The sequence below is a fragment of the Equus caballus genome, chromosome 13, assembly GCF_041296265.1.
Source record: "Equus caballus isolate H_3958 breed thoroughbred chromosome 13, TB-T2T, whole genome shotgun sequence".
NCBI classification, from domain to species: domain Eukaryota; kingdom Metazoa; phylum Chordata; class Mammalia; order Perissodactyla; family Equidae; genus Equus; species Equus caballus.
Window position 1 is genome coordinate 27263266 of NC_091696.1, and position 1012674 is coordinate 28275939.

A 1012674-nucleotide genomic window follows, 5' to 3' on the forward strand; every position below is an offset into this window, starting at 1 on the left:
GCGACTTCCCCAGTGTGCAGAATTCATGGCTGCCGCCTGGAGAAACGGTTAACCTTCTTGGTGAGGGAGGCCATGTCCCATTTGCCACAGAGTTGGGCATATATTGTGGAAGATGTTTATCTGCCATTTCTTAACTAATAGATGGAATCCTTCCAAAGAAGAAAAAATTCTCACAGACCCTCAGCATTGATCTAATTTATTTTTTATTATTATGTTTCTCAAATACGTGTAAACATAAAATGGCTTTTGCTCATAGGTCCATTACAACTATAAAATAAAGATAAATTTACAAGTCAATCCAAACAAATCTACAAAGTCAATAAAAAGTTAACAATGTTCATTCAACGTGGTGGCAGCGTTGTTTGCTGAGACCAAATGACTGCTCCTCTGATGCTGGCGCCAGCTGCTCTGCAGAGGCTCTTCTGTGCCTCCCGATAACTTGGACCTCCCACCGCTTTTCTGTACTCCACGTATTTTTGAAATATTGATTCACTGTTCATTCATTCAACACATATTTACTAACCACCTCCTGTCTGTCTGGGCATAGCCGAGGATCTAGTCCTGAGCAGAGCAGATAGAAACCTTGCTCTCCAGGAATTTATATTCCAGTGGTTTTCCTGAGGGACAAACACATTTACATTAAAATCTCCACTCTCTTCTCTCTCACCTGTAACAAGTACTGTAGAACTATTTAGCACCAATGTGGTTGTGACACAAATGCAAACAGATGCTCTAAACTCACTATCAATGCTAAGCTGGTCATCCACGTAATCCAGAATATGCTTGTATTAATTTTTAGATAATTATCAAAATGAAAGACAAAATTTGAAAATCTTACAGACATCTTGCAGCTGCAGGAGTCTGCTGAGAAGCCCCAGATGCTATGAAGCGCCGTCGGAGAAGCACAGCTGGGTCCTTAGATGCTTTCCGCATCCTTAGAGCTTGTTTCGATAAAGATGTGGTACCTTCAGACCGACGACAGCTCTCATCCCTCTGAGAGAGAAATTATTCCCATCAGGGCTTGTTTTCAACTCTTGTTTTTCTTCTGATTGCTCACCTTTTGGTCATTCCCAGGCTTGTTACAATATGTGGAAAAGAGCACAACCTCATTACTGAAAATTACAGGATTTTCAATGCTGGTGCAAAAGCTTGCTGGGTGGACTTCGGAAAGCATTGCTCAGACTGAGGTGTAGGGATGCTCGGTGAACTTGATCAACGTCAACTGGACTAAGCTTTTCACAAAAACATGGTTCATCGGCAGCTGACGTAATGCACCTCCGTCCCAGGAGTCTGGGCTCTCATCCAGTGTGAAATCCAGGTTGGAAAGGCAGGAAAAGTGGGCATCCAGTGGGCACATGGCAACAGGCACTGGGGGAACTTGCAGCGTCAGCATGAGCTTCAGAAGTTGAGGTTTCTACAGGGCCTGTGGCAGAGTCACTGATTAGTTACACGGCAGGGTGTTTATAACCCAGCCATGTAGATAACAAAAAAGAATGTACGTGCTGCTCAGTTTTGAAATTTGCACCCAGACTTTTTGCCCTTGCAAACACACAAAGAAGAATGAAACTTCCCCATCCTAGTCCAAGGCACCAAACCAAGTTTCTGATGCCCAAGTTCATGTCTCCAAATTTCTCTGCATCCTTACAAGCCACGACCTCTCCAATTCAGAATTCTTGATTCTTGAGTTAAAGTTGCCTGTACGTTTGCTCATATGAACAAGGCTTCGAAAATGAAGAATTTAAACAAAAAGCTATTCAACCGCACAGCCTCTAAGTGCCTCCAAGACTCTGCTTGAGATGCATTCTACCACTCTGCTGTCTATACTCACTTCTTAGATGTTCTTTGAAGAGGGTCCCCCACCTGGTGCCAGAGTAGAAAGCAAAGAAAAGAACTGCTTCCAGTGTGCACTCAAACTGCACTTCCTGAGGTGGGCCCCGTGGCCAAGTGGTTAAGTTTGCGCGCTCCGCTTCGGCGGCCTGGGGTTTCGCTGGTTCGGATCCCGGGCGCGGACATGGCACCACTCATCAGGCCATACTGGGGCGGCATCCCACATGGCACAACCAGGGGCACTCACAACTGGAATATACAACTATGTACTGGGGGGCTTTGGGGAGAAGAAGAAGGAAGAAAAAACAACAAAAAAGATTGGCAACAGATGTTAGCTCAGGTGCGAATCTTTAAAAAATAAAACACTGCGCTTCCTTGCTACTGTTTCATTATTCAGATTCCCTTCATCCTCAGGAGCCCAACCCTAACCTACCATGAATTTGCCCAAATTAGTGAGGTTCTAAGTGTTCCTCAGGGGTGTTTCTAGAATTCTTTCAGAGGGTGGAATTGTTGCTCTGGTCCCTGAAGTGAGCCTGCGTTTCTTTCTGGAGAGTTTCCATGAGGTTCTAATCAGTAACCAGCACAGTGCTGGGCTCAAAGCAGGTGACAGCAGAGGAAATCGGCTGCCTGCAGGAGCCCAGGACGAGAAAGCCAGAAATCCCTGATTCTCATCAACCCTGTGCTCAGGCCACCCACAGCCTGCCCCTGCCCCCTGCCCCTGTCCCCGCCCCTGATGGAGAGCCTCTGCTCTCCTAGGCTCCCCCGGTTCGTGTGACAATCTCCCAGAGGTGTCATATTAGACGGGGCCCAACTCTTGACAGCTGTGAGATAAACACGAGTGGTGACGGCTTGATGGAAGAAAGCTCCGTCTCCCAGGAAGAAATACGCGGTCTTTTAGTTGTGTGGGATGTTATTTTTTGTTGTTTGTTTTGTCTTGCTTTTGGGTTTTGTTTTAAGTTATCTGCCCTTTAAAAATCTTTCTTAACCCAAAAGAATTATCCAGAGGGTTGAGGAGGTTGGGCAACAAAGGCTGGAGGTTGAGGAAGGTAAGCGCAGGCGAGTGTTTCTCTCTAACACAGGGAGGGTTTTTTTGCTTTTCGGTTTTGTTTTGGTCCTTTTCGCTTTTCTTGCTTTCCCTGTATTCCTCTTGTTGGTGGGCTGGTTTCTTCAGAGGCTGGTCCTCCCTGCTGGTATTTGGTGGGTTTTCTTCTGGTAGGACTGAGCAGCATTGGGCCTGGGGTTGGGGTAGAAAAGTGTAGTTAACACCATAGCTCTAACCACCACCCTGATTTGAGCCAGGCGCTGCGCAAATGCTCTTATGGGCATCCTCTCTCTTAAATTCTCCCGGGGACCTCTAGGCAGGTGCTATGGTCTTTCCTTTAGAGATGAGGCCCTGATGGGAGAGATCAAAAGCCTGTCCTAATATCGTGGAGTCTGTAAGTGGCAGGTGTGGGTTTCAGACCTGGGAGCGTCTCCCTCAAAAGCACTGGTTCATAATTATCAGGCCACACTGCCTCTGTGGCGGCTTTGCTCTGTCGCCTCGGTTCTAATACGAAAGTCTCAGATACAAGAGGAGGAGGAGGGCAGAGCTGTTAGCAAGGATATGTCCGGGTTCCCTGCCATGGACCCTTAGGTGATGAGGAGCAGAGCGTCACTGACTGCATTTAGCACAGCCCCAGGTCCTGGGAGCACCCTCGTCCCAGGGGGGCGGCAGCTGACTTGGAACAGCCAGAGCTGCCCTAGACTCTCGCCTCCTGCCTCAAACTGCTGTTGTTTCTTCGTCAGCTCGTAGTGCCCACAACTGTGTACTGTGAGGACTCACAAGAAAGAATGGCCAGTTCTGCCTGAAACGGTTCAAAGAGTTCTCAGCAGGCTGGGAAAATAGTCTGACTCAAACAAGAGCAATTTTTTTTGGTAAGCTAAAAATTAATTGATGGTTCATTAGAGAAAAATTAGATAATCCAAGTGAGTGACAACAGGAGGAAAATAGCATCAATAAGCCCACCATCCAGAGAGACTCGAAACTACTGCTCACTGTGTTCATGAACATCCTTCTCTACTTTTTCCTTGCATGCAGATACCTATAACTTCATATATATGATACATAATGGGGTTGCAATTAAATTTAATGGGATAAATCGAAGTTCCTACACTTTGGTCCAAAAAGCCAGCTGCACTAATGCATGCTAGTGGAGATACGGTTTAGCAAGCATTAGTGTAAAATGAAATGGGCTTTATTTAATAGTTGCCTGATTATGGGTCAGCAGTCTGCAAAAGAAGCCGGTGGGATCTTGGAGTGGAAAATCCAGGAGGAAGTGATAGTCCTGTCACCTTGGAGTCCACTCAAAGGAGAGCAGCTGGCCTGGTCTGTGTGCTGGGGTGACGGAAGTAGGTGTCAGAAGAGCTTCTTTTCGTGGAGATGTGCATGACAGCTGGGGGATGAAAGTCATACTTGTCATATGTCACTTTTGAAGAAGAGGACTGGGCTTGACTGTTCATAGTGGATTCAACTGGATGACACAAAAAAGAGAATAAAGTACATCATTTTTTAAAAAAAACATTGCTTAATATTTAATCACGGGCAAAGTCAAAACGTGCATTCCTAAGTTTTTGTTTCAAAAAATGCAACAGGCTTATTGTAGGTCTAGCAGTGAGAGAAGAAATTCTCACAGATTCTTATAGTTTCAAAGTTTCTCCATGGGAAGACGCAAATCTCACGTGCGGAAGAATTCCGAACAAATTATGTAGCTACTTCACTCCAAGGAGGAGGGAGTGACACGTGTGACTTCCTGCTGAAGAATACAGTATGGAAAGTGGGGGGAAGGAAATCACCTTATGGTGGAGGAAGCTGACAAATACCACTTTAGCCAGGCAGGGTTAACGTCACCAGCCGTCAGTCATGTTGACAGTGCACACCACTGATATGAGGTGGTGAAAATGGCACATCACCTCTGTAGTTTTCCTCCAAAATACCCACAGTCACAGTTGAATCATTAGAAAAACAGCAGACAAATTCCAGTAGAGGGGCACCCTATAAAATACCTGACCAGTATTCCTCAGAACTGTCAGGGTATTAAAACAAGGATTGTCGGAGAAAATGTCTCAGTCAAGAGAAGCCTAAGGGACATGAAAACTCGATGTAATGTAGTATCTTCGATGCGATCCTGGAACGATACAAAGGACGCTGGGTAAAAAATATTAAGGAAATCTGAATAAATTGTGGATTGTAGTTAATAATGCATATCAATATTGATTCATTAATTGTAACAAATGCATCATTGTAATAAGGTGTTATTAATAGGAGAAACTGTGTATGTGGGGGGCATATTATGAGAACTCTGTATTATCTGCTCAATTTTTCTATAAACCTAAAACTATTCTAAAATAAGTCTACTTCTACTAAAAAGAAAAAAGTGCTCCGTGGACACGGTCTCCTCCAATCCTCTCAGGCACTGGATGCCAGAGTCTAGGAAGTGGCTGTCCATCCGCCCAGGAGATAGCACTGCCTCTCTCTTGCACTCGGCCATTACTGGCTATAACAGAGGAGCCGTGGCCTACGGGCATTCTTCAGCAGAGCCATAAAAGTGCAATGATACAAACAGTTTAGTCAATACCATTAATGGCTATTATGGGAAAGCCAATTGGGACTTGGATCTGTGGGAATCCATCTTTCTGCTCCCTTAGGGAGTAAGAGGATGTATCAGAGACTGCTGGCTGCCTGCCAATCTCCACTTCTTTCGTAAGAGAACCTCACTATTCCTGTGTGCAGCAAAGTGCCCAGCTAGGAAAGCATATTTCCCAGTATCCCTTGCAGATAGAGGTGACCAGTGAAAGGTAAGTGGAAGTCATGAGTGGAGCCTCTTGGAATGCTCTTTAAAGAGGCCCATTCAGCTTGGAGGTATACCCTTTACCCTTTCTTTCTTCTTTTCCTGCTGCCTAAAACATTGACATGATGGCTGGAGCTACAGCAACCATGTTGTAATTATAAGGTGACTTTGAGAACAGTGCAACAGAAAATAAAGGTACCTTGGGCTCTTGATGAAGCTACCATACTAACCCGAGGTTGCCTACTTAACGGTTCCTTTAAATGAGAGAAAAACAAAGTGAAAAATAAACCTTTTGTTTACGCACAGGCATTTTGGTTTCTTGATATATGCCATTGAACCTAATCTTTACTGATTCAAGAAACAAAATTTCTGCTGATTCAGGAAATCTGACTCAGGATGATCTAACACGTCTGGTGCAATGGTTCAACCCTGAAGGTGAAGATGTAGTGAGGTGTGGGAACCTTCTGGAGCTCAGAATTTGTCAGCTGAGTTAGGAATAAGTCAACCACTGCAGCACACGCAGACCACTCCCTGAAGCAGGCCAAGTACTCCGTTGGACCCCCGACCTGATCAGTAGAGGCCAGATGAGAGAAGACTCCCAGCCTTTGTTAGGCAACGTTAGCACACGTGAGCCAGGATGAGACAAGAAGGGCAAGAACTTCCCTGACAATTTCAGTGTCAGGAAAGGTGACCTGGAGAAGAAGAGCCCAGGGCCAGGCTGTCTTTGCCAGTGTATATTGAGGATTTAGGCTAGGCCATCCGTATCCATTCTCTCCAAGGTTATAGCCCCCCTGACTAGACACAGTGCCTAGTCTCTTCTGAAAATAGACTGTGTGGGACCATGTGACTAAGTTTTCCTCAAGAGAGTGTGAGTGGACTTGATGGATGTCTCTTTGGGGCTGGGATTTTACGGAAGTGGGATTGGCTCCATCATTCCCCCTTTCCCCTTCAGGGCTGGGTGCAGACAACAGCAGGGTCTTAGGGGCTAGTGGAGCCATAAGGTGGAAGGATTCTCAGCCCCTGAATGACTGCATGAAAGAGACCCTGTCATTGACCTGAATACCAAACTAGGATTGTTTTGTTGAGCCATTATATGTTTGGGTCTATTTGTTACTGCACTTCAGCCTACCCTAGCTAATACCATATCTTTTATATATTGTATTAGTTATCTACTGCTGTGTAACAAATGATCCCAATGCTTAGTGACGTAAAACCACAACATTCACAATCTCATGGTTTCTGTGGGTCACCTTCTGAAGGCAGCTTAGCTGGGTCCTCTGCTTCAGGGCCTCTTGCAGGCTGCAATTAAGATGCTGGTCACGGCTGGAGTCACTTCAAAGGTCAACTAGGGGAAGATGTCCTTCCAGGACCCAGAGTTGTTGGGATGAGTCAGTTGGACTGAGGGCCTCAGTTCTTTGCTGGCTGTTGACCAGAGACCAGAGGCCTCAGTTCTGTGCCATGTGGCCCTCTTTACAGGGAAGCTTACAACATGGCAGCTTCATCAGAGCAAGCAAGCGAGAACGCCAGAGAGAAAAAGAACTAGCAAGGTGGAAATCCCAGTCCTGTGTAACCTAACCTCAGAAGTGAAATCCACTCAGAATTGTGCCATATTCCGTTTGCTGGGAGCAAGTCATTAGGTCCATCCCACATTCAGGGAGGGGATACACAAGGGCTTGGATGTTAAGAGGCTGTGGTCACCAGGAGCCATTTCAAAAACTGCCTACCACACATATTTAGGCCTCACAAGAACCCTACTTAAATCCAGTATTTACTCTGATTTGTTGAGGCCCATTTAAACAAGGAAATTGAGACCCAGAGAGGTCAAGTGGCTTCTCCAGGGTTACTCGGGTCATCAGTAGTAGATGGAGATGGTCTGCATGGTGGCAGCACCTGTGCTTGTCTTACTGCCCCACTGTCCAGGCTGCAGGTGCATCGTGGTCCTGGAGTGGGGCTGCCTGGAACAGCAATCAATCATGGGAGAGTCTGCAAGAGGCGGCCCACCCACTGCAATCCCTCCGCAGAAGCCCTGCTTTCATGAGCTGCAGAGCTGGCCCCAGCCCCAAAGAACTGCTTGCAGCCTCAAGGGGGAAATGTGAGGGGTGGTGTGTGTGTGAGAGAGAGAGGAAGAGGAGAAGGAACAAGAGAGAGAGAGAGGCAGAAATGGACACGGAGAGACAAAAGAGACACATATAAAGAGAGAGAAAGAAAGAAGCACAGAACAACAGGGAGAAATAAAGAGAATTAGAAATAGAGGGAGACAAGAGAGAGATATTGAGAGAGAAAGGCAAAGAGAAAGAAACAAAGAGAGGAAGAGAGAAAGAAGGAAAAAGAAAGGAAGGAAGGAAGAAAAAGAAGGAAAGAAGAGAAGAGAAGGAGAGAGAGTGGGATAGATAGGCAAAGAGAAAAACAGAAGAGAAAGCTGGGCTGCTCAAGTCTTTCTTTTCAGGCACTCTTTTCAAGGAGGGAGAAATGCAGGGGAGCTTTCCTCGAACCTGCATACCCAGCACCCCCTGGTGGAAATTTGAGTTACATTTCTCAATGGCATGGACCCCACATCCCTCCTACCTGTTAAGAGGACAGTAAATTGTGGGGTTCGAAAGGACAGTGAATTGTAAGCCAGCCAGGGTTGCCCACAGTTAGGTCTGGCCCTGATGTGTGGAGTGGTTGCCATGGTTGCCAAGGACAGTGGCACGGTGTGCAGTGGGGCGGGGTGGGGTGTTGTGATTGGATGTGTGAAAAGATGTGGTCTGGGCTCCCTGGGTGTCCTGCCTCTGGTAGGCGGCTCAGAGCGACGCTGTTGCAGCCCCTGCAGGTGCCTGACATTGATCCCTGCTGCTCCTTTCCTCTGAAGTGAGCTAAGAGAAAACTAGGGGGTTGTGACACTTTATTCCTCAGGGGTGGGGAGGAGGAGTGGGTCAGAAGAGACCAGAACTGTCAGTACCTTCCCGTGGGCTCCAGCCTCCGGTCTGACAGGTGGTACCAGCCCTATGCTGACCTCCTGCACTTGAGAGGCTGCCAAGGGCTTTCCACCTTTTCCATGCCATCTACCCTCTTGGCAGTCTGTGGAAGCGTGTAGACCCCTTCTTCTAATAACATTTTAGAAATGTGTAAAATGAAGTACATAGGATTACAAAGAAAATTATTAATAGAACTACACCAATTTTATGATATAGAAGTATATACATCATTTTATTGATGCATTCAGTAAGATCTAAGTGATGGGTCTAATCACTATAATTTCAAAGTTGTATGAGTATAGATGACATTACAAGATTTCTGCAACAACCATCATTTGACATGAAACTCTGTGATTTCTATTGGTGACAAGGTTATGGGTACTTTTCATCTATTGTGATTTGTTGTCCACTTTGATAATTGAAGGAAGAGGTGAAAGAAATTCATGTGGAGGCGGAAGAAACTGAGGGCATGAATTTTTCCCATCCAAGTTCACAGACTCCCCGAATTCCACCCGTGGAGCCTTAGGAGTCCATGGACCTGAGGTTAAGGAGCTGCAGAGGGAGAGTTCCTGTCCAGATCTTCCCTTAGTACCACCTGGCGCCAGACAGGCTGCTTGGAGCCGACACTCCCAAGCAAGTTCAAGGCAAGCAGCAACTCGATGGATGGATGCTCTGGTCACTAATAATAGTGACAGCAACACACTTTAGAAAAAGAAGGATGCCCAAAATGTCATATGTGCCAACACCACGCAAAGGGCTTTATCTCATTCGATCAGTCTGCCCCAAGCCCCGTGACCAGCGCAGACAACCTGCCAATATCACAGAGTGGTGCTGCTTCCTGGGTGAGCGAAGCCAGCTCCTGCACCCTAGTCCCTGGAGGGACAGGTCAGAAGTAGTTCTGGGAACCCGCCTCTCAGCCAGCCTGGGGGGGCTTCTGCAGGAGGCTGTCAGTCTGGAATTTGTCTGCTAGCTGACTCTCCTCTATTACTCTTTACTCCCAGATTTCTTGGTTCTGAGTTCCTTTTTGCCACACACTGAGCCAAAGATGCTTGCCTGTGTCACCTTCTTTGATGACCTATTTTCAGCATGTTTCTCTGGTTCAGCCTCAGCTCGAGCATTTACCCACAGTCTCTCTAACTATAGATAGGAAACACTTTGGTCCTCCTCTTGGACCCATAGGACCTGGTAAAGCCCTTCTCGTAGGGCCTTCCTGTCAGCAGAGCAAGATTACGAGGGTAAGAGATGCTGTTGGTAGCCCACCTGTATCCCTCACACTCTACACATCACTGTGCTCAGGCTGACTTCCAAATGCTGATACCAGCATCTCTTTGCCTTGGGGCCTCCAACAGCCATGGAGCAATGCCTGACAAGAGTCGTGTATAAATCCCCTGCTTCCTCAGTGCTCAAGTGGAAAAATTCTGAGCCATCAGAATTCTGGGAAGCCATCCATGCCATTTCCCTTAATCTCTCCCATGGGATTAAACTCCAGTCACCCACAGTGGTAGCTGGCTTGATAGATTGGCTGCCTTCCTATCCCTTTTTCACTTCCTTACTGGTTTTCTAAATGTCTCAAATATGCTACCCGTACTTGAATCTTTGTCTCAGCATCTCTTTCTGAGAGAAACCGAGTGAAGACAAATAGCTACATCCTTGTCTGGAAGGTTCGTCTCTGGGGAAGGAATTGTGGTCTGGGGCACAGTTGGTCTAGAGTCCTTTCATGTTTGAGGAGAATCACAGCCAACTGGCTCCAGCCTTGGACCCCAGACCCAGGCTCAGACGGCCCTCTTTAGACGCTTCGTGAGGGGTAAAGGGCTCTTTGGTGGGTCTTTTGAAGGCTTCCATGCATGCGCTCATCAGCAGAGGATGCTGGGGGTGTATCTGTGGGTCAGGAATGGGGTTCTCAATACTTAAACCTTCCCCAAGGCTATGGGGCTCCATGCCCTCGGAGGAACTTCCCTGTGTAGGTTCTCCCTGCAGGATCACCAGTGAAGACCCTCCGTGGGTCAGGGTTTTACCGAAGATAAGAGCAGTTGCTTTAAGCACTTCAGTTAATGACCTGCCGTGATTCTCCCCCAGAGCAAAGCTGGCTCGTCTGCCAGAAAATACGGAGTGGGGTGGGCTGTCCAGCTGTGCGAACAATGTCCACATCTGCGATCACATCCTTGGACACAACAGATCGATCTTTGGGCCACAGAGCAAGGATCAGCTCTTGTGGCTATACCCAGAGACCCAGGTCACTAGGAATCCAGGGCTGGTGAAGTCTGCCCGCAGGGCTCGCAGCCAAAGGCCCGTTCCTGTGCCCTCGTCTCACAGGCGCACACGGCCAAGAAAACCGTGACCTCACACAACTGCCCTTAGGACAGGCGAATGTGCGCTGGGGTAAATCTGGAACTCGAGTCCCCACGCACACCGCAGCGCCAACCTCGGGGCGCACGCCTCTGAGAGCAGACGTTTGCGATCCGTCCTGCCTCCCGGGCCCTGCCTGCAGCTGAGCCTCCTGCCCAGGTGTCCGGGAGCAAACACTGCGGCAGTGCCATCTAGTGGGCAAGAGGCGAATGTCACAACTGAGATGCTCTTCCCATCCGGAGCCGAACCTCCTGCTTCAGGGGCCGGAGACTTGGACCAAGGCCTTCCTGTGCCCCTCCCTGACTAAAGGCATGACTAACCTTCAGACTGGCTTCTTCCTGACTCCAGGCCCCTGATCTCCCTTTTCTTGGGGCATTTACTTTCCAAAACTCGGTCGTCGGAAATTCTTTCTCTGCCACTTTGAAATGTACGTAAATCTTCTTCCAGCCTCTTGCTAGTTTTACAGCACAGGAATGTCTTTCTCAAGGACCTGGGAACCATCCTTCTGAACTGTAATCATGTAGGAAGATCATGTCCTTATCTCCCAGTTTCTGGAGGAGGGAGTGGAAGCTGAACTGATATGGGTGCCAATTAGCAAGCACAGATGGCCTGATCACAGAGAAAACCATTTGCAAATTCAGGACTAACTCAATGTGCTGGACATAGCCCATTGATGGACCTCCCCCCAGCGTCCTCTAGTACTTTTCCACCAGCTCACCCCAGTGCTTCAAAACTCTCCCAGCTTCCGTTTCAGCAGAGTTGGGTTTAGTCTCTCACCCTTATTGCCATGGTCTTGAATAAAGTCTTCTTGCCTGTTCAGCTTTGTCTGATGCAATTGTTCTTCCTCATTCTTCACCCATCTTTTCTGAGTCCCCATCCCCATGAAGCCCCAGGATGCTGCAGGAGCAAAGCCTCCTCTGCCCCATCCATCAGGGTAGACATTCTGCCTGTGCCAGGCTCTCCCAGGCTCCTCCTGCCCATCTCCCTGCCCCAATTCAGGCCATTGCCTGGCAGGGCAGCCCCTCTGTCCTGGATACGGAAGTCAGGAACAGAGCTTCTGGGCTGCTCTGGGAGAAGGTGTCATTGACTAGGTACTCAGTGATTTTTTTTTCCTTTTAAAACTATTCATGGGATTCTGAGAGGAAGGAGAGTAGTAAGATGTCAGGCTGCCATCTTGAACCCCATTCTCACGGGAATCTATTACAGTGGTTCCTCATGACAAAAAGAGGCTGCAATGAATGCCTGAGAAAGGCGTTCAGGCCCACACCCCATCTCCCTGGGACACTTGTACTTTGGCACCACCCACAAGCTCATTTAAATAATATTAGTTACCCACAGTCTGCAACTTCAGGTTTCATGGTCCCCAGCTTCACATGCCAACCATAAGTAACAATTCTAAAACTTAGATAGTTGACAGTTGTATGAAGAGCCATCTCTAATTTCTTCAAATATTCTGGAGCATTTCTTTCACCTCGGTGGTCAATTTGTGGTATTGTAATTTCTGAGAAGTTAGAAGATGTTGGACCCGTCTTTGCCCCCCTTACAAACAGAGCAGAGAGAGATGCAATCCTGGGCGATGGCAGGAGCTGAGGCGGTGCTGGCTGGTCCAAGTCTGACTCAGGTGCACTTGGGACCTGAGTTTTATTCATGCCAGATTTTCGGAGTGAAAGCTATGAGTGTGTTTTGGTGTGGGTGACTCTGTCTAGGAGGAAGTTTGAGGCAGGAAAACAGCTTCTCTATCTCTCCACATTTGCCTCGAATCTTTTTAAGGCAGGACGTTATGACTTGAAGGCTTTCTGAAGTTTGTCCATGTCTTCAGGGGCCCACGAATGAGCTGAAATTTTATAAAAATAGAGTAGACTTGAAATATGGGGTCTTTGAAGCTCAGCAACGCACATTACTCCCTCTGTTACCTCCTCTTGCTCTGGAGCTCCTGGGCCCAACGTGAGGGAGGGGTGGGCAGGTGACAAGAAACTTGACAGTTCATGGAGGCATAGTCCCTCCTACTTCTATTCAAAAGCAATCTTTTTAGGTAAATAGGTAATTTAAAGTTCAAACTTCTTCTCTCTCACCTTTTTTTCTTCCAGTTTTACTGAGTTATAATTGACATATAATATTGTATTAGTCAAAGGTGTACAGCATAATGATTTGGTATCCATAAGTATCGTGAAATGATCACCACAATAAGTCAACATCCATCACCGTACATAGTTACAATTTTTTTTCTTGTGATGAGAACTTTTAAGATCTACTTTCTTAGCAACTTTCAAATATACAATGCAGTATTATTAACTAAAGTCACTGCACAGTAGACTACACCCCCAGGACTTATTTATTTTATACCTGGAAGTTTGTGCCTTTTGACCCCTTCATCTATTTCCCCTAATCCTCACCCCCCATCTCTGGCAACCACCAAACTGTTCTCTATACCTATGAGTGCAGTTTTTTCAGATCCCACATATAAATGATGTCACACAGTACTTGTCTTTCTCTGTCTGACTTATTTCACTCAGAATAATGCCCTCAAGGTTCATCCATGTTGTCACAAATGGCAGCATTCCTTCTTTTTATGACTGAGTAATAGTCCATTGAATGCATATACCACATCTGCTTTATCCGCTCATCCATCCATGGACACTCACATTGTTTCCATGTCTTGGCTATTGTGAATAATGCTGCAATGAACATCAGGGTGCTGATATCTTTTCAAGAGAGTGGTTTCATTTCCTTTGGATATATACCCAGAAGTGGAATGGCTGGATCACATAGTAGTTCTATTTTTAATTTTTTGAGGCACCTCCATACTGTTTTCCACACTGGCTGCACTAATTTACATTCCCATCAGCAGCACACAAGGGTTCCCTTTTCTCCACATCCTCACCAACACTTGTTATTTCTTGTCTTTTTGATAACAGCCATTCTAACAAGTGTGGCGTGATATCTCATTGTGGTTTGATGTGCATTTCCTTGAAGGCTGGTGATGCTGAAGATCTTTTCATGAACCTGTTAGCCATCTCTACGTCTTCTTTGGAAAAACATCTATCAGTTCCTCTGCCCATTTTTAAATCAGATTGTTTGTTTGTTTGCTGTTGACTTGTATGAGTTCTTTATATATCTTGGATATTAACCCCTTATATGATTTGCAAATGCTTTCTTCCCTTCCATAACTTGCCTTTTCACTTTGTTGATGGTTTCCTTTGCTGTGCAGAAGGTTTTTAGCTTGACGTATCTCATCATTTCAAACATGACTGTGTATATCTTCCTGGAAGCAGGGGTGGGGATAGGGTGGGGTCTCTGGTCTGCATGCTGTCCTCGAGGTCACTCCTGACCTCTCTTGGGACGTCGCTCATCCTGTGTCCCATGGATGGTCTCAGTGAGTAACTGAATCGTGTTGGAGCCACCTCTGATAACCAGAGGCACCTTCTGGGCACAAAGGTGCAACACTTTGTGGCCATCTTATCCTGTCCCCAGGCTTATTCTGTACCATTGGTTCCTTTACTGATTCCAGGGACCTACAGTGGTGCCTGGAGAAACTCCTGGACTTCCTATGGGCCCTGCCCAGGCTATAAGGAACTGAAGGCCTCATCTGCCTCACTAGTCGGGGCACTATATCTACAGAACTGTGGCCACCACATTGTTGGTACAGGACCCCCTGTGGGTAGCCTGCTTTCCCACTAAATTCCAAAGCCCCGTCTTCTTTGGCTTCTTTCTGTCTTTCCTCCCCTCTCCCACACAACTCCACCACTGGAAGGTGAAAGGGGCTCCCCTCCCTTCTGGGGCGCAGGACCTCCCTGCACTGGCAGCCACGTGAAAGTCTATATTCAGTCACCCAGCTTTTCTCTTCCTCTGTAAAGGGAGGCAAGTGGATTGCAGGAATCCATTTCTCTGTCAACAAAGCCTACAACTGTGGGCTTCCTATTGACTCAGAAAACTGTAATACGAAATACAGAACTAAACAAGGACCCCTGTGTCAGGCGGCATCCACCGTCTCTTTGAAGCAATGCGCCTTCTTTTTTAACAGATGAAGGAGAGACCTGCTCAACCAAGAATTAGGGGTTATTGGGAATGAAAATACATTAGTTTATTATCTAAGAAAATTTTATCTCTTGTTAAATAAAATTTTACATGCGTGCCCATTTGAGGAGAAGAAAGAGTTCAAAGCTTTCAGCAAATTCTCAAAATATCAAATTACCCAAAAAGTTAAGAACTACTGTTTTAAGGCATCCATCTGGCTAGTTTTGACAGTGTAATCTGCCCCACACCTTTGGAAAGCATGTTACAGATTCAATTTATAAAAATATATTGTAATTACCTTCTGGCACATTGGAGTCCCCAGCATCTCTTTGTAGCAAACAAGGCAACATTATTACTCCAATTTGACAGATGAGAAAGCCAAAGCACTAATTTTCTCATTCTGGTCCAGAGGCTAATGCCTTTGGCCACCTTTAGAGAAATCTTGGAAGCTAGAACATCAGACTACAGAGGGCCTTAGGGAGGATCTTGGCCAATCCTATTGGTTTTCAGGGGAGGAAATGAAGCTCTGAAAGAAGAAGGGGCTTGTCTCCCCCATTGCATCACTGTCACACAGAAACAAGATTAAATGGCCTGGCAGCTTTGTAAACGGAACAGGACCATTCCTGGAGATGGGGCACAGAGAATCAGATAACCTCCCATCCTAGAAACAGAAGAATCTCTTGTCGGTTTCTGTACCAGAAAATGTTGTTGCCAGCCATCACTGGCAGGATGGAAGCTTGATGGAAAACTGAAGATGGGGGATTAAAAGTAACATTAATATATATTCTTAAACACAGCTAATAAAAATTCTGTAAGGAATTTGTTCTTGAAACAAATCTAATTCCTTGTCATTAAAACCTTCTCTTGTAGGGGCTGGCCCTGTGGCCAAGTGGTTAAGTTCGCGCGCTCCACTGCAGGCGGCCCAGTGTTTCGTTGGTTCAAATCCTGGGCGCGGACATGGCACTGCTCATCAAACCATGCTGAGGCAGCATCCCACATGCCACAACTAGAAGGACCCACAACGAAGAATATACAGCTATGTACTGGGGGGCTTTGGGGAGGAAAAGGAAAAAAATAAAATCTTTAAAAAAAAAAAAAAAAAAACCTTCTCTTGTAGATAATCCTTTTCCTGATTCACTGTCTTTAGTTGTTCAGTAAATGCCAACAGCATCAGGATCTGTCAATGCAAATTTTTCTACAAGTTTTACTTGTGAGGAGAGCAAACTTCCTTTTTTTCTTTTCTTTTCCTTTTTTTAGTATTTGTGACAGTCCCTCCTGGTCTGAAAGCTAATGTCTTATCAGTTGCACTCTCCTCTTTCTCCTTCTTTCCTTCCTTCTCCTTCTCTCCTCCTTCCTTTTCTTCTTTTTAATTTTTCCGCACAGGCCACTGCCCAGTGGTATAGACCCTCTGTGGTCTTTTCATAAATGATTGCAGTGTGTAGGTTCACGTCTGTGGGCTTGGTCTTGTCACCATAGATGGAGAGCTTGCAGCACAATATAACATTCTTGGCCCTGATGCCTGTCCTTCCAATAAGTTCCACACAGTGGCAAGCAGACTTTCTTGAATGTTTTTGCTTATTGGAACTAAACTGAATTGTCTGTAGTTTTCAAAAACCAAAGATTTTAAACATTTGATGTATGCATAAAACTGAGTCATTTCAAAACCTTGGTTGGAGAAAGCTTGTGCCTCCAGCTTGGTGTGACAAGGTTATTGACAGATCCCATTATTGCACCTGTGGAGCTATTAAAAATTTAGATTCCTGAGCTCCACCCCAACCCAACGGATCAGAGGTGCCTGGACAGAGGCCTGAGAAGCTCTGCTTTTATCGAGTTCTCCAGTGATTCCTATACTCTCACTGGCAAGAGCTAACGGTAGACAAATGTTTTGGGTTGTCATGGTTCTGCTAGTGTGTGAATGTGTGTGTACAGGGGGGGTGGGGCGGGCAGTGAGGAGACCGTGTGAAGGAGGGTGGGACAAGGGCAGGCATTTTCCTACAGGCTCCAAGTCAGCCCCTCTGGCAACCAGCCTCGAGATGACGATTTGAGCATAATTCTCCAACCCCCCACTTGGTCTGACCCCTTGGGTGGTATAAGAGGGCGTGTCCTGGATGCTCAGGGCATTCACCTCTGATCAATCTGAAGATGGAGTCCTGACAGCAGCTATGGAGTCCTCCATTTAGAACTTATTGGAAGCCAACTGCCTCCAATGCTTTCCTCCCAACCCACCCCATACTTCCTTAGTAACCACAGAAAACTTTTCTCTCTTCCAGCACTTTGTGCAACTATCAAGCACAATATTGAGTAAGCATGATCATCAACATTACTACCCCTGGAAGACAGTGTGTTGTGGTTCCCTCTGGTCACTCTCAGGTTTAATGATTCACAGGATGGACTCCCAGGATCCAGACAAACGTTTATACTCAAAATTATGATTTATTTCAATAAAAAAAGATACAGATGAAAATCAGCAATAGAAAAAGGTACACTGGGCAGACTCCAGGAGAGACCAGGATGAGCTTCCAGCTGTGCTCACCCAGTGGAGTCATGCGGACAGCACTTAATCCTCCCAGCAACAATGTGAGACCACATGTGTGAAGTCTTGCCAACCAAGGAAGCTCGCCTGAACCTTAGTGTCCAGGGTTTTTATTGGGGGATCTATAGGTATGAAGGGCCAGACTAATTTTAGATACTTGGTCTCCAGCCCCCACCCCCATCCCCAGAGGTCAAAGTGATAGAGCCCAGGGAAGCAAAAGCAAGCATTCTCCACAAATCACATTGTTATTTTCCACTGCCTGATGTGGCCCCAGGCCCTAGGCATGTAAAGACCCTCTTACCAGCCAGGGTATTCCAAGGGCTCAGGGCTTATATCCCAAGAGCTGGGCAAGGGCTGATCCTGAAGACCTTTGGAATGCAGGGTTTGGGACCCCCTGGGCCTGCTGAGTTAGCTCTCTACTGGACCGGCAGGCCGGGCAAGAATTACTACATCCAATCACATCCAATACACAGGGAGACTGAGATTGGAATGTGACAATGTCACAAAGGATAAGATAAAAAGTGGGGTTTCCTACTGCCAGATCAGTGCTCTTGCATCCCAGAGGGGTACAATTCAAGACAGGGAGACTGTGGGAGGAAGGGACTGAGTGAGATGAGCAGTGTTAAGCCCCCTGGGCCCAGGGGTGGCTTGAGGATCTTGCTAGTGGACGAATCCAGCAATGGGCAGCGGCCTGGCTGTTAGAGATGCCCCTGGGCAGGGATGAGGAGGGCCAGAGTGCTGAGAGCCTCAGCCTACAGCCTGGGGAGAGAGGACTGTTTAGATGCCTCATGGGACTTTGATCTGCAAGCTTGGGAAGCTCACAGGCACTAACAGCTTCAGCATTTAGGTAAAAATGAGGGGAGCATAAGGTTCTGGTTTCTTTGAGAATCACGTCTATGGAGGACCCAACCAAGGCAGCTGCCAAGTAAGGCTGGACAAGAGGGTGAACTTTATAATCTAGAATGGTTCAGAGTGGCAGTGGGATCGCCAGGCCCAGAGGTTGGCAAAGATCATAAAGTCCCCTGCCCCTTTGGCCAAGGTGCCCTCATAGTGCTTCTGTGGGAAAGGGCATGGCCCTGGCATTGAAGGGAGGAAATTTGCTAAAGGAGCAAATAAATGCTGGGAGCCTGTTGATGGACAGGGCAGAGGACATCCCTTACTTGAAGGCACCCACACCTGCCACCTTTGCCTAGCACATTCCATCCCTCAGCCTTCTGTAGCCTCTGGAACCGCGTCTTAGCGATGGAACTGTCCTGTGGCCAGATCCACACCCCAACCTTGGGGACCCAGGATGCCACTCGAACTTCTGTCTCTTACAGCCAGACTCCCAGGGCACCTGGCATTGCACAATGCATGTGCTCACCTCCTGGTCTGCTTCCATCAGTGGTTCCGTGTTTCTTGGGGATCCCAGTGAGGGCTCACTAATGCTTTGGTGGAAGCTGAGAGAGGGCCGTGGAAAGGGGGAGAGAGAATCAGCCAGAGTCTGGGGTTGGGTGGTTTACATGGCTGTCAATTGATTAGCTTTGTGGCTGGTGCAGAGGTGTTAGGAAAGTTTAAGAAAGCTGTTCTAATTTTTCTCAGTCATTTAGGCAGTGCTGCTGGTATTCAAAATCCTACAGCTAACTCAGTGGTTGTCCAAGCGTGGTCCCAGGAGCAGCACCATCAGAATCTCTTGGAAACTTGTTAGAAATGCAGCTTCTTGGGGTCTTTGCCAGACCTGACGTGGATTAAGGCTGCCCCAGATAGAGAAGCCCAAGGTGACCTGGCCTACATGCCAAACTATACGACCCAGTGGACTTTTTTTATGGTACGAATTAGGACCGCCCCAGGGAGCGAAGCCCAGGGCATCCTCACCTACATGCCGATCTATATGGCCAGATTCGTATCTAAAGTTATATGACCGCACAATAACCAGACCCCATCTGCACTGAAATCATTTAATGACTTTTTACATCATCTTTTCTTTTCTCCAGCAAAAATAAGTCACGTACCCATGCGTTATAAAATTAGCCCTAACCCTCAACTCGGGGCAGCAGCAGGAGCTCTGACTGCCTGTGGGTCTTGTCCCCACACACCAGCTCTGCCTGCCCATGGGTCCTGTCCCCATGCAGAGGCAGCAGCAGGAGCTCTGACTGCCCGTGGGTCCTGTCCCCACGCACCAGCTCTGCCTGCCCATGGGTCCTGTCCCCATGCCAGCGGGGGCAGCAGAAGCGGCGGCAGCAGAAGCTCTGACCGCCCGTGGGTCCTGTCCCCACGCACCAGCTCTGCCTGCCCATGGGTCCTGTCCCCATGCCAGCGGGGGCAGCAGAAGTGGCAGCAGCAAGAGCTCTGACCACCCGTGGGTCCTGTCCCCATGCCAGCGGGGGCAGCAGAAACGGTGGCAGCAGAAGCTCTGACTGCCCATGGGTCCTGTCCCCATGCCAGCGGGGGCAGCAGCAGGAGCTCTGACTGCCTGTGGGTCTTGTCCCCACACACCAGCTCTGCCTGCCCATGGGTCCTGTCCCCATGCCAGCGGGGGCAGCAGCAGGAGCTCTGACTGCCAGTGGGTCCTGTGCCCACGCCAGCGGTGGCAGCAGAAGCTCTGACTGCCCATGGGTCCTGTCCCCATGCTATTCCACACTATTCTCTAAATAAAAGAGCACTACTGCCAGATCTTGAGAGTCTAAGAAATCTTTCTTTTGACTCCTCGGCTCACCGACCCCGCATCAGACCCACTGAGTCAGAGACTCTGGAGTGGGCCAGCTGTCCAGGGTCTAACAAACCCTCCAGCTGATCCTGACACTCAAGTTTGAGAACCACTGAGTCAGCCATTCAGGCTTCTAGATTAAGCATAACCCCGGAGGTGAGGCAGGCTGCATCGCACGTCCTAGGGCTCAAGCGTGCACCGAGCCCGGGGCCAGGCCCTGTGTGGGATGGCAGAGGGCATGGCCCTGACCTTGGCACAAACAGGTGTGAGGGCACAGGGTGGCACTCTGCTCTGCTGGCGGCAGCAAAGGCTAGCCAAAGGTCACCTTTCTTTGCTTTCGGCTGCAAAATTGTTAGAGCAGTTCCCTGTTGTCATACCTGCTGCTCAGCCCGTCTCACTCCGCCTGGAATTTCGATTTTATTTTAAAGGAAAAGGGTTGAGCATTGTTTAATAAAGACAAAACCTTTCACGGCGCAGGGTCCCAGGGAGTGCAACACAACAGCGGCAGGAGCAACGACAACAGCAGCACAATGGGCCGAGACTCGGACGTGGGGAAGACGCTGAGCTCGGCTGGCTGCCCAGCCGGACCGCGCAGGCTGGGGGTCTGGGGCGGCTGTCTCCGGACCGGCGCCGGGCGCTCGCTGAGTCGGGCGGGGCCGCCGCAGAGAGCACTGCTGGCCGCTAGAGGGCGCCCGGCGGCCGCCGCGAGAGGCGCCTGGGAGCCGGCGGGAGGGCGCAGCCGGCCAGAGCGAGCGCAGGGAGCGCCCTGCACCCTGCAGAGCGGCCCTCCCCACCCACTGCCCTGCTCTGTCCTCCCGTCAGTCCTCGTGCTCTGGGACACTCTGGCCAACCCAGCCCAGCCGCTTCTGTGGCCACAACAGGCGAGGCGGTGGTCCCCGGCAAGCTAGGGCTTGGGCGCCTCTTCCCTGCCACCCCCGGGGCCACACTGTGGGCATTTCTTACGGGCTTTGGTTAGTCCCAGAGGCTCCGTGCTGGGGCAGTACGGCCATCTGACTGATTCTCTGCTCCCATGGGTTTGCACCTGGGGATGACACCTGGGAGAATTGGGGACCTGTGATTCTCAGAATGGCTCAGAGCAGTGCGTTCCCCCTGGGTCCTGATGTGCCCAGGCTGTTGGTGTGGGCAGAAGTCTGTATAGATACAGAGGGCCGCTGCCAGCCTGAGTCTGCCTCCACCCTCCGGCTGACTGGAAAGCAAGTGTCACACAAGGAGGAACAATTCCATCAATCCAGCGTCCTCCTTACCTCCCAGCCAGTGGGGCAAAGAGAGGATGCTGGCAGAGGACCCTCCCTGGGGCAGAAGCGCCAGCAACTCTGCCAACCCTGGGAAGGCTCTGCTGTGTAGCTGCGGGCAGGTCACCCCGTCTTTCTGCACTTCAGACCCCATCTGTCAAGTCCTCATTTTAGGATATGATTTTCTAGGTCACGGGGAAAAATTCTATGAGGGCAAACTTTGAGTAAAGGCCATCTAGGAAAAAAGGGACGGAAGAAAGAAGGAGGCAAAGGAGAGGTGGAGGAAGCCTTGTGCCAAAAAGCCAGCCCTTGCCAGACCCTCATGCCAAGATCGTGTGGACAAAACGGTGAACTGCGCAGGTCTCCTTGGAGCCCCCCTGGCGTATGGATGTCCTGCCCCACCCCAGAGCCCCATGCCTGCCTCTCTCATTCACCAGAGCTTTCTCTCCAGCCTTTCCTCACACCATGTTCTCAGAGCTTCCAGAAACAGCCCTAACAGAGGAGGGAGCAGAATGACGCCTGCACCCTTCCAGGCTGGCCTCTGCCACAGATTCCCTGGGTCAGCCCCTCTCTGGGCCTCAGTTTCCCCACCTGCCAAAAAGGTTCTGAAGATTTCTAAAGTCGCTCTGTGCTGACATTTCGAGTAGTTAAACAGTCCAGTTTCTCAACCTTCCCTGGTTCAGATTAAAACTGCCTGGGGAGCTTTACAATATTATGGTCTAGGCACTCCTTCCTCCCTGCCCACCCCCCATTCTGATGTATTGGTCTGCAGTCAGGACTTTTTCAAAGTTCCCAGATGGTTGGAATGTGCAGCCAGGGTTGGGAATCTCTGGCATCTAATTCCTGCTAAGAAATCTTTGCATTCTCATAGGAAACTGCTGGAAACAGGAAAGTCCCCACTCAATTTATCTCTAATGGCAGTGTAGCAGAGGAAGACATTTCCTCTACCCACTGTGGGTTCCTCTGGCTGGAGAACAAATTAAATTCACATGAGACAGAATAACAGGAGAAAATTAAACAAAGCTTTATAACGTGTATACATGGGAGAGGCTCAGGCAAGCTGAGGAACTCGCCAAAATGGCTGAAGCCACCACCTTAAATATCATCTTCAGCTAAAGACAAAGGAGGATGTGGGGGCTGGGGGAGCCAGTTACAGGAGGTTACCAGACAAGTAGAATAAACAAGATGCAGATTTAAGTCCTTGCCTTTGGCATTGATTAAGAGTTTCTAGAGATAAGGTCATCTTCCTCCTTCCTGGTACAGACAGGGAGACACCTTTACAGATGGAGATTTCCTTTACAATGTAAATGTCTCTTAACAAAGGGTAAGTAAATTCTACTTTTCCGAGTTGCTTTCCTGTCTGCAGTTTATTAAAAGTAACCAGCCCTAAATAATCCTCATGCCAAAGAGACATATCTTGGCGTGGCCAATTCCAGTCCCCCACAGCAGCATACCTGGCACTGTCACAGGCATGGAGTGGTATTTGGGGGAGCCTCCTCCAAGGCTTATGAGCCTGTTGAGTCCCTCTGCATGCTGTGGATGGATATGGGCATGACAAGCAGAGGGGCTCCCTTCTCTCTCTCCCCTGCGTCTGTACCCCTTTCCTCCGCTGCTTCCTGCCTGGTTCTCCCCTCTCCACTTCACCCACCCCCCCAATCTGATGGCAGTTGTGTTGACTGCTTGGCAGCAGCTTCCACCATCTAGAATGGCTTTCCTGCTTCAGCCTTTCTCCCCAGCTTCCACGTTTTCTTGAGAACCTTCCTTTTCCAGAACAATGTCCCTCTTCTCCCTTTCTTGGTCCACATCTTGAGCTGGCAACCAGAATGCTGCTGCTGTGTGTTAGGAGCTCTGAGTGGTGAGTCCAGGGAGGGGATGATCTCTAACTGCAACATGCGACATTCCATGGGCCACATTCTGAGCAAACTCATCAGCGTCCTCATTGCTTAGGCTTGGACCCATTCTTGGAACTGAGATTCTACAGCTGTTAGAATGCTGAGAGGAGAAGTCTTGAGGGAAGAAACAGGGCCAAGACTTGGCAGGCCTAGTTCCTGTCCAAGCTCTGCCATTAATTTCTTGGTACATGACCTTGAGCCTGGCACTTCTCTCTCAGTCTCAGGTTTTTTACCTGTGAAATGAGGGGCTATCAAGTATTCCTTTCAATGCTGACATTCGATGACTTCTGTTGACTCTCTGTGGTATGTCCTGGGTCCAGAGAGGGCAAAATGACCTTATGACTCAAAAGACAGGAGCTGAAATGGTTGAAATTTATTCCATGATTATTTGAGCATCCCCTATGCTCAAGATACTATTGTAGGTACTGGAAATATAGCAGTGAATTCAATAAAGTCCCTTCCCCCATGGTGCTGATAGTGTGGAAGGAAGCTTGGCATTGGGTTTGGGAGACTCCAGCACATCCTTCAAGTCCTGGCAGAGGCAGGCACTTGGGAAGCCCCAGCAGTAAAGTCACGTGGTGCCCACGGAATGGGCAGGGGTCAGTGCCCAGTTATAGGCTGAGGTTGAGGGATCAGAAATACAGGTAGGAGTTCTGAGCTGCAGAGAAGTACAGAAAAAGGGCTCTGGGCATAAAAGCCAACACTGAACCGGGAAAACTGCTGCCAGGGGTGTGATCTCCCAGTCTTGCTAAAGGCTAGTTGCTTTCTTGTAGATTTTATCAGATTTTCCATATAGATAATATTATCTCCTAGAAATACAAACAATTTTCCTTTTCTTTTCTAATCTGGATGCATTTTGTTTCTTTTTCTTGCCATATTGCACTGGCTAATGTCTCCAATACAAAACTGAATAGAAATGGTGAGGAGGAACCTCTTCATCTGGTTCCTAATCTTAGCACAAAAGCATTCTGTCTGTCGCCATTAAGTCTGTTGTTAGCTGTAGGTTTTCTGTAGCTCCCCTTTATCAGGCTGAGAAAGTTCCCTTCTATTTCTGCTCTGCTAAAAGTCTTTATCAGGAATGGCTGTTGCCTTTTGTCACATGCTTTTCCTGCATCTTTTGAAATCATTTTATGTTTCTCTTTTTAGTTTGTTATTAAGGTGAATTACATTGATTGATTTTCATATGATAAACCAAGCCTGCATCCCTAGGATGAACTCTTGTTGGTTATGCTGTTTTATTCTTTTTATGTTATTGGATTCAATTCTCTAAAATTTTATTAAAATTTTTTTGCATATAAGTTAATGAGGGATATTGGTCTGTAGCTTTCTTTTCTCTTAATGTCCTTTTCTGTTTTTTGTATTAGGGTAATTCTGGGCTCATAGAAAAAAAATTGGGAATTATTCTATCATGTTTAATTTTCTGGAATAGTTTGTATAGATTTGGTATTAATGCTTCTTTAAATGTTTGGTAAAATTTACTACGGAAGCCATTTGAGGCTGGAGTTTTCTTTGTGGGAAGATTTTTAATTAAAACTCCATCCTTTTAATACCTGTAAAATCTGTAGTGATAGCACCTAACTCATTCCTGGTATTGGTGATTTGTGCCTTCTTTATTTTTTTCCTTCTCAGTTGTAGTAGATGTTTGTCAGTTTTATTACTCTTCTCCAAGAACCAGCTTTTGGTTTCACTGATTCCCTCTATTGTTTTTCTGTTTCCTTTTTCATTCATTTTCCCTTCTGATCTTTATTATTCCCTTCTGCTTTAAGGACTACTGTAACATTTCTTGTAGTGCAGGTCTGCTGGTGATAAATTTGTTCAGGTTTTGTAAGTCCGAAAACCCTTTATTTTGCCTTTGTCTTTTTTTTTGAGGAAGATTAGCCCTGAGCTAACTACTGCCAATCCTCCTGTTTTTTGCTGAGGAAGACTGGCCCTGAACTAACATCCATGCCCATCTTCCTCTGCTTTATATGTGGGACACCTACCACAGCATGGCTTTTGCCAAGCGGTGCCATGTCCAAACCCGGGATCCGAACTGGCGAACCCTGGGCTGCCGAAGCAGAACCTGCAAACTTACCGCTGTGCCACAGGGCTGACCCTTGCTGTTGTCTTTGAAAGACGTTTTCACTGGGTAAAGAATTCTAGGTGGACAGATCTTTCTTTTCGGTGATTTAAAGAGATTTCTCCAAGCTCTTCTAGACTGTTTCCTGATACTTGCAGTTATTCTTTTTTTGGTTCTTTGTATATAATGTCCTTTTTTCCCTCGGATATTTAAAAAATTCTCTTTATCACTAGATTTAAGCAATTTGCTATAATATTCTTTGTGTTTCTTGTGTTTGGGATTCATTAAGCTTCTTGGATCTATGGTTTATAGTTTTCATCATTTAGGAAAGTTTTAGACATTATTTCTTCAAATATAATGTTCTATTGGATGCCAGATGTTGTGAATTTTACCTCGTTGTTGGATATTTTTGTATTACTGACAAAATTCTTGAACTTTTTTCTGAGATTCACTTGAATTACCTAAGACAGTTTGAATCTTTTGGTCTTGCTTTGAAGCTTTGTTAAGTGGGACCAAATCAGCATTTAATCTAGGGTTAACTTTTCCCCAGTACTGACACCAGACCCTTCTTAGCACTTTTATTGGGTTGAATAATGCCTGCCCCCCAATTCATGTCAACTTGGAACCTCAGAATGTGTCCTTATTTGGAAATAGTCTTTGCAGATGTATGAAGACAGAGGGAGAAATCAGAGTGATGCAGCTGCAAGCCAAGGAATGCCAAGGCGTGCTGGCAACACCAGAAGCTAGAAAGAGGTAAGGCAGAATTTTTCAGAGGGAGTATGGCACTGCCACACCTTCATTTAAGACTTCAGCCTCCAAAGCTGTCAGAGAATAACTTTTTGTTGTTTTAAGCAACCCAGTTTGTGGTAGTTTGTTAGAGCAGCCCTAGGAAACTAATACACTGCTCGTAAGTGGTGAAGTGTGAGGTTTCTGCTCTGGATGTTGGGAACACACATTAGTTGAACATTCTTTTCTCCCATCCTCTGGTGGTGTCCTTACACATGTGATGATCAGTGCTCAGCTGAGTACAGAAGGGGATGCTGTGCAGGTCCGAGTTCTCTGTGTGTGCAACTCTCTTCTCTCGGTCCTCTGTCCAGTGAACTCCAGCCACCCTGGCATCCCCATGTCTTTCAGTCAGGGAGATCACTGGGCTCTGCCTGACGTCTAGGGTCGAGGAGCCAGGGTTTCATATAATTTGTCCTTTTGTTTGTTTTTTATTTCATGTGGGGTGATCAGTCCCGGTTACTCCATTTTGTCTCTCATATTTTTTGTAGCTCTTAATGAAGAAGTTTTCCTTTCTTTAGTAGGTAGTTCATTTGCATTTGGCTTTAGGATAACTTTCATGTATTTTAGTTATCTACTTTCTGTTAAATAAATTTAATAAAATGTATTCTTATCCTTTCTTCCATATTTTTAAAGTTTTTAGACATACAGAAATGTTGAAAGAAATAGTAAAATGAACATAGATATACCCTTGATCTAAATTCAACAATTATTAGCATTCTCCCATTCTTGCTTTCTCTTTTCACCTCTCTCTCTCTCTGTCTCTCTGTCTTTGTGTCTCTCTCTCAATATGACTACTAGCTCATGACTTTTTATTTATTATGTTAAAAGAAATTACAGTTCTTCTTCTTTCTTTTCCTGCTTTTTCTCCCCAAATCCCTCCAGTACATAGTTGTATATTTTAGTCGTGGGATATTCTTCTCTTTTTGATGTTCAGATTATTCTAGATTTGATCAGTGGCACTCCTTCATGCTGACTCTGGTATGTTTCCACTATTCTTCAAAACTTGCTTAATTATTGTCACAACAATATGTCCCACACTCACTTTGTATTTTCCCAGCCCCAGCTCTAAAATCAGTCTGGTTCCTTTTGGTAGCATTTAGAAACCAGGTCTGGTCACCAGGTGTCCTCATTGCTATAGGAGTCTCTTTGCTTCTCTGTTCTTTCTAAAGAAAGACCAGGGAATATGCTAAAATGAAAAATCGTGAGTTCCTATTGGCATGTCTGTTTCAAAATAATCATTACAGAGCTTTGGTCTACTCTTACATTTTGTGGTATTTTTAGATGTTTACATCTTTTTGAAACTAGTATTACATTTTAAAAGTGCGTTCTTAAACTTTTATTTCTACAATTCCAAGTTAGGAAAAATCTGTAGGCTTTCTCTCCTTCCATATATGATAAGGAAAAAAAGTGTTTTTTCCTAACACCTCCCCTTCCCATTTTTTTTCTTGGTCTTAATTAATTTAATCTGAGAGTTACATAGAATTAGGTTTAAATCAAGGATCTCCTACTTTCTTGATGTGTGACCTTGAGAAGGGTGGTTAAACTCTTAAGGTCCCATTGTTTTACTGGCGTATCAGGCTCAATAATAAAATCAGTCTCATCTGGTTATTCTTAGGATTAAACGGGATAATAAGAATACTTAGCAAAGTGCTTATAGTAGTCATCATTAAGGCTGTTACATTCTATTGCTCTCATTCTTCTAGCTACATGTCTTTCAATTTGGGGGGCTGCGGCTAACATTTACTTTCTATAACGGTTGCCATGATTATTTAGCACTATCTCTATTTTAACTTTTCTGGGCGTCACCACCAGGCCTTTGATGTCACAAGTTCTCCATTTTTGAGCTATTAAGTTTTCCTTATCTCTCCAGTTGCTGATATACATCTTGAATAAAGTTTTTATGTACACATATGTATATGTTGTTTCTGGTACAATGTGTTTTCAAAGCTTTTCCCTCTAGACCTGTGCTGTCCAATATGGTAGGCACTAGCCACATATGGCTGTGTAAATTTCATTTTAAAATAATTAAAATTAAACTAAAACATACAGTTCTTCGGTTGTACTAGCCACACTTCGAGGGCTTGATAGCCACATGTGGCTAGTGGCTTGTGTATTGGACAGCACAGACATGGAACATTTCCATCATTATAGAAAGTTCTATCAGACAGCACTGATATAAACAATGCTGTATTGTTTTCTGATATGTAGAGGTTCTTAGAACAGTCCAATATTTTTTCCTTTGTATGTAAATCATCCCTTTTTTTAATTATTTGTTTGAAGACCTAAAAGACTTTTTACTTTATCCTTGAAATTAAAAAAAATAAGTCCTCTCGCTAGTTAGGCTCTTCAGCACAGCAAAATTTTCCTCCACTGCTTAGTTTAACGAGTACACCAGTGATATATGAATGTGATCCTGGTGTACTTTTATAAAATTTTAAACAAAAGTCAACACTTTTTAATTGAAAAAAACATGAAATACAGAAGTGTATAGAGTTAAAAGTTAAATCTCCTTCATCATCCCAACTCCTCTGCCCAGGGGAGTTACTGGTAACCGTTTGGAATACATTTCTAGGCACGCTTTATATAACTAGATATTCACAGAGAAAACAATGTATAATTGAGGCTTTTTCCATTAATTGGTTGATACAGAATTTACTGATCTACAACTTGCTTTTTTCATTTAACAATGTTTATTAGAAATCTTTCCATGTCGGTACATAGATTATTCTTTCTAGAGGTTGAGAAGAATGCCACAGAATGGAAATACTATCATTTATCTCACAATTGCCCCATTGATGAACATTTGAATTTCAAAAAAAATTTTGCTTTTCTAAAAAATACGGTGATGCACATCTTTTAACCTATATCTTTATGCCCGCTGAGTGGGATAGATATCTAAAAGTCAAAAGTAGAACTGCTCGTTGAAGAACACATATATTTAAATTTTTCATAAATACTGACAAATTGCCTTCCAAAAAGACTTCTCCAGTTGGTAGCCCCACCAACAATATATGAGGATATCAACTATCGAGTTTTCCACACTGTCATTAACACTGGATAGTATTATTTAACATTTTTTTGGTAAATTCTATGGTCAAAATTGACTCCTGTATTGTCTTAATTGGATGGGGCCAATGGAAAAGTCATTCTGTAAATAGTCCTTTAAATTCCCCGAGTATTGAGCCAGCATATACTGCTGTTGTCTGTGGATGGGAACTCTGAGCTCAGGGTCTCTCCGTGTCCACCTACCAGCACATGCTCTCTTCCCCTGCAGCCTTCTCCCAGCCCGCTCCTGCTTGGACTCCCCCGAGCCCATTTACCTATGTAGTCTCCCTTCCATCCTCTGGACACTTGTCAAATACACAGGGTCCCTGATGGCCTTCCTCCCCCTCTGGTGACATTTGTCTGGGATTCTGAATGTGGGAGGGGAGGGAGACTGGGTGCTCAGGGTGCCTTCTTGCACTGGCAGTTGTGGTAATCTATCACTATTCACATTTTTGTGATTAATCATCAAGCTTCCTGTCTATGCAGGTAAAAACATAGATATAATGTTTTATGAAAATAAAATATATGGTACATACTTTGTGATTTTTATACATCATTTTATCGACACTTTTAGGCATTAAAGATTCTGCAATATCTTTAAGAGCTGCATTGTAATCTACTTTATAGATATTTCATAATTTATTTAACAAACTCACTATTCAGACATATAAACTACTTATAATTTTTTTCTGTTAGGAATAATACTGTGATGAATATCCTTGTAAAAAAAGTGAAATGGGTTAAAGGGAATATATAAATTTAAGGCCAATTCACAGCAAGCTTTCTCTGGATATGCTAGACCAATTTATGATCTCTTCAGCAGTGTAGCAGGGTGTTGCCCATTTTCCAAATCCTTGTCTATGTAAAATACAGAATTTCTTTACTTTTGAATTTTTTAAATTGATGTCTAACATATATAAGAAAGGGTACAAATTTTTAGTGTAAATTCTTGAATTTTTACATTCATTTCCACCCATATAACAGCCAACCAAATCAAAGTGTAGAATATTTCAACACTCTAGAAGGCTCCTTCTTGTCCTCTTACTACCTGCTTCCCCCTTAGAGACACACGCTCTTCTGACTGCTTTTTCATGAACTTCAAAACAACAGAATAATAGACATGAACTCTTTTGTATATGACTTTTTAAATTTGTCATTATGTCCGTGAGAGTAATCCATCTAGTATTTGTTTTTTTTAAATCAAAGTGTAATTGGCATATATTAGTTTCAGACGTACAACATAATGATTTGATATTTGCATACATTGTGAAATGATCACCATAATAAGTCTAGTTAACATCATATAGTATTTGTTGTTTTTTTCTGTCAGCTGTATCCTTTATATGAATATATTGCTGTTTATTTGTTCATTTTCCTGTCAATGGACATTTGAGTTATTTTCAGTGTTTGACTATTATGAAGAAAGCTGCTATGAACAATCTTGTAGCCTTTTGCTGGATGTATGTACTTATTTCTCTTGGGTATATATCTAGAAATTGAATTGCTGGGTCAGAGTAGGTTGATGTCTCTGACTTGTGTTTTTTACTATCTTAATTGTAGCTTTTGATGAGTAGACATTTAAATTTTGGCCAATTCCAATTTGTCAATTTTTCTTCTTATGGTTTGTACTTTTCTGTGTCCTACCTAAGGAATTGCCACCCACTCTAAGGTGCTGAAGATATTTTCCTATATTTTCGTACTGAAGCTTTATTATTTAACCTTCCACAGATAAGACTACAATCCATTTCAAATTAATACTTTTAATGGTGTGAGGTTGGATTTCTTATACATTTTTTCTTTTTAAATTTGTAAACAGTGAAATTTAGTGAGCATGTAAAAAGCATATAAAACATAAACTTATGGTTATCTATTATCAAAGAACATTGTATGGTCTCTCACCCAGTCGGAGACAAAGAATATAACCAGCAGCCCAGGCATTGCCCAGCCCAAGGTCATGAAGTGGGTGGCCTGGAATTGGCCACCCCAAGATATGTCTCTTTGGCATGAGGATTATTTGGGGCTGGTTACTTTTAACAAACTGCAGACAGGAAAGCAACTGAAAAGTAGAATTTACTTACCCTTTGTTAAGGGACATTTACCTTGTAAAGGAAATCTCCATCTGTAAAATTGTCTCCTTCTCTGTACCAGGAAGAAGGGGGGATGACCTTATCTCTCGAAACTCTTAATCAATGCCAAAGGCAAGGACTTAAATCTGCATTTGTTTACTGTACTTGTGTGGTAATCTCCCGTGATTGACTCCCCCTCCACCCCCAACATCCTCCTTTGTCATTAGCTGAAGATGATATTTAAGGTGGGGGCTTCAGCCATATTGGTGAATTGCTCAGCTTGCCTGAGCCTCTCCCATGTATACATGTTATAAAGCTTTGTTTAATTTTCTCCTGTTATTCTGTCTCATGTGAACTTAATTCGTTCTCCAGCCAGAAGAACCCACAGTGAGTAGAGGAAATGTCTTCCTCCCCCACGCCTATGTTCTTTTCTGCGAATTTTATAGTTTTAACTCTTATATTTAGGTCTCTGATCCATTTTGAGTTAATTTTTCTGAATGGTGTGAAGTAGGGTTGCAAATTTATTCTTCTGTATGTGTATATCCAGTTGTCCCAGCAGTGTTATTGGAAAGACTATTCTTTTTCCTCTGAATTTTATTGGCATCCTTGTTGAAAATAAACTGACCACAAATGTAGAGTTTGTTTCTGTACTCTCAGTTCCACTCCATTGATATGTATGTCCAGCGTTGTACTAGTATCACACTGCATTGTTGCTATAACTTGGTGGCAAGTTTTGAAATTTGGATATGCGAATTCTCTAACTTTTTCTTCTTCAAGATTGTTTTGACTCTTTGGGGTCCCTTGTATTTCCATATGAATTTTAGGATCAGCTTGTCAATTTCTGCAAAAAGGCCAAATGTTTTATGCTAAGGATTGTGTTGAATCTGTAGACAATTTGAGGAGTATTGCCATCTTTACAATAAGAAGTCTTCTGATCATTAAATTTGAGATGTTTAGAGAGAGTTTTACTTCTCCCTTTCCAAACCAGATACTTTTAATTTTTTCTTCCTTCCCTAATTGCCTTGGCTAAAACATGCAGTAGGATGTTGGTAAAGTGATGAGACTGTACTCCTTTGTCTCGTTCCCCATGCTAAAGGGACAGCTTTCAGTCCTTCACATTAAGTATGCTATTAGCTAGGGGGTTTTGTAGATGATTCTTTTCAGGTTGAGAAATCTCCCTTCTATTCCTAGTTTGCTGAGTGTTTTTAACACAAAATAGGATGTTGGTTTTGTCAAATGCCTTTTCTGCATCTATTGGCATGATCACAAAGGTTTGTATTTTATTCTATCGATATGGTGAATTACGCTAATTGATTTTTTTGATGTTAAATCAGCTGTGCATTCTTAAAATAAATCTCACTTGGTCATGGTGTATAATCCTTTTTATATGCTGCTGGATTTGGTTTACTAGTATTTTCTTGAGGACTTCTGTGTCTATATCCATAATGGATATTAGTTTACAGTTTCCTTGTTATCATCATCTCTTTGTCTAACTTTGGAATCAGGGTAATACTGGCCTCAAAATGAGTTGTGAAGTGTTTCTCTTCATCTACTTTTTGGAAGTTTTTGAGAACAACTGGTGTTAATTCTTCTTTAAATATGTGGTAGAATTGACCAGTGAGACAATCTGGTCCTGGGATTTTCTTTATGGGAAGTTTTAAAATCATTAATTCAATTATTTTACAAGTTTATTCTTATCTTCTATTTCTTCTTGAGTCTGTTTTGGTACTTAGCGTTTGTCATACAGTTATCCAGTGTATTTCTTTATAGTTCTTTTTATTTCTGTAACGTCAGTAGTGATGTCTTTTCTTTCATTCCTGATTTTTAGGACTTTGAATTTTCCTTGTTTTTTTCCTCAGTCTAACTAAAGATGTGACAATTTTAGTTGATCTTTTCAAAGAACCAACTTTTAGTTTTATTGATTTTCTCTACTGTTTGGTGTTAAATTTTTATTGAGATAAAATTCATATAACATAAAATTCACCATTTTAAAGCATATGATTCAGTGAGTTTTAGTGTATTCACAATGCTGTGCAACCATCACCACTACCTAATTCCAGAATACTTCCACCACCTCACAAAGAAACCCTGTACCTAGTAGCAGTCACTCCCAATTCCCCGCTCCTACCATCCCCTGGAAATCACTAATCTGCTTTGTATTTTTATGGATTTGCCCTTTTTGGACATTTCATAAAAATAGAATCAAATGATATGTGACTTTTTGTCACTTAGTGGCTACATTCATTTAAAGTAATGTTTTCAAAGTTCATCTATATTGTAGCTTGAATCAGTACACCATTTCTTTATATAGCTAGACAGTATTTTATTGTATGGATGTACCACATTTTGTTTATTCATTGATCAGTTGATGGATATTTATGTCATTTCCATTTTTTTGGCTATTGTAAATAATGCTACTCTGAACTTTCTTGTGCAAATTTTTGTTAGAATATATGTTTTCAATTCTCTTGTATATACCTAGAAGCAGAATTGCTGGGTCATATTGTAACCTTACGTCTAACGCTTTGAGGAACTGCCAAACTGTTTTCCACAGCAGCTGTACCGTTTCACACTCCCATCAGAATGTAAGAGGATTTCAGCTTCTCCGTATCCTCACCAATCCTTATTTTACTTTTCTAAAAATTATAGCCACCCTAGGGTGTGAAATGGTATCTCATTGTGGTTTTGATATGCATTTCCCTAATGGCTAATGATGTTGAGCATCTTTTCATGCACTTATTGACCATTTATTTATTCTTTGGAAAGTTATCTAATTAACTCCTCAGCCTATTTTTTTTTTTAAAGATTTTATTTTTTTTCCTTTTTCTCCCCAAAGCCCCCCAGTACATAGTTGTATATTCTTTGTTGTGGGTCCTTCTAGTTGTGGCATGTGAGACGCCGCCTCAGCGTGGTCCGATGAGCAGTGCCATGTCCGCGCCCAGGATTCGAACCAACGAAACACTGGGCCGCCTGCAGCGGAGCGCGCAAACTTAACCACTCGACCACGGGGCCAGTCCCTCCTCAGCCTATTTTTTGATTGAGTTATTCATCTTTTTCTTGTGAAAGAAATATTATGATAGTAGTAGTTCTTTATTTATTCTGGATACTAGACCATTATCAGATATATAATTTGTAAATATTTTCTCTCATTTTGTGTGTTGACTTTTCACTTTCTTGGTAGTGTTCTTTGATGCAGAAAGTTTTTATCTTTGATGAAGTCCAATTTATTTGCTTTTTCTTTTGTCTGTTTGTGCTTTTGATGTCATATCTAAGACAATGTTGCCTAATCCAAGGTCATAAAAATTTAAACCTATTTTTTCTTCTAGGAGTTTAATTGTTTTAGCCCTTGCCTTTAGATCTTTTACTCATTTTGAGTTAATTTTTCCATAAGATATGAGGGAGGAGACCAGCTTCATTCTTCTGCATGTGGATATCCAGTTGTCCCAGCACCATTTATTGAAAGGACTGTTCTTTTTCCCATTGAATGGTGGTCGCCCTTGTCAAAAATCATTTGACCATAGATGTATGTTTTTATTTACGGGCTCTCAATTCTATTCCATTGATCTATGTAGCTGTCCTTATGCTAGTACCCCACCATTTTGATTACTGTGACTTTGTGATAAGTTTTGAAACTGGGAAGTGTGAGTCCCCTAACCTTGTGATTTTTCAAGACTGTTTTGGCTGTTCGGGGTCCTTTGCACTTCCACGTGAATTTTAGGATCAGCTCCCAACTTTTGCAAAAAAGGCAGTGGAGTTTTGTTAGGGATTTAATTGAACCTGTATTGGGGTGTATTACCAGCTTAATAATATTAAATCTTCCAGTATTTGAACATAGGATGTCTTTCTATTTATTTAGATCACTTTAATATTTTTAAACAACGTTTTGTAACTTTTAGAGCACAAGTCTTAGATTTCTTTGGTTCAATTTATCTTGAAGTATTTTCTTCTTTCTGATGTTATTGTAAACAGGATTGTTTTCTTAATTTCATATCTATACTGTTCATTGCTAGAGTATATAAATACAATGAATTTTCGTATATTAACATTGTATCCTGAAATTTGGCTGACCTTTATTAGTTCTAGTACATTTTTTGTGTGTGGATTATTTAGATTTTCTACATATAAGATCATTTCATCTGGAAATAGAGATGGGTTTCTTTCTTCATTTATAATTTGAGATACCTTTTCTTCCCTTGCCCAATTTCCTTGGCTAAAACCTCCAATACAACATTAAATACAAGTGTCAAGAGTGGACCTCTTTGTTTTGTTCCTGATCTTAGAGGAAAAGCTTTCAGTTTTTCACCATTAAGTACATTATTAGCTGTGGGCTTTCTGTAGATGGCTGTTATCAAGTTGAGATAGCTTCCTTCTATTCCTAATTTTTTGAGCATTTCTTTTATCATGAAACAGTGTTGGGTTTTATCAAATGTTTTTCCTGAGTCAATTGAGATGATCATGAGGATTTTATCCTTTATTATATAGATATGGAGTATTACATTAATTGATTTTTTGGATCATAAACCAATCTTGCATTCCTAAGATAAATTTCATTTGGTCATGGTGTATAATCCTTTTTATATGCTACTGGATTTGATATTAGTATTTTGTCGAGGATCTGTATGTCTATATTCAAAAGGGATATTGATCTGTAATTTTTCTTGTTATATTTTTGTCTTGCTTTGGAATCAGGATAATATTGGTTTCATAACATGAGTTGTGAAGTGTTTTCTCCTTATCCGTTCTTTGGAGACATTGAGAAGAATTGTGTTAACTCTTTAACTGTTTGGTGGAACTCACCAGTGAAACGATCTGGTCCTGTGTTTTTCTCTGTTGGGAGGTTTTTGATTACTGATGCAATCTTTTTACTTGTAATATGTATATTCAAATTCAAAATATCAACTTCAAAACAGATTTCTATTTCTTCTTGAGTCAGTTTTGATAGTTTATGTATTTCTAGGAATTTGTTCATTTCATCTAGGTTATCTAAATTGTTTGCATGCAATTGTTTATAGTATCCTGTTATAAACCTTTCTGTTTCTGAGAGGTAGTTAGCAATATCCCCTTTTCCTTCCTGATTTAGTAATCTGAGTCTTTATTTTTTCTTGTGGTAACTCTAGCTAAGTGGTTGTCTACTTTGTTGATCCTTTGAAAGAATTAACCTTTGGTTTTGTTAATTTTCTTTATTGTCTTTCTTTTGTCTATTTACTTTATATATCCTCCATCTTTTTATTTCCTTCCTTCCTCTTGCTTTGAGTTTACTTTTCTCTTCCTTTTCTTGTTTCTTAAGGTGGAAGGGTTGTAATTGATTTGAAGCCTTTCTTTTCTTTTAACATTTGTATTCACAGCTATAAATTCCTCTCTCAGCACTGCTTTCACTGAATCCCGTAAGTTTTGGTATGGTATGTTTTCATTTTCATCATCTCAAAGTACTTCTATTTATCTTATGATCTCTCCTTTCACTGATTAGTTAAGAATGTGTTGTTTAATTTCCACATACTTGTGAATGTTCCAGATTTCCTCTGTTATTGATTTCTAATTTCATTCTATTGTGGTCAAAGAACATACTTAGTATGATTTTAATCTTTTAAAATTTATTTAGGATTGTTTTACAAGCTAACAAATGGTTTTCCTGGAGAAGTTTCCATGTTCATTTGATAGGAATGTTGTTGGTTGGGGTGTTCTATAGATGTCTGATAGGTCAAACTGATTTATAGTGTTTTCAAGTTTTTAATTTCCTTGTGATCTTCTATCTAGATTTTTTTGTTGCATTATTGAAAGCTGGATATTGAAGTCTTCAACTATGATTGTTAAATTATCTATTCTTCCTTCAATTCTGCCAGTTTTCACCTCTTCACATATTTTATAGCTCTGTTGTTAGTTGCATATATGTTTATAATTGCTATATCTTATTGATGGATTGACCCTTTTTCATGATATAATATCCTCCTTTGTCTGTAGTAACAATTATTGTGTTGACACTTTTTTATATTAATATAGCCACTACAGTTCTCTTTTATTTATTTATTTATGAGGAAGATTAGCCCTGAGCTAACATCTGTTGCCAATCCTCCTCCTTTTGCTGAGGAAGACTGGCCCTGAGCTAACATCTGTGCTCATCTTCCTCTACTTTATATGTGGGATGCCTGCCACAGCATGACTTGACAAGTGGTGCATAGGTCCTCACCCAGGATCCAAACTGGTGAACCCCGGGCCACTGAAGTGGAACGTGTGAACCTGCTGCACCACCAGGCTGGCCCCCTACAATTCTCTTTTTGTTACTGTTTGCATGGAATATTTTTTTATTGTTGTAAGATATAGATAACATAAAAGTTACCATTTTAACTATTTTTAACTGTACAATTCAGTGGCATGAAATACATCTACAGTGTGTATAACCATCATCATTGTCTGTTTCCAGGAATTTTTCATCATCCCAAACAGAAGCTCTGTACTCATTAAAGAATAATTTCCCATTTTTCCCTCCCTCCAGTCCTTGGTAACCTCTATTCTACTTTCTATCTCTATGAATTTGCCTATTCTTAGTACCTCTTATAAGTGTAATCATACAATATTTATCCTTTCATGTCTGGCTTCTTTCACTTAATGTCCTCAAGGTTCATCCATGTTGTAGCATGTATCAGAATTTCATTTATTTTTATGGCTGAATAATATCCCATTGTGTGCTCATACCACATTTTGTTTATCCGTTGATGTGCTCATGGACTTGAGTAATTTCCATTTTTTGTCTATTGTGAGTAATGTAATGAACATTAGTATACATATATCTGTTAGAGTCTCTGCTTTCAATGGAATGGAGTTGGTGGATCATAAGGTACTTCCATGTTTAACTTTTTGAAGAACTACCAAACTGTTTTCCACAGTGGCTGCACCACTTTACATTCACCCTTGCGATGTATGAGAGTTCCAGTTACTCCATAGGCTCACCGAACTAGTTCTTTTCTGTTTTATTGGCAATGGCCATCATAATGGGTGTGAAACAGTATCTCATTGCTTTGATTTTCATTTCCCTAATAACTGATGATGCTGACTGAGCATCTTTTAATGTGCTTATTGGTCATTTGTGTATTTTCTTTGGGGGAAATGTCTATTTATGCCTTTGCCCACTTTTAAATTGGTTTTTTGATTTTTAGTTTTCCGTTGTAGAAGTCTTTTAAAAATACATTCTCGATATTAGTCTCTTATCAGGTATGTAATTTGCAAATGCTTTCTCCCATTGTATGGGTTGTGGTTTTACTATCTTGATAGTGCCCTTTGATGCAGAAAAGTTCTTAATTTTGATGAAGTCCAACTTAATCAGTTTTTTTCTTTTGTTGCCTATGCAGGTGGTTTTATATCTGAGAAATCATTCCCAAATCCAGTGACATAAATATTTCTCCCTATTTTTTCATCTCAGAGTTTTGAAGTTTTGGCTCTTAATTTTAGGTCTTTGATCCATTTTGAGTTAACTTTTGCATATGGTATATGGTAAAGATCCAACTTTAATCATTTGCATGTGGATATCCAGTTTCCCCTGCACCATTTGTTGAAAAAACTCTTCTTTCCACATGGATGGTGTTGGCATTCTTGTTGAAAATCACTTGACCATATACGTGAAGATTTATTTTGGGGCTATTGTGTTCCATTGGTCAATATGTCTGTCTTCATGCCACTACTACACTACTTTTATTACTGTGATTTTCTAGTAAGTTTTGAAATTTTTTTGACTATTTGGAGTCCCCTGAGATTCCATATGAATTTAAGGATTCACTTTTCCATTTCTGAAGAAAAAGCACCAGTGAGATTTTGATTAGGAGTTGCACTGAATCTGTATATTATTTTGGATAGTATTGTCATCTTAACAATATTTAGTCTTCCAATCCATGAACATAGATGTCTTTCCATCTATTTATGCCTTATTTAATTTTTTTATTACTGTTTTATAGTTTTCAGTATACAAGTTTTGTGATACATTCATTACATTTATTTCTAAGTATTTTATTCCTTTTGATGCTATTGTAAACAGAATTGTTTTCTTCATTTCCTTTTTGAATTGTTCATTGTTAAGGTACAGAAATGCAACTGATTTTTGCATGTTGGTTTTGTATCATTAACTTTGTTGAATTAATTTATTAGCTCTAACAAGTTTGTGTGTGTGTGTGTAATCTTTAGGGTTTTTGCATAAAAAATCATGTCTTCTGTGAACAGAAAATAATTTTACTTCTTCTTTTCCAATTTGGATGTTTTTTATTTCTTTTTGTTGCCTAATTCCTCTGGCTAAAACTTTCAGTGCTATCTTGAGTAGAAGTAATGAAAACCGGCATCCTTGTCTCATTCTTGATTTAAGGGGAAAACTTCAGTCCTTCACCACTGAGTATGATGTTAACTGTGAGTTTTCATACATGGACTTTATCATGTTAAGAAAGTTCTCTTCTATTCTTAGTTTATTGAGTTTTTAAAAATTATCATGTAATGGTTTGAATTTTGTCAAAATTTTTTTTGCCATTGACTGATATGATCATGTGTTTTCTCCTTCATTCTATTAATGTGGTGCATTACATTGACTGATTTTCTTATATTGCACCATCCTTGCATTCTGAGAATAAATTATACTTGATAATGGTGATAACCTTTTCAAGATGCTTCTGGATTTGGTTTGCTAATATTTTGTTGAGGATTTTTGCATCAATATTCATAAGGGATATTGCTTCATAGTTTTCTTTTCTTGTGGTGTCTTTGTCTGGCTTTGGTATCCAGGCCTCCTAAAGTAAGTTAGGAAGAATTCTTTCCTTTTCAATTTCTCAGAAAATTTTGAGGAGCATTTATGTTAATTCTTCTTTAAATGCTTGGTAAAATTCACCAGTGAAGCCATCTGCTCTGGGCTTGTCTCCAATGAGACACTTTTGATCACTCATCTAACCTCCTTCCTAGTTATAGGTCCATGCAAATTTTCTACTTCGTTATGAGCTGATTTTATAAATTGTGGATTTATAGGAAATTTTCCACTTCTTCTAGATTATCCAAATTGAAGGTGTACAATTTTTCATAGTTTCTTCTTATAGTCCTTCTTATTTATGTAAAATTGGTGGTGATGGTCCCACATTAATTTCTGATTTTAGAAATTTGAAACCTCTCTTTTTTTTCTTAGTCAATCTAGCTAAAGGTTGGTCAATTTTGTTGATCTTTTCAAAGAAAAAACTTTTCATTACATTGTTTTCTCTATTCTCCTTTACATTTCTATAATCTTAATTCTTTCTTTCTTTCTTCTAGGTTTGGGTTTAGTTAACTTTCCTTTTTTTAGTGCTTTAAGGTGTACAGTTGAGTTATTGATTTGAGATTTTGAGATTCCTTTTTAGTGTATACATTTACAGCTATAAATTTCCTTTTTAGCACTGCTGGTCCAGCATCCCATGACTCTTGGTATGTTGTGTCTTCACTTTAATTTGGCTCAATGCATTTTCTAATTTCCCTTGTGATTTCTTCCTTGAAATTGGTTGTTTACGAGTGTGATGTTTAATTCCCAAAGAGCTATGAATATTCAAGTTTTCCTTCTCTTATTCCATCATGATTGGAAGAGATACTTTGTAAGATCTTAATTTTTAAAAATTTGTTTTGTGTCTAACATATGGTTTAACTTGAATAATGTTCTGTGTGCACTTGAGGAGAATGTGTATTATGCTATCATTGAGTGCAGTGTTCTGTATGTCTGTTAGGTCTACTTGGTTTATACTGTTGTCCAAATCCTCTATTTCCTTGTTGAACTTCTGTCTAACTGTTCTATCAGTTATTGAAAGTGGAGCACTGAAATCTCCAACTATTATTGTAGAAATGTCTATTTCTGCCTTCAATTCTGTCAGTTGTTTTTTGCTTAACATATTTTGAGGCTCTGTTGTTAGCTCTGCATGTATTTATACTTGAATATCTTCTTGCTGTATTGAACATTTTATCAATATAGAATGACTTTCTTTGTCTTTCATAAGCTTTTAAATTTAAGGTCTGTTTCTTTTGATATTAGTATAGCCACTCAGCTCTCTTTTGGTTACTAATTTCATAGGATATCTTTTTTCATCATTTTGCTTTCAACTTCTTTATGTCCTTTTATCTAAAGTGAAACTGTTGTAGATAGCATATAGCATAAGAAGGATCTTATTTTATTATCCAGTCTGCCAGTCACTGCACTTTAATAGGAGGGTTTAATTTATTTACATTTAATGTGTTTACTGATAAAGATTTATGTCTGCTATTTATCTATTTCCTTTATGTATGACTTATATGATTTTGTACTTCAATTCCTCCATTACTGCCTTTTTGAGTTTTTAGCTGATTTTTTGTAGTGTATTATTTTGATTCCTTTCTTTCATTTTCTGTATTTTGTTAGTTCTTTTCTTAGTGGGTACCTTGGGGATTATAATTAATATCTTATGCTTATAACATCCTACTTTGAATAATACTAAATTAACTGCAATAGTATGCAAATACTCTATTCTTACACATTTTCTTCCCTCTCTCTTTATGTTGTTATTTTCACAGATTATATATTTATACATTGCATACCCATTAATCTAGGTTTATAATTATCATTTTATGCCTATTATTTATGGTCTATTAAATCATATAAGAAACAGAAGTCACAAACCACACCTAAAGTACAGCACTGGCTTTTATATTTGCCTATGTAATCACCATTACCAAAGTTCTTTATTTTTTCTTATGGCTTCAGGTTACTTTCTAGTGTCCTTTCAATTCAGCCTGAAGGACTCTCTTTAGTATTTCTTATATGGTAGGTCCACTGGTAATAAATTTTCTCAGCTTTTGATTATCTGGAAATGTCTTAATTTCTCCATCATTCTTGATAGATAGTTTTGCTGGATATGAATTTCTTGGTTGACAAATTTTTTTCTTCCAGGACTTTAACTATGTCATCTGACTGGCTTCTGGCCTCCATAGTTTCTAAGGAGAAATCAGCTGTTAATCTCATTGAGGAGTCTTTGGATGTGATTAATTGCTTCTCTCTTGCTGCTCTCTTGCTCATTGTCTTTGGATTTTGACAATTTCACTATAATGTGCCTTGATTTGTATTTTTTTTTTTGAGCTCTCTGGAGTTCCTTTGGCTTTTACAAGGTGTATATTCATGTTTCCCCCCAGATTTGGGAAGTTTTGGGCCATTATTTCTTCAAATATTTTTCCTGATCTTTGTCTCTCTCTTCTCTATCTGGGATTCCTACAATACATGTGTTGGTATGTTTGATGGAGTCCCATAGTCCCTCAGGCTCTGTTTATTTTTATTCATTCTTTTTTCTTTCTGTTCCTCAGCCTAGATAATTTCAATATTCTTCTCTTCAAGTTCACTGATCCTTTTATCTGCTTGTTCAAATCTTCTGTTGAACCCCTCTAGTGAGTTTTTATTTCAGTTATTGTGCTTTTGAGCTCCAGAATTTGTTTATTTCCTCCTTATAATTTCTCTTTATTGATATTTTCATTTTGTTCATACATTGTTTTCCTGATTTCCTTTGTTTTTGTTTTTGTCTTTTTTGTCATGGTTTCCTTTAGCTTATTGAACATATTTAAGTCAGCTGATCTAACATCTTTGACTAATAGTTCTAATATCTGGGATTCCTCAAGGATTGTTTCTGTCAAACTGTTTTTTTTCCCTGTGAATGTGTCAACTTTCCTTTTCTTTGTATGTTTTGTAACTTTTTTTTTCATTAGAACTCAATATTTCCAGTATTATATTGTTTTAACTCTGGAAATCTAATTCTCCCATTCTTCAGGAATTGTTTAATCTTGCTCATTGAGGGCTGTGACATTTGTGACTTTTCCAAACTATTTTTGCAGAGTGTGCATTCCTTCTTGTGTGTGATCACTGGAGTTTCTGTTCCATTATCTCTACGCTCAGTCCGTGACCTGACAAAAATTTCCTTAAATGTCTAGTTCCAAAAGTGGGGAGAAATCCCACAAGTACTATCTCTTTAAAATCCCTGGAAACTTTTAGTCCAAGAGATTTGAAACAACAGCTAGCCTCTGTGTTAGCCCCTTAGCTGTCAAAAGCAACTATCAGAATTCAAAACACATGACCCTGATATTTGGAGGACAAATCCCACATTGGCTCCAGGAAGTCACACCAGGAATTCTGGTTGCTGTTCCCGCAGCTGCCTGCTGTGGGGCTGGAGGCTGGTAGCCACTGGGCAAAAGACCAAAATTCCCTGTATTTTACCAAAATTTACCAGTGTCTTCACCAACCTCTCCCCTGGACACTGCAAGTGTTCAAGCAGACTCCAGAGTTCCAAACTAGTTACTTCAGACAGTTCCTGCCAGCTCAATAGCCACCTCTCTTGTGTCAGAGAGGTGAGGCAGAGGCTGGGCCACTTTAAGCTGGCTGAAGACTCCCTACCACTCATAGCTTGGCAGAGTTATTGTGGCTCCGAAGGTAGAATGTGAGCTGATCATCCATTGCATTTCTTCATTCAGCCTCTTTGGTTCTGTGGTTATTAGAACTTCCCTGTAAACTCTTATCTTTGGTTTCCTGTGTTGCAGTTTCCCCTCTACTTTTACATCTTCCTGATTATTTTAATGGAAACTTAGGAGAGAGAAAATGAAGCATTATCTTTTAACAGTGCTATAACTTCTTGAGTGGCTTTTACACAACAGATAAGCAATGAAGTAAAGAAAAGCACAAGAAAATTACCACGATAAAAAAATAGAAGTCTCCTCACAAATAGCTGTCTCTCTTTGCTTTGTAGAATGGCAGACAGGATGCTTTTCAGGAAGGGCTAGGTACTAATGTCTCTGGGCATATAAATCTCTGGTAGTTGAGGTAAAATATATCTGGAAACTGAGAAGCATCCACATAAAACCAGAAGTGATTTCAATAATCAAGTTGTGTTGTGAAGGTCTCGTATTTCATATCAGTTCTTATACTAAAGGTTTCTATCCTGACAAGTGAGAATAAACTGATTCTCAGGGCCTTCAATATGGTGACGTGGTAATATGCAGTGTAGTGAGGATACCTGGGAAATGCTCAGCACTGAGACACTCTCATAAAAATCTGAAGTCTCCAAACTTGCAGAGAGAAGGCAGGGGCAGTGGTCTTGCCAAAATGACTCAGCCAAAGAATTGTGCCTTTTTTTTTTTAACCTCTGAAAAGGGAGTTCAAAGTACATTTTATTCTGAAACCCAAGCAAAGAAAATTCACTCCAATGATGTGGATATTTGATTTTGTAATTCTTAGGCAAGATAAACTATTCTTTGTGTGGGCTGATGTTGACACTCTTACTTGCCAACATTCTATTTGGGTTTAAGAGGATAGATGACCTTGGAGCTTCCTGGAGTCAAAATAAGCAACCAGCAGAGGTTACCAAAGTCAGAGCTGCAAGATCTTCCAGAAATCACAGAGAAAACTCAAGTTAAAGAGCAAAACCACATGAGTTCAACTTGATTTCAACCCTCATATTTCCTGGAAATCATTTATGTAAACCAAGGTTTGGCAATAAATCTGTTAAATAATTGAGCCAAGGTCAAGATTAGAAAAGTGTGGAATGGGGGGAGTAGAGTTGTGGTTGAGAGTGTGATTGACCAACTGCTTAGGTGTGCACATTGTAAAAGGGCTTCGACAAGTCTGTGCTGGGCCATTCATACAAGATGAGCAGAGCAAGGCTCTTAGGGTGGTGTTCTAATTCCATAGCCTCCACCTCTGCCTATCTAGACCCTAGGAAATCCCTACAGAGTCTCTCCTTGAATTTTTTGGGAAGTCAGTGGCTACAAAGGGAACAGTGACAAAGTCAGTAGCAGGATTTCTTGCAATGCAGGCAATGTAGGTACCATGCTCAGTTTCCACAACACCAGCCTGTTTACTCTTTCAGAGATGGCTTTGATTTTATTTCCACCTTCCAGCCTGCCACTGGCACAAAACTCCCTCATTTTCCCAGTTCCTACAGAACCAGGCTGATGCTGGGTCTACACAACACCAAAGAACTGGAAGGAAAGTGAGCAGTTTACTCGAACACTGGGTGTGTCCCAATTAATGTTTGAACAGTGGCAAATAGCCAAGATAGGACTCAGTTTTGTCTCTTGCCACAAGGTGGAGAAGGAAGGAAGAAATGGATGAGAAAGGTTTGAAAACAAGTTTCTCTAGTTGGGTGCCTTTTTCTGTAGCTTTTAGAGGCGCAGAGAGACTGACCAACCACTTGTTTTTCTGCAGCAAATGCTAAATAGTCCTGGTTTCTCTCTCTGCTACCTGATATCATGTCGACACCCTGAAGGTATCTCAAAGTAATCAGGACTTAAATTAAATTCAGTGTCTCCCCTAGCCCTCTCAAACCAGAAACAAGATGTTATCCTTTTGTCATCCCTCTCCATCAAGACCTATACCAAATCAATCACCAGGCTCTCCTTTCTCAATCTCTTTAAGTCCTGACCTCTTTTCTCCACCCCTACTCTCACTTTTTGAGTTTAGGCCACCATCACGTATCTCGTGGATTAATACAAAGTCTTTACAACTGGTTTCTCAGACAAGTGTCCCATGCTTCTGGGCCTTTGCACATGCTGATCCCTCTGCCTGGAATGCACTGCCTCCCCTGCCTGGCTAATTTCTTTGTCCTGCCCCTCCAAGGATCTCCCTACCAAAAATGTGGATGGGAATGACCAATTTCAGGAAGGTGGTCACATTAGAAGAGGAAAGGAAGAAAGAATGATAGAATTGGCTGGAGCATTAGCTGCAACTCTAAGCTTCCATTTCTTGAGAGAAAGATTTCAGTAAAAATATTCACCTCTGTTAAATGTGGATTATAGGCATACTGTGCCTGTTATATTATTTCGTGTGTTTGAAACGCTTCATAATTAAAAATAAACAATGTTGTTAAATGCGTGATGCTGCCTTCTTTGTCTTGCTTCAACTTTCCGTAGTGAGTCCTCCCACAGGGCTTCTGACCCTGGGCTCTAATTCCAGGCTTACTTGTCTGTTATTTCTACTAGACGGCAAACTCCCAGTGTGTTGTACCCACAGCCTATCAGCACTTGGGAGACACTTGCCAGTTACTCGAATGAGTCTCGAAAGCATCAGTAAAGGCTGGTACTACACGGTGGGACTGGCAGTAGGCAGGTGTTGACAGGGAGCTACAGAGTGGAGAGGAGGGAGTTGCATAGCTGGCAGAACTGTATCCATCCCAGGCCTCCTGGGATGTTGAGGCTGTGAAGCCCTTGAGATCCCAGCTCAGACTAAGCCAAGGGAGCTGACACAATGGCTTTCGGGGGGGGCGATGGGCTTGTTGTTCAGCCAGAGGAGAGCCCAGCTCTGTGGTACCAGAAGCCAGCTGGTATCACCCTCAAGGAGAAACTGAATGGGCTGAACCTGGATTATCAAAGAGGATAAAGAATTTCTGGACAGGCTGGAGGAACTAAAACAAAACAAATCAACATGTAAACACAGATGTAGCTGACTTTGACAAAGGCATGGGAAGCAAGTGCCCGAGGATGCGAAATGAAGGAATTTGGCAGAGAGAAGGGAGGGCACAGGACCTTGCACCATGGGAAAACTTGTATATCTGAGCAATATGAGGTAATCTGGCTTGTTTGTTTGTTTACTTAGCGAATATTTACTGAGATTTGACTACGTGCTTGGCACAATGCTAGGTGCTGGGAATACAACGATGAGCAAAAAAGCTGTTGTGTAGCCAAGGAAGCTTATTTTAGTCACATGGCTGAGGTCATTTGCCCATCCAGGGTCACAGACAAACTGGATTCTGTGCACTGCCTGCCCCTGAGCCACACAGCATGACCCCATTTCCTCCCTTACATGATGGCACTGCAGACATCTCCAGTGCCCCCACTCCCCAAGTTCTCTTTTCTAGACTGGACATGCCATCTTTAGAGAGGAGACGGCTGGTGGAGGGGTGGCACTGGGGTGATGCTGACTAAGAAGAAACCAGTATGTGGTTTCTAGACCAGAGAGACTCAAACTCATATGCATCAGGCTGAGTCCTCTTCATTCAGAAAGGCTTGGGAGAGCTGAGGCTGAAGGAAGCCCCTAGCAGAGACCCTCGCCGGGGGGCATGCCCACGCCTGTTCCAGCATTGCTTCTGTGACGTAGGACTTGCTGTCTGAGGCAACTGAGAAGCAGGACTCTGTCGGCTGCCCCAGATCACCACCCGAGGCTCCCATCCGTACCTGGAGGCTCAGAGCCAGCCCCAGGCCTCCACCTATTGCTTCTCTTTCAAGACTGCTTTCATGTTCATTTTTTATAACAGCTTTATTCAGATGTACTTCACACATCAGACAATTCACTCCTGTGTGCTCACGTTTACTCTGCTCTCATCTGGATGAATCTTAGGCAAAAGTAGGGGGAGTGTCATTCATTCTGCATACTCACTCCCCCCACCCCTTGGCTTCCTAGGGACAGTCTGGCAGCCATGGCCTTGACATTGGAAAGGCAGGAGGGAAGACCACAGAGAGCCTCCAGTTTCTAAGCCAGCAGCACCTGCCTAGGAGGGAGAGCAGAGGTCCCTGCAGCCCCAAGCAGGTCTGTGCTGCTGTGCTTAGGGAATATGGGCCACAACTGCAGGTCACAACCTGGAGATCATCCCAGGAAATACCTCCTGAGACCTAGAAGCTAGGAGCATTACTGAGAGGCCACCCAAGGAAACGGCTTCTGATCCTGGCCCTGCTGCCTGAGGCTGCTGAGCAGACTCAAGTTCAGACCTCTCACCTGAGCATCCCCCAAGGCTTCCTCAAGTGGCTCCACCAGCAGCCCTTTCCCCAAAGGTTCTCATTCCATAGGTCTGAGGTGAGGTGAAGCATCACCGAATCCGGTGATTTGGATGATATTTGTAATTATGTATTGATTCCGATGTCCAGCAGTGTGAAAACTAGTGCTACTAAGACAGAGGTTTTCAAACCTGAAGGCTTGTTGCCGTGCTCCACCTCCAAAATCTCTGATTCCATAGGCTGGGGCGTAGCCTGAGAATTTGGTTTTCTAACAAGTTCTGAAGTTCTAGTTGAGGGACCACACTTTGAGAGCCATTTGCTAAGCGGACAGTCCTGTCCTCCAGAAATCACCCAAATCTGAAAGAGCAGAAATTTGTTGCCCCAGTTCTTAACTCTTATCACAATCACCTGGTGAGTGAAAATCCCGATGCCCGGCTGCCTCCAGACCAATGGAATCAGAATATCCGGCCAGGGCCCAAGAGTTGGCATTTTCTTAAAGCTCCCCAGGCAATTCCCATGGGCATCCGGGGTTGAGAACCATTGCCCTGCAAGGTCTTTGAAGCTCAACTAACTTCAAACTATCTTGAGAGCAGAGAGGAAAGGTGAGGAGAGAGTGGGAAACAACAAAGGTTACAAGAGCCAGAGTGGGGCAGTGAGCCCCAAAGCATCTGAGCCAGCATGTCATCTTAGCACAGCCAGGAAGCTCTTCTGCAAGGAGGTAGCTGCATCTTTCTTCCTCGTCCAAGGAAATGCAGAAGTGAGGGTAGGGTCCTCGCCAGCTCTGAGCACCACTGCAGGACTGATGGCTGAAGACCCCTCAAGCCAGAAGAGCCTTCTGGCCACACACTTGCCTATTACTTGGGGCTAGAGCATGGCCCTGGTGCAACACCCCAAGACTTAGGGGTGCTTATTGAGGTAGGCTGGAGCACAGCTACTTTCTCCCTCGGCCCATTGTCCAGTGATTGAAGCCCAGGTGTGCTGCGTTGAAATAAAACCAAGGAGTGTAAGGCAGGCCTGGAAACATGGCCTCAGGTCCTTGCAACAGCCCAGGCACTAATCTGTTGCCCCTCAAAGCCAAGCTAAATGCTACAGGTAGACCTTCCAAAATTGGCAGGAAAAGCAATGGGCACAACTTTCTATCTGTGCACATGGCTGGACCACAGACAAACATTTACCTGAAAGAAAAGCCTTTGAAATTTACTTATCACCAAAATTATGGAAAAAATCCCAATAGGAAGCAAAGATATGTTCACATCTTAAGGGAGAGCTTGGTATATTGTCTAGTTTGGGCCAGTGTTGGGTAATGTCTTCAAGCTTCATTATATCTGTGGTCAGGGTCAGAGACACTGAGTTCTGATGTCAGTCCCCTGGTGGGCCTTTTGTCCTACAGGACACTTCCTGCCTGGTTAAGTACTCCAGGAGAATGAATATTCATGACTAAATGCTCCCTTACAATAAAAAACATCTTAAAACCTACATCAGAGAGGATAAAAGCCAAGTCATTATCTTACGGGAATTTGCCAGAGGCCCCCTTTAAAGAGAGAAAAACATGTTCTTTGTGCCTAGAACATTCTATTTTTAAAATCTTTAAACAACAACAAATGTTTAGTGATTTTCTCATAAGTTTCCCCTGGGAAGGTGTATAAAACGCAACACCTAAAACTGGGGACCCTGGAAGATCCTACCTACATGGAAACTCTGATTTTTGGTTTAAGTACAAGATGTTTGGGAAAATGTGATAATATTTTTGAAAAGTGAAGAAAATATGTGATGCCTTCAAGGTGCCTGGAGACAGGAAGCCAGCGTTCTGGTCCAAATTGGGGCAGGACCTCAGCTAGTACCCTTAATCAAGTCACTGAACTTCTGGTGCCCTTTTTTTCCTTATTGATATAAGGGAATGGGTGTCTTTATCCGTGCTCAAGAAGCTCAGATAACATTACAAATTCCAAAAGCTTAAGTGAAATCTAGTAATGCCCGAATGCTAATGTTGGGAAGACTTTGGCAAATGGAATCCCAAAAGGCTGACACCATTAGCTTGGGTGTCTGCAGAGTATCCTTGATTATAATGTCTGCTCCCAAACTAGAAGATGTTTCATATTTCTCACCACATGCTCCATAGTCATTTCATTTCCCCCTCATGTCAATTATTCCCCTCCAAAGCCCCACCCCAAGACTGTAGTCTTTCCCCAGCTGCTTTCTCATCAGTTGCTTCTTGGAAGGAGGTGATGCTGGCTTGTCATTGAAAGATCTGGTTCCCTGCAGGGTCATAGGAATGAATTTCATGACCCATTTGGCAAATCACACCACAGATAATAAACTGAATCTCTTGTCAAAAGAAAAAAAGGAACTTTTATTTTTTCTATTGCATAAATAATGGTAAATTAGACTCTTTTTTTATACAGATTATATATTTACAGACAAGTTTGGTTAGAGAAAACATCTGGTAAATATGGCAGTCAGTTTTCCTTTATACACTAGGATAACATATTATAATATATACTTCATTGGATCAGTAAGTGGCATGCCAAGATAATTTATATTAATATTTACATTTTATATAAAGATTTTCTTTTGACTAATCTGCTGACTCTCTCATCACTTAATAGCAGAAATCATCAACTAATACTAAATGAGAACAATGGAACGTGAATGAGGTAAATGGGAAGAGTGTGACCCAGGATTCCAGTCTCCGTGGCCCGTTCTGGATACGAGGGCTGCCCGGCTCCAGCCATCCTGGCTCGAACAGTCCTCAGCTGTGCTCCAAGTGGCATCCAGCCATTTACTACTGTGCTTCGAGAAAAAACTCATGTCTCAAGTCTAAGGATCCCTAAGATCACAGTGACCCCCTCCAACTGCCTGCAACAGATGATAGTTTGCCAACTCACTCCCTAACCAGATTTTTGGGTCTGATTTCCCTCCAAGGGAATCTTTGGTTAGTCCTTGGAGAAATAGCTTCTTCCTAGATTCAGAATTGGAAAAGAAAATCAAACTCTACTAAGAAGCCATTCAAAGACCCCTGAAACCCGATTTTCAGGTCAGAAAAACAATAGAATGTTCTTTGATTTTCCTTGGAGAGAGCTGAGGGACATTGACTTGCGTTACCAGGAATGAGAGGGCCCTTTCCTGGCCAATCTAGGTCTTTCCAGGGAAGAACAGCAAGCCTTGCTATAAAACAATGACTGGGACCTCAGTCTACTTCAGAAGGAGAAAAAAGGACAGAAACCTAGGATTTTATGCTGTTATGGGGCAGAAGGCTGGAGACTTTCGTGGATCCTGTAGTCGCTCTCTTCCTGCTCTCCGTCCCTGAGCATGGTTGCATGGCATCTAGAACAGGGACTTGAGCTCGGCATCACTTGTCAGCCCTCTAGAGGACGATCGCAGGCTGCTGGACTCCCAGACTGTTAATCTAATTCCCGACAACCACCAGGGATCATGACTCTCTTCCTTCCGCAGTGTGACAAATAATTACAAACCATGATCGAGTATACTGGAACGGCTGTTCCAGTGGCCAGAAGAAAAGGAAGGAAAGAAAGAAATGAGTGGAAGTTGTGCTCTTTATTCAGTAGCTTCCAGTTAGGCTTTCTCAGATGGAGAAACAAGCATCCTTCCTGCAATCTGGCTTTGATTCACACTACTTATACATGAATTCTGAGTCACACGACCTGTGGTAAGGTGATCAGATCCCCTTAATTCTTACGCTGGTTAACACAGGACACAAAGCCCATCTTCAATGCTCCCTTGAATCAGCAAGACCTTAGAGAACAAACAAAAACTCTTGCCTGCAAGACCCGACACATTTGACATAGGCCAATCTGCATTGTTTCATCCACAGACAATAGACACCAAGAGATACTTTATGACAACTGCCTCTTGGGACTTGTGTTAAAAAAGAACCTGCCAGTCCCTAACACAATTCAAGGAGGATATAGGGACCCTCTCAAATGTGGGCATTCACTTTGACTTGTTTCAGACAGATTCACCATGGGAGGGCTCTTATGGGTCATCCCCTCTACCTTTCCTCTTGCTTTAGAGATGCGAAACCTGAGGCCAGGAAGGAAAGTCACTCAAAACTATCTGGCTGGTGGGTGGCAGAGGCAACCGGGGTCCTGCCTTGTGTGCCCTTCCCAGCCGAAAGTGCTGCCCTCACTTCTGGTTCTAAGCTCTGCTCTCCTGGCCTCAGTTCAACAGGTCTGAGCCCAGACAGAGTGCCCTGAGAGAGGCATTTTGGGCTTGGCAGATGTCAGCATCCCCCAAGGAAACGCAAACTACCAGCCTCCTCTTGAAATTCCCAGCACACATCCTTGGGATCAGGTGGCTGGACAGCAGCCCCATGGCACTCAAGCCACTGTGTGTTCCCAAAGTAGGCCAGCTATACAGGGAAAATGTTCAGAAACCAGCCTCTGCAGCCCTTTAAAAACTCTTTTTCTCTCTCAGGTCCAGGGATGGAGCAAAATCACACTTGAATTTTACATTCCCTGGAATATTCTTTCCTAATTATCCTGCTCTTCTACCAACTGGAAAATTCCAGCTTCTGCGTCTCTTTCATCCGGACAATAACGTCTAACAATGAGAGAAGCACCGGTTTGAAAGCCAAGTCATCATGATCAAGGAAAAAGGGTGAACGACAGCTATGCCCAGCATGGGAGTTGTGCTCAACTGATAAGCCACCCAAGGCAGGGGCAGGGGCAGGAGGCCAGGAAAGTCCTGTCCAGTATCAGAGGACAGTCTTTGTGGGACTGGCAAAATCTGATTCTTTGTGGCCATATTTCAAACCAACTGAATCAAATTAATTTTGCCTTGGAGACTTTTTGAGCGCTGTTATCATGTCTCTTGAGAACATCTACAGAGGGTCCCCAAACCAATATGAAGTAGAAACCATAGCTGTTAAATGACCACGTGCATTGGCAATGAACATATGATACCAAGAGAAATTCTTGACTGGTTTGTGTACTTAACCTTATTCCTCCAAACCAAGCGTCCATAGCAAGGCCACATAACTGAGGATAGTCCCCTGAGTGCCTTAGTCAAAGGAAGTATGAAGTGAAGCTGAACAGTTCTGACATTTAAATTGTCGTGGAGACAGGGTCGGTAAGAGGCAGCTCAAATCCTTCCTCTATTTTGCCGTCGCTTTAAATAATTCAAGTTGAAAACCCTTGCTGCTGAATAATGTTTCTTTTCTCTTTCTGATGGATTTTTTCCTTTCTGGGGGAGTTGAGCAATGAGGTGGTGAGGAGGATGGCTATGGCAAGACCTTTAGGTTAAGGACGCTTACCCCCGTGAGGTTCTCTGAAGAGGCCAACGAGAAAGTTCTGATCTGAGGTCATTTCAGACAGACGTTCTCCAGGGAAGGAAGGTCTACAGTCCTCCCGGTAATACAATGAGTATGTGCCAACGTCTACAAGTTTAAGCTCAGTCCATCTAGATCATCAAGGCATTATAGAAAAAGGGGCCCCTCCTTTTTGCAGTGGGGCTCCAGACCATCTCTATACCTCAGTGGAATAGGGTGAATGACATGATCCCTATGGGCCTTTGGAGAAATAATCAGTGCAGTAAAATGACCCAGTGTGGTTTGAGACCTCCAGCTGGGAGGAGCAGAGCTCAGCAGCTTCCTCAGGGATGGAGAGCAAGGGCACAAGAGAACAGGCTTTCACAGCATGCAGCCACACATGGCCAGGCCAGCCAATCCAAGGAGCTGTTCATGGCAGTCACACCCTTAACTTTGCGGTCGTGCCTTCATAATGTCCCAGGGAGGCTGCTAGCTATGGGTTAAGAGTAAAACTCTCTTTGATTTATGACCTGAGTCTGGACTTAAGCCTAGAGAAGGCATTCGGAATAAAAGATAAATTTCTCTCTCCAGTTCTTAGATACATAGCTTTATGATTCTGTGGATGGGAGGCTGGGAGTGGCATTATTGTCAAAATGAGCTCGCCATCTTTCATTAGGTTCTTTCGGCTAAACACAACATAGTAGACCATTTGTCATGTGAAATATGAGACAGGAGCAGGTACCAAGAAAAAGACTCATAGTACACATCTTGTCCTCTGCAAATAAAACATCTAAAACTTCTGAAACCACTGGGCTTGCCTAAGACCACGTGACCTCAGTTCACCTCAGAAGTTCACCTCAGAAGGTCACCTTTCTGGCTTGTGGGACAGCTTCTCCATAGGCAAACACATGCTTTCAAAGATTGAGGCTTAAAATATCTTTTGCCTTCCAGATGACATTTCTTCCATTTTGCCCACATTAAGATGTCCTTGCTCTGGACCCTGGGAGGTGGAGAAGGTGGGGTGGAGAGCATACCACCTGGCTCACAGGTAGCTCCTGTTCTCCAGAGCAAATGGAAGGACGAGTTCAAACACCAGAGGAAAAGGCAGAGAAATCACTGGATTTTTCTAGGGTAATTTCCTCCAGCAGCGGGATATGGATGCCAGGAGTTAGGTTATAATCAGGCGGAACCCAAACGTTCTTTAAGAAAATGTTCCCTATTTTTGTGTGCCTTGGCAAACACAGGGTGCAATGCAAGGGTTGTCATGGCAACATCCATTTTTTTACCGATTGGTCACGTGGGACCCACGCACATTCTGGAAGCCACTGCTAATAGTCCCCATGCTGGGTCTGGTTTTGGGGACTCTGTCTCCTTCTGGAGTGATAGGAGACAGGTTCTTTGGGGACGGAAGGGATCAGGGTCTACATCTCTTGTCTTCCAAGCAAAATGCCTCCCTGATCATCACTTGTGTGGTCTGCAGGCATCCATTCCTGCAACAAGAATGAGCCAAGCTTGGTTTGCCAATCACTCCTAAGTCCATCACCGGGAGGACAGAGCGAGAGTCGGGTTCCTCTTGCTTGGTCCCTGCAGAGGTTACCTCCATCCAGGGCCACATGGTACACCTTGGGCATGGAAGATCAGGACCTTCTGGAGTCTTCCTCCATGAGCATCATAACCCCTTTGGCAAGGGTGCTCACTGGCATGGGGCCCTGGAGTAGCACTGGTGTGGACGGGATTGGGGTGGGGCTTGGGAAATCAGCATCTTAAGCCTTACAAAGAAGCTTAACCTTTGACAGACCATCCACGCAAAACAGCCAGGATGCCAGTCACAGGGACAAGCTCTTAGCTCCCAGAGTCTCAGCAACGCCACTAGCTCTGTGACATCTCCACATGCTTCAGTCCCTGGGTGCCACGTGTGAGGTTACCATGGTAGGAGGATCACTTTTAGCCCATCAAAGAGAATTCTGTGCTTCCTTCTTGCCCTCTCTCCCTAGCAACATCCACAAGGGACTCATTCTCCTAGACTTTCTCCTGGGTAGGATGGGCTTGCTTCCTGGTCCCTGGGAGAGAGGAAAAGGGTCCTAATTAGGGAGAGGATGCTGAGGCCTTTGTATGGAACAGGCTGTTGGTGCCTCTCCAGAACTTCTTTCAATCTCCACCCCTGCACAGTGGTTAATTTCTTTTCCAGTGAAGTCTAACCCTCACATCCCTCAGGGTCCCCGTCCTCCAGTGGGGGGCAGAAGAACTTGCAGAATAGCAGCCTTTGAAGAAGTACACAATTTTGCCCTGAAGTTCAGCCTCACCTGCAGCATTGTGCTCCCCTCTCATGGGGCAGGGTCCTTTAAGAATCAGCCCCGCGGTCTCCATTCAGTCTATTTAGGGTCTTGCACCCCCTCCCCAGAAGGACATGGTCTAGTGGGTCAGGGGGTCCCTCCCACTCAAGTCCAGTTGAGAGAGGGAGGGCAAACTGCTTTGGGCAGAAACTACCGACGAAGTTGTCCCATGTATTAGAATTCTGCATTTGTACTGTTCTCGTTTAGGATTCTGACCCTGAGGGACCGTGGTGAGTCAGGCAAGGGGCGAGAGGAGAGGCAGATGTGCAGTGTGATCTCTGGCAGGGCAGGGCGGGCAGGAGGGACGGGGGGCTGCTGCCTCATTTGGCCTGGATGTGCAGGATCCCAGGCATTTTCACAGAGGGACTCTCAGCCCCCTGGGCTCTCGGGAGATTACGCCTGCTCCCTCCTCCATCCTATGGCTCAAACCCTAGTTTTGCTTGTGCTCATCATGAATATTTGCAGTCTCCCACAGTGGGGAAGTTTCTACAGCTACCCCAGGCTGTTGCCTGAAGCACTTGCAGAGGTGAATTGGAAGAAGACCCTCAGCTGAGACCTTGGATACACGAGGTCTGAGAAGGCAAGAAGGAGAAAGCTGGGAGGGAGGTGAGGCCTGAGGAGGGGCCCAGGAACACATACCAAACCAAAAAACCTACCGGGCAGCCGTGAAAGAGGAAAGATTCTAGCGCCCCAATACTGGAAGAAAGGCGAAAAGGGAGAAGGGAAAAGCATCTAGCTTTAGGATGCGATTGAAAGAAAACAGGAGCAAGACTATTCCATTACAGAAATAAAGACCTGAGCTTAGAAAAGTACAAAGGGAAATATTACATCAAAAGATTATCGACTAAGCAGACTATGCAAGCTTGAATTCATAGTGGTGGCTGATACGGCATCTAGGAAAAGTCAGATTACAGACTTGAAATGGTGTTGACAATGGACTAGTAGATTCCATTCCCTTCCCCAACAGAAGTATTCTGCAGGCAGGAGTAAATTACCTGTCGTGTTGGCTAAGCTTATTAACATCTTTTTTTTCTTTTCTCGTGAAAATGAGTCAGTTGCAGAATCTGAATGCCAGAAGATGTTATGTAAAATACAGTACGTAGTTTGATCTTTCCATCTTTCTGCTTCGGATTGCATGTCTCTTTTGCTCCGGGGAAGACTGACTAACAAAGCCAACTTTAAGATGAGAAAAAGGTAAGATGCACGAGGACCTTAACTTACAGAGGTCTTCCGGCATGGAGATGTGTTGGGGCTCCATTACTCCGGATCACTGGGGTGCACGCTGTAATGCCTCTGCATCACCAGTCTCAGTCCCTCCCTGTCCCCTAAACTACCTTGCCTGCCCCAAAGAGGCAGAGACGCATGTCAGAGGACAGCCTTCAGCAGGAGTAAGTGGTTAGGGAAGAACGATGTCACATACGAAGAAGCCAAATATATATGTGTGTCTATGTGTCTATGTTTCTGAGATGCCCATGATTATGCTTCTTTTTTCTCTAATGGCAGCACAGGCGGCAAAGCTGGGAGGAAGGCTCTCCGCAGATTCCAAAATGCTGGTGCGTGATGGGCTCTAGGAACAGAAAGCCAAGTGCCAACGGAAACCGAGAGCTCCCCAACTCTGCCAACAAGAGTCCTGTAGAAAAGGCAGTAAGAATGGAAGCGAAGTGGGTGCAACTTGCAGACCGCCAGGCGCTGCACCCCATTCAATGGCTTTCCCCTCAAGCCTTGGGGGGCTGCTCCACTGGGTGGAGGAACGAAGCCAGGGTAGGATGGAAAGCCCCCTCTTCTGTGACAACCCAAAGTCAGCCTCTTGGGACTGAGGGTTGCCCTGGTCGGGGAAGCGGAGGGGGTCCCCAGTTGAGCCCTGGGTTGAAAGTATGGGGCATGGAGGTGACTGTGTGTTCACACCTCTCTCGTGCTCTCTTAAACCACCAACCTGGATGGCCATTGGAATTCCGAAATGAAAATGAAGTTTTCTTCAGAGTTCCTACAAGTGGTTGAAGCAATCATTCGGAACTCCTGGCTATTTATTGCATTAGGAAACAAAACCATTAAAGCATTTAAGACAGCCCTTTTGTGTCCCTGCCAAGGAGATGAAGTTGATTTGCAACACTGGTTGCACTGCAACGTTGGGTTCTTCACTGAACTCTGCCACGTCGTCATCGTTCATATCCGCTTTTGTGGAGGAACAGAGTCTGCCCGCAGGGCATGCACATGCGCGGTGAGCTGGGAACGCAGCGCGGTGTGGGGAGGCTGCTACTCCATGCCGCTCCGAAGGATCTGGTTTGCCGCAATCAGCATGACGCTTATGATGAAGGCCATGGCGAAGGCGCAGATGAGGCTCTTCCGGACGCAGGTCTGTCTGTTCTGTTTCTGGGAATGCACTGGGGGTGGGGGAGCAAAGGACAAGGAGATGTGGAGGGAGTAGGGGGAGAGAGAAGAGAGAAATGACACAGTGAGACAGGTTGAACCTCTTCCTCAACAAGCCCAGAATGAGTCCTATAGGAGAAGGAGTGATCAAAGTAAGTGGACAAGCACTTCTGGGACCACTCTTGGAGGAGACTGAACGTCATGTCTTCCAGTAAATGGTATGAAATGGTAAAACTTCTATAACAAAAACCATGACAGATGTAAGGTTCAGAGTAAGGTATAAACTTCCAGATGTAATAGTTACAGTGACTTTCTGAGTGAAAAACATACGTAACATTTCAGAGTGAGTTTGATGAAAGGCATCATCCAGATATTGCTGTGTCCATTTCTGCCCGATGCCTGGCTCCCACGTCTGAGGCAGCTGATTCAGATAGAGCGAGGTTCAGACACCTCTCTACATGTTATGCTGGGCTGGAGGCAACTTACCTTTTGTGAAATTGTTCTTGGGTGACTGCTGGCCGAAGTGACTCTTAAGTGACTTCTGGCATCGTTTCAGATACGCACACCAGTGGTTCCAGAGTCAGGTCCCTGGGCAAGCAGCATCCGCATCACCAGGAGCTTATTAAAAATGCAGATTCTCAGGCTTGGCCCCACCCCAGATCTACTGAATCAGAGACTCTCAGGGTGGGGCCAGTGATCCATGTTTAACTAGGTGATCCCAGTGTGTGCTGAAGTCTGAGAATTGGGGACTACATGCTCTGTGGACAGGACCAGTGTGAAGCAGGGGGCCACAAAACCCTCTCAGACTTCCCGGAGGTAGGGTGTTCCCAGATTCTGCAGCTCCAGGAGTCTGACTTTGGGTTCTGGGGTTGCGTTCTCTTAATCCTTTTGTTGGCCTATGTCTTGCGCCGCCATTTTTATGAGGCCCATGAGAAACCGTTAGTAGGTCTCAATCAAAAGGCATGGGTTACTAATATGGGTTAGACACAGGGAAATGGAAATAATGAAAGAGAAAAGCTTTGATGAAGTGTGCTGAGGAAGAACAGATCTCTCCCAGGCACTGCTTCCCAGGCCAGACTTTCTTTCCCCTTCTCCTTCTTCTTTTTGTCTACCCTCTCTCCCCATCTGGCAGTGATCTTTGCGTACAGTTTACCACCTAGTTTATGGAAGAAATCTGTGCTCTGGAGGCAGTCAGGAAGCTACCTACACCAGAGCTACTCACTTGACCGGCAGCATTAGCACCATCTGGAAGTTTGATATAAACGTGAATTCTCAGGCCCCACTGCAGAACTAGAGTCCAAATCTCTGGGGATGGAAGCTAGGAATTTGTGTTGTTGTTTTTTCTTTTCTTTTCTTTTCTTTTTTTTAAGATTCAGTGCATGGTTGTGTATCCTGGTTGTTACTTTAATTCTCTATGTGAGCCTCCACCACAGTATGACAACTGACAGACGGGTGGTGTGGTTCCACAACTGGGAAATGAACCTGGGCCACAGTGGTGAGAGCACCAAGTCTTAACCACTAGACCACCAGGGCTTGCTTGGGAATTTGTGTTTTAATAAGCTCTCCAGGTGACTAGGGAATCACTGGGCCCCACCCCTGGAGTTTTGGTTCAGTAGGTCTGGTGGGGCCAAAGATTCTGATAGAGTTTGAGTTGCTGGAGACAAAAGGAGTAGGCGGGGGGATTGTGCGTCTGTGCACATGCGCATTAGGAAGATTGGTGTGGGCAGACTGGGGAAGATGGTTCTTTAGATTCAGATGTTAAGAAACCCAAGGCCAGGACAGAAGAACATTTTCAGATTACCTTACATTTTGGAAAGGGTCCTTCTGCTGGACATTATAGTCTACCTTTGCAAACAACCACCAGCTGAGGAAAGGAGTTTTTCTTTAGGCGGGTTAAGGAGAAAAAGAAAAAAGAAAGAAATGCAATTTCTTTTCAAATTACTCTCAGTCTCTCTCTGCAGGATAGAAGACTGGCAAAAGAAAAATGTCTAGGTAGGGTCCACATGCCTTTAAAGAACCTACAAAATATTCAGTTTCAAGTACCTCTCCCCTTGACATTCAGCGGCTCCTCTGAATCCTTGGGAATAACAGGGAGGAAGTAGGAAGCTGGTGATGGTTCCAAAGACAAACAGAGCTTTCCCCAAGAGAAGGGGTCTCAGGGGCTTGTCAAGGGGCCTCTATAAATTACATCGACCGCCACGCTTCACAGAGACCCAGTGGCCCTGGCGCAGCCCTCGGCTCCCTCATGAGTGCCTGTTGGTTATTTACGCCATCATCTCTTAAGTCTTGTCTTATCGTTAATCCTTCTGGATCCACTGGGCTTCCGCTTCCCTTGGGTGATGGAAAGTATTTTTGGTTCAGTTCTTTACTTGCTGATCTTGTCTGTGTCTTAGAATCCTATAAGTTCTTAGCTGGAGGAAGAAAATTTCCTTGGTGTGGAGATGTGCCTCCCCCCCAGGAGTGGGCAGAGACGCCAGTCCTCAGGAAGGAAAAAGGAGGTGGCGTTTGAGAAGGAAGGACCAAAACAGACAATCAGATGAGGATGTGGAAGTAGCGTATCTAACACTTTCCGAGGACTGGCTAATTTATTCTGGGCAGCTCCTCGGCATGAGAATGCTTCTGAAGGCAGTCATTTACCCTTCCTTCCAGAGAACTGACGAAGGCTTACGGAAAAGAAAAACTTTGTGATTGGGCTGAGGGAGAAATTTTTTGCTGAAGCCCTTCTTTGTGAAGGACACTCAGAAAACAAGGTCACAGCCTACAGGATTATCCTCCAGGAGGACGGCTGCACCTTTGATCTAAAAATCCTTCAAAGCAGTAGGAGAGAGAGATAAGGAAGAGGAAAGGCCTAGAGACCTAATAGTGTGTATGTAAGGCCATGCAAATCTGAATCCACACCAAAGTCCTGTGAGCAGAGTGAAGCTTCTAGCTCATTCCTCCGTAGTTCTGAAACTGATCATCGTTTGAGTCCGTAATTCAGACTCTGTGCCTTGATAAGAATCCTTTTACCTCCTGTTCTACCGTCACCATAAGTTGTGTGGCAAAGTGAAAAAGTGACTTTGGAGCCAGGCCCAAATCTGAATCATGATTATCCCACATCTTACCTGTGTGACCTTGGGCATACTAATTTCCCTGGGCCTCAATTTCCTCATCTATAAAATGGGGGTAATAAGACATACCTTGTTGTGAAGATTAAGGGCATATGAAGGTACTGGAATATTGTTTGTGCCTAACGAATGCCAATTCCCTTTTACAAACCTTTTAAAAGCTCCCCTTTTCTTGTTGAACACCCGCCTCAATGGGCTAGGTGTGCCTGAAGTACTTTATATATGTCAGGGCAACAGTCCTTTGTGAGCTGGGTGTATGATCCTCATTTGATAGGTGAGAGGCTTGAAGTTCCACAAAGTGGAGTCCAAGGTTATTTGGCAAATGGTGGAGGTGGGGTTTGAGCCCAGGTCTGATTGTAATATCCAGGTTCAAAACTTCTGCACCAACTCTCTCTTCTTGATCTTTTGTGTAGCAATAGAAAGGTCAGCAGTAGAAAGATCCAAAGAAAATGCACTTCAAACACTTGATGTGGTTGACAGAGTATGACCCGGCACTGATTAATCTGATTAATGTGTTCGTTGATAATAACTTAAGCGCTGTCTTTGGCTATCATATATTTGCATTGCACTATATTTTTGTATATTTATTCATTCTTCCTGTCTATGTTTTGTTTCCCCAACAAGACCACAGGTCAGCAGAGGAGGAACTGTGAGTCGGGGTATGGCTTCTTCTCCTAACTGCCACTTAGGAGCAGCCCTGGACAAGTGATTGAACTTTTCTGAGCCTCAGTTTCTCTCTCCGTAAAAGGAGATAATGATAGCCTTTGTGCTAATCTCATTTATTTCAAAGATCAATGAGCAAATAAAAAAGTGAAAGCTAGGTCCAACCGTGAACTGCAAGAGACATGCAAGCCTTCCTTCTTGTATCCCCTGAGGGCTGCAGGAAACACCTGCTTGTTGTTCTCCTCTTCCCTGTAGCCTCTAGCAGGGGGCTGAGGATATACAGATGCTCCCAAACCTTTGCTTTGGTCCTTTCCTTCATTCATTCATCCCCAACTGCCGCTAGACTCGCCTTCCTAAAGTAGGCATCACCACTCTCTGTAACCTTCCTGCAAAGGACCCCCCTTGCTGAGAGAAGCATGTTCCATCCAGCTCCTAACTTAGGAGGGAGAACCACAGACCTCCTCCTACCCCTTCCCCACCTCTGCTCCTGGACCACTGTGCCTACCTGCCCCCCTGTTCCCCCGCCACCTCTGTTCCAGCCCCGCAGGACTTCTTGCTGCTGTCTACACAAGATTCTGCGGTACTGTTTACACCATTCCCTCTGCTTAGGGGTGTCTGCTGACCTTCTCTCTCATTTCTTCTGGCCTGACCCAAACTTTACTTTCCCATGAGGCTTCTCTCAAACATCCTGCTCTCAAAGGGCCTGATCTTTTTATTTTTTTAATGGTCTAGCTCTTAATATTTATTTATTTTTAGTTGAGATCTAATTCACATACCACAAAATTCACCGTTTTCAGGTGTATATTTCAGTGGCATTTAGTACATTCACAAGGTCGTGAAACCATCACTACTACCTAATTCCAGAACATTTTCATTACCCTAAAAAGCAACCCCATATACATTAGCAGTCACTCCTCATTCCCCCTTCTCCCCAGCCCCTAGCGATCACTAATCTGCTTTCCTCTCTATGGATTTATCTATTTTGTTCCATTTTCATGTAAATGGAACCACACCCTAGGTAGCCTTTTGTGTCTGGCTTCTTTCACTTGGCATAATCTTTTTCAGGTTCATCCACGCTGTAGCATGTATCAGCATTTCATTCTTCTTGTAGCTAAATAATATTCCACCAAATGAATGTACCTCATTTTGGTTATCCGTTGACAAATAAAAATGGCAAGCAATAGGATATATTGGAGAATATGAGGAAGCCATTTGGTATAAACCTAATTCGGCCTGAACTTGTCTTTCCAAAAGGGCCTGACCGTGGCTGTTGAGCATGAATTGTATATCTGCTTTAGATATTCCCTATGGCAAGAACAAAGGCCCTTGAGATAAAGGTGCAACTTCCCTCCCCCTCCCAACGTTGGCATCTCCTTAAGGATTAAGCATCTTTCCTTAGGCTAGAAGCTGATTGCTGTGCTCACCTGTGACCGCCCAGCTCGAGACAATAGACTTGCCTCCTGCTATGCCCTCCAAGATAGCAGACCACTACCTGCTGTGTCCATCAAGCACTGTGCCCACAGGGCAATCTTGTGACTATTGTGGGAGGGACATTTCAATCATATGTGAAACATCCTGTTTGGGGGTATATAACCACTCTGTGCACCCCACTTCTTCGGTGCCCTTTCTTCCTTTGGGAAGAAAGGCCCCAGGCCATGGTCCTCAGATTTCAGCTCAGAATAAACTCACCCAAATTTTCATTTATAGATTGGTTATGGATTATTTTCATAGACACCATTTACCAGTTGATAGACATTTGGGTTGCTTTCTAGTTTTCTGGCTGTTATGAATAATGCTGCTGTGAACATTTGTGTATGTTTTTGTGTGAACGTATTTTTACTTCTCTTGGGTACAAATCCAGGAGTTGAACTCTAACTTTTTGAGGAAGCCGTTCCTTTTTGGATCTTACTGAACACTGAAAATGGCAAGAATGCATCATGAAACTGGCGATTTTTTCTATGTCTATCTTTCCAGTCAATCTTAAGCTCTCTTCCAGCAGAGTACTTAACACAGTAGGTGTCTAAAAAGTACCTGGGGATGAAATGTGAGTTGGGGTAGGTTCATAGAAGTGGGGTTCCTGTTTTCTTGAAGGCTTGTTAGCAAGCCAGTGCACTGACCAGCCTCCTGGCTGCCATAGCAGGACCTGGGTTTGTAGGCTCTAGTGACAGACGGTTGCTTCCCCTTCTTATTTTAACAGATTCACACTGTTCCACTAGGCAAATGACCGACAGCAGCTCTTGGATGGTTTCCTGGAGACATGAATCTATGCGGATTTTGCCACTGACCAGGTGGGGGACCCTAGATGTACTGGGTTCATAATCCCTCTGGCTTTGATCTCTTGGAAATGGGGCTGCATGTCTTCGGAGGCACTGGCTCCCAAATGAGCCAAATCAGACTCATAACAATTCTGGTTAATTGCCCCAACATCAACCGACGTAAGTGAGATTTCTGGCAGAGAATATGAGGCTCTGGAATGTTAAAACAATAAAAACCCAGTTTAGGTGATTCTCGCAATAAGCCAGAGCTACCAAGTCTGGGAGCTGTTATGGCTCTGTGATCCTTCCTGGGCTAACACTTTATGATTCTATGACACTGGGTATTTCCATAGCCTACAGTGGAACTAATTAAGAGCTTTAGAAAGAGAATTTTCAGTGATATGAGAAATGCCCAGGCACCTAAGGAAGACTTGGAGGCAGAGATGGAGGATGTGGCCTCTGAGGGAACAGGAGTGAGGCTGATAAGTTTTATGATGTTTCTGTTAGGAGGAAGAGGGGCCACCTCTCCTTGGGGGAGTGGGAGCTGTTCCCTTCTCCACTACAAAACCATCTCAGGTTTCTAGCTGTCAGACAGCAATGTCTTGTTTTGAGGGTCCTACTATGGACCCTTGGTGTAGTGACCAGGCATTGTTTTGTCCTTTCCAGCAGTCCTGCCCCTTCTTATCTTTCGGTTCGGGGATCTGTACCTCTCCACCTACTGGGACTCTCAGGGCTTTACCTTCCCACTGTAACAAGCTAGACGGGCCAAGTAGAGCACCCCAAGCTCTTGGCTTGGTCCAGGGGTAGGCACATGGGCCAAGCAAGTTTGATTAGAGCCCCTTCTTGGAATATAGATGGATCTTGAGAAAGAGAATCCTGTCACCTCAGGGAGAGAGAGCAAGAGTGACAGAGAAGGCAGGAGCAGAGACAGAATGTTGCTTGAACACTTTGGGTCCAGGTCAGCCACAGTTCCTCCCTTTGACTTTCCCCATTATTTAAGCTGGTGCTTTTTAGTTTAAGGGGGACTGGGCTGAGTTTCTGTTACTTGAAACGAAAAGAATCTTGATCAGTACTCTTGCTAACTCCAGTGCTGGCAATGACTTAACTTTAGGAATGAATGTGTTAAGAGGAAGGTTCAAGCCCTGTAAATTTGGTCCCTGTCGCATCCTTCAAAGAGGTGGAGTTCCAGCAGTATGTACTCCATAACGTCTCCATGAAAAAAAATAACGATAAGAAGAGAACTGGCTAGCCTGGCTAGTTTTGTTGTTTTGTTTTTTGTTTTCAGTGCTTACTAATGTGTTAAGCATTGTATGAAATATTATCATGTATCTCATTTAATCCTCATAACAACCGTATGAGGTAGGTCATTATATGATTCCCATTTCATAGATGAGGAAAATTAGGCTCCTAATATTTATTTCAGTGTCTTACTCAAGTGACCTAATATGTGGTGAGGCAGGATTTTAAGCCAGGCCTGTCCAGAGTGCAGAGCTGGAGTTCTTAACCATCATGTGTATTTATCAAAAACAGCTCTTCAGATCTCTATCCTGTGTCTCAGAATCTCATCACCCCTCACTCATGGCTCCAGAACACTTTCCTACTGGTTTGTTATGAAGTGTTCCCCAAAAGAAGAAAAAGCTTTTTTTGTCCGAAGTCCCAAATCTCATTTGAAAACTGTCTCCTGTCTCACCACCTGCCACGGACCTCAGCTCCATCTTAACCTCCTACACCTACCCAAGGAGAACAGGTTTATTTCAGGAAAGTCATAGCACCTGGCGAGCTGGGAGCAGATGGTGTAGATGACATATTATGCCCTTTTCATTTGGATGGGCCTGAAATACCCAACGTGTGTGGCCAGTCTCCCCATTCGGGTGTGCATTTGACATCCTGACAGGAACGCTGGGACTTCAGCAGGGATGGCTGAGCTGGAGACCTTGGATTTGGCTGCAGATTCTTTCTGACCTTCCTCTGAGGCCAGAAGTTTTTGAAACTAGATATGACCGTCGACCAGTCTTTGCATTGGACTGATGAAGAAAATAAGGCTCAGAGAGTTTAAAAGTAACTTACCCAGGGTCACACAGCTAGTCTACACAGGGCTAGGAACAGAACCCATATGTGTGCACAGTGATGCTTTGGGGGCTATCTGGCCTGTGTCACCTCCCTTGACATTTTTTTCTCTTGTCCATCGTACCAAGGCGCTGAATGGTGCAGAGCAGCTCTGCCATGCCTTTCACAGAAATTATTTATTCCTCCGTTGATGATTTTGCTTTACTTCCCTCTGCCATGTGTGTTGTCAGAATGTCTAGAAAAATATGACAGCTGGTATTCCATTCAGGGACAACACTTGGGGGGATGCGTCTTGAAAGGGCTCACACACAGATCTTGCTGCACTTCTACTCAACTTCCAAATCTAATATGATTTCATTGGCAGTGCACTTGGAAACGAGTAAGGATGATGATGAGGCATCGTTCTGTAAGGAGCCTTGGAAACACCTATGCCCAGATAAATGACCCAGGGCGACAAATGACGAGGGCTTTGTCAGGTAGCCCTGGGTTCAAATCCTTACTCGCTGTTTGACTTTGGCCAAATTACTCCACCTTGCTGAGCCTCAGTTTCTTCATCTGTAAACATATTGGAAGCAGTAAGCCAAACTTAATATATAGTATAATTTATCATAAGAACGCTTAATAAGGACCCAGTGACAGGCAAATAAATGATTTGACCACAAGACTATTCAGTTCCCTATACGTCAGCAACTGGAACCAATAAAAATACGAATTTGTCTTTCAGTGTCACTGAGCTTATATTCTCCGAAAACAAAATGTCTTACAAGTGGTCAAACTGAAGCAAACCATCTTAAACCTCTCTTATGTAGCATGGACGGTGAGTGGGCATTGTGGGTAGTCACATAATCTTGTATCTAACCCATTTGGTGGATGCTGACCTATTTATTTTTCCAAAGAATTACAACACAAATACTGACAACTAACACCTCAGTACATTGAGCACAATTTATCTTAATAAGGGAATTAAAAAATATCTGAGGCATTGGGAGTGCCTGAAAGTCCTACTTTCAGCAATGTTCTTATTGCACTGGGGACATATAGGCTGCCAGCCAGTGAGTAATGCCAAAGAGCCCCTGGATTCAGGGGGTTAAATGACCTCATGCCCAAAGCACCCAGCACAGTGGGTGGCACCTGGCCAAGTGCCTGACTCAGACTAGATGATTTCCCATCTGGAAGCCACGCGTGAATGAAGGAAGGGTCTACTTCTGAACCCTTGAGTTACATTCTTCTAGTCTCTTCCCTGCCTTCCTAGGAGTTTCTGTAGATGACTTCTTTTGGTTCTTCAGGAAAATGGGTTCTAGACATGATGTGAGCCCCCAGTTCTGGGTTCCTCGAAGTCAGAAACCTTTCCTTATATGCAGCTTGGAATTTCATCCTAGTTCCTTCTGTTCTTTCCTTGGGAGAAGATGGAAAAAACTGCTGCTTACTTATGATCACAGAGCCCTCCCTACCATAAAGATAAGCCAGATCAGAAGGTATGAGGGGCTGCGCGCGTGTGTGTGTGTATCTCTTGTTTGTGTTTACTTAAAAATCAAATAAAGAAAACAAAATCAAGCCAAAATGAAAACTAAAAGGAGGACAAAAACCCTAAACTTCTCCCATCGAGGGTACCACACCCATTGGGCTCCTGGACTATTTCTCTTTCCTTTATTCTTCTCCATTCATTCACCCGTGAATTGCTGATTGGCACAGTGTCATGCAGGTTGGCTGCAGCAACATTTTCAAACCTTTTCCACACTCCAGGATCTCGGTCTTGACTCTAACTTTGCTGAGCTCAAAGCAATCTGATGTGGGCTTCTTTAAATTCTGACTCTGCCACAAAACATCTGTTTTCTTGACCATCTCCTTCTTCTTTGCTCCGAGACAGATGTGCCCTTTCACCTTTTTAAGGCAAAGACCTTCTGCACCTTTAGGTTTTATTTCTCATTGACTCCTTCCTCTGACATGAACTAGGGCAGGACTTCCACTCCCCTTGGATCAGCTGGTTTGAAGATAAGCTGGTTAGCATGGGTAGATACTTGCTGCAGCAAAGCCCCAACAAGAGGAGGAGGGAAGAGCTTCCTGGGAGCAAGCAGCAAGAGAGGAGGTGGCCTGAGTGGGGGAGTCTGGGGGACATGTCCTGCCTGGGTCCTCTCTTGTTGGTCACTTGGGGTTACAAAGAAGATTAGATATGAAGAGAAAGTGTCTCATTGCTTAAAAGAAAGAAAGAAAGGAAACCACCTTGTCCCTTCAGAGTTAGATGCTAGATTTATCAAGCCTTGGGATGGTAGAAGCTGATTGGGTGGGTGGGGCATTTGAGATGCCAGTGAGGACATCCCTGAAGTGGCTGGAGAGGGCACGCAGCCTGGGCTGAGGCAAGACAGACAGGAAGGAGTTGACAGCTTGGGGGACAAGGAGGTCCCAAAGGGCTCGGGGCTGAGAGGAGGGTGAGCAGATTGAGGAGGCATGGGCAATGCAACTGCACGATCAGACGGCAGGAGAAGAAGGGAGAGTTTCAACACACCAGTAGGGCCTTGTCTGTGGGCAGCAGACGTGAAAGAAAGATGGAAGGGAGGAGGCCAAGGTCAGTCGCAGGGTCTCAGATGGACTCTTTCAGTCCTAGGGCACCAGGGGTGAACTCAGTGCCTATGCGTCCATCTCTTCCTGGACACTTTTTCCCAAAATACAATCAGGAAGGCCCTTTCCTGAGTATAGAGAGGGTTGTGGGCATGAAATACATGCACCAGTGATTTTGATCGTATCAGAGATTGGAAAAATCTTAAACCTAAACACAAACCAACGAGCTTGCATTTGGGGCCAAAATGAAGTGATATAATATTAAACGAACTGACATGAAAATATGCAAAAGGGATTATGTAATCAAGACCACAGCGGTCATTCAAGAAAGCCATGTGCTAATTACAAATAATTCTTTTATGAAATATGATAATGAATTTTAAAGCATTTGGCACAGTGCCTGGCACTTAGTTCCTCCCCCAAAATGGTAGCTTTTGCCAATGTTACATGTACCAATCATTAAAGCAGACCCAGTAAGGCTTCCATTTGGCAACTCTTTTGTCAGTCACTTATTTTATTAACATGTGAGCTTTTGAGTTGTAAAAAGACATTGCTTAGATTTCAGATTACTTCTCAGTGCACTGTGACCTTTCTCAAATTACTAAAACTTGTGACATTTCTCTGAACAAAACACTGATCCATAAACAAAAGCTCTTGTGGAAAACGAGATGCCCAGAAATACTCCCCCAAACCTGTCTCAAGAGTGGTGGCTGACAGCTGGGGGCTGGAGCCCCACATGCTTCCGTTGTTTGAGCACAAAGTCTGTCAGCTAGGAATGAGGTGGAACTGGGAGTCCGGGCCTGCTGTTCTCCCAAGTTTTAGTCCAATCTCTGCCCTCCTCACTCCTGCTCACCCTCTCAATCCTGCTGCCTGTCTGGCTGGAAGTGGCATTGGCTGTGACCATCCTGCCCTTTGTGGTCTGTACGGCTCCGACTCCAAATACAGGCATTGATGCTACAGCCCAGGTCACAAGAAGGGAGACCACGGCAGCTTCTGGACCACAACTGGGTTTTGTTTGCCCTGCATAGCACTTCTGAAAATTTTAAATTTGAATGGTTTTACAAGGGTCATTGCTTTCAAGTTTACCCCAGTCGGCGCCACTTCCTATTTCCCTGGCTTGAGTTAATTTAGTTTGTCACCTCCGAGTGAAAGCCATCTCCTGTTTCTTCTTGTTGTGGCCTTTCATCCTGGCATGTGATGCAGCAGGGCAGGCCCAACAGGGCCATGGGAGGCCAGGTCTGAATGAATCGCTGGCCAGCTCCAAGACCAGGGAACCAAATGCCATGCTGGTGTCTAGGTGACAGCTTACCACCTATATACTGACTTGTTCAAATGTTCAGAAAAAAGAATAGAAAAAAACAGTTTGCCTCTTTAAGAAATCTCAGCAGTGGACAAGTTAAAAATTGTTGTTAGCCTGCTATGCTGTTTTAATGTAATTATAGAATTGTTTTGTACATCAGAGCTGTTAAAGCAGCTCAGATTTTCAAAGTTAGAAAGAGAGATGAAATTATTTAGCTTCCCGGGAACTCTCTACTGATTAGGGGATAAGGTGGCTTTTTTTTTTTCTTAAATTTTCTTTCATGAGCCTAAGAAAAATGGTCTCTCATGGGTCTCTCTTTTGGCCTCAGGAGAGCCTTATTTCTCTGTAACTACATGGTTAAGTTCATGAGAGTCCTTTCATGAACAGGGCTCTTTGACCAGTGTATTCAGGGAGCATGGCAGAGAGGTCATCCATTCCTAAGGATTGTGTGAGGTAGACATAATTACCCTGATGTTTATAGACGAGGAAAACACTCAGAGAAGGTACACTACTGCCCAAGGTCACACAATTTGCCACTGAACTTGATCCAAGTTTACCAACAGCCTAAACAGCCTCTTTCCACCACCCCATGTAGCCCCCACTTAGTAAAGGCAAATACCACCTAGCCACACATCTAACCACAGACCCAGCGGGTCACTGCAAGAAGAACGGGGTCAATCCTGCAAGAATGTGGAGTTTCGGGAAAAAATTGGAAAAAAAGAAACTTACTGCATCTTTGCAAAAGGGATCTTTTAACCTCAGTCCTGGATTCGTGGCTTCAGTACAAGGCCACTTCAGCCCGGGAGACTATAGACACATTTTTTCATACAGAAGATGTGGAGGTGTTGGCCTATCCCAGACCAGGAAGGAAGCAGAAGCAGGGGATACCTACCGCCTTCAAACTCTGTCTGGCAATTCCCTGATGTCTCATTCAGGCTCTCTTCCTCGTTGATGATGATGTTCTCAATGTCCTTCATGGTGAGGTGGTCCCGGAAGGCGTGATAGAGAATGTGCTTCAGCTCTTCCAGAGTGATCCTTTGCATGTCGAACTGCGGAGACAAAGAGGAGTAAGAGGGCCTGGGGCACAAGAGGGTGAGGACTCAGCTTGGGCCACAACTGGCAAGGCCTAACGCCCTAAAGCTGCTCTCTGGAAACTTCTCTCAGATTTTCAGGACATCAGCTGGGCAGCTTTCCATTACGTTCGGCTCCAAGCATCCTTGTGAATTTGCAGGGGCTTATTGGGATCACAGTGAGTGCAACATAAAGCCACCTGCTAGTTTGCTTTCCCACTCACTCAGCCATCTGCTGCCACCCCTCCACACCTCATGTGCTTTGGAGTTGGAGACAATGCATACGTCTCTAAAATTTTTCATCTCCCAAGAAGCCAGCAATTCCCATCTTGCTTTAAGTATGTATCTTGTTCTAACAAGATAAAATGCAAGTTCAAAGCTGTGTTTACGAGGAAGAACAGCTGAAGGGGGCATGACGCATTCCCAGTCAGGTTCCTCCCATCCTGGTGAGGGAATTAAACTCGTCTCCTCCATATCTATCACGTCCAGCTGGGTCACTTTCTTAGCCAATGAAATGTGAGTAGTCACATATGCCACATCCAGTTACATAAAAGCTTTGAGAGTCATTGTGTAGTTCTGTTGTTTGTTCTTTTCCCTCTGCTGTGAGCACAACCTGCCCCACAGAGGGGCTGCTCCTTCTGTCTGGGTCCCAGAATGAGGATAAATAGAGAAGACCTGCAGCTATCCCATAAAGGACAAGTAATGTGCGTAAGAAATACCCTTTGTTGTTATTAGCCATAGAGATTTTGGGCTTGTTTGCTACCACAGCATAACTTAGTTTAAGTCAACAATACAGATATTAATACAGAGAAGTGAGAAGCTACCCTAAAAACATTCTATAATACGGTGTATTGGTTCTAGGGCTAGGCAGTAGGAAATAAGATAATTGTTATTGGAGGCTGGAAAGGTAATGACCCATGTTATGCAGTAGCAAAGCATTTGGTAAAATTGTTGCCTATGATAACTTGGAGGACAGATATATACTGAATGAGTTTGTGGCTTTAGGTAAAAAGTTTGGGAAATAGCATGCTCTGGTTGCATCTGGTTGCATCTGACAGGGTACTACAAGAAAGAGACGAGCTCAGGAAAGAATTGGTTGGTTTCTAAGCCAGGAATAAAGACAATCAGAAATTCCTGGTCTTGCAGGGTTGAAAGAAGCAGTTGCTTCTCATGTCCACCTAGGAAAAGAAAAATGTGAGCAATCCTTTAAATAATAATATAGGCTTATTAAAACAAATCAAAGTGTCCCTTGTTAAAACCTTTGAATATGTTAAGTGACTCTCCTAGGAAGCTGGTTATTAAGTTTAAGAAGTATGTTTCAAAAATACTTGTGGTTTTGGCTATTAGCATAAACCAATTGAAACTGAATAGATAAGAAAATGACTACATTTTTGAGAGAGTTGTACTGGCCAAGAGCCAACAGCCTGGGATTAAAAGACTCTATGACTGTTCAAAATGTAAAATGATCTTTGAGGTCCCAATGTTCTAAGGGTACACACCATTATCAGGATAAACTATACCGGCCACAAGAAGGGCCTATTTTCCAATTCCCTCATCAGATGAGTACAAGGAGTAGAAAAGGCTGGATCTCTCAGAGGGTGAGGCTGGGAATCATGCTTGAAATCACTGCAGTGAAATCAAGAGCAATATCCAGGAAGCAGAACTAGGGTCTAAACAAGGAATATTCCTCACCCCAAGGTCTGTCCCAACAGGATTTCAGAACTGCTCTGCACCTTTGATGGCTGTGTCTCCCATTTTTTGCTTTGTGGATGAGAATGTTTGCGGTAGTTAGCCTGACCCTGTTCCACCATCCTATGTTGAGTGTGTGTGAGGGGGTATAATTTGTCTTTTTAGTTCATATGTCTCCAGATCAAGAGGTGCCACATCCAGATTTGATGTGTATCATGAAACTCTAGATCTTGAATCTCATGTGGTAATAGGATGAGACTGGGTGTCTCTCTTGAGGAGAGGATGGGTATATTTTGTGGCAGAAGGGAGGGAAATAAATATTTATGAGCAAGAATGTGGATTGTAACAGGTTATATTATTTCCAATTATTTGTTTTACTCTCCGTGGCAGAATTATATCTCCCTGCCCATTGACAGCAGGCTTTGGCCAATTCAATGAAAGTGAAAGTGATATTTGAAAGTGATGAAAGTCCAAGAAGTCTTGAAGCCACCATGTTTTCTGCTATTTCTCTTTTTCTTCTGCCAAAAGAACACTTACACCAAATAAGGGCTGGTCCTTCATCCTGGGTCCTGGAATGAACACAGCGTGGGATCAGCCCATGAAGGGCATATAATTTGAGTGAGAAGTAAACCCTTGTTGTTAACCACTAAGACTTTGGGATTTCTACAGTATAACATAGCCAAGAATGAAGACAGAAATCAACATTTTAAGTTAGTCTGAACCAGGATGAAAGAAAGTTTTAGACATATTTCTTCCTCTGCTTTCTTTGTAAAGCAATTCTTCCTTGCTTTAAGTATTAAATTAAATTGAGTTACTGCAATTTTCTGGAATTCTAAATGACTCAAGTTCAAAGCCATTTATATGAGTAAAAGAACTGAAGGGGGCTGTGCAGTGGATTTGTTTTCTGCATCACAGTTTATTGACTATAAAAGTGAATTTTGAAATACACTCAGGGTTGAGCTACAGTATAATCCCCCTTTCATTGATAGGGGAACATGTGGCTGTCAGCCTGGGTGCTGGGAGAGGGCTGGCAAGATGCATGGTGAGGGTGACGGACCTCACAGATGAGAAAATTAGGACCCCCTTCCCTGCCATGGTCAGAGATGAAGAGTGATGAAATCAAAGAGATTCTGAGAAAATGAGTAACTGTTTCCTAGAAGACCAATTGAAGGACTGGAGTGCTTGGAAAAACTAACCAGCTGAGAATTTTCTGAAATTCAGAAATTAGACAAAAAGCATTGGCCAGGGGCTGTGAGAAGGGAAGGAAAGATGCGGATTCCAGAAATATAGTTTTCCTTTTATTTGGCTATCTGGGTCATGTTTTAATATTAGGATACCAACATTTAAACAAAATTAGTTGAGTAGAATTCCATATGTTTTCTATATTGTCAGAATTGATCTCTTTTATAAGTTTGAAAGAAATCACTATCGAACAATATGCACATAATGCCAGCAAGTATTTCCTCCATGATTATCAATCCACTTAGCTTTTAATTTTCTTGAGTCAACTTCAGAATCTTGTCTCCTTTCAGAAAACCAGCCAAAAGATTATTATTATTAGCATGTAACTATGCACAGTAGTCCCCTAATTTTAAAGTTCTCTCAATACTTTTTATATATCATTTTGTATTTATAATCTTATTTGTTTTTCCTTCTTCCAGGTTTGATTTTTGTTGCTTTATTCCGTTTTTAGTGGATCCTGGCCTGTACATCTCCTATTTTTAGGAACCTAAGGAGTATGGTGGAATCTCTGTAGGATCAATTATACAAATATATTTATCTTTATTAATTATATTGAGTAGCCTTATAATTATAATCAGTATCTTCCATAACTTAATTTTTTTGGACTACTTGATTTGTCAAAGACCACGAGTAACATATTAAAGTCTGTGAATTCTATCTCCATAAATTTTTCTTATACTCCTAATATTTCTTAAGTGAGGATATTCTTTAGTGCCAAAAGATTGATTTCCTAATCCAACATATAGTTATTGAGGATGACTCCATGCCAAAACTGAGATGGAGACACAAAGGTGAGCAAGACATAAATCTTGCTCTCCAAAGACAAGCACATAGGCAATTTTAATTCAGGGTGATACGCACTGTGACACGGGAAGCACAGGATGGCTTAGAAACCCATGGGGAAGGGAGAGGGGGGCCTAGAAGGCTTCCTGGAGAACAGGCATGCCATCTAAGACCCGGGAAAAAGAGTTCGCTAGGTGAATGGGGTGGGTGGGAGAAGCGTGTGGAGAAGGGAGGGGAGAAGGGCATGTCGGCCAGAGGGAACACCATTTCAAGGCCTAGGGAAGCAAAGCTCTACACCTACATGGAATGGCCTCATGTCAAGTTCTTTGGAGGACGAGAGCAGTAGGAGAAGGTGGTAGGGGATGAGGTGAGAGCTGTAGGTGGGGTGCCAATCAGTAAAGGCTTCTATGCCGTGGTGACAAGCTTGGTTGTTTTTGTTTTTATTTTTTTGTTGTGGGAAACTTACCCCCATTTTATCCTTTTTTTTTTTTTAAGATTGGCACCTGGGCTAACATCTGTTGCCAATCTTTTTTTTTTTCTCCCTTCTTCTTCTTCTCCCCAGAACTCCCCAGTAAACAGTTGTATATCATAGTTGTGGTCCTTCTGGTTGTGCTAGGTGGGATGCCACTTCAGCATGGCCTTATGAGCAGTGCCATGTCCATGCCAGGATCCAAACTGGTGAAACCCTGGGCCGCTGAAGCTGAGCATGCAAATTTAACCACTTAGCCATGGGGCTGGCCCCCATTTTACCCATTTTTAAGTGTACAGTTCAGTGGCATTAAGTACATTCACAGTGTTGGACAGCCATCACCACCATCTATCTCTAGAACTTTTTCGTCTTCCCAAACTGAAACTCTATACCCATTAAACACTGTCTCCCTATTCCTTCCTCCCCAAACCCTGGCAAAAACCACTCTACTTTCTATGTAAAGTCAACCCACAGCTAACATCATACTCAATGGTGAAAAACTGAAAGAGATCCTTCTAAGAGCAGCAATAAGACAAGGATGCTCACTCTTATTCAACATAGTATTGGAAGTCCTAGCCAGAGCAATTAGGCAAGAAAAAGAAATAAAAAGGATCCAAGTAGGAAAGGAAGAAGTAAACTCGTCACTATTTTTGGATGACATGATTTTATATATAGAAAACCTTAAATAATCCATCAAAAAACTATTAGAAATAATTAACAAATACAGTAAATTTGCAGGGTACAAAATCAACATACAAAAATCAGTTCCACTTCTATTACTAACAACGAACTAGCAGAAAGAGAAATCAAGACTACAATCCCATTTACAATTGCAATAATAAGAATAAAATACCTAGAAATAAATTTAACCAGGGAAGTGAAAGACTTATACACTGAAAACTATAAGACATGATTGAAAGAAATTGAAGAAGACATAAAGAAATGGAAAGATATTCTGTGCTCATGGATTAGAAGAATTAACATAGCAAAAAGGTCCATAATACCTAAAGCAATTCACAGATTCAATGCAATCCCAATCAGAATCTCAATGACATTTTTCATGAAATAGAACAAATAATCCTAAAATTTATGTGGAACAACAAAAGCCCCCAACAGCCAAAGGAATCCTGAGAAAGAAGACAAAGTTGGAGCTACCACACTCCCAAATTTCAAAATACACTACAAAGCTATAGGAATCAAAATAGCATGGTACTGGCAGAAAAACAGACACACAGATTAATGGAACAGAATTGAGAGCGATAAATAAACCCACAGATCTATGAACAGCTAATTTTCAACAAAGGAGCCAAGAACATGCAATGGAGAAAGGAAAGTCACTTCAATAAATTGTGCTGGGAAAACTAGACAGCCACATGCAACAAACAAACAAAAAATAGAAGTAGACCATTATCCAGCATTAAGCCCTCATATATCAATAATTACTCTACATGTAAATGGATTGAATTCTCCAATCAAAAGACACAGAATGGCTGGATGGATTGAAACACAAGAGCCAACACATGCTGCCTCCAGGAAACACATCTCAGCTCTAAAGACAAACAAAGGCTCAGAGTGAAGGGATAGAAGATGATACTCCAAGCTAATGGCAAACAAAAGAAATCAGGTGTTGCCAGACTTAAACCTCCCCATTCCTTCCTTGAAGACAAAGTAGACTTCAAGATAAAACAGGTAAAGAGAGACAAAGAGTGGTATATATAATGATAAAAGTGACATTCCACCAAGAAGACATAACACATATAAATATTTATGCACCCAACACAGGAGCCCCAAAGTACATAAAGCAACTATTAAAAAACCTAAAAGGAGATATTAACAACAACATAATAACAGTAGGGGACCTCAGCACCCCACTTACATCAATGGATAGATCATCCAGAGAAAAAGTCAACAAAGAAATAGTGGAATTAAATGAAAAACTAGAGCAGATGGACTTGATATATATACAACAATCCATCCAAAAACAGCAGATTACACATTCTTCTCAAGAAGACTGAAATCATATCAAGCACCTTTTCCAACCATAATGCTAGGAAACTAGAAAGCAACTACAAGAAAAAAGCTGGGAAAGGGACAAAGATGTGGAGACTAAACAACATGCTACTGAACAACCAATGGATCATTGAAGAAATTAAAGGAGAAATCAAGAAATATCTTGAGACAAATGAAAATGAAAACACACCATACCAACTCATATGGGATGCAGCAAAATCAGTACTAAGAGGGAAATTCATAGCAATACAGGCCCACCTTAACAAACAAGAAATATCTCAAATAAGCAATCTTAAACTACACCTAACAGAATTAGAAAAAGAAGAACAAAGCCCAAACTCAGCAGTAGGAGGGAAATAATAAAAATTAGAGGAGAATTAAATGAAAGTGAAACAAAAAACACAGTAGAAAGGATTAATGAAACAGAGCTGGTTCTTTGAGAAGATAAACAAAATTGACAAACCCTTAGTCAGACTCACTAAGAAAAAAAGAGAGAAGGCTCAAATAAATAAAATTAGAAATGAAACAGGAGAAATTACAATGGATACCACAGAAATACAAAAGACCATAAGAGAATACTATGAAAAACTATATGCCAACAAATTGGACAATCTAGAAGAAATGGACAAATTCTTAGACTCTTACAACCTCTCAAAACTGAATCAAGAAGAAAGAGGGAATCTTAATAGACCAATCACAAGTAAAGAGATTGAAACAGTAATCAAAAACCTAACTCCACAATAAAATCTCATGACCAGATGGGTTCTCTGGAGAATTCTACCAAACATTCAAAGAAGATTTATTACCTATCCTTCTCAAACTATTCCAAAAAATTGAGGAACATGGAACACTTCCTAACACATTCTGTGAGGCCAACATCACCCTGACACCAAGGACAACACAAAGAAGGAAAATTACAGGCCAATATCACTGATGAACATAGATGCTAAAATCCTCAACAAAATATTGGCAAACCAAATACAGCAATACATGAAAAAGATTATACACCATGATCAAGTGGGATTTATACCAGGGACACAGGGATGGTTCAACATCTGCAAATCAATCAATGTGATGCACCACATTCACAAAATGAGGAATAAAAAACACATGATAATATCAATAGATGCAAAGAAAGCATCTGATAAGATCCACCATCCATTTATGATAAAAACTCTCAATAAAATGGGTATAGAAGGAAAGTGCCTCAACATAATAAAGGCCATATATGACAAGCCCACAGCCAACATCATACTCAATGTGGAAAAGCTGAAAGCCATCCCTCTGAGAGCCAGAACAAGACAAGGGTGCCCACTCTCATCACTCTTATTCAACATAGTACTGGAGGTTTTGGCCAGAGCAATTAGGCAAGAAAAAGAAATAAAAAGAATCCAAACATACAATGAAGAAGTAAAACTCTTGCTGTTTGCAGATGACATGACTTTATATATAGAAAACCCTAAAGAATCCATTGGAAAACTATTAGAAATAATCAACAACTATGGCAAAGTTGCAGGGTACAAAATCAGCTTATGAAAATCAGTTGCATTTATATACTCTAATAATGAACTAACAGAAAGAGAGCTCAAGAATAGAGTCCCATTTACTGGAGCGGAAGTGGGTGGGGGGAGGGCAAGAGGGGTAAAGGGACACATATGTATGGTGACAGATGGCAACTAGACTTGGTGGTTAACATGACACAGTCTATACAGATATCAAAATATAATGTACACTTGAAATTTATATAATATTATAAACCAATGTTACCTCAATAAAAAAATTTTTTAAAAACCACAAAAAGATTTATCAACCAAGATGGTTAAAATATATTAAAGCATCTGTCATAAGTAGAGTATGCCATTTCCCTCACTTCATTTCTATCATCTGTTCTATTAAGAATAAAACTGGTTAAAAAAAAAAAGAGAAAGAAAGTCAAACAAGAATTTGACTGCTTCAGGTGCCTTATGTAAGTGGAATCATACAGTATTTTTCCTCTTGTGACTGGCTAATTTCACTTAGCATCATGTGTCCAAGGTTTATCTTCATGCTGTAGAGTTTTACTCCTTTTTAAGACTGAACAATATTCCATTGTGTGTCTGTGCTACATTTTATCTGTTTATCCATCCATGGACACTTACATTGCTTCCACCTCATGGCTGTTGGTGATAATGCTGCTATGAATGTGGGTGTACAAATATCTGCTCATGTCCCTGTTTTTGATTTTTTTGGTTATATACCCAGAAGTGAAATTGCTGAATCATATGGTAGTTCTGTTTAATTTTTGGAGGAATGGCACTTAGTTTTATCTTTTGGGTAAAATGGGGTACCACTAAAGGATTTTCATCAAAGAAATTTACCTTATCAAGTTTTAGCTTGACAAAAATTACTGTTTGCTGGTAGGAGGGGCAGGACAACCAGGCAGGTTATTGAAATAACAGGTTTAGAAACCATGGTGGCCAATGGAGACAGAGAGAATTCAAGAGCCATGTTGGAGAGGTTGACAAGACCTGATGATTCATTGTGTATGGAGTGTGAAGGAGAATGAGCCAGTTAGGATGACACCTGGGCTGTATGTTGAGCTGAATGGTAACAGAGGAAGAACAGGCTTAGAGAGAAAGGTGACAGCTAAAATTTGGACATGCGCATTGGTGGTTCTGGAGGCACAGCCCAGTAGAACAGCCCAGGAGGTAGTAGGATGTATAGATATGGGCTAATGATACAGACTTGGAAGTCATCTGCATAGAGATAATAATAAAAGTCATCAGAAAGGATGGCAACTTCCAGGAAGATTACTGAGTATGAAAAAGCCCAGGAAAGGCACTGGGAGGACACTAAGATAAACAGGTGGGCAGCCTCCATTAAAGAATGGGCAGGGTGTGTGTGATCTTGTGATTTACAATAAATGTATATTTTGGTTCTCTGTTCATGGTTCCTGGTGCCTGGCTCACAGCTCCCAAAGCCTTTGGAATTTCCTAAATGATAAGAGCAATGGGAGCATTTCTTGTTCTAATATTTGGTCTCTTGTCCTTAGTTCCTGAAATTGCTTCAGAACCATAAATGAGTGTCTTGTAATTCATAACAAGCCCCTTTCAACCAAAACTGAATTTATGTTAATGAGGTGACTTTTGGAAATCTCCTAAAGAGGGAGGGGAGGGCCTGGTTCCCAGGGGAACCAACCATGAGTAAAGCGTGGGAAATTTCAGTCCCACTCCTTGACTTCCAGGAAGGGGAAAGGGGCTGGAAGTTGAATCAATCACCAATGGCCAGTGATTTAATCAATCATGCTTATTTACCAATGTCTCCGTAAAAATTCCAAAGGAGGGGGTTCAGAGCTTCTTGGTTAGTGAACCAAAACACTTTCACATACCACTGTTCCAGGCACCAAACTCCACAGGGACAGAAGCTCCTTTGGGATCTCACCGTATGTATCACTTTATCTAGCCCTTGATTTGTGTCCTTTAATATCCTTTGCAATAACCCTGTAATCTAGTGAGTAAACTGTTTCCTGAGTTCTGTGAGCCGCTCTAGCAAATTAATTGAACCCAAGAAGGGGGAAGTGAGAACCTCTGATTTAAAGCCAGTGAGTCAGAAGTACACATGTAACAACCTGGATTTATCTTTGGTGACTGAAGCGGGAACGGGGACGGTCTCGTGGGATGGAGCCCTTAACCTCTGGAATCTGACGTTGTCTCCCCTCGGATATGTCAGAATTGAGTTGAATTGTAAGACACCCAGCTAGGGTTGGAGATTGCTTGATGATGTTGGAAAAAACCTACACATGGAATTGGGTGGAGAACTGTAGTGTGCCTTTTATCAATATACACAATCATCCATTAAAAAATATTTAAGTACCTTCTCTTTGAAAAAATCTATTTTTTACATCAATATGGCCATGCTTGTTTTCTTTTTGTGTTGATTTTTCTGCTAAATGTCTACCCTTTTGTTTTTAAACTTTCTGTATAATATTAAACACGTGTCTCTTTAAACAGATATGTCTCTTATACAGAGAATAGAGTTAGATTTATAAAATTGAACTTGAGATGTTTTCCCTTCCAATGGTAGCGTCTAACTACATTTTCATATATTGTTATAAACATGTTTGGCTGTACTCCTGTTATTTCATCTTCTGCATTCTAGTCTTCAGTCTTCTTTATATTTTCCTTGCCTTTTGCAAAAAAAACCCCAAAAAACAAAAAACAAAACCCTATAGTCATCCTAGTTTTGATTATACTGGTGGATATCTTTCCATTTATCAAATGCATTACTTATGCCAGCATTTCTTATATTATCAAATTCAAGAAATTGAATTGTACTTTCCTTGTATAAAGATAAGAACATTAATATATCTTTACTTTCTTCCCCCTGACACTTACAGTTTTTGTAAATTAAATAAGATTTATTATGACCTATTTTCTACTATTTGCATCTTTTTCTAGAATAGTATTTGGCTTCTGCATTTAATTTTGTAACAAAATTTATAAAAGCTACTGCTACTTAATTATATCTAATTGATTCAGTGCTCACTTCTGTTTTTCTATGACCGTTGCGACCCTGAGTACCTGGTTTTCACCCAAATATCTGCTAGAGAACTTTTAAACATCGTTTGACAATAAAGCGTTTGTGAACATTACATTCTCTTAGTTCTCATAATCTGATAATACTTTTGTTCCCCCTTCTCCCATGACAGACAACTTAGTTTGGTGTAAAATTCTAGAATCACACAAATTTTTGCCTCAAAGCTCTTTTGAAATGTCTCCACTTCCTTCTGTGGTTAAGTGGGGAGGAGAAATGAAGTTGGATGGTGGCCTGAGTTTTTACTTTGAAGACCATTTCTTTTTTCTCCCTGGACACTAGTAGAAATATTTCATTCTCCATGAAATTTTAAAAATGTTTTCCATGCCATGTTACGCTACGTGTTCCAGCATTCATCTTGGCTGGAGTTTTGTGAGAGGGCTTTTAATTTCTATGCCACTGTCCTTTTCTGCTTCGTGACTGTGTCCTGACCACCATTCTGATTACTGTCTTTCCCCGGTGCTATCTAATAGGTTCCTTCCTCTAGAACACAAATCATTCTTAATTAGATTTCTGTTTTTTGTTTCCATATTTTTCATCTTTTCTCTAATCATTTCCATCTCTTTGTTTTATATTTCACACCACTCATTTTTTCTTTTTTGACTGTTACTTCTGTTCCTACTACCTCCAGTGAAGATTTTAAATCGGCAGCTCCATTTTGGTTCCTTCCATACTCTTCTTATTTTAGTCCATTCTCTTTGTGCCCCAGACTCTTATGGTCACTGCTTTTTTTCCCCAATAGATCCCAAATCTCATGCATCACTTTTAAAGATTAAAATATTAAAGAACATCAAACAGGCATCTTCTACAATGCTCACCTGATTCACTCTTCAGAGCCACGCTCCTCCTCTGCGTCGCTTAGCCTTAAGCAGGCTAAATTGTAATTCGCCCAATGTTACAGTTGCCGTGTTTCTGTTTATTTGTAAGTATGTGTGAATGAGAGACGGGCAGCCCAAATGCAGGACTTGCCACCTGAGACAGTGGATGCAACGTTCTTGGCCCCTCATCGCCTGGTTAGTTGTGGGGACTTTTGCTGAGCGTCAGGAGCCGTGTGTGTCTGGGAGCTCAGTCTGCAGTTCCCGCAGCCATTCCTCAGGTGCCGCTGTGTGGAAATAGATCCTCTCTTGCTCAGGAAGCATGGGTCTCTTAAGTTGGGAAGACTGCTGTGTATCCTCGATTGATCTAGCGCAGTGGTTCTCAAAGGTGTTCCCTGGACCACCAGTACCTGGAAACCGTCCAGAATGCAATTTCTCCAGCCTCACCCAGGACCACTGAAGCAGGGATCAGGGGGTGCGTCCTAAGCAACCTGTTTCTAAAATGTCCTCCAAGGGATTCTGATGCTCACCCAAGTCTGTACAAAAGCACGTGAAGTTCTAGTAGTAAAGGAGAACCTTCCCCCACGGCATGCTGCCCCCACGTGGCTGTCCACCGAGGTGACAAATCCCCCTAGGCCTTCCTGCTGTGCTCTCCGCCTCACTGTATGCTGGGAATTACAGTCTCCAAATAGGTGCCGAGACAGAGGACTTGATGGCACTCCGAGTGCAGGCAGTGCTTGTGTTGACAGGCAGACAAGATCATTCTTTCAGGATCTCCTCTGTTTTTCTCTTCTGGGCAGGCACTGTGTCTGGGAATTAGGTGTAAACAGTGGAGGAGAGTCAAAGGATGTCCCCAGCCTTTTTGGGGTCCTCTGTCCTGGTCTGACAGAGGGAGGAACACAATAGTGACTGCAAGCTGGCCCCTCTCAGTCCACCTTCCTCTACCAGTTCAGGGGGCCTTAATGAGGGCAGCATAAGCACAGGTGCATCTGGCTTCCCAGAACTCTTTGTCACTGCTCTTCCCACTGGGAGTTGTTTTTCTCTGTTTATCAGCCTCTGCCAGGAGCTGATGGGCCCTCTGAGGGCATGTACTGCATCTTACACAGTGTTTACCACCAGTCTATCACAGAGCCTGGCTCCAGCTGGATGGACAGCAGATATTTGTTGATTGAATAAACGTGAATCCTCCATTTGCTCCAAAGCACAATCTTTCCTATGTACCTTCCCTCCCCACTCAATGTGCCCCTGAATCTGTGAGAAGGCCAGGAAGAGCCCCCTGTGCAATGGGACTTCCTGTGTTCAGATTCCCTACCACTTCAAGGTGAAAGAACACAGTAATTGAATGTGTTTTCCTGCTGCAAGAGGAAGCTCAGGGGTGCCTGAGTCTCCAGCCAAGCCCTGAATTCTTGATAAGAGGAAATGTGGCCCCTGGAAGGACGGAGCTCTCTGCTCTCTGCCAGGCGCTCAGCTCTGTGAGGCCTCCATTCTTCATCTCTGCCTCATGTGGGGACCTGCACAGCTGGTGGCCACATCTTCCCTGACCAGATTTTAGGTGAATCCAGACTCATTTCAGCTTTCACAGAAGGTGTGGAATTAGTTTGATGACACAGTTCCTTCTCCTCTGGAGAGGAGGATGGGCTGAATAAGTTCCAGAACCTTGTCTACCTTTATTCTTCTCTTTGCCTCTCCACCAAAGGCATCATCCTACCGAGAGAGCACTGCCTGGAAGATCAGTGGTCAGAGCTTCTCATCCAGGGGATGGAATTGGTCACAGTTCCTACAGCCACGGTAGAAAGCCTTGTAGTCTGAGGTATCTGGACAGGATCTTGGGCAGCCAGAGTTGCGCCCACGTGGCTGAGCACTCTCATCCATTTATCTCGGTGTGGCATAAAAACACAGCCATTTTCTAAGTGTGCCCCAAGCACCAATGTGGCAAGGCCACCCAAGGTCATTAGATCTACAGAATTTCCTGCCTGTACCTTCCCTTTCATGCTGGGCCCCACACCAGGGGCAACACAGCCTCCGCGTCTAATAAGAAGACCCCCCAAAGGGTGTGTCCTGCCATCAGCCTGCCAGTGGTGTCGGCATGAGAAGTACAGGAGACACCAGCATCACCAGAGAGACTTCCAGAGTCCTTCCTGGCTCCAAGATTTCCCCAGTTTTCTTGTAATTTCCAAGAATTACACAGGGAGATTGGAATGCAAGGCATTGTGAGACCCCTCCCCACCACGAGCAAAGAGGCAGGCACGCCTGGAGCCTTGGGCCAGATGAGCAGGTTGAGCAAAGGAATGGGAGGTTGGTAAAGGAACTGAAAAACAGGGGGCACTAGGCTGTGAGGGGATGGAGCCATCCGGACTTGTGCAGGTTTCCCCCAACTTGGTGTGGGGGACACGAGAACCGAGAGAGAGGAGTGTACTGTGTTCTTTAGCCCTGTAAGGAATCAGTCCATGTTAGCTCGGGGATTGGGTCTTAACATGTGGCTCAGCCTCTGTAAACTCCCCCTGGAATGCAGTGGTGACTCAGAAAAAGATGAAAATTCACAATCACACCAAAACTAAGATTGAGCACCTATGAGCCACAGTCTGGAAGAAATTTTCCACTAACTGCAAGACCTATGGAGCAGATGTGTGGCTCAGAATCTGTGCTGACATTGAAAGGCTTTGCCCCCAGGAAAGACCCACCATTCTGAATGAAAGCATGGAGGCACTTTGACCTACCCAGGCTAAACCCTGGGCAGGTGCCCCTCTCCAGGGTCTGCTCCTAAAGCAGCTCAGCCGCTGGCTGAGGGATTCTCCCTCTGCTCCTCTTTAAGGGAATTGACAACAGGGCAGGTGGGAGAGAACACCCGCTGAGCACTCAGTAAGGAGAGGTGGGCATTTGTCTTCCCACTGTTCTCATTGCCCACAGGCTTCTCCATGTGTGGTGGTTCAACCCACCGAGGGCAGCAGTGGTGAAACACAAGCCAGCCACATCAGTGATGCTCAGATGAAGAATGGTCTCCACGCCCTGGAGGAAAAGCTGGCCCTGCCGCACATACTGATGCTGTGTAGCCAGAGTCCAGGGTTACTTTGACTCTATGTGGCTTTTGCCTTATCACAGAACCCAGGCTCCACATAAGACATGAAGTTTCACTAGTGTGGGTAAGAGGGGGTCATACTTCCATTGGCAGTGCCTTTCTAGATGAAGATCGGTATATACACAGGGCTTGCCTAGGAGCTGTGCCCAAAGATGGGTCCTCTGGCTGCAGATCTGAGAAGGGACCAGAACCAAACTCTTCAGGTGCCTGAGGCCTCGTTTCCAGCTAGTGTGTCTGGTAGCTGGTAGGAGGAGAGGCTAGATGTAGGGGGAGCATCCTCTGTGCCAGGCGTGGCCTCATTTAAGCCTCCCAGGGGTTACTCACTGAGCTAGTGCAGGCTACTTATGCCCATTTTACAGATGAATATGTTGGAGCTCAGAGAGGTTAAATAATGTAGCCAAAGACAAGGAGCCCACGAGTGAGATAAAGGATTTCGGATTTAGCATGAATCGTCTGTGCACATGCCTTCTGCTCCCTCTCTGCCAGGGCCACATTCTCTGCTGCTTTAATCTGAACTTGGATTCGGGGTGTGTGCCTTGCTCTCCCTGATGCTGCTGTTGAAACGTGCTGGCCACATTCTCCTATGACAGGGAGGGAGCCACAGGCCAACCCCAGACTCTGACTGGCGAGGATGTTTACTGTCTCGGTTTGTTTCTCTTTCACTTATTCAACAAATACATACAGAGAACCTACTGAGTGCCAGGCGCTGTTCTAGGCACTGGGGATACTTCAGAGACAGGACAGAGAAAACTTGCTGTACTCGTGGAGCTGATAGTGTTGTTGGGAAAGACTGAAAGTATGTGAAGAAACAAGTGAAACAGAATGTCTGCCGGTGGGACAAGCTGTGTGCAAGGGAAGCAGGAAGGAGGCTAGGAGGTCTTGCGGGAGCTGTGGTTTTAAATGAGCACGTCAGGAAAGCTCTCCCCAAGAAGGAGCCATGTGGGCAGAGACAGAGGAGGTGAGGGTGGATGGGGGATTTTCAGGGGGAGGGCATTCCAGGCACAGGGAGTGCTGAGTGCCAAGGCCACGAGATGGGCACTCACTTGGGCTTCCAGCCGGAGGGGCTGGAGGGGCTGGAGGGCAGTGAGCGAGGGCTGAGCTGGAGGGGAGCAGAGGGCACATTGGTCTACCAGGAGCATTTCTCAAAGTAGGAATCAGGAACGTGTTCCTCCTTTCAAAAAGGAGAGAATTGCTGCCCGAAGTGCATTCCCTAGGGTAAAATTAAAGGTCTGGTTTCTGAGTACAGGTCAGAGGAGAGGCCCATTAGCAGCTCTCTGCTCCAGATTTCGACGGCCATTGTGACAGGAGCCTTCGACTGAAAGAAGAATCTGCTCGTGCTCAGCCGTTTCCACCATTTGATCTGTCCCACTGGAGTGTGAACCTGCGAGAACTCCAGAGAACAGTCATTTTTCTGCCCTCCTGGAAGTGGGTTTTGTGGTAAGCTGAATAATGGCCCAAAGATACCCACGTCCTAATCCCGGGAACCTGTAAATCTAATCCTTTATGTGATAAAAGGGACTTTGTAGACGTGACTACGGTAAGGACCTTGAGATGAGGAGATCACGCTGCATTATCTCAGTGGGCCCTAAATGGAATCATAAGGGTCCTACAAGAGGGAGGCAGGGGGAGATTTGGCTCAAGAGGAGAGGCAATATGATGAAGGAAGCAGAGATGTGAGTGATGTACTTGAAGATGGAGGAAGGGACCATGAACCCACGAATGCAGGCAGTCATCAGAGGCTGGACACGCTGAGGAGACAGACTCTCTCCCTCAGAGCCTCCGGGAAGAATACAGCCTCGCCAACACCTTGATTTTAGCCCTGTGAGACTGATGTCAGACTTTTGATCTCTAGGAGAATAAATTTGTGTTGTTTTAAGCCACAAATTTTGTGGTAATTTATTATAGCAGCAATAAGAATCTAATACAGGTTCATGTTTGGTTTTTGTTATAAAGTAAAGGCATTTTTGCCAAGAGCTCACTTAGGTCTGGGAAGAACTCATCTCATCTTCAAGAGTTTGGGCACAGGGTACGCTGTGGATGGTCGGGCGAGGGTGGCACAGCCCTGGACTGCCCAGTTTGGGGGCCGAGGGTAAACTGTGAAACTCTCCCAAAGAGCTGGTTCCCGTGAGACAGGCAGAGGGGCCCAACAGGGAGCCCACTCTCTTTGACCCCTGGGAGATGTGTGCAGAGTCTGTGGAGTCCGAACGATGAAATAAGAAAATGGAAAACAAGCAGGAAGACATAGGAAAATAGTCACATTCTACAGAAACTCTAGAGAATGAAAACACACACAAAATTCCCCTTTGCACGTCTAAAAGGATGTGCTGATGGCCACAGTGGTTCATGCTGTTAATGTGAAAGTGTGTTACAGCAAGCACGTATGACAGATCTGACTGATGGTGAAGGCAAAATGAAGAAGCCAGGAAACACAGTGTGTGTCTGTGTGTGTGTGTGGCAGTGAATAAGCTCTTAGAAGGAATAAATTGAGAAAAGGCCCATGACCTTGGTTTCTGTTCAGACACCGTCAGGTAGTGGCTGTGTGACCCAGTAAAATTCACTAAACTTCTCTCTTCCTTAGTTTCCCCCTGTGAAATATAGAGATCACGTTATTATATCATCGGGTTGTTCTGTGGATAAACCTCTGTTTATCATAAAATGCATGGTTCCTTGTACTTCATACATTTTGCTTCCCTGACCCTTTGTTTGTTGTGGCTCACACATGAAAAGTTAAGTGGAACCAAAGCACTTGGTTAGTTATCACAGAGGTAAGATTCAACCGACGCCCTGATTCCAAGTCCAGAGTTCTTGCATCAACCTTAGTTGGCAACGTAAGCAGTTCCAGAAAATGAGATTAATCAGCTGAGTTCTCTGCATCCCCTCACAGATAAATGTAGAGAGCAGTTCAGTGTATTTGAGTGAGTGGTTGATGGAAACGTCCTGTGCTGGGACTCAACAGACTTATCATCTAGGCTGGCTTCTGCCACTAACTAGTGGAATGTCCTTGGGTCACTTAATAGCTCAGAATCTGTTTCCTCATCCATTTAATAGATAAGAGTAATAATAAAAATAATAGTAAGAATAGTAATAATGAGATAATAATAACAATAACAGTAGGAAGAATACCTGCCTCATCCACCTCATAGAGATTTTGTGAGTATCAAATAAAACAAGAAATGTTAACTTTTTAAATGAAAAATGCAAAGTAATACAAATACAAGACATAACTTTGATAGGCCTATTAATGACGTGATATCCAATCTCATCTCTGTATTTAGGCTCATCCCTGCTCCAGGCTGCAGGCTGAAGTTGGCCAACACATAATTCTGTCTGAGAACAGGGAGACTTAAGCTCCTCGTGGCACGAGCACACTTGCTTTTTTCTCATTTAAAGAATGTCATTTAGGCTTTTAGGATTCTCTTGACAGCTTCCATCTGGCATTCAGCAAAGAATTAGGATGAGATGTCATTGCATTACTTGGCTCATTCTGGAGCGTGCCTTTTACCACACCCGAGACCCTAGACAAGTAATTCTTAGTGACTATCTTCAGATAAAGAGGAAAGCCATTTCTGACAGATAAAGAAATGGAGATCTGCTCGGGTTGAACAAACGAATGAGGTTTGGATTTACCTTGATTATGTCTGTAAGGACTGTGACCTTTCCAGATACAGGTGCCTGTTCTGAAACAAGGTCCCAGAAGCTAAGGTGACCTGCTGGAAACCCTTAAATGGCCCCCTGGTCCTTTCATCATAGAATCCAAGTTCTTTAACACAGCTTCCCAGGTGCTTCTGTCATCTGGCCCTGCCATCTTGTCCTGCCCCATCCCACCCCTGAACGTGCTGTGCATGTGCCGACCTTTCTGAGCTCTCAGGCTGCCATGTGCATCAGGTTTTCTTTCATCTCTGGGCTTCTGCCTATTCCCTCTGTCTGGAACACCATTCTCTGACCCACGTCCTCCTCCAAACCAATTCCTCTTTCAGGCTTCAATTTCTGTGACATTCCTCTGGCAAGCTTTCTTGAATTTCCTGAGTTTGGACATGCTTCCCTTCATATATGATCCATGTTATTCCATACTCAACTTTATCACAGCACCTACAACAGCATATGAAAATTGCCTGCTGACTTTTCTGTTTTGTTCATTAGATCATAAGATCCTGGATGATAAAGATGTGTCCTGTTGGCAGTTTTATCTCCACAGTACCTAGAAAAGTTAGCCGTAGATCAACATTTGTTGAATGAAAGAACAAGTGCATATTGTCTTGCGAAATAGGTAAAACAACCAATGCATTGAGGAAAATCCCCATGCACAAAGAAAAACACGGCAAATGGAAATACTCAACCAAATAGGCCATGAATTCATATCAACGTGAAAGGAAGAAGAGGAACTGGATAAAATCTAATGACAATTATGAGACTTAAAGAATGGAAAATATGGGATGTAAAATGAATGAAGAAAAGAAAAGATGACCAAATAGAGGATAAAGAATCAGAAGACCAAAATTAAATGGGTCTAGGCTGAATGGAGAGTAGAAAAGAAATGAATTTATAGAAGTGATATGAAGGAATGGCAATGTTGGACTGTGTGTCCCTTCCATGCTATAAAAATATTAGCATCAATTGCTAAAAATTAAGAAAACAAAGATACTTTGTTCTGAGACTGAGAAGTGAAACTAAGGTGGTTATTTTCTTCTTAGAATCCAAAATTAGTTAGAATATCCTTGACCCAGTTTTGGTTCCCAGAGGAAACCCCATGCAGTTCAGAGACTCCTTCTTCCTCCCGTAAACAATCAGACAGGAGTCCAAGGTTAAGCCCATGGCCCTCTGCTCATGAACCAGATCACAAATGCAGACTGTGTTAAGCCATATGCCCTTTGTTTTAGTAATTTGAACCCAAATATGGTGTGTGGGAATGTGGTATGGCACTCTGTTTTAGTAACCATATCCCAAACATGGCACTTGGTGAAGCCCCTGGCCTTGTGTTTTAGTAATGGATCACAAATACAACATATGGTTGAGCTGTATGGTCCCCTGTTTAGTAACCAGATCACCAGTATGGCACTTGGCTAAGTCGTGCTTCCTCCTGTTTGCCTCACCAAATCACAAATCAGGCATGTGGTCAGGAATTACAACTCTCTCTGTTAGTAACCAGATCACAAATATCACACACGGGTAAGTGGTAGAAATTTCCAATTTAGGAACCAGATGACAGACTTAGACTGTGGTCAAGCCATAGTCTCTCCCTTTTAATAAACAAGTCACACATGTGGCAGGTGGCATTGCCTCTCAGATCACAAACTGTGCACACAGCAAAGCTGTGAAATGCTGCATTTATTGGATTCAATTATACACCCCAGCCTCATCTTTTAAAATTTTATTTGTTGCCTATGAAATTTTAATTAGCTCAAGACAAACATTTTATAGAAAAAAAGATAACTGAGACCATAAAATCACCAGCTCCAGACATTTAAAAAGGAAGGTTGAGATCATGTCGAAGTTAGGGAGTCAAGATGAAGGATTCTGGAAGAAATATACCAACCCCACCAGATTTGGCAATGTGAGGGTATCAGAAGATAAGTGAGATAGACCAAGGACATCCCATTAGATAGCTCTTTACCACTGTGGATCATCACCTTGGAGAAGAGCTAGGTATTATAATTTGAATTATTACAAAGCAAATATTTACTCCTCATACTTCTACTGTGATTGGAGTATATTCTTGCCCCATTAGTGTTGGACTTGGTCATGCGACTTGCTTTGGGCAATGAGATGTTAGAAGATGCGGCATGAGCAGAGGCAGTTGGGCATGCCCACCAAGGTCATCTCAATGAGAAAAACTTTCCCTGAGTTTCTGCAGCCTGGGCCCAGAATGGTGTGGAGTAGACCTGAACCCAACTTATACCAGAAGCAGAGCCTCCAACTGAGCCTCAGCTGACTTGCAGACCCCTGAACATCAGACTAAGCACTTCTTGTTAAATGTCATTGAGTTTGGGGGCAATGTGTTGTGCAGCATCGTTGTGCCACATTAATTGATACATTTGGAATTCCAATGGCAAGAGTAACCACAAGATGGGAGCAGGAAGCAGCGCAAAGAAAAAGGTCACACAGCTGGATGTGGCTCTGGAGTGGAGGTCAGGTCCAATAGAAAACAAAGGAAGCAAAGCTGACCCGGTTTCACTGGCTTCACCCTTCATGGAGAAGCAGCCCTGCAGAGGTGAACTTCCCCTAATGGACTTGCCCATGCTGCCGGCTCTCTCCACACTCAAGAGACGCTGCTAGCTCGCTGAGACTTGTACTAGTTTATGGCAAGTTCTATTCCATTATTAATCTTTCTTTATGCAAAGGTCATGGGTACTGGAGGAAATGAACACAGAAACGAAGTTTGCAACCTGTCAAAGGGATTTAAGATATAAAAATTGCAGAAGAACCAAGAACTTTGGAGATGAAAAAAACATACTTTTGAAAAATATAGGAAATAAAAGTAAACTTTACATAGCAATTGCTTTGTACTCCCTGTAGTATTCATATGTACTTATATTTGTTGATTAGATGAAAACTAGTTAATATATAAGAAGTAATGTTTTAAAAATCTAATAATGCCATAGCAGAAATGACAACAGAAGCAGTAAAGAGCAAGATTTATAGGAGAGAAGATGGACTCAGTGATTCAGATGGCAAAATAAATATCATGAGCTCTGACATGCAAAAAGAAGAATTCAGGGACGAAAAGCATATGAGAAGAGATGATAAATATGAAGGATATAGAATAGAAATATACTAAAGAAGAGCCAAGAAGAAAAAAACAGAAGCAATAACCAAAAAATATAATAATAAAAATACTCCTGGAAAAGGGAGCTCTCATACACTGCTGGTGGGAATGCAATCTGGTGCAGCCACTATGGAAAACAGGATGGAGACTTCTCAAAAAATGAAAAATAGAAACACCATATGATCCAGCTATTCTACTACTGGATATTTATCCAAAGAACATGAAATCAATAATTCGAACAGATATATGCACCCCTCTGTTCATCTCAGCACTATTCACAATACTCAAGATGTGGAAGCAACCCAAGTGCCCATCAACGGAAGAATGGATAAAGAAGATGTGGTATATATAATGGAATACTACTCAGCCATAAAAAAAAGACAAAATTGTGCCATTTGCAACAATATGGATGGACCCTGAGGGTACTATGCTGAGAGAAGTAAGTCAGAGAAAGACAAATACTGTATGATTTCACTCATAGGTGGAAGATAAACAAACACATGGATAAAGAGAACAGATCAGTGGTTACCAGTGGTTGGGGGAGGGTGAAAGGGGTACAGAGGCACATATGTATGGTGACAGATAAAAACTACACAGTGGTGAACATGATGCAGTCTATACAGAAACTGAAATACAATAATGTACACTTGAAATTTAAACAATGTTATAAGCTGCTGCTATGGCCTCAACAAAATAATTGAAAAAAACCCACTCCTAAAAATGTAGTTCTCCAGATCTTTAGGGCTTATTGTTAACCAGGTAAAATAATTTGAAAGATGTCAACTCTTAGACATGGCTTCATGATGTGTTTCAAACGCAAGAATAAAGAAAACATTTGGCAAACCTCTGGTCATAAAAAGGAGGTTAAGCGCAGGGTAAGAAAACCGGGCCTTCCTGGACATGTCCTGTGCCACTCCAAACTCCAGGGACAGTGGAGAGACAGCACTGAGCTTTTAGGGGTATGGGCTTTTACTTAAGAGTTTGACACTTAGTGAGGCTTCACTTGTATAAATTCATCCACGAAGGCAACAGAACATAAATCAGCTTTGCAGGAGCTCAGAAAGGATAAAATTCACCGCCTTTCTTAAATAAATTACTTAAAATGCACATCAGCCCCCTGAGAGATGAATTGAAATAAGGAATTCAAGAATGGGGAAAGCACGGTATAAAGGAACTGTTTCTGAGAACAGAAAGCATCCAAATATAAAATTTAAAATAAATGTTGCAAACATGACTATAGAACAAAATTCAGATAAGGAGGCTACTTCTTAAAAGGGAAGGCACAATATGAAAATCCAATAATTTAACCCTAGTAAATTGGATCTAAATCCTATATTGCATAAACAAAGACCAAAAAGTAGGAACAGGAGGAATAAGAAGGGGCAAAAAGTACTTATGTCTTTATTAAAGTAGGGGCAGAGTTCTTATTTAATTGCACTGGTTTGTGGATTAATATTAAATGATAGCTGTGGTAACAGGCATATTTATCATGTTTATGATTTTAATGGAAATGCCTTTAGAGGCTGTATATAATTGTATTGTCTTTTCCAAATTTTGTTCTGTAGAAAATAGTTCCAGGAAGTGAAATGCTCTTCAAAAAAAAAAAAAAAAGAAATAAAAAGTAAAAATACTTTCATGGTAAATATGAATGAGAAATATGGGATATGATTTCCCCTACTAGAAATGAAAAATACAGTTAGCATAAATGTTTCTGAGCAGTCTTGTAGTTAAGAGATGGGTTTAATTTTTTTAGTCTAGTGTTTGCCAATAATTAAATCAGGGAAACTTTTCTCAGGTCATATTATCATAGACATTGAGATTGTCCCTAACATCCATCCTGTCCCAGGGGGGCATGTGACCCACTTTTGTCCAAAGAGACATGATATGAGGCCTGCTGAGGGCCCTTGGGAAGTATTTTGTCTGTCTTGAGAATAACAGCCACAGAAAACGATGGGCCCTATTTAAGCTCTGGGTATTGTCATGTCTAGATGTGATGTCTGTAATAGCTACAATCATCTTGTTACCGGGATGAAAATGACATTGTTCTGGTTGTCACAGTTTGTCTATGCTCTGCAATGTCTGCGGCCTCATTTGGAAAGACTCAAAAGCTGGGGTAACTTGACAGTTGGGGTTGCATCATCTGCAGGCTCCTTCACTCACAAGTCTGGCGCCAGGGCTAGGAGGATTCTGAGACTAGGACTGCCAGCGCTAGAGCCTCCACATGGCCTCTTCATGTGACAGCTTCCTCATGGCATGGCAGCCTCAGGGTGGTTGGACTTCTGACATGGCAATTCAGGGCTCCAAGTGCGAGTGTTCCAGCACACAAGGTAGGTCCTGCATGGCCTTTTCTGAGCTAGCATCATTTTCACTGCATTCTGTTGGTTAAAATAAGTCACAAGCCTGCCTAGATTCAAGGCATGGGAAGATGGACCCACTTGCCTATGAGTAGACTGCCAAGGTCACACAGAAGAACTGTAGTGCTCTGGCCATATTTGGGAACAATCTGCACAGATGTCAACACCAAGGAGGAGGAACAGAGTCAAAGGCACTGACTCAGCCAACCCTGAAGCTCCACAACTCTGGACTTTGTTTTCTGAGGTCATTCCTCACCCTTTAAGCCAGTTTGAACTGGTGCTTTTGCTACTTACAATGAAAGCATTTGAACAGAAATGAACAGCTATTCATATCCCGCAGAGCCAAGAGTGTGGAGAAAATTGTCCAGACAGTGCTTGTGTCCTGGTAAAGAATGCAGGCATTCAAGTAAGGGACACCTGTGATTTGACCATTGGGTCTTCTTGGGCTTTTACTGAGCCTCTCAGAGCCAAGCCTCAGTGTCCTTATCTGTAAAATGGGAACAATACTAATAGGGTTGTTGTGAGGATGAAATGAACCAGCATTTGTAAAATATATATTGTTGTGCTTGACACAGGGAAAACAATAAATGATAACCTTCACTAGCACTGTTTTAGCATTAAATATATGGCAGCATTTGGGGTAAAAAACCACATTTAGGATGCATCCTTTCTATGTTTGACTAGGGTGTGTGTGTGTGTGTTTTAGGTCTTTATTCAAGTAATCTTCCTTCCCCTCTGAAAGAATGCCCTTTTAAAAGTAAAAAATCATGCAAGCATCTGTCACAAAATGATAAGCCAAGAGTGTGGAGAAAATTGTCCAGACAGTGCTTGTGTCCTGGTAAAGAATGCAGGCATTCAAGTAAGGGACACCTGTGATTTGACCATTGAGGGCTCTTCAGTGTCTGAGTGTAGAAATTTTGCAAAAAACAGAAATCCATTCAAACTGAATTAAACAGTGAACAGGTGCTATTTTGGAAGGATAGGGGCAGGAGGTCATAGAATCCTAGGAGAGGAAATGAAGGATACGACAGTAATTCTCAGGACCCAAGGGACACAAGGGCAGCCCGGCTCCATAGGACAACTGAAAGTGGAACATGGGATCCCCCAAGAAGGCAGCTGCTGCTCCCCCTGCCCCCGCCAGGACTCTAAGACCCTCAACTCTTTCTGCCTCTCTCTGCACACGATGGGAAGGGGCCCTGCATGACCATTCAGTTCATGTCAACAAAGACTGAAAGGAATCACCAGGGGCCAATTCCAAGAAGACTAACACAGCTCTTAGCCCATCTTGGCCAAAGGTCCACCCCAGACCCCAGATTCTGGCTGTGGTGGAGGGAGAGAGACATGGCTCCTACCTCACTTAGAGAGACTGAGTATATGAAGTTGTGTGTCTGCCTCAGAAGGACAGAATTCCCTGGGGGTGACATTTGGAGAATCACACCTGCAGCGTGGGACTTGGATGATTCAAGAAAGAAGTGCAATGCTGCCTTGCCGGGGCTGCTTGTGGCGCCCTGGAGGGAGTACAGGGGGCTCTGCACTGCCCTACCAGCTGGCTCCAATTCACTGGGTATCCCTTGCAAATTTCTCCTCTGATGTTGACAGCTGCCATTTTGTGTGGGTTCCCAGAGACTCAGAATCTACCCTCAGGGGATCAACACTGGTTTCAAAAAATTGGGAGATGAGTCAGAGTCTTGGTATTTTGCCCCTGTGGCTTAGCTGATTTCTTCCTGGGATGCTTGCAGCATGGTTGGTGGCACAAAAGCAAGATGTCCAAGTTTACAGTCAATTCTAAATTAAGGAAACCTCAGTGCAGCCTGGAATTCAGCCAGAGAAATGCACTGGGACATTAGTTTCTCCACTTCCATCTGCAGCCTTTGCGGATGCCTGCAAGCTGCGCTTGTTGTGGAGTGCTTTGATAACACACTAATACACTTAGTGAGGTAAAAATAAATAATAGGGCCTCTTGGAGCTTTCCTGGCTTTGAACCCCATAACTGTGAGTACTTCTGCAAGTAATTATGCCAAAGAGCCTACAGGTCCTTCCCTGCATCCCAGCACTGCCTAACTTTGGAGTTATAGCTCCTTGGAATTACATTAAGATTGTAACATAACTACATTAGAATGCATTTTATAATCTGAATACTTTATCTGCTTTACAATGGTTCTTTGAAAATCAGTAATGGAAAATCCTGAACACTCAGAATTCTAGCGTGGTGAGAAGTTGTTTACTTTGTTCTCTGCTAGGCATTAATAATAAAGATAGAGATGTGAAGATGAGCACTGGACATCCTCAAAGTATGCAATGTGGGTAAAAAATATAACTTATAGTAATCTGATCCACCATGATTTCCACATCTTATTCTTATTCTCCCACACCCTTGATTAACAAGGAGAAAGTCACCTTCCTCTCTTTAAATGTTTCTTTTCTATGGTTCCTGAAGACGTCTTAGAAGTTGGGGCAGCTTGTAGATGCAGTGGACCACCATGCTGACTCACAAATACAGACAACGGCAGCCAACCACACCCAGGCACCAATCATGAGTAAGAGTGAAAAATTAAAAAAACCATTTGTCCTTTATCCATTGAAATATGAATGTTTTAGAAATATAGATTGCTCCATTTTGGTCTTTCACAGTTTTAACTGCACTGGGCTCTCCAAGTCCTAGAATGCTGGTCCGAGCCAGCAAGGATGCTGTAGCAGCCCACTGTTCCCAGGCTCTCTTAGTGGGCAGCAGAGACTTAAAGTACTGAGATGCTGGAGGTGATGACAGTCTAGTCCTGGGCCAACAGGAATTTATAGCAGCGATCGCTTGTTGCCTAACCAACATTTACTCTCCCCTTCGTTGTACATCATTGGGGTGGCTAGGTGCCCAGCCTCCCTTACAGACATATGTAAAAGTAGTGGGTAGAGTTTAGGGGAAGCTCTTCAACAGGAGATTACTCAGTTAGGAGGCACCCTTTTTCCTCCCTCCTTCCACTTCCTTCCTGCCCAGCCCTGATGGCTGCAGTTGCAACAGCCATCTTGAGACAATGAAGGAAAGACCAAGTGAATTGCAGAGACCTCAGCCCTGACAATCTTGAACCTGCTGAACCAAGAGCAAAAACTGCCCCCTCTGATCATCTCCGTAAGTGAGAAAAATAGATCCTTATATGTTTATGTCATTGTAGTTAGTCCTCTTTACAGGCAGATAAATGCAATTTCCGTCTCATACACAATCTGTCTTCCTTCCACAAGAGGCCAAAAAAAAAAGGGTTGGATGAGTCCAGCCCCGGTTGCCCTTTACTTGAGCAGGATGGAGTGGGCTTTCTAGAATCACAGCCATGGTGTGGGAGTAAAACATCACCCTCTCAATCCCTGTCTCTGTTGTTGTTGTTGTCAGTGAGCAGTGATGACGGGTCTAGCTCCCAAAAAAATTACGGGGGAAAGGAAAGAAAATCTCAGACTGCTTCTGATAAGGTTCTTGAAGAAGGGCCAAGAATTATCTCATTGTTGGAATCACTAGGGAATCAGCATCTCTAAATCCAAGCACCCTTGTTAACTGACTATGGTAAGGATTCAGAGAGAACTGGGGAGGGTGATAATCACCATTAACTTGAATCTGATGACAGGTCTGGTAACAGGCAGAGCCAAGCCACGTTACCCATCTACATAAAGCCCACTTCTCGAGTGGCCAGGCCTTCCTGAATTTTCACTTTTTCTAACTCTTAATTATTTGATGCAGTAATAAGACATAAATGAGATACATTTCTGGCTCCATCACTTACTACTTCATGAACATTCATTCCAGTTAACAGTACAGTTTTGTAACCAGAGACACTATGGTGTTGTTAAGCAGTTAAGAGTGCAGACTCTTGAGCCAGAATTCCTGGTTTCAGATCTTGGCTTCCTTCTCACTAGCCCTGTGACTAGGGTTAGTTACTCAAACTCCCTGTTTCTCAGTGTTCTTGGCTGTAAAGTGGCGATAATAATAATATGCTATAAGATGGTTGTGAGGATTAAGTAAACAGTGCCTGACACGAACAGGTAATAAGTAATCTAAGTGCTATATTATTTTTATTTATAATAGTGAGCTAAGCTAAGTTCCTCATGGTGAAGCTAAGCCCAGTTTCCTCATTTGTAGAATGGGTTTACAATGGAGCCGATCAATTACACTTCTCTCCTGGGCTGCCGTGGCACGAGCTATGGTAAATGCCTGGCGCACTGCCTTGCACCAGCGGGCCCTCCAGAGATGTTAATTTCTTCCCCCGCCTCCCCTGGCTTCTTTTGCAGCAACTGAAGCCTGCGTAACAGATGGCCTGAGTTGTTTTGCACAGTGTGCCTTATTTTCTGGATTCATACAGAAAGGAGAGGAAAGAGGGTAAGGGAAGCAGACAAGATGCTAAAATGCAGGTTACTCAGGAATTGATCTCAGCAGCAGCTTTGTAGTTAATGGGATGCATGGGGCCTTCTGGTATTTGTAAAGAAGGACCCTGAAGGTGAGAGAGTCCATTTTTCCATAAGGAGAACATTGTGATGTGTCTTTTCTTTCTTTGTAGGATGGGCTACTGGTGAGGCTGTATTTCTGAAGCCTCACACTTGGGGTAGATTCCTTTCATGATGAGATCTACTTCCTTCCCTGTCGAATGCCACTGCCATCTCTACAGCTGAGATCTGTTCTTCCCAGGGAAATGGTTTCAAGCAAGGCCTAATTTCTTCTGATTTAGTCTTACCTGCCTCATTTGTACAGGACACAACTCAGGTTCTAATTTATGCTCCACTCACCCTGGGAAAAGCTGGCTTGTGGATAGTCAGCTACTTGAGTGTAAATTTGGTATCAAGCATTAGAATATCCATAAGCAGGGGCTGGCCCCATTGCCGAGTGGTTAAATTCGTGCGCTCCGCTGAGGCGGCCCAGTGTTTCGTTAGTTCAAATCCTGGGCACGGACATGGCACCACTCATCAAGCCATGCTGAGGCGGCATCCCACATGCCACAACTAGAAGGACCCACAACTAAGAATATACAACTATGTACCTGGGGGCTTTGGGGAGAAAAAGGAAAAAATAAAATCTTCTAAAAAAAAAGAATATCCATAAGCAGATAAATTACAAATGGGGAAATAATTTAGTCATTTAAATTGGAACAAATTCCCAAAATATCTTCTTGTTATCACTTTGATGAATCAGACTTCAGAGTTCTTAAGGGAATATATCAAAATAGCTAATTAAAGTTTTTAAGATGATGGAAAGGGATTAATATTAAATGGACTGGAGCAACAGAGGAAACACAACACTTGATTGGAAAGGCAGGAGAAAAAAGGAGGAAACCTGGGTAAACTGAGAAGTGATTGTGAAGTGGACTCATTGCCCATTAGTATGTCCGAAGCAGGGAGGAAACAGCATCATATAGCAAATTCTGCCTTAACCTAAGGATCTATGACTTACTGGAAGCATTACATGTTATAAACAGGAGAAAACACAACCTCATCTGAGATCTGTAATGTGCCTTACTAGTTCAGCTTCATACAGCTCCCGTCTGCTGATAAAACAAGCTGTCTGAAAATCAGTGTCAGCTGAGCATTTTATATTGGACATCGGTATCGACAGAATCCATTGCTCTTTCCAATTTGACACACACTCTACCTGCTAGAAAGAAGGGACTAAAGAGGAGGCCCAGGCGGGCTTTCCTCACACTTGCGTTTTTGTTTAGGTGTGGTTTGGCCCTGTGTAGTCCACCCCATCTCTACTTTTGGAGGCTGGCATCCAATGAAAACAAGTGCTTGGCATCATGGCATTGTCCATGCCCACGTCCTGGTCCCTCTTCAACCTTGCCCTCTCCTTCTTGACTTTTGTTCAATGCTCCTGACTTCCTGCTTTATGATCTGATTCTAGCCCTTTCCCTCAGCCCTGAACCTTAATGTAGAGGTTCATCAGCATCGCTAGGGAACTCATTAGAAATGGAGAGACTCTGGGAGTGGGGCCCAGCATGCAGAATCTGGGTGATTCAGACACATCACTTCTGGTGCTGCCCCGGGATTTCCTGCTGGGTTAAGGTCTGCACTCTCCTCCTGGATCTCACCTGCATCTGACCACTGTGAATAACCGCATCACACAGGAGAAAGGCTGGATCTCCAGCACTGACGGGGGCACTTAGGATATACCAACAAAGGATTGCCCTGTGAAGGGAGATACACTTCTCACTGGCGATATATTTATGTCAAGGACCAAGGAAGTTTAAATTCCTCAAATGGTGTACTTTTTGCAATTCTGATTCTCTTATTTCCAGAGATTAGATGACCCTTGGGAGATGCCAGGCTGAGGTTATGGCCAGAACAAGGTCTTGTCCGTGGTTATGAAAGTAACAACACTGGTCCTTCATGAGGCAAGAAGGGCTTTCAGCTGTCTGCTGAGTGGGAAAGGCATCAAGCACTCCTCCTTGGGAAGTTGTATTAGTGAGGATTCTCCAGAGAAACAGAACCAATAGGAGATGGATAGATAGATGATAGATAGATAGATAGATAGATAGCTTTATTACAAGGAATTGGCTTATGCAATTGTGGAGGCTGACAAGACCCAAGATCTGCGGGATGATTTGGCAGCTGAGACCCAGGAGAGCCCATGGTCTAAGTTCCAGTCTGAGTCTGAAAGCCTGAGAACTAGGAGAACTGATGATCTAGTTCTAGTGCAAAGGCTGGCATGCTCAAGACCCAGGAAGAGCCAATGTTTCAGTTTGCATCCAAAGGCAGGAAAAAATGGATGTCACAGTTAGAAGACAGTCAGGCAGGAGGAATCATCTCTTTCTCAGTCTTGTTGGTCTCTTCAGGCCTTCAACTGATCAGATGAGGCCTACCCATGATATGTAGGCAATCTGCTTTACTCAGTCTACTGAGTAGAGATTCAAATGCTAATTTCATCCAAAAACACCCTCTTAGACACACTCAGAATAATATTAGACGTAATGTCTGAACATCCCATGGCCCAATCAAGTTGACACATAAACTTAACCATCATAGAAGTGAAGTCAATTTTAATTATGACAGTAAGAGTAAGCACCCCGCAAAGGGGTACTTTAAGAATTCCAGTTTCTCTACATTGTTCTAGTTAAGAAAGGACTTCCGACAGTGTCAGATTAGCCAGAAATGAACCATACTCCCATAATCAGAAGAAAGACTGACAGATTATCCTCCTCAGAACTGCACCAAATTTTTGCTAGCTTGTCAAATTTGATGCCAGCAGCCATATTTAAACTGAATGGCCCCTTTAGTTTAAGAACAAATTCTGGGATTCTATTGCTACCCAGAAGGCCAAAGAGGAAGATGAAGAAGACTCTATCCACTCTGTGGCCTGGAATCACTAAGGTAGGGTAGATCTTTCCTCTTCGAAGTACAAATCGAGAAAAAACCACCAGAGAATATTGAAAAGAAAAGTTTTGCATAGTTAAAGGAGAGGTACTCAAAGAAGTAAAGAAAGGTGCAGTACTCAAAGGGTTTACTACAGAAAAAAAGCTTACAAAGCATTTGTTTTGTGTCCTCAATGAAACACACACACACACACACAAACACACACAATATTATCTATGAAACAAGAGCTATGATAATTGAAGACTGGGATAAGATTTTTTTTTTTAAGTTAAGACCAAAAAGGAATTCAGCGAGAAAAAAATTCAAGAATACTAAAAACATAGTAGACAAAGACAGCATTAGAGGTAATAGAAAGCAGGACCAACGATGCTGAAGCTCTAATTCAGGTTATAGAAAACAAACTTGTAAAGCTCACCAGAAATGCTGAGGTAAAGAACAGAGATGAAAACTAAGAGATAGATAATCTGGCCATTGATTATTTTTCAAAAAATAGCACCACTGAAGAAGAAACCAGATGAGAAGCTATAATCAGAAGCATAAGAAAACACCTGTCAGCTGATTGACAGAGCTTCCTATTGTTCAGAGAAATTTTAATGAATAAGAAAGTACTCCGAGATGGCCAGAAACAGTGTCAACACACAAAGATCAATACTTTTCCTATCATCAATGATAACTCCTTAGTAAATATAAGTAAAAAATTGCCAGTACAGAAAAAAATTTGAGGTACCTAGGAATAAATCTAAGGAGAAGCTATTAAAACAGTTATAAAAAACAGTGTATTCATGGATGAAAAAACTTGAATTCTCAATATATCCATCATGAAATTAGTGAACAATTCAATCCCAATCAAAATCCTAACAAGATTTGTCATGGAAATATTAAATTGATCCTAAAATGTATATGACAAAGAAAAAAAGCAGGAAGAGACGATGAAAAAAAAAACAGAGTAGAGACTTGTGTTACCAGATATCAGGCTAAACGATAAGCCTATGTGGTATTGCATGTTAACAGAATAGAGTCTAGATCAGAGGAATGAACTAGAGAGTTCAGAAATACACAAACTATGTGTGGGAATTTAGCATGAAGGGGGCATTTCAAATCACTCGGGTTAAGGACTCAATAGAGTTGGGCAACGGCCTGTCTGTTGGGGATGTAAAAAAGTTACATGCTTACAATGTTCATACAAATAAGTCACAGGTAGATTAAACATAAAAACTCTAAAACAGAAGCAAATAGAATAGAATAAATTTATACTGTTGTGGTAAACAACTTAAACAAGACAAAAACAACAGCCAGAAGGAAAAGATAAAGAGCTTTGACTAAATGAAAATGTAAAGCCTCTGCATGATGAAAGCCACCATAAACAATTAAAAGACAAGCTACTACCCAGAAGAAAATGTTTGCAACATTCATAACAAACAAGGGATTAGCATCCAGATATATATATATATATATAAAAGAAAAGGATGGACAACCCAAGAGTAAACTGAATAACCTATTGATGAAGAAATACAAGTGGCCAATAAATACATGAAAAGATGTTCAGCCTTATTAGTAATCAAAGAAGTGCAAGTTAAAAATATAAGGTGGTATTTTTAATCTATCAAGTTGGCAAAAATTTAACTTTTTGGTATTGAAGGTTGGAGAGAATGTGGTGAGAAAAAGTCTTCTATTTTGGTAGAGAAACTTTTAAAGTTGACTTGACAAAATCCATTAAAGCTGAAAATGTACACGGCCTACAACTTAGCAATTCTATTTCTCTGTATCTCCCCTAGAGAAACCCTCACACATCTGCACATGGAGGCCGGAACAGGCACATTCCCTGCAGGATTTTTATAAAAGGAAAACCCATTGGAACCCAGTGTCCATCAACAGGGAAATGGCTAAGTAAAATATATTATATTCTTAAGCTGGAACCTATGCCATAGTTTAAGAGATATGATTGCTCAATATACTGACACATTGTTGAGTGAAAGTAAAAGCAAGAACACTAAATGAGTATGGTATTATTTATGGAAAAAGAAAAAAATACTCAACCAATAGCACTTTTTCTCTGGGATTATGCACAGAAAAGATTCTGAAAGGATCCATAATAGTGGTTAGCTAGCTCCAGAGAGTCCCAGTGTTGGCATTCTGGTAGTGGTAGTAAGGTGGATGGGCATACAACATCATGGTTAATTCTTAAAAGCACAGATTAAAGGAACAGAACGAAATATATTTTGTCTACTGCTGTATCTCTATGCTTAGAATAGTGCCTGGCATATAGTGGGTGCTCAATGAATATTTGATTAATGAATGAAAAAACATAATACCATTTATGTCCATTAAAAGTCCATGCACTCAAAACAGAAGTACAAACTTTGCCCTAATAAATGCACAATAAAATGGGATGGAGGTAGAACAGGAATGGGGAATTGAGGGTAAGAGAATAAAGAAATTAAATAAGAGGGGGCTTTGTATGGATCTAAGATGATGTTATGCCATACACTGAGGAAGATGATTAATTCAACTCTGCACCTGACACACAAAAACAAACAAACAAAGGTATCTGGCAGGAAAGAAAGGATTCTTCAGAGGGAGAACTCTAAGTCCAAGCAGGAATCTAGAGAATTAAGGAGAGCTCTGAGCTGGCTTTCTTCCTGAGAGGTTCTGCCCAAGCCTTGTGACTGCAAGCCACGGCTTTGATGACCTTGCAGAGCACTGACGACAGAAGGCAAAGCCTGTGGACTACATGAGACAGGGGTCTCAAAGAGGTTCTACATAAAGGTGGAATGCTAAGGGGCAGACACAATGGTTGTGAGAGTCATCCATGTTGACAAAATGTGATCAGTTCATTTCATTTCACCATTGAATGGCATTTCATTACATACATTTGCCACAGTTTTGTTTATCTAGTCTCTTATTGATGGACATTTGGTTGTTCCTAGTTTCTGGCTATGATGATTAAGGGTGTTATGAACAATCTTGTATATGTCATTTCATAGACTTACGTTTTCACTTCTTTTGGGAAAATACCTGGGGAACGAATGCTTGGGTCATATGGTAAGCGTACATTTAACTTTATAAGAAACCACCAAACAGTTTCCTAAAGTGGTTGTACCACTTCACATTGCTACCAGTAATGCATGAGAATCCCGTCTACTCCACATCCTTGCCAACGTTTGGTACTGTTAGTCTTTTAAACTTTAGCCTTTTTTGTGGGCAAGGATTGGGTAGCTCATGGCCATTTTAATTTGTGATTTCTCTGAGATAAATGATGTAATGACAGCTTTACATTTATTGTGGCCATTTATATATTTTCTTTTGTGAAGTGGCCAAATATTGTACACATTGTTTATCAAGTTGTCTTTTTATCACTGAGTCATGAGTTCACATATATACATATATATACGTATATATTCTGCATATGTCATTTCTCAGATACATATATTGAAAATATTTTTTCCTACTTGGTGATTTGCCTCTTCATATCCTTAGTGGTTCTTGTTAAAGAGGAGAAGTTTTACATTTGATGAAGTTCAATATATTAATTTTTTCATAGTTAGTGACTTTTGTGTTCTGTCCAGAAAACCTTTGCCTATCTCCAGGTTGTAAAGATATTCTCTTATTTTATTCTAGACTCTTTATAGTTCTGGCCTTTTGGGTCTATGAATCACCCTAAACTGATTTTGTGTGTGTAAGTATGAGATAGGGGCCAAGCAGATGGTAGAATTTTAAATTAAATTTGGATCCTTGAGTTTTGCTTAAAAAAGATCTCCACAAAACGGGCAGGAAGAAAACATCCCAAACTCATGACAGTGGTTTCCCCTGAAAAGGCATAGAGGGAAAAGCGATTGAAAGGGCATGTGAAAGGGATATCAAATAGATCAGTAATGTGTTATTTAGCTTAAGAAGAAAGAAAAGGTCAGGAGCAATTATAGGAAGCTGAGGATGTTTCTTAGTTTTGCATAGTGGCTACACTGGTGTTTGTTGCAAAGTCTCTGCTCTTTTTCCTATTTCAAAAAAAATTTCGGGGCTGGCTGGGTGGTGTAGTGAAGTTCGAGCTCCCCTTCAGGGGCCCAGGGTTCCCTGGTTCGATCCCAGGTGCAGACCTACACACTGCTTACCAAGCTATGATGTGGCAGGCATCCCACATATAAAATGGTGGACAATGGGCACAGATGTTAGCTCAGGGCCAATCTTCCTCAGCAAAAAGGGGAGGATTGGCAGCAGATGTTAGCTCACGGCTGATCTTCCTCAAAAAAAAAAAATGCATAATAAAAAAAGAGTACACTATGCTACAGCAATAAAAAAGCTACTTTGAATAATGAAGATTGTCAATTTCATGGTAGACAATACGATTTAATGCAGTAGAAACTGCCAAGTCTCAAAGATCACAGAAATCTTCAAACTTGGAGAAGCTATGTGGTTGCTTCGTTCACTGTGAATGTCTATCACTCAGGGGCTAATATCTCTCATAAGTTTCAGGCTCACTTTTCAAGAGAAACTATTTAATGTGAAGCTAAACATGATTCAGTTAAGCAAAGAAAAGCAACTATGGCTTCTCCTAAAATATGAATAGCACAAAACCTCAGAATTCTCTGATACATCTTAATATTATACTGTAATTCAAAACAATGCTGAAGCTATCAGGATGAGGGGCATATACTTTGAAAAAAGAACTGCCGATGGCCAAAAGTGATGTAGAACATTCTTCATGTGAATGCAGTTTAAACACGAACTTTGTGCTAATACAGAAAGTGATATTTAATTGCAGACATTAATGCCATGGTCAGTTAAGAACAAAGACGTGCTCTAGTGTAGTGTTCAATGTGTGGTCTGTGGCCCAGCAGCATCAGCATTACCAGATCACTGATTACGAATGCAGATTTGCAGGTCTCACACCAGATGCACACCATCTCAGGAGGAGCAGCCCAGGAATCTATGCTTTATGAAGCTCTCCAGGGGATTCCTCTGCTAATGTTGGAGAACTGCTGCTCTAGTGGAAATCTGACAATTTCTTTTTAGACATACAGCACCTATGATGGTTCATTTTATGTGTCAACTTGACTTGGCTAAGGGATGCCGAGAAAACTGATAAAACCTCATTTCTGGGTGTGTCTATAAGGGTGTTTCTGGAAGAGATTAGCATTTGAATTGGTAGCCTGAGTAAAGAAGATCACCCTGAACAATGTGGGCGGGCATCATCCAATCCACTAAGCACCTGAATAGAACAAAAAGGCGGAGGACGGGCAAATTGCTTTCTGCTTGAGCTGGGGCATCCATCTTCTCCTGTCCTCAGACGTCAATGCTCCTGGCTCTTGGACCTTTTGACTCAGGCTCAATTAGACCTCTAGCTTTCCTGGGTCTCCAGCTTGTAGATGGCAGATTGTGGGACTTCTCAGCCTTCATAATCGCCTGAGCCAATTCCTATAATAAATCTCTTAAATATGTGTATATATATATATGTGTGTATGTACAGATATATATGTATACACATATATAAGAATTTATTATATTATAGGAATATATGTATCTTTTATCGGTTCTGTTTCTCTGGAGAACATTGACTAATACGAAACCTAAACGTCCTTCCTGTGTTTGGAGAATTCTCCACTTCATGAGCGTTGGGAAGTACTGCCCACCTTACCTGAGACGCCCCAAAGACCACAAATGTCAACAGTCTGCCATGCAACTATAAATTGGTCATGTGACCCAAGCTTAGCCAATCAGATGTGCTATGCCAGACTTTCAATCTGGAGCTAGGATTGCAAGGTTCCATCTGACTTTGGGCAACAATGTCAGGGCACTGAGTGGCACTCTGAGTCCAGGGGTGCCAGCAGAGGTCTCACTGGAGCAATTCTGTGGTGGAGTTTGGACTCTGGTGCCAGCTACATGATCTCACTTATTTCCTATGCTTTCCCCAAGCCTGGTCCACTAGCTTTCCTATCAATTCTATGAGCTACCCAGCATCTTTATGATAATTTCTTTTGTTTAAATTACCTTAAATTAGTCAGAGTTGATGTCTGTGGCTGGCATCCAGCATCCTGACTACACATGTGTTTAATGGAGTGCTTATTGATTTGTTTTATCTTGTTTTTTTCCTCCAAAGGCTCTTTTCACATTGATGAAATATTTCAGAGTCAAAGCCATTTTGGAATAAAAACAATAGCTATATATATATGAACATACATACATCTGTATGTGGAAATAAAAAAAATATGGAAAGAATGAACCAGACTATTTACTCTGTTTCACTTTCCACTTTTCTATAGTTTTATGTTGGTTTTACCAAGAATATACATTAATGTCCAAATAAAAAATTATAAAAATGTTGTTACTTTTGGACAGGATCATGGTACTTGTGTATGTGTGTGTGTGCGTTTGTGTGGTATGAACTCTAAACTTGTCAAGGCTTAAATGTAGAAATCATGTTATTCAAATGGACCAGCCTTCTTTAAAAACAAAAATCCAAAATTCAAACAAAGATTTATGTCAAAGATATCTGTTATAGTTATTTAATTAGCACAAAGGAAATGAGTTAAATAATCTCACAAATGGGCAATAGCTAAATAACTTTTGGTATATCTATACGCTGGAATCTTATATGGCTCTGAAATATTCGAATTTTGAAGAAATGTTTATTACACAGCCGCATGCTTCTGGTACATCAAAGCAAATGCCATATTGCTCAGAGTCAAGAATTCCATATAAAAAACCCCATAAGAAATGAGTTTTGTGAAATGAAAATTCAGTATGTGATTCAAAGAAAGTTAAATTGAGGGGCTGAAAGTGTTGACTAGGACTGCTGCTCATTCATTCTGGCTGAGAGCTGCTGCCAGGGGCATTTCAAAGGATTTATCCCCTTGAAAATCATCAGGGGAGGTTTGCACCCATCCATTCCTTCATTCCCTTTCCAGCCAACCGGTTGTCTCCTGGACTCCTTTCCCTTACCCTGTCTTGCTCTCTTCGCCAGCCGCCAGCCAGCGGGGTTGCCCACGCTCACTTAATCAGGCCAGCGGCTGAGGCTGCAGAGGCAGCAGAAGCTGATCGCTCCAGGCCAGGGCTCTGCTCTCTGTCATTAATTCTAATGTAAAGTAAATTGTTTAATTTACTCCTTCCACGGGAGAAGGGCCCAAGCACCAAGGTATCTTTAACAAAGATGTTTGATGAAAATATAAAACAATAATGAGAAAAGGAAAGGGCAGAATGAGTAATAGCCTAGTTCCTCATGGTTCAGAGGCACCAAAGAGCACACAGTGTGCGTGGAAACATCGTTCCTCCTGCCTTTCTAGTACTCAGGAAGCAGGCCAAAGAGTTGCAGGAACCTGGCGCATAAGAAATCAGGCAGTGATGAAAATGTTACGGAAGGTTTAACCTAAACAAGCTTCCCTGAGCTCAGAGTGGCAGAGTTCCTCTCCTTGGGAACATTTTTTCCGTTGTCTTTTTACCTCATGACACCCAATCAGCCTCAGCCCTCTCTCTGTGTGGCTATGTCCCTATCACTCAACGTGTCTTTGAAAGGAAGGTTGTGGGTTGTTCCAATCAGAGGCGCTTATGAATTTTGATTCCTGTTTCAACCTCTGACTCCCAATTTACGTCATGGCCCTTGGCTATATGAATTTGAGACTAAGCATTGACTCTTGTATCTGGGGGTACTCCAGTTCATCTGATCTGATTCCTTCTCCCATTCCAAACTTGAAAGTTCCCACATCAGTGAGGGATCTCAAGATAGAAACCAAATAAAAAATTGCCCTTCCTGGCTACCTGGCACTGCCTCATCAGTGCCTTTGGATGAGCAGAGGATGGAATAACTGTTGGTGCTGGTTCACCCTAATTAGGCCCATGGTGACAAAGACCCATAGTTATGACATAAACCACAAAAAATGGCATGACATTGATCACCAGGTCAACATTATGCTGCAAGATTTTAAGGCTGCTGATCACTACCAGGAGAGGCAGCCAAAAGAGAGATGGGGAAGGCAACAAGAAATTCTTCAGAGCAAGGGCTATGCACAAAAGAAAACTTCCAGCGAAATGTCCTTTGAGGGCACTTAATGCCTGAGCTGTCTGCAGCTCTCCTCTCACTGAAGCCACAGGGAGCATTTGCTGAGGGGACATTTACAGGCAGAGAAAGATTCCACAGAGAACCCCACGTGACCAGTATACCCACAGTGACAAAGGAAAACATCTAGTTCAAGGTGGCCCACGTTGTTAGATTAACACATGGTCCTGTGTGGGTCAGATACACAGAGACAGAACAAGAGGAGAAGAGCAGTCAGACAGAACAGACACGCCCTACCTCCAAAAGGGTTTCTCTGATTCCTAATATGTGGAGATGTGGTTAATGCTGCACTCGGAACGCCACTTTGCATGTATGAAGCAAACTGGGGTGTGTGTGTATGCGATGCTTATACAAGTACAGATCAGTCACTATATATCTATTGTTTCTACTGTCAGGCACCAAACTGAGAATGCGAAGAAAGGGACACCCTCCCTGCCTCCATGGTGCCTGTGATTGTTCTGCCCATGATTTGGAATCAGCTCTTTTCACTTAATTTTCTTGTCCTTATAAAAATCTCTCTTTGAATCTCTTCCGGTGTTATTTACCTGTGTCGATGAAAGTCCGATTTGGGCCCTACTCTCAGAAGGATTCTGTACACTATCAAATCTGTGATCAAGAGCAATGTCCAACAATGTTGATTGGGTTTGGAGCCTTAGGGACTTCACTTGGACCCTGATATGGAGCTTTTCAGGTCCCTAATGGCACTGAGGGCAGTTTCCTTAGAGGCTTCCAGGGCTGCAGGTCTATTAGGTGGAAATCCTTGACCATCTAAGAGATCCTAACAAGCAGAAGCAGAGAATTGATGGAGCTTCCCCTTGAAGCTGCTGGCATGTGAGATGTGCCTGGTTCTTCAAAGGATAGCACCAATTTTCTCTAAGACATGGTTATCTAAGTTTTCCCTCACCTTTTTGGGCTGGACAGAGAGCCTAATTCTCAGGAGCAACTAGCCTCTTATAAGCAGCAAAGGAACTTGCTATGAACAGCTCAGGATCCAAGGCTTATTCCCCCTTGAACAGTCGAGGGTGGGGAAGGAATAAGTAATCTCCATCTCACATGATGGAGACTCTATTTTATGCTGTTAAGGCCCAAGTGCCTTGAGCTAGAATAGAGAGACAAATTGATTCCAGATTCTAGATTTGTAATTGCCATAAAGACTCAGCAATTTTGACAACCTCATATCTTTAGATACATTATCTTGACCAGGATCCAAATTCCCTGATTTTGCTCAGTGTTTCTTCTAAGTAAGGCACTATGGTAACTTACGATTCCATTGGTTCAGTCTATCAAAGAACCTGGCCATTGCAGGCACATCAGAGCTGCCCAAGATAAGAACCTACTAAAGAACGGAAATTCAGGTAGGAGGCATGGTACCCTCAGTTTGATCAAATAGACAGAGCAGAACAAGTGCCATCCAATGACAAGAATCAACGTGGATAGAACTTGCTCAATAGAGGATGTATAAAGAAGAAAAAAAACAAACCTAACTTGATGCCGTAGAAAATATACTGCAAAAAATGGGGTCACTTCTAGGACTCCAGGCAGGAGTCTGTCTGTGCAACTGATTATAGACTAAGAGTTATAATTTAAGAAATCATGACATCTGTAGCAATCCACTGGCCTATCTGGATCTCCCCCCTAGTGTTTTCATCAAGTCTCTGAAGCTGACAGTCCATCCCAGATGATGACTTCTCAATCTACATTTCCAGCTCTGACCTCTCCCTGGGGCTCCACGTATGTATATCTCTGTTGGATGTCTAAATAGAATAGGAATCTAAAATTTAGCATGTCCCAAGCTGAGCTTTACATTTCCACCTCCATGCTCTTCTTGAACTCAGAAAAAGTTACTATCCTCCTCCTAATTACTGAAGCCAAAATCCTATTCCATTCTCCACATAGCACCCAGTTAGCTTTCTTCTTTGTTAATAGTTTATTGATGTTAGTTTTATTTAACATTTAAATCAGATCTCCCACCCGATGATTATGAGCCTTCAAATAGTTTCTTATTGCAGACAGAAAAAAAGTTTTCTTTCAATTTATGGTAGGTAGCATCCTAAGATAACCCCCAATGACCCACACCCTTCTATAATTCCCTCCCCTTTAGTGAGGGATATCACTCTTATGATTAGACGACTCATCACTCGGCTTTGAGTTAGTCAAAGTCAATTACACTGGGAGGGCCTGACATAATCAGAAGATCCTTTAAAAGAGGGTAAATTCAGTGAGATACGCTCCTGCTGGCCTGAGAGAAAGCAAACATCCACACTGTGAAATGATTATGTGCTCCACATTGCAAGGAACTGTGGGCAACCTCTAGGAGCTGAGAGCTGTTCCTGGCCCGCAGTTAGTAACAAAATAAGGACATCAATCCCGGAACCAGAAGGAACTGAATTTTGACAAGAAACTGGAATGAACCTGGATGAGCCTGAACTCCAAATGAGCACCACAGTGCAGCTGACACCTTGTGAAGCCCTGAGCAGATGACCCAGCTGAGCCGTGTCCAGACTCCTGAGCAACGGGAACTGGGAGATAATACATTTGTATTGTTTTAAGCCACTTTATTTGTGGCAATCTGCTATGCAGCGATGGAAAACTAATACACTGTGGTTCTTGAAGCCCAGCCTTATCTGATTCTCCCCCGCCTCTCTGGCTTTATCTGCCATAACCCTTTCCCTTCACTCAACCTGCAATCATTATACATAGTTTTGTCACACGGTTAACCTTGGAGGGGGTGAGTGATTGGAAGGGGCAATCTGAGGGCTTGTGAGGTATTGATAATATTCTATTTCTTGATCCAGGTGCCGTTTGATCAGGCGCACTTAGTTTGTGAAAATTCGTTGAGCTGTACATTAGGATTTGTGACTTCTATTTATGTATGTTAGGGCCAACATAAAGGTTACTCAAAATTACTTTTGTAGAATAATACTTAATAACAGGACAAAATATTTTCATTTTTAAGTGAAAAAGTCCAATGCGAAATTACCAATTTGCAAAGAATAGCAAATAAAACTTAAAAGTATATTAATAGCAACTTTCTGAGGAATACAAAATTTATTTAAGATTAGGAAAATTTTAATTATTTATTACATATATTATATATGTATTATGAGATACACATATTACATAGGTGTTATATGTATAATATGTAATACATGAAATGACATATATTACAGACTTTTTCCCCTTTGGCTATTTGTTTATTAACATAAACATCCTATAAGTTTAAAAAATATAGATAATTGGTAGATGCTGGAAAGAGATTTGAAAAAATGCAATATTCAGTTCTGAGTTTTAAACCTTTTAGTAAACTAATAATGAAATGCATCGAATCCCTAAAATGATTGATAATAGCCAGCTGAAACCACTAGTCAACATCCCACTGGATGCTGCCCTAGGTGATCCAGTTAAAATCAGGGACATATTGGATTCCTCTCAACTTTGAAATAATTTAACATTACTCTAGAATTTCAAACCAATAGTGTACAGTCATAAAGTAGGGAAAAAAATATTTGTCATTTGAAGAAAAGATTAAAAACTACATTATTTGCAGATAATTTGTCTATTAGAAAAATCTGAGAGTGCTTACAGTAACACTACTTGAACTAATAGAGTACAAACTGAAACAAAAATAAACATACAAAATCAATAGCTATCTTACACATCAGAAAGAGTCTTATAGAAAATATGAGGAAAAAAGATCCTATTTACAATAATATAAAAACTACAAAATACATCAAAATATCCTTAGAAGCATAAAAGACACTTAAGCCCACTAGAATAAGACCATATGTGGATTTGAATCTGTTTGATTGTGGGTTGTGGGAAAGATGGGGACCACTTTGCCTAGTCCTCCTTTTTTTCATTCTTTTTTTTTCTTTTGGGTCCTCCGTTAAGCCATGAAATATCTATAGTATTTGCGAACAGCTATATCAGGACTGTAAGAACAAACATAGCCATGCCAAAGACAGGCTTACAGGTTTACAGGTGGCTGAACTATTCTCTAACTCAGCTCTTATTGATTTATGAGAACTATTTACATATTAAAAACAATATACTTCTGTTTTTATACATATAATAGACATTTTCCCCTTAATGTACAGTATTTTTATATATTAAGGTTTTAATTTTTGTTTTCAAATATATTACCAAAATTTTGTCTTATTGAGGCTTTCAAAAGATTTATGCTGGGAGGTTTCTGGGAAGATGGTGTGGTAGGAAGCACCAGGAATCTGTCTCCTTACCTAGACAACAATTGCATTCACAGAATCTGTCTGATGTAACTATATTAGAACTCTGGAGTCTGCTGAAGGCTTGCAACTTCTAGAGGAAGACTTAGATGGTAAATTGTGGTTAATATCAGTCAATTTCAGCTTTCAGCACAATAGCAGCTCCCCATCCGCCACCTCCAGCCCCATGGTAGGCAGCTGAACATGTGTTCCTGGAGCAGCTTGTGCACAGTTTGCTGGAGACAGGATGGGCAAAAAGGACCCTGTCCTCCAAATATTGAGGAATCTGTTCTCTGATCACTGATTGCCCTTCTGATCACAGAGGTGCAAACAAAGAGGTAGGCAGCCGTTATTGTTGCACTTCCCCCCATTGCTGTAAGTCCCGCCCCCCTGGATGAAGTAACTTCCAGGGGATTTAAAGGGCTGGCAACCTTTTTTTCTCTTCTTCACTTTTCTCTTTTTTCCTTTGGGAACCAGACATCAAAGACTAAAACATTAAAAAATAACTTCACATACAGGGAAAATCAGAAAGTGACTGTGCATGCCCAGGGAAAGTACAGGCTCAGAAAAGACCTGAGGAGACCTTAGGTTTACAGCTTAGGCTGACCTTGGCACAGAGACAGTTTATAATAAACAAAAAACAAAAACAATACCAAAAATCAGCAAACCCTGGGGAAGGAGGACAAACATTTCCAGCGTTAAGACATTACTAGATTCAAATGTCTAGTTAAAAAAAAAATCACAAGGCATACAAAGAAACAGGAAAATATGGGCCTTTCAAAGGCAGAAGTAAATCAAAAGAAACCATCCTGAAAAAGACCTGATGGCAGATATATTAGACGAAGATTTTAAAACAACCACCTTAAAGATGCACAAAGAAATAAAGGAAGAAGTGGAGAAAGTAAAAGAAAATGATGTATGAACAAAATTAAAATATTGATAGAGAGAAAATCTAAAAACAAAAAGAAATTCTGGAGCTGAAAAGTATAATAACTTCAATGAAAAATTCACCAGAGGGATTCAAAGGCAGATTTGAGCAGGCAGAAGAAAGAATCAGTGAACTTGAAGCAAGGACAATGGAAATTATTGAGTCTGAGGAACAGAAAGAAAAAAAATAGAAGAAAAATGAGCAGAGCCTAAAGAACCTGTGAGTCACCATAAAACAGACCAACATACGGATTGTAGGAGTCCCAGAAAGAGAAGAGAGAAAGAAGGATGGAGAGAATATTTGAAGAAATAACAGCTGAAATCTTCCAAAATTTGATGAAATATATGAATACAAACATCCAAGAAGCTCAAGAAATTCCAAGTAAGATGAACTCAAAGAGACCCACACCAAGACATTATAATCAACTTCTGAAAGACAAAGACAGAGTATCTTGAAAGCAGCAAGAGAGAAGCAAATCATCACATACAAGGGATCCTCAATAAGATTATCAGCATATTTCTCATCAGAAACTTTGGAGGCCAGAAGGCAGTGGGCTCATATATTCAAAGTGCTCAAAGAAGAAAACTGTAAACCAAGAATCCTATATTTTGGCAAAACTCTCCTTCAAAAGTGAGGGAGAAATTAAGACATTTCCATATACACAAAAGTTGAGGGAGTTTGTTACCACTAGACCTTGCAAGAAATACTAAAGGGAGTCCTGTAAGTGAAATGAAAGGACACTAGACAGTGCCTCAAAGTCATATGGAGAAATAAAGATCTCAACAAAGGTAAACACATGGGCAGTTATAGAAGCTAGTGTTATTCTAACAATGGTTTGTAACTGTACTTTTTGTTTTCTACACAATTTAAGAGACTAATACATTTAAAGAAAGAAAACTCAACTATTAGTCTAAAAGCTTGTATTTTTGGAACTTTGGTTTGTAACTCTAAATCTTATTTTATAGATAATTTAAGATAAAAATTAATTTGGAAGGACTATTAGTTTATGTTTTTAGGTATTCAATGTATAAAGATGTAATTTTGTGACATCAACAACCAAAACAGATGGGGAAGAGCTGCCAAGGAGCAGAGTTTTTATATGTTATTGAAGTTAAGCTGGTATAAATTAAAATAAGAATGTTATAACTTTAGGATGGTGAGTATAATCCCCATAGTAACTACAAAGAAAATAGCTATAGAATATACACGAAAGAAAATGAGAAAGGAATTTAAACATTTCACTACAAAAAATCAACTAAATGCAAAAGAAGACAGGAATGCAGGAAATGAGGAACAAAAAGGTATAAAGCATATAGAAAACAAATAACAAAATGGCAAAAGTAAGTCCCTCCTTATCAGTAATTACTTTAAATGTAAATGGATTAGACTCTCCAATCCAAAGACAGAGATTGGCAGGATAGATAAAAACACATGATCCAACTATGTGCTGTCTACAAGAGACTCACTTTAGATCCAAAGACACTAATAGACTGAAAGTGAAAGGATAGGAAAAAATATTCCATGGAAATAGTAACCAAAAGAGAACAGAGGTGCTATACTAACATCAGACAAAATAGGTTATCAGACAAAATCAAAAGAGATTATAAGAGATGGAGAAGGACATTACACACACACACACACACACACACACACACACACACACACACACATATATATAAAAGGTTCAATACAGCAAGAAGATATAACAATTAGAAACATTTATTCTTTTAGTGATAGGCCATCAAAATATAGGAAGCAAAAACTGAGAGAACTGAAGCAAGAAATAGTTCTTCAATAATTGTTGGAGACTTCGATATCCCACCACAATAATGGATAGAACAACCAGACAGAAGACAAGTAAGACAATAGGGGACTTAACACAATAAACCAACTGGCTCTAGCAGACACGCACAGAATGCTCAACCCAACAGCAGCATACACATTCTTCTCAAGTGCATATGGGACATTTTCCAGGACAGACCATATGTTAGGCCACAAATTAAGTCTCAGTAAATTTAAAAAGACAGACATCATACAAAGTATCTTCTTTGAGCACAACAGAGTGAAGTTAGATATCAATAATAGAAGGAAAACTGGAAAATTCACAAAATTTTGGAAATTAACATACTTTTAAACAACCAATGGATAAAAGAAGAAATTACAAGGGAAATTAGAATCTACTTAGAGATGAATGAAACAAAAACACAACATACCAAAACTTATGGGACACAGCAAAGGCAATGGCAGGAGGATATTTATAGCTATAAACACATATTAAAAAATACTAAATATTTCAAATCAACAATCTAAACTCTAAAACTAAAAGAACTAGAAAAATGAGAATATAATAAACCCAAAGCTAGCAGAAGGAAGCAAATAATAATGATTAAAGCAGAGATAAATGAGATGGAGAATAGAAAACTAAGAAAAATCAATAAAGCCAAAAGTTAGTTCTTTGAAAAGATGAACAAAATTTACAAACCTTGAGCTACTAGATGAACTAAGGAAAAAAAGATAAAAACTCAAATTACTTAAATCAGAAATGAAAGTGGGACATTGCTTCCAATGCTAGAGAAATAAAAAGGAATTATAAGAGAGTACTATGAACAACTGTATGCAAATACATTGGATAACCTACATGAAGTGGTCAAATTCCTAGCAACACAAAACCGACCAAGACTAAACAATGAAGAAATAGAAAATCTAAATAAACTTATAACTAGTAAGGAGAAGGAATCAGTACTCAAAAATCTCCTGATAAAGAAAAGCCCAGAACCCAATGACTTCACTGATAAATTCTACAAAACATTTAAAGAAGAACTAATAACAATCCTTCTAAAACTTTTCCAAAAAACTGAAGAGGAAGAAACCCTTCCTAACTCATTCTAGGAGTCCAGACTTACCCTGATACCAAAGCTGGACAAAGACAATATACAAAAAGAAAACTACAAACCAATATCTTTTATGAACATTGATGCAAAAATCCATCCAAGAAAGAAAATACCAGCAAACTGACTGAATTCAGTGGCATATTAAAAGGATTATATAACACGATCAAGTGGGATTTATTCCTGGAATGCAAGGAAAATTGATCAGTGTAATACACCACATTAACAGAATGAAGGAAAAAAACCACATGATCATCTCAGTTAGTGCAGAAAAAGTATTTGACAATATTCAACACCCTTTCATGATAAAAACAGTAAAAAAACTAGGAATAAAAGGAAATTAGCTCAACATAGTAAAAGCCATATATGAAAATCTCACAGAAACCATCATACTCAATGGTGAGAGACTGAAGGCTTTTCCTCTAAGATCAGGAGCAAGGCAAGGATGCCTGCTTTCACCACTTCTATTCTACACAGTACTGGAAGGTCTAGCCAGAGCAATTAGGCAAGAAAAAGAAAGAAAAGGCATACAAATTGGAAAGGAATAAAAATTATCTCTGCAGATGACATGATCTTATATGTAAAACCCCCTAAAGATTCCTCAAAAAAACTGTTAGAACTAATAAATGAATTCAGCAAAGTAGTAGGACTCAAAGTCAACACACAAAAAACAGTTGCATTTCTATCCACAAACAATGAACAATCTAAAAAGGGAATTACTAAAACAATTCCATTTACAATAGCATCAAAAAGGATAAAATACTTAGGAATTAACTTAACCAAGGAGGTGGAAACTTATACAATGAAAACTACAAAACATTGTTGAAAGAAATTAAAGAAGACATATAGAAACACATCCCATGGAAGATGGCACGTTGGAACACTTAATGTTATTATAATGTCAATACTACCCAAAACAATCTACAGATTCAGCGCAATCCCTATCAAAATACCAAAGATATTTTTCACAGAAATAGAAAAATCCATCCTGAAATTCATATGAAATCTCAAGGGACCCCGAGTACCAAAAAAAAAAACTTGAAAAACAACAAAACTCAGGGACTCACACTTCCTGATTTCAAAACTTATTACAAAGCTACAGTAGTCAAAACAGTGTGGTACTGGCATCAATACAGACATACAGAACAATGGAATAGAATAGAGAGCCCAGAAATAAACCCTCACATAGCTGGTCAAATTATTTTTGACAAAAGTATCAAGAACATCCAATGGGGAAAGGATAGTTTTTCAACAAATGGTGCCGGGAAAACTGGATGTCCACATGCACAGGAATGAAGTTGGAACTTTACCTAAAACTGTATACAAAACAACTGAAAAGGGATGAAAAACCTAAATGTAAGACCTAAAACAATAAAACTCTTAGAAGAAAACACAAGACAAAAGCTTCATGATATTGAATTTGGCAATGATGTCTTGGATATGACACAAAGGCACAGGTAACAAAAGGTAAAATAGGAAAATTGCACTTCATAAAAATTTTAAAATTCTGTGCATCAAAAGACACTATCAACAGAGTGAAAAGAAAACCCACAGGATGGGAGAAAATATTTGCAAATCACATCTCTGATAAATGATTAACATTCAGAATATATAGAGAACTCCTAAAACTCAACAACAAAAAAACAAACAATCTGATTCAAAGATGAGCAAAGGACTTGACTGGACATTTCCTTAAAGAATATATACAAATGGCCAACAAATACAAGAAAAGATGCTCAACATCACTAATCATTAGGGAAATGCAAACCAAAACTACAATGAGATACCATGTTGTACCCAGTAGGATGGCTACTATCAAAAACAAAACAATCAAAACAAAACAAAACCCCCAAACCCAGAAAACAATGTGTTGTCAAGGATGTGGAGAAATTGGAACTTTGTGCACTGTTGGTGGGAATGTAAAATGGTATAGCTGCTATGGAAAACAGTATGGAAGTTTCTCACAAAATTAAAAATAGAATTACCATATGATCCAGCAATTCCACTTCTGGTTATATACATAAATTGATTGTAAGCAGAGGGGCTGGCCTGGTGGCCTCATGGTTGAGTTCACATGCTCTGCTTTAGAGGCCCTGGGTTTGCAGGTTTGGATACCAGGGGCGGACCTAGCACTGCTCATCAAGCCATGCTGTGGTGGCATCCCACATAAAATAGAGGAAGACTGTCACAGATGTTAGCTCAGCAACAATCTTCCTCAAGCAAAAAGAGGAAGATTGGCAACAGATGTTAGCTCAGGGCCAGTCTTCCTCACACACACACAAAGAAGAATTGAAAGCAGAGTCTTGAAGAGGTATTTGTAACCTATGTTCATAGCAGCATTATTCACAATCGCTAAAACATGGAAGCAACCTGAGTGTCCTCTGACAGATGAATGAATAAGCAAAATGTGGTACACACATACAATGGAATTTTATTCAGCCTTAAAAAGGAAGGAAATTCTGATATATGCTACAACATGGAAGAACTTTGAGGACATTATGCTAAGTAAAGTAAATCAGTCACAAAAAGACAAATATTATATGACTTCACTTATATGAAGTGCCAAGAGTAGTCAGATTCATGGAGACATAAGCAGAAAGGTGGGTGCCAAGGGCTGGGGGGTGGGAACGGGGAGTTAGTGTTTAATGGGTGTAGAGTTTCAGTTTTATAAGAGGAAAAGACTTACAGAGGTGGATGGTGGTGACGGTTGCACAACATAATACATGCGTTTAATACCACTGAACTGTACACATAAAAATGGTTAAGATGACAAATTTTTATGTTATGTGTATTTTACCACAATGAAAACATTTTTTAAAAAAGATAAAAACATTTATGTTTCCAAAGTCTATCCCCATCCTAGAATCAAGTAGTTGGCAGGAGGGAGATGGAATTGTTCGCCCTATTAATATTAAAAGAAGACAAACGATAATATTTTAGTCAGTGTGTTTATGGCCTAAAACAAACGTACCCATTGAAATATAAGCTTATGACAGAAAAGAAAAGGCCAAAAATACAAACAGAAAATTAATTAAAGAAGATATGCCCATAGCTTTTAAGCAGTAGGAAAAAAATTCAAGATAATAATGAGATAAAAATGACATACTTTTTCTTAAAACCTAGCAACTAGAATTAGCAATTTCATTGTTGTTGTTGTTGTTTGAGGAAGATTAGCCCTGAGCTAAATACTGCCAGTCCTCCTCCTTTTTTGCTGAGGAAGCCTGGCCCTGAGCTAACATCCAGGCCCATCTTCCTCTACTTGCCCAGGATCAGAAGAGTGCCCGGGTCAGGGTTCGGTTGGGAAAAGGTACAGTTGCCAGAGCTCACTCCTCAGAGGTTCTCATTTTGAAGAGTGGGACCCCAGGCTAGACTTTCAGTCCTGCCATTAGCCTGCTCCTTTTGGTCTTGACCACACTGTGTCACACATGACACTGGCAGAGTGACAGTTCCTGTGGCCACCCTCAACTTCTCTTTCTCCCTTCCACCACGTCCCATAGATTCTTTGTCTTAAGTCAGCAACATCTTCCTTCTGCTTTGCCACACCTAGTCCCAAACATCCCTCTACCACTTACGCACGGCAGTCTTGGCTAGTTTTGTGCATCCAAACAATTGTTTGTTTGTTGATTCATTCATTCATTTATTTAGTGTGTTTCTATCTAAAAGTGTCCCTCTGTGCCATTTTGCCAAGTTTCCAACAGCAGCCATTACGCAAATCCAGTTAGTCTTCCTCCCTTCCTCCCTCCCTTCCTTCTTCCCTTCCGCTCTTCTCCCTCCCCTCCCCCATTTCCTCCCTCTTTCTCTTCTTTCCTTTTTCCATTCTTTCTTTTTTTATTTGTATTTGAGTCCATCTTTTTTTTAAACAGCTTTACTGAGGAATAATCAACATATACTAAGTAGCATATATTTAAAGTACACAATTTGTTAAGTGTTAACATATGTTACTCATACTCATGAAACCATGACCAAATTCAACATAATGAATATATCAATCAGCCCCCAAAGTCTCCTTGTGTCCCTTTGTAATCCCTCCAATACCTTCCTTCACTGCCTCTTCTCCATTTCCAGGCACTCCCTGATCTGCTTTCTATCAATATAAATTAGTTTGCATTTTCCAGAATTGTATATAAATAGAATCATACATTATGTTTAGCTTCTTATGTCTGGTGTCTTTCACTGAGAATACTAATTTTGAGGTTCATCCATGTTGTTGCATGTATCAATGGCCCTGTTTTCAAATGCTGTGTAGTATTCCAGCTTATGGATATGCCACACTACATTTGGGTTGTTTCCAGTTTTGGGCTATCACCAATGAAGCTATAATGAACATTCATATACAAGTCTTTTTATATGACATACGCTTTCATTTCTCTTGGGAAAATACCTAGGAGCAGAATGGCTGGATCATACGATAGGTATATATTTCGCATTCTTAAGAAACTGCCCAACTATTTTCCAAAGTGGTCATACCAATTTACATTCCCACCTGCTGTGTATGAGAGTTCCAGGTCCTCCACATCCTCACCCACACTTGTTAAGATCACTCTTTGTGGGTGTAGCTATTCTAATAGGTATGTAGTTGTATCTCCTGGTTTTAATTTGCGTTTTTCTAAAAACTAGTAATGTTGAACATCTTTTCATGTGCTTATTTACCATCCATATCTCTTTTTTGGTGAAATATCTGTTCAAATCTTTTGCTCTTTTTTTAAATTGAATTGTTTCCTAGCTGTTGAGTTTTGAGAGTTCCTTACATATTCTGTATACAAGTCCTCATTGAATATGTAATATGCAAATATTTTCTCAAAGTCATAGCTTATCTTTTCATTCTCTTAACAGTGTCTTTGGCAGAGCAAAACATTAATCTTAAAGAAATCCAATTCATCAAGTTTTTGTTTTTCTTTTTTGAATTATGCTTTTGGTGTCATATCTAAGAAATTATTGCCTAACTCCAGATCACAACTATTTTCTTCTAGGTTTTCTCTAGGAGTTTTATAGTTTTTGGTTTTACATTTAGTATGATCCATTTTGAACTGATCTTTTATATGGTACAAGGTGTAGGGCAAAGTTGATTTTTTTTTTGGCATATGGATATTTAATTATTCCAATACCATTTGTTGAAAACACTAACCTTTCTTCACAGAATTGTCTTTATACCTTTGTTGAAAATCACCTATTTGATGTTGCCACAGTCCAGTCAGACATAATGTCACTACCTCCTCCCTTCATGCTGGCCATGACCATGGCAAAGGGCAGAGGCAGAGGCACTGCCACATGAAGGGCTGTACCCACTTCAGCAGGAACCGTTTTCGTGGACCCCACAATAAACTTCCTTGACATTATTAGGTTGGGTTGCCTATAACCCACTATGTGACAGGCAAGAACCAGCATCTGGCTGCCTCTCTTTCTGCATCTGCAGGGAGCTGTGCAGCACTGGTGGGAAAGGAGACAAGGAGAGGCCAGCTCATCTGACCAAACTTTCATTCTGAATCCTTTCCTTTTAGCTTTGATAATATCTTTTTCAAAGACAAGTGGGTGAGGTATCTATTTCCACTTTTAACAACCTCGGCGAGAGTCAGCCCCACAATGGGGAGGAAGAGAGAGTGCTTCTCCCTCTCTCATCGAGAGGGAGAAAAACAAACACTCCCTGAAGGACCTAAATACTACCAATCCTGGAGATCTGTATCTCAGAGAATTCATCAGACTTTTCTGAGACCTGGGAAAAACACTCCTTAAATACTGGTGTATGATCAACCTCTGGCCTTGTAGTACTGTTGAATTTGTCCTTTGGTATTTCATCATATAAAACATAACAGGCACTCAGTAGTTTTTGAACGTGAAATTGACGTCTAGAGAGGGAAAATCAGACTGCTTTACAACCATTTTAACCTGGGAATAATTTCATTCTTGTTACATACTGCATATATTTCAATTTGGTATGAGTTAGTCCACTTTGTACCCCACGCTTTAGATTATCTTAAGTTATTTGAAGGAGAAAATGGACTCTTATAATACACTTGGAAGATGCCATTGGAAGGTGAGTGAATGAGGCTGATGGCTGCTCCAAGATAGTGTCTTGGGGATGGCAGGGGTGGCGGTCACCACTCCATAGGCTGGGCCTCAGTTTTGACCCCTGAGGCTTCCTCACCTTGCCAAAACTAGGATGCCAAACTCAGATGGCCATCGATTACTGCTTTGTGGGCAATAGCCAAGAGCAGTAGTTACCTCTGGGGAGAGGAGGAGTGATAAATAGACATGGACTTTACCTGGATCTATAATATTTTATTTCTCTAAAGCAAATATAGAAAATGTTAACATCTGTTAATCTGGGTTGTTTGTTATTATATTTATATGTGTTTGTATATTATATAAGTTTGTATATTATTTTTTATACTTGTCTGTATGTTTGAAATTGTTCATAATTAAAGATTAATTTTTTTAAAGAAAAAAGGCTAAAAAGAAAGACAAAATATTATTAGTGGCTGTCTTCTCCTCCTCCTTCCTAATTTTCTATATTCTCCAAAATTTAAATTGTCTTTGTTACTTTTATAAATAGGAAAAAAAAATCTATTTAAAAAAGTCGTATAACTAATCAACTGAGATAAATAGGAATATACTGAGAAGGAAAATGGATCAAGGATGATGCTGATAAAATGGCAAATGAAAAAGGCAAATGACAAAGCATAAAATGTGGTTAAATCCCATTAATTTGTACTTTACTTATTCTGAATTAATTAGTGGACAATTGGGTTGAACCTTACACAATTGGAGAAGAAAGACTGCTTATTAGTACCACGTGGCTTCCTATTCTTAATTCTTATTGTATCCTCTAGCCCAGCTACACATTTCCTCTAGGCAAGGGACATGTTTCCTACGTGTTTTGTTCTTCCTTCCCTTCCAGAGATTTCTGAGCCCTTGACTGGCTGACAACCCACACCTGTTGAAGGAAAGATTTAGCAAAAAAGGTAAGTAAAATCTCAGGGAAAGTCTCAATCTACTTAAGAGAATAGACTCTTTTAATAGCTGTTAGCTCATTAAGTGTTGAAATGTAAATATTGTAGCTAATTAAATACAGCTTTATTTATTCAGTTTAGCAAGATCCGGCCGAACATCAATTACAGAATAAGTTTTTAATGAATAAAAGAGCTTTAAAAGAAACTATGTTTTTGCTAACGCTGACTGACCTTTTTTTTTTTTTTAGTTAGTGTGAATTATCCTAAAGCCTCATTTTCCCGGTACCTGTGACCTGCAGGTCTTTCTCAAACAAAGATTAGGCCTATCCAGCTCTCTATCTCCCCCAGGCCTGCACCCACATAGCTGAAAGTGGCTGGAGAACAGCACCTTCCAGTTTGCCTGGTCTCACTGGAAACTCACCAGCCCCATCCGCAGGAGGGCGTGTGCAGGAGGGCGTGTGCTGCAGCCCAGCCAGCACAGCATGTTTCCCTGTTCATGTTCTTCTACTCCCCTGGACAAGGGATCCACACCTTCTCCTCTGTCCTCACTCCCCCATCTACTCCTCTATGCTTCCTCTCAACCGATGACTTGAGCTTTCTACTTTATCAAAAAGCATTAAATCAGGCAGAAGAGAACTTCCACAAGATCCCACCACCCCCTCCCACTGCCCTGCACCTGAACCAGTCCACCTGGCCCTCCCCTCTGTGCCCCTGCGAGTAAGAAAGTACACAAGTAAGCAAGCTCAGTGCACCATAGCTCGTGTACCATAGCTCGGCCCCACTCATTTCTCCAGAAGTCTCTCTGTCCTCATCATGAATTTTCCTGTCCACTGGATCTTTCCTATCAGCATACAAACGAGCTGTTATGTTTCTTATCTTACAAGAACAAAATCTAAAACTAAAACCTGTCTTGAGCCCATTTCCCCTCCAGCTACTACCCTATTTCTTGTCTCAGCAAAACTCCTCCAAAGAGCTGAGCATGCTGACTGTCTCCAGGGCCTCTTCCCCCGTTCTCTCACAGACCCATTCCACCACAGCACCCCGATACTCTTGTCAAGGTCACCAGTGACCTCCACAGCTGCTAAATACAATGGTTCATTTCTCACTTGGCCTATTAATAGGATGACTATATATTATAATTTATTGTAATGCGAATGCTGAGAATGAAAAGGCACACTATTTATAATTATGACAGGATAACAGGGAGACTCCAAACTGTGTCCAGCAAATCAGGAAGGAGGTATGATTATCGGACCTGTCAAGATTTTTGACTCCTTGAAATCCTTTCTTCCTGTGTCTTCCAGGATACCATCGTCCTCGTCCCCTCCTTCTCTACCTCCTTTGCTGGTTCCTCCTTGTCATTCAGACTTCATCATATTCAAGTACCCGGGTGGGTACTTAGAACTCTTCTCAATGTACTCTTACTTGCTGGGTGATCCCATCCAGGCTCATGGCCAAGATACAGGTCATTATCAGACATATAGCTCTGGCCTGGACCTTTCCTGTAAACTTATGACTCATGTATCCCATTGTCTCCTCCACTTCTCCACTTTGATGTCTAATACGCATTCCAATCTTAAATTGCCCTGCACTGGACTTCTGATTGTTCTTACCAAATCTGCTTGTCTCACAGTCTTGCACACCTCAGTGAATGGCAAGTCAGTCCTGCCAGTTGCTCAGACTCAAATCCTTAACTCTGGTTGGCTCCGCTCTGACTCTTCTCCCTTACACCTTACATCCAGAAAATCCTCTTGTCTCTACTTTCAAAGTATACCCAGAATCTGATCATTTCTTTCCAGCTCATTGCCACCATGCTGGTCCAAGTCACCATTATCTCTTATTGAGATGACTATTAAAATCTCCTAACTGGTCCCTGCTTTAGCCCTTGCCTTCTTTCTGTCTATGTGTCACACAACAGTGAGGTGACTCTCCATCCCTCTCCAAACAAAGACATCCTTACAGTGGCAGGTAAGGTGGTACTCCCCTCCTTACATCTCTGACTTCATCCCTTCCACGTCCCTCACTCCACATGGGACTCCCTGTTGTTCCTGGACTATCCCAGACTTGGCATCTCCTCAGGGCATTTGCACTTTCTGCTCCTGGAATTTCTGCTCCCTCTCCTGGAATGCTCTTCCCTGATTTCCCATGGTTTACTCTCCTCTCTTATGTCTTTCCTTAAATGTCACCTTCTTAGAGACATTCTAAGATCTATTTAAATGACAACTCCCCTGTTCCCAGCATAGCCTGTCATCTGTCCTGCTTTACTTTCCACTAGCCTGTCATCCTGTCCTGTGCTACTTCCACCATACTATATTTCATCTTCTACATAGCACTGTTCAACAGAACTTTCTGTGATGATGGACATTTCGATTCCATACTGTCCCAATATGATAGCCACTAGCTACATGTGGGATTGAGCACTTGAAAGTGGCTAGTGCAACTGAAGAACTGAACTCGTCATGGTGTTTAATTTTAATTAATTTAAATTTAATTTTAGATAGCCACATGTGGCTTGTGGTTACTGTATTGGACAGAGTAAGTCTATATTTCCTTATACTTTACTGTAATTTACTTATTGTTCTGCTAGTTTGTTTAAAGGTTTGTAAATATAATCTTCATGACAATGACAGCCATAATTTACTTATCCCCTCCACTAGAATGTAGGCTCCATGAAGGCAGATTTCTTCTGTGCCTGACACATAATAGGTGTTCAACAAATATTTGCTGAACAAACGACCTTTACCTCAAGTTTATCATTTTAAGCGCCAAAGTTTTATTTCAAACATTTTTAGAGATTCTTCTAACTGTATATAATGTCCTTTCCTTAATTCAGTACCAGAATATATTGTTTCCTTGCAATTTCGATGTCACTTTTCTGTACATAAATTGTTATGCTGCAATAAATTGTGTCCTCAGAGACCGTTAATGTCATCCTTTCATTAACTGCACCAGATTGCTGGGTTTTTATAGTCTGTGTACTAACTGTTTATCATTAAGTTTTTCTTGCTGCTGTCTCTAATCTGTGCCTTATTTATTTTTCAAGAGAAATAACTGAAAAACGCTTGAGTGTACTTCCATTCTCCCAGAGTTAAATACTATAAGATTTGTGACTTTTGCTATGGATACATTCACAGCCTGTTCAGAGAGATTGGTTGCCTGAAAAAACACCCTTCACGAAATATCTGTAATAACAAAGAGGGCAGTTATTACTATTCCCCTTTTATAGATTGGAAAATGAAAAGCAAAGGATTGAAATCTAAGGCCATTGAGCTGGAATTAAAACCCAAGTGTTTCCCTCTGAGTTGAGAGTTCTTTCTTTTAATCCAGTTCTCTCAAAAGTCTGGTTTAAAACCATCTACTAAAAATCACTTGCGCTGAGCTCCCCACTAAACCTATTGGATCAGAGTCCTGGGGACCAGGGCCCAGCAATCTATAGATTTGAGGCATAGTAGACTTTGAGACTGTGAAAATTAAAAAAGGGAAACCTCCTTTAAATTAGAGTCAAGAGGCCAGAAGGGGGAGCCCTACACACCACCACTCAATTACAGGAAGTCAATTACAGGAAGGATAGTCAATTACAGACCTCAACAGAAAGAAATGCACATGGCTTCCCAAACAGAAATCAGCCACCTCAGCAACTCAGCCGATGAGAAACCCTCACCACTCTGAATTCTTGCTTTTCTCCTGTGGACTTTCGTTCAAAAAAACCCCTCCCAGTTTCCTCCTTTTCCCTATAAAATAACCTTCCTCTCCTTTGATTGTTGGACTTGCCTACAGCTTTTGCAATAGCTGGTTTGTCCTAAATTGCAATTCTTTTACTGTTCCTGAATATACCCATTTTGCTAGTAAAATAACTGGCTGTTTTATTTTTTAGGTTAACAAGACCCACTGTGCTAAATTCACTTTCTGAATAGAAGTATAAGCTGTCTTGAGTTTTTATTCTAAAGGGGAAAGCACAAGCTATTTTTATTAGCTTGCTACTCAGAAACTTGTAACAGCTACTCTGTTGGAAACCAAATGAGGATTTTAAGCACTGATACACATGTTCAACTAATCTGACTGTACTGTACCTTAAGTAGAGATGTGATCAATAAAAAACGTGTTTCAGTGACAGATTATAGCTCAAGAAATATTTCCAGATTCTTTTAGTGCCTCTTGGGGAACAGAAAGATCCATTCGTCAAGTGTGAAGACCTAGGAGGATATTGTTGCCATCAAGACTAATAACAGGAGTCTGAAAGGTGATTATTCCTTGAGGTAAGCAAGGTCATCTCCTGCAAAAGCAAACGCGTATGCATTGCTGCCATGCTTATATTCTCCAGCCTGAGTTCCAGAGCTTGCAATGACTTCGTGACAGGAAGCCTCAGCTGATGTGTGGACTGGGACTGCCTTGAGTTCCAGTGTTGTTTCTGTACAGCTGCCAGTCATTGTAGCAACGAGGTCTGGAGGAAGACAACAACTTTCTTCTCCTGGATTCCCCTGGGCCAGCAAGAAGAGATCCTGGCAGAGCTTTTGGTTTTTGCTCTGATTTCTGAGGTTTTGAGTGGTAAAAGTCAGGTCTAGAGGAGACCATGGTTCGGGGGGAAGTCCAAGTAGATAAAGGCTCAGAGTGGGGACACAGGAGCCAAATCGAGCAAGGTGGAGCACACAGTCAGGAGAGCTGTGTGTTTTTGGGTGGGGTGGGGGAACTGGTAATATGAAGTCCCCGATGGCTGGCAGCACCAGCTGTGTTAGCAGATATGCAGGTGCGAGGAGCAATGCAGGAGTCTGGAGTTCCGCTAGGACTCGGACAAACCATCTCAAAGTGTGGGCCATGTCAAAGTCTGCCAGCAGGTCTCAGGGATCAGTTTACAGGAAAGCCTGGATTCCCAGGCAGGAACTGCAGTCAACGAAGGCCCTGAGTGCAAAGCAGGAAATCATTTGGTGGCTTGGGGAGATGCAGTAGAAAGCAATTGAGGGAGTGCTGAACTGTGGTAGAGTGAAGCCAGTTACTGAGGGTCTGGGCCAAGAGTACAGCCCTCAATTTCAAGCCAATGGTGGGAGGAAAGAGGCAGAAAGCCAAACAATGGGATCCTGATACCAGGAAGAGAGGTGGAATAGCATGCCCCAATCCTCTGCTCAGCCACTGAATGAGCAACTGCCATCAGGGGCATTTGGAGACTGGATCTGGAGAATGGGTGACTATGGAGCTGCCTGTCTCACAGAAGTGAGGTGAGAAAGGGCTAAGGGAGCCCAGAGTACGTCCTTAGCTCATACACTGGACAGGATCAAATTCTGGGTACTCCATAAATCTCTGTCCCTGGGAGAGTCCATTGGGAGAATGTGATCTGTTGGCACTTTTGGTATTTCCTACTCACTCCACCATGGTGAAGAAAAGGTGGTGCCCACAGGCCATGGTCCATAGGAAAGGTGTGCCTGACCACGAGCACAGGCTCAAGACCAGCAGTCAAAAGCAAACCTCCACCCCCACCTATTTATCAGATAAGAGATTTGGGGCATTTGGCCAAGAAACCACACAAGTGACTCCCTCTGCTTCATAATAGGTTAGTTTTGGGCAGTTAAAAAGGAAAAAGAGAAGATCTTTTATTTAAAAAATCCATAACTGAGAGTATAGAGCTAACTTTTTGGAATTCCTTGCAGTTCATATTATAACAACCCTGTGAAGTAGATATAACATTCCGTGTTTAGTAAGGGGGAATAATGTGATTTAGAGAAGCGAAGCAAGTAACCAAAATGAATCCACATAAAATGTTGAGAAAAAAACAGTCAAAATTCAGTACATGCTAACCATTTTTATTACCCAAAGCTGCCCAGTGAGCAACTAAGATCTGGACCCAGATCTGTCTGCCATGGAAACTCAGGCTTTGACCCTCTACATGATTACTGTTCCCAATTATTTTTGTATGTGTAGCTTTCCTTAGTTGAGCTGGTCAAAGATGAAATAGCTCCAAAAGTCAGGTGTGCCTGCATTTGTGTTTTAGCTTATCAGATTTATGTTGTCTTTCTCCCAACCCCTTAGCTTCACATAACTTATCCAAGTAAGCAATTAGAATCCTTGGTTTGGAAAAAAAAAAAAAAAGTAAAACTAATGAGACAGGAAAATTGATTGACACAGTAACTTGTGTTTCACTGTTGCTATAGAAGGACACTCAAAAGAAGGAGAACAATACATTAAAGGGAAAAAACCCATACGAACGTATCAATAGATGCTGAAAAGACATTTGATAGAAATCCACAGCCATTCCTAAAAAATATCCTAATTAAAATAGGACTAGAAGGAAATCATTTAAATGTATTAAAGACCACCAAAATCCAATAGTAAACATTATTCTAAATGTTTAAAACAGTAAAGCCATTTCAAATTAAATCAGAAACTAGACAGAGGCAGTTGTTTTTGCTATTATTGTTGCAACACTGCTTCCAGGTCCTAGTAAATGCAGCATAACAAAATAAAGAAGAATATATATTCACAGGAAAAAAAGAAACACAATTATCTTTTTGTTGAAAATGTCACGACTGAAAATTACACGCTACTAGAATTAACTAGAGAATTTAATAAAGTGACTACATGTAAGATAAACATTTAGTTATCTTATAGTTTTCTCTCTATCCTAGAAATGAGAATCTAGAAAAGGAAATGAGAAAAGTATTTAACCTGTTAAAGTCAGAATGTTCCCTGAGTGAACAGAACCAGTTTAGTCATGCAAACAAAGCTTAATTTAGCTTATTTTGCTAGGCTAACTCGACCTGGATCATTTCTTGCTTGTGCCTCTGGAAATGATAAGCAAAACTTGAACTGTTTCCCAAGATTAATATGAGGTAATCAGTGAAAGTTCTAATATTGTAAGCAGTCACTGTGAAGAATAAACAGTCACTGCTTTCTCACTATTTACGCTGCTCTATAACAATACACTGCGGAGCCTCATTCCATGTTTTCGTTTGAGTGCTCCTGGCTTGCAAACTGTCTTTTTGGTGTATGCACAATAAACTTTTACTAATTACTACCTCAATGACTCATTGATTTTCACTTTCGTTATTTCTGAACCTTTGACGAACCCAATACAGTCATGTGCCATATAACGATGTTTCGGTCAACACTGGACCGCATATACGACGGTGGTCCCATAAGATTAGTACCATAGAGCCTAGGTGTGTGGTAGGCTGTACCATCTAGGTTTCTGTCAGTACATTCTATGATGTTCATACAATGATGGGATTGCCTAACAATGCCTTTCTCAGAATGTATCCCCATTGTTAAGCAGTACATGATTGTATAGTGATCTCAAACTATAATTATTTATGAATAAATTTGACAAGAAAGTCAAGGGAGCTTTACTAAAAAAACCAATAAGATCTAATTTATGACGAATGAAAAGACATCTTATATTCTCAAATGTAAACACTTAATGTCACAAAAATGCCAATTATCCCAACATTAATATATAATTTACTGCAATTTCCCATTGGAACCACAAGCATTTTTTTTTAATTGGATGAAATTATCTTAATGTTCGTTTGAAAGAACAAATGCTCAAGAAAAGCCAAGAAAGTCTGACATAAAAGACTAGTTAGGGGGAATTTGCTTCATGAGATAGTGCAACATATAAACACATCTGAGAAGACTATTTTAACGCATCCTCATCAGAATAGCCTGCATTGGAATTTGTTGGACGGCTTGTTACAACACAGATTGCTGGGCACCAGCCAGAGTTTCTGATCCAGTAGGTCTGGGTTGGGGCCCAATAATTTGCATTTGTAACCAGTTCCCAGCCGATGCTGATGCTGCTGGACTGGGGAATATTCTTTGAGAACCATTACTGTAAGAAATCAACATAATACTGGCCAAAATAAATAAACAAATAAACCAATGGAACAGACTAGAGAAGCCAGAAACTAGCCTAATATATATGAGTATTTCATAAATGAGAAAGGATATTCATGAGGTGTGACTAAGTAAGAAAAGTATGATGTGTAAAATTTGTACAATGTGGTCTAAAAGAAAATACAATACTCTGTGTGTGTGAATATATATATACTGTATATATATGGTTAACATGGGCTGAAGGGAATGAAGATGGCAGAGAAGAGGAGTAGGGGAATCCAGCCAAAAAGAAAAGACAAAGCAGCACTAAAAAATTACCAATATATACGATATTATCATATTTATGCATTTAGGTAAAATTACACATGGCCGTGATTAATGGTATGTTAAAATGGAGTTTGAGCTGAGATCCAAAGACAATAAAATCTACATTCCAAAGTGGGATGCCAGACACTCCCATTTATCATTCACTCCACAAATAAATATTAAATGGCTACTATGTGTGAAGCTCTGATCTAGACAGCAAACAAAATAAAGCCCTCTTTCTCATGTAGCTCACATTCTAGGGATCTGCACCATGAAGAATTTATCAAAAAGAAAGTGAAGGAAACTTTTTACTGGGTTATTAATGTTTGCCCACATCTCAGGGGTTGGCGCCACTGGGGAGAGGATGTTGAGAGAGTGCCATCAGCAGGGGGAAAGTCCTCCTGAAAGGGGGAGTGGGGAACAGCTGCCCCTCCTCTCAAGCCTTGAGAATGGTCTCTAGTAATATTCCTGCAGCTCAGGCATGGAGTAGACTGCGGTCTGACTTCTGCCGGGGAAACCTAAGAGGCTTTCTAAGTGGTAGAGGATGGTAGAAGGCAGGAAAGGTAGCTGTTTGGGGTGTTCTTCACTCTCAAAAGTTGTGGAAATAGGTAGAATGACCACATAACTTTTTCATCCAAATAGGACACTTTTGAGCCTGAAAGTATTATGCTGGGAAAACAGGCATAAACAAGGATGGTCCTGGGCAAATTGGATGTATGATCCCTGTAGGCACAAGATGAGTTTCTCATGAACCAGGTGGGCCATAAGAGACAGAGCTGGTATGGGGTTATCCAGAGGGCCACTGCAAAATAACAAAAAATATTTAGTTTGTTCTCTTCCCTCAGTTCCTGGCACTGCGCTTCTAAAACCCTTGTAATTTCCTCAGTGATAAGAGTGATAGGAGAGTCTTTTGTTCTAATATTTGGTCTTTGACCCACACTCCTGACACAGAGCTCATAAATCCCTTGGAATTCCCTGGGTATTCAAAGCGTCTTTTGTTCTAATGAGGCAAATCTTGGGGGGCTCCTGGATGGGGGCTGGTAACCAGAAAGACCAAGCCATCAAAACCACAATGAGATATCACCTCACACCTGTTAGGATGTCTATTATCAAAAAGACAAGAGATCACAAGTGTTGGTGAGGATGTGGAGAAAAGGGAACCCTTGTGCACTGTTGGTGGGAATGTAAACTGGTGCAGCCACTATGGAACACAGTATAGAGGTTCCTCAAGAAATTAAAAATAGAACTGCCACATGATCCAGCAATCCCACTTCTGGTTATATATCTGAAGGAAAACGAAATCACTATCTTGGAGATATCTGTGCCCTCATGTTCATTGCTGCATTATTCCCAAAAGCCAAGATATGGAAAAACCTAAGCATCAAAAGATGAATGAATAAAGAAAATGTGATATATACATATACAATGGAATATTATACAGTTTTTTCAAAAGAGGAAATCCTGTCATTTGCAACAACAGGGATGAACCTGGAAGGCATTATGATAAGTGAATTACACCAGACACAGAAAGACAAATACTGCAATCATATCACTTATATGTGAAATCTAAAAATAAAAGTGAAACCCATAGAAATAGAAAGTAGAATGGTGGTTTCCAGGGGCTGGAGGGTGGGGGACATGGGAAGAGGCTGGTAAAAGGGGGCAAACTTTCAGTTGTAAGATGAATAAGGTCTGAGGATCTAATGTATAAGATGGTGACTCTAGTCACTAATACTGTATTGTATAATTGAAATTTGCTACGACTAGAATTTAAGTGTTCTCACACATGCACATACAAAAGGTAAATATGTAAGGTGATTGATATGTTAATACATGGTGAGAAGCCTTTCACAATGTATAATACCAAATCATCATATTGCACACTTTAAATATATTACAATTTTTTTTGTCAAATAGAACTCAATAAAGCTGGAAAAAAAGAAAGTGATGGAGAAAATATTATTAATGCATATCGAAAAATAAAAGACTAAGCCATGATTAGAAGCTTGGAACTTTCAGCCCTACTCCCCATCCTCCAGGAAGAGAGAGGGGTTGGAAATTGAGTTAATGATCGATCGTGCCTACATGATGAAGCCTCCGTAAAAATCCCAAAAGTTCAGTGTTTGGGGGAGCTTCCAGGTTGGTGAACACATCCATACTGGGAGACTGACACACTCCAACTCCATGGGAACTGAAGATTCTGTGCTTGGGACCCTTCCAAACCTCGCTCTATGAATCTCTTCATCTGGCTGTCATCTGTATCCCTTAAAAAATCCTTTGTAATAAATCAGCAATAGTAAGTAAACTGTTTTCCTGGGTTCTGTGAGCCCCTCTAGCAAACTGTCAAACCCAACAAGGGGTCACAGGAACCCCAATTTATAGCTGCTCAATCAGAAGTACCTGTGACAGACAACCTGAGACTTGCAATTGGCATCTGAAGTTGGGGGAGGGGGGCAGTTGTGTGAGACTGAACCCTTAACCTGTGGGATCTGATGCTAGTCCTAGGATGTTAATGTCAGAATTGCACGGTGTGGAAAACCTACACATCTGGTGTCAGAAGTATGAGTGGGAGAGCAAAAGAGAAATGCAGTTTTTCCTAGACAGGGACATGGAGGGGACAAGGGACCTCAATGCAGAGAAGCGAGAGGTAGCACTGAGTCCTTAGGGGCTGAGGAAGAGGGAAGTGACCAGCTAGAATGGAGATGGATTTGACCTGACATGAGAACTGCAGGGCAGAGGTCCTGAGCAATAGAGGGCAGAGGGTATCCCCAAAAACATGAAAATGCCCACATGAGAAAGAGGAGGCTTTAACCAGCTGCCAAGTCTGGAGAGCTGAGACGCAACATCACAGCAGTGCCAGTCAATAGGAATGCCCTCTCTCCTTCCCTGCACCCCAGCCCTGTCCCTGACACCTCAGAAACCACAGCTACGAAGGTGGAGGAAGAGCCAGAGAACCAGGTGGGAAAAGAGACAACCAAGCCCCTCCCCTAACTGCTGATTTCCCACCCACAACCTGGGGCAGGGCCAGGGGGCCCAGGAGAAACTGTGACTTTAAATCAAATTGACAGTTTTGGTCAGACACGTTAATGACTGAATTAAGACTGTGTTATGTGACTAAAATTGATCATAGCACAGAACATTTATATTGTTTAAGAGTGATCAGAAAAATCTGCCCCTATTTTCCCCTGATGATGGAAGAAAAAAGTTAAGGGACATCAGGAGAAAAAAACAGAGTTGCTTTATTTCAAGAGTGCATTTGATCAATTTAAGAGTTACATAAAATCATAAAATATTTAAATGAATTGCAATAAAAAATTGAGATGCATTTTTCTCTCTCCATTAGAAGAACATTGTCTCTGAGCTCTGAGTAGGGAGACATCATATCTTGGGGGCCATTAATAGCTGTAGAGTTTGAGCACCAAAAATGCAATGGTCTGACATCCGGAAGATAACCACACCCACATTCCCCTCTGAAGACTTTGTGGGAGAGGGGAAGGCCTGTTTAGGGGAGGTGAGAGAAACTCTTACCAGGAATGGAAAGGCAGAAATGGTCTCCTGTGAGTATAGTCTTCCCTTTCAGAGACTGAGAAAGGGCAGGACTTGTGGGGTCTCTGAAAGTTGTAGAGACCTGGCTCTTCTTGTAAATACTTTCCCAGATGGGATGAAAGCAGGATAGCTGTGGGGCTGGCCAGTCTTTCCTCAGGCTTAGAGAGTAATAGCTGACTGGAAAGGAGACTCTGAGGAGCACTCGGGCCCAAGAGATGGCAGAGAGGAAGCTTCGAGCAACATCCCAAGGCAAAGTACAAGAGAGTAACTATGGCAACCTCCACAGAAGGGCCCCTGGTACCACTGGGGTTCTCACATGCCTGTAGGGATGAGGAGGCACTCCTGAAACATGACTGAAACGGAACTTCTTGCCACTCTGGTGAGGGAGGCTTAGAGCCAGATTAATTTTGATTGTGAAGTGAATTAATAGCCACTCGGGAACACAACATATTTTGGCTATATCCATCTATGCTCTGAACACATATTGTAAGTGAAAGCCGTGAAAAGCAGAGGTTAGAGATTTCCCATTTTCCAACAATTGCTCAAGGTTCATTAGTTTATCCTTAAATTGAGCTCATCCACCTCAGGTGAGGCTGGGAAAGAAATTAACCTGACACGGTGCTAATTCTACATTCTATCGCATTCTCCTAGGGTTGATTCTATTTCCTCCACCAGCTTGTATTACAGCTCAGGAGGAATGTAATTACTTCATCATTACTGTCGAGTGCACTTTGCTCTGCCTTTCTGTGGCTACATAGCTCAGGTCGCCCTCTAAATTCAGGAATGGCCCAAGGCTCCGTCCACCTCTGCTCACCTCCTTTCCATTCTTTCTCCTCCCTTTCTTTGCCATGTCAGGTTCTCAGTAGATGACTCTTGTATTTATTTCTCTTGTCCAAGCTCTCCCCTGATCAGTTGGAAAGACACACTCCTCCTGTGTGTCTCCTTTACTCTCAAACTATGACTATACTCACAGCACCTCTCATACCAGATGTGTGTATTTTTTTCCCCACATCAAGCAATTCTCTGTGACACCAGCTAGGTGTCCTACAATTCAATTCAATTCTGACACTAACTGGAGTTAACACAGACTACTCAGCTTCAGGGCTCAGCCCCACAAGACTGCCCCCCACTTCAGACGTCAAGTGGTAGTCCCCAGTTTACTCATAACTTCTGTCCGACTTGGTTACAAGTCAGAGGTTCCCATGAACCCCCCTCTTTGAATACAATTGTTTGCTAGAACGGCTCACAGAATTCAGGGAAACACTTACTTACATTTACCAGCTTATTATATAATAAAGGATATAATAAAGGATACAGATGAACAGCCAAATGAAGAGATACATAGCTCAAGGTCTGTAAGTGTCTTGAGCATAGAAGCTTCTGTCCCCACGGAGTTAGGGTATGGCACCCTCCCAGCATGTGGATGTGTTCACCAACCCGGAAGCTCTCTGAACACTGTATTTTCAGGATTTTTATAGAGGCTTCATTGAGCATTAAATTATCAATGATCATGATGGATTGTTAACTCAATTTCCAGCCCCTCTCCCCTTCCCAGAGATTGGGGGTAGGGCTGAAAGGTCCAAAATTTTAATCAAGGCTTGGTCTTTCTGATGACCAGCCCCCATTCAAGACCCCACCAAGAGTCACCTCATTAGAACAAAAGACACTGCTCTCACCCAGGAAATTCCAAGGGATTTAGGAGCTCTGTGTCAGGAACCTGGATCAAAGACCAAATATTAGAACGAAAGATGCTCCTAGTGATCTTATCACTTAGTAAATTACAAGGGTCTCAGGAGCCCTGTGCCAGGAACCAGGGGCAGAGATCAATATATATATTTTCTACTATTTCACACCTAAGTTCCAGACTTGTATATAAAACTGCTTACTAAACATCTCTCTTTGGGCATCTAACAACCAGCTCAAACTTAAGTCTAAAACATAATTCTTAAACCTTCCCATCCTCTAAAAATAGCAAAAAAGATTAACCAACAATAAAACCCCTACACTCCTTCCTTCCCAGTCTTCTGTGTTTCGGTATTGGCAATTCCGTTGCACCAGTTGCGCGGGTTTATCCTCCCTACTTCTTTTCCTCACATTCCTTCAGTCTAGTTCATTGGTAAGTCCCAATGTCTCTACTTTTAAAACATCCCAGATCTGACCCTTCTCACAGTTCCCACACTACCCCATCACCACTTCTCTCTAACTGGTCTCCATACTTAAACTTCTCCCTCTCTGGGTCTGTCTCCCACCCAGGAGCCTAAATGACTGTGTGAATGCAGATTGGTCATAGCTTTCCTTTGCTCAGAATATTTTCATAGGTTTTGATTCACACTCAGATTAAAGTTCAATATCCTTACCTACAAGGATACGAGACTTTACTAGGCTCTACAGAATTCAACCTTTGTATTGATTTCTTATTCCTGTCGTAACAAATTACCCACAAGCCCAGTGGCTTAAACAACACAAATTTATTCTCTTACAATTTTGGAGGTTAGAAGTCTAAAGTCAAGTGTCAGTAGGGCTGTGTTCTTTCTGGAGGATCTAGGGCAGAAGCTGTCTCCTTGAGCTTTTCCAGCTCCTCCATGTTGCTCATGTTCCTTGGCTCGTGGCCCCTTCCTCCATCTTCAGAGCCAGTAGCACAGTATCTTCTCTCCTCTCTGACCTCTACTTCCTCATAGCTTCTCTCCATCTATCTGACCCTCCTGCCTCTCTCTTGTAAAGACCCTTGTGATTACACTAGGCTCACCTGGATAATCCAGGATAATCTCCCCATCTCAAGGCCTTAATTTAATAACATTTGCAAAGCCCTTTTACCCTGTAAGGTGAGACAGTAGCAGGTTCTAGGGATTAGGACATGGACATATTTGAGGGGCCATTAGTCAGCCTACCAGACCTGCTTGGCTCCAACTTCATCTCCTAATTCCCACCTCAACACTTTGGTTCCAGTCACATTAGCCATCTTGCTAATCCTGCATACCTTATGCTTGTCCTAGATTGCTGCTAACCTCTCAAAGAGGCCTTCTCTTTCCATCCAATTTGGAATGGTACTTCCTCAATACTTTATTCCCTCATCCTACTATTTTTATAGCACTTATCATTGACCTATTATATGTTTATTTAATCATTTTCTTTTTCCTCTACCATACTGAGTTCTATGAGAATAGTGGTGCAAGGCCCCCTTCCCCCGACACACCCTTACATTTTGTTTGTTCACTGTTGTATCCCCAGTGGTTAGAAAAGGGTGTGGCACAAAATAGGTACTCAAGTATTTGATGCTGTATGAAAAAATGAATGAACTCCTGTTTATCTAACAATGTAGAATGACAACAGGAATGAGAAGCCACCTTTAAGAGGTCTCCGAACTCAGGAGCATCAGTAAATCTCTCTTTTTCCCTTCCTCCTATTTCTTCTTAGGAATATGATGAGCAAGAGGTAATGCAACCTAAGGAGCTTCCACATCTCGGGAGGTGTGAGCTCCCTGCTTCCCTTCTCTCTATCACGGCACTGAGGAGGGCTGAAGGATTACCTTATCATGCCACAGAATGCCACCAAAATCAATGGAATGGAAAGCTGGAGAAGAGCCACAGACCCTGGGCTGGGGAAAGTGGGCACTTAGGCCATGAAGTCATATACTCCCAGCTTGGGCCAGGCTGATCCCTTGGTGGCGGTAGTATATTTTGGGGACAGTCACTTTTACAAATAATATTTTCTTTCTCCTAGAAAGTGAATTATGTCAGAGCAGAGTGAGTAAGCTCAAGGAAGTGCTGAGCTTAGCACATAAACTATAAACAAAACAAATAAACAAGAGTGAGATGCGCTGACCTAGAGCAAAGAGATTTGCCAAATGTTTTCGACTATTACAAATCCCTGGCTCTCTATCCCTATGATTCTATTTTCATCCTTCCCCCTCTTTGGGGAGAAATTCACAGGAGCATTGCAAATGTTACTGTACAGCCTGAAAATCAGGAAGGAACCACAGAAGTAACAGATTCATTTCCATAGTAATAGGCTCGGAACCATCCCGGCTTGCCAATAGAATGAGTTGATGTGATTCATTCTAGCAAATATATCTACAATTTTAAAATGTGAATGGTACAAAGAAGTCAATCTGAGGGTCCAGAAAAATAGCTGGCTCGGAAATTCAGGGTGGGTTCCAAGGCCTAACAAACAACCCAACACAATTTTAACACAAACCTAAAAGAAAGCAGCAGGTTTTTTCTGCTTGAAGGGAGTGATTCATCATCTCATGGTGACCTACAAAGCCCTCACCCCCTGAGGCAAACGTCCCCTTTGAAAACTTCATTATTAAATCCAGCTGGGTCCATATGACAACTCAGAGTCATAGCAGCCGAGTGGAGCATGCCGGCCGGAGCTGCCCCAGGAGGGATGTGACAGAGCCAGCTTTTTCTGTTCAGCGTCCAGCATCTCAGCCACTCTTGCTTCCCCTTAGCAAGTCATGGCCCGTGTTGAAAGGAATTAAGATAAAGTTTCAGTTTTTCATTCATTCATGCATGCAATTAATCAACAGTTATTGCGTGCCTTCCATTTCGTGGGTGTGGTCTTAAGCACTGAGGATCCCAGAGGACTGAGAAGGGGCACTTGTTCTTGCAGAATTCGCATTCTGCTGTGGCATAGAGATGTGTAACAAACTACGACAATGTGGACACACTAAAACAGGATTAGGTACAAGGTGTCGTGAGATCTCAGGGGGAGAGCGGCTACCTCAATCTGGGGTGACTTTGAGCTGCATTTTAGAAGATGAGTGAGATTCTGCTAAGGGGAAATTCTTAACAGAGAAATTCCAAACTGCATTTCAAATATGCGAGGGTGTGAAAAGGATGGCATGGACAGGGAACATCAGGGATTTTGTGTGGTGGGTTGGGTGTGTAGAAAGAGAGCAGTGTGTGGTTGGCAAAGCATATAAGATTCTGCTCGTGCAGGACCTTAAACTCTCCTCAAGTGTTTGATCTTGATCCATTATGTGAAGTGCACTGGGCACACACTGATGGCTCTTTGGCCAGCAAGGCCATGATTATCTCTATAGTTAAGGAAGACAGCCCTTGCAGCAAATCTGGAGGTAGGGAGACCAGATAGGGAGGTCTCCGCAAGAGGCAAAGCAAGAGGTGATAAACGTGTTAACTAAGACGGCAGCAGTGCACGTAAGGAAGGGAGATGCAGATAAGACATGCTTGGGAATTTGGAATCATCAGAGCTTGGTGACAGGCTGGAGATGGAGCAAGAGGGAGATGGTAGAGCACAGGATGACAAGGCTTACCTTGAGTGACAGAGTGGATGATACTACAGATAATGTCTGTGCAAAATGTGTTGCGTCAGAGGAAGAGCACCTCTGATGGCAGAATAAGTGAGTCGCTTGAAAGCTAAACATCCAGCCCCTCACTACAAAGAATTATCTGGCCCAAAATATCAACAATGCTGAGGTTGAGAAACTTCATTTTAACCTGAGGAATGCAATCTAGTTAAAATAAGATGCTTCTGGAAAGTCTGAGGCTATGCTTGGAACATCTAAAGAAAATTCTGTGAGATGAATCCTTACGGTTCCCTCTGAGCCTCTTTCATTTGTCTCATTTTGGGATTTGAGGCTTTGTGGAAATGGAAGTGCAGGCTTGAGGAGAGGCTGAGAAACAATACTTGGCCAAACAATGCTCGGCCATCATCTTTGAGGGATCTGTGAATGTTTCCCCTGCAAATCAGGCTTGGGCTGCCTCCCATGGTGCTGTCTAGATAGACGGTATGAAGTTGAGAACATCTCCCAACATATATCAAGCTTGGAAAAATTGGTCTCATATTCTGTCAAGTTCTCCAGGATCGAAATCCCATAGCTACTGAAAGTGGATCCTGGTACTTGATATCCTAACCAGAAGCCCAGGTCCTACTTGTGGAGTGTCCCTTACTGACTGATAATGTCTCCTTAGTCATAGCCTACATTCTTATTTACACAGGGGTTTATTTCTAGACTAAGATATTGTTCTGCTGATTTCACTGATTTAAATACTATAGTTTTTTAAAATGTTCTAATATTCTGTTGAACAAGTCTTATTATTCTTTCTAAGGAGACTCAACCAAAATTTTTTTCTTCTTCATATTCTCAAGTTTTTATTCTTCCAGATAGAATTAGAATACATCTGTTATGTCATTAAAAATTCCACGGGAATTTTGATTCAGATTGCATTAACCTATGCATTAACTTGAAAAAAATCCCATATCTTTACTATATTTATTTTGTTTCCTGAAAGCATGATATGCTTCTTCAGTTAACCAATGCTTATTTTAGTTCTTAGGAGTTTAGTTTAATTTATATCAATTCTGAGTATTTCTTATTAAGGGTTTTCCTGTGTGCTTCATATTTTTGTTGTTATTAAAAATGAAATTTTTTTCCATATTCTGACTGGTTTTTTGCTATATAAGAAAAACCAACTTTGTAATATTTATGTTGTATTTGGCTACTTTGCTGAATTCTAATTTTAATTCTAGTGTTATTTCTAGTGATTTTCTTGACAACTGTATCTTGTTTTACTTGTTCCTCTTGTTTTTATTTCATCAAATTTCCTAGAACTTTTAGAAGAATGCTATATAATTATGATGCTCTTGATTTTTTATTAATTTGACTAATGACTTGTTTTGTTTCTGGTTTTGGTGGGAATGCTTTACATGCATCCCCTTTGGCTGGATTGATTTTCCCCACTTCCTGGTGAAAATCTGATTTTCTGTCATGGGGACTGAATTATGATATAAATATTACACTCATGCCATGTGGCCACCAGAACTGTGTCTAAGAGCTGTAGTACAAGAACAAAATACTATGAAGGGAACAAAATTACCTTTAAAAGAAGAGACCTGAGAAGAAGAATTAGATCTTCCAGAAATGTACTCACTGAGGCCGGGTTTGGTCCAGCCGGCCAATCATTAGAGTTCATGCTTGACTCCATCTGAGTACAAAGCAACACATAACTAGTTCCACAACATTGTTAACTTAGATTCTGAACTAGTTGAGGGGATGCTACAAATTTCAATTGTTAATACACTTGGAAACACACTGGCCACAAAAATACTTATTTCCCAAAAATAATGAGCTCAGTAAGCTATCTAAAATAGGAGTAGGATGCCCGTATAATGCCTGCTGTGTCTCAGAAGTCAACTGAATTCTACAAAGGGCACCAATTATTACGAAAATGACACATACGATATCTTTCAATTTCAATAATATATGCTTAACATTCTTTTTAAGAGTCCATTCATTTGGAATCATCACCCAGATGTGAGAAAGGATGTGACTTGATTGGTAATGTCACATTTCTTTGCAGGACACTGAGTCTCTTGGACAATATGAATACTTGAAAATCTGTGACTATACAAACTTGAGAATTGAAGGCTGATTTGTCACCAACTATCATCTCTCTTTATTAATTCAACATGTCCCTAGAGAATTTGTTTCTGTCTCGCAAGCTCAGCACTTCCTTATGTTTAATGAAAGATTAGGTTTCTAAAAAATAGCTGAGCAGGTTAAAATGGAATCAGCTTACAAGTCCTGATGCAACCATTCCCAAATTCTCACTCAAATACTTGTGAAAGAGCAAAAAACAATAAACACTGAAATTAGACCAGAATCTTGAAGGAATTCACAACTGAAGGCCTGTGGGTTGGGTTAACAAACATCATAGGAGGCCTCGTGTAGGTCCATTAAGCTTCCTCCTCTAGAGTATGAAAGGAAGGAGGACAGGGCTTTGGAAAACCCTCAGCATGTCCCTCAGGCCCTGAGAGCCACAGACTGAACCAACAGCAAAGCTGGGTTTTGAGCAGCAAAACCTTTGTTCTGAGGCAGGAAGTGGGGGTGTGGGTGGAGCCGGTAAGGGTTGTTAGCTCCTCCCCACCTTCATTCCACCTGTGTCTCTTTCTCTGCCCACACAGAGCCTGTAACTCCCGGATAACACTCTGCTCCCAAGTGGAGGAGGACTGGTGAGCTTCCTGAGAGGAGTGTTCTCACTTGCAGAGAAGGTGTGCCAAAGAGAAGACCAGAATGTGCTGGGCACAGGCTTTTCCTGTACTCTACCATGTCTGTGTTTCAGGGAACCAGGAAATAAGGCCATGAGAAGACCCCATCTCAGTCCAGCAGAACCTTATTAGATGAACATTTGCTAAAACAAAAACAAAATCCTGGAAATTTGCAAGCGGCTCTGGAATTAAATGCATCCTCTAGACATGGATATATTAGGTGATTCTACCAGCACCCAAAGGGCCAGTGAGCAGAGTAAAGGATTCACCACACGTGCTGTCTGTTATAAACATTAGTCCTGCATACATTTCCTCTTGTTCAAGGATAAAAAATAGAAAACAAAAATACCATAGAAACCTATAGAAAATTACTCCAACACAACATAAAGAGAACATAACTGTGAGTACTCAGAGTAAGTATATATATTTGAAATTTATTTCCTAAAGAAAACAGAAGGAAGTAAATTGAGCATTCGTGCAATATCAACAGGATACAAAAAGACCTTTATCTTGGAAATAAGGAGAGGGGCTGGAGAAGATAATATCATTCCAGGCCTCAAAAATCTCTATACGTAGTGTTCAAATCTAATGTCCAGCAAACAATCAAAAATAACGCAACACATGAAGAGACGACAGACATACCACAAGAACCAGTAGAAACAACAGAGAACAGAAATAGACCTGCAGGGACTTCCATATTGAGGTTCCAGTCCATGAAATAATGAGGCTTACAATGTTCATGGCGAAATAAACCAAGCTTGACAATTTCAGTAATGAATTGGAAACTATCAAAAATAACATAGATATAGCAAATTTTAAAAAATAAAGAATAAATTAAAAAATATAATAACCCCAAATTAAAAACTCAATGAATGAGTTTAACAGCAGCTGATGAAAGGATCTGTGAACTGAAATATAGGTCAGAATAAATACTCCAGAATGAAACAGGTAGAAGTAGGAGAGTATAAGAGACATAACGGATACAGTGAGAAGATCTGACATAAGGTCAATTCCAGAGTTTGAAGAAGGAGAGAAGAGAGAGAATGGGGCAGAGGCAAGATGTGAGGATGTGGAGGCGGAGACATGCAATCCGTGGTTTGTAAAAGCCCAGCAAAGTCCAAGGAAGACGCATAAAAAGGAATCCACAACTAGACATGTCAGAGTCAAACTGCAAAATTCAAAGACAAAGTGAAACTCCCAAAGGATCCATTAAAAAAATGAGATTATCCTCAAAGAAGCAGTAGATAGACTGATAACTGACCGATTACCCTCAAAGAAATAATATTCAGACAAAGAGCAGTCTTCTCAGTAACAACAGAATCAAGAAGATGACAAACTAATATTGTTATATCGAGGATGAGGAAGGAACTATTTGCCTAGAAATTTATTTCAAAAATAAGAGGCATAACTATCAGAAATTAAAAGACCAAATTATAATTATTGAACTCTACATAATCATACATTTATAAGACCCAAGAGACTCAGATTCAATAGGATAAATGAAATTCAGTAAAACTCAGTGGCTTCTCTACAGCCAATACTAAAACGCAAAGAAAAAAATTCCACAACATACAGCTTTGCTCTCTTCCTCTCCCTCCCAGAGCCTCCCCATACTTATCTTTTATAAAATGTCAAGAAATAATGCTAACAAAAAATGTATGGAACTTTTATGGAAAAGAGTGAGAATCTCTACTGAAATTTATAAAGGAAAATAAATATTTAGAGAGCCATTCCACGTTCCTGAATGGCAAAAGCCTATATATTAAAGGTGTCAGTCCTCAAAGTAATTTAATAAACATCCAATGATATTTATTTTGGAATTAGGAAAAAAGATTCTAAAGTTCATATGAAAAATAAACAGGGAAGATTAATGTGGGAGAACTGTATCTCCAGATATTAAAGCGTATAGTATAATTCAGAATAACTGACACCATGTGGTAACAGCGAAATAATCAACATATACATCCAGGGCACAGAATAGGTCTAGACATATATAAGGCATTTTAGGGTATTTGATTCTCTGGGAAAAAAATCAAATGAAATCCTCATCATGTAAATGAAGGTAAGTTCTAGAAAGATTGAAGAATTTACTGTTACTAAATCAAGCTGTAGACCATAAAAATTAGAAGGATAGGCAACTTAAATTAATCACTAGATGGAGAAAGACTTTTTAATCATAAAAGTGATGGAGTAAATAACAAAATAAAAAATGTCTATACTTGTCAGCTTTAAAATTTTTAAACTTTACCATGTCAAAAACATGAGAAACAAAATGAAAACACAAAGGAAAATTGCCAAATATTTTCCATTATTGTGGCAGACAAATGTTTAACATTCTGAGTACTGAAGTTTTTATAGACCAAAAAATAAAAAACAGTTGCTTTTGCAGATCAATAAGTAAAGCAGTTAAGGTCACAGAAAAGAAAATACAAATAGCTATGGTTCATCTTAAAAAATAGCAAATATAAATGAGAAACTTTAAAAAATCTATCAAATTGGTAAACCTTAAAAAGAAATCTAGTGTTTAATGCTGTGAAATGGACACTCTCAACAGCTGCTGGGGGCACTGTTCCTGGTGCAACGTCTCTGGCATGTTCGGTTAATCATTAGTATAAATTCTTTATGCCGTGGAGTTTGGCAGCAGGTAAGCATAACTTTGCATTTTCCAGGCTTTGGAAAGTGCAGTTCAGATGCCGATAATATATTTCCGGGGTCAGGAGTCAGCGGGCAGTGAGGGGAGTCTCAGATACTGATCCAGAGACTTGGATCATGTGGGCAGCTGTTTACAGGATTTAGAATTCAGGGGAATACAGGAGGTCACTGGAGTTCCAACGCCCAGGACAGCAGGCACAGGTGAAGGTCAGGTTAAGATCAAAGGGCACAGACTGTCAGTTAGGCAAGATGAGCAAGCTCCAGAGATCTGCTGCACAACATTGTACCTGGAGTCAACAATATTGTGTGTACACTAAAAATTTCTTACAAAGGTAGATCTCACGTTAAGTGTTCTTACCCCAATAAAAAAAAAACCTTGGTCTGGAGCCAGGAAGACAGCACATAACGATGGCAGTTAAGGCCTGACTGAAGAGCTCATGCACTGATTCAACAAACAACGCAGAACGGGAGCTCTAGGCCAGGCACCGTGTAAGTGCTGGGAGTATGGTGGTGACAAGACTGATGAGGCCTAGCACCAAGGAGCTGATGGTGTCATGGGGAAGACTGGGAAATCAAATAGACAACAAACAAATGGGCAACCCACAAAATAATGCAAGTTTTCATGAGTGTAATGAAGGAAATAAACATGGCATGGAGACAGAGTTAGGGTTTGGGCCATAATTTACAGAGTGAAGCAGAAAGTAAGGAGGAGAGGTTTGGTAGCAGCCCAGGTAAGGGCTGGGTTGCTCAGGTGGTAAATGGGTGCACGGTGTGTCTTTTTGCAGAAAGAAATGGCTGCGTGTGCTTTTGAAGTCCGCAGCTCTGTTGTGTCCTGCCTTCGTGCATCTGGATGGGGAGGAGTATGGCCTGCTTCAGGTGATAGTGGAAGGCCAGCCTGGTGCTGCCTTGCCTTTTTGCTGTTTGCTTCCACCCTGGGCCAGGCCTGGCTGACTGGGAGGAATGGGGGGCCGAGATAAGGGTGTGGTGTGCGTGCATGCTTCTTCTGGCCTTTTCTGCTTAGAATAATTGAACATTAAAGTGATTGTTCCACTTCATAAAGTATGGTCCAGGGAGGCACTGTGCAAATTGCCAAATCAATTTATTTTTAAACAGAAGTGAGGTTTAAAAAAGAAAAACAACTTAATGAAGACTTGATGTGTTTCATCGCAAGGACCTTTAGAACGCTGCACTTCTCTCACTGGGAAGCCCACATGGTCCATTCTTACGTGGCAGACCACAATGATAAGCTGGGGAGGGGATGGCGGGATTTGAATGGCAGTGTTCTTTTTCTCTCTTGCAAAGGTTAGTGATCCTCCATGAATAATATGAAGAGCACCACGCAGGTGCATATTCAACATCAGCAGAATAATGTGGTGCGTGAGAACCTGGTTTGGAGTCAGAAAAAGACCTAGATTCCAATTTCAGTTCTTCCACTGTGTGATTTTGGGGCAAATTACTTAACTTCCGGGCCTCAATTTCCTCCTCTCTAAAGAGCAATTATACTTACTTTGCCAGATCTTGCTGAGAATTAAATGACTTGGTAATAACAATACTAGCTCACCTGTACGAGGTACCTATTATGTACCAGGCAGTGTTTAGCATTCTATCTGTGAATTCTGAGACGTAAATATCCCTATGAGGTAAAAACGATTCAATTCCCATTTTAGAGCTCACATATGTAACGTGTCAAGCACATGTTGCTGGTTCTTCTATTAGTCTATAAGATGACTTGTCATGCTCATATTTTGTATTCAAAAGTGTTAGATCTGATGACATTCTGTCCCCAGAGAGAAAAGACTAAGAAAAAATGTGTGTGCATGAGTGAGCGTGTGCGTGAGTGCATGTGAGTGTGCAGACAGTATGAAAATTGCTCTTTGGAGTTAGAAATGTTTCCTATACCAGATTATTGTGGGTTTTAGGTCTAGGCTTGGAATTATTGTTCTAATCATTTTTACATGGTTTAGTGACCCTTCAGATACATGATTTTTCTCGGCTTCTCACTTCATATCAGCAGTTAACTCTGATCGAATCCCGGTTTCTGTCTCACTTACTGACCCTCTTTGTCCCCAACCACCCCCCAAAGTTATCCCATTTTGGGCCCCAGGCTCCCACAAATTTGAGCTTTAGGTGTCGCAAATCTGGACTTTTCTCCTATACTTACACCATTTAAATTTTTTAAAATCATGTTGGGGGCCGGCCCCATAGCCGAGTGGTTAAGTTCGCACGCTCCGCTTTGGCAGCCCAGGGTTTCGCCAGTTCGGATCTTGGGCACGGACATGGCACCACTCATCAAGCCATGCTGAGGCAGCATCCCACATACTACAACTAGAAGGATCCACAACTAAAAATATACAACTGTGTACTGGGGGGCTTTGGAGAGAAAAAGGAAAAATAAAATCTTTAAAAAAAAAATCATGTTGTTTTATTTTGGAATTATCTTTCTTCCAATTTAAACCCAATCACAGAGCATAGAGTTTGGTCAAGAGTAGCTACTTTCAATGCCAAATGGAGACAGAACATTAATCAAAAAGTTAACATCAAAAGGTTTCTTAGGATCCTGGAGAAAGGCCAAACCTAAAGGTGACCTGGCAAGTTTGGCCAGGATTGGAAGACAAAAATTACTCTGTTTAATTTTCAAGTTCTCAGATTTAGGAGAAAAGCAGACAGGTTAAAAGGACACTGTAAAGTGCACTGAAAAATAAATATAATGATGCATAAGCAGGCTGCTTTTTATTCAAAACTTTCTCTCCTGTGCCTGCCTTGGTATCTTTACCGCATCCTCAAGAAGGAGGGAAAGGCAAGCACGGAAATGTCCTCTTCATTCTCCATCTAAAAGGAAAATGAGCTGGGGGCTCCCACAGTGCTCAGCCCAGACTGCTTGAATTGATGATGCCAAGGCACGTGTGTCCAGTCCCCAGTGAATTAACCGAGTCTTCTGATTCAAAGGAAATCGGGAGGTTTTAACTATACATATAAAGTATATATAGTAATTGGGAGACCCTCTGATTTACCAATCAATTCATAATTCATTAATTCAATACTTCATCATTGACTAATTCATTAATTCAATTAATTCAATAATTAATTATTAATTGACATATATCCTTTAGGGGATCCAGCAACTTTGAGTTGTATGCTTTTAGGCTTCTTCATGTATAATTTCTGCATATTATATCTTATGACTTCTATATGATATTTAATTTTGAGTTTTCCATGGCATCAATCTGCCTTTACTTGTCAGACATAAATTCCTTAAGATAAAATCATGTATGTCAGGATAGGCATATGTTTCTTATACAAACCCACCAGTGATTCCTCCTTTGTACAAACACTCACTGGTTAAAAAAAAACAAACTGGCTGCTGACGAAGGCATTTTGTGTCTGACATCCTAGGCACGTGAGCTTTCTATCCAATAATAACCCTCTAAATCTGTGCATCTCAGATTGAAGGAATGAAATTAGCCAGACATTCATCTGAACAGGATTGGGATAAAAAGACAGGCTACCCCATCTTTTCATCATATTTATGGTGCTTCAAGTTGCAAGCCAGATTTCCCCCAAAGTTACGTGGCGGACATTTGACATCACTGGGCTCCTTTTGTATAAGCATTCTGAAGGGCATTGTGTAAGCAGGGGTATTGGTTAGGAGAGTGTAGGTTATGCTGTCGTAACAACCCAAAAAACTCTGTTGATGACTTGAGTCACCCTCAGAGACGCAGGTGACAGAGGTTCCATTAGCTTAGGATGCTGCTATATCAACAAGAGGCCTGAGGGTTTGCCATGGTGGGGAAAAATGTGCAGAGTCAAGCAGGAGCTCTTAAATGCTTCCAGCCCAGAAGTGACCCACATCAATTTTGCTCAAGTTTCATTATCTAAATCAAGCCTCAGGGCTACATCTAACTTTCAGGGGATAGGAAAGATATTCCCCCTATAGGCTAGAATTGGAGGAGATCAGGAAATATCGGTGAACATTAATAATGTCTACACGTGGGACATTTGTTGGTTTTGACTATTCAGCATCCACACCTAACAGGCAGGTAATCCAAGCTGGGCCAACCGGACCCTCTCTCCAGGATATTTAATCCACTGAATACTTGAGCCAGACAATCTCATATTTAGCCTGCAATACCAATGAACTAGCTGGGCCTGGAGATCAAGGTCTCTCCAGGGAGCTCGCTCTTGAGTGGAGTTATAAAAGAACAGAAAAAAGGGCTCATTCATTCTAGCAGCCCCCCTATGCTAACACTGTCAATTAGTTTCTGCACTCCAGTCCCCCTGAAACTACCCTTGCTTTCTGCCCCTTTTTTCTCAACCCGTTTCTTTAGCCTTTCCTATGAATTTTGAGGACTCCCGATACTCTCCCAATATATTCCTTTTCTGCTTGGTAAGAGTCCATTTTTGTTACTTGCACCCAAAATTTCACAAACAGAAAACAAAAGCTGAAAACCAAATGCCCAGCTGATGTGATTTGCCAGGTTCTATGAGATGTACCAATGGGTCTGGACTTGTAGGGAGAGATAGAGAAAAACACTAGGCTTGAAGCCAGGAAAACTGGGTTCCAGTCTCAGCTGTGTCACTCATCTTGGTGTGTGAACTTGAGCCAACACAAAAACTCATCTGTAAAATGAGGGTCTGGGACAAGTTGATCTTCAAAGTTCTTTCTGGCTCCAGTGGACCATGACTGTGTCATTTTGGGATTGCTGAGACAAGCACAAACCCTGTATGTTGGTCCCTGATTGAAACCGAAACCAGGCCCCACAGTTTGATAAATAACTTGTCAACTCAACGCATTTGCTTGGAATCACATTTGCCTAGGAAATCACGATTGCTTCTATTTTACATTTCAAACACACAGAGATCCCGGCATCAGTCTGAGGACACGCCATCCACCCTGGGACTTCAGGGAGGCATTCACTGCAAGCGATCATGCCTGTTCCTCATCTGGTTCTTATTTACCGTGTACTACATCCTTTAGTTTTTTTGAGATTAGGTGAAGTCCTTCACTTATATGTCAGCTTAGTATCCAAGAGGCAGAAGAACCTGACATTTCCAGAACATTGTGATATATTAATATCAATAAAAGTAATGATTACAAAAACTCTCAGCTCTCTGTCTCTGATTAGAAGAACCCCAGGAGCTGGGCAGAGAGAAAATCCTAAGCATTTCTCATCAGGTGGGTACACGGATGAAAAATGAGATGACTTTCCCTGTGAATAAGTTTCACCTCTGATTAAAATTCTGCCTAGGATAAAAGGGTGATGCACTGAGATATGAATGACTCACTAAATCAGAAGGGCCTCTCTGTACATATTATTCTTCCTGCCAAAGTAGACTCTCTCTTGTTCTTATATTTATGAAAAGGGGATTTTTCAGGATATCTTGCTCTGGCCAAATCAGGATGAAGACCAATCTCTACAAGGGGCAATGGAGGCATTTTGTCTTTCTAACCCACGAAGGGGCTTCACCAAATCGCAGAAGACTATGGTCAGGGGGACCTCAGGGGCCTTTGGTTCCATAAGCTGTGGTCAAAGGGCAACCTCTGGCTGCAGATTTTTCTTCCTCTCTGCAAAGCTACCTGCGTGGAAAGGGCTCAGTCTAAGATCTTGACCACCCCAGGGTTGAACAAATATGCCCACATTTTAAAGTGGATTTCAGTGCATGTTAGTCCTCTGGGTGGGGTGAGAAAAGAAAGGCTTGAGTAGCTGAGCAGAAGAGAGATCCAGTTGCCCAGAGATTCCAGAAGGTCCTCACAAGCAGGGCCCCTCATGTGAAATCTGAGATTTTCTGCTGGGCACAGAGTCCTTATGGAATGTGACCAGCAAATGCTCCTATATAGCCGTCTCAGCTGAGGATAACCGAGGCTGTGCCCTGTCAAACCCAAGCGCTTGGCAACTTGAGGGTATGATTGCTCTAGGACCCCAGGTTCCTAAGTGTTTCAATAGCAGTGTACCTTTTTAATAGAGTTGCAACTCGTATACTTGCAGCAACTTAGAAACTGAGAAACCACCCACGCAAAATAGTGCATGTTTGTGTTTGACATCGGAAATGTGGCTTAAAATGGTTTCTGTCTTTAATGCAAGGTAGGGAATTTTTAAAATTATTTACTTCTCCCCAGTTCTGGCTGTTTCTCAGCTAGGACTCACCCAGCAGATTAATTGAGTTCCTGCTGACCTTGGCAGGAGAGAGAGAACCCAAGAATTTGGCAGAACGGAAGCTATATCCATGCAACCCAAGAAGCAAGATGACTGACTCAGGGCGCAGCGGGTTTGGGGTTGGGAATTTTCCTCTGGATCCAGGAAACTAGTCTCCAATGATTCTGTTACGGCCTTAACTATGGACCTGGCAGCTCTGAGTTGTCTTTTTCAGTGTTTGGTTCCAGGACATCACCTTGTAAAAACAATCTGCACATGAGATTCCTACAGACTCAGCAGTTTCAGCACAGACTGGCTTGACAGCTGAGCCAACGCTGCGATGGAGCCAGAAGTCCTCAGAGGGAAGGCTTGGGGTGCTGAGCTGGGGGAAAGCCAGCACCTCACAAGTGGAGGCTTTCCAGGTGGATGGGAGCAGCATCCGGCACAAACATTTGCAGACGAGGAACTGAGGAGTATTTCCCATAAAAGGCTGATGCTGAGACCAGATGTGCACAATCCCCCAGGGCTACCTCACCCCATGTGGTGCTGCGGACAGAAAGGGGTGAGGTGATAAGAGCAATGGAGGGTTTGCCAGGCCAGGCGTGGAGGCTGGCTTCCATCAGTTCTGAATTCCAGTGGTAAGTCACTTGACTGTACTTTAGGGGAGCTCTCTGAGCCTTACTACACAAAGCCCTACAGCTACTCTTAGGATTCTGTGATGTAGCTTCTAAAAGCTCCTCTAGTGGGGAATTATTCAAAAGATCAGAGGGTCAATAACCCCCTGGGGACAATGTTTCAACGGAGGAGATAAACAGTGCCCACTGCATAGGTACTAGTTACAGAATTCAGGGGCTGGCTTCCCTTTCTTACGAGAGAAAAGGATGATGGTAGCAGAGTTGCTTCCATCCCTCACTGCTACCTGAGTTGCAGAAGGTTTCAATGCACACTGTCCACTGGATCCTTATCACAGGCCTGTGAGGGGGCGAGTCAGGAATCCCTGTCTCTGGTTCACAGATGATAAAAACTGAAGTGCTGAGGCGAAGTGCCTGGCCTAAGATAACAACCAGTAAGGAGCAAAATTGGAATTCTTTAATTTGCCACACTGTTTCTCCAAAAACAAAGTTTATAAAATGTCGCCAACTCCTACTGAAGGATATGGAATCTATATGGAGTGTGGTGGCAACAGGACACTGGTGCATGATCACTTCTGTGTGTTGTTTAAGGCAAAGTCATAAAGGTATTAAGGTCTCCACTGCCCTGGGTCTCTAGGACAACTTTCAAGATGGCCTAACTTTTCTTCTCTTCATAGCCTTGATTCTCCATCATAGGCCTAAATCTCACCCTCTTACAGGTTCGAACTTCTCAGCACAATGAGAGACAAAGCAAGGATTAACTCTAAGCAACACTTGTACTTACTTCCTTAGAAATGAGGAAATAAATGAGGCCATGTCAATGGCACTTCCTTTTGAAGAGAGGTGAACCAATTACGTTTTTGACAGTCTCTATCTCCCTTTCACTTCTCCCCCTCAAAAGGATCACATAAAGCTGTGAAACCAAATGTCTAAGAATAGGGACACAGCCTGGGGGATGTCAAGTAGCTACAAAAAAGTATAGGTAAGAAACAGCAATCTGACCAAGAGGTGGAGCAGGCCCAGAGGCCAAGTGCTACCTTCAGGAGACCGCCCTTGGGATTCCCAGGGCATAGGCCTTTCCAGACCCCCTCCTCCCACCCTCCGGAAGTAGGGGCACCACTGTCACTGCACATCTGCAGCAACACACGTCTAGTAGCTAAAAAGATGGGACCCAAGTTCCACCAATTCTAGGGATGAATTAAAGCGACAGTGCAATAGCATTTTTCCTCCTCCCACTATCCTTCACCTCCACCCCGAGTCCAGCAGATCCCAAGACTATCTCCACAGTGAACTTCCCAGGAAATCAATGCTAAGGAAGGGCTATTTTCTTAAAAGGGGATGTGACACCTGAGCCAAGATTGGAAATGGGTTTCAAGAGCCCGAAGTGTTGTGCTCATTAAGGCTGCCTAGGACAGCAGTATAAGAAAGAGAATCTGGAGTCTGTACTAGAGGTACAAACGTATCTGGTAGTCAGTCAAGCATTCTCAGTTCAGGAGAGGAGAGATGACCTGGGAGGTAAAATGTAGATTCCTTCTCCAGAGGAGACGGTGAATCATCTGCAGCCAAGCAGAGGATAGGGTTGAAGCAAATGGGAATTTTTTAAACATCAAGAGAAGAGTTGGACACAGCAGACAGAGGAGGAAAGAAAGGCTCAGGGGAGCCACTGAGTTTTTTAGCGTGGGCCATGGGAAGCCTCTGAAGTGGTACCACTCTGGTCTCTGTGGACAGCCAGGGTCCTTCTCAGACTGTGAGGGCCTCATCCAAGGAGGCAGGGACAAAAATTTCCATTTCCAACCTTATACCCAGCAGAGATGGCAAAAACCAACACATGCACTCTAAAGATAATGGACATCACATCTAAGAGAGAGAATCAAGCTTGCTCAGAAGGTGCTTCCCTGAGATTTGGAAACCTCGAGCCCGGAGCAGCAGAAGCAGAGTGCTTCATCTCTCCAGGGGCTTTCACTGGAATTGTCTCATGAGCCAATGGTACAGTTGGGACTGGGATGGAGAGCTGGGGAACTTTAAAAACCCCAGGATCTGAAAATCCAGCTTTCAAAGCAAATGCATCTAGGGTTGATGGCACATATTGCAAACTGATTTATTGGATTCCTCAATTTGCTCCAGATTCCTCACTTAGAAAATGTGGATAATAATTCCTGACTTACCCAGAAGATAGGGATAGTGTAAGGAGCAAACTGAATAATGTGTAGACTAGTGCTTTGCAAAGTATGTATACAAATATATGTTCTTAGCACCATCCTCACCAATATTAAAACACCAATATTACAACAAATGTGCTGCCTGGGTGAGTTATTTTCATGAGGACCTGAGAAAGAAGCATCTTTTGCCATCTTTGTCCAGCTGAACACTCTCAAATGTTGGGAGGTGACATCCTGAGGAAACTATTCCATTTGAAACAATATGTCTGTAGGAGTCAGGACATCTCAAAATGGATCCGAACCAAGACTGAAATCAAGCAAATATGTTAACATCTCTGAGCCTCAAGATTCTTCATCTGTAAAATGGGAACAATAATTTGGCTCTTGTAGGGTTTAGGGTTTCCGACAATTACAGGAGGTGGTGTATGTAGGCTGCTTTCCTCACCAGCAGAACTGAAGTGTGTCAAGGTTTTTGCTCCTTGGTTGGTTTTTGCATACAAGCTCTCAAATGGGAACATCTGGAGAGACAGTTGGCCCTAGGCCTGAAATTCTTGAACAAGCTGTGGGGAACAAAGACCCCCTCACCTTCCCAGGCAGAAAATGCACATCCCCAGAAAGGAGAGGGCCAACCTGAACCAGCCTAGACCAAGGACACTGGCTGAGAGTCACCATCAAGGGCTCATTCTTGCTGTCCATATGACGCTCAATCCAGGCCCCAGACGCTTGGAATTCCATCCATCTCTAAGGTCAAGCTCAGTCTTCCCTCCTTTGTGAGATATTCCCAGACCTCCTCAGTTGGAATTTCCATGGTTTCTCTAGTTCTCCCACTTTTTTCTTGTCCCACATATAGCGGGACACATTGTTTTTTGACCATGAAAAGATTGTTTTATTCCATGAAAATATTCTCAACAGAGAACACTGTCTTAAACAAATTTACCATTAAGAAATCAACATGAGCACAAAAAGAATAGAAATTACTGAAAAACTAAAGATTTCTTTTGAACAATTCACACATTCAAAATTTAATAATAAACTGTGCAAGGACAAATGTCTTTCCTATTGTAATAACCCATACATGTACAGGTTGTACTATTCCACATGAAAAAACTTGCCTCCTATGGCAAGTTTATGTTTATATAAACATACAGTTTGCCACAGTTTCTTTTTTGTGTGCACCTTGGATTGGTCTATGAGACTTTGGAGAACAAGGAATATGTATTTTCATCCTTGTGTCCTTTACACTGCTCCATAATGATATCTGCTTTTTAAATGAAATATATTTCCAGTTCTTATGTCATCATTCATCTAAAGCCAATCCTATAAATATGCAATGAGGGCTGCGTTTGCCATCACCATCTAATGCCTGGATGCTGCAATACTTCTTAACAGACTTCTTGTCTTCGGACTGGCCTCCCCAATTCATCTGCTTTAAATGCCATTTTAAAACACGTTATTCAAATTTCCCACTCAAAATCTTTTAAAGGCTTCACACTGCCTACGTGATGAGGTAAAAACTTCAAAATGTTAAAGGTAAGGCTCTCCACCAGCTGGCTCCAATCCAGCTATTTGAACTTATTCAGCCCATACATTCCCAAACCAGTGAGGCTGGGTGCCTCATTCATTTACTCATTCATTCATTCATCAAGCATGGGTTGAGCGCCTACTATGTTCAGTCATTGTGTTAGGTGGTAGGGGTGTATATATATAAAAAGACCCTGTCCCTGATCTCAATGCAGTTGCCATCCAGTGGGGTGGAAGAAAGCAAAGGGCCTATTACAATTCTAAGTGGTAAGAAATACGGGGAGGGCAGGGGAGCTAGTGCCCAAGTTGACCTGAGGGAGTCAGGGGAGGGTTGGCAGAAAAGGAACCGAGGCAGAGTGGTTTTCCCAGAAAACCCCACGCAGTGGGGTAAAGAGAGGACATTTGAGACAGAGAGGGCATTGAGATATTCGTCAGAAAAAGCGTGGATGTCATGAAACATGGTATAAACCTACAGCGGTTCGAGAAGACCTAGTTGGAGCTGAACTCAAACTAAAAGGGATCCCTGTGGTGTGTGAAGTGGTATTTATTGCCTATGTCTGTATTTCTCAACTGTGTCCTTGAATCCAGTTCTGAGAGGCAGCAAGCAGATGCCCACGAGGACAAAAAAAACTTCTAAAAAGTGTTCTGTGGTCAAAAAAGTTTGCAAAGTAAATATATGCTCTCCTCTTCCTTGGAAAGTTATCATGTTTATAAGCATATTAAAGGTTCTCCTAAGTCTTGCAATAAAACAAGGTGTTTAAAGTGTCCCAAATTTATTTATCCAAGGAAAGTGACACCACCATGTTATTTCCTGCAGAATGGGACCCGAGGATGGCCGCAGTTTGCAAACACTGGTCTGTACTTCCACCCAACTCATTAGGCACACCTGGCCTGGCCTGCAAGTGAAATCATGGACTTCGGGGACAAACGCACTTGGTTTTGAATCTTGTCTCCATCACTTCCTTACTGTTTGACCTCAGTCAAGTTACTTAACATCTTTGATGGACAGTTTCCTCATCTGTAAATTGGGTATCTTAACCAATAGACCACCATTTTTAAATACACATATTTATATGTTTTTTATATATATTTTATTTGTCTTCTTTTGTTTTTGCCAACACATCAAACAACTTTTGCCACTTAATTCCAGGCCTAAGAAATGGGTAATTGTTGGAGCCTTTTCTTGATTTTCGGCCCAGCCATGGCTGCTGTTCTGTGTGGGTAACCAGCGGACTTCACATCGCACGATGCAGAGAAGACGCTCTCTATAGCATCTGTTCTCTCTGACAGAAAAAGCCCACAGCCAACCTCAGAACAGTTACTTCTGTGTTCTGTTGATACTTGCTTTTATTTGGCTCTTTGGTTCTCTCAGGCCTTATAAAAACACAAACATAATCAATGGCTTCAAACTAGAGCTAGCTTGAAGAAAGAATGCATTTTATTTGGGAAATGGTCGCTCCCTTGTGCACTTGTGATTAGAGGAGGAAGAAAACATGTGCGATTCATCCAATTAACCTCAACGGTGTGTCATTCAAGCAAGGTCCAGACAGAAAATGCACTCCATTATTCCAATTCCTTCATTAAATCAATTCCGTCTGCAGCGCACTCTTCCCTGCCTTCCTTGTGATCCTAAGGGGCAGACACTGTGATTACCTAATTTAAATAAAGAGCTAGCTCATTGTTTTTTCTGGGTGCCAAGAAGATTTAGAGCAATGACCTGGCTCAGGGATAATGTTCTCATATAATTTTCAGATTCTATGAAAAATTAGAAAGTACACATAGGAACATTCACATCCCTCCTGGAGAGAGCCAGACAGAGATGCACACATTTTTTTAGAGGTCACAAAAGACACCGCCTGCTCCCCCAATGACCATTTGATTTCTAAAAGTCACCAGTGTTAGCACTGTCTTTGATGAGTCTGTAGCCAGAAGCACATAGTCTAAGGCTGGCATTTCAGGGGTTTTTTGCAGGGGTTGGTAGAATTCACCCAACACCTCAGAACCTGCTTTGCCAGACACAGAATATGTTTTCTTGGTGGGAGGTATTAAATTAAACAATCTGAAAATGTTCAATATAATGCTTAATACACACAAAAGAATGTATGTATATTACTTGAGAAGCTATGAAGCATAATATAACCAACACCTGTGAATGCATTATATATGTTAGGAACCAGAATACCACCAATATTCTTGAATTGACCTATGGGGTCTTCACAGTACCATCCTCTTGCAAACTATCTCAGATAAAACAGTATTTGAAGTTCATGTTTCTAATTCCTTGCTTTTAAATAGCTCTACCTTACTTTGTCTTTCTCTATGTAACATTTCTTTTTTTCTCTGTCCGCCTTCATGATTTCTCTTTACATTGTGTTTTCAGCAGTTTGACTATAATGTATTTACTTTCAAATAATACAATGCTACATTACACATACTACAATGACCTGAAAACAGTACCCTCCCAGTTCTTCCCTCTTATCTTTTTTTCTATTGTTGTCATACATTTGGCTTCACATGTGCTACAAACACACAGTATCTTACAACTATTTTTGTTTTAAAAGGTCAATTATTGGGGCTGGCCAAGTGGAGCAGTTAAGTTGGCACATTCTGCTTTAGCAGCGCGGGGTTCGCCAGTTTGGATCCCGGGTACAAACCTACGTACTGCTTGTCAAGCCATGCTGTGGCAGGCAACCCACATAAAATAGAGGAAGATGGGCATGGATGATAGCCCAGGGCCATTTTTCCTCAGCAAAAGGAGGAGGATTGGTGGCAGGTGTCAGCTCAGGGCTAATCTTCCTCAAAAAAAAAAAAGGTCGATTATTTTTTTTAGAGTGGTTTACAAATTAAATTTATATTCACGTGCACTTCAACTATTCCTGGAAATCTTCATTTCTTTATGTAGATCCAAATTTCTCTCATTTTCTTATTTGTTCTGCTTTAAGAATGTCCTTTGCCATTTCTTATAGTGCAGGTCTGCTTGGTAATGAATTCTCAAGGTCATTTTTGTCTGGAAGAGTCATTATATTGCCTTTAGTTTCAAAAAGTACTTTCACTGGGTTTAGAATTCTGGATTTACAGATTTCTTTTCCGTGAGCATTTTAAAGATATCTGTTCATCTTTTTTGATCTGCATAGTTTCTGACAAGAAGCCTATTGTGATTCTTATCTTTTGAACGATGTATCTAGGGGCAGAGTATGTGTGTGTATGTGTGTGCATGACTTTGGTATTTTTCCTCCTGGGATTTGTGTCAGTTGTCCATTTATTGCCTCTCAGCTCTGAGCGCACCCTCCAATATGTGCTCTGTGACAAACAATGGAATTCCTGTGAGCACTTCTCCTTTAACGTGAGTAAAGCACAATGTTAAGCTTTCTCAGCACAGGGTGCTGAAGAAATAATGGAGGAGGAAGAGGCTTCCTGCAATTTCTGGTGTGGGCCAGTAGGGGTCAGTGTGTTGCTGTGAGGCCTTCTGGTAGGAACTGCCCTAGCCGTGGCTCAGAGTGAGGCCCCTCTGTGACCTTGCAGCTCTGGCTTGGGAATAACCTTTCTGCATCCCTCTCAACGGGGAAGCCAAACTTCCACATGCCTGCATGCAGCTGCCTGCCTGGACTCCCTCAGCAAGACTCTGCACAGTTTGCATATAACTGCATGTGTCTCAGATGGTTACACACCAGACAGTCATGCTCCTGCAAGCCCTCCTACCCCCCGGGCATACCCCACGAGCTCTGACAGCCTTTTGCCCCAGCCAGCACCCACTGTATGCCTGTTCCCTAGCCTGCACTCTGGAAGGTTACCTGCTGTTTTCCCCATTCTCCAGACCAGCTCTGTCCTAGCCACGCTAATAAACTTCTCTGCTACCCAGTGTCTGGACCACATCTTCTCCAATGAGATCTAAACCCCTTCCACATTGGTACTTCTTTGGGTATTTTTTCTCAGCCCTAGGTATCAGATAGTGTTTCATTATATCTTATAGCTACTCTTTTACCATAACTAATAATGCTTTATATTAAACTTCCCCTGTTTAAGCTACTGTGTGGTTTCTACCTCCTAATTAGACTCATACTATTACAGGGTTCTCTGAGCTTCTTGGATCTGCAGTTTGATGTCTTAGCTTATTTTTAGAAAATGCTTGGCTTTATCTCTTCAACTAGTTCTTCTGTCTCTCTCTCTCTTTCTAGTACTTCTGGCATTCCAGCTGCATGCAATTTGGATTGTTTGATATTGGCCTATTGTGCTTCAATGCTCTGTTCTGTTTTTATAATCAGTTTTACTCTTTTCTTTTTAGTTTGTGTTTCATTTTTGGGTAATTTTGTTGATGTATCTTCAAATTCACAAATTCCTCCCTTGGCTGTATTAAGTCTACTGATAAACCCATCAAAACCATTCTTCATCTTTGTTATCACATCTTTTATTTCCAGCATTTGCATTAGACTCTTTCTTATAGCTTCCATCTCTTAGCTGAAATTCCCCATCTGTTCATGCATGTTGGCAGTCTTTTCCATTATGATTAACATGTTAATCATAATTATTGGTTTATTGAAGCATAACTGACATACAATATCCTATTAGTTTCAGGTGTACATTATAGTGATTTTTATACTATAGTGATATTTATATACATTACGAAATGATCACCATGATAGATCTAGTTACCATCTGTCACCATACCAAGTTATTACAATATTATTAACTATGTTCCCTAAGCTGTACATTACATCCCCATGACTTATTCATAACTGGAGGTTTGTACCTCTTAATCCCCTTCATCTATTTCATCCGCCCTGCAACCCTTCCCCACCCTGGTAACCACCAGTTTGTTTCCTGTATCTATGAGTCTGCTTCTGTTTTGTTTTGTTTGTTCATTTGTTTTTTAGATTCCATATGCATGTGAAATTACACGGTATTTGTCTTTTTCTGTCTGACTTATTCCACTTAACATAACACCCTCTAGGTCCATCCATGTTGCCGCAAATGGCAAGCTTTTATTCTTTTTTACGACTGAGAAATATTCTGTTGTGTATATATACACTACATTTTCTTTACCCATTCATCTATCAATGGACGCTTAGGTTGCTTTCATATCTTGGCTATTATAAATAATGCTGAAATTAATATAGGGGTGTATATATCTCTTCAAATTAGTGTTTTTGTTTTCTTCACATAAATACACAGAAATGGAATTGCTGGATTATATGGTAGTTCTATTTTTAATTTACCTCACATCCGTCAGAATGGCTATCATCAAAAAGACAAAAATAACCAGTGTTGGCGAGGATGTGGAGAAAAGGGAGCCCTTGCACCCTGTTAGTGGAAATGTAAATTGGTGCAGTCACTACGGAAAACACTATGTAGGTTCCTCAGAAATAATCATAGTTATTTTAAATTCCCTGTCTGATAGTTCCAACATCTTGGTCATCACTGAGTCTGGTTCTGTTGGTTACTTTGACTCCTGACAGTGGGATGTTTTGTCTTCCATTTTTGTGTGTTTCATAATTTTTTATTGTATGTGGTACATTGTGATGTACAACAGTGGAGACTGAGGCAAATGGTATCTATGCTTGGAAGTCAACATGCCTCTTCTGCTGCTAGCCTCTTAGGATGGGATATTGAGAAAACCTAGTCAGGAGTTGAGCTGGGTTTGGTTTTTGTTGTTGCTATGGTTACCTTCAGTGCACTACTGGTTTCAAATGCTTTTAGTGCTACCTTGTAGTTTGGGTGTAGGCTGGATTGCTGGAAAGTTTTTCTAATATTTCCGCTTAAACTTCAGCTTTTGTCCTTCCCTATGTTTCTACACCTCAAAGAAAGTCTCTCCCCATGCTGTTATTTCTTCTCTCAGCGGTAGACTGCTGTTGTTACTTGGTGCTTGCTAGTCTAATAGGAGGGGAAGGGGCATCTCTGCTTTCCTGGTCCAGCCTTGGTCTTAGGCAGGTCCTGTATCTTCAGAATCAGGCTTTTCTGTAATTATAACCATCCTCCCTGCAGCAGCCAAACTATACCTGAATCTTTGGCGGGTCTTGTGTGTGGGAGAGTTCCTTGCCCTTCCACCAGTGGTAGGAGAGATCTTTAATGGCCTGGGTCTCACGTTCAGGGGTGGAGGGGGTTTTCCTTTACCTCCCTCTTAGCTGCAATGGTTTTCACCTATGCCCTGGTGGTGACAAGGAGTGCTACCCCTAACTCAGTACCTTAAGGTTTTTACTCCATAAGAAGAGTCCTGGTGGGGATTTTCACTCTCCCACAGAGGTGGCCATTCATCTCTTCCAGGCTTTCAACACTGAGGAAGGCTCTCTCTCATCTCCTGCCCATCCTAAATCTTTCCTGTGAGTGTAAGTTGGAGGTTCATGCAGAAGAGTCTGTGAGTGGGTGCAAATCTGTATTTTTATGCTAGCCCACATTCAGACTTTAGAAATTTGTTAGAAATTTTTGCTGAATTTTTCTTGACCACTTGTACACTGGGCATCTCTTCCAACACGACCTCCCACAGGTGACTCAAGGTTTGTGACTCATCTGTCCTTCATGGTGTCTGTTTTTCCATAGACTTGAGGCTACTTGGTCGCCCTGAGGCTTCAGCTCTCTGAAGAATTAAAGAAAAATTGTGATTTTTGTAGTTTATCCATATTTTTCTGGTTATTAGAGAGGGAGCAAAGCTCTTTCCTGCTTTCCCACTTCCTATGCAGAGGAGGAAGCTCAAAAACAATGCAAAATATTTCATTCTCTCCCCTTAATCTGCTTCGAGGTCTGTAGGTATATTCTCTGGATCTTTACCAGTTTTTGTTTCTTAAGCTATTAGTAATTTAGAGAGGTGTGTCAAAATCACCTACTGTCATTGACCAATTACTACTCATATTTCACCAATGTTTTGCTTTGTGTGTATTTTTTATTTTATACTTTACTTTTATTTTCAAGTTAATGGCTTTATGATCTTTTTAACAATACATTATAAAAGTTCATGTAATAGAAATAAATACAAAGAAAATAGCCATAACTCAATCAAATTCCATATACCTAGAAATAGTTTTTCCTTTCAGTCATCGTTTTATACATCTCTCTATGCATATATATTCTTGAATCTACTTATAAGTTATATCTCAAATATGTCTACTTCTTTTTTTCTCTATTTTTTATTATAGCTATTCTGATAAGAGTGTAGCTACACCTCATTTGTTTTAAATTTGCATCTCCCTGATGGTTAAGGATGTCGAACCTCTTTTCATGTGTTCATTTGCTATTTGTATAATCTCTTCGGTGTATATCCTCTTCAGAAATCTCTGTCGATGTATTTTGTCCATTTCCTAATTGGATTTTTAAAAAATTTACTATTGTGTTTTGGAATTTCTTTATATATTCTAAATATAACTCCTTTTTTAAAAAAATTTGGTTTGTAAATATTGTCTTCCAGTCAGTAGCTTGTCTTTTCATCTTCTTCACATGGCCTTTCACAGAGCAAAAGTTTTAAGATTTATCAGTTTAAGTTTTTAATTTTACCAGGTTTTTTTTATGGATCATTCGAAGAACTCTTTGCCTAGCCCTAAATCTAGGAGAATTTTTCCTACAATTATCTCTAAAAGTTTTAGAGTTTTGTGTTTTACGTTTAAGTCTGTGATCTATTTTGAGTTAGTTTTTGTATAAGATGTGAGATTTGCTTTATATATTTTGAAGCTATGTTAAAAGATGTATAGAATTTTTTAAAATTCTATTCTGCTGGTTAATTAAACATTTTATGATCAAACAATGTCTCTCTTCATCCTAATAATGCCTTTTTCTCTTAAAGTCTAATTTATCTACTTCTTATTAATATAGTCACCCCAGTTTTCTTTGAGTTAGTCTCCACCTTTTATCTTTTTCTATCTTATTTTCAATCTTTCTATATTCTTGTACTTTAAATGTGTCATTTAAGTAGCATTTAAGAGATCTACTTCAGAAAAAACAATCTGATATTCTCTTTCTCCACAACAATTATTGAAGGTTTTAGCACTGGGTTATTGTAATGTCATTAATATTTCTTCCACTGAGTACGTTTCAGAAATTCAGACCTATAGTTCCAAACTGAACTGTGTTATTATCTGTAACTTCTCTACCTCTGAAATCTTCATTAAAATAGCTCTCTGATCCTATTTTCTAACATCCTAATTTTCTTATGTGCTACTCCCAATACATTGTCCTTTGACTACATTAAGATCTCTTGTCTCTTGGTTCTGCTATTTTCTCTTAATTTATTAAGCTCCCTCAGGCTTACTCACTCCCAGATAAGATGGCTAGAGTGGTCTTCTTCCTCTTCTCTTAACCTCCAATCTCTCCTCCTCTAATGCGTCCTCCATGCTGGTGCCAGAGTGATGTAAGATCCAAATCTGATCAGGTCACTCCTTGCTTAAAATACTTCAATAAATTAAGATCACATTGATGAGCATATAGTGCCATGTGTTGTCTGGACACCACCTATGTCTCTATTCTGGCTGCTGCTTCACTGCACCTTGCTTTCCCATCATGAAAACTCCTCATGTAGTTCCATGAACTCATTCTATTTTTGGGGACAGCTTCATTGAGATATAATTCACATTCTACGCAATTCACAGTATACAATTCAATGATTTTTAGTATATTCAGAGTTGTACAACTATTGCAATTCTACAATCAATTTCAGAATATTTTCATCATCACAAAAAGAAATGCTCCTTCTTTTAACCATCACCCCTCAATCCCACCAGCATCCTCCCTGTGCTAGGCAACCACTAATCTACCTTCTGATTCTATCAATTTGCCTGTTCTCTACGTTTCACATAAATGGAATTATACGATATGCAATCTTTTGTGTCTGGCTTCTTCCACTGAGCAAAACGTTTCAAGGTTCATCCATGTTGTAGCATATATCAGTATTTCATTTCTTTTTATACCTAAATAATATGCCATTGTATGGATATAGCATATTTTGTCTATCCATTCATCAGTTAATGGATATTTGCATTGTTTCCCCTTTTTGGCTACTATGAATAATAATGTTATTATAAATGTCACTATGCATGTTTTTGGGTGGACATATGTTTTATTCCTCTTGGGTATTACCTTAGGAGTGGAATTGTTATATTTTACAGTAAGTCTATGTTTAACCGTTTGTGGAGCTGCCAGACTGTTTTCCAAACCGGCAGCACAACTTGCATTCCCAGCAGCAACGTATGAGGATTCCAATTTCTCCGCATCCTTGCTAACAGTTGTTATAGTCTGTCTTTATTATTATTATTAATATTATTATAGCCCACATAGGGATTGGTATTTCATTGTTGTTTTGATTTGCATTTCCCTAATGAGATTATGTTGAACATCTTTACATGTGATTACTGACCATTTGTATATATTTGAAAAACTGTCTTTTCACATACTTTGCCCATTTTTTCATTGGGTTGTTGTGTCTTTTTATTATTGATTTGAGAGAGTTCTTTATATATTCTAGATACAAGTCCTTTATAAGCTACATAATTTATGAATATATTATTTTATTGTGTAGGTTGTCTTTTCACTTTCTTGATAGTGTCTTCTTTTTTAGTCATTTTTTAACGATGTTTTTAATTTAATGAAGTCCAATTTATCTATTTTACCTTTTTTCACTTGTGCTTTTGATGTGATATCTAAGAAGGCTTTACCTAACCCAAGGTTATAAAGATTCACTCCCATATTTTCTTCTCTGAGATTTATCACTTCAGCCCTTAAATTTAGATTTATGATCTATTTCAAGTTAATTGTTATGTTTGGTATAATGAAGGGGTGCAATTTCATTCTTTTGCATGTGTATATCTATTGTCCCAGCTCCATAAACTTTTTTGTGCTTCTCACATGCTGTTTCTTGGGTACCAAAACTTCTCCCCTTCCCTTCTCCATCTTCTTTTTTTTTTTTTTAAAGATTGGCATCTGAGCTAACAACTGTTGTCAATCTTCTTCTTTTTTTTTCTTTCTGCTTTTTCTCCCCAAATCCCCCCGGTATATAGTTGTATATTTTAGTTGTGGGTCCTTCTAGATGTAGTACATGGGATGCTGCCTCAACATGGCCTGATGAGTGGTGCCATGTCCGTGCCCAGGATCCGAACCAGAGAAATCCTGGGCCGCCATAGCAGAGCGCACGAACTTAACCACTCTGCCACGGGGCCGGTCCCTCCATCTTTTAAGTTCTTCTTTGCAAGGCTGGCCCAGGGCCAAGTGGTTAAGTTCACACACTCCACTTCAGCAGCCCAGGGTTTCGCTGGTTTGGATCCTGGGCGTGGACCTAGCACAGCTCATCAAGCCATGCTGTGGCAGCGTCCCACATAGCAGAACTAGAAGGACCTGCAACTAGAATATACAGCTATATACTGCGGGGTTTGGGGGAGAAGAAGCAGAAGAAGAAGAAGAAGAAAAAAGACTGGCGACAGATGTTAGCTCAGGGCCAATCTTTAAATAAATAAATAAATAAATAAATTCTTATTTGCATTTCAAATTAAGCATATCCTAAGCAGTCTTCTCTGACTTCCTGGTCTAATTTAGATATCCCTTTTCAGTGCTTCTACAACACTGTGCATTCTTCGAGATCAGGGGTCTGCATACTTTTTCAGTAAAGCGTCAGAAAGTAAATATTTTAAGCTTGGTGTGCCAAGATGCAAAATCAAGGAAATTATGCAGGTACTTAAATAACAAGAGAGAAAAAAATTTCCAAAAAATTTTTAGTGATGAAATTAAAGATAAAATAATAATGAAGTACTTTTTTTTTATAGCACAGATTTATGAGTGAGGAAAATGGAATTCTTTTTTGAAAGGAGATAACATTTTGCTTAATTGGGGTTCAAAGTTAGTGTTCTCAATCATGAAATTGATGGCACATGTTCATCTATGAAAATCACTCTTAGTTTTGGGCCATACAAAAAGATGTGGGGGGGGCAGATTTGACGATGAGCCATAGTTTCTTGGCTTTGTTCTAGATCAGGAGTTTCAGGCCTTTTTCAGACGCAATACACCCGAGGGGTGGAGTCGAATCCCAGCCGTGATTGTGGATGGCTAGGCAGGGATCCTCTTTGAGGAGAATGATGAGAGGAGGTTTACAGTGGCAGGGATTACAGATCAGCTCAATCAATAGCCATTCCAATGCTCTTCTAGAATGTCTTCCCAGACTGTAGAGTCGAGAGAGCTAAAAACTCACTTCTCAGGCTGTCTTGCAGCTAGGGTTCTTACTGACCTAATGTACTTACACAAACTGTTAATTTGGAAGTGAGACTGAAGCATAAGGAGGGAAGCAGGGCATCAGGCATGCTACCTGCTGGTGTGGATTATGACACTGCTGGTCTAATCTGGAGCTGGAAGCTGTGGTGGGAGCTTCCAGATTCAGAAATGGCTTCTTGAATTGGGAGCTTCCCTGTCAGAGGTAGTCGGTTCCTTGGTGACCCAGGTCTGTAGTGTGATATGGGGAGTGGTTTTTGGAAGCTGAGCCTTTCCAACAATCCGGTGAGCTCTCTACGTCCTTTAATAAAACATAATACTACATAAAGTAGAATCTTTTGTATACAATCTGACAACAATAGGTACATATTGGACTCTAGGGAGGCATGGAAAGTTATTCTTATAAGCTTATCCCCATTTACAATCCCTTCTTTTCATAATTCCAGATACTGCACATATCATGTTATAAAGAAACGGTTGGTTTTCTTATGTATTGTTTCCATCAGATTGCAAGCTTTCTGTGGGCAGGCACTTTGTCTCTGAATCACTGCTGCCTGGTAGTAAGCAAAGCTCCATGAAATGTGTTAAATGAATGCACAGTCTGGCCGTATAGGCATTTCTAAGTTTTTGTTCTCTAATTAATTCCTCTCTACAAATGTGAACTTATTTCCCAGTCAGAATGTAGTTCCTTTATGCTGAGAGACTTTTTAAAGTGAAATACTCTAAGTCACGGTGCTAGGCTCACAGCAGTACTGATAATTATTGGTGCTGGAGGAATGGAGGGGTGTCAACCCCAGGGCCAGGCAGGGATTATAAGTGGGTGAAATGGAGTGGGTGCAGAACAGTCGGGCGGCAGGGATGGAGAAAACTAGAAATGCATGCCTGTCCGAAGATAGCAGCTATGCTCAGCCTCATCCAGGGGTGTCATGCAGGAATGCAGGCCTGCTCTTTCCAGATGGCTCATCTGAGTTTTTATATGGAATTGCCCTATTTTAAAAAGTTGTCAACCAATTCTAAAAATTTTAACTTGTGTTTGCCAGATACAATAGGGCTGCAGGCTGGATTTAGCTCATGGGCCAGCAGTTTGCAACCTCTGTCTTAAATAGTTTTCATAATACCCCAAAAGAACTTGAATTATCAAAGAAAGATCATATTCAATGGGAACTTCTCTTTCTTCTATCTAATATCTGAAAATGTTCTATTGACTGGAGTAGATGGACACCCTGGGGAAGATTGTTGGTACCCGTGGGATGTGTGAAGCCAAGATCATCAGTGTAGATGTTGTCCTCTCCGGGTCTGGGCTGGATGCAAAGGCTTGTGGGGTCCAAGACAAGGCACTGGTCAGGGGCTTTCCTCAAAAAAAACTAGACAGAAGGCCACTAACATTTGTATCCATCTGGCAAAGGAGTTGTTTCGACTATTCCAAGAGCAGAGAGAGTTGAAGAAATGAGAGCAGAGGACAGAACAGAAATGATTTATAAGAGTGAAAGAAAGGCAAGGTAGTCATGGCCCTAGCGAGGAATGGAAAGGTCTCTCCAGTGGGAGCAAGGGTGTGTAGAGAATGAACCAGCAGCTGTCAAGGAAGAAATGAAGACGCACCACTCCGGTCATGACAAGGGCACTGCTTTTTCCCTTCTCCCTCCTTCAGCTGTGAGAGAATTGAAGATACTCATCTGCCCAATGGTAATGGAGGTTTTGGGACACTCAGCCACAAAACACAATCTACAGGTTAAATGTGCATTCCACAGTTTCTGCTCTCCACAGAACCTGCTCTTACAGCCTCATTCTGACAATGCAGGCCACGGGGAAGTGTTGACTTGTCAGTGTAGTAGAGACTCCCAGGTGTGCTGGGTGAAGTTGTGCAGAGGATGGGGATGTTCTTAAAATAGTACCCTGGAAGTTCTTCTCTGCATGACTAGAAACCATGTCAGGCCTCTAATGGCATAGCCTGCTGAGTTAGAAAAAGGCTTCCAGAAACCACAGGTTTAATCTAACAATAATCAGATTTTTCCCAGGGCCTCTTAGGCATGACTGCATAAATCTGACTGCTTAAAAATAGATGTGCACAGAGCTTTGCTTCACTCCACGGGCACTGACCACCGAGCCAGAAGGGCCACTGACACTACTTGAGCCATCCTCTTGGTCTAAAGAAGTTCTGGAGGGAGGTTAGCATGGGGTCTGGGCTCCAGGACATGAGGACTCTCCATGTCAGATGTGGGGCTGTGACAAAGGCTCAGAGTGGATGTTTGAGTCTTGTCTGCTGAGCTGCTCTTATTTCCAAGGTATTCTGTCCCTGTCCACTACCTTCCTGAAAGCATTTCCCAATTTTGTTCTCCAGTCCCAAACTCCAGTAGGTAGCTCTTTAAATATTTAAAGGCTGTGTCCATGTCTTCTTCCTACTTGCTCTTTTCCAAGAAAAAAAAACCAAAAACCAAAAAAACCAGGGGGCAGGCCCGGTGGTGCAGTGGTTAAGTTCACACGTTCTGTTTTGGTGGCCTGGGGTTTGTTGGTTCAGATCCCGGGTGTGGAGCTACACACCGCTTGTCAAGCCATGCTGTGGCAGGCATCCCACGTATAAAAAAGTAGAGGAAGATGGGCACAGTTGTTAGCTCAGAGCCAGTCTTCCTCAGCAAAAAAGAGGAGGATTGGTGGCAGATGTTAGCTCAGGGCTAATCTTCCTCAAAAAAAAAGAAAAAAAGAAAAAGAAGGAAACAAAACAAAACAAAAGAAAACCAGGTCCCATCAACTACTACTCAAGTTAAATAGAGCTCATGCTTCCAGCAGTCTGGTTTTCGTCTTTCAGAACCACACTTATTTGACCCATGTCTGCGTTCATTTACAGATTTACAGATTTATGTTGCATTCAGAGAGGGCCCTTGGGGGAGTCAGGGAAGGCTTGACATTTTAGGCAATAACTGAACTGTGGCTTGTAGAATGAGAAAGAGCTCAGTAGACAAAGACAGGGTAATGTTTCCAGGAGATAAAATCAGGGAGCATCATAGACATGGGGGTTTCATTCTCTTCTGGTGCCATGGTGCCAAACGGGTTTCCTCCTTACCCTCTGCCAAGAATACTGAACCTTCACTCTGTACTGACAACTTCCAGAAGAGAAAAGGAGTTGTCGCTACGCTGCCCGGAAGGATGTGAGAAAGATGCAGCACAATGACAACTGGGGTACTTGCTGCTTGTTCAAGGCTATATCCTCAGTGCCTGGGTCACAGAAGGTGCTCAATCAACACTTGGTAACCCAATGAAGTGAGGTCAGTGACTGGCAGGGACTAGGGCATTTCTGAGGGCTTCCAAGAGCTTCCCACTGGGGAGTACGTTAGCCCTAATGTGTGTTTTTCAGGGGGAAGTGGACAGGCAGATGAGAACTGAGGGATGTGAGAGGAGCACTGTGAGGACGGAGCTGGCACACAGATCCATGGAGAACTGAGAGGCATAGTGGGACCGCAGCAGCCTGGCACAGGGCTTGCAGGAGTAAGAGACAGTCAAATGTGTGCACTTCATCAATGATATGGGTATGAATGAATAAGTGAATGATTGAATCTAAAGTAGAATGTTGAAAGGAAAACAAAATTATACCCAAAAGACCCAGAGATTTTCAGCAAAGTTCTAATAAAAGAGTAAGTGGACAGAATAAAGGTAGGTATGAACATTAAGCTTCTTGCTACACAAATAATAGACAAGGGTAAGTCAGGTCGAGAATTATTAATGTTAGGTAATATCTTTTGTGATACCAGATACTATTTATTCTGTGTTTACCATGTGCCAGATATGGTGCTAGGTGTTAAGAATACAGCAGTGACCACAGTATTAATAAGCTTAGTGTTTAAGAGATGGTAATTATGACAGTTATGATAATTCCCTCTATTTTATAGATATGAAAAACGAGGCAGGAGTAGGAAGTAACTTGCCCAAGTCACACTGCTTGGAAGTGGCGGAGCTAGGATCGGGATTCAGACCCTGTCATCTGGCTCCATTTTCCACAATCTCGCCCAGTGTTCTACACAGCTCTAGAAAACACTGAGATCCACCGGTGGAAATCCAAAATGAGCTCCTGGTTTCCCTCTGGAAGCCTATCCTGGAGATTTCCCAGGAGCAAGGATTTATTGGCTTCAGACTTAAGTGCAACACTGGATTTAACTTATAAATGTACACATCCTTTGACCCAGAAAATCCACCTCTACAAATGTGCCCCTCAGTTATCCTTGTACATACAGAAATGACAAAAGCACAAGGTTAGCTGCTTCAAAGAGTTTGTCATAGCAAAATCCTGGAAACCACTTTTATGTTCATCAATAGAGGAATGGTAATCGGATAAAAGGCTTGTCATCTAGAGAAAAAATATTGAATCCACATCTCACAGCATGTTAGCGAAAATTCCAAATGGATGCATATTTAAATGGAAAACACTATATATAAAGGTACTAGAAAAACATGGAGCGCAAGACGGATTTTTTAACTATGACACAAAATCCAAAAGCCATGAAAGAAAGATTTATAAATTTGATCACATAAATATTTTTAATAAAAACTTTTGCTATGTCTTTAAAAAGTCAAAAGCCAAGTGACACAAAGAAAAAAAAAGTTGTAACTTAGTCTACATAAAAAGCACTAATTTATTTATTCTAGTAAAAGCTCCTACAAATTCATAAGACCAACAATGAACAGAAAGACATAAACTCACAATTCATAGGAAAAGAAATACAAACGTCTTTTAAATATATGGATTCCATATAGTTTAATATGCCATATTTTTATTTTCATTCAGCTCAAAACATATTTAATTCTATTGCAGCTTCTTTTGACCCACGGCTTATTGAAAAGTGTATTGGGGATTTTTAATTTCTCTTTTAATTATTGTTTTCTAGCTTAATTCCATTGTGATCAGAGCACACACATTATTATTCCACTTTTGAAATTTACTGAGACTTGCTTTGAATTCCATTCTATGATCTATATTGGCAAACGTTCCATATGCACTTGAAAACAATGTATAACCTGCAGTTGATGGATGAATGCTTTTTATATATCAATTGTCATATTTGTTATTCATGAAGCTCCAAGTTCCTCCATCCTTATTGATTAATTGCCTACTTCTTCTACTAGTTGCTGAAAAGTATGTCGAGGTTTCAAAATATAACTGTGGATTTGTCTGTTTCTCCTTTTAGCTGAGCCAGTTTTCACTGTATGAATTTTGAAACTATGCTATTAGATGCACATAAACTTAGGACTGCCACGTCCTCCTGTTGAATTACCCCTTTCATCTCTAGCAATGCTTCTTGTCTTAAAGTCCACTTTGATATTGATACAACCAGACTTTTCTTTTGGCCCATGCTTGCTGGATACATATTTTTGCCTTTATACTTACAATGTTTCTGCATCTTTATATTTCACGTATGTCTCTTGTAAGCTTCATAATGTTGGATTTTCATTATTTTTGTCTGAAAATCTTTATCTTTTATTAGAATATTTAGACCATTTAAAGCTAGTGTAATTAGTGATATTTTTGGGCTTAAATATTCCTTGTTAATTGCATCCTCGAGTTATTAAAGATGATCTTGAATTACTACACTCAACATTTCTGAGAAAATACAAGGACCTTATAACACTGTAACCCAATCTGCTTCCTTTCCTTTTTGTACTATTATCACCATGTTTTGATTATGCATATTTTAAATCCTACAGTACATTATCATTTGTTTTAAACATTCAATATTCATTAGTTTTACTCACATATCCACCACATTTTTATCCTTTCTAGTTCTCTCCATTCCTTCCTGAATCATATTTTCATCTGAGATCACATTTCTCTTGCCTGAAGTACTCTCCTTAGTATTTCTTTTAGTTCAAATCTGCTAGCAACAAAATCTCAGTTTTTGTGTGTCTGAAAATATCTTTATTTCACCTACATTTCTGAAGGATATTTTTTATGGGTATAGATTTTCACAATGGAATTTTTTTCTCTCCACACTCTACAGAATCCTTTCATTGTCTTCTTACTTTCATCATTTCTATTGAAAAGTCAGCTGTAGGTCATTGTCACTCCCTTGAAGATAAGGTCTTTTGTCTGTGACTGCTTTCAAGATTTTTTCTTTGTCTTTAGCTTTCATCAGTTTTACTATAATGTACTCAGGTGTGATTTTCTTTGTATTTAGTCTGTTAAGGTTCAGAGACTTTCACAAGTCTGTGCCTTGATATTTTTCATCAGTTTTGGAAACTCTTCAGTTAGTAGCTCTTCAGATATTGCTTCTGCCCAATTCTCTCCACTCTCCTTTGGATACTCCAATTACACGTTACAGACTTTTTAATTACGTCTTTCTGTTTTTCCATCATTTTTCTCTTGCTTCGGTCTGGATATTTTCTCTCATTTGTCTTCCTGTTCATTTATCTGCTGTGTCTGACTTGCTATTAAACCCAGTGAATTATCAATTTCAGTGATTGTGTTTTTCATTTCCAGAGTTTCAATGTGAATATTTCTTAAAAAAAAGGTTCCAGGCCTCTGGTAAATGTTTCTATCTTTTCTTCCAATTCCTTGAACATATTAATCATGGTTATTTTAAACCATGTTTCATAACTCAGATGTAGTTCACTTTGGGGTCTTTCCATTATCTATATTTTCTATTGATTTTGGTTATTTGGTCCCATTTCTTTCCATGTGTAGTTATTTTTGATTCACAGAGGACTTAGTTTTATTCTGTCAGATAGATAGAGCATGGACTGGTGTCTTAATCCACCCAAGAATGAGTTTCATGCTCATTTTCAGTGTTCCCTGACTTCTAGAGCATATCCCTTAGGGCTGCATCCGGAAGCCCTGGATGTTTGCTCACAGGGCTCCTCCTTCTTTGCAGGCCCTGAACTCCTGTGTTTGTCTCCCCAGCACTGTGAAACTGACAAAATTTATGATTAACTTCTTATCCTCCTAGACCCTAGAAACAAAGATACCTGCACTCATGTGTTTACAGGTTAGAAGTTGGCAACTGCCTCGAGGTAAAATTTCACGCAGTGCTTCTTCCTGGGATAGTGGCTCTTCAAGTTCAGGCTGACTTAGTAGCTCTCACTTCCAACTTTGTACACTCATCCCCATGGAAATCCCACAAGCTCAAAGCCATTTCTTTCTGTTTCATCTTTATATTTGATCTAGAAAATTCCCTAGAGGCAAAAAGCTGTGGCAAATATCTGGTTTTCTTCAGAGTACTACCCTTACCTACGAGTTTTTGGACCCTCAAGTCTTAGTTGCCGTGGTTACTTTCCACTGCCTTCAAACATCTGATTTTTTGTTCTTCATCCAGCTTTTACAGTTCTTCATAATAAAAGTTTAGTCTTACACAAAATTACTCCATTATACCCAGAAGAAGATATCTAGAGGAATTATTTTTAAAATAAGAATCCAAAGTACAAATAATAAAAGCAACAAAATAAGTAGATATAATTATATTACTATTGGGAATTTATTCAACAAGGAATATCACAGACAAAGTTAACTGATGGGAGGAAGATTGAAAGGCGATATTTGCAACTTCTAAAACTGACAAACAGATAGTATCTAGGACACAACAAGATAGGAGACTCAGTAAAAAAATGAGAAAGGATATGAATAAGCAGTTCACAGGAAAGTAAACCAAACCGCAGGTTTATGAAGAGGTGTTCAATTTCATGAGTGATTGGAGAAATGTAAACAAAAACAACAATGGTATAACACTTTATAATCATCAAATTGGTAAAAATTGGAAAGTCAGATAATGTTGATGAGACAAATGAGGAACAAAGAAGCTTCTACACTGCTGGTGGGGGGGTTGGTATCACCACTCCAGAAATCAATCTGACAGGCAGTATTTATTTTTACTTTATAACCCAGCAATCCTGTTCCACATGATATATTCTAGGGAAATTCACAGAGGTCTATAAGGGGACATGTATGAGGACGTTTATGCCAACAATGTTTTGGGATTAGGGATTGAGAGACATTCTAAGTGTCCAGTGCTAAGGAAATAAAAGAGTCGACTGGGATGGATGGATATGATGCAGTGCTGTGTGGCAATCAATGAACTAGAGGTACATTTAGCAGTTGTTTACATCTTAAAAACATAATGTAGAATGAAAAAAAGTATGATATAGAAGGATATCCATAACAGCATGATAATATTTAAATACACTTTTTAAAACATAAATATACAAAACAACACACTGTATTTAAAAATATATGGTAGATACAGTCCTGCATAGTGCTTAGAGCTCAGGCTCTCTACACAGCCTGCCTGGGTTCAGTCCTCACTCTGCCGTGTATTAAATGGGTGATCTTGGGAAAGTTACTAACATATCTGTGCCTCAGTTTCCTCATCTGTTACATGGGAACAACAAAAGAACTTATCTCATAGTGTTGTTGGGAGGATTAAAAAAGATAAAGTATGTGGAAGTGCTTAAAGTACTCAGAACAGGGTCTTGATACATTCAGTTAGGGTTATCAATAATTATTATTTCCAAAGACATTGATTAAAACTTCTAGAGTGGATATCTATAGTTAGGATGAAAATGAGGGAATGAAGATGGAGATGAAAAAATAATAAAATAAATCAATGGGGGCAGGTCTTTCATGGGCTGATGGTAATGGTGTGCCCTGAACTGAGCCTGAGCTCCCCAAACCTGAAAGAGTTAAATTCAAACCCCATTCTCAGTAGCAAATCATTACCACCTTCTGAGGAGGAGCTGAGTGGTCTAAACTAAAATCTCATTCATGTGACATGTCTGTGGTGTTGAACAAGCCTGCTGAGTAAATTCATGTAATAATTTTCCTATTGTGTCTTATTAAGTTATTTTTTAATTAATTTCTGTTTAATTAATTACTAATTGTGAATTAGTCAATTACTTAATAAGTCCCAATTTGAGGATCTGTTATGTTTACAAATATAAACATACCCTCCCTCTGATCTTTGAACTCTGTTCAGGAAGAAATTGGGTACCAATTTGGTCCCTGCTTCTCAGCATTCTTTGAAAAGAGTGGGGAGAAAAGACATTAATGGCTTCCCTTAAAGGTGACCACACTGAAATCTAGCGAATAAACAAGATACACAAACGACACAGTTAAGTACTGAGACCAGGCGGAACACAGTGAGTATACAAACTAGTGGTACGGACCAGAAGTGCCCCGAGAGTTCAGAGAAGGTAACAGGTGAAGCCCTGAGTGGCTTTCAAAAGACGTACCCACTAAACGGACTTCTGCTGAGGACAGGAACAGGGTAAAGGCCGCCTTGGGGATGGCCCCTGGCAGAAGCCTGAATGCTGGCTTTATAGATCAGTTAAGCAGTTTGGGCTCCAAAAGCTTTTCTGGAAATAGTAGACTCCAGGGAAATGCTCAACTCTGGGTTTATTTTCTTTTAATTAGATGAATAACATAACAAGAATAGAGTCCCTCCAAAGGAGGCAAATCAGGGTATCTTCATACATTTCTATTTTGGTCTGTTTCCAAAGACCTTGAGCAACAAAATCCAATTCACACAAAAACAGCATGATGATAAAGGTGCCTGAATTTATATATTATCTTACATCCAGAGGGCTCCAAGAACTTTTCATAGGAACACATGATTTTTCCATACCTGTCTTAGCAAGGCAAGCATTGCAAAACCTATTTTTTCTTCCTGCGATGGAAAATAGACTTTACGGCATGCGGTGACACCTGTCACAGACTGGAACCAGGTCCCCCGGTTTTGAATCAAGTGCATGACCGCAGTTACAAACAACAACTGTCCCTTTACTGAGTGTCACTATGCGCTGGTTCTTTGCTAGTTTTATGTACATTATCTCAGCTAATGCAACCACACTGTGAGCTAAGGCAATTTTACTGAGAAATCAGAAAGGTTAAGCAACTTATTTAAGTTATAATATAGTTACAATAAAAATTACATCAGGAATTTAAGCCCAAACTCTCTTATCACACAATTTCCCTGTGCCATGGTCTGTTTTGGAATTTCTGAAAATATTATTGGATTTAAAAATGAAAATAAAATTGTACTGGGGCTATTTTTCCCCCAAAAATCTCCACATAAATCAGTCTGCCCTATAATACTATTCCCATAACGCAGTTATGATTAGAAAAATCACCAGATGTAAATAGCCCCTAACTATTCCAGTTTACCTCTCTTGGTGACTTTTGGTATTACCAACCTTTTGCTGCTGTCACGTTGCTTATTCTAAGGACTACTATTTCCCAATGATTCCTGGCAGTTTCTAGAACCCACTGCTCTAGCTTTATGGGTCTTATGCCCTCTTTATCTCCTCAACACCTCTGAATCTGCCTACCCTCAGGTTTGGGCTAAAGGAACCCCTCTTCAAGGAAACTTCTAGAACACCCATAGGATTTTCCCCTTCCTCTCTATTTAGGAGTGGTCTAGAAGGAAGACAGAAAGGGGTGGATGTGCAGATGAGTCTGAGACATCTAGTCCCAAAGCAAGACACCTGGACTGATGAGAGGAAGGTGAAAGGAGTCGTGAACACTAGAGACAGAAGCTTCATACAACAGCCAGAAATTAGGGAGGCTGCGGATGTGTTTTCCTTTTCTCCTTTCCAGGGAGGTAGAGATAAGGGTAGATCCAGTGAGAGCTGCTCCAGTCACTGGGGGACTGACTCCCCGATTTTGTTCAGGTGATAACATGTCTGCCAGATTCACAAATGCCTTGTAGTGGAGCATGACAGGAAGGGGCACACTGACTGGGCACCCCTTAAGGAGATGGTAGGCATTATGGTGACTCTGTAGTGGGTCCAGGAAGCTGTGACTGTCTGCAGTGGGGGGCTGTTCTGCTACATGGACTCTGCTTTGAGTAGGGGAAGGGGTGCCAGCTAGCATCCTTCCCTGGCCAGGTGGCAAAGGTTCCTCCGCGGGGCACTGGCAAATGAAAGCTGACTTGCTGGGTCTTCAAATGCTCAATGGCTACGTCACTCCTGTGACGGAAGAGAGCCGAGGCTACCTGAGAGGGAGTCGTCATACGTGCTACTCTGGACTCCCTTAGAATTTGTTTTCTATGCTACTGGTTGGTCATTATTACAGTGTGGCCTGGACTGAAGGACTGGCTACAAATATGATGGACATTCAGAGGCAGGAGGCTATTCTCCGACTGTCTGGAGAGGAAGCGCCTTATGGATAATGACTTACACATGTTTTATCCCACAGCTCAGGCCTGGGTGAGAGGAAAGGGATCCTAGATGTGACCTGCTCCCTCTTTTTACAGATGAGGAAATGGAGGCAGAGGGTCCAGTCCAAGGTCACACATGGATATGTCAAAAGGTTGAGGACAGGATCTAAGTTTCTGATTCCCACTATCATGCTTTTTGATATTACAGACTATTTCTTGCTAAAACAAAACAAAACAAAACCCCTACTCCATGTTCTCTCTCTGTCCCTTACACCATGACCCACACAGCCACCAGAGCTCAGCCTTTGAAACCATGAATCCAGTCAGGACACATATGTTTAAACTCACAGTGCTTCCCACCACAGAAGGAACAAAATCCAAACTCTTTTGTGGCGGCCTGTACACTTGTGCCCACCTGCCCCTGCCACGTGCCTGCCTCAATGTGCTCTGGTCAGACCAGCTGTCTTGCTGTTTGGGGCACATGCCAAGTCGTTCCCACCTTAGGACTTCGTACTTGTTGTTCCTTCTGCACAGAAGGCCATTCCTACAGTTCATAAAGCCAGTTCCACTGTCTCATTCCTTTCCCAACCATTTCATCTCCTTGGAGAAGCCTGCCCTAACCATCCATTCCCCATTAGCCCCAGTCTCCATCCTAGCATCCTGTTTTATAATGTCACCGTAGCACATAGTAGGCTCTTAACAAATATGGGTGTAATTACTCTGTTAAAGGATGACTACTGTGGCTCGCCCTATAGCACAACACACCTTTTTTTGATGACATACTGGAATTTGATCAAACAGCCCTAGCACCAGGCAGTTGCAGGAAAACACTTCACTTCCAGTGAAGAAGTAAATAACAGAAACAAGGCTTTCCAGCTTCCGAGAGAACTCAGTGAGCAGCTTGGTCTGTTATAGCACCTCAAAATACATTCTTTGGACTTGAAGGTGTCACATTCCATACTAAAATCACACAGATAATAACCAGAAAAACCAGTCACTTTGGCTTGCTGGTTTGTTCTGATTGGTTCACCCTGAGCCAGCGTCTGAAATCAAAGCACTTGACTTTGAAATGCAGTCAAGTGACCTGAACAATTGTGGATCTTCTTTCTTCTCGGGCTTTTTCTGTGCTCTAGTTTGTCAGACTGCTGCAGCCTTCCCCCAACGTCCCCACCCCCCGCGGGAGGCAGACTCAACCCATCAATCACTTGCCCAAACTAACAGATGCAGCTGCTGATTGCAGAGTGAGACCCAGGGCAGGACCACCCGAGAACCGAGTCTGCTTTCTGGGGCATCTCGAAGGGAAACAATTGCTTGCTGAAGCATGAACAATGAACAGCCTAGCCATTCCAGCAGTCTCCTCCTTGTGTCTCAATCAAGCCACTGATCTGTCCAATTGAATACACTGACTGCAACTGCTAAATTGAAGAAATCAGAAGTAACTCGGCAGCACTTTCCTGAGCCACGAAATCCTCATGCTCAGTGCCCTCACCTTCTTGGCTCCTCCTCTGATGCCTCAACATCCTCCCAGTGGCCTCCCACATGTCACTACAATCATTTCTTTCTCTAAAGGGTCTGTGCTTTTCATCTGCTGCCCTACATCTACATGAGACCCTCTCAGCCCTTACCTGGACTATTACAGGAGCATCCTTATTGATGCCCCAGGCTCTGGACTGGTCCATCTTGCACAACCTGCTAGATTATTCTTTCTGAAACCAAGTTCCCACCATGCTCTTGTCAGCTCAGCACTGTGGGTTCCCTGCATCCTTTTCACCTTCACATTCAAAGCCCATCAGGACCTGTCCAGCTTCTACTCATCCCTCAAGTCATCTCCATAAAGTGTTCTTTGATTCCTCTAGAGGTAGGAAGGTCTTCCCCCTCTAAACTTTTGTAAACACCCCTGCACTTCTTTTGTGTCTCAGTCCTCCACATTTTCGACCTTGACTTGTTGGTGCCCATGGCTCATCTCCACCTTGCTCTTCATCTCTGTGTTCTCCACAGACCCTTGTGCATTGCACTGTTTAAGTAGATGCTATCAACACACACTTGCATTAAGAGAATAGGTTAAATTTTAACCTATTTTAAAGAGGTTAGATGATCACTCCAGGCCAACAGAGTGTCATTGTATCTTTGGCACGAGAAAGACGCAGTTCTTCTCCTTTACATGCCATTAAGGTTTTTCTAAAAGGTCTATTTCATTTTTAACATATATTCTTTTCACAGCGCTTTTAGTTTTCTAAGGTGTTTTCACATATGTGATGGTATTTTGTCTGCATAATAAATCTTTCAAGAAGTGTGTAAAAAATGTTTCGAATAATTGTAAGTAAAATTTCCTGAGAAATAACTATACACTGAGTGTAGTTTATATGCTAGGCATTGTGCTGGGTACTGGGAGTCCAATGGATAGCAGGGCTTGTGGGCTTGTGATAGAGACTGACAAATACAAGAGCAATTTTCATATCACGTGGCAAGTGCTCTGATGGTGGTGGGCATGCTTCTAGAGGGGCACATGGGAGAGATCCCTCTCCCAGAGGAGGTGAAAACTAGGAACAGTCATGAAAGAGAGGGAGGAGCTAGTCGGGCAAGTTGGAGTTGGGGCTGGCAATGCCTAAAAAAGACATGATCCAGGCCCAAAGGTAAGACAGCACCTGGTTTATTGGAACAACTGCAATTAATTCATTATTGCCAGAGAATCATGGGTAATATGGGAATGGAGAGCGACTGCTATTTTTTTTAGGGCAGTTATTATTACTCTCAAATTTACAGTATGGAAACTAAGACTCAGAAGGGAAGTAACTTATGAAAGTGACTTCAAAGAGCTAATGCACACCTCAAATCCCTTTGGGAAAGACTCCCATGAAATCCACAATTCTAATCACAATCTGAGTGCAAACCAAGCTCACACTGACACGACCTTTCCATTATCTCTCACTTTACATCAGAGAGTTCTTGAATCTTCTGATTTCTCTCACTTATTCTTTCCTAAGAGAGTTATCAAAGAACATCAAAAGAATTCTGAAAGACAGAGACAGGGGGTCTTTATAGACCTGAGTTTGACTTTGGTCATTAAACATCTCTTTAAAATGCTTTTAGTGGGTAGCTAGGATCCAATAAATGTGTGTGTAAATGAAGTGCCCCTAATCTTTTTTACTACTTTTCATTGGCCCCAGCTAAAAAAGAGTACACATTAATGCAAAAATAATAATATTCTTTGCATGGTGCTCCACACTTTACAAATAGTAATAAGATAATAAAATAGGTATGGTGATCTAGTGGTTAAAATTCGGCACTCTCACCACCCAGGTCTGGCTTAGTTTCCCCGTCAGGGAACCACACCATCTGTCTGCCAGTTGTCATACTGTGGTGCTGCACGTGCTGTTATGCTGAAAGCTCTGCCACCGGTATTTCAAATACCAGCAAGGGTCACCCACGGTTGACAGGTTTCAGCAGAGCTTCCAGACTAAGACAGACTAGGAAAAAGTTCCTGGCCACCCACTTCCGAAAAATTGTCCATGAAAACCCTATGAAGAGCTGAGGAGCATTGTTTGACGTAGCACCAGAAAGATGGTGCAAAAAGACAAGGCAAGGTTCTGCTCTGCTGTACACACAGTCAATAGGAGTTGGGATTGACTTGACAGCACTAACAACAAAAAGATAGGTAACATTTATTAGTACAGCCCAGTACTATACTCAGTGCTTTACAGTTAACCACACTACAACCCCAAGAGATGGGTTCTATTAGCACTTCACTTCACATTTGAGGGAACCGAGGCAGGGGGGAGTAACGTAACTCGCCCAAGGTCATAGGTTATACAACCAGAAGGTGTCGGCACCAGCATTCTGCACCTAGTCACTTTGCTGGATCTTTTGTGTAGACCAAGTGCTTGCATATCTATTTCTTCTGATCTCATCAACTCTGAGAGTCAAGGCAGAGTATAAATTATAAAAAACTCATTTTTGGCATATTTTTGAAACTAAGGTTCTGAAACACACAATGGCTTGCCAATGCCACTCATCCTGTTCCCTGCCCTTCCTGGCCTCCTCGGCAGCCTCAGCTGCCCTGTCTGTTGGTATTCGCGGAGAGATGTGGGCTTCCTCTCAAATGTAACAAGAAGAAAAGCCTTCCCACAGGCACATATCCAAAGGGATAGAAGCAGAAACACCCTGGAATCTTTTTTATTAATATTAATAATGATAGAATTAATGCCTTATATATGGGTAGCACTTTCAACTATTTTCAATGCATTTCCATATATATTATCCTGTCTACTCCTTACAAGGTCCTTGAGTAGTGGCTAGAAAACAGACTTTTAGCCCATTTGGTTAGACGAGGAAACAGACATAGGTTTCATAACTTGCTGAATGAGCTTATCTTTTAGTGAGAGGAGACAGAGAATAAATTAACACAAAGCAATTACATTTTATGAAAGAATGTGAAACGTGCTATGGAGAAAACTAAGTCAGGACATGGGGGACAAGGAAGACCAGGAGAGGGGAGCAGGGGGAAAGGAGATACCACTTTATACAGTGCAGTCAACAAAGACCTCTCGAACTTTTGGGCAGAGACCTGAAGAGAACGAGCGAATGAGCCCTTAGGTGTTTGGGGGAAGGGCTTTTAACTGGAGGGATGAAAGTGCAAAGCCCTGAGGCAGCCACTCGCTTGGTGTGTTTAAGGAGCAGCAAGGAACCCCGTGCGGCTGCAGCCGAGTGAGGGTGAGAGTAGATGGGAAGGTAGTGGGGACACAGCATGGAGGATTTCAGCTTTTAAAAGAGACTGAAAGGGGAGCAAAGGGGTGACATGGTCTGTCTCACACCATGAGATAACTCTGGTTGTGCTGGTGAAGGGAGGCAGGCAAGGGCAGAAGTGGCAAGTTCAGCGAGGAGGCTATTATGCTAATTCAGACAAGAGTGGTGGCTTGGACCACTGAGGGGAGGGGAATTGGCCAGATTCTGGATTTATTTCCATAGGATTTGCTGGCGGATTGGATGCGGTGTGTGAGAGACAAAGTGGCGATATCCAAGTGAGGACGTCGTAGGAGTCTGGAGTTCAGGGGAAACATCTAGATGTACCAGTTTGGGAGCCTTCAGGATATAGAGCTATTTAAATCCGTGGGCATGGGTGAGGTCTACACAGACATGAGTCCAAGAAGAGTAAGGGCCCTCCAGGGTTTAGCAGTGAGGAGTGAGGAGAGTCAGTAAGGGAGTGGAGAAGAGCTGACGGAGAACAGGAGCATGTGCTGTCCTGGAAGCCGAGTGAAAGGAGTGTTTCAAGGAGGCAGGATGGTTGACCTCGCCGGGGCTGCTGAGAGGCCAAGAGGCCATGGATTGAGAACTGACTGCTGGATTTAGCAACTTGGAGGTCATCAGGACCTTGACGCGAGCTGTTTATGGAGTGGTAGGCATGGAAATCTGGCCAGTCAGGGTGGATTCAGGAGTCACCGTGAGGAGAGAATTGGTGGGAGAGTATGAGTATAGACTACTCTTTGGGGGGTTATTCAGGAGGGGAGAAGAGAAACAAATGATAAGCTGGAGGGGGCAGGGAGTGGACAGAATCTCGTTTGTTGTTTTTTAGGATGAGAGTTGTCTTTATGTTTCTGTCCTAATGGAATGATCCAGTGGAGAGGGAGAAGCCGATGAAGATTTTACATAGGTTCTTTTCCTTAAGCCTCAAAATGCTCAACGAGGTAGCCATGATTCTTACTTTATAAATGAGGACTGTCAGTTGATGAATTTAGAGATTACATAGTACATGGCGCCGCTGGGGTTCAGACCCAGGTCTGTTGGACCCCAACATGAGTGCTTTCCCCACTGTTCGATGTGGGAAATCGAGCATGCCACGTCAGTTTCCTTAGATTCAAAAACTAACTAATCAGTATAGGGTCCGACCCTATATTATACATGGGACAGACCTAAGGGCTGGAGAGTCCCCAGGCTCCATGGGCCTGTGATACTCTGGAACTCAGGGGAGCCAGCCGGGCTGAGACACAGATTCTAGCATGACCTGACTATGATGAACTTAAGGCCGAGCGGGTAGACGACCACCCCCGGGAGGAGGGTCAGAAATATAACATGCTTCAGGAGGGTCTAGGGTCTCAAGACTGAAAGGCAACTGTGGAGTCTGGCACCTAGGTGCTCCCAGGTGATCCCAGAGCAGGCAGTTTCACTGAAAGCCCCCAACCTAGAAAGCATAGATGGAGCAGTCTACGTCTCTGGAATTTTAATAGCAGAAAAGAACCCCTTTTGTGATGGATGGGGTGACTGAGCACAAGTGTATGCTGTGGGGGAGGAGCTGCAAGCAGGCAGACTGCAGACAGACGCGGGTGTCTGAAAATTTTATGATTCTGTGTTATTCCAATTCAAAGTCGTGATTGAACTTGGCAATGCAGACACGGCAGGCCAGGAGCATTTATATTTTATTTTTTGATAGTTGTTCCCTTCATCTCCCTTCATGAGAGCTTTATGAATTGGTACAGAGTGGGAAAAGCTAAATGAGACATTAAGAGAGACTTTGAAATTAATCATCTTGTTTTTTTCTCAGCGAAAGTCACGGTCTGGATGCCCAAATAATCTAGCAACCACTCTCAGCTCTGATTGACAAGACTCTTTCATTTTCTGTGAAAGAATTTTGATTTACTCTTCTGGTAAAGTTGATAGGAGGTGGGTAGGACTGTGGCTCTTTGATTCATGGTTAAACATAATGCTTCTCTTGACTGCCAGAAATTTATCATTATTGATTCTGGAAAGGTGAAAATATAAAGGAATCTGATATAACAGCATGAAAAGTAAAACAAAAAGGTTTGAAAAATAAATCAAAGACAGTCTTTTGCAGTAGGAAACTCAGGAATAAAATACCTCACCCTCCAAAAACTCAAACCCCAAAAAGACACTGCTCCCAACCTTGACACTCCCTCTCCACTCACTCAAGGCCCTCAGCCTACTGTCGCCCGTACTGACCACAGCAAACCTAAGGGGCTTTCCTCAGCTTACAAACCCCAAGCCTCTGATTAAGTAACTTCAGTTCTCAGACAGATGAACGCAATTAAAGGAGGAGAATTCGACAGAAATCAGCTAGTTGATACTCTGGATTTTTGTTGTTGTCATTGTCAATTTTTTGAATGAGGGGAAAAAATAAGAGTCTTCTCATTTTAAGACTAGGAAATTTTTCTTTGAATCAAATATGGTAGATCTGGTGTTTGCCTGGGAAGTCTGCTGAGGTTGCATTGACTTTTGTTTGTCTCACTGCACCCTGACCCTCCTGTAGTAGTTTGTCTTTTTCATTGCTATATAATATTCCAGGGAATGAGTACACTACAGTTTATTTCTTCACTCTTTTTGATGGATATCTGGGTTGTCCCCAGTTTGGAGCTGGAATAGCACTACTCTGAATACTGGCACTCATGGGTCTTGGTGCTCTGTGTGCTCTCCTCCGTAAGGTACACATTGAGACATGTTCTCAAGTACAGGTATGCACAGCATTAGGAGACAGCGCCAAAGAATTTTCCCAAAAATGTATACCCCTACTTGAAGGAAATAAGAGTTCTAGCTGCTCTGTGTCCTTACCAACACTTGGTATTGCCATCCTTTTTCATTTTAACCATGCACAAAAGAGTGTAGTGGTATTTCATTACAATTTGTTTGATTCATCAATATTTTTATACAACTTTATTGAGGTATACTTTACATACAACAAAAATCAATGATTTTAAGTGTTCAGTGGGTTTGATGAATGTATATACCTGTATGGTGGTGACTACCACCATATCAACATATACATGATTCTAGTTTTTTTTCCTGGGTATTATGTACAATCCTATAGATGTGATAGACTCATGTAACCACCACCACAATCAGGATACAGAACAGTTTCCTCAACCCCCGCAAATAGTTTTGTGTATCACTCTGTAATCAAGCCCTCCCCTCACCCCCAAACCCTGACGATCACCCTCTGTTTGCATCCCTATACACTTATCTTTTCCAGAATATCATATAAATGGAAATCATACAGTATATACCTTTTTGAGACAGGCTTCTTTCACTCAGCATAATGCCTTTGAGATTCACTCAAGTTCTTGTGTCCATCGAGAGTTCATTCATTTTTTATTGCCAAGTAGTAATCCATGTTGTGGAAATACCACAGTTTATCTGTTTACCCCTTGATAGACATGTAGGTCATTTCCAAGTTTTGGTAGTTGTAAACATTCATGTATAAGTCATACCCTATGTATGTGCATAGGTTTTTAATTCAACTAGCATAAATACTTGGTGGGATTGTTGGATCATATGATAATCATGTGTTCAACTTTGTACGAAATTGCCAAACTGTTTTCTAGAGTAGTTGTACCATCGTGCATTCCCATCAGCAAAGTCTAGGAGCTCCAGTTGCTCTGTATCCTCATCAACATTCAGTATTACCAGGCTGTTTGTTTGTTAAGTTTAGGCAATCTAATAGGTATGTCTCACTGTGGGTTTACATTGCATTTCCCTAGGGATTAATGATGCTGAATATCTTTTCATGTGCTTATTTGCCATCCAAATATCTTCTTTGGTGAAGGGTCTGTTCAAATATTTTGCTCATTTTTGCACTGGGTTGTTTGTTGACTTACTGTTGAGTTTTGAAAATTCTGTATACATTCTGAATACAAATCCTTTCTAGATATGTACTTTACAGATATTTTCTCTCCTTCTGTGGGTTGTCCTTTCATTCTTTTAACAGTATTTATTTTTTTTTTAAAGAGCAAAACCTTTTATTTTTTATAAGGTCCAGTTTATCTTTTTTTTTCCTTTATGGGTTGTGCTTTTCGGTCATTTCTAAGAACTTTGCCTAACTCAAGGTCAGGAAGGTCTTTGCGTAACACCAAGGCCACAGGTTCTGACCCACCCTCTGTGTTTCCAGTATCGGTTCAGTTCACAAAGTCTTTGCAGTGATATCTAGATCTGTCTTGTGTGTGTGCTGTCCATTGGCCAGTCTGGAAGCTGGGTGATGATCTACACTATGAATCAGTTCTCAAAGCCTTTGGTATGCTATTCAGGGTCAGAGCCACGCCTGTGCAACTTGGGTGTGAGCCCAGAAGTTCATACAACTTTACGGAGTTGCTTTTCCAAGGTCACTTCTCTATGTGCACTCAGGGCCTCCCCTCCTGGCTAGAAAGGTGGAACTTTAGCTTCCACACTCTGCTACATACTTTTCACAACTGGCTCTGCCTGGGAGGACAGAGAAGATGGAGAGAGGGGAGAAATGCAACAGACTGCAGGTTAGAGAGAGGAAACAGGAAAAATAACAAGCATTCCTCCCGTGGTCTGACACAAAGGGTTAGGTACCATGATGCTGGTGGACTATCACACCTCCTCTCCTGCAGGGTGAGGTCTGGGTGTTGGGCCAGAAGACAATGGAAAAGATACAGACAAAAATGGGGACACCCCCACTCTGTCTGGTAGAGGCCTAGTTTCCCATTCTACAGACCGAAAAAAAAAAAAAGGGATTCTCCAGATGACTCACTTTCTGCACCTGGTGTGCACTTTGGGTTTTGGGACTGTCTTTCTATCTGGGCCTGGGGGACATGAGAGAAAAGAATAAAAACAACAGACAAGTCACAGCCAGTTCAGTGGTACTTTGAATTCCCCCATCTCCCGCTAGCATTTACTTTTATGAGTCCACAGATAGCTGCTCCACGCATATTGTTCAGGACTTTTAATTGCATTCTGTGAGAGCTTACTCCATCTTACCCAGAACTAGCACCTCTCTCACTGTGAATTTAATTTGCATTTACCTGATGACTGATGATCTTTAAGTTTGTTAGTCATTTGAATCTACTCTTTTGTGAAGCACTTATTCAAGTCGTTGCTTATTCAAGTTTTTCTCTTGGGCCACCTGTATTTGTCTTCTCGATTTCTTGGTATTCTTTATATATTTTAGATGTGTCCTTTTATGTATGCATGTGTGTGTCTGCGTGTGTGTATATATAGGTAACTATGTTCTCCCAGTCTGTGACTTGTCTTTTTATTTGCCTTAATGGTATCTTTGCATGAACTGATGTTTTTAATTTTATTGTAGTCCCAAATGTCAATTTTTTCCTTTATGGTTAGTGCTTTTTGTACCCTTTTAAAAAAATCTTTGCCTCCCCAAGGTCATAAAGATATCTTTCATTTTCTTTTCTAGAAGCCTTATTATTTTTATTTTTCACATTGGGATTTATAATTTACCTAGAATTGATATTTGCTCATAGTATAAGATAGGGGTCAAGATTCACATTTTTCTATAACATAGCAACTGACTACCTTTGAAAAGGCCATCTTTAGTCCACTGCATTGCAGTTTCAGCATTATCATAAATGAAGTAACCGTATGCCTCATATAGATCTGTTTCTGCACCTTCCGTTCTGTTCCATACAGAACAAGAGTGGCCATGAGGGTGGAAGTGTTGGAGAAACCACACCATACACAACGGTCGTGGAGGCATCTACTCCCATTTCCACCGGTGCTAAATCCCAGTTTGCTCCTTTCTGTGGCTCCACTTCATGAACACTTATTTAAAAATACTAAGTCTTTGTGACTTGGGAAACACCCAGGTTAATTCCCCCCAAGGTAATAATCATCCTTTCTGTGCAAATGACACTTACATTCATCAGAACAGTGCAGCTTTTCATATCAGGCCTTCCTCTGATGGAGAGCCACTTATTTTATAATCCGAGATTTCTGACGTATGGCTCACTGGATTTGGGGCAAACTGTTCTCAAGGGCCATTGGGCAGTGGAGGATCGTGGGGGAGAGGTCAGTCCTAGAGAGGAGTCCTACACCTCCTGAGGGACATTAGTGGGCTGGGAGTTGGGCTTCTTGCCCAATCCTGGTCTATCTGAAATGAGCTATTGTTGGTTTGATCCAATCCCCTCCCAAGAGGTTCTTGGCTCTTGGCATCCTCCAGTTCTCTTTCCTCATTATAGAGACACAACAAACATCTCAGTGAGGCCCCTGTGGATAGTCCCTGTCAGGAGCCTTATTGGTTGGTCCAGAGACACCTGGAATATCCAATTCTGGGGAGAAAGGGAGACTCTTTTACTTCTTCTCAGGAGCACTTGACTCTCTCACCCATTTTAGGAAAGTTCTCTGAATGCATGAATTCAGTGTGGATTCTCCAATCCTATGTCTATGGTCCCTAAGAAAGGATAGAACACACTTTGGGACAACTTGCTCAACCTTTAGAACTGATCACAATGGCAATAGCCACATTATGTAGTTCCTTCCATTAGACCTCATGTTGGCTTGTCTATAACACCCAGCAGAGGGCAGCCCCTTCCCCACCATGAGACCTGACCCATCACTGCCTACCTTGACGGGCTGTATCTCCCACCCAGGCTTATAATAGAAATTGCCAAGAGCATTTCCTTAACTGGGAGATTAGACCCCCAGAGCACTTCACTACACACTATTTGACCTCTCAGACTGGCTTTCCCTACAATGGGTGACCTAGAGGGTCAAGCCTGCAGATGCTTCTACTTTGGGATGCTTAGTCATCACAGATGAGCATAGACTGCTCAATCTAAAGCAAAGCACTCTACCAGAAGCTGTGGATTATCACAGGTGAGGACAAATAGTAACCTGAAATGGTTTTACCCCCTCCTTTTTTTAAAAAAACAAACAAACCAGTAACACTTATTTTGTTTCAATGCTAGCTACAAATTCAACAAATATTTTTAAAAGGTTACAGTGCCAATGAATAAAACAAGAATATTTATAATAAACAGTATTCTTTCAACCAGATACATTTTGGGGGGCCCTCTGTATCTCTATTTTATGGTATTTCCATGACTTTAAAAGGAAACCATTAAAAAATAGACAAACAATAGCTTTGAGGATGACATGAAATCAGTGTATGTAGAGGTCCTTTTAAAAATATAAAGTGTTATGCAAATATAAGATATATAAATATATTATTTTATGAAAAGAGTTTATTCAGATGGAATTTACTTAGACTGACGAAAGAGAACAGACGTGTGAAACAGAAGAACGTTATGCATCACTACAAAGCACTTAGACCTTGTAACATAGAACAGATACCCCTGTACTCATTGTCATAGGTATTCTTCCACCAGAAGACATGAGACTGTTACCCCCTCCTTTTTAATCAGGTTTAGTAGCATCCTCAAAATGTCCACCAAAATGACTAAGAATCCTTTCCCAGAACATGGAGAACAGAGGCATACCAGTTTTTCTGATGAGTTTTACTGTTATATATGTAGAAGAAACTTGGAGTTTAGGAAATCTCTATATATTCCAGACTTTTGACTTTTTACATTTCCAACTTTTTCCGGGGGGGGTGGGGGGGCGAGGAATTTGTGCAGTGAATACTTTCAGCAAAGATAAGAGAGGACTGTCACCCCACCACAATGCTATCAGGACAAGAGGACCATGATCAAACTCCATGGCTCATAGGACCAGAATCTGTTTCCAGTCCTGGTTCCCTTCCATTCCTTGGCAAACTGAACGTGAGGTGTCTTAGTTATATCGCTCCACTTTACCATCAAGGTGCAAACACATGCAGTGCTAACTAGGTTCTGATATTAAGGTCATTTATTTTCAAATAATTTTATGTAATCAGCAAAGCCACTATCATTATCTCTGAATTGGATGTGGATCGAATGACCTAGACATACCTAGACTATTTGAGGTGCACAAAGACCACTTCCCATTCATTCATTCACAATGCCAGGAGGCACTGTGCTAGATGCTGGAGATACAATGGCAAAGAAGACAGATAAGGAATCAGAAAGGGAGCTTACATTCCATGGGGACCTCTCTTCTAAAGACAGATATTTAAATCTTAACAGAAATTTGCCTACCAAATGTATTTATAAATAGATTCTAGTTGTGCTCAATGATAGCATATGAGATATATCTGAGGAAAATGTTACCTATATTTCTACCTTGGGAGTAAGCTTATAGACCAGTAATTCCCAATCTCTTTTCTGCCATAAAACAGTAGATTATGTTCACATTTTTACCACACTCCCATGGGTCTGTTAAATGAAATTCTCAAACCTCTTTCTCTCTTGTTAAAAAAAACGAAGAAGAAGAAGAGGAAAGAAAAGAATATGGAAATGTATTCCGACAATTTTTCATTTGCCATCTCCCCAGTCCATTCTCTGCAGCTCTCTGTCCTGGGCTCGGGGAAGCTGATCCCTGTGGGTTGCATCTCCTAAACAAGGTTGCTACTGACTTCAGGTTGGTTTAGGCCAATGGGAGACAATGGCAGGGGCAATAGAAGAGAGAGGTCGGGGTATTTCTCCCCCGCCTGTTTCCTGGTAGGGCTGTGTTACTCTGGCAGTGGCAATTCCCCCCGGGTGGCACCTCTTCCAGCTCTAATAGGGTTCTAGTAACCCTTTCCCTTCAGCCCTTGGTGGGTGGGAACATCTTCAAGCTATGTTAGTCTCAGGGAGCTTCACAATCTCTTGTTTCTTCCTTTAACCTGCCTACACTATGTAAACAGTCTCTTCATTAACGCCTCCTCATTTGTATCTGGGTGCGTTCTGTTTCCTCATGAAATTCTGATACAAAATGCAAGTGATGGAGAGAAAAATTATTATGGAAATAACCTGAATCTACTCACATATTAATGTTAGTAGAAGCAAATTACATGTAACAAACCTCACTACCAATACTGGCTCCATGTCGGGGAACAGCTGACTAAAACCAAGTCACACTTGGTCTCTCTGCTTCCTATCAATGTTTGGATGGACATTTTGGACTTCGTAAAGAGTAACTATCTGTCCTCATTTTAAGCCTTTATATTGGTGAGATCAGGGAGCTCGAAGGAGTGAGATTGACTAGGAAGATTTCAAACTCCACTAAAAACCTTTCATTATCCAAAGATCTTTTAAAATCCCATCTTTGGTGCCTTGAGGAAAAGATTTCTCTTCTACATCTTATCTACAAATAGCTGAAAATTTAAAAGTAGTTTTATTGATAGTATGTCACTGCAAATGTGTGTCTCTCCCTTCTAGTGCCTGATCTGTCAGGGATTGCCAGGGAGGGGAAAAAAAAGACAAACCATGATGAAGTTAACAAAGTGACAAGGAAAAGTGAAATCAGAAGAGATCAGCGGAGATCTCATTAATTCAACACTGATGCAAATTTCTAGTAACCTTGAAAGACTCAGGTACAATAAATTTTTACATGAGGATCAAAGTTTGGCTTTCAAATACTATAATGAGGACAGGTCTGGACACAGGTTTCCAAGATTTCAAAGTGCTATTGAAGTTTTCTAATCTCAGATGCTAGGGAAATCTGGAAAGTTTATTCTTTCCAGTGTCACAAATTAAGGTTACTTGCCCCAAACAGAAAGCCCTAAGTAACGTTCTTTTTTTCTCCTCCCTCTCTTCATCTCCAAAGCCCACTTCCAACCCTGACGCCCTTGGTCACCACTCTAAAGTATCTGATACATATCTTCAAATATGCATATTCCATTGTAATAATAGTTATAATAGATAAAACTTATGGGACATTTACTATGTGTTCTAAATGCTTCACATACAGTCACGCTGCTTACTATGACTTACAGTGTCCCAACGATGCGGACGCAGTATGAGAAACGCATTGTTAGGTGATTTTGTTATCGTGCAAACCTCATAGAGTGCACTTACACAAACCGAGATGGTATAGCCTACTACACACCTAAGCTATATGGTACTAATCTTATGGGACCACCATCGTTTATGCGGTCCATCATTGATGGAAACATCGTTATGCAGTGCATGACTATATATTAAATCACTTAACCTGGATAACAACACAATGAGCTATCACTATTTTGCAAACGAAAAAAAACTAAGGCGCAAAGAAATTCAGTAACACACCTAAGCTATGTGGTGTTAGTGGAGCTGGGATTTGGACTCATCAGGTCTGGCTCCAGAATCCATGTTCTTATCCCCTTTGATACCCTGCCTCAAAATATGTGTTGCTTTAAATGTTCATGTGCTTTAAACCACATAAATGTATCATGCTATGAATCTCATTATGCTCTGACTTTTCTGACTAAAGTCTCAGTTTTTGAGATTTATCTACATTGCTATATATGTGCATCTGGATTGTTTCATATTATACACAGTGTTTCATATTATACACGAGTACTTACCCATTCCCCTAGAGACGGACAGTTAGGCTACCTCCAACTCAGTACCACAACCAGACCATGATCAGCATCCTCCTAAGTGCCCTTTTACAGTCCTATGTGAGAATTTCTCTAGGAAGAATACCCAGCCTGGGATTTTTGGACATTTGCATACTTAATATCACTAAGTACTTACAGATTGCCCAAGCAACGTCTTAACAGGGTCCAGGAAATATTCATTCAATCATCGATCTATTCATTCACTGTGTGACAGGCACTGAGCTAGGAACTGAGGATATAAGCATGAACAAGAAAGACGTGAAGCCTAATCGCACTGAACTTAGGGTGTAGCTCCTTGCCAACTTAAAGGTGCCTGTGTCAACTCCATGGGTATGGCCCTATCTAGTTTTACCCTGTGATCATTAATATCATTTTCAAAAGGATGACTCTTTATTCCCTTCCAAACTATAGATATATTTAACTTATTTAATATTTCATTAAAAGTGTATGCATATTTTTCTCTATATAAATCACAAGTCTGGGCTTCTCAGACAATATTCTAAATGAGGTGGCCTATAGTAAGGCTCTTCCAGTATTGACCAATGTGATATTCTATTACCCTATGGCGAAATCTATAAAGAATAAGATGGTTTTGTTGACTTGGGTTGAACTCAGAATTAGCACCTTAAAAATACCACTAGAGTCTGAGTTGGTAGAAATAGTTTTTGAAGATTCGGGGAAACAGAGAAATGTCTTCTGGCTCAAATTTGTTTTTAAGTATGCCTTTAATTGCTTAGATACTACTTTTGGAAAAGCTCAAGTCTTTGTGTATGCCCTTTCCTTCAACCTTCTATAAAGGAATACTAAAAACTTCCTCCCATTTGCAGACAGCATGATTTTACCATCTTGAGTCAGGAGTAATTTTAACAGACATAAAATTTATTCTAGAAAGAAAAGACCTACTTTCACTCAGACCTACTATTAAAAACAAGTGATAAGCAGGGGGCTGGCCCGGTGGTGCAACAGTTACGTTCGCATGTTCCTCTTTGGTGGCCAGGGGTTTGCTAGTTTGAATCCCGGGTGCGGACATGGCACTGCTTGGCAAGCCATGCTGTGGCAGGTGTCCCACATAAGATAGAGGAAGACGGGCATGGATGTTAGCTCAGGGCCAGTCTTCCTCAGCAAAAAGAGGAGGATTGGTGGCTTGGAGGCAGATGTTAGCTCAGGGCTAATCTTCCTCAAAATAAACCAAAACCAATAAGAAGCAAACATTAAATGCATTTAAATGGCTAATGTTAATTTCCCATGTAGAGAGTCACCTCAACCACTTCCTAAAGGCCCATTTTCCAATCATTATTTTCACAACCAAAAGCCACATTGCTCAAAGTTCAAAGTTGGGAATATGGTAATGACTACTTAAAATATTTCCCAATTTAAAATTATTGCGGCCATATTCTGTAACATAAATGGAGTGCTAGTATCACTCCATTGAGTGAGAGCTCAATAATTTTGCAAAGGTAACTTGATATTTATAAACCTAGAGGATCTTCCTTGGTCTTCTTTCTGGGGAAAAGGAGGGTAGCCTTCTGGTCAAGACTGTGTGCTTCTTAGAGCTTTCAACGGTTAAAATATGGAGTTCTGCAGGTAATCATCAACAATATACATCGGCTCTCCAGGTACTGTCTCGGTATGTAACTGTGAATTCAATATACACAATACTCAAGAAAAACCTCGTGAGATCATTTCTATTTTTGCAGGTTAAACTGGAGGATGTGCAGTCCATCTACTCCCCTGTAAAGGGCCAGTTAATAAATAGTTTAAGCTTCATGGGCCACATAGTGTCTGTCCTGACTACTCAACTCTACTGTTACAGCGAGAAAGCAGTCAGAGATAATACAAATTAGGGTGGCTATGCTGTAGTAAATTTTATTCACAAAACAAGTGACAGGCTGGACTTGGCCTGTGGGCCATCGGTTGTGGATCCCCGCTCTAGATCAGTGGTTCTTAACGTTTTGGGGAGCAAGTTGTGCTCACTGTCTCCTTTGAAAGTCTGATGAAAATTATAGTTCCTCTTATCAGAACAATTCAATCAGATTAATTTTGTGTGCAACTTTATAAGTTTAAAACTCCCAAGTCAAGCTTTCTCTAGACTCTCTATAATCTATCATTGAATTATGTCAGAACAACAGAGAGATATGGCCTTGGTTCAGCTTCTCCAATGGAAGCTGTTTCTAGAATAATCTTTGACACAATGTCATCGACTTTCATTAAGAACTGTTTAGGAAAGATTGCTTTGACACTTGTTCAAATATTTATTCCAATAATGCAATGGACAAACTGCTCAATTTGATACAACCCACATGTTAAACTGAAAATGATAAAGCACATAGAAGAAAACATAGGAGGTCTTGAGTTAGGCAAAGATTTCTTAGATAAGACACATAAAACATGAATCATAAAAGAAAAAATGGCAGACTGGACTTCACAAACTTGAAGACTTCTTTTTCAAAAAATATTGTTAAGACAGTGAAAACACAACCATAACCGGCATCAAATATTTGCAAAACAAATATGTGTTAAAAAAATTTGTGTACAGAATATATAAAGAACTCTCAAATTCAATAATAAGAAAATAGTCAATATGGTAAAAAAAAAAAAAGGGCAAAAGATATGAACATACATATCACTGAAGAAGATTAAGCAAATGAAAATCACAGTGAGATATCACTATATACCTATTGGAGTGACTAAAGTTTAAAAGGAAAAAAGCTGAAAATATCAAGTGCTGGCAAGGAGGTAAAGCAGCTGGAACTCTCACACGTTGCTAGTGGGAATCAAAAATGGTACAGCCACTTTGGAAAACATTTTGGCAGTTTTTTAAAAAGTTAAACATATACTTATCATATGATCCAGCATTCCCATACCTAGATATTTACTCAAGAGAAATGAAAACAAATATCCACAGAAAGTGTTGTACATGAATGTTTATAGCAACTTTATTCATAATCACTCTGCAATGGACTGAATGTTTGTGTCTTCCCAAATCTCCATGTTGAAATCCTAACCCCCAAGGTGACAGTGCTCAGAGGTGGGGCCTTTGAGAGATGATTCGGAGCCCTTGTGAGTGGGATTACTGCCCTTGTAAAAGAGACCCCAGAGAGTTCCATTGCTCCTTCTGCCACGTTAAGAAATTGAAAAGACAGTCATCTATGAACCAGGAATCAGGCCTCAGCAGACACCAAATCTGCTGGTGCCTTGATCTTGGACTTCCCAGCCTCCAGAACCGTGAGCAATAAAATCCTGTTGTCTATAAGCCACCTGGTCTATGGTATTTCAGTTATAGCAGCCCAAGTGGACTAAGGCCACACTCCAAACTGGAAATAACCCGAATGTCCACTAACTGGTGAAGGGATAAACAAACCGGGTGGAAGCTGTAGTAGGACGTTGAAGAGCTACTAAGCAGTGAAAAGAAATAGACCACAGACACACATGACAACACGGATGAATCTCAAAAGCATTAGCCTGAATGAAAGAAGCCAGATGAAAAAGCAAGATACTCAATGATTCTATTTATGCAACATTATAGAAAAGGCAAAATTATGTGAAGTAAGGTCAGATCAGTAATTACTAGGGGCTGGGGCTGGGGGAACTGACTCCAAAGGGGCATGAGGGACTTTCTGGGGTAATGGGAGTAGTTTATATCTTTATTGTGGTGGTTACGTGAGTGTATACATTTATCACAATTCATAGAACTGTACATCTAAAAAGACATTTTAGAAATGGTATTCAAAATACTCCATCCAGTGTCCTTTTCACATGGAGCCAAGGGAGAAATGCTGACACTTCTCTTGAGTACTGGGGCTGTTTTTATCTTTTGAAGAATGTGAATCATGTAATTAATGAGAGTTACCTCTTTGCTGGGGCTGTGAAACCTGAGAGCTGGGTGTCTGACATGTATTTTGGGTATGAATCTTACCTTTGACATCATCTTATTTTTCCTACTTTCGTTTGCCTTTTGACCTGAGTTCTTGACAAATTGTTTTATGTTAATGTGGTCTGTGTACTTTTCAGAGACTAAGTATATTTTTTTTTTATCAAGGTAGAGTATACATAACCAAATAAATACATCATGGAATATGTAATAAATCATGGAGGTGTCTCCTCCCGACACACATTAATAAAAGTGCATGCCATAAAATCCTAATTCATTAAAGCATACTATCATGTAATATCTAACATGTTTTATTCATTTCTGGATGCTTCCTTTTACAAGGAATGAGGATCAAACATAGCATTACTGGGGAAAAGTAAACAGGAGGGTATGTAAGAAACAGAGGACTAGGGAGTTTATCTTGGAGAAGAGAAAAGACAGGGCAAATAGGAAAGCTGTCTTCAAATATTTTACAGGTTGTCAGGTAGAAGACAGGTGAATTAATTCTGACTTGTCCTATTGAATTAGGTGTAGGACAAAAGGGTGCAGGCTATACCAGGACCAACTGTGGCTTAGTATAAGGCATATATTTCTAATGGAGTACAGCAAGACACAATGTATTGTCTGAGGAAAAAATTTCTGGCAGTGGAAATAACCAAACATAGGTTGGATAGTCACTTGGCTGGGATCTCCTATAAAGATTCATTTACATAAATGGTTCTTTCTTCTAACCTCAAGATTCAATAGTTATTTAATCCTATGAGAAAACAGTACCCTTCCAATATAAAGAAAACTTATTTTGACTAAGCAAACACCATTATTTTATTTATTTATTTATTTTGAGGAAGATTAGCCCTGAGCTAACATCTGCCACCAAGCCACCAATCCTCCTCTTTTTGCTGAGGAAGACTGGCCCTGAGCTAACATCCGTGCCCATCTTCCTCTGCTTCATATGTGGGACGCCTACCACAGCATGGCTTTCCAAGCAGTGCCATGTCTGCACCTGGGATCCGAACCGGCGAACCCCCGGCTGCCGAAGTAGAACACGCGAACTTAACCACTGCACCACTGGGCCGGCCCCCCATTATTTTTTTCTTATTTATCAATGTGTTTCATTATATTAAGTTGTATCATAACCTCAATATGTTAGAACAAGTAAAAAGGTCATAGCAAGCAGACATTCTTACAACTATTCTAGGATCAGGCCCTTCAAAAATGAAACACAAAATTATAGCTAGAATTTTAGGGACTCTTTGCAACATACACCTCTTCTTGCACTGCCAGCTGCCCTTTTTTGCCCTCTGGAAATAGACAGGCAACACAACACTCTCTGAATGGAAGTAAAAATGATTTCCCACTTTGTCCTCGTGATTTAACACTTAGGCAATAAAGCTCATGACAATTTCAATCAAAAGCAGAGGAGGAGAAGTGCTCCTTATTCACGGAAGAGCTCAAGCCAGCATCATCTCGGCATTTTCCCTTCTGACGAAGCCCAGTCATTGCCAAACATTGAGACCGACAACTTAAAACTCAATTCCATCAGCACCAGCGACCCGAAGGTGATTATCCTGAAAAATTGAGAGGCAATTTCAGGCTGGCTTGAATGCCTAGGTTCCAACGCTGTGTGGCTTCACGGAGCACTCCCAAAAGACACAAGTAACTGGTGAGAAATGCTCTGAAGGCATTTTAGGTCTGATAGCCAAACTAGGAACAGAGCAAAGAAAAGAGTAAAAGCAACACTTGGGAAATTACAGGTAGGTAGCTACGAAAGAAGTCTGGTAAGTGGGAAAATAATGAGTGCGTTTACTGGAAGGCACAGTATAAAAAGGCCAAAAACAAAGGATCTGAAGAGACATCTTTCCAAAGAAGATACATACAAATGGCCAAAAGTTACATAAAAAGGTGCTCAACCTCACTAATTATCAGGGAAATACGAATCAAAAGCACAATGATATCACCTCACACCTGTTGGAATGGCTATTATCAAGAAGACAAGAGATAAGTGTTGGTGAGGATGTGGAGAAAAGAGAACCCTCCTACACTGTTGGTGGGGATGTAAATTGGTGCAGCCGCTATGGAAAACAGCATGAGGCTCCTCAGAAAATTAAAAGTTGAACTACCATTAAAAATAGCAATCCCACTCCCGAGTATGTGTCTGAAAGAAACGCAATTGCTATCTCAAGGAGACATCTGCACCACATGTTCAGTGCAATGTTCTTCACGATAGCCAAGACATGGAAACAATCTAAGTGTCTATCAACAGATGAATGCATAAAGAAAATGTAAATTTCTTCTTAAGTAAATATAAGCTTCTATGGCTAAATAATACTCCATTGTGTGAATATGTGTATGAAATGTTATTTTATATATATACAGGAAAGAAATACTGCCATTTGCGACAACATGGATGAAACTCAAAGGCATTATGCTAAGTGAAATGTCAGACAGAAAAAGACAAACACTGTACGATCTCACTTATATGTGGAGTCTAAAAAAGCTGAAAACAGAGAGTAAATTATCGGTTTCCAGGAGTTGGGGTTGGAGGAGATAGGTGATGGTGGTCAAAGGGTCCAAACTCCCGGATATAAGGTAAATCAGTTCTGGGGACCTAACACGCAGCCTGGTGACTAAGGCTGTAACGTGGTAGCGTATGCTTGAAAGTTGCTGAGACAGTAGATCTTAAATGTTATCACAACAACAATAAACAAATGGTAGCAATGTGAAGTGATAGAGGTGTTAACTAAACTTATTGTGGTGATCATTTTGTAATATATACGTATTTCAAATCATCATGTTGTACACCTTAAACTTACACAATGTTATATGTCAAGTATATCTCAACAAGGCTGGGGGAAAAAGTGGGCAAAAAGATGAGCCAAGTGACGATGTCAGAAGGTACCTAGCTACCTCATCAGATAGTAACATCTTCCCTAAACCCCCAGGAAAATCCTCCATAGCAAAGATATTTTATGTCAGGAATTTCCTGGATCTTAAGTTACAAAGTTCCATTGCAGTATTAGTATTTTAGGGGGGAAACAGTAAGAATGCAAAACAACAAAAACAACTTATTGAGCACCTACTATGTGCTAAGTACCAAACGAGGTATTTTATGTACATGATTCATCTGATCCTCACAAGAACTGCAGGCAGCAGGGTCATGTTATTCTCCCCACTGTACAAGAGAAGAAACAGAGGTTCTGAGTGTTTAAGCTCCCTGTGCAAGTTCAATCCAACCAAAAATTGGTGAAGAAAGGTTTCATACCCACAGACGAATCCAACAAATGGACACACAATGGACTCCAGACATCTGGACCCTAATATATTGTAATTTTCATGTCCCTCTGAAACCCTCAGCCTTTCAGAGGACACAGGCACAAAGCTTAACAATGACATTCACCAAGTTCTGAACTTCCCCTAGGAAGTTTCAATAGTGGGTATTTGCATTTTGTTCCACGGTTGGGGAAAAGAAATTTAGCGTGCATCTGACGTCAGAGTTGTCTTGCCCAAAGGACTTCAAGGTCTGTGGCCTTTGTGAGGAAGCATTAAATGGAAGTCTGATCCTTTTGTTTTTGTTGTTTTAGTTTATATCTGAAAAGAGAACATTTTTACTTTTTCTTCTATTTTTGTCTGCTAGAAGAGAGTTCAGTTACCTCCATGAACACAGAAAAAATAGAGCCAAAGTGTGGTAATTTGGCCAAAGGCGTGTCCACTTGTCTGTTAGTATTTTGTCACAAGTGATAAATGATGTCAGACAAAGCTGTCAGATGAGATTTAGAAGGTATGCGGGAGGGAGCAATCAATTTCCAACTTAGGGAATTTAATGGATTTTAATGAGCTGCTCTCTGCTGATTACCATACAGCTTTGACTTCGAGCTTCACTGGCACATGTGCTTGGCAGTGACTGATAGGTGTTTTAATTCCTCTAATTTGATTCCTGTAATGCAATCAAGCATCAGCTGTCCCAGCTGCAATCGGGAGCGCTGCTTTGCAAACCTGCAAAGCACCCGGCCAGAGCATGATCTTTTGTGATCTCTCGTCTGTTCCCCAGATTCTGCAGCTCAGAACGGTCATCTGACGCTAGCTCATAAAAAGATAACAGTGCTGCCAGCACTGAGGCCCAGGAGATGCCCAACAGGTCACAACCTGCTTGCCCTTTGAACCCCTGACACTATCCCCAAACTGAATGGTGTGTTGAGGCCAGATGCCGATATATTCTAGTTGGTGGTCTCATGGCACCCAGGACAAAAGTAATCCTGTGCCACTTAACAGATGCATTTCCTGAAAATTCTATTCTGCTTCCAGTGCTCTCTGTTTCTGACGTCTGCACCACAGAACAAAGAGATATGCTAGTAGACACGGGTCTAAAAGCCAATATATGGCAGACTCACTGTGTGCTTAGAGCAGAAATGTGTCCTCTTGCTCAAGATATAGGCTTTTAACACCAAAGATGCATTTATAAACTGTAGACCCTGGTTAAGAATTTTGGACTTGGAAAATTTAGAATTCATGATCATCTGATGTGAGCAGGGCCTAAGTCTTCCTCTTCATCATCATTGAAAAAGAGCTGCCTGGGCGAGCGAATCGGGTAAACGAAATTACAGAGCTGCATTTAAGTAACTTGAGAAAAAAGAAAACTGCTAAGCAGTTTAATTGAGGGTATAAAAGGATGCTAATTATCAATGCATCTCAGAGCTTCCATTTAAAAACACTTTTTAAAAGTAGCAGTTAATTTCAATTACCTTAGACATAAAAATTGTGGGGAAATACTAATAGAACCCCATTTCTTGAAAATGCCTAAGGAATGAGATATCTCGAATGCAGGCTGACCTTCCTTATGCAGACTGAACTGATGTAGCTCAACCAAATATGCAGAAAAGAACATAACCATCTTTACGAGTTTGGATCATCCTTGCAGTAAAGGCCGAGGTCCCACCGCTGTTTGCTCGTCTCCTGGGAAGGAACGAACGGCCAGCTTCTACCCGGCTTTCGAGCACTTGCTCCACTGATCTCTTGGGGTGTTTTCCTCTGCTGCCATACTAATTGATTATTCTGTTCCTAAAGGTTCCAGGACAGAATTTGGTGGACAATAGTGACAACTGTGATACTCTGGGACCTGGAGGAGCTGGCAAGAATAAGTGGGCAGATACTGACAAGTTCTAAGGAATAAGCCATCAGCAGAGACAGCTGTGACTCGGAAAATGGAGGAGCAGATGTTCTTTCCCAGCCCTGCTGTCAGCTGGAAGGAACTTTATGAGCACCAAGGGAGAGGAGCTTGTCACAACCTGGGCCTGGCTCTGCTCGCAGCTCTGTAGCCCCTGCCTGGAGTGGGGCACTTCTGCTCAGATTAGCTATTAGGTTGGAAGCCAGCACTGACTCCATTTGAGCAATAGTTCTGGAAGCTGAGATGAAGACTCCTAGGATATGTTGCTCTCTGTTCTCATTAACCTCTGTCTGGGGGAAGAGGGTCCTATCCTCTAGCCAGGAGCCCACAGCAGGGCTTCACACCAGCTGGGCCTTCCGTTGAATCCAATTAGCTCAATTTGCTCTTGTTGGAAGAAGGGCGCTGTGCATTTATAGATGTGCTTCTCTGGGCAGACCCACTTCAAACAAGCAAGCCCAGAGAGAGGCACTGAAATAGAGACACACATTTGGGGGGATTCTGAGCCATGTGCTAGCCTCTTCCCTCCCTGTATCACCCATCTGACACTGTCTTCTCTGATCAGTGGCATCTGTGTTCTCAGTCACTTAAAAGAATGAAGTTTAAACACTCTCTTGAAAAGATATCTGCACCCCCATGTCCACTGCAGCATTATTCACAACAGCCCAGACACAGAAGCAACCTAAGAATCCATTGAAGGATGAATGGGTAAAGAACGGGTGTATAAATATATAATGGAATATTATTCAGCTGTAAAAAAGAAGGCAATTTTGCCATTTGCAACAACATGGACGGACCTTGAGGGCATTATGCTAAGTGAAATAAGATAGACAGAGAAAGACAAACACCATATGCTCTCACTTATATGTAGAATCTAAAAACAAACAAACATATAAAAAACTTGAACTCATAGATACAGAGAAGAGATTGGTGGTTGCCAGAGGCAGGGGCTGCAGGGTTGGGCAAAATGGGTGAAGGGGGTCAAAAGGTACAAATTTCCAGTTATAAAATAAATAAGTCATGGGGATGTCATGTACAGCATGGTGACTATAGTTAATAATACTCCATTGTACATTTGAAAGTTGCTAAGAGAGTAGATCTTGAAAGTTCTCATCATGGGGGCCAGCCCTGTGGTGCAGTGGTTAAGTGCACATGTTCCGCTTTGGCGGTCTGGGGTTCACAGGTTCAGATCCCAGGTGCAGACATGGCACCACTTGGCAAGCCATGCTATGGCAGGCATCCCACAGATAAAGTAGAGGAAGATGGGCACGGATGTTAGCTCAGGGCCAGTCTTACTCAGCAAAAAGAGAAGGATTGGCAGCAGATGTTAGCTCAGGGCTAATCTTCCTCAAAAAGAAACAAACAAAATAAAAAGTTCTCATCACAAAAAAAAAATTTGTAACTCTGTGTGGTGATGGATTTTAACAAGACTTATTGTGGTGATCATTTCACAATATATACAAATATAAAACCATTATGTTGTAAATCTGAAAACAATATAATGTTTATACATTATACCTCAATTAAAAAAATACATGCAAAAAAAGAATGACGTTTAAGTCCAATGTCAGAATCAATATTTGTATTCCCTCTCCTTTCCAAAGTCCTTTGTTGACTTTCCTGACATGATCCATATTCAACATCTACCATGGGCTTCATAGGCAACGCTTGTGCTCTTGAAGGCTCTGTGCCCCCTTGGTCACTCTTCTATGCACTAACTTTCACACCCTCTTGCTCCCTCTTCCTGTCTTTAGGTTGTCAGTTCCAGTATGAAACACAGTATTATCAACTATATTATGGTGTTTCTATTTGACATCTCCAGTATACCCTAATTATGTCAGAGTTAGGGCTCCATGAGGGACCACTTCCAACTATGCACAACTGATTTAGAGGATCCTCAAGATAAACATTTTTTTTTTTTTGGTATTTGGGCTTGGGTCAACCATTGACTTTCTTTGGACAATGATTTCAGTCAAGAACAAAGGAGTGTTGTAGGATAAAGTGCTGTGGATCACATGAGGGTAAAGAACAAGGTACCACCTGGTCATGGCGATGACTGAAAGGTCAGGGGCACCACAGTGTCCCACAGTAGGGTTAACCGAAGAACCAGAAGAAAAGGCAAATTTGGCAGCTGAACATGACATCTTAGGGAGTCCTTCCCTCACAGAGGTAAGCGATGGAGATGGCCTGGGGTCACATGCTCCCAGGGCTGAGCTCTGCTTTTTCTCCCAGAGCAGTCTCCTCCCCAAATACAGAAATATCAGGAGACTTTGTCCTTGAGCAATGGTTGCCTCTACAGGTTCCTACATGGACCCTGGCCCAGGTTCACATCAGCCGGGAAAAGAGGGCCAGGTGGGGGAAGGGCTGAGGTGTTCCTGGAGACGGGAGGTGAAGTAGGTTCTGCCCTTGACATTTATCCTGTTTGAAAACAGTGTGCTGGATGAGGACTTAAAGCCAAGTAGAAATTACCTGCTTTCTCCCACAAGATTTTACAGTCAGAGGGGCTGGTATATGGCACTCAGCCTGACAGGCCTGTCCCACAGGTGATGGACACCTGCAGGGGCTCACCTGATACACAGAAAACACAATCATCTGTACTCACGTCCATCAGCTCCTGAACCAAAGCAAAGCACACTAATACATATATTAGCTGCTACCAAAGATGTGTGCCAAAGCAAAGCATAGGCTCAGGGTCTGAATTCCCTTCTCATGCCTGGAAAGTTCCCTACCATAAGCATCTTGGTAATCTGAGTCTACTTCTCAGAATAAATCCTCAAAAAGTCAGCTGCTCTGCCTAAGGCTCACCCAGCCGGATGTACTCACCCAGGATCTGGAAAGTTGAGCCAGTATTGCAAAACTCAGGGACTCTAGAGAGTTCTTTATGGACCTGACAGAGGAGCAGCAGTGGCTCCAGTACAAAGGGCAGAGGCAGCATGAGCTTGAGGCTCCAGGGCCAAGCGGCAGGGATTGTGTGGTCTTCACAGGACCTGTGAGACAGGCCTTTGCCTGGCCACACTGTTATCCTTCCACAGGACATAAAAAGAGACCAGTTTCTCCCTGTATTCATTGGTGTTTACTCCCAGAGCCATAGGCAGCTCTAAAGACCTACCCTTCATTTCTACGACTATTCTGCTTTTCTGATACCACTATTATAATCAAACATTAATGCACAAAGTAGAACTGCAGAGAAGAGTATTGAGCAGCTACCCCCTCGTCTCTCACCTTTCTACACAGCTTCCAGGACAGGCACTGTCTGCCTTTGCTCAGGACTGTCTTCTCAAGGATGTAGAGCGAATAACCTTTGAAGACATAATGTCTCCCTCTAAAGGGCAAGTTTGATTATGGTCCAGTATGGTAAAGATGGCATGTCTCTCCAAGACAGTCAGGCTGACTTACTGTCCATTATAAAAGATTTTGTTTCCTTAAGCTCAGGAGTGTTCTCCTATAATCTTAGGCAGGTGACACCGGGCCCTTCTGGCATCACCTTGTGGGAATTGGGGCTCAGGGACCCAGCTAAAAAGATCATACTCTGGCCACTGCTATTGCTGTCAGCAATAGTCTGACCAGGAGTCTCATGTCTTCTGCCAGCATGCACGAAACTGTGGCAAGCCCACTTGCCAGCTTGCAAGTAGTATAATATCTCGGACCTGTCATAGTTCTTGACACTACTTTATAAACTCAGCATAGTGCTCCTAAAGGGGACAATATAAAATGAAAGAAGTAGTTCTTACCCTCAGGAAACTGAAAATCTAGCAGGAGTGCACCAGTCAATTGGCACTAGAAGGGCGGGCATGCGTTGAGCACCACTCCCCACCCCACTCCAGTATAAAGAAGGAAAAGGAAAGGCAGTTCCGCTAAAGAACAACACAATCCTTTCTTTCGGTCAGAAACGGAACCCCAATGTAAGGCAGAAAATTTTACTGAACCTGAGGGCCTGCTGGATTCAGGTGTAGAAATAGACAGAGGTAGCGGGGAGCTCCTCTCCCACGGGGAAGAAGGCTAGAATTGCCACACATGAAATGAGGAACCTGGGCTTGGCTCCCTGCTAAGACCAAGCATGGAGACCCACCGGGCTTCCCTATTCAGGAAAGGAGGCCACAAAGTTCCAACCGCCCCCTGGGGCTGACATGGAGCTAACCCCAGGGAGGCCAGGGAGAGCAGACAAACTTCATACCAGGACATGGGCCGAGGTGGTGTGGCAGTCACACTGCATTACGACAGCACCAGGGTCACCCAAATTCTAGACAACAGTCATCAAGGACATGAGAGCAGTGCTCACTGAGTTACTTATGAGAAACCCAGAGATGCTGAATAATTTTGAACTTTGTAAAAAAATGTTGAAACATATATTTAAAGTGTAAAATAATAGAAATACAATGTATACAATTATATAATGTATAGCTTACAAATCGGGAAAGAAAAAGGTGTGGGTGTGGGAGGCAAACTATTCAATGGGTAAGGGAAGGCAATCTATCCAATGGAAAACAGAAAACACAAAAAAGGATAGGACAATGGAGTCCAGAAAGGTCTCTAATCTCTCTCTCTCTCATGCACACGCACACACACACACACACACACACACAGGAAGTGGATTAAATTTATCTATTTAAAGACAAAGATTATCTGGTTGGATTTTTAAAATCCAGCTATATGCTGCTTACGAAGACAAACCCAAGAAAAAAAAAATACACACAAATGTTGAAATAAATAAAATAGACCTATGTTAAAGAGCAGACATTAGTAAATTAGAATCTTAAAAGTAGAGAAGATAATAAACCAAACCAAAAGACAATAGTTTGAAAAATTTAATAAAACAGATGGATCTGTAGCTAATCTTCTCAAAAAATTTCTGTAAATTATTAAGTATAAACAATTAATCCCAGGAACTATGTCTTGCAAAGAGATCAAGAAAAACAACATGGCTATCTAGCCAGCAAAGTTAGGAGAGTCAGATGAAACAGAATATGTCAGCCAGACCTTGTGGAAAGAGTGAGATCTTATCAGAGGGTGCAGGAGAGAGCAATAGAGAACAGGCAGATGTGTGACCATATAAATGAGGAGGCTGAGAAAATAGTGGGAATCCAACCCAGCAGAGTGAAATGCTTGATCAAGGCTGCACGGTGTGTGGCCCATTCCGGCATTGGGACTCACAGACCCCATGAAATAAACAGTAATTTGAAGAGAGCTTCAGTGAGTCCCCCTGAAGAACCACAATACAAAAATAGCAAGAAGTATGTTACGAATGGGAATGATCTGAGCTATGCATGGAAGGGTTAACTTGCCCCCAAGAACTCAGAAGAGCATCTGGGTGATGCTGATGGGTCCCAGAATCCAGTGAGGCTGACTAAGCCGGTGTAAGAAACAAACCAAGAAGTTGCAAATCCTGCAGTCACGTACCCATGCTATCTTGACTCTTTTACTCATTTCATCTAGATTCTTCTACTGGGGAAAGATATAGGGATGTGGCGTTTTGGCTTGAGTTTGTAGCAAACTTGGCTTAAGTTATTCTTTCTACCTTTGCTAATAGCCAGGAGCACTGATCACCCAGAGGTAGGAGCAGAACAATGAGTCAAACAAATCAATAAGAGAAAGACACACCGACAAATTGAAAACTTGGCAGAGAATATGAGCAGGAAACCACAAATTGTTTCCAAATGGCCAATACACATAAGGGGAAATGGTCACCCTCTCCAGTGTTAAGGCGGAAGACACTAATACAACGATGAAATACCATTTCACATTCTGCATCTTGGCAAAGATTAAGTTCGCCAGGATGTGGGTAAGTGGGAGCTCACATAAAGTATTAGTGGGATATTAAATTGACACAAACTCTTTAGAACACAATTGAGCCATTCTTAATGGAGCTGAAGATGTTCATTCCCCCAACACAGCAAGTCCAGTTCCAGGTACGTGCCCTAGAGAAACTCAGGCACAGGTACTTAAGAAGATTTTGATGGCAGCACTACTTATAATCACAAAAACCTGAAAACAATCTCAATGGCCACTGGTATGTCACTGAATATTTCAATGCTGGTACAATGGAATACTCCACAGCATTTACAATAATCTAGATGAATACACATCAGCATGGATAAATGTTAAAAAGCATCTTGAGTAAAAACAAAAACCCAGCTACTTGCAATATTATGCCATTTATGTGGAATTTTAAGATGAGATCTTGTTCTAGACACACACAGTGTGTGGGCATCTGGCTGAGTGGAGAGGAAAGTCTTGATCTTAAGGCTGTACCGTGTGCATTTACAGACGCCACTTCCAGATCATACCTTTTATGTAAAGCTATAAAATGAATTACTGTTTACAGAACATACATTCGTAGTAAAAGCACAAAAACGTGGATAGAAAACATAAAAATCAACTTTGGCATAGTGGGAGAAAGGGAGGAACATGAGACTAGGTCTATAATATTTAATTTCTTAAGAAATTCCGAAGCAAATATTGTATCACGTTACCATTTGTTCAATATACGTGATTATTTACATAACACTGTGTTTGTTACATTGCTCCGTACTTTTCTGTATGAGTAAAATATTTAATTCTTAAAAGTCTTGTGAATAAAAAAGTCACATCCTGCCAGGATTTTCATCCGGGGCAAGATGACATGACTGTGACTGGATATGTTTTAAGGGGCAAAGAGGACAAAAACACAGTTGTGCTTTGATGATGTCATGGGGGGGTGCTTATTCAGCACCCTTTTACCACAAGAAACCACTGGTTTCAGGCTGGTGGCCGTCATGCTGATACATAAGTGGAGGCAGGACACTGTGAGGACAGGGCAACTAGGGCCTCAGGGGTAGGGCAGGGGGTTTATTTCCTCAGTGAGGGCTGAACGATACACAGGCTGTACCACAGGCAGGGGAGCAGTAGGGTTTCCCCAGGTGTAGGGAGGAAGGCGGGAAAGGAGAGGCCGTTTGAGCAAAGGTGAGAGCCAGTGGGAAGGTGTGGAGGTACGCGGAAGTGTGGTGTGGTGGGGACCATGGGTGAGGCTTGCAGGGTAGGCTTGCGAGGGTGTTGCCAGGGGCACTGGGGCTGAAGAGGAAAGCAGGGCAGATCATAAAGGGTTTGGAATTTGGACTCTGTCCTGAGGGAGAAGTGGAGACTTTGAAAGATTTTAAGCAGAGGCATGACCTTGAAGGATCACTCAGTTCAGCTTCTGGCCTTTAGGCAGATAAATGTCTAAGTCTTTCCGGATGGCAGGCTTGTCTCTTTTTCAGTGTCTCCAAGGACAGAGACTCTGCAGTCTCCATCCTTCATCTTTCATGGTGTTGGGCAAATACAGCGGGGAGTGGAGAAGGTGACTGCCATAGGGCAAGACAGATGGGGAAGGGAATCAGACCCAGTTCCTGAGGTCCAACAGGCACAGGGGTAGGAGGTGGGGAAGGGAAGGGTGGCAGGCTCAGCCGTGGCAGAGAAGGCTGCTGCAAACAAGCAGAATGTAGCAGTCTACAGCAGGGGGGTCTAATGACGGAGATGGTGATGGATGCCATCATCATCATCATCACCACAGCAGACACTGATACCAGTCTTACCATGTGTCAGGAAGTGCGCTAAGGGCTTTACATAGTTCAGTTAACCCTACGAGACAGGTATGTCATTATCCCCATTTTAAAAATGAGGAAAATCAAGCAAAGAGGGAGGAGTCTGACTGTGGTCCCACAACTCATAAGAGGCAGGCCCAGGATTCAGAAGCAGTCTATGATTTCAACCGTTACACACTGTTGCCTCTCACAAAGGAACCCTGGGTGTGTCCTGCCAGGCAGAGTGAAGGTGGCAGAGGGGTATCTCAGGAAGGACTTTCAGCACCCTAAGCCCACAGTCCATGTGGAATGTTTCCCTAAATATGAAGCAGATCCTGGTTCTGAGAATGGGGTCCAGGCACAGGCCAGGACCTGGGCCATGAGAACAGAGCTGGCTGACAGGAAGTTCAACTCAATGCTTGCTGTTTCTATGTAGAGCATTGGGAATAGGAGGGAGGAGACTGAACACACAGTGAGTGTGACACTGTGCCAAGCACCTCAGACTGGTATCCCACTTCATCCTCACAGCAACCTCGTCACATAGATATTCCTATTATAGCTGAGGAAGCAGAGGCTCCGGGGAGTGTATAACGGGCTTACAGTCACACAGCAAGGAAAAAGCAGAGCTGGGAGTAAGGCTGTTTGCCTCTAAAGACCTGTACTTTTTCCTATGACTGCACACTGCCACTCTGGGAATTTCCCAAGTGTCCAGCAACTGGATATGAGTGCAGGCCCACAATCGAACTATATTTTCTTGCTAATTTCCCCAAAGAATACACACAGAAATAAATTAAAAGGAAAGACAGTCAGTACCAACTGTGAACTGAAGATAAGAGAAGACCACAGACCAAAATCTGGGAGGAATTCCCACTAATGGCCACGTTCCTAGGGATGAATGGAGAAAGAAACCACCAACTATACCCTCTGAGCCACAAGAGAGAAAATACAGGCCTAGACTTGTTGGGAAACCTTGCTAAATAACCTCTGTGCTCCCTGAGAAACCCCAGGGCATGGGAGCAATGTGGATTAGAAAAAAAAATGTTAACACAGCACTTTTGAGAAGATATTGAAGAACAAAGAAAAATCAACATTACTCTCATTAGAGGGAAAAAATAGCTGAAAAATCACTGTTGACAAAATTGATGATATTTTAAAGTAGTTTAGAGTCTTCAAAACATCCAAGAGAGATTTTGGTCACCATGGGACAGAAACAGGAAGCCACAAGAGGAGAAAAAGGTTGAAATAAAGAATGAAAGAGAAAAGGATTTAAATAAGAGAGAAGAGAATGCTAAGAAACTCAAGAGCAAAATTAAAATTACATTGAAGGTCATACACAGAAGAACATACACTCCAGAAATCAGGATTAACACGCAGAGGACCAATGTTAGAGTTTCTCAGAATTCGGATGGAAAAGAAATGAAACAGAAATAGAGAAGTTGACAATAAGAAGGAAGGGAACAGAAGTCCAACTTAGGCATTTTATCTGTTGCACAGGAGAAAAACAAAACAATAAGAGCAGAAGCAATAATTAAAAAGAGAATAATAGCATACTGCACCGGCTGGAAGAAAGGTCTGAGTTGACATATCAAAAGAGCTCTCTGAGATTCAGGCAAAGTAATAAAAAAGACTCTTTCTGCCCAATATATAATTTTAAATAAACAGGAAAAAATTATGAGCATTGGGCAGAACAAAACAGACTCTACGAGAAATATAATCAAGCTGTCTTCCAACTTCGTCTCTACAAACTACAAGAAAACAATGGACAGATACCTAAAAGTATTTCCAAAAACGAATCCTGCCTACATTTTACTTAGGAGAAGGTTGTGGCAAGCACCATTTGTGGAGTACCCAGCGGCCACTTACCTTCCATCTTCCCTTCTTAAACAAACCTGATCTGGTTTGGGAGAACAATGAGCCCAGCCTTAACGGTAGATGATGACAGACCTAAGCTAGACAAGCTACTGCATTCCTCTTTGCCAGGTACCCATCTTCTCAGCCTTCCCTGCAGCTATGCATGTGATTCTGTTTTGACAGATGACATTTAAAGAGAAAACCTGCTAGAAGCCTTCTAAGAAAGTCTTCCCTTATAAGAAAGAGAACCATTAGAAAAAAGACATTTTATGCCACCTCCACCCTATTCCAAATGCAGCTCTTGTGTCAAAAGCTATAGTAGTCGTAGGACACTGAGGTTATCATTTTGTGACCCAAGAACTCTACACTCAACGATATTTTTATTTCATGAGCAAAGTTCACAGAAGGGTAAGAATTTGAATGACATATCTCTTGAGTAATCCCCCCATCCCCACTATGAAAAATTAAAAAAAAAAATCCTCCAGTCAACTGAGAGGTGAGGTGAATTATAATTAATAATTCAAATATGCAAAACTTAGAGTATAAAGGAACAACAATGTAAATAAAAACTGTTTAGAGATAAGTAAAATTGTAAATGTGGATACAAAACTAAACACAAAGATCAAAAATATTCTCAAAAAAGAACATTTAATAATTAAAAATAGCGGTTTAATCATAATGGGACTTCTGGCCTGGACAAGATGGTGTAGTCCTGTTTCTCCGGGCTTCTTCCTGCCAAGTACAACAATAAGCCATGGAAATAATGTAAGAGGTAGCCAAAGGAGAACTCTCAGTGCTGGCTGGAGGGAGGTGAACTAGTTCAGGACTCAGCAGTGGAGGAACACCAGAGCGGCAGGACGTCTTACATTCCCCCACCCCATAGAAGGAGGCAACCCAGAGCTAACGTTTCCTGTCCCTCAACCTAGCAACAGAAGGCAGCCCGGATAGGCTCGTTCCTTCCCCAGACTGAATGGGAGTCCCTCAGCCCACAGTTTGGGAGCCCCATCAACAATAAACAGCTCAGAGGAGTGTTCTCCTTCCAAGGCAGGCCTAAAATTCCCCTCCCCCATGGGGATGTAACAGGGAAGCCCTAGCAAGTGGCACCTCTCCCCAATCAAATGGCCCAGCCCAGGAAGGCTCTGTCCTTGTTGGCCTGAGAATCTCCACCTCTGCCCAAAGATTGGGGTCAACAGCAAAATGGACGTTACCACAATAAGCACCTGGCCTGGGAAGCAGTCTTTGTCCCCCACAGGCAGGGGAGAATCCCACCACAAGATTTGCCTGGCTCAGGAAGCCTCTTCGTTCCTGCCTGAGGGTCTCCTCTTGCAAGGAGAGACACCTGCCATCCTGGCCTAAGGAAATTCTTTCTGCCCCTAAAACAGCATGAGGAGGGACCAGTAGGAGCCCCCGTAGCATCAGTTAAAGCAAGCAGACCAAACTATCACCACAAAGGCTCTGAAATGAAGCTGTCATTGGAACCATGGCTCACAAAAGTAAGCCAGGACCTATAAGCTAAACCTAAACAGGGTGACTGCCTACAAAAATAAAAGATTTAAAGAGCCTCCAGAGTCCACTAATATATTAGACAAAATATCCAGGATACAACAGAAAATCACTCATCATATCAAGAACTAAGGAAATCACAACTTGAATGAGAAAAGACACTTAATGGACACCAACACTCATGAATCAGACGTTGGAATTATCTGACAAGGATTTTCAAGATGACATCATAAAAATCCTTCAACAATCAATCATAAGTTCTCTTGAAACAAAAGAAGAGTGAGAAAATCTCAATAAGGAAACAGAAGTTATACAAAGAACCAAATGGAAATTCTATAACTGAAAAACGCAATTGCAGAAATAAAAAGCTGCTGGATAGGATAGTAGAGTAGAGATGACAGAGGTTAAAATCAGTGAGCGTGAGGATAAATCAATAGAATTCACTCAATATAAACAACAGAAAGAATATAGACTAAAAACAAACTAACAGAGCCTCAGGGACCTATGGGAGGGACATTAAAAATGATCTAACACTTATCAGAGTCCCAAGAGAGGAAATACAAAGTGGTGCGGAAAGAGTATTCAAAGAAGTGATGGCCCAAAATTTCCACATTTGGTGAAAAACAGGAACCTACAAATTCAAGAAGTTGACCAAACCTCAAACTGGATTAACTCAAGACATATCCATTCCATTCCAAGACATATCATAATTAAATTTTGAAAAATAAAAACTCAGAAAAATTTTGGAAAGCAGCCACAGAGAAATGATGCATTGCCTATAGTGGGAAAAAATTTAAATGACAACAGATTGCTCATCTGAAATCATGGAGGCCAGAAGAAAGTGCCACATTTTTTAAGTTCTGAAAAGAAAAGAAATATCATCTGTGGCAAAGCTATCCTCTAGGAATGAGGCAAAATCAAGACATTCTCAGATGAAGAAAAACAAAGAATTTGTCACTATTGGACTTACCTTTAAAGACTGCTGAAAGGAAGTTCTTCAAACAGAAAGGAAATGATAAAAGAATCTAGAGCATCAATAAGGAAGAGGGAATAAAAGAAAGAGAAGAAATATGGGTACGTACAATGGCCTGTCCTTTTCCTCATGAGTTTTACAAATCATATTTAATGACTGAGACAAAAACTATAACACCATCTGATCCTTAAGGCAATGGCATTTAAAGGTGGGAAGGTAAAAGGACTTAAAGTGCTGTTTTTATACTCTACTCAAGGAGGTAAAATGTTGATACTAGTAGACTGTGATGTCACATCTGTATATTGTAATACCCAGAGCAACCACTACAAAAACCGTACAAACACACTCAAAAATACTATAAATAAATCAAGATGGGATTCTAAAAAATGTTCAAGTAACCCACAGGAAGACAAGAAAAACAGAGGATGGAGAACCAGAGGAAGCAGAAAACAGATAATAAAATGGCAGACTTACACAATTCAATAACTTAATTGTAAATGATCTAAGTATACCAATCAAAAAATGGTGATCGAAGGGCCAGCCCAGTGGCATAAATTTGTGTGCTCCACTTCGGCAGCCCAGGGTTTGCCAGTTTGGATCTCAGGTGCAGACCTACACACCACTCATCAAGCCATGCTGTGGCAGTGTCCCATATACAAAATAGAGGAAGATTGGCTCAGATATTAGCTCAGTGACAATCTTCCTCAAGCAAAAAAGAGGAAGACTGGTAACAGATGTTACCTCTGGGCCAATCATCCTCACAAAAAAGAGAAAAAAAAAGACTGGCAGAGTGGATAAAAAACACAATACAATTATATGTCATTTATAAGAAACTCACTTCAAATTCAACAACATAGGTAGGGTGGAAAAAGATATGTCATGCAAGTATTAATTTTAAGAAGGAGGAGTGGCTGTATTAATATCCCATAAAGTAGACTTCAGAGCAAAGGAAACTACTAGAGGCAAGGAGGAACATTACATGATGGTAGAAGGATCAATCCACCAAAAGAATCAGTAAGAGGACATAACATCTTAAATGTGGATGCACCAAAAAACAAAGCCTCAAAATACATGAAGCAAAAATAGATAGAGCTGAAAAGAGAAATAGACAAACTCACAATTATAGCTGGGGACTTCAACACTCACCCCCCAGCAAATGTTAGAACTGCTAGAGAGAAAATCAACAAGCATATAGAAGATCTAAACACCACAATCAACCAATCAACAATCAACCAGTAGAATCTAATTGACACACATAGAACACTCCACCCAACAACAGCAGAATACACATTTTTTAAAGTGCTCATGGAACATTCACCAAGATAGACCATATCTGAGATTATTAAACAAACCTCAAAGATTTAAAGAATTTAAATCACAGAGTGGGTTCTCTGACCATAATGGAATCACATTAGAAACTAGTAACAGGAAAACACTAGTAAAATCTGTAACTGCATTGAAATTTAACAACACACTTCTAAATAATCCACGGTTCAAAGGAGAAGGCTCAAAGTAAGTAAAAACAGGGAGAGTTAATGAAAGTCAAAATAGAACATCAATCAATAATCTAAGTTCTTACTTCAAGAAACTAGAAAAAGAGAAAAACAAAAAACCCAAAGCAGACAGAAAGAAGAAAATAACAAAGGTAAGAGCAGACGTCACTGAAACTGGAAACAGGAAAACAATAGAGAAAAATCAATGAAACAAAACAGCAGATTCTTTTGAAAAAATGAATAAAATTTGCAAATCTCTAGCAATGGTGACAAAAAATAAAAAGAGAAGACACAAATCACCAATATCAGGAATGAAATAGGAGGTATCCACTTTAAATCTTGCAACCATTAAAGAGATAATAAGGGAATACTATGAACAACTTTACACTCATAAAGTCAATAACTTAGAAGAAGTGGACAGATTCCTCAAAAACCACAAACTACCAAAACTCAAACAGATGAAACAGATATCTGAATAGTATTGTAAGAATTAAATAAATTGAATTAATAATTTAAAAGCTCCTGAAAGAAGAAATCTCTAGGCCAAGATAGTATCACCGAAGAATTTTACCAAATGTTTAAATAAGAATTAACATCAATTTTACACAACCTCTTCCATAAAATAGAAGAGATGGAAATACTTCCCAATTCATTTTATGAGGCCTAATGACAAAACCAGATAGACAGTACATAAAAGAGGAAACTACAGACCAGTAGCTCTCATGAAGTTAGATGGAAGAATCCTAGCAAAATACTAGCAAACTAAATCCAATAATGTATCAAAAAAGAATTATACACCATGACCAAGTCAGATTTATTTCAGGTATTACAAGGCTGGTTCAATTGTCAAAAATTACACCACGAACAAAGTAAAGAAGAAAAATCATATAATTATATCAATTGACACAGATCATTCATGATAAAACCTTTCAAAAAGTTAAGAATACAGGGAGAATTAACTGAACTTGAAAAAGAACAACTATAACAATCCAACAGCAAACACCACACAATGTGATAGATTGAAAAGACTGAATGCCTTCCCCATGAGATTGGGAACAAGCCAAGAATATTTATTCTCACCACTGCCACTCAGCATAATAGTGTTATAGCCAACTAAATAAGGTAAGGAAAGGAATAAAAGGCATACAGTGGAAAGGGAAAAAAAAGTCTCTATTTGTAGATCACAGTATAATCCCAAGACATCTACAAATAAAACTACCCTACAACAAACAAGTGAGTTCAGCAAGGTCACATGTCTATTTACTAACCATGAACATGTTACATTCGCTCTAAAGAAGACGAAATACTTAGGTATACATTTGTCAAGATAAGTACAGGATCTGTATGCTGAAAATTATAAAATGTGGATGAAAGAAATCAAAGAGACCTAAATAAATGGAGAGATAAATCATGTTCATGGACTGGGAGACCCAACATAACAAAGATGTCAATTCTCCCCAAATTTATCTATAAGTTTAAGGTGCTTCTTATCAAAGTCTTAGCAAAGTTTTAGTAGACATATACAAGCTTATTTTAGAATTTATATGGAAAAACACAAGTTCTAAAATAGCTAAAACAATCTTGACAGGAAAGAAGAAAGTGGGAGGAATCACCTGATATTAAGGCTTAGTATGTAGTTACAGTAATCAAAACAGTGTGGTATTGGCAGAGGGATAGACACATAGATCAATGGAACAGAACATGCTCGACTGATTTTCGACAAAGTTGTCAAAGGAATTCAATGGAGAAAGCCTTTTCAACAAATGGTGTGGGAGAGAGTGGACTTCCATAGGCAAAAAAAATTCACCATGACTTAAACCTCACACCTTACACAACAATTTACTCAATATGAATCATGGACTTCAATGTAAAACGTAAAACTATAAAACTTTTAGGAAAAAACAGGAGAAAATCTCCATGATCTAGCGTTAGGCAAAGAGTTCTTTGACACCAAAAGCACCACCCATAATGGGAAAAACTGATAAGCCAAATCTCATCAAAATTAAAACTTTTGCTCTGCCAAAGCCCAAGTAAAGCTATTTACTGGGACAAGGTATTTGCAAACGGCATATCTAACAAAGGAAAAGTATCCAGAATATACAAATAATTCTCAAATTTCAACAATAAAACAAAAACAACTATCCAATTAGAATATGGGCAAAAGAGATGAACAGACTTAAACAGAAGAGGATATAGTTGGCAAATAAGCACTAGAAAAGATTAGCCTTCAGGGAAATACAAGTTAAACCACGAGCTCACTCCACACCTATCACAATGGCTAAAACAACAGTGGTAATGCCAAAGGTGGTGAGGATATGGAGAAACTGAACCACTCACATATTGCTGGTAAGAATGCAAAATATTACTGTCACTCTGGAAAACAGTGCGGCAATTTCTCATAAAAGTAAACATGCCTTTATGACCCAGCAAATGCGCTCAAGGTCATTTATCCTAGAGAAATGAAAACTTATGTTTACACAAAAACCTGCACACAAATGTTAATAGCAGCTTTATTCATAATAGTCAAAAAGTTGAAACATCTCAGAGTTCCTCACAGGTGAACGGTTAAATAAACTATAGTACATCCATACCACGATATACCACTCGGCAATAGAAAGGAGCAAACTATCGATAGGCAACAACTGGAAATGAATGTCAAGGATATTATGCTGAGTGAAAAAAAACAGTCAATCCCAAAAGGTTACAAACTGTATGATTCCATTTATACAAAATTTCTGAAATAACAAAACTTTAGAAATGGCAAACAGATTAGTGGTTGGCAGGGATTCTGGAGGGGGTGGAGCGGTGGGGGGTGGTAGAACTGTTCACTCTCTGGATTGTGGTGGTAGATACAGAAAACTCCACTTATGATAAACCTGCATAGCAGTAAACGTATACACACGCAAACGTGAGCACAAGTAAAACTGGGGAAATCTGAAGAATATTGGTATATTTTATCAATGTCAAAATCTTGTTTATGATATTGTACTATGGCTTTGCAAAACGTTACCATTGGGGGAAACTGGGTGGAGTGGACATGGGATCTCTCTGAATATTTACTAAAACTGCTAGTGAATCTACAACTATTTCAGTAAAAATTTTAAAAACCAAAATATATAATGCTGGATTAAGTTAGAAATTTGGAAGAGAAAGAAGAGAATAAATATAAGCCAAATTTTCTTTTAGGAAAAGTCAAAAGTTATTTATCCCTTTGACTTTAATATTCAGACAAATATTTTAAATATGTATTTCATAAAGGTAGAAATCAGTAAAAGGATTATAAGAAGAAGAGCTAGCTTTATATTTAATTTAGAAGATAAAGCATACAAAACAATCAATATAGCAAAAGATGGAAAACAAAGGACATAGCTTAAAACCAAAATGAATAATACGAGATAACTGAACTGTGAGCACACCACTTATAAAAGGATTGCCAATGGATTAAACTGCTCTATTAAAAGACAAATTCTCTCAGACTGGCTTATAAAAACAAATCTGACGCCATAATTCTTATAAAGAGAGAAACACCTAAAAAAGTAGAATTTTTTAAAGGAAAAGTATGGAAAGGATACAATTAGTAAAAACAACAAAAAGAAAATGAGATGAGGTTTGTACTACTTTCAGAAAAGGAGCATTCAAGACAAAAATAGGGGATGGTCCAAGAAGGCTATTTGTAGGTATAAATAGTAATAATGGATACATAATGAAAATGTCGCATTTTCATTTAGTGAATAGCTCTACCTCCAAAATAAAGTCTGCGCCTGTCGCCTTCTCACTACCTCAGCTGCTGCCACTCCAGAGCAAGCCATCAGCATGTCTCTCCAACTCCTGAAATAGCTTCCTAACTGAGTCTCCATTTCCATTCTTGCCCCCTACACTCCCTTCACACAGCAACAGTGATGTTGTTTACATGTAAATCAGATCATGTCACTCCAGTGCTTAAAACACTCCAAGGAGTATTGCTTCTACGGAAAATCATACCAAACTCTTTGCCTTGATAGGACTTGAGACAGAGAGTTCTTTCCTAAGTGTCAATTCACTCTTTCTTAATAGCAACAAAACCCTCAGTTTTAAAATCTGGGAACACAGCGGTCCAGAATAAAAAGTACATTTCTGGGGCTGCCCTGGTGGCGCAGCGGTTAAGTTTGCAGATTCTGCTTCGGTGGCCCGGGGTTGGCTGGTTGGGGTCCCAGATGAGGAGCTATGCACCGCTTGTCAAGCCATGCTGTGGCAGGCGTCCCACATACAAAGTAGAGGAAGATAGGCATGGATGTTAGCTCAGGGCCAGTCTTCCACAGCAAAAAAGAGAAAGATTGGTTATGCCACAACTAGAAGGACCTGTAACTAAGATACACAACTATGTACCAGGAGGGATTTGAGGAGATAAAGCAGGAAAAAAAAAAAAAAAAAAGAGGAAGATTGGTAGCAGATGTTAGCTCTGGGCTAATCTCCCCACCCCCTACCAAATTAAACAAATAAATAAAATAAAGAGTACATTTCCCAACATCGCTTGCTGCTGGATGTGGCAACATGACCAACTTCTGGCTAACCATGTAACCAACTTCTGACCAACGGGACATAAATAGAAGTGATGTGCACAACTTCACTTGTCTCCCCTTTTCTTTCCCTCTCTTTCTAACGGCTGGAATGCAGATGTGGATGTAAGCCATGTGGATTGGGCAATACCCCAGGATTTCAGAGCAATGAAGCAGATGGAGCCCAAGGAGTACCACACCAGACCTGAGGACTTTGCAGAACAAAGCTACATGGCAGCAGAGACTCAAGTGGGAGTGAAATAAGATTATTTGCACCACTGTTAGATTGGTCTCAATCACATTCTGCTGAGCCTATATCCCAACACAGGACCTACAAATCCTACAAGAGCTGGTCTCCACCACCATCTTCAACCTCATTCTCTACCAGCCTTCCCCTGCCCACCAAGTTCTAGTGAAGTTTGTCCCACTTCAGCACCCTAGAACTTGCAGTTGGCTCCCTCTGGTGAGCACTTCCCCCAGAACTTGCACAACAGGAGTTTTCTCATGATTTAGGGATGAGTTCAAACATCACCTCTTCAGGGAAGCATTTTCTTCACATTCTATTTGAAGTTGTATAGTACCCACCCTGATTGCCTTCTATTGTATTATCCTGTTTTATGTACTTCATAGAGCTAAGTATTATCTAAGATTATCTTATTTATTATCTATTTATTTAATGTCTATTTCTCCCCTATTCCCTAAACTAGAATATAAATTCCACGAGAGCAAGACACTTGTCTATCATTCACCACTATATCCATGCTGGCCCAATTAGAGGCTCTCAATAAGCATTTGTGGAATGGGTTAATCAATCAAAGAATGAATGACAATATCAAATACACAGATACACACACACACAAAATGGTAGAAACAGAATTGAGATAGACTTAACACTATCAATCTAAGACAGAGTGAGTAGATACAAAATAAACCAGGACATTCAAGATTTTAAAATAATTATTAGTGGAAAGGGGCATATATCAATAGTTTCATTTCCTATAAACTTAAAGTAGTGCATTCAATCACCATATTACATTTGCAAAAACTGAAAACATAATGAGACACATTAAATGGACACAGTAAATAGTATGAAGAGATTACATAACTGATATTCTATGATTACAATGTAATAATAAAATGAGAAAAATGAATACAAATAATTAAAGTATTCAGTAAGATCTTCCCAAATAACCATTGGGTGAAGAAAGATACTAACTACAACTATACACCATATAGTTAATGATAACACTATATATCAAATTCTCAGGTTGGTGACAAAGCTATACTAAGAGGAAAATTCATACCTAAATTCTTTCACTAATAAAAAAGAATGAAACATAAATGAAATAATCATTTAACACAGAAGTTCAGAAATAATAACAATAAGAAGAGAAAGCAGGAGAAAGAAAGTGAAGAAAAAAGTTGAAAATACCAGAGTAGAAATCAGGAAAAACAAAAGAATTGTTAATTAAATAGAAGAGTAGATTTTCTCAAAAAAATCAATAAAATAGGCAACTTTCTATCATAGATTAACTAAAAATGAGAAAACAAAAATTACAATTAAGAAGCTATAACAATGGTAAAGTATTGCTTGCCGGGAAAGTTTTAAACAATACTATGTACAAGTAAATGCTAATAAATTAAGTAATTTTGAGGAACTGGAATCTTCCTGAAGATAATTTAAATTTTCAAAATATACTAAAGAACAATTAAAAGTTATCATCAAAGAAATACCTCAAAAAAATCCTACCACTATATCAAGGCAGTCTTGTGAACTAGCCTGCTCAAATTTAAGGTCATAAATAAATTCCAATCTGTATAGAATTTATTTTAGATCACAAAAAAATGAAAAGAAGTTGATTAATTTTATCACGCTAGAATAACTATGGTTAGAAACACGCAATGAAAAATTAAAATCCTATTCATAACAGTAAAAACAAAAAAATACACAGTGGTATATCAAGAAGCAAGTGTGGCGCCTACAGCCCAGAGGCCTGGCCAAGAGAGGGCCAGGAGCTTGGGGAAAAGGGCCTGTGCACCAGATGGGAGGGTTGATGAGGTCACTTCCCTCTACCTCCCTGGCTGGGCCTGAGAACCTCAAAAACTCTGTCTCTGGCATCAAGATCATTGGAGCTGTGGTCAGAGGTGTCTCTAGCAAATACCATATGGTCTGATTTATATGTTGAAGCTAAAATGGTCAAACTCCTAGAAGCAGGGAGTAGAATGATGGTTGCCAGGGGCTGGGAGAAGACAGAAGTGGCTAGCTGATGGTCAAAGAGAACAAAGTTTCAGTTACACAAGATCAGTAAGTTCTGGAGATCTACTACACAGCATAGTGCCTATAGCCAAAAATATAGTATACATAAAATTTGCCAGGAGGGTAGATCTTATTGTTCTTAGCACATACAAAAAATAATAAAAACAGTAATAATAATAATGATAATAACAGTAATAATAGAGGGCAGGAGGAAACTTTAGGAGGAGATGGATATGTTTATGGCCTTGATGGTGGTGATAGTTTCAAGAGTGTTTACTTATGCCCATATAAACTCATTGTATGCATTAAATATAAACAGGTTTTTATATGTCAATCATAACTCAATAAAATGGTTTAAAAAAAGGAGAAGAAAATGTCTCTAGGACACTGTCCCTGAAGCACAGGAGACACCTCTCTCTGTCAGAAGTCTGCCTTTGGGTGCTGCTTGTTGTAGGTGTTAGAGGATTTGTCTGCCTGACCCCAAGAGGTCCCCAGCAACTTTCGCACCTGCCTTGCTCTTTTCTCTGCTCCCTCTGAACTTTAATGTAAGATTCTACCCTCGACAGAATCAGTCCTAACCATCTTTCCTTTTTCTCCTGTCCTCTTTATTTAGGTAACGCTGAATGAAAATTCTATGCTTTCCTGAGAGTCTACAGTGTACATATTATACACAGACCCTGTGTGTTAGACCCTTGAAGGTAAGTAGATTGAATAAAAGAAAATAACTTTACATAAAACTCAGGATATAAGAATTAAGCCACCGGTGCCAGGACTTCCTCTTGGCAGAGGTCACCTGTCAGTCCATCCCAGCCAGAGACTCAAAGACCAGTCGTGAATTTATTTAGAAGAGATTTTTAAAATTACCTTCAATTTTTTTTCTGATTATAAAATCAATTCAGACATTCTCCTAAAGTGTGAATTTTCAGCATACTAATTGGATAGAACATGACTGATATGTTGGGGGGCTGCAGCTGGGCCTCCTGTGACTTCCACTGCTGAGGGCCAAGCAACAGCTTGGGGGGTGGTGGCTGCCACTCAGAGGCCTGGCACGAGTTCGTTTCCTCCTGGCAGCTGATTGCTGCAATTTTGATTATATTCTTTCATGCTCTCAGCTCAACTTTGTGCTTTGTTTACAGTGACAATGGGCATGAGTATTAGAAACTCTCATCACTTTTTTTTTTTGCCATTGAAAACAATTGTTTCATAATGTTTGTTAGAGATTTTGTTAACTTGATCAAATAGTAACATAATAGATCACACAGCCTATTTATAGAAATTTCAGAAAAGACAAACAAGGATAAAGAAAAAATTACATTCACCTTTATTCCAGTCCATAATAATTAGCTTCATCAGAATTATTACATTTTCTCCCGTTTTTTACCTCTATGAATATAAATGTAGCTATAATAGATGTAGAACAGCAATGTAATTATACCGTAGATTAAATCTCTACAGACCGTAAAGTGAAAATATTATCTTAAATAATTGTATATTATTCCATCTTTGTAAGTGCATTTTTCTACATCTCTGACTAATTTTATATGACAGTCTTAGACACAGAATTATTTTAATTATAGGGTTTAATGCTTGAAAAGTTGTAGCTAAGTACCACCAAATAGTGTTCAGAAAAGTTGCACAATTTACATTTCTGACAGTAGTATAGAAGTTTAACCATCTTTATCTCGTTCTTGATAGCACTGAGTATTATCACATGTTTTATTCTTTTCCAATCTCATAGGTGAAAACTGTTATCCAATTACTATTTGAGTTTACATTTCTTAGATTTCTAGTGAGATTGGACTGTTTTAATATGTCTATTGAAAGTATCAATTGTCTGTTGTTCCTGATCCAATTTCTCTATTGTCATGTTAAGAGGTTTTCATATTGTTTTAGAAATGCTCTTCACATATGCTTTATTCTATCAATTGCATATTTTTTCCTATTTGTTAGTTTTTGAAATATTCTTTCAATTTAATAGGTTAATAGTTTTTATTTATGATTCTTCTATTGCTTTAATGCTTAGAAAGCCATCTCCTACTTAGAAAGTTAGTTACATATTTGACATCTGATTTCTCCACCTTTTAAAAACAGTGAAAACTTCAAGTGTTATATATACTAAAGATCAGTTACCCTTATAAATATGGGTAAGTTTAAAAAAAAAAACAAATTACCAAGGTCTGAGTCAGACCAGTAAGCCTGCCCGACACCTGCCCCACGTGCCAGGCTCACTGACATCACGGCTCAGCGGCTCTCAAATGTGAGTGAGCAGCAGTCACCTGGAGGGCCTGCTGAAACCCAGCCTGCTGGCTCCACCCTGGAGCTCCGGATTCAGTGTTTCTGGGTTGGGGCCCAGGCATTTGCATTTCTAACAAGTCCCAGGTGAGGCTGACAGTAATGCTTCTGACACTCCACTTTTCACTGCAGTGAAATCACTTCGGTGATTCAAGTTCTCACTGTCAATCTAACAGGCCTCGTGATGGACGTCGCTGTTGAAAGCTATTTAGGTTCTGTTGGATGATTAAGAACTGAGGAGCAGCAGCTTTGGATCCAAAACTCTGATAGGGTGGCACATTGACAAAATATTGAGGGGAGAACAATCTTGTTGGTGCCAGATTTGACGTGAGGAGTCTCTGCCTACTGGAATATGTTATCCTTAAAATAAAAAATGTAATGGTCCTAGTGTCTTCTAGGTCTTGGCCCCATGCAACAAATGCTGCACATGAATGGAAACGACTTCTTCTGTTTCATTTGCTTTCTCTGCAAGTTTTGTCAACAGTCAACTCATGGGACAGGTAATCTCCAGTTTTACAGATGAAAACACTGTGAGTATTTAATAGGTACTCAACTAGCTGGGGACTAGATTTTCTTTCCTCTAATTTTCTTTTTGTGATTATAGAAGTAATGCATGCCCATTGTCCAGATTTTGGAAAATATAGAAAGATACGATCACTCATCATCCTACCACACATGAAAAATCACTGTCAGTGTTTGGATCTACTTCTTTCCAGGCTTTTTATGGATAACAGATTCGGATCATACTGTACCTGTGGCTTTGGGTCGTGTTTCTTTCACATATCCTGAACGTGGAAACTCCAGTGCTCTCAACTGCCCACGGGTCAAGAATTTTAACCTACGTCAGCCATGGCCCTGGGGCCAGCACATAAATGTCCCAAGCAAAAGCCTGGACCTGGGATGTGGAGGACCGGCCTTTGGATCAGGGCACGGGACAGAGATCAAGAGTCTAGGACCAGAGCAGAAACAGGAAGCCAGGGAAGACATAATACCAGAGCAAGGATTGGGGAGGGAGGGACAGAGGCCAAGCCTAGAAAGACTCCGGGGAGCAGCTGTATTTTACTATACCTGCTGTGTTTTTTCCTACCAGATGGGGAGGAGTGGACAGCTGGAAAGGATGCTGAGCAGGATTGTGGTTGGAGAAGTCTGTGTGACAAACAGATCTGGACCAAATATGGGGGTGGATGCCCCATGTACTTTTATGTTAGGGTCACTTACAGTGTCTTGGACATTGCCAATAGTTGTGAGATATACTAGCTATGATAATGACCAGCTTGCATATGGGCAAGCGAAGGCTCAGGACATTTAGGCAATACTCTGGAGCACACACAAAGTCCAGGGAGCCCGATGAGTTTCTTGTTTCTTCACCTCGAACCCCAGACGTGTTCCCACACACCCAGCGCCATCTAACGAACAGATCCATTTGCTTAAATATTAATGTGTTTTATTTCTTAAAACAGAAACTCTAAATTAGTGAAGTCTTGAATGAGGTTTGACTGAAAATAAGATAAAAATATGAGTGAGGAACCAAGGTGTTTTCCCTGCATCTTCTGGTATGCACAGTAAGACACACAAGCAGCTCGGCTCTCCCAGCTAAGTGTGGGACTCATTTCTCTCTTTCTTCAGAGGGAGAAAAGTTTAACAGAAGTATTGGCTGGACATTGGGATCAGCAGCACTGTTTGATCTCCCATGATGCTTGTCATTAGCCTTGCCATTGTGTGCTGTCTGCAAACTCACTGCAGAACACAGTGCAGCCCAGCGCTGGAGGGAAAGGAGGAGAAGAGACCAAGGATGCCATAGTGTCTCAGTAAACCTTGGGGTGCAGTAGCAAGGCTGCGTCCTCTGCCACTTGGGGGCATCTACTGCATTAAAGACTCCCATTCTTGGGTACAAGTGGACTCATGCTGTGTGTGGTGCAAATGAACGGGGGAACAACAGAGACTTTGAGGACCCCTTCTCTGCTGTTACAATCAACCTGAAGCATTGAGCATGAAAGCCACCCACCAATCCTAAGTCCCAGCCCCTTTCAGCCCCTCCCTTCTTTCCTCTCCACCATTAATGTACACCAAGTCCTAAGGCTAACTTCAAACACAATTTCACATTTCTTCCCCAAATATATCACTGCAGTAACAGCAAACACACAGAAACTTGATGAAGGGTAAGAACACAATAAAAATTCCACAAGTTATTATTCGCTGCATGAGAGAGAGGTTCTGAACTGGCTGCCAAGAAATCTATGATCCTCATACCCAGAGGGCTGAGAACCCCGGGAGGATGGAGACTCTGGGCCATGGCCCTCAGACCATCCTCCTTGGGAAAGAGGCCGATTACAGTCCACCTTCACTGACAGAAATTTCCTGCAAAGAGCCAGGGGCTCATAACTTTTGGGATGAGCACCAACTGATAAATAGCTGTTTCTGCAGAATCCCATTTGATTTAATTTCACCCTTGGCACTGGAGGCTAGAGCCAGGAAGAAGGGAGCACTGGAAAACAGATTCAATTAGCAAGATGAGCCTAGTGCCTGGTAGGATCACTTCTCAGAACACAGAAAACAGCCAGTGTCATAGGTTTCCTCTAAGGTAGGAAGAAATCAAAGCCCAAGGAAAATGAAAGGCTGTCACAGCAATGTTGGATCAGAAGTTGAAGCCCAGTTACATAATCTTTACCCTTGTGGTAGACAGCCTCCAGGATAGCCCCCAATGACCCCTACTTCCTGGTATTCACAGGAAGTGGTTCTCCCCCATGGTGAATAGGGATGACCTTTGTAACCAATAGGATGTTGCAGAAATGATGGGGTTTGACGCCCAGTGCTAGGTCATAAAAGACAGCACAGCTTCTGCCTTGCACTCTCGTGGATCATTCACTTTGAGGGAAGCCAGCTGCCATATCATGAGGACACTCAAGCAGCACTATGGAGAGGCCCATGTGGCAAGGACCTGAGGCCCCCTGCCAACAGCCAGCATCACCATGCCAGCCACATGAGTGAGCCACCTTGAAGAATATCCTCCAGCCCCAGTCAAGCCTTCAGATGATCACAGCTCCAGCCAGCATCTTGACTGCAACCTCCTGAGGGACCCTGAGCCAGAACCACCCAACTAAGCTGCTCCCAAATTCCTGACCCACAGAAACCATGGGAGGTAGTGAATTTTAATCGTTGTTTTATGCTACTAGCTTTGGGTGTAATGTATTATGTAGCAAATAGATCACTATTGCACTCCACCAGCTGTACCATCATGTCTGTTTCCACAGGAAAGTGATTTTGTCCCTGGTAGGAAGCCCTGTCAGAGTCTTAAATGGATGGTCTTCTCCTTTCTAGAATATCAGTACCTCCTGATATCAATATCCCCTGCCTGGATATCCAGAGGCAGAAAGTTACCTTTCTACTGCTCTTCTTCTGTACTATCTTCACCCACTGTGGTGAAGTAAACACATACATGTACACATGCATATACACACATGCACACACACACAGCTTTCTTTTAAACCTGAAAAATCACTCTAGTGCTAGGAGTATGAACTTTTTTCCAGGAAGGACTGGATGTTCTTATATGTTTTAAGTACCATTTTCTCATGCTGTCTCTGAATGGACAGATGGTAGGGGGTAGGGTGGGGAGCACAGCTGACTACTGAGAATTGATAGATGTGTCTGTTCTCCTCTGCTAGTCATAAAATTCTGAGCTGGTGTACACCAGCAAGAAAAGAAAGCCTTGGCCACAAGTCTGTGCATTCCTGCATTTGTTGAAATATTTGAGAATGGAATTTTCACCCTTTACTCTCTTACTCTCTTTTCCCGTCCTGTTTATTACCCTGAGTGAAGAGGAGGGCCTTTGGTAAGACAAAAACATGAGACTTTGTGAGCATAATAGCATTTCCAAATTACAGTAGAGGCAGTCAATACATTGTGAGAGAAATACTTCCTTGCCATGTAGAGGTTCTGCTATGAAGAACCTGGAAGATGTGAGGCCTCCCCTTAAGGCAAAGATTAAGTACCCGCAGCTCCTTCTCCTCCAGAATGGGGACCAGGAAGAACACTGAGAGCCTGGAAGGTCTTGCAGCATTCTTCTAGGCTACAGTGGGCCGTGAAGGCAGAGGCAAAGGGTAGGAAGCATTCACAATGGGAAATAAAGGAGGGCAGAGAAGAAGGGAAACCAGGGAGAGAAGGACCTCCCAATGCTCATCCAGAGTGGATCTGTGTTGGCTAGAAGATGGCCAGGTGGGAAACAATGTTTCTCCATCTTCTTAACTTGTTTTTTATTTCTGCCAGAGGACTCTACCTGCCTGTCCTTCCAAGTGTCAAGTTATACTCAAAAGGTTACAGGAGCAGTAAGATATTCTCACCATGTGGAGAGTGGGGTCATGGAGGTCGTTCTCTAGGGAGAGTTGGGGCTGATTTAAATACAGTTCAGTATGTGTAAGGCAGGTGTTCTACCCATGTGCATCAGCAGTGCGGAGGTCAGAGGCCCCATGTCACTTTCCCCTGCCCATGGAATATCCTCCTGGACCAGGTCTTGTCTCTGCTCATCTTCCTTTATGCAACTTCCCTTGGTGAGCTCAACCTGGCTTACGATTTCAGCCACCACTCTGATGAATCCCAAATCTGGGTTTCTAGCCCTGGCCTCTCACTCTGATCCATCCCTGATTTCAGCTAGGCATAGACTTTCCTCCTTCTCTGGTTGTCTGGCCCTCACCTTACAATCAACATGTCCAACTTGGAATTCAACTCCACGAAGACTTCTTTTTCTCATGATTGTATTCCTGTCAGTAATAGGCAGTTGGGAACCTTGGAGTCATCTCAACTGTTCTCTGTCTTTAGGCCCTACATCCATTCTGCCAGCAGGTCCTGAGGTCTTTCCCTTTAAACTGTACCTTAACTATGGTCAATGATTTCCTATACTCATTGCCTCTACCCTTTCAAACTCTAATTGTGACAGGCCTAGAATGCTCTCTTTTCTTTCTTTACTCACTTAACCCCCTCATATTTCAAGGTTTGAAGCAATTGCCCCCATTTCCTGAAGCTTTATCTGACCCCTCAAGAACACATTTTTCTCCTTTCTTGAACTTCTATTCAAAAAAATTAGTTACTGAGGGCCTGCTGTGGACCATGTGCAAGGCGCTGGGTGCTTCAACACTGAAGTCCTTGCTTTAAGGAGAGTACAGTCTACTAATCATCACACCAATTAGCCACTTCGTTGTTTTCTGTCTCTTAATTGTGTTTCCCCAAACAAATTCTTAAATAGCCAAGAAGACTGTGTCTTAAAATGTCTTTTGTAAAACCCACAGTGACTATTAGACTACAGGGCACATAACATGTTCTTACTAAATATGTGTTGGTTACATGCAAGATGGGTAGCAGAACAAGACTAGAAATACATGTCAACTGCAATCCTTATCTAGGTTAGAGAAATATCTTTAGTTAAGGAAAAAACACACATCAAGAAATGAAAGAAACCATGCTGTGTTTGAATGGTGTTTTACATATCTAACCAATAATTCAATTTAACTTGACAAATTATTTGACTCAAATTTTTAAAATAATGATTGGTAATCCATTCCCCAAATTCTGTAATCACAAAATAATAGTCACATTTTAAGATTAAAGAACTAGTATAAAAAATGATCTCTAGCATTTTAATAAGGCCAATGTAGACATTTGGAATTTCCTGAGAGATTTTACAAGACAGAAACAGGAGCAAATTGAGAAGCATCAAATACAAATTCTTATTTTCTGTCATATTAAGGGCAAGAGTATTGATAGGGTCAAAACACACAAGGCAACCATGCCATCCTTTAAGCAAGGATCCCCTGGAACCAGGATAAAACTAGGTTCAGATAATACCCATGTGGCCTTTCTAAGTGTCCCCAAGAAAAAGACTTTTGTGAATCAAAAGTGAAGGAATCTCAGGAGTGACTTCAGCATCATGGTAGAGTAAACTTTCCCCGTAATATTCCCCCTCCAACATACAACAAAAAACCATCCATACTCCAACAGAGGACAACCAAACACAACACAAATAATGTTGGAGAGACGCATGCAGCCATATGATGGAGGACAGAGAGGTTGGAGCCCCCCTCGGAGGAGGTGGAATGGGGTAAGAGAGAACTTCACTCCCTCCCCTAAAGACTGTGATCCGGGACAGGAGGCCTCTGAGAAGGAAGGAACGGAGGCGGGGATGTTCATTTGTGGGAACATCAAGGAACTCTGAGGGCCGCTGCAGCCTAGAGGGAAGCCCTCTACCAGAGTGAAAGCTTTCATGGAGGTGACTTCATCAAGCCAACACCCCAGGAGAACAGATAGCAAGAGCAGAGTGAGAAAACACGAGAGCACACAGGAGAAAGTGCCACTCCCGCCACCCACCCAGCATGGCTCCACCACCGTGGATCTCAACTGAAGGCAGAGGGCTCAGAAGATGATGCTCTTGACCCCTACCCAGTGGGGATAGGAGGTAACGGTGACCAAATAATACCAGGATGCATAAAAACAGAGCCACGCCCTCTAGCAATATCAAACATTACATCAAATCTCCAGACCACAGAAAAACAACAAGTTTCGAGAATTCAGTCCTGTGGACACAGAAACATGTAATCTAAGTGGAAATGAATTCAAAATAGCTATCATCAAAAAACTCAACAAGATAAAAGAGAATGTAGAGAAACAATTCAACGAGTTCAGGAGCTACCTCACAAAAGAGATTGAAACTATAAAGAAGAATCAATCAGAAATATTAGATATGAAAGACACAATAGAAGAAATAAAACAAAATACGGAGTCCCTGAATGCTTGAGTGGCCATGATAGAGGAACATATAAGCATAATCAAAGATAGACATGTTGAAATGCTCCAGACAGAGGAGGAGAAAGTACTAAGACTAAAAAGAAATGAAGAAAGTCTCCAAAAAATATCCAACTCAATTAGGAAATGCAACATAAGAATTATAGGTATTCAAGAAAGAGAAGAGAAGGAGAATGGAGCAGAAAGTGTGTTTGAAGAAATAATAGCAGAGAAATTCCCAAACCTAGGGAAAGATGGAAATCCATGTGGAAGAGGCTTCCAGATCTCCTAGATATGTCAATACAAAAAGACCTACTACAAGGCATATAGTAGTAAAACTGGCAAAAATGAATGACAAAGAAAGAATACTAAGGGCAGCAAGGGAGAAGAAAATAACCCACAAAGGAACCCTTATCAGGCTTTCAGTGGATTTCTCTGCAGAAACCTTACAGGCTAGGAGACAATGTAATGACATATTCAAATCTTTGAAAGACAAAAATTTTCAGCCAAGAATACTCTATGCAGAAAAATATCCTTCAGATATGATGGAGAAATAAAAACTTTCCCTGACAAACAAAAGCTAAGGGAGTTCATAGCCACGAGACTCCCCCCACAAGAAATCCTCAAGAAGGCCCTCATATCTGAAAAAAAAAAAAAAAAAAACAGGGAGAAAGGGGTTACAAAGCACAGAGTAAGGAGATAAACATGTAGACAGAATCAGAATAGGATAGCAAATACTCAAGTACAGCATTAAAGAGAAAGGGAAGGAACACACCAAAAACAAAGATAACCTTGTCATTTTAACTACAAACTCACAACACAAGATGGAATAAGATGTGAGAAAAACAACTTAGAAGGGGAGGAGGAAAGGGACTGAATCAGTTTAGACTAAGGAAATAAGAGGCTACTGGAAAATGGACTATCTTATACGTGAGATTCTGAATACAAACCTCATGGTAACCACTAAGTAAAAAAGAAGAACAGAGACACAAATAATAAATAAGGAGAAAACTAAGAAACACATCATAAAAAACTACATAATTCAAAGGGTAGACCAAAATGCACAGGACGAGAAACAAAGGAAATGCAGGAGAACTGGAAAACGATTGATAAAATGGTAGCACTAAGCCCTCATATACCAATAATCACCCTTAACATAAATGGATTGAATTCTGCAGTAAAAAGACACAGAATGGCGAGACGGATTAATGAACAAGACCCAACAATATACTGCCTCCAGGAAACAAGTCTCAGCTCCAATGACAAACACAGGCTCAGGGTGAAAGGATGGAAGATGATACTCCAAGCTAATGACAAACAAAAGAAAGTGGGTATCACCATGCTTATATCAGACAAAGTAGACTTCAAGATAAGACAGGTAATGAGAGACAAAGAGGGGCAGTATATAATGATCAAAGGGACACTCCATCAAGAAGAAATAATGCTTATAAATATCTACGCACCTAACATAGGAGCAACAAAGTTCATAAAGCAACTATTAATGAATCTAAAAGAAGACATTAATAATGATACAGTAATAGTAGGGGACCTCAACATTCCACTCATATCAATTGAGAGATCATCCAGACATAAAATCAAAAAGGAAACAGTGGAATTAAATGAAAGCTAAACCATTTGGACTTAATAGACATATATAGAACACTCCATCCAAAAACAGCAGAATACACATTCTTCTCAAGCGCACATGGAACATTCTCAAGGATAGACCATATGTTGGGAAACAATAAATAAATTGAAGAAAACTGAAATAATAACAAGCATCTTTTCCAATCACAATGCTATAAACAGAAATTAATTACAAGATAAAAGCTGAGAAAGGAACAAATATGTGGAGACTAAACAACATGCTATTGAACAAGTAAAGGATCATTGAAGAAATTAAATGGGAAATAAAAAAATATCTAGAGACAAATGAAAATGAAAACATACCATACCAACTCATATGGCATGCAGCAAAAGCTGTATTAAGAGCAAAATTCATCACAATACAGGCTCACCCTAACAAACAGGAAAAATCCCAAATAAGCAATCACAAATTACACCTAACTGAATTAGAAAAAGAAGAACAAACGAAACCCAAAGTCAGCAGGAGAGAAATAATAAAAATCAGAGCAGAAATAAATACTATTGAAACAAAAAAGGCAGTAGGAAAGATCAATGAAAAAAGAGCTGGTTCTTTGAGAAGATAAATAAAATTGACAAACCCCTAGCAAGACTTACAAAGAAAATAAGAGAGAGAGAGCTCAGATAAACAAAATTAGAAATGAAAGAGGAGAAATAACAATGGATACCACAGAAATACAACAGATTATAAGAGAATATTATGAAAAACTATATGCCAACAAAATGGATAATCTAGAGGAAATGGATAAATTCTTAGACTCTTACAACCTCTGAATCAAGAAGAATCAAGAAGAAACAGACAATCTGAATAGAGCAATCATAAGGAAAGAGATTGAAACAGTAATCAAAAGCATCCCGAAGAATAAAACCCCAAGACCAGATAGCTTCCCTGGGGAATTCTACCAAACTTTCAGAGAGGATTTAATACCCATCCTTCTCAAGCTATTCCAAAAATGAGGGAAGATGGAACACTTCCTAACACATTTTACAAGGCCAACATCACTCTGATACCAAAGCCTGACAAGGACAACGCAAAAGAGGAAAACTATAGGCCAATATCACTGATGACCATAGATGCAAACATCCTCTACAAAATTTTGGCAACCCAAATTCAGCAATACATCAAAAGGATCATACATCATGATCAAGTGGGATTCATACCAGGGACACAGGGATGGTTCAACATCTTCAAATCAATCAACGTGATACACCACATCAACAAATTAAGGAATAAAAACCACATGATCATCTCAATAGGTACAGAGAAAGCACCTGACAAGATCCAACAGCCATTTATGATAAAAACTCTTAACAAAATGGGGATAGAAGGAAATCACCTCAACATAAGAAAGGCCATATATGACAAACCCACAGCCAATATCATACTCAAGGGGCAAAAATTGAATGCCATCCCCCTGAGAACAGGAACAAGACAAGGATGCCCACTATCGCCACTCTTATTCAATATAGCACTGGAGGTTTTTACCGAGCAATTACGCAAGAGAAAGGAATAAAAGGAATCCAAATAGGAAGCGAAGAAGTGAAACTCTTGCTATTTGCAGATGACATGATCTTAAATATAGAAAACCCTAAAAAATCCATTGGAAAACTATTAGAAATAATGAACAACTACAGTAAAGTTGTGGGGTACCAAATCAACTTACGAAAACCAGTTGATTTTCTATGCTCTAATAATGAACTTACAGAAAAAGAACTCAAGAATACAATTCCATTTACAATAACAACTAAAAGAATAAAGTACGTAGGAATAAACTTAACCGAGGAGGTGAAGGACTTACACAATGAAAACTATAAGACATTACTGAAAGAAATAGATAATGACATAAAGACATGGAAAGACATTCTATGCACATGGATTGGAAGAATCAACATAGTTAAAATGTCCATACTACCCAAAGCAATCTATAGATTCAATGCAATTCCAAACAGAATCCCAATGACATTCTTCATGCAAATAGAACTAAGAATCCTAAAATGTGTATGGGGCAACTGAAGACCCCAAACTGCTAAAGCAATCCTGAGAAAAAGAACAAAGCTGGAGGCATCACAATTCCTGAATTCGAAATGTACTACAAAGCCGTAGTGATCAAAACAGCATGGTACTCATACAAAAACAGACACACAGATCCATGGAACAGAACTGAAAGCCCAGAAATAAAACCGCACATCTATAGACAGCTAATCTTCAACAAAGGTGCCAAGAACATACAGTGGAGAAAAGAAAGTCTCTTCAATAAATGGTGTTGGGAAAACTGGACAGCCACATGCAAAAGAATGAAAGTAGACCTTTATCTCACGCCATACGCAAAAATAAACTCAAATGTATCAAAGACTTGAAGATAAGTCCTGAAACCATAAAACTCCTGGAAGATAATATAGGCAGTACACTCTTTGACATCAAACTTAAAAGGATCTTTTTGAATACCATGTCTTCTCAGACAAGGGAAACAAAAGAAAAAATAAGTAAGTGGGACTTCATCAGACTAAAGAGCTTCTGCAAGGCAAAAGAAACTAGGATCAAAACAGAGATAACCCACCAATTGGGAAAAAATATTTGCAAATTACATATCTGACAAGGGGTTAATCTCCATCATATATAAGGAACTCACACAACTGAACAATAAAAAAAAAAACAGCCTGATCAAAAAATGGGCAGAGGAGATGAACAGAGATTTTTCCAAAGAAGATATACAGATGGCCAATAAACACATGAAAAGATGTTCAACATCACCAATCATCAGGGAAATGCAAATCAAAACTACACTAAGATACCACCTTATGCCTGTGAAAAAGGCTATAATCACTAAAACTAAAAATAACAAATGTTGGAGAGGCTGTGGAGCAAAGGGAACCCGCATACACTGTTGGTGGGAATGCAAACTGGTACAGCCACTATGGAAAACAGTATGAAGATTCCTCAAAAAACTAAAAGTAGAACTACCATATGACCCAGCTGGTAGATACCACTACTGGATATCTTCCCAAACAACTTTAAATCAACAATCCAAAGTAACATATGCAACCATATGTTCATTGCGGCACTATTCACAATAGCCAAGACATGGAAACAATCCAAGTGTCCATAGACCAATGATTGGATGAAGAAGATGTGGTATGTATATATAATGGAATACTACTCAGCCATAAAAAAGACAAACTCATCCCATTTGCAACAAGATGGATGGACCTGAAGGGAATTATGCTAAGCGTAATAAGTCAGACTAAGAAAGATAAACATCAGATGATTTCACTCATATGTGGAATATGAACAAACAGATGGAGAAAGAAGACAGTTCAGTAGTTACCAGGGGAATGGGGGTGGGGGGTCGGCACAGGGGGTGAAGAGGAGTACTTATGTAGTGACAGTCAAGAAATAATGTTCAACTGAAATTTCACATTGATGTAAACTATTATGAACTCAATTTTAAAAAAAGTGAAGGAATCTCATTTGTCCAAAATGTACAAATGTTTTTGATATTAGGAAAAAATAGGGAGATATTTCCCTCCTCCAAGCCTTAAATGAGTATAATTTTGATTTTTTGTTTAAAGGACCCAGTATGGACTTCAACTTAGACATCCTATTCAAGGAATGTATGCCCCTCCAGCCCAGAAGAGATCTTCATGTGCTGAACAGAAGCTCAATAATTCAGTCAACAGTTAATCCCAGGCACATGTTTACTGTCAAACTTAATCTTAAAAAAAAATCTTACTCACCTGCCAGAATATGCTATCTATTGTGTTTCCAAGAAAACCGTCGCGACCTTCTGAAGACACGAGTTTGGGGCCAAGAATTGTCATGAATTCATCAAAATCCACCTGGCCATCCCCTAGAAGGAGAAGATATAAACATGAGTCCAAAAGTAGCTAAAATGGACCTACTGTACCCCATGAAATAAACATTTCCATGCTTTTCTCCTTGGCATGATCTCAATCAATGAAGACTCGCTGGTAGCAGTACTCAAAATTGTGCAACATTCTTAAAATACCAAAACACCAAAAGGACCACAAGCAACTGGCAATTAGGAATACATCCAATACCACATATTCCTAATCATTTCCCACTATTTCTATCTAAATGCCCAACCAGTACCTCTCATTTAAATGGCCACAGCTCACACCTCCCCTACCTCCTGGACCTCAAATTGCCCAGCTGTACATGATAGAAATTATGGTTTCATCCCTATCTCTTCCTTCACCCTTGTCACTCACACATAAACTTAGTCATCAAGTCTTACTTATTTCACCTCTTAAACACCTGTGGCTACTATATCTTCCTTGTTAATCCAATTGGTAGTCCCCTTTCCAAAGATGGTGGTGGTGGAAAAATACTTCCAAGAATTAATTTCTAGTTATAATAATAATGTTACAGGTAGAAAGGCTTTCTGCCCTCACACTCTCACCTCCACACTATCTTCTATATATTTTCGAGTTTACTTCCCTCAAAGCATGTCTGATCATGCTTTAGAAACTTCAATGGCATCAATGACTGAAAATTGGGAAACCACCTCAGGATAGCGTTCAAGTCCCACTGTCTCTGTTGCCCCTTTTTGCCCCTTACCTCTACACAAAATGCCATCCTTTTTCGGAGCTCCATGCCTCTGTACACACTGTTCCCTCCACCTGGGATGCCTTCCATTTGCCTACCTGGTGAATGCCATCTCATTCTCTAAATGGAACTTAAATATCATGTTCACTTTTCATTTTTTCCTGACCCACCCTCATCTCACTAAACAGAGTTGGCCAAACCTTCATCTGTCTCTCCTACTAAGCTAACTTACATCCTTTATAGAACTTAGCACCCTGTATCTCAGTCACTGATTTGCATGTGTATTTCCCACCTGGATTCTGAGCTTTGCAAGGTCAGGGACCCAGTCTGAAACTTCTTCGTATATTCAATACCATGGTAGGCACTCAGTAAGTACTTGTAGAATAAATGAAAGATGTCTCTTGTTTGTTTTTTCTCTGTTCAGTTCAGCATCTATTGGATCTTTCAGGCTAGAGCTGACACTGACCCAAAGGTGGGCTTGAGCCGACTTAGACAAAAGCATTCAATGCTTCAGGGCATTGTCCGAGTCTCAATGAGTCATCAGTGTGGCATTCTGTACTCTTAGGACTGTTCAAGAGGGCATCTCCACCAAGAGCTCACCACATTTTGGCTCTAGGCAGTGAAGACCACCCAGGTGTCTGCACACAAGTTTGCCAAAGTGCAGACACGTGGATCCACTCCCAGAGTGCAATTGCCTTTAAAGAGGCCTCATTCGAAACCTATTTCAAAAAGTCAAGCAGATGTCATCACCAGATGTCAATAATTCAGAAAAGACAGTCCAGGAACAGGTCCCAGTGTAGATAAAACTTCCTAGAGGATAAGGGAGGCGTGGCAAGTCAGTGGGAAAGGAAGATTTAGTCACCAAATGGGGTGGGGCAGTCAGTGGACTACTGAGAGGAAACTGGTTTATCTCTCATCATTCAACAAGATAAAGGGATCTAAATTTTCACCCTCACTGGTCATCATAAGAATACTAATTCAAGTAACAATGAGTTACCATCTTGTTTTTCAAAATAGCAAATACTTCTAAAAAGACTACCACTCAATGTTGACAGAGATACAGGGAAGAAACAGGCTCTCTTATGCATTCCTGGTATATTCATTCAGGGTATTGACGGGTAGTACTTAAAATGCTGTAACATGCTGGTTCCTTTTTACCAAATAGCTTCACTTTTCAAGAAAAAACAAAACAAGGAAATGAACTTAAATGCAGATGAGATGTTTGCTCAAAGATAATATTTATTATACACAGGCACTAACCCTCGGCTCACCTGAATCAGCCTGCTAGTCCGAGCTGGGGCTGGGTGGCCAAAAAGTCTCAGACTAAAATATGCATTCTCATTAGAGATAGTATCACCCTCAATGAGAAGAAAAGTGGTTCCTAGAGGACCAAACAATCTCAGATATTACAATGGTTTGTGGCCCTCCTAGAGCCACAGTACATAAACAGACATGCAGTATATCTTTGCTATTAAAATTTCATGGGGGTGGGACAACCAGGAAAACAAATATCTTAAAAGCCTCCTGGGCAGTGGCTATTACAAAAAAAGAAGAAGTTTGAGAAGCACTAGACTAGAAGATGTCCCAAGTACTGTGGTTCTTCTTCCCCAGGCCCTCCCTCTGGAATGTTGGTCTATTAGCAGTGGGCATCATCCCAACTACCTGTCACCCATGGTGAGGTCGGGCAGTTCATAAAGGCTTAGAAGCCCAGGGGAATGGATCACTTTTTCACAAAGACCCCATGAGACCTTGACTAAAATATGTCCACCGGGCTGGGTCTCTCAAGCTCCTAGCCATGGTGTAGTGGGCACCGCTCCCTCTCACTTGGGAGCCTAATAAGGGGATGGTCCATAGGAGATGGCAAACTCCTGCTGCTCAGTGCCAGGAAAATGGGGCTGTCTTTGAACAGCCCACCTTCCAGATAGGAGGAGAGAGACCATCCACCTCTCTGAAACCTCCCCCCAGGGTGATGGGAGTGCAGCAGTGTGGAATTGGTGTGCATGGAGCTCTGCTCATAGTCATCAGAGAGTGTTCACAGATGCTGCCCTTGGCAAAGAACACCAACCCCAAAGTGACAATCAGAAACAATGCTTCAGAACCACATCCTGGCCTCGGTGAAGGAAATAGCTCATTCATTACTCAAATCCTTGGCCAGAGGGGAAGTGCTGGGGGAGGGATGCTCAGGACCCTCTGGGCAGTGCCATCTGTGGTGCAGGAGTACAGGTGGCTTCACAGAGACTTTCTGCTCCTTGGGGGAGAGGGCTATCTAGCTCAGGGAATGATTTGCTTCCACTATGAAGCAGAGGGCATTTGGAACCTCACACTTTTTACTGATCAAAATATGAGTCCCCCCACTCCCCCCACCGCGCCTTTTTTTCACTAACATTGAGCACAGGGAGATTCCTGCAGGCTCACAGCTGAAGAAATAATCAGGGTGGGGCCCCTTAGGATTTCCTCAGCTCTGGCTCCTAAGCATGTGTGTACTTAGCATATTTTCTGCAGACTTTCAGTAAATGAAGACTCCTTCTCATACATACACCAGTCCCACTGGCAGTACTAGGTTCTACGTGGATTTAGACTGAGGAAAAGCTCTCTTATGCAGATCTTAGTTTAATGGACAAACAGAACTGAGAACACCCCACAAGCTATCAACACTGCTCTCAGAGTTCTAGCCCACCTCCTCCCTCCATCCATCCCAGAAGAAGTGAGACAAACAGAATCTCAGAGAGAGGTTTTCCACTAAGTTCCTCACACGAAAACCATTCCCAGGCCAAGGCAAGGTCTGGGAAGTCTGATGATCAAAATATCTAACATTTACTGAGCACTCACAATGTGGCGGGCATTGTTTAAAGTAGTTTCCATACACTAGTTCACATAAATCTTCCAGCAGCCCATTTTACAGATGAGAAAACTGAGACACAGAAAGTTTGCGTAGCTGGCAGAAGCTCATGCAGGGAGCAGAGCTGGGATTCCAAGTCTGCCTGTGTTTTCGCTGCCTCTCAGGAGGCTGGTCAGGGATGGGCTCTGTCTGGAACACTCCTTCCCCTGATGCCAGGGTTCCCCAGCAGGGGAGTGCTACAGTTGCCCGGTACAGAGAGGGAGACTGAAATCTAAACTGCTCTGTCTGGTCTAGCTGTTGGGTCTCAGGTCAGCCACTAGAAGTCTTTCTTAATCATTTCAAAGAGTGATAATCAGTAATAGAAAATATTTATGTAATGCTCGCTAAATGCCAGGCACTGAGCTCAGGGCTTCACATTTGTGACCTTGTCTGATTCTACCACAACACTATGAATAGGTTCTCCCCTTCCACATTTTACCCATGAGAAGACTTGGGCAAGAAGAGGTTAAAAGTAGCTACACTAAGGCCACACAGCTAGTACATGCCTGCACAGGGACTCTGATCAGAACCCGACAATAACTTTCACGTTACACCATCTCCCCTCTGCATCAATGACCCTAACATAAGTCCTAGCAGAGGTTCACATCTCCTCAAAGTTTGAGAGTATAATGCGTTTTCCTATCTAGGCATTTAGGAAGGAATTTAGTGGGAAACTGGGAGAGAAGCCCTCCACGAGCTTTAATGCAAACGACCAATGCTTGAAAGGCATTTGCTCCCTAAATCACCATTTTTCCTACATTCAGGGTCTCAGTGATTCTCTTTGGATGGTCAGTTCTCAGAGGGCGCCCACATGCAAGCCCTCCAGGCATCTGAAACCTCTTCCACCAAAAAGAATTGGTCTGATGAACAATCCTATCCAGGCCTGGCAGGGTGACACCGACTGCTACTATGGATTCACATGCCCCAAATACAAAGGTGGGCTTCTTCCCAGACCCACCCCCTTTCACAGAATGCAGTAGGTTCTGAACGCAAAAACTTCATTTTGTTAAATTGTTTTGCAAATTGTGAACAAGCAAGTAACTGTAGAATGAAAGAATGGAATGCACTCGTACCAGACCTCATTCTCCATTCTCAAGCTTCCAAATATCATGATCCACTTAGCAAGAAGTGCAGGAAGCTAACCTGCTAAGGACTGTGTCCTGTTGCTTCCCACTGCTATGTAAGTCAAAGTAATGAACTTGAACTAGGGCAGGAAGCTGCAGGAGCGCCAGGACTGAACAACATTCATTAAGACTAACCAGCTGAAATTTTCACAAAGAGGTAAAATAATAATAAAAATCACTGCAAAATAAAAGGAAGGAAAGGAATGTACAGAAAAAAAGGATGGGCTCTAAAGGGTAACCAGGAGACCAGAGAGGAGGAAGAAAAAATGTCTGAGACTCCATTCAAATCAATTAACGAAACTCCAAAAGCACACCTGCAAAGGAGCAGGTGCATGGGCAACGTGCTGTGGGGCAACAGAGAGATAAATAAGGCCCAGACTTACCCTCCAGGAGCTTGCAATCTGTTACTCAGGACAGAGTCAATACGTGCTGTGATTGTCCTCAAAGCATTGTGCTAAGGCAGGACTAAGGCTGGAGCAAAGGCTCCAATGAGGAAATTCTCAAAACTTCAGCGGTGAGCCCTTAAAGGAGGGAAGGGCTCTAAAAAGCAGAAAAGGGAGATGAGGTGAGCAGCCTGAGCAATGGGGGGGACACCAGGAGGGATGGAGGATGTCTAGGAGCTGCGGCTACCCTCCCTTCATGCTGGATGGAGGATGTTTGTGGGAAGAGAGCAGGATGAGATAAGGCCCTGCTCATCCTTGATGCAGGGTCCGTGGAAAGTGTCCACATCTGGAAGGGAGAGCATCAGTGTGCTGCTTACCAAAGATCAGGCTGATAACAGTGCACAGGCTGGATAGGAGAGGCAGAGCTGGCCTAAGACAATAGAGAAGAAGGAGGTAGAGGAGTAGAGGATCGGGAGTGGAGAAGACCGGATTCAGGGGAAGGGCATTTCCAGTGGAAGTGACAAGACTTGGCAACTGACTGGACGGGCAGGAAGGAGGAAGAGACAATGGTGACTGAAGTTTGTGTCTGGGATACTGGATGGACCGTGGAGTTAATTAGGAACAATGAAGAAGTCAGGAGGAGCATGTATTTGGGAAGTGCTGGCTTTGAGGTACTGAAAGGATGGGGGTGGGGAGTGTCTAACAGCTAAAAATGTGGATCTAAAAGTCTTCAGGATCTATGGAAAGATCTCTAAGATCTTCAAGATAGCTTCTCAAATGAAAAAAGTAAAGTGCAGAACTGTATTGTTGTATGCTACAATTTTGTCTAAAAAGATGGTAAGGGAGAAGATACATTCCTATTTGATTGGATAAATATTTTCATAAAAGTTCTAGAAGTGTACCCTCCTCCAAAAAACTCATAATAGTTAGTGGTTTATTCATGGGTGAGTCTGGGCTGGTAGGGTACAGGAATGAGTATTTTCACTCCATATCTTCATATACTTTTTGATTTTTGAACCATGTCATGTATTACCTGCTCAAAAATAATTAAATTTTAAACTTAAACAAGGAATCCAGTCTTCAGTATCCATCTGGATGAACTCATCGAGAGCACAGGAAGACGGAAGAAGGAAGAGAAGAGAAGAGGATGGAGGAGGGCCTTGGGCACGCCTACAGAGCTGGTTTCTTGGATGGGTTAGCTCTATAGGGTGCAAGAAGAAACAACTTCACTCTTTGTCACACTCCTTGTTCAAGCCCCTGTCTTGCAGCTCTCTCTCAACTCTGGGTGAAGCACTGGGCTGGTCCCATAGCTTTGTTATTGACTCTCAAGGAATCAAAAGTCCAGTCAGGCTAATGATCACATAACTCTAGACCTCCCTTGGTTAAAAAGTGTTCCCTCTTTCAACTTGGGCCTGACCCAGGCTGGTAACCTGGAACAGGGAAGAGCCAGGTCAGTTTCTTCACTCTTTCCTAGGTCCACCTCCCTGTCCATTCCCCAGCTGTGCTTTCTGGCCACACCTGGATTGTAATAAGCTTATGAGGAGGCTGCAGTTTCTCCAATGGGCTGTGCCTCTCCCCGCCATTGGCTGCTTATAACCCCTCTCCCCAGAACCCTGGGCTTCTGGTGGCCTCTCCCTCCACTGGGGTGACATCAACCCTCTAGGTGGTCCCAAACTGGCTTCTGCTTTGCCCCAAACTGGCTCCTCCTTTGCCCCATATGTCACTGAAAGACAGCTCTTCCCAAACCAGCCCTGCCCTTCTCTGCTTAGCTGCCCACAGTAGGCAGCAGCTCCAGCTCCAGCTCTAGCCCAGGCCTTTAGATGTTTCACATAAGGTGCAAACACCAGCCCCTACATTCTTTAAACTCCCATGAACACAGGTCAGTCTCTATAAATGGCTCTTTGGAAACACCTTTAGCTCTAACTGAATGAGAAATACCTCCTCCCTATTCCAAGAAGGTTAAGGAAAACTCAAAGCCCACCATCAACCCTCTTCAATGAAATTATTTTGCCTAATGCTTCCACGTCAACCTCTTGTCAAGTGGTAGGGACTAAACTGTGTCCCCCCAAATTCATATGTTGAAGCCCTTATATGATCCCCCAATATAACTGTATTTAGAAATAGGGCCTTAAGGAGGTAACTAAGGTTAAATGAGGTCATAAGGGTGAGCCCTGATCCAAAAGGAATGATGTCCTTATAAGAAGAGGAAGAAACACGAGGAATACACACACAGAGAAAAGGCCACACGAGGACTTTAGTGAGAAGGTGGCCATTTACAAGCAAAGGAGAGAGCTCCCACCAGAAACCAACCCTCCCAGAACCTTAATCTTGGACTTCTAGCCCCTAGAACTGAGAGAAATAAATTTCTGTTGTTTGAGCCACCTAGTCTGTGGTATTTTGTTTTGACAGGCCGAGCTGACTAACACAGAAAGGTAGGGAAGAACAATGGGCTCTTGGCAAACTTGGTACTTACTGTTTTGTTCTGTGAGTTAATGCCTCAAATTGAGACATAAGAGTGCCATGTTGATATCCTGCTATACTCTATGTCAGAAGCAGGAGGAGCAGGGCATTGGAAAGGAAGTGTCTGAGAGGAGAACCAGGACAGAGAGAGGGTCACCCCAGATGTCAAGGGAGTTCTTCAATAAGGGGCAGGTAGTTAGTCTCCAGTAATGTTAAATGCCACAGAGGGCAAAGTAGGATGAAGGCTGAGAAAGGGACCTTGCATGGCTGATTACTGTACCTGGGGGTGGGGGTGGCCAAAACCAGGTCCTTGCCCTGGCAGCAGCACCTGAATTTGAACAGAGAAGGGCCTTAGGAGCAGGAACCTGGTTGGAAGGAGCCTGTAGTTTTCCAGGTCGGACTGTATTGGAGGGATGTCACCCTGAGTTGGTAGGCTGTGTAGTGGTGAGATCTCACCCTGGGTTGGTGGACTATGTGTTGAAGGGATCTCAAAACCTACCCCCAGGTTCAATGGTTCACTAAGAGACTCCCAGAATAGCATATAGTCCTACTCATGACCATGATTTATTACTGAGACAGAATATAAAATACAATCGTCAAAGGAGAAAAGTGCACAGGGTGAAGTCTGGAGGAAACCAGGTACAACCTTCCAGAATCCTCTCCCAATGGAGACAACAGGACATGCTTAATTCCACGAGCAATGAGTAGTGGCAACATATGTGAAATCCTGTCTACCAGGAAAGCTCATTAGAATCCCAGTGTCCAAGGTGTTTACTGGGGACCGGCCAAGTAGGCACCCTGTGCCTGGCATGTTCTAAAATTCAAGACTCCCAGAAGGAAAGCAGGAGGTGCTTAGCACAAACCATACTGTATGCATGAACAGCTAGGCACATTAAGCCACAGTTATCAGTTCTAGGAATGATGGGAAGCCTCCCCAATCCAATTTCCCAGACATCAGCCCAGGGCTAACCTTGCAAACAGGCCTTTCTAAGGGTAGCCTGCTGTGTTAACTCTTTTCTGCACACATCTCCAACTTCATTCTAAGTCCTTGAGTCATTGAGCCAAGGCAACAGAAATTTATCAAATCAATACTCCCACCTAGGACAGAAATGGATGCAAGGCTTCTTATGGTTCAGAGTCCCTAACATAGATCTTGCGGCTGCTGGTAACACAAGGTAGGTCTTCCTAGACCTCAGATGCTTCACTCTGTGCAGCACCATGGCCATTTTTCTGAAAAGACTAGCACAGTCTCTTCATCCTCTGCTTCTGTTCATGGAAATTTACATACATCAAGCTCTCCTAGGTCCTGAACTTCCCCATTCTCACCCTGTTGGTAAAAGCAGAACTGAGGCCCAGACAACCCAGAGCAGTACACCTGCCTCCAGCAACCCAGTGTCCCAGGAAGCACAAAATTTTTGCATGTATTATATAATACAGAACAATAAAAATAGAAAAAATGCTTTTTTTTACATTTAACATCTGAATGGGAAATAACAATTGACTCTAGCAGAATAAGAAAGCCAAGGAGTAGTGGGGTGAAGATGGGATTGGTGGATGCTGGTGGCACCTCCTAGCACTGCCACTGCCCTCCCTCACCTCTCTCCTCCAAAGAAGAGCAGCAGCTAATCAGAGACGGTTGGCTCTCAGGATTTGTTCAAAGTCCATGCTCACAGCTGGAGCCTACTCCCTGGTAGGGTTTCCCATCTATGCACTAGATTCATCCAGGCCTGGTCTCGTCAGAGCAAGCCAAGCCAGCCTATCTCCTCTCTTCTTTTCTGCATGGGGATATGGGCCATGAGCAAGGCTGAATATAAAGGGGCACTTTATTTCTCATTCCTACTGCTCTTATGCACACGTCTCTCTCAGGGATCAATATGGAAGAGATACTGTCAAGACAAGACAGACCATGCATCTTACTAGCACCAAACTCACCTTCTACTCCAACAGTTGCAAGGTCGTTTCTAACCTCCAGACAATAGTTTTGGCTTGAAAGTGCTTGTCTGAAATATGTAAGGGAGGGAGTACATTTTGAGAAAACGGGTGCAGTGACTGCAGAATAATCTTGACTTCAGGATTAAGAAGAATGAAGAAAAGTTTCTAATGTGTCTTGCTCAACTTTCCATTAAAGAATCCATGAAACCAGAAAAAGAAAAAAACTCACAGAAATTCTTTGATAGCCAGAAGCTGAAGATAACCATCGACCACTTGAAAAAATCTGGGGAAATGGTTACTAACCACAGTTCCAGTGAAGCAGATGGAGAAATAAAACTGGTGGTCTGTGCAGGCTGCACTCTTAGAAAGGGAACTGCAGCAACTGCTAGGAAGTGGTAGGAAGAAGCATGAGCATCATACATGGTCCACCCCAAGCTCAGAGACCCAGACTTTGCAAAATGTAGAAACCCAGGCAACCAGCTCCTGAGTGTGTGTCCCTGGGTTGCTGGGAAATCTAGCATCTTGTCCCCTTTTGCCGTTCTTTTCCTCTCCCTTGTAGTGGTCCACGTTCAACCTCCACTTGTAGGTACAACCCTAGCATATCACATAGGCAGAAGTTCCAGCATGGGCCAGCACTGCACAGCATGTGGGAGGTCTCCTTCTGTGGAGTGCTCGAAGCAGGTAGGAGACAGTAGGAACCCAGAATGCAGTATGTGTTGGCAGTTATCACTTTTTATGTACTGCTTCTTGACCATGATTCTTTTCCTATAAATTCTTCTCAGGTTTAGAGAACTGGTGAGTGGAAGCAGGAAAACAATCACACTCTGTCCAGTATTCTTTTACCTAATACTTACTACACACCAAAAACTAGGTACTGCACAATTCCACCCCACAACTGAAATAATCTGAAACCCAAGTGGGAAGAGAAGGTGGTCAGTGACACCCACACATGCTGACGGTTGGGCAACGGTGGGACCCAGGTCTCCAAGTTAAGAATTGAAAACTAAGGAAAAGTAAACAGGGATAAGTCCAAAAGAGACGAGAAACACTATCCTGTATACCCAAAGAAAACACTTCCGAAAATCATTCACTACTAGAAAGAGAAGAAAGTTTAAGGAATAACTGCTTTGTATTTCAAGAATGATAGATGAAAATAGCCCTGCACAAACAAGAGTTTGTACAGACATATGAGGATGAGGGGAGAAGCCTTCTACAAGTGGAAGGAAGAAGGACCTGGCTTCAGTGAGGAGAAAATGCAAGGACACTAATAATGCGCTAGCAAAGTCAAGGTCTACTTGGGATCCATTGGCAGAGAACCGCAACTCCTCAGTCAAGTCAACAAATACGCACCCAAACTCACTATGTGACAGCCATTGTGCTAGGCCTTGGGGATGTTGCAGTGAACACACAAGACATCAACAGTGTCCTCTTGGAAGTCAGAGTTCAGTTAGGAAGGGAGACAAACAAGGAACCAAAAGTGTGTGTTTTCTGTAAAAGGGAAGTGCTGCAGAAGGAAAAAGCAGAGAAACTCAATATGGGCTAGGACAGTGGTCTCCAAGGTGACAGCAAGGCAAGGGACACTCAAGAACATTCACTATGGTGCCAGAAAAAATATTACAAGCTCCATCCATGTCTATTTGTATTCATCCTTTTTAATTTATATTTTTTTGGGTATGTGTTATAAGGTCCAAAATATATTAGCAGAGTAGTGCCTACATATAATATGATAAATAAACAGGGAAAGACAGGGCACACAAGTTGGGAAGGGCAGAAAAGAGAGGTCATTGTGTATTCAAAAACTGAAATCTATACATCATGAACTTTCCACTTGTACATTTCTACTTAGTATACTCCTCTACATATTACTTAAAAATAATGAATTAGCATATTGATTTTATGTAGGCAAACATAAGTGCTATTTGGAAAATATGATATTATGTAGGGAAAAAAGCAATTGCAGTAGCAGTAATAAGTAGCAGCAGCAGCAGCAGAGACAATCGTAGGAATAACCTACAACTCTAACTTACTTTAAATAAAGACAGAGGGAAGTAAGAGAAAAATAAAATGATGAGACAGAAGATGACAGAGACAAAAGACAGAAACCAGAGACTTGAATTTCACAAGGAAGAAAAACATGAGAATCCTCAAAGGTGCAACAACAAGACATTTTCCTGAGCTGAGAGAGATAAGACTTTGATGGACTATCGGTCAATAGCAGACCAAGTAGGCAAAAATTAATCATGGTTGCCATTTATTATGATGAACTACAGGCCAGGCACATTGCTAGGGTCTTTCACGTAAGGGGTCTTGTTCACTTCTCATGGCAACACTGAAAGGTAGAGAGTGATGTCCTCGTTTTACTAAGGCATAAAGGAGGTCCAGATAATAGATCACCTGTACAAGATCATGCCATTAATTATAACAAAACGCAGGTTTGAACCCGGTTCATCTTGACTCCCAACTCGCTCTTTCCATTAGGCGATGTTGGCTTCCAAGGTGATAATTTAAGCAATACAATCGCAATTACTCAATCATCACCAGGTACTGAATGCTGTGGCTACACTTCTCAAAACATTCATGAAACATTTATAAATATAAGATATATGCAAGATTACAGGGAGAACACCAACTAACTCTCCAGGGCTGAAATTAGCAGGTCACAGTCTCCTGCTCAAATCCAAAGAAACTAGGACTTAATAGCAAACATTTAAGCAGAAATCCCTAAACCTCTCCACAATTGAAAAGCACTCTCCTGATCAACGAAGAACACAAATGCAAGATAAACTTTAAAGAAAATGACAGTAAAAACATCACATATCTCAAATACACAGGTATTAATCAAAGCTGTCCTCAGAAATAAATTCAAAGCATTCAAAAGAATTTCATTATTTTAAAAGATTGTGGGGGGGGAACATTCAAAGAAAAATTTAGAAAAGAAGTTAGACATAAAGATAATAGAGGTAAGAGATAAAATTGCGGTAAGGGCAGAATTAATTAATTGGGAAATATACAAACAGATATGATAACCATTGTATTAAAAAGAAAAGAGCAAATTCTTTGAAAAATACTATAAAATATATAAATTACTGGCATATCAAATCTAGAAATATTCAAATAAAATTACAATTGAGAAAAGTTATTAGCAACAAATATAGAACAAACAAAAATTATTAAATACTTTGTATCACTGAAAGCTAATACATTTTTCAAATTTTTGATGAAACTAGTGCTTTTATTGAAAAAGGATAATTTACCAGCACTGATTTAAGAAAAGATTGAAAAGCAATGGAATAAGATTTAAGAAATTGTAAAGTAATTATAATAAAATACTTGAAAAGCTTTTCAGAGAGGAAAAATTACACCTGAGTTTTTTTCACATTGTTGAGAAATAGATACTCCTCGTGTTATATAAACTGTTCCAGAATGAAGAAAAGAAGGACAACTCAATATAATCCTAATACCAAAATACACAAAAGGAAAACAACTGACAAATCTCACTTATGGATACATGCAGAAATCCTAAAGCTTGAACTGGAAAATCTAATTTAAAATATGCTGAAAGCATAGCCTACCACAGCTGAGTATCGATTATTCCAGGTCTTGATTACAACTGAACATTAGGAAAATCAATTAATACGATAAATCAAATCAAGAGATACAATTTTTTTTTTTTGAGGAAGATTAGCCCTGAGCTAACATCCATGCCCCTCTTCCTCTACTTTATACGTGGGACACCTACCACAGCACGGCTTGCCCAGAGGTGCCATATCCGTACCCGGGATCCGAACCCAGGAACCCCGGGCCGGCAAGGCAGAACAGAGGAACTAAAGCGCTGTGCCACCAGGCCGGCCCCAAGAGATGCAATTTTTAAAAGGAGTAGTCCCTATGGATATTGCAAAGGAGCTGAGTAAAATATACCATCCCTTCAAGACTTTTTAAAACTCGTTAAAGAATAATACTTAAAGAAAGGAAGAGTGGTCTGTCTCAAGACAACAGCAGACATCCTCATACAGGGAGGAATCCCCACCCAGAGAGGCCAGGCCCCGGATGGTTGCGCTCATTTGTATTCACTATTGTTCTCCACGTGCAGGCCAATATTATGACGTGAAATAGAAGTGAGAAATACGACCGCAGGAATGGAAAAGACAAGATTATCACCGCTCAGATGGCAGTGTGACTGTCTGTTTAGAAACAACAAATATAACTATAACTCTGGGGAATTTAGTAACAGTGGCTAGGTACAGACAAACATTTAAAAATCAATAGTTTTCTTGTGTGGCAGCAATAACCATTTAGAAAATTTAACAGAAAAGAAGAGCCAAGGGAATTGAGTGCAGCCGGTAGCCAGAGCTCCTAACTGGCTCTCCCTCCCAGCTCCAGGACAGTCCCCTCTGCAGGGGCCACGTGCTGGGCTGGCAGGACTGCGGAGAAGGGGGAGGGAAGGTGGAGAGGGTTTGCACTTCCCTGGGCCACAGAAAGGGGGTCTGCGTGCGTCACCCGGGGGCTCCTGGGGAAAGGGCCTCACCTGTTCACAAGAGCGGGGTGGGGGACGGTTCTTGACCCCACCCAGAGGAAATGTGCTCTCTGGGCTGAGGTCTCCCCGCTCCAGGTAGGGGAGCTCTCCACAGAGGGGGCTGCCTCCTGCAGCCTCAGAGGAGGACAGACACTTGTTCCCTGCGCAGCCCTTCCCTCTACCTGAAGCTCTGCCCCTGCCCAAAAGGCCCTGACTTGGCCTTAAGAGGGACAGAAAAGCGAAGACAGGCAGAGAAAGGCAGCTCATTTCAGGGGGTGCCGTGACGAGATGGGGGTGACCAGACTGAGCCACTGGACTGCAAGTGGACCAGGAAGAACTGACCAGAACTTGGAAAAAAAAACAGAAAGGAAGGAAAGGTGAGCTCTCAGATAGCGGAATTCGACGACACCAAAGATTCTCAGGAACTAAAAAGCTTGAATTCCAAAGACACATATTCACAGACACACCGGAACAGCCCTGGTGAATGGGGAGAGCTGAGACGAACCACAGCGGGAGGTAAAGGCTGATGGGCCTGGAGCCTGGATGGCCAGACTTCACCCACGAAGGGCAGGGGTTCCAAAGAAAGAACGAAAGAACAGATGGGGGAGAGATGCTACTCATGATGGCGAGCTAACGCTCATTGAGCATCTTCTATCTGCCAGGCATTGTGCTTAGAATTACATGAATTAACTCATTTAACCCTCACAGCACACTTAGGAGGTAGCCTACTCTTATTATTATCTCATGTCCTAAACCAGCAAGTGGGAATCAGGGGAGGCTATGCCATATTTGCACTGGCCAGGCCTGGGGCTGGGTGGGGTCTGAAATGCAGGTTGTCTGACTCCAGGGTCCACAATTTTAGCCACAAAGCCAGCCATTTTTAATTAGTAGTGACTCGACAAATAATAGAGAAAATGACCCCCAGCTAAAGAGGAAAGTCTCTAATTTATAACCACCAAGCAGAGATAAAAGAACCAGGAGTAAACTTGAAAATGGTATGTAGGACCCATATGAAGAAACCTATACATATGAGATATTTTAAAAGCCTTTAAAGAAATGGCAATAATACCATGCTTCTTGATGGAAAGATCATTGTAAAGATGTTAATCTTCCCAAATTCATTTATATGTTTAATGCAATTCCAATAAAAATCCCTATGGAATTTTTCTAAAGCTTTCTCATAACTCAAGCCCATTTGGAAGGATTGGCAGAGCAGACAAGGAAAGCTTTGAAAATAATTAAGAACAGTAACGCTATATCAAATTATAAAATGTATTACAAAACTACAGTAATGAAAAAAGTACTCATGTCAGAATGGATAGGAGATAAATAAAATAAAACAGGACTGTTCAGAAATAAGCTAGAGTAAATATAGACAGTGAATAGAAATTATTCAATAGAAAATAGGTTTACTTGACAAATGGTGTCGGGAAGCTAAGTTAAGAATTTGGAAAGAAAAATAAATTTTCCTTCTCTTATTTTACTCTAAACACTAAAGATATTTTACTCTAAACATTAAAGATATAATATTTTACTCTAAACACTAAAGATGTAAGTTAGAGGAGTACATAGGTAAAATGAGGAAAAATTTTTCTAAGCTTAAAATCAATAAAAGAAAGCAGAAAAGTAAAGATTCATAGACTTGATAACATAATCTGCATGTTGAAAACATCAGAGACTAAATTGAATATTTAGCAATCAACGAGGAAAACTGTACGCAATGACTAGGGCAGAGGGATCATGCTCTTGAAGTACAAAGGACCTCATTAAAAGACATAAACGCTAAAGGACGGGAACAGATAATTCACAAAGGAAAAATATGATTGCTAAACGTGGAAAATGTTCAAATTCAATAATATGAAAATAAATGCAAATTAAAGCAATAACGAGATAGCATTTCCCACATCCCCAGCACATGAAGATTTGATTTTTAAGTGAGAAGATGGAGCGTGCAGTTTGCTGAGACTTCTCATTCACATTGATGGCAACAGGCCTTGGCACAGCCTTTCTGGATATTAATTTGGAAATGCCATTTAGATAAAAGTTCCTTTTTAGTGTTCTTTTCCTTTGATTCAGTAATTCCTTTTCTGGAATCTTTCCTAAGGAATTAATCAGAAATTTGGACAAACATCTCTGTATCATGTTGTTCATCATAGCATTATTTATAATAGTCAAAAATGAAAAGGAATAAAGAATATAAATAAAAAATTAAAAATCAACCCACCACCTAGAGATAACATTTGAGTATTTCCTTCTAAGCAAATAAAGTAATTTAAATAACATTTTCCTGTCCTTTCTACTTGACTTTCTATTGTGAACATTTCCCATGTTCTCCAAAATCTTTTAAAACATAATTGGTCACATAACACCTTACAGAAAACCACAGTTTTCTCAAGCAGTCCCCTATTTTTGGAAGATCTGATTGTTTCTATAACAGCATGTAAAATGGTTGTAATAAAATGATAAGTTTTTTCTCTTTTTTAATGCTTTGAAGAGTCCGTATGAAATAGTTCTTAAGGGGTAATTGCTCGCTGGACCAAGAATGCAGCTGAAATCTGAGGACTTCTTCTGTGGAACATGTACCACAGCTTTCCAAGTTGTACAGAAGTAAGATGCTACTTGGCGCCAACCTGTCTTATATAGAATGTTGTATAATCACCCCCCAGATCATTTCATGCAAAATTAGAATTGTATAGAAAATTGCTCTTCTGGGGCCCTATCATTATACCACATATAAAAATTACAGCACATTAGATATCTATATACACTACACATCTCCTCCAATGAGTCCCTGGATGATAATAAGTTCAGTTGTTCTACCTCCAGAAACTGTTAGATTGCTTGAGGACAAAGTAGGGGTAAATATTGTGTGGTGGCTGCTATGGCTGACAAAGGCCGAAACCAGCTGGCATCTTTAGAGCACACCCATGGGTATTTCCATATTGCTGTGTCCACACACTGGGCAGAAGACCAATGGTCTAGGACTTTAGAAGACAGTGACTTCTGAACTGAAATACTTGAAGAAAATCATCAAATTCCCTAGGAAAAATATGCCTTTGCCCCATGTAGATCATAGGCATTAGGCATCCTGAGAGACGATGCAACACAAATGGACACTGACGTGCAAAAGACGCTATGACATTCTGCATTAAACAAACAAAAGTCAAAAATTACCAACCTCTGGAACTGTCTGGCTTTAAAAGCTGGCTGTCAACAGAGGGAAATATAATCCTTTTGACATGTTTCCATTTCATTGAAGATCCAAGGTTTTAAATTTGGACTTAAACCTAAATGTCATGCTTCCTGGATTGTGAAAATCCAATTTCATCTATATTTTTAAATGGAAACTTTAGTAGTGTATGAAACAGTTCAAAAAATTCTAGGATATACAAGAGACATGCAGAATTAACTTTTTTAAATGATCTCTTAAAAAAAATCTTTACTGAGGAAAATGAACAGACCACTCTCAGGAATATCATCTGATTTATGGTCTTCAGAGTCTTTCTCCATTTCTTTCTTTCCAAGATGTAGACTTTCTGCCTAACTTAGGTCAGAAGGGATTACTTCCTTCTGACACTAACCCTGTCTCTTGCTTAGCAATGCCACTGCAGGGATGGTGTATAAGAGAAATGTCCAAGGGAGAATATTAGGGATGAAATTCTTTAATAACACATGCCAAGGAACCATGGACAGATCAAACCAAAACTCCTAACATTCCTAGTACTTACAGAGCTCCCTAAGTATTCTTGCATTCATAGAAGATTCTTGAAAATCCAATAAAGTCAGTACTTTAAAGGAAACTGTTTGGAAATTAGTTTGCTTTGAAATCTTATCATAAGCACAATATTTCAAAAAGGAAATTGAATTGTAATAGATTTCAGAGCTTACCTATCAAGATTGAGAATGGTTGTCAATCATGCACCCAGATGTTCATAGCGTACCAACAGTGAAAGACTCATGACAGCTGACAGCCTTATTTCTGGTGAGTCTTGTGGCATTCACTTAGTACTTTTTAGACTCCTGATTCTCTATAGCTCAGGTATAGTGATTTCATCTATGACAGAACATTCAATTAACCATGTAGGTGAAAGAAAACTTTGCTGAAAATTTTCTAAGGGTTTCTGGTTCTAGGCAGATGGAACATCATTGCACCCTGTCTCTTGCAATAAATGCAGCTATGAAGCCTGGACAGAATTTATGCAGCAGCTACGTGAAGATCCAAGAAGTAAACAGTAGCAGCACAGCTGGGGAAGGAGAACTCAATTCGAACAACCACCAACCCAGCAAAGAGTTTACTATATGTTTTCCTTTGGTATTCTCAGGCTAGATGCAATATAAAATGAAGCCTGGAAGTGGGCATTGGTGTAGACAGTGAGAGCTCCAGGAAGCCCTCCAGTTCTGGCTTCAGGGATGGGAAGGGGCTCTGCCAATGCTCAGAGACAGTGGGGGAAATAATGTTTTTTCATTTCTCCATTCCATCATGCCCCACCCCATGGTAACCTGTAGGCACCTAAAACTCTGAGAGAGGAGAACCTTCCTCTCTGAGCAGAGGAGTCATTGTCTCAAGGAGGGGAAAACCCCTGAGACGTTTTTTTCTCTATCTGTTCTCTTGCTGTTTGGACCAAGAAGTGGGCACAGCCATGGATACTGTGCAGCAGAATGGGACAAATAAAGCCCCAGATTTCTGGCTGTAGGAATAAAAAGGAAAAGAACTTGAAAGTATCAGGGAGATCTGGGAGAGTGAAGAGCTTGGCAGAGCTGCCCCATAATATTGTTTATGAAGTCCCCAGCTCACCCACGAGCTGCTCATGCAGCTGACCCTAAACAGCATACCATAGACTTTGAGCTGGAAAACAGGACTGACTGCTACTCAGGTGCCAGAATGGTCAGTGGGTGGTACACAAGCAGAACCAATCTGAACAGCACTGCAAAGTCTTTGGAAATGGAATAGACATTGGGACCACATCTCAAAAAAAGCTGGTCAGAATTTGTGGCTTAAATCCAACCAAATCAATAGCCTGTTTAAACAAAATATCAACATTCTTCATAGGATTTAAAGAAGGCCCAGAGTCTCATAACACAATATTCAAAATGCCCAGAGTACAATACAAAATTACTCAGCATATGAAGAGCCAGGAAAGTTTCAACCTGCATAAGAAAACACAATCAACAGATGCCAGTAACACATGTGTTGGAATTATTTGAAAAATACTTTAACAAAATAATTATAGAAATACTACAACAGATGAGGGCAATGCTCTTGAGAGGAATGGAAAGATAGAAAGTCTCAACAAAGAAATAGGTGATACAAACAAGAACCTAATGGATATTTTAGAACTGAAAAAAATAACAATAACAACTTCTATAGGGGCTGGCCCCGTCACGGAGTGGTTAAGTTCACACGCTCCGCTGCAAGCGGCCCAGTGTTTTGCTGGTTCGAATCCTGGGCGCAGACATGGCACTGCTCATCAAACCATGCTGAGGCAGCGTCCCACATGCCACAACAAGAAGGACCCACAACGAAGAATATACAACTATGTACCGGGGGGCTTTGGGGAGAAAAAGGAAAAAAAAAATAAAATCTTAAAACAAACAAACAAACAAACAAAAAACAACTTCTATAGATGGGTTCAATTACAAAATGGAGATGATAGAAGATAGAGTTAATGAACTTGCAGATGGATCAATAAAAATTATGGATCCTTCTCCCCTCCTCTGTCATTAATGTTCATTCTATCAAAGTCACAAAAGGAGATGAGAAAGGCTGCAGAGAAGAAAAAATATGTAAAGAAATAATGACTGAAAACTTCTCAAATTTGCTAATAGAAATAAATCAACAGATTCAAGGAACTCAGTGAGCCCCAAACAGGATAAACCTAAAGAAATACATGCCTAATACATCATAATCAAATTATTAAAGAATAAAGACAAAGAAAAAAATCTAGAAAGCAGCCAGAGAAAAATGATGCATTACCAATCAAGAAGCAATGATTCAAGTGACTGCAGATTCCTCATCATAAAACACAGAAACCAGATGGAAGTGGAACAACATATTTAAAGTTCTAAGAGACAAAAACTGCCAACCCAGAATTCTATATCCAGTGAAAATATCCTTCAGGAATGGAGGTAAAATAAAGAAATTTCCAGATGAAGAAAAGCATAGAAATTCATTGTCAGCAGACCTGTTCTAAAATAATTTTTAAAGGAAGTTCCTCATAGAGAAGGAAAATGATATGAGAAGGGGACTTAGAACATCAGGAAAGAAGAAATGGCAAATATCTGGGCAAATACGATAGACTATTCTTATTACATTTTGTTCTTTAAAAAATGTTTGATGGTTGACAGAAAAATTATAATACATCTGATGGAGTTTCCAGTGTAGGTAGTTATAAATATATAAAATCCAAGCATGAATGACAAAGGAAATGGACTGATTTCTTTTATAATACAAAACTCACCAAAGATGAAAGACATTACAACACAGCCTGAACAATCCTATTGAAAAAATTGCATTCATAATTAAAAACTCTCTGAAAAAGAAATCTTGAGGCCCAGATGGCTTCACTGGCAAATTCTATCAAACATTTAAAGAAGAAATAATAGCAATTCTACACAGTCTCTTCCAGAAAATAAAAAAGGAAGGAATACTTCCCAGCTTATTTTATGAGGCTAACATTACCCAGATAAAATTATTACGATGGGGGGGGGGGTGGAAAAAACCCAGAGTCCAATGTCTCTCATGAAATTAGATAAAAAGGGAAAGCATAAGGAGATTTTTTTTTGGCATGATCAAGCTGTTTTGTATGTTGAATATGTTAGTGGTTACATGAATCTACATGTGTTAAAATTCACAAAACTATACACCCAAAAAAAGTCAATTGTACTGTATGTTAATTAAATACTTAAATTAAAAAAATGAAATCTTTTAGGGCTATAAGTCTCAGACTGCACGAATTGGCAGGCTTCAACATCTGCAAAACCACGTAATAATCTTTCAAAATGGTGTGATGCGATGCAATGGAAGGGTAGGGAGTTGGAGGACTCTTGGGAAAAGTTTCTGCTCTCTTAAAAGGGGACAGACCTTGCTCTGGATGTTGTCCTGAAGATGTGATCGGTGGCAAGCATCTTGCATCCATGAGGGGAAATCAAGAGAATTGCAGAGTGGCTGACTTAAAATTCTTGAGTGGTTGAGTCTTCCTCAGCAAAAAGAGGAGTATTGGCAGAAGTAGCTCAGGGCTTATCTTCCTCAAAAAAAAAAAAAATTCTTGAGTGGTTGAATTAGCCAGCCAGGAACTCATCTTACCTCCAGACTTATCATGAGAGTTAATAAAGCCATATAATTTCACTAGCAGCTGAAAAAGTCTAACTTGGATAGTATGCCTGAATGGATATTTGAACTGCTTTGCATAGCTTTTATAGATGAATTGGAAACATGCCTTCTTGTTAATAGCAAATAAGAAAATAAATTGTTTTTCTCTATGAAGATCCTATGAACTGTCAAGGTGCAATTGAACCCTTTACTGAGAAAACTATTCAAAGCCAATTAAGGTAATATAAAACTAATCACTTTTGGCAGTCACTTTTGTTCACCAGATGGACAATTCTAAACAACTCTATTAGACTGGGTAACTTACCCAGTTAGGTAGGGAAGGGTTTTGGAGCCAGCTCATCTTGACAAGCTATGATGATGTAATCCCACTGAAAATCGTATATTTTGCAAGAACTACATTACTTTAATGTAGAAAGGGGTATTTGTAAATCCTGGTATGAAATCATCCAACTCAAGGTCATCTCCTTCATGCTCCATACTGCAGGACTGCGAGCTGTCCAGTCAGTACTTGCTCAGGTATTTAGTTGATCCCAAACTCATCTTTCAAAAAAAAAAAAAAAACCCTGGCCTTGCTTTTACGCGGTTCCAGGGACACTGCATTTGGGCATGAACTGACATCAGGCTATTACATTTTAGTGATTTTTGGCACTCACATATTTGGAATCTAAAAAAACATGAGCTACCTTTAAATCAACAACACAACATATCCTTAAATCTTGGCCAACAACATCAACTCCTAACTACTAGCTCTAAGGTGCACTCCCACTGCATTCCAATCGTCTGTGGACTATTGGAAGTGTTCGTAGTAATGGGACTTGTTACTTTACATCAAATTCTGCCTTCACAGCAGTAGCTGTGTTCTAGTCCTGAGGGTCCCTGCTGAAACTATTTAATTCTTCTTCAACATGACAGTCCTTCAAATACCAAGTGCAACCTAAAAGATTTAAAGACAACTATCATGTCTTCACAGAAGCTTCTCTATAAAGCAAGCATTCTCAATCCCAATTAAGATTCATTGGAGAACGTGATCTGGAGTCAGGTTGGGATCCTGGTTCTCTCTTCTGCACGTACTCTATGGGATGTTAAGGTCAGGAGACCAGCACTGAATCCCATACATCATCTGTGGGCTAAACAGCAAGCACAGATGGGGATAATTATTTCTCTTGTTGTGATACAATACCTCTAACCACATAGCCTAGAAGTACAATTCCATCATCCTGTGGATCCACATCAAACCTAGTGCCAAGCATTTGCACCTGTGCTGAAAGCCATCCCTCTCTTGTCACGCTTTTCACCTCCTATTCCTGTATAGTTGGTCATTTGGATGCAAGTTCAAGACCTTACAATTGTTTCTGCTAAATCTCAGCTTGTTGGATTCAGCCTAATTGTTCCAGCCTGTCAAGACGTTTTTGGATCCTAATTCCAGCATGCGCTGGCTTCAGCAAATCACTGCTAAAATTTTTAAACAAAATAAAGTTGGAGACAAACCCCTGTGGCATGTTACTGGGAGCCATCCCTTGAGCATAGTTATTCACTCAGTTCTAAATCCACCTAATTATAGTAGCATCCAGCCCATCTTTTTCCAGCTTCTCTGTTAATATTTTTACATACTAAAAATAAACTGGCCAAATGTCTTGGTGAAGCCCAGATACACTCTGTCTAGGGCAGTCATTTTCCCTACTTTTCAGTTCATTTTTTTTTTCACTAAAAGTAAATGTTTCCAGGGACCAAGCATCCTTTTCTGTTTATTGCCATATGACCAAAAACAACCATACATGATTTGATCTGCCTTTGGTGACAATCACTTGGGGAATTTTAACAAGGATTCAAATCTTTGACAGAAACAAGACTAAAATTATGATGGCATTCTGTGTGATTTGACTTCTGCAGAGGCCAGTGAAAGTGCCAGAAGTTGGTAAGGACTAAGCTTCCAGAATTCTCTGCTCTAGGATACTAGTTTGTCCTGGGGGTCTGATGACACACAGAAACTTTTTAAGGAAACCTGAGGGTCAGTATGGACATTGCACACCAGTAGTGGACAGGGAGGGGTGGGAGGTCTCAGCATCTGAGGAGCTCAGATTCAGAGTACTCCAGGTGCCTATTCCAGAAGAGGCTTCCCACCCGATGGAAAGAGTGAGGAAGCACGTCAGCATTAGAACTACGCCTTTATCGGTCTCTTTGACAACAGCTATGATAATATTAGCTTACACCTTCTGACCATTTATTATATGGCAGGCACTAGTCTAAGAAATTTAAACATCCAATTCACGTAATCCTCACAACAACCCTATGACTAGGCACTATTTTTATCCCCTATTTTACAGATATGAAAGCAAGGCACAGCAGTTAAGAGCCCAGTAGAAATGGTCTGAAATAGAAGAGACTAGTTCTATGTTTTGGTCCAGTGATGGGGAGGTGGGAAAAAACAGGCAGAAATTCAAGCTGAGCTTGACATTTACAGAGCCAAAATGGGTCCTTCACACCTTTTCCATGGTGCTCCTGAGCCTCCAGAGCATTCAGAGAGCAGTATTTTGTAGAGAAAAATAAAAAACTATATCAGATACCTCTCCAAAAAAGAAAAAGTATAGGGGAGTTGGTCAATAAATAGCTTTGCTAAGGAGAAGTTGGCGCGGGCTGCCAAGTGATGTACTGAATGGCCTGCCTCTGTCATGTGTCCTTGGCAGCATGCTGTCTTCATGGGCCCAGGTCCAGCAAGGGCTGACCTCAGCCTACCTTCTGCTGCCTCCTTCATCTGCATGAAGTGGCAGATACAAACTAGGGGTCAAGGGCAAGGAAAGTGAGCTAATTCTCCCACCTCACAAATTTCACAGAGCATCTTAATTTTTCAAAACGTAATCCCTCCATCCTTTTCTGCTTCTATGTGGGTTGTAGATTAGTCATTGTTTTCATGTCTGGCTCCCCTACTAGACAATGAGTTAAACTAGACTAATTTAGTAATCTCATTATCACCAACCAATTTGTGTCCACATGTTCATGCATAAATATCATCCTGAATCAAACCTCAAATCATCAGTTTTGGCTAAAAAGGACAATGATGGGGGAGAGCAGTAATCTCCCTGCTTTTTAAAAAGCATACACTTCCATCAATAAGAGATTTGAAAACTCTTTCAATATTCACATATTCACATATTCATAAATCATATACATATACTATTTACTTGTCAAATATTAACAAAGTTCAGTTTTCTTCTTAATTTTAGATTAAAAATAGATATGAGGAAGTTCTAGTATTTTCTTCCTACGCCTCAACAGATTTTTTCCACACCCTGTGGACTGCAGACACACCACTTTGGATCCCAGTGGTATAGACCGTGATGAAGTTGAAGGGATCCTGGATTACAATCACACTTTAATGTTAATTACTTATTGACTTGGGCCAAATCACTCCTCTTCTTTGAGCCTCATTTTCCATGTTTTTCTTTAGGACTAATATTACTTACTTAGCTACCTGACACAAGATGGTAAAAAAAACTCCAAAAAGGTTAAACGATAACGTCAATGCGAAACAATGCTACTTTTATTATGATGACTATTGTATTGATGATTGTGAAAAGCTGGAGGGAAAAGACACACTGAAAACTCTCAGAAGTAGAAGTAGACTGATTCTAAGTTACAGTAGAGTTCAAAACCATTTTCGAGTACAATGAAAAATCACTTTCCCATCAAAGACACTTTGGCTACTCAACCAGAGCAGGAGATGTCAAAGCATGTGGGGCGCACAGGTGATACCCATGTGTTATCCATGAGTTAAATTACAGACTTCATGAGAACCACCCCAACTGTCAGAACTCTCTGACTGTGGAATGGGCTGTCCTAGAAAGTACCATGTTCAAGCAGGGGCTGCTCAGGCAGACATCCATCAAGGATGGGTGGGACATTTGCCTGTAATAAGTGACACCTTGTATTAACTTCCTGTGGCTGCTGTAACATATTATCACACGCTTGGTGGCTTAGAACAACAAAAACTTATTCTCTCACACTTCTGGAGGCCAGAAGTCTGAAATCAGTATGACTGGGTCAAAATCAAGAACATCCCCCGTGGGGGCTCTCGGGAAGAATCCGTTCCTTGCCTCTTCCAGCTTCTGGTGTCTGCCCATGCGCCTTGCTTTGTGTCTACATCACTCCAATCTCTGCCTCTGTCTGCACATGGCCTTCTGCTCTGTGTCTGTCAAATCTCCCTCTGCTTCCCTCTTATGAGAATATATGTGATTGCATTTAGGACCCACCCTGATAATATAGGATAATCTCCCCAACTCGAGATCCTTAACTTAATCACATTTGCAAAGACACTTTTTCCCAAATAAGGTAACACTTATAAGTTCCAAGGGTTAGAACCTGATATCTTTGGGGGGTCACTTTTCAGCCTACCATACTCCTCTCCCATGATCCTCTGAGATCCCATGATCCCATGGTTAATGCATATGCAACAGCACAAATAAAGTAAGGAACTATATAAATGGCATACTGAGTGCAGAAGCAGTCAGGGATGGAGGAAGAGCCCAACCACGGCCTCCAGGGGATATAGAAAGGCCCCCACAGGCAGTGTCCTTCCCATGAACACAGCGTCTGCCCCCAAACCCTGTGGGGTACAGAGGAGAGTCCAGTGCCTGACAGTCTCCAGGCAATTCCCGTGGCCCTGGTCTATCCTTTTCTCTTCTCACTTCCACCTGATCTTTCTAATTGCTTTAGGGAAAACTCTTGTCACTACAAAGCAAACAGCCTCTCTGTCAAGACCAGTTTGAAGGTGACATGCTGTCAGGAACGCAGAACAGTTATTACAGTTTCATCTTTTCCTTTCCAAGAAGTCAGAAGACAATGTGCACTGGGTTATCATTTTGACACTGCTTCCTCAAGACACCGGGACAGAACAGGTGAGGTGTGTTCAGGGATGGAGAATTGTCCAGCTGCCTCAGGCCCATGAGGCTCTACCTGGCCCAGCATCTGCTGTTCCTGGAGGCCTCTGGGGTTCAGCCAGGTTCTCCTACCTGATGGCAACTTCAAACATTACATCCAATCCACCTGCTCTGGATACCTATTTGTGATTCATGAATCTGTTTGCACTCCTTTGGAATCTGTTTATATCCTCTGCTTCTATCTTCTTCAAGGGTAAGAGTTCCCTGAGCTTATTATGGGTCTATGATAGGACTTAATGTTTTTGTATCCAAAACTTCTCATTCAAAATTAAAGAGATCTCAAAGTATCAATTTCAAAATTTGACGTATAATCCTGGGTTAACTGTCTACAATGACAATACTATAGATTTCAATTTTGTCCCCTCTTAGCCTTCACATCTTCATTCTGAGAGGACAAAACATTGTCGTATGTTTTTGTAAGGTCTCCTCCCCTACCCATGGCTCAATTTTTAAAGTCCTATTTGAGGTTTGGTTCATAAAGTCTTGTTGCAAAATGAAACAGAGATGTGTTCAATCCCAAGGCCTGATCAAGCTCACTGGGGAGGTCACACAGAGTCAGACAGAGAGCCACCCATCAGTCCTGCTTTCTTTCTAGCTCCCTGTGACTTTAAAAACCTACCATTCTGGAATCCAAGTGTGGCTATTAAAATTTAGCCTAGAGGTGGTGGGTATCATAAGAGTGTTTCTCTGGGAACGTAAGAGGTGGGATTAGGCATTAGTCCCTCCTTACTTGCTGAGCACCTACTATGTACAGGGATCAGTTAAGAACTGAGCGAATCAAATCTCAATAAGCCAGGCCCTGCCCTAAGAAGATGACCATCCTGAATGGATAAACACAATGTGGCATATATATATACACACCACATTGTGTTTATCCATTAAGGAGATATATATATATATATAAAATAGTGGAATATTATTCAGCAATTGAAAAGAAAGAAATTTTGCCATGCAACAACATGGAAGGCATTAGGCTAAGTGAAATAAGTCAGAGAGGGAAAGACAAACACCAGATGATCTCACTTATATGAGGAACCTAAGGGGAAAAAAACAAACTCATAGATAGAACAGACTGATGGTTGCCAAAGGTGGGGGTGCGGGGTGGGTAAAATGGTTGAAGGGAGTCAAAAGGTACAAACTTCCAGTTATAAGATAAATAAGTCTTGCGGATGTAATGTACAGCATGATGACTATAATTAACAATACTGTATTATATGTATTATATATTTGAAGTTGCCAAGTGAGTAGATCTTAAAGTTCTCATCACAAGAAAAAAGAAAGGAATTTTGTAACTGTGTGTGGTGACGGATGTTAAGTAAACTTATTGTAGTAATCATTTTGCAATGCATACACATATCAAATCATGTTGTACAACTTAAACTAATACAATGTTATATGTCAATTATATCTCAATTTAAAAAATTAACAGAGAAAAGCCAAAAGAAGCTGAACATGCCACAGGGGGCATAAAACATGAGTACAACCACCGCATCAGTCTTTCTGGATGAGACGGTCAAGACCAGCTTTTGGTTGGGTAACTGAGAAGATGAACCAGAGAGGAGATATCAAAAATCATGCTATGGGTTCAGAGAAAAACAGATCCCATTTGTATTCATGACCAAAACCATTTCCAGAGAGAAGATGCAGTCCCAGTTGGATCTCAAAAGCAAGGCAGTGCCCTAGTCATAGGGGTAGGACCCCTCAGGGCTCACCTCAATGACTCTGTGGGGTCTGTTCCCCTTGCCCTTCAAAATGGGTTAGCACAGTTGCCCATTTTACTGGAAACCTGGCATCAGATTCAGTTCCTTGACAACCTGCTTGCCAAGTCCACAGACATTCATTTATTCCATTAATGAACAGATATTTACAGAGTATCTACCTTGTGTAGGGCACTGTGCTAGGAGCCAGGGGGAGCCAAATGTAAACTGGAGTAGATCATACCTGCAAGAAGGTTATAGTCTCATGAGATAAGATCTATAAATAAACAGATGTAAAAGAGTTATCAAATAAATGCTATGAAAATTAAAGGAAGAAGACATTACTTCCAGCCAAGCAGGAAATATTAGAGAAGGCTTTGTGAAGGAGAAAAAGCATCTGAAGATCAGAGATGCATACAACCAAAAATGCACTAATCCCTTTCCTAGAAGAGGAGGTAAGTCCCTGAATGATGTTTACTTTTCTCCTTGATATCCAATAACTTAAATACTACAATGGAAAATTAACAATACTTAAATAGTATGATACAAAATCAATACATCTTATGTTACATGGTAAGGGAATAAGAGAGGGAAGAAAACAAAGATATTTGAGAGAGAGAGAGAGATATCTCAATATACACTCATAACAATTACAGTCTTAGTTTCCATAACTGGTCAAGTGGTTATAGCTGGTAACCTTCTTCTACTACTCATCCTGTATTCCCCTTTGCCTTTAGCAAACGCCTCAGGTAGTTGTGGTGACCCAAATCTTCATTCCCGAAGGTTGTGGGCCAATAGTAGTCCTGTCTGATTGGTTGTTGTAGTTTTCCATTGACCTTAATGATAGGGCATGGTAATACTAAGAGTACCCTCAGGGATCTATCTCCTGTATTCCAAACATACTCTTCCTTACCTCTATTGCAGAATAGTAGTCCAATTTCCCCTTGGTAATCAGGATCAAACACCCCAGCCAGCACAGTAAATCCCTTCTTTGCCCATTGACTAAGAGGTATAAGGAGTCCAAAGTGGTTGGGCAGCAGTCCTAACTTCCAGTTCAATAGAATTATTGTTGTGTCTCCTAGTGGAAGCATTCTTCCCTTTGGAACTAAGACCTCCAGGCCAGCAGAGCATAAGCCCATGGGGACAGGAAGCAAAAATTTTGCTAGTGGGTCACTAGGAATAATAGTGGGTTGTACTACTCCCATTTCCACCCCTTGATTCCTATACTGATGAATTATGGCTATGGGAGAAACAGAACCATATATTACACACTGATTCAGAGCATATACTGCCTTCTGGACAGTCTTGCCCCAGCCCTGCAAGGTGTAGGGGCAAGTAGCTGGTGCTCTAACTGAGTCTTCAAAAGGTCATTCCACTGTTCTATTAAACCAGTGGCTTCAGGATGATGGGGAATATGGAATTCCATGAACTTGGGCCCATTGCTGCACTTCATTTGCTGTGAAGTGAGTTCCTTGATCAGAAACAATGCTGAGTGGAATATTGTGACAGTGGATAAGGCATTCTCCAAGTCCACAGATGGTAGTTTTGGCAGAAGCATTGCATGCAAGGAAGGCAAATCCATACACAGAGTAAATGTCTATTGCAGTAAGGACAAAACACTGCCCCTTCCATGATGGAAGCAGTCCAATGTGATCAACCTCCACCAGGCAGCTGGCTGATCACACCAGGGAATGGTGCCATATCAGGGACTCAGTCTTGGTCTCTGCCGTTGGCAGATTGAGCACTCAGCAGTGTCTGTAGCCAGATCAGTCTTGGTGAGTGGAAGTCCAAGTTGCTGAGTCCATGCATAACCTCCATCCCTGCTGCCATGGCCACTTTGCTCATGAACTCATTGGGCAATGACAGGGGTGGCTAGGAAAAAAGGTTGACTAGTATCCAGAGAATGGGTCATCCTATCCACTTGATTATTAAAACCCTCCTCTGCAGAGGTCGCTCTTGGTGAGCATTCACATGGGACACAAGTATCTTCATGATTTTTGTCCATTCAGAGAGGTCTATACACAGACCTCCTCCTCAAATTTCCTTGTCACCAATTTTCCATGTGTGTTACTTCCAAGTCCCTGACCATCTAGCCAAACCATTGCCAGAGACCACAAATTGGCAAATAATCACATGTCTGGCCATTTCTCTTTCCAGGCAAAGTGAACAACCAGGTGCACTGCTCGAAGTTGAACCCAACGGGAGGATTTCCCTTCACACTGTCCTTCAGGGAATATCCAGGGATGTACCACAAAGGGGCTGCAGTGCTGCAGCTGTCTACTTTCAGGTGGTGCCTGAATATCCTGCAGAACCATCTGTAAATCAAGTTTTCTCTTTCTCTGTCAACTGATCATATGCAATTCCCCATGAGGCCACAAATGCAGGCTAGGAGAGAGAAGCGGTGTTGCTGGAGTGGGGACCATGGGCATTTGGGCCACTTATTCATGTAACCTACTTGTGTCTTCAGGGCCTGCCCAGAACCGAACTTCTATTTGATGATGGAGTCCTGCTGTGCACTCCCAACTTCAAAAGCTTAATGAGTCAGATGGGCAGCTCAGGTAACATGGTGGCCCATAAGTGTTCAGTTTCTACTAAGGCCCAGTAGCAGGCCAAGAGCTGTTTCTGAAAAGGAGAGTAGTTATTATCAGGGAATGGCAGGGCTTTGCTCCAAAATCCTAAGGGCCTATGCTGTGATTTACCTAGAGGGGACTGCCAAAGGCTCCAAACAGAATCCCTATCTGCCACTGACACTTCAAGCACCATTGGATCTACTGTCAAATGGCCCAACTGCCAGAGCAGCTTACACAGCAGCCTGGACCTGTGGCAGAGCCTTCTCTTGTTCTGGACCCCACTCAAAACTAGCAGCTTTTCAGGCCACTTGGTAAATAGGCTGGAGTAACACACCCAGTGGTGTGTTGCCTCAAAATCCAGAGAGGCCCACCAGGCATTGTGTCTTTTTGTGAGAGACCAGATGCAACAACTTATCCTTTACCTTAGAAGATGTATCTTGACAGACCCCACACCACCGAACCCCCAGAAATTTCAGGAGGCAAAGGCCCCTGAAGTTTTGTCAGATTTATTTCCCATCCTCTGACTGCAAATGTCTAGCCAATAAGTCTAGAGTAAGTTGCTACTTCCTGTTTACTAGGTCCAATCAGCATAACGTCATCAATGTAATGGACCAGTGTGATATCTTATGGAAGAGAAAGTCAATCAAGATCCCTGAGAACTAAATTATGAAATAGAGCTGTAGAGCTGATATATTCCTGAGGCAGAACAGTGAAGGTGTATTGTTGGCCTTATCAACTGAAAGCAAACTTTCTTCTGGTGGGCCTTAGAAGAGGAGTGGAGAAGAAAGCATTTGCCAGATCAATAGCTACATACCAGATACCGGGGAATGCGTTAATTTGCTCAACTACTGAAACAACATCTGGTATAGTGGCTGCAACTGGAGTCAGCACCTGGCTTAGCTTAGACTAATCCTCCTCATTCTCCAAGATCTGTCTGTCTGCTGCCCAGGCCAAATAGGCAAGCTGAATGGAGATGTGGTGGGTGGAATCACCACTCCTGTATTGTTCAAATCCTTGATGGTGGCACTAATCTCTGTAATCCCTCAAGGAATGTGGTATTGCTTTTGGTTTACTATGTCCCTATGTAGAGGCAGTTCTAGGGGCTTCCCCTTGGCCTTTTCCATCATGATAGCCCTCACTCCACAGGTCAGGGAAGGAATGTAAGAATTCTTCCAGCAGCTAAGTATATCTATTCCAATTATGCATTCTAAAACTGAGGAAATAACCACAGGATAGGTTCAGAGATCCACTGAACCCACTGTGAGACAGACCTGAGCTAAAATTCCATTGATCACCTGCCATCCATAAGGCCCTCTCTAACTGGTGGACCACAGTGACATTTTAGGTCTCCTGGAATCAGTGTCAATTCAAAGCCAGTGTCCAATAGTCTCCAAAAGGTCTGATTATTTCCTTTTCTCCAGCGCACAGTTATCCTGGTAAAAAGCCTCAGGTCCCTTTCGGGAAGGCTGGGAGAAGGATTAACAGTATATATTAGTTTGGGCTGTATACTGGGGTCCTTCCTCAAGGGGACCTGGCCTCCCCTTCATTAAAGGGGTCTGGGTCTGTAAACTTGCTCAAGTCTGGGAACTGATTGAGGGGCCATGACTCTCTGTTTTGTTTTTACGACTCAGGCTAGACTTTTGTCCACTTGATCTAGAACCTTTCTGCTTATACAGATCAAGAAGAATTTAGTAAGCTTCCTATCAACTTTACTTTCTAGGAACATCAACTGGCCAATGCGACAGCTGTGTACAAGTCAGACTATTCTGATTGCTTCTTTGACTCTGCTATCCATTACAGTAACCATGTAACTTGTAACCAAGTAATCTTGCCTTTGTAGTTGAGTGTCACCACTTGGCCGCTGGCGCCCTAGGATCCAATTACTCCCATTGCATTAGATCTCCCAATTCAATGACTACAGTTCCCACTGGAAGGTCTGGCCTACAGAGAAGAGTGATCACACAGCTCTTCAAGGATGATGGGGATCCCCTCATCAATTTATTCTTCACAGTATGAGTGAAAGGTATGTCTTCTGGACCTCCCAGTATGGGTTAACAGGTCTTAAATAACAAATCCACTATAGCATTCCAATCTCCCTAAGCCTTTAAATCCCTCCCTTTATGTGAAACCAAGGGAGGTCCAGCATTTCCAACTCACTCACTCACCCTGGGCCATGATCTGGTCCCTATTTCAGCCAAACAACCAAGCAAATAGAGCCCTTTCTGACTCCCTGAGCTGCAGCATTAAATGCAGAATCTCTGCTTAGTGAATCTGACCCAATTTTATGTACCTTTCACCATTATCCCATACATTAATTTCCATTCCCATACATGTTCCCCTGATTTCTGTCTGTAAATTAGAAAACTCATGTAGTTCTTTTGGAGTGTAGCACACCTCTTCTTGGGTCACACTTTGTACCTCACCTTTAGGGTCCTGCTGGGACTTGAGTCTAATTATTGGTCTAGAAGCAAAGAGGGATGGTGAAGGGTGGTTCCTGAGGAGAATCAGCATTGTCTTGCATGATAACTGCCTCAGGAGGGGCCATTTGAGTTTCCTCAGACAACACAGGACTAATCCCCTGGAGCGGGGGTGGGGGTTCTCCCACTGGGGATGGGGAAGCAGCTTCCATGGGCAAAGACTCATCAGAATTTTGGGGCTTGATGTCTCCAGCTTCATCAGGGTCCTCCCACACATCCCCATTCCACCTTTCAGGATCCCATTCCTTCCGAATCAATGCCCCACAACAGTAGGCACTCTATGAGGCTAGAAGTTCAACTTGAATTGTAATGTAGCCAATTGCAGGATGAACTTCTGGGACTGATATTCAGCAATCTCAGCCCTGCAGCTACAAGACATAAGGGTCTCCTCCAGGGCACACATAGAACATTTCAGATCATTTCTGTGACAGTTGAGCTGGGAATTTGAATGCCTGAGCTCACCCTTTTCTTTCCCTACTTTTTCTAGCAACATTAGGAGCAAACAGCCAATCTCATTAGATTCATTAGTTTGCCAAAAATGTTCAAAAGTTTCATATGTGGAGTCACCCAGATCCTTGCTTCTTCTATGTGGTTGATTAGGAGTATCCAATGGTGATACTTTGCATATCTCTATTGCCAGGCCACACAATGGACTATCAGCATCTCTTTATTAGGAAATAGTCATTAGCGTCTTTAAATCTAATCAGATTAGAGAGTCAATTCCAGAAACCCTAGAACCAATTCAGAAAATTTACCCTTAAATTTCTATTCCTGGGGCCGCCCAGTGGCACAGTAGTTAAGTGCCCACGTTCTGCTTTGGCAGCCCAGGGTTCACCGGTTCAGATCCCAGGTGAGGACATGGTACCGCTTGGCAAGCCATGCTGTGGCAGGTGTCCCATGCATAAAGTAGAGGAAGTTGGGCACGGATGTTAGCTCAGGGCCAGTCTTCCTTAGCAAAAAGAGGAGGATTGGCAGCAGATGTTAGCTCAGGGCTAATCTTCCTTAAAGAAAAAAAAAAAAGAATCTGTTCTTCTAGAACTATCTCAGTATCTATATAATCAGGGTTTTCCAGAGAAACAGAAGCAATAGGATGGTTATATAGATAATATATATACAGAAAGAGATTTATTATAAGGAATTGGCTCTTGAGATTATGGAAGCTGAGAAGTTCCAAGATCTGTAGTTGACCAACCGGAGACCCAAGGGAACTGATGGTGTAATTTGCATCCTAGTCCAAAGACCTGAGGACCATGAGAACCGGCGGTGCAGTTCCTGACTGAAAGCCAGCGGACTCAAGACCCAAGAAGAGCCGACACTTCAGTTTGAGTCTGAAGGTAGGAACAGACTGATGTTCCAGCTTCAGCGGTTAGGCAGGAAGAGCTCCCTATCTAGGGGACAGGGTCAGCCTTTTTGGTTTTTTCAGGCCTTCAACTGATAGGATGAGTCCCACCAGCATTAGGGAGGGCAACTGGCTTTACTCAGTCTCCCCATTCAAATGTTAATCTCATCCCAAAACACCCTCAGAGACACACCCAGAATAATGTTTGACCAAGTATCTGGGAACCCTGTGGCCCAGTCGAGTTGACACATACAATTAACCATCACAAGTGGGAATAAAGGCAAACAGGCTGGAAGGCAAAAAACATGCACTGGGAATTTCACACTTCAGTTCAGCTGAAGCAAAGTTTCCTTATCTTTAGAGAATTTTGGAGTTTTACTATTTTATTATAGTCTTCTCTCTACCAGTTAAGCCTGTGCCTTATCAGTCTACAGCCCACCTTGAAGGGTGATGGACACAGAGGGAGAGCTCAGTAAACAGCTAGGTGGGGAATTTGCAGCCCTCGCCTGACAGCACCATCCTCGCTCTTCCTGGGGGACCCCACCCAGGCTCATCCCCGGGCGCTGACCAGCTCTATCTGTCTCTGCACTGATTCATTCAGACTCCCTGGGACACTGGCAGATTCTCACTGTCGAGTTTGCTCCTCCAGCTGATAGTTTCATTCAGCCCTACATCCCAGGCTCCCCTGTCATGTCCCTGAAGATCCCTGAGCCAGCACTGATGCCTCAAGCCATCAGAGGTAAGACTTCAACAAACAGAAATCTGGGTACAGGGGAAGCTAGGCTCTGCAGAGAGAACAAATGTGAGGAGGTGGAAGATGGAAGTACTCAAGGATCAGAGGGCAGAGGTCTCTCCAGAGCACAGGGCATAAGCACCGGCTAGCCTGCAGGGGTGAGGAGTATCAGAAGGAGAGGAAAGAAAAGCCCTGCATGGATAAGGCCGATTCGTTCATTCCACAAATTCTTCTTGAGCACCCACGAAATGCCAAGTTCTGTTCTAGGCTAAAATATAATCAGCTCAGTGAAAATCTTCGGGGATGAAAAACATAAGGTGGCTAATAACCTCACTTCAAAATGAAAAACTGCAACATTGGCACGCGACTGAAGTGAAGATGTTGGTTCTGAGCTGTGTCTCTCCAGCTGTCACTCCCTTCTCCAGGATCACCAGGAAGACAGCATCAAGCAGCCGTACTTTGGAAGCTGTTTGCTGTCCCTTGGAAAGTTCTCACTTGCAAAGCTGGAACCACTTCCAGACTGGGTGAAAGAGGCTTGTGGGCCACTGGGTTGGGCCAAGATCCCGGACCACCCAGAGGCAGGGGCAGGGAAAAGTTTAGAACACACTTCTAAGAGTCTCCAGCCCTCTGTCTCTTTCTCACTCTCTCCGTACTCCCAACCTCCTTTTCCCCAAAAGGAGTCTTGCTTTCCCTGGAAAAATTCTGTAGAGATGTATGTGTGTTTGCATACCAGGATCTCACACAGATAGGCATGTGTCCAAGGGGAAAAACACCAGTGAAACAAGAGTGCACCCACTAGGTTACATTTGAATAGCTTGCACCTAGGGACAGGTGGGCAGCAAACCAGAGGCATAGTTTTGCAGACTGGTTTCCAGCAAAATACTGTCCTTCCTATGTCCACTTATAGACTGTTGGTAATTGTCCCTCATACACAATTGGAAACTTCTAGGCTCCTGCACTCTAAAATTCTCCCCACCTGTCCGTCAAGTGCTGGGAGAGTAGTACAAAGCTTCCAGACAGCCTCCAAAAGGAAGCTGTGCTGGGCCCACAGGTCTGTGTCTGGAAGGCACAGTTGCCATGGCAATCCCAGCTAATGAATAGGTATGTAAATGAGGGAAGAATCTATTCACCCTTTGCCAGTGGTGCTAAGTGCTTGCCCTTTCTGAGGCTTAGGGGAGTGAAGGGGGGAGGGGTGTTACAAAAACACGTTTAGTCAAATTTTCGTTAAATGTTTATTTTCAGAGTTCGTGAGAAATACAGACACATGGAGCAGACCACCTGCACTGTGTCCCTCAGAGAAAACTGCTGCAAACATTTCTATCACCAGCAGCCAGCCCAAATTTTGGTCTGTGTGGGTAGTTTGTGTCTTAAGTAAGGCCTAAGAGACTCCCAAGCTGTCCCAGCAGCAGACTAACAGTGTCTGACTTACCCTCCCCGGATTCCTAATTAAAACGCCCTGAAAATCCACAAACAGACAAAAACTGGCAACAACGGAGACTGAGACAAGTGACAACCCAGATCCACAGACGGTCAAGCGACTGTGCTGCCCCGAGGTGGAGCCTCTGGGAAAGGACACGTCAACTTCCACAGTGACTGGGAAGGGAACAGCCCCTCCTGCACAGCCAACAAATTCTGTTCCCACAGGAAACATCATCCATATGATTTTGGGAGACCTTGGGCAATTTACTTAATTTCTCTGTGCTTCCATTTTCTCATCCAGAAAATGAGAACAATAAAAGAACCTACTTCATAAGGTTGTTGTGAGGATTAAATGAGTATTTTCCCACTGGGATGGACGCCCCACACAGACAGGGATCTGGCTGGTTGGTTCATGCCATTCACAGATCTGTGCCAAGTGCCTAGAACAGTCTGGGGCACATGTAGGATGCTCAATAAATGTGGAATGAATGAATTGGCCATTAACAATGAATGTGGACTGTAGAGGGTGTGAGGAGGTTAATAGGGAGAGTCACTGGTGTACTGTGCCCTGGGGCATTTGGCACACGAGGACAGATGGAGAGACGTCAGCAGAGGGGTGGGGAAGTACCAGCTGAACAGGTGTGCCGGAGGTGCGCTAGAGCGAGCAGGCATCATGCAGGCTGTTAGCTCTGATTTGGACAGAGAACAGAGCAGGAAAGACGTCCACTCTAACCAGCAAGGTGCTCTGGATGAGTTCTGGCTAGTCCAGGGACAAGAGGAGGGCCACGCTCGGTAGACCTGAGACACGAGTGTGGGCTGAGGGCAGTCCACATACCCTCACATTTGGCAAACGATCAGGTCGGGCCTAGTCCTTCATTTCTCATTCAAGGACCAATTTATGGCAGTGGTAGTATTATATCTGTAGAATGTAAGAAAAGATTTTGCTATAGAAAAAACTATCTTCAGGAACAGCATACTCTTGAAACAAATGTTACTACAGAAACCACTGAAATGTTTATCAACGATCTACTTCATATCCTAAGAAACTTCTAGAAAACATAGGCTGTGAAAGACGAGCAAAAAGGAGCTAGCAGAACTGCATTTGTGGTTGGAATGTAGAAATTCATAAGAGACCATCCTCACCTAATAATGAGAGCAAGCGGGATAAGTCACAAAATCATAGTTTCTTTCTTTCTTTTTTCAATCCATCAGAGAGCTGAGGAATCAAAGAAATCTAAATGAACTGAATTCTAGAAATTGACGAGCCCTTCCTAGCAGAGAAAAGACTCACGGCTGCTTTCATTCATGGTAGATTGGGGTGAAGGTCTTAACTTTAACAAACTTATAACGGCTGCATGTGGGCTGCTGGGACAGATTTGAAACCCACGAGGCCAGCTGTGGAGCACTGTGTCCCCACCACTGCTCTGTCCCACAGACCTTAACTGAGGGACAGCAGTGAGTAGGGTAAGGGTGGAGGTAGGGCAGAAGAGCTGAGAGAAATCCCTTTGAGGCCCTGCAGGTTTCATGGAACGTCTGCACTCGCTGTCCAGAGACCAGGAACAGGAGGCAGAATGGAGAGAGAGCTCCTGAAAACTCAGAAAACCAGGGTGGAACTGGAGAGCAAAGACAACTCCCCAGTGACCAAAAAGCTGTTCTGCTCCTGAAAGCTTGGCAGCTCAGCTATGAAAAAGCATAAAGAGATCTGCGGGGTCTCAGCAGTGGTCAGACCACAGGCTCTGGTGAATAGCAGGTCCTGACACCTCGCCCAAACTTTTGGTCACTGTGAACCAAATCTAACTAAAGCAGGAGCAAAGCCCCTGTTCAGTTCAACTACAAGTTAGATTGACCAAGACCCTGACACCAGGGACTGACGGAAGGAGGGTCCTGCCATTCTCTGGAGGTGAATTTTGTTTATTTCAGTCTTATAGGTTTTTTAAACATGATATCTGACATTCAAAAAAAATTAGGAGAAAAAGCAAGAAAGTGTGACTGATGGTCCAGAGAGGAAAATTCAGCAGAAGCAGACCAAACAGATGGCCCAGGTGTTTTACTGATCAGACTTTAAAATAACTATGATAAATATGTTAAAGGATTTAGGGGTAAACAGAAAAAAATAGGTGAAAAAATGGGGAAGTTCAGCAGAGACATGGGAATTGTAAAATAGAAACAAATGAAAATGCTAGAAATAAAGAGAGAAAATAGAGAAACGAAGAACTCATTAGATAGACTTAAAAGCAGATCGAACACAGCAAATAAAAGGATCAGTCAATAAAAAGTATCTATTGAAACAAAAAAACAAAAAGAGTGAAAAGGAAAGAAACAGCACAGCATTAAAGATCTGAGGAACAAGACCAAACGGCCTAACAAGTGTGGAATTGGAGTGGCAGAAGAGGAAAAGATAGGGAATAAGCAAGAAGAAATATTCCAAGAGATGATAGCTATGAGATTTACCAAAATTAATGAAAGAGATCAATCCATAGATCCAAGAAGCTTGACACACATCACACATAACGAATGCAAAGAAAATCACAAAGCTAGGCACAGCACAGTCGAACTGCCAAAAATTTTCAAAAAAAATCATAGAAACAGTCAATGGAGAAGACACACTAGATAATAAAAAGGAGCAACATTAAAAATAATTGTGCAGGGGCCGGCCCAGCAGCGCAACAGCTAAGTGCGTGCATTCCGCTTGGCAGCCGGGGTTCGCTGGTTTGGATCCTGGGTGTGGACATGGCAGCACTTGGCAAGCCATGCTGTGGTAGGCGTCCCACATATAAAGTCGAGGAAGACGGGCACGGATGTTAGCTCAGGGCTAATCTTCCTAAAAAAAATCAGGGACATCTCACCAGAAGCAATGGAGGCCAGAAGATAATAAAATCATATCTTCAAAGTATCAAAACAAAGCTAACCTAGAATCATCTATCTTTTACATATTATTCAAATACGAAGACAAAATAAAGATGTTTTCTTCAAACAGATACTTATATGCCAATATTCATTCCAGCATATTCACGATAGCTAAAAGGTAGAAACAACCCAAGTGTCCATAATCAGATGAATGGATAAACAAAATGTGCTATAGACATATAATGGAATATTACTCAGCCATAAAACGGAATGAAGTTCTGATACACGCTACAACATGGAACCTTGAAAACATTGAGCTAAATCAAATAAGCCAACCACAAAAGGACAAATATTGTATGATTATTCCACACACATGAAATATCTAGAATAGGCAAATTCACAGAGTCAGTAGATTAGAGGTTACCAGGAGTTGGGGTAATAGGGAGTTATTACTTAATGGTTACAGAATTTCTGTTTGGGATGATGGAAAAGTTCTGGAAATAGACAGTGATGATGGTTGTACAATATTGTGAATGTACTTAATGCCACTGAATTGTACACTTAAAAATGCTTAAAATGGCAAATTTCATGTTATATGTGTTTTACAACAACAAGACATTCAAAAATAAACGACATTTTCTATCAGTCAAAAGCTGACAGTGTTCCCCTCCAGTAGGAGTGCAGTAGAAGCAATGCTGAAAGAAGACCTTTAGCTTGAAAGGAAATGAAACCAGATGAAAGCTCAAATACGCAAGAAGGAATAAAGAGCACTAGAAAAGGCAAAATGATGCTAAATGCAAGACAGTATATGGAGAAGTAAAATATATATAACAACATACATTTTTATGTTATAAGATTCTTAGATTGTTCACAAAGTAGCACGGTTTGGGTTCCTCATCTGTAAAATGGGTATATGCTTCTTTCCTTACAACATGAAGAAAGTCTTCAGTCAGTCTGCCTTACCTATTTTCTCTCTTCAAACCATGCCCAATTCTCTGAACATGCAATGAAATTTACTATAATGTTCAAAACAGGTCTTATAAATGTGGCTAAAGCTTATATTAGAAAAGAGAGTTCTTAAATTAATGATCTAAGCTTCCACTTTAACAACTTAGAAAAAGGAGAGGAAATTAAACCCAAGTAACTTGAAGAAAAGAAATAATTGAAAAATAAAAGCAGAAATCAATGAAATAAAAAATAGAGAAAATTATCATCTGTTAGTTATTTAAAATGATTAAGAAACTGAAAGTCATCTAACAAGGCTGATGAAGAAAAAATGGAGTAAAAACAATTAACAATATTAGGAATGAAAGATACTATGGACGTTAAAAAGATAATTAGAAAATATTAAGGAAAATTTATGTCAATAAATTTGACAATTTATTAAAATGAAAAAATTTCTTGAAATACAAAAGTGACAAAAACTGATGCAAAAATAAATAGAAAATATAAATAGATTTTAAAGAAAATGCTTTATAATCAAAAAACTTCCCATATAGTGATGAATAGATGTATGATAAAGCAAACGTAGCAGTGCAAATCAATTTGATGAGTTATTGGTTTCAGGGTACAACTCATTCAATTTTGCATGATTAGAAATTTTTATAATGTAATGCTAGAGGAAAAAAATCCTTCTAACAAAGAAAATTCCAGATCTAGATGGCTTCAAATAAACATTTAAGGAAGAAAAATGCCAATCTCATACAAATTCTTTCAGAATATAGAGGAGAAAAAACAAACACTTCCCAACTGATTTCACGAGGCCAGCATGAACCTGATACTAAACCTTGATCGGACACAACAAGAAAATTACAGACCAATATGCCTCATAAACATGGATGCAAAAATCCTCAACAAAATATTAGCAAATCAAATCCAGCAATTTGTGAAAAGGAAAATACATCATCACTAAGTAATGGTGTATTCTAGGAATACAAGGTTGGTTTAACATGTAAAAAAAAATCATTGTAATTCACCACATTATCAGAATATAAGAAAAACCCCATATGATCATTTCAATAGATGCAGAAATAGGATGTGAAAAAATTCAACACCTATTCAAGATAAAATCTCTCAGAAAACCAGAATAGAAGGAACTGATTCAATCTGATAAAAGCATCAGCAAAAAGCCTATAGCTAACTTCATACTTAATGGTGAAAGATTTTCCCTAAGGTCAAGAAAGAAATAGAAATGTCTCCTGTTATCACTTTAATCAATCCTACCTGGTGCAATAAGGCAAGAAAAGAAATACAAAAGATATAAAAATTAGAAGAGACTAATTAACACTGTTAGTCACAGACAGCATCTTTGAGGATGTAGAAAATCCTATAGAAGCTATTAAAAACTACTACAACTAGCAAGATAGCAGAATACAAAATTAATTTTTAAAGCAGTTGTATTTCTATATAATAGTAGGAAACAATCTAAAAGTCAAATTTAAAAATAATACAATTTACAATGCGATCAAAAAATCATCAAGTACCTAGGAATAAATCTAATGAAAGATTGCAAGTCATCCACGATGAAACATACAAAACATTAAGAGAAGTTCAGTAAGAGCTAAAGAAATGGAGGGAGATACCTTTTTTATAGATTGGAAGACTCCCTGTTGTTAGTACGTCCATTCTATTAAAATTTATCCGTAGATTTAATGCAATTGGAATCCAAACCCCAGATAGTTTTGTTGACAAAATTGACAAGCTGATTTTAAAATCTGTGTGGAAATGCAAAGGATCTAGAATAACCATAACAATTTTGAAAAAGATAACAGTTTCAGGACCTACACACTTCCTGATTTCAAGTCTTAGCATGAAACTATAGGAATCAGGACAGTACGGCATTACTGTACAAAATAAGACAAATAGATCAATAGAATAGAGCAGAGAATCCAAAAACAGAGCATCACATTGATGCTCAGTCGATATTCAGTCAAGGTTCCAAGTCAATCCAATAAGGAAAGAAAAGTCTTTTTAACAAATTGTCTTAGGATAGCCGAAAACTTGTACAGGGCGAACCAAACCTCAACTTCTACACTTCGTACAGAAAAACTACTTTCACATGGATCACAGACCTAAATGCAAAAACTAGAACAATAACCTTCTAGAAGAAAATGTGGCAAAATATTTTTATAACATCAATGCTGGCAAATATTTTTTTAGACAGGAATCAAAAGACACTGAACATGAAAGAAAAAAAGTGATACATTGGCTTTAATCAAAACGTAACATGTCTGCTAACCAAACAATACTATTAAGAAATGAATATATAAGCCGCAGAGTAGGAGAAGTTATTTGTCAAGGAAACATTTTGTGTAACAGAAATGTTCTATATTTATATTGGGGTATGAGTTACAATGTTGTACACAATTGTCAAAACTCATCAAATTGTACACTCGAGAACCGTGCCTTTTTTAGTATTTGAATTATGAATCAAAAAATAAAAATCAGTTGGTACAGGTGAGATGAAAAGGAAGCTGGGGAAAATAAGGAACGAATACAACAAAACTGAAAAACGACTAGCAGAATTAAAATCCACAATGTAAACCTTCCCTCCAAAACCTGAACTAACAACACTGATAACCATGACAGTGGTAAAATTCTCTAAGAAAAAATATATTTAGAAGGAAAATCATCTGGAAATCAAATTAAGAAAAATGAAATAAAACAAGCATATACAAAATTAGAAATCACAAAGATGATGTATTTACAAAATTAAAGGACATTAAAATACAAAGAATGACAAGTATACATTTATCTTAATACATTTGAAATCCAAAAGAAATGGGTAATTTCTGGGAACAAATACATAATCAAATTCACTAAAGAAAATGATCATTTGACTGGATTAGTAAAGATGATATGAAGTAAATACTGTTAAAGAACTACCCCAATCTGCTGTATGTTTACACGATTTCACAGGAATATGTGCTCAAATATTCAAAAGTGATTATTTTATAATCTCTTGCAGTGCATAAAAAATGGAAAAGTCCCAAATACGTTTATAAGTTAAGCAAAACCCTGATACAAAAACCTGCCAAATGGAAAGAAAAAGCAACGGATCAATTATTTTTTATGGATATACATGCAAAAACCTAAATAAAAAATAAAACAATAGCTAGTCAAACACAACAGGATATTGGGAGAGAAATTCATGCAGTCTAAGGAGGAATCGTCCCTGAACTGTAGGAGTTTTTTAATTTCAGTAAATCCAATTAAATACATATCATCAACAGGTAAAATAATAAAAACTATATGATTATCTCAGTAGATGCCAAAAAGTTACTCAATAGCCAGTACTGATTTAAAAGAAAAAAAGATAAACCACGAGTATGATATTACCTTACCATAATAACTAATATCCATCTCAAACAGCAATCAATGCTGTTTGCAAGTTTAAGCTCAAACTGTGGGGACATTCCCATTAAAATCAGAGACAAGAAAAAAATGTCTGAAATTACTATTATTACTTGATCTCAAAGTTCTATCCACTAAAATAAGGCAGAAATGAAAAGTAAGAGAGACTCCACATAGCACAGATCTAGAAACTACAGAGCGCATTTTTTACAGGGATCCATGCATACCAGGACTGTAGGAGACACCTACTTGGCTTCCTCATCAATTTGCCTAAGATGCTGAATAATTACCTGCTTCATAATTCCCTCACACCACCTCCTTTCTTTGAGTGGCACTGGAAGGAGATTTGACTGGTGTCCTGCATCCATCTTTGCCAGAGCCTGGTCCCATCTGACCCTGAGTAAGCATCAGGCAAGCTGAATCAACCTCCAGTGGGAAAATCAAGAGACCTGTGAATGGACGTTGCGGTTCAAAAGTCACCACCAATTGTCTTAGAATTCGGCAACTGCCTCACTCTCAAACAGATTTACCAAAGAACGTTTGAAAAGCTCTAGTTTATGTCCACAAGAACACAGAGAAGACGTCACATCAATCAAATTAGAAAAGTAACAAGAAAAATTGCAAGGAGATGAGACAGCATTGTTACAGAAATAAAATCCAGTAATCACTAGACTGTTCATTGGAAAATCTCAAAGTAGTGAACAAAATAAACATATAAGAAATGCAGAAGACTGAAAAAAAAAGATGGAGAAAGAATAACTGTCAGGGAAAGATGTGGGGACCACAGCCCGAGATCTACCCTGTGAGAAAGGCTAGAAAGACAGACTGAAAACAAAGAGGGTCAAAGAAATGTTTTCTAGGAAAAAACTCAGTTTAAAAATTGAGAGTGTGAATCATATCACAAGGAATTCTAACATCAGCAACAGCCACAGCACCAACCACCGTGAACAGCAACAACACACACAGGGAAACAGACTGGTGAGATGCTCACACTTCACGGATAATGATTACATCCTAAAAAAAATTACATTGTTCACAGGAATAAACAGTAAGTTGGTCACAAGTTTCCTGACAACATTAAAAACCAAAAATAATGGAGTAGCAATCATAGAATTTTTAAAGCAGAAGGCTATAACCCAAGAATTCTATACCTAATCAAGTTGCCATTTGTGTGTGAGTGTTTAGGGAAAGATATTCTCAGATTTACAATACTCAGAAGATTGAGGGTTGAGATAAACTTCCTGAAAAAAAAAAAAAAACAATGAAATTGTGAAAGGTTTATGCCAGAAAATAAGAAGCAAATGCATATTAATTAAAATAAGCAAATGTATATTAATTAAAATAAGAAGCAGAAAACGAGAAATGGTTGGGTATGGGCACTGAAACCAGTTAAATACACAGGGAAAACACATGTTTCAAAATATGGTTCTAAAACTGATAATATTCTGTAAAATTGAAAATAATAAAAATTTTTTAAAAAAAGAGGAGGAGGAAGAAACATTTATAACAAACACATTGAATTTAACAAAGAATAGAAAAGAGAAAGGGGGAAACATTTAATTTCTCATCTTCCCACATAAGAGAGTATTATTAATTTGTAACTGATGTTAGGAGTTAAAGATAAGTTCACAAAACTTTATGGCCATTACTAGAAAAAGTGAAAGCAAGATATCTAACTTCAAAACAACTGAGAGGCAAATATATAGTTTTAAAAACCCACTGTAGTAAAAAAGAAGACAAATCCAAAAGTAAATACACATGGAAACCAGCAGAAAACAAAATGACAGAATTAAGATCCAAGCTAAAAGTTTTGAAACAAATAAGTTAGGCCCTCAGAATAATTAAAAATGAAATCATAATGGTGCGTATTGGGTAAAAGCTTCACATCTAAAACCATCACACGGAAAGGGCAAGAGTACAGCGCACCCGGTTCCTCGAAGAAGCAGCTGAGTGATGGTGAATGCTCCCCAATGACCACAAGTAACAACAAATGTTATGCAAACACAGGCAAAAAGGTTATGTGGCAAAAATCAACAGAAAGCAAAAGTATAACTCAAGTGTTTAAAGAACATTTATATTGATAAAAGGTAAAATCCACTATGAGGGCAGACAGAGCATTGAAAATTAAAATAAAAACTGTTGCAGTAAACCAAGAAAGCAATGGAACTGCAGTGGGAGACTTCATCACATTGCAGCAATTTATCTCAGATAAAATAACCAAAAATACAGGTGGAGGGGAAACAGGTAATATGAAGATAACTTCTATACTTGTACAAAATCCTTAGACCATACCATAGAGGCAATACTTTCATAAAAATTCATCTTATTCTTGGTTATAAAGAAAATCCTAGCAAACTGAAGATCATATTTATTTTCCACAATGCAACAAAAATAGAAAATTTAAATGTAAACTAGAAATTTTAAATAGAAACGACTTGGAATTATAAAATACTTTCCTAAAAAATTTGTAGAGTAGCAGAGGGAATTTAAAAATACAATAAAATACTGTAAAGAAAACAAGGAAACAATTAAAACTATCAAAGTTTGGGAGCTATCACTAAAGCTCTTCTCATTGGCAAATTTGTTGTCCTAGTTGCCTTAATTATTAAATTATGAGGAATTAAAATAAGTAAGCTAGTGAAGTTGCTAGAAATGACAACAAATAAGCAAAACAGAAACAAAAACAGAAAAGAAAACAAACAAGACAAAAACACCCTACAGTTAAAACTAAGGGCAATGAAGAATAAATTACCACAACAGTGGAAGATCCCCTCATCACTCACTGGTCCATTTAGGCAGAGTCACAAACTTCAAAGCCCATAGGGACCGAGCCGGGCCATCCAAGGGGAAGTAGCAGGTGTAAGACAATAAAGGAATGGTGGACACTGTGGCATTTGCCCCGCCTAGAGAGGATAGCTACTCAGCTCCACCAAATTATTGCAAGGAAGGAATGTAGGTCAAGTCTTGCCAAATTCTCCAATGTTTTAAGAGGAGAAAGAAGTGCAAGTTTATAATATGAGATTTTCTGCTTTATAAAACGATGTGTGAGCCAAGTGAAATATGGCTATGGGCTGTATTTGGCTGGCAGGCTGCAAGTATGCAACTTCCCATTTATATTACTTACTTCAGCTTGAATCAATTTCAATAACTTATATTTTTCCAGAAAAATCTCCATTTCATGTAGATGTTCAAATGTATTCACACAAAATTGTATCAAGTATTCTTTTTTAAAAATCTTCCATATTTTTCCATTTCTAGTTTAGTGATCACTCTCTTCAGTTGTTAATTAAATATGCTATATTTGTCAATTTATTGCATTTTGTCTTCAAAGAATCAGCTCTTGGATCTGTTTATTAAATTAAAAGGTTTTTGGTTTTTGATTTTTCAATTCCCAAGTGGGTGGGATTCTTACTCAAACTTCTTTTATTAATTTCTGGTTTATTGCATTGTACTCAGAAAACATACCTGTAATATTTGTCCTTTCAAATTTAATTAAGTTGTCTTTGTGGCCTAACACATAGCCATGTTTTGTTAATGTTCCAGAATCACTTAAAAAGGAGGATATTATTTCTCTTTTTAAGGATATAGAATTTATATTACACAGACACACACACACATACTCATATACACACATTGAATGTCATTAAAATTCTGTTAGTTTCATCTACTTGATCAATCTGAAAAGAATGTGTAAAATCTCCTATAATTGTTTTTGCCCCTATTCATAGTGTTTCTAAAAGTTTTTCCTGAGATAAAATTTTTGCACTAAATGTGACATTCTAATAAAAAATTAAAAAGCCTAAAATCCTTAAGTCATCATTAGTGTTGTTCACCAAAAAGTTCATTCCCTCTGGGCATGGAAACTGATTCTACTTCCCAACACCCCTGATCGTAGGCACAGCCATGTGACCTGCATTAGCCAATGAGATGTGAACAGAAGTGACAAAAACTTCAAGAATCACTATGTAATTCACCCAGTCTCTCTCCCTTGCCATAGCTCTCATGGAAACACAGACATGGAGGCCTCCCTCTGCCAGGACTCCTGAGTGAGGATGACAAAGGGGAAACACCCAGCCAACCCACAATGGACATATAGCATGAATGAGAACTTTTATTTTGTGGTACTAAGCCACTGATATTTGGGGGTATTTATTACTGAAGCATAACTTAGCCTATCCTCACTGAGACAGATTCCCCCCTCCAGAAAAAGATAATCCACATACACACAAAATGGATAACTAATCAACATATGAAAAATACTTCATCTCACTTATAAGTTAAAACAAAATAAGTCCCCACTCCTCACCAATCATATTAGTGATGATTTGCTAAATAATACTCAATACTGGTCAGGGTGTTCTGAGATGGGCACTTTCATACATTCCTTTTGGTAAACCTTGCCTGAGAGAAATTTTATTTATGTATAAATAATTTTAGCAGGTTCTTATCTTTCACATAACATTCTCACTTCTAGGAATCCAGCATGGTTTCTGTTTTCAAGATGATACAGTATGTGGTACCAGGAGGAAACAAACTTCCTAAGTGGGATTCTGAGATTGGTTTGCTTATCTCTGATCTTAAATGAAGTGCTGACCTTCTTGCTATGAAAAATGGGATACCACTATCTATGGGATACCACTATCTATGGGATGCACTACGTCATAATTAATTCAATGTCATCTGTGGTTTCTTGGGATAAAATAATTATTGAAAGCAAGGCTTTGGAAGACCCCTGTAGCTCCTGTGTTTAACTTTTACAGTAGCAAAGATGACTACAAGGACCGTGGGGTGGGATGACTACTTCTGAACACCCTTGAAAGAAAAACTGAGCTATGGCTTTGAAACTCTCAGCGCAGGTCACAGAGAACTTCAGTGCTTCTAGGGTGCCCTGAAAGTAATCACTTACTTCTTACAGCTGCAGGGAAGACCCAAATTTAATTGTGTGGTGTATAGAATTATAAGGTGAAGTCACAGGCTCCTCAAGTCTCTCATGTTAAATTTAGGGCACTGACTGGAAAGGGTGGGACCTGAGACTTGGAAAGGGGACATCTGGGTAGATTCAGAAAACTGAATGCCCAAGTCTCCCTGAGATGGGACAGATCAGCTTAAAGAACTTGGAGACTATGAAGACCTATAATAAACACAGTTGAGGCAGCTGCATTGAAAGGGGATGCCTGTTTTCAATATCTACTCCCACCAAGTTTCACTGTCTCTAAATCCATGACCAGAATCAGATCTGCACGTCCCAGGGAGTTCCAAGTCCGAAATGGGAGAACACAGAGTTGCAAGGTGTTGCTAATTTATATCAATGTGAACCAGGGGCTACGTGTAGCAATGGATTCTAGGATGCTAAAACAAGCAAGACAGAATATAATATTGGCTGAGGATGCTCTTCCTGAAATGGGTGCACACACCAGAAATTCTGTTTTTATTTTTTTACTATGTTTCGTGAGGCAGATTGCCCCTGAGCTAATATCTGTTGCCAATCTTCCTCTTTTTGCTTGAGGAAGATTGTTGCTGAGCTAACATCTGTATCAATCTTCCTCTGTTTTGTATGTGGGATACCACCACAGCATGGCTTGATGGGTGGTGCATAGGTCCATGCCCGGGATCTGAGCCTGTGAAGCTCGGGCCACCAAAGTGGAGCATGCACACATAACCACCATGCCACTGGGCTGGCTCCCAGAAACTCTGTTTTTATTATGCTGGCTTGAGTAGCTGGAAGTGGCTTGAACACTTTGGTCTTTAGCTGAAATTTGGATTCAATGTGGCCAACTCTCATAAAGGTTAAGATAACACACTTTTCTTGGCATAACACAGAGGAAAGAACTGCTTATGGAGACAGGAATTTTGGAGTGAATTTGTCACAAACATCCACCAATATCTATCCCAAGAGGGCCTAAAGGACTCACCTCACTAATGCTACAAGAAACCCAAAGACACCATCTCCAGTTCACAAACTCTGCTCTAGGGTTAGGCTTCACTCTACAAGGATAACGTGGCGAGTGGCTAGAGTTTGTCATCCAGCCAAAGGCGACCACAGGAGACTATGTGGAATAGTAATTGGAAACCAAAACACTCACACATAGACCTGGAATACCTAGGTGATGTCATGACTGGAGTGTGTGTGCCTGTGTATGTGTGTGTTCTGTTCAGTCACTGCTTCAATGTCTTGTCACCCTAAGTGACCATATCCACTAAAACCACAAAGAGAATAATATATTGACAAGATATGTGGTTAAGGTCTTGGATTCATACGGCTCTTACTAGTAGCATGACCTTGGTGAGTTACTTGAAACCTCAGCACTTCATTTTTCTCATCAACAAAATGAGAATCCTACTAGTTAGTACCTGTGGCTGATGTGAGGACTAAATAGGTTAATAAAGTGCCTAGGGCGCAGGCCTGGTGGCTCAGCGGTTAAGTGCACATGTTCTGCTTCAGCGGCCTGGGGTTCGCCTGTTCGGATCCCGGGTGCAGACATGGCACCGCTTGGCAAGCCATGCTGTGGTGGGCGTCCCACATATAAAGTGGAGGAAGATGGGCACAGATGTTAGCTGAGGACCAGTCTTTCTCAGCAAAAAGAGGGGGATTGGCAGCAGATGTTAGCTCAGGGCTAATCTTCCTCAAAAAAAAAAAAAGTGCCTAGAACAGTGCATGGCCCATGGTGCAGACTCTGTATGTTACTTAGTATTATTGTTATTCAGTATTATTATGGGGGGCATGGCAAGCATTAATACATTATCATTACCAGTATAAGACCTACCACAGTAAGACCACAAAGTACAGGGAGCAATAACTCACCAACAAAGAATGAAATAGGAAACAGTTTGATGCCAACCATGCTTATTCACAGATGCAAACAGTTGGAGAGATATTTCCTATAACTGACCTTCACCAGGACTTTGGCTTTGTGAATCACTTCCAGTTTTTAAGTTAAAAATCCCTGTGCATTGAGATCCTGGCAGGAGACTAGGGAGAGTCTGCACTCCACAGGAGGGATCCTCAGACGAGCAAACATGGTTGGGTTTGCTTCCCATTTCTCAAAGTGTGCCCTAGACTAGCACCTCTCAAACTTCGCTGTGTATACGAATCACCTGGGACTCTTGTTACAATGCAGGCTCTGAATCAGCAGGTCTAGTGTGGGCCTGAGAGTCAGCATTTTAAGCAAGCTCCCAGGTGACGCTGATTCCGCAGGTCTCTAGACCACAGCTGGTGGAGCGAGGAGGCTGAGGCCCCCGCAGGTGCGAGCACTGGGAGGGTCTACCGCTTTTAGGCAGGGCTGACCAGCACTGAGCACGGACTGTCCGCTTCCTTCATCAAATTCCCAAAGGAAAGGCTCCTTATCCGCCTTTCAGGCATTACCTCCTACTCAGACCTTCTTACTCACACAAATATTCACAGGCTTGAAGATTTCCCTTTAGCTCTAGATTTTTCCTTTAAGCAAAGATTCCCTGGTTATGTCAGTGGAGACACTGCTGTCCATAACCTGATGAAACTGTTAAAGGATGCAGGCTCCTGGGCCCCACCCTGGGGATTCAGAGTCTACCAGTCTGTGTGGAGCACGCTCCCCACTGTTTTCTCAGGTTCAGGAACCTCTGCTTTGGGCTAATAAGCCCCAGCTGCTTCCACCTCACACCAGACAGTTCCATGCCATGCAGTTTGTGGGTGAGCGTCTTCCCTCACACACAGGAAAGAAGGGTACATTCTGACTCACAAAATAGACCTATGCCAGTTCCAGGGCATCCACATCAGTACACTGACGTGTGTGAATGTAAAGTGGAAGTGAGCGCTATTCAGAATCAAGCATATACTTTTCTGTCTTCTAGGAGATCACAAGTGAAAACAGAAAGGTCATAACCATATGACTAATCGGCAAAGGATTAATACTTGTAATGAATGAGTAGTTGAGAGAGGGAGGTGTGGACACACAGGCTAACAATGGGACACTGTTCACTCTTTCATGTGACTCTGGCTATAATTTTGTTCTTTGTAGCTCAGTGGTTTGTCTCAAAATGAACCAAAAGTGAATCTTGTCAACCATAAAAATAAGTTCACACATAATAGGCACCAGATAAATCCTTTTTAAATTGAACTAGACTGAATCAAATTCACCATCCAGGCAGTAATGAACCTAAAAAACCCCTACAAACCCTGCTGAGAGACAAGAATTCATTTCAAAACCCCAAACTTGTTGGAATTTCATGAGATTCTCCATCTTTGAGGAGCAGAAAGAAAATCAAGTAGGAAGAGGACGAAGTCTGCATTTGTTTCACAGAGGGCCTTTGTTCTTTAAGTGCAGGAGAGGGGAGGGCAGCCTAGAGCAGGAGAGGATCGAGTCAGGAAACGTGAGCAGGCGAGGCAAAGGCCACGCGCTGCTGAGAATGCCTCCTGGTTTGATTGTTTCAGGAAACCATCTGCAAAGCTGGCTGGAATCACTCCAGATGGCCATCGGGGTATGGTTGGTAAAATCATTGAAATGTAGAAAGCAGTCAAAAATATTCACTGAGTCTTGAAGATACCAAGCCCTTACTCCCCAGTGAATGATGCGGGAAGTTCTGTGGGGCTCCAGGAGCTGCCGTGGGACCACGGAACCGAGGGGAGCAGAAGGAGCATGGCAGAGCCCGCAGTCACTTTCTAGCAGCCTTTCCCGCCCCACTTCTATAGAAGATTTAAGTTTGGAGACACTTTTTTGGGTGACTATTTTATCACTTCTTCCAAGGATGGTGCGTAACTAGTACTATGATGCATTGGAGAGAAGTTGATTCCCAACATGCAAGGAATGCCTTAGGGGACTGGGCTTAAATGCCCCAGGAGCCTGACTGAAAGGGCTACAGGCTTCCAGAATCTGGCTTTAAGGAGAAATCCTGGTGAAAAGCATCCAGGAATGGTTAATTCTGGTCCCCAACTAGTGTTAGAGCAAAAGTCCCCTCAGATGCAGAGGCTGATGAAAGAGGAGAGGGACAGTGAACACCAGGGGTTGTGGAATTGAGTTAAAGTTCCAAGAAAGAGCCTTTGTGGTAATGGGCCAAAGAGGAAGCCCTGGGCGTTGGGCAGAAATTTTGGTTTTCTGTTTATTTAACTCTGAGTAGTTCAGCCCATGCTATGCACACACAGCACACACACAGATACACACAGACTCAGTCCCAGCACTGAAGTCAAATTGGCCATGGGCCATGAGAGCAATCCCAGACCCTACTGCCTATCTCCCATTCTGCTCCACACACAGACTGAAACTGTCTGGCTCCTGCAGGCTCCATGTCCAGGAAATCTTGCTGAGCTCCCTAATCCAGGGAGGTTACTGTTACATGCGAGCCAGCAAGGCACCCCACTCACAAGGAACCACCTAATGAAAGCCTCATGTGTCGACTTAGGTTGCACAGACACACTCAGGCTAATTCCAGCTGGGCCTTGTGCCCAAGGTGTGACCTCACCATTAGGCAAACCAAACCAGCAGGGACCCCAGAAAGAAGACCAATGTGTGGGCCAGACCTGCTCCTAATCATGGCCAGCTGGGATGGATGGAAGCACTGCCACCTCTCCTGTAACCTCTGGGCACCAGGGTCTGTGGATCAGGAGGAACAGTCATCTCACAGCTAAAAATCCTAAATTCCAGCCCAAACACTCTTTTTCTTTTTTTTTGGCATCATCCCCATAAAAATCTCTGCCATTCCACAAGTTTCACGCCAAAGAGAAGCTTAATTAGGTAGGCCGAATCTCTGTGGAGGATCCCCAGTTACAGAAGCTAGGAAGGACGGATATAATTAGAACCTGAGTTTTTTTTTTTTTTAACAGAACAGCTCAAAAGGCCCCATTAAGAGAAGGACACTAAAAACACTGAGTCCATCCATATCCAGAACCCAATACCCTGGACATTTCACTTAAGAGCATTATTTACAAAAGACTTAAAGACACCCATTTCAGCCTCAGACTGGGCATTTTTCACTTAGTTCTTTTCACACTTAGGATTTAATAAATTGTGTCGGCAAGTCCTTGTGCCTGCACTGCTGCACTGTTTTCATATGTTCTCTATTAAATCTTTTGCAGGCAACAAAGCAAAACTTCGAGGAAGCAACACTTCAAAAGGAAATAAATGTGCTTTTACCTGATGGGGTTATGGTGAAACAGCTGATGACTTGGGCTTTTGTTAAAGGAACTAACAGAAATTCTCTACAAGATGTGCTTGTAAAACTCTGTCTTCAGCATGGGTAGCTGAGTGTAGTAAGTAGCAAATAAATTCATGAAACTTGAAGTCTCTTAAACTGCACCGCAGATGGAGCTTTGGCCTGAGTCCTGATGAGCCCCTTGAACAAGAGCAAGATCCCCCAGGATGCCAAGGCCTCAGGAGATCAGCGGAGATTTGCAATCACGTGAAAATTCCCCATGACCCAGGGGCCAATGGGTGAACATATAAAGAACAAAGATGGCCTTTGATGAAGACCCTTAACTCTCATCAACTCTCCCACAATAGCCCCAGCTCCTTTTTAGTAAATGTTGCTAATTCCATTTGCTTTAGTCCATTTGACTAGATTTTACAATAGGAGCTGTGAGAGGAGAGACAAAAGCATGAAACTTTCTTAGTTCCATGAAGAGAGGTATAGATTAAGATTTCTATTACATTAAGGAGGAAACTTTTTTTCTGGGAATGTATCTCTGAAATGATGCTGGGAGTCAATGGAAGAGAGATTTGGTTATACAATGTGTGCTTTGCTTCAGTTTTTCAGAAATGCAAAGCAAGGTCAAACCAGGCCTGCAAAGACACAATGATTCGCAATCAGAGTTGTAAGGACAAGGCTGGGACTGCTCAAACTGAACATCCCTGATCCAACATCTCTATCCTGAACCAGAAAATGAATGTCCGCAGCTGCACTTGGTGGTTGGCACTCGGTTCATTCACCATATGGTCACCCTTATGATCATCTTTCCAACAAATCCAGTAAGATGACAGGAGAGAGCTGTGTTCTTCCAATCAGCCCGCAGGCCAAGCAAACATCCTAAGATGGCCTTGATCTATTCCTCCAAAAGATTTCTGCCCCTTCCTCTGTTGCCTTTTACTCAGTCTGTACTTGATGTACTACCTGAGAGGCCCCACAGCCCACCACTCTGGATCCCTTAGGCCTGGAATCAAGCTGCTTTTCAGAGTGGGAGAATGTGTGTTGAAAAACAAAATAAGAAGGCTCCTTCCTGGACCTTCAGCCAAGGCAGGATCTAAATGTCAGGCAGGTCACAGCTGGTTTGGGATAGACTCTTAGGATTTAGAGCAGGAAAGAACCTTAAAGATCCAATATGTCATTTTTTAGAACTTTGTAAATACAGTGAAACCCTTTTCCCCAATGGGGTTGTATGTAGAAACCCAGTATATAAAACAGACAGAAAATAAGCTGTTCTATCCAAGCAATGAAATACAATCTGGCCATAAAAAGAAACCAAGTACTAATACATGCTACAATAGGATGAACCTTGCCAACATATGCTAGGTCAAAGAAGCCAGTCACAAGGATATGCATATTGTGTGATTCCATTTATATGAAATGTCCAGAAGAGGCAAATTCATAGGGACAGAAAGTAGATTACTGGTTGCCTAGAGCTTGGGGGGATAGAGGAGTCAGGAGGTGAGGGCTAGAGGTACAGGGTTTCTTTCTGAACTGTTGAAAATGTTCTAAAATTGATTATGGCATTGGTTGCACAAATCTGTGAATACACTAAAAACCATTGGATTGTACAGGTTAAATGGATGAATTTTATGGTGTGTGAATTCTATCTCAATAAAGCTGTTCTTTTAAAAAAGAAAAAACAAAACTATTCTTGCTGCTCCTGCAGCCAGGGCTCCTTCCTCACCCTGCTCCCTCTAGTGGCCCCAGAACCACGTCTGCAGGCCCCTACAGCTCTATGAAATGTTGTCTGAAAAACCTTGATCTAGTCCATGTTTCCACTCTTCAAATGTAAACCAAGACTTGAACCTAAGTCTTTAGAGTCCAAGTGCAAGACTCTTTAAAACCCAAGGTGTCACTGATGAGTCAGGGCTCACGTCAGGGGAGATGCTGCTGGCCCGGGTCTCACCGTCCATGTCCAGGCGCTGCATGATGATGGCCAGCTCCACCTCACTCGGCATGTACCCCAAAGAGCGCATGGCCATTCCCAGCTCCTGCTTGGAGATGAAGCCATTCCCATCTCGGTCCAGAACCCGAAAGGCCTCTCGGATTTCTACAAGGGGAAAGCAAAGAAAGTCCAACGGTCACATGGCTTGGTCTATTGCATTGAAATGATTGGTGACTGTCTACTGAAGGCTCCTAACGCTTTACAAATAGTCATAGGTCAAAACCTTTCAATCCAATAAATGAGCGGCCAAAAGAGGAAAGAAAGAAAAGGAAGGAAGAAAAGAAAGAAAAAAGAAAATAAGAGGAGAGGGAAAAGAAGGAGAGAAGAGGAGGAAAAAAAAGAAAAACAGCTTTGGAAGGAGGAGGTAACTGGCCATGAGCATCCTAAAACCCTATGGGAGGTAAACAATTAGTGGTGCCAGCAGACAATTTTGTTAACCGGGGCCACTTCCTGGGAAAGAATGAGGATTAGGTTTCAGCTGTGAGAAGAAAGCTGCCTCTTAAATCAGCCATTAGGAGCACAGGAGAATAAGATTCCCCTTGCAGACGTGCATTTCAGCTCCCTGCTGCTGCAGGAGCTGTGCGGAAAGCTTTCTCGACCTCATAGGAGGATCAGAGTTAAGTATCCTACTGTTTTTATTTCATTCCTCTATTTACAGTTGTTTCATGGCTATAAACAACCTCAGATCGATAAGTGTCATAAAAGCCCCCAATGATCTTTAATCACATTTGCTCAGGGCCAGCAGAGAACTGGACTCCGCCATCAATAAGGCCGCTTCACTGGCAGGCGAGCTCCCAGCCTCTCACCACAACCACAGGTGCCCTGCCTTCCACCCTGAGTCCCTCCCTCCACAGCCCCTGCCACCCTTTGGTCCTTGGTTGGCTGAGCATTTCCTGACAAACCGCACCACGCCACTGTGAGGCATGACATGGGGAATTCTAGATGACGGTCTGAAGATGACAGGTTCGTCAATCCTATCTGAGCACCAGGCCTGGCCAGCTTTAACTTTTCATCAATAAACCTGGTCCAAGCCCCAGTGTGGCAGCTGCCAAAATTCATCATGCCATTCAGCAAGTATCGGCTGCCTCTACCTGAGGAGCATGGTAGTCAGTATGCAGAGAAAGAACAGCCATCCGTTGAGCATCGTGGTTCTCCTCCAGAGCCCAGCACTCCAGTGGGGAAGGTAAGATCCATACAGAAACTTGCAGGAACTCTTCAAACTAATACCAGACACTGCCCTAACCCAGGGTCTTACTACTTCTCTAAATATCTGAAGATGCTCCTGGCAAATACCTTGAACCATACCCTTTCTCAAATAGGCTTTCCCTTTCCTATTTGTATTCATTTTCTGTGGCTGCTGTAACAAATTACCACAAACTTCGTGGCTTAAAACAACAGAAATTTATTCTCTCATAGTCTGGAGGCCAGAAGTCCAAATCCAGTACCCACTGGACCAAAATCAAGGTGTGGACAGGGCCACGCTCTCCCCAGACGCTCCTTACCTCTTCCTATTTCTGGTGGCTACCAGCATTCCTTGGCTTGTGGCCGCATCACTCCAATCTCTACCTCTCTGGTCATACTGCCTTCTCCTCTTTTGTCTGTGATCTCTCTCTGCCTTCCTCTTATAAGGACACTTGTGATTGCATTTAGGGTCCACTCCAGTAATACAGGATAATCTCCCCATCTCAAGATCCCTGATTATATCTGCAAAAACTCTTTTGCCAAGGTAACGTTTACGGGTTCCAGGGATGAGAAGCCAATACCTTTGGGGGCTGTTTTTCAGACTACTACACTATTCCATCTGGTACATCCACCTGAAACACCTCGCCTTCCTCTTTACCTGCCCAAATCATATCAAGCTTTCAAGGCCAAGTCAAGAGCTGGGTATTCCACAAAAACATCTTTGCTCTCCATAGCCAAAGTTACCTCCCTTTCTGCTGACTGTTCAGCAGGTCCTTCATTCCTTTTACGTGACATCTAGCACTTCTCATCTAGAAATACAATAACTGGTGCAGAAATCATGGCTTCTCTGAACTGTAAGCTCCTCATACACTTTATTCATTGTGTATGTTCCCACCCACACTCTGAAGGAGGCGCTAGACAGACAGCTGTTCAATGGATGATGAGTCTGAATAAATAAGGATCATATATTAGTAGCAAACTTATTGTCAATACTAATTTAGCTGAACGTTTTCTGTGAATAACTGTGGGCTCCAAGAGACAGAAGACCAGGCTGTGAGGGGGGACCCTAGGCTCCCAGCCAGGCGTATTAGCTAATTAGGTCTGCAGCCAAACCCAGAGGTTTCAGTTTGTTCATGTGTAAAATGAGCTGGTTTGGCCACGAGGATCCCTAAGGTCCTTCCAGCCCCTTTCTGTGGATCCGTGAACATCGTTAAAATGTTTAAGAACAGGAAGCCTGTGTTCTCTTTCATACCCTATTAATCTGCTGTTCAAACACCCTTCTTTTTTCCATTGACAATATAGAAAAAATGTTAGCCCAATCCAAATTCTGAATGAAGGGGTTTGTCTGCACTCTGAGGCTTTTCTTGTCAATGAAACATGCCCAAGATTACCTAAAGCAGCCATATGTTTTTCCTACCAAGTCTCGGGTAGCCGAAAAGAGCTTAGAGCCGCTGCTCAGCTTGAGGTCGTGGCACAGAGCCCTCAAGGACGCTGAGGGCAGAGAACACAGCCTCATGAGGCCGAGCCCAGGTGCTGAGGGCAGAGGCTGCAGTGGCAGGGTCTCCTGAGGTGGGAGTCAGCCCACAGGGAAGTCAGTCTGGCTCTGCTCTGCGACCGGGGCAAGCTTCTCCCTCAGCCTTTTGAAAAATGGGTTGGGTTGATCTCCCTTCAGCCTCTATGGTAGGATTTTTAATGGGGCTGGCACATACCATGCAACAGTGGAAAATGTCAGATGATGGCAGGGTACCAGAAGGTCAGGGTCCCAGGTGAGCCAGTCGGATGGCCAGCTGCATGCTGCACCCTGCCCCTTGTTCTCTGGACCACTCCTTTCTCAAGGCGCCATCTCCACTTCTCATCCCTCTCACTCAATCCTGAACTCTCTGGGCTGCTGCTGTCACTCTGACAGGGCAGTACCCTTCTGTTGATGGGGCCAGACTTCATTTCTCGGGTCCCCTTGCATGCCCTAGATCTTACTGACGAACGAGCCTGTATTCTTACACTGGACACCCTAGAGGGGCCTGGTTGGGGTGTTTGAGAACCTCTCCTGGAAATGAGGGCCTTAGTGGGTGTGCCTTCTGACCTGGCTGCCTGGGCTACTCCCGGAGTTGCCTTCCCCTTGGGCTACTGGATTTGGGAAGTCAGACCTCAGACAGAAGTCACTCCAGAACTGCCCTGCTGTGAAGGGACATGCTCCCTCAAGCCTCAAACCCCCATGGTTTGCCCTGTCTGCAGTATGCACCCAGGCTGGCCCTGCTCCAGCTGGGACAGGGCAGGGCAGGTATGTATCAGCTCAGAGTTCTGTTTTCTGTGGGCCTCAGTAAGCAGGACAAAGCCATCCTTCTCTGTTTGCATAGACGATCTACTCCTGGCTCCCAGGTAGACAGTGTGTGTGTGTGTGTGTATGTGTGTGTGTGTACATGTGTCTGGAGAGGCAGACAGAGCTCACTAACTTCATTTTCTTTCAAAACAGCAGAGAGGAAAAAAACGTAGAAAACCAAAAATCCATAATGGGAGTCTCTGGAGATTTCATCTTTCCAGGGTAGGGAAAGCCCAGGCAAATGAGAAGCTTATTAGAAGGAAATGGGTCTTGCAGTCTGAGACATGTGATGTGTGCCTCATTTTATTTTTAATAGCAGAACGGGGTGTGAGAAATATGCCCATAAAACCAGCAGAGACATGGAAGACGGCCGGACCCGTCTGCCTCTGGCTACAGGCAGCCTGCTCGCAGCACAAAGGGGCTTTGGGCTCTGGCCACTTTCCACATCCTTGGGAAGTGGGGACCACAGATCAAGTTTTCAGGAAGAAGCCAGTAATGTGGTGTGCTTTTCAGTGGAATTTATCCTCTCTTTGGGCTAAAGTCCCATGTGCTTCAGAGTTATGTAAGCATGCTGTGCTTTTGGTCTTTAATTCAATTTCAGTCTCACAGAACACATGCACAGCAGGCAGCAGTATGACAATTCTACCACCTCCCAGATGCCTTTGCGGGCTGCAGAAGGGCGTGTGTAACGGTGATAGGAACCTGTCCAACTGTCATTGTGTACAGTATGAAAGGAAACATGGTAAGTCATGTCTTCTGAAAAAAGGAAACCACTTTCTGCATATGGAATCTCCCAAAATCAAAGTCTGCATTCCCACAGGGATCTGGGCCTCTCCTCCCTGGAGTGACGCTGATGTTCTGGAGCCAAGCAAGGCCTGGGCTAGAAACAATCCTGTTCCAGGGCCCAATGGATTTACTTCTCGTTGTACCAGCAAGTCTATTTTCTTAAAAATATCCACAGCCACCACTGGTACCATCTGGATCCTAACCCAGTGCCCTCTGAGAACCAGGCCTTGGTTCTATGATCCTCTCTAGAGACATAGCCAATTTGGGCAGGAACAAAGGCAAAGGCATAGCTATCACACAGAACAGATTCACCAATCAGGCCGCCCAAATAGAGCGCATCAGATGAAATTCAGGCACCAGCCAGAGTCAATACTCATTGGCTAATGTTCTGGTTTTGAAGAGTCAGCTGAAATTCACAGTGCTTTAATTTGCAAACTCTAATTAGTAACGAAGAAAAACAATTTATCCTATCTCAATCCCTGTTAGATTCGAAATCTGTTTATTCTCCACAGAAATGTATCTTGAGGAAGAATGTGGGTTTCAACCACAAAAAGTGATGGCTGTATTAATGAACAAGATGCATTCTGCTGATGCACGCCATTGAGAAATTGCCAAACTGGAGACAGATGCAGTTCAGCAAGGCTAGGCCAGGCAATTATTAAATACCAACACAAATGTGCCAGAATGTATGATACAAACCTCGAGGTCTTTATTCAGAAGACATAATAGGACAGGGACTGAGCCAACGACAAAAGAGATTTAGGAGTTTCCACCTTCTCTATGAAAGATAACAAATGAATAATTAGAGATGATTAATATAGGCATTCATCCAATGAAGAGTTGCTGTTTACTTATTATATGCCAGATGCTATGCTAGGATAGATAGGTAGGAAGAGAAATTTTCCAGGCTTGAGAAGCTTATAATCTAGTTGGAGAGACAGAGAGGTGACTAGATACTTATAAGAGAGAACGACAATTGCAATAATACAAGTCTGTACAAAATCCCATGCAAGTCCTTCCATATGCCAGAGAGATGACTCTGTGAAAGGGTCACACTCGAATCTTTTGAATCTTAAAGCCATGGAAAGAAGGGAAAGGAGGCAGAGTGGGGAGAATGTGCCAAGATGGGCATGTGTAACATCCTGGCTGCATGATGGGCGTAGACACGTTGAGAGACGAGGGTGAGAAGCCCACTAGGGCAAGATGGCAAGGCCTTGGGAGCCATCTGAGCTTTAGCCTGCAGGCCAAGGGTTGACAAATGATGGCCTGTGGCCAGAGGTGGCCCACTACCTTTTTTGCAAATAAAGTTTTATTGGAATGCAGCCATGCTCATTATTTACATATTGTCTGTGTCTGTTGTCTATTGTCTACTGCTTTTGAACTACATAAATAGAATTGAGTAATTGTGACAGTGATGGTTTGGACCACTAAGCCTAAAATATTTACGCTTTGGACTTTTATAGTTAAAGTTTGTGAACCCCTTCTGTGGGCCACAGGGAGCCCTTGGTGGTTTTAAAGGATCAGATTGATTTTTAAGCCAAGGCGCTGGCATCAGGGTGGCTAAGACTAGACTGACAAGTGATGAGAAGCAGAGCCCTCACCTGGGGACTGTCACAGAGTCAAAGGGGAGATGAGGAACCTGGAGCCAAGCAACATGGAGTTGCTGGGAGGGGTCCCAGAGATTTTCGGAGTGGTCAGTGCTCAGTGAACTCTCAGGTGTCCAGTGTCTGGGGTTTAGGAGAGAAGGGTTGGAAGAGGATGCTGGAGTTTCTAGTTTGCTTGACGGGGCGAATGGTGATGACTTTAACTGAGAGAGATTCTGGAGAAGCCACAGCCTTTCAGGGAGGGAAGGGAATTGGCATTTTGGCCACACAGAGTACTGGCCCCTGAGAGATACCCAGGCAGTCAGGTCTGGGGAGCATTTGGAAATATGCGGATAGCATTTGCAGACTGCGATGCTGAAAAGACAATGAGAATGGAAAATGGGAATAGAATGACCATAACTACACATACAATGCTGGTTCCATCCCAGTGCAGGTGTTCATGTGAACGAGTTCCAATGTAATTATACTTAATCAGTCCGCAAATACAACTAACTGGTTTCAGCAATTAGGGAACACAGAGGTGAGAGGTCAGAGAGCAAGGGGGACAGGGCCCTCAAGGACAAGAGAAACATGCTTGGAGGTGGCGGGGATGCAACAGGAACTCAGAAGTGTTCCCACAGTTAATAACGCTGACTGGGGACAGGCCGCACAGACCGGGCAGGGTAGGGGCTTTGGCGCTGTTTCGTATAATTCACTTTTTTAACCAGGCTTTGTTTTTCTTAAATTTTAAAAGAGTTAAAGGATCCTTACTCTTAGGTTACTTGCTATTTGAGGTGTGACTGCATCCATTTCAACAAATGCTCATTTATTGTGCTTCTCCCACAGGCCCAGATTGTGATGAATGCTACAGCAGGACACCAAAGACACATCAGAGGGGTCCTGGCCCAGGAGGCACTTCTGTAATTATTTGTCTGTTTATTTGTTTAAATGGAGTCAGGTTTCACAAAGGATTTTAGGAGGCTTAAAGGACTTGAAATTTGCCTGAGAAGAAAAGAGAATGCACAGGAGTTAGAGGAGAGAAGAGGAAAAGATGAAATAGAAAACACTAGGGAAATAAACAGGGGGGAGGTGAAACTCAAGAGAGCCTGGAGCGAGGCTGAGAATTGGAGTCACGGCCCCAGCAAGGGCTTCCAGCAGGGGCAGAACATGGGCCAGGGGAGGAAAGGGTTGCACTCACAGCTCCCAGCCCTCAGTTGGAGGCGAGGGCCCCTGATGGGAGGCACCTGCAAAAGGACTGGGCTAGCAATAGTGACCATCCCTCTGTGACAGCATAACTGCATCTGATCTGAGGTTAGAACCCAGGTTGAGCAGGGCTCCTGTAAGTTCCTGGGCCCCAGATCCACTGAGAGTTGCTGTTAACTGGGGAACAGGCAAGTGGTAGAGCTGAAAAAATTGCTCAAAGGCCCAGTGCTCAAGGCAGGTGGGTCAGTGATGGATGCTCATATTGTGTAGCTCAGGTATCCCCATGCTCCTGGCCTTTTTCACTGCCTCATAGCCCAAATGACACCTGGAATTTAAAAAAATCAAGCCAACTCCTTTCCTAGCTAGCATTTGGAAAGAAAAGCATTCAGGAACTTACTAGGCGGTGAAATTTTATAGACAAAGACTAACTATCCCAGGTTATGAAAAAAACCATTTCTTTCCTAAACTAGGGGTATTTCTAAGAGTTTAGGAGCTAGAACAGAATTTGCCTGTCACCAAATTTGACCCCTCCACAGATTAAGCTGAATTGATTTTAGCATGCCATGTTGGTTAAAGCTAATGGAAAATCCCCAACAGTAATAGAGCAAAGCAAATTAGAACAGAAGCTAACAATGAAAGCTCATGGGGGCAGGGGCACCCTGTGAGGGAGTGAATGCTCCCGCAGGGCTGAAAGAAGAACCATTAAATTAGATTTGAACGTGTAGGAGAGTAAGAATGGCTGAAGGTAGAAAAGATACAAAATGATTGCAGCTAAGTGAAGAGAGACAGGGCGTCTAGTCTAGCTAGAACAGTGGCGGTTCTCCTTGTCTAGGGGGGTTCTGGGCCTGACCTCTGGGTTGGGGACAGCCCCCTGCAAAGACCAGAGCTGGACTGCAGGAATGCCACATTTTTCAGTTATACATTAATTTATGCTTCTTATTAAAAATGCCCCCAACGTGTACAAAGAAAAACAATAACCTCTAATTCACCAGTCAGCAATAACCATTGTTAGCACATTACGGCATTTTATTCCAAACTTTTTTACATACAAATATTCGTAATCAAATTGGGATCACGCACTCTCCTTATATTGATTTTTATATTGATTTTTTTTCATTTAACACACTATTATTTCAATCTTCCATATTGTTTACTAGCCTTTAAAACATCATTTTTGATGGCTACACAGTATTCTGTAAAATGGCTATAGCCAAATTGATTTCACCAAACCTCTAGCGTGGGACATTTAGATTATTTCCAATTTTAAATAATGTTGCAATGGAAATCTTTGTACATAAATTTTCATGTATTTTGATGATCATTTCCTTAGGATGATATCCTAGGAATGGAACTACTCAGTCAAAGGGGAGGAACATTTTTAAGGCACTTAATACACCTTGCCAATTGCCCTGTATGATCCATTTCTACTCACAACACTTCTGACACCAAATGTGTAGGGGTTTTTTCCCACATCAACTAATTCTCCAACTCTCTGGATACCAATCAGCTTGTCCAACGATTTTATCCAGTTCTAACACCAACTACTCAGAGTTAGTGCAGACCCCACAGGTTAAGATCCACAAAACTTTGCTCACTTCAGACGCCAGTTGCAAGTCTAGGCCGCCTGTACTTCTGACCAACCAGCTGTAAAGTCCTGGGTTCCCACAACCCCTCTTCACATTCAAAAATTTGCTAGAACAGCTCACAGAACTCAGGAAAGCTCTTTACTTACAGTTACTGGTTTACTATTAAGGATACAACTCAGGAACAGCCAAATGGAAGAGACACATAGGGCAAGGTATGGGAGGTGGGGGGTTCACAGAGCTCCCGTGCCTTTCTGGGAACACCATCCTCCCAGCCCAGAAGCTCTCTGAACCCTGTCATTTAGGGTTTTTATGGGGGTTCTATTATGTATGCATGGTTGATTAAACCATTGGCCATTGGCAATTGTGTTACCGAGCAAGGGCTCACCACCTGATACACAGTGAAAAAAGCCAATTATTAAGGCATCAGGTTTTGGGAGAAGAAAACAGCTTTACTGCTAGATTGATCTGCAAGGAGACAGGGGCCATGTGCCCTCAGATCTGCTTCCCTGATCCAGGGCTTTGGCAAGATTTATGGGATGAAGGGCAGAGCAGTCTGAAGTGTGGAGATAGATGATTGGAGGTGAGGAGAAATGAGGTAATTGATGATGTGCGCAAGTGTAGTCAAGCTTCATGGCTCTTTGTAGGACGCATGTTCACCAAATGGTGGTATTAGCATGATCTGAGGGTGGAATTTTCAGCTCCTTGACATCAAAAAGGCCCCTTATCAAGCATTTGCACAGGCCTGGTTGATAGGTTGGTGGCCTCAGTCGTCCTGCACTGGACGAGGAGGGACTCTCAGTTCCTGAAAGACAACTCTTAATTCCTCTGTTGATCAGATGGGGTCGGTTGGACGGGTCCTCGAGGGCCCATGGTTACAAGTGAACTCAATCTTCAGCCCCTCTCCCCTCCCTGGAGGTCATGGGATGGGGCTAAAAGTTCCAACACTCTAATCAAGCCTTGGTCCTTCTGGCAACCAGCCCCCATCCTGAAGCTATCTAGGATATCTAGCCACACGTCATCTCATTAGGATACAAAAGACACTCCTGTCACTCCAGAGGTTCCAAGGGTTTTAGGAACTTTGGGCCAGGAACTAGAAGAAGACCAAATATATATTTCTAATTATATCACAATATCACACTCTCCAAAAAGGCAGTATCAATTATCACTGTTCTCCATTTCACATCATTTTTATGCACAGAAACCCAAAATAACTATGAGATGTGCCTTTCATCCAGCTATCACTTAGGCGTTAGTTCCTGAAGTTCAAGATCCAGATGACTATAAAAGGAGGCTTCAAGGCAAGGTAGACAATTCAGATGTTGTCTGAAAAAGACCTAGAGGGTAATCACAGGACTGTGAGTGGACGCCACACTCAGCATGGGGCCTGGCCCGAAGGAGGTATCCCAGAAATGCCCACACAAGGCTGAGATGAGGGAGCTGAGGCTCAGAGAGGGGAGGAGAGTCCCCTGACAAGGAAGGAGCAGGGAGGGAGGAAAGAGCCGCTCGTCTGCTGTCTGCAGGCGGGGACTGTGTCCAGGGCAGGATGCTGGGTAGTTTGTCCTAGGAGGAGGTGGGCCATCTCCCACGGTCCAGCAGACTGGATAGCATCATGGGGACAAAGCTGGTGGTCCTCCACGAAAGGAGCCATTTCTCACACGGCAACAAGCACCGTCTCAGGGAAATAGCCCAAGGCAGAAAATAGGCATTGTGTCCTTTGGCACATAAGACAATATTGGAGGTATCTGCAAGCAGCAAATTGAGTGGAAATTATCTGTGAACAACATGGTAATAATCAATACAATTAGTTTTTCATTAAGTCACACTTTTCCTAAGCTGTAAAGGTTAGTATCCTGAGATCAGAGAATAATCTCTATCTAAGGAAACAAAATCATTTTGTGGATTTAGCACAGAAGTGGAGGCCAAAGAACACGATCCAAGTTCCAGAAATAAACCAGAGACAAACCGAATGGAGAGAAGGGAGAGGGTCTCTCAGGTATGGCCCACACTCCTTCCCCCCACCCCGGGGTCTTGGGAATCCTCTCAAGAAGCCAAATTTCTCTTCGGATTATTCAATTCAACTCAATCCAACAAGTATTTCTAGGTGCTGGGGGCCAGGTCCCAGGAGACCAAGGTATGCTAGCAAACGGGACACCTGCTCGGGGAGGGAAGCCCACGCGAGCCCACAGGGGGACTGTGGAGGACAGCTAGTGGCTGGAATTCAGATTCTTTCTCTGTCCCTCACAGAACATTATTCTAGAAACCACGTCTTTTCCCTGGCCTCTGGAATCTCTCCTAGGCTGGGAACAGAAAAGAACTTTATAACAGAAGACCAACGACTAAGTCCAAGAAAACACGAGGGCCTCTTTTTGCTTTTGTTCCTTAATGAGGGAAAATTATTTGTAGAGGCAATACAGCTTTGTTTTGATTCTGTCAGTCTGTGCTAAGTGAGAAGACACAGCGCAGCCTCATGCCCAGGGCTCAAGAAGAGCCAGGAAGGAGGCCTGGGGTCAATCACGAGGTGGGCTCGGCTCCTACTGCGTGACCCAGACGCTTCTGTTCAGCACTCAGTAAAGGAGATCTCCAGGAAGCCCAGCACCCAGCCTACCCTTAAATGACACGTGGGAGAAGGCTAGACAAAGACTGCAAAAGAGCCCCTTCAGAGCAAAAGCCTTAGAGAAATATCACACTTGGTTATTGCAACTGATGCCTCATATCCACTCCCTTGCCAGGGAGAGCCAGGATGGCACACGACCTTTTTTATTCCAACCCATAGTGAGAAATGCATCGCACGTCATGACAGATGCATGAAGTAGTTATAATATACATATGGGGGTGTATGTATATATTAGGTTGAACCACATAAAATTGCTTTAGCATAGGTAAAAAAAAAATCAAATAGCAGCAATTTCTTCTGGCTTCAACAACCATGTTAACAGCTAACATCTATTGTGTGCTTACTAGGAACCAGGCATCGCTGTCAGCGCTCTTTGTGTATTAGCTCACTTACTCCTCACAACCACCCACAAGGTAGGTTCTGCCATTACCCTTCACCCGAGGTCACGTGGTTGTAAGTGTCAGGGCGGTGATTTGAACCCAGGCCTTCTGGGCCCAGCGTCTGTGCCTCTAAACTTCAGTCTCTCTCTTCAAACAACGCTTCCTGCACTAGCACGCACCTCTTCCCGAAGTGACATATGTGACACACACTCTGATATTTCTATTCTGTTTCTTTTTTAATATACACCCAAATCCACTAAATTGATCTCACTATGCACGAGTGGTTCAGGACCCACACTTTGAGAAGCCTTGGCCTCGCCCATGTCTTGGCTTCCCCAGGGCAGCCTCTGTACCACAGTTACTCTATGGCACACCCTCTTCTTGTTACCACTTTGGATTCTCCCCAACAGCCTCCCGAGCTTGTCTATGACACCCCAAGCATCTCTCTGTCCCCTGAATCAATGCCTTTCTTCATCACTGTGGCTGGAGTGGAACCACCTCCGCTCCTACTTCTGCACTGAGCAATTAGCTCTCATTCGCTGCCATCAAAGCAGCACATGCTACCCACCTCTGTACCACCATCTACTTAACAAGTGTTTCTTGAGTGTTTCCTGAGTCCAGAGGGATGTTACATTCTGTAAGGATAGAGAAAGGTCTTCGTTTTTGTAACTTCCACAAAACCTACCAATCTTAAGACTTAACACCTGCTGAGTGATAGATTTAGTTCTTGCAGGTCTAAAACCTCCCAGCTGCATCTCCAGCCCAAAGCCACTGCCTGCCCCTGCCCTCAGACCTGTCTGTCACAACCTCAGCCACAGATTAGGGAGGGTGTGGAAGCACGCAGATTCTTCCTGCCCAGGCATTTACCAGTTTTACAGACTGACTCCAAAAGAACAAGAGGACAGCAATGGTCACATGTGTTTAGCTTGACTCTCCACTCCTAATTCATCCTTTTGGCAGCGTCTTAGACCAAAGCAGCTACAGTGCCTAAAAAGGGGCCCATAAGACTTCTGGCTGCCCATGGCAGGCAGAAAACTTTGCTTGGCCAGCTCAGTCGATGAAACAAAAACTCTCATAAAGTCATCTTCCAAATAATTCATGGCACTGAGACTGAGGGCAAAATGACAAGTGGTGGGAGGTACAGGAATTGGCTCAAATCCAGAAAAGAATTCCCCTTCTGTTGTGTAATTTTTCAATTTTAACTTATCAAACCTGTCCTTCCTTTTCTCACATGCCAGCACACAGAGAAACATGGCCCAAGTCTTGTTTCTAACAGCCTCGCAAACAGAATCACCCCAGAGTTGCTGCCTGGAGAAAGGAAGCCAGATGAAATTTAAGCCAACATGAACCCCAGGCCCCTGGTAAAATGTGCAAAGGAAAAGGCACAGGTTTAGACTGACTCACAGCCACTCAGGAGAAGCCCACAGAGTGACGCCCCCTTTAGTTCACCAAATTCCTGCACACCGGCCCTCCATCGGCTCCTGGCCACATTACTTCCTACTCCATTTTGCCTTCCCGATAATTGATAAAGGGCCTGGATAAGAAAGAAATTGTTCTCCACTGCAGGCTGCATAAATATCCCATTATCAATCGGAAGCAATTTATTTGCTTAAAACTGCCAACTCTCTCATTTTGTTTTAACATGCTGGTTCTCTATGGAAATAAGTCTGCCCTTTTTTTTTTTTTTTTTCCTTTTTCTCCCCAAAGCCCCCCGGTACATAGTTGTGTATTCTTCGTTGTGGGTTCCTCTAGTTGTGGCATGTGGGACGCTGCCTCAGCGTGGTCTGACGAGCAGTGCCATGTCCGCGCCCAGGATTCGAACCGACGAAACACTGGGCCGCCTGCAGCGGAGCGCGCGAACTTAACCACTCGGCCACAGGGCCAGCCCCAATAAGTCTGCCCTTTTGAAACGGCTACTTTCAAAGCCTGGCACTGGCTCTAGCGTGAGAAATAAAACTGCAATCAGCTGAGGCAGACTGACCCCAGCCCAGCCCTCCAGTATTCAAAGGGAAGCTCAGAAAAGGCGAAAACTTGCTTTAGGAATTTTACCCAGAAACTTAACCCTGAGCAAATCACAAGAGAGTAAACCAACTATTTAAGAACATACAAGTGCGTACACATGCACGCGCGCGTGCACACGCACACACACAAATCACTCCAGATTTCTCCTAAAGAGAAGGCAACCAGGCTGGGAGTAGAGGAGGCAGCTGAGGGCCCTGCGTGCCCATGTAGATTTTCAGCTCATGAAGATGAACAGTGTGATCAAGGCAACATTTCAATCCATGGAGAAAAAGAAGGATTATTTAATATATAGGGCTGCAGTAATCAGTTAAGAACTTGGAAAATATTAAGTTACAACTGTACATCACACCACATACCCAAATCTACTTTTGAGAACTTAAAAAGTAGAGGGAATTAAGACAATAAAAATCAGACTACAAAAGAAAAAGTTCTTTCTAAAGAACTGAAGACAAATTGATACATAAAAAAACCAATTAAGACAAAGAAACAGCCTGGAAAAAAACAAGATGAATTGACATATGGCAGACAAAGGGATAATCTTTGATATGTAAAAGGTTTTACTGGAATGCCCTGAGAGAACAATAGAAAAAGACACAGACATTCTCTAAAAGGAAAAATACATATAGCCAAAAATCATATAAAGTAGAATTCCATCTCACTATTAATTTTTTCACTTGTGATATTTTTTACTATTCATTTTCTAGTGCAAATGAATAGAACCATACTATACCACATTTTGTCTTATCAGATTTATTCTCAGTCAATAAATATTTGTTGGTGTCTACTCTGAGCCAGGCACTGTTCTAGGAGGTAGGATGTGACGGAGAGGACAACAAAGACCCCTGACCCCGTGTGCTTGCATTCCACGCGTACTTAAGACAAACACTAAACAATAGGCTCTTTGTCAAGTAAATAACGTGGTGTGTAGGAAGGTGATAAGTGCTAAGGGAAAGACAAATTAGAGGAGCAGAGTAGACAGCACTGCAGAACTCTGGGGAGGCGAGGAGCAGGTTCCAGTGTAAGTACAAAGGTTAGGGCAATTGAGCTGCAGTGAGAAGACATTTGAGCAAAGACTTGAAGGTAAGGTTGGTAGCCATGGGATATCAGGAGAAGAGTGTTCCAGGCAGAATGAACAGTAAATGCAAAATCTCCAGGTGGGCATGTGCCTGGTGTGCTGAAGGAACAGCAAGGAGGTCGAGGGACATGGGTGGAGTGGAGTGAGTGAGCGAGGAGAGAAGTAGGTGGGAATATTAGAGAGATAAGGGTGGGAAGGCAGACCATGTAAGGCCTTGTAGGCCATTGTCAGCTCTTTGGATTTTACTTTGAGTGAGGTGGGATGAGCAGAGGAGTGACGTGGTCTTGATTTTGTGTTAAAGGGATGCTTCTGTCCAAAGAAAACATACAGATGGCCAACAGGTGCACAAAAAGGTGCTCAACATCACTAATCATCAGGGAAATGCAAATCAAAACCACAATGAGATAACACCTCACACCTGTTAGAATGACTATTATCAAAAAGACAAGAGATAGCAAATGTTAGCAAGGATGTGGAGAAAAGGGAACCCGTGTGCACTGTTGGTGGGAATGTAAATTGGTGCAGCCACTATGGAAAACAGTATGGAGGTTCCTCAAAAAATGAAAAATAGAACTCAATATGATCCAGCAATCCCACTTGTGGGTATATATCTGAAGAAAATGAAAACACTAACTCAGAAAGATATTTGCACCTACATGTTCACTGCAGCATTATTCACAATAGCTAAAATATGAAAGGAACCTAAGTGTTCATCTGTGGATGAATGGAAGAAGAAAATGTGGCATATGCAAACATTGGAATATTATTCAGCCATTAAAAAGGACGGCTTGCCATTTGTGACAACATGGATGGCCCCTGAGGGCACTATGCTAAGTGAAACAAGTCAGACAGAGAAAGACAAACATCATATAATCTCACTTATATGTTGAATCTAAAAACCAAAAAACAAACAGAAAACCCACCAAGCTCATAGATACAGAGTGCAGGCTGGTGGTTGCCAGAAGCTGGGGGGCAGGCGGGGAGGGAGTGAGTGGACATGACACAGGTGAAGGGGTCAAAAGGTAGAAACTTCCACTTATAAAATAAATAAGTCTTGAGGATGTAATGGACAGCATGGTGACTGCAGTTAACAGTACAGTCATGCACCGCATAACCATGTCGTTTCAGTCAACGACAGACCACAAATATAACAGTGGTCCCATAAGATCAGTACCATATAGCTTGGGTGTGTAGTAGGCTATACCATCTAGGTTTGTGTGAAACGCTCTATGATATTCACACTACCACTAAATCACCTAATGAAGCATTTCTCAGAACATATTCCCACCGTTAAACGACGCATGATTGTACTGCACTGCATGTTTGAAAGTTGCTAAGAGAGTAGATCTTAAAAGTGTTCATCACAATAAAAAAATTTTTGTAACTATGTATGGTGATGGATTTTAACTAGACTTATTGTGGTGATCATTTTGCAATATAGACAAATATCAAATCATTATATCATACATGTCAGACTAATATAATATTATATGTCAATTATACCTCAAAATAAAAAAGGATGCCTTGTCTGCTGTGTTGATAACAGACTGTAGAGAGAACATGACAGCAGAGAGAGGCTGCTCCAGTGGTCCAGGTGAGAGAGGATGAGAGCAACAAAGGAGGGAAAAGTGGTCCGCTTCTGGATGGATTTGAAGGTAGAGCCAGCAGGATGTCCTGAAAGATGGGTTATGGGATGTGAGAGAAGGAGGGGGGGAGTCAGGAGGGCTCCAAGGTTTCTACCGCAGCAACTGGAAGACCAGCAAGGCTTGTTTGATGACATGCTCAGAATTGTCAAGGATACAGGGTTAAAGCAACTCTGCACACTGCTGGTGGGAGTGTAAACTGGCACTCTGTCTGCAGGGCAATGAAGAAGTAAGTAACAAAAGCCTTAAAAATATGAATCTTATTTCCATTCTGATTAGAGCAAATCTTAAATGGACATTTTTGAGATAATCATAATAGAGAAATAAGTTGCATAAAGTTAGAGAGCTATACTGATGTAATTATGGACAAAATGATATGATGTCTGGGCTTTGTATTAAAATACTCCAGGAAAAGACGCTGGTGGCAGGGGCAAGGGATGAAATATGATCGGTAAAACGCTGAAAATCACTGAAGCTCAGTGGCAGCCACTCAAGAGATTATACCATCCTCTCTTCTTCCCAGTATGTTTGACAATTTCCATAATAAAAATATTTTTAGGTGTTCATACTCTTAGACTCAACAATTCCATTTGTAGGAATTTATCCTTAAAAAATAAGAGGTGTGTACAAAGATTTATTTACAAAGATACTTATCACAGCCTTATTTTTAATAATAAAAATGGGAAACCACAAACAATAGGCGATTAGCTAAATAAATGATAATAAGCCATTTATATGAAAACGGTAGAAAGATCAGAAATTGGTCTGGATACATACAGAAATTCAGTATATGACAAAAGCGACATTTCAAATAATGGGAAAAGACGGGTTCAACATACGATGTCAGGACAACTAAGTAGCTATCTGGAAAAAATTAAGAAGGAAACTATACTCCACACTTTATCCCAAAATAAATTCCAGAAGAACTAAAGATTAAACATATAAAATAAAGTCATAATTGTAATAGAAAAAAACCTACGAGGATAGGCTGTACTTGGGAACAAACACCAAAAGCCATAAAATAAAAGACTGATAAATTCTAAGTAAAAATTTAAAACTTGGCAAAAACCATTGTAAGCTAAATCAAAAATCAGAAACAAAGTAAAAATATGTGCAACTTATATTACAAATAAGGAGCTAATTTCCCTTATATGTAAAAAGCTCCTTTATATCAATAAGAAAGAGGTCAAGAAACCAAGAGAAAAACGTTCAAAGAATATGAGCAGACAGTTCCCAGGAAAGGAACAACAAACGGCTCTTAAACATGTGAAACAATGTCCAAGCTAACTCACAATAAGAGAAATGCAAATTAAAATGACAGCTGTATAATATATTTCACCTGGGAGGCAGGCAAAGTTTAAGAAGTTAGATAACACACTGTCTGGATAAAGCTGAGAGGAAGCAGTCCCTCTCAAACTGTGGTGGTAGAAGTGTAAATTAGTCTAATCTTTGAAGTGCAATTTGGCAATCCTCATTCTATTACGAATACACACTTGAACTCAATGATTCTACCTCTGGAAACAGATCCTCCTGGCATACTCACACACACGCGGAATGAGGTAGGAAACAGGCTACTGGTTGCAGCATTGTTTATATATGGTTTTTAAAAGATCAGATTTAATGATATTAAGGAATTATTGCTAAGTGTGTTAGGTGTGATACTGGTAATTTTTTCAAGTCATTTCTTTTGGATCTATATTAAAATAATTACAGGTGAAATGATATAAAGTCTGAGATTTGCTTTAAAATAATATCAGAAGGAGGAGGGTTGGCAGATGGGGTACAGATGAAACAAGCTTAGTCACAGTGAAAGCTGGGTGCTGGGCTCATGGTGCTCATTACACTCGACTTTTCCATAATAAAACATTAAAAATTCAAAAGATCAGAGTCAACTCAAATACCCATTAAGAGAAAACTGTAAATAAATTATAGTGTACCCAAACAATGGAAGAGTATGCAGCTGTAAAAATAATAAGAATGTTCTTTATATCCTGATGTAGAGTGACCTGCAAGATGTATGGTTAAATGAAAAAAGCAAGATGCAGAAAGGCAGGCATCAAACGCCTCCATTTGTGTAAGAAAAAGAAGAAAAGAACTGTACAAACTTGCTTGTAAATGCACGAAGTCTCTCTGGACGAATATGCAGGAAGCAGGGAAGCCTGGTTCCCCTGGGGACGGGAACCAGGCAGGGCAGAGGGCTGGGATGGGAATGGAGGACACTCTCACTAGCTATACCTGTCTACCTTTGGAAGTTTGCACCATTAATGTATGATCTATTCAAATAAATAAATGAAATCTCTGTAAAAATATACACTAAATCATTAATAGTGGTTACTGCTGAAGGATAGGGTTATGGGTGATTGTTATTATTTTCCAAATATTCTACAAGGAACGTGTATCTCTTAAGCAATTTTGGGGAGAGAGAGAAGATTATGTTTGAAAGGCAAAAAGCAGGAAATGACTTGAAGACCTTGTCTGAATCATCACACAGAAGGTGACCACGGACTCCCAGGTGCCTGACACTGCCACAAGCCTTCTTACTTCCAGCACCACACCTTCCAGCGCACTGAGCACCCACAAGTCAGCAGGGACCTGGCTAGGGTGAGGACATGATGCTGGATGAGATCTGGCTCTGCCCTTAGAGCGCTCATGATGGGGAGAGTGGGGAGAGAGACAGAAATGCACACAGGCCATTACAACACTATGTGATAAGTGCTATCATACCCACAACTTAGGAAAGCTGGGAAGGGAGATCATGGGAGGAAACTGATTTTTCAGTGGGAAAACGCATAAGATCCTTAAGATGGATGGTAATTGGATTCAAGATTATATGGTGATGATTCAGTTTAGTGTCAACGATAAAACGGCTGACCCCATTTGCTAATTGGCCTCTCTTGGTGACTCAGCACTAAAACAGTCCCTAACCATCGGCGTTGGTCCTCCAGCGCAGAGCTGAGCTGAATTTGCTTATCGTTGCACTGCATGCTTTTAAACTTTGACCGTGTAGCACAACAACCATCTTGCTCCATTCCCAGACTCCTGCTACTAAGTGGCTTCAATATCCTTAACCCCTAGTTCTCTAATAGCTTTTACCTCCACTCCACTCAAGAAACCCCACATGGGGCCACAGGCTGTCCTCGTCCTGACCTAACATTGTTCCAACTCTTAAGCTCTAAAATTTCACTCTCATATCACGCACAACCTCCGATTTTTCCAACTGTTACTCCCACCAGCTGCTCTTTAACCTTCCAAGACCTTAACTCCTCAGCATTTCTCCAAACCAGCAGCCACCATAGTCTTCCTTTGCTATTCAACCCAAGCAGACAAGTTACCTGAAGCCCAGTTCAATTCACCCACTCTCCAGTTCCCTTACTAGCTTCCTGATGGGCCTGCCGTCTGCATCCCAAGCACCGTCTCCATTTTGTAGCCAGACACAATCCTTTCCCCACAGTTGCTATTCAAGATCTTCAGGATTGTCCACAAACTCCCAATTCCACTTCCCAAATCCATCCTCAAACTTTCAGTGAATAATGTAATCCTTCAATTGCTCTTCAGAAAAGAAAGAAACTATCAGTCCAGAATGGTTTCAATTTTTCACCCCTTCTCCCCTGTAAACTTACTTATTGCAAAATTCATTCTCATTTCCTCTCTCCTTTTAGACAAAAGAGGTATCCCATTCCTTTGGATCAGACTCATTTAATGGGACTCCAGAGATTCTCTCAACCTCGTCCAGCTCCCATACCCTTGGCTACTTGCTTTGCTGTAGCTGTTACCAGCATGGGGACTCAAACCAAACTCCTTTAGGGCCACAAGACCCCAAGGCCTGATGCCACTGCTGGGGTCTCTTGCTCCCTTGTAGTTTCTAAACTTGGATGAAGCACCACACTGTGTATGCAATCTGGCTTCCCCAGTGGCAGCCAAATGGGCTAGATGACACACACCAGAAGCACAAGGGTATTAACGTCCTGAAAATTCAACTTTGACCAATCAGAAGAGGAAAGAAGAGAGCTAGGAAATTCCCTCTTCATTCCTCTCTCCAATGAATTGTCCCCAGTGTTTCTGTACAGCCTATCTGGAGACATCCTGCATAACTTTCATAGTTTAATTTCTATCCTTCCTTTTCTCACTTCTCTTTTTCCTCATTCTTGATATCCTGGGTTTTCACCTCCCCAAAGACATTAGCACTTAAGCCTTGCCTCAGGCTCTGCTTTCTGGAGCTAACATACCATGCGTGCTATGAATTCCATTACTTCCTTCCTGTCCAGAGACTTTGAACCTTAGTTATTTTCTCAAGTCTATAGCATTTTTTTCTGTAAATGCAGAAAAGCCTAGAGAATGATATAGGTGAACCTCTGTAAACCCACAACCAAACTGTATCAAATCTTAACGTTTTGCCATTTTGATTTAATTATTTTAGAAAAAGGAAAAGAAATTAGACATTGCAAGTGAAGCTCCCTGTATCTCTCTCCCTGATCCCATTTCTCTCAATCCCTAGATATAATCACTGTCTTGAATTTGGTATTGATCATTCCCATTCATGTTTCTAAAATTCTTCATTTCTTATAAAATATTTTGAAGATTCTAGGAAAGAGAATCATATCATTAACATGTATTTACCTAACCCAGCCTTATCAAGTCTATACCTTATACCATATTTACTTCCAATCTTTTTCTAAAGTGACTTTAATTTATATACAATAGTTTGAAGTTCCTTATAGATCACTTCCCTATTTTATTCCTCTCCTTCCATGCTAATAGTAAGCACTATCATGATTTCAGTACTTATTGTTGCCTTGGACTTTTTTATCCTTATTCTGAATATATATGCATTCACATATGTGTGTATGTGTGGTGGGCCTGTATACATAATATAATGGATACATACACACGTATAAGTATTGACCCATATAATTCTAGTTTGTTTTAACCACTACGTAATATTCCATCTCCAGTTGATTGATATATATGTTGTGACAAGTTTTTATATGAAAGAAATCCTCACAAGGAATATTCTTGCATCCTGTGTAGAGAGTACCTCTCTCTAACAGCTGCACAGTCAATTACAAGCTTGGGGCCAAGAAAAAAAATATATTCACTATGCTGGGCTTGCTCCCACTTTGTGTGCTAACTGTTTCTGACAACATTCTGTGCCCCTAGCTAATGAAATGAGGGCCTTAGGATGTGAGTGGGGTCTCTTCCAGACCATCTCGGTCACCAGGAAAGCTGAAGTTCATTTAATGGACATTGTGCAATTACAAAAAATAATGCTACAGAGTCTTCATGACATGGAAAATGTTCATTATTTGTGTCAAGTGGAAAAATAAATTTCTAAACGTTATGTGTTGTGTGATCATCATTTTGAATGATAAGATTATACCAAAAAGATCCAGGAACCAGCCTGAAGGGGCTACTGCTAAAATCAAAATAAACACTGACAGGAAGAGATTATGATCTATTGAATAAAATGAGAATTGATGAGTCAACACTGATATAAATGAATGAATGAATGAATGAATGTGGATAAGAAGAGGCTCTTGTTTACAGCATAATGCCAATAAATGTAGAAGGGATGATGGACTTAGAAAAACCATTTGATAACCACCATAGTAGTAGGTAATTCAGGCAAGAATCACTCATGGATACTAAAACTAATGGGTGAAAGTTTGAGGACGATTGGATATTTATACAGCTTCAAAGTATTTCCCCCAAAATACTTATTAATTCTGAAAGGGAGTCACTTTATAGTGAGAAGGCTGGAAGACTCTATCCTAATTCAGTAATCAAAGTTAATATCACCAGTAATGGGACAATCATCATTATGTGTCATCTGATCGGACGCCATGAAAAGGGCACGTCATCATCACTTCAGTGATAATTCCGCCACAGCTGCATATCTTAAATCTAACCATGAGGACACATCAGACAAATCCAACATGAGGGGCACATTACAAAATAACTGACCTACAACTTCAAAAACATCCAGGTAGTGAAAGCAGAACACAAAACCTAAGCAATCTTTTGAGACTGGAGGAAACTAGAGACATCACAGATAAATGCCAAATATGATCTTGGATCAGACGGTTTAGCTGTAAAGAGCAGGACCAAGATGACTGGGGAAATCTGAACGGAGACCGTGGATTAGGCGGTGGTATTACACAATATTAGTTTCCTGAATCTGAGATAGATAGAGACAGACTTACAGACGTACAGATATATTTGGGAGGGAGAGAGAAAAATACAGCAAACATGACCAAATGTCAATAATCAGAGAAGCTGAGTGAGGGATATATAGGAGTTCATTGTACTATTTTTAAAACTTTCCTCCATATTTCAAATAAAATAGTAAAAACAAAAAAGACTATGTGATGTCAATTTAATTACAGCCGTATGATGGAATATTACACACACACACACACCCCCCTACTATATCACATCTACTAAATGACATGGGCAAAATTGTTTTCTTTAAAAGTCAGGATAAAAAATTATATAAGCAATATGATTTTAAAATCTGTAAAACCATGGGCCTAGGGGAAAAAAGACAGGAAGGAAACAGAATAAAAGGTTAAATGAATTATCACAGAATGGTGATATTCAGGATCATTGTGGGAAGGGGGTGGTGGTCATTATACTTTTCTTTATTTACAAATGTGTCCTTGAGACTAATTTTTATAAGAAGAACCAAACGTTATTTTTAAAAACAAAACCAAAGCAATGAATGAACTGAAGACTTGACTGCAACGGCTCTCTCCACTCTGGGATCCATTTTTCTGAGACTATCCAAAGTCTCAGAGTGGAAATCTTTCACAAAACTCCAGACATCTGTTCTTATACCCAATTCCTTTGGAAACTCTTTTTTCCCAACTCATACTAATCAATTCAGCCGTGAGGAGCAAACCAGACACGGACGCTGCCCTTAGATGGGCTTACAACGTGCGTATTTTAGCACAGGCTGAGAACTGAGTTAGCTAATCTTCAAAGAGGGCACCTGCCATCCCCTTCAACAACACAAAAAGCAATTTCTTTTGGGGGAGAAAAGCCATTTCAACATGGAAATTGGTTCATGACAATATGCCTGATAAAAACGGCCCATAAAGGAAGTGTTGGCAGGCCCATCTCCCTGAGCGCGCCCTCCCTCTCTCAGTCATTACCCTCTCTCGGTCGTGTCACTCAAATGGAAAATGAGGTTCTCTCAATGGAAAAATAAGTTGGGACATTTTCTTGAACTCTGGAGCAGTGAACCAGGACTGTTCACACATTCTATGAAAATAAAAACCACCACAAAACATTTACTCATTCTGCTCTTTCCACCTGAACACATTCCAAAGGTTTGAATGTCATCATCTATAGCTCAACCTTGAAAATTCACCCTCGACCCCTCCCCTTCTTGGTGACTATACCTGCACCATCCAGAGCTGTGGGCCTAAAACAGCACATCTAACCACGGTTCACTTCAGCAGCTAATTCCTCACTGACTCCCACTCACTAATTAATTCAGCAAGCATTTATGGGGCTGCTGTTCAATGCCAGGCCAGGGCCCACTGCCATGGCGCAGGGTCAGACCCCCTCTTCGGTGTGCCAGGCTCTTCCTAAATTGGGCCACACCCACCTTCTTCACGCATCTTGGCAGCCCCCACCCCCACCACCAGCTACACAGCAGACACCGGCATTTTGCTGAATTAGGAGCAAACCTTCTCTTTCAAGACTATAGGCTATTTTGCTACTCAGAATAGCCTCTTCCCTTTGTCTTCTGCAAGTGGCACCTATTTATTCCTTAAGATTCACAGCCAAAGTCAGGTTTCCTACTGAGCTCTCCTTGGGAAGGGAGAAGAGAGCTCACTCTCTCCTTTGGAATCCTGCTGGATGTCCCACCAGGCCAGGGAGGAGCAGCTAGGGAAGTGTGCTCAGAGGGGCCCCCCAGCCCAGCCACAGTCCCGCCTCACCTCTGAGGCTCCTGCCAAAACAGCCCAGATGATTTTGGCACATGCAGCAATACTGGGCAGCCCCCTCAGAGGAAATCCTGGTGAGGGCAATTCTTTCTCTCATTCATCAAAGGAGGGTGGACAAAGGAAGAAGCCCTATCGGGGATTGCATCCCCAGCCCTGCAGGAGGGATGTGGTTAGTCTGGGGCTGAGGGCACTGAATGCCAAGCACCTCTGCTAGATGGCACGTCACTCTATGACACATGTCCCAGTGAAATACTGTCTCTAATAAATGCTCCTGCAGCTACTGGTCTACCATCTGTCTCCCCCACACAGTTGTGCTCAATAACTGTCTGTTGAATGGCAGAAAAAAAATGAATGACCCAAAACAGCACTGGGTAGATCTTGAGTGGTGTGAGCTGGCCCTGCACATAGACAGTGGAGTGGCCTCAGCAGGGCCTCAGAAACTGCATGGGGTGTCCCAGGTGGCAACCTGTTGGAGCTTATCGACTTACAGGACAGGCTCTCCACACAGTCCTGGCTGCCTCAACAACTTGGGGGAAGGGGAGACTGGGCCAGGGCTGTGCACGGCTGCCCTTCCCCAGGCACTGGGGCCTTGTAGGGCAGCCCAATGCAGCCCTGCAGTCTCCAGCTGGGAGGAGGCGGGAAGCACCATTCCAAATCTCTCTATAAGTTAAGAAAGTCAATCTCCCTGCCTCTCCCTTCCACTTACAGACCTATGGGGTGTGGGGGTTGGAGCTTTCTCCAGTTCCCAGGCACTTAAAAAGACTTAGAGGGACAAAGAGTAGCTGCCTTTTGTTTAGCAGAAGATCTTCATGATTCTGTTGCATATGCAAGATGGAGCCCAAGCTCCAATTAGGTTGGGAGGGCCCAAATTATTTGAATAATTAAGTAACTGGAACCGAGCTATTGAATACTTTCTCTTCTTTAGGAATGGACCCAGTTTCTGGGATAGAGAATTGAAGAAGCCAGACAAGGTCCCTATTCTCATAAAACTTACATTCTAGCGAGTTAAGACAGATGACTCACAAGTAAGTAAGAAGGAAGTTTCAGATACTGGCAAGGGCTGTAAAAAATAATAAAACACACAGTGTGCTGAGATGACTGGGAAGGTGAAAGGCTCTCCTTGAAGACGAAGCATCAGGGCTGAGACTCGAATAGAAAAAGAAAGGAACTGGCCAGGCGGAAATCCAGTGGGAAAGCAACCTGGGTAGGGGAGCAGCCAACACAAAGCCCCTGAGAGGGTGCAGCTGACATGGAAGGAACCGAGGGAATGCACAGGGACTAGAGCACAGGGAGTGGGGCTGAGAGCTGCTGCATTCAGGCCGCGCCACCTATCAGCCATATTCTCTCAGGCAAGTTACCTCCTTCTCTGTGCCTCAGTTTCTTCATTTGTAAAATGAGAATAATACTAACATCGACCCTTGTAGGTTGTAAGGACTTGATGACATAAGACGTGTAAAGTGTATAGGTCAGGCACATAGTAGATACTCAATAAACATTAGCTGTGGTGAGGAGGAGGAGAAAGAGGAGGAGGCAAAAGACAATGATGATGACGCTGATGTCATGGGCCTGCATTGTGGGGCTGGCATTCCTAATGACAGAAACCTTAGGCACTATCTATTGAGCAGACCCTACTATTACTCTTGGCCCACACTGCCTTCTGATCCTTGACGTCTTGCTGGTTGGATTCTCACAAGCGCGCCACTGCCTGTAAGTCCCTGTGTCCGTTTGCTAGGGGTGCTGTAACAAAGTACAGAAATAGGGTGGACTAAACAACAGAAGCTTATTGTTCTGGAGTTCACAGTTCTGGAGGCTAGAATTCTGAGATGGAGGTGTTGATTCCTGCTGAGAATCAACAGAGAGGGGTGGTTCCCTCTGAGGACTGTGAGGGAGGATCTGTTCCCTGCCTCTTCCCTAGTTTCTGGTGGTGTGTTGGCAATCATGATCTGCCTTCATCTTTGCATGGTGTTATCCTTGTGTGTGTCTTTGTCCAAATTTCCGCTTTTTATAAGGATACCAGTCATATTGGTTTAGGGCCCAGCTGAATGACCTCATTTAAACTTGATTATCTCTGTAAAGACCCTATCTCCAAATAAGGTCACATTCTGAGTTCCTGGCAAGTAAGGACACAAACAAATCTTCTTAGGGGGACACAATTCGACCCACAACAGACCCACACCTCACATTTGGGATTCTACCATCACCATTGCTTCACATGCACAGGTCCCCTGTCCAATGTCATCCCCCCTCCCATATCCTGTTCTCACACACGTTTCAGACCAGCCAGAGAACATTCTGAGTGTGACTGAAAGACCAACCAGGTACCTGGACCCATGTTCCTGCCTAGCAGATAAACATTCTTTCCAAACCTAAAGCTGTGATGGGAGTTCATCAGTCTCTCTGCCTCCCCTACGAGGAGCCCAGCATTCCCTGCGCAGCGTTCTCTGTGAAGAAAAACAGGGTGTTCTGCCAGATGCCTTTGGCTTCAAGGCAGTCACCATCACATTTGCAGCCCATTTGTTTAGATGTCCTATTTCCTATGGGAGCCCCACTGAACCACAGTCTTCACAAAGTTAGACCTTGCATGGCCCAAGAGAGCAACAAATGGGAGACAACCTTCCTAGGGCATTTCCGTTCATCCAATGCCAATCCATATCCAGTGGCTAAGGACAGGCTTGACACAACCTATCTGCCAGGAAACACAAAGGAACTACAGGTCACAGCAGTCCAAGAGAACTGCCCTAGGGACAACTCTGAGAAACCCATGTTTACTTTCCCAGACGCAGAAATCTGAGGTGCTACCAAAGCAAGCACAGGTTGCCGCCTAGGAAGCAGGAGGTCCTCAGGACTCAACTCCCTGCCACTAGCCAAGGGAGAGGGACCCAAATAGGCCTGAGACTTTGCCAGTTTTTCTTAGGGTTCTGAAGGTGATGGAAGCTTTCCCCAGGCTATGGACAAGTTGCACTAGGCTGTCCATAAGCAGATTCAGGTCTTCCAAGCTGGGAAAGGTTATCTGAGGTCACCCCATAGGGGAGAGGTATGGAAAGAATAAACAACTCCAAATAAGGCATTGTTTGTCCCCAAACTGTCCCTGGCCACTTGGACAAATAAACCCAAACACACAGCTGTTTTCTCAGTGCCTGAAGCTATGTCCCCTCATAGCTGAGTGCAAATCAAGACACCCATTAGAGTAGGAGAAAAACTTAAGTCTTACAACTGGGCTCCCCAGGCTAGAAGAATCAAGTCCCTTTCCTTATAAATCAGTCTCTAATGGTGAATGTGAAGACTGATACTTCTTGCTTGCAGATCCAAATTCTGTTCCAAGAAATATATTTAAGGATCTGCCTCTAACACCTCTGGGCTGCAGTGATTTCACCTGCCAGTGTGACATTATTGCAGGGCCACCACATCCAAGTATGGACTCCTCCACCAGGAAATATGCCCATGGTTCCAAAAGGGGAGGTCCTGTCTGCACTCTGCCCTTCGGTAACCTGAGGGGTGGGGGCAGGGGTGGAGGGTGGCTGGATCTTGGTCAGGAATTGTCTGCCTGCTGCCAGTGCTGGATTTCCAGAAAGTTGTCAGACAAGAGGCTGTCTGAGGGTAGGGGTTTTCTGCAGCCCCAAGGCCTGTGGCTTCCATCACAGGACATCAACTCGGCAGATTCTGCTGCTTTAGAGCACTCTGCCCACTGTCAGTCTGGGAGCTGGCCCTGGCTGACCCAGGCTTTGGTGTCTAGAATCCACTTCTACAGTGGCCAGCTTTCCTGAGATGAGGCTTTCGTGTTTCCCAGGTAACCTGAACCACTAACTATCCATATCCCAGCACAGTGGAGTGGACTCAGTTAGAAGTAACTTTTTCATGAATTAGACACCTTAGTGGAGGTCGCTGGGACTGGGTCCCATGATAAGGTGCCCCCGGAACAGTGTTGGAAACATCCTTGGAACAGTATAACATCAGGCTGGATCAGAGAAGGCCGGGATAGGAAGACATAAAATGGTTTTAACTGCTAGGAAGATGAAATCCTGGCAAGGGACCAGACAAACTGCTTCCCTTATTAATATAGGAAGGCAGTGAAAAAGAGAGAGAGAGGCATACTACCAGGTTGCTGCCGCCTTGTCTAGCATCACAAGAAACGTCTTAGCCAAACAGAACTTCGCCCAAGAACTCCATAGCTTAACTCCCAGTGCTCTCAGTATGCACTTCTGATGATGGGCCCAGAGGGGTCACACTTGCCATCAGTGAAGGACTACCCGAACAAGCTCAGTAAAAAACCCTCAAATACCCCAAATTAGTCTGTGAAGCCCTGGATGACAGAAGAACAAGGTAAGCTCACCTGGAGATCTGCTTGAGGACACTATCATGCTGGCACCCAGACCACACACTATTCTTATTTACAAAGAGCATGAGTACCCAGGATGTAAAAGGCTTGAGGAACCTTTGCCCCTTCTGCATGGATATAACTGCAGGGGGTCTGTGTTATGGACTTAAATGTGTCCCCCTCAAAATTACATTGAAGCCCTAAACTCTAATGTGACTGTACTTGGAGACAGGGCCTTTAAGGAGGTGATGGAGGTTAAATGAGGTCAGAAGGGTGGGCACGTAATCTGATGGGACTGGTGTCTTTATAAGAAGAGGAAGAGACACCAGAGCTCTCTCTCTCTGTATACGCATAGAGTACAGGCCGTGTGAGGACACAGCCAGAAGGTGGCCATCTCCAAGTAAGGAAGAGAGCCCTCACCAGAAATCCACCCTGCTGGCACCTTGCACTTGGACTTCCAGCATCCAGAACTGTAGGAAAATAAGTTTTTGTTCTTTAAGCCACCCAGTCTGTGGTACTGTGTTATGGCAGCACAAGCTGACTCATACAGCCTCACTTTGGGTTCAAAAAATGAATGCTCCCGTTTGGCCAGACACAAATCCTTTGTATCAAGGCCAGCTTCAAACCAAGGTAGGGGCAAGATATTAGTCCCCTACTTCTGCTGTAAAAAATTACCACAAATGTACTAGCTTAAAGCAACACAAATTTATTCTCCTACAGTTCTGGAGGTCAGAGGTTTGCAATGAGTCTTATGGGGCTAACATCAAGGGGCTGGCAGGGATGCTTCCTTTTGAAGGCTTCAGGAGAGAATCTTTGCCTGTTTTTCAGCTTCTAGAGGCTGCTCATGGCCCCTTCCTTCACCTTCAAAGCCAGCCATGTAGCATCTTCTCTTCTCTTTGAGCAAATGCCTCCCTCTTATAAGGATCCTTGTGATTACATTGGGCCCAACCAGATAATCCAGGAGGATCTCTTAGAGTCCCTTTTGCTGTATAAGGTAACATATTCAGTTTCCAGAGTTAGGACATGAACACTTTTGGGGGGTCATTATTCAGCCTAACACAGGCAAAACCTGGTCCACAAGCACTTTCTGGGATTCTCCAGGAGAGGCCAAAGCACATGGGAGCAGAGGCCTGTGAAGCCACCAAGGCCCAGCCATGGGCCTCCATGTTTACGTGCAGGGTAGGGCATAGGTTTAGCGGGCAACAGCAGATCATTTCTCAGAGAAACAAGGAACAGGGGCACTGTAGGCAAAACAGCCTGGCCTGGCTGCTCAGAGAGGATTCCCGTGCACAGCATGCTGGACAGAGCCCCCTGGATCCTCAGCCACTCTTCAGCAGCATCATGGGCAGGTGGGCCCACGGCACCAGGGCCCAGGCCACAAAGCTTGGCTCATGCCCCACACGGACAGGTCTGGAGGCACTGGCTCGCTAACTGGAAGCCACCAGAGAGCCAGCCTGTAGGAACAAGCCCAGCTGGTTCCCTTTTTACCTCAGAGGCAAGCTTCTGGAAAAGGGTCTGGTGCAGCTCAAGCCTAGTATCCCAACACACCAGAACATGCCCACCATCATACAGACACAGGTGCCCTACCCAGGAAGAGTGTTCTCTCTGTGTCATGACTGCCTCACTCTGAGGGATGGACCAGCCCTGGTGGTGTCATCTGGGTGGCAGAGGCTCAGAAGCCACCAATTCCTACTAAAGTGCCTCAGGATGATGAAGTTAAACATCACAACCCCATCTGGTACACTGGCCCTCTCCCTGAGATCCAGGGCCTCAAGGCCTCTGAGGCATGGACTTTAAATCACAAAGCATTTGCTGAACCCCTAGGCCTGTGTGAAGGGCTGGGCAGGGCCTTGGGAGGATGCCAGGGAGACAGAAAAACAGCCTCTGCCGACAGAGAGGGGTGACCACCATGGATAGAGTTTCATTCCGGGTGGTCACAGAATGCTGAGGGGAAGAATAAAATAACGTCCTAATTTGTTAATAAACCCTGGAAGAATGAACAAACAAATGAACTGAGCCCACCTGTCCAAGTGAAAGAACTTGACCGATGATATGGGAACAAGTGGTCATAGCTAATTCATTCATTCATTTATTCATTTGGCAAATATTTGTCAAATGCAATGCATGCCAAGTACTCTACTCGACAAAGATATACAAAGATGAATCAGGCATGGCTCTTGTCCTCAAGAAACTCCTGATCTAGGAAGATAAACAAGTACATAAAAACATCTCAATGCAGGGTGATAAAAACAGCAATAAATACATGTAAAAACGTAGCAGATATACAGAAAAGGGAGTGATTGGCTTTGAGGTATCTAAATTTTCAATTATTCAAGCAGCCAGTCATTCAACAAATGTGTCTTGAGTGCTAACCATATAGCAGGCTCCCTGCTGGGCACCAGGCACACAGTGGTTACAGACCAACACAATCCCTGACCACATGGAGGTTAAGTTCCATTCTATGAAATATCGAAAATTGGCACATCCATAGCAACAGAAAGTAGATTAGTCATTGCCTAGGGTTGGGGAGATTGGGAGGAAGTGGGGAGCAGCTGCTAATGGTCATGGGTATTTTGTTGGGGGGGAAGGGGAGTGATGAAAATATTCTAAAGCTGATTGTGGTGATCGTTGCACAGCTCTAAGAATTTATTAGAAACAATTAAATTGTACAGTTTAAATAGGTGAAGGTATGGAATGTGAATTATATCTCAATAAAGCTGATTTTTTAAAGAAATCATGGTGGTAGAGAAACAATTCAGTTGTCACAATAGCATGTGCCGACTTCTAAGATGGAGAGGTCCAGGGTCCTCAGGGGCTTCCAACAATGCCTAGTGAGAGAAATGTCTGGAAGATTTCCCAGAAAAGGTGACATTTAAACAGAAATTCACTTCTAGAGGAGGACTTAGTCAGGCAAAGTGAGAAGCTAAAACAGTTCTAGGCAGATGGAGGGAAGCATGTAGAGGGAAGAAAACACATGGCATATTTGAAAAACTGAAGAAAGTTCCAGAAAGCTGGAGAAGAGTAGAGGAGTGGGGAGGAGCGGGAAGAGGTGAAAATGTAGGCACAGACCATTTCACGAAACACCTTATAAACAACTTCCAGAAGATGTGACTTTATCCGAGGGGCAAATACTTGAAGGTTTTAAGAGGTGACTGCTAGAATCAAGCTTGCCTTTTACTCATTCAGCCAGGTAATGAGCACCTGTGATGTGTGAGGCCCTGTTCTAGGGGACAAACAGACAAGGTCTCTTCCCTCACGCAGTTTGAATATTATGAGAGATACTGACAATAAACAAGTAAGCAAATAAACTAACCAGATAAACCACACACTTTGGAAAGACCCCTCTGGCAGCAGAAACATAGGGAGAATGGATGGAAGGGAAGGAAAACTCTAGTCTTACAGAGAAGAAGAGTAGGAGGCTCTGACCATAGTCCAAGTGAGGGATGAGTGTGAATGTGGCAGACTCTATTGAATGCCTCCCCAAAGCAACATTCCCTCCCTCTACACTCCCATTCCAACCTTCCTCCCAGCCAGCGGAACCTGCCTTCCACTATACCAGCTGGATATGCCAGAGTATTTCTGGCCTTCTTTAGCAAGCGCATGGACAAGTGACCCAATCAAGACCACTGGGCCTGAGAGTAAGGCTGCAGAGGGACGTCTTAGGAAGGTTTATCCTTGCTCATAAGAAGTGACACACAGCAGGATATGTCCCTCTTCTTCGCTTGATGTGGTTGTATCAGCAAGTGATGCCAAGAACTGTTGCAGCCACCTTGACATCCCAAAGAAGTAACAGTGCTGACACATTAAGGGTAGTGGAGTGGGAAGTTTGAAAGCACCTGAGTATTTATAACTCACTAAATTGGCCCTGGACTCTTACTTCTTGCTATGTGAGATTTGCAGAGAAACAAACAAAAGCCTCTTATAGATTAAGCCACTTTTTGTTGGGTATTCTATTTACTGCAACCAAAAACAGCTTCAGTAACTTGATGTGCAAAGCTAGCATGGTGGCAGTGAAAGTCTAAAGTAGGTATACGCAAAGTACATTTAGAAGGAAGAAACGACAGGGCTTGGTAGTTGTCATTGGAAAAATAGATGTCTCTGAATTTTGTGACTTCAACAGCTCGACAGGTGGACTGCTATTTGCTGTGTCAGGGAACACAGGAAGAGGAGCAGATGTGGACAATTGGAGGTTCCTTTGAGATGTCCAAGTGAAGGCTGGATGAGGATGGACAGAAAGGCATGGGCTGGTCTGGGCAACCGACCCAAACAAATCCAACTGGCATTTCCCTATCCTGTGAGTCTGCAATAGAAATTACACAATGACACCAGAACAGAAGAACCTGGCTCTTCTCCTAAGCAAGAGATGAGGACACTATCAAATTATCAGCTCCCCTCTGAGTTCTCATGATGGATACAAGTAAGAGGAGGATTCGGTCAAAATCACCAGCATTAAAGAATGCTTTATTTCTATGCGATGCTTAGTTAGCCTCTGCTGCTTAGTAGTTACCCAATATAGACATGGTTGGATCTCTCCCCACCCTGATCGATAATAGAGTAAATCCAGGGATCTAAAGTACTGTCATAATAAGGGGATATGTCTCACTTCCCTACAGCCTGAGATCCCAAGGCCTGGCAGGAGCACGATATGGACAGCAAATCACTGAATGGAGAAAGGAAGCAGCATCTCCACTAGGGCGGCACTGGTGCTAGGCTGACCCCACACCCATTCCCACATCCTCCCTCCACACCCCTTCCCCATAGAGCCAGGAGAAGCAGGACATAGGACATTCACTTCCCCAGCCTCCTCTCCATGTAAGGGAAACCATGGAACCCAGTGGTGGTCAATGAAACTTAAGCAGACACTGGCAAGGAGCTGCTGAGATAGCTTTTGCTTTGCTGACAAAAACGACAGACAAATGGCCACTTGCCGTTTTCCTTCTCCCTTCCCTCTAGAGAGTCGGGTCACCATGCCTAACTTCAATAGCTCGCCTTATCACCATAAGGAAACAAGCAATAAAATGGAAGGATGACATAGGGGGTGGTGAAGAAGGCCAGAGAGAGGCCTGAATGGTGTCCTCAATCAGTTGAATACAAATTAGTGGCTTTCGGCCTCCAGACTTCCCAAATAGGAAAAAGAGTACCCTTTTTGTTTAATGCACTGGTTTTTGGTTACTTCCAGCTAAACGTGTCCTAAATTATCTAGAATTTGATACTTGAAATGGTGGCTGCAGGTAACAGACCTTAAAATGTGGAATTAGCAGAATGAAGAGGTAGACTGCTAGGCAGAGAAGGCTCAACTATTCTGGATTAAAAAGGTGGTGATCCTTGTAATATGGTGGTGACAAATCTAGGGGCTGAGCCTGTGCTGACTGATATATGCCACTATATACTGATATAACAGTGTGTTTGCGTGTGTATATATATATTATATACTAAATATACTTCATACTATATTTATATAACTAATATATAATATATGTATATATGTATACTCTATGTGTTTGTATGTATATGCATATGTGTGCATATATGTATATACATATATATATATATATATGTATAAACCTAGGAGCTGATATAATAGAGAGAGAGTAAAGGACTTAGTCAGGCAAAGTGAGAAGATACAACAGTTCTAGGCTAATGCTAAAAGAATCAATTCTTCAAGAAGTCACAACAATCCTAACATAGATGCATAAATGCATATGCACCCAATAATGGAGTTTCAAAATACATGAAACAAGAATTAACAGAATTAAAGGAAGGAATAGACAAACACACAATCACTGCTGGAGATGTTAACATTCCTCTTTCCGGAACTGATATGGAAGGAAAGGAAAGGAAGGTACAGAAAGAGAAAGAGGGAGAGAAAAAAATCAACTCAACATCATTAGCCATCATGATAATGTAAATTAAAACGACAATGAGATATCACTACACACACTAGATTGGCTAAAATTAAAAAGACAGACAACATCAAAAGCTGATGAGGATATACAACAACTGGATCTTTCACAATAGTTGGTGAGGGTGTAAAATGGTACAACAACTTTGGAGAACTGTTTGACAGTTTTTTATAAAATCGACCATATATCTATCCAGCACTTCTACCCCAGAATATTTACCCAAGAAAAAGAAGAAAGTACATCCACAACAAACCAAAAAACTTCTACAAAAACGTTCAAAAAAAGTTTTCTTCCTAAGAGCCCCAAACTGAAAACAACCTAACTGTTCATCATCAGGAGAAAAGATAAACAAATTGAGGTGTTCATGCAATGGAATACTACTCATCAATTAAAAAAATAAGTATGCAACATTGGAGCACCTAAATATACGTAACAAATATTAACAGGTCTGAAGGGAGAAATAGAAAGCAATACAACAATAGTAGAAGACTTCAGTACCCCCACATTCAACAATGAATAGATCATCTAGACAGAAAATCAATATGGAAACACTGGACTTGAAATACACATTAGACCAAATGGATCTAACAGATAAATACAGAACTTTCCATCCAACAACAGTAGAATATACATTCTTCTCAAGAGTACATGGAATATTCTCCAAGACAGATCATATGTTAGGCCGCAAAACAAGTCTTAACAAATTAAATAAGATTGAACTCCTATTAGCCAACTTTTCCAAATACAATGATATGAAACTAGAAATCAATAACAGGAGGAACACAGGAAAATTCACAAGTATGTGGAGATTAAAGAACACATTCCTGAACAACTAATGAGTCGAAGAAATCAAAAGGGAAATGAAAAAATATCTTGAGACAAGTAAAAATGGAAACACAATATAGCAAAACTTATGGGATGCAGCAAAAGCAGTAGGAGGAGGAACGATTATAGTGATAAACACCTACATTAAGAAAAAATAAAAATCTCATATAAATAACCTAACTTTACACCTCAAGGAACTAGTAAAAGAAGAAAAGACAAAGCCCAAAGTTAGTAGTAGGGAATTAACAAAGATCACAGCAGAAATAAATGAAATAGACTAGAAAGATAGAAAAGATCAAGAAAACTAATAACTTGTGATTTGAAAAGATAAACAAAATTGATAAACCTTTAGCTAGACTAACAAAAAAAAGAGAGAAGACTCAAATAAGTAAAATCAGAAATGAAAGAGGAGACATACAACAGAAATACAAAGGATCATCAGAGACTACTATGAACAACTACACACCAACAAATTGGGTGACCTAGAAGAAATGGATAAATTCCTAGACACATACCATCTACCAGGATTGAATTATGAAGAAATAGAAAATCTGAACAGATGAATTACTAGTAGGAGATTGAAAGAGTAATCAAAAACCTCCCCAAAAACAGAAGTCTAGGACAAGATGGCTTCACTGGTGAATTCTACCAAACAATCAAAGAATATTTAATACCTGTCCTTCTCAAACTCTTCCAAAAAACCGAAGAGGAGAGAATGCTTCCTAATTCATTTTATGAAGTCAACATTACCCTGATACCAAAACCAGACAAGGACAACACCAAAAAAGAACATTACAGGCCAATATCTCTGATGAACATTGATGCAAAAATTCTCAACTAATATTAGCAAACCAAATACAATAATACATTTAAAAGATCATACAACATGATGAAGTGGGATTTATTCCAAGGATGCAGGGATGGTTCAACATCTGCAAATCAATCAACGTGATAGAACATATTAACAAATTAAACTATAAAAATCACATGATCATCTTGATAGATGCAGAAAAAGCATTTGACAAGATCCAACATCCATTTATGATAAAAAAAAACTCTCAATAAAATGGGTATAGAAGAAAAGTACTCAACAAAATAAAGCCTACATATGACAAACCCACAGCTGACATCATGCTCAATAGTGAAAAACTAAAAGCTTTTCCTTTAAGATCAGGAACAAGACAAGGATGTCCACTCTCACCACTTTTATTCAACATAGTATTGGAAGTCCTAGCTAGAGAAATTAGGCAAGAAAAAGAAATAAAAGGCATCCAAATTAGACAGGAAGAAGGAAAGTTGTCACTATGTATGGATGACATAGTTTTATATATAGAAAACCCTAAAGACTCCACCAAAAGACTATTGGAAATAATAAACAAATACAGTAAAGTTGCTTGGTACAAAATCAGTACACAAAAATCTATTGCATTTCTATACACTAACAATAAACTATCAAAGAGAAATTAAGAAAACAGTCCTATTTACAATTGCAACAAGAATAAAATACCTAGGAATAAATTTAACAAGGAGGTAAAAGACCTGTGCACTTAAAACTATAAGATATTACAGAAAGAAAATGAAGAAGACACAAAGAAATGAGAGTGTTCCATACTAATGGATTGGAAAAATTAACATTGTTAAAATGTCCATATTTCCTAAAGCAACTTACAGATTCAATGAAATCCCAATCAGAATCCCAACAATATTTTTCATGAAAATAGAATAAAGAATCCTCAAATTTATATGGAACCACAAAAGACCCCAAATAGCTAAAGCGATCGTGAGAAAAAAGAACAAAGCTGGAGGTATCACACTCCATGATTTCAAACTATACTACCTTTAAAGGTATAGTAACCAAACAACAGGGTAGAGGCAGAAAAACAGACACACAAATCAATGGAACAGAATTGAAAGCCCAGAAATAAACCCACACATATGTGGACAACTAATTTATGACAAAGGTGTTAAGACCACACAATGGAGAAAGGAAAGTCTCTTCAATAAGTAGGTTTGGGAAAACTGGACAGCCACATGCATAAGAATGAAATTAGACCATTTTCTTACACCAGACTTGAAAGTAAAACCTGAAACTGTAAAACTGGAAGAAAACATAGGCAAATGCTCTTTGACATTGGGCTTAGCATTATCTTTTTTAATATGTCTCCTCAAGCAAAGGAAACAAAAGCAAAAATAAGCAAATGGGACTACATCCAACTAAAAAGCTTCTGCACAGCAAAGGAAACCATCAATAAAATGAAAAGACAACCTACTGAATGAAAGAAGATATTTGCAAATCATATATCTGATAAAGGATTAACATGCAAAATATATAAAGAACTCATGCAACTCAACCAACAACAACAATAAAACAATCCAATTAAAAAATGGGCAGAGGGAGCCAGCCCTGATAGCCTAGTGGTTAAAGTTCAGTATGCTCTGCTTCAGCGGCCCAGGTTCGGTTCCCGGGTGAAGAACCACACCACTTGTCTGTCAGTAGCCATGCTGTGGTGGCAGCTCACATAGAAGAACCAGAAGAACCTAAAACTATACACAACTATGTACTGGGGCTTTGGGGGAGATAAAGAAGAAAAAAGGAGGAAAATTGGCAACACATGTTAGCTTAGGGCAAATCTTCCTGAGGGAAAAAAAATGGACACAGGATCTGAATAGACATTTTTCCAAAGAGGAAATACAGATGGCCTACACGGACATGAAAACATGGTGAACATCACTAATTACTAGGGAAATACAAATCAAAACCACAATGAGATATCACCTCACACCAGTCAGAATGTCTATTATCAAAAAGACAAGAAATAAGTTTTGAAGAGAATGTGGAGAAAAGGGAACCCTCATACACTGTTGATAGGAATGTAAATTGCTGCAGCCATTATGAAAAAGAGTATGGAGATTCCTCAAAACATTAAGAATAGAACTGCCATATGATCCAGCTATTCCACTTCTGGGTATTTATCTGAAGAACACGAAAATACTAATTTGAAAAGATATCTGCACCCCTATGTTCATTGCAGCATTATTTACAATAGCCAAGATATGAAAACAACCTGTCTATCAACAGATGAATGGATAAATAATATGCAGTATATACATAAAATGGAATACTTCTCAGTCGTAAAAAAAAAAAAAAGAAAGATGAAATCTTGCCATTTGCAACAACCTAGATGGACCTTGAGGGTATTATGCTAAGTGAAATAAGTCAGATGGAGAAAGACAAATACTGTGCAATTTCACTCATGTGGAAAATAAAAAATAACAAAAACCAAAAACTCATAGAAGCGGACAACAGATTGACGGTCACGAGAAGGGAAAGAGGGTGAGGTGAGGGTGAAATAGATAAAGGAGGTCACTTACATGGTGATGGATGGGAACTACACTTTTGGTGATGAGCACACTGTAGTATATACAGATGTCAAATTATAATGTTGTACACCTGAAACCTATACAATGTTATAAACCAGTTACTTCAATAAAAATAATAATGACAAAATAAATAACATTTAAAAAGAAAAGAAAATCTGAACAGACCAATGATGTGTAAGGAGATTGAATCGTTAATCAAAAATCTCCCCAAAAAGAAAACTCCAGGACACACGGCTTCACTGGTGAATTTTACCAAACACTTAAAGAAGAATTAATATCAATCCTTCCCAAACTCTTCCGAAAAAGTTGAGGAGGGAATACTTCCAAACTCATTTTATGAGGCCAGCATTACCCTGATACCAAAGCCAGACAAGGACACTACAAGAAAAGAAAATTACAGGCCAATATCCCTGATGAACATAGATGTAAAAATCCTCAACATAATATTAGCAAACTGAATTCAAAATTACATTAAAAAGATAATACACCATGACCAAGAGGGATTTTTCCCTAAGATGCAAGAATGGTTCAACATACATAAATCAATAAATGTGATACACGTTAGTAGAATAAAAGATAAAAATCATGTGATCTTCTTGACAGATGCAGAAACAGCGTTTGAAAAAATTCAACAGCCTTTCATGATTAAAAAAAACCTCTCAACAAACTAAGTATAGAAGAAATATACCTCAACATAATAAAGGCCACATATGACAAGCCCGCTTCTAATATCATACTCAATGGTGAAAAGCTAAAAGCTCTTCCTCCAAGATCATGAACGAGACAAGGGTACACACTCTCACTACGTCTATTCAGCATAGCACTGGAGGTCCTAGACAGAGCAATTAGGCAAAAAATGGAAATAAAAGACACCCAGATTGGAAAAGAAGAAATAAAACTGTCTCTGTTTGCGAATTACATGACTTTATATAGATACAATCCTCAAGATTCCATCCCAAAAAACTTAGAACCAACAAACGAATTTAGTAAAGTTGCAGCATACACAATCAACACACAAAAGCTAGTTGTGTTCCTATACACTAACAATGAACTATCCAAAAAAGATATTAAGAAAACAACCCAATTAACAATAGCTTCAAAAAGAAAAAAAAATACTTAGGAATAAATTTAACCAAGGAGGTGAAAGATCTGTACACTGAACATTATAAGACATTGATGAAAGAAACTGAAGAAGATAAAAATAAACACACATACCATAGAATATTATTTGGCCATGAAAAGAAAATCCTGCCACATCTGACAGCATGAATAAACCTGGAAGGCATTATGCTAAGTGAAATAAGCCAGAGAGAGAAGGAGAAATACTGTATGATCTCACTTATATGTGGAATATAAAAAACATGCATTCATACAAACAGAGGGTAGAATTGCAGTTGCCAGGGGCGGGGGGGTGGGGGAAATGGAGAGATGTTAGTCAAAGGGTAGAAACTCTCAGTTGTAAGATGATGAAGTTCTGAAGATCTAAAGTACAGCATGGTGGCTATAGTTAATAATACTCTAGTATATACTTGAAATTTGCTGAGAGTAGATCTTAGGCATTCGCACTAAAAAAAAAAAAAAAAAGTAACAAGGGGCTGGCCCCGTGGCCGAGTGGTTAAGTTCGCGCGCTCCGCTGCAGGCGGCCCAGTGTTTCGTTGGTTCGAATCCTGGGCGCGGACATGGCACTGCTCATCAGACCACACTGAGGCAGCGTCCCACATGCCACAACTAGAAGGACCCACAACGAAGAATATACCACTATGTACCGGGGGGCTTTGGGGAGAAAAAGGAAAAAATAAAATCTTTAAAAAAAAAAAAAAAGTAACTGTGAGGTAATGGACGTGTTACCTTGATTGCGGTAATCATTTCACAATGTATGTGTATATCAAATAATCATGTTGTACACTTTCAATATGTTACAATTTTATTTGTCAACTATACCTCAATAAAGCTGTAAAAAACAAAGAATATAATCCTGATACAAATAACAACAGGATCTGGTAGGATAACAACAATGGTAGGATCTCATGGACATGTGCGAACAAAGGCAGACACAAAAGAGCACATACTGTAGGATTCCATTTATATGAAGTCCAAATACAGGAAAAATTAATCTCCAGTGATAGACAGTCACGAAATGTTTGCCTGTGGGAGGTGAGGCTTGGATAGGAAAGGGGACTGATGGAACTTTCTGGGGTGACGGAAATGCTTTAATACAAGGGTCAGCAAAATAGGGCCCATTAGCCAAATCCAGCCCACCTCCTATTTGTGTAAAGACAGTTTCATTGTAACACAGTCATGCTCACTTGTTTACATATGGTCTATGGCTGCTTTTGTGCTACAGAGGGAGAGTTGAGTAGGTGTAACAGAGAGTATGGCCCACAAACCATTAAGTATTTACTATCTGGTCCTTTATAGAAAAAAGTTTGTTGACCTGTGTTCCAATATGTAACATATGTCATGGGGTAACATAGTTACACAGGTGTATACAATTACATGGAGTTATGTGTTGAATTATGGGCATCCCCCCTAAAATATATATTGAAGTCATAATGCCTAGTACCTCAGAACGTGACCTTATTTGGAAATAGGGCCACTGCCAATATGCCTGGTGTCCTTAAAAGAAGACAGCCATCTGAAGACACAGGCACACAGGGAGAAGATCACGTGATGATGAATGCAGAGATTGGAGTTATGCAGCTGCAGGCCAAAGAATGCCAGATTGCTGGAAACCACCAGAAGCTAGGAAGAGGCAAGGAAGCATTCTCTCCTATAGGCTTCAGAGAGAGCATGGCCCTGCTAACACCTTTATTTCAGACTTCCAGCCTCCAGAACTGTGAGACAATAAATTTCTGTTTTTTACGCCATCCAATTTGTGGTACTTTGTTACAACAGCCCTAGGAACCTAATATATGTGGTTAGATGGGCATATGTGTTTACAGGGTTACATGGACACACACATTTACCAAAACCCATCAAATTGTGCACTGAAGCATTGTGCATTTCACTGTTTCCAAATTGATAGTAAAAAGAAAAAAAAAGCTTTAAAAAAGTGTAAGCAAGAATCTGAGACCTTACCAAGATATAAGATTGGAGACCCTGGCAGCAAAGAACAGATTCAGCATGGTGTCTGTCTACCCACCAGAACCTGTTCTTTCAAATTTCTTCAAGGCAACTGCGCATAAATTTAGGTCTAAGAAAGCAGAACCCAGAAAGTCATAGGAACAGACAAGAATCATTAGATTTTTTTAAATGATGTCTAAAAAAGATCTTTAGCTGTCATACTCACACTTAAAATCACCTACAAATAAACAGAATTCTAGCCATGGGAGTTGTCTCTTTGTAGAAAGTTGAGCGCATTTTAGGTAAAGTACAGGGGAAAGGGGCATGTGTTGTGCCAGGCAGCCACCTATGACAGACCTTTTGGTTGGCTGACCTAGCAATCATTCCTAACTTCCTTCTCCTTTACCATCCTTTACTACAGAGGCTGAAAAGCTAAATACTCACTTTTCCAACCTCACTTGCAGTTAGGGCTGGCCATGTCTTAGAGTTCTGGCCAGTAAATACATAACGAGAACAGAGAATCTCAGGAAGTGAAGATGTTTTGCCCCCATCTTTTCCTTGATGCTTCAGATGCTTGTGTGATGCCTAGACCTAAGCAGCTATCTTGAGACCATGAAGCACCAAACATGAGGACAACAGGCCAACAGCTAGGGTAAGCTGGAAAAATCCTGAAGACTTAATGCAATCAATATGTTGCTGTGCTTGCCATAACCTGTCCATCTTTAGACTGTTTATTAAGTAAATGATACTTGTCTTTGTGATGTAAGCCACTGTTCATCAAGATTGGTGCTACTTGCTGTCCAATGCTTTCCTAACTAATAAAACTAACAACTTTATTCCTCCTACCTAATCGTTCTAGCAAATGAGAGAGAAAGATGAGCAACAGAGGGGGTGGCAAATCAATTGTAAACATGCCAAGTATTCTTTAAAGGTATGAGTAGATCTAAGTCTGTTTGTTGGCAACCTCTAGCATAAAGATATCAAAATAAAACTAAAACAGTTGATAATACAAGAAAGAGGAGGAGAAGAAAAGTAAGAATTGCTAACATTATTGATGGCTTAGTAGGTTCTAAGAGATTTATACGCATTGCATTACCAATTCAGATGGGAACTCTTTCACCAGGATAAAGTCAAGAAACAGTAACAGTTAGCATGTTAAAATCAACTAAGTATCTGGGGCTGCTGCTAAAATTGTATATTAGAGAAAAGAGTACTAGACTAAGAATGGGTAGAGCATTCTAGTTTTGACACTACTACTCCTGTGCTCTGTGAATTTGCAGAATCACTTAATCTCTCCGGGATAGTTTTCCTTCCCTTAAAGGCAAATGTTGGAGAAAACTATCCACAGGGTCCACTTGAGATCTAAACATTCTAATTTCTGACCTATTTAGTCTGGCTCAAGTAATTTGGCTAGATTTGTAAGAATTTATGAAATATTTATGAAACATCATGGTCACGTCAAGGGAGCTATAGAAATTGATTATTCTAAGCGCCAGACACTTGGCACAAATGGTCAGGGAAGGATATGGAAGACAGGATTCTGTAAATAAAGATAATAACTTCCTAAGTGATCTCAACATACTAACACAACAGCCATGAACTTAAGAAAGGAATTATTGTCCAGTAAGATGGGGGTTTGTTGTCACACTATACAATCTACATTAATGGCTACAAACCAATTTTCTTTGATTTGGGGGTACAGTGATTATTTTTAGATAGCAAAATTATTTCTCCCCTGAAATTAACATTAGAAGTAGACATTTTCTCAACACAGTTTCTTTTTGCAAAAAAAGAAGAAAAAACAAAGAGTGACTTGGATCATGAATTGAGAAGAGGGCCTGAGATGACATATTCACAAAGATAATCCACCAAGTCAATAATTTTCAGGACAGAGAAGCAAAAGTTGATTATTTGTGAAGTAGACTGTGAATAAATTGAAAAAATAAAAAAGTTATTCAAGCTGTATAAAATTACATGGATATGTATTTATATTTAGCATCAGTAGTAAAATTACATTTTCCAGTGAATCCACAGCTCAGAGCTTTAAAATATAGAACTTTTAAAATGCACCAAGCAAAATTCCAAGGATTACAAGAAATGTTTTATTTATAATGTTTGCATGAAACTGGACATTGTGCCCATCTGTCTCTTCCAATGTATTTTCAAAACCAGATTTATGCACTATAACTTGAAAAGAAAAAGGGATAGTGTTCTGACTCCTTCCCAGTCTAATTCAGTCTATTACCATATTTTCCTTTGTTATAAACTTGCCAGGACAACTTACCATAGCACCCTTCACCTGCCGGTTTCATAGTGGTATGTTTTGTGTCCCTTTTATGATAAATTCTTCAAGGATGCAGACAGTGACATCTACATCTTCCTTATCACCTTCTCCTCTACATTTCCACTTATTCAATGTGGTGGGACAGAAATAATTATTTAATGAAGGACCAGAACTCTCATTACATTGCATCTCCTTCTTATGAAAAGGACTTGAAGGAGAAAAATGCTCCAGAAAAAGTAAATTTCACTCTCCACAGCCCCCACTGGCTTCTTGTTTATACCCTTACTCTCCCTCCAACTAGTTCTTTTGTTGCCATTTACTTCCACTCTCTTGTCTATTTATGGCCTTAATAACTGAAGCTAGTTAAGAACTATCTCATATTCTTTTAGCACTCATCATTCAGTCTTCAATCACAGAGGCCCACTCTAAGCCTACCAGATGAGCAGCAGCTGCAACCACTTGCAAAACAATCTTTAAAAGGATAAAAAAAGTTCATGACCATTTTTCAGTAATTCAGTCAGTCTCAGGAATGTCAGGCTGGATGTCATGTTCAGTGGCATCATCTCTGTCATTTCCCCCAGAGAACAGAAAACATCCGCACAGGAAGAGCCCCAGAGTCTAAGCTCTAAGATGGGGTCCCTGAGTAATTTGCAGCTGAATTTTATTCATCTCTCATTGTCATATGTTGACCAAGGATTCAGAACAACTAAGAAATATAGATATACCCAAATTCTTTGAACTATTCAGAGAAAGGAGAAGAGCTATTTATTATATTTTACCATAGATTTGAGATGAACTGTATAATTAATTGAGCTAAGAATAAATACTTGTAACCCACACCTGTGGGAACTTTTAGACAGAATGATGAACACTGAATAGGACTTCACATAATCAAGATTAGGTATTGGCTGGTTTAAACTTGTCACCTCAACCCCCAAAAGACAAGCTTGCTTCCCAGCAAATCCAGCTTCAGAGCCATTACCTAGAGCTGTAGACCTCCAAATTATCGAAAGTCTCCTAAGATACATTCCTTAAATTCATGGTGACTGATATAGAGATGATTTGTAATACATGGCTGTTGAATGAATGGATAAATTAATAAATGAAAAACATATGGAAACCTAGATTATTTAGCCATGTATGTTCTTATTACAAATTTGTTGACCTCCAAAATAGATGCCCACAACCAGGTCTAAAAAGTCAAGTATGAAAGGAGAAGAGAGAAAGAACTTTCTGAGGATCTACTGCATACTAGACACTGATACCTCATTTTAGTTTCAAAATAATACAGAGATCATTCTCATTTTACACATTGTAGGGCCTGGGCCTTGCTTGCTCAGCAGAAACCCCCAGGCCCATTGCAACCATATGTCCTTCTGGCTCCCTTCTGGGCAGGTAGCCCAGCTACTAGGATTTGTAACGATCTGGGCCTCACCAACCTGGATCCTTCCTTATCCCACAAGAAGAACATCACGTCTTACAGGGACTCAGAGCCCCTTCATGTGAGGTACTGTTCTGGGAACGCTGGTCGTACCAAGGACAGCCCTTTGGCAAGCATGCAGCCTTTGTTACTCTGCTTACTTAAGCAAGCTTCTCTCGGGGGGCAGTTGCTGGTGCACACTTCCGTCCAGCCAGCCGCCACTGAGCACGCTCCTGTAAGTAGGACCCAGTAAACCTATACATCCCATTTGTAGTCTCTGGGTCATTTCTTCGGTCTCTTGCCACAATATCCGCCCTAGCCCAGCTGGACTTGTGGCCTTACACACATTATTATATTCATCTTACATATGAGTAAACTAAGGTTCAGAGAGTTTACTGAAGTAGTAATAAAGGTTATCATTTATACACACACACATTATCTTTGATTCTCACAACCTTACCAGGAATGTATTATTATCCTATTTGAAAGACAAAGAAATTGAGGTCCAGAAAGATCAAGAAATTTGTGACAGGTCACACAGCTATGAAGGAGCACAGCCAGAACAAGAACAAGAGCAGGAGACATCCCAGCAGCGTCCCTGACTGCTGGCCCTTGTTTATTCCCCTACTCTTCAACAGTCACAAACAGAATCATCAGCAAACGGGAAATTTATAGGGGAGCAGACCCACAGAGCCCAGCTGGACTGTGACCAGGCAGAGAGTGGGGACCCTGTATAAAGGCTGAACCAGAGAGTCTGAGCTTTAAACAGCCACTGTTCAAAGATTTGCTGCATTATCTCTTAGCTTTCCAAGACTTCCCTGAGTAAAAATAGGTTTATCCTTTCCTGTGAAGGATGCCATAAAGATATGTGAGATGTCTACTAGGAAAGTGCTTCAGTTACATTCAGACCATTTGTCTCTTCTTCCTAGCAACCATTGACAGAGAACATTCACAGGCAGAAGATGCCCACTATCTAGAGATGCACAGCCTGGTACTTGGTGCTCAGGTATGAACTAGAGCGAAAACAAAGTAATTACAGGAAAAGAAAACTACAGTGAAAAAGTTACTACTCTAATAACAAAGATGCAGAAATCTTTAACACAATCTTAGCAAGTTAAACCAGCGATGTACAGAAATATATAAAAAGGATAACACATCATAACTAAGTAAGGCTTATCCCAGGAATATAAGGCTTCAAACATTCAAAAATAAAGGGAATTTTACCATTTTGACAGAATAAAGTAGAAAACCCATATATTATTTCAAAAGATGCAGAAAAAGCACTTGACAAAATCAAAAAACCATTCATGACAAAACCTCAAAGCAATAGGAGTAGTGGGTAATTTCCTCACTGTGATAAAACCTACAGCTAACATCATACTTGATGGTAAAAGACTGAAGTCTTTCCCCTCTAAAATTGGGAACAAAGCAAAGATGCCCATTCTCACTACTGCTATTCACAATTGTACTATAAGTATCAGCCATTGCAATAAGGCAAGAAATAAAAACAGATAAAGATCTGAAAAGAAGAAATAAAACTGTCCCTTTTTGTAGATGATATGACTGCTTACAAAGAAAATTACAAGGTATCTACAAAATGACTTCTAGAACTAATAAATGAATTTAACAAGGTCACAGCAAATGAGGCTCATATAAAAAATCAATTGTATATCTATATAGCAGCATAAAAAATGGAAAATGAGATTATAAAAACCAATTCCACTTATAGCAGTACTAAAAAAATTAAAAGTGCAGTACATAGGAATAAATCTAACCAAAAGATATGCAATACCTTTAAATTGAAAGCTAGAATTTAAGATTATTTAGGTCTTAAAGAAAACCTAGATAAAGAGAGATATATACCATCTTTACAGATTGGAATACTCAGTTTCTTAAGGTTAATTCTCCCCAAATTGATCTACAGATTCAATGTAATTCCTATCAAAATTCCATCAAGTTTTTATATAGAAATTAAACATTTGGATTCCAAAATGAATATGGAAATGCTAAAGATCTAGAAAAAGCCAAAGCAATTTTTTAAAAAAGAGCAAAGTTAGAGTACTTATTCTGTTTCAAGATTTATTTTAAAGTCACAGTAATCAAAAAGCATACCCTTATAGATCACTGGAACAGAATAAACAGTCAAGAAATAGGGACTGGCCCGGTGGTGTAATGGTTAAGTTTGCATGCTCCCCTTCAGCAGCCTGGGTTTGCAGGTTCAGATCCTGGGTGCAGACCTACACACTGCTCATCAAGCCATGCTGTTGCACATCCCACATACAAAATAGAGAAAGACTGGCACAGATGTTAGCTCAGCAACAGTCTTCCTCAAGCAAAAAGAGGAAGATTGGCAACAGATGTTAGCTCAGGGCCAAACTTCCTCACCAAAAAAAAAAAAAGAGTAAAGAAATAGACCTACATATATGTGGTCAATTGATATTTTACAAAGGTGCTAAGGTACTTAAGTGGCAAAAGAAAAGTTTAGGGGTTTTTTTGGTTTTTGGTCTTTGTTTTAATAAATGGTGCTTGAACATCCGGATATTCACATGGAAAAAAATGAACATCAAACATTACCTTATATGATAGATAAAAATGAACTCAAAACTGACCAGAGTCCTAAATATAAAAGCTAAAAACTACAAAATACTAGGAAAAAAAATAGTAGAAAGCTTTCTGACTTTGGCATAGATAAAGATTCATTAGATTGGGTACAAAAAGCATGAACTGTAGCAGAAAAAACTACTACCTTTCATTTATAAAAAATAAAACATTTGCTCTTCGAAGGCTACTATTGAGAAAATGAGAAGGCAAGCCACAGTAGGGGAGAAAATATTTGCAACATACATGTCAGATAAAAGACTTATATGTAGAATATTTAAAGAACTCTTATAGTTAAATAACAAGAAAACAAACCTAATAAAAAATTTGAACAGAGGCTTCACAAATGAAGAAATACAAATAGCCAATAAACACACCCAAACGTGTGTCATTAGTCATTAGGAAAACAGAAATAAAAACAACAATTACAAAGCGCTACACCCCCAGGAGAATGGCTAATATTAAAGACTATCAATATCAGTATTGGCAAAGATCTGGAGCACCTCATACACTGAGGGAAATCTCACACACTGATGGTGGGAATGTACACAGTTTGGCAATTTCTTAAAATGTCAAATATCTACCCACCGTATAAGCTACCTGTCTTAGTCAATTATAGCAAAATACCATAAATACCATAACCAAAATACCATAAACTTGGTGGCTTATAAACAACAGAAGTATATTTCTCACAGTTCAGGAGGCTGGAAGTCCAAGATCAAGGCACCAGTAGATTCAGTGGCTGATGAGGGCCTGCTTCCTGGTTCATAAATGGCCATCTTCTTGCTGTGTCCTCACATGGCAGAAGGGCCAAGGGAGTTCTCTGTGTTCTTTTATAAGGGCACTAATCCCATTCATGGAGACTCCACTCTCATGACACAATCACCTCACAAAGGCCTCATCTCCAAATACCATCACATGGGGGCTTAGGTTTCAATATATGAATTTTGAGGGGACACAAACATTCAGTCTATAGCACCACCTATTCCATTTTTAGGTGTTTACCCAAGAGAGATGAAAACATATGTCTTACAGAAAGACTTGTACAAGAATGCTTTATTTACAGCAGTCAAAAAGCAGCAAAAAAAAAAAAAAACCATCAACAGGTGAATGGATAAATAAGTTGTAGAATATCCATAAAATAGAATACTACTTGACACTAAAGAGAAATAAACTATGATACATAACAACATAGATGAATCTCAAAATAATTGTGCTAAGAGAGAGAAGCCAGACACAAGAGTATATACTGTATGATTCTATTTATACAAAATTCTAGAAAATAAAAACCAATCTGTAGTAACAGAAGGCAGATCAGTTGGGGGCAGGGAGAAGGGAGCACAGAGGATGGGATGGACTGGCAAAGGAATAAGGGAGTTTTGGGGTGTGGTAGAAATCTTTGATATCTTGATTACAGTGCTAGTTTCATAGGTGTCTACTCTGCCAAAAGTCATCAAATTGCATACTTTATGTGCAGTTTATTTTATGTAAACTATATCTCAGTACGTGTGTTTTTTTTAAAATAAGAATAAACAAGAGCAAACTCAGAAGAGAGTGAGGGGGCCAGAAAGCATTCCATCTGAGAAACAAGCGGAGATTCTTGGGGGATATCATCACTGCCACCAGGTGTCTGGTGGGTCATCAAATGCAAGAGTCTGATTCTGCAGTCTAATTGCAAGGACCAGGATAAATTGGTGGAATCTGAAGACAGCAAAATTCATCTGCAAATAAAGAAGAATTTCGTAACCAAAAAGAATAATCCAAAGATAAAAATGGCTGCCACGCTGACGAGAGAGTTTCTTGGTGCTGGAGGCATTCATGGAAAAGCAGGGCAGACTAGGACTTTGTAGAAAAATTTTTGGAAAGGTAGAAATAACCCTTAAGGCTTCTTCCTACCTGAAGATTCTAGAATTCTGCAAGACTAGAGGCTCCCTATTGTTTGTTGTTGAGCTAGAAAAGCCCAAAGTTAAGTCATCTTGTTTGACCAGATGATTTTCCCCAAAGAAAATTAAAATGTCAGGATGGAATTAAGGAGGAATTTTCCACCCTCTCTGTTTGGTGTCTGACCCCTTCCTTCTTCTGGTCTAGAAACCCTTTCACCTAAGACAGATGATTTTTGTTTTTGCTCCTTTTCAAAAGCTCATATTGTCATGAATAACGTCTGAGGTTAACACAAACACCCATGGTTGAGTGGAAACACCTATCGTAATTTGTGGCAGCTGACTCTCAAAGCCATCCTCACATGACATCTAACTCATCCCTTCATCTCCTGCTGAAGTAGTGTTGGAGAGATGTGTGGGTGTAAACCTTAAGCATCATGACAAAACTACAAGAAGTCATTCATTCATTCATTCAATTAAGATGTGAGCACTCTGAGGTACAGTACCCGCTCCTCCCTGCTGTCTGGGCTCTTCTCATTGTTATTTCAAGCAATTAACCTGACTTAGGGAGGGGGATACTCATGGGAGGAGATTCATTTAAGGAAAGTAAAGAGAAATAAGATCTCCCAGGCTGCCACAAGACTCTCCTGTAGGCCTGGCCGAAGGGTCAATGTTAGACTGATAAGCAGCTCACGGTTTCTGCTCTGAATTTCTGACTATGCTCGGGAAACTTGGGGTTCATAATCTTTAAGCCAAACTTTATATTAAAATGGGACATTTTCTGGAGATTTGACACTATTACAGGAAGAAGAGTCATTCCCCAGGACTCCAGCCAGTGCAGCAGCCAAGCTATTTGCTCTTTCTTGTCTTCGCTCTAGCTCTCTCTTTTGTGAACAAGCCAGTGTTCATGAGCACCTTCACCAGGTGCTGAGCAAGGGTGAGAAAAGGAATCACTAGGATCCAACCACTTGTTTTCCAGCCAACTGCTCTCTCTTGGAGAGGAAAGGTGGCAGCTCATTTGGTCAGCAGCTTGATCTGAGGATTTTTAATTTCATTGATCTCACTGGCCCCAATTTCAAAGGATAATAGGGAGATGTGTTTGCATTTAGCTTTTCCAAATAACATCCTGAAAGTGCAATGGAAAAATCTGTAAGCTATTCAGAGGGAGAAGAAAGTCCAACGTGTACCGGGCTAAGGAATATTAATCCTTGAAGAATAAACAAAGGTTCAGAGACAAAGGTAGGGTCAGGCACAGGAAGACCTCTTTCCAGCAAATCCAAATCAGGCCCTGGTCAGCACTGAGAATTATTTTAGCTCTATATTCAAGGGAAATTCTGATAAAGAAAAGGTGATGGAAAGGGTGGCCACTGTAAAGGACCACACTGAGTCGTTATGCAGGAGATCAAATAGAGGAAACTGAGTCGTCATGCAGGAGATCAAATAGAGGAAAGCCCAACACATAGGCCCTGTGATTATTGACTTGAACATGGTTCTGTGACGTATTCTCATTTTATTTTTAACATAGTCAGTACCTTTTAAGCACATCATAGATGTCTAGTTCAATTAGGGACTGCAAAACTCACTTTTTCAAATTTAGACCTCATTAAAAAATAAGCAGTAAACCGTGAAATGCTTTTATCTTATATTTTATATCAAATTTGTTTGATAAAATCTGAAGTCAGAGCTTTTCTATGTTTTAAGTTGTTTTGTCTTTAGGTATCATGGTTTACTTTAAAAGACTGACTCCAAAACAATATATGGTTCTTCTGCAACAAACAAGATGCTAGATGAAAATTGGTAACTTTTTTAAACTAAAATTAACAAAGAGTAAAATTTAGATATTTTCTCAAGCGCAAGTAAGTTCTTTTAGTTGGACTCAGACCTCCGTTGGACTATTAGGGTCAAACGTTGATCTGAATTAGAGATTCTCTAAAATATATTCCTCATTATGACTTTCAAGGGTATTCAATAACAAAAAGAAGTAGAGAAGAAAAATACTCTATTTATATGTCTAACTAGGACAGCTCTGAAGATTAAACAAGTTTCATCCGTAATTAATAACATTTGCATGAAGACTAATATGCCTGAGATTAAAAGTTTTTTTTTAAAGGACAGAAACTTTCTTGAATGTCCCTACTCTAACTCAGAGTAATGGCTGGCCCCGGTGAACACATCTGCCCTAGAAAACAAAACAGGGTTAGGCAATCCTATTAAACATTCCAGTGCAGATCCTGGTTTCCGACAACCGGAACTGGCAAGTTTCCTCTAACAGAGAGTCTTGTCTCTTTGTACACTTATGGATAATTTAACTTACCACCATGGAAATTAAGACTGAAATGGAAAATAAATATCATGTATATGTATAATTCTATATGTATACATGGTTTTCAAACATGCTGAAAATTACAGGGATAATAAAATGAATCCCCGCATAACCATAATCCAGATTCAATAATTTTCAAGACTTTGCCACATTTGCTTCTTCTGTCCTTTTCCCCCCTTTATTGCTGAAATATTTTAAAGCACATCTCAGACATCATATCATTTCACACCTACATACTTCAGTGCACATCTATAAAAAAAACAAACTTTTTCTTAAATAACCATATACTGTTATCACACTAACAAAATAGACAATAATTCCTCTGTATCATCTAATACTCATCCATAATCCCATCTCCCTGTTTGTGTCACAAGGTCATCTTACATGATCACATCAGGACACAAACAAAAGGCTCACACATTACCTGTCTTCATCTAGCACCCACCACCCTCTTCCCTGTCTCCTACTCTTTTCACGCCATTAACTTGTTACAGAAACTAGGCCACCTGTCCTGTAGACAGTTCCACCATGAAGTAATAAGAAATACATAGATTGGTCTCTGACGCTAGCTCCTAGTAATATTTGGTCTTTGACCCTGTTCCTGACACAGAGCTCCTATATCCATTGGAATTTCCTGGGTTAGGAGCATTTTTTGTTCTAATGAAGCAACTCTTGGTGGGCACCTAGATGGGGGCTGGTCATCAGAAAGACCAAGCCATGATTAGAAGTTTGGAACTTTCAGCCCCAGCCGCCATTCTCCGGAGAGGGGAAAAGGGCTGGAAATAGGTCATGCCTATATAATGAGGCCTCCATAAAAATCCCCAAACTACAGAATTTGGAAAGCTTTCAGGTGGGTGAATACATCCACATGCCAGGATGACACACCCCAACTTCATAGAGACAGAAGCTCCTGTGCTCAGGACCCTTCTGGATCTCACCCTATGCATGTCTTCATCAGGTTGTTCACCTGTATCCTTACCATATCCTTTATTATATAATAACCTGGTAAAGGTAAGTGTTTCCCTGAGTTCTGTGAGCTGTTCTAGCAAATTTTTGAACCCAAGGAGGGGCTTGTGGGAACCCTGATTTATGGCTGGTCAGACAGAAGTACTGGAGACAACCTGGGGCTTGCTATTGTTATCCAAAGTGGGGGCAATCTTGTGGAACTGGGACCTTAATCTATGGAATCCGACACTAACTCCCAGTAGATAGGGTCAGAAGTGAATTGAATTGTGGGACTCCTGGGTGGTGCTGGAGAATTAGTTGATGTGGGAATAAACCCACACATCTGGTGTTGGAAGTGCTGTGAATGTGCTAGTAGAGTGACAGTAAAGGAAAACAGTGAGTCTCTCCTAGACACCCATATTCTGGAAGCCTTTATGATGTCATTCAACTTGTTCCTCTGTCCCTCAGATTTCCTATAAATGGAAGTTGGGTTTAGAGGCTTGATTAGATTCATATTAAGTTTTTTTGGAAGACAACTTCATATTTGGTGCTGTGAGCTTCACGTTGCTTCATATCAGGAGCCCAAAATATCTGGATCTCTCAATTATAGCGATGATCAACAGATACAGGCAGTGAAATCTTGAAATTTCCATTGCAAAGTTCCTCATTAACCTTTCATCTAATGGTTTCTTCCATGGATGACCCTTGCTTGATGCAAGTATCTCATTTATATACATATTTATATATTTTTATTTTTATAGATTTTATACATTTGTATTTTATATATTTATATATAAATGTATGTAGGTAGAAACATGTTGAGATAGATAGATAGATATGTACTTATATAATTTTTTCCAATGTATTCCTATGAATTGCATTTATTATTCCTTTTGATGCTTATATTACTCTCTTTTGGGCAGCAGAGCCCCTTTTTTGTGGCTGGCTCCAAGTCCTTATGATAACCCATTAGTCTTTGAACTTAGCACACCACCCAGCTCACAGTAAGGAGTTCTATTACTTTTATCTACAATTAGATGAAAGCTACACTTATTCTCACATAAAAATGATCAATAAGAACACAAGTATTCAGCTCATTCAATATATCTATATTGTGAGACTTTATCGGATCCCTACTCTGTACACCTTGCCTGTGCCTGGATTACAAAGACACATAAAGCACCTTCCCTATTCTTCAGAGCCTCATGAATTAGAGCTGCTGTTTGTGAACACAACCTTGTAGCACGCCAGCATGTCAGGATCAGGTGGGAAGTTTGTCATAAACCATTTACTGCTCACCATAGATAAGAGTATGGATGTTTTCAAATGACTCGCTTTTTAAAAAAATTAATGAGAACAGGTTCAATGTTAGCCTTACAATGCTGCTAGTCTCAATGCATCTCAGTATGCAGAGGACTAGCGGGTGGACACAGCTGGAGCACTGGGCGTTGCACATGGCAGTGGGTCCCGAACATATGCATCATTGATCAAGTGTGTCATGGTCTAAAAAAAATGCTAGTGTAGTAAGAGAAATGTGTCATCAGATAAATATAACACACTGTGATGTGTTCTCACAATGCTATAAGAACACCGATGAGTGTATGATTAAAAAATCTCAGTGAGAAGTAAATATGAGTTTGGCTTTGAACAATGACTGAAAACCAGTGTTGACAAAAAGGAGGAAAGAACATTCTAGGCATGAAGATCAGCCTCTGCAAAGGCATAGAGATATGGGAATTGTATGGCCAACAGCTCTAGGTTTTGTGTGGCCAGAAGACAGAACCTATTTGTGAAGTAGCAGAGAAAGGTTGGGTGGGGCCAGTGGTGAAGGCACTGAATGCAGGACAAGAAGTCTGGATGTTATCATTAGGTCATAGGGAACCATCAAGGTTGTTAAGCAAGAATATATAGTCAGATCTATGTTCTAAAAGGGTAACTCAGGGGAGGCAAGGAGGAGAAGGAGGTAGATGAATAAAAAGGGAGAGAAAGTAAAGAAAAAAGATGAGTTGGAAGCCTACTTTGGTCTTGATGAAAAATTATGAGGCCTAGAAGTATCCCTGAACTTGCCAGGGAGAGAAAAGGAGGCAGAAATTGAATCAAGAAGCTTTTCCCAGGTGAAACTTAGTTCCTGAGGACATGTGAGACGTCAGGGAGGAGACTGGAGGATGACTGAGTGTAAACAGGAAGCAGTTGAAATGTAATTCCATTTACTAACTAGCGAAATCAGAGTACACGTTGATTAAGAATTAATATTGAGTATATTTGCAAATAGGCAAGTTGCAAAAAACATCTCAGAGAAACAAACTCATAGGATTTCAATTTTGAAAATGCATACAGGACAACTAACATTTATAGCCTCTCCATTTTTAAACTTTAATGTTCCATTCACAGTAAATTATGAATGTCCAGTGTTCCAGGATGCCATTCCTAGAGTCGAAGAAGATGCCCAAATTCGAGGTACAGGTTGCCTAGCAACCAGAGTCCCCTTGAGCAGAGAAAAACTGACATTTTTTTTTTCCAGTAAAGTCACAGATCTAAAACAGGAGCAAGGGGAAATGATCATTAAAAACTGACCTTAGGACTTTAGTTCATTTAAACAAAATTGCATCCGCTTAACCAGCAGGGGGCATCCCACCTTCTCCAAGAACCCCTCTAAAATCTTCAATACAGGTCACTGCCCATTTCCCGTCCTTGACTAATCCCAGCACACGCTCATCTCTTCTCACTGGTATAACCCTGGAGACACAGCCTTGCACAGCTGTTAACTTTTCAGGTGTCTTCCCCAAACAGATGGACATGTCGGGGCCATAATCTTACATGTCATGTACTCGTTGAAGACACAGGCTCTGGACCCTGGCTTTGAATCCTGGCTCTGGCCCTTCCTATCTATATGGCCTTGAGCAATTCTTTAATGTCTCTGTGCCTCAGTTTCCTCATCTGTAAAATGGAGATAGTAATAGTACCCTCCCTCATAGTGTTGTGAGTATTAAATAAATAAATACATTTAAAGTGCTTGACACTGTTCTGGCACATAGTAAGCACTCAATAACCCTTGGTTATAATTAGTATTGCTTCTTACATATGTCCTCTGCCACATACAAATAATGGATGATTTTCTGGTTCTTTCCTCACGGCTTCCTACCTGTCTATTCTACCATGTAGTAAAATATTCCAGCGCCCCTCAGAGCTCCAAAGGGACCTCAGGAATTGTCAGAATTCTGCAGGTCCGTGGGGGATAAAGCAGTCAGGACGAAGCACTCAAGGCATTTCCTAATGGGTATGAGGAATTGGCAGCCTGTGGGTAACGGGCCTGAAGTCAGCCAGCTCACCCAAAGAGTCCAAGCATAGAGTGTCCTCTCTGGTAAAATGTTCACCAGTACATAAAAGGAAGGAGCGTTTGCTGGAAATGCTAAGGATTGCCTTAAGTAGAAAGGAAAAGACAAAAGGAGACGAGCCTGTCAAAAGTGGGCAGGTGGGGAAAATTCAGAAATTTTTCAAGGATTGTTCAGGAAGCTGTCCTGGGAAAGCCCCAAGATGAGCAGAGGAGGGCACAGAACTCACCCTGTCAAGGCTGGCAAACAGGTTGTGGTAGGCAGAATAGCGACCCTCCAAAGGTGTCTATATCTCGTGAATACGTCACCTGACATGGAAAAACGGGACTCAGCAGACGTGATTAAGGATGTTGAGACAGAGAGATTCTCCTGGATTGTCTAGATGAATCCAATGTAATCAGGAGGGTCCTTACTAAGAGGCAGGCAGGAGTGTCAGAGAAGGAAATGTGATGACAGAAGCAGAGTCAGAGTGATGCAAGGCCATGAGCCAAGGAATGCGGGTAGCCTCTAGAAGCCAGAAAAGGCAAGGAAACAGACTCTCCCCTAGAGCTTCTAGAAGGAACAGAGCCCTGCTGACCCATTCTAGACTTATAACTTTCAGAAGTAAAATACAATAAATTTGTGTTGTTTTAAACTACGTCTGTAATAATTGCTACAGCAGTGATAGGAAGCAAATATGTCCACAAGAGGAAAAGAGGAGGGGCCTAGGAGCAAAGTCCGCGTGCACTCTCTGAACATGCAAAGCGAAGCAGCAGAGCAGAAGATGCAAAGCAAAGAAATTAGAGGACCATCGTCTAAAAAGTGACAAGGTGCCCAAGTACGCAGAAATAGATGAAAGCGGAACCAATGTGAGCCTGATGGAATTTGGCAAAAGAATGTGACTGCTTTAGCCATTAGGAGTGACAAGAGGTTATTGTTATTATTATTATTACTGTTTTGCTTTTTCTGGGGGGCGGGGAATTGTGAGACTTTGAAATGGATGAAAAAGATTCCTGGGTATCTTGTCTGAACACACTTTTCCAGGTTCTCTCAGCCCCTTCATCAACCTTGAGCTATTAGACAATCTGTAAGTTGGAGAAAACTAAGAATAATGCAAGTGAGTCTTGTCCAGAGATCAGATCAGTAGCGTCCAGTGGAGTAGGCTCATTGCCCAGTGGATGGACCCATTTTGGATCCCTTTGTAAAGCCACTTCAGTATTCCTTATTTGCCTATATACGTGTGGTTGTTGGACTTTTCCTTGGAACAAGTTGTATCATCTTACTGGCTCCCTCAGTTGATGACTTAAATAAAATCTTTGACATTTGTTCATTTTATATCTGTATGAGAGTCATGATTTCATGTTTTCAAAAATTTACCCTGTAATATTTTATTAGGATAGAACTGTAACGTAGCTAATAAAGCCCACAGGCATGTGGGTCTGTCTCCATTCCACCTTCCCAGGAATTGACTTTGTGACATCACACAGTAGTGGCGCAGGACCAGGTACCACAAGGACCAAAACCATAGTAATTTCCAAAGCCAAGGTTGACACTAGGCTCTCCCCCAGCCAGGGACTTTGCACAGCATGACAATGGCTGCTTCCTGGACTTATAGCTAATGAAAGGCTAGATAGAGGAGCTGGGTGGGTAAGCAGTGAGGGCCCGCAGTAGAGAGCATCACTCCACAAGTCAAGTCCCTTCATCTTTCCTCACCACACACAGAAAATGTTCCTCCATCCTGGTCTAGGAGAGGCAACTAAGCATTCTTCCCACCAAGACTCTCCCTGCCTCAGGACCGTGGGTCTTGTGGTGAGGAAAAAAAAGAGACTAAGAAAGGAATCTAGAAGAATAAATGAGCAGTCCTTAGCTGCTATTATATCTGATGAGGGCTAAAAATGAGGAATTTTTAACCCCCCAAAAACGTTCAGGTTAAAACGTAAATTAGGGGCCAGCCTTGTGGCTGAGTGGTTAAGTTTGCACACTATGTTTCAGCGGCCTGGGGTTCGCTGGTTCGGATCCTGGGCACAGACCTACACACCGCTCATCAAGCCATGCTGAGGCGGCAACCCACACAGAAGAACTAGAAGAACTTGCAACTAGGATATACAACTATGTACCGGGACTTTGCGGAAAGAAAAAAAAAGAGGAAGATTGGCAACAGATGTTAGCTCAGGGCCAATCTTCCTCACCAAAAAGGATATATTTTAAAAAAATAATTTAAAAAATTAAAAGAAAACATAAATTAGCTTCAGAAATGGTGTGAACATAGTCACAGATGAGAATCATCATGGCTATCATTACGGGAAATTAGTGTGCTTGTTCAAGTTCAAACCTTTAGAGTTGATGTCAAGAAGCCAAGTAGTTATATTATTTCTGCTGTGTGTCCAAATTTCCAAAATAATGTTCACATAATGGGGATGATGGACATTTTTGCCTTACTCCTAGATTTACGGAAAATGATTTTGTTTCTGTATCAGCTAAACCTAGTTTCAAATAGGATTTTATTATATTAGAATTATAAAGCTTTAGTTGGGAATAAGTATTGGATTTTATTACATCATTTCAATATGTATTGAGATTATTTTTTCTCTTTCTTAAACTATTAATAAGACATAGCAGGTTAATGAATTACTTCATACTGAATTATTCTTGCACTGCTAAAGCAAGCCTCCCCATCTTGGGATGCAATGCTTTGAATGCATAGAGCCAAATTCTGTCCACTCGTAAATTCTTTTGGATTTTTGAGCCTATATCAGCATTTTCTAAACCGTTCAGCAAGATGTTATTAAATGTGCAATGATTTTTAAAAAGGGCTTATTCTCCAGCCTGAGAAATGGCGGGGTACAATGTTAGCAGGTCTCTACTGCATGGCTCTGCAGAAGCTTTAACAGGCTGCGTGCGTTGTGAATCTCAAGGAGGAGGAGAGAGTCTGCTGCATTCCCCTCACTTATTGGACTGTGGAACTTTTTTCCAGCACATCTGTTTACATTTCCCAGAACAGTGTTCTGCAGAACACAAGTTTTCAAAATGCTGGTTAATTAAAGAGCAAGACTTGTTTATTGTGTTTGTTTGTTTGTTTCTGAAATACTTTTGTTGAGGTCTGGATTCAGGATCATGTTTTCCTAATAGAATACATTCAGTAAATTTGTCCATGTTTCAGGCTTGTTCAATAGAGGAGTGATTTATACCCTGAAAATTTGAAGGAATTCACTGTGATTCCAACAGATGCCTCATGGGAATGGGCAAAATTTTGATAAATTTTGTAAACTGTTTCTTAGCCCTTACTTACCCTGCCTGAGGCAAGGATCCTACTTTCATAAATTTAAATTTTTTTCAGTTAAAAAACGTGTTCCATTACTGAAAGATTAAAACCTGATTAGCATTCAATTGTATGTCCTCATGTCTAAATATACTTCATAGCTATGTCATATACACACTCATTTGTAATTTTGTTATATCTTTTGCATTCGCTCATTGAACAAAGAACTTGAAGTGACTATTGTAGAACAGGAACTAGACGTGAAAAATGGCTAAGACATAGTTACTGCTTTTGGGAAACTCATGGTCTAGAGAAAGATACAGAAGCAAACAATTACAATTCTCTGTAATAAGGGATGCAATAAAGGCATGCAAACAGGCTGGGAAGACAATAATGTGATTAACAGCCTGCAGGAATTGGGGCCATCTTCAGACTTCAGGTCCTAAAAGACCAACAGAGAACCACATAGCAATTTAGGACACTACAGGTCACGCAAGAGAAGAGAGAATAATGGCCTGTGAATAAAGAAAGGAAGGATGGAGTCTAGAGAACACGGCAGAGGACAGCAGGAGGCAAGACTGGTAAAGGAAGTTTGAGCCTGTATTAGTCTCCTGTTGCTGCTGTAAGAAATTACCACAAACTTAGTGGCTTAAAACAGCACAAATTTATCATCCTACAGTTCTGGAGGTCAGAAGTCTGCAATGGGGGGGGTCCAGCCCCATGGCCTAGTGGTTAAGTTCAGTGTGCTCCACTTCGGAGCCCCAGGTTTGCAGGTTCAGATCCCGGGCACAGACCTACACCACTCGTCAGCCATGCCATGCCGTGGAAGTGACCCACATATAAAGCAGAAGAACACTGGAACAGATATCAACTCAGGGCGAATCTTCCTCAGAAAAAAAAAAGGCTGAAATGGGTTTCACTGGGCTGAAATCAAGGTGTCATCGGGGCTGTGCTCCTCCAGAGGCTCTAGAGGAGGATGTTTCCCTGCCTTTTCCAGCTTCTAGAGGCCACCTGCATTCCTTGCTTTGTGGCCCTTTCCTCCGTCTTTTAAAGCTAGAAGTATAGCATCTTCTCTCCTTTCTGACCTCAGACTCTCTGCTTCCGTCATCACATTTCCTTCTCTCATTCTGACCCTCCTGCCTCCCCCTGATAAGGGGCCCTGTGATTACATTGTAAGGTAACATCATCACAGGTTCTGAGGATTCAGATGTGGAAATCTTTGGAAGAAGAGGGCATTATTCTCTCAACTACAAGGCTCTTGTATGCCCTGCCGAGAGTCTGGGTTTTATACCACAGGCATTAAGAAGCCATGGGAGAATTTTAAGCAGGAAAGTGACATGATCAGATCATGATAAAGAACTCTGATGGCAATATGTAGGACGATCTGGAGCAAGGGCAGACTGGAGGTATTCAGACCTGCTAAGACACAATACTAAGGTAAAGCAATAACAGTGGACATAGTAAGCAGTGTCTAATTACTGAAACAAGTAGAACTGACAGGACTTGACGAGTGATTAGATGAGGAGGGCTATGCCATTAATCAATATAAAAACACTCCCAGGAAGAGTAGGTTTGGGCAAAGGGGTTCTCCTAACTAGTCTCCTACCTCTGTTCCTCCCCCTCTTCTATGCTCCACAACTCTCCATCACCATGGTCCCCCAAAATTTAGGTTACAGTCAACTCCTCAGTCTAACATACCAGGCATTTCTTCAGCCAAGTCAAATCACTTTATAGTTCCTCTTATCCAGTACGGCACATCGTTAGGTGCCTCCCTGCATCAGCTCATACTGCCACCACTGCCTGGATTGTCTGTCCCAACTGTGACTGTACACATGCTCATCTTTTGAGCCTTTGCTCCTCTGTGCATTCCTTTATGTCCCTGCCAGGTAGAATGACCACTGCCTTCTCCATATCGGTGAAGTATATACGGGCTTCAATTATTTAAACACAGGCACATACTTAGGTCCATAATTCTCCCTCTGATGGAAAATAAGCATTCTGAAATCAAAAACAATATCTTCTTCATCACCCCATTATTGGTGGCTAACATAGCACCTAACATTTTATGGCCTCTAAATAAATGTCTGGCAAATGAATAAATCAATCAATGAAGAACATTGACAAAAAGTAGATTCGTTGCTTAGGGCTGGGGGTGAGGGCTATGAGGAGTTGTGGGGGCGAGGGTGAAGTGTAAGGGGTATAGGGTTTCTTTATGGGATAATAAAAGTGTTCTAAAATTGATCATGCTGATAAACGCTCAACTATGTGAATATACTAAAAGCCATTGAACTGCACACTTTAAATGGGTGAGTTGTATGGTATGTGAATTATATCTCAATAAAACTGTTATCAAAAAAACATGTTATATTTAGAATCAAATATAATTCAGTAATGAGTAAAAAGAAAGGATCAGAGAGGTACTGGGAGATAGACCCAAATGATGGTGGATATTCATCCAGGCAGGCAGACTGGAATGGAAAAGTGAGTAAAGGTTAACATATATTAAACTTATACACTATGTGCTGTTGACTATTGCTAGGCACCTCCCTTGCATTTTTAAATTCCTATTAGACATTTTTATTCCTATTTAGAGATGAGAAAACTGGGGTGCAGACAATTCCAGTCATTTGCCCAATGGCACACAGTTAGTAGAGGGTGAAAGCCAGGATTTGAAACCAAGCAGATGAGTTCCAAAATCCACACTCTTGACCACTTTCCTTTATGGACTTCATGGGTATGTTGGGGTTTTTCCTTTTCATTTTTTTCAAGCGAGAATAATCTTTCCAAGTTCTTTAGTTGAATGAATTGTTTATTTTCTTTAATAATGAAAGTACTTACATCTATGAAATTACCTCTGTGTAATTTTTTAGTGAACTCTGGCAATATGTCATTTGGACTGACCTCATTTTTTATTGTCTAAATAATTCGTTTTTCTATATTTGATTTCCTTTTGTTGGTTTTTCATTATCAAATGGTGGTTTGCTTCTTCAGATTTGTACTACATTACGGCCAGAGAATGTGACCTGCACAGTTTCTGCATTGAGGGTTTTAATACATTTTCTTTGTGATCTAATGTACTATCAAGTTTTGTAAAAACCCCAGGGACTCCAGGAGAGAAGTCTCATTCCGTCTTTACAGAGGAGGCGCCTGATGCTCCCCCGATATAGTAAATATATTTTATTGTTTAATGACTTTCAAAAAAGGAAATTCCAATTTCTTCTTAAATTATTTTAAAAATAGCAATGGCATCTTCAATAATACATTCTTAATGCAAGCAACACACTTAGAAGTCGAAAGAGGATGAATAAGCCCGAGTAATTCAAAAGGCCAGGAAGAACCCAGCCACTTGTAGTCAAATATTTCAATCCTTGCAAGGCTTTTTACTTCGGCGTGATGAATGGCCATAAGATATAAACCTTCTTGTAAAAGACTTGGCTTCTTCTACTTTCTACATAATCAATTTGACATTTGAATTTTGGCAAAGGATCACAGGTACCTTACTTTATTTATTACCTGAGATTAGATTAAAAAAAAAAATCACTGTTATCAAACCACACCAGGCTTTTTCCTAAAATAATGTGCAATTTTTCCAGCAAGGATCACTTTGTCCTGAGATCAAAGTCTACAAAAGAGGATTTCCAAGTATATTACACATAGAAACCATTCTCCTCCCACCCTCCTACCCTCTCCTCTCTCTTGCTTGCCTGCCACACACCCCTCCTCCTAAAATAACCCACTCCCACCACTTCTGCCTTCCACCAACTCCTACATTTATAGCATGGCACTAACATAAAAAAGAAGAAAGAAGTACAAAAAAAAATCATCATCAAAATTGTGCCAGAGAAGAGCAGAAGTGTCCTCAGGCACCGAATTTGTCCTTATACACACTGTACAGTCAATACTGAATGGCAGATCGGTGCCCTATGACCTCATGCTTGCTTTTCTTCAGGCTGGGCAGATTTTCCTCACCAGGGACAGTCTAAGAGGTGCTGCAACCAGAGAAGGGCATCCAAGTCATCAAGCCCTCACCAATCCCCATGGTGACATTTGTGCTCTTAAAGGCACCTATGGAAGGATCTTTCCAGAACCATCTGAAGAATAAGGAGTAGAGGCTTAAATAATAGCATCTAATATCCACTCTCCCAGCTTCCCATGAAAGGTCAAAACCTAAAAAGATGGGAGCTCAGCCAACCCTCAAAAACTAAGCCAATGGTCAAACTGCAGCCCAAGTCTAGATGCACTCCCCATCCTATCTCCAACTATAAGGCTGGTTTGACAAAAACTACCCAGGTCTGGCTTTATGGTACCCCAGGCTCTGTTCATGAAACAAAGACAGCCAGCTGGGAGAGTCAGCAGGATGCTTCAACGGACCTCTACTTACTAACCCCTCAGTCTTCACATAACAGAAAAGTGAGCTGCCAAGAAATGAACATGGGGAATCCAGGGCACTCTGCATCCCAATTTCTCCCTTCCCTCCCATCCTCTTTGTATCTCATTGTCTTTCTTCATGAATTCTGATGTTCAGATACATCAACTCAAAAAGAGCCAAATGAGTTTGAAATGTGGGGAGTTGGAGAGAGCGGCAGTGACAAGGGACAATGTTTTCAAGGCAGTATACATGAGGACACAATGGTGAAGAGCCCAGGTTCTGAAGCCAGTTGCCTGGGGTGAATCCTGGCATCACCACCTATTAGCTGTGCAACCACAGGCAAGTACCTTAACCTCTTGGAGCTTCATTCCTATCTGTGAACTGGAAATATTAACAGTGCCTACCTCTTATTTTAAAACATGGCAAGTACTCAGGACAGTGTTTGGCCATACTAAGCGCTGGTTTCAAACACTTTACAAAGAGTATCTCATTTGATCATCATAAAAATGCTGAGTCGCGTTGTATACACGAACAAATGGAGGCTCAGAGAAGCTGTGTAACCAGCCCAGGGTAATGGAGCTAGTAGGGGCGGAGCTGGAACTTGAACTGAGATCTGACATCAAAGCTAGGGGCTCTTTATCAACATACCATGCTACTCCCCTGAGAGGTGTGGTCTCCATGGGTAGAGGACAACACACGACACACGGGGACAAAGAAAACAGCAACCTGGGCTGTAGTGTATGGTGATGGTGGTTGTTTTTCAAGTGTTCTGTAGGTTTAAAATAGGAGAGAATGAGACAGTGGGGAAAGGACAAGATGTCACCACGTCAAAGCAGTAGTTGTATTAGGTGAAAGCTGACTAGAACCTGACACCTAAATTCGGAGCATCATACATCACACTTAACTGCAGCTTTAGAAGGAGAGCTGAGCGCCTGTCACCCAAGTGGACGGAAGGTGCAGCCCAGAACAATCCACGTACCCTGTCTGTTGGCAAGAACTATATCTGAACAGACCCTGCTTTGAAATAAAGAGAAAAAAAAGTGACAGGGAGGTCTGTGAAACTATTTCAGAGCCGTATCCTGGAGTCCCCAGGGAAGAGCATGCCTCAAAAGAATTCAAGGACAGGTGAACTTCAAGAAACAGAAGCGGGGGCTGGCCCCTGGCCGAGTGGTTAGGTTCGTACGCTCCACTTCGGCCCAGGGTTCCGCCGGTTCAGACCCTGGGTGTAGACCTAGCACCACCCATCAAGCCATGCTGAGCCGGCGTCCCACATAGCACAACCAGAGGGACCTACAACTAGAATATACAACTATGTGCTGGCAGGATTTGGGGAAAAGAAAAAAAAAAAAGATTGGCAACAGATGTTAGCTCAAGTGCCAATCTTAAAAAAAGAGAGTTATTTATGGGAAAAAAAAAAAAGGAGAGAGAGAGAGAGAGAAGCAAAAATCTATAGTGAGAGAACACCCTGAGGGAAAAAGAAAACAGGAGGAGATGAAAAGAGAAATGAGTAACACAAGAATTGTAAGAAACCAAGATGTATTTAAATATCCACATGGAGGTGAGGCAAGATGGATACTGCAGGAAAATCAGATCAGTAATGGTAAGAATACACTTGAGAAGTTTTCCAAGAATGCAGAGGAAAAGGAAAAGAAGTAAGAAGTTAAAGTAATGAGAATGATAAATACGTGAAAACCAATTTAAAAACTCCAATATAAAGATAATTCATTTTTTGGAAGAATAGAAGAGAACAAAACAAACTAATGAAAAACAGAACAGAAAACATTTTTTCTTGACCTTTAGAAAAATGATATTCTATGAAAAGAGATCCTCACATGGACATGTCCTGGCAAAATATTTATTAAAATATTGGAAAAATTAAAACTATTTGAAGATCTGAGGGAAAAAACACTTAGAAAGGAACAAAAATCAGACTGACCCTAGCTTCTCTGCAATAAAAGTTTTAGAAAACACTGGAACTGAATCTAACAGTTGAGGGGAAAGATTAGAGGCCCAAGATTACGAAAGCACACTTGTGTACTCTGACATCTGTGAAGATACATCCTTGGCTATTCCTGCTTTGAGAATACATGCCGCCAATTACCATCTTTCAAAAAAAACACTTGAAATTTATGCCAAAAAAATGAGTAGGTCATGCTATAAATGGAATGGTGGATTTTCCCTTAACTAATTTAGTCCCAGCATCCAGGCAGGTTAAGTTGTAGGGATGTTTCTGGGGGCCCTGGCCAAGTATCCTGTGATACCTCCCTAAGTGGCTCCCCTTCTCTGCTCACTCCCAGGACCAGGAGCACATCCTGTGCCCTACAGTTCACACCAAGTTTTACAATCACTTCAAGAATAACAGGTGTTTCTCTGCTCCATTTGAATCAGCAAAGGCTATTTACACTGCTGCACACCGTATAAGAATTAATATGAAGAGCTTTTCCTCCTTCCCCAAAACGGGGCAACATAAAGAATTTAAAAGGTGTTTCATCACCAAGCAACTTGAGGTCAGATTTTCTGTTTCTTTATTACTTAATAACATTTTTTCTAAATGCAGAAGCAATACACGTGCAACGCCGAAAATACAGAAATGTACCTTGAGGGAAGTTAGCGCCCAGCATCCCAACACCCAAATAGAAACAGCGCTAAATTTCCTATTGTTCATGCAGCACTTCCCGTGCGTATCCTTCCTGTAAGGGTATGATTTTTCATACTAATCATATGTAGTTTACACAGTATTATCTGATTTTTTTAAATTCCCATGTCAAAAAATATTATTTTGAATGGCTGTACAGCATTCCATCCCATGAACAATTGACTCAGTTTGACTCAACCAATCCCTGATCATTGAACATTTGTTTTGGAAATTACAGAAATTATCCATTATACATTATACCATGCAATAAAGTAATTAAAAGTCTAAGTTTAGAAGCAAAATTTCCTAAGATCAAATCCCTGTTCCACCATTTATTAGCCAAGCAATGTTAGGCAAATTAATTAAACAATCTGTGCTCTTTGCTCAGAAGCATAATGGGGATTACAACAGTATTCAGAGAATTGTGGATTACATGAAGTAATCCAAGCTTTAGAACCCTCCCTGCAGCATGGGAAACGGTACCTATTTGAGTGTTTTTTTGTCCAGTTCTTTGCTACAGTATGGAACAAGCATCCTTCTATATGTATCTTTTTTAACTTATACAATTATTTTTAAGATAATATTCTTAGAAATGGAATTCCTGGGTCCAGAGGCAATTCCCATGTTTCAACTTGTGTACCTATTGTCTAATTTAACACCAAAAAGTTGTATAATTTTATAATCGTACCAACAAAGAATGAAAATGCCTAATTTTCACACAGCCTGGCTAACACTGGATAACTACTTTTTCTCCCACAACTCTGCTAAGATAATGGATGAAACCAACATTTTGCTGTCTTATTTTGCATTTCTATTATAATATAAAGCTGACCACTTTTTCCAAAGGCTTATTGATCATTTTGATTTTTTTCCTTTTTTGCAAAACTTGTTCATGTTCTTTGCTCAGTTTTTGTCAGGAGTATTTTTCTATTGATTGCCAAGAAACTTTATATCTCAAGGATAACCATTTATCTTTTATATTGGAAATACTTTACCTCAGTTTGTCCTTAGCATTAGTTCTTACAAATAGATTTGCTCATAATTTTCGATTTTTTAAAATACTATGAATTTTATAACATCAAATCTACTATATTTTTCCTTTATAATTTAAGACTTCAGGGTTATAGTTCGAAAAGCATTCCCAAACCCAAGTTTATATGTATTTCACCTACATCGCCATCTCTGACAGTTCTTTGTGATTTCATATTTTCTATTAAACTCTTTAATCCAAATCCAATTTATTTCATGTATTACCATAAGGAAAGAAACAAACAATTTTCTTCCCAAATATTAACAAATCTTCCCAACTATATTTACTGAATCCTTTTCTCACTGATTTCAGATTTTGGCCATATACTAACCATATCAACTTAAATACATCACCTGCTTCTCTATTCCATTTTATTGCTCTCCTTATTCTGACACTAGCACCACTCTTCATTATTATAGCTTTAAAGTGACTTCTAACACCTGGAAGAGCAAGTACCCACCCACCATTTTCTTTTTGTTTTTTAATGACTTAACTGGCTCTTTTCAACAATATTCTTCAGATGAACTTTAGAATTCTGTCACTTTCCAAAAAAAGCCTGATGGAAATTTTGTTTTTGTTGCTGTTATATTTGAAACACAGCAGCTGCTATTCTATTTGTTTTGGATTCTTCTTCAAAGATATAAATTATCCATATGTTGGATCTTCACCGCCTGCCCTCTTTATTCATAACCTCACGAATGACTTTTAGTTTCTTGTCCTTGTCCTCTACATTCTACAGTTCTTCTCAAATCCGTCTTCCTTATTGATAAATAGATTCACTGTAATATTAATTCTTCTCTTTACTGCTTCTAACGCCACATACAGCTTTGCCTCCAATGATTTGCTTCCTTATATTTTCTGCTAAATTTTGCCAAATTCATTTTCATCTTAGTCTATTGCCTTATCATATAAGCTTATCTTTCTTATATTTTGTCTCTTGTTTTAGAGTCTATGATTTCTTAAGTCTCCCTACAACTAAAACAGATGCTGACTAAAAATTGGTTCTTGAAGAAAAATCTTTTTTTAAATATGCCCTTTCTTTACTTCTTGCAGGATGTGTTTATCTCCTTTCATGTCACAGATTTGTTTATACATCCCATATTGAGGGTTCTGTTATTCTGGCTTCTTCAGCTTTCAGTGGAAACAGATTTATCCCTTGATGATATTTTCTCACCTGGCCACCTGGAAGCTGGGAACCATGTTGAATGACTGAGATCCCTATATTTTTAATAGAAATAAAGACTAGTAATCTACCCAAATGCAGACATTATCTGTCATTAAGCCCCTCTTTATATCATTGTCTCTTGAAAAGTTGTTGAAACAGCTCCTATATCATCTCTAACATCAATGTATATGATAAAATATCAAATATTAAAGTACGACAAAAAGAAAAAGACTCTAAGGAACCACTCAAAATGACGTAAGATCTGAACTTTGTACCATGGCTGGCAAGGACGTACGCACATGATCTGGCTCCTCTCCAGTTTCTTCTCTCCCATCCACCATGCTCCAGCCACCCTAACCTTCTATCTCTTAGTCAAGCACAAACTTATTCCCACCTTTTGAGTCTGGAGTTGAAAGGAATGCTTTGCCCTTGGATATTCCCATGGCAGACAATTTGTTTTTCAGGTCTCCCCTTCAATGTCCCTCCCTTGACCATCATAACTGCCCCCCTCCTATGTCATTCCTATCTCACAATTCTGTTTTATTTTCTTCATAGCATTTTCCAGTAGCTAAAATCATCTTGTTTATTTGTTATCTATGCATGTCTCCCCTGTCAAAAATATAAACCTGTAAGAGCAGGAACTTTGTCTGTCCTTTCATCACTGTAACTCCAGAATCTAGAAGAGTTTTGTGTAAGAGCAGACATGCAATAAATACTTGAGTGAATAATGGTTATAGATGATAGCTGGGACTCTGGGAGATTTTTATTTTTCCCTTCTTATTTTTCTTTATTTTTCATATTTTATAATGAATATATTTTACTTTTATGGTTAAAAAAGTATATTTTAAGACAAAAATGTCTATGCAATTTTATATGTACAATTCGTTTTCAAAGTTTTTAGCAGTGAGCCCTTTTTACAAAATCTTTGTGGATTTTCCCAATATATAAAAGAGATAAAAGCAGTATTTTTTAATAATCAATGTATTTTAAAGTTCAGATTATAACGCTTCTTATAAAATCAACCAGTAAAACAGAGACACTCTTTTAATAAAAACTTGAACTGTAAATTTAGGAGTATGGATGAAAGTTTCTGTTCAACGACAGCCTCAGATGACATTAACTTATTTTAATTTCGTTGTTTAGTATTGAGAAAAATTCTGATTCACGTACATAGGTAGTTGCAAACAGTAACAGTTTTTAGTAAATCATCTGTTCTTATGATATTCTTAAATGAAACATAGATTATGGAAAAAAGTTATTCTTAAGGTTATACAATCACAAATTAACCAAGCTACACAAATTCTCACACTGAAGGTTTCTAATAAATTTGGTTTATAATCCATTTGACTCTGTTTTTTTGGTTGTTGTTGTTATAGCTTTAAATAGATTGGAAAATATTTAAAATACTAAATGTGAATAAAACACTTAAATAGCCCCTGAAGCATACCCATGGAAGATGGCAGTTTCATGGACGATATTTTGAAAACCATGGGGATATACCACCTACTGGTATTTGTGCAAAGGTTAATACACACAGCAAAAGGGTTGAAAAACATTCACCAATACATTAACAGTGGCTCTAGTGGGGGGTGGAATACTTAGGGACCTTTACTCTTTCTTTTTGCTTTTCTGAATTTCCTAGGGATTTTTTGATGTATGTGTGCTCATTTGTAACGGGGAAAAACTATTCTTAAAAAAGCCAAGGGGCATGTACAATATGGACAAATCGCACAAACATAATCTTGAGGTAAAGAAGCCAGACACCATACACCATTTGGTTCCTTTTTCATGAAATGCAAAAACAGGAGAAGGAAATACCCAGTGTTAGAGGTGCGGGTAGTGGCTGTAGTGGCTGGGGCACTGGGAGGCATCACCACTTGGGCTCTGAAATTCTGGTCATGTTCTCCTCCCTCCTCCCTCCTCGCCTTCCTTTTTTCTTCCCATCAATGGTTTTTAGTATATTCACAGATATGTGCACATCAGTCATCATCATAGGCAATTTTAGAACATTTCCATCAACTCAAATAGAAACCCCATACCCTTTAGCTATCATCCCCCACCCCCCAGCCCTAAGCAATAATAATCTGCCTTCTGTCTGTCTTTATAGGTTTGTCTATTCTGGACATTTTGTACAAATGAAATCACTTATGTCTAGATTCTCTTATTTAGCATAATGTTTTCAAGGCTCACGTTCTTTTTCTTGAATGACGTGCTGGTCACTCCACTTTGTGAAAATTCTCTGAGCTGTACAGAATTCCAAACAATAAAAGTTAAAAACAAAGTCCAAAGTTGTTCCAGCAGTGTCCACCTGAGGCTCTCATTTCTGAAGATGCTTGCCCTCCCCCAACTCCCTGCCCACCTTGGGGGGCCCCTTCCCAGACTGCTCACCACACATCTCCCTTTGTCCTACTGAGATGGACAATCCTAGCCCTGATGTTTACTCACACTCACCATCTTCCCTCTACCCTCCCCCGTCCTGCCGTGCTGACCGGCTTCTCTGAGAAGGCCCTCAGTGCATGCCGGCAGTTCTGTTTTTCCTGGTCTCCTCCACCTCCACCTCAATAAGATTTCTCTTGTGTGTATTCTATCCCCTGGGAGGCTTGCTGAATGTGAAGAATAAATTATTTTGTGTTAAGATATTTTGTGCTGTCAGGGTAATCACTCTAAAATGAAAATTTGATTGTTACACCTCTAATTAAATTTTTCCAAAGGCTCTCCATTGCCAACAAAATTAACTCAGGCTCCCAGTAGCCTAACCCTCAAGGCTGTCCCTGACCTGCCCTTTCCTACCTTTCCAGACCTCACTCTTTGCACCTCTTTTCCTACCCTATCCATGCTCTAGACTGTTCCCCAAATCTATGCTCTAGAAAACGGGAGCCTTGTACGGTTCCCCAAATCATTACGCTGTTTCACACAACCTCGCTTTTGCTAAAGCTGTTCCTTCCACTTAAAATTCCTTTCCCTTCCATTCCCTTCCCTGTTTGCCTGGTAAATACCTACTAATCTTCTGTGGTTCAGCTAAAATACCTCCTCTGACTGTCTGGGGTGGTGCTGTCCAGCTCGTGGGTGTCCCGTGGAGCTCCATTTCACCTATCGTCACCGATGAAAGACCCTGTGGAATAGTGTGTCTCCTGTCTCCTGACTTTGAGCAAGTTGACTTAACCCCTTGAACCCACTAGTAAAATGGTGATAATAACAGAAATGACTCAATAGATGCTTTCAAGAATTAAATTAGATAACATACCTAAAGTACGAAAACCAGTGCCTGACACATCACAAATGTTCACTGAATGCTAGTTATTGTTATAAAACTTCCCTGGATGTGCTTATTCATATTTCTGTTCCATGCTTCCTAAATGTGAGCCCCTGAGCACAATCTTATTCATCTAAGTTGCCAGCTGATGATGCGATGGCCTGCAACGGGGTCAGGCCCAGGTTTGAATTAATATTCTGCCACCGATTAGCTGGGCCGGTTTCCACATCTCTAAAATGGAAATATGATAGTGTTGTTAAGAGGATTAAAGAAGAAGATAATGATAGCAATCACTTGGCACATTTTCTGGCCCACACTAAAGGCATAATAAATCGCTTTATATATAACTTAGGACCTGATTCATTTTAGGTGCTTGACAAATAACCTTTTTTATGGTTTCCAGGCATCTGATTGTTTTATACTTCAGAAGCATTTGCTTTTTCTTAAATATCATAGAGGGGCTGAACCTGCCCACCAGGAAAGTGACATGGGAAAGCCCAAGAGTTTGACTGAGGAGCAACCCAACACCCACCGCCGCTACTCCAAAATAGCTTCCTCATCTTCAGTCCTGCAGTGGGGTAAAGAGGTTGAAGCCCTAACTTACTAGGAAGATATTTCTACAGAAGGTAGCACATAAACCTAAATGGGCATGATGCAAAACACCTTAACACAAAACCCTTTGTGGATCACCATTAACATAGAGAAAACTCTTAAGGAGGACTTTTGACTGGGAAGCCCCCAAAAATAAAAAGAGCTGACAGGCCTCCTGGAGAAAGACCCACCCTCAGGGCCTTCCTCGCTGCCGACCCTCATTTCATAGAGCATGTGATCAGAGGATGAATTTCTGATCAGAATGAAAACTGCTCTCAGCAAATAGGGCTATTTCAGCAGAAACCTTTCTAAGACATGTTCTATCCTGCCTTGTTATTATAATTGTTAATGCAGCTTATGTCTTAATTAAAAATAACTAAAATCTGTTAACACATCCCTGTTCCCCACTCCTAGCAAGCTGTCCAGAATGCTCACTCTTGCCTCAGAGTTAGAGGAGGTCAAGTGGCAATTCTTCAAGATGAAGGAATTTTCTGGATCATTTGCTTTGTGTCTTAACCTGGGTCCCCTAAACAACAGAGCCTTAGGCAAACGCTTATGGGCCAGAAAAGGCAAATCTAGAGAAGCAGAAAGCAGATTACTGGCTGCCCGGGGCTGGAGCGGAACAGGGAACGACTGTAAAAGGCCTGAGGGGTGGATTTGGGCTGATGGGAATGTTCTGAAATTGGACTGGCGATGGCTGCACAATGCTGTAAATTTCATGGTATATAAATTATACTTCAGTAAAGCTGTTTAAAAAATAAAAGCTTAAAGGCTAACACTTTACTGGGCGAGCAGCATCCCAGGGAAGCAGGAGAGAAGGGAAAGAAGAATGAGGCAGGGAAGGGAGTAGAGCAACTCTGAAAGACCACACAGCCAGGTCTTCTCACCTGACACCTTCGTGAAGGTGCTCTGTCCCACACCTGTGTGTCCAGGAGAGGAGGGAGAAGAATGCACCCACCAACTCCAGCCGCCACGGCACTACTGGGTTGCACACAAGTCCAGAGAGGGTCCAGCAGCTTCTTGCACCTCAGAGGTGACAGAGACTGAGGTGAGAGACTAAGTGTGCTGGGTCAAGGCACTGTTGGGACATGTTCTCACCCAGATGAGGGTCTAGGAGCAGCTGCCACAGGGAGCCCGTGGTCTGGAGCAGCAGGGAGGCAGAGGTGACTGCATTACAGCCATAGGAGAAGCACGGGCAGTATTAGGGCAGCCTGGTCTCAGAGGGCAAGGCACAAGCACACAGATCTGTGCAGTGCAGAAGCCAAATCTTGTCCACTAGCAATGCCCACATTTACAGAAGTCTGGCCCAGACAGAAATGGCAAACTCTGCTCAGCACCTCTCTCAAAGATTAAAGTCAAGGGAGAGAAAAGGCGTGAAGCCCCAGCATGAATCACTGTTGTCTCATAATACTTCAAAAGACCTAAAACCAGAGATAATCCTAAAAGTAGCTTCTGGATTGCCTTAGTGTGGCAGCCGTAGGGTCACTGCCAGGATCTCCCGTCAAGAAAGAACCCGCCATTGCAACAGCACCTTCAGGATCCTTCTCAGCTCTGGAGTCATGGTCACGCTCCTTGGGCAGCCCCAGCCAATGGTGTTTGGGCCTGACCATTCCTACCCAACGTGGGATTCTTTAATGGGCAACCTTTGCCGCAGGATTGCCCATTGGTCTGGCTGAGGCTTTGTCAGATCTTCATCACAGTCTGAGGCTCCTCAGCCCAGTCCCGCTTCCAGCCCCTAATGTTTCACAGCCATTACTGCTTCCCCCCACCCAAATAAACCTTGCACACTCCTTCTCACCAGCTGCTTCCAGGAAGACCCAAATGGCATACTCGGTGACCTCAAAAGTCACTGAGATCCCTCCTTTCTATGACAATCCCCACCCCAAACCTGTAATTGGTCCCACTCTCACTTCTGAGGCAAGGGTTCTTGTCCTGGAGTTCATGAACCCCAAAGAGATACAGTCCATGGGGAAGTCTTTTGGTGGCAGGCCATATCTTTTGAGAGGGCCTAGGAATATGTATCAGTTTCCTACGGCTGATGTAATAAATTGCTACAAACTTGGTGGCTTAAAACAATACAAAACATTCACTGTCTTATAGTTCTGGAAATCAGAAGTCTGAAATGGGTCCCTCTGAGCTAAAAATCAGTGTTGGCAGCGCTAAGTTCCTTCTGGAGACTCTAGGGGAGAGTCTGTTTCCTCGACTTTTCCAGCTGCTAGAGGCTGCCTGCATTTCTTGGCTCCAGGCCCCCTTCTATCTTCAACGCCAGCAACAGCTGGTTGAGCCTCTCTTTCTGCATTACATTGATCCTGACTCTCCTGACTCCCTCTTTCACTTCTAAGACCCCTTTGATTACGTTGGGCTCACTTGGATAACCCAGGAGAATCTTCTTATCTCGAGGGTAGGTGACTAGCAATCTTAATTCTCCCTTGTTGTGCATAATATATTCACAGGTTTTGGGGATTAGGATGTGGGCACCTTTGGAGGAACCATTCTTCTTTTTTTTTTTTTGAGGAAGATTAGCCCTGAGCTAACTTCTGCCAATCCTCCTCTTTTTGCTGAGGAAGCCTGGCCCTGAGCTAACGTCCATGCCCATCTTCCTCTACTTTATATGTGGGAGCCTACCACAGCATGGCATGCCAAGCAGTGCCATGTCCGCACCCAGGATCCGAACCGGTGAACCCTGGGCCGCAGAGAAGTGGAACTGTGAGCTTAACTGCTGTGCCACCGGGCCAGCCCTAAGGAGGAACCATTATTCTGCGTGTCACAGAGCACATCCAAATGGAAAGTGCCTTAACCCTTGGGAGGTAAAGAAAGATCAGAATGGAGCCCTCAAGAAAGGAAAGCTGGGGAGAATGGCTCTAACCTTCACATCACTTTCTTTTCACCTCACCTGTCCTCTTGCTCCTGATGTCTGACATAAACTGGGGCTGAGGATATCCTCTTTCTGGTGGGCACTGGGCATGAAAGTTGGGCCAAGGTGCCCCTCTGATCCCAGAATAAAGCAGGGGACAGTGTAGCAGAGTGGTTCCTCCCCCTATACTCTTTCTCCAAAAGAGGCACGTTTTCAGCATTTTAAAAACAATGTGTAATGTGACAAGATGTTAGAGGATATAGTGAGAAGGCTAGAAAGGACTCAGAGAGGTGGCAGTACATGTCTTTTTGGGGTGTTTGCTCCCCCACTGATGAAGGTACAGGCCTGTCCCACCTCCATGCTCCCCCTAAGGCTATGTCTACTCCACTGTAGGACACGGCTAGATGGACAAGAGGGTTCCAGAAGAGCAAGCCACGCACAGGCAGCCTCCTAGGATAGGAGAGCAGAGTGCCCCAACGAGTAGTACAACTTAGGAGCTTTGCGGTGGCAGCAGTTCTGAGACTGGGCATCCTGCCTTTGTAGTATGACTAACACCAGCCCTAAACATTATTGCAGAAAACAACTCTATAAAGCACTTGTCTCCCTGGCCCTGAATCACCGCTTCTATGGCAACCAGTGCAATGAAAAGAGCAAAATGTGGGAGACTGAAAAACAAAATCAAAACTGAAGGCGCTAAGTCGTGCCAGATGAGTGAACTGACCAGAAAGCCACATAAAAGTTCAGAGGTCATCATCAGGGAAGATCTGGGGGAAGGAGAGATGTAGCAGGCATCTCCAGATCCAAACTACAGTGTCCTGAGGCAATGGCAAAGTGTCCAGCACAGCAGTTCTGTTGTTGTAATTTGTTGGTTTTCTGTTCTGTGGGGTGGGGGATTGAGTGGGAGTCTCTACCCTGACCACGTAGAGAACAGCATGTTCGATGAAGAAGTTTCCAAAAAATAAACATCATTTTGCTTTAGTACACAAGGTCTAAATAAATATAATTGTCCTTCAAACACGGGAAAGGTCTTAACCAACTCAAGGAAACACTGGCAAGAGTAGGTACAACCTGGTCATTAAGTCCTTCGTAGAGACATTAGTGGCTATGACCCTATAAAACAATAACTGTGAGGCACTGTCTTAGTCTGCTCAGGCTGCTATGACAAAATACCACAGACTGGGTGGCTTAAACAACAGACATTTATTTCTCATGGTTCCGGACGTTGGAAGTCCAAGATCAAGGTAGCAGATTCAGTTCCTGGTGAGGGCTCACTTCCTGGCTTGCAGGCAGCCACCCTCTCACCGTGTCCTCACATGGCAGAGAAAGGAAGCTCTGGAGTCTCTCCCTCTTCTTTTAAAGGCACTAATCCTATCATCAAGACTCTACCCTCATGAACTCATCTAAACCTAATCACCTCCCAAAGGCCCCACCTCCAAATACCATCACATCTGGAGGCTAAGGGCTTCAGCATATGAATTCTGGGGGGACACAAACATTCAGTCCTTAACAGGCACTGTGTTCATCATTTGATTTTCCTCTGCAGGAGGAGTGTGCCTCATTCAGTGGTACTTAGCTAAATTCACCTAATCTGTTCTAGCCCGAAGGTGAAAAATCAGGAGGGAGAGGAGAGATGCAGATTTTCCTGTTCCAAGAGCAGCTGGATGCAGAGAATTGCCATGGAGCACACAACTGAAATAGGAAAATGCTCCCACCTGGATTTCCCCAGCCTGACTCTGAGTCTAATGACATGCACTTTTCTCGAATATGCATTCATTAAATAAGCTCTCAGCCATTCTATTTCTTAATTACCTTTAATCACTCTAAGATCTGACCATGAGCACAGAACATGCAAAATTCCTCTCCAGTGGCAGCTGCACAGCCATCCGTATTTGAGTCAAATGCCCTTCACTGAAGAGTCAACTGAATTTCTGAGTCAACACGGAAAGCAGAGGTGCAACATGTAGTACATGCTGACCCAACTTTCCATTAAAATTCATGAAGAGATACACACACACGTGTGCACGCACGCATGCACTCACATATACATATACACATGCACATACACACATGCACACACACACACACAGGCAACAGAATAATAAACTACATGTAAGAGAATGTCCTGTGTGAAAGGGAGAAATTTCCACGGCTGAATTGTCAATAGTGTCAGTTTGAGAAAAAAAAACTCTGGACCAGGCAAAAGCTACCTTCTAAAACAGAACAGTATAAATATCAAAGAATTCAGGAAAATACTTTGAGTAACCCCATGTAGAAAAAAAATTCAACTTCACTAGTAATCAAAGTAAAACAAAAATACAACATGATTTAAAACTACCAAATTGGCAACAACTTTTAAAATTACAAACACAGTGTTGGTGAGAGTGTGTTGAAACAGGAATTGTCATACACAGTTGGTGCGAGTGGAAACTGAGATAACTTCTCAGGGAAGCAATTTGGCAATATATAATAAGAGCCCTCAAAAACGTTTATACGCATTGACCCAGTGTCTTCATTTGAACAAGTCTGGATTTAAAAAACAATCACAAATACAGGCAAAGAGTTCTCCGGCAGTCACTCATCGCAGCATCACTCATGATCAGGGAGAAGCGGAAATACAGCTGAATGGCTGACGGCAGGGGGAGGATGAAATCAACGAGGGTAAAGACATCTCCCCATTAGCTGGTGTTTTCCCACTGAGCACCCCCCATTCAGACCTGCCATTAACCTAACCTGTGCCTGCCCCCCAGGCACTATCTGACCCAGGTCAGCTTTGTGCCTCCCACTCAGAGCTGCAGCGAGTCGAACCAAGACGAGGAGTTCATTTTCTGAATGTGAGATGAATTATGTAACCTGGAGCAAAATATCCAAGGGGGAAATGAATAGAGGAGGGAACGTGAGGAGGTAGATATTGAGCTGGCCAATAAATCTTATTTATTTAGAATTTCTACCTTTATATTCTTCCCAAAGCCTACAAAGACTTTATTTCCCTGTGAAACTAAACCCACAAAAAAGAACAATTAAAAATAAGAATGAAAGAGGGGAAAGGAGCAGAAAAATAGTTGCCACCAGACAACAGGGAGTGATTAATTATTGCAGTCGGGTACTGAGTTTAGCACTGAGATTCCTGACAGCTTCAGCAGAACAGGAAATACTTTGGGTAATAGAGTTCTTACTGTCTGATTTAAAACAAAAAGAATGGTTTCGTTGCAGAGATTCATTATTATCAAGTAGTGAAATAAAATAGGGATTTTCATGCTTCCTTCATATATGGCTTTATACAAGCGAGGCTGAGAACTGTCATGGACAAAGCTCCCCCTGGCGCCCTGGGACATGAGCACTCACACTTCCCCTTCTCTGGGTGTCCTGTGTCTCCTCTACTAGACAGTAAGGCCTCAGAGGGCAGGAAGGGGCTTAGTTCACTCCGATCCCTCACCTTCTCATTTATACCCTATGCCTCCTTCCTAGAAGCCCAGCTGAGGCAGGGGTGCTGGGCATGGACTAGGTACTCAATCAATGAAAGTTGGTTCCAGATTAAAAAGGCATCAGGCTGCTGCCTCTAAGACAGTATCTCTCTACTTCCCACTAGATGTCAACGGAGAAACAAAGACCAAAATTCTAAAAAAGAGACATTTCTATGACCTACAAGTCAGATGGACACAGATTAGAAGGCAGAGCTGGTGGCCCACTTGTGCCAGCCACGACAAATGACAGACAGAGGCCCAGTTAAGGTCGACCCCACCAAACTCTCCCTAAGGCCCAGCCCAGCCCACCCACGGCCCCAGGAGAGAAATGTTAGCGCCTACCCACCAAAAAGCCGGCAGGCCTTTCTGAAAAACAGCACTTCACTGCCAAGGAGCCAAGCAGCACAGTCCTAGAAGGACTCTTGTTTGGTTGGTTGTCTGTGCATGGGCTTTAATGCCAATTCCCGTGCCCAAGCTTCCTCAGAGCCTCTCTGTGTCAGAATCTGGGGCATGCCACCAGGCCCACATATCAGCAACTGCTCCCCCAGCAACTCTGGGGTTCTGCCCTTTAGCACCACAGCTCCAGCATGTGCCGCTGCCTGGGGTGAGCTCCCAAGAAAGCAGTTGGTGCTGGGACAGAGGCAGCAAAAGAGCGAGAATGGTGGGTTTCCTTGTTGCCATGTATTTGGTGGGCTGTGTTCAGGCAGAGGGAAGAAGAGATGGTCCCGCTCTCGGAAACAGCAGAGCTGTGCTGGATCTGAAACTGTGCCTGGAGTTGTTCGCACCCCAAAACCACCAGGAGAGCTAAAGTCTGGAGGAATGATTCCAAAGCCCCAGAGGAGGTGAACGCAAAGGAAACACTGTCCTTTCACAGAAAACGGGGAGACGAGCCTGCACAAAGAAACTGCTCCTTCAGCTCACAAGTAGAGAGAAGGGGGTTGGATTTTTTGACAGACAAAGCGGGAAAAAGGGAAGCAACCAGTTTCTCTCACTGCTGCTGCACGTGCTCAGAAATAAAACCCAGAGACCTGAAGGAAGATTCAGCTCTGTTGCCTAAAAGGAGCCAGCGATGCCCAGTGCTTTCCCTGAACTCAGTCACACACAGACCCTCTGTGGGGCCGCACAGGCCCCCACTGAAGGAACTCAGATGTCTCCTTCTCACCCCTGGAAGGTTCCTTCTCTCGGCACCAGGGTTTCTATCTGGGCCAGCGGGCCACCTTGAGCAGAGGCCGTCCTCTGGGATGGCCCTGCTTCCTCTTGCCCAGCGCTTCCAGTCTTCCTCCAATTGACTTTATCCCTAAGTCCCACTTCCAGTCACTGGGATGGGGGTGGGAAATGACACCCCAAAAGCTCCATTTTCAAAGAAGTGAACAGGGATTTTTAAACATGCTTATTGATGTTCAAAAGGAGCAACCAGACAGTGAAAGGGGTCATTTTCAGTTTTCTGTGCCAAAGACCAGCGGCTCGACAGGAAGATCACAGAGTGCTCAGTCTCTGAAGGCAGATAATTCAGTGTGTATTCTATTTTAAAGCCAAGCCCTTGGTGCTACCTTGCTGATTTTGTAGAATTTACACTGAAAGGGCATAAAATGTCACACCATCTTGTGTGTTCCCCACTTCCATGTGCTCTTTGCAAGAAAATCAAACTCGGCTGCTTCTGAACTCTTAGCAAGCACCCACAATGTCTAAGGCATGCAATTTAAACTGTGCACATTTTGTGTGAGGTGAAAGGGTATATGGAAAGAAATAGCAGTGGAAAACTGTTCATGAAGCTGGGTTCTTCTCTGAGCCATGAATACTCATCTGCAAAATGAGGATGATACCACCCATCTCTCTGGGGTGACATAATGGCATAATGCACAGAAACGCCTGGAACAAAGACCAGCGTCTTTTGTAGGTCTTTTCCCTTCCCCTTTTGGGTCTGAGTTTCCTCACCTATAAAATTGTAGGGAAGGGTCACGAAGGGAGACAGCTACACTGCATGACCCAGCTTCCACCCTCTACATTATTAGGGTTCTCCCTCAGACATGTCATCCAAGGTCAAACTCCACCATCCAAGTGTTTTCAAAGCTTAGATGGACAGGATGAAAGTTATCATCACCAACCACATCTGCCATAGAGATAAGAGAGAGGGCAGGAAGTCTCTGGACCACTATGAACATAAGATGTGGAGGCACCAGAAGCTGAGGTAGCTTCCCCTACCTTACACTATGGGTGCCAGGCTGACCATCTTCGCCGGCCTGGGAAGCACTCTGTCCAAGGATCCAGCCATGCCCTCTCCCAATGGGCTTTGCCCTCCATCAGCCCTGGTCTCATTTCTGCCGAGCCTCTCCAAGGTCAGATTTCAGGTTCACAGCAAACCAGATCAGTTCAGATCAAGCTTTGGAACAGTGAACTCCCACATGAGTGCCTATCGACATCACTTTGCTTCCCTTGTTGTGGGAACTTTTGTCAACGCAGCAGCTGAATCAGGGTTGGGCTTGTGTCACTGAGATGTCGCTGGTCCCAAGGGCAATTTTTCTCATCTAATTAGGTAAACCAAAGAGGCAAAGTCGTGTTTCTAGGGACTAGAAACCTTCCCCTCCCCCACCTCCCTGTCCTCTGTGCTCCATAATACACGTAAGTAACTATTCTGGAGCCTAGTGCATCATATAAAAATTAGTTTAAAGGTCTCGCATCTCCTCTGGACTGTGATCTTCTCTGGGGATATTTTGGGGTGATAGATATGTTCTAAAACTGGATTATGGTGATGTATGCACAACTCTGTAAATTTACGACAAATCATTGAATTGTACACTTACAACTAGTGAATTTTATGATATGTAAATTATACCTCAATCAAGCCATTTTTTAAAAACTGCATTGTACATTAGTGTGTTGTCTTGGGCAAATTACCTCTCTGGGCCTCAGTTTCCTCATCTGTAACCTGAGATGATAACTGATGTTGTAGAATACTTGTGAGATTTAAATGAGGTTATGCATGGAGGGCACTTAGCATGGTGCAAGCACTCTACAAGTGTTAGCTTCTATTGTGATTGTTTTATTATTATTATTATTAGTCAAGCACAAAAGTTGCAATTTGGGAAAAGGAACAAATAATGTGGAAGAAAGCTTTGGTGCTGTTGTAGGCAGAAAAATAGCTCTCCAGAGCCAGCCCTGATGGCCTAGCGGTTAAAGTTCAGCACACTCTGCTCCAGTGGCCCAGGTTCAGTTCCTGGGTGTGGAACCACACCACTCATCTGTCAGTAGCCATGCTGTGGTGGCAGCTCACATAGAAGAACCAGAAGAACTTACAACTATACACAACTATGTACTGAAGCTTTAGGGGAGAAAAAAGGAAGAAAAAAGGAGGAAGATTGGCAACAGATGTTAGCTTAGGGTGAATTTTCCCCTGCAAAAAAGAAACATTTAAAAAAAATAGCTCCCCAAAGATGTTCATATCCTAATCCCTACAACCTATGAATATGTTACCTTACATGGCAAAGAGACTGTTACAGACGTGATTGAATTAGGGAGCTTGAGATGGGGATATTATCCTGGACTATCCAAGTGGGTCCAAAGTAATCACAAGAGTTTTTAAAAGATGGAAGAGGATGGGAAGAGAGTCAGAGAGAGAAGGACTGGAAGATGCCACGTTGATGAATTTGAAGATAGAGGAAGGGGCCATGAGCCACAGAATGTAAACAGCCTCTAGAAGCTGGAAAACGCAAGGAAATAGATTCTCTCCCAACATCCCCAGAAGGAACTCAGCCCTATCGATACCTTGATTTTAGCCCAGTAAAACCCATTTTGAACTTCTGACTTCCATAACCATAAGACCCTCCCTAGGTGCCTCAAGCCAGCCCTGTATCTCCCCCAAAGTCAAACACACCTGAGGCCAGTCCATCAAGGTGGCCTTGTCACAGATCTCGAACTGTTATTTCCATTGTTATTTAAAGTCTGCTTGTCTAATCTTCCCAACTTCTTGAGAACAGAGACTGTCTCTAATTTAAGCTTGCATGAACCCCAGATCCTCGGCTTCAGCAGATTCCCAGCGAGAACTCAATGATAGTGGAAAGGAATGGAGGAGAAGCAATCCTTCAGGGTTTCCCAACATATTGGTTAAAACTTGCTTTAAATAAACACAATAGATAGAAACTTCTAAATCAAACAAATTAGAATGTGACCATGACTTATAAAATTTATTTAAATACTGAGCTCTTTTAGTGCAGTTTTAAAAGAATTTTCTTTATAGAAATCCATTTTGGAGGCAACCCCTAAAGAAATATCTCCATGGTGTAAAAATTATTTAACACCAGTACAGAGAGGCTTGCAAATGAATCCCTTCACAGGCCCAGCAGAAAGAGTCCCACACACCATGCTGTGGAGCAGAGAAGGACGCTAACGCAGCCCTCATCGACTAGATGGTCAAAGTGCTGGGGTCTCCACTCAGGGGACCTGGCACACTTCTAAACGTGTGGAAAGCTCTCCAGTTCCCCCAAGCCTGGACTCTGCCGTGACATCTCTCATCCTGTTGTCTTATGTTGTTATTAAATCTGTCAATCAAATCTCTGTCTCATCTCCCCAGCTTGGCCATGTAATCCTGCAAAGTCAAGTTATAACCAGCTCTCCCTTTGTGCCTTACCTTCCTCCTCCCCCATACTCACACATCTGCACTCACACCACCTATAAGGTGAATAACAGGCATCAAGGTAAGAGTGTGTCCAGATTAAGACCAAGGCCTGATTTCACATTCTGGCCCCACCCCTTTACTAGCTGCAAAAATCTCAGAAAAATCACCTAATCTTTTATAAGGGATTGCGATCATACCAATCATGAAGGGTTATTATGCAAACGATGTCTATCACATATAGTAAGGGCTCATTAAGGTTCAGCATCACTATTAAGTGCCTAATGAATATTTGATTGCTTATAGGGTCAAAAGGGAACATACTCAAATAGCATCAGATTTTCCCATCTAGCTCATCCGCCATCCAGATCGACTAGAGAAGAAACCAACAAAATGGGGTGGTCTCTCCCCAGGGAAGTTCTACTGAGGACACAATACAGAGGTTCAAACATTTTGAATAAAGCAGGGAAGAAGTCAGAAAAACCTGCCTATGAAGACAGTAGTCCAGACACAATGAGAACCCCATGCATACACCAAAAGTTTAGATTGCAGATTTTTTTCCTTTTGCATAATGGTGGATAGTGCCACCCTCTCCCCCAAATCAGATTATCCCTACAAGCAGATTATCTAAACCAAATGTCCCAGAGCTAACTGTGCTATGGGGGAGAGAGAGGGGAGAGGTGGAATGGGGGTGTCATTGTTGCCAACTCAAATGATATAATAAATGTCACATGGAAAAGGCACAATAAATGTCAGTTATGATTATCTCACATGCAATGTTCGTGGTCTATGTTGAAGGGGCAGGTTTACGTCCTACCACCTCCCAGGAGCCAGGGTTCTGCACAATTTAGCTAATGTGCAGAGGAGATGAAGTTTGACTAGGTAGGGAAATCTTACTCTGCTGATGAGAGGAAATCGAATGGATTTGAGGCTTCATAAAGTGCAGTCTCACAAACATCTTGCAAACATCTGCTGGCATGAATCCTACCCTCTGGCCAAGAGCTGAAGTCAGGGGTCCTTATTCTGGATAAGAGGATGAGGGGAAGAGGACGAGGCCAGAGGGGCAGCCTGCACTTGCCACTGAGCAGAGGACTAGCAAGAGTAGGAGACCAGGAGGGGACAGGCAGGAACTGAGACCACAGGGAGACCAGCACACAGACCAGGGAGATGAGACGCCAGGGCAGGCAGAGCATTAGAGAGGGGCTGGAGAACAGCCTGTAGGCTGTGACCTGGCTTCACTTTATGAGCTATCAGGCCCTTTGCTGGAAATGCCATCTCCTAGGAATTTACCAAAATGCCTAACAGAGAGGCAAAAAGGAGACGGACCCTTCTCTAGACCCTTCACAAACCAGATTCCTTTGGCCCTTTGCACGGAAATCTAAAAGGTGGGATTGCAGACATCAGGAGAATGGGAACCAACATGAAAAAGGGAAGAGCCTGCAACGTCAACATCACAGCCCTCTCCGCCTGGCATTGTTGGCAGCAAATGCGTAAAGGACAAGACTTTTGCCTGGATGATACATATGCATAATCAAGCATCTTGAAGCACTCCAAGAGCAGAGGTAGCTTCCAGAATCTTGTAAGGGCAATGACCCACGAAAGAAGGAAGCCCCGTGAAAGACGGGAGGGCTTGCCAAAGCTCCAGTGAGGGCTGGATTGGAGTCTGTATGTGTTGACCTTGGGGAACATTAAAATTGTTGCTCAGGAATAATTTATGTTGGTTACAAGGGCACATTGAAATTAAGTTTCAATATTTCAACTTTTTTTCTTTGCCTTTTAAATTTTAACTAGAGCCTGCTCCACTCACAGAAATAAATATCTATGAGAACAAGTAGCAAGGAGCCTGAGCTGCTAGCACCTATTCTGCAGGGATTCATGGTACAAGGAGTGTAACAGAAAAAAAAGACAGACCGAACCCCATCTGTAACAAGACGGAAACCCATCATGGGAAGAAACTCTCACTGGAGTAGACAAGGCTACGGAGCAAGAGTGGCCTCAGACCCCTGACCCACGCGGACAGCTAACAATCATGTGCAAGTCTCTACTGATCCTTCCTTTACCTCCTTACCTGTCACGTGAGATGTGGCACGCCATGATTTCTAAAGTACCTCCTGGTGCTTCCTGTTCAAATGTTCTATGGTGCTCTGCTGTCTCAGCCTCTGAGCACACTCCAAGTGCAAGGATAATATGTTTTTACTTCTGTTGTATCCTGAACATAGTTATCCTACACAGTAGTAATATCAACATATAATAAAAATTTAGGGTACTATATTTTATATGAAAACAGCAAAATCTTTCTAAACTCTCTGAGCATGTATCACTTTTTTAAGGTGCTAATTTTTTAAATCCCCAAGGTAAGGGGGCTTGTAGGTCACTTAGCTTAGTAGGCCAACATGATCCAACCGAAAAACCAAAAATGTGGCTTGTCTAATGACTTAGCACACCCAGCTCCAATGTGCCCTCAACGTCAGCGGGGTTTGGAGAAGACAGCATGTATAGTTAGAACAACACCTTTACCTTTATTGAAACCAACAGAACACCCCTCAAAGTGCCTTTCCTACCGAAAGTAGGCTAGCCTTGGAAATTGCAGACCAGGAGAGGTAAGGAAATGCAAATTCCAGCCAAGGACGGCAGGACTTGGTAGTTTCTTTTGAGCTCTGCCTGAGTCTCACGATAGCGCTGAAATCAAGTTTCAAGTTTAAATGTGAGTGATACTCTCTTGCAACCAGCTCATTTTATTGCAAAAATAACTAAACAATTTCGGCCCCCCTCACCCGGCCCAAATGTAATGACATGAGACTGATGTTTTTAATACTCTCCAGTGAGCCTCACAGGATCTACTCCGTCATCGTTGCTCAAAACACTTGGGGGAACCTTCTTCTGAAAGTCCTTCAAAGCCAGCGTCCAAGGAATACACATCAACTTGGTCACTGCATAATCACACAAGCAGTGGTGCCAGCGTGGTCAGTCAACTGGTTGACCTAATTTGATTCTGAACAGCCATTAGCTAACGCTAAAACTACACTCACCCTCCAAAGAGAGAGCTGTCACCAGTGAGTCTCTCTCTGAGGACGTCTCAAAGGCCTGTAGTCAGTTCCCCAAAAAGAAAGTAAGGGCAGTTTTCTTGGAGAAAGATAACTAATTTGTAGGGCCCTTCACTCCCACTGGACTGAAATGTTTCAGAGTGACATGTGCACCCCAGAGCACATCACGCCTCCAGTCTTTGCCCCTGCGCTCCCTCTGCCCAGGATGCTGTTTTCCTTGACTGTCTACACTGGACAAACACCTAGTCCTTTAAAACCCAGCTCAGTCATCAGACCTTCCAGAAAACCCTCCCTGAATGGTGCCACCAGCCTCCTCTGAAAGAATTAATTTCCCTCCTCTGGCCTTGTACATACATACTTCTGCTGCATGGACCACGCTTTATCATTTATTCCCAAGTATGGTCATCAATGTCTACATTGCCTCTCTCAATGGACTGAAATGGAGTTAAACTATTTTTTAACCCCTTTAACTCAGACCTAGCATTAACTATACCCTCTGGCACACAGTAGATTCTCAGTTAACATTTGCTGAATTGGAATGTTTTAGTTCAAGGAGGTTTGCTTAGGCACTACTCACACCACTTTATAGTCAGCCATGCACAATGGACAGGACCCACCCATTCAACAGGCATTTACTGAGCACTAGATTTGCACCAGGCATGAGCCTATGTGAAGTGGTGGCAACATTTTTTAGACTTGTCCCGCGCAGTTTTTTGGTGTTTTTGTTTTGTTCTGTGTTTAATAATTTTAAAAAGTCAAGAAAGGTAAGAGTACTGTTCTGTTTTTCCCTCGCACATGTAAACAAGGAAGGCTCAAATACATCCAAGACAATCCACTCTCACATCTAAACTGACAGAGAGTGTAACTCAGCCAAGCCTCTGTCCACAAACACAGGCAGCATATGTATCCGAAAAGCACAAGCCACCATGACGAAAGGTTATGGAGGTAAAATCTTGTTTCATTTCTTCTTCTTCTTCTTTCTTTACCATTTTAACCATTTTTAAGTGTGCAGTTCAGTGGACTACCATCCATCTCCAGGACTTTTTTATTATCCCAAACTGAAACTGTACCCATTAAACAGTAACACCCCATTCCCAGTGCCTTCAGGCCCTGGCAACCACCATTCTCCTTTCTGTCTCTATGAATTTGACAACTCCTGGTGCCTCATGTAAGTGGAATCATACAGAATTTGTGCTTTTGTGACTGGCTTATTTCACTTAGCATAATGTCTTCAAGGTTTATCCATGTTGGAGCATGTGTCAGAATGTTCTTCCTTTTTAAGGCTGAATAATATCCCATTGCGTGTATATACCACATTTTGTTTATCCGTTCATCTGTTGATGGACATTTGGGTTGTTTCCACCTTTTGTCTATTGTGAATAATGCTGCCATGAACATGGGTGCACAAATATCTGTTTGAGTTTCTGCTTTCAGTTCTTTTGGGTTTATACCTAGAAGAGGGATGCTGGATCATATGGTAATTCTATGTTTGAGTTTAAAATCTTAAACGTATTTTTAACCTTTGGGAGTAAGAGAGGCAAATTCATAATTTTTTACACACTTTTGAGAAAATAAAATCCATCCTAGAAGAAATGTCAGGCTTCTCTTAGTTGTAAACAACTCAGAGAAATTAAACAATCACACATTCAGAGACTTCTAAATGTAGTGGATAAATAATTTTGAAATTAAAAAACTAACTGGTTCTCAATTATTGCCAGAAAAATGATACCAAGGTTAGCAAGGGCATTTGAAATCCGTAGATATTCCCAAAAACCAGTTTTACTCAACTGTCTAAACCTAACCAGTAATCCAGATAAAAGGAAGTAAACTTGATTTTCTGCCTACTCCCAACTGACTAATGCCCACCTGTTTTTTAAATCGCTCTTCTCTCAGCACTCAGCAATGACCCAGCAGACCTCAGCTGCACCATCAGCTGCAGCCAGGGAGCCAGAAGGTGCAGGAAAGATGCAGTACGAAGGACACTCAGAGAAGCAGCCCTGTGGCACGAAGGGAGAAGGAGCCCATGACCCCACCACTACCACCACCACCTCACTGTCAGGGTTCTGTAGTTCTGCTGGCTGTGGTGAGTGACACCTGAGCTCTCTGAGCCCATAGAACTGCCGGACTGACCTCACCAGATCTTGTCTGTGGATGGCACAAGGGGCCATGGAGCCGTGAGTCCTGCCTGACTGGCCCACAGGAAAGAAGTCATTCCACATCAGTGGATTTTCTACCTAACCAAGGTCCAGAGACAATTTCTATTTAATAAGCTTGAATGGGAATATTTCTAGAATATACGACATACTTCTATTTCTTCTCTTCAATCTTGATTTGCTGGCCCAGGGTCACCATGAGTGCCTATTGTTCTATCTCATGTACTGTACAATGATCCTCTCAGGAGCCACTGGAGAGTCTACACCTTAAATTCCACCTTAGTGAATTAAACCAGGTCATTCTGAAGGGTAGAGCTCCTTGCTCAGGACTATAGACACAGAGAGTAGAACAAGTGGGCTGAACCTGTATGGAACGCCAGAAGAGAAACTAAAGTCCCTTTTTTGGAGAAATCTCTGATTTTAGCCATGGAGACCTTGACTTTTTCATCACTGCATTCCCAGGGCCTAGCATGTAGCAGACACTCAGTAAGTCTTTACTGGATCCTAATGAAATGATAGAGTAAAGATCCCGCAAAGTCTGATTATTTCAGAATCCTGGGAATTGGTTTCAATTATTTCAATTCAAAGCAATTCAAGAAGTCCACAAATATTTATTAAGTCCTTACAATGTGTGAGGCTCTGTTGTAAACACTACAAGGGATTCAAAAGTAAATGTGTTCCTGCCCTCCAGGATATAATCTAGTAGAGGAACTAAGACATACAAATGGAAAAAACAGCGCTACAACCTATTATTGTGATATAAATGAGGAATAAGCTAGGTTGGAGCACAGAGAATGAATTTCCTCTTATAGGGGCGGTTTTAGAGGTTTCATTGAAGATGCGGCAATTGAAAGGGGTGGTGGGGTAGGATCCCAGCAGGTAAAGAAGGGACAGCAAGGGCTGCCCAGACTGAAAACATAGTTATAAGCAGCTTGGTGATAGAAAAATGCGGTTTTTCTGTACTATCAATTGACAGAGACAGTGATCATTGCCTTTATCAACTCTATACTAGCTATAATTTATGTAATCTAACACTGACTTTGAAGAGAGAAAAAACTCAAATTCCAATTAATTAAATTGTATCAAACCATCTGACTCTCTGCCTTTCACTCCACCTCCAGCTCCCCATGGCTTCATCATTGTCGTGGGGTAGAACGGTGGGAGAGACCCTTCACCAGCCTCCTGCTTCTCACATGAGGGAAATAAAACATGACCTTCTTCGGCATCATCATTACCTTTCTCCATGCCCAAACATCATCTGGGACAAGTTCTCTCGTAGGAAAGTGCTCAAAGGGGGCAAGGCAAACAAACCAATCCCTCCAGAGGCACTGTGGGGGCTGATTGTGCCCCCCATCCCTCCAATCTGTCCAAGTCGTTCCCTGTGTCAGGCAGTCAGGTCCAATCACTGAAAGAACAATCATTCTCCTAGCCACCAACTACTGGGCACCAGCAGTGCCAGGCTTCACCTACAACCCTATGTGGTGCACTGTGATGTGACCCATTTTAAAGCTGGGTAAACCAAGATCAGAGAGCTGAAGTAACTTGCCAGATGTCACACAGTCAGCTGGAGGCAAAGCTCGGATTCTCACCCAGGTATCTGTGATTCCAAAGCCCAGGTCCTTCTCTGCTGGCGCCTCACAAATCTCAAAAGCTCAGTTATTCTCTCAACAGGAAGTGTGCACAAGTGTTCTGCTGGTCACGGTCTCTATATTTTTTTCTGTTCCATCAGCAACAAACTGCAAAGAAATGTAGCTGCCCACAAAGTCTCCCCCTCCGTGCAGCAATGCTTGTATCATTATGCCTCCCCCACGTTTTTAATTGAAAAAATGTCACTGCAAAACGCAACTCAGACATAAGAGGTACCTAAACTCTCATGTCTTTCCCCTCTCATGTCCCTTCTCCCATGCCCAAACCCACAGTCTCCTGTTATCTGACAAAAGGAATTCCAGGTCTTCTTGTCAAGGTGAGGTCTTCCTGGGTCTGCTCCTGTTGGGTCTTGGCATGAAGTGAGCAACTCCTTATGCAATGGACCTCTGGACCATAGAAGCCCTACCTCAAAAATGCCGCCCTCCCTCCCTCAGATATCCCTGAAGTTCCTATCTTTGGCAGAGGACGTAAGCTCTCATTTCAAAATGACAGACCGGCCTGAAAATGCCGACATCATCAAGAGGGGTGAGGTCTCCTGGAAACCACTCTGGACTGACTCCCACTGTGAAGACCTGGGCTCTGGGGGGAACTAACAAACTATGTGGTGTGGTCGAGTCATGACCCTTAGCAAGTGCTATACTCACTGAACAGACAGCGGAGTTGGCCTCCAGCGCTGTCAAAGTCACTTCCGGGGCTAACAGCCAGCGAATCTGCAAATTCCTGAGTTCATACAAGGCCTACATCACTATTATCAGATTCTCTCCTGAGAGCATGGCTGAGAGGAGACCAATGAAAAAAGAAAGATATTAAATGACTGAAAGTGACCAGAAGAAAAAAGACAAGGCATAGGAATGTGGCCCTTTGGCTACCTTATAGTTCTGCCCAGAACTATCTGATTCCCCCTCCCCACTGCCAGGCCAACTGTCCCCAATCCTACCAAAAAGAATTCTACGTAGTCACACCCAGAGGCCATCTTCCTCCACATCCCCGCCGCGGTGCAGACCATCGAGGCTGAGGCTAGGTAGTGTTTTATGAACATACGAGAGTGACTCATGAGGTCTGGAGTTGCAGGGGTTTCAACAGAACATTTTCCTATGAAAGATAAATTATGATTATCATGCCCCCTTTACAGATGTGGTAACTTAGTCCTCCGTAGATGCCTGTATTAGTTTCCTATTGCTGCTGTAACAAATTACCGCAAAAACACAAATTTATTCTCATCTAGTTCTGGAGGTCTGAAGTCCTAAAGTCAAGGTGTGGGGAGGGCTACATTCCTTCCAGAGGCTGTAGGGGAGGAGCTATTTCTTTCCCTTTTCCAGCTTCTAGAGGCTGCCTGCACTCCTTGCTTTGTGGCCCCTTCCTCCATCTTCAAAGCCAGCAGCACAGCATCTTCCAGTCTTTCTGTTTCTCTGCTTCCATCCTCACATCATCTTCTGACTCTGATCCTGCTGCCTCCCTCTTATGAGGACCCTCATGAGTACATTATTCCCACTCAGATAATCCAGGATAATCTCCTCATCTCAAAATCCTTAATCTAATCACATCTACAATGTATCTTTTGCCGTGTAAAGTAACATATTCACAGGTTCCAGGAATTAGGACATGGACATATTACTCAGCTTATGACAACATCCATTAAATTTCAACTGAATTTTTTTTAAAAAATAGAATCTCAATCACATTTTGAGAATCAGGATCGTCTACAATGGATTACATTTTTGTTGATATCGAAAGAAAGCATTTTCAAAAGAATGTTTTAAGTTTCAGGATATTCCAAGATTGATGAGAAAGGTAAAAATAAAATTCTTTTAATCAAGAAGATAAAAGGAAAGCTAGGCAAAATAATGAAAAATCACATAAGCAGTGGTAGATCATAGATTCACTCATTAAAGAAATATTGAAAAACCATATGGGTTGTGTTAAAAAGCAACTAGAAATCCTGTAGTTCCAACTGACCTGATTAGACAGGGACATGCAGATTCATCATTCAGCCCAGCGCCTCCCCCTGAGTGGGGACAGGCTCAGGCCACCACTGCCTGGCTCAGTTTCACTGCTGCTGCAAATGCAAAGGACTGGCTAGCCCCGCAAGCCAGCTGCGAGCTACAGAGGCGCCATCTTCCTGTGAAAAGCACCAGACAGTTGCCCATGCACATCCTATGAGACCATCATCCCCACACTGTGGAGAGGCCACCAAGCACTCCACCTCCTGTGTCAGGTCAGGAAGTCAAAAGCCTTACCCAAAGTCACACGCTTAATCACGGGTAGAGGCTGAACCAGCCCAGAGTGTATGCTTTCTCCCAGGAGCTATCAAATCCATTCACATTCACAGAATCTTCAACAATAAATAAACCTTCAATGAACCTTGCTGGTCCTGATAAGATCCTTCCTTTAACTCAAACAGACCCTTCTCTACAACTCCCTACAGTTCTAGTTCCAAATCTTTCCTATCCCTCTCCAGCTCCATCCCACTGTCTCTCAGATACTCCCTTCTCAAATTTAACTAAAAGATTCTATCTGAAGGCGCTCAGTTTCTTCTTCCCTAGCCACTGGCTCCTCCCCTTAAAAAATGAGCCTATCATCTGAATAAGATTATTAGAGGTTAAAACTGGGGGCTCAGGAGTCAGATAGCCTGGGTCTTCCATCCAGCCTCTCCTCACTAGCTGTGTGACCTTGAGGCAGTGACTTAACCTCTCTGCACCTCAGTGTTTCCATCTGGAAATGAGAATCATAACAGCAAGGTCCTGACAGAGCAGTTGTGAGAACCGAACAAGAGAGATGCGGGGCACACAGTGAGGCTCCTAAGCCTGCAGTCTCAACCACTCAACATGTCAAATGGAATTGTCCTTGGGGTGTCCCTTTCCTTCCTCTCTGATGACAAGGGCCTCACTTCCCTCTAGCCTTGGCTGTCAGGCAGGCCCTCTCTGGTCCCCTCAAAGTTCCCTCTGCTCCAGCACACTCAGACATAGGGACCACATCAACCTTCCTGGAGCTTGAGCTGCATCACTTCCAAGCTCAGCTCCTGCAACTGCCTGCCCACTAAAGGCCCACCTCTCGGCCTGGCCCCTTTTGCCCGGGGACCTAACCAACCTTTTCACCCTGCTTTCTGATGTGCCCACCTCTCACCCTCCACACTGGTCAAGCCAAACAGCCTCCAAGGCCCAACACACACCAAACTTCCACATCCCGGGACTTTTTCCAGTCTGCCCTTTCTGTCATGGATCCAAATCTTTCCCATGCGTCGAGGCCCAACTCAGGTGCCTCCCTCTGTGGAAGCCTTCTCTGACGAATCACACCCCCCTACTCCAGGACATTACTGCTCCTTCCTCTGAACTCCTGTAGTTTATTGTATGTAGCAGTTTTGACATTTACTCAATTAAATTCACACAGGTTAATCGTGGTGATGGAGATTTTCTGTATATTGACTATATCAGTGTCAATATCCTAGTTGTGTTATTGTCTGTAGGTTTGTAAGATGTTACCATTGGGGAAAACTGGGTAAGGCAGGTAGCGGACCTTTCTGTTTTATTTCTTACAATTGCATATGAATCTACAATGATCCAACAATAAGAAATTTAATTTTAAAAATTACTATGGACTAAAAATTTATTCAGGACTCACCTTTACCACACACCTCACCTGTCTATAGAAGACATCTTATCTGTCTATATAAGCCCCAATCCTTCCGTGAACTCCAGACTTGATTACCCAACGGCCTATTCAGAATCTCCACCTGGATCTCGAATAAGCATCTCAGAGCTAACACATCCAGTACTGAGTTCCTGGGCTTTTCCTGCTCTAAATGAATCTCCTCTCCACTCTTCTAGGTGGTTAGGCCAAAAGTCTTGAGGTCATCCCTGACTCCTCTCTTTCTCTTATGCTCCATATCTACCCATTAGCAAATCTTGACAAATCCACTTTCAAAATAGATCTAGAATCCAACCCCTCCTCCCCACCTCCACGGCCACCACCCTGGTCCCTGGCCACCATCGTCTCTCATCTAGATTAATACAACAGCTTCTACCCCAACTCTGACACTCCCTACCCCCTTGTCCCACTTCTTTTAGGCTCTATAATTTATCACCAGGTAATATACTGTGTCTCCTGCCATGAGAGCAAAGCTCCATGAGGGTAAGGAATTCTGCTTTCTTCACTGCTGCATCCTGGAGCCTAGAACAGTGTCTGAAACATCACAGGCACTCAGTAATATGTGTTGAATGAATGAATGATATTATGCCTTTGATATTAAAAAAAAAAAACTCTTGAGGTCAACATTACTGTCTCATTCTTACAAGTGGGGAAAATGAAGTTCAGAGAAGGCCAACGAGCTCTGCAAAGCATGAGGGCCAGAGGTCCCCTATTCTGAGAGCCACCCACCCTGTTCTACCTGGAATTAGTCTCTTGGGTGGGCCCTTAAGGGCAGGATCTGTGTCTGATGGATCATTTTGACTTTCAGCATTTGGACATAGTGCTTCAATATTGCATGGATGCAATGAATACTTGCAGAGTGAATGCAACTTTTTATCTATTTACTAAAACATAATTAATAACTTCAGTTATTATTTCTCATGTATGTATTAGCTCTATGTAACTGGTACCTAACTTCTCACAACTGTCTTCTGTGAGGCAAAGTGTGACTCCAAGATACTGATCCCCATTTTACTGGGAGACAAACTGAGGCTCAGTTCTGCTCCTCTTTGAGGCTCTCCCCACTGGGCAACACTGCCTGACAGCAAACTAAACCGACCAAAGCCCAGAATTCACAGGAAGCTTCTCAGCCTTCTCAGTGACATGCTGTCTTTCTTGCCCAGTGCATTGCAGAATCTCATGAATGAGGTTTTTCTTATCGGGTTTCATTAGCCTGGCAATGGACAATTTTATAGCTGCCTTCTTGACAAATACTCCGTGGGGTTTTTTTTTGTTTTGGGTTTTGTTTTGTTTTTGCTTAGAATTGGCTCAGGACTGGATCAAATTTTGGAAGAATGCAAAGAGCATGACTGTGAGAGTGTACTTTATTTGTCTCTGCCTGATAATCTGTTAAGGCCATGAAGGTAGAACATGATGTATGAGTCCTCTGCCCTGGGTCTAGTGTCTGCCATCCCCACTCATCAACCTCCCAAGTGACCTGAGCCATCTCGAGCACACACACTGAGTCACTTTCTCTATGAAGACAAATGTGTTATGCCATGAGTGGGCAATGCTTTAGAGCCAAAAAACATATTGTAATCAAAAAACATCATCAGAGGCTCAGGGGAAAACACTTTCCTTCCACAGGTTTTTTTTTTTTTTTTTTGCAGAGGGGACAGTCTGTTTCTGAGCTCACAGTGGTGACATGTGCCACAAGTCAACCTGAAGCCATTAGCACCTTCCCTGATGTCTTATCTCACTTAAATAAATATTCTTCAAAGAGAGATATATTGAACAGATGGGTAAATTTCAAGATTTAACAACTTCTGGGGACATTATTAGTGTAGTATTAGATGGCAGGTTTATCACCTCTATACTTTAAGAAAGACATTCCATCTTGAAGAATTCTTGGTAAATCTGGCCCTGGTCCCACATAGAAGAGGAGGAAATACACCATAGGCCTTTGAAACCTGGACATTACCCTCCACCCCAGGATCCCTATCTGTGTAACCTCTCTCTTGCAGCAGAATCAGTGTGCTTCTGAGATTCCAAGAAAGGGAAAGAGAAGACCAGAGTGGGATAAGAGAGGAGAGTGACTCTCTGGGGTAACTATGATGGTGATGATGATGAATGACAGTGAAACAGCCTAGTATATGTACCTGGCACAAAAGAAATACTCAATAGCTATGGATCCCTCTCCTTTGATATCTCTGCATGCCCAGCCCAATAACATCAGCAAAATGCTGTTGAACTGTGGGTTCATACAACCACGATGGCATGTCAGCAGTGGAAGGGCCCCTGTGGTCTGAGCTGTTCTGGAGGTCCTAAGGAGGAGGCTCAGGGACAAGCCCAGAATCAGGGCTCTCAGCATCACTGCACCCTGCACAACACACACACACACACACACACACTACCTTGAAAAAGATGAAAAGATGACCAAATTCCATATTCACGGATAAGACTTAGTTCTGTTTTTACTTTAAAGTATCCTTCACACTTTCTAGTTTGATTCAATCAACTCCTTTTCAATTGGCTGAGCAAGAGAAAGAGAAAAGAAATTCAGCATTTCCCTCTAATCTTACTCCTTTTCCCTAGGCTGCCAAGCAATAAACCTAACACTTTGTTCCCACAGAGCACTTTGCCATGTGCCGAGCATCGTGCTACATGCTTTTCCCATGATGTGGGTACTAATATTACCCCATTATATAGATGAGGACTCCAAGATGTGTGAGTGTTTAAAACTTGCTCAAGGACACAGAGATGATAAATGACAGATCCAGGATTTGAACTAAGTTCAGTCTAACTCCAGAATCCCTGGAATTCATTACTGCAGGCCAGAACTCAGGCTCCTTATCCTCGGCCTAATGGTTGCCTGTGGCAGTCTTAATTATAGGCAGGTGACCTCTGATGTAATATAGTCTCTTTGTAGGTCTATTTAGCAGAAAAAAACTACAGTGTATTTCTATGATACCTGAAAAAGAGATTTGTGTGGCCTAGATCCAGAATGAACTTTGAAAATCCAAGACAGCTAATGGGTTCAGGAAAGTTTCTGACTCAAACTAACAGTTTGAAAGAGAGGGGCACTGTCAATCAATAAAACAAATTAATTAAGCACAAATACACGACCTCTTATGTTAACTCAAACAGTTCTTCCTTCTGATAGAGCATTTTGGCTTTGAGAATATGAAGGATAGCCAGGAGACTACACATGGCATATCCAGCACAGTTAAAGGATATGAAGAAGCTTAGCTGGAGAAGTGGTGCCTCCCAATCCCCCAATCATTGACAACCACCTGCGATCAAAGGAATAAGGGGCCACTGGGCCTTAGGATTGGTTCTTTGGCTCTCTTTCCTTTACCCATCACTCCAACATAATGAAGATTCCAAAATCTCTATCTCCCAGCTATATCAAGCCCCAGAATTCAGTATTCAAGGGCCCACTGGCCCCCTCCAGTGGAATGATCTTCGATTCTCATCATCTTCTTCCTACCTTCTTCAAACTCCTATGTCCCTGGTCTCAGTGACTGGCAGCACCTGCACCTAACTCGTTTCCTAGTTAGCAGCCATGCACCTAACTCCTCTTCCTCCTTGCCCATTCCACATGCACATTTCATCAAGACTTGCTATGGTGGAGATAGGACAACATGGTAGTTAATGAAGGGTATGGGCTTTGGTGTCAGAGAAAGCTGAGTATGAATCTGAGTACCGCAATTATTAGTTGTGCACCTTGGGCAAGTAAGGTAATCACTTTCACACTAATTTCCCTCATCTGAATAATGGGAACAACAATGCCTCCCAGAGTTATTGTAGGCATTTAATTGAATAACATAAACACAGTCAAGTATCTGTATTTATAACTTCCCAGGCCCACTTCTCTCCAACTCACTGCCACTTTCTAAGTTTAGGCCCTCACCATTTCTCCCCTGACTATGAGAACGGGCTCTTGGTTGTGCCCCAGCCTCTAGATGCTCCCCAAATCCATTCTCCACTCCACAACCAATGCAATATTAGTAAAGACAACAGGACCTCAGTAGCATGCATCGATACACCTTGTCCAGTCTTCCCACAGAAAGTAAAATAAAACAAAAACTTTTATGTAGTGATGGGTGTAAGAGAGGTCCAGTTCACGAGGCACAGATGAGCAATTGGTGTCACCCTTTTGTTGAACTCCTTTAAGAATATAACAAAAGTTGTAGATCTTCTCCCAAAATATTCAGAAGCTCCAGGAGATACACAGACTCCAGGTTCAAAGACTTAGAACATTCTTTGACCTGGCCTTTAGCAACTTCATAGCTCTTCATCAACCTGTCCTGTAGGCTGACTAACCTCAGTCACTGAGGATTCAAAGTTTGAAACAACACGTTTCTTAATTTGCATATTCAGGGTCCCCAAATTCTGGCAAGAGAGTTCAGCAGTCAGCTCAAGGCACTTTTCCCAGAAATAGATGGCACCTCTGAAGTGTTCTTAAAGAGAGTAGCATAAAATCATAATCAGTCATGCACTTGAAACTCTCAGAAGTTCTTTCGGCCCCAACAGGTGCTGGCTAAGAAATTGCACGTGGCCATCTGAGGAGAGGCAGCATGGAAGTGTAGGAAACCTGAGTTCTCAGGTTTGTCCCCATGACTCCCCTTCCCCACGTGCCCCAATATGGTCATGGTCACTCCTGATCCTTGGGAGCATCACAGTGACAACTTGTAAGGCCTGAATTTTCAGCCATCCACAGATGTTTCCCATGTCAAAGCCCAGGTCTTACAGGATCCCAGTTCCATCTCTCAGGACAACCCAAGGTTTGGAAGCCAGTGTCACTGGGTCTCTTGTCTTCTCCTTTCTTTGACAATTTAGACTCTGACCTCCATACCAATGAGGTCAGGGTCTTTGACAGATAAAGTGCTGGGGTTGGGCCGGACGTGAGTAGGAAAGGTGTCCTTATAGACTTAGAGCTAAGACAGAGAATCATGATGGAGTGTCTAGATACTTCCACATTGACAGGCCTTTCAATTATGGGCATTGACATCCTGAAGCGAGCCTGTCCTGACAGAATAACTCCATAGGACACTGGCTAGTGTTTTGCTTTTTCCTCTGAAGAGCCAACTTGCCCTAATGTGGGAGTGATAGTCCTTTCTCTGATGTGTCTTGTTGTCATCATTGTCATCATTATCATCACCACAATAATAGCAACAACTACTGTCACTATTTATCGGGCACTTACTACATGCCCAATACGCAATAGTAACTCATTCTGCATATTTACCTCATATTATTCCTATAAATATATACTATTATCCACATTGTACAGGTGAGAAAAACAGAACTCATAGAGCACTGAAGTATGTCATTTGATTCTTTAGAGTCCATGGACCATCAACCATGCTTCACTGCCATATGTATCATCTCAATTCCACCCTCATTATAGAATGAATAATTGGGAACAATAAGCCCACTTGGAGACACCTTCTCCCATCAGAGGACATTCACTTCCTTGTTGAATAAATGGCATTCATTTATTCAGCAAGTATTTCTGAGTGGTCACTATGTGCCTGTACTTTCCCCAGGTTTGCTCACAGGGACGAACGTGAAGTACATGGGCCCTGCACTCAAGGATGAGACAAATCCACCAAAAGTTAACGTCCTCCAGGAGGCCACCAAGGTCTCTGCCATCTAGCCTTCCCTCCTGGCCCCACCCCTTTCATCTTGTTGAACATTTCAACAGATGAATTTAAAATATAGTCAATATACACATTAGAAAAAGGACAAACCTCCAATGCTTCGAAATTATAGATCCATCATTCTTAATCTTCTACAACAATACTTCACCCTCAAAAGCAGTAAGTGGGAGATTCTTAAGAGTAGTATTTTATGTAAGACACTAATTTAAAAATTGGTAAATGGGTTTAGAGGTTGGATTACTTTGTGGTGACATGGCTGCTGTGTTTAGGTTCAGTTGTGAGTGACAACAACCAAGATAGAAGTTGGTCTCTCTCTGTTCTACTACCACAATCCACAGGCACCTGTTGTCCTCCCAGCTCACCACTCTATCATCCAAGGGTGAGACTCTTTGTCTTCATGGTAGATGATGACATTCCAATTCCAGTAATAAGGAGGAAAGGATAAAGAAGAGGCAAAGTGCACCAAACTGGCCCAATGTCATTTCTGCTTACATCCCATTGGCCAGAATTTACTAATATGGCCACACCTAGCTCTTAAGGAGACTGTAGTCTTTATTCTAGTATCCATTTATCCAGATGAAATTTCTACTATTAAGGAAGAAATGATATTGGGGAGGTGATAAGAATCTCTGTTGCAGCTGCTAAGTAGTACTGAGAGGAACCCAGATCTGAGGGACTGCAGAGACCCTACTCCATCAAGACCAGGTAGGTTTTAAGTCTTATTTTTACACCAATGACCATTAGTTCTCTCCTCTTCACTGCATAAAGAAACTTCTAGGTATGATTTTAGAACTTTCTATAACATTTCATTAGCTTTCAATTCAATAGCTAGAAACCATCTCCAAACTAATTTGTATGGTCTTTGGTAGTTTTAAAATATACCTACTAATTCTTTGATACTCCTCCCCTCAAAAGATGGAGACTAATTTCACTCATCTTAAGTGTGGGCTGTATTCCATGACTCACTCTTAATGAATATATATGGCAGAAGAGACAATATGTAACATCTGAGACAAGGCATAAAATGATCATTCATTCTAGGAAAAGCCAAATCCCATGTCATAAGTCACTCAAGCAGTTCTATGGAGAGGTCCTCAAGGAAAGAATTGAGGCCTCCAGCCAACAACCATGTGAGTGAGCTTGGAATTGGATTCCCCAGCCCCTGTCAAGCCTTCAGATTATTACAGTCCCAGCAAATGTCTTAACTACAATCTTTTGAAAGACATTTGGCCAAAGCAACCATCTATGCCACTATTGAATTCCTGATCCACAGAAACTGTGACATAAAAATGTTTTTTCATTTTAAATCAGTAAGTTTTGGAGTAATTTGTTATACGGCAATATAGCAATACAGGTCTCAATGTAAATCCAGTGCTCTTCCAGCTTGAGAATTAGAGAAAGCAGAAATGACCATCCTGATAAAGAACGTGGATTTTAAACGGCTGTGTCCCAGCTCAGCATCTGCTTTTAAATGACTTGGAGTAGTGTTTAGATGAGATTCTCTGAATGCCACTGTGAAGGGGAAAGACCAGTGAGCCATCCCTGCTAGAACATATTGCTAATATCACATCCCTGAGTAGCCCCAGGAAACAGTTGAATCTGCTGTTCGCCAATTACCACCAGGAGAAACAGCTCAGTATCAATGAAGCCAACATCAAAATGATGAGTCTTGGCAAACTCTCTTCAGCATCCAGATGGATAATGCTGAACAATTCTACTCAACAGGTTAATTTATTTAGTTCTCTGGGGAAGCACGAGGGGGCTTAATTACCTTACTAGATCTATTAGGATGCATGTCTGTTGAGAGTGGAAGGTTCCATAGGAATAATATCAAGGTTGTTTTACCATAGAGATGAATGGTTGGTAACTCTTGTTCCTCAAATATCTCAAGTCAAGGTCATGCTTTATGAGGCAGATCCTTGAACTTTTGTACCAAGATATCACTTCTGAGTACTATCTCAAGCAGGGTTCTTAGCAGTAAGAATCAGAGAAACATGTTCTACATGGGTTACTTAGAATCATCTGGTGGGAAGGCTTTTTAAACTACAATCTGCCCTCATCTCTCTGCATCTGGAGAGCCTAAGATTAGCACCTCCTCCTTCACTGAGAATCACCACCATCACAAGCCACTATTACTAGTAAAAATAGATAAAAAAATAAAAATAAAATCCTTGGAAATTTGAGGGTGAAAAAAAGTTGAAAGCCCCCCCAAACCTCTGAAATAACAGTACAAAATGGTTGTATATTGGTTTTTTTTAATTATAGGCCAAAGGGCTCCTATTTAAATGAGAAGACCATTCTTCCAATGGGACACTTTAAGCTGTCATTGGAACAAGGTAATTCGTGTTAGCTTTTTGCTCCAACCAGCTGGAAGCTTGGAGCTAAATTTAATGCTCATTCACAGTAAATGTATTCATTTTAGGGGCCGTCATGTTTTTTTCTTCCTCTTTACATGTGAATTTTTTTTTTCTATTTCTACTCTGACAGCCTTTGCAGTTTATATTTCTTCCTTTATCATATGATGTCTCGATCACTTTTGGAAGCAGGCAGAACATAAATTACAAATGAATAAAATGAAAGTGGCAGGGATGGTACTCAGGTTTCCTTCTTGGCCACAGCTATCAAAATGCATTTTCAGAACAAGATGCAGAAAACCACAAGAAGACTTAAGCAAATGTCCCTTTAAGGAGTGGGCCCTTGGAAGCAGCTACCATCAGAGAAATCCCTCCTTGGCTCTGCTAACAAAGCTTCACAACTCTCCAAAAAAGACTTCCCTCTCAAGGCTCAAAGGCAGGTCAAGCCTCCAGGAGGAAGGTACCCAGGTGGATAAAAGGCCCAGGTTGTAAGGCTAATTCCTAGCTCAGGAGCAGAGCTGTATATCTGGCACTCCCACTCCTGCTGGATGATGTGGTCCATTGTGTAGGTTTTATCGCCTCCTCTGGAGGAGAGAACTCTGAGCCATCAGCCTTCTCAGATAAGACTTGAGAGCTTCTCTTCTTGTGACGATAATGTTTCTGCCTCCTTAAAACTCTTCTTGAAAAGCCTGTAGAGGGAAGTATCTCAAAAAAGGCACGTAGGGTGTGCCTCTGGGATTTTTAAATCAAGCAGCACAGTAGAGGAGGAAAAAAGGGGGGCGGGGAGGAGACTCTTCTTTACAAGAAAATATATGATGGACCAGATGGGTGGCGGTGGGGAGGGGCTCCTCAGAGCTCACGGCACAGGAGCCACCCTCCTTCTGGCATGAACTCATGCCCACCATCAGCCCTCCCCGGACTGCACTCTACCTCTGCTCCCAGTGAGGAGCACACTGGGCTCTCACAGAGATTTAAAAATATCTCTCCACCCACTGAAAGTTTGATTAATCAGCCAAGTTCTCACCCACGTGTCACAGTGGTGGCAGTGATATATATGATGGTGACATGAGGTGCCAGGAAGGCACAAAGGGTCTTATCTAGCAGGGAGGAGAATTCAGAGCACAAAACTTAAAAGGCATGAGCTCTGAAGTCAGGTGGAGTTCGCATCTCAGTTCCAACACATGCTAGTTACGTGACCTCGAACAAGGTTATTGAAAGTCTCCATTTTCCACATTTGCAAAAATGGGGCTAATAATAGTACCTCCATCATAGGATTATTGAAAGGATCAAATGAGTCAACTCACGTAACGCACTTTTTGGACAGTTCCTAACCCATGGTAAGCACTCAATAAACTTCATCTGTGATGATGATCACAACAACGACAATGTTGAAAATTAAAAGATGAGTAGGTTTTTCCCAGGTAGACAGAACATTCCTGACACAAGCAGCTAGAACAAAGGCAGAGAAGCAGGAAAGATCCAGAGGCAGCAGGGAACCATCTGGAAGGCAAGTAGGAAGTCAAAGCAGACAAAAAGGAAGGGTTCAGGCCACACAGGACTTCATATGCTGTGTTACAGTGTTTAGGTATAGCTAACACAGCTGCAGGCTGTAGAGAGCCATTTAAGAATTATAAGCAGAAGTGAAGTTTTAAAGGATAAAGTGCTATGATGGTTGAAAATTAGTTTTAACTGGTTCAGGTAAAAAAATAAATTATTAATAAAAAACTTTTGGTAACTGGCACAAGAATAACCCTCCCACCATGTACAATCATAAAACTGAACAAAATATGTAAAGCAACTGTTTTCAGAGAGTAGACAACAGGTAGCACAGAATTGCAATTGCAGGGAGAAAGGAAATTCACATGGTGAGCCCCAATATCCACCCTGGTTCTCTTCCTGAGGACATTTTCCCAACCACAGTTCATACTTAGGGGTAGTTGAAGGAGCTATAATCTGTGGGGTAAGGCAGCAGAGAGAAGAAAACTATGCAGAGAGGGGGCTCCAGAAGTCTGTGTCTGTGTTCCCTATGAATACTTGGCTGAAGGCTGGGCTACCCATGTGCAAGTTGAGATTAAACCAGACTGACCAGGAAGCAGGTGCTATGAGGTGGAGAATGGAAAACAGAAACCAGAATTTAAGCAGCCTTAGGAGATATCTGAAAAATCTCATTAATACCCCAGGCATCCAGCTGAGACACTAGAAAGACCACATCTTAAGAGTAAGGAACACACTCTAAAGGCCTACGGTAGACCTGCCTGAACAAACCCTAAAACCAAGCCCTGACAAGATCCACAAGGAAGACAGAGTCTGGAGGCCGAGTCCCTGCCAAGTTAGAGGCGCCTGGGAGATACCTTGGGACTTCACAGATCTACCCCAGCAAAGCATAAAACCAAACCTACACAAGTTTAAGGTGGTCAGCTAGTAACTGAATGACTTACTAGAGTAAAAACCAGCCCCCTTCAGAGAAAGATAGGAGAACACAGAGTCTCTATAATATAACATTCACAATGTTCAGTATAGAGTCCAAGATTAACAGGCATGAAAGAAACAAGAAAAGTTGACCATCTGAAAAAAGGAGACAATAAAAACCAACCCTAAGATGGCTTAGAGCCTAGCTGTTGGCTTTTGGACATAAAGACATTAAGGAACTATTATAAATATAGGAAAATATGTCTAAAGAATTGAAGAAAAATATTGTTTTAATGAGTAAACAGAGTATTTCAGAAGAGAAATGGAAACTATCAAAAAGAACATAATTAAAATTCTAGAACTCAAAAAATTATGTGTGTATGTGTGTGTGTGCGCGTTGGGAGAATGGGAAAGAGAGAGAAAGCAAATGCTGTGATATTAACAATTAAATGAAGAGTATGCAGGCATTCACTGTACTTTCTAAAACCTCTGTAGATTTGAAAATTTTTTAAAATTAAAAAATATTAAACATATATATTTATATATTTGTAGGACAAGATGAAAAAAGTTATAAGCAGAGAGACAACCTAATAAAGTATGTATTTGAGAAGCTTCCCTCTAAGGAAATGGAAGTGGATTGATATGGGAGGATATCATGGACAAGGCACAAGGAGATGAACTTCCAGAGACTAGTTGCCTAGGAGGTGGGGACCCGGCCCAAGACAATAGCAATGTGGTTAAACAGGAAAGATAGTTAGGAGACAAGGTGAGAGGTCAAGATCGGCAGGACTTTGCCAATTATATGCAGAGAGCAAGAGAAAAAGAGGAACCAAGGATGACTCTCAAATTACCCTGCGGCTGACTGGGTATAAAGCGATATCATTTCCTGAGAAAAATTCCAGAGGAGGGCAGTTTTGGAGAAAAAAGAAAATCAGTTCAGCTTTGGGTCTTTAGAGTTTAAGGAACTTGTGGGACATCTGCACAGGACTGTAGGTAGCAGGTCTAAAATGCAGGAGGGAGGAAGGGATTGAAGATGTACATCTTGAGGCAATCAGCACAAAGATCCCCTTTGGGACAAGAAAAAACAACCCCAAGAGACAATAGTGCATAAGGAATGGGCAGAAGATGAGGGGCACACAGGAACGGTGGAAATGACAAAGAGGTAGAAAAGAAGTGGAAGGAGAGTCAGCCAGCGACACGGATTCCAAAGCAGCGACAAACTTCAAAAGCAAGGGTGTGAGCAGCACTGCCAGATGCTGCAGAAAGTCAAGAATAAATACTGAGGGTCCATTGGATTAGGCAAACAGGGGTCACTGAGGCAGTGACTCTGGATCAGTCTAAGTGAAGTTTAGCCAGCTACTAAAATAGGGCTTCGTGATTGATACATCCACTCCCAAACTCAAATTAATACCCCAAAAATATACGTATAGCCACATCACCAGAAATATTAACCTTGAGACATGTACACATGTCAGAGGTTGAGGAGAATTTTTGCTAATTGCAACACCAATGAAACTGGAGAAACACAATTGCCACCCACTGTGGGAACTACAGTGGCACATATGGAAGGAAGACATCGACCCACCACCACTGCCCCTGCCAGGTCTCAGAGGCTACACTGATGAGCAAATCGAGCAGTTGCTCCCTATTTCATAGCAACTGTTTTCCATGATGATCTAGTCCCCAACCCAAACCCACCTCAGCAGCACCCTTTTTCTAAGCTCATTTACAGAACACAACTCTCAAAGAATAACTGGAGTCACAGGTTGGTATGTCCCATCGTGTATGATTTGCAGAGGGGAGATGAGAACCAGAATGTACCTGGGATCGCTGAATGCTGGATACTAGTTTGGAAACATGAAGGAGAACCGGAGAGGGGAAGCACAAAGGAGTTAGACAAATCTGTGACCTAGCGAGTGAACTCAACAGTCGGGACAATCAAGACCCCACCTCTGCCCAGCAACCATGCACCAGGTGAATGTCTCCTAGAAACTGGATTCTCCAGCTGGGGCAGAAAAGGGGAAAGTTATCCCAGGGCTGAGATAAAGTAAAGGTGGAATGAAGAAAGCTAAAGATTCTTTGCAAACCTTGTTTGCTAACAGATACGGGGCCTACAGAGAACTTTAATTGTTAAGACACAAAGCAGAACAGCAAAAAGCAAAAAGGACCATATAAAAACATCTCCTAATGCAAAATAAAGGTAGTATATAATTTATGATAATAACAGAAGAGACTTCCATAAACTGTGTACAAGTTGTTTGAATAAGACAAAGAGTTGGAAGAGAGTAAAAAAAATATGGCCCCAGTAAAACAGGAAGAGAGAGCCATGAGGAGAGCACATCCTAAGAGCACAGCAGCAACAAAATGGAGGACGCTTAGAGTATGTCCTAACAGCTGCAAACTGGAAACAACTCGAACACCTGTCCAGAATAACAGATAAATAAATTGAGGCTTATTTATAGAAAATGGAACACATACATTAATGACAATGAATGAACTTCAGCTACCGTCAAAAAACATGGTTGAATCTTGCAAATATAATGTTGAGGACAAGAGGCTGGACACAAAAGAAGAGATATGGCATGACCCCACTGAGCTGAAGGGAAAACCAAACACACTTCAGCGATGACAGAACGTCAGGACAGTGGTCGTCTTCGAGGAAGAGAGGTTGGGGAGGGCCCTCGGGGACTGCAGGGTGCCAGTAACACCTCATTCCCTAACCCAGGTGGTTGGTGCATGTTTCACGTTCCATAAGAACTGAACTGCACATTAGTAGTTTTCTGTATCATACTGTATTGTACTGTATTTTATTATACTGTATTATATTCTATATTCTGTGGTATACATTGACCAAAAAGTTGGGAAAAAAAGGAGAGCTACTAAAACAAAATCAGGCTACAAATAAACTGAAACTTTCATCTATAAGCAAAATAGGCTCTAAAGGTAATAATAAAGAAATTTTTTGAATGGCTGCAGACAACTGAATCAGTCATGTGGAAGACAAACTTAAGAATGAATGCAGAAATGCAAAAAGGGAAAAATAATGTGAGAAGAGACACATATTGTGGAAAACAAACAGTGAAGATCCAGCATTAAATGGAAGGCATTCCTGAAGAAAAAACAGAAATAACAGCCATCAAAGATGTGAGAGCAAACTAAGCTAAGCTAAAAGGAAGACCCAAGACAGCCATCTGAGGGGCTGACACTGTTACTGGCAAAAATAATGTGAAATACCCAAACTCAGACATTTCACACCAGCCATGAGGGAGCTGTGAGGAGAGCATGCCCTAACATCACAGTTGCACAAGAGATGGCTGAGTTATATCGGAATAGCCCCAAACTGGAAACAACCCAAATATCCACCTGAATCGAACAGATATAGAAACTGAGGTATATTTATATACAATGGAATACCACATATCAATGAAAATGAATGAACTTCAGATAGAAGCAAATTTAATTAAGATTAGGATAGCAGAACAAGATTATTCAATAAATAGCATTGAGAAAACTGTTTTGAAAAAATTATAATTCCTATGTTTAATAAAATTCCACATGACACACTCTAAAATGTACAAGAGACTGCTTATAAATTTTGTATGTACATAAACTCTATGGGTAGATTGCAAACTCCTCAGGCACAGGCAACAAATATGATACTTAGTTGATTTCCTCCTCCACCCAGAAATCATTTGGGTAAACATTCCTGGAATGAATGAATGAATAGGAATGAGTAAATGAATGAATATGAATGAATGAATGAATGTCTCAACCAATTCCTCGTTGCTGAGTTTGTTCGGTGATTTCCAACTCCAATTTGGCCAACTTGATGCAGCTTTGCATTTTTTCCTCCTGATCTTTGTTTAAAGAGAAGAAATAGAAACTTCCCAGAGTGAATGGCAGCTGGAGATGGTCTGCGTGGGGAGTGGCTCTTTTCATGCCTGGTCTCAGAGGGTAATCACTCAAGGACTGGGTGCCTTTGACCCTTACACTGAAGAAAATGGGCATTCCATCCCTGGTGATGAACACTAATCAGGCGGGGGAACCTGTCCCACGTAACCCATATGCAGAAAGCTAGAGCCACTGCGGGGTGGGGAGAGGGGAGCAGTAAGGGAGGACAGTAGCTGGACCACAAAGGATGCTTCAATGTCCAGCAGCGTCCAATACAGCAACTCCCTGTGCAACACCACACATCCTCTGAGGATAAAAGAGTGGCCCGGAGCTACAGGACTTTAGGGCTTGGCTTGACACGAGGCAGGCCCAAGAGAACGGCAAACAGGAAAAAACCTCAGAAACTTCGGCTTCCCCAAGAACCAACCCACGGTCATCTAAACTGATTTGGGCCAGTTCGTTTGCAGACCCTGCCACCTGCTCTAAACTCAGCATGCATCTGCACAGCCCTGCCCAGAGCCCCGAGGTGCTCATAATAAAGCACGAGCAGTCATAACTCAGGGTTCACCTTGGCAAAAAATAGATAAATAAGCAGAAGGAATCTTCTGTCAGAAAATAAATGGCCCTTCTCCAAGCTAAGAGCCTGGATTACCTTCCTGAAGGACAAACACAGCATCCTCACTCACCAGCCTCAGGCCATAAAGCCCAGCTTCGCTGGATCAGGGACCCCGACCAGGGCTTCCACTGCTAAGTCTGCCCACCTGGGCTGGAGGGCTGTAGCATCACTGCCTGCTCACCGCACCTGCGGAGAAGACATGCTTCAGCCCTGCTCGGCTGCCTGGGCCTGAGTGAAACCAGCTCCTCGGCTCTACTGCTTGCCCAAGAACATGGAGGCCATTTCTGCCAGGCACCCCAAGCGAGGAGAAGGGCTGAAAGCCAGCCATCGTCCTCTTGAAAAGCTGTGCACCCCAGAGGTGCCCAGATTTAACAGAGAAAAAAGCCTTGGAGAAATCATGTCTTGATTATTCATGGCAAAGTGGAGAGGGAGGAAGGAGGGAGATGTGAAAGCCAGGATGTGTGAAAGCCACAGATGATTTCCCAACTTCATTTGGTTGGTATTCACAGCCTCTTCAAGAGGCACCAGTTCTCGGGGCCTCCACTCAGCAGGGCCCCACCATGAGGCTCCCAGTCCTTCCTGCTACCTGATGACTAAACCCAGGGAACCTACTCAAACATGACGCAAACCCACCCAAATCAGTGCATCACCTGCCCTAATCTCCACTCCCAGGGTGCAGGAAAGCCTGGGCCTCACCTTGCCTACCAAACGCAGCCAGCCCAGCCTGGGCCTTCCGGTTTGTTTTTTGCTTTTTTTTTTGTTAGGAAGATTGTCACTGAGCTAACATCTATCTCAATCTTCCTCTATTTTGCATGTGGGACACCTCCACAGAATGATATAATGAACGATGTGTATGTCCACGCCCGAGATCCGAACCTGTGAACCCAGGGCTGCTAAAGTGAAGCATGTGAATGTAACCACTCTGCCATGGGGCCAGCCCCTGCCTCGGCCTTCTTTACGGTCACCAGGCCAGACCCACTTTGGAGGTGGTCAGGGCTCTATTGCTTCCTTCTGTGTCCTGTATCCAAATGTCCGTTGGCCAACTGAAGGCCAGGAGATCCGAAGGGCCTGCTCTTCTCTCCGGCCACCAGTCTCTGTCCAGACTGCAGTGAGCAGCTGCTGGCCCGAAGGAGCCAGGCTCCTCCCACATCACTCCCACATCCTCTAACATCCCAGCCTCTCCTCGGACCCAGCCCTCCTGCGTTCCTGTAAATAAGCACACTCTAGAGAAGCAAGCACACCAAGTGGACAAGAGCAGGAAAACTATCCCTGGGCCCTAACCTTCGCTTTCCTCATCTCCCGCTGATCAGGAAGCAAGTTTGGCCTCCCTGACCCAGAGCCGCATCTCCCAACTTCCCCTTGTGAGAATTGTGCACAGAGAAAGCACACTTACAGAGCAAAGATGTGGGCCATCTGGGGTAATTTTGACTTCTCTGTTTCAGAAAGTAAATTTAAACTTCACGTTTTAAAATGGTGTCACACGAAACACAGCACTCCAAACACTAGGGAAAACTGATTCCGGTTTGGCCTCAGCAGATATAGCACCTAGGTACAGCATCTGGCTGAACCAACCTAATTCTCTATTCTAGAAAAAAATTCCTTCTTCCTCTTTTTAATTTTTTCTAATCAAAGGGTTAGTTTACCCATGGGGAGACTGTGGGGCCCTGTCCCAGGATGAATGTGGTCCTCATATTCCCAGGTTTGTTCCCATCCCTAACCCTGCCCTGAGTACCCAGAGCTGTACTGTGTTGCAAAGGGACAGGGGCAATTAAAATAATTGCTGTCCTTCCCACCTTGACATGGCTTCCAGATGATTCTGATCTGGATAAGGATTCAGAGCACCATGGCCACAAGTCAAGAGACAGCAGTTAGCAGGGCTTCAACCTCCCCTGCACCTGGGCCCCATCGTAAATGACAATATGAAAACACGACAACACTACTGGCGACAAAGATTCCATAACCTGGAAAATAGATTTTGGGAGTTGAAGGCTATCCCCTCAGTCAGTATCCAAGAAACCAAAACATTCACCATAGATCTTTCAGGCTATAAGGTCTATCCCACACAAAGAAGTCACTTAGGCAGATTTATCTCTGAACTCTTTCCCGTTGTACCACGGTTAGATTTGGACACAACTGGTGGCCAGAGCCTGGTGCTTTCACCTTAGATGCACAATAGCCACAAATGCCTCCCTTGGGTGGCTAACCTCCCAGACAGGGCTGGCTCCTTACCGTCTAGCTCCTCCACAGAGATGTTAGCAAGCTGCTCGCTGTCGCTGCCAGCAGAGAGAGAGCGGTTGAGGTAATTCCCCTTGTACAACAGGCCAGCGGTCACATGGTGGAAAGGCATCTTCTCCCTGTTCACAGGAGAGCAGGGGGCGGGGAAAGAGACATCATCATTCATTCTTCCTTTCCTTCCTTCAAGGACCACCTCAGTTTTCAGACGGCCAGTGTCACTTTTAAAATAACAATAACATTTCTAGAGGGAAAGTCAGAAAATTCCAGGGTCCCCTTGGCCTGAACAATCTTAAATGATCTCAAGTTCTATCCTTCCCTTCAATTCATGTCTTACTTCATTTTTCCCATTTAATTATGAATTTGAACCATGTTGTCTTTGCAGACTGTGGGACACCATGTCATCATAAAACCCTCTCTCCATGCAAACAAGAATACGCCCTGCTCCTTTTCTTGGCCTGATAAACTCTTTCTCAGTCCTTGTCAGAAAGGGCTGTGCATCCAAGAAATGCTGGGCTGCCCAGGGACAGGGTGTCCTGGCTGTGACCATGGGGAGATCCAAGCGTTTCTCTTCTCCCAGGTAAAGCAGGTGTTCCACTCACACAGCACTCACAGAGCGGGGAGATGCCCGGGCTCTAAGTAAACACACACAGCAGTCTGCACCTCTGAGAAGTAGCCCCCACACTGCCTGGGATGCAGACACCTGCTTGTATGAGTGGCTTACGAGCACACCCCTCTGAGATACCACTCACACCTGCCCTGCTGCAAAGGTAAGTGATGCCTTACGGTGCCCCAGAACGAAGCAGCTTCCAGCATTCTCACAGGAAACTAAAGCATCCCCTTGGACCAGAATAACAAGCCCTCCAGGCAAAGCTCCTCTGCCCAGGCAGCCACCACTGGGGCTTAGAAGTTCCCACAAGCACAAGGCAGGCCGGAGCCTCCAGGCTAAGGTAGGGGGGAGGGAAGAGAGGCATAAGGAGAATGAAAGAGCAGGCACAGAACAGAAAGAGGAAGGGCAATTAGAAAGGTGGGCCTCTCCACAGCAGAAAGAACCCGGCTGTCATGATAGGTGAGTCACTGAGCACATAAGGTTCTGCTTCCCCATGTGGAAAGGGGGCTAAGAGGACCGAGGACCGATAAGCCTCTGAGCGGAATTAGGGAATGGGTAGGAAGTATGCGGAGTGAATTATAAGGGACGGGTAAAGGACACCTTCTGAACAGAGCTCCAGAAGGGTCAGCTGGGCAGCACGGGAAGAAGTAATCTCCCCGCCACTGAGGGCATTCAAGGAGAGGCTGAGGGCCTCCCACCAGGGGTTCTGTGGGAGAGAAATGACCCCTGAGCTCTCTCCCCACACACCTATCAGACTCGTGTATGTCACTTTAGAGTCCCCTTGGCACTAAAGTTTTCATCTGTACCATAAGCTGAAGTGGCCCAAGCGGCCCCTCTGGGCACTGCTGGGTAACAAGGTGTAAATTACAGGAAAAGACAGCCAACAGAAGGTTAGTCTCTGAGGATGACTGCTCAGGGCACCCAAACCTTGCCATCCCTCAGAGCACACTCAAGTCACTGATCACGGGATGTTGGAGCTGGCAGGCACTAGGGAGTGAGGGCTCCTGTCTTCTCTTCCCTGGGACACCACTGAGTGACAGGCCCTGCAGGACACCCCCTCCACTCTCTCCCTCCAGTCTAGAGCACACACCAGCATGTCCCTGTTTGGGCTGAGAGCTGCTGACTTAGAGACCAACCAACGAGACTCCTAAAAGTAACAGGGCTTGACCAAGAGCACAAAGCCAGTTAGTGAAAGAATCAGTTCTGGAACACAAGCCTCCTTAGTGCTACTGCAACTAAGCAGCCTCGGCTGAGCACTAGACAGTTCCATCCAGACGTCAAACTCTCATTTCAAACCCAACATGTCTAAAAATGAATTAATTATCTTCCAAAAAAATACACCACACTTCCTGATTCCTTTATTTCTATGAAAGGTACTTTGCACTCATCATACAACTGGGAGAACTCTCCCAAATGTTCTGGGCCCCGAAAAGTAAAACAGACACATGGCTGAGGCAAGAGGCAGGTGTCAGCCTCCCAACCACCCTTAACTCTTTCCACAGCTAACAAATTATACCTCCCCAAGCCGATCACAAATGGCCGGATGCTAGATACAAAGTGTGCACACATTTGCCAATTATAAGGGGTATATCTTTAGCTGATTATCAGTCAGACCTCACCCTCCCAGCCGTTGGGGAGGCTCTCTCTACACATAAATAGAATTCAAGAATCTTTCTCTGCAAGGACGCTTCAATTACCATCTCTTCTTGTCTCTAAGTTAAATTTCAGACCAAAGAGGTTTAAAAGTGAGAATCAGACATACGAGTTAGGCCACTCCTGACCATTGTGCTGTGGTCATTTCAGTGTGGACAGGTTCCCAGTCTTGGGGATGAGAAGTCAACACCGGTTAACGCTTCCTATGTGTTTCCAGCTTCCCCCTCGGCACTGGCCCCCCAAGATCCTGGAGCCTCACCAGCTGTTATTTTAACCATCCTATAAGTCCTTCATAAACATGCAAAGACACCCTCACTGATCTTATCTAATTTCACTACCCAGAGAGAGCCCCACGCAGGTGAGTAGAGGCGCTGACAGCCTTCCTTCCCATTTCGCCACTCATCACATTAGTTCCCCAGCATTTTGTAAATATCTTCCCATTACCGCCTTTATCTGGCTGTCTGAAGCTTTGGATACACCACACAAATTTTTACAGCCTCAGTTACAAGGTTATACTCAAACGAACATATCCAAGCCACTCCCTAGCAGATAGTGCAGAGAAAACTGGTCATATCTGAATCCCACTTGATAGATCAACACAATTTGCTTCCGGAAAAATCAGCTTACAAAATTAGGTACACATTCAGTTCATCAGTCTCTGCAGCCAAAATGCTCAAAGTCCAGCGGGAAATTCCAGAAACGTGCAAGTGAACTATCCATATCGATAAATAAAGTCATGTTCAGGAAAGGGAAGAACATTATCCCAAGTAAGCTAAAAACAGCTGCTGCAATTAAGGACTAAATTTTGCTCCAAGCCACTGATGGAGCTTTAAGAGCCCAAGCTTTAAGAGCCTCTCTTTGGCTAAGGAAGGGAAACATACAAGTTCACCAGCAAAGACAACCATGGTGTTGAACTAAAACTTAAAGACGGATCCTTACGTGGAGGTGAAAAAATATAAATATTTTCAACAGCAATTTTACTCATTGAGAAATATTAAAGAGATTGTTTATCATGTGAATAATTTGTATTTTTGGTAGGGCAATATGGTTTCATGGTCAAGAATCAGGACTTTCTCATCAAAAACAGTGTTAGATTTAAATCATAGCTCTGCGCTTAATAGCCATGTAGGTAAGTTACTTACCCTCTGTAAGCCTAGGTCTCATTCTCTGTAAAAGTAGGGTTTTGATACATACTGAATAGTATTTTTGTAAATATGAAATAAGATAAGGTATGGAAAGCACCAGACTTAGCACCAGGCACATTCTCAGTAAATATCATCAGTAAATTACTTGCTAAGGATTCTGTGAAGCAGGATCCAGGACAAAGCAGGTCTTGGATGCTTTAGGTGGAAGATAAAACATGCTGGGTTTTGAAGGAGGGTCAGTAAGGACCTGGCAGAGGGGGAGCTTCAGAGAGAAGCTGGCCGGCTTGGTGCATCACGGTGCTGAGGGATCCGGTGTGTGAGCAGCAGAGCACCAGGGGGTGGTGTCAGCAAGCAGCTGGCTGAATCTGGAGGAGGAGGCTGTTTGAATGGAAAGCATCAGAGCTGAAGAAGAGTCTATTTCCTGGGCTCCAGGGAGGCTGGCTCCATGGTCACATAATGGACAAGGTGTCGGGAAGTTAAAAACAAAAGAGGTAGCTCCTGTTTTCAGGATCCAGGAACTGGTATATTTCTTGGCAGAGTAATAAGCTGAAGAGCCCCGTTCACAGTGACTTGAGATGATGCCCTGCAGCGATGGTTTATTTCATCTGTCAACTTGACTGGGCCACGGGGTGCCCAGATATTTGGTTAAACGTTATTCTAGGTGTGTCTGTGAGGATGTTTCTGAATGACGTTAATATTTGAATGGGTCGACTGAGTAAAGCAGACTGTCCTCCCTAATGTGGGTGGGCCTTACCTAATCTGTTGGAGGCCCGAATAGAACATAAGGCAGAGTTAGGGAGAACTCATTCTCTCTGCCTGACTGCCAAGCTGGAGCACGTCTTCTCCTGCCCTTGGACTTGGACTCAGATTCAGACTGGAGTTTACACCATAGGCTCCCCTGGGTCTCCAACTTGCCAACCGCAGATTTTGAGACTTCTCAGCCTCCACAATCATGTAAGCCAGTTCCTTATAATAAATCTCTTTCTATACATACTCTGTTGATTATGTTTCTCTGGAGAACGCAGACTAACACACCTTCCACATTTTTTCACTACAGTACCTAAGACCCTGGCACATTGCTATAGTCTGATATTATTATTCTGGACAAAGAGTGTACCAAACATAATTCTGCATGGCCTCTGAAACAGTGCTACTCAAAGTGTGGTCTGTGGACCACGGCCAGTCGAACACTGTTTGTTGCTGGTCTGAATGAGATAAGCACAGGAATTGAGAGAATGCATTGAAATTTTTATAGCATTGTCCAAAGATCTAAGCATGTGACCAGTTGACTTGATTTTTGTATATCGTTGCTTTTTAATTTCTTTTTACAGTGATTCATTCTTACCTTATTTTACAAAAGTATCAGTCTGCCAAGGACTGGAACTTTAAAAAAAAAAAAAAAACTAGTCTTTCCCCACTAACAGTTTAAGAAGCACTGCTCTAAAGTATTTAAGTTGCACAAATTTCTGGTAATGGACCACAAAGAGAAGAGGAAAGATATCCAGAGAAATGCATTTTAACTTGTCTCCGATACTTTTTCAAAGAACTTAAGATTTTTTAAAGTCTTAGATGGACTTTGGAAAGGAGCTGCAAGACCTCAGCTGAAGTCTGGGCTCTCGGTAGAGTGTCTGGAGTGTGTGGAATCTACTGCAGACTTGACAGGGGTTCCTGTCCTCTAATTACCAGACATACAAGGGGCTATGTTGACCTTGCATTCTAAAGTTAAAGAGCCTAGCCGACCCCGATAAGGCCTTTGTCAAATTCCCCTAAAAATACCCACGAAGGGACACAAAACTAACGATATTCCTGACAGCACCAGGGTATGGAAGAAGCTTCCATTAAGTCACCACATTAGGATTAGAATGACAAATAATCAGTGGCATACCGACACTTTGAATTCAGAAACTAAATAACAGAGTCAGATAGTAAAGGGATAACAAGAAATTTTTATCTACCCAAATTCTCTTCTTTTTCAGCGACTCAGGGATGACCAACCATGACATCAGAGAATCACTCTTCTGGCTACATTGGAATTGCTTTTTAAAAGCAGCCAAGGTCAAATCGCCACTGTCCTTAGCACCACGGTGAAGCAGGAACCCCCTTCCTCTAGCTACTCAGGAATCATACCTCCCATATGCAACACGGATAGCAATGGAAGGGTGTGAGGCATGGACCATGGACCCTACACAGGAAGATGTGAAATTTGCTGCAGGCACGGGTGTTTGTGAGAACGACCCTAGGAGCAATGACCTACGAGGATTATGGCTTTTTTTCATGCATTGCTTTTGATTAAGGAAGTACTGCAGAAGACCTCAGATACCCCAGAAATGTCTGTCTCCTCCTCAGAGTCCAAGATTTAAGTTATAGGGACAAGAAGATCCCATCTTACTCCAGCAAAGATGCACTAGAGGAATGCCAGCTAGACCCTGGGTGTTTGCCAAGCACTTATAAAACAATTGTGTTCCCTTGTTAAGATCCTGCAGGGGCATGCCAATTGGCAAACAGGGTTTGGATGGAGCTCAAATCAGATAGCAATGAGTAAGCAGAAAACACCAATGTGGGGGTTTGTATAAAAGTTCTGCATCGTTAGAGGAGGAAGCACTTTCAAGAAGATGTAGACCAAGAAGCATATTGTCAACAATGATACGATAAAGAAAGAAGACAATTTTACAAAGTTTCTGGTTATGTCCTTAAAAACAAGTAAAAAAGCAGGTTGTCTACGAAATAAGAATGCAAATTCACAAGGAAATATCAGAATAAGGTGAGGAGATATTAAGTCAAAAAGAAAGACATTAGGTTAGAGGCAAGCTGATTTGGAAAAGGTGCAGACCTTTGCAAAGCAAAGAAGACATCCCAAAACAGTAGCAGAATGAAAATCTACATTAATAGCAATAAATATTATTTCAAACAAACAGAAAATTCAGCAAATAATATAATGCTCCCATGGACTCACCACCCAGATTGAACACAGGCCAATATTTCGCTTTATTTGCTTCAGATCTTTTTAAAGAAGTAATGTATTACATTGAAGCCTTGCCCATCTATTCTATTCTTCCACCTCCCTCCACAACTACACCTCTATTCTGGAGGTGGAATGTATCCTTGCCCTCCATGTTTTTAAGTTTTTCTGCATTTAAATGTAACCATATAGAATATATTATAGTATTGCTGTATATACCTTTAAATTTACATCAATAATATCACACCATACATATGCTTTTGCAACTTGCACAATTCACTCTATATTAAATTTTAGAAATTTATCAAAATCCATAAACACACACTTAGTTAATTCTATTTTAACTTCTCCATTGTTTTTCCATTGTATAAATATATTGCAATTTATTTACCCATTATTCAATTGACAGAAAAGTACGACGCAATGAATATCCTCAGGTGTGTCTTTTTGTATACATTTGCAGGAACTTCTCTAGCCTACATACCTAGATACAGTATTACTGGATCTTGCCAAATTGCTCTCCATAGTGGTTGATTTACCTATTGCCACATCACAAATTATCTCTGAACTTAGTGGCTTAAAACAACAAATATTTATCATCTCACAGGTTCTGTGTGTCAGGAATCAAGAGTTGCTTAGCTGGGTGGTTCTGGCTCAGGAGGCCTCCTGAGGTTGCAGTCAAGACATTGACCAGGGCTACCACCATCAGAAGATGTGATTGGAGACAAAGGCTCCAACTTCAAGAAGGTTCACTCACTTAGCTGTTCATAAAAGGTCTCACTTCCTTTTGGGCCTCGCCATAGGGCTGCTCAAGTGTTCTTATGACTTGGCAGCTGGCTTCCCCTGGACAAGTGATCCAAGAGACAGATGGAGGGAGCTTTTATGACTTGGTGTCAGAAATCATACACCATCACTTTTGCCACATTCTATTCATTAGAAGCGTCACTAAGTACAGCCCACACTCATGGAGTGGGGAATTAGGCTCCACTTTTTGAAAGATAGAGTATCAAAGAATTTGTGGACATATTTTCAAACCATCATAGTGGTTGTGGCAATTTACAGACCACCATTAGTCTAAAAGCATGTCTGTTTCCCCAGTAGTCTTGCCAACACTTGGTATTATCAGACTGTCCCATTTTCCTTAATTGGATTTCCTTGATTGCTAATTTAGGCATCTTTTTATATGGTTTTTGGCCATTTTTATTTCCTCTTCTATAAATTTGCTTTTCATCTTTATCCACTGGGTTGTTTATCATCTTTGGATTGCTTTGTTCTTCCATGTTATTGTCCAATATTTCAGTTCAACTTTACTCTTAAACCCCCCAAAATTAATCATTATTGTTGTTGTTGTTATTGTTGCATGTTACAACCAATGCTTATCTAAACTTTCCCACAAGTTTACCAATTTTTCTGTTTACTGTTGCTTCTTGCAGAACACTCTTTCCTTCTGGGTTCAATTCCCTTCTCAATGAGGGGAATTTAGCAATTTTTTCATTGAGGAACTGCAAATGGAAAGCTTTTTAAGTCTTTGTCTTTAAAATGTCTATATCTAGGGAGCCGGCCCCATGGTGTAGTGATTAAGTTTGGCACACTCTGCTTCAGTGGCCTGGGGTTCACAGGTTTGGATACTGGGCATGGACATACACCACTCATCAGCCAGGCTATGGTAGCAACCCACATACAAAATAGAGGTGATTGGCACAGATGTTAGCTCAGGGCTAGTCTTCCTCAAGCAAAAAAAAAAAGAGGAAGATTGGCAACAGATGTTAGCTCAGGGTTAATCTTCCTCACCAAAAAAAAAAACAAAAAGAAAAAGGTCTATATCTCAATTTCATTTTAATTATAGTTCAACTTGGTAAAGAATTATAAGCTAATTATTTCCTTACTACTCTGAAGATAATTTGTTGCTCTTGAGAAGTCTACTTGTTGTTCACCTGTTAATACTCATTCTAGACAATTCTAAGTCTATATTTTCAGATATAGGCTCTCTCCCAATATCTATATTCTCTCTTTCGTAAATTTTTATTAGATGTATTTGGACCTCTTCATTCAAGCTCAGTACTCTTGATTGGCTCATCCAACATCCATTCATACTCCATCAGACTGAGAAAATTGAAAAACTAATAGGTGTATTTTCCAGACTCTCCTGCTACTAGAGTTCTGGATGAGATTTAGTTCCCGTATACAAAAGCACTTGCACAAGTATGGAATGTAGAAGTGAAGCAAAAGCAGTGGTGTACTGGTAAATGCTTACTAACTGGGTCTCAAAAAACGTCTTGCAGCATTTTCCCATTTCCATGATGTAAATACTCCCACCGTGGCCAATTCGAAGCTACCAACATGATGTCATTGAAAATGGTATTGGGAAAAGATGCGCAGTGGTATACCAGTACACCATTACACACTATTTCCACCATAGATTAAATTGATTACAAAATCATAGACAATAATAAAATGTAGTCAAATACTTAGGAAGTAATGAGTTTTTAGTATTTATCACCTTTGATTTTTATAATTTATTTAATTGTAAGTTTGTAGTTCATTTGAGAATGTGTTTATATTTCATTTATCATTCATTTAAGAATGGGTATGTTTAATAACCAGCTCATAAAATTACTGAAAATTTAACAATTGGCTCAAACTGGTATGAGCTGGCTCCAGCATGCCACTGGATAAAGGCGTTTTCCCTGACCACTTCTGGCTGTTTCTACAGGAAAGAAAAATGATGGAAACATGACATTTTCCTGTGGCAACATTCCACTGTCCACTCCTCAGCTACCTGGCTGGGAAGAAGTCACGGTGACGGTATGAAGAGTAACAATGGCTTCTGAATCCTTGGATCATGGCTTCAAGGGTCCATTCTCCAGCTTTTGAGGGGTAAAGAGAAAGTTTTAGGAAGAGCAAACACACTCCAGTAGCAGCCTCAGTGGTAGTAACTGTCCTGGAGAGTCGATTCTGAATTATTCTGGGAGTCAATCTAAAGATCACCTAATCCACTCCTTCAGCCCTTCAACAATCTTGTAAGCATCAAATTCCCTGTATTAAATTCCTTCCTGGCTACAATACCCAGAGTGGTTACTGGTCCTTGAACTAAACCTTAACTGAGACATTACTTATCTTCCAAGTTTCTCAAACTCTTTGAAATTTTTTTTCATATTTTTATCTTTCTTTGTATCTTATAAGTAATTCCCCAAAATTACTTTCAAAATCACTAACTCTTTTTCTTTTGTAACTTGTGGCTTAAACTGTCCGCTGAGTTTTTCATCTTAATGAACGTTTTCCATTTCTAGCAGTTTAATTTGCTTCTTTTATAAATCTACCCCTTACTTTTCACTGAGTATGAATCTTTCATTATAATTTTTATTCTTTTACCTCTTCATATTTTCTTTCAGAATATCATTCTGTGATCTCAATTTCTTAAGGCACTAATCCTCTTTTGTACTTCTCTGACTTTTCCCAGTAGTAAACAGTTTCCCAGTGTGGTTTGTCACTTTTTTGTGGGCCACAACTCTAGCAGCATCTTCAGCAGGTGTTGCTTTTCCCTTTGTGCTCAAAGATCCACGCCCGTGCACAGGTGCCACAGGCTTTTCATCAGCTGAGGACCAGTTTGTACATTCACTCTTGGCTTGGAATGCCTACACCACGTGGGAGTGTAAATTTGGACTGGACATCCCTGAGGCACAGGTTTGGAGTTCTGATTTGCCAGTGGGGCCTTTTTCTTCCGCAGCCATTGCTCTGGGCAGAAATAAGCATCTCTGCCACTTTGCTGAGCAGTGGGCAGGTTGAATCTAAGTCCCCACTTATAGAAGGGGCAGCCAAACCAGGGTCTCACTTCCTGCTTCCTGCTGTTTTGGGTCCAAGACCACTTCTTTCATCCCTGTGCGGACATTAAAACTCCCAATGACCAGAGCCTTTTTGGGTTTTCCTCTTCTGCAACAGCACCCACTCCTACGCTCTCCTCTCTGGGCTCTGCGTTTCCTCTTCCTTTCTTTCACACTAAGTTATTTTATCAGTTAGAGCATAGTCAGGAAAACACAGCCCATGTCAGGTAGTTCAATAAAAAAACATGAAACAGTGAGCTATCTACTAAGTGGTGAGAAGGGCTGAAAAACCCAACAGAACATGGTTATCAGAGATTAGCAATAGCAGAAAGTTCTTCCAACCCCTAGTCTGGAGGGACATAGGGCGAAGGTGGCATTACCAGAATCTGAAAGTCGGGGTGCCCAGAAGGAGCTAGAACCATGGTAGAGGCTGCCCAACAGGAACCGGGGCTGTGGAAGGAAGACCATGCTAAGATGCAGGGCAGGAGCCACTGAAGAGAAACAAGCACTGCCAGAGGCATTTGTCAAAGGCAGAGAGAGGGAGGAGTGCCCTAGCCTCCCTCTCTGTCCCTGCCTTCTCATCATCCCGCTGGCCTCCCTTTGGCCAGGGAATCTGGAAATGCAGTTTGCAAGGATCAGTCCCTACGATGCAGAGTGGAGCAGACGGAGGGAGAAGGATAAGTCTGTAAGCAAGCAAGCAAAGGCAAACAACTGGCAGAGCTACACGATTAGATTTGTGTTATATTTTATCCAGCATTTCTGTGTCTATAGCAGGAAAAGAATCCAAGTTACCTTAGCGACCACATTGACAGAACTAGATATCCTGGACATTTTGAATTTCAAAGATGAGGAAAAGTCCTCTGAGCATCCAGTAGAAAATACAGGTTACCCACAAAGGAACAAAATGAGACCCAGTTTCCTTCAGAACAGCAAGCAGCCACAATAAAGACAGAATCTCAACCCACCGCTGCCTTTAGAGGGTCCCTTCAAGCCAAAGGAGTAGGGAAGTTTACAAAGTAAATTATGGGAAACGATTCTAAGGCAAATGGAAAAGAAAAGAAACTTCTAACTTCAAAACAATGAAAAATAAAAAGCATTGAAAGTACAGTGAAGGTCATTTTATGTTTAAAAAGGATAAAATCCAAAATGATAATATATTAGTCACAAACCTCTATGTCTCATATATCATACCATTATACAGTAAAAATAAATTAAATATAAAGCAAAACTGATAAAAAAAATTGGTGAAGACTTTAAAGACATCTTCTAAGCCTGTGACAAATTACTTGGACAAAAAATAAAAAGAAAGAGGATATGAAAAATGTAGACATTTTCTATCACGGCTGATTTATAGTGTGTCTGTGTGTGTGTATGTGTGTCCACAGCCCCCAGAGATCACTTTTCAGATGTGTGTGGAACATTTACAAAATTTATCAAACAGCAGACCACAAAACTTCAGTAAAAGGTGCTCCAAAGCAGGGCTAGCACAGTTGAATATAAGTAGAAACGATCATAAAAGTCAATATTTTAAAAGCTAAAATTGAAATTTTTTCCAGCTTTTTGGAGGTATTCTTACATATAACATTGTGTATGTTTCAGGTGTACAAAGTATTGATTTGATCCACATATATATTGCAATATGATATGAATATGACCATAGCGTTAGCTGACACCTTCATCATGTCACATAATTACCATCTTTTTTTGTCATGAGAACATTTAAGATCTACTCTTGGCAACTTTCAACGATATAATACAGTATTATTACTAAAGTCATCATGCTGTACAGTAGATCCCCAGAACTTACTGATTAAAATTGAAATTTTAAGATGCTCTCTTAAATACTTCCTAGATCAAAGTTTCGAGTAAAATTAAAATTACAGTTTACCTTTAAAATAACAAAAATGGAAATAATTCTTTAAAAACAGGATATGCATGGTAGCAAAGCAGTATTCAGATAAAATGTGAGGTATTTAAGCACTCTCATTATTTGAAAGGAAAAATAAATGCTTGCTAAGCCTTCAATGCTAACTTCTTTGAAAAATAACAACAAAATAAATTAAGAAAACAGAAAAAAGGAAATAATGGAAGAGATGACTTGGGAAACATAAATTAAAAGAGCTGGTTCTCTGAAACAAAAGCAATAAACTAGACAAATCTCTAACAAGTTTATTAAAACAAATAGAGAAAGTACAAATACATAACATTCTGAAATACGGGAATTTTATGTGCAATTCTAGACTAATAAATTTAAAACTGCTTAAAGGAATGATTTTTCTCTCAAAATATGGAAATTGGATTTTTTATTGGAAGCAATGTGATTTAATATTATTCATGCTTATTGAAAATTGTGACACAACGCTTGGTTATACAGTGATTTGAAGATCTGGTGTTAGGTTGGGTGTATTTCCATACTTGATTTTAACATCCACCATAACCAAAAATACACCTCAGAAAGAGACACAGATCCAAATGAAAGAAAAATGTCATTGGCAGTATTTACTAAATCACAATATTCACTCTTTAATTCCATCCTGCAAGCATGCCAAGACTTTTGCTGATATTTGGCTGGTAAAGTTTCATCTTCCCTAATGTCGATGGATGATTTTGCAAACTGATTGAAAGAGGTAGCATTTTCATATTTTTAACAAATGGGTCTAAAAAACACTCGATCTCTTCATTTGGAAGATTCTGAAACAGTTGACAAAATTCTGTTTCCAGATTTTTTAACTTCACAGATTTGGGTTTGTAGACAGCACACGGACATCATTTTTTTTAGCCACAAAATCACGTAATGGTTGAAACATTTCCAAAAACATCCATTTTCAAAAATGCTCTTTCCATAGCATGAGTTTCCTTTGAAAAGCAGTTATTTCCTCAATCTTGGTTAAAATGCCGTCCTTAAGTGTGTGTAGCAGACAACATCCTGCCATCTCAGAAAAGATCAGCAAATGTGAACCATTTGCCTGTTTATGAGAGACAGTGTGTGACTCTTCTTTGTTTGACAACTCTTTTAAGAACTTTGCCCTAAAATAAGCCACACATTTTATTGTGGTATAAAAGCCATCTGCAGTCATTTTCCATCTCATTTCAAAGATTTAGGTCAGGTCTCATTATTCATGAAAGCGAATATAGATTGACATTTTAAACAGCCTTTTTGAAGTTTTTAAATTGTTTTGGTCAACTTTTGTCCAATCTGATGGGCTAGTCAGTGTTTTAATTCACAAAGTAGCTGATGAAGTTCTCCTTTGGGGACCACAGGAAATGCCAGCTGAGCCACTGTCTTGAGTCCACTTGGGCCTGCATGATCAACATGATCCAAAAGCTGGAGCTTCTTGGCAGACATCTTGCCCATTTTCTGAGTGTCAGTCTAGTTAAAACTAATTAATTTGTAAATCCCCCTTGCCAGGCCTTGTGTCACAAGTCACTGGAAATAAGTGCATGAGGAAGGTCTTACTGTCAATGCCCCCCCATAAGTGGAACCTTCCGTAAACACATCACACCCATCACATCGGACTGCTGGGCATATGGGCAACTGAGGGTGTCAATGTGAGCCTCTTCAGCAGATGTTAGTGAAGCGTCATTTCTTCCTCTTTCTCTTTTCTTCCTACACCCCAAAAGAACACCTTACACACACCACTTTGAAAACCACTGCAGACATATTGCCATTAAAACAAAGAAAAAGACAAGATGTCCATTACCTCCACTATTAACCAACACTACTGTAGAAATTCTATTCAATGCAGTAAGACTATTTAAAAGGAGTAGACCAAGAAAAAAAAATCAAATAATCAAAAACCTAGAGTGAAATATATATAAATATTTAACTCACCTTTCATCGTTAAAAGACATTCAAAGTTGAAGTGTAACTAAAGAAATTATAAAGGAAAAGTTTGAGAGCCTTACTGGCACAAAAATATAAACTTCTGATCATTATAAACAGCATAACTAAAAGTAAAAGGCAAACGAGTCCAAAAAGGACCTAAATAGACAATTCACAAAACTGGAAAGACAAACAACTAATCAAATATGTGGAAATAACAGTTGATCTCACAAGTAATCAAAGAAATACAATTTTTATGCTATCTGCTTTGTCAGTGTTGGAGGGCTTTGTTTGTTGGTCGGTTTCTGTTTTTAACATGCTGGTGAGAATGTACTGAGACTGGTACTTTGCAGCAGTTGAAATAACAGCTTAGAGAAAATAATTTAGCAATTACATATCAAGAACCTAAAAAATGGTTCTCACCCTTTGACCCAATAACTCGACTGTATGAAATCTATCCTGAGATATGGTCAAAGATTTGTGCACCAAAAAGTTTTATTGTATTGTATTTAAAACAGAAAAACAAAGATAAGAAAAGAAAGGAGAAAACAAGAAAAAAATCTAAAACTAGAGAAACCAATAAGCAAAGTACATTCATATCTAGTATGTTGTGTATTAGTGATATTTACTAAAATTTTAACGACATCAGAAATCTTTATACTGTTAACTCTAAAAAGTATTTCAAGTAGGGAAACTGAACATATTTCTCTCTTCTAAAATCCCTTTAAAATCATGGTATAGAAGAATGAAATGGAATAAAATCACAAAAGCATCAAATAAGGAGGAGGGGAGACCATCATCAGTCCAAAAAAATTGGCAGATCTCTGGAAGGCAGAATTATTTCGCTCATCTTGATGGACAAGTTTGAGCAGAGCGAGGCCAGGCTGAAAGCATGACAAAGAGAAGCCATGGAACACCACAGAGCACCCCGAGTTGACAGATACAAAGAGCTGGAATGGAGACAAGGTGAACTCGGAGGTGATGTTACAGCTATCTACCTGGAACAGCTGAGTGGGTCTCCCACATAAGGCAAAGGTCCTCTTTTAAAGGAGTGATCTATCTGAGGGTGGGTGAGTGCTCCCGGGCAGGGCCCTCCTCCTCTGGTATTTGCATGGGGGCAACCTGTTTACCCCCGTCTCAGTCTTGAAACCTAAAATGAATTCTGCTGATCAGGATGCCCCACTCACAAAGGTGTGCAGCATTCCTATCATTCGGGGGGGAAAGCTGGTGTTGCGAAGAAACCTGCTTCCTATTGGCACATTTCATTCAGAAATATCAGAAATGCCAATGGTCAAACAAGGATTACCAGACACTTGAAGAAAATCAGCATCACCAAAACAGATAACAGAAAAAGTGACCCCAGAGTCAAGGATGATCCTGGAAAAAGAAGACACCTTGGAAGAATTTTAACGTAACACTTCAGGGAGATCTGAAAGGCTGCTAGGAAAAATGAGCAGTCTCGGTTCAAGAATTCAGGGACATTAAAATTTTAATTGGAAAAAAATCAGTAGAAGAACTAGATGGAAAATTCATGGAGATTACACAGAATATAGAATAATAGAAATAGAAAATTTAATCACTAAACAGTAAGGATTAATGTGGAAGGGCCACATCCACCTAATAAGTATTTTGGAACAAGAGAAGAGAGAATATGGAGGAGAAGAAAAACGAGAAGAAAAATTTCCAGAGCGGATGATATAAACCTTCACATTTAAAAAGCTTGTCAAATAGCCAAAACCTCATAAATAGCCCAAAACCTCATAAAGTTTCAGAACACCAGGATAAAAAAAGCACTCTAGAATTTCCAGAGGAAAGAAACGACAACTTTCCAATGAGGTACAATCATACTGGCATTAAAGACTCAACAGCATCAGATACTAGATGATAATGAAGCAAGCCTCATCTAAGCCTCCAGGAAAAATTAATTTATACCCAGTCAAAATCCAATCAAGATACAGGTTGAGAAAGTTTACGATTCATAGACACTTCCTAACAGATTCACTCAATGTATTATTTCAGCAAAACACAAAGAAATCCAAGAAATTGGGATCCAACTCATGGGTAAAATCTAAGAACAGAGGTACACTCCCAGAAGACCACGGTGGGAGCAGATCGGATCCAAAGCACCAAGGCAGGGAGAGGAGAGACTGCCACCAGCAGACAGTGTGCTGAAGCTGGAGCACCATGGCCAGAAGGGGGAGAAGCCATTTGTCAATGTCAAATGTCAAATATCAGTGGCCTGGGCTTCCCCCTCCCTAATTCACTCTCCCTTCTAATTTATGGGTTTTTTAAAAATACGTCTCCTACAAATGACAGGATTAATGATACAATATTTGTTTCTGCAGGGAATAATATTTACATAATCATACATTATAAACAGCAATTGTTTTGTTTTTGAGTCTGAAATCAATAGAAAAATCATGGAAATTTTAATTCTAGAGAGAGAACAAAGTCTAAGTGCTTGACACCATGATAGTCTAGTGATAAAACTGGTTGAGAAGGAGAAGGGAATGTGGGGTGCAAAGTCCCTCATCCCTCACAATGGGAGGTCCAAAGGTACTGTTTTAGGTTAATAAAGAAATAAAGATTTTAGTATACAAGCTAAAGCAATAAAGTTCTTCAATTCAAAGATTTGAGAAAAAAATGTGACTGTCAGAGATTGGAAGATGAACGGAGAGGACAGTGGCAAGGCAGCAGGGATCTCCTTGTCTCTCATGAGAGTGGACGGAGAGATTCTATCGAAAGTGGAGAAGCAAAAACGCAGATGCAACCGATCTGGAGTGATTTCATCCACCAAGGGCACTCACAGTTACAAATGGTTAAAAGTAGCTGCTTCTGACAGGTAGGGTTTGGCTTCCGGGGACTCTCACTTTTTATTTGTACCCTCTTACGTTGTTTTTTACTATCCTATTCCTGTATTACTCTTATAAGAGCAAACCATAAAATTATATGGAGAGAATAATCACAACTATATAAATATAATTACCTAGTCACATATCTATATTCACATATATTCATATGCATATTCATATATGCATATGTATACTCATGTATATATATATGTATGCATATATATATTCATAGAAAAAGTTACTGGAAGGAAATAAACGAAAATGTAAATACTAGTTATTGCTGAGTGATGGATTTACTGTAACTGTATTCTTATTTGTTTGAACTTTCCACACTTAGTACCATGGGTCTATTTCATTTTTATAGCTAGAAAGAAACTAACGTGATTTTACAACCTGAAGAGCCTGCCCAGAATTTCCCCCATGTGAGGTAGGGCCCCAGGGAGCCTGAAGTCAGGACCAAGGCTGCTTCAAGGCCAGGGCTCAAGCCACCCACAGCCATCACATGCGAACACACATTGTGTCTGCAGCACAGGTCTCAGAAGAGGGAGGCTTGGCCGGAGAATGTTAAGGGTTAGTGTTAACAACTGGCTGTGTCAACAAGAATGGATGTGCATCTCTTATGCCAATTTTGATTCTGAGTGGAACTGTCTCCCCCAGAATTTCCAAGGATCACAGCCCACAGGTAATTAGATGAATGCACCTGCTGGAAGGAATTCTATATCAGTGTCAGAGGAATGCTGAAGCTCGCCTGCCAACAGAGATGCTTTTGGCAGATGATTTTGAGTTGTTCTTTCTGAAAGTAATTAGACAAAAAGTTCCACTGCTTTTTAAGGCTCCTCCTTAAGACTATTATAATCTTTTTTAATTAATAAATTGAATATGAAAGGATTTAACTTTAATAAATTTCTATGTATCTTCTTTTGAAATCTTCATGTAAGGTTGTCCTGCTAACTCTTCCAGACATTTTTGGCTGCTCAGACATCTGTATCAGAGAGCCCTACACACCTTTCAGCAAACGTGGGGGAGCCTGTTGGCTGAGTCAGGAGCCCTCTCCCGAAGACATTGGGAAGCAGGAAATTGTTGGATCTGTGGAAAATAGCTGCACACAGCACCCAACAGTGATTGTGGAGAGGTCTCCAGAATGGCGCTTTCAATTCTTTACTAGCTGTCTTAGTCTGCTCAGACTGCCATAACAAAATATCATAGACTGGGTGACTTAAACAACAAGAATTTATTTTTGGAACAGTTATGAAAGCTAGAACTCCAAGGCAAAAGGTGCCAGCATGGTTGGTGTCTGGTGAGAACTCTCTTTCTGGTTTGTAGAAGGCCATCTTCTCGCTTTGTCCTCACATGGTGGGAAGAGAGAGTGTAAGCAAGCTCTCTAGTATCTCTTCCTTTAAGGGCTCTAATCCCATCATGAAGGCCCCACCCTCATGGCCTCATCTAAACCTAATTATCTTCCAAAGGCCACACCTCCAAATCCCATTCACATTGGGGGTTAGAGCTTCATCATACGGATTTTGGAAGGGACCGAATTCAGTCTATAGCACTAGCCAAGTGGAGAGCAAATATGGTTGAAGATGGACAAAGTCAAGCAGGACTCTAAAAGTTTGTTGCTTTTCGTTATTGCTTTTAAACATGAATTAGCCCTAACTTACCAGGAAGAGACAATGAGAGATTCATAGAGAAAGGCACAGGACCCCTGGAGATTTAGCCTCATTTTGGCCAATTTACACAAAATGGAAAGCATGCAAATTAGATCCATTCAATCCATCATTCAGATGGAAAGTGGTAAAAATTTACCCATTATTATGGAGTTGGCAGCATAAGAATATTTGGAAATAAGACTATTGCACTGAGGACACAGTCTTAATTTTTTCCTGAGATTTCTTCTCATTTTACCATAAAATTGAGGGTGCACCCAGGGAAAGCTAAAGCCGATCTAACCACAGTGAAGGTCAGCTCATCTGCTCAGCTGTTTGGGTGGCAGGGACTTAAAGCATCTAGTGCGCCATGACCCAGGATTACACAGCAGAAGTCCCAGGCCACATCCTCAGAAAGGCACAAACTACTGGGATATGAGTCCCAGAGATTAAGTCATATCTGGGCCATGCAGCTGCCTGAGAACCATGCACACTCAGGCAGAGAAGAGTGGCGCCCAGAAGCAAGCAGCCCGGCTAAGTCTTGGTCCAGGTGGCATGAGGAGGCTGACACTGGGCACAGATCCCTCACCTGCAGACTAGACACTGATGCCCTGCAGAATGCCATGCCCAAGACAGTGGGCAGCATCGGGAATGTCACAAACAGGACACAAGGGCATCCCGACAGCCAGGCAGAGGACAGTGAATACAGGATGGCAGTCACCTCAGGGACATCTGCTGGCAAGAGGAGGGTCTCAGCTGACAGAAGAAGCAAAAGGCAGAGACCAAAATAAGCACAGGCTAAGCTGGTGAGTTCACCCGGAGGACACACTGTGAGGCCTCTCAGTCACCGTCTAACCTTCACAAAGACACTGTGGTGGAGAGGAATCTGCTAAAAGAAATGAGAAGCTGTTCTATGCTTGAGAGACACAAAAAACAAAACATGAACAACAACAAAAGTCCACCAAGTCCAACCAGCATGAGCTCCTCGGACACGGTGTCTCCCAGCATCGAGCCCAGCATCAGGCATAAGGAGAACTTAGAAATGTTTGTTGAATGAATGCATGCATGAATGAATGAACGATATGAAGGAGCTTGTCCTTCTGAGAACCACCATGACAGAGAGGAAATAAAATGACCCATCCGCTGGAGCTACTATCCTTCCACAGTGAGCCTGGAACAAAACACATCCTCAAGGCCACTGGGGGCAGGAAAGTAAACCTTGGGAGCAAGAGCTCTCATGGAGTCAGAATGATGCTAGAAGCTTCTCTGGGGACCATGCCCAGCTGTCATAAAAATACCAAAGGAAAATTCCTGAGAACGGGTCATGCGTGAAAATAGTGAACATTCTTAGAGGGCTCACTGTGTGGTAGGCAATTCTAAGAACAGTTAAGTAACATCTCAGTTTTAGCTTGCAAAGTAGGATTAATATTATCCCCATTTTACAGATGAGGAAAATGAAGCATAGGCAAATCAAATAACTGGTCCCAAACTGCAGAGCTACTAAGTGGTAGAGTGAGAAGTCAAACCCAAGTGGCTTGGCTCCAGAGGCAATACCTGAGAGAGCAACAACTAAAGGCATTTATTCATCCTAGAAATACTCATTAACTGCTGGCCCTCTTCATCTTTCTGAAGGCATAACATGAGGCAGGGCCTCTGCTCGTGAAACGTACACACTACGTACTAGTCTGGCTGCAAATAAATACACCAGAGGCCAGTGTGAGGCTCAAAAGGGTCCAGGGACAAAGAGAACAGATTAGCGGTTACCATAGAGGAAAGGAGTTGGGGGGATGGGCATAAGGGGTAAAGGGGCACATTTATATGGTGACCAACAAATAATAATGTAGAATTGAAATTTCACAATGTTATAAACTATTATGACCTCAATAAAAAAAGGCTCCAGGGAACTCAGGATGGAGCCCTCTTCTCTGACAAAGCAAAAGGTCCAGGACAAGGTCCCATGGAGTGTACAAGGCACTAAAGAAAAGAATGGGGGACAGGAACATTCACATCAGTTATGCAAACAGGGACTCAAGGAATGCAGGGGTAGCACCACGACAGAGGACAAGAAGCCACCTTCCAGAGCCCTTGGCCGAGGGCATCAGAGGGAAGCTGATGGATCAGAGTCAGCAGGCAGGGAAGGGCACGAAGAGGCAAAACAAACACAAGCACAAGGTCCCCCACTGTTTGCTGTCTTCTTCTGTCCCACAGCCAGCCAGGAAAAGCAACACTGGATCGCTTCCCACACTCCACTCCAAGCCAAGGAGGTACAAAAGCCAACCTAATTTAGTCATCTTCTCTCCACTCTCTCCCGAAATGACCTTGCTCACCAGGTCCAGGGAGATGTTCTGAGTTTGAATGAGGAGGTTTGCTGGTGCTTCCTGCTTCAAGGCTGCCCAGGGGCTGTGGGGTTTCAGACCAGAGTGTACGGAAAGATGCAGATTCCGGTCAAGGTGCTGACACTTCTAAAGGGGTACCTGCCATCCCTCTCCCACCTGAGTGCTCTGCTGCTGTCTCTCTGCCATGCCCCACACACCACCCCTTCATGTCATCACTCTCTGACTGCTAATGGTGGCCTTTCTCAATGTTGAGCTCAAGGACTCGCTCAGGGAGGAGGGGGCCTTTCCCAACTCTTTGGCCTCTAAACATGCAAAGAGAAGCAGCATGGTGGATTGGTGTTCAAGCTAAACAGACCCCTGGACAGTCCTGGTTCTGCCAAATTCTAGCTGTAAAACCCTAGACAATGCAACCCTTCTAAGCCTTAGTTTGCCCATTGATAAAATGGGAGTCATATGGTATCTACTTCTTGAAGCAGTCTTAAGCACTAAACGAGATTATCCAGAAAATACTTAGCACACAGCCTGGCACATGGTAAGCAATGCATCCAGCTCCTGGCACTTAGGTTGCTGCTGAACACCCACAGCAATGGCCTCCACAAGGCAGTGCTCACTAACATCAGTGGCTAAGGGCAGTCCAGGCAGGGAAGGGAGGGGAAAGCAAGAAAAATGTGACCTCAGTGGCCATAATCACCAGTGTGATATCAACATGTATCACTTAGACAATACCTCAGGGAGTTCTAGAACTCAACCGTGAACTGGGAGGAGGGTGAGGCACTTTGACGCATCTGATGACATCAGTGTCAAAACACACCAGCAGGGGCGGGCCTGGTGGCACAGCCGTTATGTTTGCACGTTCCTCTTCTTGGTGGCTCAGGGTTCGCTGGTTCGGATCCTGGTGTGGGCATGGCACCGCTTGGCAAAATCCATGCTGTGGTAGGCGTCCCACATATAAAGTAGAGGAAGATGGGCATGGACGTTAGCTCAGGCCCAGTCTTCCTCAGCAAAAAGAGGAGGATTGGCAGCAGTTAGCTCAGGGCTAATCTTCCTCAAAAAACAAAAAAAGAAAAAAAGACACCAGCAGGAGGGTCAAGTTTTAGGAGTGGCCAACAAGGAAAATGACAGTAGTGCACAAAAGGAGTAAAAGATGTGGAATTTATATATTTTAAGGGGACTAAGGTGATCCATAAAGGTTTGGATGCCATAGCAAGGCCCAGACTTTAAAGAAAGATAGGGATAATACAAGGAAATAGGAAAGATCCAAGAGATGTGCATAGGAAAACGGTGAGAAAAAAGGGAAGGAGTAAACTAAAGATGACAGGGGCCACCTGCCACAAGGTAACCATTTCCAGACAGGTAAGAGCCACTCACACCTGGGACACACAGTTGACTTCTCTCAGCATTGCTGAGGGCCACCTGCCCCAGACTACAGGGAGAATTCTGGTTCCAGTGAGTCATTCATCTGTGTTGTGTGTTTTTTGCTTTTTGACCTGGGTTAGACCCAGAAGCTGTGTTCCCCATAACAGACAGCACTGTACCACTTTGAAGTTGAGGGGACAGTAAACTGGGTTACAGGCAAGCCACACACACCAAGAGATCCCCATCCCAGGGAATATTTTTTTTGCAATATAACTTTTTTGAAATATAACTTTAGAAAAGTGCCTCAGGTGTAGAAAATTCAAGAAGGACAAGTAAGTCAAAGAAAAACATGACAATGGCATCATTAAAAAAACTGTTTCGAAGGTTGAAAGCTCTGGGGACATCTGGATAAATAGTGACTATAAAGATCATAATTATTTTCCCATTGAAAAAAATCAGTAATTTAAAAATATAAGAAAGGAAAGGGAAAATTTGCCCTATCAGTTTTTTTTTTTTTTGATGAGGAAGATTGGCCCTTGAGCTAACATCTGTTGCCAAACTTCCTCTTTTTCTTTTTCTCCCCAAAGCCCCAAGACATAGTTGTACACCCAAGTCCTAAGTCCTCCAGTTCTTCTATGTGGGACGCCGCCACAGCATGGTTTGATGAGCAGTGTGTAGGTCGCACGCAGGATCCAAACTGGTGAACCCCAGGCTGCTGGAGTACACAAACCTAATCACTCGGCTACAGGGCTGGCCACAACAGATTTTTAAAGGTACTATAATTAAACCAGGAAAAAGAATAGATGGAACAGTGGAGCAGAACCAACAGATTAGAAGTCAGTCCAAATGAGTATGGTAATTTGGTATATAACAATTTGGTATATAACAAAACTGGCACTTCTAAATTACTCAATTTAGAATTCAACAAATTCTTCAATTCAGTATTAGAAAAATTGAAAACAATTTGGAAAAAAAATAAAGTTAGACCCTACGTCACACCCCAGCCAAAATTAATATCAGATGGATTAAAAAATGTAATGATGAAAATATATATTAGACTTCCGGTAAAAACTGGCAAATCAACCTCACTCATTTCTCGCATCTCCTTCCTACAACACTGCTCAAATAGGAACGAAGGACGGGAGGCAGGGAGACACTGCCCTGTAAGCCAGAGGGACAGAAAGAAGTGGAAGGAAAGGCTCACAGGAGCTGTGGAAGTCAGACGGTGGAAGGCGGAGTGAATGCCCGAGCAGAGTGAAGGGGAGGACAAACTCTGTGCCTGTCATGGGTCTACGCTAGGAAGGAGCTGGCCAGTCGGAGTGGGAACCCTGAAAGGCACACACTGGCAGCGTCAGTGCCTCAGGAAGCCTGGGTCAGGGGCAGACAGACAGAGCCCTGCTCCGGTGCCCTGTGTCCTGGGAGCCAGCAAGCTAACTTGGGCAGAAATAACGAGAGGGCACACCAGGCCCACTGCAGGGCTGGGGTGAGGTGCCTGCTGCGACCAAGATCATAGGGGCCAAGCTGAGATCCAGGGGTCCTCAGTCTCCATCCCTGGCCTGATGGCAGAATTCCCGCACCCAAGTTCCTTGGATCCTTGCTCTGCAGCACACTGCCCCAGGATGGCAAGGGACCATCACTTCGTGTTAGAAGCTATTTAATACTATTCAACTTTTAAGCTATACACTACGTTAATTTTAAAAAAAGGGTTTTTTTTTAGTTTAGAAGAAAAATTTAAAACCTAGAGGTAAATATTTATGTAATCTTGAGGATGAGGAAGCATTTTCTAAGCATGACTTCAAAACTTAAATATTTAAAAGAACACGATAAAACATTTGATTAAATATTTTTGAAAATAAGTTAAAAGTAATATAAAAGAAATAAAGAGATAAACAGTTAACTTGGAAAATTCTGTAACATGTAATAAACAAAGAGTAACATTCTCTCTACTAGAGTTCTTGCAAGTCATTTTTTTAAGAGAACACCTCAATAGAAAAATAGACATAAAACACAATTCACAAAAGAAAAAATCAAATGGCCATTAAGTAAATGAAAAAACAAAACCTGTGTGTGCTTATAATCCCAGAAATCCAGGATAAAACAAGAAGTCAAAACCATTTTGGCTATCAAATTTCCAAAGCAGTTAATGCCAATAGCGCCCGTGAGGATGTATTGCAATGAACCTCTCGTTTCCTCATATGTCAAAGCCGGAAGCGGAATGGGAAAAATCTTGAGGAAAGTAACCCAAATCCTTGACCCAATCAGTACACTGCTGAGAATTTATCCTCAGAAAAACACTTATGGACGTACAATATTTTTCGATAGTATAATCAAAAATAACACATGGCACCCGCTTTTGCCGAGTAGAACGCATTCATCAAAAATGAGGAGGCGGGAGCAACTGAGCAACCTGGAGAGACTCCCATAAGAGAGTCAGATAAAAAGCAGGTCACGCAAGAGTCACAGCCCCTTCGCAAATACACGAACACCCGTCCCTCGCGTGCCTACACACAAACACAGACTCTGTGAGGTTTTATCCCCAAACCGTGATCCACAGTTCTCTCTGGGTTCATGGGATTGAGTAAATTTTATTTTCCTCTATTTGCTTATCTTTAAAAGTTTGACCACAAATCTTTACTTTCGTGCTTAATATTTACATGCAAGGAAGCAGTGACCAGATGGCAGCAGATTTCTCCCCGGGGGAGCCCCGTGCACCAGGGAATCGGAGCGCGCGGCATCCCGCAGGGGAGCTCCATCCCGACATTTCTAAGAAGGCTGACTGGGTCTCAACAGGGCAAAGCGGTGTTACCACGGTTCCCGCAACTCCATTCACTCTGCCTGGCTGGCTCCCCCAGCGGTCTGACGACAGCCAGCATCTGGCAGGATGAGATGGCCAGGCGACAAAGCCGGGGACAGAGCTGTGACCATAAGGGGGGCTCCTTGTGGCACACAGACAGCCCTGGTCTAGGGAGTGTCTGCCCCCAGAAACAACAAGAAGTCCTGAGCCACAGAAAAGGATGGGATGACGGAGGCCTTACTTCCAGTCCCTCAAAGGTAAAGGGCGTAATGCTCCCTTCACAAGGCGCCAGCTGGTTACCAGTCCTGGTAAATGCAGGAATCCAAAGAGCTTCCTTGAGAAGAGGGAAACGTGAAGATTCATGCACGCATTGGAAAGCCAGGAAAAAGAATGTTAAACCACCACACCCTTTCAGAAAAACATCTTAGCTTTGTGCAACAGATCAAACTCTCTTTCCCAGTGATTTGCGTCACAATATCTGAACTGCTTGCTGTTATTTCTGATTGTGCTTTCTATTGCTGTTCCCACAGATGATTTTCTCTGCTCTCACCTCCCTCTGTCAATTACCTAATGATCTGGAAACTGCACTCAGATTCATGAGGGGAGATCCTATTTAAGAGGACACTACAGTGAATTATTTGATTTCAATGCAAACAATTACTTCCTTATTCGTCTGTTCAGATTTACTTAAAGGGTTCTTTTAAGAAGCACCTTGATTTTAGTTGGTTTCCTCTCCTGCTTCTTCTCCAAAGAACTCAAGGTACTGTAAGAAGTAGTTCATTGAACCCACTTCCATTCCTCCCCTACCTGCCACCTTCCCCATGGGAGAAGTGTCTGAACTACTATCTCCATTTTGCACTAAAGTGAATAACCACAGAGCAAGCAATGGAAGGCAAAGATTACTGCAGAGAACCACCTTGCAAACCAACACAGGCTTGTTCTTACCACCCTGATGTCCAATTCTTAACATCACAGAGGGCCAAAGGCACAGGTAGATCCCTACCGTACTGTCCTCCAATTAAACTTAAGAAACACCTTTACACGTCTTAAGGCAAAGCACTCTGCCAAGAGCTGTAGAGAAAACCCACACGCACACGCACACATGCCACCAAGCCCCTTGAAAGGGCTTACAACTGAGAAGAAGAAGAAGAGACCTAACTGGAAGTTAGCTTATAGAGAGGGTCTGTCTCCTCACTGGAATGGATGCCTTCTAAAATCCCTTTAATTTTACTTTTCCAGGAGGACTCTGTAATTCTAAATGCGATACCTAGCACGAGCCAATAAGCATTAGAGTACATGTACAGGTAAGTATTATACTAACACAGAGGAAGGAGAAATTCAATCCAACGCTGGGGATCAAGGTACACTTGACAGGCAAGGTCAGATTTAACTTTGCCTTTGAATGATAAGGAGCTTCTAAGCTGCAGAAGCAAAGACACAGAGGTCTGTCATCTGGTGGAACTTGAACACAGCAAAGGTGGCAGTGGTAAATGTCAAATGAGGCCAAATGAAAGTCACCAGTCAGTCAAAGTTTTAATCTCAGTGAGATGCACCTGGAAGTTTCTGGAAGACCAGAATGGCATTACTCATCTTATTTTTTCAGTGGGTGGACCTGTCGGAGCTGGCTCAAGTCCAGGCCAGAACAACAGCAGTGGCAATAAGGTCAGAATGTTGATGCCAAACAACAGAACTGACACACTGATTAATCACATGTGGGTGGGGAGAGAGTGCCAGAAATGACAACAAGTTTCTTATTCTGAGTGTCTGTGGGGCTGGGGGCTTCAGGTCAGGCAGGAGAACGCACTGTGTATGGGGGAGCAAATTGTCCATTCTGTTTGGGCCATGTTGAGTTTGCAGTGCCTATGGGACAATTTACATCTAATGCCTGATAAGATTTGATGCTACAAGAGATAAAGTATGGAGGGAAAGAAGATTGTTCAAAGATAGAGAGAACATGAAAAGAAAGAGGCCAAGGCACGGACTTTGGGAACATGTACATTTGAGGTGTAGTAAAGGGAAAATGGAAATAGAAAAGTCTTCTGGGTGAATTGCATCTCCCCCAAAGTTCCTATGTTGAAGTTCTAACCTTAGAATGTGACCATATTTAGAGATAGGCTTTAAAGAGGTGATTAGGTTAAAATGAGGTCATTCAGGTGAGCCCTAACCAAGTGGGACTGGTTTCCTTATAAGAAAAGGAAATTTGGACACAGACACACATAAAGGAAAACCTCATGAAGACACAGAGAAGACAGCCATCTACAAGCCAAGGAGAGAGGCCTGGAACGGATCCTTCTCTCACGGCCCTTGAAAGGACCCAGCCTGCTGACACCCTGCTCTTGAACCTCCACCCTCCAGAGCTGTGAGAAAATGAATTTCTATTGTTTAATCCACCCAGTCTGTGGTGTTTTGTTACAGCAGCCCTAGCACACTAATACAAAAAGCTAAGAGGGGAGAAGAAAGACAGGAGAGTTCATTTGGGGGAGTCACCTGAGGAAGAGGATGGTCAACAGTGTCAAATGTCGCCAAGTATGAGAAATGAGTCCACATCCTTAGATTTTAAAATGAGGATCTTGGGGCCGGCCCCATGGCCGAGTGGTTAAAGTTCCACATGCTCCACTTCAGAGGCCTGGGTTTGCGGGTTTGGATCACGAGCATGGACCTGCTCCATTCATCAGCCATGCTGTGGAGACATCCCATGTACAAAAAATAGAGGAAGACTGGTACAGATGTTAGCTCAGGGCTAATCTTCCTCAAGTGAAAAGTTAAAAAAACAAGGAAGGTTGGCAATGGATGTTAGCTTGGGGGGAATCTTCCTCACCAAAAAAGTAATAATAATAAAATAAAATGAGGATGTCGGTGATCTTTAAAAAAGCAAGTTCACAATATACTAAGCATATAAGACAATATAGTAGGGGACCAACGGTAGAGTTGGCCAACAGCAAACAGTTCATGAACAAGACAAGAATAAGGTGAAAAAGTGAGAGCAGCAGGGGCAGAGCCTCCTTTTCAGAAGCTTTTCAATAAAGAGAGAGAGTGAAAGAGGATGGCAGCCGGGAGAGGCAGCAAGGTCAAGCGAAGTTATGGGGAGACAATGTTTATGAGCTAAAGGAAGGAAAATGTGAGACTGAAGCTGAGGAGAAAAGGAAACTGATTAGATTAATGGCACAGCCAAATTTTCCTTGGTAAGGATACTTCTTCCTTTGAAATGGGAAGAAAGGAGAAATTTTGAAGTAGAAAGGATGGAGAATGTTGAAGTCGAGGAAAGAAGTGAGGGAGCTCACACCCTCAGAGTCTCAAAGTAGGAGGCAAGGTCGTCTGCTGAGAATGAATGGGTGGGAGGGGAGTAGGAAATTAAGAAGTGTAGAAGAGATTCAGGAATATAGCATAGTGAATTGGACAAGAAATCAGCCAAGAGTTCAATAGAAGGATTAGTAAAAAGAATTTGGGACCAAGCTGTTGTTGAAGAACATAAATTCTCAATGGAACCAATTTAGCTGACTGAGAACTTCAAAAAGTGAATGGCTGGTTGATTTTATTCAAGGTGAAGGTTGCAAAGTGAATACAGCAATAGGTCAGGAAGGTCAATGAGTATGGGGTTCTAGGGAATTCGGAGTAGAAATCGCAGCCCAGGGTTCTAGACTAGGCTCACTAATGGCCTCTAAAGAGACATTGTCATCGCAGGGCGGAAGTCAGAAAGAGGCAGAGAATAGATATCCTGAAGCAGGGGTCAGCAAACTACAGGCCATGAGCCAAAATTCAGTCCACCCTTGTAAATAAAGTTTTATTGCAACAAAGCCACACTCATTCATTTACGTCTTTTCAGTGGTTGCTTTCTGGCCACAAAAGCAGAGCTGAGTAATCGCAGCAAGGACCATATGACCTGCAAAGTCTGAAATATTCACTAGCTGCCCCTTTAGAGAAAAAGTTTGCCAACTCCTAAAGGAACAGACTGCGGTGAGAAAATCAGGCAGCAACACCAGGCAAGCACAAAGAGAGGGAGAGCCAAGAGTGGGCCAAACTAATGGCCAAGGCAGTGGGCTTGGGCTGGGGAAAATGAACCAACCATCAGGCAGCCTCAGCCCATGATCAAGGGCAAGGCAATGGTGGCACAATTCAGACAAGGACTGGACCCAGGAATTCCAGTCCAGAGAGCCAGACTTGAAGCAAGGGAGAACTCAATGGTTCCATCTGTCCACCAGCTGCAGAACCCCAACTGAAGGCTCATATTGGGGGAATATGATCAATCAATATGAACAATCCAGCAAGAATGAGGGAGAGACTGCCAGGCTCAAAGCACAGCAGAGCCACAGTCCTGGGAGAGTAGGCCAACACGGGTCAATGGGTGGCCACTGGCCACTGAAGGAAGAGGAAGGCCAAGATGAGTCCAGTGCATGGCCAACATGAGAAGGTGATGAAGTCTGTAAGTCAGATGCAATACAGAGACCTGGGGCTTACTGTACACTCAGTTGCCCCAACTGACATTCCATCCCTACCAGTTGGCCGTGGATTCTCTTCTTTGTTTATGACCTAGGGTTTGCCCATATGTGGGCCCATCAGTGGACACATCTACAGAGAGCTAGAAAAGCAAAGACTTGGGGAAATAGGACAGGGCCAGCATCAGCAGGACTAACTCCAGTGGTGCGAGGGAGCAGGCATCCACATGAAGGTAAAAGGGTGCTCCAAGAGGGAATCTGTCAGAGTCGGAGTCTGTGTGAAAACGTTCTGTGGAAGTTCTCTGCAGCTCTTGGCACATCCTGGGCGATCACAGTTACAGAGGCAGAATAGCCAAGTGGCTTAAGAGCATGGCTTCTATAGTCACTAGCTTCATTACTCACTAGCTGTGTGACTTTCAGCAAGGTACGTAACTTCTCTGTGGTTTGGTATCCTCATCAATAATGGAATCTACTTCAAGGGGTTGTTCAAGGGATTACAGGAGTTAACATACATGAGGTACTTGGAAAGGAGTACTTATATAATCATTAGCTATAATTATACTGCCGCAATCTTTATGCTAACGTTGCTGTGCCCCTAATTCTTCTCCTACTCAATTTAAAGACTTGATCTTCTAGGGCAAAGTACCCTGAGAAAGCAAAGTCCATTTCAGTCCCTGAGACTCACACTCACTGTCTTCATCTCAAGCCAGGTTACAAAGCACAAAGACATGGGCAGGAAACCGGCCCTGTCAACACTGACATGCCGAAACAGGTGCCTTGAACTGAAAAAGTAGAAAAAAAGGATCCAACAAAATATAATTTATTAGTCACTGCATGCTGAACACGTCACGGCTGGGTGATAAATGCCAAGAACATCAATTATCAACTATTCTTACAACAGGTTTAACATATTCACCACAACATCAAGAAACCTATGTGTCAAGAATGTTCTTTATTTGTTCTAGAGACAGGAGGAAAATATTTGGGGTGAAAATGGTAGATGTAGTTATTTTGCATGAAGTAGGGCAGCCTGCATCAGCATCCCACCTGGGAACAGGCTGTTGAACATCTGTCAAGGTGTCGGCTCCAACCGCAGAAGTGAAGAACTTCGTCAAGCTTCTGCGTAGTTAACTAAAGCTGGTGGGGTGGCTGGAGGGAGGGATGGAAAGTCACAGGTATAATTAACAGTAACATCTCTCAATTCACAGGTGCCTTTAAGGTGACTAAACCTGCAGTCTTTTTGGATGCCTGTCTTGTGATTCCCCTGCACTGGGAGCAGCATGGGGGGGTTATCTTCTCCCCAGGCCTCATCCTGCCACATCCATCCTCCTGGTCTCCAGTCCATAGCAGCCCTGGCCTGATGATCTGTGACTCTGGACAGATCCCTCTGGGTCTCAGTTGCCTCCTCTCCAAAACTGAGTGGTCTAGACTAGATAATTCCTAAGGTCCCTTCCAGCTCTCCGACCCTCTGATTCTGACTCTGCAAATGCTGACCAGGGACAGGGGAATGCACTGGATCCCAAAGGGCAAATAAGTACAAGTGATTTGTAATCATGACACCAACTTTTGGGGTTCCAACACCAGAGCAATCATGTTTAAATGTTCAGAGATGAACTTTTAATGAATGTTTAATTGCTCTATTCTTTATAAGAATATATACAGAGGAGAGGGGTCTAGGCCCCCTATTCTCCAATCCTACTCTGAATGAGCCAAAGATGCCATAATTTCATAAAAAGGCAATGGTTGCAGAAGACCCCCACGTGATGCCAAGTAAGTCAGGATCATAATTCTCCGAACTAGGCCTTGCCCTCCCAGTGTGGCCCACCTGAAGCAGCAGCAGTGCCTGGAGCTGCTTAGAAATGCAGGCTCTAGGCCTGCTCCAGACCCAGGCATCAGGATTTGCATTTGAACAAGATCCCCAGGTGATTTGCAGGCACCTCATTTGAGAAAACCTGTCCTAGAGCCCTGGTTCTCAAAGTGGGCTGTGCAGTAGAATCACTCAGGAGGCTTGGTGCCCGCCCAACCCCAGCAAGATTCCAATGTCACTGGTCTGGGATGTGATGGGGCATTGGGACTTTTTTAAGGCTCCCCAGGAGATTCTAATGTGCAGGAAAGTTTGAAAAACATTGAACTATATTCTCCACTTCAGGTTCTAAAACACAAATACAGAAGGGTCTGTATCACCTTTCCCAAGAGCAGAGCAAGGCCACCCGCCTGCTGGAGTTCTAACTGATGATGGCCTGGTACCTGCCTCTTGCATTTACCTTCATGTCTGAGATAAGTGCTAGGAGCCTCCAAGCTCCTGCAGGAGGTGGCCACTCCCAGAAAAAGCTACCTGTCAGCACTGGCTCACTCTCTCTCTCTTTCTTTCTCTGTCTCTCATGGCAACTGCAGTGTTCCAAAGCAGAGGACAGAACTTCCTTCTTCAGCAACATCTTTCAGGCAGGGATCTCCAAGTACATGGACTTCCTGGGGCCAGAGGTTAAACTGAGGGAGCCAGAAGAGTCCGTGGCAAATGCTCCTTGGCATTCGTCCCTTCTGGTATATAAGGTTCTGAGTCAGCATGCATCATAACTAATAATTTAAGGCTAGCTAAGATCTCTGAGTGACGACCCATTGACAGTACCCGCCTGCACTTATTTTCCCCTCCTTTTTAATTATGTGATGCTTCCCTGTTGCCTACTGCCTGTTGAAGGTTCCACAGATTCTGTACTTCTGGATTTTTGAAAGAAGCATTTTATCTCTTTGGGTGTGAGAAGTAGAGAACTTTGGTATTTATTAGGATGACCTATTAGCCAAGCTGGAAGCTCACAGTATTTGAATCTACTAGGGGTCAGAAGCAGGTGAGCGCCCATGCAACTAACTTGAGGGTTGGGTCTTGCAGTGAAAAGAGAGCCACTAGGCTCAGCTGAGGGCAGATGATCTCTCCTTGACCTGCTACCACCAAGTGACTCATGAGGGGACGGGATTGGGGCAACCCACAAAAGAGACCTGGAAACGCAGTCCCCGTGGAGAACTCTCTGCAGCTCTACATCTGTGAGTTTGCCCAAACAACAAGTGATTTAACAAGTTAAATTGATTTCATAAAGTCAGATACCAATCTTTCTGGCTGAAAGTTTGCTCGACTTTGAGAGGCAAGCAAAGGTGGAGATTTTAGCTGGTGAGTCACATGCCTCCGGATTGAGATGATGGTGGTGGCAGTTCCCATCCATCACACGCTAACCTGGGACCCTGGGCAAGTTACCAAATCTTGCTGCATCTTCATTTCTTCATCTGTAAAATGGGGGAAATACTAATAATCAGAGAGTTGACGACACACAGTAAGTACTGTGCAAGTTTGCTATTATTAGTTGTCACTTCCTGCTGGTTCTGGAATGTGTGTTTATGTGTCTGTGTATAAAATGAATCATCAACCATAGACCAGATTAAATAACAGAGCGACTGGTTTTAAGAACAAGCAGTAGGAATGCTGGTGGCTGAGACGCTGCATCAATGTGCAGCACAGATGTTTGAGGTTTCCTTACCAGGCTACAAAAATGTTTACACAGTAATTAGGCCTGTTATCAGTACACAAACAGATTACACTTTACAGAATGAATGAACAGCTCAAAAACCCTCCCATTTTTCATCAGGTTCAGAATGCTTTCCTAATTCTTGGGTTTACCAAAATAAATTCATTTTCTAACAACACAGCCACTGCTGAGTGTAGAGAAGAGGCGCTGGGGTGGGGAAATTGGCTCTGTTTGAGAGTACATGTCATTTCTCTCTCTGGTCCTCATTTTTTCCCATCTGTAAAATGAGATAACCAAGGGCCCTGCTCCCTCTTCAACTCCATGGTTCTATTACTTTACAATCATCTCTTCTAAGCACGTATTCGCTCTTCTCTTCACCAAGAAAGGATGTGTTTAATTAAAGCAATGATGGGAAAGGTAGCAATTTTGCTGAATCACGTAATGAAACTCCAATCCAACACTGTTTAGTGACATTAACACTGAGTTTGTGGCCCTTCATTCCTGACACTTCAGCCCCCAACCCAGTCTGCACGGCGAGACCACGCAGGTATCCAGACACATCAATGGCTCCATGTAACACTTCAGTGAATGCCTCTTTTTTCCTGTTTTCAAAGGATAATATTCTGTTGTAATAAATATGTCACCAAAATAATTAGCTAAGTTCCTTGATTTGTGCTTCTCAGTTTTCACACCGGCTAGCTTTTGTTAATGAAAAAGTGCAAGTGATTTATAAACATGACACCAACTTTTGGGCTCCGATACTACAGCAATAATGTTTAAATGCTCAGAGATGAACTTTTAATCAATATTTAATTGCTCTATTCTTTATAAACACAAAGTATGCTTTCAGTGAACGCTCGGAATACTAAAAAGGCAAGATTCAGTTTCTTCTAGCTCAGTTAGGTGTTTAGGTTTCCTAACAATTTTGTTTCAAGGGGGGAAAAAGGCCATCTAGGTTTCAAGTTATAGGGCAAGGATTCTTGAAGAGTAATTTAGAGAGGGTAACTTGTTATGACAATATTCCAAAATCTTTCAACAAAATATAGATGTATGTATTTGAAATGCATAGGAAAAAATCTAACAATACGCATACTGAAATGTTAATGGTCTGGGGAATGAGAGTACGGAAAGGTGCTTTCATTTTTTATATAACATTTCTACATTGCCTTAATTTGTTTTGTTTTTTTTTAAAGGAATGTTTGCTTTCATAACTAAAAATATTTTTTAAGCATGAAACAAAGAACCACCCATTGGACAGCTGGTGCAAAATAAGTATCCTATCTTCTGTCAAAACAGGACCATGGATTTTTGATATTAAAATTTCCTGACATAAAATAGTAGGAAAAAAGTGTTTAGTAGATACAGTCTCACAACACCCCATTCAAGACATTTGTGGCCATCAGTGTCTACATTTTAAAAAGATTTTTTCTTATTATAAAAGAAATGTGTGCTCGTTTTCGAAAAAAAATCATCCATAACACCAACACCTTTGGACAAGCAATGTTAACATCTTTAGTCCATTCCTTTCCATTATTCTTCTATATCATGTTTTTAAACAAAACTGGAATCATACTGGAAATGCAAGTTTGTCCTTACCTACATTTAATTGTTACGTTAGAAACCACTAAATTTAATTGCTACATTAGAAACCACAAAGCATTTTCTCTCCATCTTAAACACTACATTTCATTTTACACTCTAACGGATGAAGACTCAAGGTAGTGCATACGGTAGTGCTGCCAGGGTGATCTTTCGAAAACGTAAATTAAATCATGTCACTCTCTCATTTAAAAGCCTTTAGTGGCTCCCAACAAACTCTGTATCAAACCCAAATTCCACAGGAAGACCCCCAAGACCCCCCATGAACTAGACCCTGCTTCTGTGAACTCATCTCCTGACACACTAGCCTCCTTCCTGTTCCTCTAATGTACCCCAGTTGTTCCTACCTCAGGACCTTTGCACTGGCTGCTGCCACTGCCTGAAAGTTCTTCTCCAGCTCTTCCCCTAACTTATCCAGCTTAAATATGGCTCCTCAATGAGACCTTTCTTCACCACCCAACCTGAGGGAGCCCCTGCATGTCTCTAATTTTCTTTTCTTTTCTTTTCTTTTTATTATGCCTTCCACCACTAGAATATGAGAGTACCACCTCTATCGATCTAATTCACCATATTCCCCAGTACCTAAACCAGAGATGCTCAACACATATTGGCTGAATGAATGAAAATGTTTTCAAAGTATCCAGATTTGTGGGGCATGAGATACAGCAACCTACTTAAACAGGCTTTCTTCACAGCAGCACAGCCCCTTAATGAGACTTTTTAAAATAGGTTGTCACCTTCTCCTGCAGCCTGGTCACGGAGAGCTGCCCACAGCCCTGCTAGAGGGAAAACAAGCAAGTTATTTGTTCTTGACCAGACTTTCATTTGCTTATCCACCCCATTACCTAAACCGGAAACCCAGTGGACACACTACACCCTTCCCTTTCTCCCACTTCTCCATCAATTCATCAATAAGTCCAGCCAACTGTCCCTCCTGTGGACAACATGCCCAATATCCATGTCAAGGTTTGAGCAAGATTGTTCCAGTTTCCTTTCAGAAAACTACCTCTCTCCATTAGGATGACTTTTCAGAAAATTACTCCTAGACATGAAGACCCAAAGCTATGCTAACAGGACACTTCCTCTGAGCATTTTGAATGTAGCAGACTAATACCACGATGATGCTGATGATGCTGATGCTGATGATAGAAAAGGTGGGGGATCATTTACTTCCATGGGAACATCTGAGAGAAACCGTAAGGCAATTCCTGCCACCAAGATCCCCTCAACTGCCTGACTCCCCTCTGCTCCAGGCCCGGTCTTCAGGCGTGCCCTCAGTCCTGTGAGCTCCCATCAGTACTTCTAATACATCCCCTTTATTTGCTTTTCTTGTTAGCCAGAGCTGGTTTCTGTTGCCCGAATTCTCCTAAATGTTTGCCGAATCTCCCTCTTCTCATCCATCCTCCCCACCACGGCCTCAGCGCCAGCCGCCTCACTGGTATTTATGCCTCCAGTCTTCAAATCCATTCTCCACAGGGTCCCCCAACCAGACTCACCTAAAACTCAAATCTGACCACGCGGCCCACCCCCACCAGAGAAATGCTGAGCCCCTGGTCCCGATCAAAGGCCTCCATCACCCTCCATCACCCTCCATCATCATTCCAGCCTCTTCTCTTGTTACTCCCAGCCTCGACATTTAAGTTCCAGGAACTCCACACTACCAGCTGCTTCCTCATATATTCCATGTTTTTTAAAATCTTTCACCCTGTGCTCACCCTATTTCTTCTGCATGGGAATACCCAGTTAAAGCTGACCACTTCATAATCATCCTTTAAGCTCAGCTCAGACATCACTTCCATCCTAGGCTAGCTACCTTCCATCTCTGCTCACAAATGTGTATCCCTAACACATGGCCTGCCTTCCCCACTAATCTGTGAATTTTTAGATGACAGGCTCTGTGTCATATTCATCTCTATATCTGTACCACATTAATAGGCACTGAATACATTTTTGGTAGATGTTAAATGCTTAAAAATATAATTCACTTTGAAAACCCCAGGTTGGATGCAACAATTGTGTTTTCATTTTCCTCCTTTCTAACCACATTCGGAATTACCCTCAAATTGAGCCACCAAGGGATCAGCTAATGCTTTGTCCATCTTAAAGGATGGCTTCATTGCTTGAGAGGCAGGACTCACACTGTTTTAACAAGCATCAGAGGCTACTGCTGGTTGCACTGCCTAATGGTTCTCCATCATGAAAGGATATTTCAGACACTCTGACTACATTAGTTTAAGCCTCAAGTGAAAGGCAAAGATATCACCCATCCCATACCAATGTGGGCACAGACAGGGAACGAGCAAAGCAGCAGCAGCCGATAATCAAACCAATCTGGGCCCAAACCTCACACAGCTCCACGTGGGCACTCATAGGGGTCAAGGCCTCCTCCTCTGACCCAGTGCCCAAGGCACAGCTCCTCCTGTGCCCGAGTTTCCTCATTAGGAATGAGGAATGAGACGCTGACCTAGATTCACTCAGCCAACATAGGGCACCCACTACGATCTGACTCTAAACAAAGCACCAAAGGTCGAAGGTTACCAAAACACGCTTCAGATCCTAAGCAGCAGTGTGGAAAGAGCCCTGGACTTAGCATCAGGAATCCCAACCTTGAGAATCAAACCATAACCCCGCCCCTCCCCCTAAGTTATGCACCCTCAGGAAAGTTACTTAATCTCCCTTAGCATCAAGTTCCAAATATGAAAAATGAGGCTTACACGAGCTCAAATATGTGAAAGTGTCTGGCACCAAGCAGGGTCTCAGAAATCTGAATTAAGAGAGACTCCCAAGACCTTAAATGTCTAAGGCCTATCAGGGCCACAAGAGTTCCTCCCAATATAAGAACTTGCCCCCTTCGGGCACCCAAGGAGCACTGCATGTGCTGGAGTTCTGGGGTAGGCTGCAAAGCCAGGACTGCAGACACAGCCACAGGCTCAAGGACTAGTGCACAGATACCTCTCCCCGGGGCTGGGGACCCAGGAGCACACTGTCCTTCCCAGAGCCACTGGCTATGGAAAAGAAATTTCTGGACTGGAGCCCTACCCTGCCCGATATTTAAGCACTGATCAGAGGCCTCCCACTGGGAAGATAAATGTTAAACTCAACAAACCAGCTGTCACACACATACCCCCTCCTCACATCAGTGCCCCCTCCCACCCTTTAGAGAGGAAAGGGTGTTGTGTATCTCCATCAAGTCTTGCCCATCATTTTCTTGACTGAACCAGCTGAATTAAATTATTTTCTTTCTAAAAAGCCCTTATTCTGCACCCTCACTGAAGGCCTGATTACTGGCAATAGTTACATTGCGAGTTCAGAGAAAGGTGATCTTGGTGAACAATTCTAAGAGGATTTAGCACTCTTCCAATAAAATATCCAAGGGATTGGGTTTCTAGAGAGTTTTGTTTTCATTACTCCACTTAGATACACCCAGTAACCAACTGAAGTACCGTAGACCAGTTTCTCAGTAAACAAAGCCCTTCTTTAGACAGCTAGTGCCATGAAAAACCCACACATCTGCGGTGAACTAAGAAAGGGGGCCACTGCTGGGGGAATGCAGCCCAGGGGCATCCATGGGGCACTCACGGAGGCCACCAACATTGCCTAAGGAACTGGCGAAGTTATGCAGCTTCTGGAAAGGGGAATGAATCCTAAACTGGGCGTTGCGAGAGAGCTGCAAGCACAGGGGAGGTCTGAGCCGCTGTGTAGACTTCAGTCAAAGCCTCATATAAACAGGTAGCAGATAAAATCTGGACTCCACCAACACTTCCTTCTTCTTCCACCAACACTTCCTTCCATCCCACAAAAATGAAATGAAAACCACCAACAAGCCAAGGAGGAGCGCCGCAGTCGACTTCGATAAAAAAACATGTCCTGCTGTAGCCTCAAGAAAATTTCACACCAAGTGGCTTTAAAACCCTTTGCAAAGCTGCGATGCCTGCACTGAAAAAGAGTTTATCTTTTCAACTGAAAGTCAGCAGTTAAAGGAGAACGTGGAAATCTGAAGAGTGATGAGTTTTCATATTTGCACAAACGCTGCCTGTGTCTGGCCACACAGAGGGCAGAAATCTACCCATTCTTCCTAGGCAAGGTCATCTCCACGCCACCACCGACGCGGCTCTTATTCACTCCAGAACGTAGTTATTATTAGCACTTCAGACTTCAATGGACACGACCCAACACAGCCACACACAGTCAGCACTGAGCTGCTATTCTCTGAGCTCGGGAAAGTTTCCTTCTCTGCGGAAAAAAAAAACAGGCGCAGGGCCTGGGGATGGCGCCCCAGTCTTGGCACCCAGGGAACTGCAGGCATTTCACAGGGACTAAGGGCCTCCCAACACCTAAGGCAGGGAAGGCGCTTTCCTCACACACTCCTCAAAAAAAAAGAGCTGTGGGAAATGATGCCGGGCGCGGGGGCAGAGGGCGCACGTGGCTGGCGCCTAGAAGGCAAAACGTAGCCCTCCGTCCACGCTCAGCACCACCATCCCGTCGGTGTGAGGCGTCCTCCGCTCGCCCCAGCCCCGAGGCCGGCCGCAGAACTACCTGCTGCTGCCTAGGCGCCCTCAGGCCAAGTCCGAGGAAGTTCACTCCCGGTCACGCAGTCCGGGGAGGCTGGGGCACCCGTTGGAACCCAGACTGCCCGGGACAGCCGGAGCCCGCCCCTGCCCAGGCGCCGGGCCATCGAGCTGCCTAGGGCCCTGGGGCCCGCTGAGCAGCCAGCCAGGTCCCAGGCTGGCTGCCGGAGGCCTCCCCGGTTATCCCGCGCTCCCCACGGCTCGCGGACCCCGGGCGGGTGGCGGCCAGGAGCGTGCGCCCAGGAGGGCTGGAGGTGGAGGGAATCCCGCCTCCCGCCTCTCCTGATCGCCATGACTCTCGGCTTCCCGAAGACCTGGAAGCCGCCCTGCTCTCCCACCTGGGCTGCGGTGCGGCTCCCACTCTCCTTCCCTCCCTTCCACCTCCCGGGCGCCCGCGGCCACCGGCGCCGGGGGCTCGGTGAGCGGCTCCCAGCCTGCATGCAGCCCGCACAGTTCCGGGACACCCGAGTGGGACACCCCGCGGCCCTTCCCCAGCCCCACGCCCCCGGGCGGGCGGCCAGCCAGGAGCAGCCCCCAAGGGAGGGCTAGGTGGCTCGGGCGGCCGCCAGCCCGCCCGCTGCCCTTTGCCAGTGCCAACAGGTATGGGAGGCGTTGTCGGCCGGCTGCCTGCCCACTCCAGAGACAGGGGCCCGCGACAGCCGCGGGGTTCGGGAGCCGTGCGGAGGGGCGAGGACGGAGGGAGGAGGCGAGGGCGGGAGGCGAGGGGAGGGAGCGAGCGGGCGGCAGCACTCACCTCTCGCTGGGCCGGGGCCGGCCGCGCGGGCCCGCTGCTCCGCAGCCCGGGTTCCGAGGCGCCTCCGCGCGGCGCGGGGGGCTTCCTCCGAGGCCCGCAGGGAGGGGGCGGCGCGGATGGAGGCGCCGGCGGGCAGCGCTCAGCCTCACGCTCACACCCCCAGCCGGCAGCCGCGTCCCCGCGCCGGCATCCTCGCTGCTGCCGGCTCCCACGGCGCCCCGGGGCCGCTCCCCAAGCGCGCGCCGGGGCCGGCACGAGCCCCTCGTCGTCTCGGAGCGCGATCCGAGCGCGTTCCTCCCTGTCCTTGTCCTCTGCTCCCGTCTGGGGACGTGTGCCCCGCACCCCCGGCACGGCGCGCTCCTCTACCCCTCCCGCTCCCGCTGGCCGTGCAGAGCCCCGGCGCGCGGGCTCAGCCCATGTGCGCGGCTGCCTCGCTGCGCCCCGGAGCCCAGTGGCCGAGGCCCCGCCGGAGTTGCGCGCCCTAGAAACTCCATGCAGCTCTGGCCTCCTCCCCAGCTCCTCCCTGGCGGGCCCCCCGGGGCCTTGAGGCCGCCCGCAGCGCCGTCCCCGCCCTGCTTTCGCCCGCGTCAGGAGCCGAGTTTGAGGGCTTGCCTCGCCACCCGCACCTCGCCTGCTCCGAGGGTCGGGGAGCCCCCACCCCCACCCCGCCGCCTCTCCAATGGCTCCCTCGGTTTCCAGGCAGCGCAACCTGAGGAACGCCTCGGCGCGCGCGCACTCACACTCGCATACACACGCACTGCACACACAGGCGCACACACAGGCACACACGCGGGGGGCGAGCTGGAGCTTGGCAGACGGTCCTCCTTCCTCTCCTCCCCAAAGAAGCGCCCACGTTAACTCCGGCAAACTGCTGTTCCTCCGTATTGGACAACTCACCCAAGCGCCCCCCGCCTTAACTACTTCATCCCCGGTGCCCACACCCTTGGGCCACAATCCCACCTGCGTCCCCTTCCAGGGTGAGGGCGGGGCGCGGAGTTGAGGGGCCCGGCGGTCGAAACTAGGGGAAGAGGAGGATTCGGCGTGCCCACCGCTAGCACCATCTAGGGAGGCACGTCTGAGGCCATAGCCCGCCAACCTTCGATCCCGCTCCCCTGGGGCCTGAGAACACGTGGTTTGTCTCCCACTTCTCTTCCCAAGGTCATAGAATGGATTTGATGAGGGGGAGAGGGTGCTTGGACACAGGTGTGAGCTAAAACCTCGAAGACTATCTGCAGCCTGCCCCAGCACTGCCCTCTGCCAAGTCTGTACCTAGACCCCTTTCCTCCTCTGCCCTGTACCTCAAGGGCAACACGTTAGTTTAGAGTCTCCTCTCAGATTTCCTGGTGCACCTGTCTATATCTCATGTGCCCAGAAGCTGACAGAATACACAGTGCGATGAAGGTTTGTGTTGTCAAGAAAAAAAAAAAATCAGATCAAGATGGGTCTCAGAGTGTCCCATTGACAGAGTCAGACACCTGCCGCTCCCTTTCTGCTCCTCCCAAGGTTGTGCCAAGGGAGAAGGAACAACCCACCTGGAGGGAGCAGGTTAGTCTTTGCTTACAACACTCTCCTTTCCGGGGTCTCCAGTTTCTTGCCCCCTCTAGGTGGCAGAAAGACTGCTCACAGTTCAGATGCTTTCAATTCCCAGAATCAAAGAAAAGCTATACATAAAAATTCTCACACTGATCAGGAACAAAACAACTGATACTGCCATAAGCCTCTGGTCCAAACAGCTCAGCAATCACCTCTCTGCTGGCTGTGCAGCTGCCAAGGGAATGTGGGTATTGGCACTGCCAGCCAGCAGCACAAGTTAATCAGGGGCCCCTCGTTGCCTGCACGTCCTGGCTTGCAGCCTCGGTGTGATTCCTCTGAGTCCTTACAGCACTCATTGGGGTACCATTCCTCTGACATTTAGCATTTGCCACTCTGTATTATTATTATCTTTTCTTGTACCAGCCCTACTTCCCAAATTATCTTCTTGAGCCACTGGCTGAGTCTTATGTATCTAGTTCAGAGATGCGATAGAAGGCATCTCCAGGAGTTTCCATGAAGGGTTGCCGGCAGATGAACTAATAGAGTGGGTGGGGTCTCAGTATGCTCCTTCCCTCTGATCTCTCAGTTTGGATGAAAGCTGCACCTTCTAACAATCTGTTTCTGTAGACAATTGTTTTGTCGCTTTCTGGATGGCAACCAGGTCACCAAAGCCCCTTGGCAAGTCCACGTACACACATGGAGTTCCTGGTAGAATAGAGTGGTCACTATTTAACCAGAGTGGGACACATCTGGCAGAAGTTCTCTGCTCTCACTTACTGCTTGTGTGAGTTTGGACAAGTTGTGTGTTCTCTCTAAATCTCACTGTCCTCATCTGTAAACTGAGAATAACTACAGTATCTATTCCATAAGTTTGTTGCAAAGATGAAATGCGATGACATGAAATAGCAGTTGGCTCAGTTAACTTAGTTCCAGGCATAAAGTAAGCTTATAGCAAAGGTTGGCTGTTGTCATTATTAGTAAGCCGTGAACACGTATCAAAGACGTTACCTTGGGAAAAAAAGTCAAGGATCTTTGGCCCCAGGATACTAAGCTCAACAAACCTCAAGAACTAGAGAAACCAGGTGGCAGATTTCGGTGAGCATGCCAAATACAGTTTGTTGGTCCTCACCAGCTAGAACCTTTTTGAGACTTCCACAATGAGGGGTTGCAGGTTTACAGGGCCTGATACTCTTGCTCCAACTTTTATTCATTTGTTCAATATATATTTATTAAGGGTCAAAATGTGCCAGCTCCTTCTTATTAAAATGCCAAAGAAAATCTTGTACCAATTATCAGAATGGAAGCTAAAAACAACATGGAAGAAAATGAGTGGGAAAGACTTCTCTTTACCATTCATCTATAGCTGGATTTATCATAAGTATTCTCTCCAACCCAAAATAATTCAGCCCTCCAGGAAACAACGAGGAGTGAACCTTGACTCTGTTCCACCACCTGCCTCTAGCTTTGGGACACGGAGTTACACCAATCAGACACCTGGACAATCGCTCCCTTACCACGTGGTAATCATTTTGTGACATGGCCAAAGTCTACCTCTTCCCTTCCACTGCCCTTCCTTCTTTGTTTTACCTTCAATAAATACTTCTATTTCCAGTACCTGAGACAGCCGAGGGTAGAGTGTGATGAAGTGGTCTGTTGCAGTCTGAATAAAAATAGGCAGAAAAACAAAAATCATTTGGGTAAGTATATGCTGGAGGGTAAAGTTTTTCATGCATTCCATCAAAATACAAACTATAGAATGCTTTGGATTCTTTACAATGCATGTTCTCTACTTTGTGGCGAGAGATTTTAGAGTGGTTTGTTGGCAGCAACAGATAACCAGAACAAAATTTGGTATCTAGAGGTAGAGTGCCACTGTAACAAAAACTTAAAACATTGGCTTTGGGATTGGACAATGAGAAGAAGCTAGAAGTGCCTTGAAAGACTGTTAGTGAAATGTGCAAGGACCTCAGGAAGCTTGGAGAGGACTTGAAGGATGCTAAGAAAATTGCTATTAGAAGCTGAAGAAGAGAGCACCTGAGTCATGTACTGGTGGGACAGTTAGCAAAACTGTTGCCTATAATAACATGACAAATGGGACAGCTACCAATGAACTCATGGATCTGACTAGGAAGATTTCCAAGTAGAATGTAGAAAATGCTAACTGAGTTTTTCTAGATGCCTATGATAAAAGACAAGCAGAGATGAGTTAAAGGAGAAACTATTCCACTTTTTGAATAGAATTTACAGGAAATAGAAAGAACCAGGACTTTCTGGGCTAGAAAGAATAACTTTCTCATTCTTGTATCTCCAGGCATTTTACTGCTTTCAAATCCAGAGCAATAAAATGTTGGCTCTAGATAAAGATTAAGTTAATGATGCGACTATAAGATCCTTTCTTAAGACCTCTCACATATTTAAGGGCATACCTAAAAGAGCTTCTAAGGAGGCTGGCCTGGTGGCATAGTGGTTAAGTTTGCACACTTGCTTCAGCAGCCCAGGGTTCACAGGCCCAAATCCTGGGCACAGACCTACACGCTGCTCATCAAGCCATGCTGTGGCAGCATCCCACATACAAAATAGGAGAATATTAGCACAGATGTTAGCTGAGGGACCCTCTTCCTCAAGCAAAAAGAGGAAGATAAGCAATGGACATTAGCTCAGGGCCAATTTTCCTCACCAAAAAAAAAGCAGAGCTTCTAAGAATCTTAGAGACATGGTCCTCCAGCAGCCTCACTGGGGGTTGAAGATAGAGAAGTGACTTCTTAAAGAGATTTTTATGTGTGGCTTTTGTCTAATGGATGGATTATAGTTTGAATCACAGGAAGACCTCAATGTTTTTAAAGAAAGTTTACTAACTTGAAACCGAAAGGGACAGAGACAGTACAAAATAAAAGGAGGCCTTTGGATCCCCAGTCCTCTGTGGACAATAAACAGGCAGCGAAACATAGGACATTTCTTACAGAAGAGGGATAATAACTCAGAGAGTGGAAGCAAGAGCCCAAAAGGTGAAGCCAAGAGCCCCGGAGAATCATTCTCAAGAAGTAGAACCAGGCCCTAATTAAGGAACTGACGATACATTCTCATCTGGATTTCAGAATTACTATGGACCAGCGCCTGCTACGGGAACTCTCTCTCATATCCTCCCTTATTGAATGGGAATCTCTATCACGGTTATTATATCTCTGCTTCACGAGTGTATGTTGGGTGTATAGGGGAGAAGAAGGAGGAGATAACTTGTTTCTTTAGTGCACATATCTTCAGATTGAAAAGAACTTCATCCAGGGAGACTCATCCACATCTGAACCTGCTTTAGATGAGGACATCCAGGACCTCAAGCCTGAGCCTGGTGCCACAAGGAGATGAAACTTTTTGAGGCTCTTGGATGTTTCTGGGTATTTTTCATGTTGAAAGAATATAAATAATTTTTGACTGAAGATGAATTTTTAACTGTGATGAGTTAAATATAGCTGCAAATTTTCTCTCTTCAGGAGGTGGGCTCTTCATATCCCTATCCTTAAATCTGGACAGGATCTGTTATTTCTTTCTTTTTTTTTTTTTTATTGGCACCTGAGTTAATATCTGTTGCCAATCTTCTTTTTTGTTTTTTTCCATCTTCTTCTCCCCAAAGCCCCCCAGTACACAGTTGTATATTCTAGTTGTGAGTGCCTCTGCTTGTGCTCTGTGAGATGCCACCTCAGCATGGCCTGATGAGCGGTGCCACATCCACGCCCAGTATCCGAACCGGCAAATCCCTGGGCCACCAAAGCAGAGTGCACGAACTTAACTGCTCAGCCACGGGGCTGGACCCTGTTATTTCTTTAATAGAATAAAGAAGTTATTTTGTGACAGCGTTCCAGGCCTAGGACTTAAGAAACTGGAAATTTTCATTTCCTATCCCTTGGAATACTCTTAGAGCCCTGTGTCACCACATAAGAAGTCTAATTTCCCTGAGGCCACCATGCTGTGAGGTGAGGCTGTGTGATGAGAGAGAAGGAAGACAGAGACAGATAGAGAGATAGAGAAATGTCTGGCTAGTCTCGTTATTCTAGCCCCTGCTGTAAGAGTCTCCCCAGCTGAAGTCTCAGATTTGGTAGGACAGAGACAAGCCATCCCCACTGTGCCCTGCCTGAATTCCTGACTCACAGACTAGAAGAGCTAGTAATAAATTGATGTTTTAAGCCATTGAGTTTTAGGGCAATTTGTTATGAAGCAACAAAGAACCAGAAAAATTTGCTGACTTGGAAAGATGTCCAAACTATATTATAAAGTGGAAAAAGCAAACTGCAAGATAACACATATGATACCATTTTTGAAAAAGAAAACTTTATATGTGGTATCCATATATACAGAATATAACAGCATAGAATAGCATTGGAATGCTATGTGTTACCTGACTGACTCTGGAAAATCAGTATTAGGGGAACTTCTACTTTTTAGACATATATTATATGAATGTTCTACAGCAAGTAATTTTAATATTGGCTTAATATTTTAAAACATGAGAAAAAGTGTCCTGTACTTTATTTCAAAGCTATCAATATATAGTGTATACCTACAAAAGGAATAACACACTGCCTTAAAAAAAACTAAGGGGTTTACTCCATTTCAGGGTTATTAAATAAAAGAGGTTAGATTGACACATATGCTGATAATTCTTTTAATTTCTAGGATAAAAATATTTCAAATTACCAACAAAGAAAAAAACAAATCAAGGTTGGCTTCAGGAGTGTATGTAACACTAGATCACAGAAGAAAAATGAACCAATAAACTTAGAGGGTAAAATGGTCTCATCCAGGGCTTGTACATTCAGTTAAGTTGTTACCATGCATGAAAGTAAGAGAAAAATATCTTCCCAATGAAATAGGTGAGAAAATAAATGGCTTTTTTACTTTTTCTGAAAAAATACTCAAAGACTTATATTAGCTAATAAAAAAAAGTGGAATCAAAGTTAAGAACTCAAGAACGGGGCCAAGAATCCAGAAAGAAGAGAAAAGCATTGATGCAAACTTGACATTCTCTGCTGCCTTTCCTTTTGAAACATTAGCTGATTTCCAAATAGCATTGGACCAAAAGGCCAAAAAGGAAGTAATGTCTCAGAGATTTTGAGAGTGTCACAAGCATAGAGAGAAAATAACCAGGTTTCAGTGCTACCAAGACAGCCAGGACCTTAAGGACTAAAATCTAAAGGAAAGGAAACCTCAGAAAAATGAAAGCATCATTCTGCTCCATTTTCCTCCTAATGACATTTGCTTCATTTGAAGCTGCACAGGGTGAAAGGCAAAGAAAAGAAACCAAGCAGCAGCTAAGTGACTACACAGTGAAGGAGAATCCTCAAGAATCTCATAATGCCAGCAGAACAAAACTTGGAGTTTAGAACCTACCAAGGAAGAAGGCCACTGATAAACACCCCAGGGTTTCAGTTGAAGCTCTTGACAGACTATATGCATTAAGAGTCTCTCTGAGGGGAGAGAACAACCTATAGAGCCACTACAATTTTTCAGATATAATATCTGGCATTTAATCAAAAATTGCCAAACATGCCAAGCGATAGGGCCAAATCAAGAAAAATCAAAAGAAAAAAGAGACAATTAAAAACATAGATAATCCAGTATTGGAGCTATATAAAGCAAACATTAAAACAATTGCAATAAATGTTCAGGAAAGTGAATGCCTTAGATAGAAATTCATCAGCAAAGAACTAGAATTTATTTTATTTTAAAAACATAATAATAATTATTTATTTATTTTAAAACATAACGAAATAGTAATTCTGGAGCCAAAGTAAAAATTAAATGCACTTGATAGATGTGCTAAAAGCAGATTAGACACAGCAAAAGAAATTAGTGAACTGTTAATTAGGTTTGTAGACAATATCCTACTAAAGTATGAAAAGAAAGAATGAAAAATAAAGAAAAGAGCTTAAGAGATACATAGAACATGGTGAATAGTCAGACATGCAATTGAAGTCTGAAAAGAAATGGAGATGAAGAATGGGGTGGATGCAATATTGGCTGAGAATTTTCCAAAATTGGTAAAGACATTACACCACAGATTCAGGAAGTCCTAGAAACTCTAAGACAGATATGTACAAAGAAAGCCACACATTGGCAATCAATTACATTTCTAAAAACCAAAGAAAAAATATTAAAAGAAGCCAGTCCCCCTTTTCTTCACACACACACACACACAATTATTTTCAGAGGAAAAATAGATAACTTCTCAAAAGAGATGATTAAAGTTACAACCATTGGTATAAGATTTGGTGTGCTAAAAGAACATAACTGTCCACCTAAAATTCTGAATACAGTGAAAATACTCATTAAAAAGAAAGCTAAGGAATTTTTGCTTCTGAGTTAGCACAAGAATTGCCCCTCTGCTGTTGAGCAAATAGAAAACTAGAGAAAATATATGAATTAACTGCTTTTGATAACTGGACTGTGATCCATGTGAGAAGAGAAACAAATGAGATGTGCCCTACAATTGCCCAGCTTTCTGCCTGGTAGCATTTTCTGTACCACTACAAAGGGAAAAGAAACCAAAGCAGAGCATAGTGGTCTCACTGAGTTGAGGAGACAGAAATCAGAATTCACAGAGGCATAGGTAGCTGGAATTTGTGAGGCAGGGAACCAAAAAGAGAAAACTGTGTCCATAAAGAACTGAGATGATCTGGATTGGGATTTCTTTGAGTTTCTGGTTGATAACTAAGATGTGCATACTAGGATAAAATTCCATGTAGCCAAGCAAAGGATAGTTGGTGGAGAGCCGTAAGTTGAACAGTTTCTAGAGGTAAGAAAGAACTGGAAGATATTCAAGTTCTGATGAGCCTGAGTGGAGAGAACACCTGGGATTATGGTAGAGACCCCAGGTAGTTTGCAACTTAGTAGTAGGACTGAACTAGCATTAGACTAGAGGCTATTCTACTGCCCTAACAAAGCTTTAAAAATCATCAGATGGATAAAGTTAATTCTCAAGTGACTTATCTGCCTAACAAACAAACTTCAAAACTCTTAAAGGACAACAACAAAATCCAGAAGCCCTGCAGTGTAACATTCACAGTCTTCATAGAAACAGAAGCAGAAATAATGAGGATGATGGAATTAGGAGACAGGGGCTCTCATATAGCTATTATAAATATGCTCGAGGAGTTAAAGGAAAATATGAACACAATAAAGAAAGGAATGAAAACTATTTTAACCAGGAAATGAAATTGTAGAGCTGAAAAATATAATATTTAATATTAAAAAGTTGCTTGATGGGTTTAACATAAGATTAGATACTGTAGAAAAAAGAAAAGTGAACTTGAAAACATAGCAATAGAAACTGAAGCACAGAAAGAAAAATGATGGAAAAAATAGAGCTCAGTGACCTGTAAGACAATATCAAGCAATCTAACATATGTTCAATTTTAATACCTGAAGTGTGTGTGTGTGGTGAGGAATGTAGGCAGAAAAAAGATTTGAATAAGCAATGGCTAAAATTTTCCAAATTTGATAAAAGCTATAAATACATAGATCCAAGTGGCTCAATGTACCCCAAGCAAGATAAAAAACAAGGCAAACAACATCAGGTACATCATAATCAAATTTCTGAAAACCAGTAACAAAGAGAACATCTTAAAGCATCCCTGGGAAAGGGACACATTATATCAGAAGACCAAAGATAATAATTGACTAACTTCTTTTCAGTAATAACGCAAGCCAGAAGACAATGGAACATTATCTTGAATGTGCTCAAAAAAACACAAAAAACAAAAATACCTAGAATTTGCTAGCCACCAAAAATATTCTTAAATTATGACTTGAAATAAAGAGTTTTTCAGATAAACAAAAAGTAAAAGAATTTACAGCTATCAAGTTGAACTAAAATGATAACAGAAACTCAGGCATAAGGAGAACCGGAAATGGTGAATAAATATAAACTTTTTTTTCTCCTTTTTAAGTTTCTTTAAAAGATAACTGTTTAAAGTAAAAATAATGCCATTGTGGGGCTGGCCTGGTGGCATAGTGGTTGAGTTTGTGTGCTCTGCTTTGATGGCCCAGGGTTTGCAGGTTCAGATCTCAGTCATGGACCTACTCACTGCTCATCAAGCCATGCTGTGGCAGCATCCCACATACAGAAATAGAGGAAGGCAGGTACAGATGTTAGCTCAGGGACAATCTTACTCATCAGAAAATAATAATGATCATAATAATACCACTGTATTATGGAATTTATAATATTTGTATAAGTAAAATGTATATAACAACAACAGTACAAAGGATGGGAGGGAGGAAATGAAAGTATACTTTTACACTATACAATTTTAATATACATTATCTATGAAGTGGTATAATACTATTTGACATTAGACTTCTGTATGTCGAAGATGTATACATTGTAAATCCTAAAGCACAAAGAGTATAGCAAATAATCTCCAACATAGGAAATAAAATGGCATATTTAAAAAATAATTAATACCAAAGAAGGCATGAAAAGAGGAAAAAGTAAACAAAGAACAGGTGGGATAAATAGAAAAGGAAAAGCAAGATAGTAGATTTAAATCTAAGCATGTTGTGAATTACATTGAATTTAAAGAGTCTAATGCTACAGTTCAAAAGCAGAGACCACCAGGCTGGAAAAAATACAGTAAGACCCAACTATAGACTGTTTACAAGAAACGCTCTTTAAATATATTAGCACAGATACGTTAAAAGTACAAGAATGGGAAAATACATACCATAAAAATATTAACCATAAAAGAGCTGAAGCAGCTATGTTAATATAAGACAAGAAATAACACTAGAGATAAGTAAGGTTAATTCACAATGATAAAAGGTCAATTCATTAAGAAAATATAACAATCCAAAATGTTCCCATAGCAAAGCTTTAAAATACAGGAAGCACAATTCATGAAGAAAACAACCAACACACAAACATAGTGGGAGACTTTAACATGCCACACCCTCAGTAATCGATAAAACATGTAAAGATACAGGGGCCTGCCCGGTGGCACAGTGGTTAATTGTGCACGTTCCACTTTGGCAGCCCGGGGTTCGCCGGTTCAGATCCCGGGTGTGGACATGGCACTGCTTGGCAAGCCATGCTGAGGTAGGCATCCCACCTATAAAGTAGAGGAAGATGGGCACAGATATGAGCTCAGGGCCAGGCTTCCTCAGCAAAGAGAGGAGGATTGGCAGCAGATGTTAGCTCAGGGCTAATCGTCCTCAAAAAAAACAAAAATTAAAAAAATAATAAAACATGTAAAGATACAGAAGACTTGTCAAACACCAGCAAATAACTTGACCAAACCGACTTTACAGAGCACTGTATTAACAAGCGCAGGATACACGATCTTTTCAAGTTCACATGGGATGTTCATGAAAGATGGACTACACACTGGGCCATAGAACAATTCTCAATAAATTTAAAAGTATTGAGATCATACAGAAAGTATGCTCTCATCACAACAGAAATAAATTAGAAACCAATAACAATAAGATCTCTGGAAAATCCTCAAATATTCTATAAGCAAAGCACAGTTTTATATAACGCATGTGCCAAAGAATAAATCACAAAGGAAGTTTAAAAATATTTTTAACCAAATGAAATGAAAACAGCTGTTAAAATTTGTGGCATGCAGCTAGAACAATGCTTAGAGGGAAAATTATAGCTTAAAAATGCTTATTTTAGAAAAAGACAGGGGCCAGCCCAATGGCACAGCAGTTAAGTTCATGAGCTCTGCTTCGGCGGCCCAGGGTTTGTCAGTTCCGATCCCAGGCATGGACCTACCCACTGCTTGTCAAGCCATGCTGTGGCAGGCGTCCCATGTATAAAAAAGTAGAAGTGGCCAGCCTGTGGCCGAGTAGTTAAGTTCACGCACTCTGCTTCGGCGGCCCAGGGTTTCACTGGTTTGGATCCTGGGTGCACCACTCATGAGGCCACGTTGAGGCAGCATCCCACGTGCCACAACTAGAAGGACCCACAATTAAAAATATACGACTTTGTGTTGGGGGGATTTGGGGAGAAAAAGGTAGGAAAAAAAAAAAAGATTGGCAGCAGTTGTTAGCTCAGGTGCCAATCTTTAAAAAAGGAGAAAAAGATGGGCAGAGATGTTAGCTCAGGGCCAATCTTCCTCAGCAAAAAGAGGAGGATTGGTGGCAGATGTTAGCTCAGGGCTAATCTTCCTCAAGAAAAAATGAAAGAAAAAGATGAAAGGTTTAAACCAATATTCTAAGATTTCACTTTAAGAAGCTGGAAAAAGAAGAGCAAATTAAATCCCCCAAAAATAGAAGGAAAGAAATAATAAAGATAAGGGCAGAAAAATCAATGAAATACAAAATGGAAAAACAGAGAAAAATCAGTGAACATGTCAATAAAATTAATAACTCTCTATCTAACCTGATTTAAAAAATGGAGAAAACACAATTTACCAAGATCAGGCATGATAGGAGAGGCTTCACTATAGATCCCAAAGACACTAAAAATAACAAAGGAATATTATAAACAACTTTATTCCAAAAAATTCGACAACTTGGATAAAATAGAAAAATTCCTTGAAAAACACAAATTAACAAAGCAGATCCAAGAAGAAATAGAAAATCTGAATAGTCCTATATCTTTTAAAGAAATTTAATTCATAATTATTAACCTCCTCCTTCCAGAAATACAAACAGATTCCATTATGCCCAGATGACTTCTCTGGTGAATCCTAACAAACAATTGATGAAGAACAAATACCAATCTTACAAAAATCTTTCATAAACGAGAGGGTGACTTGTCTCAAGTTATTTTATGAGGCAAGTGTTACCCTGTTACCAAAATCAGATGAAGACTTTAGAAGAAAAGAAAATGAATATAAATACAAAAGCCTTAAAAATGTATTAGTGGGCTGGCCCTGTGGCCAAGTGGTTAAGTTCATGTGCTCCACTTTGGCGCCCCAGGGTTTCACCGGTTCGGATCCTGGGTGCAGACATGGCATCGCTCATCAGGCCATGCTGAGGCAGCGTCCCACGTAGCACAACCAGAGGCACTCACAACTAGGATATACAACTATGTACTGGGGGGCTTCGGGGAGAAGAAGAAGAAGGAAAAAAAGAAGATTGGCCATAGTTGTTAGCTCAGATGCCAATCTTTAAAAACAAACAAACAAACAAAATATATATATAAGCAAACTGAACCCAGCAATATATAAAAACGATAATACATCTTGACAAAGTGGAGTTTTTCCCAGGCATACAAAGTTGGTTTAAATTTTTAAAAATTAATCAGAGTAATTTATATTCAGAGAAGAAAAAATCATGATTATCCTAAAGCACGCATAAAGAACATTTGCAACACCATTCACGATAAAAACTCTCACAAAAGTAGGAACAGAAGTGAACTTCCCCAACTTAATAGAGGATGTCTACAAAAAACTTACAGCTACCATCATGCAAGTGGTCAAAGATTGAATGCTGCCCCTGTAAAACCAGGAACAAGGCTTCTATTGAACACTTGGTGGAGGCTCCAGCCAGTGAAATAAAATGCATACAGATCAGTAAGAAAAAAGTAAAATTGTTTTTGTTCAAAGTCAACATGATTGTATACATAGAAAATCTTAAGAATTTTCAAAAAAAGCTATTAGAACGAATAAATGACTTTAGCAAGTTTGCAGAATACAAGATCAATACTGCAAATAAGCAACTGGAAAATGAAATTTGAAAAAACAGTACCACTCCTAATAGCATCAAAGACATGAAATATTATGGATAAGTTTAACAAAATAAGTGCAAGATCTGTATACCGAAAACCACAACACTGCTGAGAGAAATTAGAGAAGATTACAAATAAATGGAAAGATATAACATGTTCATGAACTGGACTTTTGATAGTTTTAAGATGCTAATTCTCCCAAATTGATCTCTAGGTAAACATAATCAAAATCAAAATGCAAAAAAAAAAAGCTTTTTCTGCAGAATTTGACAAGCTGGTTCTAAAATTTATATATAAATGCAAGGGACATACAATAACGAAGAGAATTTTTAAAAAGAAGAAAGTTGGAAAGGACTACCTGATTTCAAGACTTACTGTAAAGTTAATCAAGAGAGGGTGGGTTTAGCAAAAAGCATACACATACAGGTCCAAGGAACAGAATAGATCTACATATATGTGATCAATTGATTTTTGACATAAGTGCCAAGCTCATTCAATGGGGAAAGGGGATTCTTTTCATCAAATTGTGCTGGACAACTGAATATTCATGTGGAAATAAGTGAACTTTGATACTTAGCTTATCTCGTACACAAAAATTAACTCAAAATAGATCATAGACTAAATGTAAAAGCTAAAGCCACAAAGCTTTTAAAAGAAAACATAGGAGAAAATTTGCAACCTTCAATAAGCAGAAATTTCTTAAATAGGACCCAAAAAACACAAATGATAAAAGGAAAATATTGATAATTTTATTTCATCAAAATTAAAATCATTTGCTCTTCAGAAGACACCTTTGAGAAAACGAAAAGACAAGCCATATACAGGGAAAAATTCTATATGTGTTTGTGTGTGTGTGTGTGTTTGTAGTTCTATATATATCTAGCAAAGAACTTGTATCAAGAACATATCAAGAAATCTTGCAACTCAATAAAATAAAAATAAACTCAATTTTTCAAATGGGCAAATGATTAGAATAACACTTCAGGGGCCAGCCTGGTGGTGTAGTGGTTAAGTTTGAACGTTCTGCTTTGGTGGCCCAGAGTTCACTGGTTTGGATCCTGGGCGTGGACCTACACACCTCTCATCAAGCCATGCTGTAGCAGCATCCCACATAGAAGAACTAGAAGCTCTTACAACTAGGATATACAAATATACTGGGGCTTTGGGGATGAAAAAAAAAAGAGGAACACTGGCAACAGATGTTAGCTTAGCTCAGGGCCAATCATCCTCACCAAAAAAAAAATAATAATACTTCATAAGATATATGAATGACCAATAGTACGTTTAAAAATGCTCAACATCATTAGTCATAAGGGAATGTAAATTAAACCACAATGGAATACTACTATGCAACCAGTAGAATGAATACAATTAAAACACCTGAGAGTAACAAGTGTTGACAAAAATGTGGAGCAACTGGAACTGCCATACAATGCTGTTAGGAATGTGAATAGTTAAAATAAATAGTTAATAATTAATAGTTAATATGTTAATAGTAAATAGTTAATAATTTTGAAAAACCGTTTGGCAGTTTCTTGTAAAGTTAAACACACAACTACACTATGATTCAGTAACTTCAGTCCTAGGTATTTTTTTTAGAGAAATAAAGTCCACAATATGACTTTTACATGAATGTTCATAACAACTTTATTCACAATAACCAAAAATTGGAAACAATTCAAATGTTCTTCAATAGGTGAATGGATAAACAAATTATAGCATATGCATACAATGAGATATTACCCAGCACTTAAAAGGAACAAACTGAATACCCACAATAACATGGTTGAATCTCAGAAACCTTATTCTGAATGAAAGAAGCCAGACACAAAAGAGTACACACTGCATTATTTCATTCTTTTATAAAATTCTAGAACAGGCATAACAAATCTATAGTGACAGAAAGTAAATGAACAGATGCCTGGAGTAGAGACTGGCAGGGGGCCTGACTGCAAAGGGAAACAAAGGAATTTTTTGGATTGATGGAAATGCTTATGTCTTGATCATGGTGAAAGTTACAAAGGTTTAGACATGTGTCAAAACTCACCAAACTGTACACTTAAAACGAGTGCATGGAAATTGTCTTCAATAAGGTTGATTTTAAAAGACACATGAAGAAAGAAACTATGAAATTTTTTTAAGGTGATTTTTCCTTTTTTTGCAGGGGAGGATTCACCCTGAGCTAATATCTGTTGCCAATCTTCCTCCTTTTTCTTCTTCTCCCTCCCCTGGCCCCCCATCCCAGAGCCCCAGGATGTAGTTGTTTATCCTGGTTGTAAGTTCTTCTGGTTCTTCTATGAGAGCCATCGCCACAGTATGGCTACTGACAGATGAGTGGTGTGGTTCCACGTCCAGGAAGCCAACCCAGGCCGCCAAAGCAGAGTGCGCCAAACTTTAACCACTAGTCCATCAGGCGAATTTTTTTTAAATACATTTTTAGACATACAGATAGAGAATTTGTCACCAACATCCATCCTAAAAGAAATGTTATAATGATCAGGTAGAAGAAATATGATTCCAAATACAGAAATGAAGACAAGAAGAATAAAAAGCACTGGAAATGGTCAATATGTGGTGACTCTAAATAACAATTCTTATATTTTAATCTAATAATAATAATACATCTTAGTAATAATGTTTGGTAGGCTTTTAAATATATGAAGAAATAAAATACAGGGCAATTGCATAAAAGGTGGGAGTGGAGTGAAGGGAGTTAGTCTTCTTAGGTCCTTGCATCACGTCAAAGTGATAAATGCGCTAATTTAGGGTATACACCAGTGGGCCAAGGACATACACTGCAGTCTCTAGGGCGATCACTAAAAGAATAGCAAGAGAAGGTGTAACTAATAGGGGGAAAATGGAACAATAAAAATACTTGACTAATTCCACAAAAAGGAAAAAAAGAGTAAAAGGGGAACACAGCATAGATGAGATGAATAGAAAGTAAATAGTAAGATTGTAGATTGAAATCCAAATAAATCAGTGACTTCATTCAATATTACCAAACTAAGTATATTCTAACATCAAGACAAAGACTTAGATACAAATAGAAAAATATCCAGGTCGGCTTTGCTACAATAGGCACACATTAAATATGGGGCCATGGGATTTTCAAACAGGAAAGGATGGTATATGCAAATACTAAGTGAAAGAAAGCTGGTGCCGGTCTGCTAATATCAAACAAAGCAAATTTTAAGGTAAAGAGGTTTTCCTAAAGACAAAGAATGGCATTTCATAATGATAAGAGTGTCAATCTCCCAGGAAGATATAATATTTCCAAAATTGGATACATATACTCAAAATACAGAAAGCAAAATTGTTAGAATTAGAAACATAGGCTAGCCCGATCTGACTGATAGAGTAAATAATCAAAGACCTAAAAAGAGAACATAAATCGAAATGTAAAAAAAAATCAAAATATATTATATAAAATCTATGAATTAAGAAAAAAGTTGAGCATATTATTTATTCTGTGCATGTTGAAACAGATCTGTTTAAGCATAGTTGCCTCAGGACGGGTGAGAACGCCTGGGGCAAGAAACTGCTTTTCAACATAAATACTTCTGAGCTTTTTTCTTTTTTTAATTCAGGGAAGAAACGATGGACTTGTAGGAAATATGGCGGCATAAGCAGATATTTTTCAAGCCTCCTCCCCGAAACTTACAAAAATCAACAAAGGGACTAACAGTTAAAATGAAAACTAAGCTCAAACTCCGGACAACCTTAATCTTTTCCTGCAAATGCCAAAGAATAGTTGCCAGACACAGCACAACTTGAACCAAAATAAATAGGATGCTGAGGGTTGACCACATTTCCTGAACTTGACAACCAGCACGGTGCTGTCGGCAGGAGAGCCTCCCTAACAGCATCCCCAGCTCTGCCCCCGCCCCGCCCCGCCCCGCCCCGCCCCGCCCCCCGGGCTAGAGCGGAGGCCTGGAGGTGTGCGTGGGCCTCAGAAAGAGCAAGGCTCCTCCTTCACCTCAGTTCAGCTACAGCCAGAGGCTGGGGAGGGACCACTTTTAATGTATCCCAGCTTTTTGATTGGGAAAGGGAGAGATTACGTTAGAAATGAAGCAAACTTCTAATCAAAGCGGAAAATCAGAGATAGAGAAAAGCATTTGCTGATACCACAGCATCCTACCCCCAATAAAATGTCCGAGCTTTCTCACTCTTAGCTGTATAACGCGATTATGAGGAATGAGATTTCTCAGTGGTTCTAAATGCACGAACGAGACTCACGCCAAATCAACTGAATCTGAATCAACAAAAGGGAGGCCCAGGCAACTGTAGTTGAAAAATATCTCCATGATGAGATAACATTTTGAGCCCAATAAATAGGTAAAAATTTAAAATACTCATAACCTATTGCTGGCAGAAGTATGGATAAATAACATGTTTATAGGAATGCTGAGGGAAAAATCAGTGGTAAGAAACCTCCTTTTCTTGGATTTCATGTTTCCACGTGGAGCAATGTCCATCAGCTTAACATTCTGCTTCCTCACTCCCTTCTCCAATTGGTAAATTTGGAGGAAGGGAAAGGACTGGTAGCTCATGCTCTCGTGCTCTCTTATGGGCTATCCCTGCCTGCAAAGAGCACTGTTGGCGTTGAACTTGCACGTGTCCATCACTTCCTATGACTGGCCAAGTACTAAATTACCTAATTCTGGGTACAGTATAATGAAGCTGATGTTTTGAGCTCCATCTGCCTGACCTCAGCTTTTTTAAAAACTTCAATTGGTGAGAGAAAAGAAATGCAATTTATTGATTCCTCTCAATTTGTCATCAGTGGCAGTCAACAAACACATATGTAAAAATAATGTTTACTGCTACCCACCATACAACATAGCATACATCCTGCATCCTGTCTTCCTTCTTGGCCATTGAAAGGCCCTGGGTCTCTTCCTGCCTCAGGCCAGTCCCTCTGCTGTGCTATGGACCACATTCCTCCTCATGTGCGGCAACTCTGTACTACATCTGATACCCTTTCTTTGTGGCTTTTAGTTCAATAATTGGCATAACCCTCTATTTTAGAAGCCAGACCACTCCAGAATCATTCTCGGCGCCTTCTCTTTCCCAACCCCATTCGCAATCCATCTCTAAGTCCCCTCACATGGTTGAAAATTCCAAAGGAAAAAACAACATTCAGTAAAACGTCTGCTTCCCACCTCTCTCTTCCACTTGCTCCACTTTCCTTCCGCCAAGCAAGCACTGTTGTTGCTTTCTCGTGTGTCCTGCCAGAGATATTGTACAAATACGCTACTTCTTTATATAAATGGCACCATACTGTATATATTGTTTTGCATTTTTGTTTTTCACTTAATAGGATAATGTTTTTAGGTAAAATTTACATATAGAGAGGTGCCTGGATCTTCTGTGTACCAATGTGATGACTTTTGATAAGTGATACACTTATATGACCACCTCCCAATCAAGACAAAGAATATGACCATCACCCAGAGTCACTTAGTTTCATATCATACACATTTCACAGTTCATTACCCTCTCTCCATGGCCAAGCGCACTATATCCAAGTCGTCATCCTCTCTCTACCAGCTTCACTGGTGCCTTACTGATGGGTCTCCTGGCACCTCACTCCAGCAGAGTGCTTCTCTCAAAGGCTTATCTGGTCTGGGCACCATTCCATCTGTAAAATACACTTCCTTGACTTCCCTTTGCCCTCTGGACAAAGATCCAAATTCTTTCATTGACTATGATTCCCCCGTGGCCAGGTTCAATGACCTCTCTGTGCTTCTCTGACACTTTTTTTTTGGTGAGGAAGATTGGCCCTAAGCTAACATCTATTGCCAATCTTCTTTTTTTCCTCTCCTCACATCCCCAGGACATAGTGGTATATTGTAGTTGTAAGACTTTCTACTTCTTCTATGTGGGATGCTGCCATAGCATGGCTTGATGAACAATGTGTAGGTCTGCACCCAGGATCTGAACCAGTGAACTGCTGGCCACGAAAGCAAGTGTGTGAACTTAACCACTACGCCATCAGGCCAGCCCCATCTGACACTACTTTTTATTGCGTGTTCTTTCCTCGTTTCCATACTACTGCCCATGATTTACATCCACCTGTGTGCCTAACTCTCACCCATCTCCAGGGGGTTTCCCTGTGTTCCTCTTTTCTCAGGACTTTGTTCTCACAGCCCCATCTTCATGGAAGTAATGGTACTTATTCTTGGATCTCGGTCCAGTCATCACCTCCTGAGAGCAGTATCCATTTCCTGCTGACTGCTCTGACCAGCTCCTATCCCCCTGTTACGTGCTCCCCTTTATAGATCTAATTATAGCTGCAAGTTTACATTGATTTATGTGATCATTTGATTAATGCTTGCTTCTCCCACTAGCAGGTAAGTTCCATGGGGACAGGGTGACAAATAGAAATGGCAAGCAATAGGATATATTGAAGGAAGCCACTTGATGTAAACCTAATTTGGCCTGACTTTGTTTTTTCCAAAAGGGCCTGACATGGCCATTGAGCATACGTTGTATATCTGCTTTAAACATTTGCTATGGCAAGAACGAATGGCCTTAAGATAAAGGTGCAACTTCCCCCCACATTGGCATTTCCTTAAGGATAAGCATCTCTCCCTAGGCTAGGAACTGATTGCTGTGCTCACCTGTGACCACCCAGCTCGAGACAACAGACCTGCCACCCTGCTGTGTCCACCGAGACAGCAGACCTACTACCTGCCATGTCCATCAATTGCTGTGCCGACAGAGCAATGTCATGACTATTGTACAAGGGACATTTCAATCATGTGTGAAACATCCTCTTTGAGGGTACATAACCAGTCTGTACACCCCACTTCTTTGGTGCCCTTCCTTCCTTTGGGAAGGAATGCCCCAGGCCATGGTCCTCACATTTTGGCTCAGAATAAACTCACCCAAATTTTCATTTATAGATTGGTTATGGATTATTTTTGTCAACAAGAGACTATGTCTATTTATGTTTAACATTGCATCCCTAGTGACTAGCACAGTTGGCACTCTACAAATTCTAGTTGAATAACAAATTAACACATCTAGCTTTTTTTTTTGATGCTGTTAAAAAATGGAAAAAGATCCATAACTCCATACAGATTCCAAAAATATTTTTTAAAAGGGAGGGGTATTTCTTTTTGCGGAGGAATGGCAACTAATAAATGTAGAAAGAATAATAGAAATTCAAAAGTTACCACTTCACAACCACTAAAGTAATGATTGATATAGGCAAGAATTATCAGTCTACTTGTTTATGTATGGCTCTCCAATTAAGAATGATTTTTACATTTTTAAATAGTTGGAAAGGAAAACAGAATATGTGACAGAGACGTTATGCAGCCTACAAAACCTAAAATATGTATTCTCTGGCCTTTTACAGAAAAAGTTTGCCTACTTCTACATTCAAGGAAAGAGAGTTGGAGAACAGGATATGGAGAAACCTGACCAATGGTTAAACTTAGCATAATAAATAGTGGGATAGCCTGGCATCACACGCCTCCCAATGTGATACGCTGAGAAGATAACATCACTTATATAGTATTCCTGCCAAAAATGCATACTGATTCCATACACAAGGGAACATCATACAAACTGAAATTGAGGGAATTTCTGCAAGACAACTGACCTGAACTCTGCAAAAAGGTCAATGCCATAAAATACATAAAAAGGGGGAGGGAACTGTTCTGGATTAAAGACCTAACAACTAAATGTAATGCACAGTTATGTTGGATCTTGGATTTAAAACAAACAAACAATTGTAAATGACATTATGGCAATTATGGCAGCAATCAGGGGAAGTTTATTTTGGTCTGTATTTACTATATATCAATGTTAAATTTCTTGGGTATGATAATTATATTGTGGTCATGTGGAAGAATGTGATTGTTCTTAGGGGTAAAGTCTGTCATGATGTCTTCAACTTATTCTCAGCAAATTTTCAAATGGTTCAGGAGAGGGAAAAAGAAAGAAAATGTGAAGCGTATATGGCTGTTTTTGTATTATTTTGTATAAAAAAAGCTTACTTTTCGTAATTAAAAAAGTCTCCATAGGTTATTCATGTACAAATCAGGATTAAGCATTAAGTCTCATCAACTACATGCAATGCTCCTCACCCGTCCCTGGAGCCCCTGGATTTCCAGCTCCAACAACCAGGGCTCAGCAAGAAGCCTCTAGAACCCTGGTCCCTAGGGCTGGATGCTAAGTATTTTGATTATCACTTCCCGTAAAATCTATTAACATGTAGAATGGATGTTAAATAAAAATGATTTCACCTATAAATCCACAGGTTAATTTGTACATATAAATGTTTTTTTAAAGTTTACCATATCATACATTGGATCAAGTGATACCACATTTACATAATGGTATAGTTTACCAAAAGTTTACCTGGTTACCATATACTAGATTCAGAAAGAGTCAACTGAGGAGGAAGAGGAAAAGGAGAAGAAAGAAGGGGAAAAGTTGAAAGGAAATACTCTGTTTCTTTATCTTTCAGAGGAAAAGTTCAAATAGAACCTGTTTCATTTCAAATTGTTTAATTGAAAGATATGTTTAAGCATCTAAGTTAAGTTATAAATTAGTGGAACTAAAGAGCAATATAATATATATTCCAAATCACCAAAGATAAAAAAGACTTTTAAATTATGTGACTTTTTAAAAAAAGACAAATGCACATAAAACTCACCCTTTAAAAGAAAAAAAAAGTGCCAGGTTAGGTTTAGCATTTAACAGACACAAAAAGTGGAAAGTAAAAGAATTGATAGCAGACATTGAGTGGTGGGAATATACATGAGTTAAATGTTTTTGAAGTACTATGTGCAACTTATGGGAAAAAATAAAATGCATGTATCTTTTTATCCATATGTTTCTCTTATAGAAATTCATCTTATATGTGTATTTTAACAGGTATACAAAGATATTCATGGAAACATTGGGGTAATTTCCAAAAGGACAAAAAACCTAGAAACTACCATAATTACCACTAAACGGGGCTTTTTTGTTTGTTTTTGTTTTTAGAAAATAAGCAGCAGTGCATTTAATACAACAGTTTAAAATTACGAAGTCAGGGTTGGTTTCTATGTAGTGATATGGAGAGAGGTCCAAAATAAATCATTAACTGAAAAAAGCAAGTTGCAAAACAGTATGTTAAATGTAGTGACACTTGCATAAAAGCAATTTTATTTACATGCTGATATGCACACAGAAAACAACTCTGGAAGAACATTCACTCAAGTTTAGCAGTGGCTATCTCTGCATTGGGGGAGTATGGGTAACTTTTGTTTTCTATGTTAACATTTTCTGTGTCATTAAGTTTTTACATAAGTGTTATATAATAAGGAATTTGCTGGTCATTGTCCCCAGTTCCTGGCACAGATAATCTAAAACTCCTGGAATTTCTCAAGTAATAGGAGTGTCTTTGTGGTTCGTGAGCCCCTAGATCACACTCGAGTTTCTGCTAATGAAGTGACTCATAGTGGGCCCTGAGATAGCTTCAGGACCAGGGCTGGTCACTAGAAAGAGCAACTTTTGTGATTAGAGGGTTGGGACTTTGAACCAGCCTGATCTCCAGGGAGGGAGGGAAGCTGAATGTTGAGTTCAATCATGTGGCTAATGATTCAATCAACTGTGCTATGGAAAGAAACTCTAATAAAAACTCTGGACACCGATGCTTGGTGGAGCTCCTGGTTGGTGAACACATCAATGCGCCCTGGGAGGGCAATGTGCCCTGATTCCAAGGGAAGAGAGCACAGAAGCTCTGCATTCAGAAACCCTCCCAGACCTTGTCCTACGTGTCTCTTCATTTGCTGTTCCTGAATTGTATTGTTTGTAATAATAAGAATAGTGCTTTCCTGAGTTCTGTGAGTCATTCTAACAAATTATTGAACCTGAGGGGATCCTGAGAACCCCAAAATCTGAAGTTAGTTGGTCAGAAGTGTGTGGTCTGGGAACTCCATGAACTTGAGGCTGGTGTCTGAAGCAGCGGCAGTCTTATGGAAGACTGAGCCCTTAACCTGTAGGGCCTGAGCTCACTCCAGATGGTTAGTGTCAGAATTAAATTGCAGTAACTAGTAGGGGTTGAAACAGAATAATTAGTGTCTGAATAGCAAGCATATATTTCTTTTGTAACAGAAAAAAGTTTTAAGTGAAAGTGTGGGTAATGTAGGCCAAGTCAAAAAAGAAAATGAAGTCCACAGTTTAAATATCAGACAAAATTGAATTCAAGATGAAAATGGTTAAACAGGACAAAGAGAGTCACTTAATAATGATAAAGAGTACAATCTACAGTGAGAATATTTGTCATGTACCATTATGGAACAAATAACCTGAGAACAAATCAATTGAAAAACTATTAGGACCATACGGGAATTCACGTAAGTGGGAAGTTATAAAAATATATACCAAAATCAATAGCTTTCTTATATACAATAATAGTAAGGTATAAAACATGATGAAAGCAAAATAAAATTCCATTCACAATAGCAACCAAAAACCAAAAACTCAATGTACATGGAGAAAAATTTTAAATTCTACTAAAGGATATAGAAGGACACTTGAATAAAAGGAAACTTCAATACAGAAGCATACTTTATTATTAGATAAGAAGAAACTATTATAAAGATTTCAAATCTCCCTAAATTAATTTCAAAATTCCAGGCAATCACAATCAAAATCCCAATAGGATTTATACTGAAATTTTATCAAATGATTTTAAAGTTCATCTGTAAGATTCAATATTTACAAAGAGGCAAAGTAATTAATGTGGAAGAACTAGCTCTACCTGATATTAAAATGTACCATAAATCTATGGTAATTAAAACCTCATCATACTAATTCAGGAGATGAAATAAAAATAACGTTTATGGTTCATTATCTGTCTTTATAGCTCCCCCTGAAAGGTAAGCTCCATGAGGAGGGGAGTTTTGTCTCCTTTTTTTGCTGATATAGCTCAACTGCTTAGAAAGTGTCTGCCACGTAAGTATTTGTTGGATAAATGGATGAATAAAGCAATAGAATTGAATTCTCAGTGTAGAAATAGGCACACACATATACGTAAGGATAATGATAAAGTGATATTTCAAATTAGAGCAGAAACAATCGATTAAAGTATTGGATCAACTGGCTAGTTGTTTGGAAAGGCATTAAACTAAACTTTTCATTCCATATAGTTAAAGACTTTCCAGCTTGATCAAAGATGTAAATTTAAAAAATAAAACGCTACAAGAAAAAAAAGATTGCTATTATAATCTTAAAGTGTGAGAAGCCTTTTAAAGTATAAAACAAAAGCCAGACACCATAAAGGCAAAGATTTCTAAAGTTGATTTCATCAAAGAGAAAGCAAAAAATGGTAACAACAACAACAACAAAAATGTGTGCCAAAACTACAACCACCGCAACACATACAACCAAATTAAAAAGTAAACAAAAATCTGGAATAATTATTTGTAACATAGATAGGAGTCCAAGAATTATCTTCCTCAACATATAAAAAACTCTTATAAATCAATCAGAAAAAGATAATAGACTAATTAGGAAAGAACGTAAAATGAGAAATATGTTTATAAGAAGATGTTAAAATTCACTAGTAAAAAAATAACAATGCAGGGGCTAGCCCCGGGGCCGAGTGGTTAAGTTCGCGTGCTCCGCTGCAGGCGGCCCAGTGTTTCCTTAGTTCGAATCCTGGGCGCGGACATGGCACTGCTCATCAGACCACGCTGAGGCAGCATCCCACATGCCACAACTAGAAGAACCCACAATGAAGAATACACAACTATGTACCGGGGGGCTTTGGGGAGAAAAAGGAAAAAATAAAATCTTTAAAAAATAAAAATAAAAAAAGTAACAATGCAAAGATGTGAAATTATTCTTCAACTATCAGATTGACAAGAGTTAAAAATATAGAGAAAACCCAGTGTGAGTAAGGATATAGGAATATATTGTCATATTTTTTAAATATTTGCCTAACCCAAGGTCACAAAGGTTTTCTCCTGTTTTCTTCTAGCACTTTTATAATTTTGTGCTTTACATGTACGTCTATTATTTATTATGAGTTAAGTTTTGTCTATGGTGACATGTATGTATGTATTACATATGGATATCCAGATGTTTCAACAAGTTTTGTTAACAAGACTATGCTTTCTCCGTTGAATTGCCTTTCCACTTATGTTGAAAAATCAATTGACCAGCCTTCCACTTCTGGGTAAGATGAAGTAAACATACTGCACCCTATGTCTCCCACTGAAAACAGTCTAAAATCAGGGCAGAATGCATGGAGCAGCAATCTGAGGACTCTGAAAATAAATATTAACAGGCAGGTAGGGAAAGAATGTGAAAATTCAAAGGACCACCAACTGGTGGTAAGTTTATCACTTCTTTCTTGTTGTATTTCTGGGCTTGAATTCAATGCAGTCTGAAACTTGAAAATGAGCACTAGCACAGCAGAGAAGGGTCCAGGAGATGTCTCAAGTTCTGGCTTGATGAATGAGGGAGAATATGGAAATTCTCATCATTCTTTCTTTTTCTTTTCTCTATTCTTTTGTACCTCAGCCCCAAAACAATCCTTGGAAACAGAAGCAGTAGTGACAACGAGGGCCAGTCAGAGCCTGAAACTCTGGGGAAGGAGAATCTTTCTCTCTGATCAGATAATATTTGGTCCCAAAAGAAGGGGCAGGATCTCCATTGCTTCTTGTCTTTCCCTTTTCTCACTCTGCTTCTTCCTGATGCAAGTGCAGTTGCACAAAGGGTGTAGTAGCTTGGGGTAACTAAAGTTGCAGCTTTCTAGTTGGAGGACCAAAATGGAGAATAACAGTAAAATGAAAAGTGCTGATGATACCATGAATAGAGAAAAGTTTGCTAAAGTGACTACTTCGAGTTGTTTGTGAAATTTTGGGCTCAACCTCATATGAGTAGATTGGTCTGACTCTAATGAGCACACATACACTTTGAGAACTGAACAATGGATTAGACAATAGCGCAAGTGCCACACTAACCACTGGTGTCAAACATGGGACAGAGCTGAAGAGCAACGCAAAGCCTTTGAAAACTTAACTGAAATTGGAACCACAACCAACATAAAATTGGTCAGAACTTGAGGCCTGAACACAAACGGGTTGATTGCCTGCTAACATACCAAAAAAAAACAACGTTGTCTATAGTGTGCAAACAAGACTGTGAATCACATAATAAAATATTCTAAATGTTATAATCCTAAATTCTAAAAACACAAAGAACCAAGAAAATCTAAACTTGCTTGGAAAAAGATAAGCACACATGCCAATGTCAAGATGACATGGACATTAGAATTATCTAACAAGAACCTTAAAGCAGCTATCATAAAATGCTCTGAGTAAGGGCGAACACTTTTGAAAATAATGGAAAGATAGAAAATCTCAGTAGAGAAATAGAAAATACACAGAGTAACAAAATGGAAATTTTAGAACTTAAAAGTACAGTAATGAGGGGCTGGCCCCATGGCCGAGTGGTTAAATTTGCGTTCTCCACTGCAGGTGTCCCAGTGTTTCGTTGGTTCGAATCCTGGGAGCGGACATGGCACTGCTCATCAAACCATGCTGAGGCGGCATCCCACATGCCACAACTAGAAGGACCCACAACGAAGAATATACGACTATGTACCGGGGGGTCTTTGGGGAGAAAAAGGAAAAAAATAAAATCTTTAAAAAATAATACAGTAGTGAAAATGAAAACACACTTGATTAGCTCCACATGAATTAATAAAGAGAAGAGCCAGAGAACTTGAAGACAGATCCACAAAAGTCATTCAGTCTGAACCACACAGAGAAGAGTTCAAAAAAAGCAAACAGAGCCTAAGAGACCTGAGGGCCAATATTAAAAGGTATAATACTATTCACGCTATTAGAGCCCCAAAGGAGAAGAAAAACAATGTGGTGCAGAAAAAGTAACAGTTAGAACTGTTAAGCAAGAATTCTATATGTAGTGAAAACATCCTTCAGGAATGAAGGTGAAATAATGATATTCTCAGATGCAGGAAAACAAAGAGAGTTTCTTGCCAACAGACCTGCTCTAAAAGATTTGCTAAAAGAAGTTCTTTAGATAGAAGATAAATGATACAAAAAGGAAATTTGGAACATTAGGAATGAAGGAAAACAAGGTAAATATCTGGGTTAATATAATAGACTATTCTTCTGTTGAAATATGCTGAATGGACAGAAGTAAAAATTATAATATTATCTGATGAACTTTCCAATGTATGTAGAAGCAATATATAAGACAACTACAACATAAAAGAAGAGAGTAAAGGGACTTAGGTGGTGGTAAGATTTCTACATTCCACTTGAAGTGATAAAATAGGGAGTGACGTAAGTGAAAATGGCAGAGTAGGGAACTCTAAAATTCTGCCCCTCTATGAAAGCAATGAAAAAACAATTAACTTTTGAGGAAGTCTAGAAATTTGCCAAAAGCTTGCAGAAACCTGGGAATGACTTATTCAAGAAAAAAATGACTGAATCCTGGTAAGAACAATGAACTTTGTGGCATGTTAATTTATTCTAGTCCTTGCTCTCCAGATCAGTAGTAGCCTTGAAAATGATGGCCCACCTTCCCAGTACTGGTACCAGAGAAAGCAGAAAGGACTTCAATCACAAAGAATTGTAATTATTTTGTTTTGACCTGTCTGGTGCCTCAAAAGGCTTGACTTTGTCTCACCTAGCTTGGAACTCACTTAGTGCTAAAGCCACTACTCAGATGTCATTAGTTGAAAACATTTACATGCTAATGTTTTAATCACTGCTGCCTGAACCAATGGATAACCGCTGAGGTAAAAAATAGGCTAACCAAAAAGTTTAGGAAGAAAGCCTGGGAAATGAAATGCTTTGGGGTAAAAGGGCTTTGAAAGGCTCTAACATATTCCTAGGGATTTAGAAGACAACATGCATTCCCAGGCTGTGGGCATACTCAAGAAAGACCTGAGAAGGCCCTAAGTAGTCACCTCTGGTTGACCTGCAGGCTCTATGCAAGCAGAAAGTAAAGACTAAGGCAGAATCAATGATTTTACCACTGAGTGTTGAACGTGTGCCCCAACACACACACAGATCCCTTCTGCAAAGACTGGGAGATATTTTGGTTCCAAGAGTTTAAGGAAATCTCTATCCAATCATTAGCTGACTACTAAGTTAACAGAAAAGAGGCTTCAGTGGCCACACATGACAAAGAATACAGACTTTACAAAATTAGGTCAGAGAGGTCACTAAACAAACAAATAACAACAACTAAAACAAGCAGCAACAACAAATCCTCAGGAGAGAAAAAGGGGACCTAAATTTCAGAATTGTTCCATTTATAGCAGTCAGAATGTCCAGTTTGCAACCAAAAATTGCAGAATATGCAAAGAAACAAGAAAGAATGGCCCATATGGTCCATAGAGAAAAAAAATGAATAGAAACTATCTTTGAATAATCCTAGACATTGAAATTCTAGACAAAGGCTTTAAATGAGCTATTTTTAAAATGTTCAAAGAGCTAAAGGAAACTATGTCTAAAGAACTAAAGGACAATATTCTCCAAGTTGACCTACAGACTCAATGAAATTTCTATCAAAATTTCAACTGCCTCTTTGCAAAACTGTATAGGCTTATCCTAAAATTCATATGGATATTCAAGGGACCTTGAATAGGCAAATAATCTTGAAAAAGAGAGCAAAGATGGAGGACACACTTCTCCTGATTTCAAAACTTACTACAAAGTTATCAAAACAATCTGGTCCTGTTGTAAGAATAGAAATATATATCCATGGAATAGAACTGAGAGTCCACAAATAAAACCCATATATTTGTGGTCAATTGATTTTTGACATGAGTGCCAAGACCATTCATTGTGGAAAGAATAGCCTTTTCAACAAATGGTGCTGGAATAACTGGGTATTCATAATACAAAAGGACAAATTTGGACACCTACTTCACACTATATATAGAAATTAATTTAAAATGTATCAAATACCTAAAGCTAGAGCTCAAACTATAAAACTCTTAGAAGAAAACATAGATGTAAATCTTTGTGACGTTGTGTTAGGCAACAGCTTCTTAAATATGACACAGAGAGCACAAGAAACAAAAGAATAAGTAGATAAATTTGACTTCATGAAAATTAGGAACTTTGTGAATCAAAGGACACTATCAAGAAAGTGAAAAGGCAACCCACTGAATGGGATAAAACATTTGCAAGGCATATATTTGATAATGGTCTAATATCTAGAATATATAGAACTTTTTCAACTCAATAACAAAAACACGAATAACTCATTTAAAAATGGGCAAAGAATTTAAATGGCTATTTCTCCAAATAAGATATACAAATGGTCAATAAGCATATGAAAAGATATTCAACATCATTAGTCATTAGAGAAATGCAAATCAGAACCACAATGAGATCAAAACCCACTAGGATGGCAATAATAGTAATAATAATGATGATTAAATTAATAAGTGTTGGGTAGGATGTGGAGACATTGTAACTCTTGTTCATTGCTAGAGGGAATGTAAAATGACATGGTCACTTTGGAAACAGTTTAGCAATTCCTCAAAGACTTAAACATAGATTTACCATTCAACCTAGCAATTCCACTCCCAGGATATACAAAAAGAATTGAAAACACATGTTCACACAAAAACTAGTACATGAATGTTCATAGCAGCATTATTCATAATAGCTAAAAATTGGAAACAACCCAAACATCCATCAACTGATGAATGGATAGACAAAATATAGTATACCCATACAATAAAATATTATTCAGCCAAATAAAGGAATGAAGTACTGATATATGCTACCACATAGCTGAACCTAGAAACATCATGCTAAGTGAAAGAAATCAGACACAAAAGGTCATATATGACATGATTCCATTTATAAGAAATCCAGAATAGGGAAATCTATAGAGATAAAACATAGATTAGTGATTGCCATGGGATAGGGAGAAGAGAGAAATGAGAGTAATGGGATTTCTCTTGGAATGATGGAAATGCTCTGGAACTAGATAGTTGTAATAGTTGTACAACATTGTGATTACACTATCAACCACTGAGTTATTACTTTAAAATGGTCAGTTTTATGCTATGTGACTTTTATGTCAATTAAACAATTTTTTAATAAATACGTTTTTAAAATATGGATTCTAATTACATTGTTAAAAGGTAAGTATGTGTATTATAATTCCTGGAGCAAAAGTGGGAATATTATACAAAGAGATAGAGTAAAAAGAACAGATAAATTAAAATGGAATACTAAAAAAGGGTTCAAATAACCCAAAATAAGGAAAGAGAGGAGAACAGAGAAATGAAAATCAGAGAATATAAACAAATAAGAAGTAATAGAATTATAGCCACAAATCCAAATATATAATGGTTATATTAAATGTAAATGGTCTAAGCACAATTGAAAAACAGAGATTGCCAGAATGGATAAAGATGATGACCCAACTATATGCTGTCTACAGGAAACTCACTTCAAATATGATATAAATAGGTTAAAAGTAAAAATATGGGAGTGACATCAGCATCATGGCACAGTGTTCTTGCCCAGGACTCTCTCCCTTCCAACATACAACAAAAAGGAGCAACAAGATTCCAACAGAAAATATCCTAATAGCACAGGAATCCTCGGAGAGTCACAGCAGCCAAATGACAGAGGGCAGAGAGGCTGGAGCCCCACTCAGAGGAGCTGGAATGGGGTAACAGAGAACTTTGCCCCCTCCCCTAAAGACTGGAATCGCTGCTGTGGGAGGCTCCATGAGGGAAGGGGTGGGGGAGGGGTCGTGCATCAGTGGGATCACCCAGGACTCCCTAGGGCCCTTAGAGGGAAGCCCTTCAACAGAGATGAAAGCTTTCACATGGGGTGACCTCATCAAGCCAAGACCCCAGGAGACCAGATAGCGGGAATTGATAGGGAAACCAGGGACTGCACGCAGGAGAAAGCACCCCTACGTGGACTTGCACCACTCCATGCCATCTCGGCTGGAGGCATAGGGCTCAGAATATGAGACTCTCAACCCCCATCCAGTGGCTATAGGCTGTAACTGCAACTGAATAATATCACAACAGGAAAACCCTGTTCTCCCACAAGTATCAGGCAGTTCATCAAAACTCCAGACCAGAGAGAAAACAATAAATACCCAGAATTCAGTCCTGAGGACTCAGAAATAAGTAAACTAAACGACAATAAATTAAGAATAGCTATCGTCAAAAAACTCAATGAGGTAAAAGAGAATACAGAGAAACAATTCAACGAGTTCAGGAAGATACTTCACAAAAGAGATTGAAACTTCAAAGAAGAATCAATCAGAAATACTAGAGATGAAAGACGCAACGGAAGAGAAAACAAAATACGGATTCCCTGAATGCTCATGTGGACCCCATAGAGGAGCAAATCAGCATAATTGAAGATAGACATGTTGAATGGCTCCAGACAGAGGAGGAGAGAGAACTGAGACAAAAAAGAAATGAAGAAAGTCTCTGAGTAATATCCAACTCAATGAGGAAATGTGACATAAGAATTATAGGTATCCAAGGAGGTGAAGAGGAGAATGGAGCAGAAAGTGTGTTCAAAGAAATAATAGCAGAGAAGTTCCCAAATCTAGGGGATGAGAGGGAAATGTGTGTGGAGGAAGCTTTCAGATCTTCTAGATTTGTCGATGTAAAAAGACCTACTGCAAGGTATATTGTAGTAAAACTGGCAAAAATGAATGACAAACAAATAATACTCAGGGCAGCAAGGCAGAATAAAATAACCTACAAAGGAACCCCTATCGGACTTTCACCAGATCTCTCTGCAGAAATCTTACAAGCTAGGAGAAAATGGAATGACATATTCAAAACTTTAAAAGATAAAAATCTTCACCCAAGAATACTCTATCTAGCAAAAATATCCTTCAGATATGAGGGAGAAACTAAATCTTTCCCAGACAAATAAAAGCTAAGGGACTTGGTAGCCACAAGAACTCCACTACAAGAAATCCTCAAGAAGGACCTCATACCTGAAAAAAGAAAAAAAGGGAGAAAGTGATCACAAAACAAAGAGTAAGGAGATAGATAGAATCAGAAGAGGACAGCAAATATTCAACTATAGCATTAGGCTAAAGGGAAGGAAAACACCAAAAACAAAGACAATCTTGTCACTTTAACCACAAACTCACAACACAAGTTGGAATAAGATATGAGAATAATAACTTAGGAGGGGAGGAGGAAAGGGACTGAATTGGTTTAGACTAAGGAAATAAGAGACCATCAGAAAATGGACTATGTTATACACGAGATTCTGAATACAAACTTGAGGGTAGCCACTAAACTAAAAAGCAGAACAGAGACACAAAAAATAAACAAGGAAAAAACTAAGAAACACAGCATAAAAAACTGCATAATTCAATGGGTAGACGAAAACACACAGGATGAGAAACAAAGGAAATGCAGGAAAACGAGTGACAGAATGACAGCATTAAACCCTCATACATCAATAATCAGCTTCAATGTAAACGGATTGAACTCTCCAATAAAAAGATGCAGAGTGGCAAGATGGATTAAAGAACAAGATCCAACAATTTGTTGCTTCCAAGAAACATATCTCAGCTGCAACGACAAATACAGGCTCAGAGTGAAGGGGTGGAAGATGATACTCCAAGCTAATGGCAAACAAAAGAAAGCAGGTGTCGCAATACTTATATCAGACAAAGTAGACTTCAAGATAAGGCAGGTAAAGAGAGACAAAGAGGGGCAATATATAATGATAAAAGGGACACTCCATCAGGAATAAATAACACTCCTAAATATCTATGCACCCAACACAGGAGCACCAAAGTTCATAAAGCAACTATTAACAAACCTAAAAGAAGATATCAAAAATAACACAATAATAGTAGGGGACCTCAACACTGCACTCACATCATTGGACAGATCATCCAGACAGGAAATCAACAAGGAAACAGTGGAATTAAACAAAAAGCTAAAACAGTTGGAATTAACAGACATATGTAGAACACTCCATCCAAAAACAGAGAATACACATTCTTTTCAAGTGCGCATGGAACATTCTTAAGGATAGACCATATGTTGGGAAACAAGGCAAGCCTCTATAAATTTTAAAAAACTGAAATAATAACAAGCATCTTCTCTGATCATAATGCTATAAAGCTAGAAATTAATGACAAAAAAAGCTGAGAAAGGGACAAAGATGTGGAGAGTAAACAATATGCTATTGAACAAGCAATGGATCATTGATAAAATTAAAGAAGAAATCACAAAATATCTGGAGACAAATGAAAATGATAACATGCCATACCAAGTCATATGGGATACAGCAAAAGCTATATTAAGAGGGAAATTCTTCACAATACAGGCACACCTTAACAAACAAGAAAAATCTCAAATAAGCAATCTCAAATTACACCTAACTGAATTAGAAAAAGAAGAACAAACAAAGCTCAAAGTCAGCAGAAGGAGAGAAAGGATAAAAATCAGAGCAGAAATAAAAGCTATTGAAACAAAAAAGGCAGTTGAAAGGCTCAATGAAACAAAGGGCTGGATCTTTGAGAAGATGAATAAAACTGACAAACCCCTAGCCAGACTTACGAAGAAAAAAAGAGAGAAAGCTCAAATAAACAAAATCAGAAATGAAAGTGAACAAATAACTACAGACGCCACAGAAATACAACAGACTATAAGAGAATACTATGAAAAACTATATGCCAACAAAATGGATAACCTAGAGGAAATGGATAAATTCTTGGACTCCTAAAACTTCCCAAAGCTTAGTCAAGAAGAAACAGACAATCTGAACAGACCAATCACAAGGCAAGAGATTGAAACAACAATCAAAAATATCCCAAAGAAGGGGCTGGCCCTGTGGCCGAGTGGTTAAGTTCGCGCGCTCCGCTGCAGGCGGCCCAGTGTTTCGTTGGTTCGAATCCTGGGCGCGGACATGGCACTGCTCATCAAACCACGCTGAGGCGGCGTCCCGCATGCCACAGCTAGAAGGACCCACAACGAAGAATATACAACTGTGTACTGGGGGGCTTTGGGGAGAAAAAGGAAAAACAAAATCTTAAAAAAAATATATATATATCCCAAAGAATAAAACCCCAGGACCAGACAGTTTTCTTTGGGAATTCTACCAAACTTTCAGAGAGAATTTAACATCTAACCTTTTTAAGCTGTTCCAAAAAATTAGGGAGGTTGGAACACTTCCTAACACATTCTGCAAGGCCAACATCACTCTGATAACAAAGCCTGACAAGGACAGCACGACAAAGGAGAACTACAGGCCAATACTGCTGATGAACATAGATGCAAAAATTCTCAACAAAATATTGGCAACCCAAATTCAGCAATACATCAAAAGGATCATACATCAGGATCAAGTGGGATTCATACCAGGAACACAGAGACAGTTCAACATCCACAAATCAATCAACGCGATACACCACATCAAGAAATTGAGGAATAAAAACCACGTGATCATCTCAATAAAAGCTGAGAAAGCATTTGACAAGATCTAACAGCCATCTATGATAAAAACTCTTAACAAAATGGGGATAGAAGGAAATTACCTCAACATCATAATAAAGGCCATATGTGACAAACCCACAGCCAACATCATACTCAATGGGCAAAACCTGAGCACCATCACCCTGAGAACAGGAGCGAGACAAGGATACCCAATATCACCACTCTTATTTAACACAGTACTGGAGGTTTGGGCCAGAGCAATTAGGTAAGAGAAAGGAATAAAAGGAATCCAAATAGGGAGTGAAGAAGTGAAACTCTCATGTTTGCAGATGGCATGACCTTATATATAGAAAACCCCAAAGAATCCATTGGAAAACTATTAGAAATAATCAACAACTACAGCAAAGATGCAGGATATAAAATCAACTTACATAAATCAGTAGCATTTCTATACTCTAATAACAAACTAACAGAAAAAGAACTCAAGAACACAATGCCATTCACAATCACAACAAGAAGAATAAAATACCTTGGGGTGAATTTAACCAAGGTAGTGAAAGACCCATACAATGAAAACTATAAGAATTTCCTGAAAGAAATTGATGACGACATAAAGAGATGGAAAGACATTCCATGCACATGGATTGGAAGAACGTAGTTAAAATGTCCATACTACTGAAAGCAATCTACAGATTCAATGCAATCCCAATCAGAATGCCAATGATATTCTTTACAGAAATAGAACAAAGAATCCTAAAATTCATATGGGGCAACAAAAGACCCCAAATTGCTAAAGTAATCCTGAGAAAAAAAACAAAGCTGGAGGCATCACAATCCCTGACTTCAAAACATATTACAAAGCTACAGTAATCAAAACAGCATGGTCCTGGTACAAAAACAGGTGCACAGATCAATGGAACAGAATTGAAAGCCCAGAAATTAAGCCACACAGCTACGGACAGCTAATCTTCAACAAAGGAGCTGAGGACATACCATGGAGAAAAGAAAGTCTCTTCAACAAATAGTGCTGGGAAAACTAGAAAGCCACATGTAAAAGAATGAAAATTGACGATTCTTTTTCACCATTCACAAAAATAAACTCAAAATGGATCAAAGACCTAAAGGTAAGACCTGAAACCATAAGGCTTCTAGAAGAAAATATACGCAGTATACTCTTTGACATCAGTATTAAAAGGATCTTTTCAGACATCATGTCTTCTCAGACAGGGCAAACAATAGAAAGAATAAACAAATGGGACTTCCTGAGACTAAAGAGCTTCTTCAAGTCAAGGGAAAACAGGATTGAAACAAAAAAACAACCCACTAATTGGGAAAAAATATTTGCAAGTCATATATCTGACAAAGGGTTAATCTCCATAATATATAAAGAACTCACACAACTCAACAACAAAAAAATCCAGCAACCTGATAAAAAAATGGGCAGGGGACATGAACAGACATTTCTCCAAAGAAGATATAAGGATGGCCAATAGACACATGAAAAGATGCTCGTCATCATTGATCATCAGAGAAATGCAAATCAAAACTACCCTAAGATATTACCTTACACCCGTTAGAATGGCAAAAATAACCAAAATAAAAAGTAACAAGTGTTGGAGAGGTTGTGGAGAGAAAGGAGCCTTCATACACTACTGGTGGGAATGCAAACTGGTGCAGCCACTATGTAAAACAGTATGGAGATTTCTCAAAAAATTAAAAATAGAAATACCATATGACCCAGCCATCCCACTACTGGGTATCTATCCAAAGAACCTGAAATCAGCAATTCCAAAAGTACCATGCACCCCTATGTTTATTGCAGCATTATTTACAATAGCCAAGATGTAGAAGCAACCTAAGTGCCCATCAACTGATGATTGGATAAAGAAGATGTGGTATATATATATTATGGAATGCTACTCAGCCATAAAAAAGGATGAAATCATCCCATTCACAACAACATGGATGGACCTTGAGGGTATTATGTTAACTGAAATAAGGCAGACAGAGAAAGACAATCTCTGTATGACTCCACTCATACATGGAAGTTAAACATGTAGACAAAGAGAACAGATTAGTGGTTACCAGGGGAAGGTGGGGGTGGGCACAAAGGGTGAAGTGGTGCACCTACAACATGACTAACAAACAATAGTGTACAACTGAAATTTCACAAGGCTGTAAGCTATCATAATCTCAATAAGCAGTTAAAAAAAGTAAAAAGATGGGAAAAAGATATATAATGCAAATATTAATCAAGAGAAAGCTAGAGTTGCTATATTAATGTCAGACAAAATAGACTTCTGAACAAAAAAGTTATCAAGCAAAAGAGGTACATTATATATTGATGAATGAGTCAATTTACCAAGAAGTATAATTTTCTTAAATGTGTGTTCACATTACAATAGAGGTTCAAAATACACAAAGCATACCCTAGTGAAGCTGAAAAAGAGAAGAAGACAAATCACCAATTATAGTTAGAGACTTCATCACTCCTCTCTCGGTAATTGATAGGATAAGTAAGCAGAAAATCAGCAAAAATGTAGACCTGAATAACATCATGAACCAAGTGGATCTAATTTACACTTATAGAGCTCTAAACCCAAGAACAGAATATATATCCTTTGCAAGTAGACATGGAACAGTCACCAAGCTATAATATATCCTGGGCCATAAACCAAACCTTAATAAAGTTAAAATAATTGAAATCATACAGGGTACGATCTAGGATCATAATGGAATTAGACTAAAAATCAGTAACAAAACATTATGGAAAGTCTCTAAATGGGTTAGAAATCATATACCACCCTTCCAAATAATCCACGAGACAAAGAGCAAGTCTCAATGTAAATTAGGAAATAGTTTGAGTTAAACAAAACTTAAAACACATTTGTGGGATGGACCTGTGCTTAGAGGAAAAGTCATAACACTAAATGCTTACATTAGAGCAGAAGAACAGTCTCAAACCAATAATCTGAGCTTCTACCTTACGACCCAAGAAAAAGAAAAGCAAAATAAATAAAAAGCAAGCAGAATAAAGCAAAGAATAAGAGCAGAAATTGATGAAATTGAAAACAGAAAAACAAATCAACAAAGCCGAAAACTGGTTGCTTGAAGCTGGTAAAATTGACAACCCCCTAGTAAGACTGAAAATGAAAAGAACAGAAAGGTCACAAATTATTTGTATCAGGAACGAAAGAAGGGTGTCACTCCAGATCTAGCAGACATTAACAAAGATAATAAGAAATACCAAAGGCAACTCTATGAACATAAACTTGATAGCATGGAATAAAAGTACCAACAAACTACCAAAATCACCCAAGATGAAATAGATAATCTGAATATTCCTGTAACTATTAGAAAAATTGAATTTGTAATTTAAAACCTCCTGAAAAGAAATCTCATCTCCAGGTCCAGATGGTTCCACTATCGCATTTTACCAAACCTTTAAAGAAACAAACACATCAATTCCACACAATTTATGCCAGAATGTAGAAGGAGAGGGAAGATCATCCAACTCATTTTGGGAGGACAACATTACCCTGATAACAAAACTAGAGAAAGTACAATAAAAGAAAACTACAAACCAATATCCCTCATGAACGCAGACGCAAAATTCCTGCAAAAAATTAGCAAATTAAATCCAGCAAAATAGAAAAGGACAATCAACATAACCAAGTGCTGTTCATTTCAAAGCTGATTTAATACTCAAAAAATAACCAATGTAATCCACCACATTAAAAGCCCAAAGGAAAAAAAAGATGATCTCACAAATAGATGCAGAAAAAACATGTGACAAAATTCAATCTCCATCCATAATAAAAACTATCAGCAGACTACGAATACAAGAAAACTTCCTCACCAGATAAAGACTATCTACAAAAAAGCTACAACGTGGTGCCAGCCAGTGGCGCAGCAGTTGAGTTCGCACGTTCTGGTTCGCTGGCCCGGGGTTCGCCAGTTCAGATCCTGGGTGTGGACATGGCACCACTTGTCAGGCCATACTGTGGTAGGCATCCCACATATAAAAACTAGAGGAAGATGGGCACGGACATTAGCTCAGGGTTAGTCTTCCTCAGCAAAAAGAGGAGGATTGGCGGCAGATGTTGGCTCAGGGCTAATCTTCCTCACACAAAAAACAGAACAAAACTACAACCTACACCATGCTTAATGGTGAAAGACTCAAGACTTTCCCCCTAAGATCAGAAAATAGGCAAGAATGCCCACTTTTGCCACCACTATTTATCACTATAATGGAAGTTTTAGAAAGTGCACTAAGACGAGAAGAATAAATAAAAGGCATCTAGTTTGAAAAGAATGAAGTAAAACCGTCCTTATTCACAGATGACGTGTTTGTCTGTGTGGAAAATCAAGAGTCCATAAACAACTCCTGGAACTAAAGCATTCCTTTACTAAGGTCAAAGGAGCTATGATCACAAAAAACCCACATTTCTATATATTAGCAATGAACATTTGGAAACGATTTTTTTAAATCCTATTGATGTAATTACAAAAAATAAAATAGTTATAAATCTAAGAAAACATTTACAGGATCTCTGTATGGAATAATAAAAAAAATGATGAAAGAAGTTAAAGAAGACAAACAAATGGAGAGACATACTATGTTCATGGATTTGGAGACTTTATAGTACAGATGTCAGTTATCTCCAAATGTGTATAATTTAATGTGATTCTAATAAAAATCCCAGAAGGTATTTCTGTAGACATAGACAAGGTGGTTCTAAATTTCATATGTAAAGGCAAACAAACTAGAATACACAACAATTTTGAAAAAGAAAAGTAAAATCAGAGGAATGACACTCTCTAATTTCAAGACATTATAGAAATACTCTAATCAAGACAGTGTAGTATTGGCAAAGGGATACACGTGTGATGGGTATGGCTACAAGAGATTAGCTTGAGGAGATTTCTCTGGGTCATAAATAGATATTCTGTTTCCTGATTGTGATGCATAACAAATCTATGCATGTGTTAAACGTTATAGAACTGAACATGAAAAGTCACATTTACTAATTCACATATAGTAATCTAAAAACTAATTTAAAAAAGAAAAAAAGATAAACAATTTACCATATATGTATATATCTGTTTCTCAACTCCATTCTGTTTCATCAACTTATTTGTCTTTCTTGAGACCAATACAAAACTCGTATTTGCCATAGCTTTGTAATAAGTTATGATATCAAGTATTGTAAGCCCTCCAACATTGTTCTTCTTTTTGAAAGTTATTTTGGCTGTTTTAGGTCCTTTGCATTTTCATAAGAATTTTAGAATCAGCTGGTCAATTTTTATAGAAAAAGTCCTGCTAAGATTTTGATTGGAATAGCATTTAATACATAGATTAATTTGGAAAGAATCAACATTTAACAATATAGAAAGTTCTAATCCATAAAACAATATCTCTCTCTTTTAAATTAGGTATTCTTTAATTTCTCTCAGCAATGTTTTACAGTTTTCAGTACGTAGATCTTAGTCTTGGTCATATTTATTTTATATTTTTATATTTTTATTTATTTTTTTACTAATGCATAGAAATACAAATAACTTTTGGATATTGGTCTTGTATATTGCAACTTGCTAAACTCATTACTTCTAGAAGGTTCTTCACAGATTCAGTTAAAGAAAAACCAAAATGGAGACCACAGTGTGAGTATACCCCTAAGCCAACCACCCATAGCCACGTAGCCAAAACTGAAACTGTCCTGATTTCTTCCAAATGCTGACTCTGACCTTAAATAGAACTTAAGCCTTCTTCACATCAACACAGCCTTGCAGCTTCTGAGCCAGCCATCCACAGACAAGTAAGCTTAAGTAGAGCTACTACTCTAGAAGGAACGTAAGTTTCTAGTAACCTACAAAACAATGCACTTCCTTATTCATGCTTTACAAACTGCACTGAAACTGCTGAGAGCTGAGTTTCTTACCACTTTTGATTTTGAAGTCTCCCTATTCAGCTTGTTTCTTGCTCAATAAAATATTCATATCAAGCAAAACTCTCTAAACTTTCTTTTGACAATTTTATTAGATTTTCCTCATAGGTGAGTATGGTAGGCAAATTCTAACATGGCCCCCATGACTCTCAACGTCCAGTATTCATGCTTTTGTGTAATCCTTTCCCTTGCAGTGAAGACAGTTCCTGTGACTTGCTTCCAACCAATAAAATATGGCAAAGGTGAAGGGATAAGTTTAAAATTCACAGTTGCAGAAGTAATTAAAATATCTAATCAGTTGACTTTAGTTTCATCGACAGGGAGATTATCCTGGATGGGCCTGAACTAATTAAGTGATCCTTTATAGGTCAGAGACCCAAAGCAATAGAGCACGCCCTCTGTCACTGGCTTTGAAAGAGCAAGCTGTCATGAATTCTATAGCCTCAAGGAAATTAATTTTGCCAGCAACCTAAAGGAGCTTGAAAGAAGATCCTTCCCTGGTGAGACAAGAAATAGTCTTTTTGAGCCACCGAATGTGTAGTAATTTGTTATGCAGCAATAACAAATCAACACAACAACCATGTTATCTGTAAATAAAGACAGCTTTAATTTTTCCTTTCCAATATGGATGCTTTTATCTTTATTTGTCAAAATTTTGTAAAGAATTTTTGCATGAAGTATGTTGTTCTATAGTTTTCTTGTCCTATTTTTGTCTATTTTTGAAAAATCAGAATAGTGCTGAGTTGGAAAGTATTTTCTGATTTTAAATTTTCTGTAGGAGTTTATGTAGAATTGGTATTGTATCTTGAGTAAAATTCACCAGTGAAGTCATCTGACTCTGGAGTTTTCTTTATGGGAATATTTTTAACCACAAATTTATTTTTCAAACTGAAATAGGACTTTTTAGATTGTGAATTTATTTTTTAGAGGGCTTTGCTTGTTTGTGTCTGTTGAGAAACTCATCCATTTCATTTAAGTTGTCAAATTTATTGGCAAAAAGTTATTCACAACATTCTATTGTTCTTTTATTCTGTACAATCTGTAGTGATATTACCTCTTTCATTCCCAATGTTAGTAACTTTTGGCTTCACTTTTTTTTTCCTGACAGGCTAGCTAAAGGTTTATAATTTTATTGATTTTCTCAAAGAATCAGCATTTGGTTTCATTGATTTCATCTATTGTTCTTCTATTTTATTGATTTTTTTCTGATCTTTAGTATTTCCTTCCTTGCTTTGAATTTATTTTCTCTTCTTTTTCTAGTTTCTTAAAGTAGAAGTTTAGATCACTGGTTTGAGACCTTTCTTCTTTTCTAATATGTATATTTAATGCTATAAATATTTCTTTACATACTGCTTTACCTGCATCCCACAAATTTGATATGTTGCATTTATATTTTCATTCAGTTCAGTATACTTTCCAGTTTGTCTTTTGAGGTTTGTTTGCTTTTTTTTTTTGAGGAAGATTAGCCCTGAGCTAACTACTGCCGATTCTCCTCTTTTTGCTGAGGAAAACCAGCCCTGAGCTAACATCCATGCCCATCTTCCTCTAACTTATACGTGGGATGCCTACCACAGCATGGCTTTTGCCAAGCGGTGCCATGTCTGCACCCAGGATCCAAACTGGTGAACCCCAGGCCGCTGAGAAGCAGAACTTGCAAACTTAACTGCTGCACCACCGGGCTGGCCCCTGTCATTTGAGTTTTTGGCTCATATGTTATATATATAGAAGTGCATATTTATTTCCCAAACATTTTAGGATTTTCCCAAATATCTGCCTGCTGTCGATTTCTAATTTAATTACATGTGATCAATGAACATATCTTGTATGATTTGAATTCTTTTAAAGCTATTTACTATTTATAGCCTGAAATATTGTCTATCTTTGTAAATCTTCCATATTCACATAAAAAGAATGTGTATTCTGCTTTTGTTAGATGGAATATTCTATAAGTTCCAATTACATCAAGTTGAATGATGGTATTATTCACATCAAGTTTGAGAGAGTGTTAAAATTTCCAACTATAATTGTAGATACATCTATTTCTCCTTGAACCTCTATCAATTTTGACTTCATGCATTTCGAAACTCTACTGCATGAGTTGCTCGTCACTGAGCTGAGGCCCAGGAATCCTTCACACGCTAAGTTGGGGCAATCATAATGCTCAATTTGCTTCCTGTTTCTCAGGTTTCACTGTTCTTCCCTGCCTTATTATAATACCTTGAAAACCATTGTTTCATAAACTTTTGCAGTTTCTGGTGCTATTGTTTAATTTGGGAGGGTAAATTCAATTTATACTATTCCTTGACCAGAGCAAAAGTCTCTTAAAACTCCATTTTTTAATTAAATATGTTCACTTCTTGTGTTTGATCAGCATGAGCAATTCCAGAGAATCTTGGACAAGATTTGATCCAATTACTGATTTACCTAGTAACTACTCCAGGGAAAACTAGTTCTAGACTTAGGGGTACCTGGGAAAGCTAATAATTTGGTTACTTTTCAAAAAAATTTTCTTTCAACATCGGCCAACGTATAGTGGGAATGTGGGTACTTACATTTCTGTTTTGGAGTTATCAAAATAAGGAATTTCTTGCATGTATTGAATGTGACAAAACATTATAACCTTTGTCCTTTTGAATTATTATCAATTTGTGTGTTTTGCCATCCCACAGAGTTGGCTAGAATTAATACCTCTCTGAAAAATAAAGAAATAATTTACGTGAAATTGATTTTGAAGTCTTGTTCAAAATGTTTAAATATTAGGATTTCCCAGTTTTTGATCTTTGGAAGAATCTATTAAGACTCATGATCTATCTATGAGCTCCTTTATATATCCCATCCTTTCTTGCAGTTGAATTGGTGCCAGGTGACTAGCTCTGGTCAATGAAATGTGTGCTACAGTGATATGTACCACTCCCAGATCAAAGCAGTTAAAAGTTAGTGTGTTTCCTCTTTTTCCTCCCCTGCAATATGACCCTGGAGGCCCTATGCACCCCATGACATAGCTCCTAGATGGGGAAGTATGTCTCCATCTGTATCAGATTTCATGGGAGTGACACATACACTTTATTTATTAAGCCATTAAGATATTAAGTTACTATGAGAAAGTCTATCCTAATAAATATAGTTTATTCTTATTTTCTCTGATAATAAGACAGTTTTAAAAGGATCTATTAGATGGTTTAACCTTAGATAAATTACATTCAATTAATGACCACGGTGCTAGCTAACAGTTATGTTAGCTAGCATGCCATGTGCCAGACACTGGGCTAAATGCTCTCTATGAATTATCTCATTTAATATAAAAGTTATACCAGGAAAATTATTCAACCTCTGTAAATAGCACTATGCCATTCATTACCTTGTTTCAGAATTCTGACTGACCAAGACTGCCAACTCTAGGTAACTGTCAGCTTTTCTCTGGTCACAGTTTTGGTGACACAGACCAAGTTTCACCTTGCAACTTGTGCAAACACATTCACAAAAATATCCAACAGAAATAGGACTCTACCAATGAGGAATTTCTTCACATTATTTGAAGGTACTTCATATTTCAGTTATAGCAGTACTAATTGATATTGTACCAGTTACATGAAGTGTTGTGTGTGGAAATTCAAGTTAACTGCCATCACATTTCTCATTTATTTCAGTAATGTTTTAGCACTCCATAGAGATATAGATGATAGATAGATAGAGAGAGATCGATATAGTTCTATATCTACATATCTATAACTATACGTATGTATGTATGTATCTATGTGAGCCCTAAACAGTTGTCCAGCTGGTATGTCCCTTAATATGATTCTGATGCAGGGGCATGGAGGCTGCAGGGACCTGAAAACTACGTGGCCACCTCTCAGTGCATGAGAACATTTTCTGAGGCTGTCAGCATCCTGCCAACTCTCTTCCCCATTCATGCAGCTCCTCTTTCTGCTTCAATTCACTGCAAGTCTTATTATGCAAGGAACCAAGTATGCCTCCCAGTATACGCTGTAGAAGGAAAATTATTGTAGATAGGATATTTATTATTGAAATATAATATATGAAAAGCATTGTAGATAGAGAGTTGGAAGCAGTGCATATTGTTTTTATTAATTCCATGAATTCTCTGACAGAGTCAGGAAATCCAACCATCAGAAAAATGGAAGATCCTATAGAGGTTGTACAGCTCCAGGCCAAATGTGTACAAGTCAAACTCCACAAATTGGCAAATGCCAAGCTTCAATAAGAATAAAGAAGCCAAACATGAGGCCTATGAGATGACATCACAACATGCAGGAAGGGACATATGGTTCTAAAGTCTCAAAGAAAGAGCCTACTCTTGGAGATGACGTCTTAAGAAACAGAAGTAAATTGTAGAAATCGTGTACTTGGTGCTGTCATAAAGGATATAGGAATGCACAGACTTTGTGAGGCTGGGGCAGGGAGAGAAAAAATCAAGGTGAAGGCAGAGGTACAAGTGCGGAAATGAGGAGAAAGGAAGGAAACATCTGACAGCAGAATAAAAGTGCACGTGAGAGGCAATAAAGAGCGGACGCTTCATTGAAAAATAAATCAAAGCTTTGATATGAGAGAAAAATTAAAAGAGCTCTCCCTATATTAAAATGCAGAAATAAAGATATAAACATGTTGAAGTAAAAATGTATTACGTACGTAGGACAAAGAAATGAAGATGCACCTGAGAATTATAGGTGTTCCCAAGAAATAAACCAAAACTACTCAGGAGAGATAATAATAAAAAAAATAAGAAAATTTTGGGAAATGATTAAAAAACAGGTATGAAAATCAGTGGGTATCATATTTTTCTGGAAAAATTAATAAGAAGAGACTCTCATGTAGATATGTGCTGGTAAACTTTTTGAAATTCAGAGATGGGGGAAATTAACTGGAATGTACAGGCAAAACACAACACAATCCAAAAAAAACCCAAAGACTCTTGGAAGGACTCTAAGATGAATCAAACCTGTAAGTCTTGTTGTTAAGCCCTGAAGTTGACTGGAGTCCCTGGGCATTGCTCAGCTGTGTCCCAGCACTGGCCACATCCATGAGAATCAGCAACAGAATCTTTCCTGTTAGACATCAGAGAGTCACAGGAGAGGAGGCATCACCTTGATGATGAAAGGAGAAAAATGTCTTCACCTTTGTCCCTAGCAGTACAGAACTTAATTCACACACCCCCATGTGATACCCACCCTGATATCGGTTCCCCCACATTAAACCCAGCATATGTGGAGTTAAAACCAAAGCACTCATTCCCTGCTTACTCTCTGGCTTCCTGGCTCCAGAATCCACTATCCTCCGTGGAGACAGACACAGCCAAGGACAAGCACCTGGATTTGTTGTCTCCTCCTCGCAAGATACTGGCTGGTGGGAAAGCTGCTGACAAGCAAGGTCACGGGCTCCCTCCTCTCTGCAAGTAGTCTCAAGGCCAAAGACAGGCTGCTGGGAAAGCTCTGATTAGCAAGGCCATATGCTGCCCCTCCTCTACCTAAAACCCCAATAAAAACCCTTGCTTTTAGCTTTTTGGGGAGTTTGGGATTTCAGTGTTAGCTGCCCTCTCTCCTTGCTCAGTGCTGTGCAATAATAAAATTCCTACTTTCTTCCACCACATCCGGTGCCAGAGATTGTCTTGCTGTGCAACAGGCAAACTCACTTCAGGTTCGATATAAATTTGTCGACCCCAATGGGACAATGTCCCAAGTGGACATCTCACCTGTGGTTCATCGGCCCCTGGCTAAAAGGCTCTCTTGGAAGCTGTCCTGCAGCTGCCTGAGCCCATTGTCTCAGGGACAGCCCCAAGTGACCGGCTATTAGCCAGATGTCCTTGGCCCACGGCGCTTTTGCTTTGGTAGTGGAAGAAACTAGGTTCAGGCCTTAGGAAGACATCTCTTGTAAGTAGCTGGTAGTTTTTGTTTTTGTCCTTGTGCTAACCTTTTCCAACAGGACCAGCCAGAAATAATGGGTACCTGGCAGCCCTCTGGGCTCTGTTTGTTTTGAAGTCGCAGTGCCCCAGCCAGATTTTGGTAAGTCCCCTGGGTGTGCACAACCAAGGTCCCTTGTCATTGCTCATTTGGGAAGATCTGCATATTGGATCATCATTTGTTGGATGCCCCCCGAGTGTAGGGTACGGACTAAGCTGGGACTGGAAGCATTCTGGTTTTTGGTTTTTGGTTTTGGTTTTGGTCTTTGTTTTGGCTTCCATTTGTGGCTGAGGGTTTTTGGGAGAGCGTGCTTGTTTGGTGTTTGTTGTTGTTTGTCTGTTTGCCTTTTCTTTTAAAAGTGTTAACATGGGAGGTGCCACATCTATTCCACCTAAGAACCCCTTGGGAAAAACTGGCTGACTGGTCGACCTATAGCTATAAGCCAATGTCTGAAGAGGGATAATCTTCTTTAGTAACACCACGTGGCCACAATATTCTTTAGACTCTGGAGGAAGAAAAAAGACCAAATGATGGATCCTTACATTGGGAAACTTTTTAGAGAGTTCTCACGATAAACATCTGTTTTATTGGTACCTATGAAAAGACCAAATTAAAAGGAAAATACAATGACTACTCTTAAGAACTTAAACTTGGAGTCTCAGCTTCTTCTTCTGGTCTTACAGATGCTAATGAAAACATTAAGTTAACAAAGAGAAATCAGAAAGGAAAGAGTCACAGGACTCATTCCAACAGGATGGAAGTCTTTTGCTAGTTATTAAAAAGGAAAATGGGATAAATGGCACAAATATAAATAAAACTAAAACAAGGTTTTAATAAAACACTGCCTAAGGTTGGATGGGCTAAAGGGACCCCTATTGGCCCCCCAACATTAAAGGACATCAGACAAACCTGTTCTATTCACCCCAGTTTGAAAAATTTTAAAAGGTCAGAAGACAGAAATCACAATTAAAAAACCTGACCAGCAATTGTTTGGGGCAACAGTTAGGCTACTAAGGTTAATAAGACTATAAAAATTAAAGTGTTTAAGCTAATATCATATGAAGAGGTTATGTCAACTTTGCCTGGATATTTGCTTTGGGAGTAAATGTTATGTCTAACTGGGAATGCTTCCCCGTCACAATATTTTAATACCAAAACTTGTTAATGGAATTCTAACATAAGTTATAATTAGAAGTATAAGAGTTGAAAAATTAAGATAAAGTTTTGTAAAAATTGATATACTTAAATGGACAGTTTCAGTTTACCCAAATTGGTGTATTTACATATGCAATTGGAAAAAGCCAGCTACAACAACAGAAAGCTTATTTTCATCTTTTGAGGCTTCTAGATAAAATCAGACTTTACTGCCTCTTTAAGAGAAAATAACTAAATAATTAAACATCCCAGCAGCTGAACCCAAATCTGCTGCTTTTGTCTACTCTCTTGCTGAGCTTCCCAGCAAGCTTCGCTTCGCTTCAACTCCCCCAAATTCCTGATCTAAAATTGAACAAGTGAAAATAAGTAAACTTCTGAGATAATTTGGAATTGTAATGGCCATTCTGGGAAACTCTGTTTCAGAAAAGAAAGGATTTAAAATCTCTTATAATGAAATTCAGGCTTTAATTAATATGCAATACTTCTAAAAGACAAAGTTATTTTAACATGATATAAAATGATCTTTGATGAATAAAAGCCTGTTTAAGTTTGCTGGTTTGATTTAAAATAGACATGTCCTCAAAGTTATCAGTGCCGGATATGATGCAGACATACAGCCTGGGTTTCCTGGTCAAATGAGCTCATGTCATCTCTGCTACAAAATTCATCAGCAAAACTAATGACTCAGTATAATACCTGATTTTGTTTAATGTCTCATGAGGTTTTTGTAGATGATCTAACGATAATTGCAAAAGACAGGTAAACTAAATAAATGTAGAATAAAAGTTTTTGGAAAAACTTTTTAACAATAATTATATGTATTATGATGTATATACTTAAAATGACTTAAGATAATGGTTAACTGCTTTAATGTCACATGAAGTTTTTAAGAGTAATTTAAACATAATTGTTAAAACTGGGTAAGAGTTTTAAGTACAATAATTATGTTTTATAGTTTGCATACTTAAAAAACAGCTTCCAAAATCTTTTTGGAAACAAACTTTATAGCTTTACTAAATTAAGTTAAATAATAACAGTTACTACTAACCATAGATTTGTCTGCCTTTGGTTTCTTATATCAAAGAAACTGAAAAGTGCTTAGGTTTATTGATAAACATGTTTTATGTATGCTGAGGAATTTCCTTTGAGAAATCATATATTTCTAAAAGATCTGTATACAAGGAAATAAAATATATGTTTTCATGGGGCTGGCCCTGTGGCCGAGTGGTTAAGTTCGCATGCTCCACTGCAGGCAGCCCTGTGTTTCATTGGTTCGAATCCTGGGTGTGGACATGGCACTGCTTATCAAACCACGCTGAGGCAGCGTCCCACATGCCACAACTAGAAAGACCCACAATGAAGAATATACAACTGTGTACCAGGGGGCTTTGGGGAGAAAAAGGAAACAAATTTTAAAAATCTTTTAAAAAAAATATATGTTTTCAGTAAAAAGGTATAAAGAATAAAAATATTTTTGTTTCTTTAGTTAAGAAAGATAAATTTGGGGGCTGGCCTGGAGGTGCAGCCGTTAAGTTCGCATGTTCTGCCTTGGTAGCCCAGCGTTCGTTGGTTCAGATCCCGGGTGTGGACATGACACCACTTGGCAAGCCATGCTGTGGCAGGCGTCCCACATATAAAGTAGAGGAAGATGGGCACGGATGTTAGCTCAGGGCCAGTGTTCCTCAGCAAAAAGAGGAGGATTGGCAGCAGGTGTTAGCTCAGGGCTAACCTTCTTCAAAAAAAAAAAAAAGATAAATTTGGCCTTAAGTACTGGGACAAATTCTGAATGTAAAAAAAGCAACAAACAGTTTGTGAAAGTAAAACTCTGTGAAATTTTGTGCATGGTCAAGTTGGCTAAGATTAAAGTGAATCCAATTAAGTAAATAAATTTATATGTCAAAAGTAAACTGGTACAAAATTAAAACTTGGTCTCCTCTTTCTTAAAAGGATAATTTTCCTAAGCTTTTAATATGCTCTCCATAAAAAGATTATAAAAAGGTTTTTTCACTCTTTTAACTCTGTTTCCCCTTGACTGTTTCTGTTGTCACTTTGAATAGATACCTAAACAAGGTTTCACAGTGAGCTCTGTTTCCTATCTGAACAAATGTTTTAAAGCTTTTAATATTTTTGACAAGCTCCCTGCCCCCAACAAAAATATTCAAGTCCTGAATAAAAGCTTTCTTTTGACTTGGAAGAGAAAGGAGTGTTTCTCTGGGGATTTTCGAAAGGCCCCTGAGACTTCTTGGAGAGATTTGCTCTCTTCCTCTAAGAAAAAGTGCTCAACTAATTAGTCTTGTTTGGCATAATAGACTATATGGGAAGCATTGTCAGATAAGTAATGACAAACTTTCTTCAATGGTATTATGTAAATGAGTGTTATTGATGTAAGTATTTTTCTAAATTACGTAAAATTCTGATCGGTTCTGATTGTCAGCCATAATTCTGGTTATTACATCAAAATGTTGTATATCACAGAGATGGTCAAATGTCTTTGTCAATTACCATTTTTGAATGTTCTGTCATTTACAGACAGTTGTTTTACTCTGATATTTTTGCAAATATGTTTCATCTTTAGAGAAATTCATGGAGAGGACTCTGGTGCTTACTCTAGAATACAGGTTCCAATAAACTTTCAGGTTATAAAACTGAACTGGATAAGAAATTACAGAACTCTAACAGAGAAACTGATAATTTCATGAAACTGCTAACAAGATTAAGATCAAGAACCAAGTATAAGGACAGAATAAACTGATAGAGATGATTATAATTTTTTATGGCTTTTTGCTTGAGATAGTGTTGATTTTTGATTTTTTTTCAGATTTAAGAAAACCTTTTTTTCTATTCTCTTAAGGAACTATGACTTATAGCAATTTGTAAGCAAAATTGAAGCATTTATCTTTTTCTCTCTGAGCCCTCCAAAATGTAAAAACTCCTGATGAGTAAGTATTCTTATTCTCAAGGCAATATGGTTGTTTTCATAAGTCCAATAAGAATCTGTTCTTCTTATAACAGGACACAATTGGAAACACTGGTTATAATACCAAGGCTTTGATTGGAATGTCATATTTGAGAGAAACATATAGACTCGGATATGACAAGACAGCTTTTAAGGAATGAAGGTTGAAATTCTGGAATAAAGTCACTTGGAAATATTGGCCTGGTACTGTGCTTATGGGTTCAGTGACCTGGTAAGGTTGAGCAAAGAATGTCACTGCCTCTGGCAGGCACAAGGAACCTCAATATTTTGGGCACCTCACAAAGAGAGGGATTCACCCAAATCTGCAGGTACTACAGGTAGAATCTGATGACAAGTTCTTGGCATGGCTTTCCTGGCCTTGAGAGGCCTTTAAAGTTCAACCTGAGATTCCTTATAAAGTTCCAGCAAAGCAGATTTAAAAGAGCCTATATAGTCAATTACTATTCTTGCTGTACTTGTGTAAGTAATTATGCCCAATTAATTAAAACTAGACTTATTTTGCAAACCAGTTAGTCTTAATTTGGCTATGTCTAGTGAAGTAGAGGATGAGTTTAGAGAAAAAGATTATGTTTCAATAGAAACTATAATACACATTTGTGGATATTGGATTTTGGTTTTGTCAATTGTCTTTTAAGATTTTTGTTACATCTCTTAACTGAACTGGATCCTGAATTCTTTTAGTCTCCTGAAATATCTAGCTAGAAACCTCCAAACTAACATTTTCATGTTTTTTCCCATCATTTTCATTCAGAATCAGTGAAAACCAAATCTGCCCTTTTTCCTGAAGCCTTGCAAACTGAAGCTGGAGGACTTAATATAAACTTAGGAGAGATTCATGTCTACTGCTCTGTAAGCCACTCAGAAAGCTACCTGAGTGCCTGATGACACCATCAGAGACATTTCAAACTGCAAAAGATGCTTCGACCTTAACTTCTAGAAATATTGATTGGCTTCCCCCTAGGCTCAAGAACTAGTTTACAATTTGCTCCAACAATTAACCTTGTTTTTCTCTTTTTGTTTCTCTAGAAAAACTTCTTATGAAATACCTGGTTACTTACATGATACAGGCCTAACTTTGGGAGCTTGCTTGCATCACCACCTTATTAAAAGACTGGTTCAGTGGGATGAAACAACCTACACCCCATTTCATCAGGAAGTAGCTAGATTGGTCACTGCCTCAAATCCCTCAAGACTGAGGGATGGACATAAAATAGGAGGGAATTGATACCAACCCTGATATCAGTTCCCCCACATTAAATCCAGCATATGTGGAGTTAAAACCAAAACACTCCTTGCTCAGTGCTGTGCAAAAATAAAATTCCTACTTTCTTCCACCACACCCAGTGTCAGAGACTGGCTTGCTGTGCAACAGGTGAGTGAACTCACTTCAGGTTCGGTAGCACAGGGATCATGCTGGGAAGGAGTAGGGGTGAGTTTTTATACTGAAGAGGAGAAAACCATTGTCTAAATATTGGTTCCTGCCCATATAGAGAAAAAGTGATGATTTCATAACTCATTTCCAATCCATACTGTAGCCAAGGGTAGGGATGTAGAGCAGTTGGCCCTATTGTCACATTATTAACACAACAATCCACATTTCTTGTGCATAATTGCATCCCTGAGTATGACTTAGAGAAAGAAGGAGGCAAAATGCACTCCCCATTATGAGCAGATTAAATTGTGTTTAATAAAATAGTTTTCTTCTTTTATATGAACTTACACTGAACTATCTCTGGGAATTACTGTTTGTCCCTGGGAGGTAAGCAAGTGTTTGCAAATGCATGCAGGAGTGTGTATTCTCTCCAATATTCACTCCTAGGAGACCAGAAGACTGCAGGGAGAATGAAAGCATATGTTGATTTCAACAAATAGTGCTGGAACAGTTGGACATCCAAATGCAAAAAAATGAACCTAGACACAGAACTTATACCTTTCATAAAAATTTATTCAAAATGGATGATAGACCTAAATGTAAAACACAAAACTATGAAGTTTCTAGAAAAAAATATAGGAGAAAATCTAGATGATCTTGTGTTTGGTAATGAGCTTTCAGATAAAATACCAAAAGCATGCTCCATGAAAGAAAAACTTGATAAGTTGGACTATATTAAGATTAAAATCTTTGGGGCCAACCCCGTGGCCGAGTGGTTAAGTTCGCGCCCTTGACTATGGTGGCCCAGGGTTTCTCTGGTTCGGATCCTGGGCACAGACATGGCACCACTCATCAGGCCATGTTGAGGCGGCATCCCACATGCCACAACTAGAAGGACCCACAACTAAAATATACAACTATATACTGAGGGGATTTGGGGAGAAAAAGCAGAAAAAAAAAAAAAGATTGGCAACAGTTGTTAGCTCAGCTGCCAATCTTTAAAAAAAAAAGATTAAAATCTTCTGCTCTGCAAAAGACAGTGTTAAGAGAATGAAAACTACAGATTGGGAGAAAATATTTGAAAAACACATATCCGATAAAGGACTTACAGCCAAACTATACAAAGAAAATTTGAAACTCAACAATAAGAAAATAATCTAATGAAAACAATGGGGAAAAGATTTGAACAGACACCTCAACAAAGAAAATATACAAAGGGCAAACAAGCATATGAAAATATGGTCCACATCATATGTAATCAGGGGATGCAAATTAAAACAATAATGAGATATCACCACACACTTATTAGGATGGCTAAAATCCAAAAACAAAAATGATGATACCAATTGCTAGTGAAAATGTGAAGCAACAAGAACTTTCTTCTTTGCTGGTAGAATGCAAAGCTGGTACAGCGCCTTGGAAGACAATTTGGAAGTTTCTTACAAAGCTAAACATAATCTTATCGTATCATCCAGCAATCATGCTCCTAGGTATTTACCCAACTAATTTGAAAACTTATGTCCAGACAAAAATTTGCATGAAGATTTATAGCATTAGATTTATTTATAAATGTATTTATGTACACATATATAAACATAAAAATATATAGATTTATAGCAGCTTTATTCATAATCACCAAAATCTGGAAGCAGCAACAAACAGTGGTACATCTATATAATGGAATATTATTCAGCAATAAAAAGAAATGAGGTATCAAGCCACAAAAAGACATAGAAGGATCTTAAATGGATATATGTAAATGAAAGGAGCCAGTCTGAAAAGGCTACATACTGTATCATTCCTACTATGTGACATTCTGGAAAAGGCAAAATTTTAGAGACATAAAAAGATCAGTGGTTTCCAGAAGTTCAGGGATAATGGAGGAAGGTCGAATGGGTGAAGCACAGGGTATTTTTCAGGGCAGGGAAACTACTCCACATGATACTGTAATTGTGGATATGTGACAATATGCATTTGTCAAAATACACTGAACTTGAGCACAAAGAGTGAACCTTAATGTATGCAAATTTTTAAAAATCATTTAGGAGGTCAGTAAACTCCCAGGATGAGATGCAGAATGTGACAGATCAATCTGTATTACAAATGTTTGAAACAACCTCACCAAAGGGAGTGCTGACACAAGTAACTATGGAAATGAGCGGAGTTTGTAAAACTAAAGGCGATGGAACTATACATAGCATTTGAGTTCATTTCCCACAGGTGTGTGTGTCAACAATCCTGATACTACTATACATGGATACTGCAATTAGACTATTACGTAAAGGGATGGTGGATGGTGGGAGCCAGACTTCTCTCTGTTGAAGTGGGAGCTTACAGATAAGTAAGAGGAAGATGCTAGAGAGATCCATGTGGTACTGGAGTAGAGTTGGAGACATCAGTATAAACCCATGTTTAGCTTTATGTAGATACAGATGGTTACATACAGAAATATGTATAGATGTGTGTATATGCAAAGGTTACTACACACACAGATATATTTCCTTGCTCTGTCAGTTGAGAGGGCCTAGAAGCAACCATACCTCAGTAGCAACAAGCACAGCAAGGGCTCAGATCTTGGTTTCTAATACCATTCTTTAATAAAAGAAACCAGGCCAGGAAACGGGGTCAAGAAATACACAAGATGAGCCTGGAGCATCTTGTGGTGCCAGAAAGTAAGGAAGTGCTCAAAACACAGGAGCCCAGAGCTCCCAGTGGCCAAGGCTGCAACCATTTGAGCAAAAAAAAAAAAAGTTATATTATTACCCAAACTATAAAATAAATATCCATAAGTCCATAAGTATGTAAATACATGATTGAATAAAGAAAGAAAGAAGAAACAAAATCTCCCGTACAGAAGAATTCCAAATAATTTATGTAGATACTCTGCCCTCACGGAGATGGAGCATAACTCCTCATTTTTTAAGTATGGAAAGAGGGAAAAATTAGTAACTTCACAGTGGAGAATCCTGACAAACACATCTCAGCCAGGTGGTCAAGGTCAACATCAACAGTGATAAGTCATGTTTATAGTGTGTACCCCTGACATGATGTGATGAAAAGGGCACTTTACCTCTGTGGTCCTCCTTCCCGAAACCAATAACCTCAGTCTAATCATCAAAACATCAAACAAATACCAATTGAGAGACGTTCTGCCAAATATCTGTCCACGACTCCTCAAAACTGTCAAGGTCATGAAAAACAAGAAAAGTCTGAGAAACTGTCACAGCCAAGAAGAGCCTAAAGAGGTGTGACGACTAAATGTAATGTCATATCCTGGATGAGATCCTGGAACACAAAAAAGGACGTTACGCCTAAGGACCTAAAGAAATTGAAAAAAGTGTGGACCTTTGTTAATAATAGTGTATCAATATTGATTCATTAATTGTAACACATGTACCATACTCATGTGAAATGCCACTGGAGGACACTGAGTGTTGGGTATGTAAGAACTCTGTATTATCTTCTCAATTTTTCTGTAAACCTAAAAATATTCCAAAAAAATAAAATTTATTTAAAAAAATGTCTAGTCTCTCATATTGTCTCCCCAGGTGACGTGTCTTGTCACATGGTCACAGGTGACCTGCTGAATTCCAAACCTGAAGTTTAGAACTGGTGCATTGGGGCTCCTTCTTCTAGTTGTGCAACCCTTTTAGGAGTTCTGGTCCTGCCCTAAATATTTGGCTCCTCTCAGCTCCATGTGGTTGCACATCCCTGGGTCTCTGCTTTGCCCTCCATCCAGGTCTGGCTCAGGAGTCCACCTTCATCCTCTGGGGACACCACGGCATGCTGCCATGGCAGACTAGCCAGCTCTTCATTCAGTGTCTCTGCCCTACAGTGACTGACACTCAGGGGAGCAACCTTGTTCCACCCTCCACACGTTTAACTGGACTAGAGGCAGCATCTTGGGGCAGATGCCTTGTATGGTGGTCTTCCAAAGTCTCCATGGAAGGGTGAGGCAGGAGCCTCTGTCTCCTGGGTACCAAGAGAGAGAGGTGGAAGCAGAACATCCTTCTGGTTCTCAAACCTCCTTGTCATTTGTCCTTCTCCCCCTAACCCTTGACTCGAAAATGGAGAGAAGTTTCCTTTACTTCTGCTGTGTCATATGCTTCTTCTTCCTGGCCCCAGCCTCACCATTAAACCTGAAAAGTGGTCAGAGATATCTTCTTTACACTAGCAGAATTCAAAGGCCTCAGTCTTCCCTGTGAACCTTTAATCTTGCAAGTTTTCTCTGCCTACAAAACTTAGCTTTGAAGCCCAGTGTCTCCCCAAGAAGTCAGATACCTGTTGTTCTGCCCTGGGGTGAGAAGTCCCTTGACTTCAGCTCACCCTTAATATTAACATGCATCATTGTAATACTTGCCAAAGGATTATTCCTATTACCTGCTGCCAGGGTGTTTTGAGTTTTATGGGTTGTCCCTGTGGGAGAGGAAGTCAGAGGGAGATTAGTCCTATAGTAGTAGTTTTAGTTTCCTAAAGAGAGATGGAGATTTGCCCTGAGAAGGCCTGAAGAAAGAAGCACTGGCTCTGAGAAATGAGAAGGCAGGGCTGCCCCAAGCCTGGAAACATGGCCGAGAAGCTCACCAGACAGGGGTCCTCAGAGACTCTCACCCTTGGTGGCCTGAGGATAGAATTCGAGGGGTCCATGAATTTGGATGGAAAGAGTATACCTTTATTTTCTTTAACCTCTGAATAGAATCTAGAATTTTCTTCAAGAATGAACACAAGCTACAAGGTGCAATAGAATTAGCAGTACTGTGACTTTGCCACTAACATTTTCCTATTAGGTTACAGTTGTCACAATTATTTCACAATGTTGTTTACCCTTACCACTGCAGTACTTCAAAATTATGATACACATTATACCCACTGCTAGATCTTACTATTTAATGCATCAACAAAGAATACTGTATTATTATCTCACACATTTGTTTTGTTTAATATTCTGAAACTGTACTTAAATATAATTGATTTTCTTTGTTGTTACCTTGATAATTCTATTTCATGTATTTAAACACATAATTCATAGGTTTCACCAGACTGCCAAAGGGACCCACACATGCAAAGTCCTCTTAAAAATACTTTTATTTTTTCCGACTCTAAGCTTTCTTTGTATATTATAATTTTTTCCTACATTGAAATTCCCCGGTTATTCCCAAGCCTTCAGTAGAGTCTATGATTTATAACCATCTGCTGTGTGTTAGTGGAGTCATGAGGAGTTGAGAGAGGGTGCAGCAATGGAAGTCATGCTCTGGATCCAGTACCACCTCCAGAGGCTGGTGACTTGGTAGCTACTGAGAGAAGACAGTGATGCCAGAGTCCCAGAGGTAAACTGGAAGTGAATTTGTGGAGTGCTAAGATAGTGCTAAGCCCACACATAGGAGCAGGTAACAAGAATCAGCTGTGTGGTGAACAGACTCAAGACCAGACTTGAGGCCCACCTGTTTCCCCAAATTAATATGAGGAGACAGCCCTGGAAAGGGAATGCGGCAGACATTTGACTAAGAGAAGCACAGTGGAAACAGGTACTGCTTTTTCTTAAATAAGCCCTAGCAGAGACCTGTGTGACCAGGGCCCAATTAATTATACTCTCTAAGAGGCCCCTAGAGTTGTGGAGTGTGTGTCACTGCATAATGATATGCCATGGCCTGCCCACTCTCTCCTGGAAAGTGCCTTGTTGTCACTTTTCCTAAATACCTGTCCTGGTTATTGCCTCTGCCCATATGGCTAGAGTTCCTATATGTGCCAGTGTGGGTTTTTCCTCCATATCCTTCCTCCTGCTGGAGTCTGGCACACACCAGATTAGGATAACTTTAAGAGACAAACAGTTTTCTAACATAATAATGTTGAGAGTTATCCATAGGATTCTAAGATCACTGGGAAGACCCCTTATCTTGATTCCCTCCAGCATCCTATTCTTCCATGTCACCCAGCAGGAAATCAGAAGATGCTGAAAGAGGAGCATCACTGGGAACAGGTGGCAGAAGGATCCAGGATCCATGAATGAAAAGTGTGGTAGTTTTATTATATGGTCCCCAAATTCTTTGAACCTCCTCCTACTGATATGTGTTGCTATGCTCCCACTCCATGAATCCAAAAGATTTGGACTGTTTTGACCACTAAAATATGCCAGAAGTGATGCTTACAAGGTGAAGTCATAAAAAGCCAGCCATGTCCCAGCTGGTCCTCTTGGAAGGCTCATCCCTAGATGCTCATCTTAGAACCCAGATGCCATGCTGTGAGAAACACAAGCCACATGGAGAAATCATATATAGATTCTCCCAGCTGAGCTGGTCCCTCAGCCATCTCAGCCCAGGCACGAAATTTTTGAGTGACCCAATGATTCCAGCCCCCAGCCATCTGTGTCTTTCCAGCAGAGGCACCAGACATTGTGGAGCAGAGATAAGCCATCCCCACTGAATTCCTGACCCAGAGACCCCATGAGCATAAGATGTTTGTTGGTGTATGCCATTAAGTTTGGGGTGATTTGTTACAAAACAATAGTAGCCGGACTAAGAAAAGACAGGAGGTCCAGGAGGAAGAGGCTCCTGCGATGGCCACATGTGGACCATGGGCAGAAAGCTGGACTTGGCATCAGTGGGAGAGATGGGGGGTAACCTTGTGGGACAGGCCTGAGGGGCCACTGTGTCTCTACAGTTCCCTTTGGACTCTGTGATTGGCAGGACAGACTTGAACCTGAGGTAAAGTGCTGTTTTATACCGTCTTTTGCCAACAGCAGGTCTATTAGAACAGGGATTCTACCATCTTTCCCCTCCCCCTGCCCCACTTTCTCAACAGGAGCAAAATGCTCAAATTAAACTGATACAAACACCAGGAGTGTGCTAGATGAATGTGGTCTGTCCCAAAGACTCTAAATTTTTCCATAAAAGGGCTTCTGATGATAGAAAATTACGGGGTCACAGCCCAAAACAGGCCCCTGCAAGCAAGAAACCACTTTTGAAGTCCATCATTTTTGTCTTAGAAACTAGCATTCTACACTATAACATGTCAAGTTTTGTTTTCCTATTAAACTTTCTTAGATTCCCTGCCATGAGGTGAAATGGACATGGCATGACCACGTGCCCTGTTTCTCCAATGATGTCAGATATGCTCTGGCCCATCACTGTGTCCCCCATGCAAGTGCCAGAAGGACCGGCATGTGGAATCCTGATGCCCAAAGCCCTTCCAAAGAAATCAGCTTCCTAGGGGCCAGCTGGGTTACTGACTACAGAGCGCTTTTAGAGGAATACTTCTTAATATCAATGTTGATCTTCAATTCGTGGCATGTTTTATTAGAAGAATCACACAGGAAGTAAAGGGATCCAGGATGAAAGGAGAATTTCCAAGAGATTGGGTCACAGAATCTCCAGGAGGGTGACAGAGCAATCAAAAATTCTGAGCTGAGATCATTTGTAATATTTTCCGTGTAGTCCGGAATTTACACTTTGGCTGTGAATATAGAATTTTTCTTCATAAAGACTGCGTCCTTGATCCTATGCCCCCTCACTTCCTAGGGGACACTACTCCACTAATTATCACCTTCAAGTCCTTCTCTGTTGCCTCCTTCCCCTCTACACCAGTGGCCCCTGTCCTCCGAAGCCCTTTCCTTGGGTAAATTGGTACAACAATTCTGGAGAGCAATTTGGCAAATCTAGCAAAAGAAAAAGGGTGTATACTTTCTGACCCAGAAATTTCACTTCTAGAAAGTTTATAATTAGATAGACTTGCACCAGTTCATAAGGATAAATATATAAGGATGCTCATTGCAGCTCTGCTTGTGAAAGCAAAACAGAGCAACCTGGACAGTCACCAATAGGGGACAGGTTACATAAATCATACTACAACAGAAAAGGATGTTGTAATAAATTGTTGAGTGAAAAACACTTGTGGAGCAATATGGCCACATTAATAACAACAAACTATGCATATTTGGATGGATATATGTTTACTTATTCTATGTATATTGCACATCTTCAGGGGGTGCATTCACATTGTATTCTTTTTTTGTAAGTGAATGGTGTAGCCTGGAGCTGTGTGTGTGTGTGTGTCCCTTGACATGTTCCTTGGCATGCCCTGTGCATGATTTTATCCTAACACGTAAATTCCATGATAAATACTAATCCGTCTTCCCCATGAGCCTAGAAACTTCGCAAGGAAAGGGATGATTCCTCTCTTATCCCCAACACCCAGCACAGAGCCTGGCACACTAATTAATCGTATTTGAATGAATATAGGTGTGACCATTCACTGGGCCCAGCGGAAATCAGTTACTTATCATTTACATTGATCTGAGAATTAGGTGTGTCCTAGGAAGAGGAAATAAACACTTAGTATGTGATTTCTAGGCTTTTACACACACACACACACACATTCACTCACACTCAGTGTTCCGGGCTCAAACTCTGTTTGGAAAAGCTGAGTTTGACAAAATAAACCATTTTTTTTGCTGAAGGGCATCTCTAAGATTTTAATATGCATTGATATTCTCCAAGAAGTAGATATAGTATGGAGCATCATCTGAATTTTACTGACCATCAAGCACTTTTAGAGGAATATTTCTTTACACTGATGTTCTGAGGATCATCAATTTGTAACATGCTGCGTTAGAAGAATCTCAAAGAAAGTGAATGGGTCCTGGGTGAAAGGAAGATTTCCAACAGATAGTCAGACAACTTCCAGGAGAGTGAAAGAGTGATTAAAAGTTTCTGAGCTAACTTGAAATTAACAATACAAACAGACTTGTGCAGCCCTATGTCACAATAGCCAAGACTCGGAAGAAACCCAAGTGCCCCACAACTAACGACTGGATAAAGAAGAAGTGGTATATATATATCCAATGGAATACTACTCAGCCATAATAAAGACATAATTGTCCCATTCACAACCACATGGATGGACCTTGAGGGCATGATGTTAAGCGAAATAAGCCAGACAGAGAAAGACAAACACCATACGATTTCACTCATTTGTGGAAGATAAACAAACTTACGGACAAAGAGAATAATTTAGTGGTTACGGGGGGGGGAGGGGGGAAGGGTTGGGGGAAGGTGGGCACAAAGGGTGCAGAGGCACCCCTGTATGGTGACTGACAAATAATGATGTACAACTGAAATTTCACACTGTTGTAAACTATTTAGACCACAATAAAAAAAATTTCTTTTTAAGTTTCTTAGCTACGATCAGTAGAAATTCCAGTAGGATGGCTGGAATTGCTGAGTAAAGGGAAAGGAAAAGATTTGGCCAATGTAACAACAGTGAGCAAACCATGCTTGTTGATGTGGCATTGTGGCAGCAGAGACCCTCTCGACTGGGGCTTCTGGGGACCTGGCAGGGCTGTCGGTGAAGGTCTCAGGGAGAAGGGAATTGGGGGCAGCAGATTTTCAGGTCCTAATTAAAAAGCTTCTGATTAGGAGGGAGAGCTGACAAACATATAGATTTTATAAACTCCCCAGATAAATTTTGATGCTCAGCTAAGTTTTGAACTGGCTCCCTCCTTAGCATGCTTCCTTGTCCCTAACATCGTCCCTTGTTCCAGCCAGAATATGATCAATGGAATGATGGAGGCAGAAGCCAGGTAACAGTGAGAGAAGAGGGAGAAATAAATAAAAGGCAGAGAAATAGAACAAGCATAGGCAAGTTTTTCAAGAAATTTGAAGAAAATTATACCATGTCAGCCTTTTTCTTAAAAGATGAGCGACATCAGAACCAATGTTTATGCTTATGGGAAGAAGAAAGAGGTTGAAGAATAAGAGAGGAAGTACAGTTGTTGGAATAAGGTCCCTGAAGAGAGAGTGCAGGGAGTAGAGGTCTGAGCACATGCGGCAGGTGGTCCTGGGATTAGTGGAGGGACCTCTCCTCCACTATGATGGGCAGGAAGAGGTGAAGAGGGACATGAATGAAGTAAATGTGATAGAGGAGTGGGCACAAAGTTGAAGAAGTTTCTTCCTGGGGCCTTTGTTTTATTTGAGAATGAGGAATTGACATCATTCTTAGAAGAATAGGTAAGGGTTCAAACAGTCATAATGGAGAATGGGGATGAGACCTGACCACTAGAACAATCACTGAGCCACACTGAGGACCCTTTGGGGTTGCAAGTTATGAGTATGTAGCATCACCTATCCATGTCCCATATCTGTGTAGGGTTTTCTCTCAGAGCACTCCACATCCTGAAATAGGACTAGCAATGGTAAACAGCTGCAGAGGAGGTTGGCAAAGAGAGGAGTATTGCAGTGTGAGCTCTCAGAGATGGGAAGTTCTCGAGGATGACAAGATTACAGTTGAGGCTATGGGAGTGAAAGTCATAAGGAAGGAAAGTCACTGGAGTTGAAGTTGAGGCAACATGAAGTGAAAATGTTGCTTTATCATCCACATGGTCATTTTAGCCTCCTCTTATGACATCAGGACTCAGGGGAGATACAAGACTGGATAAGACGCTAAGGTATTCAAGGAGCGTGGGGGATGATCAGAAGGAAAGCAGGTGATGATAGCAAGGAGAGGTCAGAGGTGAGATTTTTACACAACTCTTAAGGAACCATGATATGATGGTCTACCTTCAAGTGAAACATCTCGCCATTCCTCTCAGGGGTCTTGGAGGACCTCTCTATCTTCCCAAACACACATATACACACCTTGATCCAACCAGAGGGGTCCACTCTTTTCTGTTTTAAGAACTAGGATTCCCTGTAAGACTTATTTCAGAAAGGCTTTTTTGAGCAAAAAACACTGAACACCACTTATGAGGCCCAACCTTTCCATTCAACCCAAGAATGAGCCTGAGACCACCCAATGAGTTGATGGAGGTATCCACTGCTGCATCCTGCTGCAGTACCATTGGTGTACACTCTCCCCTAAGAGACAGCCCCTAAAGCTAATTCTCGGTGATGAAACACTCTTGTTAGGGCTGATGAGTTGAGTGCCGCTGAGGTCCAGAGTGGGAGGGAGGAGAATTGGCCAGAGATGGGCTATGGAATTCCCTGGACACCTGTTAGGGACAGGGCAATGAGACACGAGGAGGAGAAATGAGGATGGGCAGGCCATGGGAGACTCTGGTCAATGATTCCAGTCTACCTAGAGAGGCCAGCTTAGTAACCAAGCAATAAAGGTTGAGTTCCTTCTGACTCTCACTGTGCAGGACCTTAAATCACAGAGGAGTTTATGGGTCTTGTTTATGAAGAGACTCTTTATAAGCTATTCAGAACAGAGGTGGGAGGGAGAAATATAGGGAGAGAAAATTTCCCTTTGAATTTCTCTTGCTTTTAGAGTCAGCAATTTAGTGAGTCATGCATTATAAATCCTTGCTTTGTCTACACATTTTCATTTCTAAACACTAAAAAACACTTTGTTTGGAACATGGGCTATTTTTAGCTCATATATCCATAGTGCACATCCATTTCTCCCCATATTAGTGAAGCTTCCTTTCTGATTTGGTTGGAGCAGCACCATAGTAATAGGGTTATTTACTTAGCTGTAGTTTGTTGAAGCCACCTGGGTGTCTCTCTAATCCCTGAGGATTCTCTTCTAGCTGGCCTCCTGGGCCTACTGACTGTCTATGAGTCAGCTCCAGACCTGGCCCAAAGAGCCCAGATCCCATAGTCTTGATGAAAGGGGAAGAACATCCTTTCAGGTCTCCAGACTGAGAAGTCAGCACCTTGGCAGGCTAGAGACAAGTCAGGTCTTCATTGCCGTGTGCCCTTGCAAGACTCTTTAGGGAAAGAAGTAGAAGAGAAGGAGGCCCCATCTACAGGTCATCTCCTCCAGATACATCAAGGGAAAGCCTGGCCACATCTTGGGAAAGACATAGGAACAGACAGTCTGGGGAATTCTGCAATCCTCTAGGCTGACAAGCATGAGGAGAACAGCCTGGGAGGAAAGCTGCGAGTGGGTCCTACCTCTCCAGTCCCTACCCTCTGCATAAGGTCTCTCTCCACATTCCGCTGCAGTGCTCCTAGCCAGCTTTATCTACCCCACTTCTGTTTTTCCACTAATGGTAGTACACTCCTCTTGGTCACGTGGGAACCACCTTCTTTTAACGTCTCCAACTTGGAGCTTTAGTAGCAAGCACCTCACCAGCACCTAATGGATAGCCAACCGACTTCAAGAATGGGATACAAAACCAGTATCTCAAGGAACTGGGGTGAGGCAGTGCCCTGCTTCTCTGGTAACTGCCTTGCATCCTCTTTCATCCATGTATTTAAAGTGGAAGCAGCCATGTTCAGACCCTCTGACCCTCTTCCCCTGACCACTGTTGATTTGATCAGGGGCGGGTAGCAGTGAGCCTGTTCCTGAGGAATTTGGAATTGAGACCATACTGATTCCCAGTTATGGCTGGCTGCCAGATTGGCAGCTATTTGACCAAGATGATTTTCATATGGACAGAGAAGCCAGAGAGATGCAGACAGGCAGACAGAAAGCAGCTTTCTTGGGTTTTCTATATTTCTCTATGTTCTCAGTCCAGCCACCCCTGAAGCCTCAGATTCTATGAGATACTTCCCCCTGACCCCTTCCTGAATTCTTCCTAACATGTTTCTCTTTTTACTTAGGAGAACCCTACCGAACCTCTGTTACTTGCAACCAAAATGGTACCAGAATGTGTGAAAGTGACCTGGGGCCGGAAGACGGGAAGTCAAGGAGACTCCTCCCTAACTTAAAATTTTGCCTACCCTGCCCACACCTGTCATAACCATCTGGCCACCACCCAGAGTGCTTTGTGGTCTGAGGAAGCCCCTGATGCTCTGTAGGCTAGTCCCAATACCCAGGCTGTGCTTTATCAGAAAGAGGTTCTCAGCCAAGGTAATGAAGGACAGGAAGTCAGTGTATTCTGAGAGACCTCGCTGATGGAAACTGACGTGAGAACATATTCCAGGTGGGCTGTGTTCCCTTCCCCTCCACATCCAACCCCTGGTGCTGAGATTGTGACAGAGGAACTCCCTCCCATGGCCCCACCTGATCTCTCTTCTTTTTAGGTGTCTCTCTCTGCCCACTGCACAAACAAATCGTTGATAAATGGTGGGTATGTTCTCAAGGGAGGAGTACGCAAAAGTGTTACATGTTTGTGTGTGGGCGTGGGTGTGAATTTATGTGATGGGAACAAGCCAGGAGCCCTGCAGACCCTCAGCTTGGGGTCCAAAGAGCTATTGCTCACCCCCAATGAGGAGCTGATGTCTTGGGAGAGGTGAATTCATTCCACTTGTGTCATTGCTGCCCCCAGAGACAGGTGAAAGTAGATTGCCTAATTCATGCCTGTCACAGCTCTGGCCCCAAAATTCTAAATCCCAAAGTCACAGGAACAAATGGGGGAATACTTTTTAACATGGGAGTATGTTGAGCAAGAAGAGTCTTTCTGACTCCATCGGACTTCTTTGTCTGATTGCCATATGATATTTTCATATCCACTAAGATAGACAACCATCCTTTCCTTTTTAGTGTCAGGCACAGTTGTTATTTGCCATAGCCCTCATAGGACATTTCTGTGCCCCAGTCCTTCCCTCCTTCCCTCAACAAGCAGTCCCTTTCCCAGGGCAAGTGCCCAGGACTCTATCACTTGTCCTGACCAGGAATGTCACCATTGGATTAGACCTCCTGCTGGGGCTCCTCTCCTGAAAGAGGTGAGCTGGGTTGGGGAAGCCCAACTCGGGTTGTCTTCTAACCCTTGGCCAACCTCCCTGAGCAGAACCTTGTTCTGAGCCTGCCCATTAGCATACATCACTTCCAGCTTCATGTTGCCCTCCTCCAGACTTTTCCTCAGGTTTGATGAGGAGGGCTCACCCTGCAGGTCAGCATGACCTTGGCCAGGGATCTCGTCAGCTCCCATCTTTGATTTCCCAAACAATGAGTTGTCTTGGAGAAGGGTCTAGATAGGGTCTTATAGCATCCTGTGCTGGGCCCTGTGGTCCAGCCCTAAGCTCCTGGGAGAAACTGCTGAAAATCAGGAGCTATAGTCATCAGAAATATTTCCTCTTCCTTTTTCTCCCCGTAAGCCTAACCTGAAACTCACGGTGCCCACCATAAAGACTTTCGACCAGCCCTGGGAGCTGTTGGCAGAGAGGGCAGGAGATCCCACTCAGCCTTAGGGAGACCATTTCAGAACACAGTCATTTACAGGACTCACTACACACCAACACCACATAGATAAAAATTTCCTCCCATACAAAATCACCTAGAGCTGAAATTCCTCATGAGTTTTTACAGCCATGAATGTCTCTGAGGAAAAGAAAGAGAGTGGGATCAAACCCAGGGAAGCCTGTGGCTTGGAATGCATAGAAAGCTCCCCTGAACTGAGCGCCTCACCTATAAGCAGTAGAGGTAGGGTGCCTCAGTGGTTAGAATGTAAGTTTTGAATTCAGAGAGATGTGGGTAGGAGTCCTGGGTTTACCTTTGCCTGTGTGATCTGGAGCAAGTTGTTTGATAAACATTAAACAGCTAACTTTTCTCCTGTAAAAATGGGGCTAATAACACCTTTATGGGGTTATTGTGGGGATTAATTGAAATGATCTCTGCAAAGCTCTTGCTTCCATGCTGCCACATGGTATGAACTCTACGAATGATGTCTGTTGCTGTTTTCCCCAACAACAAGCACCTCCACACACACACTTAATCAGTTCCTGATAGAGTCAGCTTCAAACCAATCCCCTCTTCCCGTCCACACATCTCAGATATAATCAGTGGAAACCTGTCAGGCTCAAGACGTATAGTAAAATCTCTGCCCCAGCTAGGACACGCATCCTCTCGGGACCCCTCCCAGGCATCCTGTCCATAGGGTCTCCTCTCCCCCCAGACACTTGGCAGCAAAGGCTCCCAGCCCCCTCACCACCCCCTACCTGAGGGCTGAAAATAATCAAGTCCTGAGCAAACACTTGAAAAAGCTCGTTTCTCCAGGGGGTTTTGGGGGAGAAGACTTGCCAAGTGGGGAAGTCGGGGGCCTGGCTCCTCGGTGGCTCCTCTCCCCCTCCAGGCGCTCCTCTGCCCCCTTTTTCCACATTCTCAGGCTTCCCCTCTCCGGGTTGCTCAGGCAGCCGCATCAGGGGTCCAGGGCGATGTTCTCAGAGAGATTTGTGAGCACATCAAGGGAACGTCAGCGGAGACACTGAGACTCTGCAAGGAGTTGACAGAAACTTACTGCCTGCACAGTGCTGGTTGATTATTTACCCAAAGTCCGTTGCCTAAATAATTCACACCCTCCCTTCTATGTTTAAACAGGACAATGGTAGAAACACAACCCTGGCACAAGAAATATAATTACAGTTGTGACAGATGTTTAGTTATTAATAAGGCCTCAATGTCACCAGAGGGTATTACTCAACAAACCAATAATGTGCCTGTGGAATCAACCTTAATATTTACAGGTACTTTTCCATTCCCCGCTCCTGTGGGCTTTGCTGTAGAGTAAGCTATGTGGAGAGAGCTATAGCAGCTAACGTGATTGAAACTTGCAAGAAAGCCCAGCACCTTGCCAGCATAATTTGTTTCCTTGCCATTGACATTAACAGAGCCAAAGAAACAAAGTGGGGGGCAGAGTTAGAAATCGCTGCCTTATGCAGAGGACTGTTGAAAACCTCCTAAGCTTGTGACACTGCTCATGATCCCAGAGCAATGTCACCCTAACTTCCTTAAACAAAGCAAAGAGCATCCAAGACTAATGTCTCTTTACCACCTCCAGTCCAGACTGGCTTCCCACATGGACAGAGCCTCTGAGTTCGCTTTATATCACCATCTCTCTCCTTCTCCCCGACATATGGTTAATCCCTACTTGTCCTTTATGACTCGGCTCAGGTTAAGGCACCTGGCTGGGTTAGGGCATCCCTCCTCTGTGCCTGGTTCTGTTGATGTCATCCTTGGTTTCTGTCTCTCTCTTCCCAAAACCCTGCATTGAGAAAAGCTTCAGGCAGGGAGTAATTCAGATGCACATTGTGTCATCTGGGCCCAGGTAGGGACGACTTTAAAATAATCGGTGTTCAATAAATACTTATTGAACTAATGTTTAATCAATATTGGTTCTCGTTGGTTCCATATTGAAGTTAAAAACAATAATAATAAAAAGAATCTCAAGAGATGTGAGATTTAACTGGAGACAGTTTAGCTAGAAGAATCTTGGTGATGAAACAAAAAAGCCCTGGTCACCATGGATGGAGTCCTTGCCTGGGAAAGCTGGCCCGTGGGGGTGTCTCCACACTGTAGCGGGCAGTGGCCTCTCCCAGTGACAGGCAGATGAGTCTCCATTCCTCACTGCTCAGCCCCTGTACCTCGCATCCTGACAATAGGCTCCCAGCACTACTTGCAGCATCTTAATTCTGACAAGAGGTCCATTTCCATACCTGGGAAGTCTTCTCCTTTGGAAGCAAGCCGATAAGAGATGAGGCTCAGAAAACGACTTTAAGAAGCGTGAAGCCTTAAAGAGGTGTGTGTGAATGTTATCATTGTTGTAAATCAAGGTTGTGAATCTGTGCACGTGGAAGGCACTGAACGTCAGCCCCATCACAAGTCAAATGAGACAGGGTCAGCCCTATGCATAATGCACGTTGGGTACTAAAATGAATGAGTGACAGACACAAACTGACTGTGTGCTTTGTAACGTCCACCTTGACCAGAAACCCCCATAATCCAGGTCAGGGCTGGACCGGGTGATGTCTGGGTGCTCCTGATCTATAAGATCTCTGGTTCTCTGAGGGTTGTGGCATGGAGCTGGGCCCTCCCGCAAAGAGGCGCTCTGTCTCCTGTGGTTGGGCTGGAACCTACCAAAGGTTGGGACCACAGGGACCCCTTATAGAGAGAAAGCTTCCCAAAGCCAGAAGCCTTGTCTCACCAAACAACACAGGTATAAAACATCCATGCAATAGCACTTGTCTTCAGACACACACACACACCAGCACTGTACACACATACACATACACACACACCAGTGCTGTCACATACACGCTCACAGACCTGTCTGCAAACACTCACAGCCTGCGTGTGATCTCAGATTCAGATTTAGCCCCTATCTTCCTCAGACACACATACAAGGAGGACCCACCCCACAGCCACACAGCTGCACACACTATCCCTGCCAACATCAACACCCATATACATCCTCACACACACACACACACACACAACTCACATGTTCACACACACTACAGCACCCACTTACCCACACACGCTGCACACACACCTCTACTCTTTCTATCATTTCTAGTTATCACATTAAGTTAAAAAGGAAAAACAAGTTTCCTGTGTCATTACAGTAGAAATGCAAAAGAAAGTAACGTTTTATTTTCAGATATGCCTTTAGTTACCATGACAGTCCCAGCACCAGGAAAGCTATGATTGGGGGCAAACGTAGATTTCGGAAGAGTAATTAGCTCCCCAAATACAAGAACTTTCAAATACGTTGAGTCCTCTCCAGGCAGAGTGGACACCAGGGCAGAGGCACCCCAGTGCTAGTCTGACTTCCAGGATGGTGACGGGAACTGCCAGGAGCTCTTGGCAAGGATGTCCAAGCCAAGGGCCACAATGGCTTCATAACCCAACCCACTAAATTACTTGGACCTTGTTTATAGCTCAACAGGAGCGTGGCATGGGAGGTGGCAGCTCCCCACAAGGCACAATTGCTCCTGATGCGCAGATGGCCTCTGGTGCCCTTCACTGTGGCATTCATGACATGCCAGAGAAACACACAGCTATGTGCTCAGCTTTGGCTCTCAGCCAAAGAAGGAGCTGACTCCTCCAGCCAAGAGCCATCTGTCCAGGAGGCTCCTCTCCAGGTCAGGGCTGACCTGACGCACAGTGGGGGAAGCCAAGCTGCCCTCCACAATCTGAGACTGACAGTCCACGGCCAATGAATGAGGCCCCCTAAGCTGGCATCTGGATAGAAGATGGGCCTGCATCTCCCCATTTCACTAGGAGATTCCCAAAGTCAGAAGCCATGGTGCGTGCACCTCCCCAGTCTCCAGTGGCCCTATGTACCTTGGGACTCACCATACATACCTACTGAAAATGACTCCATCCCCAAATTAACTGGTCACCTCATTTTCTGAAGAGATTCCTAAAGGGAATTCATTTCAAGATTTCTCCTCTAAGTCTATTTTCCAGTTGGCTTTATTGTGATTATTTAAAAGGTCAGCCAGGAACTGGGTTTTGAGCCCAAGTCTTGAAGTTAGAGCTTTGGGCTAATTCCTGGACCCACATGAGTGTCCTCTTCAGCTTTTCATTTCAGCAAATAACCCACCCACTTCCTTCAGTACCTAAAATGTTCCTTGAGGACCGGCCACCCCGTGTGAGGCACTCTGGGCCACCCAAAAAGAGATGCTACCTTCGTTCTGCCCTCAAGGTGCTCCATCGCCTCCATCACTTTTACCAACCCATAATATGCAGAGACTGAGGGAGTGACATGGTTAAGAACATGGCTAACGGAATCAGACCATGCAGTTCCAGCCCTGACTCTGCCACTCATAAGTGTGACCTTGGGCAAGTTACTTAACCTCTCTGTGCTTCAGTTCCCTCATCTGCAAAATGGGCCTGACAATAATAGCAACTACTTTTCAGGATTATTGTAAAATGCGTGGTACAGAGTAAGTGCTAGATGTGCTAGCTATCATTATCCATTCCTTCCCTTTGCACCTAACAGGCAGTGGCTGAGCACCCACTCTGCTCAGACGGGTGCTGGGCTGAACCCATAATGGGATGAGGGGAAGTGCGGAAGTGAATCCACCACAGGTATAGCCCCACAGAGCTCAGAATCAAGCTGGGGACACAGACACAGACTACAGAGGAGGCTGCTCCTGCTCCTTCAGTTCAGAGTCAGTTTGTCCCCGAGGGTGTTTGAGAGGGGAGGTTTTGATTCTCCCCTTCACACTCACCAAGAATGTTCTTAAATGGATCAATGTACCTGCCTGTGAGGAAGGGAGACACATGGATACAGTGGGGTGAACTGGTCAACCTCGTCATTCCAGCATCTGTGACTCTGAGCATCCAGTTGGGTGCACGGGTCGCAGGCATACTCAGTCCTTCACGGATTTTGGTCCCTTTTGGAGTGTCTAAAATTACAGTCACTGTGGGAGTTGGGTATGGCTGCAAACCTAATGTTTATGAACAGAGTGCACGAGCTTGCATTGTTTATTGGCATGAATAATTCATAAATATGATGTAGGTGGTTCTATTTAGTTTCTGGGAACCCCAAGGAACGGTGCTTCCCAGCACTCTAAGATCCAGCTCAAATGCTCACCAAGAAACACTCCCTCCTTTCGGATCACACAGGGCATCAGGTGAGGGTCTTTTGTGTCTTGTGGCCTCTGCTACATTTCACAGTTGTTGCCGGCCATGTTATAATCAGAACTGTATCCTCTGTAATGCTTGACAAGGGTTTTGCATGTGGGTCTTTTCTCTCAAAACCCTCCGCATGTGTGTTATCAAATTTGATCCACAAGTAAAATTTATTTTTTTGCAGCTGAATATAATTCTGTGTTTTTGTTCATCACTTGTTTTTACTTACGATTTTTTAGCATATTTCAAGTGTACAGTACGTTATTACTAACTATAGTCATCATGCTGTACATTAGGTCTCCAGAATTTATTCATCTTACAACTGAAAGTTTGTACCCTCTGACTAACATCTCCCCTTTCCCCACCCTCACCCCCTCATAGCCATTATTCAGCTCTCTGTTACTATGAGTCTGACTTTTTTTTGGGTTCCACGTATAAGTGAGATCATGCGATATTTGTCATTCTGTGTGTGGCTTATTTCACTTAGCATAATGTCCTTCCAGTTCATCCATGTTGTCACAAATGGCTGGATTTCCTTCTTTTTCATGGCTGATTAATATTCCATTGTGTGTATAAACCATATTTTCTTTATCCATCTATTTGTCGATGGACACTTAGATTATTTCCATATCTTGGCTACTGTGAATAATGCTGCAACAAACATGGGGGTGCAGATATCTCTTCAAGATATTAACTTTAATTCCTTTGGATATATTCCCAGAAGTGGGATTGCTAGATCTTATGGTAATTCTATTTTTAATTTTTTGAGGAACCTCCATACTGTTTTCCACAGTGACTATACCAATTTACATTCCCAAGAATAGTGCACAAGGGTTCCCTGTAATATAATTCTTTTTTTTTAGTTTTATTTAACAATGTTAATGTTTACAATCTACCTGAAATCCCTGCAGCTAAACTAACAATGATAAACTTATGCAAACAAAATTTTGAAGACCACTAATTTAGAACATAGTCTTTCAAATGTTTTGACCACAGCTCACATAAGAAATACATTTTGCAATGTGATTCAGTATATACATTATATTATTTACCATTGAATAAAAGATTTATGAAACAATCTGCACTTTGTATTATATCGTTTTTTTAAAATGCCAGTAGTGGCACACTAAATTAGTTGACGATGTCAGCAATTTGTAAAACACTGATGCAGCATTGTTTTCAAAGGGCAGTGGTCTCAGTATTCAACCCTGGGCAGCAGATACATTTTTTTTTATCGAGGTCACATTGGTTTATAGCATTACATAAATTTCAGGTGTACATCACTATATTTCAACTTCCATATAGACTGCATCATGTTCACCACCAAAAGTCTAGTTATTGTCTATCACCATACGCATGTACCCCTTTCACCCTCTCCCCAACACCTTCCCCTAACCACCAATCTGTTCCCCTTATCTGTGTTTGTTTTCTTATTTCTCTTCCACATATGAGTGAAGTCATATGGTAATTGGCTTTCTCTGTCTGACTTATTTTGCCTAGCATCCTCACGGTCCATCCATGTTGTCGCAAATGGCACAATTTCATCTTTTTTTATGGCTGAATGGTATTCTATTGTATGTATATACCACATCTTCTTTATCCATTCATCTATTATGGGACTTAGGTTCCTTCCATGTCTTGGCTATCGTGAATAATGCTGCAATGAACATAGGGGTGCATATATCTTTTCCAATTAGTGTCTTCATGTTCTTTGGATAAATACCCAGAAGTGGAATAACTGGATCATATGGTATTTCTACTTTTAACTTTTGGAGGAATCTCCATACTGTTATCCATAGTGGCTGCACCAGTTTGCACTCCCACCAGCATACGAGTTCCCTTCTCTCCACACCCTCTCCCACACTTGTTATTTCTTGTCTTGTTAAATATAGCCATTCTGATGGGCATGAGGTGATATCTCATTGTAGTTTTGATTTGCATTTCCCTAATAATTAGTGATGTTGAACATCTTTTCATGTGCCTGTTGGCCATCTGTGTATCTTCTTTGGAAAAATGTCTGTTCATATCCTCTGCCCATTTTTTTAAATTTAATTTTATTTTATTGAGGTCATAATAGTTTATAACATTGTAAAATTTCAGTTGTACATTATTATCTGTCAGGCACCATATAAATATGCTCCTTCACCCTTTATGCCCACCCCTCAATCCTCTTCCCCTCTGGTAACCACTAAACTGTTGTCTTTGTCCATGTGTTAGTTTATCTTCCACACATGAGTAAAATCATATGGTGTTTGTCTTTCTCTGTCTGGCTTATTTTGCTTGACATAATACCCTCCAGGTCCATTCATGTTGTTGGAAATGGGACGATTTTGTCTTTTTTATGGCTGAGTAGTATTCCATTGTATATATACCACATCTTCTTCATCCATTCATCAGTTGATGGGCACTTGGGTTGTTTCTACGTCTTGGCTATTGTGAATAATGCTGCAGTGAACATAGGGGTGCATAAGTCTCTGAATTGTTGATTTCAAGTTCTTTGGATAGATACCAGTAGTGGGATGGCTGGGTCATATGGTATTTCTATTTTTAATTTTTTGAGCAATCTCCATATTGTTTTCCACAGTGGCTGCACCAGTTTGGATTCCCACCAGCAGTGTATGAGGGTCCCCTTTTCTCCACACCTTCTCCAACATTTGCTATTTTTTGTCTTGATGATTATAGCCATTCTAACAGGTATAAGATGATATCTTAGTGTAGTTTTGATTTGCATTTCCCTGATGATTAGTGATATTGAAGATCTTTTCATGTGCCTATTGACCATCTGTATGTTTTCTTGGAAAAATGTCTGTTCAGATCCTCTGCCCATTTTTTTCTCTCTCTTTCTTTCTTTTCTTTTTTTTTTGGTGAGGAAGATTGGCCCTGAGCTAACATCTGTTGCAATTCTTCCTCTTTTTGTTTAAGGAAGAATGTGTCTGAGCTAATATCTCTGGCAATTTTCCTCTATTTTATATGTAGGATGCCACCACAGCATGGCCTAATGAGCAGTGCATAGGTCCATGCCCAGGATCTGAACCTGAAAACCCTGGCCTTCCAAAGTGGAGCACATAAACTTAATCACAACACCACCTGGCAGGCCCCCTCTGCCCATTTTTTGATTGGGTTGTTTCTTTTGTTGTTGTTGAGTTGTATGAGTTCCTCATATATTTTGGAGATTAACCCCTTGTCAGATATATGATTTGCAAATATTTTCTCCCAGTTAGTGGGTTGTCTTTTCATTTTGTTCCTGGTTTCCTTCGCCTTGAAGAAGCTCTTTAGTCTGATAAAGTCCCACTTGTTTATTCTTTCTTTTGTTTCCCTTGTCTGAGTAGACATGGTATTGGAAAACATCCTTCTAAGACCAATGTCAAAGAGTGTACTGCCTATATTTTCTTCTACGAGTTTCGTGGTTTCAGGTCTTACCTTTAAGTCTTTAATCCTTTTTGAATTAATTTTTGTGTATGGAAAAAGATAATAGTCTACTTTTATTCTTTTGCATGTAGCTGTCCAGTTTTACCAACAGCTTTTATTCAAGAGACTTTCCTTTCTGTATTGTATGTTCTTAGCCCCTTTGTTGAAGATTGGCTGTCTGTAGATGTGCAGTTTTACTTCTGGGCTTTCAGTTCTATTCCATTGATCCATGTGTCTGTTTTTGTACCAGTACCATGCTGTTTTGACTAGCTTTGTAGTGTATACACTTTGTATCGTGTTTTGAAATCAGGGATTGTGATGCCCCCAGTTTTGTTCTTTTTTCTCAGGATTGCTTTAGCTATTCAGGGTCTTTTGTTGCCTCATATGAATTTTAGAATTCTTTGTTCTATTTCCATGAAGAATGTCATTGGGATTCTGATTGGGATTACGTTGAATCTCTAGATTGCTTTAGGTAGTATGGAATATTAACTATATTTATTCTTCCAATCCATGCACATGGAATATCTTTCCATTTCTTTATGTCATCATGATTTCTTTCAATAATGTCTTATACTTTTCATTGTAAAGGTCTTTCACCTCCTTGGTTAAATTTATTCCTAGATAATTTATTCTTTTTGTTGCAATTGTAAATGGGATTGTATTCTCTTTCTGTTAGTTCGTTATTAGAGTATAGAAATGCAACTGATTTTTGTAAGTTGATTTTTTACCTTGAAACTTTGCTGTAGTTGTTGATTATTTTTAATAGTTTTCTTAAGGATTCTTTAGGGTTTTCTGTATAAAATCGTGTCGTCTGCAAACAGTGAGAGTTCACTTCTTCATTGCCTATTTGGATTCCTTTTCTTTCTTTCTTTCTTTTTTTTTGAGGAATATTAGCCCTGAGCTAACTACTGCCAGTCCTCCTCTTTTTGCTGAGGAAGCCTGGCCCTGAGCTAACATCCATGCCCATCTTCCTCTACTTTATATGTGGGACGCCTACCACAGCATGGCGTGCCAAGCAGTGCCATGTCCGCATCCAGCGAACCCGGGGCCGCCAAAGCAGAACATGCAAACTTAACCGCTGCACCACCAGGCCGGCCCCTTTTATTTATTTTTCTTGCTTAATTTCTCTGGCCAAAACCTCCAGTACTATGTTGAATAAGAGTGGTCGTCTTGCTCCTGATCTCAGAGGGATGGCTTTCAGTTTTTCCCCATTGATTATGATGTTGGTTGAGGGTTTGTCATATATGGTCTTTATTATGTTGACGTATTTTCCTTCTTCTCCATTTATTGAGAGTTTTTATCATAAATAGATGTTGGATCTTGTCAAATTGCTTTCTCTGCATCTATTGAGATGATCATGTGGTTTTTATTCCTCATTTTGTGAATGTGCCATATCACATTGATTGATTTGCAGATGTTGAGCCATCCCTGCGTCCCTGGTATAAATCCCACTTGATTGTGGTCTATGATCTTTTTAATGTATTGCTGTATTCAGTTTGCCAAAATTTTGTTGAGGATTTTTGCGTCTATGTTCACCAGCAATATTGGCCTGTAATTTCCCTTCCTTGTTGTCCTTATCTGGCTTTAGGATCAGGGTGACCTTAGCCTTGTAAAATGTGTTATGAAGTGTTCTGTCTTCCTCACTTTTTGGAATAGTATGAGTAGGATAGGTATTAAATCTTCTTTGAATGTTTGATAGAATTCTCCAGGGAAGCCATCTGGTCCTGGACTTTTATTTTTTGGAAGGTTTGTGATTACTGTTCCAATCTCTTTACTTGTGATTAGTCTATTCAGAGTCTCTATTTCTTCTTGATTCAGTTTTGGGAAGTTGTAAGAGTCTAAGAATTTACCTGTTTCTTCTAGATTGTCCAATTTGTTGACATATAGTTTTTCATAGTATTCCATAATAATCTTTTGTATTTCTGTAGTATCCATTGTAATTTCTCCTCTTTCATTTCTAATTTGATTTATTTGAACCTTATCTCTCTTTTCCTTAATGAGTCTGGCTAAGGGCTTGTCAGTTTTGTTTATCTTCTCAAGGAGCCAGCTCTCCATTTCATTGATCCTTTCTACTTTTTTTTGTTTGTTTGTTTTGTTTCAATTTCATTTATTTCTGCTCTAGTTTTTATTATTTCCCTCTTTCTGCTGACTTAAGGCTTTGTTCTTCTTTTTCTAATTCTGTTAAATGTAGTTCAAGATTGTTATTTGAGATTTTTCTTGTTTGTTAAGGTGGGGCTGTATTGCTATGAATTTCCCTCTTAGGACCAATTTTGCTGCATCCCATATGAGTTGGTATGGTGTATTTTCATTTTCATTAGTCTCCAGCCATTGTATGATATCTCCTTTAATTTCTTCAATGATCCATTGGTTGTTCAGCAGCATGTTGTTTAGTCTCCACATATTTGTGAGTTTCTCAGATTTTTCTTGTAGCTGATTTCTACTTTCATAGCATTATGTTCAGAAAAGATGTTTGATATGATTTCAATATTCTTAAATTTTATTGATGCTTGCCTTGTTTCCCAACATATGGTCTATCCTTGAGAATGTTCCATGTACACTGGAGAAGAATGTGTATTCTGCTGTTTTCTGATGGACTGCTCTGTATTTATCTATTAAGCCCATCTGCTCTAGCTTTTCATTTAATTCCACTATCTCCTTGTTGACTTTCTGTCTGAACGATCTATACATTGATGGAAGTAGGGTGTTAAGGTCCCCTACTATTATTGTGTTATTTTTGATATCTCATTTTAGGTTTGTTAATAGTTGCTTTATGTACTTTGATGCTGCTGTATTGGTTGCATATATAAGTGTAATGTTTTCTTTGTGGACTGTCCCTTTTATCATTATATACTGCCCTGCTTTGTCTCTCATTACTTGTTTTATCTTGAAGTCTACTTTGTCTGATATAAGTATGGCAACACCTGCTTTCTTTCATTTGACATTAGCTTGGAGTATCATGTTCCATCCCTTCACTCTGAGCCTGTGTTTATCTTTGGAGCTAAGTCTGTTTCCTGGAGGCAGCATATTATTGGGTCTTGTTTTTTAATTCATCCTGCCACTCTGTGTCTTTTGATTGGGGAATTCAATCCATTTACATTTAGATGATTATTGATATATGAGGGTTTAACACTGCCATTTTATCACTTGTTTTCCAGTAGTTCTCTGTTCCCCTTGTCTCTCATCCCTCATATTTCAGACTACCAGTTCAGTTTGGTAGTTCTCTATGATGGTTTTCCCTTTCTTTATCATTTGTTTTTCTGTTATGATTATTTGCTTAGTGGCTACTATGAGGTTTGTATAACAGATCTCATAGATGAGATAGTCCATTTTCTGATAGCCCCTTATTTCCTCAGACTAAGCTGATTCCCTGCTTTTCCTCTTCCCTTTCTAAGTTGTTGTTTTGATTAAAATGATGACATAATATTTATTTTTAACGTTTTCCATCCCTTTATTTTTTACATTATAATTAAGTGTTTGCTAACCTGTTCTGATAGAGAGATGCAATTTTCTGATTTTGTCTGCCTATTTATCTCCTTTCTCAAAGCTTTGTAAACTCTATCTTTTTTTTTCAGGTATGAGGGCCTTCTTTATCATTTCTTATAGGTGGTTCTTGTGGTGACAAATTCCCTTAACTTTTATTTATCTGGAAAAGTTTTTATTTCTCCATGATATCTGAAGGATATTTTTGCTGGATAGAGTATTATTTGCTGAAAGTTTCTGTCTTGTAGAATTTTGAATATATCATTCTACTCTCTCTTAGCCTGAAGGTTTCTGCTGAGAAACTCGCTGAAAGCCTTATAGGGGTTCCTTTGCAGGTTATTTTCTTCTGCCTTGATATTTTTTCTTTGTCATTGACTTTTGCCAGCTTTATTACTCTATGCCTTGATAAAGGTCTTTCTACATTGACATAATTAGGAGTTCCATTTTCTTCTTTTACTGGTATTTCCAGCTCCTTCCATAGGTTTGGGAAGTTCTCAGTTACTATTTCTTTGAACAAGCTTTCTGCTCCATTCTCCTTCTCTTCTCCCTATGGAATACCTATAATCTTTATGTTGCATTTCCTAATTGAGTAGGATACTTCTCAGAGAATTTCTTCATTTCTTTTTAGTCTTAGTTCTCTCTCCTCCTCCATCTGAATCATTTCTACAGTTCTGTCCTCCAGACTGCTAATTCTATTCTCCATAACATAAGCTCTGTTATTCAGGGAGTCTAGATTTTTCTTTATATCATTCATTGTATTTTTCATCTCCAACACTTCTGATTGGTCTTCTTTACAGTTTCAATCTCTTTTATGAAGAATTCTCCATGTTCATTAATTTTGTTACTGATTTCATTGAACTGTCTATCTGTATTTTCCTGTAACTTGTTGAGTATTTTTATGATAGCCATTTTGAATTCTCTGTCATTTAGATTATAAATTTCTGTGCCTTCAGGATTGATTTCTGGCTGCTTGTCATTTTCCTTATGATCTTGAGTATTAATATATTTCTTCATACTGTTTGATGGCATGGATTTATGCCTTCACATAGTGATAGTATCTGGTCACAGCTTTCACCTGTTGCTACTGGGTGGGGGTCAAGAGCTGTGTATTCTGAGGTAGCCACAATCCCTGGCATCTGTGCCTGTCCTTAGAATCCATGCTGACAGGTTGCGTCTGTGATTTCCAGTTTGCTCACTCATGGCAGATGCTTTTCTAACCTATGTGTGGTTGCTCTGGATGACTGGCTGTGCTGGAGCACCAAGTGGAGGGGGGCTGCTTTCTTTCCCTTGCATCATCCCACAGGCATTCTCACTCTTCCCTCACTATCTGGTCTCCTAGGGTGCTGGCTTGATAAAGACATCCCCATAATAGTTTAGCCACCTCTATGTGGGGTTTTCCCATGGGCTGTGAGGGTATTTGGAGAGCAAAGCTGTACCCATGGAGAGCTGCCCCTCTCCCCTCTTTTCTCAGTGCCATGCATGGTCCTATGACCTGGGTCACTGCTTTTCAGGAGGGAGAGGAGATCCCCTACTTCCTCCCACTTCCTCTGGGGGTCTAACACCTCCACCTTCAGATATATGGCTGCATGTGTCTCTCAGACATCTTTTGTGTTGTGTGAATGTCCTCTGCTTGTTTATGAATATCCTTTTCATTGTATCTTAGCAGGGAGTGTCTAAGGGAAGAGCCCACTCTGCCATGAGGCTGATGTCACCTTTCTCCAGTATAAATTTTTACTGTACTTTCAGAGGTGAAAGATCCAACCTGGACCTAGAGAAAAGCCAAAGAAACTCAAATGGCCATAATCTGCCCTCCCTGATTCATTTCCTGACAGCTTCCCCCTCTGCCCATTTCTTGGGCAGGTTTTTTGTTGTTGTTGTTCTTGTTGACTTGTGTGAGTTCTTTATATACTTTGGATATTAATCCCTTACTGGATATATGATTTGCAAATATTTTCTCCATGTTAGTGGGTTGTCTTTTAGTTTTGTTGATTTCCTTTGCTGTGCAAAACCTTTTTAGTTTGATGTAGTTTCATTTATTTATTTTTTGCTTTTGTTTCCCTTGCATGAAGAGACATGATATTCAAAAAGATACTGCTGCTAAGAGCAATGTCAAAGACTGTGCTGCCTATGTTTTCTTCTAGTTTTACGATTTCAGGTCTTACATGTAAATCTTTAATCTATTTTGAGTTAATTTTTTTGTATGGTGTAAGATGATGGTCTATTTTCATTCTTTTGCATGTGGCTGTCCAGTTTTCCCAACACCATTTATTGAAGAGACTCTCCTTTCTCCATTGTATGCTCTTGGCACTTTTGTCAAAAATTAGCTGTCCAGGGGCTGGCCCAGTGGCACAGCAGTTAAGTGCTCATGTTCTGCTTTGGCGGCCCAGGGTTCACCGGTTCAGATACCAGGTGTGGACATGGCACCATTTGGCACGCCATGCTGTGGTAGGCATCCCACATATAAAGTAGAGGAAGATGGGCATGGATGTTAGCTCAGGGCCAGTCTTCCTCAGCAAAAAGACGAGGATTGGCAGCAGCTAGCTCAGGGCTAATCTTCCTCAAAGAAAAAAAGTAAGAAAGAAAAAAAAAAACTATAAAAAGAAATTAGCTGTCCATAAATGTTTGGGTTTATTTCTGGGCTCTCAATTCTGTTCCATTGATCTGTGTGTCTGTTTTTCAGCCAGTACTATGCTGTTTTGATTACTATAGCTTTGCATGGACGAATCTGTAATATGGACATTTTAACTATGTTAATTCTTCCAATCCATGAGCACAAAATATCTTTTCATTTCTTTACATCTTCTTCAATTTCTCTCAGTAATGTCTTTTAGTTTTCAGTATACAGGTCTTTAACCTCCTTGGTTAAATTTATTCTGAGATATTTTGTTCTTTTTGTTGTGATTGTAAATGGGATTGTATTCTTGATTTCTCTTTCTGCTAGTTCATTGTTAGTGTATAGAAATGTGATGGATTTTTATATGTTAACTTTATATCTTACAACTTTATTGTATTCATTTATCATTTATAAAAGCTTTTTGTGGAATCCTTAGGGTTTTCTACATATAAAATCATGTCATCTGCAAATAGTAACAGTTCACTTCTTCCTTTCCAATTTGGATACTTTTAATTTCTTTTTCTTGCCTAATTACTCTAGCTAGAACTTCCAATACTATGTTGAATAAGAGTGGTGAGAGTGGGCATCCTTGTCATGTTCATATTCTTAGAGGAATAGCTTTCAGTTTTTCCCCACTGAGTATGATGTTGGCTGTGGGTTTGTCATATGTGGCCTTTATTGTGTCGAGGTACTTTCCTTCTATATCCATTTTATTGAAAGGGTTTTTTTTTTTTTGTCATAAATAGATGTTGGATCTTGTTGAATGGCTTTTTCTGCAACTATTGAGATGACCTGTGATTTTTATTCTTCATTTTGTTAATGTGGTGTATCACATTGATTGATTTGCAGATGTTGAACCATTCCTGCATCCCTAGAATATCCTCCTTCATCATGGTGTTTGATCCTTTTAATGTATTGTATTTGTTTCACTAACATTTTGTTGAGGACCTTTGTGTCTATGTTCATCAGTGATACTGGCCTGTAATTTTCTTTTTCTGTGTTATTCTTGTCTAGTTTTGGCATCAGGGTAATGCTTGCCTTGTGAAATTAGTTAGGAAGCATCCTACCCTCATGAGTTTTTTGGAAGAGTTTGAGAAGGATAGGTATTAAATCTTCTTTGAGTAGTAGAATTCACCAGAGGAGCCATCTGGCCCTGGACTTTTGTTCTGGGGGAGGTTTTTGATTACTATTTCAATCTTTTTACTTGTGATTGGTCTATTCAGATTCTCTAGTCTCTATTTCTTTTTTATTTCATTGTGGAAGGTTGTATGATTCTAGGAATTTATCCATTTCTTCTAGGTTATCCAATTTGTTGGCATATAGCTTTTCAGAGTATTCTCTTTCATATTTCTGTGGTATCCCTTGTAATTTCTCCCCTTTCAATTCTGATTTTATTTACTTGAGACTTCTCTCTTTTTTCCTTAGTAAGTCTAGTTGGCGGTTTGTCTATTTTGTTTATCTTTTCAAAAGAATTGGCTTTAGTTTCATTGATCCTTTCTATTATCTTTTTTGTCTCTATTTCATTTATTTCTTCTCTGACTTTTATTATTTCCTTCCTTCTACTGACGTTGGGCTTCATTTGTTCTTTTTTTCAAGTTCTTTAAGGTATAGTGTTAGATTGTTTTGCTGTATCCCATAAGTTTTGGTATGTTGTGTTTTCATTTTCATTTGTCTCCAGGTATTTTTTTGATTTTGCTGTATCCCGTAAGTTTTAATATGTTGTGTTTTCATTTTCATTTGTCTCCAGGTATTTTTTTTATTTCTCTTTTGATTTCTTCACTGATCCAATAGTTGTTCAGTGGCATGTTGTTTAGTCTTTATATATTTGTGACTTTTCCAGCTTTCTTCTTGTAGTTGATTTCTAGTTTCATACTATTGTGATCAGGAAAGATGCTTGATGTGATTTCAATCTTCTTAAGTTTATTGAGGATTCTTTTGTTTCCCAACATATTGCCTATCTCTGAGGATCTTCCAGATGCACTTGAGAAGAATGGGCATTCCACTGGTTTTGGGTGGAATGTGCTCTATATATCTATTAAGTCCATCTGGTCTAGTGTTTCATTTAAGACCAATGTTTCCTTGTTGACTTTCTGTCTGGATGATATATCCAATGATGTAAATGGAGTGTTAAAAATTTCCTGTTATTATTCTGTTGTCACTTTCTCTCTTAAGTTTGTTAATAATAGCTTTATATACTTTGGTGCTCCTATGTTAGGTGCATATATATTAATAAGTGTTATGTCTTCTTGGTGGAATTTCCCTTTTATCATTATACATCTTTGCTTATCTTTGTCTCTTGTTATCTTTTTTGGTTTGAAGTCTATTTTGTATGATATAAGTATGACTATACCCACTTTCTTGGTTGCAGTTTTCTTGGAGTATCATCTTCCATCCCTTCACTCTGAGCTTATGTTTGTATTTAGAGCTGAGATGGCTCTCCTGGAGGCAGCATATTGTTGGGGTTTGTTTTTTAATCTATCCAGTCACTCTGTGTGTTTTGATTGGTGAAGTCAATCCATTTACATTTAGAGTGGTTATCAGTATACAAGGGCTTAATACAGACATTTTATCTTTTTTTTTTCTGGTCACGCTACATTTCCATTGTTTCCTTTTCCTTGTATTTCTGTCCACCATTTCAGTTTGGTGGTTTTCTGTGTCATCTTTCCAGTTTCCTCTTTTTTTTATGTTTTCTGACTCTGCTCTGATTTTTTGTTTTGTGGTTACCATGAGGTTTTTTTTTTTTTTTTTTTAAAGATTTTATTTTTTCCTTTTTCTCCCCAAAGCCCTCCGGTACATAGTTGTGTATTCTTCGTTGTGGGTCCTTCTAGTTGTGGCATGTGGGATGCTGCCTCAGCGTGGTTTGATGAGCAGTGCCATGTCCGCGCCCAGGATTCGAACTAACGAAACACTGGGCCGCCTGCAGCGGAGTGCGTGAACTTAACCACTCGGCCACGGGGCCAGCCCCCTGGTTACCATGAGTTTTGTATAAAGGAGCTCATAGATGAGATAGTCCATTTTCTATTGATACCATCTCATCTCCATTAGCCTATGTAGGTCCTGTCTACTTCTTCTTCCCTGTCTATGTTTTTGTTGTCACAAATTATCCATTTTTGTTTCATGAGTTTGTTACCAAATTGAAGTGATTATAGTTATTTTTGATGCTGTCTTTCCCTTTAGCCTTTATATTATAATTAATTTCTGATATAGAGCTGCAATTTCCTGATTCTATTTATCACCTTGCTCAAACTTTGTATACCTTTGCCTCCTTCTTTCAAGTAGGAGAGCTCCTTTAAACATTTCTTATAAGCCAAGTCTAGTGGCAGTAAACTCCCTCAGCTTTGGTTTGTGTGGGAAAGCCTTTATTTCTCTTTCATATCTGCAGGATAACTTTGATGGATAGAGTATTCTTGGCTGACAGGTTTTGTCTTTAAATATTTTGAATATATCATTCCATTCTCTACTGCTCTGTAGAGTTTCTGCTGATAAATTCACTGATAACCTAATGTGAGTTCCTTTGTAAGTTATTTTCTTCTCTCTGGCCACCCTTAATATTCTTTCTTTGTTGTTGACTTTTGATAGTTTTAATATAATGTACCTTGAATAATGTCTTTTTATATTGAGATAATTAGGAGTTCTATCAACTTCATGTATTTGTATATCAAGTTCCTTTCCCAGGTTTGGGAAGGTCTCAGCTATTATTTCTTCAAATAAGCTCTCTGTTGCCTTCTCCTTCTCTTCTCCTTCTGGGGTACCCATTATCCTTATTTTGCTTTTCCTAATTGAATCAGGTATTTCTCATAGAATCTCTTCATTTTAAAAAAATCTTAGTTCTCTCTCCTCTTCCACCTGGGTCATTTCTAGATTTTTATCTTGAAGGTCACTAATTCTCTCTTCCACATGGTCTGCTCTATCTCAAATGTTTTTTTTTTTTTTTGGAGGAAGATTAGCCCTGAGCTAACATCTGCTGCCAATCCTCCTCTTTTTGCTGAGGAAGACTGGCCTTGAGCTAACATCCCTGCCCATCCTCTTCTACTTTATATGTGGGACGCCTGCCACAGCATGGCTTGCCAAGCAGTGCCACATCCACACTCAGGATCCAAACTGGTGAACCCCAGGCCCCAAAGCGGAATGTGCACATTTAACTGCTGTGCCACTGGGCCAGCCCCTCAAATGCTTTATTTTTCATCTCATTAATTGTGTTCTTCACTTCCAGAATTTCTATTTTTTTTAAGAGTTTTGTCTTCAATCTCTTTGTTGAAGTACTCCTTCTGTTCATTAGTTTTATTCCTGAGCTCATGGAACTCTCTTTCTGAATTTTCTTCTAATTCATTGAGTTTCTTCATGACAGATATTTTGAATTCTCTGTCAATCAGATGGCTATGTTCTGTGACTTCAAGTTTGGCTTTGGAGAGTGGTCATTTTCTTTCTGTTCTGCCATGTTACTGTAGTTTTTCATGGTGCGTGATGAACTGTTCCTCTGCCAGGCATTTGTGGTAGTAAACACCTTATTTATTTGGGTAAGGCTTTGATTATTTTTATTCTGAGCCACTTCTAGTTGTATTTGAGAGCCTGCACTTTCCACCCTCCACTGCCTCTGCCAGAGGCCTTGTCCCTCCTTGTGCTGCTTGTGCCTCTGAGGTTGCTGATGCCTTGCTACTTATGATGTTGCTGCAGTCACAAGTATCACCACTGGGGTCACCAGGCTGAAAGCCCCTCTGCTGCTTCCAGGGTTGCCTCAGTCTCATGTTCCCCCACTGGCTCTGTGTAGGCTCTGCACAGGCTCAGTACTGATGCCATGTGCACCACCTGCTTTACTGCTTCTCAGTTATCTGGAGGTACTGTCAGCACTGCTGCCAGGGATGCTGGGTTCATGGGTGTCACTGCTGCCACAGGGGCCTTGGGTCTTGTATTCAGCCCTCACTGGTGATAGGGCTGGTGTCAGGGGTGCTGTCACTGGGGGCTGGGTCATAGGACTGATGAGGCTCCTGAAGCCTCAGTTTGCAGTTGCCCCCTGCCGCTGCTGGGGGAAGGGGTAGGCTGAGCTGTGAGTGCCGCTGCTGCTCCTACAGCCCCTGGTCTCCAGTGCTAGTGCACACTTTGAAACCTCAGGTCAGGGCACCACTGCCACTACCAGGGGAATCCACAGTTTGGATGTAGCCCACGTTACTGGGAGGACCAGTGTTGGAGTCACCACCACTAGGGGAGCAGAAGGGGGCTGCCCCCCTACTTCCACTGTCTCCCAAAGGTCTATTTCACCCTGCTTCAGATGAATAGATGTATGGATCTCTCAGACATTTTGGTGTGCTGTGCAGGGAGTCTTTTGTTGGTCAATGGATGCTCTACTGGTTGTAACTAGAGTGGAAAGACAAAGGGAGCAACTCACTCCACCATGATGCTGACATCACCCCTTAATATAATTATTTTGAAGGTAGCTTTCAGACAGAATGTTGACTGAAATGGGTCTCGCCACATGCTGTTTGGTGGGGTACAACTTGCTGAGAGCAAGAAGTCGGAGGTGTACTATGAGGTCCAGCCAGCCCCAAAGTTCAGTCCTGCATTTACCAGAACATGTGAGCACTGGAGCTTCTTCTGTAGAAGAGAGGTTGTCAAAAACGTAAATACACTCTTCAAAGTGCTGACGAGCAACAAAGTCTGACCACTGTACTTGTGTGTACTGACTCTGAGACGCTGCTATACCGAAAAGGTCATTGTTCACTGTCATTTTAGATATTTTAATACTAAGAAGTATTCAAAAGCACCAATAAAAGAGAAAAAATAAACTGCTCCTCTAGCATGTATGAAATATCCATTGAATTCCTGAAAAATGCAAAAGCACATGCTAAATGGTGTATTAAACATGACATAAAAATCAAAGTTCATTTTCTCCCTATTTCTGTCCAAAACCAATTTGATATCATGAAAGTAAAACGTATATCGAGGCAAAGCCAAGATTCTAAGCCCAAGTCTGAAAATTGGAACTAGTCCTTCAAAAGCACCTGCAATACAATTCTTCTTTGAGTGCCACCTCTCAGGAGTCCTAATGTCCCTTCAAGTCCTGGCTCAGATTCACATGAGCAAAATGTCCTAAACTCTGGTTCCTCGAAATGAAAGTCAAGAACTATAAATGGTTCAGAGCAACCAAACTTGAAAACCACAGTAAAATAAGAAACAATGGATATTTCCTTAACATAAATACACAGGCATCTACATCAATTCAAAAGCCAGCATCGAGCCTCTTACTTTTGAGGAAACATCAGAGACCTAATTGCTAAAATCAAGAAAAAGTCACTGTCACCACTACTAATCACTATATTGTTCCTGCCTCCACTGTTATGAACACCATATATTAGCCGTTAACCAACATGATTAGACAGCATAAGACTGGAAGAGAAGAAACAGGATAAAACTATCTCTTCTTGAAGGTGATATGATTATGTATCTGGAAAACCCAAAAGAATCCATGAAAAACCTATTACAAATAATGAAAGAATTTATAAATTTACAAAATGTAAGATTAACATACAGAACTTGACTACATATATAGAAATAATACTGAGTTAGAAGAAATAATGCACAAACCAAACCTATTTATAATGGCAAAAGCAATTAAATAAATTACAAGTTTTACATATTTAAAAATTATATAAAAAGCAAAAGTAAGAGGCCAGCCTATGGCCAAGCGGTTAAGTCCTCGCACTCAGCTACGGCGGCCCAGGATTTCCCCGGTTTGGATCCTGGGTATGGACATGGCACTGCTCCTCAGGTCACGTTGAGGTGGTGTCCCACATGACACAAATAGAAGGACGTGCAACTAAGGTATACAACTGTGTACCGGGGGGATTTGGGGAGATTAAGCAGGAAAAAAAACCAAGATTGGCAGCAGTTGTTAGCTCAGGTACCAATCTTTAAAAAAAGAAAAAGTAAAAACAATTCCTAAACATAGAAAGTAAATTAAAACATGCAAACACAATTGTGTCTCAGGTTGATGGCTTAACTACAGAGGGAAGAATTTTTTTCAAATTACTTTAAAACATAATTTTTTTTTTTTTTGGTGAGGGAGATTGCCCCTGAGCTAACATCTGTTGCCAATCCTCTTCTTTTTGCTTAAGGAAGATTGTCACTGAGCTAACATCTGTGGCAATCTTCCTCATGCACTGTCACAGCAAGTCTTGATGAGCAGTGTGTAGGTCCACGCCTGAGATCTGAACCTGAGAACCCTGGGCCACAGAAGCAGAATGAGTGAATTAACCACTATGCCACTGGGCCAGCCCCTAAAATATAATATTTTGACTGTACATTATAAGTGAGACAGGTCCTAAGGACAAATAGAACCACAGAAAAATCATAAATAAGTTAACGCCATTAGGAACCAAGATTTTCTGTATTAGAGAAAAGAGAAATAAATGTAAATTTTTAAAGTTTAATAAAAACTCTGAAATCTAATTTTAATAAGAATATTAATATGAATTCAGGGTTAATTTTTCTCTTTCAAAAAATATGCGTCCCAGTTCTGTCACTGAAAAAATTTCAAAGTAATAAAACTCAGTAGCGAAGAGCACCGCTAGCACTCAAACTGGGGTCTCTAAATGCCATCGCCAGCTGTAAACAGCCAGCTCCAGGGACAGAAATATGAGTCAGCCCAGGACTTCCTGTCAGGCCTGAATGCAGGCAAGCTCCCAATGATGTCAATGACACAGGAAGCAACTTGAAGAAATGTCCCAATGACCAGATATGGGACAAACCTTCATTCTGAAAACTGATATGAATATTAATTGCTAAGGCACCAACTAATTATTATTTTTAAAAATAATAAATGAAAGGAAAGAATCAAGCAATTACCCTGCCTTTTCTATACAAACTGTTACACAATAACAAAATGATGAGACAAAGTTCTTCTTTAGAGAGGAATCACAACTAATAAACTAAGAAGGAATGATAGAATTAGAACTTCACCATTTTGCCAACTCTAACGAAATAACAGACCCAGGTGATGACCATCAATGGCTACTAAAATCAGTAGGTGTAAGATTGACAGGGAACTTGATCAGGGATGAATCAGGCTAACAGACCCTCAACCTTAAAATCAATAAAGTAGGACAACCAGATATTAACGCCTTCTGATGTGAGGCAATGAGAAGCACACAGCATACTCTAAAAGCACTCTTTATAGAAAGAACTGAATACGAATCTCATCAAGCCCTCAGATACAAATATAGGATCGCAAGAGCACGGAGAAATATGTTAAACAACACGTGAGAACAGAGTAAACCAAAATAAGAATGTGGGAAGTCCACAGAATTAATTATTCCATTTCCATAGCAAATAAATGGCATGGAAAGAAAAAGAGGGCAACTGTCATAGATTAAAAGATGCCGGAAAGAACTATCAACTGATTGTGATATGTGGACCTTATTTGATTCCTCATTTGAATAAACTACATAATTGAGGCAACAGGGAAAATAGAACATGGAGATGATATTGAGGAATTATTGTTAATTCTGTTGGGAGTGATAATGGCATTTCAGTTATAATAAATAAAAGCATCTCTATCTGCTAGAGATATGTAATGTATTTACAGGTGAAATTATGTGTTATATGAGGAAAAAGGAAACAAGATTGGAAGACTATCAATAATTATTGAAGCATTTGGATACATCTAGTTTCATTATACTGGTCTCTCCACCTTTTTGAATATTTGAAAATTTCCACAAGAAGTTTTCTTAAATGGTTGGAAACACGAGTTGATGAGTCTGGATCTCAAGGCGTGGTATCTTGTGTGTAAATTAAGGGAAAAGAAGCACGCCCTGGACACATATGGTCAGTTTTGCATTCAAATGGGGCTGACAGTCAATAGAGTTTGTTAAGATGAACAGCTATGGAGATGGGGAAACCAGGGCACGAGACAGGGGTCTTTTCTTAGCTTTCCTCGGCTGAGTAAGACGGCTTAAGTGGGTTTCTGCCACCCTTGCTCTCATCATTGACATAGTAGCTAGGTTTGTCGCTACAAATATGCTCAGGGCTTGGCATGAGTAGACACCTAGTAAATGTTTGTTGAATGAATGCCAGATGTTATTAAGTCAACTATCTACAGGATGTGTTGTGATGCATTCCAAACAATCCACTCCTGGTCAAAATTATCCCTCTCACACCAGCCTATCACAATGGCCAGAATTTCCACAATTATAGACAATCCTTTGGTCCATGGCATCGTTACAGCAATTGTTCTCAAACATGGTTTCTCTATGCAGTTATGTGTCATAATTGGTTACAAGGTAAGTGGCAAGCAAGTTGTTACTAATAATAGTAAATAAATTTAAGGGAAGTGTATCATTAGTCTTACTTCATTGCACGAGGAAAGTCGCAGAACCAGAGCCTTGCACAGAATAGCAAGAAAGGAGGGGACATCTGCTGCTTTGCCTTGGTCTTCAAGGGCCCGGTAGTGCAGCCCCGCTCCAGGTCCCAGTGCAGCAGACCGCCTCCTTCTCACAGGCTGGCGGGCGCAGCAGGACCTGGTGCTCAGTCAGTCCATCAGCCCCAGCCTTCAGGGCCCAGTGAGCCCTTCTGGGACCCCATGCTGCCCCCACCACCTTAAGCTCACCCAGTCCCTGCCACCTTGGCCCCACATCCATCCTCTGACCTCAGGACGCCAGACCAAAAGGGCCTCAAAGCCAGATCGTGTCCTACTTGCTGTGGTGGCGCAGACCACAGCATCTGGCTTCCCTTTAGGCAAAGCCCCTTTGTTCTGATCCCCTTGTAATCAATATCATACAATTACCATACTTAATTATTTCCAAGACTCTAATTATTTTCATGTTTTAACTTCTCTGAAATCATCTTTTTTCTTTTTTTGTTTTTAAAGATTTTATTTTTCCTTTTCCTCCCAAAACCCCCAGGTACATAGTTGTGTATTTTTAGTTGTGAGTCCTTCCAGTTGTGGTATGTGGGATGCTGCCTCAGCACGGCTTGTTGAGCGGTGCCGTATCTGCACCCAGGATTCTAAGTGGCAAAACCCTGGGCCGCCAAAGCAGAGCACACAAACTTAACCACTCAGCCATGGGGCTGGCCCCCTGAAATCATCTTTTACAATCATTGACATCTTAAACTGGGTGAAATAATACCTAGTAATAGTTGACACAAATTAAATACTCCATGCCAGGCATACTTCTAGGTACTTAACATGAATTGACTCATTTAATCTTCATAATAACCCAATGAGACAGGTAGTAATATTAATATCATCCCCATTTTAGAGATGAAGAAACTGAGGCATGAGGCACAGAGCTGGTGAGGGCAGAACTAGGAACTTGCGAGGCGCACTACCAAACACCACTCCTCCCCTGAGCTCCCCACGAGGACCCTCTAAGTTTCTGCAAACCAGCTCCAGGTGTGCCAGGCTAGTATCCCTCCCCACAGCCCTCAGGGGCCACCAAAGCATCCTGGCAGGGTCCACCTGGCCACAAGCAGCCTCTCTTTTTACCTACTGTGCTGTACAAATTTGTCACTTCCCACACGTGGCGTGGCCTGAACATGCTTGGCAAACACGGCCCTCTACTGCCTCCCACAAGCACGTCAGGAACTTCGGGGGCCAGGAGCGCTCTCTCTGCTTTTCGGCACCCAGTATTCTGTCATAAGCCCTGTGTGGGCCCTGGTCCCCCACTGTTCCACCGTGTTCCCCTCTCCAGAGTGAAGCACTGCCCCCAGGGCACCCAGTCTCCCGGCTGGAATCGGGCCACATTGGAACTCTTCCCCAGACAAGGAGAGGTAGTCAGATGGCTCCCAAATATGGATGCAGAACGCTGGCTGCTGCCTGAACCCCACCCTGGCCCAGCCAGGCCCCAGCTGTCATTGGCCACATAGCTGAGCCTGCATACCTTTTGGTTTCTGTGCCCACCCAGGGCCAGACACTGGATGAGTTGACCCCCAACCCTTATCCTCGCCCTCCTACCCCACTGAACCTATTTTGGAAAAAACAAAAAACTGGGACATCAAACATCCTCCACATTCCAAATCAAGCCCCAGGCCTTGGTCAAAGTCCTTTGTCCCCAGCCCTGGGAAAAGTTGCTAGGACCATTCAACCATAGGACAGAAGAATCCCCAAAACCCCTGGCTCTTTCTGGAGGATCCCTCTCTCCACCCCCAAAAGAAGCTCCCAGATCATAGAAGCCACAGTGCCAGGCCTGGCCTTCCCGTGGGACAATATTCATCCACTCATCTCCTGGCCACAGCTGGTCCAGCTCCTGCCAGCTCCCTGAGAATGGTCCCTGAAGGCCATGCAGGCTGGCACCGGAACCCACCTGGAGCAGATCAGTCCCGCCTTCTGACCTGGGGCCGCCCCATGCATGGGCAGACTTTACTGTCTGCTTTCTCACTGCTGGGCATCTTGGCAAAGGTCGCCGAGGCAGGTTCTGCTGCACGCACGTGAGCACGCGCACACACACGCATACACATACACACACACACACAGTTCAGTTCCCCTTCCTTCTGCTTCCATGATGTCTCTGGGGTCTCCAAGGCTATCTGTTTTTGTGTCCCCTATTAAAATTAAAATACTCCTGAGAACAACTAAGCTTTGGCAGCTAATAACTTAATTATCAGCTAGTACCATATCTTCTCACTGCCTTCACCCATCGGGGAGCAGTGGGGTAGGAGGCTGAGTCACATGCTGGAATCAAACTGCAGAAAGATCTGGGATCAGGGAGTTTAGCAGCAGACCCAGGACAGCCCATGGCGGAACTTGGGCAGATTATTTATTTTGTGTACCCACACAGGGCTGGGTCCTTAACCAGGGATTAAAATTATGTGCTGAAATCAATAAAGCAACCTGCAAAAGCAAGCAACCCAGTCCCTCCCCCAGTTCACAAATGGGGAGATGGAAACTCAGAGAGGAGGAGAAACTTCCAAAGATCCCACAGCATCTCTTGAAGGCTAGAGGCCTTCCTGATGCAAGACCAGGGGCTCTTGTGATGGGTGGCGGAAGGACCCTCACACCACCCTCCCTGACCCCGCCGCCGCTCTCGCTCTCACCGCAGTATGGGAGCATAGAACTTCCCAGATATAGTACATAGTAGCAGAGTTTGGAAATGTCCAGTGTAAACTGCCAACACAGATAGTTGAAGCAAATGTGTGAGGGGGGATGTCCTGAATTTCCCATAAATCGTATCTCTCCAAGACTGCTGAGAGGCTGTGGCTGTGGACCAGGGAACATGTGCTCTGTGCCCTCAGCCTTCTCAGTTGCTGAGTCCATCCCTTTCCAAGCGTTTCTTTCCATTTTGTGACATGCCTGGATTGGCCTGAGACCTCTAGCAGTCACTTACTTTCCCTTTTCCATGGCTGTCCTCTTGCCTCCAAATGTACATCCCGAATTCCAGGCGTGCTCTGGACTGAATTATGTCTCCCGAGATCCATCTGTTGAAGCCCTAATCTCCACTGTGATGTATTTGGAGCAGGGTCTTTAGGAGGTAATTAAAGTTAAATGAGGTTGGAAGGGTAGGGCCTAATCCCGTAGCACTGTGGCCTTATAAGAAGAGGAAGCAATGCCCATCTCTCTCTTGCTGCATGCAAGGACTCAGTGAGAAGGTGGATGCCTGCAAACCAGGATGAAAGCTCTCACCAGAACATGACTATGCTGGTACCCAGATCTTGGACTTCTAGCCTCCAGAATGGTGAGAAAATAAATGTGTGTTGTTTAAACCACCCTGTCAATAGTATTTTGTTATGCAGCCTGAGCTGACTAATACAAGATTAGTTTGCATCCTTCTCTCAGCTAGGGCACTAGAGAGAGTCTAATTCATAGCAATATGTGATCCACTGCCGATACATCTGTATTATCCTTCTTATTTTAAAACAAAGTGTGGTGGCTCAAATGCTTACAGGGATTGGGCAATAATGAAAGGAGGCAAAGAAGCCAAATTGGAAGCAAGTGGGTGGCAGGAGACCACGGCGGATGGTTCACCTTGTCCAAGGGGGCAGCCACAGCTCATCAACTGACGGTTGCCGAGAGACAGTGTGGCCCCAGGATGGATGGATGTGATGTTTAAAAAGAAGCCGGAAATGCAGATTGTTAAAATAACAAATCAGTTGATATTAAATGTCGGCAACTACTTCAAAGTTTTAAAACACTTTGTGAGAAAACAGCAACAACACAACAAGGGCGAGCAAACAACAACAACGGCAGCCTGTTTGTGAGCTGGCTCTGCCTGTGAGCCTGCAGTTCACAATCCCACCTTAGGAGAACCTTCTGGGACAAGAAGCCAGGGCGGTGACTAGGACGGTGGGATGCCAAGCAGTGGGAAGACGCCTGTGAGAGTGGCTGTGGGGCAGAGCAGGCCCACTGACCTCACTGTGGGGAACGGTCGGACGGTGCAATCGGGCCCTTTCACCTGTGTCTTCCTAACCTCCAGTCACCCCGGCGCCTGCCTCTGATGCATTTGCTTGGGTCAAGGACCCCCCATCTACAGGCAGCACAAAAACAGAAAAACCACCTTGGTCCCAGACTCCATTTGCTTTCATGCTGAGGGGCTGCTCTTGTGGAAGCTGACTGCCGAGGCCGGCACGGCCCCTTCACCCATGATCGGGACTTCCCAATTCCACCTGCAACGTCACACCCAGCTGGGGGCTACGCAGGGCTGGGCTGGGCTGGTCTAGGAGGCAGAGAAGTGCGTGCCACAGGGAGCTGAGACCAAGGCCTTGCTCCAGGGCATGCTAAGCCAAAACATGCTCCAGGTGCCAGATCTGCTGCCAGAGGGGGCTTGGCTCCTCGGGGATTCCCGGCAGAGGCCTGAGTCTCCCTCTGAACTGGAGACCAGGAGACACGTTCAATAAGCACAGTTGAGGAAGGTCCAGGCTGGGATCCGGAGGCCGGGTTTGGGAAGCATTAGGGCTGTTTGGTGCCCTCCACCCACCCCCTCCCCAGGGAGGACATGGACAAGGCCTCGCATGCGATGGAACGAGGCCTGCCTTCAGTGGACTCCAGGGCCTGCTGGGCTGGCCAGGCTGCCCAGAGGGTTGGGGGCTGTTGTCACCAGCACGCCAAAAACATCCTGCAACCCCTCTCCACCTCTCCAACCCAAATGAGACAAAGGTCAAACACCTAACAACAAAATCAGGGCGCAGAACACCACTAGCTTGTGTAGATGAGCCTGCGGCAGGGTGGGAGGCAGAAAATTAGGACCTAAACCAAAAGTGACAAGGAAATCAACTACAGGCTCCCCTCCTATCTGAAAGTTCACTTTATGCCACTCGCTTTTACAAAAGATCTACATTAGTACCTGTTTTCAATAACTAAAAGAGATTCAAAGATTTTTGCTTTTATGAAAAAAGGTGCAAAGCAAAAACGGTGTTCAGCGTTTGTTTTGCAGTGAGCCATTATAGAGGATGAGCAGTCAGGCAGATGGTCGTGTCTCAAGCCTCCACATCAGCCACATCAGCCACAGTAGATGACAATCCTCCACCTTCGAAACCGAGGCTGGCAGACACAGACAAAGGAGTAGACGTTGGTGACCTGCCTGCCCTGATGGATTCAGACAATGATGAGACGTTAATAGATGACCCTCTTGCTCTCTCCTACAGTCCAGCCTCCTGTACCTCCTACCACCGCAACCTCCGACGACTCAGCCTAACCCACCACCGTCACCACCACCACTCTCAGCCTCCTGATGTGCTCGCTGTCTCCCCGATTCTGATAAGTGAAACTACACTGTACGTACATTATTCCTACTTTATACAGGCTGTGGATTTATCATACCATTCCCACTTTGACTATGTGTTAGTGTTATTTCAGGGTTTATGTATTATTTGATACGATTTGGTAGGTTATTTGGGGGTCTAGGAATGCTTAAAAGCTTTTCCCGTATAAATGAAGGGTTCTTCATTTTCCACCATTTCAGCTTATGAAAGGTTTCATAGGAACGCTGTATTTTTGGATGGCAGGCAAAGCTTGTACAGGCCTGCGGGGGTGGAGGGTCGGGGGGGCTTCTGCTCCCACCGTGCTGCAGGCTGAGCTCTTGTTGCCTTGCTCTCCATTCGCCGCCAGCATCCTCTGCCAGCGCTGGTTCCTAAGTGACTATTCCACCAGGCATTGTGTGTTTGAATGTATTCATTATATTTTAATATGATTATGTTCAATCCAGTAGACAGAAACAGATTTGTCCAGATATGTAATTAGTTTCTAAACGCTTATTCTTCTCGGTGGCAGTGTTGGCAGAGGCTTTGAGAATGGAGAGGAGTCCATTAGCTCTTCATGTTCATTAGTCATGGTTGTGGGGGCCTCCTCAATGGGTCTGGGTAACCCTGGCTGCCCTGGGACACAGGGGCCCTAGACTCCTTCATAGCGACCTTGTGCTCTGTGCCCCACCCAGGGATCACTGGGTCTCCAAGTTCCACCTGGAGCTCCTCTCGCCTCCCTGTTCTTCCCAGTTCCTCATCTTTGGTAGGGGGCTGTGCCCCCAACCCCAGGGCTCTGGAGGATAGCAGTCCCCACATTCACCAGTGTCCCCAGTGCCTGGCACAAGGCCTGCCTGTAGCCCTATATTCACCGCTTCTGGCACTTTCAGGCCATGGTCCTCCACAGCCTCTCTGCCAGCTCACCTAGGGCTCCTCCAGCTTGAGTGAGCTTTCCACAGGGACTGCAGTGGTTTTGATCAACCCTGTCTGGACGGACTTCCAGTTCTTCACATCCCAAGCTCTTTACACCCCAACTAGTAACTTTGCTTCCTGGTTTGGCAGACCCCAAACCACTGAGAAGCTTGGAAGAAAGAAGATCCCAGGAGAGTTAGGTCTTCCTTCACTCGTGCCCGGTGACACCGCCACGCAGGGCATTTGCTGGTCATCTTTAACTCAGAGTTCATGTCTGGGTCTTTTTGGGTGATCCTCAGAGGCTGGTTTGGGGCAGCACTGGTTGCTTCTCTTAGTCCTGACTGCAGGACTACTGGTGTCCCGGAGACCCCACTCTCCCCAGCTGGCCTTGAAGTCATCTCAGGAATGACTCCCGCATTCCCAGGGTGGGTATGCAGATCAGGTGTTCACTATAACCCTAACCCTAAGCCTGACCTTAGGGTTGTATGGAGACATAACCAGAAAGCAGCTTGAGAAAATAAGGCAAGATGTTGCCAGACACATCAGTTTCAGACGTGACCTTACACACCATGCGGGATTTGCTCCAGCCTAGGGTGAAAAACTTCTGATCTCACCCTGCGGCCCACAGGCAGCATGGCCTCCTGTAACCCCAAACAGGTGCCACTGTGTGTCTTTTGCTGGGTAGACGCTGCCTGACAGGCTTCACTCACTGCAGTTGGAGACCTGAATTTCAGGGCTCCTTTACCCCCAACTGCCACGGGGTGGGGGAGCAGGGGTACAGAGAGGGGGAGAAGCTGGCACTCACCTGAGCATCTGGTCCCCAGGATAAGGTACTTCCCTCTTAAACGACACCCAGCAACAGTGCTTCAGCAGGAGACGAGCTGATGAGGCCTGCTGGACTGACCTATTTTTGGGTATCGCTGGGCATAGAGACCCAGGCAGGGCAGGTCCTAATTGCACTTTCCTTTCTGCCTAGCACCTTTGCAGAGCAGGCAGTAGTTGGGGAGCTGTCCTGAACGCAGATTCCTGAGTGACCACCCCGCCTTGGTCTATTTGTCTACAGAGCCCCCACGGTCACAGGAGGCCGAGAAGCTGCAGGGCCCAGGCTGCCTGGCTCCTCTCCTGAGGGTCTCCATCCTTTCAAGAGCAGCCCTAGTGCTCTGCAAACCAAATCATTACAGACCTGCCTCCCCGCCCCCACCAACAGGTTCCTTCTCTTTAGGGGACTGTCAGCCCCAAGAGGCTCTTGCTTCTGCCACCAAGTGACTGGCATCGTGCTTTCAGTTGACTTCTTAAAATATTCCCTCCCAGTGAGATTCTATTTCAATACATTTATCACTCATGTTTTTAATTCTTAATCCTTTGTACAAATTTCCACCTTTTCATCTTGTTTCTCTCGTTTTTAGTCTTTTTTTTTTAAAAGATTGGTGCCTGAGCTAACAACTGTTGCCAATCTTCTTTTTCTTTTTTTTTCCTTCCCAAGTCACCCCAGTACATAGTTGTGCATTTTACTTGTGAGTCCTTCTAGTTGTGGCAGGTGGAACGCCACCTCAGCGTGGCCTGATGAGTGGTGCCATGTCTGTGCCCAGGATCCAAACCGGGGAAACCCTGGGCTGCCAAAGCAGAGCGCGCGAACTTAACCACGTGGCCTTAACCACGCGGCCACGGAGCCAGCCCCTAGTCTTTCTATTTTTTCATTTCTTATCTTGTTGGCTTTCTCTTTGACACTAACCTCATCGATTTCATCTTATTTGTATTACCTAATCTTATTTTTTACTGTGTTTATTCAGAATTTGCATTTCTATTTTATTCCCTTCTCTTTATTCCCTCTTAATTTTCTTTCAATCTCGTTTCAATTTTCCTACTTTCTACCATTCATACATCACTGTACACATGTACACATCACATGTACACATGCTCCCACTATGTCCTGTCATCACTCTTTTTATTTATTTATTTATTTTATTGCAGTAACATTGGTTTATAACATTGTATAAGTTTCAGGTGTACATCTATATATATATATATATTTTTTTTTTTTTTTAAAGATTGGCACCTGAGCTACCAACTGTTGCCAATCTTCTTTTTCTTTTTTTCTTTCTGCTCTTTCTCCCCCAAACCCCCCAGTACATAGTTGTATATTTTAGTTGTGGGTCCTTCTAGTTGTGGCACGTGGGACACTGCCTCAGCGTGGTCCTGGTGAGTGGTGCCACGTCCGCGCCCGGGATCCGAACCAGCGAAACCCTGGGCCACCACAGCGAAGCGTGGGAACATAACCACTCGGCCACGAGGCTGGCCCCTACATCATTATATTTTGATTTCTATGTAGACTACATCATATTCACCACCCAAAGACTAATTACCATCCATCACTGTACACGTGTCCTGTCTCCTCTTTCACCCTCCTCCCTCCCTACTTCCCCTCTGATAATCACCGACCTAATCTCTGTCTCTATGTATTCGTTTGTTGTTGTTTTTATCTTGAGTGAGATCACATGGTATTTGACTTTCTCCCTCTGACTTATTTCACTTAGCATAATACCTTCAAGGTCCATCCATGTTGTCACAAATGGCTGGATTTCATCATTTCTTATGTCTGAGTAGTATTCCATTGTGTATATATACCACATCTTCTTTATCCATTCTTCTCTTGATAGGCACTTAGGTTGTTTCCAAGTCTTGGTTATTGTGAATAACTGCAATGAGCATAGGGGTGCATGTATCTTTACACATTCGTGTTTTCATGTTCTTTGGATAAATATCCAGCAGTGGAATAGCTGAATAGTATGGTACCTCTAGTCTTAATTTTTTGAGGAATCTCCATACTGTTTTCCATAGTGGCTGCACTCGTTTTCACTCCCACCAGCAGTGTATACGAGTTCCCTTTTCTCCACATCCTTTCCAACATTTGCTATTTCTTGTCTCATTAATTATCACCATTCTGACCAGAGTGAGGTGATATATGATTGTAGGTTTGGTTTGCATTTCCCTAATAATTAGCGATGTTGAACATATTTTTGCATGCTTATTGGCCATCTGCATATCTTCTTTGGAAAAATGTCAGTTCAGATCTTTTGCCCATTTTTTAATTGGTTTTTTTGTTTCTTTGTTGTTGAGATGTATGAGTTCTTTATATGTTTTGGATATTAACCCCTTGTCAGATGTATGGTTTGCAAACATCTTCCCCCAATTGTTAGATTGTCTTTTCATTTTGTTAATGGTTTCCTTTACTGTGTGATGAGGATTTTAGGCTGGTTACTTTTAAAACTGCAGATGAGAAGCAGGCTCCGAGGACTGGAATTTTGCTTGCCCTTTTGAGACATTTGCGTTTGTGAAGGAAGGGGGGATGACCTTGTAGGGACCTGAAATTGGCCACCCCAGGATATGTCTCTTTGGCATCAGGATTGTTTTGGGCTGATTGCTTTTGATGGGCTGGGACAGGGAAGGAGGCTCTGGGGAATGGAACTTGCCCTTGTTGGGACACATTTACATTTGTAAGGTAAATCTCTACCTGTAAAACGTGCCTCCCTCTCTGTACCAGGAAGAAGAGGAGAGATGACCTTGTCCCTAGAAACTCTTAATGGGGAAGGCAAGAACTTAAGTTGGTTGCTGTCTAGCAATCTCATGTAACTGGTTTAGGGTGGTGGCGTCTAACCTTTCTAACCTTTACTTAATCCGATTTGATTCTTGTCTAAAAGTCATGGGATCACCCAATGACCAGACCCCACCTGCACTGATACCATTTTAACTTTTTTTCATGTTCTTTCCTTTGTCTTCGTAAAGAGATGACTCACATAGCTATGCCTTAAATTTAGCCCTAACCCTCAACTCGGGGCAGCAGCAGGAGCTCTGACTGCCCGTGGGTCCTGTCCCCACGCACCAGCTCTGCCTGCCCATGGGTCCTGTCCCCATGCCAGCGGGGGCAGCAGCAGCGGCCCTGCCTGCCCATGGGCCCTGTCCCCATGCCAGTGGGGGCAGCAGAAGCAGCGGCAGCAGAAGCTCTGACTGCCCATGGGTCCTGTCCCCATGCTACACTATTCTCTAAATAAAAGAGCACTACTGCCAGATCTTAAGAGTCTAAGAAATCTTTCTTTTGACTCCTCGGCTCACCGACCCCACATCACTGTGCAGAAGCTTTTTAGTTTGATGTAGTCCCGTTTGTTTATTTTTTCTTTTGTTTCTCTTACCTGGTCTGCGGTGCTTGAAAATATGCTGCTAAGACTGATTTCGAAGAGCTACGGCCTGTTTTTTCGTCCAGAAGTTTTATGGTTTTGGGTCTTAGTTCAAGTCTTTAATCCATTTTGAGTTAATTTTTGTGTCTGGTGCAAGATAATGGTCTATTTCATCATTCTTTTCTTTCTTGCTTTTCTGAGAAGCCAGTAGGAAGCCTCGCCCCAGGGCAGGCAGTGTGAGGCTGCACGCAGCAAGGGAGGAGGCATCCCACCTTCTCTCCAGTCCTGGGCTGGCTCTCCAGATAACCTCCCACAGTAGACATCTGAGACGCTGCCCCTCGGGCCAGGCAGCAATTATTACCTCCCTACAGAGGACACACACACTCTACAGAAAGGGCTTCGCATCCTGATGCCCCACGCCAGTTAGGGTTACCAGAAGGAGGCCTCACATTTCATAATTCAGCTGCTCTGGAAAACACAGGCATCCAACTTTGTGCCCTCCTGCCAGGCGGGAGGGGCCCAGCTCCCTCCCTCTGCGCAGGACCCCCAAGACCAGCCAACCTCCTGGGAAAGGCCACAGAGGGAGACCAGCACTGTGCAAAATCCCTTGTTTTGTGGGATTTTAAGAAGATATTTCTGCTGGCAGCTCCTCCAGGCTTCCTTTCCTCCGTATGCAGGTCTACAGAGGAGGACCCATTCCTTCCAGAGGCTCCTAAAGCAGAGGCCTGGCTTCAGTGCACTGGTACCATCTGGGGATTTTACATTTTTTAAATGCTTTAAAGTTTAAAATTTCTAGAATTCAGGGCTAAAACTTTTAGTGCCCCCATCTGATGGCATTCTTAAATTGTGAAGATAAATTTTGGACAAGGTAACCTCACCCAGCATTTCAGAACCATCTCACCTCCAAATCATAGGCCCTGTGAAAATACAAATGTGACGGAAAGCAGAATTGTTTCTTCCCATCCTTCTTATTTTCTACCTTAATAACTAGAGGCTTGCCCTGGACGAACCGCCAAGTTCTCAGCATTCTGGCAGGTCGGAGGCTGGGCCCATCTCTCAGTATTCTCTCCTGGGGATGAGGCCGCTGCACATGATTTAACCAATCCCCAGGCTCCAGGCCTCACTGGCACGATCCCTCCTTTAGCATTTACGTTCCTGCAGGACCTCAGAGAGGGAGCTGGCTATGGCGTGTGTCCTACCTACACAACGTCACTGAGGGCTCCTCCCATCCAGTTTCTACCAGGGACCGTGACCCCTGAGAGGCAGGTGCCCATGATGGTGCTCCTCATCGGTCATGAGTTCCAGCACAGCTCTAGGCACCTCGGGTCTGCACGGCACTGCGACTACATTCTCCTGGTGGGTCGGTCATCCTTAATCATGAAAAGTAATATATATCCTCATTATTACTGCAGCTAACATTGATTGAGCGCTTCCTGTTATCAAGTCCTGTAGAACACTATGCCGATCACTGTCTCATTTAGTGTCTCCTCTGATCCTTGCAGCCACCCCATGAAGCATGAGGTGTCCTATTCCCACTGACGGATGAGGAAACAACAGTTAGGAAGGTTTCAGAATGTGGCTGATGATAGACACCCGGAGAGTGGCAGAGGCAGATTTGAATCCAGGCCTGTCTGCACACAGAGGCCAAAGCCTGGCTGCCCCCTACCCCTCTCAGCCCAGGGAGACAGCTATCTCTTGGCTTTAGGGAAGAGGTTCCAATAATTGTAATCTTCCTCCCTTTAGGGTACCCTCTGAGGGAGCCAAACACGTCAAGAATGCCAGCTGAGAGGGAGCAAAATGCCTCAGACTGAAAGCAAGCTGCTGCCCCAGTTGGGGGCTTCTCTGTTGGGCTGTGTTGGCACCCCAGCTTAGGCTGGGAAACCAGGAGGGATTTTCTGCTACTGTCTTCCAGAAAGTGAAGAATGCGTGGCAGGATATGAGGTCCAGGCTTGAGTCCGCTGACCCGGGGACTAAAGGGAAGAGCCTTGCCTGACTGAGGGACCAGACTGTGTGTAGCCTGGCCCTGCCCAGCCTGAGGAGGCTGGCAGCCCATCTAGTGCCTGCTGGCTCTCCACTTGAATTCTGTGAGCCAAACTTCCCAGGCCAGGCTCACAGAGAGGAAGGCAGGGCTGGGCAGAGGCTGTGACCACTGGGCTGAATTTATCACCCTAGGAGTGGTATCTTAGGAGCCACTTTGGTCAGCCTCACCAGGCCTTTGTTCTGGGTGATGAGGATCAAGGCTGCCCCAGGGAGGGAAGCCCAGGGCATCCTGCCCTACATACCGATCTATATCATCCTCCGGGAAGTGTAGGACGTCCTGATTCAACCTGATTCCTATCCAAAGTTATAGGACCACCCAATAACCAGACCCCACCTGCTCTGATACCATTTTAATGACGTTTTTACATGATCTTTCCTTTGTCTTGTAAAGAAATAACTCACATACCTATGTCTTATAAATTTAGCCCTACCCTCAACCCATTGCAGCTCTTGACTGCCCATGGCTCCTGTCCCCATGCTATTCTCTAAATAGAGGAGCACTACTACCAGACCTTGAGAGTCCAAGAAATCTTTCTTTCCACTCCTCAGCTCCCTGAGCCTGCATCATGAGGACAGTGACCAGCTATGCTCAGCACTGACCCCTGATGTTTGCTGCTCATTCAGACTCTCCACTGCTCGGGCCATTGCCCACAGTGGGTGGGGCCTGTTGCGGGCTGTCACTCTTGCCCAAGCCTCTGTCCTCCCCGAACCAGATGACCAGGGCAACCTGTTTCCATTGCTGCCTGTTCTCCCCAGAGCTGGAGCAATCTTTTGAAAGCATAAAATAGATCACATCATGCCTTGCTTAAAAATCCTCCCAAGGTTTCTCCTCATCTGTAGAATAAAATGCCAATGCCTTACCATAGTCTGCGAGGCCCTGTGGGATCTAGCTGCTGCCCATCTCTCTGACCACCCGCTCTCTTGTCCCACCACCTAATCCCTGCCTCTTAACACACCATGCTCCTTCTTACTGCAGCATTTGTATGCCTGATGCTCCGTCTGGTGTGCTCATGCCCAGATCCATGAGCTTCTCCTTATCATTCAGGTCTCAGTTCCATGTCACCTCCTAAGAGAGTCCCTCCTCAATCACTCAGGTGAAGGGCCCCTTCACCGCACGCTCCAGACACTCTCTGTCCTACGTTTTTCTATCATAGCATTTATCACCATCTGAAATGATCTTACCTATTTATCTATCTATTTATTTGCTAAATTTGGGAGATCTACTTCTAATGATTGCAAAGTAGCTCATATGAGACCAACTCTCCTACAAATAACAATCATAAATTCTGGGCAATATCTAAATGACAATGCTCAAAAGGCACTGAGACTGACTAAAAGCAGGAAGAAACTGAAGGGGAGTTGATATTTGGAAGAGGAAAAGGTGCCGGGTGATTTCTCATTTTTATGGTTTTCACCTGAGGGCAGCACCCCATCAGTGACCTGTGAGGCTGAAACTGAAGTCTTACTGTTGAGGAACCAGAAGACAAAGTTCCGGGCATCGCCAGCAGCTAGAAAGGATGAGAGACGAACCAGAAAGGAGAGAGTCACAGGGAGGAGACCCAAATAGCGTCAGTGACTCTAGCAGGCCTCTAATTAAGCCCAAAATCTACCCCCAGGGCAGACTCCAGCCACCCAGCTAAGCCTCAGAGAACTGAGTGGACATCTCAGCTGCTGCAGAGTCAAGCTAACTGCCTGCTAAAACAGACAAACTGAAAACAAGTTGATACTCTTCAGATGCTCATAACAGAACCCAGAGTCTCCACCATGTATCATTCACAAAGTCCAGCACACAATTCAAAATTACTAGACATACAAACAGGAAAATGGGATCTGAACTCAAGAGAAAAGGCAATTGATGGACACCAACCTCAAGCTGGTTAAGATATTGGAATTAGCTCGAAGTTATAAAAAGAAATACTTGCTAAATTTTTATTGTGTGTCTTTCACCCCTGGAATGTGAGCTCTGTAGGAGCAGGAACCTAATCAGTACTGTTCCTGTTCTTTCCCCAGCTCCTAGAGTAGCAAATGGTGCATAGAAGGCACCGCAAAATATGAACGTGGTGTAAAGCAGGATTGTATTTTCTCCTCCTTATTTTCTATCTTTATGACTTGAGGTCCCTCCTAGATGAACCGAACACTGACAGAGAACGTTATTCTCTTTTGAACAGAGGGCATGTTTTATGGTCATGAGTCAGTAGTGGCTGCTATAGAGAATGGCTTTGATCTCCAATTACTGCCAAAAAGAAAGCATGTGGATCAGCTATTCTGAAACCCAATGTCATCATTTTTTCAGAAAACATTTTACATCATTTAACTGCCTTAGAGACAAAAATATGCATATAAAGTTAGCTCATTCCAGGACCTAGGTGTTTAATTTGTGTCCCAGATAATATCAGAGGAAATCATGATGTCTAAGGTTAAATAAAATGGGTTTTTATGGGGAAGTTTATCACTGAGGTAAATGTTTAAATTTTTCCTAGATTAAATTTTGCTGCCACAGTCAGAGTTTGGGGAGTCATTAGACACTTGGTCTGGACTCTACGTGGGACCCCAAACTCTCCTTGAGGAGTTTCTCATCCCTGCTACAGGCAGGGTGATATTCAAAATGTGAAACAACCCATAGGGTACTGGCACTCACCAATCAAAACAGACGCTAGAGGAGCACCAACCAATCGGAAGAGACAACGGTCTGGCAGTAGCTGCATCCTGAATAGGGCTCTGTTCAGGCAGGTGTCCTGGTCACCTCCTCAGTTTCCATAAGAGGATGCAGTGCCACCTCCAGCTCCACCAACTGTTAAAGCATATGGGGTTGTACCCAACCAGCAGCCCAGGGCAGCCGCCCTCCAAGTACTTGTCAAGGAGAATTACCTCAAAATTCATTGCCCAATGCTCACACCATTGGGAGAACAACCGCCCATCAAATTAAGTTGACCCATTTTTCTAAACCATGGTTTTTAAAGCTATTACTGGTTATGGGGGACCCCTTTCTTCAAGTAAATCTTATAAGGGACCTCAATATGAAAAATGACAGCAACAAAGCTGAAGGTTTGGAGTCTACAAACCCTCATTGCATCCCCATCCTTTACCATCCCCCTGTCACACACAAACACACACCTTAAACACTGTGGCAGCCTCTAACACCACACCATGGAATCACTCATTATGGAAAATGACTTGAAGGAAAGACAACCTATCATAGATAATCTAAACTCTGACTAAGATTGAGTCAGACCTTCAGAGAGTGTTTTGGGGCAGCTCTGTCTCCCAGCTATCCCCCCTACCTTGAGGAATGTTAGAAGAGACAATCTTATTAAACTCCTTGCCATATGGACTATAAGGCAGTTCAGGACACTGCTTGGTGCATTACACGGTGTCCTCTCTTTGAGGACCCATGCGGAATATTTCTCTCTGCCTCCAGTAACAGGAATAGCTGTGCTTCCCCTGAGCAGCTGGTTTGCATGGACCCTGGGTCTGCATCAAGAGACTGTTTCCCTCTCTGTGTTACTTGAGAGAAAGCTCAGGGCTGCCCCAGAGTTCCACCTCTAGCAAATACACAGGGTCTGATGTCATGAATTTTGTGTCCTAACCTCATTCCTGGCTGCATTCTTGCTTCCTCTGTCTTGTTTTCCTTTTGTCTTATTTTCTTTGCCCATTTATTTTTCATTTAATTATGTCTTGCAATTGGGTATGCATCTTTGCAAACTGCCTCGCATTCTTTCTGGAACAAGGTGGAGAACATATAAATGGATCCTAAACGTGGGGTGTCTGCAGTGCACCATGGCTCTCTCAGATTGGCCACTGTATGATCTATTTTAGCAGGCATCAGCTCACACATCAGCAATTTCACTGTCTGTTAAAACTAGGAAATCACTCTGCCTGGCCAAAGAGATGATGCTGATGAACTAACTAGATTTCACTTTATTACATATTCATGTAATCTTGTTATCTTCTATCCTCATCCAGTGAGGATGCCGCCATCCGCTCAAAAGCACCTGTAAGGGGTTGGAGCCAGGGTCAAGACAGCCACCCGGGGTGGGGGGTCGTTCGCACACTCCACCCCGGCGGCCCAGGGTTTTGCTGGTTCGCATCCTGGGCACGGACCTAGCACCGCTCATCAAGCCGTGCTGAGGGGGCATCCCACATAGCAGAACAAGAAGGACCTACAACTAGAATATACAACTATGTACTGGAGGGCTTTGGGGAGAAGAAGAAGAAAAAAAAAGAGAAGATTGGCAACAGATATTAGCTCAGGGCCAATCTTTAATAATAATAATTAAAAAAAAAAAGACCTGGGACTTGATTCAAATTATGCATTGGGAGTTAGGCGCCTGCCTCCATCCTACAGAGCATCTCTCTCTACAACAGAGAAAACATCATCCTCCAAATTCCCCCAGAGTTGAGAGCAAGGAAAACACCCTAACTTCATTTCTGGAGAATCCTTGGGAGACCCAGACAGCCCAGCGACCAGCTCCTTGGTGATGGACCAATCAGGAAACAGCCTTAGCTGAGCTGAGGAAAATCTGGCACCTTCATTTAGTTCTCAAAAGCCAGAATAGGAAACAGGCCTGCGGATATGGCAGAAGAGAATGTGGTGGAAGCCCATCTGCGGCAGCTTTCCTGAGCTCGAACATTCGGTCCCCAGATTAGAGGGGGTGAATAATCAGGCCTCCTGATTGTAAACATGCCAGTGAAACTCGAGGCCCCATTTATCCACCCCTCCCTCCGCCCTCCCGGGACCTCCTTGCAGTGGACAGACGGGCTTCCTCCCGTGGGCCTGTGACGTGCAGCCTGGAGAGCCCCAGGCGGCGCCAGGGAGAAGCAGCAGCCATCAGTGAGAGGCCAGTGGTGTTCTCCGTGAATTTGTGAATTTGCTGCCCCATTGGGACTCTCTGGAGAATTCCAGGAGCCAACTCTCGGCCTCCTTCTGACAGAGTCACTTTTCATCTTCTTTGGCTTCAGGCGCAGGCAAACGCACACAGGCAAAAATCAGTTAATAACTATGCACATTTTATAATAAATTTTAACAATTTAAGAGTCTGGTACAGCTTTATTATAGTTTTTATTTCACCACACTAATTCAGTGCGTAATAACCTGCCAGAGACACAGAATTCACTTGACATATGCTCTGAGCGCCCAGATAATGGAATATGCAGAGGAAAAACCTTGGGTCACACCCAGCTAGGTGCCCCTCCTTTCCTTGGGCATAGGGGAGGGCAAGCAGCCCTCAGAATTGGCTGGAAGTGGAGTGTCATCTGGGAGTCCCAGCCTGGGTCCGAGCAGCCAGTGGGATTCCCTGTGATTTTCTCCCCCAGAGACAGGCCGGAGCGATGGAATAGCCCGGACTGTGCTGTGTTTAAGGACAGCCTTGCTCTGCTGGGATTAGTCTCAGAGCGCAGCCTGCCCCACTGCATTCCTTGGATCTTTTGGCGGCTAGAAGGTGGAATGGCTCATCTTCTCAGGCTGGCAGCTGCCCACCCCTGCCTCATTCAGGCCCAACCTGAGGGAAATGAGATCAGCCCAAAGGAAACACTCCTAAGGGCCAGGTCCAGCTTTCCTCCCTCCCTCTCTCCTCCTTCCTACTGCCTCCCCTGCCTACAGCACCTCCCCAGCAGTGTTCTCAAAGTGTGGCCACCAGTTGGAGACGCAAACTTTCAGCTCCACCCCAGACTTACTGAATTTGATATTCTGGGGGTGGGACCCAGGGAATCTATGGCTTAACAAACCCTCCAGGTGATTTTGATGCATGCTGAAATTTGAGAAAAATTCAGGTTTGAGGGATCAAGAGGGAGAGTTCTGGAAATGCTGTTGAAGGAGCCGTCCAGAGGTCTGTGGGTTAGCTCTGCCGCTACTGTCTCCACCTTGCCAGGAAAACTCGGGCCTCAGTTTCTTCATGTGGAAAATAATGACACGAGCTGGACACTCACTAAGGCCTCCTGCATCCCTGCCATTCTGGAACTGATGGCTGAAATTAAGTCCAGCAGATACCCCACAGTCCCCCCCTCTACAGGGAGAGGCCCGAGTGGACACATCCTAGAGCCCCCACTTGGGTGTGTGGTTGCTAAGGGCATCTTAGCCTCGGAACAAAAGAGAACAATGCTAAGAAGACGGGTCTATGACCAGGAGAAGTTAAAGAGAGTGAGAAACCAAGTTAGGTTGAGTGTGTGTATGTGTGTGTGTGTTAGTGTGTGTGTGCACAATATGAGCATTTACCACCTCGGTCCTTGCTTCTTTAATTTTCTTTTCTCTCTCCAACGTCTCTGGACTACCTCTTTCTCCAAGAACATGATTAAGTCTCTCCCATTCTATTGAGAAATAAACAGCACCCTCCCTCTGCCTGCCACCCTCTCTCCTTCCCACAAGAATGGCCCTTCTTGAAAGAGCTGTCTCCACTCAAAGCTATCACCTCAAAGCTCCAGTTCCTTCCTTGACCTCCCCCAACCTGGCTCCTGCCTCGTCACTGGAGGAAACTTTGCTAGTCACCTGCTACTGTCCAGGTTGGAAGGCTGCTCCCCAGCTCCTGGGTTGCGTGATCTCTCTGGCATTTAACCCCATTCTCTCCATATTCTACCTTCTGACTGTCTCTGGTCAGCTTCCAGTCATGCTTAAATAACTGCCTCTCTTTTCCCCTTTTTACCCTTAGTTTATAATTTTGCATCTTATGTTTCATTCTGCGCGCACATGTATATGTATGCTACCCAACATATGTTGGACATAGACAACGTTTAGTCTACCTAATTTTTCCAGTGTCTCTTAAAGGAAACTCCAGAAGAAAATATTCTTTTAGAATTAAATGCCAGAAAACTTTTGTTTTCCTTGAGGAACTAGCATATCATCTCATGGACACTGGCACTCAAAAAGCAATTCCCCAAAAGTTTGAAACAGGCAAATCAATCACATCAGCCCCTGTGGGGAACACTGATCAGAAATGACTACAAAGGGTGAGGGGAGTCTTGGGTGCAAATCATGTCTGACTTCTCGATCTGGGTGCTGCTTAGATAGGGTGTTAGTTTTCAAAAATGTATGGGGCCACATAATTATGACATGAAAATTTGGGGGGTGTATATTATACTTCAGTAAATTTTTAAAGGAATTCCCATTTTCCTTTTTCTGAGCAGGAAGTGCTGATCAGATTGGTGGCTCAATTATATCTTTTTTTTTTTTTTTTTTTGCTGAGGAAGATTCACCCTGAGCTAACATCCGTTCCAATCTTCCTCTATTTTGTATGTGTGTTGCCACCACAGCATGGTTGCCAACAAGTGGTGTGAGTCCTTTCCTGAGAACTGAACCTGGGCCGCTGAAGCGAAGCACACCAAAGTTAATGACTAGGCCGTGGGGCTGGCCCTCTGTTATATCCTTATACACCCTTTAACTTTTATTTGCATATTCTGGGTTTTTTTCCTGATCCTGCTCTTCTATTCTAAATTGTATTTTCCTTGGCACAAAATTTTTATCCTTAGTTTATGATTATATATTTTATATTTCATTCTATATACACAGCCAAAATGCTATCCAAAGTGCTTGATGGAAGCAGACAGGTAGAAATAAATAGATATTCTTTCAAGTAGAATAAAGTCTATTTTTTTGTCTCTATATCCTTCGTGCCTAGCATATAATAGTTGTTTGATTAATGTTGAAAGAAATAATAGTTTATTTGTAAAGAAAAATAGAAAAATAGGATAACAGTGAATAGAGGGCTTAGAAGTCAAGGAAGGTTCTTTTCAAATGAGAGAGACCTGAGCAGGTCTCGAAGGAGGCGGGAAGAAGCCAGGAGAAAGGACAAGTTGAAAATGCGGAGGGAGGCCTATGACTCTACTCCCAGGAGAGGAGAGGAGATAGAAGGTAGGAAGGGGGTGCATTCTGTTAAACAGGAGAGACACCTCTTCTTCAGGCTCCTTCATTGGTTTCTCTTCCTCTCTTTAAGCTGTAAATAGTTGTAATGTCTCAGAATTCAGTCCTTGTCCTCGCCATCCGTAATCCATCTCCTGATGATCTCATCTGATAAAGCTTTAAATACCATCTGTACTCTGATGGCTCCCAAGGCTGTCTCCAGCCCAGATCTCTGCTGTGAACTCAGGGCTGCCTACTCAACATCTCTGCCAGGATGCTCGGCAGACATCTTAAAGTTAACACGAGAAACACCGAACTCCTGATCTTCCCCCAAACCTGTTCCACCCACAGTCGTCCCCATAGGAGGCCAAAGAAGCTTGAGTCATCTTTGACTCATCTCTTTCTCTCACACAACCACCCAATCCATCAGCAAATCCCATTGCCTCCATCCTAAAAAAAAAAAAGAAGAAGAAGAAAAGAAAAAAAGTCCAGAATCCTAGCACTTTTCACACCTCCACCATTACCCCTTGTCCAGTCACCATCCCTCTCACCAAGATTCTTTTTTTTTTGAGGAAGATTAGCCCTGAGCTAACATCTACTGCCAATCCTCCTCTTTTTTGCTGAGGAAGACTGTCCCTGAGCTAACATCCATGCCCATCTTCCTCTACTTCATATGTGGGACGCCTACCACAGCACGGCTTGCTAAGCAGTGCCATGTCCACACCCGGGATCCAAACTGGGGAACCCTGGGCCACTGAAGCAGAACGTGTGCACTTGACCGCTGCGCCACCAGGCCAGCCCTCACCAAGATTTTGTCTTTGCCTCCTGGCTGGTCTTCCTGCTTCCACCCTTCCCATCTACAATCTTTTCTCAACACAGTAGTTAGAAAGATCTTCTTTTTTTCCCTTTGGTTTTTTTTTTTTGTTTTTTCCTTTTTTTTTTTTTTTGAGGAAGATTAGCCCTGAGCTAACATCTACTGCCAATCCTCCTCCTTTTTGCTGAGGAAGACTGGCCCTGAGCTAACATCTGTGCCCATCTTGCTCTACTTTATATGTGGGACGCTTGCAACAACATGGCTTGACAAGCAGTGTGTAGGTCCGCACCCGGGATCCGAACTGGCGAACCCTGGGCCACTGAAGCACAACGTGCGAACTTAACTGCTGCACCACTGGGCTGGCCTCTAGAAGGATCATTTTTAAATGTCTCTCCTCTGCTCAGAACCCAGTGTTAACTTCCATCTCACACAAAGTAAAAAGCCAAAGTTCTTACGACACCTCCAAGAGTCTTTATTCCAACAGTTCCTTCTGCCTCCATCCTGCTTCAGATTGTGCGCACCCAGGCCCCAGCACTGTCCCTGCACCCTATCCTCCTTCTCTGATTTATTTCTCTCCCTAACATGCTATTTACAATTTATCTTTCTCTTGCTTACTTTTCCTCTTCCCTGCTGGATGAAGGTTCCACAGGGGCAGGGGTTCCTGTCTATTGTGTTCACTGTTGCATCCTCGGTGTTCTAGGTACTATGATTGATGCTTAATATATATTTGTTGAATTCAATTTTCCCAAGTGATTCTCTTGCTTAAAATCCCTCAGTGACTCTTATCTCCCTCCAAAGAAAGTCCCCTCCTTTGCCAGCACAAAAGGGCTTTTGGGGTCTGGCCCCTGCCCACCTTTCTGACCTCCTCTATTACCACATTGCCCTCCAGAACACAGCTGGATGGAATGACCCACCACCGCCTACAGTGGCTCTTCCACATCTGGTTTTCTCATGTGCCACCTCCTCTTCCAAGCATGCTCTTCAGAAGTCACCTCTTTTGGGACTCATTTTGGGGGTCACCCAAATGAGTGACCTGAGCCCAAGAAGCTGACCTGAGCCCAAGCTGGGGTAGGTCCCACTCTTGTGCTCCCATGGTCCACTGGACCCTTGCCTCTCATAGCCTGTAGCAGTCTCACTCATTTGTTCACTCGTCTGCCACCTACTTGAGAGCAGAGGTGCTGTCACCCTCCAGTTGGTACCTCCAGCCCCTAGCCAAGGAGACGCTTGGTGAATGTTATTATTATTATTATCTTTGGTAAACATTTATTAAATCAATGACTTTCCCCAATAAGTACTGTCGACATACAGCTCATCTTACTGATTCATGGATCAGTATATAGATTAACTTGTTCACACGGCAGAGTGACAGAGCTGATTTCCCTTTTCAGAGCTTCTTTTCTTCAAAGCATAAAAAAGAGGGAGAAGCACATGATGAGGGAAAGCAGAAGTCACCTTGACACTCAGCAATCAGAATGGCTTCAAGGACACTCCTGGAGTCTACAGGCACCTGGTGCATGTCCTAGTGCAGGAGAAGTTTTTTATTACGGTTCAAATTTCCCCACAAAAAAGACACATTTTAGCCCAAATTTATTATAGTCATGGGACTCCTTGATCTGTCTGGCTTAGCAGCATTTCTAAAGTAAACTGAATGAGAGCTGGTTTCATTTAGTCATTAAAAATCACCTACGTTGAAGGTTAAATGTCCACAGACCATCATGTATTCATTCAATAAACTTCTACGTAGTTTCGGTGCCATGCCAGGCCCTGCGCCAGCCTTTGGGGGAGGTGTGGTGACATGGAAGAGGTCGTCTCTACCCTCAGAGAAGGCACTGTCCAAGGGTCCGTGAAGGAGCCATTGGAGCTATTTAAATGGTTCCACACTTCGTGTTATGGTTTACTGAACTGAAGGCATCTGCCTTCACTGGAAGCAAAGAGTAGCGATTTCTTTTGTACCTGCTGCAGGCACAGACTCCAGCTAAATTATTCCATTTAATCCTGGCAACTTTACCACATTACAGATGAAGAAACTGAGACTCAGTGAGACTAGATAAGCGGCCCAGGCCACAGTCTAAAAAGTGGTGGAGCTAAGATTCCAGTGACATCTGTCATTCCCTGAAGGCCATGCCCTTTACACGCCAGCACCTTGGTAATAGGAACACCCTCTAAGGCCATGAAAAGAATACCCACGGCCCACAGAACTGTACAAAGTCGCCAAGTCTAAACAAACTCTACTGGGATCTGTTTACAGCTCCTTGAAAGCCAACTGCCATCCAATAAATTTACAAATGAAGCACACATAAACACATATCATTAAGTTGAAAAGAAAAGTTGACGTAAAGGAACAGTCTACGTGTTCACTTATTGTTAACAGGCATCGCCAGTCCAAGGACACAGTGAGCGACATCTATGCCAGGCCTCTCCCTACTCTGGGAGGGATTTTGTGAGGGCCAGGGGCTTTTGGCTTCCCCTAGAAAGCAGAAGGGTGTTAACACTTGGGCCACAGTGCACGGAGAGGCAGAGGGCCTAGCACGCTCAGACCCCAGGGAGTGGAGGGAGAAGCAGGAGCTCAGGGGAGACCCCTGCTCACTGTGGCCACACTTTGGCTTACAGCCCTAACTCCAGTGAGAGCTGACCCTCAAAGAAGCCATTTCACAGACCAGCTGCAGACAAAGCCTGGAAGAGGCCCCAAGCCCACACTGCCGCCTCCCACGGCCTCTCTCTTCTTCCTGTGTGGGGCTGCCCTCACCCTGCTTCCACTGTGGCTTTTTGTTTCCAGGAAACACCTCTCCCTGGGTCCCTCCCCCAGAATCTTCAAATTATCACACGAATCCACCGATGGGCACAGTGATGAGGAATTGCATCAAAGGTGCTTCATTGGTAGGCTTTGAATAGTCTCTCCTAGGCAGAGCATTTCTGCCACAGCTGAGAGTGTTATTATTCTGAGAATATGAATCACATCGCACCCACAGTGTGTGAGAGGCAGATATGCCAGCTTCCACAACTTTCCCTCAGAGAAGTTCCCACCCTTCGCTGGGGGCCTGGAAAGGATTTAGCTGCACACACCGTAAACTACTGTTGTGTAAACAGTTTAGGACTCTACAGGCAATAACTTTGGGGGAAATCCCCACTTCCGTGAGCTGTGTTTTGGCTCAGATCCCTTTCAAGACTTGAGAAGCAATGTTAATCATCCAGAGTGTATTAAAGCCCCTGGAAAAATCAGTGAAAGGGCTTTCTCTTCCAAGCTCCTCTTCTCGGGGGACCGGAAGCCCGGGACGCTCTCCCTCAAGGCACAGGGACCCACGTTCTGGGCTCCTGGGGATTGTTACTCAGGACGATGAGGAACAATGGTTCCCTCTGCCAGGGCCTGGCTTTCAGGGACATCTGTGAAGTCGTGTCAAGCTGACTGAAAGGAAACCTTTCCTTCGGGTATGACTCTAGAAGAGCATTTCACCCAGAAGGAAGCTGTGGGGGCGAAAACAAATCAATGAAGGATTTGCAGATAGATGTTCTCTGGGCCCGAGTACAATTTACAAAATGCAACGGAAAAGAAGATCAATTTCCTCCCTCTCTCTGCCAGGCTGGAACAGATTCCTGAATAAAAACAACTCTTTTCAACAGAACCTTAGACTCGGCTAGAAGTGAGTTTCCTCAAAAGGCACAGGGAAAAGACTATGAATTCCTGAAATCCTACAGCAAGGATTTAATCTTCCAGCATCAAAGCAAAGGGACGGCGAGACTGGAGGCCAGGTGACAGCGCCGTGTTCCTGCCAGGACAATTTACGAACATAAAGTTGCATGGAATGAGTTTTCCAATAACACAGGGGAACAGCCACACAGACATCTTCAGACTGACCAAGTGGCAGGTCACTGATTTAAGAAGCAAGACCAGTCAGGGTTCTGCCCTTTTAATTATAACCTGAGGGAAGGGACTCAGCCAGGAGGAAATGGGTTTGCATGAGCCCAAGCTTGAAGAAACACGTTTCCAAGCTCCTCCAAGCCACTTTGGCAGCTGGGTGAAGCCAAGGCCAAAACAAACACGTTAGGAGTTACCTCCAGACCCCCTTGACCCCTCCCCTTTCTCCGAAACCCACGACAACTTGCTTCATCTCAACTAAACACAAGCTTGGAAATTGGAGAGGAGGCGGAGGGGAAGAGGGAAAGCAAGGGGGGCCAGGCAGCGTCCATGCAGTCAGTTGCATTATCGATTTAGAGCCACACAAGCCCCAGAGTGCCATCGACAAGGATCATACCTCCTGCTGATCCCGGGGGAAATTCGCCAAGATCCATGGCTGGGAGTTAAGGAGAATTTCTAAGCCATCAGGAAGGAGCAGAGCACTGCAGCTCCTCGGAATGATGGACCGGGACGGACGAGCTTTAATTAACAGGGTCTGATGCCTCTTCTTTTTTGGTAACTGAGCAGATTTAAAGGGCTAGAGTCCCAATTTGGAGGGTGCCAGTGCTGCTCCTGCTGCTGCCGTTGCGGCTGCTCCAGCCACTGCTCTTGGCTACTGGAACAGCTTCCCGCAGACCTCTCACCTCAGTGAGGAAACGGAGCTGTGAAAGTGGAAAAGTACGGCCAGTAACACTGGGGGTCTTGGGCTGCGTGGTTTGAATCACAACCTCAGGGCCGTGGACCTAGGCATTGCCCACCTGAATGAGAGCCAGTGCCCTACACGCTGTCTCCCAAACCAAGGAGAAAGGCTGGGCTCCTTGGGTGCAGGTGGCATCAGGAGCTCCCCCTCTTGACATGGGGCTGCACGGACAGTGCCCAGCAAAGTGGAAAGTATGGTCTCTGCTGTGCTCTCTACTGAGAGCATGCCTGCCTGGATGACAGCCACCAAATAAGCCACATGCACACATCTGCCATGAACACACATGCCTGCCCTGTACACGCACATGCCTTTGCATGCACACGTCTGCCCGTGCACATACTCATGTCTGTCCATGTACGCACACACGCCTATCTTCTAGACATGCAGAGGCAAAGGCACAGTACCTGCAGCCAGCCAGATGCCCTGTCTACACCCCTGTGTTTTACAAGTAGATCACCAAGATAAATAGTTGTGACACAGAGCATGGCCAGGAGGGAGCCTGGGCTAGGGTGGTGGGGGTACAAAGGGGAGAGCAAACCCATGTGGGGAGTTCCCTGCCTCTCAGGCTGCCTGTCTGAGAGCAGGGCTCTATGTCAGGGATAGTTTCAATTCAAGACCATGAGCCCCGGATGGGCCCTGGCCACACAGCCTCTTTCCACTTGCTCCTGCTGGTCTATTGTGGAGCTTCACCTTGGGTAAGACCTCAGTGCCTCATCCTCATACTGCCAGGTGAGCAAAGCTGAACCTCGAAGGGCATGCAGGGAGGCTGATCTTAGCAGTACCCAAGGAAGCTGGGGGCAGGAGCCATCCTTCTGCAGCTCTCTCCCTTCTGGCTTCCCATCTCCCTATCCCATGCTTGGCATTCATGCCATGGAGTTGATTTTTCTGTGTTGTTTCTTTAGCCAATACAGTAGCACCTTGGGCGATATTTTTAATACCGTTTTTCCCTAGTAAGCACTCACAGTAAGTCTGGCCAAGTGGGGCTCACCAGACTCGGGGCCCCACCTTGGAGCGAGTGCTGGGGGATGTCTAGGAGGGAGCTGAGCTGTGGGATGGGGGGAGACCTTGAGATCCCACCCAGCTCTGCTATGAGCATATGTGTGACCCCCTCCCCATCCTGAGCCTGGATTTTCTCATTTGTAAAATGACAGTGTTGAACAAAGCCAGCAATGCTCTTAACAGAGAGGGGAAGCAAGAAGGGAGACACACAGACTTTTAGAAAGCACATTCCGTCACCTAAACACCAAATCCTCTTGGCTGGTGGGGACAGCACACTGCAGAGGGCTTGTGCTAAAAAATCTTGAGAAACACTACACAGGATAATCTCCAAGGGCCTCAGAGTCAATGAGGGATGGACTGTGGTGGACATATTCTTCCTGATCACAGCCTCTCCTCTGAGAGATGGATCCTGCATGCAGCCAGCTCAGGCTGGCAAAGGTCAGAAAGAGACAGCACTTTGGAGTCCAGCTGAGCCTTAGGTAAAATCACTGACGACTGCAGTGTCTCCCCACCTTTCCCCCAAATCTCTCTCTGTGCACACTTAACCCCTGCCCAGCATCCTCCTCCTCCCCTCACATGCCCAGCGCCCTCACACCTACTGGCAATAACAACCTTGTCAGCAAAGAATCTGCTATCACCCGTTTAGACATGACTTCAATGTAATTTCTTGTCTCCATCTTCCCGGGACACTTGCATATGGCATCTTCTCTCACTTTTAAATGAAGCGAGCAAGAGAAATGGTGCGATTGGGGCTGGGGGCGGAGTGGGAGATGTGTGCCTGGCATGAAGAGTGTTCCCACAGACTCACAACTCCAGAGCCCTCTGGCACCGCACGGGCATCTCCGAGGAGGATGGACTCTGGGACCGACAGAGGCTGGCACAGCAGAGAGATGCCGAAAAGAACCACTTGACACAGAAATGTCTGGAGGGGAATTCCAAGTTCTACTCCTACCGCCCCCGGCAACCCCGAGGGTCTTCTTCCCAGTTTTCATTAATAAATTCAAGCCCCGCATTTCTGAGACTGGCAACAAACAGAATGCTTACATAGGGGAGGAAGAGTGGCCTAGACACCCTTTCGCTTGGAGTAGTCTTGAAGTACACATGCTCCCCACGTTAACCTGCTACCACCACGATGGACTCATGGGCGACAGTTCAAGTCTTCTTTCTCAGGACAGAACTAAGACCAGGCTGGATTCTTTGGATAAACAGGCTATGAGCCTAGAGAGTTAAAGGAAGCCAAGGCCCTTGGGCACAGGCAGTGAATGGCTTACTCAGCTCTGCTGCAGCCCCCCGCTGAGTAGGGAAGGAGAGGTTGTCTGCAGCATCCACCACCAGAAGGTGCCCTCTTGACGTGCTGACCTCTTCAAGCCCAAACGGAAGAGCCTGCGGCCCAGAGAGAAGGAGGTGTTCCCTCCCCTCCTGTCTAAGCTCCACTGTTCGCGCCCTTTGGCCCAAATGATGACCTGCCTGTTCTCTGGTGACAGGCAAGTGGGAACGTCCACTCTCTTCCTTCCCATATGCAGGGACTTAACTTTATCAGACTTCTACAAAATAAGCTTATCAGAATACAACCCAGGAGGCCTAATCTCTGGATAAGGTTGGAGTGATTTTGTGGAGCCTCAAAATTGGCCTGTCCACAAATCTGCTTTTGTGAATCTGGTCATTCACTATGGCCCCTCAGCTTGGGCCACCCACACACGCTCTGCAATGCTAGGGCTGGGCTCTCCAGACCACTCTTTCCAGCCACCCCCGCCTGCTGGCTTCTTGTTGGTTCAGCAAAGGAGGACTCAAGGGAGATGGAGATAGGAAGCCAGAAGGGAGAGAGCTGCACAAGGATGGCTCCTGCCCCCAGCTTCCTTGGGTACCGCTAAGACCAGCCTCCCTGCATGCCCTTCAAGGTTCAGCTTTGCTCACCTCACAGAGGTGCCAGCAGCAGCTGCATCATGACCCTCGGTGGTCAGACGACCAGCCATGCCACACTCCACCCTCTACCCTCGTGTCCCCTCAGCCATGGCAAGTCCTGCTGCGTTGACGCCTCTCTCAGGAGTCTGAGTACTGCCCCTGCAGGGCCCCTCCTAGGCTAGGTGAGACCACCTCTTCTCTTGTTCCCTCAGCCTTGCAGGCAGTATCTGTTCTTGCAATGATTAATTCTTGGGTTATTTCAGCTTTCCAATTCCTGTGTAACTAATCCTCTGTATTAAATGCCATCTGCTTGAAACATCTAGTGTGGTTTTGTTTTCCTGACTGGACGAGAATTTTCCTTGGAGATCCCAAATTGGAGTGTTCTGATAGTCACAATCTGAACATTCTGGCACATATTACACATTTTAGCATATAAATGTAAACATTTAAAGATTAAAAGAAATGACCAGAGAGAGTAAATTATTAAGATCATTCAGCAGGTTGCAGCCCATTGGCACATCCTTATATTACATACTTGTCATTTATTACCCCAAATTTAGACATATCAAAAAGAAATGCTCCCAGTCTAATTTTAGATCCACTGAATTCAAAACAAAAGAATCTTAAGGCACAACTTAGGAAGTGAGCCTTGAGAGAATTGACCTCAACACCAGCCCAGCAGGGAAGGACTCTGGGGAGCTTCTACATTATCATTCTGCTTATTACTTAGCTGTGTTAGGTGCATTAGGTAAATGTTAGGGTGTTTCACTAATATTTTGGAACTTGGACATTGTAGCTATTAGAGAATTGGAGGGCCAGGATTCATCTCTCATTTCATCCTCTCAGGGGTCTGAATTCTGAGAACAGCCCACCAAGAACAAAGAACCCCTGGGCAGAGCCTGGACAAGGTGCCTTAGGCCAAGAGGTCTGAGGGAGGACGCTGCTGTCTTCTCTTCCACACTGAATGCATGGCAATGAGACCTGAGAGCAAGCCTTGGTCTGACATCACCCAGACACACACAGAGAGGGGCAGCAAATGGAAGCAGCCCCCAGGGCTGGCGAGGCCTGCTCTAGTCCACGTGGGCTGTCTGCAAAAAGACAGGAAGAGCAACAAAGTGACTGTGCATGGTGATGAAATTTCTGAGCCGGGACCAGACCCTGCCCACTAATCCAGGTCCCAGGCTAAGACCAGTGATTAGCAAATCCTCCTCCTTTGGGAGGCTGTTGTGGGGAGGCTAGCAGCACAGCGAGTCACAGAGAGCAAAACTGTTCCCTTTTCTATGGGCAGGGGTAAGGAGGTGGGGAGAGGGAGTGAAATGTTTTTGCGGCCCCTCACATCATCCTTGCCTCTTTCCACTCTTCCAGGACGCCACATCCAGCATGACCCAGTGTGTACCACCCCAGAGACAAGGCCCCACGCAGTCCCCTCCTCTCCATCCCCACCACCACTGGCTTTACTCAGCCCTTTTCTCTCTCGTCTGATCTCCTACAAGAAAATTCTAAATGAATCCCCCTACCTCCATCCATTCACAAATACTGCCTGGTGTCCTGCTGGGCACTGGAGACAAGATGGCAAACAGGGGAGCTGAGGCCCAGCCCTTGGAAAGCTCCAGAGCTTGCAGAAAGACAAATATCAAACAATTGCAAAGAAGAACGAGGACAAGGAACAAGAAATGCACAGTGCTGTCCCCGGTTCTCACTGTAGGACTGACTGACTTTGGGGAATCAGGGAAGGCCCCTGAGGTGGGTGGGGAAGCTGGGACCTGCTGTTGATGATATGCTGGGGGAGAGATTGCTCCCAATAGACAGAACAGGCTCCAAGGGACCAGGCATCAGGCAAGGACAGGGAATGGAAGAAAGGGCAGCAGTGACCAAAAGGAGAGACTTGTTCATGGTCAGGTAGCAGGGTAAGCAGGGGGCGCTCGTGAGGCCTGTGGACTTCATGGTAAGGGAAAGAGGCAGCTGCTATGGGGCTAAGCTGGGTCGTGACAAGCGGAGATGCGCCTTTATAAAAGAGCCTTCATCTACACGGAATATCTAAGGAATCAGTTGTACAGTCCAAGTAAACAGTGAAGGAAACTTGAACAAGGATCTACAGTTGGAGCACAATTGGATCAATCTTTCTAAAATACATCACATTTGCTACCCATGGTGTTTGGGATAAAATTAAACTCCCTAATCTACCTGAAAGGCCCTTTGTAAGCTGCTGGTACCAACCTAATTTTTAGCACCTCTCATCTCCTTCCAGGTCCCTTCCTACTCCACATCAGCTACAGCCACGTGAAACCACTCGCAACTCCCATAAGAGGCCCATCTTCTACGTCTCTGGGCCTTAGCACCTGCTGCTCCTCCAGCCTAGCGTGTCCTTCTTTGCTGCCCCAGTAAACTCCTACTTACCCATCAAGGCCTTACTCAGATGTCACATTCTCTGGGAAACCATCTACCAAGGTCCTCCTTACCCTCAGCCCCACCATCCTCCAGATAGAGAGGTGTAGCAATCACCTCATTGTAGAGACATTTTTCCTCCCACTTGACTGTCTCCCACTCCTAAGGGTAGCAACAGGTGTCTTTCACCTTCCTGTCCTTAGTGCTTGATATAGGGTGGTCCCACAACAAGTTCTGGATAAAATAAACTGGAGGATATATTTCCACATTAACAAGCTAAGTGAGTTTAGCTCCCTGGTGTAAAATGCAAAATTTGTAAAACTCACACCTGCGACGTTCTAATAAAGTGTCAACAATCTATAGCCACTAATGGCCTATAATCAAGGGACAATCAGCTCAATAAGTAAATAGCTGTCCTGTTAGAGTACTACACAAGTAATGATGTATTAATTTTCTTGTTTCCTCACATTAGTCAAGTTTTCTAGAGACGTTTCCCTGTCCCCGCCCGCAGAGGCAGGCTAGACCAACCCAACGCAAGAACAAAAGGCCTCCTGGAGGCAACTGCTCCTTTAGTCTTGCCTGTGAGTCACTGAAGCAAAGGAAATGGATAGGGTCCCATTTTAAAGAAAAAGCATTCCAACATGTCACGGCTTCCAGGTGTAGGAGTACGGGCGTGCAAGATTTGGAGCCAGCAGCTTAAGCGTCAACTTACAGCCTTCTCCCATGAAGGTAAAAAGATGTCCACCTCATTCCGTGGATAGTAAAGTGGAGATGAAAATCCCCACACTTACTGCCCTGTCAGATTTTTGTGAACACATGGGATCAATTGTATAAATGCAAGGTCTGTCAAAGTCACCCCTTGCGTCCCAGATCTAACTTCTCAATCAGCTCGCATGCCCTGTGCTCTGAAATGTCATGGGCCAGCCTCTGTGGCCACCTTTACGTAGTGGATGTGGATTTGGTACAGGTGTTGCATCCCCCGCCCCCCCCATAGCAGAGCAGAGAGCTTTGCCTTCCTGAATCGCCTGTGAAGCTGGCTTCTGCTCCATGGCCCTGAAGTTCAAGGTTTCAGGGGACCTGCAACCAGCAGAAACAGGATCCTGTTCTGTTCTTTCCAACCACGTCAGATTCTTCTCTCTCCAGTTCCCCTCTCCTTCTTCTTTCCTTGTCTCTATCCCACTCCTTAGGTTGAGAGGGTGGCACTTCTGAGCCACAGAATAACTTAGGAGAGGGCATGACAGATTCAAAGCATGAACAGAACATGTGAAGGATAAAGTATCATTAATGAAATCTCTTCCCAGAGCATGGGGAGCTCTGGGCCTAGGGAGCCCCTTCTAAATCCAGACCCAGAGGGTGACGTGGAAGGTCATTGGGTCCCTGTGCTGCTCGCTGGCTAACACAGCAACCCAGGGAGGCAGAGGGGCAGGAAGTCATCCCTGAGTGAATTTCCTGGAGGTGATGAGTGACTGGCAAACAGCTTGATGGATAGCTTTGCTCCATTCACCTGACCTTGGGCACCAGCACAGCTGGCCAAGCCGTCTGAGCTCTCGGAGTACAGCAGCCCCAGTAGGGCATGCTCTGGATAATGCATATTGTAAGTGGCAGTATCATTTCCCTAAATCATGCCGCTGTCACTTGGCAAGGCCATCTACCAATGCTCAAAGACCCAACTTCCTCTCCTTATCGCATAGCTGGAGGAGATGCCAAACTCAACAATAAAACCAAAAAGACAAATCAGTCAGATAAGCCTGCGTGTACCGACACAAGCTGAAGCCAGAGGAAGGGAAGCAGAGTGATGTCCACAGTCCCAGTATCCCAGCTGTAGACACAGAAAACCCAGTGTGGAGAGAGGGCTATGGTCAAGCCATGAGGATCTGGGGAAGTTCGAGTGCTGGGCAAAGGGCAGCCCTGTCAAAGGTGTGAACAGCCACCAGCCAGCCCTGCAACCAGGGTCCTCTTGGGCCAAGAGATGGAAGCCATGCAGGGAGGCTTGAGTGGGGAACGGGACTGGAGCTGCCAGGATGCCCAAAGCACCCACTTCCCTTGCCAAACCAAAAGAATCCCACGTGGTTGACTCCAGCCCGGCCACTTGCCACAGTCCACTGTGAGCCTGGACTGGATCTATGGCTTCCCTGGCCAGAGTCCTCATTAATTTCCACACAACTAATACATGCACATCATAGAAAATTAGAAAGCACAGAAAGGTAGTCTCCCCAAACACCACCATCCAAGTGTCACTGCTGTTAATGTTTATCGCCAACGAGAGCCTGGAAAAAGCTTCCCTCCCCACCTCACACTTCTTTACACAACTGCGCCCAGCACCCAGCTAGGGCAGAGACTGGGCCACAGGTGCTCAACACCTCCTTGGGCAGGCTGTCCTCGGAGGCCGAGACTGGACTCCCTCAACTGCCTTCTCATGTTCAAGAACCAGCACATTTTACGAGTTAAAGACCATCCTGGAGCCAACAACTAGTTCTTCCAGGGACTCGGAGAATGCCAAGAACCCAAGGACAGCTTGAGGGGAGTGAGGAAGATCACAAGCCCTGCAGCTAAACCACTCTTGGCATTCCTAAGCCCAGCTGAGATTGTTCATTGAACTTGGGAGAGCAAAGCCCACTCTAGACTCTCCAACTGCAGCTGACCCAGGTAACAGCGTGTCTCGAACAACTCCAGCTTTGGGAAGTGCACCACGCAAGTAAAGTCAGAGTAATAGCCCCAACTCCCTTCCTCACCCACAGGAGGAACAGGTACAGCTAGGATGACTTATGGTCCCACTTGGAGTCTTAAGTTGTCGTCATTGGGATAGATGCAATCACAGAGAAAATGTGCTGAAGGCAGAAACCACCAATGCCCTACATCCCAAACTGGGACTCAATCCATATCTGAGAATCCTCTGGACAGAAGTCAGGAGTGGTACCACATACATCAACCTCTAAGGCTTTCTGAGAGCTCCCAGGCCCTCTTGATGTCTCCACATCTGCCCGGGATCCCAGAGGAGTACCCACAGGTACTCTCAGTCCAGCTAATACTTTGGAGTCCAGGCTACCAAACTCAAATATCCTGGACAAAACACAGGAAGGTGTCTCTGATGCCTCTCTCCGGTCTTTCCAGAACTTGAGAGAGGTGAGAATTTGGGGATCAGGGCACAGATGGGCACGCTCCTGGATAACTTTTATTTGTTCTTCATGGCTCAATTCAGACATCACCTCATCCAGGAAGTCTTCCTTCATGCACAAGTTTAGGCTTCCATTCTCTGTCCTCTCAAAGCATCATGTACCTCCTATCTAGACTTCTCACACCATATTGTAAATTCTCGGAGACCTCTCTGCTCCCATACACATGCTAGACTGTGTGCTTTTGAGCCTAGGCTGTCTTACTGGCTCCTATCGGAGGCTATAACAGTGACCTCCTGCATCTACCAGTAGCCTGGGTGCCCCCAACACCAAATTTGTGTTTTAAGACTTGGTCTCTGTCTATTTGTACCAAGGTTAATGTCTTTCCACTTGCCCCCACCCCTAATTGCTGTAGCCAGGGGAAATGAGAAGTAGGAATTGAAAACAGAGCTCTAGGCCAAACCAATAGAAGAGAGTTTTGTAATGTCACAGTCAAGGTTGAGAAAGAGACAGACACTATTCCACCATAATAAAGTTCAAAAATTATGCTAGCAGGAGACATGAATTTTGTATGTAGATCATTGAAGTCTGTGGGCAGGAGATTAACTCTTGCAGTATAAGTGATTTGTTGTTTAAAATAGTTTGGGATGATCACAGAGGAACAGAAAGAAAAAGTAAGCTTCCACCCAGAGAGCAGGATCGCCTCCCTTCTATTCTCTGCCTTCCAGGCTCTCAGTCTCCTTCTACTCTGGGCAGCAGTAAAATGAATGGGGATTCTAAAACTGAGGAGTTGAGCACCCCCACAGAAGGAAAAGCCCCAACCTGGGAGAGGAGAAAAGCAAAATGGAGCAGAATGAGGATGAAAAATTGGTCCAAGTGGGAGATCTGGTCAACCAAGAGGACCTCCACATGGGGCCAACACCCTAAATGTCTGGGGAGGGAGGCCCACGCTTGGTATGATGTGAGGGTCTGAGCCAATTAGCTTGCAGCCACAATACTCATCCTCAGCCTGCTGCCACCCCAGTTTTGTATAGTTTATACTCTATCACAGGGACCTGGATTGAAAAACAGACTGAACTTTTCTTGAGGTTGTGTGTGTGTCTGCGTACATATCTGCATGCACATGTAAACAGGCACTTCCCTGCAAACTAAGAAAAAGAACAAACCCTCCTCCTATACATCAGTAGCAGGCACCCAAGGCAAGACAATGACCCAAGACAGATAGGGTCATTGACGTGGAGGTAAGGGGACACCTGGAGGAGGGCACCCAGCCACAAGGGAGTCTACTGTCTGGTGTGTGTGGGGAACCAAGAGGTCATTAGGCATTTACAATATTGTGTAGAAAATGTCACATAGAAGTGCAGGATGCTTTGAGGATACAGAGAAAAGTCATCTTAGGGCTTAGGAAGGCTTCCTGGAGAAGGTGATGTCCATGTTGGACCCTGAAGATCAAGTAGAAGTTAACCAGAAGAATGTTCCCGAAATACCCCTTACCCCCACCCCTGGAGAACAGCTACAAGCCCTCCTGTGGGTCTAAGATAAGGAGACCAACGTAGAGTCACACACTTCCACTGTGTCAGATCCTGTCTACTCCCCTTGTGAGGTCCAAGAGCTCACAGACCCTCTTACTTACCTGAGTTCCTGGAGGCGGTCCCAAATCCCTTCCCTGGAGCTGCCAAACTGGTCCCAATCCTGCTAGCTGGGCTGAGAAAATAGATTTGCAGTGTCCACACAGCCGAGGAGCCCCACTCCAGAGCTGTCCCCTGCCCGGCCCCTCGGAGCCCACGGAAGTTGTGCCAGACCCTGGCTCAGCCGCCTGCTCAGACTGCAAGAGGGAGAAGTGTGCTGCGAGCATCCTGGAGCCCAGCCAGGCCTCTCTGGCCAGAAGGCAGGTGGAGGAGGAGCTGGAGAGAGCCTTGTAAAACTTCCAGAAGATCAGATTAACTCCCAATGAGCCGTAGAACCAGTGGGCTGACCACCACCTCTAAGCCCACTGCAGAGCCCCACCCAGGTTGGTGGGGAGCGCCCTCCTCACTCCAGTACTCTGGATATGCTCCTGGTTAACTTTGACTTGCTGCTTAAATCTGAGCTAGACCCCCGCCCAGCAACATACCCTGGATAGAGCCCTCTGCTACGGGACTGGCCATTGTCTTGCTTTAATCTTTTTTTCCGTAATATAATTTTTTTGAAACAGAATTCACATCACATAAAATTAACCATTTAAAGTGAACAAGTCAGTCATATTTAATATATCCACAATGTTGTGCAACCACCACATCTATCTAGTTGCAAAATATTTTCATCACCCCGAAAGGAAACCCTATGCCTATTAAGCAGTTGCTTCTCATGTTCCCCCTCTCCCAGCCCCGGACAACCACAACTTGTGTTCCATCTCTTTGGATTGGCCTATTCTGGATATTTCATATAAATGTAATCATACAATATGCGACCCTTTGTGTTCACTCTCTTTCACTTAGCATAATGTTTTCAAGGCTCATCCACGTTGTTGCACGTATCAGTACTTCTTTCCTTTTTATGAACAAATACTATTCCTTTGTATGTATGAACACATCTTGTTTATCCATTCATCCATTGATGGACATTTGGATTATTTCTACCTTTTGGCTCCTGTGAATAGTGCTGCTACAAACATTCAGATACAAGCATTTGTTTCAGTAGCTGTTTTCAGTTCTTTGGGGTATGGATCTAAGAGTGGAATTGCTGGGTCATATGGTAATTCTATGTTTAACTTTTTGAAGAATTGCCAAAGTGTTTTCCACAGTAGCTGAACATTTTACATCTCCACCAGCAATGTATAAGAGTTCTAATTTCTCCACATTCTCATCCAAACTTACCTTCTTTTTTTCTTAATAGCCATCATTGAGGCTGTCAAGTGCTGTCTCATTGGGGTTTTGATTTGCATTTCTTTAATAACTAATGATGTTGAGCATCTTTTCATGTGCTTCTTGGCCATTTGTGCATCTTTTTGGAGAAATGTCTGTTCAAATCTTTTGCCCATTTTTAAATTGGGTTGTCTTCTTGATGTTGAGTTGTAAGAGTTCTTTATATATTCTGGATACTAGACCCCTATCAGATGAACTCATTGCCAAATCCAAGGTCATGAATATTTACCACTATGTTTTCTTCCAAGAGTCTTGTGGTTTTAGCTCTTATACTTGGTCTTTGATCCATTTTGAGTTAATTTTTCTATATGGTGTGAGATAGGGGTCCAACTTCATTCTTATTCATGCGAATTTCCAGTTGTTCTAGCACTATTTGTTGGAGACTATTCTTTCCCCATTGAATGGTCTTGATACCCTTGTCAAAAGTCCATTGACCATAGATGTATGGATTTATTTCTGAATCCTTAATTCTATTCCCTTGATATAGCTGTCTATTCAGTGCCAGTATCACAGTGTTTTGATCACTATAGCTTTATAATAAGTTGTGAAATCTCTTTCCTTAATCTTGTCTAAACCTAGTCAAGGGCATGTGACCTGAAACAGTGCTCCTTTTCCTAACTGGATCCCTCATAAGTAACCCCTTACTCAAAAATATCCATTGAAACTGTGGATTATGGATCTAATTCTGAAGTCAGAGTAACAGTAGGGAGTGGGTAGAGGGAGAGTCATGAGAGACAGAGTAAGAATTGCCCCCTTCAGTTCTCTATTAAAAAAGGGGCAGGGGGGCGCATAACGCAGTAAAAAGAACATGGGCATGGCTGGATTTCAAGTCCAACTCTGTAGCCTACTAGCTATGTAGTTACAGGCAACTTGTCCTCTCTGGCCCTCAATTTTGTCATGTGGAGAAAGGGCTGTTGTGAGAACTGCATATGTGCAATAATGTACAGGAAGCATTGAACCCGGAGTAGCTACTTAATAAATAGCACAAAATGGAAGTGGGAAATGACCGTGGAAACATGGCACATCCTGACTACTCCAAGATCAGATATACCTACTCTGGAAGGGTGTGCATCGAAGGTAGATCTCTTGACTGCCTCTAATCAGCCACAGGCACACCCTGAGCCAGACCAGGCAGTAGAAGAGACAACATTAGTCTTTTGTATGTCCTTACTTCCTTTGCTATAAATGAGCTCCTTCATAAATTAATTTTTAAAAAGTGTTATGTGGGATACCATAACGTTGAGCAAAGCTTTCTCTAAGTCCACAAATAATGTTCTTGTCAGAAGCTTGGTGAACAGGGAAGGCAAATCCATATCCAGAATGAGGGTCTCTTTCAGTGGTAACCAATCACTCTCCCCTCCTTGATGGAAGAGATCCAATATAATTAATCATCCTACACTTCTATTAAAGAAACAAGCAAGACAGAGCTTATAGAGTTTTCTAACTGCTCCCCAGAATTTCTTTTGTGTGAAACATCTCTAGATGTTCAGGTAAAGCTCTAAAAGGAAACAGATGTATTGAATTGGAATCTCCTTTGGAAAGGGAGCCCCTGAAGGGCCTGGAAACCTTCAGGGCTGCAGGGCAACTGGCCTGAGCCAAGTGCTGAGGAGGGGCTGCCAACAATCAGCATATCTTTATCCCTGAGCCTCCCTGGGAAACACATTCACTTCATTGCTGGGCATGAGCTGAACCTGTGCTGTTTCTGGATGTTGGGGGTCTCTGCACAACCTTCGCCAAAGTGAAACTCTTGTGGTCCCTGCTTCTCAGGGTCACTTGCTTCCAAACTGAAGTTTGTCCAGGATGCATGTGACTGGCAGAGAGCCTCAGTCACATGCCTGCCTCCAGCTGCAAGAGTGACTGGGGAAACTTTATTCATGAGCTTTACTTTGGGGAGGCAGTGACACATCACATGAGGAATTCTCCCAATGCAGGTTGGGTGGTCAAAGGAACTAAATGTTAAAAAGAATGACAGCTGTCCACCACTTGGGGAGTCATAATGAGGTCCTATGGTAAACAGAATACTGTTCTTCTCCTCTAAATCCCATTGCAGTGAAGGCAGGGGAAATTGGCCAATAGAAAGACAGGATCTGACATTGCCCACCTTCCCTAGCCCTGTCAACCATAGTCACAGAAACCTTCCCACTTGCCGCCTGAGCCTAGCATTTGCTAGGCAGTACATCCTTGTTGAACAAGTGAATGAATGAAAGAACAAAGGAGACAATGTAGGCAGCTCTTATTTGCTTCATAATATCTGGCATGTTTGGGATTGAACCCTGGGACCCTACATATTCCTGAGCTATAGTCTTCCTGCTCTCGCCTGGCCCCATTCGATTGGCCAGATCTGAAAGGTAGAGTTTTTGCCTTGTTTCCAGTTCCCCACTGGAACATAGGTCCCTGTAGCCTGAACGCTCTTGCTAACTTTTCCCCAAGGAGTTAGACCTGCTGCCTATATCCCCGGATGTTGGCCAGCTGTTGGCTCAAGTCCTGATTTCAATAGATTTACATATAGCAACATATAGGGAGAGCTGCTGCTAGTGGTCTGACTTTGATATTACCTGCTGCAGGGCATCCTCCTGCCTGTTCCATCTGTTGGGCCAGAGGCCCAAAACAAACCCCATACACCCATGCTTAGCTGAGTCACCTCTCCTGTCCCTATGCTTTCCATTCCTCACCATCAACCAAAGCTGCTGAGGTCTGAAGGCTCCCACCTGAATCTCCGTACTCCCTACTAATCTTCAACATAAACTTTCTGACTATCTCAGGCATCCCCTTGCCTCCTCTAAGCTGGGCATCCCAAGACTAAGACTGAGAAAATGGTTCCAGGCTTTCCATTTCCAACATTCACTCTTTCATAGGGATTTTAGCCTGAAACATCTGCATGAAGGTAAGATTTTCAAAAAGTTAACATGGTTCTCATGCAAATATAGAATGAGCACATGTCAAAGATTTATTCAGCTTATTAGTGAGAGAATCAGAGGGTTGGGTAAAGCTAACTCAAAAAGCATTTGAGGAATTGGGCATTTATAGGTTTTCGAAAAAAGAATGTTAGAATAAAGTTGTTAGGTTAGATACAAAAGTAGTTAATGTGCTAGTAGTGCAGTAAGACCATAAAATCTGGTAGGAGTTATCTTTCCTACCAGAGAGAAATCAATTGCATTTCCGCCAGAAAAAAATCATCAAGTTAACATGTAACTCCGCAACATCTGGGCTTTTAATCAATGATGAATAGTGAATCAAACAAAGGTACATTCCCCTATAATTAAATAACGCTTTGGGGGCTTGTTCAACAATGCCCTGTGTGACGTTGAAAGAACATGTTGTCCTTTCTTTGCCTTATTTCCACGAGTTAGATGTTTTTCTTAACTCCATGAGTGGATTGTGAAGATCTCCCTAAGACCCAGGAAAGCCAGGCTCTCAGGGAAATATCTTAAAACATGGACCTGCAGTGCTTAGAATTCCACAGTGACATCTCATTGTTCCCTACAGGGATAAAGTTTAACTCTTGAGCAGGACACACACTGCCTTGTAGGCACTGAGCCCTTAGCCAAACAATCTCTTGGCACATCTACACAAGTACGCAGCACTTTGGTCCATGCAGACCCCTGAACACCAGGTCTCTTCCATCTCTGACTTTGTCCAAGTCTCATTATCCCTGAACCTGACACACTTCCCCATCTTGTCCTTCTGGATTACTCCCGTGCTTACTTCATGACATGCCTCGGGGACTACTTTCTCCAGAAATCCTTCCTTGACTCCCCCAAACCTGGAGAGTCAAACCCTCCCAAAACAGTATTTATAGTGGCAATTACCTGGTTCTTAACACATGCCAGTCTTTGTCCTAAATCATTTATTGATCTTATCCAATTGAAACCCTTAAAAAGGTTGAACAAAGATAATTTTGTCCCATTTTTCATATAAAGATCACACAGCTGGAAAGTGGTCAAGGTAAGACTCAATCATACATCTTTCGGATGTATAACCATACTCGTTCCTCTACTCTGGAATGCTTTACTTTTCACACTGCTCGTGTGGGTTCTCATGCATTCCCTGAGAAAATGAGTTTCATGGCATGTGCCTGCTACATAGAATGCCCAAGACTATCTGAAAATTGGACAAGCCTGGCTCCCATGAAGAGATATGACGGGAGTGGAAGAAGCGTATCTACTGTGGAGATTGTTGAGAGCCCTTGGGAATTCTGGAGCAAGCTTGGCTGGCAAAGCCTCACCCTTGAATAAAGTGTAGTGGTGTAAGTCACTTCCTGATGGAGATCTCTCAGGTCCCCTGAGTCAGTGGAATTCTCCTGGATGTGCCCACATCACATCTCAGCCTAAGCCTGCCAGCACACTTGGGGCTTGCACAATCAATACTCTCAGCCTTCAAATCCTATCAGCCCACATTATTCAGGGCTGCTTTTCCAGCCTCTCTTCAAACCATGCATTCATTCATTCATTCATTCCACACATAGGTGCTGAGCACTTACCATGTGCCAGACACAGTACTCGATGCTGGAGGTGGAGAACTTTAGCAAATCAGACAGAGGCAGTCTCCCGCTGGAGATGATGCTCTATTGCGGGAGAAAGCAATCAACTAAGTGCATGTATAAATGTGAAATTAGAGTTGGAATAAATGTCATAAAGAACAGGTGCGTGTCCTGGGAACATGGAAGAGAAAGGATCCATTGAGCTGAGATCTGAAGGGAAGAATTGTATTAAGAAAAGCAAAGAACAATTTGGAGATGGGAGACAGGGAAGAGACATGTGAAGCAACCAGTTCACAAGAGAGTTAGAAGAGACCTAACTGATGTTGCTAGAGGCCACTGCCTTCTCCTTCTCTTTTCATCACCTTGCCAAGAATCATCTCTGTGTCTACTGTCCCTCCCAAGACAAGTTGCTCTTCTCCTCCAAACTCTCCTCTATGAAATCTCCCTATCACAGTTGAATTAATGTAACACTTTTCTTACATCCTTACTTTATCCATTAATTTCTAAGCTCCATTAAGACAGAGACTGTGTGGTATTCCTCTTTATACCCTCAGGACCCAGCACATTGCCTGGAACAGAATAAGAAGGCAATAAATGAATGAAAGAAAGAATGAATGATGACATGACAACTCCGAGACATCTGTACCCAAGATATGTCATGGGTAGCCCAGCCATTCTGGACAGATTCATCCCAATGAGAGTATCAAGCCCAGAGGAGGTCCCTGACGTCTCAGAGCCTAGTGAGAATACCTGTTCCCGTGTCTTTATGACTGCTCCACCACTAACTTTTTCCCCATCAGTCTAGTGTTCTGACACCTGGTGTACAAGGATGAATTGTGAGTGTATAATAAGTAATGGAGTACAAAAAATGAAATCAACATTTGCAAATAATCTAATTAAAATAATAAGTTAGAGGAGGTGTAAGTATAGTTTTAATTTGCAAGTCCTTAAAGACCAATGTATTGATCTTTTTTCACAAGCTTATATGCCACGCATATGAGTTCTTGGTGAAGCGTGTGTTCACATACTTTACCCATTTTAATGGTTGTTTGTTTCCTTATTATTGAGTTTTGAAAGTTTTTTTTATATGCTGGATATAAGACTTTTATAGCATTTATGTTTTGCAAATATTTTCTCTCATAAATATGTTTCTGTGCCTTGTATTTTCAATCTCTTAACAGTATCTTATAGAAAATTTTTTTAAAACTGATAAACTGTAATTTATCAATTTGTGCTTTCATGCTTCATGCTTTTTGTATTTAAGAAATTTTTGCTTCTGCGACTGGCTTATTTCACTTAGCTTAATGTCTTCCAGGCCCATCCATGTTGTTGCAAATGGTAGGATTACCTTCTTTTTTAAGGTGGAATAATATCCCTTTGTATGTATATATCACATTTTCCTTATCCATTTGTCTGTGAATGTACATTTGATTCCATTTATATGAGGTATGTAAAATAGTCAAACTTACAGAAGTAGAAAATAGATTGGTGGTTTCCAGGGCATAGGGAGAGAGGGAAATGGAGAGCAGTTGTTCAGTGGGTATAAAGTCACAGCTATACAAGATGAATGAGTTGTAGAGATCCGCTATATGACATAGTGCCTATAGTTGATACAGGGTCGTGACTTAAAAATTTTTTGAGTGTAGATCTCACATTAAATGTTCTTACCAAAAACAAAAAAAACAAAAAGCAACGGACACAGGAAACTTTTGGAGGTGATAGCTATGTTTATTACCTTAACTGTGGTGACGGTTTCATAGGTGTATACATACATTCAAGCTCATCAAATTATATATATTAAATATGTACAGTTTTTTGTTATGTAAGCAATACCTCAATAAGCTGTGAAAAAAAAAAGAAAGAGAGAGAGATTTTTGCTTAACACAGGTCACAAAGATTTTCTCCGATGTTTCCTTCTAGAATGTTATAATTTTAGGTTTTATGCTTAGGTCTTTGATTCATTTGAGTTAATTTCGCATGTGATATAAGGTATGGATTTAAGTTCCTTTTTTGCATATGGATCTGCAATTGCAACAACACTATTTACTGAATAGACTAGATTAGCTTTCTACCGAATTGCCTTTGAAACTTTGTTGAAAATTAATTGCCCATATATGTGTGGGTATATTCCTGGATTTTCTATTCCATTCCATTGAACTTTTGTTTATTTTTATGCCAATAACACACTGTCTTAATTACTGCAGCTCTTTAATAAGCCTTGAAATCAGATAGTGCTAGTTTTCCAACTTTATTTTTAAAAATATTATCCATTTACTATCTGTAGAATCTCTAATAACGTTATCTCTCTCATTCCTGATTTTGGCAATGTATGTCTTCTTTTTCACCTGATCGGTCTGGCTAGATATCTCTCAATTTTATTGCTATTATTAAAGAACCAACTTTTGATTTCATTAATATTACTTATTTATTATGTTTTCCATTTTACTGATTTTTCTTTCTGATCTTATTATTTCTTTTTATTTTAACTTGCTTGGGTTTACTTTGCTCTTTGTTTTCTAGGGTCTTAAGGTGAAAGCAGGGTTATTGACTTAAGACCTTTCTTCTTCTGTAATATAGGTGCTATATATGTCCCTCTAACTAGTACTTGAGTGGCATCCCACAAATTTTGATATGTTGTATTTTGATTTTAATTCCATTCAAAATGCTTTCTAAGTTCATTTCTGATTTCTCCTTTCACCCATGATTCATGTAAAGGTGTGTTATTTGGTTTCCAAATATTTGAGGATTTTCAGGAGATCTTTCTGCTATAGATTTAGAATTTAATTTGATTTCTAATTTAAGTCCACTGTGGTCATAGAACATATTTCTATTACTTGAACCTTTGAAATTTATTGGGACTTGTATGTTCTATAAATGTCATATAGGTCACCTTGGTTGACAGTGTTGTTCAAATCTTCTGTATCTTTAATGATTTTCTGTCTACTTGTTTTCTCAAATATTGACATACAGGTATTGAAACTTTCTATTATAATTGTGGACTTGTCTATTTTTCCTTGTGGTTCTATCAGTTTTTGCTTTAGATGTTTTGAAGCTTTGTTATTAGAAGCATAAACATGTAGAGTCATTATGTCCTCTTCATGAATCAATCTCTTTATTATTATGAAGTCAATATTCTTTTATTCACTGGGAATATTCTTGGCTCTGAAATATACTTTGTCTGATATTACAACAGCCACTTCAGCTTTATTTTGATTAGTATTAGCATCAATTACTTTTAACCTATTCATATTTTTACATTTAAAGTGTTTTTCTTCCAGGCAGCATATACGTAGGTCTTGCCTTTTTAGCCAAACTGAAAATCCCTGCCTTTTTATTGGGGTGTTTAGGCCATTTGTGTTTAGTGTGATTAGTAATATGGCTATATTTAAGTCTACCATCTTGGCATCTATTTTCTATATATTCCATTTTTTCTTCAGTCACTTTTTCCTTTTTTTTCTTCTTGTGGATTGAGTGAGTATTTTTTTTTATGATTCCATTTTCTCCCCTTTGTTGGCTTCATTTTATTTTACTGGTTGCTTCAAAGTTTATAGAATATATCTTTAACTTATAACAGTCTACCTTCAAGTGATATTATGTCACTTCACATATAATGTAAAGATATTATAATGGTATTCTTCCATTTCCCCACTCCCAATCTTTGCACTATTGTTACCATACACTTTACTGTTCCATATGTTATAAACCCAATACTCCAGTATCAATATTTTTGGTTAAAGAGTCAATATATTTTAAATAAATTTAAATAGTAAAAATATTACATATGTACTTTAATTAGCATTCCCAATGCTCTTCATTCCGTTATATAGATCCATATTTCCATCGGCATCATTTTTCTTTTGCCTGACAGAATTTTTTAAATGTTTCATGTATTGAGAGTCTGCTGGTGATCAATCCTTTCAATTTTTTATATCCAAAGAACTCTTTCTTTCACTTTCTTTCTTTCTTTTTTTTTTTTTGAGGAAGATTAGCCCTGAGCTAACATCCGCTGCCAATCCTCCTCTTTTTGCTGAGGAACCTTGGCCCTGGGCTCACATCTGTGCTCATCTTCCTCTACTTTATATGCGGGATGCCTACCACAGCATGGCTTGCCATGCAGTGCCATGCCCACAGCCAGGATTCAAACTGGCGAACCCTGGGCCGCCGAAGCAGAACATGCACACTTAACCATATGTCACTGGGCCAGCCCCCTTCACTGTCATTTTTGAAGGATATTTTCCTCCTAGTGTGAAAGCTATTTTTCGTTTGATTTTTACTCTTTTAGTATTTTATTTTATTTTTTGCTTTTGATAAACAAGATTGGCCTTGAGCTAACATCAGTTGCCAATCTTCCTCTTCTTTTTCTTTTTTCCTCCCCAAAGCCCCAGTACATAGTTGTATGTACTATTTGTAGGTCTTTCTAATTCTTCTATGTGGGACACCACCACAGCATGGCCTGATGAGTGGTGCATGGGTCCATGCCCAGAATCCGAACCAGCAAACCCTGGGCCACCAAAGCAGAGCATGCAAAGCCAACCATTCAGCCATGGGGCCAGCCCCCATTTTTAGTATTTTAGAGATGGTGTTCCATTGTCCTCTCATCCATATTGTTTCTAACAAGAAAGCCACTGCCATCCTTATCTTATTCTTTTATATATAACATGTCTTTTTTATCTGGCTGCTTTTAAGATTTTTCTCTTTATAACTAGTTTTGAGCAGTTTCATTATGATATGCCTTGGTGAAATTCTTTTCTGTTTCTTATGCTTTGGGTTTATTGAGCTCCTTGAATCTCTGAGGTTTCATTAAATTTAGAAATTTTCAGCCATTATTTTACAAATATTTTTCTGCTTTGTGAAGGAGTCTCTCCTTCATGGACTCCAGCTACACATTTTTTTGTTTGTTTTTTTGTTTTTTGTTTTTGTTTTTTTGCTGAGGAAGCCTGGCTCTAAGCTAACATCCATGCCCATCTTCCTCTACTTCATACGTGGGACACCTACCACAGCATAGTGCACCAAGCAGTGTCATGTCCGCACCCGGGATCTGAACTGGCGAACCCTGGGCTGCCAAGAAGCGGAATGTGCGAACTTAACCACTGTGCCACCGGGCCGGCCCCCTCCAGTTACACATTTATTGGGTTGCTTGAAGTTGTACCAATAGTTCACTGATGCTCTCTTCTTTCTTTTTTCTCTTTTCTCTCTGTGGTTCATTTTGGTTAATTTCAATTGCTTTATCTTCAAGTCATTAAAAAATCACTTTTATTCTGCGATGTCTAATTTGCCATTAATCTCATCCAGTGTACTCTTCTTCTCAGACATCATGGGTTTTATTTCCAGAAGTTTGATTTGGGTTTTTTATTATATCTCCCATGTCTCTATTTGACTTTCTGAACATATGAAATACCATCACAATAATTGCTTCAACGTCCTTTCTACTAATTCTAATATCTTTGTCAGTTCTGCATTGGCTTTGACTATTGACTTTTCTTCTCATTACGGGTCATATTTTTCTGCTTCTTTGCATATCTGGTAATTTTTTATTGGATACCAGGCACTGTGAATTTTATGTTGGGTGATGGCTATTTTTTCATTCTTATAAACATTCTTGAGGCTTTTTTCCTGAGGCACAGTTATTTGGTAACAGTTTTACCTGTTTGGGTTTTGATTTTAAGATTTGTTAGGTGGAACCAGAACACTGATTAGGGTTAATTACTCTATTGAGGAAAGACTCTTTGTGTACTCTACCCAACGTCCCATGAAGCCTGAGTGTTTCTGTTCTGGCTGGTGGGAGCAAGCTCTATTCCCAGCCTGTTTGAATGTCAAGCATTGTTACCTCTAATTCTTTTGGATGGTTCTTTTGCCAGCTTTGAGAAGTTTCCTGACATCCATGCACTAATCAGCATTCAGCTGAATAGTGCTATCCTTTGCAGATCTCAGGATTCCTCTGTATGGCTTTCTCCTTCCTGGTGCTCAGTCCTTAGAATTCTGGCCACCTTCATCTCCCCAGACTGTCAGCTATCTCTTCTCAACTCAGGGAATCTGCCAGGCTCTGCCTGGCATTCCCCTCCATGCAACATTGCCTAGATACTCTCTCAAAGGAGTAAGCTAGGCAATTATAGGACTCATCTCATTTTTGTGTGTTATTTAGGGATTACTGTCATTTTTTGGTTGGCGTTCAGGGCCTTGAAACTGTTTTTTATATATTTCATCTGTTTTTTTAGTATTTAAAGCTGGAGAGTAAATCTAGTCCCTGTTATTCCACCTTGACTAGAAGTGAAAGTCCCTAACTTTCTGGAATGAGACAGAAAGGGTGGTCTTGTACCTGGCCTGCAAGACAGGCAAATAACCCATAGCCTCTCTTACCTATGTCACCATTTTTGAAGTACCAATCATAGTTGTGATCATGAATCATCACAGAATTTATTTTGAAATTTTTCACTATTTTAATTAAAAGACTTTTTAAAAATCTATGTATAAATATCATTTAAAAATAAGAAATTAAAAAAAGTTTAAGTGGTGCTGTCTACATACACATTGTTCATAAGCTAGATTGATTCATGATCATTTTGCTTAATTTGAAAGTTAACTGTTACTGGGCGAAATGTACATATAACAATGCAAATGAAATTCTCACCAAAGTACTAAAGTAATAATATATGTAAATATGTAAATCATCTGAATTATACCCTTTTTTACAATACAACAAGATTTATTTACGCTCTCTTTAAAAAGTGACTTAAAAAATGAAATTTAATGTTTATAAATTTTTATCATCACCATTTGTTTTCCCTTCATGCCCTTTCATTCATCCGTTCATTCAACAAATATTTATTGATTGCCTACTATGTACTTTGGTAGTGTATTTCCTTATAAAACATCAACTTCAATTATTTTAATGGCTACTTTAATCACAAATTTATAAAATGCCTCTAGGGCAAAATTTATTTTGCTTCTATAAAAGTGTTAAAGGGCTCAAAATCCAGGAACATTCATGGGAGCGTGGTACACAGGTGCACACTTTGCATCATATGTGTGCCACACTTAAGTAGAATCATCATGATGTGGATGTGCCTCTATTTGCTTTTTGATGTAGGTCAGGGATGGACAAAGCTCTGCAGGGTAGACAAGTTGGGGAGAATAGTATGAAAAAAGAAAAGAGCAGGCACTGAAGGAGGATCAAAATAGGATGTTATAAAGTCTTGACAAGTATGACAAAGACTGGGGGAGAAGCTTCTTCTGGGCTGTGAGATCAGGAAAGAAAACCCCCCTTGGGGGATGAGAAAGCAGAGATCAGCATGGAGGGCGGTTGGAGCCTGAGTTTAAGGATGAGTACCTGGGAAGTTGCTGATGGTTAGAGGGGCTGAGGCTTACTCCCACTTTTCTCTAGGATTCCAGCTGATCAGAGAACACATAAATGGGTAGTCAAATGGATACCAGAGAATCATCCTTATTAATGGACCAGATGGTATCTAGTGACCCCAAAGAACAGGATTTAAAGCTAAACTATGTTAGCATATGTGTCTTGGACCAGATTCCCAGTGGATCGCCACTTACCCTGCCAGCTTCATGGAGGATCACAGGCCTACCTCACATACCCAGTTACTTCTCAAAACTGGCCCCTGCCCTGACCGCAGTGTGCTTACTCGCAGGTGCTAGAAGCTGAGGAGAACCCGTGGACTCTCTTATCAACCCATGAGACAGACAGTCCGGGTGGATGTGGTGGAATATCGTTTGCCTCTGAAGCACAGTGACAACCCTTGGTGATATGGGTTCTGGAGTACCGCAGTCACTCCCTGCCCCTGTGAAGAACAAAGTAACTGGCGGGAACGGGTGTGGAGATTTTCACCCCAATACTCCTCCACAAGGACACCTCCTCTTTGCAAACATGCAGAAGAAAGGAAAAAACATTTCCCCTTTGCTGAAAAGAATCATCACAGCTTCTCTAACTTCAACTCAAGACACTTGCTGAGTACCTGAGGTCCCTGCCCTCCCGAGGCTTCGATTTCTGACACAATCTTATCTGTAAATATTCTTAGTAGAAGTAAGAAAGAAGAGTTTAGAATTTTAATTTTTACTCACATTTTCTTTATAGGGTTTTTCTCCCAGCTTAAGCCTGATGTGCTATGAAGTGTGAGGGATCCGGCCCAGGACAGTCTAATCTCTATGAAAGTGGCTGAATCGCATCGAGCTGGCTCACCTGCTGGAACTGCAGAACTAAATGTTGCTTCTTGGCTGTTTGCCTCCAGGGAGCCTCTTGAAAGAGCCTTTATTTGAAGTTCCTGAAAACTGGATGGGGAAGGGGAGGGGCAATAGAGCATGCTACCAGAGTCAGTGAGGGTGGGAGGAAAGGCCTGATGGGATGGCGCCCTATCCAGGGGTGGGTCCGTGCTGCAGCTCCAAGCTGCAGCCCCTGACTGGGCAGAGGTGGCTGTATGTGCTGGTTCCCTGGTGGGAGAGTCTGGTTGCATTCCTTGCAGAGGCCTCACACAGACCCTTCCTCAGCACTCTCCACTCCAGGGTTGCTGGGATGTGTACCCCCAAGTCTTTGTTGTATACCTCAGGTATCAAGGACCCCACACACGCCTGGGACCTCACATGCCACCAGGCCTCCTGGTTTCTAGCCAAGGCTCTCTGGACAGCCCGGTGGAGATCATTCCAGATACAGATAACTGTCTTTTGGGTCTTTGCTTTTCTGGGCAAAGGAATTGTGAGTAAAGCTTCAAGAGATTAGGGGCTGAAGAAAGATTGAAAAAGAGATCATGACTCTTGGCTGCCAAATAGAGAAAGAACTTCCATACCGGTAGAATGCACTAGAGCCCTCCAGAAATGGTTTTGTCTACAGTGTGAATTTCTCCATAGATCTAACATCCAAGAGCCCCTGAGGGCTTGGAAGTCTGGCAAGTAGAAGACCTCTAGAAAACACAGTATGACCACAATTATGCAAGGATAAAACAAAAATCATGGCGACAAACAGATTGGCAGAAAATACTACAAAATGTTAGGAGGGGAGGTTTTCTAGTGCAAAGACTCTGGAGTCAGTCAGACTCGGATTTTAATCTCAGCTCTACCACTTACTGGCTGTGCTGCCTTGGGCATGTTGTCTAACTTCTCTGAACCCCAGTTTCCTTCTCTACACTACGAAATAATAGCACATATCTCAGAGAGTTGTTGTGAAAATTACACCACATAATGTATGCAATTATACAGCAGAGTGCCTAGTACATAAAATAATGCTCAAAAATTGGAAACTATTTACTAGTGTAGCTCCTAAGTGGTAATACTATAGGTAACTTCTTCCTTCTACTTTTTTTTTATCATCCACGTTTTGCACAATAAACATATATTACACATGCTGAATCCATTGGCCTTCAATAGTTGAACTACATTTGTTCCCAAAAGTGTAAGTCAATAGCTCATGGAACTTAGAACTGAGGATAACCTTACAGTTTGAAGCCTTGATTCCCATATGAAGTTCTCAAGTTCAACGTGACATACCCAAGGTCAGAAAGAACTCAGGGAGTTGTCTTGGTCGCTTCAACCAGCAAAGCCAGGTCTAGAAGCCAAGCTTCCTAATTCCCAGTCAGGGATACTTCCTCTAAAGACAGATTTTACTTTGCCCTATATTGCTGAGACTATTGGTTCCATAGAGGACTTTCCTGAAGGTCCTTACTATAGGGGGCTGTCACGGAAATTGGAAGAAGGCACATTTTGGATGTAAGCTGAGTGAGAAGTGGAAGCAAAGCACATGCGTTGTCCTGAGGCTGCTGTTCCTCACAGCCACAGACTCTTGCACACCCCTAGCTACTGCCAGCGGGGCTAGCTAGCACCATGCCAACCTCTAGGTTGGCCCCATTGTTCTGGTAGTGAGACTGGTGATTAGAATGAGAACACTGACTCGCATCCCAGCCTGCTCATTATCTGTGAATGGGGACAACAGATGAGTCCCTTGGCACCACGGCAATGATAAAAATACAGACTGACGGCCAAAAGCACCAGAATAGTCACGATTCTACATGGATCCCTGTTGGCATGTGCTATCCAGCACGTATGAGCAATGATATGTTCAGTCCTTAGAAAGTCATCATTTCCATCACAGATGACTAACATATGTTCAGAGATTAAACCAGGGAGATAACAAGTTGAAAGTAAAAATTTAGCTGAATATTATTAATTGTTTTTTACAGCTTTGAGATATAATTCACATACCGTACTATTCACCCATTAAAAGTATACAATTCAATGGTTTTTAATATATTCACATAATTTTACAACCATCACTGCAACTTAATTTTAGAACATTTTTATCACCCCCAAAAATAAACTCCTCATCCTTTAGCTGTCATCCTCTACACCCGCCATCTCCTCCTGCCCTAGGCAACCACTAATCTACTTTCTGTCTCTATAGATTTGCCTATCGTGGACATTTCATAAAAATGGAATCACGATATGTGGTCTTTTGTGATTGGCCTCTTCCACTTAGCATAACATTTGCAAGCTTCACCCCTGCTATAGATTAATTCTTCTTTTCATAGTTCTTACACCTCTTTTCTAGATTTTGCAGTGCTTCCTGAGCCATTCTCAAACATTTTGGTAATTACTAGAAATCATAATGACTACAAATTCCATTTATCCAGGCTTTTATTGTTCTAATGTAGGTAACATTGTATTATTACTAAGATGAGGTAAATCAATTGTATGTCTATATTAACAGCCACTAGATAGCTTGGCTTCAGGAATGTTTAGCTGTGTTTTGTGGGCATAGTTTTCTGGTCATATAGAAATGGAGGGCTTGCGGAAGTAATTATCCCCAAAATAATAGAGCCATGGACGTTGGGAAAATTCCCTATTACAACAGATGAATTTTCATGCATCTCAGGGATGTACTACACTGCCCTCTGCTGAGTGGTATGCCAGGAAGACTAGAAATCAGAAGAATATGAAGAGACACCAGAGGGCCAGAGGACCTATTTCTGACAAATTCGCTTTATTTATTCATTATTCGAAGAACCTTTGAAGGGCACCTACACTGTCAGACGCTGTCCTGGTGGTGAAAGATGGGGCCGAAGATTCTTGTCCTTCAGGAATTCCTTGACTAGAGGAGAAGTCCTTTCAGTCACATGCTAGGACTCCTGCTCAACACAACCTCTCCAACTTCAGGAATTCTCTGTACCTGGGCACTGTCCAGAACACTTGTCTCAGGTGTCACGTCAACCCAAAGGGAGATGACAAAATGTGAAAACAGTATAGGTCATTAGAGTTAAAGAGAACTGCAGTGAGATTCCACAGTTCCAAACCTCAAAGGTTATGTGTAACAAATCACCCTAAAACTGAGCAACTTAAAACAATAATAGCAATTTTTATCTCTCATAATTTCCATGGGTTAGGAATTCAAAAGTGGCTCAGTTGGGTGGTTCTGGCCCAGAGTCTCATGGGTTTGCAGTCAGATATAGGCAAGGGCTAGAATCATCTGAAAGTTTGACTGGAGCTGGAGGACCTTCTTCCTGGGTGGCCCATTCACATAGTTAGCAAGCTGACGCTGGCAAGAGTCTTCCTCTCCACATGGGCCTCCCACAGAGCTGTTTGAGTGTCCTCAGCACATGAGGGCTAGCATGAGACCCAATGCCTTCTATGACCTGGTCTTATCAGTCACATACCATGATTTCCACCATATTCTATAGGTCACACGGCCAGCCCCCATCAAATATGGCAGTAGCCTACATAAGAGTGTGCATACCAGGAGGTAAGAATCATTGAGTGCCATCTTGGAGGCTGGCTACCACATTACTATTCATTCTTCCTTCCATTTTCCACCCTAAAGGTCAAAATTCAAACTCCTGACTCTTGTTTGAATATCCTCTTTAAACCTCTGCCAGGTGTTCACCCAACCTCTACCTGAATCCCTGCAGGCAGGAGCTCAGGGTCATCCAACTCTGACCAGTCTGTCCTCAGATGTTACTGACCCTTTGAGAGCTCCTTTGCAGACTGAGTTAGTTTCTTCTCTATGCAAGACCTTTAAATACTTAAAAAAGCATCCATCTTCCTCCAATAAACATTGATCGAGATCTACTCTGCACGGGACCCAGTGTGTTAGCTGCTAGGCATATAGCAATGAGACAGATACAGTCTTTGCCTCTAAAGGGATCATTTTAGTTTAGCTTCCTCATTCCATTCCGGGAGGCCTGTACCACATCCTTGAGCAAGGGACCCCTTGTCCATCTTCTCTATATCTGATTTTAGAGGAACCTCTTCTTTTTTGGCCAATGCTTTCCAGTAGCAAATAACAGAATAAAACTCAAATTACTCCAAGAAACCAGAAAAATGTGATTAAGAATTAGGATGGTAAGGACCAACCCTGAGGCCGAGTGGTTAAGTTCACATGCTCTGCTTCGGTGGCCCAGGGTTCACCGGTTTGGATCCTGGGTGTGGACCTACACACTGCTCATCAAGCCATGCTGTGGCAGCATCCCACATAGAAGAACTAGAATGACCTACAAGTAGGATATACGACTACGTACTGGGGCTTTGGGGAGGAAAAAAAAGAGGAAGATTGGCAACAGGTGTTAGCTCAGGGACAATCTTCCTCACCAAAAAAGCATACCTTAAAAAAAAAAGAAGAGTTAGGATTGTAAAATTGCTCTGAATCTGAGAAAAATCTTTATTGTTCTTAAAATATCATTTAAGAGATCTGAAGCTGTTGTATAGAAAGCGACAGATTTTTAAAATTGCTCTAATATCTAGCATTCTTCCTTAACTCATTATAATTGAAGTTTTTCTATAGATTCTTTTGGATATTGATACCATATGCAGATAATTCAAATTCTATTTCTCCCTTTCCAATTTGTATACGTTTTCTTTTTTCTTATTTTATTGGACTTGTTAAGACCTCCAGTTAATGCAGAATAGAAGTAATGTTAGTAGACATTGCTACTTTATTGAATACTTTTTTCTTCCAGCTCTGATAATGGCAGGGTAGCTCGCATCAGACAAAACCCACAATTATAAATTATGAACAAGATATTAAAACAACTGTATAGTGTTCTTAGAGAATAACCAAAAGCAGGACAAAATTAAGGGGATACAAAGCTCAGAAGAATAGAAGAAAATGATGTGAGATCACATTGGAGGAGTTTTTCTCCGGCAGGTACTCCCCAATCTGCCTGGAGCATGGGGACTGGAGTTCAAGCACAAAGTCTTATTGGGTTGACAAATCAGAGATGGGAGTTTGGAGCTGCTAGAGAAGTTTGCAATTGAGAGGTGGGAGAAATATGGGAAAGGAAAGGGCCTCAAAATCTATGTATAAATACCCTGTCAGGTCCTTGGCTGACTTTGAAAATGCATATGCACAGGGAAAGACTCCAGTGAGCCCAGAGGAAAAGAATAGCTGGAAGAAGGGAAGAGCTGAGCAAAAATTTCAGTAGAAAGACAGACTTTAGATTTCAAGGCTCACTAAATTAGTGGACCTTGTTGAACACTTCTGCTTTTTCAGTGAAACTCTAAAAAGGCCATGCCCTAGGATTAGAAAGCACATCCTAGCACTAAGGGCTATATCCTAGGACTAAGAGCAACATAAACACAGACTCACCCTAACGAAGCCTAGAACCAAGCCTCCACAAAATGCAGGTGATCTGCCAGCAGACCTGTTAGATCTGCTAGAACAAAGCTCCACATTCTTCAGAGGAAGACAACAGAATCCAGATTCTCCACAGTATGTCATCCGCAATATCGCCATACAGCAAAAAACTACCGTACATGTGAAGAAACAGGAAAATGTGACGACAAATCAAGAGAGACGAAAAGCAGTCAATAAAGATGATCCACATTTAGGATTTAGGAGGAAAGGACTTTAATATAAGTGATCAATATATTAAAAGGTTTTACAACAAAAATGGATATAACAGATGAAGAGATAGAGAATCTCAGAAAAGATACGGGAATTCTAAAAAAGTACCAAGTAGAAACCCTAGAGCTGAATGACACAATATGTGGCAATTTAAAAAAATTCATAGCATAAGATTAACAGAAGATTGGATAGAGAGAAAAAGAAAGAAAGATTATTGATTTAAAGACAAATAAATAGAAATTATGCAGAATAAATCAGAGAGAGTAAAGTATTAAAAAAAAGAGAGCTGACTAGAGCCTCAAAATCAAATAATACCAAATAGAGCCATAATATCAAATATCCTAATACCTGTGTAATTGGCGTCTCAGAAGGGGAGAGAATAAAGAATAAAAAATGTTTGAAGAAATATTGACCAAAATTTTTCCAAATTTAATTATAAACATCAAACATAATATTTATAAAGCTTAACAAGCCTCCCAAAAGAATCAATACCAAAACAAAACAAAAACAATCTACACCTAACCACATAACAGATAAAAATCAAAGTATTTCTGAAAATCTTAAAAGCAGCCGGGCAGAAAGAACATTACACAGGATAAGAAAATGATACAGAAAACGATCATATGACTAACAACTGACCTCTCACCCAATAAACAATAAAATAGCATCTTTAATATGTGGAAAGAAAAAACTGTCAACTTAGAAATCTATATTCAGTAAAACTATTCATCAAAAATGAAAGCGAAAAGAAATATTTTCAGATAAATTAAAGTTGAGATAATTTGCTGCCAGCAGACCTGCCTTACAAGAAGTGCTAGAGGAAGTTCTTTAAGCTGAATGGAAATAATACGACCTGAAATTTGACTATACAAAAAGGAATGAGGAGTACTGGAAATGGTTAATATGTGGGCAAATATACAAAAATAATTGTTTCTAAAAGGAAGGATTTTTTTAGCAGTCCACCATTAATTGTGATTTTTACTATTCGTTTCCAGCTATAACTTCCTGTACCTCTCTTTTGTGGCCTTTTTGGACTCACTTTCGGAACACTACTACACTCTCCTGGTTCCCTTCCCTACCAAGGCCCTCCCCTGCTTATATACCTCTCCAACTCCTGTGACCACCAGGCCTTATTTACTTAATTTAATATGTAACATCTTGTTTCTTAAAATAAAAAAATGCCTAAAGCAAACATGAAAACTTATTAGCATATATTAATTCTGGGTGGTGAGGCACTGGTATTATTTATTTTTTGTGCATTTCTATATTTAAATCTTTCTGTTAAAAATTTCCAGTTATTTCCATTTCAGAGTCACTGTGTTTAACTTGTCTTAAATGATTTTTTCAAAATAATAATAATTTATAGGAATAATTTATCACAATTTTGTATGAAAGCATTCAAAAGAGCAATACCTACGTTATTACTTTATTTACTTATCATAATGAGGAATTAGTTAAAAATAAATTTTTGCATTTTTGATGAGAACAAAACGCATTAATCAATAAATATCCCCAGGACTTCTCTCTTCTTTTTTACCTGCTGAAGGCAAAAATTGTCTTTCCTCTCTGCTCACACCTTCCAAGAAGACCTTTGGTGATACAAAGTCAGGAGAATGGATAGAAAGACATTGGAGAGGTAAAATGCTTAGAGACAAGACGGTGTAAAGAGCGAATAATCAAAGGCTTCAAGATTGGGTGACATTGGAGTACCTGGACGTGAGAGGGAACTCCCTTGGAGAGAAAAGGACGTTCTAAGGCCAGGGGCTGTGGGTTCTGAACGGATTCATTATAATGCTCTTTAAAGGACGTAAGTCAACGTTAGAATGACTTTTTAATTGCTGACTATTGTTTCTTTGTCAGTACTTAGGGTCTCAAAATTTGAGTTACATGTTCATAAATAACTGAAATTTATTTTCCTGCTATACTATTATCAGAAGAAACCTTCTAACCTTGGAAGTGCGGAGATCAGAATATTACGATCTCATTGTTGAATTGCTTAGGGGGGAAACTATTTAATTTAAATACAATAAAAGTAGATTTTTGGCTTTAGAATCTTCAGAACATTTTATTATTGAAGTCTAAAAATATAAGGTATAATTTCTTAAAGATCTAAACACTTATCTTTATCTTTCAAACTGTGACATCCTCTCCACCTATTACGCATACATATTATACGTCTGTGTGTATATATGTACATATACATTCTATATAATTTATATTCTATATAAATATAATTCAGACATTTTATCATGCCTCTGTGAACTACTATTACACACATCCAAAACTTTAAGGTAAATTCCTCTATCCGCCATTCTCGCTCCACAGAGTAAATACTTTCACCATATTGTAGCATTTTGTGCGTGTATATGTGTTTACCTTCACATTACAGAATTGCGTATCTATCCTACTCTTCCTCGATTTTTCAGGCTTAAGTATTAACTATTGACTTCCTGTTACGGAAGATGAAGAATTAACTTTCTTATAAATCTTCCCTCATCTTCCCAATGCTGTTATATTATAATTGTAGTTAATTCAATATTCAGTGCCTATGTAAACATTATTCATGGCTGAATGGTGTACTATGGAAAAAAAATTTCTCTCTTATACAACATTTTGTTTACCTTGGAGTTAATAATAATGTCTCATTATTTCATTTGCTTGTTTTCTACACCTATCAATAGTTGTATATAATTGTATAACCCTGGCTATGAGTTATTCTAGGTGGCAAACAGGGGGCAAGGGCTGGGACGTTAGCACCATTCAGTGTGTTCTGCTAAGGTGGGCAGAGTCACTGATGCTGTAGGGTTTGGGAGCAGAAATGGAGAGCCAACTTTTTCTTATAGACCTTCCACCAAACCTCCTATTTTGAACCCAAGCTATATCCTCACTTTTGGAGGTATCTGTGTCCTTCTGGAGTTCAGACATGCAATTCCATGTTGCACTTAGCCTTTCCCCTCCAAGCTTGAGTCTTCGTTTTCTCCAATTTGCTAAGTTTCTTTCCATTTATTCTTTTTATTTCCAGCTTCCAGAATTTTGTTTCTATCGTGACTTTTCCAGAAAACCAATTAATCCAGTACCAGTACTTTCTCTGAGTCCATTTCCCAATCTATGAAATAAAACAGTCATTCTCTCCTTTACAGCACCTGGAGGTGAATCCAGTGGCATTCCTGTCAAACACATGGTCTCAGTCCCCATTTGCCATGAGGATCTGAGAGTTTATGGCCAGAGCTGAGAATGTGCTGGAAATGCTAATGCTTGACCTGGGCTGTCAGTCAAGGTGGAAATGCTTTGGTTTATTAATGGCCCACAGAGGATTTCATGGAAAATTTTCATATGTTTTTTATTGTTGCTCCTATTTCCGAGAGTTCTAGAAACAAATCCAGTCACCCATAGAGGTGGTAAAGGAGGGAGAAGAGAAGAGAGAAAAACAAAGGGAAGAAGAGGGGAGATGGGGGAGGGTCACACAAGGCAAACCTTGCTGTCCTGCTTTGTCCTGACTCTCCCTTAGAGTGTCCCCTTCCCTCATGCACGTGTCCATGTCCCGAGTGGGTAGACCCTGCATTGAGGTGAACTCCTTGGGTGGCCACAGTTGAGGCTCAGGCTGAAACTCCTGCATCATAAAGGTTAAGATTAGGATGGCAAATGGATTGCTCTGCCTGAGTGCGTGGGTCATAAATCTCCTGTGTCTTTGATTCTTCTTCCCCTCCCCCTGATGAGTCTATTTTCAGGATGAAGTGTCATTCTACAAGCCCAGTGGCTGATAGATTATGAAACTCACAAGGCTAACTCCAGTGAGTCCTTTGAAGTGGATCAAAACGCAGGCTTTGTAAAAATGTATGTCATCCGGGCTCCCTGTTTCAAGGTTGGCAGCATAATTTTCTTTCCTAAGGTAGGTCTTCACTTGGTGCTTCAGATTAGTTTGCCTCTGTCTGCAATGAATTTCCTGTTCCTTTCCAGAATAGCTCACAGGGCTCCTCATTCTCTCTACCTCTTCTCACACACATATGTAGTGTGCATACCTCTGAGGTCATGGAAGGAAAGTGGCGAGTGAGGCCGGTCACCCCAGTTCACCTCAAAATGGAAACTCAGGTAAAAAGTTCACAATAGACATTTTGAAGAGGAAAATGGGTAATGAGAGTAGCAGGTGGGAGCTGAGAATAGGGAAGAGAGCCAGTGCCTCCAGATGTTTGGTCTTCTGGGGCATTAAGAAGAGTCAATCTTCTTCACTACCGGTTGCTAGTCTCTGCTGACTGCTGAGTAGAGGGATACTAGAGGGCCTGGGGGGGTGAAAATCCACTCAAATAGCCATGCTGGGCTCGCTCAGCATGCCTTCGAGACGTCTCCCTGGGAGCCAGATGTGCCAAAGGCCAACCTGGAGAAACAGAAAGGGGCTGGCATGAACTTAACCTCACTTCTGTCAAGCTCCTCCAGAATTTGTCCAACATTTCCCAGGCTACTGGTTATACCCAAACCTCCGAGATATTCCCCCACTATCTTCCCATGACTATATCCAGAATCCTCAGCACAACTCTGCCCCAGGCAATGCCTCGGTACCGCATCCCAAGATATTCCATTGTTCCTAGATCCGTGTTCATACCAGGAAATGATAAAAAAGGTATTAAACCATTACTCAGGATCACCGTAAATTTTCTTTGCTGGAAAAACAAGCTTACAACTGATTAATGGAAATGTTGAAGGAAGAGAAGCCAAGCTTCATACTGTTAATCTGATAACTGCAAGCACGACAGGTAGCAGCATGAACAGTGTATCTAGGTGAGGTTCTGCAAAACACAGCGTGAACCAATGAAAATCTCTCACTGTTGGAGCAAGAAGCTAAACCCCAAAGTCATCAGGATTGAAATATCCCTTGAATAAGTCTCACCTGCTCAATGGCATTGGATAAGTGGACAAAAAAATAAGTAGGGATATAAAAGAAATTAACGTCATAATAAAAGAAATCACATAGACCTGATGAATATGCGTTAAACTTTACCCCTGATAATAGGAAATCCATCTTCTCAAGCACACATGGAATATTCATAGAACTGATCGTATATTAGGTAACTAAATATCAGTAAACAATAATAAACTTCATGTGGAAAAACAAAAATTCAATAATAGCCAGGAAACTACTATAAAATAAAAACTATGAGAGGCAACTAGCCCTATCAGATATTAAAATACTACAGACTCTCTCAGATAAAATACCATCAGATATGAAATACTACCAAGCATTTATAACTAAAATAGTGTATGTTGGTACATGAATAGAAAAACAGACCCATGAAATAGAATAGAATATCCAGAAATAGATGCAAGTACATAGGGAATTTTCATGTATGATAATGGTGATATCTCAAATGACTGGGGCAAAAATGGACTTTTAAATAAATTATGCCAGGAAAACTGATTAGCCACTAGGAAAAAGATAAAATTGGATCCATACTTGATACCATTTACAAAAATATATTCCAAATGAATCAGAGATTTAGTTTTAACCTGTCTAGTTCCATAAAAAGGCTTGTTGGTATTTTTATTGGGATTGCACTGAATTTTAAAATTAATTTAGGAATACTTATATTCCTAAATATATGTCTTATGTATACATTTTATATTTATTATAATTGTATAAAATTTTTGTATATAATTTATATATAGTCATCTATTTCTATTTTCTTGTGTGTTTTTATCAGGAAAGGCTGTTGAATGTTGTTCAAGGGTTTTTCAGCACACATGGAGATAATCAAATGATATTTTTCACTTACATTTCTTAATATAGTGTATCATAGTACGGATTTTCAAATATTGAGCCAACCTTGCACTTATGAAATAAATCCCACTTGCTCATCATTTTCTTAATATGGTATTGGATTCTTTTTGTTAATACTTTATAGAGAGCATTTGAATAAGTGTTCATAAGTGATTTAGGTCTATAATTTTCTTATTTGTACTGTCTTTATCAAGTTTTGTTATCAACGTCCTACTTGCTTTATACAAATGATTAGAAAAAGTGAAAAAAGACAAATATGCTTCCTAGATTTCTCTTTTCTCTTTCTAGAACGCCTGATAGAGGTATATTGGACTTCCTTGATTGCCTCTTTATATCTGAAATTTATCTTTCTCTCATTCCTCACTTCGCAGACTATTCTAGTTTTTGGATCTTATTCTGCACAATATCTCCTCTAGTCTCTCTGAGGATATTAATTAGAATTATGTAATTTCTCTTTTCACCAAATTATCTGTTTCTTCTAGGTTTTCTTGTTCTGCTTATTCAGCTTGGTAATTATGTCATATGCTGTTGACTTTCTTCAAATATGTGAAGATCCTTAACAGTCACATTTATGAAGAAAGGACTTGGTTGCTTGATAAGGAAAGCTGATTTTATTTCTTCTGACATTGGCTGGTTTATATCTCTAGCCAACCATTCCCTTGTGACTTTAGAAATGTGGACAACAGAATAACTCACACTCTCACTTTAAACGCTTGGGTGTGGCTCAGGCAGGCTCACCAGGCCCTCCGAGGGACCAACAGAGGAGGTTTCACATCAGGACTGTGACCCCAGGCTAATTAGATTACACAGCCTTATCAGTAAAAACTTGAAAATTCTCACAGGACCTCAACATATGTGTAATCAATTAAAAATTACACATGTAACTGTAGTAGTTTGTTATGTACATGAAAAACACACAAATAGAAATTGTAAAAGGATTAGTCAAAGAGCCAATAAATATGAATACATAATTTTTAAAATGTATTTGTAATGAAATAAAAGTATGTTTCTTGGTTACCTTTAATAAATGATCACAGCAAAGGAACTGAACTTGTAAATCTGAAGTGACTGCTATTACTCCTACGTGGCGGTAAGTGCTGGCTCTGCTATTTTGTTGTGGTGGATGTTCCTTGTATAATTAGCATTATTGTTCATCTGTGGTCTTTTGCAAGCCACTTGTCCATTTTGTGGGGGTTATATGAGCTTAATCTAGACAATACAATCCATATATCCACTCAACCAGCCAATACGCAGATTGCGATCAGCCACAATGCTCTGAAAGTGAATAGCTGAGTGATGGCACTGAGAATCTTTGCAGTTTTTATTCTATCCTTCCCTCAGGAGTCCTTGTGTGGTGCTCACAACCCATGACTATCAGACATAGGCAGAAAGTGAGGGGGCAAGTGTCAGATCGCATGGTAAATACCAGTAGAGCTTAATTTTTTATTTTCATGAAAATGGATTTAAATAAATGTCCTAATATTTCCTTATCACAGCCCGGTGGATTGCCTTGAACTTCACCTGAACGTTTTCCTCTTTGGAGACCAGAGCTCTAAGACGCCAACACCCTCATGAGGAACCCTACTATTCCCAAGTAAGTCGTTCGATTTCATTTCACCTTGGATCAAAATGTGTTTCTTCTCCCTCCACCCCCTGCCCCAACACACACACTATGCCAGATTCAGCCAAGAATATGCTTTAGAAAAAACTAACAACAGGAACACTTGACATAGGGCCTGTGTTCTCCAGTTTTCCACAGCCCCCACTGCTCTCTACTGTCTTAAGCCTATTCACATGTTTGAATTTTCTACACTGCTTCAAAGATTAGTGCACCCATTTTTAGCAAGTGAGTAAACACCATTGTTTCCATGTGCTCTGAACATCCATACATTTATTCAGTAAATACTGATTGAGCACCTACTGCCTGCTGGTCATTCTATGCACAGGGTGACAAAGCCAGACGAATTCCCTGCTCTCAGAGAGCTTACAGTTTAGACGGGGAAGAAAGTGATGAAGGTGATGGTGGTGAGATGAAAAATTAAGAGATAAAGGAGACAGGGATGGGAGGAGGGATCCTTCTAGATCAGTTGGGCAAAGAGGACTGTGTGAGAGGTGACATTTGAGCAGAAACCTGAATGAAGTGAGGAAGTAGGTTGTGTAGGTGTCTTCAGAAGAACATTCCAGGCAGAGGGAGCAGCAAGTACAAAAGCCCTGAGATGGAAATGTGCTTGATGTGTTTGAGGAGTGGCAAGGAGGCCAGTGTGGTTGGAGCAGGGAAGTCAGAGGGAGAGCTGCAGGAAATGTTGAAGAGGCTGATTCTTCATGAAAATCAAATCCCACAAAGTCTTGAACACAACAATAAGGAGTTTGAATTTCGTGATGACTGGCACGGGACATCATCAGAAGGTCTTGAGGAAAGAAGTGATACAGTTAAATTTTCTTTTTAAAAAGTTCACTATGATCGGTCTGCAGAAAAGTACACTTTGTTGCAAGGATGGGAAAAGGAAACCGGGTACCATATTTGGTCAATTCTAAGACACACGTTCTTTTCACATTTTAACTTCTCTAAAATCAATGCACGTCTACAGTTGAAGACTCACAATCACTCTTGGCCAGTGGCGTAGATGGCCTAGTTGTCCTGCCCAAACACACTCAGATATTAAAAGTGCCTGTATCAAAACTTCTGGAACAAGTGTCAACAGCTTATAAGAAAAACCTGACAACACAAGCCATAGAAAGCACAGGGACAAGGGGAGTGGAAGAGATGAATCAGAGGTGTTTAACAACGTTCTCAAGCAGGATAAAAAGCAGGTTGGCTAAGCTGGCTTTTTTGCAGAAATTGATAAGCTGATCTTAAAATTCATATGAAAATTGAAAAAGACTCAGAGTAGGCAAAACAATCTTGAAAAAGAACAAAGTTGAAGGACCTACATCTCCTGATTTCAAAATTTAACACAATGTTAGCATAGTAAGTTTTGCCAGTAAGTGTTACTGGCGTAAGGATAGACAGATCAATGGGAGAGAATTGAGATACCTCAAAATAAATCTCTACATTTACAGTCAATTGATTTTCAGCAAAGATGCCAAGAAAATTCAATGAGAAAAGAATAGCCTTTTCAAGAAATGGTGCTGGGAAAATTGATATGAAAAAAAGATTAATTTGGACCCCTACCTATTACTATATATAAAAAGTAACTCAAATGAATCAAAGATCCAAATGCAAGAGCTAAAACTCTAAAATTCTTAGAAGACATAGAAGAAAATCTTCATGGTCTTGGGCTAGGCAATGGTTCCTCAGATGCGAAACTAAAAGCACAAACAACTCAAGAAAAAATAGACAAATTTGCCCTCATCAAAATTAAAAATATCTACACCACAAATGGTACCATTAATAAAGTAAAATGACACTCAATGAAATGGGAGAAAATTTTTGCAAATCATCTATCTGATAAGGGACTTGTATCCAGAATATTTGAAGAACTCTTACAACTCAAGAATAAAAAGACAAACAACCCAAATAAAAGATAACCAAAGGATCTGAACAGACATTCTCCAGAGAAGACACACAAATGACCAACAAGCACACAAAGATATGTTCAATATCATTAGTTACCAGAGAAATACAAAACAAAGCTACAATGAGACACTACTTCACACTCACTGAGATAGCTATAATCAAAAAGACAGATAAGAACAATTGTTAACTTGGATGTGGAGAAATCAGAGCCCTCAGAAACTGCAGGTGGGCACGTAAAATGGTGCACCACTTTGGCAAACAGCCTGGCAGTTCCTCAAAATGCTAAACATAAAGTTACCACGTGACCCAGCAATTCTACTCCTAAGTATATACCCAAGAGAAGTGAAAAAGTCTGTGCAGGTTTGTACATGAATGTTCATAGCAGCATTATTCTTAATAGCTAACAAGTGGAAAACCCCAAATGTCTCTTAACTGATAAATGGATAAACAAAATACAGCATATTGATATAATGGAATACTATTCAGTAGCAAAAGGGAACAGAGTACTGATGCATGATGAATGAACCTCAAAAACATTATGCTCAGCAGGAAAAAAAAAGCCAGACACGTAAAAAACACATACTGTATGATTCCATTTACACTGAATTTCCAGAAAAGGCAAATCTAGACAGACAGAAAGTAAATTAGTGGTTGCCTACTACTGAGGGTGGAAATGGGGAGTGAATGCAAATGGGAGTAAGGCTTCTTTTGGGGTGATGAGAATGTTCTAAAGTTAGATGGTGGCAATGGTTGCACCGTTCCGTAAATATACTCAAAATCATTTAATTGTACATTTAAAATGTATAGATTTTATGTTGTATAAATTACATTTCAATAAAGCTCTTTTTAAAAAGTGGGCAGGCTCTATACAACAGCAAAGTCAGCTGAAGAGCTCAGCACTGATGGCCCTTAGTCTTTTACGGATTCTTGTAAAAAATGCTGCATCACCTAAGTTCTTAATGGTTCGCAAAATTATGTTAAAATCATGCACGTCAATAACTCTGAGTTAAAAAGTGATTCAGAAGTGTGCACTTCTTCTGTGAAGCAGTATTAGTCACACCTCAATCCAGCGCTTCTCAAAGTGCAGCGCTTGGACCAGCAGCGTCAGTTTCACCTGGGAACTTGTTAGGATGCAAATTCTTGGGCCCCACTGAAGCAGACCTCCTAAATCAGAAACTCTGGAGGGGGGCCCAGCAATCTGTGTTTTAACAGACCCTCCGGGCGCTTCTGATGCATGGTTGAGTTTGAGAATCAGTGCCTTTTTCAGTTGTCTCACTTCCCTTTTTCTTTTCATGGATGTGTAAGAGTAAGACAGGATTTAACAAAATCTATTTCTAAAAACTCTAAAAAATCTTTGCGTAGGTATAAAAATAAGAACTCTAAGTCTTAAGAAAGCACTGTGTCATCATTTCATTAACGCTACCTGAAGAGTTGGTGAATCTGACAATCAGTGAAGTCTGGTGGGGATGAAATCCGTGGGCAGGCCTTTGGAGTTGGCGCACATGTGGGACAGGGCAGGGCAAGGGGCTAGTCGGCCATGGTGCAGCTACTGCCCGGAGCGACCTTGAGGTGGTACCTGGATTTGTTCCCCTTCCCACTTTGCTCACCATCCTTCACTCTGGGCTTGAGACTTCTCTGGGGCCCCACTGAGCAGCAGGGCTCGCCCATCCTAGCGTCTCTTGGACCAAGGCTGCAGGATCCCTCAGCATTCCTCCACATCTCTGGTCAGTTAAGGTTTCTCTCCCCCTGTGAATCCTTCCCACTGCGTGCACATCTGCTTGTACTCCTTTATGCTCATTTCAAAGGGAGTTGGGGGCAGGAAAGGCAAATGAGGGTTCAATCTGATGTCTTAAACAAAACCACCTTATACTTTTCCAGGAATAAATGGTTTTGATGTTGGACAAAGAAAAGAAAAAAAAAACTAGAACCCTGATATCAAAATCTGAAAAAGAAAAAAAAAAAGGCAGAAAGAAGGAAAACTCTACCCAAACCTCCCTGACATATGTAGAATAAAAAATAATGGCAAACCAAATCTAACAATGTGTTGAGAGTCACAGCTACCTACAGTTTATCCCGGGAATGCAAGAGAGTTGAATATTAAGATGTCTAATACTATGAAAAGTCAAAAAACTAGGTCCAATAAGAAAAATCATACCACAATTTCAAAGAAACCCCAAAAGACCTATGCTGTTTAATACATACTTATTCTTGATAAAACACAATAACTAGAACTAAAGGGGTTCTTCTCTAGCATGATAAAGATTTTATATCTTAATTCAACAGCCAACAGTATAACTTAGAGTAGAGAACACTTTTGACTCGGGCATTTCCATAAAAACAAGAATAATACAAGGATGCCAGCAAGCATGAGTACTATTTTACAGTGTTGTAGAAGTTCTGACTGATGCAAAAAGATTTGAAACAAATAAAAAACGTATAACAATAGTAAATGTTATCATATATGATCAACAGGAGTAAGTACTGGCAGATATTCTCAAATACCTAAAAATCCAAGTTTGTAAAAAACTCTGAAAATTAATGAGAAAATTCAGTAGGAAAGAACTTTTTAAATTAATAATTTTTTCCATTCAGAAGAAAATAGAAGGCGGGGAGCAAATCTGTTCAAAATGATAACAGGAAAATATCCAAAATAACCCAAGAAAAAAGTTTTCTAAGATATTTAACAGCATTGAGGTTGAATATATTTTTGATGCTGAATTGTCTGCAAAGGTTTTGTTTTTACTAAGAAGTGCTATGCACACTCTTTAAAAAGTCAAATAGTTCTACAAGGCGCGCCCCCACACCCCAGCTCTCTAACACATGGCTACTTCTTGGCTTCTCAGATTTAGGCATTTTTATGGACTTCCCACTGTGGAAGATGAGGATTTGCTCTCTTTCATGCCGGGTCCCCATCACTCCCACACATCCTTCCCATCCCCCATATTCACAATGTGTTTATACCAGACTTGGAGGTAAATTACTGTTCCATTTACACAGATACTCCCCGTCATAAATTATGAATCCTTTTCCTTTAAAAACAATGTCTGTTTCCCCTGGAGTTAACATATTTTTTTGTTTTTCTCATTGCATTGTATTTTTAATTAATAGACTTCATTTTGGGGGAAGTTTTTGCTTTACAGAAAATTGAGTAGAAAGTATAGACAGTTTGCATCTACCCTTTCTCCCCTACGCACAGTTTCCGCTATTATTAACATCTTGTATTACTGTGGCACACTTGTTACAATTGACGAGTCAGTTTGCATTAGAGCTCATTCTTTGTGTTGTATGTTCCATGGGTTTTGACAAATGCATAATGACATGTATCCACCATGACAGCATCATTTAGAATAGTTTCACTGCCCTAAAAATCTCCTTTGCTCCACCTGTTCATCCCTCCCTCCCTCCCCCTGAACCCCTGGCAACCACTGATCTTTCTACTGTCTCATTACACTTTGTTATATACTTAGCACTAATTCAAAACTAAACGTTCCTCCAATTGTCTACAACTCTTCTCTTCAGGTTCCAATGCAACAGGTGTTTGTCAATTTCATAGTCTTGAGAAACCCTCTCCAGGTGTCACCTGACCTGCGCCACTGGGGACCTGTTGCAGAAACTAACCCTGCAGGCACCTTGACTTCCCAGCCTCTGCAAACTGTGAGAAAATACATTTCTGTTCTTTAAGCCACCCAGCCTGTGGCATTTTGTTAGGGCAGCGCAGACTGACTAATATAGGAGTCATTCTTACTTTTCAAAAGCATTTTTCCATTTTCTTTCAGTAACAAGTTTTATTTGGAGAAATTCACAGCCATTATTTTTTCTCTGAAAACCTCCAGGATCTTATTCTTCCCTTCAATGTTCCAAAATTTCACATTGAATGGGTGGCCTTCCATAGCCATCCCATCTAAAGTTTCAGTCCCCTCCTTGCTATTTTATAGCTCCCTTTCCTGCTTTTACTATTTTACTATTTTACTATTTTATATCTTGTTGATGTTTGTCTCTTCAGTCTGTGCTTCAGCGAGGGCAGGGACATTGATCTTTGTGTTCACTGCTGTGTTCCCACGGTTAGACCAATGCCTGGCGTAAAGCATCTCCTGATAGAAGAATGAATGAAGGGCCGTGGTGTGGGTCTATTGTTGTTTGTATCTTCAGTTTTGGGAAACTTTCTGGACCGTGTCTTTCCTTATATGCACCCTTCTGTTTTTCTGTGTTCTATCTCTAGAGCTTCCATTTGGACGTTGGACTTCTTCCAGCAGTCCTTGAATTTTGTTTTCTCTCCTATTTCCCATCACCTTTTGCTCTACCTTTTGGGAGATTTCTTCATTTTTCTCCCCCAAATTCTACTGAGTTTGTCATGTCTCCTATCATGCATTTAATTTCTAAGTGTTCCTTTTTGTTCTGAGTATTCCTTTTTTTTTTTAAAGCAGCATCCTGTTCTGTTCTTGCTTAATGAACATATTATGCCCTCTTACTTCTCTGAGATTATTAAAATGACTGTTCTTTTTACAGATTTCTTTTTCCTGAATTGTCTATTTCCTCCCAGGTGCTTGCTGTTTGTGTTATAATCTTTCATGTTAGAGCATTTCCTGAGCTATCTGACATTCCTTGGTCTTCTACTCATGTTTAGAAGCTGGGGGCTAAGAACCTGGCTAGAAGTCCCGAACTCTCAGACTATGGGCTAGCATGGGAGGTGGTCTGACGGGGCCATTTTCTTGGAGATACCCTGGTATCAGGGTCTTCAAGTTTTTTTTCTGGGCTGGTCAGAATCAGCAGGATCATCAGCAATGTTGGGACTTAGTAAGGGAAGAGGGCTGGGGGTGGGTCTCTGCATTCAGAATATAAATGCTCATTTTACTTCATTACTGTTCACCTGCCTTCAACGGGGCTGGCGTTCCCAGTCTGCCACGGCACACATCCATTTTTCAGATAATAAACTTCTGATCTTCTGCCAGGGTGGAGGAAGGAAGTTGCGGGCTGTACATCAGGGTGGGAGTGGAGAGCTGAGGATCCAATCGCTTTTCTTTTTCTTTTACCTTCTACTTTGAAACAACTTTAGATTTACATCAAAGTTGCTAAAGTCGTGTAGAGAGTTCTTGTGTATGCCTCATTCAGCTTCCTCCAGTGTTAACATCTTACATAACCATAATGCAATGATCAAAACCAGGATATTGATGTTGATACAATAACATCACCTAAGCTATAGACCTTATTTGGATTTTACCAGTTTTGTATGCACTCAAGTGTTTTTTTTCATGTATCATTCTATGAATTATATAATATGTATAGATTTGTGTAACCACCACCACAATCAGGATACAGAACAGTTCCATCACCCCAAAAAACTCCCTCAAGCTGCCCCTTTAAGATCACACCCTCTCCCCACCCCTAACCCTGGCAAACACTACTCTGTTCTCCAACACTATAATTTTGTCATTTTACAATAGTATATAATAGATTCATACAGTATGTAATCTTTTGAGTTTGATTTTTTTCACTCAATGTAATGTCCTTGAAATCCATCCAATTTTTTGCATGCATCAGTATAGTTCCTTCCACATGGCTGCTAAGTAGTAGTATATTACATGGATGTCCAAGAATTCATTTAACCATTGAAGGACATTCTGGTTGTTTACAGGTTTTGGCAATTACAAAGAAAGCTTTTACAAACATCTATGTACAGGTTTTTATGTGAACAAAAGTTTCATTTCTCTCAAGAATGGAATTGCTGGGTCATATAGTAAATATATGTTTAAATTTTTAAGGAAACTGACAACCCGTTTCCCTGAGAGGCTTTGTCATTTTCATTCTCACCAGCAATGTATGGGAGTTCCAGTTTCTCCACATGCCCACCCTCACTTGGTTTTCTCAGTATTTAGCTATTTCTCATAGATATATAGTGGTATGCCATCATGGCTTTAATTTGCATTTCCCCAATGGCTAATGATATTGAGTATTTTTCATATGCTTATTTTTTGTCTTTATATCCTCTTTGATGCAATGTCTGTTCCAATCTTTTGCCCATTTTTAAATTGGATTGTTTTCTTACTGTCACATTTAGAGAATTCTTTATATATTCAGGATACAAGTCTGTTGTTGAATATATGACTCGTAAATATTTTTTCCAGTCTGTACCTATCTTTTCATTCTTTCAACATCATCTTTCACAGAGCAAAAGTTTTGATTTTGATAAAGTCCAATTTATAATTTTTTTCTTTTATTGATTGTGCTTTTTGTCAAAACTAAGAAATTCAAATCTTCCCAGTTTACCAAGACTTTCTTCTATGTTTTCATCCAAAAGTTTTACTTTTTCTCTTTAGATCTATGATCAATTTTGAGCACACTTCTTGTATAGGGTGTGAGGTTGAGATGGAGGGTTTTTTTTGTTTTTTGTGGGTTTTTTTGCCATTGGATATCCAACACTATTTGTTGAAAAGATCATTCTTACTCCATTGAGTTGCTTTTGCATCCTGTTCAAAATTCAGTTGGCTGTATGAGAATGCGCTTATTCTATTAATACGTTTTCTATCCATGACAATGCCCTATTGTCTTGATTATTGTAGCTATCTAGTGTGAGTCCTCCAACTTTATTCTTGTTTTTTCAAAATAGTTTTAGCTATTCTAGTTCCTTTTGGCTTTCCATGCAAGTTTTAGAATCAACTTATATATATCTACAAAAAATTCTTCCTGGAATTTTGTAGGAACTGCATTAATACCTACCTGGAGTTAGCCAAACTGCAAGGTTTGAGAGCTCAGTCCTCCAGACTGCCAACTCTGCTCAAGACTTCTGAAACCAACTGTATGATTGGGGGTTTCCCAAAACTGCCCTCAGGTTCAATAATTAGCTAGGAAGACTCCTAGAACTCACTGAATGATAATATAGTCATGGTCACATTTATTACAGGGAAAGGATACAAATTAGAACCAGCAAAAGGAAGAAACACATAGGGCAGAATACGGGATGGGTCATCCTTTCCCGATAGAGGCATGGCTGGTGTTACATTGTGACAATACAAGCACACAATTGCCAGTCAGGAAAGGCCACTCAAGCTTTGGTGTCCACAGTTTGTACTGAGGTTTCATTATGTAGGCATGACTGACTGATTCACTGCCCATGTGATTGAACTCAATCTTCAGCATCGCTATGCGACTCCCTGGATATTAGGTTGATAGCACATGGTCCAAGGAGCCTACCATGAATAACCTCATTGGGATAAACTATCAGATGTGGTCTAAGAGGCTCACCATGAAAAACCAAGACATTCAGGAGATTCCAAAGGTTTAGAAGTTAGCCAAGGACAATGGCCAGACCTCTCTTTGAGTGAGGCCAAATTCCTTATTACACATACTAGACCAATTTGGGGACAATTGACATCTCTATTATATTGAGTCTTCCAATCCATGAACATGGTATGTTGCTCCATTTATTTAGGTCTTCTTTTATTTCTTTCATCACTGTTTTACACTTTTCAGCATACAGATCCTGTACATAGTTTGTTAGATTTCACCTAAGAATCTCACTTAGGGGACACTATTGTGTATGGTATTATGTTTTTAATTTTTGTTTTCAATTGCTCAGTGGTAATATATAGACATTCAGTTACTTTTTATGTGTTTACCTTGTATTCTGTGACCCTGCTAAGCTCACTTATTAGTTCTTGCAGTTTTGTTGTACATTTTTTGGGATTTTCTGCATAGACAAGTATGTGGACAGTTTTATTTCTTCCAATATGTATGCTTTTTACTTCCTTTTTCTTGCCTTATTACACTGGCTAATATTTCCAGCACTTTATTGAATAAGAGTGGTAAGAGCAGATATTCTTGCCTTGTACTTAATTATAGGGGAAAGTATTCCATTTTTCAATGTAAATTATGATATTATCTGAAGGTATTTTGTAGATGCCATTTATCAAGTTGAGGAAGTTAGTTCTCTTCTATGTCTAGTTTGCTGAGATGTTTCATTGAATGGGTGTTGAATTTAGTTAAATACTTTCTCTACAGCAATTAATATGACCATGTGGCTTTTCTTCCATGGACTGTTAATATGGAGGATTATCTTGACTGGTTTTGAGTGCTAAACCAGTCTTGCATTTGTGGAATAAAGCCCACTTGGTGGTGGTATATTATTCTTTTTATATATGGCTGAAATTGATTTACTAATATATTGTTTAGTATAATTATGTCTATATTTATGAGGGATATGCTCTGTGGTTTTCTTTTTTGGACTATCTTTATCTGGTTTTGATACTAGAATAACACTGGCCTTACAAAATTAGTTGGGAAGTTCTTCCTCTCTATTTTCTGGAAGAGATTATGTAGAATTGGTGTTATTTTTTCTTTAAATGTTTGGTAAAAATCACAATTGGAATGATCGGGGCTGGTGTTATGGGCCGAATCCCCTAAAGATTCAGGTGTTGAAGACCTAATCCCCAGTACCTCATAATGCAACTTTATTTGGAGATAGAATCTTTAGGAAGGTAATTAAGTTAAAATGAAATCATTAGAGTGGGCCCTAATCCAACATGACTGGTATCCTTATAAGAAGACATGAGGACACAGACACATACAGAGGGAAAGCCATGTGAAGACACAAGGAGAAGAAAGCCATCTGCAAGCCAAGGAGACAGCTTTCTGAAGAAACCAACCCTGCTGACGTCTTGATCTAAGACTTCTAGTCTCTAGGATTGTGAGAAAATAAATTTCTGTTGTTTAACCCACCCAGTCTATGGTACTTTGTTATCGCAATCCTAGAAAACTAATAGAGCTGGAGACTTATTTTTTGGAAGGTTTTAAATTACAAATCAATGTCCTTAATAGTTACAGGACTGTTCAGAGTGTCTATTTCATTTTAAGTAAGTTTTAGTAGTTTGTAGCTTTTTAAGGAATTGGTCCGTCATCTAGGTTATCAAATTTATGAGTGAAAAGATTTTTATGGTATTTCCTTTTTATTTTTTAAATTCACATGAGGTATGTAGTGATAACCCTTCTTTCATTCCTGATATTGGTCGTGTCTTCTCTCTTTTTCTCTTTGTCAGCCTTGCTAGAAGTTTATTAATTTTAATGATCTTTTCAGAGAAAGAGTTCTTAGTTTCATTGACTTTCTCTGTTGTTTGCTTGCAATTTTACTGATTTCTGCTCTTACCTTTATTATTTCCTTCTGCTTGATTTGGATTTGTTTTGATCTTCTTTTCCTAGTTTCTTGATGTGGAACTTTGGATTATTGGTTTGAGATCTTTCTTCTTTGCTTATATAAGCATTTATTGCTATAAATATCCTTCTAAGCTCTGTTTAGAATGTCAAATGTTGATAAGTTTTCTTTTCATTTTACTTCAGTTCAAAAATACTTTCCAATTTCTCATCTGATTTCTTCTTTGACCCATGGATTATTCAGAAGTGTGTTATTTAGCTTCCAAATATTTGGGGGTTTCCAGATATCTTTCTGTAATTAATTTCTAATATAATTCCATTGTAATCAGAGACTATACTTTGTATGACTTGCATCTTTTTAAATTTACCAAGACTTCTGGCGCAGAACATAGTCTATCCTAAAAAGAATATTTTCATTTAGCATATTTAAATATTATTTTATTAAACAAATAAAAGAATATTTTTATTCAGTAGTATTTTTCTGCTGAGGGGTTTAAACACGCCATCCCCAAATACGCCGCTTTGGCATGTTGATTATTTTGTTGATTGTCATGCTGAAGGCAGTAAAGGAACAGCACATGAGAAGGCTCTCTGACCTTCCCCTTTTTTGCACAAAAGCAGGTCATAAAATTTCCCATAAGAAAGGTGCCCTCCCTGTACCAGGAAGAGAAGAACATTCTTATCACTAGAGACCGGGAGTCTATGCAAAATGCGCCTGTACAAACAAACTTACTAAAATACTCTTTTCTCCCATTAGTTTCCCCCATATATTTCCTGGTCACTGTCCCACAGCCTACTGCCCCTAGCCCAAGCCCCTCTGCCTTGTCACAAGCCCACAATTTATTGTTCTTTGTGTAAAAAGGTATATAAGCTTTGGCGACCAATAGCTTCTTCAGGTCTCCCTTTTCCTTCTGAAGATGCCCATCTACATGTAAAAATAGCAAATAAATCTGCATGCTTTTCTTCTGTTAATCTTTCTTATGTCCGTTTAATTCTTAGGCCAACCACAGAACCTAAGAAGGAAGAAAGAAGTTCTCCTCTCCTACCGTGTTGTTGGATGGAGTGTTCCATATCAGTTAAGTCAAGGTGATTGAGTGTTGTTTAAGTTCTACATCCTTACTGATTTTCTGTCTGTTTATCAGTTATTGAGAAGACTGTTGAAACAGTCGACTATAATTGTGATGATAGCCATTTCTGCCTGCATTGCTATTAGTTTTTGCTTAATAAATTTCAAAGTGCTCTTTTCAGATGAATAAGTGTTAGTGGTTAAGATTGTAGCGTACTCCTAATTTATTGAGCTCTTAATCATTATGAAATGACCTTTTTATCTCTGGCAATATTCTTTGCTCTGAAATCTATTTTGTTTGATATCAATATAGCTACCGTAGCTTTTCTTAAAATTAAGGCTGGCATGATATATTTCTCTCCTTCTTTTTTTTTTTTTAAAGATTTTATTTTTTTCCTTTTTCTCCCCAAAGCCCCCCAGTACATAGTTGTATATTCTTAGTTGTGCGTCCTTCTAGTTGTGGCATGTGGGACGCTGCCTCAGCATGGTTTGATGAGCAGTGCCATGTCCGCGCCCAGGATTTGAACCAACGAAACACTGGGCCGCTTACAGTAGAGTGCACGAACTTAACCACTCGGCCACGGGGCCAGCCCCTCCTTCCTTCTTTTTAAGTTTAATCTATTTGTGTCTTTATATTTAAAGTGGGTTTCCTGAAGATAGAATATAATTAGGTCATGGTTGTCTGTCCAAGGTGATCTTCTCTGCCTTTTAACTAAAAGAGTCTTATGCATGCTTTTTAATTAGGCAGTGTTTATACTATTTATATTTAATGTGATTAATGATATGGCAGAATTTAATTCTACCATTTTGCTACTTGTTTTCTATTTATCCCACATGCTCTTTGTCCTGTTTTCCTCAACACTAAGGTAAAATGCTTCCTAGTACTCTATCCAACGCTATGATGGCTGGCAGGAGCAGGAACTATTCCTGGTCCTATCTGAACTCCGAGGATTGCTCCTGCTAATCTTTTCAGAGGATTTTTTCTCCGATGTCAAGTAGTTCCTCACATGCACACATTGATCAGAACTCAGCTAAAGTCTGAGTATCTTCTGCAGATCTCGGGTGCTCTCTCTCTACACAGATCTCTTTTCTCCAGCCCTCTGCCCTGAAAACTCTGCAGAGCTCGTCTCCCTGGACTCCCAGCCCCATGTCCTCAAGTCAGGGAGACTGTTGGGCTCTGCCTACTTTCCCCTCCCCACACCATGGCCTGGAAACTCACCTTAGGCTGTCAGCTGGGGCAAGCACAGGGCTCATCTCATTGCTTCTTGGTTTTTAGGGATCACCATTCTTCATTGCCTGGTGTCCACTGTCTTGAGAGTCATTACTTCATATATTTTGCCCAATTTTTGGTTATTTCAAGTGAGTGGGTAAATCCTATCCCTGTTACTCCCTCTTGATCAGTAGCAAGAGTCTGGAAGTCAGACACACACAAATTTTACATATGGTAAAGGAAGCATTTCAAATCAATAATGAGGGATAATTTATGGCATGAAGGATTTTAGAGAATGGTTTTAGGGAAAGCAGTGAAATATATGAGAAAACATCAAATTAGATCTTGATTTTATGACGTACATTAAAATAAACTACAGATAAGAGTAAAATAAAATGCAAAACATGAAAACATTAGAGGAAAATATGGGCAAATATATTGATGATCTCTATATGGGCAAAAACTTTCTGAGTCTAAAATAATGAGAAGAGGCAGAGGGAAAAAAATTTAAAGATTGATTTTTTTTGTTTTTAATAAACTTTTTATTTTGGAATAATTTTAGATTTGCAGAAAAGTTGCAAAGATAGTATATAAAGTTCTCATATACTCGCTCATTTTCCTCTAATGTCATTGTCTTACAGTATCACGGTACTTTTATCAAAACTGAGAAACCAACACTGGTTTCTGGTACGTTTCCATTAACGAAACATCAGAGTTTATTTTGACTTCACCATTTTTTCTACTAAGGTATTTTTTCTGTTCAGAATCCTACGTATCCACTACAAGACACATTGCTTTTAGAAGACATGTTTTGACTATGTATAAATCATTCAATTACTTATTTAAAATGCAAATACAAAATAGGAAACCGACAAGCTGAGAAAGAGATTTCTAAGGAAACAAAGGATCAATATCCTTCAAAATAAATTAGCTCTTAACAGTCAATATGTAAAATACTAACCCACAAAAAAAAAAATAGGCAAGGGACAGGCACAGCAAATTCAAAAAAGAAGAAATATTGCTTATTGACTTATGAACATAAAGAACTTTGAACTTTACTAGCAATCAAAGATATATATATATTACACATATATATTTTTAACCTATCATTCTCACAATGATTTAGGGAATAGTACTAGCCAAATGTCATTAAACAGGTCCCCCATACACTGATGATGAGAGTATGATGTCATATAACCGTTCTGAAAAATCTTAAAAATGAAGCCCCTTGGACCCATTAAGTTCATATCTAGAAATTAATCAGAAATGTAGGCAAAACTCGCTGGGTACACTGCCACCCAGTCCTCCATGTGGCACCCCAACTCCCTTGCTTGCTTCCACAGCCACTGGGGACACCCCACTAGAGACTCTGCATGGCCACTTTCGCCCGTGTTGGCCTGCTTCCGTGGATGCTGGGTGACAGCATCCTCACACTAGGAGGGGAAGCAAGATGAGAAGGAAAAGGGAAAGGAACACAGGAAGGAAAGGGAATATGAGAAGGAAAGAGAAAAGGGGAAATGAAGAATGAAGAATAGCATTTACATTTAACAGAGAAAGTGAGAAATAATCTAGATATCCAGCCATAGGCAGATGTTAGTCAAATAGGTTTTTAAAAAATATTTGATTACACAGAAAAAATGTCCATAAAAAAATTAAGTGAAAAACATAGACTTAAAATTATCCTTCCAGTTTTTTAAGAGTTACAAAGTACATGTTTGTGTAAGCATAGAAACTCTAATTGTGGGTATATCTGGGTTATTGAACTATAAATGATGATACTTATTTTTTGTATTATCTAAATATTCTTTAACAAATATGATAAAAAATAACACCGAATATTTCCTTTTAAAAATTTCTGATTTCTATGTAACTTGCATATGGCTTATAGGACTGAAAGTATGGTTTTCTTGTTTCAGTCTCACGTTTTTGGTCCCAATATTATTGACTGTCTGGAGCCTTCCTGCTGTGCAAATGATTAAGTGCTTAGATTTTCTTTTGAACCAAAAGAAAGAAGAACTGAACCAGTTCTCCAGAGAAGAAAGAGACTTAATGGACCATCTGTGTTTGATGGTTTCTCTCTCTCTCTCAATCTTTCTCTCTCTCTCTCTTTCTCTCTCTCTCTCTTTCCTGTGTTCCAGACTTGGAGCAAAGATCCAGGCCAAGCCAAGCAGACTAACCTGTTTGGTGGGAAAGAGAATAGGTAGTGTCAAAGAGACCTAAGAAATGGTAGGGAGAAATTTCTGAGCCATGAGAAGGAGCAAGACTTCAGAGGGCCATGGGAGGACAACTGCTGTCCCAGGAATGGGGCTGGGCTGGGCTGGACTCAATCCTTACGATATCCTGGAAAAGAGAGTTTGCTCTACATCACTTAAAGACACATGAAGAGCCTTAAAGATACATAAAGAGTTTTTCCAGATAATTTAGTAACTGCAATACTTATCCTCAAAATTTGGGGAAGTCTCCATGTATATATTTTAGTAGCCCTTGGTTCTCTATGTCTGTTCCTCAAAGTAGCCTGCAGACACTCAACATTAGAATCTCCTTGGGTGCTGGTAAAAATGCTGACTCCAGCGATCTACCCCAGATCTACCAAAGGTGAATCTCTGGGCAGGGAATCTGGATTGTAATATACACCAGGAAGTCTGATCCACACTAAACTCTGAGAATCATTTTTCTATATTCTGCTATTATCTATCAATGGAGGAAAATGGGCAAGGCTCCTAAAATGTATATAGATTTTCATTTTTCATGCATCATTCAATATATATTTATATTCTCTACTATGTGTCAGGCAATGAATCTAGTCCCATGAGATCACAGTCTAAGAGGAAAGGACATCTGCTCATAATGGGGAGCAATTAATTTTCCTTAGGAAGATTGCATTAGTGAAGAGTATTCCACTGAAAGTTAGGGAATATCTAGCTAAAATCAGCTTTAAATTGTAGATATTTGAGTATGTATTAAAGGAAAAAGTGTAGAGGGAAAGGATTCTGGATTTGGTGAGTAGGTCAAGAGTGTCATCAAGGCTCTTGCCCTCATAGCAGGCTGCTAGAATGGAGCAAATGTCACCTCCTTTGTCCTAAATGTAATATTTCTTTTAACTCAACTTGAGGTCACATTAGTTTTTGTTTATTTTTTGGCAGCCATATCAACTCTAATTCGTATGATGTCTACTAACACTCTTAGTGTTTTTACATGTGCTACTTCTAAGCCACTTCACTCTGACATGTATTTTGCACAGATTTGGTTTTATTTTGCTGTGTTGTTTTTAATTTAAATTTAAAAATTAACTTTTCTGAAATTGATCCCCTGCAGTATAGCCTTGAAGAAAAGGAATCACCCTCCTGCAAACCTGCACAGAAACTAACTACAGTCCAGTGCTTAAAATAATCAATCCCATTCAACCACAAATCTTTGACCTCAATCTCCTGATCATGCAGCAAAGGAGGAGAGTGCTTCTTCAACTGTGAACTCTTATGTGATAAATCCTGTCCCTGGCAACTGAAAAGGTTAATCCCTAGCCTCCAGATCATGCCAGGACAGAGGCTGATGCCCGCTCCTCCAAACACACATCTTGAGCTGGTAGGATGAGGCTGAGCCCAAGATTATAGCATGTCATATGGGTATTTTATCCTGGCTTCTGATTATGTGAAGTGTGTGTTTTGCCTACTGCCTTTCTAGTTATGTAGCTTAAAAATCCCTCAGCTTGAGAGTGTGGGGAAATGAAAGCAGTTAGAGTTTACAGAACAGAATATAGGAAAGAAAAGAGTGACGCAGAAGGAGAACCTCAGAGATCCACAGAAGATTCCCCTACAGAACTCAACCAAGATGGATCAGCCCATTAGTGTGAGGAACACGGCCCGTGGCTGGGGAAAGAACCATCCAAAATGATTAGAGTGAGCAGTGCCTGGTGCTCATGCAGGCACAGGGACAACGCCTGTTCCCGTTGGTTAGAGGGGAAAAATACATAATCCATGGGGCACTGGGTAGAGTGTTCAAGAAGGTCTTGCGTCAACAGTGGGGAGTCACTACTCTAGACTGAACTGCTCTGACTCCACCTGACAAAGCTTAAAAGCAAGACCCTAAAGTGTCAAACTGTTTCTAAGTTACTTAGATGCATTCTATAACCAAAGTCAAGAATGTAGGAAAATGAAAATATCCAGCACCCAATAAGGTGAAATTTACAATCTCTTGCATCCAATCAAAGATTACAAAGCATGCAAAGAAGTAGGAAAACAGGACACATCAGGAGGAGAAAAGGAAATCAACTGAAAATGACCTGGAACTTGCAATGTACATCTGAAATTTATATAATGTCATAAACCAACATTACCACAATAAATAAATAAATAAATGGGAAAAAAGGAAAATTATCCAGAACTAATAAAGACGTTAGAATTATCACACAAGGACATTAAAATAGTCATTATAATTGTATTCCATAAATTCAAAAAGTTAAGTAGAGATGTGAGAGATTTTTTTAAAAAAAGATTCTAAAGATGAAAATTATAATACCTAAGACAAAAAATACAGAGAATAGGATTAATGGCAGATTAGGCATAGCAGAAGAAAAGAAAACTTGAAGACTTAGTAAGAGAAATTATCCAAAATGAAACACACAGAGAAAAAAGTATTTAAAAAAATGAAAGCAGCCTCAGTGAGCTAGTCCCACAGGGAGGAAAAGGACAGAAAAAGTATTTGAAGAAATAATAGCTGAAATTTTTCCAACTGTGATGAAAACTATAAACAAGAAACATGAAGAAAACTACACCAAAGCATATAATTATCAAGTTGCTCAAAGCCAGGGATGAAAAAGAAAACCTTAAAAGCCATATCCAGACAAAAAAGGACGTGTTACGTACACAGGAACAAAGATAAAAATGATGGCAGATTTCTCGTCACAAACAAAGCAAATGAGAAGAAGGTAGAACAACATCTTCAAAGTAATGAAAGAAAAAAAGCTAAACCTATAATTCTGTACCCAGCGAAAGTATCTTTCAAAAAACCAGTGGAATAAAGATGTTTTCAGACATAGAAAAGCTAAAAGAATGAATTATTAGCAAAGCCCCAATACAAGAATGTTGTTAAAGGAATTCCTTCAGGCAGAAGGAAGAAGATGCCAAATGAAAGTATGGATCTACACAGAGGAATAAAGAGCAACAGAAATGGTAGATATAAATTTTTGTTGTTGTATATACCTCTTTAAAAGATCATTGACAGGGTGTGTGAAAATGAAAACAATGTACCATGGAGCTTATAGCGTACACAAAAGTAAAGCACAGGCCACAATAGCATAAAGGTTATGGGGGAGAAATGGAAGCATCCACTTGAAAGCTTCTTATTCGCTAATGTCAAGCTGTATAATATCACCTGATATATTCAACAAATCCTGAAGCAACTACTAAATTTTTTAAAAAGTGTTAGAGTTAATGAACCAAAAAAGGAGATAAAATGAGATCATTAAAAAAAATCCTCCAAAGGGGGAAGTGGTGTACCCACAACATGACTAACAAAAATGTACAACTGAAATCTCACAAGGTTGTAATCTATCATAACATTAATAAAAAAAAAAAGTGAAAAAAATCCTCAAACCAAAAGAAGGCAGAAAAAGAGAAAAAGCAGTCAAAAGAAAGCTGGGGTAACTATACTAATACCAGGCAAAGTAGACTTCAGAGCAAAGAATATTACCAAGACGGTCATCTCATAATGATAAAGGGGTCAAGTAATCAAGAGGACATGACAAGGCTAAATGGGAATAATAACAGTGCTTTAAAATAGAACAAAAACTGAGGAGATTACAAGGAGAAACAGGAAAATGCACAATTATAGTCAGATGTTTCAATACTCCCTCTCTCAACAACGGAAAGAATAAATAGACAGAATCAGCAAGGATACAGTAGACTTGAATAATACTAACTTGATCTGATTGACTTTTGTAAAGCACTTCACCCAGCAACAGCAGACTCCATATTATTTTCCAGTGCACAGAGAGCATTTACTTAGATAGACCATATTCTAGGCCAGAAAACACATTGCAATAAGTTTAGAAGGAATTAAGTCATACAAAGAAGAGAAGATATTAGGAATGAGAGAGATGATGTCACTGCAGACATCACAAGGGTTATAAGGAAATATTATGAACAACTTTATGCTTATAAATTTAATTACTTAGATGAAATGAACAAATTCTTTGAAAATCACAAAGCTCACTGAAGAAGAAACAGACAATTTAAAAAGTTTATATCAAAGAAATTGAATTTGTAGTTTAAAGACACAAAGAAACTGCTAGACCCAGATGACTTCACCGTTGAATTTTACCATTTAATGAAGAAATAAAATCAATTCTGCTTACTCTCTACCAGAAAATTGAATGAGAGGGGATACTGCTCAACTCAACCTATGAGTCCAACATTATTCCAATACCAAAATTAGACTAGGACACTACAAGAAAATAAAACTACAGCCCAATATCCCTTATGAATAAAGATGCAAAAAATTTTAACACAACTTTAGAAAATTGAATTCAATGATATATAAAAAGGATACATCATGACCAGGTGAGGTTTATCCCAGGAATGCAGGGTTGGTTTAACATTCAAAAACCAATCGGTCTAATTCACCATATTAACAGACTAAATAAAAAAGAAAATTGCACAAATATTCCAGAGGATGCAGAAAAGTATTTGACCAAATCCAACATTCATTTCTAATAAAAACTTATATCAAACTAGGAATAGAAGGGAACTTCCTCAACCCTGAAAAAGGGTATCTACAAAATATCTATAGCTAACATCACACTTAATCATGACTGAACAGTTTCCCCATAAGATTAGGAAGATGACAATCATTTGTGCTCTTACCATTTCTATTCAACATTATACTGGAGGTTTTAACCAGTGGAATAAGACAAGAAAAAGAAAAAAGTCATCCAGATTAGAAAGAAATAAGTAAAACTCTTTTTATTCACAGGTGATATGATTAATGAATTCTACAAAAGCACTACAAGAACTAATAAATGAGTTTAGCAAGGCTGCAGGATACAAGATCAATATAGAAAACCAAAGAAACCCTGTGTTTCTAGATACTAGCAATGAACAATGGGAAACTGAAATAAATAGAATACTATGCCATATGCACAGCAGCAAAAAAATACGAATTAAGGGAAGAATCTGACAAAATATCTGAAAGGCCTGTCCACTGAAAACTACAAAACAGTCCTGAGAGAAATTAAAGAAGACATAGTAAATGGAGAAATATCTTGCCCATGGGTCAAAAGACTCAATGCTGTTAATATGTCGATTCTCCTCAAATTGATCTATAGATTCAATACAATCTCTATCAAAATTCCAACAGTCTTTTTTGCAGAAATGGAAAAGCCAATTCTCAAATTCATATGGAATTGCAAAGAGCAACAAATAACCAAAACAATATTGAAAAGGAAGAACAAAGTTGGAGAACTAACACATGCCAATTTCAAAACTTATTATAAAGAGCAGTAATCAAAGCATTGTGATATTGGAGTAAAGATATACAAATAGATCAATGGAACTGAAGAGTCCAGAAGTAGATCCATATATATATATATATATATACACACACATATGGTTTTTTTCCTTTTGGTGAGGAAGATTGGCCCTAAGCTAACATCTGTTGCCAATCTTCCTCTTTTTGCTTGAGGAAGATTCGCCCTGTGCTAACACCTGTGCCAACCTTCCTCTATTTTGTAAGTGGGATGCCACCACAGCACAGTTTGATAAGTGGTGTGTAGGTCTGTGCCAGGGATCCAAACCCGTGAACCCTGGGCTGCTGAAGCGGGGCATGTAAACTTGACTAGGCCACTGGGCTGGCTCCCACATATATTTTTGTACAGCTGATTTTTGATAAATATGCAAAGGCAATTCAGAGAAGAACAGAGAGTTTTTTCAACAAATGGTGCTAGAAAAATTGGATATCTATATATGAAGAGAGAGAGAAGAACTTTGATTTATACCTTGCCTCACATGCAAAAATTAATTCAAAATAGGTCAGAGGTCTAAATGTAAAACTAAAACTATGAAACTTCTAAGAGAAAACATAGGAAAAAAACCTTTGTGACCTTGGTTAGGCAAAGATTTCTTCAAGACATCATCAAAAGTGTGATCCAAAAGAACGAAATGATAAATTACACTATCAAAATCAAACACTTCTGCTCTTCAAAAGACACTATTAAGAGAATAAAAAGGAAAAAAAATTCCACAACCTGGAGGAAAATATATCTTATAAAGGACTTGTATCCAGAAATAAAGAACTCTCAAAACTCAATAATAAGCAAACAAACAACTCAATTTTTAAAAAATGGGTGAAAGATTTGAACTTCGTCAAAGATGCTCAACATCATTAGTCATTACAAAAATGCAAATTAGACCTACAATGAGATACCACTACATACCTATTGAAATGGTTAAAACATACTGCGTATCCATATGGATGTGGAGGAAGTGGAACTCTCAAATGCTAGTGGTAGAAATGTAAAATGGTACAAACACTTTGGAAAGGATTTTGGCAATTTCCTTGATAGTTAACATATACCTTCCTTACAATCCATTCAGTCAATTTCTAGGGACTTCCCCAAGAGGAAAAAAAAGCGTATGTTCATACAAATATTTGTACGTGAATATTTATAAAAGCTTCATTTGTAATAGCCCCAAACTGGAGACAATCCAAATATCCATTAGCAAGTGAAAGGAAAAACAAATTGTGCTATATCCATACAATGGAATACTACTCAGCAATCAAAAGGAATGACTATTCATATGTGCAATAACATGGATGGATCTCAAAAGAAATATAACGAGTAAAAGAAGCAAGACAAAAAAAGAGTACCTATCGTATCATTTCGTTTATATAAAACCCTACAAAGTGCAAACTAATCTTTAGTGACAATAAGCAGAACAGCGATTGCCTGCAAGGGAGGAGAAGGAATGTTTATAAAGAGACACGAGGACATTTTGGGGGGTGATGGACACGTCCAGTATCTTGATTGAGGTGATAGTTTCACAGATGTATATGTCAAATGTATGTTTATATGTGTATTTACTGTATACTTTAAAGACCTGTGATTATCATAGGTCAATTATACCTCAATAAACTCATTAACAACACTTAAAAAGAGGCTGTCAATTCACGGACCAGGGGGCCACTCCTGGAGTCTGGAGTCCTCAGTAGGCATGGTGCATGCCACCTGGCTGTTAGCCCCTGTTTGCACACGTCTGCATTGAGAGAATGAGGAGGGCTGTTGCCCGATGGGATGCAGGGTGCTGTGGTTTCCAAATAGGTTGCCCCTCCAGTTCTCAAAGTGGAGGGAGAGGCAGCCCCGCTCAGGAAACCTGGACTCCTGGTTTTCCTTAGATAGAAACTGATGAGCAGAATGTGCCAGAAATCCAAGAGAATTTGAGCCTTTGTTCATATGGGCAATGGTGGAAGCTGCTGGTGTGTTGGTCTGGAGAAGAGGGAAGAAGGGAACCTCGGGGAGCAGTTTTAACCAACTCTCTGTTTCCTGAGGTGGGAATCAAGACCAGGGGATGAGAACTGCTGCAGATTTGTTCCAACTCAGCTAACACAGTCTCTCATTAGTGGTTTGATCCCTGTAGAGCTGTGCTCCTTTGAGCAGTTATAAGGTCACCATCACTAGAAGCATTCTGTTCTGGACTGGACAGCCCCAGGTCGGGATTCTGGAGAAACAATCAGAGCACTGGCTGGGAGCTGGGTTCCAGGACTTCAAAGTCCCTTAAATCCTCAATTTTCTACTTAAAATCCCCATGCATTTTGTTTGCTGTGGTTACCAGGCAGATTAATACTGCCTTTACATTGGGAAGATTCCATAGGAAAGGCTTGAAAGAAACACACACACACACACACACACACACACTGACATTAAAAAAGTCTCAACTTCAAATATTCAATTTGCTGAATACCTCATTTCCAAATCATTTCAGAAAATTGGGACATTGTTAACCCTCATCACATTGCCTTCTATTAGAAGTACAGAAAGTTATTCTGGCAGCGATGTACCTGCCAGACCCAGGAGACTGAGGAGCCAATGATAGCATTTGCCACCCCTACGCCAGGAAGAAACACAGCAGAGGCTCTTTCGAAAGCTGTAATGGGGCCAAGTAAATCAGAATTCTGATGCCCAGCCCAGTCCCCCATTCCACATGGAAGGGAAACAAGAATATTCACTCAGATTCATAAAATAGAACTACATCGCCCATCTCAGGATGGTCAAGGGTGGTCATGATTGCTATGGCTCTTGAATGACGCTTTCTTGCAGATGTCTCCCTCCAGGAAAACAGATGAAAGGAAACTGCTAGAAATTGATCATAAACAGGAAGGCAATTCTCTTGGTATTCCTTCAGAAATCACTCAATGCCTTTCAATTAATTTATGGAATCCATCTGTCTGTGACACGATAGGAAACGCTCTCTCTCAAGGGGCACTTTGGTTTTTGCGGTGTAAGGAGAGGACAGAGACCAAATCCCCCACTGATGTTCTCACATTTCGTTCTGTGGCAGTGATGAGATGATCAGATTCAGAGGGCTGCTGGGAATCAAATTAGAAAAACATCAAATAATTCTAGTGCACTTTACTCCACCTAATTTCCATTTGTACATGAAAGGAAATGAATGTCTTAACAGCCCAGGTGAGTGAAACTGTCAGATGCAGTTGACAGGAGTGGAGAGAGAAACAAGTGGACTGTCTGAGTTGAGGGGGGCTGCAGGGCAGCAGGCTCCTTCAACACTCCGGTGACCATGGAAGGGCCATGCAGGGCTATGGGCTCCACCCCACACAATCCGCAAAGACCTGGTGACAGCCAGGGAAGTAAGCTGGCTCACCATGGGGGAGACTGTTACGGATTGTTTCACCAGAGCCTTGGTGTCCCAACTTCCTGGGGGCCCCAAAGCTCACGAGTCGTAGGCCTTCCCCAGTGCGTTTGTCCAGTGCAGATCTCGCCTCACGATGTCTGCCCTGGTTTCTCTGATAGCACTCCAGGCAAGTCCTACTGGAAGTTCAGCTCTGCCTGCTCCAACAGGGCACTCCTTCCTGGCCACCTCCTGCCACCCACCTCCTTCTGGGTTGTTTTTCCAACCCTCCTTCTTGTTCCAGCTGCTAGTAAGAGTCTGGCTGATAACAGGTGACTCTGAGACCACACAGTTGAGGCCTCTGCACTCCTGTCCAGGGCTGTGTCCACCCTGCTGCCTCCCCAGATGTGAGCCCGGCTTCCTCATACACTTTCAGGCTCCTAGCATTACCTCACCTGCCCTCTCCTTGGGGCAGCCTTGAGTTTGCTTCTGGCTTCCCTCCTGTGATGGGTAATTCTACATGTCAACTTGACTGGCCATGGGGGCTCCAGATTAAACACTATGCCTGTGAGAGCATTCCTGGGTGAGATTAACACTTGGATCAGCAGACTCAGTAAAGCAGGCTGCCCTCTTCAATGTGGGTGGGCCCCACCCAATCCGTTGACGGCCTAAAGAAAACCAAAGTTGGAGGAAGGAAGAATTCATCCCTTTTCTCCTGCCTCACTGCTTGAGCTGGGCCATCTCCTCTCATCTTCTCCTGCCCTTGGACTGGGAGTTACATTACACCATTGACTCCCTAGTCCCTAGGCCTTCGGACTTGGACTGAATTACACCACTGGATTTTCTGGGTGTCCAGCTTACAGACAGCAGATCATGGGACTTCTCAGCCCCTATAACTGCATGAGCCAATTCCTCTCGATATATATAATCTCCTATTGGTTCTCTGTTTCTTGAGAACCCTGACAGATACACCTCCACACCCTGCAGGGCTACATTGCTGAGCCCCTCTTATTGCGCCTCAAAGCCAAGCTCTCCAGAGTAGGATGCATACACATGGCGCAGACACAAGTCATTGCTCGCGTCTGCCCTGCTTTTGTTCTGAGTCAGGGTCAAGCATGGAAAGTTATCAGGACATTTATTTCCAAAGCTCAGTGCTGAATCTTTTCTTTTAAAAAATCCAGGTGTATCTCTTTGGTGAAACAAATCAACAATGAAAACTGAGACTTCTATGCAAGAAGGAAGGGATGCACGTGGCCAGATCCTGACGGAGATTAAGCTGTTTGAGCTGGTTTAGATTCAACAACTTCAAAATACAGTAGTATCTCTTATCCACGGGGGACATGTTCCAAGACCCCCAGGGGATGCCTGAAACTACAGATAGTCCTGAACTCTACATACACCATGTTTTTTCCTATACCTACATACTATATGTACACACCTATGATAAAGTCTAATTTATAAATTAGGCACAGTAAGATATTAACAATATGAACAATGATAACTAATAATAAAATAGAACAATTATGACAATATACTGCAATGAAAGTTATGTGAATGTAGTCTCCCTCAAAATACCTTATTGGACTGTACTCACCCTTCTTCTTGTGACGATGCAGGATGATACGATGCCTACGTGATGAGATGAAGTGAGGTCAACGGCGTAGGCAATGTGATGTAACCTTAGGCTACTATTGACTTTGTAACGGTACGCTACGTCAGAAGGAGAATGATCTGCTTCTGGACCTTGGTTGACCGGGGGTAACTGAAACTGCAGAAAGTAAAACCGCGGATAAGGGGGGACTACTGTAGACATGATTCATTAGAGCATCTGGGGCTGCTGGATCCAAGATGTGGGCGATTCTAGTGTCACGCAGGGCAGACTCGCTGTCAAGTAACAAAGTACCACCTAGAAGCTGCTGCTATGTCTGGAGTGGCTCAGTTGGATTTGGGGGAGCTCTTCTGGAGCCCCACATCTATGGGATCCCCCTGAAACTGAACGTGCTCTGAGCAATCTTTCCTCTCCAGTGGCAGACAAGCGAACACTTCCTCATACACAAGCAGACCTCTGGTCTACACCCTCTTTTGTCTTAGAACTTTTTACCTTCATCTTTAGCATAGATAATAAAGCTACAGAAGATAAGATGAGGTTTCCGAGGTCAGAGGAAGACGTGAAACTTGCTTTCCCCATGCCTTTCGAGGATATTCCAGCTCCTGTCCCAGAATGTGTTGCTATGGTGATGGGAGGAAGGGACGCTAAAACTGGGAGATGCTGACATGTTGCGATGGGAAATGGGGTTTTGGAGGTTTAATGAGTCTTCTTCGAAATGTACCCCCTCCAGCAAGCTAGCAGATGGCCCATGCTTCAGTGGGCTAGTAAAAAACCTCCTTAGAGTTTTCAAACATATAAATCTCTCTCTTCTCTGAATGATCCTAAGCATTTGTATCAGCTTTTGCCATGTTGTGACCCAGTAATGAACAACTCCAAAAGCACAGGAGCTTACAACCACAAACTTTTGTTTCTTGCTCATGTTACATGTTGACTTGGCTGTGGCTCTGGTCCAAGTGTCTTCATCACTCTAGGGAGACAAACTGAAGGAGCAGCTTTAATCTGGGATAGGCCATTTCCTTGGCAAAGGGGAAAAAGGAAGGAAGCTGGTAGAAATACTCATCGGTTCTTAAAACTTCTGCTGGGCTATGATGCATGTCATGTCCGCTCGCATGCCACTGGCCAAAGGAAGTCAAATAGCCAAGCCTGAAGCCAGTGGGTCAGAAAGGAAGTCTATTCATCCCATGGGAGAGAGGGGGTGGACACCAGGGAGGGTGCTCAAGTGATGTGCCCAGAGAGGGGCAGTCAATATGTGGACAAATAATATAAACTACTGCTGACCCCAGGGAGCCATGGTCACTTGAAAGGGGGCCCTTATCTGCTGACGCTACATATCAGGACAAAAATATCAAAGATGGTAAAATATTTTGAATCCACTGGAAGAAAACTGCGATACAGATATTATGACTCATTTAGAAATGTTCTTGTTGCAGATTGGTATACCTTAAAAGGATAAAGTGGTCCTGCTCAAACTCAGAAAACCATTTAGGGCCTTTCAAAACCAAAGGAGGTGCTGAGACATTTTGAAAAAGGCTGTTATTAATAGATGTGGCAAGTTACCCCTGACTTATTAAAAAAGAGAATCATTTTATAAATGAGCCCATTAGAAAGTATTCATGAGATATTAGGGCTCTGAGAACTGGTTGAATAGGAGGGAAAGGAAAATAATTAGGGCAGTTAGAAATTTGTTATTTTGTGAGCTTGGCAAAGGAAATAATTCCTACGTTCATTCTTGGGCAGAGAGTTATGATGGCTTTGCGAAAGGACTGCACAGAGCTGGGTGCTGCCGGGAGGGAGGTGACAAGGGTGCCATCCCCTGCAGGGGGCTCACATCTGGGTGGAGGAGGGAAAGCAAACGTTTAAACCAATAAACTGCAACCCCACGTGCAATGGACAATTCTAGAAGTGTGTACAAAGAAAGGGCATGGAGGACCTCTGAGGGGCCGTGATATCTTGGCCGTGTATTGAAAGTGACCAGGCAAGCAAGAAGAGGGGGAAGCTGGGAGGGCAGTCTAGGTGAAGGGAACAGCAAGTGCAAAGACAGGGAGTGTAAGGCTGCTTGGTGCGTGTGAGGGCGGGGCTGCCACTGGCTGTGCAGTGCAAACACATAAATGAGGAAAGACACCACCTTTATAAAGTTTAAAAAATCAGTTAGGAATATTACTACGTGCTCTCCTAAGTGTGAGCCTGCGAAGGTTTATGTGGGAGGGCAGTTTCAACGGGAAGACCTCTGTGCTCTCATATAAGTTAGTGTATGCCCACAACATGAACCTCCTGACCTGTGGCTCCCTTGTTCAGTTCACAACCTGAACAGCTGTACATGCAGGGCCTTGTTGACAGGACTCCAAGCATTTGTTATTGCTGGAACACAAAGTATAATCAGGGTGACTGAGGCCATGTATGTTAGGGGGTGGTGATGAAGGGAAGAGGAAACAGCGGTGGGAGACATAGTTAGAAAGGTGGGTAGAACCAAATCGTGAAGGACCTTGCACGACTGCAAGGTCTCCACTCCAGTTGGCAGTGGAGAGCTAGAAAGAGGTGTCCAGGCAGCACGTGCAGAAGCTTGCCCCGGCTGCAGGGAGGGTGTGGGAGGCTGAGTATGGAGCCCCAAATCTCCAGGTCCTAATCCTTGGAACCTGCAAGTGTTACCTTATATGGCAAAGGGACTTCACAGAAGTGATTAAGTTAAGGATCTTAAGATGGGGAGATTATCCTGGATCATCTGGCTGGGCCCAAAGAAATCACTAGTGGGAGACAGAGAGAGATTAGACACAGAAGGGAAGAAGGTGACGTGACGACGGAAGCAGAGAGAGGTTTGAAGAGCTGCACTGGGGCTGACCTGGTGGTTAGTGGTTAAGTGTGCACACTCTGCTCTGACGGCCTGGGGTTCACGGGTTTGGATCCAGGGTGTGGACCTACACACCGCTCATCAGCCACGCTGTGGCGGCATCCCACAGACAAAATAAAGGAAGATTGGCACAGATGTTAGCTCAGGGCCAGTCTTCCTCACCACCCCCCTGCTCCCCGACACCCCTGCCCCGTGCCCCGGCCAAAAAAAAAAAGACAAAGAGGCTGCACTCCTGGCTTTGAAGATGGAGAAAAGGGCCCTGAAACTGGAAAAAGCAAAGAAACAGCTTCTCCCTTAGAGCCTCCAGAGGCAGCCTGGCCCTGCTGCCACCTTGGTTTTGGCCCCAAGAAACCATTTGGGACTTCTGACCTTAGAACTGAGGGAGAATACACTGGTGCCGCTTTAGGCCACCAAGTTTGGAGCAATTAGTTGCAGCAGCGTAGGGCCTTTCACAGAGGGCATGTCTTGGAGCAGCCAGAGCCTGGACCAGCAGATTCCAGTAGGGTGAGAATCCCAGAGCTACCAGAGAAATACTAGAACTTGTATTTTTTTTTTTTTTTGCATCCTGTCAAATGTCTCTTTTGGTGAGTGTTTTCTATTATTTATGCATATAAGTTCACATGCATGTCCTGGAAGTGCCTGCTTGAGTTTTTTTCCAGTAGAGGTGCATGATCAATAAAAGTGGGGAGATCCCTGGCTCAGAGGCAGGGCAAGGCAGAAGAGGGGTGACTTGCAAAGGCCTAGCAGGCGGCCAGGAGGGCTTGACTCGAGCTGGTGGCAGCAGTCTTGCGGGCCACGTGGCGCTCCATGAGAAGGCCTTCAATTGCCTGTGAGCCACGGCAGAGCAGAGCGACCGAGGATGCCCGTGGGATCCCGACCTGTAGACAAGGTGGAGTACCGTTCAGGGAGGCTGCAAGAGCAGAGCTGCTGAGTTGGGGAGCTGGGGCCACCTCAGGCAGTTGGATAAATGGGCTTGTGGTTCAGGGCTGGGGACACCCATTTGAGAGTGATGAAGACCTGTCGTGGGGAGCTGAGGTCACAGGTACAGTGTGTAGTGGGTGGAGAGAAGGGAAGAGAGTGAAAGAGAAGTGCAGGAAACGCCTCCCCAGGCCCGAGGAGCAGGCAGAGGGGCTCAGAGACACCAGGGAGGGGAGGATGAGAGCGAGTTGGTCCCGGTGTGGAATGCTCGGAAAATCCGGAGGGACGAAGGAGAGGTGTCTGTTGGATCTGTGGTTGGGGCGGTCACTGGGACTTTGTTCAGGCAGATCCAGTGTTGTGGCTGCGCATGAAGTCAGGCGGAGCAGACTCAGCAGGGAACTAACTGGCAGTCAGAAAGAGGGTGTCTTCACCTGGCCTGACTTGTTATTCATCAGAATGGGAAACCCGAAGCTCTCCTTAGAGAAACATTTCCAGCTGTTATTTGGAAGAAACCTGACACGGCGACATGAGGGATGGAGTCAGGGCTCAGGAAATGGAGCATTGTTGGAAAGCTTGTTCACGATAGAGGGAGGGGCCGGGGACTCGCACCACAGGGACAAGGGGGCCTGCCCCTGCCCCGCAGCTCCTGGTGCAGGCGTGCCCACGCCCACCCCTCCACCACCACGGGCGCTGGATACCTGCTGTGGGGGTCCCAGCAGGCCCTGAAGTGGTCTGTTAATGAGACAGTCTTCATTGTCAACACACACTTTTTTCTTTTTCAGGCATGTTTGTGTGAGGCAGTGATTTTTTTGGTATTTCCTTATTTTCCAATAAAATTAAACACACAGCTTTAGTAAACAGAACACAGTAAAATGAGTGGGCAGGGATGAGAGGGGATGTGATTTCTCTTGGTTTTTACTGAGAAAAGTTTTAGTCCTTCCCTGCACCCCCTGCCCTGCTACAGACAGCACTGCTATTCCCCCCACACAGTTGTGTCTGTAATGTGATGTACTGTGTCAGCATCCCCTCTCAGAACCATGGGCTGACCCTTTTGGAGGGGATTCTGGGAAGAGTGGGGCAGGATGCAGTGGCCAAAGAAATGACCAGTTTCCGATTCTGAGTCACAAATTGTCATAATTAGAAGGCAAACAGAGTGTGTCGCTGTTGCTGTATTTGCTGCCCATTCCCCGTACAAAGCTTTGGGAATTAAAATAATAGACTTTTAAACAAGAGCCGGGTAAGGCTCTACTTAATGGCCTGCACATGGCGCATTAGCTGCAGACAGACCCAGACAGACCCGCAGCTGACTGATCCTGGTGAAGCCAGATTGAAATGTCACCTCCAGCAGCCCCCTGGCCAAAGGAGCAGCAAGGAACCCAAGAAGAGGGGACCCTCGTTAGTCATTGTGATGTGGGCTCCGGGAGCTGAGGAGTGGAAAGAAAGATTTCTTGGACTCTCAAGGTCTGGTAGCAGTGCTCCTTTATTCAAATGGCATGGGGACAGGACCCACGGGCAGTGAAGAGCTGCAATGGGTTGAGGGTAGGGCTAAACTTACAAGGCATGGGTATGTGAATTATTTCTTTACAAGACAAAGGAAAGATCATGTAAAAAAGTTGTTAAAATGGTATCACTGCAGGTGGGGTCTGGTTATTGGGTGGTCCTATAACTTTGAATACGAATCAGGTCGAATCATGACGTCCTACAATTCCCAGAGGATGATATAGATCATCGGTATGTAGGGCAGGATGCCCTGGGCTTCCCTCCCTGGGGCAGCCTTGATCCTCATCAATTGAAACAGACTAAGAAAGGAGTCCCAGGAACCCTGCCCGTCAGGGCTAGGGAATTGGGATGACCTATTGGGAGTGTAACTTTGTGATTACACAGTAAATCGCTCGAGGACGAGCACCTACTCTTGAGCATTCTCTTGTGAGAGAAGGGCCCTGCTGAGACAAGGTCTGGGTGGAGGTGGAGAAGGCCTGGGAGGGGGACACTTGGGGGAAGGGAAATTGCCTGCTCTGGAAACCAGACTCCGTGACATGGTGACATCCTTGCGGGGTCAGCAACACCAGCCTCCTCCATCAGCAAGGCCCCGGCCTGGCCCTGCTCGTCATAAGAGCAGCATTTCATAAGCTGAGAAGGGCAAGGGAGGGAAGGCTGGGCGGGGCATGCCAAACCTTCCTGACTTTTAGGCCTGTGAACAAGTCTCCACCCAACAAGCCAAGTCTTTTTATAGGCCTTGTGGATAATCTTGCCCTCTCAGCTTTCAAAGGAGTTACGCTGGGTTCCCAGTTTTCTGACCCTCCTCCCCTTGGCTGCCCAGTGGACTCCCCTCCTCCCCCGAGGGTGCTGAGAGCTGCATAGAACCCCAACACTGAGCGGCATCCCTGCCCCTCCCCACTCTGTGCATCTCACTTCTCCAATGCATCTTCTGTAAGATGTGACTGGGCAGGGAAAGAATAAGGGGCCATCTTCTCACTGGTCGAAAAAGTCCTGGAGTAGCCCTCCCCAGCAGCCATCTAGGGTAAGCTGCTCAGGCTGCGCCTCCCAGACTTCCTGTTAACAAAACCCTGATTTTGCTCAGGTACGAGCTGGAGTTCCTTTATGTGCAGGGAGGGAAGTCTTGGTCCCTGCCCTGGTGGGCATGTGAAGTATGGCTCTGGCCAGTGAGCTGTATGGGGAAGTCTGCTTAGAGGCTTCCAGGAAAGGCATTCTCTCCCTGAAAATGAGTAAGAGCTGAGCAAGCATCAAGTATTTTGCTGCCCTGGCCTTCCTGCCTTTGAAGGTGTTTGTCACGCCTGGAGCTTTGATGACCATGTTGTAAGGATAATAAAATGGAAGGATAGAAAGAGTCTGGGTCTTGTTGACATTGCCAAGCCCCAAAGCAAATGCAGAACACCCGCCTTCAGACTCCCTACCATGCGAGATGATTAAATGTCATTTGCGCTTAAGCCACTGTTGACATAGAATTGTTACTTGCAGCCAAATGCACACTGACAGACCTCTGTGGTCTCCTCCATCAATGCTGACCCATCAGTGATGTCTATGCTCACCACCTCGAGCTCAGACACTCCCCAGGTATCCAGCCAGCCAGTTTTACCTGTGCCTCTTGGATCAGCTAGCTGTAATAGCAGGTGGTGGCAGGTCTCAGGACTCAGAATGGAATCTGGGGTAACCCTGCCTGAAGGCCAGGCCTGCTGAGACTGCGGGCATGGCAGCAGCCTGGAGACTTGGGGTTCCATTCAGAAAATTAGTGGGAGGTTGCCCTGGTGGCCCTAGGAGATCCTGGCCCAAGGTCCCAGTTAGTTTCTTAAATCCTCACAGCAAGGCAGAAATAACAGCTGGCCCAGGAAGGAGGAAGATTTAGGCTTCTCTTTATGGAGCCAGCCAGGTACCCCTAAAGGCAGCCCTCAGCTGGTGCACAGGGGAAGGAGTGCTGCAGAAGTAGCAGCAGCCCCGTGCTGGCCTGAGTCGGTCTCTGCCTCTGAAGCACACACTGAGATATGCTGTCATTTGAAGGGCATCAGAAGCCCGCTCACCCTTAAGAAGTCCCTTAGATGTCTGAAGTGCCAGCATTAACAGTCATTTCTTGATATTAATAAAGAAGTGTCCTCTTTTTCCCTGTAAACGCGAAGTCCCCACGTACGAGCTGCACAATGAGTGCTCCTTTCTTTGGAAGATTTGCGTGGAATAGAAGTCACCAGAAAGCTGAAGGGAAATGACAGCAGAGTCTGCAAAGCTTTTCTGTAAATAGCAAATAATTTAGGCATCGAAGGGCCATATAGTCTGTCACAACTGTTCACTTTCTGCCACTGTAGCGTGAAAGTAGCCACAGACAATATGTAAATGTCTAGGTGTGGTGGTGTTCCAATAAATCTTTACTTATGGACATGGAAATTTGAGTTTCATGTAATTTCACATGTCATGAAATATTACTCCTATAATTTTGTTTCAACCATCTACAAATGTAAAAACTATGCTTAGCTCGCAGCTGTACAAAAATAGGTCGCAGGCTAGATCTGGCTCACAGGCTGTGGTTTGCTGATCCCAGGGGTAGAGCACTCAGGGGGACATTCTGCTCAAGAGAAGAAAATGTGGAGCAGAGCAGTCACTCATCTAATTATGGGATAATTGAAGGTCTGGAGAACCTGCAGCTGGTGGGCAGCCTGGGGAAAGGAGCTCTTGGGCCCAACTGGGTGGTATAACGTTGCTCATTTTGCCTGTGCCTCTGTGCTCTGGCCCACATGTCAGCAAGTTAATGGGCTCCCATGGGCAGGTGGACCCCCAAACACAGGGGGAAGGTGTGAACACTTCTTCCCAAGGGAGTAGAAAGGTGGAGGGAGTTTTATCACCTGCCACAGGCTCCCGCTGCTCCTGAGGGAATTTCATGGGTGGCATGGCATCCCCGCGTAGCTGTGGTCATGGAACTGGCCTGCCGCCAGGCAGCCCAGGCTGCTGGGCCCACAGGAGCCATCTGATGGCTTGAAGTGAAAGGAGTCATAGAGGAAACATCTTGGAGAAATGGGAGAAGAGACGCTGAGGCAGGCCCCACAGGAGTCCAGCCTCAGCAGGACAGAAGAGAAGGCACCACTGGGGACAGGGACACTTCCAGGAGAGGTGGCAGCTGGGCCACAGATACTGGGCTTTTGCTGCTGATGTGCTGTTACATTAGTCAAGACTTTGGTGCAAGTGATAAAACTAGCTCCAACGAACCCAAGCGAAACTAGGTGATCGTCACTCCCACAACTGAGGTGTGTGGGGAGGCTTTGCTGCAGGACCCCTGGATCCGGGATCAAGCCCTGAGAGTGATGCCGGCCCTGATATCAGTTCTCCTGCATTAAACCCAGCATACATGGGGTTAAAACCAAAGCACTCATCCCCTGCTTACTCTCTGGCTCCCTGGTTCCAGAATCCACTATCCACCAAGAAAACAAACAGCCAAGGTCGCACACCTGCAAATTTCCTTATCTCCTCCTCCTCCCTGCAAACAGCCTCCCAAGGCCGAATGCAGGCTGGTGGGAAAGCTCTGGCCAGCAAGGCCACTGACTACCCCCCAGCCTACAAGCAGCCACATTCCTCATAAACCTTTAAAACCCCTCACCTCCCCTCTTTTGGGGAGACGAGATGAAACAAGACAAATTTGTGGGCTCACCGTCATCTCCTGGCTGATATCAACTGAAATAAAAACTCTTTCCTTGCCATAAGCCTGGCATTCCAGTTTTTATTTGGGCCTTCTTGTGTGGCAGGTAAAGAACCTGCGTTTGTGGCAATAATAACAGGACACATGCTCCATATCTCAGATCAGCCTCTGCACACGGCTAGGACAAGAGAGCAGGCAGTTCTAACCTTTCCTACCTACAGTTTGTGCCCAAAGAAGAAAAGAAGCCCTTTCTTTCAGTTTGATTTGAAGAAATCCAGGAAGGCATTCAATTGACTCAGTCTGAGTCCCTCTGGACCCCTCACCATACCCAGAGGAGTGAGTATAGCAACTGATCCAGCTCAGGGTCATATGACCAATCTCAGGGTCTGGACAGGGGAGGGGAGACGAAAAGTGCAGCCTCCACTGACCCTCTCCCCTGCTGCAGTGGGCGAGGGCCAGTGCACCCCCTACAGTGGTGCCATCAGGCTGAACACAGAATAAAGGCCCCACACAGCAGCTCATGCCACCCACTGCAGTTCTGAAGGATTTCAAGTCCCTCGACTGGAGAATCCCCGAGTGGAATGAGCGCACATCTCTGCTGCTCTGAGAACAGCCAAAGGGGCTGTAGAGCTCAGCTTTCAGAAACACTGGAGCTCCTTCGGAGCTGGGGTGGTAGAACTAAGATGGGGTGGTGGTGGTCGGTGAAAACAAAAGCAAGCTTTTGCAGAGCTCTGGATCTGCCCTTGCTGCTCCTTGGCCAGAAATGGCCTCTTCTTGCATTCTTCATCTGTAAACTCCTATTCATTCTTCAAGACACAGCTCAAATGTCACCTCCTCTGTGAAGCTCTCAATTCTCAAAGACCAAGAGAGTTTCTCAGTCTGGCTCCCAGGTTTCAAGAGGACGCTGCGTTTACCTCACTGAATTTGAATCTCTGGCTCATGGGTACTGCTTCTCTCCTAGGAGGGCAGGAACCCAGTCTTATGGTGTGAAGCTCCTAGAGCAAGAAGCTGGCACTCCACAGGTGCTCTATCCTGTTTGGTGGGTAGATGAACTACATAGGCAAGAACATATCTTCTGTGGCAGATGGAGTTGTTGTCCACCTTCTCTCCTAATACAACCCACCTCCCATGATAGAGACTGAAAATACCACATACTTGTATTCTCAGCGTCCCTTGCAACTAGGGGTAACCAAGTAACCCGTTTATGGTTAGTGAGACTTAAAGAGAAGTCTCCAGGGGGCTTTTTTCCCCTTTTGATAAAAAGAGCAACTTCAGAGAGGAGAGCTTTCTTCCTTGTCCTCCTTCCTGTTCTGTTCTTTGAACACAACTGTGAGAGAACGTGATGGGTGGAGTTGTTGCAACCATCTTGAGACCTTGGGGCAACAGCCTGAAGATAAAAGCGAATATGTTCAAACTGATGCAGTGAAAAGATTGGAAGATGCCTGGGTCTTTGATTATTCATCCCTAAGTCCAATAGGAATCACCTACTTCCAGATTGTTCATATGAGAAAATAAAAATGCGTACTGTTTAAAACCACTTTTAGTGGGTAACTCTGTTACTGGTAGCAGAGAGCATGCTAACTGAGACATGCTTTCATGTGCATGACAGCAGTTAGGGACTCTACAGTATAAACACATCTTTTCCCACCTAGCAGCAGTTTAGAAAAACGAGAAGAGAAAACCACCTCAAAATTGAAAATTATGAAAATATTATCCATGTTGTTTTCAAGTTAAGTACAAAGTGAATAATAATATTCTGTGGCTTGAGCATAAACTCAAGAGGTCAGAACTCCTGGGGCAGCCACCTGAGCATATGCAGTCTTGCTTGTCTCCTTTGGGGAGCATCACACCCCTTCCCAAGGCTCTGGACCTGAAGACCGGGCAACATGAACAAGGATTCTCCGCCACCAGGGTAATCTCTCTCAATACGATCCTCACAGGCTATGAATTATGCAAAATGTTGAAAATCTCTGCACCAAGTTGCCTTAGGCGAAAAAAATCTAGGCAAATGTGTACTTTACCGGCAAGCCAAAGGAGGGATCTGAATGAGCTTAATCACAAACACAAAAGTTTCAGTTTAGAAACTGAGCAGGAGCTGGTCGGGGCAGGGAGAAGAGGATGGGATTACAGACAGAAGCGCAGCACAAGCAGGACCCAAGTGGAGGGTGTGTAGAGAGCAGAGGTCCAAGTCAGGCTGAGGAGTCTGCACTTGTCTACAGGCTCGAAGGAGACTTGGGAGGGTTTAGGTGGAAGGGATGTCGTGAAATGTGCATTCTAGAACTCTCCCTCTGGCAGCCTGTCTGGTGGCTGGACAGAGAAAGGAAACAGAGTTAGGGATCAGGCAGAGTTAAATCCTGACCAGTGCCTGCCATTTAGACCCCAAGTCTGGAGGGCAGAGTCATGCACAGTGCCTGGTACAGAGGAAGGGCTCAATAAACGGCCACTGTTACTGTGTGTATGATATGTATCCCGCAGCATCATCTGCAGACTGATGGCTGAACAGAGCATGTCAACCAGAGGAATGCTGCTGCTGCCGGGCTTCTATCAGCCGCTCCTGACACCCCACCCCAATGACACAGCACTCACTTGCCGACAACCTGTGGTGACAGCCTTTTAGCTATGCCCACCCCTCCATGCACATCTTCCCCGTTTCCCACCTCCGTGGTCTACCTCACTCACGAGTGCCTTGCTTGTCAGACTGAACTCCAGCTCCCAGCCCCTATACTGGGGATCAGAAACTGACTTCTGGTCACCTGGCAAGGGGCCAGCTCAGACACAAGTCAGAGGAACCCAAGTCCCTGACCAGAAATGTCCCAGGTGCCTTGGGGCCTTTCACTGGGAATTCCCATTCTGTGTGCAGCAAGTAAGTGGTAAGAGGTCCAAGACCACCCGCAGCCCCGCAGACATCAGTTGACGGCAGCATTCCCTGCTCAACTCAGCTGTGCCCAACGTCCTCAGTGCCTGCTCAGGCGGCCATTTGAATGGTCTGGGCTTATCCCCTATGCGCACGTTTTCAGGAAGCTGTTGCTGCCCTGCTGCTCACTGCTCAGGAGTGAACTGGGCTGTGCTGATGCTCCTGGGCCCTCCTCTCTAAGCCCCCACTTACTCCTTGAGAGGGGGGCTATAATACAGCGAGCCCGGCATTTCCTAATCCCTTCCAGAGCTGGGCTCACAGGTTGGGCGACAGCTCGGACGCTCTAACTGCCTAAGTGACAAGCACAACAGGGGAAATGCAGGCTCCTCCTTGCAGGGCAGGAGAGGGACTAGTTGTCGAAAAAAAGTTTCCGTTTTTCAGCAGTCCACATTACTTTATCCAACTTCTCCTTAGCCAATAATCAGAGAATACATTTCTAGTAGTCCTCAGTGAGAGCCAGTTAACTAGCTACACAATTGATTAGCTTCCTCAATAAAGAGGAAGGTGAAGGCATTATCTGGGGATTCACAGCATCTTCACAAGAATTTTCAAAATCTAGAGAAGAAATTGCAGAATGTTTGCCTGTTCAGATTTTCTGCAAATAGACACTCTTCGCGCCTAGAAGTGAGTACTTGCAAACTTATCTCCCTCACAATTAGTTGCAAATATACTTGCCTCATATTGAGGTCTGTGGCCACTATCAGTTTTTCTTTTTCTAACACGTAGGCCAGAATTCCTGAAATCAGTGAGCAGAGATCTAAATGCATGGGGGTTCCTTCCAAACAAGAGGGCCTTCTTTCTCCAGAAAATGCACTGTACTAAACAGCTTCAAAACCTAGTCATAAAGTGACGTGCTTTATCACAGAGAACGAAAAGGAACTGGAAAAGGCGGACAGCACTGAGCAGGCTGGCGGCCAACACAAGCAGCTCAGTCAATGCCAACCTGCGTTAAATCCATAGTGCCCAGGAAGAGTTCATCAATTTGTATTTAAATAAAGAGAAAAACCACCCAGCACACTGAAAGAACAACAAAAAACGATAAATCTTTCAGCAGACAAAATATGCTGATTTGAATATATTTAACTCCAACCATAGGCTGAATTCCAATTTCAGGCTTTTATTTAAGGAAAAGCTTAGAGGCTTACTCCACAAAGTAGAAAACACATTTCCTCATACCTTTTCTTGCGCTCTTCTCATGAAAATAATACATATTCAGGCATGTTTCTTCATACACATGATTTTTACATAATTAAGATGGTAACTGACTTTGTATTCTATGTTTTAAACTTAGTTTTATATCGTAAACCTCTTCTGTCATTAAACATCCTTCAGAAACTCACCGGCACCAGCACTCCTCTGAAAGTGTCCATCACATGGTCGATCCCCATCCAGAGGACATTTTCCTGTCATCTTCCGTAGTTTACCTCTCACTGGCCTCTGGCACTGTTGGTCAGTCTCTTCTTGATCGGTCCTCCTCTCCGGGTTTCCGTGACTCCACGGGACTAGTTTCCCTCCTGTCTCTCCAGTCAGATGTCAAGGGACTTCTCCTCCTTTCTCTACCCCACCACTACCTGCTGGAGTTCCTTCAGGTGTGAACTCTCCTCTTCTCATTTTATATTCTCTCCTTAGGTGACAGCCCTCCTTGAGGCTTCAATTATAACTTACAATGATGATTCACATTTTTTCCACCCCAGGCCTGTGTGCCTGACCACTGCCTCAACTTTCCCCTTGGAAGTCAAAGCCTACACGTCCATGAGCGAACTCAGGATCTCCGCCAAGCCTGGCCTCTTCCACATTAGCCAGCCTGGAGAATGGCACCATCACCCATCCTGTTCTCATGCCAGAGCCCAGGAGTCATCCTTGACATTTCATCCACCTCCCCTCAATCTAATCAATTTGTGGCCAAATCTGTAAGTGTTTCCTCCTAAGGTCTCTTTCAAATCCATCCACTGCTTTCATCCCAACCAGCAGGGTCAGAGTGTAGGGGTGTGCACTGCACAAATGCCACCAATCAGGCATGTTCTACAAGAATACTTACCAACTCATATCCTTCCCTTTATGTCTCTCCAAGCCATTTTCCAACCTACAGTTAGAGGGATCTTAGTAAAATGTAAATCTAAGCACGCTGTGCTGTTCCTTTGCATAATTGCTCTCAGGGCCTGGCCTGGCCAACATCTCCCTGAGTCATCACCGTTATGTTCCCCTGGTTTCTCTACGTGGCTGGGCCCTTTCCTACATCTTGTGCAGCATCTTCCAGCCACTGTGGCCTTCCTACAGCTACTCAAATGTGCCATGACCCTCTCCCTACAGGGACTTTGAATGTACTCAGTCCTCCACCTGCAGTTTCTCCTTCCCCAACCCCACCTCTGGAATCAGGCTCACCTCCTCCAACCAGGAAATCTCTCCAATTACGTACTCACATGGGGACTGTCCTCTCTGTAGCCTTATCATCAGTGTTTGATGGTTAACATTTATTTGTGTGAATCTCTGTCTTTGGTGAATGTCTTCAGCATCACAATGGTAGGAATTACGTGTCTTTTACTTACAAATGAATCTTAAAAACTTTTAAATAAGACTTGACTGATTAATTAAACTAAGTGAGCTTTTAGAGTAAGCATTTGTCAATCATATTTCACACGAATTGTTTTTCCCAATTTTATGTAATGTTTGATATTATTAGATACTTAAACATATCCACAGTTTTTGACCTTTCCTGTATGAGTTCTTACATTGTTTTTATATCAACAAATGGTTCTGAAAGTGTGGTTTTGTAGCAGTATTTGCGTAACCCAGGAACCTGTGAGAAACGCAAATTGCTCTCCAGTACACACCTACAATATCAGAACTCCAGGGTGGGGCCCAAAAACCTGTTTTAACAAGCCCTCCAGGTGATTCTGATGTATGAGAAAGTTGGGAGCCACTGGTCAAGAAAGGCCTCCTCACCTAAGGTTTCTTCTGAGCTTTTCCTTCACTTGACTCTTTTTGATATTTAGTACAAAGAAGAGGACTAAGTTATTTTTTTCTTTCAAATCCCCATTGATTTATGATGCTTCCTTTATCCTATATTGGTTTTTATAAACATTTAGGTTTGCTTCTGTGGGTTTTTTTTCTTTTCTAATAGCTTGAGATATATTTCACATACCATAAAATTCACCCATTTAAAGTGTATAGTTTTTAGTATATTCACAAGGTTGTGCATTCATAGATGATTTTAATTATTTGCATCTTCTCTTGTTCTTGGTGAGTCTAGCTAAAGTATTGTCAATTTTGTTGATTTTTTTCAAAGAATCCAACTTTTGGTTTCACTAACTTTTCCCATTGCTTTCCTTTCCTTTATTTATTTCTGCCCTAACATCCATTATTTTCTTCCTTTTGCTTGCTTTGGCTTTAGTTGTTCTTTTTCTAGTTTCTTAAGATAGAAGGTTAGGTTATTGATTTGAGATGTATCTTCTTTTTAATTTAGGCATTTACAGCTATAAATTTCCCTCTAAGCACTACATTAACAGCATTCCATAAGTTTTGGTATATGTGTTTTAATTTTCATTCATCTCAAAATCTTTTCTAATTTCCTTGCGATTTCTTCTTTGGCCCATTGATTATTTACGATAGTGGTTAATTTCTACATACTTGTGAATTTCCCAAATTTTCTTCTGCTGTTGATTTCTAATTTCATTCCACTGGTCAGAAAACATACTTTGTATAATTTCAGTACTTTTAAACTTTTATGGTTTATACTGAAGAATGTTCCATGTGCCCTTGAGAATAATGTGTAGTTGGGTGAAATGTTCTATAGAGGTCTGTGAGGCATAGTTGGTTTATAGTGTTGCTCACATCTTCTATTTCCTTATCAATCTTCTGCCTAGTTGTTCTATCCATTTTTGAAAGTGGGTTATACAAGTCTCCGATTATTACCGAATTGTCTTTCTCCCTTCAAGTCTGTCAGGTTTTGCTTCATGTATTTTGGGGCTCTGTTGTTAGTGCGTATACATTTATAATCATTACATCTTTCTAGTAAGATACAGTTATAATTTAATTATAATTATTATACCATTATAAAATGTCCTTTTTTGCCCAAAAAACTACTATTTTTTAATCAAAGTCTGTTTTATTGATATTAGTACAGCCACTCAAGTTCTTTTGGTTACTGTTTCCATGGTATATCTTTTTCTATCCTTTCAGTCTTTGACTCTCAAGAGAGTCTCTTGTAGACAGCATATAATTTGATTTTAAAAAATATCCATCTCTGTCTTTTGATTGGGGTGTTTAATCCATTTATATATAATATATACTTACCCATAAGGTAGGATTTATACCTGATATTTTTGCTCTTTGGTTTTCGAATGTCATGTCTTTGTTGTTCTATTCCTCTCTTACTGCCTTCTTTTGTGTTAAATCGATATTTTCTAGTGAACTTTTTAAATTCCCTTGTGTTTTTTTTGGTGATACTCTATTTTATAATAAGAAATATATATTTGATCTTTGTCCTTGTTCCTGGCACAGAGCTCCTAACACCCTTAGAAATTCCTAATGGAAGAGTGGCAAAGGTCTTTTTTTATGTTAATGAGGTGACTTTTGGAAAGCCCCTAAGTAACCTAAGGTTGAGGGCTGGCTGCCAGGGGAACGAACCATGTGATTAGAGGGTTGGAACTTTCAGGCCCACCTTGGACCTCCAGGGAGGGGAAAGGGGTTTGTCTTTTGAGTTCAATCACGTGGACAATGATTTAATCATTGTAATGAAACCTCCATAAAAACCCTAAAGGATGGGGTTTGGAGAGCTTCCAGGCTGGTGAACATGTGGAGGTGCTGGTAGACCGGTGCTCATGGAGACAGCATAGGAGCTTTGAGCCCTTTCTTCATACCTTGCCCTAAGCATCTCTCCCATCTGGTTGTTCTTGAGTTATATCCTTTTATAAAATAAACTAGTAATCTAATAATTTGAGTTCTATGAGCCATTCAAGCAAATTAATTGAACCCAAGGAAGGGTTTAAAGGAACCTACAGCTGGTTGGTCAGAAGCACAGGTGACAAGCTGGACTCGTGAGAGGTATCTGAAGGAGGGTGGGGGGCAGTCTTGTGGGACTAAGCCCTTAACCCTGGGATCTTATGCTATCTCCAGGTAGACAGTATCAGAGTTGAGTTGAATTGAATTAGAGGACACCCAGTTGGTGTTGGACAATTGCTTGGTGTGAGGAAAAACTCCACACAATCAAAATTGGGAGCAGAACCCCAGAGTTTTACTAGATTTTTTGGATTTATTCTGTTAGTGGCTGCTCTTGGAATTACAATTAGCATCTTAACTTAAAACACTCTACTTTGGATTCATACCCATTTAATTTCAGTATTGAGTAGTTAATAATTGCTCCAATATACTTTTCTGCCTCCACATTCTTTAGGGCTATTATTGTCATACAAATTACATCTTTATACATTATAAGTCCATCAACACAGCTTTATAGATATTGCTTTAGGCAATTGTCTTTTAGAAGAGAAAGGAGAGCTACAAACAAAAATACATTTATGCATCTTTTATAAAACTTGTGTAGTTACTTTTACCAGTGCTCTTTATTTCTTCATGTGGCTTTGAGTTAGTGTTAGCGGACTCTCATTAAAGCCTGAAGGACTTCCTTTAGTATTCCTCATAGGGAAGGTCTGGCAGGTGAAGAATCCTCTTATTTTTAATCTGGAAATGTCTTAATTTATCCTTTATTTTTGAAAGAGGATTTAGCTAGGTATAGAATTGTTGGTTGAGAGTCTTTTCTTTGAGCACTTTGAAGATATCATTCCACTGTCTTCCGGCCTTCATGTTTTCTGATGAAAAGCCAATGGTTAATTTTATTGAGGTACAGCAGTTTCTCTTAATATATGATTTTCAGTTCTTGTAAAGCCTTGGTTAAATGTCAGAATTCTAAAATTCATTGATTTTAGTGGTTTTGCCTAGATTTTCATTGTTTTAGAGGGAGAGTGAGTTAAATAAGGTCCTTACTCTGCCATTTTGGCAGTTGATCTCTTGTTTCATACTGTTTCAATTATTTTAGATGGCATGTTTTAATATCTTGTAAAGCAATTTTCCTTTAATAATTATTTTTCTAGAATTTTGTAACTATTCTTGCCTGTTTGGCTAATTTTTTAGCTGAATGTTAGAATCATTTGTTCAAGCTCCAAAAATAACTTCTACTCTAATACTGTCAGCAAACTTACTGAATTTTTTTCATGTAGATGCCATTGTATTTTCCCTAGGCATTTAGAAATTTTGTTGTAACTGTGAACTGGGATTAATATGCCATGTTATTTTTTTAATATAAGGCAAATATTTTCTAGAGGGGAAGAAAAACTACTCATTTATATACCTAAAATTAATGAAGTCAGGAGGGCTCATTATAAAGGTGAGAGGTTTGCTATTTTTCTTCTTTGAAGAAACAGAATATCTTTGCCCAAGTTAAATCTTAAGCAGAACCTCAATACATAAAAAATAAACGAGTTGTCTGGTTGAAAAAGAGGTTGAGGGATGGTCCAAAGCACTGCCTGCTGTCTCCGCCGCGCTCCTCAGGCAGCCCCTGAGGCATTTGCCAACAACTGGCTGCTCGGTTCACTGTCACAGACAGAAGCCCGTCCATGGGCCCCTTAGCACGAGCTCTTGCTTTTTAGCACTTCATTCTACTTTAAGGTGTTTTCCACCTCTATTCAGTGACCACTAACACATCTGAGTTTCAATGAGATTCTGCCTCACTGACCTAGACCACTCCTATTTCTTGTCTGTCTCCTAAGTCAACAGAACAGGAGACTAAACATAAGCTTGAAGATGTGGTGGGTTCAAGAAAGAACATATGATTCCTGTGACACTTTGTCACTATCCCAACCTATGTTACAACAGAGAGAAATGTTTTGACTCTACCACTTAGAAATAAATACGGTGCCCAGTTTTCAACTAAATGAGTAGGTAGATTATATTATATATGAATTTTACTTCCACAGAGAATAGAGGGTGTTACAAAATAGCTGACATATAAGGAGGAACTGGGCCTGATGGGGCTTAGAACTATAAAACGAGAAGCATCTTTAAAATAAACATGCAAAAGAAAATCTGTGTTCTAAGTCTTTACAAAAGATCTTTTATTAATTAGTATTTTAGGATAAAGGAATTTTAAAAATAACTATGATACTTAAAAAACCCCAAAACTACTGTGTACTTAATGATGTTTCCAATTAGAAAAAACCCCTGAACCTTAAAGAACAGATTGCATAAAGCAGCTGGGGCTACAAGCGTGGAAGAAGATGGAGACCTGGTACGTGTGCAGCAGGAAGAGGCTTAAACACTGACCTTTTAAGCAAAAAGCAAAATGTACTATTTCAGTTTGTGAGACTAATTACTCAATGACATCAGATAGCAATTCCTCTTACAGAAGAGAACTGTTACTCTAATCCAGCCCATCTATTACCTTCTATGGCAATTTGTATGGCAACAAAATGAGATCCAGGATAGTTTCAGATCCAATTCAATTTCTAAAGGGTTGGCGCTAAGCAAAAATTTCAAGTAATCTATGCAGCATTTAAAAATAATTGAGAATTATGACAACTTAAATTACCTTCAGGAGGCGTTATCTTAAGATATAAAAGAAAGTTGGAGGTTTCAAAGGGAGCAGACACACTTACCTCAGGGAGTACAATCCACAAAGGCCAAAAGCCCAGGAGGGGAAGAGGAATAGATATTCAACTCCATACAACACTTGGCTGAACAGCATTCTAGGGAGGCTTACTAATTATAATTCAAAACTGTCAGTTACATTCTAATAATGAGTGTGTACTTCCCCCCCAAAATGATTTTCCTCTCAGAAGTAAAATCAGGAAAGAGACTGAGTTCTGGAAAGAAATGGCAAGGCTGAGTCCCAGGCACTCAAAGCGTGGATGCTGTCTTCCTCAACCCCGGGATGTGACTTGCATTCCCATGTTCTGCCTTACAGTCTCCTCTATAGGAAATATAATTTGTATTAATTTGTCCTTGGAAAAACCACAGTGGAGTCTCAGAACCTTCTGAGGCCATCAGTTTTTGTCCTTCAGTATCCTAAAGTCAGATAATCTCAACATCCAGAAATATCCTTTGATTTGTTCTTTCTCTGATATCTCGTGTCCTTGGGATCAAAGCCTCTTTCACTGGCACCAAATAAAGCCCAGTGAGGAGTTTTAGCCATATAATCCTCTGCACTGAAAGTTTTTGATCCACCGCTGTCTTCATACTCCTGGATGAGCTCCTGGAAGCGGTTATAATTGATCCATGTCCACCATTCTCTATCAATTTTAAACTGAAAAAGAAAAATGTCATCAGGTCAGAAGTAAAAACATCCATAAAATAATATCAAATAAATAAAAAATGAGCCTGATCTTTTCTCCCTATCATGTTAAAGAAAATTCTTTCATGCTCCAGATATGGCTCCATATCAAAGAAGAATGTACTACAGTCAAAAGAGTTTCTTTTCCCTTAGGACTGCGGCCATACTAGACCTAGAAGCCTCAACTGCTGAATAAAGAATACATCCTACAATTGAAAGTCAAGTTTATCTTGAGCAGTATCATTGAAAGAGGGTTAATTAAATTTTTTGGCATAATCATGTGTTAACGGCTGAGCTAATTCTAATTCCTCTTGTTGCCACTTTTCATCTGGTATGAATTTTCATAGTTGTGTTAGCAGCACCTAGTGGAATCCTTCTTATTACTAAACTTTGCTTGAGTTATTAATGAAGCTTTAATCAATGACTTCTAATTCTGAAATGCTAACTTAATGACTCAAACTAGCCTTTGTAGCCTAACATGGATACAGTATCTCATTAGTGGAAAGCCTTATAAGAATTTCAATTCAGAGGCCGGCCGAGTGGTTAAGTTTCTGCGCTCCACTTCGGTGGCCCAGGTTTTCACTGGATCCTGGGTGTGGACATGGCATCGCTCATCAAGCCATGCTGAGGTGGTGTTCCACATGCCACAGTGGAAGGACTCACAACTAAAGTATATAGCTATGTACTGGGGGGCTTTGGGAAGAAAGAAAAGAAAAAAAGATTGGCAACAGATGTTAGCTCAGGTGCCAATCATTTAAAAAAAAATTTTCAATAAAGGGGATCAATCCAATTTGTACTTTTTTAAGAAAACTGTTTCTCAAAAGTCACTGTAGAATAACGACCAGGGATGAAGAAAACAGAAAGTAAGTTGAGCACACTCTGAAGGAACAACTAATTGACCTGTGAAGGCTTTTAATTCAAAGCACCTATTTGGCATTCATTCGTGTAAATGTCTAATACATTGATACTTGATTTATAAACAGAAAAATTTTTCTGTTATGCCACTACCTTTTAAAAAACCCTTATTATGAGCCAAGTTAAGTAAAAATTTCATGTTCTAGCTGAGAAAAATATTGAAAATATATAGGTTCCTGGACTTGGAATATTAAAATATGCTGAATTTCAATGACATCTGATTTTTTTACCCAACAGCTAAGAGCTTTCTAGGGAAAAAAATGCTAAATAAGTAGAAAAGCTTAATCTATGTATGAATCATGAGAAATTTTCTTGTAAGAAGACCATTCTTTGAAATGGTGCCCCAAGGGCTCTATGAACTCTACAACCCAAGATGTAAACTCCCCATCTCTCTATCATTTACCCTCTCAAGACTGACCGCTCCCAAGCGTTTTCTATTACTGTGAAGGCAACTGCTGTCATCCCTAGGTGCTGGGACTCAAAACTAGAGTCAAAGGCGCTGCCCCCTTCCCTGGTCCCTCACGTCAAAAAAACGGCCAGGCCCCATAGTTTCTTCCTTAGCAGCATCTCTATGGCCGGTGCCCTGACCCTGCCCTAACACCGGTCCTTACTTCTGGGACTCAGCAACAGGCTTCCGGTTGATTGATCTTCTGATTCCAGTTTTGGCTGCTTCCAACTTCTTCAGACTACCTGAGATTACTATGCCTACAGCAGCACAGAGCCCCATTATCTAGAACATACAGTCTAAATATCAAATCTCTATCGGGAGGCTCTTCATGAGCTGCCCACCTTTCATGTGACTCCCATGCTGTTCCCTCTGTTTGAGTAACACTTACTTATGCCACAGGTCCCCTCATAAATGTCCTTTGCTCTGGTAAGTCTTCCCGAATCCCTTTAGACTATGACAGTTCCCCTGCCACAAGACCTCACTGTAACCCGAACTTGTCTGACAGCATATTATAATTGTTTCTGTAGTTACCTCCCTTATTCCACCCTACCCTGCTAAGACTACTGGCTTTGTGAATACAACTGACTTATTGTAATTTATACCATCACTTAGGACATACGAGGGCCTAGGCTCTTCCTCCTCACCTCTGAACAAAGCTAAAAGACCACATAACGAAAACCATTTCCACCTGTTCCACTGACATCTTGAGAGACAGGATGGAATTTTGCTCCTATTGGCTCCACAGAATAGTATGGACTGTTTTCACAGTGTATTCATGATAGAAGGCCTGATACTTACACGTGACTGGAAGTGGGGTTACTTTCCAACTAGTGCAGGAGTAATCATCATTAACGTGTATGACAGTAAAATGAGGCTGATAATGATGCCTACTTTTTATTCCTCCTTGCTATTAACATTTATAGAGTGCCAACTATGGACTTGGCCCAGTCAGACATTTTAAAAATAATTATAACATAACGTGGTGTGTGCAGTGAATGCAGTTATGCACAAGGCACTTCGGGAGTACAGAGAAAGAGTAAATCACACCCACCCCCCAGGAGCTTGGTCCTGCTAGAAGAATCCTTTTGGGGGCTCCTTGCTTTACTTTCTGAGTAAAACAGATAACCATAGTCTCCTCTTCCCTACGACTTTCTCTTTTTGAGTTTGGATCTCTAGGTCTGAAGTCTGACCCCTCAGGGTCCACAATCCTGGTGTTCTTTTTCCCCTCAAACTCTAACAGTAATGACTTGCCATGGATGGTCTAAGATGGACTAAAAGATTACCTTGGACTAGAGCAATAGACTTAAAATCTTTTTTTTTTTTTTTTTTTTTACCACAATCTACAGTAAGAAATACATTTTAAATTTCAATCTAGAACACACACACATACTCTGGAAACATAATTTTCACAAAACTACAGGCAATGTATTTCATTTAAAAAATTGCTGGCTGCAATCCATTAAATTGATTTCCTAATTCTAACACAGTTTGAAGAAGATCTGGTGTCTTCCGACTACAAAACTCTATGCTGGCTTAAAATGGGAGAAATCAGTTGCACAGATATGACAATTCTAAGTTAATATCTGACAACTGATAACTCTGATTGCCAATGTCTAGGAAAACAAATGAGAAGACCAAGTAAATGTAACACAAAGTAGGCGTACTAGTCTGCTTGGGCTGCCATAACAAAATACCACAGATTGGGTGCCTTAAACAACAAAAATTAATTTTCTCACAGCTCTGTATGCCAGAAGTCTAAGATGAAGGTTCCAGCAGATAGCCATGATCTCACTATGGCTTCATATTGCTTTTTCATGGGGGGTGGTGGGTGTGTGTGGGGGGGTGCTCTCTGGATCTCTTCTTATAAGAACATCAATCCTAGCAGATCAGGGTCTCACCCTTATGACCTCATTTAACCTCAGTTACTTCCTTAGAGGCCCCATCTCAAATAAAGCCACAGTGGGGGTTAGGACTTCAACATTTGAATTTTCAAGGGACATAAAAAAATTCAGACTATAAGAGTAGGTTATTCTTAAATTAACGGTGAGCTATCAGCTCCCTTCAACAAAACTGAATCTATGTATGCCCCTCTTAAGACAATCTGAGAATAATCACATTGAATAATATGCTCAGAAAAAGTCTTAACTGTTTCATGCAAAAGGCAGAAGCTAAAAGGGCAAATCTTAGTATGACTGGCACAAAAATAATGCTGAAAGACAGAGCTGCACAACCAGAGGAATAAAACCCCAAATCACAAAATTTGAGGTTAAGTATGCTGAGACATGAGGTCCTCCTGCTTCAAGAACTCCTCCAATCCAACAGCAAGGGAAGAGGCAAATCTTTGCAGAATTACAAATAAACTCAAAAGGTCACAGATGATCCCAAAACCACAGCACGAGCACAACAAGGTACAGCCCTGCCTCAATAAAGCCAGGCTCCTAAGGATCTGTGGCCTTGCTGGCCAGACGAGCCAGCATCCAGAACACACAAACTGCTACACACGAGGTCTTGTTCTCATTATTTCTCATCTTTCATACAGGGAAAAATCTCCCTATGCAGAATAATGACAACATAGGTTCTTCGTTATTTTAAATGTTCAAAAAGATTCTATTAAAGATGGCAGATTAAGCACATACATTTACTTTCCTTTCTTCTTGAAATTTCACTAAAATGACAGTAAAGGCAATAGATATGTAACCTATAAAACCAAAGAGATCAGGAGAGAAGAAAATAGTATCAAACTTTTAGAAGCTAAAAAGATGATGAATGACCAATAACTGGCTTAGCAGACCCAAAAGAGCTGAATCCTAAGCTAGCAAATGAAGACAAGATTCAACCCAATTTATGCTTCACAATTCCCCAAAGGCTCAGAAACTGGTGGCACCAGTCACCCTTGGAGGTGAGGGTAGAGAAGACACCAAGCTTCCCCCCAAAAAACCCAAAGATAGGTTTACATTCTATTTAAGAAATAGAATCCCAAGTTCCTGACACAGCTGAGCAGCTGCCTTGCCTACACCCTGACACCCAACAGAAGACAGGAGGTTTATTCTCAGAAGACAACAAAAGAAAATCTATGGACAATGGGATATCAAGTAGAGTGGAGAACAGGGCTATTATACTGATAATGGGGGATTAGAACAGCCCTATCATTCCGTACCTGCTTCCCGACCTCTGGTACCATTCACGTTGGGGAAAATTCCAGGATCCTTCTGACCAGCCCCAGAAGACTGACTGAAAGATACTGTTTGGGTTCCCTAAGGAAATAACCCAGCTGGATTTCTCTAAGATAAAGTCAAACCCCACCTATGCACTTAGGACTCCCAATATGCTTTTCAATCTCCCACTTAAATATGAGCAGCAAACTAACCATCCTTCTAACTAGAGATAAAAAGAAAAAGAAAAGAGTAACAGATAAATAGATACTATGCAGGGAGAAAACAACAAACAAAACAAAACAAAATAAAAACCCAAACAACTAACCTAAAACAACTTATCCTCAAGAAATGAGAGAAGATACTGTATCCATAAAAAAAGCTATGCTAGAAAAAGGAACACTCAAAGAATAAAAAGACCTTAGATTTTTAAAACTATAGGAACAGAAATGAAGGATTCATGAGAAAAGTTAAGAAAATAAAATTTAAAAAATTTCCTAGCATGTAGAGTAAAAAAGTAAGATAGAAACTAGGAGAAAAAAATTTAAAAAAATTAAAGGGCTTGCCCAAGAGGCCCAATTGTAAAATAATAAGAGTTTGTGAAATAAAGGAGAAAAATAGGAGGGAGTAAATCCTCAATAAAATAACTCTGGAAAAATTTTAAGAAGTGAAGGCCATGAGTTTCCAGATTAAAGGGGGCCACAATGGATAAAAACAGAAACCTGTCTGAGGCACATCTCAGTGAAGTTTCAAACAATAGAGACAAAGATACATGAAACAAGGAAAGAATGGCCATATACAAAGGATTAAGAATCAGAATGCCTTCAGAGTTCTCAACAACTACAGGCACATCTCATTTCATTGTGTTTTCCACAAATTGCGTTTTTTACAATACCCTCCCCACCAGCAAAAAGACTATGACTCAATGAAGGCTCAGATGATAGTTAGCATTTTTTAGCAACAAAGTATTTTTAAATTAAGGTATGTACATTGTTTTTTAGACATAATGCTTTTGCACACTTAGACTACAGTATAGTGTAAACATAACTTTTTTTTTTGAGGAAGATTGGCCCTGAGCTAACATCTGTGGCCATATTCCTCTACTTTATATGGAGGACGCTTGGCACAGCATGGCTTGATAAGCTGTGGGACCACGCCTGGGATCTGAACCAGCAAACCGCTGAAACAGAGTACGTGAACTTAGCTGCTATGCCACTGGGCCAGCCCCCAAACATAACTTTTATATGCAGTGAGAAACCAAAAAATTCACGTGACTTGCTTTATTGCAGTATTTGCTTAATTTTGGTGGTCTGAAACTGAGCCTGCAATATCTCCAAGGTATGCCTATACACTAAAAGACAGTGGCGCAAACTGCACAGGGAAAATAGTCCAACTTAGAATTCTATATCCAGCAAAACTATCAATCAAGCATTTGGGAGAATAAAAACATTTTTAGACATTCAAGATCTCAATGAATTGCACCTCTTACGTACCCTGTCTCAGGAAACTACTGGAGGATGCTTTGCCTGAATGAGAAAGTAAATCAAAAAGAGAATGTGATCCCAGAAACAAGATATCTCATACAGCGGGGAGCTGAAAGAAATCCCAGTATGACACCTGTGTATCCAAAGTGGGTGAGTCAGAAGCTGCCTCTGGAGAGTCTCCTTTAAAAAGGTGAATCTGATAGAAAACCCAACACATATGAAAGTCTGAGAGGAGATACAGATGATGGCAGAGCCGGAGAGCTGATTTAACTAAAGAACACAGAAATCTAAACAAAGAAAAAATAAGATAAATATGAACTCTAAGGAAACCAAAAACTGTGCTGGAAACAAACAGCAATCATAAGAATTTTGATAAAACCAAAAAATAAAAGTTTAAAATAGTAATGATTAATCCATCCAAGCAAGGAAAGAGTCTATTATCAACAACCTAAGCCAACAAAGTAGGATGGAGGAAAGGAAAAGACTTGCATGAGAGAGGTAGTGAAAAATACTTTTGAAGTATCCTACTGTGTACTAGGCACTTGTGTATTCCACTTAACTAACATGTGCGGTTGGATTCCCAACTTTAAAACGAGGGCAAAAGTCCAAAAAAGCTAAGTAACAAACACACACTATCTGTGTACTATATCCTAAGGTGTCTATCCTCCGTAAGTGGAAGAGACAAGATTCAAATTCAAGGGTGTTCAAGAGCCCATGGTCATTACATTATCCCATGCTATCTGTTGGCTGTCAAATCAGAAAAATGACAGAACTAATAATAATCATCATGTCTTTCAAGTATTTCTGAACGTGAAGAGAGATTTTTTTTTTACCCCTAGACTTACTTATGTATAGTATTTCTAAGTTAACTCTGTTTAACTGATCTAAAAGTTACAGAAAATAATCTGTATATTCCAAATTCTTAGTGGACTTCAACATTTCTCAGCATAAAGTCTAAACGATGAGCCCACTCAGGTGAAGCACACTGTCTATTAATCATTTCTCTATCCAAGTACAGCACAACAGAGAATGTCTGGTCCAAGGCAAATGCAGGGGAACCAAAAGCTTTATATGCTGATCTCCAAAGGCAGCTTGCTCTGCCTTTGATTGGTTCTGTTTTATTTATACAGCTTTCATCCCTTCAAATAATAATTTGAAAACTGGCTCCTAACAGCCTAGGTAAGCACGTGGCTTCTTTTTGTGTAGATGAAGAACTGACTTCCCATCAGTTTCACTGTATCGTCCATATAGACAAGTCTATATAGAAGATCCACAGCTACTTCAAACTCAAAACGTCACAAATAAAAATTTTTACCATTTGGCCTACCCTATCCCCTGCTTCAACCATGCTCTGCTGAAGTTATCCCAATTTTTAAATTATAAATACCATGTAGTTACTGGAAAAGTACTAACAATTTAAAGGCATCATATTTCTATACATCCAAGAGTTAAAAAAAGGAGGAAATCCTCCATATAAGCTGAAAAGAGCAAATCAAAAGTTATTTATTAACATCACCATTGGAGGTATTTGGTACAAACACTCCTCCACATGATACTGTAGTATTCTTTACTGAACAATAAAATGATCAACAGCTTTAGGGAAGAGCCTTCATTAAGAGCCTGTGGATAGGCAAGGCACTATTCTGGATGCTTTATAAACATCATTTTCTGTAGCCATCAAAATAACCCTGTAAACAGAATTGCCCCTATTTTTCAGATAAGAAAAATGAGAAATGGTGAGGCTGGGATTTGAAAACAGATATACCAAAGTTCAGGAGTCTCCAAACCACCCCCACTTCTGCCACCAATTACAAATTTAGGGGTTCCTCAGCCCACCTTCAGGTTTGACAATTCACTACGGGGACCCAAAGAATTCACTGAAAGCTGTTCTACTCGCACATAGTATGGCTTATTACAGCATAAGGATACAGATTAAATATCAGCCAAGGGAAGAGGGACACGGAGCAGAGTCTAGGAGAGTTCCACGTACAGAGCTTTCAGTTGTCCTCTCCCAGTAGAGCCCTGGACAGTGCTAACTTCACCCAGCAGTGACATATGACAACAGACATGAAGTGCTGCCAACTGGGAAGTTCACCTGAGCCTTAGTGTCCAGAGTTTTTATTGAGAATGGTCACCTAGACATGGTTGATTGCCAAGTTGCTCACTTAGTTTCTAGCCTCTGTGGGAGTTGAGCAGATACTGTGTAGCCCAAAGTCCCCACCCTACATCACATGCTTAGTGTAAACTATCTAGTGTGTCCCAAAGCCCCCAGATAAACAAAGACACTTTTATCAGGCAGGACATTCCAAGAGCTCAGAGATCACCTCCTAGAAGCTGAGGGCAAAGGTCAGCCCTTTCTTTATGTAAAATTAATCCTTTACTGTACAATCAGACCTCAAAGCCCATATGTAACGAGCATAGTAGAATAATACAAAAATAAGAATCATACATATCATTTTCATTTTCACACACTGAAGAGGGGCTTTTATGTGATCTTAGTATCAATTATTTTTTAGTTGGGTCCTCCAAACCTACAGTAATACTTACAAACCAAACAAGCGGGAAAGTTCTGGTTAAAGGACAGAAGAGGGGCTCTGCTAGATTTTTTCATGACTCAGAAGTACATGTTAACTTGGAAGAAGCAGAGGAAGTTAGAGGGAGGTAGAGGGAGAAGTGCTTTTGGAATACAAAAAAAGAGTGTTACAGTAGTGCTTTTTGAATTTCTCAGATTTATGAGTTTTGTTCTTGCCTGTGCTGTTTGCTCTTTGGGTGAGAGGAGGCAAAGATCACAAACACAGACTTCAAAGTGCACCTGATTGCCTGCAACAGGGGAACACGGAGCAGAGTTGCCACCCTTTTCTGAGTTAACTGGTGACAAGTGTATTCATATGGCACAGCTGCCTGGGGAACCATTTTGAGAGACAAAACTACAACAATGTGATTGAATTCTAGATATGACCAAGTGCAATTAAAAAATGTTTTTATCTGGAAACTCAGTTTCTGGAGTTTCAATCTTAATCTCCAATTTTGCTGAGGTAGAGCTAAGTCCTCTCAGCAGTGTCACTAAAATGCCAATTTTCTGTGACATTTCTCTGAAAGCAATCATTGGGAGCATTCAGGCCTCTGATAAGAGTGACTTCCACATGTAACACCAAAGGAAAAGTATTCAGTCAGTAGGTCTTGTTAAGAAAATACTGCACAAAACCTAAATGGAGACACACCATTCCCTTCTTACTCCAAGAAAGGAAGGCACGGGGAGGTGATGGCTCTTCATCTCCTCCCTTTACAGATTGCAAGTTTATATATCGAAGAGGGACCCCTCTGTGATCAGTGCTTAATTACCTACAGGGTCTCAAATCTGGCAAAAACCTTCTCAGAGTTGATGATCTTGGAGGAGATCAAAGAGACAGCTGGTTGGTGAGCTGGGATAGAGGATTCTGCAGCTTGTTTCCAATCAACACTTCTCTTTCCCTATCTTGTCTGTAGCATTTGAGAAACAGTACAGTGTTGTGATCCAAAGTAGACTTTGCATTTTGAAAGATATGGGATTGAATTTTAACTGTGCCCTATTTGTCCTTGGACAAGACATGCACTCTCTTAGCCTGAGTTTCCTCCTTTGGAATATGAAGAAAAACAGTATTTATGACTCACAAAATTTTTGTAAGGATTAAATGAATTAAGGCACGTACAATGTTACCAAAGAGACCTTAATAAATGTTATTGGTTATTGAGTTTATCAGCAGACACTAAAACTAAAGAATGACAGAAGACATCTCATCAATGAGGAAAGATGCTGGAAGATAGCGAAAAGATTATGCTGGAAGATAAGAAGATAGGATCTTCAAAGTGCTAGGAGGAAATACCTCAACTTAGAGTTTCCTACTCTGATGATCTATCGTTCAAGAGCAAAAGTAAAACAAAGATGTTTCAGGGGAAAAAAAGATGAAGTTTACCACTCACTTCAGTGAGAAGGAAACTGCACCCAGCAGGAAGAACTGGGAGGCAAGAAGCAAAGGGGAACAAGAATGTGGGATCTATCCAGATCTATCGAAAGAAGCACTAACTGCAGGAAAGAGTGCTGGAGTCCTGGTATTGTGCTGAAGGAGGATAGCAATGTCGATTAACTTTAGAATTAAACTAAGTATAAATTTAAAAAACGTAAGAGTATAGGATTCTGGGAAGATGGTTAAGTAGCAAGGATCAGGAACACTTGTCCCTACCCTGACAAAAATTATACTGGCAGAATCTGTCTGATCTAACTATGTTGGAACTCTGAAATCTACTGAAGGCTTGCAATTTTGATGGGAAAGTTTGGACTATAAATTGCAGTCAATTTCAGTTTAGATTGGCAGCAGCTACCCATCTCCCACTTCCCACCCTCATGGCAGGCAGCCGTGAACATGTTCCTGGAGCAGCTTGTATGCAGCCTTGGGAGACAGAGTGAGCAGTAAGGACCCTAGTCCTCCAAATACTGGGGGTCTGTGTTCTGATCATTGATTGGCTGCTTCTGATCACAGAGATGTAAATGGATTAAACTCTCCAATCAAAAAACTGAGACTGGCAGAATGGATTAAAAAAACTCCACCAAAATCCAACTTTAGCTGTCTAAAAGAGGCTTATTTTATATCCAAACACAGAAATAGGCTGAAAGTGAAAGGACAGAAAAACATATTCCAGGTAAATAGTAACCAAAAGAGAGCAGGAGTGGCTATAGTATTATCACACAAAATAGACTTCAAATCAAAATGGTTACAAGAAACGAAGGACATTCTATGTTAATAAAAGGTTCAATACAGCAAGAAGATATAACAACTACGAACATTTATGTACCCAATCACGGATTATTAAAATATATGAAGCAGATAGTGACAGAATGGAAGAGAGGAATACAGAGTTCTACAATAATAGTTGGAGACTTAAATACCTCATTCTCAGCAATGGATAGAACAAGACAGAAGGTAAGTAAAAAAACAAAGGACTTGAACAATACAATAAGTCAACTAGATCTAACAGACATATAAAGAACATTCTGCCCCCAGACACAAAACAGACGTTCTTCTCAAGTGTACATGGGACATTTTCAGGATAGACCATATATTAGGCCACAAATTGTCTAAATGATTTTAAAAGACAGACATCATACAGTTGAAGTCTCTTCTTCAACCATAACAGGATAAAGTTAGACATCAATAACAGAAGGAAAACTGGAAAATGCAAAAATTTGTGGAAATTAAACAAAACGCTCTTAAATGGACCAAAGAAGAAATCACAAGGGAAATTAAAAAATTCTTAGATACTAATGAAAATGAAAATACAACATATCAAAACTTATGGGACATAGTAATAGTAGTACTAAGAGGAAAACTTATAGCTATAAGTGCTTACTTTAAAAAAGGAGAAAGACCTCAAATCAACAATCTAACTTTACAACTTAAGGAACTAGAAAAAGAACAAACTAAACCAAAAGCTAGCATAATGATAGAAATAATGTTAGTGCAGAGATAAACAAAACAGAGAACAGAAAAAGAGAAGGGAAAAAAAGTAGTGAAATCAAAAGCTTGTTCTTTGAAAAGATCAACAAAATTGACAATTCTTTGGCTAGACTGACTAAGAAAAAAAGAGAAAAGATTCTAGTAAAAAATTACTAGCATCAGAAATAAAAGTAGACTTACTACAAATTACACAGAAATAAAAAGGATTAAAAGAGAACACTATGAATGACTGTAGCCAACAAATTAGATAATCTAGATGAAATGGAAAAATTCCTAGAAATACAAAACCTACCAAGACAAAATCACAAAGATACAGAAAATCTCAATAGATCAATAACTAGCAAGGAGATTGAGTAAGTAATCAAGCATCTCCCAATAAAGAAAAGCCCTGGACCTGATGGTTCAACAGTGAGTTCTACCAAACTTTTAAACAAGGCCAATCTTTCTCAAACTTTTCCAAAAACTGAAGAGGAAGAAATACTTTCTAACTCAATCTATGAAGCCTGTATACCAAAGCCAGACAAAAACACTACAAGAAAAGAAAACCACATACAAATATCCCTCATGAACACTCATGCAAAAATCCTCAACAAAATAATATCAAACCAAATTCAACAGCATAGTAAAAGGATTATACACCATAGCTAAGTGGGGATTTATTCCTGGAATGCAAAGATGGTTCAACATATGAAAGTCAATCAATGTAATACACCACATTAACAGAAAGATGGGAAAAAACCCACATGATCATATCAAAGCATTTGACAAAATTTAACACCCTTTCATGATAAAAACACTCAACAAACTGGGAGTAGAAGGAAACTACCTTGACATAATAAAAGCCATATTTGAAAACACACCGTGAATATCAATGGTGAAAAATTGAAAGCTTTTCCTCTAAAAACAGTTAACAAGGCAAGCATGCCCACTTTCATCACTTCTATTCAACATACTACTGGAAGTCCTGCCAGAGCAATTAGGCAAGAAAAAGAAAGAAAAGGCATCCAAATAAGAAAAGAAGAAGCAAAATGATCTCTACTAGTAGACGATATGATCTTATATGCAGGTGAGTTTCCTTTTGTGAATTTGGCACTTGAGATTCCAAGTGCTGGTGAATGCTTGAGCTGAGCTGGTATCAGCAGCCATACCAGATGATATGAAAATGAAGAAGTAAAAGAAACTGAGAGACAGAGAGAGAGAGAGAGGGAGAAAGGAAAAAGGGAGGGAGGCAGTCAGAAAGACTAACAGACAGGTGGATGTGAGGAGTGGCCTGACAGTTTCCTAGTTCCTTGTCTCAGACAGGTTCACTGGTGAATTCTACAAAATATTTAAAGAAGAAATAATATCAATCCTCCACTAACTATTCCAGAAAATAAAAGCAGAGGGAAAACTTCTTAACATGTTCTAGGAGAGAAGCATTACCCTATTACCAAAACAAGATAAAGGCATTACAACAAAGAAAAACCACAGAACAATAACTATCATGAACTACCAAGAGTAACTATCAGATATGTAAAAATCAAATCCAACAATATATAAAAAGAATTATACACCATGACCAGGTGGGATTTATTCCAGCTATGCAAGGCTGGTTCAACATTCAAAAATCAATTAATGTAGGGGGCTGGCCCCATGGCCGAGTGGTTAAGTTCGCGCGCTCCGCTGCAGGCGGCCCAGTGTTTCGTTAGTTTGAATCCTGGGCGCGGACATGGCACTGCTCATCAGACCACGCTGAGGCAGCGTCCCACATGCCACAACTAGAAGAACCCACAACGAAGAATACACTTTGGGGAGAAAAAGGAAAAAATAAAATCTTTAAAAAAAAAAAATCAATTAATGTAATCCATCACACCAACAGGTTAAAGAAGAAAAATCATATAATCACGATAGTTGTAGAAAAAGTATCTGACAAAAATCCAAATAGATTTACGAATAAAAACTCTCAGCAAACTAGGAATAGAGGGGAACTTCCTCAACCTGATAAACAACATCACCAAAAAAGCTACAGCTAACATCATACTCAATGGTGAGAAACTAGATGCTTTTTATCTCAAAACAAGGTAAAAATGTCTCCTTTCACCATTACTATTCAACATACTAGAAGTCCTAGCTAACACAGTAAGACAAGAAAAGGAAATAAAAGCTATACAGATTTGGAAGAAAGAAATAAAACTGTCTTTATGCACAGATGATATGATTAATCTATGTAGAAAATCCCAAAGAATCAGCCAACAACAAAAAACCTGCCTGGAACTAATATCAAGGTTGCAGGATACAAGGTTAATATATAAAAGCTAACTGTTTTCTTATATACCAGCAATAAACAACTGTAACTTGAAATTATAAACACAATACCATTGATATTAGCTTTAAAAAATGAAATACATATGCATAAATCTAAGAAAACATGTATAGGATCTATATACAAGAAGTAACTCTGCATATAGTTGTTTGATGAAACTATACGAAACTCTGATGAAAAAAACCATGGAAGATCTAATTAAATGGAGGAACATTCTATGTTCATGGATCAGAAGACTCAATATCAAGATGTCAATTTTTCCTAACTTGATCTGTGGATTCAATGCAATCCTAATCAAAATCCTAGCAAGCTAGTTTGTAGGTACTGACAAACTGATTCTAAAGTTTATATGGAAACGCAAAAGGCCTAGAATAGCCAACATAATAGTCAAGAAGATGAACAAGTTGGAGGACTGACACCATTCAACTTCAGACTTAGAATAAAACTATAGAAATCCAGACTGCATAGTACTGTTGAAAGAAGAGACACATAAATCAATGAAACAGAATAGAAAGACCAGGAAAAAAAAAGAAATCTAGATACGGATCTTACAGCTTTGAAAATGTACCTTAGACTTAAACATAAAATATAAAAGTATACAATATTCTAGAAGATAACAAAGGAAGAAATCTAGGTGACCTTGAGTTTGGAGATATAGTAGGATCCATGAAAGAAAAAACTGATAAGCTGAACTTTTTAAAAATTAAAAATGTTTGCTCTGAGAAAAGCACAGTTAAGAGAATAAAGAGTTAAGTCATAGACCAGGAGAAAATATTTGCAAAATGCATCTGATAAATGATTTGTATCCAAAATATTTAAAAAAACTCTTAAAATTCAGCAATGAGAAAACAACAAATCCAATTAAAAAATGGGTGAAAGATCTGAACAGACACCTTATCAAAGATGTACAGATGGCAAATAAGCATAAGAAAAGATGTTCATTCATCTTCAAGACATTACGCACTTCTCAAAGCCTACAGAACTTCATAGCACAAATACTGAACCTTAAAGTATGCAAATGAAAAAAAACCCACGTAGGAAGTCAGGAGACTCCCAGGAAGAGGTGGAGACTGTGACAAGAGAACCTAACTAAATTACAAATGTGTGAAATAATGGGGAGGGAGCGGAAAAGGTGCTGACCTAAGTAATTCTGGAAATGAGTGGAACCTGTAAGACTAAAGGGAAAAGGAACTACACATCAGCACTGTATTCCAGGGTTGAAAATTCTGATACTGAAATACATGTATACTGGAATTGAATGATTAAGTAAATAGATGACTGATCACAGGAGCTGGAGCTAGGCTTCTCATTGTTGGAGAACTTACAAATAAGGAGAGGAGGCTAGAATGATTCATGTGGTAATGGATTAGAGTTTGAGACATCAGTATGCTTAGCTTAATACATATAAAATGATTAGAAATATAACTATTTACAGACATGTGCATATACAAGGTTAGTATACACACATATATTTCGTTGCTCTGTCATCTGAGAGGGCCTAAAAGAAATGACACCTTAGTAGCAACAAGCACACTTTCACCCACATCTTGGTTTCTAACACCATTCTCCAATAAAATGAACAAAGGCTTCTGAGAGAAATGACTGATTCTAGGAATGGGGCAATAAATATACAAGAGGAGCCAGGAGCATCTTGTAGCACCGGAAAGTAAGAAGTGCTCAAAACAAATAAAAACAAATACCGCCCCCTGCCCCCCACCTCCACATTGATGGGAGCACCTCATAGGACCATGGGAGCCAACTAAAAGAGCTCCTAATGACTAAAGCTAGATCAATTTCAGCAAAAGAAAGTAGAATTGGATTACAACCTAAAGTATAAAATAAATATCCATGAGTCTATACTGATATAAAAAATGATTGAATAAATTAATAAATGGGAAGAAGAGATAAACCTGTGCAGAACAACTCTAAATAATTTATGTAGATATTCCACCCTCAAAGATATAGAGCCTAACTCTCACTCCTTAGATATGGGCTACATATAGTTGCTTCCTTCCAAAGAGTACACTGTACAGTAAGGGAGAAGGGAAGAGTAATTTTACAGTGGAGAATCCTGACAAACACTACCTCAGCTAGCTGATCCAGGTCAACATCAGTAGTTGTAAATAATGTTGATAGTATGCATCCTTAAAATGATGTGATGAAAATGGCACTTTACCTCTGTGACCTTTCTCCTAAAAACCCATAACCCAAGTCTTATGAGAAAAACATCAGACAAATTTCAGTAGTAGTGCATCCTACAAAAAACTTCATGAATACTCTTCAAAGCCATTAATATCATCAAAATCTGAGAAACTGTCATAGCCAAGAGGAACCTAAAGCGACATGACAACTAAATGTAATGTGTTATCCTAGATGGGATTCCAGAACAGAAAGAGGACATTAGGTAAAACTGAAGGAAATCTAAACAAACTGGGGACTTTAGTTAATAATGTATCAATATTGGTTCCTTAATTGTAACACATGTACTACACCAATGTAAGATATTAACAACAGGCCAAATCCAAGGTATACAGAAACCCTTTTTCTGTAAATTGAAACTGTTCTAAAACACAAAGTCCATGCTTTTACAAAGTAAAGAATTAAGTTTCAAAACAATGCTATATGGATTCTGCAAGCTATATATATATAACCTACCACTTGGTTTCCACAGGCAGTGATATATTTTAATAGGATATCACCAATATGTAGAAGGAACTATTTCTCAACTAAAATGATCAAAATGTATTGGATTCACCAGGGTCTTAATGGCTTGCAGACTGATAGGACCAAGGTTACATTTAAGCTGCTAGACTGGAAACCCAAAAGCAGAGGGCTGACTGTAACTTCTTATCCTCAGTGACCCCTCCAAAGCACACAGGTCCGCCCTCCTCCTGTAGACCGCCTCCTGCAGGCAACTGTTGTCATGTCTTTGTTCCTTTAGCTCAACTTTGGAACAAAAATATGCTGACTTATTCATCTTAATGTGAGTCTATTACGTCTTTCCTTTGTTCAAAGTCAGAGAAACTCACTGAACTTTCTACTCCCATGTACTTTCCCATCTACTAAGGAGCCTGCCCTCTCATCTATAGCAGAAACTCCTTTATCTAGAGTCTAAACATCACTTCTAAATGACAAAATTGTTCTGCAGAGATAATAAAAATAATCATCCATGTAAAAACTATTCCACTATAATAATTAAGAAGTGCTTTGCATGTGGTATGGCAATGACAAGATCACTGCACTGCAAAACACCACAGGGTATGGACAGAGTAATAAATATTAAATGGATTCTCCAGAGGCTATTTCATGTTGTGAAAGTCTCACAAATTTAATGTAGGATCTTTAAAGGTCATCTAAATGTAAGTATTCAACCAATGCTTGGGATCGCCTGAGAATTTTTTTTTAAGATTACCTTACATTTGGGTCTATACAGTATCCTGGATCAGAGGAAATTTCAAATTTTTGAAGAGGGTAAAGAAAGAAATGCCACAATTGGGGGATTTTCAATGTTCCACTTTATGAAGTGTTCTTATTTCTGCTAGTCAACTTTGCTAGAAGAAAAAATATATAGTACAATAATAAGACAGACTTGCAACAAACATGGATGGGCATCAGTTCATGCTGCTGAAAAAGAGAGAGGAATGGTGACTGAGAAAACAACTAGATTAACAACCAGCAGGTCACTAATGGCCTTTAAAATAGCAAACTCAGTAGAATAAACATTTATTGAATAAATGAGTGCATGAATGATAAGAAGGAAGGAAGGTACTAAAATGGGCAAGATGGAACAATGTCTCTGATTAAGACAATTAAAAAGGAAAGCAGATGAAGGTGAAGAGGTGGTTAATTCACTAAGCAAACACTGAGAATGTAAAATGTTCTAGGTACTCCAGGAAGTGCTGGGGACGATGGTCCTTGTGTCCCAGGAACCCACAGCTTTTTAGAGAAGGCAGCTTTATATACGTGCATACAGATTTGAGAGAAGTGGTCTCCAAGGAGATATTTCTTCTACAGTTTTACAGAGCAGAAATTTGCCCAGTCAATTGGGGTGCGGTGAGGTACTGCGGGCATTTCTGCCAGAAGACGTATCTTGGGGACATGCACAGAGGAAAAAGAAACAACATGGCAGTGCCTTGTAAAGTACCAGGGAGTGCACATGAAATGAAGCTGAAAAGGACTTGATTGTGAAGGCCATTACAAAGCAAATGAAATGTTTTTTCTCTTGAATGTTCTGTGAGATATTTCAAAAGTATAGCAGAGAAACAGCAGGCTTGGGATTGGCAGCATAAACAATGAGGAGGTTGTACAGTCGATATAACCTGTCAGTTATTTATGCACCAAATTATGTTTTGTGGATTCATCTAGTTTATAGGTTTTGCTTTGCTTTTCGATTTTTTCAGTTTCTTTCCTTTGTCTTTTAGTTGTATTTCTGCTTTTAGTACCTTTAAAGGGGTATTTATTTTTTTTGCATGCAGTGAAGTTTTACATTTTTAAAAATATTTTTTATTAAGGTAACACTGGTTTATAACATTACATAAATTTCAAGTGTACATGATTATATATGGACTTCTGTATAGACTACATCATGTTCACCACCAAAAGGCTAGTTGCTATCTGTCACAGTACATACGTAACCCTTTGCCACTTTTGCCCTCCCCTCACTCCCTTCCACAATCTGTTCTCCGTTACCTATGTGTTTGTTTATCTTCCACACATGAGTAAAGTCATATAGTAATTCTCTTTCTCCATCTGATTTATTTCACTTAGCATAACACCCTTAAGGTCCATCCATCTTGTTACAAATGCCACAATTTCATCTTTTCTTTTGGCTGAGTGGTATTCCATTCTATGTATATACCACATCTTCTTTATACATTCATCCCTTGATGGGCACGTGGGTTGCTTCCAAGTCTTGGCTATTGTAAACAATGCTGAAAAAAAAAAACCAGGGGTGCATATATCTTTTTGAATTAGTGTTTTTGTGTTCTTTGAGTAAATATCCAGAAGTGGAATACCTGGATTGTGTGGTAGTTCTATTTTTAATTTTTGAGGACTCTCCATATTGTTTTCCATAGTGCTGCACCAATTTACATTTCCACTAGCAGTGTATCAGTGTTCCCTTTTATCAACATCCTCTCTAACACTTATTATTTCCAGTCTTTTTAATAATAGCCATTCTGATGGGTGTAAGGTGATATCTCTTTGTGGTTTTGATTTGCATTTCCCTAATAGTAATATTGAACATATTTTCATGTATGTATTTTTTCTGCACATATTCTTTGGGAAAATGTCTGTTCAGATCCTCTGCCCATTTTTTAATTGGGTAGTTCATTTTTTTGCTGTTCAGTTGTATGAGTTCTTTATTTATTTTAGATACTAATCTCTTACTGGATATATGATTTGCAAATATCTTCTCCCAACTGGTAGGTTGTCTTTTTGTTTGGTTGAGCATTTCCTTTGCTGGAAGAAGCTTTTTAGTTTGATGTAGTCCCATTTGTTTGTTTTTTCTTTTGTTCCCCTTGTCCAAGGAGACATAACCAAAAAGATATTGCTAAGACCTTTGTCAAAGTGCGTACTGCCTATGTTTTCTAGGAGTTTTAGGGTTTCAGTTCTTACATTCAAGTCTTTAATACATTTTGAGTTAATTTTTGTGTATGGTGTACAACAGTGGTCTAATTTCATTATCTGCATGTGGCTGTCCAGTTTTCCCAGCACTATTTATTAAAAAGACGTTCCTTTCTCCATTGTATGTTGTTGGCTGCTTTGTCAAAAATTAGCTGTCCATAAATGTGTGAGTTTATTTCTGGGTTCTTGATTGTGTTCCACTGATCTGCACGTCTGTTTTGTGCCAGTACCACGATGTTTTGATTACTCTACCTTTGTAGTACACTTTGGTAACAGGGAGTGTGATACCTCCAGCTTTGTTCTTTTTTCTCAGGATTCCTTTGGCTATCCGGGGTCTGTTGTTCTATACAAATTTTAGGTTTCTTTGTTCTATTTCTGCGAAAAATATCATTGGGATTTTGATAGCGATTGCACTGAATCTATAAATTGTTTTAGGTAATAATATGCACATTTTAATTATGCTAATTCTTCCAATCCATGAGCACAGACTCTTTCCATTTTTTGTGTCTTCCTTGATTTCTTTCAAAAAATGTCTTGTAAGTTTTCAGTGTACAGGTCTTTCACCTCCCTGGTTAAATTTATTCCTAGGGCTTTTACTTTTTTTGTTCTGATTGTAAATGGGATTGTATTCCTCATTTCTCTTCTGCTAGTTCATTGCTAGTGTATAGAAATGCAACTTTTTTATGCTGATTTTGTATTCTGCAACTTTACTGTATTTGCTAATTATTTCTAATAGTTTTTGGTGGATTCTTTAGGGTTTTACATATAACATCATGTTATCTGCAAATAGTGACAGTTTTACTTCTTTTCCAATTTGGATACATTTTATGTCTTTTTCTTGCCTCATTGCTCCGGGTAGAATCTCCAATGCTATGTTGAATAAGAGTTGTGAGAGTGGGCATGCTTATCTTGTTCCTGTTCTTAGAGGGATTCCTTTTAGTTTTTCACCATTGAGTATGATGTTGGCTGTGGGTCTGTCATAGGTAGCTGTTATTATGTTGAGGTACTTTCCTTCTATGTCCATTTTATTCAGGGTTTTTATCATAAATGGATGCTGAATCTTGTCAAATGCCTTCTCTGTATCTATTCAGATAATCATGTGATTTTTTTCTTTATTTTGTTACTGTGGTATATCACATTGATTGAGCTGTGGATATTGAAGCATCCTTGCATTCCTGGAATAAACTCCACCTGATCATGGAGAACGATCCTTTTAAAGTATTGTTGTACTCAATTTGCTAACATTTTGTTGAAGATTTTTGCATCTATGTTCACCAGAGATAATGGCCTGTAATTTTCTTCTTTTTGTGTTGTCCTTGTCTGGTTTTGATACCAGGAGAATGCTGGCCTTGTGAAATGAGTTAGGAAGTGTTCCTTACTCTTCAATTTTTTGGAAGCATTTGAGAAAGATAAGTAATAAATCTTCTCTGAATGTTTGGTAGAATTGACCAGAGAAGCTGTATGGTCCTAGACCTTCGTATTTTGGGAGGTTTTTGATTACTGTTCCAATGTCTTTACTAGTGATTGGTCTATTCAAATTCTCTATTTCTTCTTGATTCAGTTTTGGGAGGTTATATGATTCTAAAAATTTATACATTTATGCTAGTTTATCCAATTTTTAGAAGTATAGCTTTTCATAGTATTCTCTTATAATCCTTTGTATTTCTGTGGTATCTGTTGTAATTTCTCCTCTTTCATTCCTGATTTTATTTATTTGAGTGTCTCTCTTGTTTTCTTAGTGAGTCTGGCTAAGGCTTTGTCAATTTTGTTTATCTTTTCAAAGAACCAGTTCTTAGTTCCCTTGATCTTTTCTATTGTCTTTTTAGTTTCTTTTTCATTTATTTCCACACTCATTTTCATTATTTCCTTCCTTCTATTGACTTTGGGCTTCATTTGTTCTCTTTCTAGTTCTATAAGGTATAGTGTTAGATTGTTCATTTGCGATTTTTTTCTTGTTTCTTGAGGTAGGCCTGTATTGCCACATACTTCCCTCTTAGTACCACTTTTGTTGCACCCCATAGATTTTGGTATGTTGTGTTTTCATTTGTCTTCAGGTATTTTCTGATTTCTCCTTTGATTTCTTAATTGATCCAATAGTTGTTCAGTAGCATGTTGGTTAGTCTCCACATATTTGTGACTTTTCCACCTTTCTTCTGGTAGTTCATTTCTAGTTTCATACCACTGTGGTCAGAAAAGATGCTTGATATGATTTCAGTCTTTTTAAATTTATTGAGACTTGTTTTATTTCACAGCATGTGGTCTATCTTTGAGACTGTTCCATGTGCACCAGAGAAGAATGCATATTCTGTCGCTTTTGGATGGAATGTTCTATATATATCTATTAAGTCCACCTAGTCTAGTGTTTCACTTAAGGCCAATGTTTGCTTGTTGACTTTCTGTCTAGATGATGTATCCTTTGATGTAAGTGGGGTATCAAAGTCCCCTAGTATTATTCTGTTGCTGTCAATTTCTCTCTTTAGGTCTGTTAAGTTGCTTTATTTAGTTCGGTGCTCCTATGTTAGGTGCATATATATTAACAAATGTTTTGTCTTCTTGATAGACTGTCCCCTTTACGATCATATAATGTCCACCTTTGTCTCCCTTTATCTTTTTTGGCTTGAAGTCTATTTTGTCTTACTTGTCTATTTTGTCTTTTTGTGGCTTGAAGCTCTAAGTATGGCTACGCCTGCTTTCTTTTGGTTGCCATTTGCTTGAAGTATCATCTTCCATCCCTTCACTTTGAGCCTATGTTTACCTTTAGAGCTGAGATGGATCTCCAGAAGGCAGCATATTGTTGGGTCTTGTTTTATAATCCATCCATCCACTCTGTCTTTCAATTGGTGAATTCAATCTATTTATATTTAGGGCATTTATTGTTATATAAGGATTTAATACTGCCATTTTATCTTTTGTTTTCTAGTTGCTCTATATTTTCATTGTTTCTTTTTCCTTGTGCTTCTGTCTGCCATTTCAGTTTGGTTTTCTGTGATGTGTTTCTCAATTTCTTCATTCTTTTTATGTTTTGTGGCTGCTCTGAAGGTTTGCATAAAAGATCACATGGATGAGATAGCATCTTGTTTCCATTTCCCTGTTTCTGCTGACAGCACCTTTGCAGATAACAGTATTCCTGGCTTACAGTTTTTATCTTTCAATATTTTGAATATATCATTCTACTCTTTCCTGGCCTGTTGAGTTTCTGCTGAGAAATCTGCTGACAGCCTAACTGGGCTTCTTTTGTAGGCTATTGGTTTTTTTCCTCTGTGGTCATCCTTAATATTCTTTGTCACTGACTTTTGACAGTTTTAACATAATGTGCCTTGGATAAGGTCTTTTTGTGTTAAGATAACTAAGTGTTCTATTAGCATCATGTGCTTGTACATCCAGTTCCTTCCTCAGGTTTGGGAACTTCTCAGGTATTCTTGCTTTAAATAAGCTTTCTGCTCCATTCTCCCTGTGGGATACCCATTACCCTTATGTTGCTTTTCCTAACTGAGTCAGATAATTCTTGAGTAGAGTTTCTCCATTTTGAAAAAATCTTAGTTCTCCTCTTCCACCTGAATCATTTCTACATTCATATCTCCGAAGGTTGTTGGGTCTGCAGGTGCCATTGCTGCAGGTCGGGGGCCCACGTTGCGGGTGCTGCTGCAGCTGAGGGGAACTGGAGTCAAGGGCTCTGATGCTGACAATACTGGGCTCCTCACGGCCTCAGGTGCTCTTGCCACATGTGCCATCTACATTGCTGCTCCCAGGTTTTCCATGCATGGTGGCACCACTGCTGCCAGGGGGGCTGAGTTTCTAGGTGTTATCACTATTGCTGGGTGGGCCAGGGTTACAAGAGCCATTGTAGTTCCTGAAGCCTCTGGCCTGGGGCACTGGCATACTTTCTTGAGCCTCATGTTATGGGCACTGCCACCATTGCTGGAGGCACTGGGGTCTTGGATGCAGCCCCCACTGCTGGGAGGGCAGGGGACAGAGGTGCTACCACTGTGGGAGAGGGAGGCGACTGGGTCACAGGTACCACTGCAGTTCCTGGAGCCTCCAGTCACAGGTGCTGCAGCAGTTCCTGCAGTGTCTGGGAACATGGGCTGCCTTGGTTCCTGGAGCCTCTGGTCACATGGTCACAGGTACAGCTAGCCTACTTATTAAATGGGATCTGATTAGGATTAGAAAAAAATGTTTCCATGTAAGTTTCAGGGAAATTTTTCCAGCAACACTGCAGGGGAAGCCTTGAAATCATACTGGGTGACACTTTTTTTTTTTGAGGAAGATTAGCCCTAAGCTAACCACTGCCAATCCCCCTCTTTTTGCTGAGAAAGACTGGCGCTGAGCTAACATCCATGCCCACCTTTCTCTCCTTTATAGGTGGGACGCCTACCACAGCATGGCTTTTGCCAAGCGGTGCCATGCCTGCACCCGGGATCTGAACCGGTGAAGCCCGGGCTGCCGAGAAGCCAAACATGCAAACTTAACCACTGCGCCACCGGGCCAGCCTCAGGGGTGACACTTTTAACATAAACAAAGAAAATAAGTTTACAAAGTGGAAATAATCTGCTAATAAGAAACAGTGCCAAGTGGACTGGCAATACTGTTCACTGGAAAGATAGTAAACCAAAAATTTTACATGTAAAATCTGTATAGTTATAAGACTCCTGGTTCAGGACAAGATGGAGTAGACGTATTTCTCCCACTAAGTACTGCTAAAAACCTTATACATTATGTGTGAAAGAAACATAAGGAGACTCTGAAGGGTGGATATAAGAAGGCAGACTAGCTAGGGACCTCGGGACCTGAGGAGCAACACAGTAGTATGGTTCCCTGAGTTTTATTTTTGGCTCGCATATCCCGGACTGGGTGCTGGAACCAAGAAGCCTGGTTGAAGCCTTTAACCCAGAAAAACCAATGGGCATGAATAATTAAAAAAGAACAAAAACCCCAAATAAAGCCTGCTCTCCTTAGTCAAAGGCAGGAAAGGGGTAGCCCAACAAGACAGAAAACTTTCAGACAATAACCACCCTAGGCCACGAGAAAAACTGGCCTCATTCTCACCCATCAGTAAACACTGAGTGGAGAACGTAGACTTCCACCTTTGCCCAGCTGTACTGCACTGTACCTCTACCCCACCCCACTCCTGGGGAGGAGTCAGAGAAAGTCCAGTGGAGAATCTTGCGATCTCAGCCCTGCTCTGTGGTGTCAGTGGAAATTCTGTAGGGAGCCTTGACTTTCATCCCCATCCAGTTGTAACAATGTGCCTCTCCCCATTCACATTAGAGTGGTGTCAGAGGAAGCTTAGTGGACAGCCAGGACTTTCACCACAGCCCAGGTGCAATGAGGGCCCCACTTTCATGCCATAACGTCAGTGGGGAGCAGCAATGAGGTGATCCTCATTCCTAGTGAGAGTGGTATCAGAGGAGGCTGAGGGAAGTGCCTGAACTTCCATCCCCACTTAGCAGCAATGAGGCCTCCCTGCCTGAGTAGGTCAAGGAGCCCGAGTGGGGAACCTGGACTTCTACATCTACCTAGCAATAATAAGGTGACTCTCCTACATCTCATCCCCACTGGTAGAGTGTCAAAAGAGGCCTGTAGAACAGAAGATTTAAATAAGATGGAGAGTCTCACAGTCTAATACACAAAATGTTCAGGATACAAATGAAAATCAATTGTCATACTAGGAAAAAGGAAAATCTGAACTTGAATTAAAAAAGACCATCAAAAGACACCAGCATTAAGATGACACATATGTTGGAATTATCTGATAAGGATTTTAAAGCAGCCATAAATATGCCTCAATGGATAGTTTTAAACACTTGAAACAAGTGAAAAACAAAGTTAAATAAAAGAAAGAAGAATTAAATGGAAATTCTAGAACTCAAAAATACAATAACCAAAATAAAACTCAATGGGTGGGTTCAATAGGAAATGGGAGGACAGAAAAAAGTATCAGTGAACTTGAAATTGGAACAATACAAAGTATCCAACCTTAACAACAAAGAAACAACGCCTCAGGCACCTGTGGGACCAAAACAAAAGACCTAGTATTTGTGTGGTCAGAGTCGCAAAAAGAGAGGAGAAAAGAGAGTGGGGCTGAAAAAGTATTTGAGGAGACAATGGCTAAAAATTTCCCAAATTTGTAAAAGACATAAACCTAGAGATTCAACAAACTGAGCATACTTGAAACAGGATAAACCCAAAGATATCTAAGCCAAAACACAACATAATCAAATTTCTGAAAACTAAAGATATGAAAAGTATAAAATCTTGAAAGCAGTGAGACAGAGACAATACCTTACCTACTGGAGAAAAACAAATAACAGGATTTTTCATGAGACACCAGGGAAGCCAGAAGGAAGTCTTGAAAGAAAACAACTGTCAATCCAGAATTCTTATCTAGCAAAAGTATCCTTTAGGAAAGAAAAGGAAACCAAGATATTGTCAGAAGTAGAAAAACTAAAAGAAGTGGTTGCATCACATCAACTCTAAAGAGAGTCCTAAAGAAAGTTCTTCAGACACATAGAAAAGATTCCAAAGGAAACTTGGAACCATCAGGAAGGAGAAAGAACAGAAAGAGTAAAAATATAGGTAAATACAATAGGTAAATACAATCAACTTATCTTCTTTTCTTGAGTTTTCTAATGGCTGATGCAAAATTTATCACATTACCTATTATGGTTTTCAATGTATGTGCAGGAAATATTTAAGATGTTTAAATGAGGGAGGTTAAGGGACTTAAAGAGAGATTTCTACATTTCATTCAAACTAGCAAAATGTTGACTTCAGTTGAGTTTGATATATATGTACAATGTAATAGACCAACTACTAAAAAGTCTATACAAAGAAATACACTCAACAACACTACAGATAAATCAAAATGGAATTCTAAAATAGATTGGCAGGTACATTAAAAAAGCATGACCAACTATACATTGTCTCCAGGAACCTCACTTCAAATATATGATATAGGTAGGTAGAAAGTAAAAGGATGGAAAAAGATATACAAACAGCATATCAAAAACAAGCAAACAGCAATCAAAGAAAAAAAAGGCAGGAGTGGTTACCTTACCGCCAGAAAAAGCAGACTCCAAAGAAAAGAAAATTACTAGGGATAGAGAGGGACATTACATAACGAAAAAAGGGTCAAATCCACCAAGAAGGTATAGAAGTTCAAAATGTGTATGCACCAGCCAACACACTTGCAAAACACGTGAAACAAAAAAATAATGGAACTGAAAGGAGACACAGAAAACTCACAATTACAGCTGGAGACCTCAATACTTCTCACTCAACAATTGATAGAACTATACAGATAATCAGCAACGATACAGAAGAACTCAACATCACCCCCAACCAACAGGATGAAGTAGACATTTACAGAACAGTCACTGACAAATAGGAGAACACTTACTCTTAGCAAGCACATGCAAAACATTTACCAAGATAGACCACATCCTGGTCCATAAAGCAAACCTCAACAAATCAAAAAGAACTGAGATCATGGGGCTGGCCCCGTGGCCGAGTGGTTGGGTTCGCACACTCCGCTGCAGGCGGCCCAGTGTTTCATTGGTTCGAATCCTGGGCGCGGACATGGCACTGCTCATCAAAGCCACGCTGGGGCAGCATCCCACATACCACAACTAGAAGAATCCACAACGAAGAATATACAACTATGTACCGGGGGGCTTTGGGGAGAAAAAGGAAATAATAAAATCTTTAAAAAAAAAAAAAAAAAAAGAACTGAGATCATACAGAGTGTGTTCTCTGACCATAACAGAATCAAACCAGAAACCAATAACAGAAACATAAGAGGAAAATCTCCTAACACTAGGAGACCAAACAGCAAACTACTAAATAACCCATGGGCCATAGAGGAGCATTTATAGCAGTGAATGCTTACATTAGAAGAGAGGCAAAATCAATAATCTAAGCTCTCATCCAAAGAAACTAGAAAAAGAAGAGCAAAAGAAACCCAAAGTAAACACAAAAAAGGGCACAGAAAAGAGAAGGGCAAAAATCAATGAAATTGAAATCCAAAAAATAGAGAAAAATCAATTAAACAAAAAGCTGGTTCTTTGAAAGACCAATAAAATCAACAAACCTCAAGAAAGACTAAGAAAGACAAAACAGAGAAGACAAATCAGAAATGAAATGGAATGTTGTGCAGACATCAAAAGGAAAATAAGGTAACACTATGAACAATTTACTCACATAAATTTCACAACTTACATGAAAGGGACCAACTCTTTGAAAAACACAAACTACCACAACTCACCCAAGATGAAAGATAATTTGAATAGCCCTGTCACTATTAAACAAATTTAACTCATAATTTTAAAACTCCTCCAAAAGACATCCTTAAGACCAGACAATTTCACTGGAGAATTCTAATAAACACTTAAAGAAGAATTAACACTAATTCTATACAATCCCTCCTAGAACACAGAAAAGGAGGAAACATTTCTCAACCTATTTTATGAGGCCAGTATTACTTTGATATCAAACCAACAGAAAGACAAAATTAAAAAGAAAACAAAACTATAGAACCTCATGAATAACAAGACAAAAATCTTTACCAAAATATTAGCAAACAGAAGTCAGCAATATAAAACAAGAAACACACATAATGACCATGTAGGGTTTATTCCAGGACCGCAATGATGGTTCAATAATCAAAAATCCATCATATTAACAGATAAAAGCAGTAAAATCACATGCTCACATCAATTGAGAAAAAACACTTGACTTAATTCAACATCCATTCTTAATAAAAACTGTCAAAATACTAGGAATAGAGGGTAACTTCCTCAACTTGGAAAAGAACATGTACAAAAAAGCTAGAGCTAACACCATGTTAAATAGGAAAAAGCTAAATGCTTTCCCCCTAAGATCAGAAAAAAGGGAATGATGTCCAAAATCACCATTCTTATTCAATAAAGTATTAGAAGTCTATGCAATGGAAAGGAAGGAATAAAACTGTCCCTATCTGCAGATGAAATAATGATCTATGTAGAACATCTTAATAAATCTGCAAAAATTCCTCCCAGAATTAATTAGTAAGTTGAGAAAGGTTGCAGGATACAACAACATACAAAAATTTAATTTTATTTCTACATACTAGCAACGAACATGTAAAACTGAAATTAAAAATACATTATAAATTAAAAAATTAGAAATTAAATATCCAAGAAGAAATGCATATTTAAAAAATTGCAAATACATTAGACCAGGCCAGCCTGGTGGTGTAGTGGTTAAGTTCGTGTCCTCCACTTTGGCAGCCCAGGGTTCACAGGTTTGGATCCCAGGCACAGACCTAGCACCACTTGTCAAGCCACACAGTGGCGGCATTCCATATGAAATAGGGGAAGATTGGCACAGATGTTAGCTCAGGGCTAATCTTTCTCACACACACACACACACAAACAACACTGGAAATTAAAAATACACTTTATAATTGCTATAAAAAAAAGAAACAGGTATAAAACTAACAAAGCACATTAGGACTTGTGTCCTGAAAACTATAAAACTATAAAATGCTCATTAAAGAAATCAAATAGATGGAGAGATAGATCATGTTCATGAAATGCAAATGAAGACCCAGTGAGAACACTACAGACGTCTTAGAACAGCTAACCTTAAAATGTCAATATCAAATGCTGCTTAGGATACGGAGAAACTGGACTTTTCATACACTGCTGGTAAGAATGCAACCTAGTACAGCTACCTCTCTAAAAAAACAAAAACAAAACAAGCCCAAAACATACACTTACCATATAACCTAGAAATTGTACTCCTGGACATTTATCCCTGAGAAATGAACACTTATGTCCACACAAAAACCTGTACAAGAATGTTCAAAGCGGCTTTACTTGTAATAGCCCAAAACAGGGAAAAACCAAAATGCTCAATAGGTAAATGGTTAAACAAATCATCCAGACCATGGACTATGACTCACCAATAAAAAGGAACACACTATTGACATGTGCAACAAGTCAGATGAATCTCAAGGGCATCACTCTGACTGCAAAAGGCCAATCTCAAACGCTCACATATTTTACGATTCTGTTTATAATGATTCTCAAGATGATAAAATTATAAGAGATGGAAAACAGATTAGTGGTTGCCAAAGGTTAGGGATAGCTGGGGGTCGAGGGTGGGTTTGACTATAAAGGAGTAGCATGAGAAAGATCTTTGTGGTAAGAGAACAGTCTTTAACTTGATGGTGGTGGCGATTATGTGAATCTACATGTGATAAAATGGCATAGTACTACACACACACAAATGAGTGAGTTCAAAACTGGTGAAATCTGAATAAGGTCTACTGATTGTACCAATGTCTATTTCCTGGTTGTGATAATGTACCGCAGTCATAAAGATGTTATCACTGGAGAAAACTGGGTACATGAGACCTTTCTGTAGTATTTTTGTAGTTTCCTATGAATCTATAATTATTTCAAAGTAAAAAGACTTGGTATTCAGTTTCTGGCTGTCTTCCGGTATAAGAGGAAAGTAATCCTTCAACACAACCCTTGCACTTGTAGTCTCATCCCCCAGGTTTGGGAAGTTCTCTGCTATTGTTTCTTTGAACAAGCTTTCTGCTCCATTCTCCTTCTCTTCCCTCTCTGGGATACCTATAATCCTTATGTTGCATTTCCTAATTAAGTTAGATATTTCTCTGAGAGCTTCTTTATTTCTTTTTAGTCTTAGTTCTCTCTTCTCCTCCCTCTGAAGCATTTCTATAGTAACTGTCCTCTAAATTGCTAATTCAGTCTTCCATATTGTCAGTTCTGTTGTTTTGGGACAAAAGTCCAGATTTTTCTTTATCTCAACCATTGTGTTCTTCATCTCCAACAATTCTGATTGATTCTTCTTTAAAGTATCGAACTCTTTTGTGAAGAACCTCCTTAATTTGTTAATTTGTCTTTCTGTGTTTTCTTGTCATTCCATTTTTTGATGATAGCTATTTTAAATCCTTTGTCATTTACGTTATGGATTTCTGCGTCTTCAGGGTTGGTTTCTGGGTACTTGTCATTTTCCTTCTGGTCTGGGGATTTCATATACTTTCTCATACTGCTTGATGGTGTGGATTTTTGCCTCTGCATGGTGGTGTTATTTGGTCGCCACTGCCACATACCTCCACTGGGTGGGGATTAGGTGCTGTGTATTCTGGGCCTAGCATGATCAGGAACTCCCCAGCTCTAGCCACTGACTGCTTTTCTCACTGTGTGACGCTCTGGCTCACGGCAGATCTGGAGCACTGGGCAAGGTGGGGGGGGCCTCTCCTTCACCTGCACTTCCCCCGCCTCTGCTTCACTCTCTGTGTTGAGCTCTGAGTGATCCCAGGACTGGCATGTCAGGCAGGGGAATGGGCACTTTCTTATACCTGTGTGCCTCCCCCAACCTCTGCCTCTCTCTCTGCGTGGTGCTCTGGGCACTCATGGAGCTCCACCAGCTGCCACTTCTCTCTCTGCACCATGCTCTGGGAGATCATGGGGCTGGAGAGCTGTATGGGCACGGGGCACCTCTCTTCAGCTGTGCACCTCCCCAAGTCAGTCCCTCTTTCTCTGTGCCGCACTCCTGGTGATCATGGGGCTGGAGAGCCCAGCGGGGATGGTGCACCTCTCCTCAGCTGCATAGCTCCCCGAGCTGGCCCCTCTCTCACTGTGCCATGCTCTGGCCAATCATGGAGCTGGAGCACCAGGCAGAGACAGGGTGCCTCTCCTCAGTTTGCACCTGCCCCAGCCAGCCCCTTTCTCACTGTGCTGCCCTCTGGGCAATCATGGAGCTGGACCACGCGGCAGGGACAAGGTATCTCTCCTCAGCTGTACACCTCCCCCAGCCAGCCCCTCCCTCACTGTTGCACTCTGGACGATCATGAGGCTGGAGTGTAGGGCTGGAATACCTGGTGGGGATGGGGTGCCTCTCCTGAGCTGCGTACCTCGCCCAGTTAGACCCTCTCTCACTGTGCTGTGCTCCAGGTGATCATGGGGCTGGAGTGCCAGGTGGGGACAGGATACCTCTTCTCAGCTGCTCACATCCCCAAGTCGCAGCCTCTCTCTGCAGAGCTATCAATCAGCTTCCACTTCCTCTGGAGGATCCAGCCCCACCACCACCTTCAAATGCATGGCTGCGTGGGTCCCTCAGACGTCTTTTGTGTTGTGTTTAAGTCCTCTGTTGGTGTATGAATGTCCTTTTTATTGTATTTTAGAGGGGAGAGTCCAAGCGAAGAGCTCACTCTACCATGATGCTGACATCACCATGTCTGGCTTTGTTTTTCACCTTGGGCATTGTTTCAAGGTTCATCCATGCCCACTCATTTTTAAAAGCATTTTTTAAAGGAGAATTTGAACAAAGAACTAGGCAGAGTAGTCTAATGAACCTCTACGTATCCATCATGTAGCCTCAACAACCCTTAACCCATCCACACACCCATGTACTTCTCACCTCATAATATTCTGAATTAAATCCCAGACACTACATTATTTCTATGTAAATATTTTAGTAAGGATATATTATCACAGCTATTCTAACACTGGTCTTCTGATTAAGGTTTTTTCCTCCTTATTTTAATGACCTATCTCTACCAACAACTGAATTTTTCCTGTGCTAGGCATTATTTACACTAGATTTGAGTACCTATTTTGTCCAATAAAAGCACTAAAGGGGAAAAACAGGAACCAGAATCCTAGAAAAATTTCTCCAGAGGCCAAGATTCAAAGTGATCTAAAATTTGATAAACTACCTCAATATTTCTTCTGACAGAAACACTCATATGAGGGTTATTTACTATGTTAGCTTTCCCTTGTCATTCTGGAAAAGGACTAGAGGTTATTACAAGGATGTCTTGGTTTTGTTTTTTAGCATGCACCAATTACAAAGCAGAAAGCACTTCAAGTGCCTAGGTGAGGACTAAAAACAAAGCAATTTTCCACAGAAAAGAGAGTTTATGAGCCCCAGAGGCAGAATTTAGAGCTTTCTTAATGTTTGTTTTAGAAAAGGTAGCAAACAAGCAGATATTCACTATAAGAGGGCTGAGGGGAAAATAAAGAGAAAAGAGAAGAAAAGAGCAGTAATGATAAGGATGATAGAAGAATGACTATTTGTGTTATTCTTACCTTTTTGTGAGCTATCAGGAGGCAGTTGGAGTGTTCATGTTCACAAGCAATTTCATAGTTGGGGATCAGATCCACCAACTCATGGACAAAGCGTACCACTTCCTCATGCCAGGGCACATTGGCCATGGTAAGACTGCTTGCTGAACTCTCTCCACAGTAGGTAACACCCTGTGGGAACATTACAACAGTTAGAGAGAGTTACAGACCTACTTAAATGTCACAGAGTAAGAGTTTCAGAGCTGGAAAGGCTTCTGGAAGTCATCCAATCCAATCCATATTTTAAAGTGAAGAAAGTGATACAAAGATGATAAAATTTTCTTAGAAGCTCATACAAGTAGTTAGTGACAAAGACAGCACTAGAGAGCCCAGGCTGATGCTCTTTCCACTCTATGACAAGGCTGGTGCTTGGGCACCTGTGCTTTGTGCTATGTCACAATCTATATTGTCTAGTCACAATAATATATTTGAACCAATAATATATCTTTTCATTCAGCTTCATTTGTGCACTATAATAGATTAATTCCCAAGGGAGTATAATCCCCTAGTACAATAATGGAGGCATAGTTGATACCCATAAAAATTCACTGCACAATTTATTCACTGCAAAAATAAGATGTGCTCCCATTTTAGTTTAGACTTGAGATGGTAAAGTTTTTCTGAAATGGGCCAGATAGGGATCCCTTTGAATTATTCTTTAAGAAGATCATTTTATAATGTATTCTATATATCGATAGGTATAAAGACGGAATCGTGCCAAAAACGCAATAAATTTGTGGATATACATACATACCTTTACACATACATACATGTATATACACGTACCTCACCTCTACAGAAATCCCTATTCAGTACAATGCAATAAGATAAGTTGGCTTCTGACTCTTTTGAACTCTATCTGACAGCCCAGGCATATAAGACCCCAAAGTTTCATAAAACTAAGTTCTCTATTTGGTAAGTTATATAATAATAAATGATTAGTTTTCTAGTAATAACAGCTATCTTAACTTTATAGGCTCTTTAAATAACCCAGAATCAAACTTTCTTGACAAATAGTTTGAATACTGTTGATATGCTGCTGCTAACTAAAATAAAGGGAATAACTAAAATAAAACAACAATAATAACCACTCACACCCTCTCAACACACATGACACAGACACATGGAGACAGACTGGATGGGGTAGAAGAACATTAAATCAAAAATCCATAAATGAGCACTGAAGACTGACCCTGACCCTACAGATGGCAGGGCTAGGATTGGGTGACAACCCCGATGAGCTCTGCAAAACGCTCTACTCCAGAAGGCTGTTCAAAAAGATCACTGGTATACTAAACTGAGATGACTTGCTTAACAGGAACTCAGGTGACCCATAATAAACACGAGAATCCTCTCTATCAGCTCAATGATTTATAGAATTCATTAAAGTGAGTTGGAGTTTTAGATGAATAAAAAAAGCAAATAATACAATAGTTTAAAAAAATCTTTAAGAAAGCATGGCTGAAAAGTTGTGCTAAACTCACCCAAATATGTAAAAACCATGAAAATAATTTATTGATAGGTCAAATTAGCTATGAAAATAAACTTTACTTCAATTTCAATACTGTTTATGATGTGTGAATTACATGAACAACCACGAACATAGTAGCTAATTCAAAGGAATTTATTTTGAATATTTAAAAAAATTAGTTCACCGAAGCAGAGGTTTTAGATAAGATCTTAAATTCATGACATGACTTTGAAAAGCATTTTAATATTTCTTATTTAGCAATAATAAATCATGAAATGTTAAGGAGAGATTTGGTCTGGAAATGAAATGAGAGAATGAATGCCATAGTTCATTATTATGCCTTCACATAATACTTTTCCAAACATTCACATGACGCTTTATAGGTAACAAAGGATTTTCACATGAACGTCCTCATTTTAACAGACAAAATGCTGTAAGGTAGGCAGTATGGGTAACTTCCTGAACCAATCATAGAGCCTGAGGCTTCACCATGACAGAAATGCTACGGGCAGAAACTGGGCTCAGTGAATTAGTATGTCGAGTCACCGTCAAGAACCCCTGACCCTTCACTTAGTTTAGCTCCTAATGCCCCACTCTCTGGTGCTCCCCTTTCTGCTTTGGCTACTTCACTTCATCCTACAATCTTGTCTACTGATGACTTGCCCTGACTTTATTCTTGACCACACTTGATCCTAAATTGTCGAAAAACCTTTCATTTTCCCTTCTATCACAGCTGTCTGCCACCTTCTCATCCCACCACTACCCCTATGCCTGCCCCATTTATCACCAGCACCAAGTTCTGCCCTCACAATTTTGAAAAGAGAATGACCTCAAGAAAACAGATGGGTACAATGTGATAATCCAAAAGCATTCACTCCAGAATCTAAGGGTTGAGGAGTGACAAGCAGACCCAAAGAAAGTTCCTGAAGATGAGGACTACTTATGCATCTTCAGGTTTACAGTGCAAAGCACAACCCACACCATTACATTGGTAACTTTTGGATGGATCACTCTGCTCTAGAAATACAGGCCATAAGGTCTTTTTTACTGGCTGCCCGGAAAGTTTACCTGTGGATTCAAGATCTGTGGGAAGAGTAGTATTTTGGCAGTTTGACTATTCGACATTCTAATTAAACTGACTGGGTGTCAGAAGACTCCTGATATCGTTTTCGTCTCCTATAGTTTAATGAGAAAAGAAACGTTGTCTCCATGACTTTTTGCAGCAATATACCCAAAATGTGTCACTCCTTTATCCTAAAAATGCCTCAATAGCTTCCCCCGCAAAAACAGCCCAAGCTTCTCAGCATGGCACATGAAGCCTTCTCACTCGACTGCCCCACTTCAGTGTCCAGTCTCTACCTGGCTAAATTCTCCACCATTTCCTTAATCTCCTCTCAGGAACCCCTAGCCCATCTGACCCCAATCTCACCAAATCCTGTGCATACCTCTTATCAGATAACTAGTATAACGATGTGTCTCAATTCTGAGCTTAGAGGGCAGCGGCTGTACTTTGTTCTTCTCTGTACCCCCAACCAATCTATGCCGAATGCTCTAAGGATCAAGTCACATATTCTTCTACGACATTAAACTCCAGAACTCTTTTCCGATTTAACATAAAATTTCATTCATATTATTCAGGATTTTTCTACGTTTTAATGATTATGAATCAACTGATAAACACGGGTTACTGCTACCCACATGAACAACTGGTAATCCTTACCTTTGCGTGGAGACAGAGAGTGAGGCTATGCTAAGACATCTGTTTTGCAAGACGCATTCTGTAAGGATTGAGCTCAGTAGGCAGTTACAGTGCTAAGAGTAAGAGTGTTAAATCAGTGGACAACAGATAATTACTGATCACTTACTATTCTCAAGGTGCAATGCCAGGCAGAGAATACAAAGACAGCATTTCATTTACACATGAATTGTGTTATGAAAATTCTCCAATAAGACAGATGTTTGTAACATGAAACACATTTTCACAAACAAGCAAGGAAATAATGATAGTTAAGATTTTCAGGCTAGCAAATAGAGGCCTGTTTAAGCCTAATGAAGCTAAAAATATGTGTTAATTTACAGGAACTATAACAGAAAAAAATATTTTACAAGACTAGCAATGAAAGAAAAGAAATCAATAAGGAGACAGCTTCTATTGATTTAGTTTAAATAAATGTACTTAATGGAAAGTCATCTGAACATTTACTGAATCCAGGCATATGTTACCCCATTGAATTCTCAAAACAAACCTATTAAATTGATATTGTTATTCTAATTTTACTATTGAGGAAATTTAGGCTCAAGGAGAAGTAATCTGTCCTAGGTTACATCAGTACATTTGAGGAACCTATCAAAGCTGTGCTGTTCCACCTTCCCTACGTGAGATTCCAGTGTGTGCAGACTATGACAGACCCCCCACACCCTCCACATGCACACACGTCTGGGAAACAGAGATAAAGGATATGAACAGTATCGTGTTTCCTTCTGCAGAGAGCCCCAGGCATATCACTAGCCTAGGGTCTACTTGTATTATGAATTTCACATCTTCAGGGCACTTATGTGACCTTGAAGTACTATTAAATTTTAACACCAAGCCTTTTTGACGGTTAGGCCCTGGGAGATCTTTCTTTTTACCAAGAGCATATTTAAGAGACAAGCCTCCAAGTGCCATTCTGTGTCATTTCATCCTAATTCGTCCTTTCAATGAAGGTGAAAAGGCCTAGTCTTCTGTCCTTTAAACCCAAGTCTTCTCTCCACCGGAGCTGTGAAGTGCCACCAGGCTGGTCGCTGCTCTTCACAGCCCCCAAGGAGTTCCCTTATGGACCGCACAGATCGCTTACGCTCTCAGAAGAATGTTTATCAGAACATGTTTACCTCTAAGTGTTTGTTTTTGGAAGAGTTTGAGGTTATCTCAGCCTGTCACACTGCTAGCTCTTATTAAATGTTTTTTGGAGAGGGTTTATTACTATTATTTTAAAAACTGCTCTATTTTAGAAAATTTTAAACATAATAACACAACAACACAAAAAGGTGCCTTTTCAAGACAAAATTGTCCCATTTGCAACAACATGGATGGATCTTGAGGGCAGGATGTTAAGCAAAATAAGCCAGACAGAGAAAGACAAATACTATATGATTTCACTCATATGTGGAAGGTAACAAACAGACGGATAAAGAGAACATATTAGTGGTTACCAGAAGGGAAGGGAGTTAGGGGATGGGCGAAAGGGATAAAGGGGGCACATATGTATGCTGACGGATAAAAATCAGACTACTGGGTGTGAGCACGATGAAGTGTATTCAGGAAGTGATAAATAATAATGCACACCTGAAATTGTACAATGTTATAAACCATTATAATCTCAATAAAATTACCTGGAAAAAAAAAGTTGCCTTTTCAGACATGAAATAGTTTAACCCTATTGAACAGGAAAGCATGCCTTCTCCATTTACTGATTTCATTTCAATCATTTGAATCACAGAAGCCACACATGCTCACTGTAATAATTCACACAACACAGAAATACAAGTAAATTTAAATAAGCCTTTCCTTCTCCACCTCCCAAAAAGAACACTATTAACAATCTGATATATATCTTTCATTCTTTTCTTATATAAATATATCTAAACATATACAGTTTAAAATGTAATCAAATAATAAATATTATTTTATTACTTGTTTCTTAATAGTATAATATATTCTGTAAAGATCCCTTTTCCTACTTCAGTTTAAAAGGAAGATACTTCACTAGCTTGCTGGACAAATGAGAGCTGAATTTAACAAAGCACTTGATCCAGTCCCCAGTGGCCCAGCCACTTGATACTGCAGGTCTACGAGAGACAAGTTCCTCATCTCCATGCTTTCCTCCAACACAACACAAACTGTTATTTACCACATTATATTTTACCATTTTATATTATGATTAGATTACATATTTCTCCAAGAGTTTTAAAATAAAATCTTCCAAAGTAGTTCATTTTACTACTGTAGACTTTGCCTTATTCAGTAAGACATCTATTTCTCAACTAGCATATCCATATCAAATTCTGTATCTCTGGTGATTTGAGGAAGCCTGGCACATGGAGAGAGCTCCAAAGTATTTCTTGAATGCAGGGATAAAATAGTAAAATGAAAACGTTGTTTGAAAGAAACTATGCCATTATAACATCTCAGCCACAGACAGAAGGCGTTATCTATTTCCTAGTTATGTTAAAAGTATGCCCAACTAAAACATACCCATCAGAGAATTACAGTTTACAAAGTAGCCATCTTTCTTTAAAAAATAATATTGGTTGATTCTTTTCAGATTATAAAATATCTCACTTATTACAGAAAAGATGACTGCAAAGAAAGAAGGAAGAAAGGAAAGAAAGAAGGAAAATGGAAAAAGGTGACCACGTAATCCTGTGAAGTTGCTTTATAATAGAGGTTTTACTGCAACATAATTTAAGGCAGCATTCTTTAATAGCTAAATCATAAATTAAAACACCACTAATCCCTGGTATTGGCAAGGTTTTCTTAAACTAAAACATATTTTTCAGATGTAGTCTGTATCTTTGCATCATTAGAGTTCTTGCCAAGGATAGCCTTTTGAAATTAAGACCAATTTCAAAAGAAAGGAGTGTCTGTGGCCTGACTAGAGATAAAACGCCACAATTCAGACAGCAACATTTCATCTATTCTCACCTCCCCACCCCTCCAGAGTACAGTAATACAGAAAGCCGAACTTACTAAAAGATAGCTGCAAAACTCTGAAATAGCCTCTGATAGGACACAGGGTGCATTCAGCTTCATAAACATCAAGTGAAGAACTTTTGGACACTGGGTGAATTTTCCGGTACTTTCTCTCATTTTGTGGATTCTTAGCTGTCCAACAAAGCTATTTGCCTCAACACTCCATAGCTTTAACTATCATTCTCATGCTTACGATTTCCAAATCATTACTGCCAGCCCTGTCTTATCCCAAGACCTCCAGACTTCTAAATCCTATGGCGTATTTGAACCTATACTTGGATATTTACAAGATACTTCAAACTTAATAAGACCAACATAGAACTCATGAAATTACTCCCCAAACCTGCCTCCCTCCCCCACTCTTCTCTATTTCAATAAAATGTTCCACATCCACACAATTTCTTAAGTTAAAAACCCAGGTGCTGTTCTTGATTCCTTTTGTTCTTTCACTCCCTACACGTAATCTAGCAACAAGTTCCGCTGGTTCTATTCCAAAATTTATCCCAACTGCCCCCAATCCTCTCCAACTATATTACCAATGACCTTCCTGCAAAACCACAGTATCTCTTGCTTGGATTAAGAAATAGCTTTGTAACCGGTCTACCTACTTCTACTACTGTCCTCTATAATCCATTCATGACAGCAGCAGGGTGATCTTTCAAAATCATAAATCAGATCACACCACTCTCCAGCTTAAAACCCTTTCCTAGCACATCGAGTATTAAAAAGCTTACCATTCAACTGAGTATACAATCCAATTCTCTTATCCTTGCTTGAAAGGCCTAACAAAATCTGGCCCCATCTCACCTTTCTGACTCATCTTGTGTTAGCGCCCACTCCAACAGCCCCACTGAGAGCACACAGGACCTCTGTACACTAGCTGTGCCATCTGCCCAGAATGCTGTGACTCCAAGTCTCTGCATACTGTGTTGCATCTTATTATTCAGGTATCACTTTAAAAAAATTCACCTCCTCAGAAAAGACTTCCTGCTCATGAATTATAAAACAGCCAACCACAATATCTGGCAAAATAATATATGCACTTACCCTTTGACACATCAATCCATTTATAGAAATCCATCTCAAAAAAACACCAGTAAAAATATGACACAGATGACCAGACATTACATGCCTCCCACTGGAAGTATACAACACCACCAGTGAAATAATCTTGAAAAGCAAACATACATACCCCGCCCCCACACACACACCTGATCAATCTTCCCTTGATCTAACTATCAATCCACAGGAAACACAGTGGGCAGAGGAACATGCAATCAGCAAATTATAAAATATAAATATGGGGAACTAGCAAGCGTAAATGACCAATTTTCCTCAACAAAATAAATTACAAGGGGGAAAAATACATAGCAGAGGAACTAACAGATTAAGAGAAGTTTAAGGGAGAAATATCCAATTACAATGAATGGCCTTTATTTGGATCCAGATTCAAAAATATTGTTGAAGTCACCGGTCAAGTTTGAAACCTTATATGTTCCAATACTAAGAGAGTGTTGTTAAAATTGTTTAGTTGTGAGAACAGTATTCTGAATAAGTATTTAAAGTGAGTGCTTATATTTTAGAGATATATACTTAAACAGTTATGGATGAATGATATAATGTAGCGGTTTGCTTCAAAATAATACGGGAAGGGCAGAGGAAATGGGGAGGGGTAAAGTTGAAACATGAGTTGATAATTTTTGAAGCTGGGTGATAGACAGATGGGGGTTCATTAGACCAGTCTATGTCTGTATATGTTGGAAGTTTTCCATAATAAAAGTTTATTAAAAAGCCAACCAATTACTCACTATAATACATTTTATTTCTCAGCCTATTAATGTTACTATGTCATTTTTAATTATTCATTTTGTGTTGTCTACCTCTTACTAAAATATAAGCTTTATGAGAGCAAAAGCTTAGTCTTTACTGCTTTTATCTCCAATGCCTAGAACAGTGCCAGGTTCCTGATTAATATTTCTGAACGAATAAACAAAACATCTGAGAAATGTGGAGTTTTAAAAGATTTTAACTCCACCACGGCCAACAGAGCATCAGGGAAATGTGCATGGCACTGGCCAGCAGGAACTTACCTTTACTTCAATGAAGTCAGGACTTCCCAGGGACACCAGCTCAGCATAGGCCTGGAGTTCATCCACATTCCATGCTTTCACTAGAGTTAGTCTGTAGACAGTACGCTGTTGCTAAAACAAAGGAAAAGCCGACTTTGTTTTTATTTTGGTAGAAGACATAGCTGGGAAGATTTTCAAATTTCTTCAACCCAGAGAGAACCCAAGTAAGGTGAAATCCAGCATGAGCTACTATAAATAGAAGTTATATTTTGTACAAAGATGAAAAAAAGGTAAACAATGTAGTAAATTCCCATAAGCCTTATAAAGGCACAGATATTGGTATATTTCTTTCCTCACACTCAAAATAATCTAACACTGTATTAGGGACCCAAAAGTTTCTTGACAAATACACACTGAATTAGATTTAGCAAGGAATAGTAAATTGACCAGTTTTGGACTGTTGAAAATTAATTCAAATAACCTCCAGCTTTCAGGTACCAATCACTCAAGTTGTTTATGACGAGATTTTCTAATGACTCTTGTCCTCTTTCTTGCTTTCTCATTATTTAATGATCCCATTGGCAGAAAAGGCAAACTTATGAGCTGTCACTGTTGCCATTTGTTTACCATATAACAAAAAGAGATACTGGTTTTCTGAAAGGTAATTAGACTATAGTCATCAAAGTCTTCAAAAAGTTTATACCCTGAGACTCTGTAGCTCCCTTCTAGGATCTACGATTTAAACATCTCAGACCAACATTATTGACAATAGTTTAAAATCTAAACCAAGAGTGGGAGCAGGACCTGTGACTTGCCTATAACCAAATGAATCAGGTAAAGGTGATGTGATGCATGTGGTTTTGTGTACATGATTACCTCCATACGTAGCAAGTTCCCAGGTAATTAAAATCCATGCTGTTAAACCTCAAACCATGCTTTAAGAAGCAAGGTTCAAAATATTCAAGCGAAAAACAAAGTGAGGTGAGAGAGGAACAAAATGAAACCAATCTCTCTGCTTCTCTCTACGTTTGAAGATTTCCATAATTTGTAAAAAATAAGAAACACTTAAAATCTTTAATGAAGAAAACCAAGAGATCTTTAACAAACAGTATTAGGCAGCCATACCAGAAAAGGTACTCAAAATTTATTTTTTAAATGCAGTATATAATACACGAAAAGACAAATCTTCCAGATTCCTTTTACATAGCTAGAATGTACTCAATGCTAAATACTTAACAAAAATGGCAGAGAACTGCAGACCAAGCTCACTTGTACTTATATATGCAAAAATCTTATAGAAATTTCAGCAAATAAAGTTCAGCACTATGTTAGAAATTCTGGGAATGCAAAGATGATTCAATATTATGCTATATGTGAATACAATTCATAACATTAATAGTTCAACACAGAAAAGCCATGTGATCATCTTCATAGATACACAAAAACATCTGATATACTTTAAAAACCATCCTGATTTTAAAACAAAGCAGAATAAACAAATCAAACACCATATGGTAAACACAAAAATTAAAATAACATACCCTTAACATAAAGAAAATACTCTCCAATCAATAGGCAATGCCATTCTTAGTAGTTTAAGAAATAGAGGCCTTCTCATTCAGTCCGACTAACAGAATAATGCTATAAATATTTCTGAAAGTTAAAATCAAAGCAGTAAGACATGAATAAGAATTACTGGACAGTATACAAAAAGCAATTACTTGCAAATGATATAAACGGCTTCTTGGAAACCTAAGAAAATGAGCTAAAAATCAGATTAAGGAAAAATAGCCAGTTACCAAATAAAAATATAAAAATGAACAGCTTTCCTAGCAGAGAGTAGTGGGGTAAATGTGGACTCTGGGGCCATAGTGAATCCCAGACCACGTACTAGCTATCTTTAATTTTCTGTTCTCAGGTTCTAACTGTGTAAAATGGGGGTTTTATACAGGATTAAAAGTGTTAATCCATGTAGCACCTAGAACCAAGCCTGAGAGCAGTAAATCATACCAAGTATTTGCTACTATTTCCCAAACATATGCTAGATATACATTATATATACAATTATAAAACAGAAGGCAAAGAATATTCTACTTACAATTGTAAAATAAATCTATAAAATACCTAATCGTTAACTTATGAAATAACATGGACAGTGAATAAAATAAACTTTTCTGAGAGACACTAACAAAAACATGAAGAGCCATTATGGATTTATAAATCTAATGTAATTCCAATGGGAGTTTAAAATTCCTCTGAACAAATAAACTGGCAAAGATACCAACAATAACAACAGCAGCAGGAGTTAGCAATTCATCAGCACTTACTATATGCCAGCTGTTGTTGTAAGTGCTTAACATCTTAGCAAAGATTCCAATATTTGTCTAATCTTTACAAAAACGTTACAAAATAGGTTTGCTACCTTCACATTACAGATATGGAATTGAGGATTAGAGCTGTTAAATAAATTTCAAAAAGTTACACAGCTGAAAGCAGCAATGTGAACCCAAACAGTAGGAATCCAGGGCAGACTCTCTCTTACTTTGCTAAACCTTTTAAAACTGTGAGATAAAACATGCATGTATAGAGCACCATGGCAGAGTAAGCTCTTCCCTTAGACTCTCCCCTCTAAAATACAGTGAAAAGGACATTCATACACCAATAGAGGACATACATGCAACACAAAAGACGTCTGAGAGACCCATGCACCCATACGTCTGAAGGTGGTGGTGGGGCTGGATCCCCCAGAGGGAGTGGAAGTTGATCAGCAAGAATCCATGGAGAGAGAGGGGTGACAGTTGGGGGAAGTGTGCAGGTGAGGAAAGGTGTTCTGAGCCCGCCTGGCACACCAGCCCCAGGATCGCCTGGAGCACAGTGCACAGAGGGGCTGTGGCTAGCAGAAGCACGCAGGTGAGGAGAGGCGCCCCATCCCCACCCGGCACTCCAGTCCCACGATAACCCGGAGCACGGTGTAGAGAGAGAGGGGTGGTGGCTGGGGGAAGCGCACAGGTGAAGAGAGACACCCCGTCCCCGCCTGGCACACCAGCCCCACAATTGCCTAGAGCAGGTGACAGGGAGAGAGGTGGTGGCTGGTGGAGCATTGTGAGCACCCAGAGCACCACATAGAGAAAGAGGCAGAAGTTGGGGGAGGCAGGCAGGTATAAGAAAGTGCCCTTTCCCCCGCCCAGCAGTCCACTCCTGGGATGGCCCAGAGCTTGACACAGAGAGAAGCAGAGGCTAGGGGAAGTGAAGGGGAGAGAGATGGAAATCCACGTGAAAGAGACTACCAAATCTCCTGACTATGTCAATGTAAAAGACCTACTGCAAGGCATATAGGAGTAAAGCTGGCAAAAGTCAACGACAAAGAAAAAATATTAAGGGCAGCAAAGCAGAAGAAAATAACTTACAAAGGAACCCCTCGCAGGCTTTCAGCAGATTTCTCAGCAGAAACCTTACACGATATGAGAATGGAATGACATATTGAAAATCGTGAAAGACAAAACTTCCAGCCAAGAATACTGAATCCAGCGCAAATCTGCTTCACATATGACGGAGCAATAAAAACTTTCTTAGATAAACAAAAGCTAAGGGAGTTCACTGCCACAAGACCGCCCCTACATGGAATCCTCAAGAAGGTCCTCATATCTGAAAGGAAAAGAATAAATAAAAGAGGAGAGGGGCTGCAAAGCCCTGAGCAGGGAGATGAATAGGTAGGCAATAATCAGAAAATAGGCAGCTCTCTATCACATCAGGTTGGTAAACACTTAACTTCTACATCAAGGATAAAAAAAAGGAAAACACCAAAACAAAAATGATCTCATCATTTTAACTACAAACTTACAACACAAGATGGAATGAGATATGACAAAAATAACTTAGAAGGGGAAGAGGAAGGGGACAGATTCAGCATACTCTCGGGAGATAAGAGGCTACCAGAAAATGGACTATCTCATCTACGAGACTTTTTATACGAACCTAATGATAAAAATTAAATGAATAATTAGAACATAGACATATACGATAAACAAGGAGAAAATGAAGAAAACCAACATAGACAACTACCTAATCAAATCAGTAGTCCAAAATACACGTGACAAAAAACAAAGGAAATGCAGAAATCAGAAAATGTGCAAAACAATGGCAGAATTAAGCCCTCAACTATCAATATTCATTCTAAATGTAAATGGACTGAATTCTCTAATCAAAGCACACAGAGTGGCAGGATGCATCAAAGAACAAGACCCAATAATATGCTGCCTAAAGGAAACACATCTCAGCTCTAAAGAAAAACATAGGCTCAGAGTGAAGGGATGGAAGACGATACTTCAAGCTAATGGCAAACAAAAGAAAGCAGATGTCACAATACTTCTATCAGACAGAACAGACTTCAAGATAAAACAGATAAAGAGAGACGTAGAGGGGCAGTATGATGATAAAAGAGACTCTAGACAAAGAAGATATAACACTTATAAACATATACGCACTCAACACAGGAGCACCAAAGTACATAAAGCAACTATTAACAGACCTAAAAGGAGATATTACCAATGACAATAATAGCAGGGGATCTCAACACCCCACTTACATCAATGGATAGATCACCCACACAAAAAATCAACGAGTTACTGGAATTAAATGGAAAACTACACTAGATGAACTTAATAAATATATAGAGCACTCCATCCCAAAACAGCAGAATGTACATTCTTCTCAAGCACACATGAACATTCTCAAGGATAGACCATATATTGGAAAAGAAGGCAAACCGCAATAAATTTAAGAAGATTGAAATTATATCTATTTATCTATTGTCTTTTCCGATCATAATGCTATGAAACTAGAAATCAGCTACAAGAACAAACTTGGGAAAGGAACAAAAATGTGGAGACTAAACAAGATGCTACTGAACAACCAATGGGCCATCAAAGAAATAAAGGGTGAAATCAGAAAGTATTTAGAGACAAATCAGAACAAAAACACACCATACCAACTCATATAGGATGCAGCAAAAGCGGTCCTAAAGAGAGCAATTTATAGCAATACAGGCCCACATTAACAAACAAGAAAAAGCTCAAATCAATAATCTTAAACTATACCTAACAGAATTAGAAAAAGAAGAACAAAGGCCAAACTCAGCAGAAGGAAGGAAATAATAAAAATTAGAGTAGAAATAAATGTAATTGAAACAAAAAAGACTGTAGGAAGGATCAATGTAACAAGGAGCTGGTTCTTTGATAAGATAAATAAAATTGTACAAACAATTAGCTAGGCTCATTAAGGAAAAAAGAGAGAAGGCTCAAATAAATTAGAAATCAAAGAGGAGAAATTACAACGGATACCAGAGAAATACAAAAGATTATAAGAGATTATTATGAAAAATCATATGCCAACAAACTGGACAATCTAGTAGAAATGGATAAATTCTTAGACTCTTACAACCTCCCAAAACTGAATCAAGAGAAAATAGAGAATCTGAGCAGACCAATTAAAAGATATCGAAACAGTAATCAAAAACTTCCCCCAAATAAAAGTCCAGGACCAGATGGCTTCTCTGGATAATTCTACCAAACATTCAAAGAAGATATATCACCTATTCTAGTCAAATTACTCTAGAAAATTGAGGAAGATGGAAATATTCCTAATACATTCTATGAGGCCAACATCACCCTGATACCAAAGCCAGACAACAACAACACAAAGAAGGAAAATTACAGGCCAATATTGCTGAAGAACACAGATGCAAAACTCCTCAACGAAATATTGGCAAAGTGAATACAGCAATACATTAAAAAGATCATACACCATGCTCAGGTGGGATTCATACCAGGGACACAGGGATGGTTCAACATCTGCAAATCGATCAATGTGATACACCACATTCACAAAATGAGGAATAAAAAACACATGAGCATTTCCATAGATGCAGAGAAAGCAGATGACAAGATCCACCATCCATTCATAACTCTCAAGAAAATGAGTATATAAGGAAAGTACCTCAACACGATAAAGGCCATGTATGACAGACCCACAGCCAACATCATACTCAATGGGAAAAACTGAAGGCCATCCCTCTGAGAACAGGAACAAGACAAGGGTGCCCACTCTCACCACTCTTATTCAACATAGTACTAGAGGTTTTGGCCAGAACAATTAGGCAAGAAAGAGAAATAAAAGGAATCCAAATAGGCAATGAAGAATTGAAACTCTTGCTGTTTGCAGACAAAATAATTTTATATATAGAAAACTCTAAAGAATCCATCAGAAAATTATTAGAAATAAACAACTACAACAAAGTTGCAGGGTAAAAATCAACTTACAAAAATCAGTGGCATTTCTATGCTTTAATAATGAACTAACAGAAAGAGAACTCAGGAATATAATCCCATTTACAATCATAACAAAAAAGAAAATACCTAGGAATAAATTTAACCAAGGAGGTGAAACACCTATACAAGAAAAACTGTAAGACATTACTGAAAGAAATCAATAATGACATAAAGAAATGGAAAAATATTCTATGGAGATGGATTGGAAGAATAAACATAGTTACAATGTCCAGACTACCTAAAGCAATCTACAGATTCAATGCAATCACAATCAGAATCCCAATGACAGTCTTCACAGAAATAGTAGAAAGAATCTTAAAATACATATGGGGCAACAAAAGACCTCAAATAGCCAAAGCAATCCTGAGAAACAAGAAGAAGGTTGGTGGTATCACAATCCCTGACTTCAAAATACATTACAAAGCTGTAGTAGTCAAAACAGCATGGTACCAGTACAAAAACAGGGACATAGATCAATGGAACAGAACTGAAAGCCCAGAAATAAAACCACACATTACGGACAGCTAATCTTTGACAAAGGAGCCAAGAACATACAATGGAGAAAGGAAAGCTTCTTCAATAAATGGTGCTGGGAAAACTGGACAGCCACATGCAAAAGATTGAAAATGGACTATTATCTTTCTCTGTGCACAGAAACAGACTCAAAACGGACCAAAGACTTGAAGGTGAGAGCTGAAACCATAAAACTTCTGGGAAAATATAGGCAGTACACTCTCTGACATCAGACTTAAAAGCATCTTTTCGAACACCATGTCTACTCAGACAAGGGAAACAAAAGGAAAAAATAAACAAGTGGGACTTCATCAGACTAAAGAGCTTCTGCAAGGCAAAGGAAACCAAGATCAAAATGAAAAGTCAACCCACCAACTGGGAGAATATATTTGCAAATTATATATCTGATAAGGAGTTAATCTCCATAATATAAAAAGACATCACACAAATGAACTACAAAAACATAAACAACCCAGTGTAAAACTGGGCAAAGGATATGAACAGACATTTTTCCAAAGAAGATATACAGATGGCCAACAGGCACATGAAACGATGCTTAACATCACTAATCATCAGAGAATGCAAATCAAAAATAAACTTAAGATAGCATCTTACGCCCGTTAGAATGGCTATAATCACCAAGATAAAGAAAACAAATGTTGGGAGAGTTTGTGGAGAAAAGGGAACCCTCATCCACTACCGGTGGCAATGCAAACTGGAGCAGCCACTGAGGAAAACAGTATGGAGATTTTTCAAAAAATTAAAAGTAGAAATACCATATGACCCAGCTATCCTAGTATGGGGTATTTATCCAAAGAACTGGAAATCAACAACACAAAGAAACTTATGCACCCCTATGTTCACTGCAGCATTATTCACAATAGCCAAGAAACGGAAGTAACCCAAATGCCCATCGACTGATGACTGGATAGAGAAGATGTGGTTTATATATACAATGGAGGACTACTCAGCCATAAAAAAAAGAAAATCATCCCATTCGCAACACATGGATGGACCTTGAGGGCATTATGTTAAGTCAAATGAGCCAGACGGAGAAAGACAAACACTGTATGATTTTACTCATCCGTGGAATATAAACAAGCTTATCGACAAAGAGAGCAATTTAGTGGTTACCAGGGAGAAGGGGGGCAGAGGGTGTGCACAAGGGATGAAGGGGCATGCTTATATAGTGTATGACAAACATTAACATACAACTGAAATTCTACAATGTTATAAACTCTTATGACCACAATTAAAAAAAAGTACAGCTAAAGTGATTAACATAAAGAATATACCTATCACCCACTCACCATCCACTCTCTTTGCCCCAAAGATATCTAATGTCCTGACTTTAACATTATAGATATTTCCCTATGCTTGAAATTTATATGAATGCAACCATATAGTCTTTGTGTCTTGCTTCTGTTATTCAACACTGTGTTTATAAAATTCTTCTGTTGCTGTATGTTCAGATTTGTTCACTTTCTGTTATCTAGTATTCCATCAAATAAATATACAACAGTTTATTCAGCCATTTTTCCATTGATAGATATTTGGATTACTTCCACTTTTTAGCTATTATGAAACAATGCTTTTATCTCTTATAACACTGGAGTTTAATTTTGCCTGTTTTAGGAAATTGTATGAAATGCTATTAGGACATATATTCTTCTAATGTCTGGTTTCTTCAACGGAATTTGTTTGTGAGATTATCCAGGCTGTTGCATGTAAACTGTAGAAACATTTTCACTGCCATTTAGTACTCCATTATATGCATATACTACTAGTGAAAGTTGTTTGTTTTTTCTCAGTTTGGGTCTCTTACAAAATAATGTTCCTATGAGTGTTATCATACTTGACTCCTGATGGACAAGAGAATACATTTTTCTTGGATGTACCTAAGAGTGGAAATACTGGGTCACAGGATGTGTACACATTCAACTTTAGCAGACACTGCCAAACTGGTTGCCAAAGTCATTTTATCATACTTCCACCCTCAGGGTATCAGAGTTCCAGTTGTTTCTCTTCTTCAACACCACTTAATGTTCTTAGACATTTAAATTTTAATCACTCTTGCATTGTTTTACTTTGTATTTGCCTGATTACTAGTTAAGTATATTTCTACTTTTGTAAAATACTTGTTAAAGTGTTTCGAATATTTCTCTACGCGGATATGTGTCTTTTTCCTACTGATTTCTTTTTCAAATTCTCTATATAATTCTGGCTATAAGAGCTCTGTTATAAGTGTACTGGGAATATTTCCATCTACTTTATGGCTTTCCTTTTTACTTTCTTCATATCTTTTGGTCAATATAAATAACTACTCCCGGTACATTTACCTCTTTATCTATATTATACTTATATTCAGATTGCCAAAGACATACAGAAGCACTATGGTTTACTGAAAAAGGAATGTTATTAAATTTGATTTGATTAGATCTTATTTCAAATTATCAACTTCATATTCTGGATTTCACTGTGTCTGTGGGGAGCTTGCTCAATGGAATGGTATCAGAGACTTCATTTAAGTCTGTTAAAATGAATTAAAGCACTTCCTAAAGTCTAAATGGTATTAGACGCCATATAGATTAGATTAAAACAAAACCTGGGTGCAGATGTTGCTTGCAAGTTGAAAGCTGGAATTTCCTTTGGAAAGGAAATACTTAACACTGTTATTTTATCCTTGTTTTCGTTAAAAAAGAAAAAAAACTGGGAGTAGAAACTGGATTGTATTAATTTAATTTGAATTAAACCCATTTTTTTCTGTTTGGGGATTTAGTAATTTTAATTTGCACAGGTGCTGGATTGGTTATTACTGCATGATTTTCTGATTGTGGCATATTACCTAGTAGGGCCAGGGATGGTGCAATGCTATGGAATATAAAAATGAGGATGAGGGCATTTATTTAAAGATTGGCACCTGAGCTAACATCTGTTACCAATCTTTTTTTTCTTCTTCTTCTCCCCAAAGTCCCCCAGTACATAGTTTTAAATCTAGTTGTAGGTCCTTCCAGCTCTGGTATGTGTGATGCCACCTCAGCTTTGCATGATGAGTGGTGCTAGGTTCACGCACAGGATCTGAACTGGGAAAACCCTGAACTGTTGAAGCAGAGCGCGTAAACTTAACCACTTGGCATGGGGCCAGCCTGTGGGAGGAAGGTATTTAATTCAGGCAAACAGTTTAGCTGCTTGCTACTCAGGCTACAATGTGATTTGTAAAATGTTACAATGTGATTTGCAAGAAGTGTTAAGAAGTTGGCATGTTATAATTTCAAGTATTTTCTGTTTGAGAGTCTAGGATTTTTTTCCCCTAGTAGTGGGGACAAATACAATAATACAAGGAAGGAGGGGAAATATCTGAAAGTGACATCACACTGAATGTACAGCTCGGCTGCGTGCCAAAAGACCTAGACGTTCACATCTAAAATTTAGACCAGATCTTAGTGACAGATTTTAAATTCGAGTTTTAATTTACGTTTCTTTCTTAGATGGAAGCAATACATGGACTGAAAATTGATGAAAACTGAGGTAAAAACTCCAAAGGTAAATGTTAAATACTTATCAAACAGAACTGAGGGAGAAAAGGATGACGTGCAAAGTAGAAAAGGCCTGAGTAGTTAGGAAGGATGGTAGAAAAGAGGAAAAAGTATAATATGAGGAAAAGAGTACAGAGTAGCAATTAATCTACTGGGCTCTGCAATCAGCTGTGTCAGTTTAGATAAACTCTCTATGCCTCTGTAAAATAGGGAGTGTAAATAGTATTTCTATCTTACAGTATTGTTGTAAAATTAAAATAACTAAAACAAATAAAAGACTTAGAACATGGCCTGGCACACAGAAAAGTATGAATAAATTTCAGCCACCATCATCATCACCACCACCAGCAGCTCCACAGATTCATCTGTTCACACAGGCATCAACTCAACCATTAGTCACTGGGTCTTTCTAAATGCTAGGCATACTTCTAAGTGCTGGAGATACAGCACTGAAAAAAGCAAACAAAGTCCTAATTGTGGTATAATTTACATTCTATTCTAGTAAATCAACAAAACCAGAGTCAGGAAAGAAATCAGCAACAATAGCAATATCAAAAGAGGAGAGGATCCAAGAAATCAGCAGTAAGACTCCACCACTCCTGCCTTTTGCACTGTCTCCTCAATCTGTAAAAACCCAATTGAATAATGAACAAATCACATGCTTGTCAAAAAAAATTAAATCCCTACTAATACTTAAAGCAAAACACAACTTAAAATTAAAACAATCCTTCACTGATGGCCATTGTTTCCAAAGCAAAAAAAACATTTAATGCCTCTACTAGAAATTGGGTAATCTATCAAAGTCATTAGACACCATATGTATTCTTGAAATGACTTTAATTGACTAAGTTTTATACTGTTTCTGGGAGACAAAATAAAATATGTCAATCCGATAGGTGAAATAAGCAAAGAAGGAGAAAATAAATTCAAAGATATAACTCATGATGCATCCAAATGAAGCATTCTCTATATTCAAAGATAAGTAGGGAGACTATTATAGAATTACTCCCAAAGTAAATTAACTAAGTAACCAACCTATTTAAACCTTAACGAACAACTGAAAATGTAGATCAAGGAAAGAGGACAAAGAAAACATTATAAGATTCAGTGAAGAAAACCTGATCCAACAGGAAAAGAAATAAAAAGAAACACATCAAGTCATTAATAGTGCTTACTTCTGAGGAACAGAAGTAAGAGAAGGGTTGTAGGTTTATTACTTACCTTTCTTTTTAAAGGCCTGTAGAACACCATAAACTGTACCAACATTCGCATTATGAAAATCTCAGGAGAGGAGAGAGAAAATGGCAAAAAGAATATTTGAAAAAAGAATGGGCAAAAACTTCCAAAGTTTGATGAAAAACATGAACCTACACATCCAAGAAGCTCAAAAAACTTCACAGAGGAAAAACTCAAAAGAGATACAGACTGAGAGACATTATAATCAAACTGTCAAAAGACAAAGACAAAGAGAGAATCTTGAAAGCAGTAGGATGAAGTGACTTGTCACATAGAAGGGATCCTGAGGAAGATTAAGAGCCAATTTCTTACCACCAAGCATAGTAGTCAACAGGCAGTGGGATGAGAGATTTAAACTACTAAGAGAAAAAAACTATCAACCAAGACTTCTATACCTGGCAAAATTATCCTTCAAAAATAAAGGAAAAACAAAGTCACTACCAAATAAATAAAAGTTGAGGGAGTTCATTGTTAGTAGACCTGCCCTAGAAGAAATGCTAAAGGGATTCTTTCAGGATGACATGAAAAGACACCAGTCAGTACAGACAGTATCTTGAAACCATATGAGGAAATAAAGAACTTCAATGAAGGTAATTACATAAGTAAATACAAAAGCCACTATTATTCTATTTTTGGTTTGTAACTCTCTTTTCGTTTCCTATATGATTTGAAAGACGTACACATAACACAATAATGATAAATCTATGTTAATGAACATGTAATGTATAAAAAGTAATCTATGAAATTAACAACATAAAGGAGGGAGATAGAGTTGTATAGAAATAGTTTTTGTACGTCATGGAAGTTCGTCTTACATAAATTCAAACTAGACTGCTATAAATTGAAGATCTAAGTTGTAATCTCCATGATAACCATTAAGAAAATAACTAACAGAAAATACAAAAGAGAAAATGATGAGAGAATCAAAAAGGTACACTAGAAAAAAATCAATCAAACACAAAGAAGGCAGTACTGGAGGAATTTGGAAACAAAAAGGATCTAGGACATATAGAAAACAAACAAAAATAGAAGTAAGTCTTTCCTTATCAATAATGACTTTAAATGTAAATTGATTAAACTTGGCAATTAAAAGACAGAGATAGAATGGATTAAAAAAAACAAAAACACTAACTAATTCTACATTGTCCACAAGACACTCACTTTAGATCCAAATATACAAACAGGTTAAAAGTGCAAGATGGGAAAACTATATTCCATGCAAATAGTAACCAAAAGAGAGCTAGGGTGGTATGATAATATCAGAGAAAACAGACTTTCCAAGAGATTGTTACAAGAGACAAGAAATATCCTTTTATACATTGATAAAATGCTTAATTCTTCAAGAAGATATAACAGTTATAAACATATACGTACTAAGCAACAGTCACATAAAAGGGCTTCTCATAAAATTAACAGCCAATTCCTCAACAGGAGTATTACCAACTAGAAAATTCCACATAAGCCTTTGGTGTCCAGAGTTTTTATTGGAGCTCCATCACATACTGCCCACATGGCTGAATTTTGATTTCCAGACCCTCCTGGAGGTTCAGGGTCATACTTTTAGTCACTAGTTACTCTGGAGGTTGGAACTAATAATGGAATCAATAATGAAACTAATAATGTTACAAAGCCTCCATCATAAATCACATTACCAGATGTCCAGTGGTCAGAGCTCCCAGGCAAACAAAGACACTCCTATAACACAGGACATTCTGAGAATCACTTCCTTATAGCCAAGGGTAAAGGCCAAACCTCTTCTTAGGTAAACTTGATTCTTCACTAGACAACGACCAATGGGTCAGAGAAAATAAATCACAAGGGAAAATACTTTGAGATAAATAAAAACAAAAACACAACATACCAAAACTTATGGAAAACAGAGAAAGCAGTGCTCAGAGGGAAATTAATAGCTGTAAACACTTACATTAAAAAAGGAAGACAGATCTCAAATCAATAACATAACTTTGCACCTCAAGGATCTAGAAAAGAAGAGTAAATTGAAACAAAAGCTAACCGTAAGAAAGAAACAATAAAGCCGACAACAGAGGTAAAAGTAATAGACAACAGAGAAACAATGGAGAAGAAGAAACCAAAAGTTGTTCATAAGAATACCAACAAAATTGACAAGCCTTTAGCTAGACTAAGAAAAGAGAGAGAAGACACAAATAACTGAAATCAGAAATGAAAGTGAAGACAATACTGTCAACCTCAAAGAAACAGAAAGGATGAGGAGAGTACTATGAACAATTGTATGCCAACAAATTAGATAACCTAAACCAAACAGACAAATGCCTAGAAACACACAAATTACCAAAAATGACTCATGGAGATATGGAAAATCTGAACAAACCTGTAACAGGTAGAGATTGAATCAGTAATCAAAAAACTCTCACCAAAAAAAGTGCGGGAACAGATGGCTTCTCTGGTGAATTCTGCCAAACCTTTCAAGAAGAATACTCGCAAACTCTTATCATAAAGAGAAGAAGAGGGAACACTTCTGAACTCCTTCTCTGAGGCCAGCATCATCTTCAACCAAATCAGACAGAGATACCAGAAGAAATATTCAATATCCCTTAAAAATACAGATGCAGAAATGCTCAAAAAATACTATCAAACTGAATCCAACTGCAGAGTAAAATAGTACACACCATGAATAAGCACGATTTATCCCAGGAATGAAAAATATCACATACTGCATGAATCCATTTTTATACGAAATATACTGAATAGGTATACCATAGAAACAGAAAGCAGATTAGTGGTTTTCAGGGACTGAGGGTAGGGTGGATGGGGGAATAACTACTTAATGGCTACAGGATTTTATTTTGGAGTGATGAAAATGTTTATGAACTAGTTAGAGGTGGTGATTGAACAGCATTATGAATGTACTAAATGCCACTGTATTGTTCACTTTAAAATGGTTAACATTATGTTATTTGAATTTTATCTCAATGAAAAAAAAAATCCCTGTCAAAATTCCAGCTGCTCATTTTGCAAAAAAAAAAAAAAAAAAAAATACAGAAATGCATATGGACCTAAAGAGCCAATAAAATTTTGAAAAAGAAGAATACATTTGGAAGATTCACACTTACTGATTTCAAAACTTATTCAAAGCTATACAAATCAAGACTGTGTGGTACAGGTAAAAGGACAGACATAAAGGTCAATGTATTTGAATTCAGAGTCCAGAAGTAAACCTACACATATATGGAAAATTGACATTTGACAAGGGTGCCAAATCCATTCATGGGGGAAAGAATAGTCTCTTCAATAAATAATCCTGAGAACACTGGATATTCACATGCAAATGAATAAAGTGGGACCCCTACCGCACACTGTATACAAAAATTAATTAAAAATTGATCAAGGATCTATACATAAGAGCTAAGATGATAAAACTTTTAGAAGAAAACATAAGGACAATTTTTATGGTCTTGAATTAGGCCATCAGATGACATCAAAAGCACAAGCAACAAATGAAAAAATAGATAAGTTGGAGTTACCAAAATTAAAAACTTTTGTGCTTCTGTTTGGCCGTTAATCAACAACTTAAACATAGAATTACCACATGACCTAGCAATACCATTCCTAGATACAGACCTGAGGGAACTGAAAACATGTTTACACTAAAACTTATAAATGATATTCTACAGCACTGTTATTTGAAATAACTGAAAGGTGGAAACAATGCAAATGTCCATCAGCTGAAGAATGGATAAACAAAATGTGGTATATCCATACAATAGAATATTATACAGCCAGACAAAGTTTTGATTCATGTAATAACATGCACAAATTTTGAAAATGTTATGCTAACTGAAAGCAGCCAGACACTATAAAAACAGTCTGGAAATAGATAATGCTAACGGTTGCAAAATTTTGTGAATAAACTAAAAGCCAGTGAAGTATAAACTTCAAAAAGGTGAATTTATGCTATGAGAAATTACCTCAATTTTAAAAATAAGAAAAAGGCTGCACATCTATAAGCATCTCAGGAAGTTAGAAAGTGAACAGTAATCTAAAAATAACAAAAAAAGAAATAAAACAGCAGAAATTAATGGAAGACGAAATACCTATAAAAGAGGGATGCGATTGGAAGAATTAACACTGAAAAAATGTCCATAATACACAAAGCCATCTACAGATTCAATGTAATGTCTATCAAAATTCCAATGGCATTTTTCACAGAAATAGGTACTGGCATAAAAATAGACACACAGACCAATGGAACAGAATAAAGAGCCCAGAAATAAACCTGTGCATATACTGTCAACTAATATTTGACAAAGGAACCAAGAATGCTCAATGGGGAAAGGACAGTCTTTTCAATAAATGGTGATGGGAAATCTGGATAATCACATATAGAACAATGAAATTGGACCCCTATCTCATACCACTCAAAAAATTGACTTGATATAAAGACTTAAACATAAGACTTGAAACCATACAATTCCTAGGAGAAAAGATAGGGAAAAAGCTCTTTGACACTGGTCTTGGCAACAATTTTTTGGATATGACACCAAAAGCATAAGCAACAAAAACAAAAATAAACAAGTGGGACTATGTCAAACTAAAAAACTTCTGCACAGCAAAAGAAACCATCAACAAAATAAAAAGGCAACCTAAAGAATGGGAGAAAATATTTGGAAGCTATATATCTGATAAGAGGTTAATATCCAAAATATATGAAGAACTCATATAACTCAGTAACAGAAAAAGCCAACAATCTGATTTAAAAATGGGCAGAGGAACTGAACAGACATTTTTCCAAAGAAGATATCCAACAGCCAACAGGTACACAAAAAGATGCTCACCATCATTAATCAGCAGAGAAATGCAAGTCAAAACCACAATGAAATATTAGCTCACACACATTAGAATAGCTATCATCAAAAAGAAAATAGATAAGTATTGGCGAGGATGTGGATAAAAGGGAATCCTTGTGCACTGCTGGTGGGAATGTAAATTGGTAGTCACTATGGAAAACAATATGGAGGATCCCAAAAAATTAAAAATAAGACTACTGTATGATGCAGCAATCCCACTTCTGGGTATATACACACAGGAAATGAAAACAGGATACTGAAAAGGTATCTGTACTTGCATGTTTATTACAGCATTATTTACAATAGTTAAGAGATGGAAACAACCTAAGTGTCCATCAACAGACAAATGGTTAAAGAAGATGTGGTATACAACGGAAAATAATTGAGCCATGAGAAAGAATGAAATCCTGCCATTTGTGACAATATAGATGGACATGGACATTGAGGGCATTATGATAAGTGAAATTAAGTCAGATGGAAAACAACACATACTGTATGATATGCCTTATATGTGGAATCTACAAAGCCAAACTCACAGAAACAGAGTGTAGAATGGTGGTTAGTAAGCACTGGGAGATGGAGGAACTGGGGAGATGTTGGTCAAAGGGGAAAAACTTGCAGTTATAAGATGACTATGTTCTGGAGATCTAACGCACAGCATTGTGATTATAGTTGATACTGTATTATATACTGCAAAGTTGGTAAGAAATAGGATCTTAAATGTTCTCACCACAAAAAAAGAAATGATAATTATTTGATGTAATGGATGTGTTAGCTAACACTAAGGTGGTCATCATATTGCAATACATAAATGTATTAACACATTGTACACCTTAAACTTACACAATGTTACATACCAATTATATCTCAATAAAAAAGATAAGCAACAATTTCAAGTTATTTGTATAAAAATGAATAAAATTAATGGAAAGTGATAAAAAATTCAAATATGCATATAAAATTCCTGTGAGGATTGAAGAAGAGACAATATTACAGATCCTATAGATAGTACAGAGATGTTAATAGAATATTATGAGCAATTATGTACAATCATTTTCAAAATTTAAAAGAAATGGACAAAGTCCCAGGAAATTACAACTGAATAAAACTGATAAAATGGTCCTATATTAATGGACTTCAATTTGTAATATTAAACTCTTTCAGAGAATAGAAAAAGAGGGACCATTCCTCTTACTCATTTTATGAGGCCTGCATAATGCTGATATAAAAATTTGACAAGGTCATTAAAAGAAAATTACAGCTCAGAATCTCTCATGAACAGAGTTAGAAACATCTTTTAAAACATAATATGGTATATTATGCTTTATCCCATGATACATAAAATAGATAACACAAAATAATGACCAAGTTGGGTTTATTTTATGAATGGAACGTGGTTTGGTATTTGAAAATCAATGTATTTCAATCACCACATTAGCAGAATAAAGGAGTACTATCATATAATGTCAACAGATACAGAAAAAGCATTTGATAAATACTCAACAGCCATTATAATAAAAAGTCATAGAAAACTAAGAATAAAAGGAAATTTGCTTAGTTTGATGAAGACTATTTATGAAAAATTAATAGCAAAATCCCCACAATTGTAAAATATTGAAAATTTTCTCAATTTTGATAAAACAGATAAGAAAATGCCAGCTCTCACAAGTTATTTTCAATATCATACCAGATGTTGAAGCCAGATAACTGACAGTGCTATAACCTAAGAAAAAGAAATAAAAGACATTATATGATTCCAAAAAAATCTACAGATAAAATATTAATGTCATTTTAGAAAAGTTGCTAGATAGAAGGTAAATATATAAAAATCAATTTTATTTCTATACATCTGCAGTAATTAGAAAGTAAAATGTAAAAAATATAATTTGCCAATGGATCCAACATTATTATACATCTGGGAATAAATCAACAAAATATATGCATAACCTCTACAGAGATAACTATAAAACATCATTAAAAAATTAAGGAATACCTAAAAAATTGGAGGAATATATGTTGTTTACGCATTTACACATCAAAATTCTAATGCAGGGGTCAGTAAACAATGGCCCACAGGCTAAATCCTGTTGTTGCATGGCCTTGAGCTAAGAAGGCTTTTCATGGACAATTACAATCAATTTGACGATAGAGAACAGTAACTTGGAACCCAATTAAGCAAAATATTACACACACGGCCAATAGATTTCAATGCATTCTTCTCTTTAGTAGATCTGTATTATAGAAAAAAAAGTGTACTCAATCATTATTGTTATATTTTGATATCTATAAATACCAGTTTGTGAAATTGTGTCTTCTCTCATTACATCAATATCTACATAATATCCTTCATTTTATCTCATGGCTTGCAAAGTCTAAAATATTTGCTAACCTCTGATGAAGAAAATTCATCTCTCCCAAAATTGGATACAGGTTCAATGCAACCTCAATCTAAAATGAAGGGATTTTTCTTTTCAATTGACAAGATGATGCTACAATCTACATGGAAATGCAAAGGGTCCAGAATAGCCAAATCAATCTTAAGGAAGAACAAAGTAAACAACTTAGACTACTAGATATCAAGACTTAATAAAGCTACAATAACTAAGACAAAGGGGTATTGGCAGTAGTATAAGGAGAGCAGAGGAACAAAATAGAGTCTAAAAACAGACCCGAACACATATGGATGCTTGATTTATGACAAAATTGGCACTGAAAAATGGGGTAGCAAAGGATAGTATTTTAAACCAACAGTGCTGGGTCAAATGAATACTTACGTGGGGGAAAAAACATATATACTTAAAAAAATGTTTTTAATGGATTATAGACTTAAATGTGAAAGGAAACCAAACAAATTTCTAGAAAATAATAAAACGATCGATTTAACTTTAAACAGTTTAAAATGCACTCAATAGAAAAGTAAGAATGATTAAACCAGACTATATTAAAATTAGCAGCCTTTCATTATAAAAAGATATGAGAGAATAAAGAGACAAGCCACAGGATGGAAAAAAACACTTACCCATATCTAGAATATAAAGAACTCCTAACAAACCAGTAAGAAAAAGACAATGCAAAATAAAAATTGACAGAAGCCACCAATGTTCTTGCATGGCCTTGAGTACGAATGGTTTTTATGTTTTGATGATAGAGAACATTAACTTGGAAGCAATAACCCCTCTCACAGGAGGTTATCCAAATGACCAATAAAAAGAAATGCAAATTAAATCCACATGAAAATAGTACTTCACAGTCACCACAAAGACTGACAAAACCAGTTGACGGAGAGGATGCAGAACAACTGGAACACACAGCTGTTAGGACTCTAAATTCATAAATTCACTGCTTTAGAAATTGTCTGGCATTATCAACTAAAGGTGAATGAATGCATACCAAATGGTCCAGCAGTTCCATTCCCAGATATATAGCCAACATAAATGAACAATATGTACACTAAAAGATCATGGCTACTCAGGAATTCACTATATTATTCTCTCTTCTCTTGGCTGTTTTAAAAACCCATAATTAAAGTTAAAAAATACAAAGTTATGAGATAGAATTCTGTTGCTTCTAATTAGGCAGCTTTCAGCGCCACATAGTCTGGATGAGGTTATTATATCCCAGGACTAGAGCTTTTAATTTCAATGATTTATCTTGACAGTTGCAATTCAAGATGAACTAGAGTTGAAGCTGTGTCTAAACAAGATAAAATGATCTCCTGAAATATGGTATGGAGCTACTAGTAATCAAAGAAATGTAAATTGAAGCAGTAACGAGGTACCATTTTGGCTTATCAAATTGGCAAAGATTTTTTTAAATAGCAATATTCAGTGCTGCCTAGAGTTTAGCAAGACATGCATACTCGCTTACTGATGGTGAAAGCATAATTCAGTACAAACATTCTGGAAAGTAACATGGCAACACAATTAAAGAATCTGAAAAATATTCAAATTTGTTGACCCAATCATTGCATTTCTAAAGATTTAGTCTTTGGAAATGATAAAATTGTGGACAAATGCTGATGAATAAGAATGTTCATTTCCGCTTTATGGACAATAATGAGATATTATAAACTCTCAAGAGGTTAAATTCCAAGAAATAGCTAGATGATTTACGATACAGCTATTTAGCACCAAAGATAACACTTCAGAACAGTGATTATGAATCCTAACATGATAGAGGAACACACTCCTAACAACAGGAGAGCTCAATGCAGATGTGATTCTTAGAAAGGACTAGAGAAGGGGGAGGGGAACTTGTTTTTTTAATATCCTTGCTCCCATTGAGAATAACAATTTTAGAAAAATGTCTAATGATGAGGGGTAATTTTTACATAATAGGGTTGAATTTTTAAAAAGCTACCAACAAAATTGTACATGCACCATAGTATTAATGGCATACATATATATATGCACAGAAAAAAAGGCTTGGAAGGAAATAAACAAAAGTTGTGGGACACGTACACACACAGGCACACACACACTTTTTAATAGTTCTGACTGTGGAGACGAAACTGGATCAATTTAAGTTTTCTGAGATGCCTGATCTCAACTATCCATTATAGCAGATGCCTTAAACAAAATTCTTATGCTCAAAGACGAGAAATTTGGTAAAGGAAATGGAAAAAGATTTGTCTTGGGTTCAGCAGAGCTTCAAAGACCATGCATACCTACTGGAATGTGAGACAGACTGCAGCCAGAATTTGAAGAGTCATGTACCCCTACAAGTTACTTACAATAGCAAAAAGAAAAGAAGGGCTTGACGTCCTCCTGGCAATGTAGTTAATATGCAGGAAGACGTTAAGGAGTAGGAGGAGGGTGAAACCACATATGTGCTATATATATCACACATGCACACACACATTATAATGCGTATAATGGACATATGGCCAAACGGGTATTCTAAGTTCATCTCTTGAGAAATCACAAGAAGAGAAAGCTGAGAAGTGTAAAATGCAAAGACAAAAGAAACTAAGAGCGCTGGCAGCTGAATGAGACAAGGAGAAATTGTGAATAAACACTCAATAGCAGAAAAAAACTTCCCACTAGAGGATTAAAAAAGCAACAGTTATTTACACTTCAGAAAAGCAAAGGAGTAATATGAAGCACTGTTTTTCCATCCTTTGGAGGTTGGAAGAGATTGGCAAGACGTGGCTCCACTGGCATTTTGAATGGGACAGTTTTCAATGTGAAAATGACCTGTGCCTGAGAACCACCAATACAAGAAAAAGGAAACAAATGAGAATAATAACAATAAAAAAACGATGATTAATAAGGGATACAGAATGTAAAGAATAAAAACAAAATCAAAATAAATGAAAGAGAATAAGTAAATGGTAAGGTTTCTAGAGGAAGAAAGAGCCTACAAAATCACAGGGCTGCTCTTTCTGCTTTCCACATGGGAGAAGACCTATACTGAGAAGTCTAAGGTCACCAGTAGAAGGTGAATGAGAGAGGTAATCTAACCACAGAAAAGTCAAAAGAAGTCAGAGAAATATGTCATAAAAATCACTAAGCAGGGGCTGGCCCCGTGGCCGAGCGGTTAAGTTCGCGCGCTCCGCTGCAGGCGGCCCAGTGTTTCGTTCGTTCGAATCCTGGGCGCGGACATGGCACTGCTCATCAGACCACGCTGAGGCAGCGTCCCACATGCCACAACTAGAAGAACCCACAACGAAGAATACACACCTATGTACCGGGGGGCTTTGGGGAGAAAAAGGAAAAAATAAAATCTAAAAAAAAAAAAAAAAAAAAAAAAATCACTAAGCAGAAGATCATGTTATAGTCTACACCAGGGTGCATACACACACACTCATCACTGAAGCAACACATTGACTTGGATGTCCGAGGAGACTGACAAAAAAGTACAATCTCTGGCAACATTCCTTCAGGCAAAGTCTATCCATCATCCTGCAGCAGACACAAACAGATAGAAACACACAGACCCAAAGTGTGCAGAAGATGGTATGAGGAAGATATTGCAATATAGCTAAAACATATTTCACATAACTATTGAAACAAAGTAAATTTGAAAGGAATATGCGGCAGCCAGAAACCATACATTCCTAAAATCAATTAACTCCTATACATCTATTTCTCCAGAAATATTACTTTAACAATTCACAAGTTCAAGTCTCAGATGTTATATACTAAAGGCTGCCTTCCTAGGGAACTAACTGTCCAAACACAAACACTTTGTAGTCTAGGAACGTTCAGATTGTTTTTAACCCACCAATTAACTTCCCTGTGCCTAAGCCTGGATCTGCAAAAGAAAAAATCCAAAAAACGAAAACCAAAACAACCCCAGACTCATTAGAAGGTGACTCAGTCCTTGAAGTAAGCCTATAAAGTTGCCTCCCTGGAAAGCTTATTAGTGACAAGATGTGCCTGTGTATACAGCACTCTACCTCATGTCTGACTCCTAAGAAAGTCAACCTGGCATGATAGCAAGATGAGCTGGAAGAAGAAGGAAAGACGGAACTTGCTACACAAACACTAAAATGCCAAAACTTAAGCTTTCATCCAAAATTTTTACTTATCTAATTTGCAGTATTTACCAAATAATACACAAAACGGACATATAATCAAAAGGGTACTTTAAGTTCATCTCTTGAGACATTCCTATGGCAACATAGACAAAATGAAAAAGGAAAATTAAATGGATAAAGCTGGCTAAAAAAATATAATGAAACAGCCTGTGACCATGAATTGGACCTAGCTGCCTGCTGGAGCACACGAGCAAAAATAACCACCTACTCAAGAAGAGCCTGCAAACAACAACTCCAAAAGACGTGTGGAAATCTAACACTCCAGAAAGACAGCCAACACGTTCTATAATTAGAAGATAAATTTCAGTCAAAGAAAAATTAAAGTGATAGAACAGGCAACTTTAAGAGATAAACAGAAGAAATGACTTCATAAAGATGGCAACTTTCCCAAATTAACCTACAAATTAAATGCAACTTCAGCCAATATCCCAAAATTCTGTGTGTGTGAAAATTGATAAACTGATTCTAAGATAAATATGAAAATGTATTAAGGGGCTAAGAATAAGCAAGACAATTTTGAAAAAGAACAATTTTGAAGAAGTAAGAGGGGTCTTTTGTGCTAAATATCAAGACTTATTATAACACTATAGTAACTTAGTGCAGTAATGCAAGAAAATAGAAAAATTAACCCATATAACACAGTAGGAAGTTCAGAAACATCCATGAATATATGAAAACTTGATTACAACAGGCAGCCATTATAAATCATGGGCTAGAGATTGAATTATTCAACAACTGATGCCGGTTCAATCAATAATCCATATGGGGTAAAAGAATCTCTGTCTCATACAATAGTTAAAAAAATAAATATAGATAGATATGCACACATATACATATGTGTATGTGTCTACAGGTATACTACTTACAGAAAGAGATCTTAAATCCTTAATAAAAAGCATTTGTTGGGAACAGCCCAACGGCGTAGTGATTAAGTTTGCACGCTTTGCTTCGGCAGCCCAGGTTTTGCAGGTTTGGATTCTGGGCACAGACCTACACACTGCTTATTAACCCATCCCATGGCAGCATCCCACAAACAAAAAAGAGGAAGACCAGCACAGATGTTAGCTTAGCGACAATCTTCCCCAAGCAAAAAGAGGAAGACTGGCAACAGATGTTAGCTCTGGGCCAATCTTCCTCATCAACACACACACACACACAGACACACAAAAATTTGTAAATCAATGAAAATCACAAACATCTCAAAAGAAAACAATAATGAAGAACCAGAACAGATATTTCGCAAATAAAAATATCACAATTTTTTTATATCACAAATAACTAAATATACATTAGAACAACAGGCATTTGAAAAAAAAATGTTCTGAGTAGCAATGTTCATAACAGACAGAAATTGGAAACAACCTCAATGTTCATCAACAGTTGAATGAATTTAAAAATTTCTGTGACATGTTTACAGTGGAATTCTGCAGAGCAATGAAAAGAAATTAATTATTGCTATATACATAACATGGATAAATTTGATAGACATAACGCTACTAAAGAAGTTAGACCAAATAAAAGAGTACACATTGAATAATTCAGAATATCTGTTACTTTTGGGGGTGGGGAATGGTGGAGAAGGAGCATGAAAGAGGACTTTAGGGTGCTAATTATACAGGTAAATTGACTTTATAAAAATTCATCAAGCTGTACATTTAGGATTTGTATACTTTAATGATGTATGTTATACTTAAATAAAAGGAAAACTAACATTAAAAACAAGAACATAAAAGAGTACATAAAATAACAGCTTTACTATTTATAAAGCTGACTAACGGGCAAAAGAATATAACTCAAGCAGTACAAGGATTTAGTTTAACTTGAGCAATATATGTGTTTAGTGTAATGACAGTATTTTAAGGATTTAATTAAATTAATTAAATTTACTTTTAATTTAATTTAAAAAATTAAAAAAAGAAATATTAATATCTGAAGTTGGTAAGAGTGTGCAGAAATGACAAGACTATATGATACAAACTTACTAAAGGGCAAATCTAGCAATACTTATTAAAAACCTTTATAACTGTAATCTATTCTAGAATTTATTCTAAGTAAATAATCAGAAATATGAGCAAAGATGTGCATAGGTTTTCACAGAGATACTTAATAGTAGACAAGTCAAGAAAATAATGGGAAACCCATTTGATGAATGACTATGTGGCAGTTAAACTTGATGTAATAGAATACTTATATAAAGGATCATGATACAGCCCTAAGCGAAAAAAATCAAGAACATAAGCCTCTACTTTAGGAAAGCAGAGAAAGCAATTAAGCCTAAACCATGTAGAAGAAAAGAAAAATAAAAATTAGAGCAGAAATCAATGAAAGCAAAAACAGAAAACCAATAGAGAAAAATCAACAAAATCAAAACTTAGTTCTTTGAAGAAAAAATAAAAAATAATTAAAATTGATAAACCTCTTCCCAGGATAACCAAGAAAAAAACAGGAAAGACATAATTTTCCAATATCAAAAGTGAAAAGAGGGATCAGCCCTACTGATCCTATGGCCAATAAAATGATAATAAAGGAATACTACAAACTATGCCCACGAATTTGATAACAGATGAAATGGACAAATTCCTTGAACACAAATGCACACAAGAAGAAAGAGATCATCTGAATAGGACTTTGTATATTAAAGAAACTGAATCAATAATTCTTTAACTTCCAAAACAGAAAGCAGCAGGCTTTCTGTTGGGTTCCATCAAAGATTTAAGAAAGAAATGATATCAGTTCATCACAATCTCTTCCAGAAAAGAGAAGCAGAGGGGACACTTCCCAACTTATTCTATGAGGCTAGCATTATCCTAATACCAAAACCAGACAAAGGCATTTAAAAAATAAATGGAGAGATTCTTCTGTGTTCATGAATTGGAAGACTCAATACTGTTAAGATGTCATTTCCTTCCAACTTGATCTATGATTCAACACAATCTCAATCAAAATCTCAGCAAGTTACTTTGTAGACACTGACAAACTGATTCTAAGGTTTATACAGAATGGTAAAAGAAGAGCCAACACAACAATAAAGAACAAAGGTGAAAAACTCACACTGCCCATTTTCAAGACTTACTATAAAGCTACAGTAATTAAGACAGTATAGTATTGGCAAAAGAAGACACACAGATCAAAAAATAAGCAAGAAATGGAGCTACACAAATATAGTCAACTGATCTTTGACAAAGGAGCAAAGGCAATCCAACAGAGAAAAGATAATCTTTTCAACAAAATGGTGCTAGAATATTTGGACATCCATATTAAATTAAAAAATTAATGAACCTAGACACAGACCTTACACCCTTCACAAAAATTAATTGAAAAGGGATCATAAACGTAAATGTAAAATGCAAACCTATGAAACTTCTAGAAGAAAACAGAAGAAAATCTATCTGACTCGGTTTAGTAATGAATTTATAGATCCAACATCAAAAGCACAATCTGTAAAAGAAAAAAATTGGCAAGTCTGATTTTATTAATACTAAAAACTTCTGTTCCTAGAAAGATGCTGTTAAGATAATGAAATACAAATCAGACTGAGAGACAATATTTGCAAGACACATATCTGATAAAGACCTTGTATTCAAAATACACTAAAAACTCCTGAAACTCAACAACTAAAAAGACAAACAAAAAACAACTCCATTAAGAAACTGGCAAAAGATTCGAACAGACTACTCAAGAAAAAGATATATAGACGGCAAATAAACATTTTAAAAGATGCTCAACATCATTTACCATTAGAGAATTGCAAATTAAAACAACGAGATACCACTATGTGGCTATTATTAGAATGATGAAAACTAAACAACTAACAATACCTAATGCTGGGTAGGATGCAGTGCAAAGGAAACTCTCCACTGCTGGGGCAAATGCAAAATGTTACAGCCACCCTCGAAGACAGCTCAGCAGTTCGTTATAAAGTTAAACATAGACTTATCATCAATCCAGCAATGGAGTTCTTAGGTATTTACTGAACTAATTTGAAACTTACGTTTACCCAAAAACCTGTATGCAAATGTTTATAGCAGCTTTATTCATAATCACCAAAAACTGGAAGCAACCAAGACATCCTTCAACAGGCAAAGAGATCATCTATGGTATATTCATACAATGAAATCTTAGTGATAAAAAGAAATGAGCTATCAAGCCATGAAAAGACATGGAGGAACCTTAAATGTATACATGTAAGTGATACAAGCCGGTCTGAAAAGGCTACATACCATATGATTCCAAATATATTACACACTGGAAAATACAAAACCGCAGAGAGAGTAAAAAGATCAGTGGTTGCCAGGGATTTGGGGGAGGTGGGGACAACTGCACAGGGGAAGCACAAGGGATTTTTTAGGGCAGTGCAATTGTTTTATAGGGTACTGTAATGTTGCATAGATGACACTATACGCATTAATCAAAATCACAGAACTTTATAGTACTAAAGGGAACCTTAATGTTTACAAACTTTAGCTCTGTGGTCTTCCTCCCAAAAACTCATAACCGCAGTCAAATCATGAGAAAAACGTGACAAATCCAAATCATGGGACATTCTACAAAATACCTGAACAGTATTCCTCAAAACTCTCAAGGCATCGAAAACAAGTCAAGTCTGAAAAAAGAACCAGCCAAGAGAAGCATATGAAGACTACTAAATGTAACGTGGTATACTGGATAAGAACCTGGAACAGAAAAAGGAAATCTGAATAAAATATGAATTTAATGTATCAATATTGGTCCACTAATTATGACAAACGTACCATACAAATGTAACATGTTAATAACAGAGGAAACTGGGTAGGTGGGGGGAGAGAGGGTGCATATTGTTCTAAAATACAAGTTCATTAAAAAATAAAAATATGCTCAACTATTTATAATAATAAACAAATGGAAATAATCATCAATCAGGAAATAGTTAAAAAAAAAATGACAACATATCCATGAGATACGGTGCAGCTACTTAAAAGAATGAGGTAAAATTATTTGTATTCAAACAGAAAGTATTATATATTGATAATCAAAAAAGCAATTGTAGGCAGTATGTAAGGCAAGATCAAACTTGCATTTTTAAAAATTCAAGTATAGTTTGTATGGATAAAACATGCCAATTAAGATATTTCCTAAAGTAAACAGAGATCCCTTCTGGGGAGTGAGATTTAAGGAGAGAGCAAGTGGGGGTTCAAACAAGGCAGTTTTAAGTTTTCGTTTTTATACGTCTTACTTTTTATGAGAGTAAATATGACAAAGGAAATTTTTTCTTAAAAAGACAGATACTGGCTCAGCACAAGGTTGACATAAGGGAAGCCATACTGTAGAAAAGAAATCATATTTTAACTTTGAATGACCTCTCAGTAACTAACCTAGCTGGATGTGCACCCTTCAGGAAACATACACGCTCTGTAGATTTTATGGCCCCTCCTAGCTGGGATAAGTTCTTTTGAGTTCCCTAGGAATGTGACGACCCCTGGGCAGAGAGCCTATGCTGACAGCCATCATCAATGACAACTGAAAGATCTGGCTATAGGGCGTTGCTCCAGTCTCTGATGCATATCAGTAAAACAAAAGATTATCAAGAACTAAAACCAGATGCTTGTCCCACCTGAAGTACAGATGCTTCCCTGACCCAGAGACCAGCTCCCTATATAATTGGCCTCAAGTTTTTGTTCTCTAAGATGGTTCTTTTGGACATTAGTTAGCCATCTCCACCTTTCCTAGAAAGCTGTAATAAAACCCTTTCTCTCCCACCACCTTGCCTCTCAACTACTGGCATGTCATGATGGGCAGATGACTGTTTCCACCTTGAGAGGTAACAAGACTACAAAATAGTATATACTGTACTTTAAAAATACGGGTATGGGTGCATATACATATACACACACACACACACATAAACACAGGATTAAAAACATACATTCAGTACGCATTGCTTTGGTAATTTAAGCAAAATGCCCGAGAAACATAAGACAAACATCATGTAGCAACTATAAGTGTGAATTAAGAGAAAAAATGAGTTCCTCCTGGTGAAGAGTGATTTGGAGATGGCAGTGCTAATAAGGAGAATGAGGACAGGGAAGAAAGCAGGCTTGAAGAGAGAAAAGTTCATTTTCACTCATTTGGATGCCAAAGTGCCAGGAAAGCAACTGGTGAGTAAGTCTAGGAGGCACATTTAGTTAGAAAACAGGAAACAGAGGGAGAACAAGACTGGGTGGTGGGAAGGGGAGGACAGAAGGGTATGTTCAAGCAAGATCATAAGAGAGAAAGCAAGCCTGAGGACTAAAGCTTGGGAAACACCTCCACTAGAGGATAAAAGGAGGAGAAGTCTAAAAGGGAAGAAGGCAGCAAAGAGCAAGAAAGAAATTGAGAAGAGTGAAGTGTTCTAAGAAACCAAGGAAGGAGAGAGTTTCACGAAGAAAATGGTGGTAAGTAAGGTGAAACAGTTCAGGAAAACCAAGTAGGAAGCAGTTTTAGATGTGGCAATTAGCGAGCAAAGCCTCAGAAGAATAGTTTCCAAACATCCTAATGGTGGGTCTAATCCAGGGGTCACAAACATTTTCTGTTTTAGGCTTTGAAAGCTAAATGGTCTCTGTGGCAACTACTCCCCTCTGCCAGTACAGCAGGAAAGCAGCCACAAGCTATATGTAAACAAGAAGCCTGGCTGTGTTCCAATAAAACTTTATTTACAAAAACAGGTGCAAGTCCAATTAGGACCCTGAGCTATAGTTTCCCAACCCCACACCAGTCTCTACCATTCCTACTGAGAAATAACTGCTTTCAGATTCTGCCTCTAGACACAGTAATCCCTCCTCAGTCACCACTTCCTTGTTTCTACCACCTGTAGATTTACTCCTGTATCTATTTTCCCTAACTGTGAACATTCAACTGAGAATGTAGAGGGAGTTTTAATCGCCACTATTGGAAATGTTAAAAAAAAAAAAGAGAGATCTAGGCATTAGTAAGAGAAGAAAGGATAGAAAATAAAAGAGAGAGCAGTGGAGGTTTTTGGATTATAGTCATGAGTAAGAACTAAAGGGACAAAACAAACCCAGGCCCTAACAATGCACTCTGGAACCTATTAGGAGGAGAGGAACAAGCAGGATTAGGGTGTCCCACTAAATTCTGGTGAGGTCTGGTGTAAAGTTACCATGGATTGGCACTAAAGGTAGCTACCTATATGTGTCAAGAAGCACATTTTAAAATATGATAAACTAAATGGGTTAAACAATATTTACTCCCAGGCTTTTAACTTCAAGCATCAAATTCTCCGCCTTTCTTGAACCAGAGTGGAACCTGAAAGTCAACAATTTAGTCATGGCTCAGACAGAAAACAAGATCAAAGGCTTTATTTCTATGTGCAAACACAGAACAAGACAAATTTATAATTATCATGCGGTCACTGCAGGGAGTCTGAAGATGTTACTGCAAGCAAGGAACAGAGAAGTAGAAATTAATTGAAGAACACCCATTACTAATTTAAAGATATGAAAAATGTTATTAATATTCTCTGTATTCAATATGATTTCCTCTGTCCTTTTATTTAATGAACATGGTATTTACAAGGGCTTTCACTGATTCACTGTAATTCCCAACTTCAGCCTAAATTTTCCTTCATATGTGCTAAATTCCTCAAACTTGACTTCTCCTACTATGTGGACCTTTTTAGAATATAATCTTTATGATTGGTAAAGAAACCACAATATTTAAAAAATGCAATTCCACTAAATAGGACCATCTAAAAAGATGGGTCAGAGGTGGTTTTGTGGACTGTACTTCTCTACTTCCCTCTTAGAGATTATGAGGAGTAAGATCTGGAAAATAAGGTGGTCTCCAGCCTTCCTCCCCATCCTTGCCCTCAGTCCCTACATCCTACCACCCCCAGAAACAGGCAACCAGGAGTCCAAAGATAACCACTGCCTTTCCTCTGGGAAAAATGGGGATGACACACTCTACTTGTAGGGTTACAAATATACAAATGGATCTACAACTGAAGGATTCTCCAGTTTCTTCAGTGTCTACCAGAGATTCTTCAAAGTATAAAAAGTCAAAAGACGATAATCTTCTCTCATGAGCCAGGAACAGGAAAAATAGAAATGCTCTTTAGGGTAACATAAAATGGAAGCTTCCTTCAATCACTGTACCAGGTCAGGGTCTCCCGAAATCTTGAGATGCGGTTCATAGTTAGAAGAAGATGACTGACATTTAATATAGGCAGAGAAGTGTTTTTGGTTGCCTTTTTTTTTTTTTCTTTTTTCACAAACTCCAAAGCTAGAAGACATCTCACCAGAAAGACTCTGAAACTGGTGGAAATAAACTCCAAGGGTTGTTCAATTCTATTTACATGGGTTTTTTTTAACCCTTCAAACTTGTCACAGGCAAAACACATTCTTCCCCCACTATGTGGCTGGATGAAATGAAGGTGCAATTGGCTGAATATAAATGTTGTTTATTTCAATCTAACATTTCAGACTATGAAGGAACTAATGACATAATTTTTTTATTCCTATGAAGGTGGCAAATAAGTATTTGCCACTAGCTTCTTATGCGCTACGTCAAAGGAGCAAGTTATCTTCACGTTGCCATAAATCAAACAGAACCCACAGTTTCCACTATCTTCATTTCCCTAATGCACTAATAAGGATCTTCAAATGTCAATTTGAGAAAGTACTTCCTTCTTTCTAGTTTTAGTAAGCAAAAGAAATTAGTTTCTGACCATTCTTTTCAATTTTCTTTTCCTCCAAACTCTTTTCATAAATCAAAAACAATGATTCTCATAAAAAGGTTCAATTCTAATCTCCAAAATGGCAATACCTAAGCTAAAATTTTTCAAATAAGGCTTGAGATGAATGGCCTTGACTGATTGCATTTGGAAGAATTAAAGAGGATGAACTCTCTGAGGAGGCAGGAAAAAATGCCCACTGGTCTCTTAGTGATGAGCGGCTGATGACTTCCTTGACACCCATTTGTGGCAGTAAGTTTCAATCATTGTTAACTCGAAACCACTTCTGATACACATGAAAATTTTCCTTTAATGCTATTTGAAATTTTAAAGTAAATATAGGTAAAAACAAGTTGAGAGTGGTGGTCATTTTTGAAAACATCTGTTCAAACCACCTGGGCACCCCTGGAGCATCCCCCCTCAAGCCTTTGCCGGGTGAAAATCCATGATCCCTGCACACGAGGACAAATAACTCTTCCTCTCAAATAAGCCTTATTAGGTGATCTTAGTTCCAATTTGGTGTCCAGGACTATCACTATTTTTTTTTAAATCTTACTAAAAATACTGTGCTGAAGGAGTATAAAGAATATTATTTATTTTTAATAACATATACATCACAGTAACTCAAGAATCCTGAGGCACTAATGAAATCACTATCCTAGAAATCAGAAATAAAACATACCTCTATCCAAGATAAATAAAGATCAAGTATCTCTTACATGTTCTTCTCTACCCACACGTTCATGTTCAAGCCTCCTCTACTTCAAACCAAGCAATAAATGACAGCCCCTAAACAAACCCCAAAGCCCTTCTGTCTCCCTCCAAGACCTCACTTGTTCTCTGTCCTTCTTGCAAACATTATACAATCTGCCTTCTGTCTCCACCAAACCATTGAGATTACTTTGGTAATGGGCATCAGTAATCTTTTATATGTCCAATATTTGGGAGTTTTCCCCCCAAAATTAATAGACTTCTTCTTTTACCTTATTTCCTTCTTCCTAATAGGCTTACTTTGCTGTTATTTGTCTAACATTTGAATTTAATGCTTAGTTCATTGATGGTAGATTGCTAGTTGCCAACCAATACCCATTCTCTCCCTGTCTTCCTTATAAGCAGAATGTCTGAACTATTTGGGGACAACAGTACACTCAGCTAAAAGAATAGATTTCCTAGCCTCCCTGACCAGGATATAGCTAAGGAACTAAGTCCTGGCCAACAAGACGTAAATGGAAGAGTTATGCAAATCATCTTAAAAGGAAGAAGATGTACCCTTCCTGTACCCATCCTTGCACTGCCTGCTCAAAATGAAGGCTGGAATGCCAAGATGATGGCTGGAGCTCTAGCAAACAGTTTGGACCACGGGGTTAACTTTAGAATGAAAGTCACATGTTGAATGCCAGAGGAGAAAGACAGGAACCTGGGTCTCTGATGACACTGTGAAGCCACTGTGAAGGAAAAATTCACTGTCTCTCCTTTACTCTCACACTACTACCACATTCACTATACTTCCAACCCCAGATCTGTGGGAGTTTTTCCCATACCAAGCAATTATGTGATACCAGCTGTATCCTATAATATGACTCAATTCTGACAGTATCTACCTGGAGACAGTGACAGATCTCACAGATTAAGGGCTCAGCCCCACAAGACTGCTCCCACCTCCACTTCGGATGCCAACTGCAAGTCCAAGTTGTTACCGTGCTGCTGATTGATGAGCTCTAAGTCAGAGATTCCCACGACCTCCTTGGGTTCAATTAATTTGGTAGAGCAGCTCACCGAGCTCAGAAAAACAGTTTACTTGTTTCTGTTAGTCCATTATAAAAGGATATGATAAAGGATACAGATGAACATCCACATGGAAGAGGGGTGTAGGGCAAGGTATGTGGGAAAGGGTGAGGAGCTCCCATGCCTTCTCCAGGTGCATCACTTTCCCTGCACCTCCATGTGTTTGGTGACCCGGAAGCCCCCTGAACCCTGTACCTTTGGAACTTTTATGGAGGTTTCATCATGTAGGCATGATTGATCACTAACTCAATTTCTAGCCCCCGTCTCCTTCCTGGAGGATATGGAATAGGGCTGTTAAATTCCAAGCTTCTAATCAAGGCTTGGTCTTTCTGATGACCAACCCCCAACCAGCAGCCCACCAAGAGTCAGCACATTAGAATAAAAGACACTCCTATCACCCAGGAAAGGAAATTCCAAGGGATTTAGCAGCTTTGTGTCAGGAACCAGGGTCAAAGACCAAATATTAGAACAAAAGATTTTCTTAGTGCTCTGATCACTTAGGAAATGACAAAGGTTTCAGGAGCTCTGTGCCAGGAAGTGGGGACACAGACCAATACATGTGTTTTCTATTATTTCACAGCCCTTGGTTCACCATATCAACTCTCGGTTCATCTATATTTGGGCTTCTGTGACATTAGAAGAAAAGGTATTTCTAACTTGATTATCCCACTCACTATTTGAGGATCTCTGTCATATGCAGCTAATCTGAATCCCAAGTGATACAGTTCACCATTGGTTCAATTCTGGATATTGTTATGTAGTATTCTGATTTTCACTATTTTACAAATACCTGTAATTGTAGTTTTGATGTTCTTTTACCTAATGAAAATTAAAAGTTATTCTTCTGAATTACCAAGTGATTGGGCTTTGTTTAAACTTTTATTGGTCTTGCCACATTGTGTTCAGTGGCCTATAACTGGCATATCTTCATTTATTTATTTTCTGTCTCTCCTACCAGAGAACAGGGGCCTTATGTCCCTTATTCACTAATTCCCAATGACTAGAAGAATCCTTACCAAATATAAGCACTCAATAAATATTTGCTGAACAAATTAACGTAGTCTGTGCAGTTTAGATCTTTTAAACATTTGTTTACAGTCCAGTATATGAAATTTCATCACACATAAGAGGGAATAATAATCAAAGTAAACATACAAGGGAAAATTGATAAATATTAGAGGAAGGCAATCCATCATTATTGGTAAATAACAGAGCAAGATTATATCACAGAATGGAAAAACACTTCCATTACAAAGGAGATGAAGTTACACATATAGTATGATTACAACTATGTACCCAAAACTCAAGATTATGCCTAAATAAGAACTAAAAACATAATAAAAGAGAATATAAGTAGTGCTTCCTTGAATACTATAAATTTGAAAAATGCAACTTAAAATATAGTAGGTAGCAGAAAGACAACCAGAAAAAAGGACCACAGGAAACACATATCCAATACATTTCAAGAGCCATCATATCACTGGTTAATTAAAAGTGATGAAACAGTAGTAACACAGGCATCTCCCAGTTAAGAGCATAATCTGTTCCTCAAATCTAATATTATGTATAAAAATGCTAAGTGAAGCATATTTCCCAATATTTTAAACGGGAAAAATTAAAATGTGTTACATATCAACTGAAAACCTCCAAAGACTTTCTTAAAACGAAACTAAAACAGGGTAAAATGCCCCCAAATGTAACAACTATTGTGTTAGTCTGTAAACACTACTTCTGATTTAACAACTGAAAGCAAACAAACAAACAAGGTTACCAGCAGCTGCTCAGTCAAGGAAAGTGGCCTTTCTCAGTGCTCAGAAGGAAATCCCCCTCAGACGACACCTGGAGAGCTTTTCAAATCATCTACACCTGAATCTGATGATTGTATTTGGCATGTCAAGACTTTTCTTGCATCTTGTTTTGTTTTGAAAGCCGTATTAAGTTTTGGAAAATAAATATAAATTTTGCCCTTGTAAATATCAATTGAAAACACTGTATTGAAAGACTTCTATGCTATATGAAATTTGGATATCAAAAACAAAAAGGTGTTCTACTTGGAAACCAATAACCTACAGGGAGATGGTCTGTGGGGTATGCCTGCATTTGGAAGAGATATCTTTTCCTACATCCTTCAGACAATCTGATGATATATGAACTGAAGGTCAAGAGTAGATAAAAACCTTACTAAGTTGGGGATAGCTAGATCTTTAAAACCATTTCTCATTTTTTGAGTTGTGTCACTACTATTCACTGTTATTCAAACCAAAATCTACTCAGGGTTGACCTTAATATACAGCAAGCTTCATGTAAAAGACACTTTCGCAAATGGAAAAACACTTTGGCGCTGAAAGTCATCCACCTAAAACAGACACTACTCTGTGTATTGGTTGTTTAGACCATCAATTTCTAGAAATTTCTACTGAATAAATTATCTAGTCCTACATTAATGAACTATATAGCATTACAGCAAACCTTAAAGATAAAATACAAATGTTCTTCTCTAATGTTATCATATTTTGTTTATTTTTAATGGAAACTGAAAAACATGTTAAAATAGTACCATGACCCCAGAGTTAAACAACTATTAGAATATTTTTGTTCAACACAGTTTTTAAGTTAAAAAGTATCTAATTACGACATACATTAAAAAATGCTTTATCAGGGGCCAGCCTGGTGGTGCAGCAGTTAAGTTGACAGATTCCACTTTGGCGGCCTGGGGTCCACCGGTTTGGATCCTGGGTGCAAACATGCCTGCTGTAGCAGGCATCCCACATATAAAGTAGAGGAAGATGGACATGGATGTTAGCTCAGGGCCAGTCTTCCTCAGCAAAAAGAGGAGGATTGGCAGCAGATGTTAGCTCAGGGCTAATCTTCCTCAAAAAAAAGAACAAAGGCTTTTTCAGCTTCAAATGACTGAGTGTTTTTAGAAGCACAGAATTATTTTAACAGATTTTTAAAAAATTCTGTGTTGTGGTAGGTACTATTAACCTGTGGATAGATTTTTAAGACCATTTGTCATTTTTTGAGTAGTATGGATCTGTTTTTTACCACAGTTGAGGAATCTGCTTCCCAACACTCTTGTCATTCCATCCCTCACCCCAGCCCACCACCTTGCTCTTGGATTCCAGTAGAACTGAATTAACAAGTCACTCATGCTTTTCCTATCTCCAGGCTCTGCTCCTGTTTCGCACTGGGAATGCACCTTAGGAATCAGTGGTAGCTCTCAAGGAGCACTGGGCAGCTGGGAGACGAGGGCTGGAGGGAAGCTTACTTTTAACTCCACATCATTCACATTTTCAGTTTATATCTGATGAGTGGATTATGCATTAAGTAATAACTGATGGTTAAGTCAGTTTAGCTGTCCCCTCTTGCAGGAAGCCTCCTCTGATCCCAGTGTCTCTCCTTATGCTCTTGTAGCCCTTGTGCATACTCCTACCCCAGCACTTGTCACCTCATACTGAAACTGTCGATTTGTCCCCAGAAGACTGCAATTCCTCTACGGCATGGACCACATCCTAGTTGTAATTATATCCCTGAGCCTAGAACAGAACTTGAAATATAATAAGCTCAAAGTAAGAGGTAGCTGAAATAAATACAGTAACAACAAAGTTTCCAAAATGTTGAGAATCATTTGTAACCAAAAATTATTCTAAGAGACAAATGATCACTATTTAAGTCCAAACTAATTTTATCAATAACAGCACTAACATTATTGAGCCATGTGCCAACCAGTGTACTAAGAGTTAGATATGTGTTACACCATTTAATCCTTAAACATAATCTGGCATGTTAGGAACTTCTCTTAACCCCACTTAGGTGGTGAAGAAGCAAAGGCTTTGCAGGAGTTCAGTAGTTTAGACAAGGTCACGTAGCTGGTATGATACCACTGTGGTGTCAGATATCTCCACTATGCTCACTTTCTGAGAGCTGGAAAGACCTCCTTGGGGTTCCAGTCAAATACTCTCTCTAAACACTAACTGCAAGAAAAACCACTGCCTGAAAGCTTCTAAAGGGTAACAAACCTATCAACCAACAAAATTAGAGATGGAATATGAAGGAAGTCAAGTTTCTCAGTAAACATTGTACCAAATGGTGACCAAATAACATGATTAAGGTGCTGCCCGGGTGGCGTAGTGGTTAAGTTCGCCCACTCTGCTTCCACGGCCCAGGGTTCACGGGTTTGGATTCTGGGCGCAGACCTACATACTGCTCATCAAGCCATGCTGTGGCTGCATCCCACATACAAAATAGAGGAAAACTGGTACAGATGTAAGCTCAGCAACAATCTTCCTCAAGGAAAAAAAAAAAGTTTAAGATGACCGATTACGAGCATAAGTCTTGGGAAATTATCTTATGTGTTGGTTAGAATATTTAGGAAAAACAACTATACGTAATGTTGAAGAAACACGAGCTCAAGATAAAAATGTTTGTACATGAGACAATTAACATGTTGTACTTTCCACAACCCTCCATGATCTGATTCACAAATTTCTGCTCTCTGCTAGGGGCTTTTTAGCTTCTATAGTACCTTCTCTGCTTTACACAAGCTTCAGTAATGACTGTTAATACTAGAAAGAAGAATATAAAACGGTATTTATAATTCTTTTCCCTAGAAAAATTATCTTCCCGGGGCAGCTTCTGATGGTTATCCTTTCTAAAAATAAGTAACACTGAAAGTGTACAAAGAGGATAAGAGCCAAAGATCTCCCTGCACCTCCAAACATTCAGATCATAAAGAACTCAACTGTGTGGCTGCACCATAATTTACTGGCTCTCTACTGAAGGATATTTCATTTGCTTCCAATCTTTTGCTATTATAAATAATGTCACAACGAATAATCTTGTATATACTCTACTCTATGTGGATGTAAGTATGTCTCAGGGTAAATTACTAAACATGAACCACTCGCTCAAAGGGCACATGCATTTTTATTTCGGTAGATACGATAAAATTGTCCTTCACAGATGAAGTTGTATCGATTTATATTCTCACCAGAGATGTATGAGAGGACATGTTTCCTCACTAATTTTTGTTTTGCTTATAAATATCTTCTTTTATTACAAAATTTGCACTTGACCCTAGGGCAGTTTTGAATTCAATATACTCATGGTAACTTGATTATCAATTGAAAATGCATTTATTTTAGTGATAGATCATAGGACCAAATAGAGTAACATAAAATGTATGTTCAGCTACAAAGTTTTTTTTTTAATTAAGCTTATGAATTTACAACCTTGTGAAATTTCAATTGTACATTATTGTTAGTCATGTTGTAGGTACATCACTTCACCCTTTGTGCCCTTCCCCAGCCCCCTTTCCCCTGGTAACCACCGAGCAGTTCTCTTTGTCTGTATGTTAACTTCCACCTATCCTCACTGATATTTTTATCTATATTTAAGGGCCATTTGTATTTCATTTTCCATTAAGGGTTTGTATCTTTTGCTTATTTTTCTATTGGTTTATCGGTCTTTTTCTTAATGATTGGTAGTAGTATTTTCATTAAGTTTAAAACAGTTTAGTACTTTTTAAACTTTACTAACTTTATTCGCTTTATTTTAAAATATAATTTAAAAATCTTTTTTTCAAACTGTCCCTATCCCAAAACACATCATTACATAACAGAAAAAATTCAAGGAAAGAAACGAAGGGCTTGACTAGTATTTTTTTTTTTTTTTTAAAGATTTTATTTTTTCCTTTTTATCCCCAAAGCCCCCCGGTACATACTTGTGTATTCTTCGTTGTGGGTTCTTCTAGTTGTGGCATGTGGGACGCTGCCTCAGCGTGGTCTGATGAGCAGTGCCATGTCCGCGCCCAGGATTCGAACTAACGAAACACTGGGCCGCCTGCAGCGGAGCGCGCAAACTTAACCACTCGGCCACGGGGCCAGCCCCTTGACTAGTATTTTATAAAGTCTAAAGGCAAAGAACAAGAGCTCTTTTTCCTCTTACATTAACAGATCATGAAGCAAAATGATGATTCACAAGGGAGATAATTCTAAGAGAGAAATGTACCTTTTTTTCATATGGTGGGCATTACAGTTTCTAGAGTTTTGGGACTTAAATTTTTTATCTGGAGATATCACATACACATAAATATGGAGATACCACAAAAAATATACATATGCACATACTCGTGTATACATACATACGTGTGTGCGTGTCTCTATACATTTGCTTCAAGTATTACAAATATTTGCTCCATTTTAAAACAAGTAAAAAAAGATCCACACATAATTACACACTGAAGTAATAAGGCAATAGGGAAGATTAAGTACTGCAGATATTTGCATCAAAACTCTTTTCAGAATCTTCCTCACGCACTGAATTTCTCTGGCCTAGAGTTACCGAGTGGAAAAAAAAAGCTTCTTTCCGATCTTGAGAATAAACATTCAAAGCAGAGGGACCAGGTAAACAGAATGCTTTAAAATGTACGTATCCAAAATAGATATAAATTCAAGTCAATGTTTTCACTGAATAATTTTTTATTTAAAAGAATACGTATTTTTAAAATTCAGGACATATAAAGTCCTCAACATGAAATATAGATTATAAATTTTCATTAAACCATTTTGGAGAGTTCTAAGTAAGTTATTTATTAGATCTTACTCTGTGTTTCAGGCCATTCCAGTAAGCACTTTCCATTATAACTCATTTAATCCTCACAACAATCCTAGAAGGTAGGTGCTCTATTATCCCCACTTTACAGATGAAGAATTGAAGCAAAGGGACGCTGCCTAAGATCACAAAGCTCTAAGAGGCAAAGCTAACATTCAAACACAGACAGTGTGGCTCCAGAGCACAGGCACCCCAGTCAGAAAGCTGTCAAAAGAGTGCTGTAGGCCACGCAATCGCATGGATCTACCTCATTGTCTTGCTAGTATTATCAATGTTGACAATCAGGATCGAATCTTAACAGCAAAGGAGCATATTATGACAAGGGCATCCAACTATCATTCTTCCTAATAACCTCTTCCATCCTTCCCCACCTTGAACATGGCCCACTGGAGAGCATTCTGCCAGGTACAAGATGGCCAGGGTTAGAGCCAAGCCTGCATGCAGTGGAGTACATCCAAACAGAGCTACCTAAGTGTAGTTCACACAAACCAGGATGTAGTGACTGAATTAGCCGAGAACTACCCTGCCCTTGCTTCCCCATTTATGTACCCTGACAGCTTTTGCTTTTGGCTAAGGACAACTGTATGCAATCTATCCTTGTCAGAATTCCTTGATCACTTTCAACTGAGATCAACAGCTGGAGACTAAGACAAAGCCCTCTCTTTAGAAGGTCTACCAAAGTGTTCAGTTTGGACAAACGCAGGATGATCTGCCAGGAGCATCCAGAGATTCTCAGAAATCACTGGATGTGCTTGATTGCCCAGGGGGCCTACCAGGTTCATTGCCCCACATTCCCTGTTTGGTACCATATGGATGCCTTGGCTAAATATGGTACATTTCCTAGGGTTCATATGAAGCAAGGCGCCATGGCTGCTCTAGGGTAGCCCACACTAGGAGGTCTGCAGAATCCAGAAGTAAATACAGAAGGGTATTAACAAGCAATGGTGATATCTTGGCCCAGAAGATCACATATGATTTTATTTATCTCCCTCTTAGATTCAGAAGTGGCTACACCTGCTCTAGAACCAAGCCTCATGAAAGCCAAGGCTCCACAGAACAGGCTGTCCTGGTTAGGGTGGAACTCCAAAGCAATCCCTCGGCCACAATGAGGTAGCTGCCCAGCGCCTTTCTCAGAAAGCCACTTCAACCATTTAACACAAGGTCTATCCCACATCAGCGGCCATCTCCCAGGTTTCTTGGTCTAAACTTATTTCTCAATACCCTGAGATCAAGAGGAAGAGGAGCATGGGGTGAGAGTGTGGGCCTCTCTCTGCTGCTAAGATAAGGTTGTTTTCAGCAGTGGCTGTGATGCCTCTTTAGGGAAGCACTTATTTAAGCACCACAGTGATGAAAATGCCTGATGCAGGGGGGCTTTATGGATTCCTCCCATAGGCCACCTCAAGGATTTTTTTTAAGGCTGAGTCTCAATCCATACCTCCAGACATACAAATCTATCCAACGGGGAAGCTGGAATGTTCAGCCACGCACACTAAGTCAGACAACAATGACTTCCAGAGGCCTTGTTTAAACTGGCAATGTAGTGTCGAACCATTCCACTCACTACTAAGCTTGAATTCCTCTTATGTGGGTTTAGGAGCATTTCACCCAGTGGAACTAGCAAAGAGCTCTTTACCATTTCCTGTTAGGCAGGACTATCAAATATATTCCAAAAAAAGTGAAGTTAGGAATATTTTGTAATATTCCTAGAAAGAGATGAAGAAAAAGTCTTAGTCTTAGAAGACAGTAACAATAAATAAGGCATTAACTGCAAGAGAGTAGGAATTCTGAGGACTTGCTTAGAATAACCTTTAGTTTTAGCATCTTTCACTCTAAAAAGTGGTGGAAGAAGGAGTTTACTTGAACCAACCAATTCTCAACCAAAAAACCTTTAGAAAAATAAGAAAACAGGACTAGACTGGGTGGGTTTGCTGGCCAGACCCTGGAGGAGGAGCAGCCCTGAAATGTAGTACACACTTTACAGAGAAACACAGTTAGTTGGAGAACTAAGCATGTAAAGCCTTTAAAAAAAAAAAAGTTTTAACATTATAAATCAAAAAGAAATTTGGTTAGGGTGATGAAAATGTTCTGGAATTAAATAGTAGTGGTGGCTGAACAACTTTGTAAATATACCAAAAATCACTGAATTGTACACTCTAGGAGAATTTTATGGTATATAAACATCTCAAGTTAAAAAAAAAAAGAAACATAGACACAGAACATTTGTCTCTCCATTTCCATGGTTCTAAGGAGTTTCTATCCAATTGTGGGGGATGGGGGTCATTGCTGAGGGGAGATCGATAGAATTAAGAATGGTTACCTATGATCTTTGTCGACTTTAGTTTTCTGGCCTAGCAGAAAGCTTTTCTGCTTTTCCCTAGATTCTCTGACAAGCTGGATGCATTCATCCTGCTGAGGTGCACAAAGTTGTTCAGATAAATGGTATCTTTTTATTATCTTTTAGCGCTTGTTTATTCTAATAGCCCGGGGTGGAGGTAATCATTTCTGGAAACCTGAATCCCTGCATACGTGCATTCTTACATTCATTCTATAAATATTTATTAAATGCATACTACAGGCAAAGTACTATCATAGGCACTGAGGATATAGCAGTGAACGAGACAACATCCCTCCTCTCACAAGCTTACACTGGAGTTGGGGAAGAGACAGACAATAAACACACAAGTCAGGTGGTGATATGCGCTATGGAAAAAACAGGCAGGGAAGAGGGATAGGAATGCTGCCGAGGAGGAGTACTATTCTACAAGGGATGGTCGGGGGTAACTCCCTGAGAAGGTAATATTTGAATGGAGTCTTGAAGAAAGTGAGAAAACAAACCCCCCAATGTTAGGGAAAGAATATTACAGACAGAAAGAACAAATCCTAAAAAAATAAACAAATAAATATAAAATATAATAAATAATAAAGAAAGAAATAAAAATAAATATAAAATACAAACAACCAATGGAAAAATGGGCAAGGTATGGAAAGGCGATTAAAAGAATGGCCCAAAACATGAAAAGATGCTCACCCCACTAATTAGAGGAATGCAAAATAAAACCACAAATAGATACCAAGTCACATCCATCAGACTGGCAAAATTTAAAAGCTAACAATACCACACATTTGTGAGGATAGAAAATGGAAACTCTAGTACACTAGTCTCCAAAGTATAGCCACTCTCCTGAGTACTTTGAAAAAATCTAGTTAAGTTGAAGATGTGAATATCCTACAATCCAGCAATTTCCACCCCTAGGTATGAACCTTAAAGAAATTACTACACATGTACACAAAGAGACACTTTCAATAATGTTCATTGCAGAGTTGAAAACCTCAGAAAAACCCAAATGCCCAAACATAGGAGAATGAATAATACACTGTGGAATATCTATAGGATGAAATGCTATATAGCAGTCACAATGTCTCAAAAACTAAATGTATCGACATGAGTAAATCTAACAAACACAACATTAAACAAAGAAAAATAAGTTGTAGAAAGTGGAGAATGGAGAGTTATTATAAATGGGTATGTAGTTTCAGTTTGGGAAGATGAAAAAGTTCTGGAAGTAGATGGTGGTGATGGTTGCAAAACAATGTGAATGTATTTAATGCCACTGAACTGCACATGTAAAAACTGTTAAAATGTTTAAAAAATTTTTTAAATGATCAAAAAAAACCCAAGTTGCAGAACGATACATATAGGATGATACTATTATGTACAGATTTAAAATATGGAAAACAGCTCTGTTGTTTATGGAGTTGTAAATACAGAGTGAAGTATATAAACAGCATGGAATGATAAGCACCAAATACAGAATACTAATGACCTCTGAAAGAGAGGGAAGGAAAGGAAATATGATAGCAAAGAGGCTCACAGCGACTGCAAAAAATTTATAATATTTTATTTCTTAAGTTAGGTGGTAATTACATTGGCATTTACCATCTTATTTATTATATCTTTTTATATATCCAAAATATTTAATCATACATACAAAATTAGTGATAGAGACAATATATTTTAAAATTTAAACACAAGTACCCCATGATGTTTTCAGATGTTTCTATCTAGATCTTATGAGGCAGGCACTGTTATTAACCCCATTTTACAGATGAGAAAACTGAGTCCCTTGCCCAATAGAATACAGCCAAGAAATGGTAGGAGACAGGATTCAAACCTGGGTAGTCTTATTTCAAAATCCCAAGCTCCTTACTACACAAGACAGATTGTTGGGAAACTAAATATATGTCAAGAGAGGAGTGGACAAATCCAATTTTTTCGTTCACCAAACATTTATCATGTGGCAATTCTTTCATACTGTGATAAGAGCTGGGGATACCACAGTGAGCAAAAAAGACATGACGTATACCGTGCCTTCTCTCAGGGACCTTTCAGTTCACAAGAAGAAACAGGGAACTAAGCAATCACAACCAACCTTGGTAAGTGTTGGGAAGAAGTGTTCAAAGAAAGCACAAGGCACCATCTGCACATAAGTGCTGATACAGACTGAGGGAGAGGGAGCAGGAGCGACTCAGAGAAGGCCACCAAAGACCCATAAACTAAATTGTTATATCCATAGAATAAGAAATAACCCACACAATAAGAACGGTGCTGTAGTGGTGTATTTACTACTGCAGAAAGATGTCTATGACACACTGTTAATGGAAAAAAGTTCAAAATCAACACCTACAGCATCTTCTTGGAATGGACTGGTATAAATATATGCTCCAGTCTATACTAAAAGTGGCTTATCAAATCATTGCATAAAAAATAGATCGTTCAATAAGTGGTACTGAATAACTAAATAAAAATGAATACTAAATTATATCCTAATTGGATTAAAGAGCTAAATTTTTTTTAATTGTGCAATGAAAGAACAGGAAAATATACATAAATATTTTTATAAACTAGGAGAGGTGGACGAGGACTTTTTAAGCATGTTACTAAAGGCAAGACTCACAAAGGACAAAGATTACTAGATTGTAAAGAAAGAAGCTAGAAGACTTATACTAACAGATTTCAAAATTTAAAATTAACCCAGACTTGCTCTCTTATGCCATATATAAAAACTAATTTGAGATGGCTCATAAACCCAAATGTGAAAGAAAAAATAAGCTTTTACAAAAAAAATAAGAAAATATCTTCATGAACTTGCGGTAGGCAAAGATTGCATAAATAGGACATGTAAAGTACTAACCATAAAACTTTTAAAAATTGATAAATTGGATTTTGTTAAAAGGAAGAACTCCCGCCTATCAAAAGATATTATTAAGAGTAAACAGGCAAAGACAGACTGGGAGAAGACAACTTCAGCACATGTATCTGATAAAGCACTTGGATCCAGAATATATTTTAAAATGTCTACAAATCAGTAAGAAAATTACAATAATCTAAATAAATAAGGAACAAAAGATTTGAACACACAATTCACATAAAAAGGATATCCAAATGGCCAATAAGCATCTGCAAAGGTACTCAACATAAAACGTACTCACCAAGGAAATGCAAACTAAAACTACAGTGAAATACCACTAAACAACCACCAGGATGGCTAAATTAAAACAAACAAGGGTAGGTGAGAATGTAGAACAACCAGCCCGCACACATTGCTAGTGGAGTATAAACTGGTACAATTACTTTGGAAAACCGGTAGTGTCTACTAGAGTGGGACGTACACTTACCCTGTAATCTTACAATTCCAGTCTACGTATATACCCAATAGAAATGCACGTATACGTGCACCAAAAACACATACAAGAATGTCCAGGGGACCAGCTTAGTGGCGCAGTGGTTAAGCTGGCACGTTCCGCTTCTCGGCGGCCCGGGGTTCGCCGGTTCAGATCCCGGGTGTGGACATGACACCGCTTGGCAAAAGCCATGCCGTGGTAGGCGTCCCGTACATAGTACATAAAATAGAGGAAAATGGGCATGGATCTTAGCTCAGGGCCAGTATTCCTGAGCAAAAAGAGGAGGATTGGCAGCAGTTAGCTCAGGGCTAATCTTCCTCAAAAAAAAAAAAAGAATGTCCATAAAAATTATTTGTAATAGTCAAAACCATAATACAATTCAAATGTCCATCAATGACAGAAGCACTAAATAATCTGTTGTTATGCTGTACAGCAGTAAAAATGAACAAAAACCTGTTACATATAATGTGATGGAGGAATCTCAAGATGATACTGAGCAAAAAAACAAAATCAGACACAAAAGAATACATAATAAATGATTCCATTTGGATAAAATTCAGAAATAGGCAGAAAAAAATAAATTTAAAAGTTCAAGAATACGCAAAATTAATCTACGGCGACAAGTTGACATAGTTGTTCATGATATTTTAAATAAAAAGTAGTTGCAAAAATATGTACAATATGATCTCATTTTGTAAGTAAAATACACAGGATTAAACAGAAGTACTTCAAAATGTTAGTAGTAATTGTCTCCAAGTCCTGGAATTATACTTAACTTCTTTCTTTGCTTCTTTATATTTCTCTTTATTTCTCCCAAATTTCTATAATCAGCATGTAATATTTTTATAATCACAGATAAGAACATCAAATATTAAGTGTTTTTTAATCTGTAAATTGTGGGCCACATGGATACACTGGTTTATTTAAATATTAGATAGAGAGCTATCTCACTAACCAAGCCCTTCTTAACTACAGAACAACGTTACTCCGATAATGTCAGGTCAGAGCATGCTCACATCTGTACAAAGAGGGCTCGTGTTCATTTTTGATATCCAAGAATGTGGAATGCATGGAATTATTTCTTTCTTTTCAAATGAGATTTCAAGAATAGCAGTATTATTGCTTAAACATGGAAAAGGATTAATTACTTCAATTTCCTACCGGATCTTTGACTTGGCATAATAATGTACCACCAGAAACACACCTGGTCACACTGCTGATAAAAGTCTCCTGCCAAAGGTAGGCAGTGTTTGTCTTATACAAGATGGATTTCTCTTTCTTAAGAAAATGACTGTTTCACAAGTAGCTGTCACGAAACGAAATTGAAGCTAACACATTTTTTTGCTGTTATTTAGATGGAATTACTTTTTAGCCCCACATACTCAAGTGCCAATATATTTCTCCCCTCATATTTGAAAAGGAACATTTTGACAGAGGATAAAGAACTGGAAATGTAAACATTATACTTGCCAAGGGTAAAAAAACAAAATAAGCCACCTCCTGTCCTTTGGGTTGCACTAGCTAATAAATAAGCTGAAAATCTCGGGGCAAATCAAAATTCTTTGTTTATAAAGTTCAAGAAAGTCTCTCTCATCAAATACCTTTCCTTGTTCAGGTATACTAAAAGCCTAAACAAGTAACAGAAGATATTCTAATTAAATTATTGGAAATAGCACTTTCATTTAAAAACTCAAATTTCATCAGATTATAGTAATATGGGTGACCCTAGCTAGTAAGTATAGTCAAAACATACGTGCTTTATTTTTGAGTGTTCAAGAGCAGTAAAACAGACCTTTTTTGAGAGCATCTACTGCACCAATAATAATAGATATTCAAAAGGAAATAACATAACTTGAGTTACCGAAAACTTTCTATTTTAAGAACAGGTTCCTGCCACAGATCTTTCTTAAACGACAACATAAACAATACAAGAATGAGAAACAAAAATTATAACTGCTAAAAAATGCTTAGAGAGCAACTGTCCTAATCTACAGGCAGAGAGTTTAAAGAACCCAAGGAAACTCTTTCAATCAGAATTACATGGACACAATAATGTTATGTAAGAAGTTCACAAGTTAGAAATACTGTAGAACTTTGTGTTACGGCATTACTGTCAATGAGTCAACCCAGAGTACTTAACAATTGAATTGGGCATCCAAAGTCTTGTAACTTCAAGATAAGAATTCATTTTGTGGAAAATTTTGGCCGAAAAAAAAAGTAAGCTATTAAGCCATTCTACTAATGCCTACTTCTCATCTTCCACACTCTGAAACAGAACATATGCTAGATAACAATCTCAGGTATTGCCAACTCCTGCTGTTTACTCACATAAAAATCCATTCTGATTTTTATGATTTTTATCTCCTGCCTCAACAACAAGTGAAGATGATATGGCTAAAGGTGAAATTCTAAGATCAAGAAATTTTAGGAACCCAAGAAGCACCTAACCTGCTAGCTTTCTAAATAATCCAAGACAGATCAGAAACTAAAGTAATGTTTATTTGGTATTTCTTACATAATGTCAGTGTTAATCACCAAAAAAGACTTTGATTTGTCTTCTCAAACATAAAATAGGGGGAGAAAACAAGATTTAATCAGCTGAACAGTCAAGAAAATGTATACTGTACACTATAGAGCTATGGTGAGTTTCCATTTATTCATTCTTTTAAAACATTTATCAAATATCCTGAAATGTGCTGTGCTAGACACTGTGTGGAATTCATACATGAGTAAGGAATTCAGTTGGGGAGAGAGAAACTAGGATAAAACAGAAGAAATAAAGTGTATTTACAGTCATGTGTCACTTAGCCACGGGGAAATGTTCTGAGAAATGCATCTTCAGCCGATTGCATCATTGTGTGAACATCATAGAGTGTACTTAGACAAACTTAGATGGAATAGCCTGCGACAAACCTAGGCTACGTGGTACTAATCTTATGGAACCACTGTTGTATGTGCGGTCCATCGTTAACCAAAAACGTAAGGTATATGGTTCATGACTTTATAGATAAAATACTTTGGAAGGGAGAAAGGGGCAGTTATTTACAACTGGAAAAGGCTTCACAGTAGAGGTACGAAGGAAGCTGAGACTGGAAGGGTGCATAGAATTTCTACAAGTCAAAGAAATGGAAAGAAAGGATAGTCTAGACTCTGAGGAGATAACCAAGGACTTAGAGAAAGTGTTGGGCACAGTTGTAGAAATTGCAAGATAAGCAGGGAAGTATAGTATTCCTGGGAAATATCATGAACAACGAGTCTGAAAACGTTCACTGTAACCAAACAGTGAGGGGTTAGAAATGCCAAAGTAAGTGCTGGGCAAAAGAGAGAAAGGAAGGTTTTCTGGGACAGTGACACCCTTATCTGGTTGCACATCAAAGTCACCTGGGATGTTTGAAACATCCTGCAGATTCTCCAATCCCACTAGGAACAGGAAACAGTCATTATTTAAGCTCCGGTAGTGATTCTCAGTAATAGTCAGATTTGGGTAGAGCAGGAAGGACTGCAGGGCAGAAGCAAAGAGAACAGAAAAGGGGAAATGGTTACAAGAGAAGAAGGCAGAGAAAACTAACAGAAAATACCATCCATTGAGATATGGGGCGAATGGAAAAGAAGAATCAGAAGGTTACTTAAGGTCTAAAAGAACAGGGAAAGTAAGTATGCCATAAGAGAAGACATAAGAAGGAGCAAGTGTCTGCAGGAAAAGACATTTAATTTGGACATTCTAAGGCTGAGTTCCTTACCCTTACTGGGTAGGAAATTTTGTTCTAGAAATTCAAGAAAATTAACTTCATATTTAAACATGTACAATTTGCTGACACCTCTTCTAGGGTTGCTATGTACTGCTACTTCACCATGTCTTACTAATGACCTTTGGGAATGTGTATCTCTCTCCCTAAATACATGTAATGCAAATATTATATATAAGACAGATGCTACAAACTTAAGAGGAACTCAATAAATACTTATTGAATAATAAAAGTGGAGGCCTAAAAAGAAGGTTAAAGATTTTATTGTCTTTTTTATTTTAAAAAGAAAAAAACATCCTCTATTTCTTTTTTTTTTTTTCCTTTTAAAGATGTCATAATTCTTACCTTTGCTGCCAAGGCTTTTAAACTATCGAGGAATCTTTGCCAGAAATCCTTGAAGAGTGGGCGGTCGATTTTCTTCAGGCTATCTTTGGTGCTAGCATCTACACTGACGTATAGCTGGGTAACTGGCTTGAGATTCCTTGGTAATTTAAAAAAAAAGAGAAAAACCAAATTATGCCTAGGTAAGGCTTTTCATGACCAAAAACTTACAATCTGTAATAGATGTAGTAATTAAACATTTCACTAGGTCTAGAGGCTTCTACTTCTCCCAGAAGAATGAAGCAATCATTTTAATAACATGACAAGATGGTTTTTTTTAAAAATGACTGGACACCATCCCTAATAAACTGAAAACATTCACTTACTTAAAACTGATCCCTCTTCAAACACTAGGTTTGAGTGGAAAATAAATAAAACAAGATCTAGCATTAGCTCAGCACAATGAGAGCGGGGTCTCAGACCAAAGTTTCTCCATAAACTCTGCCACTCAAGACTTATACAGCTGAAATCTCACAACCATGTGGGGTCTGTGCTGATGAGCCCTCTCCCATTGGAAGTTTTCTAAGGAACAAGAAAAAAACCAAAAAGCTCAAGGCTGCTTGGAAGGGCACAAAGCCACAGCAATGCCTCACCTATGCCTCCGAGAGCAGGAGTGGTTTTAAAGTGAAGCCTCGTGTGGGCAAACAATGACCCATTCAGGGAGCTTTAAGCAACACAGAGCTAGAACAGCAATCAAGAACTTACAAACGACCATCCCCCAGAAGAAAAATGTATGCTGCAGATTCTTATTTTTCTTTGCCTTCTTAATAAGTACCCATGCATACCACTCATTTTTCACTTTTCTCAAATTCATTGACTCATTTCACAATGTCATTCTTATCTATTAGATTTCTTGCCAGTTACGTTTTAAGCCCAGATTGTACTTCTTCCAAAGCCTCTCTGTTCTCCCTTCAAATGGGTCTCATAATTCATTCTCTTCAACGAATTTAGATCTAGAAAGAAGAAATTCCTCCTTAACAATCCTCTGACCAAATTCTCCCACTATTAATTTACTATAACTATTCCACAATTTGTATTTACTCCTAGAATGCTATTCATGCATTTTTTTTGCTTCAAAGTCTATACACTTTTAAAACCTGAGATATAATTCACATGCCATAAAATTCACCATCAAAGTGGTTTACGTACTTTTTCTATCAGAATCAGTGTTATCAATCTTTCGAGTGTAAGATCTTGAAGGACAAGAACCATATTTTTCTTTTTATCCAGCCATACGGGCAGACACTTAAAGCTACTTTTTTTGTAGTTGATATTGTTGACCTCAGCTGACAGAACTTTTAAGGGCATACAGGCCAAACAAATGTTCGTAATGGTCTGGCTTAGTAACATATAAAAAAATCAGAAGAGTCTAAACCCCAAGTTAGTAAAACTGGAGAAACTCTGACCAAAATTAGGAAAGAAGAGATTAAAATATTGGCAGATTCTCATTGCTTTAATCCCTCTCCAACACTAACACACAAAGGGAATCCTTAAAAGTTCAGTAACGTGTCACTACTGAGCAAAGGATATCGACTACTGAAAATGCAAAATAACAGCATACTGTAATAGGAGCAGTGTCTCATCACCCCTTTTGCTGGCGGCCTCTTTAAAAATAGACTCGCTATGCTACCGTAACTGGACTTTACATTATAAAAAAATGAAAAGATTGTCTTAATGGATACTGCTGGCTATCACCTTCTCATACTTACAGGACTTTGTCATACAGCTGCCTGATGCAAAATGGGAACTGGTCTGACCTTTTCACTATGCCTCCATAACTACTTAAGATTATGAACAGTAAATTCCAAAAGCCATAGTTATTTTACAAACCTCCATCATTTGTGAAAAAGGAAGCCCTGGACAATGACAGTACCAAAGAGGAATTTCCGTCAATACTAAATGCCTGAGACGTTATTATCAAGGAAGTTGATAGATCTCTTGCTAGGGAGCAGAGGAAGAATGAAGAAGAGGAAAAGTCCCTAGGAATTATAGAGCTCATTCCTAAGGGACTCAAAAGCAGTAAAAGGATCTTGGAGAAATTTTCTGAGCCTCAAGGATCTTACGTCTGCCTAGTACTGGCCTCTATTCCTCAGGACAGGCAATGACACTACCAGCATGGGCATGTGACCATCTCCAGTCTATACAGAGATAGCATCATTTTAGTTTGCAAAAAGCAAGAGAATGTTATATCCTTAAAATCATCATAATAATTCCTGTGTCTGAGATTTTCACATTGCTGCTGAGGAGAATTAAAAAGGACAATAAAAGGGATATATAACCTTAGCCCAATCCCCAGTGAAAATGCCCAATGAATCTTGATATGATTACTGTGATGACCCTTAATCCTGCTAATTTTAAATCTCTGAATTAAGAATGATCATACATAGAAATGCATTGTAATAGAACAGAAAAACCCCTCTCTCTTTTTCCCTCTCTATAGAAAGGGAAAAGGGAGAGACATTTATGCTTGTAAGAAATCAAGTGGCTTAAACAGTAAGTTTGATGCTCCTATTGGACAAAAAGTAACCCAAGTGGCCCGAACATCCAATGCTATTATCTCTAAGAAAATCTGGGGCTGTCACATCAGGCCAAATAATTTAGGAGGTGGGAAGGAGCATAAAGGAGAAGAAGAAAGCTATTTACCATTTACTGAGTACTCATCATGTGCTGGCACATTGTGCTATGTGCTTTATGTTCTCATTGAATTCACTGAATCTTCATAATAAAACAACAAGGTAGCTGTTACTTATGCCCACTTTAGAGGTAATGAAACTGAGGTTCAAAGAGGTTAAGCAGCTTGGTCGAGGACCCACAAAGATAAGTGTCAACAACAAGACTCAAGCCTGAAAGTGACTCTGGAGTCTGTTCTCCTAGTCCTCCAGCAGAACAGCCAGTTTGTGGGCAGTGCAGGCTGAGCCTCTTGTCACAGAAAGCCAAGAGCAGTACTTCAAGTCTCACAGCAGCTTTTCTCCAAGTGTGGTCAGGACGATCTGCATCGGATACACCTGAAACTCAGGTGCTTGGGCAACTCTTCCAAAACTCAATCAGTCGCCAGGGATAGGGCCTTGGAAAGTGTATTTTTATATTGGTTTCAATAACTTCTCAACATTGATGAAAGAAATTGAAGATGACACAAATGGAAAGATATCCCATGTTCATGGATCAGAAGAATTAATATTGTTAAAATGTCCATGATACACAAAGTAATATACAGATTCAATGCAATCCTTATCAAAATTCCAATGGCATTTTTTAAAGAAATAGAAAAAATAATCCTAAAATTAGTATAGAACCACAAAAGACCTCAAATAGCCATAGCAGTTCTGAGAAAAAGAAAAAAAGCCGGAGGCATCACACTTCATGATTTCAAACTATACTACAAAGCTATAGCAATCAAAATAATATGGTACTGCCATAAAAACAAAAACATAGACCAATGGAACAGAATCGAGAGTCCAGAACTAAATCCATGCATATATGGTCAACTAATATTTGACAAGGAAGCCAAAAATACTCAATGTGGAAAGAACAGTCTCCTAATAAATGGTGATAATAAAACTGAATATTCACATGCAAAACATAAAATTGGACCCCTATCTTAGACCACAAAATTAACTCAAAATGGATTAAAGACTTAAATATAAGACCTGAAACTATAAAACTCCTAGAAGAAAACATAGGGGGAAAACTCCTTGACACTGGTCTTGGCAATCATTTTTTGCATATGACACCAAAAGCACAAGCAACAGAAGCAAAAATAAACAAGTGTGATTACATCAAACTAAAAAGCTTCCACACAGCAAAAGAAACCACTAACAAAATCAAACAGCAACTTACAGAATGGGAGAAAATATTTGAAAATCATATATCTAACAAAGGGTTAATATCCAAAATATATAAGGAACTCATACAATTCAATAACAAAAAAATATAATCTGATTAAAAAATAGGCAAAGGAACCGAACAGACATTTTTCTAAAGAAGATACACAAACGGCCAATAGGTACACGAAAAGGTGCTCAACATCACTAATCATCAGAGAAATGCAAATCAAAACCTCAATGAGATATCACCTCACCCCGGTCAGGACCGTTAGACAAAAAGTAAGAGCTAACAAGTGCTGACGAGGATGTAGAGAAAAGGGAATTCCTGCGAGCTGCTGGTGGAAATGCCAATTGGTACAATCATGGAAAACAGTACAGACGACTCACAAAAAATTAAAAATAGAACCATCATATGATCCAGCAATCCCACTTCTGGGTATATAGTCAAAGGAAATGAAAACACTGTCTTGAAGAGGGATCTACATTCCCATGTCCATTGCAGCATTATTCAAAATAGTCGAGGCATGGAAAAACCTAAGTGTCTGTTGACAGATAAATAGATAAAGAAAATGTTGTATGTGTATATACACAGAATGGAATATTATTCAGTCAGGAGAAAGAAGGAAATCCTGCCATTTGCAACAACATAGATGAACCTGGAGGACATTATGCTAAGTAAGATAAGCCAGACAGACAAGACAAATACTGCAGGAACTCACCTAAATGTGGAATTTAATAAAAGGACAGTTTCTATTTGTTATTTTCTTCTCTAAATATGGGCCATAATCTTATTTCTTTGTCTATATCACTTTTGGATGAAAACTTGACATTTTAAATAATAATATGTGGCAACCTGGTAAAAGAGCCAGAGGTAAGAATATAGGGCCTTTTCAAATCTTCCCACATGCCCACAGCTCTGCCCATGCATGTGGTCTTCGGATTCCCAGGAATATGCTGGAGCTTTTCAAAGTCCCCTATGGACAACTCATTCCCCAGCCTTTCCTTTTAAGATTTTGGTTAGCTTCTTGTTTGCCCCAACTGTTATTGCTGCCTCAGGCAGCTGTGAAGTTCTACAACTGCCAGTAATTGTTTGTGAGAAACACCCATGAAAGGCTTTTTCACTGGAAAAACCCTGAGTCACTTCAAGTAAAGACAATCCTTGTGAGTGAGGGTTTCCAGGAAACTGCCACACAAGCCATATGATAACAGTTATCTGGGAATGGGACTTTGAAGGAGTTCCAATGCTGTTTTGCCCCCTCCTCTGACTGCCAAGCTGCTGGTTTTCACTATGACTGCAGGCAACTGGTTTTAAGGCTACTGCAGAGCTGGGGAAGTTGGAGTGGAATAGGATACATTAACACATCACAAAGTTTACTGTTCTTACTGAGAGTCACTATTTTTCTAGAATAAATGCTTCTTAGATTGTTGCGTACCTTTGGTTAAGAAAAAGTTGATTCTGACAATTTTTTCCAGGGTTCTCATTGTTTCTATAGAGGAAGAGGTTTTTGAATGTTTGTACTGGGCTATTCCTGCTAATATCCAACACACAAGTTTTGTTTTTATTTCCATCACCATTTATCACGATATTTTCTATGTCCATTGTGTTCTTCTTTGACCCATAAGCAAATAAGAAGCACACTGCTTAAATTACAATACTAGTATATGATTTCAATACTTTGTTGAAACTTGCTATAATGCCCAGCATATGGCCATTTGGCAATTGTTCTGCAAGCAAGTTCTATGCTCTTAAAAAGAAGTGATATTCCAAAGTTTCTGGTTTCGGTGCTCTATTTCTGTAACATAGGCTGAATTTGTTAATTTAGTTGTTCAAGTCTTCACTACTGCTACTGATTTTGATCTGCTTGTTTCATCTGTTTGAAAGAAGTGTGTTAAAAACCTACTATTTCTCCTTCTAGTTCTGGCAATTCTGAGATTATGTTACTGAGTGTTTACAAATTTTGAATTGTTATATTGTTTTATGTTTATGTTTAATATTTTATTATTAAGAAAACTCCATCTTTTGTTTTGAGGAAGATCAGCCCTGAGCTAACTACTGCCAGTCCTCCTCTTTTTGCTGAGGAAGCCTGGCCCTGAGCTAACATCCGTGCCCATCTTCCTCTACTTTATATGTGGGATGCCTACCACAGCATGGCATGCCAAGCAGTGCCATGTCCGCACCCGGGATCCAAATCAGCGAACCCTGGGCCGCCGAAAAGCAGAACGTGTGAACTTAACCGCTGTGCCACCGGGCCGGCCCCAGAAAAGTCCATCTTACATAATGGTTCTTGCCTTAAAGTATACTTTGACAACATTACTTAGCCTACCTTTCCAAAGGTGAAACTTCTAAGTGTTTTTCATGCATTATCTCATATACTCACAATGTCACTATAAGGTAGTCATTATTACTATAATCATTTTACAGGTAAGAAAACTAGGCATTGAAAAATTACCTTTCCAGCGTCAGAAAGACAGCAGGAGATCCAGTGAAAATTCAAACCCAGATCTCTTCTAGACCAGAACCCAAGTTCTTCACCACTTCACTGCACTGCCTATCTAGACATGCATATTTCTTACAAGTGTTCCATCAACTTATAGACACAAGAGAAGACTATATTTTAAATTTAACATATTTACTACACATAAACAGGCTGGCAGAAAAAGAAAACTTCTATTGAAAGGATCAGATGGTATTTATAATCAATCTTCATTTCATTGTAGCTGTCTTCGGTAACCACTTTGAGCTAACAATACAAGAAAACTTTATTTTTATTAAAATCCATGCATTTCTTCAAACACTTACTAAGCATCTAATATGTGAAGAGCTATCTAATTTATAGAGGTCCTCTAACACATATGGTGAAATTCTTAGCAAAAACTAAAGAAAACAAAACACAAAGTAAACAAAGTAACAGATACACAGGTGGGAAAAGCAAAGGAAAAGAATGAAGTTCACACCAGTTTCAGCGAAGAAGGTGCTCAAAAGTAAGTGTACAAAAGGACAAATTTGGTGGTGAGGGGAGTGTGGGAAGTTAAAGGTTAACTGTGTCACAGTTAAATATGAAACACAGCTCTATCTTATTATGAAGCCTGCTACCGGACAGAAAGTTGTGAATTAACAGTATCTACCAACAAAGAAAATATATAAGATTTCAAATGTAAACTGAAAAATAATATAAAATAAATAGATAAGAAAATTATGATAAAAGTAAAGGTGGACTAAAAGCAATATGCTTCCATTTTTCTTGGACTATGTGGTACTCTTGGTCTACCTTTCATTGTTGCACATTTGTTAGAAATGATAACAGAAATTTTTCTACTGGAAGAGAATCAGCACTGCAATTCCTCTGAAGAGTAGCAGATGACACAGCCTCAGGGTTGAGGAGACAACAAGATAGTGAAGAGTGGGGCAAACTGAGAAGGACAGGCTTTATCGAAAAGATAATCATTACTTGGTGTCATATTGTGATACAACAAATGCATATTTTGCCTTTGTCCCTAGTTCCTGGCACAGAGCTCCTAAAACCCTTAGAATTAAATCCTGAGTAACAGAGGTAAGAGAAGTAACTTTTGTTATCCATAAGAAGCCCCCTTCAACCATACCAGAATTTATACTAATGAGGTGACTCTTGATGGGCCCCTAGATAGCTTCAGGCTGGGGGCTGGTTACCAGAAGAACCAGCCACGTGATTATAGGATTGGAACTTTCAGTCCCACCCCCTAAACTCCAGGGAGGGGAGAGGGGCTAGAGACTGAGTTAATCGCCAATGGACAATGATTTAATCAATCCTGCCTATGTAACGAAACCTCCATAAAAACCCCTAAATGACGGGGTCCAGAGAGCTTCTGGGTTGTTGAAAACTTCAAGGTGCTAGGAGGGTGGCACGCCTGAAGAGGGTGTGGAAGCTCTGTGCCCCTCCCCCCATACTTTGTCCCATGCATCCCTTCCATTTGGCTGTCCCTGAGTTGTATCCTTTATAATAAACCAGTAATAGTTAAGTAAACTGTTTTCCCTGAATTCTGTGAGCTGTTCTAGCAAATCATCGAACTGAGGATGGGGTCATGGGAAGTTTCAATCTATAGCTGGTTGTTCAGAAGCACAGATGACAACCTGTGACTTGTAATTGGTGTCTGAAGGCGGGGGTAGCCTTGTGGGACTGAACCGTTAACCTGTGTGGTCTGCACTAACTCCAGGTAGTGTCAGAATAGGACTGAACTGTAGGACACCAGCTGGTGTCCGCAGAGAACTGCAGAATTACTTGGTATGGGAAAACCCACACATGTGGTGTCAGAAGTGTTGTGAGTAAAAAAACAGATAAGAGTGAAGTGTTCTTGTGTTGTAAAAACAGCACTTCATACTTGTCTTTTTTCAAGACTGTCTTTTTTCAAGAGTCAGATTTTGCCTAAAATCTGGATTTTAAATGTTGGCTCAAAAAAAGTTTTTAATCATGGTTCAGGACAAATAAGACCAGCTTCTCATTAACTGCCAGTTTGAGACCTCTGGTCTTAACAACTCTCTGGCCATCACACATAACCACAATTTTTTTTCAATTGAGTTCCTGAAAAATACTGAGTCCCAGTAGTTCAATGTTATCCTCTTTGACAAGAAAAGTCTGTTTTACTATATGGTACACTGCAAACATGGCCATAAATTCTTCCTCTCCCTATATCCATGTCCCCTTGCCCTGTAGCTTTGAGTGCCCTCTCACTGACTGACTCTAAGCTCAGCAGTGTGACTTGCTTTGGCCAATGGGAAGTGAGCAAATGTGACAGGGCAGATACTTGAAAGATACTTATACAGTGGGGCTTGCCCTCTCTTGCTTTTCTTTGAAACCCTACCACCATGTAATGAAGTTCAGGAAGTTTGCTGGAGGATAACAGGCTACATGAGCAGAGGCTCCAGCTCCAGCCAAAGCCATCATATACCAGCCAGCCCAGTGAATCTGCCAACTGACTAGACATATAAACAACACTGAGACCAGCAAAGCCAAGTGAGCTACAGAATTATGAGCTAAATAAATGGCTGCTAGTTTGAGTGACTCAGTTTTAAGGTGAGTGGTTACAACAAAAGATAAATGATACATGCTACAGAATATCAGTTATATGCCTACCAAAAATACCATTATAAAAGCACTTGTTTTGGTAAAACTAAGGGCTTTTCCACAAAAGAAATGGCTTTCATTGTCCAAACACCATCGGCTCTATTACTAACACTAAGTGTCTTACACATTCTTGTCATTTTTATTAGCCTCTGTGTTGACAAACAAAAATATAAAGCTACTCAGAGTGTAACAGCATTCTCATTTACCTGTTTGCTTCTATCTTCCACAAATCTTTGAGGACCACTCACTGTGAAAACTCCCCTCAATAGGAGCACTGTCAGCAAAGAGCCATATGTTTTGGAGCTGGAGGGGAGACTGAAATCCTCTTAAGGAAAAGTTAAGCATCCTGAAAAGGCCACTAGCCTGAATGTAACACTTGCATGTGGGTCAAGGGAAGACCAACTGACAAAGTCAAGATTCTCCTCAAAAGATACCAGAATATGGGTTAGTATTACTTCCTAGTGTAGGCTCAAAGATAAAATGGTTGCAAGAGGTTCACCTAATAGCTGAATTGAATCAGCTGACCTGTTATATAGAATTAGTACCACACACATTAGGGGTAACTTCCAAAATTCATGACCTCTGCATTATATTCATAAATCTATAGACTACTCCTTCTGAAAAAAACTAAGACACTAGAGACAATTGGTATTTAGATTGCTCCTAATTCACAGAAATAAAGCAATATTATCTGCACTTAGAGAACTATTTCTCTTTCCATTTTCTCTTGGGCATGGGGGTGGGAGCTAAGGGAGAGAGCCCTTAGCTAAACCCAAAGAGGCCTTACGTGATGGAACAATTAGTTTAAAAGTAGATAGAGTCTCAGGACTATTTTGTATCATTCCTCTACAGTCCAGAGTATTTGAAACTTGAGTTTTATAATATATTTTAGTATCTCTTATGGCAAAGCCCATTGCTCTTCTTTTAAACTTTTTCTGAATTATTCACATCCTTCACTGGGGAAATGTGAGGGCAGGAGGTTGCCTTATATTTAGGACTCCCAACATTTGGGCACATACATTATTCCCAAGCCAGCAGGATTGCACTTCTTCAGAGACAGGTACACCTAAAGGTTATGCTCTTCAATTCGTCTCTATCAGGGTCTCAGTTATCAGAAATTCTTCCCAGATCCTAGCAATAATCTGTCAATCTCACCTTTGGTTTTTTTTCCCCTCTGTTTAGATAGGTATTTCAGTGGATAACCAAGACATGTCACTCTTTTTAAAAAAACAAAAGATTGCCACCTGAGCTAACATCTGTTGCCAATCTTCTCTCTCTCTTTTTTCCTTCTTCTCTCCAAAGGCCCCCAGTACATAGTTGTATATTCTAGTTGTAGGTCCTTCCAGTTGTGGCATGTGGAGTGCCCCTTTCAGTATGGCCTGATGTGTGGCGCCATGTCCCCAGCCAGGATCCAAACCAGTGAAACCCTGGGCCGCCAAAGCGGAGCACAAGAATTTAACCACTTGGCCAAGGGGGCTGGCCCCAACATGTCACTCACTCTTTAAAGTCCAAACTTAAAATGGCTACTTTCTACATTTTCTCTCCTATGCTCAGGAGAGCATATAACCAAAAAAGGGATGCAATTCTCTGAATCATGGCACCCTTAATATTAGGAGCTTGAAGAATACATTAAAAATCCAAAAAAGGAATGTCCCTTTTCTAAGTATTCCTTCTTTCTTGCATATTTCTCATAGTGCCAGTCCTGGGGGTATAGTGGTTAAGATTAGGTACTCTCACCACCGTGACCCAGATTTGTTTCCCAGTCAGGGAACCACATCACACATCTGCTACTGTGGTTGTCATACTGTGGTGGCTGCTTATTGCTGTGATCCTGAAAGCTATGCCACTAGTATTTCAAATACCAGCAGGGTCACCCAAGGTGGACAGGTTTCAGTGGAACTCCCAGACTAGGAAGAAGGACCTGGCCACCCACTTTCAAAAAATTTGCCATGAAAATCCTGTGAATAGCAGCAGAGCATTGTCTGATATGGCACCAGAAGGTGAGAGGATGGCACAAAAAGACCAGGCAGGAGAACTAGGAGCCAGAATCGACTCGATGGCACTAACAAGAACTTCTCATAGAGTGCACTCTTCCATTTTTAAACTCTTGTGTTCAAAATGGGAGAAATTTGCTAATAGCCTATTCCTCCACTTCTGCCAGCTTACGTCCTCCTTTTTGCCTCCCTCTCAATTTACCAGTACCCATACTACTAAAAGACTGGTTTAGTCAATCAAGAATTATTTATTTGGAACCATACACCATTGTATCCCATTTTTGGCTGAGAGTAGTCAAGACTAGTACTGATATCTTATCATATCATGATTCTCCTGCTGACAAGAGGAGGCTCACCAGTAACAGTGGGGAGGAGAGACCCAATAACATCTACTGAACGTTCACTATGTGTCAGGCATTTTGCTGGACACTTTCAAGTACATATCTTATTTAATTCTCAATAATTTTCCTCAATCCATGATGACATTCACAAGGTAAACCACGCATGATCAAACAATGAATCATTCTCTCTGGTTACCATTTTATATGCTACTCCTAGCAGATTCAATTCTTTTTAGGCATATATGCCTTAAATTTGGCATAGACTCCCCCCATTTTTGTGTGTGAGGAAGATTGGCCCTGAGCTAACATCTGTTGCCAATCTTTCTCTATTTTATGTGGAATGCCACCACAGCATGGCTTGACGAGCATTACTAGGTCAGCGCCCAGGATCCAAACCTGCAAATCCTGGGCCACCAAAGTGGAGCACACAAACTTAACCACTACACCACTGGGCCAGCTCCAGACTCCCTTTTTATATATGTGTGTATATATCCTAACACCACTCTATTCCAACTTCTCCCTTATGAGCCATCTGAAAAGTCAAGGATTTTAAACCTAACAAAAGTTTAAAAAAAAAAGGAATGGTGGCCCTATGCAAAATTTACACACTTTTTAAAAACTTTTTCCTTTTACCTTTTTATACAACTGCAAAAAGCAGCATTTTAGCTGTCTTTGTAACAAAGTCGCTGATTTTCATATTATTGCCTGGTAGCCAATAATTTTAATCAACTCTTTGATTTCCTATGATGCTAAATTTTAAACTTTGTGCATGACTGTCCATGTGCCTGTGTGTATGTGATCATTCTTTCTACACATTATAGTGTCTTTTATATTTGACAATTACTTTCTCCTTTTTTTCATGTTATACCTTATTGGCCAGTATTTACAAAACAAATTTGCAGTCAGAAAGATCATTGTCTTTTACTACTATATGGGAACTTGCCTAATACTTTACCAGTCATCTACTGAGCATTAACACTATACTAGTGGCATGAAGATAAATAAGCAGGGGTCACTGGCCAAGGAACTCACAGTCTAATAGGGAAAGCACAGGTAAATAACAACTAAGTAAAATTTAATGTTTTCAGCACTATAAAATGTGCATAGTTCAAGTAAAATGCAAAAACAGGTCATTTCCAGACCCCAGGAGATGGTCCTCTCCATCTGGAGAGCCCTCCCTCTAAGTCATCCAAATCAACCTCATCATCCTACCTCCTAAACCTGCTCTTTCCTTGTGATCCCTCTACTCTTACAGGGCACCATAATCCTAGCAACCAACATGGCTAGAACTCTCTGTGTCATCATTTAGTCCTCTTTTATGCAGGGATCTCAGAGTCATACAGTTTGCCAAGCTTATCTATTGTGCCTCAATATTATCTTGTTTTTAAGACTCCTCATTCTCACTGTTGTACTTTCATCCTTATAACTCTTACTTAAACAAGCCTATAATCTCCTATCCAGTTTCCTGCATTTTGGCTCTCCCATTTTATACCACGCTAGTAGATCACTCTGCAGAAAGTAAGATCTTTCTAAAGAACGGCATTTGAAGTCCTCCACAATCTATTCCCAACCTTTCCAACTTGGTTTCCAGCTGCCAGTCTCTTTTGTACACTCTGTGGTTCAGATTGATTATATTTTCACAATGGTACCACAAATACCCTAACTCAGTATCTTTTTTGGGAGGTTCTTATTAAAAAGCTAAAGTTTTCAACCTCCCCAAGTACCAATCCCAGCTGTATTTTAAGATCCAAATTAAATGCCTTCTCTGAGAAGTTTTACCCCGCTTCTCCCATCTGGAAAAAACTGCATTCTCTTTTGAATTCCTGCAGCAACTTATCTGTGCGTCTAGCCTTATGTTCTTATATTCTATATTTTAATGTTATCTTTCCTAAAAGAACGGATTTTTAAGGGCGGGACCACCTTGCCCCCAAAAGCCAACAACTGTATGTAGTTAGTAATCAATAAAACCTTTTTGAGTATATTAACGCCTACTAGTTTTACTTTTCAGTCAAATACAGATTCAAGTAATGTAGCTTAATAAGCTGGACCACTCACTTGATTTCCACAGGGAATTGTGCATTTGTGACCAGGAAACTGGAGATTTTACACTCATGGAGTAGTTTCAAAAACCTGTTGATTTCTGGGTACATGATGGGTTCTCCCACAAGGGACAATGCACAGTGCTTTACTGTCATTCCTTCTTCAAAGCGTTCTTCTTTGACACCCGGTACTCCTGGAGAACACAGTGAATAGGAACAAGCTCAATAAGGCACAAATAGAAGATATCACTTTTATTCTTCTTAAATAAAAATTTAATGGTTCTTTGATTTCAGAGGGCAAATTAATTTTTGATACCAGCCAATAATACAAAACAAGGGCCAGAGGGCAAAAAAACTAGAATTATTAAATCAGAAAAATCAGCAATCTCATTCTTGGTTTCAGGGCTTTAGTAGTAATTAAATTACAGCAATACAAGCAGGCTAAATTAACTTTGTTAGCTAATTATGGAACACAGCACATACTACTTTCCATAACCTGCTTAGCTCTGCATTCCTTCACGTTGGTCTAAGAAAACGAACGTAGTAAATCTACAAAGCAAAAGCCTCTCTAGACTGATCATGTCCATGTCCTCCTTCCTTCCTCAAGTATGTATTCTGAATTGAGAAACTAAATGTAGCTGGTCCAAAAGTACAAGAGAGAGAAAAAGAAGAAATCTGCAGTTCTCACCTCTGGCTTCATACTGAGAATCAACTGGAGAGTGTCAAAAACTACTGCCACCTAGGTCCACCACCAAGACACTGGAACTGGAGTGGGTGCAAGCCGGGGGTAATGGGAGCTTTAAAAGTTCCTTTGGTGATACTAATATGCAGCCAAGGTTGAAAACCACTAAATAAACCAGAGGTCCCCAAATATGTCTGCACACTGGAGTCACCTGGGAATCTTAAACCTTCCAAGCTCCAGGCAGCAGCACAGAGCAATTAAATCACCATCTCTGGAGAAGGAGCACAGGCATGAGGAGATTTTGAAGCTCCCCAGATGTTCAGACAAGTCTGGGAACACTGGCACACACCACTGGTCCTTAATCCTAGTCAGACACTGGAATTACCCAAAGAACTTTTAAAGGTCCCAATGTCCATGCAGTATCCCAAGCCAACTAAATTGCAGTATCTGGGGATGAGACTCAGGCATCAGTGTTTTTTAAATGCTCCCATGTGATTCCAGTGTTCAGCATGAGTTGAGAAGCACTGCACTAGACTCAAACGTAGAAGGCATTCATGAAAGTCCCTCAATCTAAGACCGAATTTGAAAGACTTGGAAACAGTGTAAGAAGGCAAATAAAAATCTCTCTCTTTTACCTGAGATATTTCCATCAATTATCTCTATGTTCCTTTTGAGGAACATATTCTCTCCAAGGGATACAGACTCCTCATGGAGACTGGTGGTGGGGGAAGCATGTTCACATTCCCTCTCGGTCACTAGTTTTTCAATCCTCACAGAACTGTTGTTAGGATTAAATGAGATAATGCATGTAAAGGCTTTAGCAGAGTACCTGGCACACAAGAAACATTCATTAAGAATTTGTTATTATCACTTGTATCCTCGTTTCTTAAAATAATTAAATCCCAGGCACTATCGCCTTAACAACAACAACAAAACCCGTAGAAAATAAAGTTAGCTTTCATTGCTCGCTTGTGCCTTAGCTTCCATGAAGTGATTTTAATTTAGACACACACACACACACAAGCTACTTGGAAATAAGCAAGTAGAAGTAAATATTCAAGAGGTCAAACCAACATAATACAGGCTAAAATCAGAACAATCTAAAAGTGGCAGGTGATATCTTCTTTTATGACATCAAACTGCATTTCTAAGAATGTATTTCATGTCAGTATTTCTGGATGAATAATTTTTTAGGTTACTGAAATCTAAGATCTTAACTCAAGTGAATCAAGGTTTTAAATAAAACTTGACCCTTAACTTACTCTGTGTTGCCAAGACAACTCAGCACTAAACATAAAATTTCTTTTATGTAAAAAATATCACTAATTTTTATCCCCCCGTGAGCAAATGAGTAGAAGGGCAAATTTAACCCGCAAATTTAACTGCAAAATTAACCTAAAACTCAGAAAGCAGAATAATTGAGCACTGGCTAGGCCCTGACCCACTGGGAGTCAGATGCACCAGTTCCAAACTCTGGCTCTACCACTAAGCCGGTTTGTGCCCTTGGTCAAGCCACTCGCCCCCTCTACACCCAATGCCTGATCTGTCAGATGGAGATTTCACTTTCTCTCTCTCTCTCTCACACACACACACACACACACACGCAGCTATTATAAGAATTCAATGAAATAACTAGTATGATGCAGGTCTAGCACAGAAGCATTCAGAAAATATTAGCTGCAAATATTTTTATCATAATAACAATCATTTTGTGAATTGAAACAGAAACTCAATTTTTTAAATTATTTTATTTTTATTTATTATTGAATGGCCCTAAGGTGGGAGCACGCTGACACTTTCAGAGTCTGAGTAACGTGGGGAGCCAATGCAGGGTTTTGAGAAGGGGGGGCCTAATCTAATTTTTGTTTTAAATGGATCACACTGGGTGCGACATTGAGAACAGATGGGCAAGGAGAGAAGCTAATCTGCCAAGAGGCCACTATATAATGTAAGCAAGAAATGTGGTGGCTTGAACCAAGGTGGTGACAGTGGAGGTGGCATGAAGGGATCATCAGCTGGATCTAGTCTGAAGGTATTGTCAACAAGATTTTTTAATGGATTGGACGTAGGATATAAGAGAACGAGGTGTTAATGATTTCTACTGTTTTTGGCCAGAGCAAAAGAGTTGCCATCACCTGAGACAAAGAAAGCCTTGTGGGTAAGAGAAATTTTGGGGGCGGGGGAGCAGGGGGGACGGGAATCATGTGTTCAATTTTAGACATGTGAAGTTTGAAATATCTGTTAGATATCTGAATGTGTGTCCAACATTCAAGTTTGAATTCTGGGAGAAAGGACTGGGTAGAAATAAACATTTTAACACAGGGATGGTATTTCCATCCAGGGGCTGAATAATTTACCAAGGCAGTAAGTATAGAGAGAGAAGAGGACCAAGACTCAGTCCTAGGACACTTACATATCTGGGGAAAGGAAGAGGGGCCAGCAAACACTGCCAAGGAGCAGCCAGGGAAGAAAGAGGAAAATTTAAAAGCAAAGAGATCAACCACCACCGCCTCTCAAAGCTACAACCAAAAATATTTTACTTGCCCATTTAGACAACTACAAAAACAAGCAAACAAAAACCAAGGGGACCAGCCCAGTAGTGCGGCAGTTAAGTTTGCAGATTCTGCTTCAGCAGCCCGGGGCTCGCCAGTTTGGATCCCGAGTGCGGACCTACATACCATTTATAAAGCCATGCTGTGGTAGGCGTCCCACATATCAAGTAGAGGAAGATGGGCATGGATGTTAGCTCAGGGCCAGTCTTCCTCAGCAAAAGAGGAGGAGTGGCAGATGTTAGCTCAGGGCTAATCTTCTTCAAAATAAAAAAGGAAAAAAAAAAACAAGACAAAAAAAGCCCTATGGGTAAAGCTTTTAAAGTAATGATTCTGAGATTTAAAAATTATCCTAATTTTCTCAAAAGTAAGGCATTGAGAGTATGTAAAACCTTGGTTCTCTCCTTCAAAAAGCACATTTCTATTTCATGCCTATTGCTAGAGGTTATTACAGCAGTCCTCCGGAAAACAAGACCCTCAGGGACTCAACCTCATGCATTTCTTCACCGTCTTCACAGAAATGTGCCAGAAAATAAGATATCCTCTAATTTTCTAATAGAAAGAAGTCCCAGAGCAGGAAGACAGTCCAGGGAACAGCAAACACTATATTTCAGAAGCAAATCTATAGGGATAATTTCCCACTATGCAGCCCACACACACATGCACATGCACACGCACACACACATCCACAATCTGTTCTCTTCCTGTCTCCTTAAACTTTGTCCTTTTCACAACTACAATCTGCTTTGTTATTCTGATTTTGTTTTTTTCTTAAGCAAGTTTTCTGATATTTCTCTTATCCTAAACAGCTTCCTGATCCTGGACAATCACTATAGTCATCAGATTAACTAAGAAGCATACCTTATCTCAGCGAAAGATGCCAAAGGAGAAACTTAAGATTCCAGAATTCTTATCCTAATGTCGCTGCAATAAGCCGAATGACACAGAAACAAACAGGGTATATTGTTCAGCATAGAGTATTGCTATTTCTTTTGGAGGGGTTGAGGAGGAGTGGTTAATAATGCACCTTTATTCTGAATACTTTCTTATGTCTTCTTTTTTTATTCAGGTATAATAGACATATATGAGTATTCCTATTTCGAAAGATTAGACCAATCAGAAATAAAATATTCTCTTCTTTCTTCTCACAACAATACAGTTCCTGGCCAAAGACCTTCCTAAAGACCCCTCCCGGCTGAACGTCATGTATATCTTCAATATAGCCACTTCCACTCTGAGACTTTCATAAACAAGCTTCAGAAAACAATTAGCAGGTGGTGTTCACTTCCCCCACCTGCCCCATGTTTCTTTTGGATGTGTACTTTAGCATATGTCGCTTGTGAAAACCATCTATTGGAGACCCTTTATTTTTTCCATTACTTCACTTCTTTCTGGCTTAAACTATAGATAAACCTCTAGCAAAAAACGATGTCCTTTTCATCTTTGTATCTTCAGCACCGAGGATGTTCCTGACAAAGACTGTTCACTCACGTGACATCTGCTGAACTGATGGGAAACCGAGCTAAAGAAACTTCAGTCCCATTCCCTGGGGAATTAGTTCTTCCTGCAGTGGTGGTATTTAGACTGGGGAAGGCAGCATTTTGAAAAGGTGCTGTGTTGCACTGAAATTCTGACCCACTTGTAATCAATATAAAGTTAATTTTGCATGTGTATAAAGGGAAAGCTAACAAAGGTCATGACAAGAAAGCTGGCTTAATGATTTAATTAAATAACTGAAAAGACAATGATTGCCCTCAGAATTGAGAATAGAAGCACAAAAGGGAAGCATTTAAAAAATTAGAATATCTTCAGAATCTGTTCAAGGCTGGTCACTCAGCTAAAGCTGGAAACTAAGAAACAATAAGCAACAATACCCACAAGTCTCACCCTACACAAAAATAAAATCAAAAAATGACTGAACCAGACCCAGGGAGAGAGTGGGTGTTCATCATGGAGTGGGAAAGCATCCTATAAAACAAAGGGAGACTAAGGGAAATTATTAATGAGTTAAAAGAGTGGATCTCTAAAGAGAGGCTAAAGTGGAGATACTCAGAATATAACAAACTAAGAAGAAAATGGCTTCAAACCTTTGAAAATTACCTGTAATTTCCAATTTACCAGAGTCCTGTTACTTAGCATTTCTGTTTAAACCAGAAATTCATATTCCCACAGATACACTATTACTAAAATGGAGATTAAGTTGTCATTCCAACCCCCAACATCAAATTAATCTGTAAAACACCTATAGTACTAATAAATCTATTTCAATATCACCTAATCAAATTCAAATATTTTCTCTATAGGAAAATGTATTCCAACTTCCAACTAAGGAAACCAGAAACATTTCTTTCCTTTTGGTCTATTTTGTTTTGCTTGTTTTAAGCCACAAAGGGACACAGGGGCTTTAACAGGGCAACTCTAATATGGGTGTGGAAGAAGAGAAAGGGAACTAGTTTCCTGCAGGGCATCTGTAGGTGAGTCACTCTACACCACAAGAGATAAGCCACTTCTCCAAACCAATCTCTACTGAGGAGTTCAGATCTGGGGAAGACAGAGAATAGACTCTCCACCAGGCTGAAATAAGATCTAAAGTCATTCCTGCATCTTTAGAGTTCAAAAGTAGGATCCTTGTAGGAGCTGCACCCAGGTGAGGGGAGTGGGTTCAGAACAGGTGGAGTGACTTGCATTAGCCTCACTATTCTTACTCTGAGGCTGCCTATCCAGAAAGGACGGTGACTTGTTTTATTTCTACCCTACTCCCTTGGGATGAATGAAAGACAGAACACAGATTTCACTGATTGCAGGAGAAAATTCAGGTTCATAAAATTGAAAACTTGAGACTATAATCACTGATAAAGACTGAGTGAAGTTAAAAAATCTCATTGCCTAGTGAATGTCTACAATAAAATAAGCAACTATCAATTTGAATGGTTTAGATAACTTTCTGCAGAGAGCCAAGATAGAAAACATAACCAGTATTCTGAAATACGAAAATTCTATGATTTTGCCAAAGTCAAGACATTGTTAAAAAGAAAACAATTAACATTTTTGTCTTTTAAGTATTGCAGACCACTACCAGTTTTCCAGCAGTGTTCTAGATTCTGACAAGTTATGCATTTCATCTTTTAATAGTTTTTTTCTCTTCTACTACTACTGTTTCAAACAAGATTTACTGTGATTATTACAGCAATGAGACAGATTTCCAAAAAAGTAATGTCTTATTCAAGCTCAGAATGAAGCACTGACAGATAGTCACCACAATCCAAAAATTCAAATTAAGGGAGTTCTCACCCTTTGTGAAAGTATAGCAAATGAGAGCTCCTTTTCACCCAGGTGCCGGCCAGTCTGCAACGCAGCACACCTTTAAGTATACACCTGTTTTCTAATACTGCTTTTAAAGAAAAATTGCTTTGGTACCCTGAAGAGTATAGGTGTACTGATATCAATCAGTTCCAATTTGAAAACCTTTCTAGAAAATTTATCGTTGATTAAATAAACAGATGTTTTGCTGACATGGTAGCATTTTGTCAAGTCAATTAATTAAGGTATGAAGAAAGAATCCTTTGTGGGAATTACTAGGGCAAAGTAGATGCTCTATAAATGCTATTTTTCAGAATGAAATTGATGGCAGTCGTGGAATTTCTGGAGATCATTCCCTCCCCCTTAGGCATTCTGACCCCTAATCAGGATTCATTTATCCACAGACATGCTCTATTCTTTCTCCCTGTGGTCCTGTATCTATCATCCCCCTACAAGACAATACATATTTTAAAACTCCTTTGTTTCTTACACCATGGGAACCTGAATAAAAAGTATTTGAGATGCCTACTGATTAAAGGAAGCCCACAGTTACTAAATCAGATAACACCCTTCTGCACAGAACAAACCCCTCAACAAGCTAGGGAGACAAAAATATGTGCTCACTGAGCTCCCCTAACACGTTACTAATGTGAATAAAGTTGGCCTCATGATTTATTCATCACTTATTTCCATTAAAAGTGAGTTTGCAAAAATGTTCCTGTCAGAAAAATTACTATCAAAACTCAGATTGTCATTCTGTATCAAGGACATCTCAGAATGGAAAACTGAATGTCTACTCCTCAGGGCTGCTTCCTCCCCACACAAACTGCCCGGGACACAATTCATTCAGGGAGATTCCCAGATATCCAGAAAACACACATCCTCAGTCACTGTGCCATTTTTTAAGGGTTCAATTGGCTCTTTAGGAGCTAAATGAAAACAAACATATTAGAACATAAAGACAAAATTACTGGCATTTGCCTGCTTCTGATATTATGTGTGATAGTTAATTTTAAGTGTCAACTTGGCTGGGCCACGGTGCCCAGATACTTGGTCAAACATTATTCTGGATGTTTCTGTGAAGGTGTCTTTTGGATGAGATTAACATTTAAATCAGTAGATGTGAGTAAAGCAGAATGCCCTCCAGAATGTGGATGGAACCTCATCCAATCAGTTGAAGGCCTTAACAGAACAAAAGCTGACCTCCCCCAAGCACGACAGAATTCTGCCAGCTGAAACTCTTCCCTAAATCTCCAGTTTGCTAGCCTACTCCATCAGATTTTTTTTTCTGACTCACAGAGCCTACACAAGCATGTGATCCAATTCCTTAAATCAATCTCTATTAATCTCTCTCTCCACACACACACCCCCACACAATGTCCTGTTGACTCTGTTTCTCTAGAGAACTCTAATACACTATCCAAAAGAAAATAAGGCTTTGCCTTGAAATTTATTTAAAAGGCATATGGTTTATTGGAAGTTCAACAATCAACAATATTAACTAAATCAACAATGAGTCCAAGAAAAGCTAGTCAAATTCCAGATGTGGAGACTTACAAGTTCTTCACCAGTTTCATTTAATCTTCCATAAGACGGCTAAGAGACACTGCTTTATCCAAATAAGAGAATGTAATTTGTTCAAAAAAAAAAAGGGGAGGGGGGAGTTTGAGACTAAAAGTCAAGATGAAATATTAAAATATTGATTAGCACCTTTGCAAATGTACAAAAATAAGCACAGACCTAAGACACACACAAATATGTACAGGTAAACTTTCCCTAGAAAATTCATAAAGAATAAAATAAAGGCATAATTATTGATATAATCATTGATAAAGGATATAACAATTATATTCTTTACAAAGATACTACTGATCTTGAATCAGCATTTGCACTCCTTTTCTCAATTTCTCATAAGAAATGAGAAGAGTAATAAGAAGTACTGTGGTATAACAAAAAATGTATTTGGTCTTTGTCCCTGGTTCCTGCCACAAAGCTCCTAAAATGCCTGCGATTTCCTGAGTGTCTTTTATCATTCATGAGAAGCCTCTTTTGAGTACACCTGAGTTTATGCTTATGCGGTAACTTAGGGTAGAATCCCTAAATAGCCTCTGAATGGGGCTCGTCCCCAGAAAGACCAAGTGATGAGAGGGTGGAATTTTCAGTCACACCCATGGGCCTGTGGGAAGGGGAAAAGGAGGCTACAGATTAAGCTTTATAAACACTCTTGAACAACAAGATCGTTCATGACTTTATAGCTTCCAGGTTGGTGAATGTACAGGAGGGTACTGTACCCCAATTCCATGGGGAAGCCCCTGGGCCCAGGACTCTTCCAGTCCTTGCCCTACGTACCTCTTCATCTAGCTATTCATCGGTGTCCTCTATCATATCCTTTATAATAAACTGATAAACATAGGGAAGTGTTTCTCTCAGTTCTGTGAGCCACTCTAACAAATTAATTGAATCCAAGGAGGAGGTTGTGGGAACCTCCAATTTATAGCTAGTCAGTCAAAAGCACAGGCAACACCCTGGCCTTGCTATTGGCATCTGAAGTAGAGGCAGTCTTATAGGACTGAACCCTCAACTTGAGAGGTCTGATGCTATCTCCAGATATTGTCAGAACTGAATTAAATTTATAGGACAGTCAGTGTTTACTGAGAACTGAAGAATTGATTGATGGTGTTGGAAAAAAACACACATCGGAAGCACCATAATCTCAAGAAGGAGTGACCTAAGAAAACAAATTTCTTCACATAAAGAATCACGTGATTTTTCAAAATGCTAATTATTAGAGTTTATAAAGACTCCTGCATATGATATTAGCACCACAAGGGTGCTTATAGCAAAACAACCTTGGTTGGAATTCATTCTTTATTTTTGCATGAGAAAGGAAAGGAGAATATAGGGGAGAAGGACTTAGAACTGGTAGGTAGAGACAGAAGCATACAGATTTAACAGGGAACCTAACAAATTTCAGTTCATCATCTGTAACTGTCTTTATAAACCCATCACTTTATAAGTCCACCACATCTATCTACCATAGTGGGTCTCAAGGTGTGGTCCCCAGCACAACATCAATATCACCTGGAAGTCTGTGAAATGCATATTCTTGGTCCCTACCTCAGCCTTACTGAACCATTCTCTGTGGAAGGAAACCAGGAATCTGTGTTTCAACAAGCCCTCCAAATGACACTAAAGCTTGAGAACTAGTAACCTATGGAAAGTCAAATATCTTTAACCATGAGACAGAACTAAATCATGAAATTCTAGAAACTGAGTGGCAGAATTTTACTACATCACAATGAAAAATGTGGAGGAAATTTTATTAATATTCTCTCTCCTCTTTTATATGGCATTTATTAAAAAATGCTTTCCTAATACTGTAACTGATATTTAAGAATTTTCCAATGATTTAAAATTTGCAGTCCAGTCATAAGGCTTATTTGTGCCCATCGAGATAGAACAATCGCAAAAGTTGTGAGGAAGTATGATGCTACATTCCCAGGCAAAACTTACAGGCTGAGTACGCCATATTATAAATTGCTAAACTTTGAATTAAATTTTCAGTTCTTCCATGAAATCAAATATGAAGTTATCAGTAAAAACTAAACAGGCCAAAATGTATATAATACTTCTATAGAGTTTTCACTTTGCCCTATGAAAATTTGCCAGAGGGGACAAAATCCTGACAAAGAGGCAATTCTCTACCAATTTAATTCAGGCTACTAACATTCCTTTGTAGATGGAAGATAAATACCTTTAAACTGCTTGATCATGCTCTGATGGTTTTCAATGGCTTCCTTTAAGATCATTTCAGGCTGGTCCATTTTCCACCGCCATTCAGTGCCCACTGGATTGGTGTGGTGTCTAGGAAAAGGAGGCAAAAGTTCTAAAAGACTCCCTGTAAAAAGATCTCAGCTAGTCATTTACTATAACGTAGTCCATAAAAATCACAAAATCAGAGTTGGTTTCCTTCTAAGAGCTCAGCTATTTATAGTTATATTTTCCAACTTATTTTAAGTCAGGACACCTAGCAGAGAGAAGTGGATAGAGAATTACCTTCCGGCCAAGATTGAGGTTTTAATCAGAACAATACAAAATGTGCAACCCTCCCTCCCAGCCACCCACCACCAGGCTAACAAGAATCCTGTAACAACTAACAGTAGAATATTGAGAATATTGCCTGAAGAGTTGCAAGATCATAGTGATAAACTCTTCCTGAGAGGCAGTGCAACGGGAAGACCTAAAGCTCATGATGGATCACACATTGAGGAAAAACTTCTAGCAAATCAGCCCCCATGCTGCACACAAGGTATCCCTAAAAGGTACCAACAATAAAGGCCTAGCAGAAAGGAAAGGTGTGCCGATTTGTAAACACAAAAAACATTCCCCTTAGTCTCTAATGTACTAAACAAGGTGTCTGACTTTAAACAAAAAAATTACGAGACATACAAAAAAGTAAGAAAAACAACACATTTCTAATAGACAAAGCAATCAACAGAACCAAATTCTTTTGACACAAGTGTTAGAACTATTTGAAAGGGAATTTTTAAAAACTGTGATAACTATGTTAAAAGCCCTAATAGAAAAGGTGGACAACATGGAAGACCAGATGGGTAAATTCAGCAGAGAGATGGAGACTGTAACACATAATCAAACAGAAATGCTAAAGATGAAAAAATAGGCCTTTGAAAGGCACAACAGTGGACTACAAACAGCTGAGGAGCGTAAAAACTTGGAGAGGCCAATGCAAATAAGCCAATTAAAACACAAAGGCAAAAAAGAAATTTTTGCAGTGAAAAAAGGACACAGCGTCCAAGAGCTGTGGGAAAATATCAAAATGTCACAAATATGTATAATTGGAATCCAAGAAGGGAAGAAGAGAGAACAAAACAGAAGAAATTGTAGAAAAATTACAGCCAACAATTTTTCAAAGTTAATGAGAAACCACCACAGATCCAAGAAGCTCACAGGACAAAAATCAGGATTATTTAAAAATAAGAAACAGCCTAAAAATACCATATTCAAACTGATGAAAACAAAAGAAAGTGAGAAAATCTTTAAGTTAGAGAAAAAAAGACACATTACAGAAGAACAAAGATAAAAATTACATCTGACATCTTATCAGAAAACAAATAAGCCAGACAAAATTATAATGATACCTGAGAAGAATGCTTAAAGGAAACAAAGGAACAAACAAACTTGTCAACCCGTTGGAAATATCTTTCAGAAATGGAGAAATAAAGACTTTTGCAGACAAAATCTGAGAGATCTCCTTGACAGAAAACCTATATTACAACACACAATAAAAGGAATTGCTCAGACAAAAGAAACAAGATACCAGATAAAAACCTGGATCTATACAAAGAAATGACAAATGTTAGAAAAGGAAAAAATAAGGAAATATAAAATTTACTCTTTTTTTTTTTACTTCTAATTGCTCTAAAAATAAGTGACAGTGTCACTAAAAGGAATACTGACATGGGCCAGCCCTGGTGGCCTAGTAGTTAAGTTCAGCACGCTCTGCTTTGATAGCCCAGGTTCAGTTCCCAAGTGCATACCTACACCACTTGTCAGTCAGTGGCCATGCTGTGGTGGCAGCACACTTACAAAAAAGAAAAACTGGCAATGGATGTTAGCTTAGGGTGAATCTTCCTCAGGAAAAAAGCAAACAAACAAAAAGAATACTGATGTATTGTGTGTTTACAGCTTATGTAAAAGTAAAACTTATGCCAACAATGGATGTACAGTGAATGCCAAAGGATGTAAAGAGGAATAGGGAATACACTGTTTTAAAGTTTTTACACTACACATGAAGTGGTATAATATTGTCTAGAGAGAAACTCTGATTAATTAAAGATATAAATTGTAAACCTTAAAGGAAGCTATAAGAATTTATAAAGGTATAAAGATAATAAACCAAGAATGGACATAAAATAAAATCATTACAAATGCTCAATTAACAAGCAACCAGGAAGAAAAAATAAAAGAACATGGAGAACAAATAGAAAACAGAAAGACTGTAGATTCCAATCAAATCATACCAATTATCATTTTAAAAATAAATAGTTTAAACACACCAAGTGAAAGACAGTGATTATCAGATGAACTTAAAATACAAGACCCAACTATATGAAGCCAGCATTACCCTAACACAAAAACCAGACAAAGACATTACAAGGAAAGAAAACTACAGAACAATATCCCCACGAACACAGACACAGAAGCCTAAACAAAACAAAACAAAACAGGGGCAAGCCCCATGCCCTAGTGGTTAAGCTGGGCGCGCACAACTTTGGCAGCCCAGGTTCTGTTCTTAGGCACAGACCTACACCACTCGTCAGTGGCCATGCTATGGCAGCAACCCACATACAAAATAGAGGAAGACTGGCACAGATGTTAGCTCAGGGGTAATCTTCCTCAGCAAAACAAAACAAAACAGGTAGCAAATCAAATGCATTAACATATATAAAAAGGATAATGTGTCACAACCAAGTAGTCTTTATTCCAGAAATACAAGCCTCTTTCAATATTCAAAACTCAATCACTGTATTTCGTCATATTCACAGAGTAAGGAAATAAAGAAATGTGCTAATTTAAATAGATGCAGAAGAAGTATGTAACAAAATTCAACATCTATTCATGATAAAAACTCTCAGCTAACTAGGAAAAGAAGGGAATTTCCTTAATCTCATGAAATGGACCAAAAAAATTACTCATAGCTAACATCAAACTTAAAGGTAAGGAATGAATGCTTTCCTCTTAGGATCAGAAACACGGTAAAATGTCCTTCCCCACCATTTTATTCAGCATGTAAATCTCGTGAAATAAGGCAAGAAAAAGAAAGGAAAAACTAAAACTCTCTTCACAAACAACATGATTATCTACTCTGAAAATTCAAAAGAATCTACAAAAAGTATACTAAAAATGATAAGAATTAGTAAGAAAGCCTAACAAGTGCACAAGATTCATGGTCAATATGTACAAATCAACTGTCTTTACATATACTAGCAATAAAAAACTATAATTTGTAACTCAAAAAAAAGAAAAACAACAAAAAAAATTATACACATAAGAATAAACCTAAAAATATATATGCAGCATCTGGATGCTGAAAACTGCAAACAACTAAGAATACAAGTGAAAGACCTAGACAAAAAGAGAGACCTAATGAACTCACGGACTGAAGATTCTATTGTTAAAAACCTATAGATTAAGGGAATCTCAATACTAACCCCAATTAGTAGACAGTGACAAGATGAGTCTAAAATCTATACATAGAAGCAAAAAACCCACAATGGCTAAACAATTTTAAACAAGGACAATCAAGATGGAAGATTCACAATAGCCAATTTCAAAAGACTCATAAACCTACAGGGATCAAGACAGTGTGACAAAGAGAGAGAGACAGAACAACAGAACGCAATGAGAGACCAGAAATATATGCACACATATACTGTCAATTGATTTTTGACAAGATGTAGAGGCGATTCAATGGAGAAAAGAGTCTTTTTCAACTGTTGCTAGAACAACTGAATATCCATAGGAAAAAGAAAAAAGAGCTTCTATCCATGCCTTGGACATCATCAGTAGTAAGACAAATTGATAGCATGAATCTTCTTATATGATGTCATGAGAAGGGGGTATATTTCACACACACAAAAATCCATAATCTAAATGTATCATTAAAAAAACCACAAGGCTGCTGCTGCCACAGTCACCACGGCCATGCTGATGGTGGTTGTTAAGACATCAGGAAAGTAAGCATACTTTCTGAAGATATACACTACACTATTTAAGGATTAAAAAAGTGCTCACTGAGGGGCAGGCCCAGTGATGCAGTGGTTCAGTTTGCGCACTCCACTTCAGTGGCCTGAGGTTCACGGGGTCAGATCCCGGGTGTGGAACTACACCCCACACATCAAGCCATGCTGTGGTGGTGTCCCACATGCAAATAAAGGAAGACTGCCACAGACATTAGCTGAGAGACAATCTTCCTCAAGCACAAAGAGGAAGATTGGTAACAGATGTTAGCTCAGTGCCACAATTCCTCACCAAAAAAAAGAGGGGAAAAAAGTACTTGCTGAAAATGATGTCAGCATCATGATGGAGTGAGCTCTTCCCTTAGACTCTGGTCCTAAGATACAACAAACTAAACATTCATAAACCAACAGAAGAAATTCATGCCACACAACAGACATCTGAGAGTCTCTTGCAGCCATACATGTAAAGGGGGAGGTGCTGGACCCTCCAGGAAGCAATAGAAAGAGGTAAAGCAATATCCTCTGCCTCCCCGAACTAAGGTGACCTGGGGCATGGGACTATGTTCAGCTCTGAAAACACAGAGGGTAGGGAGCAGTCATCTGCAGGAACACCTCTGGAATTGGAGTTGAGTCCGAGTGCTGGGAAATGCTCCACAAGGAAGAGGCTAAGCAATTGTGGAGGCATATTCACCAAGCCAGGCAGCTCAGGAGGGCAGAGAGCAAGGGCAAAGAGGGAGTACCCCCAGGATCATGTACATGAAAGCAAGAACTCCTCCTCCTGCGTGGCACACCAGCTCCACTGGTTGGCCAGGGCCAGGGAGTGCCACAAGAGCACTGGCACATACACTATGTAAAGCAGTGGCAGCCAGCACGCAAACGCAGAAGGGCCCTGTTATCAGAGCTTCCAAGGACAGGAGCAGCTAACGGGGATCACTGAAGGCTCAGAATGCACATCTCCTACCCTACCCCAGTGGCAGCAGGTGGAATCTGCAACCAGATAGTACCACTATGAGACAGAATAAATCCATACCATCAAATAGTATGAGGACACATATTAACATTCCAGACGGGAAGGAAAATGACAAGCACCCAGAAATCAATCCGAAAGGCATGGAAATTGACAATCCATGTCATAGATAACTGAAAATAGCTGTCATAAAAAGACACAACAAAATACAAAAAAACTCTGAAAGACAGTTCAATGAAATCAAGAATAAAATTAATCAATACAGGGAATCCTTTATAAAAGAGATTAACACATTAAAGAAATACCAATCAGAAACGTTGGAAATTAAAAATACAATGTATGAGATAAAGAAAAATGTGGAGTCCTTAAATAACACAGCTGATATTATGGAGGAGCGAATCAGCAATCTTCAGGACAGAAATATAGAAATGCTTCAGACGGAGAACAGAGAACTAAAATGAAAAAGAAATGGAAGAAATTCTCCAAGAAGTACATGGCTCAATTAGGAAATGCAACATAAGGATTATAGGTATTCAAGAGGGAGATGAGAGGAAGAAAGGAACAGAGACCTTGTTCAAAGAAATAATAGATTAGAACTTCCCAAGCCTGGGGAAAGAGGTGGAATTACAAGAAAAAGAAACTAATATAACTTCTAATCACATCAATGTAAAAAGTTCTTCAAGGCATACATTAGGAAATGTGGCAAAAGTCAATGACAAAGAAAAAAAAATATTGAGGGCAGCACGGCAGAAGAAAATAATCCACAAAAGGACCCCTATCAGGATTTCAGTGCACTCTTCCATAGAAATCTTACAGGCTAGGAGAGAGTGGAGTGAGATATTCAAAATTCCAAAAGAGAAAAACGTTCAGCAAAGAATACTCTACCCAGTAAAAATATCCTTCAGATATGATGGAGAAATAACAACTTTCCCAGATAAACAAAAGCTGAGGGAGTTCATCGCCACAAGACCCTGCCCTACAAGAAATGATCAAGAAGGCCCTCATACCTGAAAAAAAAGAAAAAGGTTTACAAAGCCATGAGCAAGGTGGTAAATAGGAAGACAAAATCAGAAAATTGCAGTTTTCTATCAGAACGGGTTAGCAAACAATTATAACAATAAAGATGGAAGGAACAAAAACAGAAAAAATAACTACACTCACTTCATTTTAATCACAAACTCACAACACAAAACAGAATCAGCTGTGACAATAACTTAGGGGAAGAGGAAAAGGATGGACTCTACTTAGAATAAGGAAATAGGCTAACAGAAAATGGACTATCTCATTTATGAGATCTTTCATACAATCTCCATGGTAACGACTAAACAAAAAGTCAGAAAAGAGACACAAATGGTTAAGTAAAGGTAAAAATGAGACAGCCTTCATAGAGAACCATCAAACTGAACTGGTAGTCTGAAATACACAGGATGACAAAGCAGATAGAAGAAGAAGGAGAAAAGAAGTGATAAAATGTCAGCATTAGCCCTCATGTATCAATAATCACTCTAAATGTAAATGGATTGAATACTCCAATCAAAAGACACAGAATGCATGGATGGATTAAAAAACAAGCCCCAACGATTTATCCCGCATCCAGGAAATACATCACAGCTTTAAAGACAAACACAGGGTCACTGAAGGGATGGAAGATGATACCAAGGTAATGGCAAACTAAAGAAAGCAGGTGTTGCCATACTTATACCACACAAAGTAGACTTCAAGACAACAAAGGCAATGAGAGAGCTTTGGAGTGACGTCAGCAACATGGCAGAGAGAGCTCTCCCGTTAAATTCTCACCTCTAAGACACAACAAGAAGGACAGTGATATACGAACAGAGGACATTCACACACCACAAAAGACGTCTGAGAGACCCACACAGTCCTATGTCTAAAGTAGGAGGTGCTGGACGCCTGCATGTAGTCAAAGGAGGTAAGGAAATCTCCTCCACATCCTGAGCACGACCCTGGGACTGAGTACATATCAGAGAGGACAGGGGGGTGAGGGTGGCCCTCTGTGAGAACACCATCACTCTACAAGGTCCCTCACAACCCAAGGGAAAGCCCCACACAGAGGTGTCCAGCAAGTGTGAGCATGTATTCAACAAGTTAGCACTCCAAGAGACCACATAGTGAGGGCAGAGTGAGAAGCCCCTGGATCACACAGGCAAAAGAAACTGCCAGTCTCCTTGATCGGTACTGCACTTCAGCTGATCAAGAAAAGCAGTGGCTGTGAGCTGAGCCAGGATTGTGACAGGCTCAGAATACACAGATCTTGACCCCGACCCAGTGGCAGCAGGTGGAAGGTGCAACCAATAATTACCACTATGTGGAGGCACAAATACACACTGTCAAGCAATATGAAAAAATATATTAAATCTCCAGCTCAGAAGGAAAATGACAAGTACCCAGAAATCACTCCTGAAGGCACAGAAATCTATAACATAACTGAAAGAGAACTCAAAATACATATCATAAAAAAACTCAACAAGAAACAAGAAAACTCAGAAAGACAGTTCAATGAAATCAGGAACTTCTCCATAAAAGGGATTGAGACTATAATGGAGAATCAATCAGAAATATTGGAGATGAAAAACACAATGGTTGAGATTAAGAAAAATATAGATTCCCAGAACAACAGAGCTACTATGATGGAGGAAGGAATAAGCAATCTTGAGGACAGAAATATAGAAATGCTTCAGATGGAAGATGAGAGAGAACTAAGACCAAAAAGAAATGAAGAAATTCTGCAAGAAATATCTGACTCAATTAGGAAATGCAACATAAGGATTACAGGTATGGCAGATGGAGAAAAGAAGGATAATGGAGCAGAAAGCTTGTTCCAAGTAATAGCTGAAAACTTCCCTAACTTGAGGAAAGGGCTGGAAAAACAAGTGAAAGAAGCCAATGGTCTCCTAACTATATCAATATAAAAAGACCTTCTCCAAGGCACATAGTAGTCAAGCTGGTAAAGGTCAATGACAACGAAAAATATTAAGAGCAGTAAGGCAAAAGAAAATAACTTACAAAGGAACCCATATCAGGCTTTCAGGAGATTTCTCAGCAGAAACCTTAAAGGCTAGGAGGGACTGGAATGATACCTTCAAAATTCCAAAAGATAAAATAACTTACAGCCAAGAATACTCTATCCAGTTAAAACATCCTTCAGATATGATGGAGAAATAAAAACTTTCCCAGACAAACAAAGCCTAAGGGAGTTCATTGCCCTAAAAGCCCACCCTACAAGAAATCTTTAAGAAGGACCTCATACCTGAAAAAGGAAAAAAAAAGAAATGGGGTTACAAAGCTCTGAGCAAGGAAAGAAATCGGTAGAAAAAATCAGAAAATTGCAGCTTTCCATCAGAACTGGTTAGCAAACATTTAATTACGACATTAATGATAAAGGAAAGGAAAATATCAAAAATAAATATAATTTTGTTGTTTTAATCAGAAACCCACAACACAACATGGAATAAGATGCTACAATAACAACTTAGAGGGGGTGGAGGAAAGGGATGGAATCTGCTTAGTCGAAAGAAATAACAGGCTATGAGAAAATGGACTACCTCATCTATGAGATTTTTTATACAAACCTCATGGTAATCACTAAACAAATAATTGGAGGAGCAGAGACACAAATGAAAATTAGGAGAAAACTAAGAAAACCATCACAGAAAAGTACTTAACTGAATTAGTAGTATGAAATACATGGGATGAGAAACAAAGGAAACGAAACAGAACCAGAAAATAAGTGATAAAATCACAGCTTTGAGCCCTTATATATCAATAATCACCCTAAATGTAAATGGATTGGATTCTGCTATCAAAAGACAGAGTGGTGGGATGGATTAAAAACCAAGATCCAACAATATGCTGCCTCCAGGAAACATATCTCAGCTCCAAAGACAAACACAGAGCACAGGTATGGAAGACAATACCCTAAGCTAAAAGCAGACAAAACAAAGCAGGTATTGCCATACTTATATGAAAGTAGACTTCAAGACAAAACAGGGAAAGAGAGACAAAGAGGGGAAGAATATAATGGTAAAAAGGACACTACAAGAAGAAGACATAACAATTATAAACATATATGCACCCAACACGGCAGTACCAAAGTACATAAACTAACTATTGACAAACTAAAAGGAAATTTAGCAACAACATAACAATAGTAGGGGATCTCAACACCCCACTTGCATCAATGGCTACGTCATCCAGACAGAAAGTCAACAAGGAAACAGAAGAATTACACAAAAGACTAAACCAAATGAACTTAATATATATAGAGAACACACCATGCCAAAACAGCAGAATACACAGTCTTCTCAAGTACACGTGGAACATTCTCAAAGATAGACCATGTGCCGGGGAACAAGGTAAGCCTCAATAAGTTTAAGATTGAAATCAAGCAACTTTTGCAACTATACTGCAATGAAACTAGAAATAAACTACAAGAAAACAGCTAGGAAAAGGACAAAAATGTGGAGACTAAACAACAGGCTACTGAACAACCAATGGATCACTGATGAACTTAAATGAGAAATCAAAAAATATCTGGGAACAAATGAGAACAAAAACCCACCATACCAACTCATATGGGATACAAGAAAAGCGGTCCTATGAGGGAAATTCACTGCAACACAGGCCCACATTAACAAATAAGAGAAACCTCAAATAAGCAATCTCAAACTACACCTAACAGAATTAGAAAAAGAACAAACAAAGCCCAAAGTCAGCAGAAGGAGAGAAATAATAAAAATTAGAGCAGAAATAAATGAAAATGAAACAAAAAAGACAATAGAAAAGATCAACGAAACAAAGAGCTGGTTGTTTGAGAAGATAAAATTGGCAAACCCTTAGGCAGACTCACTAAGAAAAAAAGAGAGAAGGCTCAAATAAATAAAATTAGAAGTGAAAGATGAGAAATAACAGTGCATAGCACAGAAATACAAAAGATTATAATACTATGAAAAAGTATATGCCAACAAATTGGACAATCTAGAAGAAATGACAACTTCTTAGACTCATACAACATTACAAAACAGAATCAAGAAGAAATAGAGAATCTTAATAGACCAATCACAAATAAGAGATTGAAACAGTAATCAAAAACCTCCCCAAAAATAAAAGTCCAGGACCAGATGGCTTCTCTGGAGAATTCTACCAAACATTCAAAGAAGATTTAATACATACCCTTTTCAAACTATTCCAAAAAATTGAAAAAGACAGCACATTCTACGAGGCCAACATAACCCTGATCCCAAAGCCAGACAAGAACAACACAAAGAAGGAAAATTAAAGGTCAGTATTGCTGAATGAACATCGATACAAAAATCCTCAATAAAATATGGCAAACTGAATACAGGAATACATTAACAGGATCATAGAACATGATCAACTGGGATTTATACCAGGAATGCAGGGATAGTTCAACATCCACAAATCAATCAACGTGATACACCACATTAACAAAATAAGGAATAAAAAGCACATGATCATCTCAATAGATGCAGAGAAAGCATATGACAAGATCCAACAGCCATTTATAATAAAACTCTCAATTAAATGGGTATAGATGGAAAGTATCTCAACAGAATAAAAGCCATATATGACAAACCCACCGCCAACATCATACTCAACGAGGAAAAACAAAAGCTAATCCTCTGAGAACAGCAACAAGACAAGGGTACCCAGTCTCACCACTCTTATTCAACATTGTACTGGAGGTTTTGGCCAGAGTAATCAGGCAAAAAAAAAGAAAGAAAGAAAAGCTATCAAAATTGGCAAGGAAGTGAAACTCTCCCTGTGTGCAGACACAATGATTTTATATACAGAAAACCGTAAAGAATTCATTGGAAAACTGTTAGAAATAATGAACGACTACAATCAAGTTGCAGGGTACAAAAATCAGTTGCATTTCTATACTCTAATAACAAACTAACAGAAAGAGAACTCAAGATTACCATCCCATTTACAATTGCAACAAAAAGAATAAAATATCTAGGAATAAATTTAACCAAGGAGGTGAAAGGCACATAAAATAAAAACTCTAAGATGTTAGTGAAAGAAATTGATAATGAAATGAAGAAATGGACTGATATTCCATGCACATGGATTGGAAGAATAAACAGTTAAAATGTCCATACTACCTGAAGCAATCTACAAATTCAATGCAATATCAAATAGAATCCCAATGACATTCTTCATGGAAACAGAAGCAAGAATCCTAAAATTCACATAGGGCAACAAAAGACCCCGAAGAGCTAAAGCAATACTGAGAAAAACAAACAAAACTGAAGGCAGCCCAATCCCTGATTTCAAAATACACTACAAAGCTATAGTAAACAAAAGAGCATGGTACTGGCATAAAAACAGACACACAGATCAATGGAACAAAACTGAAAGCCCAGCAATAGAGTCTCACATCTGTGGACCGCTAATCTTCAACAAAAGATCCAAGAACATACAATGACAAAAGGCAAGTCTTTTCAATAAATGGTGTTGGGAAAACTGGACAGCCACACACAAAAGAATGAAAGTAGACCTATATCTTTTGCCATCACAAAAATTAACTCAAAATGGATCAAAGACTTGATGGTAAGAGCCGAAACCATAAAATTCCTAGAAGAAAATATAGGCAGTATATACTCTTTGACATTGGTCTTAGAGAACCTTTTCAAATACCATGTCTACTCAGACAAGGAAAACAAAAGAAAAAATAAACAAATGCAACTCATCAAACTAAAGAGTTTCTGCAAAGCAAAGGAAACCAGGAAGAAAGCAAAAAGACAACCCACCAACTGGGAGAAAATATTTGCAAATCATATATGCGACAAGGGGTTAATCTCCAAAATATATAAAGACTTCACACAACTCAACAACAGTAAGAACAACTGGATCAAAAAGTGGGCAGATGATGTGAACAGACATTTTTCCAAAGAAGATATACAGATGGCCAACAGGCACATGAAAAGATGTTCAACATCACTAACCATCAGAGAAATGCAAATCGAAACTACACTGAGATATCACCTTGGACCAGTTAGCAGCAGCAAGGCAAAAAATAACAAGTGTTGGAAAGGTTGTCATGAAAAGGGAACCCTCATACACTGCTGGTAGGAATGCAAACTGGTGCAGCCACTCTAGAAAATAGTATGGAGTTCCCTAAATTTTATAATTGAAATACCATATGACCCCACTATCCCAATGTGTATTTATCCAAAGCACTTGAAATCAACAATTCAAAGAGACTCATGCACCCCTATGTTCACTGCAGCATTATTCATAATAGTCCAGATGTGGAAGCAACTCACCTGCCCAGTGACTGATGAATGGATAAAGAAGATGTGTATACACACACACACACACACACACACACACAACTGTAGTACTACTCAGCCATTAAAAATAAAGACAAAATCATCCTATTTGCACCAACATGGTTGGACTTTGAGGGTATTATGTTAAGTGAAATAAGCAAGACAAAGACAAACACCATACGATTTTACTTATATCTGGAAGATAAACACATGGACAAAGAGAACAGATCAGTGGTCACCAGAGGGCAAGGGGGTTGGAGGGTGGGCATAAGGGGTAAAGGGGGCACATATATATGGTGACTGACAAATAAAAATGTACAAGTGAAATTTCGCAATGTTATAGACTATTATGACCTCAATGAAAACATAAAAGCACTTGCTAAAAACAAAAAACACCAAACACAAATTGAGAGACCTACAAAATACCTAACCAATGTTTTTCAAAAGTGTCAAGGCCATGAAAAACAAGGAAAACTAAGGAACTAGAAAAGACTAAAGAAACAACTACTAAATGTGATGTGGGATACTGGACTGGTTCCTGGAACAGAAAAAAGACAGTAACGGAAAAACTGGAAAAATCTAAATAGTCTCCAGTTTAATTAATTGCATTGTATCAATGTGTTTCCTGATTTTGACCACTGTTCTATGGTCAAGGACGATGTTAACTTTAGGGAAAGACAGATGAAAGGTATACTGGAACTCTCTATGCTACCTTTGCAACCTGTCATATAAGAAAAGGTTTGCTTTTCTTAAAAAGCTATACACTGGGGGGGCTGGCCCCGTGGCCGAGTGGTTAAGTTCGCGCGCTCCGCTGCAGGCGGCCCAGTGTTTCGTCGGTTCGAATCCCGGGCGCGGACATGGCACTGCTCATCAGACCACGCTGAGGCAGCGTCCCACATGCCACAACTAGAGGAACCCACAACGAAGAATACACAACTATGTACCGGGGGGCTTTGGGGAGAAAAAGGAAAAAATAAAATCTTTAAAAAAAAAAAAGCTATACATTGGGGGTTAAGTTCATGTGCTCTGCTTCAGTGGCCCCCAGTTTCTCCAGTTTGAATCCTGGGCGCAGACATGGCACCGCTGGTCAAGCCACGCTGAGACAGCATCCAACATGCCACAACTAGGACCCACAACTAAAAATACACAACTATGTACTGGGGGGCTTTGGGAGAAAAAGGAAAAATAAAAATCTTAAAAAAAAAAAAGAAAAGAAAAAGAAGATTGGCAACAGATGTTAGCTCAGGTGCCAATCTTTTTTTTTTTTTTTAAAAAAAAGGAGCTATACATTGATGGAAACACAGGAAAGAAGTACTAGCATTCATATCCCGAAGTATATATTGATATAATTTGCATCCAAAATACATACTCAAAAATGCAAACAACACTTTGTGCATCGGAATATTAATTACACAGCTAGCTATAACAGCAATTAAAGATTATATCTGCAAAAAATAAACCTATCTTGGTCGTGATCTTTCGTCACTGCTTTTCAATACTAAACTTAGTATTTTAATATGTTGCTTAGCATTTTACATCCATGCTCATAAGTGAAACCGCACTGCAATTTTTGTTTTTCATGCTGTTCTTCTCTGGGTTGGTATCAAGGTTACAATAGCTTCTTAAAATGAGAAGGGAAGAGTTCCCTCTTTCTTTGCTATCAGGAGAATTCCTTTTCCTTGAATGTTTGCTAGAACTTACTTAGGCCATCTAGGCCTCTTCCTTTCTGATATGAGTTGTAACTACTTATTCAATTACTGTAGTGATTAAAGGAGTATTTAGAATAACATTCTTCTTGTATTACTTTGGATAATCTAAATTTATAAGGAATTTGGCTACTTTTCTAAATTTTCACTTAGTTAATTGCCTTTAATCTTTATAGCATCTATAGTTACATGTCCTCTTTCATTTACAGTTAATATTATTTGTTCCCTCTCTCCATTTTTGATCTTACAAATACAATCATAAATAAAACCTCTACCAATTCCAATCATATTTGAAATCTCCACACATACATATGTAATGCCTAATGACCAGTTCTTTAATTCAGCCAACTGAGAGTTTTGTTTACTTGTTTTATAATTTGTGTATTTATTTTCTATTTATCTCCTACCAGAGCAAAAGTGCACATGGGAAAATCTGAGGGGCAGTTTAAGTTCATTTGCCTAAAAACAAACTAAACACCATATCCAGGCCAAGAAAAACCAAAAAGAAAAGGAAGCAATCAACAGAGTGAAAAGGTAACCTATAAAATGGGAAAAAATATTTGTAAACCATCTATCAGATACGGGGTTAATATCCAAAATATATAACAAACTCGTCTAACTCAATAGCAAAACCACCAATAACTCAACTTAAAAATGAGCAAAGAACTTGAACAGACATTTCTCCAAATCAGATGTTCAAAAGATGCTCAACATCACTATCATCAGGGAAATGCAAATCAAAACCACAGAGATATCACTTCACATCCATTACTATGACCACTATGAAAAAAACAGACAATAGGGACTGAAACAGTGGCATAGCGGTAAAGTTCACATGCTCAACTTTGGTAGCCCAGGGTTTGCCAATTCAGATCCCAGGTGTGGACCTACGCACCGCTTATCAAGCTAGGTTGTGGCAGGTGTCCCAGATATAAAGTAGGGTAAGATGAACACATATGTTAGCTCAGGGCCAATCTTCCTCAGCAAAAAGAGGAGGATTGGCAGTAGATGTTAGCTCAGGGCTCATCTTCCTCAAAAAAAAGAAAAAGGGGAATTACAATCACAACTAAAAGAATACAGTACATAAGAATAAATATAACCAAGGAGGTGAAGGACTTACACAATGAAAACTATAGGACATTACTAAAGAAATTGATAATGATGTAAAGAGACGGAAAGAGATTCCATGCACATGGATTGGAAGAATAAACATAGTTAAAAGGTCCATACTAGCCAAAGCAACCTACAGATTCAATGCAATCTCAATCAGAATCCCAATGACATTCTTCATGGAAATAGATCAAAGAATCTTAAAATTAATATGGGGCAACCAAAGACCTCGAATTGCTAAAGCAATCGTGAGAAAAAAGAACAAAGCTGGAGATATCAGAATCCCTGACTTCAAAATACACTACAAAGCCATAGTGATCAAAACAGCATGGTACTGGTACAAAGACAGACAAACAGATCAATGAAACAGAACCAAAAGCCCAGAAACAAAACCGCACATCCACGGACAGCTAATCTTCCACAAAGGTGCCAAGAACATACAATGGAAAAAAGATAGTCTCTTCAATAAATGGTGTTGGGAAAAGTGGACAGCCACATGCAAAAAGAATGAACGTAGACCATTATCTCATGCCACATACAAAAATAAACTCAAAATGGATTAAAGACTTAAAGATAAGTCCTGAAACCATAAAACTCCTGGAAGACAATAAAGGTAATACACTCTTTATCCTTGAACTTAAAAGGATCTTTTTGAATGCCATGTTTTCTCAGACAAGGGAAACAGAAGAAAAAATAAACAAATGGGACTTCATCAGACTAGAGAGCTTCTGCAAGGCAAAAGAAACTAGGATCAAAACAAAGAGACAACCCACCAATTGCTAGAACATATTTGCAAATCATATATCAGACAAGGGGTTAATCTCCATAATATATAAGGAACTGAACAATAAAAAAAACAAACAGCCCAATCAAAAAATGGGCAGAGGAGATGAACAGACAGTTTTCCAAAGAAGATACACAGATGGCCTATAAACACATGAAAAGATGTTCAACATCACTAATCATCAGGGAAATGCACATCAAAACTACACTAAGATACCACCTTATGCCTGTTAAAATGGCTATAATCACTAAGACTAAAAATAACAAATGTTGGAGAGGGGGTATGGAGAAAAGGGAACCCTCATAGACTGCTGGTGGGAATGCAAACTGGTGCAGCCACTATGGAAAACAGTATGGAGATTTCTCAAAAAATTAAAAATAGAACTACCATACGACCCAGCTATCCCACTACTGGGTATCTATCCAAAGAGCTTGAAGTTGGCAATTCCAAAAGTCCCATGCACCCCAATGTTCATTGCAGCATTATTTACAATAGTCAAGACATGGAAGCAATCTAAGTGCCCATCAACAGATGAGTGGACAAAGAAGATGTGGTATATATACAATGGAATACTACTCAGCCATAACAAAAGAAGAAAATCGTACCATTTGCAACAACATGGATGGACTTTGAGGAAATTATTTTAAGTGAAATAAGCCAGATAGAGAAGGACAATCTTTGTATGACTGCACTCATACGAGGAATTTAAAAATGTAGACAAAGAGAACAGATTAGTGGCTACCAGGGGAAAGGTGGGGTGGGGGGTGGGCACAAAGGGTGAAGGGGTGCACCTACAACACGACTGACAAACAATAATGTACAACTGAAATTTCACAAAATTGTAACCTATCATTAACTCAATAAAATTTTTTTTTAAAATGTGCTCTCTCTCTCTCTCTCTCTCTCTATATATATATACAACAAAATATTATACAGCCTTGAAAAAGAAGGAAATCCTGCGATACATGACAACACGAATTAATCTGGGGCACATTATACTAAATGAAATAAGCAAGACACAGAAGGACAAATACTGCATGATGCCATTTATATGAGGTATATGAAATAGTCAAACACATAAAAGCAGAGGGCACATTGGTCGCTGCCAGGGTCTAGAGGAGGGGGAAACGGGGAGTTGCTATTCAAAAGGTATAAAGCTTCGGTTATGCAAGATTATCAAGTTCTAGAGATATCTGTCATATAACATTATAATTAACAATATGTATTATACACTGAAATTTTTGTTATGAGGGTAGATCTCATGTTAAGTGTTCTTACCACAATAATAATAATAAAACATTGCTTTGGAGTTACATCATGATTACATTACCTCATGATCTTACTAAACATAGGGAATGAGGACATTTTTGAGGCAGGTACACACCTTAGTAACTACTTTAAAAACAAAAGGCTCTTTAAATATATTTCTGGGGCTGGCCCGGTGGCGCAGTGGTTAAATGCACACCTTCCGCTTCGGCGGCCCAGGGTTTGCCAGTTCGGATCCCCGGTGCAGACCTATGCACTGCTGGTCAAGCCATGATGTGGCACGCAACCCACATAAAATAGAGGAAGATGGGCACCGATGTTAGCTCAGGGCCAGTCTTCCTCAGCACAAAGAGGACAACTGGCAGCAGATGTTAGCTCAGGGATAATCTTCCTCAAAAAAAAAAAAAAATATATATATATATATACACACACATATTTTCCTCTCCTGATTTCCAAATAATGATTTAATTTAGTAGATTAAAAATCAAGTTCTAAAGCTTATGTACTTTGATGTGAAAAGATCACAGGAAAAAAAAAGTCACAAACAAGCAAAAAGGAAATGTAAGAATAAGTTCTATGGTGGTGACTGGAGTTGGAAGTATCAGCAAAAACTCATAGATTTGAGGTTTTGTACTCTTACATACACAGACCAAGATACATATATACATACACATATGTCCTACTTTTATCCACTGAGAGGGCCTAGAAGCACTAACACTCCAACTGAAATGAACACATCATGCATCCAAATTTTGGATTCTAAATACCATTCTTTAGTAAAAGGAACTAGGGCTCCTTAAAGAAGTGATTGATTCCAGGGCTAGGCAGGAAAAACACAAGATGAGCCTGGACCCTCTCCAGCATCAGAAAATACAGAAGTGTTTTAAAAAGAAACAAACCAAAGATACAGAAGCCAACCCAAAAGAGTTTCCAATGGCTAAAGCCGGAAAAATATGAGCAATAAAATGAATAGTAATAGCACTGGATTATAACCAAAGGAATAAAGATCCTTGAGCCCAAATTAATATAAATAACTTAATAAATAAATAGAGGGAGAAGTAACTCTTCCTTAGAAAGGAATTTCAATTTTTAAATGCAAAACAAAAAGAAAGAAAAAACAGCCATGAGAATACCAAAGTAATAACTGATGCAGGTAAGATAAACTGATGAATGAAAAATTTAGTGGGCAAAAGATCAAGGAGAAACAGTATATTTGCATATCCGCAAAGTATCTATCCCCTAAAATATTTATTAATTACAAAATACTATTATTATTTTTAGTTTTTATTTTATTATTTATTTTTACACCATAAAAAAATATTTTTATGATGTAACTTTACACTTCAAAACCTGGAAGACACTACTTTAATCAATTAATGAAGGTTAACATCACCAGTAATAAGACATACTGATATCAGGTACTCCCTAATATGACATGCTGAGGTCACATCACTTCTATGGTACTCTTTCCAAAATCCGTAACTTCACTCTAACCATGAGAAAACAACAGACGAAACCAAATTGAGGGACATTCTACAAAATATCTGACTAGTACTCTTCAAAAGTGTTGAAGTCATAAAAGACAAAGACAGACTAAAGAACCATGGCAAACCGGAGAAAACTAAAGAGACATGACACCTACATGGGATGTGGGATCCTGAAATGGATCTTGAAAGAAAAAGGACATTAGTGGAAAAATCAATGAAACTCAAATAGTTTCCAGTTTAATTAATGGAACTGCATCAATGTTAATTTCTTGGTTTTGATAACTGTTCCATGGTTAAGTAAGGTCTTACATTAGAGAAAGCTGGATGAAGGATACACAGGAACTCTACTATCTTTGTAACTCTTCTGTAAATCTAAAATTATTTCAAAACAAAAAGTTTAAGAATATAAGATTTTAATGGTAGAGCAAGAGTCTTCTATTAAGAAAGAATTAAAACAGGATCATAAAACAGTGGAGAATAACTTCAACCATGTTAAATAAAAAAAGGGAAAGATTTAGAAAAAAAAGAAAGCAAATACTTGAAAGCATTAACAACAACTTGTCTGAATGCTAGAATTATAAATAGCTGTTTTTCTTTATACTTTTTGGTATTTTCCAAAATTTTCTACACTAGGTATGGATTACTTTTATGATCAATGAAATAAAAAAATATTTTTTAAGAAAGAATTATAGCTCTTGCACCAATATGAAAGATAAATTAAGGGATGACATAGATTGGAAAGTATCAAATCACTTCAGTTGTTAAAGGGTGAAATAATGAGAATCTAAATCACAATCAATAGAATTAGGTATGCAAAAGGATATAGTAAGTTAGAGAAAGAAGATTTTCAGTCTAAGCCACTGGATAGCTAATGGTACCATTACCAAAATAAGAAGAGGTTAACAGAGAGCATGATAAACTTCATTGTAGACAAACTGAGCTTGAAGTGCCTGTGGATCATTTGAGAGAATATATCCAACAGGCAACTGCAAAACCGAGGATGAAAACTCAGGAGACTGGGGCTAGAAATAAAGAACTTCAAGGTGTCAAATTACAAGTATTCAATGATGACATGGAGATGGCTTACTACTCCTACCATCATAATGTAGAGTAATAAAAGAAAGCTAAGGACAGAATCAGAGAGAATTCATCAGGCAAAGAATGAGCCAAGGAAGAGCTAAGAGGGGACATTAAAAAGAAACTGCCAAAGGGTTGGGGAAAAAACTACAAGAGATTGGTATATCTGAATCCAATAGAAGTCCTTCTTTTCTAGCATGCTTTGCCAGAGTCCAATTAAGATGAGAATTAAGTCACCTCTATTAGATTTGATAGTAAAGAAATCACTAGTGATCACAAGAAAATGAGCTTCAGTGGAGACATGAGTCAGCCTGTAGAGAACTGAGGAGGTGAAAGAGAAAAATGGATTAGCAGCAAGCATGACAGATTTCTGCAATTTAGGCATTTTCTCAATTTATTAAAAGATTCAATTCTACATATGATGGACTGTAGCCAGCTTAAATATAATACTCAGGGCTTGTATTTCCAGCAAGAAAACCTGAAAAGCCTCCTACAACATGACATCCAAACTGATACCTTACCATACAAGTAGTCTTGGCTAGAAAAAAGATAAAGAAAAAAGTGTAGAAAAGCAAGGTAAATAGAAGGCACAAAATAACAGAATAAAAATAAATATTTATCACTTTATCAATATTTATCCATATCAACAATCACTATAGATAAGACTAACTAAACTCATCACTTAAAAGATGGATTGTCCAAATGGATTTTTAAAAATCCAGCAATTCCAGACACAGGTGAAAACATCTGTCTTCAAAAGACTTATACACTAATATTCATGGCTGTTTTACCCAGTCAAAGCATGGAAACAACTCAAATATTCAACTAGAGGGGAAGAGATATACAAACTGTGGAATAAACCATAAAACTCACTACTCCGCAGCAATAAAAATTGCTGATATACATAACTACATGGATAAATCTCAAAAATATTTTACTGAGCAAAAGAAACCAGACACAAAAATACGTACTGAATGATTCTATTTTTATGCAGGTCTACAGAAAAAGCAAACTAATAAATATGGTCAGAAAGAAAATCAATTTCCCTGGGGCTGGGGCGAGTCTAGAGAAACTGACTGGGAGTGGGGCACAAGGGAACGTCTGGGGGTAATGAAAACGTTCATCATCTTGATCACGGTCATCCTCACACAGGTGTACGTATTTACCAAAGACTCAGGGAATTCTACATTTTCAATAGATGTATTTCATTGTATTATAAATAAAATTTCAATAAAGTTGATTTTAAAAACCTGGTCCAGCCAAACACTTGTTTATAAGCAACTCGCCTAAAATATAAAGACACATAAAGGTTGAAGTCACATAAAGGAAGGAAAAAGAAAGACTTGACAAGTATTAGTAACCAAAAAGAATCTAGTATAGTTATATCAATATCAGAAAACATAAACTTTAAGGTAAAAAGCATTATTATGGATAAAGAGGACTACTAAGCAATGATGAAACAAATAATCAGTACCACGGTTTTTACTGCTGTTTTATTACCCAACAATTAAGAAGTATACTCTTTTCATGAGTATATGACAGATTTTTTTTTTTCTGCTGGGAAAGATTCGCCTTGAGCTAACATCTCTTGCTAATCTTCCTCTCTCTCTCTCTCTTTTTCTTCTTTCCCCTCTCCAAAGCCCCAATGCATATGTGTATACTCTAGCTCTAAGTCCTTCTGGCTCTATGTGAGCTGCCACCACAGCATGGCAGCTAACAGACGAGTGGTGTGGTTTCACACTGGGAACTGAAACCAGGCCGCTGAAGCAGTGAGAGTGCTGAACTTTAACCACTAGGCCATCAAGACTGGTTCTATGATGGACTTTTAAAACCTGACCATATACTAGGTATATAGCACTTCTCAATAAATTTTAAATAGTTTGTATTAGAAACTATGTAACTGTAACAATAATACAATTCAGTTGAAATTTAATAACAAAAATATAATTCTAAGAACCTAATTTATGTCTAGTTTTTAAAATATTTCTTTGACCCACGAGTTACAAAGTCATAAGGGAAATCAGAAAATATCTACAATTGAATAATAATCAAAATCTATGGACTGTAGCTGAAGATGTACATAGAGGGAAATTTATAATTAAAGATTCACAGAAGACTGAATATTAATGGGCTAATGGGCTAATTTAAGTTAGAAAAAGAACAGGGGGAATAAACAGTAGTAAATTATTGAACAAGAAAACAAAGATATTATGGAGAGGATTCACAAAGCTAAAATCTAGATCTTCAAAGACTTAAAAAATTGGCAAATTTTTGGGGCTGGCCCTGTGGCCGAGTGGTTAAGTTCACGCGCTCCACTGCAGGTGGCCCAGTGTTTCGTTGGTTCGAATCCTGGGCACAGACACGGCACTGCTCATCAAGCCACGCTGAGGCAGCGTCCCACATGCCACAACTAGAAGGACCCACAACAAAGAATATACAACTATGTACTGGGGGGCTTTGGGGAGAAAAAGGAAAAAATAAAATCTTTAAAAGAAAAAAATTGGCAAATTTTTGATAAAACTGTTCAAGAAAAAACAACCAAATGCACAAATATAGCATTAGGAATGGAAAAGGAGATAATTACAGAAACAGCAGAGCTTTAGGTAAAAATGAGTACAGCGTTGGGCAGAAATTGATTATTACAGATCATTACATATTTGGTCACCACAGCCATTCATTTTCACTTACCGCCAACAGAATACACATTTATTTGCACATGCCAAGCTTGGGGTAGTTTCCATGCAACGATGGCTTTCGATGCCATAGAATGTATGTTTATAGCAACCTCCTCTCCCTCGGAGCATCGACTGTGCAAGTAAAAAAAAAAAATGATAATTTGAATAAAATCCTCAAAGCAAGGAAACAAAACACCAAGGCATCATTTTTTAAGAAGAAACCGTGCATTTCATAACCATAAATACCCCTACTGGTATCTGCAGGATGCAAAAAATTAATTTTACAGCATTACAGTGTTTTGATGGTGCATTGGGTTTTGATAGCGCTTTTGGCTTTCTAAAACCCAATAAAATAAACCTATGATTCATTAACTCTGAAAGCTCTATAGGGAGGACCACTGATGCTTTCATTTTCAAATCCATCCAACTGCCTCAAATAATATTAGTACAATAATATATAACGCCAAGGGATAGATAAGACAGGCTCCTAGAAAAGGGGGACAACACACAGGTGAAAGAGTATCTCTGCTTTGAATAAGGGAGGGTGCCTAAGGGAATGAATCCTGGAGCATATTCTATGTCAACTGAATGGTAGATTTGAACATACTGAGACTGCTAAGGGGACAAGCAGCATGTATGTAAGAAACAGATTATCCCAAAAAAGAACACCATTTATTATGTGAGTGGTAAAACCATGGTAACTGTAGTATGAATGGATAATTGAAGAAACATTGAGGATCAACTTAGAGTTGGAATCACAAAATAATATCAAGCTTTTTGAGGTATCATCAGAAAGATCCATCCAGAAGCTCTGTGTAAGATAAGGCTGATTTCAGTAAAAGTAAAACCTGTGAGGAGGTTATGCAAGAAAGGTCATGGTGACTTGGCTTATAATACTAGTGGAATAAAGGGAAAGGGTACCAAAGAAATACAATCACTAGCATTCCTGATTAGAGGGGCAAAACAGAGAAAGTCATCCAAGATAACTAAGATTTTGAGCCTATGTGACAGAACTTTGATGGAATTAAAAACAGGAACAACAAACAAGAAGATACAGATGGTTAGGCTTTACACATATGTACCAGTGTACTAATATTATAATGCTGTGCACAACAAAAGAAAACTACATCAAATCTACCAGCCTGACTACTACGTCAGTTGATCACAAAATCTTTTATTTTTTTGTCCTGATAAAAGGGGTTTCCCTGTCCATTTCACTTAGTATTTGCATTATGGGAAAAAAAGGAGTAAAGGAAAAATATTGTTCATGATAACTGTGCCTACAAACTCTTTTCCAAGTTCCCAAGAAACTATCCAAGAAAGGCCAACAAAACATTCAGATCTTGCAAATAGCACTGAAAACTAAAAATAAAAGTCTACCAAATGACAAAGTCACAGAGTAATTATCACTAAATATCATGCCAATAGAGAAACAAAGTTGAAGACCTGCACATTTCATTCATTATTTACTGAGAAGTTAATAGACCTCAAGCACGCTCTGTGTTGAATGTACAATGATGAACAAGACAGAGCCCCTACCCATGATCTGGTCTGAGGAATTGGTGAGTTAAGCAGGCAAAATGTGCACTACTACTACGATAGAGTGATTGGATCAATCAAGATTCTTTTGCAAGCAAGAAAAACTGACTTTAGCTAAACAGAAACTATCTCATAGCTCAAAGAATCCTTAGAAAGGCAGGAATGAAGGAAGGCTGGCAGCAGGACTACCACTCAATGCCCCAGAAACCATCTACTACAGACACCACCATTCTCCTGGATACCATAACCCACACACTCCTGAAAAGCAGATACTGCTGCCATCGTCACAAAAAATGAGTTCTCCGTGTCCCAGCCTCTTTCCATCACTCACTCCACACTCAAAGCCTCAGGCTGAACAGAATGACTATCCTAGATGATATTTTTATAACTGGGTTGCCAGAGCATGGTAAAGGAAGCAGTATCTGTCCTCCTTAGCTTCTGTAGCAGGCAGTGGGCCCTCGAGCCAAACAAAGCCCATTTAACAGAGCATTCCCCAACCACGAAAAGGCTAAGATGCTGCGCAAGCAGAGAAGACAAATATCCATCATGGTGTTACTGAAGCCCATGATATAGAGGACCAATCCAGCCAGCCTTGCAGGACCAGTGAGAACTTCCCAGAGGTATGATGTCCAAAGTGAATACGGAAGGGCTCAAAAGATAAAAGGACAAAGACATATGAGAGAAGGGATGACACGTTTTTCCTTAAAAAACTGAGTTTTTTCCCCTAAAGTTTTACACTTTAAAGTTCGTGATCTATTTTGAGTTAATTTTTATATAAAGTGTGAAGTTTAAGACAAGTTTTTTGTGTGTTTGTGTGTACTTTTGGTGTGTGTGGTTTGGTGGTGGTGGTGGTGTTTTTGGGGTTTTTTACCTGTGGATATCTAATTGCCCTAGCACCATTTGTTGGAAAGGTTATCCTCCTCCAATGAACTGCTTTGGCACCTCTGTAAAAAATCAGTTAAGCACATTTGTGAATTCACTTCCAGAATCTCTATTCTATTCTATTGATCTATGTGTCCACCCTTCCACCCATACCACTGTCTTGATTACTGTGGCAATACAGTAAGATACAATATCAGGGTATATGATTCTCCCATTTTATTATTATTCTCAACATTGTTTAAGCTGTTTTAGGAACTGTGACTTTCTTTATAAATATTAGAATAAGCTTGTCTATTTCTACAAAAACCTTACTGGGATTTTAATAGAAATTGCATTAAACCTACAGATCAATTTGGGGAAAACTACTATTTTACTATATTGAGTCTTCCAATCATAAACATTTATTTAGATTTGTTTCAATGTATTTGGATTTTCATTGATTTCCCAACTGACATCTTTCCTCATTTCCAATGTAAGCATTTATTGTTGTAAATTTCCCTCTGAGCACTAATTGAGCAACATCCCACATATGTTTTATTTTTATCATTCAGTTGCAAGTATTTTTTCATTTCCTTTGAGACCTCCTCTTTGACCTATGGCTTTTTTGGGAATGTGTTGTTTAATTTCCACATATTTAGAGATTTTCCTTTTGTTTCTATTAGTGATTTCTAGTTTGATTCCATTATGGCCAGAGAACACACTCTGTATGATTTCAATTGTTGTAAATCTGCTGAAGTTTGTTCTATGGCCTAGGACAATGCTCTATCTTGGTGCATGTTCCATAAGCACTCAAAAAAAATATGTATTCTGCTGTTGCTGGGTGGTGTTCTTTATATGGCAATTAGATCCTATTGATTAACTGTGTTGTTCAGATTTTCTATATCCTTGTGATTTTCCGTCTAGTAGTTCTAGTTCCAGCAGTGGCTGAGGGGGGTTTCAAAGTCCCCAACTATAACTGTGGGTTAGGTTTTTTTTTTTTAAATTTCTCTATTCAACCACATCAGTTTTTGCTTGATTTATTTTGAGCCTCTGATATTTGGTGAATATTCATTTAGTATGGATAGATAATTTTATCACTATGAAGTGTCATTCTCTGTCTCTAGCAATTTTCTTTGCTTGTTCTATTTAATCTGGTATTAATATAGACAATCCTGCTTTTTGGATACTTTTGGCAAGATACACATTTTTCTATCATTTTACTCAACCTACTTATGTCAATGGATTTGAAGTGAGTTTCTTGTAAACATCATATATTTGGGTCATTTTTTTAATCTACCCTCCCAATCTCTAACATTTGATTGGCATATTTAGAATATTTACATTTGAAGTAATTACTGATATGTTTTCCCTTGAGTCTGCTCTTTTATTATTTGTTTCCTGCTTGTTTCCTCGGGTTCTCATTCCTGTTACTCTTTTCTTGATTTCCTGCAGGTTAAACATTTTTAGGATTCCGCCTTAATTTACCTTGTTTTTGAGCGTCTCTTTGTATAGTTTTTGTAGTGGCTGTTCTGGGTATTACAATATACATACATGACTTATCACAGTCTACTAATATCAACATTTTACCACTTCAAGCGAAGTGTGAAAACATCACTTCCATTCAGGTCCCTTTAACCTTCTTTCTTTTAAATTAAATATCATTTTCTTAAGTATGACATGGTGCTACAATTTTTGTTTCAATCACCAAATACAATTTCTAAAACTCACGAGGAAAATGATCATCTATTGTATGTACCCAAATTTCTGCTCTTTACATCATTCCTTCTTCCTTCCTGGTGCACCAAGAATCTTTGTTTCATCATTTCATTAGGTTTGAAGAACTTCCTTTAGCTGATCTTTATGGGCAGATCTGCTAGCAACAAATTCTTTTAGTTTTCTTTCATCTGATAATATCTTTATTTGATCGTCATTCTTCAAGGATAGTTTTACTGGATATAGAATTCACGGTTGATAGCTATTTTCTTTCAACACTTGAAAAATGTGACACTCCCCCCTGGCCTCCATGATTTCAGATGAAAAATCTGATGTCAAACTGATGTCAATATATTGTTTATCTCCAGCATCTTTCAAGATTTTTTTTTTAGTTTTCAGATCATTAATTTTAAGGTGTCTTGGTGTGGATTACTTTGGTTTTATCCTATTGTGGGTTCTCACTCTCTGTTGTTCAGATTGGGTAAATTCTATTGACCTGTCCTGTTCACAGATCATTCTATTGATCTAGTAAAGTCACTCATTCTATCCTCTGTCATCCCCACTCTACTTCTGAATCCATCCAATGAGGTTTTTATTTATTGTTGTATTTTTCATTTTTAAATTCCCTCGTGGTTCTTTTTATAACTTCCATTTCCTTGCTGAGATTTTTTATTTTTTCATTTGTTTGAAGAGAATATGTAACTGATTGCTGAAGCATTTTCATGACAGTTGCTTTAAAATCCTTGTCAGATTATTCCACCATCTAATTCAACTGGTGTTGACATCAGTTCACTATCTTTTCTTGTTCAAGTTGTCATTTTCTTGGTTCTTGGTACAACAGGTGATTTTTTATTGCACCCCAGACCATTTTATACTATGTTAGGAAACTCTGGATCCTATTTAACTCTTTACTTTAGCAGATAGTCACTTGGTTTAAGCTGAGCATGCAGGTCCTGGACAACTCTTGTGTCCTGTAGTTCCAATGGCAGCTTAATTTTCAGAACCTTTGCAGTGTCATCTTTTTTGGGCTCCCACTGGTCTCTGCTGGTGCTGTGTGAGGTGGCGTGGAAGGGGTTTCTCCAGCCTGGCCCAATGGGGGTCCCTCAGTGAAGGAGGGGAGGTCTTAGGCCAGCAGGTTCCAAGGGCAGGGTATTTGTGTGGCAGGGTCTCTAGCTGATGCCCCTGGCAGCCCCAGTACCTGTAGGTGGAAGAGGAGTCTCAGGCCTCAAAGACCAAGAGGTTTCCCCAGGTGCCCACTTCTGGTGGTGGGGTTCCACTTGCCAGTGTCACCTAGCCACCACGGCATCTCTCAGTAGAGGGAAGGGAGTCTCAGGCCCAGCAAGGATGGAGAGCACTTCACAGGCCAGATCACTTGTGGCAGGGGTAGGGTGATGGAGAGGAGTCTGTCTCTTTCCACTTCCACTTGGCTGCCCTGGTATCGCTTGGCAGGAGAGGGGAATTTCAGACCAAGCAGGGAAGGAGAGCACTGGCCCCAGGTGCTTATTATTAGTGAGGCTCCCAACTGATCTCCTTTGCAAGTGGTACTGGGCTCACCTGGTCCTGTCGGAGGCACTTGCATTCCATGAGCCGCCTCAGGCAGTCTTCTGACTCTTAATAGAGTCAGGAAACACAGGGTCTCAGATGCCTTCTTCTTTATGTGGGGCGATGTAAGACATCCTGCGCTGTTGTTCCTCCAGTTCTGGGGTCCGAAACCAGTCAGCCTCCCTCTTACCAACTTTCAGAGTTCTCGTTTGGTTACCTCTTATGTTTTCCAGAGTTCAGATTGTGCGTAGCAGTAAGGAGCAGGGTTTATGCCATCTTGTCCAGACCAGAAGTCCTCAGATACTACATTCTGAAAGGAAGTACTCCTTCATCTGAAAATTAGTAGATAAACAGGGTGGAAAAGGAAAAGACCTAAGAGCAACACGTGTTTAGAATTAAAAGTGTTCATGTTATGAATCTAGGGGAAAAGAAATTATAGTTGCAGATTCATTAATCCATGAATGCTTGTCCTTGAAGCAAACAAGAGTCTGAGAAAATAGAACTGCAGCCCAGCAGAGCCACAGTGAATAAATTCAAGTGTGAAACTAATTAAAGAAACCTCAACTAAACTGGTATCAGGGAAGGCCTGTAGGGGGAGCTCTCAGACCCTATCATACATCAATTACTCCAAAAAGGAAGAGCCACGTGCATCTCCGACAGGAAAGTGTTTTCTTCTTTACTACCCAGAGAGACGAAGGAAGATTCCTCTCCCCGCCTGGGAACAACCCAGCCAATAAGAGACTGTAGCAACCCAATCAGTGAGAAGCCTCTACACTTTGGACTCCCAGCTTCCTCCAATGGACTCTTTGTTTACTACAGCCCATCCCAACTTTCCCTTTTCCTCTGGAAAAGTAAGCCCCTTCTTTGTTTCCCTGGATTTACCTATGGGCCGCCATAGTCTGCATAGCTCAAATTCCAATTCTTTTAGTTGTTCCCGAATAAACTCATTTTGCGGGTAAAACAACTGGCCAACGTACTTTTTAAGTTAACACAAGACACCATCACTAGGAAGGCTCTGTGCACATCAATTTAGGGAAGGGGAATGGAGGCAGAGTGTTGGGAGACAATTCTCCACGGGTCTCTCTCTCTGAATGTCTTGCAAGATGAGGCATTAACTGCCTTTATTCTAGACTACCTTCTCAAAAGCTTTGTATAGTGAATAGTCTTGGAAAATATAGTGTCTCCCTTTGTAGCAAATGACTAGTACACTTAATGTCCAGCATAACAAAGATGTATCCCTCTAGGGCAAAGGTCAAGCAGGATTACTGTCAATTACAAAAGGCTCATGTTCCCTAAGCTTGCAGTTCCTCTCTTAAAATGTATGTGCAGATCTTATCTGGCCCTCCTAGTGCTGCTTAATGGGAACTGAGGCTTACGAACCAGAGTAAAAGATGATATTCCGGCTACTGCTATTATTATAAGTAATAAACTGTCCTTGCCTTCTGCCAGCATCCATGAAATTGTGGCAGGCTAACTTCTTAGCTTGCAAGTAGGGTAAAATTTCATAGTCTTCATTTTTGACATGGGATAGAAAGCTCAACGCAAAGGTCAATAAACAACAACCCATGGGCCAAATGCTGCCTATTTCTGTACGAAAAGTTTCATTGGAATACCATCACCAAAATTTGTTTACTTATTTCTGTGGCTGCTTTTGTGCTACAATGGCAGTTCAGAAGTTGTAATATATGATGAGGAGTTTTAGGCTGCTTAATTTTAAAATGGCTTATGATGAGGATTTTTAGGCTGGTTAGTTTTAAAACTACAGATGAGATTCAGGCTCCAAGGAGTGGAATTTGTTTGCCCCTTTGTTGGGAAACATTTACATTTCTAAGGGAACCCTCTATCTGTGAAGATGCCTCCCTCTCTGTGCCAGGAAGAGGGGGGGATGGTCTTATCTCTAGAGGCTCTTGGTCAATGCCAGAGGCAAGAACTTAAATTGGTTGCTGTCTGGCAATCTCATGTAACTGGTTTAGGGTGGTGGTGTCTAACCTTTCTAACCTTTACTTAATCCGATTTGATTCTTGTCTAAAAGTCATGGGATCACCCAATGACCAGACCCCACCCGCACTGATACCATTTTAACTTTTTTTCATGTTCTTTCCTTTGTCTTGTAAAGAGATGAATCATATACCTATGCCTTATAAAATTAGCCCTAACCCTCAACTCGGGGCAGCAGCAGGAGCTCTGACTGCCCGTGGGTCCTGTCCCCACGCACCAGCTCTGCCTGCCCATGGATCCTGTCCCCATGCCAGCGGGGGCAGCAGAAGCGGCGGCAGCAGAAACTCTGACTGCCCATGGGTCCTGTCCCCATGCTATTCCACACTATTTTCTAAATAAAAGAGCACTACTGCCAGATCTTGAGAGTCTAAGAAATCTTTCTTTCGACTCCTCGGCTCACCGATCCCGCATCAATATATATCATATGACCGACAAATCTAAAAGAGTCACTATCTGGTTCTTTAAGAAAAAGTTTGCTGACCCTTGACTTAGATATTTATTTCATAATGCAGAGCAAAATAAATTCCAAACTGATTAAACAGACTGTTTTAAAAAGTACAAACCAGAGGAGGATTTGTGGAAGATAAAGGAGAAGCAAGTACCAGGAATGTGTCTCCCCGACTTGGAGAACAATCGGATTGGCAGAATCCATCTAATAGAACCATGTTGGAAATAACGGAGTCTGGTGACAGAGTCCAGAGTCTGGTGAAGGCCTACAATTTCCAAGGCAAGGCTTGCACAGTTCATTTCAGTCAATTTCAGCTCTTAGCACAGTAGGAGATACCCATTCCCCACATCTAGCCCCATAGCAAGCAGCTGCGCACATGTTCCTAGACCAGTTTGCAACAGCTTTCAGGAGCTAGGGTACAGCTAAAAAGGACCCTGTCCTCCAAATATTGGGGATCTGTGCTCTGATTGCTGACTCTTATCACAAAGGTACAGACAAAGAGGTGAGCAGCTGCTGTTGCTACACCTCCCTCCCTTTTTGCAAACTTCTCCCCTTCCAGCTGAAGTGACTTCCAGAAAATTTAAAGGACTGCTCTGTCTTTTTAACCCCCTTCATTTTTCACTTTTCCCCTTTCAGAAGCCAAACATTAAAGACTAGAACATTCAAAAACAACAAAAACAACAAAGCACGTTTGGGGAAAAACAGAAAGTGACTGTGCATGTCCAAGGAAAGACTCAGAAAAGACATAAGACATTAAGTTTATACCTCATTATGGTCCTCAGTACAGCCTACAAAAATCAAAAAACAGAAACAATAACAAAAATCAGCAAACCCTGGGGAAGAGGAAGAATCTGATTTCCAGTGTTATCACATTCCTAGACTCAAATGTCCAGTGTTCAAAAAGAATCACAAGGCATGCAAGGACACAGGAAAGTATGTTCCATTCAAAGGGAAAAAAATAATTCAACAAAATCTGTCCCTGAAAAGTACTTCATGGCAGATATATTAGACAGACTTTTTAAAAACGGTCCTAAAGATGCTCAAGAACTAAAGAAGGATGTGGAGAAAGTCAAGAAAACAATGTGTGAACAAAATGGAAATATCAGTAGAGACATAAAGGCCTAAAAAGAAACCAAAAAGAAAGTCCAGAGCTGAAAAATATAACTACAATGAAAAATTCTCTAAAGGGATTTAAATTTCTTTTTTTTTTTTTTTTGAGGAAGATTAGCCATGAGCTAACATCTGCTGCCAATCCTCCTCTTTTTGCTGAGGAAGATTGGCCCTGAGCTAACATCCGTGCCCATCTTCCTCTACTTTATATGTGGGATGCCTACCACAGCATGGCTTGCCAAACGGTGCCATGTCCACATCCGGGATCCAAACCAGCAAACCCCAGGCCGCCAAAGCGGAACGTGCAAACTTAACCACTGCACCACAGGACCGGCCCCTCTAAAGGGATTTAAAGGCATAGTTAAGTAGGCAGAAGAATCAGAGAATCTGAAGACAAGACAATGGAAATCACTGAGTCTGAGAAACATAAAGGAAAAATAATGAATAAAAGCAAAGAGAGTCCAAAAGACCAATGAGACATCATCAAGTGGAACAACATGCACCTTGTGGGGATCCCAAAAGGAGAAGAGAGAAAGGGCCAGAGAGAACAAATGAAGAAATAATGGCTGAAAACTTCTGAAATTTGATAAAAGACACGAATACAAACATCCAAGACAATCAACACACTCCAAGTAAGATGACTGCAAAGAGACCCACACTGAGACACATTAAAACCAAATTTTCAAAAGACAAAGAGCAAATCTTGAAAGTGGGGAGAGAGAAGTGAATCATCACATACAAGTGATCATCAATAAGATTACCTGCAGATTTTTCATTAGAAAGTTTGGAGGCAAGAACACAGTGGGTCCATATATTCAAAGTACTAAAAGAAAAGAAATGTCAACCAAGAATCCTATATCAGGCAAAAATGTCCTTCAAAAGTGAGAGAGAAATCAAGACATTCCAAGATAAACAAAAGCTGATCAAAAAAAGTTCATGACTACTAGACCTGCCCTGTAAGAAATGCTCAAAGGAGTCCTGCAAGGTGAAATGAAAGGACACTAGACAGAGCCTCAAACACACACGGAGAAATAAAGATTTCAATAAAGGTAAACACATGAGCAATTATAAAAGCTACTGTTATTTGTAATGATGGTTTGTAACTGTACTTTCTGTTTTCTACATAAGAGATTAACAAATTTAAAGGGTAAAAAAACAATTATTAGTGAAAAGGTAGTATTACTGTAACTTTGGTTTGTACCTCCAAATCTTGTTTTCTACATAATTTAGGAGATTAATGCAATTAAGGGGTTATTAATTTATGTTTTTGAGCTCACAATGTATAAAGATGTAATTCTGTGACATCAACAAACAAAAGAGGTGGGGATGGGGGTGTAAAGGTGCCGAGTTTGTAAATGTTACTGAAACTAAGCTGCTATAAATTCAAATTAGAATGTTATAACATTAGAAATGTTAAATGTAATCCCCATGGAAACTATAAAGAAAATAGGTATAGAATATATACAAAAGGAAACTAACAGGGAATTTAAACATTTCACTAGAAAAGATAAAGTGACCACAAAACAAGAAAGGAATGCAGAAAATGAGGGTCAAAAAAGCTATAGCAGATAAAGATGACAAACAGCAAAATAACCAAAGCAAGTCTTCTTATCAGTAATTAATTTAAATGTAAATGGATTACACTCTCCAATCAAAAGACAGATACTGGCATAAGGGATAAAAATACAGGATCGAACTCAATGCTGTCAATAACAGACTCACTTTACATCCAAAGACATAGGCAGGTTGAAACTGAAGGATGAAAAATGATATTCAGACCAAGAAGCAGACACAGTGCAGCTGCACGAGCAGGCCACCAGGTACATTAAACGCCCATAGCACTGCTGCAGCCCCGAGGAGGCAAGTGAGATCCAGTGGGACCATGTGAGCAGGCGGTAACAATCAGGAGCTCCAGCACGATTGCTCCAAATCCAGTGGGAAAATCCAGGGTCCCTCAGTGGCCCCAGGGAGAGTCTCCACCCACCAAGCATAAAGGCTGGTGCAACCTAGGAGCAGACGCAGCATAGCTGAGCAAGCAAACTGCCGGGCTGCCTTAAACACCCATAGCTCTGCTGCAGCCCTGATGGAGCAAGTGAGATCCAGGGGGACCAGATGGCGGCAGAGCTGTAAGTCTGGGCAAATAAGCTCCTGGCTGCATCAAAAGGCCATAACACCGCTGCAGTCCCTAAGGAGTGAGAGTGTCCAGGCGGATCGGTGGGAGCAAGCAGCAGCAACCTGAAGACCCCATGTGACTGTTCCCACAATTGACAGGAGATCCAACAGGGTCACTGAAATCCCAAGGAGTGGCCCAGGCTTGGTCAGGAACAGCTGACAGGGATCCTGGTGGGCAAACATTACACAGCTCCTGCTCCCTCCCGACCAGTGGTAGCAAGTGGAAGCAGTAACCAAACTCTATGCAGTTGGACAAATCCACGCCATCAAGCAGTATGAAAAAATATATTGAATCTCCAGAACAGAATGAAAATGACAAGTACCCAGAAAACAATCCCAAAGACACAGAAATCCATAACCTAAATGACAAAGAATTCAAAATAGCTATCATTAGAAAACTCAATAACTTACAAGAGAATATACATAGACAAGTCAATGAGCTCAGGAGCTACACCACAAAAGAGCTTGATACTGTAAAGAAGAACCAATCAGAAATGTTGGACATGAAAAACACAATGGATGGGATAAAGAAAAATCAGGACTCCCTGAACAGTAGGGCTGATAATATGGAGTACACAATTAGCAGTCTGGAGGACAGGAATATAGAAAGGCTTCAGAGAGAGGAGGAGAAAGAACTAAGACTAAAAAGAAATGAAGAAATTCTCTGAGAAATATCCAACTCAATTACGAAATGCAACATAAGGATTAAAGGTATCTGAGAGAGAAGAGAAGGAGAATGGACCAGAAAGCTTGTTCAAAGAAATAATAGCTGAGAACTTCCCAAACCTGGGGAGGGAGCAGGAAATCCATATGACAGAAGCCAATAGATCTCCAAACTTTATCAATGTAAAAAGACCAATTCCAAGGCATATAGTAGTAAAGCTCACAAAAGTCAATGCCAAAGAAAAATATTAAGGGCAGCAAAGCAAAAGAAAATGACCTACAAAGGAACCCCTATCAGGCTGTCAGCAGAAACCTTACAGGCTAGGAGAGAGTGGAATGACATATTCAAAATTCTGAAAGACAAAAATTTTCAGCCAAGGATACTCTAACCAGGGAAAATATCCTTCAAATATGACGGAGAAATAAAAATTTTCCCAGATAAACAAAAGTTAAGGGAGTTCATCGCCACAAGACATCCCCCAAAAGAAATCCTCAGGCAGGCCCTCATACCTTAAAAAAAAAAAAAAGAAAGAAAAGAAAAGAAAAGAAAAAGAGGAAAGGGGTTAGAAAACTGTGAGTAAGGAGATAAGTAGAAAGCCAAAATCAGAAAATTGCAGCTCTCCATCAGAACAGGTGAGCAAATGCTTAAGTATAACATTAAAGATAAAGGGAAGGAAAACATCAAGAATAAATATAATCTTGTCATTTTAACCACAAACTCACAACAAAAGAAGAAAAACAGATGTGACAATAATAACTTAGAAGGGGAGGAGGAAAGGGACGGAACTGGCTTAATCTAAGGAAATAAGAGGCTATTAAAAAATGAAGTATCTCATCTATGAGATGTTTTATACAAACCACTTGGTAACCACTAAACAAATAATTAGAGCAGAGACGCAAATTACAAATAAGGAGAAAACTAAGAAAACCAGCATAAAAAACTACCTAACTGAACTGATAGCCCAAAATACATGGGACGAGAAACAGAGGAAATGCAGAACTGGAAAACGAGGGATAAGCATTAGGTTCCCACATTTCAGTAATCTCTCTAAATGTAAATGTATTGAATTTTCCAGTCAAAAGACAGAGAGTGGCTGCGTGGATTACAAAACAAGACGCAACAATATGCTGCCTCCAGGAAACATGCTTCAGTCCCAAAGACAAACAGAGACTCAGAGTGAAGGGATGGAAGACGATACTCCAAGCTAACAGTGAACAAAAGAAAGCAGGTGTCAGCATGCTAATTTCAGACAAAGTAGACTCCAAGACAAAATAGGTAAAGAGACACAAACAGGGGCAGTATACAATGATAAAAGGGACACTCGACCAAGAGGACATAACACTTATATATATGCAGCCAACACAGAAGCACCAAAGAACATAAAGCAACTACTAACAAAACTAACAGGGGACATCAACAACAACACAATAACAGTAGGGGACCTCAACACCCCACTAACACCAATGGACAGATCATGCAGACATAAAGTCAACAAGAAAACTGTAGAATTAAATGAAAAACTAGACCAGATGGACTTAATAGATATATATAGAACACTCCATCCAAATACAGCAGGTTACACATTCTTCTCAAATGGGCATAAAACATTCTCAAGGACAAACCATATACTGGGAAACAAAGCAAACCTCAATAAATTAAAGAGGAATGAAACAATACCAAGCATCTCTTCTGACCATGATGCTATGAACCTAGAAATCAATTACAAGAAAAAGCTGGGAAAGGGGCGAAATGTGGATATTAAACAACACGCTACTGAACGACCAATGGATCATTGAAGAAATTAAAGGAACAATCAAACGTTATCTGGAGACAAATGAAAACGAAAACACACCTTACCAACACATTTGGGATGCAGCAAAAGCAGTATTAAGAAATTTACTGCAATACAGGCTCACCTCAACAAACAAGAAAAATCTCAAATAAGCAATCTCAACCTACACCTTAAGAGAATTAGAAACAGGAGAAAAAGCCCAAACTCAGGAGAAAGAAGGAAATATAAAAATTAGAGCAGAAATAAATAAAATTGAAACAAAAATGACAGTAGAAAGGATAAATGAAAAAAACAGCTGGTTCTTTGAGAAAATAAACAAAATTGACAAACCTTAAGCCAGGCTCACTAAGAAAAAAAGAGAGAAGACTCAAATGAATAAAATCAGAAATGAAACAGGAGAAATTACAATGCATAGCACAGAAATACAAAAGATTATAAGAGAATACTATGAAAAACTATATGCCAAGAAATTGGACAACCTAGAAGAAATGGATAAATTCTTAGACTCTTACACCCTCCCAAAACTGAATCAAGAAGAAATTAGAGAATGTGAATAGACCAATAACAAGTAAAGAGATTGAAACAGTGATCAAAAATAAAAGTCCAGGACCAGACAGCTTCTTTGGAGAATTCTACCATATATTCAAAGAAGATACCACCTATCCTTCTCAAACTATTGCAGAAAATTGAGGAAGATGGAACAACTCCTAACACATTCTACAAGGCCAACATCACTCTGATACCAAAGCCAAACAAGAACACAAAGAAGGAAAATTATAGGCCAATGTCACTGATAAGCATAGATGCAAGAATCATCAACAAAATATTAGCAAACCGAATACAGCAATACACTAAAAAGATCATACACCATGATCAAGTGGTATTTATACCAGTGACACAAGGATGGTTCAACATCCACAAGTCAATCAATGTGATACACCACATTAACAAAATGAGGAAAACCACATGATCATCTCAATAGACACAGAGAAAGCATCTGACAAGATCCAACATCCATTTATGAAATAGAAAGAAAGTGATGATAATATAAAGAGATGGAAAGACATTCCATGCACCTAGACTGGAAGAAAAAACATAGTTAAAATGTCCAGACTACCTAAAGCAATCAACAGATTCAATGCAATACCAATCAGAATCCCAATGACATTCTTCACAGAAATAGAACAAAGAATCCTAAAAATTCATATGGGACAACAAAAGACCCTGAATTGCTAAAGCAATCCTTTGAAAAAGAACAAAGCTGGAGGCATCACAATCCCTGACTTCAAAATATACTACAAAGCTATAGTAATCAAAACAGCATGGTACTGGTACAGAAAAAGGCACACAGATCAAGAGAACAGAATTGAAAGCCCAGCAATAAAACCACACATCTACAGACAGCAAATCTTTGACAAAGGAGCTGAGAACATACAACAGAGAAAGGAAAGTCTCTTCAACAAATGGTTCTTGGAAAAGTGGAAAGCTACATGTTAAAAGAATGAAAACAGACCATTCTCTTATGCCATTCACAAAAATAAACTCAAAATGGGGTCAAAGACTTTAAGGTAAAACCTGAAGCCATAAGACTTCTACAAGAAAACATAGGCAGTACACTCTTTGACATCAGCCTTAAAAGGATGTTCTCAGATACCATGTCTTCTTGGACAAGGGAAACAAAAGAAAGAATAAACAAATGGGATGTCATCAGACTAAAGAGCTTCTACAAGGCAAAGGAAAACGGGATTGAAAGGAAAAGACAACCCACCAACTGGGAAAAAATATTTGCAAATCACATATCTGACAAAGGGTTAATCTCCATAATATATAAAGAACTCACACAACTCAACAACAAAAAATCAAACAAGCCAATGAAAAAATGGGCACAGAATATGAACAGACATTTCTCCAAAGAAGATATACAGATGGCCAATAGGCACATGAAAAGATGCTAATCATCACTGATCATCAGGGAAATGCAAATCAAAACTACACTAAGATATCACCTTACATCTGTTAGAATGGCTATAATAACTAAGAAAAAAATAACAAATGTTGGAGAGGTTGTGGAGAAAAAGGAACCCTCATACACTGCTGGTGGGAATGCAAACTGGTGTTGCCACTATGGAAAACAGTATGGAGATTTCTTAAAAAATTAACAGTAAGAATACCATATGACCCAGCCATCCCACTACTGGGTATCCATCCAAAGAACTTGAAATCAACAATTCAAAGAGACTCATGCACCCCTATGTTCATCGCAGCATTATTTGCAATAGCTAAGATGTGGAAGCAACCTAAGTGCCTATCAACTGATGACTGGATAAAGAAGATATCCATATACATATATACACACATACACACAATGGAATACTACTCAGCCACAGAAAATGATAAAATCACCCCATTCACAACAACATGGATGGACCTTGAAGATATTATGTTAAGCAAAATAAACCAGAGAAAGAAAGACAAACTCTGTATGATTCCATTCATATGTGCAAGATAAACAAACACATGGACAAAGAGAACAGATTAGTGGTTACCAGGGGGAACGGAGGTGGGGGGGTGGGGCACAAAGGGTGAAGGGGTGCACCTATAAGATGACTGACAAATAATAATGTACAGACATTTCACTACGTTGTAAACTATCATAATGTCAATTAAAAAAAGATATTCAATGTAAATAATACCCAAAAGAGAGTAGAGGTGGCTATACGAGTATCAGACAAAATAGACTTTAAATCAAAAAAGATTACAAGAGACAAAGAAGGATATTATATATTAATAAAGGTTCAATACAACAAGAAGAGATGACAATTATAAACATTTACACACCTAATGACAGACTATCAAAATATATTAAGCAAAAATGTACAGAATTGAAGGGAGAAATAGTCCTACAATATTTGGAGATTTCAATACTCCACTCACAGTAACGGAGAAAACAACCAGACAGAAAATAAGTAAGGAAATAGAGGACTTAACACAATAAACCAACTAGCTCTAAAAGCATATATGCAACACTCCACCCAACAACAACAGCATACACTTTCTTCTCAAGTGCACATGGAACATTTTCCAAGCAGACCATAGGTTGGGCCACAAATTAAGTCTCCACAGATTTAAAAAATAGATATCATACAAAATATCTTCTTTGACCACAACAGGATGAAGACAGAAATCAATAACGTAAAGAAAATTGGAAAGTTCACAAAAGTGTGGAAATTAAACAGCACATTTTTAAACAACCAATGGATCAAGTAAGAAATCACAAGTGAGGGGCTGGCCCAGTGGTGCAGCAGTTAAGTGCTCATGTTCCGCTTCAGCAGCCCGGGGTTCACCGGTTCGGATCTTGGGTACAGACATGGCACCATGCGGCAAGCCATGCTGTGGTAGGCATCCACATATAAAGTAGAAGAAAATGGGCACAGATGTTACCTCAGGGCAGTCTTCTTGAGAAAAAAGAGGAGGCTTGGCAGATATTAGCTCAGGGCTAATCTTCTTCGGTAAAAAAGAAATCACAAGTGAAATTAGAAAACACTTAAGAGATGAATGAAAATGAAAACACAAACATCAAAGTTTATGGGATGCAGTGAGAGGAATGCTAACAGGGAAATTTACAGCTATAAATGCTTACATTAAAAGAAAAAAAGAGAACTCCAAACATCAACCTAACTTTACAACTTAAGGAATTAAAAAAAGGAGAACAAACAAACCCAAAGCTAGCAGAAGGAATGAAATAATAAAGATTAGAGCAGAGACAAATAAAACAGAGAATAGAAGAACAACAGAAAATCAATGAAACAAAAAATTGGTTCTTTGAAAAAATCAACAAAATCTACAAACTTTAGCTAAATGGACTAAGAAAAAAAGAAAGAAGCCTCAAATTACTAAAATCAGAAATGAAGGTGGGGACATTACTACCCATTGTCACAAATAAAGAGGATTTGAGAGTACTATGAACAACTGTACACCAAAAAATTGGATAACCAGTTGAAATGGACAAATTTCTAGAAGCAGAAAACCTACTAAGACTAAATCACAAAGAAACAGAAGACCTGAATAGACCTATCACTAGTAATGAGATTGAATCAGTAATCAAAAATCTCCCAACAACAAAAAAAGCCCTGGACCTAATCCTAATGGTCTTACTGGTGAATTCTACCAAACATTTTAAAGAACTAATACCAATCAAAAAAGGACAAGGTACTTGACTACACATTTCTCCAGAGAAAATATACAGATAGCCAATAAGCACATGAAAAAGATGATCAACATCACTAATCATTAAGGAAATGCAAATCCAAGTAACAATGAGATACGCTTCATACCTATTAGGATGGCTACTATCAAAAAATAGAAAACAACAAGTGTCGGTGAGGATGTGGAGAAACTGGAATCCTTGAGTACTGTTGGTGGGAATGTAAAATGGTGCAGATGCTATGTAAAACACTATGGAGGTTCCTCAAAAAATTAAAAATAGAATTACCATAGGATCCAGTAATTATACTTCTGGGTATATAGTAAAAAGAAGAGAAAGTAGGTCTCAAAGAAATATTTGCACAAACATGTTCACAGAAGCCTTATTCACAATAGCTAAAACATGGAAGCAACCCAAGTGTCTATCAACAGATGAACGGATAAAGAAAATGTGGTGTGTACACACAATGGAATATTATTCAACTTAAAAGAGGAAGGAAATTCTGCAATATGCTACAACATGGATAAACTTTGAGGACATTATGTGAAACAAGCCAGCCACAAAAAGACCAATACTGTGTGATTCCACCAATATGAAGTAGTGAGTCATCAAAACAATACAGATAGAAAGTACAAAGGTAGTTGCCAGTGGGCGGGGGGAGAGAAAAAGGGGGAATTACTGTTTCATATAGAGTTTCAGTTTTGCAAGATGAAAAGAGTTATGGGGACGAATGGTGGTGATGGCTGCACAACAAGGTGAATGTATTTAGTACCACTAAACTGTACACTTAAAAATAATTAAGACGGCAAATGTATTTATTTTAACAGAATTTAAAAAATTATTCTTCATAAAATAAAAAAAATATAAACAAAGAAAGAAGTGACTATTTTCCAAATCCCCGTGTGGAAAAAATTCTGTAAGCTTAAAAAAATAGAACAGCCAAGAACATACAATGGAGAAAGGAAAGTCTCTTCAATAAATGGTACTGGGAAAACTGGACAGCCATATGCAAAAGAATGAAAGTAGGCCATTATCTTACATCATACACAAAAATTAACTCAAAACAGATTAGACTTGAATGTAAGACCTGAAACCATAAAACTCCGGAAGAACATATGGGCAGTATGCTCTCTGACATCAGTCTTAGCAGTACTTTGTTGAATACGATGTCTCCTCACGCAAGCAAAACAAAAGAAAAAATAAACAAACAGGACTACATCAAACTAAAAGGCTTCTGCACAGCAAAGGAAACCATCAACAAAACAAAAAGATGGTTCTACCAATTGGGAAAAGATATTTGCAAATTCATATATCTAATAAGGGGTTAATATCCAAAATGCATAAAGAACTCATACACAATAACAACAACATAAACAAACAACCTGATCAAAAAATGGGCAGAGAATATGAACAGACATTTTTCCAAAGAAGATATAAATATGGCCAATAGGCACATGAAAAGATGTTCAACATCACTAATTATTAGGGAAATACAAATCAAACTACAATGAGATATCACCTCACACCCATCAGAATGGCTATTATTAAAAAGACAAGATATAACAAGTGTTGGAGAGGATATGTAGAAAAAGGAACCCCATACACTGCTGGCAGGAACATAAATTGGTGCTGCCACTTTGGAAAACAGTATGGAGATCCCTCAAAAGATTAAAAATAAACATACCAGACGATCCAGCTATTCAACTTCTAGGTATTTATCCAAAGAACATGAAAAGACTAATTGAAAAAGACATATGCACCCATATTTATTGCAGTACTGTTCACAATAGACAAGACTTGGAAGCAACTTAAGTGCCCAACAAGAGATGAATGGATAAAGAAGATGTGGTATGTATGTATATATATACACATACAGTGGAGTACTACTTGGCTATTAAAAAAGACAAGATCTTGCCATTTGCGACAACATGGCTAGACCTTCAGGGTATTATGCTAAGCAAATTACGCATAAGCGAAAGACAATTACAGTATGACTTCACTCATATGTGGAGTATAAACAAACAAAACACATAGATACGGAGAACAGACTGGTAGCTACCTGAGGGGAAGTGGGTGGGGAGAGGGCGAAACGGGCAAAGGGGCACACGTGTACAATGACGTATGGCAGCTATCATTGGCTTTTTGGCAGTGAACATAATGTAGTCAATACAAAAGACAAAATACAATGGTGTACACCTGAAATTTATATAATGCGATAAACCAATGTGACTTCAATAAAAGAAAAATTGGAGAAGAAAATATAAGGTAACATTAAATGGATAAAACTACATAAAAATGTAAAATTTAAGTACATCAAAAAAACAAACTAGGAAAAATATTTTCAGTAGACAACAAATCCAGTCTTTGTTAATAATTCTACAAACAGTTAACAGAAAATTATAAGAAAAGATTGTTAGCAAACCCTTTCAACTGGTAATGTCTTTTCTGGGATTTCACTCTAAGAAAATAATCTAAATGCAAATAAAACTTTATGCAAAAACATATTCTTCACATAATTAATTGTAATAGTGAGCAAAAAACCTGGAAACAACTATGTCATCACCAGATGAATAGCAAATTAAATTATGGCACATTCATCAATAATTATATAGTCCATTAAGAATTATATGTAAAAAAGATTTTTCAATAGGAAAAGGCTTATATTATAATGTTAGGTGAAATAATTGATACAAAATTTCATATACAATAGGATTTCAAATATGTAAAAACATATATAAAGATGAATAGTAAAAAAAGCTGGAACGAAAACACACCCAAATTTCTGCAAGGTGGAATATAATTTTTATTTTATTTCCTATATTTTTCTTATTTTTTACATAAAATATGTTCCTTTACTAGTAAACAAAAGCAATTTTGTTAAGGAAAAAATTTGAATCATAAACTTGACATAGCAACATCCACAAGTGTGTGAATATTTTCATCAATGTAAAGTCACAAATTGAAGCTCTGTGTGACTTTATTTTTTTCACCAGAATATGGGAGCTTTTCCAACTGCTACCTGCATAATTCATCACCATGCACTGTGTACTTCACACTATTCTCAAGTGCTGACAATGTGCTTTTTCAGCACTTTCTTGTGGCTGGGCATTTCAATAAGACTTACAGACATTCCCCTCCCCCAACTTCCATGTTCTAGCAGAACTCACTGTAAGGGAACAATGATATGAATTACTGAGAATTTCTCATCAGAAACAACAAAAGCCAAAAGACAATGAAGCAACATCTTTAAAGTACTGAAAGAAAAGATGTGAATACACAATTCAATATGCACCAAAAACAAAGAATGAAAGCAAAATAACAGATATTCTCAGGTGAAGAAAAACTAAGAATTCACTGCCAAGCAGACCTGCTCTACACAAAATGCTAAAGGAAGTCATGGCAAAAGAATGGGGAAAAGTAGAGTATACAATCACTAACCAAAAGAAAGCTGGGATGGCTATATTAACATCAGACAGTGTAAACTTCTGAACAAGGACTTCTTACCATAGATAAAGAGGGAGATTACATAACGATAAAAGGGCGGATTCACCAAGAAGACATAACAACCCTAAATGTGTATACCTAACATCAGAGCTGCAAAGCGCATGAAGCAAAAACTGATAGAACTGAAATGAGAAATAGGCCAATCCACAATTAGAGTTGGAGTCTTCAACACTCCCTTCTAAGTAACAGACAGAACAAGTAGATAGAAAATCAGCAAGGATATAAAATGACTAGTATCAAATCAACTTTTGATATGGGTTTGGGTTTCCTGGAGTTGTATTTGGGGGTGGGGAGAGGGAAACAGGAAAAGACATACAAAGTAAAGATAGGAGAGGGACCTTTTCACCAAGCTTAATGATTGAATTCACTAAGGGCAGGCCTCCTGCATATCCCTATTACCTTCCACATTATCTCTAGATATATAGAAAGCACTCGATACTTGCTGACAGTAGTGTAGTAATATCACAATTCGATTTCTCCTACTCCCTGTGACATGTGACTTAGGTAGTCCTTATGATTTTCTATATTACCACTGTAACTCAACATAACAAAGTCGCAGTTGTAATGAAAAGTCAAAATGCTATATCAAAAATGATATATGCTATATATGTGTATAAATATACTATATATGAGTTAAATACGCTATATATACATACACACATATACTTACGATAAATACATTTATTTTCCAGACTAGGACACTGCAACGGTCAGGATAGGAAAAGACACTGTCAATTAAAGTAAATGACCATCAAATAGGCAAGTCCTCCTCCATCAGTATCCTTAAAGTCATGTTTTCCTGGCTGAAACAATCTCCTACTCCAGGATTCCACTCAGGTGATAGAGATTTAGAAAATGAAGATGGCAAAGCCACAAAGCATCTGACAGATTGCTTGCCAAGCCCTTAACCTTTCAGGCAGATACTCCCTGATACAGCACTGAGAAAAGAAAAAAAATCATACTTCCCGTGCTTTGCTCAGCACTGTCATGTAAATCTTTATCTATACCATGAGAGTTGCTTCAGCTCAGGGCTCCCAGCAGTTCAAGCTTTATCATTCTTCACTATGACTGTTCTCCCCACTACACAGATATTTAACACCCACCAAATCAGCAGCAAACCACAATCACTTCCATATAAGTAGCCAACGTCTTCTGGTTCAGTTACCTGCTGTTGCGTAACACACTGCCCCAAAACTCAGCGGCTTAATACAACAGCAATCTATTATTTTCTCTGCTAATTCTGCGGCTCAGCTGGGTGGCTCTTCCACTCCCTGAAGTGTGTGCTGAGGTCCCTCACGCAGCTGTATGCAGAAGGAGTTTGGCTGGGGCTGCACACCAAGATCTCACTCAGATATCTGAGAGTTGACACTGGCTGGGGCACCTCACTCCTTGAGGAGTTAAGACTGGCTTCTTTGTAGTATGGTATCTAGGTTCCCAGAGGAAACATTCTAGGTTCCCAGAGGAAACATTCCAAGAGGACAAGCCTCAATGTGCAAGCACTTAGCAAGCCTCTACTTGCATCATGCCTGTTAATATCCCATTGGCCAAAGCAGGTCACATGGCCAATCCTAGTGTCATATGGGAAAGGACCAACAAGAATGTGAACACGGGAAGCCATGGTTCATGAAGGGCTACCCAGCCAATAGACTCCTACATCACTTATACTAATTATGTTCACCTTCAAGCCTAAAGACAAAAAGTCCTCACGTGATCATAATTTATTAGTTTTCAAAGAGCTTTAAGAGCTAATAGCTCTAGATCAATTTTTTGCTTATTATAACAAAATTCTTTTAACATTTGGTGATTATTGCAGTTCTTTGAGAGTAGACAGGAAAATATCTTGATTTTAGGTATTTAATATGTTTATTTAATATATGTTTACCATAGTATGTGCTAAGTGATACAGAGGAATAATGATTCTGACTTCACTGTATACTCCTTTTTTATATAACCCTACAGCTTTGACCTTAAAAAACAAAAGTTTAACCTATTCAAAAAAAATAAACAAATTTTTCAATTCTTTAAACTGAAACTAAACTGAAATACATCAACCAAATATCAAATTACCTCCATAATCACACAAATATACTATTCCAAAGAACTTCAGAAAAAATATTTTGAATGTACACGCTTAATGAGATGCATTCTACAGAGAGAAGGAGCTACAAAGCTTTTCTCATCTTAAAAATTATCAAGAACCCTAGGGCCAGTTGAGTGGCATAGTGGTTAAGTTTGTGAGCTCCGCTTCGGTGGCCCTGGGTTCACAGCTTCAGATGCCAGGCATGGACCTAGCACTGCTCGTCAAGCCACACTGTGGCAGCATCGCACATAAAACAGAGAAAGACTGGCACAGATGTTAGCACAGCAACAATCTTCCTCAAGCAAAAAGAGGAAGATTGGCAACAGATGTTAGCTCAGGACCAATATTCCTCATACAAAGAAAAAAAAAATTCCAGGACCCTAAAGAACTTCCATTTATGTGGTTTACATCAATCAAAATTTACATATTAGAAATTAGAATCAAGAAATGCTTAAAATATTTACGTATTTCATTTAAGATGAGACCATTACATGTCAACACAATAGCACAGTTTTATGAAAAATATATTTTCCAAAACAAAAAAAAGAGTAAAACAGTTGAATTCTTATATATGTTTATACATTCCAATTGTGATATGTTGTTTTTGTTAAGGTATATGAACAAATCTGGCCTCACACAGATACACAACTGGAAAAAAGGAGTATTTTAATAGCCTTTTCAGAAAATTATGAATGTTGTACTTTGATACTACCAAAACTCCACAAGTGGTAGTTTCATAAAGATTAACTAGATTGTGGTATCTGAAACCATATTAATAAACTTTTCATATCTTGTTACATTAAAATCTATTTGTCCAACTTGCACTTTGAATTTGATTTCATAACCATGCACCAGTCATTTGGAAAATACTGGTTCACCAGCTTATGCAGATCTTCCAAATAGCGACACGTTTCACTGTATAATATTTAAAAATCACATTTTTTAATATCACAACTGATCTCATCATTAAATTCTTTAAGTACTGGGAGTCTGTCAAACTTACGGCAACTAATACAAGTCTTCCAAAATTCTAATTTTCATTTTAAAGCTCAAATTCTATTACTAGCAACAAATACTTTCAGTTGTTTTCCTTGAAGTGTCAGGCTCACTTTATTTTTTAAAACACATGTGTCAAATATCTAAGCCTGAATAACCATAGTTAACTGTTCTTAAATGTAAAAATGATATTTCATGAAAAGAGTAACTTAACTTAAACAACTGCACAAATGCTTTTCCTTAAGACAACTATATACTGTAGTATGCAACAACAGTACTTTATGGATACTTTCAACTCTTCACACAGAATATTAAAAAGACAGGTATTTAAAGGTAGAGATTTTTAAAAATTAATAATTTTTGCTACTTCATCAAGGTAATTCTTAAGTGAAATTGGCATTAAAAAAAACAAGAAGTACATGTACCTTGACTACTAGCACACTTTAGTACATTGCCTTAATTCATACTAAGGGGTCAGTGCTTTTACCCACCGTTGCTTTTGCACCATTAGTTCAAATGTCCACACAGCAAAAAAGACAAATAACATCACAGTATTATTATGAAAATAGTTTTGCCCTCCAAGGACCCCAATGGGTCTGGAGACCACACTTTAAGACCCACTGTTGCAGGTTAATGGCAATAAATAATTATGTCAATGTTAGAAATCAAGAATTTTGTTGAGGGGAAAAAAGTGGTACAATTATAAAATCAAAGAAATTACTGAAAACTAATGTTAAAATCAAGCACTTTGGAAAACTGTTAATATCTACTAAAGTTAAACATAAACTTAAGCAATTCCACTCCGAGGTATACATCCAAGAAAAATGAGTGTTATCTCCAAAGACTTGTACATGATGTTCACAGCATTGGCTTCATACGAAATAGCAAAAAGCTGCAAACAATCTACGTGTCCATTAACAGGTGAATGAATAATCAAATGTGGCATATCTATACAATGGAATATATTCAGCAAGAAATGAAGTACTGATACACACAAAACATGGATGAATCTCAAAATAATTACGCCAAATGAAGGAAGCCAGATCAAAAAGAGAACATAATGCATGACTGTATTAAATTCTAAAAAACATAAATTTATATACAGAGACAGGAAAGCAAATCAGTGGTTTCCTGGGGATAGGAGTAAAGAGACAGATGGGTTACAAAGAAGCACAAGGAAATTTTGGGGGGGTGTTCATTATCTTGATTTTGTGATGGTTTCACTAGTATATACATGCCAAAACTCATCAAATTGTATACTCTAAATACATACAATTTCTTTTATGTCAACTATACTTCAATAAAGTTGAAACAATTTTAACTAAAACAAAAGGAAAACAGGGGGAGGGGTACACAGGAGTTAGCTGGAAAAGTTCCCACCAGCCAAAGTGTGAAAATTTGAGAATCAAAAAAGAAAATAACTGTGATGGATTAAACTGATGAAAATACATCACTACATAATGATATTCAAAAAAGAGATGAAAAGAAACATTTGTCACCATTTGAGATGGCTATTAAAACAACTTCTACTTTGAAAAGTGGTAACTAAAGAGAAAGAATTAAGCATTTATCCTGACTTGCCAATAGGAACTGCATTTCAGAGTAACCAAATAACCCCAGTTGATTAAAAAAAAAAGCTCTCTTTTTAACAGAAGAATGCTAGCTAATAAATGTAGAAGAAATAACAGAATTGATATTATGATTTTACAAACCTTAACTAAGTACTATCAATTGGTATTTCAAAAAAAGTAAACACTAGCTTAATGGTTGACAGGAAGCCGAATGTTTTAATAATGCCAAAGTAGAGTTCTAATAATAAGGAGAAAAACATAAATGAACAAAAGGGGGGAATAGAACGCCACTATCCTGTTTCAGTGGTCAATATCAGCACCATTAATGGTGATGACTCAACCACATATTAAGTCTACTGACGTGGCGCAACACACATCACATGGATGCAATAAACGTGACCTGTGTTCTATGATAACACAAAAGTGTCAGACATCAATCAAGTCTTTCAATGTAACTTCTCCTTTACAAGAAATACTTGGGATAAAGAAATATACCCAAAAAGCAAAGAAACAACCAAAGAATCTAAAAGGTTGGATCTTATGCAAAACTTGCCTAGTCTCTTAAATCAGTGTCACTTAACAAAAAATAAAAAACGAGTGGGCTTGATTATAAAAGAGACTCAACAGACACAACCAGGTTAAACGTGAGAACAAATGAGTTATAACGGTCATCTGGAGGTCAATTCAAGAAATCTGAATATGTTCTGGGTATTAGATGAGATGAAGATTTACTGAAAAGGAAACTCAAGATTCACTGCCTGAAAAAAAAGGTTATAAAATAGTATATACAGTATGATCTCATTCAGGTTAAAGTGCACATATACACACAGAAAGCATATGAATTAAGGTGTTCGTGCTGATTTTGCTACAGTGGAAATATGTTTTACCTTGTTATTTTTATTTGTCTAAATTTTCTCATTTTCAACAATGCACAGATACTGTTTCTGCAATAATAAAAGGTTACTTTTTAAATGAATCAGAATATATATTCCAATGGGGCAATGAGGCACCTGGTTAACATTTGTGTTATGAGGAAGAAACTGATAACTGCTTCCAGAGAGATGCAGAAAAAGAGCTTTGGAATCAAGAGTAGTCAAAATTACTTCCCCTTATGACTATTTAATTTAAATTTAAATAAAATTTAAAATTCAGTTCCTTAGTCACACCAGCCACATTTCAAGTGTTCAACAGCCACAAATGGCTAGTAGCAGGTTATGTCCTTAGGTATCAAGTATTATGTATTAGGTTAGGTGGTAGGTATATGGTCAGTATATTGTACTGTATAATGCAGATACAGAACATTCCCATCACTGCAGAGAGTCCTATTGGACAGACCTGAAGAGAGGGATGTAGGTGTGGCTCCTCTCACTATTAGCACCAATACACCACTCACTCCACTGCTGCCTTCCATCCCCGGAACACTGACTCCAGTTTACAGGTTCCTAAGGGAAGAACGATTCCACCAGATTTCAGGGAAGTTATGTTAATGGACAATTCTCCATGGTGGTTCTGCATTTCTTAGATCAGCTTTATTTCCAGACTATCTTTTCTAGGACGTTTGTAGAGCAAAGATAGAGAAAGTGTCTTGGAAGATACAGAAAGCGTCTCCCTCCAGTGTAGAAGACAGATTTGTTTCCTGACCAGCATAATAAAGATAATATCTCCCTCACACCTAAAGGTTGAGAAAGTTTGCAAGCAACCCTCTTATAAGACTGGGCATTTCCTAAGCTTAGGGTTCCTCAGCTGTAACATAAATCCACTCTGCATCCAGCATTCCCCTGGCCCACCTCCACATCACCCTTACAGCATTTGCAGGGCAGGGGAACCAATGTGAACATGAAGCTCAAGCTGCCTGCTGTACCACGTCTTTGACTCAGGAGTCCTGTGTCCTCTGCCGACATCCATGAAACTCTGCCGGGCTAACTTCTTAGCTTGCAAGTTGGGTAAAATAGCAGACACTCCACAGTTCTTGACAGTTACCACTATCACCTGGCTCCTGAGCTCTTCATGCCACAGAATCAAAAATTTTGTCAGGAACCAAGAGGACCTCTGTGGCATCTCTTAGTACTCTCACGTACAGTAGTAAAAGTTAAGAGAAGACTGAAGGAGGGCTCACTACTGGCTCACTCTCCACTGACAGACTGGATCACTAACCTGGTAAGGAATCAGCATATGGAGGTATTGATAGAGCACAAAGGAAACGTGACCTGGCTAAGGAAGAAAGAAGTTATGAACACCAACTATTGAACAGGTGACCAGGCGCAAATATCAGGATAGTTGTACCTATGCATACTGTCTTCCTTGCTTTGGTATATACAATTTTTTTCCCCTCTCCATCAACTATTTTATGTAAGATAGGTCAGTGGTAGGTAACCTATAATTTCATCCTTAGGTATAGGATCTCAAAAGAGTATTTTCCCTTTTAAAGGAAGATAGTGAATACATCCTCCCTTGTATGAGTAATAATTTCAACAGGTTAGGCATAAGAAAAGGTTTTGTGTTTATTATTGTTTGAAAATGTAAATACAGGTAGAAGGGTGTGTGCAGATGCTGAGTATCCAAAAAGGTAGACTGTGTTATGCTCAGTCCCGTGTCTGCCCTTCTAAACAGGGGCTAGAAGCCCTAACACCCTACTTCTCAGCTTCACTGGTCTGAAAGGTTATGATTTAGACTCCACCAACGAGAGGCACTTATGCAAGATACAGAAGGCAAAAAAAGGAGAACCTATTATAGCTCTTTGGCAGCAGCTGGCAGACACAAGGACATACAGCAAACATCAAGTCAGCAGCAGCTTCCAAGCGAGCTCCTGGGAAACATTCTCTTCATGTTGCCAGCGGCTCAGGTCACTGGAAGCAGTGTCCTGTGAGTCCAGCACTTTTCGATTTTCTCAAAGCCAGGAGTAGTTCTCTCTGACCTTCACTACTCCAGGGCCTTTCAATGGCTTTAGAAGCACTTAGTTATTTTACTTTATTAAATCTGTTCTTGCTAAAATACCCAGAATGGTTTCTGTTTGCCTGATACAGATGGGTAGGATTTGGTCAGGTGGAGATTAGAGTGGGGAAGAAAAGCAGCATACGGTGGTTGAAGGTTAAAACAGAAAATAAAGTTGAACAAGTGGGTCAGAACTATACTGAGGAGGATCCTCCTTGGGATCAGGCTTTATTTTACTAATTCTTTCATCCAACAAATGTTTACTAAGGAAGCATTTTATGCCCAGGCTTTTTTTCTTGGTATTGGAAAGAAAACGAAGACTCTTAAGTTGAGGAGGGGCTGAGAGAGGAAGGAAGGAGACAGACAATAAACAAAGATATAATCTATTAGTGGTAATAAGTGCTGTGGAGAAATTCCAAGGAGCATAAGGGGAGAAGAGGGAAGGTTATTATTTTGTATAAGGTGGTCAAGGGAAAGCTTCTCTGACAGACAGAGGCTTTCTGAGCAGAGATCTAAGAGAGTAGACAGAGAGTGGAAAGCTAGGGAGGAGTTTGGGCTCAGCATATTCAGGGAATAGCAAGAAGGCTAGTATAGTTGGACTCAAGAACGGAAGAGCAGATCACATAGGGCTTTGGAGGCCACCCTGAGGACTTATGCTTTTATTCTGAGTGAGATAGGAACCCCTGGAGGTTCTGAGTAAAAGAGTAACACGATCTGATATATCTGGCTGCTGTGTAGGGAACAGACAGTAGAGGATGACAAGAGTAGAACCAGGAAAAGCAGTTGAGAGAGAACTGAGATAATATAAGGGACATCCAATGGGGACTTGGACCAAGCCATAGCAGTTAAGTGGTAAAAAGTAGCTGCATTCTGGATATATTTTTAATATTAATATATTTTAATTAATATATTTTAATATTAATATGTTAATTTTTAAATATTGATTTAATATTTTAAAAAATATTTTTAACAAATTTTTTAATATTACTCTGAAACTGTCACCAGAGGTCCACCACACTTCTCTCAGCCACTCTTACTACCATTTCTGTTTCCAATCCAACCTCTATTCCCATTGTCACTTAAAGGATATGGTCTTCAAAGTTTTTTTACAAATTAAAGACAGAATGTAGAGCTCAACAAGATATGTAATTTCAAGACAGGAGATATATTTTCTATGACAATTCATCACTACTCCTCCCAAGTTACAGCATAAGAAATTGTTCTGATTCAACACTTATAAATGAGACCCCATTCATTTGCAAGTACATCTTCCTTTCTCATTTTCCATTTTGATAGTCTATAATTTGTCCATAAATTCCATTTTGATAGTCTATAATTTACTGGCATGTTAGCCCTACTTCAATTAGAGTTATTACTCTTAGAGTCTAGGTTGTTATTACTTCCTGTACAGAATAACTTCTCATCTATTTACTTCTCTTAAATACCATCCTATCCATTATAAGTAAGTGCAAGTAGCTGTTCCATTATGCCTTCTAATGTAGTAGAGTCTGAGCATTCATACAGAAATACAAACTATTTAATATAAAGTACTTCCTTTTTCCTCTCTTTATATTATAGCTAGAGCAGAACACCAATTTTTTAAAAAATTCTGTATGTGAGCTTATATTTATAAATCTGTAAATTTAATCTAGCAATAGGAAGGGATGTTACAAAATACTGGTTATAAGCGAAGGCATTGAGTCTGACATTACTGAAAATCACTGGATTGGAAGAAACAAATGTGAAATGTTAGAGAGGTTGGAAAAAAAAGACAGACGCGGGCAAGAATATGTCGAATGACATAAGGTGCCAGAAGTGTCATCAGCTGTAATGTTCACGCCCCCTAAGGATGAAGGCAGAGGAAGAGAGGTGAAAAAAAGGAAGAAGAGTTTCTCAGATATCCCCAAATAATCATAACAGGCCACTTTCAGTGACACAGCCACAAACAGCAGAAGAAGAGTCAAATCATACATGTGATAAAGAACTAGTATCCAGAATATATAAAGAACTCTTACAACTCAACAGTAAACTCAACAGTAAAAAGGCAAATAGCCCAATTTTAAAATAGCAAAGGATTTGAATAGACATTTCTCCAAAGAAGATACACAAACGGCCAATAAGTACATGAAAATATAGTCAAACACATTTGTCATTAAGGGAAATGCAAATCAAAACCACTAAAGATAACTATTTCACACCCACTAAGTTATAATCAAAAAAATGGACAATGACAAATGTTAGCAAGGTTGTAGAGAAACTGGAACCCTCATACGCTGTAGGTAGGAATATAAAATAAAATAGTGCAGCCACTTTGGAAAACAGTTTTGCAGTTCGCCATAAGGTTTAAACATAGAGTTACCATGATCCACCATTTCCACTAGTAGGTATATAACCAAAGCACATGAAAACATATGTCCACATAAAAACTTGCACATATAATAATGTTCAAAGAAGCATTATTCATAATATCCAAAAAGTGGAAGCAAACCAAATGTCCATCAACTGATGAACAGACAAACAAAATGTGATATATCTATGCATGGAATATTACTGGCCATAAAAAGGAATAGAATACTGACATATATTACAACTTGGATGTACCTTGAAAAGACTATGCTAAATGAGAAGCCATACACAAAAGCCACATATTGTATGATTCCGTTTATATGGAATGTCCAGATTAGGCAAATTTATAGAGACAGTAAGTAGATTAATGATTCCTTAGGGCTGGGGAGAGGAGGAAGAATGGAGATTGACTGTTAATGGGTACATGACTTCACTTAGAAGGGACAAAAATGTCCTAAAATTAGATTGTGATAATGGTTGCATAGCGCCATGAATATACCAAAAACTATTGAACTGTACACTTTAAACAGGTGCATTGTAATGATATGTAAATTAAATCTCAATAATGTTATTAAAAAATGCTATCTTATTTGTACCCATGGGATTTTAACTTATGGAGGTGACTGAGTGCCAACATGGAGAGATCAATGCCATTGAAAGAAAATATATTACCACTCACATTTCCCAAGAGGAGGAGGCACACCATGCCACACAGGGTGCTGGAAGAGCACCAGGTTTGTTCAAGAGGCAGAGAGAAAAGTGAGGAGAAGGCCTAAACCAGAACCTTTTTTAAGGTTTCCTCAGGAAAGACAAGGCACAGCAGGGTAAACAATGTCAGATTGGCCAGTTTGAGTAATTCCTGCAGGCTTTGGGCTACAGGGTTGTCTCTAGTTGTCTGGTATGGCTCTGGGATGATTTAGAGCAGGGAATATACAGGCTTGGTGTGTGAGTTAAATAAGGAGGTAGTTCAAGGCTTTAGGTTCAGGATTGGTTGGTTTCTACATGAAAGGTATGTTGGGGCAAGCTGTTATCTTTAGGAATTAGCTCGCTCAGAGGACAGTCTCTCCCCAGTTCTGTAAGGTCCCCAAATGCCAGAGCATCAAGAATACAGAAAATAATAAAAATAGTTAATATAATTGGCCCTGTCATAAATGGATGGCAAACAGACAAATACATAATCTAAGAAAACATAACAAATATGTACAATAGAAATTCACAGTCTGATTCTAAGAATTTATAAATTCTTAAAATTTATATTAAAATGTAATGCAAAGAACTCAGAAGAGTGGAAACAAGCTTGGAAATAAAAAAACCAAGCCACCAAACCTACACTGCATGATTTCAGACTTATTACAAAGCTAGAGTAATCAAGACAATGTGGTAGTGGCAGAAGAACAAACACATCAATGGAGCAGAGTAAGAAGAGTCTAGAAATAGGCCTACCCATATATAGTTGACTGATTTTCTACAAAGGTCTAAAATTAATTCAATGGTGAGACGAAAGTCTTTTTCAACAAATGGTGCTAGAACACCTGAATATTCATATGGGGGGCAGGGGTTGGGAAGGAACTAACCTTGACCTTTACCTCTCACCATTCATAAAAATTAATTCAAGATGAATAATAGACATAAACATAAAAATTGAAACTATATATGAAGCTTCCAGAAGAAAACACAGAATATCTTTGTGACCTTGAAGTCAGCAAAGATTTTTTAACATACAAAAAACATTAACCATAAAAGAAAAAATGATAAATTGGACTTTATTCAAATTAAAGACTTCAGAAGATACCATTACAGAAATGAAAAAGGAAGCCATAGACTAGGAAAAAATATTCACAGTGCACATCAGGCAAAAGACTCATATGTACAATATATAAAGAACTCCTACAAATCAACAATATAAAGTCAAACAACTCAATTTGGATAAAAGATTTGAACAGACATTTCACAAATATGAATGGCCAATATGCACATGAAAAGGCGTTGGCTCAACAACAGCAGTCATTAGCAAAATGCAAATTAAAACCATAATGATACCACATTACACTCACTAGAATGGCTAAAATTAAAAAGACTTGCAAGATCACATCATGGTGAGAATATGTAGCAACTGGAACTTTCATAACTTGCTGATGCAAGTATCAATAGTACAACTACACTGAAAACAGGTTGGGAGTTTCTTATAAAGTTAAATATACCTACCCTATGACCTAGCAACTCCACTCCTAGGTACACACCCTCAAAGGAAACTGAAACATATGGTCACAAAAAAGCATTGTACAAAAGTGTTCATAGCCGTTTTATTCAGGATAGCCAAAACCTGAAAACAACCCATATGTCTATCAACAGCTTAAAAACTGTGGTACATTCATACTATTGAATACTCAGCAATAAAAAGGAATGAACCACTAATACACACTACAACACGGATGAACGTTAGAAACATTATGTTGATTTCAAGAAGCCACCTATAAAAAACTACACATTATGTGATTCCATTCATACGAAATTCTAGAACAGCAAAACTAAACTACAGTGATAGAACTAGAACAAGTGTAGCCTGGCTGTGGGGGAGGGGTACTGACTAGAAATGTGCACAACTGAACTTACTGAGGTGATAAAAATAGTCTATATCTTAATTCAAGTGGTGAATAAAGGTTTTTTACATCCATCAAAATTTGCTGAACTCATTTAACAAATTCATTCAAAATCATTTTGTTAAATGTAAATTACACCTTTAAAATGGTAAGATTCATTGACTGCATATAATAGCCATAACAATGCATTAAACAGAAATAACATTTGAATAAAAACAAATACCTTTGTCCACCTGCAAAGCTTCACACCAGAGTGGCTCCCAATTAACTGATAACCTGAATGGAAAAAAAGGGAACACGAAATTGAATCAATTCAAAGCCTCATGTCAAAAGATGATTATAAAACTGTAGCAAAATCATTTTTCACTGCTTAAATAATGGTAGGCAATAACCCAGTGGCAAAAAAACACTAAAACGTTAATTCACCAGAATGACAAAACAATTTGAATATGTATGCATCTAACAACACACTAAAAATACATAAAGAAAAAAGAGGCTAATCCAAAATCAGAGGGAGAGATTTTAACATCTCAGCATCTAACGGATCTCATAGAGCAAAACTCATCAGTGCTCCAAGACCTGAGCAACACAGTAAACTTGATCAAGGACTCAGAGAGGGCACTGCACTCAACAACTACAGAACGCACATGCTTTACAAGGACCCAGGGAACATTTATAAAAATGAATCTAAGATATACAGATGGCCAAGAGGCACATGAAAAGATATTCAACATCACTAATTATTAGAGAAATGCAAATCAAAACTACAATGAGATATCACCTCATGCCCATCAGAATGGCTATAATTAACAAGACAAGAAATAAGTGCGGGAGAGGCTGTGGAGAGAAGGGAACTCTCATACACTGCTGGTGGGAGTGCAAACTGGTACAGCCACTATGGATAACAGTAGGGAGATTCCTCAAAAGTAGGAATACCATATGATCCAGTTATTCCACTTCTGGGTATTCATCCAAAGAACTTGAAATCAACAATTCAAAGAGATTTGTGCATCCCTATATTCACTGCAGCATTATTCACAATAGCCAAGACATGAAAGCAAGCCAACTGTCCGTCAACGGAAGAAAGGATAAAGAAGATGCAGTACACACACACACACACACACACACACACACAATGGAATACTACACAGCCATAAAAAAGACAAAATCGTCCCATTTGCAACAACATGGATGGGCAACAACATGGATGGCCTTGACGGTATTATGCTAGGTGAAATAAGCCAGATAAAGACAAACACCCTAAGATTTCACTCATATGTCAAAGATGAACAAACACATGGATAAGGAGAACAGATTACTGGTTACCAGAGGGGACAGGGGTGGGGGTAGGGCAAAAGGGGTAAAGGGGCACATACGTATGGCTATGGATAAAAACTAGACTAGTGGTGGTGACCACAATGCAGTCTACACAGAAACCAATATATAATAATGTACACCTGAAATTTACACAATATTATAAGCCAACATGACTTCAATAAAATAATTTTTTAAAAAAATGAACCAGAGGCCGGCTCGGCACAGCAGTTAAGTTCGCACATTCCGCATTGGCGGCCAGAGGTTCGCTGGTTTGGATCCCGCGGGCGGACATGGCACAGTTTGTCAAGCCATGCTGTGGCAGGCGTCAATAGTAGAGGAAGATGGGCACAGATGTTAGCTCAGGACCAGTCTTCCTCAGCAAGAAGAGGCGGATTGGCGGTAGATGTTAGCCCATGGCTAATTAATCTTCCTCAAAAAAAAAACACCAAAAACATATGCAGGGCCATAAAGCAAAAGCAAGTAACAATATATTTCAAATGAATGACTGGGAACTCTCAGCAGTAATCTTTGAAAAAAGATGAAGAATCAGATGGGCAACAGGAGATTAAAATAAAGAAACATTGCTCCGAAAAGCAGAAAAATCAAACTCTAGCAACTACAACCTAACATGAATTCTCCGCACCACTCCACAACCTATCACTTAAAATTTTTGAGCCACATAAGCCATGAAAAGTATGGAAAAGCCATGCCAAAGTAATCACACTTTTTTTTAACAAACTACTTACAGCAAACAAGTAAAACATTCTGATTTTAGAAAGGATGTAATAAAGTTTCTCATGAGGCTGCAAGTGTTAAGCTACAATTATCATGAGTCTCTTGCACAAAAACACTCTTAACTTGGGGCCAGCCCCGTGGCTAAGTGGTTAAGTTCACGCACTCTGCTTCGGCAGCCCAGGGTTTCACCGGTTCAGATCCTGGACCTGGACATGGCACCGCTCATCAGGCCATGCTGAGGCGGTGTCCGACGTAGCATAACCAGAGGACCTACACTAGACTATACAACTGTGTACTGTGGGGCTTGGGGGAGAAGAAGAAGAAAACAACAACAACAAAAAAAGACTCTTGACTTGTAGACAAATGAGGCAAGTGGAGAAATACAGTCTGGATGATGGCATAAGTGGATCAGTGGCTGGTTAAACATCCATATTCACAGTGTGATGATTAATGGAACAATGCCAATTTGTATTACAAGTCTCTAGTGGCAACATTACAGGGCTTTGCCCTTTATCCTCTTCCACATTTATGTAAACATCTTGCAGATAAATAAATAAAGCACTGATTATCTACTTGAAGATGGAACTGAGTCCAACTGAATAGCTAATCTCAGATAAAGAATAAGCATTTAAAAGATTCCGAGAGAAAATTCTAGCTCTTCTTTTGGATTCCTATATCATGTTGTTCATCCCACCATCATAGAAATCATACTCTATTATACTAGTTCTTTATATCTTTCTCTCCCCCAAGATACATAGGGTTCTACAAAATTTTGTATTTAGGTGGCTATGAAAAATACTGCACAGTACAGGATAGAGAGGCCTGTAGCTGACCACACCACCAAGATAAGCCAATGGTATGCAGTTGCTGAAAATCACAGTGCAGAATCTGCTTCTAACCAAGATGGAGTATCAGAGGGTTTACTCTCCCAGCTGAAATACCAAAACATGGAAAAAATATATGAAACAATAGTTTTCGAGACATGAAACACCAGGCAACAAAGAATAGTGATCCCAGAGAGATGGGAAATAAACAAGGTGGGCCCTATGATTACCCGAGCTTACTGCCTTGAAAGTTTCAAGGCTGTGCCACAAGGAGAGGCAACCCAAGCAAAGCTCAGTGTTCTCCCTGAGTTGAGGACATAGAAGTGAGAGTCTGAGGAGCCCACGTGGCTAGAGTTTGCAGGATTGAGTACTTGAGAGACAAAAGCTACACAAAGATGGAACTCTAGAGTCTGCAGAGGATTCCTTTAAGTATTTGCTTGAGTACTGTTTAGTGCATATGTGAGAGAAAAACTACCCAAGAAAGAGACAGAACCATCTGAAAGGATTAGAGGCATCCCTGGAACTCACAGTCAGCTGGGAGCTGTGCCTATTCCTACCAGTCAGACAGGAAACCTCAACATTCACAAGGCACTGGGCAGAGTATACAGAAGTGTTTTGCCTCAATAGTGGAGAATAATTAGCTGTATACTGAGCCAGCTCTGTTCTCAACTAACAAGTCACAAAAGCAAGATTAAAAGGCTCAAACTGTTTCCAAGTAACTTATCTTTGCCCCAGAACAAAGCTCAAGAATATTTATAGGAATACAAAAATATCCACCACCCAGTAAGGTCAAATTAGATCTTGTATCCAATCAAAGATTACCAAGCATGAAACAGATAAGAAAACATGACCAATAATGAGGAAAATAATCCAGCAACCAAAACTGACCCAGAAATGATACAGATATTAGCAGATAAGGACACTAAAACAATCATATCCATAAGCTCAAAAAGTTAAGCAGAGACATGGAAGATATAAAAAGACCCAAACTGAACTTCTCTAGATGAAAACTATGATGTCGAAGCTGAAAAATACACTGGACAGAATTAATGAAAGATCAGACATTAGAGAAGAAAAAATTAGTAAACTAAACTTGAAGACACAGCAATAGAAACTATCCAAAAGTGAAAAATGGGACAGAAAAAATAATTTTAAAAAATGAAAAGAGCATCAGTGAGCTGTGGGTCAAATTCAAGCGGCCTGTTACACTCCATGTAATTGGAGTCCATGAGAAAGAGGAGAGAGAGGGGATGACAGAAAAATATTTGAAGAAATAATGGCCAAAATTTGTACAAATTTGATTAAAATTATAAATCCACAGAACCAAGAAGCTCAACAAATGCCAAGTAAAAGAAACATGAAGAAAACTACACTGAGACACATTATAATTAAAGTGCTCAAAATCAGTAATTAAGAGAAAATCTTAAAAGAGGCCAGGGGGTAAAAAACATCACATTCAAAGGAACAAACAAAAGATGACTGCAGAGCTCTCATCAGAAGCAGTGCAAGCAAGCAGACAGTGGAGCAACATCTTTAAAGCAGCAAAAGAAAAAAGCCGTCAACCTACAATTCTATATCCATCAAAAAATATCCTTCAAAATTGAAGGCAAAATAAAGCCTTGTTCAGACACACAAAAGCTGAAATAATTCATCACCAACAAACCCACACTATAAGAAATGCTAAAAGAAGTACTTCAGGCAAAAGGAAAACACTGTTAGAGAGAACGCAGATCTACACAAAGGAATGAAAAGCACCCAAAGTGGTGACTACATGAGTCAATATTTAAAACTGTTTCTAATTCCTTAAATCGTTAATAGATAATTGACTACTTAAACCAAAACAGTAACAACGTAGTGGAGGGTTTGTAACGTGTAAAAGTGAAATGTGTAATAACAATTGCACAGAGCTGGAGAAGGGGGAAAACAGAAGTACGCCATTGAAGGTTCTTCTATTGTACACAAAGTGGTAGACCACCACTCAAAGATACACTGTGGTATGAGAAAGAGGCATAGTATAAAACCTCAAGCAACCACAAAATAACACAACAGTGCTATAGCTAATAAGCCAACAGAAGATAGAAAACAGAATCATAAAAAAATAATTAATCTTGGGGCTGGCCTGGTAGTGTAGTGGTTAAGCACGTGCACTCCGCTTGGGCAGCCCGGAGTCGACCAGTTCAGATGTCAGGCACAGACTCATGCACCACTTAGCAAGCCATGCTGCGGCAGGCGTCCCACACATAAAACAGAGGAAGACAGGCATAGATATTAGCTCAGACCAATTTTCCTCAGCTAAAAGAGGATTGGTAGCAGATATTAGCTCAGGGCTAAAAAATAATAACCATTATCATCATCATCATCATCATTAATCTAAAACAAGGTAGAAAAACAGGAAAAAAGAAATCAAAGGACACATGAGACAAGTATAAAACAAATAGCAAGATGACAGATTTAAACCCATCATAAAATCACTTTAAATAGTCTAAATACTCTAATTAAAAAGCAGAGTTTATATATAAATTGTTATTTATATACTACATACATAATTTATATGTATTATATATATTACTATATATAAAATCTGTATATCCTTGTCTGTCTCCTGTAATAGCTTGAGTTCCTTGAAGGAAATATTTTATCTTACATTTCTCTGCATTGCCAGAACTGTCACATAAAAGGCTCTCAACAAATATAGAAAGAGGGAAGGAGGGGAGGAAGTCAGTCTATTGACTCCCAATTCACTACTCTTTCTTCTACAGGAAACCAATATTATAATTAATTTGTTTGACTACAGCCTTCTTAATTTTCTATCTGCATACCTGAGCCACACTGAGGGTAAAGTAACATCCCAACAAACCAAGCAAAGAGGAAATTTGCTGGCCCAGGCAACCCACACACAAGTGATCCACAGAAACAAGGCAGTGACTCCTTAGACAGCTACAGCTTCCACAGTAACATAGCTGCTGAGCCAACGACAGAGCAACTTCGTTATCCTTTTTCCTGTTAGCAATCCCTAATTTATGCTTCCTCTTTCAGCTATTAAACTAGAATGCTGAAGAGTGTAGCATTATAACAACGATTCTTGAGGATTTTCACCTTGTTTAGTAAGGGCTTCTCGGAGAGCAGGAGTTATCATAGCTCTTCTTTCACTGGCTTCATTCTTCACTGTATTCCTGAACAAACTAGTTTTCTCTTCCTGCTGCTCCTTTTCTCTCTGTATTAAAATAAAAAGAATGAAATCCAGAAGTGGTAATGTACAACAAAAATAACAGCACAACAATCACGAACACATAGCATGGATAAAAAGGTTCATCACAAACCATGGCCCATAAACCCTGTTCGCTCCAAAGTGATCACATTTCAGGCAGACAATGATCTAAAGATATACATACCAGAGTCTTTTCTCCCCGCCAAAAAATGTAACTACATACTCAGACACATACACTAACAAAACATAAGTCAACAATCCACTTATCTAGATGTCAAATATTTTTAGCAATCTGAGTACAGACAGCTGCCTAACTGCAGCAAGGTATTTCTCTGAATTTCAATTTGCTCACCTGAAAAAGAATAGTAGTATCTAAGGAGCAGGAATGTGTTGAAGGTTAAATGAAATAAAATTACCTAGCACAATGCATGATACATAATAGGAAGTCAGTAAATTATAGCTACTGCTGCTTATTACATCTACAAACCCCAGATACAAGTCAAAAGAGTGCTCTCAGCTGCCCAGACAGCCACCTGCTCAGAGAGCAAGTTACTCCACCACCTCCACCTCCATGGCTCCTTTTGAAGATCCAATGGGGAAAATTTGTCTTCAGTGATAGAAAAAAATCTGAAGGATAATATAAAACTGACTGTGTTTTCTTTTGACTTTGGCCACTAGACAATTCAGCAGCACACCTCTGAACACTGTCTAAGGCCTTGCATACTACCTGTCTTGTATTCTATGTAAGTGGCTTCATATTACAAGATGACCCTCATTCACTCTTTATACTGATTTCTTCCTCTCTTTTTAAATCTTACCATATGTGTGTATATATATATTTCTAAAGTTATCTCAATATCTTTTTGGAAGATGGTAGAATGCCAATTAATTTGGAGACAACATACAAAGTCTGTGTTACACTTGAGAGGAGACACTCAGCAGATCTTAATAAGAGCTGCAGACATTGAAAATAACTCTCCTTGGCAGCAGCCCTACCACCAAGCCCCAGACCACCCTCAGTCCCTGTTCATTATCAATGTCCAGTCCCCAGTAAGTCAGTAAGTGGACTCACGGCAATACCCTTTCTACCTAAAAATGAAACACCTCACAGATGACACGATGTCTGAGAAGTGCATCCAACTAATACAGAAGCGAGGATGGCCCACGTTTGAAGCTGGGCAATAGGTGACAGGGATTCACTGTACCATTCTGTCTACTTTTGTAATGTTCAAAGTTCTCTAGTATAAAGCATAAAACAGATTAAAATTGTTTAAAAAACAGAAAAAGGTTAAACCAATGAAATTTGGAGTTAAATTCTCTACCTTCTTTGTTACTTTAGGGACTTGCTCTGAAACAGGAAATCAGTGAAAAAGCACTTTAGAGAGTCAAATGTACCAAATGAGAAAAATAAACCCACAGTTAGTTCTCTGTCCTAAAAAGTCAGCATTCCAAATTACTAAATATAATCAAAATGCAAAGTTAATAAACAATTTTGCTTCTGTTAATAGAGTTCTCAACTACATTTTCAGATGGAACTGAAAAAAACTATAAACAAACATCACATCTGTTCTCATCTATCATAAAAATAATCAATTTAATGCTGGGTATTTTATTAAAAATTAAAAGACTCCACTTACTATTTTAAAATATTTCAAAATAAAAGAATCTTTTGGCTTTTTTTTGTCTATTTCAGACCTAAAAGCAATATATGAGCTTTAAAAGGAAATCCCATGATTGAGCAAAATGAACTAACCTTGACCTTGAAGCATTTAAAAGTCTCTGAAGTAATTCCACAGTGAGTTACTGTAATTCCCTACTAATCATGCAAGAATTGATAAGAGGCAGCAGTATTTCCCCTCGAAAGTCTTCACCACAAAACATCATCAGCTGATTTGCTTACCCCAAAGGCCACATAAATCCAAAACTGGAGCCAGTCCATGATACTGGCCTTTGACCATGGTGCTCATAGTTCTACAGACACTCCCTTGTGGTTTTAAAAAGAAACTTCTGACCCCTATGACACAAATATACTCTTAAAGGATGGAACACTGACTATGTCCCGTAACTAAAGAAATTATCTATTATAAAATGTGAGTGTCGCCAGCCCAGATTCAATCATTTAGATAAAAAGTTTATATGGAAAGAGATCAGAGGCTATGATTAAAGGTCTTGAGCATTCAGGACAAACAACATTTACCACTCCTTGCCTCTACAGTAGTTTAATCCTATCTTCCATATGCAGCAGCAATTTCATTTCCAAAAAGAAACACATTGGTTCATAATACTCCCCAGGAAGTGCAAAGCACCACTCAAATTCTAATTCTAATCTTCTAAGTGTAGACGTTTGCCCAGAATATAACAATACAACAATTACAGAGAACTTACGTATTTTTATTTATTTTTTAATAGCTGTTACACAGCCTAAGCAGAAATAAACGAAGATCCCAGAATTGGTCAACCTTGATTCCTCCCTCTCCTATACACCTATTTGACAATGGATGACCAAGTTCTAAAGTTTTAATTCCTAACATATTGGTTCCCTCCATCCACAATGCTACTGCTTTTGCCCACAGCCTTTGTTTCTCCTAAGAACAACCACAATAGCCCAACTCAACGGTTTCCCTGTCTCCAATCTCTACTTCCCCTTTCAACAATAAAACTCTTCTTCAGGTGTAACTAAAACTCCTGATGCAGCAATTTAACCCCACTTCTGCAGGTTCCTATTTCTTTAATAAAGGAATCCCCTATATACCACTTACTGGTCGTAGCTCAGTTTTTAAATGACCAATTTTCAGCAAGATTCAAAGCTTTTTGTGTATGGTAGGTTTTAAAGATTCTTTTTGAACTATTTGACAAGCAGTTTAAGCAGGTGTGTCAAGAGCTTTAAAATGGTTTTCCTTCGACTAGGTGATTCCTTAACCTGACTTAAGGAAATAATTCCAGAACTCACTATAAAGTGCTCCTGGCTGCATGGAAAATGGATGAATCAGGCTGGTGTAAAGGTAGTGTCTTGGGGCTGAAGGGATGTCACCTTTTGTTTCTGGGAGAACTAAATACTCAAAGCCTTAAAATAAGTACAAAAGGAGAACCAGCTTCAAGTTATTGCACTGCAGTACTAAGGAACTTTATAATCAGAACTGGACGCACTGAGATCCTTCCGTAAATTGAAATGTTTCTCTGCTGAGCAATTACCAGGCATTCTCCATTTATTTCCAAAACTAATGATACTGATATCACAGTTCGTCGGCTTAACCAGAACATGCTGCAGAGTACTTAGCAACAATTATTTACTACAGAAAAAAAAAAGTAGCAATCCGCTTTACATTTGGAAATCACAATATGAGAGAAATAGAAAATAAACAACCTAAGCATCGCCAGGCTCTTTCTGACATCTTGTTCTCCACCCAAACTCTTCAGTTTCCCTTCTGGGAACCACTTCTCCCCTGGGAAGACAGCAAAGGAGAGTGAAACAAAGACATGGGGCCCAGGCTTGACCCATCACCAGCCAGCCATGTGACTCTGGACAAACTGTTTACTTGTCTAAGTCAGTTTCCTATCCTGTAAAACGGTAAAGTGGAGATGATAAAAATACTTACATCAGGGGCATTGTGAGGACTGAATGATATAACCCAACGTGTACTTTGATTTCTCCTAATACTCTGAACCAATACCAGAACTACTCTCTGCCCACACCCCCAACCTACTCATCCTATTCAGTCAAATCACACTGCTTCCCATGTTCTTTAGAATAAAGCTCACACCCCCATGACAGAGGATGAAAATGCCTCCAGGATCCTGCCCCTGCCTTCCTTCTCTATTTCACCTCTCCACACATCCCCACCCCTACTCAACTCTAGAAATACCAAACTGTTTCAAGTTCCCCAAACATGTCATGCTTCCTAGCACCCATCTCCTCTGCATCTGAATCTATCTTCCTAACTTTCCAGTGTTTCAAACTTTAGCTCTCTTGTTCTTGGATATCACTCCCACCCTTCAAAGTCTCTTCAGGTCTAGAATTACTGTCTTAGATCTTGCTACAGAGTGAGGCAGAACACCACTCTGGTATAGTAGTCAAACCTATCCCATTTGAAGACAGCTTCTTATACAATAAAAGTTAAGTGCACACTACATGACAGCAATAAAATAAAGGCTTTAGATGGATGAACTTATTTAAACTTCGAAACAACTTTATAAGGCAGTTGTTGCTGTTATCTCCCACTTTAGAGAAAAGGGAAGCACAGAGAGTGAAATAACTTTCCCACCAACACACAAGCTGAGACAGTGTGATCTACGACAGTTTGTGAGTATTATTAAAGAGGTCTTACAATAGGAGTGCTTTGGCCCAACTCTAGAGCCAATGCTCTTAAATACTAGACCTTCCTTTACAGTAACAACTCAGGAAATTCAGTGTGATGTGTAATGATGATCAGGCAGAAAGCAGCTCAACAATACATGTGAAGAGACCCCCAAAAATGACAAAAAAGATATGGAAAAGAAGAGCCAAGTAGTAATAACATCCACTACTGAGTTTAGTATACTATGTCCAATATAAAATGAAAACACAAGACATATTTGGAAACTCTGCTGCAAACTAATAATGTAAAACAAAAACTGGTGGCTTATTTTCATTTCATGCTAAAGTTGGAAAAAATACATATTTTTATGCCAGATCTAATGATTTTATCAGAAATATTTAACGAGAAATATGAAATATCACAAACCAACTACTTAAAGTCCATAAAGTCCAAAACCATTTCATTTCAAAAAATAATTTACATGGATGGCCAAAATTTTTGTCAGTGCTTTTTCTCCAGTGCCCTCTAATGGACATAAGATGAAAAAGCAAACAAAAAAGTCTACCCACAGAAATGCAAATCAAAACTACACCAAGATATCACCTTACACCCATTAGAATGGCTATAATCACCAAGACAAAAAACAACAAATGTTGGAGACGTTGTGGAGAAAAGGAAATCCTCATCCACTGCTGCTGGGAATGCAAACTCGTGCAGCCACTGTGGAAAACAGTATGGAGATTTCTTAAAAAATTAAAAATAGAAATACCACATGACACAGCTATCTCACTACTTACTATTTACCCAAAGAACCAGAAATCAACAATTCAGAGACTTATGCACCCCTATGTTCACTGCAGCATTATTCACAATAGCCAAGACATGGAAACAACCTAAGTCACCATTGACAGATGATTGGATAAAGATGCGGAATACTACTGAGCCATAAAAAAAGACAAAATCGTCCCATTTGCAACCACATGGATGAAGCTTGAGGGCATAATGTTAAGTGAAATAAGCCAGACAGAGAAAGACAAACACCACATGATTTCACTTATATGTGGAACATAAACAAACTTATAGACAAAGAGAATAAATTAGTGGTTATCGGGGGAAGGGGGGTGGAGGGTGGGCACAAGGGGTGAAGGGGCATACTTACATGGTATATGACAAACAATAACGTACAACTGAAATCTCACTATGTTAAAAGCTATTATGACAATAAAAAATAAAATACTAAAAAAAAACAAAATGTACCCACAAATTATCCCAAACTCTTATTGTATATTTGAAATTTGCTGAGATGAGATCTTAAGTGTTCTCAATACATGCACAAAAAAACAGTAACTATGTGAGGTGATGGATGTGTTAACTTGATTATGGTAATCATTTCACAATGCATACATATATCAAATAATCACATTATACACCTTAAAAAAATCACATTGTACAACCTAAATATATACAATTCTTACTTGTCAATCATACTTCAATAAAGTTGGAAAAAATTATTCCAATCTCTTCACCCACTCAAATAAAACTTTAAATATCTTCTCTTAACCTAGCAGAAAAATTCAGACATCTATCTAAATCAGATCTCTCATACACTGAAATCTATCCTGTTTTACGACAGTTTCACCACTGCAAATTACTCATATTTTTAATTAACAGCCATAAAATTATACATTCACTTTGACCCAGTATATCAATTTGGGGAAAATATAACCCAAGAAAATAACACATTTTTAAAAAGTAATAAAGGTCTTAGATCTTTTTCAGTGTTAATTATAACAGCAGAAAACCTGAAACAGAATACATGACCAACTCTAGGAAAATGTATACGCACATTTAAAATATTTAAAATGTCTAAGCAAACTTACTTCTCATTTTGATATCGGCCAGGATTTTTGAGATTATAATGCATGTTCTCATCTGACTCATGACAGTTCAGTGAGGAAGGCAGAGGTTGCAGTCCATGTTTCTCAGACAAGAGGATTAAGGCCAGGCAAAGTTAAGCAGTGCCCTTGGATCACCAAGTTACTAACTGGCTGGGCCAGGCCCTGAACCTATATTCCACACATTGTCATTCTTAACATCACTTCTGCCAGGGCTTCTAAAATACAAAAGCTATAATAAATGAGAGAGACTACACCAACATGCGGAAGTATTAGGAAATAAGTAACAAAATGCTGCAACAACAGGAAAGACAGATAGTAATTTTAAATTCAGAAAATAATTTTGGATATTGTGCTTAGTTTTACACTCATCAGAGTATTTTTTGGTTATGTGCTTTACAAAAGAAGCCAAACAGCCCAATACACAAACGGATACAGGACAGTGTGTAGTAAAGAATTTGGCCTTCCCAAAGAGAAGTTTGGCCTTTGTCCCCAGTTCCTGGAAACCCTTGGAATTTCCTGAATGATAGGAGTATCTCTGCTATTCATGGTGAGCCCCTCAGACCACACTTGACAGTTAACACTAATGAGGTGACTCACGCCAAAGTGCAGATAGTGGGTGTGCTGGAAACTGAGTTCAACCACATGGGCAATCAATCAATCAACCATACCTACATAATGAGGCCTCAAAAAAACTCTGCACATGGAAGCTCAAGTGAACTTCCCAGGTTGGCAATACTCCGTGTGTACTGTCACCCATGAATGCTGGGAGGGTAACTCGTCCAGAGGACAACAAACGAATGGTTCCCAGATGCTTGCTGCTCTATGGATCTCTTCCTCTGGCTGATTTTCTGTACCCTTTCCCAGCAACGAACTGCAACTGTGAAAATGACAGCTTTCAATAAGTTCTGTGTATCTTTCTAGCAAATTACTGGTTTTTAGGAACCCCTCAAACCTGCAGTTGGTGTCAGAAGTGAAAGCAGTCTTGGGCACAGTCGTTTGTCTAACTCCAGGCAGACAGAAAGAAATGGCTCACAGGAAAAACACACTCAATCTCACTCAAAATTGAAGAAATGCAAATTAAAATCAGGTTATTATTTTTCACCTTTCAGGTTGGCAAGATTTAAAAGACTGATAATACCTGGAGGGTAGCAAGGGTATCAAGAAATAGGCATTCTCATCTCTCCTGTACTGTACAAAGAAATAAAAATGTTTTCAACTTTTTACAGGGCAATTTGGAATTATCTATCAAAATTATGACATTCCTTTTGATCCAGAAACTTAATTTTATGAATTTATTCTTGAGATAAATTGACATCAGCCACAAAAAATATAAGAACAAGAGTCTTCATTATAGAAATTAGAAAAAACCTAAATGTAAATCAACAAGAGTCAAATAATTATGGAGTACTACATAAACATTAAAATGAATTAGGTAGATCTATATGACAGGACTAGAACACTGCCACGTTAAATGAAAAAAAGCAGTATGTAGGTTTAGAGTACACACCAAAATCTAGGTGTGTCTGTAAAGGCAGTAAAGTACCTAGAAGAATAATGCCAAACTGTAAAACACGGTTACCTGTTAAAAGTAGATTCTGGAAGAACAGGGACAGGGAATCGTATTCTTTGAATTTTTTAAACGTATGTAAAAAGGGTATTAAATGAAACTCCAAAGAAAGGGTCAGATCAAGTTATAAATTTTCAAAGGAAATATCTAAGAACTAGTTTAACAACTTTAAAAATGCCTCCCTCACATCAAGGATATGAAAGGGCAGAAAGTATGGAGATAAGAGGATTTGTGAGGATTTTGGAGAATATTGGTAAGGAATTTTAAGTTCCCTCTCTGCCTCAACGGAGAGACGCTGGCGGGTGGGTGCCTGTCTCTCACCTCAGGCCCAAGGAGAGAGACATCGACAGGGCCTCTCAAAGAAGCTGCTATGTATCCCCTGTGCTCAGAGGGCATCACAGACTGGTTTATGATTCCTGCCCAGGAAATTCAGAGAGCAAAAGGACTGACTAGTTGCTTTAGTAAGTGAGCACTGCTGCTAGGTAGGAATCAGCCTGTCCTCCTAGAATAGAGAACTCAGGAAGGTTCTCTTGGAAGCAGGGTGGGGGTGGGGGGATCTTAGATCCTGACCAATTGGGCAACTACCAAGGAGAACAGCTGACAGACCTCAAAAGAGAGCAAGCCAGAGGTACAGGGCTCAGAGGAAAAAGTGAGTGACCATGAGAAGCACACTTCTCAGAGTACACTGGCTCAGTGCAAGGGACCAGGCTGGGAGACAGGCTTGGACAATGTCTCCAAAGCAGTGATGAAAATGCTGCCTGGAAGAGTCAATTTTAAACACCTGATGAGGAGAGAGAGCACAAAGTCATGTCATCACAGTGCCAAGGAAGAACTTTCCCACTCTCTCTCCTGCCTCCCCCATCCCTTCCCAAAACCCTAAGAAGATCCAAAGTAGTAGCTAGCAAATAGGCCAGAAAGTAGACAATAAAGAAGGGAGAAGGTTCACTTCTGAATTAAATCAGGAACTTTGACTTAGTTTATTTAATATTACTTGAGATTACATTGGACATTCTATTGCCTAATTATGACTTTGTGTCTTGGGCCAGCCCAGAGGCATAGCGGTAAGTTCGCATGCTCTACTTCGGCAGCCCAAGGTTCGCCAGTTCGGATCCCAGGCATGGACCTACGCACCGCTCTTCAAGTCATGCTGTAGCAGGCATCCCACATATTAAATAGAGGAACATGGGCAAGGATGTTAGCTCAGGGCCAATTTTCCTCAGCAAAAAGAGGATGATTAGCAGCACATGTTAGCTCAGGGCTAATCTTCCTCAAAGAAAAAAAAAGACTTTTGTCTTAAAGTACATACAACGCTTTATTACCAAAACTGACCAGAAAAGTCATACAGTCTGCCAGAGTTTTCACCCCAAGATGGGGGAAGGTTCTCCCTCCTGCACGGTTGAAAGGGACATTAAACTCAAAATAAAGCAGCTTCAGGGGCTGGCCTGGTGGCATACTGGTTAAGTTTGCACACTCCACTTCAGAGGCCCAGGGTTCACAGGTTCGACTCCCAGGTGTAGACCTAGCACCACTCATCAAACTGGTGCTATACAGGCTATACCAGTATTTATTACTTTTAAAAGATTGTTCTCTAAGATTTTTAAATAAAGTTATAAAGACTATCTGAGAATATAACAAACATTTTTGTAGTAAAATAGAAATTTAGGTGCATATGAAACAAAATTTAAATAAATATTCCAAACCCTAAATTCTAAATTCAAATTCTAAATACTAATAGTGATTTTTCTGGGGAAATTTATCAGCAGTTTTTTGCCCTTTCTCTATTTTCTAAACTCTCGTTGTTACAGGTATGTTAATTTATAGTGAAAAAATTTTTAACCAGGCAAGTTAAATAAATGTTAAATTTGTTTCCTTAAATTACCACTTGCTATAATATGGGGCCACACAGAGTAAAATTACAGGGTCCTCATGTTTTATGCAACGCATAGTTCTTACAACCTCATATAATTCAAAACTAGTCAGTCACCAACTAGTCTTATCAAAAATGGGAGATATTCTCATATGGTAATATCATAATTTAAAATTCAGTTGATACTAGTCTTTTGTTTTCGGGTCATAGAAAGTAGTTCCTCCCCATACTTTTTATTTCAAATTCTCAGAAAAGTTGAAAGGTATAATGAAGACCCATATTCCCTTCACCTAGATTCACCACTTTTGCTTGACCATTATCTATCCATCCATCCACACACATATTTATAAAATACACACATGCATAAATAAAATTTTGCTGAACCACTTCAAAGTATGTTGCAGACACCATGACACTTCACCCTTAAAATACTGCAGAATTCACCTCCCAAAAAAAGATGATGCTATAGAACTATAATACTATTATTATAATGAAGAAAATGAACAAAAATCCAATATCTAAATAAAAATCCCTTTCAAATATCCTCAAATGTCCAGACAATGGCCTTTTCTCTTAGATTCAAGACAAAAGCTTATATAATGAGTTTGGTAATGTTTCATTAGTCTTTTTAAATTTTAGAACAGTTCCCACCCCGTGTTTTATTGTTGTTGTTATTGTTTATGACATGGACCTTTTAAAGAGCCTGGCCATTTGTCTCACAGTGTCCCAAATTCTGGATTTGTCTGATTGTTTCCCCATGATTAGATTTGGGTTAAACATTTTTCACAAAAAACTACATACATGATGTTATATACGTCTTGCTATATGTGCTTATGTGATCAGGAGGCACATAAGATCAAGCTTTAATACAAACGATCAGGCTAAATTTGATTGTTTGGTATAGGTGGGAATCACCTAATCGCTCCATTTGTAAAGGGTACATTTTCCCCTTTGTAATTAGTAAATAATCTGTGGGATATTTTTTTTTTCCACTGATTTATTTGACACATCTAAGTGGTTTAGACTCTGGGATGATATTTAGAGACTATACAAATATCTGTTTCCAAAATTTCACCCAACCCCTGCATGAATCAATTATGACACCGGGGATTGCAAACAGGCAATTTTCTAATTTTTATCATACCTTCTATATTTATTATCTGGAAATCTCCCATAAAGATTTTCTCCTGTGCCTCTCCTTTATTTGAATAGCACAAGGATTGATTTTTTTTAATTTGATGTAATACAATCCATTATGTTCATTAGATAATCATTATGTTCCTTTTTGATGCTCACATTGTCCCAAATTTGGCATGCAGGAAACTGTTCAAGCTTGTTCTTATATCCTTTTGACCTGTCTCCATTAGTCATTGAAGACCTACTTGCTCAACAAGATGTTCCAGATCCATCTGTCACTCTCCCTTCCGGAAGCCTGGAATGGTTCAACCATTTCTCCAAGGAGCCATGGTTCCTTTTGCAGGGAATGATATTTAGAAAACAAGATCTGAGTTCTCACTATGCTTGTTTCTAGGTCTATGGCATAATAAAAAATATATCTGGTCTTTAAACCCAGTTCCTGGCACAGAGCTTCAAAAACCTCAGCATTTCCTAAATGACAGAAATATCTTTGTTATGCTAATGAGGTGACCCACAGGGACCTCTAGAGAGCTTCAGGATGGGGGCTGGTCACTAGAAAGAGCAACCACATAACGCAACTCTGGGCCAGCTGGGTCTCTAGGGAGAGGAGAGCAGAAGGGAAGTTGGGTGGAGATTGAATCCATTCCCGTGGCCAATCAGCTAATCCAACATTCCTCCATAATGAAGAGTCAATAAAAATTCTGGATACTAAAGCTCAGGAGAGCTTCCTAGTTGATGAACACATTGATGTGGTGGGAGGGTGATGTGCCCAGATTCCACAAGAGAGGGCGCAGAAACTCTGGGTCTCTTCCCTATCCCCCCACTCCCAGACCTTGCCCTATGTGTCTTTTCCATTTGGTTGTTTCTACTTCGTATCCTTTCTAATAAAACTATAATCGTAAGTATGGTGCTTTCAGTCAGTTCTGAGTCAGTCTAGCAAATTATCAAACTTGAGGGGGTCATGAGAACCCTCACATTGATAACCAGTTGATCAGAAGTGCAGGTGGCCACCAAGACTTACAGCTGCCACCTGAAGCAGGGGCAGTCTTGGGCAGGAATACACCCAAACCTATGGAGTCTGTCAGAACTGAATTGAATCGTAGGTCATTTCAATTGAACTGGGTGTTAGTTGGTGTCAGAACATGAAAGGTCCTTTCCGTGAACACAGCTACAAAATATTGTTCATACACACACACAAAGTATAAATTTGCAAATATAACATGATAATAAATATACATTTTTTTAAATCTTAAGTTCATATCAGCCTCCAATTCAAATCCCATACCACCTGGCAAACACATTAATGCAAATGGATCCAGCTTATTTTTCACAGTTGCACAACAATATTACATTGTATGGACATATCATGCTTTTTTCAACCAGCATCCAACAGCTGTTTGCTATATATGCTGCGAGGCATAACCTTGTGCAGATGCTGTTCTGTGTTTGTAAAGATGTATCTTCAAGGTAAATTCACACAAGAGGGCCTGCTGGATCATGGGTAAATGCATGTGAGTTTGGTAAAGACTGCCAAAAGCCCCTCCATACAGGTTATACTATTCTGGACTCCCACCAGCAAGGTGTGAATGCCTGTTTCCCCACAGCCTCTCAATTGTGTATGCTGTCCAATTTTTGAACTTTTGCTATTTAGACAGGTGAGAAATGTATGTCAGTGTAGTCTTAATTTACATGACCTTTATTATGATGGAATTTGAGCATTTTTCAATATATTTAGTCTATTTGTACAGCTTTTTCTGAGAGTTGACTATTGATGTTTTGCTGATTTTTCCTTTAGGGTTTGGGTCTTTTTTTTTTCTTTCAAGAATAGAAAAATTAACCCCTTCTTTCTGATAGAAGGGGGAAATATTTTTCCTCACTTTATCACTTGTCTTTTGATTTTGCTTACGGCCATGCAAATCTTTTTTAAAAATCATTGATAAATTTAATTTTATTGCTTCTAGATTTTGAATCATATAGACAACCTTTCTCCAAGTTATAAAATAATGCATCTAGTCCTATTATATACATATATATTTTTTCAACGTTTAGACCTCTGACCCAGTTGAAGTTCATTCTGATGTATGTATAATGTACAGAGCCAATTTTATCTCTTCACAAGTAGCTATCCAGTTGTCAAAATCATTTATCTTAAAAGTCTATTTTCCCCCCAGGGAAAAGAGAGGTCACCTTTACCATATATGAAATTCCCACATATTCTTAGGTCTATTTCTGAAATTTTATTCTGCTGCACCCATCAGGAGCCAGTACCACAGTTTTAATTACAGATGCCTTGTAGTAAGTTTCAATATCTAGTAGGGCTAGTGTTTCTCATTACTACTTTTGCCAAAAGTTCCTTAACTATTCTTGCACGTTTACTTTTCCACATGAATCACCCAGTCTAGCTCCAGAAAAAAAAACTCTTACTGGAACTTTTAATGGGATTGCATCAAATTTATGTATTAACTTAAAAGAACTGACATCTTTACAACACTGAGTCACCATATCTAAAAACAACAGACATCTTTCCATTTAGTCAAGGCACTTTTATATCTTTCAGGAATGTCTGAAAGTTTTCCTCACGTTGATTTAGGATATTTACTTTTAAATTTATTCCTAGGTACTTATTGGTTTCTTCTGTGGCTGTTGTAAATGGGGTCTTTTCTTCCACTATAGCTTCTAACTGATTATTGTTTGGAAATATAAAGGCTATTGACTTTTTACCTTATTATATCCTGCTACCTTACTGAATTCTTTGAGTTTCTGTTAAGTTTCTAAGACTGTATGCAATTGATACATTTTTCGTTTAGGATATTCTCATTTCCGGAAACTCACATATAAGTTAAGGCTATATATTTTTATATTATGGTATGTAGTATAGTATTTCAATTTTAGATCCTTGGAATCTGCATAAAATCCAACTGCACTGTACATTTTCACATTCATCTAGTCAGTGAGACAATGACAACCCCAGACTAACCTTTCTTAGATTCCTAGGGCCTCCACCTACACTGATCTCAACACCGAGATCAAGCTGCCACACCCCTAAGCCCAACAGCACTAGGTCTGTACGACAGGGTAGCAACTTTACATAAGAGCGCCACTTGGAACCTCAACACTAGTCAATTTTATCGTGCTGTTCACCCCGCCATCATCAGCCACAACTCTGCTGGAAATCCCTCTACTCATCTACCCTTTCCTCAGTTCTTGTCCTAAAATCTTCTGCCTGTCCTTCTACAAGTTCATTTTCACAGGGCTAAGAAGGAAGATTTTCACAAAGCTCATGTAAAAATGGCAAAAAAATAAATAAATAAAACTCTCAAGACAGGAGGCAAAGAAACAAAACTGTCTAGTTATGAGCTCAGATGGATTACACACCAATACAGAATGCTAGATGTTAGCCAACTGCAGGATCCAAGTTCACTATTACCCAGAATTACAGTACCTTTTCTTTCTTCACATGATTCATAATTTTGCCAAGGTCCTCAACATCAACAACAGAACTTAGACTCTGATGGTCCTCAGTACTAGAATCTTCCTCGCTGGTGCTCGCAAAGGGTTCTTCCTCCTGGAACATCAATGTCCAGAAATACATTGTTCAAAGTAGTAAACCATCCAATACTCCCTCCCAAATCATGAGTTCACTGCATGGATTTGACATATTTTAGGCTACAGGTCAGCAAACTATGGCCCACAGTGCAAATCCAGCCAGCCTCAAGTCAAATCTAAGGGTGACCATCATTTACACATTATCTATAGCTACTTTCTTGATACAATGGCAGCAATGATAACTGCAACAGAAACCATATGACCCACCATATCACCATACGAAAATATTTAAACTAGCTGGCCCTGTACAGAAGTTTCCTGACTTCTGTTTTAGACAAAGAACAAACCAGACTTAAGTGAGGAATTAAATATGCGAATGAGGAAGAGGAAGGAATCAAGCACGGCTGTTGGGTTTCTTTTTTAAGTAATTGAGATGGTGGTGGTGTTTACTAAGATGAGAAAGAGCTAGAGAGAAACAGACTGGGAGAATTGAAATTAGGAGCTCCATTTTGAATTTGTGAAGTATGAGACGTCTTACACCTCCAAGTAGAGATTTTAAAAAGGAGCCGCATATAAGAGAACAAAATTGAGGGTAGACCTTAGAGCTGGAAATACAAACATACGAATAAGTGGTACATAGACAGTATTTAAAGCCATGAATTTAGATAAGATCCTCCAGGAAGAAAGTTATCAACAAAAAAAAGAACATAGCACCAAGCTTTGAATCACTCCAACACGTACAGGTTAGATAAAGGAAGAGGATCCCAAGTAAAAAAGGAAGAAAACCATAAGAATGATGTCACGAAAGTCAAAAAATAAGAGTTTCTCAAAGAAGAAGTCAGTGGGGCTGGCTCCATGGCCAAGTAGTTAACTTCACAGGCTCTGCTTCGGTGGCCCAGGGTTTCACCAGTTCGGATCCTGGGCACGGACATGGCACTACTCGTCGGCCATGCTGAGGCAGCATCCCACACAGCATAACCAGAGGCACTCACAATTAGAATATACATACAACTATGTACTGGGAGGCTTTGGGGAGAAGAAAAAAGAAAAACAAAGGAGATTGGCAACAGATGTTAGCTCAGGTGCCAATCTTTAAAAAAAAAAAAAAAGGAGGAGTCAGCAATGTCAACTGCTGTTGAGAGGTCAAGTAAAATGAAGACAGAAATATCCACAGGGCTTGACAACATGAAGTCCCTTGGACCTGGAAAAAAGCAGACGCAGTGGGGTAAAAGCCAAACTGGAGTGGGTGAGAGTTAACTGGGACTTCTGCTCACAGCTGCAGGGTGGATTACATTGAACAACTCTACTGTAGAAAAGAACTAAAAATTAATAACAATATTTTAAAATCATAATTTTAAATGTACCACTAAGTTAGCAAAAATGTAAGGAATCCAAAGAGAAAAAATATGAACTAAAAAGAGAATCCTAGGAGGTAAGTGAGAAATGGAGCTGAGAGGATCTGCTGAACTCTGGAGAAAATATTTTGAGAGCTGGACAGGACAAGGGAAGAGCAGGTAAAGTCAAGGAAACAACACTAGGAGGGGAGTCTAACACAGAAGACCAGAGTCAAAGCTGGGACCCCACAAGGCTGCATCCTTGGTATAAAAGTAAACTAGAAATAAATGATCTGTACAAGAGTAGAAAGTAAGCAAGATAGGCAGAGAATTTGGGGGAAAGAACAGAGCCAAAGACAGATGATCAGAAGGATTTTATGCAGAGGTTCTAAGGTTTCTGGGAGGGGTGGAGAAGGAGGATTATATAATACAAATTCAGAACCAAATTAAACTGGGGTTCCCAAAAGCAACACTCTAACTAAAAGACAATGGATCAATGTGTTCAATTTTCTGAAAGAAAATTACTCTCACCTAGAATTCTATACTCAAGCTGAAGCATTAATCAACTGTGAAGGTTGGATAAGGACAAGCAGATACGAAAAGTCTGAAAACTTACTTCCAAAACACCCTTTCTCAGAGAGCTACTAGAGAAGGTGCTCCAAAAAACAAGTCAATCAAGAAACAAGATATGAGATACTGGAATCAGGGAATGCAACCCAGGAAGCTAATGAAAGGAAGGCTGTGCATCACAGTGGATGGAAGACACAGGACGTCAGCTGTACCAAGGCTTGGAGGGAAGCCACACCAATTTGGAGCAGAAGAAGAAGACTCACAGAAGACTTCAAGAAATCAATAAAAACTACAGAACACTGAAAAACAATTTTCAGTTCTGCTGGAGTTTTAGAATGAATTAGTGATACAGAGAAATCAAAGCAGATGCAGTAATTATCTTAAGGGAAATAAATGTATAAAAATGAAAACATAACAATATAGTACATGGCACAGATGTCAATACGTACATAGCCACAATAATGAAACAATGAATAATGGTCTAACCAGAAAGTGTGACACAACTATACAAGAAAACGAAAGGAAGGGAAATGATACTGCCTCTCAGTCTACGTGTGTGTGTGTGGTTTTGAAATAAAAAAAAAAAAATCAAGAAATATCAGGAAGGCCCTATTATTTAGGAATATAGAGGTAAATGTCTCATGAAAAAGGTAAAAGATTTAAAAGTGGTTGCCTTGGGAAAATAAGAATTAGATAGAAGGAGGCAAGGAAGTACAGTTTTTAATTATAAGTCTAGAAGTACTATCTGAAATTTAAAACATACAAGTGTTATTTTTGATTTAAAAATAAAATTTTAACTTAAATTTTTTAAATGTTAAGAACTAAGAGTGATATCAGCAAAAATGGCAGAGTAAGTAACTCCAAGGGCCTGTTCCCCCATAGAAACACCTAAAATTAAGCAAAAACCAACAGATTCAACTTTGTCAGAACTCTGGAAATTAGTCAATGGTTGACAACAACCAATAAAACACTGAATCAAGAAAAAGAAACTTAAAAATGGAGTTCAAGGAAATTTTGCAAAACACCAGCTGAACACAAGCCAAAGAAACATACCTCAGAAACCACACGTGACAGAAGATACAGTCTTTATAAAAACAGTTTTAAAAAGTTACTAAACAGGGGCCAGCCTGGTGGTGTAGTAGTTAAGTTTGCCTGCTCTGCTTTGGCAGCCCAGGGTTTGCAGGTTCAGATCCCGGGTGCAGACCTAGCACTGTTTGTCAAACCACGTTGTGGCAGCATCCCACATAAAGTAGAGGGAGGGTGGCACAGATGTTAGCTCAATGACAATCTTCCTCAAACAAAAAGAGGAGGATTGGCAACAGATGTTAGCCCAGGACCAATCTTCCTCACACACACACACACACACACACACACACACACACGTTACTAAACAAATAAACAATTACAACCCACAGCAAACTACAAAAATAAACCTTGAAGAGGGGAAAGAATCTGATTTCCAGAGTTAACACATTACAATATTCAAAATATGCAGTTTTCAACAAAACATTATGAACCACTCAAAGAAAGAAAAAGGTATGGCCTATTCACAGGAAAAATTAACAGAAACTGCTCCTGAGAAACACAGATTTTAGATTTACCCAATAAAGACTTTAAGTCAAGTGTCTTACACATGCTCAAAGAGCTAAAGAAAACCATGGACAAAGTGCTAAAGGAAACCAAGAGAACAAGGTCTCAACAAACAGAGAATGTCAACACAGAAATAGAAATTATAAAAACAAAACAAAGAAATTCTTGAACTGAAAAGTATAACTGAACAAAAATTTCACTGGTGGCTTTCAATAGTAGATTTGATCAGGCAGAAGAATCAGCAAACATGAAGACAGATTGGTTGAAATTGTCCAGTCTGAAAAATGAACAGAGCCTAAGAGATCTGTAGGTCATCATCAAGCATACAAATATACACAAAAGCGGAGTTCCAAATGGAGAGGAAAGAAATAACAAAAACAATTTGAAGAAATAATGGCTGAAAACTTCCCAAATTGATAAAAGACATGACTATATAGGTCGACAAAATCAATGAACTCCAAGGATAAACTCAAAGAGAACCAAACCAAGACACATTATAATCAAACTGTCAAGACAATGACAATGAGAGAATCTTGAAAGTAGCAAGACAGAGGCAACTCTTCACATACAATGGCTCCTCAATCAGATTAACAGCTGATTTGTCATCAAGAAACCAAGAGGCTGCGAGGCAGTGGAATGACATATTTAAACCACTGTAGGGGGAAAAAACCAACTAAGAATTCTATATCCAGCAAAATCATCCTTCAGAATTGAAGGAGAACTAAAGGCTCTCTCAGACAAACAAAAACTGAGAAGTTCACTACCAGTAGACCAGCCCTAGAAATGCTAGAGAGAGTCCTTCAAGCAGAAATGAAAAAGACATCTACAGTGATTCAAAGCTATACAAAGAAATAAAGAACACAGGCAAAGGTAATTACACAGGTAAATACAAAAGCCAGTATTATTGTATTTTTGGTTTGTAATTCCTCTTTTTTCCCCCCATATGATTAAAAGACAAATGCACAAAACAACTAACTGTAAATCCATGTTAATGGGCACTTAATGTATAAAGCTATAATTTGTGACAAGAACAACAGAAAGAGGAAAGGACAAAGATGAATAGGAGCAAAGTTTTTGTATATTAAGGTAACATTAATTCAAATAGAGTGGTATAATTAAAGAGGTTAACTGCAATTCCCAGGGTAACTACCAAAAAATAACTTCAAATGTACAGAAACAGAAATGAGAAAAGAATCAAAACGGTACACCACAAAAAAATCCATTAAACACAAAAGGCAGTAATGGAGAAACTGAGGACCAAAAAGATGTAAGATATATAGACTGCACATTAAAATGACAGAAGTGCTTCCTTATCAGTAATTACTTTAAATGAAAATAGATTAAACTCTCCAATTAAAAGGCAGAGACAGGTGGAATAAATAAAAAAAAAAAGCAGGAACCAACTCGATGCTGTCTACAAGAGACTCACTTTAGATCCAAAGATACAAACAAGTTAAAAGTCAAACGACAGAAAAAGATATTCCATGCAAATAGCAACCAAAAATGAGTTGGGGTAGCTATACTAACAGCAGAGAAAACAGACTTTAAGTAAAAACTGGTTACAAGAGACAAAAGACATTATATATTGACAAAAGCACTAATCCATCAAGAAAATATAACAATTATAAACATACTGCACCTAACAGACATATGCACCTAACAAAACATGTGAAACAAAAACTGACAGAACTGAAGGGAGAAAAGGTTATACAACAATAGTTGGAAACTTCAATACCTTACTTTCAATAATGGAGAGAACAACTAGATAGAAGATCAATAATGAAACAGATGGCTGGAATGACACTATAAACCAATTAGACCTAACAGAGACATAAAACATTTCACCCGAAAACAGGAAATTACACATTTTTCTCAAGTGTACATAAAACATTCTCCAGGACAGACCATATGTTAGGCCACAAAACAAGTCTTAGTAAATTTAAAGATTAAAATCATCCAAAATATCTTCTCTGACCACTGTGGAATTCAATAGCATCTAAAGAAATAAAATACCTAAGAAAAAATATAACCAAGGAGGTGAAATATTTGTATTCTGAAAATCCAAAATACCACTACAAGAAATTGCTGAAAGACCACCTAAATAAATGGGAAGATATACAAGTTCATGGACTGGAAAACTTAGTATTGCTAAGATGACAATACTATCCAATCAATCTACAGACTCAAAGCAACCCCTATCACAATTCCAACAATTTCTTTTGCAGAAATGGAAAAACCAATCTTCAAGTTCATATTGAATTGCAAGGCACCCCAAATAGCCAAAAGAATATTGAGAAAGAACAAAGTTGGAGGACTCACTTCCTGACTTCAAAACCTAACCACAAAGCTACAGTGTAGTACTGGCCTAAGGAGAGACACACAGATCAATGGAGTAGAACTGAGAGTCCAGAAATAAACCCACACATCTAGGGACAATGAATTCTGACAAGGATGCTAAGTTCATTCAATGGGGAAAGAACACCCACTTTGATAAATGCTGCTGGGACAACTGGATATACACGTCAAAGAATTAAACTGGACCCTTACCTCATACCATACACAAGGACCTTTACCTCACACCATACACAAAAATTAACTCAAAATGGATCAAAGATCCAAACATAAGAACTAAAACTATAAAATTCTTAGAACATAGGAGTAAATCTTCATTACCTTGGATTTAGCAATGGGTTCATATATATGACCCCAATAGCATGAGCAACAAAAGAAAATATAGCTAAGTTTGACTTCATAGAAATTAAAAACTTTAGTGTATCAAAGGACATGATCGAGAAAGTAAAAGAAAACCAGTATGAGGGGAAATATTTGCAAGTTATATACCTGAGAAGGGTCTACTATCTAGGATAAAATAAACAACTCTTACTACTCAACAACAAGAGAAACAATCCAATTTAAAAAATGGGGAAAGGACTTGAATAGACATTTCCCCAAAGAAGATATACAGATGGCAATAAACACATGAAAAGATCATTAGTCATTAAATGGAAATGCAAATCAAAACCACAAGGAGACACCACACTCACTAGGATGTCTATAATTTAAAAATAAAGAAACAGAAAATAAGAAGTGTTGGCAAGGATGTAGAGACACTGGAACCTTGTACATGGCTGGTGGGAATGTAAAATGGTGCAGCCACTGTGGAAAACAGTTTGGTGGTTCCTCGAAAAGTTAAACATAGAATTACCACATGACTCAGTAATTCCACTCCTAGGTATATACCCAAAAGAACAGAAAAGAGTTACTCAAACAAATACTTGTCCTTGAATGTCACAGCAGCACTAATCACAATAGCCAAAAGGTGGAAACAACCAAAATTTCAATTGGTAGATAAATAAATCAACAAAATGTGGTATATCCATATAACAGAATATTATTCAGCCTCAAAAATGAATGAAGTACTGATAAATGCTACAACATGGATGAACCTCAAAAACATCATGCTAAGTGATTAAAAGCCAGACACAAAAAATACATATTGTATTGTAAGATCACATATTGTAAAGATTCCATTTATATGAAATACCCAGCATAAGTAAATCTATAGAGACAGAAAGCAAATTGGAGAGTGTCAGGGGTAGGGGAAGGGGAGTAAAGAGTGACTGCTTAGTGGGTAAGGGGTTTTCTCTTGAGGCAATGAAAAGGTATTGGAACTTGATAGAGGCAGTGATTGCACAAAACTGTGAGTGTGCTAAATACCACCGGATTGCATACTCTAAAATGGTTAATTTTATGTTATATGAATTTTACCTCAATTAAGAAAAGGTTTAAAAACACGTTAAGAGCCAAGTGGAGGGAAGATAAGGGAATGTAAGCGAAAAGACTGGCTACAAAAGAGAAGAGAAAAATTAAACTAGCTGAAAAATAGAACAAAGTAAAGATTTATTTTTTGTTTGCCTTTTTGGGTTTGTTTAAACACAGGTGATTCCAGATCACGTTTATATATGTGTGGGAATAATCTAGTAGAGAGGGAAAGATTAACAATGCAGGAGAGAGGCAATAAACAAAGGAAAAAAAGTCCCTGATTCCAGAGCATGCAGATCCAGAGAGTGGTCTTTTGACCTGAAAATGAGAGAAGACACTTGGTCTTCTGTGACAGAAAAGACGAAAATATGTAGATAGGGTGAGGGGACTAACACAGCTCTCCTCTGAGAGCTGGAGGAAGGGGTAGGGAGAAAAAGAATATGAAATATCATCTTGGAGAGTGAGAAAGGGAACTTAGGAGAGAATGCTGGCGATTGTTGGGTAGGTCTGAGGGCATACAGGCTCAAGCCAGTGGCCATGAATCTGTGGTCAAGCAGCAAGCAGCAGGCAAGGGGGAAGGCAGATAGCAGGTTTCACCCTGGTTAGGGATTTAGCTAATTGGATTAGAAAGGAAGTGAAAGGCAGGGCAACTGAATATGTTTATAAAAGAATGAGTATAAAATCTAAACTGGGTAAGGACAGAAGAGAAGTAAGCAGTTTTCTCTATCCAATGAAAAAGGTATGGGATCTAAAGAATTTGAAAGTAGGAGCACCAGAAAGAGGTCAGAATTTGGGTCAAAGGAACATGAAATTTCAGAGGTGATCATGGAAGTGAGAGGCCAAGGTCAGTGAAGAAAATGGTTGCTGGAGGTGTAAAGGCCAGGAGACTGGCAGGCCAGGGTGCTGGATAAGTCATCTACACAGATGACTCAGCCACAAAGAGTAATGACAGGAACAAAGGTAGACACACAATGAGTGAGCAGGCAAAGCTGTTTCTAAATGACTCAAGTGACCAGGTGGCCAAAAGAACAACTATGAAGACGGCAGAGATGATGTGGCCTGATGACACGAGTTTCAAAGGAACTGGGGTATCTGAAGAAGGAACAAAGAGACATGTTTGGAATGTGAGAGATGAAAGACATGAATCCAGGATGACTTGCGGCCTTCGAGTTTGAGTGATCATGGAGTCATTAAAGAAGGTAGGTCACGAGGAATAAGTGGTTTGGGGATAAAAAGATAGGAGTTCAGCCTAGGACATATTTAACTTCTCGGGGCCTCTGTTTCCTAACTTGCAACTGGTAGAAATCTACATGACTCTAGCAATGCAAGGATTCAAGAAGAGATATAGAAAAGCATCCAGCACAACATGGCTTAACTCCTAAGACCACCCTCTCTCTAAAACACCACTACACGAGTTTCAGATCTTCCTTCTAACCAGAAGCCAATGAAAGAGTTTCTCATGGCAGAGGTAAGGCTCAGCATCTCCAAACACAGGAAGAGAGCAACGAGACATGGACACATAGGCTTCATACCTCAGTGTCTCTCTGATGCAATCCATCTTGGGCGGGAGATCCTGGCTCCATTTCCTCTGAGCCATGCTGACTAGATTTGCATCTGCCTTTCTTGCAGTTGCCACCACAGGACTTTTTCTCTCCCTTAGAAAGCGCCCGTAGCCTCGAGATGAACTTGGTCTTCCAAGCTCTAAAGTCACCTTCAATGCTGCCATGTTTGCTTTTAACCACATTGCAGTCGCCCTCCCCTCGAGTCATCACACGGTGAGCACCAAGCATCCAGAGCCACTTATCAACATTCTTGCCAATCTACAAGAAAAAGAGATAGGTGAGTTAAAAACACAATCCTCTAAATCAGAGGTTTATAGACTGCTCTGCAAAAGCCCAAAGTTCCTCTGGGGCCCCAGTCGCAGGCTGAGGCTGAGGAAGAGAGAGCTGCTCAGCACTAAGGATTTTGAGCCTTGACCCAGAAGGGCTGCAGTTTACATATATTCCGATTTTTGGTACAAGACTTTTTTTAAGTAAAGGGACAGACAAACCCTTTTATTAAACTAAGGATTAATACCTAAAAAAGAATTTGAAAACTACTATTCTAAATCGTAGTCAGAATAAAACAACTCATTAGCAAAATAATTTGTTCCAAGATGTAACAAAGCCTACGGTGCCAAAGCCCAGCTAAAACAAAGCCCATCTGGCAAGACTGGTGATTTCATAAAGTCGGAAATTAATCTTACTGCAAGATGACACGATGAAGCTGAGGAACAGGGGTTATCAAGAATCACAGTTAAGAGTTCAAAAACAGGCTTCCTCAGTGGCAAGACATTAAACAAAATATTTACATATCTGAATTTTACCATTTCTTATCTAATTCCTTTGAAAATATGGGGGAAAATATACATCTTGATACAACAACTGAATGAAAACCAGTTTAAAGAAAGATCTCCACTTTGACCTGTGCTCACATTCTACCAAAGACCGGTGAGCCAGGCTAGGCCTATAACTGGGGAGAAGGACACACACAAAAGTTCTGGTAACTTTCCAGAACCACTAAGAAATGGAGAGGCTCTGTATTTTTACTTTTTAAAGTATAGAGAACTAAATGCAAAAGAAAAGGAGCCAAGTTAACTTCATTAAAAAAAAAGTTCCAGGAAAACAAAACAATGTTTTACTACATAAAGGGCAGTGAATGTTTTTCCTCTACTTCCCTTTAGAAGTTAATGATTAAAAGACAATGAGTTCAGGGGCTGGCCCGTGGCCGAGTGGTTAAGTTCGCGAGCTCTGCTGCAGGCGGCCCAGTGTTTCGTTGGTTCGAATCCTGGGCACAGACATGGCACTGCTCATCAAACCACACTGAGGCAGCGTCCCACATGCTACAACCAGAAGGACCCACAACGAAGAATATACAACTATGTACTGGGGGGCTTTGGGGAGAAAAAGGAAAAAATAAAATCTTTAAAAAAAAAAAGTAAAAAAAGACAATGAGTTCAACTGTATTAGAGTTAGCTTGGGCAGTAAAGGCTGTTCAAGAACAGAAGGGGCAGTTGACAAAGTCCAAAGAATAAGTGATTTTCCACCCATAAGGTCCTGCTTAGGGACAGGAGGCTGGACTTGATGGCCATAAGTGAAGGCCGCTAAGATGCTAGACAATAGGAGGCATATTCATTCACTTGACTCAATAAAAATTTACTGAAAGCCTACTAAACAGGAAGCTTCGATATATACATGTAGCAATTCCCAGCTATAAAGAACAACACACTAAGTTTATTATTAAATACCAAAGTTTGTGGATTATTATGCACATATATGTGTATGTGTGTGTGAATATTTTCCTAATTAAAAGAGAATTTAAGGGCCAGCCCTGTGGTCAAGTTGTTAAGTTTGTGCGCTCTGCTTCAGCGGCCCAGGGTTTCGCCAGTTCGGATCCTGGGCACGGACATGGCACTGCTCATCAAGCCATGCTGAGGTGGCATCCCACATGCCACAACTAGAAGGACTCACAACTAAAAATATATAACTATGTACTGGGGGGCTTTGGGAACAAAAAAGAAAAAAAATTTTTTTAAATCTAAAAAAGAAAAAAGAGAATTTAGCCCTATAATTCAACATATACCTACCTTGTACCTACCTTGTTGAAGTGGCTTGCATAGGCAGAATTTCCCAGGCCAAACACCGCGTATCTCATACCCTTCAGGTAAGTTTGGCCAAATCGAAAATCGATGGATGCTTCCTCCAACCATTTGCAGAACCACTCTGCACTTTCAGTTGGTCGACCATCAGTATATGTAGCAACCAGGAAGGCGCAAACACTTTTACTAGTAACCTAACCAAGAAAGTAATTACCTCAGAAGAATATTCAATATATAAGTTATCTCAATGAAGAAAGTCCTATTTTAAAATGCCAACATTCATATCACAACTAATCTCTAAGGACAAAAGGTGCTTTCAGAAACACTACTCATTTTCGAAAGTGAAGAAAACACAGCACCGACACCCTGCACACGGGAGAACACCCAGTGCCTTGTTCCTGCCAATATACCTCCTGCTGCCCTTCACCACAGACTCCACTCTATTTCTCAGACTATAAATTCCTATCATCTCCACTATGTCATACTGAAAACAAAATCCAAATCAGTCAGGAAAAATACAGAAAGATCTCTAAAAAATTACTTGAAAAATTAAAACAATAAAACTTTTTAAATGTAAAGTAACTTAACACTTAGCACCATCATCTATACAAAGGAAAAAATACATCTTTAGCCCTGCCACAGTATTTCATCTGTTTGAACATATCTTAACAGTTCCAAGTCATGAGGTAAGTTATAAGTAATCCTTTACTAATAATTAAATACCAAAGCTAATAATTTTTCACAAAAAATTTAGGGCATATTCTAGCTCATTCATGTGCACTCCAATGTTTTCTTAGGGGAGAAAGAAATGGAGAGAGTCACAGCTAGAAGTTTATCCACTAAGAAGGGGCTGGCAAACTACAGCCCATAGGCCCAATCCAGCTTGCTGCCTATTTCTGTAAATAAAGTTTTACTGGAACACGGCCACACTCATTTGTTACACATTGTCTATGGCTCTTTCGTGCCTCAAAGGCAGAACTGAGTAGCTGCACAGCCCACAAAGCTGAAGATATTTACTATCTGGCCCTTTATAGGAAAAGTTTGTCGAGCCATGCTCTAAGTGCTTCTCCAACTTCAGCTGCTTCAGAATCACCTGGAGCACTTGTCAAAATACAGTCCTATGTCCGGACTTTGATGCAGCAGGGCTGGGCTAGAACCTGAGAATCCGCATTTCTGATAAGTTCCGAGATGTTGGTACTGCTGGTTCAAGGAACAAGCTTTGAGAACCACTGTTGTAAGGCAAACTTCCCTAACTGGCTATGACTAGAGGAGGGGGAGCAGTTTTTAGGTGAAGAAATTAAACCTTCATAGACATTAAGTAACACATGGAGGTCACATAGCTATTAAGAGATTTCTCTAACTCCAAAACTCATACTCCTTCTGCTACCCAAGTGGCTCCGGACCTTTCGGTAGGCTTACACATGGTTCATATGCTCAGCACACTGCCATCAATAACAACCATCTCTTGATTAGGAGATTCATAGCAGGAAGGAGGAGGGAACTTCAAACCACCCAATCTTTCCCACTCTTACCCCTACCCCAGGAGAGCCTAACACTCCAGAGGGACAGGACTCACACCACTTTAGACACCTCTTTACACATCAGTGTACCATACAGTCAACACCTCTGATTGACAGTGAAAACTCAACCAACGGAAATCTCTTAGTATGAAAATTAAATTTATTCTGAAGATTCTATTTATCCCAGAACATAAGAGATCAATTAAATCTGAGAGTTTTTATTGAAGAAAAAATAAGATAACTACCAACCTCTTCTACTAGATGATCATCTGGATCATATTCTTTCAGATTAATAATTGCCACAGGCAGACCTAGGCAGGTAACTGCTTCAGCAAGAATTGTTGCAAATCCCTAATAGGAAAAAAAAAATAAAGCATTCAGTAAGCTAAGTAAAGCATCATCTTCATTTACCCCATTAGCAAGGGAATGAGGCATTTATCATGAAAAACTTTTCTGGTGACCAACATTTATCATCATAAACACAAATACTATTCTCACTTCTACCATTTTCTCAAGCATATTTATAGAGATCAGTCATTCAATGGTGGTGTTCTCACTCTCTAAGTACACATATGGGACTAAATCTAAATTGGCTTTTTGACATTCCAGCTGCTTTGTCCCATTAAAACAAACACACAGATGTACAAAAAGAAATACTGAAGAGTGAATGGGAAATATGAGAAATGTTCACACATTTCTGGAAGACAGAAAGCAAATAGGAGCAGGGTGACTGATAAATGAAAGCCTTATGAGAGAGTTCATATGTTTGACAGAACCCCAGAGAGGCTCTGGGCTCAGAGTCAGCCACTGTAGCAGAAATGGGAGGGAACCGCAGGGCAGAGAAGAGTCAACGAGCAGACAATTTGTACATGGGACAGGTGCTCACAGAGCCTAGGCAACATTTACCTTTTACCCCTAGCCAAAACACCTGCCAGCTCTTTTCCAAACAAGATGAACCAAATGTTTGCGGTAAACTAAAATTTTTCGCCAGATGTTGGCACCCCAGGAAAACGCCTTCCTCTTTTTTGCTTAGTAGTCTAACACTTGGCTCCCTATCTGCCAAGACTAACGCTACACCTGCCAAGCGTCTATTCCTTTACTGGTCATCTACCATGCCAGTCTCAGTTCTGGACAACATTATACAACATTGAACAAGACACACGTAGTTCCTGCCCTCAAGGAACTTATGTTCTAACGGACAGAGAGTAAATAAATACAGACATGAGAAAAGACACAGGATATCAGATGGTGATTAGAGCTATAAAGGAAAATAAATCAGGATAAGGGGTCAGAACACAATATTGGAGGTACAAGGAGAGTTGTTATTTTACATAGGGAGGATCAGGGCAAACATGTATAATAAAAAATAAATATTTGATCTTTGACCCCGGTTCCTAGCACAAAGCTTAAAACTCTTAGAACTTACTATCTTTGGGATATAATTGAGATGACTCATTGAGGGGGGAGGCAGCTCCACGTAACTTGAGAATTGGGGTGGGTCACAGGAAAATCAACCCTGCGATTAGAGGGTAAAAACCTTCAGCACCCTTTCTCCCTGTGGTGAGGAGGGAGGGGCTGGAGACTGAGTTCAATCAAATATGGCTGATGATTTAATCAATCATGCCTATGTAATGGAAGCTCCATAAAACCCCTAAATGATAGGGGTTAGTGAACACACTGATATGCTGAGGAGGCAGAATGCCCAGATACAGCATGGAAGCTCTGTGCCACTCCTCCCCGCCAAAAGCCCTGCCCTATGCACGTCTTCCATTTGTCTGCTTCTGGCTTGTAGCCTTTATAATAAACCAGTAAAGGTAAGCAAAGCAACTTCCTGAGTTCTGTGAGTCATCCTAGTGAAGTACTGAACCTAAGAAGGGGATTGTGAGAACCCTCAAATTTACAGTTGGCCAGTCAGAGGTATGGGTGGCCCCTGGGACTTGAGACTGGTGTCTGAAGTGGGGACAGTCTTGTAGACTGAGCCCTCAAACCTGTGGAGTCCGAGGAGAACCCTGGGGTGTCAGTGTCAGAGCTGGTGAATTGGTGTGGAAAAACAACAAACATTCAATGTCAGAAAACACTTCAGCAGGTCTCCAAGATGAAGATTCAGGCCAAACTTGAAGGAAATGAGAGAGCAAGCCATGAGGCTATCCCAAGCAGAGGGAACATGTAAGTAAAAAGGCCCAAAGGAGGGAGCCAACTTGGCAAGGAGGTTAATAAGATTGGAGAAGTGGGGACAAAGGACATGAGATAAGAGAGAGGATGGAGAATCAGATGTGAGGGTTCCTTGGCAACTATGAGGACTCTGGCATTTACGCTTATGAATGAAGGAGTCACTGCCGGGTTTTAAGCTGAGGGGAACAAGATTTCACCTAGGTTTTCAGAGCCACTGTGGTGGCTGAGTTGAAAGTATACTGAAGTCAGGGGAGGAGCTGAGCAGTACTGAATGAAGGAGACCAACAGGGAATTGACTGCAGTAATCTAGACAAAATATGAGGGTGGTCTGGACCAGGGCAGTAGCAGTGAGGGTGGTGAGAAGTGACTGGAACCTGGGTCTATTTTGAAAGCAAAACAAACAGGATTTGCTGACAGATTGGATGTGGGTTGTAAGAGAAAAGTCAAAGTATTTTTGAACTAGGCAAGTGGAAGGATGAAGCTGCCATTTACTGAAGTGGTAAAGATTATAAGTGGAAGAGGTTTAGGCAATTTTCTAATTGGGAGTTCAGTTTTGAGCATATTAATTATGAGATGCCTACTGGACATTCACATGAAGATCTAAGATAGGCAACTGGATATGAGAGTCTGGAGTTGAGAGAAATAGTTCATATTAGAAACATAAATTTAGATGTCATCATCTAATACTGGGTTAGCAAACCAAGACCCGCAGGCCAAATCCAGCCCTCTCTTTGCTTTTGTTAAGTAAAGGTTACTGGAACAAAGTCATGCCCGTTTATTTACATATTGTCTATGGCTGCTTCCACTCTACATCAGCAGAGTTGAGTATTGCAACAAAGACCATATGGCTTGCAAAACCAAAAAGCCTAAAAAATATATATAAAACGAAATATCTGGCCCTTTCCAGAGAAAGTTTGTCAAATTCTACCTAGCAGATAGAATTTAAAGCTCTAGACAATAAGATCCCTTAGAGAATAAAATGAGCCCAGATAAAGACATGGTCTCAAGGACTGTGCCCTGGAACATTCCTACCTTTAGAGGTCAAGGAGAAGAGAATCAGCAAATGAGAGTAAGGAAGAGCAGCCTCAGCAAAGTAAGAGGAGACTACCTAGAGAACGGTCACTCAAAAGTTCAGTGAAGAAAGTACTTCAAGAAGAAAGGAGTGGTCATGCAGCTAACGGGTCAAGTAAAATGAAGACAGAGAATTAATTAGCAAGATGGAAGCCAATGGGAGCACATCTGGGCATGCAAGCCCTCTAAAACCAGAAGTAGAGAAACTGGAGATAGCAAACACAGAGAACACTTTCAGGGAGTTTCACTATAAAAAAAAAATTGGGGTGTGTCAACACAAAATAACCAAGAACCATTCTACAGATAAAAGAGAGAAAGTGACCTTTACTTGAGCCAGGGTGAGGATTACAACCAGGGAAGGCAATTTCCACAAAGGAAGAAAGCAATCTGGAGAAGCATGGTTTTCAGTACAGTCTTAGAGCTTTTTAGAACAAAGAACATACATTAAACACGCCCAGGATACACATTCATCAAAGTTTCAAAGAAGTATTCAGTTGCAAATTAGCAGGTAAACATGACCCTGATGTCCAGGAAAGGGACCTTATCTTCAGGAGTACTAATACAGGCATGCATTACTGATACTGGCCTCTGTATCTTAAGAGAACGCATTCTTTACTTTAATGTGACAGCAGACGTACAATGTATGTTTGTTGGGCCATGAGACAGGCTTCTTCAGTTCAAGCTGAATCAGTTGTGAACCAGAATAGCTACTCCATCTACCTCAACATGTGAAAATCTCTTGTTAGGTGGTAGTGAGAGGGGGATGTGGGACCAAAAACTCACAGAGCATGCCTGACCCACCTTGCACAGAGCATCCAGTGAGAATTACAGTGAGACAAAACAAGTCTGTTCACACAGTCACAGAGAAAATCCACACCACCTATCCCATCATTCTGTCCTAACTATAAACAGAAAACCATGGATCACCAAGAACATGATGAGAACAAGCAGCAGGAAAGAGAAACACTAGCAGCAGAAAAACTGAGAAAGCAGATAAATCAGGGAACAGAAAAAGGAATTCATGAAGACCGATTCTCAAATTATGAACAAGATGCTATAAAAATTGAACAAAATGGCATTTTTGCAATTAAAAACATAAGAGCCAAAATAAGACATTCAAAAAACGGTTTGGAATTGAAATCCAAGAACATAAGAATGGAAAATAAAAGTTGTAAAAAGAATGAAAGAAAAGATCTGAGACATAGAAGACCATCCAAAAAGCCCAACATTCAACTAACAGGAGTCCCAGAAAGAACAGAAAATGAAGGGAAAAAAATTTAGCCTAGAAATATTAGCAGAACTAGTGCACACAAATCTTCAAAACAAAGATTCCAAGTGTCCAGCACAATGGTTGGAAAAAGATTCAACTTAGACACCATCACGCTTAGTTTCCAAACATAAAGAACAAAGAAATGATTCAAAAAGCTTCCAGAAAGAAAAAAACCAAGTCATCTACAAAAGTATGCAAGGACAAGCCTTCCCATCAGCAACACTACCTCCTAGAAGATAATAAAGCGATTCGTTCAAAGGTGTAAGGAAAAATACTTGAACCTAGTCTTCTATAGCCAAATATAAATCAATCAAATGTGAAAGCAGAATAAAAAAATTCAAGCAACAAAAGCAAAAACAAGTGGGACTGTATCATACTAAAAAGCTTCTATACAGCAAAGAAAATCATCAACAAAATGAAAAGGCAACCTACTGAATGGCAGAAAATATTTGCAAATCATATATCTGATAAGGAATTAATAGCCAAAATTTATAAAGAACTCATATAAGTCAACAGCAAAAAATAAATAAGCCACTTAAAAAACAGGCACAAGATCTGAAGAGACATTTTTCCAAAGAAGACATACAGATGGTCAACAGGTACAGGAACAGACGCTCTACATCTCTAATCATCAGGGAAATGCAAACCAAAACCACAATGAGATATCACCTCACATCTGTTAAAATGGCTCTCATCAAAAAGAAATAAGTGTTTGCAAGAATGTGAAGAAAAGGGAACCCTTGCACACTGTTGGGGGGAATGCAAATTGGTGTAGCCAGTGTGGAAAACAGTTGAAGGTTCCTCAAAAAATTAAAAATAGAACTACCATATGATCCAGCAACTCCACTTCTGAGTACATATCTGAAGAAAATAAAAACACTAACTTGAAAAGATATCTGCACCTCCATGTTCACTGCAGCATTATTCACAACAGCCCAGACATAGAAGCAACCTAAGTGTCCACTGAAGAGTGAACAGATAAAGAAGATGTGTATATATTTTATATATATATATATATAAAATACACATACACACACGCGCATGCGCACAATGGAATATTATTCAGCCATAAAAAAGGAAAGAAATCTTGCCATTTTCAACAACATGGATGGACCTTAAGCACCTTATGCTAAGTGAAATAAGTTGGACAAAGACAAATACCCACTTATATGTGGAATCTAAAAACAACAAAAAACCCAAGCTCACAGATACAGAGAACAGATTGGGGGGAGGACAGAGGGTGAGCAAAATGGGTGAAGGGGGTCAAAAGGTACAAACTTTCAGTTAAAAAATAAATAAGTTATGCAGATGTAACGTACAGCATGGTGATGACAGTTAACAATACTGTAGTGCATACTTGAAAGTCCCTAGGAGAGTAACTCTTAAATGTTCTCATTATAAGAAAAAAAATTATTTTTGTAACTATGTAAGGCGGCACATATTAACTAGACTTACTATGGTGACCATTTCACGATGTATACAAAAAAAAAAGAAAGAAATTCCAATGGCATAGCTTTAAGAAGGCAGGCCATCTAACTCATCAACTGTGATGTGGGCAACAATGTTAAGTCACTGAGATTTGAGAAATGTTTGCGTTAACTGACTAATAAAAGGAATCAATAACTTTTATGTAATCTTGATAAATCTAGAAACACAGCATAAGCAAGTTAAAGAAATAACCATCAGAGAAACTAAAAATAGAAATAGTTAAAAGTTCTCTGGAGAGTACTTTTCATCATGAACCTTCCATACACCTGGATTTGTTGCATACACCTGTATTAATTTGATCTTTTAAAAATTTTAAAAACACCATAAAGAGGGCCGGCCTGGTGGCACAGCAGTTAAGTGCGCACGTTCCACTTCGGCAGCCCGGGGTTCGCCAGTTCAGATCCCAGGTGCGGACATGGCACCGCTTGGCACGCCATGCTGTGGCAGGCGTCCCACATATAAAGCAGAGGAAGATGGGCATGGATGTTAGCTCACGGCAATCTTACTCAGCGAAAAGAGGAGGATTGGCAGCAGTTAGCTCAGGGCTAATCTTCCTCAAAAAAAAAAGAATATATGTAAAAGATTTAAAAAAAACATACCACAAAGAGCCTCTGAATTACTCTTATGAGTAACATAAAAGGACTTTGTTTTGGCTGCTTAGGTGCCTTTTCTGCCTTTCTTCTGGTTTCCCACCTCTGCTGCTTAAGGTTGAACTTAATAAGAAGTGACTTTCAAACTATGATGTGGCACAAAGAACCTGCACTGAAGTACCAAAAACCTAAAAAGTACTATTCTACAAAATATCCCCAAGGGGGCAGTAGAACCCTGTTTAGTGCTCTACAAAAATAATGGAGTTTGATTTTTTTAATTCATTTTCATGTTAGCCTTAGAATTCCTTCCTAGAAAGCACTACATAGATGTGACCTTCCTAACAAAGAAGCAAGCAGCATCTAGATACAATTAAAGAATGGAAAGCATCTTTCAGCTAAATATCTGTGGAGTATATTTGCTTTAAACAGTATTCAATGTCTACTGTCAACACTTTTAACACTGTTAAAAATCAAAATGTTTCCTTAAATAGCTGTGTGAAGTTTTGAAAGTCAGGGCCCATACTGGACACTAGTGCTGCCATTCTCTTTTCACTGTCCCCTACCCCTAACCCCAGAGGCGTCAATAATAGACTGAGAACTCTCTCCATTCTGCTAAAGCAAGAAGCAAGCTTCAGAACGAAGAGCCCTCACGACAGGGACCATCAGATACCACCAAGTAGGTGGAATTGGGCACAAGAGATAAAACCCACCCACCATCCCAGAAAGGAAAAATGTATGATGGAAAAGGGAAAAAAAGAAGACTAAAGAAGATCAGAAGACCAATTCAGTTCACTACTAAAGGATGCTCCTAGGGATTTTCTGAAAACATCAGGAAACCCAAGAAAAAGCATCATATAAAGTTCCTACCTTTGCTGTACCAGTCTGGGAACCATAGAAAATCTTCACTCCAGACACAAAGACTTCCTTCTCTTGAAGAGAGATATAACCATTTGTCACCAAATCCCGAGTCGCTTTTGAAAGAGATTTCTCCTGTGAGGTCTTGTCCTTGAGGATAGACGATTGCACAAAATCCATCAAATTTGAATCTTTTCCCAGCTTTGGGAGAGATGAAACTTAGCAAAGTCACTGACCCATTTTATTATTCTCTTAATCTCTCTGGTTGTTCTCCTCAAACATTAACCCCTTGGTATATATAATTAGGTCTTTTAAAGGCAGAACCCACATTTCTTAAGACTATAATGATTCTCATTCCCTCCAGGATAAAACTATACATACTTTCACCCATAATATGTCTTAGCGGAATAACAGAAGGAACCTATTTTCTGATTCTTAATTAGTGGAAAGAAAAGAGACGACTACTACGACTTAAAGGTGCTAAACAGATTTTTTTAATGAAAGTTTAATTTTTCATTACAAATCTTCCTCTATCTTAAGAATGAGACACAGCCCATCAAAGAAACGGTAAATAACTTAGTTGATAATAACTTATTCTCTAAAAACTGAGAAGAAATTTTTTTAGGCATTACAAAAAACTTTAGAGAAAAAACACGAGTGACTTAAAAGTTCTTTTTAGCTTTTCTGTATTTTCCTGAAACTCTCAGAAAATCTGTACTATGAATTCTCTATAAAATCTGATGTCTAAACACTCTCCTATAAAAAATAACTCCACTTACCTGCTTCCTGATGACAATCTGGAAACAAATCCAAAGGCTGATGCCAAAGGCAAAGCCCCAATATATGTAAAACCTGTGTATCCACAATGATATTAAAGGTGAGAAGTCCCATGTATCCAAAGAAGGATCTAAATTTAAAATGATACATAAACGTAACTTAAAGCTACATATACAAAGACATCCATCTCTATTTTAAGAATTTTTTTTAAAAAACCTTCATATTCAACAACTGGGAGAAAAAGTCTATCAATAATCAACTAATAAAAATAATACACTATGCAGTAACGTGATAAAACTATCATAATGACTATGCTAACTGAAAAATAAAAAAGAACATAAAATTGTAACTTCATTTCGATATAGCATTTGGAAGGTAGAGAGGGGAATAAAGTCAAAACACTTTATATGGAATTAGGAGTTAATTTTGCTCTGTTATGCTTGCTCCATAAGAAAAGCTTTAAAAAGTACTTAAAAGTATTCCCTTTTTTCTAATTTTATTTTTAAAGACTTATGGCTACTTGTAAAGTGTTCTCAAATAATTGACCTCATGCCCCATTTTTTGGAAGGACATGTGGATGGACCTGGCCTCAAATGTTGAACCTGTGCCCAATTTCAAAAGGCGAAGCGTAAAACTGGGGACTTAAAGGTGCCGCTCCACCCTAGAAAGGACCCAAAGTCCCCAACACGCGTGGATAAGGGGGGGAGGGGCAGTTGTCTCTGCCTTTTGAGGTTAGAAGCATAGTTCTACACTCACCCCCTAGCCTCAAAAGGCAAAAGCCAATCAAAAGCAGAGATCAGTCCTCCCCTGCCCCCAGCTGCACCAGTCGAGTGCTAACAAGTGCAACCACCTCTGAAGGAAGGGCCCGAGGGTACCACTGAGCCCGGAGAGGTTCTCAGAAAAACGGTTTTCTCCCCTCCCGCCCCACGAACCTTGCCCGCCGGGGCCCTTACCCATTCTCCTCAGAGCCCGGGCCCGGAGCCCGACAGGAGACTAGGACCGCAGGCCTGAAAAACCTGGCGGCCAGCGCAGGTTTACCGCCTCGCGGATTTACCCGTAAACCCACGCAAAGCGGAGCAGGAGGCAGCCATGCCACTCGCAGGCCCGTCCCGATTGGCTCAGAGGAGGAAGGAGGCGGGCCCAGAGGGAAGCACCGCCAGAGCTCCGGGCGAGGACGCCTGAGCGCTCCTGGTCGCGCTCGGATTGGCTCAGAGGAGGAAGGGTCGGGGCCGTCAGGACAGGCATGGTAGCGGGGTAAAAAGGGAAAAGAGGCGGGCTGTAAAAGAAACTAAGGGCGTCATCAACCACGTGCAACCTGTCAGCCCTTTTGGATGTCTGTTGAAACACACCGATTGTAAAAAGGCATTATGTAGGGGAAATTTGATTATGGACTGGCTATTAGATGATATTAAGGGATTATGGTTCATCATGTTGGGTGTATCTGTTAGGAGTACAGACTGGAGTATTTCAAGCTAAAACCTTATGATTTGCTTTAAAATAACAAAAAAATGAGGGAGAATGAAACAAGAATGGCGGAATGTTAATTATTGAGTTGGGGTGGTAGGTACATGAGCGTTCGCTACACTTTTTTTTCTACGTCTTGTGTTAAAAATTTTCCAGAATAAAAGTGGGTGTAGCCCTTAACGCCTCGGAACTATGGGGCGCCGGCGCTGTGTTTCCACCGGGTCAGCAAACACCAACTCAGTCAATCACAGCTCTCTAGCTCATTGGCCAAAGTAAATTACGTCAGGAAGAGCGCCTCCGTTCTCGGCGCGGAACGATGTCGTAAAAACCACAATGCGCAGGCGTTGTTGCTCACTTTTCTTCGCCCGGTTTTCGCAGTACCTGACGCCTGCGCAATAACTTAATTGAGTGTTGTGGCGGCCGGCCCCGGACCGAGTTAGTCGCAGGACCGGGCGTTCTGCAGACGTTGCCGAGCCGCGCGCCGCCGGGTCGTTACAGCGAAGCGCAGGCGGCCCCCAGGCCGGGGGCGCGGGTCTACCTTGGTTCGCCCGACCCAAGATCTGTGAGCAGCCACGATGTCGATCTTCACCCCCACCAACCAGATCCGCCTAACCAATGTGGCCGTGGTGCGGATGAAGCGCGCCGGGAAGCGCTTCGAAATCGCCTGCTACAAAAACAAGGTCGTCGGCTGGCGGAGCGGCGTGTGAGTGACCCTCCTGGCCCTGGCCGGAGCTGGTAGCCTCCGAGGTGGCCTACCTCGGGTCGTCGAATCAGTGGGTCTGGCTGAGGTCTTGTATGGGAAGGAAATGGAAAATTTATTCTTGCTATGTGCGTGAGGTGTCACTGTCCTTCCCGAGCTTAGCGCCTAAACCAAACGTTCATCTTTCGTTTAGTTGGTTTGGGATTTGGTTTTGCTTTGTTGGTATCATAAAAGTTACAGCCCAGAAACCCCCATATTCAGTCGTTTTGACAGAATACTGATAAAGGCAAAGGGCCTAGTCTTCCAAATACTTCCATAGAGTACGTTGGATGTCACAAATCTTAGCACAGTTAGTTTCCGCAAAGTGCGTAGTGTCTTCACTGCTGCCCTCTAGAGATCAGTATTCCGTGGCAGCAGCCCGACCACACCCCCGCCCCGCGTTTCATGCATACTCCCACGAGGTTTTTCTCAAGTGAGGAAATACGAATACAAATTTGGTTCTGAGTTTTGAAAATGTTCCCTCAGCACTGAGGGTCATTTAGAAGTATTTGTTGTTTCTTACTATTTACTGTGTTGCCATCCAGTATTTAAATATGAATGAATTTCCAACTTTCAAGTGTATTCACTTAGGATCGTTTTTCCTGCCCTCCCAAGGGAAAAAGACCTTGATGAAGTTCTACAGACCCACTCAGTGTTTGTAAATGTTTCTAAAGGCCAAGTTGCAAAGAAAGAAGATCTCATCAGTGCATTTGGAACAGACGACCAGACTGAAATCTGTAAGCAGGTGGGTTGCAACAGCCACAGGATAATTGACCCTAATATCCATTTGTAGTGTAAGTATTTATATGTATGTCAAACTTTAAAACATTACTTTTTGGAGTGAACCGTTACCACCCAATAATTTGACGTGCGTATCACTTTTTAATAATTCAGGATGTGCATATTTTTTTCCAGAGACTTCAGAACTTAAATTTTCTGCTAAATTGCCTTATTTTGTCCATTTATATATCTTTAATGTAATATACCTGAAAATAGAATTCCTTTCTAAGTATTTCATCATTTACACCCTTTGCTAAGATTGCTTTTTCCCCCTCCCTAAATGAGCGAAATCTTGGAGCACAAGATAATCCAGTGCATTCTTTAGACAAAGCTCAAATCATTACCTGCATATCAGTAGCTGGAGAGGATGGAATTTAATTTTCTTCTCAGTTATTAATTCTTGTGGTTCGTTAACAAATAATGTGTAATAAAAACATTGCTGTCTTAAATTTGTTGGGTTTTTTTTTAGATTTTGACTAAAGGAGAGGTTCAAGTATCAGATAAAGAACGACACACACAGCTGGAGCAGATGTTTAGGGACATTGCAACTATTGTAGCTGACAAATGTGTAAACCCTGAAACAAAGAGACCATACACAGTTATCCTTATTGAGAGAGCTATGAAGGACATCCACTATTCAGTCAAAACCAACAAGAGTACAAAACAGCAGGTGAGTGGTCCTTAATGTCATCAGAAAGTATCCATGAAAATCAGTTTTCTCTGAAGAAAGCATTAAAGTAGTCGGTCTGTAATAATGAAATGATACTGCTTGGAAGCAAATGGGTAGGAAGTTTTGGAGAGAAGGGAGGGAGAGGATGGGGGTTGTAGAAAGGAGTAATGGGATTTTTTTAACTAAACACAAATATGCTAGGACTTTCATCTTCCTATCTAAATCAAACCTTTAAAGATAAAACTTGGATTTTTAATTTTAATTCCAATTTTCAGATTTTTTTATTTATACATAATTCACATACCATAAAAGTCACCCTTTTAAAGTGTACAGTTGGGTAGCATATTGAAAGGTTTTGCAACCTTCCCTGCTGCCTAATTTGAGAACATTTTCATCAATGCAAAAAGAAACGCTGTACCCATTAGCAATCACTGCTCATTCTCCCTTCTGACAAGTCCTTGGCAACCACAAATTTGCTTTCTGTTTCTATGCACATGTCTATTCTGGACATTTATATAAACGGAATGACACAATATGTGGCCCTTTCAAGGATCCATGTTGTGGCTTGTGTTTGTACTTCATGACTTTTAGGACTGAGTGATATCCCATTGTACATATGTTTCCATTTCTTTATACCCAGGAATGGAATTGCTAGGTCATATAGTAACTGTATTTAACCTTTTGAGGAACTGCCAAACCATTTTCCAGAACAACTGCACCGTTTGACATTCCCACAGTCAGTGTACGAGGATTCAGTGTTTCCACCTCCTCGACGATATTTATTGTCCACCTTTTTGATTATAGCCATCCTGGGGGTATCATTCTGGTTTTGATTTGCATTTCCCTAAAGACTAGTGATTTGAACATATTTTCATGTGCTTATTGACCTTTTGTCTTTGGAGAAATCACTTTTCAGATCCTTTGACTATTTTTTAATTGACTATTTTTCTCTTCATTATTGAGTTGTAAGAGTTCTTTAGATATTCTGGGTACTACTGCCTTATCAAATGTGTGATTTGCCAATATTTTCTCCTATTTTAGGAGTTGTCTTTTCACTTTCATGATAGTTTTTTGAAGCACAAAAATTTATAATTGAAGTCCAGTTTATCTATTTTTCTGTGGTGGTTTGTGTTCTTTGTGTCATATCTAAGAAACCATTGCCTAATCCAGCTAGATGGAAACTGCTTTGTTTTGAATATTTTAGGAGATAAGTCAGCAGAAGAAGCAAAGACATCCTAAATGTTTGCAATTTTGTTTTGATAGGCTTTGGAAGTGATAAAGCAATTAAAGGAGAAAATGAAGATAGAACGTGCTCACATGAGACTTCGGTTCATTCTTCCAGTGAATGAAGGGAAAAAACTGAAAGAAAAGCTCAAGCCACTGATCAAGGTTATAGAAAGTGAAGACTACAGTCAACAGTTAGAAATTGTAAGGTTTAATATTTTTATTTCTTTGCTTCCTTGTTACCGAAATAGTTTATTCTCTAGTCATAAATGTGTAATAAACATTTAGAGGATATGAACAGTAAAACGTATCCAGAAACACCTCACCTGGAATTAGGTAAAAATGTTAAGTCTGAGTAGTAGAACTAAATTGTAGTCAGGCACACTTAGAATTTTTGTTTCTTTGTTTTTTATTTAAATTATTCATGATGAAATTATGTTGGTTGTGCTTGTTTTAGATGAGAGAATATATTTTACAGTGAGTCCTCTATTATGGGGAAATTAGAAATGGGACTAAAAGTTTGTCAGTCTCGTTTACCACAGAACATTTTAAAGAAGCAGCAAAAGTATTGTGTCTTTGGCTCCTCACCCCACAGCTTCAGACATAGTATAAATTCAGCTGTCTGCAAATTCCCGTCTTGTCTTTGAGGCTTCATAGCTTCTTAAATAAATGAGCTCTGGAGGATTGTTGAACATTCCACTCTAGATGTGAAACAACACATCTTGACAGTTTTTGAAGTTCTAAAATTGTTTCAAAACTTTACCCATAGTTTCTAGATAGGCCTTCAAATTTTTTTCTTTCAAATGTGGATAAAAAGAGGTGATTTCATTGAACTATAAGTTTTAATGCTAAATTTTAGTATGAAAAAGACCATAGTTTTGTAGTTCAGCCACTTCATTTTACAGCTGAGGAATCTGAATAAGTCCTCAAATAGGGAGGTTAATTCCTGTAACAGGAGCCTTCATGCATAATTAAGAACAGAGGCTGGACTAGGACCTAGTCTCCTGCCTGTGCGTGGTCTTCTCTCTTGCACTGCAGAACTGTGGTAGTAGAGATATCTAGAAAGTGCCGTGTGTTTGTCTTAGAGGAAGTTAAAGCTGTGTTCATGCTGTTGTATTGCTCATCTTCATGTGGTAAAGAGCTGTGTTAAATGTTTCAGGTGTGTCTCATTGACCCGGGCTGCTTCAGAGAAATTGATGAGCTAATAAAAAAGGAAACAAAAGGCAAAGGGTCTTTGGAAGTACTCAATTTGAAAGATGTGGAAGAAGGAGATGAGAAATTTGAATGATATTCATCAGTCTCTTCAGCTATAAAACACTAAAGCATTTTCATTTCCCAGTTTTGTTTACTCTCTGGTCTGCCAAATACTTGCTCAAACTTTGATGTTTTCCATCTTTGTGTTAAACATATGCACAAAAAGACTTTCCTAAATAAGTGTTATAATGTGGGATTAATTTAGTTTTAATTATAAAGTGGGGTTTTAGGCAAAAATGAAAAATCCAAGATACAAAGTCCAGAGTAGCATTTTGTTGCTGTCTCAGGCCTTTGTAGCTTTCCACCATAAAAGTTATTAGATGCAACTCTTGTGGATAAAAACTTAAATTTTGTACAATAAGATATTCATGTCTGCATGACAATATGGGAGTATTTGGTGAAAAAGAAAGCATATAACAGCTTATTTCTACTTAATGAAATGTGTGTTTAGGGGTACTTATCATGGCCTAACATAAAGCTTGGATGATGACTTCCTGATTTTCTGAAAAACAGATGATGGCTGTGCAGGACTTAAATAATATCCATTGAACGTGCTGCCATAACCTAGATGATTATTGGTAAAAATAGTCACTTACTTCTAATTCTTAAAGTTTATAGTATATATTAATATAGCTGAAATTATATGTAACCAATAAAACCACTCTTTATTTTTATTAAACTATGGCTTGTGTTTCTAGACAGCTTCCTAACTCCCTTTCTTGTCTCTGCCTCTTGTCTGGTAGGGTTGGAGACTTCTTACCAGGATTAAATAAGTCATTATGAGGAGAACCTAGAACAGGGCCTGTTCTGATAAACACCTGATAAATCTTCGTGATTTGGGATGTAATCGAACTTAATTATTTTAGTATGTAAATACTTACTTGGACAACATGTGAGTTTTTTAAAATCTTAACCTCAAAAGAGATATTCTAGAATATAAATTAGGGTTTCACTCAAAGTAAACATACAGATGTATTTTGTGGACAGAAGTTTTTAATTGAAAAAAGAGTTCTTAACTTGAACAGGTCCTGACTGGTTTTAAGCACGCAGAATTCACTGCTAATACAAGTTCTCAGAAAGCTCCCATTTTAAAATAACTTCAATTATGAAGTCAAAATTTTTTCTTGTAGTGTTAGAAGAAATATCCTTGTCTGATAACCTGGGAACACACACTTTGTGTTAACACTGAAATTGAACTACTGTTTTGATATAGTCCTTAAGATCACTCCCTTATTGATTCCGTTTTACTTTATGCAAGTTTGTTGTTTTATAAAGATGATCCAAACTTGAAGTCTCAGGAAATAATTTTAACCAATGTAGTTTATTTCCAGCTTAAACTTTATTTCCATCTTAAACAGTTAAAACAATGTTTCAAGTTGAAAGTCCTAATTACTAAAGATGTTCAAAAGGTGCATCTTGAATAGGAAAAGATAAACACTACGACTTTGCTTTACGTTTTCTCATTCTCATTATTCATCTCTTCTAAAAAGCTGCAACTTCAAGAAATGTCAAATGTCAATCACATGTGAGTAAACATCTGAACCTATAAAAAATAAAAAAATTTTACCCTATATTAATCTCATTACTCAAAAGTAGTTAATTTTGGTGTGCGATCATCTTCCCAGTACCCCTACTAGATGGATTATTTTTTTCAAGTAATTTTATTGGGATTATAATGGTTTGTAACGTGTAATTTCAGGTGTACACTGTTGTCAATTCCTGAATACTGGGTTGGATTGTTTTAAGGATTGATGTGTTCATTTTGCTTATTCAATGCAAGCTGTATTGTGTACTTTGGGTCAGAGTGACGTTTCAGAATTAACCCTTTTCTGTGAGCACAGCTCTTTCCTGTGAAGCTTCTCTTGTACCCATGCACAGTGATTTGCTCCAGCCTATGGAAGCCCGTCCACTTTGAAGTTTTCTCATAGGCCTCGATTTCACCCTACCTTGTATTATAGGGAGCTGCCTTCATACCTGTCTGGCGTGCTAGATTGTGAGCTCCTCCAGGCAGGAGATTAGCCATTTGTGTGCATCCCACCATGGTTTGGACCTAGTAGATTTGGAATAAATGTCTGTGGAGTAATAAACGTGCTATCTCAAATGAGGGCCCATGCCATCAGAAGTGAGGATGGGTGATGACAAATTTGACTAGCTAATGACTTTTTCATATCCATCATTAAAGCTGGAATAGAGGTTTTGTCACCTAAGCCAGAGATTCCCACCCTTCATGCTGAACACATGCTGGTGTAGCCACTTGGTGGTTTCTGGTCTGCTCAGATCCCTCAGCCCTCAGAGCATTTGTCTTTGCCTGCAAGCAGTCTCTCATGTTTGCCCCAGGGTGTCAGACACATGTCATATTCCATGGGCTGTGATGGGAGGAAATTGGGTAGCACTCATTGCTATAAGCAATAACCACACACACGATTTTAACCTGCATGCTACTATCGAGCCTACGTCATGAAGTTCCTATGATTTTGGTAGCAGTGACATTCCTTATTACCTTTATAGTTTTTTGTGTGCCTGCTCTTAGATTACTGAAATTCAAGGTATTGATTATTTGAAAATATTTTTCTGCTGCTGTAAGATGGAGGTGGTTGTGGATACATAGTTTGCCACTAACATCATTTAATGGCTGAGATGATGAAGGCCATTGATTTTCATCACGTATATATCCATGTTGGTACTTAGAACATAAGGGTCTAAATGTAATTTTACAGCATCAATTCTGAGGTTAAGGATAATCCTGACCCGAATCTTTATCAGCTTGACTATTCCAGCTTCTACCCAGGAACAGTTTCGCAAAACTGAGCACACTTGGTTGAATTGCCCAGGGCTCCTTCCAAACACCCCCAGAAGCGTCATCCATTTCACCAATTCCTAGTTGAGTTTCTACAGATTTTCAGTTGGCAGAGAATGGAGGTAAATTGAAGACAGCAGAGTCATTTTTACTGCAGAAAGGAGTAGATGTGTCTCCTACACTCAATACCATTCACATCTCAGGAGATTTTTCTATTTGGCAAGCCACTTGACTCCCAGAAGACTCATGAGTGGCACTTTTCCTGTGGTGGACAAGCATAGCTGACATGCTTTACAAGGGAAAAGAGCCACAGGCTTATTTCTTACTATCAGGCAGAGAGAATAGATCAAGACTAGGAATCTTGCATGTAATTAAGGTAAAATAGTTTGTGAATTGAAAATTAAAACTTGGCAGACCATAGAAAGGTTTTGGACATACATTGGCGTGACAAGAGGCAATAGTAAAGAAAGCATTTGTTAATGAAATTTGTGTAAAGAGAGAATTGCGTGAAGCTTGATTGATAACTGCCTGATTTTCTCAGAGACATATGGTGATTGTTCAGGAGTTCAGCTGTTTTACTGAATATGCTACCATAATTAAGGTTTCATAATAGTATGTAATATTATTTAAAAAAGGACTTATCACGGCAATTTTGATTTTGCTTTGAAGTTAAAAACAGTATGGACATTACAACTATGTAAATAAAATTATTATGTTGCCAAATCAAGCAAGAGCAGCTAGATGGATCTTTTCCAGATATGGAGGGTATAACTTTAAATATCCATGAAACTCACTTTGGGGGCCCCTCTCAGAGACACAGACATCTTCCAGAGAGTGGGAACTGGTTAGAAAGAGGACATTATGATTTTCATCAGGAAAGCTGAGTGAGCCTCTGGTATTAAGTGACCATGGAAGAAAAGACAAACTGCTGGAGATTATGAACCCTCAACCCAAAGTCACAAGGGCGGTCAATCATGATCGTTTGATGTACCACAAAGCCGCTCCTCACAGGAGCAACATAGTGTGTTCCTGTGTCAGAGGGCCAGAGATTTATTTACAATAGTTCATCCCCCAAGCACCCTGGGGAAGCCCACTAGTTCTTAATAAAATGTTTATCCCCAAACTCCAAAATCCTTCTCAACAGTAGTCCCAAAGTTTATGTTTATGAAAGCAATAGCATAAAAGGTTTTCTTTGTTTTTTGTGGGGAAGATTGGCCCTGAGCTAACATCTATTGCCAATCTTCCTCTTTTTGCTTGAGGAATATTGTTGCTGAGCTAACATCTGTGCCCGTCTTCATCTATTTTGTGTGGGATGCTACCACAGCATGGCTTGACAAGCAGTGCTAGGTCTGAGCCTGGGGATCAGAACCTGTGAACCCTGGGCCGCCAAAGCAGAGCATGCACACTTAACCACTACAGCGCTGGGTCAGGCCTGCATAAAAGTTTTTAATAAAATGTTTAGCATAAGAATTTTTTATAAAATGTTTAGAAATTTTTAATAAAATCATTGCTCTCCCAACTGCCTGCTAGAGCAACTCCAAAATTACTACAAAATCACTTTGGCTGACGTTAAGAGTCTGGAAGAAAGCCTGGATAAAGACTGCCCAGGGCCAACCCAGTGGCGCAGTGATTGTTTGCACGTTCCACTTCAGTGGCCCAGGGTTCACCGATTTGGATCCCGGGTGTTGACCTACGCACTGCTTGTCAAGCCACACTGTGGCAGGCATCCCACATTTAAAGTAGAGGAAGATGGGCATGGATGTTAGCTCAGGGCCAGTCTTCCTCAGCAAAAAAACAGAAGGATGATTGGTGACAGGTGTTAGCTGAGGGCTAATCTTCCTCAAAAAAAAAGACTGCCCAGACAATTTTGAAAAAGATTAATCAAGAGGAAATTGTCTTGGTGCCAGCCCGGTGGCACAGCAGTTAAGTGTGCACGTTCCACTTTGGCGGCCTGGGGTTCGCTGGTTTGAATCCCACGTGCGGACGTGGCACCGCTTGGCAAGCCATGCTGTGGTAGGTGTCCCACATATAAAGTAGAGGAAGATGGGCAAGGATGTTAGCTCAGAGCCAGCCTTCCTCAGCAAAAAGAGGAGGATTGGCAGCAGTTAGCTCAGGGCTGATCTTCCTCAAAAAAAAAAAAAAAAGAGGAAATTGTCTTACCAAATAATAAAACTTTCTGTAAAGCCACTATGACACTATGATCAAGGCAATATAGAATTGGCACAGAATAGACAAATCAATCAATGTAACAGAACAGAGCCCGGAGATGTGCGCCCAAGACCCAAAATAGATGAAAACGTAATATGTGATAAATGCAGCTCTGGTAGGCAGAATAATGCCTCCACCCACCCACTCACTCAAAAGATGGCCATGCTCTACTCTCTGGAACCCCTGAATATATTTTCATACCTAGCAAAAGAAATGTTGCAGATGGACTTAAAGTTACCTTAAAATTGGGAGATTATCCTGGATTATCCAGGTGGTTGCAGTGTGATCACATGAGCCTTTAAAAATGGACCCACAAAGCAGAACAACTGGTCCAGAAAGATGAAACAGTAGAAGGGGCAGGAGAGATTTGAAGCATGAGAGGTACTTGACCCGCCGTTGCTGGCAGTGAAGATGGAGGAGTGGACCCTGAGCCAGAGAGCACAGGCAGCCTCCGGAAGCTGTGAACGACCCACCGCTGACAGCCAAGGAAATGCAGACCTGAAAGGAGCTAAATTCTTTACCAACAACCTGAAAGAGTAAGGAAACGTTCTCTCCTGGAGCCCCCAGGACAGAATGTAGCCCTGCCCACCATTTGGTTTTAGCCCAGGGAGATGCACTAAACGGTGAGGTAACAAGTTTGTGCATTGGAAACTGCTAAGCTTGTGGTAATGTGTTGTGCCAGAAATAGAAACTAAAGATTATGGATATTTCAATATGATGAGCAAAAAATGGTTGATTTGCTAAACGACATCGGGGTGATTGGCTGTGTATCTAACGCAGGCTCCTACGTCATAACAGGGAGAAAATTAACTTTACATGAATTAAAGAACGAAGTGTAACATTAAACTGTGCGAGTGTTAGAAAATATAGGAAAATAGTTAACCTAACAGGAAAAGAGGCTTTCTTAAGGAAAATAGAAACCTAGAAATTATAAAGGAAGTTACTAAGAGATTTAACTACATAAAAAGGTGAGATTTCTGAATGACAAAAGACACTTCAAGAAAGTTTAAAGAAAATATGGCTGGAAGAAAATACGTGCAGCATGTAAGATAGGCAGGATATGAACAAGGTGAGACAAACCAATAAAAAGGTCTTCTGCTCACCCCCAAGCTCTGGAACAAGGCATACATGAATTTTAAAATCTGCAAAATGAGAGTCAGCTTCTCTCAGAAAAATGCAAAATAATGAGAAATCATTTTCTGTCCATCATATTGAAGAAAAGGTAAAAAAAATAATTCTGACATTGGCAAGGATGTGGCAGTATAGACCCTTTCATGCATTTACTGAAGTATAGGTTGTGACAACCTTTTAAGAAAGCAATCTGGTGGTATTTTAAAAATTTTAAATATGTATACCTTTTGATATAGAAATCTTACGTTTAGGTATCTATCCTCCAGAAATAAAATTACCTAAATTCTAAGGATATACATACAATGATGTTTTCTGCTTGTAATAGTGAGAACTGAAAATAACCATCCATAGCAAATAGTTAAATAAGTTGAGATACCTCCTTATTGTAAAATAATAAGTAGTTTTTATAAATAAGACATATTTACCTGTGTCCCGTGTAATATTCCATAATATCCATGATAATAAACAGTGGAGGCAGGTGGGAGGCGGTGGGAGAGGGAAGCAAATCATGGAGTAATGTATTATGCTATGATCCTATTTTTGTACCTTTTTCAGAGAAAAACCCCTAAATATGTATGTATAGATTGATGTCTATTTGAAAGAGCATGGGGGAATCTGTGGAAAGACACATCTGACTCTTACACAGGTGTATCACAGGCAGTGTGATTACTTTTGAAATTAAAAAGTAACAGATTTTCAAAAGTGTAAGAAATAAAAATCAGAGCAGAAGTAAATGAAATAGTGACTAAAAAAAATCAATGAAACCAAGAGCTGGTTTTTTGAAAAGATAAACAAAATTGACAAACCTTTAGCTAGCCTTGCCAAGAAAAAAAGAGAGAAGGCTCAAATAAATAAAAATCAGAAATGAAAGAGGAGAAATTACAACAGACACCTCAGAAATACAAAAGAAAATACTAATTTTTAAACTGTCGTGTCTTGAATACTACTGGACTCAAATTTTAAGGAAATTAAATCATGAAAACGTTCAATTTATAAAAATAAATTGGAGGGGGACAACTCTTCATGGAATAAAATGATTCACCACAAAAAGAATTTTCTTTAATAAACTTTTTGGTAAATTTAAATTAACATTCAATCTTTATTCTCATCAAGGTTCATTTTCAAGGATGTCTTCTGCTCTGCCCTTTGGAAATTGTGGGAGACTTCCCTAGTTCTGGGAACTTGAGGTCTTAAACTCTGTCACTCACGTAATGAGGACCTTACCAGGCAACCCTGACCCTAAGAGCTATGAATGAGTTGTTCCACGTTGTGGTCTTCCACCTTCCTCAGGCACTAAGGAAGCATTTGATTTAGTAGCTACTTAGGACAGCGGGCAGGGAAGCATGAGGAGGATTTAAAACAAACAAAAGCAGAGACAGGAACGGGTGGAGGCTCCCGATGAAGAGAGAAGATAGGAGGGTTTCAAGCATAGCGGTTACTTCTTGCCTTAGTTCATCTCCCTGGGGCAGACAAAATATGTTGGCCCCAACTTTTGTCCATGTACTTCTCCTCCTAGGCTGGGTCCTGGGGCCCAGGGACTTGGTGCTAGTGAAACAACTGTCCCATTTTTTTGTCCTTGAGTCTCATGGCATGGATCTCAGATTTAAGCTCTTTTAATCAGTCTTCAAATGTTTTGCCTGTTTCCAAATAATCCCTAGTGTGTAGTAAACCACAGATGGGCAAATGAGCAGGGCATCATATGCAAACATTTTGGGAGCAACCCATTTTACATCATTTTCCATTTTCCATCATGACCCAGCATATGTGTACATATATCCTTAAGATGCAGGTTTTTCCCATAAAAAAATACCCTTGCTGCATACAATGTGCCTATTGTCTATTTTATTAGTTTTCTTTTTTCTTTTTTTATTGTTTTTTCATGCAGGCCATGACCCGCAGTTTGAAAACACTGCTCTGTGTGACATCATCCCAGATAATGAGCAAAAGCTTTTGGGAAGGATTATGGTTTTTCCATTGTCCTTTGGCTTTAGAAGTGATACTTTAACAAAGTATCTTCCCCTCCGTTCCTCTCTCCTCCTCTGACATTGACACAGAGGGAGTCCCACACCTGTGCACTCACTCTAGCTGAGCACCTGCACTCAAAGCCAGGCATTTTTACACCAGACCTACCCAACGGGCAAGCCATGTGATTAGTGTTCCTAACCCTTCCTGCCCTGAGACCCAAGACTTCAGAGGTCAACTCCTAACAGGTCCGTTGCATGACAAATGGCTTTTGCAAAACTCTGCCTCTGTCTTTAGATCTCCAAGGAGAGTCTCTTTAGGCCCATATCTCCCAAATCCAACCTCGTACATGCTCTATCTGATGCTCAGATGCCTCACCTTTAAAATGGAGAAAAATACCTCATCTATCTCACAGGGTGAGGTTTCAATGACATCACTGCCTAACAGGACTTCAAAATTAGACTCACAGTATCTCCAAATTGCTCATTCTACAGAGAAATGCCAGCCATCCACGCAGGACCCATCCACACAGAACATGCTGACTTATGAATAAAAGCCAAAGGGACTTGCAGAACTTTGAGGTGTGTCCCTTGGAACTTTAAGGACACAGACACTGATGCTTGCCTCTTGTCTCAAAAAGCCAAAAGGCGAAAAGCTGAGAGCAGAGCAGAGAGGGAGAAATTTAGTTGAGCAAGGTGCTCTCCCACTCAGAGTGGGGCAAGGGTGGGTGTTCCCTTGGGCCAGAGTGGACACCAAGGAAGCTCAAAAGGATGTTGACCCAAACCATCTGCAAAGACCCCACCCAAGAGCTAGGTACCACCAACTGCCAGAAGCAAAGCTGAGAAGGAAGCTGGACCCTGCCAGCTGAGGGGGACTTGCATAAGGGCACTATGCATTAGGAACCCCACAGGGTGGTGAGCAGAAGACCCACAAAAGCACCCGACAGTACAGTGAGCCAACACTCAGGATCTGCCACCAGCAGGAGATACTGAGGTCTTGTAACAACTGTGCAGTCAAGTAAACCCTCTTCACTCCCTGTACGATTCTTGCTCCGTTCCTTCCCTTCAGCAGAGCAAGTGGGAGAGGAGGCAGGCTGAGGAGAAACTGGACGCTGTTGCCTTTGCCACCAAGACCAGCTTCTGGGTCCAGATCCGGCAGGGAGCCAGGGGGAAGGGGAGGACCTTTACTGTGCTCACTTCCTTGTTTGTGAAACGGGTGGGGATCAATATCAGCAACCTCAAAGAGATGAGGGTGAAATGAGGTCATATATGTGATGTGCTTAAAGCAGTGCAGGGAGTGAGCCCAGGGCCCAGGGCAGAATACCAAACCCACAGGCCAGTAACTCCATGTGGCTCTTCTTTCAGCTTCTCTGGCTTTTTGTAGGTCTTGTCTCAGAAGATGAGCTTCTTTGGTTCTGTTCAAAGACAACATGCCTGAAATGAAGCGGAAACACAGCCCAGCAGTTCTTGTTCAGAGGGGGCCTCATCCCAGGCTCACTAGTCTGGTGCCCACTGAACAGGGCAGGCCCCTGGTCCTGGCCCAGAGACTCCATGCAGCCAGAGCATGGGCACATGTGCACTGCAGACAATGTGGAGCCAGCTGACAGGAGCCACCCCTGGTTTGGCCTTGCCTTCTCTCTAACTCCTCCCACTGCCCACTTTCCCACTGATGCAACCTGACAGGTCTTCAAGCCTCTTGGACTCAGATAACTTCCCACTCCCATCCTTTGGAGTCTGGTGTAATTCGCTTCAAGATTCAAATCCACATCAACATGGCTAGTAACCAAAGGAGTCCAAAAGTGTGGCCTGGATTTTTCAATCCAGCTGGTTGGAGGGTAATGCCAAGACAAGGTCTCCACCCCTCACCAACCACATCTCAGATAAATGTCTAAGAAAAAGGTACGTTAGGACTCAGGAACATCCCAACCCCACAAGACTATGACAGCAACAACAGCAACAGCAGTCCCCAGGCAAAGAGAAAGAGCCCTGAAAATCAAATACCATTTCATTCCATTGCAAGTTTGTCACACAAAATCAAAAATGGCGAAGGCTCAGGGAGTGTTCTGATCAAAGGAGTTGGTAGAGACAGGAAAACTGGATGCAATGTGTGGTGGCGGACTGGATCCCAGAAGAGAAAAGCTGTAAACAACGTTATGGGGCCATCTCACAGAATTTTAATATGGGCTATAGAGTAGATAACAGTTTTGTATCAATGTTCAATTTCCTCAGTTTAAGTGTTGTGCTGTGGTTATGTAAGACAATGCCCTTATTCGTAGGAAATACTCACAGAAATCCTTGGAGCAAAGGGGGATGATGCCAATTACTGAAATGGTTCAGAAAAATTATGCACTATGCACACACACACACATACACTCAGATAAAGAAAGTGGGCCAAAGATATACAGTTCTTTGTGCTATTCTGGCAATTTTTCTGTAAATTTGAAAGTACATCAAGATAGAAAATCACAGTACAGTGTGTCAGTGTCTAGATAAATTTTCTAAGGCCAAGGAAGTAGGAACCCTGCCTCACAGATGTCACCGGCACTCCCAGGTGAGATGGGCTACAGAAGATTCCAACCTCACGGGGCTTCTTGAGCCTCCACCTGCTGCAGCTCCTGCCACAGGTGACAACCAGGGCAGAAGCTGACAGGCCTTTTCCCTCACCTGTGATCAGACCCTTGACCAGGTTCGTCAGTGCGCTCTCAGCCCCCCGCAGTTTCTTCTCAACCAGCCCCATCCCTCCTTGGTTTTCAGAGTGGTAAGCTCCAGGAGCCATCACTTCTGCTCAGTCTCAGCCATGCTCTCAGCCTCAGCCACATTCTGCCAGCAGCTCCACTGCCTCCTGGGAGTCCAGCTGAGGCAATAGACCTGGTGCATGTCCGGAGCAACCCCCAGTAGCAGCATCACCTGGAAATTTATTAGGTATGCACATTCTCAGGCCCCAACCCAGATCACCTGAATCAGAAATTCTAGAGTTAGGGCCAGGAATCTGCCTTTTAACCTGCCCTCTGGGGGATTCTGATGCACACTCAAGTTTAAGAGCCACTGCTCTGCTAAATGGAGGCTGTGTTAAAGGCAAAAAATTAGGGCTCATTTTCTGTCCAGTTTCCTTAAATATTAAGAGAAGGAAGGCCTAGAAACAATCAAACTTCTCTAGAGCATTCACTGTGAATAGCGATTGAGTAAGGTGGGGAGAGGAGGAAAGGTATGTAGGGTGAGGAGCACTCATATCTTCCTCCTCTGCTTCCACAGAGGGAGGGAACTTTCATGCTCTTTCCAGAGAAAAGTGTTGCGGGAACATTTCCAGCCTTTCTCACTCCTCCCCAGAGGGATGAGGGAATATGTAGCTGGTGAGTTGAGGAGGAGGGTTGGCCCCTTTCTGGGCACCCTCTCCTTCAGATCTGCCTGCCCAGTGACAGGTGCGCCCCTCATGGGTCATACATGTGGCAAGCTTAGCTGATCCAAGGCTGACCAAGTCTGGAGAGCCTGTAATGCGGGAAGAGTTGAAGAGCCTGGCTAAGCTGGGTCCTCGACTACGACCTCTCTCAGGTACGAATCTGATTTTTGATCTCCAGGTCTATCTGTTATTTAGTTCTAAACTTGAGAGGCAAAAGAGGAAAGATTTTATTGGACACATAAGACCCAACCAGGAGGTGAAGAGGATGACTGAGAAGTGGTTTTGGCTAGTCCTCTTTGGAGGAGACAGAAGAAGCAGAGGGCTTTGAGTCTGCAATCCTGCCTCAGAACAAGGGAGAAAAGAGTGAGATGCCAGCATTTAGGGGGACGCTAAGGACACCAGGCCACATGTCCGGCCATAATCTTCCATGGTCTTTTTCCTATGTGTGGTAAAGTACAAATAACATAAATTTTACCATTTTAGCCATTTTAAAGTGTACAACTTAGTGACATTAAGTACATTAAATACTATGTTATACAACTATCACCATATCTAGTTCCAGAAATTTTCATCATCCCAAGAGGAAACCCTGTACCCATTAACAGTCATCCTCTCCCCCCACTTCCAGCTCCTGGAAACCACTAATGTACTGTCTCTATGCATTTGCCTGTTGTAGATATTTCATATAAGGGAATCATGTAATATGTGGCCTTTCATATCTGACTTCTTTTGCATAGCATAATGTTTTCAGTGTTCATCCACATTGTAGCAGATATCAGTAGTTCATTCCTTTTTGTGGCTGCATATTCCATTCTATGGATAGACCACATTTTGTTTGTCCATTCATCAGTTGATGGACATTTGGGTTGTTTCCTCCTTTTGGCTATTCTGAATAGTACTGCCACAAACATTCATATACAAGTTTTTGTTTGACCATCTATTTTCAGTTCTTTTAGGTGTATACCTAGGGGTGGAATTACTGGGTGTTATGAACTGAATTGTGTCCCCCAAAAAATGCGTGATTGAAGTCCTAACCCCTAGTCCCTCAGCATGTGACTGTATTTGGAGATAGGGTCTTTAAAGAAGTAATTAGGTTAAAATAAGTTCATTAGAGTGGGCCCTAATCCAATAGGACTGTCCTTATAAAAAGAGGAAATTTGGACACAGACAGGTATAGAAGGAAGACCATGAGGACACAGGGAGAAGGTGGCTATCTACAAGCCAAGGAGAGAGGCCTCAGAAGAAACCAACCCTGCCAACACCGCGATCTTGGACTTCTCGGCTCCAGACTATGAGAAAATACATTTCTGTTGTTTAAGCAACTCGGTCTCTGGTACTTTGTTATGGCAGCCTGAGCAAACTAATACACTGGGTCCTGTGATAATTCTATATTTAATTCATTGAGGAACTGCCAGACCATTTTCTTCAATGGGTTTTTGATGGGTGAAACACAGAGTATTTCAGGGGAAGTTGGAGAAATGTCCCTGATGGGACTGGGGACTTCCCCTTTGGCCAAAAGCAAGAGGTTACCTCTAAGGCTCTCAATCAGCAGTATCGCAGGTACTTTGCATCTCAGAGGAGGAGTGACATTGGGAGGGAGGAGCTGTCACTCATGGAAGCCTTCTTGGTCTGCTGGGTTTCAGCTTCCACCTAGAAGAGCTGTCTGTCCAACTGGTCTCAGGCTCTCTCCACATCTTCCCCAAGCTGCTTCTGGACCTCTGACGTTCCAGCTACCAAGTCAATGAGAGCGAGGGCATTGCAGAATTGGTACCCCTTCATACCACAGATCAGTAGCCCAGGTGGAACCGAGTCAAGCTCAGTCAGACTGCACTTCCACAACGTGTGCTGCATTGCCTTCTGTGACAGAAAGGCACTTGCAGATGGGCCTCATGTCTTGAATTTGAGTGACGGCCAAGTTCTGTGCTATTGTAGAAACAGAGGGTAGGTAAGTTTCCCGCCTCTTTTAGATAGACGTTGATGGACTGTGGCCAGAGGTGAGCCATAGCTTGAACCTCAGACTTCTAGCCGATAAAATGTGCCCACCCTATAGAGTGGACGTGAGGATCAGACACAAACAAGGATATGGACGTGTCCAAGAGGCAGGTCTCTCTCTGTTCTGGTAATCACCACAATGCCTCTGCTAACTGAGGCTCCAGAGAGGACAGGGCTTAGCGTGGTAAGCACTTGATAAGTCAATGGATGACTCAGTCAATGTCACTTGGACCATGCATCCATCTCCTGTTTCCTCATAGGTTATGACAATCTAACTCCCTATTGGGTTGGGTTTTGAAACTGTCAGAAACACTTTGATTTGATCTAAACTTGTAACTATCTGCAAAAGAGAAGCTGTTAATTATAACAGTACTCTTGGAACTAAAAGCTACTCTGGGGTTTTTATAGATTTTTGCAGATGAAAAACCCAGAAAGGCAGGGCAAAAAGTTTTCATTTAGAATGTCCATTTAATATCAATGAATAGGGAACCATTATCATTTACTGCCCTAGTCAACTACTGTGTCTTTCTACAATTATCTAAAACACTTTTTGAAAACTTTGACTTTCATAAGACTTTATTTAAATGTTTAAAATTCTATAAAGCTCTGTGCTAAAACAATTTGACAGTAAGAGCCTTTATCTCTTTACATTAGATGGAAGGAAACACAACAGAGGAAACCACGGAACATAATTAAGTTTGGTCTTACTTGGGACCCTCTCTTGAAATTAAATTATCGGCTAGCCCAAGCTCTTGGTAGAGTTTAGAAGCTTGTAGATTTCATTTTCTTAGCACAAACTAAGTCATTTTACAGCACAGCATCTGAATGAACAAGCACATTGGGGTCAAAATGACATGATTCAGAATTTCCTTTTCTTTAAAGATGATTCCCTTCTTAAAGGGAGACCCATATTTCTGATCTGCTGTTTTCCTTTTTAAAACACAGGGCTTCCATCATTTTGTTTCTACATAGTCATACTGTGTTACTTTTGGCCAAAAATTATTACCAGGCCATTAGAAGAAAGGAAGTATCTTCAAGGTAAACTGCTGTGTTAGAGTAGGTTTCCGAGTGGGAAGACATTTAACATTTCAGAAGACATTTCAGTTTTTAAAATTGGCCCTTCTCCTTCAGGAATAGCAAGCAAAGGGTGAAGAGACACAGTCTAGTGCAAAACATAGATTTTCTAAAGAGAATTAACTCACTTCTTTCTGAACCTTCATTTTCTTGGCCTGTGTTTTTATTTGCTGCATCTCAATGGAGTCTGCGTTCCTCTTCCTCATAAAGAAATTGTGATTTCCAATAGACACTTGCAGCACCTGTGACGTGCAGAACGTGCAGCTATTCACCTCTTATCCAACTCTCTGCCTTAGGACATCGATGACCTGGAACAAATAAACAGCCAGTTATTTACCAGCAAAATGGGTTTATCCAGGAATAGCAAAGGATTATAATTTGGGACATTCGGTCTGTGATGAACTATAGTCAAGTCAGAGAAACAAAGGAAAGGACCATTCTCTTATGAAGTTAGAAGGGTTTGTTATAAACCAAGAGTCCACTGGAGGAAACTGGGAGTTCCCATTATAGTGGCTTCATTGGCTGGGTTATGGCGGTCTCTCATTGGCTGAGCTGTTGCTGGGCAAGGAGGAATTTCTTCTTTCTGCTGGGGTAATAAAGTAGTATCACTTCCTGTCAGAGGTATAAAATATGTCTCTTCCTATTGGAGTCTGTGGTGTAAGTTGAGTGGCGTGTGCATTTGAGTTCTCTCTTCTGGCCATCAGACTCCATTTTAAATGAGGTTTCTATTTATTAAATTTCCACAACATCTAGCACCCCACGTTTGCTTCCTGCCCCTCTCTCAAAAGCCACAATGCGGGGGCAGAGGGGCAGGCAGGGCCAACAGGTAATTTGCCATGTCTGTTGACTTCACACCATAATACCCCAAAGGGTTCATGAGTCTCTTACAGTCTTGAATGTGTTTACAGGAAAACACTTCCCTTTTCAAACGACCAAAGAACATCAAATGACATTTCTCTCTCTCTCTTAGACTCCTTTATTATTTTACGAATTCATTGCAGCAGTTCCATTTTCTGATTACAGCTCTCAAGAATTCAGTCCATTTCCAAGGTTTGCAAATCATAGTAAGTGTACCCAAGCTCTTCAGAGAGACTGTGCTGAGCAATTTCTTTACCAAATTGTGCCCAGACAAAGAATGAATACAGCCGAATTTTCCCTGCACGTTTTGTTAATTCAGTGTCTTCTATTAGTACATAACACATGGCAATTGTGTGTCACGAGTAGTTTTCGGATATCATTTTATTTACCCTGTCTACAAAGTAGTCCTGGTTTTGTACATCCTTCTCAGGCGGAGAACGTGAACTTAATGGCTTGGGGGTACAATTGCATTTCAAGGCCCAGAATTTAGGTATAAATGTTTCCCTTAGGGTATTACAATTTTATTTTTAGAACACTAACTCAGTAAGTGATGTGGCAGACATGGGCTGACCAGTTCATTCACCTTCATTTGTGAAGAGAAGAATTTAAAAACTTCAGTTTCGGGGTGAGCCCCGTGGCACAGCGGTTGAGTTCGCACATTCCGCTTTGGTGGCCTGAGGTTCGCTGGTTGGGATCCCGGATGTGGACCTACACACCGCTTGTCAAGCCATGTTGTGGCAGGCGTCCCACATATAAAAATGTAGAGGAAGATGGGCATGGATGTCAGCTCAGGGCCAGTCTTCCTCAGCAAAAAAAAGAGGAGGATTTGCAGCAGATGTTAGCTCAGGGCTAATCTTCCTCAAAAAAATTTTTTTTAATAAATAAATAAAACAAAAACTTCAGCTTTTTTGTAAAGTGGTGTAATAGTCACCTGAAAATGAAAAGAAGGAGTAGGGGAATTAAATGAGATTTTAAAAGTTACTAAAAGAAGCCCAAACCTTTTGACAAATGAGGTTTTGAAAGCGAGAAAGGGAGAGAAAAGTTTCATTCCTGTTTGCTGCAAAGGAGCACCCCATCAGGCTGCCACATGTGGTTGCACAGGCTGAGCACTGCACAATTCCCTGGGTGGGGTCACATCATCTACTCTTGCAGTGCAACGGCCCTGGCTACCGAGATCACTCTTTATGGCAATAAAAAGCATCTTCTTACACTTAACTTTTTATTAAGCATTAAAGTATTTTGTATCTGAAGGTAAGAAGAGCTAAATAAATCCCACTTTATGCAGGCAAAAAGCTTTTTATTACAGTTTTTTTTAATCCTAAAAAGTTTGTTTGACAGAAGGACTCCAATCTAAATAACTAAACAGACATGAAGAAATAAAGAAAAAAATACCCTTTCAGCATTAGGAATTTTATTTGTACGATAGTGTTTGTTGATCACCCACCAGGTGCAGGGCATTATGCTATGGGCTTTGTTCATGACTCTGGCTTTTCCAGATCAGCAGTTCTACAAGTGTGATCCCCAGGACAGCAGCATTACAGTCTGCTGGAAACTTGTTAATAATGCACATTCTTGAGCCTCACTCCGGACCGAATGAATCAGAGACTCGGGGGTGGGGCCCAGCAATCTGTGTTTCAAGAAACTCTCCAGGTGATTCTGATGCACACTGAAGTCTGAGGACCGTTATTCGAGTTCATAAATCAATATTTTAAGCTAAGAGCAGGCATTTAGATAGTTCAAATGTACATGAAGCACATGAAGCAGTCTTTCAGCCAGCAAGCTTTCTGCAACAAATTTTCTAGAAACATGACGACCCTTTGGGAGGCCAAAAAGGAATAAAAAGAAAATATCAAGCAGACCTGTTTTAAAGTACTGTGGGAGTAGGAAAAGCCCAGAATCTGTTCAAAGCAGATTTGGATAAACAGGAATTTAAATCTTACTAGCTGTGTGAACTTGGTGCGCAGCAGGCACGTTTTCAGGGTGTCTGCGCATCTTGTGGTCTTTCCATTGCTTGTGCAGAATCTGTGTCTCAGGCTTTCTACACGTCGAGACACTTTTGCAACCGTGTTTGTGCGCCTGACTCCAGGACCTACTAGGAAGATACGGTTGTCTCTCTAAGGAGTTTAGAATCAGAACTGAGCAACAATCACGGGTTTTTGCAGGTGGCTGGACTTGTAATATACAACTTCAGGAGCTGTGGGGCAGCCATGGTTCTCTACAGAGATGAAGATGCCAAGAAAAAGAACCTGTTTTGCTGGCAGAGAGAAAGATGAATCAGGGGCATGTTTCCTAGGTTCCCAGTTCTTTCTTGATCCAGGCTCAATACCTTCCTGAGTCTAGTGTCAAGTCTGCTCTTGGGTTGATAAGACATCCTTGGATCCTTAAAATGATCCTCCTTGGTCCTCTCTTTTTTTCTTTACAAAGTAGAGTTCAGGGCCGGCCGGTGGCATAGCGATTAAGTTCATGCGCTTCAGTTTGGCGCCCGGGATTCGCCGGTTCGGTTCCCAGGCATGGACCTACACACCGCTTACCAAACCATGTTGTGGCAGGCGTCCCACATGTATGAGGCCAATCTGCCTCAGCAAAAAGAGGATGATTGGTGGCAGATGTTAGCTCAGGGCTGATGTTCCTCAAAAAAATAAAAAAATAAAAAAAGTAGAGCTCAAGTTGATTTTGTGACTCACAACCAGCAAGTCTTTGCTAAGACATTTGAGCAACTTATCTAATCTCCTGAAACCTCAATGTCTATTTGTGAAAGGAGGTGTGTAATATCTACCTCATACCTTATCTTGGTTGATGACAATCTAAATGAGATAATGTACATGAAATACTTAAAACAATGTCTAGCACACAGTGGGCTCAGTAAAGTTGCCCCTCCAAGTCTTAAGAGTGAGCTCTGTACTTCCCTCTCTGCTCTCAGGCAGAAGGAACAGGGTGTCTCCTATGACTATTACCCAGTCTCTGCTCGCTGACCTGAAGCCTGGGCATCCACAGATAACTTGTTCTGATGGCAAGGAAATGATGACAAGGTGCCTTTCTGTGATTTCAATATCTGAAGCTGATGTGCTTTCAGAAAGCTTCTTTCCTTTCCTAAGATCAGTCTTCCTGGGTATCCTAGAACAACCCCTTAAAATGACAAAGACAGAGCTTTTTCTTCCTTGATTTGAAACAAATCAATGGATAACACCAGATGCTGAGGATACAGCGGCAAGAAAGACACACCTCATGCCCTCAAGGACCCCACAGATGATAAGGGGATATGTCTAAAAACACATCATTACATGGCAGTGAAAGAGACACAGATTTTACTGCGTGATGCTCAAGTCCGTTCTACCCACGCTCATTCCACGGCCTCTACCGCCAGACTGCTCCTAACTGAGTCCAAACATCCAAACTCTGAGCAGCTTCAAAGAAAAATAAACTTCCCAAAAGGAACTGTTGTAAAATTTCAAGTTGACTAAAATGTACATTTATTACTGACAAAAGCTTCTGGGGTTTTTTTGTTGAGAAACCCTGGCTCAGACTCTCACTCTCCATCAAACAGCGGGCCCAGCTGGACTAGCGGCAAATGCCCATCCCAATGAGAGCTGTCTCCACTACCAGAAGAGTAGCAACGAGTGCTGTCGTCCCAGAACATCAGCCCCGCCTTCCCGCCACCTCACCGCAAGGGAGGTGGGCGTGCGGGGTGGAGAGGGTCCCAGGGTCAGAGGTCAGGTTCCTGCACTGCCTCTGCCAACCACCAGCCTTGGTATCTCACTTCCCATGGCGCATTCTCAGTTGCCTCCCTCGTGACGGAGATTAGGGTCTCCAGATTACCTCACAGAGTTTTGGTGATCACAAAAAACAATGTTATGTGAAAGCCCTTTGACCTTAGTAGAGTACTAAGCTCATAGTACTCTATTGGTTGGTAATAATTAATGAGCCCTTTTAGCCTCTGTGGCACTTGTCACAGCAGACAGAGAATGACCACACAGCATGAAACGTGGCAGTTACCCAGCACTGAGATGGACCTTCCGTTCCCAGGCCCTCAGGAATCCACTGGGCTAGTCAACACTGAGTGCCCCTGGAGAAGGCTCCTGCAGTCTTCAGCCCACCCGTAAAGCCACCTTTAAAGGCCTCCTACACACTTTTTTCATGATCAGTGTTCATTTTTTTCTTCCAGTTTTATTGAGATGCAATTGACATACAGCATGATATAAGTTTAAGGTGTACAGAATAATGATTTAGCTTGCATTTATTGTGAAATGATTACCACAATAAGTTTAGTTAACATCCATCATCTCATACAGATATAAAAAAAAAGATAAAGAAAAAACTGGTTTTCTTTCCTTGTGATGAGAACTCTTGGAATCTCCTTTCTTAACTTTCATATATATCACACAGCAGTGCTAACTATAGTCATCATGTTGAACATTACATCTCAATGTAATAAATAAATGCCAATAAATATACTTCTGGAAGTATCTCAGATCCACTCTATGCCTTAATGACCAAAATGAATAGCGAATTATCCGTATAGTGTATTAAGCATCTGGAATGGACCCATATGTGTATGTTACTCAAATGTGTGTCATGTAATATTCATTCAGATTTATAAAGCTAGTAGTGTAATACTGTCAAAAACACATATTTGAAATTAGGATGTCACCTCCTCAGACAGAGTGCTAAAAGGCCCTTACCTCCCTCATAGGAAACTAATATGTGTAATTACCTCAAGATAAGAATGCAACTCAATTTTGTGATAATTTTATCACATTTTTTTCTCTTAGCTATACTTTGTGTGCGTGTGTGTGTGTGTGAGGAAGGTTTTCCCAGAGCTAACATCTGTACCACTCTTCCTCTCTATTGTATATGGGATGCTGCCACAGCATGGCTTTATAAGCAGTGTGTAGGTCTGTGCCTGGGATCCGAACCAACGAACCCCAGACTGCTGAAATGGAGTGCATGAACTTAACCACTATGCCACTAGGCCAGCCCCTATCACACTTTTATTTTTATTTTTATTTTTTTAAAGATTTTATTATTTCCTTTTTCTCCCCAAAGCCCCCCGGTACATAGTTGTATATTCTTCGTTGTGGGTTCTTCTAGTTGTGGCATGTGGGACGCTGCCTCAGCGTGGTCTGATGAGCAGTGCCATGTCCGCGCCCAGGATTCAAACCAACGAAACACTGGGCCACCTGCAGCGGAGCGCGCGAACTTAACCACTCGGCCACGGGGCCAGCCCCTATCACACTTTTATTTTAAGCTACAACTCCTGAATTCTGTACCTGTGCCATTAGTTTTTAAAATCTAACTTCGACTACTTACATTGATCTCCACTGATTTTCACCTTGTTGGTCTCAACCTATCAGTCTTCATTATTCGTTCATTCTACAAATACTGTTTGAGTCACTGTTCTAGGTACTGAGGACACAACAGTGAACAAAAGACAAATTTTTCTGCCCTAAGAAAGGAAGACAAACAAATAACAGTATAAATATGGTATGTTAGCTACTGATATGTGCTAAAAGTGCTCACTCAAATTCCAGAGTTTATATTCATGCACAACCTGCCAGCAGAAGTCCAGGCCCTGCCTGGGACAGTGCTGACCTCACACGTCCAGGGCCCAGCACATGGGGTGAGAACAAGGCCATCGCCTGGTTTTATATTACTGGTGCTGCAAACTTTCTCTTAGGTTTGAAAGAGATGCATTTTACAGATAAAGCAGTGAAGGCAGTTGGAGACTCCTCTGCCTCTCAAATGGGTGCAAACATGTCCACAGGCCAAACCACGTTTCTCTGTGCCCCATGGTTTCTTTTATTCAATAAAAATTTTAAAAATATTTTTTAATTTTAATAGAAATAATAGACTAAGAAGATTAGACAAATCCTACAAATGAAAACAACTAGAAAAGCTAGATGAAATAGAACATATCTATTAGAAGGCCTTATAGAGCTACCGAGTAGTGAAGAATTAATTCCAACATATCAGAGAAGAGAAAACCTGGAGACCTGAGTCCAGAATCTGTGGCTGCTTTTGCCTTAGAGTCACCTGCCTTTTCTATAAAAGGTGCCAGAGAATATGAGAAGCTGAGGAGAGCTTTGATAGATTCCTGGGTCTAGGGGGAAAAGTTGTTCAGGGCTTCCCAAGAAGGAAGGTCTCCGGCAAATGCACCAGGTTTTTAGAGGGAATCTTCAGGCTACACTCTAGAAAAGAATGCAAAGTGGAAACTGGAAATTGCACAGCCCTCACAGGAACTGCAATTAGCTCCCTTCTTGATTGCATTAAGATGAGAGAGAATTGCTAGTATGCACAGTCCAGCTGCCTCTCAGAAGCAAAAGGAAATCCTCCTTGCAGAGAAATACAAATTAAAACCATACGCTAACATAACAACAGAACAGCTAAAATAAAAAGACAGACAACATCAAGTACTGGTGAAGATGTGGAGCAACTGGAACTCCCATACACTGCTAGTGGGAGTGTAAAGTTGTACAACCGCCTTGGAAAATTTTATTTGGGCAGTATCTACTAAAATTGAGTGTATACTATAGTACCCAGAATTTTCACTTTTAAGTATGCCCTAGAATGAGCACCTAGAAATGAGTATATACATTCACCAAAAGACATATTCAAAGAAGTTCATAGCAGCATCTCATGAGTCTCCAATCAGAAATAATCAAATATCCATCACTAGTATAATGGATAAACTGTGGTATATTTACACAATGGAATGCTAGATAGCAGTGTCAACAAATGAACTACAACTACATGCAACATCACAGTGAAAGGAGCCATTTGTGCTTTATTTTAATTTATATTAATTCATTCAATAGTACCAAATCAGGAAAATGTGTTGTATTAAAAATCAGGATATTTGTTACCCTTCGTGGGATAGTGACTGGAAGGGGACATGAGAGGGTTTCTGGGGTTCTGGACATGTTTTGGTTCTTGAGCAGCTGGTTACATGGGTGTGTTCACTCAGTGAAAATTGATCAAGCAGTCCCTTATGACTTGTGTACTTTCCTGTATGTATGTTATGCTTCAATAAAAAGTTAACATTATAAAGAAACGTCGCTAGATAGATAACAAAGTTATCAGACATAGACAAAGACCTTAGAATAGATTAATGTTCAAAGAATTCAAAGACTCGCTTGAAAACTTTGAGAGAGAACTGGAAGTATAAAAAAAGAACCAAATGGAAGTACTGGGAAAAAAGAAGGACTGAAATTAAGAATGCAATGCATGAGTTTAGTAATAGATTAAACACAGATCAAGAGAGAATCAGGAAACTGAGTTACAGGTAAATGGAAAATATCAGGCTGAATTATATATTGTAAAGTAAAGGAAGCTAGATGCAAAAGGATATACAGTATTTGATTCCATTTATATAATATTCAAAATCAGGCAAAACTAATCCAAGAAGTCAGGATAGAGGTTGGTTACCTCCAGGAAGTAGGAAGGATGCAGTGATCAGAAGGGGACAGGAGGGGAGAGCATGGAGGCTGAGAATGCTGCATTCCTTTACTTGGTGGCAGTTACTCACGTGTGTTCACTTTGTGATAATTCATCAAGAAGAACACCTATGATTTGTGTTCTTTTATGTATGTAACTTCTCATATAGAAGTTTAAACCTTTAATTTAAAAGTTTAAAAGATTTTTTTAAATTCCAAAGGGTATAAAGTGAAAATTTCTTTTCTACTGACCCCCAGACAACTCTGTACCCCTTCCAGGAAGCAACCAATTTATTAGTTTCCCATATATCCTACTTTAAAAAAAAAAAAGGAAGCTCCATACAGCCCGTTTCCTCATTGTTTGTTTGTACTGCCATAACAAAATACTACATCCTGGGTGGCTTAAACTTTGTAAATTTATTTGCTCACAGTTCTGGAGACCAGAAGTCCAAGATCAGTCTTGGTAGGCTTGGTTTCTTCTGAGGCTTTGTTCCTTGGTTTGTAGATGGCCGCCTTCTTACTTTATATTTATATGCTCTTTTCTCTGTGCATGTGCATATCTGTGTCCTAATCTCCTCTTTTTATAAGGACACCAGTCATATTGGATTTATAGCCCACTCATATAACATTGTTTTACCTTAATTACATCTTTAAAGGGATTATCTCCAAATACAGTGACATACTGAATACTGGGTGTTAGGACTTCAATATATAAATTGGGGGAGACACAATTCAGCCTATAACATTCTGACCTCTCGAGTCCTCAAATTCATGTCCTTCTCATGTGCAAAATACATTTACTCCCATCCCAACAGCCCAAAGTCTTAACTCATTCCAGCATCAACTGTAAGTCCAAAATCTCATCCAAATATCATTTAAGTCAAGGGCAGGTGAGACTTGACTCATTCTGAGGCAAAATTTCTCTCCAGCTGCGAACTTGTGAGACCAGATAAGCTATCTGCCTCCAAAAGACAATGGGGGGACAGGCATAGGATAGATACTCCCACTCCAAAAAGAAGAAGTCATAAAGAAGAAAAGAATTATGGGTCTCAAGTAACTTGTAATCATTATTTTGTGGGTGAAAAATCTGCTATCTGAGCCCAGAACCTAACTCTATTTTGTATACTAGACACTAAAGGTTTCAGCACTATTTTAATATACACAGAATTTTCTAGGAATACTATTAATTTATAAATATAGGAAAGAGTTATGATTCCTTTTTATGATTGGAAATATTAAGGGTGAGCCGCTGGAAAGTATAATCAAAATATTAAAAGAGAATTAGAGTTTTCAGCATTAAGTAAGATATTAGTTATTGGTTTGTGAGAGATATTATTTATCATATTAAGGAAGTGCTTTCTAGTTTACTGGGAATTTTTCATCAGTATAAAGTATATAATATTGTTATATGCATTTTTAACATCTACCAACAATAATCATATGGCTTTTATATTGACCTATAAAAATAGAAAACCAATATTAATATATATCCTAATATTAAAATATTTTTAATACCTTCAGATAACTTTATTCATTTATTCACCATCATATTCCTGAAAAAAACTTAAGGATAAATAATACAGCTAATGCAAAACCAGAAATCTGGTAAATTGCACAATTCAAAATGTTCTCAAGATAAAAGCAAATATTCTCTTTTTTTTCAGGAAGATTAGCCCTGAGCTAACATCCACCACCAATCCTCCTGATTTTGCTGAGGAAGACGGGCCCTGAGCTAACATCTGTGCTCATCTTCCTCTACTTTATATGTGGGACGCCCACACAGCATGGCTTGATAAGCAGTGCGTGGATCCGTGCCCAGGATCCAAACCAGTGAACCCCGGGCCGCCACAGCAGAACATATGAACTTAAGTGCTACATCACTGGGCTGTCCCCAAAAGCAAATATTCTTGATGTGGAAATGCATATTTTCCAAAGATGGCAGCATCAATATCTCCTGCCTAATATGCTCTTCTAGAAACTCACCACTCCCCTCCCCTTCAATGTGGACAGGCCTGTGATGGGTTTGATGTCCTTGAAGTGTTCTTTGCCCCTGTCTTGACCCCTTGGGGGATGACAAGATCTGGAAAGCAAGATTAAGCATAACTCCTAGCTTGATTTCCAGGGCAAAGCAAACATTTGTCCAGGGTAACTCTACAGGTCCAGGTGGGATTTTCGTCTTCTCTGTCAGGTTATGTTACTCTGCTGGGGTCAAAATTTAAAACTTATGCACTTCAAATGACATTATTAAGAATATGAAAAGGCAATGCTGGACTGGGAAAAGATATTTGCAAATCGTATATCTGATAAAAGAAGTGTATCCAGAATACATGAAGAAGTCCTACAACTCAAAAATTTTCTGGATATGATTATGACACCTTAAGAAACTAGAAAACATAGAGCAAACTAAACCCAAAGCAAACAGAAGGAAGAAAATAAACATTAGAGGGACGTAAGTGAAATAGAGAATAACAAAAAAATAGAGAAGACAAAAAGTCCCAAAACCTGGTTCTTCAAGAAGATCTACAAAATTGATAGACCTTTAGCAACACTGACCAAGAGAAAAGAAAGAAGACTCAGATTACTAAAACCAGGGATGAAACAGCTGACATTACTATTGACTTACAGAAATAAAAAAAGATTATAGGAGAATACTATAAATAACTGTAAGCCAACAAGTTAGATAACCTGGATGAAATGGACAAATTCCAGAAACCCACAAACTACAAAAACTGACCCAAGAAGAAATAGAAAAATCTTAATAGACATGTAACAAGTAAAGAGATATTGTTAGTAATCAAAAAAGTTCCAACAAAGAAAAACCCAGGACCAAAAGATGATTTCACTGATGAATGCTAACAATCATTTAAAGTAGAATTAATACCAATCCTTCCCAAAATCTTTCAAAAGATAGAAGAAAAGGGAACACTACCCAGGTCCTTCTATGTAGCCAGTATTACTGATACCAAAGACAAAGATATCAGAAGAAAAGAAAATTATAGCCTCCCTTATGAATACAGATGCAAAAATTCTCAACAAAATACTGGCAAATTGAATCCAGCAGTATATAAAAAGGATTATACAACATGACCAAGTGGGCTTCATCCAAAGAATGCAAGGTTAGTTCAACATACAAAAATCAATCAATGTAATACACTACACTATTTAAAAAGGGAGAGACAAAAGATCATCTTGATAGACACAGAAAAGGCATGTGACAAAATCTGACACATTGTTGATAAAAACATTCAACAAACTATTAGAAGGGAACTTTCTCAATCTGATAAAGAGCATCTATGAAAAACCCATGGTTAACATCATGTTTAATAGTGAACGACTGAAAGCTTTCCCCTTAAGGTCAGGAATAAATCAAGGATGTCTGCTCTCATCTTCTATTCAACTGTATTATTCACTTATATTCTACTGTACTGGAAGTTCTGACCAGGGCAATTAGGTAAGAAAAAGAAATAAAAGGCATCCAGATTAGAAAAGAAGAAGTGAAACTGTCTTATTTACAGATGACATGATTTTACATAATAGAAAACTCTAAAGAATCTACAAAACCTATTAGAGTTAACAAATGAGTTCAGCAAAATTGTAGGATATGAAATAAATATACAAAATTCAATTGCACTTCCATGTGCTAGCAATGAACAATCTTAAAATGAAATTAAGAAAACAATCCCATTTACAATGCCATCAAAAATAATAAAATACCTAAATATAAATTTAACAAAAGAAGTGCAAGACTTTTACACCAAAAACTATAAAACATTGTTGAAAGAAATTAAACATCTAAATAAATGTAAAGACATCCAATGTTCATGGGTTGGAAGACTTAATATGTTAAGATGGCAAATTGGTCTAAAATAAAATCCTTATCAAAATTCTACACGATATTTTTGCAAAAATAGACAAGCTGGTCCTAAAATTCGTATGGAATTGCAAGTGATGTAGAAAAGTCAAGACAATCTTGAAAAAAAGAAGTAAAGTTGGAGGACTCACATTTTCCAATTTCAAAACTTATTACATAGCTACAATAGTCAAGACAGTCTATGGACCAAGGAAATTGAATTGAGACTAGAAATAAATCCATATATTTATGTTCAATTGATTTTGACAAGGTTGGCAAGGCATTCAATAGGAAAAGGAGGCCTTTCAACAAATGGTGTAGGGGCAACTGGATATCCACATACAAAAGAATGAATCTAGAAGAGTGACGTCAGCATCATGGTGGAGTGAGCTTTCCTGGGACTTTCTCCCCTCCAACATACAACAAAAATGAGCAACCATATTCCAACAGAAAATATCCTAATAGCACAGGAATCCTTGGAGAGTCATGGCAGCCAAATGGTGGAGGGCAGAGAAGCTGGAGCCCCCTCGTCAGAGGAGCTAGAATGGTGTAAGAGAGAACTTCACTCCCACTCCTAAGACTTGGATCGTGAGGGAAGGAGTGGGGGAGGGGTCCTGCATCTGCAGGATCACCCAGGACTCCCTAGCGGCCTTGCAGCCTAGAGGGAAGCCCTCTAATGGGGTGAAAGCTTTCGTGCAGGGTGACCTCATCAAGCCAAGACCCCAGGAGAAGAGATAGTGAGAGCTGATCAGGAAACCAGGGACTGTGTGCAAGAGAAAGCGCCCCTTCCAAACTGCACTGTGCCACGCCATCTCAGCTGAAGATAGAGGGCTCAGAATACATGGCTCTCGACCCCCATCCAGTGGTGATAGGCTGTAACTGCAGCCAAATAATATCACAATGGGAAAAATCCGTCCTCCCAGCATCAAGCAGTTCATCAAAACTTCAGACCAGAGAGAAAACAAATACACAGAGTTCTGTCCTGAGGACTCATAAATAAGTAAACTATGGATTCAGAATAGCTATCATCAAAAAACTCAATGAGGTAAAAGAATATAGAGAAACAATTCAACGAGTTCAGGAACTACTTCACAAAAGAGATTGAAACTATAAAGAAGAATCAATCAAAAATATTAGGGGCTGGCCTGGTGGCACAGCCTTTAAGTGCGCATGTTCCGCTTCTGCGCCCCGAGGTTTGCCGGTTCAGATCCCGGGTGCGGACATGGCACCGCTTGGCAAGCCATGCTGTGGTAGGCGTCCCACATATAAAGTAGAGGAAGATGGGCATGGATGTTAGCTCAGGACCAATCTTCCTCAGCAAAAAGAGGAGGATTGGCAGCAGTTAGCTCAGGGCTAATCTTCCTCAAAAAAAAAAAAAAAAAGAAAGAAAAGAAATATTACAGATGAAAGACACAATGGAAGAGAGAAAACAAAATACGGATTCCCTGAATGCTCATGTGGACACCATACAGGAGCAAATCAGCATAATTGAAGATAGACATGTTGAAATGCTCCAGACAGAGGAGGAGAGAAAACTGAGACTAAAAATAAATGAAGAAAGTCTCCAAGAAATAGCCAACTCAATGAGGAAATGCGACATAAGAATTATAGGTATACTAGAAGGTGAAGAGAAAGAGAATGGAGCAGAAACCATGCTCAAAGAAATAACAGCAGAGAAGTTCCCAAATCTAGGGAATGAGAGGGAAACGTGTGTGGAGGAAGTTTTCAGATCTCCTAGATTTGTCAATGGAAAAACACCTACTGCAAGGCATATAGCAGTAAAAATGGCAAAAATGAATGACAAAGAAAGACTCAGGGCAGCAAGGCAGAAGAAAATAACCTACAAAGGAACCCCTATCAGGCTTTCAGCAGATTTCTCTGCAGAAACCTTGCAAGCTAGGAGAAAATGGAACAACATATTCAAAACTTTAAAAGATAAAAATCTCCAGCCAAGAATATTCTATCCAGCAAAAATATCCTTCAGATATAAGGGAGACATTAAATCTTTCCCAACCAAAAGCTAAGGGACTTCATAGCCTCAAGAACACACCCCTCCCAAGAAATCCTCAAGAAGGCCCTCATACCTGAAAAAAGAAAAAAAAGGGAGAAAGGGGTCACAAAACACAGAGTAAGGAGCTAAATAGGTAGACAGAATCAGAATAGGGCAGCAAATATTTAAGTATATCATTCCACTAAAGGAAAGGAAAACACTAAAAACAAAGACAATCTTGTCACTTTAACCACAAACTCACAACACAAATTGGAATAAGATATGAGAATAATAACTTAGGAGGGGAGGAGGAAAGGGATTGAATCAGTTTAGATCAAGGAAATAAGAAGCCATCAGAAATTGGACTATGTTATGCATAAGATTCTGAATACAAACTTCAGAGTAGCCACTAAACTAAAAAGCAGAACAGAGACACAAAAAAATAAATAAGGAAAAAACTAAGAAACACAGCATAAAAAACTGCATAATTCAATGGGTAGACCAAAACACACAGAACGAGAAACAAAGGAAATGCAGGAAAAACGGAAAATGAGTGACAGAATGACAGCATTATGCCCTCATACATCAATAATCACCCTCAATGTAAACAAATTGAACTCTCCAATAAAAAGACACATGGTGACAAGATGGATTAAAGAACAAGATCCAACAATTTGTTGCCTCCAGGAAACACATCTCAGCCCCAATGACAAATACAGTCTCAGAGAAGGGATGGAAGATGATTCCCCAAACTAATGGCAAACAAAAGAAAGCAGGTGTCACAATACTTATATCAGACAAAGTAGATTTCAAGATAAGGCAGGTAAAGAGAGACAAAGATGGGCAATATATAATGATCAAAAGGACACTCCATCAAGAAGAAATAATGCTTATTAATATCTATGCACCCAACACAGGAGCACCAAAGTTCATAAAGCAACTATTAACAAACCTAAAAGAAGATATCAAAAATAGCACAGTAATAGTAGGGGACCTCAACACTGCACTCACATCATTGGACAAATCATCTAGACAGAAAACCAACAAGGAAACAGGGGAATTAAATGAAAAGCTAAAACAGTTGGACTTAATAGACATATATAGAACACTCCATCCAAAACCAGCAGAATACACATTCTTCTCAAGTGCGTATGGAACATTCTCAAGGATAGACCATATGTTGGGAAACAAGGCCAGCCTCCATAAATTTTTAAAAAATTGAAATAATAACAAGCATCTTCTCCAATCATAATGCTATAAAGCTAGAAATCACTTACAAGAAAAAAGCTGAGAAAGGGAAAAAGATGTTGCAGACTAACCAATATGCTATTGAACAAGCAATGGACCATTGACGAAATTAAAGAAGAAATCAAAAAATACCTGGAGACAAATGAAAATGATAACATTCCATACCAACTCATATGGGATACAGCAAAAGCTGTGTTAAGAGGGAAATTCATCACCATACAGGCACACCTTAACAAACAAGAAAAATCCCAAATAAACAATCTCAAATTACACCTAACTGAATCAGAAAAAGAAGAACAAAGGCCAAAGTCAGCATAAGGAGAGAAATAATAAAAATCAGAGCAGAAATAAATGCTATTAAAACAAAAAAGGCAATAGAAAGGATTAATGAAACAAAGAGCTCATTCTTTGAGAACGTAAATAAAATTGACAAACCCCTAGCCAGACTTACAAAGAGAAAAAGAGAGAAAGCTCAAATAAACAAAATCAGAAATGCAAGAGGAGAAATAACAACAGACTCCACAGAAATACAATGGATTATAAGAGAAAACTATATGCCAACAAAATGGATAACCTAGAGGAAATGGATAAATTCTTAGACTCTTAAAACCTCCCAAAGCTGAGAAGAAACAGACAATCTGAACAGACCAATCACAAAGAAAGAGATTGAAACAGTAATCAAAAGCATCCTAAAGAATAAAACCCCAGGACCAGACGGCTTTCCTGGCGAATTCTACCAAACTTTCAGAGAGGATTTAATACCTATCCTTCTCAAGATATTCCAAAAAATTAGGGAGGATGGAACACTTCTTAACACATTCTATGAGGCCAACATCACTCTGATACCAAAGCCTGACAAGGACAGCACAAAAAAGGAGAACTACAGGCCGATATCGCTGATGAACATAGATGCAAAAATTCTCAACAAAGTTTTGGCAACCCAAATTCAGCAATATATCAAAAGGATCATACATCATGATCAAGTGGGATTCATACCAGGGACACAGGGATGGTTCAACATCCGCAAGTCAATCAACATGATACACCACATCAACAAATTGAGGAATAAAAACCACATGATCATCTCAATAGATGCCGAGAAAGCATTTGACAAGATCCAACAGCCATTTATGATAACAGCTCTTAACAAAATGGGGATAGAAGGAAATTACTTCAACATAATAAAGGTAATATATGACAAACCCACAGCCAACATCATACTCAGTGGGCAAAAACTGAGCACCATCCCCCTGAGAACAGGAATGAGACAAAGATGCCCTCTATCACCACTCATTCAACATAGTACTGGAGATTTTGGCCAGATCAATTAGGCAAGAGAAAGGAATAAAAGGAATCCAAATAGGGAATGAAGAAGTGACACTCTCGCTGTTTGCAGACAACCTGATCTTATATATAGAAAACCCCAAGCAATCCCTTGGAAAATTATTAGAAATAATCAACAACTACAGCAAAGTTGCAGGGTATAAAATCAAGATACAAAAATCAGTAGTATTTCTATATTCTAATAATGAACAGAACAAGAACTCAAGAATACAATCCCAGTTACAATCACAAAAAAAAGAATAAAATATCTAGGAATAAACGTAATCAAGGAGGTGAAAGACCTATACAAAGAAAACTATAAGACATTACTGAAAGAAATTGATAATAATTTAAAGAAATGGAAAGATATTCCATGCACATGGATCAGAAGAATAAACATAGTCTAAATGTCCATACTACCCAAAGCAATCTACAGATTCAATGCAATCACAATCAGAATCTCAATGACATTCTTCGTGTAAATAGAACAAAGAATCTTAAAATTCACATGGGGCAACAACAGACCTTGAATAGCTAAAGCAACCCTGAGAAAAAAGAACAAAGCTGGAGGCATCACAATCCCTAACTTTAAAATATACTACAAAGCCACAGTAATCAAAACAGCATGGTACTAGTACAAAAACAAGCACACTGATCAATGGAACAGAATTGAAAGCCCAGAACTAAACCCACACATCTATGGACAGCTAATCTTTTTAAAAGGAGCTAAGAACATACAACGGAGAAAGGAAATTCTCTTCAAGAAATGGTGTTGGAAAACTGGACAGCCACATGCAAAAGAATGAAAATAGACCATTATCTCACGCCATACACAAAAATAAACTCAAAATGGATTGAAGATGTGAAGCTGACATGAAACCACAAAACTTCTAGAAGAAGACATAGGCAGTACGCTCTTCAACGTTGGTCTTAGCAGCCTATTTTCAAGAACCGTGTCTGACCAGGCAAGGGAAACAATATAAAAAAAATAACAAATGGGACTACATCATACCAAAAAGCTTCTACACAGCAAAGTAAACCATCGACAAAACAAAAACACAACCTAGCAATTGTGAGAAGATATTTGCAAACCATATATCTGATAAGGGGGTTAATATCCAAAATATACAAAGAACTAATACAACTCAACAGCAAAAAAAAAAAAAAAAAAAAACCAACAACCAAATAACCCAAATAAAAAATGGGCAAAAGATCTGAACAGACATTTTTCCAAAGAAGATATACAGATGGCCTACAGACACGTGAAAAGATGTTCAACATCACTAATCATCAGGAAAATGCACATCAAAACTACAATGAAATATCACCTTATATGCCTTAGCATGACTATAATTACCAAGACAAAAAACAACAAATGTTGGAGAGGATGTGGAGAAAAGGGAACCCTCATACACTGCTGGTGGGAATGCAAACTGGTGCAGCCACTAAGGAAAGCAGTATGGAGATTTCTCAAAAGATTAAAAATAGAAATACCATACGACCCAGCTAACCCACTACTGGGTACTTATCCAAAGAATTTGAAATCAACAATTCAAAAGACTTATGCACCCCTATGTTTACTGCAGCATTATTCACAATAGCCAAGATGTGGAAGCAATCCAAGTGCCCATCAACTGATGACTGGATAAAGAAGATGTGGTATATATATAGATTGGAATACTGCTCAGCCATAGAAAAAGACAAAATCGTCCCATTTGCAACAACATGGATGGACCTTGAGGGTATTATGTTAAGTGAAATAAGCCAGACAGAGAAAGACAAACACCATATGATTTCATTCATATGTGGAAGATAAACAAATACGTGGACAAAGAGAACAGAATAGTAGTTACCAGAGGAGAAGAGGGTTGGGAGGTGAGCATAAGGGGTGAAGCGGCACATTTATATGGTGACAGACAAATAATAACGTACAACTGAAATTTCACACTGTTATAAACTATTATGACCTCAATTTAAAAAAAGGGTAAGATAGGGGTTGGCCCGGTGGCGTAGTGGTTAAGTTCACATGCTCCGCTTTGGTGGCCCAGGGTTCACTGGTTTGGGTGCCGGGTGCAGACCTATGCACCACTTATCAAGCCATGCTGTGGCCAGCATCCCACATATAAAATAGAGGAAGATGGGCACAGATGTTAGCTCAAGGACAATCTTCCTCAGCAAACAGAGAGGATTGGTGGCAGATGTTAGCTCACGGCTAATCTTCCAAAAAAAAAAAAAAGAAGGTTAAGATAGTAAATTTTATGTTGTATGTATTTTACCACCATAAAAAATTGGAAAAAAATTGTCTTGTGATGTGAGAATAAGGATAAACAAAGAAATCAGTAGAACAGAATAGAGATTTTATTAGAAAGGTGGCACTGAAGTTCAGTGAAGAAAGATGGTTGTTTCTATAAATGCTGTTTGGTCATTAACTAACTATACAGAGAAAATACTTGACTCCTACCTCATGCACTCCATCTGTTCCAAATGGATTGCATATCTAAATGTGAGAGATAAAACAATAAAGTTTCTAGAAGGAAACCTAAAAAGACTATCTTCTTGAGTTTGCGTTAGGAAAAGATTCCTTAAACAAGACACAAAACCTGCAAACATAAAAGAAATAATTAATACATTAAACTACATTAGTATTAAAAACTTCTGCTTATTAGGGGCTGGCCCCGTGGCCGAGTGGTTAAGTTCGTGCGCACCACTGCAGGCGGCCCAGTGTTTCGTTGGTTTGAATCCTGGGCGCGGACATGGCACTGCTGATCAAACCACGCTGAGGCAGCGTCCCACATGCCACAACTAGAAGGACCCACAGCGAAGAATATACAACTATGTACCGGGGGGCTTTGGGGAGAAAAAGGAAAAAAATAAAATCTTAAAAAAAAAAAACACACACAGGGGCTGGCCCCGTGGCCGAGTGGTTAAGTTCGCGCGCTCCGCTGCAGGCGGCCCAGTGTTTCGTTGGTTCGAATCCTGGGCGCGGACATGGCACCGCTCATCAGACCACGCTGAGGCAGCGTCCCATATGCCACAACTAGAAGAACCCACAACGAAGAATACACAACTATGTACCGGGGGGCTTTGGGGAGAAAAAGGAAAAAATAAAAAATCTTTAAAAAAAAAAAAAACACACACACACACACACAAAAACTTCTGCTTATTAAACTATACCATTAAGAGAATGAAAAAGTCATGAAGTGGGAGAAGATATTTGGAATACGTTACCTGACAAATGACTTGTATCTCAAAAATATAAAGAAATCAGTGAGATAAATACTGACAATGCAATTTCAAAATGGGCAAAATATTTAAATAGGCTCTTCAAAAAAGGAATATTTAAGGGGCCAATAAATGCAACCACTAAAGTGGCTAAAATATAAAAAGACAAACAATTCTAAATACTGAAGAGAATGCGGAGCAAAGAGAACTCTAATACACTGCTGGAGAGGGGATAAATTGGTAAAATCACCTTGGAAAACTGTTTGGCATTATCTACTAAAGGCGAGTACGTGCATACCCAAAGGCCCAACACTCGCACTCCAAAGAAGAAAAGACATGCTTACGCATGTCCAACAAAAGACATGTACGGTAATATTCATAGCATCACTATTTGTAATAGATCGCAAATGGAGAACTTCCAAATGCCCAGCAACAATAGAACAGATAAAATGTGGTAGATTCATACAAAAGAATAACGTGCAACAATGAAAAAGAATGAACTACTGCTACAAGCAACATATGTATGAATCTCACAAAAATAATTCAAGCAATAAAACCTAGCCACAAAAGAATATATTCTTTGTGATCCACTAAAACTATGCTTTTAGAAGTCAGAACTGTAGTTATCCATAGGAGGATGGTAGTGACCGGAAGGAGGTATGAGGAATGTTTTGGGGGAACGGCATTAATTTTCTGTTCCTTGATCTTAATGCTTGTTACATAGGCATAGTCATTTTGTAAACACCTGCCAAGTTGTATGCTTGTGATATGTTATACTTCAGTAAATGGTTTACTTTTTTTTAAAGGGCTATTATTGGTTGGCTCACAGACTCTCTGAAGGATCACAGAACCAGGCTTTTAGTCTGTAGAGACAGTAAGAACACCCCACAGAATTGGTCTGCTGAAGACACAGCTTTGAAGACATACAAGATCACTAATACTTCTCACATCACCCACACTGGACCCTGAAAACTGCCTCTGAGGCTGGACATATCAGCCAACATGGCTGCACCTTCACCAAAAGAGATTTGCCAGACCCAGCTCCTTCTCATCACATGCTTCCGATTAGTAGAATATGGATGGGTGCACCTGATTGGTGGACCTTGGGTCATGTGTCCCTGTCTTAGTCTGCTAGGGCTGCCATAACAAAATACCATAGACTGAGTGGCTTAAACAACAGACATTTGTTTTCTCACAGGAGGCTAGAAGACCAAGTTCAAGGCACCAGCATTGTCAGTTTCTAGTGAGGCCTCTTTCTGGCTTGCAGGTGGCTTCCATCTTGATGTGTCTTCACATGACCTCATCTTTGTACATGCTGGCAGAGGGGTTAGCTAAAGAGAAAGAGCTCTCTGGAGTCTCTTCTTATAAAGACACTAATCCTATTGGAGCAGGGCCCCATAATGACCTCATTTAACCTTAATTACCTCCTATAGGCCCTATCTTGAAATACAGTCACACTGGAGGTTAAGGCTTCAACATATGAATTTTGAGGGGACACAATTCAGTCCACAGCAGCCTTCATCAGGGCCCAAGGGAGCCTAAAAAGCCAGGCTGGCATTTTCAATGTCTATACCTAGAGGTTAGTCAGCTTCATAATGTGAAGGGTTCTGCAAACAGAGAGAGAAGGTTCAACTACTGGACAACAAAAAGAATGACTGGAGTCTCCAATGTCCCTCTCATTTTTCCTCTTCTCCATGACATCCTCACTACCCCCAGTGCTTATCTTTTCCCTTTAGTATCTTCCAGGCTCACATTTTCTCATCTCTTTTTATGAATGCTCTAGGCCTGGAATGCCCTCTCATAAACATCTGGAAGGAAGAGCAATGTTAGAGGGGAGATAGCTCATTCAGCAATGGCAACTCTGGGATGAAACAGATGGGACAGTTCTCCTAATCTGGTGTGTGTAGTATCTAGAACTAAGGAGAAGGCTGGCCAGAGAAGCACTTATTAAAGAGTCCCCGAATAAAGGAAGCCGGGTACAAACTCAGGAACCAGGTAGATGTAGCAATGGGTCACATGGGGAACAGAGAGGAGGCCCCGCAGTGAGCACAGCTGCCCACAAATGACTGCTCAATGCTTGTGTAGCACATCAGCTGAATCTCGAGGATAGGGCAGCCTCACCACGTCCTAAGATGTTCTGACATTGCCTGTTGCAAGATTTTAATGTTTTGTTTTGTTTAAGATTTTATTTTTTCCCTTTTCTCCCCAAAGCCCCCTGGTATATAGTTGTATATTCTTAGTTGTGGGTCCTTCTATTGTGGCATGTGGGACGCTGCCTCAGCGTGGCTTGATGAGCAGTGCCATGTCCATGCCCAGGATTCAAACTGACGAAACACTGGGCCACCTGCAGTGGAGCACGCGAACTTAACCACTCGGCCACGGGGTCGGCCCCAAGACCTTAATCTTTTTTGATGCTTTCTGGGATTGGCAGCCATGCTCCTGGTTTATACCTCTCCTAGTAACCATAGACCCTAGGACCAGCCTTAGGGCTACAGGGAGTCTACAACCCAATCTCAGGTGATTAGGGTCACAGCACATCACTCAGGCTTCTTTGGTGGCAAGCAACAGGACTGAGTCCAGCTCACATCTCAAGTAATAGGAATGTTATGAGAAGAACGTGGGAGAAGCTATAGGATTAAAGGGAGGATGAAGATCCAGCCTTAGAACAGACAGGAACCTGGCATCTCTGGGGGGGCCTCGATAATAGGAACTGCTCAACAGTCCTGTCTGGGAGCTACTGCTGAGTGGCTTTAGGCATTTTTCCACCCTGTTACCGCCCTCAAGATGTTTGGCCCCACAACTGATCTACTGACCAGCTGCACATAGATTGCAAGCCTGGCCCTTGGCAGCTTGAAGAGGGGGAAGAAAGTGTCCATTGGAGGGACGACCACGAGTTGCTCTAGTTTCTATAGCAGAAAGGGAGATAACTGGGATGTGCCATCCCAACAAGATGGCACACAATGGCAGAGAGGTGTTCCCAAAGTGTAATAATGTGTGGTCATCCAAGAAGGCCTGTGTGTGCTCAAAACAGCAAATTCTTGGCCCAGCCCTGGTGGCCTAGTGGTTAAGTTTGGTGTGCTCCCCTTCAGCGGCCGGGTTTCAGTTCCTGGGCACGTACCTACACCACTCATCCGTAAGTAGCTATGCTGTGGCAGCAGCTCACATATATAAAAAAAAAGAAAGATTGGCAACAGATAGTTCATGGCAAATCTTTCTCAGTGAAAAAAAAAAAAAAGGCAAATTCTTGTTCTGCTTAGAGCAAGGTACAAGAGTATGTCAAGAAGCTCTCGGTTTGGGCCAAAAGGACCAGGATTCAGTGAGGGTCAAGATGGATCACCATGGTAGGGGACATTCTCAGCCCAGAAGGTCTCTCAGCTCTATGAAGTTGTGAGGTCCCAGGAACTCATGCTGCAGGGTTTGGTGTCCACAACTGGCATTGTCAGGAAGAGCCAGAAGGCACTGCAAATCCAGGGGGCCCCTAATTTGCTTGACACTGCTCAGCATGTGCAAATGCTGCTTGGTCCTGGGAATGCGTAGGTTACACCCATTCCTCAGCAAGTCTGAGAGTGTCTTAAACAGCTCATAGATTCCATCAAGACCATGGTGTTGGGAAGCAGAAAGGGCAGAAGCACTGGGCTGTGGGAAGAAAGGCTGTGAGTACAGTGTGTGAATTCAGAAGAAGTGAGGTGGGTGGGCCATCTGGTTGTCTTCACAGAGACATTTGAGAAGATACTCTCACCATTTGAGTTTTCTTATAAAAACTTTTAAAACAAGGAATAAAATGAGACTTTCCTTACATGATCATTATACAATATTCATCAGCAAACGTTTCTTTGTGTGCCTACAAGGGATACAGTGGAAAACAAAGCTGAAAAAGTCCCTGCCCTCACAGAAAGGAGACAGAAAATAAACAAGTGTGGTGGTTTTAAAACATGGCCCCACATTCTTTGCCCCTTTTCCCAGGGAGAGGTGGAGTCAAGGTCCCTCCCCCTTGAGTTTGGGCAGAGGTGTGACTGCTTCAGCCAATAGAGAATGGCCGAAGCGCCCCCCAAGACAACATAAAAGGCCATGTTCTCTTGGAACACTTGCTCTCTTGACACTCCTCTCCAGGACATACCTGTAAATGCTCTGAGAAGCTCAAATCAAGTGGAAAAGCCGCATGGTGGTGCTCCATTCACAGTCCCAGGTGAGCATTGTCTTCCAATCATTCAGCTACAGGTGCCAGACACATGCTTCCAGCCCCCAGCCACTGGAGTCACTCCCAACCAAGATCCCAGTCATCGTGGAGCAGAGACAACTCATCTTTGCTGTGCCCTGTCCAAATTCCTGACCTGCAGAACCCACAAGCATAATAAAATGGTTCTTGTCTCACTAAATTTGGGATGGCTTGTTATGCCGCAATACATAACCAGAACAAAGAAATATACAATGCAATGTCAGTGTTATGCAATGAGAGTTTTATAAAGAAAAACAAAGCAGGGTAGGTGAAATGCTGATGAGGAGAGTGGCAAATTAAGTGAATTCAACCAAAACTGCTAAGGAAGAAAAAACCCAGCAAGAACGAAGAGCAGAGAATGGGCACTGAGGACCATCTGTCCATGGATGTGCAAACCTGCCATGCCTCGTTTGCCTCAGGCTCACAGCTTTCGCAGGGCAGCCCCTTCTCACTGCCTGAGTGTGGATAGCCATACATCGTGGCTCCTACATTCAAGCCAGCAGCTTCTTTTGGGAGCTTGACCAAATTTTTTTAAATCATTTTTTTCCTAATCCTGGGTAATTGAAGGGATTTTACAGGTACTTTTGACCAAAAGCAATTGTATCTTGCCCACTTCTTAATTTACTTTTTTGCATGATATAAAATCCAAAAGGTACAAAAGTTCCCAAGCAAAAAGTCTCCCTCCCACTCCTGCCCCCTACCCACTCAATTACCATCCCTTAAGGCAATTCTCTTACCAATTCTGGTGGTATCTTTCCAGAAATGGTCCCAGCATTTACAACCACAAGATAGCAAACTATACCTATCATTCTGCACCTTACTCTTTTCACTTGTGTGTTGGAGCTTTCTCTCGATCATTACATAGACATCTTTCTCATGCTTTAAACAAATTCTTTTTGCTTTGGAATAATTTTAGTTTTACAAAAAAATTGCAAAGACAGTAGAGAACTCCCATACACCCTTCACTCAGCTTCTCCTAATATTAGCATCTAACATAACTATGGCACATTTGTCAAAACTAAGAAGTTATCATTGGTACAATACTGTTAACTTAACTACAGAATTATCCCAGTTTCACCAATTTGTCTACTAATATCCTTTTTCTGTTCCGGGACCCAACCTATGGTCCCCTTAACATTTCATCTTCGTGTCCCCTTAGTCTCTATCAATCTGTGACAATTCCTTAATCTTCCTGTATTTTTATGACCTTGACACTTTTTTTTTAAGACTATTTTTCCTTTTTCTCCCCCAAGCCCTCCAGTACATAGTTGTATATTTTTAGTTGTGGGTCCTTCTAGTTGTGGCTTGATGAGCGGTGCCATGTCCACGCCCAGGCTCCAAACCGCGAAACCCTGGGCTGCCCAAGCAGAGCATGCGAACTTAACCACTCAGCCATGGGGCCGGCCCCTGACCTTGACACTTTTGAAGAATATTGGCCAAGTGTTTTGTAGAATTTGGGTTTTTCTGATGTTTTCTTGTGATCAGAAAGAGGCTATAAGTTTTTGGGAAGAATAGCACAAGTGAAGTACCCTCTGAATGCATCATATTAGGGGCACACAATATTAACATGGCATTAATGGTAATATTAATATTAATCACTTGGTTAAGATTGCATCTGCCTGGTTTCTCCACTATAAATTTACTGTTTTTCTCTCTCTCTACTCTACTTTTTGAGTGGATCACTCAGCCCAGACCACACTCAAGAGGGAAAGGAATTAAGCTCCACCTCCCAGAATGGGGCAGGGGGCATCTACACATATTACTATTTGGAATTCTTCTGTATGGAAAATTTGTCCCCTCCTCTCCATTCATTAATCATTTCTTTACATCAGTATGGACTCATGGGTTGTAACTCAACACTGCCATTATTTCTGTTGCTCTGCTTTGGGTATTGGAGCTCTTTCAGATCAGCTCCTGTGTCCTTTTGACATGTCCCTCTTTTTCATTTTCTTTTTCTTCTCTCTCCCTCCCCATCGCTTTCCTCCTTCTTCTTTTTAAGCACTTTGTTACTTTCTGGTACAAGATGCTTCAGGCTTATCCTACATTCCCTGCCTAGTCCTAAAATTGGTCACTTTTCTAAGGAGCCCTGGTTTCTTTTACTGGAATGTGGTATTTAGAAACCAAGATCTGGGTACCAGGTATGCTTGTTCCTACTGGACTGTCTCTGCTTCAAGGCCCTCTCAGTTGACAGAGTTTGGAAATATACATATGTATGCATACTAACCCATGTGTATACACATATAACTATCTGTATATACTAAAATAAACATGAGTTCATGGTGAGAACTCTGACTCTAATCCAGCACATTTATTATAGTCATTCCCCTTGCTTATTTGTAACCTGGCTCCCATTATCTACAGTCTATTTATTTATTTGTTCAGTCCTAGTACATACATAAAGTAGTTTCAGAATTGCCTACATATACTCTGTGAGAAACAAACTTACCGACTAGAGTACAGTGTTAACATACAGTACTTTTTTGTCTTTAGCCGTCCAGTATCTAGTCAAAACATCATTTTCCAAAGTCATTTAGATCAGTTTCTTTTCTCCCACTCCCTTCACTGAGGTTATGTTGTACATATGTAATGTTAAATTAATTTGTCACAGTCTGCATTCCACTCTGGGATCCCATGATGTCTTGGGTCGATTTCTTAAAATTTGCATAACGTTTACAATGTATGGGTTTTGACAAATTCATGGAGTATACCCCACCCTGGTACCATGCAGAACAGTTCCATCACTCTAAAAATTCCCCTGTGCATAGGGTGACCAACTGTCTGGTTTACCCAGACTGAGGAGGGGGTCCCACAACGTTACGAAACTGGCAAAGTCTCTAACAAACAAGGACAAGTTGGTCACCCTACCTGTGGGCCCTTTGCAGTTAACCATTCTTCCCTCCTCCAATACTCAATAAACAACTTTATTTGGTATAATTTACACAGATAAAATCCATCCATTCTAAGTGTACAATTGAATGATATTTTTAGTAAATTTATAGGGTGTGCAACCATTACAATCCAGTTTTAGAACATTTCCATCAGCTCTAGATGTTCATGCACCTCAACAAACTCTAAACACCCTCTAAACACTCCTTTAGCCACATTCCATAAATTTTGATATGTTGTGTTTTCATTTTCATTCCATTCAAAATTTTCCTTGTCATTTCTTCGATTCATGTATTATTTAGAAAGATGCTATTTACCTTTCAAATATTTGAGGATTTGCCAAATTTATTTCTGTATTTCATTCCATTAGGTCATAAAACATACTTTGAATGATTTCATTCTTAGAGCCTAACATCCCAACAATGTTCCAAGTGCACCTGAAAAGAGTGTAAAATCTGGCGCTATTGAGTGGAGTTAACTAACTAAACATTAGGTTCAACTGAGTGATAGTGTTATCCAACTCTTCTGTCGCCTTCTTGATTTTATGCTTAGTTATTCCATCAATTTTTGAGAGTTTGGTATGGAAATCTCCAACTACAATTGTTGAATTGTCTATTTCTCCTTACAATTCTGTCAGTTTTTGTTTCATGTATTTTAGGGCTGGTGTTAGCTGTGTATATACATTTATATATTTCTTATATTCCTAATATATTAACATTTTTTCTTCTTCTTATTCTTCTCCTCCCCAAAGCCCCCAGTAAATAGTTGTATATTCTAGTTGTGAGTCCTTCTAGTTGTGCTATGTGCGATGCCGCCTCAGCATGGCTCCATGAGTGGTGCTAGGTTGGTGCCCAGGGTCCGAATCAGAGAAACCCTGGGCTGCCAAAGTGGAATGCATGAACTTAACACTTGGCCACTATTTTGAAATGTCCTTCTTTGGCTCTAGTAATATTTTTTGTCTTAAAGTCTATATTATCTGATATTAATGTAACCATCTCAGTTCTCATGGCTACAGTTTGTTTGATATATCTTTTCCCATTCTTTTCTTTTCACTCTAATTGTGGCTTTGAATCTGAAATCTATCTCTTGTTGACAGCCTATGGTTGGATCTTGCTTTTGAATCTTTGCCTTTCAATAACAGTGTTTAATTCATTCACATCTAATGGGTTTACATATGCCATTATACTATTTGTGTATATGTGTGCCCCTCTGTTTCTCCTTTGTCTTCTTCTGTGCTAAAAAATATTTTTAGTGTACCATTTTAACACCTCTCTTGATTTTTCAATGATTTTTTTGAGTTATTTTCCTAGTGGCTGCTCTAAGGATTGCCATATACATTTTAACTTATCACAATATACTTCAGGTTAATGCTGACTTCATTCTGGCAAAACATGGCAGCTTTGCTTGCCGACAGTTCATTCTCCCCTCCTTTTACCTATTATTGTCATATGTATCACATCCATACGTTATAAAGCCCAAAATACAGTGCTACAATTATTGCTTTAAATAATCTTATGGGATTTAAAGGAATTAAAGAAAGAGAAACATGCATATTTTTACAGTCTTTTATATTTACCCTCATATTTACCATTTCTAGTGCTCTTCATTTCTTCCAAGTTGATTTGAGACATCACGTGTTGCCATTTCCTTTGAGCCTGAAGGACTTAATTTTGTATTTCTTAGAAAGTAGATCTGCTAGCAATGAATTCTCTCAGGCATTGTTTACCTGGGAATGTCTTTATTTCAACTTCACTTTTGAAGGATAATCTTTCTGAATGTAGAATTCTTGGTCAGCACTTTTTCTTTCAGCATTTGGAATATGCCACTCCACTGTCGTCTTCCTCCGTTGCTTCTGAGAAGTCAGTTGTTAGTTGCGGTGTTGTTTCCCTGAGTCATTTTTCTCTTCCTGCTTTTAAGACTTTGTCTTTGTCTTTCAAGTGTGACTATGATGTGTTTAGGTGGTAATCTCTTTGTATTTATTCTGCTTGGGATTCATTGAGATTCTTGGATGTGTAGATTAATGCTATTTATCAAATATAAAAGCTTTTGACCATTATTTCTTCAAATATTTTTTCTGTCCCTTTCTTTCTCTTGTCTTCTTCTGTGACTACCATTTCCCTGTGTTGGTATGTTTGATGCTGTCTACAGGTCCTGAGGCTCTATCCATTTTACTTCAGCCACTTTTTCTCTCGTCTTCAGGATTGGGTAATTTTTATAATCTATATTCAAGTTCAGTGACTCTTCTACTATCTCAAATCTACTGTAAAATATTTCCTTTGAATTATCGCAGTTTTCAACTCTGGAATTTCCATTTGGTTCTTTGTTATATTTTTCATTGTTTTTGTTGAGATGTTTTTTAGTTGTAATTATGTTTTGCTTCAATTCTTTAATCATGATTTCCTTTAATTCTCTGAGCATATTTATAATAGCTGCTTTGAAGTCTTTGTCTGCTAAATCCAACATCTGCGTCCACTTACAAACAGCTTCTATTGACTGTTTTTTCCCTGAATATGGATTATATTTTCTTGTTTGTACACATGCCTCATACTTTTTTGTTGAAAACTGGACATTTTAGATAATATATTTTAGTAATTTTGGATTCTGATTTTTCGCCTGAAGAGGTGATATTGTTTTGCTTTTAGTAACTTGCCTGAACTTAATAGGTGGAACGTGTGAGGGAGAATGAGATTTCTGATCAGTTTTTTAAATTGATATCTTTATTTTCAGATAATTGTATGCATGCAGTTTTAAGAAATAATACAGAGGGATGCCATGAAACCTTTATCCAGTTTTCCCTAATAGTAATATCTTATAAAACTATACAATATCACAACCATGATGTTGACACTGACAGTCAAAATACAGAACAGTTCTATCTATAAAAGGGATAGAAGGATCACAAGAATCCCTTCTGTTGTCCTTTTATAACCACATCTATCCTCCGTCCCTAACTCCTGGAAGCTATTAAGTGTTCTCCAATTCTATAATTGTCATTTGAAGAAAGTTATATAAGTAGAATCATATACTATGTGACCATTTAAGACTGGCTTCTTTTACTTAGCATAATGCCTTTGAGATTCATCCCAGTTGTTGCATATATCAATAGTTCATTCCTTTTTATTACTGAGTAGTGTTTCATGGTATGAATATACCACAGTGCCATAGATTGAATGTTTGTGTTGCCCCAAAATTCATATGTTGAAACCTAATCCCCAAGAGTATAGCATTGAGAGGCGGGGCCTTTGGAAATTATTTGGTCATGAGGATGGAACCCTCATAAATCAAATTAGTGCCCTTATAAAAGACTCCGGAGATCTCCCTTACCACTTCTGCAATGTGAGGACACAGCAAGATGGTCACCTATGAACTAGGAAGCAGACCCTCATCAGACATCAAAGCTTCTGGAACCTGGATCTTGGACTTCCCAGTCTCCAGAACTGTGAGAAATAAGTTTCTGTCATTTACAAACCACCCAGTCTATGGTAATTTGTCATAGTATCCCAAATAGACTAAGACACACAATTTGTTCAACCATTCATCCATTGAAGAACACCTGGGTCACTTCTAGTTTTTGATTATTATAAATAAAGCTGCTATGGAGCATTCATGTACAGGTTTTTGTGTAAACATACATTTTTATTTCTCTGGGATAAATGCCCAGGAGCATAATTTCTGGGTTGTATGGTAGTTCTATGCTTAGTTTTATGAGAATTTCGCACTTTTTTCCAGAGTGAGTGTACCATTTTGCATTCCCACCAGCAGTGTATGAGTAATTCAGTTTCTGTGTTCTCACCAGCAGTTGATGTCTCTATTTTTTCATTTAAGCAATTCTAGGTGTGTAGTGATATCTCATTGGGTTTTTTTTTTCCTTTGAGGAAGATTAGCCCTGAGCTAACTACTGCCAATGCTCCTCTTTTTGCTGAGGAAGACTGGCCCTGAGCTAAGATCCATGCCCATCTTCCTCTACTTTATATGTGGGACGCCTACCATAGCATGGCTTGCCAAGCAGTGCCATCTCCGCACTCGGGATCCGAACCGGCAAACCCCAGGCTGCTGAGAAGCAGAACGTGCACACTTAACTGCTGTGCCACTGGGCCGGCCCCCACTCTCATTGGGGTTTTAATTTGCATTTCCCTAATGGCTAATGATGTTGAATATCTTTTTATGTGCTTATTTAAAATCTGTATATCCTCTTCAGTGAAACGTGCTCATGTCTTTCGCTCATTTTCGAATTGGTTTATTTTTGTTTGGGTTGTTTTTAACTTTTTTTTTTTTTTAGTGAGGAAGATTGGGCCTGAGCTAACATCTGTTGCCAATCTTCCTCTTTTTGCTTGAGCAAGATTGTCGTTGACCTAACATCTGTGCCAATCTTCCTGTATTTTGTATGTGAGATGCTGCCACAGCATGGCTTGATGAGCAGTGTGTAGGTCTGTGTCGAGGATCTGAACCTGCAAACTCTGGGCCACAGAAGCAGAGCATGTGAACTTAACCACTACGTCACCGGGCCAGCCCCTCAGTGTTATTTTTTTTTATTGTTGAGTTTCAAGAGTTCTTTACATATTCTAGATGGTAGCCCTTTGTTGGATATGTGGTTCGCAAATATCTTCTCTAAGTCTGTAGCTTGTCTTTTTATCCTTTTAACAGTGTCTTTCACAGAGCAGTTTTACATTTTGATGAGGTCCAATTTGCCAATTTTTCCTTTTGTGGATCGTGCTTGTGATGGCATGTCTAAGGATTTTTTACCCAGTCCGAGGTAAAGAAAGTATTTTTTCTAAAGTTTTACATTTTATATTTAAGTCCATGATTAATTTTGAGTTGATTTTTGCATAACATGTGAGACTTAGGTAAAGGTTGAATTTTTTTTCTATGAATGTCCAATTGCTCCAGCAACATTTGTTGAAATAACTATCCTTCCTTTACTGAATTGCTTTTGCACCTTTGTCAAAAATACAATGGGCATATTTGTGTGGGTCTGCTTCTGGGTTCTCTATTCTGTTTTATTGACCTATGTCTCTGTCTTTCCAACAATGCCCTACTGTCCTCATTAGTATCACTTATATCTGCCTTCATGTTGGGCAGAGCAATTCCTCTCACTTTCTTCTTTCCCAAGATTGTTCTGGCTACTTTAGGGCCTGTGCTTTCCCTTATAAATTTTAGAATAAGCTTGTCTATGTCTAACAAAGAAACTCTTGCTGGGATTTTGATATGAATTGCATTAAACTTTTAAACCAATTTGGCAAGAACTGACATCTTTTTTAGGTCGAGTCTTCCAAATTATGAACAGAGTATGTCTCTCCACTTATTCAGGTCTTGGATTTCTTTCACCTGTGTATTGTAGTTTTCAGCATATAACTTCTTTATATATTTTGCTGGATTTACACCTAAGTATTTTTAAGTGATTGTAAATGGTATTTTTAATTTTGAAAATTGTTGAAATTTCCATTTTTTGTTGAAAACTGGACATTTTAGATAAAATACTGTAGGAACTTTTGATTCCAATTTGTTTTTCCCCTGAAGGTGGTGGTTGCTATTGTTTTATTTTTAATAAATTGCCTAGACTCAATCTGTGGAATCTGTCTCCCCTGTGGTATGCAGCCCATGATGTCTCTGTGCAGTTTTTTAATTCATATTTTCATTTGTTTGCAAAATAAAATCTCCCTAAAGATTACCCCTGGGTCTGTATAGCATAGTGGTCAGGCAATGATTGGTTAGAGGTTTTACTCAAACATCTTGAGCCAGTAAGGCTTTCATCCTTTGCCAATGGATCCAGGGGCTTGCGGGAAGCCTATTAAAACGTCAGTCAGTTTTGAAGTCTATCTTAGCCTTTACTTTCTGCCGCAGAGCTTGAGCCTATTTGGGTCTGCACTGTGTGTATGCATGCAGCCTCTCATTCAACCAGGAATGTGAGGAAAGTTTGATTAGCCCTCTCTGGCTGTCTTTTCCAGGACTTACCTGGTAAACTTCTGTGTAGTCCACTGTCTGTCACCTGCCTCAAGTGGGACTGCAACCTCAGGTTAGCAAAGCTGTGGGCTTTCCTCTTTCATTTCTTATTAAGTTTGCTATTTTTACTGACAATGCCATTGAGCATGGGTTCTCCACCCTCCCCTCTAAATGAAGTCCAATAATGAAGCTGCTAGTTTTTAGAGACAAGCTCACCCTGGTGGCACTACAAGCTGGGGGTGCAGGAGGAAATGGAAGTAGCTCCAGCCAAGACTCACACTCTTCTTGAAGTTCAGCAGTTTTTCCATAAATAGATGCTTTTCTATTTTATTTAATTACCTTTGGTCAACTTCCAGAGCCCTGAAATGCTTGGTTTTGAAATTTTTGTCCTGTTTTATAGCTGCCTAACACTTTGTCAGAAATACCCAGACATAACTGAACCTTTCAGCGCTGGACACATCTTAGGATCCAGCTGGGATCCTCACTCTACCCTCCCAGCCACAGCCCCAGTGTAAAGAAGTCATCAAGCCTTGTTTAAACGAAGCTCTCCATTCAAACACCAGACCTGCCTCTTCTGGTGAAGGCTCAGAAGTTTTTAGGTTTGCCTACTGAGAGGTCCCAACAGTCTAGGACAATAATCTCCAGAGTGGAGTACACATAACCCAGAGGACAGGATGGCACTAGTCAATTCATAAAGGTGTGGGAACTTTTTTTTTCTTATGAAGAAGATTCACCCTGAGCTAACATCCGTTGCTAATCTTCCTCCTTTTTTTTTTTGACTGGAGGAAGATTAGCCCTGATAACATCTGTGCCAATCTTCCTCTACTTTGTACGTGGGTTGCCTCCACAGTATGACTGATGAGTGGAGTAGGTCTGTGCTGTGACCTGAACCTGCAAACCCGGGCGCCAAAGTGGAGCATGTGGAACTTTAACCACTCAGCCATGTGGCTGGCCCCAGGTGTGGGAACTTTTATATAAAAATTAGAAGCACACACTCCTGCAGAAGGAGTGGATGTTCTTCATACAGTTGCCTGGATGGAAGCACCCTCACACTTTCATTCCCTTTCAGCTTATCAAGAGGTATTGCAGTTCATATGGACACTATTAAGGGGAGTCATGCCCTTATATTATGTAGTTTTAAATTAATCCCCACAACATGGACAAATGGGTTAAAAAGACTCCTTCAAATAAACCACTGATTGAAAATAATACACAAGTACAAGCAAAGAACAAGATAATGGCAGAACCAACCCCTTCTCCTCCTCCTACTAGGTGGTCTCCCTAAGTCCCATTAGGAGCTAAGTACAATGATATTTTAATCAGATCTGACAAGAAGCTATCCAGCAAACAAAGCCAAATTAACAAGACTACATTTTCAAATATAGATTGACAAATTCTCAGTGATGAACCTCACCTTAAACCCTTTATGTAGTTGGAGATATGAGCCATTGACATCATGATGTCATCACAATTGCCAAGGCACTTTAAACTGCTGTATTTCATGTTTCTGATTTTATCTATATTTTATTAGGTACATGATATAGAAATATAGTAGTGCACGTACATAACATTCTAAGCAAATTTACATCCATTACGTGCACTACAATTCCCTACCAATAGAGGTCTGAGATAAAGTCCTGCTGGTCTCTGGGGTACTCTTGCATTGGGATCCCATTGGCCAGCTGGGGACTCTCCCATGGGACTGGCAAGTCCCAAACACTCTCCATCTTGGGCTCCAGTCATGTGTCATGCAGCTTTGGGGCAGAACTTTCAGGACCAGAACTCAATACATAACCAGCAGTTATGTCCTGCAGCCTCTGACATCACTCTCCTGCCCTAAACCAAGGTATCTGCTTTATCAATGGGGGCTAACAACTGCAGATGGGCGACCTCCCAGTCCTCTATATCTACCATCAGAGAGGTCATGAGAAATGTCTTCTTTCACATAGTTTGATCTGTACAATGGAGTAGATCACTGGTGGAATTGCACCATTAACCTTTAACTTTTCCAAGGACCAAAGGAGGGAGGGCATGAATAGGACAGTAGGCAGGGTGTATGAGTTCAGCTCTGGTCTTGCCTCTGCCTACTGACCCCCAATAGCTGTCCCGCATCCCCACAATATTCCCTGCAAGGACAGGGGATAAGGTAAGTAGGCTGACTCCAGACCTCCACACTTACAGCTAAAATTTATCATCTACACACTCCACATATTTCAATTCATTGAATCCTCAACGAGATCCTTAGGAAGTAAACACTATTATTAATCCCTGTTTTTACTGATGAGGAAATGGAGGCATAGAGAGTATAAATGAAATTTGCCCAAGGTTGCCCAAAAGTGGCAGTGTCAGAATTTGAACCCAGACAATCCAGCTCCTAATCCTAATCTCCTAACCACTATTAACCACTGTGTTCTCCCGCCTCTCCATATGCAACTATCTGTCCAAGACCTGGTCACCAGTAATTTCTGGCATTAGAACTGGCTACCAGAGGGACAGACCCATCGTTTGCTCCAAATAGGGTATGCATGTTGCAGGTTTACATAATTGGGGATTAAGATACATGGAGATGTACTCAGAGGGTCCCTACCTAAAAGCCACAGGCACCCACACACAGCATCTTCCTTCATCCATTTGTTGCCAACATTTTCAGATTCTGGGCAGACCCCTTCAAGGATTTGCTTTGCTTTGCTTGCCTTGTTTAGATTTTTAACAAAATCTCTCATTTTTTCAGAGTCCAACCCAGGCCAAAATTTCTAACATCACTATCGCTAAAATAGAACTGTGTATCCCATGTTCTTGAAAAATTGCACACTTCTGGCCAAAGTCTTGGTTTTTCACTGTGTAGTTTGGCTTGTTTCCAGCCCACACCACTACCACCTTATGAATCCTCCAATGCAAGCCCACCCACCCAGTCCAATATACAGGTTTCTGTGGCACCAGCAACTTTATGGGTAGAACTTCTTACACCCCAGTGCTATAAGCTATCCTTTTTGTATTTGGGTATGGCAAAAATGTACGACTGTGGATAAGATCAGTTACTCCCTCTTCTAGCTCCTATGGCATTCTGTGCACTAGGGGTGTGTGTGTGTGGTGGCGGGTGTTGTATGCAGGAAAAGGGATGGGGACAGGAATTACACCACTTGTCTCCCAGCCCCAATGCCTGCTTGAGCGGAACCTGGGCTTCCTAGGGTGCCACACAGACATCTTGGGGCAGGAGGCAAATCCCAGGACTGTTCTCTTGGGCCAATCCCCCTTCCTCCTAGAGCGCCAGGAGTAAGGCAGTACCTCTCCAGGTCACAGCATCATCTTGAGGTGTGGGCCACGGTCAGACAAAGTGGGAGGAAGAGGCATAGATTACAGGCTGATGGACCTGGTCTGTAGCAGCTGGGGGATGACAGCTGCTCTAAGCTCCTGGGGTTGGTTAGAGGCCAAAAGCTGAGGTATCAGAAACCTTTCAGTCTGGAGCAGGATGCACAGGGTGAATATGCTGGAGCCCTGATTTTCAATAAGGGACACTGTGGAGATGTGGGGGATGTTTTTGGTCATCACAATAACAGGGGCCCACTCCTTAGATGTGGACTCAAAAAAGCATAAGACAGTGCAAAGATTTGTCACATTTTACATGGTTTCCAGTTTCTTATCCAACAATCAGGTAGAGGTGAAAAATGTTTATAATCATTGGAGCCTGGAACCTAACTCTATTTTGACAAAGTATTTTCTATACATACACAGTAATTCCTAGGAATGCAAGTAAACTGAGGAAGAGCGTACTTTGTCTTCTTAGGAAACTTAACAAAAATCATCTCTCCAGTACCCCTGCTGCAGGAGGCACAGTGGCCCGTTCGACACCTCACCTGTCACTGTGTGTGTAGAGCTGTCCCATTCGCAGCAATTCTCTCACAGATACAAGCATCTAATCCCGTTGTCACCACTTTTAGGGCAGTCGCGCCCAGGCCTTTACTTATTGAAATACATGTGAGTTTATTGTATGTTGTTCTTCTTTTATTCCTTCTTTACATTTCAGCTAATCCTTTATTTTCCTTTTTAAATTCTATCTTCTCTCTCTTTTCAGGATAGTAAAATTCACAAAAAGGGATCAGGAGTGATCAGGTTGAGGTCAAGGTGCTAGAGAAGGCCATGAGGTCCCTGATGTATTACATGTGACCTTGCTTCTGCTCTTGAGTGTGTCCATGGGTAGCCTGCAGCTACCACAGCATTAGTGGCCCCTGGGGCAGTGCTAGGGAAGGAAAGCAGCCAGGCAGATGCTGGAATGGGTGCTCTGGACCAGCAGGAAAGGGAAGGGCCCCCTTCCAGGTAGCAGACCACCACAGTGCACACCATGCGTGCCCGACTAGGAAATGGTGGGAACCCCTATGCCAAGGAGCGGTGCACTTTGGGCACAGGAGGTGGATTGCCCAGATGAGGCAAGTCAACCAGTCGCATGGTCATGGATACCGGTGCAAGGAAGACATCAAGATTCAGTTGAAGGATAGGGACAGAAGGAGTCTGTCAAGGTGTCAGGTGCCTCTGAGAAGGGTTTTCCAGATACAGGATGTGATTTGAGAGCCAGGCTGGTGATAAAGGGGCAGGGGAGTGATGGACTGTTGGATGGAGAAAGCATTTAAAGGCACAAAGGTTTTAACTAGGAGTATTTTCCCTAGCCTCTTCATGTGTCTTTTTTTCCCCTTTAGATCAACAGCTTCTTCATCTTTAAAACAAAGGTCTGGTCAACATGATTTCAAGATGTCAGGCTCCAAAGTCCTGAGACCTGAAGATGTTGTAACTTGCTCAAAATGACAAAACTAATTCTTTTCTTTTCTGAGGAAGACTGACCCTGAGCTAACATCCGTGCCCATCTTCCTCTAGTTTATACATGGGACACCTGCCGCAGCATGGCCAAAGGTACATGGCAACAGGCAGTGGAGCCAGGGCTCACACCTACCATGCTGTGCTTCAGTTCTGAGAACTCCTTTCCTGGACCAGATGGTGAAGGAGTATCTACCTGCATTGCCTCTGGCACGCCATCCCTGTAGTGTCACTCTGGTAGCAGTCTGAGGAATCTTATCCTCATGTGGGGAGACAAGACCCTATAGGACTCCCATTCTCCACCTGGCAATGAACCAGGGCCCCTAGAGCACAGCCTCTGCGCAGCAGGGCCAGCCCTGCCCTCTGCATGGAATGCCTGGGTGCAGAACTCCCCCATTTCCGTGTGCCTTCAAAATGAACCTCTGCCAAGATGCCATCTGTGACCACCCTGGGGCATCATGTCTATCGTTCTCCATCCCAGAAACCCTCTATTTCATCACTATCTGCCACTAGATTATGAACAAACTTAAGTGTTTATGGACTGTCTCCCAACTAGAAGGAAGTCGAAGAGGGCAAGCATTTTGTCCACGCATTGCTGTAACTTGAGTTCCTTGAACAGTGATGGCACTTAAGAGGAATCCCATAAACAGTTGTTACTGAATAAGCAAAAGTTTGGAGGAAAGAGGCTGACTAGTATCACAAGCAAAACTCAAACCCTCTCCCCCCTTGGACACAGCATCATTTATTTGCCGTCTATTCTTGGTATGTTCAAACCACTCCAGTTCAACCATAATCAAACACCCAGCATGGTGTAAGGAGTTTGGGGTCTTCAGAGGTGGAAAAAAAGTGGGCTCTCACAGATGGGCAGAGAAGTTTGTTTGAGATAGCAAATAAATTCACAAGGAGCTTGACAAGACTTCACAGCACTCCTCTGGTCTGTGCATTCATTCTGCTTCTTCTGTACTCCTTGTCTGTGAGTCTCAGAACTTCAAGCACAGTGCACCTACCAGGAAAATGAAACGGATCTAGAGCACTATCTTTTTTTTTTTTTTTTTTTAAAGATTGGCACCTGAGCTAACGTCTGTTGCTGATCTTTTTTTTTTCCCTTCTTCTTTTCCCCAAAGCGCCCCCAGTACATAGCTGTATATTCTAGTTGTAGGTCCTTCTGGTTGCCTAAAGCACCATCTTTAACTTCACTTGATGACGTGGTTTGTGCCAGATTTTAGACGTACAGGAGGAAGGTGTGAACTCTTATCCTCCAAGGACTTCTTTTTTTTTTTTTATTGAGTTAATGATAGGTTACAATCTTGTGTGATTTCAGTTGTACATTAATGTTTGTCATTCATGTTGTAGGTGCACCACTTCACACTTTGTGCCCACCCCCCACCCCACCTTTCCCCTGGTAGCCACTAATCTGTTCTCTTTGTCCACATTTTTAAATTCCTCATATGAGTGGAGTCATACAGAGATTATCCTTCTCTAACTGGCTTATTTCACTTAACATAATTCCCTCAAGGTCCATCCATGTTATTGCAAATGGAATGATTTTGTTCTGTTTTGCAGCTGAGTAGTATTCCATTGTATATACGTACCACAACTTCTTTACCATTCATCTGTTGATGGGCACTTAGGTTGCTTCCATGTCTTGGCTATCGTAAATAATGCTGCAATGAACACTGGGGTGCATAGGACTTTTGGAATTGCTGACTTCAAGTTCTTTGGATAGATACCCAGTAGTGGAATGGCTGGATCATATGGTAGTTCTATTTTTAATTTTTTGATCTTATCCTCCAAGGACTTCTCTACACACACTCACAAATCTCAGAGTTCAAGGACAGAGCAGTGAATGGCACAAAGTGTTGCGTGTATAACTATTTTACCCGTTAGAGAGAGAAGGCAGGAAGAGCTGGAGGAGGCAGAAACCAAGAGCCCGTTGAGGTGTCCTGTTCCTCAATGCTGTCCTGTCCCACAGAGTGCCTTGAGATGGACTTCTACCACCTCTGGTTCCTGCCGGGGAGTGAAGGAAGGTCCACAGAGCCTCTGCCCATTGGAAAAGGGAAGAATTCACATTAGTGAACACAATCTCCCTTTAAAACTAACTCTACAAAAGTAACTGTAGAGGATGCACTATCCTGGGCAAGAAGTCTAGCACATGTGGGAGGTCTGTAACTTAGAAGGCGGAGCCGGCTAGGAGACTGCTTCTGGTAACTCAGACCAAGTGCGCACGAAGGGTTTATGTAACTGAGAAAAGTACCTTTAAATTCCCATACCTATTCAAGCGCTCCCTACTTGTCTGTATTACTTACTTCTCCGAGGCAGGATTTGGGTCAGGTCCGTGAATACTTGTTGGTCCAATACACTAGAAGAGGTTTTGTACTCTCAGGGAAAAGACCCATGTGCTTAGCGACACCAGCTTAGTAGGAAATATTGCCCACCCCTCATCTTGATGATAGGTGACACTTCAAAAGAACAGCTTGCAAAAAACCCTCAATTACTTTTCACGTATGTTCTTCCTTTAGAAAACACTCATCAGACTGGAGGAAACAAAGATACAGCAAATAAATTCAGATGTTTTATTCTGTAAAGCACATATGCACATAGTTCAAATACGGAAAATTAATCTGAGAGTGAATGCCATAACAGATCAGCTACTGACCATCATGCAGCAAGGTAAGTGAAATGGATCCACTGGCCCTCGCAACCCCACAGTGCCTGCAGCAGGGCTGCAGAACCAGGGGACTGAATCCCTACAGACCGCCCGAGAGGATGCAACGGAAATGGCAGGTTCCTATGACAAGAAAAACTTACAAATAGAATCAAAACTGATTCAAGTCATAGAGTGAAAGGACAAAAGGAAAAAGGAAAGAGATCAATATGATCTGAAACAATCATTTTAATAGTAAGTTGCTGACCTTTTATTGGACCTCCAGTCCAAGATGCCTGAGGATGAGCCGATGGTCCCAGCAGGGTCGCCTCTGAATGGCAAACGGGCCCTGTTCGTGATACTCTTCTAATCCTGAGGTCCCCCAGCAAGATACAGCGGGGGATCGGGCCTTGTCTGTAAATGCCCAGACAGTAATAGGTCCTCTGGACTTCCAGACACTCAGTGGAGTCTCTTCAGTTATTAGACCTCTTTTGCCCAGGCCCCAGGGCCTCTCCTCTTCCCCAGCCTTCCTTTATATAGCTGACTGACTCTGGATTTCAGTTACATCTTTGAGAATTACCTGTTAGGGTGGATGTTGGATTTTAAAGTGTGTGTCCTGGCCTCATGACAAGTCATACTGTCCAGGCATTTTTGGCACTTCCTTTCCTCATGCCTAACAGTGTCCTTCCTCCCTGCTTACAGATTCCAGCCACTCCCTGTAATTCAAACAAGGGTAACTAATATCAGCAAAAAAGCTGGATTGAACAAACCAGTGAAACTGACTTTCGCCTTTCTCCTTTTATGTTACTCTCCCAGTTATAAATCTATCCCTATAGTTCTGCTTCATTGGGATTTTAATAATTCAGTAGCAACTTAACCTAAAATCTGTTCTTAATGATATTGATGTTTCTAAAAGCCAAGCCAAATGGCTCTTTCTCAATCTTGTCTTGTAAGAGTCTCAAAGTCTCTAAAGAGAAAACTAAATTAACAGGTTAGCCATGCACCATGTAAGTAACTCATAATACAAAAAAACTGGATAGACAAGTATGATTACTGCGCTTGAAATGTAGTAAAAGGAAGAAAGGAATATTAACATACCAAGTTACTCTTGTGATTAACAATCATTGATAAAAGCCCACAATTGTTTTCCATTCAAGAATGCCTGGGAGGGGCCAGCCCAGTGGTGTGGTGGTTAGGTTCACACGATCCACTTCAGTGGCCTGGGTTTCATGGGTTCCAATCCCAGGTGCAGACCTACACACTGCTCATCAAGCCATGCTGTGGCAGGGTCCCATATGCAAAGTGGAGAAAGACTGGCACAGATATTAGCACAGGGCCAATCTTCCTCACCAAAAAAAAAAGAATGCCTGGGATAAAATTTCGTTCTAGGCCAATATATTTCAGACTGCAGGACTGATTCTGATTTATAACAGACTATAGACCTGGAGTTAAGGAAAAGAAGTGCTGCCAGTCATGCCCAAGATTTTAATTGCCCTTCTGCTATAACATTGCTTGGGAGAACACAGAAGTCATTAATGACAAGTTATTAAGGCAAAGAGCTATTAAGACACAGAAAAACAGTAAGAATACAAGTAACAAGAAAGGACTGGAAAAGATAACACACGATTTTTTTAAATGAAGATAGATTAGAAAGAAAAAGGGATAAAGGAATTAGATTATAGAAATATTAAAGGAAAGAAAAACACTTTTGGTTTTCCTGACAAACGGCAAATGAGAATTGCTTTCCTTCAAATTTACAAGCATCGTTTTCATAAAGTCACTGACCTACTAGCTGCCATTTTCCTTCTGAAGATAAATTAATTGCATAAAAATAAATACAAAAAAAAGAGAAGGAGGAGGAAGGAAAATCCACTCCCTCTTCAAAGAAAACAGGAAACCCTTTCATAACTATTAAACCAAATCATCATTCTCTCTTCTACCATGTGCATTCCAGAAAACAGAATAGCTAGTTTTACTCTACTCTAGAGCCATTTACTTAATTTTTAAGCCTTTTTGAGTGAGAAAGCTGCTTTAACTTTTATAATGGAGGGGACAATAAAGTAGAAAGACAGTGGAATATTCTGTGCCAACTCAACTCAAACAAGACCAGGTTCCTCATCATCCATGTGGAAAATGAAACTTAGATCTTTACCACGTAGGTGACTTTTAAATATTTAGCCTTTTACTCAAGATAAAAGCACAAGTCTTGTCCTAACTAGAGTAGTATTAAAATGTGACTATTTTATTTTTGTCTTCAAAAAAAACTTAGAAAGATAGATATCTTTCCTTGCAAGCAAAATGGAGAAAAGGGTATTATTGTTGTTACTATGATTATTAAGCCACAGACACATAAAATCCACAAAATAGACCGGTGGCTTTGGAAATGCAGTATCATATCAAAGGTGCAGACTGTTTTGAACATTCTGTACATATCGGGCGGAAACAAGAACCAAAGCAGACCTCAACCCCACCAGTAATGAAACGCCCGTGACCTTGGTAAAGACAGCATGGCCCTCTCCAATGCAGTGAGACCACGGATCCTCTCTGGCGCCACGTGGAATCATCCCACCAAGTCCACGGATGAGGCTGAAGGGTTCTGGCTGCACCCAGTGCAAAGCACGTGCATCACTGGACCAATTTCTGAATAGATCTCTATAAATATATACAAATCAGTTACAGGCACTTGAAAAAGGTCTTTGGCTGGAATAACCCAACATCACAAGATAACGTATTCACAGAGTGTCCAGGGCCAGGCTGGGTTCAGCAGGCAACGATTATGGTTCTCTCAGAAAACAGGCAGTTGTGGGATTAGGCATCAGCCAAAGCCACCTAGAAAAAAGCAAGATGAGCAATCCAGTCACAGACCAAAGCCCAGGTAACTCAGCCCCACTAGTACCCTTACTGGGCTCGGGTCCCAACCCAAAGACTAGGGAGCCATACTGCATAGATCTATCAGGCAGGGGAATTACTAAATCCCTAAGAAAAAGTCTCACGTAGGAAGGAAAGAATAGAAATCTAAAAGTCTCCTGCAAAAAGCAGCTGATCTAATGGAACCACTCAGCTGAGATACAAAGTTAACTGTTTTGGAACCCTGCTCAGCAGTCCGTGAGATGATTTCTCAAGCTGACGAAAGTGGAGGGGAGGCAGCCTTCCAGGGTCAGTTGCTCTGCAATGGGGATTTGAGAACAATCAGTACCTTTAACCAGCTAAGACTTGGGTAATATAGTTGAAAATCCAGTATCATAATTTAGGCTGAAGGTAGACTACTTCTGATAAAAAGACAGGAACTGATTTCTCTGAAGGAAAGATGCCACCCACAATAAATGGAATAAGGACTAACTGGGACTTTCTGCATACAGAGATCTCTAGCAAAATGCTGGGCCAGACCCCATCCACTGCTCACCTTTTCAGGACAAAATTCAGGATTGCTCTGACGCAATTTGCTGGGTCTGCCTTTGATAACAGCATAGCAAAACATAGTTATCACCATCACAAAGAGGAAGTAACTGGTGTGCATGAGATGCAAATTTATTAATGAACGGTCATCCTAAATAAAGAAAATAAACCAAAAACATCTGCATTGAGTTACTGAAAGATCTTAATGCTACATTTCTGGAAACAGGGTTCACAGCCTCCAGACTCGCCTCAACTGCAATTCTTAAACCGGAACAGGCGGCTTCCCCTTTTGTCTTCTAAACTATGAAAACTGGATCTCATCAGGTGAAGACATGGTGTTCCTGAGACCACCCACTCCTTCTTAAAGCAGCCCTCTGCCCCGGCTTCTGCACCCCACACTGCCCGAACCCCTCTCCCACAGGTCTCCTCCCCTGAGAAGCTTCCAGAGACGCAGTCTTTAACCCCTAATCTTCTCTTACATCCTTTGACAGCCCTCAAGTTGCATGGCTGACAGTCCAAGCCTGTGTTCCCAACTCCTTGTCACCCGCCCTCCCCCCAGGAAGGCCTCTGCACATCACCTCTCCCTGGAGGCAGCTTCCTTCCTTCTGCCTTCTTCTCACTTTTACAAGTCCCTGGTTGAAAATGTTGAGCTCACTCAAATGCCCCCAGCCTACCAATTTCTACAACTTGATAAAAATGAGACATAAGAAAAAAGGACCAGGCAAAAAGAAATCTACCTAACATATACTGACAGGAAGAAAAGTACGAGCATTTACCAAAAATCAGTGCAGTCTTTTAAAAATGGGCTCAAGTCTAAGCGGGAAGCTAAACGAGCATATTACCCCACAGTCTAGATTACTGTGTCTTCCTCTCTTTGCCTCTTTAAGTATAATCCCATATAGCCCTCAATATCCAGCCAAAGATTCATCTCCTCCGATTTATGTCTAACTTTCTGAATTCCAAAGCTCATACTGACACTAGCCCAATACTGCCCTGTGAGTATCTGTGTGCATGAGTAACACTGTGCAAGCATCTCTTGTCACTCCCATGAGTCAGGCACACCACAGCTGCTCAATGACAACTGCTGCTGAACAAAATGGAAAACAAGAACAAAAGCAGGGTTTTCTTAACCAAAAGGTGGTGTGTTTTTCCGAGTCTCCACCACCACTCCACTTAGTCTCCCAACCCAGCTAGAAATCTAGAATGGCAGAGGCTGAGCTAACCCAAGGAGGTAAACAGGGCCTCCTCAGTTCCCGGGGACAAACACACACACACTTTTTCTTACTTACATCTGGAACAATAACTGTAAGCTTGGGATTTAAAGCATGATAGACTTTTCCAATGGCCCCCTTATAACACCAGAAAGGATTGTAATCTTGAGCATATTTTGTGTTGACATCTCTGGCAGTTGTGAAGATCTTGTACCAGAGCGTGGCATTGCTGTATGTGTCAGGAACACAGTGCGGTGGCTGTCTGCAGGGGAAGAGAGGGACAGACACATGCTCAGTGGCCTGAGACATTTACTTGTGTCTCCCCCAAGGTCCCTGTCATAACACTGAGCATAGCCACATGTGTGGAAAGGAGAAATAAGAGACATACATGTTTCTTGAGATAAGTATCACTATGTTTTTAGTTCAGGGATTTTTTTTTTTTTTAATTAACAATAACACTATAAGCAATAGGCATCTGACATTTAGGCTTTGGGTGTCATATTTTTGCCTTTGGAATTCAACCCACAGTCCCCTCGCATATGATGTGGCCAAAGAGGGACCTGCTCCTTTTAAGCCTATTTTCTCAAATTATCTAAATTCTTAGTTATAACTGGAAGTTTTACATAGAAACTTCTCCATCAGATATAACAACCAACAGCAAATAAGGTTTGACTTATCTGATCTTGTCCTAAAAACCTCCAAATGTCTAAAATAGAGAAATCCTGGGATAATTATTATTTTAAAAGGATTCAGCACAGAATTCTTTTAAATAGGCTACACCTTGTGTATTTCATGTATCTATAGATCATTATGTCCTTTATAGAAAAAGACAAAAAAAAAAAAAAAAAAACCCTTAAAGGCCAAGCAATAACATTGATGGCTGCTCAAAAAATATGAAGCAAAAGCTTCAGAATTAGTAACTGTTTCATAGAAAATAAGGTTCAATTTATGCTCTCAATTTAAAAAATAACTCTTTCTAGATCATGGAGATGAACAAAACCTTTCTCTTTCAGAAGCCTTAATTATGCATCATTCTGGTCATAGGATCAGCTCTTACTTATCTTTTCTGTGACGTGCTGCTTCCAGTGATGGGAAAGGCAGCCTACGAACATGCAACAACAGCCACATGCTTTTACTACCTGAGTGAAGCACTCATTTTCTAGTATTTATATGTAGAAGCTCCACCTTTAGAATTCCAGATTAAATCAAATAACCCTTTAGACAGGTCTGAGGAGTGGCAGTTCCACAAAGTACAATGCAAGCCATCCTGCGAATCTGCTGCTGAAGCATCCCAGTCATATTCACGCTAAACGGAGCTTCTCACACACAGCTACTGGGCTCTGGAGACCACTTACACGGTGACGGGGAACACACCAGGATTGGCTGTGAGGGTCATGCAGGCTGTGAACACCACCTGCTCACAGTGACCATGAAGGGCACAGTCGTCTGAGCTCCAAGCTGCAGGCAGGGTAAAGGTAATGTTTATCTCCTCGTGGGCTTCCCTGCCTATGAAAGAGAAATCGTTTTGGTTTTTTTTTTTTGTAATTAAAGGTAAGAACTCATGTATTTATTATTCTCTGGGATTTGAATGAATCCTGAAATCAAACCCACTCAGGAATCACCCATTAGCCCACAGAAGCAGGATATCTGCCTTTGTGAGATCTCTGAGCCAGACTCTGAGCCTGCTGACCTAGTAGAGCCACAAAATGGCAAAGGGAGAGCAACCACTTTCAGCCAGCACCTGCAAAGGCCAGGCAAGAGCCCCGGCAGCGCCCAAGTCGGAAGGCTGGGGGCCGGGTGAGTTATCACCACCACTGCTTCAGCATTTGTACAGCATTCTTACCGTTTCAAACTGCTTTTACATGTATTGTCTCACTTAAAATCTACCCTTATCCCAAAAACATGAGCAAAGAAGTGTTACTGTTGCCCTTTTACATATGAGTAGATTGAGGTTCAGAGGGTCTAACAGACTTAAGAAAGGTCACGGGACCAGTAAGTGGTGAAGCTTAAATGAAAACCAAGGTATTACAACACCAGAGCAGAAGGAGGTTCACTCACTACACGGAAAACCCGGAAGTCGCCCTGAGCCTTTCTACCATGGGAATAGCTCTCGCCTGTAACAGCCAAGAGGAGGCTGGCAGACACTCCCAAGTTTCCTTAAGGAGTTTAAAGGGCTCTTGGTAACCAAAGAACCAAAGACTATTCTTCCAAGGCCCAGGTCTCTGGCCTAAAGCCTTTCCAGGTTCCCTTACTTTGTCAACCTTCTCCTAAATCACTTACAGTCTCTAACAGGTTTAGTACTGGTCAAAGGGCAGTGCTCAAGGTTTTGACAGATGTTTATTTTTAGTATTATTTAACAAGCACTTATATAGCATATCCATTGTACCAGGAACTACTCTAAGTGCTTGATAAATATGAACTCCCATTATCCTACTCTCTTCCAGAATCCCAATATTCCAAAGGAAAGAGACCAGATCTTAGGCTTTTTCTAGTTCTTTCTAGTAGCTAGCACAGTGTTAAGCTAATAGTGGGCATTCAAAAATCTGTAAACTAACAGCAATATTTGTAGTGTGTATTGAAAACTCCAACATGATAAACCTGAATAAAAATTTTATGTTTGTAAATATTAAGACCAGAAATAGGCCTTATAGTTTCTTCCTAGTTTCTCATTCTTATAGGCTTTTATTGAGAGCCTACTGTGTACAAAGCACTTTATTAACTAAAGATATAGTAGAAATGGTTCCTTCTTGACTTCATTTAGTTCAAACTCAACAAAAGAGGAGACACATGCAAAAATAAAAAATAGTCTCATGAGTATAACCATACACTGCTAATACTCTGTCTTGTAATAGTTGTTGCCTGAGAAAGTCTGAAAGGAAACTGACAAACACTCACATACCTGAAAGTCCAATCTGATGCCCTAAAATGGTTGAGTACAGATGGGTGACATTGCGAGAGTACCCTCCAAAGGGTTTGAGTGGGTCCAGGGTTAGGGTGATTGCAACTGAGATGTTAACTGGGCCTGAGTCTTCCAGGGCCTGTGGGGACTGGGTAGACACTCTGGCCGGTCCGCTGGTCATTGTGCTTTCCGGAGTTGTGGTGTCATTTGTGAGATGCTTTAATGTTTCATTCTCTGATACACACAAGTCCAAATCATTAAACCGCAGCAGAAAAGTATTCCAATCCTTCAGTAAAATGAAATGGAGAGAAACAAGTGTAAGTGGTCTGAAAGTGCTGTCACTTCAGCCATATAGCCATGACCCTAAGTGGGGCATCACACCACAATGGGAAAACTACACTTCAGAGTCAATCATTTAAAGTAACAATGACAATACAGCCATCAGCCTCTCGCACTAGCATAGCAGTGTGGTTTCCCAAACCACTCTCATATTCATAATCTAAAATGTAAACACTTCATTGGCATGAGAGATTAAATATGCTGTGAGACTAAACCAACTTATTCAAGAAAACGTAAAAACCGTAACAGTGTATTATAGTTACAGAAAATAATCTAATCTCAGAATCAAATTAATCCAAACTCATTTAGCAGTTACAATTAGTTATTTTCTTAAAAAATAAGGCTGCCTTAAAATAATTCCTCAAAAGGTAATTCTATACATCTTGTTTTCTTTCTCTAGAATGCAAAACTGCAGTACACACCAAGGCATATGTGGTACTTTCTCCCCTCATCACAGATTTTGGATGCCACCTTAGAACAGGAAGAATTTCAAGGGGAAGGAGAAAATCTACACCCTGGACTGACAGTTAAATCATAAGCAGTTTTTAACAACACATACAGCCAATTATTTCCTGGTTAAACTGATGCCAACATAGTAAAGTACCCACCAGGGTCTGTTTTAATTTTAGCAGAAACCCAAAGAGAAACTCAAGCCGAAACAGCAATGATAAACCTAACCTAGGCTGTTACGTCTAACTTCTTTCTCTTAAGCAACATTAGTCTACAAAAAGTTGCAAATGTGAAGACAAACCAAGTTTACACTTTCGATTATTATAACACTAGCGTTAATTAAAAATGCCAACGGAGCAATCCCCAGGCAGTTGAGCAAGTCTACCTTTCCAGCGTCAGCATATCAGTGTATGGCCTTCAGTAAGACTGCAACTGAACTACATTTTCCCTAACATCTACAAACTCAGCAGACCATTCAAGAACATTAGGGCTGAAAATGAACGTTCCAGTCTCATCCTTTCATATTCTAGACATAAAGAAATTGAGGCCCAGAACAAATTAGGGACTCTCTAATTCCACAGTTGAAGGCAGAATCAGGATTACGTTTTCTGATTCACATGCCAAAACTCTTCCCATATACCCGGGATCCTTATTTGAAAATAAAATCACTAAATTAATCACAACCGAAGTTCTGCAGCATCTTGGCATTGCTCTTCTGTAGAGCTCAAGTCAATTTTGGACAGTCTGCCAAAGCCAATGTCAGTCCCCATTTTGATTATTAAGGGCTAATTATCCAAGCTACATCCTAAACATTGGCCTTGGCCAAGTGTCGAACATGGAGCTCTGAGGGAAAGCAATGCCAGGATGCTGCAGAGCTTTGGTTGTGACTGGAATGGTCATTTTAAGCCCTAACGTGGGTGCAGCCTGTTTGCACAACCTTTAAAGACTCAGGCAGGGTCATAAAAGGGAGAATTAAGCCAGCCAGTACGTCTCTTGGTTAAGAAACTCTCTGAAAGGGTTCCATGGTAGAAATAGCTAAAGCTTGTTATTTTAACTGTTAGAGAGTTCAAGTGTGAAGGTGGGGCCTCCTCCCAAGAGCATCTATGATCAGGAATCCCAGGGAGCTCAAGAGAAAGCCACTATCCCCGTTACACTGCATAGAACTCTCCTCTCCCACACAAGGCACAGACAACGCGACAACAAAGTCATTTCAATCCCTACTCTCATTCCCACTCCCATCAAGGAACATATCCAAGAGGAAAAAGTGTAAGACGGGCCTCAAGGATCTACCAAGACAGGAACTAGTTTGTCCTAAATGAAACCTTATCTACCAGTAAATTCACCATATCACTAATTCAGCATAATTTCTAACATGTAAATTTATTAATAGGTATATTGACATTCACCTTTATTAAACAGAAATTATTAACTTTTAATTGTTTTCTGATATGTAAAAATACACATCTTATAAAATCTGCATTGAGTGTTCTATTACGCCTAGACTAAGGATTAAAGAGCAAAGCCCTAATAATTTATTTATATTGACCAAAATGTAAAATCCAGAAGGCAAGTTTGTAGATAACTGAAGTTTTCCTTGATAAAAAAAAAAGACATATATTTGGAAATAAGATCCCGCTTTCTAATTTCTTTCAGATCTCTTCTTATTCAATGAAAAAGCTATTAGTAGAGCCGATAAAACTTCACCATGATATGTGGCTTTAAAATAACAAACATTTACTTTTTAAAAATTGTAATGAACTAATTTAATGCAAATATCAAAGAAGCTAGTTCTATAGCTTCTTGACACAAACATTTTACAAATATATTCTCCAAAATACACGTTTCTTTGCTGAAACAGTCTAACTGAAACTGGGAGCATTATTTAAATTAATAACTATCTGACTAGATATTTCCTAACAAAGAGAGTCACAGGGAGAAGGAAGACAGAGAACTCTGAATAGATACTGATCTTTCTTACTGGGATAAAAAAAGTCACAACCAAAGAAAAGTATGTGGAGAGCCCAAAGGTGTTTTCCCACTCTATAAGGTCCAGCCAACTTGAGAAAAAAACTTAGAATGTATACTATACCTCTGTCATTTCCGGTGACTTAATCTCCTTGATTTTGAAGAAATAGCCCAAGGTCAGAAAAGCTATTGCCATGGCGCTTACACTGATCATAAAGACCACCAGGGGAGGCCGACTGCTGATGTACAGCTTCAGGTTCTCCAGGGGGTTGATGCTGAACATTATTCTGATCAGCTCCACCTGAAAGGAAGTAATCAGAAAACTCACGGACTGACTTGCCGAAAGAAAACCTATGATTCTCACTTTTACTTCCTTTAATGGCGTTGAGGGGGTGAGGGGGTCACTCATTACTGAACCTCAGAAGTGTTTGATCATAAATCCATGCAAAAGACTAGAAGGAAAAAACACTAAATGTTAACTGTCATTATTTCCAAAGGGTAAGATCTTGAAAGATATGCATTCTCTCTTTTGGTATGAATCTTCTAATTATTCCATAGTGAATATTTGCTACTTCCATATCACTTAAGAAAATCTTTAAGTAGGTTAGTAATATGACACAAATATATGCCAACACATAAGAAAATAAACTGAGGACGCTCTCATTTCCTACTAGTGAGAAGCTGAATTCCATTTATTCAACATTCTGTCTTGTGCACTGCCATATTCATGCCCATCCCAGCACCTGGCACAGAATAGGCACTCAATAAATATTGAATTTTATCACTCCTCTACTTAAAACCCTTCTAAGGCTTCCCACTAGACCTAGGATGAGGTCAGTGACAGCTCCCTGTCACGGCCCACAGGGTTTCATGATCCAGACGCCCTACCAATCTCAATGACTGTATCTCTACCAACTTCGCCCTCTCCCTCACTGGGCTCTGGCCACACTGGCCTTTCTATTTTTGAAGATCAGCTTGTCAATTTCTGCAAGGCAGTTAGCTGAGATTCTGAGAGGGATTACACTGAATCTATAGATCAGTCTGGAGAGTACTGCCACGTTAACAATACTGTCTTCCAGTCCGTGAACCTCGGATGCCTCTCCGTTTATTTAGGTTTTCTTTATTCTGACAATGTTTTGTAGTTTTCAAAGTATATGGTTTGCAGTTCTTTTGCTAAATTTATTTCTAAGTATTTTACTCTTTTTGGAATTTTTTTTTTTTTTTTTAAAGATTGGCACCTGAGCTAAACTGTTGCCAATCTTCTTCTTCTTTTTTTTTTTTTCCTGCTTTATCTTCCCAAACCCCCCTCTACATAGTTGTATATCTTAGTTGCAGGTCCTTCTAGTTGTGGGATGCGGGACACCGCCTCAACATAGCCTGACGAGCAGTGCCATGTCCGCGCCCAGGATCCCAACCCTGGGCCGCCGCAGCGGAGCACGCAAACTTAACCACTCGGCTACGGAGCCGGCCCCTCTTTTTGGAATTTTTTAATTAATACATGTCTGAAGGTGTTTACCTATGCCTGGAAAGATTTCCCCCCAAATTTCCGTATGTTTGCTCTTATAATACAGGTCTCCAGGTAGTAGCTCCTCAGAGAGGCCTTCCCTGACCACCCTCAGCCCCTAGTCTCTCAGTGCATGCTTTACCTCCTTCACACTGTTTAGTGCCAGTCAAGAGTACAACTAATTTTCTACTTGTTTATTGTCTATTAACCCGCACTGTGAGCTCCAGGAAAGCCGAGATTTGGCCAGTCTGGTTCACTGCGATAGCCCTGGCCACGGGTCCCCAGAACAGTACCTGACACACAATGAGCACTTATATGAGCAGACTTACCACAACACTAAAAAACCCAATCAAAACAATCAGTACTAGCTTTTAAATTTTAGAGAGAAAAAGAAGCACCAAGAGCCCCTAAGAACTAACAGCAACCACTCGTAATAAGCCAGGCTGTGTACTTGTCTGTCCTTACAAGAGTCCTTGGAGATGGGAAATAATATCCTTTCCACTCTCCCCAGAGGCAACCCCAGTTCTTAAATGGGCAAGCACCACTATCCATGCATGTTTTGTGTACTTTTACTACATGTGGATACATAAACAGATATAATTACTGACATTGCATTTGAAAACATGGTAGAAATAATATTTAGGATATATCTTTGTGCTATTTTTGCTTGACATTCTGAGATTTATCTCTGTGGACCTATTCCATTGAACTGTACAGCACACAACTGTGTTACAGTTGGGTTATCCCAGGCTGAGGAGCCCAGCTAGGTTCTTCCTACTGTCTCACAAAAGGCACTGCAGCAGGCACAAGAGTGGCTCTAGCACAACTAGGTCACAGGGTAGGCCCACATGCAACCTGACTTTCTATTGTCAGACCATTCTCCAAGGAAGTCGTATCAATTTACACTTCCCCCAGCAATGAAAGGGCCCCCTCCATTTCCCAACGTTTGTGCCAACACTTGATATTCTAAGGCAGTCTTGTTTACTAGAACCAACAAGATGGATGTAAAATTGTATCTCACCATTATTTTAAATTGCACCTCTCTGAAACTGAGCATCTTTCCACTTCTTAATCGGCCATTTGGGTTCTTCCTAGGTGAACTGCCTGAATCTTTGGCCATCTACTAGTAGGATGTTTGTCAATTTCTTATTAATGTTTAGGAGTTCTTTTTCTATTCTGGATGGTGAGCCTTTTCCAACTTTATATATATATATATATATAGCTGTATATAACTACTCCAAGTCTGTGGATTTTCTTTAATATGGTTTATGGTATCTTTTGCCATACAAAAGGTTCCTGATTTTTTTAAAGCTTTACTGAAATATAATTCAAATACCATACAATTCACTCATTTAAAGTACACAATTCAATTCACAGAATTGGGCAACCATCACTATTAACCAATTTTCAAACATTTTCATCATCTCATGAAGAAACTTCATACCTTTTAGCTGTAACCTCCTATTCCCCCCAGCCCTAAGGCAACCACTAACATACCTTGTGTCTACAGATTTGCCCATTCTGGACATTTTAAGTAAGTGGAATTATAGGTGGTCTTTTATGAATGACTTCTTTCGCTCAGTATAATGTTTTCAAGGTCTATCCAGTGCATGTATCAGTACTTGGTTCCATTTTATTGTAAAAAATATTCCATTGTATGAAATGTTTTATTTATTCATAAACATTTTACTTACCCATTTATCAGCTGAAGGACATTTGAGTTTCCACTTTTTAGCTATTGTGACTACTGCTGCTATGAACATGTGTGTGTATGGTTTTGTGTAGACATATCTTTTCATTTCTCTTGGCTCTATCTGTCCTATAAATACCTAGGTGTGGCATTGCTGGGTCATGTGGTAACCATATGTTTAACCTTTTGAGGACCTGCCAGATCATTTTCCAAAGCAACTGCCCTATTCTGCATTATCAATAGCAGTGCAAGGAGAGTTCCAATTTCTCCACAACCTCACCAACACTTGTTATTATCTGACTTTTTTATTCTAGCCATCCTGGTGTGTGTGAGGCAGTGTTTCACTGCAGGTTTGGTTTGCATTTCCTTGATAGCTGTAAGTTCTTGATTTTAATATATTCAAATTTATCAACCTTTTCCTTTTATGATTGTATGTGTATTATTTAAGAATCCCTTTCTCTATCTTTATATGTCATAAGATTTTATTTTTCTCTATAAGTTTTATAGTTTTACTTTTGACTTTTAGTCTTTTGTTTACTTGGAATTGATTTAGGAGTGCAGAATCAGGTAGGTTTCTTGTTTAGTATTTCCCTACATAGGTGGCCAATTGTCCAATACCACTTACTGAATATGGTTTTGTATTCAACATAGATTTCCCACAGATTTATAATGCTATCTTTCACATATAACAAGCTCCCACACATATGTAGGTTTGTTTCTAGGCTCTTACTTGTGCTCCACCACTATATCTGTCTCTCCCTACCTCAATACCATGCTGTTTTAAATCTTTCTATCTACAACAAGAAGTCTACCATTTTATTTGATTCAAAATTGCCGTGCCTATTTTTGGCCCTTTACTCTGCCTTTTATGAATTTTAGGTTCCAACTGTATAGTTCCCAGAAAAATCCTGTTGAGATTTAAACTGAAATTACAGCACATGTACTATTACTTTGGGAAAGAAATAACATTTTTACAACACTGTGTTTCCTAACCTGTGAAAACAGTATCTCTCTCTCCATCTACTTGGGTCCACTTTTTTTTTTCCAATAATTTTTTAAAACTTTCTGTTACATATCTTGTTAGATTGATTCAAAGACATACTAACTTACGCAGCTATCACTGATATTATCTTCAAAATAGTACATTTTCAGGCATCTCATCAAGGTGGCGGCATAGGTGGACTCTGAACTCATCACCTCCCACAAACACAACCAGGTTACAACTATTTTTGGAAAAATTACCGTGGATAGAAAACTGAAAACTGGATGAAAAGAACCCCCACAACAAGGGACAATCCTGACTAAGGCAAAAGAGGCAGAAATTCCTTCTGGAGACAAAAAAGCCACCTTCAGGAGCAGGAGAGTTTCTCAGCCAGCCAGGTGGGAGCCATCCCTAAGGTACGCAGCCCTCCCTGGAGAAGTGAGGCACTAGCAGGGGCTGATACTACTATAAGCATTCTTCAGACTCAGCACAACTAAGACGAGGGTCTTACTATCTGGCTTTGCTGACCATTAATGGCAGCAGGGAATACCCCTAGAAAAGCTATTGGACAAAAGCCAAAAAGACCCAGGTCTTAAAGGGCCCAGGCACAAACTCACCCGTCTCAGCAACCTAAAATCACCAGAAAGAAGGCTGACTGTCCTTTGGTGAAAAGAGACTCACCCGGTAGGCTCTGCATGCATCTCGGTGAGAAGAGAGACCTCTCCAGAGACTGAAACATTGGTGGTGGCCATTGTTGTCACCTAGTCCAGGAGTGCTGACACAGGCAGACACCATTGAAGTTCTTCCCCTAGCCTGTTATCCCAGGGGTCTGCCACACCCACTCGAGTGCAGATTTAACCTAGTTGAGCCAGGGCAGGCAGCCTGCCCTAGGGACCAGCCCCACCTAACAGCAAGCCCTCAGGCAACTTGTCGGCCTGCATTGACTCAGTGCCTTGATCCTCTACAGGCAGGCAAGTGTGTCCACCTCTGTGGGGCAGGGCCTGTCTGAGAACCAGGACAACTGTGGGGGGCACTGGTGGAGAGGTGAGGGCCTCTGCAGTGGGGCGTTGGGTTACACTCCAGAGGGTTGGGAAGTGTGCATGGACCAGGACTGTGTTGACAGTGTGTGTGGTCCTGTCGGGGGGTGAGGCTTATCAGTGGCAGAAGACCTGTGCTTCACAAATACCCATAAAAAGGATCAGCCCCACCTCCCAAAGCCTGAAACAATTGAGTGCTCCCGTGCCTAGGGCCAGCCCCACTCAGGTGTACTCCTAAGAGAACTGACAACAGCCTTATAGGCCTGATGCCTATAGCAACTGTAAACCCCTGAGCCTAGCAACCAGCTACACTGGGTACCTACCCAATTAAGAGGAAAACTGCAACAGGAGTGTGCTGTTAGACCTTGTAGCCAACGGTGCTGAGGCTCCCCAAACCAGATTTACAAACAGCAGGCCAGGGAAGGAAAGACTATACTCCCTGGGTACCTGCATTAAGAGCAACCCTGCCACAGCAGAAGGATACAAGTAGCCCACAAAGGGGTCACTCCTGGATCATTTGGACTGCTGACAAGAGGAAAGCGCACTGCTGGGCCTCAAAAGGGATCTCTTACATAAGGCCACTTCTCCAAGATCAGGAGACAAAGCCAACTCACCTAATACAGAAGCACAGAGAAAGAGGCATAATGAGGAGACAAAGGAATACATTCCAAACAAGGCAACAGGACAAAACCCCAGAAAGGACTAAATGAAACAGAAATAAGTGCTCTGACAAAGAGTTCAAACAAAAAATCATAATGATGCTCACAGGTATTGGGAGAAAACTGGATGAATACAGTGTGCTCATGAATAATGAATTGCAAAATATAAAAAAAAGAAGCAATCAGAAATGAAGAATACAATACTGGAAATGAAAAATTCACTGGAAGGACTCAATAGCAGAGTGGAGAATACAGAAAAATGGATCAGCAAGCTAGACGAAAGACTAGAGAAAAATCACCCAACCTGAAGAGATAAAAGAAAAAAGAATTAGACCGAATGAGAACAGTCTAAGGTAACTCTGGGACAATATCAAGCACACTAACATTCGTATTACAGGTGTCCCAGAAGGAGAAGAGAGAGACAAAGGAGAAGAAAATCTATTTGAAGAAATAATAGCTGAAATTTTTCCTAACCTAAGGAAACAAACAGACATCCAAGTACAGGAAGCACAGAGAGCTCCAAACGAAATAAGCCCAAAGGCCCAGACCAAGACACATTATAATTAAAATGCCCAAAATTAAAGATACAGAGAGACTCCTAGAAGCAGCAAGAGAAAGACAACAATTGACATACAAAGGAAAGGCCATAAGGCTATCAGTGGACTTGTCAGTTGAAACCCTACAGGCAAGAAGAGAATGGCATGACATATTTAAAGTGCTAAAAGGAAAAAACCTATAGCCAAGAATACTCTATCCATCAAGGTTGTCATTCAGAATGAAAGGAAAGATAAAGAGCTTCCCAGACAAGCAAAAATTAAAGGAGTTTATCACCAAGAAACCAGTTCTATGAGAAAGGCTAAAGGGACTCATTTAAGTGGGAAAGCAATGACCACAAATAGAGATAAGAAAATTATCCAAAAAATCAGGCAATAAAATCAGTGGTAGAGGTAAAAATATAGCAAAGGTAGCAGACCAACACCTGTGAAGATAATATGAAGGTAGAAAACAAAACTACTAAAATTATCTACTTCAGTGATAAGAGGGTAATGGACAGACACACACAAAACAAGAGATTAGTTGTGATTTCAAAAATATAAAATGTAGGAGGAGGGGAGTAAAACAGTAGAGCTTTTAGAAAGAGGTCAAGCTAAAGAGACTATCAACTCAATATAGATTGCTATATACGTAGAATATTATTTAGGATTCTCATGGTAATCACAAATCAGAAACCTATAGTAAGTAAGCAAATAAGTAAGACAAAAGTAAGCAAACATATTACTAAAGAACACCATCAAACCAGAAGGGAAGAGAGCAAGAGAAAAAGAAAGGAACAGAGAAGAACTACTAAAACACCCAGAAAAAAAAATTAACAAAATGGCAATAAATACATATTTATCAATAGCTACTTTAAAATGTCAATGGACTAAATGCTCCAATCAAAAGGCCTACGGTGGCCTTATGGATAAAAAAAGAAGACCCACTTCTGACCTAAAGACACTCACAAACTGAAAGTGAAAGGATGGAAAAACGTATTCCATGCAAATGGCAAAGAAAAGAAAGTGGGGGTAACAATACTTATATCAGACAAAAGAAACTTTAAAACAAAAGCTGTAACAAGAGACAAAGAAGGGCACTACATAATGATAAAGGGAACAATCCAACAAGAAGATATAACACTTGTAAATATCTATGCACTCAACATACAAGCAGCTAAATACATAAAACAATTATTAACAGACATAAAAGGAGAAATAGACAGTAACACAATAATAGTAGGGAACTTTAACACTCCATTTATGCCAACGGATAGATGATCCAAACAGAAGATCAACAAGGAAGCACTGGCCTTAAATGACACATTTGACCAGATGAACTTAGTAGATATACATAGAGCATTCTATCCAAAAACCACAGAATACATTCTTTTCCAACACACATGGAGCATTCTCCAGGACTGATCACCTATTAGGCCACAAAACAAGTCTCAATAAATTTAAGAAGATTGAAACAATACCATGAATCTTTTCTGACCACAAAGGTATGAAACTAGAAATCAATCAACTACACGAAGAAAATTTAAAAAGCCACAAAAATGTGGAGATTAAACAAAATGCTACTGAACAATGATTGGGTCAATGAAGAAATCAAAGGAGAAATCAAGAAATTCCTGGAGACAAATGAAAATTAATATATGACATGCCAAAACCTATGGGATACAGCAAAAGTGGTTCTAAGAGGGAAGTTTATAGCAATTCAGGCCTACCTCAACAAAGAAGAGAAATCTCAAATAAACAATCTAACAGTGCATTTAAAGGTACTGGAAAAAGAAGAACAAAGCCCAAAATCAGCAGTAGGAAGGAAATAATAAAAATCAAAGCAGAAATAAACAAAATAGAGACTAAAAAAACAATAGAAAAAATTAATGAAACCAATAGCTGGTTCTTTGAAAAGACAAACAAAATTGACAAACCCTTAGCTAGACTCACCAAGAAAAAAAGAGAGAAGGCTCAAATAAGTAAAATCAGAAATGAAAGAGGAGAAATTACAATGGACAACCTCAGAAATACAAAAGAGAGTAAGAGTATACTGTGAAAAGCTACATGCCAACAAATTAGATAATCTAGAAGAAATGGGTAAATTCTTAGAAACATACAACCTTCCAAAACTGGACCAAGAAGAAGTAGAGAATTTGAATAGACCAATCACCAGTAACTAGATCGAAACAGTAATCAAAAACCTCCCAAAAAAGCAAAGTCCAGGACCAGATGGCTTCCCTAGTGAATTCTATCAAACATTCAAAGACTTAATATCTATCCTTCTCAAACTCTTCCAAAATATTGAAGCATAGGGGAGGCTTCCTGACTCATTCTATGAAGCCAAGATTATCCTGATACCAAAACCAGACAAGGACAACACAAAAAAAGAAAATTACAGGCCAATATCACTGATGAACATCAATCCAAAAATCCTTGACAAAATACTGCCAAATCTAATACAATACATTAAAAAGATCATACATCATGATCAAGTGGGTTTCATTCCAGGGACGCAGGGATGGTTCAACATCCACAAATCTATCAATGTGATACACTACATTAACAAAGTGAAGAATAAAAATCACATGGTCATCTCAATAAATGCAGACAAAGCATTTGACAAGATACAGCGTCCATTTATGATAAAAACTCTAAAATAGGTATAGAAGGAAAATACCTCAACACAATAAAGGCCATATATGACAAACCCACAGCAAATATCATTCTCAACAAAGAAAAACTGAAAGCCGTCCCTTTAAGAACAGGAAACAGACAAGGATGCCCACTTTCACCACTCTTATTTAACATAGTATTTGAAGTCCCAGCCAGAGCAATCAGGCAAGAAGAAGAAATAAAAGGGAGCCATATTGGAAAAGAAAAGGTGAAACTGTCACTCTTTGCAAGATGATGTGATTTTATATACAGATAACTCTAAAGAACCCACTAAAAAACTTTAATAATAAATGAATACAGTCAAGTTGCAGGATACAAAATCAACATACAAAAATCGGTTGCGTTTCTATACACTAATAACGAAGTAGCAGAAAGAGAAATTAAGAACGTAACCCCATTTACAATTGCAACAAAAAGAATAAAATACCTAAGAATAAACTTAACCAAAGAGATGGGAGATCCGTACACCAAAAACTAGAAAACATTGTTGAAAGAAATCGAAGGAGATACAAAGAAATGGAAAGATATTCTGTGCTCTTATATCAGAAGAATTAACATAGTTAAAATGTCCATACTTCCTAAAGCAATCTATAGATTCAATGCTATCCCTATCAAAGTTCAAACATTTTTCACAGAAATTGGACAAAGAATCCTAAAATTTATATGGAACAACAAAAGACCCTGAATAGCCAAAGGATTCCTGAGAAAAAAGAACAAAGCTGGAGGTACCACACTCCCTGATTTCAAAATATACTACAAAGCTATAGTAACCAAAACAGCATGGTACTGGTACAAAAACAGACACACAGATCAATGGAACAGAACTGAGAGCCCAGAAATAACCACACATTTATGGACAGCTAATATTCAACAAGAGAGCCAAGAGCATACAATGGAGAAAAGAGAGTCTTTTCAATAAGTGCTGCTGGGAAAACTAGATAGCCATACACAAAAGAATGAACGTAGACCATTATCTTACACCATGCACAAAAATTAACTCAAAATGGATTAAAGACTTGAATGTAAGACCTGAAACCATGAAACTTCCAGAAGAAAACACAGGCAGTATGCTCTTTGACATCAGTCTTAGCAGCATATTTTCAAGTACCATGTCTGACGGGTAAAATAAGCAAAAGAAAAAATGAACAAATGGGACTACATCAAACTAAAATGCTTCTGGGGGGCTGGCCCTGTGACCGAGCGGTTAAGTTCGCGTGCTCCACTTCAGTGGCCCAGGGTTTCGCCAGTTCCAATCCTGGGTGTGGACATGGCACTGCTCGTTAGGCCATGCTGAGGAAGCGTTCCACATGCCACAACTAGAAGGACCCACAACTAAAAAATATACAACTATGTACTGGGGGGATTTGGGGGGGGACAAAAAAAGAAGACTGGCAACAGTTAGCTCAGGTGCCAATCTTTAAAAAAAAAAAAAAAAACTAAAAAGCTGCTGCACAGCAAAGGAAACCATCAACAAAAAGAAAAGACAAGCTAACAATCAGAAGATATTTCCAAACCATATATAGATAAGGGGTTAACATCCAAAATATACAAAGAACTCATACATCAACAACAAAAAAAGCAACAACCCAATTAAAAAGGCCAACAGGCATATGAAAAGACGTTCAACATTGTTAGCTATCAGGGAAATGAAAATCAAAACTACAATGAGATATCACCTCACTCCAGTCAGAATGGCTATAATTAACAAGACAGGAAGCAACAAGTGTTGGAGAGAATGTGGAGAGAAGGGAACTCTCATATGCTGCTAGTGGGAGTGCAAACTGGTGCAGCGACTATGGAAAGCAGTATGGAGTATCCTCAGAAAATTAAGAATAGATCTACCATATGATCCAGCTATTCCACTGCTGGGTATTTATCCAAAGAACTTGAAAACACAAACGTGTAAAGATACATGCACCCCTATGTTCACTGCAGCATTGTTCACAATAGCCAAGACTTGGAAGCAACCTAGGTGCCCATCAAAGGACGAATGGATAAAGAAGATGTGGTATATATACACAATGGAATACTACTCAGCCATAAGAAATGATGAAATCCAGCCATTTGTGACAACATGGATGGACCCTGAGGGTATTATGCTAAGCGAAATAAGTCAGAGGGAGAAAGTCACATACTGTATGATCTCACTCATAAGTAGAAGATAAAAACGACCAACACGTACATAGCAACAGAGAATGGATTGGTGGTTACCATAGGGGAAGGAGAGAGGGAGGGGGGCAAAAGGTGTGATTAGGCTCACAAGTGTGGTGACGGACTATTAGTTTTTGGGTGGTGAACATGATGTAATCTACACAGAATTTGAAATACATTATGATGACATCTGAAAGCCATACAATGTTACAATCCAATGTTACTGCACTAAAAAAAATAAATAAGAAAAAGAAACAAAGCCACACAAAAAAAAATCGTACATTTTCTATTGTTATGAGTTTATACAAAAGTAACAGACTTTTGCATATTAATCTTGATTCCAGACACTTTGCTGAAATCTTTTAAATTCTAATTAGCCTGTCTGTAGCTTCTCTTGGATATTGTGTAGACAGCCACGTTGCAAGCAACAATAGTGTTTCTTCCTTTTCAGCTCTTGTTTTTTCTTTTTCTTAGAAAGAAGAAAGAAGTTGCAATAGAAATCCTTGCCTCATCCCTGGGCTTTAAAGGAAATGCTTCCAATGCTTCACTATTAAATACAGTATATGATAAAAGTTTCTGAAGGAAATCCCTCAACAGGTTAAGGAAGTACTCTTCTATTTCACGTTTGCAAAGAGACTTTCATTATAAGTAAATTTTACGTTTTAATGGATTCTTTATCTGCAACCTCTGAACAATCAATTTTTCTCCTTTAATCTGTTACCATAAACTATGTTAATGGGGTGCACAGTGGTACAGCAGTTAAGTGCGCACATTCTGCTTCAGCAGCCTCGGGTTCGCCAGTTCGGATCCCAGGTGCAGACATGGCACCACTCATCAAGCCGTGCTGTGGTAGGCGACCCACATATAAAGTAGAGGAAGATGGGCACGGATGTTAGCTCAGGGCTGATCTTCCTCAAAAAACAAATAAACAGGGGCTGGCCCCGTGGCCGAGTGGTTAAGTTCGCCCGCTCCGCTGCAGGCGGCCCAGTGTTTCGTTGGTTCAAATCCTGGGCGCGGACATGGCACTGCTCATCAAACCACGCTGAGGCAGCGTCCCACATACCACAACTAGAAGGACCCACAACGAAGAATATACAACTATGTACCAGGGCTTAGGGGAGAAAGAGAAAAAATAAAATCTTTAAAAAACAAACAAACAAACAAACAACGTTAATGGATTTTATGTTGATTCATATTTACATTCCTTGGAAAAACTTAATGTGATGATTTAAAACTACATTGCTGATTTATGCTTACTAAATTTTATTCAAATTTCCACATCTATTCATAAGTGGGATAAGAAAATTATAGGCCATTGTCACACTCTCCTTAACTGTGTAACTCCTTGACTAGTATGACTAAGTCATCCTATTATCATAAAATTAATTAAATGTGTTCATTCATCTATTTCTAGAACAATGTGTATAAGATACTCGCTTCTATCTCTTGGAAGCTTGATAGACCATGACTAAAAAACCATCTGGATCCATCAAGTTTTGTTTGGTTTTGTATTTTGGTGGGTTGTCTTAACCACCTATTCATGTTTTTAATGACTATCTGTATAGACTTACAGTTTTACTTATAGTTTTCTATTTCTATTGAGTCAATTTTGATAAGATACATTATTCTAGGAAATTGCCCATTTCATACTAGTTTTTAAGCTTTCTGGCCCAGTATTATTTTGTGTTTTGTTTAATTTTTAATTTACTTGTAGTTATGTTCTTTTTCATTACAAACGTTTTTGTTTGTTTGCCATCTCCACTCTATTTTTAATCAATCTTAACAGATATGTATTGTATTTGTTGTTTTCAAAGAACCAATATTTGGTTTTGTAGATTATATCTAGGTAATTTGTTTGTTTTCTACTTCAATAATTTCTAAATACATTTTTTATTATTTTTCTACATCTGCTTTCTTTGGGTTTACTCAGTTCAGTTTTTCTAACTTCTTCAGTTGGAACCTTATCTCAGATTTTTTTTTGTCTTTTCTCATTAAACATTTCAGAATATAAATTTCCCTCAACACACTCCTTCTTTAGCTGCATTACGTTTCATCACCACTACCACCAATTTAATCCAACAGCAAATCTTACTGATTTTCTTTCCAAAATACATCTCAGATCCACCCACTGTGCTCTATCTTCTTGTTAAGATGATAGACTGATCACTGTATGAGCTTGCCACATGTCTCTACAGCCCTAAGACCTCTATATCCAAGTGCCCACTGAATATCTCTATACCTATATGTTCCACAACATATCCAAAACTGAACTCATCTGCTTTTCTGCCCAATTTGACTCCTTCTCTTGTATTCCCCATTTCAATTTGGAACTTTGGAAAACATCCTAGACTACTTCTGCCTTACCCCTCATATCCACAAAACTACCAAGTATTAAAGATTCTATTTCTTTAACATCTCTTACTTCTGCCTCTTCCTTTCCATAATCCTCTGCTACTCCCCTTAGTTCAGGCCCTTGTTATATTTTTTTCTAACTGTGGCTAAGAGTCTCAACTGGATCCTCCTGCTACCAGTCAAATAATCCATCCTCCACATGCTGTCAGTGATTTTTCCAAATGCACATCTAATCATGTTACTGCTTAAATCTCTCAGAGCTCCAAATGACCAAGGTATAAAGTCCAAGCTCCTTAGAATGGCAGTCCACCATGAGCCACGTCTTATCTACTTTTCAATGGCTTGATTAACTGCTTGCAATTCGCAGAACATAGCAGACAATATCGGAGCTTCAAGCTTTCAAGTCTATTGGTCCTCTTGACCTTAATGAACCACACCCAATTACTTCACCCACCTCTTTCAAGACTTGGCTCAAGGGTTACCTCCTCTATGAAATGTCCCTTGGCCCCTGTCTGCCAGCCCCACAGGGAGAAGCAATCACTTTCACTTTTATGTCTCTATTCTGCAAATTTCTCAGAGACTGAAACATCTTACTGCAGTTGCCTGTGTATATGCCTATCTTCCCAACCAAGCTGTAAGCCTCTTAAGAGCAGATACAATGTCTTACTTGTCTGTGCATAATCAATATCTAGACACAAAATAGGTGATTTAAAAATGCATGTTTCTTAAATGAATGAATCAAATGAATCCAGACCTAAAACATAAACTAAAAAATAACCTAGAAAGTAATTATTGCAAGACTGCAGGATATAAGGCTAATATATTAAAGTTAATTGCTTTCTATATACCAGCAAAGAACAAGTTGAATTCCAAATTGAAAACACAGTACAACTTATATCAGCACCCTCAAAGATAAATACTTAGGTACAAATCTAACAAATAAAGTACAAGATCTGTATGAAGAAAACTACAAAACCCTCATGAACAAAAGTGAATAACTAAATAAGTGGACAGATATACCATGTTCATGGATAGAAAGACTCAATATGCCAAGATGTCAGTTCTTCCCAACTTTACTTACAGATTCAACACAATCCCAATCAAAATCCCAGCAAAGTTATTTTGTGGACATCAACAAACTTACTCTAAAGTTTATATGGAGAGGTAAAAGAACCAGAATAGACAATACTGAAGGAGAAGAACAAAGTTGGACGACTGACTCTACATGACTTCCTATAATGCTCCAATAAGCAAGACATTGTGGTATTGGCAAAAGAACAGACAAATAGTTCAATGGAACAGAATACAGAGCCCAGAAATAGACCCACCGACATAAAGTCAACTGATATTTGACATAGGAGCAAAGACAAGTCTTTTCAACAAATGGTGCTGGAACTACTGGACATCCACATACAAAAAACTGAATCTAAACACAGACCTTACACTCTTCACAAAAGTGAACTCAAAATGGATCACATACCTGAATGTAAAATACAAAACGATAAAACTCCTAGAAGACAATATAGGAGAAAACCTAGATGACCTTGAGTTTGGTGCTGACTTTTTAGATATGACACCAAAGGCACAATCCATGAAAGAAAGAATTGATAAGCTGCACTTCATTAAAATTAAGAACTTCTGCTCTACAAAAGACATTAAGAGAATGAGAAGGTAAGCATAGACTGGGAGAAAATATTTGCAAAAGACATATCTTATAAAAGACTATTATTCAAAATATACAAAGAACTCTTGAAACTCAACAATAAGAAAATAAACACCACAATTAAAAAATTGGCCAAAAATCTTAACAGACTCCTCATGAAAGAATATATACAAATGGAAAATCAGCAAATAAAAAGATGCTGCATATCATATGTCATCAGGAAATGCAAATTAAAACAGCAAGGAGATAACACTACACACTTATTAGAATGGCCAAAACCCAAAACACTGACAATATCAAACACTGGCAAGGATGTGGAGCAACAGGAACACTCATTCATTACTGGTAGGAGTGCAAAATGGTACAGCCACTTTGGAAAACATTTTGGTGATTTCTTACAAAACTAAACACATTCTTACCATATGATACAGCAACTTCACTCCTTGGTATTTGCCCAAAGGAGTTTAAAACTTATGTCCACACAAAAACCTGCACAGGGATGTTTAGAATACCTTTATTCATAATTGCTACAACTTGGAAGCAACCAAGATATCTTTTAGTGGGTGAACAGATAAACTAATATATCCAGATAATGGACTATCATTCAGCACTAAAAACAAACAAGCTATGAAGTCATGAAAAGGCATGGGGGAAGCTTAAATGCATATTACTAAATGAAAGGTGCAAATCTGAAAGGCTATCTTACTATATGATTTCAACTATATGACATTCTGGAAAAGGCAAAAAAAGATCAGTGGTTGCCAGAAGTTGCAGAAGAGAGGGAAGGATAAACAGGCAGAGCACAGAGGATTTTTAGATCAGTGAAAATACCCTGCACAATACTATAATGGTAGATACATATCTAAACTCTTAAAACATAGAACACCAATAGTGAACCCGAATGTAAACTATGGACTTTGGGGGATAATGATGTGTTCAGGTTAATTACAGGTTCATTAACTGTAACAAATCTATCACTCTGCTTGGGGATGTTGACAATGGGGGAAGCTACACATGTGTGGAGGCCGAGTGTTATATGGGGAATCCCTGGACCTTCTTCTCAATTTTGCTGTGACCTGAAATCTGCTTTAAAAAACTGATTTTTTTAAAAAACAAGTACAAATCTAGTAATGACCCTAAATAAGATTAATAAATGGATTCAGAAATGAAATTATCAATATTAAATTAGGCTTTCATTTATTAAGAAAGAACACAATCTGAATTGCATATAAAAAGAAATAGGGAGCAGAAAAGGAGAGAGACATTCCTTGTTGAGCTCCTCCTCCAACCAGGTCAGCAACATGCTGGAGTGAGCTCACCAGGACTCTCTCCCCTCCAAAGGAACTACAACCAAAGGAAGAACTGAATTACAACCAAAAAAATCCTAGTAACACAGAGATTGTCAGAGACCCACAGCAGCCAAATGACAGAGGGCAGAGACGCTGAAGCCGTACTCAGAGGAGCTGTCACGGGGTAAGAGAGAACTTCACTCCCTCCCCTAGAGACTGGGATTGCTGCCACGGGTGAGGGAAGGAGCGGGGGACGGGCCACATGTCCGTGGGATCATCCAGGACTCCCACTGCCCGTGCAGCAGGAACCCTCTATCGGGGAAAAGCTTTCGTGTGGGGGGACCCCCATCAAGCCAGGGCCCCGGGAAACCAGAGAGTGAGAGCTGATCGGAATCCAGGTCTGTGCCCAAGAAAAAGTGCCCCTCCTCCCCCAATCCACGCTGCGCACCACCATTGTGGCTAAAGGCGGAGGGCTTAAAATGTAGAAATTCTATGAGAATTATCTGACTCCATTAGAAATGGCAACATAAGCATAAAGGGTGTCCCAGAAGAATAAGAGAGAGAGAAAGCAGAGAGTTTATTTAAAAAAATAATAGCAGAAAACTTCCCAAACCTGGGGAAGGAACTGGATATACAAATCCTTGAAGTTATAAGAACAGCCAATTATCTCAATGCAAAAATATCTTCACCAAAACACATGCTAAAACTGTCAAAAGTCAATGACAAAGAAAGGTTATTAAAGGAAGCCAGGAGGGAGAAAACAATAACCTACAAGGTAACTCACATTAAGCAGATTTCTCAACAGAAAAGTCTACAGTCCAGGACAGAGTAGAAAAACACATTTAAAACACTTAAAGATAAAAACTGTCAGCCAAGAATACTCTACCCAGCAAAGTTATCTTTCAGATATGAAGGATAAATAAAGGCTTTCCCAGACAAACAAAAGCTGAGGGAGTTCATCACCACTAGACCTGCCTTACAAGAAATGCTCAAAGTAGCTCTCCTACCTAACACAAAAAGGCAAAGGTATACAAAGTTTTGAGCAAGGTGATAAATAGAATCAGAAAATGGCAACTCTGTATCATCAGAATAGGTTAGTAAACACTTATAAAGGACAAAGGGAAAGGAAGCACTAAAAATAACCATTTCAATTTGGTAACAAACTCACAATACAAAAAGGGATAATTTGTGATAAAAAAAGAAGGGAAGAGGAAAAGGATGAAATGTGCATAGGCAAATGAAGATGCTATCAACAAAAAAAGGACTCTTTCACTTATGAGACCTTTTATACAAACCTCATAGTAACCACAAAGCAAAAATTCAGAGCAGAGTCACAAAACATAAAAATAGAGGAAACTGAAAACCATATCACAGAAAACCACCGAACCAAAATGGCAGACAGAAACACAAGGAAAAAGAAATAATGGAAACAAAGAGCAATGAGAAAACAAATGCTAAAATAGCACTAAGTCCTCATATATCAGTAATCACACTAAATGTACATTACGGTGAATTTACATTTGATTGTGAATTTGATTGAATTCACCAATCAAAAGACAGAGTGGCTGGATGGATTAAAAAACAAGACCCAACAATATGTTGCCTCCAGGAGACCCTTCTTAGCTATAAAAACAAACATAAGCTCAAAGTGAAGGGATGGAAACTGATACTCCAAGCAAATAGCAACCAAAAGAAAGCAGATGTAGCCAAACTTACGGCAGACAAAATAGCCTTCAAGCTAAGAAAGATAACAAGAGACAAAGATGGACATTACATAATGATAAAAAAATCAATCTATCAAGAAGACATAATACTTATTAATATATATGCACCTAACATAGGATCACCAAAGTATATAAAGCAACTATTAACAGACCTACAGGGAGAAATTGACAGCAATACAATAACAATAGAGGGTTTTATTACCCCACTTACATCAATGGATGTAACACCCCCTCTCCACCAAGGAAGTGGAACAAGGGAAGAGAAAGCTTCTCTTCCTCCCCAAAGGACAGCATCCCAGGTATTGCAGGCCTCCAAGAGGAAAGTGAGGAGGGAGCAGCAGCCCTTAACAAGAACACCATGGATGTCCAAAAGTCCAAAAACCCCACGTGACTAGCTACTGCAGTGGTGTCTTCATCAAGCCAACACCCCAGGAGAACAGATAGTGAAGGCAGAGTGAGAAGCCCCTGAGATCACGCAGGAGAAAGAAAGAGCTCCGCCCCCATACCAGGAAACCCAGCCCCTCACCTGGAAGCTGTCCTGTGGATCACAGCAGGCTCAGAATATGCAGCTCTTGACCTACAGCCCATGCCAACAGGTGCAAGCAGCAATCAAATACTACCACAATGCAGACGCACAAATCCACACCATCTGGCAGTATGAAAAAATGCACTAAGTCTCCAGACCAGAAGGAAAATGACAAGTACCCAGAAATCAATCCTGAGACACAAAAATCTATAACCTAAATGACAGAATTCAAAATAGCTGTCATTAAAAAACTCATCAAGTTAACAGAGAATGCAGATAGATAATTCAACGAGCTCAGGAGCTACTTCACAAAAGAGATTGAAACTATAAATAGCCAATGAGAAATACTGGAGATGAAAAACCCAACTGATGAGATAAGGCAGAATAAGGATTCCCTGGACAACAGAGCTGATATCATGGAGGAATAAATCAGCAAAATTGAGGGCAGAAACATAGAAATGCTTCAGATGGAGGAGGAGAGAGAAGTAAGACTAAAAAGAAATGAAGGAAGTCTCTGAGAAATATCTGACTCAACCAGGAAATTCAACATAAAGATTATAGGTATTGCAGAGGGAGGAGGAGAATGGAGCAGTAGGCTTATGCAAGGAAACAACAGTAGAGAACTTCCCAAATCTGAGGCAGGAAATGAAAAGCCACGTGAAAGAGGCCACCAGATCTCCTAACTATATCAATGTAAAAAGACCTACTGCAAAGCATATAGTAGTAAAACTGGCAAAAGTCAATGAGGAAGAAAAATTACTAAAGGCAGCAAGGGAAAACAAGTAACTTGCAAAGGAACCCCTATCAGGCATTCAGGGGATTTCTCAGCAGAAACTTTACAGGTTAGGATAGAATGGAATGGTTAATTCAAATCTTTGAAACACAAAAACTTTCAGCCAAGAACACTCTATGCAGCGAAAATATCCTTCAGATATGGAGAAATAAAAACCTTCCCAGATAAACAAAAGCTAAGCGAGTTCATCTGCAACAAGACACACTCCCCCAACAAGAAATCCTCAAGAAGGCCCTCATACCTGAAAAGAAAAAAAAAAGAAGAAAGGGGTTAAAAGCCCTGAATAAGGAGATAAATAAGTAGACAAAAGCAGAAAAGTGTAGCTATCCAACAGAACAGGTTACCAAATATTCAAGTAAAACATTAAGGGAAAAGGGAAGGAAAACACCAAAAACAAAAATAATCTTGTCATTTTAACCATAAATTCACAACTCAAGATGGAATAAGAAGTGACAAACACAACTTAGGAGAAGAATAGGAAAGGGACTGAATCAGCTTAGTTTAAGGAAATAAGAGGTCATCAAAAAATGGACTATCTCATTTATGAGATTTTGCATACAAACCTCATGGTAACCTCTGAACAAAAAAGTGGGATAGAGACACAAATAATAAATAAGGAGAAAACTAAGAAATCCAGCAAAAAAACCCCACCTAACCAAATTGGCAGTCCGAAGTACATGGGACGAAAAACAAAGGACATGCAGGAGAACTGGAAAACGAGTGATAAAATGGCAGCATTAAGCCCTCATATATCAATATTCACTCTAAATGTAAATGGATTGAATTTTCTAATAAAAAGACACACAGTGGGAGTTACATCAGCATCATGGCGAATCAGCTTGCCTGGGACTCCTCCTCCCCTCCAACATACACAAAAAGGAGCAACCACATTCCAACAGAAAATACCCTAAAAGCAGAAAAATCCTCAGAGAGTCACAGCAGCCACACGACAGAGAGCAGAGAGGCTGGAGCAGCCCTCAGAGGAGCTGGAATGGGGTAGGAGAAAACTTCGCTCCCTCCCCTAAAGACCGGGATAGCTGCCACGGGAGGCTACATGAGGGAAGGAGTGGGGGAGGGGTCGCACATCAGTGGGATCACCCAGGACTCCCTAGGGTCCTTGCAGCCTAGAGGAGAGCCCTCTAACGTGAAGGGTGAAAGCTTTCGTGTGGGGGTGACATCATCAAGCCAACCCCAGGGGACCAGACAGCAACACTTGATCAGGAAACCCAGGACTGCAAGCAGGGGAAAGCACTCCTCCCCCAACCCACACTGTGGCATCTCCACTGAAGGCAGAGAGCTCAGAATATGTGGCTCTCGACACCCATCCAGTGGCGACAGGCTGTAACTGCAACCGAATAATATCACAACAGGAAAGACCTGTCATTCCAGCATCAGACAATTCATCAAATCTCCAGATCAGAGAGAAAAAAAGCACCCAGAAATCAGTCCTGAAGATGCAGAAATAAGTAAACTAAATGCCAATGAATTCAAAATAGCTATCATCAAAAAACTCAATGAGGTAAAAGAGAATATAGAGAAACAATTCAACGAGTTCAGGAGCTACTTCACAAAAGAGATTTAAACTATAAAGAAGAATCAATCAGAAATATTAGAGATGAAAGACACAATGGAAGAGAAAAAACAAAATACAGATTCCCTGAATGCTCGTGTGGACACCAGAGAGATGCGAATCAGCATAATCAAAGATAGACATGTTGAAATGCTCCAGACAGAGGAGAGAGAACTGAGACTAAAAAGAAATGAAGAAAGTCTCTGAGAAATATGCCACTCAATGCGGAAATGTGACATAAGAATTATAGGTATCCCAGAAGGTGAAGAGAAGGAGAATGGAGCAGAAAGCGTGCTCAAAGAAATAATAGCAGAGAAGTTCCCAAATCTGGGGAATGAGAGGGAAATGTGTGTGGAGGAAGCTTTCAGATTTCCTAGATTTGTCAATGGAAAAAGACCTATTGCAAGGCATATAGTAGTAAAAATGGCAAAAATGAATGACAAAGAAAGAATACTCAGGGCAGCAAGGCAGAAGAAAATAACCTACAAAGGAACCCCTATCAGGCTTTCAGCAGATTTCTCTGCAGAAACCTTGCAGGCTAGGAGAAAATGGAACAACATATTCAAAACTTTAAAAGATAAAAATCTCCAGTCAAGAATGTTCTATCCAGCAAAAATATCCTTCAGATATAAGAGAGACACTAAATCTTTCCCAAACAAAAGCTAAGGGACTTCACAGCCACAAGACAACCACCCCCCAAGAAATCCTCAAGAAGGCCCTCATACCTGAAAAAAGAAAAAAGGGAGAAATGGGTCACAAAACACAGAGTAAGGTGCTAAATGGGTAGACAGAATCAGAATAGGGCAGCAAATATTTAAGTATATCATTCCACTAAAGGAAAGGAAAACACTAAAAACAAAGACAATCTTGTCACTTTAACCACAAACTCACAACACAAGCTGGAATAAGATATAAGAATAACAACTTAGGAGGCGAGGAGGAAAGGGACTGAATCAGTTTAGACCAAGGAAATCAGGGACCATCAGAAATTGGACTATGTTATGCATAAGATTCTGAACACAAACTTCAGAGTAGCCACTAAACTAAAAAGCAGAACAGAGACACAAAAAATAAAGAAAGAAAAAACTAAGAAATACAGCATAAAAAACTGCATAATTCAATGGGTAGACCAAAACACACAGAACGAGAAACAAAGGAAATGCTGGAAAACCAGAAAACGAGTGATATAATGACAGCACTAAGCCCTTATACATCAATAATAACCCTCAATGTAAACAGATTGAACTCTCCAATAAAAAGGCACATGGTGGCAAGATGGATTAAAGAACAAGATCCAACAACTTGTTGCCTTCAGGAAACACATCTCAGCTCCAACGACAAATACAGGCTCAGAGAAGGGGGGTGGAAGATGACACTCCAAGGTAATGGCAGACAAAAGAAAGCAGGCGTCGCAATAGTTTTATCAGACAAAACAGACTTCAAGATAAGGCAGGCAAAGAGAGACAAAGAGGGGCAATATATAATGATCAAAGGGACACTCCATTAAGAAAAAATAACGCTTATAAATATCTATGCACCCAACACAGGAGCACCAAAGTTCATAAAGCAACTATTAACAAACCTAAAAGAAGATATTAAAAATAACACAATAAAAGTAGGGGACCTCAGCACCACACTCACATCATTGGACAGATCATCCAGACAGAAAATCAACAAGGAAACAGTGGAATTAAACGAAAAGCTAAAACAGTTGGACTTAATAGACATATATAGAACACTGCACCCAAAAACAGCATAATTCACATTCTTCTGAAGCGTGCATGGAACATTCTCAAGGATAAACCACATGTTGGGAAACAAGGCAAACCTCTATAAATTAAAAAAAAATTGAAATAATAACAAGCATATTCTCCGATCATAATGCTATAAAGCTAGAAATTAATTACAAGAAAAAAGCTGAGAAAGTGACAAAGATGTGGAGACTAAACAAAATGCTACTGAACAACAGAAGCATCATTGAAGAAATTAAAGGAGAGATCAAATATCTGGAGACAAATGAAAATGAAAACATACCATACAAACTCATATCGGATGCAGCAAAAGTGGTATTTGAAGGAAATTCATCACAATACAGGCTCACCTTACCAAACAAGAAAAATCCCAAATAAGTAATTTCAAACTACACGTAACTGATTTAGAAAACGAAAAACAAACAAGCCCAAAGTCAGGTGAAGGAGGGAAATAATAAAAGTCAGAGCAGAAATCAATGAAACCGAAACAAAAAAGACAGTAGAAAGGATCAATGAAACAAAGATCTGGTTCTTTGAGAAGATAAACAAAATTGACAAACATCTAGCCAGACTTACAAAGAAAAAGCTTACTTACTATGAAAAGCTATATGCCAACAAATCAGACAATCTAGAAGAAATGGATACATTCGTAGACTCTTAAAACCTCCCAAAGCTGAATCAAGAAGAGACAGATAATCTGAATAGACCATTCATAAGTAAAGAGATTGAAAAAGTAATCAAAAGCATCCCAAAAAATAAAAGTCCAGGACCAGACAGCTTCCCTACCATTCTACCAAACATTCAAAGAGGATTTAATACCTATCCCTCTCAAACTATTCCAAAAAATTATGGAGATGGAACACTTCCTAATACATTTGATGAGGCCAATATCACCCAGATACCAAACCTGACAAGGCCAACACAAAAAAGGAAAGCTACAGGCCAATATATCACTGATGAACATAGATGCAAAAATCTTCAACAAAATATTGGCAACCCAAATACAAGAATACAACAAAAAGATCATATACCATGATCAAATGGCATTTATACCAGAGACACAGGGAGCAATCAACATCTGCAGATCAATAAATGTGGTACATACCATTAACAAAATGATGAATAAAAATCACACGATCATCTACATAGATGCAGAGAAAACATTTGACAAGATCCAAAAGCCATTTATGATAAAAACTCTTAACAAAATGGGGATAGAAGGAAATTACCTCAACACAATAAAGGCCATGTATGACAAACCCACAGCCATCATACTCAATGGGAAAAACCTGAACACCATCTCTCTGAGAACAGAAACAAGACAAGGGTGCCCACTCTCACCATTCTTATTCAACATTGTACTGGAGGTTTTGGCCAGAGCAATTAAGCAAGAAAAAGGAATCCAAATAGGAAACGAAGAAGTAAAACTCTCACTGTTTGCAGATGACATGATTTTATATATAGAAAACCCTAAAGAATCCACTGGAAAACTATTCGAAATAATCAACAACTACAGTAAAGTTGCAGGGTACAAAATTAACTTACAAAAATCAGATGCATTTCTATACTCTAATAATGAATTAACAGAAAGAGAACTCCAGAATAAAATTCCATTTACAATAGCAACAAAAAGAATAAAATATCTAGGAGTAAATTTAAGCAAGGAGGTGAAAGACACATACAAAGAAAACTATAAGACATTATTGAAAGAAATTGCTAATGACAAAGAAATTGCACGTACATGGACCAGAAGAATAAACATAGCTAAAATGTCCATACTACCCAAAGCAATCTATAGATTCAATGCAATCCAAGTCAGAATCCCAACGACATTCTTCATAGAAATAGAACAAAGAATCTTAAAATTCATGGGGGGCAACAAAAGACCCCACATAGTTAGAGCAATCCTGAGAAAAAGAACAAAGCTGGAGGCATCACAATCCCTGACTTCAAAATGTACTACAAAGCTATAGTACTCAAATCAGCATGGTACTGGTACAAAAACAGGCACATAGATCAATGGAACAGAACTGAAAGCCCAGAAATAAAACCACACATCTATGGACAGCTAATATTTGACACAAGAGCCAGGAACATGCAATAGGGAAAGATAGTCTCTTCAATAAATTGTGTTGGCAAAACTGGACAGTGACAGGCAAGACAATGAAAGTAGACCATTATCTTATGCAATACACAAAAATAAACTCAAAACAGATCAGAGACTTGAAGGTAAGACCTGAAGCCATGAAACTTCTGGAAGAAAACATAGGTAGTACACTCTTTGACATCTATCTTAAAAGGATCTTTTCGAATGCCAAGTCTTCTCAGACAAGTGGGACTTCATCACACTAAAGAGCTTCCGTAAGGCAAAGGAAATCAGGATCAAAACAAAAAGACAACTCACCAACTGGGAGAACTTATTTGCAAATCATATATCTGACAAGGGGTTAATCTCCATAATATATAAAGAACTCACACAACTGAACAACAAAAAAAACAACCTGATCAACAAATGGACAGAGGATATGAACAGACATTTCTCCAAAGAAGATAGACAGATGGCCAATAGGCATATGAAAAGATGTTCAACATTACTAATCATCAGGGAAATGCAAATCAAAACTACACTAGGATATCACCTTATATCTGTTAAAAAGGCTATAATCAGGAGCCCACCTGGTGGTACAGCAGTTAAGTTTGCACGTTCTGCTTCAGCGGCCTGGGGTTCGCTGGTTTGGATCCCAGGCCGAACCTATGCAACACTCGCCAAGCCATGGTGTGGTAGGTGTTGCACATATAAAGTACAGGAAGATTGGCACAGATGTTAGCTCAGGGCCAGTCTTCCTGAGCAAAACAGAGAAGGACTGGCAGCAGATGTTAGCTCAGGGCTAATTTTCCTCAAAAAACAAACAAACAGGAAATGGCTATAATCACTAAGACAAAAAATAACAAATGTTGGAGAGATTGTGGAGAAAAGGGAACTCTCATACACTGCCGGTGGGAATGCAAACTGGGGCAGCCACTATGGAAAACAGTATGGAGATTTCTCAAAAAACTAAAAATAGAAATCCCATATGACCCAACTATCCTACTACTGGGTATTTACCCAAAGAACTTGAAATCAACAATTCAAACTGACTTATGCATCCCTATGTTCATTGCAGCATTATTCACAATAGCCAAGATGTGGAAGCAACCCAAGTGCCCATCGACTGATGAATGGATGAAGAAGATGTGGTAAATATATACAATGGAATACTACTCAGCCATAAAAAAGACAAAATCGTCCCATTCACAACAACATGGATGGACCTGGAGGGAATTATGTTAAGCAAAATAAACCAGACAGAGAAAGACAAACACCACATGATTTCACTCATATGTGGAAGACAAACAAACACACGGACAAAGAGAACAGTTCACTGGTTAGCAGGAAGGGGGCTTCCTGGCACAGGGGAGTGAAGGGGAGCACTTACATGGTGACGGACAAGTAATAATGCACAAGTGAAATTTCACAATGTTGTAAACTACTATAAACTCAATAAAAAAAAGCTAAATTAAAAATGGAACTACCATTTGATCCAACTACCCCACTTCCGGCTAATTATCTAAAGAATACAAAAACACTAATTTGAAAAGATATACGCACCCCTATGCTCACTGCAGCATTATTTACAATAGCCAAGATACAGACACAACCAAAGTTGTTCACTGATGAATTAATGAATAAAGAAACTATGCTATATATATATATATATACACACACACACACACAATAGAATACAACAGCCATAAAAATGAATGAAATCTTGACATTTGCAGCAACATGAATGGACGTTGTGGGTATCATGCTAAGCGAAAAAAGTCAGAAGGAAAAAGACAAATACCATATGATTTCACTCATATGTGGACTCTAAAACAAACAAACAAAAAACAAAACAAAACTCATAGATAGAGAGCATACACTGTGGCTACCAGAGGGAAGAGGAGTTGGAGGGTGGGCACAAGCGTTGTGAAGGGAGGTCAAATTGTAGGGTGATGGATGGTTATCTAGACTTTTGGAGATTATCACTTTGTAATGTACACAGATGTCGAATTATAAGGTTGTACTCCTGAAACTTATATAATACAAAAAAAGAATCTAAAGTAACATTCACAAAATAAAGGCTATTTCAGATTTTTTAAGTATGAGAGAGTATATTTATATATGAAAGCATCCACATGGGAAAAAAGACAACATATCCTCAAATGTAAACAGCAGTGATTATCTCTAGCTGGTGAGATTACATTTTTTTTCTTCTGTCTATGTTTTTTTAAAATATCCATCATGAATATGTATTTCCTTTGTAATAATTTCTAACAATAAAATATATTTTTATATAAAAATATAAAAACAAAATTTATCATATATAAATTTTCTATATTATATAAAATTTAAAAACAAAAACATAAAATTTATAAATATAAATAATCTTCATTTGATCCTGCAAGACTGGTGGCCAAAATAAAACTTCATTAAATCTTAATTCCATTCATTTTCTTCATTAATAAAGGCAATAAATAGGAAAAAACAGAACTTCAGAGTGATTTCTTAAACCAACCCAGAAAAAAAAAATAGAAAACAACATGATCCTCTAAAACCAGAATGGTCCTGGTACTACAAAAAGGCAAAGCTTAACTTGCACTGATTTGTAGTTAGATGGATCTGTGAGAAACCAAGAATAAAATGAAAAAGAACATATAGACTAGGCTCCTCCACACAATCCAGTACTGTGTGCTCCTGGGGCAGGCGGTGCACAGAGGTTTTCCAGAGAAGCAGAGGCTCCTCCATTAGGGCAGAGGTTGAGAAGCCAGTGGAGGATGTGACCATGAGCCAAAAGGGTGCCCAGGATGGTGAGGTGTCCTGCAAGGCAAGGGAAAAGAGATTCAGAAAGCGAGAGGTATCAGTCAAATGTTGCTGAGAAGTGAACAAGAGTAAGAAAAGAAAGACCTCTGAGCCTCTCTGTTCTTTAAAAGCATGCAAGTGAAATTGAGCTTGCATAATCCTCTATCTGGCAAGATCACTGGTGACCTCTGAAATCCTCCTCCAGGAGGGGAGAAATCAAATGGAAAGGAGATAAGAACAGGGATGAGGACACTGAGGGACTAAGTGAACACCACTGGTTCAAATGAAAGGGACAAGAGACCGTGGGGTCAAAAGAAGCGAGGAAACAAACACATCTGTAAGCAGAGAACAGAGCCAGGAAAAGACGCTGGTCTCCCAAGGGACCAGGGAGGGCAGAAATATCTAATTTGCAACTTGATTATAATATTTTATTAGAAAGGAAGTAAATTAACACCCATTATGCCAGATACACGAGTCCTTTCACAGTCTCTCTCCCTCCCTCTGAAGCCCGTTTATACCACATGGCTACTTCTCCAGGTTTAAAACTAGAATCTTTGGACAGGATAGGGAGTCCATATTCCCAGATAATATCTCCTAAATAGCTCCTAACATTTTCAATTAAGATACACTAAAACACTACCTGAGACCCAAACCAAAAAGTTCACTTCTCATGAACAAAATCACCATTCATCTTAAACTAGATTTTTGACCTCAGGCTAAATGCAAAATTCCTTAAAGCTCTCCTATAAAGTCATGCCCTTTTCAAAGTTTTGAAGAGACTAAGTGTTGGGGGACCCGGGGGGAAAGGCCATAGGGAGAATGAGAGAGAGGGGAGGATGAGAGCACAAGCCTGCTCTATATGCCCACCTCGGCAAACACACTGGTCTTGTGCTAGGACAGGATGGCAGGAACTCACTTTGATGCGAGAGGTCCATTTGGAATGTAAAAATTAAAGTAGCATTTCTCAAATATCCTGTGATGTTTGAGATATTCAAAGGGCTTTAAGGCTGGGGGCTGCAAACCCTGAGTCTAATAAAGAACATTAATGGATGTGGTGCCAGATCATCTAAAACTTAGCAGAGATGAAGATATGCGCTCTATCAAAGAAACCCCGTGAAACCTCAAGCACCCAGCTACCACAGCACTGAGTAGAAACCATCCTCATTCCCCCATCATGAAGCAGTGAGTGTAGGCAGACAGATCCTCAGAGAGGCAAATGAGTAGCAAGGAAGACAAAGGAAAACTTGAAGGTCTCCAGTAAGACCTCGCGCTAGGTCTAAAGACCTAGTAAGGGCTCAGATGCTAAAGCCACTCTGAGTTTCAGGCCTTAACTCACCTCCATGTGGGATTTGACACTGAGAGCCACGCCGCCTTCGGGCTTCCAGGACCTCACTCTCCTGGCTTTCCTTTTACTTCTGTGGCCACCCCTTCCTTCTCACTCTTCTTCCAAAGTCCCCCTGAGTTCTTGCTGGGCCTCTGCTCAAGGTGGACACGCTCATTCAGAGCTTCCTGTCAGTTTTACGTATCTCCTCACTCCAGATCCAAACATCCACCTACTGAAGCTCCCTCCTTAGATGACCCACAGGCACCTTGCACCAACAAGGCCAAAATCTATCCCAAGTCGCCAAATCAGCTCCTCCCCATAAGGAAAGACAGCCATCTACCCAGTGACCCCTGCCAGCCATTTCTGACTCTCTCACTCTCCTACAACCAGTTATCAGTGACCACTCCGTTCCCACATCTTAAATGTCTCTCACAAGTCGCTCTCACTCCCTCCCAAATGACACTGCCTTCGTCAGCCAAACTGCACTCCAAATGCAGCCTGCTCCTGCTGTCTCTCGTTGTTAGGATGTTGTCTCTGCAGTGTCTCTACGTCGGCAGTGCCCGGCACTGAGAAGGTGCTTAACAGTAACACCTAACATTATTGCCAACTTTTTGTGAGAGAGGCACACCGTTCTAAGAGTTTTGCACCTGTTTTATGATCCTCACAACATCTGTATTTTACAAATGAGGAAATTAAGGCAAAAGAAAGTTAGCTAATTTGCCCAAGGTCACACAGTAGTAACTGAACTAGAGTCAACCAGCCAGCCTCCAGAGCCCACGCATTAACCATTAGGCATGCTACTGCCTCCCAACAAATGTGATGGGTTTGAATAAAAAGTCAATCCCATCAAATGAAATAAAAACTGAAAATTGTCCATACAATTTTGCAATCAAGACACCAATAGTGATGTAAGTGAAACCCCTTTCATTAGGGAGATGTGAAGGCAGAAACCACATTACAAAGGGCTAAGGAGAGAGTGAGAGAGCAGCATTTTTAACAGCTACCACTTAAAACGTGCCATGTGCCAGACACCATGCCAAGTGCTTTACATACATTATTTTTCAATCTTCACAATACTCCTAGGTAGACGTTACTATCCTCATTTTACAGAAAAGGAAAATAAAAGAAGTAATTTGTACAAGGTTATATTTCAAAGAAATGGCAGAGACAGACTGTGACTTAATTCATCTGACCCCAAAAGCTGTGCCATCAATCACAACACCAGGGTGGATAAGCAGGTTTCAAAAGTCAAATGCCAAGTTGAAAAGCAAAAAAAAAAAAAAAAAAAAAAATCACATGCCACAGATACATAAAGTGTATTTTAGTCATTGACTTCCATAAAAGCACAATTAGGATCAATTTTTTGAAGTTTAAAATGGTTAACTTATTTTCCATCTCTTTAGCAAAGCAACTCCCATCTCACTCAGCACTCTCATCAATTAGAGCATAAAGCAAAGGTGAGTGGAATCTTCTACCAATGGTTTCTTGTTTCTTAATCTAATACAATTCACAGTGCAGAAGAAACTTTCACAATAACTCAAGTTTAAATGATCAAAAGAGAAACTACAACAGAAAGCATCAACTTTTAGTTGCTAAACATGCATTTCAGGCAACTTCGGTACTCGAATAAAGACAAAAAGGGAAGAACAACATGGGCTGATATAATTACATATCTGTAACCAGACTTATTCCCAAAATTCAGACTTCAGCTGTATTTCTACTCATAACGAATGAATGCATTGTTCTATTTTCAAAGTCCTGATATAAAATCATGGTAACTTCCAACATGCCCCCTCTCTTTTTTAAAAAATAAATTCACCACAGTCCCAAAATTGAAAATCTCTTTATTCTTCAATTTTTTAATTGCTGACATCTTAAAAGACAAATTAAAAGTATCCTCATATTAAAATTTAATGATTTGGGGTTTAATTAACAGATATTTAAGAAAACAAACTATAAGCAATAACAAGATTAAATGAACACTACAAGCTCAATATAAAATTATATTATTACATCCAAACTCAATGTAAAAACTGGGAAATGTTTTGAAAACAGTACTTTTAACCAAACAGCACAAAAGTCCAACTAGCAAATGATAGTCCTTTGGAGACTATCATCAGCAAAGGTCACTGTGTAGTCCCCAGGACTACATTTAGCTTTGTAATCATACACAGAAAGAGCTATAGACCTCTTCTCAAATTTAGTCAATTTGTACATGTGGAAAGATAATTTAAGGATTTCCATGTTTATCAAAATAAATCCTAAATGGAAATTCAATCTGCTAAAAATCCTATCTTTCCTTCATTTCCTTTTTTTTCATTTTAACTGGAATGCCATAGCAAAAAATAAAATAAAATAAAATAAAAATCTTAAAGCCCTCTCACACGGCAATAGAATTCTGTGGCATGTTAACATTGCCAAAAAAACATCCCATAGATCTGCCATCCCCTGTAATATGACATGCTGTGTCCCCTGTTAGGACCACCCTTTTTCAGATGCTTGTCTATAATGAGAAGGAGATAGAGAAGTGGGTAGAGAGAAGGTAGAAGAGTCAAAAAAAAAAAAAAGCATTAAAAATTTAAGATAATGTAGTCCTGAGCATGTTAAAAGAAAGGCTAAGGCTGAAGCAAGTGAGGTCCGGAGACTAGTCACAACGTTCCAGAGCAATTTCATGGCATCATGTGTGAACGGCTTCAAAGGTTCTTCAATAATATTGGGTAAGAGAAACAAACAGCATCTCTGTGAAGTGAACTAGATGTCACTAAAAACACTCAGGGGATGGCTAAGGAGCTTGCCGTTTATCACTTGGCTGTAGCCAGAGTGGCAGAGACAGTACTAGAGCTGTGCTCCCGCAAATGAAACACAGGCACTGAAACAACTTGCAGACACCAAATTTAATTTCCTGATTGTTAACACCAGACAGGAATTACAATCAGCATCTTCTTCAATGTCCTTAAAATAAGCTAAGTACTGCTTTATGTCATTGGCTGCTTAACAGAACAAGAAAAACTCATCAAATGCAAACAATCCTTTGATACCCAGAAGCCAGACTGGGTAGCACATGCTTTTCTGTCTTAGAAAAGCAACGAATCCTTACCTGGCTGCCTCTGTCAATACTTCTAGGTACCTACTGACCAGCTACCCAGCCTGGGTGCTGTTCCGCCAACTGCCCCTAGCTCTTTCATTTCCCAGCTAACTCTGAATAACCCAAATCCTCCTGATCCTTCGAGGTCCACCTCAAAACTCATTTCCTTTATGAAGCCTTTTCTTATCCTAACCATAACGAAATCCCTAATAGTTGTTAGCTCCATAGGGCAATTAAATCCTCTCACATTTTACAGCCTATTGCTTTCTCTAAGTAAGTTCCTTGCAGGGAGAAACTAATATTCGAACTTAGGTCTCTCTTCCCTGCAGCAGCTGCAGCTACAGTCCAAACAGAGAAGGTGTGCTCAATCAGCATTTGGTAAGCTCAGTACCCAGCTGCAGGTGGCAGCTCTGATTCCGGTCTACCTCAATTAGGCCACAGAAATTCTTCCCACACTTTTACTAGGAAGTCAACACACTGCCTCCTTACTCCTAGAGAGTAAACAGGCTTGGAATGACGAAGTATATCCTAGCTGCACAACAGATCTATTTCCTTTTGGAATCCTTAAATGAAGTGTGGATGCAGGAAGGTGCTCTCACCTTTCAAGCACTGACATCTACAGCTGGGATACAAATGCTCAGACCCCAAGCTGACCAAGAGTGCTATAGGGATGAACCAGTTTATCAAATATTCATCATCAGTCCTGGAGCGTTTCCTCCCACTACCTCCCATAGCAGCTCACCTTTGAGGCAGGAAAGTAGCAATTCAGGAGGAGCCACAATCTTTCCTGCTTTAGCAGGCTGCAAAGCAGCTCATCATTCATCACTCAGTGAGGGCTGTAATCTACTAGTTGAGAACTACAGACATTAGATTCTTCAACAAGAGCCCCCCTCACCAGCTGTCCATCGGTTATGGTGTTCACACAATTCAAAACCGCACAACAGGCCTAGTTTTATTTCTGACGGTGCCTAGCAAGGAAACTAGAACTACATTCCTCGGGATGACCCTAAAGCTACTCATTCTATTAAAATACGACTACAAATAAGAAACCATCCCATCTCTAGATATTTACCAAGTTTGACACGTATAATATGCCACTATTTCACTTTTAAGTTTTTGCACATACGTGAGTCTGTCCCTCCCATCTTCTTTCTGAAATGTGTATAATTCGCAAACGGAGAAGTAACGAAACACTACCCAAAGTCAAAAACAGCAAACTACCAAAATGTTCCCCGTGCCAAATCCAAATGATCCAGGCCTCAGCTCCATATGCCGGCAGTCTCACCATGTCGGGGGGTGAGGGAGTTGGGGGGGTGAGGGAGTGGGGAGGGAGAGCCCTTGCTCCGGGGATGCGGGTGGACAAATCCCGGCGGCGGGTGAGCAGGCCAAGGCCACCAGCGCAGGCCAGTCCCGGACTGAGGAGCGCGACCCCCACCAGCAGCTGGGGCGGGGGCTGCAGCCCCGAAAGGCGACGAAGAAACCCGCCGGAAGGGCCGCTCCGGAGCAGCGCGGCCCCTCCCGGCCTCGCGGCCAGCCCCGGCTGAGCCCCGACCCCAGCCCGCCCGCCCCGGCTCACCACGCCCCGGTGGGCAGCGGCGCGCCCCGGCCCGGCCGGGCCAGCTGCTCGGCGGACGCCCAGGGCTCACTCGCGACGGCGCGCGGCGGGCCCGGGGCCGCTCGGCACCATCCTCCCCAGCGCGCCGGCCGCAGCGTCTGGCTCCACGGGACAGCCGCGAGCCCCAGGCCAGTCTGCCTCACGCCGCCGCGACACGGGCCCGCCTGGGATCCGGCAGTCGCGGTTTCCGGGTAGGAAAAAAAAAAAAAAAAAAGCCACCGCCCACGCTGCCGTGACCTCCGACACCTGGCGCCCAACGGCAGCGCGGCTGGGACAAGATTCCTCAGTCGAGGGTGGAGGAGACCACGTTTCCTGGTTGGGTCACAAGGGGGGCTTGCAACCGAGCACGTGGGCTGTGTGCGTGCAGGCATGGAGTATGTGTGTTTCTGCGTGTGAGTGTGCTGTTGTGAGAGTGGGACTGTGGTAATGTCACCGACTAGTTGCCGCGAGGAACTCAAGGGTGGGTTTGGAAGCGTTTAACTGTTTTTCCAAATTTTTTTTTTTCCTCTTGTTACATCAAGGAGATGTAATCAACAACCACCTTGAACCAGACCAAGCCTCACCACAAGAGCTATGCCTAAGACCTTTGCCTTTTTTTGGAGGGGGGAGGGGGGAAGATTAGCCCTGAGCTAACATCTGCCAATCCTCTTCTTTTTGCTGAGGAAGGCTGGCCCTGAGCGAACATCCATGCCCATCTTCCTCTACTTTATATGTGGGACGCCTGCCACAGCATGGCTTGCCAAGAGGTGCCATGTCCGCACCCGGGATCTGAACTGGCGAACCCTGGGCCGCCGAAGCAGAACCTGCGAACTTAACCGCTGCGCCGCAGGGCCAGCCCCTGCCTTATTTTTAATGCTAAAATCTCTCCAGGAGGAGCTTAAATTCTATTCTCACAGCCTGCAGTGTAGGTGGAAGCATGGTTTCCAACTGAGCCTGCGCAAGCAAACCCCCCCCACTTTTGAATATTCATTTCCTATCCAAAATGAGTGTCCCTGCTTCCCTTTGTTCGGGAATGCCATGACTTTGGAAGTGCTTCCTCATGGCCTCCTATTTGCTACAAATAGCCTTTGTGAGACAACTTACTTCTGGTGGAGAGTCTGATTTAACTCACCAGGAGGGAATCCACTTTGGTTTCGGTAACAGTTAAGCGTGCATACGTGGAGCAGATCTGTCTGTGTCAGTATGCATTATGTACAAGGCCGTTTCCCATGCACACACGTGGATCTGTACGCATGTTTAGTGTGTGGTGGGTGTGAATATAGGGTGGGTGCATGCATAGGTATGTATGGTGTGTGTGTGTGTGTGTTTCTATGCTCGTATATTAATCACTGCTGATGAAAGTATAATTTGGTACGATCACTTTTCAAAATAATTTGGCATTATCCAGTAAACTTGAAGATAGACTTCCTCTCTGGAGGATACATTGTGTTGGAGAAACACTTGCACATCTGCACAAGTAGACCTAATAATGTTTATAGCACCACTTTTTGTAATGACTAAGAATTGAGGACAAAAACCAATTCCCTTACAGTCAAATGTAAAAATAGACTTTGGTATATTCATATATAATCAAATACAAAAGAGCAGTGAAAATTATTGAAAACAGCCAACACAACAATGAGGATCAACCTCAGAATATAATGTGCTGGGGAAGCAAATCACAAAATGATACATTGCAGCATAATTCCATTACATAAAATTCTAAAACATGCTAATCTAATCAACATATTGTTTAAAGATGCATATATAATTCATAGAACTCTGACAAAAAGCATGAGAAAAAGATGCACAAACTTCAGGATAAGTGTTAAGAGGATGGAACGGGGGAGGGGTACACAGGTTATGTCAAAGGTAATAGAAATGTTTTTTATCTTAAAGAGGGTGATGGTTACACAGTTATTTATTGAATTGTCATTGTTTGTATTTTATACATAACTTACAAATATTATTTTGTATCTACTAAATAGTTAATAAAAACAAAAAACACTATGATTTACCATTGAACTACAAAGTTGCTGAGTGTGCAGATGACAAAGGCAGTAGAAGTTCCTAAGTACCTTAAAATAGGTCAAATCTTGGAGACGTTGGTGTGAGTCATTCATGAGTCATGACAGAGAATGACTGCAGACCCAAACATATATCTTTTGACAAAGGTGTCAACAGCTTTCAGCTGGTTTTCAAAAGAAGCTGCTTAATTTCTGTAGAAAGTCCTTAAACTGAAGATAAAGCTTCTATCCTCAAGATCATACCCTCAATCTTAAAGTTGTTAAAGTAATCCAAGGTATAAGTAGAGGCTTTGACAAGCACGCCAATGCAAGCAGTGAACACTGCCAATGACCAAGGGTTATTTAAATGCATATTTACAGTTTGGTGAATATGGATTAAACTTAAACTTGGATTGTGAAGGTGAAGAGCAACGTGGTGGGTCATTGAGTCAGGATAAATATATTCTGTCATGAGTTAAAAATAAATTTTGTCAGCTCTGTGCATCAAAGTCCAAATAGGAAAAAAAAACGTTTCACTCCACTATTTTCATACACACCATGTAATTTTTTTCTGAAAACGTGTTAGTAAATCAATGACCATCTTACACTCAATGAAATATTGAATCAATAAATACTTGTTGAATAAGTGAAATTTCTTCCTCGTAAAAGAAGAAATTTGAATTCTGACAGAACACCTTTTTCTGTCATTACCACTGACATTACCAATGACATCTTTCATGGGTAGTAACAATAAGGGACTCACTGAGGATAAGATAGTAGTTTACTAGGAAGAAGGGTATGTGACAGCAGGAAGGAGAGTGGGAGGCACTGGTTGGAGGCGGGATTTGGGGTCGAGACCTGGCTCTGGGGCTCACAGTTTTGATATCGACCCTGATATCAGCTTCCCCACACTAAACCCAGCATATATGGGGTTAAAACCAAAACACTCATTCCCTGCTTACTCTCTGGCTTCCTGGCTCCAGAATCCACTATGCTCCATGGAGACAGACACCGTCAAGGACAAGCACCTGGACTGTCTCCTCCCCACAAAGAGATACAGACTGGTGGGAAAGCTCCTGACCAGCAAGGTCATGAGCTCTCTCCTCTCTGCAAGTGTCTCAAGGCCAAAGACAGGCTGGTGGGAAAGCTCCGACCAGCAAGGCCATATGCTCCCCCTCCCCTACCTAAAGCCCCAAATAAAAACCCTTCCTTTTAGCTTTTCGGGGAGTTTTTGGAGTTTGAGCGTTAGCTGCCCTCTCTCCTTGCTCAGCACTGTGCAAAAATAAAGTTCCTACTTTCTTCCACCACCCCCGGTGTCAGAGATTGGCTTGCTGCGCAACGGGTGAGCGAACTCACTTCAGGTTCGGTAACAGTGTGGGTCACCTTGAGCAAGTCACAAACACTCTGAACCTCATGTTCTTCATTCGTAAGATGGGGATGATAATATCAGCTTATTCAAGTTGGTAAAAACCTTCCAAACACTCTGTAAACTAGAAAGCACTATCCAGAGATAAATTGTGTGCTGTGAGAGTTAACCGTGGTAGGACCAGAGCTAACCTGAACGGCTTTGTTACAGTTCCTCCAGGGTTCTGACCCCTGGTCAAGGCATGACAGAAACTGATTAAGAGTATTGCTTTGTAACTCACGGGTTCAAGGAGCTTCAGAGTAGTTTAGGTCAGTTTCTTAGCATTATTTACTGATAATAGTCAGACTGATGATTTTCACCTGGTCTCAGTGAGACCCCTCCCCCCAAATGGCTCTGCAATTGAGGCTCGTTACATAGCAAGACTATGCCTATGTGACTAGCACAATATTTAAAAAAAAAAAAAACTCAAACTCCACTTTGGGCTCCCTATTCCAACGTGTTCCATGCACATGTTGATGGTCCCTGATCCAAGAGAGAAAATGGGTTCTCTCTTGGCTTTTACAAAAGAAAGGTAATAGGACCTTGCATCTGGCCTTCCCAGACCTCTTGCTCTAAGACAGCCTTCGGCTGTGATGCATATCTTTACTTTAATACTGTGCTACATTATATTTTTGTTCCCGTAATAAACTGTAGATTTGTTAGCATTGTCACTTAGGGTCCTGTGTGTCTTCTTTAGCACCCAAACCCTGTTAAACCCTACTTAATTGCCACAGTTCATGCAGCTGGTAGAAGTAGGATTTACTGAAAAACCCCTGACTCATTCTTCACTCAAAATATGGCTTAGACAAAGGGCAGAGGATACGAACAGATATTTTTCCAAAGAAGATATACAGACGGCCAATAGGCACTTGAAAAGATGCTCAGCATCACTAATCATCAGGGAAATGCAAATCAAAGCTACACTAAGATATCACCTTACACCGGTTAGAATGGCTATAATCACCAAAATGAAAAACAACAAATGTTGGAGAGGATGTGGAGAAAAGGGACTCACGCAAACTGGTGCAGCCACTATAGAAAACAGTGTGGAGATTTCTCAAAAAATTAAAAATAGAAATACCATATGACCCAGGTATCCCACTACTGGGTATTTATCCAAAGAACCTGAAATCAACAATTCAAAGAGACCTGTGTACCCCTATGTTCATTGCATCATTATTCACTATAGCCAAGACATGGAAGCAGCCCAAGTGCCCATTGACCGATGAATTGATAAAGAAGATGTGGTATATACATATATACAACAGAATACTACTCAGCCATTAAAAAAAGACAAAATCATCCTATTTGCAATAACATGGATGGACCTTGAGGGTATTATGTTAAGTGAAATAAGCCAGACAGAGAAAGACAAACACCATATGATTTCACTCATATGTGGAAAATAAAGTAAAACACAGATGAAGAGAACAGTTTAGTGGTTACCAGAGGGGAAGGAGTTGGGGGGTGGGCACAAGGGGTGAAGGGACACATTTATATGGTGACTGACAAATAACAATGTACAACTGAAATTTCTTAATGTTATAAACTATTGTAACCTCAATAAACTAAATAAATAAATATGGTTAAGGCATTACTTAGAAAGAAAATAGATGATTCTGATGAAAATAAACAAGTTACTCTTGGTTTGAAATAGCACAGACTTTGGAATTAGATACTAATAACAAAACTTTCCAGTGAAATCTGGAAATGAAAGAATCTGAACCTCAGGAGCTAGAAAAATGGGTCAGACCACTGACCCACTAGAAATGAAAGAGCCCAAGGAGAATAAGGAACTGGGCCAGGCATAGTTGGCTAGGTGGAAATCACTCTTAATGAGGAAAGACATACTGATGAAAAAGACCTCCTAGTGCACATAAAGTTGCTTTAAAGGCATCCTATTCCAAGAGGAATGGTAAGGAGGTGCGAGCTGCCTGGAATGGTAACAGGGCACTGTCAAATGGGCCTTGCAATTAGAGCAGACACTAAGACAACATGGCCACACCCACAATGGGAACAGCTGGCATGTCAGCACTGCTAGGTTAGGTGTCTGGGCATCCCAGGCACAATGGCCTGGAATTCTCATAGTAGAAGCCCAGGATCTGCACTTATGGGGGACATACCTCAGTGTATGGGATTTTTACAGGAAAATGCAACTTATCGAAGTGCTTTTAGCACTTTGGTACCATGACTGAGTGCAAGTTGCAGGTATTGGACAGATTTTAAGCAGCACCAGAGTTCTTCCCATGGGGGACACATGGGCCCAATAGGGATCCCAAGAAGGACCCCTCCTAATGGGAACCAAACTCTGTCAAACCACATGACCTGAGAAAAGCAGTTTGGCTATGCCCTCAGGATATTTTGAACCTGAAATAACAGATAAGTTTTCTAGCCTAGACTCCTATAAGAGATAATATATGGTATATGAGAAAAGGTAGATTTTGTTGGGAGGGACAAAATAATCAACGATAGATTAATTATGGTTTAATCAGTCAACAGAAGTATGCGATAAAGTGCAGGTAGTCATTGATCTGGGAGGAAAAGAATTACAAAGTATGAAAAAGTTGTGCTGGTATTATTGGGTAGGTCAGCTGTCTGTTTAAATGAATAACAACCCCTCAAATGACTGCAGACTTTTGGAAACTGTGTGCACATTTGGATTCTCTATATGAACAGGATCCTTGTTCCAAGGTGTTCTGTGCACATGTAGGTGGTTTCTGATCCAAGAGAAAAATAGGAGTTTGCACTTGGCCTTTCTAGACCCTTGCTGTAAGACAGCCTTTGGCTGTGACACATTTCCTTACTTTAACACTGTTGCTATTGTGAAATGTGATAAAAATGGAGTCACTTACGTTAAGGGATTTTAAATGGAACCAGGAGGCTGTTAAAGAAGCGGGCCTTATGCACATCCTCACTGAGTGTAACCATGACCTTTGAACTGGGCCAAACTGCAAATATTCCAAAGATGCTGCAAGAACTCCTGCAACTTGTCACAATGATGGATGTTCGGCTATGTGATAGTCTTATCAATCAAACATGATTAGCCACAGTGCCTTTCTGCCACCGGCCCCAGCTGAAATTCTTTGTGAGTGACTCAAGAAAGCCTCCTCTCTTTACCTTTAAAAACCCTAAACTTTCACTCTTTAGTGGGATATTATTTGGGTTTCTACCTAAATCTGTGCTCCCCGAATTGCAATTCTTTGATCCAAAAAAAAGGCTCTTTTGCCTCTTTATTTTATGTTAACATATCTGGTGTCAGAAGCAGGACATAAAGCCATCTCACCACCACAAGATCAGTGTCTCCTGGAACCAGGTGCAGTTACCCACACTAGTCCTTTGGGTCTCACTGCTTCCACAAACCACCATCTCCTTCAACTGTGAGTCATTCCTACCTATACTCCTTGGGCCAAAACAGAGTTAAGAAATATAGCTAAAGAATTTCCTAAGGTGACTGAGAACGCCCACAGGTTTGCCAAAGAATTTTATATTCTCATCCAGAATTACCAACCTGTGTTCTCTGGCCTCTATCAGTTAATTCACCTCCTTGTTGGAGAAGGTCATGTCCAACATTAGATGTTAAAAGCCATCCTCTAGATGACCTCTCACAGGTCCTGAGCCTTTGAAGTCACTGGGTGAATGGCTAGGGTGCTGCATGAGGCCGTCCCTAGGGCTTTTCCCAAAGCCATTGATTGGAATAAGAGTCAGGCCTGTACCCAAAAACCTAATGAATTTGTTCATAACTATTACAACAGGCTCCAAACTGTCTTCAAAGAAAATCCAGGTATTCCTCTAAGTGAAGATTCTACTAAAGTTGGCTTTAACTCAGTGTTTGTAAGTGGATTAAACCAAGCTCTTTCCCTCCTTGATAAAAGAAGTAAGATAAAATGGGAAACCTTCTCTACCCCTGACCTAATTAACTTAGCAAATAGTTGGCCAGAACTCTTGATGATGCCACAACGGACTGTTTCCTCTCATAAGCCATGATAACCTAAATCTAGACTATTAACTTCTCCTAAAAATGTTTGCCATTTTTGCAAAAATTGGAAAAAGGATTGCCCTAAGCTAAAACATCTTAAACAATCTTCCAACATTGAGCCTTAAGCTCCCCCATGAATTGAGGCTGCTCCAAGGACAAGCAAGGGGTTTTTCTAATCCTTCCCCCTAATCACCTGTGCAAAACTTCCCTTGTGACCAGAAATGAGATCCTTACTGTCTTAATCGATACTGGAGCCACACTTTCCATGCTCAACCCGACCAACCTCAAACAACCCCTTCCTCAGAGAACTGAAAAATTCAAATAGTGGGAGTATCTCATAAACTCCTCATAGGTTCTAAATCCCTTCTCTTACCTTTCCAGTTAGACCCTCTTCAGGACATTCATTCCTTCCTATTGGTCGGTTCTGCTCCTGTCCACTTACTGGGATGAGACTTTCTAGAAAAATATCACGTTTTCATCTCTTTTTATTAAAAGGGGGAAATTATCCTCGAAATTGATTCAAACTCATCAACAACTGATGGCATTCAGGACTCCTCTACTCCATTAAGTTTTGCCCTTCAAACAAGCTTTAAAAATAACACAAACCTAAAACTCCTCAAAGTAGTCCCTGAGAAGCCAAAATCCACAACTGGTATTGGGCGTATTCACTCAGCTTCCCCAATGAAAATCCAAATTTACACTAGAAAGCGTCTTCCTAACATTAAACAATATCTTTTACATTCCAAGGCTTTAGCAGAAATTAAACCAATTATAGAAGAGTATAAGGCATGAGGCTTCCTAGACCCTTGCACTACTCCTTGTAACATGCCCATTCTTCCTAAGAAACACCATGGGCGACGATGGAGATTTCTCCAAGATTTGTTGTTATCCCTTATTATCCAGTAGTCCCTAACCCTCATACTCTTCTAATGGCAGAACCCACAGAAAACAAATTTTTCACCGTAATAGATCCCTGTGGATCCTGAAAGTCAATTCTTATTCATTTTTATGTGGGAAGGATGACAACATATCCAGACTGTTATGCCACAAAGCTATACTGAAAGCCCTTCCTACTTTTCACAGATCCTAAAAGCAGATGTCATTTTTCCACAATGGTCCACCCCCTTAAAATATGTTGATCATCTTCTCTGCTGCCTCCTAAGGAAGCAAGTGAGCAAAACAGCATTCACCTCCTCAAGCTCCTTCCTAGCAACTAAAGGTCATAAAGTGTCTAAAAAGAAATTACAATTAGTTCAGACACAGGTCAGATACCTAGGACACTTGATCTCAAATCAAGGGCTCCTTTTAGACCTGGACAGGATTCAAAGCATTTTAAGCTTCCCACAGCCACAGAACAAAAGGCAACTTTGAGGATTTGGGGATATAGCTGGATACAGTAGAAGCTGGATACCTAACTTTCCCCTAATTGCCCTGCCTCTTTATACAGTGCTCAAAGCTGAAAGACCAGACATCTTGAATTGGAAGGAAACAACTTCATGGCTTCCCAGGACTTAAGAATGGACTTTTCAGGAGTGACATCAGCATCATGGCAGAGTGAACTTGCGTGGGACACTCTCCTCTCCAACACACAAAGAAAAGGGACAGCCATACTATAACAGAAGACATCCTAACAACACAAAAACCTCAGAGAGACACACAGCCACATGATGGAGGGTGGAGAGGCTGGAGCACCTCTCGGACACTTTAACCACAAACTTACAACACAAGTTGGAATAAGATATGAAAAAAACAACTTACGACGGGAGGAGGAAAGGGACTGAATCAGTTTATACTAAGGAAATAAGAGGCCATCTGAAAATGGACTAACTTATATACGAGATTCTGATTACAAACCTCAGGGTAACCACTAAATGAAAAAGCAGAACAGAGACACAAAAAATAAATATGGAAAAAAACACACAGAACGAGAAACAAAGGAAATGTAGGAAAACCAGAAAATGAGTGATATAATGACAGTATTAAGCCCTCATACATCAATAATCACCCTCAAATGTAAACGGATTGAACTCTCCAATAAAAAGATCAGAGTGGCAAGATGGATTAAGGAAGAAGACCCAACAATTTCCTGCCTCCAGGAAACACATCTCAGCTCCAATGACAAACACAGGCTCAGAGTGAAGGGATGGAAGATGATACTCCAAGCTAATGGCAAACAAAAGAAAGCAGGTGTTGCAATACTTATATCAGACAAAGTAGACTTAAAGATATGATAGGTAAAGAGGGAGAAAGAGGGACAGTATATAATGATCAAAGGGACACTCCATCATGAAGAAATGACACTTATAAATATCTATGCACCCAACACAGGAGCACCAAAGTTCATGAAGCAACTATTAACAAACCTAAAAGAAGATATTGAAAATAACACAATAGTAGTAGGGGACCTCAACACCACACTCACATCATTGGACAGATCATCCAGACAGAAAATCAACAAGGAATCAGTGGAATTAAACAAAAAGCTAAAACAGTTGGACTTAATAGATATATGTAGAACACTCCATCCAAAACCAGCAGAATACACATTCTTCTCAAGTGCACATGGAACATTCTCAAGGATAGACCATATGTTGGGAAACAAGGCAAGTGTCTATAAATTTTTTAAAAATTGAAATAACAACAAGTATCTTTTCCAATCATAATGCTATATAGCTAGAAATTAATTACAAGAAAAAAGCTGAGAAAGGGATAAAGATATGGAGACTAAACAATATGCTATTGAAGAAGCAATGGATCATGAGACAAGTGAAATGATAACATACCATACCAACTCATATGGGATGCAGCAAAAGTCATATTAAGAGGGAAATTCATCACAATACAGACTCAGCTTAACAAATAAGACAAATCCTAAATAAACAATCGCAAATTACACCTAACTGAATTAGAAAAAAAGGAACAAACAAAACCCAAAATCAGTAGGAGAAAAATAATAAAAATCAGAGCAGAAACAAATGCTATTGAAACAAGAAAGGCAGTAGAAAGGATCACTAAAACAAAGAGCTGGTTCTTTGAGAAGATAAAATTGACAAAACCCTAGCCAGACTTACAAAGAAAAAAAGAGAGAAAGCTCAGATAAACAAAATCAGAAATGAAAGAGGAGAAATAACAACAGACTACACAGAAATACAACGGATTATAAGAGAATACTATATGCCAACAAAATGGATAACCTAGAGGAAATGGATAACTTCTTAGACTCTTAAAACCTCCCAAAGCTGAGTCAAGAAGAAGCAATCTGAATAGACCAATCACAAGGAAAGAGATTGAAATAGTAATCAAAAGCATCCCAAAGAATAAAACCCCAAGATCAGATGGCTTTCCTGGGGAATTTTACCAAACTTTCAGAGAGAATTTAATACCTATCCTTCTCAAGATATTCCAAAAAATTAGAGAGGATGGAACACTTCCTAACACATTCTACGAGGCCAACATCACTCTGATACCAAAGCCTGACAAGGACAGCACAAAAAAGGAGAACTACAGGCCAATATTGCTGATGAACATAGATGCAAAAATCCTCAACAAAATTTTGGCAATGTAAATTCAGCAATACCTCAAAAGGATCATACATCATGATCAAGTGGGATTCATACCAGGGACACAGGGATGGTTCAACATCCGCAAGTCAATCAACATGATACACCACATCAACAAATTGAGGAATAAAAACCACATGATCATCTCAATAGATGCCAAGAAAGCATTTGACAAGATCCAACAGCAATTTATGATAAAAATTCTTAGCAAAATGGGGATAGAAGGAAATTACCTCAACATAATAAAGGCCATATATGACAAACCCACAGCCAACATCATACTCAATGGGCAAATACTGAGCACCATCGCCCTGAGAACAGGAACAAGACAAGGATGCCCACTACCACCACTCTTATTCAACATAGTACTGGAGATTTTGGCCAGACCAATTAGGCAAGAGAAAGGAATAAAAGGAATCCAAATAGGGAGTGAAGAAGTGAAACTCTCGCTGTTTGCAGATGACGTGATCTTATATACAGAAAAATCCAGAGAATCCATCTGAAAATTAATAGAAATAATTAACAACTACAGTAAAGTTGCAGGGTACAGAACCAACTTACAATAATCAGTTGCTTTTCTATACTCCAATAACAAACTTACAGAAAGAGAACTCAGTAATACAATTCCATTTGCAATTGCAACTAAAAGAATAAAGTACCTACGAATAAATTTAACCAAGGAGGTGAAGGGCCTATATGATAAAACTATAAGACATTACTGAAAGAAATTGATAATGACATAAACAGATGGAAAGAGATTCCTTGCTAATGGATTGAAAGAATAAACATAGTTAAAATGTCCACACTACCCAAAGCAATCTACAGATTCAATGCGGTCCCAATCAGAATCCCAGTAACATTCTTCACAGAAATAGAGCAAAGAATCCTAAAATTCATATGGGGCAACCAAAGACCCCGAATTGCTAAGGCAATCCTGAGAAAAAAGAACAAAGTTGGAGGTATCACAATCCCTGACTTCAAAATGTACTACAAAGCCATAGTGATCAAAATGGCATGGTACCGGTGCAAAAACAGGCACACAGATCAATGAAACAGAACTGAAAGCCCAGAAATAAAACCATACATCTACGGACAGCTAATCTTTGACAAAGGTGCCAAGAACATAATGGAGAAAAGATAGTCTCTTCAATAAATGGTGTTGGGAAAACTGGACAGCCACATGCAAAACAATGCAGGTAGACCACTATCTCACGCCATACACAAAAATAAACTCAGAATGGATCAAAGACTAGAAGCTACATCCTGAAACTATAAAACTCCTGGAAGATAATATCAGTAGTACACTCTTTGACATAGAACTAAAATGGATCTTTTCATATACCAGGTTCTCTCAGATAAGAGAAACAAAAGAAAAAATCAACAAATGGGAATTCGTCAAACTAAAGAGCTTCTGCAAGGCAAAAGAAAGCAGAATCAAAACAAAGAGACAATCCACCATTTGGGAGAAAATATTTGCAAATCATATATCTCACAGGGGTTAATCTCCATAATATATAAGGAACTCACACAACTGAACAATAAAAAAACAAACAACCTGATCAAAAAATGGGCAGAGGAGATGAACAGACAGTTTTCCAAAGAAGATATACAGGTGGCCAATAAACACATGAAAAGATGTTCAACATCACTAATCATCAGGGAAATGCAAATCAAAACTACACTAAGATACCACCTTATGCCTGTTAAAATGGCTATAATCACTAAGACTAAAAATAACAAATGTTGGAGAGGGTGTGGAGAGAGGGAAATCCTCATACAATGCTAGTGCGAATGCAAACTGGTGCAGCCACTATGGAAAACAGTATGGAGATTCCTCAAAAAATTAAAAATAGAACTACCATACGACCCAGCTATCCCACTACTGGGTATATACCCAAACAATTTGAAATCAACAATCCAAAGTAACATATGCACCCCTATGTTCATCGCAGCACTATTCACAATAGCCAAGACATGGAAACAATCCAAGTGCCCACTGACTGATGACTGGATAAAGAAGATGTGGTATATATATACAATGGAATACCACTCAGCCATAAAAACAGACAAAATCATCCCATTTGCAACAACATGGAAGGAATTATGCTAAGCGAAATAAGCCAGTCTGAGAAAGACAAACACCAGATGATTTCACTCATACATGGAATATAAACAAATACACAGACAAAGAAAACAGTTCAGTGGTTACCAGGGGAAGGGGGTCTAGGGTTGGGCATAGCAGGTGAAGGGGAGCACTTATGTGGTGACAGTCAAGAAATAATGGATAACTGAAATCTCGCATTAATGTAAACTATTATGAGCTCAATAAAAAAATGGACTTTTCAGTACCCCTGCTTTAGGACATCCTAATTACCAGCTTTGTTTTTTCCTTTTCATATATGAAAAAAGAAGGGAATGCCTTAGGAGTGCTTACTCAAAAGCATGGGGGTCAACACCTACCCCTTGGCTATTACAGTCAACAATTAGACCCTGTAGCCAAAGGTCTCCCTCCATGTATGAGAGCTAGTTCAGCAACACCAACCCTTACAAAATCAACTGAGGAATTAGTTATGGGCTCTCCACTCACCATGTGTGTTCCCCATGGAGCAGGAGAATGCTTATTCAATTCTTATCACACTCAACACCCTTCTGTAAGCCGTCTTACCTCAAATGAAATATCGCTGCTAACTTCTTCTCCCATAACCCTTTCCTGCTGCAACAGTTTCAATCCTGCAACCTTTCTGTTTTCCGTCAGCTGATGAAACTTTTCATGACTGTCTGACCCTGACTGATCAATTGTTAACCCCTAGGGCTGACTAACAGGAAACCCCTAGCGCTAATGCAGAGATTTCATGACTTACTCATGGTTCTAGTTTAAACAATGATGAAGGAAAATATCGTGCAGGGTATGTGATCGCCTCTTCCTTTGAAGTTATTGAGGAAGCTCTCCTGCCACCCACTACTGCAGCTCAGCGGGGGAAACTCCATGCCTAACTAGGACTTGCAACTCAGCAGAAGGTAAAACCACAAGTATCTATACAGATAGCCACTATTATTCTTTCATGGTAGTTCATGACTTTGGCATGCTGTGGAAACAGAGAGGATTCTTGACCTCAGGAGGAAACCAGATCAAGAGCGGAAATTGGGTGGACGAGTTACTAAAGTCGATTCGATTTCCATCTGCCTTAGCCATCATTAAAGCGCCTGGGCATTCAAGGTTAAATTCAGAAGAAACCAAAGGAAATAATTTAGCTGATTGGGTCACACGGACAGCTGCCTTACAAGCCCCCAAATCTGAAACTGTTATAGCAAATTTGACTATCTTTCAAAAGAAGATTTAATGGAAATGATCAAGAACACACAATCTAAGGCACCTTATAAAGAAAGACTTTATTGGGCTGACAGAAATTATATTTTTAGCTCAGTAACTAATCCAAACAGAAAACCTATCTTTCCAGAGTCCATGAAAAGACTCTTGATGGAAATAACTCACCAGATGACCCACTGGGCAGCACACAATCTTGTATAAGTTTTATGAAACAAAACTGGTGGGGAAATATTTCTAAGGCTACCGAGGAAGTGCAATTGACCTGTGCCATGTGTCCTAAATTCAATCCAGAGAAAACTATCCAAACAGCCCCAGGGTACTGTGACTTGCCTAAAGGTCTTTTCAAGGTATGGCAAATGGATTTTATCCAGCTGGCTCCTTCCCAAGGCTATAAGTTTGTTCTTGTTATGGTTTGCATGTTTTCTCATTGAGTTGAAGCATTCCTTGGCTGGCAGGCCTCCACTTTGGCAGTTGCAAAAATATTATTGGAAAAAATTATACCCACCTGGGGTGTTCCCTCAGAACTGCATAATGACCAAGGAATGCATTTTACTGGCCATGTTATAAAACAGGTCTGTGAACTGTGGCCTATTCTACAGTATTTTTATGTGCTTATCACCCTGAGTCCTCTGGACTGGTAGAAGGAACAAATGCCATTATTAAAACTCAATTGGCAGAATTTACGGAGACCTTAAAATTGGCTTGGCCTAAGGAACTTCCTCTGGTCGTTCTAAATCTGAAAGCTGCTCCCTTTGGGAAACAAGCTGTCACCATTTGAAATAATTACCAGCCAACCTATGCACTTTGCTCTCTCTGCTCTTGATATTCAATAAATTAATGGGGACATGCTCCCATATTGCGAAGGAATGATTAGAGTTTTGGATAAAAACCATACCCTAGTAGAGCAGTCTTTCCACAGTGTGGTCCTGGGAGACAAGACAACAAACATCACAATCTGCAACCAGTTGATTTTGTCTACTGAAAATATCTTCAAAAAGATTCTTTACAACCTAGATGGAAGGGACTATATCAGGTACGTTTGACTGATCCTTTTGCTGCAAAACTTAAGGATTCATGTTTCTCTCTTAAGAAGGCCCCATCGCCCAACTGGACTTGTGAACCGACTGGAGAATTAAGATTAAAATAACCAAGAAGTGAAGCAGATGGCATCTGATGCTGACAGCTTTCCCAAGATTTGAGACCAAGCCAGTACATATACACACACCACTCTAACCTTATTGCTGACCCTCTTTATAACAGACCTACTCTGTCACTGATAAGTTTATTAAGCCTCTCAATAATAGTTCAACATGTTTTGCTATGGAAGGTCCACTTAATTAGCTGATGACTTTAGAATATCACTTAATAACTTGCCTTATTATGTCCAAGACTGTAACTTATGGGAATTTATTTAATCTTAACTGGAGTTTTTACCTCCCTCGAGGGCATTTTTGTTAGCAAATGAAAAAACAATGTCCTAGCAAATTGTCCAACTGTAGTGACTGGGGGAAATTTCTCTGAATGCTCAGGATGCCTCCAAAGGCCGCAATCATCCAGATATAGAGACTCCCTAGTTATACCTGTCACCAATTTCTCCTTGGTTCCCAATGCTATGGAAGATTTTAAGTGTTTATCCCTAAAAACCGCCTACAGAGTAAAACTATTTGAGCCAGCATGTCCACCTTATTTCTGGCTGATGTCTCCACAAAATGTTTCACAAAAGCCCTATTCCCACAACATTCCAACTGCCTGGAACCTGCCACTTTTCCCTTCATCTTCAGCATCAAGCAGATGGCTGGCCAAAATTGTGAAAAATGTAATCTCACCCCTCTATTTGAAGCTTCTTGTCACACTGGGACCAAATGGTTGTCAGCCTGCCCCTTAATAGGCTGCAACGGCCACACTGATCCTTGGCTGGAATGTATTCCTAAGCTCATATCTGTCAATGAAAACATAAATAACTGCATTCTTGGTGGTGTGCTATGTGCCCTTCCAGATACACCTTTGTATGTGATTACAGTGGGGAACCATAGGCTTATAAATTATAGATAGTTGACACATGGCAGGACAACATCTTTTGGACTACCACAGCATTCCATTTCAAGTCCTCATTAAAGAAAAACCCAACCACGATATCATAGAGTTAGGTGAGACTTGGCAGCTCCTCTCTACATCCCATCTACTCTCCATTGCTCACCATTGCCAAGGGATTTGTGCCTTGGTTTGGGGCAATCCATAATGATCTGTTAATAAAAGATTTATCCTACTCAATGGACAAAAACTGAAAGCCATCCCTCTGAGAACAGGAACAAGACAAGGGTGCCCACTTTCACCACTCTTATTCAACATAGTACTGGAGGTGTTGGCCAGAGCAATTTGGCAGGAAAAAGAAATAAAAGGAATCCAAATAGGCAATGAAGAAGTAAAATTCTGTTTGCAGAAGACATGATCTTATATATAGAAAACCCCAAAGAATCCATAGGAAAACTATTAGAAATAATAAACAGCTACAGCAAAGTTGCAGGGTATAAAATCAACATACCTAAATCAGTAGCATTTCTATACACTAACAATGAACTAACAGAAAAAGAACTCAAAAACTCAATCCCATTCACAATTGCAACAAAAAGAATAAAATACCTTGGGATAAATTTAACCAAGGAAGTGAAAGATCTATACAATGAAAACTACAAGACTTTCCTGAAAGAAATTGATGATGACATAAAGAGATGGAAAGACATTCCATGTACATGGATTGGAAGAATAAACGTAGTTAAAATGGCCATATTACCTAAACCAATCTACAGATTCAATGCTATCCCAATCAGAATCCCAATGACATTCTTCACAGAATTAGAACAAAGAATCCTAAAATTCATATGGGGCAACAAAAGACCCCGAATTGCTAAAGCAATCCTGAGAAAGAAGAACAAAGCCGGAGGCATCACAATCCCTGACTTCAAAGCATACTACAAAGCTACAGTAATCAAAACAGCATGGTACTGGTACAAAAACAGGTGCACAGATCAATGGAACAGAATTGAAAGTCCAGAAATAAAACCACACATCTATGGACAGCTAATCTTTGGCAAAGGAGCTGAGGGCCTACAATGGAGAAAAGAAAGTCTCTTCAACAAATGGTGCTGGGAAAACTGGACAGCCACAAGTAAAAGAATGAAAATTGACCATTCTTTTTCACCATTCACAAAAATAAACTCAAAATGGATCAAAGACCTAAAGATTAGGCCTGAAACAATAAGTCTTCTAGAAGAGAATATAGGCAGTACACTCTTTGACATCAGTTTCAGAAGAATCTTTTTGGACACCATAACTCCTCAGATGAGGGGAACAATAGAAAGAATAAACAAACGGGACTTCATCAGACTAAAGAGCTTCTTCAAGGCAAAGGAAAACAGGATTGAAACAAAAAAACAGCCCACTAATTGGGAAAAAATATTTACAAGTTATTTATCCAACAAAGGGTTAATCTCCATAATATATAAAGAGCTCACACAGCTCAACAAGAAAAAATCAAACAACCCGATCCAAAAATGGGCAGGGGACATGAACAGACATTTCTCCAAAGAAGATATATGGATGGCCAATAGACACATGAAAAGATGCTCACCATCACTAATCATCAGGGAAATGCAAATCAAAACTACACTAAGATATCACCTTACACCTGTTAGAATGGCAAAAATAACCAAAACAAAAAGTGACAAATGTTGGAGAGGTTGTGGAGAAAAAGGAACCCTTATACACTGTTGGTGGAAATGCAAACTGGTGCAGCCACTATGGAAAACAGTATGGAGATTTCTCAAAAAAATAAAAATAGAAATACCTTATGACCCAGCCATCCCACTACTGGGTATCTATCCAAAGAACTTGAAATCAGCAATTCCAAAAGTCCCATGCACCCCTATGTTCATTGCAGTATTATTTACAATAGCCAAGACGTGGAAGCAACCTAAATGCCCATCAACTGATGACTGGATAAAGAAGATATGGTATATACGTACAATGGAATACCACTCAGCCATAAAAAAGGACAAAATCGTCCTATTCACAACAACATGGATGGACCTTGAAGGTATTATAAGTGAAATAAGCCTGGCAGAGAAAGACGAACTCTGTATGACTCCACTCATAGGTGGAAGTTAACATATAGACAAAGAGAACTGATTGGTGGTTACCAGAGGAAAGGGGTGGTGGGGGTGGGGTGAGGGCACAAAGGGTGAAGTGGTGCACCTACAACATGACTAACAATAATGTACAGCTTAAATTTCACAAGGTTGTAAACTATCATAATCTTAATAAAAAGTTTAAAAAAAAAGATTTATCCTTAACCATAGTTAAATTATCAAATTTAACTGCTTGTGCCTTGGTCCAACAACAATGATTCTTGGATTCCCTAGCAAGAGTGGTATTAGATAATCACATAGCACTCAATTATCTCTTTGCAGAACAGGGCAGCATCTGTGCCATAGCCAACATGTCCTTATGCTGGTGAATTTAGATCTCAAAAAATTAGAAAAATGGCACAGGATCTCTCTGGTCCAATGTCTTTTTTTTAGCACCGTCTGGTTCCCTATTGACATTTTTAGCTGGCTCCTTTCAGGAGTAGGCACCTGGTTAAGATCAGGCCTTCAAATATTGTTAATGATTATTATTGGATGATTGCTACGTGTATTTGTGTCTAAAATCCTTTTTTTTTTTAAAGATTGGCACCTGAGCTAACAACTGTTGCCAATCTTTTTTTTTTTTCTGCTTTATCTCCCCAAATCCCCCCAGTACACAGTTGTATATCTTAGTTGCAGGTCCCTTTAGTTGTGGCACATGGGATGCCACCTCAACGTGGCCTGACGAGCAGTTCCAGGTCCGCACCCAGGATCCGAACTGGTGAAACCCTGGGCTGCCAAGGCAGAGCATGCAAATTTAACCACAGGGCCAGCCCCTAAAATTCTTATTCTACTAGTAACTCAGATATGCTTCAGAACTTCTAGAAACACCAAGATTATGATTGTTCAATGGAACAAAATGATTAAAAAATGGCTTACTCGTCTGAGCCTTCAAGTTCCTTGATGAAATCCCCAGATGAGGAAATTACCTAAGAGTCATTTCCTGACGCCTCCTTGTTGCTTCAGTGTGGCATAACCTCAATGACACTGATCCTTGGAATAGCCATCAGAGATTAAAAATTCCCCCCAATGTGGGACATGACACTCTGGGACAGGTCCATCACAGTGACTCAGGACTAAGAAATCTATGGTTGATCAACAATGATTTCAGAGAAAGATCTTGATCAAAAGGGAAAAATGCGGAACAAAATGGAGTTACTTAAGTCAAGGGGTTTTAAAACGGAGCCACAAGGTCATTAAGGAAATGGGCCTTATACATATCTTCACCGAGTGAAACCATGAACTGGGCCAAAGGGCAAAGATTCTAAGGATGCTACAAAAACACCTGCAACTTGTTGCAATGATGGACCCCTTGCTTAGCTACAGTCTTATCAATCGATCATGTTTAGCCAAGATTAGCTTTCTGCCGCCAGCTCCAATTAAAATTCTTTGTAGGTGACTCAAGCAAACCTCCCTACTTTACCTTTAAAAACCCCTGACTTTCACTCCTTAGTGAGACACTGTTTGGGTTTCTACCTGAATCTGTGCTCCCTGAGTTGCAATTCTTTGATCCCAAATAAACACTCTTTTACGTCTTTTTGGCTGTTTATTTATTTATTGGTGGAGAACATTGCCCTAAGCTAACATCTGTTGCCAATCTTCCTCTTTTATTTTTTCTCCCCAAAGCTCCAGTCCACAGCCATAGATCCTGGTTGTAAATCCTTCTAGTTCTTCCATGTGGGATGCTGCCACAGCATGGCCTCGTGAGTGGTGTGCAGGTCCACACCCAGCATCTGAATTGGTGAACCCTGGGCTGCTGAAGCGGAATGCACAGACTCAATCACCACACCACCAGTCTGGCCCCCTGGCTCTTTATTTTTAGGTTAACACTATTTTGTATCCTCTTCCTGAAATAAACTGCAGTCATGTGTCACTTAATGGGGAATTGTTTTGAGAAATGAGTCATTAGGTGATTTCATCATTGTGCGAACATCATAGACAAAGCTAAATGGTATAGCCTGCTACACACCTAGGTTATATGGTATAGCCTGTTGCTCCCAGGCTACACACCTGTACAGCATGTTGCTGTACTGAATACTGCAGGCAATTATAACACAATGGCAAGTATTTGTGTATCTAGAAATATCTAAACATAGAAAAGGTATAGTACAAATATGGTATAAAAGATAAAAAATGATACACCTGTATAGGGCACTTACCATGAATAGAGTTTGCAGGACGGAGAGTTGCTCTGGGTGAGTCAGTAGGTTGAGTGGCGAGTGAATGTGAAGCCCTACGACATTAGTGTACGCTACTGTAGACTTTATAAACACTGTACACTAAGGCTACACTAAATTTAAAAAAATATTTTTCTTTCTTCAATAATAAATTAACCTTAGCTTACTGTAGCTTTTTTACTTTATAAACTTGTTAATTTTTTAAACTTTTTGACTCTTTTGTAATAACACTTAGCTTAAAACACAAACACATTGTACAGCTGTACAGAAATATTTTCTTTCTTTATATCCTTATTCTATAAGATTTTTTCTATTTTTAAAAATTGTAATTTTTTTTACTTTTTAAAGTTTTTTGTTACAAACTAAAATGCAGACGCACATATCAACTTAGGCCTACACAGGGTGAGGATCATAAACAGCACTGTCTTCCCTCTCTACATCTTGTTCCACTGGAAGGTCTTCAGAGACAATAACATATATGGAGCTGTCATTTCCTGTGCCTTCGTCTGGAACACCTCCTGAAGGACTTGCCTAAGGCTCTTCTTGAAGTTTCACTCTTTTCAGAAATACGTCCATGTTGGTTTGCTTGGTTTGTTTCTTTTTTTTATCAGAGATTTGCTTGTAAGCAGATTATGCACCATGAATATTCCTCTCTGTTGATGAAAACCTTTTGGTGTTGGGGTTCATGTTTTCAAACTTTAAGCAGCTTATTGAGGTCTGCAAAAGCTTTTGCTAAACCCTTCACTGTGAATTTTCTTGGGACTTCTTTTTTTCTCTTCTCCTGTACTTTCCTTTTATCTTGCTTCTTCTTCAGCTATGCGTTCCTATCCCAGTTCCCACAACTCCTCTTAGTCAATTCCTCAGGAACCACCTCTAGAAGCTCTTCAGTGTCATCTCCATCCATACCTGGGTTAAAGTTGTTTGCCATCTCAACCACAGCCTAGTTGATTTTTGCAACCTCCTTATCCTTAGCAAATCCTTTGAAGTCATGGACAAACCTCTTGAGTGTCTTCTCCCAGATGCCATTCATACACTCCTTGATGACATCACCCCAAGCCCAAGCAAGGTTCTTGATATAGTCATAGGTGTTGTAATCCTTCCAGAGTTACATCAGTGTCTTCTCAGTGTCTTCCTCAGTTGCAGTCATAGCCTGGGCAAAGGTCCTCCTCAGGCAGCAGGCCTTAAAACTGCTATAACTCCTTTATCCATTGGTGATCAAAACGCTGGAGTTTGGAGGGAGAAACACTGCTTACATATTGGGATGAAGATCACCAATAAAAACAGTATGTCTAGAGCATTATCAACAATAAGCAAAATCTTGAGAAGTATGTTATTCTCCAAACAGTACTTCTCCATTTTGCTTGCATAGCAATTCAGAAGGGCATCCTGGAAGAGGAATTGGGTCATCTAAGACTTCTTGTTGGTCCTGTAGTATACTCCAGCGTGTGCTAATTGATATATTTGAAGACCCTGGGGTTCTCACTGTGACAGTTCATAAAGGCTTTCAATTTGTAGCCTGTAACATTGCCCCCAAGCAAGAATACTATCCTGTCCTTAAAAGCCTTGAAACCTGGCATTGATCTGGCCTCCTTGTGGATGAAAGTCCTTTCAGGCGTCTGTTTCCAAAATAAGGAGGTTTCATTCATATTGAATATTTGCTGTGGCAAGTAATCTTCCTCCACAGTCAGCTTTCCTGGAGTTTCCAAACATTCTTCAGCTGCCTTCACGTCAGCATTTGCAGACCCACTACTCACTTTCACATTATATAATGAATAACACTTAGCAATAAATTCAACATCATAGTCAGATCCAGTCTTTTCTTTCAACATCACAAACAAACTTTTTGCTTTGGCCGTGATTGTCATGGGGCTGAGAGGGATACACTTCTGTGCCTGGTCTTTAATCCAGGTCATTAGAAGTTTCTCCATGTCTGATATAGGCCCTTCTTGAATTTTGTTAGTCTTATTGCCTTCAATGAAGCAGATCCTTTAACAGCTTCTGTCACTTTGTTCTTGTTCTTCAGGATCATAGGTATGGTACAATGGGACATGCCTGACTGGTGAGCAATAATCATCACTGATTTTCCACCATCATAGTTCTTAATCACCTTAATTTTGTTTCCAGGTCAATCACTTAATGTGGACTCTTAAATGGCAACATTAGCAGTGGATTTTATACACTTAGGGGCCATGATGAACAAAACAACATGAGATTAATTCAAGGTCAAGAGAAAATGATGCAATCAAGAGACATGGTAGACACAAGATGTATGAGGCTGCAGCCAGCCTAACACAGAGTACTGTTTTAAAGTAAACTTTTTAGTAAATAGAAAGAGTACACTCTAAAATAGAAATAAAAAGTATAGTATAGTAAATGCACAAAACAGTAGTATAGTCATTTATTATCATTAGCAAGTATTATGCACTGCACATAATTGTATGTGTTATACTTGTATATGACTGGCAGTTCTGTAGGTTTGTTTACATCAGCCTTGACACAAATACATGAGTAATGCATGGTACTACGATGTTATGATGGCTACAATGTCACTAGGTGATAGGAATTTTTCAGCTCCATTATAATCTTATGGGACCACCGTCACATATCCAGTCCACTGTTAACTGAAACATTGTTATGCAGCACATGACTGCATATATTTGTAAGCACTGACAAACTGTTGTCTTTAGCAGTTCAACTGTTTACTACCATTGGTGCAATTTTCATGCATTAACTATCACCAAGTCTTCTGATGGGGTGCAATGAGAAAGACATATTACTGATAACGGCCCTGATATCAGTTCACCTACATTAAACCCAGCAGATATGGCGTTAAAACCAAAAGCACTCATCCCCTTCCCCTGCTTCTCTAAGTTACATTCATATGTAAATATCAGTTTTTTAAACCTTTGTATCCCTGAACTTCACAAGGCAAACAGAAGTTACAAATTGTTAGAGCCCAGGTGGCCTCATGTTAAAATTTTGGCTAGTTATGGATCCTTTAAAGTTTTATTACAGGGAAACTGATATCCAGAGACTATCAAGAAGCTGAAGCTTCCCAGACCCCAACTCCTTGGCTTCCTGCCACCAGAATCCACTATCTACCATGGAGGCAGACAACCAAGGACATCCACCTGCAGATTCCCTTATCTTGCCATCCTCCTTTCTACAAGCAGCCTCACAAGGCCAAATGCAGGCTGGTGGGAAAGTGCTGACTTGTAAGGCCACGTGCTCCCCCTCCCCTACCTAAAACTTCAAATAGAAACTCCTACCTTTTTTCCTTTGAGGAGGTGGCCCTGAGTTCTAATGGCCTCCCGTCTCCTTATCTGGTTGCCTTTTGATAAAACTCTTTCCTTGCCATAAGCCTAGTGCTCCCTTTTTTATTTTGGTCTCTCTCTTGGGTGGCAGGTAAAAGAACCTGTGTTTGTGGCCAGTAACATTACCTCTTCAGTATTCCTGTCCCAAACGTTAAACCTAAATCTAATCATTAAGAAACAATCTAAAAAATCCAGAATAAGGGGTGTTTTGTAAAACATCTAGCCCACACTCTTGAAATATATCAGTGTCATGAAAAACAAGAAACAATTTTTTCACAATGTGTATATATATATATCAAATTACCATGATATACACTTTAAATATCTTACAATCTTGTCAGTTATACCTCAGTACAGCTAGGGGAAAAAAGGAACAAACAAATAAGGCTGGGCAATTGTTCTAGATTAAAGGAGACTAGGAGACATGACCACTAAATGCAATAATTAAACCTGCACAAGAACCTGGATTTCAAAAAATCTGTAAAAGATATTACTTAGAAAATTTGGATGTGATCTGTTTATTGCATCAATGTTAAAATCCTGTAGTTATGTAATAGACTGTCCTTATTCTTAGGAGATATATACTCATGTATTTAGGGGTTATGATATCTGCACCTAATTCTCAGATAACACAGCCAGAGAGTGATTATGTGTTTGTGTGCATTTGACGAGAGAGAGGAAGCAAACAAAATGTTAAGTGTTGAATCAAGGAGAAGGGCATATGAGTGTTCATTATAGTATTCTTGCAATATTTCTGTAGATTTAACATTTTTCAAAATAAAAATTTAGGGGAAAAAATACCAGTCACTGTAATACATTTAGCCCAGAAGTCAGGAAACTTTCTGCAAAACGTATTTTAGGCTCTATGGGCCATATGGTCTCTGTTGCAAATATTCATCTCTGCCATGTATTGTGGAAGCAACAAACATGAGTGTGGCTGTGTTCTAGTAAAATTTTATTTACAAAAGCAGGTAATGGGTCAGATTTGGCTGCAGGCCATATTTCTGAGCCCCACTTCAGGCTTTGGGAAATTCAGGGCTATCCAATGTCTAGTTGATCCTATGGTCAGCTAGAAATTCAAGGCTGCTCAGGAATTGACAAATTTTTTTACAACATGAATCAAATATTGTAGTTTGAAATGCTGTGGTCCTAATCTGCTAATAACTGAGGATCTAACAGTCACATCTCACTTAAGATGTCATCTCCTCTTTTTCATTTTTCCTCTAATAAAATCTCTTCAAATTTCATTATATCCCTGAATCCAAAGGTCTAAAACTCCAAACACAACAACAACAAACCAACATGTAGATATGGAGAATAGACTGGTGGTTACCAGATGGGAAAGGAGAAGAGGGCGAAAGAAGTAAACAGGCACGTTTGTACGGTGATGGACGGCAACTAGACTTTTGGTGGTGAACACTGTGTAGTCTATACAGATGTCCAAATATGGTGATGCACACCTAAAATTTATATGATCTTGTAAGCCAATGTTACCTCCATTAAAAAATAAATAAATAATAAAAAAAATAAAGCTCCAATGCCTATTGTAAACTCCTTTCTCAGTTCTCTGAGATCTTGCGGGGAGTCGGTGTAACATGATACTTAAAAGTGGGGACTCTATGGGAATGTACATGGTGCAGCCGCCATGGAAAACAATATGGCGGTTCCTCAAAAAATTAAAAATCAAACTACCATATGATCCACTAATTCTACTTCTGGGTATATACTCAAAAGAACTGAAATCAAAATCAAGATCTTGAAGAGATCTGCAATCTCACGTTCATCCCAACACCATTCACAATAGCTAAGACGTGGAAATATCCTAAATGTCTATCAACAGAGGAATGGATAAAGAAAATGTGTATACATATAATGGAATGCTACTCAGTCTTAAAAAATAAGGCAATTCTGCAATACAGGAAAATATGGGTGGACCTTAAGGACATTAACCTAAGTGAAATAAGCCAGACACAGAAAGCCAAGTACTGAATGATTCCACTTACATGAGGTATCTAAAATAGCCAAATTAATAAAATCAAACATAGGAATGGTGGTTATCAGGGGCTGAAAAGAATGGGAAATGGGAGTTATTAATCAACAGACATAAAGTTTCAGTTAAGGAAAATGAATAAGCTCTAGAGATCTGTTGTGCAACATTGCACCTAGAGTCAACAATATTCTATTGCAGTTAAAAATTTGTTAAGAGAATAGATTTTATTGTGTTCTTACCACAATAAAAGGTAAAAAACATTAAGAGTGGGGCTCTGGAGCTAGACTGCCTGGGTTGGAATCCTGGCTCCCTTACTTCAGCTCTGTGATCTTACACAAGATGCTCGCATCTCTGTGCACCAGCTTCCTCTTTGTGCCAAAGGATGATCATCATGCATGCCTGCAGGGAACTTGAGAGGATTCAATGTGTTGTTCCACATGATCTGCACTTAGCACAGTGCCTAGTGTGTATGAAGCACTAACTAATTAATGCTACCTCATCTTATTCCTGCTAGACTAGGTTTGTTAGACATATTAAAGAGGTAATACACTTTAAGTGCTTGCTTAGCACCGTACCTGGTACATAAAAGCTAAATACATGTAAGACACTGTAATTATTCCACTGGGAAGTTAAACACACCTTTGGTGCCTTTTCACTTCCGTTGTATCTTATACTCAACCAAGTCTTGAGCTATTTAACTTTTCACGTTTTTATACCTTCCTGTTTCTATGGATTGTAAATAAGCTGAAAGCAAAGTCCAAGACATGAGCCTTTTTGTGATCCCTCAAGCACCATTCTTTATATGTACTCTGGGCTGGACATATATTTAGGGCATATAATTAATGCAGTTTAAAAGGAAGAGCCTTCAGCAGACCACCTAGTCCAGCCCCCCACTGATTGGTCATCCAAACACACAAAAAGACAGAGCTTTCAGAATGAGTCACTATTATTTACAAAGTGATAAGAGAAAGTTTCCACTTGCAATAGTGATCATGTCCACGCCCTTCTGACTTTAAATCAGGAGAAAATGATCAGATACCACCTGCAACTTGCCTGTTGACCACCGCATAGCAGGAGCCACCAGAATTTCAGATTAATTCTGATAACAAGCTGTCGGTGCTTAGGTGAGATTTCTCCATATTTAAGAATGCTTACCAGTCTTCTGGCTGCCACGCCAAACCCAAGGAACTAGATTTCTTTCGGCTTCATTGACTTTTTATTAAGGGAGTGAGTGATTTTCCTCTGGCAGTGAAACCATTCATCAGGTGTGCACTTGTGTAGATGGAATTTCAACCAGACATCTACCCCTGCAAACAACTCATTATTCTTTTACAGAGGGGCAGGCCTCAGAACCTTCCAAGAGGGTGATTCTCCCTCTAGAGGTGGCATTCTGTATTGGCAACCACGGAGAGGTTGCCTGGGAAACCCTGTTCAGAGGCAGCTGTGTCACTTTTAAAACAGACTTCTCCCTTTAAGAGCTAAGATGTACTATTAACAATTCTGCTTTCTCTTGTGTTCTGGATAGCTTTTGCTTTCATACTCTTAGAATAATTTTTTTTTCCAATTTTCTGCTTATAACCATGGTATTGTATAAAGTTAGGAAAATTTAGAAAACATTAAAAAGGAAAATTAAAATCACCTGTAACCCCCAAACCCAATGGTGACAACCGATAAGATTTTGCTGTATTTCTTTCTTTTTTTCTCTAGCATTGTAGGGAATTTTAAAACAAATTTGGAACTATGCTTAACGTTATGCTAGGATAGTTTTCTGCATAATTATTCTTTAATTTAAACACCCTCTTCTACACAATTTAAACACTAAAAATTTTTAACTTCTGTAGTCAATATTTTTATATAAAATTTTAATTGTTTTTTAAATTATTTTCTTAGTGTAGCTTTCTAGAAATGGAATTACTATGCCAAGAAATAAAAAGATTTTTAAGGCTCTTGATACACTTATTTGCTCTCTGGAAATGTTACAAATTGTACTTCCATCAATGAAGTATATTTCTCTGTACAGTCACAGTCATAAAATGTTATCATAAATTTTCATCTTTGCCAATTTTCATGTATCTTTTGGACATTTGTATGTCTTTCTTTGGAAAAATGTTTTTTAAAATTGAATCGTTTGGGTTTTTTCTATTGATGTATGTAAGTTCTTTATATATTTTGGAAAGTAACCCCTTATCAGATATATGATTTGCAAGTATTTTCTCCCATTCAGTAGGTTGCCTTTTCCTTTTGTTGGTGGTTTCCTTTGCTGTACAGAAGCTTTTCGGTTTGACGTAGTCCTATGAGTTTATTTTGGCTTTTATTGTCTTTGCTTTTGGCATCAAATTCAAAAAATCATCACCAAGACTGATGTCAAAACTTTTACCCCCTTATGTTTTGTCCTTGGAGTTTTATGGTCTCAGATCTTACATTCAAGTCTTTAATACGTTTTTAGTTAATTTTTGTGTATGATGTAAGATAAAGGTCTACTTTCATTCTTTTGCATGTGGCTGTCCAGTTTTCTCAGAACCATTTATTGAAGAGATTGTCCTTTTCCCATTGTACATTCTTGGTTCCTTAGTTGTAAATTAAATTGACCATATATGGTTGGACTTATTACTGGGCTTTCTATTCTATTCCATTGTTCTATGTGTCTGTTTTTACGCCAATACGTTATTGCTTTGATTACTATAGTTTGTAATATAGTTTGATATCAGGAAGTGTGATGCCTCCAGCTTTTTCGTCTTTCTCAAGATCACTTTGGCTATTCTGGGTCTTTGTGGTTCCAGACAAATTTTAGGATTATTTGTTCTAATTTTGTGAAAAATGCCATCAGAACTTTGATAGGGATTTCATTGAATCTGTAGATTGCTTTGGGTAGTACAGACATCTTAACAATATTAATTCTCCCAATCTATGAGCATAGAATATTTTTTCATTTATTTGTGTCTTCTTCCATTTCTTTCATCAGTGTCTTATAATGTTCAGTGTATAAGTCTTTCATCTTCTTGGTTAAATTTGTTCCTGGGTACTTTATTGTTTTTGATGCTATGGTAAATGGGGATGCTTTCTTAATTTCTCTTTCTGATAGTTCATTACTGTGTAACAATGCAACTGATTTTTGTAGATTGATTTTGTATCCTGCAAGGTTACTGATTTTGTTTATTATTTGTAACAGGGTTTTTTGGTGTGTGTGCGATCATTTGAGTTTTCTACATATAAGATTATGTCATCTTCACATAGAGATGGTTTTACTTATTCCTTTCAGATTTGGGTGACGTTTTTTACTTCTTTTTCTTGCCTAATTGCTCTGGCTAGGACTTCCAGTACTATGTTGAATAGGAGTGGTGAGAGTAGACACTCTCTTATTCCTTATCTTAGAGAAAAAGCTTTCAGTTTTTTCCAGCGAGTATGATGTTAGCTTTGGGTGTGTCATATATAGCTTCTTTTTTTAAAGATTGGCACCTGAGCTAACATCTGTTGCCAATCTTTCTTTTTTCTTCTCCCCAAAACCCCCCAGTACATAGTTGAATATTCTAGTTGTAGGTCCTTCTGGCTGTGCTATTTGAGACGCCACCTCAGAATGGCCTGATGAGCAGTGCCATGTCCAGGCCCAGTATCCGAACTGGCAAAACCCTGGGCTGCCAAAGCAGAGATTGCACACTTAACCAGTCAGCAATGGGCCGGCCCCATATATGGCTTCTTTTATGCTGAGGTGCATTCTTTCTATACCCACTTTGTTGAGGGTTTTTATCATGAATGGATGTTGAATTTTGTCAAATACTTTTTCTGCGTCTGTTGAGATGATCATATGATTTTTATCATTCATTTTGTTAATATGGTGTATCACATTGATTGATTTCCATATATTGAATCATCCTTGCATCCCAGAGATAAATCCCACTTGATCATGGTGTATGATCCTTCTAATGTATTGTTGAATTAGATTTTCTAATATTTTGTTAAGGATTTTTGCATGTATATTCACCGGGGAGATTGGACTGTAATTTTCTTTTCTTGTAAATTTCTTTTCTTGTAGTGTCCTTGTCTGGTTTTGGTATCAGGGTAATGCTGGCCTCATAAAACGAGTTTGGAAGTATTGCCACCTCTTCTAATTTTTGGAAGAGTTTGAGGATTGTTATTGATTCTTCTTTAAGTGTTTGATAGAATTCACCAGTGAAGCCATTTTTCATGGACTTTTGTTTATTGAGAAGTTTTTGACTACTGATTCAATCATTTTACTAGTAATTTGTCTATTCAGATTTTCTATTTCTTCATGATTTAGTCTTGATAGGCTGTATGTTTCTACGAATTTATCCATTTCTTCTAGGTTGTCCAATTTGTTGACATATAATTGTTCATAGTAGTCTCTTATGATCCTTTGTATTTCTGTGTTATCAGTTTTAATCTCTCCTCTTTCATGTCTGATTTTATTTATTTGAGTCTTCTCTTTTTCTTGGTGAGCCTAGCTAAAGGTTTGTTTACTTTATTTATCTTTCAAGAAACCAGTTCTTAGTTTCATTGATCTTTTCTATTGTCTTTTTAGTCTCTCTTTCATTTATTTCTACTTTGGTCTTAGTTATTTCCTTCCTTCTACTAACTTTGGGCTTAGTTTGTTCTTTTTCTAGTTCCTTGATGTGTAAAGATAGATTGTTTATTTGAGATCTTTCTTATTTCTTAATGAATTCCTTAAGGTTTGTTTCTTAAGTTGTTTATTGCTATGATTTTTCTTCTTAGAACTGTTCTTGCTATCACATAAGTTTTGGTATATTGTATTTCCACTTTTATTTGTCTCAAGATATTTTTTATTTCTCTTTGGATTACTTTTTTACCCATTGGTTGTCCAGTAGCATGTTCTTTAATCTCCACATATTTGTGAATTTTTCAGTTTTCTTCTTGTAATGGATGTCTAGTTTCATAGCACTGTGTTTAGAAAAGATGCTTGATATGATTTCAGTATTCTTAAATTTATTAAGACTTGTTTTGTGGCCTAACATTTGATCTATCTTGGACAATTTTCCAAGTGCACTTGAGAGGAATATGTATTCTGCTGCTTTTGGATGGAATGATCAGTAAACATCTTCAAGTCCATCTGGTCTAACTTGTCAACTAAGGTCAATGTTTCCTGATTGATTCTGTCTGGATGATCTATCCATTTAAGAAACAGGGATATTGAAGTCCCCTCCTATTATTGTATTACTTTCTATTTCTCCCTTTAGGTCTGTCAACATTTGCTTTATATATTTAGGTGCTCCTATGTTGGATGCACAAATATTTACAAAAGTTATATCCTCTTGTTGGATTGACCCCTTTATCCTTGTATAATGACCTTCTTTGTTTCATATTACAGTTTTTGTCTTAAAGTCTATTTTGACAGATATAAGTATAACTACTCCAACGTTTTTTTCTTTACTCCAGCTTCTTTTCATATCCATTTTCATGAAATAATTTTTTCCATCTTTTCACTTTCACATTTTATGTGTCCTTGATGCTGAAGTGAGTCTCTTGTAGGCAGCATATAGTTGGGTCTTGTTTTTTAATCCATTCAGCTACTCTATGTCTTTATTGGAGATTTAGTGCATTTACATTTAAAGTAATTATTGATAGGTATGGACTTATTGCCATTTTGTTAATTATTTTCTGGTTGTTCTGTAATTCCTTTATTCTTTTCTTCTTTTGCTCTCTTCCTTTTGATTGATGATTTTCTGTAGTGGAATGCTAAGATTCCTTTCTCTTTATTTTTTGTGTATCTACTATAGGTTTTTGCTTTGTTGTTACCATAAGGCTTACGTAAAACATCTTATATTTATAATACTCTAAGTTGATAACAACTTAAGTTTGAACACATTTTAAAGCTCCACATCCTTATTCCCCCTTATATTTTGTGGTTTTGATGTCAAAATCTACATTTTTTTATCTTGTGTATCCATTAACAAGTTATTGTAGCTATAGTTATTTTTTACTACTTTTGTCTTTTAATCTTCATACTAGACTTATAAGTGATTAACCCACCACTGCTACAACATTAGATTATTCTGAATTTAGCTACATATTTATCTATACCAGTGAGATTTATACTTTAATATGTTTCCCAGTTACTAATTTGTGCCCTTTCATTTAAGCTTTAAAAGTCCTTTTAACATTTCTTGTAAGTCCAGCAGTGGTGCTGAACTCTGTCAGCTTTTGATTATCTGGAAAACTCTTTATCTCTTCTTCAATTCTGAAGGTTAATTTTTCTGGGTAGAGTATTCTTGATTCGCAGTTTTTTCTTTCAGAACTTTGAATATATTGTGCCACTCCCTGCTGGCCTGCAAAATTTCTGCTAAAAAAATGTGCTGATAGTCTTATGGGGGTTCCCCTGTATGTAATAAGATGTGTTCCTCTTGCTAATTTTAAGATTCTCTCCTTGTCATTAAAGTTGACAATTTAAATATACTATGTCTTCATGCAGGTCTTTTTGAGTTCATCTTGTTTGGTACTCTCTGAGCTTGCTGTGTCTGAATGTCTGTCTTTCCCCAGTTTAGGGAAGGTTCATCCATTATTTCTTCAAATAAGTTTTCTCCCCCTTTCTCTCTCTCTTCTCCTTCTGAGAACCTTATAATGCAAATATCGGTCCACCTGATATTGTCCCATAAGTCTCTTAAGTTATCTTCACTCTTTTCCTTCTTTTTGATAGTCTGATTGAATGAATTCTACTGTCTTGTCTTCAAGTTCACTGATCTTTCCTTCAATTTCATCTGGTCTGCTACTGAATCCCTTTATTGTATTTTTCACATCAGTTATTGTATTCTTCAGCTCTTGGATTTCTGTTTGGTACTTTCTTATATTTTCTATCTGCTTGTTGAAATTCTAATTTTGTTCATGCATTGTTCTCCTGACCTCAGTAAGCATCTTTATGACCATAGTTTGAATCTTTATGCGGTAAGTCACTTATTTCTGTTTCACTAAGGTCTTTTTCTAAGGTTTTATCTTGTTCTTTCTTTTGGAAAATATTCCTGTGTTTCTTCATTTTCTTTGACCCTCTATGTTGGTTTCTGTGCATTAGATGAAACAGCCACCTCTCCCAGTCTTGAAGGACTGGCCTTGTGTAGGAGATGAACCTTATTCAATCCTGCCCCAGCTCTTGGTTGTTTCTCAAATCTTTGTGGTTGTCCAAGTAGACTTCTTTGTTCTTAGTGGCTCCCAGTAGTTGGGGGTGTGCCAATACCTGTTAGTGTCCCAAAGTGGAGGATCTCAGTCAGCACCTAGATGCAGGCTGAATGGACACCAGACCCTCAGACAGCAGCTTTTAAAGTATGCAAATATACTTCTTTCAGGAGAAGACTGGGAGATGGAGGTTTCTCTCTGTTCCCTCTGCCCTGAGCCCTGGGGTGATAGCCAGTTAAGGACTATTTCTTGTTTTGCTGATGTCTTGTTGAACCTATGAACGTAAACTCTGCTGGTCACCGGAGCCATGCTATCAAAGGACGTGTCCTCTTGGAAGCTGCCACAAAATCCAGGGAGCCAGATGTTTGCACAAGCTCTTTTCTCAGAGGTACTGGCAAACTGGGGTGGGGAAGAGGGAGAGTGAAAAGATGGTGTCTACCAGCCTCCCTGTCTCTGGAAAGTATTGCAGTTGGCCTTTTGATGTGTGTTAAGTAAGACTCCTGCTTCTTAGGCCAAGCTATTAATATAAGCAAATAGACCTCTTTCATGGAAAGACTGGTTTTAGTCTGTTGTCTCTGCTGAGCCCAGACAGTGGGGTGGTTAGCCATGGTGATTCCATGTAAACCCTTTAAGAACTGTGTCTTAAATTGCTATAGCCTTATGGGTTTCATGGATGCAAGCCCCGTTGGCTTCAAAGCTAGATGTTTTGGAAGCCCATTTCTCAGGTGAAAGTCTTAAAAGTTAGTGTGCCAGATGTGGGGCCCAAACTATTTACTCTTCAGGGAGAAGCTGAGAGTTTTGAGTTCCCTCTCAGTTATCTGTCACCGTACCAGGGGTGGGGGTTATGGCAAGATTGTGCCTCAGCCTCTCCTACCCTTTTCAATGGAGATTTTTTTCTTGTTCATCCAATGTATAGGAGTTGCTTAGTTAGTTTCTGGATTTCTTTCAGAGGGAAATTGTTCCATATGTAGCTGTAGGTTCAGTATTTCTGTGGGAGGAAGCGAGTTCGGAAGCCTACTACGTTGCCATCTTGAACTGTTTTTTTTTTTTTTTTAAGATTTTATTTTTCCTTTTTCTCCCCAAAGCCCCCCAGTACTTAGTTGTGCATTTTCAGCTGTGAGTCCTTCCAGTTGTGGCATGTGGGACGCTGCCTCAGCGTGGCCTGATGAGTGGTGCCATGTCTGCGCCCAGGATTCAAACCAGCGAAACCCTGGGCTGCCAAAGTGGAGTATGCGAACTTAACCACTTGGCCTCGGTGCCGGCCCCACTGAACTGGATTTTTTCCACAGAAGCTTTTCCGTTTGATGCAGTCCCATTTGTTTATTTTTGCTTTTGTTGCTTGTGCTTTTGGTGTCATATCCAAAAAATCTTTGCCAAGACCAATACCAAGCAGCTTTTTCCCTTTGTTTCCTTCTATGACTTCCGTGGTTTCAGGCCTCAGATTTATGTCTTTAATCCACTTTGAGTTAATTTTTGTGAGTAATGTAAGAAAGGGGTCCAATTTCATTCTTTTGCATGTGAATATCCAATTTTCCCAACACCATTTTATTGAAGAGACTATCTTTTCCTCATTGAGTATTCTTGGCTCTCTTGGCAAATATTGCTTGACAAGTATCTGTGGGTTTATTTCTGGGCTCTCAATTCTATTCTATTGGTCTGTGTTTTTGTTTTTAGGCCAGCACCATACTGTTTTAATAATATATACCATACTGTTTTGACAATAGCTTTGTAATATATTTTGAAATCAAAAAGTATCATGCCTCCAGCTTTGTTCTTCCTCAGGATTGCTTTGCCTATTCAGATCTTTTGTGATTCCACACAAATTTTAAGAATTTTTTTTCTATTTCTGTGGAAAATACCATTGGAATTTTGATAGGGATTGCATTGAATCTATAGGTGGCTTTGAGTAGTATGGACACTTTAACAGTATTAGTGCTTGCAATCCATGAACACAGGATACTTTACCATTTATTTGTTTCTTTCATCAATGTCTTATAATTTTCAGTATACAGATCTTTCACCACCTTGGTTAAATTTATTCCTATGTATTTTATTGTTTTTGATGCTATTATAAATGGTATTGTTTTCTTCACTTCTTTTCAGGTAATTTTTTTCTAGTACATATAAATGCAACTGATTTTTGCAAGCTGATTTTGTATCCTGTAACTTTACTAAATTCATTTGTTAGTCTAACAGTTTTTTGGTGGAGTCTTTAAAATTTTCTGTATATAAAATCATATCATTAGCAAACACAGACAATATTATTTATGCCTTTCCAAATTTGATGCCTTTTATTTCTATTTCTTGCATAATTGCTCTGGCTAGGACCCCAGGACTATGTTGAATAGGAGTGGTGAGAGTGGGCATTCTTGTCTTGTTCCTGATCTTAGAGAAAAAGCTTTCAACCTTTCACTGAGTATGAAGTTAGCTGAGGGCTTGTCATGTACTGCATTCATTAAGTTCCTTCTACAGCCTATTTGTTGAGAGTTTTTATTATGAAAGGATGGTGAATTTTGTGAAATGCTTTTTCTGAAACTATTGAGAAGACCCTATGATTTTTATCTTTCATTCTATTAATGTGTTGTATCACATTTATTGATTTGCATATATTGAAACATTTTTGCATCCCAAGGTTAAATCTCACTTGATTATGCTCTGTGATCCTTCCATGTGCTGTTGAATTTAGTTTGCTAGTATTTTGTGGAGAATTTTTGAGTCTATATTCATCAGGGATATTGGCCTGTAATTTTCTTTTCTTGTAGTGTCCTTAACTGGCTTTAGTATCAGGATAATGCCGGCCTCGTTAAATGAGTTTGGGAGTATTCCCTCCTCTTCAATTTTTCTGGAAGAGTTTGAGAAGGATTGGCACTAATTCTTCCCTAAATGTTTGGTACAATTCACTACTGAGACCATCTGGTCCTGGACTTTTGTTTATTGGAAGGTTTTTGATTGCTGATTCAATCTCCTTACTCGTTGATTTGCTCAGAATTTCTGTTTCTTCATGATTCAGTCTTGGTAGGTTGTGTATTTCTGGGAATTTATCTATTCCATCTAGATTATCTGATTTGTTGATGTATAGTTGTTCATAGTAGTCTCTTATAATCCTTCATATTTCTATAGTATCCATTGTAATGTTTCTTCCATTTCTGATTTTATTTATTTGAATCATCTCTCCTTTTTTTCTTAGATAGTCTAGCCAAAGATCTGTAAATTTTTTTTATCTTTTAAAAAACCAGTTCTTAGTTTCACTGATCTATTATTTTTCTGGTCTCTATTTTATTTATGTCTGCTCTGATCTTTCTTTCTTTCCTTCTCCTAACTTCCTTACTTAGATCTTTTTCTATTTCCTTGATGTGTAAACATATATTGTTTATTTGAGATTTTTCCCTTTTTTTAATGTAGGCATTTATCACCATAAACTTCCCTTTTAGAACTGTTTTTGCTGCATCTCATAAGGGATATGTTGTGTTTCCATTTTCATTTGTTGCAAGAAATATTTTCATTTCCTTTGACCCATTGATTGTTCAGGAATGTGTTGTTTATTTTTCATATATTTGTGAATTTTCCACTTTTCTTCACGTTATTGATTTTTAGTTTCATACCATTTTTGTCAAGAAAGATATTGATATGACTTCAGTCTTCTTAAGTTTGCTAAGATTTGTTTTGTGGTCTAACATGTGATCTATCCTGGACAATGTTCCATGTACACTTGAGAAGAATGTGTATTCTGCTGCTGTTGGGTGAAATGTACTGTATATGTCTGTTGGGTCTATTTCATCTAGAGTGTCATTCAGGTCCAATGTTTCCTTATTGATGTTCTGTCTGGATGATCTATTCTTTGTTGAAAGTGCAGAATTGAAGTTCCCCACTATTGCGTTGTTTTCAATTTCTCCCTTCAGATCTGTTGGCATTTGTTTAATATATTTAGGTGCTCCAACAGTTGTGTGCACATATATTTACAATTATGACATTCTCTTGATGAACTGACCCCTTTATCATTATATAATAACCTTCTTTGTCTCTTGTTATGGTTTTTGGCTTAAAGTGTATTTTGTCTAATATAAGTATAGCTACCCCTGGTCTGTTTTGGTTTCCATTTGCATGGAATATCTTTTTCTGTCCTTTCACTTGGAGCCTATGTGTGTTCTCGAAACTGAAAGGAGTCTTTTGTGGCAGCATATATTTGAGTCTTCTTTTTAAAAATTTTTTATTGAGGTAACATTGATTTATATATTTGAGTCTTCTTTTTATCCATTAAGCCACTCTATGCCTTAGGTTGGAGAATTTAATCCATTTACATTTAATAGTGTTTTATTTAATTAGTGTTATACATAGAATGAATTTCTACCAACTTAATCACCTTTATAGAATATACATTCTACCAATGTAAAGGAAACATGTTATGTCCAACAAAAGGTAAAAGGAATATTTATATATATTTTACACTAGTTCTTTTACCATCTACTGTTTTTACATTTGTCTCTTTAATCCACCTGGAATTGAGTTCAAGATAGTGTGAGATGAAGCTCTACTTTTACTTACCAAAAATTGGTACTTCAGTGGTATATGACTGGGGAGTGGGGAGCAATCACTTGTGATAAGAAGTAGAGTGAAAATGAGCTGTCTGGGCAGTGTACATATCCCCCTCTCCCAGTCTTTCTTATATAGACTTCATTCTTCCATCAAAGCATCTTACCATTGAAGCTGGCTCTATCCAAGTGTGTCACCCCTGGGTACTTCTCAAATGTGAAAATAAGTTTGTAAACCATTGAAATAATGATACTTAACATTATTTTTTAAATTTTAAATTTTGAAATTCTCACAGGAAGTTACTAAAAGCAGTAGAGAGGTCTCCTGGACATTCCTACCTCCAACGGCAACTGTAGTACAATATCATAACCAGAAAATAGATATTGGTACAATCTACAAACTTTATTGAGATTTCATCATTTTTACATGCACTCATTTGTGTGTGCACACATGTGTGTAGTTCTGTGCAATTTTATCACACGTGTAGATTTGTGTAGCCATCACCAACATCAAGATACAGAACAAAATCAAGGTTCACCATCACAAAGCAACACCCTCATGCTAACATTCACTCACGTACCTAACCCCTGGAAACCACTAATCTTTTCTTCATTTCCATAATTTTTTCATTTCAATAATGTTGTATAAATGGAATCATGAAATATGTAACTTTTTCACACTGGATTTTTTTCATTAAACATAGTGGCTTTGAGATCCATCCAAGTTGTTGCATGTCTTAAGAGTTCTTCCTTTTTATTGCTGAGTAGTGTTCCATTGTATGGATGCATCACAGTTAGTTTAACCCATGAAAGGACACATGAAATTTACCAGTTTCAGGCTATTCAAAATAAAGATGCTATTAACCTTTGTGCACAGGTTTTTGCATGAACACAAGTTTTCATTTCTCTGTGATAAATTCCCAGCAGTACTGGGATGCATGGTAAGTATGTTTTCTAAGAAACTGCCAAACTATTTTCCAGAGTGACTGTAGCAGTCTGCATTTCCACCAGCAATGTTTAAGATCTAATTTCTTTGCATCACCAACAGCAGTTGATACTGTTGTGTTTTGTGTTTTTTTACCCATTCTATTTGGTGCGTACTGGTAGCTCATCATGGTTTTAATTTATTTCTCTAATGGCAAATGATATTGAACATCTCTTCATGTGCTTATTTGCCTTCCATATATCTTCTTTTGTAGAAAATTAGTGTTTTTTATTCTATAACTTTCATATATTTCCACAGTTATAATAATTGGTTATTACATGTTGATCTTTGGAAAAGCAATTTATTGTAGTAACATTTTATCTTTTTAAAAAAATAATGTTTCCTTTTTTCATTGAGGTAACATTGGTTTATAACATTATATAAATTTCAGGTGTACATCATTATACATTGATCTCTGTGTAGATTACACCATGTTCACAACCCAAGAATTAATTACCGTCCATCACCGTACACATGTGCCTAATCATCTGTTTTGCCCTCCTCCCTCCCACCTTCCACTCTGGTAATCACCAATCCAATCTCTGTCTCTACGTATTTGTGTGTTGTTGTTTTCCTCTTCTATACATGTGTGAGATCATACGTTGTTTGACTTTCTCACTCTGACTTATTTCGCTTAGTGTAATACTCTCAAGGTCCATCCATATTGTCACAAATGGTAAGATATCATCATTTTGTGGCAGAGTAGTAGTCCATTGTGTATATATACCACATCTTCTTTATCCATTCATCCCTTCATGGGAGCTTAGGTTGCTTCCAAGTCTTGGCTATGGTGAATAATGCCACAATGAACATAGGGGTGCACATATCTTCATGCATTCATGTTTTCATGTTCTTTGGATAAATACCCAGCAGTAGCATAGCTGGGTTGTGTGGTACTTCTAACTCATAATTTTATAAGGAATCCCCACACTGTTTTCCATAGTGGCTGCACTAGTTTGCATTCCTACCAGCAGTGTATTAGGGTACCTTTTTCTCCCCATCCTCTCCAACATTTATTTCTTGTCTTGTTAACTATAGCCATTCTGATGTGTGTGAGGTGATATCTCATTGTAGTTTTGATTTGCATTTCCCTGACAATTAGTGATGTTGAACATCTTTTTATGTGCCTGTTGGCCATCTGTATACCTTCTTTGGAAAAATGTCTGTTCAGATCCTTTGCCCATTTTTTATGTGGGTTGTTTGTTTTTTTGCTGTTGTTGAGTTCTGTGAGTTCTTTATATATTTTGGATATTAATCCCTTACCAGATATATGTTTTGCAAATATCTTCTCCCAATTGTTAGGTTGTCTTTTCGTTTTGTTGATGGTTTCCTTTGCTGTGCAGAAGCTTTTAGTTTGATGTAGTCTGATTTGCTTAGTCTTTCTATTGTTTGCCCTGCCAAGTAAGACATGTTCTTAAAAATATGCCGCTAAGATCAGTGTCGAAGAGTGTACTGATTATGTTTACTTCTAGAAGTTTTTATGGTTTCAGGTCTTAGATTCAAGTCTTTAATCCATTTTGAGTTGATTTTTGTGCATGGTGTAAGATAATTGTCTACTTTCATTCTTTTGCACGTGGCTGTCCAGTTTTCCCAACACCATTTATTGAAGAGACTCTCCTTTCTTCATTGTATACTCTTGGCTCCCTTGTCAAAAATTAGCCTTCCAAAGATGTGTGTTTTATTTCTGGGCTCTTGCTTCTGTTCCATTAATCTGTGTGTCTGTTTTTGTGCCAGTACCATACCGTTTTGATTACTATAGCTTTGTAGTATATTTTGAAATCAGGGATTGTGATGCCTCCAGCTTTGTTCTTTTTTCTCAGTGTTCCTTTGGCTATTCAGGGTCTTTTGTGGTTCCAAATAAATGTTATTATTCTTTGTTCTATTTCTGTGAAAAATGTCATTGGAACTTTGCTAGGGATTGCATTGAATCTGTAGATTGCTTTAGGATAGACATTTTAACTATGTTAATTTTTCCAATCCAAGAGCATGGAATATCTTTCCATTTCTTTGTGTCTTATTCAATTTCTTTCAACAATGTTTTAGAGTTTTCAGTGTACAAGTCTTTCACTGCTTGGGTTAAATTTATTCCTTGGTATTTTATTCTTTTTGTTGCAATTGTAAATGGGATTGTATTCTTAACTTCTCTTTTTGCTACTTTGTTGTTAGTGTATAGAAATGCAAACGATTTTTGGATGTTGATTTTCTATTCTGCAACTTTCCTATATTCATTTATTATTTTTAAATGTTTTCTGGTGAATTCTTTAGGATTTTCTATATATAAAATCATGAGATCTGAAAATAGTGACTTTCACTTCTTCCATTCCAGTATGGGTCCCTTTTATTTTTTTTTCTTGCCTGATTGCTCTGGCTAGGACTTCCAATACTATATTACATCAGAGTGGTGAAAGTGGGCATCCTTGTCTGGTTCCTGTTCTTAGAGGGATAGCTTTCAGGTTTTCTCCACTGACAATGATTAAAGCTGTGGGTTTGTCATATATGGCCTTTATTATATTGAGGTACTTTCCTTCTATACCCATTTTATTCAGAGTTTTTATCATAAATGGATGATGTATCTTGTCAAATGTTTTCTCTGCATCTGTTGAGATGACCATGTGATTTTTATTCTTCATTTTGTTAATGTGGTGTATAATGGTGATCGATTTGTGGATGTTGAACCATCCCTGCATCCCTGGAATAAATCCCACTTGATCATGGTGTGTGATCTTTTTAAAGTACTGTTGTATTTTATTTGCTGGTATTTTGTTAAGGATTTTTGCATTGATGTTCATCAGTGATATTGGCTTGTAATTTTCTTTTCTTGTAGTGTCCTTGTCTGGTTTTGGGATCAGGGTAATATTGGCTTCATGGAATGAGTTAGGAAGCTTCCCTTCCTCTTAAGTTTTTTGGAAGAGTTTGAGAAGGACCGGTATTAAGTCTTCTTTGAATGGTTGGTAGAATTCATCAGGGAAGGCATCTGGTCCTGGACTTTTATTTTTTGGGAGGTTTTTGATTATAGTTTCAATCTCCTTACTGGTGATTGGTCTGTTGAAATTCTCTATTTCTTTTTTATTTAGTTTTGGAAGGTTGTATGATTCTAAGAATTTATTCAGTTCTTCTAGATTATTCAATTTGTTGGTGTATAGCTTTTCATAGTATTCTCATATGATCTTTTGTATTTCTGAGGTGTCCATTTTAATTTCTCCTCCTTCACTTCTGATTTTATTTATTTGAGCCTTTTCTCTTCCTTCCTTGGTGAGTCTAGTTAGGGTTTCTCAATTTTGTTTATGTTTCTGAAGAACCAGCTCTTAGTTTCATTGATTTTTTTCTCTTGTTTTTTTAGTCTCTATTTCATTTATTTCTGCTCGGTTTTTATTATTTCCTTCCTTCTAATGATTTGAGGCTCTGTATTTTCTTCTTTTTCCAGTTCCTTTCAGTGCACTGTTGGATTGTTTATTTGAGGTTTGTCTTGTTGGTTGCGGTAGGCCTGTATTGCTATAAACTTCCCTCTTAGAACCGTTTTGCTGTATCACATAAATTTTGGCATGTCGTATTTTCATTTTCATTTGTCTCCAGCTATTTTTTGATTTCTTCATTGACTCAATCATTGTTCAGTAGCATTTTGTTTAATCTCCGTATATTTGTGTCTTTGCCAATTTTCTTCCTGTAGTTGATTGATTTCTAGGTTTCATACTATTGTGGTCAGAAAAGATTGTTGGTATTACTTCAATCTTCTTAAATTTATTGAGACTTGTTTTGTAGGCTAATATGTGATCTATCCTGGAGAATGTGCTGCATGCATTTGAAAAGAATGTGTATTCTGTGGCTTTTGGATGGAATGTTCTGTACATATCTATTAAGTCCATCTGGTCTAATGTGTCATTTAAGGCCAATATTTCCTTATTGATCTGTTTGGATGATCTATCCATTGCTGTAAGTGGAGAGTTAAAGTCCCCTACTATTATTGTGTTACTGTCTATTCCTCCTTTTATGTCTGTTAATAATTACTTTATATATTTTGGCACTCCTATGTTGGGTGCATAGATATTTATGTGTTATATTCTCTTGCTGGATTCTTCCTTTTATCATTATGTAATGCCCTTCATTTTTATTGTTACAGTTTTTGTTTTAAAGCCTATTTTGTCTAACTATGGCTACCCCAGATTTCTTTTATTTGCCATTTACATGGGATATCTTTGTCCATCCCTTTGCTTTCAGTTTGTGAGTGTCTTTAGGTCTGAAGTGTGTCTCTTGCATGCAGCTTATATATGGTCTTGTTTTTTTATCCAGTTGGAGAATTTATGCCTTTTGATTGGAGCATTTAGTCCATTGACAATTAAAGTAGCTATTGATAAGATAATTGCCATTTTTGGGGGGTACAGTGTTTTACTAGTTCTTCCCTGTTCCTTTCTTCTTCTCTTGCTCTCTTCTCTTGTGGTTTGATGGCTTTCTTTAGTATTACGTTTGAGTTCCTTTCTCTTAATTTTTTGTGTATTTATTATAGGTTTCTGGTTTGTGATTACCATGAGGTTCATACATAGTAACCTATGTATATAGCAGTCTATGTTAAGTTGATGGTCTCTTTAGTTTGACCTCTTGCTAAAAGCTCTACTCTTTTAGTCCTCTCCTCCCAGATTTTATCTTTTTGATACCATATCTAACTTCTTTTTTTGTGCATGTGTATCCACTACCCACTTATCATGGAAATAGATAATATTAGTACTTTTGTCTTTTGACCTAACATTTATTTCATAGGTGGTTGATCTGCTACTTTTATTGTATATTTGCCTTTACCAGTGATTTTATTGCTTTTTCTTTGATAATTTTATTATTTCTATTTGTAGTGTTCTCTTTTCCACTTATATAAGCCCTTTTAGCATTTCTTGTAAGGCTGGTTTCTTGGTGATAAACTCCTTTAGTTTTTGCTTGTCTTGGAAACTCTTTATCTCTCCTTCCATTCTGAATGATAACCTGCTAGGTACAGCATTCTTTGCTGTAGTTTTTTTCCTTTTATCACTTTAAATATATCATGCCACTCCCTTCTAACCTATAAGTCAGCTGATATCCTTGTGGGGTTTCCTTTGTATTTAACTTATTGCCTTTCTTTTGAAGTTTTTAGGATTCTCTCTTATCTTTGATTCTTGACATTTTAATTATAATGTGTCTTGGTGTGGGCCTCTTTGGGTTTATCTTGTTTGGTCCTCTCTGTGCTTCCTTACCTGCATGTCTGTTTCCTTCCTTACTTAAGAAAGTTTTCAGGGGCCGGCCCCGTGGCCGAGTGTTTAAGTTCGTGTGCTCCGCTGCAGGTGGCCCAGTGTTTCATTGGTTCAAATCCTGGGTGTGGACATGGCACTGCTCATCAAACCACACTGAGGCAGCGTCCCACATGCCACAACTAGAAGGACCCACAATGAAGAATATACAACTATGTACTGGGGGGGGGGGGGTGGGGGGGCTTTGGAGAGAAAAAGGAAAAAATAAAATCTTTAAAAAAAAAAGAAAGTTTTCAGCTATTATTTCTTGAAATAGATTCTTTGCCCCTTTGTCTCTCTCTCTTCTCCTTCTGGGACTCCTATAACACATATGTTAGTGTGCTTGATGTTGTCCCAGAAGTCTCTTAGACTGTCTTCGTTCTTTTTAATTCTTTTTTCTTTTATCTGTTCGGTTTGGGTGATTTCCTCTAGTCTTTCATCCAGCGCGCTTACCATTCTTTTGTATCAACTACTTTGCTATTGAGTCCCTCTAGTGAATTTTTCATTTCCACTATTGTATTCTTCATTTCTGACTGGTTCTTTTTTATATTTACCAATCCTTTTTTGAAATTCTCACTGAGTTCATCCATTCTTCTCCTAAGACCAGTGAGCATCCTTATGATTTTTTGTTTGAACTCTTGGTCAGGTAGATTGTTTATTTCTGTTTCATTTAGGTTTTTTCCTGGCATTTTGTCCTGTTCCCTTACTTGGAACAGATTCCTTTGCCTCCTCATTTTGCCTCTTTCTCTGTGCTTATATCTATATATTAGGTGGGTCAGCTACATCTCCCAATCTTGGATTAGTGGCCTTATGTAAGAGGTGCCTTATGAGGCCCAGCAATGTGCTTCCCTCTTGTCACCAGTGCTAGAGCATCCCCTGTGTGAGCTGTGTGTGTCCTTTTGTTGTGGCAGGGTTGTTCTTGCTACAGGTGCATGGGGAGACAAGGCTGTCCCTGTGGCTGGCTGGTTGTAATACTCAGCTGCATGTGGCTGCTATGGTCCCTTCAGTCACTTTATTAGGTGTGGGGAGCCCCAGCACAGTTGGCTACAATGTCTAGCAGCACATTCCTGCTGCAGTTTTTCTGTTAAGTGAGTAGGCCCCCAGTGTGGCTGGCTTCTAGGCTCAGGGACTTACAATTGCTATAGGCCTACAGGCTGCAAAGCTGTTGTCAGCTCTCTCAGGAGTGCAGCTGGGTGGGGCTGGCCCCAGGTGTGGTAGCATGCTATTTCAGGCATTGGAAGGTGGAGCCAATCTCTTATGTGGCTGTTTGAGAAGCATACGTCTGCTGCAGCTGACAAACGCCACTGCCCACAGGCCCACACATCCAGTCAACGCAGTCCTGCCCTGTGTGCACACCCCACCCACTGAAGTGAACCCACTTACCCCACTGCAGAGGCCCCACACACTCTGCCAATGCAGGCCCACCCCTTGCACATGCCCTGCCCCTAGTGCATGTCCTGCCCCACAAGGGTGGACCCACTCGCTCCACTGCAGAGGTCCCACACATCCTGCCTACGAGGGCCCACAAGTTGCCCAAGGGCTTGCTCTTGAGTGGGGCCATTCCCTAGGGTGGGCTGTTTGTCCTGGCTGAGCTGGATTGAATCAGTGCTCTAGTGGGTGTGGCAGACCCCTGTGCTAAAAGACCAGAAGAACTTCAATGGCGTCTGCCAGTGTCTGTGTCAGCATGCCTGTCCTAGGTCACAATAATGGCTGCTGCCAATGTCTCAGTCCCTGGGGAGGTGGTCCCAGCCTGGGGAGGTCATCTCTCACTGAGATGTGCCCAGAGCCTATCAAGTGACTCTCTTTTCAGCAAAAGACTATACACCTTTCTTTCTGGTGATATTAGGTTGCTTTCCAAAACAGGTGAATCTGTGAGTGGGCCCTTTAAGAGCAGGCTTTTCTTTCTCTTATGTCTGATAGCTTTTCCGGGGGCATTCCCTGCTGTTGTTAATAGCCAGCAAAGCCAGATATTATGATACTTGTCTTGGTTGCACTGAGTTCAAAAGCTGCTTATTGTGGAAAAGCTCTCCTGCTCAGATCTCTCACTCCTCCAGGAAAAGCATCATACCTTAAGATAGCTCCAAGCCATGAAGTGCCATGGCTAGAATGTGGGTATTTCCTCTGCAGAAAGGAATTTCTTCCTCTTCTACCTTAGTCAGCACTGTCTCTTGTTGTGGGATTTTTAAAATCCAGTTTTCAGTTCTCTCTCAGGGGTAATTTTTCCAAAAGTAGTTGTAAATTTATTGTGTCTGTGAGAGGAGCTAAGTTCAGAGTCCTCCTACACTGCCATCTTCCCAGCAATTCGCCGCCCCCCCCCCTTTTTTTTTTCTGATTCCATGCTCCTATTTATTTCTTGGATTCATTTTCCTTTCTGTTTATCAATACTAGTTCCTTTCACTTCTTTATTTATATTTAAATTTTTAAAAATTGTGGTAAAATACGTAACAAAATTTAACATTTTATCTATTTTGTGTACAGTTCAGTGGCATTAATTATATTCATAATGTTATGGAACCATTACCACTACCCAAATCCAGAACTCTTCCATCATCCCTAACAGAAACTCTATACTATTAAACAATAACTCTGCATTGCCCCATCCCCTGCCCTTGGTAAACTCTATTCTACTTTCTGTCTCTATGAATTTGTCTATACTGGTTACCTTATAAATGGAATCATACAATAATTGCCCTTTGTGTCTCTGGTTTATTTCACTTAGCATGTTTTCAAAGTATGTATCACATATTAGAATTTCATCCCTTTTTAAGGTTGAATAATATTCTATTGTATGAACATACCACATTTTGTTTGTCCATTCACTTCTTGATGGCCATTTGGGTTGTATCCACATTTTGACTACTGTGAATAATGATCCTGGGAACATTGGTGTACAAGTGTTATGAGTTGAATTTGTGTCCCCACGAAAATTTAGACATTGAAGTCTTAACTCCCAGTACCTCAGAATGTGAGCATAATTGAAGATAGGACCTTTACAGGTGTAATTAAGTTAAAATGAGGTCATTATGGTGGGCCCTAACTCAATATAACTGGTGTGTTTATGAGAAGAGGGAATCTGGACATAGACATGTACAGAAGACAGTTGATGTGAAGACACAGGGAGAAGATGGCTATCTACAAACCAAGGAAAGAGACCTCAGAAGGAACCAACTCTGCTGACATCTTAATCTCACACTTATATAGCCTCCCGAACTGTGAGAAAGTAAATTTCTGTTGTTTAAGCTACCGAGCCTGTGGTACTTTGTTATGACAGCGCTAGCAAACTAATACAGCAAGTATCTTTTTGAATCTATACTTTTAATTCTTTTGGGTATTATGTCTAGAAGTGGAATTGCTGGATCATACAGTAATTCTATGTTTAACTTTTTGAGGAACCACCAAAATGTTTTCCACAATGACTGTGTCATTTTACATTCCAAACAGCAATACTCCAGGATTCCAATTTCTCCACATCCTTGTCAACACTTGTTATTTTCTGCTTTTCTGACAATAGCCATCCTGATTGGTGTGAAGTGGTATCTCATTGTCGTTTTGATTTGCATTTTTCTAACAACTAGTGATGCTGAGCATCTTTTCATGTGTTTATGGGGGCATTTGTATATTTTCTTTGGAGAAAAGTCTATTCAAGCTGTTTGTCCATTTTTGAACTGGTTTTCTTTCTATTGTTGTTCAGTTGTAGTAGTGCTTTATATATTCTGGATATTAAACCCTTATCAGACACATGATTTGCAAATATTTTCTCCTGTAAAATGGTGATTTCCAGGGGCTGGGGAGGAGGGTGAAATGAGGAGGTGGATTGGCAAAGGGTACAAGGTTTCAGTGTATTATACTGAACTAATGATAGTGTATTATATACTTAAATTTTTCTAAGAGGATAGATCTTATGTTAAGTGTTCTTAATACACACACAAATAATATTAATAAAGAGAATGAGAGGAAACTGTGGGAGGTGATGGATATGTCTATGGCCTAGATGGTGGTGATGGTTTCACAGATGTATATTTATCCTCAAACTCATAGAGTTGTATAGATTAAATAGGTAGAACTTAAAAGGTTTTTTCCTTCTCATTCTGTAGGTTATCTTTTCACTCTCTTGTTATTGTCCTTTGATGCACAAGTGTTAAATTTTGATGAAGTCCAATTGATCTATTTTTTCTTTTGTTGACTGCGTTTTTGTTGTCACAGTCAAGATATCATTGCCAAACCAAATACCATAAAGATTTTCCCCTCTGTTTTCTTCTAAGTTTTATAAGTTTAGCTTACGTTTAGGTCTTTGATCTATTGAGTTAATTTTTGTTTATGCTGTGAGGTAAGAGTCCAACTTCATTCTTTTGCGTGATGATATCTAGTTTTCCTAACACCATTTATGGAAAAGACTATCCTTTCCCCATTGAATGGTCTTGTATATAACTTCTTTGGGTAAGTTTCTGTTCAAATCTTTTGCCCATTTTCTAATTCATTTCTTAACTGTTGAATTCAGAGCATTCTTTATATATTTGGATATTAGTTTGTTGGACATGCAATTTACAAACATTTCTGGCAGTCTCTAGTTTGCCCTTTCATTCTATTAACAAGGACTTTCATAAAGCAAAAGTTTAAAATTTTTATTAAGTCCAACATCAATCTTTTTTATGGATCACACTTCTGGTGTCATGTCTAAGAACTCTTGACGTAGCCCTAAGGTTCCAAAGATTTTCTTTGCTTTCTTCTATAAGTATTATAGAAGTTATAACACATAGGTGAAAGTTTTGGTTTCTTATTTTTTTTGCCTATGGATGTCCAATTGCTACAGCACTACTTATTGAAAGTCTATCCTTCTTCCATTTAACTGCTTTACACCTTTAACCGAAATCAGTTGAGGAAAAAAAATTGGTCATACTTCTATGTGTCTATTTTGGTTTTTTAATTCTGTTCCATTGATCTATATGTCTATCCCTCCACTAATACTGCCCTGTCTTGATTACTGTAACTATACAGCAAATCTAAAACTGGATAGAGTGATTCCTTCCCTTTATTCTTCTTTTTCAAATTTGTTTTAGGTGTTCTAATTCCTTTGGCTTTTCATATGAATTTTAGAATAAACTCATCTATATCTACAAAACACTTGCTGGGATATTGATAGGAATTGCATTAAAGCTAGTGATCAGTTTGTGGAGAATTCATCTTTACTACATTGAGCGTCCCAATCTATAAACATAGAATGTCTATTTGTTTAGCTCTTTCTTGATTTCTTCAGTAGCATTTTGTTGTTTTCAGCACAGATGTCCAGAACATGTATTATTATATTTACACCTTAATATATTGTTTTTTGAGAATTTGTAAATAGTACTGTATTTTATATTTGGTTTCCAGCTGTTCATTGTTGGCATATATATAATGTATTTTTTTATGTCTACAAAACCTTATTTTTATTTAAACAAAAGAGGATCAAACGTTTATCATCCTACACTGCAAAGTGCCTATTTACTTTCCATTTATTTTTGTACTTTTTGCTAACATATTTCTTTTTTTTTTTGGCAAATATTTATTCCCCTAAACATCTTAGCAAAATCACCAGGAAAACTTTAAATGAAACCTGCGAAAATTATGTACAGCGCATTGTCTGATGTGCATTAAAGTGCATCAATGTTAATTAATAGTATCCTGACGTAAAGAAAAAACCTTAAAGCAAATGACACAATTCAGTCTGGAGGATTTGTCTGAAAAATTTTAGACACTAACAATGAGCTCCACAGCTGCTATTCTGATATTTTAAAGCTTTATTGAAATGTAACTCACGATACGATTCACCTTTTTAAAGTATACAATTTAGTGTTTTGAGTATATGCACAAAGTTGTGAAATCATCATCACTATCCAATTTCAGAACATTTTCATCACCCGAAAAAGAAACCCTGTACCCATTAGCAGTCATTCCTCATTCTCACCTTCATCCAGCCTGTGGCAACCACTAACCTACTTTCTCTCTCTTGTGGATTTGCCTATTCTAGACATCTCATATAAATCAAATCATACAATATGTGGTATTTTGTGTCTGGCTTCTTTCATTTTGCATAACGTTTTCAACGTTTATCCATGTTGTAGAACATATCAATATTTTATTCCTTTTTATGGCCAAATAATATTCCATTGTATGGATATACCATTTTTGTTTATCTATTCATCACTTGGTAGGCATTTGGGTTGTTTCCACATGATTTAATAGATTTTAAAAATCAAACTTTTTATTTTGAGATGATTGTCGATTCACATGCAGGAGTAAACAATAGAGATCCCATGTACTCTTCACCTGGTTTTCCCCAATGGCAACATCTTGCACAACTATGATACAATGTCATAACCAGGAAATTTACACTGAAACAATACATTGACTTTACACAGATTTCACCAGTTTTACACATCATTTGTGGTTTAGTTCTATGCAATTTTATCACATTTGTAAATCTGTGTAATCACCACCACAGTCAAGATACAAAACAATTTCACACCCAAACGATCCATTGTGCTGCCCTTTTATAACAACACTCAGCTCCCTCCTCTCCCCATTCTGAATCCCTGTAAACGGCTAATCTGTTCTCCTTCTGCATAACTATCATTTTAAGAATACTTAAATATTATATAAATTATATATTCAGAAAATTATCTACATGTAAGTGGAATCATAAAGTATATAACCTTTTGGGACTGGAGTTTTTTCACTCAGAATATATCCCTTGAGATCCATTCAAGCTGCTGTATCAACAGTTCATTCCTTCTTCTTATTGAGTAGTAGTCCACTGTATAAATGTACCACAGTTTGTTTAACCACTGACCTGTTGAACGATATTTGGATTGTTTCCAGTTTAGGGCTATCATGAATTAAAGGTGCTATGAGCATTTGTGTAAATGCTTTTGTGTGAACGTAAGTTTCAATTTCCTGGAATAAATGCCGAGTAATGCAACTGGTGAGTTGTATGATAATGACATGTTCAGTTTTACAAGAAGTTGCCAAACTATTTTCCAG

General features: G+C 40.5%; 4 protein-coding genes and 2 long non-coding RNA genes across 31 annotated transcripts; 3 read left to right on the forward strand and 3 right to left on the reverse strand.

Annotated features, from left to right (window-relative positions):
• Positions 1-50312: 50312 nt before the first annotated feature.
• Positions 50313-572245, reverse strand: CALN1 (calneuron 1). Of its 11 annotated transcripts, XM_070231768.1 has the most exons (8): positions 572000-572195; positions 513027-513300; positions 491752-491857; positions 406325-406449; positions 294839-294982; positions 238960-239072; positions 70793-70949; positions 50313-57966 (listed from the first exon to the last, which is right to left on the reverse strand). In XM_070231768.1, exons 3-8 carry the CDS (start codon positions 491832-491834, stop codon positions 57839-57841), a joined length of 750 nt encoding a protein of 249 aa, XP_070087869.1. In that variant the 5' UTR covers positions 491835-491857; positions 513027-513300; positions 572000-572195; the 3' UTR covers positions 50313-57838. The 11 variants fall into 11 exon arrangements, with proteins under 11 accessions (XP_070087869.1, XP_070087871.1, XP_023511280.1 ...); XM_070231770.1 differs by lacking the exon at positions 491752-491857 and having other exon boundaries at positions 572000-572245; XM_023655512.2 differs by lacking the exon at positions 491752-491857 and having other exon boundaries at positions 513109-513300; positions 572000-572237.
• Positions 71549-73543, forward strand: LOC138917112 (uncharacterized). Its single transcript, XR_011424629.1, has 2 exons — positions 71549-71678; positions 73050-73543. It is a non-coding gene; the product is annotated as an uncharacterized lncRNA (long non-coding RNA).
• A 71384-nt stretch (positions 572246-643629) lies between the features above and the next one.
• On the reverse strand, positions 643630-857945 carry LOC100062082 (S-adenosyl-L-methionine-dependent tRNA 4-demethylwyosine synthase TYW1). Of its 13 annotated transcripts, none has more exons than XR_011424631.1 (17): positions 857619-857945; positions 856668-856795; positions 855901-856038; positions 848692-848793; positions 846922-847116; positions 844818-845105; positions 835926-836048; positions 821608-821725; positions 815859-815911; positions 781578-781696; positions 759171-759280; positions 748902-749079; positions 735553-735688; positions 699705-699837; positions 685722-685832; positions 677393-677560; positions 643630-644844 (listed from the first exon to the last, which is right to left on the reverse strand). XR_011424631.1 is itself a non-coding variant. In XM_023655522.2 (17 exons), the coding sequence occupies exons 1-17, from the start codon at positions 857620-857622 to the stop codon at positions 644623-644625; spliced, it is 2229 nt and encodes a 742-aa protein (XP_023511290.2). In that variant the 5' UTR covers positions 857623-857945; the 3' UTR covers positions 643630-644622. The 13 variants fall into 13 exon arrangements, 11 of the variants coding, with proteins under 11 accessions (XP_023511290.2, XP_023511289.2, XP_070087876.1 ...); XR_011424630.1 differs by having other exon boundaries at positions 855901-856089; positions 857619-857785; XM_023655522.2 differs by lacking the exon at positions 699705-699837 and adding an exon at positions 703825-703860.
• On the forward strand, positions 830031-832918 carry LOC138917114 (uncharacterized). Its single transcript, XR_011424632.1, has 2 exons — positions 830031-830128; positions 832714-832918. It is a non-coding gene; the product is annotated as an uncharacterized lncRNA (long non-coding RNA).
• On the forward strand, positions 857774-864364 carry SBDS (SBDS ribosome maturation factor). The gene is made up of 5 exons (XM_001499997.7): positions 857774-858832; positions 859484-859613; positions 860118-860318; positions 861582-861746; positions 862702-864364. The coding sequence occupies exons 1-5, from the start codon at positions 858705-858707 to the stop codon at positions 862828-862830; spliced, it is 753 nt and encodes a 250-aa protein (XP_001500047.1). The 5' UTR covers positions 857774-858704; the 3' UTR covers positions 862831-864364.
• A 53320-nt stretch (positions 864365-917684) lies between these two features.
• On the reverse strand, positions 917685-989151 carry TMEM248 (transmembrane protein 248). Of its 4 annotated transcripts, none has more exons than XM_023655527.2 (7): positions 988910-989151; positions 928154-928330; positions 925276-925561; positions 923732-923882; positions 922455-922638; positions 921173-921316; positions 917685-920598 (listed from the first exon to the last, which is right to left on the reverse strand). In XM_023655527.2, exons 2-7 carry the CDS (start codon positions 928310-928312, stop codon positions 920578-920580), a joined length of 945 nt encoding a protein of 314 aa, XP_023511295.2. In that variant the 5' UTR covers positions 928313-928330; positions 988910-989151; the 3' UTR covers positions 917685-920577. The 4 variants fall into 4 exon arrangements, with proteins under 4 accessions (XP_023511295.2, XP_023511294.2, XP_070087882.1 ...); XM_023655526.2 differs by lacking the exon at positions 988910-989151 and adding an exon at positions 961800-962260; XM_070231781.1 differs by lacking the exon at positions 988910-989151 and adding an exon at positions 961870-962034.
• Between the last annotated feature and the right edge of the window lie 23523 nt (positions 989152-1012674).

Excerpts from the sequence above, each read along its gene's own strand:
- TMEM248 (XM_070231779.1), bottom strand. The coding sequence starts at position 961,492 with ATGGAGCTGAGGCCTGGATCATTTGGATTTGGCACGGGGAACATTTTG. Across the intron at positions 925,562-928,153 it reads AGTCACCGGAAATGACAGAG|GATTGGAATACTTTTCTGCT; the intron begins GTATAGTATACA and ends ATTTTACTGAAG. Across the intron at positions 921,317-922,454 it reads TTACAGTTATTGTTCCAGAT|GATGACCGTTCATTAATAAA; the intron begins GTAAGTAAGAAA and ends TTCTTTATTTAG.
- SBDS (XM_001499997.7), top strand. The coding sequence starts at position 858,705 with ATGTCGATCTTCACCCCCACCAACCAGATCCGCCTAACCAATGTGGCC. Across the intron at positions 858,833-859,483 it reads GTCGGCTGGCGGAGCGGCGT|GGAAAAAGACCTTGATGAAG; the intron begins GTGAGTGACCCT and ends TGCCCTCCCAAG. Across the intron at positions 861,747-862,701 it reads ACAGTCAACAGTTAGAAATT|GTGTGTCTCATTGACCCGGG; the intron begins GTAAGGTTTAAT and ends TAAATGTTTCAG.
- LOC100062082 (XM_023655521.2), bottom strand. Across the intron at positions 848,794-855,900 it reads CCCAGACTGGTACAGCAAAG|GGATTTGCAACAATTCTTGC; the intron begins GTAGGAACTTTA and ends TTTTCCTATTAG. Across the intron at positions 749,080-759,170 it reads CATGATCAAGCAGTTTAAAG|GAGTACCGGGTGTCAAAGAA; the intron begins GTATTTATCTTC and ends TGTGTTCTCCAG.
- CALN1 (XM_070231765.1), bottom strand. The coding sequence starts at position 561,662 with ATGGATCTTGGCGAATTTCCCCCGGGATCAGCAGGAG. Across the intron at positions 491,858-561,625 it reads TCCCCCGGGATCAGCAGGAG|GAAAGATTCTGTTGCTGATT; the intron begins GTATGATCCTTG and ends GATGTCTAACAG. Across the intron at positions 239,073-294,838 it reads GCAGCGCCTGGACATGGACG|GGGATGGCCAGGTGGATTTT; the intron begins GTGAGACCCGGG and ends TTCTCCTTCTAG.